Source organism: Lissotriton vulgaris, chromosome 3_2 (genome assembly GCF_964263255.1).
Source record: "Lissotriton vulgaris chromosome 3_2, aLisVul1.2, whole genome shotgun sequence".
NCBI lineage: Eukaryota > Metazoa > Chordata > Amphibia > Caudata > Salamandridae > Lissotriton > Lissotriton vulgaris.
In genome coordinates, this window is record NC_141690.1 from 224,802,920 (window position 1) to 225,956,352 (window position 1,153,433).

The following is a 1,153,433-nucleotide window of genomic DNA, read 5'->3' on the forward strand; positions in this document are numbered from 1 at the left end:
TCACAGGATTTGATGGGCTCCTCAGGGTTCTGGGTACCGGTGCCACTGCACCTACTGAACCAACGATAGCTATGCCCCAGCTCTCAACTCTGCTTCCCTTCCTTTGACTCTATAGGGCGGAAGGTGGGGGCTACAGTTATCACAACCCACTGATTTTATTTTTAAATAGGCTTTTATTTTTTTCAGTTAATCCAACTTAGGTCTCTCACGCTCTGACATTAGTATTGCATTGTTGAATTCTTCTGGTCTAGAAGAAGAGTAGTGAAGGTCTCTTGTACACCCTGTACTCTTCCTGGCCTTGCTTTGGTTGTAAAGAGATAAATCAATAATTGACAAGAACTTTTACCGGGGGCGGTATCAGGCTGGCGTGGAACCATCCTGTTGCTATCTTTTATGACTCATGACAGTGGCGCCTCTTTATCAGTAAAAAGGTGAGGGGAGAGACAACATCTGCTGAACTCTTCTGTTTCAGTTCCAGGTTGTGACATTCAGGTATGTTCACAGGGTGTATTCTGTCGTATGAGTAAGAAATAATACTACTACAACATTCTATTTGAAATTTTTAGGGTGGCATATATACATCATTTTGATCATCTGATAGAGATTTGTGCAGCAATGTTGCAATATCGGCCCCCAGTAACAAGAGCAGCAGTGCTTCACGCTTGACCCTCCCTCCCCACCCGGTGTGGGGGCTGGTCCCACAAAATTGCCAGGGCTGCTTTAGGTTCCCAGTCCAGCCCTGCCCCTCCCTCCACATGGGTATTACTTTGTCCCTTACATTTCTCTCTGCTTAGTGTTGTTCCTTCCACTCCACCCTCCTGTCTACACCCTCACTGCTCTCAGCCATTTGCCCATCCCCAGAGATTTTCCTCAGAAAAACCCTTAGTTGCATGAATTTCAATCTAGAATAATGTGAAATGTTTTGTTGGTAGTCAAAAAACTCACTGCCATTCTCTACGGTTGAGGACTCTCCCAATGCCAATTTCCAGATTGTCTCCTAGCGATACTAGGAATACCCCTGTGAGCTGTGTAGCTGCCCTGTTGAGCCATGTAAGTAAAAAAGCAGAGGTATAGACAGAAAAATTCACTAAGTTGGTGGGTGTAGTTTTTATGCTGGCCAATTCCTGTTCTTTTTATGAGTAATGTTTTCTTAAGGTTAAAGTGATTTTAATTTGTATCTCGAGTTTTATGTATATGGTGTCGATGGACAAGGGGGCGTGGCTTGGATGCCGATCGGGATGGCGGCGTGAGCTTGCAGCTCCACGCCTGATCCCGCTACTTCTCCTGAAAACCACACCATAGGCGCTCCCTGAGGGGCGGTTTCCCCGTACGAAGTATTGGAGAAGCATTGGAGAGCAGCTGGGGGCCAGCAGGAGACCGAACATAGAGCTGAGACCCGATTCCGGAGGCCGGAGGTGCTGAGCCGAGAGTGGAGAAAATGGCGGCGCAAGGGAGCGGCAGAGATTGCTCGCGGGGCGAGGCGGATCAGAACTGAACCGGATAGCAAACATTAGCCAACGGGGTGCGAGGAGCGGGGGCCCAACTGAACGGGACCTCAGAGAGGACCGGCGACGCACGAGGCAGCCAAGATGGACACGGTCGAGTAGATGCGACCGCGCTAGCCCGGGATGGCGGGGCTCATGCTCCCCCGGAAGTAACGGGGCAGGAGCAGAGGCTGAACCAGCGACTGGAGCACATATTGGAAGCAATAACGGCGACTAAGGAGTCTTTGCACCAGGACATAGCACAGGTCGCCACGGGGCTGGGTCTCTTGATGGCGGACCACGCTAAGCTCTCGGACAGAGTAAAAGAAAATGAACAACTACTTCAGGAGCTGAAACCGACGGTAGTGACCGCGGAACACAAATTGACTGGGGAGTGGGGTTTGGGGTGTTTTTTCGGTAGTTCTGATAGGGGGATGCAACTGCAATGATGTGGGCAACAACTGGTTGCCATTGAAACGATACGGAGAGGACTACTATGGGGATGTTACCTAATTTGAAATTCCTAACATGGAATGTCCGGGGACTTCGAACAATGGTGAGACGCCACAAGGTACATGCTTATCTGGTGAGGCGTGACGTCCAGATTGCAATGTTACAAGAAACTCATCTAACTAAGCAAGAATGTACTGCACTGCAGAAGAGATGGCGTGGTCAGGTGTTTGGCACCACGTATTCGGCGTTTGCTATAGGGGTGCTGATATGGATAAGGGCGGGGATACCGTTCCAGGCTACGAACCAGCTGGTGGATCCTGGTGGATCCTGAGGGCAGATATGTAGTGGTGGAGGGGAGGTAATATGGTAGGGATGTGGTTTTATGTAGTGTATACACCCCTAATGTCGATCAGGCCCATTTTTTCGATGATCTGACAAGTTCACTGGCCTATTTTCTGGCGGGCCCCATCATCCTAGGAGGTGACTTCAACTCAATCACTAATGTGACACTTGATAGGTCGCACCCACCGTTGGCCGACTCCCCAGTGCGTAGGTTGGCCACACATAGGAAGGAATGGCAAGAGAGTTGGGGATTGATAGATGTGTGGAGGGAGCAGCACCCTGACACTAGGGACTATTCCTTTTTTTCAGCCCTACATGCGTTACACGTCAGAATAGACTCTGTCCTGTGTAGTGGCCCCCTGGCTGCCGTGGTAACTCACACGGAATACCTGACTAGGACTATCTCGGATCACAATCCCTTGTTAGTGTTAGTGCAGTGGCAGCTGGCGAGATCAGCGGTTCCAACATGGCGGCTGTGGCCTGACACATTGGAGGATCTGGTGTTTAGTGACACGGTCCAACAGGGCATTAAACGCTATTTTGAGGAGAATGAGGGTTCAGCTACCGCGAGATCGATAGAATGGGATGCGATGAAGATGGTGGTGAGAGGCGTATGCATGGGCAGGTTCTCGAATGCAAGGACATCAGTTTTGACTGCTGTAGCGAAAGCAGAGGATGCATTGAGGGAATTGGAACAGCGTAGGCCTGAGCGATCGGATTTGCAAGAGCAGTTACTTGAGGCTAAGGAAGTAGTGGCGACTGAAACGGAACGGCTGCGGTGCTATGATTATAAGCAATACACCATCAAAGTACATGCAGAGAGAGATAAAGTGGGTACGCTCCTTGCTAGGCTCGCCAACCCAGACACTAGAGGTTGCCCAGTCATGAGCATAAGAACAGAGTCAGGGGAAATAGCCTACTCGCAGGCGGCGGTGCTGGCGCGCTTCCAGTCTTACTACACGAAGTTGTATGCATGCCAACTGGGGGTGGAGATCTCTGAAATAAGTGAATACTTGGACTCTGTCCCACTGCCAGTGCTGGATGACGAGAAAGCGAAGGACCTGGGAGGGCCTGTAACGCTATCGGAGATTAGAGTGGCCATTAAACAGAAGGCAAGAAATAAAACACCTGGGGTGGATGGCCTGCCGATTGAATTCTACCTGAAATTTATTGATATTTTAGTGCCCAGACTATTGGTGGTGTACTTTGAAGTTAGAATGCTGGGGTACTTGCCCAAATCGATGAGGGAGGCGCTAGTGGTGCCACTACTGAAACCAGGCAGAGAGGCATCCGATGTGACGTCTTATCGGCCTTTGTCTATGCTAACCGTGGACTATAAGATCTTGAGCCGTATTCTAGCCACCAGACTGCTACCACACATGACCAGACTAGTGCATGGGGACCAGGCAAGGTTTATTCCTACTAGGAACACGTCAATGAACATACGCCGACTGATCCGGATATTAGACAGTGCTGGGGACACAGATCAAGAACCTGCAGTTTTATCGGTTGATATTGAGAAAGCTTTTGATAGCCTTGAGTGGACATACCTGGACGAGGTGTTGGTGAAGTTTGGTATAGGAGAGGGGTTTGGGAGATGGACAAGAGGGTATATAACTGTTACCACGCAACTTTTAGCACGAAATACTTTTACAACGAAACTATTACCACGCAGGACCCTTTACCACGAATACCTTTACAACGCATTACACTACAACGCAGATACTATTACAACGCATACCGTTACAGCTGAGCCAGAAACGACCATGGCCTGCCAGTATGTGGTGATGGCCACAGGTACTTTTAAAGCGGTGACCTGCCTCCATAATAGGATGTTAAATGAGGGACTGGAACCACTACTGGCGCTAAAGGCGAAATGGGAGGACAGTATAGGTTAGCCCATCCCGGACACAGTGTGGGGCCATATTTTGAAGCGGACATGGAAGGGGACCAGGAATGCGTGTTTCCAGCAGGTAAACTTTTTTGTCCTACACAGGGCCTACCTGACCCCGGAAAGGATTAAACGGTACTTTCGGGTACACGACGCAATGTGCCCGAGGTGCCTGGCGCCTGAGGTTGACCTGGATCACTTGCTGTGGGGCTGTCCGAACTTAGGGTCGTATTGGCAGGAAGTGGGGGAAATCCTGAACGTGGTTACTGACATGGAGGTGGACTTTGACATGGCGGCGTGCTTACTGCTTTGGTTCCCTCACACAAAGAACACAAAAATCACAAGCAAATTCATTGATCTAGGGCTCATGCTGGCTCAAAGAGAGATTACCTGGCATTGGAAGTCCAAGGAGGGTCCGTCCGTGAGGAGATGGATGAATGAGCTGCTGACATGGTCCGGGTGTGAAAGTGTGCTCAGAATGAGACAGGCTGCCAGGACTGACAGTGATAAAAGCTTGGAGATGGCGAGAGCATGGGAGATGATAGTTCAAGTGTTGCGTGACTACATGGTATAAGATGAAGAGTAGATACATTGAACACTTAGGGCTCCATGAGGCTTGGAAGAACAAAGGCAATACCCGACTTGTAGCGTGCTCCATTATCAATATAGAATGACTATGCCCACATCAGCAGCAGTTGGGGGGGGGAGGAAGGGATTGTTTAGGAAGGGTTGTTAGGCACCGAGGCAATGTTATGGAAGATACCCGTAGTTGAACCTAGGGCTGGGTACACAGCAGTGGGTCCCCGAGAGGGGTTAAGCAGGTTGCCCGGGGCAACAATAGAAATACCCTGGACCGACACCATAGACATCCACTGACAGGAATGAGCAGGACCAGGGTTACAACTCCGATGTCACCCACATAGGACGCCGGAGCATGCCGGCTGGTGTAGAGGGGGGGTGGGAGTTCAGGGGGGGTAAAATGCAGATACCAAATGATGTTATTAACCAGACACCCCTATGGGGTGACCACTATGACACCTTTGCTGTGCATACGACTTGCTGCGCCGCCCGGCCTCCGGGTTGTGGGCTAATTGGCTGTGTACGGATTCACTATTACTTTATTTATGCTTTGTGATAGCATAAGTGTACTGGTTGACCTATTTTGTGAACTGGTTTCTAATTCTGCAATAAAAACAAATAAAAAATAAAAATGGTGTTGATGGACAAGTTTCAAGAGTGTATGCGCCAGACAGCAGGCTGGCTCAGGCAGAACTCTCTACAATTTAACGGGGGGAAAACAGAGGTGCTGTTTTGTCCTTCCTCTATGGTGCACCAATCGTTAATGCCAGACTTTAAGCTCACTCCAGAGGACGACCCCTTGATTCCGGCCAAAACTGTGCGTAACCTGGGAGTACAATTGGAGGGTAATCTCCAGATGGAATCCCAGATTAACAAAACGATCAACGTTTGCTTCGCGTTGTTGCGAATGCTACGGCAGATCCATCCGCTCCTGCCCAAGGACATGCGTTCCCTGGTGGTACAAAGCGTAATTCTCAGTAGACTGGACTACTGTAATGCTATGTGCTTGGGAGCACCACTGTACATCATACAAAGATTACAGAGAGTCCAGTCTATGGCAGCTAAACTGGCTCTGAATAGGCGACGGAGGACCTCTATGACTGCTGCCTTGAGAGATCTACATTGGCTGCCTATCAAAGAGAGGATCAGTTTCAAGTCCCTATGCATCGTGTACAAAGTGGCACAGGGCATGGGCCCTATTCCTTTACGGGAAAGAGTTTCTTGGTATAATCCGGAAAGACAGCTCCACTCTTCCAATGTAAACCTGGTAAAGACCATCAGTTTTAAGAGAGCCTGGATGGGCGGTAGAGCCTTTGGCGTGGTGGTGGCTCAACTCTGGAATGATCTTCCCCAGTCTATTAGACAGTCCCACACGCTAATCGACTTTAGAAAGCTGGTGAAAACCTGGCTATTCCCGAGGGGCGATATTTAGCTCCCCCACTGTAAAGACGGGTCGGTTCAACTGTAATACCTTCTGAAGTTCTAAGCGCAGGTTATCCGTAGGGTGACAGTTTTTATGTGCGCTATACAAATGCTTGAAACATACATACATACGTATGTGATTGTTAGATAGTATGGAATGATGTATGTATGGCACCTTATCAAAGGTTGGGTGAACTAATCTAGGAGTTGGAATTCTCTGCAAACTGTTTTATTCTTCTTTTTTATTGTATTATGTTAATTTATTCTTTTTTGGGCTTGTGCCTAAATAAATATTTATTGAGTAAAAAATCCACCCATTAACCATTGTGTGAATGGCGTCTATCAATGTATTTGTAAATGTAAATGTAAATGTAAATGTACAAGAATTTATATAGCGCAAATCACCGAGCGGTTTCTAAGCGCTTGCTTATGGAACCCGTCCTGGTACTCCCCTGTGAGATAACCACGCCAGGGTATCCGCAAGGTGAAAGCCAGGCATCCCGCCGCGAGGGGCCGTTGTTTGTTGCTGACTCTTCATCTCCGACCCCCAAATGGATGCCTAAAGCAATGATTAGATTCTTATAAGTCTTACGCTGTCCTTTCGGCAGGCCATTCTCTTCTGCCGGCCCCTGGAACGTGCTTCGCGTTCTGTCCCTGAATAAACCCCCTGTGGTACAGATAGATACATGTATTTCCCGTGGTTGTAAATCTTTAGTATTAAACCTCTCTGTGTGACCTGGAATTCCAAGGAACTGTGTCACTCTGCCACCTTGGTCTATTAAGTGGTCATCTCTTTCCCAGCGTTTCCAAGCTAACAGTACCAGGCCGTGCATCCCCTTGGAGACCATAGTTAAAGCAGACTGCTTAAGTGACACTTGTCCTGCCCAGTCTCTTCCTTTTAAATCCGAGCCAATTAGAGGGAAGACCACTGCAATTATGCTTCACTTTATTACCCTTCAAAATCAGAGGTCCTGTAATGAATGTGCCGTTTATGTGGTTGAATGGCCTGATTATGACCGTTGCCCATCACCATCTATGTATATTTTGATCTAATATAGTGATGTGTAGGCCTGCATAGTATGAATAAGCTACAAAGCAGGGCTCGATTATGCCTTTTCTGTTTCTGACTTTATCTTGCTTAATGGCAGTGCTTGCCTATTGGCTTTGGCATACTCTTATGCCGTCTTGGATACTAATTTTGCTCATTTACGGGAATAGTGGCTATGCTTGAGCGACTCCATTTTCTAAGCTGTAGCCATCTTCTGAGCCTTTCTAGGTGAGAAGCCATGTTATGCTTTTCGCTTGTTTTCTGCACTTTTTACACTGGTAGAAACTGGTTCTTGTCTGAGGAATGTACTTGCTCTGCTCCGAAGTCATAACAGACTCCTGGCCAGCTGAAGCTGTGGCCTTGGTATGGAGTGGTATGGAATCTGATGCGAAAAGGGGGCGCGGCTCACAGTAGCCTTGTCTTATGTCTCCACTGGTACTAAAGGGGGTGTCTGGGTCCCGATCACAGGAAGTCCAGCACAGGGCAGACGTGCAGCTGTGACCGTGGAGCGAATGGTACCGCCCTGTCTCCTGATTCAGCCGGAGAAACGGGTTCCCCTGTGGCGAAGTGGAAACGGGATGAGCTGACAGTTGGTGAGGTGCTCCACTAATTCTTATATTCCTACTGATCTTGCCTAACTATCTTCTCCTATTTTCAGGTCCAATGCATTTATATACATATACGTTCTATATATGTTTTACTGATTGTGTTTAGCAATTGCTTAGGTGCTAGTTTGAAGAAGGCCTACTGTGTATTATTTTTCTTTATGTAATAAAAGAAATCCCAGAGTATATGGTTCTTTGTAAGTGTTCCTTGTGGAGGGAGTACTGGCCCCTTTTTGACCAACTGCTTGTAGAAGGATGGGTAAGTTCCCTTCTGGCAGGTAACTGTTGATACGGAAGGTTGACCTGATCCCAGCAAGAAGCGAAATTCTAATTCTTCCACCCCCAGCCTTGTTAGGAGAGGTATGCGTTGGATATATGGTCCTTCCTAGGTGAATATTCTGTGGCGGAGAGGAGCGGTAAATTGCCTTACGCGCAGCGCCTGTCACTAGGGGTTTTGATTTGGTGTGCGAGCCTCTCAGCAAGAGCTATAGAATTGTAATTATTATTGTTCCTATCTTGGGTGCCATGAAGGGCGCCATGGCGCTCATACATGCCATGTGGCGCTCATACATGCCCTTAGGGCAGGTATGTGCGCCATATGCGCACACATGTAAATTTCAGGGGTGCAGCAGGGTGTCCTTAAGACACCCTTACACCTTGAAATTATTCTCAATTTGCGATTAGCAAATTACGAATCGCAAATTGAGAATAACTTCCCATTCCTTCCTATGGGCCTCCTGGCCCCTAGAAATGAATGGGAAAATATTCCTTAATTGCGAATCGCAATTTGCTAATCGCAATTAAGGAATTTTAAGAAATCACTAAAAAATAAGATTTTTCACATACATACCATTTTACAATTCTCAAATAGCGATTCTCAAAAAATCGCTATTTGAGAATCGCAAATAGGTATTTTGATACATCTGCCCCTATGTGATTGTGCGACCACGGCGATTTTCGCATAATTATAGATTTGCGTTGTTTGCCACATAATCAATATTCTGCCGGATAATCTGCAAATTATTACAAAAAAATGTTTTGCTTCTACCTCCATGGATTCAAAAGTTACTAAAAATGCAGCAACGTGTTGTCGCACAGTGGAAGGCATTTTGCAAAGCTGGACTGGTCACCTTTCAGTTGCTTATTGCTATATTTGGGTATTAAACTGGCACTAATCAGGTGCAACCAATGCCCGTCCAGTGTTCCCTAGTAAAAAAACTAAGATAAAATAATGAAATAATACTGTTACAAAATGTGCCTCATGAATCTACATAATTCGGCTTTTCTTGCCACATATTTTACTCAACCCTGCCTCATAATTTGGCACACTCCTGTCACATGATTCCAGTGGCCTTGGGAAACACAACACATCTCTGCACTGCAAACCTAACGCCTAGGTTCCGCAGAGTTCTTTATAAAGACATGCTTCTAGGTGCACACACATCCCCTAAATGGTAGTTGAGTGGGTCCAGTTGAAAAAGGGTTACAGAAATCACAGTGTGAGAGATGGTGGTCAATCTGCTACTTTATATGTCAGTATGTCAGTGTACTGTTCAACATAGCAGTGTGATGCTCAATATGTGAGTGTCCTGCTCAACATGTCAGTGTGCTGCTGTATATGTCAGTATGTCAGTGTGCTGCTCAACATGTCAGTGTGCTGCTGTATATGTCAGTATGTCATTGTGCTGCTCAATATGTCGGTGTGCTGCTGTGTATGTCAATGTGCTACTTTATATGTCAGTATGTCAGTGTACTGTTCAACATGGCAGTGTGTTGCTCAATATGTCAGTATGTCAGTTTGCTGCTGTATATGTCAGTATGTCAGTGTACTGTTCAACATGGCAGTGTGCTGCTCAATATGTCAGTTTGTCAGTGTGCTGCTCAATGTGTCAGTTTGCTGCTCAATATGTCAGTTTGTCAGTGTGCTGCTCAGTGTGTCAGTTAGCTGCTGTATATGTCAGTATGTCAGTGTGCTGCTCAATGTGTCAGTTTGTTGCTGTTTATGTCAGTATGTCAGAGTGCTGCTCATTGTGTCAGTGTGCTGCTGTATATGTCAGTATGTCAGTTAGCTGCTCAATATGTCTGTGTGCTGCTGTATATGTCAAAGAGCAGCTCACTATGTCAGTATGCTACTTTATATGTCAGTATGTCAGTGTACTGTTCAACATAGCAGTGTCCTGCTCAACATGTCAGTGTGCTGCTATATATGTCAGTATGTCAGTGTGCTGCTCAATATGTCAGCGTGCAGCTCAACATGTTAGTGTGCTGCTGTATATGTCAGTATGTCATTGTGCTGCTCAATATGCCGGTGTGCTGCTGTATATGTCAATGTGCTACTTTATATGTCAGTATGTCAGTGTACTGTTCAACATGGCAGTGTGTTGCTCAATATGTCAGTATGTCAGTTTGCTGCTGTATATGTCAGTATGTCAGTATGTCAGTGTACTGTTCAACATGGCAGTGTGCTGCTCAATATGTCAGTTTGTCAGTGTGCTGCTCAATGTGTCAGTTTGCTGCTCAATATGTCAGTTTGTCGGTGTGCTGCTCAATGTGTCAGTTTGCTGCTGTATATGTCAGTATGTCAGAGTGCTGCTCATTGTGTCAGTGTGCTGCTGTATATGTCAGTATGTCAGTTAGCTGCTCAATATGTCTGTGTGCTGCTGTATATGTCAGAGAGCAGCTCACTGTGTCAGTATTCAGCTGTATATGTCAGTATGTCAGTGTGCTGCTCAATGTGTCAGTTTGCTGCTGTTTATGTCAGTATTTCAGAGTGCTGCTCATTGTGTCAGTGTGCTGCTGTATATGTCAGTATGTCAGTTAGCTGCTCAATATGTCTGTGTGCTGCTGTATATGCCAGAGAGCAGCTCACTATGTCAGTATGCTGCTGTATATGTCAGTATGTCAGTGTGCTGCTCAATATGGCAGTCTGCTGCTGTATATGTCAGTATGTCAGTGAGCTGCTCAATATGTCAGTGTGCTGCTCAGTATGTCAGTGTGCTGCTCAACATGCCAGAGTACTGCTCAATATGTAAGAGTACTGCTCAATATGTCAGTGTGCTGCTTAGTATGTCAGTGTACTGCTCAATATGGCAGTCTGCTGCTGCATATGTCAGTATGTCAATGAGCTGCTCAAAATGTCAGTGCGCTGCTCAGTATGTCAGTGTGCTGCTCAATATGTCAGTGTGCTGCTCAACATGCCAGAGTACTGCTCAATATGTTAGAGTACTGCTCAATATGTCAGTGTGCTGCTGTATATGTCAGTGAGCAGCTCACTATGTCATTATGCTGCTGTATATGTCGGTATGTCAGTGTGCTGCTCAATATGGCAGTCTGCTGCTGTATATGTCAGTATGTCAGTGAGCTGCTCAATATGTCAGTGTGCTGCTCAGTATGCTGCTCAACATGCCAGAGTACTGCTCAATATGTAAGAGTACTGCTCAATATGTCAGTGTGCTGCTTAGTATGTCAGTGTGCTGCTCAATATGGCAGTCTGCTGCTGCATATGTCAGTATGTCAATGAGCTGCTCAAAATGTCAGTGCGCTGCTTATTATGTCAGTGTGCTGCTCAACATGCCAGAGTACTGCTCACTATGTAGGAGTACTGCTCAATATGTCAGTGTGCTGCTTAGTATGTAAGTGTGCTGCTCAATATTTCTGAGTGCTGTTTAATAAGTCAGAGTGCTGATCAATATGTCAGAGTGCTGCTCAAAATGTCAGAGTACTGCTCAATATGTAAGAGTACTGCTCAATATGTAAGTGTACTGCTCAATATGTAAGTGTACTGCTCAATATGTAAGTGTACTGCTCAATATGTAAGTGTGCTGCTCAGTATGTAAGTGTGCTGCTCAGTATGTAAGTGTCCTGCTCAATATGTCAGAGTGCTGCTCAATATGTCAGTGTGCTGCTCAATATGTCAGTGTGCTGCTCAACATGTGAGTGTGCTGTTCAGTATATCCGTGTGCTGCTCAATTTGTCAATGTTTGCTGGTCTCTATGTTAGTATGTCAGTAAGCTGCGCAATATGTCAGAGTACTGCTCAGTATGTAAGTGTACTGCTCAATATTTCAGAGTGCCTTTTAATAAGTCAGAGTGCTGATCAATATGTCAGAGTTCTGCTCAAAGTGTCAGACTGCTCAATACGTAAGAGTACTGCTCAATATGTCAGAGTGCTGCTCAATATATCAGTGTGCTGCTCAATATGTCAGAGTACTGTTCAATATGTCAGAGTGCTGCTCAATATATCAGTGTGCTGCTCAATATGTCAAAGTACTGTTCAATATGTCAGAGTACTGCTCATTATGTCAGAGTGCTGCTCAATATGTAAGTGTGCTGTCAATATGTCAGAGTGCTGCTCAATATGTCAAAGTGCTCCTCAATATGTCAGAGTGCTCTTCAATGTGTTAGTGTGCTGCTCAATATGTCAGTGTGCTGCTCAATATGTCAGTGTGCCGCTCAACATGTCAGAGTACTGCTCAATATGTCAGAGTACTGTTCAATATGTCAGAGTACTGCTCATTATGTCAGAGTGCTGTTCAGTATGTAAGTGTGCTGCTCAGTATGTCAGAGTGCTGCTCAATATGTAAGTGTGCTGTCAATATGTCAGAGTGCTGCTCAATATGTCATTGTGCTCCTCAATATGTCAGTGTGCTGCTCAATATGTCAGTGTGCTGCTCAACATGTCAGAGTGCTGCTTAATATGTCAGTGCTGCTCAATATGTCAGAGTGCTGCTCAATATGTAAGTGTGCTGTCAATATGTCAGAGTGCTGCTCAATATGTCAGTGTGCTTCTCAATATGTCAGTGTGCTGCTCAACGTGTCAGAGTGCTGCTCAATATGTAAGTGCTGCTCAATATGTCAGAGTGCTGCTCAATATGTCAGAGTGCTGTTCAATGTGTTAGTGTGCTGCTCAATATGTCAGTGTGCTCCTCAATATGTCAGTGTGCTGCTCAGTATGTCAGTGTGCTCCTCAATATGTCAGTGTGCTGCTCAATATGTCAGTGTGCTCCTCAATATGTCAGTGTGCTGCTCAACATGTCAGAGTGCTGCTCAATATGTCAGTGCTGCTCAATATGTCAGAGTGTTGCTCAATATGTCAGTGTGCTCCTCAATATGTCAGTGTGCTGCTCAATATGTCAGTGTGCTCCTCAATATGTCAGTGTGCTCCTCAATATGTCAGTGCTGCTCAATATGTCAGAGTGCTGCTCAATATGTCAATGTGCTCCTCAATATGCCAGTGTGCTGCTTAATATGTCAGTGTGCTCCTCAATATGTCAATGTGCTCCTCAATATGTCAGTGCTGCTCAATATGTCAGTGTGCTCCTCAATATGTCAGAGTGCTGCTCAATATGTCAGTGTGCTCTTCAATATGTCAGTGTGCTCCTCAATATGTCAGTGTGCTGCTCAACACGTCAGAGTGCTGCTCAATATGTCAGTGCTGCTCAATATGTCAGAGTGCTGCTCAATATGTCAGAGTGCTGCTCAATGTGTCAGAGTGCTGTTCAATGTGTCAGTGTGCTGCTCAATGTGTCAGTGTGCTCCTCAATATGTTAGTGTGCTGCTCAACATGTTGGTGTGCTGCTCAATGTGTCAAGATTATGGCTTAATATTCCAAGATGCTCCCCAGGACACCGGGGCACATCTCAGTATGGCAAGACACTGCCATAAGGAACCGTCAAAGAGGTTTAAATAGTAAAAATATATAAGGCAATGTGACTCTATTTAGGCAGCCAAGATCTGGAACGACATCGCTGTATCCCTCAGGACTGCTTGAACCCTGCTCCAATTTAGGAAAGATTTGTAGACACCCACTTTAAATAACACAACATCACAATAAATCCGACCTTAACACTCACACAGGAGCATAGCAAGGATGTCATGGGTCCTGACTGATGTTGCAGGTAGTAAAATACAACATTTCACAGGATTTGATGGGCTCCTTAGGGTTCTGGGTCCCGGTGCCACTGCACCCACTGAACCAACGATAGCTATGCCCCAGCTCTCAACTCTGCTTCCCTTCCTTTGACTCTATAGGGCGGAAGGTGGGGGCTACAGTCATCACAACCCACTGATTTTATTTTTAAATAGGCTTTTATTTTTTTCAGTTAATCCAACTTAGGTCTCTCACGCTCTGACATTAGTATTGCATTGTTGAATTCTTCTGGTCTAGAAGAAGAGTAGTGAAGGTCTCTTGTACACCCTGTACTCTTCCTGGCCTTGCTTTGGTTGTAAAGAGATAAATCAATAATTGACAAGAACTTTTACCGGGGGCGGTATCAGGCTGGCGTGGAACCATCCTGTTGCTATCTTTTATGACTCATGACAGTGGCGCCTCTTTATCAGTAAAAAGGTGAGGGGAGAGACAACATCTGCTGAACTCTTCTGTTTCAGTTCCAGGTTGTGACATTCAGGTATGTTCACAGGGTGTATTCTGTCGTATGAGTAAGAAATAATACTACTACAACATTCTATTTGAAATTTTTAGGGTGGCATATATACATCATTTTGATCATCTGATAGAGATTTGTGCAGCAATGTTGCAATATCGGCCCCCAGTAACAAGAGCAGCAGTGCTTCACGCTTGACCCTCCCTCCCCACCCGGTGTGCGGGCTGGTCCCACAAAATTGCCAGGGCTGCTTTAGGTTCCCAGTCCAGCCCTGCCCCTCCCCCCACATGGGTATTACTTTGTCCCTTACATTTCTCTCTGCTTAGTGTTGTTCCTTCCACTCCACCCTCCTGTCTACACCCTCACTGCTCTCAGCCATTTGCCCATCCCTGGAGATTTTCCTCAGAAAAACCCTTAGTTGCATGAATTTCAATCTAGAATAATGTGAAATGTTTTGTTGGTAGTCAAAAAAACTCACTGCCATTCTCTATGGCTGAGGACTCTCCCAATGCCAATTTCCAGATTGTCTCCTAGCGATACTAGGAATACCCCTGTGAGCTGTGTAGCTGCCCTGTAGAGCCATGTAAGTAAAAAAGCAGAGGTATAGACAGAAAAATTCACTAAGTTGGTGGGTGTAGTTTTTATGCTGACCAATTCCTGTTCTTTTTATGAGTAATGTTTTCTTAAGGTTAAAGTGATTTTAATTTGTATCTCGAGTTTTATGTATATGGTGTCGATGGACAAGTTTCAAGAGTGTATGCACCAGACAGCAGGCTGGCTCAGGCAGAACTCTCTACAATTTAACGGGGGGGAAACAGAGGTGCTGTTTTGTCATTCCTCTATGGTGCACCAATCGTTAATGCCAGACTTTAAGCTCACTCCAGAGGACGACCCCTTGATTCCAACCAAAACTGTGCATAACCTGGGAGTACAATTGGAGGGTAATCTCCAGATGGAATCCCAGATTAACAAAACGATGAACGTTTGCTTCGCGTTGTTGCGAATGCTACAGCAGATCCATCCGCAACTGCCCAAGGATATGCGTTCCCTGGTGGTACAAAACGTAATTCTTAGTAGACTGGACTACTGTAATGCTCTGTGCTTGGGAGCACCACTGTACATTATACAGAGATTACAGAGAGTCCAGTCTATGGCAGCTAAACTGGCTCTGAATAGGCGACAGAGGACCTCTATGACTGCTGCCTTGAGAGATCTACATTGGCTGCCTATCAAAGAGAGGTTCAGTTTCAAGTCCCTTTGCATCGTGTACAAAGCGGCACACGGCATGAGCCCTATTCCTTTACGGGAAAGAGTTTCTTGGTATAATCCGGAAAGACAGCTCCGCTCTTCCAATGTAAACCTGGTAAAGACCATCCGTTTTAAGAGAGCCAGGATGGGCGGTAGAGCCTTTGGCGTGGTGGTGGCTCAACTCTGGAATGATCTTCCCCAGTCTATTAGACAGTCCCACACGCTTATCGACTTTAGAAAGCTGGTGAAAACCTGGCTATTCCCGAGGGGCGATATTTAGCTCCCCCACTGTAAAGACGGGTCGGTTCAACTGTAATACCTTCTGAAGTTCTAAGCGCAGGATACCCGTAGGGTGACAGTTTTTATGTGCGCTATACAAATGCTTGAAACATACATACATACGTATGTGATTGTTAGATAGTATGGAATGATGTATGTATGGCACCTTATCAAAGGTTGGGTGAACTAATCTAGGAGTTGGAATTCTCTGCAAACTGTTTTATTCTTCTTTTTTATTGTATTATGTTAATTTATTCTTTTATGGCCTTGTGCCGAAATAAATATTTATTGAGTAAAAAATCCACCCATTAACCATTGTGTGAATGGCGTCTATCAATGTATTTGTAAATGTAAATGTAAATGTAAATGTACAAGAATTTATATAGCGCAAATCACCGAGCGGTTTCTAAGCGCTTGCTTATGGAACCCGTCCTGGTACTCCCCTGTGAGATAACCACGCCAGGGTATCCGCAAGGTGAAAGCCAGGCATCCCGCCGCGAGGGGCCGTTGTTTGTTGCTGACTCTTCATCTCCGACCCCCAAATGGATGCCTAAAGCAATGATTAGATTCTTATAAGTCTTACGCTGTCCTTTCGGCAGGCCATTCTCTTCTGCCGGCCCCTGGAACGTGCTTTGCGTACTGTCCCTGAATAAATCCCCTGTGGTACAGATAGATACATGTATTTCCCGTGGTTGTAAATCTTTAGTATTAAACCTCTCTGTGTGACCTGGAATTCCAAGGAACTGTGTCACTCTGCCACCTTGGTCTATTACGTGGTCATCTCTTTCCCAGCGTTTCCAAGCTAACAGTACCAGGCCGTGCATCCCCTTGGAGACCATAGTTAAAGCAGACTGCGTAAGTGACACTTGTCCTGCCCAGTCTCTTCCTTTTATATCCGAGCCAATTAGAGGGAAGACCACTGCAATTATGCTTCACTTTATTACCCTTCAAAATCAGAGGTCCTGTAATGAATGTGCCGTTTATGTGGTTGAATGGCCTGATTATGACCGTTGCCCATCACCATCTATGTATATTTTGATCTAATATAGTGATGTGTAGGCCTGCATAGTATGAATAAGCTACAAAGCAGGGCTCGATTATGCCTTTTCTGTTTCTGACTTTATCTTGCTTAATGGCAGTGCTTGCCTATTGGCTTTGGCATACTCTTATGCCGTCTTGGATACTAATTTTGCTCATTTACGGGAATAGTGGCTATGCTTGAGCGACTCCATTTTCTAAGCTGTAGCAATCTTCTGAGCCTTTCTAGGTGAGAAGCCATGTTATGCTTTTCGCTTGTTTTCTGCACTTTTTACACTGGTAGAAACTGGTTCTTGTCTGAGGAATGTACTTGCTCTGCTCCGAAGTCATAACAGACTCCTGGCCAGCTGAAGCTGTGGCCTTGGTATGGAGTGGTATGGAATCTGATGCGAAAAGGGGGCGCGGCTCACAGTAGCCTTGTCTTATGTCTCCACTGGTACTAAAGGGGGTGTCTGGGTCCCGATCACAGGAAGTCCAGCACAGGGCAGACGTGCAGCTGTGACCGTGGAGCGAATGGTACCGCCCTGTCTCCTGATTCAGCCGGAGAAACGGGTTCCCCTGTGGCGAAGTGGAAACGGGATGAGCTGACAGTTGGTGAGGTGCTCCACTAATTCTTATATTCCTACTGATCTTGCCTAACTATCTTCTCCTATTTTCAGGTCCAATGCATTTATATACATATACGTTCTATATATGTTTTACTGATTGTGTTTAGCAATTGCTTAGGTGCTAGTTTGAAGAAGGCCTACTGTGTATTATTTTTCTTTATGTAATAAAAGAAATCCCAGAGTATATGATTCTTTGTAAGTGTTCCTTGTGGAGGGAGTACTGGCCCCTTTTTGACCAACTGCTTGTAGAAGGATGGGTAAGTTCCCTTCTGGCAGGTAACTGTTGATACGGAAGGTTGACCTGATCCCAGCAAGAAGCGAAATTCTAATTCTTCCACCCCCAGCCTTGTTAGGAGAGGTATGCGTTGGATATATGGTCCTTCCTAGGTGAATATTCTGTGGCGGAGAGGAGCGGTAAATTGCCTTACGCGCAGCGCCTGTCACTAGGGGTTTTGATTTGGTGTGCGAGCCTCTCAGCAAGAGCTATAGAATTGTAATTATTATTGTTCCTATCTTGGGTGCCATGAAGGGCGCCATGGCGCTCATACATGCCATGTGGCGCTCATACATGCCCTTAGGGCAGGTATGTGCGCCATATGCGCACACATGTAAATTTCAGGGGTGCAGCAGGGTGTCCTTAAGACACCCTTACACCTTGAAATTATTCTCAATTTGCGATTAGCAAATTACGAATCGCAAATTGAGAATAACTTCCCATTCCTTCCTATGGGCCTCCTGGCCCCTAGAAATGAATGGGAAAATATTCCTTAATTGCGAATCGCAATTTGCTAATCGCAATTAAGGAATTTTAAGAAATCACTAAAAAATAAGATTTTTCACATACATACCATTTTACAATTCTCAAATAGCGATTCTCAAAAAATCGCTATTTGAGAATCGCAAATAGGTATTTTGATACATCTGCCCCTATGTGATTGTGCGACCACGGCGATTTTCGCATAATTATAGATTTGCGTTGTTTGCCACATAATCAATATTCTGCCGGATAATCTGCAAATTATTACAAAAAAATGTTTTGCTTCTACCTCCATGGATTCAAAAGTTACTAAAAATGCAGCAACGTGTTGTCGCACAGTGGAAGGCATTTTGCAAAGCTGGACTGGTCACCTTTCAGTTGCTTATTGCTATATTTGGGTATTAAACTGGCACTAATCAGGTGCAACCAATGCCCGTCCAGTGTTCCCTAGTAAAAAAACTAAGATAAAATAATGAAATAATACTGTTACAAAATGTGCCTCATGAATCTACATAATTCGGCTTTTCTTGCCACATATTTTACTCAACCCTGCCTCATAATTTGGCACACTCCTGTCACATGATTCCAGTGGCCTTGGGAAACACAACACATCTCTGCACTGCAAACCTAACGCCTAGGTTCCGCAGAGTTCTTTATAAAGACATGCTTCTAGGTGCACACACATCCCCTAAATGGTAGTTGAGTGGGTCCAGTTGAAAAAGGTTTACAGAAATCACAGTGTGAGAGATGGTGGTCAATCTGCTACTTTATATGTCAGTATGTCAGTGTACTGTTCAACATAGCAGTGTGATGCTCAATATGTGAGTGTCCTGCTCAACATGTCAGTGTGCTGCTGTATATGTCAGTATGTCAGTGTGCTGCTCAACATGTCAGTGTGCTGCTGTATATGTCAGTATGTCATTGTGCTGCTCAATATGTCGGTGTGCTGCTGTATATGTCAATGTGCTACTTTATATGTCAGTATGTCAGTGTACTGTTCAACATGGCAGTGTGTTGCTCAATATGTCAGTATGTCAGTTTGCTGCTGTATATGTCAGTATGTCAGTGTACTGTTCAACATGGCAGTGTGCTGCTCAATATGTCAGTTTGTCAGTGTGCTGCTCAATGTGTCAGTTTGCTGCTCAATATGTCAGTTTGTCAGTGTGCTGCTCAGTGTGTCAGTTAGCTGCTGTATATGTCAGTATGTCAGTGTGCTGCTCAATGTGTCAGTTTGTTGCTGTTTATGTCAGTATGTCAGAGTGCTGCTCATTGTGTTAGTGTGCTGCTGTATATGTCAGTATGTCAGTTAGCTGCTCAATATGTCTGTGTGCTGCTGTATATGTCAAAGAGCAGCTCACTATGTCAGTATGCTACTTTATATGTCAGTATGTCAGTGTACTGTTCAACATAGCAGTGTCCTGCTCAACATGTCAGTGTGCTGCTATATATGTCAGTATGTCAGTGTGCTGCTCAATATGTCAGCGTGCAGCTCAACATGTTAGTGTGCTGCTGTATATGTCAGTATGTCATTGTGCTGCTCAATATGCCGGTGTGCTGCTGTATATGTCAATGTGCTACTTTATATGTCAGTATGTCAGTGTACTGTTCAACATGGCAGTGTGTTGCTCAATATGTCAGTATGTCAGTTTGCTGCTGTATATGTCAGTATGTCAGTATGTCAGTGTACTGTTCAACATGGCAGTGTGCTGCTCAATATGTCAGTTTGTCAGTGTGCTGCTCAATGTGTCAGTTTGCTGCTCAATATGTCAGTTTGTCGGTGTGCTGCTCAACGTGTCAGTTTGCTGCTGTATATGTCAGTATGTCAGAGTGCTGCTCATTGTGTCAGTGTGCTGCTGTATATGTCAGTATGTCAGTTAGCTGCTCAATATGTCTGTGTGCTGCTGTATATGTCAGAGAGCAGCTCACTGTGTCAGTATTCAGCTGTATATGTCAGTATGTCAGTGTGCTGCTCAATGTGTCAGTTTGCTGCTGTTTATGTCAGTATGTCAGAGTGCTGCTCATTGTGTCAGTGTGCTGCTGTATATGTCAGTATGTCAGTTAGCTGCTCAATATGTCTGTGTGCTGCTGTATATGTCAGAGAGCAGCTCACTATGTCAGTATGCTGCTGTATATGTCAGTATGTCAGTCTGCTGCTCAATATGGCAGTCTGCTGCTGTATATGTCAGTATGTCAGTGAGCTGCTCAATATGTCAGTGTGCTGCTCAGTATGTCAGTGTGCTGCTCAACATGCCAGAGTACTGCTCAATATGTAAGAGTACTGCTCAATATGTCAGTGTGCTGCTTAGTATGTCAGTGTACTGCTCAATATGGCAGTCTGCTGCTGCATATGTCAGTATGTCAATGAGCTGCTCAAAATGTCAGTGCGCTGCTCAGTATGTCAGTGTGCTGCTCAATATGTCAGTGTGCTGCTCAACATGCCAGAGTACTGCTCAATATGTTAGAGTACTGCTCAATATGTCAGTGTGCTGCTGTATATGTCAGTGAGCAGCTCACTATGTCATTATGCTGCTGTATATGTCGGTATGTCAGTGTGCTGCTCAATATGGCAGTCTGCTGCTGTATATGTCAGTATGTCAGTGAGCTGCTCAATATGTCAGTGTGCTGCTCAGTATGCTGCTCAACATGCCAGAGTACTGCTCAATATGTAAGAGTACTGCTCAATATGTCAGTGTGCTGCTTAGTATGTCAGTGTGCTGCTCAATATGGCAGTCTGCTGCTGCATATGTCAGTATGTCAATGAGCTGCTCAAAATGTCAGTGCACTGCTTATTATGTCAGTGTGCTGCTCAACATGCCAGAGTACTGCTCACTATGTAGGAGTACTGCTCAATATGTCAGTGTGCTGCTTAGTATGTAAGTGTGCTGCTCAATATTTCTGAGTGCTGTTTAATAAGTCAGAGTGCTGATCAATATGTCAGAGTGCTGCTCAAAATGTCAGAGTACTGCTCAATATGTAAGAGTACTGCTCAATATGTATGTGTACTGCTCAATATGTAAGTGTACTGCTCAATATGTAAGTGTACTGCTCAATATGTAAGTGTGCTGCTCAGTATGTAAGTGTGCTGCTCAGTATGTAAGTGTCCTGCTCAATATGTCAGAGTGCTGCTCAATATGTCAGTGTGCTGCTCAATATGTCAGTGTGCTGCTCAACATGTGAGTGTGCTGTTCAGTATATCCGTGTGCTGCTCAATTTGTCAATGTGTGCTGGTCTCTATGTTAGTATGTCAGTAAGCTGCGCAATATGTCAGAGTACTGCTCAGTATGTAAGTGTACTGCTCAATATTTCAGAGTGCCGTTTAATAAGTCAGAGTGCTGATCAATATGTCAGAGTTCTGCTCAAAGTGTCAGACTGCTCAATACGTAAGAGTACTGCTCAATATGTCAGAGTGCTGCTCAATATATCAGTGTGCTGCTCAATATGTCAGAGTACTGTTCAATATGTCAGAGTGCTGCTCAATATATCAGTGTGCTGCTCAATATGTCAAAGTACTGTTCAATATGTCAGAGTACTGCTCATTATGTCAGAGTGCTGCTCAGTATGTAAGTGTGCTGCTCAGTATGTCAGAGTGCTGCTCAATATGTAAGTGTGCTGTCAATATGTCAGAGTGCTGCTCAATATGTCAAAGTGCTCCTCAATATGTCAGAGTGCTCTTCAATGTGTTAGTGTGCTGCTCAATATGTCAGTGTGCTGCTCAATATGTCAGTGTGCCGCTCAACATGTCAGAGTACTGCTCAATATGTCAGAGTACTGTTCAATATGTCAGAGTACTGCTCATTATGTCAGAGTGCTGTTCAGTATGTAAGTGTGCTGCTCAGTATGTCAGAGTGCTGCTCAATATGTAAGTGTGCTGTCAATATGTCAGAGTGCTGCTCAATATGTCATTGTGCTCCTCAATATGTCAGTGTGCTGCTCAATATGTCAGTGTGCTGCTCAACATGTCAGAGTGCTGCTTAATATGTCAGTGCTGCTCAATATGTCAGAGTGCTGCTCAATATGTAAGTGTGCTGTCAATATGTCAGAGTGCTGCTCAATATGTCAGTGTGCTTCTCAATATGTCAGTGTGCTGCTCAACGTGTCAGAGTGCTGCTCAATATGTAAGTGCTGCTCAATATGTCAGAGTGATGCTCAATATGTCAGAGTGCTGTTCAATGTGTTAGTGTGCTGCCCAATATGTCAGTGTGCTCCTCAATATGTCAGTGTGCTGCTCAATATGTCAGTGTGCTCCTCAATATGTCAGTGTGCTGCTCAACATGTCAGAGTGCTGCTCAATATGTCAGTGCTGCTCAATATGTCAGAGTGTTGCTCAATATGTCAGTGTGCTCCTCAATATGTCAGTGTGCTGCTCAATATGTCAGTGTGCTCCTCAATATGTCAGTGTGCTCCTCAATATGTCAGTGCTGCTCAATATGTCAGAGTGCTGCTCAATATGTCAATGTGCTCCTCAATATGCCAGTGTGCTGCTTAATATGTCAGTGTGCTCCTCAATATGTCAATGTGCTCCTCAATATGTCAGTGCTGCTCAATATGTCAGTGTGCTCCTCAATATGTCAGAGTGCTGCTCAATATGTCAGTGTGCTCTTCAATATGTCAGTGTGCTCCTCAATATGTCAGTGTGCTGCTCAACACGTCAGAGTGCTGCTCAATATGTCAGTGCTGCTCAATATGTCAGAGTGCTGCTCAATATGTCAGAGTGCTGCTCAATGTGTCAGAGTGCTGCTCAATGTGTCAGTGTGCTCCTCAATATGTCAGAGTGCTGCTCAATGTGTCAGTGTGCTGCTCAACATGTCGGTGTGCTGCTCAATATGTCAGTGTGCTCCTCAATATGTCAGTGTGCTCCTCAATATGTCATTGCTGCTCAATATGTCAGAGTGCTGCTCAATGTGTCAGTGTGCTGCTCAACACGTCAGAGTGCTGCTCAATATGTCAGTGTGCTCCTCAATATGTCAGAGTGCTGCTCAATATGTCAGAGTGCTGCTCAATGTGTCAGAGTGCTGTTCAATGTGTCAGTGTGCTGCTCAATGTGTCAGTGTGCTCCTCAATATGTTAGTGTGCTGCTCAACATGTCGGTGTGCTGCTCAATGTGTCAAGATTATGGCTTAATATTCCAAGATGCTCCCCAGGACACCGGGGCACATCTCAGTATGGCAAGACACTGCCATAAGGAACCGTCAAAGAGGTTTAAATAGTAAAAATATACAAGGCAATGTGACTCTATTTAGGCAGCCAAGATCTGGAACGACATCGCTGTATCCCTCAGGACTGCTTGTACCCTGCTCCAATTTAGGAAAGATTTGTAGACACCCACTTTAAATAACACAACATCACAATAAATCCACCTTCACACTCACACAGGAGCATAGGAAGGATGTCATGGGTCCTGACTGATGTTGCAGGTAGTAAAATACAACAATTCACAGGATTTGATGGGCTCCTCAGGGTTCTGGGTCCCGGTGCCACTGCACCCACTGAACCAACGATAGCTATGCCCCAGCTCTCAACTCTGCTTCCCTTCCTTTGACTCTATAGGGCGGAAGGTGGGGGCTACAGTTATCACAACCCACTGATTTTATTTTTAAATAGGCTTTTATTTTTTTCAGTTAATCCAACTTAGGCCTCTCACGCTCTGACATTAGTATTGCATGGTTGAATTCTTCTGTTCTAGAAGAAGAGTAGTGAAGGTCTCTTGTACACCCTGTACTCTTCCTGGCCTTGCTTTGGTTGTAAAGAGATAAATCAATAATTGACAAGAACTTTTACCGGGGGCGGTATCAGGCTGGCGTGGAACCATCCTGTTGCTATCTTTTATGACTCATGACAGTGGCGCCTCTTTATCAGTAAAAAGGTGAGGGGAGAGACAACATCTGCTGAACTCTTCTGTTTCAGTTCCAGGTTGTGACATTCAGGTATGTTCACAGGGTGTATTCTGTCGTATGAGTAAGAAATAATACTACTACAACATTCTATTTGAAATTTTTAGGGTGGCATATATACATCATTTTGATCATCTGATAGAGATTTGTGCAGCAATGTTGCAATATCGGCCCCCAGTAACAAGAGCAGCAGTGCTTCACGCTTGACCCTCCCTCCCCACCCGGTGTGGGGGCTGGTCCCACAAAATTGCCAGGGCTGCTTTAGGTTCCCAGTCCAGCCCTGCCCCTCCCCCCACATGGGTATTACTTTGTCCCTTACATTTCTCTCTGCTTAGTGTTGTTCCTTCCACTCCACCCTCCTGTCTACACCCTCACTGCTCTCAGCCATTTGCCCATCCCTGGAGATTTTCCTCAGAAAAACCCTTAGTTGCATGAATTTCAATCTGGAATAATGTGAAATGTTTTGTTGGTAGTCAAAAAACTCACTGCCATTCTCTATGGCTGAGGACTCTCCCAATGCCAATTTCCAGATTGTCTCCTAGCGATACTAGGAATACCCCTGTGAGCTGTGTAGCTACCCTGTTGAGCCATGTAAGTAAAAAAGCAGAGGTATAGACAGAAAAATTCACTAAGTTGGTGGGTGTAGTTTTTATGCTGACCAATTCCTGTTCTTTTTATGAGTAATGTTTTCTTAAGGTTAAAGTGATTTTAATTTGTATCTCGAGTTTTATGTATATGGTGTTGATGGACAAGTTTCAAGAGTGTATGCACCAGACAGCAGGCTGGCTCAGGCAGAACTCTCTACAATTTAACGGGGGGAAAACAGAGGTGCTGTTTTGTCATTCCTCTATGGTGCACCAATCGTTAATGCCAGACTTTAAGCTCACTCCAGAGGACGACCCCTTGATTCCAACCAAAACTGTGCGTAACCTGGGAGTACAATTGGAGGGTAATCTCCAGATGGAATCCCAGATTAACAAAACGATGAACGTTTGCTTCGCGTTGTTGCGAATGCTACAGCAGATCCATCCGCAACTGCCCAAGGATATGCGTTCCCTGGTGGTACAAAACGTAATTCTTAGTAGACTGGACTACTGTAATGCTCTGTGCTTGGGAGCACCACTGTACATTATACAGAGATTACAGAGAGTCCAGTCTATGGCAGCTAAACTGGCTCTGAATAGGCGACGGAGGACCTCTATGACTGCTGCCTTGAGAGATCTACATTGGCTGCCTATCAAAGAGAGGTTCAGTTTCAAGTCCCTTTGCATCGTGTACAAAGCGGCACACGGCATGAGCCCTATTCCTTTACGGGAAAGAGTTTCTTGGTATAATCCGGAAAGACAGCTCCGCTCTTCCAATGTAAACCTGCTAAAGACCATCAGTTTTAAGAGAGCCAGGATGGGCGGTAGAGCCTTTGGCGTGGTGGTGGCTCAACTCTGGAATGATCTTCCCCAGTCTATTAGACAGTCCCACACGCTAATCGACTTTAGAAAGCTGGTGAAAACCTGGCTATTCCCGAGGGGCGATATTTAGCTCCCCCACTGTAATGACGGGTCGGTTCAACTGTAATACCTTCTGAAGTTCTAAGCGCAGGTTATCCGTAGGGTGACAGTTTTTATGTGCGCTATACAAATGCTTGAAACATACATACATACGTATGTGATTGTTAGATAGTATGGAATGATGTATGTATGGCACCTTATCAAAGGTTGGGTGAACTAATCTAGGAGTTGGAATTCTCTGCAAACTGTTTTATTCTTCTTTTTTATTGTATTATGTTAATTTATTCTTTTATGGGCTTGTGCCTAAATAAATATTTATTGAGTAAAAAATCCACCCATTAACCATTGTGTGAATGGCGTCTATCAATGTATTTGTAAATGTAAATGTAAATGTAAATGTACAAGAATTTATATAGCGCAAATCACCGAGCGGTTTCTAAGCGCTTGCTTATGGAACCCGTCCTGGTACTCCCCTGTGAGATAACCACGCCAGGGTATCCGCAAGGTGAAAGCCAGGCATCCCGCCGCGAGGGGCCGTTGTTTGTTGCTGACTCTTCATCTCTGACCCCCAAATGGATGCCTAAAGCTTTGATTAGTTTCTTATAAGTCTTACGCTGTCCTTTCGGCAGGCCATTCTCTTCTGCCGGCCCCTGGAACGTGCTTTGCGTACTGTCCCTGAATAAATCCCCTGTGGTACAGATAGATACATGTATTTCCCGTGGTTGTAAATCTTTAGTATTAAACCTCTCTGTGTGACCTGGAATTCCAAGGAACTGTGTCACTCTGCCACCTTGGTCTGTTAAGTGGTCATCTCTTTCCCAGCGTTTCCAAGCTAACAGTACCAGGCCGTGCATCCCCTTGGAGACCATAGTTAAAGCAGACTGCGTAAGTGACACTTGTCCTGCCCAGTCTCTTCCTTTTATATCCGAGCCAATTAGAGGGAAGACCACTGCAATTATGCTTCACTTTATTACCCTTCAAAATCAGAGGTCCTGTAATGAATGTGCCGTTTATGTGGTTGAATGGCCTGATTATGACCGTTGCCCATCACCATCTATGTATATTTTGATCTAATATAGTGATGTGTAGGCCTGCATAGTATGAATAAGCTACAATGTAGGGCTTGATTATGCCTTTTCTGTTTCTGACTTTATCTTGCTTAATGGCAGTACTTGCCTATTTATTTTGACATACTCTTATGCCGTCTTGGATACTAATTTTGCTCATTTACGGGAATAGTGGCTATGCTTGAGCGACTCCATTTTCTAAGCTGTAGCAATCTTCTGAGCCTTTCTAGGTGAGAAGCCATGTTATGCTTTTCACTTGTTTTCTGCACTTTGTATACTGGTAGAAACTGGTTCTTGTCAGAGGAATGTACTCGCTCTGCTCCGAAGTCGTAACAGACTCCTGGCCAGCTGAAGCTGTGGCCTTGGTATAGAGTGGTATGGAATCTGATCCGAAAAGGGGGCGCGGCTCACAGGAACCTTGTCTTATGTCTCCACTGGTACTAAAGGTATACACCTGTTACAACGCACTACCGTTACAACGCGACTTTTACAACGCATACCATTACAACGCATTGAGCTGGGGGGCGCTCTAGGATAGGGAATAAGTATAATTTACTATCCAACACCTTCCCTAGGGTCCACGGGGACTGGAGTTAGAATAGTAAATTATACTTACCACTATCCAGCACCTCAAAGCGCTATGCGTTGTAATGGTATGCGTTGTAATGGTCGCGTTGTAACGGTAGGTAGTTGTAATAGTATGCAGAGTAACATGGTACATCCGTACTAAAGGGGGTGTCTGGGTCCCGATCACAGGAAGTCCAGCACAGGGCAAACGTGCAGCTGTGATGGCGGAGCGAATGGTACCGCACTGTCTCCTGATTCAGCCGGAGAAACGGGTTCCCCTGTGGCGAAGTGGAAGCGGGATGAGCTGACAGTTGGTGAGGTGCTTCACTAATTCTTATATTCCTACTGATCTTGCCTAACTATCTTCTCCTATTTTCAGGTCCAATGCATTTATATACATATACGTTCTATATATGTTTTACTGATTGTGTTTAGCAATTGCTTAGGTGCTAGTTTGAAGAAGGCCTACCATGTATTATTCATGTAATAAAAGAAATCCCAGAGTATATGATTATTTGTAAGTGTTCCTTGTGGATGGAGTACTGGCCTCTTTTTGACCAACTGCTTGTAGAAGGATGGGTAAGTTCCCTTCTGGCAGGTAATTGTTGATACGGAAGGTTGACCTGATCCCAGCAAGAAGCGAAATTCTAATTCTTCCAACCCCAGCCTTGGGAGAGGTATGCGTTGGATATATGTATGCCTTCCTAGGTGAGTATTCTGTGGCGGAGAGGAGCGGTAAATTGCCTCACGCGCAGCGCCTGTCACTAGGGGGTTTGATTTGGTGTGCGAGCCTCTCAGCAAGAGCTATAGAATTGTAATTATTATTGTTCCTATCTTGGGTAAGTATTGTGGATTGTTGTATCTTTTGGGTCCCAAGAGGGATAAGCTTGCATGTCCTGATTATTGGCAGAATATCAGGCCATTACAGGTCCCCAGACCACCCTTATTTGCTGGGAGTTTTCGCTGTATTAAAGTAACCCTACACCTGCCAGTGAGCCGTATGACATCCCCAGGAGCTTGTCGATGTCTTTAAGGGTTTTTCTAGGTGTTACAAGATGGATATTCGAATAAAGGTAAATAAGGTATAGCAACATCATCATTTTCACCAGTGAAATTCTACCCTTTACCATTAGTGAGAGAGACCTCCAGAACCTCACTTTTAGATCTCAAGGATCTCAGGGTAGCCACCTGATTGCCATCAGAAAGGCCATCTTATGTGTGGTATATCTTGGTACCCAAGTAGTGAAATGTGGTGGTTTCCCATTTTATATTGCCTCATCCCAGGTCTACTTAATGCAGTTGCTGCTTTCGGCTAACACATTACTTCGCCCTATTGACTTCCATCCCTGACAGCAATCTAAACTTTTCCAGAAATCCTCCAATGGCAAATAGTTCTACTCTAATATGCTTCAAGGCAGAGCCGGAATGGCCGTAGCGGGCATAGTGTATTTTCCTGGGAGGATGGAAGGATGGAGGCCATTTTTGTGTTACTGGGGGACGGTCTCGCAGAGTTGCTGCAATATTGCCGCCAGTAACAAAAGCAGCGGTGCTTCACACTTGCGCCCCACCCCGGGAAAGAAGGGGGCTGGTTCTACAAAATTGACAGGGCTGCTTTGGTTTCCCAGTCTGGCCGTGACGTAAAGGAGCATTTAATCCACATATAGTAACAAAATATGTGTATTATCGGCTAGGGGGATGCCCCACCTTCATCCCGCCTCTCGAAGAAGGCTCATGAAGGGCTTCATAGTCATGCCAAAGACCCGGGGAGAAAGTGGGTAGCACCGCTCCACCCAGTATGAATGCGGGATGGAACTACCTGTTTTAACCTTAGCAGTGGGTCTAGTGCCTAGGATCTTAATCCATCGTGACATTTTAATGCCTTCGCCAAATTTCTCCAAGACCTTAAGCATGCATTGCCAATTGCTCTTGTCTAGTGCTTTCTCTAGGTTCAGGGCAATGATCACAGCTTTTGACCTGTATTTGGGAGTGGTTTCAATTGCCTTTATTAATCTTCTTTAATTTGGGGAGGTGGAGTCATCAGAAACAAATCCATTTTTATCTGAATAGATTTTATCGGGGACCCCAGGCTGCCATATTTTGGCCAGGATTTTGCCTATCACTGCCCACTGATGAGTTTAGCTATACAGTGCTGTGCATTTTGATAGGTTTGGCCGATAAAATACCCCCTACATACATAAATACATATGGCAGCCTGCTGCTCAAATTGGTAAGGGTTCTACTTCTTAATATGGCAGGGTGCTGCTCAATGTGCCAGGGCAATGTAAAATATTGCAACAGTGATGCTCAATACGCCAAGGTCCCACTCAAATGCCAAGAGTGCTGCTCAACATGCCAGGGTGCTGCTAACTATAGCACTCTACTCAATAAAGTTTTGTGGATGTTGATAAATGTGTGTTTACTGTTTACCATACTCAGAAAGGAGCGGTGCTGCTCAATCGCCCCTGTGTTGATCAGTATACCAGGATGCTGCTATGAAGTTATGAAACTGCTGGCATTATCTGGGTTCTACTTATATTATCAAATATATGGCCAATAAGCAAAATGATGCTCTGTATACTCGAGGGCTGCCGGTAACATCAAACTGTTGGTATATGTGTCACGGGGAAGCCACATATCCCTGGGGACTGCTCAATCTGCCTGAATGTGATACAATATGCTGAGTTGCTATGAAAATGTGCCCAAGTGCAGTTTGTAAATAGTTAAAAGTGTTACTAAACAAGTGAGGCCTGCTTTATTATGCCCATGTGCTGCTCAATGTCCTAGCTTTGCTCAGTAAGAAGCTATTCAAGGTACATGGCTGCTGTTTAATATGTGCGGTGCCGATCAATATACCCATGGTGCCTCTAAGTATGCCAGTATTACAGCTGAAAAGTCTTGGATACTGCACAAGAGTGACGGTCCCTGAGTGTTCCTAGATGTTGCACAGTTTGACAGGTTGCAGATCAGTAACCCAGCTTGCAGCTCTCTCTTTCTCCCCAGCTCCAGTTGGCCTGGATTTCTTCCTTGAGGGCAAATTCCCTAAAACCTAATGGATTATATTGCACTGGCTGCTAGGTTCTCACAGTTGTTGTAAGAGTAAGATGGATAGCTTGTTTGAAATGCTATAAAGCAAAACGAGTTATTAGAACATTGGAATGTGGAGCACTCCATTGAATACAATGGAGTGCTCCGTACTTCTACTGGCCGGTAAATGCCGCAGAGCAACATTCCAATGTTGTTTGAACAAAGGCCTCTCGGAGCCCGCAGGGATTTAAACCCCTTGGGGCTCCTGAAGCCTTTATCTTATTTGTTAGAACATTCTGCCCTCTAGTGGCAGAATGTTCTAATAGCCTTTTAGCCCTTCATAGCTGGGCTATACCGGTCATTAAAGTCCCGCTCCCTTGTTAAAGGCCCTCGCTGAATGCTGAAGCGGGCCTTTAATGGCCGGTATAGCCCACTACGGAAAGCTATATGGTTATATTAAAACATTGGAATGTTGAGAGCTCCATTGCAGACAATGAAGTGGCTCAGGCCTAATAATAGTTAGTATAAGCCTTCTGCTCCAAAATTAGAATGTTTGTCTTTCTGTTTCTTCCTTTTAAATTTATAATATTCGAACCTCTGTGGGTGGAGTGTTCTAATAGCCTTATAGCCCTTCTGCCTCGGACTATACCGTTTGTTAAAGACCGAATCCCGTCATTATCGGGTTCAGGGGCTTTAACTACTGGCATGGCCTCAGCGCCGGGCTATAAGGCTATATTAGCACATTGGAATGTTGAGAACTCCACTGAAGACAGTGAAGTGGCTCAGGGCTAATACTGGCTGGTATAAGTCTTCTGCACCAACATTCTAATGTTAGTCTTTTTGTTTTTCCCTTTTTAATTTAGAATATTCTAACCTCAGTGGGTGGAGTGTTCTAATAACCTCATAGCCTTTCTGCCTCTGGTTATACCGGTTGTTAAAGACCTTATCGCTTGTTATGGCATTCAGGGCCATTAACAACTGGTACAGCCCTCAGCAGCGTGCTATAAGGCTACATTAGTACAATGGAATGTTGAGAGCTCCATTGCAAACAATGGATTGACTTGGCTGGTATATGCCTTCTGCTACAACATTCCAATGTCTGTGTTTCTCCCTTTTTAATTTAGGGCATTTTGCCCTCAGTAGATTGTTCTAATAGCCTTACAGCTCTTCTGTCTTATTATCCCAGTTGTTAAGGCCTTTGCCTGAAGCTTGGGCCTATAACTCGGGTTCACTGCCTTTAACAATCAGTATAGTCCTGGGTAGAGGTCTACAAGGCTGTGTTGTATACTTGTAAGGGTGAGTGAAGTTCACATGCTGGTTTGGCATGTTCATAAAGTAAGTTTTTATGTAATAATTGAAATAATATGGAAATTTGTTGTCAATATCTTCAAATTAAAAGGAAACAAGTCAATGTCTTTGTTGCTGCCCCAAAAGGTGCATGTACATAATCTCCCCGATGCTCACAGAATCCTAATACAGTGGGTGCACATACATTCATGCCTGATTCCTACAAAAGACATGTTATCTTATCACAAATAGTTCCTATTGAGTATCTGTTGGTTTGTCAGATGAAACTTTATTTAGCAATGCCATTTAATAAAAACCGACCATGGAAACATTTGGTGCAAGAAGGTTAACTGAGCACAAAGAATTACTGTAAAGGACCTGACATTTTTCAACAATGATTTTCTCTGTTTCAGAGTCTAATAAAGGCAGCCAAATCTTTGGCCTGAAAATTACATATTTGCTAATTAATACTGTTGAGCTGGTGTGCTTACATACAACAGAGGGGATAGGTTTAGAACAAAGACACACTCTTGTGTCAGGCTTTCCTATCTTATCGAATTTCTTGACCCGATTCAGAAAGATTTTGCTGTGACTTTATTTTGTAGCAGTTCAGGCTTACTACTGAATTCCAGAAGTAAGTCAGAAGTATTCAAAGGAGTAAGGCAGGAGTACTACAAAAGCAAGTCACATCTATTCATAGCAAAATTGTTGTGTATCGGGCCAATGCACATTGTGTTGAGAGATCATAAAACATGAGAAGAAGTTTCTATGAGAGGATATACTTCCTATTACAGCCATAGCAGAGATATATACGTCAGTCACGAAAAGCCAGTGCAGAAAGAATATGAGTTGAACAGTAAAAGCAGAGTTGTGCTGCAAACAACACAATATGACACCGTGCTACTAGAGGTGACTATTACAGAAACCACAAAGATTGGGAGCCAAATTAACTAGGACACATCATAGACATATTTTTTGACGATGTTATATTGCAGCCTTGATAAGGGAGGCGAGGGCGAAACGTGTCAACTGCTGGTTGTTTGTGTCACTGAATGTGTATCTGGGACAAGTTCCTAGAAAGACTATTACATTTGTTCTATGGACTTTCACTAGTCTACGACTCCTTCTTCCTGTTGCTTCTTGATTAGTTTTGTCCCCATTGTACTGTTTTCTCAAACCCATCTATGTCCTATTTCTATGAGACAAACAGGATTAATACTTAAAGTAATGGGCTTCTCTTAGGGTTAATGTTCCCACGTTGGGCATGTGGTTTAAAAACATATCAAGACCCTTCCACAAAGACGAGCTCGGAGGTTGCCTCTGGTACCATGTTAACTCTTTCTGTGTCAAGGATTTCACGGTTACGTCCTTCGCCACAGTGACCATGTGCGGAGGACGTAACCATTACGTCCTCTGCACACGTCCCGAGCGTGATAGACAGAGACCAAATAGGTGATCCACGAGCTAGGACCTTTGAAGTACGTGCGACTACAAGGCTGCCCACGCCGCTATCCATGAGATACCAGCAGTTCCCCCGATTAGGGCGGAATTTTTCTCATAACTGAAGAAGGGAGTTCAGTATTCTCCTTTTTTACGAAGCACAAAGGTGACAGCTAACTGTTCCTTCAACATATATATATATATATATATATCTATATATATATATATATATATAGTGCATCACTGTCAACACCAGGGAGGGAACCATTTGAGCCCTGTTAAAGCCCAGGACCCTTGAGGCCATTATTGTTTTGGGCTGAAACATGTTGGCAGACTATTAGGGTCTTAGGACCATTACTCCATTACTGTTTTTAATATTCACTACGTCCCAGAGAATAAAAGGGATACCTGGGGAACGTAGTAGGATTTTTATCTTTAATCCCCCTGGTCTACATCTCCTAAGAGCTACCTGAAATACGGTTGAGCCCACCCTGACCTTTAAGAGTCAGGGTGAACCCGATGATGAAGCTCGACATTAATAGGGTGTGTGAGGGTTAAATAACAAAAGGATTTGTTTTCCTTGCCCCAAATCTGTGGTGTTCGCCAAGTAAGGATTTTATTTACTTCTAGGGCATAGTTCTGGATGGATACATATAGTATGGTAGATGTTATATTGCAGCCTTGATAAGGTAGGCAAGGGCAAACCATGTGTCAACTGCTGAGAAGGGTCTAGTACTTGCCTGCTCACAGACTGCCCTGGGATTTCCCTGTGCTTGGATGTTTGTGTCACTGACTGTGCATCTGGGACACGTTCCTTGAAAGACTGTTACATTTACATTTCCCTAGTCTACAACTCCATCTTCCTGATTGCTTCTTGACTAATTTTGCCCCCATTGTACCGTTTGCTCAAACCCATCTATGTCCTATTTCTATGAGACAAATGGGTTTAATACTGAAAGTCATGGGCTTCTCTTAGGGTTAATGTACCCACGTTGGGCATGTGGCTTCCAACATATCAAGACCATTCCACAAAGACGAGCTCGGAGGTTGCCGCTGGTACCATGTTAACTCTTTCTGTGTCAAGGATGTGACGGTTACGTCCTCTGCCACAGTGACCGTGTGCGGAGGATGTAACCATTACGTCCTCTGCACATGTCCCGGAAATCCCTGTTCTGTGTACAGCAGTAGTATTTTTTTTTTCAGCCTGGAGAGCAGGGGAAGAGCTGCCCCTGACATTTGTATCAGTAGACCTGGGGGAATGTCGGGTGGAAGGAAGTTTGTGGCTCCCCACAGATTCCAGAACTCTCGATCACCGAAATGTGAGGAAAATGTGTTTTTTTATAGTCGAAGTTTGATGTTTACAAGGGATTCTGGGTAATAAAATGTGGTGAGAGCGACTCAAGTCAGCCCACTCTGGAAAACCGTAGGTTGGCCAGGTTTCCCTGGGTGCTGGCTGAGCTAGGGTCCAAAAACTAGGGGAACAAAAATGGTAGAACAAGTGTTTTTATCTTTTTTCCAGGCCCAGGGTGCCTTCACCTGCATGGCTGGGTCCATATGTTACTACTGTGCCCAAGGCCCCACTAGGCCCCAAGACGTGCCCTCCAGCCTCGGGCTCCATCCTCGGGTCTGCTGCACTGCCAAGGGCCCGGCACGGGGGTCCATCGTACTGAGAAGGCTTCCCCTGCTTGGCCTGGTTCAGAAGCTCTGATCGGAGCCCCAGCAGGCAACGGGTGGGGCACCCAATCCTGGGCTCTGTCTTCCAGCCCACCATATAGCCAAACCCTTGGAATGGGCTCCTGCATGCCCAGCCAGGCCCAGGAGCTCCAACTGGGCCTCGGGACCCCGCCGGGCCCCAGGGTGGATACCCCTGCACAGAATGCAGTCCTCCTGCCTGCCACCCCGCTGCCCTGCCAAGGCCAAGGCTGGGTGTCCATCAGGCCCGGGGAGGCTTCCCTTGCTTGGCTGGGTTCAGGAGCTCTGACCAGGGCCACAGTGGGTCCCGGGTGGGGATCCACAGCCTGGGCTCTGTCCTTCAGCCTGTTCTGTGGCAAAGTGCCCAGGATTGGGGGCCGGGGTTTTGGGGAGGCATTCCAAGCGGGTCTGGGCCCAAGAGTTCCGAACCGGCCCGGGCCCCTACCATGCCCTGGGGTGCCCACCCTGGTCTCCATCCTCGGCCTGATGCACCCCAAGGGCCTGGGACCATGGGTGCTTTTGGTCCGGTTAGTCTTCCCGCTTTGACTCCGTGTTATGATGCCCGCGGGCCGGACCGGACTAGCCATAGCGGGCACCAGGCGTTTCCCCGGTGGGCCCCCAGGGTTGGAGCTGGGTTTAGCCCCCTGGGACACTGTTTTTGTTAACGGGGCAGTTTTGCAGCATAGCTGTAATATGGGCCCCTGCAACAAAAGTGGCACAAAGCTTTTCCCTAGCAACCCCCTGCCCCTGGGCTGGCAGAGCTCTTTGCCAGGGCCGGTTTCGGTTCCCAGTCCGGCCCTGCCCGCGGGCTCTGGGTTGGAGGCTGGTTGGGGGCCCCATTGCAACCCTGTGTCTGAGGCCCAGTTGGGGCTCCAAGACCCCGGGCCGCAGAGCCCCCAAGCCCTCCAAGGGCAAGCAGAACCCCTTTTGTTAAGGCACAGTGCGACCAGATGTTTGTCCTTCAAACCCGACCATCTGGTCGCGCCAAGCCCTCAGCCATCTGGCGATGTGAACACGGCATAAAATCTTAGTAAATATTCCCTTAAATTCTTTGATTCTACATTATGCTAATGTTTGAGGATGTTTACATTTTTTTGTTAATTTTTAGTCTTTGCATGAGATGGGCAAAGTAGTCTTTGAACCGATGTTTCCAAGATTTAATTACAGACTGACAACATTTTCAATTTGCACTTCACCCAAAAATTCATGTTTCTCACAAGGAAAAAGAATGTTTGTTGGAGACAATTTCCTCTGTAAACCTTTTTTTGTGTAAACATTTTCCTGCAGGAGACGGTTTTGTGGATGCTTTCTGCTGCCACGTTTTTATGACAATTTTCACTCACTTTTTAAAACAACATTTACAAACTTTGGGTACATTGCAGAGACAAAGGGGCAGATTTACAAGCCCCGTGTGCCACTTTTCGTCATTTTTAACATGGGAAAGGTGACGCAAAAGTGGCGTAAGGGGCTTATAAATCTGCCCAAAGTACTTCAACGTTGCCGCTGCCTCCAAGTTCCAACCACATTTATGTTTTTCCCACTCTGGTTTTACATCAGCTATAGATGGTGTCCACGTCTGGATACTTCAGGACTACAATTATTTTTAGAGTGTTCTAAAATCCCATGCAGACACAATTGATTGTCCCTTTGATGTCGTGCTTCCTAATCCCCTTCCCAGTTCCCGACCTCTCCTTGTCTCGTGAACCCCATCCTGTGCAGCGCTCCATTGCTCTGTAGTGAGCTTTGCCCTCTATAACTACCCCCAGGTCCATCTGCACACTGGGTAATTAACCACTACATCAGTCTGGTTTATGATGATAAGTATGGCCTTCTGGGTACGGCTATGTCTCAATACATGGAACACCAATGAAACACAAACAGCAGGTCTCCAAGTGACAGCAGCAGAACTTTCCAGGTGATGACTTGGAATATCACAAAAGCGAGAATGGTATCAGAACTCACATATACACTTACTCATCCACCTACACATTCATCTCAGTGACTTAAGCACCCACTCCAGAGATCTCTCTGTAACCTATATGTCACTCATGCATTAGCAGTACATGTTTAGTGAGAGCTGAAAACTCGTCTGTCTTCCCAGCTCTGCGGGAAATGCCCCGGTTACTTACCGGTAATCTTCATTACTCCGAGTATAGTCTTCCTCGCCACATGACTTACATAGTGAGCTTCAGCTCCACGACAGAACCCTCCAAAGTAAAAAAAGCCTCCCACCCCCTCCCAACATGGCCGACCAGTCACCCCTGACCTCTATAAGAGGCGGGCCGGCCCAACCAACAGCCTGAACCACCAAGCAAACAATGAAGCCGATAGCCAGACAGGGAGGGGGGGAGGGAACTCATGTGGCGAGGAAGACTATACTCGGAGTAATGAAGATTACCGGTAAGTAACCGGGGCATTACCTCCTCGTTAGTCTTCCTCGCCACATGACTTACATAGTGAGCAAATACCCAAGCCAAAAGGCTTCATTGGCCACAAGAAGAACAACACCGCACGGTGACGCAGAAAAACCAACACAAGGTTTATTCAGTACAAATGAAAAGAAAACAGGAATTCCAGCAAACCCGAATCAAGACACAAATAAAGGGCCATCAAGGAGCCATAGCTCCCGCACTCAGAACGGCCCCAGCGAAGTCCCCAGGGACAGAACCACCCAAGACAATGCAATAGTGTTCCATGAACATGTGGGGGGACGACCATGTCGCCGCCCGACAAATCTCCTCAGTGGAGACACCCTTGAAGGAGGCCCAGGACACAGACACACTCCCAGTGGAACGACCCTGGACCCCCGCCGGTACCACCGAACCCAGTGAAGCATAGGAAAGTAGGATAGCCTGTTTAAGCCAGCGACTCAAGGTGGAAAGAGAGGGCTTGTGGCCAGAATGAACGGGACCGAAAGTCACGAACAGGCTATCCCACCGGGAAAGGGAAGACGTGCGCTCAAGATACACCAAAACAGCACGCCGGACATCCAGCAAGGACAAGGAAGGATCCGTGTCGGGAGGGAAAGAAGGCAACGACACCTCCCGAGACCGGTTCACCAAGGAAGGAACCTTGGGAAGAAAACGGGGGTCATGACGGAGAATCAACCTGTCGGGCAAAACCCGCAAGAAGGGAGGGGAGCGGAGGAACGAACACAGCTCGCCCATCCGCAACGGCCACCAGGAACACCACCTTAAAAGTGAGAAACCGCAGAGCCACCGAGGCCAGGGGTTCAAAGGGGGGACCCTGAAGGGCTCGCAGAACGAGAGGGAGAACCCAAGGGGGAGACAGGCAGAGCGTCCGAGGGCGACGGAGAAAACAACTCCGGAGCAAACGAGCCAACAGGGAATCCAGCCAGTCGAAATCCGGACTGCCGAAGGCCCGCAAAGCCGCCCACTGGGCCCTCAGGGAAGAAGGGGCCAAGCCCAAGGAAAACCCCTCAGCAAGAAAATCCAAGACCCGCAAGGGATCCACGGAGGCGGGGTCAGCACCATGCAGACCGCACCAACGCGAGAAAGAAGCCCAGTGCCGGGCATAGGAGGACAAGGTGGAAGACCTGCGGGAGCCCTGCAGCAAATCCACCACTCCAGAAGAACAACCCCGAGCAAGCAACGCCACCCGCTCAAGAGCCAGGCCTGCAGATGGAGCCGGCGCAACATCGACTCCGGGAGCGGGGGGCCCTTCAAAGGAAAAGGAAGATCCGGGACCGGCCAGTAGGCCTGAACCGCCAGCTCGCAAAGGAGAGGGTACCAGGGGCGGCGAACCCAGCCGGGAACCACCAGAAGCACCCTGGCCCTGTCCAAGCGAACCTTGCAGAGGACCCGAGGGGTCAGGGGGAACGGGGGAAATGCGTACAGAAGACCGGAGGGCCAAGTGAATGACAGAGCATCCACACGCCACACCCCCGGAACCGGGAGGAGAGAGCAGAACTTGGGTAGGAGGGCCGACTCCCCGTCCGCGAACAGATCCACCAGCGGCAGACCGAAGCGAGACACCAGGCGTTGAAACACCACCGGAGTCAGGGAGAGACAAGGCAACGACGGAAAGATCCGACTCAGACGATCCGCCTCCACATTGTCGGACCCCGGGAGATAGACAGCCCGAAGAGACAGGACCGACGACTCCGCCCAAGACAACAACTCCTGAGTCAGAAACCAAAGGGAGCGAACCCTGCACCCCCCCTGATGGTTGACATAGCTCCTCACAACCTGGTTGTCTGTCCTGACCAAGACATGGTGACCCCGTAGAGAAGGAGCAAAATGACGGCAGGCCAGGAGGACTGCCTTCAACTCCCGATAGTTCGAGGAGCAGCGTGACTGTAGGAGATCCCACCGACCCTGAATCGACCCCGCGCCCAAGGTCGCCCCCCAGCCGAGGAGACTGGCATCGGTCGTGACCACCCTGGACGGGGATACCAAGAAGGGAAGACCCTCAGAGAGGTGAGAATCCACCAACCACCAACCCAACTCCGAACGAAGCTGAGGGGAGACCGGGACCAGGAACTCGTAATCCTCCGAGCGGGGATCCCAGAAGGATAGCAGATGGTTGACCAAGGGATAAAGGTGGAGGCGAGCCCAGGGGAGCACATTTATGGTCGCCGACATCAGGCCCTGAACCCGTAGCCAGAGGCGAACCGGGGCAGAAACCCGAGCCAGAAGGGACCCCAGATCCCGCCACAAAGTGTCCCGGCGACCCAGAGGCAAGAACACCTTCCTCAGCACCATGTCCAGACGACCCCCAATGAAGGCCAAGTCCTGAGTGGGTGACAGATGTGACTTCCGCTCGTTGATCAGGAAGCCGTGGGAGGAGAGGACCTCGCAGACCCGTCCGACGTGCAGCATCCCCTTGGAAAAAGAAGAGGCAGAGATTAACCAATCGTCCAGGTACGGAAAAACCCTGATCCCCTCCTGGTGAAGAATACCCACCAGGGGAGCCAGGATCTTAGTAAATACCCTCGGGGCAGAAGACAAGCCAAACGGAAGTACCTGGAACTGATAGTGGGAACCTCCAACGCAGAACCTGAGGAAGGACTGAGAAACCGGATGGACCGGGACATGGAGGTAGGCGTCGAGGAGATCCAGAGAAGCCACCACCTCGCCCTGTACCAGAAGAGGCAGAATTTCCTGCAGAGAGATCATCTTGAATTTAGTATGTGGAATATAAGAATTCAACCATTTCAAATCCAACACAGGACGGAAATCCCCAGACACCTTTCTCACCAGAAAAAGGATGGAGTAGACGCCTGAACCCCTCTGAGAGGGAGGGACCGGGCGGATGGCCCGCTTGGCAAGCAGGTCCTGAACTCCGGCCAGCAAGGCCCGTCTCTTGACCAGGGAGGAAGGCAGGGGCGTAGCGAGGAAAAAATCCGGAGGAGGGGAGGAGAAGGCGATGGAGAATCCTTCCTTCACAATCCGAAGAGCCCAAAGATCCGTGACAGACTCCTTCCAGGCCGGGACGAAGTGGCGGAGACGTCCCCCCACAGGGAACACCCCGGAGGGAGACGGCCGAAAGTCAGGATTTTGGGGCGGCAGAGGGAGTGGCAGCAGCCGGCTGAGACCGGGATTTGTTGAAGTAAGGGGCACCCCGGCCGCGACCCCTCCCACGAAAGGGCGCGCCACCCTTACCCCTGGAAGACGAGGAGAAAATCCGTCCGCGACCCGGGAAGCGGGCCCCAGATGATTTGATGGGAGCCAGCAACTTGCGGTCCTCAGCAGACTTCTTAATCATAACCTCCAGAGGAGGGCCAAACAGCTTAGCCCCAGAAAACGGTATCTTCATGAGCAGAGCCTTCAGAGCCGCCTCCGACTTCCAATGCCGCAGCCAGATCTGACGCCGGGCCTGTATCGCCGCACCCCCAGCGGCAGCTGCCGCACCCAGAGTGTCAAAGGAGATGACCGATAGGAGGCGCGTCTGCTGTTCCATTATGGCAAGCGTCGGGACAACATCAGCCCCCTGATCCAGGAGCTCACCCAGGGACTGGAAGTCCTTCAACAAAGACTGCACCGTGCAAGACAAATAGGCTGAGGCCCTGATGGTGAAATTAGCCGCAGCATAAGAACGCTTAGCAGCCGCCTCCACGCGCTTGTCCACAGGGTCAGAGGGGGAGGCGTCCTCCGAAATGATGGAACCCTGGGACGACAGACCCACCACCAGAGAGTCCACCTTCACCGCCTGAGGGAAATCTCTAGTGAACTCATCAACAGCATAACGTTTAGACAAAAACCGAGGGAAGGACTGTTTGTCTACATCCATCCACTCCCCCTCAATGACCTTCTTAACCGATGCATGCAGAGGAAGGGAGTCCGGAGCCTTGCGTTGATACTGTACAAAGAAATCATCGGAAACATCCTCTGCCGCAGGAGGAGGGAAAGCCAAGTTCTCCTTGATGTGGGAAAGAACCTCACGAAGCTCCGGACCCTGGATGTAACGTCCATGGAGATCCTCCTCCTCCCCCTCCGCATCAGAACCAGGCGTGGGGTCCCTGCGAGGACGTTTTGGCGAGGGAGGGCCCAGGGCATCACGCTGCGCAAGGGCATCAGCCACCGCAGACTGAATCATTAATTAAAGGGAATGTGCAGTAAAGGGCATCGCAGACACAGAGTCAGAGACCTGCCCCCCTGTGACCGAATCCTGCTCCATCCTCAAGAGTAACACACCACCACACTCGCAGAAGCGGAGAAACTCAGGGGCACTCAGGACGCCGGGAAATTAAATAGGCAGCCGGGGAGCCCAGCTGCCGGTGATTCAAAACAAACAAACCGCGCTAGGCGCCAAACCCCGCCCCCAAGGGGCGGGAGGCGCCCGGGCCAATCCCAGCGCGGCCTCGAGCCGCGGCCCGAAGCCAAGAAATCACCCTCACTGGCGGCAGCGACCAGCGCCGTCAAACGAGCACCAGGACCATTCCCGGGGCATGAGCGGGCGATGGCAGCACCAGCAGCGCCCCAGCTGGACCGCTCTGAAGAACTGCGGTAAGAAAGCGCCCGCCCGCAGCGGCAGACCTCGCGTAGCAGCAACCGGCATACTCACGTAAGTCCGAAGGAGGCCGGACCCGCTCCCCCCACTGCCTACGGCGGCCGCCCCCCGCCAGGGGCCCAAAAGCAACTGAAGCCCCCGAAAACACAACAGGGAAACCCCCAGCGCTGGACACCAGAGCCGAAAGGGGCGTGTGTCATCCTAACGACCGGAAACAGAGCAGGGAATACCACCCCACATTCCCGGCCGCCCCCCCCGCCCTATACACCCCTGGCACGCCTCAGGCAGCACCCAACCGGCCCCACAGGAGCGGGGGAAGGAAGAGGGGGGGGATTTAAGTCCCAGGTCCTAGGGTCCGCTAAGGCAGGACCTCCAACCCAAAACCCAAGGACCAACTAGAGCAGGTCCAACCTTACCTGTACAGCGCCTCTGGAGAGAATCGCGCAGAACAAAAAAAACAGGCTGTTGGTTGGGCCGGCCCGCCTCTTATAGAGGTCAGGGGTGACTGGTCGGCCATGTTGGGAGGGGGTGGGAGGCTTTTTTTTACTTTGGAGGGTTCTGTCGTGGAGCTGAAGCTCACTATGTAAGTCATGTGGCGAGTAAGACTAACGAGGAGGTAATGAAAGATTGCAGGGAGACACCAGTAAAAACATGTTTAGCTCGCCTACATAGAATTTTAAAGTTGGCGAGAGTTTAACAAAGCACACAGTTATGAAAAGCAAATTAAAATGTAGTTTCTGGCGTTCTGCTTTAATTCTGATGGTTGAGAAGGCAGAGGTAGCCATTCAGAGGCAAATGTCAGCATTTCACTGCAAATGGGTTAAAGTTACTGCTCCCTGGACTGGAAAACAAAAGATGTTATTTACTAGAACAGTGCTTGAAGCAGGGGTTAGACCTGTCTGGAGATACAGAAAAGGGACAAATAATGGCCTGTCAACCCCTCATTCCAAGCACATCCTGGCTTAGAAGTTGGTGCAATGTAGGTGGCGCTTACAACACCACTGTGAAGAACCCTACATTGAACAAGTGCCCCACAAGCTGCAGATGCTCCCTCGCGAGGGTCCCAGTGATGAAAACACAGCGATTGTCCCCAAGCAAACTGGGCTCTGAAGGTTCCATTTCCAACCACAGAGGGTTCAGTAATCAATGAAGATAAGTCTTTAATATTAGTTTTATGATAGAAATATAACTGGCCTCATGTTGTTTAAACAGTAGGTACACAACCCATTATGTTCATGGCTCAACAAACATTGCAGTTCCAGAGAAGGCGATTAGATACGAGCAGGTAATTATCGACCTGAAGTGCAAGAGGCACAATGTCTGTGCAGCTGTGAACTTGTACTATTTAATCCTGGAACAATCAGTATAGTCCTGAAAAAAAGAACTGAGCAACAGTTTGGTGAGGTAAAACCCTTCTTTGTTGTTTGCGAGGGGAACCCCTAAATTCCTACACCCTAAAAGATACCTCAATGGCACACCAATGCGTGGATGGGGCATTTCATGAGACAAGACACCACACAGCATATCAAAAAAAGAGTTCATTAGGTAAGGGAAGACTCAAAGTTCTAGGTCAGAATTCGAAAATTTAAAAAGATTTGTTACAAAAATTCAAAAAGTGGTGTACATAAATTGCAAATGCATTTAATCATTGACACAAAGGCAGCCGCCCTAGAAGCATCAGAAAAGTCTCCGAGAAGCTCTAACTCACCCCCAAAATTGAGGGTTTTTGTAGGAAATCTTCCCATGGAAGATAACTAGAACCACAAAATCATCCTAGTGTGACCAAAAGAGCTATCGCTCCAGCAAATCAGATCACAGTTCTATTAAACATCATATTGTCTTGACATCTAAGCGCTTGTCCACTTCATGACTATTGATTGGAACCCTCGATGTTGATATCATCCAGAGATGGCAGGACAAACTAGTTAGTAAACAACATTTACCAAATGCGAATGAATACAATACAATGAGCTAGGGGAAGGGTCCTTGAGTGATCGCAACATTAGTGAGCCAATGTTGAAAAGTGTTCTTTAAAAAAAGTCAGGAAAAACATCAATGTAAATAAACAAACATGTATCCACTTGACTGTGTGCTGCAAAAATAATAAACAGTGAACATGCAAGGGGAGACAATCATTTTTAGCAAGATAGAATTGAGGCCTAGTTAGCATAAGCCATTAAAATTCAATTTAACAAGTCATAGAAAATTTGGTTAAAAGGAAATACAATAACATAAGTGTACACATCTAACTTCGAAAGTAAAATCACATTTTGCACAATCTTAATAACGCAACTTTATGAATGCACAACACAAATCTCTCACATTGTGATTATTTACGATCTGTAGGACTGAAGTTGAGTGGTTGGTGCTAACACTCTCACAGGGTTTGACCACGTCGGGCCAATTCACGAAAAAACTCGTAATTTACACCCTGTATAGTTTAGACCTGCACCTGGCCATAATCTATGAGGGACTGATTCCAAATCTGCACTTTGTAGGGCATTTTGTAGTTCATAAAATGTACTACAAATTGCTATTTACAAACTACGTACTGAGGTTTTCTCCTCTGCATTACCTACACGTATAGGTTTTAGAGGTAAATATGGGATGGACACAGGGGGAGTGCCTTGAAGAAGGGGCAGGCTTACTAGAAAAAGGCATGGAATTAGGGAGTAGTAAGAGGGGTTTAAGGAGGGCAAGGGAGGTGGTTTGAAAGTGAGATCACCCACCCTCACAAGAGTAAGCCAATTGCAAAACTCAGGGGGTGGCGACATGTACATTACACATTTGTAGTAAGTTTACACTCAATGGGGCAGATTTATGATAACTGGCGCATCCCCAGGGATGCGCCAGTTATTTTGCGCCGCTGCTCCGCCACCCATGGTGCGCCGCATTTACAATGCGGCGCACCATGGGGCAAAAACGGCACAGATGCGTGACGCATCTGTGCCGTAAAGGTGGCGCATTGCTGGAGTTGCGTCGCAAGCGCGACGCAGCTCCAGCAAGGCTCGGGGGTGCCCTATCTGTCCAATGCTGCGTCAAGCCTTACGCCTGCTTCAAGCAGGCGCAGGGTTTTGACGCAGCATTGGCCTGAAAGTGACTGAGTGAAATCTTATAGATTAGGAATAAAGGAACAGATGAAAAAAAGACTTGTGAATTACAAAGCCAAAATAAAATCAAGGAAGCAAGAAAAGTTCGAACGCGATGAACGTGATTATGCCCTTGGCAGAGTTCTGGCAAGAAGTTTGAAGGCTCACGCAAAGAGTTGAAAGCAAGAGGTAATGAGCCAGAGGCAGTAAGAATTGAAACCTCAGAGTCGGAGGTGACAGGTGGCGAATCTTCAGATGATGGAGCAGCTCTTTCAAAATCTAAGAAGACTCCTTTTCAGGAAGAATTTTGCATCATGAGGCAAACGTGGTTGAGAGGTGGCAAGAGCCGTCCGCCTGAGGAAGCAAAAGAAAAACAAGGAGGGGTGGCTGGAAACAAAAACCAAAAAGCTTCAAGCAGAGCTACTCGCAACAGGCAGGCCAAGAAGTGAAATTAGATAACCTGACAATTATCCATTTGACACCCAAGGTTCTCACACTGGCAGAAGAACAAGTGTTGAGACTTGGTCTGACTTTTTGCCCCTCGAATAGACTGGAATATACTCAAACCTGCATCAATCTTTTCAAACTGGTGAGAAAATTCAAACTTCACAAGTACTTTAAAACTAAACCTACCTTCCTCAAACCAAAAAGACATCTAATCACATCTAGAGTCACAGATCCCCTGATAGGGGAGGATTTGGCTGCCCTATAAGTAATGGAATCACTCCGGCTGGATAATAGAACTGGTGCTCAGGATGTCAATGTCCAAGGATGTGATCAGGTCACAAGAACCATACAATTGGGTTTTGCACAAGAGAAGGAACCGAGTCAGTTCAAACCGACTTCGCAGTTTCTACCTCAGCTACCCCCGGATGCAATTGATGTTTTTTCTGAGGCTGTTAATAAGGACCTCTTGTCGCTAAGAGAAAGACTGACACACCCTAGGACAAAATAAAATATCACTAAAGAACTAAGTTAGGCCATGAAAAATCTAGGGAACGATGACACACTAATCTGCAAGCCATCAGATCAAAGCGGCGATGTTGTGCTGCAAACCAGGGAAAATTACAAGATGGAAGCTCTCAGACAACTATCAGATGAGAGTAGTTATCGGAAAATCTCCAAAGATGTCTATTTGGACAGTATCCAGAGATATCATGATATGATTAAATCGTGGTTGGATAAATCCATGTTGGATATGGAAGAGTATCAGTTTCTTTGATGCCTCAACCCTGTGGTCCCCACCTTCTATCATATCCCAAAGATCCATAAAAATAGGGATAATCCGGCGGGGAGACCAATTGTTTCCTCTCAGGGAGGGCTCACAGAACATTTGTCCACCTTTATTGATTCTTTCCTTTTTCCACTAGTTAAAACTTTACTGGCATATATCAAAGATTCACAGGATTTCTTGATGCATGTTGAAAACCAACAGTGTGATCCTGGTTACAAACTAATTGTGTTGGACATCACCAGTCTATACACAAAGATAAGGCATGAACATGGCCTGGAAGCAGTGGCACACTTCTTGAAGAAAAAACCTTTGAAATGTATGGAACATAACGCAATGATTCTCCAATTCACCGAATTCTGTTTAAAGAACAATATTTTTGTTTTTGATGAAAACCATTACCATCAGGTGTCTAGTACTGCGATGGGCACCTGCTTCGCCCCCAGTTACACAAACTTGTTCGTGGGCTGGTGGGAGAAGCAGGTGTCCTAGCTCTAGGTGATAAGGATTTGAGCAGAGTCATCTCTTGGTACCAATACATTTATGATCTTTGTATAATTTGGAATGGGTCGTTGGAATCTGCTTCTGACTATCAACAGTCTAAACAGAAATGTTGTGAATTTGGAGTTCAGTGGTAGTATTAATTCTGAAACAGTCAATTTCTTAGATTCCAAGGTCAGTGTGTCCAACAATAAGCTGCATGTATCCCTTTACCATAAACCTACGTCCGGCAATTCTACATTGCATGCAGCCAGCAATCATCCCCCTGGATTGGTTAGGTGTATCCCGTATGGGGAATTCCTAAGATTGAAACGTAACAGCACCAGGGAGATTAATTTTAAAACAGCCGTGAAAGACAGTGTGAATAGATTTGCGATTAGAGGATACAACAGGGAATTCCTGGATGTGACCCTTAATAGGGTGAGGAATATATCAAGAGATACCTTGCGAAGTAAAGAGAAAAAGATTAAACAGGTGAATGAAACAGGAAAGAATAAGTTCAGGATGGTCACTACCTTTTCAAATGATGCCAATGAATTGAGGAAGATAATGAGACAAAGTCGGCACATTTTGATAACTGACAATATCATCGGCTCTGATATCCCTTGTGCCCCTCTGATTACTTTTAGGAAAGCCATATTATTGAGAGATAGACTGGTACAAAGCCATCTACACACAGAGAGTAAGAAAACAGGAACTCTAAGGGAGCTTAGGGGTTTCTTTCCTTGCGGTAAATGCAAGGCGTGTGTAGGCAGTAGGAGAACACTCTCCTTTTTGGTGACTATCCTTGCCAAACCCAAACCAATAAATAAGTTTCTCACATGTAACACCAGTTATGTGTACAGCCTGCAATGCCCATGTGGCTTACGCTACATCGGTAGCACTATTCATCCTGTGAAGATAAGAATCTTAGAACACATGCGGGCAATAGCGAAGGGTGATGTAACTTACCCTGTCGCGAGACACTTTTCTGAGAAACACAACAGTAATAGGGAGCTATTACGATATTATGGTTTGGACCATGTCCCCATGAGTGTGAGGGGAGGAGACAGAGTCAGGAAACTTTGAAGGCTGGAGTCACGGTATATCATAGATCTGGGTACCAAAGCCCCTAATGGAATGAATATAGGTGAAGAAATGGCAGTTCACCTTGGGGACTGAGGACTTAGATGAATTTAGTTTAAGTGAATCTGATTTTTCGATATCTGGAAAGTGCACGCAAATGTGAATCTATTGATCGTAGTATTAGCATTAACGTTTTCGGAAGGCCAGGCTACACGGCGTAATGAGTAATTTTGGAGTGCTGTAATCAGCCGCCAGCCGATGCACAGCACTATTTGTTTAAGATAGTTTACACCTTTGTCTTTATTTATTTTCTTTATAGGGGGAAATCAATTGTTGAAACGTTGTGTTGTAATTATGTAATCCTCACAGTCGTTGACAAAGTAAACTTGATAAAGTTGCATTTGTACCATTCAAGGATGGCGACTGAAGTCACACTCCATCAGTCCTTTGTTCATTTTGATGCATTAATTGATCATGTGACTCACGTAACATAAAATGTAAGTGTTTGCATGCTGGCGCGAATTATGAAAAACATTTGAATAAGGCATTGCTGAAACGCGTCATGTTTTTTCATGATTCCAAACATGAATTAAAGTATCTTTAAAAATTTGCAGTGGTCCCCGCAAGTGCTTTTCCAAGACCGTCAATGGAGGAGGAGTGAGCATATATGATAACGCGAAAGCACCGTGGCGTTTTGAGCACCCGTGCAGGAGTGCGCTGTTCCAAGGTGCGACTTGAGCGTGGATATATATATATATTATATATATATATTATATATATATATTATATATATATATATATATATATACATATATATATATACATACCCAAGGAACTGCTTCACAGCCGCTGCAGCGCAATGTACTAAGGCAAGCAGACACAGACCCAAACTTCAAAGGTATTTCTCAGCTCTTTATTCGTCAGCCATTACGCGTTTTGCCACCCACAGTGGCTAGATCACATGACAACGCCAGAAATGCAAAGGACCAATTTAAAGGGCTACACAAAAGCACGTGACTAAAAAAGGAGTGAACATAGAAAAAACACTCAAAGTGGTGGCCGTGGAATTAAGGCAGCAGACCAGTTTGGAAAGCATATTAATAATCCATGGTTATAATCATTCTAATATGCAAAAGGGCGGAATCTGTACATAATCGATTGCGAAATTGTTAAAAATATATAAACAACACATTCCCAAGTTACATATTTCACAATTCGGTCGTCATCATAAAATAAGTTCAACCGCAATTAAAATTCGAAAAATAGTTCATATTTTAAAAGCAACTTTACAAAAATAATTTACTCAATAAATACAGAGCTGTACATATCTGCGAGTGATAGAAGTAGAGATGGACTAACTTCTATATATCATATGGGCATAAATGCCGGGTCGCTGAATCAATGTATGAAAATCCAATGGGCACATAAGAGTGTGAATAAAGTGCAAAGTGCTACTGATACAATTAAAATCCACCCTAATATATATTAAAAAAGATATATATATTAATGCATAAAACAAGACTATTTTTATATGTTTTGTTGTTTTGAAGTGTCCTGCAAAATAGTGCAAATATTGCTGTAAAAAAATAATTAAAAACCAAAAATGGTAAGTTGGTTTGGAGAGGTTCGGCAGCTGCATATAAGATGACCTACTGTATAGTGCTAGGTGATAGTAAATACGCTAATTTATTGGCTGATGTGGAATACAGATACTGCCAATCGCAAATTGAATTTGGATATATCATCCATACATAAATAAATAAATAAATAAATAAAATCACCATGGAAAAGGACGCACAGAGATGACGGGAGGTGGCAGAAATAGAAGATGCAGAGAACATTTTACGAGCAAGTGTGTAAATCCTCTGTGGTGTTCAGCCCACCCGGTGATTTGCTGTTAAGGTTCAGAATGTAGCGGGTTTCCAGTTTGCACAGCACAAGCTCTCGATTCCCTCCCCTTTTGGTTTTAGGGATGGCATCAATTACAAAATAAGAGAAGGCTTGAAGATTATTACCATGCACTTCTCGAAAATGTCTCGCCGACGGGTAAGTTGGGTCATTGTTATTAACAGCCCTTATATGCTGCAGAATTCTTTTGCTGGCAGGTAATTTGATGCTGCCCACATATTTCAGGGGCAGGTGCATTGTAGAACGTAAATAGCGAATTCAGTTTTGCAGTGAAGGGATTTGTTAATTTTAATCTCCTTGTTGCAAAAGGCTGTGCAATACGTCTTGGTGTTAATGCCATATTGACAAGCCTTGCAATTCCTGTACTTGGTAAACCCGTTGGTGGCCATCAGCCAATTAGCGGAAAGAGTGGTTTCTGGGCTGCTGGATACCAGATCGCTGTACATAGATGGAGCTCTTCTAAACGTAATGTTAGGTTTGACAGGCAGGGTATCGCCTATAACTGGGTCACTTTTGACCAGTGCCCAGTTTTTGTTGATAATTTTGGTGATACTTCTTTCTTGAGCACTGTAAGGAATGATAAGCCTAATAGTATCCTGGCTAGCATTATCACTCAGGGCCTGTTCTCTGATTTTTTTTTAGGAATACGAAGGTCATTTCGAATTAATGCAGCAGTTTTGTCTATGGCATCCTGAATAGTTTTTAGAGGGTATCCTCTGGCTAAAAATCGATTCATGCTTTGGAGTTGTGCCTCTATTAGATCTGTTGGATTACTGCAGATTCTTTTGATGCGCAGCATCTCCCCATAGGGGATGCTGTGTACCAAATGTCTAGGATGGAAACTCGAGTTCCCTGCAGTTTCTTTTCTATAGAGTTTGGTTTCCAACATATTGCCTACAGGGTAGATTTTAGGTAAGTAAAGGACTTACTTAGCAAACAATAGGATATCTACTGCCCTAAAGTGTTCCACATATCGTTTTCATATAACAAATGAGGTTCAAATAGAGTACATGATAAGTACAATATGAGTTTGAAATATAATTTATTTTTGATATTTTTAGAAAATTATTATTTTATCCATTATTTTTTTCTTTCTTATTTCATAAAATTTTTCAAGATACATAAATTTTACATAGACAGAAAAAATTACTAAAAGACATATACATAACGTAATTTTGGTCGATGTGTTTACAGATGTAGGCAATATGTTGTTAAACCACACAAATGGCGTTTCGGCCTGTAGCCTTCATCAGGTGACCGTCCTACATATACGACACAAACATTTACAGGACAAAAAATTACACAGAAATCTGTAAAAAAGCGAAAAGTAAATCAGTCATTTGGTAACCATGGTTAAAAGCAGTTATTGCTTTATACAGGTATATGAAAACGTAAATAGTTTTATATCTATTACTATACATGACAGACAGGGTCAGTTCAGTTTCTAAATTATTAGACTATAACAGCTTCTAACTTTTCTCTATTATAAGTGACTGTAATTGATAATTCATTTCTATTTATCACGTGGCTTTTGTAACCAGTTATTTAATGATATCCCTCTCTCATTATGGTTCCTTTTAACCTGTATGTTATGTACTCAATATTTTCATCATCCATGTCATCATTCTTCATTCTGTCTCGAGTGTATCATGGCTAATACATTCTGGTATTCATATTTCTTACAGTTCATTATAATTCATAATTGTTTCAAAGACAGTCAAGCTGGCTTAGATAGTTAACATTTTGTTCAATACACAAAGAGTTATTGGTTGAAAAAATAGAATAACATTTCTCTAGCAAAACCGAAATTCGGAAGAAAGAAAATAGTAAGAATCCAAAGAAAAGAGAAAGACAAAAGGGTATAGAGTTTAGTATCAGCAATTCATTTTATCTCTATACTAAGGAGAGGACAGCCAATTAATCTAAGGGTGATTCTTATTAAACATAACCACTTACTTATAAAATGTCTCATGCGGTTAATTAATCTCAAGTAATCGCTTCTATTTTAGCTCCTCCACTGTTGACTCTTAAGGGAAGAACGCAAGACTTTATTTGTATTCTGTAGAGAGAAAAAAGCCTATCAAAATTTGTTTGCATCCTCAACTTAGTGGGGCAGAACATGGCTGGGATGTGATTATTATTCACATTCTGTCCCGAAAGGGTAGATTTCTACATCTAAAAAGTTAATCTTGGTGTTGCTTATAGTGGAGGTGAAATGTAGGTCGACATCATTGACATTGATCACATTCACAAATTCCATAGCTTGTTCGGGGGTTCCATCCCAAACCATAAATAAGTCGTCAATATACCTGAAATATACCCTTACATGGTCCATGTATATAGAGGAATGTGTGCCCTTGAGTACCAGCTCCTCCCACCAGCCCATGAACAAACAGGCATAACTGGGGGAGAAGCTGGCACCCATCGCCACACCTCGTATTTGCTGATAGAAGGTTTGATTAAATAAAAACATGTTGTTATTAAGACAAAAAGTAATAATATTTAGCAACATGTTGTCATGCTGGGGGTAAGGTATTTTGCCCTTGTTGTAGTAATATCCCACAGCACGTAAACCATCTTTATGATCAATGCAGGTATACAATGATGACACGTCCAAAGTTAGCAGATGATAACCCTCCTCCCATTTAAAGCTTTTGATCTTGCATATGAAATCACTTGTGTCTCTGAGATAAGATTCTAATCCCAGAACCCAATCCTGAAAGAAGAAATCGATGTAGTTAGAACATTTTTCTAGTAAACTTCCTCTACAAGATATTATTGGTCGACCAGGAGGCTTTAGTGCATTTTGTGCACTTTAGGTATAAAATAGATATTAGGAACAACCGGATGATCGTTGCTAATAAATTAATAATCATCCATGGTTATAAGTCCTGCACTTTTCCAGGCCACCAGTTTAGTATAAAATACATTGGCCGTTTCTTTCACTGCTGCGGTACTGCTCAATCTGTAGCAGGATCGATGTGAAAGTGCTTCTGCTGTGTTGTTCTTTTTTGGACCATAATACCACGTTACCTCCTTTGTCAGAGTGCCTTACAATGACATCTTTAGTATTTTGCAGTTTGTTGATCAAATCATGGTATTGCCTGTTTTTATTGGTTAATTTCCATTTTGAAATGCAGATTTTGTAATTGAGTTTTTTTATTTCCTCCGTTACATTTTCATTAAAGATGTCAATCCCATCCCTTAATAAAATTGAGTTTTTCTAGTTTTGATGTTTGTTTTCATCAGACTACCTTCAGGTACTGAGGGGGATACAATTTCACTGTCCACATAGGCATTGTCGTCATGCAGCTCCGTTAAAACAGTCAATAAAGTTTGTTCAGTTGATGCCATGCTTGGCGTCGACGTTAGAGAAATGTCAATAGTTCGCTCAGTTTCTGCTCCAGTTTCCTTGCGTGATTTCAAAGCATGAAATTCGCGTAATTTGAGTTTCTTTATAAATTGGTAAATATCCATGCGTGTATTGGGGTAGTCAAAGTTCGATTTGTTGTAGAAAGACAGGCCCAAGGCTAGTATTTGAGTGTCCGCTTGGGTGAGAGCCTCGTCTGACTCTTCTCTTCGAGCTGAGTGGTCGCTCCCAGTGTCCCCTGCTGGTACTTGGTATCGTAGCGCTGCTTTGCTCAGAAATTGTCAATTGCTATTGCCTGCTGTCTGCCTGACTGCCGCTTTGCCTGAATTGCACTTTCATTAATTAATACTGCTGTTTTCACTTTGGTCGCGCGTCTGCCTCTAGCGCTCCGCTGTGCTCCCCTCTCCGCCTCCATTTTGGTTGTTGTTGTCGTCCTCGTGTGCCCGCCCGCCTCCCAGCTGAGACGCCCTCCCACTGACCTGAAATAGCGCTCCCCTACCTGAGAGCGCCGTGACTCGCTCTTCTCTTCGAGCTGAGTGGTCGCTCCCAGTGTCCCCTGCTGGTACTTGGTATCGTAGCGCTGCTTTGCTCAGAAATTGTCAATTGCTATTGCCTGCTGTCTGCCTGACTGCCGCTTTGCCTGATTTGCACTTTCATTAATTAATACTGCTGTTTTCACTTTGGTTGCGCGTCTGCCTCTAGCGCTCCGCTGTGCTCCCCCCTCCGCCTCCATTTTGATTGTTGTTGTCGTCCTCGTGTGCCCGCCCCGCCTCCCAGCTGAGACGCCCTCCCACTGACCTGAAATAGCGCTCCCCTACCTGAGAGCGCCGTGACTCGCTCTTCTCTTCGAGCTGAGTGGTCGCTCCCAGTGTCCCCTGCTGGTACTTGGTATCGTAGCGCTGCTTTGCTCAGAAATTGTCAATTGCTATTGCCTGCTGTCTGCCTGACTGCCGCTTTGCCTGATTTGCACTTTCATTAATTAATACTGCTGTTTTCACTTTGGTCGCGCGTCTGCCTCTAGCGCTCCGCTGTGCTCCCCCCTCCGCCTCCATTTGATTGTTGTTGTCGTCCTCGTGTGCCCGCCCCGCCTCCCAGCTGAGACGCCCTCCCACTGACCTGAAATAGCGCTCCCCTACCTGAGAGCGCCGTGACTCGCTCTTCTCTTCGAGCTGAGTGGTCGCTCCCAGTGTCCCCTGCTGGTACTTGGTATCGTAGCGCTGCTTTGCTCAGAAATTGTCAATTGCTATTGCCTGCTGTCTGCCTGACTGCCGCTTTGCCTGATTTGCACTTTCATTAATTAATACTGCTGTTTTCACTTTGGTCGCGCGTCTGCCTCTAGCGCTCCGCTGTGCTCCCCCCTCCGCCTCCATTTTGATTGTTGTTGTCGTCCTCGTGTGCCCGCCCCGCCTCCCAGCTGAGACGCCCTCCCCCTCCACTATCCATTTATGACAGTTGTTCCCACGCGCAGCGTCTACGCGCAGCGACCGCGCCCAATCCGCGCCGAAGGTGCGCCAAAGGTAAGCCCGTCTACGCCCGTCCGCGCCTGGACCGCGCCCAGCGCCAGACCCCCTGTCCCTCGCGCTGCCCAGCCCTCCCGCATTACTTACGATGCCGCCACCCTCCTAGCCCTTAACCCCGGTCGCGCCCCCAACTGCGTCCAAGCCGCTCCTGGACACACCCATGGACCTTTCTCTTGCTACTCCTGCAAATTCAGCGGCACCGACAACATCTCCGCTACGACCACACCACAGATTCCCGACCCCAACCACCTACAATGCATCCTTCTCAACACCCGATCGGTCCACAGACACGCCATTGACCTATGGAATCTACTAGACACAATCTCTCCAGACGTCGCCTTCCTAACAGAAACATGGATGAACGCTTCCTCCGCCCCAGACATCACCATTGCCATCCCTGAAGAATATAAGATCACACGCAAGGACCGTACCGGCCACACAGGAGGAGGAATCGCTATAGTCCATAAAAAATCAATCCACATCTCAACCAGCTCTGACGTCAACCTCGCCAACTCTGAACACCTTCACTTCCATATCCACATCGACCCCAAGACCACACTCAGAGGCACCCTCCTCTACAGACCACCAGGACCCCGCGCAAAATTCAGTGAAGACATCACGGACTTCATCACTCCACACGCGCTCCCCTCCAAAGATTACATCCTTCTGGGAGACCTCAACTTTCACCTTGAAAAGAACAACGACCGCAACACCACCACCCTCTTGGACAACCTCGCCAACCTCGGACTTAAACAACTGGTCACTTCCCCCACCCACATCGCAGGTCACACACTCGACCCTATCTTCACCTCCAGCAATCATGTCTCCTTCAGCCACACTACGGATCTCCTCTGGACTGACCACAGCTGCGTTCACTTCACCTACAACAAGCCGAAACCCATCAACCACCCCCAACCAACTCTGCAAAGAAACTGGAACAAAATCACCATCGACCAGATCTCCTCATCGCTCCTTCTAAACACCCCAGCCCACTCTTCTAACCCTGACCAAGCCGCCACCAACTTCACCCTATGGTTATCCAACACCGCCGACATCCTAGCACCACTGAAAAAACGTCAACGCAAACCTGGCAGCAAGAAGGCCTCCTGGTTCAACGATGACCTTAAGAAGTCCAAGAAACTCTGCCGCTCCCTTGAAAAGGCCTGGAAAAAAGACCCAACCACTAGCACCAAGGACGCCTTCAAAAGCGCCACCCGCACACACCACCAACTAATCCGAAAGGCCAAGAAAACAGCATTCAAGGATCGACTAGACAACAACGCTCACAACAGCAAGGAACTCTTCAACATCGTCAAGGAATTCACCAATCCCTCGGCCAACTCCAATGACATCACCCCCTCTCAAGCCCTCTGCGACTCCCTGGCTTTATTCTTCCACAACAAAATTGCAGACATCCACAACAGCTTCGACAACCAACCCGGAGACCAACCCACCCAACCATATGCTGAACATTCTCCCCCCTTGAACACCCTTAACGACTGGAACCCAATCTCCACTGAGGACACCATCCGCCTGATGAACTCCATCCACTCAGGATCCCCCACAGACCCATGTCCCCACCACATCTTCAACAAAGCAGACTCCGCCATAGCACCGCACCTCCGAGACGTCATCAACTGCTCCTTCAACTCTGCCACCTTCCCGGAAAGCTGGAAACACGCTGAACTCCGCGCCCTTCTGAAAAAACCCACAGCGGACCCCACCGAACTCAAAAATTACCGCCCCATCTCGCTCCTTCCTTTCCCGGCCAAAGTCATCGAGAAAGCTGTCAACAACCAGCTCGCCGCCTTCCTCGAAGCCAACAAATCCCTCGACTCCTCACAGTCTGGCTTCCGAACAAAACACAGCACTGAGACCGCCCTCATCGCAGCAACAGACGACATTCGAACTCTACTGGACAATGGAGACACAGTCGCACTCATCCTCCTCGACCTCTCTGCAGCCTTCGACACAGTCTGCCACAGCACCCTTTTACAACGCCTCAGAAACATCGGAATACAAGGAAAAGCACTTGAATGGATCACCTCGTTCCTCACCGGAAGAACCCAGAGAGTCCGCCTTCCACCATTCAAGTCCGAGGCCACTGAAGTCATCTGTGGCGTTCCACAAGGATCCTCACTCAGTCCCACCCTCTTCAACGTATACATGAGCCCCCTCGCGGCCATCGCCCGCCAACACAACCTCAACATCATCTCTTACGCGGATGACACTCAACTGATCCTTTCTCTCACCAATGACCCCAGCACCGCCAAAACTAACCTACACGAAGGAATGAAAGAAGTTGCCGAATGGATGAAACACAGCCGTCTAAAACTGAACTCAGATAAAACAGAAGTCCTCATCTTAGGTACATCCCCCTCTGCTTGGGACGACTCTTGGTGGCCGGAAGCCCTTGGAAAAGCACCCATCCCGACAGACCACGCACGGAACCTAGGCGTTATCCTGGATTCTTCACTTTCAATGAACAGACAAGTCAGCGCCGTATCCTCATCCTGCTTCAACATTCTTCGCATGCTCAAAAAAACATTTCGCTGGATCCCCACCGAAACCAGAAAAACAGTCACCCATGCTCTGGTCACGAGCCGACTGGACTACGTAAACACCCTCTACGCAGGTACTACCGCTAAACTCCAGAAGAAACTCCAACGAATCCAAAACGCCTCAGCCAGGATCATATTAGACATCCCGCGTAACGAACACATCTCTGGTCACCTGAAAGACCTCCACTGGCTACCCGTCAATAAGAGGATCACTTTCCGACTGCTAACCCACGCACACAAATCACTCTACGACATCGGACCAGAATGCCTCAACTCCTGACTGTCCTTCTACACCCCCTCCCGCCAACTACGTTCTTCCAGCCAAGCCCTCGCCACTGTACCTCGCATCAACAAGACCACCATGGGAGGCAGATCCTTCTCATACCTAGCAGCTAAAACATGGAACTCACTCCCCACTTACCTTCGCCTTACCCAGAATCACCTAGCATTCAGAAAGCAACTTAAAACGTGGATATTTGACAAGTAATCCTCCTCCCCTCCCTAAGGGCCTTGAGACCCTCTGGGTATGTAGTGCGCTATATAAATTCTTTGACTTGACTTGACTTGACAGATTAATGACTGTTTTCGCTGCATAATCTGTTTCATTTATTAGCGGCGATTGCACCAGCCCCTCCCGCGTTTTTTGTTGTTGTTGCCACGCGGTGTTTGCTTGTTTGTGGGCTTTGTGCCTCTGCCGCCGCTTGCGATTCCTCCTCTGCCTGCTTGTGTTTGTTGAGGCCTGGGTCGGACGGTTGCTCTTCGATCCTTGGCTAAAAAATCCATCTCTTCTGCGGGTGAAGGGGTTATTCGTGCCCTGGTTGCTGGGGCTTGGTTGGCCTCTGCCTCTGTTTCACTTTCTATGATTGACCTTACATTCGAGTACGTGGAATCAGCTGATTGTTCAATAGCTGAAGTGCCAGATGGTTGTGCACTCGTAATGCCCTATTTGGATGACTTTATTGCCTCATACTTTTTAGCGAAAGTGAAGATGCGCCCGCTTTTGTAATCCACCCGGTCTCGGTGGAATTTGAACGCCTTGCTCTCTTTGATTTTGTCCTCCTTGCACAAGCGGCCGGCCATTTCTGTTTTTAATTTTTCAATCTCATCAGCAGGGCCCAACGCAGATATTTCCTCATTGAGTTTTTCGACACGTTTCTGTAAGTCAATTCTATCAATTTCCGCATATTTCACTAAGATTTCCACAAGTCGTTTGGATGAGTCAAGATTGCATTGAGCCCATTCCTTCATCATTTCTGGATGCGGTTGCTCGTAACTGGGAGCAGTTAGGATGCGTAAACCTCTGGGAATTCATCCCACATCTAGGTAATGCTGCAGTGACCTATTCTCCCACCACTTCGCCTGCTCTCCGTGCATCAACTTCTCCAGTGATTTGATTTTGCTACGTAGGGCTTCGTGTGGTCTCGTAATTAGCACCACAGGTGGTTGTGTCTGATTGTTCACGGGGGCTGTTTGATCAAACAGTTGGAGAGCTGCCGCTTCTCGGTCTCTTAGCGTGTCGGCCGACATGCTTAAATATGAGCTATTCTTTGGGAGCAGTGGACGGGCAAAAGTAATCAATTAATCTTCTGTCCCGTAAACTCCCGACACTACCAATCACCCTTCAATAGCCCGGGAAGTCCTACCTTTCACGTCCTGCGTATATATAAATACGTTCACAATATTTGTTAGTTTATATACTGCCCATAATATTTTTGTCCATCTATTGTTGTTTTTGCATTTGTCACCCCGAGTGGGATGGGTATGCTCAGACGTGAGTCCCGTGCTCTCCACACCACTGGAGTCAAGCTATCCTAGCTGAAGACGGCTGATAGCCAGAAACGTGTCCTAGGATGCTTGATTCCGGTCTAGGGAAGACATGGCTTGGCAGTTCGGGCTGGACTGTTCCCATGAGGCACAGGGTCAAGGCTGATTTGCATATGGCCATGTCTGAACTGGGGTCGTGTGCAGTGCAACAAAACGATGGATTTAGGCCCAGATCTCTGTACTGGGGTGAATGTATTACATTGTTCTGCATTCTTTCCATCAACTGTGGTTTTTGCATTTGTCACCCCGAGTGGGATGGGTATGCTCAGACGTGAGTCCCGTGCTCTCCACACCACTGGAGGCAAGCTATCCTGGCTTAAGACGGCTGATAGCCAGAAACCGGGCTTAGGATGCTTGATTCCGGTCCAGGAAATCCATGGCTTGGCAGCTAAGCCCAACCTTATTCAATGTCTATGATTCGTCATTAGCACGCCTAATTCAGGACTTTGGGTTCTCTTTAACATCCTACGTGGGCGATACCCAAATAGTGGTGACACTTTTCCCAGGGGCCACTAATGAAACCACTTCAAGGCTGCAGGACTGCATGAAAGCAGTAGGGGGGTGGATGGCCCAAAACTGTCTGACACTGAACTCCGGCAAAACGGAGGTGGTACTGTTTGGCAACAACCCTACTTTATGGACTCCTAAGTGCTGGCCAGAAGACATGGGTCCCCCACCTATGCAGATCAAGAAAGTGAAGAACCTAGGAGTTTTGATTGACGATAAACTAAATTTCAGGGACCAGGTAAATCAGGTTACATTTGCCACATCCTCAAATCTTGCACAAAAATAATGCCTCTTTTGCCAGTAGACTCAAAACAAATTGTAGTTACTGCCCTTATTATGTCCAAATTAGATAACTGCAACAGTTTGTACCTTTCCATCCACAAAGGGTCGTTAAATAAACTGCAGATCTTGCAGAACGTCGCGGCAAGACTCATTACCGCCACACCAAAGTATGAGTCCATTGCAGCCAAAATAAAAACGCTTCAATGGCTAACAGTCAGGAAAAGAACTCAATTTAAGTCTCTTTGCCTGGATTGTAAAGCCCTGCATGGAATTGGCCCAGAATTTTTCAAACACCGGTTTAAACGGTACTTACCTGAGAGAACATTGCGGTCTTCCGACGCAAAACTTGTAAATGACCCACGGGTAAAAAATAGTCAACTGGGGTGGCAGATGTTTTACTGTTAATGCGGCTAAATCTTGGAATGCTCTTCCTCTGGATCTTAGAATGATGACCAATCTGCTGCCATTTAGGAAAGCACTAAAAACATGGCTTTTCGCTAATTGATCCGTTGTATCACACTCTCCTGTCTTTGCCCCAGCAGTTTCTTCACATAACGCCAGGACACCTCGGGGTATCAGTTCTCGCTCTATAAGTACTCATAACATTAACATATCAGATTGCAGTTAGTGCTGTGGTTCAGATTATTTCTAGAAGTTCCCAATTTTAGAACATTGGGGACATGCGGTATAGACAGGGCCACTGCAGTTATGTGGCAACAGAGGCCAAATTAGATGGCAACAGAGAGCCAGAGACATGGAAATGGAGGGCCAAATGTTGCAACACGGTTGACAAAAGCATGCAGCGAGAAAAGGCAAATTATGTGGCATATTGTGAAACAATCTGTGACTGTTATTTTGTTATTTCAACACCTATTATTTATTTATTTATTTATTTATTTATTTTATTTTTGGCGATTTTTAGAGCGCGCAAATACCCGAGGGTGTCTCGGCGCTGTGTCACAGAACTCTCCGTCGGAGAAGGGGGACTAGGCTTGGAACAACCATGTTTTCAGTTTTTTTCTGAAACTGAGCAGAGTTGGTGCACACTTGATGTGGAGAGGGAGAGTGTTCCACAGTCTAGCTGTGGCAACGGTGAAGCGTTTGTCTCCCCAGTTAGCCCTTCTTGTGCGGGGGACTGTTAGCAGATGGGCCGAGGATGAACGCAGTGTTCTTTGCTGTTCGAGCGGGCGAAAGGCTTGTTTTAGGAATAGGGGGCCATGGTTGTGGATCGCTTTGTAAGCTATGCACAAGGCTTTAAATTTGATGCGGCTCCTTACCGGCAGCCAATGCAGCTGTTGGATGTAGGGGGAGACAGATGCAAATTTGGGAATGTGTAGCAGGGTCCTAGCTGCTGCATTCTGTACAGTCTGTAGTTTGTTGAGGACCTTTTGTTGTGCATTTAGAAGCAAGGCATTACAATAGTCGGTTTTGGAAAAGACTAGCGTGCTGACTAAAGTTTTGCCTGCGGAAGATGGTAGGTACGGGATGAGTTTTTTGATTTTTTTTAAGGTGTGGAAGGCGGATGAGACCACTGAGTTTGCGTGCTGCTGGAAGGACAGTTTGTTGTCGAAGATGACCCCCAGGTTTCGTACCTTGACTACTGGTTCTGGAGGTTGTCCCATTTGTTGGGGCCACCATTGTGGAGACCAGATTGGTTGTAGTCTCCCGAATGTCATCACTTCTGTTTTATCAGAATTTAGCTTGAGGCAGTTTGATGACATCCAGGAGCTTATTGCTTTCATGCCAGATTGGAAGTTTGACGCTACTGTTTGGCCATCATCAAATACGGACAACACCAGTTGTGTGTCGTCTGCGTATGTGGTGAGAGAAATCCCGTGGGATTTATTGACCCTCGCTAAGTCAGACACATATATATTGAACAGTGTCGGGCTTAGCGAGGATCCCTGTGGTACAACACAAGGCAAGGAGAAAGTCTGGGAGGTGTATTGTCCCAACTTCACCGTTTGTGGGCGGTTTGACAAGAATGAGGCGAGAAGCTCCTTAGCCTTGTCCCTTATTCCTATAGCCGCGACACGGTCGATCAGTGTGGTATGATCGACCGTGTCGAAGGCTGCGGACAGATCTAAAAGTATGAGGATTGCAGCTCCTCCCTTGTCCATGGTGGATCGAATCTCGTCCGCCACCTTCAGGAGTGCTGTCTCCGTGCCGTGTCCCTGACGGAACCCGAACTGGGTGTCATCCAGTAAGTTGTTGTTGTGGATATATGTTGACAGTTGCTGGTTCATGATCTTTTCAAAGATTTTGGCCGGAAAAGGAAGGCATGCAATAGGCCTGTAGCTGGCTGGGAGAGAAGGGTCTAGACTGGGTTTTTTGAGTAACGGTTTAATAATGGCTTCCTAATACTGAAGGGTAGGTGCCGGATGTGAACATTGCGTTGCAGATCGTAGTGAGTGACGGAGCAACGGCTTCTGGGATGAGGTTGAGAACAGCAGGGGGGCATGGATCAAGTGGTGATCCGGATTTGGTTCGGGCGATAATGGGTTGAACCGTATCTTTCGTGATTTTTTCGAAGGCTGAGAAATGTGGAGTGTTATTTGTCGTGGAGTGCTCGGTATGGGATAAGGAAGGGTCAGGTGCAAAAGTGGAGAAAATGGCTCTGACCTTATCTTCGAAAAATGTGGCTAGTGCATCTGAGAGGTCCTGGGATCCCTCTGAGGGGGGTGGCAGAGGATTGGACAGGTATGTTACCACCTGGAACAGTTTTCCTGATGAATTTTTGGCCTGATTAATTTGGTTGGTGTAGTAGGTGGTTTTCTCGGATGTAATCAGTGTTTTGTAATTAGAAAGGGCATTTTTATAGCTGATCTTGTCCGCGTTATTATAATGTCGGCGCCATTGCCTTTCTAAGTTCCTGCAATATTGCCGCTGCAATCTGAGGGATTCCGAGAACCAAGGGGCGGAAGGAAGCTTTCTGTTCCTGTGAGAGGTTTTTGTGGGGGCTAGTTTGTCTGCACTTCATTGCTACCAGCGTATCACTTGCATACAGCAATCAGCAACGGAATGGTAATCAGTCAGACTATGCAAAGGGGCTGCAGTTGTTCAGATTCAGATAACGTTGGATTCCTTTGAATTAGAAACAACATTGTTTGGGTGAAATCTGCAGATTGTATTATGTGGCAAACCCATAGTTCTGAAAAAGCCACAGCTGCAGAATCACATAAGGTCAGTGGCCCGGACGTGTTTTGCCCAGCATCACAAATTTTGCTAAGTAGTAAAGACAAGATGACAAATCAACTCTCTCGACTACACAAACATTAACTTTGCCAATATCTTGTTTACTGTACACCAATAAACCCTGCTCAGAGCATTAGAGGAAACAGGAAAACGAGAGAGTATTCACCAGACAAAGAACTACTTTCGTGTCTGTGGGATTAATAGTAACTACATTAAGACCCAGGTGAAACTACACCTATCACAACCACTAAACAAACTCTTTCAAATTTCTTAGTTTCAGCGAAAAAAATGTTTTACCTAGAAAAGAAGCACTCACCAAATAAATGATAGAACTCATGTTGATTGTCATTTGGTGTTGATGTGTCTTGGGTCAAGAAGTGAACAGTCGTCATTCAGGAAATGTCATGTGTTTTACATAACTTTATTACAAGCAGGAAAACACTCTTTAATAACAGTAGCAACGCTGTGCCTTTGTTGCCAGCATTCTGTGACCTGGGAGATTTCATATAGTTAATACATCCACTGAGATTAATATAATGCCTGCCTCCTTCTTAGAGATGTAGGCATTTCCTTTAGGGTTGTAATTTAATTACAGTTAAACTTTTATCAGCCATTTCTTGTATAGTGATTTCCACAATGCCAGTGGGGATAACATATCAAGTGATGTCACTTCCCTGTGTGTCACTTCCTATGTATATCAGAAGGGCCTCACACCTTTCCCTTTGTGCTCAGGCCCACCAACTCGTAGGATTGACAATGGCTGCTTTTGGGGGTAGTCAAGGAGGTGGTGGTAAGAGGTTCAAATAAGAATGACAGCCACAAACAGCGCACACTCATAGACACACACAGCTCTGCATACTCACTGCTCACTTCTAGCATCATGGTGGTAATTCGTGTCTTAATGCTGGCAATTCTTGACCTAAGATGGGTACCTGTGACATGATGGTGACAATCCACCAGCCTGATGATACCCACTTGTAGCATAATGCTGGCTGTGTCATTACAGTGGTAGTTCAACCATTGACTCATTCTAACACTAACCAACTCACCCATCCACAGAAATACAGGGCTTGTTTAGGGGCGAGAAAAGAAAGAAAGAAAGAAAGAAAGAAAGAAAGAAAGAAAGAAAGAAAGAAAAAAGAAAGAAAAAAGAAAGAAAAAAAGAAAAAAGAAAGAAAGAAAGAAACGCTGTTGGGACCGACTTGGTCCTCACAGCAAGGGTTAACGTTGTCACTTTGTCAGAACCTGACAAACACTATCTTTGTGAGGACTGGTGCATTGTGCGGACCGGTCGCAGTTGTGTGTTTAGGTACATTTGAGTGAATGAAACAAAAAACTACAAGCGTGGTTAGATTTGCCTCGGTCTGCTCTAAAACCTTCCCTACTATCAAAGCAGGCCTGGGGTTAGAATAGTAATTACACACTTCATTACCGTCAATGGCCGGTCCTCATAATAATGGAGGGGGCGGGGGTACGCGCGCGCGGAAGGGTCACGGTGCCTGATGCAGGGTTGGATTGGTAAAACGGGCACTCGGGCGCTGGGGGAGGTGTCATTCCCAGTCTCGCGCTGGGCTGGCCCATTAACAGCGGTGGCTGGCACAAGTAAGCACAGTGGGTGGTGAGGCGGGGCATTTGGAAGCCGACAAATGACAGAAGAGGTGTTATTTATTTATTTAATTATACCTATTCTGTCGCCTTCACCCCGCCCCACCACGTTTACCTGTGCCGGCCGCCTCTGCCCATCAATGTATGCAGATTGAGCAGGTTATGCAATCTGTAGGGTCCCGCCTCTAAAAGAAAGATAACGGTCAGGGAGAAGAGGGGAAACAATACCAAAACCAGGAAGGTGATCTCCCTCTAGACCTCAAATTATTATACACACGAATCACTTCATTGAGCAGGGACAGGGGCCCTGAGTAGAAGTGGAATCACTTACATTCAGGTGTGGTTCGCCGATGTGAACGAATCCGTGCACAGAGTCCCAGCAACATTTGCATTTTGTTTTATTTCAGCTAAGCTGGTAAAACATGCCTATTTTAGAAAACTGCCCACCCCTCCCTGCCCTTCATAATGCCTAAAGCAGGGACACAGTGTTTTGCAACAAACAAAAAAGTGCACTCCGCAAATTTGGGCCACTTTTCTTTTTCTTTTTTTGGGGGGTGCCCGGATCTATTTTTCATCCCAATCCAACCCTGGCCTGATGTGATATATTTCTATTTTATATTCAGAAGAGTGTGAACCTGGTGTTGGCTTGCACACGGCAGCTACACCGGTAGCATTGTTTTGACTCTGCCTAACCAGAGTGTCTGCTTTCGACTTGTGCCACCATGGGTGTTTTAGTGGCACTGAGCAAGGCTTAGTGCATAAGTTGATGCCGCTGTGGGATGCTGTGCAAAGAAAGGCTGGAGCCAAGAAATGTGCAGCCGCAGGCCTTTGCAGTGTTTACCTGGATAATATCTAAGCTTCCCCGCAGCGGTTTCTGCGGTTCGAGCTGAGATAAAAGGAACCTTTGGAGTTAATGAGTAACTCAGGTTTACATACAGGATGAACCTTTGCAGAGGGTCAGGCAGTCTTTACGCAGGATGCGCCCGAAAGCATCCGGTGCCGTCGAACGAGCCTGGCAGTCAGGGCGAGGTGAACGAGGACGGGACCCGGCAGGGGGAGTTAAACAAAAGAACTCTGTAGACATAGCCCAGGCGAAGACTACACATACTTAAAACTGCGAGCACTGGTATTTAAAAGCAGCCAAATGAAAGACATATTGCAATAAAGTTTAACCCTTTGATGCCTGCTCATGGATGAGCATCCCCGGGCTTGGCCTTGGACCCTGCAAAACTGTGACCTCATGATTATCTTCTATAAATAAGTGCGTTAAAATGCTATCTAACTTTTATTAATGTTACTTCTTAGGACTGGCTTTAGCCAAGACCTTTTGATTTCAGTAAAATTATATATATTATGTATTTACTTCTAGGGGCTTTCAGCCAGCCTTCTTCATCCATTGGTCTGTTGTTGTGCCATTCACATTTTTCTTCCGCTCACTACAGCATGGGGCAGTGGGTCTGCCTACTTCAGCCATTGGCTAACTTCACTGTGAGTGACAGCATTCATCTGTCTCACAAGGAACTCTTCCGTGCACAAAGTACTTTCCTTAAGTGCTTTTTACAAATTAGGCTTTAATGTAGGAGCGCAGAACTTCCTATCATTTAATAAAACCTAGATAAAATAAAACAAGCATTGAAAAAGCCAAAAGGCAAGAAGCCAATTTTGAATTATGCCTTAGTTTCATTGTCGGACTTAGGTTTTTTGTAATTTTTTTATGTTTCTTGAGTATTTTCCAAAATTGCTGTCTCTTAGTTGGCTAATGTAAGCTGACTGCTTTGTGATTTGAGGCTCCGTTATCTCATGTATCCTGGATGAAAGGCAAAACAACTTACAGAAAGTCATGTCCAGCAGGAAGTACAAAAGGACAGAAACAGAAAGAAACTACAGCTCTCCAGAATGACCAGCTGCGGAACACCTGGTTAGTTGTAAAACACAAAGGGCATGTCCTTCAACTTGTATAGCCATTCAGGAGTTGTTTTGTAATGGGGGCAAAGCAACCTGCTAGTGCTCACTGTTACATTAAGTGTGATTGGTAGGTGAGCAGCCTCCACCTTAAATGTGATTGGTAGGTGAGCAGTTGCCACTGTATCCACCACGTCCTCCATTTCAGGAATGGGGTGGTTGTGAGTCATTGTGACTGCTTGAAGTCCTTTGAAGCCTGATACTAAAGGGACAAACCCAGGTTTTTTCATTCACTCTGAGGATCCAAAGTTGGTCCAAGGTCCAGCAACTAAGGCATTTTTGCCTTGATGCAGGTTTATTTATTTTTATATTATTTTTCTAATTGTTTTCTATAGTGCTGAAGTAATTCACATGGGTTTCAGTGTGCTGTACAAGTAGTGGACAATAACGTAGGGTTGAGGTACACTTAAAGATCGAACTACCAAAATATCATAGCCAGGTCATTGACTACAGAAATATTGTGAAGAGAAGTCTATGTATTGGTAAACATAGAATTACTATACTTAACTGCCATATATATATATATATATATATTCACTGAAAAAACCATAGGTTAGAGACCATATATAGTTAGCTGGACATTTTATTGATATAAAACCAATGAAATTCCATATATAGTTAGTTGCACTAACTATATATTTCGCGCATCCGCAATCCAATGCTGATGATGTCACATATTACATCATTCATGACATGGTCAGTGACATCACTGATGACATCACTGATGACATCTCAAATGACATCACTGATGACATCACTGATGACATCATCCAGTGTCTGTGTGTTTTTGTAAAGTTTAAATATGTTTTACATATTGAAGAATGAGTGGATGTATAAGAGTATGGATGAAAGATTTGATTGTATAAGTGAGTAAGTATGTGTTAGTATATCTGTGAAAATGTAAGCTGTTCTGCGTTTAACTGTATAGATGAAGAAATCAAAGTGTGATTGATTCTTTACAGGACTGACTAGGTGTGTGAGTAACTCCATGGATGAGTGGCAGTGTGTGAGTGTCTGCATAGGTGTATGAGTGCATATGATAGTGTTGTAATGAAGAGTGACTGTATGTACGAGTGATTGTATGGGTGAATGAGTGAATGTGTGTGTAGACGTAGGAATTAGTGAGTGCGTATGTAGTAAATGGTATTCGTGTGTCAATGGTTTCAAAAATGATACTCTGTATTTTACACTAGGTGTAACAGTGGTTATATTTGAGTGTAAGGAGGTGATTTGTATTATCACATGAAGTATATCATCTGTGGTGTGATCATTGATGTTAAATGAGATGTCATCAGTGATGTCATCAGTGATGTCATTTGAGATGTCATCAGTGATGTCATCAGTGATGTCACTGACCATGTCATGAATGATGTAATATGTGACATCATCAGCATTGGATTGCGGATGCGCGAAATATATAGTTAGTGCAACTAACTATATATGGAATTTCATTGGTTTTATATCAATAAAATGTCCAGCTAACTATATATGGTCTCTAACCTATGGTTTTTTCAGTGAATTTTCAAGGTTTTGTAAATGCAAATTCCTAACTATATATGGTCTATAACCTAAGGTTTTTTCAGTGAATTTCATTGGTTTTTTAAAAGCTAATATCTATAGCTGAAAAATATATTCTTTATTACGTGACGTTTCACGTAGCCACGTGAGACGCCTCATGACGCGTCTCATAACCGTGACGTATCGGCTCTGCAGCGCAAACAAAACCCGTAACGTAAGCGCGCCGGAGCCCACTTACAGATATATATATTTTTTTTAACCTTAATTAGACAAAATCCACACGTGCACATATCTTGAGGCCTTGCAAAGGCACATCAAGCAAAACAGTCCCTACAATTTTGCCAAGTTTGGTGGAAATCTATTCCCTTAAATTTTTTTTTACTATTTCTCTTGGTTTTCCCCTTGTTACGCTTACCGGGACGCTACCCGGTACGCGAACCGGACGCTCCAAAAACACAAGATGGCGGACTGCCCGGTTCGTGTACCGGGACGCGCCTCTTTTGCAAAAAATCGCAAACATTTTTTTCTTTTTTTTTGCCCCGCGGGGCACTTTAATATTCCCCTCATCAATCCTAGGGGGTCAGGAGGGGTCCACCTTACCCCTTTCCTTCATTTCCCCCTTTTTTTTTTCCACCTCTTGTCTCTCGATCCTACCGAGAGACAAGATGGCGGCCGCTCCGGACTGTTTACAATGTTGACAGCGAATCAGCTTCTCCTCAGACTCCCGTTACGCTGCCGGTAAGCTGCCCGGTTAGCTGCCCGGTTCGCGTACCAGGACACGCCTCTACGGCGAAAAATCGCAAACAAAATTTTTTTTTTATTTTTTGCCCCGCGGGGCACTTTAATATCCCCCTCATCAATCCTAGGGGGTCAGGAGGGGTCTACCTTGCCCCCTTTCCTTAATTTCCCCCTTCATTTTTCACCACATCTTGTCTCTCGATCCTACAGAGAGACAAGATGGCGGCCGCACCGGACTGTTTAGAATGTTGACAGACACCGGAGATCGAATCAGCTTCGCTTCACGAAGTTCCGTGACGCGTCCGGTACGCGAACCGGGGCGCTAACCGGAGCTCTGTCACAGATATATATATTTTTTAAAACGTTAATTTCTCAAAATCCACTGGAGCACATATATTGAGACATAGCAAAGGCACGTCGGGCAAACTATATCTACAATTTTGCCAAGTTTCATGTAAATCCATTCAGCCGTTCGAGCTAAAAGTGAGTCCAACCGCCCTATGGAAAAATGAATGGGAAAAACGCATTTTGGGACCCCCCTTTTTTCTCGGCCACCCCTTGACCAAACCCCCCCAAATTTTCAGGGGCTGCTCAGAAACAAAATGTGCCATTTTCCTGAAAAATTCAGCCAATTCCGTCCACAAACGCCAAAGTTATTAGACATAGAATTTTCAGAAATCCCATAGGAAAAAAATCCTAACTATATATACCTACTGGCTATCACCAGTAGGTAATATAGAAGGTACAAAGATGAGGAGTTAAGAATAGTAAGGGCCTAATTATAACTATGGCAGTTGAATGGATGGACATTTAGCCATGATGGCGGCCACACCGGCGGTCCGACCACCCTATTACTAGTTGGGCGGTCGAACTGCCATGGGCCCGCCACAATCGCCAGAGATCACTGATCCATGCCAGTGCTGCGGCGGTCTTGATGCTGCGATATGCTTGGCGGTTAGCCCCCCATGAAAACTCTGATGGAGAGGAAACAAAGAGGACCTCAGGGCAATAGGATGCATGCAGGGGGGGGCATATTGTGCCCCCCTGTGAGCATACACTACAGTTCCTGCACTGCATGGACTGCAGAGTCCATGCCATGCAGGAACTGCCTTTGACGCTCCCATTGCGGTGCCCTTTTTCAGAGGCACCACCAAAGAAATCTCCGCCAAATATGAGAAAACACGTAATGTACGAGCTTTAGATCTTGCTGGCAGAATGTTTTCTCCACAGGGTGTTTCTTTTGTGATCACGAGACGGACGAAGACTATGAAACGTTGAGTGGAGTATCCTTCTTTCCCTCTTATGATAAGTTATGTGTCTTACAATGTTTGAAATGTTATGAGGAGCGTACTCTTGCACACAGGTCTGACCCGTTGGGTCAATTGGTAATTTCAGTTCAAAATCCTTTCAAGCCAGTCTCTGCTTTCTTACGCATCAAGCCAGTCTCTGCTTTCAAGCCAGTCTCTGCTTAGCTAGGTGGATCAAATGGGTGATGTCGGAAGCAGGTATTGATATTTCTGTATACGGTGCTCATTCTGCGAGAGGAGCTATGGCCTCCAAGGCGTATATGTTGGGATCTCGTTTGGAAGAGATCCGAAAAGCAGCTGACTGGTCTACAGATTCTATGTTTAAAGTTTTCTATTACAAGCCTATTTCTCATGTTTCTGATGTTGTTATTGATGAGCTTTGAACCAGCATAATCAGAAGCCTCGGTCCTGCTATAGAATACAACATTTTTCAGCTATTGCAACAAGAATTTTAGATTCTATTAAGGACACGGAGGCGAGGATTATCCCACCCGTTGGGACAGTTTATTTTAACTGTTAAATTGTTTGATGGTTATGTTCATTACAGTATTAGATGCCCACCCTATGAGACGTGAATTCGTGGGTTCCCTTTCTCAATCTTGTTTCTGTTTTAGGAAATGATTCCAACAAGAACTGAATGGTTACTCCGGATGGAGACGGATCATCCTCGTGAGAGAAGCGGATGACCTCGAGAGCTGTGGATTATATTCTCAGTTGAGAATGACAAAAGGAACTGGTTACCTCTCTGTTGAGAGTTTGAGACTTTGGTTTTGGTTCGTACTTATGGACTGAGTTCGCGCAAAGAAAGAGGAAGCCAGCATGGTGCTTCTCTATTTTGTATACTTTGTGATGCAATCATTGGCTGTGATAAAGTAGGTGTGGTTCGAAGCCTCATGGGTATTCATGTTTTTACTTTATGTAGTTTTACTTTCATTGGCTGCTGTGAGTTCAGTAAAGAGATTGAGACAGCATAATCAGAAGCTTCCGGTCCTGCTATAGAATTGGAGTCCCACACTGTTCCTATAGAAAACGAAAGGCGATTCATCGCCAGGATTGCTGTTGGTGAACAAGAAAATTGAATCTGAGTCTCTCTATGTGTGTGAAAAAATATTTATTTATATCTAATAAAATTCTGAATTATTGTGTGCAGGCAGTAATAGTGGCTGAGGGCCGAATACAAGTGTATGTAAGCTCCTCTAGAAAAAGCAATCTGACACTTCATATAACGCTGAATACAAACTGCATTATTCTTAATGTGTTCTCATTACATAGCCTATTTAGTGTCACTGAAGCTATATGCACTCTAGTTTAGCCTAATAACCTGGTCCTTGATATATATATATCTGTGAAGGAACTGTCCCAGTGCAAATGATGGCTCATAAGGGCTATAGCTGTAGAGCATGGTGCCAAGATATCATGAGCTGTAATTACTTGACTTGTAACCATGGAATCTCATCATTTAGTCCTTTTGTGTGTGTGCCCAGGCGGTACACCCAGCGTTGGTCCCTATTAAGGAGTAATTGTGTTACATTTACCTTCTGTGTGTATAAATTTTCTCTAGCATCACCCAACTAATATCATCCTCATTGTGTTTGTATTCCCAGAAATAGGTCGTCATCTTCATGGTGTTCTTCCTGCATCTTACGTTGCTACTATGCTACTATGCTCACTGATCCTAATACAGACTTTACATGATGTCATGCCAACCTATCTTAACCTACACAGGCATGTGATCATATATAACATTCTCCATGTTACAGTTGGGTGGGATTTCAAGACCCAGGGTCGGTCAGTGCCAATGTAAATCTCCTTATAGGTCTTGGTAACTTGCAGACAGCACACCTGCCACATGGGTAGTGGCCTGTGACGGGGGTCACCCAAAAATATTGTGGCTTGGGTGATATCCTGTTTCCTACATTGAGTGTGTACCAGATGGTCCTTAAGACTAGTGCCTCTCTTGAAAGAAAACAGGGCGGGTAATAATTACCCATACTGTGTAGGATTCTCCAGTGTTTTAGAATTATCCTTTTCACTCTGTCTACAAAAAACATGTTCATGTTAGTGTTCTGTCGAGAATCATGTGGATTCCGCCTGTTGCAGCGATGAGTGCGTTTACTGTAGGGTGGTTTGGCCTAAATCCAGATTGCATGGCATCAAGGAGCAGGGATAGCTGAGTTGGTTGGTGAGGTGTAAGTTGGTATTTTCTCCTAGACCTTTGCCGGGTATGGTAGGAGGGAGATGGGTCTGCAGTTTGATGGAGGCATTGAAGATAGGTGTTAGTGCTTTGCTGAATAGTGGGAGTCCTTTTGTGAAGGCGTGGTGGAGGGCAAGATGAAAATGAAGCCCGAGTAGATGGACTTCATGGCAGCAGAGTTTTCAACAGTGGTGATGGCATGCCATGAGGTCAGGGTTTGTTAATCAGATGTGATGGGATGTTGAGTTAGTACGATGACGGGGTACAGTTGAGGTTTGAAGTTGCTGTACATAGAGGTGATTTTCTTTACAGAAGAATTTAAAGCGCTTGTTGCCAAGGTCTTGTGTTGGAGTGCTGTTGCAGGTGGTGGCAGAAGGCATGGTAGAATATTTGTTGATGGAAATGATTTCCCTGCTGCTATTAGTGCTGGTGTGGGTGCACTCTGCAAGAAATATGCACTTGGTGCTCCATATCTGCTGGTGGTAGCATCTTAGGGCTGATTTGAATATGTAGTGACTTAACTTGTTCTCCACTTGCACTCCAGTTGCTTGCAGTGCCATTTTGTCAGCCTGTGTTACTCTGTGTACCAAGTAGCCTGTAGTCGTGCTCTTGCACATGAGGGGAGCTAGGGTATCGTCACATGTGGTGATCCAGCTGTTGAGGTCCTGGATGGCTTTCAGCAAGCCTTTGTTGTGCTGGGGATAGTGTGCGGAGAGGGCAGAAGCCTACTCCTCTTCTAAGATGCTTTTCTGAGTCAGGTAGTTCCAGTGGTGGTAGGTCTGCGATAGTGTGAGATGGGTATACTGAAACTGAAGGGTGTGTGATCTGTTCAGCTCATAGTTGCTATTCAGGTCTTAGTTGCTGGCTTGTTGACTGTGATGTTGCTGATTGAGAAAATCAGGTCCAATAGGTGTTCAGCAGTGTGTGGGGGTTCGGTAACATGCTTGGTGAGGTCAAGGTTTCTGAAGTTTTCTAGAAGGGCCATAAAGTTTGGGTCAGTGCAATATTCTAAGTGAAAGTTAAAGTCTCTGAGGAGGATGAAGGTGCTGGTGTCGATGATAATGGGTGTGACAAACTCCACGATGTCGTTGATGATATTGGTGCGGGGTCCTGATGGCCTGTATATAAGTGTACTGCCCAAGGAGAAGTTGCCTGTGATGCATATGTTGAACATAAAGTGTTCCATGTAGCTGGTGGAGATGTCTGTGTAAGTGCTGCACTTCATGATATTTTTGAATATGATGGTGATTTCACCTCCGAGCTTGTGTTGACGATCTTGCCTAACAATCTTGTACCTGACAGAAATGGTTGTAGCCATGTGCGGTGCCGAGAATGGGTTAAGCCATGTTTCTCTGAGAAAGAGCAGGACAGGAGCATATGCATATGCAGTAAGTCTAATATCTCTGTGGGGTGTATGGTGAGTGAGCAGGTGTTGTGGAGTATGCATTCCAGTGTGGTGTTTTGTTTGGATGGTTCTTGGTTTGTGTGAGCGAATGGGGTGCTGGGTGCTCTTGATGGTTGGTGTAGGGTGTGAGAGAGTGGATGCGAACTTGTTGGAGGCACATGTGAATGTTCATTCCTTGTGCAATGTGGCAGAAATGTGGTGACAAGTTACCAGGGTTAAGAGTACAGAGGAGTACTGCAGGGTATCGGTGGGTAGGAGTAGAACAAGGATTCCTGGCACTAGGTGCCGTCCAGGTGTGGACCTGGCGCAGGTAGACTTGCATTTCACACCAGTGATGCAGCTGCTGTGCACGTCTGCACTGCATCCATCATTAAATGGGTATTGGGAGGAGGGATGACGTTGGGGTACTGTGGGCAGGAAAGCAGTGAAGTCACTTACTGTGCAGATGAATGATGGCAAATCCAGTAATATCACTTCCTGTGTGGATGGACGACGGGAAGTCCAGTGATGTAATTTTCTGTGCAGATGGGCTATGGGAAATGCTTGCTGGCTCTAGGCCCAGTTACAAAGTAGACGAGCCACCTTCCTAGATCACTTTAAAGTGCACAGCTGTCTACACTTTGGGCTATGTCTGAGCCATATGCACTATTCAACCAAAATGAGACATTTTGTCTTGACCCTGCAGAATCCAGCCTTGTTATCAGCCTCCAGTTTCCATTAGTTTCGGCAGCTCCAGAATATCCAACGATCCAACACCATGTGATCCAGAGCTTGTAGAGTCCACAATGGTGTTTTGGTCATAGCCTAGAATCTACTCTTGAATATCAACCAAAGACAAGGATAGCTTCCAAGGGTCTGATGGCCTAACAAGTTCATTGAGAAAAAACATAAGGCAGGCAAAAAATGAACAAGCCACAGCTTTTCCAACTAAGTATCAGAAGTCTATCCCAGCAGATCAAGGGGAAAAATGAAAAAATACAACTGACCACATAAAGTGGGAAATTTTAGGTTATATTTGTTCTGGTTTTTATATCCGGTTTCGCATCTGATGTAGCCCATTCTGATGCGAAAAATTAATTAAAAAAAGACAAGTTGCAATGCACTGATGTATGCAGAAGTGTGTCAATTTCTCTCCATGTGTGCCTGTGTGTGTGTGTATATATATATGCAGTAATGTATGCTGATTCCTACCTGAGACCCATTGGAGGGTAAAAACATTATTTGGAAAAGTGCACGCAGCGAGTTACCCATTGGAGGGAAAAAAGAGTCAGTAAATAAACTACATCACCCAGACTGCAATTCTGAGTGGAAGTGAAATGACGAGCGCATTGAAGGCTCATCAGAGCAGTTCAAATTAGGCAGCAGGTGGTGCAGCGTTGATGAACGACTCGCTGTGTGTGGAGCCTCTGAAGAGAAGGACAAAACCTTCGAAACGCGTAAGGCTTGAAAATCACGAACTGGAGGAGAAATGGCATACTGTTAAATAAAAGGTTGCTCACCTATACTGCAACGGAGTGCGACCTTAAATCTGAGCACTTTTTTGGGAACATTAATCACGGCGGCTTCGGCCGTGGAGGCCACGCACCATCCTTGAAGTAATTGAGGACCCAGCGGGGGGGACTAAACCCGCTCGAGAATGGCGCTGCAGTAATGTATGCTGATTCCTACCTGAGACCCATTGGAGGGTAAAAACATTATTTGGAAAAGTGCACGCAGCGAGTTACCCATTGGAGGGAAAAAAGAGTCAGTAAATAAACTACATCACCCAGACTGCAATTCTGAGTGGAAGTGAAATGACGAGCGCATTGAAGGCTCATCAGAGCAGTTCAAATTAGGCAGCAGGTGGTGCAGCGTTGATGAACGACTCGCTGTGTGTGGAGCCTCTGAAGAGAAGGACAAAACCTTCGAAACGCGTAAGGCTTGAAAATCACGAACTGGAGGAGAAATGGCATACTGTTAAATAAAAGGTTGCTCACCTATACTGCAACGGAGTGCGACCTTAAATCTGAGCACTTTTTTGGGAACATTAATCACGGCGGCTTCGGCCGTGGAGGCCACGCACCATCCTTGAAGTAATTGAGGACCCAGCGGGGGGGACTAAACCCGCTCGAGAATGGCGCTGCAGTAATGTATGCTGATTCCTACCTGAGACCCATTGGAGGGTAAAAACATTATTTGGAAAAGTGCACGCAGCGAGTTACCCATTGGAGGGAAAAAAGAGTCAGTAAATAAACTACATCACCCAGACTGCAATTCTGAGTGGAAGTGAAATGACGAGCGCATTGAAGGCTCATCAGAGCAGTTCAAATTAGGCAGCAGGTGGTGCAGCGTTGATGAACGACTCGCTGTGTGTGGAGCCTCTGAAGAGAAGGACAAAACCTTCGAAACGCGTAAGGCTTGAAAATCACGAACTGGAGGAGAAATGGCATACTGTTAAATAAAAGGTTGCTCACCTATACTGCAACGGAGTGCGACCTTAAATCTGAGCACTTTTTTGGGAACATTAATCACGGCGGCTTCGGCCGTGGAGGCCACGCACCATCCTTGAAGTAATTGAGGACCCAGCGGGGGGGACTAAACCCGCTCGAGAATGGCGCTGCAGTAATGTATGCTGATTCCTACCTGAGACCCATTGGAGGGTAAAAACATTATTTGGAAAAGTGCACGCAGCGAGTTACCCATTGGAGGGAAAAAAGAGTCAGTAAATAAACTACATCACCCAGACTGCAATTCTGAGTGGAAGTGAAATGACGCGCGCATTGAAGGCTCATCAGAGCAGTTCAAATTAGGCAGCAGGTGGTGCAGCGTTGATGAACGACTCGCTGTGTGTGGAGCCTCTGAAGAGAAGGACAAAACCTTCGAAACGCGTAAGGCTTGAAAATCACGAACTGGAGGAGAAATGGCATACTGTTAAATAAAAGGTTGCTCACCTATACTGCAACGGAGTGCGACCTTAAATCTGAGCACTTTTTTGGGAACATTAATCACGGCGGCTTCGGCCGTGGAGGCCACGCACCATCCTTGAAGTAATTGAGGACCCAGCGGGGGGGACTAAACCCGCTCGAGAATGGCGCTGCAGTAATGTATGCTGATTCCTACCTGAGACCCATTGGAGGGTAAAAACATTATTTGGAAAAGTGCACGCAGCGAGTTACCCATTGGAGGGAAAAAAGAGTCAGTAAATAAACTACATCACCCAGACTGCAATTCTGAGTGGAAGTGAAATGACGAGCGCATTGAAGGCTCATCAGAGCAGTTCAAATTAGGCAGCAGGTGGTGCAGCGTTGATGAACGACTCGCTGTGTGTGGAGCCTCTGAAGAGAAGGACAAAACCTTCGAAACGCGTAAGGCTTGAAAATCACGAACTGGAGGAGAAATGGCATACTGTTAAATAAAAGGTTGCTCACCTATACTGCAACGGAGTGCGACCTTAAATCTGAGCACTTTTTTGGGAACATTAATCACGGCGGCTTCGGCCGTGGAGGCCACGCACCATCCTTGAAGTAATTGAGGACCCAGCGGGGGGGACTAAACCCGCTCGAGAATGGCGCTGCAGTAATGTATGCTGATTCCTACCTGAGACCCATTGGAGGGTAAAAACATTATTTGGAAAAGTGCACGCAGCGAGTTACCCATTGGAGGGAAAAAAGAGTCAGTAAATAAACTACATCACCCAGACTGCAATTCTGAGTGGAAGTGAAATGACGAGCGCATTGAAGGCTCATCAGAGCAGTTCAAATTAGGCAGCAGGTGGTGCAGCGTTGATGAACGACTCGCTGTGTGTGGAGCCTCTGAAGAGAAGGACAAAACCTTCGAAACGCGTAAGGCTTGAAAATCACGAACTGGAGGAGAAATGGCATACTGTTAAATAAAAGGTTGCTCACCTATACTGCAACGGAGTGCGACCTTAAATCTGAGCACTTTTTTGGGAACATTAATCACGGCGGCTTCGGCCGTGGAGGCCACGCACCATCCTTGAAGTAATTGAGGACCCAGCGGGGGGGACTAAACCCGCTCGAGAATGGCGCTGCAGTAATGTATGCTGATTCCTACCTGAGACCCATTGGAGGGTAAAAACATTATTTGGAAAAGTGCACGCAGCGAGTTACCCATTGGAGGGAAAAAAGAGTCAGTAAATAAACTACATCACCCAGACTGCAATTCTGAGTGGAAGTGAAATGACGAGCGCATTGAAGGCTCATCAGAGCAGTTCAAATTAGGCAGCAGGTGGTGCAGCGTTGATGAACGACTCGCTGTGTGTGGAGCCTCTGAAGAGAAGGACAAAACCTTCGAAACGCGTAAGGCTTGAAAATCACGAACTGGAGGAGAAATGGCATACTGTTAAATAAAAGGTTGCTCACCTATACTGCAACGGAGTGCGACCTTAAATCTGAGCACTTTTTTGGGAACATTAATCACGGCGGCTTCGGCCGTGGAGGCCACGCACCATCCTTGAAGTAATTGAGGACCCAGCGGGGGGGACTAAACCCGCTCGAGAATGGCGCTGCAGTAATGTATGCTGATTCCTACCTGAGACCCATTGGAGGGTAAAAACATTATTTGGAAAAGTGCACGCAGCGAGTTACCCATTGGAGGGAAAAAAGAGTCAGTAAATAAACTACATCACCCAGACTGCAATTCTGAGTGGAAGTGAAATGACGAGCGCATTGAAGGCTCATCAGAGCAGTTCAAATTAGGCAGCAGGTGGTGCAGCGTTGATGAACGACTCGCTGTGTGTGGAGCCTCTGAAGAGAAGGACAAAACCTTCGAAACGCGTAAGGCTTGAAAATCACGAACTGGAGGAGAAATGGCATACTGTTAAATAAAAGGTTGCTCACCTATACTGCAACGGAGTGCGACCTTAAATCTGAGCACTTTTTTGGGAACATATATATATATATATATATATATTCACTTAAAAAAAACAATAGGTTTCAGGCCTTTTATAGTTAGGAATTAGCATTTAAAAAACATTGAAATTGCTCCTATATAGTTAGTTGTACTAACTATATTTCGCGCACCCGCAATCCACTGCTGATGATGTCACATATTACATCATTCATGATATATATATATATATATATATATATATATATATATATATATATATATATATATATATATATATATATATACGGTATGAGTCTTCCTGAAAATCAGCATGCGGCCAAACAGTAAGAAGAGACGAGACCCGTTTCTTGGTGTTCAGAATTTTATTTTGCCCAACACCAGTCTGCCATGACGCGTTTCGGCTACCAAAAGCCTTGATCACATGACGCAGTCATGGGGGTTGGCCACCCGTTTTAAAGTGCTAGGTGCCTGACGCGTAATGAACATAGAAGACATACTAAATGCCTAAATGCGTTAGAGTTTCAAAATACATTTAACTGATAATGATACATGTAACATACAGGTTGAGTTGGTTATGATTGTATAAATACGGATAACAAACTCTTTTGCACTGACATTGCGATTGCATCACATATCATATTGTAGCACATGATTGAACATGAGTTGTGAACCGGCTGATCGGAATTAAATATTTTAAAACACATAAATAGTACCAATGCATTAAAATAATATAAATATTCCTGTTCCGTGCCAGACTCACATTGCAACCAGGTTTAGTTGGTGCTCTGATTGTGAACATGTCAAGTTGTCAACCGTATGTTCTTAAAACAACAGTAAAAACAATTCAAGATACATCAAAAAAAGAAATATATATATATATATATATATATATATATATATATATATATATATATATATATATATATATATATATATATATATATATATATATTACCTACTGGCGATAGCCAGTAGGTATATATAGTTAGGATTTTTTCTCTATGGAACTTTTGAAAATTCTATGTCTAATAACTTTGGCGTTTGTGGACGGAATCGGCTGAAATTTTCAGGAAAATGGCACATTTTGTTTCTGAGCAGCCCCTGAAAATTTGGGGGGGGTTCGTCAAGGGGGGGCTGAGAAAAAAGGGGGGTCCCAAAACGCGTTTTCCCCATTCATTTTTCCATAGGGCGGTTGGCCTCACTTTTAGCTCGAACGGCTGAATGGATTTGCACGAAACTTGGCAAAATTGTAGGGACTGTTAGCCCGATGTGCCTTTGCTGGGTCTCAATATATGTGCTCCAGTGGATTTTGAGAAATTAACGTTTAAAAAAACAGATATATCTGTGACAGCGTCCTGGATAGCGCACTAGATCGCGTACTTTTCGCGTAACGGAGCTTTGCGAAGCGAAGCTGATTGGCTCTCCGGTGTCTGTCAACATTCTAAACAGTCCGGAGCGGCCGCCATCTTGTCTCTCGGTAGGATCGAGAGACAAGAGGAGGAGAAAAACGAAGGGGAAATTTAATGAAAGGGGGCAAGGTAGACTCCTCTTGACCCCCTTTGGTTTTTCGCGGTAGAAGCGCTTCCCGGTTCGCGAACCGGGCCGCAAACTGGTAGCGAAACGGGAATTCGCCATTTTGTGTTTCGGTTGAAATAAATTACAGGGTATAAGGGGGTACGGGAGACGTATCCTGACCCCTTATGTTTTCTGAGGGTGGCTGAGGAGGCTCATATATGTTGATACATGTCTTCCAGCGGCTGTGCGTGAGCGTTTTTTTTTTTGCTGCGTGACGTCTGTTAACGTTCGATTCGATGGAAATCAGGAACTGTTGACCGCCATTTTGTCACTGCGAGTAAATATTTTGTTAAAAATAATTGTTATAAATTAATCCTTATTGATAAACATTATCTGCGCCATCTTGCCTTTTTTGCAATGCCACACTTTTGTCGTGCACGGCAGCCATTTTAGATGCCTTGACCAGACCCACTCTCTGCACGCCGCCGATCCTCAGCATGGCTCCCCACCCTCGCAAGCATCTCCCCCACGCACTGGTCACCCCCGCTCTCTCTCTCATGCATGGGCCAGAAACCTCCTCCCATCTGCGCTGTTCTTCTCTGAGAATCACACCCTGTGCCCGCCCGACACCTCCCTTTCACCCTATTCACTACCGCACCCTCTGACACTCCTCTTCCTCTGTGTCCGATTGTCCAGGCCGGTCCCAGGCTATCACCTTTCCCTGCAGATGTAGTTTATGGCCCCAGCTGTAAAGAATCACCCCTCTTCAAAGGAGTTACAGTAGATCAAGGCCCCCACCCGATGAGATCCGTCACACCACACGCGTTCCTACTATCTGATAATCATCCTGTATTGTGCTTGGGGAGGGGATTCTCACTGTGAGGGTGTGTGGGTCCGAGCCTGAAGCGGAAGATTCCAAGGATGCCTCTTTGTACATCAAAGTTTTTACAATTATGTGTCACATTAAAAATATATAGCACTCCAACAAAGTAGTAGGATTATAAAACTTTAATAACTTATAAATATATACAACGCAACAAAAACAGTAAATACATTTAAACATTTTTTTGAAAAAAGAAGCAACAATGGTCAGTAGCTGTCTTTTGTGCGAATAGTCCCAAGGCAGCACAACGTGCTGAGTTCTGGACGGCACCCAGGTGATGTCACCTGGGTGCCGCACTGGTTTTGGTATCCTACAATGCTGCTCCGAAAAACGGCGTGGGGCGTCCCAGGGGGTGCGGGGGGAGGCCTCGTCAGTAGCGATCTGTTGTGCGAATAGTCCCAAGGCAGCAGAACGCGCTGAGATGTGGATGGCACCCAGGTGATGTCCATTAAGTTTCCGCACTGGTTTTGGTATCCTACAAGGCTGCTCCGAAAAACGGCGTGGGGCGGTCCTCCAAAGGTGGAGGCTCGTCTGCTGTAGTGGGGCGCCCCTTTACCGTTTCAGTTGCCATTCCGCCCGCTTTTGGTACACTGTGCCAAAATCCGCCATTCAGCTGAGTTGCGCCCACTCTTGCGGTTCAGCGATAGGCGGCTGCTACAGGACTCTCAAAATGGCGGCAGGCTCTTTCCTTTTTGGGCCTGGTCCACTAAAATGGCCCTGGGACACCTTGGAACTCGGACGCTTGTCTGCTCGGTCTTGGACCCCATTCTCAAAAGCGTCCCCTGAGCCTTGAAGATTCTACAAAAGTCTTGGGGGCCCCCGACTCCTGCAGGCTTCCGGTGGGGAGCGGCTGCCATGATTGCTCGCGGAATGACCACTACGGAGCCACGAGATGGTGGTGCTTTCATGCTGACGCCAGCTTCAGTCTGAAACATCCAGAAACAAGGTGGGGCTTTCATCGTTTGGGAAAAAAAAATGTTTTAATCCAATCAAAAGTGTTATTTTTAGGTCATATGATCAAGCCTTCCATCATTAGGAAACCAAAAGTAAAATGAACCAATAAAAAGTTTTATAAACAAGTCAAATGACCTGTTATGCGGCATAGGGCTATAAAAAGCGTAGAAAATCCGTTGGCACGTGAGGCGGCGTCAGTAGCGGACCGATGTGCGAATAGGCCGAAGGCAGCACAACGCGCCAAGATCCGGATGGCACCGAGGTGGTGTCCAGCAAGTTGCCGCACTGGTGTGGCCATCCTACAATGCTGCGCCGAAAGTCGGCATGGGGCGCCCCGTTGGCCTGTGAGGTCGCGTCAGTCAGTGGGGGCTGTTTGAGGATCTGACTGCATTGGAAAGCAATGTGATGCTGTGCGTCGCCCCCAAGATGGAGGCTCCTCGGCTGCAGTGGGGCGCCCCTTGGAGTTTCACTCGCTATCCAGCTGAGTTGCATCCGCACTTGCGGCTACAGTAGGCTGAAGGCAGCACAACGCGCCGAGATCTGGATGGCACCGAGGTGGTGTCCAGCAAGTTGCCGCACTGGTGTGGCCATCCTACAATGCTGCGCTGAAAGTCGGCGTGGGGTGCCCAGTTGGCCTGTGAGGTGGTGTCAGTAGCGGACTGATGTGTGAATAGGCCGGAACCAGCACAAGGCGCCAAGATCTGGATGGCACCGATGTGGTGTCATAGTTGAGAGTTCTGAGCAGCGCTTGTAACACTGTCTGAAGCTTATTTGCACCTGCTGCAGCTTCACTATTGCCCTGGTGTGGCCAAAGATCGCCCATGACATAGGCGGCCGGCTCCCGGGGTCCGGCGGAACTTTTTTCCTTTTCCTTTCTGCAACTTGTCCCACAATCCGTTTGACCCGAAGACACGACCAGGTCCCTGAATGTGTGCAGGGGGACGCTATTGATTGAATCAAAATGGCGGCTTCACACAAAGCTGACTCAAGCGTTGCTGCTGATGCTATACAGACAAAAACAGGTTTTCAGTTTGTACATTCTTCAGGATTTTTCCATCCAAAATGGCGCCGGTATAAATGGGACTCGTAACTCCTTGTTGTGTACTGGTTGCACAACCTTGATATCACGAGATACGTATGCAGTTTTGAAGCACATGGCGGGCGGGGACGAGAATTGATTGAATATTTCGACATCCCTATTGATATTAAGTTCTGATGTGTTATTGATTACTGTACTATTGAAAGTTCGAATTAACGTCACCTATGGTACTTGCCCGCAAATGTATATCTAGATTATTGTAAGTGGCCCTGTCGTATTTTAATTACAAAATGTACGTCCACCGATTCCGCAACTGTTAGACACCTTAGTTCTTGCAACCTAATGGCCCGCTCGTTACGTTCCAGTGTAAATGTCTCCTCATCATATACGATTCCATTTTGCTCCGTGGCCGGCCCACGTGGTTATAGGCCCGTATTTGTATACTGACATTTTCACAATAAAGGTTTTTAAAACAAAACATGGTAGTAGTATTTACATTGGTAAAGTTTTTAATTTTAGTCACTGTTTTCGAATCAGTAAAAGGCAAGTGAAATAAAGCAGTCCAATTACATGACGGATAAAAGGTATAATATGCAGGAACGCAGTAAAGATAAATGGTCAAGGGCTGTTGTGTTTTCTACTCCTGCAACATAAAGTGATCGATAAGAATCTGATATTCAGGCGTATCGGCGACTAAGACAGCAGGCCGAGCCTCTTTTGCTCAACGGCTCCGTCATGGGACGAAGAAACGCCCTTTTTCTCGAAAAAGGAATATATTTTACTTGCAGGACAGTTGTAAATTTTCCGGGAAAGTACATTAGCCTGGAACATTATAACATATATGTTTAAGAAAAAATAATGTTCGAAAGCAATAAAAAGCGTAATTTTTAGGTCATATGACCAAGCCTTTCATCATTAGAATAACAAAAGTAAAATGAACCAATGAAAAGTTTTATTAACAAGTCACATGACCTGTTTTGCTTACGTTACGCGCTGCGCGCCGCGCCCCGGATCGCTTCCGGGAAGCTGCGCTTCGCGCACCGGAGCACTTCCGGGTGCGCTAACGCGGCGTGTCATATAACGCATTACGCGACAACGTAGGTCCAGAATATAGTCAAAATGTCTCCACCAACCAGCAGTCGGAACACAACCCCTTTCAGCAGTCTAAAAAGTTCTGTTAAATGACAACAGAAGGGACAGGCAACAAGAACCTTCAGTCAAAGAGGGGAGGGCAAGTTCTTCTCTACCGGGTCACGTTGGGGCGCTACCGGAACTGATCGAATTGGTAGTCTACAGTGTTTCTGGATGTTTCAGACTGAAGCTGGCGTCAGCATGAGAGCACCACCATCTCGTAGCTCAGTCGTGGCCATTCCACGAGCAATCATGGCAGCCGCTCCCCACCAGAAGCCTGCGGGAGTCGGGGGCCCCCAAGACTTTTGTAGAATCTTCAAGGCTGAGGGGACACTTTCGAGAATGGGGCCCAAGACCTAGCAGACAAGCGTCCGAGTTCCAAGGTGTCCCAGGGCCATTTTAGTGGACCACGCCCAAATCTGAAGAGCCGGCCACCATTTTGAGAGTCCTGTGGCAGCCGCCTATCGCTGCATCGCAAGAGCGGGAGCAACTCAACTACATGGTGAGCGAGACGCTGTAGTCGCAAGAGCGGGCGGTAAACAGCTGAATGGCGGAAGAGGCACAGTGTAGCAAAAGCGGGCGGAATGGCAACTGAAACGGTAAAGGGGCGCCCCACTACAGCGTGTCTTCGGGTCAAACGGATTGTGGGACAAGGTCCAGAATGGAAGAGTCATCAAAAGGCAAAAAGTTCCGTCGGACCCCGGGAGCCGGCCGCCTATGTCGGGGGCGATCTTAGGCCACACCAGGGCAACACGACTTGGGGAGGGGGCAGGAGCCAAGCGCCCCCTCCCAGTTCGCGCCACCACACCGTATGTTGAAAATCTGAAGCCATCGTTCTACAAACTCTCAACCAGCCTTGGATGGAAAAATCTTGAAGAATGTACAAACTGAAAACCAGTTTTTGTCTGCATAGCATCAGCAGCAACGCTTGCTATCAGAGTACATGAGTTTCATGCTCGATCGATTGAGCTAGCCGGATCAGGCAATAAAAAGTATAAAATAGTTATGTAAATAGTTATTTAATAAAATGTTTTACCCTGTTACTTTGCTGGTGTGTTGTATATATTTATAATATTTGCATAGAGTTTATCGTTATTTTGGGCGGGGTGGGTGGCGGAGCCGAGCTGTCTTGCAGCCATCATGGTGTGGAGCTCAGTTCATCTCACTAGTTTCGTATTTCTCATGAAGGGTTGTTCCTAATGTTTCTATTTTAGCGAGGTCAAAAAGAGATCCCATTAGTGGCCTACTGATTTTGCTCGATTACTTTTGTTTTTTTACACGATTTTTCACTATCTGCAAAGACTAAACAGAGTATTGCGACTCTGTGCTTGTTTGTAAATAGAGAATGAACCAAAGAGAATCAATTCTAAAACAGTAAATGCTTGGATAACAATCAATCAAATGGAGAGACAAGCAGGCACGACGGATTACAACGGGGGCAAAGGCCTGCGTTAACTACCCTTCACTATCTGCAAAGAGAGAGTACTACTAAGAGAAAAGAGGGGGGGGCAGCGTTCAAAGCACATCAGCGTGCATAAACACGAAAATGTTTTTACCTATCACGTACTTGACATTTGACAGCTTTTGATATTTGCTATTAAAAAACCCTTGACATTCACTGAAAAAAACATAGGTTTTAGGCCATATATAGATTAGGGATTAGCATTTACAAAACCTTAATTTACTCGCACAAAACCATTGAAATTCGCATATATAGTTAGATGCAATAACTATATATCGCGCACCCGCAATCCACTGCTGATGATGTCACATATTACATCATTCATGACATGGTCAGTGACATCACTGATGACATCACTGATGACATCTCAAATGACATCACTAATGACATTTCAAATGACATCACTGATGACATCTCAAATGACATCACTGATGAAATCACTGATAACATCTCATTTGACATTACTGATCACATCACTGATGATATCATTCATGTGATAATACGATGAACCTCTTCAGACTCTAATATAACCTTAGATACAATCAGTGTAAACAGACACTCACAGACTGTCACTCATCCATGGAGTTACTCACACACCTAGTCAGTCATGCAAAGAATCAATCACACCTCCATTTCCTCAACTATACAGTTATACACACCTTACTTATTCAAACATATACTAACACATATCTACTCTATTATACAATCACTGATAGAAGTTCACAATGATCCATACAGCCACTCACACATTCACTGGCTCTTATGCACAGTTATTTATATATATATCAACTCTTACATGTACTGTGTTTTACATATGTACTTACTTTGACATGTAGCACTGAGAAATCCAATCACTCACCAATACACTCATGCAGACAGTCAACCGCCCATACAGCTGTTTCCACATGCACTTTTGAACCCATACATCTAGTGAATCAACTGCTCACACATGTATGCACAGAGTCACATACCTCCCAGCCACCCCCACACACACACTCGCTCTCCCATACAAATATTTGGGCAACCAATCAATAACCCATATAGTTACTCATATGGCTACTGATCAACACATGCAGCAGTTTACAGAACTACAGAAATAATGATGCACAAATTAAGACAGTTTAGTCACTAACCCATGCACTCAGTGAGACACATTTAATCATTCTCTCATACAGTCAGCCATGCACCTCTAAATCCTTCATCCAAACACTTATACATCCACTCATTCTTCAATATGTAAGACATATTTTAACTTTACAGAAACATACAGTCACTGGATGGTGTCATCAGTGATGTCATCAGTGATGTCATTTGAGATGTCATCAGTGATGTCATCAGTGATGTCACTGACCATGTCATGAATGATGTAATATGTGACATCATCAGCAGTGGATTGCGGGTGCGCGATATATAGTTATTGCATCTAACTATATATGCGAACTTCAATGGTTTTGCGCGAGTAAATTAAGGTTTTGTAAATGCTAATCCCTAACTATATATGGCCTAAAACCTATGGTTTTTTCAGTGAATAGTCAGTCAGTCAGTCAAAATTTCTTTATTCGATTAATTAAAATCATAAAAGAAGAACGAGCAATACACGGTAACGTTTCATCATGACACATAGTAATACATACACAAAAATTTATGAAATTACAAAAATTTTAAAAAAGTTTTTCTTTTTAAAAAACCCTAAAAACACATTATACAAGAGTAAAATTATACCATGATCTAAAATTTCATTTAATTATAAAAAGCAATCATTGATCAAGGACACAGTGCCTGGCGTTGAAGCGATGCTTATTTATGCGTGCGCCAGCAACCAAAAAACTAGCAACATGAAATGCCACTTTTAAACTGGATAAAAGTTGCAGAAACAACATAGCAGGTTTAACTTGAGTAAAACCCATATTGCACAGTATAGGCAGGAGGAATTTTTTTCTGCACTCTTTGTAATGACCACAGAACAGGATAAAGTGCGTTGTGTCTTGGATAGAAAATTGATCACAATCACAGGGATCGGCATATTCAGGTCTAGACCACTTTTTAAAATTGCCCAGTATAAAAGGAATTAGATCAAGACGAAATCTTGTTAGGAGGAAACGATGGTAAGGTTTATGTACCAAACCGAGATATGGTTCCATACCTGGGACTGTTGTTATCATACAGTGTTTCCTAACCATATGTTTGTTCAACTCTGTGGCTTCCCTCTCCATGACATAAAGCTCAGTCAAGAGATTTTTGACTGTCTTTATGTCTTCTAGATTTATCAGATGTGGGGAGGAAAAAAGTTCAGGTCGGCCAACTAGAGTTAACTGTGTCTTGACGTATTTTAACCAAGGAATGTTATGAACATTATCCAAGGCTAAGCAATCTTTAAAAATATGATGGTTTAGAGTGAGCTCCTGATTGAGCCACACTTTCAACCAGCCAATAACTGGGGCTGCCTTCAGGGTGTCGGTAATATAGCCCAGGCCGAGCTCAGTATGTATTATATAAGTAGAAGTTGACTGGGGGACTGAGAGCAGAGTTCTCAAGAATTTATTTTCAACTTTTTGAATTTTATCATGCTCATTATTAGTGTGCCCCCAGATGACAGAGCCGTATTGGGCAACCGATATACATTTAGATTTGTAGACCTTTATAATGCTCTCCATGGGGCGAGCACCCAGCTTTTTAGCAAATCCAAGCAACCCAGCAGCCGCTCTTGCTACTGCGTTGCTTTTGGCCAAAAGCTGAGGGCCCCACTTGCCTTTATCGTCAAAGATCACACCCAGGTAGGGGAAAGATGGAACTCTCCTCACCTCCTTCCCTGAGCAAAAGAAAGTTTTAGACCTTTTTTTCCTTCCTGCGGCTCCTACTATCATTACGTGGGATTTTTCTACATTGGTTTTCATGTCCAATGAGGACATAAAATCCCCAAAAACTGACAGTAATTTGCTTAGTGCCACTCCTGATCGAGCTAAAAGGACGGCGTCATCCGCGTACAGGAGAACAGGAATCTTTATTTCTCCTGCGCGTGGAATATCCATGTGGGACGCTACCAAAACTGCCTCTAGACCATTTATATAGAGTGTAAAGAGAAGGGGTGCAAGGATACATCCCTGCCTAACCCCTCTCCCTGAATCAAAGTGACAGGTACATCTCCCTTCTCTGGTCACTCTGACAGACGCCTTGAGATCTCTATGTAACTCTGCCAAGTAACCCACTAAAGGGGCATCAAAGCCCATGGTCAAAAGGACCCCCCACAGCTTAGCCCTGTTGACCAGGTCAAAAGCTGAGGAGAGGTCCATAAAGGCCATGTACAAGGAGCCCCCCTTAGCTGCCACATACTTACTAATAATCAATTCTAAATTCAGACACTGGTCCAGGGTTCCCCTTTTTGCTCTGAAGCCGTATTGTGCATTCGATAAAATGCCCTTTTCTTCTAGCAGCAAGGTCAATCTGCCTAAGAGAACTCTTCCCAAAATCTTGACGCTTGAGTCGATTAGGGAGATTGGCCTATAACAGGCTGGGTCTGTTCTTTGTCCCTTTTTAAAGATAGGTATTATGGTGGACTTTGACCAGCTACTAGGAAAGACAGAATCTCTTGTGGCATTAAAAATATTGACGAGAATCTTGGCGCTTAATTCAGGGGCGCTCTTAAAAAAATCAGCAGGAACCCCGTCAGGCCCTGGGGCCTTTTTAGAATTTGTGTCGCTGATAGCTTTTTTAACCTCTTCTATACTGAAGGCAGAAATGCGAGGAACTGCTTGTATGGATTGTAGTCCACAGCCTGAGGTATTATCAGGGCAACTATAGATATTGCTGAAGTGGGTGACCCATTGGTCATCCGGAATGGTGCAATCTGCTCTCTGCTTGTCTGAATCGACAAAAAAGGGATGATTTATTATCGCCCAAAATTTTGAGCTGTCTCTCTGGGTTTCGGGCGAAAGCAAATCGTTCCAGGCCTCAGTTTTAATCTCTAATTTTCTCTTCTTGATGGCGTCGTTGTAATTTTTCCTTAACATCGCTATCTGTATTTTATCTCTTGGCTCCGCTTTTAAAGCCTTTAAGAGAATTGAATGAGCCTTTGAGCAACCTGTGTTAAACCATTTTTTACCTCTATGTGCTTGACCCTTACTCCTTACGGTCAGATCCAGGTCAATCTGGTTGCAGATGACATTAAAAGCCTCTATCAAGCTAGAAGACTGGTTATTTTTTTCTAGGCAGATTGCAACCTCGCTCTCAACTTTGGACAGGGTATCCTGTATAAAAGTGATCGGAGTGACTTGATCCCACTTCAGCCTGCGGTTCTGATCTTCCAAAACTAAGTTAGTCGCACATGAGGCTGTAGCTTCTCTCTTTCCAAGTACTCCCTGGGATAAAATCTCTAAAATTAGTGGGTTATGATCACTAAAAACTGAGGTTTCCACCTTATAGGTTGAAACCTCAGACAAAATACCAGACGACAAAAAAATATAATCTACTATTGTGCCAGAGTTGTTTCCCACAAATGTCGGTAACCTCAAATCTCTATTACTACTAGAGAATTCATAAAGATTAAAAGTTGCTAAAAGTGATTCCAGTGCCTCCCCACGCGGTGAGTGTTCAAAGTGCGGAATACAGAGATAAGGGGGAAAATCTTCATATTCCTCACGGCAATCCCTATTGCATGGGTGGATATTGTAGTCACCCATGAGAATCACGTCAAAGCCGTGGGCACTATTTTCGCTGTGGGAAGACAAAAAATCCTCTAAGGTTTCCAAATGCTCGTTGAGCAATTGACTGACAGGGGAATTATAAAAATTTACTAATAGGATAGGCTGTGAATTAAAAGAAGTTAATTCAACTGCTAGTATATTTGGTGAGTTAAAATTAATTCGTCTTGGCTTCCCCTGAATGTTTAAGGAAATATAAATAGCCAAGCCTCCCTTTGCCCTTCCAGATGTGCTGGGAATGGCAGGTACAGAGAACTGGGAAAAGCCGTCTAGAACAAGTCCGTCGGACGTCTCCCAGGTCTCCTGAAAAACAAGAATATCATAGGACCTAACCATTTCCAGCCAGTCCTTATTACCAATTTTTGAATTAATACCAGCAATGTTCCAGCTCAAGATACTACACACCCTGTTACTTTTATTTTTTAAATCTAGATGTTCAGAGACAGTAAAAGAAACAGGTAAAAAATCCTTCTTATTGGTATCTATTGTAGGAGTGAGTCAATCATTCTGGTCCATGGAGGACAATGGGGCATAGCGGTTAAATAACTGGAGAGGTTCGACAAAAAATTTTTGCCGTGATAGGAAGGGATATTGAGCTACAGAATTATGTCTTATATCCTGCCCTTGTCTGGGGTTGGAATCCCAGGGTCTGTCCCACCCCAGCGCTGGAGTCCTTGGATAGGTGACATTTTGTTGCTCCCCATAGAAAAACTTCAAAGTAAGAGGAACAACTGTGCCCTTTCTGCGTTGAGGGGGGAATAGATTGGCCAGGATGTTAGGGAGAACGTCTTGATTCGAAAGGGTCACTGCCACGCAGTCCCCCTTAAACTTTTTTGGGCGGTTTCCCAACCAAGAGACCCTGGTTGCAGACGTGATAACATTTGCTAAATGATGTTTTCCCCCAGGGGCTAACCGCATATTGTTGGTTAGCCAGTGCAGAGCCTTACTAGTAAGGGAGGTAGGGCTTTCGACTATTCCCCCTTCCAGCGGGGGTACGTTTGCAAGCACCAGAACCACAGGGGTGGCCTCAACTAGAAATTGGTGAGGGACCATTGTTTGGATATTTGCCGGGGGTGGTCCAACAAGAAGGGGGGACCTCTGTTGGTATAGGAACCAGAAGAGGGCCCTCAGAAGTGGTAGACAAAGATATTAATGGCTCGGGCAAAGAATTATCAACAGGTAACTGGGTCCCTTCATTTTCACGAAAGACTTCATTAATCACATCTCCCCCTATGTTGTTGGGCATGGTAGTGACTATCTTGGTGATATTATCCACTCCATCTACTACCTTGGAGCTTAAACCACCCAACCTCTTGACCTCTGCATGCAATTTGTCTATCTTAGATGTTAAAGGTTTGACAATGGCATTGATTTTATGCTCAAGAAAGTCAGCGATCCTTTCAAAAAGAACGTCCTCCAAATTGTGACACTGATTATCCTCAATGACATTTGCTTGTTTAGGCTTTGGGGTAGTAATCCTTTTCTTTCTAGCCCCTATGCGCGGGCCACTCAGTTTTGGGGGGATCTTTGTGCATAAGCGTCTAGGTCTTGTAGCATGGACTTTAGGTGTCATCTCCTTGGGTGCAGCCTGTGCGTGTGTCTCTAAATCAGAGTCAGTGTCAGAGACAGTACCACCCTCAGCCTGTGTATGAGAAGAATCAATAGCCATGTCTGCATTATCTGGTGCACTGCTTACATCCAGGAGAATGGGGCCGCTGATTACATTCTCCTGACTAGATTCTTGCAAAATGGTATCATCAATCATGGTGGAAGCTGTAGGTGACAAGCAGCGAAGGTCTGGGGATTGGCTTAGACCAAGAGAATCTCTCCTTTGCATATTAATTTTCCTAACAGTCTGAACAAGAAAATTATCAAGGGTCTTCTGTGGGGCTTCCTTGGTTTTTGCAGGCATACTTTTCAGAATCTTCACAGCCAACGTTTAAAACTTTAAATACGTAATATATGGTTAACACCGCTGTATGGCTTACTTGGTATCAGTCCTGTAGAGTTTCTGGCCCAGCCCTGCCTCCTCGTGCCGATGAGGGCCGTAGAGGGCCCGCCCTTTGCCCGGGCTTCGCCCCGGGCGTCCCGCTCGCGTCCCGCGGAGCTGTTCCTGGTGCGCTTTTGTGCACCTCCCCTGGCGCCCTCGCGGTGTCAGTGCGTGCGCCGCCGCGTAGGCTGCCGGGATTCGTAGTCCCGGAGCGGCGGCGCTGTCTGAGGCCAGTGAAAGTGACTCTCGGCGGTGGCGGCGTGGATAATGGCGCCTGGCAAGCTGTGGCGTCCAATTGCTGCAGCGGCGGCTTCAGGTAAGCTTTTCCGGTGTCTCCCGAAGCTCCGCCGTTCCTGGTGCGCTTTTGTGCACCTCCCCTGGCGCCCTCGCGGTGTCAGTGCGTGCGCCGCCGCGTAGGCTGCCGGGATTCGTAGTCCCGGAGCGGCGGCGCTGTCTGAGGCCAGTGAAAGTGACTCTCGGCGGTGGCGGCGTGGATAATGGCGCCTGGCAAGCTGTGGCGTCCAATTGCTGCAGCGGCGGCTTCAGGTAAGCTTTTCCGGTGTCTCCCCTAGTGAATATATATATATATATATATATATATATATATATATATATATATATATATATATATATATATATATATATATATATATATATATATATATATATATATATATATATATATGTATATATATGTATATATATAATGAAATGCTGGATGGGCGCCCAGCCCACGGTGGGGGCACCACCTATGGTCCGGATCGGATTCCGTTCACACATTATCCAAATTTCTACTCCAACAATTATAAGGAGTGAAGGCGATACAACAGTGACACTCTGAGGTCTGCATCAATTCACATGTACGGTCACCTTCCCAGTCAAACAGTGCTTGTCCTGCATGGTAGTGCGTGGAGTCTGGGCTCGCATCCAGCAGTTTATGCTTTGTTGTGTGGGTGAGTCAACAGGAGGCCCTTCCTGCAGTTTGTGTGTTACTCAATACTCTTTCCTGCTGCACCACTTTCACCAGCTCCTGTCTCTGCTATCTCAGTGTTCTTATGCTTTCATGTTTGTCATAATAATACCTATCCTGTGGCCTTTGACTTGGCCTCACTGTGCAGCTTATCATAGAAGTGAGATGTTGGATGACATTTACTCTATTGCACATTGGTTGTTACACTGGGCTGCACCCACCAGCACAACCCAGTGCTCAGAATCATAGATGCAGATGGCTTAGCCTAAAACAGCAACATTTTCTTTTGATGCAGCATTCTTTTACACTGTAAATAATTAATGAACTGCATCCTCCCTGTTTTATTTCATGGAATTATGGGATGAAACACAGTTGGACTTAAACAGCTCCTGAGACTGGTCAGTCATCTGATTGCTCGCCCTGCTGCCCATATACTTTGATCACTTTGTATCTGAGCTCTCAGCTGTGCTGGGCTCTTGCCAACCCCCATCTTCCAACCAATGCTGGCACTGTAAACAATACTCCGGGAACCCATATATTGGGGGTTAAGGTGTGGTAGCGGAAATGGAGTGAAGTCACATGAGGTGGGGTTATGAAAGGCAGAGTCTGATAGTCAACCTGTACATTTATTTTTGAGGAAACTCTACCACAAAGAAATTGCCAACAAGGTCAAATGTGACATTACATCTGCTTGGCTTACTGAATCAGTCACAAAGAGGCTGCATTTTAAAATATTGTATGGGGGTAAGGTACATTAGATCTTTATAGTCCCAGCAATTTTTAAAGGATAATACTAACAGTAAGATAACTCTTGTGTCTAGTGCACTTCCTGCAGAGATCTGTGTTTGTCTAGTCACAGTTTTGACCCTAAAGTAGCATAGGGCATCCCGAGGTTCTAAAATGTCCCTATCACCTGCAGAAACAGTATAAACATGGCTCAATGACATGATCCTTGGCGGTTTCGCATCTCAGATTTCACCAAATGCCAAGTCACTTGGATTCAACCTGGATATCAGCCTCATCTTTAAAAAACAAATCTCCAAAAAAGTAAAGACAGACTGGTACTAACCCTCTCTTATAGAGAAAGTGAACCAGTTTGTTCCCGAAAACAACTTCAGAACTTCTGTTCAAGCCCTCGTACTCTCTCAGTTGAATGGTGGTAATGCCCTTCTCCACGGCCTCCCAGATTCCAGACTTCACACTTTCGCCCCTTAGGGGCATCTGACAGGGGCAGCATGTCTTATTCAGAGCCTGAAGAAGTATGTTCACATCACCCCCATCCTGATGGAACGTCATTGGCTCCCCTTGCAGGCCTGTACCATCATCAACACCGGCTGCATTATTTACAAAGCCATCACAGCCAGCTTCCCTGCTTACCATGCAGATAAACTCACCATCTCTGGTGGTTCTCAGAGTAAGCACTGCCTGCAGAAGAAATATTTAAAAAGTCCACAAGCCTGCTAGCTCACCTATCACTCATTTGCCTTTATGCTTGTCTTTGACCATGTACAGCACTACACTGCCTTTCGCTATGTTTGCACTATAGAAATACCAGATACACAGATACTTAGAGGGTTAATGTGCCTGCTGGAAAGCACATCATGTAACATGCAGATCACAGATTCATATTTCATATAGATAGATGCATGAATTTTTGCTTTTGACGCAGAGATCCTTTTCTTGATTGTAGTTCATAAGTTGCAATCTTTTTAATATAGCATGCTGAACTATGAATTGCGTCAAGGAGCAGCATGCAAAATGCAATAAATGGGTTTAGAACCTTATACAAAAAAAAATCTAAATCTGTTGTTATTCTAAAGTTGCTACAGAAGGTGTCTTTGGATAATAATAAACGGAGAATTTAAAGTTTGGTGGACAATGTACATCGAGTACCCTGCTGTCAAACCCTTGGGCTGGCTGCCTAATTTAGAGAATAGAGATGGGCAGACCTTAGGTATTAAATTGACCAAGCACCGGTTGGCTTGGTCTATGGAATACTTCTTCCAATGGCCTGACAGAGTAGGGGCCATTGTAGGAAAGACATTACAATACCCGTGCTATTTAGGGTGGGTGGTGTAATGCCTTTTTTCCCTGTCCATCACCCCCAGGAAAAACCTGGTAGTGAGGGACAGGCAAAAATAATAATGACTACCACTCCATGGGAGATTACATCCATGGTGTTGGGGTCATTATTTCATTTTATTTTTTCCAGAAACAAACTCTGCTTTGTGAGTTGGGTCCTGAAAAACCAAAATATGTAAAACGTTTGGTGGACAGCCGTCAAAACTAATGGCAGGTGTCCATGCAGCTTTAAATATTTTGAAAGGAACCACAGTGACAATGGTTCCTTCCAGAGTACAGAGAAGACTGCTGAGCCAACAGTCAACTCTGAATTTGGCAGATGGAGTACCAGCTAGATGGCAGAGGTAATGTCCTTCACTATCCTGACAGACACTACTCCATCCATCAAACCCTATATCAGGCCCAAAGTCTTATTATTAATATAGACAACTCCAACGACTGCAGTACATTTTAAATCCTGACTTTGTGCTTCTCTCAACCATGCACTCAATATTAGCTGCCGAATCCAGACTCTGGTGGAATCCCCCACCTTCCTGCACCGCAGACCTAAACAAGATGTGTCAAGTGGTTTGTTTCCCAATAACTGCTTTGGTCAACCACATGCATAGAGTGTCAGACACTCGGTCTCCACACTGAGACAACGGATGTTTCTTAAGTTCAGAATCTCGCCACTTCCTTTCGCAAACCACAAAATATGGGATGAGCCACCGCTTGCTGAATGACTGAGCTGTGAAGCAATGCAACACTGAGATTTCAGAAGATTACTTTGTGAGAAAGGCCTTCATCCTGTCAGCAGCTACCAGAGCCACCCAAACTGCTGCAGCAGATTGCTACAGATTTCAGATTAAGTGAGCCCTTTCAGCCACTGATTGTTGAACGTGCTATCAGCCCAAATTAAAGCCCAATGTTTGGCATAACCAGTGGCATAGCCAGTGTGTCATGGGCCTTTGTTCAAGGATGAAAATGGGCCCCTTGGCTGCTGTTTGAATCATAAAATACGCAAAAAACACAGTTAATGGACAGAATGCAGAACAATGTCTTACATTCACCCCAGTACAAAGATCTGGGCCTAAATCCATCTTTTTTTTGCACTCCACACCACCCTAGGTCAGACACTGGCTATTTGCAAATCAGCCTTGACCCTGTGCCTCATGGGAACAGTCCAGCCCGAACTACCAAGCCATGTCTTTCCTAGACCGGAATCAAGCAAAAAACACAGTTGATGGACAGAATGCAGAACAATGTCTTACATTCACCCCAGTACAAAGATCTGGGCCTAAATCCATCATTTGTTTGCACTCCACACCACCCTAGGTCAGACACTGGCTATATGCAAATCAGCCTTGACCCTGTGCCTCATGAGAACAGTCCAGCCCAAACTACCAAACAATGTCTTTCCTAGACCGGAATCAAGCATCCAAGGACCGGTTTCTGGCTATCAGCCTTCTTCAGCCTGGATAGCTTGACTCCAGTGATGTGGAGAGCCTGGGACTCACGTCTGAGCATACCCAGCCCACTTGGGGTGAAAATTGCAAAAAACACAGTTGATGGACAGAATGCAGAATAATGTCTTACATTCACCCCAGTACAAAGATCTGGGCCTAAATCCATCATTTTTTTGCACTCCACACCACCCTAGGTCAGACACTGGCTACATGCAAATCAGCCTTGACCCTGTGCCTCATGAGAACAGTCCAGCCTGAACTACCAAACCATGTCTTTCCTAGACCGGAATCAAGCAAAAAACACAGTTGATGGATAGAATGCAGAACAATGTCTTACATTCACCCCAGTACAAAGATCTGGGCCTAAATCCATCATTTGTTTGCACTCCACACCACCCTAGGTCAGACACTGGCTATATGCAAATCAGCCTTGACCCTGTGCCTCATGAGAACAGTCCAGCCCAAACTACCAAACAATGTCTTTCCTAGACCGGAATCAAGCATCCAAGGACCGGTGTCTGGCTATCAGCCTTCTTCAGCCTGGATAGCTTGACTCCAGTGATGTGGAGAGCCTGGGACTCACGTCTGAGCATACCCAGCCCACTTGTGGTGAAAATTGCAAAAAACACAGTTGATGGACAGAATGCAGAATAATGTCTTACATTCACCCCAGTACAAAGATCTGGGCCTAAATCCATCATTTTTTTGCACTCCACACCACCCAAGTCAGACACTGGCTACATGCAAATCAGCCTTGACCCTGTGCCTCATGAGAACAGTCCAGCCCGAACTACCAAACCATGTCTTTCCTAGACCGGAATCAAGCATCTAAGGACCGGTTTCTGGCTATCAGCCTTCTTCAGCCTGGATAGCTTGACTCCAGTGATGTGGAGAGCCCGGGACTCACGTCTGAGCATACCCAGCCCACTCGGGGTGAAAATTGCAAAAAACACAGTTGATGGACAGAATGCAGAACAATGTCTTACATTCACCCCAGAACAAAGATCTGGGCTTAAATCCATCGTTTTTTTGCACTCCACACCACCCTAGGTCAGACACTGGCTATATGCAAATCAGCCTTGACCCTGTGCCTCATGGGAACAGTCCAGCCCGAACTACCAAGCCATGTCTTTTCTAGACCGGAATCAAGCATCCAAGGACCGGTTTCTGGCTTTCAGCCTTCTTCAGCCTGGATAGCTTGACTCCAGTGATGTGGAGAGCCTGGGACTCACGTCTGAGCATACCCAGCCCACTCTGGGTGAAAATTGCAAAAAACACAGTTGATGGACAGAATGCAGAACAATGTCTTACATTCACCCCAGTACAAAGATCTGGGCCTAAATCCATCGTTTTTTTGCACTCCACACCACCCTAGGTCAGACACTGGCTATTTGCAAATCAGCCTTGACCCTGTACCTCATGGGAACAGTCCTGCCCGAACTACCAAGCCATGTCTTTCCTAGACCGGAATCAAGCAAAAAACACAGTTGATGGACAGAATGCAGAACAATGTCTTACATTCACCCCAGTACAAAGATCTGGGCCTAAATCCATCATTTGTTTGCACTCCACACCACCCTAGGTCAGACACTGGCTATATGCAAATCAGCCTTGACCCTGTGCCTCATGAGAACAGTCCAGCCCAAACTACCAAACAATGTCTTTCCTAGACCGGAATCAAGCATCCAAGGACCGGTTTCTGGCTATCAGCCTTCTTTAGCCTGGATAGCTTGACTCCAGTGATGTGGAGACCCTGGGACTCACGTCTGAGCATACCCATCCCACTCGGGGTGAAAATTGCAAAAAACACAGTTGATGGACAGAATGCAGAACAATGTCTTACATTCACCCCAGAACAAAGATCTGGGCTTAAATCCATCATTTTTTTGCACTCCACACCACCCTAGGTCAGACACTGGCTATATGCAAATCAGCCTTGACCCTTTGCCTCATGGGAACAGTCCAGCCCGAACTACCAAGCCATGTCTTTCCTAGACCGGAATCAAGCATCCAAGGACCGGTTTCTGGCTATCAGCCTTCTTCAGCCTGGATAGCTTGACTCCAGTGATGTGGAGAGCCTGGGACTCACGTCTGAGCATACCCAGCCCACTCTGGGTGAAAATTGCAAAAAACACAGTTGATGGACAGAATGCAGAACAATGTCTTACATTCACCCCAGTACAAAGATCTGGGCCTAAATCCATCGTTTTTTTGCACTCCACACCACCCTAGGTCAGACACTGGCTATATGCAAATCAGCCTTGACCCTGTGCCTCATGGGAACAGTCCAGCCCGAACTACCAAGCCATGTCTTTCCTAGACCGGAATCAAGCATCCAAGGACCGGTTTCTGGCTATCAGCCTTCTTCAGCCTGGATAGCTTGACTCCAGTGATGTGGAGAGCCTGGGACTCACGTCTGAGCATACCCAGCCCACTCGGGGTGAAAATTGCAAAAAACACAGTTGATGAACAGAATGCAGAACAATGTCTTACATTCACCCCAGAACAAAGATCTGGGCCAAAATCCATCGCTTTTTTGCACTCCACACCACCCTAGGTCAGACAGTGGCTATATGCAAATCAGCCTTGACCCTGTGCCTCATGGGAACAGTCCAGCCCGAACTACCAAGCCATGTCTTTCCTAGACCGGAATCAAGCATCCAAGGACCGGTTTCTGGCTATCAGCCTTCTTCAGCCTGGATAAAATACAGCAATAATCAGGGTTCATTGGGCCCCTCCGGTGGTGGGTACTGGTTCTACTGCACCAGCTGCACCAATGGAAGTTATGCCTCTGACTCTAACTGTAATACATGACTAATGGAATATTTTCTCTGGACCAGTGTTGGATATTTCAGTTTAAGTGGATGAGGGGACATTAGGGTTGCCATCTTTCGCATAGAAAAAGATTGGCTAATTGTGCCGGGCGGTTTCTGGGCTGGTCATGAGCTGTAGAAAGACAACAGTTTGTTTAAAATCTGCTGTATTCCTTTTTTTACAACAAGGGGTGGTGAGGGACAGAGTCTCTGAATTAAGCAGAAAGCTCTCACCCAGTCAAGAGATCAGGGCTAGATCCAACACCGTTTTTTAGCTCACTGCACCATCCCAGTTTCAGAACCCGGCTGTATGCAAATTAGTCTGTTCCTGTCCCAGTGCATGATGGGAACAGGGCAAACCAAACTACAAAAGCCAATTCTTACACTGGGAAGGAAACAAACTCCCGGGGACCGGTTTCTGGCATTACAGCCGTCTTCGGCCCGGTTTGCTTGAATCCTGATGGTGCAATGAGCAAGGGTCTCACATCTGAGAATACCCTTCCACGCTTAGGGTGGACAAAAATATTTACAACAAGGGGTGGTGAGGGACAGAGTCTCTGAATTAAGCAGAAAGCTCTCACCCAGTCAAGAGATCAGGGCTAGATCCAACACCGTTTTTTAGCTCACTGCACCATCCCAGTTTCAGAACCCGGCTGTATGCAAATTAGTCTGTTCCTGTCCCAGTGCATGATGGGAACAGGGCAAACCAAACTACAAAAGCCAATTCTTACACTGGGAAGGAAACAAACTCCCGGGGACCGGTTTCTGGCATTACAGCCGTCTTCGGCCCGGTTTGCTTGAATCCTGATGGTGCAATGAGCAAGGGTCTCACATCTGAGAATACCCTTCCACGCTTAGGGTGGACAAAAATATTTACAACAAGGGGTGGTGAGGGACAGAGTCTCTGAATTAAGCAGAAAGCTCTCACCCAGTCAAGAGATCAGGGCTAGATCCAACACCGTTTTTTAGCTCACTGCACCATCCCAGTTTCAGAACCCGGCTGTATGCAAATTAGTCTGTTCCTGTCCCAGTGCATGATGGGAACAGGGCAAACCAAACTACAAAAGCCAATTCTTACACTGGGAAGGAAACAAACTCCCGGGGACCGGTTTCTGGCATTACAGCCGTCTTCGGCCCGGTTTGCTTGAATCCTGATGGTGCAATGAGCAAGGGTCTCACATCTGAGAATACCCTTCCACGCTTAGGGTGGACAAAAATATTTACAACAAGGGGTGGTGAGGGACAGAGTCTCTGAATTAAGCAGAAAGCTCTCACCCAGTCAAGAGATCAGGGCTAGATCCAACACCGTTTTTTAGCTCACTGCACCATCCCAGTTTCAGAACCCGGCTGTATGCAAATTAGTCTGTTCCTGTCCCAGTGCATGATGGGAACAGGGCAAACCAAACTACAAAAGCCAATTCTTACACTGGGAAGGAAACAAACTCCCGGGGACCGGTTTCTGGCATTACAGCCGTCTTCGGCCCGGTTTGCTTGAATCCTGATGGTGCAATGAGCAGGGTATACTCAGACATGAGTCCCTTTCTCACTGCTCCATCAGGATTCAAGCAAGCCGGGCCGAAGAAGGCTGAAATGCCAGAAACCGGTCCCCGGTAGCTTGTCTCCTTTCTGGTGAAGAATTGGCTTGGTAGTTTAGTCTGCCCTGTTCCCATGATGCACTGGGCCAGGGACAGACTGATTTGCATATAGCCAGGTTCTGAGCTGGGATGGGGCAGTGAGATAAATAACGGTGATGGATCAAGCCCTGATCTTTGGACTGGGTAAGAGTGGTCTGTTTAACTCAGACACTCTGTTCATCACCACCCCCTTTTCTAAATCGTTTTTGGCCACTATAGGTGTGGCAGGGTATACTCAGACATGAGTCCCTTTCTCACTGCTCCATCAGGATTCAAGCAAGCCGGGCCGAAGAAGGCTGAAATGCCAGAAACCGGTCCCCGGTAGCTTGTCTCCTTTCTGGTGAAGAATTGGCTTGGTAGTTTAGTCTGCCCTGTTCCCATGATGCACTGGGCCAGGGACAGACTGATTTGCATATAGCCAGGTTCTGAGCTGGGATGGGGCAGTGAGATAAATAACGGTGATGGATCAAGCCCTGATCTTTGGACTGGGTAAGAGTGGTCTGTTTAACTCAGACACTCTGTTCATCACCACCCCCTTTTCTAAATCGTTTTTGGCCACTATAGGTGTGGCAGGGTATACTCAGACATGAGTCCCTTTCTCACTGCTCCATCAGGATTCAAGCAAGCCGGGCCGAAGAAGGCTGAAATGCCAGAAACCGGTCCCCGGTAGCTTGTCTCCTTTCTGGTGAAGAATTGGCTTGGTAGTTTAGTCTGCCCTGTTCCCATGATGCACTGGGCCAGGGACAGACTGATTTGCATATAGCCAGGTTCTGAGCTGGGATGGGGCAGTGAGATAAATAACGGTGATGGATCAAGCCCTGATCTTTGGACTGGGTAAGAGTGGTCTGTTTAACTCAGACACTCTGTTCATCACCACCCCCTTTTCTAAATCGTATTCCTTTTTTTAACATAACAATTATGCTTCCGTTTCCTTTAAAGAAATAGAAACAGTCTAGACAGAATTAAAATTATTTTGACCTATTTTTATCTTGCATTTCTTGTTTTCAGTTTAGATTCCAAAGTGGAAATAATGGCGCATGTTACTAATTTTCTTGATATTTTGCTACGTCTTTGCATGAAAATAGCAATTAGGAGAGTACAATATTGGTCTGTTGGTAACCCTAATCCACCTAAGGAGAAACGGTAACACAGACCAAAGGTGGCTGTGGGTCAGAGTTAAGGAAACAACGCGGATAGGTGGAAAAATAGCCAACAAGGACCTATTTAGTGCTTCCACTTAAAAGGAAAACAAACCAAGAGGTGTTTTTTGAATTTGTAGGTCTACTTTGTAAGAGATTTATCAGTTTAGCGAACCCTTAAACAAAAATGAATGTTGCCTTGCGTAATATGACTGGTGCTCATGTCAAGAGCTCTGATACCTTCCGGTCGAGTTAGCGCTTTATAAAACTGCAACAACAACAAAAAAACATACACACAAAAAAAACTGTGGCCGTGATTTGTAAGTACTATGAGACCAGGATTTGCTCATATTAGTTACTAGTATTTGTTGCTTTGGAACATTTGGTCAGTGTCATCACTTTTATGGATTTAAGCTGTATTTTTAAGCAGAAGCATTTATATCATACAGTGTCGCCTGGCACTGTAGACATACTTCTGGACGCAAATTCAGAGGAATGTGAGCACAGTTTAAGGTTGGTGCGGCACCTATATTTTGAGTTTTCTTCAAAAGGTCAGTGGAAAGTCTTCATTTGATAACACGTTCATTAAGGAACACCTTCTGACCTTATAACAACAAGCAGGGCCATAGTGTGGGCAGGTCTCTGCTATCCACCACTCAAATGGGAGAAACATATTCACATAGTGATGATAGAGCGCGCAGGTCGCCCGACCGTTAGAATTTCCAGATTTCACGCACTTGGGCCCATGACGTGATTATGACAACAAATTTTGTGAATCGGGCGAGTTTACACACCACTATCAGTACTTTGTGTGTGTTTACTTTAACACAACTGCTTATGTACCTGACTTACCCCAGGCACATATGCCCTGATGAATTCAGGAGCTAGCAGAGGATAAGCAATAAGATAATTAAAACACTTTGTTCATCTTATATTACTATGAATGACCACAGACACCTGAAGGGTTTTAAGGATTTTTATATAGTATTTAAATTCAAAGTGACAAGAGTATGAGGCAGATACAAATCAGAACTTCAATAATCAGAATCACTACAATTATATAGCTATGAATGAGGGCAAGCACCATTTGGTAAAAATGGAAATCTACTGGGTAAGGGTAAAATGGAACATGCTATTCAATTTCAGGCTTATACTAAGGTGGGGGAGTCAGAACAACATTAGTCAGTGGAGAGTTTAAAATCCTACAGGTGATTCATTCCCTAATCTTAGTCTATCTGTTAAGCTAAACTTAGATCCTAGACGTGGATAAAATTCATCACTCTATATAAGCAATACAGTTCAATATGTCCTACAGGGAAGGGAAAAATGGAACACACTAATAAACAGTTGCATATACTATATTTGAGAGAACAGAGAGAATATCATGGGCATAGAGGCTTTATTTGAAGAGTAGGAAGAAGGTGGATAGAAGACGAACACCCATAAGGTATATTTAGCTAGGACAGGAATGAGGACTAACCCTGGCCACGGGTCAGCTTGGGAAAGACGAGGACAAGGACCCTCAAGGATTTAGGATGCCAGTAGGTGAGCAGGTACAGCTCACGGAAATCAGGACAGGATACCCCTCAGGACTCGGGTCAGGACTGGGCTCACCAAAGGGCACGACCAACACCTGCAGCTTCAGATGCAACGCCTGCGCTACCCCCTCTCTGCACGGAATCCGCCAGTAACCCCGATTGGGTTCGCGAATCTCCCAGCAAAGTGCTTCGCCAGCACTTAAGACTATTTCCACCCCTTGGAGTTTGTGGAAAATACGGACAGAGTGCTCCGCAGCCCTCGGTATCAATCACCTATAGAGTTCGTAGGGTCGGTGACAGGTCTGCTACTCGGACAAGTCGGACAAATTCTCTATCTAAAACTAGGCTAGTTATACCCTTCTCGGGTCCCTAGACTACCCACTAACGTTGCAAGTGACAGGATCCCCAACTTTGGATTGGTCAGGAGAGGTGGTTAGGTCATTGTCACCACCTAAAATTATGGGTTCTCACAATTAATATTAATATTTCCGTACCCACCCCTTACATTCCAGTTCCCAGGCATACGTGTAGAAGAAAACAATAGAGCACACAGTAAAGTATTAATATGTTGCAAGTTCAGGTACAGCTCGGCTCCCCTTGCTGGGTCACAGGTCAGGTTCTCATGAGCATCCCAGCTTCGGTAGCCAGCTGGCGGGATTTTGCTTCTGCGCAGGCTGACTTCTCCCTCATCACATGACGGGGTTGTACTGGGTTTCAAAGATGGAACAGTTCCCCACTCCCAGGCCCCCAGATACGCGGTACATGAAAAATAAGCAAAAACAAATTAGAAACATAGGAAAAAACGAATACACTGTACACCATGATAATCTACACTGCACCCCTTACTGTATAATAACTATAGCGGTTAGACATTATGCAGAAATAGATAGAACTGCAAAGCGGCTTGGGCAAGCAGAGAGCGTGTTTAGAGACAAGCGGCCATTTTTAGCTACAATGCGCATGAGCGACATCTCCCTCCAAAACTGCGAGTGCGTCACATCACATGGGTATGACCGACGCATGCGCAGACTGGATTTCTGCGAAGCGGCTATTCTGTAGTATGCAAGCGTAGTTAAGATGAATAGACACATAGGCAACCGTCTCTGGGACACCCGTGTGTACTGTAAAAGTGAAATATTAATGGCAAACAGGATTGATTAATACTATTACAAGTTAACGAGGTTCATGAATGAGAGCAAGTCGCTTTACGTGCGAATCCTTGCTCCATCAATCCCCTCTTTGATGATATTTACTATCATCATTATTAATGGAAACAGATGCCAACTTCTTTTTCTCACATGTCATTCATCTCTATTTCTATAAATTTGTTGTTGACCTTCTTCTCAGCATCCTTATTAGGATGGAAATTCTTGGCCTTTTTGTAGATTTGATTTCTCAACTCTTCTAATTCAAGTTCGTCAATATTTCTCTTGACTCCTCTCTTGTTTACCATATATTTCTTTCTGCACTTTTGACATTTGCAGCAAATAATCATTATAAACACAATCAAACTTATTCCAGCTATTGGCATCAATATTTTCCCGACAAGACTTCTGCCTATGTTAGAAAACCAGCTACCTACAGAGGAGAGACCATCAGTCAGTCTCTTCTAGGCACTATCAACCTCCAGTGGTTTGAGTTCTTTTTCCAAATTAGTTATGTTTCGTACATATTTCTTCATTTCTACGCTCTTATCAGGAATGTAAGTGCAACAATGTTGCGCCTTCAGCATTCTGCAGACTCCGCCCTCTTTTGCCAATAAGGTATCAAGAGCAAGGCGATTCTGTAAAACCATTGATCTGATCGCAACCATTTCAGTATTGACCAGCAGAAATCCAGCAGCAGTGTCAGTAGATAACCGATCCACTACTGTAGATAATTTGCAAATACGGTGAGTATTGAGAACCACTCCCACTCCAGGTATCAGTGCACTAAATATATCACCTATAATTTCTCCTACACTTTCACGTCTACTACGTACTAAACCATTAGTATTTTCATTGCTTCCAGCGGCGTTGTTCACATGGTATATTTTCGGGAAGACAATGCCAAAATAGCAGCTTCCATACCAGTGATCCGGCAATTTGAAATAAGCCTTGTTTCCACATATATAATAAATTCCGGGAAACACAGGTTCTGACCCATTTTTGAAACCCCAACCTCCAATTACCTTGTAATTATGTTTGCATTCACTGGAACCGATGAATACATTGTTATAATAACTAGTCTTTTCTCTATGAAGACAGAGTTTCCCTTTCCGTTCAAAATCCAGCAACAGTGCAGGATTTGCTTCGCCATTTGAGGTACCTTCCATGTTTTCAGCCCATTTAGGAGTTTTCTGTCTCTTATTATTTGCTTTCCTTTGGAAACTCTCCCTTCTCTTTTCTGCCATTTTCAAAAACATTTTCTCTTGTTCATGTAATGAACAGGTCAAGTTATCTCTACATGCTTCATTCAGATCTATGTCACCTATAGTCAGGAAATATTCTCCCATGTAACGAGTCACCTCACTTCTAACATACACAAGGTTCAGGTTTCCCCGAATAGGAAGTTCAGAATAGATTACGTCAGTGTTTGAATAATAGTACTGTAAAGTGCTTCTATAAAACAAGCTTGCTAATATACTACAGGAAATTCCATAGGTCAGGGGTAAATGGTGATAGGTCACACCTTCAGCTACTGAAGTGGGTAGCTTCATGCAGACATAACAATCTTCTATTTCCATTGCTTCTACGTAATGCACTAGAAGATTTGCAAAGACATTTAAATGTGATCTGTTTCTCATTTTGTGAAAATGTAGTCCTTCCTCATCTGGTGCTTCTAAGTCAGGTCGTGTCTGTCTCAGGCTGACTGAATTGTCACGTCTTTCTACACTTCGTCGTGTTTCTTCGGTATGTACAACTTCTGTGTCTGGGGTCATCGATTTAGTAGGGTACAAGTTAGTATCTTTACTTATCATAAAAGGTATAAAGACTGTTAGTCCTATCCACAAGGGCGTCCGCAGGGGGGGGGCAAGGAGGGGCGCTTGCCCCCCCCTGGAGCAACCCTCCTTGCCCCCCCCCCCCTGCGGACGCCCATGAAGAAAACAAAACGTGACTTCAAGACGGGGTTCTCACTCTCTTTCCTCTCCTTTCTTTTCCTTGCTTCCCTGTGAAATGGATCCAAAAAAGAAAGACGCTTTTGCCGGGAAATGCCGAATTTTTCTGACATTATAATTCCAAAGTGCAGCATTGGGAATAAAAGGCTAAAAATATGAAAAATAGATAAATAACTAAATAAAGTAAGACAGAGTGGTAGCAAACTGGCAAAGTGATTTTATTCACACTGGAACACATTAGCACCACTTTTACAGAGTTTGCCAGTGAAGCCTATTTTTGTGTTCTTGTCTTTGTTTTCCCTGGACTTGGAACTAATGCACCAATCCTATGGATTGGAAAACAAAATGTGTGCTGCAGCTCTGTGTCCAGGGATGTGGTCTTTTTACCATACTGCTTACATTGTGTAAGGATATAAGAAATGGCCTTTGAAATGGGTCCATTCAGGGCCCTGTAATCGTGTCCTTAACTTTTCAAGCAAAAGGACTCACTGATTTCTGAATAGTGAGTGTAAAAGCATTAAGGTACCCATGTTGTTCCTGCTTACATTTCCCATGGTTTGCTAAATTTTGCATTCCCTATAAGTGTTTGGTTTTTCCAGGATGTTGTTACTTATTTTTTTTTGTAGGCCGCATGTTGCTCTTGTCTAGTGTGTAATTTAAATTGAGCCACATCCAGGTGTTTATAGCGGGCAACAATTGGGTTGTAGTTGAAGACAGTGGGAGTTTTTCTCAGTGGGGCAGTACGGTGTTCAGTGGGGGAGAGGATGTGGCACTATGGTCAGAGCTGCTGAATTTGGAACTGGGAACCAGGTTCAAACTTAATAACCAGTCCACCAGACCACTCTCCTGCAAAGGCACAATCACATGCTATACCTTAGAAGGCTTCGCAACACCTTAGAAGTCCTGGTGTCTTCGGACCAGCAGGTGGACCCTAGTATGACAAGTGTAGGTTAACCTTCAAGGCTTGTCCACCACTATCCATACTGAAGTTCACCTCCAGTCTTGCGGGCAGGCCTATGAAGCAGCACACCCTAGAACAACAGTCACGGAGGTCACAAGACCCCTGAGAAGGGCCAGCTCTAGGGCGGTGCAATCAGTGTGACCGCACCGGGTGCTGACTTTAGGTGGAGGCATCATGTTTGCAAGTGTATTATGGTTTTAAAAACACTTGCTGCCTCCTTCCTGGCCTCCAGCACTTTTCGGCAACAATTAAAATGTCATGATGACTCTGGTGATTAATGTTCTTCCTGGAGAGAGAGATCAGAATTTTGTCCAGTGGAAGTTTTGACTCATGAAAAGGTAGCTCAGAGGGTTAATGTATCGGCTGCAAAGAACATGCGCAATGCAGATCACAAAGTGCACATAATGTAAATAGGGCAGTGGGCTACTGCTTTTGTCAGAGAGATCCTTTTGTTACTTGCAGTTACTTGCAGTTTATAAGTTCAAATCCTAACTTAGAACAGTGAGATATTAATTGTCATCTAAGAGCTGCATACAAACTGCAAGGAATAAAGTAGAGAGTTATGTCCCCCCCTCCCTACCCCCACCCCAGTCTTTGATTATCCTAATGTCCCAAAAAGTGTTCTTTTGGACAGAAATCAATTCTGATTATTAAGGAGAACCCCCAACCATGGTATTACGTTTTATATTCCGGGTATTGTATTTCTCCAGACCAATCACAATAAAACTATACGGGCTACTAGTATGATTGTCATGTGACTCCTACACCTTGTAGTCCTTAGTCTTATGTAACCTGGCTCTGACCCCACTCTCCCTGCTAATTTCGGGCCCATTTCCCTGCTCCCTTATTTTAGTCAAGATTCTGGAGAGCCATATCACTTCCTGCCTGTAGGTCTACATCGAGGACAACCATCTTCTGGCCTCTCATCAAGCGGGCTTTCGCCCGGTCCACTCGACCGAATCTGTGGTCCTCTCCGTCCTGGACAAGCTGAAGAACAAGGCTGATTCTAGCTCCCCTCAAGCCTTGGTGCTCCTTGATCTGTCCGCTGCTTTTGATACGGTCGACCACTCCATCCTCCTCGCCTGTGTCAGGGCAGCGGGCATCCAGGGCACCGCTCTTTCCTGGCTCGTTTAATTTCTTCAAGGCCGGACTCAGGCTGTCCGTCTCTCCGGTTTCTCTGCCCCCTCTTGATCGGTGCCCTGTGGGGTTCCCCAAGATTCTTCCCTTTCCCCTCTTCTTTTTAACCTTTATATCTATCCTCTTATTGTTTCTCTGCTCAAAATGGAGGTCTCCGTGTATAATTACGCCGACGACCTTCAGCTTGTTTTTGATCTCTTCCCCTCCCCTGACTCCCTTCTTAAATTTCAAACTACACTCACTTTTATTTCTGATTGGATGAATCAAAACCACCTTAAGCTTAATCCTGACAAAACGGAGTTGTTCCTGACTGGTGGTTCCACCAGCCCTTGGACTCCTGCCTTCTGGCCTTCCATCTTTGGTCCTCCCCCTGTTCCCTCTGCTTCAGTCAGAACCTTGGGAATCAAAATCAGCCAGGACCTCTCCATGCGTCCTCAGGTTAGCTCTGCTGTCTCATCCTGCTTTCTGTCCTTCAGTATTATCCGCAAGATTTCCCATTTTTTTCCCTTGAAGCCCTTAAAATTATTGTTTTGGCCATGATTCTCCCACGGTTGGACTACGGGAACTGCTTGTACGCGGGTATTCCTGCCTACGAGCTGCGGCGCCTTCAGTCCATCCAGCACCAGGCTGCTCGCCTTATCCACCGGCTTCCTAAGTTTCACCATATCACTCCTTAACTTAAGTCCCTCCACTGGCTCCCCATCCTACAGAGAACTCTCTACAAGATGGGCTGTATGGTCTTCATGGCCCGTGCTCGTACGGCCCCGGTTTTCATTAATTCTATGATCACCCCTTATCTCCCCTGCCCCAATCTCCGTTCCTCTAGCCAGGCACTTTTTAGTGTCCCCCATTTCCGTAAGTCCAGAGTAGGTGGCACTAGGTTTTCCACACTTGCCCCCCGCTTCTGGAACAGTCTCCCATTGACCATCAGATCCATCGCTGTCTACCTGCACTTCCGTAAGGCGCTCAAAACCCACCTGTTTGCTCAAGCCTTTTCTACTAAGTAATCCCCTGGTGCCCCTTCTAACTGCCATTGTTAATCATCCAGCGCCAGGAAGCCGCTTGGTCACAGTGCGCTTTACAAATACTCTCAACTTTCAACTTTCAACATTTTCTATACAGTAATTTACACACATATTGTCTCTGTGTAATGTGTGTGATGTAAAGTGCTCTGACACCCTACAATGGTATGAGTGGCGCGTAAATCAATTGAAATGCATCTGGGAGAGAGTGGTTATGGAGAATTGGGGGGCACAGTTAAAGGGTGGTAGTGAGGGAATCCATGGCAGAGGTGGTCATTGGGGGGCACTAACAAACATTAATGCACAGGACACCACCAGTGCTATGGCTGGCCCTTGAGGCCAGTCTGCCTCACCCATAGGTACCTCCATTGGCCTTGTTTCAGCAGTAGTAGCTGCAACTCACCAGGGATTGGCAATGCAGGATTTGCACGCACACCAAACTAAGTTCACAAACTTCACAGTCTCCCTGCTTCATTCACAAGCACTTTTAACATGTGCTGCCTGCTGTGGGGCCACTGGAATTAATTATGCAGCAAAGGATGACAACTTTATGCCGTAGTGTTGACTAAATTATGCATTAAAAAAAAGGCTGCAACGTAATGCAGTATATTTTCAGATATTTCATTAGTTTGACGTGTGTACACATGCTAACAGTCTCTGGAAAGATTTTGCCTTATTAGTACCAGTGTAACATACAAACGCAGCAGTGAGAAAGGTGACCAGTCAACCTCCGCAGCAACACAAGTCACATTTTATATTCACTTTTGATATGTTTGAGCTACAAACAATTTATTAGTTTAAATGGTCAGATCATGCAGCAGATCTTGCATTATGATGCAAATATGGCAGAGCCATAATTTTAGAGTAAACATTTGCAAACTAGGATATTGTGCCATTCATGTTTGAACTGCTGTTGTGGAAAAAGGGAGAAGTGCTGATGACAGAAACTCCATGGCTCGGAGACAAATGGCTTGTGTTTCCACATTTTATCGGATTTGGTACATTCTGTGATTAGAAGCATATCCCACATTGTGAATATATTTTAATGTCAATAACTCATTATAACCTTAAATAATCATGTGTATCCATTGGTTGATTAAACTGGGCATTGAAATGCCAAACAAGTACTATAAATTGGGATGTCTGCGCATTCTGGCAACACCTCTGGCTCCACCCACAGATCCAATCCTTGGGTTATTCCCGCCCACTTCGACCACTGTATAAGACTCAGCATCCCTGGACCTGTGATGTGCCGCCGCTGCGGGCGCCGCATGTGCCACACATTTAAGGTGCCTGGATTCCGCATAAGGGAGCTGGCCATTATTGTATCCCTAAACTTGCGCACGTTGTCAGTTTGACATTGACTACACGTAGAGGGACTCTAAGTATCTTTTCAAAAATATAGCTAACATTTGGACCTATACATTTTATTTTGTATAAATTAATTGAATGTGTGTAAAATTTAGCAATGCCCGGGGAATTCTAGTAAAGGGAGCACCCATTGGCGAATCACTAGCGTGTGTGATTGCTGCATTATTTATTACTAACTTTGACGTTGTGCTTTAACTTTGGATAAAAGTTATCATGAATTCTAGCACCAAGAAGCCAATATTGGTAAATATGTGTGCTACAAATAATCCCTAACATACACTGTGCATACAGTATATTTAATCTGGTGCTTTAATCATAGGCTGAGTATTCTGATAAAAATAGAATTGTGCTGAAGACAGCCTTGATTGGTGTTGGACCGAGGACCCGGAAGTCTGCACACCTAGCAGACAGAGATAAAGCAGCCTGTCAGAAAGTTTAGTATTTCCCCTACAGGCGGTGTTTGTTGGCCTGTGGCAGGGTCAGTCACATGTCCTGGATTCCTGGGATTTAATTGAGTCTATACCAGTTCTGCGCCCCAGTGTTTCTTGTGCCCCACCTGGCACACACCATGTTGGAGGATGGTGATGACATTAACATTTTGCCCCCCCCTGGAAAAATGTCTGCGGACGCCCATGCCTATCCATACTACTATAACTATTGCTACGCTGCATAAGCATATTTTACAGCAAGTTGTACAACAATTCCCTCTAGGTCTTCCATTCACATTTGAATCAGACATTTTAGCTTACAGGTGGCTTTCCAACCCCTCTTTGTTTCTCCACACAAGAGGCTTACGCAGTTTCACTTTCAGGTTGGGTCTTCTTCCTCGGGACTCAGATCCTCGATCGAATCTTGATCGCTTCTGTCACTTACTTCAGGATCATCAATTTCTTCCAACACCAAATAGGTCCATTCAGGACTCCGGTAGTTTTTGTTTAGTCTTTTTACTTTGGTACTGCGTCTGTTTTGCTGAGTTCCAGCTTTCTGTCTTTCACTAGCAGCTCTCTTCCGGTCTTCTATTTTCTCTTCCACTGTTTTTAGTCTTAATTTCAGTCTCTTTATGTATCTGGGTTCACTTTTCTTCTTAAGCCTTTTAGCTATTACGGTAGTTTGGCTCTCTTCACAAGCCCTTTTATTTTCGTTCTGTTGTGGCACTATTGTTCTGACAGTGTCTTTTTCCCTTCCTGTCTGACTAGTTCCAGGACTTTCTTCAGTTTCTTCTGCCTGGTTTCTAAGCTGGCCTTGTTCAGGTATACTTTTTTTTTTTTTTTTTTTTTTTTTTTTTTTTGCGCAAGACCTTTATTGAAAATCAAGCATTTGACACAGCATGAGCCTACAACCCGGAGGCCGGCCCGCTACGTTTATTCCATTAACCATCATTGTGATCCAATGTTACACAAGTTCCAGAATATTGCAGGGTATCTCACTTATGGCTAATAGCTGACATTCGAACTGAGTCTCACTTTTTTCACATTTTATAACAAGAACATTAAACAACATACCCCAATTCGGCCGTATCGTGTAATCCTAATGTACTACCCAGCAGTCGTGTAGATACACCTAAAGTCCCTCTCCTCCCGCCGTCACCTCACACCTGTCCCATCAGTACTCATGCAGCCATGCAACCCATTCAGTCCATGTGTGGAAGTTCCTCAGCATCCTGCAGTGATGTCAGATAATCCTCCAGATAAATCCACATGTTTTTTGGACGTGACTTAGCCGGCAGCAATTCTTCGTAAGTTTGTAACTTGTCACGACAAGTGGACATGTCGTGCAACCACGTTTTTAATTTCGGCACTTTGCGACTATGCCAGCATTGCGCCACCTGTCTCTTAGCCAACAAGAGTGCTATCGCACAGAACTTCTTCTTCAAGGCTCTAAACTGCGGCACTATCCCCAGTAAACAGACTTTGGGTGTGCAGTGTACCTCTCCCTCCAACATGATAGATAAAGCATTAGTCACCTGTCCCCAGTATTCTTCCACCTTGGCGCAGTCCCATGCCAAATGTGCAAAACCCGCACCCTCCTTGTTACACCTTTTACATCTGTCCTCCTCTTGAAGCCCAAATTTAAACAGTTTCTCTGGTGTGTAATATACTTGATGGAGGAATTTAAAGTGAATCAGCCTCAGATTGCCATTCGGTGTGAGTATTTGTGTCAGAGCGCATGTGCTAGCCCACTCCTCAGCAGATAATGGTGTGTCCAGTAGTGCATCCCACCGCTCTTTCGCTTTCAGCACTTGTCCGTCCAGTTCCAATTGTGCGGCCGAATACAGCCTGGACACCAGGTGTGATAAATCATTAGTCGTGATTAACAGCTGCAGTGGCGCAAGGCATTGCGGCTCTGAAGGGAACGTGGGGTAGTGCTCTCTCAGGGCTCTAGTGAGTCTGTAATATGTAAAACGGAACATAGATGTTTGGTTACTTGTTCAGGTATACTTTGGATTTCGCTTTGACTTTCAACAGTTTCAGACTCTGTTTCCAGAACACGTTCGTCTATTTCTATCTGTTCCTGTTCATGCACTTCGAACCCTTGATTTTCTTCCGCATGAACTTCAGTCTTAAATACTATCTGTCCCTTTCCAGTTTCTGGAGTCTTTGGAGGGGTGTCGATGACTTGGTCTGTCCCTACTCGACCTATTTCCTGATCAGGTCTGACGTGAATCTCGATAACCTGACCTTCCTCTTCTAATCCTGTCTCATCCTCACTATCCCACTCTCTATCTAGGTAGGAATATTTTCTGGTTCTTATTGGATCAAGAATCAGATCGTCTGCTGGGAACCATTCGTCTTGACTGCTACTCGGCAGTATTACATCAGCTAGATCCGGACCCTCGTCTGGAGTCTCCTCAGCTGCACCACCTTCAGCCTCAGCCGCCTCTTCTTCGGTCACCTTCTTGGTATGGCTGGCATGAATCCACTTTGGCACGCCAGCGCACTTTACAGCCGTGGTAATGACAAGGATCACTTGCCTCGGTTTTCCCCACTTTGGTCCAAGGCAACTCTTCCGGGGATGTTTCTACAACACAACCCAATCCCCAGGTTTCAGTTTATGGGCTGGAGTTGTTGGCCATTCGACAGCAGCCTCCCCAATCTGGTGAGAGATAGAACGCACTTGGTCACCCAGCTGCCTGCAGTATTCTAGCACCAAATCATCAGAAATACTCAGCAGTTTGTGTCCAGGTACCCATGCCTGTCGCATCACTCTTCCCATTAGTACTTCATGGGGGCTTAGGCCTGTCTTTCGATTTGGAATGCTTCTCAATCCCATCAAGACAAGGGGTAAAGCTTCTATCCAGTTCAACTTTGTAGAATTACACATCTTTGCCAACCTTGATTTTATAGTGCCATTCACTTGTTCGACTATTCCAGAAGCCTCTGGACGATATGCACAGTGTAGCTTAGGCTCAATCTTGAAAGCTGTAGAGAGCTCTTTTAAAACTTCGTTGGCAAAGTGCCCACCTCTGTCTGTTTCAATTGTTTCTGGAAATCCATACCTAGGTATTAGCTCCCTGAGTAACAATTTGGCTACAGTAAGGGCATCATTTTTCTTTGCTGGGTAGGCTTCCACCCATCTTGAGAACAGGCAAACTATTACTAGGACATACCTATATCCTTTACACATGGGCAACTGAATAAAGTCTGCCTGCAGTCTGACAAAGGGACCTTCTGCCTTTCCAATTGTACTTTGCTCCACTGCAGTCCTCTTCCCTGCATTGAACTGCTGGCACACTAAGCACCTCTGGCAAAGCATCTCCGCAATGTTTCTGAACTTTGAGTTATAGAACACTTCATTGAACATACGACACATTGCATCCCTCCCAATATGTGTGTCTCCATGTATCATCTGGGCCATTGGGGCAGCCATGCTGTCTGGTAACACAGGCCCACCCGTCTTATCAACCATAATACCATCTTTTTCCCTGAGCTGACATTCCTCAGTCTCCCATCTTTGCTTTTCCTCCTCCTCTGCTGCATGCTGCAACTCTTTCAGTTCCCTCCAAGTAGATACATTCTCAAACACCATAAGTTGGCAGCTGTTTCCGCCCCCCCATAATTTAATTTTTAGGGACATTTTGTATCGGGCACAATATTGGGCAATTTGGTCAGCATATCTATTTCCGTCTGTCACATCGTCGTTGCCAGATTTGTGAGCAGCACATTTGACCACCGCCAATTCTTTGGGTAACTGGATTGCTTCCAGTAGGTTTTGTACTACTTTTCCATTTCTGATTGGGGTACCTGAGGAAGTCATGAATTCTCTTTGTAACCATAGCTGGCCGAAGTCATGAACAACCCCATAACCGTATTGACTGTCAGTGTATACGGTTACCCTCTTGTTTTTCCCTTGTTTGCAAGCTCTCGCCAATGCAATTAATTCGGCTACTTGGGCAGATTTTATTTCACTTAAATAGGATGCCTCTAGGGTCATTTCCAGTGTGACTACAGCATAGGCAGCACTCAACCAGCCATCCTCATGTCTCAAACAAGAGCCATCCACAAACATCACAAGGTCTTCTATGGGAAGGGCCGTTTTTTTATATCAGGTCGTGGTTTGGTGCTAAACTCAGTTAAATCAATACAGTTATGTTCAATTTCACCTTCCACCTCGGCATTTTGGGTGAGAGGCAACAAAGTTGCAGGGTTTAAAATATTGCATCGGGAAATTATCACATTCTCTGCACCAATAAGAATTCTCTCATACTTAGTCAGCCGACTAGGGGTGAGATACTGGGTTTTGGTTCGGGTCAACAGAATCACAACTGAATGTGGAACATAAACCGTTACAGGATGTCCCATGACAATGTTTTCATTCCAGAGTGGCTGAAAAGTAGGCCAATGGGCGTCTAGTCAGACCATGTTCCTGAGTTAGGACTGAGAGTGCACAATTGTCCCGTGTATCACAGAACAATTCAAAGTTTTTGGAATAATCGGGCATTCCCAATGCAGGAGCAGAGCACAGGCAATTTCGTAATTTTATCCAGGTTGTCATACTTTCGTCATCCCAGCTAACTTGATCATCTACTCCTTTCTTGGTCATTTTTATCAATGGTTTGGCTAGAACAGCAAATCCCACAATCCACTGTCTGCAGTAGCACACAACTCCTAGGAACATTCTGACTTCTTTCTGGGTTCTAGGTAACTCCATATCTCGAATTATTCTAATTCTTTCTGAAGTAACCCTTCTGATACCTTTTTCTATCTGGTGCCCCAGATATTTCACCGAATTTTTACAGAACTGCAATTTGTCAGGTGATACCTTATTTCCTCCCTTGCCTAAATGATTCAGTAAGGCAATGGTATCAGTAACACAGTCGCTTTGACTTTTAGACGCCACTAGTAGGTCGTCTATGTACTGAACCAAAACGGACTCCTTTGGCAGGACTAAGGATTCAAGGCATCTTTTTAGAATCTGATTAAATATCGAGGGGCTTTCTGTGTACCCCTGGGGGACACGATTCCAGACAAAGACATGACTGTCAAACTCGAACGAGAAAAGAAATTTGCTGTCTGGGTGCAATGGGATAGAAAAGAACGCATGGCATAAATCAATGACAGTGAACCATTCCGCATTCCATGGGATCTGATACAGGATCACTGCAGGGTTTGGCACAATGGGACAGTAAGGCACAACAATCTGGTTTACCTTTCGCAGGTCCTGCACTACCCGGTATTTTCCGCTAGGCTTTTTAATTCCAATTATGGGTGAATTACAAGGACTGCTCATTACTTCCTCTATGATATTCGCCTCCAGTAATCTGTTTATTTCCAATGCGACTCCAGCCTTTACTTCTGCACTCATTTTATACTGTCTAGTTTTCGGGTAGGTAGCATTGGGTTTAATGGCTATTTTAACTGGGTCCACATTTGCCATCAATCCTACATCCCTCCCGGTGAAATCCCACACCTCTGGTATCACCTTTTGTTGGAGTTCTTCAGGTAAGTCGTGAATGGTTAGAGCTTTAATTGCTGCATCGGGCCTTAGCAACATTAATTTGTACAGGCCATCTTCATCTGGGGTCAGAATTTCGACGCCTTTTTCTGTGCAAAAGATGGTACAGTTCATTTTGCACAACAAATCACGTCCCAGTAGATTCACTGGACTAGAATCACAGACAACAAATCTGTGCATCTCTTTGAAATTCCCTATAGAAATCTCCATTGGTTCAGTTACAGGTGTACTAATTATCTGATTTGATACGCCCACTACTTGGACAGCTTCTCCCGAGAGGGGTAGGTTTGGAACATCCGCTGTTCTCACCGTCGAACGGGTAGCACCAGTGTCCAACAGAAAGGTGACATCATTTCCTTCAACCTTTCCTTCAATGTATGGCCCTGTCTGGTCTACCGGTAAGGAGGCGCCAAGCACGCACTCCTCTTCCTCCCCCCTCAGGCCCCGTCAGTAAGGTTCATCACAGAGGAATGTATCATTTAACAGGAATTGTGAAGTTGCTGCATTTCTCTCATTCCCTCCTTCCCATACCTCAACCCTCTCATTCTGCTGAGCCTGATTCTTGTAATTAGGTCGAGGAGCTCGAGGCAATGGATGCGGATTACCTGTTGCTGATTCTTTCGTGGCCCCTCTTTCTGCACCTGTGGATTTAAACCATTTATGGGGGCATTACCAGCCTGCAAATGTGGACACTCGTCTCTCCAGTGCCCTATCTGACCGCACCTGTGACAGGGGAACTTTTTCTTGGCCTCTTCTTTACTCATCTTTACTCGGGGCTTCCCTCCTCCCCCAGAGTTAGAGTTTTGAGTATTATTATTCAGTTTACTTAACTGCTTCTCTTGTTGCTCAGCCAATTTTACTTGTGCCCACATAACCTTTTCCTTAAGGGCCTTCCTTTTGTTTTCCATCTCATCCTCACAGTACTTAGCGTACTTGAGAACCTCATCTATGGGCTGTCCCTGCCAACAGATTTTATTATCTCTAATCCACTGGGATATTTCCGGTCTCAACCCCAACACGAATCGATAAATGAAATGGGTCATGTCCTTCATTTCAATGTTATCGATGCCACTATAGGTTTTGAATACCTGTAATAGTCTTTCATAATAGGAATGCACAGTTTCATTAAGGTCCTGGGTAGTCCTATCTATTCGGGTCCAATCAGTTTCCTTTGCTGGCACCTTTCCTTTTAGGTATTGTATGACTTGGTCATATTTTCTCATTACATCTGGGGAAGGAGCTCCGGTTCGGGAGTCTCTTGCATATTCATCACTGGGCCAATCAATTGCTACCTTGCACTCAGTCCATAAGTCTACAGGAACTACGATGTCAAAGAACCCATACAGGTCCTTCAGGAGACACCTTTGGACTTTCACAAATCGCTCCACCTGCCTATACCACTCCACTGGCTTCTCTCGTATCTTTGGGAAGTCATTGGTGAAAGACACAATGTCTTGTCGGGACCATGGGACATGTACATATTTCCCACCTGGCACTTCTCTCATGGGATACAATTTTTCTGCTTGGCCTACTTCTTTTAACATGTATTCGGAAGTCTTGGGTTTTACTTTACTATCTTCCTTTTTCTTTAACCATCTGGCCTTCCATTTGTCCAGATCTCCCCATTTTTGCAGTACGTTCAGCAATTCTTTTATCTGTATTTTCTTCCCTGACACATTCATATTTTCCAAATCCTTATCGGAAAATTCTGCTCTATAAGGTTTCTGTAAGACTTTAGATCGACTTACATCAATTCCCATGTCAGCAGCAGTGTCCATTAATTTTTCGTGGAGCACTCTGGTATTCCGAGTAAGGCTTTTGCTGATAAACAGCAATTCTTCTTCACTGAGTGTATTCAGTGTGTCTAATATTTCCGGCCATTAATTCTTCTATTTCTATCCTCAGGCGGTAGATATCCAAGGGCTTGGGCTGGGGAGTTTCCCTGTCTATCTCTTTAGTCCATCTATCCAGTTCTTCTGGAGTCACCACTGTGGCACTCCTGATCCCAGAAGTTGTTTCAATTAGGACTTCCTTCGCCTGATTCCCTGCCCGTGGTTCACTGGTTCTTGGCTGCCTTATGGGCAAATCCATTAGGGATATCACGGATTCACATTCACTTGCCTGATCATCTACTATGAGCGGCTCTTTCCTTGGGGGTGCTGAGATTGGAGTAATGACTGGGGTTCTGGGACTAGTCTGCCTATCCCCATAAAGAGGTATGGCAGGACCAATAGTTACTGGGATTGTCAGGGCATCAGGACTGGGATGCATCTGAGCTATAGTCTGAATTAGGTCATTTCGTTGCTTAATCAGGGTATCTCTTTCTCGTTCATGCAAAATCCTTTCCGTTGAATTGTCATGCATTATTTGGGGCACCAAGGGAGGGTATATACTCGGGGCAGTGGGGATGACTAACCCTGGTCTGTCTTCACCAAAAGGTCGGTAGTTTGGGACTGCTGTACTAGGTCTGCAAAATCCATCACTATCACTGGCTTTACTACTAGTACCAGTTACATCTGTCTCACTGGCCCTCCTACATCTAGGATATCGATAAAATGGATTATTCGAGCTTAGAGGCTCAGACTCTTCAGCATAGGGTGGTGGATTCTTCATCAATAAATCTTCCAGGTGTTCATCCTCTGAGTCCCCCATAGCCATTAAATGTCGGGTTTTCTCTAACCTTTTTCCTCCCTCTGGTTCAGTTACCCCAAACATTGGAAACAGTCCTTCGACCATCATGTTCTGTCTCCAGTGTTTCATCTTTTTCTCCTTAGTTTCCCGCTGCAACTTAGGATACAATTTGCTTAGTCCCTTATCCATTCGGGGTCTGTCTTGCTCTAGAGCCTCAATCTCCCATTCCTCTAAAGCTTCATATTGCGTTAACCTGGGTCTGGGGTGCAATTCATTCATTCGGGTCCTCAAGTTAAACAGGATTCTACCATTAAAGGTACCATCAAGGGGAAATGCTAGGACTCCGTCATCTTCAGTGTACTTTACCCAATTTTCCAACCACACACAAGTATGATACCCTTTATCAAACATCATGAAGGATGCGGGAGTATTTGGAGGTGGAATGATCACACCCTCCCTAGTTCTAATGGGTTTGTCTTTCTTGAAATAATTCTTGATCTTTTCGGCAAATGACAATTTTCTATTTCCTCCGTACATATTGTAAGGTCTACCTCTTAGCATCTGCTCCTTCTGAAAACCTAGGTTTTGCGGATTAGGTAAGAATTCAGGATACCACATACACCTCTCCAAACTATCCTCAAGCTCGGATTGAATAATTTTGTTTACTTATGGGCTTCCAATACCAGTGCAGTTTTCAGTTCACGGCAACCAATCAACACAGAGGTTGCAAAATTATGTTGACCAATGGGTGTGCGGCCCCTTCGTGAGACGCAGTCTCACTCTTCGGCGCTCACCCCTCCCTTACAATTCTGACTCCGCTACACTCCCGCTGGCTCAACCAATACCAGCGCGGCACGGAGTGACGTCAGTGCAGCCTTGCGACCGACTCCCTCCTTTACAAGGTAACAGAAACTTTGAATTTTTCTTAAAGTGCAAGTGCGGATTTTTGTTAACAACGTATAACGTTCGCCACTGTGCGTGAGGGTTCTAAAAAGAAAGAGGGGTTTCCTTTTACTGCAAGTAAACCACTTTAGTCTACTTTTCATTCAATGCGGATAGATTTCTTCTACCTATCCTCTCCACACAAGCAATGGAGAACCTGCTATTCCTCTGACTAATCCACTTCTTTCCGGGATATATACTAAGTCAGATTTTCATCAGCGATCTCCCTTTGCTGTCACTCAAACTCCAAAAACCCTATTACTCCTGCCGCCCGTGACCCTTACTAGGTGATATCACATCGGGAGTTTCATCAGGGAACTCGGAGCTATAATTTGTACATCGATAAGTGCGGAAAAGGTCCTAATTAGCGCTTCCAGTTCTGCCTAACCATGCACTAATCTCCCTCCTAGCCAGTGACCTCACAGCCAGGTGGATTCTACTCACCACCTGCTATTTTATTTCCCCGGGGATTCTAAACAACATAGAACACTTACTCACAATTTACATACAATATTCTAGCAGCATTTCGCAAGATACAATTTATTTATAACCATATTTCGTAGAAAAACGAAGTGAAAGTTTACCCACCAATTTGTCATCTACCTCTAATATTAATTTGAAGCCTTCTGATTGGTCTTCAGTTAGATCTGAGGACTTAAAAATATGTGTTTCTAAAAATGAAAGGCAAGTTCTTTATAAAAATCCCCCCTTCCTAAACAAACTTTGAGGGATGATAATTCAAAATGGAGTTGGTTACCGGGAGTTCTCTCTAGTAAATCTTCTTCCTGCCCTAAACCGCATTCAAATTTTTAACAGAGATTTGAAGTTTATTTCATGGAATACTGCGGGTTTTCAAGATCATAAGGAAAAACTATGTTTCCTACGTTCCCTAGAAGCGGACATAATTTGTCTACAGGAAACGTGGGTGGAAGGTAAATTAATACTAGAAAAAGAGTACTTTGTCTTAGAAGGTAGTGCAATCCATTCCAGGAGAGGTCATGCGAAGGGTGGAATAGCATGCTTATTATCTAATAGAATTAATTGGAACTATTCTCACGTTCTTGATCCGGATACATTGTTTCAGGCAATAACTCTAAAAAACTTATTCAAGGATTGCCCCAATAGATTGCTTGTTTTGATAAATACTTATATTCCCCCAAACTGCTGTTTCAATGATGGTTTAAAAGTACTCTTCTCCTTTATAACTAAAATTATGGACACTGCCCCCTCCTCTTATATATTATTATTCGGGGACCTGAACTGTAACATATCTAATTGTGGGCTTGATTTGTTTAGAAATAAACCTAGGGAAGAATCTCTTATTATACCTCAGGCCTTGTTTTCATCTAATATTAAATCCAATAAAAGAGGTAAATTAGTTCTGGAAGGTCTTTATAAAGTGGATTGTCTAATAGTAAACGGGAGACTCCCTTCTGACATCCCGGCAGCTTTTACTCACAATTCAAAAAATGGAAATTCTATTATTGATTATGTAATTGCAGATTGTTCTTTTTTTTTCTTTTTTGAAAGATCTTTCGGTTATAGATACTAATCTCAGTGACCATAATGCGTTGTTGCTTACAGTTTCCCTCAGCCCACCTATGGCGGATTCCTGGAACATCGACACGGATATGGTGAATTTTGGCGCCAGTTCGGGGAAATGTTTTTGGAATCACCGTTCTTTTGAGTGCTTGCTGTCTCTTTTAATCTCTACTGTGGAGAATTTATTCCGCTGGGATGGGAGGGAATTATCAGGATTTGCAGATTTCTTAGAATTAGTGACTTCAATAGCCAAGAAGAGCCCCTTTGTTAAAAAATCCTTAGTAGTCCCCCAATCGCTTCGGTTATTAAACATAGAAATAAATAAAATAATAAGGGGGCAATATTTATCATTTAGTCAGGAAGCCCACCAGAAATTAGCATTACTAAAAAGAAGGAGAGCAAGGCTTAAGGCCCGTTTAAAAAGGAATAAGGAGGATTCCGTATGGATTCAACTCAGGGAAGCCTCATATAACGGCCAAGCTAAGACATTTTGGTCATTAATTGGTAAAGGCTGCGGTACTAGAGTCAGTCCTACCCCAATTGCCATTGATGAGCAGATCTGGGTTCAGTATATTGAGAATTTGTACAGTAATAATAATCTACAACTAAATAATGATGTAACTTACGTTGATTCTTGTGTGTACGAGTCCTCATCTGAAAAGGAAATTGAATTTGCTATTAAGAGTATGCGCTCCTCCGGTGCAATGGGTCCCGACGAGGTTCCCATCTCTGTGCTAAAACAACAGAGTGAGCTTTGGAGCAAAATTCTCTTTCCTGTGTTTAAATTTTGCTTTGCTAGCGGAATAGTCCCTCCATCCTGGAAAGGGAGTATCCTTGTTCCTTTATATAAAAAAGGGGCAAGAGACCTTCCTCAAAATTATTGTCAAATTGCTTTGCTTGACGCCATCGGCAAGGTTTTTGCTAAATGTATTCTCACCTTAATCAACGATTGGGTAACTGAGTTCAAAATTTTGCCTTTTGAACAAACTGGTTTCAGGCAAAAGCATGGAACGTTAGATAACTTGACTGCACTTCAGGTTATTACGGAAAAATATGTGAAAGTCCGTGGAGGGCATGTCTATGGTGCATTTATCGACTTCTCCACAGCATTCGATAAAGTGGACAGAACATTGCTGTGGAGAAAGCTATTTGATCTGGTGATGCCCCCCTTCCTTATTAAATTAATCCGTGCCCTCTATTCAGACACCTGGTGCAGAGTGCTGCTTGGCGGTGAAAGAGGTTTATCTAGAATAATACCCACATCCAACGGGTTAAAGCAAGGTTGCCTATTGGCTCCTTTGTTTTTTTCGCTTTATACAGTCGATTTACCTCTGACTCTCTCAGCATGTTCAGGTATTGCCCCGATTCTGGGGGGCGCTTCGATTGTATGCCTCATTTATGCTGATGATATTTTGATTCTTGATCTCACTCCCAAGGGCCTGAATAATCGCCTGCAGGCTCTATATGAATATGCTAGAAACCACTATTTGTTGATAAATACTGCAAAAAGCAAAGTGATGTGCATGTCCGGAAGGAAGAAACCTACATTTTCTAACTTTCCATGGGCAGTAGGGGGTCAAAAATTGGAAACCGTGAAATCTTATGCCTTCCTTGGTAAAATTGTTGTGAGTAATTTAAGTGAGAAAGCTCATATGGCCAACAATTCCCGGAAAGCTATTTCCCAGGGAAAGAGTTTGGTATCCTTGTATAAGGCTACAGGTAGAAGGCATTTTTCTATACTACTGGATGTATTTAGAGCAAAAGTTCCTGCCTCTCTACTCTACGGAATAGAGTTAATCGATCTAAAAAATTGGAGCTTTTTAAATTCCTCGGAAGGAAAAATTTTACGTAGTCTATTATCCGTCAGCTCAGCTAATTCAACTGCTGCCCTAAGACAGGAACTCGGCTTACGTAGTAGCTGGGTCCAAGGTCTTGCAGGAATCGTACGCTGGGTTGTTAGCCTTGCAAGGAGTGAGCCCAATACCCTAAGACATCTTATAAAAAATGAGTTGTTGGGAAACTTTAATGACTATTCATTGATCGTAAAAAATTTCAGATATGCTGTGGGTCAATTACAACTGGATAAAGATGTTTTATTTTCCTTATCATCTTATCAATTAAAAACCCTTTTGAAGTCCTCCACGTGGGAACTAGGGTTCAGACTGGATAGAGATTTCCGGATGTTGAAAAAAGGCTGCACTCCTGTTATTGATTCCTGCCTATTGAGGAAAGCTCAACCATATACTCAATGGAACATTCCTCATGGCGTTAGACGCCTATTGTTTTTGGTAAGACAGGATTTACTCCCGTTGAAATCTCTTTATTCCAGATGGTATGGTCATTCAGTGGTCTGTGATTTCTGTCAGATGTACGAGCAAGATTTGTCTCATGTCATTTTCGTTTGTCCAGCCCTGATGTCTCTCAGGCGAAGATGGTTAAGACCAATCTGCCTTCAACTGAACATTTTGTCTGCCACTGCTTTCAGTGCGGCTATGATTAACCCTCCAAACGAAATGTTTTGTTTTAAACTGTACACATTTTTCAAATGTTTTTTGGATCTGTATTAAGTTGGTAATTTTTAGATTGTTGTGTATTTTGATGCTATGTACCTGCTTGACATTTTACGTTTAATGCTTCCTCTGTACGTATATTTTATGTCTTTTATGTGGACCTCGTAATGAGTTCCGATATCATAATAAACTAAACTTGAAATTTGAAACTTATAACATTTAAATGCAACAACAACCTTAATTTTAGCAGCAAAAATATTTATCAGCACATTTTGATTTTCCACGGTTCAACAGAAACTATCTTATCTACCTATCTTAACTAGTCCTAACCATAACTCTGCTAAGAGAAAATACTGATAGAGCGCGCAGGTCGCCCGACCCTTAGAATTTCCAGATTTCACGCACTTGGGCCCATGACGTGATTATGACAACAATTTTGTGAATCGGGCGAGTTTACACACCACTATCAGTACTTTGTGTGTGTTTACTTTAACACAACTGCTTATGTACCTGACTTACCCCAGGCACATATGTCCTGATGAATTCAGGAGCTAGCAGAGGATAAGCAATAAGATAATTAAAACACTTTGTTCATCTTATATTACTATGAATGACCACAGACACCTGAAGGGTTTTAAGGATTTTTATATAGTATTTAAATTCAAAGTGACAAGAGTATGAGGCAGATACAAATCAGAACTTCAATAATCAGAATCACTACTATTATATAGCTATGAATGAGGGCAAGCACCATTTGGTAAAAATGGAAATCTACTGGGTAAGGGTAAAATGGAACATGCTATTCAATTTCAGGCTTATACTAAGGTGGGGGAGTCAGAACAACATTAGTCAGTGGAGAGTTTAAAATCCTACAGGTGATTCATTCCCTAATCTTAGTGTATCTGTTAAGCTAAACTTAGATCCTAGACGTGGATAAAATTCATCACTCTATATAAGCAATACAGTTCAATATGTCCTACAGGGAAGGGAAAAATGGAACACACTAATAAACAGTTGCATATACTATATTTGAGAGAACAGAGAGAATATCATGGGCATAGAGGCTTTATTTGAAGAGTAGGAAGAAGGTGGATAGAAGACGAACACCCATAAGGTATATTTACCTAGGACAGGAATGAGGACTAACCCTGGCCACGGGTCAGCTTGGGAAAGACGAGGACAAGGACCCTCAAGGATTTAGGATGCCAGTAGGTGAGCAGGTACAGCTCACGGAAATCAGGACAGGATACCCCTCAGGACTCGGGTCAGGACTGGGCTCACCAAAGGGCACGACCAACACCTGCAGCTTCGGATGCAACGCCTGCGCTACCCCCTCTCTGCACGGAATCTGCCAGTAACCCCGATTGGGTTCTCGAATCTCCCAGCAAAGTGCTTCGCCAGCACTTAAGACTATTTCCACCCCTTGGAGTTTGTGGAAAATACGGACAGAGTGCTCCGCAGCCCTCTGTATCAATCACCTATAGAGTCCGTAGGGTCGGTGACAGGTCTGCTACTCGGACAAGTCGGACAAATTCTCTATCTAAAACTAGGCTAGTTATACCCTTCTCGGGTCCCTAGACCACCCACTAATGTTGCAAGTGACAGGATCCCCAACTTTGGATTGGTCAGGAGAGGTGGTTAGGTCATTGTCACCACCTAAAATTCTGGGTTCTCACAATTAATATTGATATTTCTGTACCCACCCCTTACATTCCAGTTCCCAGGCATACGTGTAGAAGAAAACAATAGAGCACACAGTAAAGTATCAATATGTTGCAAGTTCAGGTACAGCTCGGCTCCCCTTGTTGGGTCACAGGTCGGGTTCTCATGAGCATCCCAGCTTCGGTAGCCAGCTGGCGGGATTTTGCTTCTGCGCAGGCTGACTTCTCCCTCATCACATGACGGGGTTGTACTGGGTTTCAAAGATGGAACAGCTCCCCACTCCCAGGCCCCCAGATACGGGGTACATGAAAAGTAAGCAAAAACAAATTAGAAACATAGGAAAAAACGAATACACTGTACACCATGATAATCTACACTGCACCCCTTACTGTATAATAACTATAGCGGTTAGACATTATGCAGAAATAGATAGAACTGCAAAGCGGCTTGGGCAAGCAGAGAGCGTGTTTAGAGACAAGCGGCCATTTTTAGCTACAATGCGCATGAGCGACATCTCCCTCCAAAACTGCGAGTGCGTCACATCACATGGGTATGACCGACGCATGCGCAGACTGGATTTCTGCGAAGCGGCCATTCTGTAGTATACAAGCGTAGTTAAGATTAATAGACACATAGGCAAGCGTCTCTGGGACACCCGCGTGTACTGTAAAAGTGAAATATTAATGACAAACAGGATTGATTAATACTATTACAAGTTAACGAGGTTCATGAATGAGAGCAAGTCGCTTTATGTGCGAATCCTTGCTCCATCAGTGATGTGTACTGTGGTTGAAGTTCATAAAAAAACATGTGAACTATGATCCTGTGTGCATTGGGGGCGAGGTCAATGGGTGTGTGGGCGGGCCCAAAGAAGTGGCCAAAAAGAACACATTGATATGTAACTATTTTGTTGACCTTCCACCTTCAGAATATAAAATGTAACCTACACACCTTAAATGAAATATAAACGAAAGTTAAAATAATCGGTGGCTATTGATCTCCTTATAGCCGCTGTGTTTCAGCACATCACTAGATCATGGAAAGACACCTCAACAATTCTTATCAAGCACGGTGGTATGGTGGTAACTATAGACTTGACAGAGCTCATGTGTTTATCCAGTCTCTCTTGCTATTAAAAGAGAATCTTTGTGGATGCCGGTTACTGAATTCTTAAGTCTGCTAAAAAAGTACCTGTATCTAATCCTCGCACTGAAGAGGTTCCCAAACCTCCTTGAGTATATACTTATTGTTGTTTTACCTACAAACTAACTTATGGTTTTACATTGTTTCATTGTTTGCAGGAATTTTTTCATGCATAAATGTTACTTTTTTCTCATATTACGCATACATTGGATGTTTCTCCCGCCCCCTTTTTATTTTTTCTATCTTTTTCTCCCTCTATTTTTCTCTCACTTTTCTCTCTTCTTCCTTCCCATTTGTTATATTGATGAATGATACATATATGTAATTTTTTGTTTACTGTATTTCATCTTATGTTTGCATCAAATAAACTTCTCTTTAAACCACAAAATAATCGGTGGAACATGGTTTACCTTATGAAAGCTCAGATGGTTAATGTTATCACTGCAGATGTCCATATGTGTAACCAGATAGTCCCTGAACTGAACCCAGGTTGGTGCAGTGGGGAATAGTGGCGTAGTGATGTGAGGTCCCAGGTTGCGCCTGAAAGCACTATAAATATACACGTTGGTATTTTTGAAATTGTATTACATAAAATATAAGACAAGATGTTGAAAAATGTGCAGATATGTAGGGGCAGATTTACAATGAAAGTAACTCAGTGCATTCCACAAGCCATTTGTCACTTTCAAGGCACAGCCAGCATGCTATATGACTCAAAATGGCTTCTGCTGTCAGGTGCAGACAAAGGAGAAAAAAATGGCAGCCCTGCGGAACAGATGAGAAACAGCTAATAGTAAAATGAGCCCAAAAAACACCAAAACCGACCTGACTCACCCATATGTCAAAGATAAAGTGACTAAGTGCTTTATGCAATAGTTCTTGGTACAGTCACCTTGGAATAAGCAGTCGCAGCTTATGAAATTGATAGAAAATGAACAAAATTCGGAAAAACAACGTAAAAAAGTAAACAAAAATTCACTTGAAGATCTGCCTACAAACAGCATACGTTTTGTTGCATATTAGAAAAGGTCCTAGGGCATCGTATCATAGAAGTGCATTTTATTGTCATAAAAATTGAAAGGTAGATTCCTGGGTATGGCCTCATACGGCAACTGGCTTGGATCACCATGACGTGTTCAGAGGTAGGGATGGTAAAATATATATCCGTAATGAGCTAAATAAAATAAACAAGTACACCCAAAAAACAGAAAATAAAACCAGACGAGGAACACAAAAAAAACAAAAGTACAATATCATTAAATTAACAATGCTAGGGTGACAGAAGTGACTTGAGAAGATCTTGCCAACAAACAATCCCTAAAGAAAAGTGTATTGAATTGAAGAAGAGGTAGCCATTTTTCAGGACAATGGCCTCAAATGCTTTGGGAAAGTTCCAGTTTGTCACAAAAGACAATGCTAAAAATGCAGATCGCCTTGGGCTTGACTATCACATATGCTGATGTATTGTAAAGTGACTGTATCTCTTTGCATATTCTTTGCATTGCTATATACATTCCTTTCTTGCCTGTAGGAAGGGAGTTGTGTGATATATGCCTGAAAAGCAGGAGTGAAGTCATTGTTCAGATGGAGGAAGTAGAAAGTGTTTGTGTGAGAGGATTGTGAGCTGAGTACCAGGTAAGGTTACAGGCTGTGGCACCCAAATGTCATGTGGGCCTTGCAGTTCAGCTGACACCAATCACCACACCAAGGGGCTTATCTAGATCAGTTGACTGGGGGGGAGTGCTTGCAATGTTGAACACTCCGTCCATCATCCCCTTTGGTTTAGCTTTGTTCACCCTAAGTTGGCAGGGTGTGCCCAGACGTGGGTCCCTTGCTCACTTTGCCACTGGAATCAAGCTAGCCTGACTGATGACGGCTGATTAGCCAGAAACAGGTCCCAGGATGCTTGTTCATGGTCCAGGGAAGACATGGCTTGGCAGTTTGGGCTGGACTATTCCCATGAGGCACAGGGTCAGACTGATTTGCATATGACCATGTCTAAACTGGGGTGGCGTGGTGAGCTAAAGAATGATGATGGATTAAACTCAGATCAGTTGACTGGGGGTGAGTGCTTGCAATGTTCAACACTCCGTCCATCATCCCCTTTGGTTTTGCTTTGTTCGCCCTAATTTGGCAGGGTATGCCCAGACATGGGTCCCTTGCTCACTTTGCCACTGGATTCAAGCTAGCCTGGCTGATGATGGCTGAATAGCCAGAAACCGGTCCCAGGAAGCTTGTTTCTGATCCAATGAAGACATGGCTTGGCAGTTCGGGCTGGACTGCTCTCATGAGGCACAGGGTCAGACTGATTTGCATATGGCCATGTCTGAACTGGGGTGGCGGAGTGAGCTAAAGAATGATGATGGATTAAACCCAGATCATTTGACTGGGGGTGAGTGCTTGCAATGTTCAACACTCCGTCCATTATCCCCTTTGGTTTTGTCAAGAAAAATATACACAAAGGATTGATGCATGGATGCGTCCTTGCCCCACTCCTGTTCAACCTGTATAAGGCGGAGCTGACTGTTCAATCAATTTAATTTGCGTTTATTTGGACCATTGGTCCTCAAACAATTACATATATTGTTAAAATGCATCTAAAACTACACATCATTAAATATGCTAAAATACATCATAAAACACACCCACTTATAAAACCCTCAATTGCCCCAATTAAGGTAAAGTTATTTTGCTAAAACTCATTGAAAAGGACAAAAATAAGTGCCTTCACTCTGGCATAAATTTCCCAATCGCAACAGCAATATCAAAATGGATCATTTCAGTCACCAAGGTTGCAGCCTGGGCCCTAGATTTAATCTCATGTTTCTTAAATATTGGTTTTAAAAACATAATTCGTGCATCAAGTCACATGGGGTACCACAGTGCAAATGCATCTTCCCGTCTTATCAATCATTGAGCTTTTTACCACGTTATTTCCATAGCACGGGTTCACCCCACTTCTTATCCTGAAAACATCTCTTCGTAACTGACAATCGGGTAACCTATCAATGTAAGGAAAACATTGTTCATTTTTCCATGCGTCAGTCATAAAGTACAATGAGATTTTATTAGCAAGGTAATTTTGGTCCTGTGCCTTAGATATTTCCTTCCCCAACGTCCTAAGTACTTTCTTATCAATACTAATCATATAGGTGATGGGGTACAGTTTAACCTTCATCATACAACATAGCTTCATCATGATCGCCCTAGTCTCTCTTGCACATTTTAATTCGCTATTCAGTGTTTAGTTTTCACACCACTGTGATATTTTGGTGTCCTCACCTACTCCTAGGCGTTGCCAGAAGCGGAGTAGGGCCATACCCAGGGCCGGTCCTAGCCATGGGCGGTATGGGCAGCTGCCCAGGGCCTCACGCTCAGGGGGGCCCCGCCGCCGGCCCCGCAGTTGCGGGAATAAATAAATGATGATGGGTAAAAAAGCTGCGCAGTGAACACAGCACTCGCGCAGGGGCCGGGCCGCAAGCCCGTAGGCTGCAGGCAGTAACTAACTAAGGCAGGAAAGGAGGCCTGGGAGAAGTCAATGTTTCGGTTATGAAGGCAGGGGGAGAACAGTGATTCGAGGTGCTAGGACAGGAGTGTCCAGCTCTGGTATTAAAGATAGGGGCATAGAATGCGAGGCCCCTAGGACAGGCTAGTCCAGTCTTTATTATGAACGATGGCTGGAGCTGAAGGTAGGGTGGGCCGACTGCTTCAGCTGAGCTCTGGTATCAAAGGTTCAGATTTATTTCTACATGAATGCATTCTTCCGTCCAATAATATTGAGTGTGTTTATTTTGCAGACAGTTACCAGGCCTCGTTCTCCACACTCTGTTGCACGTGGCCCCGAGGTCGAAGTGCCTGACTGAACACATCGCTCACTTACTTCCAGACCGTCCTTGCCTGCCTCGCCTCTGACTTGACATTGGGGACATCTGTTACCGCCTCTGATGCGTGTGCCTACAATCGGCATTTCTGTGATATTCAATTCAAGGGTGTCTGCTGGCTGCAAAGAAAGTGCGAGAGGAGACTTCTAAGAGCTCTGTATTCAATCAGCCATATTCATTAGGCATCACTGCCCCCTGGGGCCCACGGGCCCCCTCTCTCTCTTTTACTTCACCTAGGGCCTCTGCGTCCCATCTTTGAGCAGAGCCTGCTGCTACTTTTAAGTCAGCACCTCCTGCACAATACAGGGAACAACACTGTCTGCGCACGCATGAAAAGACGCCTGCACGCCCCCCACCACCTAGCTTGATTGGTGGTGGTGCGTGCCCTGGTGGTGACGTGACGCCGGAGTCGCCAGACTTGAATCTTCCTCATACAGGTGACATTGGGTCCCAGGGCCGTCAATCTGGTAGCGCGCTAAAGTGCTACAAATGACGGCCCTGGACATGATTTTATGGCCAGCCCCCACTCAGTGTGACGCACTCAACTGATGCCAAATAACTAAGATCAAAAGTCCTGCGAAGTCACTTTCTGTGATGTCTCTTGGAGGGGCCTCACATCTTCCCTTTCGCCCGAGGCCTCAGAAGGCCGAGGACCGGCACTGGCCATACCGGCTAGAATGCTCCATGAAGTCAGACCTAATTCAAGTCTTATGGCCTGGACCATTGTTGACAAATGGAGTGTGAATAGGTTTTTTACATTGTTGCCTTCCTCGACTTCCCAGCCCTCTTTGCTGCTAAAAGATAACAGTTCTGCGCCATACAGAAATTGCGGGAGTACCATGGCCGAGTAAGCTTTTAGCACTGGTCTATCTGACATTGCGCTATAGGCTTTATTAAACAATTTCAGGCCGCAAATCGATGCTGAAGTTCTTAGTTTTAGACGCCTCTAAGTGGGTATACCATTTCATACTTTTTTCAAGACATAATACCAAATGTCTATATTCAGTGACTGTTTCTACTTTCTCTGACCCCATCCACCATGTAAAACCAGCTTTCTTCCGACCAAAGCTCAAGGCTTTAGTCTTCTCCATATTAATCACAAGTTTTTTCTTGGTGCAATAATCCTTAAATATATTTAGTTTCCTTTGCAAGCCAACTTCAGTCTGCTCCATAATCACCAGATCGTCGGCATAGAGCAGACATGAAATATGCTTACCCTCTTGTTTCGGGCTTGCCCCATTGATATTCCCCAGGGTCAACGGCAAGTCTGCTAGGAACAAGTAAAACATCAGGGGACCCAATACACATCACTGCCGCAACCCATTTCCAATCTCAATCCTCCCAGATAAACTTCCATCTATAGCTAAAATTATCTGGGCCCAATTCTTAGTATGGAGTATTTGGATCAGACTTAGCAAATCTTTTGGGATACCATAGCTAGTTAAGGCCTCCCACAACAGCTCCCGGTCCACCAGATCGAAGGCCGCGCGGAAGTCCACAAAACAGCAGAATAAACTTCCCCGCATTTCAATCGACATCCGCGCTATAGCCTAGAGAACAAAGCATTGGTCAACTGTGGAGTGGCCTGCTTTAAACCCCCCCTGTTCCGGGGGTATAATCTGATTTTCCTCCGCCCAATCTTTAAGTCAACCCAATATGGCTTTTGCAAAGACTTTTTCCCCTATGTCTAGGAGATTTATTAACCTATCGTTCTTCTGTAGTTTTAGGTTGCCCTTCTTATGTATTGGTCTTATAATTGCACCCCTCCAGCTTTCTGATACAATTCCTGTTTCCAAGATTCTTTGGAACATCATTGCAAAAAACTCAGCCCACCATTCTGGTCTGGTCTTAATTATCACTGCCGGCAGATTATCTGGGCCTGCATCGCGGGTCAGCTTCAAACTTGCTATAATTTTCTTTATATAGCTTGAGGGAAAATATTCTTTTGTGTCAACCCTCACCCTTGGCCAAACTGGCATCCTTGGCTCTTCTTGTATAGGCCATTTCCCATATATTTCTCCCAGGTAGCCCACCCATTCATCTTCAGGAACCATACAGTTTAGAGAGCCTACTTTTCTACCCACACTTTCTTGGACTAATTTCCAAAATCCTTTGGCATCTCTAGTTTCAATTACCTCCAACATATTTGCCCAACCCTTATCTTTATAGGTTCTTTTTTTGTTCCGAATTAGTGTTTTGTATTTTAACCTTAGTGACTGGAGGGACTGAGATAATTCCCCATTAAACCTGACACTTAATCTTCTCTCCTTCTGCCAGATCTGTGCCTTGGCTACCCGGCATTCATTATCAAACCAGGTATTCATATTTTTATTAACACTATGGCTCCCAGGCCCTGCTTTTCTTAATTTAAATGTTTTCTTTAAGGTGTCCACCAGGTTGCCTATGGTGGATTCAAACCAGGTAATTCAATTTCTTGATTGAATTTCTTCTACAGGAATAGCCTGCTGGGTTTGCTTTCATTTCTCAATATATTCCTCTGTTATACTAGTGTCAACCGTTTCGGATAATCCACATGTAACGGCAGAACACTTTCTCTATTTTTACTTCTTGATAGATGTAATTCTGCCCTCAATGGATAATGGTCGCTACCTTTCATTGTCACCACCTCAACATTTTTAATTAGCCCAAAGAACCAGGCTTGACAAAACACATAATCTATTGGGCAGAGTTGCTGGCCCCTCAAAAAAGTGCTCCTTGCTGGCCGATCTGGCTGCATTCTCCCATTTACGCATACCATGCCCAGTGAACCCATCAGCTGAGTAAAAGTCGCATCCTGTGGCGAGATCTCTCCTCTAGGGAAAATGGCTACTTTGATATTATAAGTTTCTAGTAATTCCTTGTGTCAATTATATACCCTTCGGGGTCTAATCTATGATTAAAATCCCCTAACACCAATAATATATCCTTCTGATACTTTACGCTAACAGACTCTATATCTTCTTTCAGTTTTCCCAAATTCACCTTATATTCATTGTCCTTTCCCTTCTATATATATACATTTATAATACATATTCCATCATAGCAGGGATCCTACTGTTAACTCGCATGCCCCTACATTGTCCGGGTTCAACGTCTCATATATGCTGTACGCCGACAATGTCGTTTTGATCATTTATAACATGGATACTCACGCATTTTTTCCAAGGACCAAAAGGTTTGATCTGTGGTGGGGCTGAGGGCAGCATTGATGCCAGCAAAGTGGCGGGGGCGGAGGTGGTGTTGGGTACTGTAAGGTGGGTGTAGGGGAAATGAAGCATGCACATCAAGTGGCTGAACTGTATAATGTGAAACCAGAAAACCTGGCATCAATCCCGGCTTCCCCACTTGGTGTGATTCTAGGCGATTGTTTCATTTCACTTTCCCTCCTTTTTTTCATTATCACATATAAAAGGACCTTGATACACAAGACTTCGTGACTTCAGGATGTGTGCTGTGTAATCCCTTCTCCTTTGTATAATTTAATAAACTATAATAGTTTCCATGTATAGTAGCAAACGAGGCCACTCTAAAGGTGCACATAACAAGTAATTTGCCACTTAGTTCGCTATTGCGATTGTTGTCAGTGTGGGTGGAAGGAAGCATGAATGTTTCTTAAATTCATGTTTGAAGATTATCACTTTAAGAAAAACACTTCTCAATGCACTGATAGAAACTGATGTTCTAAGGTGAACTGCATGTTAATGAAATACCCTTTTTGAATTTTGAAGACGCTTTATCATATTTTCATAGGTTTGTTGCAAGATAGCTTTAAAAATTAAAGTGCTCCTTAAGTTAATTTGGTGAAGGACACCTTATTGATTTCCTTTCTTGGGCTGTTTATTTAACATATTTTTAATTTTAGGGCTGCTTTGAGTACACAGCAGCCCAGTGCAGCTGTTGCTCAGAGGGCTGCATCTAAAGGCCCGGGGGCCGCATGCGGCCCCCGGGCCGTATTTTGAGTATCACTGATCTATACGAAGGTTGACCCACGAAGGCTAATTAATGCTACAGTGACATATGAGGCAAAGCATTAGCTCCAAGTTAATCTTAATAAAACATAAACGTTATTAGTTATCAAAAGACAAAGCCCTCTACCAACATCCCATCTAGAAGGCTCACCCTTGGAAACAGCGAAAGAGGACTTGTGTAATTTTTGACTTAAGTGGTGCGTTCGCGAGCCACTGCCGTTTAATCTTAAGGAAAAGTAATTGTCTGATGCCAGCTTTCTTCTCTCTGAGGGACACCTTGAAAGCATTGCCTCTCCAACCTTTGGTGTAGGTTATGGCTGCAAAATACTTATCCTCCATAACATATGGAGTAGGAGGTATGTGCAGAGAGCAGACACAGTGATTGAAAATGCACCAGCTGGCACCTCTTGGCGAGAGTTTAACCTTCGATGGCACACTTCCCCGGTTCATGCAAGGATTACATTTGGTTTATGGAGACAGAACTTTATCAGCCTTGGTTCATAGTTATAAACGTGCCATAAACTGAAAAAGAAGATGGGAGGCGCACTAAGCAGTGCTGTGTGGAGAGCCATAGGCTCCCGGGCACATGATATATGACTGGGGCCGCAACAACATTGCAGGCCGAGCCACTCTGGGCCTATCCCTCACTCCAGCTGGGCTGCTTTACCACCTTATGCAACGCCCTTGCTTGGCTGAGACAAATCACGTGACCGCATGCAGGCTGTGCCAATGTGCAAAGCAAGGCATATCTGCCCAGCACTGAAGGCCGAGAGAAAGAGCCTGCAAACAACACATTCTGAGGAATGGAACCCCCGCGTGCTGCTCGGCAGTAGTAGCCTGTTTACAGGAAGAGGATCTCGCGCTCTGTGGGAAATTCCCGAGGTTCACGTCACCTGCTGAAAGAAACTGACTCAGCAAGCCTCAAAGTGACAGGCACCACCCCCTTTGCCAATGTTGCGTGCATCTTTTTAGTAATTTGTAACAAGCATTTACAATGCAACTGTCTCGCCTTTGCAAAAGTTAGAGCTATTGGCATTGTAAATTACAACATTTTTCTTTATGTGTTGGTTTTGAAAACAGATAAATAAATGGCATCGTCATTTACAATGCCAATAGCTTACTCTCTCGCAAATGCGAGACCTATTGCATTTGCACCCACACACACACACACACACTGAGCCACACACACACACACACAGAGCCACACAGAGACACACACAGAGCCACACACACACACACACTGAGCCACACACACACAGAGCCAGATACACACACACACACAGCCACACACACACAGAGCCACACACACACACAGAGCCACACACACAAACACACACAGAGCCACACACACACACACTGAGCCACACACACACAGAGCCAGACACACACACACACACAGCCACACACACACACAGAGCCACACACACACACACAGAGCCACACACATTCACACAGAGCCACACACACACACACACAGAGCAACACACACACACAGAGCCACACACACAGAGAGCTACACACACAGAGCCACACACACATACACAGAGCCACACACACATACACAGAGCCACAGAGCATAATTCCAAGAGACAATGTAGTTAAAAAATTACTTGTGAAGAAGCATCCGGGGCACCGTGGCGGCACTGACAGCTAATTTGCTTAATTTTCATTGTGGTCGAATGAAAAAAAAAGTGTCGTGCAAACCAAACGAAGAGTGCAGCCTTGCCTGCTGCTGCTCCTGCGCATGCGTGCACTTCACGCTGAAGGTAGCTTTGGTAGTAGACGTCTATCCCCTGACTTCACCGTCGCCCCCACAAAGCACTTTTTCCAATTATACTTTCTCGTCCTTTTACTGATCCCTGCCCGGTGAATGACGTGCGCGCACCCGCTTGGTATATGTAAAACAATGGTCCCAGGGATTTATCATAGAAAAATCTGAAATACGGTTAATGCTGCAAAGGATACAAAATAAACTACGTAATTAGACAAAAAAAACTAAAACTGCTTCATGCTGTAGCAAAAATACGGTTTTAATAAACTGAGGACCACAACCATATATCTGATAAAACAGCAGAAAAAGCAAATTCTTTGAAAATGGATGAGGGAAAACAAAGCGGTCACCAGCACTCGACCCCTAGCTGCTTGCAGCCCCGCAGTACAGAGCTGGGGGCTCTTTGTATTTAGCTACTAGTTTAGCCACCTACAGGACCCCTCAAAGATCGCAGCCACACGGGTCATGCTGGAATTGAAGGCTTACAGTACAAAGCAAAAAGTCCCAGAATGCAACAAGCTCATGGCTCAAAAGCTAGGACCGAATGAAGGAGTTGCCGGGCGCAAGATATCTTGATAGAACAGAGACCTGCACTTGTGCACAGACAGGGAAATGTGCAGACCGGGGACGGAGGGGTGAGGGGGGGGGGGGGGGTTGCAAGCACTCAGCACAGATACTGGGAACATTCTAGAACAAAAGCAGATGGGATAACATCCATGGCACTCTTGATGGGGAGAGTGGGGATGGGAGGCTTCCGGGCTCCGAAAGTTTCCCAGAAATCGAGAGACTGGGGCCAGACTTTAACCTAAGAGATTACAGCGCCGAGCTAAACTCGTCGTAACAAGGGAAAGCAGACATCACTAGATGCTGTGTGTACCCCAACTTTACTGAATTAAAAACCACAGGCCACCTAGTGTGTGAACACCTCACCTGCCCAGCGAGGGGCGTGTGTTATCACAAGCCACCCAGTGCGTGATCATTTCACCTGCCAAGCAAGGGACATCCAGGGGGTCACAAGCCTCCCAGGACTGAGACCTCACCTGCCCAGCAAAATGCACGAGTCACAAGCCACCCAGTGAGTGAACATTCCACCTGAGGCACTTCAATAAATGTAGCCAGTATTTACAAACGCCTACAGTAGCACAGAGCAGTAAGGATGAAGGCCGGTAGCTTACGACCCAAGCCTGTAGGCCGAACCAAGCATGAAACGTTCAGGGGCGCAGCACTAGGCCCCGTTCTAGAGTTTATAAAGTGACTTACGCCCTTCTAGTTTAGTGTCCCAGCCCCATGTCACCTCATCGAATGGACCGAAGTGCACCATGGGAGGTGAAGGAGGAGCAGGGAGGGGGTCAAACCCCTGTCGAGAGACCCCGCCTACCCAGACTGTAGGCCCAGCTCCCGCGGGCACCTCAGGGTTAAACAAACAGCCAGGATTTCTGCCAAGGAAAAAACGCAGAGGGGTGAAAAGGAGGGGAAATGTGGAGTTTCCATTGAGAGCAGCAGCTCCGCTCAGGACCGAAAGTATGTCACTTTCAAGCCTAAAAAGGCACCCGACGCCGCGCGCCGGCCCCATCCGGGCCACGGAGCTGCGCTCCCCTCCAAGGAGAGAAGCCCAGATGGGCACTGTGTTCGGAAACAACGCGAACCACAAACATGAGAAGGAAACCCGCAGTTTCCACCTCTCTGGCAACCGCATCGGCCTCTGCCCCAACCCCTGCAGCCACTCCCTGAGAGCAGCAGCAAGGGTAGCCAGAGCGCGGGGACAGACTGGACGGACTCGACAGGGACTCCATGGGAGGGCAGGTGACGGCTGGCGACACAGCCAACAGATGGCGACATTGGAAAGGTCTGTCACAGCACTGATTGCACCAGGTACAGTGGCGCATGCAGGTAAGAGCTTGTGAGAGAAACAACGGGCTGCAAAACGCGGTAAAAATAGGACACAGAACACAGGACCGTCTGATATAGTAACGGTGCCAGCGCAGCCCCGTGATAGGACGGACAGTAGCCATGGAATTAGGTGACTGTACCACTAGCGAACCCAGTGTGTCCTGTCCTTTGCCAGAAAAGTAAAGTGCCCCTCAAGCTGCTGTTTGAATTACAAACCAGCAGCAGCAAAAGCAGGAATGCTTGTTTAGCAAGCAGGAAATGGAGTGGTCGAAGTGGGGTGGGGGAAGCCAACCAGAACAAGCGCTCGCGTAGTGGTCGTCAGCAGCGCAAGAAAGTATGTACGGCACTAACCTGTTTCTGGTGACCAGAGGAGACGATGGCAGACTCCCAACTCCCGCTGACACAACTCCCTGCAGTGAAAGAAGACTCACTGCTTGAAATTGTACCCAAGGGAAAAGGGAAGTGGATAAAACAATAAACTGGCTGTAATTCCTGTACTCCCCTCAAGGTCTGGTCTGGGGTGTAGCAAGGTCGTCGTGAGGAGGTGGGTACTGCAGAACAGAGAGACAAGGAGACGAGCATCAGATACCGCTCTCTATCCCTGTCTACTCTCTTTGCGCTTATCCACCTACCCCCCCACTCACTCACCCGGGTTCTCAACAGCGTAGTGCAGAAACAACAGTCGAGAAACAATTCTGGTCCAAGAGTAGTTTCTCAAAGGATCATTAAATAATATCACCAGTACTGGGTAGGCTTAGGTAATATCCCACGGAAAGTTACTGGTATTCACTCACTGAGTGGATCCGAGAAATCCTGGTACTGTTAATGTCACAGAACCCGAGACCCAGATAAGATACGTATTCAGGAAGTCTGTACCCCAAAACAAATGTGTTCCTTTCAGACACGCGTTTTCCAACAATTACAGCATTGTCAGACTCATGGAATCAAGCCTTGGAATCACCGCGCACAACAGCAAATGCAAATGCATTCCTAAATCCAGCGCTCACAGTTTTCCGTGCCAGAAATGTTTGAACATGAAACAAAAGTAAAAGTGCAATCGCGCTCCGAGGTTTCTACGGAACAAACAGTAAAAAGAAGGAAAAGTAAGGCACTCCGTTTCCTATACCTGCGAAATATCCAGGCAGTTCTCTGGACTGAACACGCAGGCTCTTGATCGGCGTTGTACCTCCTTCTGCTGCGATCCGGCGGGGACACTCCATCTGCCATTCCTGATTCAGAATAAGGATTGTCAAGCACCTTTCCCATGCGGGGGAGGTGCTAATATAGGAACCGCCCTACATCTTGCTCCCATGCGCCCCATGGCCTTCTGGTAGTAGTAGTTTCTCCACCCTTTCCTTAGGGTGGAAAAGGGAACTACTGCAATGCGTTTCCTCTGTCTGCAGGCAACGCTACAGTACCCCCTCTCGAGGACAGCCGACTCGGCGGTCGACCCGGCTTACTAGGATGCGCCTCATGAAAGCGATCAACCAAGGCAGGGCAATGGAGATGGTCCCTAGGTTCCCAAGTCCGTTCCTCAGGACCAAACCCTTTCCAGTCCACCAGGTACTGAATCCTGCCTCTCAATATGCGAGAGTCTAGGATAGCCTGAACTTCATATTCCTCCTGTCCTTCTACCTCCACAGCCTGAGGCCTATCCTGTAATTGCATGCTAGGAGGACAGGGCCGAAGCAAAGATACATGGAACACTGGATGGATCTTCCATGACACGGGCAGGGACAGTTTCCTAGCTACAGGGTTGATAACCTCACTGATACCATAGGGTCCCACCTACTTAGGTTTTAGCTTGCTAACCCCTTTTAGATGTACATTTTGTTTGGAGAGCCATACGTTATCCCCTACCTTGTACTCGGGTTGTGGGGATCTCTTCCTGTCAGCAAACTGTTTTTGGGAAGCTTGAGCTGCAGCCAGACTACACTGTGCTTCAATCATTATACCTTTAAGATGGGCATGGTGTTCGTGTATACTGGGTACCAGGGATGATACAGAAAAGGGGGTGGTGATGAGCAGAGTGTCTGAATTAAGCAGACCACTCTTACCCAGTCCAAAGATCAGGGCTTGATCCATCACCGTTTTTTAGCTCACTGCACCATCCCAGCTCAGAACTTGGCTATATGCAAATTAGTCTGACCCTGGCCCAGTGCATCATGGGAACAGGGCAGACCAAACTACCAAGCCAATTCTTATACTAGGAAGGAAACAAGCAACCGGGGACCGGTTTCTGGCATTTCAGCCGTCTTCGGCCCAGCTTGCTTGAATCCTGATGGTGCAATGAGCAAGGGACTCACATCTGAGTATACCCTTCCACGCTTATGGTGGACAAAAATGATACAGAAAAGGGGGTGGTGATGAACAGAGTGTCTGAATTAAGCAGACCACTCTTACCCAGTCCAAAGATCAGGGCTTGATCCATCACCGTTTTTTAGCTCACTGCACCATCCCAGCTCAGAACTTGACTATATGCAAATTAGTCTGACCCTGGCCCAGTGCATCATGGGAACAGGGCAGACCAAACTACCAAGCCAATTCTTATACTGGGAAGGAAACAAGCTACCGGGGACCGGTTTCTGGCATTTCAGCCGTCTTCGGCCCGGCTTGCTTGAATCCTGATGGTGCAATGAGCAAGGGACTCACATCTGAGTATACCCTTCCACGCTTATGGTGGACAAAAATGATACAGACAAGGGGGTGATGATGAACAGAGTGTCTGAATTAAGCGGACCACTCTTACCCAGTCCAAAGATCAGGGCTTGATCCATCACCGTTTTTTAGCTCACTGCACCATCCCAGCTCAGAACTTGGCTATATTCAAATTAGTCTGACCCTGGCCCAGTGCATCATGGGAACAGGGCAGAGCAAACTACCAAGCCAATTCTTATGCTGGGAAGGAAACAAGCTACCGGGGACCGGTTTCTGGCATTTCAGCCGTCTTCGGCCCGGCTTGCTTGAATCCTGATGGTGCAATGAGCAAGGGACTCACATCTGAGTATACCCTTCCACGCTTATGGTGGACAAAAATGATACAGAAAAGGGGGTGGTGATGAACAGAGTGTCTGAATTAAGCAGACCACTCTTACCCAGTCCAAAGATCAGGGCTTGATCCACCACCGTTTTTTAGCTCACTGCACCATCCCAGCTCAGAACTTGGCTATATGCAAATTAGTCTGACCCTGGCCCAGTGCATCATGGGAACGGGGCAGACCAAACTACCAAGCCAATTCTTATACTGGGAAGGAAACAAGCTACCGGGGACCGGTTTCTGGCATTTCAGCCGTCTTCGGCCCGGCTTGCTTGAATCCTGATGGTGCAATGAGCAAGGGACTCACATCTGAGTATACCCTTCCACGCTTATGGTGGACAAAAATGATACAGACAAGGGGGTGGTGATGAACAGAGTGTCTGAATTAAGCGGACCACTCTTACCCAGTCCAAAGATCAGGGCTTGATCCATCACCGTTTTTTAGCTCACTGCACCATCCCAGCTCAGAACTTGGCTATATGCAAATTAGTCTGACCCTGGCCCAGTGCATCATGGGAACAGGGCAGACCAAACTACCAAGCCAATTCTTATACTGGGAAGGAAACAAGCTACCGGGGACCGGTTTCTGGCATTTCAGCCGTCTTCGGCCCGGCTTGCTTGAATCCTGATGGTGCAATGAGCAAGGGACTCACATCTGAGTATACCCTTCCACACAGGGATTCGGCAGGCCATTCAAAAGGAAGCATATTCGGATGAAACCCATAGAGGCAAAAAAAAGGCGAACAACCTAGGGTGGTATGAACAGCGTTGTTGTAGGCGAATTCTGCCAACCACAAAAGAGTAGTCCATTCAGTGGTGTTCTGTAAGGTGAAACAACGGAGATACTGTTCCAATGTTTGGTTCAGACGTTCTGTCTTTCCATTAGTTTGCGGATGATAGCTGGAGGAGAGTCGTACGTCAATCTTCAAGACTGTACAAAGAGCCTTCCAGAAACGTGATGTGAATTGCGTTCCCCTATCCGTTTTCAAAACGCTCGGTAATCCATGTGAACGTACAATGTTTTGCAGAAACACCTTAGCTAAGTCAGATGAAGTAGGCAGGCCAGGTAAGGAAATGAAATGTCCCATTTTCGTGAGGTGATCGACTACCACCAATATGACAGTCTGATTCGCACAGGGAGGCATCTCAACAATAAAATCCATAGATAAGGTATGCCATGGTCGAGGGGGGATTGGTAATGACCGAAGCAATCCTGACGGTTTTGCATGAACACTTTTTCCTTGTGCACATATCGCACAGTTCTTCACGTATTCCTTTACTTCCGCGCGTAATCCAGGCCACCAAAAGGAACGTTCCACATTAGCAGTGGTCTTGTAGATACCCACATGTCCACTCATCACCGAATCATGTGCCCAGTTCAGTACTTGATGATGCAATATTTTTTGTGGTATGTACAATGCATGGAAATGATAGGCCAGATCATCTTTTACACAGCGATGTTCTGGTTCTTCCTGGATCCAGGCTTGAATGTCCACTCCCGCTACGGCGATTTTTACATCCTCCAAAAAGTCTTGTGAGGCAATTAAGGCTAATGACATTTCCGGATGCTCTACTTCTGTTAAGATGAGAGGTGCTTCAGGTTGTATGATTCCATCTTCTTCTCCCAGCCGGGAAAGGGCGTCTGCTTTTCCGTTATGTGATCCAGGTCTAAACTTGATCACAAAATCAAAATCAGAGAAGAAGAGTGTCCACCTCAGTTGCCGTGGAGTTAAGGCTTTAGCCGCCTTCATGAACAACAAATTTCGGTGGTCCGTATAAATCTCCACAGTGTGCAAGGCCCCTAGAAGATAGTGCCGCCACTCCTCACACGCCCTCTTTATAGCCAGGAGTTCTTTGTCAGTTATAGTATAATTGGCTGGTGGGATGGCGTTGGGATAACATCCTGGTAACACCACTACTCTTCTGTATGGAAAAATGTTGTATAGAAGAAGACTTAACATAACAAACCAACAACTACTCAGGGGAATAAAAAACAGAGAGAAATGATTTGACTCACAAAGAACCAATAGTAGGCAACACACATGGGGCCATGGTAGACACTTTTAAAGACACAAACAGAAAAATACACCAACAGTGACAGCAAGACAAGCAATGGTATAAGAACCACATGCCACTTTTAACAACTCAAGAAATCTACACATGAAGCGACCAGAAAACCACTACTGGTAGATGCAAACATAAGGATGTGCACAGAGAGAGTGCCAATATGAGCATCACTGTGAAAAAAACACAGAGCACTTTGAGCAGCAACACGGCGAGGCACAGAAATGGCAAGAGGCGCACATATTAGCAGCCACTAAAATGGACACAGCACACATACACATACAAGCGGCCACTAAAATGCATACAGCACACATACACACATACACACAAATATACACAATGGGTCACAGCACAGGCATATCTGCAGAGGAATTGAGACAGCAGTATTAATTAGATCAAATACCAGGCAATCATAGTGGGTCACATCAACCTAACGGCCACTGAGAGCACAAACAGGCCGAGATTATAAAAAAGAGACAAACTAGAGCTTTGAGTGCAGCATACAGCCACGCAGATGTACAACTGCTCTGGATACTCAATGAGAGATTTGGGGGTTACCGTAATTTCTTATCATAAGTACACAACGTACTTCCCCAGCAGGTGCGCAGTTTCTTCCGGAGGATTTTAAGTTAGAAGATATATGACTGGGCAGCAAGATCACATCAACCCGTCACCTTCATGCACGGTCATCTTTGCTAGAAAGATTGACGTGACGTGACGTGCAGCCTCAGAACAGGCTGTGTTTCGGCTCGCATTACTGGTGGGTAGAGGGGGGGGTTGGGTGCTGGGGAAGGTTAATATTAAAATATAATATAAAAGATAACTTACCAGTCCGTGCCGCCTCTGCTCGACTGCTCCTGGGCCGGGTTCCCGCGCGCACTCTCTAAAAAAACAGGAACAGCTGCGACGTCACTGTCAGCCCCTCTACTGACGCTGCTCCAGCAGTGCCAGGATTGGTCGAGGGCAGAGATACTCCCTGCCCATTAGGAGACCGGGGGCTGCGGCATGAAGCAACCCTCGGTCTCTTAAGGGGAAAGCTAGTGTGCATGTTTGGGCTGATCATAAAAATGATCAGCCCAAAAATGAACATGCGCACTAACTATTGCTATGACTTTAGCGCGCTGTAACTCCCTGAGTGCTGCCGCAGTCCGGCCAGCCCCACCCGTTCCCACACTCTTCAGCGTCCCTTCCTCGTTCTACTTCTCTGAGGCTAATTCCAATCAGGAGTCCTGATTGGAATTAAAATTAGCGTAGGAGAAGTAGAACGATTACCAATTTGAATGCCATGGCATTAGTGCCGTTGGCCGTGGCAGTAGTGGGGCGATGCCCCAGTGCCCCAATGGAAGAACCGCCACTGGCCCGAATATTACTTAACCCTATGGCAATGAACTGTGATCTAACACTAGTGTCCAGACAGTAGGCAGAGACGTCAGTTCTGCAGGTTATTGAAAAAAGCTATCCATTAATAAAGTCATAAACCTGCCAGGTATGTCACATATTCAAGGCCGTCCCGCACTTATACATGTCATGACTTACTGCCAAAGGATGTCCGTCCATACCTGTTTCCAGCCCATACCCGGGTCTGTGTATGTTAGGGTTAGTAGGTTACGTTACATGGCATCTGTGCAACAATCGGGCATCAGGGGCTCGGCGTGTGTCCATCAAAATGTCTCATATGGCCCGCCCCATGTCAAGACAGCCAGCATATATCACAAAGTGAGTCCTTTCAAACTTAGCGAAATCCCGATTGTGCCAAAACTGTTGATGTACTTGCGATGGGTGATCAACATATATCCGAAGACGGTCTAGTCGGATTCGTGATCCGTATCTCTGCCACCTTGTCTCTTTCTTCTGGTGAGTGTTTTCTTGATGAAATCCTGACCAGCTTTCGGTGATTGTAGTATGGATACTCGTCCCTCACAGGTCACTTGCAATCTGGCCGGGTATAGCATCGCATACTCAATTCCCAGCTCCCGTAGCTTCTTTTTGGCAGAGGCAAACTCCCTCCAAGCAGTCTGCACCGCCATTGTGAAGTCCGGATAGAACACCAGATTGTTGCCTTGGTAGTTAATTTGTTGTTTATCCCTGACAAGTCTCAAAATGGCATCACGGTCCCTATAATTTAAAATCCTGGCGATTATGGGCCGTGGCGGGGCACCCAGCGGAGGCTTGGGCACCAGCGATCTGTGAGCGCGTTCGATGATCAGCACTGGGGAGAGGTTGTCAGCTCCAAATATTTCCTGTAGCATATTTTCCACATAGGTTTCCATTCTTCCCGTGTGTGTAAATTCAGGAATACCTGCTATGCGGTTGTTATTGCGTCGCAATCGTGCCTCCAAATCTTCAGTCTTGCTTTGGATCACGTCCAGGATCTTTTCCATGCCAGTGCATTTTCGCGCCGTACTGTGGGCTTCATCTTCCACCGCATATATACTCTCTTCAGCTGCATCCAGCCATTCGCCTTGCTTGTCCAATTTTCTCGATATGCCGTCCATCCGTTGGTTGAGTGAATCCAGTTTCCCATTAATGACCTGAATGCTTTGCTATATGGTCTTAAGGGCAGTCTCCATAACTGTGCTTGTGGCCTGCTCCGCATCTATTTCAGTATCTGAATGCGCCGTTGCTCCCTTCGGATTGCGCCTGTTGTTGAATGACAACTTCGACTGTTGTTTGTATGGTTTACCCATATCGGTAGAATGAAGAAAAACCTAACAGGAAGCTACGGGACAAGCTGTATTTCCAGACACCGTTCTGTTAGACAGTCATAGTAGCAATCTGTTCATTGTGCGTGACTCAGCGCCCCAGACCTCACTCCGTCAACCACAGCAATGTCTATGCTACACCATGCAGTTGCAATCCCTTCAACAGCACAGTATTGTGGCGCAGAAAGCGTAGCATGTGTAAATGCACCCAAAATCCCAATGGTGCTGCTGATTAATGTACATCTCACGTGTGTGCTCTGCCATTAACGAAATTCGGAGCATCAGTTACATTCCAAGGTGAGGTAGTCTCAGAGCGCAGGCCAGCGCCAGTCGCAGATAGTGGTGGCTGTCACCCAGGCATCTGAAAATGCTTACGAGCTGCATACATCACCACCGCAGCTTGAGGTGCATCTTAAGTGCAGGCCACATGTGCACGCCAAAAACGTAGAGACTGCCAAGCAACAGCCATTATCACACAATGCGGGAAAGCTCCAATGCAAGGCGCCAGTACCTGACTTGCGGGTCTTAAAGTGTGCCGGTTTCAGGAAGCGAGGCAACAGCAGGGCACCCCTTCAAAGATCTGGTCCTGGTGGGTTACAGACTGGCACCAGTACTGGCTTATGTGACGGTCACACATCCGATCCACCCCGCACAGCTGCTCGCATTCATTCCCGGGCTCGCTCTGTAGCGGTGTACTCGGATCTCAAGTCCGCCATTTTGCTTGTTCCACAGACGTAGCGAAGGGGGCAGAGTTTCAGCGCCTTATCAACAAAAGTAAAGCCAGGATCCCAGACACGGCAGCAATCGCACATAACATTCGTATATGTCCCGCAGTTAGTTAATGCTCGACTTCCGCAGCTAACTTGGGATCGCCGATCGCAGCCTCAGTCGCTCCACAATTTAGGTCTGTTTCTCGCCCTGGATCGCTTCGTTTTGGGATTTAGCGTCCTCCCCGCAGTGTACAGCCGCTCCAATACATACTGCAGCGCTTTTTAGTAAGCTGGAGCACCCCAACAAGCAAATAAATGCCAGATTGTGTCCCTGACCGGCGGAGCAGCTTCAGAGAGCAGCCATCTCGCAGCGCGCCCTCTAGCGCCCCCTAAGTACATCCCCCTTTTGAACTTCTTGCCTACATTTTTGGGGATGTGCACAATTCTGTCTGCCTGCCTTGACGAGTTGCTGCCACCATCTGAGCTGGTTCTTTTCTCTCGATCAGCTCCTTCATTCTGATTTCGTAATCTAATACCATTCTCTTCTCTTGAATGGCTAATCTTATTTTTTCTAATTCAGAGCCTACTCTCCTTGCTTCCTGTCTGTCCTCCAGCTCCTCTGGGGACATGCCATTGCTGCCTGGCAGTTTCACCCCCTCCCAACAGCACATCCACCCTACGACTAGGCTCCTCTGCCTCTCCACTAAGATCGCCTGATTGCCCACTGGCGTTTCTGGCTGCTACCCAGGCCCTCAGCGCCTTTTGCAGCTGGTCCTTCCTAGTGAGGTCTCTGACTTGGACTTTTAGGTTTTTGCAAATAGATTTCAATTCTCTAACAGTGTACAGCTCCAACCTATCCTCCTCAAAGGCAATTTCCATGGATGCAACGCATGATGCTATTGATTCCGGCATGACGAAGTAGAAAGTTCACCTGGCAAGATCACAAAAATCAGCCAAAAAGAAAATGGGCTAGTATGTGTTAAATATTGGCCTGCGGTATGGTAGTAGTGCACACCAATCACTGCAAGTCACGTGCAAACTCAAGTCCTATCCTCACTGCTGTCAATTAATGTTAAAAATGGGATTACTGGCTAGCTGGGGCTGGTGCCAAAGCCGGGCAGAAACCACTACTCTAGTCAGGATAAGGGAGTTACACTCCTAAAATAACCCCTGCTCACCCCCTTGGTAGCTTGGCACGAGCAGCTAGGCTTATCCTAGAGGCAGTGTGTAAAGCGTTTGTCCATAACCAACAGTAATACAATGTACGCACTACAAAAGGACACCACACCAGTTTAGAAAAATAGCCAATATTTTTATATACTTTAAGACAAGACCGAATACGAAAAAAATCCACAATACTATATTTAAAATCTGCAGGTATCAAAAATAAGGTTCAAACAAAGTTTCTCGATTTCGATAGTTCCGTTCGGGGTTATCACGGCGTCATGAACAACAAATCAAACAGTTCTGGCTGGTCGCGGGTTTGTGAACCAGCTACGGTATCGGGAAGACCTAAAAGAGTACCTGGGAGAACTGCAGGGCGTTGAGTCCCTTGAAGCCACTTGCGTTGCAGGTCGAGCTCCTCTCTGATGGAGTCTGGAGCGCTGGCGTCGGCAGGCATCGGGTGCTGCGATGCGAAGTGCAGCAGTTCGGAATGCGGTGCTCCCAGGTCGCGGTGCGAGCAGCGGCTCGATGGCGGCATCAGATGGGGTCGTCGGTGAGACCAAGATCGTGGTGCGTGGGGAAGGCAGTGCTTGTCATGGTGCTTGCTGGTCACTGTGCAAGCAGCTGCGTCATCGTTGCTGGAGCGCTATCACAGGCGGATGAGCGGGAGTCGATGGTGCTGGAGTCAGTGGGCCAAGGCTGCAGTGCGGGATGAGGGTGGTGCCCTCGAACCACAGTGCAAGCAGCGACGCCGATTTTGGCGTAGAGCGTTGGCATCAGGGAGGCCCAGGAGTCCTTGTGAAGCAAGGCAGCACAGAGTGTGATGCCCACAGGTCACAGTGAGAGCAGCGGCTCGGTGGCGGTGTCTACAGGCGTGCCCAAGGCCGCGGTGCTCTCTGCGGTGCCAACGCTTCACCGTGAAGCGAGGCGGTGCGGAGTGCGGTGCCCACAGGCCGCGCTGCAAGCGGCTCGGTGGCAGCATCAACAGGCGTCATCGGTGAGACCAATGTTGCGGTGCGGTGGTGCCCTCTGTAGGGCTTCAGGACACGGAGTCGGCAGCAGCATCGTAGACGTTGTTGATTGGGTTTTCCTCTGTTACAGCACAAAACACACAGTCCCCAGTGCTGCGGGCAGAAGGGCTTGAGGTCTTTGATGTTCCTGAGACTTTGTGAACAGGAGGAAAGCTCTACCTCAAGCCATTGGAGAGACTCACATTTTAGGCCGCAGAAAGTCCAATCCAGGCCTTTCACTGCCAAAGACAGAAGCAGCCACTGCAGGTCAGCCCAGCAAAGCACCCAGCTAAGTAGTCGTTCCTTGTCGCAGCTTCTCCGGCTCTACTTCTTGGCAGTCTTCTTGATCCATATGAGTTCTAAAGTTCAGGGGTCTGGGCCCCAGTATTTGTTCACAAAAGTCCTTTGATCTGGCAGGCAGAGGGTGTCTGTGCCCGGCTAGAACCAGTTCAGCCCTCTCTGGGGTGATTTCCTGGCAGGAGGTGGAGAGGGCGTTGTCAGAGGCAGACCAGGCCCTTTGAGGAGCAAGGAAATCTCCTCCCACTTCCCCCATCGCAGCCCAGGTCTATTCAGCCCTTTCCTGACCTACCTTTCCTAGACTATCTGAAGCCCTTCTGGCTCCCCAGCCTTCTGTCATCCAAAAATCAGACAGGCAATCCACATTCCAGCAGAGGCACACAGGATGACTGAGCAAGAAAATACCTACTTTCTAAAAGTATTTTCAAACCCAGAATGTAAAAATTATCTTCACTAAAAGATGCATCTTTAGATTCTGATTTCAGGCATACTATACTTCATTTTCCTCCCTACTTCCCTGGGCCAGTTACGTTTATAAGAAGTTATAAACAAACCTCCCATTCTCTCCTATGGGGAACCGGTAGCCTTGCAAGAGTGAAAAACGAAATTGGCTGTAATTCACTATCGGGACATGCCACACACACCCGGGCATGTCCCCCCCTTTCACATACACTGCACCCTGCCCACAGGGGTCCCTTGGGCCTACCTTAGGGGTTCCTGACATGTAAGAAAAGGGAAGGTTAGGGACTGGCAAGTGTGTGCACTGGCCAAATTGACAGGCAGTTACAAAATGCACACAGACTCTGCAATGGCAGGTCTGAGGTACCTTTTCAGGGCTACTTACATGGGTGGCACACTCAGTGCTGAAGGCCCAAGAGTAGCATTTGATTCTCAGGCCCTGGCACACTCAGTGCACTTTACTGGGACTAACAAGTAAATCAAATATCCAATCGTGGAAACACCAATCCATAACACAATTGACACAGAGAGCGCCTGCACTTTACCACTGATAAGCAGTGTGAAAAGTGCGCAGAAACGTTACATCAGCAAAAACAGAGTCAAAACCGGGAGGTCAGAAAGCAAAAACTCAGGGGAAACACGCCAAAAGATGCCAAGTCTAACAGGCGCCCAAAAGTCTTTTGGCCTTGAGGCGACAGGTAGCTCTTCTGCATATATCCCCATTTGCTCTTTACAACACACCAAGTCTCGAATACATGTCTGGATAGTGGGGCCTGTCTTGTCCCCCCAATGCATTGCCACTGCGCGTTACATACAGGGTGGATATTGCGACAAAACACCTATCACAGGGCTTAAGCTTCTCTACCATGACAAGCAAGCACAGCTCAGGGGTACGTGCAATTCTTTCAAGACTTATTTCAGTGAGCACCTCTGCAACACGCTGCCAAAAGGTATATATTATAGCACAACCCCAGGCCAGATGCTGGAAATCCGCTTCATCTGACCCACATCGTATACATCTTGCATTTTCCCTCAACCTACATTTCTGTAATTGGCCGGGCGTGTGGGACAAGTGGTGTAAATATTTAAAATGTATAATGCGGAGATTGCAATTCGCAGTCAAGAGACCAGTCCGTTCACAGCAGAACTCTCAGTTTTCCAGCGTCAACGGGGACTAAAGCACCTTGAGGCCAGTCACATCAAACAACTACTGCTCTAGTCCCCAGTGAGGTTTACAACCTCCATTAAGCTCTGTTTTGTGTTCTGTGAGCACCTTTGCTCGCGCCTGTAAACCCAGTCTTTCCAGCTCAAAGGTGAGGAGCAGTGAAGGGCAGTGTATAGTGTCCGTGGGGCAGAGGTGTGAAGTCGCAGCAGGGCTGACTCTGCTGTTAACACATCTCTTCTCCTTGACAAATAAACAATAGGGGTACCTGGCAACTACCCACAGAACCAAAAGACAGAATGAGTAAGTGGTAATTGAAACGTCGACAGGGACTTGACAAAAAGATGCTGCCTTCCCACGGATACTTATGTACTTTTAGGAGGAGGAACTTGAACACACATTTGAATGGTTATTTTATTTTCTTTGACCTGTAAGACTAAACATAAAGAGCGGCGCTATTTCAACTATAACTGAACCAAGAACAAATTGCGCTCTTACATCAGGTACAAGAGGCTTCTGTAAAGAATGATATTTCATGCAGTGCCAGCAGCTTTATGTAGGTGGGCTTACATGCCAGGACTGAGCACCCTGCAGACATCTATGTTTGACTGCAGCAAGTATGAATTCCAGCAGGGTTATCTCATCCATTTTATCGCTCTCAGAAGGATGAAAGGCTATTACAAATTTCAGGTCAGAACACTTGCATTTACGGAGCTTGAAAATGAGCATAAGCGGGCCTGGGCTAAAAATGATAGAGCTGTTAAACTAAAACAAGAAAGGTTTTATTAAAAGGCTCCAAAAGCTACAGAAAAAACACCTAAAGAAGTGTCTATAAAATACTAAAGCGCATCAGTTAAGGTGCTTTTAGTAAAAAATAACAAATAAAAATCACAGCACTAAAGAAGAATGCACAGTTGTGCTGTTGGGTAAAAGTCGCCATTCAGAATTAATTAACGTTTTTATGTAGCAGTGATTTTTTTCATTATAGAGTACGGATCTATTTCAGTGCACTTGCAATATATTAAATCCATACCCATTGCGTTTTTTGACACCCCTTGAAAGCTTTGCGTTACCTGAATGACAGCACCAAGTACATGTATGTAACGCGCAGTACAGTTCTGTGATGTCTGAATATGTGCCCTTTCTGTGTGTGTCAAGTAAAGTGCATGTGCATGCAATATTGGGACCAGTACACAACGATATCAGTAAACCTACACAGAGAGATATGGGGGCATATTATCTTTCCTGCTGCTAAAGCGGCGATAATTTTATCGGCGTTCTTGATAATATGCCCCATAGATCCTCGCTCAAGTGTAACTATGCTACTTTTTTAAATTCACAAATTCCGTGGCAAGTTCTGCACAAGGGGAATGGAATTAATTACCTGTCAATATGCATTTGTCGTTTCTCTTCCGGGAATATGTTTTCTACATGTGCAGTTCGTTTACATCTACACTGGATTTGAAGCCCAGATTGACACCAGAACCGGATTGAAGCCCAGGTTCTGGTGTTAACCTGGGCTTCTATGGGAATTCACAAGGGCATATTATCAAGCCCATCATCGCCGCTTTAGCGGCAGTTTCCTACCGATAAAAGCAGCGATAATGTATCGCCCTTTCTTGATAATATGGCCTTATGCTCTTTCCAGGCTGTACAAGGAATTGTGAGAAGTTTATTGATGCTCACAAACGAGGCTACCACGCCCTGAAATGCCCCAGAGCGCCATACATCCACCCTTGGCAGTGATTTGTGGGTGTGGAGAACTCCACACTTGTGGCAGAGATCTCGACACCTGTAAAAGGGCTCACGACTGCCAGAAATCTTTATGTGAAATCCTGACAGGCGTAATTAAGGATAATTTGGTTGTAAACTTAGGTTTACAACCACATTTTATTTTTAATAGGATCCATTATGTTTGTCTAAATAAATATGCTTTTTGAGAGCCGTGTGATTCGTACACGTTTAGTTGCCTTCTTTAAATGTCTTGTTGCTCGGATACTGTATGAATGAATGTACATTTCTTTAACCTACTTCGAAGACTTCCAGTGGTAATGGCCTTCTGCAGTTTTGCTCGATTCGTGGTGTTTGGATAATGACCAAATACGTTTTTTCTCTCCATACACACCCACAATATGGGTAAATCCTGAACACATGTAACATGCTTCCCATAATAGATGAGTCAGCGTTTCAATTTAATCTGGGTTTTGTTTATTATTTATGTATTTATTTATTTATGCGTTTTTATATAGCGCAGACTTTACCCGAAGGTGTCGGAGCGCTTCACAATAGGAACAGAACTGATACATGAGAACATTACAAGTGAAAAAATAACAAAAGCAAACGTTACATTACATGAGGCAAAAGTGACAATCGTGCGGCAACAAAATACAAGAGGTAGCAAACGGTGCATTACAGGAGGAAAAAGTGATATGTGTGCAGGTTACAAAAGCGTACAAAGTAAACATAGAGGTATAATACTGCAATATATGGAGGACGCTCAAACACAAGAACAAACGTTACGTAGGCAATGGTGGCACTTGTGCAGGTATCGAAAGCAAACAAAATGTAAGAGGTAGCAAACAGTGTGTTACAAGAGAAAAGTGACGTGTGCATGTTACAAACGAGTACCAAACACAGGTAGAAGGATAATACTGCAAAAAATGGCAGACTCTCAAACCACAAGAACACACTGGGAAGGTACTTCCATAGTCATGTAAAGTAGATTTTTCTATAATGGAAGGTCTTCCTTCAGGTAATAGAGAGGGCGTGAATTAAGTTTGGAAGTGTCTTTGAAGGAGGAGAACTTTGAGGTCAGTTTTGAAGGCCTGGGAGGAGGTGGTGGTCCGAGCTGAGGCGGAAGTGAGTTCCAGATTCTCACTGCGCTGCCTGAAAAGGATTGGGCCATCGATCTTTCCTTCTTGAAAGTGGGAGGTTCAAGCAGTAGATTTTCCGCATTTTGTGATTGTCTAAAGCCTCCAGAGAGTTTCAATTTATTCGCCAGGTAGCGAGGAGAAGAGGAGTGCAAGGCTTTGTGGGTAATGCAGGCAGTCTTGTAGATAGATCTTGCCTCGATGGGAAGCCAGCGGAGGGTGGATAACATGGGTGTGATGTGGTAGCTTCTTTTGGCCCCATAAATGAAATGAGCTGCTGAATGGAGAACAGACTTAATGGGGGACAGGTGGGATTTGGGGAGGCCAGTAAGAAGAGAATTGCAGTACAATATTTGCCAAACGGTTACAGAATGTAGATATACATGTTTTGATTGCTCGGATAAGCTTGAGTGAAGATGTCCTTTACCTGGTAGAATGAAAACAATGGAACCATGGAGGGGTTAGTGATTAACTATGCCATAGTGAAACACTATTTGCCATATTTAATAGAATAGTGCATTATCAATACAACCAAATAACTTCTCATTTGTGGCTGAAGTACCTAATGGCCTTGTGTATTTCACCACCTCTTTGTAGAACTGTGTGTGCTGCTCTTAGACTGATGATTTCTGTTTTGTGCAACAAATATTGTACATCGAGTTTATTATGCGTAAATACCATATATTACCTACTGGTGGTCACCAGTAGGTAGTTATAGTTAGAACCTAGTTTCCATAGGAAAAGCATTTTTTGATTTGCTAATACCTTTGGGGCATATTATCAAGGACCGGTGTTAAAATTATCGCCGTTTTATCAGCAGGAAACTGCTGATAAAACGGCGATAATGGGCTTGATAATACGTCCTTGTTAATTCCCATAGAAGCCCATGTTAACAACAGAACATGGGCTTCTATGGGAATTAACAAGGGTGTATTATCAAGCCCTTTATCGCCGTTTTATCGGTAGTTTCCTGCCGATAAAACAGCGATAATTTTAACACCGGTCCTTGATAATATGCCCCCTTGTTTGCTAATAATTTTGGCGTAGATTGACGAATCTTCGCGAAATTCTCAAAAAAAACAAGTCTATCCAGGTTAGCTCCTATTCTGAAAGTTTGGGGTGATTTGTCAAGCGGGGGCTGAGAAAAAAGGGGGGGTCCCAAAACACGTTGCCCCATGTTAATTTCCATAGGAAATTTTGAGATGGGCTACAGCCTGAACTGCTGGACGAAATTACCTCAAATATGACAAAAAGGTAGAGCTTGGTTCAGAACGCGACCTTTTTTTCAAATGGTGAATATCCATTCAGTAGTTTTTGAGAAATTTAAAACATAAGAGTCAAAAAATAAATTTCCCATAGCAAACTTTGGGCAAGGCTACAGCCGAAACTGCTGAATGAAATTACACCAAATTTGCCAAAAGGTAGTGCTTGGATCAGAAAGTGACCTTTTTTTCAAATGGTGTAAATCCATTCAGTAGTTGCTGAGAAATTCAAAAAATAAAAATATCGATATCTAGAGGAGCTGTGGATCCGCGCACCCTCCGGACCACGAGCTTTATGCTAATTGGCTGTCAACACTCCAAACCAGGAAGTGTTGGCAGCCATCTTGTGACTCGGTCGAACCGAGTCACAAGAAAAGAGAAAAACAAACGCGAAAAACAAGAAAAGGGGGCAGGGTAGAAACACCCTGAACCCCTAGGCCTGCTCAAGGGGTCCCATAGGGAGGTAAGTACTGATTCTACCATTGCATACATAGAGATGCAATATGTTGTGTAGCAAAATTGTTGCAGATGCATTGTTTCAATTGTTTTATTCCTATTTCAGATGTCGTAATGCATCATGTTTCCAAGGAGGATGTGAATATTGTTACATCACAGTAAAAACTGCATGTATTCATCATTTTTATAGAATATCAGTAACAATAGTTGTGTGTGCTGAGGTCCTGAAGAAAGACACGAAAAATGTATCCTTAGTGGCTGAAACATGTTGGCCGCTGAGACAGTGATTAATTCCTAACTGTCTCTCTTTTTCACTTGCACTTTGGTTTTTTGTAGGACGACAGATTAGAGATCACATCAAAAGAATTCTTGAGTTATCTCTCCGCTGTCTATCCAATTTTAAAACACATCTTACACTTCTTCACTATTTCTTGCACTGCACTAACAAATACTCTTAATTAATTAAAAAACAAGAAAAAGATTCCCTTTTGCACTTATTCTTTCCTGTTGGGAACTACACAAGAGGATTCAACTAGATCTTATTGTTCCGCCGATTGAAATCAAGGGTGGACGTGAGACTGTTGTTTTTGGAATCCCAGGTGATGACACTGGGTACTTGAATGTGCAATGATGGGACACCAATTCTCCTGAGGTGGTTCAAATTTGTCTTTTCCACTCCATTATTGCTCTGCACTTTTTTGTCTTCTTTATACTGAATCTAGGTAGTGCCAAATGTGGCAATAGTTCTCAGATTGATTCTTTGAGGAACGTTACTTTTAAGACCTAAGGATTTCTGTGTTTTTGTTGAATAAGAATTTGGGGTATTAAATCCTTTATGGTCTTTTTAAAATTTCCCTCTGACCCTCTATATAGTGATTTTGTCCCACAAGGACCCCCAGGGCCCAAAAAAGCATATTTTTTTCAATCGGCCAAATTCGCTCTGGGTGTGCGAATCCGGCCGAGAAAAAAAAGAAACGAAGCACAGTACACGCTTTGTTTTATTGAAGCCCCTGGGTGGGCAGATCCCGGGGGCACTGAAAAAATGTGTGGGGGGCCCAATCCCCCCCACACTGCCCCGGGGACCGCAACCTCCCTGGGGCTTGATTTAAGAGTTGCAGGGGGCTTGCAGCCCCCCGCAGCCCCAGGGACCGCCACTCACCAGGGCTTTTATTAATTATTTGCGGGAGGCACATGGCCCACCCGCTGCCCCGGTGAACACCACCTCCAGGCTTTTTTAATAAATAATTAAACCTGTGTTGAGTGGCTCAAGTTTTAAGTGCTTGGGTTTTGGTGGGGTGATTGCATAAGTACACACATATCCAATCAGGCCCGCCCCCTCCCTTCACCACTGCATAAACGCGCCCCCTGGCGGGTTTTAAGTTGGGGAATTAAGTCCCCTTGAATCCTGAGGATCCCTGGGGGCCAACTAGCCCACCAGGTACGTCCAGTAAGCGCCACAGAGTTGCTTTGCAGAGAGGTGTAAAAAGGGGCAAAGCCTCGGACCACCTTTCTGCAACGCAGCTCTGTGGCGTTTACTGGAGGTACATGGTGGGCTAGTTAGCCCGAGGGACCCTCAGGATTCAAGGGGAATTAATCCCCCAAATTAAAACCCGCCAGGGTGCGCATTTATGCAGTGGTGAAGGGAGGGGGCGGGCCTGATTGGATATGTGTGTACTTATGCAATCACCCCACCAAAACCCAAGCACTTAAAACTTCACTATGCACTCTCATTGCAGCACTCGAATCATCCAGTCACTACCCATGCACTCATGTAATGACCCATGCACTAACTCATGCACTGCTACAATACCCTGAGCATTACCCATGCAGTCCAGCCATTGCCCTGTCACTACCCATGCACTCCTCCAATCACCCAGCAAGCACCATGTACTTATCCAATCACTCCGCCAAAACCCAGGCACTTATGAATTCATCATGTACTCTCCTCGCAGGACTCTAATCTTCCAGTCAGTACCCATGTATTCATGGAGTGACCCAGGCACTAACATACGCACTGCTACAATTCCCTGTACACTACCCATGCAGACCTCTAACCACCTACACAGTACTGATTCACTCCTCCAATTACCCCGGTTGTACCCATGCACTCCAGAAATCCCATTGTCACAACCCATGCACTCCTCCAATAACCCAACTGGCATCATGTACTTATCCAATCACGCCGCCAAAACCCAAGCAGTTATAAAATCACCATGCACTGTCCTTGCAGCACTCTAATCATCCAGTCACTTCCCATGTATTCATGCAATGACCCAGGCACAAACTCATGGCAAATATAGAGGAAGTCATGCTCATTACAGGGGTACCCCAACTCATAGTGTTCCCTAGTGTATGTAGGTGTTTTCATTGTATTCTAAGTGTCTTTTAGCATAGCACTTGCTCCGGTCCTGGTTAGTCAGTCAGTTACCACCAGTACCTGTCACTAGAATGTTGGGGGCACAGGAGGACTTTCTGCTCCTCTGTTGGTTCTTTCTGCACATCTAGTGCTTCTTCCTGCACTTTCCTTAGTCTTTCTGGACTTCTGTTGCCTCTTTCTGCATTTGCCTTGCTTCTTGCTGTGCTTTTCTTCCTCTTTCTTCACATGTTCTAACTTTGTAGGCATAGTTAGAAATTAGCATTTGAAAAAACATTGAGATTCACTGAAAAAATCATAGGTTTCAGGCACGTTATAGTTAGAAATTAGCATTTAAAAAACCATTGAAATTCACTGGAAAAAACCATAGGATTCAGGCACGTTATAGTTAGAAATTAACATTTGAAAAACCTTAGAAACTCACTGAAAAAAACATAGGCTTCAGGGACGTCATAGTTAGTTGAACATTTCCTTCCTACAACACCATAGAAATTCCCGTTACAGTTAGTTCAGATAACTATAACTCACACCCCCACAATGCACTGCTGATCACGCCACATATTACATCATTCATGACATGGTCAGTGACATCACTCATGAAATCTCAAATGACCTCACTGATGACATCATCCACGTGATAATACGATGCGCCTCCTCACACCCTAATAAATCCTTTGATACACCCATTCTAAAATACAGACCACCATTTTTGAAACCATAGACACACCAATACCAGTTAATACATACCCACTCACTGATTATTATGTCTACACACACATCCACTCATTCACCCATACAATCACACATACATACAGTCACTCATCAAAACAACACTATCATATGCACTCATACACCTGTACAGACACTCACACACCGCCACTCATTCATGGAGTTTTCACACACCTAGTCAGTCATGCAAAGAATCAATCACATTCCCATTTCCTCACCTATACTGTTATACACACACCCCCTCACTTATTCAAACATATACTAACACATACTTACTCTCTTGTACAATCACTGATATAAGTACACACTCATCCATACACCCACTCTCACAGTCACTGACTCATGTATAGTCATTTATATACTCCAAGTCTCACATACACTGCCTTTTACATATGTAGTTACTTGGACAAGTACCACTGAGACATCCAATCTCTCACCAACACACCCACACACACACACCATCACCCGCCCATACAGCTGTTTCCACATGCACTTTTGAACCCATACACCCAGTGAATCAACCACTCACACATCTATGCACACACACCTCCTACCCACACACTCCGTCTCCGATACAAATACTCAGGCAACCAATCAATAACCCATAAAGACACTTATGTAGCTACTGACCAACACATTCAGCAGCTTACACAACAACAGACAAACTGATGCACAAATTCAGACAGTTTAGTCACCAATCCATGCATTCAGTAAGACACATTTAATCACTCACTTATACAGTCAGTCACGCACATACTAAATCCTCCATCCAGACCCTTTTACACCTTCTCATTCTTCAATATACCTTGGCATATATATAAAACATATTTAAACTTTAGAGAAACAAACAGTCACTGGATGATGTCATCAGTGATGTCATTTGAGATGTCATCAGGGATGTCATCATTGATGTTACTGATCATGTCATGAATGATGTAATATGTGACACCATCAGCAGTGCATTGCGGGGGCACGAGTTATAGTTAGCTGAACTAACTATAACGGGGGAATATCCATGGTCTTGTACGAGGGAAATGTCCAACTAACTATAACGTCCCTGAAACCTAAGTTTTTTTCAGTGAATATATATATATTTATAGGAAGCACAAATCCAATTACGAAAAAAGGATGCGGACACCAGAGGATAGCACAATAAACTATTGTGCTATCCTTTGGTGTGCCACCCCTTTAAAAAATAAACATTTAAATTAAAGGACATCTAACATGCAGAACCTCCTTTGCTGTATATGCATTGGAATGTCTGTGTGCAAAACAATATGTGGGGAGCACTACGCTTCCAGTACACAAGCACATATTACAGTATCTCAGTATCTCAGGTCAATTGTAAACAAGGATCGCAGTTATCCGGTTGCGTGCCATTTTGAAAAAATACACCATAGTGATCCCACTGACCGGACATGCAGCTGTTTAGCCCATGTCCCTGTGAGAAAAAAGAAGGGGGATAGGGAAAAGGAACTACGTAGACTGGAGACCTACTTCATTTTAGAACTAGATAGCAAAGAACCTCGCGGTTTCAACATAGATGAAGAAATTTACACTTTTTTGGGGTAGCCTGTACCTACCCTTAACACACTACTTTTGATGTTCTTATGTGTTATCTGTTTTCTTTATTTTAGTTTGAAAGACAATACAGCAATTTAGTTTTTTTCAGTTAAATAAACCTAAAAATATTTTTTTTCCGGAGAGAAGCATGTAATATGTGGACATAGTCAGGATAACATTTACCCATTGGGGAATTTGCAATTTCTATGTAAAGGATTGCAGTATCCTGTGGTACTTGCCATCTCATACTATTTTCAATCTGAATGCACTTGTAGGGCAAGAGTATTAACAGTATTTAAGCATTTGCACTTTATTGATTCGTAGACACAGCATATATTCAATTAATTGAAGCATAGTATCCTATGATGTATTCGGGCACTTGCCATATTACAGCAGCTTTATGGAGAAAAAACCTTTTCCCCTTTTTCTATGTCAATGAATGCATTTGCACTTTATTGATTGTATTGCCGATTGCCACAATTAATTGTACATGCAGGAGATGTTATTTATTCTTACATTAAAATGATGATCTTTTGCGGCAGTCACGTTTAAATTTAACAAGTATTTGTTATACTTTGCATTGAAACGCCAAGTTTAATTTGATAAATCAGTAACGTTTGATGGATGAATTCCTACTATAAGAAGGCGTCTATACATGCAACCATCATGTTTGACCTTTGTTAGTTTCTATGCGTTCTATTGTTTGATCACGATATATACATAAAGAATGACGATGCTCCTATGTCGTCAAGAAGGTTGTAGTAAACAACCGAAATGAGTTGGCTAGTGTTCATCTGAAATAAAATATCTTTAAGGAGCCACGACTGGGATGCCGTGCCTGTTTTTCACAAGTCAAAATCAGGAGCCTTTGAGATATGTAACTACAAACTACAATCACATTCTTCTTTTGGCGCACCAAGTTGTGTTTACAGTGCCACTATTGATGATGGTATGATTCCAGTCATTGTAACTGTTAGACCTGACATCATTGGCTTGAGTCTCTCCTCCATTTTTTCTGTTTGCTTCCACTGTTTTACGATGTTTTGCTGGTATATGCTTTGGGCACTGTGCCACTGCTGATCAGTGCCACAGCGCAAGTGCTCCCTATGTTAAATTGATGTGTCGATTGTATCCATGTTTGGCTTATTTGGTTTACTATCAGTCCCTAGTCTAGTGCACCAAGAGTGCCGGGGCTTGTAAATACAAATGCCGCTCGTGGGCTTGCAGCACGTGTTGTGCCACCCACAAGAGCGGCCTCGTAAAAGAATTTCTAGGGGTCGGTCATTGCGAGACCCACATGCGGCCGGGTGCTGTCACGCGGGCTGCGCAAGTATACCTACTTGCCAGCCCCTCAAACCTTCCCTTGACTCCATGTTAGTCACCCCTACGGTAGGCCCACGGGCAGGGTGCATTGTAAGTATAAGGTAGGACACGCCTGACCAAGTTGGCATGTCCTAGATAGTGAACAACAGCCATCTTCGTTCTTCACTATTGCGAGGTATCCTGCTCTCCGTTAGTTAGAATGGGCCGCCGGGATTATTAATGCTATGATCCTAGCTGGCTCGGGGAGCATGGTGCAATGTCGAGTTTGGTATCCCTGAACTCGGGGTTTAATTACGCATCCGTTGGTGTGGATGGTTTTTGGACTCTGGGTTTGAAAATAGCACTTTCAGAAAGTGTCTATTTTCTTGTCTAACCATATCTGGTTTCTGCTGGTCTTGCGTGTGTGTGACAGGAGCTGGGTGGCTCCACAGGTCTGGATGAGTCAGTGTGGGATGAGTGGGACATTTACGTTGAGAGTAGGGGGAGAGTAGTTGCTGATAGCCTGCCCTGCCTGATACAATGCTGGCTCCACCTCCTGCCAAGCGGCTGATGGCTCTGTGCCTGCTATGAACGATCCTAGCCCCACCTCCTGCCAGGAGGCCGATAGCTCTGCTCCTGCCAGTGTCAATGCTGGCTCCACCTCCTGCTGGGCGTCTGAGGACTCAGCCCTGCTCATTGAATAGGCCAGGTGCTACTGCCTTGCTCCACCCCCAACAGACCCAGGATGTTGGGAAATTCCCCGGCATGGACAAAGGGATCAAAGCCGAAAAGGGGTATAAGAGAAGGACCCCTGAACCATGAAATCAGATCACTTCTGACAAGGAACCCTGTAACCAAGGACAAGAGGCCTGCTGATCTAAGGACTTGCCTACCCCTTCTGCCAGTGTGCTGTTTGCTGGGGGGAATCCTGCAGTGCTTCTTTATTTTTGCCAAGGAACCAGGAGAGAGGAACTGTGTGTATACTCTCACGCTTGCTAAGAAAATCTCCAAGGACTGGAAGAGTGCCAGTCTCCTGCTGAAGTCACAGGGCTAAAGGACTTCATCTGCTTAACGTGCTATTTGCTGGAACCTGTGAATCCAGCACCTCTGAAAGAGCCAGCAACCTCGACGCCGACGGACGTCGCCGAATCCAGCTCGACATAGTGAGTAACGGCTCCAGTGTCCCGCTTCCTCGACGCCGGCCGCCGGGCCCGATCGACGCCAGCAGCAACACCAGTGAGTAGTGAGTGCGGCTCCAGCTCCAAGGGACCTCGTGTCTACACCGCTGCTGATCGCATCGCCCTCGTGCCCTCACGACGCCGTGAGCGCCGCTCACTCTTCGCAACAGCATCATCAACGACGATGCCTGCTGAGGCCTGATCGACACCGAAGACGCGACGCCGGATTGTTCGACGCCGCTGATCATCGTGTGCTTCATTTTACAAGGTACTGTGTTGTTGGGGGTCCGTGTGACTCCGGGCTCGACGTAGCGCTCCTCGCGGTCGACGCCAAACCTTTGGATTAACTTTGCCTCGACATCGTGTAGCTCCCGTGTGGGTTACCTTGTTGCTAAGAACTGTGTTTCCAAGAAGAAGATTTGCTTTTAAAGACTTTGTGCTAAAGAAGAAACTACCTTTGAACTATTATTTTTCCCTTCCACAAGTATTTATTAAGATTGTGTACATTTTTGTCGTTATTTGGTCTTGTGCTAAGCCTTATATAAAAATACTTATTTTTATAATACTACTGTGTCGTGTCCATTTGTAGTGTATTCACTTTATTACTGTATGTGGTCATAAATGCTTAACGCACAGCCTCCGAGATAAGCCTATCTGCTCTGCCAAGCTACCAAGGGGGTGAGCAGGGGTTATCAAAGGGTGTGATCCCCTTGCCCTGACTAGAAAAGGTGTGTCCCTATTTGTCAGAAGCGTATACCTCTGCCAACTAGAGACAGCCGGTTCTAACATTGGATGCAGCGGTGAGGATTTGAACTTTGCATTTATGACCCATGTGCAGTGATTAGTGTGCGCTACATAGTGAAAGCAGACCATAGCGCAGCCACAATCTAATTTGGAAGGATTCTATTTTTGTTCTCCGCTTTTCTGAAGCTTGATTTTTTGAACACTGCCAGTTTTGACCATGAGTGACAACGGAGTCACTGCCCCTGTTGTTGTTGTTGTGGAGGAATTTGATAGAGCGAAGATAAACGTCTACAAACTAGAGGAGCTGAAATCCTTTTGCAAGAAATTTAAAGTTCCTACCAAAGGCCTCAAGATTAAAGAGGAATATCTCAAAGCATTGCAGGCCTGGTTGGAGGCCAGAGATCCCACTGATCCGGTGGTGGTACCGCCAGTGGAAGGGGATGAGGAGGCGCCAGCGAATGGGCCTGAGTCCTCTCCCGGAAGCAGTGTTTCCTCCAAAGGTCTTTTCCCTGAAGAACGAGAAGAAAGGGCGAAGGAGCGTGCATACAACATGGAAATGGCAAGGCTAAAGAAAAATGGGCAGTTGGAGTTAGAAAATGCAAGAGGTAGAAGAGAAGCTGATTTGGAGACCAAAAGGTTAGATTTTGAAAGAGAGAAGTTAGCTTTGGAGCATGATACCAAGTTGAGGGAGTTGGACATCCAAGCTAAGAAGTTAGAATTGAATCCCTCTGGTGGCAGCATCCCATCTGGGCCTGCAGAAAGTAAGTTTTACTTTCCCAAAGATGTGATAAAGGATTATCATAGGAACGAAGATATTGGTCAGTGGTTTAAAGCATATGAGTTAGCATTGTTGGCCCACCAGGTCCCTGAGAAGAATTGGGGAGCGGGGTTGTGGGGTTGCTTTGTGAATGAGGGGAGAGATACCCTGTTAGACATGCCTGTTGAGGATAGGATGTCGTATGCTCATATGAAAGATGCTTTAATGTTGCGGTATGGCCTAACCCCCGAGAAGTACAGACAAGCTTTTAGAGAATGTAAGAAGTTGCCTGGTACGACGTGGATTGAGTATGTGTCTTATTTTTGCAGAGCCATGGATGGTTGGGTGAAGGGCAGCAAAGTGGAAAGTTACGAAGCTCTTTATGATTTGTTTGCTTGGGAGCATTTGTCTAATAACTGTTTTCCAGAGCTGTGCCAGCACCTGATTGATAGCAAGATATCTAACCCTAGAAAACTTGCTGAGGAGACGGACCGCTGGGTCAGTACCAGGGTCCACAAGGGTCCAGTGGGAGACTCAGCCAAAGGTGGGCAGGGTCCCCAGCAGAAGAGTGGGGGGGACAAGGGTAAACAGAAGGAGTCTCAGAAAGGGCCCCAAAGTAATCCCCAAGGGAACCAAGGGAAAGGTTCCCAGCTTCCCCCTGAGAAGAAGCCAGGGACCCCGACGGGTAAACCTGTTCATAGGGGCCCCCTAACCTGCTACGGTTGTGGGCAGGTGGGACATCGGTTTTATGACCCCCAGTGTCCCAAAAAGGATTCGAATGCACCGCCGCGTGCACCCCCCCATCAGTTGGCGAGTGTAGCCCTGGGAGGGGAGGAGATGGTTGTCCCTGGTGGGAGGGGTCCCGCAGAAATGTCCCTGGTCTCGCTAGGAGACATGGAAATGGTCCCTCCACCCCCTCTGCCTAGTAACATTAAGAAATATAGGCAGTGGGTGACCATTAATGGCCACCATAGAGTGGAAGCTCTCAGAGACACCGGAGCGAGTGTGACAGCTGTCAAGTGTCACTTGGTGTCCAGAGAGCAGGTGGTTCCCCACGCATTCTACCCTGTGATAGCTGCTGGCAAATCCCAGAAGGAGTGTGAGGTAGCTCAGGTTTCCTTTGAATGGGGGGGGAGTTTCAGGTACTCTTCAAGGTGCTGTGAGGCCCGCCATGCCTGTCGATTGTCTCCTGGGCAATGATTTGGAAGACTCTCCTTGGGCTAAGGTGGAGAGGGAGACGCACTTGAGAATGTTGGGCGTGCCAGAGTGGGTGTGTGCAACCACTCGATCAATGACAGCGAGTAAGGGTGTTGATAGGGTCCCGGAGCCTGAAAGTACGGCCCAGGAACCAGCTGTAAAGAGAAGAGGCAGGAGGTGCGGGAAACCGGCCCCCATAGTTCCCGTGGTCCAGGAGGAGGTAGACCCTGAGGGGGATGCCCTGGAGCTCACAGGGGAACAAATTGCCGAACTGGGAGACCTGCCCGAGCTGACCCATTGGCAGCAGGATGGTGGTGGTCCCTCCAGGGAGGAATTCTGTGCCGAACAGAAGGTGTGCCCTTGTCTTGTGGGTATGAGGCAGCAGGCCTCAGCCTAAACCTCAGGTGATCAGTCAGGGTCACATTTTGTTTACTGGGAGAACGACCTCCTGCATAGCGAGCCTAAGGCTGCTGAGCCTGGGTCAGCCCGTGTGCTGGTGGTACCCCAGCGCTTCAGAGCCTTCCTACTGGGTTTGGCTCATGACGTTCCTTTAGCTGGACATCTGGGGCAGGACAAGACCTATGACAGGCTTGTCACCCATTTTTATTGGCCTCAGATGCGTAGGGATGTAGGCATCCATTGCAAGACTTGTCACACTTGCCAGGCAAGTGGGAAAAGCGGAAGGAAGCAGAAGGCTACCCTCCAACCTTTTCCAGTGGTCAGTACCCCCTTTGACCGGATGGGGATTGACATTGTTGGGCCCCTGGACCCCAAGACAGCCCTGGGCAACAGGTTCATCCTGGTCTTGGTGGACCATGCCACACGGTACCCTGAAGCCATCCCTCTCAGAACAGTGACGGCCCCCGTGGTGGGACGGGCACTGATGGGTGTTTTCCCCCGGATGGGGTTCCCCAGAGAGGTGGTGTCAGACCGGGAAACCAACTTCATTTCGAACTATATGAAGTCTCTGTGGAAGGAGTGTGGGGTAACCTACAAGTTCACCACTCCTTACCACCCTCAAGGGAATGGGCTGGTTGAGAGATTCAACCGGACCCTTAAAGGCATGATCATGGGTCTTGAAGAACCAATGAGGCGGAAATGGGACGTCCTCTTGCCATGCCTGTTATTTGCTTACCGAGAGGTGCCGCAGAAGTCTCTAGGGTTCAGTCCCTTTGAGCTTTTATAAGGTCACCCGGTAAGAGGGCCTTTGAGTCTGGTCAAGGAAGGCTGGGAGCAATCTCCCAAGAAACCTCCCCAGGATGTATACAGCTACATGCTGTCCTTTCGGAACCAGACTCGGCGCTTCAGAGAACTTGCTCAGGCAAATCTGGAGGCCAGCCAGGAGGAGATGAAGCGATGGTACGACCGGAATGCCACTCTGGTAGAGCTTCAGCCTGGTCAAGAAGTGTGGGTCATGTCCCCTGTGGAACCTTGTGCGCTCAAGGACAGGTGGACTGGACCGTTTAAGGTTGTGGAGAAGAAGAGCGATGTCACCTACTTGGTGGACTTGAAATCTCCCAGGAACCCCTTGCGGGTCCTGCATGTCAACCGTTTGAAGCCCCACTTAGAAAGGTCCGAAGTGGGCATGCTCCTGGCCACAGATGCTGGAATGGAGGAGGACAGTGAGCCTCTTCCTGACCTCCTGTGTGCTAAAGAGCAAGACGGGTCAGTGATTGGTGTGGTCCTCTCTGACACACTGACCCTTGAGCAGAAACAGGATTGTCGCCAACTGTTGGGACAATTCCCGGATCTGTTTTCCTTGGTTCCGGGTGTCACTCATTGTTGTGCCCATGACGTTGACACCGGAGACAGCCCTCCTGTGAAGCACAAGGCTTACAGGGTGACTGACAAGGTTCGAGCATACATTAAGGAGGAGGTCTCCAAAATGTTTGCGTTAGGGGTGGTTGAGTCCTCTAGCAGTCCTTGGGCCAGCCCAGTGGTCTTGGTCCCGAAGGCTGCAGCTCCTGGTGCTTCACCGGAACTCCGGTTCTGTGTAGATTACCGAGGACTCAATTCGGTCACGAAGACTGACGCGCACCCCATCCCCAGAGGTGATGAGCTCATAGATCGGTTGGGGGCTGCCCGGTACCTTAGTACGTTTGATCTAACGTCTGGGTACTGGCAGATCGCCTTGACTGATGGGGCAAAGGAGAGGTCCGCATTCTCCACACCAGATGGGCTATACCAGTTCCGGATGATGCCCTTTGGGATGAAGAATGCCCCTGCCACCTTCCAGAGGTTGGTCAACCAGGTCTTGGCTGGACTGGAGGATTTCAGTGCCGCCTACCTGGACGACATCGCAGTGTTCGGCGCCAGCTGGGAGGAACACTTGCGCCACCTCCAGGAAGTGTTGTTGACCCTGCGCAGAGCAGGCCTCACAATCAAAGCCAGTAAGTGCCAGATTGGGCAGGGTTCTGTGGTGTACTTGGGGCACCAAGTAGGGAGCGGCAAGGTTGCCCCCCTGCAACCCAAGATCGATACCATCCTGGCTTGGGCACCGCCCAAAACCCAAACTCAGGTGAGAGCCTTCTTAGGACTCACGGGTTATTACAGGAGGTTTGTCAAGGATTACGGTAACATTGTGCACCCCTTGACTTCGCTGACTTCCAGGAAGCAGCCACGAAACGTGATCTGGACTGATACCTGTCAAACGGCCTTTGACACCCTGAAAACTGCAATGTGCACAGCACCTATACTCCAGGCACCCGACTTCTCGAAAGAATTTATTGTCCAGACGGACGCTTCAGAGCATGGCGTGGGGGCTGTTCTAGCTCAGGTGAATGAAGAGGGCCGAGACTTGCCTGTAGCCTTCATCAGTAGGAGGTTACTTCCCAGGGAAACGAGGTGGAGTGCGATAGAGAGAGAAGCATTTGCTGTGGTCTGGGCGCTGAAGAAGCTGAGACCCTACCTGTTTGGGACTCACTTCCGGGTTCAGACAGACCACAGGCCGCTCAGATGGTTGATGCAAATGAGGGGTGAGAATCCGAAACTGTTGAGGTGGTCCATTTCCCTACAGGGGGTGGACTTTACGGTGGAACACCGCCCTGGTACAGATCACGCCAATGCTGATGGTCTGTCCAGATTTTTCCGCCTTAGTGTTGAGGACTCCCTAGGTCAAGGGTAGTTCTCCCCACATTTCAGCTGGAGGAGACACGTGTTAGACCTGACATCATTGGCTTGAGTCTCTCCTCCATTTTTTCTGTTTGCCTCCACTGTTTTACGATGTTTTGCTGGTATATGCTTTGGGCGCTGTGCCACTGCTGATCAGTGCCACAGCGCAAGTGCTCCCTATGTTAAATTGATGTATCGATTGTATCCATGTTTGGCTTATTTGGTTTACTATCAGTCCCTAGTCTAGTGCACCAGGAGTGCCGGGGCTTGTAAATACAAATGCCGCTCGTGGGCTTGCAGCACGTGTTGTGCCACCCACAAGAGCGGCCTCGTAAAAGAATGTCTACGGGTCGGTCATTGCGAGACCCACGTGCGGCAGGGTGCTGTCACGCGGGCTGCGCAAGTATACCTACTTGCCAGCCCCTCAAACCTTCCCTTGACTCCATGTTAGTCACCCCTACGGTAGGCCCACGGGCAGGGTGCATTGTAAGTATAAGGTAGGACACGCCTGACCAAGTTGGCATGTCCTAGATAGTGAACAACAGCCATCTTCCTTCTTCACTATTGCGAGGTAACCTGCTCTCCGTTAGTTAGAATGGGCCGCCGGGATTATTAATGCTATGATCCTAGCTGGCTCGGGGAGCATGGTGCAATGTCGAGTTTGGTATCCCTGAACTCGGGGTTTAATTACGCATCCGTTGGTGTGGATGGTTTTTGGACTCTGGGTTTGAAAATAGAACTTTTAGAAAGTGTCTATTTTCTTGTCTAACCATATCTGGTTTCTGCTGGTCTTGCCTGTGTGTGACAAGAGCTGGGTGGCTCCACAGGTCTGGATGAGTCAGTGTGGGATGAGTGGGACATTTACGTTGAGAGTAGGGGGAGAGTAGTTGCTGATAGCCTGCCCTGCCTGATACAATGCTGGCTCCACCTCCTGCCAAGCGACTGATGGCTCTGTGCCTGCCATGAACGATCCTAGCCCCACCTCCTGCCAGGAGGCCGATAGCTCTGCTCCTGCCAGTGTCAATGCTGGCTCCACCTCCTGCTGGGCGTCTGAGGACCCAGCCCTGCTCATTGAATAGGCCAGGTGCTACTGCCTGGCTCCACCCCCAACAGACCCAGGATGTTGGGATATTCCCCGGCATGGACAAAGGGATCAAAGCCGAAAAGGGGTATAAGAGAAGGACCCCTGAACCATGAAATCAGATCACTTCTGACAAGGAACCTGTAACCAAGGACAAGAGGCCTGATGATCTAAGGACTTGCCTACCCCTTCTGCCAGTGTGCTGTTTGCTGGGGGGAATCCTGCAGTGCTTCTTTATTTTTGCCAAGGAACCATGAGAGAGAAACTGTGTGTGTACTCTCACGCTTGCTAAGAAAATCTCCAAGGACTGGAAGAGTGCCAGTCTCCTGCTGAAGTCACAGGGCTAAAGGACTTCATCTGCTTAACGTGCTATTTGCTGGAACCTGTGATTCCAGCACCTCTGAAAGAGCCAGCAACCTCGACGCCGACGGACGTCGCCGAATCCAGCTCGACATAGTGAGTAATGGCTCCAGTGTCCCGCTTCCTCGACGCCGGCCGCCGGGCCCGATCGACGCCAGCAGCAACACCAGTGAGTAGTGAGTGCGGCTCCAGCTCCAAGGGACCTCGTGTCTACATCGCTGCTGATCGCATCGCCCTCGTGCCCTCTCGACGCCGTGAGCGCTGCTCACTCTTCGCAACAGCATCATCAATGACGACGCCTGCTGAGGCCTGATCGACACCGAAGACGCGACGCCGGATTGTTCGACGCCGCTGATCATCGTGTGCTTCATTTTCCAAGGTACTGTGTTTTGGGGGTCCGTGTGACTCCGGGCTCGACGTAGCGCTCCTCGCGGTCGACGCCGAACATTTGGATTAACTTTGCCTCGACGTCGTGTAGCTCCCGTGTGGGTTACCTTGTTGCTAAGAACTGTGTTTCCAAGAAGAAGATTTGCTTTTAAAGACTTTGTGCTAAAGAAGAAACTACCTTTGAACTATTATTTTTCCCTTCCACGAGTATTTATTAAGATTGTGTACATTTTTGTCGTTATTTGGTCTTGTGCTAAGCCTTATATAAAAATACTTATTTTTATAATACTACTGTGTCGTGTCCATTTGTAGTGTATTCACTTTATTACTGTATGTGGTCATAAATGCTTAACGCACAGCCTCCGAGATAAGCCTATCTGCTCTGCCAAGCTACCAAGGGGGTGAGCAGGGGTTATCAAAGGGTGTGATCCCCTTGCCCTGACTAGAAAAGGTGTGTCCCTATTTGTCAGAAGCGTATACCTCTGCCAACTAGAGACAGCCGGTTCTAACAGTAACAAAAAAAAATGGCATGCCTTATGAATGTTTTGCACACCCACAGCTTCTGCTTGTGAGCACCTTTGAGGGTGTACAAGCTTGAATGTATGATTTGGGGGAGGCCTTGTGAAATGAAAAAGCTAAAAACCAAGGCGAGTCGATGTTTTGATTGATTCGTGCTGTCTGCAGTCTTTACCCCAATATTGTACATGCCGCCAAGGTAGCTTATGGTGGTAAATACCTACTACAATAAAACTGAAATAGTTCAAACTTTCTATTAGTAAAAAGAATTTTATTGTATAAAAATATTTTACTTGGTCTCACTTCCCTTAACCTTTCCTTAGAGTGAAAAGAAAAATGTTTCTCTTAAATTAGAGTAACTGGTGCTCATATAAATTACTCAGACAACTTCGGGTCAGGTCGAATTCATGCTGTTTAACAATGCTCTATCTCCCTTAGACTTTCCTTATACTAAATGGCAAAAAAAATTCTTACATTAATTGTGAAACTGGTGCTCCCTCCAATAAAGTGTTCCAGAGCTTTCGGGTCAGGTAGAGGTCAGACTTTATAAAAATGCAAAAAAAGAATAAAGACTACACTAATCACAGCACGAGCAGCGGACGGACTCTAATTAAGCCTAATCAATCAGTACTTGGTCCAGGTGCTACGGAAAGACGCGGAAGTGTCGCAGGAAGCGATACCTCTGCAGCGCTGTAAAATTGGAAGGCAGTAAAGAGGAGCTTTAATGTTGCAAAGCAGATGGGCTAAAAGCCCAGTTTTATATTATTATTCTTTTTTTTTAAAGATACAATAAGTCACTAAACAACAGCGCATGCACGCTGCCTGCAGGCTCGACCTAAAAAAGAAAAGAGTATAGTTATGTGGGTGCTAATGTGGTGATGTGCAAAATTACCTTGGTGATATGGTTTTAGTTGTGGGTAGGGGTAAATTGAAGAAAGATGATTCACCAGAAAGTGCAGATCTACATGTTGATATCAAGGTGGGTGACAAGCCTTTGCACTGGTTGGTGGACTCAGCGTCCAGAATCATAATGATCATCCGCAAGCTGTTTTTCGTAGAAACCTGGTATGATAAAGAATTAGAAGCTCCAGATCGTTCCCTTATGTGTTACAAATGATGCAAAACAGAGCTGTTAGGATTACTCGAGGATATTTAGGAATTGAGGTGCAGGCAGGCGCTTACAAGGCAAAATTTATGGAGGCATCACAGGGCCCAATGTTCTTAAGGTTGTTCAATCAAGGCATCTTTGGTATGGTTTTGAGACTGGGTGTTAAAGGAACAGGTGTTGGTCATAAGGGGAGACAACTTACCCAAGATGTTTTTGGGTAATCTGGGCAAAAATTAATGTTTCTGACACAGGATTAAAACGAATGATAGCACAGACCGAGTTGAACATAAAATAAGAGGGGTGTTATTCAGTGTTCAAGATGACTTTGAAAAAGAACTTAAAGTAACGCGCAAGAAAGGAATTATTGTGCTGATGGAGTTTTCATTGTGGATTTCTCCTATCGTGGTGGCTCGCAAGTGGAGAGTTGAGCTTGTTGATCTCCATATTGTAACAAAGGAAATCTGGATAGACTCCAACCCCTTGCTCCAGATGATCGAAATGTTGGCTCTGCTCAGAGATGCTAAATTGATCAGCAAACTAGACCTTGCCTCAGCCTACTACCAGGTTGAGCTTGACCCGGATTCCAAGCATTCCATGTGTTTTAGGTGCCTGTCTGGTACATTCCAGTACTGTTGGATGCTGTTCAGGTTAGCCTCAGTGGCCTCAGTTTTTCAGCAGGCTTGTGCTGTTTCTCAGCATGTCATCCTGCAATACATTGCAAGGATGATGTAATGTTGAGACAGGTCTCACAGTTCCTTAGGGATGGGTAGCCCAAAGAAAAGAGTGTTTATGCAGTTTTTGATAAAGCTGCTGATAAATTGTTTGTGGAGGATGGTTTGGTCATTAAAGCTAATAAGTCTGTGCCCCCGAATACTTCAACTCGTTTATTATCAAAAGTGCCCAAAATGGGCAAACAAAGAATGACAGGAGTGCCATTCAGTGTTTCCTCCGCCCCCGCCCATACAATTAATTTACAAACTTCAAAGCTTTGGGAGAAAGTGGGGATTGACATAGTTAACCATTTAATTCATTGTTGTAAGGAAATGCCTCTTTTTGCATCCCCCAAATATTTTGATACATGCTGCTGATTGTTCGACAGCAAGCTTGCACCGAAACTAGCTAATAACACCTCAGGGCAAGTATTCTAACCATTTGCAAAATGTATGTTGAATTTGCTACCCCAATTGACATAAGCTGACTTACTTAGACGTCCCTAGTATATCGTACCAAGTGTACCCAGGGCATGCAAGACAAAGTGTGCTCCCCCAGGGCTGTAGCACCGGTCTGCCCCATTGTGTGTGATAAAGTACAAAATGGCCCCCAGCTTGCTACTGGAGGCTGGAAGAGCAGCTTTAAACTGCTAGTTCGACTTTACCATTCAAACTAATGCAAAGCCCCAACTTCCCTGTGCAATATAAATATCTCCACTAAAGAAGGCCTATGGGGTCCTAAGGCAGGGAGCTGTATCTTCCTAAATGGGACATATGTTTTTAATATATCCTAACAGCAAAACTTCTAAATTGTCGTTTTTGCTGTGAAAAGGTTACTAGCATGTACGAAAACAGGGCTCTTTGCAGTTCTCTTCCTCTATTTGCCCCAATTTGGATTACTAAATGCTGGTTTTAAACACTGATCTTGCACTGAAGCCTGCTAACCAGGCTCCAGTGCCAGTTCTCCCTCCCTAAAACGGCAATCCCAAATGACAAGGACTTTACTCCCTTATGAGTCACTAGTATATGGTACCAGGGGCACCCAGAGTATAGGTGGTAATGGGGTCCCCAGGGCTGCAGCACGGTTTTGTACCATCTTGAGTGACCCAAGTAAACTACTGACAACAGGCCTGACATTGCAGACTGCAGAAGTGCAAACTGCTCGAATTAACTGTGCCCTCACCATGTGTGGCCAGTCAGATATACTATCTTAAAATATGTCAGGCACCGCTAAAGAAGGTCTCCTCAGCCCAGGAGGCATGGTGCAGTATATTTAAGGTGAGGACACATAAGTGCAAGTCTATATGTCCCTATTATTGCGTTCCCTATTGGAAACTACTATTAAGTGTAAGTGGTCCATTCTGTATGTACACATGGTAAATATCAATAAAGAAATTTATAATAAAAAAAGTAGAGTGTTAGTGGTCCATAGGATAACATGAGTAGAGAATTTGACACAACTGGAAAGAATTGTTTTCGACCAGGAAGTACTGATGCGCTCTAGTTGCTTACACAATCACAGAACTGGTGATTGGATGTAATACATTATATCCAATCCCACATGAGAGTTTAACATAACCGGAAATAGTTGGTTTGCCCAGAAAGTATAGATACACTCTAGTTGTTTCTTTAAATCACTGAACACGTAATTCCTATTTTGCCTTTAAAAAATGCAAACCAGCGACGATTCTGCGTTTATAGACACCCCTGGTGACCTTGAGTTATTGGCTATCGTACAGTGAAGCCACTGATGTGAGTTTAACCCCTCCCACACCCATGAAGAGCTCAGCTCGTCATGAACCACGGTTCTCGTGTGCTCATGACGAGCTGGGCTCGTCATGACCGTTAGAACGCTCACACGCGGGGTTAATTCCCCTGCTGTGCTGAGCGTTCTAAGGAACGGGCGTGGTCATGATGAGCTCAGCTCATCATGAGCAAACGAGAAACGTGGCTCATGACGAGCTCAGCTCGTCATGAGCATTGGGGCACTGTGCCCGCCCCCCACCACCCCAGCACAGCGGGGGAATCGGCTTGCAGTGAAGGGGTTAAGTTGCTTATCATTGTTGTCCTGAAAATGAGCCCTGTTTGTTTTGCTGTAGTAGTCACAGTGATCTGACTTTATATTAAGAGTGTTTGGGTTGCCTCTTAAAGATGTGTATTCCTAAAGATGAGCGAAAATCTCGCCACATTAAGGGGTTCCGCGACTTACTGCATTGCATCTCTGTATGTGTACCTACTCTTCACACGTCCCCGCACATGTCTTTCTTAGCACGGGGCCGGTAAGTTGAAGAAGCACCTTTTATTACGGTCAACAATTTAAGTAAGGATTAAATAGACGTGATTACTCCAGTGTTGTACATTGATAACTTTGCATTCTAAGTAAGGGACATGGATTTAGTTTAAACTGCATTCTGTTAATAAATATGAGTGTGTAGTTTGTTTGTAATAAAAGGTATTCCACCTTTTGTGTCCAGTCGAGAGACTCGCGAACCTCTCTCTGCACTTAGCATTTGTGTTGATAGTGAACACCTAGGCAGCCTGTCCTCACCATTTATTTAGTCACACTTCAAGCTATATTCGAATAATACGAGTGAATCACCAAATAGGGTTTCCCTTGTACTTTTTTCAGATAAGTGTGGCGCTAATCTTCAAACACGAACTGTCTGTTCAAAATGTCAGCCTATGTGGCCTACACCTTCACATGGTATCTATATATAAAATTGGTTCTCTTTTCGCTGTTATTGCCACTAATAAAATCATGACCCGTGTTAGGATCAGGATTATTGTTCTTTATTTTCCGTACCGTGGCAAGTGTTAAAGATTGCCATAGTGGTATGATCATGACCATACAATTAAGTATCTTCTGGTCACTCCACTATGTGTCTTGGGTTTTAGTTATATCTGTGCATAGTGTATCATAAATACTGGTTCCTTTTCAGCTTTGTGTAATCAACACTCCTGGGGCCCTATCATGTAAAGGCCGCACTTTCCCTGTTTGCGCCGGACGCACCTTAAAACGCAAACTGGGAAAGTGCGCCCTATTATATGGAATTTGCTGAGTCACGCTGTCCTGGGGGTAGAGCATTCCTGTGAAAAACGGAGCACCTGCTTTAAAGACGCTCTGTGTTTTCACAGTACAGACTGCAACCCGCCTGCACTTATAAAGGGAAGAGAGATCCAGGGACTGTCCCACCTGCAAGGGGGTGTCTGGGGGGTCCACAGAACCCCTTTTCTCCCCTCCAGAGGGCTGCTCTCAGGGGGAGTACTGACAGTGCGCCTCCTGACAGCTTCTTTGCCTCGACCCCGGTGTCTGTAATATGGTGCAGGCACAGAGGCAAAGGGATTCCCTCATTTGCATGAGGGAAGCCCCCATGCCCACGAGGGAATGCCTCCTAAAGGTAGCGCTGGCTCTTTATGTGTGCCAGTGAACTCGGTATTACAGAAGGGGTTGCACTAGTGTCTGCAACTCGTTCTGTAATACCAAAAAAGTACCCCGGGGGCACACAAAGTAGGCAGAAATGTCCATAACGCCTCCGGGGAACTTCCATAACACGGCCCCTGGTGTACCTTGCCCGTTGATCTCACATGCAACTGCATATATGCAGCTTTTAGGGTCTATCATCTTTTTTGATTCTCTGCATAGTTATCAGGGGTCTGCATGATGTCCTACCCTTTATACTACACCTGGGGTTCTTTTTTTTAAACATATTTTATTTGTCAAATTGCGCATACATTGCAGGGCTCTGCATTCCAGAGACATCTGCAGAATCAAGCCATACATTACCACCTGGACCAATTGACATTTGTGGGTGACATCAAAATGCATAAAGTAGGCATACAAAGTAATACAAAGCCCCCCCTCCCTCGCCCCTCCCCCCAAAGTCTCACAGAGTCCGCATGGTCCTATCCACAGCCTTTATACAGAACAGAAGAATCCAAGTATGATAGCACACACCCCCCGGGGCCCTCCCACCCTGCACCTCAACAGACCCACCTGCACCAGAAATTACCCCAATGGATGAGCCTCTACGACAGCTGGTGGCTCCAGCCACAGACCCTGGTAATCCGCCCAACGTTTCCAGATTTTGTAATGCTTGCGTGGGCATCCCCTGGCTACAAAAATGGGCTGTTCTAGCCCCATACAAAAGTCAAAACCATTTTTCCATACGGCCACCGAGAGGGCCAGCGGCGCCTTCCACGCCTTGGTGATATCTTGTTTTGCCAATGTGAGGCCCAGTTGCATGAGCTGTCATTTGTAAACATTCCCCCCTATTCCCTCCATAACGTGAAGCAGGGCCAGCCGCGGGGTACGCGGGAGCTCCCACCCCAAGACCTTCGAGAGGCAGGAGAACACCCATCTCCAAAAACGATCCAGGGAAAGACACTGCCAGATAATATGTATAAACGTGCCCTCCTCTCGACCGCATCGAAGACACTCCGGGGAGGCAATCAAGCCCGCCCGCCCAGTCGAGCTCGGCTAAAATAGACCCTGTGTAGATATTTAAACTGGATGAGGCGAAGGCGCATTGCTATGGCTGCTCCCTGTGGGGCCGCCAAGGCCTCCCTTCAATCTTCCTCCTCCAGCGTGCCCACATCTCCTTCCAGTCCCCCAAAGCCTCTGAAGTATGGGGGAGCAATGAGTAACTAGGGATTGATAGATCTAGGAGAGCTTTTTTGTTTCCAGATCCCCATGAAGACTTTCGCCTCCAGCGGGCTGAATTCAGGGAGAATCCAGACCTTCCAGGCTAGGGGAAAGAGCATGGCGAAAATGGAGGTACCGTTAGAATTGTGACTGAGGCATAAGGAATTCCCTCTGTAGATCTGGAAAGACTTCAGTGTCGTGCCCCTCATAGCATCACCCAGGGTTGAAATACCTATATCATCCCATCCCCGGAAGCCCTGCATGGCCGCCAAAGCGGGCAGGCGCCCATTATTCCAAAGGGGTGTATTCCACCAGCCCATGCGTAGCAACGCCTGCCTACAAATCTGGAATAGGCGCTGAGTAAATGTATTTATTTATTTAAACAGTTTTATATAGCGCTGGCAGGACCCAAGGGTATCAGAGCGCTTTACAGGCAAAAGATGTAGCGTGTGGGGCCCCATGAGTCGTCGTTCCAGCGCGTATGCCGGGTCTCCCCTGTCGCTGTACCACCATTCATTGAGGACAAGTAGATCCGAGGCCTGGTAGTACGAGAGAATGTCAGAGGACGTGAGTCATCCACAATAGGTGGATAGGAAAGCATGTTCACAGAGCCACACGCACTTTTACCCCCCTCCCACAGGAACTGCCCAAGCACAGAATTCACCAGCGGAAACATCTGGGCAGGATCGGTACGGGTGATTCTGTAGCTGGTAAAGCAGCCGAGGATGCACCACCATCTTGAAAATTGCTGATCTGCCATACAATGTCTAAGGTATGCACGACCAGGACTTAAGATCTGCACGGACTCGCTCCCATACTGGAGCCAGGTTCTGCTCCCAGGAGATGGGAGGTTCGTCTGATAGGATCACCCCTAAGTATTTCAGACCGGGCTGCCAACTGGATCGTGGACGCCCATGTGTCCAATCTCGTCCGATCCCCCAGAACCCACAGTGTGGATTTGCGGGGGTTCATATATAATCCTTATGTCTCCCCAAAGATCTGCATGATCCGCAGGAGTCGTGGCCCCGTCCTGTCCAATGCTGTGAGGAAGAAGAGGACATAGTCCGCGTACAGTGTGATCCTGTCGGACAGGTCCGGAGCCCACTTGTAGCCCCGGATCTGCGCATCAATGCGCACCCACGCCGCCAACGGCTCCATGGCCAGGGTGAATAAATATGGAGACAGGGGGCACCCCTGCCATGTGCCCCGACTATTAGGGAAGGTGGAAGAGATCGCATCCGCCACCCATACCAACGCCGTCAGATCCGTGTATAGATAAGAAAGGAAACGTGGGCCGAGATTAAGTCTGGGCAACAATGCAAATAAATACACCCAACTCAGGGAATCAAACACCCTGTCCATATCAGCCAGTAGGAGTGCCGCTGGTTCCCCCGTCTGCCGAATGGCCGCCACCACCACATGTGCCCGCCTTATGTTATGCCTGGTCGCCCTCTGGGGCATGAACCCCTAAGTATTTCAGACCGGGCTGCCAACTGGATCGTGGACGCCCATGTGTCCAATCTCGTCCGATCCCCCAGAACCCACAGTGTGGATTTGCGGGGGTTCATATATAATCCTTATGTCTCCCCAAAGATCTGCATGATCCGCAGGAGTCGTGGCCCCGTCCTGTCCAATGCTGTGAGGAAGAAGAGGACATAGTCCGCGTACAGTGTGATCCTGTCGGACAGGTCCGGAGCCCACTTGTAGCCCCGGATCTGCGCATCAATGCGCACCCACGCCGCCAACGGCTCCATGGCCAGGGTGAATAAATATGGAGACAGGGGGCACCCCTGCCATGTGCCCCGACTATTAGGGAAGGTGGAAGAGATCGCATCCGCCACCCATACCAACGCCGTCAGATCCGTGTATAGATAAGAAAGGAAACGTGGGCCGAGATTAAGTCTGGGCAACAATGCAAATAAATACACCCAACTCAGGGAATCAAACACCCTGTCCATATCAGCCAGTAGGAGTGCCGCTGGTTCCCCCGTCTGCCGAATGGCCGCCACCACCACATGTGCCCGCCTTATGTTATGCCTGGTCGCCCTCTGGGGCATGAACCCAGTCTGATCAGGGTGTATGGCAAGCAAGCCGGGCTGAAGACGGCTGAAATGCCAGAAACCAGTCCTCGGAAGCTTGTTTCCGGTCCAGGGAAGGCATGGCTTGGCAGTTCGGGCTGGATTGTTCCCATGAGGCACAGGATGAGCCTGATTTGCATATGGCCATGTCTGAATTGGGGTGGCAGAGTGGGCTAAAGAACGGTGATGGATTAAACCCAGATATGTTGACTGGGTGTGAGTGCTTGATTGATTCATATGCTCCGTCCATCACCACCCCCTTATGTACCACTTTGATCAGGATGTATAAGCGCCGAGATGTGAGGCAGGAGGCGGTTGGCCAATGCTTTGGCCAAGATTTTGGCCTCCACGTTTAAGAGAGAAATGGGGCGATATGAAGCATGTTGTTCCGGGGGCCTGTTTGATTGATTCATATGCTCCGTCCATCACCACCCCCTTATGTACCACTTTGATCAGGATGTATAAGCGCCGAGATGTGAGGCAGGAGGCGGTTGGCCAATGCTTTGGCCAAGATTTTGGCCTCCACGTTTAAGAGAGAAATGGGGCGATATGAAGCATGTTGTTCCGGGGGCCTGTTTGATTGATTCATATGCTCCGTCCATCACCACCCCCTTATGTACCACTTTGATCAGGATGTATAAGCGCCGAGATGTGAGGCAGGAGGCGGTTGGCCAATGCTTTGGCCAAGATTTGGCCTCCACGATTAAGAGAGAAATGGGGCGATATGAAGCATGTTGTTCCGGGGGCCTGTTTGATTGATTCATATGCTCCGTCCATCACCACCCCCTTATGTACCACTTTGATCAGGATGTATAAGCGCCGAGATGTGAGGCAGGAGGCGGTTGGCCAATGCTTTGGCCAAGATTTTGGCCTCCACGTTTAAGAGAGAAATGGGGCGATATGAAGCATGTTGTTCTGGGGGCCGGCCGTGCTTATGGAACATCACCACCTCCGCGTGCCTCCAATCTGGGGGAAGCAGGCCCTTCTCCCGGGCCTCATCCACCACAGCCCGATAATAGGGGGCCAGCTGTATATTATAGCATCTGAAAAGCTTGGGAACCCATTGGGTCAAGGCGCCTTTCCAGGATTGAGCTCACCTACGGCCGTGCCCACCTCCTCGTCCATCAGGGGTAGCTCCAACTGACCGCGCACTTCGTCAGACACCGCTTTGGGCAGTAGATCAGCTATGAATTTGTCTATAGTGGACGCCGGCAAACATTCTTGGGGGGCATAGAGATCCACATAGTATGTAGAGAAACTCTCTGCTATAGCAATAGGGTCTGTAATCGGTGATCCCGTCTTGTCCGGAATACCCAGAAGGGCCTGGGAGTGGAACGTGCCCTGACAAAGCTGATGCAGCATCTTGCCGGACTTGTCCCCCCATTGGCATATCCTGCTATGCATCGCCAGCCAAGCTTGGCGGGCCTCATCCATCAGGAGAGTGGCGCAGGACTGTTGAGCTAGGAGCAGTTGTCTCACAAACTGCCCCCCCCTGTCTCCCGATTGCGGCGCACAAGTGCCTCTATGTCTGCCTCAATTCCTCCCTGCGGGCCGCAGCACACCAGGATACCCACTCCCCGCAGGGTAGGCTTCAGTGCTTCCCATAGAATCTCGGCTCTTGAGACAGACCCCCTCATTGGAGGTTAGATATTGAGCAATAGCCTCACTCATGTGTGTCCCGTAGTCGTCGTTCTGTAAATGCCACACTGAGAGGCGCCACCAAAATGGTTGTCGCCCCCTGCCTATATGGAGCTCATGGGACACCAGGGAATGATCTGAGAGGCCGCGGGGTAGAATCTCAGCCGACGCCACCCTACCAACCATCGCCCAGGGAACAAAGAGGTCATCGAGTCTAGAGAAGGACTTATGAACCGCCGAGAGGTACGTGAACTCCCGGCTGTCACAGTGAACGCGCCGCCATACATCGACCCAGTCAAGGCCTGTCACCAACGAGTATAGTTTCGTGGGAAGGCCACACCCTGGGCCACCTCCAGCTCTACTCCTATCCTTAACCAAATCCATAACATTGTTCCAGTCCCCGCCCACTACAGATAACACATCGGGTATATCGGCCCATAGGGTAAGTCATTTCTCCATGAGTGTCCACTGTAAGGAGGGGCATATACACAGCCCAGTACCAGGGGGCCCTCCCCAATGTTGCCCCGGATAAACAAATAGCGCCCCTGTGTGTCGGTCCACTGTTGTGCATGTACGTAAGGGACCCTGCCGTGCACCAGGATCGCTACTCCTTTTGAAGCCCTCGTAAACCCGGCATGGAAGACCTGTTGAAACCCATAGAGCTGCAAGCACAGGGCCTTCGTACCCATAAGGTGAGTTTCCTGCAACATAAGGATATTGGCTCTAGCTCTCTTTGCCTGGTGAAGTATAGCCCCGTGTTTGATTTTGTCCAGGGCCCCGCGCACGTTCAGTACCCGGTGTTGCCTGACCTCAATTGGGCACGTTAGCCATAGGGGAGTGAATCCTCCTGCATAACAGACAGAAGGCCGTGGCGCTGTGTGTATGTAGAATAACGGACCCATAGCAGAAGTGCGACTCGTAACCTTAAACAACCCCCCCAACAAAAGCCCACCTCATACCTCAAGAACACTGAAGTATCCGAGTGACGTCACTTGGCCGAAATGGAACAAGATATGGCTGGCTCTAGCGAGTATGGTGGCCAAGAGAAATATAGCAAGGTTATGGGGAAGTGATCTTTTGCCAACAGTGGATGAGTGGGAGCGAGACTTGGACTGGTGCCAGAGGGCTGAGAAAGTTATCTATAAAAGTCGAGGCTGCCCCAAGAAGTGGGAGAAAATATGGGAGGCATGGAGGCGTTACAGGGGGGAATTGATGGACACTCAGTCTGGGTCTACACTTGATTAATGAGATGTATGTGAACGGATTTGTACTCGTGTGTGCTCTGTTTATGATGGTGTTGTGGATTACCCTACCTCAATGGAGATGAACAGACTGCTGCTGTGAATCATGATGGGTATATGCTGGAATCGGAGGGATAGGGTAGGTGTGGGCGGTGGAAGTTGATTTGAAAGTGGGCGGTTTTGGTCCTGAGGGAATTGGGGTGTCATTAATATCACATAGATGGGTAGCCCGGGGCTTGATTTCTGTGTGTAGGCCAACTTGGTTATAGTGATTCTATGATTGATCATGTTTGTATTTGCCAAAGAACTTCCGATGCTAACTGATGTGCGATTTTCTGGAGCTTGGTATTGCAATAAAAAGATTTTTTTTTTTAAAAGAACACTGAAGTATCTGTCGCGGCAGGGCTAGCTCTCAATCCCTAACAGGAGGACGAGGACCGCCCCAACCAATGGATCCCCAACTTACAGTCCATGTCCTCAGGCATGACCCCGACCAGCACAAGACTGGCGGAGAACCAACCCACATTGAGACTCCCACAAAGATTATTCATCAGAATATTCACTAGACCAAAAAACTCCACAGCACCACATTAACATCAGATATTAGGGTTCCAATGTCTGTCGCCCAGGAGTAGGGCCCCCCCCCCCGAGAGGAGGGGGGGGGGGGCGCGGGACAAGGAAGGCTGCCGGGATCGTGATTGTCTATTGCCCCTCTGTTGCTGTCCTCGGGAACGCTTCCGGGCCGCCTCTCTTGATGAGGAGTCTGACTCCCTCCCGCGTGGCGTGTGCGCCCTCACCCGTACTGTATCATCCGTCCATTCGGAAACATCCTCAGGGGTGTCAAAGAAGTGGGTGCGAGAGCGGTATACCACCAGCAGGCGAGCCAGAAACAGGAGGGCATATGGGAGCTTGAGGTCTCTCAGGCGGGCCGTCGCGGCCATGAACGATTGGCGCTGTTGCTGCACTAGCCGCGTGTAGTCAGGAAAGATTAGGATGCGCACATTATCATAGAGCAGAGGTTCTTTGGCAAAAGGGCCCACCTTCAGTATGGCGCAGCGGTCCAGATAGTTCAGGAGTTTCGCTATCACTGGCGGTGGGCTCGCCCCCGGCGGGTGTTTCTGCATGAGCGCTCTGTGGGCCCGCTCCACAACAAAACACCAGGACATGGCTTACGGAGGGAGCCAGCTTTCCAGCCATTGCGTAAGGAAGTGATCCATGTTAGCCTCTTCACAGCCCTCCAGAAATCCAACAAATCGCAGGTTATTGCGCCAGGCCCATCCCTCTGCGTCCTCGACTTGAAGCGCCAGGCCCTTCTGAATAGTCTCCATATTCGCCACCTTCTGCTTCAGTATCGTGACGTCGTCCTCTACTCCCGAGATACGGGTCTCTGCTTCGGTGATGCGGGACACTGCATTGCGCAAAGCTTGCCGCAGTAGCATAACGTCTGAACCCAATGCCCCGATTTTGGCATCCAACATGTCCCTGGATTGGGTGATAGCCGACATGAGGGCCGCGTTATCCGGTATGGGCTCCGGTAGCACCAGCCGCCACTCCCGGGCCAGTGATTTAATCAATGGGCCCATGCTTGGTCGAGCCGCTACCGCCTTTGTCCCTTGTCATGGCTGCCCTCTGGGGTCCGCCCTCAGATCCGGAAAGAGCCGGGCCAGGCGCAGACGCGGAGATCCCTTCAGGACAGGCCCACACAGTCCGACCTGAATCCTAAACAGGAGCCTATGGGGAATCGCCCTGGAGTGGCGAGCCACTCCAGGGCCCCAAGTCTGCCAGGGGCCCCCCGCAGCGCACGCACGGTCCAACCGACAGCCGCAGTTGTGACATGCAGCCCAAGCTGTATGGCGAAACTGCGGACCATAGCAATCACCAATCTCAAGGCCACGTAGTCCGACTGGCCGCAGATGTGGGTGTCCCGGGGGGGGGGGGGTCATTGGGAAAAGGAGGGGGGAACAAATGAAGGTACACTCAGCCTCTCTGCACGCGGCTTGGTTGTGCCACCTATCCCCCGCTGCAGCACTGGGTATGGGGGCAGGGGGAGCACTGCGGCGGGCTGTCTTCTGAAGCGCTCACCGCCGGAGAGCGACCACTGGCCAGGGGACGCACCCGCGGGCCGCAGCAGCTGCCTCTCTACAGCTCTCACCTGCGCGGCCCGATCTGGCTGTCGAATCCCCCTCCGATCTCACACAGGCCGTACAGCAGATCTGCGAGGTGGCAGTCAACCCCTGGGCCGCCGCCGCCGCTGTCCCACGATGTCGCCGGGGTACCCAGTGCAGCTCACCGCACCTGCGGGTAGGGCCAAGATCCGACCGGCCGCCGCTGTGGGCTTCCCCGGGGGTGGGGGGTTGCGGAAAGAGGGGGGAATGACCGACGTCTGCTCATGCAATACTTCCCCACGTGGCCTGGTTGTGCCGCCGATCCCCAGCTGCAACCCTGGTCAGGGGGAGGAGTGCTGCAGCAAGCCGCTCAATTGCCCACGTCGCTGGCCTCTCCTCCGCCGAAGCGCCCACCACCGAAGAGCGCCCAGACGGCCAGGGGACCCAACCATGGGCCCCTGCTCTCACCTCATCACGTTACTCTTCACTGGTGCGGTCTGGTCCGGCCCAGCCGCCGTGCCTCCCCCTTCAATCTCGTCACCGGCCGCGCTGCACAGCCGCGGGGTGGCGGTCAATCTCCCAGCCGTCACCGTCCCCAGATGTCTCTGGGGCCCTCCGGACAGCTCACAGCACCTGCGGGCGGGGCCAAGATCGACACACGTCTCCCAGCTCCCGCTGGATATCCCCAACGCAACACCCGGCTCCTCCGCCGGCAGCTAAGCCGCACCCCACGTGCGGCTCAATCTCTCTGCCACCAGCTGTCGTGGGCACCGCAAATTCACGCCGGGCGTCTCTGGGGGGGTTCAGTGGTGCTGCGGAGTCGCCTCAAGGATCAATTGGGGGTCGGGTGAGTCAGGATAAATTCAGGATGCATAGCGGGCTGGACGAAGCTCGCTCAGCACACGTCTGCCTTGATGGCTTGCTAAGCCACGCCCCGCACCTGGGTTTCTTTATTAACACATGGTGCTGCTCGTTTTTATTTTTACCACTCCGTTATTATTACAAGAATATACTTGGGCAACAATGTCTCCCACTCTGACATCTACATCTTTCAACTTTTCACCTTACGTTTCTATCTCTCTCTTAGCTTTATGAGTTTGTATAATTTTAGTTTTTTCTGTTATTGAAGAATATTCATGTTTAATTTGTTTTCCATTGTTTTTCCCCCCAAAATGTTTATTATACTTTTTGTTTTCTGTTACTGTTCTTTGTGCTCTTTCTTCTATATGAGCTATATGTTTGATATGGTTGTACAGTTTGTTCTTATCAATGCTGTGTTCAATTAACATACTCAATACAATAGAGCCAATAACAAAATCTCATTGTCCCTAGAGGAACCATTTCCAGATCATTTGTAATTTATAATAATGTCACATTCATGATCATTAATCCAATTATACAGGGAATATTTGCATATATACCAGAGTGTATCAAAAAAGGTATATTTTATTCAACTCAAATTTTTTTTGTTACTTAATTCCTGGCAACAGACATACTACTTAGGTTCTTACATTGGATAACAGTAGTATATAAAACACCTTTTGCTTAAACTATGGAAAATCCAAAGACCATGTTAATGAAAATTAAACACATTTCATCAAATTTACAATCTGTGTAATCAACATATAAGCAAAACGATGTTAAGCGTCGACGTTTTGGTCCCCCGTTGGAAGATCCTTGGGACCATCTTCAGGACGGAAAAGTTGCACATCTACATCTAATACAATGAAAAATATATATACTTGTCATCCCTGTATCTATAAGAGGTATCGTCTGCTCAACACAGCAGCTCAGCCAGGAGATACCATAGCACCGAGTCAGCCCTCACGGTCGTACTGAATAACATCCATATGGAGGTAGACCAGGGACATTCCACCGTCCTGGTCCTTTTGGACCTCACAGCAGCCTTCGATACCCTGTCTCCCTCGGTCTTAACATCTCGGCTGAGGGAGATAGGGGTGGAAGGGGCGGCTCTGAGTCTGCTGTCCTCCTTCTTAGACCAGAGGGTTCAGAGGGTCAAGATGGGAGAGTTCCTATCTCCATCCTTTCCTGAGCAATGTGTCGTCCCACAGGGGTCGGCATTAAGTCCGACCCTGTTCAACATCTACGTGACGCCGCTTGCCAGGTTAATTAGATCTTACGGGATGGAGGTAGTCTCCTACGCGGACGACACACAGATCTTGGTGTCCCTCTCCCACCTTGGGGACCCGTCCCCGGTCCACTTTCGGAACTGCAAGCAGGCAGTGTCCCAGTGGATGATTAACAATTTGCTTAAGTTGAACGGGGAAAAGACTGAGATCTTGGTGTTTGGCCCCAACATTAACATCTGGTCACCTGAATGGTGGCCGCTCGAGTTGGGGTCTTGTCCCACTCCCTCGGGATCAGCACGGAACTTAGGGGTAATGATTGAACCTTCTCTTTCCATGACCCTGCAGGTTAATAGAACGGTTGCCACCTGTTGGGGAATCATTAAAATTCTCCGTAAAATAAAACATTACTTGTCCCTCCAGGCGCGGAAGCAGGTGGTAGTAGCACTTGTCGCTTCGCATCTTGATTATTGTAACGCCCTTTACATCGGCATGAATAAGAGCTTAATCCAACGTCTTCAGACTGCTCAAAATGCGGCAGCCAAATTCAATCTTGACGCCCCCAGATTGGCTTCATCAACGGCAGCCAGGAAAACTTTACACTGGCTCCCGATTGAGGCTAGGATCACTTTCAAGATGCTCTGCCCAACCCACAGTGCCCTCTCTGGGAAGGGTGCGGGTGGAGTCAGGAAACTGTTGCTGCCTTATGCTTCAAGCAGATCATTACGTTCTTCCTCTAAGAACCTGCTGGTGGTCCCCCGTTTTCGAAAGAGTCGATGGGGCGGGAGGGCATTCTCTTTAATTGCCCCTAAGCTATGGAATGCTCTTCCTTGTGACATCAAATCGCAGGCTTCTGTCCCGCTTTTCGTAAAGCATTAAAAACCTGGTTGTTCGCAAAGGCGTACCCGTAGATACTCTTGATTTGTCTATATATTCTTTTGTTAGGCGCCTTGACGCCTTCGGGCAGAGTCGCGCATTATAAGAATTCCTTTCATATCATTTCATTTCAACACATAAAGACAACAACAATGGTGAAGGACACCCTATGTATCAACCAAAACACCACAAATCTAAAAACATGCCACCAAAAAACACATATGTGCAAAAGTCTGTGTGACACCAAAACCAAATTAACCACCACTAAACTAAGAGACTAAAAGACTCAAAGGGCCACTCACTTCTTAGAATGCTTTCGAATGAAGTAACCAAGAGACTTATCCTTTACTTAGTGCTTATCCAACGAGTCTAATAAAGAAACATTCATAAAAACCATATGTCAGTATTCTAGGTCTCTAAAATCACCGTACGCTCCCGCGGCCGACAATCCTTCGCTCGGCCACACAGAACTCCCATGGAGAGTGACTAGTTGAAGGTTCCTCCACCGGCTAAAATTCAGCGACGAACCCTGCATTCTTGCGCCTCACCTTCTACCTAAGGCTTGTTACAATTCTATTCAGGAAATGTAATGTTCAGTCCTGATGATGATCCTTGTAATGTGGTGAAAAGGATCGAAACGCCGTCGACAGCTGATATAGTAACACACCAGTTTTCCATTGTGTTACCAATTTAGTGTTACTATATGAGGATAGCTAGGTTCATTTCTATCTGATTATTAGCTTCCTTTTCATAATTTGCCTGAAATACCCAACCCTTCTTCATTACCTTTTGTCCTTATATGTTAATGTTGTATATGTACTGGATACAGGATTGTATCCCACTGTATATATGTTCACTAATATCCTTCTAATATTTTCTTATATTGATCCTTGCTTATAGCACACATTGTTGTCTATAATTATTTTGCTCCTTGAAAACTTGTTATGTTAAGGACCATTGTTGCCTTTAAGAAGACCGCATTTTCCAGCACCTGCTGCCACCAAGACAGGATTCTGACTTCCTACCAAGAATGATACCCCCAAGAGTTGGGAACAAAGGCTTGAACAGGAACGAGCTCACACATCCCTCCTTCTAAGCAGACTAGTGAAATGGCACATCAAAGCAGAGATCTTCAAAGGCCGCAATGCCTCTGATATGCATCAGGGCTGACTTCCAGTGGAGGCCCTCCCCCTGCCCCAGGCACATTTGCACCTGGACAGGCGGGAAATTAGCTACGCAGGGAGTTGTACACCCACAGAAGGATAGCCACATCTCCAGGTTGAGCAGCCTGGTTAGTACATCACAATTTGATTTCTGCCAGAATAGAGGGTTCTGGGTAGAAAAGGTGACCTACACCGCCAGATGTGGTAACCTCAGGGCCGGCTTGCTACAAGGTCTAGCTGCCCATTGGCTACTAGATCCCACATCCCTACTGCCACTAAATCTAAAATTTAAGGGACCCCACTGACACCAGAACATCAGATCTGAACAACTTGCATCAAGGAAGGACAACAGGATCTAGCCCACAGCTCCAAAGAAAAAGAGGCATACTTTGTCTCTATGGCAACAGACTTGGAACAGAGTGAACATCCATCATCCTTAGCTAAAACTCAGCACTAACCCCAGCACTCGATGTTGCATCTATAGTTAACACTGAGCAACCTACATCAGACATCAGCAGCTGTCTAGCTTTTGTGTTTTTGTATTCTGTTTCTTGCATCACCATGTAAGCGGTAAAATCAGCATCCCAGTGGCTCCCGTTCGGTACCAAGGACAGCCAGGACAACTCTACACCCGAACTCCACTGGCTTGGTAAAATTAATCAGACTGTCGTGGCCTGCATAAGGGTTCCAAGTAACCCAACCTACAAGAGACAGATTGTTATTAGTGTTTTTTCCCATTGACCGCAATGTTATATATTTCATATTTTTTTTGCACTGATTTAATATTGCTTCAAGAATCTATAACTCTGGTTATATGTATGTTATTCCGTTTGTTTTGGTGTTTAAAATTAAGATAAACTACACTATTTTTAATTGGTGTTAGATTTATATACATTACTTATCTTTCATGTTGGCACTCTAAAATGCATAACATATCCTCTAAGAAAGCCTGACTGCTCTTTGCCACGCTATGAGGACTGACCTGAGGATTTATTAGTGTGAATCCATGGACCATCTTTGGGGTATTAAATAGTATTACATGGTGTGGTCTAACCTCCACACGCAAAAATACTCCACTTTACATAGGCCTATTTGCTAACACAGAAATTTGGGCTGACCTCTCAGTCTGGCAACTTCGCAGTGGGACTACTTAAGTGGGTAGGAACTTCAAGGTATCAAATTATTTCTGGCATTAAACCGGACTTCGAATTTAATGTCACTTTTAAGGAATTGCAACTTTAGATAGCTGCCACTATGTTGCCAGTTTGACCAGTGGCATCACATATTTGCTGGCTACCAGGCAGCCTTCTGCCCTCCTGGGGAGTTGTGTGAACAATTCCCAGGCTCAAGAACAATGGAAGCCTGATACAGGGAGAACTGTTATCGCCCCTTTGCAGAAAGTCACTCAGGGTGTTGGATCAAAAGGCGAACTTCAAAGCTGTAAGTCTTCACAGGCCAGGAGTGAACCTGGTAGCCCATTGTGTAAGGACCGCGTCATACCCCCAGGGCACATTCTAGGCAAAAATATGGCACCCTGAACCTCAAATCACGGCGGAACTGGTGAAAGAACCTAAGGAGGACTGCCTTGCTGACCCCTGGACCTGTCAAGAGAGACTGCACTGACTTCTGGAATACACCAGCCACAGCCGGGGCTAGCAAAGAGAGGACTGTGTCTGTGGCTCCTGACTTGTGGAAAAGTCGATTCCGAGCCCCAGTAAGGTGACTCCAAGGGTCAGTCGGAAGACCCCTTCGAACCAGCGCCATCAAAGCTGAAGATGCTCATCCCTATAAATCAGTAGCCACTTTCTTTGAATCACTGCTGGGAAACCCAAGGGATTTCTTTATTTATTTGAAGAGTTTTATATAGCACGAGCATGACTCTCGTGGGTATACAATTGTTAGACAGGATATAGTTATGCAATGAAACATGTAAAGAAATTAGAATAATTAGAGCATAACAAGATACAGCAACACCCCAATAAGAGCGTGGTGACCTTTCAGCGTTATGATCAATAGATTAACTAAGACAGTACCATAATAAGCAGGTAGTAAAATTGGTATCATAATGTAGAACAGTACAGTCTGAGATAACACCCGGCTGAGGGTGAACAATTATAGTTTTCACAGTTCAGGAAAAAGTTCAACATGTCCCAAGTGAAGAAAAAAGAAACCAGAAATAAAGCATAGTGGGGTCAATTCTCGATGGCCAAAAGTTGCACGGAGTCTGCTTGACAGGGAGTATTGTCTGAGTCCAGACTGGTCACCAAAGAAGGACACCATGCTTCACTAAAGAATACCACTCGACCAACTGAGTATGGAAATCAGTAGCCCAGCCGTATCTGGCCTTTTACTGGCTCAAAGAGGAATTTGAGGGACACTGACCCATGTAGCCAAAGTCACGCTACCATAACAATGGACTGAGAAATAACCACAAGGACAATCCCGTTGACAGCACTGCACCTGGAGCATCTTTCAGCATCCTCAGGATTCTGCATTTCCAGCATCAAGACCACTCCATTGAAGTCTATGGTGGTTTGGATATAAATTGTGGCACTGGAATTGAGACTGTCTTGGTGACCAGGTAACTGTCCAAATATTCCTTAGCGGCCTCTGTAACCACCTTCCTGCTGGATTTGGTCGCTCCACTCGGGGCAGAGTAGGCCAACACCACTCTTTCACACTTTTTAAAGATTTCTAAACTATACAGTTACCAGTGCTTGTTTGCACTCTGGACTAAAAAGCTGAGACTTGAACATCTATATCTCTGGAACCTTCGGGTGGAATTGCTTATCTTGGTGACTTGAATTAATAAAAATATCTATTTTTATTAATTGGTTTGGGATTTCTTTACACTTGTTTCTTTGTTTAAGTTTTGCAGGTCAAACCACAGCTACCCAGGGTTGAGCTAAAGATTTTACAAATAGGCTTGAAAACACTTTAGACAATTGTGTGAGTGTATTACACAGTAAGGTCGCACAACCATACCAATTAATACACTACAATCCTTTACAACTGTCAGTTAAGTCCCGCATTAGCCTTTTTGCACTACTAAAGTAAGTGGCTGGAAGTTAGAATTATCACCGCAGTTAGTGAGTGCAATTCTTCCCACAGAGACAGAGAAACCGAGGACGCACCTTCAGAGGCGAGCGGAGACAACGTTCCTTTTCTTCAGGTAGGAACTTTGAAAGACCATTCAGATATCCCTCCAAGGGTGGGAGGGAGACTACGCCAATTCGCTGGGAACTGGAACTTAGTAACACAAGACAATTGGGTTTTGGATACAGTAAAGGGTTGCAAAATAGACTTTCTAGGTATTCCCTTTCAAACTCGCCGCCCTCACGAGATTACTTTCTCTCTCAAAGATCGAGACCTAGTCTCCAAAGAAGTACAAGAACTGTTACAAAAAGGGGCAATAATCGAGACGGAAACAAAAGGTTTCCTCAGCAATGTTTTTCTAGTGAAGAAGAAGAACAAGGAACAGAGACCCGTAATAAACCTAAAAGACTTAAATCGTTGGATAGTTTACCAACATTTCAAAATGGAGGGTATACACCTCCTAAGAGACATTTTGAGGAAAGGGGACTGGCTCACGAGGTTAGACCTGAAAGACGCTTACTTAACAATTCCCATCTGGGAACCCCACCAGAAATTCCTCCAATTCACTTGGTTAGGAAAACTTTACCAATTCTGCAGTCTCCCGTTCGGTCTATCATCTGCCCCCTGGTGTTTCACCAAAGTATTACGCCCTGTAACCGCCTGGCTCAGGGGGAGAGGGGTAAGACTGATCATATATCTAGACGACATCCTTATAATGGCCCAATCGAAAGAGACTGCATCTCTCCACACGAACCTTACAATTCAAGTTCTGGAACATCTGGGTTTCATCATAAATACCAAGAAATCTTGTACTATTCCCAACCAACAAACACAGTTCCTATGCTTTACGGTAGACACTCTCAAAGCGGAAGTCCTATCAGTAGCTCTTCGAAAGTGGGGATGAGGATTGGAAAATCCACACTCATTTCCAGCAGGATGGAAATCTTGGGAACTCCAGAGAGGAGTAATTACTACTATGGATTCTTTGTTCCTCCGGACTTGAACGAGGAGGCGAGGAAGCATGGCAAAAGATGGGAATGCATAGGGTCTCAGACCAAGCCAGTTCTGAAAAAAGGCGTCTATTCCCAAGGCCAGAGGGTCCGGCCTCCAGCTGAAAAATTTGGGCAACTGAGTATTGAGACGGTCCGCAAAAAGGTCTATTCGGAAGGGAGCCCAGCGAGATTGGATCGCAAGAAAAATGTTCCTGTCTAGTCTCCAGTTGCTCGAATCTACATAGTTCCTGGAGAACCAGTCTGCTACCCCATTGTTCAACCCCGGAATATGTTCGGCAACAACCGAAATGCCCTTGCTGAGGCAGAAGGCCCAAAAGTTCTTGGCTAGGTCCGAGAGGTCCTTGGAATGAGGGCCGCCCATTTTGTTCACGTATCTCACAGCGGATACGTTGTCCATGCGAAGCATGACCGAGCGTTTCATCAGATCCTTGGTAAAAGTCTGGATAGCAAAGGATCCCGCCAGAAGTTCCAGGCAGTTGATATGTAGATCCTTCTCCTGTGGGGTCCAGAGACCTCCGGTCGAGGAATCGCCGCGGGTCGCGCCCCAACCCTCCAGGCTCGCATCCGAGTGAATGACTAGCTCTGGTTCTTCTCCGAAGATTGCTCTGCCGTTCCAGGCTTCTGCATTCTTCAACCACCATATGATCTCTTTCTTGGAGTCTGTGTCCAGGGAGACCATTTGAGAATAAGATGGATTTAATCTGAGGGCTTTGGCTTTGAGCCTCTGAAGCGCCGATAATGTAGGGGACCTGGATAAATTGCCTGGATAGTTGAGGACAGTAGACCCAGTATCCTTGCTAGGGTCCTTAGAGGAAAGGAGCGGATCTTTAGCACTTTCCTCAACTCTTTCCTGAGTTTCCTGACTTTGTCGGCAGGAAGTTTCAGTTCCGCTTGGAGAGTATTTACTGAAAAGCCCAAGAACTGAGTGAATTGGGTTGGAGACGTAGAGGATTTGTTCGTGTTTATCACAAACCCCAAATGTTCCAGAAGATTTATGGCAAGGGTAGTGTGTTGAGAAGCGACTTTTTTGGATTCGGCCATTATCAAGATGTCGTCGAGATAAAGAATCAGTCTGACTCCTTTGTTCCTTAGCCAAGCTGCTATGGGACGAAGAACCTTGGTGAAACACCAAGGGGCCAAAGAAAGACCGAAGGGAAGGCTGCAAAACTGCCAAAGTTTGCCCTCCCAGAAGAATTGAAGACATTTTTGGTGAGGGGGCCAGATTGGGATAGTCAAATATGCGTCTTTAAGATCCAGGCGAGTAAGCCAGTCGGCCTTTCTCAAGACATCTCTGAGAAGATGGATTCCCTCCATTTTGAAATGTCGGAAGACCACCCACTGGTTTAAGTCTTTGAGATTTATAACAGGTCTCATTTTTTTGTCTTTCTTCTCTACCAGGAAGACGTTGCTGATAACGCCAATCTCTTCTCCCTCCCGGATTGCACCTTTGGAAAAAAGGTCTTTTACTTCTTGGGATACTAAGGCAGAGTCTTTTTGGGAAAAACGTATTTCTTGGGGGAGTCTCTTCTGGACGGGAAAGTCCACAAACTCTATTTTGTATCCCCTGACGGTGTCTAGCACCCAAGGGTCCTGACTCACTAAGGTCCAATTCCCAGAGAAAAGGGCTAGTCTCCTGCCCACCTTTATAGGGGTATCTGAAGGGTCTTTGGGAGATCTTACCGGTAGAGAAGGGTCTCTTCTTCCTTTCAGCTCTGAATCCTCTTCCTCTGGATCGTTGTCTCTGGGGGAAAGAAGGATGACTGGAAGCAATAACCGGACTGAAAGGACCTTCCTCCTCGTCCTCCAAAGGGTCTTGTTGAGCCATTTCCACGGCCGGGGAATCGACCCTGCATCCTCCCGGCCCGCGAAAAAACTCCTCTGCTGTTGAAGACCCTCTTTATATCCTTCTGAGATTTTTGGATGGAGTTAAAAACTCCCACATATTTGGCCATTTCTCTAATGAATTCTTCTCCGAAGAGGAGACCTTGGGAGGAAGCACCGCCTTCTTTGTTAGATAGCTCAGCTAGTTTGGGGTCAATCTTGAGAAGCACACTCTTACGCCTTTCGTTAGAAAGAGCAGTGTTTGCGTTGCCCAGGAGGCATATAGCCCTTTGCGCCCACTGTCGCAGTTCCTTCGGGTCGATGGGAGAATCAGAAACATAAGCTCCTTCGGCCATTTCAAACATCTTGGTCAACGGGCCTGTAATATCCAGCAGTCTGTCTTGGCAGGACTGGAGTCCTTTGTCAAGCCCCCTCCTCAGGTCTTTCCCCGTCTTGGCAATGAATGCCACTACCTTACTGTCTAGTTCAGGGGTCATGGCTATTTTGTCGGGGAGGGAGGGGGGGGGGCATTCAGACCTGAGGCGGGCCCTAACTTCCTTTGGCATTTCTTTGCGGAGCCAAAAGGACAGATATTAGCCAATATGTTGGGACGGGATCCACTCCGGGGAGAGCGGATGTTTAATGAGGAGCGGGTCAAACATATGTTCCCCAAAGGGGTCAAGTATTCCCATCTTTGACCCCGAGGCCCCTGATGCCTCACCAGATAAGTTTCTAATTTCGCCTTCTTCTTCATCGGAGTTAAACTCTGAGGAGCATGACAGGTCAATTTCGTCTTCTACTCCATCGTCGCTATCAATGGGGATAGGAAGGCTAGGGCCTCTGAACTGCCCATCCAGAGTGCCCGAGGCACCAGCATTGTCACCGCCAATGCGTGAATTCAAAAACATGGGCTTAGAGCTTCTGGGTTTTTTAGTATTTTCGGGTGGATTTGGAGTGGTTTGTCTTTTTCTGTGGCTCGTTGAAGCCTCAGTAGGATCCCCTCGGGCGCTCATAGGTGGCCAGCCTGATTTCGCCAGGGTTTCCAGTTTTTTGTTAATGGTGTCATCAAGGGATCCCATTACCTTGTCTATAGTTTTGTTGATAAGGCCCTCCAATTTATCCTCCATGGAGGAGGGAGAAGGGTCAGAAGACATAGCGAAAAGGTGAGCTCCAAAAGGATACCTAGTAATGGGCAACAAACTGACAATGCAGGAATGTTGAGAACAAAATGGATGCTATGTAGTCATGACAACAGGTGGGTTAGGTAGGATCTTTCCTTTAATTCATGAAAGTCCTTTATCACTTGTATTAGCCTTGTAATAGTCCTTTTTCTATTTTGTTGGTGTATCTTGTGTTAACAGTTATGCCCCTTAAAGTCCTTCTTCAGTGTTTGTGACTTCTTTTTTTTTTTTCTTTTTTGTCTGTTAATTTAGACGACGTAAGGGGATTATCAGAGGCCTGCCAGCGTGAGAGGGGGAGTGAGAAGAAACACGGTAAGTCAGCGGGAGATTGGTAGTGCGAAGAGACGCGGTAAACTAGAACGGGAAGCTCGATTCATTTTTTGCATACGAGCTTCGGTTCCCATGGCAATGCAGCGCGGCTCCGGGAAGGAGAGAGGCCGCAGCGCTGCCATGGAGACGCGTGTAAGGGATGCGTTATGGGAGCGGTGATCGCGAGACCGGCGTTTTGAAAGACGCGGGTCCTGCAAAAAAAGCACCGCTCGGGTACAAGGGGAATTTAGGGCAAGGGGTCAGCGTTTTGAAGACGCAGGTCTCACAAGGAAAGAAATAAAGAAAGAACCGCTCGGCCTTAACGAGAAAAGGAGAGGGAGCGGGTTTGGGGGGGGGGGGGGGGGGGGGGGGGAGATGGGAAACCTCCGCTCGCCGTCTCCGTCTCTGAGCGGAAGGGGTCAGAAGTGGAGGCAAAACCTCGAAAGAACAAGGAGAAAAAACACAAATAGAAGGGCACAGGATTGTCCAAAGGGAAATAATCAAATGAATATTCAAAATAGGCTGCTGATTAAAGGGAGGGGAGGAGGAGGGTTACAAAACACACTCAATACAGCCTCCCTCAGCCCAATCCAATACAAATAGAAAAGCACAGACAAATACAGTGCAGAGAGTAAATGTAAGGTACTTATCTTGTGAGCAGCAGAAACAAAGAAGGAAGTCTACTGTGTGTTCATGGACTATATCCTCTATGTTTGAATGTTTATTCAAGTTCTAGATCTCTCATTGTTGCTGCTGTGAGCTACGCAATAAAGGAGATTTGCATAATCTTAGCCTCCGTGTCCTTAATAAAAGCAGGCTGTGAAAAATCTAAATTCTTCTTACCATCCCCAAACCAGAAGTCTTGTTGAACATATGAACAGGGTGCTTAGACGCCTTTTTTCAGAACTGGCTTGGTCTGAGACCCTATACATTCCCACCTTTTGCCATGCTTCCTCGCCTCCTCGTTCAAGTCCAGAGGAACAAAGAATCCATAGTAGTAATAACTCCTCTCTGGAGTTCCCAAGCGTGGTTCCCCATCCTGCTGGAAATGAGTGTGGATTTTCCAATCCTCATCCCCACTTTCGAAGAGCTACTGATAGGACCTCACGGAGAATGCCATCCACTTCTTCTTCAGGGCATCCTGTGTCTGATGGCCTGGAAGATTTCAGGAGACAGTGGCAGATCCCTGGTCTTTCGGAAGGCGCTTTCAGGCTCATGTCAGAATCATGGGCCCCTGGTACCAGAAAAGCATATAGATTGGCTTGGCGTAAATGGGTTTGCTGGTGCCTTCGACGGGGTTAGGATCCCGTTTCAGCTGATATAGTTCAAGTACTTAATTTCTTAACTGAAATCTTCGCTTTGGGTCTGGCTTATCGCACCGTTAACGTTTATAGATCAGCTATTGCTGCAGGTCATTGCCTGCTAGATGGTTCTTCGGTAGGCCAGAATCTTCTGACCAAAAAACTTATGAGGAGTATGCGCGTTTTGAATCCTCCTCTACCAAAATACTCCACTCTCTGGGACGTGAGAGATGTCCTCAGACTACTTTCCTCTTGGGGCGAGAACTCCTCTCTCTCTTTAAAGAAATTGTCTTTTAAATTAACAGTTTTACTGTGCCTTGTCTCTTTCAGACGTACCTCAGATGTTAAGGCCTTAGATGTCTCCAATAGAGCTTTTCAACCCGAGGGTGTTTGCTTTTTCATTAAAAGACGGGCTAAAACTATGTCAACCTATGTTTTCTATCCCTTTTTCCCTCAAAATGAGATCTTGTGTGTAATACGATGCCTTTTGGAATACGAGAGAAGGACCTTAGGTCTAAGGGGTTCTGTAGATCAATTAATCATTTCCCACAGGTTCCCTCATGGAGCTGTTTCCTCTCCCACCTTGGCTAGATGGGTTAAAGATGTCATGAAGGAAGCTGGAATTGATATTTCTATTTTCGGAGCTCACTCCCTTAGAGGTGCTTCAGCTTCAAAAGCTTTTATTTTGGGTGGCGGCCTTCAGGATATCCTTAGGGCTACAGATTGGTCGAATGAATGTATCTTCAAAAGATGAACAATTGTTACTTACCTGTAAACAGGTGGTTCTCCAGTATTGGTGTCTTTCATAGTTCACATGCTTGAATATTCCCCGTCGTCGGAGTGGGAGTCCCACAGTAAATAAAATAGCAATAAATACTAAATATATAATAATATACAATAAATATATATATAAACATAGTAAGGAAAAACCCAACAAATGCATACAGGAAGCATAGGGTTCCTAACCAAAAAGTTCTCCATAGGAATGCATGGGAGTTTAACAGTTGCCATGCAGCCTATCCTTGTCATTATGTTAGTCCAAACTGCAGCCAATCAGGCGCCAGCAGCCCTCTAGAACCTTCTCCTCAGAGCTCAAGCCCTCAGATTTTCGTAGCACAAGAGTGACCACAGAGTCTATGAGGAGAAGAGAGCCTCTGAGGGGAGGATGGGAGGGTCGCATGTGAATCTATGAAAGACACCAATACTGGCGAACCACCTGTTTACAGGTAAGTAACAATTGTTCTTCTCCAGTATTGGGGTGTCTTTCATAGATTCACATGCTTGAATATAGAATAGTAAGCAGTCCGTATCCCAACACAAAGTTTCCAGAATGCAATGTATAAACAAAAAGATTGGAATCAACGGGTGCAATGACCCATGTCATAGAAGTTATACAACTATATGTGTACATAGAAAAGACATGAATAAAAACTGGAAACTAGTAGGAGGAGGAAAGAATAGAGGCTCACCTTATTGAAAAAGATTACGGAGCACAGCTTGTCCCACTGCGGTATCTCCTTCAGCCATAGCACCCAGATTGTAGTGCTTTGTGAACGTGTGCCTGCTGGACCACGTGGCTGCTCTGCAAATCTGATGCAATGGAACTCCGGCAAAGAGTGCAGTCGAAGAGGCCATAGATCTGGTAGAGTGGGCCCGTACTGCAGTCTGTAAAGGCTTTCCCGCTTTCTGATGGCAGAAAGCAATCGCCGAAGCCACCCAGCGGGCTACCGTAGGTTTGGTGACTGGCCGCCCTCTTTGAAAGCGGCCATAGGCCACAAAGAGCTGATCCGACTTTCGGAACTGGGCAGTTTTGCTGATGTAAAACTTTAAACATCTTCTAATGTCCAAAGAGTGCAAGCGTTGTTCCGCAGGAGATTGCGGGTTGGCAAAGAAAGACTTCAGTATAACAGGCTCATTAATATGGAAGTCTGAAGGCACTTTTGGAAGAAAAGTAGGGTTAGTGCGTAAGAGCACAGAATCCGGTTTAAACTGTAGAAATGGTGGTTTGATCGTGAATGCATACATATCACTCACTCGACGTGAAGACGTCAAAGCAAGTAAAACCGCGACCTTCCAGGTGACATACTTGAGGTCTGCTTTATGGATTGGTTCAAAAGGTGAAGTCATTAATTGTGATAGGACAATGTTGAGGCGCCACTCGGAAGGGGGACGCCGACCTGGTGGAAAAGTCCGAAGAAGTCCTTTGAAAAATTGACGTATTAATCTGGATGAACATAGGGAGGCGGAGCCATCATGGCGGAAGCGTGATATTGCCGCCAGAAAGACTCTTAAAGTAGCATGTGACAAACCCGACTGAGCCAGTTGGAAAAAGAAAGGGAGGAGCTCGGCGGGCGTGGCACGCAAAGGATGTACTCCGGCGTCTGCACACCAGTGGCAAAAACGTTTCCATTTCAACTTATAGGTCTTTATAGTTGATGGAGCCCTGGCCTGAGCAAGGATGTTACGGCACTCCTGAGGGATGGTTAGATGTGCGAATTCACAGTGTTCAGGTTCCAGGCTGATAAGCTCAGAGAAGAGGGGTCTGGATGGTAGATTTGACCCCTGTTCATGGAAAGAAGATCCATTCGAGGATGAAGAAGAATGGGTTTGCATTGAGACAGGAGCAGCAGCTCCGAGAACCACGCCTGTCGTGGCCACCTGGGAGCAATCAGAAGGATGTGGCAGGGTTCTCTCCGGATCTTCCAAAGTACTCGTGGCACTAGAGGGATCGGAGGAAAAGCGTAGGCGAAGAGATTCGACCAATCCATCAAAAGGGCATTGCCTTGGGATCCTTTGTGGGGATGCCAACTTGCGTAAGCGGGGCATTTGCGGTTCTCTGGAGCTGCAAAGAGGTCGATTTCCGGGAATCCCCAACGGCGAAAGACCATATCGAGTGTTGGCTGGTGGAGTTCCCACTCGTGGTTGGATGATCTGGATCTGCTTAGGGAGTCCGCCAGAAGGTTGGACAACCCCGGAAGATGAACTGCGGTGATTGTGATCTGATGCTTGATGGACCAGTCCCAAATCGCCTCTGCCAGGCGGGATAAAACCGGAGACTTTGTTCCGCCCTGCTTGTTTATGTAATGCATGCAGGTTGTGTTGTCCGTCTGTATGAGAACCGACTCCCCTTGCAGCACTGGTTGAAATGATTTCAGGGCCAAAAAGATAGCCATTAGCTCCAGTTTGTTGATGTGCCAGGTCTTTTGATGCACAGTCCATTTCCCCTTGACGGAAAGGTCTTGGAGGTGAGCTCCCCAACCCTCCAGGGATGCATCCGTCGTCAAAGTTAGATCCGGGGTGTTGAGCAGAAAAGACGTGCCTGCCGCTAGCTGTTGTGGTTGTACCCACCATCTGAACGTTTTCTTCATGGAGACGGTGATGGTCACCTGATCGTTGAAGGAACCGGTGACTTGGCGCCACTGTTTGTCTAGAGCTTGTTGGATAGGTCGCGCTCGTAGTCGGCAATGAGGGACAAGAGCGATGCACGACGAGGCCATCCCTAGAAAGGACTTCAACAAACGGACTGAAGTGCACCTCTTTGTCAGAAGCAGCAAAACTAATCGGAGAATCCTTTGCTGACGCTCCCGGGAGACAAACGCCTTTGCTAGTTTGGTGTCCAGCGTCGCTCCTAGGAAATCCTTGCAAGTTGTTGGCTGCAATTGAGATTTCTCCAGATTGATGGACAGACCCAAGGAACGGAATACTGTCTGACAAATGGAAGTATGGTGTTGGAGTAAGGATCGGGATTGCGATTTCAGGAGGCAGTCGTCGAGATATGGGAATATCTGAATGCCTTGGAGACGAAGAAAAGCCATCACCGGAGCCAACATTTTTGTAAAGACTCGGGGGGCCGACCGGAGGCCAAATGGAAGGACCTTGAATTGGCAATGAAGGTGCCCCACCTTGAAGCGCAGGAACTTTCGATGACCTGCGAGTATTGGGACATGGAAGTAGGCGTCTCGGAGATCGATGGTCGTCATGAAATCTCCGACAGAGAGTAAACGCAAGATTTCTGTAAGCGTTAGCATACGGAAGGTCTGATCCTTGAGATAGTGATTGAGTGCTCTCAAGTCCAATATGGGTCTCCATTCTCCGTTCTTCTTGACGACAAGGAAAAAACGGGAATAAAACCCCTTCCCTCTCTGAGACTTTGGTACTACTTCCACCGCACCTTTTTGAATGAGAAGGCGAACTTGATGAAATAGTTCCTTGAGGTGCGGAGGTGGTGGTCCGGAAGGTGGCGTCGGAGGAGGTACTTCGACAAATTCCAATGCATGGCCTCTTTTCACAATGTCGAGTACCCAACGGTCCGTAGTAATGGAGGACCATTGAGCACCAAACAGAGAGATTTGACCTCCAATTCTCCGTTCGACAGACAAGTCATTGACGTTTGTTGGATTGTCCCCTGAAAGTGGACTTTCCTCTGTAATTTCTGGCAGGTTGCTGACGGGAAGACTGTTGACGGTTACCGGTGAAACGTTGGTTACCTTGGTTAAAGGACCGATATTGACTGTTTCCTCCACGAAAAGTGGATGTAGTGCCACGTCCTCGAGCACCCCGAAAGGGCTGCTTCTTAAATTGAAGTGTACCCAAAGCACGTGCAGTGTCCGTGTCCTTTTTTATGGCTTGTAGCGCTTCATCAATATGCGCTCCAAATAATGACTCGCCGTCATATGGCATATCCAGGATTCTTGTCTGAACTTCCTGCCGAAACGAAGTTGAGCGTAACCAACCCTGTCGACGCAGGACGGCCGCTCCAGCGAGTTGGCGAAAACCAGTGCAGGCCACATCCACTGCACAATCAATGAGTTCCTCTGCAGTTCTTTCTCCTTCTTGCAGAATTTTCTGTGCTTCTGCCTTGGAAGCATCCGGGAGTAACGCCACATAGGCGGACATATCAGACCAAGCCTGACGGTCATAACGACCCAAGATAGCCATAGCGTTAGCTACTCGAACCGTTGTAGAGGACATAGAGGAAAATTTACGCCCAATAGCATCTAGGCGACGGCCCTCTCGGTCTGGAGGAGCGGTGATTGTAGACGCTGGATTTTTGGATCCTCTTTGAGCTGCTTGCGTGACAACAGAATCGGGCTTAGGTTGACCTGTAAGGCATGCTGGAGATCCCACCGGCGCCTTATACTTCTTTTCCAACCTCGGCAGTTGTGCTGGTAAAGAGTTAGGCGTTTTCATTAATTTGACCCCTTCAGTCCAGATGAAGTCTATAATTGGGACTGTGTGCATCTGTTTTAATGGTTGATTCTTGAAATCTTATAGGAAGCAATCCTCCTCTCTGTGGGCTCGTGGTAATTTGAACCGTTGCGCCGCCCTTTCCATTAATTGGTGGAAACCTGCAATATCTACTGGAGGAGAATCCCCTGGCGGCACTTGAGAAGGGGATGGTGTTTGAGCACGATAGTCATCCCACTCCGCTAAATGTTCTTCACCATCCTCATCCACTTCAGAAACTTCTCCATCCTCGCGCTCTGGAGGATTCTCGTCATCATCATCATCTGGATAAATGGTTGTGTGAACACGAACTGATGTACTCCTATGAACAGTAACAGGCGGCGTCGGATGTGGAGGAGCCTGTGCCGGCTCCGTTATTGGTTTCAACACCGATGGGACTGCGGTAACCTGTGGAGATGGTGGGAATCGTCGATTGTAATCTTCCAACATACTTTGGAGGTTCGATATCATTGATATAGGCAACATCGCAGCTGGTACTTGAGGGTGAGTCGCTTGATGTTGGCCATATTGATCCTCTTCATCGTTACTGAAGTCTTGGCACTTTATGTTCAAGTCCGAAAGACTTTGAGCTTGGTCATCAGACTCTTGATCTGAGTCAGTAGCAAATAAAGGAGATGGAGGATTAAGCATTTCTCCTTCTGTAAAAGTCCCGAACTGGACAGATTTGCTGGACTGTAGAGGCAATAAAGGCATTGACGCAAATGAAGAGGCTGGCGTAGGAACTGTGCCCTGCGGACGCGTCGACGGCATGACATCAGTCGTCTTCTGCGAGGAAACTGTTTTGGATGCCGTCGTCGACGAGGAGACCGTCGACGAAGTATTCTTCACAGGCATCATCGTCGTTGCCGTCGTCGACGGAACCTTCACTTTCAAGGTCTTCGTCGACGGAGCCGTCGTCGACGGAGCGTTCGTCGGCGGAGCAGTCGTCGACGGAGCAGTCGTCGACGGAGCGGTCGTCGACGGAGCGGTCGTCGACGGGGTAGATGGAACAGGTCCTTTCGTCGACGGGACAGACGTCGACGGTACACTCGTCGTCGAGGGCGTAGACGAACCCAGAGTCTTCGATCCTTTCGTCGACGACGACCGGGTCGTCGACGAGTGAACTCCCCTCGTCGACGAAGATGAAATTGGGATCAAAGAGGACACAGTCTTAGAACTGAGAACCACTCTCATCGACGACGAAGACATCGACGCCGAAGCCGACGACGATCCAGAGGCCAGCGTCGTCGTGACTGCCGTCGTCGATTTAGATCCAGAGACAGCCATTCTCGTCGACGGAGCTGAAACTACCGTCGTCGACGGAAAATCCGTTTTCTTCACAGAAAAACTGGAATTTGAAGCAGAAGGAGCCTGAGAGCTATGTCTCGTGGGCCCAGACGTGGTAGGTAGTGGTGAGGACACCGCAGGGGTCAAAGCGAGGGATAGTTTCCTCTTTTTAAGAAATGGGGAAGGCACCTCCTGCACACTACCACGTTTAGAAGCTGCTTTAGAACGGCCTGACACAAGACTTTCAGCATCAGATAGTGTATTGTCTTTGTCTTTCAGCCTTTGAAGCCAAACTAGTAAGCGGCCTTCTCTGTCCTTAAGAGTTTTCTCTGAGAATTTTCTACAGAGTTTACAGGTTCCCACTTCATGCTCCGGGTAAAGGCAGTAAATACACTTACTGTGTGGGTCATCATGAAATAATCTCAGCTTTCCACAGGAGGAACAAGCTCTGAAGAGAGACTTCTTACTTGAAGACATTGTGGAGAAACAGGAAACACTTGAAGAGAAGAAAAACTGAGCAGAGCTCAGGGAGACTCCCTTACACACGACGTGCGGTAGAAAATCTGAGGGCTTGAGCTCTGAGGAGAAGGTTCTAGAGGGCTGCTGGCGCCTGATTGGCTGCAGTTTGGACTAACATAATGACAAGGATAGGCTGCATGGCAACTGTTAAACTCCCATGCATTCCTATGGAGAACTTTTTGGTTAGGAACCCTATGCTTCCTGTATGCATTTGTTGGGTTTTTCCTTACTATGTTTATATATATATTTATTGTATATTATTATATATTTAGTATTTATTGCTATTTTATTTACCGTGGGACTCCCACTCCGACGACGGGGAATATTCAAGCATGTGAATCTATGAAAGACACCCCAATACTGGAGAAGTTATTTTAAACCTGTTTCAAATGTTATTGATAATGTTTTGAACACACTTTGAACTTGCATAATATTGGCCTCCGTGTCATGCCATAAAATTTAGATTTTTCACAGCATGCTGGGCAGAAAATCTGGATTTTATTTTATTAAGGACACGGAGGCTAAGATTATCCCACCTCTTTTATTCCCACCCTGGGAATGTTTATTACCTTTTTGTTCTTTTTTTCAGATTAATTTCTTCAAAAGAAGTCTCGGATGAATTCTCTATGGTTTTACGTTGGATTCAGAGTCTTCCAAGTTATTCCTGAAGTTATCTTGTTCGCTTACAAAGAAGGAAGTCTACTGTGTGTTCATGGACTATATCCTCTATGTTGGAATGTTTATTCAAGTTCTAGATCTCTCATTGTTGCTGCTGTGAGCTACGCAATAAAGGAGATTTGCATAATCTTAGTCTCCGTGTCCTTAATAAAATCCAGATTTTCTGCCCAGCAGGCTGTGAAAAATCTAAATTCTTCTTACCATCCCCAAACCAGACGTCTTGTTGAACGTATGAACAGGGTGCTTAGGAAGTGTGTTCAACGGGCCTTGGCCAGTAATTGTGTGGTGCTAAATTATGTGAGGTCCATGCTTTAGTTTTCAACATAGCACACCAGAATCTGCATCAAAGGGGTCACAATTCGAATTACTGCGAGTCAGGAATCCCACAACAGTGTTTGGGTCAAATGTGGTATCTCAAATCAGAATCTTGATATCCTTGTCAAAAATAATGTGCAGAATAATCATGCAAGACAAAAACTATCCTTTGATATGAAGAAATGTGGCAAGTATAAAGAAACTGAGCCATATTAAGAAGGAGAACACTTTATAACAGATAAGCATCGAAGTGTTCTTGTCTGTGACTAAACAAGATACGTTCATGGTTGCGGTGGACAAAGAAGGTGGGTAGTCCTTTGTTTTGAGTGGCTTATCTGCTCTACCAACCTCCACATTTAATAAGCCTGTATGAACTGAATTCTGAACCATCTTCTGCAAAAATTACAGAATCCTAACCTTGGAATGTTAGATTTGTACTCTTGGATGATGCTGTTGATGGGCTGTCCTGCTCAATTAAATCAAGAACGAAGGGAATGAAAGATTTAGAATGTGAAACACAGTAAAAAAAAACGGGTTTGCATTCCTGGGCATCACCTCAGTTATCGGCCCGAAAAAGAAAATCTAAGGGAAGGACACACAAATCTCTTCGAAATGGGGATGCTTTCTCTTAACATCACAAACTTGCATTTGTAAAGCAGATGTTCACCCAAGTTTGGTCCTTTGGCGCTGAAATAACATGTTTATTGCCATCCAACTCAATGGTACTGAAAGGCTGAGAAACATTTACATTGTAAAAACAAAAATAGGGAGAATGACTTCTGCTTTCCTGCAATGCTGGTCTGCGCACTCTTTGAAACTCCCCAAACAATAGCAATAAATACATTCAATAAAAAGAAATCCAGGCGTGGGCATGGATCATCGTTTCATTTTGATTTTTTTTACCAACACTGTGAGAATAAATTTGGAAGATGTAAGTCATGGACGGGCTCTCTTGGCAGATTTGTGATTTTCCATAGTACAGTCCGCATGTAATTTAAATATAATGCTCCAATAAAACACATGTACATTTACATTTATTTGTCAGTTGTTTTTTAATAAAAAATAAGCAAAATAACATTTCTTGGCACACCACTAACTGGTATTAGTTTGCCACTACATCTCACTTCTGTTTAAAAATTCCAATGTTCAAAAACTTGACTCTGTCCTGCATACTTCCATTGGAGTATCCAGCTTCATTTGCATATTCTGATACATTTTCCACTGGCTTTCATTTATACACAGAATACATACATTAATTCAGTTTTCAATTCATCAGAGATTTTGTTTTATAAATATAATATTTATGGATATGATACATTCTGGCATGTACATATGGCATATATAATATAACTTTGGAGGGCTCCAGATAATCTTCCAGCGATATTGATGTTTATGGGCAAACTATTTTAAAGGTTGTTTAAGATCAAACAAGCCAGTGCCTCCTTTCACGACTTTTCCTACAACAATACAAGCAGAAGGGGAGCGAAGGTCATCATGGGCACCTGAAAAAATTAAATAAACAAAGACATTCGATGTTAAAATGTTAATAACAATGGAATAAGCACGTTTGATGAACATATAAAAGGTGTTGAAGAAACCAGGGGAACATTAGGATGTGTAAAACTTTTGAAATACAATGCCATTTTGAAACCTTAACTCTACATGCTGGAATATGATTGTGTTCAATGCTAGAATTCAGATATCTTGATGCTTTAAAAGGTAGAAGAAAATTAAGTTAGTAAATCAGAAATATTGGCAGTTCGGTTTCCTTGGTTTCTGTTTTTATAACAGATATAGATCTGCTTGATCTTGGGAGCTCAAAGTCCAATGTATGCCAAAGCAGATGGAGCTTGGGCATTGTATAAGGTGGGTGAACCACAAAACTCATCACCATTCAAAGAAAAGGTGAGACATCATTAGAACGTGCTCTGATTCCATAGGACCCTGTCTGGGGAGTCCACAATTCCACATGCTTTCGCCTAAAACAGATAAGTCTAACAAATGATCACTTAAAATATATTTCTGGCAAAACAGTTCATTTACAGCAACTAATTCTAAAGCAACTGTGGTGTCAAGACAGGGAGGAATTCACATTCCTGCAGGACAGATTATCTACTACACACTGTCAGGCCTCTCCACTTGGGTTGTTAGTGACTACTGGCCAGTACCCAAGGTAGATAATACAATTTGCCACCTATGCCTCATGGCCTTCCCGACTAATACACTGAAAAAGAATGGTTAAGACTCCCTTTGTATACCTGAATCTTCAAGAATAGGTCAGTCACACAAATGTAGAGCTCCTCTAAGAGGCGGTATTGGTTTAGTTTGAGATACAATGCAACACAGTAATGACAAATACTCCAAAAAGAGATCAATGTCCCATCAGTGAGAGCATTATTCTGATCTGCTTTAGCAAAGTATAGTTCACACAACTCTGCAAATTCATTCATTGACATCCAGAGGCACAGCAAAAAATTAAGAAAGCAAATGAAAGCTAAGCATAGTTTCATGAATCAAAGGTAAAACGCGTGGCCCCACAATATTTAAGATTTTAGCCACTGGGCAGAAACATGACAATGAGTAAAGTTGGATATATATTGGGAAAGCATGAGGTATATGTAAATGCCTTGGGGAGAATGACAACAACACCTTTATCACAGAAACTTCTAAGTTTAAAAGAGGGAGTGAAGGAATTCACCACACCGATGGTTTTGTCTGGATTCTCCCACTACAAAGGTGAGTCATACATAGCTGGAAGTGGGAGGCTACACAAGAGCATCTGGTGATGGAAGGCACAATACTGCTTGAGGTGGCAAACAGAAAGCAGTAAGACGGCGATGGTAGGTGCCAGATGGGTGGTAGTAGTTGGTTTCTGTTACTTTATGAATCCAAAGGTTATGGAAGGTTAACAATGGCACCCTTTGATAATTCTCTTATGGATGGAAATGACAGAAACCCTGGCTGATGTTGCAACATTATTTTAGCTCTAGGTACCTGTGAGCTAGAAATGACTGGTTTGTCACAATAACCCATGCATCTGGTTGCGGCCCAGGCCGGTTACAGAGTCAGGAGGATTCTAGAGATGAACGACAACATGAGGGGGGGATAGAAAAGTTGATCAAGTGGGAGGACTTGAGGTCGCAGACGATAACAAAGAACAAAAAGCATGGGCTCGAAATGAGCTTGGAATAGTTTGAAGTCTTGTGCAGTTTATTAAAAAGTGCTCACTCAAGCATTTTCATCTGAAAGAACGGGACAAGACGACAAGCAATCCCAGACACAACAGCATAGTAACCACAAACTCAAATGTGAGAAGGATTAAGCCAGCCAAAGCATTGAAGGACTATTGGAGGTAATCAGGGTAATACTTGCACCTGCTCTAACACACGGTAACAAAGATTATCCTGGTAAAATGAGCAAATGATTCAACAAGGTACATTGCAATATTTATACAAAACTTTTTTAATTACCAACTACAATCGTTCAATCGCAATTTAGGTTATAATTTAGTTTTTTTTCCAACAGTTCTTTTCGGTGTATGCTAATTCAGTGTGCTTCAGTTTTAAGAGTACCCATGAAGTTAGCCTAAAATCGCCCCTCTGGGCTGAAATGCATCTGGATATGGAATTTGCAAACGCTCAGGATCTACACTATTACATAGTGCACTCAACTCAGATGATATGCATGAGAACTGGAATAAAATCGCTTTTCGAATCTTTGAATTCCACCTCAAACAGCAGCTGAAGTCAAGGTAATTGAAGAGCAATTTTAATTACTTAGGGTCAGATGTAGGTGGCTAAATACCGGTCGGTAACGCCGAAATTCGGTAAAATTCAGCGTTACCGACCGTTATTTAGCCATTCCTAATGTAGGTAAGGAATCGGTAAATAAGGAATAGGTAAATACTGATTCCTTATTGCTCTTGCATTTAAGGAATCGGTAATACCGATTCCTTAAATGCAATGCAGGAAGCACATTAAAGAGTTCTTTTGGGCCTTAAGAAATCGGTAATAACCACCAACTTCAAGTTGGTGGTAATTACTGATATCCTTTAAAAAAGCACTTTTTGGGACCTTTTTTTGGGACTTCCCAACACAGCATATTCAAATATCAGCCACTAACAGATTTGTTATACAAAAATCAGCTTATCAGTTCAAAAAAATACACACATTTTAGTTTTAAATACATCCTTTTCAATATTTTAAACATACCTATAACCAAACAAAAGCTTTTAATTTGCAAGGTTGAGCTACACACAGGGGAGCTATTTTCTAGCAGCTGGAGAGCACAATCACTGGAGATCCCTTCCCTAAAAGACGTTCAATTTGATTCTGCAATCTGATGTATGAAGCAAATTGCAGTCTTATTCATCTCCCTTCATGCATATAAGTTATTCAACAGCGATGTTCTGCAGTGTTAGAAATATCACATTTTAGACAACAGTTTCAGGTTCTGTCATAATCAGCAATGCCACCTGATCCATTTATGCCCCGAGGTTCAGGAAGAGAAAAGGTGGTTCCAAGAATCTCATATGTGCATATTACACATTACCAGTGCAATGTGGCAGCTGAAAAGTGTTTTAACAGCAAAGATAGTGAGCTCTTTAAAATTGAGTTTCCTCATAACAACTATAGCAGCATTAGATGATTGACACTACAGCTCTAAGTATATAAGCCCATACTGTTTAGCTACCTAAACCAAGAAAAAAACTTGAATTCGTAAATACCTTCAATTATGCTAACAATTGGGTAACATGAAGTTTTGTCTGATTTTGAATTAACAGTGGTGTAATTATCTCCATTATATTTTGGTCAAATTGTGAAATTTGTGCTGAATATTTACAATTCACAGGATTGGTTAACATTTACTTATCGTCTGGTTTACTTTTACTGGATGTATGAACGTCCACATATATATTTTTTAGTGGTTTTATAGGTCCTGATGTACGACAAACTGGTCGCCAAAATTGGACCCAATTTGTCCACCGACATCTTGAGACCAGTCTTCATTTATGTACTATTAGGTTGCATCACAGTTGCAGGCGAGTCACAGAATGATCTGTCTAATGAATAATAATTAAACAAATGTTTGTGGTCTCAAAACAAAACCACTGATACATCCCATAATGAATCATAATTAGGAGGGGACGCCCTTTTACACCTCTAACTAATAGTGAATCAGTATTGGCCAGTCAACCCACTGCGCAAGTTTGAATTGTTTTTCTGGCTTGTAAAGTGGGTATAATACATATCAAAAAGCCATTTTGTTGTTGAAAGTTGTGTGAATTTGCAAATTGGGGGGGTTGAGACAACAAAATGGCTGCCTTCACCAGGCCCATACTACATTGTCTGATGTTGTATCTTGCAATAGTTTTAGTTAAGCAAGCAATAAAGATTTACACTGATTCAGAAAGAAGTACAGCACCAAAAAAGCACTCATTGCTGCCACTGACGACATTCGAATCATCCTGAACAGAGGAGAAACAGCAGCCGTCATCCTGCTCGACCTCTCCGGAGCCTTAGACACTGACTCCCATAACACCCTCATCAGAAGTCTCCATGAGATTGGCATAGAAGGATCTGCTCTCAAATGGATCTGTTTCTACCTCACGGGAAGAACTCAAAGGGTCAGACTGTCACGCTTCACATCAGAGAAGAAGAGATTTCCCAGCCCCACCTTTTTAAACATACACATGACAATGCTCGCCAACATCATCTGATCACTAGATATCACAGTAATCCCCCACGCCAATGACACTCAACTCATCTTCTCCCTGACGGACAAGACAACCACCACCAGGACCAACTTCTAATGTGACCAACTGCATGACCACGATAGAATACTGGATGCAAACTAACTGCCTGCAGCTCAAATCCGACAAGACAGAAGTACTGGTCTTTGGCAATAAGACCTCCCCATGAGACTCCATCTGGTGGCCGTCGAAGATAGGACCAGCACCCACATCCACACCCACAGACCATGCAAGAAATCTAGGGATCATCCTAGACAACAAGCTCAACATGACGGCTCAAGCAACGCGGTGTGCACCTACTGCTTCCACATCCTACGCATGCTACAACAAATCTTCAAATGGTTGCCTAAGAGCACCAGAAGAACCATCATGCAAGCATGCATCACCAGCAGGCTATACTATAGCAACACCCTTTATGTTGGGATATCCAAACAACTTCTACACAGACGCCAGAACCAAATGGGGAAAGACTCATACTTGACCTCCACGCAGCACCCACATCAGACCAGACATCAAGAAGCTTCACTGGCTCCCCATTCACTAGTGCAGCCAATTCAAACTACTGATTCACACATACAAAGCCATACACAACACAGGACCAGAATACCTGAACAGCCACATTTTTACCAACCCACCAGACACCCATGTTCTGCCTCACTCTCACACATTACCTGCATCCGAAAAAGCAACACTGAAAGTTGCTCATTCTCCTACATCACGCTCCAGACATGGAACAACCTCCCTCAACACATCAGAACCTCCTCCTCACTTCCTGAGTTCCGCAAGAAGCTGTAGACCTGGCTCTTCATATAAGCACCTTGGAGACCTCACACCTACACACCTGATCAAGTGCCTCAGGCAATTAGTGCACTATATAATTCAATATAACATGAAAACATTTATTCATAAGGTCAAGTATTTTATTCTCTGCTCTTATTGACTGTGATCATCTGCAGCAAGTGGAAGGATAGAAGAGGGCATGTAGCAGCAGCATGCTTAAAGCGATCAGCAGCAAGTACATGCCGATAGTGGTAGGCATCAAGAGAATTCTGAAAGTGTTAGGAAGTAAGTATACTCTGAAAGTGCCGAACACCAGTAGTCTTTTGTGTGGTGGAAGTGGTAGGTAGCAGGAAAAAACATACTGGAAGAAGTAGAAGGATTGCTAGGAATTGGGATGCAGAAAATGGTGCTGGAAAAAGAATACAGCAAGAGGATTCTGGAAGTGATAGATAGCAAGAGTGTACATAGTAATAGTAGGAGAGTCTAGAGATAGGCGGAGGCTGAAGTCCACAAGATTAAGATGCCAGTCAATAGTTGAGGTAGAAAGAGGGAGTTAAAGTAGGTGAAGAGAGGGAGGAAGGCAGATGTGGTAAGTATGGAAGGCAGACTAGAAAAAGTAAACAGCTATCAAGAGCTCTAGAATGTAGTCAGTAAGAGGGAGATGTTGGAAGTGCAGGGAGTGTATATATATATATATATATATATATATATATATCTCTCCACAGGGTATTGAAGGTGAAGAGCAGCAAAAGGGTGTTGCTTGCATCAGAAAGATGTAACTATCAGGAAGCTTGGTCGCTGGGACTCAGAAGAAAGTGGTGTCTGTGGAGGTAGGAGGAGGCCCAGTGGTATCAACGCTAGGCAGATGGGGTGGCAGAGGCAGTTACAGATGACAGACATGGTTAGTCACAGGCGTTGCGCTGTAGAGAGTAAGCCGTGGTATACCAGAGGCAAAGTCTTCAAGTCAGAGGAGACTTTACAGCCAAGCAAGGTCTGTAGGCCTTTACCATGGAAATGCAAGCCCCAGCTTTGGAATATGACCGAGAGGGACTTCAACTAGTGAAGCGAATTTGATAACAATATAGTGGAAACAGCAGAAGAGGAACCGAAGGAGGCCGAACTCAATATGAATATACCTGCCGGTATTAAGTGAAAATGAGTGCAGTGTGTTATTCCCCGAGTGGCAGCACTGTTACACAAAAGCAATTCTTCAAACTATTCCAACACTTAGAAGTCACGCATTAGGCTCACAATTATTCCAGTTATTTATTCTTTACAATGCATAAGGCACGATAGAGCTCTAAAACATTTTGCCTTCAAGCCAAGTAGCTATGGTCAACATTCCATGCACAATATGAATGCACCAAATATTATTTACCCATCATGGTTGCTTGCTTCAGGAACTTGTAGCTGGTTTCAAATGTCATCTGTTGCAGAGGAGAGGAGTTGGATTGCATTCCCAGACGATTTAATGGCTTATAAACACCTTCAAAGCACATGTAATCTGCCACAAGCGACAGATGTCGCGGATCGACTTCAATACCTGTATTAAATAATAAAAGGTAGCAATGAAGCGGAGCAGGAGCTGTGTGTCTTGTATTTCTGCACTTTTTCTCCTCCGCAATAAAAAAATGATTGGATTATTCATGATTTTACTCTGCAAAGGTTTAGGAGGTTTCGCACTGTGCCACATCATTTTATTTTGTGACTAAGGTCATATTTATGACCACAATCAGGATATACATAAAGAATACATTTTACAGTGATCTTTAAACAGGTTAGCTAGCAAAATATATTCAGACAGCTGCCAACAATGCACCTATGACGTGTAACAGACCACCTAAAAAATGAAATTTGACAGGCCAAAGGGGACTTGAGCAAGCTTACGCACCCAGGATCCAGATTACAAAATAGCTCAGACAACACCATTTTAGCGCAGTGCGTCTGGTGTGCATTACGATGCTTGGTCTCCACACTCAGCAGCTCACCCTATACGTTCTGTCATAGTGAACTGGATTGGTTAGGTTTGTGACTGGTCATTGAAAACTATCCTTTACTTCTGATAGCAGGTGTTTTTCTGCAACCTTTGTAAATGTAACTGATTTGAGACACATGCGATCCACAAGGCACTCTCACTCAAGCACACAGTGGCGGCTCGGCCATAGGGGCATGTCCCCACTACTTTCTCGCAGTGCAAGAAGCAGAACCATAAAACGTAAAACTACCATTTTATGTTTCTGCTTCTCACACTGCGAGCAAGCAGAAGTGCCTGGTTGGGGGCGGGCGGTCCTGCTCGAGGGCAGAGGGGGAGTGGCTTGTCCACTGTTGTGGGTACTGACTGGCCGGCCCCAAGGCCGAACCAAGCAGTCATGCGCACTCCCCCTTTTCTCTATGTAAGCTGCTGCATGCAGCCTACATAGTAAAAATGGCCCGGCTGGGGCGCTCTCCGCTGCGCCTTACCAATCACAATGCTGCCATTACAGCATTGTGATTGGCTTAGGGGAGGGAGGCTGCCTGCTTGCTGCTTCGCGTCCTGTAGGGAAAATGTTTGGAGTCGAACCAGGGCCGGTTCTAGGATTTGCGAGGCCCTGGGCTAAAAGATAATGTGCAAGGCCCTTCTAATGTAGATAAGTGGTCACTTGCAAGGAGACCATTCACAGACACTGTGGGAGGCCTATTGTCCAGCATTTTGTCGCCCCCCACAGTTTTAACTTTGAGCCCACAAGCATTTCTCACACCTTCAGTCTGATAGGTGTGAGAATTGCTTGTGGGCTAAAAGTTAAAACTATGGGGGCGCCAAAATGATGGGCAATGGGCCTCCCACAGTGACTGTGAATGGGTCTCCTTTCAATTGAAGGGAGCGTCTCCCTCCCTTATGTATCCAGATACCATCCCTGAGAGGCCAAGGGAGGGGGGCCCCTCATTTCAAAGAAAGGTGACACCTTTCTTTGAAATGGATCGCCAGGGAACCGACAAGACACATCAACAGTGCGTGGCCCCATGCTGGTGCGAGGCCCTGGGCAGCTGCCTTGCTTAGCGCCAGCCCTGCGTTGAACCACTGGAGGTGCAGGAGGAAACACCTTGCAGGACCAGCGCAGCCACCACGTTTAAGAGTGTGTGGGAAGAGAGGGCTGGCTCTCACTGAGGCAGCGATCTGTGCTCCACACGGGGAATGGGCGCTATCTGCCAATGCTGCGCCGCCCTCGGACTGATGAAAGCAAAAGAGACCCGTGTGCCCCCCGGCCGGGCTGTAATAAGGGAGGTAATTAAGCGTAAAAGGAAAGCTGGGATGCAGAGGAGGGGGAGCCGTGTAAGAGCTGTGTGAGGTAGACATGAGGCGAGGGCTGTGTGTAGGGGGGGGGGTTCTGTGAGGAGGGGTTTTGGGGATTGTGGGGGGCGTGTTACCCCTTTCATTTGCGAGGGGCTGTGATAATGTATGATAATAGCCGGCAATCATCCCGGCTGAGCGGCGCAAATGCCATCAGATAGACGCAATCTTCTCCCCCTGAGAGGGAAGGGACAGGCCTTTTCTTCGGAGATAAAAGCGGCCAATCTCCAAGTGGTACTGTCTGTTTGGGCAGCTGTACAGAAAACTTACACCCTCGTCCTCCCCCTTCGAGGGTGAGAGACGGATTTAGAAAGCGGAAGCTTTCCTGCTCAGAGGCCAGTGGTTCTCACAGGTCTGTGGTGCTGAAGGACAGACAGACCCCTCCTGTCCGGCCGGCGCATCTGAAAGGACGGCGGGGCCTGGCAAAGTTACTCTGAAGCAAGGCCACTGCCGCTGAAAGGCCGATAGGGCCCTGCTACAGACACTCACGTGTCGGACCCTTGCTCCGACAGAATGGTAGGGCTGGGGCAGTCACTCACGCCATCAGATGCAACTGTTCAGCGCGGCCCTTAGTCACAAGGTGACGCTTCAAAAACAATTGTGTAATATATGAGGGCAGAAAATGGGCAGCACACGCTAGTGTCGAGGAGGGCTTGAGTCCGTGCATCACTATAGAGCCCACCAGATTTATTAACTGCTGGGTGGTTGTCAACCCATAACCAAACTGCCAGAATGACACACACAAGTATAAATACTTGCAGGACATACACAGATACAACAACACAAAGGCAGAAGTGGAGCCGAATGCAGCGGTGCAGCTAAGATCTGTCACACGCGGGGAGACGGGCGACGCCGCTCACAGCACCGGGCACTGAGTGACGACAGACAAAAAAACACTCGGGCAAAGGAGAGCTGTTGCAGTCTGTGCACCCCGCACCTGCAGGCTCAGACCGGAGGCTGCTGACGAAGGTGCCAACCTGTGAAGGCTCTGTCTGCGGAGCCCCCCTGCTGTACTTACGACAGAGGCCTAGTGTGACCGAGAGAGCGATTCACCCTCTGGCCGCCGCTGCATTGCTGTAGCCACATGCGGCACAGTTCGGCATCTCTGCAGCCGGTCCAGATAGGCCGGGCTGCTCTCTTCAGTGCTGACCAGACTCTGTCTTGCTGCAGAAGTCCCTTCAAGCACACTGAAATTGTGAGTATTATTCATTTTATTGTGCAATTTTACCTCGAGTTGAACCCACATGTTAAAAATATGTATTGCCAGTATACTTGTGAATATATATTCTTGTGAGTAAATCCGTATACTGGGCGCGATTTCACGGTCTTTGCTATTTAACTTTACGTTGAATCCTTTTAGATGCAGGTTAGAGGGAACTTAAATGTCCTGTGCGCAGTGGTCGAAGTGGAGAAAAAAAAGTAGGGGAACTGTGGGTGGAGAATCAGGGGGCGGGAACAACCGAAGATTGAATCAGTGGGCGGAGTCAGGGGTGTGGCTAGAAATAGCAAAACATACCAATTTTTTGTACGTTTAGCATTTCACTGACCAGTTACAGCTTATAACGTTATTTAATTAAAAGAATGGATATGTTTATTTGAGGTTTAATTCAGGAAAAAGCAAACACTCATAGGGAATACAGGTTTATGTAAAGCGTGTGAAATATAAGCAGGAACAACATGTTACCTTAATGCTTTTACTCTCATTGTTCAGAAATCCATGATTATTTTTTGTCTCAAACATTGAGGTCATGAATGCAGGGCTCCTCCTGTACACATGTGTTAAGCAGGGCTCAGAAGAGAAAGGGACTCTTCAGGAGAATCTAGACTCACAGAAACCCACAAAGGCTCCTTCATATTCATGTCAGCCAGCTAGCTGCTCATTCATAATATAGCAAAAAGAACAACTGGTGGACAGAATGCAGAGCAATATCATACATTCACCCCAGTGCAGAGAGATGGGCCTAAATCCATTGTTTATTTGCTCACATGCGATTTCAGTTTGGACCCAGCCATATGCAAATCAGTCTTGATCCTGTGCCCAATGAGAACAGTGTAGCCCGAACTGCCAGGCCAGGTCCTCCCTGGACTGGAAACAAGCATCCTAGGACCGGTTTCAGGCTTTCAGCCCTCATCAGCCAGGATAGCTTGATTCCATTGGCATGGAGAGCACAGGACTCATGTCTGAGCATACCTGTCCCACTCGGGGTGACAAATGCAAAAAGAACAATTGATGGACAGAATGCAGAACAAGGTCATACATTCACCCCAGTTCAGAGATCGGGGCTTAAATCCATCGTTTTTTGCTCACCATGCCATTCCAGTTTGGACCCAGCCATATGCAAATCAGTCTTGATCCTGCGCCCAATGTGAACACTCCAGCCCAAACTGCCAGGCCATATGTATTCAAGTGTCCTTTCATTCGGGAAGTGAACACAAAGCAGTACCCACTGAACTATACACATAACATATTGCTCTTTGATATGCATGGTACATGTTCTTTGCAGCAGGCATATTACCCCTCTGCACTACCTTAGATGAGTAAAACAGCCACTAGACAAAACATGCTCCCATCTCCCTCCAGCAGGTACATTGATCACCAAAGTTATCTTGGCACTTGTATTGTTGACCGAAACCTGCTGAATATACAAATAACTTTGCAGTGTTTTTAAAACTCCTGCACTTGTACAAAACCGGTCCCCCCAAACTAAACTGGCCCCCTACCCTTCCAGTCGCCCTGGGAAACGCCTACTCCTGCCCTTTCACTGCTCCTGTCCAGTCAGTACTCCTGCTCATGCTCGATCAACACTCCTGCTTCGTCAATTCCCCCGACCCCTCCCTTCTCCTGGCCCGTCACTTCTACTGGCCCGTCACTTCTCCTGCCCGTCACTGCTCCTGCCCTGTTCACCGCTCCTGCCCTGTTAACCGCTCCTGCCCCACTCACCGCTCCTGCCCTGTTCACCACTCCTGCCCCGCTCACCGCTCCTGCCCCGTTCACTGCTCCTGCCCCGTTCACTGCTCCTGTCCTGTTCACTGCTCCTGTCCTGTTCACTGCTCCTGCCCCGTCACCTCTCCTGCCCGTCACCTCTCCTGCCCCGTCACCTCTCCTGCCCCGTCACCTCTCCTGCCCCGTCACCTCTCCTGCCCCGTCACCTCTCCTGCCCATCACCTCACCTGCCCGTCACATCCCCTGCCTGTCATGTCACCTGCCTGTCACTTCTTGTGCCCGGTCACCTCTCCTGCCCTGTTGCCTCTCCTTCCATGTCTCCTCTCCTGCCCTGTCGCCTCTCCTGCCCCATCACTGCTCCTGCCCCGTCGCCTCTCCTGCCCCATCACTGCTCCTGCCCCATCACTGCTCCTGCCCTGTTCACTGCTCCTGCCCCGTTCACTGCTCCTGCCCCGTTCACTGCTCCTGCCCCGTTCACTGCTCCTGCCCCGTTCACTGCTCCTGCCCCGTTCACTGCTCCTGCCCAGTTCACCGCTCCTGTCCTTTCACCGCTCCTGTCCTTTCACCGCTCACATCCGGTTACTGCTCTAGCTCATGCCCCGTCACCTCTCCTGCCTCGTCACCTCTCCTGCCTCGTCACCTCTCCTGCCCCGTCACCTCTCCTGCCCCGTCACCTCTCCTGCCCCGTCACCTCTCCTGCCCCGTCACCTCACTTGCCCATCAACTCTCCTGCCCGTCATGTCACCTGCCTGTCATGTCACCTGCCTGTCGTGTCACCTACCTGTCATGTCACCTGCCCAGTCACCTCTCCTGCCCTGTTGCCTCTCCTTCCACGTCTCCTCTCCTGCCCTGTCGCCTCTCCTGCCCCATCACTGCTCCTGCTCTGACACTGCTCCTGCCCCCTTCACTGCTCCTGCCCCGTTTGCTGCTCCTGCCCCGTTCGCACCTTCTGCCTCGTTCACTGCTCCTGTCCTTTCATTGCTCCTGTCCTTTCTCCGCTCCTGTCTTTTCACCGCTCACACCCGGTTACTGCTCTAGCTCATGCCCCGTCACCTCTTCTGCCCAGTCACCTCTCCTGCCCAGTCACCTCTCCTGCCCCGTCACCTCTCCTGCCCAGTCACCTCTCCTGCCCTGCCACCTCTCCTGCCCGTCACCTCTCCTGCCCCATCACCTCTTCTGCCCCATCACCTCTCCTGCCCCGTCACCTCTCCTGCCCATCACCGCACCTGCCCATCCCATCACCTGCCTGTCATGTCACCTGCCCGTCACCTCTCCTGCCCTGTTGCCTCTCCTTCCACGTCTCCTCTCCTGCCCTGTCACTTCTCCTGCCCTGTCACTTCTCCTGCCCTGTCGCTGCTCCTGCCCGTTCACTGCTCCTGCCCCGTTCACTGCTCCTGCCCCGTTCACTGCTCCTGCCCCGTTCACTGCTCCTGCCCCGTTTATTTCTGCTGCCCGGTTCATTTCTGCTACCCCGTTCACTGCTCCTGCCCCGTTCACTGCTCCTGCCCCGTTCACTTCTCCTGTCCTTTCACCGCTGCTGTCCTTTCACCGCTCACACCCGGTTACTGCTCTAGCTCATGCCCCGTCACCTCTCCTGCCCTGTTCACCGCTCCTGCCCTGTTCACCGCTCCTGCCCCGCTCACCGCTCCTGCCCTGTTCACCGCTCCTGCCCCGCTCACCGCTCCTGCCCCGTTCACTGCTCCTGCCCCGTTCACTGCTCCTGTCCTGTTCACTGCTCCTGTCCTGTTCACTGCTCCTGTCCTGTTCACTGCTCCTGTCCTGTTCACTGCTCCTGCCCCGTCACCTCTCCTGCCCCGTCACCTCTCCTGCCCCGTCACCTCTCCTGCCCCGTCACCTCTCCTGCCCGTCACCTCACCTGCCCGTCACATCACCTGCCCGTCACGTCACCTGCCTGTCATGTCACCTGCCCGTCACTTCTTGTGCCCGGTCACCTCTCCTGCCCTGTTGCCTCTCCTTCCACGTCTCCTCTCCTGCCCTGTTGCTTCTCCTGCCCTGTCGCTGCTCCTGCCCTATCACTGCTCCTGCCCCGTTCACTGCTCCTGCCCCGTTCACTGCTCCTGCCCCGTTCACTGCTCCTGCCCCGTTCACTGCTCCTGCCCCATCACTGCTCCTGCCCTTCATCATCCCCATAAGGTCACCAATCATAGACTTCAGAACATTGGAATATTTTCTTAAATCACTAACAGACTCCTAAATACTGGGGTCAAACGCCGGGGCTGTCATTGCTTGATTTGGAAAAGATTTGTCTGCACAGATGGCGTCATTATCAATGGGGCTTTGCAGAGGGGCGAATCTGTTAGTACATGCAATTATTAAATCTGCCAAATCATGTGCACATGGGTCAGGAGGTGGTGTAAATACTGCTTCCAAATATGAGCTTACTCGTTTGGTTATGGGTGCAAAACCACTCTTGCCCTTGGGTTTCTCAAACATCTTTGGAATGGTGTGTGTTACACCGGGGCCTGTATGGGGAGGACAACTGTCAACAGAACTAGAAGTGGCGTGAAAACGGCCCCGGTGCACCTCCGGGCCGAGATTGCCGGGAAACAGTCTGGTAGGCATTGATGAACGTTGCTTCAGCAGGTAAACACTGTGAATATCACTGCCACAAAACCCAACTAATAGCAGCTTTAAATTGGCATGTAAATTTGCTGGCAGCGTCCTCACAAATGAGGTGTGATCACTGGCTCACAGCAGCCAGCAGGGCCATCAGAGTAGCCGTTTTCGCACTATGCTACACTGATGGCCCTTTCAGTCTCACTTTGCAGGCCCTTTAGACCCAGCGGGGAAGGGGAGGCGGTCGGGCGCAGTGCAGAGGCCTTCTGAATATTCACGTTGCACCACTCATGCGTGAAAAAGAAAAAAAGGTGTACTTTAAAGTATGGCAATTTTACAGTCCCCGGTACGCTCTTTCAAAACTAAGAAGTAGGGGAACGGACTAACATAATTTTAAGAAGTAAGGGCACGCCGTGCCCTTCCGTCCCCGCCCACTTCTAACACTGCCTGTGCGGCACAGTCCACGCTGTGTGATGCGCCGCACGGACAAAGAGTGCAGCGGCACTGGAGTGAGGGCACTAGTCAAGTCAAGTCAAGTCAGATAATTTATATAGCGCACTACATACCCAGAGGGTCTCAAGGCGCTTAGAAAGGGGAGGAGGATTACTTGTCAAATATCCACGTTTTAAGTTGCTTTCTGAATGCTAGGTGGTTCTGGGTAAGGCGAAGGTAAGCGGGGAGTGAGTTCCATGTTTTAGCAGCTAGGTATGAGTAGGATCTGCCTCCCATGGTGGTCTTGTTGATGCGAGGTACAGTGGCGAGGGCTTGGCTGGAAGAACGTAGTTGGCGGGAGGGGGTGTAGAAGGACAGTCGTGAGTTAAGGCATTCTGGTCCGATGTCGTAGGGTGATTTGTGTGCGTGGGTTAGCAGTCGGAAAGTGATTCTCTTATTGACGGGTAGCCAGTGGAGGTCTTTCAGGTGACCGGAGATGTGTTCGTTGCGCGGTATGTCTAATATGATCCTGGCTGAGGCGTTTTGGATTCGTTGGAGTTTCTTCTGGAGTTTAGCGGTAGTACCTGCGTAGAGGGTGTTTCCGTAGTCCAGTCGGCTCGTGACCAGAGCATGGGTGACTGTTTTCCTTGTTTCGGTGGGGATCCAGCGAAAAGTTTTTTTGAGCATGCGGAGAATGTTGAAGCAGGATGAGGATACGGCGCTGACTTGTCTGTTCATTGAGAGTGAAGAATCCAGGATGACGCCTAGGTTCCGTGTGTGGTCTGTCGGGATGGGTGCTTTTCCAAGGGCTTCCGGCCACCAAGAGTCGTCCCATGCAGAGGGGGATGTGCCTAAGATGAGGACTTCTGTTTTGTCTGAGTTCAGTTTCAGACGGCTTTGTTTCATCCATTCGGCAACTTCTTTCATTCCTTCGTGTAGGTTAGTTTTGGCTGTGCTGGGGTCATTGGTGAGAGAAAGGATTAGTTGAGTGTCGTCTGCGTAGGAGATGATGTTGAGGTTGTGTTGGCGTGTGATGGCCGCGAGGGGGCTCATGTATACGTTGAAGAGGGTGGGGCTGAGTGAGGACCCTTGGGGTACGCCGCAGATGACTTCAGTGGCCTCGGATTTGAATGGTGGAAGGCGGACTCTCTGGGTTCTTCCGGTGAGGAACGAGGTGATCCATTCAAGTGTTTTTCCTTGTATTCCGATGTTATTGAGGCGTTTTAAGAGGGTGCTGTGGCAGACTGTGTCGAATGCTGCAGAGAGGTCGAGGAGGATGAGGGCGACTGTGTCTCCATTGTCCAGTAGAGTTCGGATGTCGTCTGTTGCAGCGATGAGGGCGGTCTCAGTGCTGTGTTTTGCTCGGAAGCCAGATTGTGAGGAGTCGAGTGATTTGTTGGATTCGAGGAAAGCGGCGAGCTGGTTGTTGACAGCTTTCTCGATGACTTTGGCCGGGAATGGAAGGAGCGAAATGGGGCGGTAATTTTTGAGTTCGGTGGGGTCCGCTGTGGGCTTTTTCAGAAGGGCGGTGAGTTCAGCGTGTTTCCAGTCTTCCGGGAAGGAGGCGGAGTTGAAGGAGCAGTTGATGACGTCTCGGAGGTGCGGTGCTATGACGGAGTCTGCTTTGTTGAAGATGTGGTGAGGACATGGGTCTGTGGGGGATCCTGAGTGGATGGAATTCATCAGGCGGATTGTGTCCTCGGTGGAGATTGGGTTCCAGTCGGTAAGGGTGTTCACGGGGGGAGGATGTTCAGCAAATGGTTGGATGGGTTGGTCTCCGGGTTGGTTGTCGAAGCTGTTGTGGATGTCTGCAATCTTGTTGTGGAAGAATGAGGCTAGGGAGTCGCAGAGGGCTTGAGAGGGGGTGATGTCGTTGGAGTTGGCCGAGGGATTGGAAAATTCCTTGACGATGTTGAAAAGTTCCTTGCTGTTGTGGGCGTTGTTGTCAAGTCGATCCTTGAATGCTGTTTTCTTGGCTTTTCGGATTAGTTGGTGGTGAGTGCGGGTGGCGTTTTTGAAGGCGTCCTTGGTGCTAGTGGTTGGGTCTTTTTTCCAGGCCTTTTCAAGGGAGCGGCAGAGTTTCTTGGACTTCTTAAGATCCTCGTTGAACCATGAGGCCTTCTTGCTGCCAGGTTTGCTTTGACGTTTTTTCAGTGGTGCTAAGGTGTCGGCGGTGTTGGATAACCATAGTGTGAGGTTGGCGGCGGCTTGGTTTGGGTTAGAAGAGTGGGCTGGGGTGTTTAGAAGGAGCGATGCGGAGATCTGGTCGGTGGTTATTTTGTTCCAGTTTCTTTGCAGAGTTGGTTGGAGGTGGTTGATGGGTTTTGGCTTGTTGTAGGTGAAGTGAACGCAGCTGTGGTCAGTCCAGAGGAGATCCGTGGTGTGGCTGAAGGAGACATGATTGCTGGAGGAGAAGATGGGGTCGAGTGTGTGACCTGCGATGTGGGTGGGGGAAGTGACTAGTTGTTTAAGTCCGAGGTTGGCGAGGTTGTCCAGGAGGGTGGTGGTGTTGCGGTCGTTGATCTTTTCAAGGTGAAAGTTGAGGTCTCCCAGAAGGATGTAGTCTTTGGAGGGGAGCGCGTGTGGAGTGATGAAGTCCGTGATGTCTTCACTGAATGTTGCGCGGGGTCCTGGTGGTCTGTAGAGGAGGGTGCCTCTGAGTGTGGTCTTGGGGTCGATGTGGATTTGGAAGTGAAGGTGTTCGGAGTTGGCGAGGTTGGCGTCAGAGCTGGTTGAGATGCGGATAGATTTCTTATGTACAATAGCGATTCCTCCTCCTGTGTGGCCGGTACGGTCCTTGCGTGTGATCTTATAGTCTTCAGGGATGGCAATGGTGATGTCTGGGGCGGAGGAGGCGTTCATCCATGTTTCTGTTAGGAAGGCGATGTCTGGAGAGATGGTGTCTAGTAGATTCCATAGGTCAATGGCGTGTCTGTGGACCGAGCGGGTGTTGAGAAGGATGCATTGTAGGTGGTTGGGGTCGGGAGTCTGTGGAGTGGTCGTAGCGGAGTAGTTGTTGGTGCCGCTGAATTTGCAGGAGTGATTTACAAAAGGGGGTGGTGATGAACAGAGTGTCTGAGTTAAACAGACCACTCTTACCCAGTCCAAAGATCAGGGCTTGATCCATCACCGTTATTTATCTCACTGCCCCATCCCAGCTCAGAACCTGGCTATATGCAAATCAGTCTGTCCCTGGCCCAGTGCATCATGGGAACAGGGCAGACTAAACTACCAAGCCAATTCTTCACCAGAAAGGAGACAAGCTACCGGGGACCGGTTTCTGGCATTTCAGCCTTCTTCGGCCCGGCTTGCTTGAATCCTGATGGAGCAGTGAGAAAGGGACTCATGTCTGAGTATACCCTGCCACACCTATAGTGGCCAAAAACGATTTACAAAAGGGGGTGGTGATGAACAGAGTGTCTGAGTTAAACAGACCACTCTTACCCAGTCCAAAGATCAGGGCTTGATCCATCACCGTTATTTATCTCACTGCCCCATCCCAGCTCAGAACCTGGCTATATGCAAATCAGTCTGTCCCTGGCCCAGTGCATCATGGGAACAGGGCAGACTAAACTACCAAGCCAATTCTTCACCAGAAAGGAGACAAGCTACCGGGGACCGGTTTCTGGCATTTCAGCCTTCTTCGGCCCGGCTTGCTTGAATCCTGATGGAGCAGTGAGAAAGGGACTCATGTCTGAGTATACCCTGCCACACCTATAGTGGCCAAAAACGATTTACAAAAGGGGGTGGTGATGAACAGAGTGTCTGAGTTAAACAGACCACTCTTACCCAGTCCAAAGATCAGGGCTTGATCCATCACCGTTATTTATCTCACTGCCCCATCCCAGCTCAGAACCTGGCTATATGCAAATCAGTCTGTCCCTGGCCCAGTGCATCATGGGAACAGGGCAGACTAAACTACCAAGCCAATTCTTCACCAGAAAGGAGACAAGCTACCGGGGACCGGTTTCTGGCATTTCAGCCTTCTTCGGCCCGGCTTGCTTGAATCCTGATGGAGCAGTGAGAAAGGGACTCATGTCTGAGTATACCCTGCCACACCTATAGTGGCCAAAAACGATTTACAAAAGGGGGTGGTGATGAACAGAGTGTCTGAGTTAAACAGACCACTCTTACCCAGTCCAAAGATCAGGGCTTGATCCATCACCGTTATTTATCTCACTGCCCCATCCCAGCTCAGAACCTGGCTATATGCAAATCAGTCTGTCCCTGGCCCAGTGCATCATGGGAACAGGGCAGACTAAACTACCAAGCCAATTCTTCACCAGAAAGGAGACAAGCTACCGGGGACCGGTTTCTGGCATTTCAGCCTTCTTCGGCCCGGCTTGTTTGAATCCTGATGGAGCAGTGAGAAAGGGACTCATGTCTGAGTATACCCTGCCACACCTATAGTGGCCAAAAACGATTTACAAAAGGGGGTGGTGATGAACAGAGTGTCTGAGTTAAACAGACCACTCTTACCCAGTCCAAAGATCAGGGCTTGATCCATCACCGTTATTTATCTCACTGCCCCATCCCAGCTCAGAACCTGGCTATATGCAAATCAGTCTGTCCCTGGCCCAGTGCATCATGGGAACAGGGCAGACTAAACTACCAAGCCAATTCTTCACCAGAAAGGAGACAAGCTACCGGGGACCGGTTTCTGGCATTTCAGCCTTCTTCGGCCCGGCTTGCTTGAATCCTGATGGAGCAGTGAGAAAGGGACTCATGTCTGAGTATACCCTGCCACACCTATAGTGGCCAAAAACGATTTACAAAAGGGGGTGGTGATGAACAGAGTGTCTGAGTTGAACAGACCACTCTTACCCAGTCCAAAGATCAGGGCTTGATCCATCACCGTTATTTATCTCACTGCCCCATCCCAGCTCAGAACCTGGCTATATGCAAATCAGTCTGTCCCTGGCCCAGTGCATCATGGGAACAGGGCAGACTAAACTACCAAGCCAATTCTTCACCAGAAAGGAGACAAGCTACCGGGGACCGGTTTCTGGCATTTCAGCCTTCTTCGGCCCGGCTTGCTTGAATCCTGATGGAGCAGTGAGAAAGGGACTCATGTCTGAGTATACCCTGCCACACCTATAGTGGCCAAAAACGATTTACAAAAGGGGGTGGTGATGAACAGAGTGTCTGAGTTGAACAGACCACTCTTACCCAGTCCAAAGATCAGGGCTTGATCCATCACCGTTATTTATCTCACTGCCCCATCCCAGCTCAGAACCTGGCTATATGCAAATCAGTCTGTCCCTGGCCCAGTGCATCATGGGAACAGGGCAGACTAAACTACCAAGCCAATTCTTCACCAGAAAGGAGACAAGCTACCGGGGACCGGTTTCTGGCATTTCAGCCTTCTTCGGCCCGGCTTGCTTGAATCCTGATGGAGCAGTGAGAAAGGGACTCATGTCTGAGTATACCCTGCCACACCTATAGTGGCCAAAAACGATTTACAAAAGGGGGTGGTGATGAACAGAGTGTCTGAGTTGAACAGACCACTCTTACCCAGTCCAAAGATCAGGGCTTGATCCATCACTGTTATTTATCTCACTGCCCCATCCCAGCTCAGAACCTGGCTATATGCAAATCAGTCTGTCCCTGGCCCAGTGCATCATGGGAACAGGGCAGACTAAACTACCAAGCCAATTCTTCACCAGAAAGGAGACAAGCTACCGGGGACCGGTTTCTGGCATTTCAGCCTTCTTCGGCCCGGCTTGCTTGAATCCTGATGGAGCAGTGAGAAAGGGACTCATGTCTGAGTATACCCTGCCACACCTATAGTGGCCAAAAACGATTTACAAAAGGGGGTGGTGATGAACAGAGTGTCTGAGTTGAACAGACCACTCTTACCCAGTCTAAAGATCAGGGCTTGATCCATCACCGTTATTTATCTCACTGCCCCATCCCAGCTCAGAACCTGGCTATATGCAAATCAGTCTGTCCCTGGCCCAGTGCATCATGGGAACAGGGCAGACTAAACTACCAAGCCAATTCTTCACCAGAAAGGAGACAAGCTACCGGGGACCGGTTTCTGGCATTTCAGCCTTCTTCGGCCCGGCTTGCTTGAATCCTGATGGAGCAGTGAGAAAGGGACTCATGTCTGAGTATACCCTGCCACACCTATAGTGGCCAAAAACGATTTACAAAAGGGGGTGGTGATGAACAGAGTGTCTGAGTTGAACAGACCATTCTTACCCAGTCCAAAGATCAGGGCTTGATCCATCACCGTTATTTATCTCACTGCCCCATCCCAGCTCAGAACCTGGCTATATGCAAATCAGTCTGTCCCTGGCCCAGTGCATCATGGGAACAGGGCAGACTAAACTACCAAGCCAATTCTTCACCAGAAAGGAGACAAGCTACCGGGGACCGGTTTCTGGCATTTCAGCCTTCTTCGGCCCGGCTTGCTTGAATCCTGATGGAGCAGTGAGAAAGGGACTCATGTCTGAGTATACCCTGCCACACCTATAGTGGCCAAAAACGATTTACAAAAGGGGGTGGTGATGAACAGAGTGTCTGAGTTGAACAGACCACTCTTACCCAGTCCAAAGATCAGGGCTTGATCCATCACCGTTATTTATCTCACTGCCCCATCCCAGCTCAGAACCTGGCTATATGCAAATCAGTCTGTCCCTGGCCCAGTGCATCATGGGAACAGGGCAGACTAAACTACCAAGCCAATTCTTCACCAGAAAGGAGACAAGCTACCGGGGACCGGTTTCTGGCATTTCAGCCTTCTTTGGCCCGGCTTGCTTGAATCCTGATGGAGCAGTGAGAAAGGGACTCATGTCTGAGTATACCCTGCCACACCTATAGTGGCCAAAAACGATTTACAAAAGGGGGTGGTGATGAACAGAGTGTCTAAGTTGAACAGACCACTCTTACCCAGTCTAAAGATCAGGGCTTGATCCATCACCGTTATTTATCTCACTGCCCCATCCCAGCTCAGAACCTGGCTATATGCAAATCAGTCTGTCCCTGGCCCAGTGCATCATGGGAACAGGGCAGACTAAACTACCAAGCCAATTCTTCACCAGAAAGGAGACAAGCTACCGGGGACCGGTTTCTGGCATTTCAGCCTTCTTCGGCCCGGCTTGCTTGAATCCTGATGGAGCAGTGAGAAAGGGACTCATGTCTGAGTATACCCTGCCACACCTATAGTGGCCAAAAACGATTTACAAAAGGGGGTGGTGATGAACAGAGTGTCTGAGTTGAACAGACCATTCTTACCCAGTCCAAAGATCAGGGCTTGATCCATCACCGTTATTTATCTCACTGCCCCATCCCAGCTCAGAACCTGGCTATATGCAAATCAGTCTGTCCCTGGCCCAGTGCATCATGGGAACAGGGCAGACTAAACTACCAAGCCAATTCTTCACCAGAAAGGAGACAAGCTACCGGGGACCGGTTTCTGGCATTTCAGCCTTCTTCGGCCCGGCTTGCTTGAATCCTGATGGAGCAGTGAGAAAGGGACTCATGTCTGAGTATACCCTGCCACACCTATAGTGGCCAAAAACGATTTACAAAAGGGGGTGGTGATGAACAGAGTGTCTGAGTTAAACAGACCACTCTTACCCAGTCCAAAGATCAGGGCTTGATCCATCACTGTTATTTATCTCACTGCCCCATCCCAGCTCAGAACCTGGCTATATGCAAATCAGTCTGTCCCTGGCCCAGTGCATCATGGGAACAGGGCAGACTAAACTACCAAGCCAATTCTTCACCAGAAAGGAGACAAGCTACCGGGGACCGGTTTCTGGCATTTCAGCCTTCTTCGGCCCGGCTTGCTTGAATCCTGATGGAGCAGTGAGAAAGGGACTCATGTCTGAGTATACCCTGCCACACCTATAGTGGCCAAAAACGATTTACAAAAGGGGGTGGTGATGAACAGAGTGTCTGAGTTGAACAGACCACTCTTACCCAGTCCAAAGATCAGGGCTTGATCCATCACCGTTATTTATCTCACAGCCCCATCCCAGCTCAGAACCTGGCTATATGCAAATCAGTCTGTCCCTGGCCCAGTGCATCATGGGAACAGGGCAGCCTAAACTACCAAGCCAATTCTTCACCAGAAAGGAGACAAGCTACCGGGGACCGGTTTCTGGCATTTCAGCCTTCTTCGGCCCGGCTTGCTTGAATCCTGATGGAGCAGTGAGAAAGGGACTCATGTCTGAGTATACCCTGCCACACCTATAGTGGCCAAAAACGATTTACAAAAGGGGGTGGTGATGAACAGAGTTCATTGCACCATCAGGATTCAAGCAAACCGGGCCGAAGACGGCTGTAATGCCAGAAACCGGTCCCCGGGAGCTTGTTTCCTTCCCAGTGTAAGAATTGGCTTTTGTAGTTTGGTTTGCCCTGTTCCCATTATGCACTGGGACAGGAACAGACTAATTTGCATACAGCCAGGTTCTGAAACTGGGATGGTGCAGTGAGCTAAAAAACGGTGTTGGATCTAGCCCTGATCTCTTGACTGGGTGAGAGCTTTCTGCTTAATTCAGAGACTCTGTCCCTCACCACCCCTTGTCGTAAATATTTTTGTCCACCCTAAGCGTGGAAGGGTATTCTCAGATGTGAGACCCTTGCTCATTGCACCATCAGGATTCAAGCAAACCGGGCCGAAGACGGCTGTAATGCCAGAAACCGGTCCCCGGGAGCTTGTTTCCTTCCCAGTGTAAGAATTGGCTTTTGTAGTTTGGTTTGCCCTGTTCCCATTATGCACTGGGACAGGAACAGACTAATTTGCATACAGCCAGGTTCTGAAACTGGGATGGTGCAGTGAGCTAAAAAACGGTGTTGGATCTAGCCCTGATCTCTTGACTGGGTGAGAGCTTTCTGCTTAATTCAGAGACTCTGTCCCTCACCACCCCTTGTCGTAAATATTTTTGTCCACCCTAAGCGTGGAAGGGTATTCTCAGATGTGAGACCCTTGCTCATTGCACCATCAGGATTCAAGCAAACCGGGCCGAAGACGGCTGTAATGCCAGAAACCGGTCCCCGGGAGCTTGTTTCCTTCCCAGTGTAAGAATTGGCTTTTGTAGTTTGGTTTGCCCTGTTCCCATTATGCACTGGGACAGGAACAGACTAATTTGCATACAGCCAGGTTCTGAAACTGGGATGGTGCAGTGAGCTAAAAAACGGTGTTGGATCTAGCCCTGATCTCTTGACTGGGTGAGAGCTTTCTGCTTAATTCAGAGACTCTGTCCCTCACCACCCCTTGTCGTAAATATGAATTTGCAGGAGTAGCAGGAGAAAGGTCCATGGGTGTGTCCAGGAGCTGCTTGGACGCAGTTGGGGGCGCGACCGGGGTTAAGGGCTAGGAGGGTTGCGGCATCGTAGGTAATGCGGGAGGGCTGGGCAGCGCGAGGGGCAGGGGGTCTGGCGCTGGGCGCGGTCCAGGCGCGGACGGGCGTAGACGGGCTTACCTTTGGCGCACCTTCGGCGCGGATTGGGCGCGGTCGCTGCGCGTGGACGCTGCGCGCGGGAGCAACTGTCATATATGGATAGTGGAGGGGGAGGGGCGAGGGCGGTTCAGCTGGGAGGCGGGGCGGGCTAAGGAGGAGGACAATAACAACAAAATGGAGGCGGAGGGGTCAGACCGGCAAGAGGGCTTGGGGGAAAACGCAATTTCTGCAACAGAGTTACACTAGCAAGTTAAAATGTAAATGAGCAAAGCGGCAAAATGATCACAAAGTCTGCTACAAAGTCACGCTGGCAGTTTCAAAGAGCAAATGGGCAAATCCGCAATTTCACTATGCAAATGGGCAGCGCAGTGAATAAAGCACGCAGCGGCAATCAGGGCACACAGCAGGCAGTAATTAATAATCAGAATCCAGAATGCGCTGCACAACGATACCGCAACAGCAGGGGAGCGACCACTCAGCTTGGAAGCGAAGAGCGAGTCACGGCGCTTCCAGGTAAGGGAGCGCTGTTTGTTGTCTGTGGGAGGGCGGTTCAGCTGGGAGGCGGGGCGGGCTAAGGAGGAGGACAATAACAACAAAATGGAGGCGGAGGGGTCAGACCGGCAAGAGGGCTTGGGGGAAAACGCAATTTCTGCAACAGAGTTACGCTAGCAAGTTAAAATGTAAATGAGCAAAGCAGCGAAATGATCACAAAGTCTGCTACAAAGTCACGCTGGCAGTTTCACAGAGCAAATGGGCAAATCGGCAATTTCACTATGCAAATGGGCAGCGCGGTGAATAAAGCACGCAGCGGCAATCAGGGCACACAGCAGGCAGTAATTAATAATCAGAATCCAGAATGCGCTGCACAACGATACCGCAACAGCAGGGGAGCGACCACTCAGCTTGGAAGCGAAGAGCGAGGAAGAGAGATGGCAAACCAAGGGCAGCGGCATTAAGGAAAGTGAATGTCAACATTTTAACATTTAATTATAGTTTTAAACCGTTATGAACTGTGATTTCGTTCCTATTTAGAATGCATGTATTCATCTTGCATAGTTACATTCCCTAAAAGTGCTGCTTCTGTATTTTTTTCATCTACACATTGCTCGTGTACAGTGAATAATTTGAACTGAGTTGCACCACTTGAGAGCTCTGAGGCAAGTTGCTCACAGTGCCTGTCAGTGAGTGAAAAAGATGTTCAGAAATCTTGATGGCCATCCAGTCCTGCGCCTCTCTGCACAGCTCACAGAGCATGTGTTCCAGTTGTAATTGTGGTTCTGTGCATATGGGTTAGATGGGGTTAAAAAATAAATAAATATTGACATGGCAAAAGTTTAAAAAAATGCAGTGCTCTCCCGCTACTTATAAATCATCCCTAACTTTTACACCCCACTACTTTCAAATGTCACCAGCCGCCACTGCCTGCACAAAGATTCATTTGTGTGAATAACCTAACAAACAGGCAACAGTTCTTGAGTTTTGCCACTGTCATCAATGAGCAACAAAATCAGACAAGATTCAATTAAGGAGTGCAAAGTTGACATCTAATAACAAACACTCAGCACCTCTTTATAGAAAATGACCCTAAAGAACAAAGTACAAAGCAAAGCAATAGCAACATTAAAGGGATAGTCGGGAAAAAGGATCATAGCAGAGTAGTAAAGGGGTAGGAGGGGACGGGGACGGGGTTGGGAAGGTTGATAGCCTGCCAAGCCCGGAACAGGAAAGGTGAATAGCTTAAGGTGTGGTTACCCCGCATCACACAAACCTGGAGTTACAGATTGGTAACATGTCGCGTGAACAGCAGACGCTTGGACTCTTTTAGGAAGTGAAGATATATGAAGCCGGTCACTCACCAACTGAGAGGAGTGTGGGCATGTGCGAGTGTCCGACCCATGAAGGACTTGGGCCGCTAAACCCAATCTTCTCTTTAGAGTCATTGCAAGGAAGGATGCTGCTTGGCTTATGAAATTCCCAATGTGTTTAAAGTAACGCAACAGATGACTTACCATACACTGCAAACACATCTTTGATTTCCTTTTCAATGACCCTGAGCGCGGCTTCGATTCCATAGGTATTGGCCATGGCATGGATGTCATTAGAATAAAGTCGTCTGAGGTCCAGAATCTAGAAGCAAGATTGAAGGAGCTGTTAAGTGAAGCTTCCTGCTCAGGCAAACAGGTCCACAGGACAAGATGTACTCCTAAAACACTGGACTGCACAGACTGATGGATCTCTAAAGCCAACACCAGCTGCTTTGAGGAATGCACAGAATCCCTGAACACACTGGGCCTGATTCACAGCCTGCACTTTCGGTATTCTCACACTGCACTCCTGTAGTAACTTACACTTTTGTAGAACGCCCTGCAATACACAAGGTAAACCACTGGTACTGCAACACCCTTCCACAGAAAATAATGGAGGTAGGGACTTAAAATAAAACCCCATGGGAAGTAAGGTTACATTTATATAAATTATTTACAATAGGTAAAAATATAAATAAATGTAAATTAATGATAAAATATATAATAGAACATATTTTTTTTATTTAAAATACAATATTTCATAATAATACATATAATTAGGTACGTATTATTTCATTCTTGAATATGTAATAAATATTTTTTTAAATCACAATGCCTGCTCTGAATTTAAGAAAGTGAGACATCTTGCAAGATGAAACACAGATTGAAAAGCAGATAATAGAAACCGAACAGGTTACTTACCTTTGGTAGCTCTCTTTCTGGTGGATACTCCTCACCTTAGAATATTTCCGAGATGCCAGAGTGAATCCAGATAATTTTTCATTGTAGTGCTCTTACACGTCACTAGGTGGTGCTTTGTGGCTCTGCACTGGCTCCACACCGCCCTAGAAGTTATGGAGCGGAGTTGCAACTAAGTGCCACCCGTGTGTGCAGATGTCAGTTTCTTGTCGTTTTAACTGCCCGTGCCCTCAGACGCACAGTGTGAACAATTGGAGGTTACAGTGTGTTGCGTCATAGGTCGGTGGGAGAGCAGTGAAGAATCTGAGGTTAGATCGTCCATCAAAAAGAGCGTTACCGAAGGTAACTTGTTCTTCTGATGGATACTTCTAACCCCAGACTCCTCACTTTAAAATAGATATGAAAGCAATTCCTGCCCAAGGTGGTAGGTCCATATGGAATGGACTCGGACAAGGAAGTCTTGCAGAACTAGGTAGGCAACATGTCCTTCCTGCTAGATCTAGCTGTCAAGGCAGTAGTACTTCATGACTGTACGCAACGATGCCCGTGTCGCAGCCTGGCAGATATCAAGGATAGACTATTCTCCTGCCAATGCGGTGGTAGAAGCATTAGGCCTGGTGGATTGGGCTCTTAGACCTTACAGGGGTTGCTTCTTGCCCAGTGTGTAGCAGACCTTAATGCAGAACACTAACCTTTTTGAGAAGGTCCTCTTCTACACAGCCTTTACTTTCTTTGCTCTGGAGAACCCCACAAAAAGCTTCTCATCCACTCAATGATATGTGGTAGGATCTATGTAAAAGCTTAGCACACTTTTAGAGTGCAACCGAGGAGCCTCTCCACCTCGGTGGAGAGATAAGTGGGATCCCAAAAAGCTAGTAGAGTAATAGATTTGGAGCTGCAACCTTAGAAGACCGCTCAAGACCCCAGCAAGACAATGTTTGGTAAACGGTGTTGTGTGTGGGTTCCATTGAAAGTGCTCGTCATTCATTCATACGACAAACTGATCTAATCTCAGTGAGGAAGACAGTCTTCAAGGTCAGGAAATGCAGAGGGAAGCTAGGCATCGGCTTGAGGGACTTACACATGAGAAACCTTTAATGAACCTGATTATAACAGGTCATTTGAATAAGGAGGGCTAGTCAGGCAAACGTAGAAAGGCAGAAAGGGCGAAAAAGTAATTTTTTTATAGTATTATCCATTGCAAGGCCTTGCTGGGCCAAAGGTAAAACAAATAAAAGGGCATCGTACAGCATCGTATGTAAGGGGCCTGTATGTTGAGTACCACACCAGGTGGCAAATTTGTCCCAATGCACTGTATTAATAGATTTTTTTAGGAGAGTCATCTGGTGGCAAGGATGACATCCACCACTTTAGGCGGCAAATCAAAAGCAGTCAATTGTCAATCTATATCTCCAGGTATAAAGCTCAATCTCCACTCCTGGAGGTATAGATTGCATAGATTCAAGTTAACAACCCTGTCCTGTTGCTGAAACAGGAGGTCTTCTTGAAGGGACAGCCTCATCAGAGGACAGATGCTCATTCTCAGGAGGTCCATATCCCACACTATCTTGGCCCAACACGAGGCCACCAGAATGATTTGAGCTCGGTCGTTCCTGGTCTTCCTAAGAATTTGAGGCAGGAGAGGAAGTGACGGGAAGGGGATCAGGAGCACCTTGTTCCATTCCAGCCAGAATGAGTCTCCTGAAGAATGCCCTTATGAAAATGCTGATGTGCGAAACTGGTGACAATGTGTGTTCGATGGTGATGAAAAGATCGAGGAAGGGGTCTACCCACGGGTAAAAGATGCCCTGCTCCACCGTGAGATGTAGCTGTCACTCGTGGACTGCCAGATGACATCTGCCTAGTTCTTATGCCCCTGGCATTCTTAGATCCACTGCCACATGATTAGCGATCAGGAAAAAATCCTGATGCTCCAACCATCTCCACAGACATAAGACATCCTGACACAGGACCCATGATCCCACTCCACACTGCTTGTTGCAATACTACATGGTGATGTTGTCCGTGAAAATCTGCACCAGCCTTCCCTTGATGGATGGCAGGAAGGCCTTCAGAGCCAGACGAATGGCCCATAGGTCCAGAACTCTCCAATGGAGGGTGAGAGTGGACTGCAGCAGGACAACCTATGGTTGGTCAACCACCACTGCAGGTCCTGAACTATCTCATCTGAGACCTGGTTGTTGTCGGAAAGACGTCCTTGATGCTAGGCCCACAGGGATTTCAGGTTCCACTACAGGGCTTTCATATGTCACCTGGCATAGCAGACAAGGAGAATGTGAATGAATGAATGAATGAATGACTACACATTTGTATAGCGCATGGCTACCCGAAGGCATCCCAGCGCTTCCGTGGCCCATTCACTCTCAGGGTTTAGGAAAACAGGAAGGTTTTTAACATCTTCCTGAACCTGAGATGGTTTACTTCCAGTCTGACGGAATCAGGGAGATTATTCCAAAGCTTTGCGGCCTGTAAGGAAAAACGCCTGTCGCCCATGCAGACTCTCTTTGTCCTGGGAATTGCCAGTAGGTTCTTATTATTGGATCTTAGGGTCCGACAGATTAGATAGGGGCGGAACATGGGTTGGATCAAGGCAGGTCCCGCCGTGGTCACGGCTTTATGAACGATGGTCAAGGCCTTAAACTCAATCCTCTGTTGCATTGGCAGCCAGTGAAGTTGCCGCAGTGCTGGTTTGGCCGATGTCCTTTGCGGGATGTTCAACAACATCCGGGCCGCACAGTTCTGTACGGTCTGCAGGATCTTAATTGTCCCCTGTGGGGTCCCTAAGTAAACCGCATTAGAATAATCTAAGCGTGACAGAATCAAGGCCTGTACTATTAATATCCTCCTGGCTTCGAATCGAAGGAGCCTAATGATTTTCCTGAGTAGTCTAATAAGGGCATAGCACGTAGATGCTACCTTCCGGGCTTGCACCAAGAAATTCAGAACCGGGTCCAGCCAGACCCCCCAGCTCTTAATTTGCTCCTTTGGAAGAGGGGGCTGGCCAAGGCTACCCGGCCATCAGACCTCCACCGAGGAGGGTGCCTTGTGTCCCAGCATCATGACCTCCGTTTTTGCTCCGTTGAGTTTTAGGAAGGATTCATCCATCCACTCACGGACTTTGCTGAGACAAGAGGAGAGGTTGCCATGCGGAGCATCCTGCCCTGCCAGGGTGATAATAAGCTGGGTGTCATCAGCGTAAGTCACCAGTTGCACCCCCAGGGAAGCACCACCTCAGCCAATGGTCTCATATAGATGTTAAATAAGTTTGGGCTGAGGGAAGAGCCCTGGGGAACGCCACACTGTAGGTGCATCTGGGGGGAGGATACGTCCTCCTCAAACATAGCAAATGTCCTATCAGACAGGAAAGAGTGCAGCCATTTTAATGCGGGCCCATGACTCCTACATTGCTCAGCCTTTGAATCAACATGGAGTGATTCACGGTATCAAAGGCCGCGCTGAGATCTAAAAGTAGTATGGCTGCACAATTTCCACTGTCCACAATCTTCCTCGTTTCCTCAACCACCGTAATGAGGGCTGTTTCGGTTCCCTGTTTACATCTGAACCCTGTCTGGGTGGAGTGTAGGGAGTTGTTATTTTCAAGAAAGGTGGCTAACAGGGCATTTACATGTTTTTCGGCGAGCTTACTGATGGTAGGCAACAGGGAGATGGGGCGGTAATTTGCCCAGTCTTCTGAGTTGAGATTGGGGTTCTTCAGTAACGCTTTTACTCTTGCCTGTTTCCATGAAGGTGGAACTACTCCAGATGCTAAAGAGGAATTGACCACCTCCTGGATAACTGGGGCCACAGTGTCTGAAACCATGTTGAGAATGGTAGGTGGTGCAGGATCAGCCGGGGAGCCTGATTTCAGATTATTTAAAAAGGCCTGAACTCACGGGCAATCGAGCAGGGTGAATTCCTCGAGCCTAATCATATCTAGGGGTGGGGGCAAAGTTGGCTCTGTAGGAATCTGCTGAAAGGATGAATATATATTCGCCACTTTTGAGGCAAAGAATTTTGCTAATTCCCTGCAGCGGGTATGAGCTAAACAGGGGTCGCTAATGGAGGGAGGGGGGGTAACAAGGGATTTAAAAATTTAAAAAATTTCCCTAGGGGAGCTAGAGGCAGACTTAATTTTGTCCTGGAAATAATTGAACTGGGTGGCTTTAATTTTCTGTTTATAGTTCCGTAAGGCCATTCTATAGCTGCCTTTACTGATTTCGGAGTAGTTTTTCCTCCACTTTCTCTCCTGTTGTTTGCATACCTGTTTAAGGGCTTTTAGCTCAGGTGTATGCCAAGCTTTTTTGTTCCCACCGCTACGATGGGAGAGTTCAGTTTTTGGGAGGGTAAGATCCAATGATGCCTCCAACCATTGATTATAGCGGGCGTCAGCTTCAAGGGGTCATTAGTGGCCTTAGGTATAGTTTCCTTAAGATTCGAGATCCATTTATCAGTTGATAGTTTGGACCAAATTCGGCTTACTTTCTTAGTTATGTTAGCAGGTCCTAGCTGCTCCTGGGGAGCCAGAGAGAAGAGCAGGAGAGCATGGTCGGACCAGGGAACTCTCATAGAGTAGTCAAAGTTCAAGGTGTTCACGTTGGTATAGCAATGATCCAGCGTGTGTCCTGCTTTATGCGTAGGGCCTTTGACTATTTGCCTAAGGTAGAGGACCTCCAGACCGGTGGTCAAATTATGACAAGCCGGAGTGTCTGGCTCATCTAAGTGGATATTAAAATCCCACAGGATGGTGAAGTTGGGGGCACTACTGAAAAAAAATTATTGCACTCTTCGGGAGATCTTCGCAGAATTGGCCGTGCGCCCCTGGGGGCCTATAAAGCAGGAGCCCAGAGAATGTGCATGTCGGTGACAGTGTGATGGCAAACATTACACTCTCCGCACCTGAGATGGCGCTTTTTGTCACTTCTGCATCCCAAGGTGTTTTTGTACACAATAGCAATGCCCCCCCCCCCGCGGCCGTCTGCGCGGTCTTGCCTCAATATAGCGTAATTGGTGGGCAGAGCTCGGACAATATCCGGCTCGGAGCTGTCATTAGTCCAAGTTTCCATCAGGAAGAGCACATCCAGGTCTCGTTCCTCAAGGAGCATGGAAATCTCAGTCGCATGTTTAGGCAATCAACGGCAGTTAAGTAGTGCAAGTAGACACGGGCGCGTTTTCACTCCTGCGCCTCTGTGGTTGTCTGGGGTAAATTTATAGTTGCAGCCTGTACAGGATCTGAGGTCCCTCGTGAGGGTGGCTAATTGAACACATTGGAAGCCTTCCCTCCCTCTTAATTTTAGTAGTTGGTCACGACTGTACCTTATAACAGGCCTTATTTTCCCAATTGGAGCAGGGAGACTGGCCCCTGGGCCCGACCTGGCCCGGACGGGCCCAGACGGGCTTACCTTAGGCGCTCCTTTGGAGCGTTGTTGGCGCATCCGCAGAGCGCGTCCGCTGCGCGGAGGCATAACCCTCTGATTATGTACTAGCGCCGAGTGCCTTGCGCCTGAGCAACTAGACTGCACCCAATCTGGGAGATACCTCCCCAAGATGGCAGCGTTCCTTCAGCTTCGCCTCCCAAGATAGAGGCCGGACTCAGCGCCTAATCGGCTGAGTCACGAGAGTAAAGGTAGGAATTTAAAAATGCCCCAAAGGCCAAAGTAACAATTCAAATCAAATTATACAAGTTTTTTAAAAACAGTGCTAGGTATACAGATTTTAGGTGCAGAAATTTAAATACAGTGCGCGCAGTCTCCCGGCTTCCGCCTCAGGAGAATGAAATTAAATGTAAGACGTTTAGATGCCCAGAAGCCTTGAACCACTTTCACCTAGCGCTAAGAACTAGCCTGAGACATTGGAATCATAGCCCGAATGACCTGGCCTCGTTGCTGTGAAGGGAAAGCTCTTCATTCCACTGTATCCAGGATTGCCTCAATGAATTAAAGCCCCTTATACAGAATCAGGTGGATCTTCAGCTTATGTATGGTGAAACCCAACTATGTCAAAAGGTCCATCGTTGTCCAGAGGTGGCCTATGACTGACTGAGGTGAACTTGCTTTCAGCAGCCAGCCGTCAAGCTACAGGAATACAGTGGTTCCTGATTTCCGAAGATGGGCATTGATCACAGCTATTGCTTTCATGAACATCCGAGGGACGCACCTGAGGTCGAAGGGAAGCACGGAAAACTGAAAATGCTCCTGGCCCACCCTTCTCTGTAGGTAACATTTATATAAAAACATGTGTTCTGCAAGTCCAGGGACACCATCCAGTCACCCAGGTCCAAAGCAGATAGGATCTGGGCTAACATGATTATCATGAATCTGTCCTTCCGTAGGAGGCATTGAGAGGATAGAGGCTTTAGATAGGCCTGAGGCCCCATCCTTTTTCAGAACAAGGAAATCGAGAGAGTAACAACAACATCTTTCTCTGAGTCCGGTACCATCTCTATGGCACCTTTGGAGGGCAACAGGTGCAACTCCTCCTGTAAAAAGATAGATAGATGCTCCTCTGAACGTTGTTCTGGTGTGTGAGAGATACTGAGCGAGGAGGATAGAGAGGGTATGGCTTAACCATTTGGAATCTTTTGTATGACTCACCTGTTGGAAGTGATGGATCGGCAACCAGGTAGTAAGTGCCGGATTCTTCCTCCCACTGGGTGGGCATGAGCCACTGAGGACAAACTAGAGTGGTGTGTTGCTGGTGTAGCAGGGGAGGAGGATTTGGAAAACTAGTGTCCTTGCTGAACTGCAAGTTCTTGCTGATTTTGTGTCCGTGGCTCCGAAAGCACTGGGTTGTCTGCTGCATCACTGAATGTGAAGGGTGTCTTTGTCTATCCGCAGCCCTCTGGAGTAGCCTCTAAATTTCTGAAACTAAAGTAACAAGCATTGGCATAGCCAACAGGTCTCGCCTTTGGGACCCCATAAGTGTTTAGCCGTGTATAGTTTTATAGATCCGTGTATTTTTGTATAGTGCGACCCGAAGAGTAAGAGTGCTTACATAGGCACCAGTTTCACAAGGTCACATTCATTTTGTTAGATGGAGAGATTATGAGATTTGCCCAGAATCACAGGATGTTGAGCTGACGCCGAGACTCGAACCGGGTTCCCCAGCTTCCAGATCGAGCGCTCTAGCCATTGGGCCACATCCTCTCAATGCACCTTCTCTTCACGTTCTCTCTTTTGTAGGCTTGTTTGAAATACATACTACAAGCAGAAGTCTGGCCTATGTACTGCCTCTGAAGTTTCAGGTGCTCTTATGGACATGCAAATATCCTCTCTGCGGGGAGTGTGGATGCAACAGAATGGGTGGTCTATAAGGGCCTGCTAAGAGAATGTGAAGCTCAAAGCTTCTCAGGGTTAGGTTAGTATCACTGCTAGGTTAGGGCTCCTTAACCCTTTCGATGCTGATGACGAGCTCAGCTCGTCATGATGCACGGTTGAGCTGTGCTGATGACGAGCTGAGCTCGTCATGAACAATGGTGATCAAAGCTTTCCAGCACACGGGAAAAATATGCCTAGCAGCCAAGGTGTTAAGGTCTTCTGAGGGCAAGCAGCAAGAGATTTATGGTGGTTAGAGGGCAGGATGGGGTTAGCTGTCACAAGGCAGATGCCATTCTAGGATTGTCTGCGGTTTGGCTGGAGGTGTCTCAGGACTAACTCATGGCTGGCACAGGTATAGGCCGGATTCTTTAAGTGTGGCTGAGGTAATGAGAGAACAACATCATGCAGGTATCCTTTCTGGCCCCAAGCCGATGGCACAGCCTTTTTTCATGCGTCTGCAGCCATATTACTGTTCATTTATTCCTGTTTTACTCTCCGTTTACTTTCCACTTATAAATTCATCATTTTCCACTTGTAAATTCGTCACATATATATCCTCGTGCAAGGAGAAGCTATTTCCATAGTTTCTCATGTTGATGCCGGGCCATCCGAACCTCTGCGCAAAAACACGTACCAAAGCCAGTCCATTTCAAAGCAGTTTATTTAAAACCCAATGCATTTGAAACCTCATGGGCCCTTCGTCAGGGGAACTGAAAGATAAACAATTTAACATGCATTACATCTCTATGCGCTATTGAAAAACAGCCTCATGCACTTTACTATATATATAATTCTATGTACTGCTCAATTTTACCCATCATTAACAACCGACATGAAATGTCACCCTCTCGCAGAGTTAATAATTAACATCCTCAAACTGACCAAACTCCGCCGTCGCTTCGGGAGGCCCTGCTAGTCACACTATTGAAGCCTGACAAGCCCTCTAATCAATGCGGATCGTACAGACCACTTTCCATCATAAATATCGATACCAAAATCTTGCCAAAAATGATTGCCACTAGACTTCAGCCCCTGGTGCCCCTTCTGGTTTTGCCAGATCAGTCTGGTTTTGTGTTGGAGAGATCCACCACGCATAATCTGCGTACATTATTTTCCACACTGCATTATTTCGAACCTGACTTTCAAGCCGTTGCTGGGTTACTCGACGCAGCAAAGGATTTGACTCTGTGCATTGGTCCTATATGTTAACGGTCCTGAGTAGAATGGGGTTCTCCCCTTTCTTTCTCCAATGGATTCGGGTTCTTTATAGCGGACCTGTCGCCAGAGTGAGAGTCAATAGGAGGGTCTCGTCCCTATTCTCTATAGAAAGGGGCACTCGACAAGGCTGCCCCCTGTCCCCCATGCTCTTCTATTTGATCATATAACCCCTGGCGTGCAAGCTCCGCCAAAAGCATTCGGCCGCGGCTCTACGATTCCGGCAACGCCCTTTGATAGTATCGCTATATGCGGACGTTATGTTACTTTACGTCCGGGAGCCATCAAGCTATCTTTCGCCGATCCTGAGGAAGTATGTCCAATTTTAGAGGTTTTCTGGTTTGGGTATAAATTGGTCCAAGTCTGTGGTTTTTCCTTTAACAGAACGCACGAAAGAGGTTGAACTGGACTCCCCACTGTCCTGGACTTCAGAGCCAGTAAAGTACCTGGGGGTGATGATCCATAGAGAGCCAACAGTGGTGGTCGCAGAGAATTATGGGCGTGCCACTACGCGCATAGTGGAGCAGACGAAGAGGTGGGCACGTCTTCCCCTGTCGCTGGCGGATAGGATCGCTGACGTGAAAATGGTGTTTCTGCCTAAGTAGCTGTACTTCTTCATCAGTATTCCCATTAAGTTAAATCTGGCTTTTTTCCAAACGTTGCATTCGGCTCTACTTACATTTGTCTGGCGGGGGGGGGGAAGCAATCACGATGCCGCTGGGATTTTCTAGTGCAGCCGTTTGACCGAGGCAGCTTTGAGGCTCCAGATCTTCGCTTATATTACTTTTGCGCACAAGCGCATTTTGCGCATTATTGGCATTTTCTGCAGCGCTTTCAGCCGCACGTAGCTATTGAGGGAGACGCTGTTCTTCCCATTCCTGGGCAGGCCATGGTCTTATCGGGCGGCGCCGGTGGGCCTCGGCAGAAAATCAACCCCTCCTGGTGTACATCCTGGGCGTGGAGGGCTTTGGCTACTAGAGTTCCACTTCCGTATTTGTATGCCCCCCTCCTGCCCATAGCCTCCCATCCGGGAATTTCGGCTGCTAGGGAGCCCGCTGCTTTGAAGGAGCTTTCGGCTGCGAGTATAGTCCGTATGGGCGATTTGCAGGGGGTCATTTCAAGACTCTCGGTGCAGCCCAAAATGACATTAATCGGCCATTTATGTTTAGATTCATGTATGTTCGCGTACGGCAGGCCGTACTGGATGTATACACGAACTTTCCGGAGGAGCCTTCGATTCTTAGGGCATTACAGGTAATGTTAACGGGAGCGAGCCGTAAGGGACTAATCACTCGGCTTTACTATGCCTCTCAGAGAGAAAAGGAGTTTGAGGATCATCTGCGGCGTCAACACTGGCAAACTGCGATAGGTAACCCGCTCCCGATGGAGGTATGGTAGGCTTGTTGTCAACTCACAGGACGCTTAACGGCCAATTGTAATCTCAGGATTATTCATTTTAAGTTTCTGCACCAAATTTATTATTCACCTCAACAACTTCATAGGTATGGTCTGAGAGAATCTGCTAAGTGTGTGAGATATGGATTTCTTCCATGTGGCCTGGTTGTGTGGGCAAGTCTTGGCGTTCTGGGCTGAGGTAGTTCGCATACTATCGGAAGTGGTACTAGAACTTGTTGACTGTTCTCCTGAGATATGTCTTCTGGTCTATGTCAACCGCTTAAAGCCTGCCAGCCGACGCCTCGTGGCGGTCTCTACTCTGATGGCAAAACGGGTGGTGGCGAAGATATGAGGTTTGCGGTCTGCTCCTTATAAAATTGTGGCTTACTGACCTGGCCTATTGCAGAGATCAGTTGCAGACTTATGGGGAGGAGACTTAGGGCGGGAAGCCTGAGGCTTCCCGCCCTAAGGGCTTCTGGAGCCCTATGACAGCATACATGGTTGCACACCCTGATTTAGTTGGGGAAGCGCGGCTTCCTACATAGTGTCGCTGTGGACTTCGCCTTGGATCTGTCACTGTTTTGGGACATTCTGCACTGTTGACCCTGAATGCTATAATGTAGTGTTGCTATGCTGTTGTTCACCGTAAAGACTAGCCACCACGTGGCACATGCCTTACTGGTGTTGTCCCGATGAGAGGGCTCTGAATTCATTGTATTACCTGGTAGATGGGGTAGGGGAGGCGGGAGGGTTGGGAGGAGTTGCGTTGTTTCTCGTTTATGGTAATCTCTGCATGTACATGGGGGTATTTTGCTGAGACATTTGCAATCTACTGGTTTTATATATGTATGCTGGCTGTGATATGCATATAACCTGTGGATATACGCTGTATGTGGTTTTCCTGAAATGCTAATAAAAAAAGAATAAAAAAAAAAAAAATTACTAAACTACCTCCCGTAAACTACTCCCTTGAGACTGTCACAAAATGTCCAATATTCTCTTCCTCCACACGTTTTTCTTACTGTTAGCTCACGTTATGTTGCCCCCTGAGCTGTTAATTCTCTTACCGGCTGACAACTTCACATCTTCCTTCTTCGGTCAGGAAACGGAATAACCTTTCCTTTCCGACCACCTGTGTTTCTGTGCCTCTAAAAGTCTCCCTTAATAACTCCAACTCCCAGATTGCAATCAATCATTTCTTGGTGCTTCCTGACATGGAATCTACTATGCGTAAGTAAACAAATAATTAACAGTACATTTTTTTGAAAAACACCGGCGACTTTCATGCGCTTATTCATGTTTCATTGTCCATGTTCTATGTTCGTAAGTCTTGTTTCAGTTTTCATCTGCTCATCAAAAAATAAATTGCTCCGTGAACCACGATGTTCCGCCTTGTACGAGGATCATGACACAGTTTCCTTAATTTCTCAGTTTTTTATATAGGTGCTTACCCGAAGAGCTAAAAATTGCCGGTGAGCACGCAACAGTTAAAGGTTGCATGGATTTAACAAAGGAATAAAAACATTTGAACAATTGGTGTGCTACCCAACAAATTATATTGAGGTAATGAGAGAGCTAGATCAGACAGTACCTTCAAGACGGTCTATGATGGCGAGCGGTGAGAAAAGGAACATGCTCAGACTGAAGTATCTAGAAAAAGCCATTTAATGAAAATGTTCGGCATTAACCGAAGGATTGGTGGGTGGATGGGGTGTGGCAAGGCGAGGAGGGAGCGAGTGAAGAGGACACAGAACAATTACACCTCTGCTTCAGTAAACATGTCCTTGGTCTTAGAGACGGAAAAGGGTTTTCAATGTAAGGACTTCCACGTCTGACCTCCCCCGCCGCAAGGCTAGGTGTTGTGAGGGGTCCCTTCAGAATCCATAGCTTTGCACCCCGCCACCCCAATTGACCGCAACTAAAGATTGATACCCTGTTTTTATATCCATGATATATTAAGAAACCTTAAAGGATAACAAAGTAACATCTCAAACTGGCATGCACAAGTTTACTAGGATTTCACTGCATCAAAATGTAAAGAAAATTACTACTGTGATCGATCCCGCGATCGGCGGTCTTAACTTTTCAAGCACTGCACTCGTGTTTGTGGCGGCATCCACGTTGCAGGAGCGAGCAGTGGCCATATGTTTGTAATTAATGTGGCCGCACCGCTGCTCGCTCCCGCAAGGTGGATCGCGCCACAAGTACGAGTGCAGTGCTTAAAAAGTGAAGACCGATGGCTAAAGGCACTCCTAGAGGAGCGCTTCCGCGCTGCCTAGGCGAGACCTAAAAATGTTTGCGACATCTCATTGGAAAGCTGTGTATCCCTACTATTTTAAAGCACCCCAAAGTGGAGTATGCCTTCTCACAGAACTCAGTGGACCTCATGCAGGCTTGTCAACTAAGAACCACGTTGTTACCAACTGCCCTGTCTAAGTAATCTTTAGTATCTAAGCCGGCACGGATTACAAAATTGGCTGCGTCTTCCTCATGTAGCATCTGGGCCAAAGAGACCCTCAAATCTTCTAGGACTACTGGAAAGACCTCACTAGCTATGTCTCAAAAGGCATGAGTGTAATGGCCCAAAAAGCAGACTGACTGACAGACTTCAGTCCCAGATTAGCTGAAGAAAACATGTCTGCCAACAGCGGCAATCCTTTTAGATTCCCTATCTGGAGGATGGAAGGGAATGAATTGGGATTCACATTAATGGTCGTGGCCTCCTCCGAGGTGAGATGCTTGGAGAGAAAATCCGAATCAGAAACTGCTCTATGACGAATGGCCACTAACCTGTTCACAGGTGGACAAGAACATGGTCGTGAGTATCTGTAAGAGCATCATTGAATGGAAGCAAGGGCTCATATGTTGTTGGATCGGGCTGTAGTATGTACATCAGAATATTTCTTTTATAGTCTTGCACCTCGGCTTCCCTTTCAAACTACCACTGAAAATGAGTCACTATCCTCTGTTGGTGGCCCATGTGGCAAGTGAAACTCTGTCTTAGGGGCAGTGTCAACCTGCAGGCATTTTGTAACTTAAGGTATAACTTGGCAAAAACTTGGCAAAAGGAATATAGGGGGCTGTGAAGTCTTAAGCAGTTAAACATGTTTTAAAAAAGTAGGTATTGATTAGTGGCAATGGGTTCCCAGAAGGACAGAAAAACGTGAGAAACCAGGAGGTGAAGAGAAGTAATAATGTAATTAATATTAATGCATTAACAAAAAATATAGAAAATATATGGCCCTATTTCCCAGGACAACATTGGAGACAATAGCAGGAAATCAATCCTATGTAAGCAAATGTGACTTTGCAGACTGTTATGTGATATCGAGGTTAAGGCTGGGAGTCATGCACGTTCTGCTGTTCCAGGAATGGGCAGGTAAATTAGCAGGCGGCATATACTTGGCAGACCGTATCTCTTGGCAAACTAAGCATGTTAAAGATTTTAGGCATCTGTTTTGGTGATCAGATCTCTGTTGCTAAAGAATCAGTAGACAGAAACTTTCTACCTCCAAGATTCCTGACTCTCATATATTCAAAGATGAAGAGTGTTTCACATAGATCAAAGACCCCATTACTAGTACACACTATACATTAATGTTGGATGTAAACCTATTTTAGGTGATTGCGGTATCTGTACCTTTAAAAGAGATCTGAGACCTGAAGGACCAGGTTCAACATCTGCTATTCTCATGGCTGAGTGACTTTTAAAGGTTTATTCGAAGATTCAGATTATTGAGAAAATAAGGTGTTAAAAAAATGACCATGCTGATGTTGCTGACCCCCTCAGTTGTTTCATGAAGTCCTTTTAAACTTCTAAGAGACCCAGTACTGGAGATCTGGAGACAAAGCATGCTATCTGCTGATGCCACGCAACAACAAGGGTTTTGGCTAAAGCACAGTAAGGCTGCGCCAACGAATGAGTTAACAAGAAGATTGCCAGTACTGTGCGATGAATCAATATTTTAAACGGCCCCGAGCTACAAATCGCCCATTGCCACAGACCACTCTTTCAGTCAACATTTTTTAACAAAGTTCCATAATTTTATTTATTATTTCTCTTTTTGAGGAAAAGGTTCTTTTTTGTATATATAATTTTTTTTATTATTAGTAAACAACAGAATGTATAGTTTTGGCTTCAGTCTAATACATTCATTGTAAACAATATAGGAGGAACAATGGCAATTTTTTTTGGGGGGGAAACGGGTTTAAGAAAAGGGGCAAGAATGCCAGGGAGTGAGGGAGAAAGATTGAACATTTAACACGTTTCACTCTTGGACATCATTTGACGACAGACAACACAAATTGGTGGTGAAACAAGGGGAGGTTTTTTCAACCAGGAATTAATTTTATATTATAGGCCCTGCACAGGTACTATTTATATTGGCAGGTGAAACCTACTCCACTCAATGGAAGGATACACAAATACAATTATATTCACAAAATAGACCATCAATCATTGTTATATTTACACAACATATTTGAAAACGATTGGTCTATACAAGCAAAGAATATGACATATTCATACATATATATACAAAAAAACCTTTTCCTCAAAAAGAGAAATAATAAATAAAATTATCAAACTTTGTTAAAAATTTTTGACTGAAACAGTGGTCTGTGGCAATGAGCGATTTGTAGCTCGGGCCCTTTAAAATATTGATTCATCGCACAGTACTGGCAATCTTCTTGTTAACTCATCTGCTGATGCCACAGCACTTGTTTATGAAAAGAGTATGTGGAACTAAGGGAATGATAAGAAGAACACCATGTGAAATAATGTTAAACATTTAACAATAATGTAATAATTAACAAACTCAGAATAAAAGCAATAAAACATACATTTAAATGGACAGCCATATAACGCAATAAACATATACAAATACGCCAGAGCAAAGAACACTCAAGGCCATAACCTGAAGGTAATACACAAGCGCAACGTGTAGAAAGGCAATGAACTGGTAAAGCAAAGAAACAAAGCCTCATCATTATGCGAAGCCATCCTATGCCATGTAACGGCCTCTGCCATTGTGTGCACAAAGATGCTAAAAAAGGGTTGGAAAGATAAAATATGGTCGATGATGCCTGGCAACCAGGGTGGATTTTGGACTTATTCTCGGATTGCCCAAATAGAGCCAAGAATTACCACAGCTCAATGAAAATAGGTATAAAACATTTTGTAAATGTGAATCTAGGAAAGAGATTCAACAATACTAGAGCAAACTGGACCACCCCACCCAACCAAAAAAAGGAGAGGGACTATTCTGAAAGAGGCTACAAAGAGTGGGCAGCGGTGAGGACCTCTGTTATATCATGATCATATTTGGTAAAGACTTAGCTTTTTTGTTATGCCAAATCCAGGTAGTTACAAGTTCTTCTTTTCATCAGCTGAACATTTTACGAAAAAGCGAACTCTTCCAAAAGCTCCACAGCATGCCCCAATTTGATCAACACTAAAAGATGGTAACTCTTTATAGTTGGGCTCCACTGAGCAGCTTCGATCTCACCTGTGGTTGTTCAGAATTCTGTGGCATGCGTAGTATTAAGCCTCGGAAAATATCATTTTAGCAAGCATCTAAACTTTTGCAGTAGGTTCCAATGACATTGTCTTCAAGATGCTCAGTGTAGCCCATAATGAGCTATAGGGAGTGGCCTTCGATTCTTAGGGCATTACAGGTAATGTTAACGGGAGCGAGCCGTAAGGGACTAATCACTCGGCTTTACTATGCCTCTTAGAGAGAAAAGGAGTTTGAGGATCATCTGCGGCGTCAACACTGGCAAACTGCGATAGGTAACCCGCTCCCGATGGAGGTATGGTAGGCTTGTTGTCAACTCACAGGACGCTTAACGGCCAATTGTAATCTCAGGATTATTCATTTTAAGTTTCTGCACCAAATTTATTATTCACCTCAACAACTTCATAGGTATGGTCTGAGAGAATCTGCTAAGTGTGTGAGATATGGATTTCTTCCATGTGGCCTGGTTGTGTGGGCAAGTCTTGGCGTTCTGGGCTGAGGTAGTTCGCATACTATCGGAAGTGGTACTAGAACTTGTTGACTGTTCTCCTGAGATATGTCTTCTGGGCTATGTCAACCGCTTAAAGCCTGCCAGCCGACGCCTCGTGGCGGTCTCTACTCTGATGGCAAAACGGGTGGTGGCGAAGAGATGAGGTTCGCGGTCTGCTCCTTATAAAATTGTGGCTTACTGACCTGGCCTATTGCAGAGATCAATTGCAGACTTATGGGGAGGAGACTTAGGGCGGGAAGCCTGAGGCTTCCCGCCCTAAGGACTTCTGGAGCCCTATGACAGCATACATGGTTGCACACCCTGATTTAGTTGGGGAAGCGCGGCTTCCTACATAGTGTCGCTGTGGACTTCGCCTTGGATCTGTCACTGTTTTGGGACATTCTGCACTGTTGACCCTGAATGCTATAATGTAGTGTTGCTATGCTGTTGTTCACCGTAAAGACTAGCCACCACGTGGCACATGCCTTACTGGTGTTGTCCCGATGAGAGGGCTCTGAATTCATTGTATTACCTGGTAGATGGGGTAGGGGAGGCGGGAGCGAACTCTTCCAAAAGCTCCACAGCATGCCCCAATTTGATCAACACTAAATGATGGTAACTCTTTATAGTTGGGCTCCACTGAGCAGCTTCGATCTCACCTGTGGTTGTTCAGAATTCTGTGGCATGCGTAGTATTAAGCCTCGGAAAATATCATTTTAGCAAGCATCTAAACTTTTGCAGTAGGTTCCAGTGACATTGTCTTCAAGATGCTCAGTGTAGCCCATAATGAGCTATAGGGAGTGGCCCCTGTTTTTCAATCTATTCGACCTAAAGATACATTTTTACTGCTTCACACACTTTATTAAACAAAGACACAGGATGGTATTTTTGTTTTCTGGCTCCATTTCTGGAACTCTTTGGCACTTTGTTTTAGGTAAAATCAAGAAAATTCTAGAAAACGTGATTCTATTAATGGCAAGCGAGAACCGCTAAAAGTAATTTTCCACAATTGCAAGCCAAAATAAAAGTAATTAAACATAACATAATATAATATCTTTTAAGCAATATACCAATTGATTCTTGCTAACAAAGTACCCACAACAGCACAAAGAGAGTCTATCTCCAAATCCTAGTCCACCCAGCTGTTACTTGGGGCCAGTGGTGATACGGGACCCAGTGGACACTACTGCGTACCCCAAGTATCAACTACAACTTTTCATTTATGAGATAAGGGCCCCTACATTTTCTACCCCCAAGGGACTTGAGGTGAGTGTTAGTCGATTTCCCAGCATTAGTTTTCCTCCTGGTGGGCGGTTGCAGACCACTTCGAGCACTGAATGGTGTTCCTTCATCTTCGCTGTGATCACAGGAAACAGCAACATAGGACAAAGGCAACCCCTATACGTTTTATAATCAGACCCTCCAGGATTTCGTGGTTTGCCGCGAAATCGGCACTTTTGTAAAAATGCCGCGATTTTTACAAAAGTGCCAGAGAAATACAGATGTCCATTGCTGCATCTGTGCCGCCTGTGACTTTGGACCCTTTCCTTTCAGTGTTATTTAGTTAGTACAGTCTTTAAGTAGCATTGGTTTGTTAGTGCATCAGCAGATATATATAGCTCAGGATTTATTTATATACTTGTCTGTAAAACAGATGTCTTTGTGAGTTCTGTTGTAAGAAGATTCTTGAGTCAGCCAGAGCTGAGCAACTGTGTTGTCATCAATGGAAAATTAAAGCTTAAGTGAAGAAAATGTGAGGTAGAGGAGAGTAGGAGGCTGAGAAGATAGGAGTCAGTGGAAAAGCACAGACGGTATGGAGGCCACTAGCCACAGTTTGATCCAAGTAACCCTGATGGAAGACTTCCTACAAAGAGAGTCTGGAGGGCCCTGTACCTAGCCTCTCTGTCAGGCTATACAGAGCGATGTTTCAGGGTCCAACAAGGTATTTTCAGTCAACTAACCCACCCTGCTCAGCAGAACAGAACTGGCGAGAGGGAGAGACTGAGATGAATAATCTGTGGTTGGGGGCAGAGCACATTGACCACCGGCAGGACAAGGTGTTGTAAGCACCCCACATATTTGGGGGTAATGCCCATGGGCCACACCAAGGTAGATTTTCATGGCCCTAAGAGGATACTGTGACAATTATAGAGAAAAGTAAAAGAGACAGGTTCTTTTCAACCCTCTGAGTTATTCTCTTGATGCGCAAACCTGAAACGTTTAATATGCAGTCGCCTCTTAGCTACCATGAACACAACCATTAACATTCAGCAGAGAATGGAAAAAAAATCCCGTCTTCTTAAAGCAACATGATTTTTTTTTTAATCGGCACTATTCGTTTTTCATAATGTGTGCATAATACAATCTGCCAGCATTATTATACAAAACAGTACAGTGACATTTAAACATTTGTCGCTTGGTGGAGAAACATGCTGCGCTTCATATTAGTGACAGAAAGGAAAACTATGTCTAACTTTTGTACATGTCTATGTATGGTGGCCGCTTTGTGATCAACAAATAAATCGGTTGACTCTTTTTCCATCATCATAACTCCACACCAAACGATTTATAAAAAAAAAAACAATAGACTGCACTATCTCAACTAACCCATATGTGTTATGCGATTCAGGTCATCAATGAGCCAGAGTTACTGCTTATGTGTGGGCACTTTAAAGGACAGCAGGAGCAGTGAAGAGGGGGGGATCAGGAGGGGGGAGAAGGAGGAAAGACAAGGAGGAGAGACAAGGAGGAGAGACAAGTGAAAGAAAGAAAGAGAGAGAGAGAGAGAGAGAAGGGGGAATGTTGCGCATATCGCGCAATAGCGTAGTAAGGATAGGTCTTGCCTAGTAAGGTCGCCATCTCGACTCGCTCGAGAGGCTTAATAACAAGAACACTTACAAAGGGTTTGACTTCTTGAACACAAACATTTAACATACACTAAAGGTTTTTAATTTTTTGTTCTTATATAGGAATCACATTGCTGCCCTATACATCACAGGAAATGACATCACATCAGGGCCTATTTCAAAGTGGAATATTCTGCTAAAACAGTTTCCATTGTTTTAAAGCTGAAAATTAATGATTATGAGTAAAATAAAGTGCTGCAAAAATGCAGCTAAATTTCCATATTTGTGCCGCTAAATTTGCTACTCCCTGCCGCTATATCCTGGGGGCTCTGTATAATAGCATATTTGATGCAAACTAATATTCCAGCTGGCATACTGGATATGTTACATCATTCTATCTGATTACTGCAGTTCCATTAACAGCGTACTAATGACAAGCGCATAGCAAGAAGACTTAGCAGAGAACAGTTGAAACCTCATAAACAGTGTTTTACAATTCACCCAGAAGGTACTTACACCTCCTGGTCTCGTATTACAATAAGTGCCCTGGGGCCCAACGGGCGTTTGCGCCTGTGTGTACCCCCCTGGGGCACTTTGGTATTACAGTAGGGGGCGCAGACGCTTATGCGTCCCCTTCAGTAATATTGTAGCGCACTTAAAGTGCCGGCGCAACCTTCGGGAGGGCATTCCCTCATTTGCATAGGGGCGTGCCCTATGCAAATGAGGGAATTTCTTTGCGTCTGCACCCGCGCCATATTGCAGACGCGGGAGCAGAGGCAAAGAATCTATCTCTCCTCTGGATAGGAGAAAGGGGGTCCCATGGACCCCCACAGACATCCCCTTGCAGGCGGGTTCTGTCACTGACTGCACTCGTCTGCAAGGGGATCTCTAATCCCCTTTAAAAGTGTAGAAGGGTTGCCGCCAGCACTGTGAAAACACGGAGTGGCTGCAACCACTCCGTGTTTTCACATGAATGCGCTGCCCTCCGGGCAGCGTGAGTTTGTGGCTGCTCTGGGGGCAGAGCATACATTGTAATATGGCGCATTGTCATTCTTTGTGCCCACCGCACCTTTAAAAGGTGCGTCAAGCGCAAACAATGACAATGCGTAATACGGCCCCTGGTTGTTACAGGGTAGTAACAAGTGATTGGCCCAGGCCTCGCAAGATTCAATACAAAAGTCCATACTTAGTGGTTAAAAAACACAAAAAACAATATGCCCTTTAACAAGCATCACACTCATCTGTCATAAATAATTCGATTTTGAAATTCAAAGTAAGTACATTCCAGTAAGTCAAAGCTTTGATGAACAAGTTACTTACCTTCGGTAATGTCTTTTTGGGTAGAGATTCTATTTTACTGTAGATTCCTCACCTGGTGAATTTCCCCAGGGCCCACAACTTTTTCTAGGTTTGCTTTTGCAGGTGGCATCCTGTGTTATCCTCGTCGGATTTGTACTGGCCCGGATATGATGTTGGGGCCCCAATATATGCGCCACCTAAGCACACTGGCATCAGATTCTTTCTGGTCTCTGTCCGTGCTGTCGGATACGCAGTTATTGAAATCAGACTATGGCAGTGCACAGATTTTCAGGTTTGGAATATTATTAATGGACTGAATGAGAAACTTCCACAGAACAGGGAGGGTCGTTGAGAAATCTGCGGTTAGGTAGTCTACCAGGCAAGGTGTTACCAAGGGTGAGTAACTGTTCTTTATATATAGACTTCTAACTGCAGATTCCTTACCTTGTGTATAGATATCAAAGCAGTTACTCCCAGGTGGCGGATCTGTGGAATGGCTCAGACGAGTAAATCACCAGGACAGGTTGGGCAAAGTGCCCAACCTGCCAAACCTAGCTGTCTATGCAGTACTGATTTGTGAACATGTGGAGGGATGTCCACATAGCTGCCTCAAATATGTCCAAAACAAGCACGCCGTGTGCTAGTGCAGCTGTAGCAGCCTTTGCTCTGGTGGAATGAGTGCCCAATCCCACTGGAGACCTTGATGCTTTACACAATCCATTGGGAGATGGTTCTTATTCACTCCATAAGAACCAATGAATAGCAGGTTATCTTGTCAGTATTCTCTGGTCGTGTCAATGTAGAAACTAAGGGCCCTCTTTCCTTGGAGGGATAGGACGATGCATAAAAGATTAGCTAAGCGACGGATTGTTCCATATGGAAGGCGTGACTTCCTTTGGCAGGAATGCTGCTTTTTCCAGAAGACCAGTTAGTCTGGGAAGAATGAAGTGTATGACTGTGCCACAGACAACACCTGAAGCACCCTGTACTATATCCAGGATGGCTTCAATGAAGAGGAGAAATTTCGAAGGGATCAGGTGTGACTTAGTCACGTTGATGGAAAATCCTGATGTCGCTAGCAGGTTGGCCCTCTTCTAGAGCTGGCTCACAATGGCTTGTATAGGAACAACTGGTATTCCCAACATCTGTGGTTGGGCTGCAATCACTACCATCACCTTTGTGAACACCCGAGGTGCACTGACTGGTACGGCCAAAGAGAGCACTGAGAACTAAACGTGCTCTTGGCCTACCTGAAACCAAAGGCAGCACCTGTGGGTTTGCAGAATGAGGGTGAGGAAACAAGCATCCTGCAAAGTCAACATCACCATCAAGTCTAGCGGAACCAGGTTGAGCTTTTGAATTTGTCCTACAGGAAGAAGTTTTTCAGGGGTGAAGATCTAGGATGGAGTGAAAGCCTCTGTCATTCATTGGACCCAGGAAATAACAGGAGTAACAGCTAGTCCCTATTGCTGAAACCGGTACCCTCTTGATCACTCCCTTAACCAAGAAAGCCTGGATTTCCCCGAGGGGAATGGACAAATGTTCCTCAGGGAAGTGTTGTGGTGTGGGAGGCATACCTGGGGACTGAGAGAGAAAAGGTAGGGAGTAGCCCTGTTGTCCGAAGTGGAGGAGTCATTGCTGAATGTGATGTTCCTCCATTCGTGGGGGGTGAAAGGTGATGTGGCCGCCGATCGGGCGACTGAGTACTGCATGAGCAAATTAAAGTGGTTTTGCTGCAGCTGTAGGAGAAGATTCTGCGTCTGGGTATCACATTGCTCTGGGGGCCTGGATACTGTCGACCTAACCCCAACCGGTTCCCTGAAAGAACTAGGAGGCAGCTCAGGTGCGTATTGGCATTGCCTCTACTGGTATCTACTGCTAAAGACTCGAAAAGGGTGAGGTAGCTGGGATGGGATGACTTAAAAACAGGATTGACTAAGCCCAGAGAATGAACAATAGCCTTGCTCTATTTAAACCTTTCTAAGGCAGAGTCAGCCTACACTCCAAACAGCCTACAGCAGTTGAGGAGCATGACCGTCAAGGGCTGTTGGACGTCTGAGGTGTGGCACCAAAGCACCAAGTCGGTCCCAACTGCCCTACCCATACAGTCAGTGGTGTCCAAGCCCTAACGAGCAGAGTACTTTGCTATGTTCTGGTCATACAAAATCAAATCTTGTAATATTGGTCGGATTTCCTCTGGGGCAGCTGGGAAGATGTCTGCTACTCTGTCTCACGTGCAAATACATGCCTAGGAAGCACAAGGTATTTGTGGACTGAGAGCGGAGGAGAACATCTACTTAGCAAATATTTCCACATATTTAGATTCCCTGCCAAGGGGAGTAGTGGGGAATTTATTATGGTTTAGGCTCCAGGAGAAGGCCTAGGCAAGATGATGGTTTCATCCAGGTGCTCACCAGGCATCCGTTAGGGCCTCCTTAAATGGTAAGAGAATTTTTTTGTTAACTTGGGCAGAGTTGAGGATTTAGGTAAGTATGTTGATTTTCACCATAGAAGGTGGATTCCTCTGTTGCCATATTCTTGGTTGGGATGAGAGGCTAATATCCGGGGATGTGTCCAAATCACTGGCATTCTAAAGGCCATCAAATATATTGTCTTTGTTATATTGGTCATTATTACTTTCTCAATCATCATTGTGGGGAACATATGAGTCAGATAGGCAGATTCTGATTAGGTATATTGCCGAGGTCTGGGTGGAAGGTGAAGGTTGTAGGATCGTTGTAGTTCCATGGAATTCAGGGCACCTCAGAAGCAGGACCTGAATCGATTCTGAGGTTGAGGCAGACTCCGCGGCCTAAAGGTGTCTGGTGAATCAGACAAATCTGATTGGGATGAGTGGCGGGACGATGGAGACCCACTCTTTGACGACTTTTTTTGACTTATCTGATTCCGTGACATCGAAGAAGATTTATCACAGGAGCAGCAGCGTGTCCGCACCCTCAACTTTGACTGGTTTTGCTCTGCAGTCACAGGTGGCCTTATGGTTGATTTTGGTTATGCAGTCACATGAGGTCAAGTTGTGTTTGGAGCTGAAGCACCAAAGACACACGTTGTTGGTGTCAGTCACCGACATTTGATGATGACAGTCATGACATGTCTTAAAGCCTCTTGTTTTAGAGGGAGACATACTGCACACTGACATGTTTTTAGAGGGAAACTAGTTTGATAGGACTCAAAAGGGCATGATCCGATTTGGAAGGCACAGAAAGAAAAGAACTGACACCAGTGCACAGAGGTGACACATATATGGGGGGCCCAACGTCAAAAACAGGGCAGGACGGATCCGATGCTGAGCCACACATTGCCAGCTGCCGATGTGTGGGGAAATTGCTAGCAAAAGTTTCCAGATCCATTCTGGTGCCGAGGAATCTGTGGTTCGAAGACTATCAGAAAAGAAAATATATATTGGACACTGTAAAATGTTAGTTACATTATAGGTCTTTTATAAAGCCCACACATCAAACAGTTTCTTGGTGGGGATTTTGTATAAACGTTTCTACTATAACCAAAACAACACTGTCAACTGTCAGACTCAAAAGTGGTAATACAGTTGCAGAGAAACTTGCTAACTATCTGCAAACACTTACGTCAGCATATCTGAAGAGTTCAGGTAAGTTGATTCCTTCTGTGTTTAACATAAGTTCCCGGTCTCCATTTGGTTTGGTAGATTCATTTAAAAGACACCTGGTGATTCCTTTGGTCTCATAGACAACAGCTGTTTGAGCCAGCGTGAACACAACAGAGGAAATGTCAAAGTGAACCTTTATCAAGGGCAGCTTCAGTGTGATCTGGAAAAGAAAAGAAATGGAGTTTTCCTAATTACTACTGTTTCCAATAGGGTAAAGCAAACCATGACTCGATGATGCATTGACTATGTTACAGACAAAGGTACAAGTTTCTTGCGAGTCCGGATGTGGGACTAGCATTGAGATCGCAACGGATGATACGAATAGGAACATTGGCTGTTATTTTGGCCCTTGGATTCTTCCTCCAATACCCTGAAGTATAGACTTAATTGTCATTACACAAGGAACACTGGCTACTATTTGGCCCTTGGATTCCTCTTTTCATATCCTGAAGTATAAACTCAAATCACATTATGCAAGGACTACCATGATTCTGTCGAGAAGAATTGACTAACTTGGATAGCTGTGGAATGCGGAATGTGCACACAATATATTTTTGCCCTGACGAAGTTCCACCTGGAACGAAATGCGTTGGCTGATGTTCATACTTTTAATTGAAAATCTAATAAAGAACATATTCTGGAATACACACAGTTTATTTAGACTTTATCCTGGTGCACCGTCCCTCTTCTTCTGAACTCAAATGGATCACATCGCCCCCTGGTTCAAGGAGGATCTTAAGAAATCCAAGAAACTCTGTCGCTCCCTTGAGAAGGCCTGGAAAAAAGACCCAAACACCAACACCAGGGACGCCTTCAAAAACGCCACCCACATACACCACCAATTGATCCGGACTGCCAAGAAAACCGCATTCAAAGACCGACTAGACAAAAACGCCCACAACAGCAAGGAATTATTCAACATCGTCAAAGAGTTTACCAACCCCACTGCCAACTCCAACGACATCACCCCCTCTCAAACCCTTTGCGACTCACTAGCTTCGTTCTTCCACGACAAAATCGCAGACATCCACAACAGCTTCGACAACCAACCCGAAGACCAACCCACCCAACCCTCTGCCGTACCTTCACCCCCCTTGAACATCCTTAATGACTGGAACCCAATCTCCACTGAGGACAAAATCCGCCTGATGAACTCCATCCACTCAGGATCCCCCACAGACCCATGCCCTCACCACATCTTCAACAAAGCAGACTCCATCATAGCACCACACCTCCGAGACGTCATCAACTGCTCCCTCAACTCCGGCACCTTCCCAGAAAGCTGGAAACACGCCGAACTCAGCGCCCTTCTGAAAAAGCCCACAGCTGACCCCACCGAACTCAAAAACTACCGCCCCATCTCGCTCCTTCCATTCCCGGCCAAAGTCATCGAGAAAGCTGTCAACAACCAGCTCGCCGCCTTCCTCGAAGCCAACAAATCCCTCGACTCCTCACAGTCCGGCTTCCGAGCCAAACACAGTACTGAGACCGCACTCATCGCAGCAACAGACGACATCCGTACTCTACTGGACAATGGAGACACAGTCGCCCTCATCCTCCTCGACCTCTCCGCAGCCTTCGACACAGTCTCTCATAACACCCTGTTACAACGACTCAGAAACATCGGAATCCAAGGAAAAGGACTGGAATGGATCACCTCATTCCTTACCGGAAGAACTCAGAGAGTACGCCTCCCACCATTCAAGTCAGAGGCCACTGAAGTCATCTGCGGCGTGCCACAAGGATCTTCACTCAGCCCCACCCTCTTCAACGTATACATGAGCCCCCTCGCGGCCATCGCACGCCAACACAACCTCAACATCATCTCCTATGCTGATGACACTCAACTGATCCCCTCTCTCACCAAAGACCCTAACACCGCCAAAACCAACCTACATGAAGGAATGAAAGAGGTAGCCGAATGGATGAAGCATAGCCGTCTGAAACTGAATTCAGACAAAACAGAAGTCCTTATCTTAGGTACCTCCCCCTCCGCCTGGGACGACACTTGGTGGCCAGAGGCCCTTGGAAAAGCACCCATCCCGACGGTTCACGCACGGAATCTAGGCGTCATCCTGGATTCCTCACTCTCGATGACCAGACAAGTCAACGCCGTCTCTTCATCTTGCTTCAACATTCTTCGCATGCTCAAAAAAACATTTCGCTGGATCCCCACCGAAACTAGAAAAACGGTCACCCACGCACTGGTTACAAGCCGCCTGGACTACGGTAACACCCTCTACGCCGGTACCACCGCAAAACTTCAGAAAAAACTCCAACGCATCCAGAACGCATCAGCCAGACTCATTTTAGACATCCCGCGTGAAGAACACATTTCTGGTCACCTGAAAAACCTCCACTGGCTCCCCATCAACAAGAGGATAACTTTCCGCCTCCTCACCCATGCACACAAAGCTCTTTACGAACTTGGACCCGAATGCCTCAATACACGTCTTTCCTTCTACACCCCCCCCCCCCCAGCTGCGCTCCTCCAACCAACCCCTCGCTGCTGTTCCCCGCGTCAACAAAACCACCATGGGAGGAAGATCATTCTCCTACCTAGCGGCCAAAACCTGGAACTCACTTCCCATGCACCTTCGCCTCACTCAAAACCACCTAGCATTCAGAAAGCAACTTAAAACCTGGATTTTCGAGAAGTAATTCCCCACCCCTCTTCAAGCGCCTTGAGACCCTTTGGGTATGTAGCGCGCTATATAAATTTATTGACTTGACTTGACTTGACATCAACACTTGTATCTTAAATGTAAGCTTACTCAGGTAACAGTCTGCGCCATTGTGCTACAGAATACTTTGTAGTAGTTGGCCACTTTCAAAACCATTTGGTCCTCCTGGACAGCAAACTCACCACACTCTCCGCATGCTCAGAAGAATCTTCAAATGGCTCCCCACAAGCACCAGAAAAACAGTCACGCAAGCCATAATCACTAGCTGTCTGGACTATGGCAACTCACTGTGCGCCTATATCACCATCGAACTCAAGAGAAGGCTCCAGACGATACAGAACCCAGCAGCCAAACTGATCCACAGCCTGCCCAAACAGAACCACACCACCCAGCACCTGAGAAACCTCCACTGGCTCCCCATCCAGAAAAGATGCCTATTCAATCTACTGACACACCTACAAAGCCCTCCACAACCAAAGATAAGCATACTTGAACCAATGCCTGAACTTCCACCAACCATCCAGAAACCTCTGCTTCGCCTCCCTCGCTCTGGCACAAACATTGTGCATCTGCTGAAACCACATGGAGGATGCTCCTTCTTCCACTGCTATTATCAACAAAAAAAAGGGAGGTCTCCTAACAAATCCAATCAGGGGACGAGGAGCAATATACAATCAACAGAATAGGTCCCTATGTTTACAGCTTGTATTTTATTGCTTTTTATGTGAATTGACACATTTTTAACTGTTTTGAATGGCACTTTATTTGTGTATAACAATCTGGTATCGTATGGAATAAATTGTATAATTTTCTTAAAATTGACTTGATTTTATTTTATTTTCATTAGTGTTTTATTAGAAATGTGGTTGTGGCCTTAATGGGTTCTTGAGTTATCTGTGGACGCATATTACTTTTCTCTCCATTTATGGAAACATAGGGACCTTCTTCCACTGCGCCACCAAGTCCTGGAACACCCTTCCCTCCACCTTCAAACATCACCCTCGCTGACCAACTTCAGGAAGAAACTCAAGATCTGGCGCATCGACTACACCCAGCAACCCAGCACAGGTGATAAGTCGCGCTCCTCAAGTACCGATTGACTGGGCCTGGAGATTTCCCACTTTTAAGGTTAAACATTGCTATCCAGATACTTTGTAATGGACGCCTCTAAGACCTTCCTTCCTGCAGTCCTGTGGTAGTGTGTAATTTATACTGTTATGAAAGTATTTTGAGATGTCTTATCAACACCTCTTCCCTAGTGTAAAGTTGTTGGTAAAAGGCCTGAAAGGCCTCCGCTATTGCCTCATCATTAAGAGCTGGATCTTCTTTATGGTGATAATCTTTTGGAATCTGCATTATTTTTAGCTGGGTGAACAATAGTCTCCATGCATTATTGCCAAAGCTACTGTATTTTTGTTTGGTTCTAAGTAAGGCATATTCTGCCTGATCCCTATCCAGGACCAAAAGTCTAACTTTGAGTGCCAGAATTTTGCACTTTAACTTACTGGAGGTAGTCTTTTTGTGTTCTCTCCCTACATCTGCTAAGTAGGTTTCAAGGGAGTATAGGACGTCAGCCTACATCATCTTGGATTGCTACTCCCGTAATGAAGATGCCTCTAATGTAATGGTAATGTTGCTTTCCATTAATCTCAGAGAGTGGAGGAAGAGTCATCCTCTGAATCATTCTCAGTCCATATCTCAATATTTACTCCCTCATCTTAAATTTGATTATTTGGTTGTGAAGAGGATAATCAGTTAGAAGCCAAAATGTAGTTTCAATTGCAAGACGGATCATGGCACAGTTTGTGTTGCAACCTATTTCGCTACTTTTTATCTCACGTCAAATCCTAGTTCTAAATAGAAAGTGATCAAGGCGATCATATGATTTATGGACTGTGGAGTAAAACATGAGATCTATATTATTTTTTCTCTTAATAAATCCACTTCTTGAAAGTGAGTGGAGAACCAGCTAACACGATCAAATTGTTGGTGTGATCTGTGCTTTATTGGGTCCATCACAATGTTCATGCCACTGCCAACAATTAGGTCATCCTGAATGTACTCCATAGATGTAGAAACGGTTAGGAATGGTTCCTTAGAAGCATATAAATATATTATACTCTTTCAATCCCTGCTGTAGTATTATCCTTAGCATCCTGGCAAACTAATCTGGGAAAATTGCTTTCATGGTCACTGTAAATACAGACCATAAAATATGGCTAGTTCCGCTCTCTTTGTGGTCGCTGAACAAAAATGCAGTTGACACAAGTATACAACAAAATATTTCATGATTGCCAATCTTTTAGCCGGTGTATTTTATATTTTGACATTTAGGCTCTAAGCTGAATTTTTGTTGTGGGGTGCTATGAACTGTGACTCAACATTCACCAACATACAGCAAAACCCATTCTGGGACTGGTTTAGGAAAGTGAAACCTTCTCCCACTGCTAGGCAGTTATCTGAGTGTGTCGACCTTCCCTCCCCAATGATCTAAAGAGCTACTATGCCTAGTAGTAAACAATAAGCGAACCAAAACTTGAACCCACCTCATCACCTGAGCAATGTCCAATGGAGTTTCCTGCTTGTACCAAAATCACGTCTTGAAACCGGATAAGACTGTAGCTTTTAATTGGACCCCATCCTAATACAGCTGCTTCTGGTTCACCTCCAAACCTAAAGGCATCAGTCATTTTCAATCAGGGATCTATTCTGCAAATCTCCCTACTGTCCTTTATTGCTATGTCTGCCAAGTAGCCACCAGGTAGGCCTGTCGCACCTACTACTTCCGACGTTGGGCTTACTGATGCTACCAGGAGGTTAGTGACTTTCTTCACCTCCCTCATCACTTTCTGTTTAGCATTTTCAATGTCCTGGAGTGAGAGTTCTGTTTAATTCAGATACTCTGTCCATCACCACCCCCTTTTCTGAATCGTTTTGTCCACCATAAGCGTGGAAGGGTATACTCAGATGTGAGTCCCTTGCTCATTGCACCATCAGGATTCAAGCAAGCCGGGCCGAAACCGGTCCCCGGAAGCTTGTTTCCTTCCCAGTATAAGAATTGGCTTGGTAGTTTGGTCTGCCCTGTTCCCATGATGCACTGGGCCAGGGACAGACTAATTTGCATGTAGCCAGGTTCTGAGCTGGGATGGTGCAGTGAGCTAAAAAACGGTGATGGATCAAGCCCTGATCTGTTGACTGGGTATGAGTGTTCTGTTTAATTCAGATACTCTGTCCATCACCACCCCCTTTTCTGAATCGTTTTGTCCACCATAAGCGTGGAAGGGTATACTCAGATGTGAGTCCCTTGCTCATTGCACCATCAGGATTCAAGCAAGCCGGGCCGAAGACGGCTGTAATGCCAGAAACCGGTCCCCGGAAGCTTGTTTCCTTCCCAGTATAAGAATTGGCTTGGTAGTTTGGTCTGCCCTGTTCCCATGATGCACTGGGCCAGGGACAGACTAATTTGCATGTAGCCAGGTTCTGAGCTGGGATGGTGCAGTGAGCTAAAAAACGGTGATGGATCAAGCCCTGATCTGTTGACTGGGTATGAGTGTTCTGTTTAATTCAGATACTCTGTCCATCACCACCCCCTTTTCTGAATCGTTTTGTCCACCATAAGCGTGGAAGGGTATACTCAGATGTGAGTCCCTTGCTCATTGCACCATCAGGATTCAAGCAAGCCGGGCCGAAGACGGCTGTAATGCCAGAAACCGGTCCCCGGAAGCTTGTTTCCTTCCCAGTATAAGAATTGGCTTGGTAGTTTGGTCTGCCCTGTTCCCATGATGCACTGGGCCAGGGACAGACTAATTTGCATGTAGCCAGGTTCTGAGCTGGGATGGTGCAGTGAGCTAAAAAACGGTGATGGATCAAGCCCTGATCTGTTGACTGGGTATGAGTGTTCTGTTTAATTCAGATACTCTGTCCATCACCACCCCCTTTTCTGAATCGTTTTGTCCACCATAAGCGTGGAAGGGTATACTCAGATGTGAGTCCCTTGCTCATTGCACCATCAGGATTCAAGCAAGCCGGGCCGAAGACGGCTGTAATGCCAGAAACCGGTCCCCGGAAGCTTGTTTCCTTCCCAGTATAAGAATTGGCTTGGTAGTTTGGTCTGCCCTGTTCCCATGATGCACTGGGCCAGGGACAGACTAATTTGCATGTAGCCAGGTTCTGAGCTGGGATGGTGCAGTGAGCTAAAAACGGTGATGGATCAAGCCCTGATCTGTTGACTGGGTATGAGTGTTCTGTTTAATTCAGATACTCTGTCCATCACCACCCCCTTTTCTGAATCGTTTTGTCCACCATAAGCGTGGAAGGGTATACTCAGATGTGAGTCCCTTGCTCATTGCACCATCAGGATTCAAGCAAGCCGGGCCGAAGACGGCTGTAATGCCAGAAACCGGTCCCCGGAAGCTTGTTTCCTTCCCAGTATAAGAATTGGCTTGGTAGTTTGGTCTGCCCTGTTCCCATGATGCACTGGGCCAGGGACAGACTAATTTGCATGTAGCCAGGTTCTGAGCTGGGATGGTGCAGTGAGCTAAAAAACGGTGATGGATCAAGCCCTGATCTGTTGACTGGGTATGAGTGTTCTGTTTAATTCAGATACTCTGTCCATCACCACCCCCTTTTCTGGAGTGAGAGTGACATCATTTTCCAGCCTCTTTTCACCAGTCTTGGATTTTATTCATTGCACAGGGCTCGGGAAAATATTCCAGCAATCAAGCTACACCCGTCGGGTTACGGCTCAAACTGGATGGAATATGGTGTGGCAAGACAAGTATTAGCAAGCAAACCAGCAACACTGAAATACTATATAAGGATCGTGATGGCACCCGCCAACTCACTAAAAGTCCAACTGAAAGTCATCTTTGAGATCTAAGGCAACCTCTAAAATACCAGTATCTGCACAATGCCATTATGTCCCTCCAAATTGAACAACTGGCACTAAAGAACGGGGAACTGCCCTACACAGTCCAGAAAAAGGTTATGAACAGGCTTTGAGAGTCCAGGATTAAATCTTATTAAGGAACTCGGTTATCATACTCCCACTTGAACAACTTCCCTCTAGAAATAATGAACAGAAGAGCCCGCATGACGATTCTGTATATGAAGCTATTAGGTTTACCAGTTGCAGAATTTAATCCAGCAAGGGCTCGCCAGGGTGGGGCAGAGCCTATAGACTCAGCAATTACAAACATGAATCATGGTTGCACTTCATGTGCTGCTGCCCCAATTTAGATCGACATAGGAGGAGACTTCTAAAGCCAACCTTTTTGGCACAGGGCATTCACACCTACCAAGAAGCTTCAGCGCTCTTCTTTTCTCAAGCCAGTCCATGTGTTCTAGCTAGATGTGGAAAGTTTGCAGATAAACTCAGAGCCATGTTGCGCCTGCAAGCGACCAAGGCAAACGTTTCCAGGATGGTAGACAAACTGATAATAGATTATTACAGTCATTAGGTCTGAATGGATTTATTGGGTCTGTTAAGGGAGTTTAGCCAAGTTTAGAGCGCCAGAGGAAAGGCTCATGGTCAATTGTGATTACAACTACCCAACGGTGTGGCTGCTAGAGGAGCATGAAAAGTACGATCAACAACTTCGCTATCCCACCGAGTTAACATCACCCTCAACAATTCCTACAACCACGCTACACCTATCTCTACGTGTATCAACAAAGAATCCTGTGAACTCACCCCAAATATCTGAGATGTCATGATATACCTCAGGGTGATTTGACCAAAGCTTACAGATTAAGGGGCGCACCAAGGTTACAGAATACCCATTTGCCTGTTAAGAAAAATGTTATTGCATGAAGCAATAGGATAAGAAAGCAGGAGGCTATGACCCAACTCTAGTCAAAACAACTAAAGGAGGCACATTCACATGCTACGTTGGGGGGCACATGCATGCACCACTACAAAACATCAACTGTTGTTGGGTCCTCATCCCGGTCTTCGGCCACCAGTACTATTGAGAGTGCAGAACTTTGAAAAAGAGGATACGGAAAAACAGAACGCTGCTCCACTCACCTCACACCACAATCCGTTTTCTGTATCATATGTATAGCTCTCCACAGCCTGCAGACTGCTCAGGACAGCGTTTATTCTGAGTTCCTTTGCCTCCTCAGTCTGAGCAGGCCTGGTGCGCCCCTTCTTTGTTGCTTGACTGGAGAGCAAAGAAGCAGTTTCAAGATGTTCTCCAATGACGGCTTCACCATTGTCCTCCTCTCCATTCTCAGCATCGGAGCGGCCCTGCCTTGTATGGGATGGTGGGCCGTCCTCAGTCGGTTCTTCTGCATTCTCCTCAGTGCTATCATATTCTTCCTCGCTCTCGTAGTCAATCTGCAGGGAAAGAAGTCAGCAAAATATAAATATATCTATTCTTTTTTTTAAATAAAGGCGTTTGAAAATCCAATGACATGTATTGGAATGAAGGAAACATTGCAGGAAAAAGGCTAGTTTGCATCTTTAATAACAGTGTTCTGGAGGAAACTTTTCAGGGAAAAAAGGCTAGTGATGTATCTTTAATAACCATTTTAAAGTTAAATGTCAATTTATTGTTTTTGCTTTTGACAACCCTTTCTTTGAAATCTTTGCAAACAGGAAACTCCAGCTTGAAAATAATAACCCGTTCTAGCTATCCATGAACCAAACAGAAGTTATTGATGTTCAACATCAAAGTCGGCTTTTCTCCCCTGCTTCAAGGCCTTGGAACCAACAATGGCACTGCTTGTGTTTCTGTTCTACCGTGGTTGGATTAGGTTAACTCTCTTTCATCTTTAAGATGTATGTAGGAATTGACGCTCATATTAGGACACGTTCATAAGAGTTGCAATTCTTTTGTTTGTTGTACAGTAGAACAGTTGAGCTTCTCTTTGTGGAATATATTTAGCTCCATGACCTTATCACCAAGGGGAGCGTGCTCCAGGACTATATTTAGCGGTTTCATGTACCTCTGCAGCTGAAAGTAGTGATGCAATTAGGTACTAAACCCAAAATTAGATTAAAATGGTGTATATTAGATCAACGTAACAAGACGAATTTTATACCTGAATGTTCCTACATTAGGAAGAAACAATTTACTATACAGCAAATGGTTACAGTTCTTATCCGACTCAAATTGGAATGTTCACTTTTTCTGGGTTGTTTCAGTGATTGATGTGTTACCCCCAGATCTGGCATCCGACTGTAAAGACGCTCTTTTAACACTGTGACATAAATGTTGTTAAAACACTGTGAACAGTTCAACACAACCTTATAAACATCTGATTGCAATACCCATTAAATAGTGCAACTTAGCTAGTTTGCTAAAACTACACAAATAAACCATCTACTTTACTGCTCCGAACACCAGAGTGAAGAGACTATAAGACAGCACTGTGTAGACGCCTTCTATAGGGGCAGGCACCATAGTGGACTTTCTTCATGCCCAGCGACTGGTTCAGACATGCTCCTGTAGCATCTCTCATCAGCCCCCTTCCCCAAACTGTGACCCAAAGGCCTGCTACCAAGTTAACTTTCCATTACTGCAACACAACTGCAGAATCATTCTCTGTGCTGTGCCAACGCACCCGGATACAATTATTTTAAAATTCTGTTTATTGGCATTTCAAAGACCGTACATGTTTCATCTGCCGTGTATAGCAGCGGAAAAGCAACAAACAGAATAAATAATGCAATCTACCGCACAACCAACATCTACATGTTCATTTGTTCATGTGAATCAGCGTATACAGTTGCAATAACAGATATTCAGTGTTGTGTTGAGCGATAATGTCAATCAGTGTTTGAGTTGGTAACAGATAGTCTGTTTCGCAGGGGTTCCCAAATGTCACTGGGTCTGGACATTCCGGGTAGTTCTTCCGCATACAGTGCGAGGTTCTCCGTACAGTATACCATATCTTTCAACCAATGATCAGGTTTTGGAAATAGTTTGCTCTCCCAGTGTATAGCCACTCGTCCTTTAGCTAGTAGTAATGCAATGCAAACAAATTTCCCCACTGCCCCTTTCAGTTGTGGCATATGGCCTAGTAAACAAGTTTGTGGAGTATCATGAAGCACAATCATGAATGTGTGTTAGAATCGCATCCCAGTACACTCTCACTCTATTGAATCCCCAGGCAAGATGTAGAAAATCTGCCTCTAGATGACCGCATCGCTAACACGCGCTGGTTTCCCTCAGGCCACACTTATGTAGTTTAACAGGGGGGAGGGGAGGGTGGTAAGTTTGATGTATACATTTGAAATGGATAATGTGCAGGTTTCCATTAGGCGTGAGTGAGGGCGCCAGTGTCAGGATCCATGGCTTCTTGCTATGACATTCCGCCCTTCTTGTATTCTGCTGCTTACTTTATGTCCATGACTCTTATACTGTATATTTGGTGTGGGTTCTTAAGCACCTTCCTTGTTTTCTGCCACGTGCTTCATTGACTCTATTTCGCCAGTCTCAGCCTCTTGCCAATGCTTGTTGTATCATCTTTGGTTACTGCCCAAATGTGTTATATGTCTCCGTGTAACTTTTGCCAATGCTTGTTTCTGTTTCACTTGGCAAGCTGCCTTTTACGTGTTACCGCTTTTTCGCCCACATTTGCCAATGCTTGTTTCTATTGGTTCCGATTTGGATTTGCTGCCGAGGTCTTTTTTCCCTCGACAGCTCCTGTATCTCGGTTAAGGACTATAAAAGGGGACCACGCCCTGAACACCGTGCGGATTATCCTTCCTGATTTCCCGAGTTCGGATGTCTCCTGCCTTCGCTCCGGTCTCCGCGCCTGAGAGGTCTTCACTTCTGCACCTGTTCCCGCTGCCTGCTAAATGGTAGTAAACTACCACGAATATCCGCTAATCTGAGTTGCAGGTAGGATTGATCCTTTGTTCTTCTAAGCTGCCGGCTGGCGATTCCTTTGAGACTCGAGGGGCGTTTCCTCTGCAACTTTGAATCCTCGTATTTCCGAACATTGACACTTAATTGACCTGCCTTCTGGTTTCTTTCTCCGTGTGTATAAAACTTGAAACGAACAGTATTCTAAGGCGAAAGGACCTAGATTTGGTTCCAAACTTTGGTGGGACTTCATTTGTTTGAACATTGGAAATTAGCAATGTTATTTCATGTCGCTTGAATGTTTGGCCACGTCAATCTTGATGAGAATATAGTGTTAACTGTGATGATAACAGTGTAACCTTTCTGAGAATGTTTCTTGTGCTCTAATTAACATTTATGAATGCGTGTTTTGACTTTTTGATCTCTCACTGAATCTGAAGTATAGCTCTTGCTATTCACATGCCTGCAACATCATGTTAATCGGAATATGAATCGTAATATCATTGTGAATATAAACATTTCTTTTTGGAAACCTAATCTTTGTTTGGCTTCAATAACAGAGGATATTGTTTCTGATTATTTCCTTTGAGGAGACCTTTCATATCTGTCCATTCTAGCGGGGTTCATTGGGTTAAGTGTTACTACTAAGGAACTGTTCCTGGGGAATTCAAGTGAACCTAATAATCACGACCCTGACAGAATAATCCGCCCACGAATTTTATTCCTCCCGAACAGTATCCAGATGAATGCCACCATGAATGATCTGTGTGCTATGATTGGAAATTTACAGACAGAACTAACTGCAAGTAGAACTGAAACAGCAGCTTTAGCTAACAAGGTTACCCACTTACAATCACGTCTGGATTCGGTACCATCCTTAAGTCAACGTCAAGTAAACGTATCTAGTTCACCACCTTCAGTGTCTGTCACAGTTCCTACTACCGTTCCTTTGGCTCAACCAGAGAGGTTCGCAGGGGAACCTAACAAATTTCAAACCTTTTTAACACAGGTCCAATTGCATTTTATGGTAAAACCAGCTGCATTCCCTGATGCTCAATCTCGAATAGCCTTCTTGATTTCCTTTCTGAGTGGTGACGCAGCTATGTGGGCAGTTCCCTTGGTGCAAGCTGATGATCCTCTCTTGTACAACTGGGTGCATTTTAAACGTGAATTTGAAAGAATCTTTGATAGACGGACAATAACAGGATCTGCCGACAGAGAGCTATTAGAACTACGACAAGGAAACAAGGAGCTAGTTCACTATCTCACACAATTCAATCGTCTCATTGCCGAGACTGATTGGCCTGAAGCTAAAAGGGCAGCGCTATACTATCAAGGGCTAAAGGAAGAGCTAAAGGACCTCATAGCACCAATTGACCCTCAACCCCGAACTTGTGCTGACCTTATTGCTCTTAGTCTTCGTCTGGATCATCGAGTAGCCGATCGCAAAGGGGATAAGAAGAGAACAGATGTTCGAATCTTTTCTAGGGCAAGGGACAGATCGCATCTAAATGCTCAAGAAACTACTGAACCCATGGAGATTGGAAGCCTGAGAAAGCCCCTAACCCCAGAGGAAAAAGAAATTCGAAGAAAAAATGGTCTTTGCCTTTACTGTGGAAAAAAGGGACACTTCGTTAGAGAGTGCTCCCTTAAACCTAAGAACTCTTGGTCTAGAGACAAGAAAGAAGTTAAGTCGGAAAACTAGAGAACTCGAATTTGGACCAGGAGACTTTTTCGAGTTGGTTATCCCCTCCTGAACAATTTGTCGCTAACACCTTGCAGTTAACTGTACCTCATCTCACCTTGAACGTTTATTTTAGTTTACCCAATCTGAGAAAAATCTTGGTAGCAGTAATGATAGATTCTGGTGCCACTGGAAATTTCATCGATGCCAAGTTTATTACCAAGACCAATATACCTACAATGGTTAAAGAAAAACCCGAAATTGTCTATGCAGTTGACGGAACCCAACTAACTTCTGGAATGATCACCCACTGTACCATCCCCATCACTATGGTTTGTAACGTAGGCTCAAGAAAACACCAAGAGACTATAACTTTTGATATTATAGATGCACCGCAATTTGGAGTTATCTTGGGTATCCCCTGGCTAACTCTGCACAACCCAAGTATCAACTGGGTAGAACGTACCATTGATTTCCCTTCTCACTGGTGTACTCAGGAATGTTGTGGCTCCTCAGAAGCAGACCTACAGGACTCTCCAAGTTCTTTCCTGCATTCTGCATCTGCTCTTTATGTCTCCACAGCTGCAGAACAAGACATAGACTTACCAACCATATACGAAGATTTCAAGGACGTTTTCTGTGAACAAAGAGCCGAAACTCTTCCTCCACACAGAGACTACGATTGTGCCATCGATCTAGTGCCTGGTGCCAAGATACCTTGCAGCAGAATCTACGCCCTTACCGAACTGGAAAACACTCATCTTCGCGAATACCTAGACAAATTTTTAAAGAATGGTTTCATTCGGCCCTCCAAGTCCCCGGCAGCCTCTCCACTCTTTTTTGTGCCTAAAAGCAGTGGGGAATTGCGCACCTGTATAGACTACAGAGCTCTCAATAACATCACCATCAAGAACCGATACCCTTTGCCACTAATCCCAGTACTTCTTGATCAAGTGCGCTCTGCTTCAATTTTTACTAAGCTCGACTTGCGTGGCGCCTATCACTTGGTTCGTATTCGACCAGGTGATGAATGGAAGACAGCCTTCCGGACTCGCTTTGGCTTGTTCGAGTATTGTGTAATGCCGTTCGGCTTATGCAATGCACCGGCTGCCTTTCAATTTTTCATCAATGATGTCCTACGTGACTTCCTTGACAGGTTCGTCATAGCATATATTGACGACCTTTTAATTTTTTCTTCTTCTACAGAAGAACACATACGACATGTCAAGATCATTTTACAAACCTTAAGAACCCATGGGTTATTCTGTAAACTATCCAAATGTGAGTTTCATACTACAAAGGTTGAATTCCTGGGGTTCATACTCTCTCCTTCTGGAATTACTATGGCTCCCAGAAAAATCCAAGCAATCCTCGATTGGCCAATTCCAACCTCAGTAAAAGATATCCAACGCTTTTTGGGTTTCGCAAATTTTTACCGCCGTTTTATCAAGAATTTTTCCACCTTGGCCACACCGTTAACCCAACTACTGAGGAAGAATGTAAAATTCATTTGGACTGCCGACACTGACTCTTCCTTCCAATCACTTAAAAGAACTTTTACTCAAGCACCTGTTCTACGACATCCAGACTCAAACATGCCCTTCATAGTAGAAGCCGATGCTTCTGACTTCGCAGTTGGGGCAATTTTATCTCAGAAAGATCAAGAAACCAACGAACTTCACCCCATAGCCTTCTTGTCTAGAAAGTTTTTGCCTGCTGAAACCAATTATACCATTGCAGAAAAGGAGCTCCTGGCCATTCGCTATGCCTTCAAAGAATGGCGTCACTACCTCTTAGGAGCCAAGCACACTGTAACTGTATATACTGACCATCGGAACTTACAATTTCTAAGATGTGCAAAAGCTTTAACACCCAGACAACTCCGTTGGACATTGTTCTTTGCAGAGTTCGACTTCATCATTACATTCAGACCTGGCACAAAAAACAATAAAGCAGATTCCTTGTCACGATATGATCATAAGCCTGATGAAATCCCTCTGAGTTCTAAACCTACAAGTATGCTTTCTGAAAACCAAATTATAGGTGCCACAATGTCTGATCTCTTCTTTCAACAAATAAGACAAGCAATGCCTATGCCAAAACTGTTATCTTGGGTTCAAGCAGGAGCCAATCGAACAATTCATCAGAATCTACCCTTTTTCTCCAATCTATTATTCATTCCAACCAAAAAATTGCAAGCACAGGTCTTGCAGTGGTGTCATGTTAGTCAACTAGCTGGTCATCCTGGGATCACCAAAACCAAGGAACTACTACAGAGAAATTTCTGGTGGCCAAGTTGGAGCAAGGACGTAACCTCTTTCGTTCAAGCCTGTGATGTTTGTGCCCAAGCCAAAGGAGAGCATGGTCGAAAAAAGGGTCTTCTACTTCCTCTTCCCACCCCTACTCAGGTCTGGGAGGACATCGCCATGGATTTCATAACAGATCTACCTGAAGACAAGGGCATGACTACCATTCTTGTGGTAGTGGATCGTCTATCTAAGATGGCTCACTTTATTGCCTGCACAAAACTTCCTACCTCTGCTCAACTAGTCCAGTTGTTGTTAGAACATGTAGTGCGTCTGCACGGTCTTCCCAGGTCCATCACTTCAGACCGTGGTTCACAGTTCATTTCGCAATTCTGGAAGGCCTGGTGCAAAGCCCTCCACATTTCATGTAACACATCTACTAGTTTCCATCCTGAGTCGGATGGACAGACTGAGCGAGTTAACCAAGTCCTGAAACAGTATTTGAGATGTTTTTTGTTTAAAAAGCAAGGTTCTTGGTTAACTATGCTATGGGAAGCTGAGTTCGCATATAACAATTTACAGAATGCTTCTACGGGTCTGTCGCCATTTTTTGCTGTCTATGGCCGACATCCCCATTTCTCCCCTTTGCTGTTAGCTCATCAAACAACTAACATACCTTCTTTGGACTCTCATTTCAGAGAAATGAGGCGAATCACTAAACTCCTGCAAAGTAATGTGTCTAGAGCCAAGGACTCATACAAGAAATTCGCGGACAGGAGGCGACAAAAAGGACCAGATCTGCACGTGGGAGACATGGTTTGGCTTTCCACTAGGAACTTTCAGTTCAGGAAACGTTACAAATTCCACCCCAAGTTCATAGGTCCTTATAAGATTGTTCAATGTGTGAATCCTGTTACCTATAAACTGCTTCTTCCAGCGAGCATGAAAATTTACCCTGTATTTCACGTTTCTCTACTGAAGAAGGCAAACACCAAGAAGAGAACTCGTCCTCCAGCTTTACTTGTGCAAGGTCAGGATGAATTCGAGGTGCGTTGTATTAGAGACTGCAAACGTGTGAAAGGGAAACTGTGGTATCTGCTCTCCTGGAAGGGCTATGGACCCGAGGAGGATTCTTGGGTATCTGAAGCGAATGTTCATGCTCCTCGCTTGGTACGAAAGTTTCATGCCAGGCGCCCTGTTTCTCAGTTTTAACTGCCTTTGGGGGGAGTGTCACTATTTTTGTTGGGGGGCACTGTCAGGATCCATGGCTTCTTGCTATGACATTCCGCCCTTCTTGTATTCTGCTGCTTACTTTATGTCCATGACTCTTATACTGTATATTTGGTGTGGGTTCTTAAGCACCTTCCTTGTTTTCTGCCACGTGCTTCATTGACTCTATTTCGCCAGTCTCAGCCTCTTGCCAATGCTTGTTGTATCATCTTTGGTTACTGCCCAAATGTGTTATATGTCTCCGTGTAACTTTTGCCAATGCTTGTTTCTGTTTCACTTGGCAAGCTGCCTTTTACGTGTTACCGCTTTTTCGCCCACATTTGCCAATGCTTGTTTCTATTGGTTCCGATTTGGATTTGCTGCCGAGGTCTTTTTTCCCTCGACAGCTCCTGTATCTCGGTTAAGGACTATAAAAGGGGACCACGCCCTGAACACCGTGCGGATTATCCTTCCTGATTTCCCGAGTTCGGATGTCTCCTGCCTTCGCTCCGGTCTCCGCGCCTGAGAGGTCTTCACTTCTGCACCTGTTCCCGCTGCCTGCTAAATGGTAGTAAACTACCACGAATATCCGCTAATCTGAGTTGCAGGTAGGATTGATCCTTTGTTCTTCTAAGCTGCCGGCTGGCGATTCCTTTGAGACTCGAGGGGCGTTTCCTCTGCAACTTTGAATCCTCGTATTTCCGAACATTGACACTTAATTGACCTGCCTTCTGGTTTCTTTCTCCGTGTGTATAAAACTTGAAACGAACAGTATTCTAAGGCGAAAGGACCTAGATTTGGTTCCAAACTTTGGTGGGACTTCATTTGTTTGAACATTGGAAATTAGCAATGTTATTTCATGTCGCTTGAATGTTTGGCCACGTCAATCTTGATGAGAATATAGTGTTAACTGTGATGATAACAGTGTAACCTTTCTGAGAATGTTTCTTGTGCTCTAATTAACATTTATGAATGCGTGTTTTGACTTTTTGATCTCTCACTGAATCTGAAGTATAGCTCTTGCTATTCACATGCCTGCAACATCATGTTAATCGGAATATGAATCGTAATATCATTGTGAATATAAACATTTCTTTTTGGAAACCTAATCTTTGTTTGGCTTCAATAACAGAGGATATTGTTTCTGATTATTTCCTTTGAGGAGACCTTTCATATCTGTCCATTCTAGCGGGGTTCATTGGGTTAAGTGTTACTACTAAGGAACTGTTCCTGGGGAATTCAAGTGAACCTAATAATCACGACCCTGACAGCCAGTCAATTTGCATACGTGTTCCCAGTCCAGTATTGATAATGGTGGATCTAGGCTTTGATTCCAGCGAGCTAAGCTTCTGTCAGCATCAGGGCCCTTGTCTTTTTTTACTTCACCAGGATACAATTATATTTCCAGTTCGTGTGATAGTGAATCTACAGCCATTGAAGGGACTGCACAATATACAGGACTGTATCATGGACGAAATGATGGTGAATCCTATTCTTTAGTATTACATCTTTTATTGCAAGAAAAAGCATCACAAAAGGTGCAGTGGCTCGTGCTTGAAGTGGCACGGACCCACCCGTGATACTACAAGCAAGTAAGAAGGTCTGCGATAAGCCCAGTTAATTTGGTGTAAGACACAGCAAGTTGCCTACAACCCAACTGGGCCGGCCGCGTTGTAAGGGCTCAGGAGCCACCTTTGAATGCAGTATGCTGTTAAGCAGAACAATGACAACCCCAACAATTCCCCCCACCAACCCCACCCATCCCACCCCCCCTTGTCCAACGAGTAAAAGAGCTGCAGGAGACTGACACCACTTTAAAGCGTTTCCTGGGGGGTTGCGCGCCTCCGAGCTTTCGGCCTACGAGATTGTGTTTTAGGATCTGTGAGTGAGGTATCCGCCAAGCGCAGCAACCGCAGGTAGCGGGGACAGCTCAGCTCCCCGAACTCCCCGTTGAGTAGGGTCAGGAACGGCCGCCAAAGTTCTGCAAAGTCTTCTCCCCTCCCGGCCTTTGCCAGTGATAGCTTCTCCATCCCTAGTACCATCCAGAGCCTATGTAACCACCCAAGTTGCTGAGGAGGTTGAACATCGCTCCAGTCTGCCACAATGTTCTGTATCGCTGCTCCCAGTGCGATCGCTATGAGTCTCCCCCTCAAGGACTTCAGGGGGTACATCAAGGCGTTAGGGAGGCCAAGCAGCACATAGGCAGGGAATCTGGGAAGTTGAGTGTCTAGGTGCATATCTATTAAGTCGAGGATTGTGGTCCAGTAAGGTTACAGACGTTCGCAGCTCCAGAGTAGGTGTTCTAGGGTACCGATCTCCACGCATCCCCTCCAGCAGCGATCAGTGCCTCGGGAGTCCCAGCGGTGTAGGCGTTCAGGTGTTTGATACCAATATGTGGTCACTTTTGTCAGCGTCTCAGTAAGGCCCATGTGATAGGCTGAGTGGCGGGCCCTGTGATATATGCCCTCCCATTCCTTGTGTGTAAGTGCCCTCCCAAGGTCTCTCTCCCACCTGACCCTCCCTGCATTGTAGGAGTGAATGTTTGTGTGTAGTATGTGTTGGTACAGGTCTGAGATCAGCTTTTTATCAGAGGTACGCGTCAACAGCCATTTTTCGTACCGTGTGAGGTGTCGCTGTGCGCCGGGTTTAATGGACGGATGAAGAACCCAGTAATGGACCTGTAGATATGGCAGGCGGTCGGATTCCGGTATGCCGTAATCCTCCTTCACCTTCTGAAAGGGAAGAATACCGTTAAGGTCAAACATGTGACCCACGTCTCTGCAGGGTGTCGTCCTCCAAATCGCAAATGCCTGAGGGTCAAGGCCCGGGGAAAAGTCCGGGTTGCTGAAGATTGGTGTCATCGGGGAGGGGAATGAGGTGAAGCCCCACCGTATCGCCACTGTGTCCCATGTGCCCAGGACCGTGCTCGTGATCTGTGACGCGTAGAGATTGGGCGGCCTATGGCGATACGGTAAAAATGGGACACCCTGCAGCGGCCGGCCTGCTACTGCCTGGTCCTGGAAGAGCCAGTGTTTACTGGATTCCAGTTGATGCCATTCTACCAGTGTGCGCAGCTGGGCGGCTTGGAAGTATAGAGTGAGGTTGGATATGCCTACTCCACCATGTGCGGGGGGGAGTGTAGCAATCAAATGCTTAAAGCGCGGGCGCCGGCCATTCCAGATATACCGCGCTAGGTCAGATTGCGTTTTGTGGAGCCACCCCGCCAGCGGGCGTAGGGGAAGAGTTTGAAAAACGTAAAGAATCTGTGGCAGCAAAGTCATTTTGGTAGCCGCAAAGCGGCCCAGCCAGGAGAGCGTGAGGTGTTTCCACCGCCGGAGTTCTCCATTAAGGCGCGCGCTGAGCCTCGTGTAGTTGGCTTTTGCTGTAGCTCGTACCGTTGGTAAGAATAGAACACAAGAGAGCAACCCTGCCCTATGATATAGTGGTCCCAGAGAGGATCCAATCAATATTAAAGGGGTGATTTGTCTAGGAGCCAGCACTGCACATAACAAGAGACAAGTCAATCCAGATATACTCAAAGAAGAGTTTTTGGAATATATATATATTTTTTATTTTTTTATCTTCTTTGATTTTATATAGCAAAAGGTACAAACATTGATTACATTGTTTAAATCCACATTATATTTATAACATCAAAACACACATGATAAAGGGAAAGATAAAAAAGAGGAAAGTTCATCCTATGGCATAGCCTACCCAGTAACATACCACACTACGTAATGTAATGTAATGTAATGTAAAAATTACTTATAAAGCGCGGCATTCATCGGACGGTTTCTTGGCGCTATTCACTTTATTCAACAAGAGGCAGTGAGCGGGGGGAGAGGAAATTATGAGTAAATGCCATGGAAGAGGTGGGTTTTTAGGAGAGACCTGAAATGAAGGTGAGAGGAGGAAAGTCTCAGTTCCAGTGGCAGCGAGTTCCAAAATGAGGGTGCCAAAAAGGAAAATCAGAGACCTCCGTGTTTTTTGCGCTTGAAGCGGGGAGTTTGAAGGAGCGCAAGATGAGAGGAACGGAGGTTCCTGGAGGGGTATAAGGATGCAGGAGGGAAGAAATAAAGGAGGGGCCGATGCCGGCCAGAGATTTATGAGTCAGGCAGCCAAGTTTGAACTTGCAGCGCTCTACATTCATCTAAGCGGTCCGCCTCATAGAGGTCAGCATAGAAGTCCCCGAAGGCAGCGGAAATCGCTCCATCCTCCACTATCGGGTCACCACCCCCAACCTGGATGGTCCGAATGTGCTGCCTTTGCTGCTGCTCCCTCAGCCTGCTTGCCAGGAGTCTCCCACATCGGTCCCCCCCGTATAGTACGCATGGCGCAGCCGGAGAGCGGCATATTCAGCCACATCCTGATCCAAGGCCGCAAGCATCTTCCTTTCCGCGCATAATTGGCGCTATGCTCGGGCCGCTCCCGTACGCTGGTGCATTTATTTATTTTATTTATTTATTTATTTTATTTATTTTTAGAGTTTTATATAGCGCGAACTTGAACCGATTAGGTTATCAGAACGCTTTACATAGCACCAGTTCCGTTACATGTTATCAAAGCACTTTACATAGAATCAGTTACGTTACATAAGTAACACATTTCTTTTTGTTCTAGTGAATAGGGTTATCTCTTCACACGGGGGAAGGGATACACCTGGCTATACTCCAACAGTCATACAGGCGACTAGTCGTTAAAGCTATATCTCTAAACACAGGGAGGGGATACACATGGATACAATCTAAAAATCACATAGGATACTAGTCAATAGAGTTATCTTCTATCTACACAGGAGGGATATGAGGGTCCCCTCGAGCAAGGCCCCCCCTCGGGAGTTGCTTTACCGAACGCTGTTCGGGGCTGGAGGCGGGTATTGCTGGGCCCAGTCGGCAAAGTTGATGGAGCAAGGACCCACCCTGGGGGACAGCCTGGAATCAGGCGGAGAGATCGGGGCCAGACCAGAGGCCGGGGAGAGGCAGGGGTGAGCCAGAGGAAGCGGCGGTCGACATTCTAAAGTCGCCGCCGGCCACCATCTTGGAGTCAGGCAGGCGCTGGGATGATTCCCCCGGTGAGTGTCGCCATCCCGGTAGGGCTAGATGGTGCCATCTCCCATCAGCAGCCGCCGCTAAAGTCAGCGAGAGTCTGGCCAGGCCGGGGGAGCGCAGGTCTCAATCCTACCTCCCAGCGGCAGCCGCAGTCGGCGGAGTCGAAGGCGAGGTGCCGCCCTGCTACGCGTTGGGTGATCTCGGCCCTCTTTTGCATGCGTTCCTTATTGTTGGCTGTGGCTAGGGAGATGAATTCGCCCCGTAAGACCGCCTTGAGCGCTGCCCATTGGGTGGCTTTGGTGGTGTCGTCGTTGGCATTGTGAACGAGGAATTGGCTCAGGGCAGTCTTGATGCGTTCTAGCACGACCGGGCTTTGTAGTAAGCTATCGCGCAATCGCCAGTGCCGCTGGGGTCTCGGGGTGGTTGGCATCACGAAAGACGCCACCACCGAGGAGTGGTCCGACAGGGAGGCCGGTTGAATCTCGACGTCTCGTGCGCAGGACGCCAATTGGGAGGAACACAAAAGATAATCGAGACGTGCGTACGTTTTGTGGGCCGACGAGTAATAAGTGTATGCTGTGGTTTGTGGGTGTACCTGTCGCCACAAGTCAATTAGGCCCAGATCCGCAAGACGGGTCAGGCCCAGCTTCGAAAGCGCTCCCACTTGTCCCGAGCGTTGATCGGACCGATCTCCGGTGTTGTGAAACACCAAGTTGAGGTCGCCCCCCAGCAGTAAGTGTGAGTGCGTGTTGGCTGTGACCGTCTCCAATGCCCTATGTAAGAATGCCTCTTGACCGTCATTGGGTGCATAGATGGAGCCTATCGGTAGCGTCTGCCCTGCAATGAGAAAGCGATGTGCCAGTAACCTGCCCTTGATCTCTGCTTCCTTATGTAGGACCGGTCCCCCAAATGATTTGGCCACTAGTATCGCTACCCCAGCTACTTTCTTATTTGCGGAGGAAAAAAATTGCCATGGGAAGGAGCGTGATTTGAGTCTATGGTGGTCTTTGGGGAGCAGGTGTGTCTCTTGCAGGAGGCAAATGTCCGCCCCGGAGTGCTCCAGGAATGAAAGAATCGCTTTGCGTTTGATTGGGTTACTGAGCCCTCTCACATTGAGAGTGAGAATAGTCAACGGGCGTGTCATGTCAAACCTGTAGGTGGAGAAGCTATGCGGTGCACTTGGTTCGCAGAGGTGAACCAGGAGAAACGGCCCTGTGCAGAGCTCGTGGACAAGGAGGACCCCCCACCCACTCTCCCCCCCCCCCTGTCCCCCCCTTCCCCCCTCCAACTCCCACCAACATCCCTCCCAGCCCCACCCGGGTACCCCCCTAACCCCATCAAGAAACCATGAAGGAACATCTCAGTTTCGGCCCTCAAACACATCATTGTCCAAGTCCAGCCCCACTAGGGGACAAGTCAGTGGAAGTTACCTGAGTGGACGTCCAGCCACCAGGCCCCTCTCCTTCGCCCCCCCCTCCCCAGAACCCAATACCTGCTAAATGATTGATGCTGAAGTGTTCTCCCCCTGAGAAAGTCTCAAGCTGTCGGTGCAGTGTCTTGGGCCACCTCCCGCACCGCGTTGACCATGTCCGCTCTGAAAGTCTGTGGGTCCGGGCGCGCGCTGGATCCCGCCGATCGACGTCTCGAGACCTGCTGCCAGCCGTCCCTGGTGAAACGCCGCCGCCATGGGGTGGACGTGTCCTACTCCGTGGCGGTGATCCCCAGCACCCCGCAGGTGTCCTGGAGGGAGCGGAGTTGGTGCAAAGTCCCATTCCACCTGAAGATGATGCGGAAGGGGTGACCCCAGGCATATGGTGTTTCATGTTCCCTCAGAAAGTCCGTCGCAATCTTAAAGGACTTACGCTTTTGGAGCGTTATAGCGGACAGGTCCTGATAGAGGGCCACCGGATGACCTCGGAACTGCAAGGGCTGCTTCTTCCTGGCTTCGCTAAGGATACGTTCTTGAGCGGGTAATCCGGGAGAAAGCCAAGATGTCCGGAGGTGGGGCTGAGGTCCGTCTCGCAAGTCCTACACGGTGGGCCCTGTCAATCCGAATTTGGAAGTCCGCCGGTTTGCCCACAATGGCGCGGAACAAGTCCTGCAGGTAACCCACCACATCAGTGCCCTCTTCTTTGGATGGAACGCCTCGGACCCGAATGTTGTTCCAGCGGGACCTGTTTTCAAGGTCCTCGGTGAGGGCCTGGAGGTCCAGTTGTTGGTCCTTCAGGCGTATCACCTCCTGTTGTAGCTGTACTATCTCTTCATCCCTGGCGGTGTCTGCGCCCTCCATGGCGGCCACTCTCTCCCCGAGGCTGTCCACTTTTCTCCGCACTTCTCTGACCTCGCCCGCCACCTCCTGTTTCAGGGTATGGAAGTCTTCCCTAAGGGAATTTAAGAGGGATTCCAGAAAGGAGCAGGTTATGGGTGTTTCACCTGTGTCAGCGTCCTGCTGGGTTTTCGACTGGCTCGGTGATGGGTGCACCTTGTCCGTTTTCGCCTGGGATTTGTTCAGCATCTCAGGCAGTGTCCGCTCGCCCTTCTTCCCTCCTCTCTGGGCAGCCATTCCGAGGGAGGTTCCCGCTGCTCGGGGCTGACCGCCGTTGCGCTGCTCCGGTGCCGGGTGAGTGCGGCAGCAACGGGGCTTCGTGGCTAGGCTACGTGGGCCTCCGCCCTTCAGGTCTCCGCTCGTTCCCCCAGTCGGTTGGCGCCGCCAGTCAGCGTGGGCCCAGCAATGGCCGTGCGTCCGATGACTGGTACGCGGCGGGAGTAGCAAGCAGCGGGCTGCGGAGGTAGGCGCACCGGTGGGAAGGCCACGCTTTGGCCGTCGACTCCAGCCGCGCCGGAGCTTGCTCGCTCACACCCCGCCCTTCTCTTGCAGTAAGGTGGGCCTCCTCACCTCCAAAGCACTGTCCCCTTCGATGCAGCCGGGACCTCCAGTGGGGCCCACCCAAGATGTTCCGGGTGTAATCGGGGATTCAGCCTCCAGGCCTCGGGGAGCTGCAGCCTGGTCAGGCCGGGCCGTGGCACGCCGAGCTCCTCCAGGCCCAGGCGCGCTCAAACAAAATGGCGGCGGAGGATCTCGGTGCCGGTTGCTCCCTTGGGCCTCTACAGGCGAGTCGGGGTTCCCTGCTGTCACTGCCTCCGCGGGGGGCCCGGACTGGGGCGGGTGAGGTATCGGGGGCCGCTCCGGTGGACCCACCGGGTGCCCCGGCGTCTATCAGCGAGGGCCTCACTGATGTAGGCCGCAGCCGCGGCCTCGATTAGCAGTCAGGGCGGTCATCCCCGCCGTCACCGGGCTCCAAGTCTCCGTGCCCGCCAAATCACTGGGCTGGGCTGTGTTGCGCTGCGGGGTCGGGCGCTGCTCTCTTGTCGCGCGCCGGTCTCAAGGCCCGGGTTCCGACCAGGCCAGGCCGCCGCGACCCTCGGGATGGCGCCCCGCTCGCTGCATCCGGCTCCGGCTGCCGCGGCGGGCCGTCGCGTCACCCTTTCTCACTCTCCGCCGCAGATTTACTGTGGCCCCGATGTGCAGTGGGGTAGTCCGGGTTGTGGCGTTCGCTCCCGCTGTCTCCACTGTGCTGTGGCAGGGGTAGAACGCTAGGATTCAGGCTTGGGCCCAGTCGGATCGGAGGAGCTCCGGAGAGAAGCCTCCGCTCACTCCGCCATCTTGGCCACGCCGAATCCTATTCTTTAGACTGTTAAAGAGACAAACACCTTAGACACCATCTCATGAACCAGTGCTTTATATCCAAGGTATTTGAAACATGATATGAAAACAACTGTCTATGTGCCTCATAATTGCCCACTAAACACATTTAATTCTTCATCTTAAAACCTTTTCATCTGAAAGGAAACCATGGCAAGCTTACTGAACAATTAATTGATTAAACGTCGGACGCTGCTCCTCAAAAGTAGTCCTCAAATAATTATTCATTGAACTTAAAAACTACTGAAGTGGTGAAAAAGGTGAAAAAAATGTCGGGCTACGGGATGTGGAAGTAAAGGGGTTTGGCTATTAAGATGTCAGTCAAACTGCATATACCATCAAACAGTTGTTACTTTCACATCTGGGTAGAGGTGGGAGCTTGGAAGCCCAGGATGAAGACATCAGAGCAGTGGTATCACAGGAAGTGTAAAGGGAGTGGGACTATTGCACATCAAATGGACCTTACTGGGATACAGGGATTCAAGGAAGAAGTTGACATAGAAAAAAATAGTGAATGTTCATGCTGCTTTGGTGGCACAAGGGCTGCTCAAGCATTATATCTAATACTCAAGCCACTTGTAACTAGTCAGAGTAATAATGGCTCCCAGAAAGTCAACTGCAGTATTAGTTAGAGGATCTAATAAGAAGACTTCAAATATATCTATAAACACCTTTACATGACAGAGGATGTTCCAAATTATATACAACGCATGAAATCACCCGTCTCTGATTGGCAGTGCCAAAATGTTCCTGGAGATACCAGTCCTGATTTGTGTATCCTGTGTTGGATCACAGTCGTATGTGAAAGCTTGGGCATTACATAGCTAGTGAAATTATTCACTTAGAGGAGTTAGTGCCAAATGTGCCACAACTGGTCTTCCGAGATAGTTCTAGGACCATCTAATGATAAACTCCTTCTCGGAGCTGGCATAGTTTATAGTTAATAAACGTAAACATCGTTCATGCTGCGTAAATCCTAGGTTAAGTTTAAGTGGTAAATGCACATTAGAAGATGGAATTTAGGTAAGCCTCCGTGCAAAGTTGAAAATGTATAAAATTACCATAGGGAATACCAAATCTATTGTGCAGCTATGCAAAGAGGGTTGTGTAGGGCTCATGAGAGCCAACTAGGAAAACTCGTACAGGACGCCACATTCTCCAATTCCATATTAATTTGAATATTTCTTGTTATACAATGTAAAACCATGTATCATGAGCTAGTGATACTGTTACTCCATTTATTGTCACTAGCAGCAGATTGTAGGTTTAAGAAAAAAGTATCCAATATTTCACTCCGAATCAGTCATATCCTCTTAATAGACATGTACAGAATCATTCTGGCATTACGAAGCCCACTGAAGACCTCATCATGACTTTCTCACTCGGCCAGCCTTTGCAAGGTTTTGGCCACCTTCTTGGCTGAAAAGATTTGTACAATCTGCATAACTATGGTACAGAAAGCTTTTGAGCTCTCTGGGAATATAGTGGAACCATATTAAGCCTATTTGTTCCCTATGGCACATGGAGAATCTAACATCATCACTGAAACTGATTTCCTGACTGTGATAGCCAACATCCACACTTTGACTCTCAAGCTGACAACTGTCCGGCATGAATCATGTAATCCTTTGGATCTTATGTTCAATATCTTTTGGAGCGGGGTTTTGTTGCAAATCAGTGTATGGTGAACATAGTTCAACCACTTCTGAGGAAACCATTCTTAAAGCAAACAACTTCTCATGTGATCTCCTTTACCTGAGTAAAGTGCTTGCAAAAATGCAACTTTGCCCTATTCCAACAATTTGCAGTGGGAGGGAGCTTACTGGAGTCATGTCAGATGGGTTCCCAACCAGGTGGTAGGACTTCATTCCTTGTTCTAGCCAAGACAGACAATCTAAGGAGGCTAAAAAACAAAGGTGTAGTTTAAGCACTGGTCTTTCTAGAACTCTCCGCCCCCTTCGAAGGCACTGATCACTATCATTCCCATATCCAGATGGTCATAAGTTGGTATCTCATGCTTGGCTCAATGCAGGAATGACTGAAAGTATAGCGGACTGAAAGATGTCAGTCATTTATGTTTCCCCCTTTCAGCTCTCAGCCAACACTGCCTAGCTGAGGCATGCCCCAAGAGTCCATACTATTGCTCCTCTTAGTTAAAAATGATGTGCAACTTAGCCAAACTCCACCATCTAGGACGGGCTTGCATTCATATGTACGCTGATGAAAATATGTACTTTTTAGAAGTTGAACCTGAACCACAGCAAATGTAGTAATGACCGCGAATAATTATATACATCATGGGCTACCCCTAACTACCCCTTATACTTGTTGTTCTTTGCCGTTTCAACTTTGTTTGGTGCAGTAAATAAACCAAAATTGCATAAACAAATTCAAGATTTGCTAAAAACCATGGAGAGATTAAGCTTGCAAATGTCTACAGTTATTTTGTAGCGATTATCACGTTGAAAGGGGCAATGTGGCTTGAGGTTAACGTGACGGGGAGAATATGTTCTTGATGGTTCATTATATCTCATTCATCAGATCCATGTTGAATGAACATATCTACTGTACTCTGAAAACAGGCCAGATTTTGCGGCCTCCAACTGCAGAACAATATAAAGTATTACAATATACAGTGTGCATTATACTGCACAAGCGACCAAGTGGCGTAGACAATGAGACTGGCAGGGACATATTATATCCAAGGGAAAAAATATGAAGGAGTCTTCAGAGCAACAGGACAATCAGCAAAGGTAGACAGAAAAGCAACAAGCATGACCACTGTAACATTAACTGAAATGTGGCTTTTCACAATATATACTGCTGAAACATGTTAAGGATGAAAGTGTCAGTTCTATCTTTTCAAGTCAATAACTTTTACACTTATTTTTGGAACACTTTACACTAACACACTATGGAGTGTTACATGAACCAATACCCAAAGCCAAGTATTGGAAAAAGATATTCACAGTATTTAAGTACTAGAAAATGTATTTACCTCATCATCCTGTTTCTCTTTCCTTTTCGCATCTGTGGCATCATCATCCCCCTCATCGGCTTCTGCATCTACAATCCGAACATCATCGTCAGGCTCGGCTTCATCATCATCTTGAGGCTGATGAGCAACAACATCTAAGAATTAATTACTTTTGTAGTTCCAGGTTACATTCCTGGAGACATTCACTTTAAATGATATGTAGTGCTCATGATATATGTTTCTATAGGACAGGTTGTTAGTGGGCAGAAATCGGCAGCAACCTGTGTGGCTACCACCGTATCCATCTAATGTCCCACGCCCATAACCTTATTGCATTTCAATTTGTCAGCCAAGTTACACATTTGGGGCACTTGAATCTCTCAGAATAGTGGGGCTTACTCTAGGAGTAGGTAAGGGTTAGACACTCAGAATCAGTATGGAGTAATAAATAACAGTCAATGACATCAACATCCTATCAATACTTTACATTAATTACCAAGTAACTACATACCTCAACTGAAAACGAAAATATACACAAAAAGCACCACCCAAGTCTGGTATATAATAACAAACATTATAATTGTAGCTTAGCATTAGCAGCATGATTTCTGTAACTACTGAGCCTATGGCAGTGCCAATCTAAGGGGCTTAATTTGGGCAGACGCAAGAATCTAAGTGCCAAACTCTCATAAAAAGTCTGAACGATAGCTTAAAGTATTTCCCTGGCTACTTCTCAGATACCAAGAGGTCACTCTCTAAAATGGGAAAGTGTCATAGTGAAATAAGTTCGCTCTAAATACAGATGTAACCTAGAACCCACACCAGCCAAACAACTGCAAGCAACACCCAGCCTCTGGCGCCCCTGGTGAGGATATCTCAGTGACCTCATTATTCATTCACTAGGATCTGGTTAAGGAGACATCAAAATGCCCAACAGGTGGTCCTGGGTTTTGGTAAGGACCAGGCAGACTAGTGAGTAAGCTCTCACATGGGTGGCCTTGACAGCTTTTTACATTTACGGCTTCTGTTTTTAAAACTATTAATATTGGTAGCATCTGCAGGTTTTGCCTACTAGACAGAGCATGTGCTGTCTGTTGCAATACATATTGTGGGCTTACCAAGAACATATAGGTGCTTGTAGCCCACCTACTGCTTACCCCTAGCTGTCTTTCTTGCCAATCTCATGTGCCAGATTCTTGTTTGTGTCTCACCTTGTCAATCTTATATTTGTCTCTCTCATGTAGCATTTACTCTTTACCATATTTTCGATTGGTTAGCTTTTATGCTTCCACGTCTTGTTTTTCAAGCACCACTTCTTTCTTTTCGGGTAAGCACTTCCTCACACTGCATGTTTTTACCAGCTGTCTTCCTCATATACTTCTCTCCCCTGCATTTCATGTTGCTTTCTGACATTTATGTGCTTCTCCTCACCCACCTCCATGTTGCACTTGCCTTCATGTACTAACGCTGTTGCTCCCTCGCCCATATGCTACTCCCTGCCCCCCATAGTCTCTCAGTCGCTGTGCCTCCTCAGTACCCATTCTCTCTCGTCCTGCCCTTTGGTTCTCCACCCCTGCCTCATACTCCCCCATGCCTGTTCACCCTTATTTATTTTGAGCTTCTCCTTCACCCTTTGCGCTCTGCTTTCTCACTTGCTGCTTCTCCTCCCTTCCGCCATTTGAAAAGAGAAAGAAAAAACCCTTTTGCGCATCTTTTTGCTTTTATCTACGATGAAAATTGTATCAGCAACTAAACAGAAAATAAATCACCCTCATCATTTTGCAGAAGTACACACGCATGGTGTGTGCGCGCACAATATTAGTCCAGTAGCCGTGTAAACTTTTTTTGTGTTATTCTTTTATCCTTTGGCCATGCTGTAGCTAAAATCGTTTGACAAAGTAAATTAATACATAAGAGCACAGGTGCACCACATAAGTCCAGAAATATGATATCAATAGTCACAAACGTGGGTTTCTTTTAGTTGTGATTTTCTTTATTCCAAAAAGAGAGACAGGTGTATAATCAAAACACGGTTGCTTGCAGCCGACGCGTTTCGTCCTCATGGGACTTCTTCAGGGCAAGGTCCTTGGAATATGTGCATATACGACGAAGAATTTTCTTAATGAAGGTGCGTGTCCAGACGGTCTTTAGATGCAAGATATTGAAAAGCCAATCTGTATATGCTGTATAGTAATCACTGTATGTGTCCTATACAAAGTATTTAAAATTCTGCAAGTAGTCCTTGCTAATTCTGGTATGGATTAGGAATTTTAGAGGAGGATGAGCTGAAGGAAAGATATTCCATCAGGGTAGTCTCTTGATAAAGTCTGTAAAACCTCACATCCTCCTCCTTAGCACCGCATCGCGCAAAAGTTCGGCTTCCTTCCTGGACCCAGGACGTGTAGTCGCCCTGGGTCCAGGAAGGAAGCCGAACTTTTACGCGATGACTTTATCAAGAGTCTACCCTGATGGAATAACTTTCCTTCAGCTCATCCTCCTCTAAAATTCCTAATCCATACCAGAATTAGCGAGGACTACTTGCAGAATTTTAAATACCTTGCCCTGAAGAAGTCCCATGAGGACGAAACGCGTCGGCTGCAAGCAACCGTGTTTTGATTGTACACCTGTCTCTCTTTTTGGAATAAAGAAAATCACAACTAAAAGAAACCCACGTTTGTGACTATTGATATCATATTTCTGGACTTATGTGGTGCACCTGTGCTCTTATGTATTAATTTACTAAGTTCTTGACTGAACCTCCACTGTGACAGTGGGTGTTAACCAGTGTGCACACATCTTGCCCATACAAACTATAGAGGGCTTGTTTTGAAAATGTTGGGGTAATTTGAGTTATGTGCTGTAATTAGGAAGTTTCCACTGTCTCCTCAGCTTTTTAAAAATTCTTTTGACAAAGTAGTAGTAGTAAAGTAACTGAGCTTATAAAGCTTCCAGTTACACTTAGCAGTGTGTCCCCGCGCTGTACCGCTGAGGAACCCATCCTGACCTGTTCCTGTGAGGCGCCCACTCCTGGGCAACCCAAGGTGAAGCAAGGCATCCTTAGCGATTAGGGCCGGTGTGGAGATTAAGCAAGCTATTGCCCAGAGTTGCAGAGTGGGACCCATGATTAGAGTAGGCACCATGGTGAGAATTACCCTGCCGCAACGGGAATTGAACCCTGGTCCCGGGTCAGATCTCTGCATCAGGGTCTGCAGCTCTTACCAGTGAGCCACACTTCTCCTAAAGCCTATAATTCCCAAAGGCGAGACCTATTTGCTTTGCCAATGCTTCTTCTGGTAGTGACTGTGGCAACCAGGACCATGGGTAATCATTAAAGTTGAATAGTTTAACTACCACCAACCAGGATCTGGTCCTTTCGAAGTCGCTATGTCTACAACCACCAAAACCTCAGGAACCCTAAGGGCTAGAAAGATGGCTTAAAACATTCTGGAATTATGGCAACCCCTACCATTTTGATGATCCATCAGGAGATGACAGAAATGATGTATAGTTCCCTGGATCTCGGTTGTGCACGACAACAGTGAGGATTGATATGATTTAGGGTTATGCACTGACTGTGTACAATTCTGTGAATGGTAAATACTATCCGTGTGGATGTTTAGGTCTCGGACTAGCGAAGGCTGCGCTTGCGCAGTCTCGCTCTGAGACTTTATGTCTACAGTATGGGGGCTTAAACCTGCCCCTCTTCTCCATTGGCTGGCCTCGTAAATGCTGGCCAGCCATTGGAGGAGAGGGGCGTCACTCCGTTCAAGCCCCGTCTTTTTCGGATTCGGGGGCGTGTTTTTTCGCTTCTTTCTGTTTTCTTTCTCTCCTCTTCCCATTGGCTGGAATTTTACCTTCCAGCCAATGGGAAGAGGAGAGCAAGAAAAACACGCCCTCGAATCCGAAAATGACGCTGGTTTCTCCGAGGCATTCTTGCTTCACTCGGAGAAACTTGGTCGTGTTCAAGTACAGGAAGGAGGACTGTCCCCCAGCACCCGTCACCCCCCACAGGCACGCCCACTGAAAAGCAGGGTGCTTTGTGGCGGACTTCATGCACTTTGATCGCTGAACTAAACATATCTTTAAGATATGCCGTTTCCACTAAACAAAATATTTAACAATATCCCCTAAACATTATTCTAAAAAAAAAACAACCCGGGAGAACTTTTAAACTGGTGGCAAATGAAACTGGTGTCTGCCAGACTGAATCCCCTCAAAGCGTAGAAAGAATACAATGAACAAACAAGTCAATGGAAACATACCAAAATAACACAATTTTTTTTCCTGCGCGCACAGCGGTATATGTGAGCAGGAAATCAAAAAAGACACACTGCGGACAAAATAAAGCATATTCCCTGAAATTAAATTACCAAAACTAGGATTTCTAACAATATAAAGCATTCTACTTACAAGACCGGCGCTTTATAGCTACAGAGTCAGCTGACACCAGATTAAAGTACAAACATGTGATCTCCCTCCCACTTCCTTTCTTGCCTCATTGATCCCCGATCCATTTGGTATTAGTAGACGCTGTTTCCAGAAGCATTTTTGGGCAAAAATTCAAACCAAAACGCCAGGTACGCACATCTACTGAATAACCAGCGAGGCCGTTCTTTCTCATACAGTATGATAGAAGAAAACAGCAGCACTCGAGTAGGTCACGTGGCGGTAGTCTGCAAGCACAGCTGCTGTAAACAAGGAACACAGAAGCGTCTATGGCGCTGCTTTAAACTTGTTAGGGAAAATGCATTTTACCTTAACTGATGTAAAAGTCTTATCTGATGAGTTTGGGGAAGGATCCGCAATTATTTTAATGTATTTTGGCGTAATAAAAGAAAAGCAAAATACAAAAATATTATTTGCTATAAAGGTGCTTCTCGCGAGCAGCCCTGATACGTAGTTTCGTTTGAACTTGTTCACGCTTCAGGTTTATCTCATGTATCAGTTCTCTTCCTATTGTGAAGCGCACTGACACCTTCAGGTAAAGTTCCCCGCCCCTGCTCCAGCTGCCGCTTCCTCCCGGAGACCCCACGCCTTCCTCTTTGCGGCCGGGAGTGGTCTGCTTTTCTCTCGGGCTCAGGATGGCTGGTGCTGACGGAGACGACTCGCTTTACCCCATTGCCATGCTGATCAATGAGCTGCGGAATGAGGATGTGCAGGTAAATCTTTGGGAGAAAAGAGAATGGTGGTCAGCCGGGGTTTAGGGGCATGGTAGAGGGTATGTCTATCTTGGTGGGGGAGAGGTGGAACCGGTGGTGTGGCCTGGCCTCCCCAAAGATACCTCAGTGTTTGGCCTTGGTGTGAGGGAATGAATGGGGTCCGGTGTCGGTGTCCATTAGCTCAGTGAAACCGTAAAAAAGAAAATCGGGTCCGGTTTTTGTGCCTCTGTTCCCCGCTTGTGATCCGGTTTTCGTGCCTCTGTTCCCTGCTTGTGCCTCTGTTCCCTGCTTGTGCCTTTGTTCCCTGCTCGTGCCGCTGTTCCCTGCTTGTGATGCGGTTTTCGTGCCTCTGTTTCCTGCTTGTGATCCAGTTTTCGTGCCTCTGTTCCCAGCTTGTGCCTCTGTTCCCAGCTTGTGCCTCTGTTCCATGCTTGTGCCTGTGTTCCATGCTTGTGCCTCTGTTCCATGCTTGTGCCTCTGTTCCATGCTTGTGCCTCTGTTCCATGCTTGTGCCTCTGTTCCCAGCTTGTGCCTCTATTCCCAGCTTGTGCCTCTGTTCCCTGCTTGTGCCCCTGTTCCCGGTTCGTGCCTCTGTTCCCTGCTTGTGATCCGGTTTTTGTGCCTCTGTGCCCTGCATGTGATCCGGTTTATGTGCCTCTGTGCCCTGCTTGTGATCCGGTTTTCGTGCCTCTGTTCCCTGTTCGTGCCTCTTTTCCCTGCTTGTGATCCGTTTTTTCGTGCCTCTGTTTCCTGGGGCCATTACTGGGCAGAGAGCTGTGTGTGTCTGTGTGTGGCTCTGTGTGTGTGTGACTGTGTGCGACTCTGTGTGTGGCTCTGTGTGTGTGTGTGTGTGTGTGTGTGGCTCTGTGTGTGTGTGTCTCTGTCTTTGTGTGTGTGTGTGGCTCTGTCTTTGTGTGTGTATGTGGCTCTCTGTGTGTGTCTGTGTGTGTGTGTGGCTCTGTGTCCGCTAATACGCTCTACTACTCTCTAATGCTCACCTACTGCCATTGTAAATAACAATACAATTTATTTCTGTTTAAAAAAAAAATGCTGTTTGCAATGCCAATAGCTCTAACTTTAACAAAGCCGAGACCATTGCATTGTAAATGCTTGTTTTGATAAGACTCATTATATAGAATTGGCTCGCACAGCTTTTCATTCCGCTTGCCCTGTGTTATAATTCATGTAGTAATCACTAAATTCAATAAAAAGATTTGAGAAAAAAAGCACCAAAACAATCAGAAACTTACACGGATTAACTGAAATGAAGGAAAGGCAAACCCTTTCAACATTGGTCATTTTCTTACCCTAATTCCTTGAGATTCTCCTGCACTGTCAAGATCCTTTCGCGTGGCTTTGCGAGTGTTCACCACCCGTAACGATGCTGCCTTCGCACTTTTTCTCTTTATGACATCAAGTAAGAGCTTAAAGAACCTGAAAACACAATGCGTGGTTAAGAGTCTAGTTTTTCCTCCTTTGCAGAGCAAAGCACAGAATACAAGCAGGGCCTGCATCACAATCAAACAATTTAGTAAACTGTCAGACGTGCCTCGGAGACTCCTATCCAGATTATAGTAACACAGGCTCTGCGGATCGATAGGACTCGGTGGGTGCTGCGAGGACCTGGAGACATGAATGACTAAAAATGCTGAATCAAAGCAGTCGTGGATGGTGGTGAGCACTGATCTCAGGTACATGCCCTCACATATGGGGGTAGGGGGTACAGTACCCCAAGTCTTATCCCATCTCTGTTGCTTCTCAATCCGCATGCCCTCAAGCTGCAAGGAACTGGATAAGTCTGGTGACTTTCTGCTCAATATTGTCATACGGGGCAAGAGACATTATTGAGACAAGACTTAACACATGTGGATGGCATAGCATGGGCTGACCTACTACAGGACCAAACCCATGTGGGTGAGGACAAAGTTCAATATGAAAACCAGTAGAGCACATCCAGTAAATAAAATCTCTAGCGCTCTACTGTAAAACCAGAGTCATATCTCATAGTCAAACCAGACTAGACCATGTTCCTGAGCGTTTACACTACTGAAGTAAAACCATAGCAAAGATCCACTCATTTCTTTGTATCATGCGAACCTTTATAATCTCCAATTTCAAGTAATGCCCCCATATGCGGGTATCCAAGAGATTGACATCTGATCCCTTGGCAGACATCGTATATTTGTAAGAAACCCCAAAGTAACTAAATTGTACTAACTATTGATTATTTAAATGTTTATTTTGTTTTTAGGCACAACAAAAAAGGAAAGGCACCTACATGGAAAATATTTACTAATTCACTCAATCACACCTAGACGATGGAACCTTTAGTTGTTTATCTAAAACGTATTCATGATGTTGATAAACCAAGGCAGAGCTAATGCAAATATGGTTAAATAAATTGACAAGTTTTTACTGCCCAACAAAATCACACTTCGAAAAAGAAAAACTTTAATGACAGCCAAACTTCTCTCTAAGGGGCTGCATTGGCACTGCTCATATTTCTTTTTCAGGGCACAAGTCCTAAAAAAAGAAGTGGGGGGACGCTGTCACCGGAAGTGACGTCACAACAGAAAGTGATGTCACGAAAGGTGGCTTGGACCATCGGGCTCATTGCCTCCCCTCACTCACCCCTTAGATGTGATTGCATCTGAGAAGCCAGAACGTGTGCAGCGTGCTGTGAGCTCCTATGTCGTCCCAGAGAGGCCAAAGAATGAAGTCCAGCTGTTTGGCAGGGGGGACGGCATCCACCTGGTATAATAGGTGGGGGGACGCCCTCCACCCGCGTGGTACCCCGACTCGAGCCCTGTTCTTTTTCTTCAAGATCTTTTTTTATGTTCTACTCAATATTTACACAAGAGGAATAAAGGAAAACCTATACATCTTAAGTCTTGATTATGAAATGGCTCGTATGGGATTCAATAGTTATCTCAGCTGATAAAATTAGGTACCTCTAGGTTCTGATTTTACCACGTACCTATTCTGAGTTTTGCCCTTCAAAATGGAGCATAAAATGCCAAATTTGGTGTTTTCTGCACCTAATTCTGCATTCCTGGTACTAATTATGCCTTTTTCAGCCTTTAAAATCCTTATGAAATTTAACAGGGTAGTTCACTTCAATGATCTTGTTAGGTACCGGGGCCGATTAAATCTGTACAATATTCCAGTTCACTCATATCAGGGCATTAGCGTCCTCATCAAGTTACCACTTTTAGGGATAGAAGGTAGACAATCCAAAAGTAAAAGAGTGGTAGAAGCCACTTAATATTCAACATAACACCAATAACAGACAGCAGTTTTTGAGCAATTTTTGACAGTGCTCGAGCAAATTAAATATTGCCAATATTAATTATACCAATAACCTTTTTATAATGCTCAAACACAGAGTGCTAGAAGTAAGGAGGAGAAGACTCAACTTCAAACAATCACAAAGTATACCAATGCCCAGCTTTTTTACTAACTGTAGAACACCCATCTGTCATTAATAGATAAAAACATTAAATGCTGGCAACGATCTTCCAACACATAAGGATCCAGCATTCAGCCTTTTCCGAGTGCATTTCAATGCATATATTTTGGTTATAGATTAACTCTTGTGCAATTCGTCTCATCGGATCGTCTTCTTGGTTAAGATCAATATTCGTATGAACTTTGCAGGGACTTTGGGCCTTTTGGCTCATGCAGTTAATCTTCTAGCTTTGAGTGGTGCCAACTGTCATTTGTTCATGTCGCGAGCACCAACTGTCTTTGGAGTCAGGAGACCCATGCGCTTTCTTTGCTGGGTTACCATGGTGATGTTGCACTCATGTCACTGGAGGCCATTTTGCAATGATTCTACAGTCAGGTGCAGTCCGCAGTGAAGACGAAGAAGGAAGATTATCTATGTGGAAAGTCGTCATTGAGTAACGTGCCGCCATTTTGTGATCGGTCTTCAAAGGAGTATTTGGAAGCTGCTCTGGTGTATAGCAGTCCGGGCATGGTGGCCTTGCTCTGTACTAGGCTCCAGCTGTCGAGCGCTTCTAGCATTAGACAAAGCTGGTCTATGCATTGTGCTTCAAAAACTAAATAATAATATAGTAAGTGTTTAAAAAAACTGCTAGTCTATGCTAGTCCATGCTGATTGGCACATCGCTGTTCTCCGGCTACAAATACTTTTTCAAGGTTCTATTACATTATGCCTGTTTGCTGGCGGGCACAGCTTTACTCAATACTGGGTATTTCAACTTCACTGGTTCCCCATGGCTAAAAGGATAGCGTTTAAGGAGCTGATGTTGGTATTCTGAGCCACCCATGGCAAACTGCCCCAGCTACTTGAAACTAAGACTTAATGGCTATAAGCAGATGAGATCTTTAAGGTCTGACTCACAAAGGCTGCTCTGCATACCCTGCTTCAACAAGGCCCGCCTAGGAGGTAGATCCTTCACGGTTGGGGCAGCTAAGTTTGGAATTCCTTGCAAGATGACCTACGCTGCATCGAGGCAGAGCCTCTTTTTAGGAAAAAGGTTAAGACCTGGCTCTTTAGGGCAGAATAATGGGTCCATGGCTTTGCTTCTTGGTTTTCCATCCGCATACTGTTGATCGCTTAGTGACGGGACACCTCTGTTTGAGGTAGCTGTCGCGCTTTACAAGTGCCTGTATTATTATATTATTAACTTATCATGGACTGCACTCAACGTTTTTTTTTCTTTTTCCAATATTAATGTTCTTGAACGGTGCAGTCTGCTACTTGTGCTAAATATATTCCAGGAGTAACATAGGTTTTCAGTAGGTTCTTCTGCGCATTACGTTTGAGAACCACATAATTATATATTGTTTTATTTTGCAAGTTAGTGGTTTTCAGCCATGCCTTCAGGGTACTTGTGGAGCCTGGCCCCTACCCAAACACTTCTTCCTGCTGGGGGTGAGCCTGTACTTAAATGGGAAGCGTGGAGAGAATATTTCACAAACTATATTTCAACTTTTGATGATGAAGAGGAGTACACAGCTGAGAAGTAGTACAAAATACTTTTACATTGCCTTGCGCTAGTAGTATTAAAGTATACTATGTCATAAACAAAAAAGCGAGAGCAAATGGGGAGGGTGATGTGTACACCAGTGATATAGACGATTTGAACAGTTACTATAAACCCACGGTTTGTGTTGTGTGGACCGGTACACGATTTTCCACAGAAAGCAAGGCAAAGAGGAGTCTATTGATGACTATGTCTCAGCATAAAAAGATCTAGCCCTCATGTGTCCCTTCGGAGATCTTCATGACAACTTCATCAGGGACCAAATTGTAATGCAGTGGTCCAATACTAACATACAAGAGAATTTATGGGCCAAGGGTGAAAGTTCTTTACAAAATGTTATTGACATAGCTACAAGAGTAGAGATTACTGGTAGGTGTGTCAAGGCTGTCATCGCTGAAAACAAGGGGGAAAAAAGAAGACGGCATTGTGGCTAAAATTGGGGACTGTAAAGAAAGCAGAAGTGTTCATTTTGTGGGGTTGTCAGAAGAGGCCTTCCAGTTCTATTAAGTTGGTAGAGGTTGAACGTATAGCGGCAATTAATACATCCGATGAGGATGATGTCAACATATGTGTTCTTAATATTGAGGATAATTGTGTGATGCAGTTTGATAATGCGCAAATTACCAGGATGAAAAAACCTGTGTATGACATGTCAATTGATATCTCTATTGTGGCGTACTCGTGTTCGCCTTACACCAACGATAATAATATTGTGTGGAAGGAAAAGTTTGTACCCCTCCTAGGTGAACAGTTAGAGTTGCCAGATATCTCCATCATGACGTTGCGGCTATAAGAAGCTCAAGTTTTCCTTTAAAGGTAGAGAATCCTTGGACAAATTGTACGTGTCCATATCTGGACAGTCCGCTCTGGAGTAGATGGACCAAGGTAGTTTGGGTATTGTAATACATTTTAATGGTGCAAAACCTGTCCTCATTGTCCAAACCGATGAAGAATTTAGTAAGGATGTGCTACAGAAATTTCCCACAGTGTTTTTTGGTGTAATTGGCATTTTGAAGGACTTTGAGCACAGAATACGTGTCAAGAAAGGAGCTATTCCGAAGATTCCCAAAGTTAGAAACATTCCCTTCCCTGTTAAGAATGGAGGTAAGGAGCAGTTGGAGAAGCTGCTCAATGATGACGTATTGAACGAGTGGAGTCTTCAGAGTGGGTGGCTTTCTTAGTTGTGGTCAAGAGACCCAATGGGAATTTGAGATTGTGCATTGAGTTGCGCGATCTTAACAACAACATCCTCATTGTTGAACAGTTTCCCCTGTCACGCATCAGTGAAATGTTAGCCCTCACAAACGGTGTTAAATGGTTCTCTACCATATATCTCAAAGCTGCATTCTACCAAGTACCCCTACACTCTGACAGTAAGAATTCCACCACATTTATCACACCTCTTGGGTGCTATTGCTTCAAGAGGATCCCCTTTAGTCTCGCCTTTTGCTGCAGCAGTGTTCCAAAGGCTGATGCAGGAAACTTTTAAAGGTGTTCCAGGATGATATCTTAATTATGGGAAAAACCAGGAAGATGCACGATGGGAAGCTGGCACAGGTTCTTGGCATACTTGAATCTAAAGGGTTAGCTGCAGAGCACAGTAAGTGCAAATTTGCTTATACTGAAGTAACATATTTGGGACATGTAATCACAGGTGAGGGTATCAAGCCTAAGAAGGAGCTGTTGGATGCCACAGAATGCTCCCGAGCCAAAGAACAGGGAGGAACTGCATTCCTTTTTAGGCCTTGTCAAGTTTTACTCAAAGTTCATTGAGAATTTTTCTACTAAAACGTATGAAATGAGACAACTGCTAAAAATGAAGAACAAATTTGTGTTGACGGAAGCGTGCCAAATATGGTTTTGTATGTTCTAAAAATAGATGTGTTCAGCTCCCGCTTTGCAAGGGTTCGGACCTTCTCTATGTAATATCATCACCACTGATGCAGGTGGCAGAGGTCTGGGGTTTGTGCTCACTCAGAAAGATGCATGCGGTGCAGAATGTACCATCGCTTTTGCTTCTCGCTCGTTAACACCCATTGAAGAACAGTATTCTATTATAGATCGGGAAGCACTAGCATGTGTTTGGGGTTTGTAACATTTTCAGCAGTTCATGTGAGGTAATGCAAATGCTACTTACCAGTATGCATCTGTTCTTGGCATGTAGGGCTGCTGACATTCATATCTGTGCATAGATCGCCGCCTAGTGTTGGGTCCGGATGATTGCACATTGTTGTCCTGGAAGAGTCTTCGAAGTATCACGAGATAGATGGCTCCTCCCCTGGACTACAGTGCGCATGGGCATCGCCTCCATCCCCAGATTGTTTTTAGCCATTGTGGCCGAGATGGAGTGAACTATGTGAGTGATGACCATGCTATGAGCATATACATGAACACTGCAGCTGCTACAGGCGCCGGGGAGGAGGGCGGGCGATATGAATGTCAGCAGCCCTACATGCCAAGAACAGATGCATACTGGTAAGTAGCATTTGCAGTTCGAGGCATGTGGGCTGCTGAATTCATATCTGTGCATAGAATACATAGCAGTCCCTCCATTAGCGGCGGCCGCCCGTGCCAGCTGCAGCAGTTTGGAAAAGTGTCTTGAGAACAGCCTGCCCTACAGCTGCCTGCTGTTTAGAGAGCACGTCTACACAGTAATGTTTTGTAAATGTATGTGTGGTAGACCATGTGGCTGCTCTACATATGTCCTCTAAGGGAATGTTTCCAAGGAAGGCCATAGAGGCCCCCAACTTTCTGGTGGAGTGGGCTCTTGGTGGAATTGTAAGAGTACGTTTAGCTTTTGCATAACAGATCTGAATACACTTCACGATCCACCTAGCAATACCAGCCTTGGAAATAGCGTTACCTTTGTGGTGTGACGCAAAGGCAACGAAAAGCTGCTTAGTCTTTCTAAAATCTTTGGTTCTGTCAATGTAATACATTAGTGCCCTCTTGACGTCAAGGGTGTGGAGCATCCGCTCTGCCAGTGACTCAGGATTTTGGAAAAACACTGGCAACTCAATTGTCTGGTTTATGTGGAATTGAGACACAACCTTGGGTAGAAATTTAGGATTAGTGCGGAGCACTACCCTGTTAGTATGGACCTGGAAGAAAGGTTCCTGAATTGTGAGGGCCTGCAGCTCACTCACCCTCTGTAGCGATGTAATTGCTACTAGGAAAGCCACCTTCCAAGTCAAGAATTGAATTTCGCAGGAATGTAGTGGCTCAAAGGGAGGACCCATCAGCCTTGTAAGAACCACATTGAGGTTCCATTCTGGAGTTGGAGGGGTCCGTGGTGGAATGACCCTTTTGAGTCCTTCCAGAAAAGCTTTGATAGCAGGCACCTGGAAAAGTGAAAGGTGCTGTCTATTTTGGAGGTATGCGGCCATCGCAGACAGGTGAATGCGTATGGAAGTATATGCCAAATTACACTGGTACAGATGAAACAGGTAACAAATGATGTTCTGAATGGAAGCATCTAGTGGATTGATGTTGTGGTTTGCACAATAAATGACAAACCGCTTCCATTTGGCCGCATAACAGGCTCTAGTAGTGGGCTTTCTTGCCTCCCGAATGATGTCCATGCAATCCGGGGGAAGATTGAGGTAGCCAAACTCTAGGACTTCAGGAGCCAGATCGCCAGGTTGAGCTGTTGCGGATCTGGGTGCTGAATGTCGCCATGGCTCTGCGTCAGAAGGCTGGGTGTGAGGCGAAGCCTTTGATGCGGTACCACGGACAGTTCCAGAAACGTGGTGTACCATGGTTGGCGAGCCCATGTTGGAGCAACCAGGATGAGGGTCATCGAGTGCTGCCTGAGCTTGCGTGCCACCAGCGGTATCAGGGGTGCTGGGGGAAAAGCGTACGCAAATTTGCCTGACCAGTTCATCCATATCGCATTGCCCTGCGATTGCGGGTGTGGGAACCTGGCGGCGAAGCTTTGGCATTTTGCGTTCACCCTTGTGGCGAACAGGTCTATTTCTGGATGGCCCCATGTCTGAAAGTACGGCTGGAGTACTGATGGGTGTATCTCCCACTCGTGCATCTGGTGGCTGTGCCTGCTGAGCAGGTCCGCCATCTGGTTGTCCTTGCCTGGGAGGTGTTCTGACATGAGAAAGATGTTCCTCTGAATGGCCCACTTCCACATGCTCTGAGCCAGATGAGACAGCTGTGGAGAGTGTGTCCCTCCCTGTTTCTGAATGTAGTACATGGCCGTCATGTTGTCCGTCCGGATCAACACGACCTTGTTGCACAGATGTACTTTGAACGCCTTTAAGGCCATGAAGATCGCCATCAATTCTAACACATTGATGTGCATCTTCTTTTGCTGTAGTGTCCATAGTCCCTGCACCGTATAGTGGAGTACATGCGCTCCCCAACCCTGGAGAGAAGCGTCCGTCGTCAGGATAATCTGTGGCACAGGCTCCTGGAACGGTCGGCCCTTGCAAAGGTTTTGTGGATTCCACCAATGCAGAGAGTTGTATGCCCGACCGCTCACCAACACTAGGTCTTTCAATTGCCCATGAGCCTGAGTCCACTGACGTGCTAAGCACTCCTGAAGCGGGCGCATATGTAGTCTCGCGTGCGGGACAATGGAGATGCAGGAGGCCATCATGCCGATCAACTGCATGAACACTCGTGCTGGAAGCAAGTGTTGAGGTCTGAATTTTTGAATCAGCGATAGAATGCTGTTGATCCTCACTGAATTTGGCTGTGCTGTAGCCACCAGAGTATTTATGGTCGCGCCCAGATACTGCCGTATGTGAGCGGGCTGGAGATGGGACTTTGGGTAATTCAGTGAGAATCCCAGATCGTGCAGAAGGTGAATGGTTTGGGGCACGTGGTCGGCGCACTGTCTGTACGACTTTGCTTGAATGAGCCAGTCGTCCAGATAGGGGTATACGTGGATGTTCTGACGTCTTAGATGGGCCGCCACCGTCGCCAGGCACTTTGTGAAGACCCTGGGCGCCGTGGTGACCCCAAAGGGCAGAACCTTGAACTGGTAGTGCTGGTCTTGAATGGTGAACCTCAGATACTTCCTGTGTGAAGGATGCAGGGGAATGTGAAAATATGCATCCTTGAGGTCCAGAGTTGCCAGGAAGTCCCCTTGCTGAAGCAGTGGGAGAACCTGTTGCAGAGTAAGCATATGAAAATGCTCTGACAGAATGTACATGTTGAGAGGTCTGAGGTCCAGGATGGGCCTGAGAGATCCGTCCTTTTTTGGGATTAAAAAGTACAGAGAGTAAACCCCTGTTCCCCTTTCCTGCAGTGGAACGAGCTCTATTGCCCCTTTTTGCAGCATGACCTGAACTTCTTGCTGCAACAAGTGCAAGTGCTCGCCGGACATAGGACGGTTCCTTGGAGGTATGTTTGGTGGGATGGAAGTGAGTTCCAGACAATAACCGTACTGAATAAGAGATTTGACCCACCTGTCCGTGGTGATGGACCTCCACACGGGCAGGAACTGCTGGAGTCTCCCCCCCGACCGGTGTTGTGTGGTTGGGGGGCAGTGACAAGGCGTCACTGTTTGCTGGCGGTGGAGGACCTGGAGCTGTTATTTCCACGTCCTCTGCCCTTGACGTTGTTGCCAAAGTATCCACCCCTACCTTTGTTGGTGTATGAGGTTTGGGTGTTAGCTTTATAGAATTGCGTGGATTGTGACGCTTGACCCCTTGAGGTGCCTCTGTTATTGGAGCGGCGAAAGGAACCACCCCGAAACTGCTGGGACTGAAGGGCACCCATAGATTTAGCGGTGTCAGTGTCCTTCTTCATCTTTTCAAGTGTGGCATCTACTTCAGGTCCAAACAGGTGGTCTGGATTTACTGTTTGGTTGAGGATGGTGGTCTGAATGTCTGGTTTAAAGCCTGATATTCTGAGCCATGCATGCCAGCGTAGCAGAACGCTAGTATTGATGGCTCGCGAGGCGGTATCAGCCACATCTAGAGCACACTTGATGGAGGCATTGGTAATGAGTTTACCCTCCTGAATCAGCATCTCCGCACCCTCCTTATACTGATCTGGCAAGTGCTGTAGAAGTGTTTCTAGGGTGTCATAGTGCGCCCTATCGTAGCGTGCAAGTAGCGCCTGCGTGTTTGATATGCGCCATATATTGGGCTGCCTGCGCAGCAATACGTCTCCCTGATGCCTCAAACACCTTTGATTCTTTGTCAGGGGGAGGAGCATCACCCGTGGTCTGTGAATTGGCTCTTTTACGTGCGTTGGAGACAACCAAAGAGTCTAGTGGCAACTGTCCCTTGATGTATGTTGGGTCAGTGGGCGCCGCCTTGTATTTTTTATCAATGAGAGGATTGATGACCCTTGCCCGGGTGGGCTCCTTGAAAACCTCTGGCGCATGCTTTAGCACATCCTTGAGCATTGGCAATGTCTTGACGGTCTTTTCAGCCACTGAGAAAGTGTCAAAAAGAAAATCGACATCCACTGGGTCGGCGTGGAGGTCGACATCATGGTTGGCCGCAGCTCTTTCAATCAAAGCGTTGAAGGCTGCAGAGTCCTCCGTTGGTGAAGTCTTTGCAGCAAAAAGCTGCGGCTCGTGTCCTGTCTGAGGGTCTTCAGGGTCGCCTCCAGCAGACCATGGCTCATTGACCTCCTCTGGATCCGAGTACGCTGGATAATTGTACTCCTCCTCCTCGTCCTCGTCACCCTCCCCAGCGTTAGAGTGAGTGGGTGAGAGTCCCAGACCTTGTGGAGATGCAGGCTCCGTAGGGGCAGAAGTGCCCGCAGAGTCCAACTTCTTTTTAAGTGGAATATGAAAATGCTCCAACACCGGCTCCGGGGTGATCTTCCTTTTAAGGAGAGAGAGCTTGACTGTGTTGGCATCGATGACAACCTCTCGACGCTCCTCGTCCGCTAGTGGTTGGTGCCGTGGCTTCGGCACCACCAAGGATGGTTTAGGCGTAGACACCAGCTTCAAGGGCACCCCGGCCCCATCTTTTGGAGCGAAAGCCTTCGGCGTCGTCTTTGGCGGCAGCGTGAAGTGGATCGGCGTCTGCGCCTTCGCCGGTTTCTGTGGAGGCTTCGGCGCCACATTCTTCGGCCCGAGAGCCACGTCTTCCTTCCGAATACGTTGAAGGGACTCCGCGACCTTTTTGGTAAAGGACGGGGAGGGCTGGACTGGCTCGAGCGAGTCCTCCGAGTCCGGATTCGGTTCGGCGACCAAAGGCGCAGGCTTCGGAGCCGACACAGCACCGCCCTTGGCCTTGTCGACCGGGATCGGTGCAGCCAGAGCCTTGGGGTCGTCCTGACGCCTCTTGGAGGCCTTCTTAGGGTCATCGACCTTCTTGGCGTCGACGCGGCTCTTCAGAGCGTCGACCAGCTTCGGCGCCGACGCAGCCGCGTCGGGCGTTTTTGCCTTCGGTTTCGACACTGGGGTCTTCGGGTCGGCCATTTTGGCGTGGCTCTTGATCTCGGCGGCCATCTTGGATTTCTTCGGCGCCGAGGCCTCTGGAGCCTTTGATCCCACCAGTGCGACTTGCACTTTCGGTTTCGATACAGATGGTGCGGACCCTGATGGCTTCACTTTCTGTTTCTGTACCGGGAGTGGCGCATCACCAATGTCCGTGGCCGGTCCCGGAGGCGGGGCTGTGGGACGAGTATTGAGGTCTTGGGTAAGGCCCGAAGGCGATCCCTCGACCTGGGCCTTATGCTGGGGTTCGGCCCTGGAGTCAGTATGAGGATGCTCTTCTTCCGAGCTATCCTCCACGGTGGCAATGGCCTCGTCGTCGTCCCCTACCTCCTCGACGACTTCCTCGAACTCTTCATCTCCTGCGTCGTAGTTTTCATCCTCCGACGCCGGGTTAGAGTCCGGAACTTGTAGGACGGTGTCGTCTTCAACGTCTTCTTCAAAGATGTTGGTTGGTGGGGGTGCCGATAACTGGGCCTGCAGTCTTGCGGCCCGACGAAGCTTGAGAGTCTTCTTCGACCGGAACTTGGAGCAGGCCATACACCTGGCCTCGTCGTGGTCCGGCGACAAGCATCTGTTGCACACTGGGTGCATGTTGAGGTGTGAATACTTTGAGGCACACACCGGGCACCTCTTAAACGGAGTTCGTTCCATGTTGAAGTAGTCTGGAGCGTCGTGTAGGCCCGTCCGCGCCGACAGCACGCGGAAGGGCAGCAAGTGTTCGGAGCCGATGAATAAACCAACCCGAACGATGGACAATACTGACGCGAGTCCTAAAGACCTTTTGGTCTCAAGTAAGGAAAGTTAAACAACTATTGATTCCGACAGAGGGAACCGAAACACATCCGAACCCAATGGCGGAAAAAAACTATCTGGGGATGGAGGTGATGCCCATGCGCACTGTAGTCCAGGGGAGGAGCCACCTATCTCGTGATACTTCGAAGACTCTTCCAGGACAACAATGTGCAATCATCCGGACCCAACACTAGGGGGCGATCTATGCACAGATATGAATTCAGCAGCCCACATGCCTCGAACCAAAGTCATCTTGCGCAGTGACCACAAGCCATTAACTAAAGTTCTAACCCATAAGGTTCTTTATGCTGCATCTCCCAGACTTGCTAGAGTATCTGTACGGCTGTTTGATTTTAATTACGAAGTTAAGAAGTTACTGTGTTAAGAATGTGGTAGCAGATTTGTTGAGCCGTATGCCTGTTCTTCTTCATGAATTGAATGGCAGTTCCGGGGAAGAATTCTGTGTGGCCAACATACACAAAGAATTTCATGGTATATCCTTGGAAGAGTGGAGAAATGATGCTGGGCTATGTGAGGTGCTAAGTGTGGTTGGCTGGAGAAAAAGTTCATTTCCAAGGAGTTATGTCCCTTTAGGGAGATTAAACAAGAGTTATCTGAGGAAATCAGGCTATTATTGAGAAGTGGCAAGGTCATTCCTCCGTCCAAGCTCAGAAGTAGAATACTAGAAATTTATCATGAGGGACATTTGGGAATTGGGAAAATAAAGTGCAGAGTAAAGTACTGGTACTGGTGGCCTGGTGTTAACATAGCTATAGAGAAACCAGTCAGATTGTCTGCAATGCTGTAATTCTGACAAAACACAAGTCGCGTTCAAACCTCCGCTGCATCGCATCACTTGCCCCACCATGCCATGGGGAAGAATTGGGATTGACATCATGGGTCCAGTTATGGATAGCAGTGAGGATGTTGCTAAAGTACTAACTGATCATTTCTCTGAGTGGCCTGAAATTGGATTTGTTACCAAAGCTGAAGCCTGCAGAGTAGTAACATTTCTGGGCGAGGTTTTTATCAGGGAAGGTTTACCCAAGTGCATAGTCAGTGACAATGGTCCCCAATTCACATCAGATATCTCTGCAGGCTATCTTAACAGAAACAAGACTGTCCACAAAACGACATTGGTTTATCACCCGCTGGTAACAGCGCTGTGGAACGCTTTAACAGGGTGATTAAGGGTATTGTTGAGCTAGCTTGCAACAACAATTTAGCTTGGAATTCTGGAATCCTAAAGACCATGTGGGCGTACCGCATCACACGATGCTACATCACAGGCCATAGATCTTTTGAACTTATTAGGGGCAGAATGCCTATGACTGAGGACAATGTGGGTTGGGTAGCAGAAGCCAGGAGAAGGGGACTAGTCAGCTGACCAAGTAAGAAGTAAAGTGGAGGAAGCTCAGTTAGAGGTTAAGGGGCATTTTGACAAAAAACATTGCATCAAACCTGTTTATTTGAAGGCGGTGATGTTGTAAGAGTATAAAAAAAGTGGCTACACAGTCAAGGCACATAGTAAGTTTTCTCAACCTTCACTGTCAGCAGGTGTTTTGTAACTCTGCTTAGCTGAGTGACAGTAGGGTTTGGCATTTTTTGGTGTTATCTTTGTGCAAACGTGCGGTTGCTTCAATGCCAAGGGTTGATCATAGCCAGAATATTCATGATTCAAACTCTGCTCGCAGAAGTGCAGTGCGTGTTCTCCTTTGTTAGGGGGAAGATGGTTGGACTACGAAGAGGAGGAACAAAATACCATGCACACATTTTTTTAACGAGATTTTTTTAAACAATCTCACCTCCCAAATGTAAAACAGTACTCACTTGGTTTCCATGTAGCGTAAAATATCATTTGGCCTCAGGCACTTTTCCTGTTGATAAAATTCATGTGGCAAAAAGTGGAATTTTATACGGCAGACATTGAATTTGCTGAACTTGCTTTCTACACGTAATGTGTCCTCCACTTCTATCTTCTCCAAAACCTAAAAAAAAATGCAGAAAGTGGTTTAATTTTCGATAATACATTGGATAGTGTAACCAAAAATGTATCTAGCTGTGTCAGAATTAATGGACGATACTATCCACAGTGAAGAGAGAATCAATGCAAGACCAGGTACAGGTGCAAAGCCTCAGAGTCTGGGAACACTAACGCCGACTCTGGTCAGAGAACATCCTTGGGCTGTAAGCTGATATCTTGATATTTAAATAGTACAAGGAACCCTGAAAAAGGGAAATTGTGGTAGGAAGCGCAGGAGAATTCAAAATAAACATTAAAGCTCTGAAATTTACCTCTCCCAGACAAACTCGGGTGAGCTGTTTCTTCAACCTTTTCACCTTCTTTAGGGCTCTCTTGGTGTTGCACACAGGCACGCTCATCATAGGCGTTTTAATGTTCGCACTAGCTACCATAAGAATTTCCCTCAATCTGGAAAAAAAATATAATGTATTATGTATGCAATTAAAATATGCACACAATATTTCACATATATACAGGTTTGTCTACTTTCAAGAAGGACCTGGCTATTATCTCTTGTCTCCCAAGCTAGGTAGGTTTTGCATACATGCAATAGCGGTAAGGAATCTTGGGCCAGTGGATTAAGCATTTTAATGATAGCTAATGCTTCAATTCAGCATTTATAACTGTTAAAAACCATTTTCACAAAACTTATTTCGACTCCTTAAATGGGATTTTGAATGGATATAGATTCAGTATATGGCAGTGGCATGATATAGGCATCCCACCCAAATACTGAATTGATACCTATTGTCTTAATGTTTTGTGATTGAAATCTGGTCACAAAATATTCAAAATGTACTGACACCTCAAAGGAGCTGGTATTGCATTCTCAAAATGGAAAGGATCCCCATAGAACTCCTTCCCCTTGGTGAATATAAAAAAGAAACTTTGAACAATAGGTAGTGGTCCAGGGATCATTGCAAACTCAAACAAACGTTTAAAAAACATAAAACCTTGAATTTACAAAAACAGAAAAGCTCTCTTAAATTAAATGCAAACACCGACATAGTGGTTTGCTGACCCCAGCAAGCCACCATCCATGTGATGGCCTCCAATCGTAATGATATACAATTTGAAAACTACTTCATTAGTATTACAATCCACTATAATTAGACATTTTAAGAACTGACCTATTATATAAGTCAGTTCATAAATTCTTTACCAGTCACCAATTGCGATTAGTATTTTGCGAGCAGTAGATAGTACATCTGGCCCTAGTTCCTGGGTTCATGGTACAAGTAATTATTCAGATTAACTGTCAGTACTTTAGTCCTCCCTTGTGTCAAAGTGTTTTTTTCTGAAGTTTCTACAGTCCTTTATTCTGAATTAGCTAATAATATAGAACTGCGTGTCAATAGTGTAAACAATATTTTGTACGTAATCGGCAGAATAAGTTGTGTATACATTTTGAAATCACACAGTGGTTTGACCCAAGTTTCACCATGTAGTATTTTAATTTGGGAAATATGTGCTGGAGAGAGGCCACAAGATTCTGAGATTTGGAGTGCAGAACGGGAAAAATGAACGATACTGCAGCATTATTACACACAATACGCTTTATTGGGAAGTAATATTGAAACTTGGAAAATGCGGCCCGGGTATTTCCACAAGCAGTATTAGTGATCCCAAATCCAGAGCCACTCATACTGAGGGCCAAGGTGTCTTCTCTGGTTGGCCCTATCCAAATGCCTTCACCAGTTTGATTTTTGTTGTGACTAACTTCTAACTTGACCCTTATAAGATCATATCATAAAGGTTTCAGTCTGTTAAAATAATTCTAGTAGAAAGAAAATGAAATGCAATTATGGTGATCAAAATAGATCTGATAACATTTCAACCTACTGTTTTATAAAAGAGAAAATATGGGATCTAAAATTACTCAGCTCTACAAGCAAATGAGTCAAGCTCCAAATATGTCAAAGGAGCTCTTCTATGTAGTATAGTACTTAATGGCACCCTAAGCCATCCATCAGGATGGGCCATTCCAATGACCAACACATTTCCTGATTGTTCTCATCCTCTATAAGCAACCAAACCCACTGTAAAATAAAGCTACCCTTTAGAAGAACTTCCGCCCATCACTGACAAACAGTTAAGTAATATTATACCAACCAGACATTCTTCAAGGTTACCTATGTGCAGGTAACATCATGAAAAATCTACTGTGCTTTATAAAGGAACTGCTTTCTATTTATAACTGCTCCTTAGCCCAAACCACAGAATTTTCAGAAGTGAAACCTTTTCTAAACAAAACTACAAGACTTGAGCAAATTTTGTCATATTTCAATTCTGTCTTTTTTAGGATCACTCCAGGAAAAAAGTTGCCTTTAATCAACTTCAACAATATGTGGAAGTGAAAGGTCTTTTGCACAAGTGCTAAGCAGCTTTTCAACACAGTTTCAGTACTGAGATTTTACTTTACTTTAGCTGCCTTTGACAACCTGAAAAGGTTAGCAGTTGGTGGTAGTGTAGGAGCCTTATTCCTGTGGGACCTGTCAGTGTCATTCAACACCATCGCCCCCAGTATCCCTCTGCACACATTACACAATCTCGTTTTCCCAGGGACAGTCATTAAATAGATCTATTCCTTCGGGTCAGGTCATGGCAATGCTTCCATTCACTTCGGCAATTCGCAAACTGAACTAAGGAAACTACCAAGGTTCTATCTTGCCAGCATTTTTGTTCAATCTTTAAGTTTAAAGTATTTTATTCAGCACAACACAGAAGGACAAACAGACATCTCAGTGATATACAGCAGGGCGGAGAAGCTAGCATCGAAAAGCGCTGTCAACAGTCGATATTCCACAAGTCACGCCCATTCAATAACCGAAGGCACCTGTCGTCCCAGCATGTCATGACATTTTCCATGAAACCCCCCCGCCCAACAACCCCTCCCAACAACCGAACCCCCAACTTCCACCCCCACACCCACCCCCCGTCCAGTGCACAATCCTTTACCGCGTCACACATCCAGGTCACAAGATCAAGAAGGAGAGGTCCAGAGAGAGATCACGGGGCAGACCCCACCGGGGCCGGGAGCCGCAAAAGGCGGAGGTACTTGGGGCAGGTAAGTTCCCTAAATTCAGTAAGCAACAGGGAGTGAAACGGTTGCCAGAGCTCCCCAAACTGTTCCACGTCACCCGCCACTGTGAGGGACATTTTCTCCATACCTAGCACATGCCACAACCTGTGAAGCCAGCCAGTGATAGACGGTATCACAGCAGTGTGCCAGTGAATCAAGATATTCTGAACAGCGGAGCCCAGTGCTATCGCTATCTGCCTGCCCCTGCGAGAACGGAGGGGGTACATTAGATCATTGGGAAGCCCTAACAAGGTATAGGCCGGGAAGCGAGGCAATTCAATTTCAAAGTGAGAATCTATTTCGTCTAACACCTCCTTCCAGTAAGGCCCCAAGAGCGGGCAGTCCCAGAGTATGTGCGTTAAAGTGCCTCGGTGCCCACATCCCCGCCAGCATGTGTTATCTTTTTTACGATCAAACTCATGTACTCGCTCAGGTGTATAATACCAGTAGGTAGAGACTTTAGTCAGTGTGTCTGTGAGCCCCATGTGGTAAGCTGAGTGCCGCGCTCTGTAGGATATGTGTTCCCATTCTCTAGGGCTCAGTGTCCTCCCTAACTCCCTTTCCCAACGCTCCCTCCCAGGGTGATAAAGATGTGTCGCCGGTGGCTGTAGTAGTTTGTACAAGTCGGTAATCAGTTTGGAGTCAGAGGTCCGTGTCATAAGCCAACGTTCATAGGGGAGAAAAGGCCGATCGGCCGTCTCTCTCACCTGTGGCTGGAGTGCCCAGTGGCGAGCCTGCATGTAATGAAGCCGTTCCGTCTCTGGGAGGGAGAACTCCTGACGAAGGTGGTGAAAAGGGACCACTCCCTCCGGGTCATAAAGGTGACATAAGGCTCTACACCCAGCCTGACGCCACCTCGTGAACGCCCCCCTCTCCATCCCCGGAGTAAAGTCCGGATTGTCCACCAGTGGAGTAAGCGGTGATGGAAACGTAGTGAGGCCACACAAACTGCTAGTAGCATCCCACGCTCGCAGGGGCACCCTCGTGACAAAGGAGGCATACAGATTTTTGGGCCGATGCTGACGACGCAGGAACGGGACCTCCTGCAGGGGTCTCCCCGCCACCGCCTGGTCCTGAAAGAGCCAATGCTTATCCGATTCCCACTTACTCCACTCCACAAGATAGCGCAACTGAGCCGCCTGATGGTATTTGCGGAAGTCCGGGATACCCAGCCCACCAGCCTCCGGAGGTAGCAGCGAGAGAGCCCTACGCATTCTAGGCTTCTTACCCTGCCAGACAAACCGAGAGACATCGGCCTGTAGTTGCGAGATCCAACCCATCGGCGGTTGGAGTGGGAGGGCCCGAAAAAGGTACAGCACCTGAGGTAAGATCGTCATTTTAACAGCGGCTATCCTGCCGAGCCAGGAAAGGATGCCTCTGTTCCACCGACCCAGTTCCTCCTTAATCTTGGCACCCAGGGCTCGGTAGTTCGCTGATACCATAGCTGGTAGGGTAGGGGCAATCTGGATCCCCAGATATGGGACCGCCCCTGAGGACCAGAGCATGGGGAATCGCTGTTGCAGACAGGCTCTGGTGTCCGGCTCAAGAGAGATATCCAACGCCACCGACTTCCCCATGTTCATCTTGAACCCTGATACCGCGCCAAAAGAGGCCAGTTCTTCCATGCATGCCGGTAGAGCTATGCGGGGCCTATCAATGGACAGAATAACATCATCAGCATAGAGGCTGATGGCATGAGTGAAGCCTCCCATTTGGATGCCAGTCACCATTGGGTTATCGCGCATCCGCTGGGCTAACGGCTCCATATAGAGCGCGAAAAGCAGAGGCGAGAGCGGGCAGCCCTGCCTGGTGCCGCGTTCGATAGCAAAGGAGTCAGAAGCGAGCCCGTTGACACGGACCACCGCCGACGGGCGACTGTAACAATTAAGGACCATGGAGCGGAACTTCTCCCCTATACCAGCCTTCATAAGCACCCGCTCCAAGTAAGGCCAATGGACCCGGTCAAATGCTTTTTCTGCATCTACCGCCAACATCATCCGTTCTCCCGGGATCCGGGAGGCCTTCTCCAATAGGTGAACTATCCGTTTTGTATTGTCCACTGTCTGTCTCCCGGGGACAAAACCTGCCTGGTCCGGATCGATCAGCCCCGGCAAATGGAGAGCTAGTCTAGCGGCCAAGATCCCCGTATACAGCTTCAGGTCAATATTCAGGAGGGAGATCGGCCTATACGACCCGCATTGTTTCGGGTCCTTGCCCGGCTTGGGGATAACCGAGATCGTGGCCCGAAGTAGATCGGGTGGAATGGCTCCAGGTTCCGCGAATGAATTGAAGAGGCGTGTCAGGATGGGGGCTAACGTCGTGCAGAACGTCTTATAGTAAAGCGCTATGTATCCATCCGGACCCGGTGCTTTGCCATGCTTAAGTCTGGCAATAGCGGAGACCACCTCCTCAATCCGAATGTCTCTGTCTAAGTGTTCCGCTTGGAACGGCTCTAAAGAGGGCAACGTGACAGAGTCCAGATAAGCGTCCATGGCCACTTCATCTGGGGGGTCCCCCGTATATAGCTCCCCGTAAAAACCGCGGAAGACTGCTGCTATTCGAGCGTCTTCTGTTTCCAGGAACCCCGTTGAGTCCGAGACCTCCTTAACAAGCTGGGACTGCCTCGCTACTCGTAGCCTATTTGCCAGCAACCGGCCACAGCGATCCCCACCGGTGTAAAAGGTGTGACGCAACCGCAACGCCGCATATTCCGCCCGGTCAAGGTCCAGGGCCGCAAGAAGCTTCCTGGCCTCCCTGAGCTGCCGCCAAATTCGGGGAGCCCCCGTTCTGCGATGGATCTGCTCAAGCTCCCTAACCCGATCCGTCAGTTCTTCTCTCTTGGCCCGCCGCAATTTATTATCCGCCGAGGAGATCGCAATAAATTCCCCTCTGATAACAGCCTTCATGGCTGCCCATTGCGTGGCCCGGGTAGTGTCTGTGTTGTCGTTATGGGATTGAAACTCCTGAATCACCTTCTCAATGCGAGCAACCACTTCCTTTCTGTGCAGCAGTGTGTCTCGGAGGCGCCACGTCCGAGGGTGGGGAGCCGTCGGAGGCACACTCAGCAGGACCTCAACCGGGGCATGGTCAGAGAGGGAGATCACTCCTATCTCCGAACTCGAGGCTAGCGTTTTCACCGGGGCGGTAACTAAGAGGTGGTCCAGCCGCGCGTATGTCTTATGGGCATGGGAATAATACGAATATTCCCTATCAGTCGGGTGTAGATGTCGCCACAGATCCAGGAGGTCCACCTCCTTTAGCTGGGCCTTACGGTCCGCGGATAGCTCTCCGACTTGAGGGGAGCGTTGCGCCGACCTATCCATTGCGGAGTCAAAGACAATATTAAAGTCCCCCCCGAGTATGATGTGTCGATCCTGGGTAGAGGTGACCTCCTCGATTGCCGCCTGTAGAAAGCGGTCCTGCCGTTCATTGGGGCTGTACAGGGACCCGATCGTAAATAGAAGACCCCCTATCCTAAACCGATAAGCCAATAATCTACCTTTTTGTTCAGTGAATTTGTGGAGAATCTCCCCCTTGAAGTGTCGCGCCACCAGAATCGCCACCCCAGCCGTTTTTGTAGTGCAAGAGGAAAAGAATTGCGAAGGGAATTTTCGCGATCGAAGTCTGTGTGTGTCTTGTGATAATAGGTGCGTCTCTTGTAGGAGACAAATATCAGCCTGAGTGTTCTCTAAGAGCGAAAGGACAGCCCTCCTCTTAACGGGATTATTCAAACCCCGCACATTCAGGGTTACAACCTTAAACGTGGCAGGAGGCATGAACAACAGCACAGCAAAAAGCTACAGGGCCCCCACCCGGCAGAGGCGGCAAAACAGAGGCACTATCTGGCATGGTGTGGAGCCAAGCAACAAGTAAGGAGCAGGGACACAAAGAGCCGCAGATGAGGTATCTACCATAGATCAAACAGACCATCCAGGGACTCACCACCCGCCAGGAATTCCTCACAGATCTCTCCATCCCATGCAAGCCCACATTCAAATCAGGTGGACAGGCCAGGCCACAAACACCATAGCAAAGTGGAAGCAAACCAAGAAACATAGGCATTGCTAGGACGACTAAAAAACCCCCATGTGCACTGGACGACCCTCCCTCCCCACTTCCAACTCCCAACCCCCCCAACCGTCCCCAGTCTACCCCAACAACCCCCCCTCCCCCAGTCCCCTCCCTCAACCGGGACTGGTTCAACAACCCTAATCCCATCCCTTCTCACCCCCCCGAGAACCTTGCAAACCCAGTGTCCCAGTCCGGTCCTTATCGGACAAGCCTGCGGAAAGTCAAACAAGTGGACGTCCAGCCACCACGCATCTCTCCGTTCCCCCCTCCCCCCCAGACCCCCAAACCTGTAGCTCCATGATAGCGATGTCGATCTCCCCCCGGAGTTCACTTTAAGCTGTCAGCGCCACTACCATCGTCGCAGGATCATCCGCCCTTTCCTGCGTGGCGGCGCCAGACTCCACTAGGGCCGCAGGAGAGCCCGGTCGTGTCGAAGAAGTAGATGATTGTCGGCCGGGGATCGTCTGCCATCCGTCCCTGGTGACACGGCTCCGGCGGGGTGTGTGCGTACCGTCCTCAGTGGCGGTGATCCCCAGAACCCCACACGTGTCCTGAAGGGAGCGCAACTGGTGCAAAGTGCCATTCCACCTAAAAATGAGCCGGAAAGGATGACCCCATGAATACTGAGTTCCATGCTCCCTGAGAAAGTCAGTCGCAATTTTAAAAGCTTTGCGCTTCTGCAGGGTTGTTGCAGCCAGATCTTGGTACAGAGCCACTCGGTGGCCCCGGAACTCCAGGGCGGGTCTTCTCCGAGCCTCCCGTAGTATCCGCTCCTTCAGGGGGTAGTCAGGCAAGAAGGCCAAGATATCGGGGGGGGGCGCTGAAGTCCGGCGCTGCAGGCCTACTCTGTGCGCCCTGTCTATCCGGATAGGAAAGTCAGCCGGTTCCCCCAGTACCTCTCGGAACAGTTCCCCAAGGTATGCAGCTACATCCTCCCCTTCCTCTCGGGACGGAACTCCCCGGACACGGATGTTGTTCCTCCTGGAACGATTTTCCAGGTCCTCCGAGTGCGATTGCAGGTCAATGTGTTGTTCTCGGAGTCGGATGACCTCCTGCTGCAACTGTGTGATTTCATCGTCCCTAGCATGTCCCGCTTCTTCCACTGTGGACACTCTGTCACCCAGACCGTCCACCTCCCTCCGTATCTCGCGGACCTCACTTGCGACCTCCTGCTTGAGCGTCTGAAAGTCTTCCCTCAATGTGCTGAAAAGGGACTCCAGGAAGGATCTCGTAACCGGTGGTTCTCCTCCGCTCGCTCCCTGAGAACCACTCGGGTGGGGAGGGGATGGCTGTCCCCGGTCCTGTCTCGCATTGCTCCGGTTCAGCATCTCAGGTAGCGTGCGGTCCCCCTTCCGGGTTCCCCTGTTGCTCGACATGCTTGCCACCACGGTGCGCCTCTCGGAAAGTCAATAGACCAACCCCCGTTGCGGTTTAGGAACCGAGCTAGTGGTCTCTGGCACGATCTGTGGGGCCGAGCCGCTCCACTGGCCGCCCCTCCGGGGTCCACAACACCAATCAGCCCGGCGCCGCTCTTCGGCCTCAGGTTCGGCGTCACCAGCGCTCCTGCGGGGTCTCCCTCTTAGCTAGGCCGCAGCAGGCCCTCAGGGACCGTGTGGAGGTCGCGGTAATGTCCGGCCCCTGCGCCGCCTCACAGTCCGATCCAATACGCCGCCAGAGGCTCCCCCGAAGTAAGGGACCGACCGTCCCAGTGCCAAGTTGGCCGGGGTCAATGGCGACCAATAGCTCTGCGTCTCAGCCTCCCAGCTTCCGGTCCCCCGTAGCGCCCAGGGGCCTCAGCCGCGACTCTCCCCTCCGGCGACCCCCAGCTGCCTGACTCACTGCAGGGTCCCCTGGGGACCCAGGGGATCAGCTCCGTGTGCCGTAGTCCCGACCGTTGGGCTGGGGGCCCACCGTCGTGCTGTGCCTCCGAGGCCCGGGGTGCAGGTAGGCGTCTTCCTCCCCGGCCTCAGCCCAGGCCCGACTCGCCTGCGGCCTGGTGCTTTGATGCCCCGCCGATGGGGCTGCGCTGGGTGCGATCAGTGCCGGGAGCAGCGGGATCCACCCCTGGACAGTGCAGAGAGACCCCTTGTGCCTACCGGACCGCCAATGGGATTGCCGGTGGTCCGCAGCCTCCCGATCGGCCGCCGCCGATCGTCAACTAGGCCCGCAGTAGGCCCCAAAGCCAGCCGCTTGCGTAGGTCCGAGTCCGGCCCTCCCCGCGTCCCAGAGTGCAGCGGACTCCACACTCCGGCAGCCGGGCCCTCCGCTTCAGGCTTCCCCTCTCCCCTCCGCACAAAGTCCTGACTTGCCTCCGGGGGTCCGCCGCCCAATCGTGCACTCCGTTCAATCGGGGAGACAGTCTCCGCCGGGCAGGGAGAGAACTCCGCACCAGCTCACCGCCATCTTGTTCCTCGGGGGGCGGGGTAGGTGTTTCGCAGGCGCCACCGGCGCCGAGTGTCCGTGGCCGGTTCCCGGACCCCCCGCAATGGTTTACTCAGCGTCCCCTGGCTGGGCGGTCCCTCGCGGCGACCGCAGCTCCGCTGTGCACCACCTCGGCATGGGCAAGAGGCCCCGGCTCCCGTCAGTGCTGATCCGGCGCCAGGCGCTCCGACCTCCGCCAGAATATGCGCCGCTGTGTTTTTCCGGTGCGTTCGGGAGAATGCCGATTCCCCCGCACTTGCAGCTGTACTTTGTGGCTCCGGGGGGGAGAAAGTAGCTGGAAATAGGGCTTGGGGCCTCGGTGGGGATCAGGAGCTCCGGAGCGCACGTCCTCCTACTCCTCCATCTTGGCCACGCCCCCCTTGTTCAATCTTTAAATACAACACTTTTGCAACTATGCTCCACCAGGTAAGGGAAATATTCCATGTTTGCCGATTAGCCTCCAACTGCCAAGCTATTAATAAGAGTTAAAATCTCTTTCTATTGACAGATGAGTAACAGCACTAACGTTTGTCAAATTATATCCTGCTAAAATGAAGACCCTTTCCACTTCACCCGACCTCTAATATTTGAGGTCTCGCCAGCTGTCCCCTTTCCCATGGGGTCGCCTCCTATACAGTTTGAAATCTTGGTGTCCAGACAGATCGAGGGCTTACTCTTGCCCCCTAGATTTCTATAGTTGCTGCCTCATGTTTCTTCAATTGTACACTCTCAAGAAAATCCTTATTTACACTCACAAACCTCTCCACACTCATGTTGTAAATGCACGTGTTCATATTGATGGACCCCACTTCAATTACCCATCACCCCTGTTTTGAGGACTTCCACTGCCTTCCCATTCAAGCCCAAGGCTTCGGCCATTGTCCACAAAGCGGTAAGTGGAAATTATTCAAACTGGCTTTCCAACAAATTCACCCTCCCCATTCTCTCCCTCAGGTCTACAAAACTTAATCATCAATCTATTCAGAGATCCTAAATAGTCACATATGGAGATATAGCCTTCTCGGTCACGACAGCCAAGCTGTGGATCATGCTCTTTCCTTCAATTAGACCAGAAAAAAGTCTGCATATCAAGACATGGCTTTTTAATATGCAATTCTGAATTATTATAGGTTTGTTAGCTTAATATCATTGCTTCCCCCCATCCTCCTATAGTATTTAGCTTGGCATAAAGTATTTATGTACAGTGACAGGAAGCTATTCTTTAAACATGTGGCAAACAAATAAAATGAACATAACATAAAAACTGGCTATGCCTTCGAGAGAAGTGAATCGCCCACTGAGTTTGGTTTAAAACACACAATTTGGTAATCAGTAAGCCCATGTGTCTCTCTACCTTCATAAACGGTGGGTCTGATAGCCCAGTGGACTAATACATAGCAGGAATGCTTTTATGACCCCACTCAGCTTATCCAACCCAAATCAATGAATTAATAATAGTGAGTTGGTTAACAATAACTATGTGATTTAGCTCAAAGAAATTAATGGGTGAAGGTATGAATTATGAAAACATGTTATATAGGCACATGATCTAAAATCACCACTTCTGATGTGATTTTATGGGATTTTAGATCTGATGTGATCTCGCAGCATTTGCTACTAGCTAACTATACAGAGTTCCCTTCAGCAAACCCATGGTGCTCTGAGCTGTAACCACACTGGGGATGCTATCACTATCTTCAAACAGATACCCTTCTCCCATATTTCCCCGTCACTTTTGCAGATCAATTTCACAAAATGCTCATCCACACTGTTAATGGCGGCCTGAACCACTCTGATGTAATGATCAGTGACTCACTTTGTAGCACTCTGTGAGCGCATTAGCATCATCGTCCTAGCTTGCCTACGGTAACAGGATTCGAAGGAAGACAAGTCTGGAGGTTGTCACAAAATGTCAGAGATAAAGGCTTTGCATCTTTGGAGGGTGTACTTTATATTGGTATCCGAACAAGAACATTTCCTTTGACTCTAACAGAGTCTCAAGTTATTTGGAAATGGCAGGGCCCACGTCAAAGACATTTTGGCTCTTGCTAGGCAATGGAGCTACTTTTCACCCAGGGCCTGCATTTCAGTTCTTGGTACTATCTTAGGGATGTTTACCTTCTCCGTGAAGCATGTGTGGGAAAACGAAATCTGGACACAACTAAGTAGAGTAAGAATATAATGTCATTTTTAGAGAAGAAAACTTTGATCATTTAAACAGGGCTCTGGAATTTAATCAAATATCTAACCTCAAAGGGATGGGATGCTTCAGAAATCAACCTATCCTGTAAAAAAATACACTTATAATTTTTGGAGTCATTTATTGAGATGACAAACTATGGCAGCATTCTTTTTATATTAGAACCCATGTAATAGCCTCTCAGAGTATGCTAGAACTCATATGTTATGAGGGTTTAGATTCTAGTAAGGATATCATTTGCCCCTTTTCTCGGAATCTACATACGGGGGCTGAAAGTAGAGGTGAAGTGGTAGTTCTGAAATTGGAATACCATTGCGAGTCTGTGCACATCCACATATTTAAGGGTATTCACCAAAACATCTTCAATCTCCTGCCACATGGGAAAAGGTTTGAATTGTACTCCTGACAATGAGAGGAATACAACTTTTTTTAATGGAGAGGATAAAAGGGGGTGTAGGGAAAGAGAATTTTGCTTGAGCAATGCATGCATATCTGCTTATGCGAAAACAGAATTAGTAAGTCTGCTAAGAGTATGGGTTCTTGGCCTACTTTGTAAACTCTTATGACTGATGCAAGTCCTAAATATGCACCAATGTATAGATATATAATTGTGGGTCCCTTTACCTTAGGAATCGGGCTGCTAAAATATTTACATTTTGCCCAGAATGTTGCTGTAAAGGTTTTATACAAATTCTCTTTCAAGTATCTATACTGCGATTAAGTAAACAAGCAGCCAAAGATTTTATCTGTGGCCTCAAACAATATGAATGTGGATGGGCAAAAGGAAATCCGCGCTGCAGTGTAAAGTATTGAGTCTGAACTTCCTTGAGGGAGCAGATAACTATAATGTTTGTTGAACATTCCTGGATTCCGTTATATGAAGCAACTGAAGGTATTTCTTCTTTCTTTAAGAAAACTCTTACAATATTCACAATGCGTATAATGTTTTTAAAGTGCCTGTGATGTTTAGGGAAGAAACTAATTTATATTCAATTTGAGTAATATAATAATGTTTAATTTGTGTTGCATTACAGGTTGACAAAGTCTATCTTGCATATATAGCATCGACAGCAAAGAGCATGTACTCACAATTAGATGGTACATGCCCCTATGGTGAGAGAGGAGGTTATGCTCAAGGATGAGTACCACGTTGATTACACAATATTATTTATCTTCTACTTTTCAAGACTACCAAAATTTCACTTCTACACACAAATTCTAAAAACTAGAGAGATTCATTCCCAAGGTGTATCAGGTCTATAGATCGGGATAGATGATCAAATATAAATGTTCATCTTGTCTTCAGATATCCACTGTAACTCACGGGCGTTAATGCCCAGAGGAGTGATAAACCAAAGTAAGGCTATACAGTGTCTTTGTTTTGTCCTTTATCCCATTCCTCTTTCTCAGTACCGTTAGCTTAGCCTAAATGGGGTAAATGTGTGGTTCCCTCTGGAGATTATGGGGAGAATGGCCGAAGCGTGCAATGCTCCCTTTAGATCCAGACTAGAGAGTTACTGCTTTCTGATGCAGGGTCGTTCAAGAGTTGGGCAAGGCACATTTCTGGCTGGGCTAGAACAACACTTCGATATTTAACACATTTTCAGTTTTCATTTTAATTAAAAAAAAACAGACACAGACAAGCCAGAATAAAGCAAACAAGTAGCAATAAAAGAAAGAGGAAAAAAAGAGAATGGATTAGCACAGTGCAAAATGGGAGGCCAGAGAAGGTAGGCCAACCACCCCCTCACCCCACAACCCCCAATAGGGTAAAACAAAAATATTAATTGTAAAAAAGACGATACAACTTACAAACACTGAATTTCATTATTTAGTGATTCTACATGCCTTTATGTTCACAAACAAGAGGTGGCTGTTTGTTGTTTTTTCAACTGCATGCAGAGTTTGTGCCCCAATGGTGTCATTCAACCTATAAAATCTCTCCTCTATTGAGGTAGATGACATTTGTTGTTTGTGACAAAAATCAAGAGAGGTTGTGCTGAAAAGATAAGAATGGGAAATCAATCTTCTAACCTAGGAATGCCCAGCGTAACATTCATTTCACCACGACCTGCGAAGTGGAAGGTGTTCAGTGTCATCTGTGTGGACGGCTCCCCGATACTCTGGGCAGCAAGAAGCCCCACTGCCTCTCCGGGGTCACACAAGGCCCGCTGCCACTTCAAATGAAGCAAGGTCTTCAATCTGAAACACAACAAAATAAACACATGAACCATATGGACAAGACCACTTCAACACAAGGCCTAAAAGCACATCACTCCACATTTGTGCCTTTTACATTCTTCTCTCGCTCATCTTTTTGTTCCAACTCTATGTAATTTTGCAATCCATTGATTTTCAAAACACTGTTAATTTTGATGAGTGTGCTTCTAGGTAACCATCAGATCAGGCAGAGGGAAGAGGGGGGCATGGTTTTTCAGGGGGTAGAATGAATGCAAGCAGAGAGAAATAGAAAATGTAGGGCTGGAAGAAAACCAACTGCATGAAACTACTACTAAAGCATATTCTTCCCCAATGACTAATTAAGCTGCAAGATAAACACAAATCCACATCCTCCTTGGATGATAACCAGAGATGGCAGAAAAGGCAGTAGAATGTCTTTTGGACTCCAACACCAAAAGACAAATGTGTATAAGAGCACGTTACTTATTCCTTACCTTAGAATTATTCCCAGGCCTCAGACTAGCTCTGAAAATGTGTTGTGAGCAGCACCCCTGTGCGCCTGTAGTTGCCATTATTCGGCTCAGTTAACTTAGTCAGTGCCGGAAACGATGGTTCGCAGTCCCTATATAGGTGCTCCCAGGCACACTAACGTCAGTTACTCTTCGTGACTTTCCACACCAGAAACACGGAGCCACAAAGTATACTGACCACTGGTATGGATAACTAGGGTGTACCACAATGTAGCCGCTCCCAGTGTGGTGTCACTAGTGCTATTGCAGTTTTAGTTTGTGAGTGCAATCATCTCACAAAAAGTGAAGGACTGGTCTCACAAACCACCTGGTGTCTCGCTTCATCATAGACCAGTTATCCCTCTAAAAACTTGGTTTGATAGAGAGCGGGCATACACCTGACGACAGGGATGCACTTCTAAACTAAGTGGGGGCCCACGGGAAAAATAGTGAGTTAAAAGGTCATTAGAGGTGTCAGCTTAAATTTAATAGTGCTGGCATCTGTATGGTGATTTAAAATCAGGTGATCAGTGTGATGGGGATATTATTGTCCCCCCACCGCCGTAAATGAGATCAACATGTTTCTGCCTAAAGGCCCAGTTGGGTCCGCTGCATTCATGAGGACCATGAGAGCAAAGAAAGAAAGGCCTCCAGTGTTATCCCTCCTATGGGGCCATTTTGACCTCATTTTTGGGTAAGCATTGTGGAGATATATTCTCCGTGATTGGTGCACAGATTGTTGTCACATTACTGTTGCACTCATAGCCACTCACGATAGAACCATGGGGACTGTGGCTGATTCTGGTTTTTGCTGTATGTGTCCAAAGCTATTTGACAGTTTGTAAATATGTTTATTTCTTTCAAGCTTTTAGAATTTAGACATTTCACAGTGGAGTGTGATCCTCATCACCCCACTGAGTGGAATCCTCTCACCGTAGTGTGGTAAGAGTGGATCCCTTTCTTTCTTTGCTATCACTGTCCTGATGAATGCCATTTGGGTGTGGTGCAATACCTAATTTTCTTCCATAAATCGGGACAAGGTCTGATCGATATTCTCTTCTGCTATTTTGCCTAAGAGAGGTAGAAGTGAGATGGGTCGATAATTCCCCGTATCTAATGGATCTAGGGGAGGTTTCTTCAGCAGTGGTTGAACTATGGCATGTTTCGGGAATTACTCCTTCTGTGAGAGAAAGTGAGAGAAGTTCAGCTGTTTTATTCATTGTAGCTTTAAACTCCCTGCAGTAGGATGTGTGGCGGAACCGGGTCTTGCAGAGAACCAGATTTAATATTCTGTAGGATCAAGGTCGTGGCTTCCTCATTTAAATCAGTGAAATTATTTAAACTTAGCCCTGTTTTCGTTCCCGGAATAGCACCGGTCCCTGATTGCTCAGCAGAGTTGTCTGAATCAGTGTTCCCTTGCAGGGAATTGTACATCTTTTTCACCTTGTTTTTAAAAAACCTTGCAAGCTCGTCGCATCTCTCTTTGGAGTAGTGGCAGCTTTAGCTCTGGTGGAATAAGCACACAAACCCTCAGGGGGTTGCTTCTTAGCCAATACGTAGCATATTTTTATGCAAAGTACGATCCATTGTATCCTTCTTTACTGCCCGTCCTTTCTTTGTTCAGACATACCCCACAAAGAGTTGGTCATGTATCCAGAACTCTCTTGTGCAGTCAAGGTGGAACGACAATGCTGTTTATGGGCCCAGACGGTGAAGCTGCTCTTCTTCCTCGGAAGGGGTAAGGCGGAACGTAAAAAGTAGGCAGAGTGACAGTTTGGCCCACATGAAATGGAGTGACCACTTTCGGAAGAAAGGAAGTTCCAGTACAAAGCACCAGTTTCTATGGGTAAATGTTAAGATAAGTGTCTCTGAGCGAGGGCTGCCTTGGAAACTCTAGCGAGCAGAACTGCTGACATTGCGCATTCTCATTGATGGCTAACAGATCTAACCAAGGCTCTCCCTACTGCTGAAAGAGACCTTAAACCACCTCCGGATGGAAACACCATTTGTGATCCCCTATGCAACTTTGGCTGAATTTGTCCGTCCTGGCAGTCATAGAACCCACCCGATGTTGAACCACCAGGGATATCCCTGCTGTTCCAGCCCTGTCCAGGGACGCTGGGCCTCTTGACAAAGAGTCTACGACCTTAACCCACCCTGTTTGTTGCAGTACCACATGGAGATGGTGTTGTTGTGAACTACTGCACTTGCCTTCCCTGGATGGGGTCAGAGAGGCTTTCAATGCCATCCGGATCGCCTGGAGCTCCAACAGGTTGATATTGAGTCCGGGTTCCGCCGGAGACCAGAGTCCCTGTTCTCCACCTCGCCGAGATGGCCGCTCCATCCCAGCAATGAGGCATCAGTTACTACTGTCAGATCTGGTAGTGGAAGGGAGAGGGGTCTGCTGCTGACCCAATCACGGGTTGTAAGCCACCACAGCAGGTCCTTCACAGTTCCTTCCAAGATCTGGACCTTGTTGGAGAGATTCCCCTGATGATGTGCCCACTGGAACTTCAGGTCCCAGTGCAGAGCATGCATATGCCAATGGGCATGTGTCACAAGCAGGATGCAGGAGGCCAAGAGGGCCAGCAGCCACAGAGTCAGTCTCACTGAAATCCATGACAGAGGCTGAAACATCGGTATAATAGCCTGAATATCCTGGACTCGCCGTTCGGGAGCATAAGTCCGAAACTGCACCGTGTCCAGAACAGCTCAGATGAAAGGAAGCGTCTGAGAGGGAGTCATGTGTGACTGTGGCACGTTGATAGCGAACCCCAGTTTAATGCAGGAGGTCTGCCGTAGTCTGGAGGTGGGTAACAACAGCCTGTGGTGAGCCCACCTTCAACAGCCAGTTGTCGAGATAGGAGAAGACTGGCACCCCTGATCTCCACAGATGGAATATACAAACCAAACAATTACAACGCATGCTTTTACAACCCGGTTTTTACATCACAACTACCATTACATTGCATAATTTTACACTGCATGCCATTACAACGCTTAAAAAAAATACCATTACAATGCATAATACTTTTAGGGCAACAGTAGGGTAAATGTTGGCCAGTGTAGGGGGTAAAAATTACTAATCTCATCTACCCCAAAACCCATATCCACCCTAAAACAAAAAAATCTCTATGACTTACCTTATAATGCGTTGTAATGGCATGCGTTGTAATGGCATGCGTTTTATTGACATGCGTTGTATTGACATGCGCTGTAGTGACATGCGTTGTAGTGACATGCGTTGTAGTGACATGCGTTGTAGTGACATGCGTGGTAAAGGCATGCGATGTAAAGGCAGTTGCGCTGTAACAGCTGTGTTGTAAAAGCAGTGAGATGTAATGACTGCGTTGTAATGGATGTTTCCCCACAGATGAGCTGCAACCACCGCCTTCAGGTTGGTGAACACATGAGGGGTGCTGGTGAGGCCAAAGGGGAGCACAGCATATTGAAAGTGCTTGTGGCTCACAGTGAACCGCAGGTAACACCACTGGGCAGGCAGGATGGGAATGTTGAAATATGTGTCCTGCAAGTCCAATGCCACCATCCAGTCTCTGGAATCCAGGGCAGACAAGACCTGAGCAAGAGTGAGAATCTTGAATTCCTCCTTGAGGAAGAAACTGAGAGAGCGGCGGTGGAGGACAGGACTAAGGCCTCAGTCCTTCTTGGGCACCAGAAAGTAGCGGGAATAGCAACTATGACCATGTCCTGGCGCCAGCACTCTCTGTGTGGCTCCTTTGGCCTAAAGAGCTGTCACTTCCTGGCGGAGAAGAGAAAAGTGGTCTTCTGTCTTTCTGTTGTAAGCAGGTGGCATGAAGGGCAGGGAAATCTCGACGGGGAGGGAGTAACTCCTTGAAAAAATCTTCAAAACCAACATGTCTGATGTTAAGGGCTGCCATTTGGCAGGTGATGTTGAATCCTGCCACCCACTGGATGCCCATGATGGTACATGGGCAGGCTAGGAGGATTTGGAGGCAGCAGCTGCTGGGGGTGGCGAAGGACTGACCTGACCGCTGGCCAACCATAGAGCCAGTAGGTACCACATCCACGACCATGCAGATGCTCGAAAGCTTGCGCGCAGCGGTGGCTGGGCGGGTAATGACACGGCTGCATGCCAATTCGTGGCCGAGAAAGGCTGGTCACAGAAAGCCCCAAGGACCTGGCCGTAGCCCTACTGTCCTTAAAGCACTCCAGTGCCAATTACCCTTTGTCTTTGAAGAGACAGGACCATCAAAAGGCATGTCCATGAGTGAGGACTGGACATCTCCAGAAAGCCAGTAGTCCTCAACCAGGCGTGGCTTTGCAGGACCACTGTTGACAAAACCACTCTGCCTATTAAGTCGATGCTGTCTGGTCCACAGCAAATGCTGAACTTAGCTGGATCCTTCCCTTTGGCAACAGCCCGGAGAGCAAGGCCTGGGCCTCCTCCGGGACCGTTGGCAGCCCCTGCTCAACAAAATCCCACAGGATGTGAGAATAGCAGCCCAAAAGGTGCACGGTGTTCACAGACCGCAGTGTCAGGCTGGCGCAAGAAAACATCTTCTTTACTATATTGTACAGCCTCTTGGATACCCTGTCCAGGGGTGGAGTAGGAAATGCACCATAATTTGCATGGGACATTGAGGCCACCAAGCTCTCCGGGGTAGGGTGTTGGGTGAGGATGTTTGGGTCCCCTAGACCAGGGCGATCGTCCTATTTTCAGGAGCCCCTGTATTGGGTTTGGACCAGGTCCCAAATAAGACGCCCGCTAGGGCTTTGTTCAACAGGAGTAGCAGTTCTTACGGGGACACTCGATTGCAGCACCTCTGTCAAGATATTTGTCTTGACTGCCACTGAGGGTAGACTAAGGTCAAGGACCTCAGCCGCCCTTCACACCACCATAGTATAGGATGTTCCCTCCTCCGTAGCCATGGTATGGGAGAAAGCATGCCAGTATCTGAAGAAGTGTCCAGTCCACTGGCTTCACTCAGATCATTCACACTAGTCCCCGTTTCCTTCCTCATAAAGCAGGTGTTCGTCAGGGTCCAGTGACCCTTCCCATTCCTCCCGGAGTCCCATCCCATAAGACTAGAGCTCAGGCTCCAGTCAGCAGCGGAAGACGCCCCTCCGGCTCAGTGTTGGGAATGAGAGCAGCACCGACGGCACCGGCAGCATCAGCCTCGGGACAAGCGCAAAGCAAGGTCAGGATGGTATGATCAGTGCTGGTTCAGTTGAATCTGTGAATGCCTGGGGCTCGACTGGCACCGGGAATCGATGTGAATACAGAATGGGCCCCTTCTGAACCCTTGGACCCAAAGGCATGTCGGAGGGAACGATCACCCATTCATGAGGTGCACAGTCTCATAGAATTCTCTGAGTTCTGCAGGGGTTGGTCCAACTCTCAGAAACTCGGGGAGGCGCGGAGACGGTCTAGGCACAGACTGAATAGTAGAGCCAGACCTTGAATGGCGATGATCCCTCATCTCGACCTGGAGTGCAACAACCACCTCGGGCTCTGCGACCGCTTCCAGGACCTTTCTATCGACCACGATCTCGATAGTCGCAGCGTCGTATATCAAGCCACCAGAAGCTTGAGGGATCAGATCACTCCCTCAAGGGCTTGGGTGTATGACGCAGCAGTCAGGGCAGGCCTTCGAACGCGATACCGCTTGAGACACCAGAGGCAAACAAGATGCCCGGTCAGTTACAGACATCTGTTGGTGACAGGCGTGGCAGGGCTTGAAGCTGGCCTTCTTAAATGACATTTCTGCCACACCAGGAGATAAGACCTCAAAAAATCTTCGACACATTGTCCAAAAAACCAAGTAAAATAAATTACTACGAGGGTCTGCGCTGGCTGGCGTGAAAAGAATGGACATCAGCATACTTGGGTCTTGCCTATACAGGTGAATGCCATTTCAGGCGCGGGCGACACCAACACCACCACACGAAGCTGAACAATGCCACCTACCAGCACACAGGGATACTGCTCACAAAAAATTGTTGGATGAAGTCTGAAGCCTCGGGATAATTCTACGGTCAGGAATCTGCAGTTAGAAGTCTCTATCAGATTTATATTACAAAACCTACAAACATCTAATGAGTTGAGCCAATAAAGTGACATCATTGAATTGAAAAGGTTGTTAATGGGAGGGTGAAGAAACACAGTGCAGACAAAGGAGAGATAAAGGAAGGCTTGTGAGGCTTGGGGCTTGAGCAATTTGCCCTAGTAAAGAAACATACTTTTTTCATTCAACTGTATTTTATTGAAATACCAGAAGGCAATGCAAACACAACCAGGTACAGTGCACAGAACATCACATGTTGATTCGACAATCAAGCAAACTGACCTTTAGAACCAGACTTTCATAGTTTTATAATTAAAACAGAAACTCCCCCGTCACCCACCACCCTCGCCTCCCTCTCTGTCAAGTCCCACCCAATAAATCCACAATAGTTCTAGCGGTTCCTCTAACACAATATTCACAGATGAAACCATCCCATTGCCAAAAAGGTATTTCATCATGCCTCCATAACCTCCAGTGCCCTCCCTCACCCCACCCCCTCAACCTAAACCATAAACCTCAGGGAATGCAATTATCTTGGACCCTGTAGGAAGCAGGACTGCTCTTTGTAGATGTCCCCCTACTTTTTGTCCCCATTTGAACTACTTGATGGTGATTTTCAACTCTGACAGTGCTCTGAAGCCTGTTAAGTGTCATTTCCCCTAAAAATTAAGAGCTAAATTGTAACTCCAATAGCACAGACCTTGGTACCCTTGAAAGTCCCTGGTAAATGATACCTAAGGTACCCAGGGCATGGGTACTAAAGAGGGTCCCTATGGTCTGCAGCATGTATCATCCCACCCAAAGGTATCCACCCATAAAACCGTATGCAGACGGCCATTGCAGGATGTGTTAAAGGCAGCAAGCCCTTCCGAATACATGACATTGCCCACTCCCTCTGAGCAATGCCAAAGTACACTATATGTAAGTCACCCCTACAAAAGGCCTTGTGAGCCCTAAAGCAAGGCGCATTGTAGTACATGTGAGGGCATATGTGATTGAGCAGGTATGCCCCTGTGATGCCTGGTTCCATTCCTAGGACATTGCAAGTGATCAGTCAGTCATGTTAAAGGTATGTACTGGGAACTAGTCATTACAAATTACCCAGCTATATAATGGTTGTACTGAAAACCATGGTGTCTGGTATCAAACATCTTGTCTTAATAAATACTTATACCAGTATCAGATTTATTGTACATTCACCGAGAAGGCACTTTAGAGGTGCCACCTGAAAACCTACTTGTTCTCAAGTGTGCTGGCTGACCGGTATCGTCCAGCCGGCCCCCACAGACATGTTTCTGACCCCCTGTAGGTGACAGCCTGTGCTCTCAGAGGCCACAACTAATGCGTGCTCAGGAGGAAGGTGTTCACACCTCCTCCAGCAGGATGGCTCGTGAAATCAGCATATGAAGGACAGAGGCTTCAAAACATCTGCCGCCTTGCGTATGCGACCATGGCTTACCCCCAGACCTGGGGAATGCCACTCCCCTACCCTGAGGCCCATTTGGCACCAGAGCAGGCAGGAAATTAGATAATCAGGAGGTGTGTTGCACTCACAGGCTAGGCACATCCCAAAGGTGGGCCACCTATAGTGGACAGCTGAGAAAGGGGTTCACCATTCTGAATTTGGTGGAACTAGGAACTCTGGATCAGGAATATGCTCACTATCCGCAGGAAGTGGTCATGTAGGGGGTGTAGTACCATAGGGGTAAGTATCCCATTGCCTACTAACATACACTCCCCTAAATTCAGTATTTAGGGGTCCCTTTGACACCAGGAACTCAGATAAGTCTACTGGGAACCAAAGGAAGGCCAAAGAAAAGTTGAGGTCGTAATAACAGAGTTTCTGCACTGAAATGTGCGACAAACCCTGCATTGTTGCTTGCACCGCCACAATTACAAAGACGACTCATTCAGAAGCTGAACAGCCTCTCCACCCCTTGGAGGACTATTCTGCCCTTCAACAACCAAGCAGCATCTCCCTTGGGGAGGAGGAGCCATCCCCCTGCAACTGCAGGCACCGACCGCATCAACACAGTACTTCGTCTTACGGGCCACATGGCCCACCCAGTGAGCAACTTGCCAGGAAGAGGTTGTCGTAATTCCAGGAGGTCAGTCCTGTCACGTACACCAAGTCTCAAGACACTGTCCCTTCCAAGAGCGCCTCAGTACCAATACCAAGAATACCGGAGTTTTGGCAACTATCAAGGTTTTTCAAGGTCTTTACAGTTATCATGCCGGGGATCGCCACATCGGTTTGAGTTCGTGCTGTACCAGAGGGGTTCCATTGATGCTTCTCTTTTTTCCATACATGTCTATGGATTTAATAATATACTAGTCTGCAATTTACTACATGCAGAATTGCCCTGTACAGTGTCCTTTTTATAATTCCTTTTCGACCTGAAGTGCGTACTATCGCTTTTTCTACAATTCTCCATCAGGAGCAAGTGAAACGTTGATGAGGATTCATCTACCATATTGGAAATGGTCGCCATAATTTTGAGCTTACCACATCAGGTTTGAAGAACGACCATTAAAGCACGAAGTGAAACGTTGATGAGGATTCATCTACCATATTGGTTATTGTCGCCATCATTTTGAGCTTACCACATCAGGTTTCTACGACGACTATTAGAGCCCTGGCGAAGTTCCTATAAGGAACGAAACGCGTTGGTTGTCAAGGTCTTGGTAAACATTACCGAAATAAAGAAAAAAATTTGGACTAATAGAACGGTTGTTGGATTTCATTGAGTGCGCCTTCCGCCTTCCGAAGAACGCAACTATCAAGGTTTGTTGCATTTCCTGACACCACTGATGCGAACACAGACCTGCCATCGAGGGACTTCAGGATCCACAAGGCCTTCATCGTGAGTGACCCTGCTTCTCTGTTTTCTCCCCCTCTCCAGGTCACCAAAGAAAACTGAGAGCCTCTAACTACAGCAACCGGCCCTAAAAAACACTTCAATACCGGAGCCCCCCAACCTGGGTGCAAATAAATCGACTATGTCCCTGTGCTCTAGAGATCCTCAAGAGCCGAGCACCCCTCTCCCCCTTTGGGTGCAGCGTAGCTGTCCCCAAGTCCTCACTTGCAGTCTTTCTTTGACAGATACGTCTTCCACAGACTTTAACGTGTAGCGCTCAACAATGCCAAAGCGACCAGCACCTCTGCACCCAGACACATCTGGGCAGGTAAAACCGAACTACTGGTGGTTTTTTGGAACTTGGCCCCTAAGCATCTTAAGTCCTAGAAGAATTCATCCAAAAACGTTTGCAAGTATTTATGTGCAGTATATGTTTCTCCCATAGGATAACATTCCCACGCTCGAGGCTCATACCCCAAAACAGTTATTCAACTGTAATTTTTTATTTCTACAAAAACATATAACTCCGAAGGAACTTACCTGATTCCGATGATCTTGGTGTCTAAAATTATATAACATTCTGTGTTATTTTTCTAAATTGGCCTCAGATTTCCTTCTTGAGTGTGTGTCTCATTTAGTGACTCTGTGTGTACAACAAATGCTTAACACTACCCTCTGATAAACCTAAGCTGCTCGACCACACTACCACAAATAGAGCACTTGGGATTATTATTTTAAGCCCTGTAAACCAATAAAGGTTGCCTGTACTTTTTGCATGGTAGGCCTTGAAACTGGCACTAATACAGAAAAAGAACCTCCTTCCAAAAAGGGGTCAATTTGGAACGGGACCGCCACATGTAAATCACTTCACCACGCTAGCCGCATCTTTTCCAGCACAACCCATCTGATAGCCCATACATATGCTGCAGTTGGTGTGGTGTAGTATACCATAGCATCATTAATTTATACAGGGGTTTCTGCTGGTGTACACTCTTACGCAAGTAATGTATATCTGCTCAAAGGGTAGGCCACTGCTTTAGATGTATTGGATACGTTAAATATTGGAATCATTGTTTCATATAGGACTAGTCTGGATCCCAGACTACTCCCACTAGGGAGTAAATCTTGAATATAAGGCCAGCATAGATTGTAAATGCTTGCTGCCATTGTGCCAAGGGATGATTAGCTGCTATTTTATTAGGAGGAAAAAGGACGCAATGGTGCAATTAACCGCATCGCTGCGGCGGTTATTTTTATGCTACGCGGCTTTTTTCTAAAAGCCGCGTTAGATGACGAGCTCAGCTCGTCATCCGCACACGACCACCGTGGCTAATGACGAGCTGAGCTCGTCATCAGCATCGAAGGGGTTAAGAATATCTCATGCTCTCTGTCTCAGCTAGTAAAATGTCTTTCTTGCAATGCAGGAAGTCCATAGCTTTATCACTATGGTCCATATCTCACAGCATTCTGCACCCCCCTTTAGACGAGGAGGAAATATATTTTACAATAAAAAGCAACTGCAATAAAACACTCACACAACTCTTAATATGTATAAGAAACAATGTGTTAAAACAAAGCACAATAAAATAATTTGACATCAGAAAAGTGTCTTTTGAACTAAATTATTCAGAATAAAAACGAAGGACTAGGTTCCAAGTGGGCGAAGAAAGGGTGGAGTATTTACTGCAACCGGTAAATACCAATACCACAGATGCACTAGGTGCGCAGATTATGTTTAACCACCAAGTTCCACATATATCAGAATGTTTTCACACACGGGTAAATAGAGTATGAATTACCACAAATCTCTGAATTCTAATCCCTCTGAAATCTAATTTACTGCTCGCAATTCGTAACCAAGTCCATAAAGTTGCAATAGGTAATTAATATGAATATATTAGTATGTTTGTCTGTGAATATTTATCAAACTTTAGGTTTTAATTGTAATTATTGATGTGTTCACACGTGCTTTGATTACATCACATTTCGTAGCCTCCAGCAGCTATACATTACATCCTTTGTTTCAACTTTTAGAAGTAGATGCATATTAAATATACATTGAATAGCGTATGATGGTATTTCAATTGTAAATACTGTGTCTATTATAACCCCAAACAAGAAACACACTTCAAAACAATCCCCCCCCAATCCCTCCCACCTGCTACCCGGGTATTCTGATTTCCACCTAAGGCTGTCAACAGGTATACGGAGATGAATCTGGGATGAAGTCAAATATACATTGCGGGAACTAGTCTGTACTCGTTAGTCTAAGGGTGCGGAGATACTTCGGGCATGTAATTTCGTTAAATTCAGTCGCTAGAAGGGTGATAAATGGCTTCCATACTTCCCTAAATGAGTCTTCAGAATTTGCCAAAGTAGCATTGATTCGCTCCATCCCTAATACATACCATAATCTGTGGAGCCACCCCAGATACGTTGGCGTTGTTGGCGTCCCCTAATGTGATAAGATGTTCTGGAGAGAGGCCCCCAAAGCTATGCCCATCTGTGTCCCCCTACGAGATTTTAAGGGGAATGTCAATGGGTTTGGTAACCCTAATATAATATAAACCGGGAATCGTGGAATCTGCGTATCGAACTGCTGATCAATCTCATCTAATCTCCTAGACCAGTACGCTACACTCCCACACTATGTGCAACAGGGTACCGTCCTTCCCGCAGCCCCGCCAACATTTAGGACTTCTGTCTGGGTTCCCTTTGTTAAGCCGCATTGGTGTCAAATACCAATACGTCACTATTTTAATCTCGGTTCTGGAAGGATTTTGTGCCGTATTCCTGGCCCTAAATATATTTCCCCCATTCCTTACTTGATAAGTTCCTACCTATCTCCTTGGCGCAGCGTTTCTGACTAGGGGTAGGTTGCTTGGGAGCGGGCTGGCAGATCATGGCATAGAGTTCGGAAAGCAATTTCTTATTATTACTCTTTACGACTAACCATTTTTCATATCTCGTCAGTTTCCTACTGACTTGGGGGCGTATGTTGGGCTGAAGCAACCAGTATCGTAATTGCAGGTTGCGGAACCATTCCGACTCCGGCAGTGAATAATCCTGACGCAGCTGTGGTAATGATATGAACCCCTCGATGTCGAACAAGTGGCCCGCCGCTTTGCAAGGTGTGGCCTGCCATGCAGCATATGCCTTGCTCTCAATGTCTGGGGTGAATTCCTTATTTTCAAACAGTGGGGAGGGAAACTTCGTGTTTAACGGCCACCCCATCCCACACCTCCATCACTGATTTTGTAAAGGGTGACCGCTGTAGACTCTGCGGTCTGTCGGTTTTCCATGGGAAGGGTACAAACCACAGCGGGAGTCCCACTGTCGCCCTATCTTGGAATAGCCATATTTTTTCTGATTACTCCAGGATTGGAACTTTCATAGATTCCCATTGCTTGTATCATTCCCCGTCGTCGGAATGGGAGCCTCGGTAATAATATATATATATACACCTAGGTAAATACACCCTAATAGGTGTAAAAAAGTAAAAAATTAGGCCTAGGCCTCATTATCTTTTGTAGCCTATTGGTGTCATTATGTAAAAAGACCCAAAAGTCACCCTAGCAACCAATCAGATCAGCCTCACCCTGTGGAACCTTCCTGAGAAAGCTCAGAGCCTCAGATTTTCTACTGCATCGTTGGTGACAGGGAGTCTCCTTAGAGCTCTGCTCTAACTTCTACTTGAGGTACTATTTAAACAGTTTCTGACAGGATTTCTTTCAGCTTTAGCATGGCTGATAGGGAAAAGAAGAGCCTTTTCAGGTCTTGTGCCACTTGTGGCAAAAAACGACTTTATAATGAAGATCAACATAATGACTGTATATATTGTTTATACCCTGACCATAAGGTAGAGGGGTGTGCTATATGCAGGAGGATGTCAGTGAAAACCCTCCGTGATTGTGAAGGAAGGCTACTTCTGTGGCTCAGGAAGTTGGAAAGGAAGGAAGGAGTGGTTTCTAGTGATGAGGAAGATGCCAGATCTTCATCTTCTAAGACATCGTTGAAGAGGGGTGGATCATCTGTGGAGGTTTCAACTGAACCCCCCTCAAAGGCTATGCGTGGGACCTCTAATAGGTCTGGCAAGCCAGGGCCTAACGAATCTCCTCACGTGAGTGTAAAGGAGAGGGATAGGCAAGCACCACAGGTGCAAAAGGCTAAACTGGATGAGAGCTCGGCTGGGCCTTCACATCAGGAAAAAGTAGCCAAATCCTTCAAAAAACCGACTGTAGAGGCCTCTACAGTGGTCAGGAAAGGCACTAAAGCCTCTGTGGTGAATTTGTCTCCTCAGTCGTCGACGAGCCATCCAGCGACGACGAGGACGACGACGACGAGAGCGTCGATGAAGACGGGATCGACGACAGCATCGACGACGATAACCACGTCGACGGTTACCACCTCGTCGACGAGGACCATTCCGTCGACGATGACTATTCCGTCGACGGTGGCAATCTCGACAGCGACGATCGCGTCGACGACGACTAGCCCGTCGACGATGACAGTTCCGTCGATGATCCCGTCGACGATGATGAGCCCGTCGACGATGACAGTTCCGTCGACGATCCTGTCGACGGTGCAGGGACTCTCGTCGACGACGATTCAAGTTAAGGAGATGGTGAATTCGTTTTCAACGCCGTCGACGGCAGGTGCTACAGAAAGCATCAGAAAGAGGAGGATAACTCCAGATATGACTTCACCTAGAAAGGTGCCTTCATTACCTCCAGCCCTTTTGTTGGACGAAGAGGATTACTCAGAGGAAGAGAATGAGATGTATGGGGATGCATACAGTCCATCTCAGTTGAATCTAAAATACCATGATTCGGACCTAGATGAGGAGTATTATTATCGGCAGGAACAGCGACCACAAAAACAGGTCGCATACCAGGAAACCCAACCACAGCAGGGTATGGAAATGATGCCTATGAGTCTTTTGACAGACTTAAGAGCAATGCTGGAGGAGTATAGGAGCAGACAAGGGTCGCGACCAGTGGAAGGTCAAGCACAGGTTCAACCGCAGGTTGTGGCAGCTCAGTCAGTACCGCCTGCACAAGAGGAACATGAGAGGGAATATCCTCGGCAGACGCAAGTCCAAGTAGATACCTCGGATGAGGATGAAACAGGGGAGAACCAGGATCAAGGCCCTGATAGCGAATGGAACCAATATATAGCTCCGGATCCGGCTTCACCAGTGCCAGACCCGGTCGATTCACCTCCGGCTGATATGGGAGGTTTCTTCAGTTTGATGGAAAGAGCCACAGCACGCTTTAAGCTGGCAAGGCCTACAACATCTACGGATTGCTTCTTGTACGATATTAAAGAGGCATACCGTAAGGCGGTGCGTTCGATTCTCATTGTAGAACACATATGGGAGGAAGGAAAGAAGGTGATGCAGTCCCCAGCGACAGTCATTCCAACTCTTCCGCGCTTGGAGAAAAAATATAAAGCTCCTGATGACAGTCCCGCCTGCTTGATTGGACAACCTAGACCAGACTCGGTCATTACGCAGGCGGCGCAGAAGAAATCACGGAATCCTTCGGCCACCCTCACAACTCCACCAGACAAGGAGGGTAGAAGGTTGGACAACGCGGGGAAGCGTTTTTCGTCGATGGCTAGCTTATTGGTCAGAGCGGCGAATGCCTTGGCGATCCTGGCAAGGTACGACCGCCAGATGTGGAGTGATGTGGCACACTATGTGGACCTTCTAGCGGATGACCCTAAAGCGGAAGCACAGAAACTTCTAGAAGAAGGGCAACGTTCTTCTTCGGAAATGATTGACTGCGCGATGGACATCGCCACCATCTCTTTCCGTGCTCTGGGCAGCGCGGCGGTTCTTCGGCGACAAGGGTGGCTGCGAGCGACTTACTTCCGGCCAGAGGTCCAGAATAGGATTTTGGACTTGCCCTTTGATGGAGACATGTTATTTGGAAAACATGTCGATGAGACCCTACAGGGTATAAAGAAGGACACAGAGACAGCAAGGGCTCTGGGAAACCTGCAATATAGAAAAACACTGTTCCGTGGAGCAAGAGGAAGAGGCTTCACTTCACCAAGAGGAGGCTATCAGCAACAACGATACTCGCAGCAGTCGCAGTCGTACAGACCTCAGTACGGCAATCAATATTATCAGCGACAGTCACAATCCCAGTCTTTCTCTCGTCAGAACGCTCGTGGACGACAGGGGCGTCAGGGCAAGGACGCTGGCAAGCGTCAATAGCGGCCTCCTGACTCTGCCAACTGTTCCTCCGCTTCTGGGATCTCCAGTGGGCGGCAGGATATCACAACATCTGAGCAGCTGGGAAGATATAACATCGGATCAGTGGGTATTGAACATCATCCGAAATGGGCATACACTAGAATTCCAGGAATTTCCACCTACAAGAGCTCCCCACGCCACAACTTCAAAACATCTAAACCTTCTACAAAAGGAAGTTCAACAAATGCTTCAGAAAGGGGCGATCCAACGCGTTGCCCTATCACAAAGAGAAGGTTTTTATTCAAGATTCTTTCTGATCCGCAAAACGAAACAAAAGTGGCGTCCGATCCTGGACTTAAGGGAGCTCAACACCTATCTCATGAAGCTGTCGTTTCGGATGATTTCACTCCAGGACATATTGCGCCTCTTGAACCCAGGCGACTTCATGGCGACATTAGACTTAGAAGATGCCTATTTTCATATCCCGATCCATCCAGCTCACAGACGTTTCCTTCACTTTACAGTAGGCAAGAGTCACTTCCAGTTCATGGTGCTCCCATTTGGATTAAAATCCGCTCCTCGGATATTCACAAAAGTGCTGGCCCCGGTAGCAGCATTTCTGAGAAGACAGTCGCTGGAAGTATTCCCGTACTTAGACGACTGGCTGCTGAAGGCTTCAAGCTTACAAGAGGCATCAAAAGCAGTGAACAGTTGCTTAAACCTCTTTGTGCATCTGGGTTTACAACTCAACAAGGAAAAATCGGTCCTTCAGCCGGCAGGTACGGTGAAGTTCTTGGGAGCAATACTCGATACTCAGGTGTGCAAGGCCTTCCCATCGGAAGAGAGACAGATGAAACTCATGTCTTCAGCCGCTCGTTTGCAGAAGAAAAGTTGGATAACAGTCAGGATGTACAAATCTCTTCTAGGGTCGATTTCATCCTGTATTCAATTGATTACGCACTGCAGGCTGCGAATGCGCGCCCTGCAGGAGGAACTGGACCTTCAGTGGAGACAGGTGGAAGGGTCGTTCGACGACAGGGTGACGGTTACCCAGCAGATGAAACGGTCGGTTTCATGGTGGATGAAAAGATCTCACCTCACAGTGGGACTCAGTTTCAGGGCTGCACCGGCTCCTCACGTCATTACCACGGACGCTTCCCTTCAAGGTTGGGGAGCGGTCATGCAAGACCTCCAAGTCAGTGGTCACTGGACTCCGGGAGAACTTCGCTTACATATCAACGTTCTGGAGCTAAGGGCTATTCGATTGGCGATGTTGGCTTTCCTCCCAAGGATTACAAATTCGGCAATCCTGGTGCGGACGGACAACACCACCGCAATGCATTACGTCAACAAGCAGGGAGGCACAAGATCGCCACTGCTTTCACAGGAAGCCCAGATGCTGTGGGAATGGGCGATATCGCAGAACATCACGCTTGTGACAGAACACCTTCCAGGAGTATGCAACACGAAGGCGGATACACTAAGCCGCCTGAGAGCAGTCTCGAACGAGTGGGAATTGGAGAGCACAGTGGTCAAGGACATCTTCTTCCGTTGGGGGACCCCAGCGATCGACCTGTTTGCGACACCAGGGAACAAGAAATGCCGGTGTTATGCAAGCAGGGAACACCATCGAGGGTCACTGGGGAATGCCCTTTCGATGTCTTGGTCAGGCGCGTTTGTTTACGCCTTTCCGCCATTTCCCCTGATTCCTCGAGTCCTCAAGAAGCTCAAGATGGACAGGTGCAGGATGATACTGATAGCGCCTGCCTGGGCACGCCAGTTTTGGTACACGGAGTTGCTTCTTCTATCAGAGAAACAGCCCATTCATCTGCAACCCAGCCAAACACTTCTGTCAATGTACAACGGCCAGGTTCTCCACCCGAACCCGAGCTCTCTTCAATAAACAGCTTGGCTCCTGAATACAGAGAGTTTAAGGATTTAGACATCTCAGAAGAATGCAGGAACATCTTAGCGCAGGCACGAGCTCCTAGCACTAATAAGACATATAGAGCGAAATGGAAGAGGTTCTATTTGTGGTGCCAGAGAGAAAAAGTACATCCATTCTCTTCAGCTCCGCATCAACTCTTGCCATACATTCTATCCTTGGCTCAGGCAGGACTGGCTCATGCTTCCATCAAGGTCCACTTGGCAGCTATTTCCAGGTATAGAAGAACGAGATCGGGCCCTTCTCTATTATCAGCAAGAGTAATAAAACAATTCCTGAAAGGACTGTTTAGAGTTTTTCCGCCAGTTAGGCCCCCACCTCCGGTGTGGCACTTGAATGTGGTCCTGGCTCAACTGATGAGATCGCCATTTGAGCCAATACATAAGGCGGACCTAAAGTTCCTATCATGGAAAGTGGCGCTGCTTTTGGCACTCACCTCTGCAAGGAGAGTAGGAGAGCTTCAGGCTTTAACTATCAAAGAACCTTTCTTGCAGTTCAAGAATGATACATTGATCCTACGAATGAACCCCAAGTTCATTCCGAAGGTACCGACAGACTTTCATCTTAATGAACCAGTGGTTTTGAAGTCTTTTTTTCCTCGACATTCAACCCAGGCTGAGAGGACACTTCATTCTCTGGACGTGCAGAGATGTTTGAAATTCTATCTGCAACGCACAGCGGGATTTCGAAAAACACCCCAGCTGTTTGTGACTTTCGGAGCCCCAAGGAAAGGATTTCCTTTGTCAAAGCAGGGGATTTCTAGATGGATAACAAGTGCGATCCGTTTCTGCCACCAGGCGGCAGGCAAGCCTTTGCAAGGACAGGTGAAGGCACATTCCACAAGATCAATCTCAGCATCAACAGCGCTGTTTGCTGGAGTATCCATAAAGGATATTTGCAGAGCGGCCACCTGGAGCAGTACTCACTCATTCACGAGGCACTACTGCCTGGAGGCGACTGCAAAGGAGGATTCGGCTGTTGGACAGGCAGTCCTGAGAAATCTCTTCCAATAAGAGGTGAGCTTTCCTCTCTTCCCTCCTCCTGTTTTTTCAAACATTTCGTTTATTATGCTTTGGTTACTGCTTTATGGTGGTTATAATCTGTGATATCATTGGTTTGTAATGATTCTGTAACTGTGCACGAAATGTTTGAGGTATGCTAACTGCCATCTACTCTGATACAAGCAATGGGAATCTATGAAAGTTCCAATACTGGAGTAGAAACAAGTTACTTACCTGTAACTTTAGTTCTCCAGTATTGGTAACTTTCATAGATTCCCATGCGCCCACCCGCCTCCCCTGGGAAAGCTCATTTTAGGGCCAGGTGATTATGTGGCAAAGCAACGGCTACGAAAATCTGAGGCTCTGAGCTTTCTCAGGAAGGTTCCACAGGGTGAGGCTGATCTGATTGGTTGCTAGGGTGACTTTTGGGTCTTTTTACATAATGACACCAATAGGCTACAAAAGATAATGAGGCCTAGGCCTAATTTTTTACTTTTTTACACCTATTAGGGTGTATTTACCTAGGTGTATATATATATATATATATTATTACCGAGGCTCCCATTCCGACGACGGGGAATGATACAAGCAATGGGAATCTATGAAAGTTACCAATGCTGGAGAACTAAAGTTACAGGTAAGTAACTTGTTTCTTCCGCTCTACTCCACTCCACCTGATATGTCATCTGAGCTGCCCTGAAGTAGTCTTTGAGGTTTGGGATCCCCAGCCCCCTATCCTCCGGGGTCAGGTAGCTCAGCTCACTACACATACGTGGCCGCGCACCCGCCCAGACATAGTGGAAAATGTCTTTTTGTATGGAGGCAATAGTTCCTTTAGGAAGAGAGATCAGGAGTGTCTGGAATAAATATAGAACCTTGGGCAAGATGGACATCTTGATTGCTGCTATACGTCCTAGGAGTGAAAGACGATGGTACCACCAACCGGCCAATTCCTTTTTAATCAGTCGGGTCAGCTTGGCATAATTTAACACATCGGTTTGCTTAATATTGGGGGCTAACTCTAGCACCAGATAAGGGATTGAGTCAGTGGTTTGGACCACCGGGAACCGTTGGCTCCCCGTTGCCGATCATCTGATCGCTCCGGACATGATGAGGGCCTGCGATTTGCCCACACACTTTAAAAGAAGATGTGGATGGCAAATTTCTAAACAACATGAAGCTAGATCTAAAGATCATTGGCACAGTGAATTATTAACTATGAAAATAAAAACATCTAAAGGAGTATAAAACGAACTGGGTATTTTTAAAACATGCAAGCCATAATCTTTTCCCGTGAAAAAGCGTCTGTTATCATTAACATTTTATAGCGGTGGTTTAGAGAGGATGGACTCTGGCCACAAAGGTTTCTGCATTAAGAATCCCTATTTGACATAATATTTCTCTTTTGGAAAGAACTCCCTACTTGGTGAACTTGACTACATGAGTAAATTAAGACTGGAGAAAGGCACACTGGAGCACAGTGGACAGCCAGGGAGCTGGCCACGCAAAAACCTGATAAAACCATCAAAATTGTTTCCAAGTGGTCAATTGGACACAATCAACAATATGCAGTTTTTTAACGAGACAAACAAGTTACACAGCCACAAAAGTCATTTTAGTCAACAACTCAGATTATACACTATAATATGCAGGGCACAGAGAAATATCTAGTCTACATGACAGTGAAGGAACACATCTGGGATAGTACCAGAATTGATATAAGCAGATAACTAATTTTGAAGGATAAGATCCAGACAATCGTTGTTCTGGAGCAGTAATGTCTAACAGTAGATCGTAAAAATTTTGGCGAACCACATATGCCAAGTCAAAAGGTGTATTAAAGCATGGGTCATCTTCAAGACTGGGCAAGGATGGTCATTTAAAGTGCAACTAAGTGTCTCGAAAAAGGGAACCGCCCAGGTAGACCCTCTTCAGCCATAACAGTCCTCAATCACAAGTAGAAACTGAGACAGTCTAAGGAGAAGAAATGGAATACATAGGTACTGAGTATAAATAGGGCATATGAAGTATTAAATAGCATGCCGCAGTTTAGTGCCACCCAAAGGGAAGGAATCAGGCACAGAGTAAGGAGTCCAACTAATGAAACATCTATAAATCTCACTGGCTTAGACAAGTTAGGTCTAGAGTGACCATCAATGTTCGCAGTGAACGCTGAATGAGTTCATATTGTATATTTTACAAAGTATTGTTTCATATCGACTAACTAACTGTGGTGATAGTACCACCCGGAACAGAATACTCGCAGACAGGAGCTGGAAGATGTTTTGTCTTTATTGGAGAGGAAGCGCGTACTTCCTCTTGAGCCGGTAGTGGCTCCCCAAGTGCCTCGGTGTAACATTACCCAAAATGCACAGTGAGTGCATGACGTGTAGGGAAATGCAAATGCTACTTACCAGTATGCATCTGTTCTTGGCATGTAGGGCTGCTGACATTCATATCTGTGCATAGATCGCCGCCTAGTGTTGGGTCCGGATGATTGCACATTGTTGTCCTGGAAGAGTCTTCGAAGTATCACGAGATAGGTGGCTCCTCCCCTGGACTACAGTGCGCATGGGCATCGCCTCCATCCCCAGATTGTTTTTAGCCATTGGCAGAGATGGAGTGAAGTATGTGAGTGATGACCATGCTATGAGCATATATATACATATGAATGAATTCTGCAGCTGCTACAGGCGCCGGGGAGGAGGGTGGGCGATATGAATGTCAGCAGCCCTACATGCCAAGAACAGATGCATACTGGTAAGTAGCATTTGCAGTTCGAGGCATGTGGGCTGCTGAATTCATATCTGTGCATAGAATACATAGCAGTCCCTCCATTAGCGGCGGCCGCCCGTGCCAGCTGCAGCAGTCTGAAAAAGTGTTTTGAGAACAGCCTGACCAACAGCTGCCTGCTGTTTGGAATGCACGTCTACACAGTAGTGTTTAGTGAAAGTATGTGTGGTAGACCATGTGGCTGCTCTACAGATATCTTCTACGGGAATGTTACCTAGGAAAGCCATAGAGGCCCCCAACTTCCTGGTGGAATGGGCCCTCGGTGGGATAGTGAGAGTGCGCTTAGCTTTAGCGTAACAGATCTGAATGCATTTCACGATCCACCTAGCGATCCCCGCTTTGGAGATAGCGTTTCCCTTGTGGTGTGTGGCAAAAGCAACGAAAAGCTGCTTGGTTTTGCGATAATCTTTTGTCCTGTCTACATAGTACATCAAGGCTCTCTTAACGTCAAGGGTGTGGAGCATCCGCTCCGCCAGCGTCTCTGGGTTTTGGAAAAACACCGGCAACTCAATTGTCTGGTTTATATGGAATTGAGATACCACCTTGGGTAAGAATTTAGGGTTAGTGCGGAGCACAACCCTGTTAGCATGCACCTAGAAGAAAGGTTCCTGGATGGTGAGCGCCTGCAGCTCGCTAACCTTCCGTAGCGATGTAATTGCTACTAAGAACGCAACCTTCCAAGTTAGAAACTGAAGCTCACAAGAGTGCAGTGGCTCGAAGGGAGGACCCATCAGTCTTGTAAGAACCACATTGAGGTTCCATTCTGGAGCTGGTGGGGTCCTAGGTGGGATGACTCTCTTGAGTCCTTCCAAAAAGGCCTTGATAGCAGGGACCTTAAAGAGTGACAGGTGTTGCCTATTCTGGAGGTATGCTGCCATAGCAGACAGGTGAATGCGGATGGAAGAGTACGCTAAATTGCATTGATACAGGTGGAAAAGGTAAGAAATGATGTTTTGAATGGAAGCATCTAGCGGGTCAATATTGTGGTTAGCACAGTAGATGACAAACCTCTTCCATTTAGCCGCATAACAAGCTCTAGTAGTGGGCTTCCTTGCCTCCCGAATGATGTTCATGCACTCGGGAGGAAGATTGAGGTAGCCAAACTCTAGGACTTCAGGAGCCAGATCGCCAGGTTGAGCTGTTGCGGATCTGGGTGCTGAATGTCGCCATGGTTCTGCGTCAGAAGGCTGGGAGTGAGATGAAGCCTTTGATGCGGTACCACGGAGAGTTCCAGAAACGTGGTGTACCATGGTTGGCGAGCCCATGTTGGAGCAACCAGGATGAGAGTCATCGAGTGCTGCCTGAGCTTGCGTGCCACCAGCGGTATCAGAGGTGCTGGGGGAAAAGCGTACGCAAATCTGCCTGACCAGTTCATCCACATCGCATTGCCCTGTGATTGCGGGTGTGGGAACCTGGCGGCGAAGCTTTGGCATTTTGCGTTCTCCTTTGTGGCGAACAGGTCTATCTCTGGATGAACCCACCTTTGGAAGTACGGTTGGAGTACTGATGGATGTATCTCCCACTCGTGCATTTGATGGCTGTGCCTGCTGAGCAGATCCGCCATCTGGTTGTCCTTGCCCGGGAGATGCTCTGCCATGAGGAAGATGTTCCTCTGAATGGCCCACTTCCACATGCTCTGAGCCAGATGAGACAGCTGTGGAGAGTGTGTGCCTCCCTGCTTCTGAATGTAGTACATGGCCGTCATGTTGTCCGTCCGGATCAACACGACTTTGTTGCACAGATGTACTTTGAACGCCTTTAAGGCCATGAAGATTGCCATCAGTTCCAACACATTGATGTGCATCTTCCTTTGCTGTAGTGTCCACAGTCCCTGCACAGTGTAATGGAGTACATGCGCTCCCCATCCCTTGAGAGAGGCGTCCGTCGTCAGGATAATCTGTGGGACAGGCTCTTGGAATGGTCGGCCCTTGCAAAGGTTTTGTGGATTCCACCAATGCAGAGAGTTGTATGCCTGACCGCTCACCAACACTAGGTCGTGTCAGTTGCCCATGAGCCTGAGTCCACTGACGTGCTAGGCACTCCTGAAGCGGACGCATATGTAGTCTCGCGTGCGGGACAATGGAGATGCAGGAGGCCATCATGCCTATCAACTGCATGAACACCTTCGCTGGAAGCGAGTGTTGGGGTCTGAATCGTTGGATCAGCGCCTGGATACTGGCGATTCTCACTGAATTCGGCTGCGCAGTGGCTGCCAGAGTGTTGATTGTCGCGCCCAGATACTGTCGCACGTGGGCGGGCTGGAGATGGGACTTTGGGTAGTTCAGAGAGAATCCCAGATCGTGCAGGAGATGAATGGTGCGTGACACATGGTCGACGCACTGTTGTTCTGTCTTTGCCTGAATGAGCCAGTCGTCCAGGTAGGGGTAGAAGTGGACGTTCTGGCGACGGAGATGCGCCGCCACAGTCGCTAGGCACTTTGTAAATACCCTTGGCGCTGTGGTGACCCCAAACGGCAGAACCCTGAACTGGTAATGCTGGTCTTGAATCGTGAATCTGAGATACTTCCTGTGGGAAGGATGCAGGGGGATATGAAAATATGCATCTTTCAGATCCAGCGTAGCCAGGAAGTCCCCCTGCTGAAGCAGAGGGAGTACTTGCTGTAACGTGAGCATATGGAAGTGCTCCGAGAGAATGTACCAGTTGAGGGGCCTGAGGTCCAGGATGGGCCTGAGGGATCCGTCCTTTTTTGGGATTAGAAAATACAGGGAGTAAACCCCTGTTCCCCTTTCCTGCAATGGAACGAGCTCTATTGCCCCTTTTTGCAGCATGACTAGAACTTCCTGCTGCAACAAGGTCAAGTGCTCGCCGGACATAGGACGGCTCCTTGGGGGTATGTTTGGTGGAATGGAAGTAAGTTCCAGACAGTAACCGTACTGGATAAGAGACTTGACCCACCTGTCCGTGGTGATGGATTTCCACGCGGGCAGGAACTGCTGGAGTCTCCCCCCGACCGGTGTTGTATGGTCGGGGGGCAGTGACAAGACGTCACTGCTTGTTGGCGGTGGTGGACCTGGAGCTGTTGTTTCCACGTCCCCTGCCCTTGACGTTATTGCCTCTGTAGCCACCTCTACCCTTGTTGTTGTATGAGGTTTGGGTGTTACTTTTGTAATACTGTGTGGACTGCGATGCCTGACCCCTTGAGGTGCCTCTGGAGTTGGAGCGGCGAAAGGAACCACCCCGAAACTGCTGAAACTGGAGGGCCCCCATAGACTTGGCAGTGTCTGTATCTTTTTTCATCTTTTCCAGCGTCGCATCCACCTCAGGGCCAAACAGGTGGTCAGGATTAACTGTTTGGTTCAGTATTGTTGTTTGAATATCGGGCTTGAACCCTGAAATTCTAAGCCAAGCATGCCGTCTAAGCAACACACTGGTGTTGATTGCCCTGGAGGCTGTATCGGCCACATCCAGCGCACATTTTATAGATGCGTTTGTGATGAGCTTCCCTTCCTGAATCAGCATTTCCCCTGCCTCCTTGTACTGGTCAGGCAAGTGTTGCAGTAGCGATTCTAAGGTGTCGTAATGAGCCCTATCATAGCGTGCAAGTAGGGCCTGTGTGTTTGAGATTCTCCAAATATTAGCTGCCTGTGCAGCAATTCGTTTCCCTGAGGCCTCGAAGATTTTGGACTCTTTGTCTGGGGGAGGAGCGTCACCAGTGGTCTGCGAGTTCGCCCTCTTCCGAGCGTTGGATACGACCAACGAGTCCAGTGGCAAGTGTCCCTTGATGTATGTAGGATCTGAGGGCGCTGCCTTGTATTTTTTGTCAATGCGAGGGTTGACGACACGCGCCCGGGTGGGCTCCTTGAAGACCTCCGTTGCGTGTTTAAGCACCCCCTTAAGCATTGGCAGTGTTTTGACTGACTTTTCAGCCACTGAGAAAGTGTCAAATAAAAAGTCCACATCCACAGGGTCCGAGTGCAGCTCGACATCGTGGTTAGCCGCAGCTCTCTCGATCAGAGCGTTGAAGGCCGCTGAGTCCTCCGTCGGTGACGTTTTGGCCGCAAAAAGTTGCGTGTCCTGGCCCGACTGCGGGTCCTCCGCGTCGCCTCCGGCCGACCAAGGTTCGTGCTCCTCCTCCGGATCCGAGTACGCCGGATAGTTGTACTCGGCATCTTCCTCGTCAGCCTCGCCTGCGGCGGAATGCGTCGGCGAGTGCCCTAGGGCTTGTGGAACAGAAACAACAATGGTCCCTAGCAAGGAGACACAAGAATACTCAACATAAATATAGACCCAGTCAGTTCTATATTGTAGAAGACATGCCCAGCCGGACAGAGGTCTTCAAGTTTTATATTTCAATAAATGTTTTGAAAAACAATAATACACCTTCAACAATTCACGTTCGTGGGGCACAAGCCTGTACCAACCCACGACAGTACATAGACACAGACAACATACACAGAAGGGCTTACAAGGCAAGATCAAAGAGTCTCTGTAAAGATTCAAAATTAAACAGAGAGATTCCAGTAGGTACCATTACATACTTTCGTGTAGTAAATCATTGTACAGGTATATGGTACACAAAGTCGACGACGTTTCGGACCCCCTTACTAAATGCTGGGGTCCATCATCAGGACAGAACAGTAGTTGCCTTATTAAGTTTTTGAGCCTCTTTAGCCTAAAGGGAGGAAGGGGAACACAAATTACAATAAGTTGGAGTTTAACCACACACATAGGGTTGGTGACATTGTGTGGTGGTTACTACGCATATTTACCAGGTCAAGTGATATTTACATTCTAGTGTCAGCAAGCACGTGACTAATTATTAAAACTACTACACTCACAGTGACTAAGTGAGTGGCATATACCTATTTGTGATGGGTGAAAGACAAGGAGGAGCTTAAATGGATCATAAGGACAGACAGTCTGAACTCTGGCCTTAACCAACAAGAGGATTGGACTACTTTAATCTGACCCTACACTGATGGCCCTCTCTTTTAAGAACTGAAGTGAATGAACTTTATATTCCCTTTGAAAGGATTCTTTTAAGTGCCCTGGTTGAACTAATGTACTCTATGTAAAAAATGTTTGTGCACAATTGTTAATTGCTCACAATAGTCACTTTTTTTCACTTCCTTTTTACTCCTTACTAACTCCCCTGTCTATGGCCTCACTTAAGATGGCCGCCCGCGTTTGGTCCGTCATCCATTTTCATGCCCCCCACCCAACCAATGGCCAATCTCGTTTAAAATGACTCCGGTCACATGACACCCTCGACCAGGAAACCCGGTGCTGCCGACTAACCCGGTAAGACCAGTCGCGCACTATCTCGCTCCGAGGGCTATGTTACACTACCCTGCCTTAATTGCCTAACCTGGCCATTACCCCTCCCTTCCCCGCAGGCCACCCCCTGGATCCAGGACCGTAGCGCGACTCGGCGCTCTCAGTGTCTCCCGGACCGCAAGGTAAGCCGCCACCAGGCGTTACTATACATGCCTTGGTTATTTCCTTGTTTTCCGACCCCTGTACTGAAATATTGAACCTCTTATAGGTGCAAGCGGTATCGTGGAAATTTCCGCTCCGCCCCCGGGATCTTGAAATACTATCCCTAAATTTCTGGTAAGACTCCAAACCCTGTAATAATTACCAGCACCGTGGTATGACTTTCACTATCATAACTGCTGCCATCTTCCCCCCGTTTCCCAGACTCGCCACGTCATATCGATGACTCACTTCATCACCGGTCCTGTTCCATTGCTTAACTCAAGCTCGCCTGTGAGCTCTTTAACCCTATGCCTTTTGGTAAGCTCAATGTACCTTAACTTTCCACTGAACTATCTCACCGCGCCGCTCATCACTGAGAACTTCACATTCCACTTTTACCTGCAAATGAATTGTTGCACTGCGCCGCTTATAAACTTCACCTCACAATCCTGAGGCACCACTGCGCCGTTTTTCATCTGAACTACATAGCCACCCCCCGCTCTCTAAATTTGAGAATCTTTCACCCATCACAAATAGGTATATGCCACTCACTTAGTCACTGTGAGTGTAGTAGTTTTAATAATTAGTCACATGCTTGCTGACACTAGAATGTAAATATCACTTGACCTGGTAAATATGCGTAGTAACCACCACACAATGTCACCAACCCTATGTGTGTGGTTAAACTCCAACTTATTGTAATTTGTGTTCCCCTTCCTCCCTTTAGGCTAAAGAGGCTCAAAAACTTAATAAGGCAACTACTGTTCTGTCCTGATGATGGACCCCAGCATTTAGTAAGGGGGTCCGAAACGTCGTCAACTTTGTGTACCATATACCTGTACAATGATTTACTACACGAAAGTATGTAATGGTACCTACTGGAATTTCTCTGTTTAATTGTGAAACTTTACAGAGACTCTTTGATCTTGCCTTGTAAGCCCTTCTGTGTATGTTGTCTGTGTCTATGTACTGTCGTGGGTTGGTACAGGCTTGTGCCCCACGAACGTGAATTGTTGAAGGTGTATTATTGTTTCTCAAAACATTTATTGAAATATAAAACTTGAAGACCTCTGTCCGGCTGGGCATGTCTTCTACAATATAGAACTGACTGGGTCTATATTTATGTTGAGTATTCTTGTGTCTCCTTGCTAGGGACCATTGTTGTTTCTGTACGATAAACTCCCCGAGGTCCCTCGCTGATACTAATTGGGGTCCCCTTGTTGTTTTAAATAGATACTAGGGCTTGTGGAGACACAGGTTCTATCGGGGCCGGAGTTTCCGCAGAGTCCCTTTTATTTTTAAGAGGGATCCGAAAATGTTCCAACACCGGCTCAGTGGTGATTTTTCTCTTGAGGAGAGACAGTTTCCCAGTATTAGCGTTGATGATGACCTCTCGACGCTCCTCCTCAGCAAGCGGCTGGAGCCGAAGCTTCGACACCACCAAGGCTGCTTTCGGTGTCAACACCTCCTTCGAGGGCCCGCCATGTTTCGGCGCGAAAGCCTTCGGCGTCGACTTTGGCGGCAGGGTAAAACGGATAGGCGTTTGCGCCTTCGCAGGCTTCGGCGTGTGCTCAGGCGCCACAGTGTCCTGATCAGGCACCACATTGTCTTTCCGAATCCGCTGCAGGGATTCCGCCACCTTCTTTGTCAATAAACAGAACAGAATGGCTGGATAGGACAAGTTTGTATCATTAATATCAGTCACGCAGTCGAAATGTACTACGTAACCAAGGTATTGTATACCAAAACAAATTTATTTAATTTTTATCTGTTTTTTTTAAATTATTCAGAAGCACATGGGCAAACCAAAGACTGTCACGACAGTGAATACATGAATACAATATTTACATTTATACACACATACCAATATACATTATTTACAAGGTGAAAGAAACACAATTGAATAAAGATGGTTGTAAAAGACACACCAAAAAGAAGCAATAACATAAATCAGTATTCAAACATTAATTGCATTTATATACAGTGAGAACATTCCTACAAGGAGCAAAGGTACAACCAGTCCATGGGGATGTGAAACCAAAGGACAGGCGGGGACAGATGGAGTAGTACGCCTGCCTGCCTGACACCACTGTGGTTAAGATTTATATTGGGTTGCACCACTAGGGACCCAGGTGGTATTTGCTTTCTTTTCCTAGGTGCACCCTTTTGAATGACCACAGGGTGGGTATGTCAAAAGGGTGCACCTAGGAAAAGAAAGCAAATACCACCTGGGTCCCTAGTGGTGCAACCCAATATAAATCTTAACCACAGTGGTGTCAGGCAGGCAGGCGTACTACTCCATCTGTCCCCGCCTGTCCTTTGGTTTCACATCCCCATGGACTGGTTGTACCCTTGCTCCTTGTAGGAATGTTCTCACTGTATATAAATGCAATTAATGTTTGAATACTGATTTATGTTATTGCTTCTTTTTGGTGTGTCTTTTACAACCATCTTTATTCAATTGTGTTTCTTTCACCTTGTAAATAATGTATATTGGTATGTGTGTATAAATGTAAATATTGTATTCATGTATTCACTGTCGTGACAGTCTTTGGTTTGCCCATGTGCTTCTGTATAATTTAAAAAAAACAGATAAAAATTAAATAAATTTGTTTTGGTATACAATACCTTGGTTACGTAGTACATTTCGACTGCGTGACTGATATTAATGATACAAACTTGTCCTATCCAGCCATTCTGTTCTGTTTATTCCTTTGTTGAGATCCGGGCTGGGTAGACGTAGGATCCAAAACCTTTGTTGCTCTACACCTTCTTTGTCAAGGCAGGAGAGGGCTTGACCGGCTCGAGCGATCTCCCCGAGTCGGGAGCCGGATCGATGGCAGGCACCTTCTTCGGGGCCGACACCTCACGCGCCCTGTCCCCAAGGGCCGGCGCCGGCCGTGCCCGGGTCGCGTCGTCGCCCTGACGCTTCTTCGGAGCCGTCTTCGGGTCCTCGACCACCTTCGGCGCCGACGCAGCCGCGTCGGTCGACTTCGCCTTCGCCGCCGACCCCGAGGGCTTCGGGTCGGCCATCTTGGCGTGGCTCTTCAAGTCGGCCATCTTGAATTTTTTGGAAGTTGACGCCTCCAGAACCTTCTGCCCCAGCGCAACTTTCACTTTCGGTTTCGAAACCGAGGGAGCGTGACCAGATGGCTTCACTTTAGTTTTCTTCAACGGGAGTGGCGCCTCAGAAATGTCCGTGACCGGGCCCGGAGGCGGGGACGTAGGACTTATAAGCAGATCTTGGGTAAGGCCCGAAGGCGATCCCTCGACCCGGGCCGTATGAAGGGGATTGACCCCTGAGTCTGGTTGGGGATGCTCTTCCTCCGAGCTATCCCCTACGGTGGCAATAGCCCGATCGTCGTCCCCTACCTCGTCGGCGACTTCGTCAAAGTCCTCATCACCCACGTCGTAGGCATCCCCTCCGGACGCGGGACTAGATTCCGAACCTTGTACGTCGTCTTCGTCTCCAACAGATTCTTGGAATATGTCGTCTGGTGGGGGCGCCGCGGTAGCCGAGAACTTGGCTGGGAGCCGATTGGCCCGACGAATCTTGAGAGTTTTCTTGCACCGGAATTTCGAACACGCCATGCAGCTGTCTTCGTTATGGTCCGGTGACAAGCAGGTATTGCACACGGGGTGCACGTCGAGGTGTGAATATTTGGAATTACACACCGGGCACTTCTTAAACGGTGTCCGCTCCATAGCAGAAGTGTAGTGTAGGCCCGTCCGCGTCGAAAGCACGCGGAAGGGTAGCAAGAGTTCGGAGCTGAGAGTCAGACAAGAAAACCCGAACGCAACTATACCGACGCTCAGCCTAAAGACCTTCTGGTCTCGAGTAGAAGTTGAACAACTATCGGTTCCGACAGAGGGAACCGAAACACATCCGAACCCAATGGCGGAAAAAAACAATCTGGGGATGGAGGCGATGCCCATGCGCACTGTAGTCCAGGGGAGGAGCCACCTATCTCGTGATACTTCGAAGACTCTTCCAGGACAACAATGTGCAATCATCCGGACCCAACACTAGGCGGCGATCTATGCACAGATATGAATTCAGCAGCCCACATGCCTCGAACAAGGCTGGACTGCAACACCACACATTTTCCCCCTTTTCAACAGAAGACAAAACCAGAAGGGGGGGGGCTATGTGGTGGTCTTAATGCTGCAATGTATAATGTACTTTAACAATAGATAAGGAGAGTTAACAGAAAGGAACAGCACAAGGAGTACATCCTTACGAGCATAACATACAAATTAGCATGGTATAAACTAGGCACCACAAGAGTGGTTGCCAACAGGAAACACTGTGTATGGATAACTGTACGAGAGAGAATTGAATGGTTATCAGCGGGTGGTTGTCTGGGGTTGGAACATGAGGGCACAGGCAAATTAGGTGAATGAGAGGGAAAAAGAGCAAGAGAAAGAGAGACAAAAAGATAGAAAGGAAGCAACAAAGGAACAGCAAAAGAAAGGAACAAAGGAGGGAGAAGAATGTCCAAGGCTACACCCCCCTCCCAGGAGGAGCCGTATAGTATGATGGGTGACGTCTCAAGTCTTTTGCATATCGTATTCACCATATTTTTTTGGTAACACCACAGGCCTGCCAGTGCGGGCGCGCATCTGAGGGACTGGAAATCCATCTGCCTCCTCAACCCGAGAATTAGACCCTGTTGTGTTTCCCTCAACTTCCCTGTGGTGTAAAGCGGCAAGTCCCTCCGTACTGTCTGAGGTGTTAGTGTCATTATCATCCTGAGGTGAAGAGCACTGTGTGTGATCTGAGTTATCTGTCTCCTTTGCGTAACTAACACCGCTTCTTGCCTCGCTATTAGCGTTTTCCCTGTTGTTGGCAGCTGGTCCTTGGCCTTCAAGCTCAATCCATAGCCATCCATCCTTTGTGTTTGTGGGAACATTGCCCTTTCTCCATCTTATGACTCTGTTGCATTTGGCCATCCTCCCTAGCGACCACACTTTCCGTCACTCAGCAAGGCGGAGCAGGAGTAACTTACTCTGACCTGTAGGGGCACACTAAACTTGCTGTTGCCTTTCTTGCATATGAAGCCTAATGGGACTCAGACCCAATCCCCTATAGCTAGGGAAACGTCTTTCACCCTGTGCTTCTTGTCGTAGTTCTCTTTTTAGATCCTCTGTGCTTTCTCTAGGTTGCTTCTGACCACTGCAGGTGAACATTTGCTTTGTAGTTTGAGGTTCATCCATACCTTGTTGTCTCTTGTGAAAGGCTCTCTTCCATGCCATTGTTGCATGTCACACATTTGGGAATGCCTTCCTTCAGGAATGAGTTGGTTAGGAATAAGATGACTGTTTCCATATCTGTTTTCTCACACACCTCTACTTCGGGCCATTTGGAGTATCTGTCGATCATGACTATGCAAGATAAAGCATAGATTTACATGTTGTTACAGTTGTTTAAAGGTAAGTAGAAGAGAAAGGTAGGATGACTTGGGAAAGAAGGGAGGTTAGAGAAAATAAAAGCCAAGAAGAGAAAAACAGCTAAAGAGAGACAAGAATAAGAATAAAGAATCAGGGGGCATGGATACGCGGCAGACTAAGATGGCCGCTTGCTAGGGTTTCTCCGGAGCCCTTCTCTCCTACCCCACTAATCGGCCACACATATCCGAACTGCATGTCGGAAAGTGAGTGGTGCCCGATGCTGCAACCTAATGCGAAAATGGACGTCGTGGGCTTGAGTTATCCATGCTGCAGTCCCGGGGCCTACCGCGAAGAAAGCCGGGGCCTCGAGTTGTGGATCCTGCCGCCCTGGGTGCTGAGGGTGCCGGCGTGCCCCATCTCCGGTGCACCACCTAACAGCCGTGTAACACCCTGCTTTGCAGCCAACAACTGAGCGCAGGGTCTGGAGGGCCTGAGCTGTGCCCCGACCACCAGACCTGCGACATTGGTGCGACCATCAACGGCGTGGAGCTGGGCCTTGCGGCGCAACAGTGGACCTGCCCGAGGGTGCGGCGGTGCTGTGAACGGCCTGGACTCCCTCGCTGCACAGGCCGGCGCCCTGTGTGGCCGTTGCCGACGGGGTGACGCCGCATGTGACCTGGGGGCCGCTATGCTGCCACCCTGAAGAGACGTTACACCTGGGGAAGTGGCCTTGTCTGCAAACTTCACGGCCCGCTGTCCGGTGGCCTTGCGGCCCCCCCCCCCCCACCTCCCCGCCTGGAGCTGCTGCTTTCTGTGCAAGACGTTGGAGTCCCCCAGCCCATACGGAGGTGAGCGGTTTGGGTGCCCTCGCCTATAGAGCCTTGACTGTTCCGGCTGCTGGGGGCACCCTGCGCTGCCTCCCTCTTGATCTTGCCTCCTCTGGCCTATTCACCTGAACTACGATGCCAGGCCTGCACTGCGGGGGGCAACAGGGGCCCTTGTGCTTCTGGCATTCCGAACCACGGCCTCCCGGGTCACCTGCGCTGCACCTGCTCCCTGTGGCTGAGGGGGCCGTCACGACGCGTACGGGGGTGGGGGGCCGCAGCGGATGGCAGCCTGGGGGCACACGACTGGTATCCAACGGACTGTGTCCAGCGCACTGGGCGCCCACCCCGGAGTGACTTTCCGACCACTGTCCTGTGCTAACTTTGTGGGGAGATAGCTCTTACCGGACAGGCCCGCCAGCCAGTGCTTTTTTTGGCCTTGCGCACTGATTCAGCCCTCACCATGTCCAACGCGAAAGGCGCGAGGGCCTCTCAACAGAGTAGACTTGATCACTACACCTGTCCGAAGGCTGACCTACCTGATAGAAAAGGGGCTAGTACAAACAGCTCAGCGGCACAAAGCAAGACCCCCCTGAACCCACAATGAAAGACCTAATGGCAGCGATAACGGGGGTTCGCACATCCATTGATGCCCAATCATCAGGTGTGACGCTGATCAGGGCGGACCTCACCAAAAATAGGGAAAAGGTTAAACAGTTAGAACTCACCACCGCCAGCCTAGTGGAAGATGCATTGCAATTGCAGACGGACGTCAGAGAGCTCCAGGCGTTCCGAAGATTCACTGAAGATAAGCTGGATGACTATGAGGGGCGCTTGCGATGCAATAACATCCGCGTCCTCGGGGTGCCAGAAAATGCTGAGGGGCCTGCCGTCGACCTGTTCATCGAAAACCTGATCGCGACAAAGGTACAGCCAAAGGGCCTGTCCACACTGTTCGTGGTCGAAAAAGCACACAGGGTCTCAGGGGTCCGTCCCAGGCCAGGTGCCCCACCTCGTCCGATCCTGGCTAGATTGCTGAACTATAGAGATACGGACACCATTTTCCAAGCAGCCAGGGTCGCCCCGCCGGTTCAGCTGGACAACTCAGAAATCACCTTCTTTCCCGACTTCACTCAAGTAGTGCTGATGCACCGACGCTCCTTCCTGGATGTTAAGAGACAGCCGTGAGAAAAGGGTCTCAGTACGCCATGCTCTTCCCCGTCCGTTTGCGTGTGGAGGTTTTTTTTTTTTTTTTTAAATGTGTTTTTATTGTTGCATCATAATACTTGGGTACACAGAGAATCAACTGCTGGCGTGGCTTCAACATTCAGCCACGGTCAGCCATGCGCGCAACTTTTCTGTGAGCAAACTTATGAATTTATGACATTTCTTCTGTGAAACAGTACAGATTGGCTTGATACAGTCTCAGGCTGGGGTCCTATTATCGTGCTCCATAAGGGAGAAGGGTGGATACTAGAGGATACAGGGATGCCCGCCTTGATGGCGTAGTGTCAGAGTCTGTACAGTTCTTATGATTGTATTGCTGGTAACTGGGGAAACACAACTGGGGAGGGGAGCATATGGGCGTTAGCAGGTGCACGGTAGAAGAGGAGCAGGTGTCGGATGCCGGGAGACGAAGGGTTCCCTCAAAGTGCGTCTATATCAGGGCAGTGTAGCCAGATAGCGGGGGCATTCCATGTCAGAGCCTAGTGGGATTACAGTGTGGGGCCTGGGCCTTGGACAGGAGCTATATGTTCATTCGGGAGAGGGAGTGGGGGTGAGGGGGGGGGCGTAGGTGGGTCTTCTGTGCGCAGGGACTGCCGGAAGCTGTGTAGGAGCATGGCCCATTCCATGGAAATGGGATGTTTACGCGCGCCCTTGGCCTCTTCCTCCCTAAGGGCGTCCTCCTCCGCTGCCGCCCACTTACAAACTGCTCCTGTCCAGGCTGCTATAGGGGGACCTTCCGGGGATCGCCAATGCATAGCTATGCATCTGTTTGCCAGCAGCAGCGCCAAGGACACGAACCGCCTGTGTACAGGTTCCTGTTTAGGGATGTGTAGGATGCCCAGTGCGCTGGATTCCCAGGAAGCTAGTGTTGTGAGGCCTGTGAGATCCGCCAGTGTGTCGTGCACAGTTTTCCACAGGGAGTGTAGGCCGGGGCAGTCCCAGAACATGTGACGGAAATCTGCGTCGGGGGAACGACATCTGGGGCATAGGAATTGTGTGGATGGGTAAAACCGTTGTAGGCGCGCCGGCGTGAGGTATGCCCTGTGCAGTATGTAGTATTGGATGTTTTTGAATCTGGCATTTCTGGAGACGCGTTTCGGGGCCTCGAGCGCCTTGGTCCATTCTGAGTCGTGTAGTGCGCGACCGATGTCTTCCTCCCATGTGGCCCGCAGGGCCGCCAGGGGGGCGTGTGAGAGTTCCTGGATAGATTTATACAACCAGGTGATCAGATGGCGACCCACTCCCATGTGTAGGATAGTGTGCACTACTGGGTGCGTATCCGGTTCCCCTGCCCTAAGATTATGGTGGGGACGGAATCCCTCAAGCAGCTGTCGGTGCCTAAGGAATTGACCTGGGGGGAGGTCGTATTCTGCAGCTAGCTGAGTGATTGGTTTCAGTTGTCCTTCCTCGAAGAGCGACTCCATATCCATGATAGTGCAACGAGTCCACTCAGCTAACATTGGCGCCGAGAAATAGGAGTCTTGTCTGGGGCAGCCCACCAGCGGCAGCAGTGGGGAGTATGGGGTCCTACTTGGGGCCATCCGGTGGATCCGCATCATACATTGGCGCGCTATTGTGACTTGTCGGGGGTATGTCCGTCTGGGTTTGGTGCCCGGGATAAGGAGACGGATGAGCTCCGGGGTCGGAACTCTGCCGGTCGGGGTAGCGGTCTCCAGGGTGTAGCGGTCCGCTGTCCAATATGATAACCATTGGAGCTGTGCCGCCAGGAAGTAGGACTCGAAGGAAGGAGCTCCAAGTCCGCCTTGTGATGTGGGAAGTTGAAGGGTTTTCAAGGCCACTCTGTGTCGATTCGTGCCCCAGATAAGGGTGCCTAGCAGAGAGTTGAGGTCCCGAAAGAAAGATCTGGGCGGTACCACCGGCAGGTTTGTGAAGTGATAGAGAAGTCGGGGGAGCATCACCATTTTTGCCAGGGCTATCCGTCCTATCGGGGCCAACGGGAGCTTGTTCCAGAAGGCTACAGTCGGGCGTAGATTAGCAAGCACCTTTCGGTGATTGCCGTCAAAGATGTCCGCCGGTGAGTGGTACAGGCGGACACCGAGGTACCGAGGGGCCTCAGCGGACCACGAGAGCCTGCGGGTTCCCAGCTCGACGTCTCGGGGTGGTAAGTGCGGGTGGAATGGGTAGACCGTGGACTTGTCCCAGTTCACCTGGAGTCCTGAGGCGTCCGCAAACTCTGTCAGCGCCACCCCTATGGGGGTTAGATCCGCCTCTATATCTCGGACATATATCAGGAGGTCATCTGCGTACAGGGAGACGCAATGCATATTATCCGCGAGCGGGATGCCCCAGTGGGTTCCCTCCTGACGCAGTCTAACCGCCAGCGGTTCGACGGCCAGGGCGAATAAAAGGGGTGATAGGGGGCATCCCTGTCGCGTGCCTCGGCGGACCTCGAATGCAGAGGATATGTGTTTCCCAATCCGCACTCGCGAGGTTAGGTCGGTGTATAGGAGGCGAGTGTATGCCATGAGTGTCGGGCCGACGTTGAGACGACTCAGGATCGCGAATAGGTATGGCCAGGTGAGAGTGTCAAACGCCTTTTCCAAGTCCATGATCAGGCAAGCGGCGCGCGGGAATCTGTCCCGAACCTGATCCTGTACATGGAAGACACGGCGGATGTTCTGTGAGGTGTTCCTGCCCGGTACAAACCCACATTGGTCGGGGTGGACCAGTGGGCGTATGACCTGAGTGTACCTGTCAGCCAGGATCTTCCCGAGGACCTTGCAGTCCGCCGAGAGGAGCGTGATAGGACGATATGACCCTAGTTGGAGCGGGTCCCTGTGGGGTTTGGGGAAGGTCACGATAACGGATTCCCGTAGTGACTGAGGAAGCACTCCCAGATGGAGAGCCGCTGCGAACATCCGAGCCATTCGGGGAGCTAACAGGGCAGAGAACGTTGAGTAGTACTCCAGTGGGAAGCCGTCAAGTCCCGGGGCTTTATTCCGGGAAAGGGCACGTAATGCCTGAGTGACATCCGAGGGCGTTATTTTGGTGTCAACCGTGCGCTTGTCAGCGTCCGATATCGTGGGCAGCGTCAGCGAATCGAGGAAGCAATCCACGCATGATGGAGCGTAGCGGGTTGGGGCCTCGTATACCTGTGCGTAATGGCGTTGGAACGCCAGGAGAATCTCGGCCTGGGATCGCACCAATATGCCTTCCGGATTGATAATATCCGTAATCGGCTTGGTCTCGGCGTCCTGTCGTGCCATCCAGGCAAGCAGTGCCCCCGTTTTGTCCCGCTCTTTGTGTACTCTGGAGGCATAGGCGCGAAAATTATACTTCCGGAGATCGGCGCAAGCAGCCTGGTATATCGACTTCGCCTCGGCCGTGAGCGCAACGCTCTCTTCCGAGTCATCGGTTTGTTTCGTAAGCGTAGCCAGACGCCGTTCCGACGTGAGGAGCGTCTGTTCTAGTGTGCGACGAACCCCTGCAATTTGTTGTATGCATTCCCCCCGCGCCACCACTTTGAATGCATCCCATTCCATTAACGCCGATGATGTCGTACCCGCGTTGTGTAGGAAGTAATCCTGGATACTGGTTTTGTGTGTGTCTCTGAAGACTTGGTCTGACAAGCAGTCCTTAGGGAGGCGCCAGGTGGGGACCGGCGGGCGTGGGGGGCGCCAGGTCAGGCGTAAGATGTGGGCATCGTGGTCCGAGAGGATCCGACCCAGATAGTCCGAGGACGTGACCCGTGGGAGGATATGTGCCGAGCATAAGAACCTGTCCAAACGGACCCGGAGGTTGTGTGGAATCGAGTGGAACGAATAGACACGGGCCAGCGGGTGTAAGTGTCGCCACGCGTCGGTGAGTGCCCAGTGTGTGGTCCAGGCCCTGAAGAATTCCGCCTGTCGGGGGGTTGGGGAGCCTGTGGGAGGGGGGTGTGATCTGTCTAGAGTGGGGTTCAGCGTGCAATTGTAATCACCTCCCAAAATCCATGGAATGGCAGCGAATTGGGCCAGGACTACTGTGAGGTGATCCCAGAATTTATCTTGTTCGGTGTTAGGGGCGTAAATGCTGCCCAGGAGGACCCCTTGCCCGTCTAAGATTCCCTCTAACAATGCGTATCTGCCCTCCCTGTCAACCACCCGTCTAAGTGTCCGAAAAGGGGTGCCTGGCCGAACCCACACTAAGGCGCCACGAGCGAATGCTGAGTAGGTCGTGGCGCAAAAGGTCCCCCGCCATTTGGCCTGTAATCGGGCCAGCTCGGTAGCGTTGGTGTGTGTCTCTTGTAACAGTGCTATGCAAGCTGACATGCGTTTAATGTAAGAGTAGACGGAATAGCGTTTGCTAGGTGTGTGGAGGCCCCGTACGTTCAGCGTGAGGACGTTAACATCTGACCGTGGAGTCGCCATTGCTGTGGTTTCGTGCTTGCGAGTGGGGAACCCTTGTACCTCCCAAGGACCGTGTGGGCCTGTGTCTCGTATGTGCTCCTGCGCGCCATGCTGCCATATGTGTGGGGGAGGGTCTAACGGGGGCTACAACGTGTAGAACCAAAAGTGGGGAACAGTCCCAATGCCGGGGATATATCACCGGAGGTGGCATATCCAAACTAGTGTCCCACTAGGGGAGAAATATAACAAAATTCTGTGGGGGTGGTAGCGTGCGTTACTGCTGGGCTGTTCGCAGATCGGGCTGTTGTAGGAAAAATGGCATTCGCGCGTGTGTCTGTACAGCCAACTAACTATGCCTCTTCGGCGCGCAGTCTACGCATAGCGTGATCAATAGCCAAAAGGAAAGAGGATACAGCAATTGTCCAATTGTTCACCCTGATGAGGTGCCTGGTTGACCTGCATGGGTGGTGTCCGTGGTGTGCACCGCAAGGAGGGGAGATGAAATCGGCCCAAATCCTGACATTGTGCCATCACTGTCCCGGTCCTTCTCGGGGGTGAACAGGTGTGGTTGGTGTTCCAGGTCCGAAGCTGGAGGAGAAGTGTGTAGCTCAGTCGCTGCCCGTAGGGCGTCCCGTCGTTCTTGCATAATTTGCGTGAGATCGGGTGAGCCCGAGGGTGAGGATGCTTGACTCTTGGAGTTGTCTGTTCGGGTGCGATTCACGCCTCGCCTTCTAGAACGTCGTGAGTCATTGTTTTGTCTCCGCTGGGGACCGGGCTTGGGGATCAACGGACAGTGGAATTCCGCCCAGTCCTGTGCTTCCTCCGCCGTGGTGAAAAATATGGATTTCCCGTTATGAAGCACCTTGAGGCGGGCCGGGAACAGTAGGGAGTACTGAAGACCATTTTCACGGAGACGCCTCTTAACTTCCAGATAGGTCGTGCGCTGCTGTTGTACCTCGCGGGCGTAGTCTGGGAACACCATGACCTGCTGGTCTTCCACTTGCAAGGGGCCCGCCATCCGGGCCGCGCGGAGCACCGCGTCTCGGTCTCGGAAATGCAGGAACTTGGCCAGCATAGGGCGTGGGGGCAGGCCCGGTTTGGGTTTCCGGGCTGGGACCCTATGTGCCCTTTCGATGGAGAAGAAAGCTGACCGCTCCGATTCGGGGGTAAACGACCTGGTCCATGATTCCATATAGGTCAGCGGGTCCGAGTTCTCGATACCCTCCGGCAGACCCAGGACGCGGATGTTGCAACGTCTTGAGCGCCCTTCCAAATCAATAGTGCGCTCCTCGAGGGCCGCCACTCGGCGCATGACTTCCTTCATGTCTGCTTCTTGCGTCTTCACCGTGGGCTGAAGCGCCGCCACGTTCCGCTCTCCCTCCTTCACTCTATCCACCAGTTTGCGGTGATCGTCGCGTATTAGGTTGATGTCCGTCGTCAGGGTGCCTAGACGTTCCTCCATAGAGAGCCGGGACATTTCGATAGCCGCCAGCACCTGATCCAGTTTCGCCGATAGCGTGGGATCAGCGTTCGACGTGTTCGCCTGAGTCCATGTCCTTGTGTGCGGCATGTTCTCGATGGCTGTTTCAGGGACGGCGGTCACCTGCGTGCCCCTTGGTTTCCCCATTGGGCTGTGGAAGAGGGCGCCGCGGCGTCTCAGGGTCCGGGGGCCACGGGTAGTTGGGTCGAGGGTCAATCCTGTGGGGGTCGAGCAAGCAGGCTCTTGTGGCAGTCAGGGCCCCCGGGGGTTCGCTCGGGGTCCCCCGGTTCGGTGGTAGGGCCTGCGTGGGTCTAAGGCTGCAGGCTATGGACGTGGTATAGGGCCAGCTTCACACCCCTTCCCCCAAAGCCGTGAACAGGCCGTGGCGGGGGTCGAAGTAAAGTGTGTTGCTTGGAGGGTTCCCGTGGGACCGTGGTGGTGAGGCGCTGCTCCTGTTGCGGTGTGACTCCGCCGTGTCCCGGAGGGCGGGTCACCGGCGTCGCTGCTGTAGGGAAGCCCGGGGCAGGCTCGGCGCCTAGGCCTCTCCGGGCGCCATGCCGAGGTCAGGCAGCTCGAGTAGCAGTGCTGTCCGCTGCGCCAGGGGGGTCAGTGCAGCCTCGGTCCCCGGCCCATGGCGTGGATGTGGGATGACCGCTGGGGGTCTCAGGGGGGGGGCCCAGAGGTCGCTGCGGGGGTAGTGGTGGAGGCCCCCCAGGGGGGGATGGGGGGAGCCGGCACTCACCACCCGTCAGGAGCTGCTCCGCTGCAGAGGGATCCGGGCGCCGCGACGGTGGTGCGCTGGCTGGCGTCCCTCAGTGCCCAGCAGCCAGACCGGCAATCAGTCGGACAGAGGTGCAGGTGGGGCGAGGCTCCTAGGCCTCTCCGGGCGCCATGCCGAGGTCAGGCAGCTCGAATAGCAGTGCTGTCCGCTGCGCCAGGGGAGTCAATGCAGCCTCGGTTCCCGGCCCACGGCGTGGATGTGGGATGACCGCTGGGGGTCTCAGGGGGGGCCTGGAGGTCGCTGTGGAGGTAGTGGTGGGGGCCCCCAGGGGGGAAGGGGGGAGCCGGCACTCACCACTCGTCAGGAGCTGCTCCGCCGCAGAGGGATCCGGGCGCCGCAACGGTGGTGCGCTGGCTGGCGTACCTCAGTGCCCAGCGGCCAGACCGGCAACCAGTCGGGTAGAGGTGCAGGTGGGGCGAGGCTCCGGGCTGGCGTCCACCATCTTGTGCGCCGATGCGCATTCGCCGCGGCGAGTCCCGTGCCGCACAAGCCTTCAGAAATCAGGGACGCCGACCTGTTAGGATTTCCGCCGCCTCGATGTGTGCGCGGTCCCCGGGGTCTCCGGACCGGCTGCGGGGGGTGCGGACACTCAGGGTCTAGGTGGCCGGGGACGCGGCCGCCATCTTGCGGTCCGGCTCCTCGTCCCGGCAAACAAAGCTTCCTCCTGTCGGTACCGCACTTCAGCAGCGGCCACGACTCTTTCGGGTGAAGCCCCTGGTGCTGCCACTTCTGTCAGTTGTCGTTGCTTTGGCTGAGGCTCACGGCGATCCCTGGTAATGGGCAGGATGCAAGCCCGATCGCGGAGCCTCAGCAAAACGCCGCCGCCATCGTGGCTTACCAAGCCACGCCCCCCCGTTTGCGTGTGGAGGTTGATGGCAAAACCAGGTTTTTCGATTTGCCAGAGGTCGCGTCTGACTGGTTGGACATCCTGAAAGCATCGTCAGAGTGGAGACCTAGTGACCATTGAAGCGCAAAGTATCCTTTGATCGGCTTGTTTTTGGTAGTTCCGGGCCTCCTTTTTATTCTGTGGTCTGGACCTCGCCCACAGTACTTTGACAGTCGACAATGCTGACCTGGGCACGCACTTACTTCAGTAACTAATGTTCTGTTTTTGGATTTTTTACTATCATAATGCACCAAGAATCCACACCGGTGGGAGGGGGTATGGGGCATTAAGTCCTCCCCCCACGTTCTTCTTTTAGTCATATTGTTGGGCTACAGGCACTCTGCATTTTTTACTAATGGGCAGTTCTGAGCCCAGAGTGCAGGGAAGCAGGGTGGGGGGTTGTTGGGAGGGGTTGCTTTTTCTTGTTTATTGTATTTTGGTTTATCTCGATGGTACAGTTCTTGCTCACGATGTAACCGGTCACACTATACGACAAATCCATGGGTACACAGCAAAACAAGGAACTCAAAGTCCCAAGTTGGAATGTTAACGGGTTGGGGGACAGAATTAAAAGAACGGTGGTGCTACAATATGTCAAGAGATTCTCGCAAGACATTGTACTGCTCAAGGAAACTCACCTTATAGGTAATTTATGCAAGGCAATGCAAAGATATGGATACCAAATGGTTGCGCATGCGGGTTTCACATCTAGCTCAGAGGGGCGGGCGTACTGCAAAGGAAATCATTCCCCTTATCTACTACATCCACATATGTAGATGACCGTGGGAGGTATGCGGGGATCACAGGCACCTAGGAGGGCAGTACTTTCACTTTCATGTCCATATATGCACCACCAGGGCTACAAGCCGTAACATTCACCGACCTAAGCGCTATATTACTAGCGCTGCCAGATGGGCACTTAGTACTAGGCGGCGACTTTAACTCAGTTTTGTCGGGTTCGCTCAACAGGCAACCTCCTCGCACACTGCATCAGGCTGCCCACTCTTTTCCGAGGTTTTTAGAGGCGATGGGTTTAGTGGACAGTTGGAGAACTCACAACCCAGACAAGATCCAGTACACTTTCCACTCTGGGGCCCACAATAGCCTTTCACGCTGTGAGGACACGGACTCACTTGTCCCCTCATTGCTCTCCTATTCTGTATTCACAGAACGTTCAGGACGAATACGGCCCCTTTAATTACTGTGCCTGGGCCGGTCAGCTGGTAGGATCACGTGGTTCAGGGATTCTGAAAAAGGGAGACGCCGAGGGAGACCAGCGTTCGTTTGGACCTGCCGGTGAGGAGCAGACGTTGGTACGACTTTTGAAGTCCCCCCCCTGGAACAACGCGTCGGAGGAATCAGAACCAGCTGCTGCGGAGGAGTCGTCACTGTGGGACGGAAGACCGGACGAACGAGGAGAAGGGCAGCCAGACCCTAGCTGGCAACACGCTGAAGCCCGCCACGGCCCAGGAGAAGGGTCGTGGCTCAACAAGGTACGGGGCAGACTCGGGTTATCACTGGGAGGGACCCGGGGTTCGGGGAAGGCTGGGAGCGGCACGAGTGAAAAAAGCCTTAAAGCCCGCTGTTTTACCGCGCTGCACACTGGTGATGGTGGTGACTTCCCTTCACTTTCCCCGGCAACCCGCGACATAGGAAGGAAGGAGAAACCCATTCCTGATATTTCTTTTTTCTTTTCTTCCCTTTTTGGCCCGGTGCAACGAGAGCGAGTCCAGAAGGGAGGCGGTACCAGAACGTACAAAGCTGTTCTTCCCCGAAATCTCTAAAGGAAGAGGACTACAACTCCCATAATCCCTGGGCAAAGACTTCGTGAGAACTTTCTGATTACGTCTTCTGTGTTAACTTCCAATGAACAGCCCCATTCTAATTACGTCTTCTGTTAGAAGCCACAATAAATAGCAATCTGATTAAAAAGAGCCTACCTAGTCCTGGTCTACTTCTCGCCCACTCTATACACTGCTTGACTACATAATTGTCCCGGCTTCACAAGTCTCTGCTATCCATGAGATCCGGCATCTGGCCAGAGGTATTTCTGAATATTCCCCCCTATGGGTCCACATTATTCTTGATCACACGCAAGTAGGACGCATTGTACCTATAAATCCCTGGTACCTCAAAAACCCCAAAATCCATAAAGACCTTAACAAATCTATAGACCACTACTTCCTGGAAAATGAGGGTACGGTTGAGTCCCCTCAGATGTTGGGGGAATCCTTTAAAACTGTGGTTCAAGGCCAGGCCTTCTCTCCTATAGCAGGATCCAAAAAAAACAGGCTTAAAGACATCTCGGAGGCCGAGCAAAAGATCAACCGCCTCGAACAAGAAATAAACTCTGACGTTACCCCGGAAGCCCTACACTCACTTCGTCTGTGCCAAGACGACTACCGGGCTCTGGCCACCGACTGTGCAAAGCTACAGGGGCAAGACAGGCTAGGCCACATTTATGACTGGGGAGACAAAGCCGGGAAATTAATAGCCTGGCTTGACAAAAAAGACCACGCCAGTAGACTCGTCCCAGAACTAAGAGATGTTGTCCCCTATCACGGACCCCCAGAACATAGTCAACCACTTTGCAGCGCATTTTCACACAGTCTACAGCTCGGTGGCGCCTTACACAGAGTCAGACTCCTTGGACCTAATCAGAGATATCTCACTTCCAACGCTCTCAGAGATTGACCGAACATTCATTGACAGTGCCCTCACCACTGACAAAATTGCACTGGCTATACGAAAACTCCACCCGGGCAAGGCCCTCGGCCCAAATGGAATTCCAATTCAACTGTACAAGCTCCACCCGACAAATTAGCCCCATATCTGAAACTCATGTATGAAGACAGTCTTGAGAAGGGAGCGCTGCCACTTGATCAGAGAATCGCCACTATAGTAACGATCCATAAAGACGGAAAGCCCAAAACAGACTGCGCCTCCTACCGCCCCCTGAACGCAGAATCCAAAATCCTAGCTAAAATATTCGCCAACAGACTAGTCAAAGTAATCGGGGAATTAGTACATCCTGACCAATCAGGATATATGCCACAAAGGAACATGGCTCTAAATCTGTGCAGACTACATGGGGTGCTGGGTAGGGCATCTATTATACGTGAGGATGCAATCATATCCTCCTTAGACACCACTATGGCATTTGATACACTTGAGTGGTCTTAACTTTTTGCCGTACTTGGAAAAATGGGATTTGGACCGGTTTTCTGTCGATGGGTGCGTCTGCTATATAGTGGGCCTACGGCACAAGTAGTTTTAAATAATAAAAAATCAGAGACTTTCAAGCTCGGACAGGGGTGTCCCCTCTCTCCGTTGCTATTTGCTCTGGCCCTTGACCCCCTTGCAGCATGGATCCCTAAGGATGTAATGATTCGAGGGATGCGATGGTCGGCGGACTGGGAAGACCGCATTTCTCTATATGCGGATGATATCCTGCTGTATCTTACGTCCCCCAAAAGGTCCCTTATTGCGTTTTTTGACATCCTAGCCACTTTTGGCAGATATTCTGGATTCCATGTGAACTGGCAGAATTCTCTTCTCTATGTTCTATATGGGGGTCCTCCTCCACTACCCCGGAACTGCCCCATACCCATAGTTTCAGAAGGCTTCAAATACCTGGGCATATTTATTTCTCTCGACCCATTGGTCAGACATGCCTGTAACCTTGTCCCCTCCCTGCAGAGACTTAGTAGTGACATCACGCATTGGAAGGCACTCCCGCTCTCCCTATTGGGCAAGGCGGCCCTTTTTAAAATGATGTCCCTACCCCGCTTCCTATATGCCCTACGAAACTCTGCTGATCCTGTCCCTAATGCGTACCTTAAGGAGATCGAAGGGCTCCAGCGAGACCTTTTGTGGAGTGGAAGACCACGTATTGCCTTGCAAAAACTTACGCTCAGTTGGTATGACGGCAGTATAGCGTTACTCGATATTAAGAGGTACTACTGGGCAGCACACCTTATGGCTATTAATCCTTGCACATGCGGCAGCCCAGACGATCCGGGTTTCAATATGGGCCCCTGGCTCCTCCCAAACAGGACTTTCACCCATGCATTGTACTACAAACCGGAAAGGTACATACTTACCGGCCCTACAAAACACACAGTTGAAATTTGGTACGCTGCAACCAAATCCCTCGGCTGGAATAATAAGTTGACTCACGTCACTCCTTTATGGGACTTGCAAAAACTAGTGGACTTGAGAACCTCCAAGGGTTTCGACAAGTGGGACCTAATTGGCATCTCCCACATCAGAGACTTATGGAATTCGGAAGGTGTAAAACCCTTTGCCATGCTACAAAAGCCAATACTCCCTCGCGAACTCGGAGCGCTTTAGCTACCTCCAAGTCCGACACGCACTGCAGACAACACTACCCCGTGACGTCACTCCTCCGGAAACTCCCCACTAGAGGACAGGCTGTTAGACGGACACCTACCTGAAAAGGCCATTTCCCTTACCTATCGTAAGCTTGTCAATAACATAGGTGACCCCCTACTGGCACTGCGTGAGAAATGGACGAGGGATGGGTTCGAACTAGATGACGAAAATTGGCAGACGGCAGTCTCCTCCCCCAGGACTGTTGCTATCCTGGCGCGGCTTCGCCTAGTACAACTAAAGATCCGTCACAGGGTGTATATGACTGGACCCCCAATAAGTACACAAGGGTGGGCCGACAGATGACTCGTGTAGGCGGAGGTGAACTCAGACAGGCACATTCATGCATATTCTCTGGCAATGTGATTTAATCCAGGAATACTGGTGTGCTATTCACGCAGTCATGAGCGAAACATTGGGGGTCGAAATCAAGCCAGAAGCGCCCAGGTGCCTTCCCAACATCTGGGAACCAAATGACCTCAATACATATTTTATTTTTATTTATTTATTTATTAGTTTTCTAAAGCGCGACAGCTACCCAACAAAGGGTTTCCCGGCGCTGAGGGACACTAAATTTCAGAGCAGGATGTTAAACTCTGAGAGGGAGGCTAGAACAATTTACTGGTTGAAAAGCCACGTTTTGGTTGCTTTGCGAAAGTGGTCATAGCGAGTTTCCAGACGTAAGTTCAGTGGGAGAGTGTTCCATAGCTTGGGGCCCAGCTGTGAGAAAGACCTTCCTCCGATCGTAACTCTGCGCACTTTCGGTACGCAAAAAAGGCCTTGAGATGCCGACCTGAGACAGCGAGCCGGCATATAAGCCTGCACAAGGGATTGTAGATATCTGGGGGCATTACCCCATTTGATTTTGTGCATAAGGCACAGAGTCTTAAATTTCACGCGGTTTTCGATTTTTAACCAGTGGAGCGCCTTGATGTGTCCAGATATTCTCTCCCTTCTGGGGCACTTGCAGAGTAATCTGGCCGCGGCATTTTGGACTAGTTGGAGACGTCTCTTGACTGCTTGTGTTGATCCCAGGTATAGGGCGTTCCCGTAATCCAATCGGGAGGTGATCAGAGCATTGACTACTGACTTCTGTGTGTCTTCTGGCAACATCCAGATGATTTTTCTAAGCCATCTCAGTACATACGCAACACAATGGGTCACTCTCGCTTGCATGATCGCCTAGAGTAATATAGCACAGCTCTGGGGGGCCACTCATGCACCTACGGTTACCGATTGGGAAAAAGACCTTGATTGGGGTATGTTATGAGAAAAGACTGTCTATGTGGCCCGGGGCAGCCCCTGGAAATGGTCTAAGATATGGGCCCCCTGGAATGCATATCGTGGTGACATTTGTACTCTTCCTCGCGAACTAGACAGCGACGATCCCCCTCCCCGTGATTTCCACTGAACTATGCTACTGTAACCATATGGTTTTTTTTGTAACCTGCTGTACCCTACTCACTGTGGTAATGTACCTTGATGTCGAGATTGTTTAATAAAAATATCTATAAAAGAAAGAATAAAGACTCAGACAGGTCAACAGGATGGAGGCCCCGGAAGAGCAAGAGAAGATGTCAATATTTCAGTTGGCTTCAATAACTCCCAAATTAGAAACCACAGAATCCACAGGTACAAGAGAAGAGCTCGAAGGTACACCTTTAGCGCAAAAGTTACAGGCAAGGTCAGATGTAGTAAGAGATGAAGGTGAGGGACAATAAAACAACCACTGGGTTGGACAAATCAGATTAGGTGTGAAGAGAGTTGCAAATGGAACCATGGCACATAATGAAAATCATACGTGGGTGACTGATGATAAGGAAAACAGTATGATGTTGTTGTACAAAATAAAGATAGTGTTTAGATTAAGATATGTATGGTTAAAAGACTATGATGCAACATTTTTCCAGACATCCCTTCTCGTAGATCATTAGTTGGGGCGGTAACACAAGTGGCACAAGAGTACAAATGTTTGTGCCTATTTTTGCACCATGGACCTCTTCAGCATTAAAGTGGGGACAGTAGAGGTTTATGGGGCTACTTCTGTAATACTGATAGCGTAGGCGGACATTCGGCACCTGCGCGATCTCATAGAGGCGTGTCCTCATTTGCACTGAACTGTGATTCCATGCAAATGAATGAATGAGGGACTTGGGCACCTGGGCAAGGAGCCTAATGGGCCACCTAGGACATAGAGGCTAGAGGGCAACCTAGAAAGCAAAGCACAATTACTGCTCCTCCAAGGAATCTTTTAGGAGTGAGGCAAGGGTGCTAGTGACAGCCACTAGCATTCCTATGTAAATAGGCATAGTCACAAGTTGTTTCGCAATGCGGGGATTGTCTAGCTCCTCTGCGATCAAATGCCAAAGTGATGAAAGGAATGCTTGAATTAACTAATTTCAGCCACTAGTGGTCTTATCAGGGCCACATTCCAGTCCATTGTTGGACTCGATGCCAATCAATACAGACACCTGCCATATACAAATAGCCTTGGTCCTGCTCAACAGGAACAGTCCAGCCCGAACTGTCGAATCCAAGTCTGCGCTTAGAGTGTCTACTGCAACAAAGTGATGGAAGGAGAGCTTGAATTAATAGCAGCCACTAACAATCGCACATTGGCCATCATTTTCACTAGTATTAAAAAAAGAAAAAAGCAGAAAGACTCCAGGGACATGCTGCTAGTGTGCTCACAATTTAATAGGCCTGGTCTTCGTTTCTGATGGTAGCAACTGAAGCGAACACTTCTCTCTCATTGATATCAGTAGCTGGGATCAATCCATCTCATATTATCAGATTACTGATAAACAGTAACATTTTGACTACTGTACAAGGTTTGTAAACTCTTCTCATTCGCTAGCAAATTGTAATGCGATTCTACACTGAAAGATATTGGCACTTCACAACACATATCAGTCATCTATGGACTTGTGCAACGTGTCAGTAAGGGGCTGCATGTTCAGGCCTGCCATGATTGACTCTTACATGACAGTGTGCATCTTTCTACTCTGCTAAACATCCCACTGTACCTTTGAGTGGGGCTCACCAAGAGCATGAGCTTTCACTGCTGCCTTAGGAGGTATCCACCACCCCTGATCACATACTGTAGTAAAGACACTGACGGAATTCTTTAAAGTATGAACCATATCATATCTTGTGCATCTCCCCTGGTTCAGACGCATCACTGGTAAGTTCCTTTAGTTTCCTTCGTTGTTGTATTTGCTTTAGCACAGCGGCGGGGTTATGGGCAAACAGAACAAACCAAGAGCAGATATAACGCACTTTGGACTGAAGATTGTTGTGATGATAATTACAAAACTATAAACTAAATGCTAGACAAGTTGAAAATTAACTTTGAGTGCCCCGCGCCACCCTTATCTAGATGAACAAACAGACCTTTTATCTATAATGGTGCTAGGCTTTGACTGGCACCAGGAGATAGTGACTACAGCCACCAACTGTCCTTCAGGTTGGTGGAATTGTCAACAAGCACGAATACAGAAGAAACTTTGCAAAACAACGCAAACCAATAACGACTAAGATAGAAATCAAATAGATTTAAATCGGACCTCCTTACAGACAGTCCTCAAAAGCATACAATAAGGCAAAGTCATAGCGCCATCAATGATTAACTAGAATATAAGCAGCAACAACATTACACCATATACAGATTAATAGTGGTATAGAGTGATATAGCTTGTCCACTTGATCTATTACGGTAAGGCACTTGAAAACTATGGAGGGTTATGTGCCTGTACAACTGTCATGGAAGACAGATTGGTTTAGTGATGGTCACAAGTTGCAACTCAAGAGAGCTGTATGGCTGAGGAATTCTTTCAATATGTTTCACATGGACAGTGAGTCAGACTTGCTGGTTTACTGCATTGGCCTCAATACTAACAGCTATAAGGACACAAAAACAGCCACAAAGAGTTCGATACGCCAAGTGAACCTGAATTTTCAAATGCTACCTGTCCAAGTTATCCCTTTGTCCAAAGCTCTATTTGGTCAACTTAAATAGGAGCATGGAGCAAGACAATATTGGAAATAATCAGACATCACCTTCAAAAAATGTTTACAATAAGCAGTACAAAGGGGACATGGACAACACAAGGTAAGACAAAAGCAGCTCAATGAAGAGATTTAATTTGCTTTAACTGAACTTGGTAATTTAGATCATGACGTTTATTTTTAGGTTTGGTTGTTAATGGTTATCTTTACCGAGGGCCCTCATCCATCAGGGTTGTTAATTATTGTACTAAGTTGAGTCAAATTCCCTTTTGCCTGTTTTGCTAGATGTTACAGGTTTTATTTTACACCCTAGGAGAAACGGATCTAGCGTGGCCCACTACCAGGTCCGTGATCTTGACTGTGTACTCCTTGTGTTGTCACTCTACGGACTTCTATTGTATAAAGTTCTATTCATGTCTTCGACGTCAAGTGCATTTTTACTTATTTTGCTAAGTGTCACAAGAAAGATTTTATGCCTTAGGAGAAATGGCTCCAATGTGGCCCATTACCAGGTCCCTAATCTTAACTGTGTACTCCGTGTGATTTCACTTTACTGACTTTTATTGTATGACGTTTATGCATGCTTTCGCCGTATGTACAGCGCTCTGATACCCACATGGGTCATGTTTGCGCTTTATAAAATTTTCTAAATAAATAAACATGTGGCGATGCCAATCATATCAGAAATTCAGATTGTCTTGCTATTGAGACCAAGTCCACATTTTGGAAATGGGTTTTGAGTTAAGGTATGATGCCCTCAAAATAGGAGGCCTGTCGAAGGTTAAAGCCTCCTTACAGCTCTTGAACCTCTAGGAAGTACTATGATGAGATGTTAACTGTTCAGCCTACATTAGTAGTAGGATGGACCAGAGTCATCAAGATAATGTGTACAGCCTCATATCATATTTTAGCTTCTTGACACAATTCTAACTTATATACTTTTAAATTATTTCTGAGAAGAAAAACTACTTGTAAAGGACTGCCAACTTCAGAATCTCTATAAAGCTCTTTTGAAAGGGTCGGGTCTTTAGTTTGGACAGAGTTTTGAACAATCTGTGCATGAAGGCCATTTATAAAAAAAAAGGTTAATACATATCTAGACTTACAAAGGGGCCTAGCCAAAATAGGTCCCCTTTTGTGGGGATTTAGCAAATGCCGATTACCAGCACAACACCTTGGGTACGTGGGGTATGATGGCCCTTAATTGGAACCTCCGAAAACTCCAACAATGTATCCTTATTGGCCGAAATGTCAAACTCCCTACAAATCAATCAATATTATGTTAGAGAGTTGCTAAATTAAATCAACTCTGCCATTTCAGAACAGCTGTCCGGGTTGAACAGGGGATTTAAGGAAGAGGGGGCGAGAGACAGATAAAGAAATCAGATCTCTTGTAACATATACATTATCTGTTACATTTAACAGTTAGATATCATGACTGAACACAACTCTTGCCAGCTTTCACAAGGAGAATACATCAGACTGGCCCAATGCATCAGAAAGTTAGGCTGCTTACTGGGTTATGAAGTTGGGCTGGATTGCAGACTCAGGTGGGTGTTTTTGTCCCTTCCTTGAGGCAAGAAACTGCAGGATTAGGAAACAAAAACTACTTCTCTCTCTCATAGACACTCATTTGGACTGGGAACCACATAGATCCTTTAAGACTAAGGTTAGCATCTCTTTTTATAGTCTGCAGGTTCTGCTACCACTGGCAACTGGTGGCCCTGGAAGGTCGGACTGGGAGGGTTTGGAGGCTGCTGCAGGGGGGTTATGGGTAGACTGGCCTGCCCGCTGACCCCCAGACCTGTGTTCCTGGGTCCCTAGTCTATGCATACGCAGAGGCTGGGTAGCTTGCGCAGCTCTGTGGCTGGAACGTGGAAGGGCATCCCTTCTGTAGCTACGAAAGGGGCGAAAGGTTGCCACGAGGCCGAAGGATCTGGCCGTAGCCCTAGAATCCTTGAAGCGCTTGAGCACTGAGTCTGCCTTGTCGTCGAATAGGCGACAGCCATCAAATGGCATGTCAAAAAAGGTGGATTGGACATTCCCAGAGAAACCAGACAACCTCAACCAGATGTAGCGCCTCAAGGCTTCTGATGTGGAAACCGTCGGCGGTACTCAGTCCACACCGAATGGCAAACTTAGCTGCGTCTTGACCCTCTGCCACTGCGCGGGTGAGAACAACCCGAGCCTCCTCCGGGCACTGTGGCAGCACTTGCGCAACCGTAACCCACACCGTTGGGAATAACGGCCCAAGAGGCAAGTGGTGTTCACCGACTGCAGCGCTAAGCTGGTGGAAGAAAACACCTTCTTCCCAAGGTAGTCCAGCTTCTTGGATTCCCTTTATGGGGAGCAGTAGGGAATGCGCTCTTAGAAGACGAGGCTTGGACCACCAAGCTCTAGGGGGTAGGATGTTGGGAGAGGAAAAGTGGGTCGCCTGGGGCCGGGCAGTGGCGTTGGGCAATCATCCTGTCTACAGGAGCCCCTGTGCTGGGTTGGACGAAGTCCCGAGAAGGATGTCTGTGAGGGCTTCAATAAAAGGCAGCAGGGGCTCCGAAGAGGCCGCTGCCTGTTGAAGTACCTCTGTCAGGAGGTTAGTCCTGAAGGCCACCGTAGGAAGCTCAAGGCCCAAGGCCTCAGAAGCTTACAAAACACCACTGCGTAAGAAGCTCCTCCTCCATAGCCACATTAGGGGGGGGTGAGCATGCCAAGGTCTAGGGAGGTATCCAAACCACTGGCATCACCCAGTTCCTCTTGCCAGTCCGGCTCCTCAAGCTGGTCAGCTAAAGGGTCTCCAGACCCTCCCACTCCTCACCATCCTCTGGCTGCCACTCAGAGCGATAGGGAATGCCAGGGATGAACAGCGGTACAAAAGTACCCTCCGGTGCCGGTACAGACATTGAGCGATGTCGGTCCGGCACAGGGTCCAAGTCATGGGTGAGGCTCAGGTCGACGTCAGTTTGGGGTACAACCAGTGTCGGGGGAGTCATCACTGGAATCAGCGCTGGGGAAGGTACCATGAGGTCGACCAGCACCGTTCCGGATCCAGGTTTGGATCTTCAGGGGCCCTCTGGTGCCAGAGCCGCCTGCATCGAAGGCCAAGGGCTCCTAGGCGAGTCCGGGAGCCCGAAGGCGCACATGCGGAGTCAGGCTGCCCAAAAGGCTGTTGAGAACCTCGTAAACGGCTCAAAGCTGGGCAGGGGACGTTGGGGTAATGCTACAGAAAATCTATAACTAATTGTCCCTTTCAGATATCCTATACTGCACTTTGTTTTTAAAATGCAGCAGGGTGCTCTATATATCTCTCAGGTGGACGTGATATGGGCATCCCACCACGTGAGGACCACACCCACAATAGCAGGCTGTTCTTGGTCTTTGCCTCAACATTCTATGTCTGCCACTGACACTGCTCATGTTGGCAGCGTCTTGAGATGTCAAATATGGGGCAGGTCATCACTCCATGAAGAACTGGGCTGCATCACAGCCCTCCTACTCCATACTCACGTCCATTACTTTCCCTGCAAATTAGTGACTCTACCATCTCCTCCAATGAAAGCTCCCTTCCGAATCCAGTTCAATCAGGTAGGGACTCACCTTAATATTGATGCCAGGACTCTGGCAGACTAGACGTCCAGAAAAGACTGCTGCTATCTTGGTTTTTGTGGAAGATGGTGTTACTATGGCCTCTGAGGGCCCCCAGCACCATCCTCAGCGACTGCAACTTCCAACATTGTGATGAGTACCACAACTGGGTTTGTACCCCACCAGTTACACACAAGCTTCTGACTCCCAGCCACACAATGCAGATCCAAGGTGGTTCCATACCAAAACTTCACCTGGAAGTGGTCGTTTGGTGCTAAACAAGTTCAAATTTCCACTTCTTCCAAAGAGGGATAACCTTTTAAACTCTTGCCATTATCATACTAGGAGGAATTAATTATAGGAACAACTAAGCAGATATAAGTAGAATTCTAAACTGAGGTGCATTATTAGCCACTGTCCCACTAAACTTTATAGCCGCTGACTGGTATCAAGGCCTTGTTATCTAAAGATGCTTGCCAGTGCTAGAAAATTAAGACGGCAGTAACCTCGGGAACTGAATCCGTCTTTTGCACTTAAAGAAAACAGTATCTATTCACCAGCACATGGGCAATATCCAACTTTATGTACAGCTTTTCATCCACTTGTGACATGAATGTGCTACATTGTCGAACCAACCTCCAAGATTAGATATTGTCAATCTCTTTAAAATAAAAAACTAGTAAAAATGAATCTATTCTGATCAAACATTCACATAACTATAACCCAATGACGAATGTTTGAAAGATTTGGGATTAGATGCTTTCTCACTAACGTAGTCAAAGAAGGTCAACACCTAAGGCATGTGGACTGAATATCACCTATTGCAACCCTTCACACTGTGAAAAACACTAAAGCACTTTTTGCAGTCGCTCTCAAATTGATTACAGTACTTCCATCCTAGCCAGCATCATTATGCTCTTTACGGGCGAGTATACGGTGTCTGCTAGACTAATTTCTGTATCCAAAGAATATGATTTAAAAAAAACATTTTTACTGGTCTAACAACAAAATAGCACGCCGTACATATAAATGTCATCTCAATCATATTCATCCGCATTCTACAAGGTATGCACAAGGTACACCATCTTCTCCTATAAGAAAGTCCATTGTCCCACCTGTCTACCGTGCTTCCTTTCAGTTTCAGTGCAATCCATGTGTGGTCGCCATATCAGTATCTATTAAACAATTACTCCCCGCCTCCACAGTCCCAACCAACTTCAGTCACCCTCAACCATTCCCCCCTCACCCTCTCCCCCATCTCCCACCTCCCTCCCCCCTCCAGACTGTATCCAAAGCATATGATCACATCATTACTGAGTTAGAAAACCCCCACAAGAAGCCAGAATAATATTTAAATTGCCTTGCATCACTTACAAAAGCATATTTGTGCGACACCTAAATACCTGTGTTCTTTATCAGTTGTTTCTAAAAGTCTCAGTAGCATCCAACATTTTATCATGAATACAAAAAAATGCAAAAACAAAGCATCTTCTCAAGCCTTTGCTAGTTGTACCTCTTAAATATAGAGCTCCATTCCCCTCAAGACCAGAACGAGATGGTCTTCACAAAAAGTGAAAATATACCTTTCTAACTTGCATCAACTAATATTCAGTATGAGTTGTCGTCTCCGTCTTATGCCTATCTAAATTCTCTGTCAATTCTCCTTCTACTGATCTTATAGGTGACCCCTTTTCCTCCTTGTTCATTACTTTCTCTTTCAATAAAGGTCCTTATCATTTGTATTCTCTCCAATTCCTTTTTTTTTTTTGTCCTCATATATGCCACCAGAATTTGTATGCTCTAGATGGGTCTCGCTGTTGCCTCTTATACTGTTATTTTTGAGTCCGCCCTGGAGACAGTATCATAGCAGACAGGGATGTCCCAGAGGTAGGCTGCTTTCCTTATCCTACTCCTCCAGGCCTATTTTGGGAACCCTAGGCCTGGGGGAGGACAGGACCGACAGAACCTCTGGCATAATCATCGGACCGCTTACTTATTTAGCCAGACCACCAATTTAGACCAGACATTCTCAGTATTCTCATTACGTCCAACCATGTCCATTTTACATACTTCCATTATATACTTTAAACATACTGCAAATCTGGGTGGAGCTGTTGACTTCCACTCCATGCAATCATCGGACCGCTTACTTATTTAGCCAGACCACCAATTTAGACCAGACATTCTCAGTATTCTCATTACGTCCAACCATGTCCATTTTACATACTTCCATTATATACTTTAAACATACTGCAAATCTGGGTGGAGCTGTTGACTTCCACTCCATGCAAATTTGTCTCCTCGCAATGACTACTATATAAAAGATAAACTGAGTATCTAAACTGTTAATATTATAATCTTTCAATAAACCAAAGAAAACAAGTCTGGATGAACATATAATAGTTGTTGACAGTACATCACCCAAGAAGTCAATTAATTTCTAATTTCTAATTTAAAACATTTATAAAGCGCAGCGTGCACCGTACGGTTTCTTGGTGAATTATCGCTTTCCAGTAATCCTGAATAGCTGGACAGTCCAGAAAAATATGAATATCATCAGCTGCACTGTGGTTACAACGGGGACAATAGTAATTATTATGTGTAATCTTGTGCAATTTGGCCGGGGTCCAATAAACTCTATAAACCGTGAATAGATGGTTACGTCTCAAATTGGCTGGTTTAATTAGCCTCTGAGAAAGGAAAAAGGAGTCTAACCATATTTTGCTAACTTCTTCAGGAGAATCAGCTATACAATTACCCCATAAATTTATCACATCCAAGTGCAATTTGTTCTCCTCATCCTTAATTATCAGGTTGTACCAGTACGATAGTTCTTTTATCCATTTCCCCCCTCTACAAATTGCATCAAAAATATCTGTATCTTTCTCCCGTTGCAGATTCTGACTTGACCACCAGGCAGATAGTTGATAATATTTAAACCTAGTCAGCTGACCATTTGTAAGTTGTATTAAGGAATTCCAATTCATAAGGCCTGAATCAGCCCAAAGATCTCCCCACTTTTTTAGTCCAGCAGTTTTCAAAGGTTGTGAAAGATGATCCTGGAGGCATTGGGGTGTACCGGGAGAATCCCAGATTGGGGTGTATGTGTGATACTAAGGAATATCAAATACCTTCCTGATAAACCCCCAATTTTTTAGTGCAGTCTGTAGTATCTTAAGACGAATTTTTAAAAAAAATTTCTGGTCTCCGAACTTAAATAGAAAGTAATCGTGGTCATAAGGTAAATCATATAATAAGGCTTGAAATAAGCGGCCCTGCGATAATGCGTCTAACTTGTTTGCAAGTAGCCTAAAGTTTTTAAAATGAAACGCATGACAGTATGACAATAGATCAGGGAGGGCTAAACCTCCAATTTTTAAGCCCCTTCTCAACTTTTTCCATGCAATTCTAGTTGACTTACAGGCCCATATAAATGATCCGATCTTACCCTGTAACGTATTAATATCTTTTGGAGAAAATGATAAAGGGATACAGTTAAATAAAAAAGTCAATTTGGGAAGAATTGTCATTTTAATAAGGTTAACACGGCCATAAATATTTAAAGGCAGGTTCCCCCATCTTATTAAAGTTTTGTTAGTATCTTTGACCACCATTTGCCAGCTAAGTGATGTTATATTTTTTAACGCTTGAGTTAAATAGATTCCCAAGTACCGCATTTTATGTTTTGCGCCCAATATATGTGTGTTATTATTCCAGCCCATAATCTCTGTTTTCTCCTTATTAATCTGATAACCTGACAACTTCCCAAATTCTTGCGATAAGAAAAACAACCTCGGTATTGCCACTGAATGGTCAGAGGTATACAAGAGAAGATCATCTGCGTACAGAGCAACTTTCAGTGACAAATTACCAAGCTGAAATGGTTGAATTATATTGTCATCTCTAATTCCGCAAACAAAAGGCTCCATGTAAACATCAAACAAAAGAGGGGATAAAGGGCAGCCCTGTCTGGTACCTCGGGATATATCAAACCAATCGGATAGTATTCCGTTAACTAAGACTTTTGCCTTTGGGTTATAATATAATGATCTAACCGCCTTTATAAAAGTTAAAGGAAGCCCAAATGCCGACATTGCGGCCCATAGATACTTCCAGTTAACCTGATCGAAGGCCTTAGCCGCATTTATCGCAACCAAGGCCAACGGTAGGTTTTTGACGTTAGCATAATCTATGGCCCCTATTACTTGGAATGTTAATTCGTTTAGCTGTCGCCCCGGAATAAAGCCTCTTTGATCAGGGTGGATTATAGATTTTATGACCTTCGATAATCTGGTAGCTAAAATTCCGGAATAGATCTTCATATCCGTATTTAACAATGAGATTGGCCTGTAAGACTCTATTCTTTTTGGGTCTTTATTAGGTTTTGCTATGAGCGTTATAGTAGCTTCTGCCCACGAGGGGGGGACAGAATGACCATGAATTAATAAGAGGTTGAAGAGTTCCCTGAGTGTAGGTAGTAGTTGATCTTTCTTGTCCATATAAATCTCCACAGGCAACCCGTCTGAACCTGCAGCTTTCCCTCGTTTCATTTTCTTCAATTGACCCAGTATTTCCCCTTCTGTAATCTCACTTTCCAAGTATGCCTTATCCAATTCAGACATTTGAGGCAAATTTTTCATTAGCAACCAAATTTCTAAATCATCCCCCTTGGGATCTTTATCTTCCGTATAGAGGCTTCTCATAAAGGACCTCGCTTCCTCTCTGATCTCTGCATCTGTTTCCAACAAGTCTCCTGTCTGCCTTTGTAATAGGGTTTTAATATTGTTTCTCGTTCTCTCTTCTCTAGATTTCCAAGCTAAGAGGGCTCCACATTTTTCTCCGTATTCAAAATTTTTTTATCTACTAGACTCCCATTTTTCTTTAAGAATTCTCTCATCCGAGATTTTCAACTGAAGTTGTAATTCAGTAAGTTCCTTCTCTATCAGATGTACTCTCCTAGAGTTAGATAAAATTGCATTTTGTAGTTCAAGATCCTTTCTTATTATTGCTGCCAGATCTTCCCTTCTTTTTACTTTCATACTCTTTCTCTTGTAAGTCATTAAAGAGCCTAAGACTCCTCTCAGATAGGCCTTATAAGTCTCCCATGCTACTTGGGGGGAGGAAGTTGCTGAATTTATTGTAAAGAATTCTATAGTTTTATCTTTAACTTCTATTTTTATTTGATTGTCTAATAAGAGTGATCTCCCTAGGGTCCATCTTGATTTTAGAGGAATTATATTCAATTCAATTACCATTTCCAGTACAGCGTGGTCTGACATTCCTGTAGGCGTAAAGGAAAGGTAATTGATATCTTTGAGAAGATGTTGGCCAACTAAAAAGTGATCTATCCTAGAGTAATTCTTATATTTCTTACTGTAAAAGGTAAAGCCTGGTAGTGTTCTGTACTTTTTTCTCCAGACATCTAGGAGACTAAAGTCTTTCATTAAAGCGTCTAGGGTGGCGAGTGATTTTGAAGGAGCATGATATTTAGCTTTAGAGGTTCTATCTAGTTTTTGGTCAAAGACCAAGTTAAAGTCGCCTCCCAAGATTAATGGGCCGGTTGTCCCTAATAATGCTATCTCAAGTTTAGATAGTGGGCCCGGATTGTCATCGTTAGGACCATAATACACTGCCACTGTGTATGGGATGTTTTGAATATATATTACTGCAGCCAACCATCTTCCCGATTGATCTGTCTCATATTTTCTTAGACTTATCCCTCTATTCGCTCGGATTATGATGGAGACTCCCCTTGTGGTGCCTGATTGCCTGGAGCTAATTATTTCCTGAACCCACCTTAAATTCTTAAAGAGAGAACTGCAGGAAACTGCCTCTAAATGGGTTTCTTGTAACATTATAAGATGAGCATCTGAATTTTTTAAAAATTCACAAATTCGGTTCTGTTTTATTTTTTCCCCCATGCCATTAATATTCCATGACAGGACTTTAAGCTTATATGGATTACTCATGAGTCTATTATCCTCTCATACCCATCCGTACCTATATACAAAATGCATTTATCTATATATGAGGATTTTTTTTATTTTTCCCCTTGCTCCCCCCACCCAGTGAACTCCCTCCCCCCTGAGGAACCCCCCCCCCCCCAACATACCTGGCGATGACTTCGCCTTTCGGAGCACCAAGGTGAATCCCATGACCAATCAACTATATTATAGCGAGACAAATTAAATCAAAAGTAAATCGTGTCCCCTATACTGTCATATAGCATATTCGTGCATTAATTTACTTTCTCAAATTTCCCCCTTCTTTTTTTTTTTTTTTTGAAATAGTAACGAGATCTGCCCTTTATTGTTCTTCCTGATCATTTCTCATTAGGTCTAAAAGGTTATCGACCTCTTCTGGCTGTGAAAAACTATAGGTCTTATTCTTCTACATAATCCTAAGCAAAGCCGGAAATCTCATCTGCACGTGTGCCCCCAATGACCTCAGATCTGGCATTCTAGTGCCCAGTTCCCATTGTCTCTGTGCAGTTCTTGCGCCTATATCAGACCTGATAAAATAAGGACTGGACTTATAGCGAAGATCTGTTTTTGAAAGGGATCTCCCCAGAATAAGCTCTTTGACACTATATGTTTGGAAATTTACTAATATTTTCCTAGGTGCTTTCCTATCCGTGCGTCTCTTATAAGGATCTCTATGCACCCTTTGGATTTCGACCTCCAAATCTATGTCTGGGCGGTCTTTTAAAACGCCTTCTCTCAGGAGTTTACAAACAAATCCCTTTATATCCTCCAACTCTTCCCCCTCTGGTATTTTCAAGATCCTTAAGTTGTTCCTCCGTGCTTGAGTCTCCAATCGCTCAATGTCCATAGCCAATGATCTATTTTGGGCCTTCAAAGTGTCTATATCTTTTAGATTTCCATGTACAGTTTTGTTCAGTGGAGCTGCTTCTGTTTCAAGGTTCCCTGTACGAAGAGTAACCTCCTCTAACTTAGACTCCAACAGATCAAATCTATCCTGTTTTGTTTTTTGATTATTTTCTGATATCTCAAATTTTGACACCATATCACTTCTCAAAGATCGAAAAAGGTCCCCCAGACGATCGTTCTCTTGCTCACACGAATCCTCAGAGCTTCTCCTTGTTCCAGTAAGTACTTGAGCCGGGTCTGATTGATTGACCTTATTTACATCCTGCCTCCTAATCCCCTCGCCAACCCCCTTAGAACTACTTTGTGCAGGTTTAGCGGTTCCTAACTGACTCTTGGGTCTAGTGTCCTGCTTTCCTTGCACTTTGTCAGCTGAAGGTGCTTTATTTAAATTAACAGGAGTAACTGATGCAGGGGGTATACTCGAATTTTCAGACTCAGGAAAATTCGACTGAGCCTGATGCTGCCCTAAGCCAGCTGATTTCAAAGTCTCTGCTCCCCCCTCAACCTCACATATCGCTCCCCCATTCATGGAGGCCAGGGGCCCAACATTTTCCATATTTTCCAAGTTTTCTAAAGGCCCAAAACGATTTTTTAGGGGTATAGTGCTAATGTTATCCTCCATTTGCGCAGAGGAACGCCTGGCCTGATCTAGGACCTTAAAGAAGGATTTAAGAGAGGGGGTACTTTTCACCACCTGGTTCTCAGGGATTACTCCTTTAGATTTTTTCACTAGGGTGGTTTTTTTATTTTTTATTTTACAAGGGGTTAATGGCATAGGTCTCTCCCTCTCTTCAAATTCTAAGGCACCCCTCTCTTTTAACTCTACCCTAGATCTCAACTGATACCTATTCCTTCTTATTGGAGGGGTGTTTCCTTTTCTTGCTGTATTCGAAATTGTATCAACAGTGACAGGCTCAATTGTTCCAGTAGAGACCGTTTCCGTTATCTTTTTCTTCGTTTGCTCAACGAGTTTCAACAGAGCCGGCTCTTGTACTGAACCTTTCTTCAAATTCACAGAATTGTTCTTGCTAATTGGAGGCTCAGTCTGCGTTTGATCCATACAACCCTGCCTCCCAGAGGTAAACCCGTGGGTTACAACTTGTCCCCCTTTCTCCCCACACCTTACCGCAAATGAGTAGAGCTTCTCCCTCCCGGTCGTCGTTTTGCAAAGTTGTTGCTCATATGTACTAAACACCAGCCCTCTTAATTTGATTTTAAATAGAACGGAGCGGAATCTGCTCCACAAACACCGCCGGCGTTCTTCCAGCGTGAGTACAGGTGGGCGCGGGTCCGTGGAGGTCCTAGCGCCGTCTCCTTCCGTGTGTATTCAGGCCAGCCGTAGCCAGCCGAAGCCTCGAAGAAAAAAGGAAAGCAGAGCGAGTGCCGATTAAAAAGTGTACGGGACCTTCTCGCGCCGCAGTGCTCTCATCTCATCTCACCTTGAAGCAGGGGATTTTCAGCAATCAAAAAAAGAAACTCTTCTCGCACTAAACTCATCCGCTCTCCATAAGAGCCACGGAGATCCCTAGGTGCATCCGCGACCGGCTCTCAGCCCGCCGCCATGTTCCTCGTGGGCGTCTGCCGCCAGTTCCGCGAAGAGCCTCTCCAATTCCAAGGTTCTCAGTTCTTCCTAGCGTCCCCTTTTTTTAAAATCTCTATATGTTTAGGATGAAGATTGTTTGCTATTTTTTTTTTAAGTAATGCTGTTTGACATTTGTTAAGTCATTGTAAAGTATGTAATGAACTTTGAGTGGAGTGTGCCAAAAAAACAAATAAATACATTCTGTGTATACACCATAAAGTAAGCCTAGCACAGCATTCCTACAGCTGATTGATTGTAGGCTTTTTCGACAAAAGATGTAGATTTAGAGGATAGTCAGTGACAAATCAAACAGCCCACAACAGTAGCCAGAAAAAATAAACTAAAAAATAATCCATACATTCACATTTGCATTGGGGAGGGCCAAACAAATACAATGAAATATTTAACTAGGCACTGGTGACTGAATTCCTGATTACAACAGAGTATCTGATTTTCCCAAAGATCCAGCGATGACTTTGGTCACTGCTGGATCTTTTGGAGAATCAGATACTCTACTGGGGTTGGGTTCTTTTAGTTTGCATAGTGGTGCTCGAAGCCCATGGACTTGTAGTGGGACACTTTTCATTTTGGTTGAGAAACGTAATCATTTGAGACCCCCTTAGTTATACACAGTGATATCCAAGGTAGTCAGAACCAGATTTGGATCTTCCTATATGTATCATTTGCTCAAACGTCAAAGTTCTCACAAGAGATGCCAGCCTGAAGAAGTTACAATAATTTGTATTATGATTCAAGCGCAGGCCCAAAGGATAACATTGGCAAAAATCCAATGTTATAGAAAACAGACTGTCTAGCATCCATGGGTTTTACTAACATTTATGGTTGCATCTTGCCCTCAGAAGGTGCTAGCCTATCCACAACTGATCTACCTACCTACTTGATAACATATGTCCATTTCTTCTTAAAGATAAAACACTGACAGGTCTTTGACATTAGTGAGTGTTGTATATTGTGCCCTACTTTGTCTTATTCTCAAAACTGCAAAACAGTAAACACTGAATGCTGCTCCTCGTTACCTTGATAGAGCAAAAAGTCTAAAGGGAGATACAGCCCAGTAACCCATGAGCGCCCTCACCACCCCCCGAAAAGGCTCCACTTTCAAGCTTTGAACCCTGATGCTGGCGGTGACTAGAAGAGCCCTGAGAGCAGCAGAATTAGATGGATGTGGGGTTCGTAGTGTGTTCCTAAGTCATCTTGGATAATCATATTAATTGGTAAACAACGTTATAAACACCTTACTGAGTTCCTTTAAAGCGTTCAGGTAAAGAGGTAATCTGAAACTGAAAAATGAGCCACTGACTGACAACCAACATACCATACAATACTTACAGTGACATGTTATGTTTCTTTATGTTCTGTTCAGACCATCTGCTAGCACCTTGGTTACTAATGAATATAGGTGTCTGCATTGAAAGGATTTCGATATTTCAGTCATAATGTCTTCCAATGGCGACGTTTTGATTCAAAATATAACCTTTACTTATTCTTGTTTGAAATGTTTTGTTTGAAAATGTTTTAAATTTGATACTAAAAGAATTTTGCACTCCAATTTTCAACTCCGGCACACAGAAAAACACTTGTAAGTGTAAATTTGCATTCATTATTTATCAGTATTGTAAGAATGTTTCCCTAACAGTATGTTGGGATTTATCCAATTGCAAATTGAGCTTTGGGGTGGGTTCATGAACATTCCTCTGTGTGTCCTGAAATAGTAGGTAAAAGCTGTCCCCCATAAAACTGAGGGCATGTACACATCACTTGTGGTTGTTTTCTCATGATGGAAACAGAAGAAAATCTGCTCCTAGATTTCCAAGGTAGGAACTGGACCATAATAAGCCTACATTTAACGGGGTGTAATCACAGTGTAGACAGTGGGAACAAATTCTGCATTTAGATACTTCCACCAACAGGAATGTCTTCATACACAAAGTTTTGTCTCATAGTGTTCAAAGAAATACAGAGCTTTTGCTACATTTTGTAAGAATTATTTCATGAATGACACTTTTTTGTTTGTGGAATCTTTTTTACTTAAAGTTTGGTTTGTGGCTAAGCTGGAAAAAACTCCCAACATCTGATTTGCTCAGTAACGAGCTTCTAATCATTACAAAATGTAAAACAGCTAGTATCAATCTAAAGTGCAACTTTTGTAATAAACAAAATGGTCAAGCAATTTATTTATTTCGATTAAATAGTTTCTCTTTGACACGCATCTAGGGACAAGCAAGGCTTCGCAAATTATACAAAGTAGCTCGACTTCTCATTGTGCCTTGATACCATAAACTTGTCTTACATCAAATCTAAAAAATATCCTATCTGAAGCACAATTACAGACTTAAAATACAATATTATTTAGTCATTGTTGATACATCCGTTCATTCATGTAGATAGTAACATTTAAATTGATAGGACACTATACTCCAGTGTAAAAATGCAAATCATAATCAAATGAATCTTTTAGCGTTATAATCGTTGCCAACAAAGTGGATTCATTATAATTTGTACTGACAACTATAATGTTAAAATGTTGATAGTATGGAGTTTAAGGGATAGTGTTCACGATCGGTCATCTTCTTGCAGTCAACTTCCAAATGATATTCCTTCAAAAATTCACAACATTATAATTTTTACCACATTTTGATCCTTTGGAAACACAAAGAAACATTACCTTTCTAAAGACAGCTCCGAAGAGACACAGCTTACACTTTTTTGAGTATCCCATTCGCTGATGTAGTCATCAACTTTGCTTTCAAATGTTTCTGATACAGACCCAAAATAAATATCAGGTTGAAAGATTGCCAGGCATGGATCAGGCAAAAGAGCGGCTCTTTTACGATATTTCCTCCTGCTCTTTTCTTCCAAGGAATACCACTTTTCCAAAAGCTACAATTAAAAATAATACACATTGTTATTGTAGAGGTCGACACAGGATCTATAGATGGTATATTTACAAAGGTTCTTATTATGTTTTTTGAGGCCCTTGTCCACTAGAACAGGTTATTAACAATAGGTACATTCTAGCAGCTTAAAGAAATCAGCAGCATGAATCTACAATATTCGTGTGTGCCCTTGTGCTTAAGGCAATTTGCAACCCCTTTTTCCTGCTCATCTTATACTGTTAAATTAAGGAAATAATCAGTTACAGGGCCAGTGCGAGAGAGGATATAGATACCTGCAAAGTAGGACACAGCCACAGTTAATACATGGTTTAACAGGTTCTGGCTCCTTCTCACTACCAATCACAAGATTTACATCAAATTGCACGATTTGGTATCGGAAGCATCAGTCGACCATAGTCAATCACACCACTCCACTTCTCACCTTTTCTCAAACCCCTTTGTACCAACTCACAGTCTAATACACTTCCACCTTACTCTCCCTAGTCTTTGGCCTGTAGAGTTCCTAATAGACTGGATTGGTCTTTGTTATTTTATCAAAATCTATATTCAACTCCAGGTCAAGAACATTAACACATAAAACAATTATTTATAAGTTATGCAGATAGCATGCATGTTATCCTGAGGCTGCAGGGTTTAGGCAGTAGTTCAACCTCCCATTCAGTTGGGTGCCTGCAAGTGACTGCTGGAAGCAATAATTATCTCAAGCTAAACGCCTGCAGCAGAGGTGACTGAATTTACTTTACTACTCCTCATGTAATGCAACTGGTGCTATGTAAGGTGCTCTGATACCTGGTTCGGGTCTAGTTTGCGCTATATAAAACTCTGTAAAATAAAAATAAATACATTAATTAATCAATGTTTGACCATTGGAGGTCACCCACATTCACCTGGCTGACCCTGACACAACAACAAAAAATGTGTGAGTGTTGACCTTCCCAGCCTACCCCTCTCTACAGAAGCCCCAATCAGGAAAAGACAGAAGGACCCAACAACTTATGGAAATAGATGCAGTTGTCACTTTACATATTAGACCCAATATAAAAGTTTTGGTGACTCTCAATCATTGTAGCAGACCTGAAATCGAGAGTTGTATTATGGATTTTTCAGAAGCTGGATTTGCATCAATATTATTGACCATTAAGTGACATTCAAAGATGTAAGTTCTACTTTTCTCAGCAGTAAGACACCCTCAGGCAAAGCAGTATCAAACACCTCAAAATGTGTTTTCTTATGAAACTAGCTTTAAAAGAGGACAGCCAATTACTGTCAGCCTTATTCATAAATACTGTCACAAGTGACTCAGATGTTTTCATGGTCTGGGTATTGTGGCCCACAATGCACAGAACTCGATCAGGAATCTGCAAACCATCCATCCCCTTGCTTGCTCTAGGGCGCAAAGGATGGATGAAGTGACCTGCAATGCCCACCACCCAATGCAGTGCCTAAAGACCTACTGGTTGTTTTAGAAAAGTCTAGGCACTCACAGCTAAGGTCAGAGATGGATGCTTGTGTGTCTTCCTGTTTCAGTCTGGTTAGGGTTTAAGACCTCCAGTATTGCACAACTTGCACAGCACACCACAACAGCATTTTCCATCAATTAATTTTCCCCGCCTCTTCAGGTACCACATTTAACATCTCCCAAACATGCTCCAACCCTGTATGGACCCACGACCTGCAACCCAAACAACTTTAGCTATTAACCAACAGAACCTCATCAGCACCAGGAACTAATACGCTGATCAGCGGACTAAACTCATCAACACAATCAGCATTCCTGTGCACTTGGCCAATATAGCTGACCTAAGTTCAAACAATCTAGAAGCTTATGGTCATTACAACAACCTAGCTTATCCAAAAACTACTTACATCATTTATGTCCTGTATTATCAAGCCTACAGCATCCACCACATTGACAGGCCAATTTTCTATGAGGTGACAGTCTGGAAGCAAATATTGTAGCCCTGCACACTCCAACAGGAACTGACACCCAGAACAGTTGTATGCTACCTTCACTATATTAGCTTAACTACATTGCCTCCACTATATTGAACTATCACACTATTGCCATTAGTTTAAGTTACTATAGCACTACTTTTAATGAAATATTCCTTAGTATTAATCTACTTTTAATTAAATAAGCTTGGACTACGTATTGGCATGTGATTTAGTGGCAGGATGATGTAATAGAGTCAATTTAGTGGGGGAATACTGTTCAGCATTTGCAGGCCCCACATCAGCCACTTTTCGCTGACCAAAACATAGAGACTTCACGTTATCGACCATCCAGCACAAACCAATCCTTCAATACCGAGATGTGAGAGTGCATCACTGCAGCCGCACCAGCTTTGCATACAACTGCTTTCTTCATGACTAACTTTCTTGGTGACACATCTACAAAAACCTTGAAATATACCTTATGTTAGGGAGATGAAATTGGACTTAAAGGAGCTGATTTGTACACACTATGCTCTGTTCTTCAGGCACAACATTGAACCATGACACAATGACTCGGTTGAGACCCATTTGGATGGTAAACAAGTAATAAGACCAAACTTGGATGTTTATACCCGGAAAAGGTCCCCAAAGGCAACGTCCTGTCACTCATGGCCTACATGTACATGACGTTTCAGGGCGTACTACTTGCTGACAACAATAGCAACACCCAACAGTATGTGGATGATTTCCAGTCTACATTAGTATAAAATCTGGTCAATACATTGTCCAGATGAAGTATGTCCTTACACCCATGCCCTGATTCATACAAAGGTTTAAATGGGTAGACAGAAACGGTTTAAATTTCGAAGTTAAATGGATAGGCACATACAATTTAAGAAGAAAAAAACCCGTCTGGACCCTAACTAACCTTCGACCTATCTCCCTTCTCCCTCTCCTGGGCAAACTCCTGGAAAGGCATGTTAACCAAACCCTAACCAAATTCCTGGTAGAGAACTCTCTCCTCCACCCCACGCAGATGGGCTTCCGCTCCCTTCACAGTACAGAAGCAGCACTCCTGGCTGTCACCGAGGAACTCAAAAGCTTAATTGACGGTGGAGGGTCAGTAGCGATTATTCTGCTTTACCTAAGTGCGGCGTTCGACAAAGTCAACCACACACTGCTAAAAAACAGACTGAAGGAAATAGGTATCCAGGGTAGAGCCTTGGAGTGGCTATGCTCCTTTTTAGATGATCGATTGATCCAAGTTATGGATCAGGACTGCCTCTCTGACAGTCTACCCTTAAAGTCTGGAGTGCCGCAGGGCTCCTCTCTGAGCCCGACCTTATTTAATATATATGTACGGCAGCTTGCCAACATTTTACAGGAATTTGACATCCTAGGCATTTCGTATGCAGACGACACCCAGTTGATCGCCGCTCTGCCCCAGGACGACCATCTCCTCATTGGGCCCCTGCCTGAACAAACTGGCTAGCTGGATTTCAAACAGCTTTCTAAAATTGAACGGTGAAAAAAACGAATTCTTGATATTGGGTAATAGGGCCATCCCGAGACCCCTAAATCACAGGCCTCCTTGCATGGGGGACCCTCCAGTTCCTAAACTGGCAGTTAAAGATTTAGGTATGTGGCTCAACAATGCACTCTCAATGAACGTAGAGGCAAACAAATTGTTGGGCATATGCTTTGGACTTCTGAGGATGCTCAGAAAGATACTAGAATTTATCCCGGAACATCTTAGGAAAACCGTCATACAGTCTTTAATAGTCTACCGCCTCGACTATGGGAACTCTCTTTACTTGGGTTCCCCCAAGTATGTGATCAAGAGGTTCCAGACTGTGCAGAACGCGGCGGCCAGGCTCTTGCTCAAACTCCATAGACAAGCGCCAGTGAGAGAATCCTTGAAAGTACTCCACTGGCTGCCAGTAGCGTCAACAGTCAAATTTAAAGCCCTCTGCATAGCTCACAGAGCAGTAAATAACAAAGGCCCACCCAGACTTAAATCCCTAATCTCGGTCTATGTCCCTTCGAGATCTCTAAGGTCATCTCACTCACAGCTCCTCAGCACCACTAGAATTGAAGCAGATCCTTCTCCCACTTGGTGCCAAAACTGTGGAATGCTCTCCCACTAGACCTCAGAGGGCAGCAAAACGAACTAATTTTCAGGAAAAGGTTGAAGACCTGGTTCTTTCCATCTAGCCATTAGGGGGCCTTTTGTCTTTCATCACAGCTCTTATAGTCAGCGCGGGGAAGCCTCTGGGTAGCCATGTGCTATATAAATCACTTTCAAATTCAAATTCATGTAAAATCTTAGGGATAACATAAAGTTGTGGTCCAGTTGAGATCTACAACTTGTTCAGCCAGTATTCATCAAGTGTACCTTACCAACCAAAAATGAAAATTCATACTTAATGCTACCATAATTATATTATTGGTTGGATAACAGACTCCATCAAAACCCTACGTGACAAATCAGAAAAAGACCCTTGAGATTATTTCTTCTGGGTTGACATCCATATGAGATATCATCAGGCCCAAAAGATCACTCTTTAAGACAAGAATGGAGAATAAACTCTTCCATGCCCCCTCCATTCTAATAACCTTAGAAATAGAATCCGGAAATTTTGCTCATCTGATTTGTTAATCAGCATGCTTCATTTTAACAAAAAGGGTTACCATAAGGATTTATACCTTAAGAAAACTCACCTGTTAGAAAGAATAAAGAAAAATGACGAATGACAATAGAGTGGTTACTACAACAGATGAGCAATGTCTTTTCACTCTTGCATGCAAGTCTCCTCCATTACCAACATGTGGAGTGATAAGACATCAGGGAACAAACAGTAGGGCATCAGCAAGGGCCAGCATACTCTTTAGCATTGACTGCCGTAATTTCCGGTCTCCTCTGAAAACAGTATTGAGGGAAGCAATTCGATCAAAGACCGCACGCATCGCCCATGTACAGTGACAAAAAACTTTGTTTTAATTGAATGGGTCAATTATGTTCTCCAGTTAAGATGCTGGCTTGATTGCAAACTGCATCAAATTACTTTTCTAGCACGAAAGTATCTCCTCAGAGTTGCTTCAGAAGGCACCAATGACATACAATATTAACTACAACAATCATAATGGGAAAACAGTAAATCATCACTGAATGGTTAATCTTTGTCAAATGAATTATTATCCTAGAAGACAGTGGATTGATTACAGTGTTGGTGGTAGACTGAAGGGAGTCAGCCTACCAACATGAGCTCGGACGACTCATAGTCTATGCAAGTCTTATCTAAAATATGATCTTTATTATTTGTAAATGCTTTTTTTTTAATTAGACAACTTTACTCCTAAATGGTGAAGAATAGCATTTCCTCAAGATCATGACGATTGAGTGAAAAAGAATGCTTTCTTTTGGCTAGGATTATGGGAAATTATTGGTGAATCAGCAAGCTGCAAATGTAAGAAAATTATAACACTTGCATGTGAAAACAAACTACACAGAATTTGGACTGGCAACAAAAGGTATCAAGATAGAGACAGCCTTGGAAGGAATAGAGGTATGTACTACTGTTTGCTAGGATTTCCCTTAATTGTCAACAATTTAATAAGTGTATTTTGAAGTTTCCACCTCCATTTTGATGATTTCAACTATTAAAGTATAGATTTCATACTGTGGGGGCTGATACCATCCCTTAAATGCCACACATTGTCTAATGTTTACAGTTTTAGCATTACAGTCATTGTTAATCAGCAATAAATAGGCAAACGGTTATTGTGAGCATTTTTGGCAGTCATGCCTTTTACGCAAAACGGTAAAAAAATTTGGAAAATACAAATTTTGGTGTGATATTATTCCAGTTTTATTCCTTGACAGTTTCCGTTGCCCATAGAACTCTGTACACGTTACCTTTACTAACCAATATTAAAGTGCCCCAGCTCCCCATTAATCGTGCTGAAATTAGTATATGCCAGAGTGGCACATGTATAAGGTATACCCTAGGCCTGTAAGTTAAATGCCACCAGTGGGCTGCAGCACATATTGTGCCACCCATTGCTCTGAAAAACTAACCCGACCCCAGACCATTGTAGCCTGACAGAGCAGTTTTTTAACTGCCAATTCAACCTGTCAAAATAAACCCTAGTGACAGGCCTAAAACATTTCTTTTGAATATTATTATGTCCCCCCAAAAGTAGGCCTTTGTGCTCATAAAGACAGGGTGCATCGTATTTAAAAGTAGGACATTACAAAGTTAAATGTTCCAAATGTCCGTACAATGGCTAAAGCTAGCAGGTTGGCTGTTCCATAGGAAAGTACGGGGTTGCAATATTAAATACTAACACTGTATCTTGGCAATGGGACTAGCTATAAAAATAAGCAACTATTCTTATAGTAACAAAAAAAAATGGTATGACAAATCCAATAAAATTGAGGTCATATTCTTTCTAGATATTACATAAAAGTAACATTTAATACATTACATTTTCCCAGCCTGAAGTCCATGGAAGCTAAATCTGCATTTTGCTCTCCAGTGTCTGCCAGCCAGGAATTAGTATTTGGTGAGAGTAAGGTGTGAACTTGCTCCCAGGACACTGACAAGGCATAGGTTGTGGGGAGGTGATTTTGTGCCACAGAATGGCCAAGTAGTTGATTACCTTCATAGAAGTCTATCCTGTCACAAGCAGAATTTGCTAACACGCAGGCCTGCACCCTTCTGCTGTATCCCCAGCCAGTCAGGCCCCTATCGCAGTGGGCCTCTTGACATTCCCACCAACTAGTTTGTGCTAAGAATAAATATGGCATCTCCAGACACTCCTGGACCTGAGGAAGATCACAAAAGGACTGAACCAGCCCTGGAGGACTGGTCCTTTGCTCTCTTTAGTACCCAGGACAAATAAGTGGACTCAAAGGGTCATAAACTGACCTCTACCTCAAGCTACAAGAGGCTTTTCCTGCACCTGCCCAGCTGATCAGTGGCAAATGGACCTTGACTGGACTCTGCCTGTTTGTAAGTGATTCTCTAAGTGCCTCCCCTGATGTCCAGGGGGGCTTTAGAAGTGTACCCTGTGATGAATTGGGACTTAAAGGACTAGAGTAAAACCTTTTTTCCAGGTCGAACTTGGACCCATGCTCCACCACCATTGGCATCGAATTGCACCTAGGTCCTGGGCTACTTTGTGTTTCTACTAAAAAATTCATATCTATGGTTCCCCTGATCAAATTATTTTTCATTTTGTGTACTGGATGTCGCTGTATTTGCTACGTTTATTTTGAGATTTTTTATTGTTTTGCATTACGACGTCATTACTTATTTAGTACTGCATCAATACTTTGCCTCTACATTAAGCCTGTCTGCTCTGAGCCATAGCTACCAGGGAGTTGAGATTTGGTTTATTTAGTGACTTTAGTGGTTCACCCTGACATGGATTATGGTTACTACTTGAAGTTGATACTTACCCCTCCCCTCAACTAATGCCCCAATTTCGTACAAATTATAACTACAGAAAAAAATGTAACTGCTTTAAATGTATATTTTTTTACATTAAATTAAAATGTAAGTTTATTTTGGGGTGCGTTCAACAAGTTGGTAAAATTTCCAGTTTGTGAGCGAAAGCAGCGGAGTTAATTATTTGGTGTCCAAGGCTTTACTGCTACTGCAGTTCCACTGGCTGCTTAAGATGAAAGACACCCACCCATCTTTGTCGGGTTCACCGTCATCGGAATATTGTGGTATATAAGGTTTTGTAGGGATATGATTTTTGAAGTTCCCTGAAGAGAATTTAGAATTTACTTTGTTATCAATTAGCTACTGTCAAGCACAAGGAAAAGAATGGCATCAGGGTCATATTCGAAATATGTCCTTCTAACATGAGGATGTGCTCAATAGTCTACCTTAATTTGGTATACATGGGTTGAAAGCAAACAAAAATTAACTTTTCACATAGTTCTATTTAGTGTAAAAACGTGGAAATGCTGTGAGCGGCAATGCAGCAAGACAACTGCCTTTAATGTGTGCAACTGTGAGTGCAACTGCTGCAGCCTTTCACTGGCTCTATACATCCTCTGTGAGGACATCTGGATGGTGACAATGGTACTGCAGTCTTACAACTGCCTTGCAAGACTGCAGGAAATAGGTCTTACTTGTGAGTCAAAATGGAGCACCATTTTGTCTCTATGTGGTGCAAATGTGTCACTACATAAATGAAGTCAATGATCATATAATTTGCGTGGTCATACATGTAATCATGTGTGACGTTAATAGAGGTGCATTGAGAAGGCCTTATGGTTACACAGTTAAATCTAACTGCGGAATGTCTGCGATTTTATAGGTTTTACCTGAACCATAACAACCCTTCAAATTATATAACTTCCAGGAAATACAAAATGGGTGTTTATTAATAACACAAAATAACAAGAATTAAAATAAACACTACAACATCCTATTTGATGGGATATTCTATTTAAAATTAAAAACCAAAAAGGCATAATTTAACAGTTATGGTGAGCTAGCAGCCATAACTTTCTCCAAGCACTGTTTAGGATTTTACACAAACCGTCCTTGATTACATTAAAACTCTAAATTCATTTGGAAGAAAGGAGTACTGTCAGCAAAAACGTTTTGTTTCCCAGAATATAGAGAAGAATGGCTGCTGTACATAAACTCACTCTAATTGCATATTCATATAAACTAACTGTAGTTGCAAGGTGACACTATAAGGTATCCTTACAAAGGAGACACAGAAACAAAGATATATTTCCATTATACGGGCTTTAAACGGGCTGGGTCTCATTAGCAGTGAGCACCAGCAGTTTTTTAAAGGGGGCCTCGAAATGGGTTACTATCGGGCTCTGTTTTGTGCCCTGGCACTGGCGGTCGTTCTATTCCGAACTGCAGTGACAGCAGGCACATCGATGTGCGCTCGCTCAGACTACTCACTTCTCACTAGTGGAGAAGTTACGGAATGACGTCATGCCAGGTGAGCGTAGTAGGGGGAAGGGAAATCCTTTAACCCGCTCCATGCTGAGGACGGCCCCCGGCAGTCCTACGAGACGGTGTGCGTGAGTGGGGGGGCGGCCGGGGGCCATCCAATCCCCGTACACTAATTAAAATAACCTGCACCGCAGCGGAATTCGCGCCGCGGTCAATGGGTTAAAGAGACCCATTTTCTCTCTGGATTTCCCTTCTCTTTTTGAAACTCAGGAACAGCAACATTGTTGTGGTGTCACCAGGGCTTTAAGTGGAAACTGTTTCCATATTATATACAAGCCATAGTTGCTGCTTATTTATCTTATGCAACTAACAACCATTGACAAAGTCAATAGTCGTGACTTCTTGTAGGTATGATATTACTTGTTGTATCATGCATTTGGATGCAATGACAGAAACAGCAAAATACAAGTCGGGTGGCACACAATGCTAAGCACATATTTTTAGCTTATTTGTTTTTAAGCCAAGCCCTAAATTACATTGGCCACGCTCTTTAGAGTGACCCCCCCGTTTTTCATCCCATTTAAAGCCCTGTCCATTGATGTAGAAAGAGTAATCAAAAACAGCTTCATTGAGTTTATCAATAACGTCTATGATGAAGTGTTATGTCTTCTTGACCTCTGCGAGTAGCTGTGTTGTGTTCTTCTGCCTCAGGTCTCTTTGCCAAAGCGCCGGGACACCCCTCGGGGTAGCCGTGCGCTATAAAAGAGATGTTACATAACATAACATAACATTATGTGATGTTATCAGTGGTGTTACTTATGTAATCTCCTGAGAGCATAAATACAGTTATGGTTGCAACAAAACTGAAAACCACGGAAATTCGCAATTTATGGACAGGAGCACAATCCATACAGCCATACAACAACTCATAACTTACAAACCAAATGCAATGCTGATGTGAAAAACACAACTCACTTGTGACTTCACTAATGACAATATTATGCTGACTTCACTAATGCCAATATTATGCTGATATCATGCAGATGACACCCAGCATCACAATATCCTAATAGGGTAAGACTCTTATATTTCTGTGTTTCATTCATAGTATGATTTGTAATGTATCTGTGATGCATTTGCTGAGTAATAAGTAGTGCACTGGGTGAGTTATGTCTAAATACATCACTACAACCATACAATGTTGGATTTTATCTATACCTCCATTTTAAATTAAGGTTTTAGAGGACCTTTTATGTCTTTTACAAAACACATTATATTGCGTTTTCAATAAACAACCACAGTGCCGCCTTAATTTTTTTAAAGTGGATTCCCTAAGTTTTGCCATAACATACTTTGCCCATTGACTGAAGTTTATACTGCACATCCACCAGACACAATGATTGGCAGACTCTGGGCGCTGAGCAAGACTTTCGATCATGTTGTTTACTCACTCGCCCCACCGGCCACATATTCGGGCCCTTCACACCTAGCACATGGTTGTGACCTTCCACCTGTTGTACATTTACTTCCTGTGACTGTGGCCACATCCAGCAGGTACCAAAGCACAGGGTGGCCTTCGTCCATCCCCTAAGCTCCTCTCTGTCCAAGCTGAGCAGACCTAGTAGATCTTCTGCATCTGATGCAATGAGGGAACTTCACTGGCTATCCCTGAAACAGTGAACACTCTGTATAGCCTTCAAAACACTTCAGGACAAGGGCCAAGTGCCCCGACAAAACAGATGAAAAAGATACACCCCAGGGAGATATCTCCGCTCCACAATCTTATCTTAATCTTATCTGCATTGCCAAAATTTGGAAGATAAGACAGGGAGGGTGGGCTTTTATGGTCAGAGATGCCCCGCTGTGGAATAAGCCACCAGCCTTCCTCAGAACTTCAGTTGATTTACTGCACCTTAGAAAAGCCTTGAAATCTTGGCTGCTCTCCAAGTAACCTATGTATGCATTTTGCTTTTATTCAGTTGCAGCTGCTTCTGACCCAGTAAAGGCCTCAGCGCCAGGATACCAGTAAGGGGATAGTGTGCTATAAAAATGTTTTAAATAAATAAGTGCAGCTATTGTGAGAACTTCAGGGGGACTATTAACTATGGAGCTTGTTTCAGACTCTCGCATGCTTCCTCTTACCAACTTTTTGTTCCGGTGCGGATTGTAAGCATGGGGCCCTTCCTCCTACTGGTGCTGAAAGGCAGCAGACAGTTTGGTGCTGCAGCCTGTCATCTTGACTCTTTGCTGGCCACTTGTTGGAGGGAGGAGAGAGATTCCCCATCCTAGAGCTGCTGTGTTGAATCAGTCCACACATTAATTATCCCTTTTCCGACTTCCTTTTTCATGCAGCTGGTAAAACTCTCCCTACCAGCTCCAGGGAGTGGAGAATTTTATGTCCACGCACGTGACACATTACATTGAATCAGATGGGTCATTAGACCCCAGTGCTCTCAACATTCTTTCTTTTGTAGGAGCTTCGTGCTGGTTGCTTTTTTACAAAGGATTAATGTGCAGGTTCTTCTAATGCAGGTCGAAATATTTCTTATAACGCGCTCTGTGATATCTCTGGGCTTTGACAGGACTTGCGCTTCTCAGGAGATTAACTTTAGTGGGTGGAGCTTAATTTTAGAGTGAGTGGAATCAAAGCACCCATGGTGTCCCTGTCAAAGCTCACAAGGTGTCCCTAGAAGAACAGTTTGAGCACACCAGCAAGAGCATATTTTATTTTAAAAAAGGAACCTCACACATTAGAACTTCCTTGAAAGGAAAATGCATCATCAAAACCTGTATTCAATAATCTACTGCACAGTCAAGCTATCCTTGAGCCCATGGGGCCACTGTATTTAAAGTGTCAACATAAATTATTGTGACTATAACATCAGTCAGCGGCCACTTTTGTCTCGCTGCGACTCAGGGCATCATAGGCAGGCATGTTCAGTTTAGTGTCTTACATTCAATGGATCCTTCCATGCATATAGTGTGTTGGTGGAGTGGTGGAAGGGCATGTCTTCGAGAGAGGCTCAAACATTTGAAACTCTGTTTGGTAGCATGAAGTTCAGAGATGTATCCTAAAATATTCAGGAATCCATTACACAGACATCTGTTCTCCAAGGGTTATTTTATCTAAGCAGGAAAACCTAAAAGTATTGAGTTATTTTCAATGCATTACCAAAACTACTCGATTAACCAGCGGCATTACTTAGTTCGGTATGCTCTGCATCACTCAATAAGAGTAAAGAGGCCAGGATGTCTACTTGACAAAAAATGTGCTGCCTTTTGTTGTTTGACATTGTGAGGTTAAGCAAGAACACAGAGGGCCTTGGTACCCGCCCATTGCCTACCATAGGTGTGCTTTCCTGTCACTAGCATTTGCTGGTCTCTTATTCAATGGCTTGCCTTGCCCACCTGGTGTCTGCCCCCCCTCTACAGCATTGCCAATTTACTTTTATCCTTCCAATGCTTACTTTTAGGGAGCTACTTTTTTATTTTCTCTTAAGCACTCCATCTTCCTAGAGGTCTTTTCTTCTCAAATCCAAGTTGATCTCTCACAGGAGTACTTCTCCCCCGTCTGATCCACGTTGCTCTCTTGCTGCTCCTAACTCCCTGCTGCACTCCTTATTACTTAGCCTCACCTGTGCTCTCCTTCATACTCACCCGTTGCTTCTTCTCCCTATCCCCATACTTCCGGAGTTGCTTGCTCTCCCCGTCCATCTACTCCACCAACCCAAAATTACTCTTGCTGCTGCTTCTCCTACCCACCCCAATCCACCAAGTTGCTTCCCCCTACCTGCGTCCTACTTCTGTCTCACCTGTTGCTTCTCCTCCCTACCATCACCATCAATTTTGCTTCCGTCACACTAATGCTACTTCCTACCACCCCCAGTTGTGATGCTTTCTCCTTGCATCCGGCACTCCATGGTGACCCACCCCAACCTGGCCCTTCATGTTGCTTTACCCCCAGCCTCTTGTGTTGCTGGCCCACCACTGGCGCTAAATGTCAAGTATTTGTCATTTTGTATGAGTGGTGTGTGTGCATGCAAAATGATGCAATTGCAGGGTCATAGCACCTTTAGATTATCCACGCTACACAGCATAAGAGATACTCTACAGGATGGCTAAAAACATTGACAAAGCCAACAGTTCCCACAGGTAAGTCTTGGTGACTTTAGCAATGCTTGTTTTTAAAAGGTGCTATTTCATGTCCCAGGTCACAAGTGAAGGCAGTACTTTTACTGAAGTATGCTAAAAGCAGGTTTCTGGAGGTAGTCATGGGTGGCGTTTTTTGTGGTGGTGGCATGTTATGTTGGTTTTTGTGCTGCAGTGATTATGTACTGCAGTAAGGTGTTGTGTTGTAGTGTGTGTGTTAGGTACTCTTTTGATACTTTTGTTTTTCACTATTATGTTTTCATGGATTTTTATGTTGCTTGTGTATGTTACTGTGTAATGTTCTATTGTTTACCTCAAATATGTCAATAAATACAGCTACATAACGTTCCAATGACAAGCAGTCACTAGGATGTACCACCAGGATGGTAAAATACCTCCAGCCCCTCACCTAATGAGACACCAGTCAGCCCAAACCTAGCAGACAAATTAGCCCTTGCTGTGTTCACTTCCATGTGACACGACCCAAGGAGGATTTAGCTTTCATCAAATGGCCAATGAGATTCCCGAACAGGGACACATTTCAATCTTTTAACTATATTCAAAAGGTGAAAGTGCAAGGCAGCTGTAATGCGTATATTTCTGTTTCTATTTTGTGCAGTCGGTGCAGAGTACATGCAGCTGGACAGCAGATGAGTTAGAAGCCTCTGTTTCTGTCAGAAGTCCAGATAAGAGCATGAATAAAGCACCAAGGAAAGCGGCCACGAGAAACAGGAAGTGAGATAAGCAGCCACGAGAAACAGGAAGTGAGATCACCTGGCATAAACGTGAAACAGGATGCAATACGTGCCCGACTCGGATCACTTGAACCGCAGGACATGACCGGCAAAGGCTGGGCGGAAACTGCGTCTTTCTGCTAGTATAACCAAGTACCCACAAGCTGAAAGGAAGAGCTTTTGATAGGGAAATTGCAGAGGCTGCTCCCCAAGGGGGCTCGAGAGCCGGCGCCATAACCAGCGCCGTGCCACCTGATGGAGCAAGGTGAAGAACAAGATTTTGTTCAAACTTGTGAAGTTAATCTCCCATAACAAGTAATTAAATTAATAAGCTTGTGGTGAAATTATTAATCAACTTAGTTTAGGGAATACATTCACCAATACACGCGAGATAAACTAATGTGCTTTATGTTGCAAACGCAAAGAAAAAAATAATAAACTAACTGTAGGGCATTCCAAGTTACAACACTAACCTTGTCTATTGTCTTTGTCAGTATGAAATGCGCCAGTTAAATTAATGGCATGTGCTTATTTTATGTGCTTATGTTATGTTTTTTCTGTGATGAAGAGCTCATGGAGTTCGTGCTGTTCAAAAAGGAAAAGTAATTATAATGCTGCCTGTATATGCTTTCGCTAGGTAACATAATTAACAGGATTAATTAGTAAAGGGGGAGGGTAACAGAATGGGTCTCAATTCCTTAGTTAATTGATGTTTTGTGTTTGTTTAATAATAGTTTCCAAAGTGAGGCCTAAAGGTGGTTCAGAAAACATGGCTGACAGAGTTGCAGACGCAAAAGCTTGTCCAGAGTGAAGTCTTTACACATGCGCAGCTGTGAAGATTTTTATTGCAATGTCATCGTGAATTGAAAAGCAGTTCTTTGGTCGCGTTGAACGTGCTCATGGAGAGAAGGCTCAAGGACAGGAACTTAATGTGTCTGCCAAGGCTAGGAAGTAAACGTTCGAAACTCGAGGAAAAATTAACTTTCTTGAGGAAGCTGAAAGATGTGGAAATGAAAGACAATAGGGCTTATATGAAGCCTGGACTTGGTCAAGAGTCGGAGATGACCTAATAATTTTATCATGGACTAACACAGCACAGCCAATGAAAAGATCGGATTTGCTTAAAAGAATGTAAAATGTAGAAAGTTTAGCTAGAGAGAAAGGTATAAAGTCTGACACTATGAGCAAGGAAAAAACTCTTACTTTCCGATTCCTGAATGACGTGACATGCTGATGGACCTTTAGCGCATGTAAGGACACCAGACTTTAAATGATTTTTCCTTTTTAGGTGAAGTAAGAAATAGACAGGGAAATAGATTCAGGGAATGGAAACTGTTATTCTGCTAATATTTCATGTTTCTGAGCGTGCTTTAAAATGTCAGTTTTTAAATTAATTTCCTTATTAAAATGCTGCTTTCTTATTTGCTTATAAAATAAAGTTTCTAAAACGTAAATGCTTTTTCTTTATGAAAAATAAAGTTAATAAAATTAGATTTGAAGAGACAAGCTGGTCTTGTTCATTCATGGTCTAGTTTCCATCAGTTGATCCAATCGCCTTAGTGGGTTGATTAATAGATAATAAATGTTTAAAACCATGGTAAAGAAAGATAAACTGCAGTTGTATATAATAATGTAAATAATATGTGAATAGTTTTATTAATCATACCACCAGATTCAGTTGCTCCAAAATTGTCTCATTGGTATTATGGGCCTTTATATGTGTTTCATGATTAATGGTGAGTATTGAGGTGATAGGTAGCGTTTATGAGACAGTTTTTAAATCAGAGCGCTGGATCACACCCCAAGAACTCCCCCCCTAACCCAAGCCCCCCCCCCCCCGCCTCCGGGCGAACTAGTGGGGGCGGCGTTTGACGCGAAAAGGACAAAGAGGCCAAAAGAAGCCCCCCTCCCCTTGCTCCCATGGCAGCTGCCGGAGTGGTGCAGACACCCTCGGCCAATGGGGCGGCAGGGCGTGATACAACCCCCCCTCCAATGGAATGGGGGCATCCGTGGAGGCGAAGGCGAGTCGGGAGGCATATAACCACTGCTCCCAGAGGCAAGCTCCTTCTTCACGGAGCGGAGGGGGCAGCAACAACGGCGGAGCCCAATCTTGTACCTGGGACGATCCGGCCGTGAATAGTACAGGAGGCGAAGCCCTGTCCGGGCTACATCAGGGAAAAGAACACAACTAGGTAGCCCGTTGCCCCCCGATGAAGGCAGAGTCTGACGCCAGAACCCAGCGCGGGGAACTCCGTGAGCTTGGGAGCACAAGTGGCGTGGAAGCAGGACCAGGCCCCCAAAAGAGCACACGCATGTCCGGCGCCTGCAGCCTGAACGATGGTGCCATGGAAGAGTAAGCGTGACCAGGCCAGAGGTGGCTGTATGTCAGAGGACCAAGGAGGTGGCAACGGAATGCGGGCCACAATCGACCATCGAGCAGCCGAGGGCGAAAGACTTTAGCAGGAAGTGGCAGGCCGTTCGCCCCAAAGGAGCACAATCATGTCCAGCGCCTGCAACTGGAACGGCGGCGCCATGGATGGCGGTTTGGAGTAAAGCTGCCCTGCCAGCATACAGGACGAATCTGAATGGGCAGGTCTCGCACCACGCAAGGGTCAGAGCAGGCGAGGATGCCTCCGAAGCTTCGTGGTCAGCGGAGGGCGAGGTAAGCAAGGGCGCAAAAACTGGGATACCCCCCACCCCCATCAAAGAGGGGCAGACTGTGCAAGGATGGGGGAGGGAACAACAGCTATTCCCGACGGTAACGCGGGAAACAGGTCCGAATCTCTACAGGGCGCAATGAGTGGCCATAGAGTGGGAGGGTAGAAAACCTCGGGCTAAGCCTCGGGGTATTAGGAGACAGTTAGCCTCCTCCCCGCCGCTGCACGGCGACATTCCTGACCCCAGCCATTACCTTACCTGCCCGAAAAAGCCTACCCGCCAGGAAGAACAAGGGCTGTGCGATAGCTTTAGCTTTGCGGGTTTGGCCTTGGGTTCTTTCGAAGGTGATAAAGTTTCTGCAAGGATACGCTAAATAGCCACACGATGGCAGCATAATGCCAGATTCCATTAAGTGCCCCCCCCCCGCCCCCACCCCTCCAATGGCATAACAGGGGCAATGCAAGGCTAACGGTGATGTTTTTTTTTTACCACGGGTCAAGTTTGCGATATATGAATGTGCGTAGATAAACTGGCAAGAGGGGAGGGGCGGCATTGCTAGAAATAACGCTAGAAGTTCCACACTGGATAGCACGTTTTACTGTGTCCAAAGGTGTACATGCAAATGGAATGGTCTCAGCAAGCATGGGAAGGTTAGCGCATACGCAAGGCTCCAGGAGCGAGCGTGGCTTAGTTCGTGCAGCAGACTGTTTTAAGGGCTAGAGAATATTTATGGGGTTCATAATGCATGATGACGTCGCCGCAAGGCTAAGCGGAGAGGTCTCTTACCTACGAGTCAGGACGCACATCTCTCCAGCGGCGAGAGGCCAGGCAGAAACGAATGTTCAGGGAACAACGAAGCCTGTTGGGGTGTAGACACATGAGGAGTGAGGCAGGCTCCGTTCACCAGTGGTGTGCTTCGGCAACACGGAAGATGGCATACAACTTAGTGGGGGTAAAATTTAAATCCATGTTTTTTTTGTTTTTATGCTATTGGACGCTCCCTGGAGCATGGCGTTTAGCAGTCTCAGACCAAGTAGGAAGCAGACAGGTTTCTTACCTGCAAGTCAGGACGCACACCCCTCTAGCTGGCGAGAGGCCAGGCAGAAACGAATGTTCAAGGAAAAAAATAAAATAGAAGCACGTTGGGGTGTAGACACATGACGCTCCCTGGAGCATGGCATTTAGCAGTCTTAGACCAAAGTAGGAAGCAGACAGTGCTCCCCATAGTGCACCACGATACCATCCGCACCTCTGGAGCGCATTACAGGATGGTAAAAAGTATAATTTCGGATGCGCCACACCGCATTTCATGATGCCCGACACAGTTGGTGGATCACAGAACGTTACAAGTATCGTGGGCACAGGGAAACTACACACACTTTCCAGAACCATTATCCCAGCCCCACGAGGCACTTTGACACGCCAGCAAATTACAGTGGTAAGAACGGGGACGGTATTCTAGTTCACAACTCTTGAAGAGTGCCGACGGTATTGTATATATCCCCGACTGGAAAAACACCACGTTTCCGGGTATTTCAGGCCTGAAGGTTGGAATCAAAGTCTCGCTATGCACCGGCAGTTGGCGTGTGCATCACGAAGATACCGCGCCTCTGAGTTTTATCACACTGGACAAAATAGTGTACTCAAGTCGCAGCGCGGTTGCACCCCCGATAGAACGAAGGCGGTGCTCGGGCCTCTGATGGAACTGCGCGCCTTGCTAAAGTAGAGCGCACACCCAGGTGCTGTGAGGCCTTATGCTGGGTAGAGCAGGTAGCTCCGGCAGGCTGTCAAGAAGTTTGCACCTAGGGGGTTCAAAGTATAGAGGCTCATACAAATGTGGGTAGTTCGGCCATCCCTATGTATATAGCCATATCGGCCCTGCAGAGAATTTCTTTAAAGGAGCAACTCGTTGCGGTGAGTGACCGGATGTCTGTCTCACAACCGACTTAGCATTCTAAGAAATTGTGTAACACTACAAGTCACCAGAACTGTTCTTTCCTAAGTTATTTCGCAAAATGGTAACGTGAGTCACTGCATACACTACGTTTTTGTGATGCATTTCTACTTATCTAGCACCCTGAGTAGGGACAAACATGGTTAAGTACAGGGTGATGATGTTTCGCCCAGTGTAAAAGGCCGCTTGAGAGAAATGCTGCCCAGGGTGGCACTTACAAATAATGACATTTCTTTGATGCCAATGCCTGCCTCAGAGTGGCACTATATGCACTATTTTTTAGTTCTATTCTTGTGCACACTACGGCATGCCTCTGTTACAGCATGGGGAGACAGACCCCCCGACCCCCGTAATGCCCCAGTTTCGTGACCAGGGAACTGAGGGAGGCTCTCCGAGCAGAGGGTGGGTTCTGTCATGAGGGGATGATGTCCACGCGCCACTGGTCGATCCTCCCCTGACAAACCACCATTCACCCCATTGATCAGCCCGCGGCTGCAGATTATAGGCAGTCGGGAACTTATGGGGTGGGCATGACGCTTTCCAATCCCCATTGACCCTTCCATTAGTCCTGTCGGTGCCGCACAATGGATGGGGGCTCTGGGATCCCCTAAGGAAGCGCCTTAGAACGCTGCTGTGGGGGAGGGGCAACTAGACGGTGCACTGGCCCAGATGTACAGGCTCATGGCCGGCTTGGCGGCGCTGGCGGAAGGTTTGAGAGCCCTGTGGTCGCAATGCCCATCTTCTCCACCTGTCTCATGGGGGAGCCAGCCACAGGCCTAATTTGCAGCGCCATAACCATCTTAGAACCACAGTGGAGGGCACAGTGCTGAGCGTGTGTCATTTATGGGGTCTGGGGCAGTACTTTAAATGGGTATGTCCAGTTCGGTACTAAGTGCCTGCGCTTTTTTAAGTTGAAAGGGAGCGTACCTGCAGTTCACAGCACTGCCGCAATGCATTTATTGGGAGAGTACCAGCACTTACCAGCAGCAAACAAGGACTAAATATCAAGTATCCGCACTTCTATATTTCCATTGAAAGCACGGGTCTTTTTGGCCCAGAACAAGACCGAGATTGGCAATAAAGAAGAAGCGAAAGATGGGAAATCTGAGAGAACGCAGCAATGACCAGGACACTTGTGCACAGTCTAAAGGCGTGATAGCAAATGGGCAAGGGTAGTGCCAGCGTTTTGGGCAATTGTCATAACAGCCATACATATATAATAGGTTGGCCAATAACTTGGGTGTCACCCGATCAGTGACTGGATACTAGGGGCGTTTTTTTCCATTGAGTAGACAAGGCAGAAGCGAAGGAGGAGAGTGGGTTTTCCCCAAAGAGACATACAAAGGGTCACACATCCCCTCTTAGAGTTGCCGGGCAGCTAACACATAGAGATCCCTCAGCGGAATCGGAGTAGTTGGGGTTAAGGGAAGTGCACAGTTGATGGCACTTTTGGCCACAGAGGAGAATAGGCACTTCCAATTGTTCATGGTATCCACTTACAAACGTGAGGTCACTAGGAAAAGCTGTGGATTAAAAAAAAAAAAATAACAAAGGGGAAAGCATAATACACACCCCAGTGGGAGTTCTGGTGTATGTCTAGCAAGCAAGAGAAACTTTGAAGTCCACTGATCGATACTCTGGTGAGCAGCACAGGAAGGATTATGGCCTAAAACGCCTCTTTTTCATGTAAAGCTTAGAGGGGTGCGTGGTCTACCTTTCTTCAAAGAGGGGTCCATGGTCCACGTATTTCAGAGACGTATGCAGTAAGTAAGTGCTATGGCATTTGAAATTACTCCCTTTAGATTTGAGCTTCTCCCAAGTGGCAACAGATTGCTGCTTATATCCAACAAACCGATGGACGCCCAGCCTAATGATGGGAACAGGGCGGGCTAAGCCAGCACAGGGCAGGGTCCTGTAGCAAAACCCAGAAGTCCCGCCGAGGCCGGGCAGGGCGGTGACAGATTAGGGCAGCAGTCACATCACATAGGGCCCCCCTGATGGCCTTTCTGAATAGGCCTGGGCTACTACTAACAAGCTGCTGGCAGCCCTCAAAGACTTGCGGGCCGACGCGGCATGGCACCCGGATGTGTGGATCACCCACCTAAGTGGTAAGGATATAGCCAGGATCAAAAAAAAAAATACTACCCTACACGAAGTATAGAAAAACCTCACGGATACAGCAAGGGTGCTCGGGAACACTGCAACAGTCTGGGCAGAGCTGATCGATAGGCACAAATAGTGCTGGGCGGATTCTCAAAAAGCAGTCTAAGTCCCGTACGAAACTGAACCTCGCATTGGGGAAAATTCTGCAGAACCAAGGGTCTGGCGACGGGCAGGCACGGGCTCATCCACAGGGGTCGCCCGGAATTCTATAGAGGAAGTTCACCTGTCGAATAAAGGCAGAGGTGTGTTTGGAGCAGCCTTTTTGGGCACCATATGGTCAGAAAGTGGCAAGTGACAGAGCATAGGGCGTAGATGGGGGAGGGGAGCCGCAGGGAGACAGAAGCCTCCCTGACGGCGTGGCGAAGAACTACGCTGATATCGGTTGGTACGGAAGCACACCGGAGGGCGGTGTGCCAGAATAGGTCCACTCACCTTCAGATGCCGCACGGCTGGGTGAGTTGGCCTAAGGACAAGTGTGTAGGACCACCCACTCTGGGATGCCTCACGGCTGGGTAACTTGGCCTACCGAATGGGGGGGGGGGGTAGGAAATGGAGACGGCGCTCGCCGCTCAGCCCCCGCCGGACGGCAGGGCACAAAGTAGTCGGACAAGGTAGCGAGACAGCCTAACTCCGGGACAGAAAGCTACTCCCTTCCCGCGCAAATGGGGCGCAAAAATTCAACCTACCAAAGAAAAACGACCCAGAAGGGCCAAGAGACAATACCAAGGAAGTTTGTGATGACATGGCATGATGCAAAGTATATAGGTGTTTCCTTGTATTCCTAATAAACTGCGGCCAACAAATGACCACCACAAGACAAACATGTGTGTTGGCTTTTCTGGTCAGGATAAGGGATCCAGTATGGGGGTATACAAGACATACAGGAGGGAGTGGGGCAGAGTGCGAGGGTTATGTTTTCGCCTCATCGATCAGGGCGCTCGTTAACTCTGAGGCGTGACAGTCAGCTGCGAATAAAATGCTTCTCAAGCCCCTACTTTACAATAAAAGGGGCCGCCATGCTTGGATGAAGGGTGCTGTCATTTTACTAACCACAAATGTAGGTAAAATGGAGTCGGATGCTAATTGAAACAGCATGAATGATGTGTAATCATTGTGATCATATTGTGGCCCTTGTGATTTGTGTGCACTGGTGATCGTTCTGAGGCGCTGCCACAAATAAGCAGTGTGAGGAGCAGAAGATACAGAGCAGTCTGACGGGCAGGTGATACATAACAGTGTGAGAAGCTGGCAATGGTTGACTGTGAGAATGTCCACGGGTGGGCAGAGTGAGATGCAGGCACTGGTGGGCCGCAAGACCAGCGGCCGCTGGTGGGCCCAGAGCCCAGCGGGCACTGGTGGGCCCAGAGATCAGTGGGCACTGGTAGGCCCCGAGACCAGCAGGCACTGGTGGCCCCAAGACCAGCGGGCACTGGTTGGCGTCAAGGCCAACTGGCACTGGTGGGCCCCAGACCAAGGGGCACTGGTGGGCCCAATACCAGCAGGCACTGGTGGGCCCTAAGGCCAGCGGGCACTGGTGGGCCCCAATACCAGCTGGCGGAACCCAAGACCAGCAAGCACTGGAGGGCCGCAAGACCAGCGGGCACTGGTGGGCCCCAAGACCAGGGGGCACTGGTGGGCCCCAAGACCAGGGGGCACTGGTGGGCCCCAAGACCAGGGGGCACTGGTGGGCCCCAAGACCAACGGGCGCTGGTGGGCCCCAAGACCAACGGGCACTGGTGGGCCCCAAGACCAGCGGGCACTGGTGGGCCCCAAGACCAGCGGGCACTGGTGAGCCCCTAGACTTGTGAAGTCAATGATGTGACCCTAATAAAGTAAACACAAAACAAATAGTATTTCTTTTGACCTTTGCACAAAACAAGTGCACCACGTCAGCAGGAAATCTCGGTGCGTCATCATACTTTGGAGCAGGTGTTCAAATGTGGTATATAAGGGAGGCAGCCATATCAGATTTTCAAAATATTCACTCACTATGCAAATTATTCTCTTATGTATTTCATGCAAACTTAACAAACAAGTTACTTACCTTCGGTAACGCCTTATCTAATAGAGACAATATCTAGCCACAACCTCCTTGGTTGTGTCCAAACAGATTTAAAAACAGTTTTCCTCAATGACATGACTCCTACATACCAAAAAAGGTTTGACAAAAAAAATCCTGTCAAAACACGACATAGGGTAGCTCTCTCCATGGATCACTGCTTGACTGGCACAGAAAGAAAAGAACTGACGGTAGCGTGCCAAGGTGACACCTATATAGATGATGCAGACGTCACTTCTGATGCGGACGACAGCACGTGGAACCAGCCAACACCAACTGGCGGCGCGCGGGGTAATGCTTGAAGAAAAATCTTCTAGATCCAGTTTGACGCCTGGGGAATTCAAAGGTAATGAATCTGCGGCTAGATGTCTCTATCAGATTTTCAAACTTAGCCTGAAAATCTGGCATGGCTACAACCCTCAATGACCATTGCTGGACAGCCCTATTTTATAGGCATACCTCCTGTGTTCTTTAGGAGCCTTGAATCAAGGCAACTTTTTTGCCAATTCTCACACTCACTGAAGCAACAATCAACATAAAGACCAGTGAACCTAGGAAGCTAATATACTTTAGAAAAGCCATATGAAAGACATGAGCTTTTCTAAGGAGAAAAGAGTAGGTTATTCAAATTATGTTAAAACATTAGCCACTCTAGGCATTTTTGACCTTTAGAAGAGCACGACTTATGGTGACACACTTCAAAAGGCAGGAGACATCCTAGAATGAATCTGTCTCACTGTCCGAGAGCAAGACTATTCAGGATTACTAAGTAAGCTATAAAGGGCAATGTGGTTGTGCAGACAGCTGTATAAATTTGGCAGACACCACACAATTAACCATATTAAAAAAACATACCAGTTGATTGGAAAAACTTCTTCCATTTATCAGCTCTCCCATCCGATCCTCCGCCTGGAGCTCAGCCATTTTTTTCTGACTATACATCAAAAATGCACCTTGCCGTGATGCACGCACAGGATTCTTGGCTCTCCACCGCTTGATGAGTCTGAAATGTTCATTCGCCTGCTCGGGAGTCATTTTGGCCAAAACTTCATCTAAGTGCTTAGACATTTTTATCACCTAGTAAACAGATCCAAAGAATGAATGATGTTGTTAATAGTCGAAACAGTAGATAGCATACGCAAAGTGAAAAGAAATGTATTAACAACCTGAAATGTATTTTCCTGCAAAAAATGAATGCTTGGTTCCACATAAATACCAAAAAGAAAGGTCTCATTACATTTGGAGCTACTTAAATCTGAATATCTTATTATATAGGTTAATAAAAGACAATTACAATTTTATTCACATTAAAAGTAAAAAAAAAAAAAAAAAAAGATAGGAGACCCATTAAATCAATGGCCAGTCTTAGGAAAACAAAACAAAGACTTTAACCTAGTAACTGCTGCAGACACAAGTCACACTTTTTTTGGTTGCGTGGCCCGAGAAGATGGCCGAGTAGACGTGCCCGAGCGGAGTTCCTGCCCCAAAGTACAATATCCTGTTGAATCCTGCTGGAACCAATATCCAAACCCAGTGCTGCTCGACGTGTGACTGCACCTCCAACAACTTTCCTGTCAGACGGTCATACACAGCTGCTGCATTTTTGAGCTCCAAAAAGTTAGAAGAGAGACGGAATGTGGCGAGCTGATACGGTAATGGCGTTGCCTGCCTATTGTTGCAGTAGGCACTGATCCGGGGGTTGGCGGCGTGAATTTAACCCCGACTCGGACTATGGAGTTGTAGGCTGCGGATCCAGCGGAGGGCTGCACAGCGATGACCAGCGGCACCTGCACGGAGGACTGGTGATTTATTTAATGGGCGGCAGCCCTCTGGGGCTGGAGGCCCGGGATTGTGAGCCCCTGACTGCGGTGCGCCCGACGACAGATCAGGGCAGGGAAAAAGTGCCACTTGAGCTGGTAATAATTGGAGACAAAACAAAAGAAGAAAACGAGGCCACGGCCTCTCACCCGCGAGAGGTGGGACTGGAGGTGCGAAGAGGGCCTGGGCCAGGTTGTGATCGAGTGGGATGGCCCTCCTGCTGTGTGGCAGGGAGGACTCCATGGCCGGACTATAAATGGAGGGACACCCATTCAGAGCCGAGGTGTAGAGGGAGCACTCGCAAAGTCCAAAGAGGAGCTGCCCCAATGCCCTAGAACAGCTGAGAACCCCAGAGACAGCCAGGTCGCAAGGACCAGGAAGTCAAAACCCGTCGTAAGCCAGCCGGAAAGACCGGCCGCTTTCAATTCCGACCGGCTACATCATAATCAACCGGTCAGAATGGAAACTGACTATGTCGGTCGTAAGACCTCTGACCAAAATCGCCATTGGGCCCTAAATGTCCCCCCTCAGTTGATTTGCAAGATAGTGGACCATAGGAAGTGACGGGCCTCTAATGAACCACTTACGAGCAAAGCAATCACGGAACACTTACAATCACCAACAATGAAACAGTGACCGAGTTGTTTCATGTCAAGGTCAATCATGTTAATTTCCCAGTTCAGACACATCAGGGATCGTCTGAAGGTCACATGAATTTTTCCATAAATTGAATGAGCTCACAAGAATCCCAACTCTGGTTGGACTGTAATCTAAGGTGCATGGCTGGACACAAAAACGTTGTTGCCTGAATCATAACAAATTGCCTAGCGAAGTGAACATGAAGGTAAAAAAATAAAATACTGCTTTCCTGAAATTCCCCGAAAAAGGCAGACTACAGGGCAGCAGGGTGTGTCAAGAGGAGAATGGATCAACTGAGTATCCATTTGAATAGCGAACCCATGAGAAAAGTCAGAATCAAGTGTACGTCCTACTGTAGAACAACAAATGGCATGGGCTGAAACATATACAGCACACCTTTCAGGACACCAACTATTAGGGGAGATGCGAAGAGAGAAAGGGAGGTAAACAAAGGCAGGCAGTGAAGCTAAATATGCCTTTACACTATAAATCACCAAACCACGTTGAGCGGGGTAAATCGCAAAGCACAGAATGTCAGATACACAAGTTTCAAAAGAATTTGGCCCACAGTCTGGCACCAAGAGACAAACTTGTCTCAACACACGCTATTTCTGGCAGTAGGCTGAAAGTGCGTAATTAGTACCACTTTAGCTCCACGCGTGCAGATGAAGCATTGGAGGAGTGTGGTGGTGGACATGACCATCCTACAGACTAAAGCATATCTACTCTGTAATGGAGAAGAACAGGAGGCCAAATACTAAGTTCCAACAGACTGTCGTACAAAATCCTCGCATACTTACTGTACAGCCTTCGAGATTAGTGGACTGCACGGAAGACATAAATCAGGCCCTGTGAGTCATAAGTAGATCTGAGAAAGACACATGGTGGGAAATGTAGAGCACGGAGCAGATGGTATTTCGTGTTCAGAACCATGGCAAACAAGTTCTTGCAGGGAAGCTCAACCTGGGTAAAGGTCACACCCATCACATCAGGGTAGAACTTCTATCAGGATCTTCTACAGACACGTTTACATTGATAATGCCTACCCGATAACCCGCGACATGGAAACAAAATACATACATCATAACCCACTTTCCCAAACACAAGGTCCCACAGAATAGGGTCCCGAGGCTATCATGAACGATGATATAGTGTATGGCGGTAAGGTCATTTCAAACAAACGCCAACAGCTGAAGCGGCCGACTTTGAAGCTGGGGAGTGGCTCAAACGTCCTATGATTCTGGACAAACCACTTAATCTTCCCGTGCGCAGAAATGAATGTGTCCATCTGTAATGCAACTGATGCTCATGTAAAGTGCTCTGATACCTCCAGGTCGAACTGACGCTATATAAAACTGAAGGGAAAAAAAACATGACCCGAGATGGAAGGAAAAATACCTTGAGTGCTAGGAGAACAGCTATCAACTCCAGACCTCTGATGTGCATGTTTTGTCCTGCTGCTGTCTCGTACCATCATCTCCCCTGGTTGAGCGCCCAGGTCAAAAAGTCCTCCATAACAGTGGCCTAGAATTACGGAGGACATAAGGGACAACCCACTGTGAGGTTGGAGGGACACAACCACCAATTGAGGTCTGCAAATCAGATTGGAAGATCCTCAAGCAAGGGGAGAGACACCAGTGATGTTGAAGCAACTGCTGTCTGATGCACTAATAGAAGTACCTCATGCTACACGAACCGGATGGCACAAGAAGGATGCACGAGGTCATTACGCCCAGCATGTAGTAAACCTTAACAAGCATTTACAATGCAATGGTTTTGCCTTTGTTAAAGTTAGAGCTATTGCCATTGCTCTTGACATTATTTTTATTTATGTTTTTTTAACATAAATAAATGGCATTGTCATTTACAATGCCACTAGCTTTATCTATCGCAAATGACACACACAAACACACACAGAGCCGCCCCACACACACCCCCACACAGAGCCCCGCACACACAGCCCCCCACACACACAGCCACACAGAGCCCTCCACACACACAGCCACACAGAGCCCTCCACACACACAGCCACACAAAGCTTCCTACACACACAGCCACACAGAGCCCTCCACACACACCAACACAGCACAAGCAGGCAACAGGGGCAGACGGAGGCACAAGCATGCAACAGGGGCAGACGGAGGCACAAGCAGGCAACAGGGGCAGACGGAGGCACAAGCAGGCAACAGGGGCACACAGAGGCACAAGCAGGCAACAGGGGCACACAGAGGCACAAGCAGGCAACAGGGGCCCACAGAGGCACAAGCAGGCAACAGGGGCCCACAGAGGCACAAGCAGGCAACAGGGGCCCACAGAGGCACAAGCAGACAACAGGGGCACACAGAGGCACAAGCGGGCAACAGGGGCACAAGGAGGCACAAGCGGGCAACAGGGGCACAAGCAGGCAACAGGGGCACGAAAACGGAGACACAAGCAGGCAACAGGGGCAGGTGGAGAAAACACAATTTTCAACAGCCCACTTGGCTCTGCAACAGTTGCCTTTGAAAAGCAATACGGCGTAATGGGCATGATCAAATCCCGTCCCCTGCATAAAAAAAAACAACAGCCTGAGGCGACTGCTAACACAGATGTAGTACAAGGCATTACACGGCAAGGGTGCTGCTGCCGGCAATTATCCTGGTATTTAAACAAATCTCTCTCTCTCACACACAGAGCCGCCCCACACACACCCCCACACAGAGCCCCGCACACACAGCCACACAGAGCCCCCCACACACACAGCCACACAGAGCCCTCCACACACACAGCCACACAAAGCTTCCTACACACACAGCCACACAGAGCCCTCCACACACACCAACAGCACAAGCAGGCAACAGGGGCAGACGGAGGCACAAGCAGGCAACAGGGGCAGACAGAGGCACAAGCAGGCAACAGGGGCAGACAGAGGCACAAGCAGGCAACAGGGGCAGACAGAGGCACAAGCAGGCAACAGGGGCACACAGAGGCACAAGCAGGCAACAGGGGCACACAGAGGCACAAGCAGGCAACAGGGGCACACAGAGGCACAAGCAGGCAACAGGGGCACACAGAGGCACAAGCAGGCAACAGGGGCACACAGAGGCACAAGCAGGCAACAGGGGCACACAGAGGCACAAGCAGGCAACAGGGGCACACAGAGGCACAAGCAGGCAACAGGGGCACACAGAGGCACAAGCAGGCAACAGGGGCACACAGAGGCACAAGCAGGGGCACACAGAGGCACAAGCAGGCAACTGGGGCACACAGAGGCACAAGCAGGGGCACACAGAGGCACAAGCAGGCAACAGGGGCGGGCACACAGAGGCACAAGCAGACAACAGGGGCACACAGAGGCACAAGCAGGGGCACACAGAGGCACAAGCAGGCAACAGGGGCACACAGAGGCACAAGCAGGCAACAGGGGCACACAGAGGCACAAGCAGACAACAGGGGCACACAGAGGCACAAGCAGACAACAGGGGCACACACGTAGTGAGTTTCAGAAATGGAGAATAGCGCAGCAATTGCAGACGCCTGAAATTGACACTACTCTCTAGCACGATATGTGCACGGTTTTACCGAATGGACATTTTTAACTAAACGCTATTGCCACCACTCCCGCATTACACCATTAGCACCAAACTTGTGACCTCCACTCAGGCGCGAAGTGGGTTCTGTACCTGATTTACGATTAAAATCCGCGTTGGGACGAGCATGCGCTGTTGCTCCAGCCAACACGGTTGCATGAATAACATCCTTCTGTTTCGCTTTTCCATAATCATAAACATTGCATCAATTCCCTCGTAATATTAGATTGGAAGCGTTGCACTATTTGCAAATGCAGTCCTGTGGAGACGGGAACGTTATGAAGAACTGTGGGTCCAGGACAATGGCCTATGTTGCCTACATTTGATGGGGGAAACGAAGCACAGTGGAAAGTTGGTTGTATATTTCCTGTAAAGTTTCTCCTATGCATATATTAAGCAAAACTGTTGAACATGTCTATACATTATCCACATTAGTTTATTTTTAGGCGAAGAACCATCCACTGTAGCTTTTTCCTTGATAGCAAACTGAAAACAATACAAACAAATGAGCAAGAATGAAAGAACAGATGGCCTTGCTCACAGGTAATGTCGCCAACAACTAATAGGATTCAATAAGCCAATCTCATTTTTTTAAAAAGGCAATTAAGACAGTAGTTCAGTGGTGAAAGTGGCTGTCTTTCCTCCTCTTCTAAAAGCCAACATATGCTTCAGCTAGGAAGATAATGCTTATAACTGTGTGCAATTCGCCATTCTCTGCTCACATATTAGATGCGCAGGACTATTCACTGGCTGCTCTGCGTGCCCAGCCCCGCCTGCGGTGGGGGCTGCTGTGAGAACGGCCCGGCTCATGGCTGGCTGGCGGTGGAAAGAACAATGTTTCAAACGTCACATATAGCAATCTGAAACCCAGGCAGCTATGGTTTTATATAGCGCAAACATGAAACCTGAATCAGAGCGCCTTACATTACACAAATACACCTTTCATTTTTGCAATGACTCACAGGATGTTTAGCGTCGATACCGAGGCTCGAACCCACATCCCCGGTTCGTCTAGCGTGAAAATGAATCATGAATCAGATCGCCTTAGATAGCACCAGCTACCGCCAGCAAGCCTCAGAAAGGGGGGGGGGGCAATCGGCCCCCACGGACACATGGCTCAACCTCTTTGGGCTCGGAGAGCAGCTCTCACCAGCGTCGCTCCCCTAACACCCAAGCTCGTTATTCGAGCTGCATAAAACTCGCGATCGATAGCCCAGCCTCCCTCAGCTGTAGAGAGGGCGGCGATGTGGTCCGAAAGGAATGAGTGGGAAGCAGGGGAGGTACTGTCGATAGACGATGGGGGGCTATGGACGGAAGTCTTATTTTACCGCACACTTTAACGCTTAATAATGCTCTTCCGTGTATGAAGACACGAGCCCTTAAAATAGACACATTAATTGGAAAATGCACCCATGTGTAGGAAAACAAACATTACTTACGCAGTTAATTACAGCTGAGGACGGAGCACTGTCAGGTCCGCGGGGGCTCGGGGTTGTGTTGTTTCTGTAGCTGGCCTCGGCTGAGCAACAGAGCAAGAGCTGGAAATGCCAGTTCTGCGAAAAGTGGACGGGAGCGCGGGGGCGCTGCGGGGAGGAGGAGACTGGAGGCCGGCGACGGAGACTGCAGGGGACGGGAGGGGAGACGGAAGGCAGAGAGAGGGAGAGGGCGGAGAGCTGGGCCCCGGAGACAACCATCCGGCTGACGGGAGCGCGGGGGGCGCTGCGGGGAGGAGGAGACTGGAGGCCGGCGACGGAGACTGCAGGGGACTGGGAGCGAGTGGAGAGCGGCAGGTTGGAGAGGCACTTCTCCGGTCTCCCCGCGGGCGCCGCCATAGTGCTTGCCGTCTTCCTCTCCTTCTTCCCCCGGGCTGCGGGGGGCGGGCACTTCCGGCCGGCCGCGCTAGGATTGGCCGGCCGGCCAGTCACGGGGCAGGAGAGACGCAGAAGTGCCGGCAATGCCGGACCAGACACGGGGGCGTTCCCGGCGTCGCGTGACGTCGGCAAAAGCCAAAGAATGTCGGGAACGCCCCCGTGTCTGGTCCGGCATTGACGGACAGGCCCTCTCGTCCAATGGCAAGGCTCCGTTTACGGAGCCAGCCAATCAATGACGAGGGCCGAGCCAAAGCCACAATACTGTTCTCATCTGGTTTTCGCCTGCGCCGAAAAAGATGCGCAGAGCGCATCTTTTTGGCGAGGCAAAACCTAAAAACTAGAATCAGAGTTGAAGTACAAAACTTCAGGATCATATCCAGAATGTCTGAGATCTTCCAAAGCAAAGAAAAAGCACTTATGCAAGTAAAGTCCTGGATGAACGTCAGTGTCTGAGCAAGGTCAAGGTAGGACTTCTGCAGGTCACTGGCGTCCCAGCCAATGAGACGTTATCAGGGTGCCCCCAGGTGGTTTGAAAGTAGTGCAGGGAAATCTTCCTTCACCAGCCAAACTGCCAAATAGAGAAACATATTGACTTTTGAAATTTTCTGCCGTCACAGATAGCACTCCGCCAGCTGAGAAACGGGAGAAGACCTTTTCTACGCTGGAGTTTCACAGCGGTAGGTTTACAACGCAGTTTTTACAACGCAAGTCGTTTCAACAAATTGCGCTGGCGGGCGCTGCAAGCTAAGGAATAGTACGATTTACTATCCAACACCTTCCCTACTGTACGTAGACTGGTGCTGGGAGTAGTAAATCATACTGTCCCTAAGTCCAGCGCCCTCCTGCAAAAGTCGTTGAAACAACTTGCATTGTAAAACCCACGTTGTAAGATACCACGATCAACATGATCGCGTTGTATCATCATACATTCCCGAGACACACCCCTTAAATAGTAAACCAATAATAAGGCTGGGAGTGGGAAAGTGGGAGCAAACCACCAATTAAAAGGAGTGCGAAAGTAGTCACACACATGGGTGGCAAGATTCAAGACAGCTACCATGCCAATTTGAAAGAACAAAGGGGAAGCAAGACTTGGTAGTAAGAAGATCGCATATGCAAAAAAAAAAACCCAGAAGCACCTCAAGAAGAAATACAGGACCAGGAGTGACTAAAGGCAATGGTGTATAGAATCCGTGGTTGTTCGAGCCTGACATCAAAGAGTCAAGAAAATGAGAAGTGAGGTCTACAAGGCTATGACGAGAAAACAAACTCTTCCAATACGACACAAAATCTGACTTGCAATAGGACTCCAAATCTATACACAAGAGGGCATCTTTGAAAACAATGGCCCCAGAAAATTGCATTCATAAAACATGCACTGCATCCCCAAAAGCTGAAGCTCAAAGTCCAGATGTGCAGAATCCCACCAGCCTAGCAGGGATGCTTATTCCACTAACACAGACTTTCATGTGCCTGCTACCAAAGGAGACATTGTCCCTACTTTTGCATTTCCAGAAAGACACACTGTCTCTATGCCAGGAGTATGGTAAGGTAATCTGAGATCTGGATCATTCTCCTCAGAAGGCGGAGATGAGATTAGATCACATTGAAAATATTGTGTCATAACAGTCACATCAGTGGAATTAGCAAGCAGCCAAACTAAACACTCTTGAAATAAAGCAGAGAGAACTGTTCAATAAACTCTAGGACATCAAAAATCGTTCCAGAAGGAACAATATCAGCATAAGAGGCATCAATAAGGACATTAATCATGGAGATCTGGAAGCTCATACATAAGCCCTCTTCAGACACCTCCTTCAATATCTTGACGATGACATCTGCTTAGATTATACCCATAGTGTTCCCTCCTTATCAACAGCAACAGAATCTGGCTCCTACCATAATGACACAACTACGTTACTTTACAGAAAGGAAAGTATCATATTGGCAGCTCACAAGCAAAAACCACTGAATGTCAGGGGAGACAATCTCAATTTTCCTGGACGTCTCTGCTAACACTAGTGTCAAGCATAGAGTTCAAAGACTCCCTGCTTGCGACAGGAAAACGTCCCATATCAGAGGGGTTACCCATTTAGATGACACTTTTGATACAGGTAAAGCAGCACATGGTGAAGGAATTAAATGAAGAGATAGAAAATCTATGAATCAACAAAGTAGAAGAAAAATAAAAAGAGATTGAGATTGCTCAATTAAAGAATACACGAGGAGAATGGCAAACCCAGAGATAGAGCAGAGAACATAAAAAGACAAAAATAACATGCCATCAGCAAGAGAAAGCAGGCTGTCATCTGAAGTGACCAGCATCAGATACCCTAACTCCTCAAGTCAAAGGCAAATTCAAGGTTCAGTCCAGACACGTGCATCGAAGCTAGAATGAGACTTTGGTTATACTATTATCAGTAAGACTCAAACGAAAGATCTCTAAAAAAACAGACTGACAATCAAGAAGGCTAGTCATTAACAAAACAAGTTTGGAACCATTGTGTGATCAAGGGGGCCTCAACTGCAAGACAAAAGCTGATCGGCTAACATGGTCGAGCAGGGCCTGGGTGCCTTACACAGACGCTGGCATTCCAATGACTATGATGACTATTTGGACTAACATGGTCACTGTGGTAAAATAATTAAAAGTGAGGAAGCAACGCCAGTCACAACAGATGAAGTTTTTTGTTGATGTTATAATGGGTTACATTTTTTTTCATAGTGTGCAGTTAAGGCATAAGATCTTTAATAAAGGCAACGAGGGGAAAAATATGAGCAAACTAAAGGAAATATTAGGCGGAAAGAGCAGCTACACTTTCAACAGAAAGCAAAAAATATACCAGGTAAGTAAAAGCCATAGAAACTACACCAGGAAAGAATTTCAATTATGCTGGCATAAACTGCGTGATTGTGAGGTTTCAAGTTACACTTGTTTTGCAAAATGTTTGAAATTACGCCATTACACCATATCGCTCAGTTATGCCACAACATTACAGCATGGGAACAAAGCAAATGACAAGAGCATGAGTGGCTGTCATTTGCACCACTTGCATTTGCGGCACTATAATTTTTATAAACACAAAATTCATTCTTAAAAGCAAAATGGATGCACAGATGTATTTCGCACTAAAATACAGCGTTAAATGCCAGATTTTGCATTACGCGTAATTTTTGTAAAATTTCCCAAAATTATGCAAATACAATAGCAAATTACAGAAATGTTGTGCAGTTGTGAAAAAAAAATTACAGAAATGTTGCACATACCTACTAGAAACCCCCGAAAAGGGAAACTATTAACCCAAACGCATTACAGCTATAAAGAGTGGTATCCTTCCTCTTCACCCTTTAAATGTTATTTGGGGATCCGTGCGAGAATAGCACCTACCCACTAACCACATCAGGCTAATTTATTCCCCATTTATTGCTGGCAGCTATGCTAGTAACAGCACATCTGGAAACTCCAGACCAATACATCAATACATCTGTGGAGGGGAAAGGTATAGAATATAATTTCTAAGGAAAAAACAAATTTCCTCAGTATGAATTAGTTTGAGAGAGTCTGGATTCCATATAAAACTCATATTCAATCACTTATATCTCTCTTGGGAGGAGGTGAGCATCTATGTCCCACATAATGCATCACTTATTATGCAAAATGTCTACATCGTCTGAAAGTACAGAAGAAGAACGCTGCCAATCTGATTCTTAGAATGCCTGCAAGACTCAAATAGAACAAGCACTGGCGTTGCCAATAGGTTTCGCATTTGGAAAGTTGGAGCTATTGGTTTTGTAAATGACATTTTATATTTATATATTGTTATTGACAATGCCAATAACGATATATAAATATAAAATGTCATTTACAAAACCAATAGCTCCAACTTTCCAAATGCGAAACCTATTGGCAACGCCAGTGCTTGTCTTTCTTTTGAACTGTGTACAATGAACGTGTTCAGTCTTTTGTGCCAATGTTCGTTTTTTAAATAATTGTATGATTTTCAACATGAACGTTTGAGTGCCATTGCGCTCAAATTTAACATCAGTATATAATTGTTATGGCTTTGCGCATTTACATTGACATCGCGCTTGTCTTGTCAAATTTTACATCGCGCTTTTTGTCTTATGACGTTATTATGAACCTTTGCGTGATTACAAACGTTTGCATGCTCAAATGTAACACCAGTATATAATTGTTATGGCTTTGCGCATAAACTCTTGTCTTGTCAAATTTGAGCAATGCTGGCAAAGGGCCGGAGGGAAGCCGGATGGGGGCGGGAGAGCCTGGTGGGGGGCGGGAATGCGAGCGAGGGGAGGAGAAGTGTGGCAGGTGGAGTAGGGAGATGCGCAGAGGGAAGCCGGATGGGGCGGGAGAGCCTGGTGGTGGGGGGGCGGGAATGCGAGCGAGGGGAGGAGAAGTGTGGCAGGCGGATTAGGGAGATGCGCGTGCTTGTGTGGTCACGTGACCCGCTTTTGTGGTCACGTGACTCACATGCACTGTGAAAAAAACGCAGTGGTTTGACGAGGCGATGGAGCACTTGAATTCTCGCCTATTACATTCGCAAGCGAATGATAATAGGCGAAACCTAAAAATTCAAATTACACTACAAAGAGATGTATACAAAAGATGAATACAATCAATATGAAATCCTACTTCAGATTTTGAAAATAAATTATGCAAGTCAAGCATCCCTGTAACTCCAAAATACATTTGTTAAAAAAAGATAAGACCAAATGCAGCACTGCAAACTGGTAGTGCTGGACAAAAAAAAAATGAAGTGGAGGTAATGCTTATGAACTAGGTAGATCGGCAGATGAAATTAGGCGTACTGGAGATGCAAGTATGAATCCAAGCCGGTGCACTCATAGTTAAAAGAATCAGTCATGGACAGCATCCTGGATTTGCCCTGACAGACAAAGACGTACACAACTCTCAAGTCCAGATTGGCCCTGGAGCTCCTGTCCTTCTTGGGTCCAGGAAGTAGAAGGAATAACATCTTGTGCCCATCTCCTACATAGACAAAATTTGCATGTGGCTTTTTTCAGCAACACCTGTACTTCCACTTCCAAGCATAAGGATACAAGATTTTCTGAAGTAGTAAAGAAAAAGAGGACGTAAACCTTGTGGAACTGAAGCACCCAAAAAACCTTCTCAGTTGGCTCCCAGTGGCCCAAAAATGTGACAGAAAATCAATGCAGCTTTGAGGCAGCTACACCAGTGAAACAACGGAGTCTGCAGTTGCTATAGTTTAAATCCACCATCTACCAGAAAAGAAGTGGGGTTTACACCAACTAAGAGGATTGCTGGGAACGTTGACACTTGGAAAAGTAGCAAAAGCAATGATATCGCTGATGGAACTGTTTTACCTGGGAGGTCAGTCCTAGTGAGGGCGCAGGAGCACATCTGTTCTGGAAGCACTAGAAGGACCAGTCTGCTTTCTTTCAATTTTCTCACCATTCAACAGCAATCTATTAAGGAAGCCTGAATGCCGCCAGAACATTCAATGGGGTGTATCAAGGATTGGTTACCCAAGGTAACAGAACAGTAATGGAGAGCGTCACAATGCTGGCTCAGTCTAGTCCACATTTCAGAATCAGTAGTACCAAGGCCATCTTTAATAAACTCAGAAAATGGACGTTTAATATGATCTGGAAGGCTAATTATAACCATCTTCACCATTTCGCATAGGACGTGAACATACCATCCAAGGAGGTATGTTGCACTGGTGGGTGTAGAGCCACACAGCCAAAAGCATAGTTTTGCACCTTAGAAATCGAATTGTTTGGACTCAAGTTCAAGCTATGGTGTAAGCAAAGCATTTGGACTCCATTTTGCAGAATGTTTTTGAACAACCAGGCAATCAGGAGAAGAATGAGTCAACAACAATTACAGATCAGAAGGCATGGACCTGTGGCGTCAATCAATCCGCCTGTTAACTGCTGGGCCATAAAAGTGTTTTTCCCCGAGGAGCCAGAACCCTTTCTAATAGAACATTGTTGAAAGGTAGAACGGATCCTTGAGCTGCCAAAGACAGCTGCAGGATTTTAGTAAGGATGTTAGATTCGTGCTCCAAAGACGAAAGGGACAATTCAAGCAGCTCCACTGCTTTATGCACAACGACCAGGACCAAATAACCTGCCCGAGAAATAGGGCCTAAAGCACAAAGAGTATTATAAGAAGAGATCACTGCAATTTTGAAGGTCTAGTATCTGTGATAAAGAGAAAGGAAATAAACCTCTGAATCATCTACCTCTATGCATCTAAAACCGAAGTTGGGCATGTCAATTGTATCAAAATCAGGGTAGAATATTTAGTCCATATGTACAAACCGACTAGGATCTGGGTAGACGGTCAGCAACTAGTGATAGCTGGACCGGACAGGTCAGTAAGTGCCATCAATCATGTCATGCTTTTAGACAGATTTAACTAAGAAGGGGGGTTATACCCAATGAAATCCACAAGGGACCTGGGTGCTATACGGTGTATAAAAGAAGGGTCCCTGTAGAAGTATATAAATTTGCTTATTTATTACAAAAATTCAAAGTGGTAAAAATACAAAATCACTGTCAATTGATCAAAATGAATAAACCATATAATTTGGTACATAGAGTGCCCCAGAAAAAGAAAAGGGAGTGGGATAGCGTGATGCTGTGAAGGAGAAGGACAGTGAGGAAGTAAAGTTGGTGACAACTTATTTTTATCGAAATTAATTCAAAATACAATACATTTTCAAGGCTTCAGATCCCTGAGCCGAAATAGGGGATCATAACATCTCCCCAATGCTTTAAATAATTTCTGTTGACACAGAGGTATTCAAAATAATGCGGGCGTGTCAACTGAAGGAAGATAATGAGGTAGCCGTCGACGTTTCGACCCCACGCTACAATGGTAGGCGTATTAAAAGCCTTACATCGGGGTCTTCATCAGGACAGGGTAAACAACAAGGGTGCACTACAGTATCTAAAAGTAAAGACAATATGAAGTATGAATTGGGGGCAAACATTCAATGTAAATTTACCGTAGTGAGCGGTAAACATAATACTAATACTATTACCATGGCTATTTAGAAGCAAAAATGCAAACAATATGCCTTATTGTGAATATTACTTCTTTAGGCCGAGAAATTTATCACAACTCAAGTGCAAATTATAACAATTACTAACAACTCATACACAACCTATAATTGGTGTCTCACTTCAATGTATTTAAGTCGACAAACATAATCACAGGATTCCTGACTCAGCCAGGGGGAAACCAAACTGTCCAATAAAATACTTTTGAATTCCATAGAGTAAAAGCGGTTAGACTTTAGGTGAGAGGAGAGGGTTGGTTTGACTCAGGATGACATAGTGGTGTCAGTTAAGTACATATTCTGGCATGGCTAGAATTGAGAATAACACAAGGGAAAGCTATATTGTATTTAAAATGATCCACGTAGCGGAATGGCCATACATTTCTACATGGTAAAGTAATTGACTACATTGTAACAAAGAACCCGTACCTGCTCAGAGCGAGCAAGGGACAGGACTGTATCCAGATCAGCCCCGTGTGTCCATGAGGTGATATCTGTGGACAGGGGGAGGACTTATCAGTATGTGAACCATGACTTCAAAGTATAAATTGCCACATCGTGTGTGGGTTAGAGCTTACCTATATGCCCGTGAGGGCTAACTCCAAACGTAGTCTTGTCTAATCAAATGGGCCGTCGCTCAAGATCGCTTTAATCTTGCCGATTCTGTGTTTGGCGGGAAATTATGTAGCCATTGGAATGTCTCTGTGGGCAGGGGGAGTGTTGTTAGATTCATCGCTATTTTAAAATTGGAGAATACAACCTCGTGTGTGTGCTCAGGCTTACCTATACAGGCCGTGCGGGCGAACAATATCCAAATCCCCGTCTTGTAACGTTTCTAAACAAGGTGGGCCGAGCGGCGGTGCGTCGCTGTGGATCGCATCAGTCTTGCCGCCTCTGTGAGTGAGAGGTACTGATTGAAAACCAACCAACTCGGGGACAAAGGAGCATGTGGTAGCGTCTATGGGAAGGGAGTCTTACCTTCTCTGTGATTAACACGGAGCTCGGAGTGGACATCATCCCAGCTTACCGACTGCGAGCAAGTGGGCGTGTAATGTTTGAAGAGTTAATGAAAACAGAGGAGGGACGATAAATCCGGATCGTTGCTAGTGGCAACCAAATGCTCTCGGGGCTTTTCCGGGTTGTTTAGTAAAATAAACGACCGCAATACCGCGGTGAAAGGCGAGCCACTTATCCAAGTATGCCCATAATGTCATACGTGCACTGACAGCCACGATATTAGCAGAGAAGAGTCACTGTGTTATATAATAATAACGTGCAAATCCAATATGTTTTACAAAACCACATATAAATAGATGCACCTCTCAAACATGAGGGTGAAGATCTATACATACATATGACACAGAATGATTTATAAAAATTGTCTAAATTCTGAAATGGAGATGTCTTTCCTTAGTGCGAGGTCAACAGATGTTGTCATTTTTAAAAATAAAAAGTGCCACAATTCTGTACTTTCAAAATTGGAGACATTCGGACAGTGTAATTATCCTATGCTCAGGACCCTCTCACAGGAGGGTCAAAAGCAATTCATTATCAGTACAATATAATGTTACAAATCAAATGCATCAGCGACCAAAACTGGCTAACTGGGCATGGCTGCTCTCTGATTCATTTAGACCATTTTGAATCGTGTCCAAAATTGTCATCCATTTGGATTCTCTAAGGGTTAGAATTCGTGCAATGTCCCCACCCCTAGGGCCCAGATTGATTTTCTCAAGTACTAACCATCTTAAGGTATCCGGGGTGTGGCCTTTCAAAGTGCAATGATCTACTAGGGGGGCACCTTGTACTCTGCATCTGATTCTACTGCCATGTTGTAGAATACGGGCTTTGACCTTTTGCTGGGTCTGGCCTACATAAGCTAAGTCACATGGACACTTGATCCAATAAATCACATTCGAGGAGTTACAATTGGTATGTGATTTTAACGTGTAGGTTTTTCCTCTGTAGGTCAAGTCTTTTGTCTGAATTGTGGTTGCACATGCCGTGCATGATCCACACCTAGTGTGTCCCATAACCGGAGGAAAATGCCATAATGTCTGGATGGTAGGTTGCGAAGGTATCGGAAGAAATGATTGCACAACCTGATCCCTGATATTGCGTGCTCTCTTAAAGGAATGTAATGGTGGTGCTTGTTGTCCAATATCATCTGCTACTAGCCGCCAATGTTTATTAATTATTTTCTTGATGTCATTGCTGCGGGTGGAAAATGTGGTAACACAAATGACACGTTCACCAGCTCGATCCTCTTTGCTTTCACTATTTAATAGGTATTCTCGGGGGCTGTACCAGGCTCTTTTTCGTGCACGTTTCACTAGACGTGTGGGGTAGCCTCGTGCTGTCAGTCGATCTGTCATGTTCTGCGATTCCACCATGTAGTTCTCTTTGGAGGAGCAATTGCGTCGAATTCTAAGGAATTGGCCCACAGGGAGGTTATCACGTAATCCCCTGGGGTGATGGCTATTATATTCAAGTAATGAATTCCGCTCGGTGGGTTTACGGTACAGGGTTGTTTCCAGTAATTTGGTCTCAAGATTGACAAAGATAGTAATGTCCAGAAACGCAATTTTTTCTTTATTGGCTTCAAGGGTGAACTGGATGTCAGTGCTTTGTGTATTCAGCCAAACATGGAATGACGTGAGATCATCTTTGGTGCCCTTCCATAGGCACAGCACATCATCAATAAATCGGACCCACATGGTCAGGTGGTGTCCGAATGGGTTCATATCACTGAAGATGATTCGATTCTCGTAATCGTCCATGTATAGTATTGCCAAGTTGGGGGCAAAGGTCGCCCCCATCGCCACTCCCTTGATTTGGAGAAAGAACTCGTGTTGGAACATAAATTTTTTTTTCATCATAGCTATTCTTAAAAGTTCGATGATGAAATAGGTGGGTACTGGGACTGGAGCCGTCCTCGTGTCAAGGGCCTTCTCCATGACCGCGATGGCATCAAGCTGCGGAATGCTGGTGTACAATGACACTATGTCACAGGTGACTAACAATTCGGTGTCTGGGTCGAATGGTCTGTGGTCTATCAGATTGATGACCTGGGTTGTGTCCCGGAGGTATGTCCTAGTTCTTAAGGCCAGAGGCTTGAGGAAAAAGTCAATGTATTGGTTGAGTGGTTCTAGCATAGAACCACACCCGGACACTATTGGGCGTCCAGGAGGATTGTTGAGGCCTTTGTGCACCTTAGGTAGGGTGTAGATCGTTGCTAACCGTGGGTGACTGAGATTCAGAAAATTGAATTCTTGTTGCGATAGAAAACCATCATCCAAGCCTTTTTGTGTGGTTTGCAATATCAGTAAGGCTAAGTCTTTTGAAGGGTCACTCTGAATGGGTTTGTAACTGACACCATCATTAAGTTGTCTGTAGATTTCATTTTTGTAAGCGATGGTGTCCTGGATCACAATAGCCCCGCCCTTGTCGGCGGGCTTGATAACTATATCAGCATTCTCTTTTAGACTTTTAAGTGCCAATTTTTGGTTTGCACTCAAATTGAATCTGATATATTTCGGTGTGCTAACTATGTCCTCCACTTCTTTGATGACCAATTCTTCAAATGCAAGAATTTTGTTGCTGATTGCATAGGCTGGGGGAAAAAAGGTTGATGGCTCCCTCAGTCCAGTCACAGATGATCTTAATGGCGCAGTAGCATGTCTGAAGAAATACCTTAGACGAATCTTTCTGAAAAAGTTGTAGAGTTCTGTTTTGAGTTGAAATCTATTCGGAAGGGTAGTGGGAACGTAAGAGAGACCTTTGCTCAACACCTTTTGCTCTTCCTCCGATAGTTGATATTTAGAGATGTTCACTATAGGATTAGTAGTTGCTTGTGATGGTCCACTTGTCACCACCGATAGGTGTTTCTCCTTGTTGATATTTCCCCGTGGTTCTCGGGGCGGAAGGTGACTTGTTTCTGGGCGCGGCCCCGGCCTGCGTTCTGGTTCCCCGTGTTGGGTTGTTGTCCGCGTTGTTGTCCTCCGGACCAATTGCCCCGGCCTCGGGGGGGGTCTCCATTGCATCTGACCTCTGCCTAAAAAATGATGAGGTGGCGGTGGGTATGGTGGGTAATTAAACTCCGAGTATGGATAGTTGTATGAGGGGCCTGGTGTTGGAGGTTCAGATTCACTTCCAGAACTATAAGAAGAGTCGGAGAACGTGGTGTATGCTCTCCTGCCTCTATATACACCTCTGCCTCGATTGGCGAACCGGCCTTGGTTGTCTTGTTTGTAGTAATCCGGTTGGAGATATGGATAGACACTTTTTTTGTCGAAAGATCTCAGATCCTTGGCCAATTTTTCTAATTTCTTAGTTTGGGTGGTGACATCAAACTCTTTTAGTGTGGCATCCAGCGACTCCAAAGCCGTTTTAGCATTTGTCAATGTGCTGTCCCCAAGTATCTCAGCTCTTAGGGCCGCGATCTCTTTGGTGAGAGTCTGTACTTGTTCAGCAGCGGTCTCAACCCCCAACACCATCCAGTGTCGGGAGCAATTATTAGCGACGTAGCTAAATCCCTCCTTGAACTTAGGTACGTCGACGAAAATAGCTGGCTCTATTTTAATTTGGAGACCTACAGGAATGATGTTTTCTTGCAAGTATTTTGTAAACAAGTAACCATGAAGCCGTGTGCGAATAAGCTTTTTTTCAAGTCTCTCCAGTCTGGTAATTTTGTCATTCAACGTGACATCCACTTGTAAGTTGGTATTGGACAGGAATTGGTTATTCTGGTCTTGCAGGAGTGTGTTGATGTAGTCTTCCGTATACGAAAGTAATTCACTCTCTACCATGGTCTCAAGAAAGGAATTCTAATGGTACTGATTTTAGAGAACCAGAAAAACCTCGCAGGTGTGCACCTGCTCAGATCATTCAACTAAGAAGGGGGGTTATACCCAATGAAATCCACAAGGGACCTGGGTGCTATACGGTGTATAAAAGAAGGGTCCCTGTAGAAGTATATAAATTTGCTTATTTATTACAAAAATTCAAAGTGGTAAAAATACAAAATCACTGTCAATTGATCACAATGAATAAACCATATAATTTGGTACATAGAGTGCCCCAGAAAAAGAAAAGGGAGTGGGATAGCGTGATGCTGTGAATGAGAAGGACAGTGAGGAAGTAAAGTTGGTGACAACTTATTTTTATCGAAATTAATTCAAAATACAATACATTTTCAAGGCTTCAGATCCCTGAGCCGAAATAGGGGATCATAACATCTCCCCAATGCTTTAAATAATTTCTGTTGACACAGAGGTATTCAAAATAATGCGGGTGTGTCAACTGAAGGAAGATAATGAGGTAGCCGTCGACGTTTCGACCCCACGCTACAATGGTAGGCGTATTAAAAGCCTTACATCGGGGTCTTCATCAGGACAGGGTAAACAACAAGGGTGCACTACAGTATCTAAAAGTAAAGACAATATGAAGTATGAATTGGGGGCAAACATTCAATGTAAATTTACCGTAGTGAGCGGTAAACATAATACTAATACTATTACCATGGCTATTTAGAAGCAAAAATGCAAACAATATGCCTTATTGTGAATATTACTTCTTTAGGCCGAGAACTTTATCACAACTCAAGTGCAAATTATAACAATTACTAACAACTCATACACAACCTATAATTGGTGTCTCACTTCAATGTATTTAAGTCGACAAACAAACACAGGATTCCTGACTCAGCCAGGGGGAAACCAAACTGTCCAATAAAATACTTTTGAATTCCATAGAGTAAAAGCGGTTAGACTTTAGGTGGGAGGAGAGGGTTGGTTTGACTCAGGATGACATAGTGGTGTCAGTTAAGTACATATTCTGGCATGGCTAGAATTGAGAATAACACAAGGGAAAGCTATATTGTATTTAAAATGATCCACGTAGCGGAATGGCCATACATTTCTACATGGTAAAGTAATTGACTACATTGTAACAAAGAACACGTACCTGCTCAGAGCGAGCAAGGGACAGGACTGTATCCAGATCAGCCCCGTGTGTCCATGAGGTGATATCTGTGGACAGGGGGAGGACTTATCAGTATGTGAACCATGACTTCAAAGTATAAATTACCACATCGTGTGTGGGTTAGAGCTTACCTATATGCCCGTGAGGGCTAACTCCAAACGTAGTCTTGTCTAATCAAATGGGCCGTCGCTCAAGATCGCTTTAATCTTGCCGATTCTGTGTTTGGCGGGAAATTATGTAGCCATTGGAATGTCTCTGTGGGCAGGGGGAGTGTTGTTAGATTCATCGCTATTTTAAAATTGGAGAATACAACCTCGTGTGTGTGCTCAGGCTTACCTATACAGGCCGTGCGGGCGAACAATATCCAAATCCCCGTCTTGTAACGTTTCTAAACAAGGTGGGCCGAGCGGCGGTGCGTCGCTGTGGATCGCATCAGTCTTGCCGCATCTGTGAGTGAGAGGTACTGATTGAAAACCAACCAACTCGGGGACAAAGGAGCATGTGGTAGCGTCTATGGGAAGGGAGTCTTACCTTCTCTGTGATTAACACGGAGCTCGGAGTGGACATCATCCCAGCTTACCGACTGCGAGCAAGTGGGCGTGTAATGTTTGAAGAGTGAATGAAAACAGAGGAGGGACGATAAATCCGGATCGTTGCTAGTGGCAACCAAATGCTCACGGGGCTTTTCCGGGTTGTTTAGTAAAATAAACGACCGCAATACCGCGGTGAAAGGCGAGCCACTTATCCAAGTATGCCCATAATGTCATACGTGCACTGACAGCCACGATATTAGCAGAGAAGAGTCACTGTGTTATATAATAATAACGTGCAAATCCAATATGTTTTACAAAACCACATATAAATAGATGCACCTCTCAAACATGAGGGTGAAGATCTATACATACATATGACACAGAATGATTTATAAAAATTGTCTAAATTCTGAAATGGAGATGTCTTTCCTTAGTGGGAGGTCAACAGATGTTGTCATTTTTACAAATAAAAAGTGCCACAATTCTGTACTTTCAAAATTGGAGACATTCAGACAGTGTAATTATCCTATGCTCAGGACCTCTCTCACAGGAGGGTCAAAAGCAATTCATTATCAGTACAATATAATGTTACAAATCAAATGCATTTTAGACAGAGGCAGCTTCCACTGAGTTGGCACCAAGGTCAGAGCCTGTGGAGCCATAGAGGTCAGACAGAATTAGGGTCAGAGCCAACTGAATTGCCAGATCAGAAAGGTCGGGGCTACCTTTGTGACCTGTAAGGTGCTCTCTCAGTGAAAAGAAGGGAGTCCTAAAAAAGTCCAACATGATCTGCCAAAAGACCTCAACTTGAGATGGATGTTATGTTATGTTAGTATGGATTTGTAGAGCGCACATTCACCCCAGGGTTTCTTGGCGCTGTGTGCCACTGGGGAACCCATCCTGGCTTTCCCTGTGAGATGGTCCCTATTGGGCATCACCAAGGAGAAGCCAGGCATCCCCGGCAGCGAGGGGGCCATTGTGGAGATTAAGCAAGCTATTGCCCAGAGTTGCAGCGAGGGACCCATGGTTAGAGAGGCGAGATTTATCGAGCCCGCTGACATTGGTTCCGTAGTACCCTGCCGCGTCGGGAATTGAACCCTGGTCCCGGGCCGACCTCTTCTTCTGGGTCTGCCGTCTCTAACCGGTGAGCCACACTTCTCCACATATTTGGCAGATGAAGCCTAACATTCCAGTAAAAGCTCCTTGAGAATTGGAATAGGCAGGAAGAAGTGAAAGAAGCACAGGAGTGGGACCATTTCATGAATAATGAATTAGAGGACTTCTATTTTCGGAAAGGTTTCTGGTGTTTTCTTGTGGGAGGACCCCTCCTTGTCAGGAGACTCACCACAGGGAGGCAAGAGTGATTGTTGGGAGCCTCCTTAACAGCCTGACCGGCAAAGCAAGGTCTGGGCACAAAAGACTGTTATGTATTGAAACTTCCCAACTACACATTAGTCAATGCTTCATCTGAACACTGAGAAGGCCTGTCACCGCACCCTTGAAAAGAAATGGAGCCAGTAGTCTAACCACTACAGCACTGCCATTCTCTCTGCAAACTGGGTATTAATATTATTAAGCCTGCAGACTCGCTGGGCATGATAAGAGAAGGAAGACCTACCAGCACACCGGAGGAGCAGGATACAGTCTGCCAGGAAGACGTAACCTTATATACAGAAGGAAAGGCAAGACCCAGCTGTTTAGAAAGAAATGAAAGGGCAATTCAACGGACAGAGTCACCAGGAGTCCAGCAGTTAGCCCAGCCCAGTTGCCCAACACAAGCAAGAACAACAGCTGGGTTAAAAGCTGCTCTTTCATCTTCAACATTGAGGATAGTGATCCACTTATGTCGCCCCGACACTTCCCTTGACGCCAAGGTGCCAGTAGCTATCTTCTCTTAGGATGTTTCTGGACTTTGAGAACGTAGGTTTTCATCTCCCAGCTTAAGAATTCAGTAGCACTCTGAATCCTGAACAGTTTGAACCAGCTTCCTAGTGGATACAGTTCCATAGATATTGTCAGTTACTGTTGTAGTCACTTTAAGCGTTTGACCTTTGACCTTTGTTCACCGCTGCCACTGTGACTCCTGGTGGGTGGCCCGGCTCCTGTGGATACTCCTCCATCGGAACAAAACCTCATCTGGGACACACAGTTGGAATTGGCCTAACGGTTTGACAATTGTCCCAACTAAGCCCAGTGGGACTCGGCACTCCACTATATTGGACTGCAGCCTCCCGCAGGTTTTCTGGGTACGAGAACTCAGCAAGTGCCAAGGATCCCAATGAATAAACATGCAGTTATCTGATGGCAGGCGTTTTGGTAGCCTTTTGTTAAGGATGTAGGCAACACAATTTCTAGGGCTTTATTGTATTTATGTATGCATGTAAGGGTATTGATACAGAACAGACATTTATTTGAAGCATCGGAGTAGTAAAAAAGGGCGAGAGCCCAGGGCTAGGTTTTAAAGTCATTCAGAGAGAGGAAATATTTGAGGAGTCTTTTTTGTGGGTGATGATAGTATTGTCTAAAGTGGTGGGTCTTACAGCTTCTTTTTGAATTGCTGGAAAGTTGGGGACGTTATGATGTCCGGTGTTATGCTGAACGATATCCTGGGCACAAAGACGCAGAAAGCCTGTCTGTGTTTTTTCATTCTTAAACCTACACCACGTCCTAGAGTAAGCTCTGGGTTGAACCTTGACCCTGCTACTCAGAGACTCAAATGCTAAAATAGAGTACCTGGTCATTCTGTGTCAGCGCTGATGTATTGCGGCTGCAGGACACCACCGGTAAAAGAGAGTAACCCTAACAGATACTGACCAGTAACCTCAAACTGCCCAGAATGGTACAAGACTAGTCTGTACTGAGAGGCCCTGAAACACAATCTGTGGAAGGCCAACAGATTTTTTGAAGTATTCATGAAATATTGTATTTGATCCAGGAAAGAATAATAAAATTCACTTACAAAAAAATCCAGCAGAGAATGAATGATTACAGTACTTTTTACTACCACTGAGTTTGCCTACTTGAAACCTAAAATTGTCTGACAGGCTGGCAAACCCTAGAAATGAACCACATGGCTACGGTTTTGACAAAAGAAACCTAAAAATGTTTAAAGAAAATACAGTACATATACATTTAATAAATACAGTCTTATAATGACCACCAAACACAATCTTGTGGTGAATATTTCTAGAGTAGAGGACCACTGAGGTTCATTCTCCAATTAAGCTCAGATAATAATGATCTCACTGTAGGCACCCGAGGGATAAACATTCAGTCTCACCTGATGCAATAATAGGACACGCAACAAGCACCGCCTAATTATGCCTCCTTGTATATCTTGTCCTTCTTCAAAAAATATTACTAGACTGTCATCAGATCTTTTTACATGAAGATGAGATAGACATTAACCATCTACTAGTCTATTTATTTATTTGATGCACAGACTGACCCCCCAGTACCCTTTGCAAACGCACTATCACTTTAACTTCTAAGTCCTGCTGTTGGAAGGAAAATCAGGAGCTAAGTAAAGGCATCAAAGTGTCTCTGCAGTGTCATGTGTCCCCAATGTTATCATATCTCAGCAAAACAGACAGCTGGAGTGTCTACAGAGAGTCTCATGGGTCCTCTTGTCTCCAGCAGCAGGGAGGGAGACCTAGTGATGGGATAGGTAGCTAGGGAAAATGCATACGTAACCCCCTACAGAACAAAGAGACAAGCAGCCTTAATTAAATCGCCTTTGGCATCATGCCAGGTGATCAGAAGCGTCAAGAGAATAGGCGTTGGCAGATGCTACAGAAACATTTGGGCACATCGCAGCCACGGTTCCCAAGACACAATGCACCGCATCAACATTTGGCCAAGCCTTTTCCACATAAAGCTGCCTTAAGGGGAAAATGGTACAGGCATGATAATGTCCACTAGAAAAATCATATCCCACAATGTTGTACAGCTTATTTGCTAAAGATTCACCATGAATACAACATAAGCAGAGGTGTATCCATTCTAGTAATGTATGAGCTATGCATGACCAAGCCAAAAAGTCCAAAAGACGTAATTCCCCCTTTCTACACAACCTCTATGAGTAGCGAAACCTACCATGTCTGCCACAATTACGTCCTCCTTCAACCTGCTAGATCTGGGTCCAAAGAAGCAGCTTGTGGCACAAAAGTCAACAGACCAGCTCCCCCGTCATTGGGTGTGATGGACGCTTGCAAAAAAAAAAAAAAGACGTAGCGACAGGGACAACCACAGGATGCCTATTTATAAACTAAAGAGTTTGTATATGTTTACAGTGCCAAAAGACCTGGCATCAGAAATATTTAAAACAATGGTGAAACATGTAAAGGTAGTGAACAGCGGCGCCTGCTGCAATGTCAAAAACCTGCAGGACCTATTTGAGCCATTAATAGATACAAAGCAATATTTGAACCTTCTATGGAATGGCTCAGCCCATCATAAGGCTTAGAGGTGAGTATTAACAATGTTAGTGGTCAGTAGGAAATGCTCTATTCGACTAAACAACTGGTATTTGCCTGCATTCGAAGATCGTGTGAAGGACATAGAGCAAGTAGGGGTAGTCAGGCTGTTTATCTACCAGTGCTCAGCACATTAAGGTGTTTGGGTGCCAATAGCCCAATTGCCAGCAATCTGTTGAGGTATACCCCAACTATATCACATCACAATAAATATAGCATCCATTACATTACAGGGTTAGTTGAAGTGAAGGTAAGAAATAGTAATTATATACTTATACTGTGATAGAGCGGCTAAGTACAGGTAAGTTGAGGTGAAGGTAAGAAATAGTAATTATATACTTATACTGTGATAGAGCGGCTAGGTCGAGGTAGCGGCAATAATATTGCTGTAGGTCGATGTTACTGATCTCAATATTACGTCGTACAACCACTGTCTAGCATTGGCTGTTCTCTACTCTTTCCCTCACTATCTTCCCTCGCCTAAGGACTGGGCTATAACTGCAAGAAGGTCAATTAATAGCTGTTAACGCTCTCTGCAGAGGGTGTTAACAACAATTAAAACCCTGAGACCTTTATTTATTTAGTTTATTGATAGCGTGGCACAAAGACTTGAAACAGACGAGGAAAGCAGGCACGCGCCTGTTGCGTGGTTTAGATTAGGTGGACAGGTGACAATAAACGTAGTGCCTAAATGCTGCATGCCTCTAACTCAGCACATCAAAAAAAGGCAAAACAAAATGGATCCGTTTCTGGGACCTTGAAAAAGAGCCTGCAGTATTTGGAACTGCTTGGGTGGCAAGCCTCTTTCGGATCGATATCTGGATTAACATCCAAGGTACTGAATATTTATGAGGAATAAGTGGATCTGTCATCTCCTACCCAACACGCTGTATAACTGAGTCTATAATGGACAAATTAGGTGGGGATAAAAAAAAAAACAGCTAAACTTACGAGCCAAGTTAAAAAAACAAATTATATACAACACAAAAGGAGCGGCACAACCAATTCCTTATTGAAGCCTTTTAATCAGAGCTTCACCCCACCAACGCGTTTCAGCCTCACAGGGCTTTGTTCACGGTGAGGCTGAAACGCGTTGGTGGGGTGAAGCTCTGATTAAAAGGCTTCAATAAGGAATTGGTTGTGCCGCTCCTTTTGTGTTATAAACTTTAATTTGGGTCAGGATCCGACCCCTGAGCCGAGCACACGCTGGTGAGCGCACTCGCTATCTGCAGGATCACTTTGTAGCAAATATATATATATATATATATATATATATATATATGTGCAAACTCCCAAGAACGCCACTTCCGATCCTAGCACGACCCAGGACCAGCGAGGCAAGCAGGAGACTGACCACAAATCAGGATTCACAGGTCTTTTATTGCAGGAAGGTTGGTAGGCAAGAGGGCAAGACGCGTTTCGGGCTTACAAAGCCCTTGTTCACATGCAATGACCCAATGTTTTCATTTTGTTTTTATAATGCAGTGAAGCCCGCCTCTCCGCCAATTTTCAAACAGGTCAAGTGAGCATAAAGGTAGAGAAAAGACTCTACAATATCGATGACCACATATAATGAATGTACTGAATAAGTTATAATTACAATGCAAAAACAACTTATAATAATAAATAGACATTCCTAATTACAAAACATATGTGTTTGTAAAGTTTTTCATGGTTATTTTGGGATAAATCCCTGTGCAAACATTATACTATGTGCAAATTGGCGACCTGTAAACAGCGGAGGAGCGGGTAAAAGTGAAAGTGCAAATAACAAATTTCATTGAATCACAGTCTGCAATTCATGGAGTGATTTATATTCTGTGCAACAATGCAGTCAGAGGGAGAGAAAGAAAGTGCTAAAAGTGCAAGATGATATTGACCTGTGTATACAATGCATAAATGCTGATTGTGCCATTGAAGGAGAACATTCATCTTCCTGTATGTCACATTAAAAGCATATATTAAAACATTTAATACCAGTATAAATATATCATCATATAAAAAGGTTACATAAAAAACACCCTGTGTAAAATAAGTGCTAAAAAGATCTCACATCTAAAATTATTAAATATATCAGTACAAAAGTGAATAACTATGTACAAAAAAGAAGCAGAACTTGATGAAATTTGCATTGGAGTGGCTAACAAGGAACTTGACCAGCCACTTACATCAATGTATACGAACACAATGCTTTGTAGGTAAAATACCTATAAATAGGACAACTCCCCAGATTACAGGGAACCTGACATATCTGGGGAGCAAATGGGATGCTGTTTAGGATGGCAAATTTTCTTGTCTGGGCATTTGATGTTAAAGCGAGTTTTTTAGAGAAAGTGACGTAGGTCCTCAGTATTATTTAGCCCATTGGGCCATTTGCTGTCATATTCGAAGATCAAACTCGATTCCAGCCGCCTTAGTTTGAGCTCACGATTGCCTCCTCTTCTGAGCCTGGGGACAGAAGCCACCACATAGTATGAGAGGCAATTGATGTCTTTATTATGGGTGCTCTCAAAGTGGCGAGCCACTGGGTATGCCTGATCACTGTGTAAAATGGCTCTAATATGCTGCAAGATCCTGACGTGCACTTGCTGTTTAGTACTGCCTATATAATTAAGGCCACAAGTGCACGTCAGGACGTATACAGCATATTCGGTTTTACAGGTATGGCTACCTTTAATTGGGATTTCAACAGTGGAAAAAGGAGTTCTGTAATGAGTTTTATTAACTCCAAACTTGCATGCTCTGCAAGTTGTACATTTGCGGAACCCTGCTGATACTAACCAATTAGGTTTTTGTTGCAATTCTGGGCTGCTTTGGTCCAGAACTGCACCCGTGCTCTGTGCCCGCCTGAAAGTGACCAAAGGTTTGTCTGGTAACATGCATCCTAAAACAGTATCCGTTTGAACAGTAGACCAATGCTTGTTAATTATCTGCCTAATTTTAGTCTCCTGACTACTATAGTCTGTGATGAACCTAGGACAGTCTACATTGTTTATTTCGGTCCCATCAGTGACCGCATTGTTCTTATTGACAGTATCAGAAAATAGACTGGCTCTAGAGAGACTTTCAGCTTTGGCCAATGCTTGGTTGAACACACGGTCTAAGTATCCATGGGCCTTCATTCATTTCAGGTCTACATCCTTCTGGGAGTCATGTGGAAAAGGACAGCTAAATTGTAGAAACAAATCGCAAGTGTTCATTCATATAGGGAATGAGAAGCCCCAGAGCAGTGGTTGATACCCGTGGTTCGAGGACCCCTGAGAGTCTGCGACACCTATTCAGGGGGTCCGTGGCTGGTCATAAAATTCATTAATATTATCTGATTACTAAAGTATATTTAGAATGGTTTAAAACGTTCTGTGTTTGTGAAGAACATTGAAACCGAAAGCTAAAAGTTGAATTGGTATCATAAGCTTGATTTGTGGGAGCAGAGCAAGAACAGCAAACAAAATGTAATATGAACTATTGGTAGCATCCACTGACACAGCAATGGTATCTGCCGACAAAAAGAGAGCATGCCTTGGGACGAAAAAAAGGACAAAGTGATATGCTAGAGTTTTGCATATTGCTTCGTATTTCAGAAATAAAATTAGATTGTAAAAATTTCTAACTTTCCGACTACAAATAAAGTTTCGGTGTTCATGTTTTTTTGTGTTATTAAATATCCTTAATATGGGTATCTGTTTCATTTATAGATGGTTTTGTATAGTGGTTCCAGGTACAAATCATAGAAATTGAAACCGAAAGCGAAACCGAATTACTTTGAAGGGGATGCTCAGCTTCCAGCAGCATTCACTGGGGGTTCATGGAGGTCAAAGGTTAAGAACTGTTGCCCTAGGTCATGAATGGCTGAAGCAAACCTCTGGTAAAATCGGATTATAAATATAGAGATGGCTATGGCAAAAATGCCCCAGGGTTCTTTGATATTGCTCCATGAACCAAACTGACTCCCTTCCCTTCAGTGCAAACGATGTGATGTAACTTACCAAAAGATTTGGGAATGATTGTCAAAGAGAGTCGCTTACCACCTACTAGTCAAAGAGAGACGCTTACCACCTATTTGTCAAAGAGAGACGCTTACCACCTACACATCACTATGGAAGTCACCATTACATAACCAGAGTTTTATCAGAGAGCCGAAAGGCAACTTCTTCAAGCGATGGATGAGAGGAGGATAGATTCAAAATGACGGCCGATGTTTGCCAAGGACATTAATGGACAGTTGAAAAGAAATAAAACCAATTTCAAAAGCCAATCCAGTGACAAATGAAACATCTAGCAATGAGGGGCAGGCCAGATCTGGTAGCTCGGTGGAATATCGCATCCACTGACCTGTGTGTGACCTCTTGGTCAAAGGTTCAAATCATGGCCAGGCCAGTCATCCTTTCCTAAAGAGGTCAATACAACGAGTAACACTCAGTTGAATAACAAACATCTGTTATTCGGTGCCACAACATGCTATGAGTTGAGCAGTAGCCTGACAAATACACAAGTTTTGATTTATAGTATCATACAACTCTCAGTGAAAGAATCCACATGCTCCCAACATCCGGTTTGATATGGTAACTGGATCATGACTGGGGGTGTAAGACCTGGGCAAGATCTGTGCTAACCAAGTATGGTCAGTCATTTAAGCCGCAATCTTCTGTACAGAAGATGCATTCACCACAGTGAAATTAATTGTGCATGAACTGTTTAAAGGAAGAACTTAGTACCAACCAGAATCAAACATTTACAAGACAGCATCAGATACTTGTTAACGAAGGGGGAGAGGTCCATGCTTACTGGAAGAAGGCAGTTACATTAATTGAGGAGGTAAGGGTCTTGTACCATTTAAGCGAATCTGGTAATCTTTTTAGGGGTCTCAGCAAGAGATGCTTTATCATAATATTCTGATTGGCAGGTTACACACAGTTCGGCTACCTGGTCCTTCGCTGGTTTGGTTTAGATATTTTCTCTGAGGTCTGACCCCGGTGGTTGCTGTCCACATGTTTCAGTCAGTTCAACACCCTACATCTTGGGGTGTCACACAGGACTCAGCACATTCTCCCATTTTATTCTACAGAGATCTGTAACTTAGCCCCTGGGTGAGGTCATGCAGACATTCAGTTTCAAGGCACTATATTATGTTATGCTATGTTTTTTTAGCTAATAGTGCATACGAATCACCCCCCGAAGAGTATCTAAGCACAGCATTGAACTAGGGCAAGGAAGGCAACACTATTTTAGGAACAGCTGTCTTAAGAAGGTTTCTGAATTTGTGGTGATCTGTGCATTTCCATCATTGCCAGGACAACCAGATGCTGCTTAAATCTGATCACCATTGGTCTGGCTGTGTGTGAATGCTGAGAGATGGCCTTGCAGCAATCCAGGGTTAGGTGACTTACAACTATTTGAGACTGAAGAGCGGTAAGACCGAAGATAAGATCAAATATCTGATTGTCAGAGAGAACAAGACTGCCTGGTCCAGCAGGTTCTGGTTCAACATCTTGCACAAGTACCCATCCCCAATTGCAGGGCGAAAAAACAGTAATATTTTTGCCTGTGATATATCTTTTTGACACACAGCTTCATAAAATGTGGTTTTCATGTTGCTACTTGTGCTGAAAAAGAACCTCCTTTTTGTTCATATTTAGAGGCATTGGTCCAACAGAGCAACCTGAAAAGACTATAGAGAGAGATTATTCTTGAATAGGAGGCAAGAAAACTTTGCATTTTTTGTTGTTGTGGAGGGAGAAACTTCGCCAAAAAGTGCTGGTATTCAGCAATTATTCAAACTTCAGTCCTCAAAATGAAACTGAACTACCTCTGCCTATGATGACAACAGGCATATGGCATTCCTTCCATGATTTATCTTTCAATCTGCTGATTTTAAGAGCTTCACAACCATGCATGAACACACCACTATCCTGTGAGGATGCTGCTCATTGTGTACCTTGGATGCAGATATTTCTACAACTCCTATACATTCTTCACAAACCATTTTCTTCTCATTTTGGGGTGGTGGGGGGGGGGGCAATGTTATTGATTTTACAATTGTGGTATCAGATGAACAAGTTATTAACAGCGGATCCAGGATTACATGAAAAGTCATAATAATGTGTTTCCCCATGGCTGCAGCAAATTAAGATACTGTGCATATTCCGTCAGGTGACTTTTTTCTTCTGTTTTGCCCATATTTCTCCAGTGAGTGGAATCAACTTCCATCCCCACAAAACCATACTTTGATCAAAACTGTTTTGTGTTACAAAAATTGCCTTCAGTGCTCCCTTACTAAGCAATTTCTTAATCAGCAGTGTCTTTGGCACCTCTATACTGCTATCATCACAACTCACTGAACTCTATTTTTTTCTCACTTCCATACCTTGTTCGTTTGATCATTCACATGTGTTCTCATAGGTAAATGTAAGTGGGAGCTATTGAAAACCTACTAGTCCACACAAAGATGTGTTGGAGCTATATAATACAAGCTTATGTAAAGTCAACACGTACTTTCAGAACTGCCACCGTAACGCCTTATAGTATTTTAATCATTTATCTACATATCTACTCTCATAAATTCCAGGTGAGCACAATATGCCAGAAAATTTAGGAACAAAAAGGGTTTAATCAGTCACATGATTTAGAATAAAAATTATGTAGGTTCATTCTACTTCGTAAATATTAGACAAACTAATGGGGAATACGGAGACAAGAGTTATGATCCAGAAACTGGTCATACCGTATGTTAGATTAGAACTCTTCTCTTCTCCTCTTTTTCTGTTTCATGACTCTGGCCAGGAAAAACAGAATTGCATTTCGGTTGCAAGAGGTCTTGTTCTTCCTGGGTTCAGGTGCTAGGGTGCACTTCTCATTTCCACAAATCTTTGCACAACTAACAGCGCCACCTCCATCTGTCGAAGTGCACTCTCAAAATCCAACAAACTCTTCCTATGAATCTCTATTTGTTTAATTTCAGCTCACAAGGCGTGAGCTGCGTCTCTATATTAGCATCTTATTCTGTATTGCTGCTCTTCATGTGGGTAGTACCTGGATGCAACAACCCTTCCCTTGGCCAAGAGTGGAGCTGGCAATGGAGCCCAACCTAATGGTTGACATCTTGGGCCCCATTTTACAAAGGCCTCCTCAGGAAGCTTGGACTTCTTAATGCAGATGCTACATACAAATGCAATATAGCAGAATAAGCAGTAACTTCTCACCTATCCCTGGGCAATATTCCTGTGAGGAGGCTGGCCTCAGAAACCCGGCTTGGAAGGTTAGTTGCGAGGTGTTGTGAGCCATTTATCCAGCTGGTTTCCAGGTCTGTTTAACATGTCTTATTAGGAGTACTTGTAAAGTGCAAACCTAGCACCAAAGGCTTCTGAGCCCTGTACATTGCAACCAGATACAAATACAATATACAAGGATAGAGGGGTGTGCAGGTACATGCACGACAAGCACTCAGGACAATACACACATCCAAATACAGAGTAAATAACAGTATCACAATGAAGGGTAATGGGAGGTGATGGGATTTAGTTTTGAGAGTAAGATTTTAAAGAGGTCGGTCTTAAGAGCATACCTGCATTACAAGAAGGAAGCGGCAAGTCTAAAGTACAAAAGGGAGGTTGTTGTAGAGTCAATCTTGCAAACGCAAAAATCTGAAGACTACATATAAAAGAGCCAGGAACCTATAGGTCAGGGGTCTCCAAACCAGTCCTGGAGAGCCGGATCCATGCCAGATTTTTGGGATATCTCCATGAAGATACATGTAGTTATTTTAAAAATCTGGCATGGATCCGGCCCTCCAGGACCGGTTTGGAGACCCCTGCTATAGGTCTTCATTCCATCTACATGCATCATAGAGTTTGTTAGCGACGGATGGAGTCAGTGCAGTCAACTCTACGCACTCTCAGCCTCTCTCGCTCACAAGGAGAATTACTTGCTGGTCGGAAAGACCATCACGCTCAGCCCCTACAACAAGCTTCGGTCTGAAGCAATTCAGCAAATAGCTGGGCCCTAGGAACAGAGTGAGAATAAACCTTTAGCAGTACTGCTTTGTTGCTTAAAGGGCGTAATACCTACCTAGATACTTGCAGGTCAGATTTGACTCTAGCACACTCTATGTCAGAAGTATCTGCAAGGTGACAATATTAGTGCGTTACAAACCACTGCAAAAATATATAAATAATCATTGCTTTTGTTATGTGGTTGCATTACCCGCTCACATAAATGGTGGACAAACAGCCCTCTCCCACCCTTACTCACAATAAATGAGGGCAGGGCCCTTGACTTAGAATGTGGTACGAACCCTGGAATCATGATGGTACAACTCCACATATGAATGGTTAAGGAACACAACGCAAGCACTGGCAGTGCCAAACAGGAAAATGATGGAAAGGGTCCTAAATATGCGCTTCACATATAGTATACACAGTCTGGTCCTCGAACATCTGGCAGACAAGATGGCTACAATGTCCACAAACTATGCAAAAGTTATTAAGAAAAAATAATGAACACAAGGGACTTATGAAGTGAATTTGTCTGCTCTGTCACAGTAATGGTGTTTTCGGGACTACATCCAGCTCGTAACAATCATTAACAGACTGTTGGCATATGAGCTGCCACCCAAATCACGATACTTTTAAGAAACAAGGGGGACCCAGAGGGTAGCCAAGAACCATGGGTATAACTATGTTATGGAAACAAAGGTTCCTAGCTCATTCAGAATCATCACAATACACTATAGATCACAATGGAATACTATACGTTATAGTCTCCTTGCCCAGCCGGACAAGGAATTTATTTCCAAAAACAATGTCAGATATACATTATATTACTACAAAGGTAGTGTGACACAAGCCTGTGCTGTACCAAAAGGAGAAAGAAAAAATAGAACAGAGTGAAAGGGGTGTTTTCAGGCAAGAGAAAGGAGCAAAACAGGGCACTGTAAGCAAGTTAGAGAGTAGTGACAGTGTCGCCTGGAGTAGAACATACACAATCTCATTTACAATATAGCAAATGTATGCCCACTCATGGGTGTCGACGTTTCGATCCCTATTGCTCAATTAAATAACTGGGATCATCATCAGGACTTAGAATTAGATTTGCCTGAATGTAAAAAAGCCTGTTAGGAGAAACAAAGGAATGAATGAATGAATGAATGAATGAAAATTATTTGTAAAGCGCGCGACGGCCAAACGGCTTCCTGGCGCTGGGAGCTCTAGAGAACCAGACAGACAAGGCCAGGAGGGTTTAGCAGGGGTAGGCCTGGGCAAACAGGAAAGTTTTTAGCGCTTTACGAAAGTGGGAAAAGATAGGGATCGAACGCATAGAAAGAGGAAGGGAGTTCCAGAACCGGGGGGCAAGAACAGAAAAACGGGTACCACCGGTGCGAGATTTGCGAAAGCGGGGAACAGTGAGGAGGGCAGAAGATGAAGAACGGAGAGTGCGGGCAGGGGTGTGAAAAGAAACCAGAGAATTGATGAAAGCCGGTCCAGAGTGATCAAGGGCCCGATAAACAAGGCACCCTAATTTGAACAGGGATCTCTGCAAGATGGGCAACCAGTGAAGGGATTTAAGGACGGGAGTGATGTGATGGGTTTTGGGCAAGTGAAAGATGAGACGGGCGGCCTGATTCTGGATAGCTTGTAAGCGGCGGGTTTCATAAGCTGGAATGCCGGCGAACAAGCTATTGCCGTAATCAAGGCGGGAGGTGATGAGGGCAGAAATAATAATTTTAAGGGAGTCAAGAGAAAAGAAACGAGAGATTTTCCGGATCATCCGGAGGGAAAGAAAACAGGAGGACACCACGGCACTGACCTGGCCGTGCATGGACAGGTCCTGTCTAACCTTGATGCCCAAGGTTTTGACGGAAGGAACAGGGGTGGGGGAAGGGCCAAGAATGGGAGGCCAGAAAGCAGAGGACCAGGGGTTGGATGAGCCGCCAATCAGAACAAGCTCAGTCTTATCGGGATTGAGCTTGAGGTGGTTGGCGCTCATCCACCCAGAGATGAAAACCATGGTGGAATGAAAAAAAGATAAAGCGTAAGAAGATGAGGAGAGATCAAAGACGAGCTGGAGGTCGTCAGCGTAGTTATACACAGAGACCCCCAGCTCAAGAAGGGAAGAAATAAGAGGGTGAATGTAGAGATTGAAGAGAAGGGGAGAAAGAGAGGAACCTTGGGGGACCCCACAGGGCACCGGGAGGGGGGAAGCAGAAAAGCCAGGAAGGTGAACAGCTTGGGAACGGCCTGTCAGAAAGGAAGTGATCCAGGAGAAGACAGTGCCTCGTATGCCCGCTGCGCTGACACGGTCCAGAAGAATGTTATGGTCGACCGTGTCAAACGCAGCGGACAAGTCGAGGAGGATCAAAGCTTGGGGAGAGTTGACGTCGGCCTTGGCTTTAAGCTCGTCAAGGACGGCTAACACCACGGTTTCGGTCGAATGACCTGAACGGAAACCGGCCTGGTGAGAGGCCAAAAGCTGGTTCCGTTCAATATAAGCAGAAAGACAGGAAGTAACATAAGATTCGAGAATTTTAGCAAGATAGGGAAGAAGAGAGATAGGTCTGAAGTTAGAGGGAAGAGAAGAGTCAAGACCAGGTTTTTTAAGAATGGGAGAAACAATAGCAGATTTAAATGAAGAAGGGACCAACCCAGTGGAAAGAGAAGCATTAAGAAGAGAGAGGGGGGTGTCAGGGCAGGAAGAAAAAAGGGTTTTAAGAATACGGGCAGGGGCACAGTCAGTGGGGGAGCCAGACTTGATTTTTGTGAGCAGAGCTAGAAAAGCGTCCAAGGAAAGGGGAGGGAAAGAAGAGAAAGAAGATTTGGGCGCAGAGGGGACAGAGTGAGGAGGAGTAAAAGGAGTGACCAGGATGTTAGATTTAATATTAACAATCTTCTCAATGAAGAAGTTGTTAAGGGAGGAGCAAAGGACCTGGGAGGGAGTGAAGTGAGGGCAAGTACGATCAGAGGTGGCCAAGTTCTTAACCAAAGAAAAGATTTCCTTGGATTTATTAGCCGAGAGCGCCACTTGTTCGGAGAAGTATTTGGTCTTAGTGGTCAGGATGGCTTTCTTGTACTCCCTAAGAAGTAATTTGTATTTGGCCTTGAGGTCAGGGCAGTAGCCACGACGCCAAAGGCGCTCTGAGCGTCTAAGCTCCAATTTGAGAGTCTTGAGCTCCGGGCTAAACCAACGGTGAGCCTCATGAGGGCGAATGGACTTGACTAACTTAAGGGGGGCTACCAAATCACATGCGGAGGAAAGCCAATTACCAACTGCAACGGCCTGAGAGTCAAGGGTAGTGTCAGTGAGGTCAGGGGGAGAGGAAGCAAGGGAGAGAGAAAGGGAGGCCAAATCAACATGATTCCAACTACGGGCAAAGACATTCTTGGGACGAGGGGGCTTGTGAGGAGGGCCAATAGTGATAGAAAAGGAAATGAGAGAATGGTCGGACCATGTACATGGGAGGATGCTGGGAGAGGAAACTATGTCCTGAGATGACCACACTTGGTCCAGGATGTGTCCAAGATTGTGGGTAGGGACCAGAACATGGGAGTTCAGGTTGAGGCAGAGGAGAGTGGGATGTTAAAGAATACATTTAAAGAATGGGAATTTAAAGAATACAACTGAAGGGCAGTCTTCGTATGTCTGTCATCTTTGTAACAAAGCCGAAATCGCAGTGTGTGATTTGTGCAAGGTGATCGTGCTGGTTTACAAGACATAAAGCACTTATTCAACAACATTCGGGACTCCCAATGCCCCCCTGGTGGAACACTTTGCCAATATGAAACACACGGCAGATGACTTGAAATGGACTATCCTGAAATCCGTCAAACTACCACAGAGAGGAGGTAATTTGCAGCAACTCTTGAACCGTGAAGAACTGAAATCCATCATACAATTCAACACCATTCATACAGGTCTTAATCGTAGTGAGGACTGGACTACGCTTCTCTGAATGGACTGAGTCACTAAAGAAATAATACCCTTGTCCAAGAAAGAGAGGTTGTCCTGAACATTCTGGAGCGACATTCCCTCAAATGGACACTACTCCAAATGTATCATGCCAAAAAGACAAAAACGTTTGCAAAAAAAGACAGAGATGCTGGAGTTGGCATTATGGAGCTAGGCTAACTTTAATGTTAATTGTATCACTAGTCACCATTCACTTGCGCAAGCATGTCTTCACCTTTGCACTGTCCAAAAACCATTCCCCCCCCCCCCCCCCCCCCCCCCGTCTTTGATCACTGCCTTAACGGCACATGAGCTTGGAGTTAGGATAGCCTGTTGTAATCCATTTATCCACTCCAAGATGGCGGCCATTACCGCTCAAGCCATCACTGAGGTCATCCACAATCACATTACCTTTCCAAGATGGCGCTCGGAGTTACAACCACGTGACCCGAATGCCAGCCTACAAACAATTCTCCCAAACTCCCCTCAGGGAACCGGCATCGAGACCGAGTATCCTTTGCACGCGCGAGTCCTATTTCGATTTGGTAAGTAGCACAAATTTGAACCCTTGCCCAGGTATGACTCCGAGACGAGTCGCGTACTGAACCGCTTTTATTTTTCTTTATCTAATTTCAGCGCCCCATCCCCCATCGAGAGTGTTACGAGTGGCCGGCCATTGAGCCCTACTCAGACAACTTTGTATTCTGCTTGCTCATTCAGCATTTAAGGTAGGATCCATACTGCCTTGGTTATACCTCCTTAGACCTGGCCCACTTGATTAAGTCACTTACAGCATTTAATTTTAATTTCCTTTTAGCGCGCGAAACCAGGCGAAAATGAAAAAAACAAACTTTTAAACCTCCTTATTCCTATTGGATTCTAGCAAGGATCGCATCGCGTAGCAACCCTCGGGTATGAACTTAAATACTCCTCGTACCTCCCGTCCCTTCACGCCATTGGGCTCGAAATTCACTTTATTTATTATTTTTTATTTTTTGCTTTATTGTGCCCACAGTTCGGCTACACGCCGCAAACGAGATTCCAGAGAATATCTCCAGCGCGTCCAGCGCAATTCAGACGGTCGATGAACCTCCCACTTGGAGGTCTTATTCTTAGATTTCTTCCATACCCCAAACCTCACAAACAGAGGTAGGTCCGATAGCCATTATCTTAACCCTACAGCCAAACCCTCCCTCTCACGCATTGAGAATCAGGTCCCCATGCAATTATAGAAGCACAGTGCTCGGCTCGCCCACCAAATCACCGAGCCCCGAGCATTACCTATCAACACGCCCTGCATGAGCCATTTCAGTCACTGTTATCGCACAGTCCATATCCTTGAATACCACGCATGTCACTGCGATTTCGAATGTTGTTGAATAAGTGCTTTATGTCTTGTAAACCAGCACGATCACCTTGCACAAATCACACACTGCGATTTCGGCTTTGTTACAAAGATGACAGACATACGAAGATTGCCCTTCAGTTGTATTCTTTAAATTCCCATATTTTCTTTGTTTCTCCTAACAGGCTTTTTTACATTCAGGCAAATCTAATTCTAAGTCCTGATGATGATCCCAGTTATTTAATTGAGCAATAGGGATCGAAACGTCGACACCCATGAGTGGGCATACATTTGCTATATTGTAAATGAGATTGTGTATGTTCTACTCCAGGCGACACTGTCACTACTCTCTAACTTGCTTACAGTGCCCTGTTTGCTCCTTTCTCTTGCCTGAAACCACCCCTTTCACTCTGTTCTATTTTTTCTTTCTCCTTTTGGTACGGCACAGGCTTGTGTCACACTACCTTTGTAGTAATATAATGTATATCTGACATTGTTTTTGGAAATAAATTCCTTGTCCGGCTGGGCAAGGAGACTATAACGTATTGTATTCCATTGTGATCTATATTGTATTGTGATGATTCTGAATGAGCTAGGAACCTTTGTTTCCATAACCCAAATCACGATGGCATACATAGTGGCACGGTACTATTTAGTGTGACAGATTCTGATTGGTTCCTTACCGACAAATGGCATCAAACTGGATATTCAAAGACACGAATTCTGATTGGGTGAGAATGTCTTCAAAATGTGAGCTGGTAAATGACCCCTCGACGCATCTCAACGTGTCTCTTACAATGTTTCATACATAGATATGTACATGCGTGCTAGCACAATGAACTAGTACTAGAAACACTAATGATGATACATTAGTATTTAAACAGTCACATGCATCATTGATTCAAAATGTGTCCTAAGAATACATTAATTGCAGATTATAAGCAAATTAAAGAGAGAATAAGAGCTCAAATTCCATGAATAATGGAAATCTTCATTGTAGAGAACTAAAATACACAGAACTTGCAGTATAAGGAACCATTTTCATTCATAAATTCAGGGTTTTGTTGAAATGTGCTGGAGAACCTAATCACAAAACCTATAAAGTGTATCTCCCGCCACCAGACTAGACTATGCCCAGACCTCAGGCCTGTCTCTGCTCTTCCTCTCTGTTTATGTTTGTCTAGGGCCATTCTCTCAAAGAACTTGAATGTCTGCCCAGGTTTTACCTCATAGTTTTCAGCGATAAAAGGAAACTGCTTGGGCTGCAGGAACTGCGTCTTTGGGATGTCCAAGCCATCCTCGCCGTAAAGGAACTGAACCACGCTTCCGTCACTGTCGCGTACTGTAAGGTCGTACTGTACCACCAACCCTTCCAAGTGTTTGATAATGCACCTGAGGGAGAACCACACAGTTAAAGGATATTTTTGTCAGTTTAGGATAAAACATCATAACTATTGCATCTCATATCAACAGATTAATGAGAGTATGTTACAGACATAAATCACACAGTCTGGTTCATTGCCCACATAGGCAGTGAGAATTCCATGGATACTCAAGGGGAAGGTGAACAGCCTGGAAAGTGTCACAACAAAAAATGGATTGTGTTGCTGCCCTTACTAATACAGATGTGCATCAAATACAGTACATTATATAGACCTCATTGTCAGAAAATGCACATTTCAAGTCACTATTCACTTCTATAAGCTGTGTGCTGCCTTTAATCAAGTATCAAAGGTCACATTTGAGTTGCATATGCTTTATTGCTGCATTTCAATCTGCTCGTCATACAGTGTGATTCCATGCAGCCATCCTCAGTGGGCACCCCTGCTCACCAGCTTTTCAGCTGGGACATGCTGCACTAATCTAACAACGCAACACAAGTTTGTTTCTTCTGCCCAAAGAGACAGCCAATCCCAGCAACAAATACAAGGTCATGGTGAGCATAATTTGTGACTATGAAATGCACGGGGAACCAGGTGATTCCTCCCTCCGCACACTTCCATACGTTCTGCAGGCACCTGGTACTTTTCAGAGGTGGCAAGCAAAAGGTGGCAGAAAGGCAGAATGATTTAGTCTACCCATTCTTTTAACTATTTTAGTAGCAAAAGATCCATTACCTCTTGCAGTACAAAGAGACACAACTTTGTATTTGTTTTTAACTCGACTCAATCCACAAATCAGATTGTTCTTTGTGAAGCACAGACTTTCCGGAATTTTATTTTCTACCTGCCCACTAAGTCCTACATTTTCAAATCAATCAACTTTTCTTATTAGGTCTGGTTGGATACTGCTCATGTCGACAGGACTTACAGGAAGCATGTGCATATTACTGATGCTGAACAGCATCAACAAAAATAAAATCCAACATGATGATGGATACGAAGGCATGCCTACTTATTTTTACTTTTAATTTACTGTTCCAAAATCATGGCCGCCCATCTTGGAGCGATAAGTAAAAAGTAAATAGCGCGCAAAAGTGCATCATTGAGGAAAGAAAGGCCAATTAGCAAGTTGCCACTGACAGACTGCGTGAAGAAGTTTTTTTTAAAAGTAATACAAATATAAGAAAAATTCAGGGAGAGACAGAGCGCAATCAATGACTCCAAACAACAAAAAGCAAGACTGGGCAGGAAGAGGCGGGGTGCAATGATGTAGTTGGGCTGGCGTGGTAAAATCGCCAGGGGAAAAGTAGGCACGCGCTAGGGGAGGTATCTACAGAAGCAGAGGAAGGAAAGCCATCACAAGCAAGCGAGTGAATGAGACAGACAAGCATGTCTCACAATGAAGCAAAGGTCACTTTATTTAGTGTATTGTACCCAGCAGATCTTTCGACAACAGACAGCTAAAGCTGTCTATGAGCAATACATAAAAAACATTGGCAAAGTCAAAAGGTCTCACCTACACAAGTACTATTGGCTTTGCCAATATGTTTTAGTCAAGTTGTATGCCAGCATGCCTAAATGTTAGTGGGGTAAAAGAGAGTGGCATGGAGTGGGATGTCGGAGAGTGGAGTATTATGGAGTCGCCTAGTGTGGTGTAGAATAGAGTTGAGTGGAGTGAAATTGAGCATCATAGAGTTGTGTGGAGTGTTGTGGAGGGAGCAGAGTATTGTAAAGTAGAAGGGCGTGGAGTAGAGTAAAGTGGGATGGCATAGTGTTGTGGAGTGTTGTAGAGCAGAGTGGAGAGGCGCAGAGAGGAGTAGATAGTCGTAGATGGGAGTGGCACAGAGTGGAGTAGTGTAGGAGAGTGAAATGGCAGAGTAGAGTGTTGCAGAGTCGAGTGGCATAGGGTGGAGTGGCACAGAGTGTTGGAGTGGAGTAAAGTTGAGCAGAGGGTCGTAGAAAAGAGTGGAGTAAAGTGGCCTTGAGTGGCATGGAGGAAGCAGCATGCAGCATACAGCATTGTAGATTGGAGTACTGTTGTAGAGTGGCATAGAGTGGAGTTGTGTGTTGTAGAGTGGCGTGGCTTAGAGTGGAGTGGTGTAAAGGAGATTGGAATAGAGTGTAGGGGCATAGAATACAGTGTTTCTGAGTAAAGTGGCATAAAGTGCATTGGCATAGAGTTCAGTGACGTAGAGTAGATTGCAGTGGCATATAGTAGAACGGTGCAGGGTAGAGTGCAGAGGTGTAGATTAGAGTGGCGTAGAGTGCAGTGCCGCAGAGCAGAGTGGCATAGAGTGTAGTGGTGTGGCGTGCAGTGGTGCAGTTTAAAGTGGTGCAGAGTACAGTGGCATAGAGAAGAACTGTGCATAGTAGAGTGGTACAGCGAGCAGTGGCACAGAGTACAGTGGTGCAGAGTAGAATAGAGTGGCACAGAGTGCAGTGACATGGTGTCCCATGGAAAGAGTGGGGTAGTGTGCAGTGGCACAGAGTAGAATAGTGCAGAGAGCAGTGGTGTAGAGTGGCATAGAGTGCAGTGGCATAGTGTTGTAGAGTATAATGGCGTAGAATGTAGTAGTCCAAAGTAGTGGTGGAGAGTGCAGGGTTGTAAAGTGCACTAGTATTGGTGTAGAGTTACATGGAGTAAATTGTTTCAGAGTCGAGTTGTGCAGAGTTGAGTGCAGTGGCCTGGAGTGAAGAGTTGCAGAGTAGAGTGACATAGAGTGGAGAGGCATAGAGTGGAGCGGCCTAGACTGGAGTGGTGTAGAGTGCAGTGGCGCATAGAGTGCACTAAAATAGAGTAAAGTGGTGCAGGGTATAGTAGAGAGGCATAGAGTGATGCACAGTAGATTAGAATGGCGTAGAGTGAAGTGACGTAGAGAGGAGTGATATAGAGTGGAGTGGCTTAGAGGAGAATCGAGTAGCGCTTAGTGGAGTGACGCCGAGTCCAATGGCATAGAGTAGATAATTTCGGTGTATACTGGAGTGATGTACGGTAGAGTACAGTTGTGTACATTAGAGTGACGTAGAGTAGAATAGAGAGGACTAATGTAGAGTGGAGTGGTTCAAAGTAGAGTGCAGTGTTGCAGAGTGGAGTGGGGTGGTGCGGAGTGGAGTGGCACAGAGTGCAGTGACACATAGTATAGCAGTTTGGGGTAGAGAGCAGTGGTGTAGAGCATAGAAGCGTAGAGTGAAGTGGCATGGGGTGGTGCAGAGTAGAGTGAAGTGACAGTGTGGAGTGGTGTAAAGTGGAGTGGTGCAGATTAGACTGCAGCGGCGTAGAGCGGAGTATGCCTTGTGTGGAAATGTACTGCCAATACAGACAATACATTTTCAATTCAAATGACCATTACATTTGCACATACAGTTTTGCTGATAAAAGTATACAAAGCTGAAATGATAATGTGTGGAAATGTCCTCACCTACAGTATTAATTTGTTTTGATCGCATCAAAATTTATGTTTCCTCAATAGTTCAGAATTACCAGAAAATGTGCTTTATTTTTGCTTTTCTAAATCTGATATATCCTGAAATATCTACACAGATCATTTACGGACGTTTAAATGTTGTCGAGTGATAGAAAATAAAATAACATTGTACAGCCTTCATCAAGGAACACTTTCTGAATATCTCTAAGATGTTAGCAAACCAGACAGCTGCGCTGTAACATAACATAACAGGTGTATTTGTAAAGCGCACGTTCGCCCCAGCAACGGGGCATCTTGGCGCTGAAATAACAGATGTATATTGTTACCCAACTCAATGGTACTCATTTTATCGACCTCAAATGGATGAAAAGCTGAGTGGACCCGCCGGGATTTGAACCTGTGACCAAGAGGTCGAACACAGGCCTCTGCAGTGGATGCATTAGTCCACTGAGCCACCAGACCCGCTGGGTGAACCTGAAAATGGGCTTTGGGTCATCACCCTTACGCCATAGATTGGTTGCAGTACCTTTCACATTTGGATCATGCCCCTGGAGCATTTTGTGGCTATCCTGCTAGTTACAGACGCATTTTATTCTTGATTTCTTTCTCTGGGCCTGCCACGAGACACACATTCAAAATGAGCTGAATGCTGATCCAATTGAGAGTTGCAGCCCTTTTCTACTTATTTTATTTTATTTGGTATGGTAGCGGGCACTTATCACCCCAGGGGGTGTCCAGGCACATGAGCAGACGTGCAGGCCAATCAGATCTACTAGTTGAATGGCTAGGTCTTCAGTTTCTCGCGGAACTCGAGTAGAGATGGGAGGTACTGATGGTTGTTACAGGTTTTGGCAGCAAAGTAGGAAAAAATGTGCGTTATCTGTGTGAGACAGAGTGTGACTGAGCACAATTGCCTACTTAGATGGTGGAAGTTAAGGTCCTCATCACCAGCAGACTGGACTATTGTAATACACTATATACTAGTATTTCAAACCAACTCATACAAAGACTCCACAACACCACCAGACTCTTCCTCAACATCCCCACACACCACACCTCACCTCAAAGAGCTACACTGGCTACCCATCCAGAAATGTTAACGATTTAAACTGCTCATCCATGTCTAAAGCCCTACACAATGCCGGGCCTACCATGGGAAACATTGTATGCCGGACCTACCACGGAAACATTGTCGAAGGCCATGGAGAGGTCGAGCAATGTCATCAGTTGCTGAAATGAGGGTGGTTTCCGTGCTGTGGTTGCTGCAGAAACCTGACTGAGTGATGTTTAGGAGATGGCGCTGTTCTAGATGGTTGGAGTGTTGCCTATTAATTGCTTTCTCCATGACTTTGGATGGGCAAGGGTGAGATGGGTCTGTAGCTGGTCTCTTCCGGGTCCGCCAAAGGTTTCTTCAGGGGAGATGTGCTTTTGCGTGTTTCCAGTTGTCTGGGAAAGTTCCGCTATGGTTGGAGGCGTTGGTGCTGGTGGTGAGGTTGGAGCCAATATGGGTTCCTCCTAGGTTGTAGATGTGGTGGGGGCAGGGGTCGGTGGAGATCGCGAAGGAGATTGTTTTCATGATTTTGGTGGTACTGCTGGGCTGTTTATCATTCGGGAAAGAGCACATATGAAGTTCTGAGCAGTGATGACCGCACCCAAGACACATTTTAGGGTGTCACACTATTGTAGTAAGGTCACGAGACAACAAGTCAGAGGGAAATCCCTGGAATGCGCTAGTCGACTTAATATACCATTATCGTTGCAGTTACACTTAAACATTTAGATAGCAGACACCTATAGTTTGCTGTGTTATAGGGGAAACTTAATAATAATTTCCACAGAGAAATAAAGTTCGTTAACAATCTATTTTTACGATAATGGTATATTAAGTCGACTAGCGCATTCCAGGGATTTCCCTCTGACTTGTTGTCATTGTGCCCCGTTCCCTGGTGAAAGTGGGGTACCCTCTCTTTTGAAATCTGTAAGGTTACGAGACACCTGAAAATAACCCATAGCAATGCAGATCTAATAGCTGTGCAGAAAATAAACTGTGAAATGTCTATTAGAACACATTTTCAGAGAAGAGGTGAGCAAAAGGAACACTGTCCATATATTTACACAAAATGGACATATCTGGGACATGTTCGGAGCCCCGAACAGTATTGCAGAGACTGAATTAGATATACAAGGACACCATTGTCACACACAATCTGAGCAGATATTCAACAAGCAGATAAAGTGCTGACTGCTATGAAATTGAGGTCCGTATTAACGTAGGAATAGAACGAGACTGAAAAGGGGTTTCATATTCTTAGTCAAACAAGTGAAGACTAGGGGTGGGTGAAATATTCCGCTCCGCCGGAGTTCTGCCAACTCTGCGTTCCACGTGGAACGTGAGGTTCCGGCACAACTCCCCGAACTGCCGCCTGGAGGCATTTTTTCTCATGCACTGCTCTCCAACACTAAGTTGGGGGTGAGAATTTAGGTCCCCTAGTGCAATTTTCAGGCGCTAGAACGCCTCCTCGAGACATTTCTCAACTCGGGCAGTTGTGACAAGTCCCGACCGTTCGCGCTGAGAATGCTAACGCTTGAATAGAAAACTACTTGAGCAGCAGAAAAAAGCAGCACCCTCTGGCATGCTGCGTGAAGCTGTTTGTGCCTATTTTACAACACGAAACAAGCTGCCGGCATTAAAAATCATTGCGTGTATCGGGATGTGCCAAATTCTGCATGCTCGTGGAACTCCATGGAATCTCGTTTAGTTTTTACGTAACTCTGCAGAATTCTGCAGGGTGAAACTACGCAAGTTCCACCCCCCCTAGTGTAGACCCAAATGAAAAAGGTCTTTTTAGGTCGAGCCCAGAGCAGCACGCGCTGCTTTAGGAAAACAAACTTTTGGAATCGCTCTGGCCTTTTCACACTCTCGTGGGTGTGAAAAGGCCAAAGGCTTGCGGTTAGGAGCAGCTGCATGCAGTGTGCAACTTGTCAGATTTCACACACGCACACAGCTGCTTTAACTGGCCTTGTGAATGGCTTCGCCCAGGAAGGAATGGACAGGGTATGGTATTTTGGATGGTGCCTTGGCATTATCGGAAAGTTCCAGAACAAAGATGCAGAGTTGCTCACACCACCTCACTTAGGATCCGTAGCATCTTGGTGCATCTCGGACATCCCTGTTGCACTTTTCAAGCGTTTGGCACTTTAACTGCTGGCCCCCCACCCTTATCACACCAACACTACAACAACCTAACAGCCGCGATGCCCCCTACACGCAAATCAGTTGGCAGAGTAGTGGTTGAACATTTCACTTGAGTGCACTTTAAACTTTCAGTTCACATCTGAGTGCATTTTACAATCGAGCTAAGATCCTCAGTGAGCCCCTGAGGCACACACCGCATTCCACCTTTCAAGCACTTGGCGCTTTAACTGGCTGGTATCATACATCCATGCTCGGCCGGCGCAACGGTTTGATGGCCGCAGCGTCCACTTTTCTGATGTTCAGTCAGTTATGAGTGCAGTTACCATGCACCCCGATTTCGTGTGAGTGCACCCGAGACTTGAACTGTAGCCCCGTTGGGTACTGCGCGCATCCCTGGTTTCACTCTTTAAGAATTGGTCTTCTTGCGTCATGGCGCTACGCTGTTACAGGTCTTTCACTGCTGTGGCCTAGTGGAAATCGGTAATTATAGGAATGCGTAATCAGCTGGCAGAAGAGCCTCTTGGGGAGTGAGTGGGTGAGTGAATTTCACTTGAGGACAGATGTGAGTTCGGCTCAACATAGTGTACGTGGAATTCTAGTGCTTTAATAAAGGTAGGCCAATGCTGGTTTAGGGGTAGTGTTGCTTGAACAGCATTAAAATGGTGAACATTGCAAGGAGCCACCATAAAAATGTGTGATGTACGACATTTGTGTAATCTGCTTTTGTGAAGTTATGCAAAAATAGCACAAAATCATGCAAAACCAGCACTAAGCACTAAATTTAAGCATGAAATGCGAAAATGAACACGAGTACACATTTGTTGCTTAAGAAGCGCAAACCAAACCATTAATTCATTTTTTAAAAAAGCATTGGCATAGCCAATAGGTCTTGCATTTGGTACCTTATAAGTGTTTAGTTATCCAGCACAATATCCTTGGTGCCACAACATCAACTGTTGCATGGCTAAACACTTATAAGGGCCCAAAGGCGAGACCTATTGGCTATGCCAATGCTTGGTTTTGTTTTCACAACTAACTATTCTGTTTCATTTCCACGATGCACCAGATGCTCGGACTTGCAAACGCACTAAGGTTACCACATGGCTGTGTGTCAGGCTGAGCCAGTTTCCAGTCCTTGGCTGTCAGTGATCACATCCCTGCACTCTGGGAATGGCAGCTTTGGTTTGGTTCAATGGACCCCATTGAAGAGTCGAACACCTGACACCAGTTATTCATGAATGGAATGTACAGAAGTAAAAAAGGAGCGCCCTCGGACATGGAGACGGAAGGTACACCTGCTTTAACATGATCCGTCGGCAAAGTATGCATGACACCTTTATGGCATGATATGGGACGATTCTTGGAAACTCAACAGAGCATTCGATAGAAATGCTACAAGAGTACAAAAGAAACAGTAACAAATGTCAGGTTTTTTTTCTTGAGATAAATGTTTTTGTTGAAACAAGCTCTTCACCATTTGGCCAAGTAGATGATATATCAGAAGGTTTAGATTTCTTTGCTCATTTTAAAGTTGTGCATGTGTTAATACCGATCTTGGCATCTGACCTCATAGCAGCTCCAGTTACACGGCTGTGTGAGGGAGGGCTGCTTCTCTTTCAAACCCTGCATTGCATGACTCAGACTGGTTTCATCAAATCCCACTTCGAACCTCCTTCCAGTGCATTTCTTTTTGACAGATACTGTCAGATGAAGGCCGCTAAAGCACGGCTGTGCTCACCACACCACACGCGATCTTTGAATATTGCAGAGACTTGCTGAAAAGGGGCCGAAAGTGTTGCCCCCACCGGAAACACCTCAGCAAGCAGGAAGCAACCGACGGCTGTTCGCAGCGGCCTCGGCGCGCACGAGATAAATGAAGCGCATAGAAGCCTCGAGAGTGTCCTGTGAGGGAAAGACAGCACCCCAGGCCTGCGGGTTATTAGGGTTCAGACAGCGTAATGCTCGGAGAGCGCCAGAATCGCGGCTTTCTTCGGCTGCACTTATTTATTGCAGGGTGAGGTTACAGTGTTGAATCAATGTGGGAGTGTGCACTACTACAAGTAATAACATACTTACAGCTAGAGAGCAAACCAATATTAGTACAATGCGAACGACTGACTATGGCATCTGATATCATTCCATCCGGGTAAAAAGCATATTATTTATTCTGATTAATTGCTTTCTTTTCAAACTTCAGACTCTGGTAGTGGATTAAACAAACAACAGAAGGCAAGTCCTGCTGGCTAAGAAACCAACTGAAGCAATCGGCACCCTTGTACTTGGATAGCCATTTCCATGAGGCAACTGGAATAAACTGCAATGCTGTTCATGGGCAAACACTGCTAAAGGCACACAACGACATAAGGACATACAGGCAAATCCATACATACACTCAAACTCATACATACACCCATAAACTTATACATACACCCATGAACTCACACATACACCCATAAACTCATACATACACCCATGAACTCACACATACACCCATTAACTCATACATACACCCATAAATACATACATACACCCATAAACATACATACACCCATAAATACATACATACACCCATAAACATACATACACCAATAAACACATACATACACCCATAAACACATACATACACCCATAAACACATACATACACCCATAAACACATACATACACCCATAAACATATACACACACCCATAAACACATACATACACCCATAAACTCGTACATACACCCATAAACTCATACATACACCCATAAACTCATACATACACCCATAAACTCATACATACACTCATACATACATCCGTTAACTCATACATACATCCATTAACATACATACACCCATAAACACATACATACACCCATAAACACATACATACACCTATAAACTCGTACACACACCCATAAACTCATACATACACCCATAAACTCATACATACACCCATAAACTCATATATACACCCATAAACTCATACATACACCCATAAACTCATACATACACCCGTTATCTCATACAATCATCCATTAACATACATACACCCATAAACACATACATACACCCATAAACCCATACATACACCCATAAACACAAATACACCCATAAACATACATACACCCATGAACCCATACATACACCTATAAACTCATACATACACCCATAAACATACATACACCCATAAACCCATACATACACCTATAAACTCATACATACACCCATAAACTCATACATACACCCATAAACTCATACATACACCCATAAACTCATACATACACCCATAAACATACATACACCCATAAACCCATACATACACCTATAAACTCATACATACACCCATAAACTCATACATACACCCATAAACATACATACACCCATAAACCCATACATACACCTATAAACTCATACATACACCCATAAACATACATACACCCATAAACCCATACATACACCTATAAACTCATACATACACCCATAAACTCATACATACACCCATAAACTCATACATACACCCATAAACTCATACATACACCCATAAACATACATACACCCATAAACCCATACATACACCTATAAACTCATACATACACCCATAAACTCATACATACACCCATAAACATACATACACCCATAAACATTGAGACATGGGCACTACCATACAGACACACACCTGTACACACAGGCGCATATAAACAGCCACCCGGCCACATCAAAAAAGTATTTAAAATGTATTTAAAAATGAAGGAACTTCTTCACTAATTGCCGAATTTGTGTTTGAGTGGATTGTTAAATGGATAAATGCAAAACTAGGTCAAAGGGTGTATGGATGAGGGAATTACTGGGTGACTGAATGAGGGAATTACTGGGTGCATGTATGAATGAGGATGACTGGGTGCATGTATGAATGAGTGAGTGAATACAGGGTCACATGTGGATGGATAGATGAATGAATGGGCGTATGAACGAGCATGATGATCAGTGGGTACATGATAGTCCAAAGTCATAGTTGTGGGAGATGGGGAGGGTACTTTCCACTCCTGCTGCTCACTCCCTCAACAATGCACTCAGTCATTCAACCATGAATCAATCGGCAATCACTAGCATACACAAACGTGCACAACCCTAGGTTACTTGACACCCCATCCACAGAACCCTCAAACACACATACTCACCTATCAGTTACCAAGCACTTTCACTAATAGAAACCCAGACCCAAATGCCTTGTCGGTGCTGGATTTCTTCAGCGATGTCTCCTCGCGCTTCCCCAAATCTCTATTCGTAAATTACAATCTCTGGGAGGAGAACTCGAAAGGTTCCGTTCACCAGCAAACACCATGTTATGAAAGGAAAGGATCCCTTCAGAAGCTTGATACTAGCCACAATTCACAACAAATCACACAAAGTAGTGTGGCTCACTGGTTAGAGGCGGCAGACCCGAGAGCAGAGGACGGCCCGGGACCAGGGTTCGATTCCCGGCGCGGCAGGTTTCTGGACCAGGGTCAGCGTACTCGATAATTCTCTCGCCTCGGTGCCCACTCTGATCAGCGATCACACTCGGCAACTCTGGGCATCAGCTTGCCTCATCTTCACTAACGGCCCCACCAGACCGCCGGGGATGCCTGGTCTCACCCTGGAGATACCCATTAAGGGACCATCTCTCAGGGAAACCAGGAAGGGTTTCGCAGCGGTCGAAGCGCCTTGGGACCCTACGGGTAAGTAGTGCGCTATATAAATGCCTATACATACAAAGTGGGGAGGCTCACTGGGAATGAGAACTTACCTCTGAAGATATCCAGAGCGGCTGGTTTTCACAGCTGTGTCCACAAGACCTTCCCTGCCAGCCATGCAATGAAAGAAGAATTCCTGAAACAGAAACCAATACAATTATCATGGCAGATTCAGAAAGTTTTACAATCTATAGGGAAGTTTTTACAGTTTGAGTATTGGTGATAGATAAAATGTCACTGGAAGACTGGAAAGGGGAAAGTTGGAAATTCGAGGGTTAATGTTACTAAGCACACTAAACAAGCATGAGCGCAACCTCCCATTACCATCTGTTGGCCACTCAGGGTCCGAAGGAGGAAAACGGACAAATTTGAGAATGTCTTATCTGGGAGAGACATGATCTAGTGGCAGATTCTCTGCACCTAGCTTTGAAAATCTGGAGGCCAGGATAGACCATGCCAGGATGATGTTCCGCAGCCGGGACACTGTCCCAGTCTCCACCTGCTGCACACCTCATCATCCGCCCTTACACTGTATCTACAAAGCCCATTATACACTTGATGCTTGAATCTCCCCTCACTAGCGCCCAAAGATACGCAGCAGTTCTAGTCCGATGATCCAACAAATCTGAAAAAAACATTGAATTCACACCCTCCAGGACATGCTGAACATTAACCACAAGGACTGGTTCTCTCAAGAACTGTAGAGTGAATTTCGAGTCAAATTTCGAAATTCTGGCAATGTATACACCCACACAATCATACTGCTTTAACCACTTCGATGCTGATGACGAGTTCAGCTCGTCATCGGGCTTACCTGCCGAGTGCGGATGACGAGCTGAGCTCGTCACGTAACGCGGTAATTTCGAAAATGCCGCACACAGTGGGAAAAGCCGCTGCAGCGATGCGGTTAAACGTTGAATGACCACGCATCTACGCTCTACAATTCTCAGATTCTTAACTTCCTAAAAAGCTAGGTACAACATGTGGAGGTGATCTCCTGCCTGTAGAGAACTAACTACCAAACTGTTCACCGGACCAATCAAATGCACCTACCTATCTACTGGCAGAGTCAACTTTAAAAACATCTATGAAGAGAGCACATGGTCAAAGTGATGACTGGTGGCTGGCAAAGGTCTATGTGAGGCAAGGCTGAACTTCTGCTTCTTCGATGCCCTCCAGTTTACACCGGCTGCCCTCAACCCCAAATTCACTGCGCAGGAATTACGATAAACCACAATGAATTGGTCCATGACTTCCGGATTGGCACTAAGCTACAACATTACTGGACTGACATTTGGACCAACATGAGAGATGCACGCGGTTAGCACTTCAAAACATCTGCCCTGCTAGTATTGCTCCAAGATGCGTCTGACATGTGCAATTTGACGAGAACTTAAGGAGCCTAGTTTTAGCTGTCCAATATATATGAAATCTACAAGATTTAGTCTTTATGTAGTGCTTCATACTGTGGTTTCTGCAACATTTAGGTGCTTGAAATGATTGGTGTTATTATTACCCAATCAATGCCTTTTATACAGACTGAGAAGGGCTGATCAGCAGGAGGTCAAGTTAGGACACTGGGTACTTTTTAAAATAGAAATGAGATGCAGAGGGGAAACATGGTAACGACGGCCATGTTGAGAGCAGCTCACCCAGGACTCCTTTCCCTTTCCACAGGTCCATGAGATCATCCTACAGGGGGGTGCGAATGGGGGGCATGCAGAACATAAATTTGTAGCTGTCCAGTTGCATTGCATAACTATATCCTCTCTAACAATTGTAAAGCGCTCTGATACCCGCTAGGGTCATGTTTGCGCTATATAAAACTCTTCAAATAAATAAATAATGCAGGGTTTTCCATCTGTGTGCACCATAAAGCTCCATTGCCCTCTTGGAACCACTCAATGTAAAACCACTTATTGTGGACAGATTCCTATATATAATTCTGAATAAAATTTACAGCTTCATGGAATGTTGAAGAAAATGACAGAAAAGAAAAAGGAGTCTGCCACTTAGAAAGACACATTTACAACAACACAAGAACGAAGAGTCAAGGAGGCGTGAATGGCATGTGGGTAAAGCCTAGACTATCCAGTTGGGTTGAAACCTGCCGTTGGAGGCCAAACAAACTCACATTGAAAAATATCTGCAGCAGAACGCAGTTATCCGGAAGGCACCAGAAACAGTAGCTATATGACCAACAAATGAAATTAAATGAAATGAAATGTGGCATTTATAAAGCGCGAACTGTCACTCCCAAGGGAGCCTCCTGGCGCTGTACAGATAACGAGCTTGACAGTGGAGAATGAAGACCTAGATGAGGGCAAGACCAGAATCGTCAGTTGTTCCATAGATCCATGATTTTAGGGCTTTCCTAAACTGCATTTCGATTCCATTGATCTCAATTTGTTTGGCATAAAATTCCAAGCCTTTGCACCTAACACAGTAGAGGATTTCCCTCCCTTAGTTTTGAGTTTGAAACCAGACAATTTGAGGAGGTTTGCAGAAGATCGGAGTGTCCTCATTGTGGTGTATGGTGTAAATCTTGTGGAGAGATATACTGGTCCTAGTCGGCGAGTAGCTCTGAAGTTGGTAAGCAGGAGTTTGAAGAGAATTCTCTTGTGTAGCGGAAGCCAATGAAGAGTTTTCAGAGCCACTGCTGCGGACGCCCTACGGGGAAGTTTTAAGACCAATCTGGCTGCTGTGCGTTGCACTACCTGTAGTCTCCTCAGAGTTGATTTATTGACCCCTGCCAGGAGGCTATTACAGTAGTCTAGGCGTGAAAGTATTAATGCCATAGCCACTGTTTTCCTCGCAGCAAGAAGAATCAAATCAAACATTTTTTCATGGTTTTAATTAGGCCAAAGCATCTACCCACCACCTTGAGTGTATGGTGTTTGAAGGAGAGGGAGGAGTCAAACCACACCCCAAGGTTTTTAGCAACCTCCACAGTAGATGGAGGGGCTGCTGACTCTTCGGGCCACCAATTCAGTGGGCTGAAAGGGGTTATCATTCCCTATCAACAAGATTTCTGTCTTATCAGTGTTACATCAGAGGTGATTATTTTTCATCCATTTGATGAATGCCGTAAGACAGGCTGTGAAATTTTCTTAAGCATCTGTGGAATTTTTATCAAGGGACAGGATCAGCTGAGTATCGTCAGCGTAAGATGTTGTTTCAATCCCATAGGCCGAGATGAGGGAGATAAGCGGGCCATGTATAAATTGAATAGGAGTGGACTAAGTGAGGCACCCTGTGGGACTCCTGTGGTGATACGTTCTGAGAAAAGAAAGGTGCCGAGGGAAACTGCCTGCCTCTGATTACAGGAAGGACGTGATCCAGGCCAGTGCCGTTTTAGAAATGCCGCAAGATTTTAGTCTGGCCAAAAGGATGTTATGAGAGATGGTATCAAAGGCGGCCGACCAATCCAAAAGGATCAGCACTGCCTTCCTGCCATTGTCTGTGATAAATTTCAGAGTGTCAGATATCTCCAGTAGAGCAGATTCCATGGAATGTTTCAGGTGGAAGCCGGATTGACGAGTGTGGAAGATCTGGGCTGATTCTGCAAAATTAGAGAGTTCCTTATAGACCATTCTTTCTGTAATCTTACCCAAGATTGGCAGTAAGGATATGGGCTTATAGTTGGAAAGATTAGAAGGATCTATATTTTGTTTTTTCTTGAGTGGCTTCACAATAGCAAATTTCCACTCATCCGGCACTATGCCGGAGGAAAGCGAGGAGTTCACAATATCATTAATCACAGGATTCACTATATCCATGATGCGATGTAGTATCATTGGGGGGCATGCATCCATTGGCGAACCTGATTTACATTCTAAGATGGCTTTGTGTGTCTGAGATAGAGTGACAGTTTGAAAGGCGTGAAGGACAGGCCTATCCTGCGTATGATCAGACTCCTGTTCGTTAACACATTCTTGTGAGCTAGGTGTTCCAAAATCTATTTTGAATATTCTTGATTTTATCCTCAAAAAATGTTGCAAAATCATTACAGAGAGTTAGAGAGGGAGGGACTTCCGAGTGTAAGGCGTTCGGGTCAATAAAATATTTTACAATCGCAAATATCTCTTTCTGGTTTTGCTACGCCATAGCTATTCTATTCCCAAAGTATTCTTTTTTTGCTAGTTTGATAGCTGAATGATATTGTTTTTCTGTGAGTTATAAAAGCATGTAAATTGGCTATCTCAAAGCCCCTTCTCCATCTACGTTCTAATTATTTACAGTGTAGATGTTGCTTCGCTAGATCTTTAGTGAAGCACGGATCATTATGTGATTTTATTTTGCCCCTTCTGGTAGTGTGTTTTAAAGGAATTAATTCATCACTTAGGGCCGTCATCCAAGTGTTGAAGCGTTGGGAATCCTCTTCTGGCTCGCCAGTAAGAGTTGGTATCTTTTCTTGGGCAATAATGGGCAAGCTGGGGTTAGTAGAAAGCAAATGCCATTTACATGTCTTCTCCCTCATAGGGCTATTCATGCCTGTTTGCGCCGTCTTGGGTATTGGGATGGCCAGGGAGAATAAAGTAGTGATCTGAAAAAAGCCTGCGGGAAGGTGCCTCTATCCAAAGTGAGGTGAAGTTGGAGCAAACTCCATCCAGCGTATGTCCTGCACTGTGTGTCGGCCCCTTAACTAGTTGGTTCAGGCCAAGGGGGGTGACGGTTTCCAAGAAGGTGGTGACCCCAGGGTTATTACCACATTCTAAGTGTAGATTTATATCTCCAAGCATTAGGAAATTGGCATATCTAAGCAGAGCTTCACTAAGAGTTCTCCTAATGAGTCCAGGAAGGTATTGCTGTTGCCTGGGGGGAGATAGATTAAGGCTCCTGAAAATGAGGATGATCCGTTTATGGCTCAGCAGAAGCAAAGGCTTTCTGCTCCCTTGAGCTTGTATAAGGTAACATTCTACCATTGTAGTGTGTCTCTATGAAGGATAGCCACCCCTCCCCACCCTACCGTCCTCTCTGTCTTTCCTACAGATTGTATAGTTAGGGGGTAGAGCGACTGCAATATCTGGGTTGCAGTCTTCTATTAACCATGTTTCAGGTCAGCAAGCAAGATGGCTGCTTAGGCTCCCGGCTCCGTCGACCCTCGTAACCCGCCGCGATATCCTGCATGTTATCCTGACTTAACGCGTAGTCTCTGTGTGCATGAACTGTTTCGCACTCCGATGGTGAAATCCGGAAACTTTTATCAGCTTGTTTGACGGAGTTACATCGAGTGTAAGTTTGCGGCCTGCTCCAGCGGTGAAGCCGGGGCCTGGAGTACTTTCACAGCCGGGCTGTAGTTCAACAACAGCGGCCAGGAGACTCAGGCTGGGCCCGGTCGACCGGAGTGGAGGCTTTGTTTCAGCCAGGATTTGGTGGCGATCGTCTTCAGTGCTCAGTATCGACGGAGAAGTGAGTCTGCGTGCTGCTGGCTACGGGTGGGGGCCCCCGTCCCGCTGCCCCGGTTAACTGCCGCCGGGGTTCGGTGGATCGGGGTCACTGGCCTGCGGCCTTAACTGGGTTGACCGTGGTTGCGAACAAAGACTGGTCACCCTTCGCAATTGCACGTTCGAGATCCTGTCTATCCCCCCCGTGGGTGCCGGAATCACCCGGGGAGGTGATAGTGATTGATACCGAACACGAGATTATGGATCGAACGGTGCATGAGCCATCGCTGCGGTTAATACTGGCGGAACTTTGGGCATTCCGCTCACATGTGGATACTTTGCTGAGCAAGTTGGACTCGCGCCTATCTGAAATTCTCCTGGTGGAACTGGGCCCGGCCTTATTGTTGAAACGGGATTCTGCAGCCATTCAAAACGCGGCCATTTTGACTCCGTGCTAGGACCCCGTGAAGAAACGAGTAATGGAATCATCAGATGGTGCCCTGGTGGACGGTGTTCCCGAGGATGGCATGGTATTGCTGAACTTTTCACCACTGCCGGCTTTGGAGAGATCGTCAGGCGTTCCCCTCCCGGAGACTTTTGTCTGTGACTTTCCATCTCTTTTGTGGTCCTCTTCTCCTTTCCTGGCGACGCTACGACTCCTGTTCAAGACACATTGGGACTGTTCATCTCGGAGGGAGAGTTTGTCTGCATCTACGGTTCTTGAGGACTCACTGCCTGCTGGTAGCCATGGGTTGATCTCTGCTGACTCTTATCTTCTCTATTGCTTCTTTGTGTGCCTCTGGGTCTCGCTGGAAGAGGTTCGTGTTTTTGTTCGGAAGGGCCAAGGTTAAGATCGGCTGGATCGGGATGGGTTGGCATGGCTTTTACAAGTGTTGGACCTGCAACTGTTTGCTCTAAGAGGCTGGGCGGTGTCTCACGGTACCCTCTAATTTCTCTACATTGCTGTCACAAGGTTATCTTTTACTGATAGGGGGTGGCTGTTTCAGGCGGGGGGTCTAAAGGGGCTGGGAGCCCACATGGATATGCCCTCCTCCGCTCTTCTTTTTCCTACCTTTGGGGTTTTAGTTGTTAGGGGCGACAGGCAGGCTGCTAGTGGGGTCAGGCTGTAGCCATTTGCAGGGGTGCAGGGTGGGGGGTGAAGGGGGGGGGGTTTATTTTGCCTTTTTTATTTTCTATGGCCTTCCTTCTTTTTCTTTCTTCTTGTAGGGTCAGTATAACTACGAATCATTCGGATTCTTATCGTATGCTTGCACTTCGTGCTTTCGCTTTTATGATATCTTGATTTGTGTGCGGGCAGGCCTCGAGTATTGGCGCAACATGGAAATGTATATTGTGTGTTCTTTTGTATCGACCTATATGCTCCTGCGCCAAACCTCCATTATAGTGGTCATTATATGTATATCCTGTTTCTTTACCCTGCCCCCCGCTTCTTCTGTTTGATTGTATGGCACCTGATCCTCTCCTATATAATATAAAATGAAACCTCTGTCTTATCCTGAACTTCGACTATGCATTCCAATACAAGCGTTACTCTGAATCGTTGCCGGACCTTTGGGTTGTCGGCTGATGAGCTGTGTCGTATTGTGATATTAACGAATTTTAATTTTTTTAGCGGCCGGCCCCCGCGGTTGTAGGCCCATGCTTGTATTTTTACTGAATGCTAAAATAAAGGTTTTCAAAAAAAAAAAAACATGTTTCAGTAATACATAGAAAATCTAATTCATTTCCTATGATTAGCTCTCTGATGTCAAACAATCACATTGGCTAGTAGCATAAATCAACGACCTAAGAAAGAACACAGAGAGCCCAACCCATGTGAGAAACAGAGTAAAGAAAGTCAATAAATTGAAAACACATTAAAAAGCAGGAGCTGATCTAAGAAAAGTTCAGAGAGAAAGCTGCAGATTTCGCACGTGTTTGAGCTGGATAACCATACAAAAACGAAAAGACACGTATTGCACAGTTATCTTACAATAGCCTTTTGCCAAACTTTCGACTGATACTGATCTCTGTAAAGTTATTATGCTGTCTCCCTGTTGGTGCACTACCTTACTGCATGGCTTTGCCGATTACACCAAGATAAGGAACTTCTTAAATTGGCTGATTAACACTGCAGACAGCGAAGAGGAGCCTTCACCACAGCGACCGAAAGGCTTGAAAATGAGGGAGCAACCACAAAACTCATCTTGCAAAAGTTCAAAATTAACCTAAACTTGACAGAAAGGGCATAAGAGGGTACTTATCAACATCCATTTTCCAGAATGTGGTAACTGATTATATTAAAAGAAACATGGGAATATGTTTTATAATAACTCACATAAGGCTTAATTCCAGTAAGAAAGCGACTAGTCACGAAACCTCCTGATCTAGGCGAGAAGTCATAAGGCTGGAAGCAGGGCAAAGATTTACCCGATGCCATCAGTGGGGGGCGCCGGCCTTCTAACTCAATCTGACCAAGGAGACAGGAAATCTGCAAAAGGAGAAAAGGAGAACAACTCTTAAAAGGAGACCTTAAACCTGAATTCTTTGTTTGCCGTTCAAGAAGGACAGACACAAAAGTGAATGAACGCACCCTGTAGACCATGTCACTCGACAGATTGAAACAAAGGCTACAAAACTTTATTTGTGTTTGAAATGTAAAACGTAACAAATAGAAAAAATACAAATACAAGTAAAGAACCACTTATAAGGCTTTGCACATCAGCAATCACTCATCCAAGAATATGATACTTTGCACATATTAAGGCACAGTCAAAAACAAGTTTTAGGAGATTGTAATATCCCTATCCAGCCCTTCGACAAGTCGTAAGGAAACAGATGTCTACACTTTAGTACGTTACTCCAATGTCAGTCTACTTTCCCCATGTCATGGAGGTGGAATACTGACAGTCCTGGAACTCCAGCCAAAGGCTGAAGCGTGAAGTGATTTGTAGATCTGTACTTCTAGTGATGAAATGTCCTTTCCCTAGCTGAAAAACTAGGAATGGCTGAAGGTCAGTCTTATCCCATGAGCCCATTAAGATGAATCAACATTGAAGAAATGAGCTCCAAATCTATGGACACACAAACACTGATTATATTAAGTTGACAACGCAAAGAGAACACAATACCTGCATAGTATTCACAGTTGACCCCTTGGCTCCCGACTGCACCATCATCTGTAGGTTATTGTCAGGGAAGGATCTGTGAAGGCCCAGGGGCATGCAAACCTAGGTTTAATGATAAACACAGGCAATGTTAGTTAAAACCCAACTTGCCCACTGGATGAAGACCAACTGTCTAAAGATGAAAACTGATGAGCCGAAATTGTGATCTTTGGAAAGAGCACTTCACTATGGGACTCCATCTGGAGACCAACAGATCTAGAACTGACACCAGTCCCACCACCCACGCCAAGAATCTCAGGATAGTCTTCGACAGTAAACTCAACATGACCGCCCAAGTCAACGCCATCACAGCCTCATGCTTCCATGCCCTGAAGATGCTGAGGGAGATTTTCAAATGGCTCCTAATCTGCACCTGTAAAATAGTAATGCACGCTCTGGTCACAAGCAAGCCAGACTACTGGAGTACCCTCTATGTTTGGCTCAACAAACACTTCACCAGAAGGCAGCAGACAATTCAGAACTCAGTGGGCACTTACTCTCAACCTCCCACGCCGCACTCACATCACAGCACACCTGAAGGTGTCCCACTGGCTCCACATACACAAACAATCACAACTCAAAATCCTCACCCAAACTTTCAATGCACTACATAACACTGGGCCAGCATACCTCAACAATCACATCTACTTTCACAAACATTCATAACACCTCCTCTCACCCGGCCTCCTAAGTGTACACATCCCTCGCATACGGAAAATCAGATCAGGGAGTTGAGACTTTGCAGACATCGCTCCCAAAGCGTGGAGAGACTGGCCACTAAACATAAGAGCCTGCTCCTCACTTCTTGAGATCTGACTTTTTGAGTAGTCATACTAGACTATGTTTCAATGAAACATGTTGTACACAGAATGCAGAACACTGCACTTCCACTGCTTCAACACCATCTATTAATGAATACCTTGTTAATCTCATTGCTGAAATGGTTGACCTCCTCCTTGAACTTCAGATCAACCATGTTGAAGTCCCTCTGTTCTTTGCTGAGATGGGCATCCTCCCACTTCCCTTGGAGCTCCTCGGTTGACGCAGTTTCTGGCAGGTTGAATGCAGCTCTTACAGCCTGAAAGAAATAGTTGACTTGTCTGAATCACAGGTGTTGGGTCATAAGTCCGCAACAGCAAATCTGGTACCACGCCTCAATTTTGCTGTTTTTTTTTACCTAGTAGCTGTCTCACCCAGAGGACATGACTCCTGCTCTCAAGGGGAGGTGCACATATGTTTTTTGGTATTGCGTTCTCTTGCACAGTTCCATTCTCTGCTAGACTAACAGTATAGTCCTACTAGAGGGTGGCTACAATACCCTCACGGGGCTGCCTGTTACCTGCAGCTGGTAATAAATTGCAGGGATACAAGCAGTGCTTAATTTGAGCCAGCGGTTGCAGGCGGGGCCCACCAGCAGTTATTTTTGGGTACTAGAACTTATTGTTCCTCATCCGAATTTTAACCGGAGCAAACAAGAAAAAAACACACAAGGGAAAAAGAAGGAAGCAGAGAAAGAAGAAAAAAAAGTGCCAAATGGAGAAAGTATGTATGAAAAGGACCTAAAAGGGTGATTTAGAGACGGAATGCCTAATGGTAGGTTCAAGAGGCATACAGTTCAATTAGGACTAAGCTGCCATGATATTTGGCAACCCTGTCTTCGATAGTGCCGGTTGCGGGCTTCTGAACAAAATATTTGGTGCCAGCAATGATTAAATGACAAATTAAGCACTAGGTACAAGCCTTCTGGCCTGCATGTATGAACATGTGGGTACAGAGTATACTGGCCACAGTAGTAAACCCATATCAGTCACTCAGTCTTTTCTCTCAAAATCATGTGGTGCAGTATGTATGAAATCCTTTTAGAAGGGCACAGTGATCACAAATGATTTGCCTTAAGACCATTCTGTCATCTGACCCCTACATTAAGTACCTTTGTCTGGCACTGCATTTAGTTTGCGCCCAGAGAGATTGTTAATCTTCTAGCTATAGGCCTGTCCAGCAAAATAACAACTACAGCACTGTGAAGCTCTTTAGCTCTTCCAGTGGATGTAGGCACATCCTCTAAAATGTGACTACCTTTGACTAAACATGAACAAAGGAATTTCTTGGATGAATGGACCCAACTTACATCCCAGACCATCTGGTGCTTTTCTATCATTGTTTGGGGAATACAGGAATAGCCCAATTAAATCAATCATACAGCAATCTAAATTTCCAAACCCCTGCGATTGGGCACTGGGTTCCCTCTACTGCACACAATTGCTGAAATATACTAGCACCACTGAGCTCACGTTTAATTTCTAAGCTCTTGGTAGTTGCAAAGAGGAGTGTACAGATCAGCGCACAACTCTGTTGCTACAACTCTCAAGATAAGGAGTATGCCTAGAACTGCAGCTGTAATTTGGAAAAAAAGAGACTGACATAACTTGATGATAAATACACCCAAAGCTTGAGCAGCCCTCCAGAATTTGGCACGTAATGCTGCGTCTTGGTGGTGTTGGAATGTGGTTTGGAGGACATAGACCCTTATCAACCTCCTCTGGTGGAAGAGAATACTTCAAAGTTCAGTTAGCCTCCATAGATGCTATTTCACTGTAACATTCTCATCACACATAAAAACAATGGATTAAAACCAGATCTGTGACTGGAGGTGAATGTTTGCATTGTTCAGCATTCTGTCCATCATCTATTCTTTTTGCTTTTGTCCCCTTAAGTGGGATAGGTATGCCCAGACGTGGGTGCTGTGCTCAGTGTGCCATTGGATTCAAGCTAGCCTGACTGATGAGGGGGTGATACCCTGAAACCAGTCCCAGGATGCTTGTTTCTGGTACAGGTAGGACCTGGCTTGGCAGTTCTGGCTGAACAGTTCCCATAAGGAGCAGGGTCAAGACTGGTTTGCATACGGCTGGGTCCAAACTGGGCTGGTGAGCAAAAAAACGATGGGTTTCAACCCAGATCTGTGACTGGCGGTGAATGTTTGCATTGTTTAGCATTCAGACCATCATCTGTTCTTTTAAGTTGGAAGTCCACCCAAACAAGAATACTAATTACATGAGGATCTGTTATGATAGTTTGATAAAGGTGGGGCAGTCTGCTTAGCTGCCACATTTCTGGTAATGATGAATTCCATTTGTGTACATTGATGTCATGTATTAACCAAGGAGACATACTGTGTATGTCTACCCCATACCCCTTCTCGACATTAACTGAGAAACATAACCACCAATTAACTCAGTGATAGTAACAAAAGCAACATACATGGGAGACAAATGTTGCATGCTCGGATTCTAAACAGGACCGTTTTGTAAAGCCATAGTCACTGCTATGACTGTGACAGGCTACGTATGTAAGCAGCCTCTCTGTAAATAATAAGGAAAGAGAGCATGATCCATTCTCTTACTCACTGACGTGCAATTCCTGCAAAGATTGTATGGTTTCCAGAGTTTCATCCTGAGGAATCAAGGAGCAGAGAGATTCTACATCAAAGGAAATCAAGAAGTCTGTAGTGATATCAAAAGGCAGAGTCTCCAAGATATTTAGGGTATTTTTAGTATCTTGAAGATAAGATGGTGAGGCAATCACCAATGGTCTCAGAAATACAGCCAATATAACAGCTAATACCTGAGATGGGACACAATTTTGGTATCTGAAAAACTGGGTCTTTAGATTGATGAGTCGCACGTGGGCTAAATGAGGATATCCCTTGGGCCGGTCTGCTGCAGCTTGCTGCAACTATGCAATATATGTTAGATCTTGATTCTGCTGACATGATGACTTCCTTTATTAGGGGAACAGCACAAAGACCATTCCCTAAAGATCACATCCTCATTTTTCCATGGCTTAAGCAGGTTGATATGTTGGTTTCTACTTAATGTGAGGCAAGGAATGAATCTTTTTAAAAGTTTTACTTTTTTGAGTTAGAAGTCTTGGTGGCCTTCTCTAAGAGTATGAAAACTGGCCATCACACCAAATGTCCAGAGCACTGCAAGGGTCAAACACTTAGATGAACATACCTTGGAAACAACCTCTCTTATTTCCAAATCAAGGGAACCAGAAAAGGCATTTGATTTCAGCTTTCTCAATGAAGCATCAACTACCAAACTGTCTGATAAACATTAAAAAAAACTTTTGATCACTGTGTCCCGGTCTGTGTTTACAGGCTGCCTTTCTATTTAAGATAACTGCTTATTGAAACATCTCTCAAGCCACCACTTTAGTCACTGTAAGAGCTACATTAAAAGGAAAGAATGGCTCAGGAGTTTATTCCTATCAACAGACAAAATGTTGTTTCAAAGTAGAATACTAACAACAAAGGACATTGTACATGTTAAAAGCTTCCAAACTTGTAACCGGGGTCTCTGCATCAGAAAATAATCCCAATGCTATTTTACAGCATATTTGAGAATAATATCCATTATAGGCATAGGAATCCTGAAAGCACTGTACCTGGAGCAAAAGTATGGACGAAGAAGGGATCTGACCTGCCAGGGAAGGTGCCTGTGCTGTCACATTGCTTAAATGCACCTATTAAAGGCCAGGGAAACTTGACTGAGTTTCGTTGCATCATTTGAAGATCAAAATACTAATCATGGGCTATCTGAAGGCCTCGATTAGGTACAGCATCAGTAAGTGATAAGCTTACCTGCGTGTGGGTGTGAAGTTTTTAAAGGACAGGATTGCAGTTTTAGGAAGAATCAGACTGATCTTCATGGGCAGCCTATACTTATGGGCACATCTTTCCTGGCGCTCTGACCTGTGGTGCTTATTACAGCAAGGAGGAGAATAGTTCACAGTAGTTGTTGGTCAGCCCTGTGACATGTGAGATTTAGACCTAAAATCCATAAACAATTAGCCTACAATATGCTCTTGTCCCATAGCTCACACATGGGGAGTGTTGTTCGGACACAGATATGTACCTCCTGCATTATGGACAGCCTCAGGATTAGTAAAGCAATATTGTGTGTGTTACAAACTGTTTAGTAGATAAAAAGCATAAGAAACAAAAGAGACCAATGAATCTGTGTCTGCACGAAGATAACATCTAACCAACATTAATCATGCCAAGAGTATCTTTTATGTGCCTTCAACTTTATTCTCCGTCAAGTAATCTGACAGATATGCTATAGGTGCCACAGCAACACTACCTACTGGCAGAGCGATGAATTACTTGAATCCAGTCTGCTGCAAGGAGACAATGCTAGATGAAAAATCTACTTGAAGAAGTATCTATAATAAAGTAAGATAAGCAAGACGTAACAAATTTCCAAATTTAAAAGATATTAAACAAAATTTACCCGGGCACCACAATGCATGGATTCTTCAATAATTTTACGTCTTTTCACATTTGCTCTGCGTCGGACCAAAATGTCTTCCACGTCTGTGATAACAAAAAGAAGAAAATTAAATGAGAATATTAGCTCTTGAAAGATTGCCTTATGCTATTCCATCAGCTTTTAAATCGCCTGAAAAGTTTAACAACAATGTTTTACACAAAATACCGTTAAATTGCCCTAAGTTACTTTACACACCTTCTACTGAGCTACAGCCTATGGGTATTGTGTCATACAAAACCTAATGATATAGCTGCTAATCAATACACCCACTTTGTGCAGGGATCTTATGCTGTTTTCTGCCATGAGTGAATATCTTATCGAAGCTGTTTATTTGCATCATGGGAATTGTAGTGCTTTGTTCATAATGGCGTAACTACAACAAATGATGGACGGAATGCTGAATGATTCAAACATTCTCCCCCAGTCAAGAGATCTGGGTTAAATCCATCGTTCTTTTGCCCACTACACCACCCCAGTTTGGACCCAGCCATATGCAAATCAGGCTTGATCCTGTGCCTCATGGGAACAGTCCAGACCGAACTGCCAAGCCGGATCCTCACTGGACAGGAAACAAGCATCAGGGGACCGGTTTCAGGGTATGTCACCCTTCATCAGCCAGGCTAGGTTGAATCCAGTGGCACAGTGAGCAAGGGACCCACGTCTGGGCATATCCATCCCACTTAGGGCGAAAAGTGTAACTGCAATGTCCAGCATTCCGTCCATCAATTGTTTCTTTTGCATGTGTTTATAATGGCAACAGCAAAATTAAAAGTACCAGAATGCAAATAATTAAACCAGGACTGGATAAGCTACTCTAGCTTCACACGGAGCAACTTCACAGCAGTTTGTGATGGGTAACAAATTTGGAAATGTTGATGTTGGCAAGAATGACTCAGTCATTCATCTTTCCAAAATGAAAAATGAGTCACAATTGAACCGTTTGTTAATAGTAGAGTTATATGGATTATAATACAAATCTGCCAGACTCCATTTAAGCTTAAAATTACTATTTTCAAGCACCAATGACAAAACTTCCAGTGTTCCCTTACCCATTGTGAATCCTCGGTAGAGCTGTAGGTACGCCGTGAAGAGCCGAGCCAGACAAGTAAGCAGCTTACCGCTGGTTTCACCCCCATAGAGTTCATAGCAACAGTGCACCAACCCATAAGCGGAACTGCCATAGTGTGCTTTGTCCAGAACACCGCAGAGTAACTCCCCTTCTCTAATAATAACCTATAGAAAAACAAACAAAAAATACATTTAAGCTTCATCTACAGAAATACCACGCAAAACATTTGATAAACGTAAATAAATAAGACAAAATATTTTTTAAAGGTAGAGGTCTATGGTGCAAAGCCACTTTGCTTAAACTACAAGGATGATAATGTGAAAATCAAAGTGCAACGACAGATCAACGTCTAGAGTCTACTAAGGTAAGCCAACCAAAGGCAGCCATCTTGCTGTATGCACATTCTCTGTGGCATAGTGGCTATACAAGCCACAAGGTGGCCCCTTAGGTGGCCGGTGTACTATAAGTGGCATCTGTGTTATAAAGGGGCCTAACACATGAAAGCATTGAGCAGTATATCTTCTAATCCAGTGGTTCTCAACCTTTTGACTTCAGTGGACCCCCACTTAATCATTACTACCCCCCTTTAGCAGCTACAGCCGGGATAGGGTTCTTGATGGGCACCTTCTGTCTGCAGCTCGCAGATTAAGGCTCATAATTAACGCGAAAGGGGCGAGAGGGTAATGAGTGAATGGATGAATGGATAAGTGAAAGGATGGATTGATAGATTTAGATAGGGAGGTGGGGACAGACGGACGGACTGGTGACAGACTGAATGATAGATAAAAGAGTGAATGGATGACAGAATGTACAGGTGAAATGGTAGGATGAATGAAAGGTTGAATGGAAAAATGCTCGGATGGAAGAGACAAGCAAGCTCTTCTGATGAGGGTTGCGAAGACATGCTTCGTTTGCTTGTGCCACACAAACTTTGGTTCAAAGGGGGGGGGGGCGGTATTTTAGTTTACTGGCTACATATTTGATTGAGGCCATTGTCCGAGGATACTAAATTAATTTTTACTCTCCAATTTCAAATTCCTTCAAATTTAGAGAGTGTTTTAAAAATGTCAACTTTACATGTTGCTTCTTTATTTATATACACTTTATCAATCTGCTGATATTATTTCATTTTCTAAGCAGTCGTGCACCCCCTGAGTAGGCTTCGCAGACCCCCAAGTGGCCATGGGAGCACAGGTTTAAGACCCACTGATCTAGTATGCTACATAATTCACTCCTTATTTAGGAACACACACAGGCGAGCTGAAACTAGGTACAGAACACCTGCACCAACGTCTTCTAAACAAACTAAATATGTGCTCTAATAACTTGCCTTCTCAAACACAGTGGAAGTTGAAAAACAAGATACAGGACTGAAAAGAGATGACAGCTTAAGAAAAACATTTGCAACCAATATTGGGTGATTAATGATGTTCACAAATGGTTTACACCTGGCCCAGTTTGAACCCAACAGTTCAGGTTTGGGCTGATCTGTACAAATTCGAGAGAAGGCCTGCTCGGCTGTAGTAAGGAATGATTAAGAAAAGGACATACTCTTGGAGCACGTATCCTGAAGAACAAAAAAGGAATAGAGCAGCAGGGAGAAAAGGGATCATGGAACATGTGGACAGACTTTTTAAGACAGATACAGCGACGATGAGGAACAATAACAGCAAGTGTTACCGTCAGGTTATCCGATGCTAGGCCTAATATAAAGATGTCCAATAGAGGCAATGAAACACTTACACTACACGCTAACCCACTTAGGCAACCTAGGACTAATGGTGCTTACGGGCCCAAATGGAATGTAGGCCTAATCAAAGCCCGTTCAATCCCAAGGCATACTGCGGATATAGAAGCCTTATTAGAGGAAGATCCTTTAGACATGCTGTTAGTGACCAAAACAGGGTTCAATGACAGCTCCGGCCCGGACATCCATCTTGCCCTTCCTTTGGGTTACCAGATACACAGAGTGGATCGGACAGAGAGAGTAGGGGGTGGTATAGATATTATCCTGAAAGATGAATTCAAATGTACTATAACTCAGTTTCATCTCCCAGAATGTGAAAGTCTCCAGTTTCACACAGCACTATTCCCTAACCGCACCTTCTCTGGGGTACGTATTTATAGGCCCCCAGGCACAACCTGCAGGGTCGTGGAGGCACTACCTGACTCCCTAATTAGTCTTGCGATGGAGAAATCCCATATGACTATTTTGGGCTATTTAATTTTCACTTTGATGAACAAGATACCCCCCACATCAAACGGCTGCAAGGTGATTAAGAAGCTCTATAATTAACGCAGCGTGTGACCTCACCCACGCACAAGAAAGGGCATACACTTGACCTTATTTTTTCTAATGACTCCAAAATCACTGTATTAAAAACTATCCCAGTCCCCTAGTCAGATCACTTTTTAATTAGATTTGGCCTACCCAAACCCGTACAGCAGGAGAAATCTCAAGCCCAAACGGTTGTAAGGCGTAGCTGGGCTAGATAGGCCACAGAAACCAGGCTGACGGTCCTAATGGACAACACTCCAAAATTTGCTGGTAATATAGAAGAAAAATATCAGCAATAGGAAGACTGGATTACCCAGTTGGCTGACATGTGTGCCCCCATGAGAACTATTAACAATAAAATATGCCCTAGAACAGCACCATGGTACAATGAACAGCTTTCGGAATTGAAAAAACAATGTGAGAGACTATGGAGAAAGAATTTGGATCCAGTTTTAAAATCTAGATACAAGCTGCTAATTAGGGCCTATCAAAATCATATGAAGAGTGCTCAAGCTAAATTCTATGAAGAAAAAATCTTTCAATCTGCTAATTCATCAAGGGAACTTTTTAGAGTGGTTAAAACGCTAAGTAACCCCATTGAAAATACGAACACCCTCCTGGTCTCAGTTGAAAGGTGTAATGACATAGCTACTTTTTTCATAAAAAAGTAATAGAAATATATCACCAATTCCCAACGGATAGGGACTTGGATTCCCTAGTGTTGAGGAAGGAGAGGATAGGGACTTGGATTCCCTAGTGTTGAGGAAGAAGATGTTCGTAATCGAATAAAAGTTACTAAAGCTGGATCACCTACTGATCGAGCCCCGCCGCACATTTTAGATAGTGCACTGGAGACCATTTTACCCTCCATAACAGAAATGCTCAACCTATCATTAGAAGCCACTTCTGTTCCAAAACCTTGGAAGCATGCAATCATTAGGCCTTTACAAAAAATGCCGACATGGAACCTACTGTCTTTAGCAGTCTCTTTTGCCATTTATCAGCAAACTTTTAGAAAAGCATGTAAAGAATACCTGACTAACTTCCTGGAAATTTATGACATATTGCATCCCACTCAGATGGGTTTTCGAGGCTCGCATAGTACAGAACCAGCACTGTTGGTGGTCACAGAGGAGTTAAAGGCATAATTGGACGAGGGTGGCTCTGCTGCCATCCTTTTATTAGACCTCAGTGCAGCATTTGACACCGTAGAGCATACCACTTTAATGGGGAGACAAAGGGAAATAGGAGTCCATGGCATTGCCATGGACTGGTTGGGTTCTTTTTTGGAAGACAGGTCCTTCCAAGTGATGGAAGGGGATTGTTTTTAAGACCACCTCCCAATTACATGTGGCGTCCCACAGGGATCTTCCCTTAGTCCTACCCTATTTAATATTTATGTATGGCAGCTGGCTGATATAGCACAGGAAGATGGTGTCTCAGTGGTGTCATATGCTGAAGACACACAGCTGAAAGTCTCCCTAACAGATAACGCAAACCAGCAGCTAGGTCACTGTCTGGAGAGAGTGGTAAATTGGATGGGCAATAGTCATCTGAAATTATATGGTGAAACAAGCATTTACAATGCAATGGTTTTGCCTTTGTTAAAGTTAGAGCGATTGGCATTGCTCTTGACATTATTTTTATTTATGTTTTTTTTTAACATAAATAAATGGCATTGTCATTTACAATGCCACTAGCTTTATCTCTCGCAAATGACACACACCAACACCCACAGAGAGCCCCCCCCCACACACACACCCACACAGAGCCCCCCCACACACAGCCACACAAAGCCCCCCACACACACCCACACAGAGCCCCCCCCCCCCCCACACACACACACACACACACACACACACACAGTCAAAATAACGTATTTTTTGGGGGGGTTAGAAATTGGTAGACACCCGCCTGACTCGGGTATATTGGCACGTATGCAATAGTAACGGAGAGAGTGTGAGCCAATTCAGAGCCTGCTCAGCCGCGAGGGCACAAGCGTCGGCAAAATCTAGGAATATTATGACTCATGAGCAAGTAAATATAGTGGGGGGCGGGGGGGTGTAAATGTAGGGACAATTTGGGGAAGAACATCTCCAGGGACAAAACTGCGGACCTTGGGGGGTGGCCGAGACTTCGCCAATGGCAGCCGGGACTTGGCCGCTACAGGCGACTTGGTCTTCACCGGAGTGCTCTTGGGCTTCACAGGGGTGCTCTGGGTCTTCACAGGGGTGCTCTGGGGCTTCACAGGGGTGCTCTGGGGCTTCACAGGGGTGCTCTGGGGCTTCACCGGAGGGGGCTTCACCTTCGCCGGAGTCGCCTCTGACTTCGGCGGAGGGGACTTGATCTTGGCAGGGGTCGCCTGGGGCTTAGCCGGGGACTTCTGGGCTTTGGAGGCTGGCAGTGTCCGCACTTTGGGGGGAGGACGGCTCTTGGCTGCAGGAGACGCTGCCACCTTACGGGACGGGGTCGGGGTCTTGAGCGGGGTTGCCTTGAAACCCTTGCCTGGGCTGACCAGGGGGCTACTAGAACAGGGTCACTCCCGACGAGTTTTTCCCCAGTTGCATCCCTTCCGCGGTACACTGCTCAAGGTTCCGCCATCTCCCAGTGCGGGACCGCAGCATCCATCTTGTGTTTTTTTAGGTCGATGTCACAAAAGCTTTGTTTAAAGACTGGGACCAGCACACGGTACTTCATATATGGCACGTTTGTTTACTTCTGTGCGAGACTGCATTATGCCCTAACGCGTCAATTGAGGGCAAAGGGGCAATGTGCCTGTGATTTGTGGGCGGTAGGGTGTATGTTCTTGCATTAACTCTACTCCACCATTTCTTCTCAATTGAAAATGTCGAGAGGATCCTGGTAGAAAACGACCCTATGACTCTACGGAGTAAAATGTGCTGCGCAGGGGCGGGTACTTAATGTAGCACGGTCACCAGCGGGAGGGGGGCGGGGACGGGAGACGCTGCGAGCAGGAGGGCGATTTTTGCTCGGGGTGGGGGACTGAGGTTTCACGGGGGCAGGAGGCTTGGACTTGGCAGGAGGTGGGGACTGGGGCTTCGCGGGCGGTGGTGACTGGGACGTCGCCGGCGAGGGGGTCTTGGTAGGAGGCGGTGTGCGGACCTTGGGGGGTGGCCGAGACTTCGCCAATGGCAGCCGGGACTTGGCCGCTACAGGCGACTTGGTCTTCACCGGAGTGCTCTTGGGCTTCACAGGGGTGCTCTGGGGCTTCACAGGGGTGCTCTGGGGCTTCACTGGAGTGCTCTGGGGCTTCACTGGAGTGCTCTGGGGCTTCACCGGAGGGGGCTTCACCTTTGCCGGAGTCGCCTCTGACTTCGGCGGAGGGGACTTGATCTTGGCAGGGGTCGCCTGGGGCTTAGCCGGGGACTTCTGGGCTTTGGAGGCTGGCAGTGTCCGCACTTTGGGGGGAGGACGGCTCTTGGCTGCAGGAGACGCTGCCACCTTACGGGACGGGGTCGGGGTCTTGAGCGGGGTTGCCTTGAAACCCTTGCCTGGGCTGACCAGGGGGCTACTAGAACAGGGTCACTCCCGACGAGTTTTTCCCCAGTTGCATCCCTTCCGCGGTACACTGCTCAAGGTTCCGCCATCTCCCAGTGCGGGACCGCAGCATCCATCTTGTGTTTTTTTAGGTCGATGTCACAAAAGCTTTGTTTAAAGACTGGGACCAGCACACGGTACTTCATATATGGCACGTTTGTTTACTTCTGTGCGAGACTGCATTATGCCCTAACGCGTCAATTGAGGGCAAAGGGGCAATGTGCCTGTGATTTGTGGGCGGTAGGGTGTATGTTCTTGCATTAACTCTACTCCACCATTTCTTCTCAATTGAAAATGTCGAGGGGATCCTGGTAGAAAACGACCCTATGACTCTACGGAGTAAAATGTGCTGCGCAGTGGCGTGTAGCAGGGTTTCCGTTCTCCCACAGAACTGTGCATAGAGATCTAGAACCTTAGTGAGTTAGGATGATCCAAAACTCATCTCAGTGTCAGGAATCTCCTTACCTAGCTAGCTACAGTGTCTCATGGATCATTATGGAATGAACCATGTCTTAGACAAACCAGAACATGATCTTTAGAATACCTCAGGAGTCGTGGAACACATGAACACTCTTTCGTTATATAATCATTTCAAACCAAAACTGGGAGTCAAAGAACACACATGCAAGTTTGAAATATTTATTATTCAATGCAAAGTTCTCAAACGCAGTATCTTGTATAATACCAAAATGCAGATTATAAAAATCAGAGTTAGCAGCATAGTCACTAATCCATAGTAAGCAAAAGGTGCTAGCATGTTATAATGCAAAACCTATAGAATCGATATCACCTATATTTCGCGCACCCTATCTAGTATATTATTTTATATCTAAGAAGGTCTCATTCGGGCTTTAGCAGGGCGGCCCCATACCTCTCAATGTCAGTAGGAGCAGTTCACATCAACAGCTACCAGCTCTCTCCATGCGCAGCACCAAGTGTCTACGTTCATTCCGTGTAACTCTATCTTAAACCCGCGTAGAGCCCAAAATGTTGGCATCAACATTATTTGTGTTATGTCTAATGTCTAATGTGGTGCGAGGATCAGACTTCCCAGCAACCTTGTGTTAGGTTAATCTTAGAGTGTGCAGCTCTCAGTGTGCAGACAGTTGTACCAAGTGTACGAGGCAAAGCTGATAGCATAGGAATAACATATTATTCTCAAATAAAACACCTCACCGCTTCTAGGGTGAAAGCTACAACAACAAGTACGTGTCGTGTGCAAAACTGAAGCCGAAGGCAAAACGGCTGTTTAAACATGTAATACACTCATGCTAACTTAACGCAATATATGTAATGAAGTATCCATATGACACCCCCCCATTGGTCCGAGCACCGCCAATCATAAGGGAAAAGGCAATACTAAATCAGATACAAAAATTGAAAGCAAAATTCAATAATCTTGAGCTAAAATAAGCTAAAAATATGTATGAATGAATATGTATGAATGAATATGTATGAATGCCTACAGTGGCCTCAAATCTAAAAAATAGCAAAAGTCTTGAACCAAAAGTCTTCCGCCAGGTCCAAAAATTATGAGATGTATGACCAGGTCGCATCCTTTCAATTGTTTGTAAGAGAAAAAACCAAGGCACTTATCCGATATCCAAAGTCAATGCGCCACCTAGACGTTATCTCCAGCGACATCACGTGAGTGAACTCTCCATCAGCTGAACATAGTCCATCCCTCCAATTCAGCGAGGGGAAAGTTATATTTCACAACAAAGCATTCCTTCTAGGCATCTCACGATTGGAAAGTATATGCAAAGAAAGTCGCAACAGCCTCCAGTATGAAATCACTGCCATCATCCGAAAATAGTTCAGCCATCCAATTTAGCAATGGGAAAGAACATACGTGTTCCTCCAGCATCGGATCCTCCTGCAACGTCAGAGGACAACTCGGTGGGTTCACCAGATCGCTGTGTGTCAGAAAGGCATTCGCCGCTGCAGAGATCTCCCATTGGCCCAGAACTCCATTTATCGCTGCCAAGGCCATAACTCTCTCGCCAGAACAGATCAGCTCGTGAGCCACAACGGGACGCATTAGCTGATCAAAATCGACGTCAGGAGCAGTCCTCAAGCATAGGCATAAATCAATGGCCCAATCGAACTCGCAGCTCAGGCAGTGAAACACAGGTTGGACACACGTGAAGTCGGTGAACCGAAATGACAATCTATAGGCCGTGCTTAATGCTGCAAGCGGCAATGTTCCATAGTAATTGAGCATCCGATTACGACACAGGGTCAGGAGGCGTTGAACGGCGTCTTGCGCAGGATGGGCATCCATGTTTTATGAAGAAAAACACCAACAGAAAGCCTGCGGCCACAGCCAGCAAAACAGGTATTCCACCAAACAAACTCGAAAAAATAGTGTGGAAAAACGTGGGAATGATACCAAAAACTTTTTCAAAAGTAGTCACGAGGCCACTGCTTACTAGTTTAAAAAAATGTGCAAGGCCATTCGTTGAAGAAGCATTAAAAATCTGGTGTACCAGCTCGCAGAAATGAAATGGCAAATCAGTGTTTAAGAGCGCCCGTACCTCTGTGCGGGTGTTGGCTATGTGAAGGACATAAGTTTCCCGGGCCGAACTCAGGGTCACTTGTTTTTGAGACAAAAGGGCCCTTATTCTGCTTAAACCATTGAATTTCGCTTCCAAGGTTGGGATCCGTGGCCAGATGGAGACATCTGAGGAGCCATGCGTGGGTGGGTATAGCACGTTCTTGCAGCACACTACACGCTCTGATACAGTAACTATATAAGCCACACCAATTAATAAACCACAACATAATTCGTTGTTTAAAAGCAAATAACTACCATTAGTTAATAATGTAAATGTGGGCACTACTGCTGGAACTGGCGTGCCTTTTAAAACACATGCTAAATTTGGGCGGTCCTGATTACAAGAACCGTGTAACTGAATGTGTCTGCATATTAATGAATGGTCAGGTGACTGTGTGCATTCCTCACCATTAAGATTAACCTCTTTGCCATCTTTCAGACATCTGTATGTGTATGGTAATGACCATGCCTCATGTAGGAATGCATTGCCTAGCGGTTCATATCGTCCTATAGCAATATAACGCATACAGTTAGTAAATTTATATAAAGGGAATGGTAATGTAATTAATCCATGAATAAGCCATGTGGCAGTAGTGGTTTCAGCAACAGAGAAAGGCAAGGACTCTAGCTTTTCAATATGTAGCATAGAAAATGAAGCATCACGCATTGAAAGCATGCGCTGTTTCTCAGTAAGATTAAAAGGAGCAAAAAGGGATGAAACGTTCAATGAGGTCCAGGGAACTCGACCAGCCTTAAGAGTCTGTAGCGTCCATGCAAACTGCATTACAGAACGCAATTGATTTTGACCATGGTATAACGTGGACACTTCATCATGTACAATATCAACAACAGAAGAAACAATATTATCCAATGTGTAAATTCTGGACGAAAGCATGTTAATACTGTTATCGACCACTGCAAGCACTTTTTCCAAATTTGCTTGATCAATAGCTCTCAGGCGTTTTGCTGCCTCAACTTGTGAAAATTTCCAAATCTCATTGTATATAGCATAAAGAAAGCGTTTAGATCTACCCCTAGCTGGGCCTTTTATAAAATCATTTAGGTCTATATTTTCATTCAACTGGGACAGATGCAGTTTAACTGCAGCCAAAGTGGAATGTTGTAACCAGTTCTGACACAATTTTCCTACTGAATAAGTAGTAACAGTGTGATCTGTTTCAAACCTGGGATCTGGCCTGATGTGCGTAAACCCTTCAGACAAACCCAAAAAACGACGTTGGCAAGCATCAGAGCTTCTTTGCCACAAGAGCCACCCCTCCGGGTCGAAATGGGAAACATTAAAGGAGGAGTTCTGCAAAAGTGCTTGTATCTCACTGATGGACGATGTACTGAAATTACTCCAACCGGAATATTCTTCCAAATCAGGGATAGTAGGGGTATTTAATTTTTTAGATGTAGCCAATCCAAAACATGTTGTTTGGATTGGCTACTGTCTCAAATGAACCGTTCAGGCGCATACCCAACTCAACCGCCGACTCAGGTCCGTGATCATCCTGAACACGTTTGAGGATCGCAGACAGGTTCGAAACTGACGGTGTGCCAAAGCACCTCGAGTAAACCGCTGCAAAAGTCTTACCCCATGTCTCACAGTCAGCAAGTTCCGGGGCTATTTCCTTCGGTAAACTAAGCGTAAGAATCCGGTGTTTTTCACTCGGAGTCGTATTAGGAAACACAGCCTCTAACTGGTCGAATTTCTCGGCAAGCCAGTAAGGAAATTCATCCGTACTATCTGGCTTTCTGCCCATAACGGAATTCACCAAGACAGGACTGATTTTCAAACCAGCCTGTTCTGCTCGAAGCTGCGCACCTGCGGGAGCTGCGCCTTGAATATTACGACTAATGTAATGAACAAGCGCCCTAATCACGCCAACCGAGACCTCATGAAGACGCCTCAGGTCACCTACGTTACAAGTGGCGCGATTAGGATGAGGAGTAAATCCACCCAAGGCGGGCCAATTTGTGCCCGGAATGGACAAAGGACCTAACCTCGTAGCGTTCAAAGAATGGGGTAGGGCGCCACCAAACCAAACTCCGTGCTGCCAAGCGTCTATAGGTACTTCCAGTGCCCTGTACGGAGTATAAGCCGCCGGTACTGCCGAGGCAGTGTATGAATGGAAGACGCCCGAATTAGCGTCCACAGCTGGAAATGTTACCCAGGAATAAAATAATTCGTACGGGTACGCATGTTCCGCACTCACCACTAGAACCACAGCCAAGCCGTCCACAGGGACATTGTATGTCCGCAAGTGGTCGCGAACCGCGATGCGGCTATGCTGCGCAATTTCCACGGCCATGGTAGCAAAGGAAGCGAAAAGAGACAAAGAACAATTTATAGCACAACTGGGTAGTAATTCAAAGAAACCTTTTACTGAAGAATTCAAGCTTGAAAAGACCTATTTCAAAAATAGGCAGGTTTTTCCGACACCACCGTTTACCGGAAACGGGTATGAAGGTGTTAAGGTTTTGAATGATATACTACTCGAGTGTCATGAAATACGGCCAACCAATCCGTTGGGCGCCATGTAGCAGGGTTTCCGTTCTCCCACAGAACTGTGCATAGAGATCTAGAACCTTAGTGAGTTAGGATGATCCAAAACTCATCTCAGTGTCAGGAATCTCCTTACCTAGCTAGCTACAGTGTCTCATGGATCATTATGGAATGAACCATGTCTTAGACAAACCAGAACATGATCTTTAGAATACCTCAGGAGTCGTGGAACACATGAACACTCTTTCGTTATATAATCATTTCAAACCAAAACTGGGAGTCAAAGAACACACATGCAAGTTTGAAATATTTATTATTCAATGCAAAGTTCTCAAACGCAGTATCTTGTATAATACCAAAATGCAGATTATAAAAATCAGAGTTAGCAGCATAGTCACTAATCCATAGTAAGCAAAAGGTGCTAGCATGTTATAATGCAAAACCTATAGAATCGATATCACCTATATTTCGCGCACCCTATCTAGTATATTATTTTATATCTAAGAAGGTCTCATTCGGGCTTTAGCAGGGCGGCCCCATACCTCTCAATGTCAGTAGGAGCAGTTCACATCAACAGCTACCAGCTCTCTCCATGCGCAGCACCAAGTGTCTACGTTCATTCCGTGTAACTCTATCTTAAACCCGCGTAGAGCCCAAAATGTTGGCATCAACATTATTTGTGTTATGTCTAATGTCTAATGTGGTGCGAGGATCAGACTTCCCAGCAACCTTGTGTTAGGTTAATCTTAGAGTGTGCAGCTCTCAGTGTGCAGACAGTTGTACCAAGTGTACGAGGCAAAGCTGATAGCATAGGAATAACATATTATTCTCAAATAAAACACCTCACCGCTTCTAGGGTGAAAGCTACAACAACAAGTACGTGTCGTGTGCAAAACTGAAGCCGAAGGCAAAACGGCTGTTTAAACATGTAATACACTCATGCTAACTTAACGCAATATATGTAATGAAGTATCCATATGACAGGCGGGTACTTAATGTAGCACGGTCACCAGCGGGAGGGGGGCGGGAACGGGGACGGGAGACGCTGCGAGCAGGAGAGGGGGTGGGAACAACGGAGACCAGGGGGAGGGGAGTCTGCGGGGAGCGGGCCAGGAAAGCACGGTCACCAGCGGGAGGGGGGCGGGAACGGGGACGGGAGCACAAATCGACTCACCTGCACCTTGCGACGGCGGCACTTCTCCGGTCTCCCTCTTCGGCATGGGAGACCGGCAACGTCCTCCGCATCTCCCGGGGTTCCCTCCAGGCCACGGGAGCCCCGCGGGCGCCGCCATACTGCTTGCCGTCTTCCTTCTTGTTGCGGGGGGCGGGCACTTCCGGCCGGCCGCGCTAGGATTGGCCGGCCGGCCAGTCACGGGGTTAGGAGAGACGCAGAAGTGCCGGCAATGCCGGACCAGACACGGGGGCGTTCCCGGCGTCGCGTGACGTCGGCAAAAGCCAAAGAATGTCGGGAACGCCCCCGTGTCTGGTCCGGCATTGACGGACAGGCCCCTCGTCCAATGGCAAGGCTCCGTTTACGGAGCCAGCCAATCAATGACGAGGGCCGAACCAAGCTACACTACAGTTCTCATCAGGTTTTCGCCTGCGCCGAAAAAGATGCGCAGAGCGCATCTTTTTGGCGAGGCAAAACCTAAAAAGGAGATTATGCTACCAGAAAAACCCCATTGCATGGGAAACCCACCTACCCCCAAACCAGTTATAACAAGCATTTACAATGCAATGGTTTCGCCTTTGGAAAAGTTAGAGCTATTGGCATTGCTCACACACAGAGCCCCACACACAAATACACACACACACACACACACACACACACACAGAGCCAGACACACACACACAGAGCCAGACACACACACACACAGAGCCAGACACACACACACAGAGCCAGACACACACACACACACACAGAGCCAGACACACACACACACAGAGCCAGACACACACACACACAGAGCCAGACACACACACACACACAGCCAGACACACACACACACACACACAGCCAGACACACACACAGAGCCAGAAACACACACACACACACACAGAGCCAGACACACACACACACAGAGCCAGACACACACACACACACACACAGAGCCAGACACACACAGAGCCAGACACACACACACACAGAGCCAGACACACACACACACAGAGCCAGACACACACACACACAGAGCCAGACACACACACACAGAGCCAGACACACACACACAGAGCCAGACACACACATACACAGAGCCACACACACACACAGAGCCAGACACACACACACAGAGCCAGACACACACATACACACAGAGCCAGACACACACACACACACACAGAGCCAGACACACACACACAGAGCCAGACACACACACACAGAGCCAGACACACACACACACAGAGCCAGACACACACACACACAGAGCCAGACACACACACACACAGAGCCACACACACACACACAGAGCCAGACACACACACACACACAGAGCCAGACACACACAGAGAGCCAGCCAGACACACACAGAGCCAGACACACACACACACACAGAGCCAGACACACACACACACACACAGAGCCAGACACACACACAGAGCCAGACACACACACACACAGAGCCAGACACACACACACACAGAGCCAGACACACACACACACAGAGCCAGACACACACACACACAGAGCCAGACACACACACACACAGAGCCAGACACACACACAGAGCCAGACACACACACAGAGCCAGACACACACAGAGAGCCAGCCAGACACACACAGAGCCAGACACACAGACAGAGCCAGACACACACACACAGAGCCAGACACCCATTCCTAAATATTATATTTCTACCATGAATAGTTTGCAGGTTTTGCTCTGAAGCATCTGGATGCGACATACCATATTTTTCGTGAAATTGTAAAATAAAGGTTGATCGGGTTGTGATGCGAGTTCTTCCCATTAATAGTGCTACCCGTTCACAGCAGTCTAGCGGAGGAACAGGCGACCTTTCTGCAGCATCCGTCTGGGATTTAACTCCTGCCGCTCTGAAGCACAGCAAAAAGAAAACAAAGGGAGCGGGTGCGGCGTAACAACCAGAGCTGGCGACTTTATAACGGAGGAACCAGGTTGCAATCTCGGCGTGGGCTCAACATCCTGGGACTCTGGACAAATCACGTAATCTCCCCGTGCTTACAAAAATTAACGACATTCACAAAGGGAACTTTACGGTAGTCGGCGCAAAAAGGGTGCAAACCTCAGGAATGTGAGCATGTTAGAATATATTATGTGTGAATAAACCACGCTCAAATAAGATCCATAAAACAATCCGAATTATGAGTGAAAATGGTTTCTCGCTCAATTCGGAAGCGCTATTTAATTAGAAAACGAATACGAGACACAGGTTGATGGTGCTTGGGGTCACACAGACGTATTTCAATGGGAATAGGCTGCTTGTGGGTCTTCCATCACCCGGACACAAAAAGCACAAAGGGACACTGCAAATTTTGGACGTTACACCATTCAAAATGTTATAAGTCAGCATGACTGTCACGAAACGCTTTGCAAAATGCAAACTGAAAGTATAAATAAATGTACAACACATTAGTAAATAAGAAACTGACACTGGTGCACTGTCTTGCTTCAGCGTCCATCGCACTGTAAGACTGCTGATCATTCTAAAATGAAATTTAAAAAATCTGCCATTAAAAAAGCCGGGTTCTCTACAATAAATAAATCAATTGAAAAGCATTTCATTTGACATTGCTGTAAGGAATTGGAGTGAAAGGAAAATAATTATAACCACAAATCCAGTCACTCCTTTCCACAATTGTCTTTGAAAGACATGCGATCAATAAGAACATTGCCAAATACTTTTTGGCTTCATTTTTTTATACATAACTGGGCACTTTTCTTTTTCAGGCTTGCTTGAGCATTGCTGCCGAGGGACCTCTATCACAACAGCTGATGGGCGTGGCTTTGACCGACAAAGGTACAAAGGCACCTTCAGGCATTAAGTTACTGGGAACTACAATATTTCTCATTTTTCCAAACAATCCTTCGAAGGTGATTCCCAATATTGACATCTATGATTAACTCAAGCACCAAAGCAAGATGACACTCGCCAAACGCACCTAAAAGGATCCAACTGTTTAAAACGAGATTAGGCACTCTTCTACCCTTTTCACTCAGCAATTTTCTAATTATCTTATAAAAATATATACCACGTTTGCACGAGTAGTTGACTGCTACAAAACGTAAAGGAAGTGGGCTAGAAGGAAGTAGTGTGGCTCACTGGTTAGAGGCGGCAGACCCGAGAGCAGAGGACGGCCCGGGACCAGGGTTCGATTCCCGGCGCGGCAGGTTTCTGGACCAGGGTCAGCGGACTCGATAATTCTCTCACCTCGGTGCCCACTCTGATCAGTGATCACACTCGGCAACTCTGGGCATTAGCTTGCCTCATCTTCACTAACGGCCCCACCTGACCGCCGGGGATGCCTGGTCTCACCCTGGAGATACCCATTAAGGGACCATCTCTCAGGGAAGGCAGGAAGGGTTTCGCAGCGGTCGAAGCGCCTTGGGACCCTACGGGTAAGTAGTGCGCTATATAAATGCCAATACATTTACATTTACATTTACAAGGTTCTGTGGCGGAAACACAATAACACGTAGGGGTTAATGTTACGAAATGAAGGCACCCTTGGGCAAGAACCCCCGAGTTCGGCGCAACAGTTTCCCGCACTGTGTCAAGACGGAACCCCCAGACTCTGGTGTTAATAACTTCCACTGCGCACTGTGTAACTAAATGAACGTATAAACCGGGCCCTGAGGTGTTCCCGCGCGGGCGACTCAACGGACACTTACTTGTGGTAGTCAGACCAGCAGAGGCGGCTCCGCAGACCGCCAGGGACAGCACCAGGAGCGCACCGCCCACCCCGAGAGCCGCGACCCTCCGCATCATGGCCATCGGCAGGTCCTCTGATCTGCTGCCGGCTCAGGGAGCTAGAAATCCTGCTGAATGGACCAAGTCTTCCTCCAGAGAGTCACAAAGGAAAACCTCCAGCGTCTGTTGCAAACTGCTGCGAATGACTGCCCCCTCCGTGGGTGCCTCCCTCCCAACCCCAGGCCGACTCCGCCTGCCTCTTCCGGGCCTCAGGTAGCCTCCGCCCGCCGCTCACTCCAAAGTTTCAGCAGAAACCCAGAGTCCACGGCCGAAGCCCCGCCCTCTCTGACGGCAGGTGAGGCCCGGGGCTTGAATCTTGCGCGAGGCAGACATTAGCACCGCTTCACGGCTGCGAAGGGCCGTTCACACAGGATCAGGTAACAATTGGAGGGTCATTAGCTTTTCCAATGACTCAAGCTGCGTTTCGGGGTAGCCACTTTACGCTTAGGGCGAGAGAATTGAGCCTAGGGAGGAGCTGATTGAAAATATGTCGAGCCCAGGCTTGCCTGACTCTATTGTGTTATGTTATGTTATGTTATTAAAAATTTATAAAGCGCACATACGCCCGAAGGCTTCTTGGCGCTGGAAAGAGATAAAAAACATAACAAGGGGTGAGTCTGCAAGAATCTTTATTTCAAATAAGCCTGTGTGAAGAGGTGAGTCTTATATGCCTTTCTAAAGGCAAGGAGGTCCTTGCTCTGTCTGAGGGCTAGTGGCAGAGAGTTCCATAGGGTAGCTGCTAAGAAATGGAAACTGCTGCCACCTTGTCGATTTTTCTTAAAGCGTGGTACTTCAAGTAGGTCTTTGTGGGCTGATCTCAAATTGCGTGAAGGAACATATCTTCCAATCAGCTGCCTGATGAATAGAGGTCCCTTGCCTTGCAAAGCCTTGAAGATGATGCACCCAGCTTTGAATTCGGCTCTTTGAGCCACGGGTAGCCAGTGCAGGGTCTCTAGACCTGATTTGATCGATTGTGGTCTCGGAAGTTGTGGCTTTGTGAGGAGGAATTCTGGAAGGGGACATGGTAACCGGTCTATCGCCTGGCTGGTATTTTACTGGCATGTCTGTAGGTGATTTATTAAGTTCTTGCACACATTTTGCGAAATACAGTGACATCCCGTAATTTCTATCTTCTGAAACATCGGGATCAGCTGCGGCTCGGGAGGCGGGGATCTGCTGTGGGAGGGGAGGGGGAGGCGGGGATCTGCTGTGGGAGGGAAGGGGGAGAGCGGAGGCCGTGTTACAACGGCATCGGGACTGGCTGCGGCTCGGGAGGCGGGGATCTGCTGTGGGAGGGGAGAGGGAGGCGGGGATCTGCTGTGGGAGGGGAGAGGGAGGCGGGGATCTGCTGTAGGAGGGGAGAGGGAGGCGGGGAGAGCGGAGGCCGTGTTGCATCGGGATCAGCTGCGGCTCGGGAGGCGGGGATCTGCTGTGGTAGGGGAGGGGGAGGCGGGGATCTGCTGTGGGAGGGAAGGGGGAGAGCGGAGGCCGTGCAGATTCGGGGGCGTTGCCGGCTTTTGGCTGACGTAGCCAAAAGCCAAAAATTCTCTGGAACGCCCCCGAATCTGGTCCGGCCATGACGGACGCCTCTCTGTTCCAATGGCTAGCCTCCATTTATGGAGCTAGCCAATGAAACAGAGGGGCGTATTCAAGGCACCCATACTAGAAACTACAGATTTCTCTGGGGGCAGAGCTAAAAGCTCCGTTCCCCAGTCAAAACCTAAAAAACTTGGGGGTTTGGATGGAGAACTCCCTCACAATGGATTCCCAATCCAGGAAACTGTCAGGAACATTTTTTTCTCTGCTTAAAATACTAAGGAAGATTATTGAGGTGATCCTGGAACATCTGAAAAAAACGGTCATCCAGTCTCTTATAATCTCGCGCTTGGATTATGGCAACTCACTTTATGTGAGCGCGCCCAAATATGTGACATAGAGACTACAGGTAGTACAAAATGCAGCAGCAAGACTCCTTCTAAAAAAAAAAAAAAACTTCGACTAAAGAAGCACTGAAACAACTACACTGGCTCCCTATTGAAACTAGAATAAGGTTTAAGTCCCTATGCCTAGCATATAGGGCTGTTAACAGAAAAAGGCCCAATAAAACTGAGACAAATGATGTCCAGGTATATCCCGACCAGGCATCTAAGATCAGCTCAGCAACAGCTTCTTAGGACAACGAGAGCCAAAAGAGCAAGGTGGGGGGCAGATCATTTGCCCACCTGGTACCAAAGATGTGGAATGCCCTCCCATATAAAATAAGAATCCTACCCAACGAAACCGTTTTCAGCAAACAACTCAAAACTTGGCTGTCCCCTTGTAGACACCTTATGGATAGAGCTTGTAAACAGTACTCTTTAGCGCTGGGAAACCTTCGGGCAGCCATGCGCTCTACAAATTCCTAAACATAAACACTGCTACCAACCACACCACCAACAGCAAAGAAAGTGCAGTAATAAACTATATGTTTTTGTAAGGTTAGATAAGCCTGTTTGTTAACTGAGTAGACCACAGACATGACACCGGTTAGGTTAAGATCCACAGTCGCACTTCATTACACTCCAAAGTAACAACTCAAAGATGCCTCATGGGTTTGGTTGGCAGGTCCTCTTGCTCCCTGTTGGACCTGGGGTTACCAGTCCAGGTAGGGTAGCCTGGCACAGAGTAGGTAAGACTAAACTTCAGAGGCCAATCGTGTTACACTTGCATCACACCTCGCTCAGTAACTCAGCGCTCATCCACAAAAAAAATGACTCTACACCAATTTAGAAAAATACACACCGTTTTATAAAACTCTTTGCAGTATCTTTTTGTTTTTCAGCAGTGCAGAACCTTAGCACAGGAAATAGCTCTATGTTTGATTTTTGGCATACATAGGTTTCACATTACTTCAGTTTATACATTTCCCCCAAGTTGGAAGTATTCCTGAAAGGCACACTATCTTCACAGCGTTATTAACACAGATTAAGTGAGGTAAACGGTCAAGATAACACTTCCCTATGAAGAAGTCAATCTGTACAGTATCCCTGCGGTCTCATCGGCAACAATAGCTGGAAATTAAAGATGCTCAGCCAACAGTTCCCCCTAATGGCATTCTGGTTAATTAGATTAAGCAGCAGTTTATCTAAAAGAAGACAGGAAGGTTACTTCATCATTTCACATAACGGTATGGTTTACTCTAGGCCTGTATGGGGTGGCCTGGATATTATAGAAACACTTCTTAACCCTATCACCCTGGTCTCCAATAGCTGATGACTGCAGTTAAGATCAACTCTATCTTTCCTTCTCAAACTACTCTCATGTAAGGTGGGACGGTCTCTAGAATGAACAAGTCCAGTGCTTAAGGGACACTGTTCGTGACCCAGTCAGTTGGGTTTGAGAGTTCACAAGTTTAAGCGTCACTGTCTAGGCCTTGATCTCTGTCAACAATTAAGGCCTGGATGCGTTTCTCTCCGCCGCCCCCCACCAGATTAAATTCCCAGCTTACGTTCTCTGTCCCTCAGTTTCCCGTCAGCACCAGTTCCGCCTCCTCAGGAGAAGGCTTCGTTACCCACTGGTTAAACCCGCCTTTCTGGACAGGTCGGGAATCGGACGCTCTTCTCTCCGCCGGCCTCTGGGGGTGTTCGGCGAAGCTTCCGCGGCTCTCCTCCGGCTGGTTTCACACACGCGTAAAGCTCCGCCTCCGCCCGGCCAATTCCAGCGTCTCCCCGCCTCTTCCGACGCCGCTGCAGATCCGTCTTCAGTGCTCGACTCAGCTTCCGTCGACTCCACGATGCGCCTGCCGATCTCTGCTTCGTCTTTACCGCAGGATGCACCTGCACAGAAAGAGCCAACAGCTGACACCGGAACCTCCCCACGGTGAGTACGACTTTTATGGCTAGATCCTCGCTTTTTCTCTCCCAGCACGTCCTCAGTGTTCTAGGCTCCAAGACAGTGAGATGAGGGCCCACAGCACTGCCGGTTAGCACTCTTCCGGCTGTACGAGGAAAATGTCGAGTATCTCCACAAGGTGATATGTCCCTCCGGGACCAGACGTCACTTCTCTTGGAATCTCAGGCCAGTTTCCTTCCGCTCTCCAGAATAGCCCACGATCAGTTCACCAAGAACATTTAAAGCGAAAAGGGGGTTAAGGAGCAAATGGTCACACCATCAGGGCAGGGCTTGGTCAACAGGTGGGGGGTACGTCATGACAGAAGAGCAGCTGGCCCATAAGTCGATCTTGCCCCTCTCAGTGCGCCTTCCTCCCCACAAGGTTGCCTTACTCCTCACCAGAACACTCCCAAGCTACCTGGTCACCTCCAAATGGCCGCCTTGGTTCTGGCCTTTTATAGTCTGGGCTCTGGCTACCAGAACCAGCCAGAAGGTTCTAGAATTTCCCCATAGAATCCAATGGCCTCAGATACTGAGGTAAAAAATTATGGCAGTTGTAAGCCACCATTTTGTGACTCTGTATTCACCATTTTCTGAGGGCCCTAACGCCACAAAAAGATATAGGGGCAAGGTAGCACCTAACCCCAAGGACAACACCACACAAAAAAAAACTAGTGAACATAAAAATGAAAGGAGTTGGGAGGCAGAAAGGGGACAAAAATAAATAATTAAATAGGAGGGACCACCCAAAGAGCTGACAGGTCTAACATGCGTCCCCCACAGCTGAAAGTGGGGAGAGCTACCCAATCCCTTGGGAGTTCTCATCACTAAGGCGAAAATACCTAGAGAGACCGTCTGCATTGGCATGGTCCACTCCAGGCCGATGTTCCACCCGGAAGTCCATTCCCTGTAGGGAGATGGACCATCTCAACAGCTTGGGATTCTCTCCCTTCATTTGCATCAGCCAACGAAGGGGTCGGTCTGCACCAGGAAGTGCGAGCCAAACAGGTATGGCCGCAGCTTCTTCAGACCCATACCACTGCAAAGGCTTCCCGCTCAATTACACTCCACCTCTGTTCACGGGGAAGCAGTCTCCTGGACAAGAAGACAACAGGTTGATCCAGACCCTCTTCATTGAGTTGCGATAACACTGCCCCAATGCCATGCTCTGATGCGTCTGTTTGGACAATGAATTCCTTAGAGAAATCAGGGGCCCTTAGGACTGGAGCAACACACATTGCTTGTTTCAAGGTGTCAAAGGCTTGCTGATAAGCCTCTGTCCAGACTACCCGTCGGGGTTGCTTCTTGGATGTGAGTTGTTAGGGGTGCCACAATCGTGCCATACCCTTTTACAAATCGTCTGTAGTATCCTGTGAGGCCCAGGAAAGCTCGGACCTCGGTTTGGGTCTTGGGGGGCGCCCAGGCCATGATAGCCTCAATCTTCGCCTGGAGGGGCTGCACTGTTCCCCTGCCCACCAAGTGGCCTAGGTACACCACAGATCCCTGCCCGATCTGACATTTGCTGGCCTTGATTGTCAAGCCAGCTTCTTTCAGGGCCTGGAGAACAGCTTGTAGATGACACAAGTGGTCCTCCCAGCTGCTGCTGAAAACGGCAATGTCATCCATATAAGCAGCGGAGAAGGCCTCCATCCCGGAGAGGACCTCGTTCACCAGCAGCTGAAATGTGGCAGGAGCGTTCTTGAGCCCAAAGGGCATCACACAGAACTGGTAGTGGCCCTCAGGCGTGGAGAAGGCTGACCTTGCCTTTGCTCCATCTGTAAGGGAGATCTGCCAGTATCCTGAGGTGAGGTCAATGGTACTCAAGTATTGGGCAGCTCCCGACCGGTCAATGAGTTCATCCGCCCTAGGGATCGGATGAGCATCAGTTTTGGTCACTGGATTCAATCCCCGGTAATCCACACAGAACCTTATATCTGGAGTGGTGGCCGGTGGGGCAGCTTTTGGCACGAGAACCACCGGACTGGACCAGGGGCTACTTGAAGGTTCAATTACTCCTAGCTCCAGCATCTTAGTGACTTCACTGTGGATGCTGGCCTTCACCTTATCTGACAGCCAGTAGATCTTAGACTTCACAGGTGGGCTGTCTCCTGTGTCCACATCATGGGTACACAGGTGTATCCTTCCCGGGATAAGGGAGAACAGCGAGGAATATGGTTCCAGGACCTGGTGGCAGTCCCTCCGCTGTTCAGGAGTCAGGGATGGTGAGAGAATCACTCCCTCTATCGACCCATCCTTTTCCTGAGACGAAAAAAGATCAGGGAGAGGCTCGCTTTCCTCTTCCTCTGCTCCATCAGTCACCATCATCAAGATGACCTCGGGCCTCTCATGGTGGGGTTTGAGGCGGTTGGCATGGAGCACCCGATGGGGCTGCCAAGGGGTCTTAAGATCGACTAGATAAGTGGCCTTACCCTTTTTCTCAATCACCTCAAAGGGGCCTGTCCAGTGATCGTGGAGGGCACTGAGCTCTCCAGGTTCCATCACCCACACTTTCTGGCCAGGCTCCAATTCCACAGGGTGAGCATTGTGGTCATACCACACCTTCATCACTGCTTGGCTGGCTTCCAAGTTGTCAGAAGCTTGCTTCCACAACTTAGCCATTTGGCTCCGGAAAGCTAGCATATAGCTCACCACATCCTGGGGAAGCTTCCTGGGAGTCTTTTCCCATCCGTCTTTCACCAGGCTGAGAGGTCCACGCACAGGGTGCCCATACAGAAGTTCGAAGGGGCTGAAGCCCACTCCCTTCTGTGGCACTTCCCTGTAGGAAAACAACAGACAGGGTAGGAGGACGTCCCATTTCCTCCGCAGGCTCTCAGGCAGACTTCTGATCATGCCTTTCAAGGTTTTGTTGAATCTTTCCACTAGACCATTGGTCTGTGGGTGGTAAGAAGTGGTGAACCGGTAGGTAACCCCACACACCTTCCACATAGCCCGCATGTAAGCTGACATGAAGTTGGTCTCCCTGTCGGACACAAGTTCCTTGGGGAAACCCACTCGGGTAAAGATCCCCATCAGGGCCCTAGCCACTGCAGGTGCAGTAATGGTCCTCAGAGGAATTGCCTCTGGATACCGCGTGGCGTGATCCACCAGAACCAGGATAAACCTGTGACCAGCTGAAGTTGGTGGATCCAATGGCCCCACAATGTCGATGCCCACCCTTTCAAAGGGGGTGCTAACGACAGGAAGCGGTTCCAGGGGAGCTTTCAGCTTCACCCCTGTTTTCCCACTGGCTTGGCAAGACACACATGTCCGACAGTAAGTGTCGGACACCACCCTCATCTGAGGCCAATAGAAATGAGGGACGAGCTGGGCAAAGGTCTTGTCCTGACCCAAGTGCCCTGCCAAGGGTATCTCATGAGCCAGTTCTAAAAGAAAGGCTCGATAACGTTGAGGGACAACCAAGGCCCGTAACGAATCGTGCACTGGTGCCTTGGGTTCACTGTAGAGGAGTCCATCCTCCCAGTAAATGTAGTAGTTCCCAGTAACGTTACCTGCTGCCTGGCCTGTGGCCTGACGCCTCAGTCCCTCAAGGGTAGGGCACTCCTTCTGGCCCTTACAAAACTCCTCCCTGGTAGGCCCCCCCTATCCATGCCATTCGGCAGGGATAGGTAGGTTCTCCAGGGAAACATCCCCCTCCGTGGACTCCTGGTCCACCACCGCAGGTGGCCTTTCCATCTCATGAGGCATGGATGCCGAGGCAGACTTCTCCTGTCCTCGGATTGTTCCCTTCTTGGCAGCTGGCTGTGCCTTTGTTCCAGGCTCCATCCCTAGCGAACTCCCTCTCCGGGTAGTCACGGACCTTGTGCTGACACAGGCCCAGTCAGGTGTACCCAGCATCTCAGAATGAGTCCGGTATTCCACCCCCTTCCAAGCATTGTGCTCCATATCATTCCCCAACAGACAATCGACTGGCACGGCAGGGCTTACGGCAACTCGAAGAGGACCTGCAACCCCTTCCCACTCAAATGGAACCTCGGCCACCAGGTAGTGACCCATTCTGCCGTCAGCCATCGCAGCGGGGTGAAGCACGTGTGGAATCACTTGCTCTGGAGACACCAGATGACTCCTTACCATAGTCATACTGGCGCCTGTGTCTCTCAGAGCCTTCCCTCTTTGGCCATTGATGGTGACCCACTGCCCATACTTAGTAGTATTTGGGGGCGCCTGGATCTTAGGAACCATCTCCCGATCTCCCAGGAACACTAAAGTGACTCCCGCCCACTCCCCCCCTTATCTAAGGACAACTCCTCCCCGAGCACTACACTAGCTACTCCTGGGGCTTTTCCTCCAGTAGGAGGGGGTGGTCTCTTTGGGCACTTGACATCACCTTTATAGTGCCCAACCCCACCACACTCATAGCAGCGGACAACCCTTGGCTGCTGACTATGGTCAGGATGAGGGTTTCTTGGCGGGTTAGCCTTGGGAATGAATCCTGTTCCCTTTCCCTGGAAACTGTTTTGGGGGCCTCTTGAGAACTCCCTCTTTTTATCTCCCCCCTCTTTCTTCTGGGGTGCGCCCTGTCCGGTCCTTTGGGAATCCCCTCCAGTCCCCTTTGAGGACACCCGGGTACTAGCCCAGATGTCCACCTCCTCAGCATGCTTCCGGGGACTGGTCAGCTTGCTGTCCACCAGGTGTTGTCGCAGCTCGCAAAAACATTTCTCGAGTAGGTGCTCCTTTAGGATTAAATCATACAGCCCCTTGTAGTACTCCACCTCGCTGCCTTGCACCCAACCCTCTAAGGACTTCTTGGCAAAATCTAGGAAATCCACCCAGTTCTGTGTAGCCAGTTTGTGGCTTTTCCTGAATTTTTGTCGGTACATCTCAGGAGTCAGCCCAAACTTTCTTATCAGCGCCACTTTCATGTTGGGGTAGTTAGTCTGCTCCTCCTGCTATAGGGCCAAAAGTGCATCCCTTCCTACAGGAGGCATGTATTTATACAGGCCACCCCCCCATGTCTTTCCAATATCCCATGGGCTCTTAGCTAGACCTCATAGGTAGCCAACCATTTCACAATATCGTCCCCTGCACTGTAGCTGGCGACTAAGTCTTTTGGCAAATAGGGTCTGGGTTCCCTGGTTATCTCTTAGGGTTCGCTGCCACCAACAGGAGCACTAGGAGTCCCTATTTGCAGGGCCTTGAGGTCTAACGCCTTTAAACTCAATTCATGAGCCAGCCTCTGTTCCTCCCTCTCCTTCTCCATCTTAGCTAACTCCCACTTTAGCTGCCTCCCCTCTCTCCGGTCAGCTAATTCGGCTTCGGTCAAGCTCCTCACAGAGACACTGCTGCCCTCCCTCGAAAGTAATATAGAATGGCCAGCAAGGGGTTTTGTTTATGTAAATTTTCAGCACTGTTAGGACTTGTTTCGGGGCAATCAAAGTACCTAAACCTGAAATCAATCAGCGGCTGTTCAGTTAAATTTAAAAAGAAAAAGTTCCTGAGACAAGAAACACAAGATGTTACCACACTAACATCATATATACAATAAATGATTAATAAAACATGAAACCAGGATTTTTGTTTGTCTGAAAATTATTATTTAAATTCAAGGCAAAAAAATATAAATTTCTGTACAAAAAATGAACATTGACATAGGACAGGGTACATACATAGATATACTTTGGATATTTAAGGTGTTGGTTGCTTTTCCTATAACATATCCAAAAATACAGTCCAGACTGCTGGGACACAGTATTGAATTGATTTCAACTATCAAGCAGAAGAAAATCAAAAGTTGATATGAAACAAAATATGCAGAATTGGACTAAGCAAGTCAACGTTTCGGTCTTTTCTCGAATTTTCCCAAGACCATCATCAGGACGAAATAATGATATATACAATTGATGACCCTTTTTTAAATCAGAATCACGTCAGTTTGAAGTTTATGACGGCACCCGCACCTTCATTTATGGCGGGCAATGAGCTAAATCAATTTTATATAGCATACACTTGTAATGAAAACAGTGCTGCAGTGAACAGGTTCTGGCAATTAGTCCAATTTATGTCGCTATTCCAAAGCGCTCGAGTTTGTTTGGAGTTTTGGCCACAGGACGTCAATTCAGTACGATCCGGGTCGATACATTTTATTGTGTTCATGCCTGGCTTGAATGAGAAGTGTTAACCGTATTTCCCCAGGATCCTGACACTGCGATGCAGGTCCATTGCTCCCTCAGAGTCATTTCATGCTAATAGTGAATGCAAACCTGAGCCCTAGGGTCCAACATGGCTGCCACGTGAAGCAGCGAATCCTGCTGTCCTAACATAAGAACCCGTAAACGCACAGCACAGTTGCCCCGCACTACAACCTATTTAGTAAGATTGTCGAACGGCCCCATGATTCCAAGGCCACAATGCTCCAGCCTTGAGGTTTTCTTTTGCAAATCACTGGTTTCAGGTGTGTTAGTTCTAGTGCGTCGACTCCAGTGAACTAGGCCCACAGCTCCCAGAATGCACAGGGCTAGAGAACCAAGTCTTTAGCGACACCGAGTCTTCTGGTAACCGTGCAACCCAAAAAATGGTACTGAGTTGGAGGAGTGCTTAATTGCACCCAACATACACTAATGCAGATCAGCAGATTATTCTAGTGAGGGAAACAATACTCTCTGGTAAAACCTTATGAAAGAATGGTGGTGATGTGCAAGAGTGATGTGACCCGTGGGCGGTACTGAATAACGCCACACTCATTGCATAGGATGCATACGAGAAAAAAACGTACCAGTATAGCTCCGGTGCCTCGTGCAGTTTTATGAAGCCACACAGCTGAAGGCAACCAAATTATAGTAGGGTGAGCCACAGCACGTGTAATACCTCAATGACCCTACCCTCCAATGGTGCATGTACCATAGACAGATGCATAGGCCTCCTGGAAGGCCAGGCCTCGCTAGGTTTGTGAAATGTTTTATCTGAGCAGAAATGACAGATCTGGAGTCACAGGAAGTTCGCAGACAAAAGTTACTTCTGCAGAGAGTGCCTGGGTGGCATGCTTTCACAGTTGACAGGGATGGGACCACAGATCTTCCTGGGAAGACCAAGCAGGATGGATACTGTAAGCGTTGTGCCGACTCACTAACTCCCATCCTAGTGAGCACTCCCGGGCATTCCCTTTCGCTTTTGATTCTAAAGCGCGCACTTAGCCTTGGTGAAAAAAATGGATTGCGTCACTGTGAAAATGTCCCTAACATCTTGTAAGTATAAAGGTGTGTAGACAGGCCTTTTAGTGGGCCTGGTCTCACCGGCGCTGAGCACCGGCAGTGTTTTATTGAGGGCCTCGAAAGGGGTCTCTATCGGGCTCTGTTTTGTGCCCTGACACAAGCGGTCCTGCTGTAACAGCAGGCACATTGATGTGAGCTGCTCACTTCTCACTAATGGAGAAGTTACGGCATGACGTCATGCCAGGCGAGCGTTGTGGGGGAAGGGAAATCCTTTAAAGAGAGACATTTTCTCTGGATTTCCCTTCTCTTTCTGAGACTCAGGAGCAGCAACTTTGTCTGGTGTCACCAGGGCTTTAAGTGGAAGCTTTTTCAATATTCTATACGAGCCATAGTTGCCGCTTATTTATCTTATGCAACTAACAACCATTGACAAAGCCAATAGGCCTGACTTGTTGTAGGTAAGACGTTACTTGTATCATATATCTGAATGCAATGACAGAAACGGCGTAATACAAGTCAGGCGGCACTAAGCATAGATTTTTAGCTTACCTGTTTTTTAGCCACACCCTTAATTACATGGACAACGCTCTTTTGAGAGACCCTCCCCCCCTCCCCCCCAGTTTTTTCATCCCACTTAAAGCCCTGAGTGTAGGTAAAGGCTTTTCCCTTTTAGAAAGATATTTCCAACACAAGAAAGTTAGATGTACAATGGCGCTTTTTCACCACACTTGCATCTAGGGACAATGTAGCGAGGAGTGCAGGAGCATGCGTGGAAATGTACAGAATTCTTACCTTTCAGCCTATACCCCTGGAGACTTCGCCCAATCGCTTAAAAAGGTGTGCTATCAATAGAGACCAGCGGAACAAAATCTGCGATATTTATGTTTAACATTTTTTTTTACACAAAACGTGAATTGGGCCCAAGAATATGCGAACATTAAAGGCACTATCAAAAATCCAGCGTGTGGAGGAAGCCAGGGTGCACATGAGGAATTAAACTTAGGCAGAAAAAAGAATTACTACGTTTACAGGCAAAGCAAATATAATGGCTGATTTATAAATCAATCTTCTATGTCCATGTGTGACTAAATTATTAGTGACGGGTTTTTAATAGTGCATACAACATACATTTAGGACTACAAGCACCAGAATTCTTAGAGTAAAACAGGCCTGAATAAGTTACCGGTGGAATATGGAAACTTGTGCGCTGGGGTTCCTGTGCGGAACGGTGGCGCTGGGATGACACACGACACCCGGCCGTGTCAGACTGTAAGTGGCTTTGGAACGTTCTAAAACCATCGCAATAATAGATCAACCACGCAGTTCACGATACAACCCTGGTAGGAAGACGCGCGCTGCGTCGCTGGTTTTAGGCCCCCCGTTGGTCATATTCTGTGAGGGTCCCACTAATGGATGAAGCACAAGCTGCCTTTTAAGGCAGAACATTTCAATGACGATGATATCGCGTGCTGGTGTCAAAGCCAGCACACTAGCCATACAGCGCACTTCCGGTGCGCACGAGAGCGCTGCGGTGGCGGCCCCGCAACCTCAGGCTGGAAACTGAGCCTTTGACTCAAGAAAACCACGAAAACAGCAACGGGGAGGCACAAAGCAAAGGCGGCTTCGGAAATAAATAAACGTCGCTGTAGTAATGGAGCCACCCGGCCCGCACACGTACGCACACACGCACGCATACGCCTCAGGGGCGGGGTAGCCCCTGAGTATAAATAAACGGCCAGAAGACCGCTCGTGGTCTTTGGCCCTAACTGACAGTCAGTGTTGCGTGATTTCTTATTGTCATAGTTAGGCCCCACTTCGCGGCCTAGGCGTCCCTTGCCCCCGTGTCTCCGGACACTACACTGGCGACGAGGCGGTCACAGTTACCCGCGCCTCGCCACGCAGCTGCGCCGGCCATCCCTGTTTGGCTGAGCTCCGCGGTGGTGCTGCCGAGTGTGAAGTACGCACCAGGCCGTGGTGCGTCAGGTGAGCTCGCGCCTCTTCGAGGCCTCAACCGACGCCCGCCACCCTGCCCGCTCTTAAGCGGCTTACCGGCGCTCACGCCAACGTCCGCCGTCCTTCGTGTGCGCTCCTTCGCCTGCCGCCGGCGCATCGGGGGGAACTCCTCGGCCCTCGCGCCCGTACCTCAGCGGCCGCGCTTGGAGCCGTGGGCTCGCGCATGCGCACACCGCATCAGGTCGCGTAAGCCCTGTCAACTCGGGTTTCAGGCTGCCGACCGGGGCGAGAATAACCTGCGTATCCCCACGCATTAAGCGGACGCTGTGATTGATTTGGAAGGGATTATTTCAGCCATCGACCAGACGGCAAGTCGGCTCATTTCAAGTCACGTCGGCTACCTCATCCACCTCATCCACCAACACTGCACCAGTGGCTCTCCAAGCCTATTTGAGCATATCTCTGCACGCCTCACCAGGAACTGAAAGCCTAGTTACCCGGCGCTGCCGTTTCTGCCACGTGGGACCTGCGCCTCACTGTGCCTGCCCTGCCTTAGCCTCTCACGTCGTGTTTTCTCACGTGTTCATACTGTAAAAAAAAAAAAAAAAAAAAAAACCATGAGCCAACAACAAGCCGATGGTGGTGCCACAGCCGCGATCCCTGCACAGAACCAACCACCTGCTCCTACTGGTTCCCCGGCCACGGTGCCGGCTCTTGTTGTTCCGGGTCCGGCTCCTGGTGCCGCCGCAGCCGCTGCTGCAGCCCCCCCCGGGCATGGCCTCGCAGCTCCGCTCCCTCCGTTCAGCGAACTGGTGGATCCACCCACGGCTGCGGCAAGATGGCGTCTGTGGATTGGAAGGTTGGAGCACTATTTTATCGGTGTCCGTGAGACTGATGGCAAAGTTAAACGCTCTTTGCTCATGTGTTATGGCGGTGATGAGCTATAGGAACTTTTTGAGACATTGCCAGATCGGGGTGGAGAACAAGACTACGAGGCCGCAGTACGGGCGTTAAACCTCTACTTCGATCCCAGAGTGAACCCTGACTACGAGTGGTTTAAGCTGCGCCAAGCTAGGCAGGGTGAGACGGAACCCATTGACTCTTTCTATGCCCGGTTAAGGAAACTAGCTATTGCCAGCGAACTTCCGGACCAGCGCCTAGAGATTCGCGCACAACTAATCCAGGGGTGCCGGTCGGTACAACTCAGACGCCTCATTCTTAGGCAACCACGTATCTCCCTCGACGAGATCCTCGTCCTTGCGCGCTCGCATGAGCTGTCCAACGCCAGAGCTGACGAAATGCAAGCTGCTCTTGACAGACCCGGTGCACCCGCAAAGACCCCTCATATCAAGGAGGAACAAGTAGACGCCATTAGGCGCCGGCCACAAACACAAAGGGGAGCCTCACAAGCCAGTTCCCGGAACCCCTGTGGGAACTGCGGCATGGAACACCCTGCAAGCGGAAGGTGTTTCGCGAGAGGAAAAGTATGCTCCAACTGCGGAAAAGTGAATCATTTTGCGAAGGTGTGTCGCAGCAGCGGGAACCGCCGTTTTAGCTCGAGCGGAAGAGGCCCTACTCAGGCAGTGCGACAACTCTCCTTAGAAGATCCAGGCCCGTGCAGCGACGCCTCCAGATCAGCATTCCGTGTCGATGACGATGATGACAACGTTTTTTTCGTCTCCTTCGTGGGAAGAGAAGGCTCTAGAAGACGCCCACCCCCGATGTGTGAGATCTCCATTGCTGGCTCTCCCGTGCAAGCACTCATTGATACTGGGGCATCGGTAAATGTGATGGACAGCACGCAATATGAGCTACTGTCTCCGCGCCCACCGCTGTCTCCTTCAAACGCCAAGATATACACTTACGACAGCGACGACCCGCTTCCCCTGAGGGGAGTAATCGAAGTGACAGCTGCTTGCAATGATCAACAAGTCAAGACCAAGTTCCACGTTACCGGAGGCAGGCGCGGCACGCTCCTGAGCTGCCACACGGCGGAAGATTTGCAACTAGTATTCTTTGCGCGACAAGTGCATGAACTACACGCAGAAGCAATCTTGCGAGATTTCCCAACCCTATTCAAAGGACTTGGCTGCTTAAAGGGGAAAAAGTTCAAACTACACGTTGACCCAACGGTCCGACCCACTGCTCTCAGACACAGACGAGTGCCGTTTCACCTGCGGAAGCAAGTGGAGGAAGAATTGCGCAAACTTGAAGAGCTAGGGGTAATCGAAAAGGTGTCGGGCCCGACGCCCTGGGTATCGCCGCTCGTGATTGCTCCTAAGCCGAAGCAGCCAGGCGCTATACGCCTATGTGTGGACATGCGTCTTCCGAACAGAGCAGTAAAAAGGGAGAGGCATCTAACACCAACTATGGACGACATCGTGGCAGACCTCAACGGCGCTCGCTGGTTTTCCAAACTGGACCTCAACGCCGGATATCACCAGCTTGAGCTTCACCCGGACAGTCGCAACATCACGACATTCTCCACCCATGTCGGACTCAGGAGGTACAAGCGGCTGAGCTTTGGGGTGTCATCGGCGGCTGAAGTTTTCCAAAACGCCATCAGGGAGACTCTCTCAGGCTTGACAGGAGTCATAAACCTAAGCGATGACATCCTTGTCTTCTCCAAAACCTTGGAGGAGCACCACCTCCACCTCCGAGCCACGTTGCAACGCCTTGCCGATCACGGCCTCACTCTCCATAGAGAAAAGTGTTCCTTCTACAAGGAATCAGTGGACTTCTTCGGGTATATCTTCTCCAGGGAGGGACTTCAGGTCGATCCGAAGAAAGCGGACGCTATCCGGGCAGCTCCCAAACCGACGTCAGCCACTGAGGTCAGAAGCTTCCTGGGGATGGCCACGTACTGTGGCCGTTTCATCCCTGGATTGGCATCCCTCTCCGAGCCATTACGCACCCTCACCAAATCGAGCCAACCATGGGCGTGGACTGCCAAGGAAGACGAAGCCTTCGCGGCAATCAAAGCTGCACTAATCGACGACAAAGTCATGGCATACTTCAGGCCACACCGGCGCACGGAAGTCGTTGTGGACGCGAGTCCCGTTGGATTGGGGGCCGTCCTCATGCAGGAGACAGAAGCCCATGAATGGGTGCCGACAGCCTACGCTAGCAGAGCACTGACCGCGACGGAGATGCGGTACGCCCAAATTGAACGTGAAGCACTGGCCATAAAGTGGGCGTGCCAGCATTTTCACCTCTACCTGTTTGGACATGAGTTCAAAGTAGTGACTGACCACAAGCCCCTTGTGCCTCTGTTTGCAGGAACCGCTAGGCTCGCCCCACCCAGGATTGAGAGATGGGCTGTGCAACTCCAAACATACCGTTTCGAGGTAATCTATCGGCCTGGAGCCGACAATCCTGCGGACTTCCTGTCAAGACACCCCGGCTCCTCAGACGCAGTCCAAACTACAAGCGATGAAGACGACGTCGAGGAATACGTCCGAATGATCTCTCAAGACGCTTGCCCAGTGGCCCTGACGCTGGAGGACATCGGGAAGGCCACGGATGAAGACGAGTGCCTCATCAAAGTAAAAGCAACACTGGCAAATAGAAACTGGAAAAATGTTCTGGATGGAGTCAGCGCCCTCACGTCCCAGGAACAGCTGGCAAGACAACAACTGTGGAGGGCTCAGAGCGAGCTGAGCATCGGACCCCATGGTGTAATCCTCCGAGGGACAGCGATCGTGGTACCTGCAAGGCTACAGGGGGAAGTCGTGCGCCTCGCGCACCAAGGCCACCAGGGGGTGTCAAAGACCAAAGGACGCCTGCGCAACAAGGTGTGGTTCGCCGGCATGGACGCAGCGGTAGAGAAAGAGGTTGGCAACTGCCATTCGTGCACCATCACAGGCCGGGAACCTGCTCCCCACCCTGTGGTCACCGAAGATCCCTGTAAAGAGCCATGGTCGAAAATAAGTGTGGACTTTGGATCATTCCCGGATGGACGGCACACCCTCGTCTTGATTGACTCCTACTCCCGTTTTCCTATAGTGGAAATTGTACCCTCCACAGCGTTCCACCATGTCAAGAAGGCCCTGGAGAGAGTGTTCGCCATGGTAGGCCTGCCAGAAGAAGTGAGGTCAGACAACGGCCCTCCTTTTCAGGGGAAAGACTTCCAAGCATACCTCGCCGCCCGGGGCATCCACCACAGAAAAATCACTCCACAATGGCCCCAAGCAAACGGGGAAGTCGAGAGATTTATGCGGACCTTGAACCGCGCGCTACAAATCGGCGTGGAAAGAAGGGAGGACGCCGAAGAGTGCCTGTCACAGTTCCTCAGCGCATATCGACAGACACCCCACTCGACCACCCGCTGCGCTCCGGCGCACCTAGTATTCAAGAAGGTACCCAGAGACTGCGTGCCAGCTACACCTGCCTGGTGCCCCCCAGAAATAAACCACGAAGCCACCCAAGAACGACGGAGGCGCACGAATGACAAAGCCAGTCAGGCCAGGAAAGCCCAAGCCAGGTCATTAGTAATTGGTGACAAAGTGGTCCTCAAGAACAGACACCGACATTCAAAATTCGACCCAGCCTTTGAACCGGAAGTGTGGGAGATCGTGAATGTTCACGGCACCATGGTGTCTGCGTCCAGAGGTACACGAGCTGTGACTCGCAACGTGTCGTGGTTCAAGCGTGTCTCTCGTGAAGGTGGACACGCCGGCTCTGCATCTGAGGAGACGGAAGACGGAGACCAGGAGCCAGCACGCATGAAGTCACCCACGTCCCCACGAGAAGAAGAAAGACCGACTTCACCGAGACTCGAGCCGGCCCACAACATCGGCCCCGAAAACTCCTCGAGCAATGATCAACATCGTCCTGAGCAACCAGCGGAGATGGGGGGTCTGGAAAGTCGTCAAAACCAAAGATATCACCTGCGACCCAATCCGACCCCCAACCAACGGTTGAAGGACTACGCATGGAATATGAACTGATCAAAGACATCTCATGGCCGGGACTATTGATCCGTGAGTTTGGAGGGATGTAGTAATGGAGCCACCCGGCCCGCACACGTACGCACACACGCACGCATACGCCTCAGGGGCGGGGTAGCCCCTGAGTATAAATAAACGGCCAGAAGACCGCTCGTGGTCTTTGGCCCTAACTGACAGTCAGTGTTGCGTGATTTCTTATTGTCATAGTTAGGCCCCACTTCGCGGCCTAGGCGTCCCTTGCCCCCGTGTCTCCGGACACTACAGTCGCCAGGGTGAGACATGTGATGGAGGTAGTCACTCGGCTTTGAGCGGGGTGAAAAAAGGTGGGGATGTCTCTTAAAGGGTCGGGCCTGATTCTGAGAAGTAAACATTACTGAGGGCAGTGGAAGGGTCAATCGCTGTTATGTTCACTCGGTTAGACGTGCAGGCATTTTTTTCTCTCCACACTTTGTCCATCTGCACATCTCTCTTCCCTCTTCAGCGCCCTTTTTTACTCTCCCCCAAATGCACATCCGAGCTTCTCCGTCACTTCAACCACTGGAATGTAGCTACCAATGGTGCAGCAGGTGCAGTGGTGCCAGTGCCCAAAGACATTAGGGACGCTCTGGACCCTTTATTGTTGTATTTTACCAGCTGCCCAGCACTAAGAGGTCCCATTTGCCTTTTCTGCACTCGGCCCCCTTGCTTCGCCACTGCTTCACCGCCCGACAAACACACACCGCACCAACTCACCTGTAAGCACTGCGTTTTCTTTTGACAACTCTATACTTCCTTTACACACATTTGCAGAAAACCACAAATGCAAGTGGAATACGTGGCCCTTGCTCGGTGCGTTCTGTAGAGAGACCAAGGATTGGAAGACTATGGGACTTCTTAAGCGTTTCGTGGTTCTACATCGGCTACAGTCCTCCACCATCCGCTGGAAGACGACCAAACCCAGGGTGCCACCGCCCGTCAGATCAGGAGTTTGATCTTCTACCTCCTCACATCACCAGGGGGGCGGAGAGATAACCATACTGGTTGCAAAGGGACAGGGGGGGAAACTGCAACGTGCAAGAACGGAGAGAAGAAGATGAAACAAACTGCAGAATGGACTGTCAAGAGCCAAACTAATTTAAGCCAATGTAGACAATGCTTGACAACCCAACCTTCCCCCGCGCTTTTTCTTTCTTTCTTTTTCCCCATGTGTTTCACCCTGTACCATGTAAATATGCTCTTTATTTTCAATAAAAAAATACTGAAATCAAAAAAAAAATCCTGGTGTGACTGCGGTGGTCTGAAAGACTCATAGAAGAGCCTATAATGCAGACCGCCGCCTGCACCTTACTGCATACATGCCACGGGGAGGCACTACATGTGCCCCCTGCATTCGCCCCATGGGCCCTGAGGCTGCCTCAACACCACCCTGTTCATGGCAGGCTCACCGCCACGAAAAGGGTGGTGGTGAGGCAACTCAAAATATGCTTGGTGGTACTACTGAGGCACTGCCAGCATATTCCTACCTGACCACTGCAGAACACCGAGGGATCCTGGATCCCTGGCGGTCGCAGCAGTCCTGTGGCGGTCCAACCGCTGCAGTTGTAATACTGTGGGCAGACCCGCAGTGCGGCGGTGACCGGCCCGCCACCATGGGTTCCACGGTCCTATGGGCCACCAAACTCGTAATCAGACCCTTAGTATTCTGAACAGCTTTCCGACCCACTGACAGGCACTCGCACTGCCCTCAGACTCAGCTCTCAATTGTGGCCCGTTATAATACCTAGGGGTGACTCCGTTCAAAGTATGCCCAATGCAAAAGGAACGTGCTACACTAGTGTCGCATGGATTACCATAACGTTTTTACATTCATTGTTCAGAAATCAATCAGTGTTTTTGACACTAAAATTAAGGAAATTGGGGGGCGAGCTCTGCCGACCTGCGAAATGGCCGCTAGCTGAGTGTGCTCCGCCGGCCAAGAACCAATCCTACATTTATCCGCACGATCGGGGAGCTGTTGCTGTGCTAAAAACACCCCTGAGAAGCAGAGGTCCGAGTGTGTTGGTCCCTGTGGCGAGCGGTGAGCCCCGGCGGAGGAGAGCCCAGCTGCGTATCTTGAAGCGGCTGGTGCAGGGGCTGGATACGCCTTAAACTTTAGCCAGCGGCGCTCCTGGTGTTGTAGGCCGCGTGCTGAGCCCGAGACATCCAGCCGATTCTGCGCTCGAGAGAGGTGTTGGCAAAGAGCGCCGGAGCTCATGAGGTGAGAAGCCGGCCCGGGAGGCAGCACTGGGCTCAACTGGGAGGCATACACTAGCGGAGCGGATCTAAGCTGGCCCAGTGCCTGCGGAGATATCCCGCTGTAATCCTATGGCATGGTCAGAGGTCGGAGGGGACTCAGCAGGACATCTATGACTTATGCATTGCACCAGCTGAAGATATAACGGACATAGGCTGCCCTGCTGAGCAAGTGGAGGTTGGGCGCTGGGTCCGAGCACCATTTTGTGGGCCAGTAGGGGACCTTCTACACAGAGGGTAACTCGGCCAAGTGGATGGGAGTGCTACATATACCCTGAGGTGACAGCAGCTGCTGGATCATCGTGGCGGGCGCCGGCCTGGGTACCCCAAGTGTGCACAATGGGCAAGTGTAATGGCGGAGTACAAGAAGGCGAATCAATCAGAGGCGACATGTTTCGTGTTGCTGCAACCGGTGTGACCGCCCTGCTTACACGGCCTGCGACAGTGTCTACTGGGATCTACTACTGAATCAACACTTGTCCTGGTGACTCTCGTTTTGGGACGGCTGGCACGTTCCGGTAAGGGATAGGCTACTGGGGTGCGGCCTGCACTATCAACGGCCTAGTGTGGCCTCTATTAACTGTTCGTCTCCCTCCTGAGTATGGTGTGTGGGAAGACGTGTTACTTGCACAGGGTATTGGGAGCCGGATCTGTCCGAGAGGTGCGCTAGGGCCGTGATATGGCAGAGTTCTTTGTGTGGTCAGTTTGCAGCGCCGGGGCCGAACATGGGCAAACAGGAAACAAAAGAACCGAAGCTGAACTTCTACAATAGGAGGACCACGAGGCTCGCGGAATCAGACCCTGAGATCAGCACGGAAAGACCGCCCGAGTCTCAGACGGAGGACTGTGGGGAGGATCTGCGATCTTTGATGCTGGAGATGAGATAGAGTCTTTGGAACATTGACACCAAGCTGGATGCGCTCACCACCCAACTAGATGCTGTTAAAAAACAGGTGGCATATCACGAAACTCGCTTAGATGTTCTTGAAAATCGAGCCTCGGACTTCCACGAGTTTCAGGTTGAAGCTAAGAAACAGTTATTACATATAGATAAAGTGTTGGGCATCATTCGTGCAAAGAACGAGGACTTGGAAGCCAGGTCTCATTGCAACAACCTGCGGAATACCGGAGACGATGGCCATCTCCAAGATGGAGACCGACAGCACCGATTTGCTGCACAAGCTCTTCGATCCTCACTTATCTGCAGTGTTTGCTGTGGAGCGAGCTTATCGCGCCCTGGGTCCCAAACCCCCAGTTGGAGCTACACCCAGGCCCATCCTGGCCAAAATCCTTAATTACCAAGACCGCAATATTATCCTGTGCCTGGCCCGAGAGAAGGGGACTGCACACACACAGGTTAACAACATCTCCTTTAATACAGACTTTACACCAGCTGTGCAAGCGGTGAGGAGTGAATTTCTTCATGCAAAAGGAATCCTGCTTCTGGTTCAGATTCCCTATTCACTCCGGTACCCCGCCAAGCTTAAGGTAACACACTCTGGTACTGCACATTTCTTCACAGATACGAAGTCGTCCCTAAAACTTGCTAAACACATTGGTGGGAGAAAGTCTAAGCGAGGCCCTAACTCTGCCGACTGAGCGACAATGACTGATGTTGCTTATGTACTGTTATGCCTACTACCTGTAATGCTATGCAGTGAGTTGGGCTGAGGCCGCAAACATCTTCTCGTTTTGGGCTTAGTAGCCATTTTGTGTTCCTTGCCTTCCTGGCACTGTATATTGGTATCACTTAAAATTGTTGCATGATGAGCATGGCATTCCGCAGTTCTCTTGGCCACCCTGTTCCTGCAGGGGAGTATGCCGGCGTTACAGCACCCCCTGGGATCAGCTCCCAACAGCTGTGGGAAGGGTTTTTCAGAACCTGATTGGGGGGTTGGAGTGGGAGTGGGTTGGGGGGGGGGGGGTGTTATGTTTGTTGCCAGTACACTGCTATACACTTCAGAATACCACCATTGCATAATATTATCCTTTGACACGTGCTATGTTGCCAGTGTAATTTTGAACTACAACCTGCCGGCCACCATATGACGAGCTTAAATGTTCTCACATGAAACATCCGGGCCTGAATGACTGCAGGAAGTCGAGACTTGTTCATTCATATCTACTAAGGCATCATATAGACATATGCAAGTTACAGGAAACACACCTAAATGTTACACCATCTCCCAGGCTAAAGCACAGTAGATGGGGCCATTTATTCAAACTACTCTAGAGGGGTGGCGGTGTTGGTCAGAAGGGGTCTAGACTAGAAGGAAAGCGAAATACAAGTTGAATCAGAGGGCAGATTCATCATAATACGAGGTGCGCGAGGGGGGTCCAGATTGTACAAGTCGCAGTATATGGTCCCAATGCAGACTCTCCTAGTTTTTACCAAGATAGGTGGGCAAAAGTGAGGGTGATGAACAGCGAAACCATTATTTGGGGAGGTGATTTTAACGCTATACTTGACGACGAACTGGATAGGAAAGGAATATCTAGATCGCTACACCCCTCTGCAAGCGCTGCATCGAATGCTATCATTGCAGACGGCGACCTGGTCGACATTTGGAGGCAGTCACCCACTGCCCAGGAAGGGACGTGCATCTCCGAACACCATAGGGCATGGTCCAGAATAGATTTCTGGCTGGCGTCCTGAGACGTGGCCACGTGGACCAGTGAGGTCTCATCTTCCTCGGTCCCTATCGGACCACGCACCCTGTCTTTTGCGCTTAACGCTGCCAAATTCAATTCCAGGCTTGTTCACCTGGTGTTTGCTGCCATATGCCCTTCTGGACGACGCGTTCAAAGAGGAAATTAGAAAGGATATCACTATTTTGCCCTTAATGATGGCTCGGTTAGCACTGAAGCCTCTTTATGGGGGGCATTCAAGACGGTAATTAGGGGGAATTGCATAGCTCATCAGGCTGGAGTATTGAAGGCCATACGAGGTACACTTGCAACTTTAGAAAAACAAATCAAAGAGTTGGAAACGCAATTTTACTCCACTAGTGATAATAAAGCATTGGCCCTTATGAAGGAGAATCTGCTGGAATTCGGAGAGGAGGCGCAACGCGAAGTGAAATTTGTAGGGAAACACGCCCAGGCCAGAAGATATGGAGAGGGGAACAGGCCGGGGAGAACTCTGGCGGCGATAGTTTGTGCCCCAAGGTCCACTGTTTACATAGCTGAACTGAAGGATGCTCAGAACTCTGTGATTAGAGGCTCAAAAGAAATTTTAGATATGTTCTCTCATTTCTACTCTGACCTCTACACTACTACCCAGGAGTCAGTTTAGGAGGGTCTTCACGGTGGAAGATGGAGCTCAGGTCATAAGGAGTCTACCACTGGACAAGGCGCCAGGGTCGGACGGCTTAACCACCGCATCCTATAAGGCTTATGTGGAGGAATTGGCGCCGCACCTTATAGCGTTATTTGAGGAGACTCAGACATCTGGCATTCTACCACCGACAATGCGCAAGGCAATAATAATTACATTGTTAAAACCTGGAAAACAAGAGAATTAATTGGATTCTTGGCCTCTTATAGACCTCTGTCATTAATAAATGTGGATGTGAATATCTAGGCGAAGCTGGTCGCAAACAGATTACAGCCCCTTCTGCTAATTGCTTGCCCAGAACAATCCGCCTTTATTCCTGGGAGGTCTACATCGCATAACCTCAGGACCTTTTTTACAGTAGTACACTACTGTTTCTTGACGCTACAAAAGCATTTGACACGCTAGAGTGGCTGTATCTATTTGCAATTCTGAGTCGGATGGGGTTCAGCCCTCTGTTTCTTAGTTTGATGCGTCTGTTATATACAAGGCCGTCTGCTTGAAAATGGGTGTACGGTTTGCTGTCACATACTTTCGCCATCTTGTGTGGTACAAGGCAGGGGTGCCCACTGTACCCTCTGCTCTTCGCGATTGCGATGCAGTCATTGGCAGCTCGTATTAGACAACGTCAGGGGCATTGGACGTTACCTTGTATGTGATTGATGCTGCAACAAACCTAGCTCCACTCCTTCGGGAATTTATTACATTTGGGGGCCTTATTGGCATCTCCATTAATTGGACCAAATTAGTTATCTTCCCCCTAACAAACACCACCACCCGACCTCCACCGAATTCCCTCTTAAGTGGGCAGTCGAACCGGTGAAATACCTGGGCATATGGCTCAGTAGAAATATGCAGGACATATGGGACATGAAGTATGGGTGTGCTATAACATGGTTGGAAGAAAAAGTCACAACGTGGACTAGACTCCCGTTGTCTTTAGCTGGGAGAATACCACTGGCCAAGATGGTGGGTTTGCCTAAGCTACTGTATTTATTCGTAAACATCCCAATTCCCCTCACAAAAGCCTTTTTTAAAAACCCACAGATCCCTACTTGTCTCACTGGTCTGGGCTGGGGGGCATGCATGGATTTCATGGGAACTTTTGACCCTTCCCCTACACCAGGGCTGTCTGGGGTCCCAGGATATGCCACTATATGCACGGAGTGCTCAGGCTCAATTCCTTCATCATTGGGTGCACCCGACTCCTTATCAACCTCACACAGCTGTGGAAGTGGATGCTGCTGCGCCTGTCCCCCTGAAGGTAGAATTATATCAAGCCTACAAGAGACCCAGAGATGGTATAGACACAGTCAAAACCCTGCGGTGGGATGCGTTAAGGAAAAGAGCTAGCATTGCCATCCTATACGCCCCATCGATACCACTGGCACACAATCCAATGTTACTCATCATGGGGGAGGGCACTAGCAGAACAATAGCTCAAAAAATGGGTCTCTGAGTTCTTGCAGACCTATATCCGGAGGAGACATTTGAATCTCCACCAGTTTCCATAGAGGGGCTGTACCTTTCTCCAAACTTTTCGTATATTATACTCCGAACCACATGTCCGTGTTTACATAACACCTTCCCAAGCCCCCGCCAACCTTGCCTGCATTCGAGAATGTGCTTAAGTCGGACTCATCGCGCAGACCAATTACACAAATCTACACTCAAATGCAAAACTCAGCCCCCCTGATGCAGCCACTGGCATTCCAGGCATGGAATGAAGAACTGCAAATTCCACTCAAGGAGAAACAATGGGCCTATTGTTGCAACCAACTGACGGCCCTGCTCCCAACTACAAGCTCCGCTTAATACATTTTAAGTACCTTCACAGGTTCTATAGGACTCTTTTCAGCTTACTTCGCATGGGACTGAATGAGGATGACGGCTGATGGAGGTGTGGCTTCGCCCCAGCTACATTTCTACATATGGCATGGAGCTGCCCACAGCTGTCATTATTCTGGTCCAAAATATTCACTACGATCCACCAGATAAAGGGTGTAAGGGATGATCCAAACCCCCTACAGGGGCTGCTGGGTTATGTGAAGGATATGCCAATTAAAGTTCGGGAGCTCCACGCTATGTTGCTCCTGTTCACTAAACGACAAGTGGCCGTCAACTGGGGGAGGAAGGGGGCCCCTTCTTTGAAAGAATGGCTTCGGGATGTAGCATTTGGTCATTCACAATTGACCACTTTTTGGGAGCTGATGCCATCGGCATCCAGGCATAGAGACATATGGGAGCCTTATGTACTGTGGGCACGAGAGAGACAGGAGGAGGAGGGTGGTACGTCGGAGGCATCTGTGGCTCTGTAGACAAGCACAGGTGGTCTGGGAGTGGTTGCTGTACTGTCGTAAACGCATAATACACATTGGACACAATTTTCACACTGCCGAGAGTAACTGTTTGTACATTGCTTAGAGGTGGGCTATATTGGTCTTTACGCTACACAGAGGCATCACATTTTAACCATGAAACCATTTTGGCGATGTGGGTAGCAGTAATATCTGGGCCAGGGCTTAGCTGCCATCCAGGGAAACCTAATAAACTCAGACACAATCTAGGCATCCTGCGGAGTCACATATCCCAAAAAGGCAAACTCTGGATGCAAGGGAAGCTCTTTCTTTGCACCCTGAATTTCTTTAAAAAATAAAAGAAAATGCAGTGGGCGACCGTCCATTTCCTCGACACTATAGAGATAATGTAGTGAAGGTCATTGGATCATCCATCGCTTTAATGAGGTTAAAAAAGTCAACACAAAATTATAATCCCACTTAGGAACAATGATGGAGTGGGAGAAAAGAAAGCAAAGTAAACCTTCTAGAAAACCTGGCATTAGTGACGGTCTAAACAATGACGGTTGGTAAGAAAGACACTTGGATCCACGAAGCCATGTGGCCAAGCAGACATAGGACCTGCAGAAACCAGACTTGTGTCCGAGTCAGAAATTTGAGAATGATCTCGCAAATAGCCACGATCTTCTGAGGAGGAGTAAAAGCCTTCATGGGGGTCATGTCCACCTATGAATGATAGTAAATCCCAAGTTATGGGGAAGAGTCATCCTGAGCTGAAGTGGCACCTCGACCAGCGGTGGGGTCTCCGCTTATCTAGTCAGTCTTCCAAGTATGAAAATACAGGAACTCCAGACCACCTCAATAAGCTGCCACAACAAATCAGCCTTTTCTTAAAAACACAATACTTGTTTGTCAGCCGGAATGGCACAACCATGACCATGAAATCCCACCATGAACTTCAGGTAATGTCTTTGGGCTGGGAGAACTGGAAGGTGAAAATGTGTGTCATGGAGAACCAAGGACGCTAACTGATCTCCCACAATCAGGCCCAGCAAGACTTTGCTAATAGATAGAACCCTGAACTTGCCCTGTGGATAAGTGCCTTACTTTCTGAGCCTTTCCACATAGATTTAGAGCTCCACTCTCAAGAAGTCTCGTCAGTGACTCAGTGTCACAACGTCTGGAGGTGGTGCAAAAGCCTCTGCAGGCTCACTACTGCACTACGTACCAGTGTGCGGGAGCAATTGCTTAAAAGTGAAGATCCAGCCTTGCGACTGGTTGAATTCAAAAGGTGAGAAATGTGTGGCTAGACTTATCCATCTGAACAGCACTATCAAGGAAGCTCCCAGATATACAGCTATACTCCATATCCTGATTTCAGCAGGAAATTGGGCTTTTGTTGCAGTGGTCCTCCACCCCACACTTTTGCTAGACAATTGTTGCAAATTTGACTAAAGTGCTCTGGGTTCCTACTAACCATCCCCAGTGCCAGTGTTCTTTCCCCGAAACAAGTTCACTGGTCAACTGATCCCCAATTGACCAGGCCTTTAGCACTCCTATAAGTCCCTAGTAAGTGGTAACCCTGGTACCTAGGGCATAGGTGTGAGAAGTTGGCCTGATATATAATGTTCACTACTCTAGTGAGCACTTTGTATCAGTCCAAACAACCCTTATTGATGATTGGTTGTAAGTCAACCTTATAGACCAGCTATCCTAGTAGCATGGATACGAGCAGTCTTCAGGCTAAACTCTAGAGGGCGTGTTAAGCCAGCTGTTATACCATCACATGTACCCCTTGAACACCAAGTGAAAGGACACCACACAAGTGTTATGAAAATAAACAGTGTATTTATTTAGATCACAACAGCCCTGTACTCTTTATGAGGACAGGGTACTAAGCACACAACAAAACTCTTACGAAAATACTTTAAGTTGCACAATTTACACAAGTGCCCGAGGGGCACGGAAAACCATATATTACAAAAGTGGAATGCGAAATTACTAGCAGGTAAGTACTGGACTAATAGGTTTTGGAATCGCTAGGACTTGACTACTGAACCTTCAGATTACTAGCAGGAGGCCTAGGGGACTCGGGTGCAGAGTGTGCACTCTCACGCGGGATGTGGGACAAAGTCTATGGAGGCTAGAATTTACAAAGTTAGTGATATCGGACGAATCCGACCAGGTAGGCTGAAAACGAAAAAGGATCTGGACCCTTGGATAGTGAGGCTATGCTGGGGCACCGAAATGCCGAAGTTACCTAGCCCAGGGGCTGCGGCTGCATAGGTCTGGAAAGACGTCGGGAATCCTCGTTGCAGTCTATGGAGCCTGAAAGAAGAAGTTGCTGGCAGGCGACCAGTGAAGATTGTTCGGTGGATCCAAGCCTGGATCGAAGATGGAAGACACCTGTAAGCAGAGGGGACCAAGTTCTGAATCACTAGCCAGTGATTAGATGGGCACCAGGATGGCACCGGCTGAAGTCACCTCGACCAGGTGAGTGGGCGACGCTGGGCTCTGCAGTCTCACGGACCAGGAGGCGTTGTCGGCGACCAGGATGGAGGTGCGAGCTGTCCCACGATGGTTGCTGCTGTCGACGTCGCTGGACCCAGGATTGGGGCAACAAGTCTTGTCAAATTCAAGCCCACGCGGTGGACTCAAAATGGCGTCTGGGGTGGACCAGGAGGGTCCGGGGTGCTCCTCTTTTGGAGGGGAGCAAGGGCCAGTCTGGAGCAACCAGACTAGCAGTGGTGATGTCGTCGGTCGTCGTCGGGAAGGCCACAAGCCAGCGGACTAGTAGCCAGACAACGCGGTGAGCAGCAAAGAGCAGAAGGGCCCCACGCAGATCTGGTGGATGCTGGAGGGCTGAACTTCGGTGCTGGAGCTGCTCAGGGCTGGGGCTTCTCGCACCCCAAAGCACTCACTCGAGGATCCCTCGGCGGTCGTGCTGGGCAAGCGTCGTGCAGTCTTGAAGTTGGCCGTTCCCTCGAGGTCTCGTCGCACCCACGGGTCGCAGCTGAGCTGACGATGTGGGTAGAGGTCAGAGGTGCCAGGGAAGCCGGTTCTCGTCGAGCTGGGCAGTCTTGATCCGGAGGAGAGACTTACAGCAGACCGCGATGCTTGGATGGTGCCTGCGGATGCAGGGTGACTACTCCTTAGCCACAAGGGAGAAATCTTGAGAAGAAGTCGAGAGTTACTTTCGTAGAAAGTAGTTTCAGGATTCAAAGATGATCTAATTTGGAAGGGGGCCCGCTCCTATCTTTATACTAGGAAAAGGGGCTGGCACGTGACTAGGTCCTGCCCAGGGGTGGGACCAGGAAGGGGGGTGGTTACACCACTCTCCCATGCCGGACTTTCCCCATCTCAGGGGCTGGTGTGCCCCTGGAACTGGTTCTAGCAGGCAGATGCATAGTGAGCACCGGGGTGCCACTTGCAGTCACCTTCCTCTAAAGCCCTGCCTACCCAGGATACACAAAACCCTGTCTGGGATGGTGCTAGCACCGCCCCTGACAGGAAACCCTTTGTCCAAGCTCCCCTCGCTGGAAGGACTCCCAGCTGCAGGGGTCAGACTTGTGTCTGTGGTGGCAGCATCCATTTTGTGATGCTGAGGCTCGAGTTAACTTTAACCGGGGTTCACAGTTACATACATGTTGTGTCCCTCTAGAAGGGTGGAATGCTAACCCCGTCGCCAGAATTGGCGAGGGGTTAGTATTCCAATTCGTATGACACCTTACTCGACATGTTTTAATAAAGCGATACCAGAGTTGGCATATAACCGCGAGGATTATAATGCACTTAAGAGTATATGGTATGCGTTATCATGGAACAGCTATTAGGACTTGGTTCCGCAAGCTGCAAACGGGCTCAGCTCATGCCAGGGCACCATCTCACACGATTCCAAGCACTCTGCCTTCAGGATTGTCAAGGCCTGCCATAGGAGTGACTGATAGGAATCTGTATGTCCATTTTAGGGTTAGATATAGGTATACTATATCTAAAGCAAAGGGTGATTACACTACCTTGCCCCAGCTGTCGTGCAGCCAGTTGTGTCAGATTTAGATGGCCAGCCAGGGGTGGCATAATACATGCTGCAGCCCCTGGTAGGCCCTGGGTACACCTATGCCCTGAGTTACAGGGTCTAATAAGGTGGCCCAGTACCAATTGGATATGTACCTAAGGTACATGGAATCCATTTTACAGAGAGAGCAGTAGGCCTGGGGTCCTGATTGGCAGGGTCCCAGGCCAACTAAGTCGGAAAACCAGCAAAACACCAGGCAAAAAGTTGGGGGTAACCATAGTCAGGTATCCACCTTCCTACAATAGGTACTAAAGATAGTCCCTAAGAGCTGCAGCATATATTGTGCCTCTCTAAGGGGCCCAGCATCAAACCCATGCAGACTACCACTGCAGGCTGCGTGACAAGGTGCTCTAAAAATTGAAAACACTACATGTCCCCTAACACTGTATGTAATATTTGTAAATCACCCTAACACAAGGCCTCACAGACCTAAGGCAGGGTGCATTATATTACACAAGAGGACATAGTACAGATATGCCCCTGTACTGGCCAGTTCAATTACTGACAGTACAAGTGAACAGGGAAGTCATCTCAAGTTATGTGCTGGGCACTGGTCAAAATGAGTTTCCCAGCTACATAATGGCTTCACTGAAACCTGTAGTGTTGGGTACCAAACGCCTTGTAGTAATAAACCCAGACCGATTCTAGTGATGGATTTATTAATACTAATACAAGCACCCAGAGGATACCTTAGAGATACTCCCTGAAAACCTACCAACATCTAGTGTGTTGGCTGACTAGTCCTGTACAACCTGCCACAACAGACATGTTTTTGACCCCAGGAGATGAGAACCCAAATTCTCTGGGGTCAGAAACAATGCCGGCTCTGGCATCCGCATTTCAAGGCAGGAGGTTTCAAAGGCATCCACCGCCTGTGATATACAAACCTGGCTTCCCCCAGACAGGGGAAATACCACCCCCTGCCCCGGGCCCAATTTGCAGCCCCAATGACGGGAACATTAGCTAGTCAAGAGGTGTGTTCACCCTCTGGCTAGTACCACCCCTATTGTGGGCTACCTGAAGTGAACAAGACTAGGAAAATTGATGGAATTAGATCCCCTGGGTCAGGGTTAGGGTTAGGGTTATGACCACTTTCTAGGCGTCATATAGAGGGTGTAGTCACCATTAAGGTAGGTGCCCATTGGCTACCACCTGACCTGTAATGCCCCTAAATACAGTATTTAGGTGGCATCCCTGATGCCAGGTCCTCCGATTTCAACTGACACAAAAGATGGAGTGGACAAAGAAGACTGCTGACCTCAGAACCGAGGAGCATGACTGACTTGTCACCAACCCAGCCAGCCTGCCTGCTACACCCGACCTTTGTGGAGTAACTGACTCGTCCTGGCTCTGTGCAGAATCCTTAGGAGTAGAGGAGCTACCAAAAGAAGCAATGACTGGTTCACCGAGCTGCCACCCACCAGGACTACCGACGCGGCAGCCGCCCAGGAAGAGATGGCTGTGCTCCCACAGGTCAGATCCGTCCTCCCTCCAAGTGTTAGGACACCAGAACTGACTGGGGTCATTCAATACCAATGCCTGGGGTACTGGACACATTGCAGCAATCAAGGCTTGTTGTGTACAGCCTGGACATCAACGCTGAGGAAAACCAACCTGCACATAGAATAACTTCAGGGACAGTGAGACCCACAATGAAAGTGGCCCAGATGTCCTGTTTGCCCCCTTCTGCAGAAACCAAAGACAAAGAGTGAGTCCCCGAACTACGCCACTAGAACTCTGCACCCGCACCCCACAGCACGAGTCCAGAGGAGGTGACAGTGACAATGAGGTCCTGACACCCACAAATATCGAGCCCGTCCTTGGTACTGGCCAGACTGGACTTCCGGTCGCTGCCTGTAGCCTCATTCTACAGGCCCCCTCCAACCACGAGCGATTCCAGCACGCCTCCCCACGCCAAAAGACACCACTGCACCGAGCCCCGCACCCCAAGGAGAAGTGGACTAAACAGTGTCCCTGCATGCTAGAGCGGGAAACGGCCATTACAACGAAGCCGTTTCCACGAAATCGTTAACCACGCATGCAGTACAACGCATGCGTGGTTACCACGAAAGCCTTTACCACGCATACCTTTACTACGAGGTTTGTAGTAAAGGTATATGTGGTAAAGGAAAAAAATAAAGAAAAGGGGGGCTTGGGGGGGTCTCCCCCCCGAAATAAACTCACCTGAAGTCACGTCGTTAAAGAGAAATCGGAAAAAAACCTTCCGCTTTCTCTTAACGACGTATGACGTCACCACTCCACCAATCGAGGAAAATGTTATGAGTGGTAAACGAATTCCGTTGTAACGCATGGGTGGTAAAGGCATGCGTTGCAACGGAATTCGTTGAAATGTCATACATTCGCTAGAGCATCTCATGGGTCGAGCCCCCTTTGAGTTTCCACCAGACTGGCCCCCCAGTCCATGTTTGCAGCCTCTGTTTGACCGGACCCATCTCCTTTGAAGTGCATTGGGCGCCCGACGCTGTAACACACCTCTGCACCCGGACGCACTAGAGCCCCCCCGAGGTGACCTGTTGGTGTGGCCTTGGACCTTGCCCCATACTCAAGTCCCAGAGAACAATCCCGTAAGTTGCTGACAAGTGCCCGAAAGCAGTACATGTTTTCACCCCATAGGATAACAATACAGCTCCAAAAACTGCACTTTTAAAAACTGTAAAAATTCATTACTTAAAAAATACAGACCCGATTCCGATGATCTTGGTATCCAAATTCATATAAAAATAAGTATTATTTTTCTAAATTGGTGTGAGATTTCTTTATTGTGTGTGTCTCACTTACTGCTCTGGTACGTGCAATAAATAATTAGACACTACCCACTGATATACCGAACTGCTCGCCCACACTACCACACAGGAGAGCATTTAGGGTGTCATTTGTGCCTCAGTAATCCAGCTGTGGTTTGCTTGGACTCTTTACACAGTGTACCTCATTTTGGTCCACTGTATAAAGAACCAGCTTCCTACAGCAGTCGCCTTGATCTTGTCTTGGTCACACTTGTGTGAAGTTTGAGATAAACACTATTAATGAGCCTGCTCTTGTGAAGTACGTGGAGGGATTCAAATTTGTATATATTTTACCATCAGGAGACAACATCTGGGATGTCTATAAGAAAAGAAATGTTCCTGTGCCTTTCACCTTTCAGTTCAGAGATGAAGTCATTTACAGAACATAGTGCTGCAATAGCAACAAACATCAAAACACAAATCAATGTAGACCAGAAGCCTTGAACTCCAGGTGAGTGACAATAATGTGCTAACTGCTCTGGCAAAAGAGAACAATAAACACAATAACAATGTTACAACATCAATATTTACAGACATTTGTCGGACACGGTACCGAAAAATGTGGCGTACTAACAACATAAATAACCCACCCACAAAAGAGGGAGTCCTTTGCTATTCACAAACAGCACTTGTAGTTCTACTACAGTCAAAAGGTCCCTAAACACTAGTAAATGCTCTCCAGCTCACAGCTGGATGGGTCCAGTATCACACATGGCCAACACCCTCCCTTGGAAATCAAGGGAGGTGGTAGAGAGTTCAAAAACACACTCATAGAAAATAATGTTAAATTACATTATTAAAACTATTTTAAAATACAAATACATTAAACAAATACAACTGTGAGTGACTCAGCCCAAGGAGAAAGTAAAATAGATCTACTGCAGACAAGAACTAGAGGTTTTTTACAATGATCACATTTGAAACATGGTCTACTGAATAAGACCTATATTTATTTATAGCACTACACCGACACAACATTGTAAACCTCATCTTCATTCCCACCCAATGCTTGTACTTCTGTTGTCTACCTTACTCTTTTCGATCTATCTTTTTTTGTTTAAATCTATTTTATTGTTTTTTTGGTTTAACAAAATCTCCCAAAGAGGAGAAGGGTGATGCAAATGATATACATGGATACGGTGAGTGAGGCGGGCATAATCATTCGTTAGAAGAAGAGAGGGAGACATAATTTAAAGCACTGGAAAAGGGTCTACAATGACATTTTTGGTAAACCCGCTACAACATCGCCGTACATTTAACCTGCACATTTGACTATCAGCAACAAAGCCACGGATGAGGGCCCTCAGCAGGTCAATGGCAGAGCAAAACATCACAGCATTAAAAGAAAATAAGAGGATTAAAAATAAGGCTAAATCACAATGATTCAACCCAGCTTGGCTTTCCCCGGCTCCCTACCACCCCCATCGTTCCCCAATGAGAAAATAAATATGAAAATATCAGTGTATGCAATTCCAATTAATATTCATTGCACCCCATATTTAATTGAGTGGGGCGAATGCTAACCCTACATTACTGTCTCAACTATACAGGGTGTCTATAGGTTAAGGCACAGCTTTCCAAACTTTTCATGTTGGTGACACACCTTTTTGTGAAAAAAATTTCAGGGACACGGTAACGCGAGCGAGCCTAGCGAGCGAGCCTGCACCACCTAAGGGGGTTGCGAATTTTTTTTTTAAAAGTAGTGGGCAAATGGTGCATTTCCAAGCAAATTTTAGAAAGCAGGAAGGTTAAAAAGCAATTGGTAATCTGGTCTAACAAAGCCAGTGACTGGCAAAACTGAGTGTAAGCAAGGTTAGGTTTGTGCATGAAACAAGAATATAATCATGCACACATAGACACATGCCCCAGTGATTTACGGCACATCTCCACCCACACACAACCCCACCCACACACAATGCCACCCCCCCACACACACACACCCACACACACAGCCTCACACACACCCACACAATCCCACCCACACACAACCCCACCCACACACAACCCCACCCCCCCACACACACCCACACAACCCCACCCACACACAACCCCACACACACCCACACAACCCCACCCACACACAACCCCAAACCCCCACCGCCCCCACACACACCCACACACACAGCCCCACACACACACAGCCCCACACACACAAAACCCACACAGACAACCCACACCCCCCACCCCCACACACACCCCCACAAACACACTCCCACACACACTCACACACACTTTCAGGGGAACAAATCAATATAACTGAGAGACACTCAACAGCAGTCCATAAAACCTTTGGGACTGCCCACCTCGACAAGGAACAAGGCCTGTTGTGATGTCACAAGCTGTGATGTTACTTCATGCGATGTCATGCACCATGATGTCACTTGCATACTGCCACCCACACAACCCCACACACACACACACACACCCCCACAACCCAACCCACACACAACCCCACCCACACACACACACAACCCCACCCACACACACAACCCCACCCACACACACAATCACACACAACCCCACACCCAACCCCACACACACCCACCCCACACACACACCCACCCCACACCCACACACAACCCCACACACACACCCCCACACACACCCACACCCCCACTCCTACTTTCAGAGGGAACAAATCAATGTAACTGAGAGACACTCAACAGCAGTCCATAAAACCTTTGGGATATCCCACCTCTGTCTCTCTCCCTCTGTCTTCCTCCTTCTGCTTCCCTCCCTCTGTCTCCCTGTCTGTCGCCCTCTGTCACCCTCTCTCTGTCTCCCTCTCTCTATCTCCCTTTCTTTGTCTCCCTCTCTCTCTGTATCCCTCTCTCTGTCTCTCTCCTTTGTCTGTCTCCCTCTCCTTCCCTCTGTCTCCCCTGACTCCCTACCTCTGTCTTCCCCTGGCTTTCTCCCTCTGTCTCCCTCTCTCGGTCTCCCTCTCTCTGTCTCCCTCTCTCTGTCTCCCTCTCTCTCTGTCTCCCTCTCTCTCTCTGTCTCCCTCCCTCTCTCTCTCTGTCTCCCTCCTTCTGTCTCCCTCCCTCGGTCTCCCTCCTTCTGCCTCCCTCCCTCTGTCTCCCTGTCTTTCGCCCTCTGTCACCCTCTCTCTCTGTCACCCTCTCTCTCGGTCACCCTCTCTCTCGGTCTCCCTCTCTCTCTGTCTCCCTCTCTCTCTGTCTCCCTCTCTCTCTGTCTCCCTCTCTCTCTGTCTCCCTCTCTCTCTGTCTCCCTCTCTCTTTCTCTCTCCGTCTCCCTCTCTCTCTCTGTCTCCCTCTCTCTTTCTCTCTCCGTCTCCCTCTCTCTCTCTGTCTCCCTCTCTCCATGTCTCCGTCCCTCTCTCTCCCTCTCTCCTCTGTCTGTCTCCCTCTATTTCCCTCTGTCTCCCCTGACTCCCTCCCTCTGTCTTCCTTTGCCTCTCTCCCTCTGTCTCCCTCCCTCTCTCTGTCTCCCTCCCTAAAAATAAGTCTCAACTTGCCAAGGCAACACCTACTAGCTTTCAAAATGCTTGTTTAATTCTGCAACTGTGCTTATGCACCTATCAGCTTTTATGCTAGAAACACGAAATGCACCTGTGCTTATGCACCTATCAGCTTTTATGCTAGAAACACGAAAGTATTTGTGTTAGTAGTGGAGGGACTGAAAACAGAATGAACATTTGAACGAAGAAACTGCTATTTGTAGCGCTTCCATTCTAACAAGTAGGAAGGGCCGGCCCGTCACAGAACCAGCCACGCAAGCGGGCAAGAGTTGTTCGGTAGACTCGCCAATTGTGGAGGGGCATTTAATGCCAATGGCTGGCTGTCATAATTCACAGTAGAGACTTGTTAAGCTGTCGTAGGCTTATAAGTGACAACATAAAACGGTTTTAAAAATCAGCAGTAGGTGAAGGTTGGACCAGGTGTGCTCGCTCTTTAAACATAAAACCCCTTTCAGAGTACACATTGGCATGGAAACAAGTGCATGGTATCAGATCTGCTCAAACTTGCCTAGCTATCCAGGGGGTGCAGTTTAGTGCGTTTTTTCTGGGCGCAGTGTCACTCGTGATATTGATGACAGAAGGGAGGAACGTTGAGTAGGCCCTGTATAGATCAGAAAGAATGACACAATTTAAGATGTCTGCTTCCCCATGCGACCCACAGTACTAACGTGTGAAAACCGAGTGGTTTTGCATTCACATCAAGTATTTAATAGCATTCCAATACGCGCGCATTGAGTAAGATGGCGCGTGGGCTCCAGACATAATGCGGAGGACTGGAGCTGAGGTGGGTGTGGGAAGGGGCAGTTCGGCAGAGAGCAACTGTTTCCTTGAGATGGAACTTTACAGGCCATTAATAACCCCTCGAGCACAAGGAAGAAAGACCAGCAGCATGGTGTGACAGGTTGTGGCACTTCGGTAAACAGGTTAACCCTGTTCCTCTTCTCAGAAAGGGGGGATAACGGAGACTACAGAAAGCATGCAGCAGGTTCCAGAGGGAGCCGTGGGTCCTCGACAAGGCAGGTGGGCGGCGGACTCTGGCCTCACGGCAGGCGCTCTCTACCTGGCACTGGGCTGGAGCAGCTCTCGGCGGGGCGGGCTCCTCTAGTGTTTCGCGGACTTTCCTGGTCCCAGCCGGAGGCTCCTTATCTGAGCCCTGAATCCCTCGTGATGTAGAGTAAAATTAAATAATTTAAGTGCGACAATGTTTTTTTACCACATGTTTAAAACAGGAGCACCCGGGCTTCCTCTCCTATCAAAACTGCGCAGTACCGAGCGCATGGAATACGGAGCAGAGGCGGCTCTGATGACTGCCTGCCCATTGGACGCGCGCTGTAAAGGGAACAAGGCCACGCCACACGCACACGCTCGCGTAATGCTGTCCCTCTTCTGTGGATTTTTGTGCATCTCATCGACATCGCGCGACACACCCACACATGGCAGGCGACACAGTAGTGTGTTGCGACGCAGTGTTTGGAAAGCTCTGGGTTAAGGCTTCTTCACTACAAATTCCTCCACCGGGTTTACCACACCCCTGCTCGACTACACAAGTTTCACCTGCGCAAGACTGATTGCTGCCTCCGCTGCGGCGCAGCCAGGGCTGACTTCATACACCTAGCCTGGGTCTGCCCTCAGGTTGCCGCTTACTGGGTACAAGTTTTCGAGGGGCTCTCTGACATGCTGGGTGTTGCAGTGACCCCCTGCCCCTTGAAGGCGTTACTGGGATTGACACGCCCCGTCGTCACTGTTCACAAGAAATTCTTGGCTATTAGTTTATTACTGGCCAAGCGTTTAGTTGCATGACGTTGGGGACGGGGGTGAGCCCCTAAATTTAAGTGCTGGGTCCGGACCATGACCACGTGGCAGGAACACTTACATGATTTCGCAGAACTACTGCCTCCGAGATCACAGCCAAAAGACATTTGGGCTCCGTTCATGTCCTACCTTCTTCGGCTACAGGCAGGCGAGGAAGACGGACAGGACGGGGTAGCTACTGTTGACGCCAGTGACTCACGGTCTAATGTTTAATATTGTGCATATGAATGTGTATTTGGTACTTGCTCCACGTGAGCCCCCTCAATGTGCGAATGTCCCTGGAATGTTCCTATTAGGGCGTATGCGATGTGCTGGAAAACTACATGCTGTATGGGTGCGCGATGGGCCATGCTCTGCAGTACCATTGCCAGGTTGGCCTCTAATGGTTGTAGGAGTCAGTCAATCAGACATGTGTTGTAATGTAGCTTGTCTTGTGCATCCTCCCTATGCTTACCCCTGCTCTAGCTTTTTCATCTTTGCACTTTTACTTCTTTGTGAATTATTTTGCATGTGTGCTTATGATTCATTTGTTGATTTTGATGAAAGGGGGATGTGTTGTAATGTAGCTTGTCTTGTGCATCCTCCCTGTGCTTTCCCCTTGCTGTCCTGCTTGGCCCTAGATGATGTCGTTGGAATGTTGGGAGGGTTGAACAGTAAGGAGATGTCAGTTGGTATGAGGGGCTGAGCAGTGGAACTGCTCCTGGTGAGGTCTATTTCTTATATCTACATAACATCTTATACTAAGGATTTTAAGTGAACAATAAACCTATAATCTTGAAAACATCTATGGACTACAGATCTTTCTTTCTTAACTTTAACAACATGCTTCCTCCACTGTTTTATTGTGGGAAATATTGGACGGGTGGGGAGTTAAATGTTAAAATTATTTTGTAAGTAGTTATGGCTTCATGTCAACGCTTTGCATGGGAAGATGTTCCTACTATGCAGAATCATACGATGTACAGTTGCCTGAGCTCATTGCATTGATGTACCATGTTTTCAATATACAATAAAGGTTTTTGAAACTTAAAAAAAAGACGAGAAAAAACTATACAGGGTATCTCAGTACATTTGGGTATCATGTCCGCCCCAGTCACCTCTGTTGCCACGTCCTCATGCCCAGAGTCCAGCATATTATCTTGTCAAACATCATGCAATATGGTGTCCCAGTAAGTGGCAATAGGTGTCTTACGTAGCCCCAAATTCCTCTCTGTGTAATGCGACGCTTTCAGTCTGGGCCCACACCTGCAGTGACTGCCGTCATGCCAGCAATGGGGGCAGTTCAAGTAATTTCTGTCGCATGACGATTAATAGTTTGACTACTATCAATCCCAGGTCTATGAATCGGGGTGTGACCTTGTGTCGCTTGCTCTTATGAATGAGCCTAAGATGCATACCTCCCACGTGTGTAGGTTTGGGCAACCAGACTACGTGGCTAGTTTAGTAGTGACATGTCGCCAATAAGCATGAAGGTGAGTGCATGCTTTTAACCTATGTAGGAGATCTGTGTCCAGCAAATGACATCTAGGGTAGCATGGGTCTGTTCACCAATAATATCTGATGATTTTTGCCGGCATGAGATATGGCTGCTGAATAATGTAATATGGGATAAGGCAGAAGATACTGTATTGTGAGGTACGCGTAGGGCTCTCTCAGCACATCTCCCCACTTGTCGCCAAGAGCTGCAAACAGTGAAGTGTTGTTCGCCAATGTATTATACGCCTTGTTCGCCAATATATTATATGGTACTAACTCGCCATCTCGATAAAAGTCTCCTAGAGAGTGCAGTCCAGCATCAAGCTAAGTTGCGAGCTCCACTGACGAGGTGATTACATCACCTCTGCGTGTGCCTGTATCGCGGGTGCATACGGTGTTATGGACCTTGTAAGGTATAAGCTATGACGGGAGCATTTATATGCAACCCCTGTTAGGAGAGGCTTCAGTGGCTTCCCGCACACGCAAGGATGAAAGAGCCAGAGCCTCGCCGATCGGGTCCAGGCCAGGGTCAATGCTGCAGTGTCGGATAGCTGCATATTTGGTAATGGGATTCCGCCTTGATCTGTGGGAAGGTACCGTTTTGCTAGTGCTACCCTACACCGGGATTTGTTCCTAATGAACTCCCACATGAAATCTTCAAGGGCTTTGGTGTATGGAGGTACAAGATAGAGGTAAGTTAGTGAAGACATAGAATAGTCTAGGTAAGGCCACCATTCTGAGCAAAGTTACCCATCCCATGGTGGACAGCGGAAGAGTGCGTCAGAATGACATTTGGGATCAGAGGGCAGTGGTCGCTCTTTTGATACTGCAGTCAAACAAGTCAGCAGTTTGATGGTATATCCAGGCCCCTAGGTAGAGAAACATGTTGGATTGCCGTTCAACAGTGACCCTATTGAGAATGAGTGCAGGATCGGAAGAGGAGGGGCAAAGGGGAGTAAGCCTAATTAACCCGTAGTCCAGAGAGGGTGGCGAACTCTGTACGTGTCGCAGCGAGGGCATTAGGCACCAGTTTCGTGTCCCTAAGATAAATGAGGTCTTCAGAGTATAATGAGATTGCATGGAATTCATCTCCCAGTGGGATGCCCCATTTGTCCCCCTGTGCCAGGATTGCTAAAGCTAGCGGTTCTATGGCTTAAGAAAAAAGCAATGGGGAGAGAGGGTTTCCCTGGCAGGTGCCTCAGTCTATTGGGATATGGCTGGATATGTAAGACACTGTTTTGACATGAGCTAGAGGCTTAGTGTAAAGCATTTCAATTAATTGCAGGAAGCGTCCTCTAATAAAGTAACTAGGTAGAACATGAAAAAGCCCTCTACGACAACTTCAGCGAACTAACGACGAGCACCAACCCCCCACACACTGCTGCCGATAAGCCGACCATCGCGTCCTGGGATCCCGCAACCATCAAATTCATCACAGCTACCATGAAGAAAACCCACTCAGGAGCCCCAACAGACCATTGCCCACCACACATCTTCCACAGGGACGCCACCATCATCGCACCCAATCTTGAACGCACCATCAACGCCTCCCTCAGATCAGGCATCTGCCCAGATGACTGGAAACGGGCGGAGGTCAAACCCCTCCTCAAGAAACCGTCGGCCGACCCACGGACCTGAAAAACTACAGGCCCATCTCTCTCCTCCCCTTTCCGGCCAAAGTCACAGATAGACTCGTACATTCCCAGCTGACTGCCTTCATGGAAGAGAACTCCATCCTGGACGCCTCCCAGTCTGGATTCCGCAGCAACCACAGCACCGAGACCGCCCTCCTTGCCGCCACCGATGATATCTGCATGCTACTCGACCAGGGACACACCGCAGCCCTCATCCTTCTAGAGCTCTCCGCAGCCTTCAACACTGTTTCACATCGCACTCTCGCAGCCTGACTACATGACGCTGGTATACAAGGAGCTGCGCTCGACTGGAACCCAGAGGATCTGACTCCTCCATTCCTCTCCAAACACACGGAAATCAACTGCAGAGTACCACAGTGAGCTTCACTCAGCCCCACAATCTCTAACATATACATGCCCCCCCTCCCCACCATCGTCAAACAGCATGTGGTTACCATAGTATCCTACGCTGACGACACCCAGCTCATCCTCTCGCTCACGAAGAATCCCAAAGACACCAGACTCTGTTTCCAGGAAGGTATAAAGAATGTGGCAGCCTCGATGAAAGAAGCTAAACTCAGAGAAGACCGAGGTCCTCATCCTCAGTCTCTGCACCTCCACCTGGGACAACACCTGGTGGCCCTCCGCACTCGGGAGCCCACCCATCCCTACAGACTAGGCTCGGAAGGAGTAGTTTCTGTCCTGTAACTCCAGTTCTGTAGTAGGGGTATCTCTGTTATAGTCATAATCTAGTGAATAGTCCCGCCCATGTGCGTGGACCCAGGAGCAATCAAAAATAATCTCTTAAAGCGTCGAAAAAATGCAGAACTGCACAGACACTTAAGAGAGAATTTAAAGACATATAATGCAGCCTACAAACAGGCTACACTGTCCAGTACTTCAACTAGAAATTTCACCAAAAATCCACAAACAGCAAAGCTTGTCCAGATTTCCCTTGCCTTCAGCAAAATCCCTCTGGAATGATAGAGAGGAAGACATGGACAGACAAGCCCCATAGGCTGCCATTATGTGGCTCAGAACAGGATACTGTGCCTTCAAGAGAACTTTCCAGAACTTCACAGTATCCCAGAATGCCCTGCAGGTCCTTTTTACTTTCAGTTCTTTTTGAAGGCATAGCACGCCAGACCTGTAGCATTTCCTTACATGAATATCTCTCCACCGGGGAGGAGGGCGGGCGCTTCAGACTATAACAGAGATACCCCTACTACAGAACTGGAGTTACAGGACAGAAACTACTCCTTCTGTAGTAGGGGATCTCTGTGTATAGTCATAATCTAGTGAATAGAATGGCAAGCCCATCCGCACACCAAAGCGGCGGTGGAGAAAAGAAATCAATACCACTATTGTGCGAACAAATTCCGCAGCGAAGCCTGTCCAACCTGAGCATCTGCCCTGGCATCAGTGTCCAGACAGTAATGCTTAGCAAAGGTATGAACCGACTTCCAAGTGGCGGCATTGCAAATTTCTGCAATCGGCACATTCCGGAGCAAGGCTGTCGTGGCAGCTTTGCCCCTGGTGGAATGAGCCTTAGGCTTACCTCCTAAGGTCTTATTAGCTTTCTGGTAACACAGTTGTATGCAGGACACAATCCACCTAGAGATGGGCTGCTTAGAGGTCGCAAGACCCGTCCTGACGATCCGTAATTGAAAAACAATTGGTCTGACCTACGAATACCTTTGGTCTTATCCAGATAAAATTTCAACACCCTCCTAACATCCAGGGAATTTAAGGACCTTTCCGTTGGGGATGAAGAGTTCTGAAAAAACGTAGGCAAAGTTATAGTCTGGTTGACATGAAAATCAGAAATAACCTTGGCAAGAAATTTAGGGTGAGTATGCATAACAACCTTAGCAGCATGAAATACAGTATAAGGTTCTTGGCAACACAACACCTGAATTTCACTCACCCTGCGGGCCGATGTAATGGCCACGAGGAACGCCGCCTTCCAGGACAGGTGCTGCAACGAAGCCTTATGAATGGGTTCAAAAGGCTCCTTCATCAATCTGGACAGCACCGCATTCAATTCCCATGAAGGCGAAGGAAGCCTGACAGGAGGGAACACTTTCTTCAACCTTCCAAAAAATCTTTGATCACAGGGATCTGGAAGAAGGAAGTCTGTGAAGGGCATTTCCTGTAGGCAGTCAATGCAGCAAGATGAACCTTAATGGAATGAACATTAAGGCCAGACCGCGGCAAATGTAGAAGGTAAGGAAGGATGACATCCTCCTTGCACGTCGTTGGATCAAAGTTCTTGGACACACACCAGATACAAAACCTCTTCCACTTGTAAGCATAAGATGTCCGGGTGGAAGGTCGCTTAGACTCCTTCAGTATGTCCATGCAATCTTTGGGCAGATTCAAATGGCCATATTGCACTCTCTCAGGAGCCATGCCGCCAAACTCAAGGACGAGAGGTTGGGATGCAACATCTGTCCCCCGAACTTTGTGAGAAGGTCCGGCCTGCACGGCAGCCGTATGTGCGGAAGGAGAGACCGGTGTAGAAGGTCCGTGAACCACCACTGCCTGGGCCATTCCAGGGCAATCAGGATCATCCGTGCCCTGGACCGGGACAGCTTGATGAGCATCGCTGGAATCAGGGGAATGGGCGGAAAAGCGTAAACAAAGCTGTTCGACCAGTTGATCCAGAGTGCATTCCCCAGCGTCCCTTGCTGGTAGTACCTGGAGGCGAAGTCTCGGCATTTGCTGTTTTCGGCGGTGGCGATCAGATCTACGTTTGGAGTCCCCCACCTTTCGAAGACTTCTCCTAGTACGTCGTCGTTTATGACCCATTCGTGCTTTTCCTGAATCAGTCTGCTCAGTGCGTCTGCCTGAACATTCTGCACACCTGGTAGATGGGTAGCCGTTATCGTCAATCCTCTGGCCAGAAGCCAGTGCCAGATCGTCTGCGCCTCCCGAGACAGGATGCGCGATCTCGCCCCCCCTGCTTGTTGAGGTAATACATCGTGGTCGTATTGTCCGTCTGTACAAGCAGAGAGTTGGTCTGGAAGGACGGATGAAAGGCCTTCAGCGCCAAGTGAACAGCTCTGAGTTCCAGGAAATTGATGTGATACGTGGACTCCATCTGAGACCACGTGCCTTGGATCTGTAAGTCCCCCGAATGCGCTCCCCAGCCGTGGAGAGAAGCATCCCTCACGATAGTCTGAGTGGGAATGTCCTTGTGGAAGGGAACCCCTCTGAGGAGATTCTCCGCTGAACACCACCACTTCAGAGACTGAAGAGCATGCAGAGACAGTCGTATCTTGTCGTCCCAAGATCTTTTCCTCTGGTCCCATTGGTCCTCCAAGCACTCCTGCAAAGGTCTCATGTGTAGTCGTGCATGAGGAGTGAGGAAGATACAAGAGGCCATCAACCCCAGTAGAGAAGACACCGTCCTCACTGTTGTAGATGGAGCGGTCATAAGAGCCTGAGCCTTCCGAAGGATCGATCGCCGTCGCTCCTCCGAAGGAGACACGCTTGCTGACAGCGTATTGATGGTGGCTCCCAAGTACTGAATACACTGGACCGGGATCGGGACAGACTTGGACATGTTGATGTGCAACCCCAACTTGTTCAAGAGAACGCACGTCTTCTGGAAGTCTGCTTGAGCTTCCGAGAAGGAGGAGGCCTTGATCAACCAATCGTCCAGGTACGGGTAGACAAACACATTGTTCTTCCTGAGGTGTGCCGCTACCACTGCCATGCGCTTTGAGAATGTTCTGGGCGCAGATTTCAGCCCGAATGGCAGCACTGTGTACTGATAATGGTGGGTGCCGACTTGAAATCGCAGAAACTTCCTGTGTTTGTACGCGATGGGCACATGGAAGTACGCATCCTGTAGGTCTATGGCACAAAGCCAGTCCCCCTGTTGCAACTGAGGAAAAATCTGATGCAACGACAGCATGCGAAACTTTTCTCTGCGAATCCACTTGTTTGCCTGCCTCAAGTCCAGAATGGGCCTGAACTCGTTCTTGTCCTTCTTGCGAACCAGGAAGAACCGGGAGTACAGACCTCTTCCTCTTTGAGACAGAGGTACGTCTTCTATCGCCCTTTTCATTAACAGGATATCGGCCTCCGCCTGGAGTTCGCGCAGTTGATACTGCGAGCTGACAGGAGGGATCGCTGGAGGAGGGCTGATGAACCGAAGACTGTATCCATTGCAAACAATATACAGCACCCACTTGTCCCGAGTAATTTTTCTCCACTCTGCCAGAAAAAATTGAACGCTTCCCCCCACCGGAGCGGGTAACGGATGAAGGGGAAGTAACCGCTCAGGGTCGAGACCCGGCTGGGCCCTTGTACAGGGTAGAGGACAGCTGTCCCCCTCTACCCTTCTGTCGTTTCTGGAAGGGTCTCCGGAACTGCTGCTGTTGTTGCTGCTGCTGTCCCGAAGACTGGCCTGAAGGATTTCTTCTCTTTGGGCTTCTCCAAGCCCACAGCCGTAAGGGTCTCCGCCTCCGCGGGCCATCTCATCATCTGCGTGTTTACCGAACAAAGTATCTCCGGAAAAAGGCAGGTTGGCTACCCGCTGCTGGGCCTCCGGCTTGAGTGACGTGAGCCGGAGCCAGGCATGTCGTCGCTGATTGATTCCATGGCAGTAACAGCCAACAAGGAGACATCCGCAGCTGCGCTGATGACCTGATTGGACACCAGCACTCCTTCCTTGAGGATCTCCTGGAAGTCCTCCCTCTTGTCTCTCGGTAGCAGTTCCACGAACTGTTGAAGGGAGTCCCACAGAGCCCGGTCATAACGTCCCAGCAGAGCTGTGTCACTGGACGCCTTCATGGCTGTGGATGCGGTACCACATGCCTTCCTTCCAGCAGAGTCAATCCATCGACTCTCTTTATCTGGAGGCACGTTGGAGGACGGGGGGGTAGAGTGTAGCTTCCTGGCCGCCGTCACTATCACCGAATCAGGTATTGGATCAACTCTCAGAAAGGCAGGGTCCGAATCCGGGGCCCTGTATTTTTTAAGCAGTCGGGAGGGAGCGGCCTTAACCACCGCCGGTGTGAGGAACAGCTCCTCTGCAGGTTCCTTCAATCCAGGTACTAGCGGAGACAGATGCCTTTTATGGAGCGTCTCGAATATCACTGACGTTGAAGGTGTAGGAGCCGTCACAGCGATACCCAACTTCGCAGCCCCCCTCAGGAGGACCTCCTGGAAAGTGGCAATGCCATCCACTGGAGAAACACTGGTCTCTGGAGAGTCCGATAAGGTCGGGGAGTAGGAACGGGTCCTGGAAGAGTCCGTGCGGGACCTCGACCCCCGCCTCCTATGGCGACGCCTTGATCCGGTGGAGGATCTATGACGACTCCTTGATCTCCCTCTCCGTCTTGAGCGTGAACGTGACCTCCGAGGGCGGTCAACCGGGTCTACCGGAGCGGGTGACCTGGGCTTGGACGGAGCGTTAGGGTTAGGCGTACCCTTGGGCGGTGTAGGAAGATTAGGCAGCGAAGTCGACCTTGGTGAAACTGGAGGCGGCTTCACTGGCAACCCTGGTCCAGGATACAGAGGAGGCAACGGAGGAGGAGTAGGGTTCCTCGGGGGAGGGCCCCTCGGTAACGGAGGAGGGGGAGTCACCTTTCCCGACGGAGTATACACTTCGGAGTACACCGAGCCCGGTGAACCTCCACTTTTACCAGCCTGGGACGTAGGCGAACTTTCCACAGTGTCAGGCCTCTGTCTGCCTCTTTTTGACGTCGACGGCGATCTGCTGGGCTTCGACGGTGATCTGGGCTTCGACGGCGACCTGGGCCTCGACGTCGACCCGTGCCTCGACGGCGACCTGTGCCTCGACGGTGACCTTGACGACGAGGACTCCATCGACACCGAACGCCTCCTCTTCGCCGACGGCGAACAGCGGTGTCGCCTCGACGACGAGCACCGACGCCGGGCCTGTCGACGTCGAAAGCTCGACGCCGACGAGGACGACGAAGAAACAGCCACCGGGGACTTAGATGGTCTAGTCACATCCCTCGACGCTGAGCGTCGACGTTGTTTAGTTTCCGACAACGGGGAGCAGACCGTAGTCATCCCTCTCGACGCCGTAGTGGACGCAATAGACCCAGGCGGAGAATGATGTTGTTTGCTGGTCTTCCTGCCCCTGGGGAGCCCCCCAGAGGCCTCAGCATGGGCAGAAGAAGCCCCTCCAAACCCACCTTGTGCCTTCAATCTTCTTTCCTTGAGGCCCTGAAGTCTGATCTTCATCCTGTCCTTCAGGGTCCTGCCAGAGAAGCCTTGACATACCACACACTCCTCAGGGATATGTGAAGAAGGAAGGCAGAGGATACACACCTCATGGGGATCCGATTTGGCCTTCTTCCTGGAGCACTCCGGGCATTTATCGAATAAAGCAGGCATATTCGACAAAAAACAGAGTGCAAGAACCAAGGAGAAAGGCACCAAAGTACAATAAAGCACTTAACTTGAGAAAAAACAGTGAAAAAATCACCAAAACCCTTAAAAAGGGAGAGCTCAATGCTCCAGGGTCCTGCTAGCAGGAGTCAGAAAAAAGAACTAAAAGTAAAAGGGACCTGCAGGGCATTCTGGGATACTGTGAAGTTCTGGAAAGTTCTCTTAAAGGCACAGTATCCTGTTCTGAGCCACATAATGGCAGCCTATGGGGCTTGTCTGTCCATGTCTTCCTCTCTATCATTCCAGAGGGATTTTGCTGAAGGCAAGGGAAATCTGGACAAGCTTTGCTGTTTGTGGATTTTTGGTGGAATTTCTAGTTGAAGTACTGGACAGTGTAGCCTGTTTGTAGGCTGCATTATATGTCTTTAAATTCTCTCTTAAGTGTCTGTGCAGTTCTGCATTTTTTCAACACTTTAAGAGATTATTTTTGATTGCTCCGGGGTCCACGCACATGGGCGGGACTAATTACTAGATTATGACTATACACAGAGATCCCCTACTACAGAACCTCAGCATCATCCTTGACTCCTCCCTCTCCATGAACCGCCAGATCAACGCCGTCGCCTCCACCAGCTTCAACTGCCTTTGCATCCTCTGCAGGACCTTCAAGTGGATCCCCCCCGACTGCAGAAGGACTGTCACCCACGCGCTCATTACCAGCAGACTGGACTACGGCAACGCCCTCTACGCCGGAATCAACAGAACTCTTCTGCATAGACTCCAGACCATCCAGAACGCTGCAGCCAGACTCGTCCTTGGGACATCGCGCCATGAGCACATGACCCCAACACCTACAAGGCCTCCACTGGCTCTCTGACGAGAAGAGGGTCACCTTCAAACTCCTAACCCATGCCTACAAATCCCTCCACAACATCTGACCCAAATACATCAACGAGAGAGTATCCTTCCACGCACCCAAGAGAAACCTCAGCTCTGCCGACCTCGCCCTGGCAAAGGTCCCCCGCATCCGCAGAAACAGAACCGGCAGGAGAGCTTTCGCCTACATCACAGCCAAAACCTGGAACGAGCTTCCTGTGAACATCAGACGCGCCCCGACCCTGCACAAGTTCAGGAAGGACCTCAAGACCTGGCAATTTAACTGACCCGGAGCCGCCCGCCTATCCACCAGCGACTTGAGATCCTCACGGGTGAGTAGCGCGCTATATAAACCCCTTATTGATTGATTGATTGAAATAGGTAACCTCACTCCAACGAGTCAAAAACTATCTTGAGGTCTAGGACCAAACCTCCCGAATGTGGCCAATGATGAATGGAGTACTTGGAGACCCTGACAAATTGCTGTAGGTTCAGCGACGTGCTTCTGGCTGTGACAAAAATGTTCTGGTCTTTACGGACTAGTTGCAGCACCAGTGTGTCAGGTGGTCAGCCAGGATTTTAACTAATATTTTATTACCGGTGTTGAGAAGCACCAAGGGCCGATACGAGCTCAGCGTCGTAAGATCTCTGTCTGGTTTAGGTAGGAAAATAAGTAATGCCTTGCATAGTGACTAAGGCGAGAAGTGTGGCTCAATGGTTAGAGCGGCAGACCCTGATGCAGAGGTCTAGCCTGGGACCAGGGTTCAATTCCCCGCCTCGGTGGGTCTTGGGCTCAAAATTCCACGGACCTAATAATTCACGCCTCGGTGCCTATTCCAATCATGGAGTCCCACTCTGCAACTCTGGGCAATAGCTTGCTTAATCTCCACAACGGCCCCCACAACGCTAAGGATGCCTGGCCTCCACCTTGGGGGTGCCCAGGAGTGGACGCCTCACAGGGAAAGCCAGGATGGGTTCCACAGCGGTATTCGTACAAGCGCCTTGAGACCCTTGCGGGTGAGTAGTACGCTATACAAGTATCAATTTTACATTTTTTTTAAGGCAGAGAGTGTGCTGCAAGGGAGGAGCCATGAACGGGGCATATGCCTTGTAGAATTCGGCTGGTGGGCCGTCAGGACCTGGAGACTTGGCTCTAATAGCCTCACTGATTTCTGATAGAGTTATGAGTTCGTTCAGTACTTTGCATTGTTCAGGTGTGATTCTGGGAAGGTGGATCACAGAATGAAAGGCCTCTAGCCGATTCGGGTCAGCGTCTACCACTGACTTGTAAAGTAAGGTGTAATGGCTATTTAAATCTGCATGCATTTCATGTTTGATGTGAAAGCACAGTCCCATGGACGAGTTGAGCATGAGAGGTCTTGCCTGGGCCTGCCGTATCAAACACGCAAGTAATCTACCCATACGGTCGGACGTCGCATGAGTGGACGAGGAATGTGCTGCATAGTTTAGGCACCGGAGCTGCTCCAGTAAGGAGGTATGTTCACATCGTGCTTCGGCCAGCCACTGGACAAAGTCTGGGTCTGTTACAGATCGTGTTTCGAGACGCATGAGCGTGCGTTAACAGTGCGCAATGTCACCATCCAATTGTTTAAGGGTATTCCATATTAGCCCAGTGAGGTGTCCCCTGACAGTCACTTTAAAAGTGTTCCATTCTATCCGTTTGTTAATGGAGGTGTTAGCATTAAGCTAGAAATATTCTGCTGCGGCTGTGCCCAGGGTCGTGAGAAGGGGTGGGTCTTCAAGTGCAGTGGCTGGAGCAGCCATGTAGGTATAGCTGGTAAGGTGTCCTCCCATGTAAGTTGTATATATTGAGGATTATGGCCCGAGTGGGTGTGACCTAGCTAGTCCATGTCCCAAATAGTGGGATACAGATTTAGGGACCCAACAAAACAATAAAGCCTAACATGTAGCCTGTGTAGAGAGGAATAAAAGGAATACACGCATGTGTGTGGGTTAAATACTTGCCATATGTCTGCAAGCTGCCAATGTGAAAGGCAGTCAGGGATTGCATGTGCATTTGAGGTAGCTGGTGTATGCGACAAAGGAGGGAAGGAGCGGACTAGGGCTAAGTCAATCGCAGAGTTAAAATCATCTCCCATGGGATGACAATCCAGTTGGACAATTTACTAGGCAGTGTATGCAAAAACGAGGGTTGGTCAGTGTTTGAGGCATATATCGTTCCCAATAAGAGGCACCGTCCATCTGAATGTCCATGCAGTAGCTCTATTCGAACTATCGTAGTAAACTATTACTCGTTTACAATGCGTTCTGTTGCTCTGCTGATATAAGCACATACATAGACCAGCCTTGAGAGAAAGGTCTCACAACAAAAGAAATACCACAATACATATGGAGGCTACTATTTAAAATGTGGAATAAGCCAAAACTAATAACAATGAAAAACAAACTTCCCACATTTAAGATATCACAGGGCCATGATAGTTTTATTTGTCACTTCACACGGAACGGATGCACAAGAACATGCATGTCATCATGACTAATAGGAGTACATGGGGTTGTTGGTTTCCAAAGTTATGAAATACATTTCAAAAATGAGGTTTGTGGTTCTAACACATCTGAAAACATGTTGTGCAACTGACAGATGACAGGATACCAAATGCCTGGATTGACTGTGCCGAGTGTCAAACCACAACTAAAAAGTTTTTATAACCACAGAGCAGGAAACCCCGTTAGTATAGCTCTAGGACGATGACCTTCTCACTGTGGAGGACGATAAGCTCCCCATTGCTTGTAGTGTAAACTTAGCTTGTACTGTAAAGAGCAAGCCCTCTTATTGGCTAAAAATCATAAGGTTTTTACTAGCAATTCTGAACATTTCGCATCTTGTGGGAGTATTTATTTATTTATTTGTATAGTTTTATATAGTGAGAACATGACCCTTGCAGTTATCAGAGCGCTTTACAATTGTTAAAGAGGATATAGAAATGCAATGAAACATGTAGAAAAATGAGAATAATTAGAGCATTACAAGATACAGCAACCCCCCAATAAGACGGTGGTGACCTTTCAGTGTTGTGATCAATTGATTAAACAAGACAATACCATAGTAAGCTAACCAGACGGTGCCACGGACGGAGACCTTATCCGCTGCTCGCACACTTGCTCCTGGGTCCCACACGCTGTAGTCTCGCCGCTGCAGCACCGTCATTCCGCGGCTGGAGACTACAGCTCCCAGGGAGCCTTGCGGGCACTTCCTGCTCCCTGCCCTCAGCGTGCCCGGAGGCGCTACTTAACACAGATGCCCCCTCGGTGGAGCGGGGGGCAAACCAGAAGGTGCCACGGAAGGAGACCTTACCCGCTGCTCGCACACTTGCTCCTGGGTCCCACACGCTGTAGTCTCGCCGCTGCAGCACCGCCATTCCGCGGCTGGGGACTACAGCTCCCAGGGAGCCTTGCGGGCACTTCCCGCTTCCTGCCCTCAGCGCCCCCGGAGGCGCTACTTAACACCGACGCTCCATCTTAGGCCCTCAGAGGACAACAGAGGTCGGGCGGGCCCCCCCCCCCTAAGAGCTGACCCCTCAGCTCTACCTCCTTCCTTTGAATGCTTACTGGAGAACGCCCTTAATATGGTCCAGGAGGAAATCGCCAATACTGAAAGGAGGATGTCATTGGGCTGTAGCACTAGTCACCTGCAGTCACCAAAAGCAAGCCCCTCTAATGCTCTACCACTCTCACCAGTAATTACTATTTTGAAACCTACTACTCGGGTAACTTCGTTGGAAGCAGTAGTCCAGTTAGCGCAGTTATAACCATCGACTCCCAACCTGACTGTGTTGTACGGACTGTTATTGCCTCCCCGTCACAGAGTAACAAGACTGTCGATGGTAAAAGGAAAAGGGGCCCCCTGAAATCTACAGTAAATAAGAGGAAGCAACCTACCCGTAATAAGAACCAACCAACCCCCCAGAGTATGTGGACCAGAGGGAAGCGGCAACAATCTGAGGGCAACACTGTTAATACAGAAAACCTGCAACTTGTTGAGGTGGTCGTCCCCCTAACCCCTTCTATAGATGAACACAACTCATTGGGCACACAGACTGAGTTTTTAACTGAAAGCATCATCCAATCCAAGCCTAATGGGAATTTTATCGAGACAATTGTTGACACTATTTTTAAACAATTGGAAAGTCAATTGATCAAACAATTTAATACTGTTTTTAAAAGACTTGATAAACTAGAAAATCTGGTTAAAAAGGAAGAGGTAAAAAGGGAAGGGGTGATTAGCCTTGATCAGATGAGGGGTGATCGTCTTTTGAAAGACCTAGAGTCTGCTAGTAAGGCTATCTTGTGCGGTGGGCCTATCACCAGCAGCAGTTTAAAGGGTGGGCCCAAACCTATCAGTAGGACACTAACAGCTAACACTACACCTAGTCGTAATATCACAGAGCAAATTCAACCTGCCCCGAAAGCCAAGCCCACTCCTCCCGCAGTAGTCGGTCCTTCTCACACTACTACTATAGTTAGCAGCACACGGAAGGAGGGCCCTATTATAACTACTGCAAAACCTGTGGCCCCAAGTAGTAACGACGGTGGCAAGGGACAACCGGCTGTTAGCAGACCCATAAAATTTCAGGAACCTGCCCTCCATTTACCACCTGACGCCTGCCCATAAGTTCTAGTACTGGCAGGCGTGCCACCACTTAGGGATGGACAAGGTGAGTCTTGGGTTCAGCTGAATAATAAGTGCATTGACTGGCTGACCAAACATAAGGGGGTAGGTCATGACATCTCAAATGAAATTTTGTCTGCCTGCCGAGTGAGTTGGGTTGGCCCCTTACGTAAAAACTTTAACGGGGACTGCATTGTTGTAAATTTCAGGCACCCTGGCACTGTCAAATATATACTCAACCACAACAACACTTATCCGGGTCCATCTACTGTTGTTACTCCCTTGCCTTTGGGCTACTTTTACAGGCCCCCACCAAGGCAATTCTGTTCACCCCCACCGCCTTTTCCATTTTTTAATAGATACACCGCATTAGCTGAAACATGTAGTCTGGACTGACCATTAGATAGTCTACCTGATATTGTAGCCAGTGATCTATATGCATGCTCTTGCAGGAAATCCGTCAACTTGTCCTACTGCATCATTGCCTAATTCACCCGGCAGGCGCAGAGCGTCATCTGACTCCATAATAGGTGCCCAGGGTCATATTTCCACCACAGCTTCCGACGATTTATCCATCTTGAGTTGGAATATTGCAGGCCTCAACGCAAAAATGAAAATCAAGTCCTGGACTGATTGGGTAACCAACTTTGATGTTCTAATGTTGCAGGAAACTTGGTGCATGAGTTCTCTACTCCATGAAGGATATAGCTGCCATAACTTGATTGTACCTTCTCCTCCTATCGGTCGTGCTAGTGGGGGCTTATCTATTTGGGTCAAAATCACTGTTGCAGCTAAAATCGAACCACTGCAGACAAACAACAACAACTTCATGGCGTTGAGATATACTGGCAGGTTAAAGCTATGTCTTATCAACTTTTATAATAACGACTTTACAACTCACCCCAACACCAATTTCCTAAAATTGTTTAATTTTATCGATGAAGTTGTGGATGGACAAAAATATGGCAGGTTTGATGGCATTTGCATAGGAGGTGATTTCAATGCACACATTCACCCTAGAACTCCACCCTGTAAGAGAGGAGAGGAATTACTAGACCTACTAGCTACACGCGATCTAGTTGATGTAATGGAGAATATAGTAACTGGTGTGGACAATGTACCCGTCCCCACCTATATTGGGCGTGGGAGCTCAACCACTATAGATTATGTATTCATTTCTTCTCTCCTCGGGGATCTCTTATTAAAATCAGAGGTTATTAGGACCACGTATAGTGACCATTACCCAATTTTAACTTGTCTCAAATCAATTAAAAAAACGGGGAAGACAATAGAAATAGGGGCTAAAAATTTAACGGCATCGACAGATAGGCTAAGGGTGGTTTGGAAGGGGATAGACAACCAGGGCGTTTTGGCTAGAGTTATTAAAAAACATCCTACTCTAGCCCCGGTTTGCCTATCAACTGACAGCCCCGTGCCTGATATCGTTAATTCATTTTGTGAACTTTGTAAGGCTATAAAAAAGAAAATTTCTAAACCTGTCCCAGCTCATAACAACAGTAATCCTAGGTGGTTCGACACCTCATGCTCCAAAGCCAATCGGGAACATAGGGCTGCCCTTACTGCTGAACCGCGCAATCCGTCCCTGGTAAGGACTCTGAGATCTAGATACAAACACACCCTAAAAATCAGATCTGAAGAGTTAATAAAAGACCACTGGGACTCTCTTGTTCGCACAGCTGCCTTAAAAGATGTAGCCGGGTTTTGGAGGGCGGTTAAAAACCTGAGATCATTGGGCTCCAACATTTCCCCTATTAATTGTAACATAACAGGGGATGTGTGGGTCGACCATTTCACTAAGATCTATGATGCTTCTAGCAACCCCACAGAAATTGTTCCATCAGCAAGGCCCTTGATTATCTCACTGTTGGAGGTGGAGGATGCCATTACCGAAAGTGCTGGGAACAAAGCCCCCGGACCCGATGGCTTACCCATCGATCAAATTAAATCTGAACCTGACTTTTGGGCACCACTGTTATGTAATGTTTTTAACAATTTATCCTATACCTCTGTCCCTGAAACATGGTCTAGCAGCACTATTGTGCCAATATTCAAAAAAGGCGACAGACTTGACCCAGGTTGTTACCGCCCCATATCTCTAATTGACAACACGCTAAAGGTTCTAGGCAAGGTCCTTTTTAACAGAATTAGAACCATCTTACACCCGTGCCAGCTAGGTTTCAGAAGTAAAGTGGGTACGTTAGAGCAATGTTTAAATCTAAACCTGCTTATGGCCAAATATACAATTGCCAAAAAATCCCCTTTATATTTTGGGTTTATGGATTTAAGTTCTGCTTTTTGATTTTGTAAATCGCTCCCGTTTATGGTCAGTCCTGTTGAATTATGGTTTAGACGAATCGTTCGTTTATTTTTTAGCACATCTTCATAGTAATTTAAAAGCCCGTGTTCTCATTAACAACAATTTTAATCGGCGGGGGGTCAGACAGGGTTGCGTCTTGGCCCCCCTGCTTTTTATTTTGTATATAAATGAATTGAGTGATTCTTTGAGCAATCTAACTAATGATGTCCCGCAAGTAAATGGCAAACCCGTCCCCGCACTCCTTTATGCGGATGATGCGGTCCTTATGGGCCGCACACCCAACGCTTTGCGTATTTTAATTTCTGGTTTTGTCAAATATATGGCAGATCTGGGCCTATGCACTAATTTTAAGAAATCATTCATAATGTCATGTGGCCCTAAAAGCTACGAAATAACCCAGATTCTGTCAGGGGACAATATTTTAAAAAGCACTTGCACTTTCCCTTACCTTGGTTTGTTGTTCTCTAATACTGGATCTTGGCAGCCACATGTTGCTGAGGGAAGGAATAAACTGAGTAAAGCTATAAACTCTCTAACCTCCCTCCGCCAGCCCATCCAGGCAGATGTGATCACATCATTGTTACGAATTTATAGAACACAATGCTTACCTATAGGAACCTATGGTGCTGAGGTGTGGGGCTACTCGAACTGCACCCAACTACAGATTGAAGAAAACAGATTTTGTCGGAAGGTTTTGGGGGGGTTATTACTGCACCAACTTACGTCTGCCATAGGGAATTAAACCTCCATTATATAGAGGATTTTATAAGATCCAGACCCGCCCTTTTCTGGATAATAATTTTGAGTAATTCTGCTGCCTCTCTGTCGCGTGACATCATTCTGGACTGCCTAAATTGGGAGAGGGCTAACTTTATACCCTGGTTTAAGGCTGTGGAAAATAGCTTATTGAGCGTGGGGCAGGGACATCTTTTTACCTTCCCTCAATGATTGATTACACGCATAAGAATTTATTAAAAAGGGCTTTGTATGACTTTTATCGTAAAGAGAGGGTAAGGTGCGACTTGGCAAAGCCGTCCACATTAAGGTATATCTCCCTTATGTAACCATGCGACAAACCTCATGCCTTGCCTCAGGGCTATCTCCGCATAAAGTTAGGCAGGTGGAATAGGAGCTTGTTATTTCGGTTCAGGGATGGAAGCATTGTAAATCTACTTTGCTTCCCGTAAGGCTTTAACAAACAAGTGGAAAATCTAAGCTGTCCCTGTAACCCTGGCGGTAAACAAAGTTTGCTCCATTTTACTTTCTTTTGTGGTTTTTACAGAATGCACACCAAGCACTTTTTAATGCTGTTCTGTAGAAAAAATGCTTTGATGGATTTTAAATTAGCTTTTAAAGATTTGTTGATGCTAAAGACGGATGAGGCTACCTTCAGAGTGAGCTGCTTTCTCAAAGCAGTTGTCCAGTCCCGTGCCTCTCTGCTCATTGACTGAGACATTTGCACTATGCACTTTTTGCACATTGTACATTTTGCACTAGTGATTGCCTCTTTGCACATGATAAAGCTGTCTATTGCTATGAATTTGTAACTCCGCGGGCTGTTATTTGTGTATATTCTATTTTTTATGACTGTGTTTTTACTTCTGTTGTGTTTTATATGTACTTTTATGGATGTTTTACAATCCGAATAAAGATCTTTGACTTTGACTTGACATAGTAAGCACATAGTAAAATTGGTGTCATAATAAAGAACAGTACAGTCTGAGACAACACCCTGGCTGAGGGTGGTATCATCTAAGTGTTAGGACAATCAGATCAGGCAGGACAAAAACATAAAAGCAAGCAGTGATCATAATATCATAATCTAGGACAGTAAAGGATACATCACCAATAAGGGTAGGGTCCACTCAGTGTCGAAAGAGAGAAATCATAAGGACCATAGTGGAACAGGCTAGCAGTAATCTTAAGGTGTGGTTGACGAGGTAGAAATCTGCTCATGAGTAGGGACACAAAACTTAGTATGGTTTTGACAATCTGAACCACTCTGTGATATTTTATTTTTGCTGACCTGCCTTGGCTTTTTCATCCCAGTGGCCTTAAAAATGTTTGAGTACTCTGGGTATGCCCTGTGTTGTGTTTATAAGTTTGAGCAAAGACCATCCAAAGTACTGGTTTGGTGGGGGGTGAGGAGGGAGGTTGTGCACCCAAAGTAAACTCTCACATATAGCAGTGGGTGAGTATTGCTTATGCTCTAGATCGAGTAAGGTAAGGTAAGGTAAGGTAAGGTAAGGTAGAGAGAGAGAGAGAGAGAGAGAGAGAGAGAGAGAGAGAGAGAGAGAGAGAGAGAGAGAGCGAGAGGCAGGGAATACTAGATACTGGTTTTTAACTCCAACAGTGCACTAGGGCCTGCCCTTAGACCTCAGTGGCAGTGCTTTCCCCCCTAAAACAAGGTAATATTCCCCCATAATTGTAACACAATTGGCACACACTTTAGCATCCCCTGTAAGTCCCTAGTAAGCAGTTCCCCATGTACCTAGGGCATGGGTGATAAAGAGGTTCTCTAAGGTCTGCCGCATTATTATATAAGGGATGCTGGTGTACTATTACACCCTAAGGGACCCCCATACAAACTGCATGCAGGCTGCCATTGCAGGCTGAATTGAATTGAAACTGCACTTGTATAGCGCTATGTACCCGGAGGCCTCGTAGCGCTTATGACTGAAACTTACTTAGCGCGGGCTCAGGGCAGATCAGCAGGATTTAGCATACAAGTGAGTTTTCAGGGCTTTCCTGAAGGAAAGATGATTAGTAGTTCCTCGAAGGGATGAAGGAAGGGTGTTCCAGAGCTTAGCCGCAGTGTGTGAAAAGGAGTGGCCTCCCCAGCGGGCTTTCCTGACTCTGATGGAGGTAGCCAGCTGGAGGGTACAGGATCGGAGGGAGCGGGACAGGACATAGGGAGTGACCAAGGGCTGTAAAATTGCAGGGCCAAAGCGATGGAAGGCTTTGTGTAAAATACACATGGCCTTGAATTGTACTCTAGCCGCTATGGGGAGCCAGTGAAGCTCCCTTAGGGCATTCCTTGCTGACTGCCAGCGAGGAAGATTGTAGAGTAGACGGGCCGCACTGTTTTGGGTGACTTGGAGCTTCTGGGTGACAAAGGAGGGGGCTCCCATATAGAGGACGTTCCCGTAGTCCAGGCGAGATAGTATAAGAGCCTGGACCAGGATCCTCCTTGCCTGAAATGGAAGCAGAGGGAGCACCTTCCGCAACATCCTCATCAATCCAAAACAGGTAGCTGCGGTCTTTGTGGCTTGGGCCGAGAAGTTCAAGGCTGTATCGAACCAAATCCCCAAGCTTTTTATTTGGGACTTGGGAACGGGGGGCGGGCCCAGACATGGTGGCCAGATGGATGCAAACACAGAGGGAGAAGGATTACCCAATAAGATGACATCTGTCTTCTCCCCGTTAAGTTTTAAACAGGAGGATTGCATCCATCTGGCAACAGCCTCCAGACAGGGGCCTAAGGTATTGGACGATCCCTCCGAGTGGTCTACGGAGGCCACCAGTTGGGTATCGTCCACGTAGGTGACAATACGCACACCGAAGGGATGGACTATCCTGTCTAGGGGTTCCATGTAGGCATTAAACAGGGTGGGGCTCAGGGAGGAGCCCTGAGGAACCCCACACCTGAGTGGATGTTTAGGTGACACCGCCTCACCCTCAAAGACCTGGAAGAAACGGTCAGCCAGGAAGGATGTCAGCCATTCCAGGGCCGGGCCCGACACGCCCATGTCCGCCAGTCGTTGTAACAGCGTGACATGGTTGACCGTGTCGAACGCGGCGCTGAGGTCTAATAGGATGATGGCGACTTTTCCACCCTGGTCTAACACTGCTCTTGCTTCCTCTGTTACCGCTAGGAGGGCGGTTTCAGTCCCATGTAAAGGGCGAAACCCTGTCTGAGAGGCGCGCAGAAGGCTATTTGACTCCAAATAGTTCATCAAGATGTTATTTACGTGCCTCTCAAGCAGTTGGCTCAACCAGGGGAGCAAGGACACAGGACGGTAATTCGCCAAGTTGGACTGGTCAAGGTTGGGCTTCTTCAACAAGGCCCTCACCATCGCGCACTTCCATGAAGGAGGTACGGATTTAGAGGAGATGGAAGTGTTGAGAACGTCGAATATGACCGGGCGAATCACGTCCATAGCCTTAATGAGGGTCTGAGGGGGTGCTGGATCGTTGGGAGAGCCAGAAGTAGTTTTGGCTGCATTTGATGCTGCAAGCCATGAGTGAAACCACGACATGGCACACTCACTGTGTGCCATGCCAGAGTCACTGCATGTAATATATGCAAGTCACACCTACAGCAGGTCTTGTAGCCCTAAGGCAGGGTGCGCTACATTACACAAGATTACATGTGAGGGCATATCTACATTAGCAGCTATGCCCCTGTGCTGTCTAGTTCAATTACTAGATGGTACAGAAAGCCATTTTAAGTACATGTACTGGGCACTGGTGCGCACTACTAAAGTACTACTGGGCTGCTAAATTGGTGGTAGTCAATGACTGGGTATTTACTTATCATAGCGAACCGGCCTACCGTGTAGATAGAGAGGATATCAGTCGCAAAATTCATGTGACAGTAGGTCACGAGACCTCCTGTTGCATACCCAGACTGTGGACCGCATATGGAGGGAGGCCACCAACTATTTGGGATGGGGAAGAAGCTCACTAACCAAACCCCACTGTGGGACAGCAAATTATTGCAAGAGTTGGGTGGCCTGAAAGGTTCGAAGTGGGACTTGATTGGCATAGAAAGCTTGGGGGATTTCTGGAGAGTGCAAGTGCCAGCTGGAATTGAGGTCCTGCAACAGGAGTATGTACTGACAGAGACTGAGCGGTGTAGATAATTACAGATTGGGCATGCCCATAGGAGACATATAGTAGAGGAGGAACAACTGAGGGAGGCAATGCCACTTGAAGACCACCTTCTCATGGAGCCTATAACTGATAAAGCCATCTCTGGTTCATCGAACATAAGCTGGTTTAGAGATCTTAGATCATCACTCTATGCCCTGGGGTTAAGCGAACTATGGGTATCTCCTGACTCAGCAGTCTTTCCCTCAAAGAAAATATTAAAAGCGCTGTATTGGGATTGGGTGACTTCAAACCGTCACCAGAGATTGCCTGCAAACAACCTATCTAGCAGATTCATCGACCTCAAAGATGCCCCCAAGCTCGAAAAATATTGGGATCTGATCACCAAACCAATGGATCGCAAATTGTTCCATCAATTTAGATGTGGTACGCTTCCATTAAGGGTGTTTACCAACAAATGGTGTTCATGTGGGTCAGAGTGCTGTCCGCACTGTCAAGACCTGGGTGAAAGTGTTGATAACTTTTTATTTGTATGCCCTTTGTATGCTGCTCCTAGGTCCAAATGGCTCCGCCCGGTCTGCAGAACCCTGGGTACCCGCTCCGCTATTGAGGCCAGCAGAATCCTAAGAACTAACCTAACGCCTCTTATTGTCATTGGTGTGGCAAAATACCTTGGATGGGCGTGGGTGATTAGAACTAGGTATCTAAAAAACAGCTAGTACCAGGTCTGTCATTGATCAATTAAACGCGACTTTCAATTGTACGTCCTTGGTCTTCCAGGTTTTTATATTGTGCTTTTAATTAATGTTCTGTACCCATTGTAAGAATGTCTGTTTCAACTGATTTAATATGTTTTAATGTCATAAAGAATCTGTATATTTTTTACCATGTATATTTTGTATGTACGTCTTTTAAGATGAAATAATCGAATAAAGACTTCTTAAATGGAAATGGATAAAGCCATCTCTATAGTCTACTAAAAAATAATCAATAGCCCGAGCCCATGATGGCATTGAGAGAGGCATAAGTAAGAGACCTAGGTGAATTGGATGATGACGACAGGAGAGAGGCCCTCCAAAGCCTGCAAGAGGTAGTGATCTATATCTGTTTTCGACTGATGCAGCTGAGAATCCAGCACATATCATACTGGTCTAGAGTCCTACTTCAGAAGATAGGAAAGGGGAACTCTGCTCTCTGTTTGCAAGGGCCTGGGCAAGAAGACACATTCTTTCACATCCTTTCGGAGTGTCCGATCATACAGCTCTACTGGGGAGGAGTGATTCAGAGCATGTCTCGAGTTTTAATTCTGCAGGTTCCCCTAAACACAAAATGGCTCTGGCTGGTGGTTGCAGCAGGGGTGGTTAAACATAATACTGTGTCGACCAGGGGCTCAGCAACTCCCACTTGTATAGAGGACTGGGAGCCCAACTTAAGATTGGTGCCAATGGACAGATCAAGTGGTCTATCAAAGCAGGGGCTGCTGGAAGAAGTGGGAATATGTGTGGAGTAACTGACACAACTGTTGAGGGTACTGAGTACGGCTAACACGGAGCTGCACTAATCCGCCTGCCCTTGCCCCCGCCCCCACACCAGCGCCTTGAGACCCTCACGGGTGAGTAGCGGGCTTCACAATTCCCTGATTGGTTGATTGAGTGGAGGCAGGGAGGCAAGGATGCACAATGTTGCTTGTAAGTCTATCTATATATATTACAAAATGTCATTGACCATAAAGGCTCCATTTCAAATGTATACGCATGCTTTACTTCTGCAATTTGCTAATTTAATCAAAATGTGTACTGAATGTTCACTATCATGTCATTCCTGTACCTACTGTATGCTGAGCGATGTTTCAATAAAAAGAATGTACAAAAAGTAATGAATGTTGGAAAAGCTAATTTGTTTAATTTTGTGTATGATGTTAGCCATGGGATTGTCCAGTATTCGCTGAAAACTGCAGTCCCGCTTGAGTAACTGTGGCACTCTCAGTACTTGCATTTGTCATGTACATACTATGTCATTATCTTTATCTTGCATTCGTCTTTGCAGGACTCATTTTACAATCTGAGATCACTCACGCCACAGTTGATCTGATTCGAAGAAGCAGGATTTATTTTTCCTAATCAAGATCAAGTGAGCCTTTGCATTCCCTGCACCGTCTCACGCAGGTCTGTTGAAAAGCTGAGTGCAGTTAGATGGCCTCCAAGATGACTGCTGGGCCTTCTTGCAGGATTTCATGATCTTGCAAGGACTGCTTGCAATCAGCCATTAGCTACCGACTGTACCAATTGGTTTTAACTTGACATGCACTACATTAAACTACAAATAAATAAATGTTACTAGAACCCAAACTGATGCTTGGTACGTGACAATGGAAAAGTGTCCCCTGTCCACCCAAGTATATGCCCAATAAAACTACACTGCATCAACTATACATTAACCAGGCTCCAGGTTATATACCCAGTCTGCGTCAGAAGAGACCAAAGAACCAACTCCACGCACTACAATACCACACTAAAGGCAATTATCACTGGCACACTATACATGAACCCGTCAGCATAACCGAACATAAAATCTGAGTGTATCAAGATCATTTAAACACCAATTACACCACGGCAATGCAATGTTGTAAACAGATGAATCAGAAGAACAATAATGAATCTGTGTTGCTGAATGTACCTTAAGAGCTACTCTAGCAGTACCCACCTGAGATTCACTCATGGTCTCGGGGTCGAATCCAGGAGTCAGACGAGGATGTTCCTTCACCCATGCCTTCCCACTAATTTTTGCACTCCCCGTCAAATTGAGTGGAACATGATGTTCTGGGATGACATTTAAAAGCAGTGTGGAAACAACCTGAAAAAATAAGAGGTTTTAAACACTTTATCAAACCTTCAATAAAAAAGACTCAACAAAATGATTATGCTTAATGAACAACATTAATTCCAGATGACCCAAGTGTTCAAAAAGAGGCTTGAGATTTGTATGAAAGTGTTAAAATCTTGCAAAAGAACAGCTTGGCAAGTAGAAGCTTTTTTGATTCCCTATCAGAAATTAAATTTTGATCAAATCAAAATATTCTAGGTCAGCTGGTCTCCGAGACAGTGACCGGCAACTGCTTTGAACTTTAACAGCATATCAGTGAAACTTTGTTTTGTTAATGCAGAAAATGTGTAGGCCTTACAGCCCAAGATGATATGATCCAGTTCGTCCCAATTTTAGGAAAGACCATTGCCTTTAGCTACACAACTGAACAAATTATTTGGTATAAACAATCTCTTTTCAAAACTGCAGTCATGATTCTCTTCTGGCTGTGGCACCCGAACTGACACCTTAAGAATTGAAGATGATGTGCTCTGTATACCAAGCAAAGGCAAGGCATGCTTATTTATTCTCCCCAAAGTGAACATGGCCTTCAACACCATGAATCATTACACCCTTCTTACTATGACACAAACGCATGCAGTCAGTCGAGGCCAAGAGTTCAAATAGTTTAGATGCTATCCTAAATGTCGCTACAAACCTGTAAACAAGCATGCAATAATGACCTCAAATCCAAGGTGGTCCTGCAAGGTTCTATCTTGTCCTCACATTCTTCAATATCTACAAGGATCCTTTAGGGAATTTACATTCAACTCGGACATATCCATACATCACTAAACTAGATGGCACTCTCTACAAAGTCCAGGAATAGATGGCTGAAGTCCTTCTAAACATAACTCTCCAAACTCTGGAGTAATTTTCCTCTACTCTTCTTTTCCTCAGTGGGTGCTCACCCACCCAGGCATTGCTGTAATAAAGTGATGCAGATAATATACGCCTTCGGGTCGTGTCAATTTTACAGGCCTGGTGCATTTGTATAGCTATGATTACAGGAAGAAAGCAGTGTGGTGTATTGCTTCATTTATGTGATACCCCATGTAAAGATGCATTCTTATTTATTTCCAAAAGTACATTTATGCTTAATGTTAGAGAATTGTGCTGCTCTTATGTTGTTTTTTAAGTTTTGATCAAGGTGACTCGTACTTTCAAGCAAAAATCCCACAGAATCCGCATTTTAACTATAGTGAAGCGCCCAATTTTAGCATATGATTGGTATTGTATTAAAGAAGAGAATACGTTTAAGAACTCTACAATCGATGTAGCATGGCCATGAAGATATAGATCATCCTTTTTTTTTAGCTCTGCTGCTAAACCTCAGTAATCCCCCAATATCCTGGGCATCCAGTACATGCTGTGCCCAACCCAATAGCAGGAAAGATCTACAGACGACTGAGTGGCACGGTTTTGCCCCTTTTGTGGCCCTGAGGGTGCGTTCAGTGCCTCACTGTGCCAACCAGCCTTGGGTGTGCTGAGCCGTGTGATTGTGTGCCACCCAGGGAGCCTTAAACGATGCAGATAGGCAGCCAGCCCAGCAGCTGGTAGGCAGGTTGCAAGGGTGGAGTGGTAGCGCTGCCCGATGATGGCAAATATCCATAACCGGAGAGACACCAGACCCGGCTGTATTCTTCAACCGGCAGCCCAGATTCGCTGAAGGCCTGTTGGCGTGCTGAGACCCTCTCTGTGGTGCTATGCATATACCAAGCACAGTGACCAGCACCCACCCCACCAAAAATGGCAGTCAAACCACGCATGCCGCAGTCTGAGAAATAGCATAGAGGCCATGGCAATGCAGTTTATGGCATATCCCTGCTTTGGGTAAAGGAGGAGAGCGCTGTGGAGGAGAGAAAGTGGGGCTGATCATACCCTCCTGTTGGGCCAGCATTTTGCCTATGGTGTCCACAGGCCTCTTTTGCTACAGGCCTGCTTTGAGATTATCTAGCTAGGGGCTAGGTCTGAAGCTCCCAGACACAGTACAGGGAACAGAGGCATTTATGGGATATCTATCAACAAAAAGAGAGGTAGGGAGAGGCGCGAACACTCTTAGTCCCCAATGGATTAACAGAAAATAACAACAAAAGAGTGTTCTAGTGCAGGTGGGGTGGGGGTCTGCACAGAGCACGAGGAGTCAAATACAAGCCCAATTGGTTTGTTATTAAAGCCCTCACTCACCGACCTGGTCGGTGACTTGCTTCATCATCGGGCCCCACCGGGTGTGACCGAATGTCACCCCGGTGTGCTGCAACGCCAGAGTTACTGCGGAGCTGGTCTTGTGAGGATGGAGGGGCTATGTGATAAGTAACGTGAGAAATGTGAAGAGTGGTGGTTTAAAATTGCCTTGTATGTATCAAAAATTATTTAATAACTGATCATCAAGGACAAAGTAAAAAATGTGCTGGTAAACAAAGCCAACTAATTGAATGGTCTTGTACCAATAACATTACGTGAAAGTGTGGTTGGTCAACATGTTTCTGCCCAAGCGGTATAGTTAACCTGGCATTCGTCAGGACCTAGAGTGTAAACCCCGGCGGTATGAGCACGCTAAGGCCCACCCGACCGTAGGCCTTGAAAGTGAAAAATCGTGTCTGTGAAGTAAAAAAGAGGAGGGCTCCACCAACCAGAAGGCGGGAAGCACTCAGCCTCACGTCTCCAGAAATATAGAGACAAAAATTAAAACCTGTGAAGATAAAAGGTACAGACAAACATACACAAAGACAAACAAAAAGGTTAAAATCATTTGTCGGAAAGGCTCACATGTTAAAGCCTGTGACTTGTGCTCAAAGTGCTTGGGGGTGCACTACTCGTACATATTAGCAGAGGTGCGTGACTCTGCCTGTGGTCTAGACAGGAACGTTTATCACTAAACTTATAGTCGTGACTGAACAGGCTCACAAGTGTACTATTTGGATTGCCAACAGTGCGCGTGAGCATGGCCATTTGTGGAAGTGACAGAAGAGGGAATGGTGATGTGATGGGCATTCACACACACCTCTGTCACTCAAGCGATCAATGGGCCAAGGGCCAGTGATCATTCAACCAATGGCTTCAAGGGTGAAAAGAGAAAATTCTCACTTCACAGGGGGTGATATTACACCCCATAGACCTCGGGAGGGGGGGACAGCGCTTTTTGGCACATCCTGTGAAAAAGAGGGGGGAAAAAATAGAACAAGGGACAAACACGATCAGTTCGCTGAAGAGAGTACTTATCTCGTAAGGTCTGTAGCGGTCGCGGTCACACTCACGCCCACTACGCCAGTCTCCCGTTGATACACCTGATCAGCCCTCGGAACCGGGTCTCGCCGATCCAGGCTGGAGGAGTGTGAGTCTTTTTATGGAAAATGGGAGGTTGGGACGGGCTTCCGGGTTCGGAAGGTGTGTACGATGCGCATGCGTCATACTGGAAGGAGTAGAGCGTAAACCAACGTAAGAGACTCGTACCCACTTCCGGGTCGAAAGGTTGGTAATGCGCATGCGTAGGCAAGGGTCAGTTTTTCAATCGGCAGAGTCGGGTAGGCATGAACCTCCCATTTTCCATAAAAAGACTCACACTCCTCCAGCCTGGATCGGCGAGACCCGGTTCCGAGGGCTGATCAGGTGTATCAACGGGAGACTGGCGTAGTGGGCGTGAGTGTGACCGCGACCGCTACAGACCTTACGAGATAAGTACTCTCTTCAGCGAACTGATCGTGTTTGTCCCTTGTTCTATTTTTTTCCCCCCTCATTTTCACAGGATGTGCCAAAAATCGCTGTCCCCCCCCTCCCGAGGTCTATGGGGTGTAATATCACCCCCTGTGAAGTGAGAATTTTCTCTTTTCACCCTTGAAGCCATTGGTTGAATGATCACTGGCCCTTGGCCCATTGATCGCTTGAGTGACAGAGATGTGTGTGAATGCCCATCACATCACCATTCCCTCTTCTGTCACTTCCACAAATGGCCATGCTCACGCGCACTGTTGGCAATCCAAATAGTACACTTGTGAGCCTGTTCAGTCACGACTATAAGTTTAGTGATAAACGTTCCTGTCTAGACCACAGGCAGAGCCACGCACCTCTGCTAATATGTACGAGTAGTGCACCCCCAAGCACTTTGAGCACAAGTCACAGGCTTTAACATGTGAGCCTTTCCGACAAATGATTTTAACCTTTTTGTTTGTCTTTGTGTATGTTTGTCTGTACCTTTTATCTTCACAGGTTTTAATTTTTGTCTCTATATTTCTGGAGACGTGAGGCTGAGTGCTTCCCGCCTTCTGGTTGGTGGAGCCCTCCTCTTTTTTACTTCACAGACACGATTTTTCACTTTCAAGGCCTACGGTCGGGTGGGCCTTAGCGTGCTCATACCGCCGGGGTTTACACTCTAGGTCCTGACGAATGCCAGGTTAACTATACCGCTTGGGCAGAAACATGTTGACCAACCACACTTTCACGTAATGTTATTGGTACAAGACCATTCAATTAGTTGGCTTTGTTTACCAGCACATTTTTTACTTTGTCCTTGATGATCAGTTATTAAATAATTTTTGATACATACAAGGCAATTTTAAACCACCACTCTTCACATTTCTCACGTTACTTATCACATAGCCTCTCCATCCTCACAAGACCAGCTCCGCAGTAACTCTGGCGTTGCAGCACACCGGGGTAACATTCGGTCACACCCGGTGGGGCCCGATGATGAAGCAAGTCACCGACCAGGTCGGTGAGTGAGGGCTTTAATAACAAACCAATTGGGCTTGTATTTGACTCCTCGTGCTCTGTGCAGACCCCCACCCCACCTGCACTAGAACACTCTTTTGTTGTTATTTTCTTGCATTTATGGGATAGTCAGCCAGTGCTGATCGAGGCTATGAAGGTGGCCATCCAGAGGCCAGTGGTAGGATGGGGAGGCAAAGAAGGCCCAAGACTTGTGAACGGGCTTAGCGATGGCAGACTATGGAAGCTGCACCTCACTGTTTTGTTCCTAGTGTGTCAATATTTCAAATAATCAATCCAAGTGGGCACAAGAAATCCTGCACCTGCCATCGTTAGGAGCAACTGCAACGCAGATCAAGAAGCTTGAGTATTTGAAATGGTGCACCACTGAGCTCCTCTTCCAAAGTATTATAGCACAGAATATACGGACAAGTGTCCCTTTCGGGTTTCTCCTTTATTAGAAAAGGTCAGAGTTTTTGCATCAACGTACACACTCCAGCCAACATGCTTCGTTCAAATCTCGTTAAAAGTGTAGCTTGGGTTACATCTCCATATTTTCATATGTAATGACCAGAGCTGGTGAATTTCAATACGAAACAGATGCACGTCAGGTTAGTAAAGTAAGATTACTATCCCGCCGGAGACTAGGTGTGCCGTCATGCTGATACGGTATTGATGACAGGCTAGTATACCCACAGCCCTGACGTGGAGCTGTTTTGTATTGAAATTCAACAGCTCTGGTCATGACATACGAACGTATGGAGATGTAACCCAAGCTATGCATACCTTGGTATTACCCTCGTTACTCAATTTTGACATTTGAACTATGTATTACTTTAAAAGCCCTGATGAAGTTCAATGACATTTGAGCGAAACACGATGGCTGGAGTGTGTGTGTTGATGCAAAAACTCTGATCTTTTCTAATAAGGGAGAAACCTGAAAGGAACATTTGCCTGTATATTCTGTACCATTATACTTTGGATGAGAAGCTCAGTAGTGCACCATTCCAAATACTCAGGCCCAAGACTTGTGGCCAGAAGGTGGGTGGGGGTGGGTGGGGCGATACAATTAATCCCTATACACATAACAAAGCAACAATCCCATTGATTCCTTTAGAGCAGAACCAAACTGATACCAGAGTAAAAGGGAAACACCGCCTAGAGCATTGTTGGACCTACAGCTTGGAGAGCAACAACACAGAGCGAGTATCCCTCCTCCAACCACTTAAAACATATAAGGCAACCAAGGCCCTCGTAAGTTTGAGTCAACACACTGTGCAGCAGGGCCTCATTAATGAGCGACAGTTGATCCCAAATAGGCTGAATACATTTCCATACTCAAAAGTGAAGGCGCCCCTTGAAGTTTCCACAGTGCACACTACACAGAATCCAGAGCTGAGGAAACCCCCGCCCCTCTCTTATTTTCCTTCCTCTCTCTTCCCATCTATCTGGTCATGGAAAAAGGGGAAATCCATAAATATGCAAAGCCCACAGGCGTTCTCGAACTGTAACGACTGGCCATTCCTCAGGACGCAACTGCAGGAGGAACATTTAATGATACATCTGCAGCACCTATCCTTCAAGATCTATGCGATACCCACTCGTCGCTGGAGGGCAAGATGGGGCAGGTAAGCCTGGACCACTCCCTAGCATTGAGACATGGCGTAGATTACACAACAAAGGCAGAGGAGGCCAGAGCATAACAATATCAGAAATGTAGCAATCGCAAAAAGAGCTGAGGGTTCACAACCTACTCAATTCATATCAACGTGGCTGTAAACATGAATTCCAGCAGAAGAACTGTCTGAAAGGTTTGCAGTGGAGAAGATGCATCCGGATCATTAACCCTGAAACCCCCACAGAGAGCCCTTCACATATCAATCCCGCATCCTCAATTACATGGACTGAGACACAATACTAAGACTAAGACTCGTCAAGCTTCAACAGCAACTAAAGTCATTCACAGAAACAAAACAAAAACTTAAAGCCATGCAACTGCATTCGTATTGTTTTATCTGGCCAAACTCGGGATAAGGCACAACAAGAAATCTTACGTCTTTGAAATGCCTGAAAGCGCATTGGACTGTGTTGAGGATGATTGAACCTGGAGCATGCTGGAAAGGAAGAGGGAAGCACATCTGGACAATGCCCTTCAAAATCAGAATGGGAACTAAATGGACAGAGGGCTCGGTGGACGCAGACACAAGCTGGCAGCACACAGTTCCCGAGACACACACATAGATCAGCATACACTCCGAAACTACAGTGGAATTGGGGCCTGTCCTAGCCTGTGCTGTGGTCTGCAGGTAACACTTCTCAATGCTCTAAACTTTATTGCTTAATTTTGGGACAACCACCAAGGTTCATGCCCCTCATGAGATGACTGAACACCACTGATCAAGACTCATTGCTATTATGAACTCATTTTGGTTAACACTTTTTTCTTTCTTAATTTTCCATTATTTGGGTAACAAATACTTCTGGGATGGCATGCAGGGGGTGCTTAGGGGATGGACAGCAATTTTGAAACCAGTCCTTTAGCTAGTTCTTTGCAAAAAAGGTATGCAGACAATCATCACTCCTTAAAAGCACATGACCACAGGCTAAATAAAAGGAACATCTAAGACCTATAACATTCTCCTCTGGAATGTCAATGGGCTAAAGATGATCACGAGAGATGCAATCCTGTGAAATAAACCCCAAAATTCAGAAATACTCTTAACAGGAAACTAACTCAAGGGGCACAAACAGTTCCTTTTAGGTAGATACGGATACAAAAGGGTCTTCCATCCAGATTTGTGACTATCTCCAGAGGGGTAGATAGACCAGAGACACACAGATGATACGGGGTAGTATATCCTAGTGTCCCGCTGTATACAGGGTCAGAGATAGTGGGTGTCTATGTCATCAAATCACTTGTTGAAGAAACCCTGAAGATGCTCATATCCATGTTCACTAACGTCGATCCCAGCAACCTAATAGTAGGTGGTGACTTCAGTGAATAAGTAATACACTAGCTGGAATCCTAAACCCTTGGATCTGCAAAGATCCACTAAACTGCATGAATGTGCCAATTCATTGGGACTAGTTGAACAATATGTCTGGCATAAGAAACATTTTACTTCATTGCACACTCCTCCAAAATAGGCTATTTCTCTCTCCCTGCAGAAGACAAGAGCGAAGCATCTGGGTCCAAAATCCTCTGACAATGGATTGTCTGGTCACTCATCAGTAACATTAAAGCTGTACCAACACGGGCACGGAGTAGGAGGAATGCGGCCCCTCAGTGTCCGATGGATCTCAGGTGGAGGACTTTGTCGCATCTCCAAAAGAAGATGTGGAAGAGAACTTCAACATCAACAAGGGCTCTTTCACATCAGAGACCACTTTTTGGGAGGCGTTCACAACATTCAACTGAGGAACAATTAGGGAACTCATAAGCATGAAAAAAAGGGAAAGGAGGCAGCCCTTAAGGCCAAAGTAATGGATCTTGAGAAAACATTCTTCACCTCTTAAGAGATATTGCTTTGGAGTAAAAATGAAAATATCTAGACACAGCTGAAAGCACTGTCCTTAGACACTATATGACATATATATCTGGATGGCTCAAAGCAGGTCAACCATGGGTTTTATACCAAAATAGGGGAACCCCTCACAGCTATGATACTCTTACCAGTCCATATCCCTAATTAACTCAGAGACCGGTGGAGACTCTAGCAAACAGACTGGTTAAATTCATCACATACCCGATACACGGACACCAGAACGGCTTCATTGCTGGCCTTCTTACCAGACCCAGCACTAGCCAGAGGTCACAAATTCAAGGGACCTCATGGATTAGCCTTAATTGACTTTAATTTTTGATTCCATAAGATGAAGCTTCCTGTTGCAAATTCTAAATAAAATACATTTTGGAATTTGATGCGTTGCCTGTGTCAAAACACTATGCAGCACCATGGGCTCCTTGTATGAGTGAGCAGAGCATTGCATAACATATTTCTGACTGAGCGAGCTAAGCAACAGGGCTGCCCCTTCACCCCTGCTATTCGCCTTGCTAATGGAGCCATTGACCAGGTGGGTCCGAGAAAGCTCATTTTGTTCTACACTGAAGATGTTATTCTCTTCCTGCACAACCCTTCCATGTCCTACACCATAAACTAGGAAACATCAGTCCCGGTATTGGCAGAAACAGAGGCGGCACATTGACCGAAAATAGAAAAACATCTTCAGATACAGATCAGAAGTTTCAAATACCTAGGAATACATATTTCATTGCCCCCGAGAAAGCTAGTACCTAACTATTAGCCCTATGTAGATGCTCTGCACCCCCCTGTCACTGTGAATAATGGGCCTTACCCCATTATATGAAATGATTGTTCTACCAAGACTACTTTACACACTCCAAAACTACCCATAAATTATCCCAGAACACTTGTTTGACAAACTGCAAGCAGACACACAGAGTTATCTGTGGATGGGCAAACCACCTGTAATCTCACTTTCTAAATGTACTCAGCCTGAATGTAAGGAAGGACTGGGGGTAGCAGACATGCAATTTTACTATTGGGAAGTGTAACTGGTCACCAGGAACAAAAGGCTTTTCTATGAGCGAGACTACCCCTGCCATAGTCTTGAACTAGACCTATTTCCAGATATAGGCCCAAAATCTATCTTATATGCATCAAGCACTGGGAACACCCTTCCTGGGGTCACACTTGTTATAGTGAGGGTGTAGCATAATGCTCTTGAGCACATAGAATGGGACAAGACACTTACACTGGGAGGTTTCAGAGCTACAGGGATTCAAGAGATGGAACGATATAGGGATCTCCGAACTAGATGATGTATCATCTTTTCTTGTCAGAATATCCGTCAAGAATAGCGGGTCCCTATTCCCTAAAGACTGAATTGTCCTGAGGATGGCCTTAAGGAAGTATCAACAAAAAGGCTGAAACGTCGACTTTTATGTCCACATCTTTCAAGTTGAAATAATTCACACAATTGAATCATTGTTCTAGGTCGTGCAAGATTCTTTGTTATTTATTGATTAAGAGTGGACTACAGCGCAAGTGGATGAGAAGAACAATTCATTTATTTCTAAGTCCATTTGTTTTTGATGAATTCTCTTATTTATTGTAACAGTACCCTTCTAAAATTAACATATATAAAGAAATATTATTTTATAAACATAATATCCGTGTAGCTTTTCTTCTTCTTGAGTATTTTGATTACTGTGTCCAAATTACTGTGACAATCCAAAATAACAGCAGGTAAAAATTCAGTTCAGTTGATCAGAAGTATAAAAGATTATGTGATCAATTTCCTGTGATCTAATTCAGAAAAAATTCCCTTGTTGGCATTTTTATTGGGTCTGTTTGATTGCAAGTTCTCCTTCCAATAAGTAGGAAAGTTAGGCCATGGCGCGGGAACGCCTGCAGCCCAGATTGCCAGCATTGAAGATGGAAATGAGGCAGGAATGCTGGACGGATCAAGGCGGACCGCACGTTTTGTTGCTTGAACACATTACAAGGTGGGCCTATCAGATGCATAAAGAAAATGAAATCACCTTCTCAGTACATTTTAAAGGTGCTCGTGCTAGGAGTGATCGCCACTTTCACATAACACAACTGATCGAGGTGCATTTGACAGCTAGATGCTAAAGAATGGGCAAAGACGGGGTTTTGGTTTCAAAATGGATAAATGTACACTTCCAGCCCCCGCATTCAGGGAGCCATCAGGGAATTGGGTGCTTGTTAGCAGCAAACACGGCCAGCCAGCAATGATATTGTAGTGGGTCTGAATTGGTCGGGGAATGTTTGGTATGTAACCACGTTAGGATTGTTGGAATGCTTTGTATGTAACCACGTTAGGAATGACGGCTATGTATTGTGGTTGGAGTGTGCGTTACCGAGGATTCGATCAGCTGTGTCAGTTGATGACCGTGATCCAAGGGAACGTACTGCTCTGCGCTGCGCTGTGGCTGAAGATCTTGTTTCCAATAAATAAGATTTGAGTTTTAATCCAACCTGGTTTCATCGGAATTCATCTTGTTACATTTGGCGACGCTGGGAGTGTCTTTAGCCACCTGCAAGATCTCTTGCTGGAACCTCGCTTGGAAGGCCACTCGTCATTTTGGTGCTTTCTTCGCTGGAAATATTTTGAGGCGCAGTGTTATAATTCCGGACTTTCGGATGTGAAGGAGAGTCTGGTAGGATCCATCTTGGCTTTATCTTGGGTTTCTGGGATCCGGCAATCGTTGACGGCTCGAGCAGGAGGCTCGCGCTGAGGTTAACGATTGCAAGCAGTGCGAGACTTTGGTTGCACAACTGTGACGTCTCACGTAGCGCGTTGCTGCAAAGTATTCTGGGTACCGACGTCGTTCACGTTACGGAGCGGCCATCTTTATTTCTGATGAAGCTTCGGTTGCCTTAGCAACGGTCTTCGGGACGGTTGGTCCTGTGCCACACTTGTCTGACAGTGTATCGCGGTTATACACTCATCGATTTTGGTTTATTTTTGGAGATTTGCGTGTCACGGTGATACGCACACCTTTTACTTAACTTTGGTAATTTTGAAGAATACTGGTTTCCTGGTCTGAGTTGGCTCTAATTTTATTTCTTTATTTTTTTTATTATTTTCTCTTCTTAAGAATGTCCGTCAATCAACAAATTAACCAACTCCCCCATTCTCCTGCGTTTTTAGCCAAACCTGGTAAACCCAATCTTATTTGGACAGAATGGTTTGGTCTCTTCGAAAAGAATATCGTTGCTATAGATGCAACTGAGTATTCCCCGGAGAGGAAATTTGCTCTTCTTTTTGGCAGTTTGGGTTTAGCTGCGCAGCGCATTTTTCAGAGTATTCCTCCTATTCCACCTCCTGCTGGTCAATCGGGTGATAGACGGTGGAATGTCTATTTGGAGGCTATTGAAAGACTTAAGAAACAATTTTCCGAATCTCCTAACATTATGTTGGAGCGACATAAATTTTATAAACGGAAACAGGGGGAGGAAGAAAAAGTTGAGGAGTACATTTCAGGGCTGAGAGTGTTAGCTACAACTTGCGAATTTGGTCCTACTGTTCGATGACATGATTAGGGACCAGTTTGTTTTTAATTGTGCTTCTCATAAAATTCAGGAAAGGATTCGAAGCTGCAAAAAACCTCCTCTTTCTGAAGTGATTGACTTGGCTCTTGGTATTGAAAGTTCTGCTATTTCTACTAAAGCCTTGCAAGCTAATTTCTCTTCCAAAGTTAATATGGTATATCATCAAGAAGATTCTGCTGATGAAGGGGTTCTGGGTATTGGGGGGAAGGTTGCTGTTAAAAAATAATTTACAATGCAGAAGAAGTCTCAAATGTTCCGTTATAGATGTGGCTCAAAGTTCCACATAGGTAATTTTCCTAATTGTCCTGCTTTAATTAAGCACTGTTCAAATTGCAGGAGGTTTGGACATTTTCAATAATTTTGTAAGGATCAAAAAAGGTCAGTTCAAGTCAACAACGTTAGTAGTGATATTAAGTCATGTTCAGAGTCTTTTGACAATTTACTACTGACCCTGGATTACAAAGACGATTTGTTGGAAATTAAAGGTCCTTTTTGTGAAGCTTTGATCAATGGAATTCATACTCTAGTTATGGCTGATTCAGGTTCGCCAGTGACCATTCTACCTGACTCTTATTTTTATGAAAATTGGAGTAAAGATGTTCCGTTGGCTTCTCAAGATATTAACCCAAAGGCTTTTTGGGAGAAGGACATTGACATGTTGGGGTTCTTTATGTCTAATCTAGAAGTTCTTGGTCGCTGTATAATGACGAAAGTTTATGTTGCTGTTAAGTGGAAAAACATTGTGGGGTGGAAGGATCTCGCTAAAATGGGGTTGTATTTGCTACCGGGGGACGTTAATCCCATTAAGGTGAGATGTATGGAAGTCATGAGTGTGGGGAATTCTGACATTGACTGCAAGCGCTTACTGGAGGACTTTAAGGAGGTTTTTAAAGGTCGGGTGGGCTGTATAAAAAATGTTGTACATAAAATCAGATTGGTTCCTGACGCTCAACCTGTCATGCATAAGGTTAGGCCTGTCCCGTTGAGTGCTAGGGAGGAGTTAAAAAAATGTTGAAGGATTTGAGTGATCAGAAAATTATACAGTTCACTGAGTCCTCTCAATGGGTCGCCCCAATTGTTGTTGCAAGAAAAAAAACTGGGGAGATTAGGCTCTGTGCGGATTTGAGGGGTTTAAACGGGAATATTGTGGTGGATTGCCATCCCCTACCAAAGATTCACGAACTTCTGGCAAATTTGGGGAGGGCTAAGTGGTTTTCCCTTATCGAAATGAAATCCGCATACCACCAGATTCCTCTGAGTGAGGAGTCTCAGGAACTTACTACGTTTGTCACACCTTTCGGTGCCTATAAGTTCCTGAGACTCCCTTTCGGGCTGGCCTCTGCTGCCAGCATTTTTCAGAGAGTGATGGATTCTTTGTTCAAGGGGTTGGTGGGAGTTCAAGCCTACCAAGACGATATCCTGGTTTTTTCGAAAACTACTGATGAACATTTGATTTTGCTAAAAAAGGTTTTGGGGACTTTGGAAGATAGTGGTATGACAATAAGGGCAGACAAGTGCAAATTTTGTGTTAATGAGCTGGATTACCTAGGTCATACGATTTCGGATAAAGGTATTAGACCTAAATTTTCGGTCATTAGGGCTCTTAAGGAGGCTAAACCTCCTACTGATAAAGATGCTTTGCGCTCTTTTCTGGGTTTAGCAAAGTACTATGCAAGATTTGTTTGTAATTACGCTCAGATGGTTGATCCTCTTTGCTGCCTTCTTAAAAAAGGTCAAAAGCTCATTTGGACGGAAGAGTTGAATGGCGTGTTTGAAAAAGTAAATGACTTGGTTATTTCCGCGAAAGCTTTGCATGCTTTTCGCGATGATTGTGTTTCAATGATCACTGTGGACACTAGTATGAATGGACTGGGTGCAGTTCTTAGTCAACAGGTAAAGGGACAGGAGCAAAAGGTAGCTTTTGCTTCCAGGTCGCTCAAATCTTTTGAAAGAAATTGTAGCACTATTGAGCGCGAGACGCTGGCCTGTGTTTGGGCGGTTCAGAAATTTAAAATGTATATTTGGGGACGGAAATTCCAGATTTTGACGGATCATAAGCCTCTTGCTTTCATTTTTAACAATGTTTCTAGTAGTAATTCAATGTCTGCTAGGTTAACGAGGTTTGTTTCCAAATTGCAGGAATTCAATTTTTTTTTTTTTTTTATTTTATTTTTGGTGCAAAACAAAGATAGTAGGTACATTGTCATCCATCGCATTTCCATACATAAGTTACTAGGTGAATGAGGTGAGACAGTATTCATAAAGGCAAAAACTTATAACATCCACAGTACCACAGTAATATATAGCATTGCGAGTTTCGTCGACGATGTGATGAGTAGGAATATACTTGTGTCGAAAAAATACAGTTTGCAGTTTTGTGTTTTGTTGGCTACTATCTGTCTGAGTCTTGCCGTTCGCACCTTGCAATAAACATAAAACAGTAAAAACAGCACACTTTAGTCCGGCACGTACTTGAGGTAGTAGCTTTCGGCACTCGTAGCACAGTCCATCTGTAAAGAGAGCAGCGTATTGTTGCACAGCCCCCCTATGTCCCACTCCCTCCCATGCCACCTCCCACGGCTGCACCCACCCACCTCCGTTGCGCTCGCCCTATGCACCTAGTTACAGCCCAATCAACGCTCCTCGTCACTGTCCGACCCCCCATCATCATCTTCCTCCAATGGTTCGCAGATATCCCCCCTGTATGCGTTCCAGGATTGCCACACCCCGTTCCATTTACGTGGGTTACCCCTCAATATATACACCGCCCTTTCAGTCAACATGAGCATGTCCATGTTGCGGAGCCATTGGGGTAGCGTGGGGAGATCAGCCGACCCCCACTTCTGTGCTATGTCCCGTTTCGCTGTTACCATCCCCACTGTGACCCAGGTCCTTGCATGAAAGGTGAGGTCAGTCGGCCCCCAGATGTTTAGCAGACAGAGCCGTGAGTCTAGGGTGAGGGTGGTATGAAGAGCTTGGGCCATCGTGCGTATTACCCGTTGCCAGTAGCCAATTAACAATGGACATTCCCACACCGTGTGTATGAAGGTCCCTTCTGCCCCGCAGCCCCTAAGGCAATATGGATGATCCGCCCTGTGCAGTTTGTGAAGTAATGTACGGGTGTAGTAGATTCTGTGAAGAAATTTTAGCTGCACTAGGCGAAATTTAGATGATATGCCTGCTTCACGGGGGGATGCCATGGCTGCGTTCCAGTCATTGTCATCCAGGTCACCCACTTCCGCCATCCATTTGTCCTTCAGTTTCCCCAGTGGATCAGGCATATTGTTAATCAGCTTGCGGTATGTCAGCGATGTCGCCCCTTCTTGCATGAAGTCAGTAAGTAGCCGATCCTCCAGAGGGGAGGATTCGGGCAGGGGTGCGTCTGGTGAGATTGCTGCCTGGAGTGCGTGTCGGACCTGGATGTATCTGTAGAGCTCTGTGTTCCCCAACTCATATTGGTCCTGCAAAGTGGCAAATGAGATCACTCCTTCCCTCGTCCACACGTCCCCCACCGTGGAGATGCCGATGCTGTCCCATTGCGTGAAGCCCTTGGAGCGCCGCAAATGGCCCAACGCCTTTGTGTCCCACAGGGGTGTAAGTTTCGTTATGACGCCATCCCACTTCAACTTTGCCTGCGCCTTGTACCATATACGGACTGTGTGTTTCGTAGGCCCCGTGAGTTTTGCCGCCACTCCACGGTGATACAGTGGGGCCAATAAGGTGTTGGCACCCAGTTGTGCCCTGTCGGCCTTGTACGCTGGGTCTTCCTGCGGGGCATGCATCCATTGGTTAATGATTTTGAGTTGGGCCGCCCAGTAGTACAACTGTACATTCGGAAGGGCGATGCCCCCGTCGTACCACCCCCTGTTCAATTTAGTGTGGGAAATGCGGGCTGGCTGGTTGCCCCATAACAGGCCCGAGATTTGCGCCGTTATTTTCTGGAGGTAGCCTTCCGGCACCAGATACGGGGCGTTCTCCAGCACATATAGGAAGCGCGGCAGAGCCATCATTTTAAATAGTGCCGCACGGCCAAGGAGTGTTAGGGGGAGATCCTTCCAGTGTCGCACGTCTCCTCGGAGACGAGCTAAGGGGGGTAGTAGGTTGAGGCGTGAGAAATCTGCCTCGTTACGGGTGATATGAATCCCCAGGTATTTAAATGACGTGTGGGCCAGCTCCAGTGGGCAGGAATCCGGGAGAGGCGGGAGTGGGCCTCGCAGTTCAAAAATGGTGGACTTAGCCCAGTTGATGGTGTAACCCGAGATTCGCCCATGAGCCGTACAAAGAGCCAGGAGGTTAGGGAGACTCTCCTCCAGATCTGTGAGATAGATCAGCATGTCGTCTGCGTAGAGAGACACTCTGTCCTCCCATAACGGGGTCCATTGTATCCCTCTCAGGAGCTGGGTAGTACGAATCGTAACCGCCAGTGGTTCTAAAACTAAGGCGAAGAGCAGGGGTGAAAGCGGGCAGCCCTGTCGAGTGCCTCTGCCTAGGGGGAAGGTGTTTGAAATATGGCCGTTGGCCGTCACCTGCGCCACCGGGTCCTTGTACAGCATTCGTATCCAGGAAAGGAACACCGGGCCAAAACCCATACGCGTGAGTACTGCAAAGAGGTAGCTCCATTCCACCATGTCAAACGCCATCTTGGCGTCCAAGGAGAGGATGGCAGCCGGTTCTTGCAGTAGTGGAACTCGCGCCAACACGCCATGCACCCTGCGGAGATTTAAAGCAGTGCTGCGGTGTGGCATGAATCCGGACTGGTCCGGGTGGATCAGGTGTGACAGAGTTGGCAAGATCCTGTTCGCCAACACTTTGGCAATAATTTTGGCCTCCGGGTTCAAAAGGGAGATCGGCCTATACGAGGTGCATTCGTTGGGGGGCTTACCTGGCTTCGGTATCGCCACAATAGTAGCCATCCGCTGATCGAGCGGCAGCGTTCCCTGTGTTCTAGAATCCTCGTACATATTGAGTAGGGGTGTGCCTAATGATTCGGCCAAGACTTTCAACCACTCAATGGGTATCCCGCTGGGGCCCATCGCTTTGCCTGGAGGAAGGGCGCCTATGGCCATCTGGATCTCCTCCACCGTGAGAGGTGCGTCTATATCCTCGGACATCTCAGGTGTCAGCTCTGGCAAGGGAACATGGGCAAGGGCAGTCTGCACCTCCCCCTCCTCTACCACTAACTCTGGGGTGTAGACTGAGGCGAAATAATCGGCGAGGACGTTTACTATCTCATCGGGGCGGGTGTGGTTGTTGCCCTGTGGGTCCATGATCTGCAAGATATTCTTCCCCCCCCCCTGTCTTTTGTCTAACCATGCCAGCAATTTACTGGCCTTGTCTCCAATATCGTATACCCTGTGCTGTGTAGCCGCAATGTCCGACATCGTGACCCTGCGCATGTGATCTGTGAGGCGGTGCTGGTGGATCTGGAGTTCGTGGAGCGTGTCGTCAGAGGGGTTCGCCATATGGGCCGTGTTGGCCCGTTCTAGGCCTAGTTCTATCTCGAGGGCCTCCCGTCTGTGCGTCTTTTTGTGATGCACGATCGCTGCTATGGCCTGACCCCGGAACACTGTTTTATATGCCTCCCACAGTATGGAGGGGGAGGCCACCGAGGATTGGTTTTCTTCGAAGTACTGTTGGGTTACCTTCTTAAGATCCTTGTTAATCCGGGGCACTTTGAGGTAGCCCGGGAAAATCGGGAATAGTCTGCGCCGCGCCATGGTCGAAGTGGTGAGTGTCAATGTGAGTGGCGAATGATCGGAGACCCCCCGTGGTAGTATCTCGGTTTCGGCTATCGTAAGGTGTCCATTAATCAAAGTGAAGATGTAGTCTATCCTGGACAGGCTATTGTGTGTGGCCGAGTAGTATGTGTATTGTTGCTGAGTAGGGTGCAGAGCGCGCCATACATCCACCAACCCCTGTGCAGTCAAGAATGTCTGGAGCCTGTTGGGTCCACCTGCGTGCGCACGTGGGGGAAAGCGGTCTTCTGAGTTTGTGAGTGCCATGTTGAAATCCCCACCTAGTAGTAGTTCCCCATCAGGGAGTGTTAGCAGGAACTTGCCCAGATCCGGCAAGGCCTCAGAGTGTAGAGCTGGGGGGATATAGACAGAGACAATATTAAAGAGCTTCCCCTCCCACTGGCCATGCACTGCCGCGAATCTGCCGTGGTCATCCGTTGCTGTAGACTTGACGATGAACTTGGAAGATTTTTTCTGCAGGATGCCAGTACCACGGGACCCCGAGGTGAATTCCGCATGCACTACCATATGATAGCCTCTCCTATCCAGGGCCTTCGTGGCCGCTCCCGACAAGTGTGTCTCCTGCAGGAGAATGAGAGCCGGGCCCCGTCTCCTTATCCCCTGCAGCACTAGCCCTCGCTTGATCTTATCCCCCAGGCCCCTCACGTTCCAGGACATGACAATCAGTGAGTTCTTCGTGGTTGGGCTAACTGTTGCAGCCATTGCTGGACTCCCAATCAGACCTCCCTGCGCCCCGAGTGTGCCAGTAGATCTTGGTTACATAGAACATGCCTAGATACTTAAGTGTGCATAGAACATAAACTTGTAGGACCAAACAGTCCCGTAGAAAAAACTTTTTGAACTCTTCCCCCCTCCCTGCCCCCCTGCTATACGGACTCAAAACTGCCCGCCCCCCCAACTTAGCAGAGTGCATATCCCGTCCCCAAACCAGTGTACTTGCGCGTTGGGGTGAGGGACTCTCCGCAGCCGGCAGTCTCTCATTCATACCCCCGGAGGCCCTTCACCCAGTGTCCAATGGCGGGAAGCGCTTCACAGCTTACTAGTCTCAATACTGAAGTATGAATGAATTGTCCCCAAGCTTTCATTGTTCCTCAGTCTCGTCCACGCCGCCCTCAGCTCCCAAAGAGTCACTGTTGTCCGGCCTCCCACCGGAGGCCTGCGAGTCTCTGCGATGGCCGTCGGCCCGATCCTTTCTGGAGCGATTCGTCCGTCTGTGGTTCTGACCCGGTCTCCATCCCTCGAGCCATTCTTGCACGTTTTCGGGGCAGTCGAAGAACCAGGTTTTGTTCTCCGCTACCACCCGTAGCCTGGCGGGGAATAACATGGAATACGGCAATTCCCTGGACCTCAGTTCCTTTTTCACGTCGAAAAACGTGCGTCGCCGACGGGCGACTTCCGCGGTGTAGTCGGGGAAGATGGCAATGGTGGCGTTCTGGATCTTGAGGGGGGGGGGGAGGACCTGGCTGCCTGTAGGATTGTGTCCCGGTCACGGAAGTTGAACAGACGTGCCACTATGGGTCGCGGGTTAGCCCCTGGCTTCGGTTGGCCACCCGGGACTCGATGGGCCCTCTCCACCGAAAAGAAGTTGGACAGTCCCTTTGGCTTAAGTTCGTTGGTGATCAGGTTCTCTACAAAGAGATCCATCGCCTTCACGCCTTCCGATTCCGGTACCCCTATGATGCGGATATTGTTGCGCCTGGAACGCCCTTCCTGCTCATCCAGCTTCTCCCTGAGCATTCTATTGTCCTGCGCCATCTTCCCCATTTCTCGCTGGAGTTCCGCGACGTCTTCCACCAGTGATTTTGTGATCACCTCCATATTCTTGACCTTCTCCGACATTTTGTGGAGGTCTGCTCTAAGTAGGGTGACGTCCGTGGAGATTCCGCCAACAGTTGTTTGCAGTTGTGCCAATGCTACCATGACGTCGTCCAGCGTGGCCTTCTTTCCCCCAGGGGAGTCGGCTGTTTTACCGGTCTGTTCCTTCCCTGCCGGGGATCCGGCGGGCTTGTCGGAGGTGAAGCGATCTATGCGAGTCTGTGTGACGCCGCCCTTAGGGCCTTTCCCCGCCATGCCGCCGAAGGTTGTGCTCCTCGTGCCCCTACGCGCCAGGATGTAGGGATCAATGCAGGCCCCCAGACCAGTCCGATACAGCACCGAACAGGTCGGGCGAGCTTCTTCGGGGCGGGAGGTGCTCCGTAGGTCGCCAAGTGCGTAGCGACGATCAGGTCACAAGATGGCGGGTACTCACTCCGTTGTCGATGCCCAGGCTCCCGGCACTTTAGGAGATGACCTCCGATGCTGACAGGATTCCAGCCGTCCCCCCCTTGGGCACTGTTTCCTTGATTTGCCTGAGCCGCCGTCTCCGACCTCCTGAGGTGTGGTCGGGTTGGTGAGGCCACCGCCGCGCGGGCACTTCCGGTCCAAGTTCTCCGGCCAGGATGCACTTCCGGCGGGGTGAACAGCCAAGGAAGGTCCCGGCTCTGGAGGTGCTGGCAGGCCGGTCGGAGGCTTCGACGTATCTTTGGCTACGGACGTCGGATTTTCTCGCTGTTTGTCGCTGCTCACTCCGCCCGGTCCTGGGATCCGGTGCCTGCCTTTGGGGCTTGAAGTTGTAACGGATTTTGTGTCGGATCGACGAAGAGGCCGCTTCAGCCGCGGAGCTCGTCCCTTATGCTGCCGCCATGATCGGCTGCTAGCCACGCCCCCCCAGGAATTCAATTTTGACATCAAGCACATCCAGGGAAGTAAGAATTTTCGTGCTGACTGTTTGTCGAGAATGTTGATGGAGAAGGATGATGAGGAAAATTTTTATGAGGATGAGGTGGAATGTGTAGCAGTTTTGGATGCAGTAGAGAATTATGATTCTTTTGTCTCAGAGGAGGATTGGATGAAAGTTTGTTTAGATGATTTGGTGCTGTCTAGGGTTTTATCCTTTTGCAAAGGTTGTTGGCCTGAGGTTAGAAATCTTTCGGGTGATCTTAGGAACTTTGCATTGGTTGCAGACGAAATTCTGGTGTGGGATGGTATTATTCTTAGAGGTGATAAGTTTGTCCCTCCTTCCAGTTTGAGGAAGGTCATCATAAAAAAGGACGTGAGGGTCACTTAGGTGTAACTAAAACTTGCATGAAAATTAGACAACACTATTGGTGGCCGGGGTTGGAAGCACAGGTTAGAGGTTTGATTGATGGTTGTGAGGAGTGTTTGCTTTCTGATAAGCACTGGAAGATGCCAAAATTATCGTTACATCCCACTGAATTCCCTGAGGAAGCTTGGATCAAGGTGGGGCTCGATTCTTCAGGGCCCTATTTAGTTCTTTCGGAGGAGTTCAGATATCTGATTCTTGCGGTGGATTATCATTCTAAGTGGATGTATTATAAGTTTGTTGAGGCCCCTAATACTGAAAACACTGTTTTGTTTTTAAGTAAGTTGTTTTTGGTGGAGGGGGCGCCCAGATGTTTAGTCACGGATAATGGAACGCATTTCATGTCTGAGAGAATGTGTTCGTTTTTAGGATCTCTGGATATTAAACATCTGAAGGTTGCAAAGTATTCTCCCGCTTCCAACGGTTTGGTTGAGCGTGGCAATAAAATCCTTAAAGAAGGAATCCAGACTGCTATTGCTGCTGGTTTAGATGTTAGATCGTTTGTAGAGCAGAAAATATGGAATTATAATGTGTCTCCTCATTGGACCACAGGAGTTACTCCTTTTGAGTTACTTAGGGGTAGAAAAGTTAATTCTTTACTTCTACCTTCTTGGCTAGCTAGTAAATTTGAAGGGAAGTTGCATTCTGTTCATTTATCAGAGACTGTGGAGCGTAGGCAATATCGTATGAAGAAGAATTTTGACAAAAAGGGTTCTGTTGATGATGTTGATATAACTGTTGGTGACTGGGTGTTATGTAAGAAACCTTTCGCAGTTAGGAACTGTGAGTCGCATTTCTATGATCCTGTTAAGGTTTGTAAGGTTGCTAAAGGTTCTGTTTTTCTTAATGGGAGAGGTTGGTGGAATAAGAGACAGGTGGTTAAATTGAGAGAGGATCAAACTGACTTAATTAGGAAAAGAAAGATGAGTTGTTGTCCTAACGAATTGGAATGGACATTTTGGTTACAAGACCAGGGTGGCAGAAGTGTAAATGTGGCTCCAGGATCTAGTGGTGTTCCTGCTCCTAATGTTGCTGTTTCACGTCAAGGGGGTAATGCTGTGGGCAGTTCGGTTAGGAGTGGTCGCACTATTAGATTGCCTGCTAGGTATGAGAATTTTGTTACTTACTAAAATTTTTGGTTTTCTTTTGCTTATAATCCATGTATGATTTTTCATGTTTTTGTTTTAATGTTGTTTTTTTTGTTTTTCATATTAAAGGGGGAGGTGTTGTAGTGGGTCTGAATTGGTCGGGGAATGTTTGGTATGTAACCACGTTAGGATTGTTGGAATGCTTTGTATGTTACCACGTTAGGAATGCCGTGTATTGTGGTTGGAGTGTGCGTTACCGAGGATTCGATCAGCTGTGTCAGTTGATGATCGTGATCCAAGGGAATGTACTGCTCTGCGCTGTGGCTGAAGATCTTGTTTCCAATAAATAAGATTTGAGTTTTAATCCAACCTGGTTTCACAGGAATTCATCTTGTTACAGATATGCCACTGGGAGTGTCCAAGTCAGAACTATTTCATGATTAATGGGCCCAAACACTAAAAAAGAAAAAAGTCCATCTAGCCAGCTTTATGTAATAGACGAATCTGACTGCCAGGAATAAACAAATGATGTTTATTTCAAGTGCAAGAGAATAACTGGTGTTCCCATCAGTAGCTAGCGAGCAACTGACCAGTTAGAACACAACGAATGGAAGCTACATCATAACATAATGACCAGATAGAATATTCCATTTAAAGTGGAAAACACACGAAAGAAAGATGGAAGAATACAACACTTTACATCAGTTATAATGTACATTCCTGAATGTTCCTTTGAAGAAGTCAGCTTGGGTTTTGAGAAACATTGTGACATCATGCATTGGAAGGCCCTTTTAAAAAGAACTTCCGAGTGCAGCTGGGATGCAAGCATAAGACAGAGCGGAAGAGGTAGCGCCGAGAATGAAGGAGGGCATTTATGGTGGAGGGGGCATCATGCACATTCCAGGCAGGGGCATTAAAGGCTGAGAGGTGATGTGGGAGTTTAAAGAAGAAACCACAACCAACAAGCCACCCCTAAAGGGTTATCACTGCTGACGGGCTGAAGCTGATAGAGATGGGGTGGGCTGCTTACCGAGTCTACAGGGAATCCTCAGACAGACCTTTGTTGACGAGCTCAGGTGAATGAGGCGTGAAACACAATGGTGTGTTGGGCTGGAAAACGCGAGCGACTTAACAAGAACGCATTCATTTAGCCACCAAAATTGGTACAATAAACACAAGAATAAAAAGGAAACTCGCTTTATTAATGGCTGCTCACTACTAAAAAGAGCACAGCACGTGAAAGGGGCATCTTTATAACCAATCAACAGTCATCTGGGTTACAGAAATATTTGAAGACTAAATATCTCTCATCAAAGAAAAAAAGCTAACGCAAAGTCGTGGTTTGCATCCCAATCAGGATTACTCATCTTTTCATCTTTCTGAGGCCGATACAATGAGTACCACTGAGTTGGATAATAGCATCACCTGATGCTACCAAAGCTAGAAAATGGAGAAAGAGATTATCATATTGAGCAATCGCAATAAGTCAAAATACCAACTGTATAAAAATCACAGTTGTATAAAAAATGATTAGTTATTGTATGGAAAGGCCAAGTGGGATGGCGTGACTTGAAAGCAGTAAACCTATTACAAACCAATTAAGAAGAGTTGAATTGGGGTTAGACGGGCCCACGGTGCTGCCAGGGAATTACCAATGTGCAAACTTTATTGTAAAGGTCCTTGTTACGTCTGCGCGGGCCCTTCACAATGATGAAAACCTGCTGCAAACACTTGTATAAAAGGACTGCTTACGCTTCGAGACGCACCATTCAGCAAGTGAAATGTGACAAGGGGGAGGAAGCGATACTGACTCGCCCGAGCTAGCTCAGGCAGACCAATTAGAGTTAATTGTGCGCTCAAAGCGCCAGACACGGCGAGCGGCGAAACTCGAGCTTCAGATGAAATCCTGTCGGACTGCCCCGCTGTTAATTCCATGCTTTGTGCGATGTAATTGGGTAATGATACATCGCGAAGTGCAATCTTCAAATTACAGGAGCGTGAAGGGAAGTGCTACATGGGCAGTATTTTATTTTATTCTTCAAACGTCACCGATTCGGAAACATTAAGTGGAACAGCAGCTATCCAAGAACGGCTTTATTCTGTGACAGACAGCTATGACCACGAATGAACACGGAGGCATTAACCGCCCTATTTTAAGTCAGTCGAATCGAATTTAGGTGCAGAAATAAAGAGTGGCCGGAATGAAGGTGTCTCTTTTCAGCCGCCATCTGCATGACGTCATGAGCTGTCAACAAAACCAAGCGCTGCTCTGTCTAATACAGAGCCAGAGGGTCCGAGGCGCTAGAAGCGCATCCGCGACAAGGGGCGCGAACGTTCATCAGGCAGGTCCTCTCGCTGGGGGCCCGGGTCGCCTCATCCCGATTCCATCACAGGTGTCGGACTCAAACCCCCCGGCCAGACATCCACGAACACAAACCACCCCGCAGCATCGAAGAGAAGCTCAACCCTCGGCAGAGGGTTACAGCTGTCAGTCAACACTGCAGAGCACGGGAGCTCTCCAGAGACACCGGGAACTCATGAGAACCGGACACCCCCTGAGCCAGGGGCCAGGGAGGGCCCAGGGAACCACCCACACAGAGAAGGCAACGTCCCACTGAGTCTACAGCCACACCCGAGCAGAGCCGGCAGAAAAGACAAGCATCGCTAATGCATCGGTTTCGCCTCTGTAATGAACAAAGAGCGGGTTTCATCAATCATCGTCTGGTAGAAGGAAATAGTTCCCCGACAAATAACACGGGAGTGGAGCGGATGTGGAGCAGTGGCCAGAGCTGCAGACTCCAGAGCTGGGGATCCCAGTTTACACGTCCGCAAAATCTTGTGATTCTATGCAAATCACTTAGTCTCTCCAGGTAATTGTTATATAAACATGCTGCAAGAGTAAAAGGCAAAACTTTATGAAAATATAGCTCCACCAAAGCAGATGTTAATAGTATTTCGGGGGAAGAAAAAGGTTAAGAGACATAGACAAGGAACAAGCATTGGTATATGCAGGAAAATATGCTACAGCCTATAGAAATAGAGGAAAGGTAAGTGGCATGCACAGGGACCAATGAGAAGCCAGGAAAGAGAGGAGGCGGATGTAAGTTTCTATTAAAAACAATAGATTTCTCAAGCACAGCGCTCGAGCAGGCGAAACCTAAAAAACCATATAACAAGGATGTAGCAGAAGTAGGACAACCTAAGTCTAACTAACACATTTCAAATGCAGGGCCGAAAGAAGGTGGGAATCGGGGATAGTAAAAATCTCCCACGATGCAGTAGACTTACTGTGTAGCATTGGCGGCCAATGCTATCCAGACGTTGTGGCATGGAAAGATGCGAAAAGCAATTCCATGAAGGAAGCCCCCAAGGAAGGCAACACATTGGTGAACACCTCAAGCGGCCCAGAGCCCCAGAGGAAGACAAGAAACGTATAACGTACATTTGTGGCAGCACTCCCATGAACTCAAAAGGAGGGAGAAGGTGACCTCAAGCAACCATCAAACATGACCATGGAAGGTACGGAAGCCACCAAAAAGAACATCAGAAAAATCCTCTTACGGGTTGGGTGACATTAACGAAGCAATTGATGTGACAAACCCTCAAATACTCAGAAGTCAATAATCAAGTGGAACTCCCTGACGAGTCATCACAAAGACGAGAGCATACATCACATCCTTCATTCATCCTTGGGAACAGGGATGATGGCCACATTGTCACAATCAAGTCATAAGAAACTGGAAGCCTTTTCAAGTGCTCATTGGGCCAGGGGTCTGAAGTCATGGAAATAGACAAGCCAAAAAGTTTCGAGAAACGGAGTCCCAGGTCCAATAGGCCAACCACATTCTGCTCCCATAAGCCTGCAAACTGCAGCCTTCCCACACTGGCGAGTGGTTTTAAAGGGAGTGTAGGAACTAGGACAGGAAAGTCAAGACTGCTGTGAGCCGGACAAAAAAGGCAGATTGGCTCGATCTGTATGGACAAAGCCCAACTTCCTCCACCATCACTGACAAAAACAAAGCCTGGAAAATTTAACAATTAAGAAGTGGGAAATTATGGGTCATCTTCAAGACTGGGAATTGTGGAAGGACAAGACTGAAACTGGATTTGCCACATGATGACGAAAAGCAGTAAATAACAGATACCTATTGTAGGGTAGAAACAGCCAAGGCAAAATGTTCCTTATACTGAGTAACATCCACCTTCCTATCAATTTAGTCCAATGGGATAAAGCTACAGACTAATGCAGGTGAGGTCTGCAAATCGACCACAAAAGAGAGAAGTACACAACAACTCCTTCAAAGGAGCATGCTTTACTCCAAAACCTTCCAGGGAGCAATGTCCTGACAGGACGTTTCTACCAACAGGACTATGAGAATCCTCCGATGAAGGGTAAGAAGAACAGGAAGGTCACTCTCCAGGGCCAGACTGGCTGTAGGGGTGGGGGCCGGTTGCGTGGTCATGGGGCTGGTTTAGTCACTGGGAGCCCGTTTTGCAGCAATGCTGAAATATCATTCCCCTGTAACTAAAGCAAGAGCAGTGCTTTTCACTAGCGTCCTCCCCAAACAGAACCCCGCGCCCAGGGATGGTCGAGCAGCCATCTGCCAGCCCTGTCAGTCTCTATCAAGAGTATCTGCCTGCCGAGTACTTTCCTGTGACGAGGAGGGAACCCTAAGACCCCCCGTAGCAGAAATGAGAATCAAAATATCCCTTCGATCTTGCTCTAATGAGAGTACTTGTTGGACACAATGATAGGGCTGTTTCTAGAGGCCATCGCCCCTCCCTAATATCCAAGTCAGTAACATCAGACAACGCAGGAAGTGGCCAAGAGGGAGCAAGGACATGAGCATGCATCATCAAAATGAGCAACAGCAGGACAGGAAATGCAATGACAGCCCAAGGTGCAAGGGCTTGTAACAGTGTGGTGATAACCAAAAGAGCAGGAGGATTTTGAGTCAGGTTGAAGGCATAGAGGGCACATGTGGCGATATCTGGTCCCACCCCAGAATAGATTGGTAAAGGTCTACTGCCCCCCACAGAACATAGAGGTCCATTTCCAACAACCGCTGAGAGCCATACACCCATCCCACAGCATAAAGATCACATGGGCGGTATAGCATGTTATGTTATGTTATGTTATTTTTTGTCTTGTATAGCGTACGGCTACTCAGAAGAGTGTCCCGGCGCTTTATTGCAGACCTGTATCACAACACAACAGAGAAAAAAAAGGCAGACAAGAAGAGAGATCCCTAGCTAATAATGAAACCTTATCAGTACATAGTAAAAAGCCAAGTTTTGAGGCCCTTCCTAAATGCCTGTAGATTCGAGGTGCTACGCAGTGTCACTGGCAGAGTGTTCCAGAGCTGCGGGGCCAGCAGTCTGAATGATCGACCTCCTATACGTGCCCTTTTTATCCGAGGGACCACAGCTAGAAACAAAGACCCCGATCTCAAGCATGACAACACAATTTAAACATGGTGGTCCCCTCCATGGCAATGCATTCCTAGCATCTCACTACTGCCCCGCTGGTTAAAATATTTGACACAAAACCTATTATGACATAATCTTAAAAAACAAACATCTTCAAAGTATGATTATTATAACAAAGCAGTTCCAGACACTAGAAAAGGAATTCCTATCTGCAACCTCTGGGGACATTTTGATATTACCTGTTTTCCCGTCCACAGAGGACATGGTTTCAGAATAGCAGGTGACAGCATTTTTACACGCCCCTTCTTGTCAGTCAGTCCTCGGTAAACCAGAGCCATGTACTGATCTCTTGAAAAGAAGCGTCCTCGAATTGTCATGCGTGTCCCAGAAACCATGTGATCTTGAATCAAACCTGCCAGTGGTTTTCCATCCTAGAAGACATGAAGCAGGTAAACATGTTAGTGGAGTACGAGTAGGGGAAATGTATATGTTAATGTTACACATCCTGCCAAAGCCATTAACAAACACTGCCAATGTTGGTCACGGATATCAGCAGTATTAGTGATAAGCACCAGGCCCTGGCACCATGACAATGCTGTCATCGTCCACCACTGCTCTTAGAACCTATTTTCTCCTGTATCTTCGTCTGCGACCATGTTCTGTGCTCCGTTGCCTTTCGGCTGAGTTCGCGCTAGTCAAATACCACATACATACACAGCAGCAGAATATGGTGACCAATGAACCACTGTAGAAAACCCATGCTGTGGGGTGTATTTGAGTTTATGGTCAGCAGTAGGGATGACTGACAGTGGGATTTGTGGCATGTCACCATTCATCAGTGGGAGAAACAATAGCTGATGCGGTCTCAGCAGAGGGCTAAATATTGCAGCCACTAGCTTAAAGCTCATCCTTCATGCTACTGTTTGATGGGATGTATTATTTTAACCTTTTAAACTCCTTTGCTTCCATAATATGAATTAACGTATACTCTTGGATGGAATTACCGCCATCTTAGCTGACGTACAGCAAGAGAAGTATTCCATTAGGCTGAAGAAGAGATGTACCAGCAGTCATATTAAAAAAGCACACACGGACCATACCAAACCCTCACCACACACACCACCAACTTTCATGGAAAAACTTGTCCTGTAACTCTTATCCCATAAAACGTACACTTAAATAGCAGACCTCAGGTTTCAACCAAAAACCTGCTGCTGCATTAAAAAAATACACTACCTCGGCAATACAGAAACAGATGTCAAAGGCTATATTTACATCCTTGACTGGAAGTCTCAGATCTACAATCAGCCATACACATGATCTCTTGGATGGACTACTCTGCAATCCCCTTATTAGCCCTATTTTAGTCCGCAACTTCCCAACATCCTGTGATTCTATGCAAATCACTTAGTCTCTCCAGGTGATAAATTGTTATATAAATATGCTGCAGGAGTAAAAGGCAACACTTTATGAAACTATAGCTCCACCAAAGCAGATGTTAACAGTATTTCGGGGTAAGAAAAAGGTTTAGAGACACAGACAAGGAACAAGCATTGGTAAATGCAGGAAAATATGTTAGAGCCAATATAAATGGATGAAAGGTAAGTGGCATGCACATGAACCAATGAGAAGCCAGGAAAGAGAGGAGGCGGATGTAAGTCCCTTTTAAGTTTCTATTAAAAACAATAGATTTCTCAAGCACAGCATTTTTCTTAACAAGCACCCACTGGACCAGCTCTGTAAAAAAATATAAATACCACTCTACCAACAGCACAATCCTGCCCCAACAAAAGCACAGTGCTGCCAAACTCAACTGATATACTACATTTGATTCTTTCATAACACAAATTGCAGAGACTGTTGAACTCCAAGGCACTTTCCAAATAGAGAAACAGCTTGTTCAACAGGATTGAACTACTTGGATAAGACGAAAACACAACTTTTAATTTTTATATAACAGTTCCTTCAGAACAGAACCATAACAAAATAAACGTGGTCCATAAGCCCTTCAAAATCCTAATCTAGTCAGAGTCAACCTACTTTGACCCTATATCTAACAAAGTCAGCAATAATGCAAATGCTACTTACCAGTATGCATCTGTTCTTGGCATGTAGGGCTGCTGACATTCATATCTGTGCATAGATCGCCGCCTAGTGTTGGGTCCGGATGATTGCACATTGTTGTCCTGGAAGAGTCTTCGAAGTATCACGAGATAGGTGGCTCCTCCCCTGGACTACAGTGCGCATGGGCATCGCCTCCATCCCCAGATTGTTTTTAGCCATTGGCAGAGATGGAGTGAAGAATGTGAGTGATGGCCATGCTATGAGCATATACATATATACTGAATGAAATACTGCAGCTGCTACAGGCGGCGGGGAGGAGGGTGGGCGATATGAATGTCAGCAGCCCTACATGCCAAGAACAGATGCATACTGGTAAGTAGCATTTGCAGTTCGAGGCATGTGGGCTGCTGAATTCATATCTGTGCATAGAATACATAGCAGTCCCTCCATTAACGGCGGCCGCCCGTGCCAGCTGCAGCAGTCTGAAAAAGCGTTTTTAGAACAGCCTGACCAACAGCTGCCTGCTGCTTGGAATGCACGTCTACGCAGTAGTGCTTAGTGAAAGTATGTGTGGTAGACCATGTGGCTGCCCTACAGATATCTTCTAAGGGAATGTTACCTAGGAAAGCCATAGAGGCCCCCAACTTCCTGGTGGAGTGGGCCCTTGGTGGGATAGTGAGAGTGCGCTTAGCTTTAGCGTAACAGATCTGAATACATTTCACTATCCACCTAGCGATCCCAGCTTTGGAGATAGCGTTTCCCTTGTGGTGTGTGGCAAAAGCAACAAAAAGCTGCTTGGTTTTGCGAAAATCTTTTGTCCTGTCTACATAGTACATCAAGGCCCTCTTAACATCAAGGGTGTGGAGCATGCGCTCCGCCAGCGTCTCTGGGTTTTGGAAAAACACCGGCAATTCAATTGTCTGATTTATGTGGAATTGTGATACCACTTTGGGTAGGAATTTAGAGTTAGTGCGGAGCACCACCCTGTTAGCATGTACCTGGAAGAAAGGTTCTTGGATGGTGAGCGCCTGCAGCTCGCTAACCCTCCGTAGCGATGTAATCGCTACTAAGAACGCAACCTTCCAAGTCAGAAATGAAGCTCACAAGAGTGCAGTGGCTCAAAAGGAGGACCCATCAGCCTTGTAAGAACCACATTGAGGTTCCATTCTGGAGCTGGTGGGGTCCTTGGTGGAATGACCCTTTTGAGTCCTTCCAGAAAGGCCTTGATAGCAGGGACCTTAAAGAGTGACAGATGTTGTCTATTCTGGAGGTATGCTGCCATAGCAGACAGGTGAATGCGGATGGAAGAGTACGCCAGATTACATTGATACAAGTGGAACAGGTAACAAATGATGTTTTGAATGGAAGCATCTAGCGGGTCAATATCGTGGTTAACACAGTAGATGACAAACCTCTTCCATTTAGCCGCATAACAAGCTCTAGTAGTGGGCTTACTTGCCTCCCGGATGATGTTCATGCAATCGGGAGGAAGATTGAGGTAGCCAAACTCTAGGACTTCAGGAGCCAGATCGCCAGGTTGAGCTGTTGCGGGTCTGGGTGCTGAATGTCGCCATGGCTCTGCGTCAGAAGGCTGGGAGTGAGATGAAGCCTTTGATGCGGTACCACGGAGAGTTCCAGAAACGTGGTGTACCATGGTTGGCGAGCCCACGTTGGAGCAACCAGGATGAGAGTCATCGAGTGCTGCCTGAGCTTGCGTGCCACCAGCGGTATCAGAGGTGCTGGGGGAAAAGCGTACGCAAATCTGCCTGACCAGTTCATCCACATCGCATTGCCCTGTGATTGCGGGTGTGGGAATCTGGCGGCGAAGCTTTGGCATTTTGCGTTTTCCTTTGTGGCGAACAGGTCTATCTCTGGATGACCCCACTTTTGGAAGTACGGTTGGAGTACTGATGGATGTATCTCCCACTCGTGCATTTGATGGCTGTGTCTGCTGAGCAGATCCGCCATCTGATTGTCTTTGCCCGGGAGATGCTCTGCCATGAGGAAGATGTTCCTCTGAATGGCCCACTTCCACATGCTCTGAGCCAGATGAGACAGCTGTGGAGAGTGTGTGCCTCCCTGCTTCTGAATGTAGTACATGGCCGTCATGTTGTCCGTCCGGATCAACACGACTTTGTTGCACAGATGTACTTTGAACGCCTTTAAGGCCATGAAGATTGCCATCAGTTCCAACACATTGATGTGCATCTTCCTTTGCTGTAGTGTCCATAGTCCCTGCACTGTGTAATGGAGTACATGCGCTCCCCAGCCTTGGAGAGAGGCGTCCGTTGTCAGGATAATCTGTGGCACAGGCTCTTGGAATGGTCGGCCCCTGCAAAGGTTTTGTGGATTCCACCAATGCAGAGAGTTGTATGCCCGACCGCTCACCAACACTAGGTCTGTCAGTTGCCCATGAGCCTGAGTCCACTGACGTGCTAGGCACTCCTGAAGCGGACGCATATGTAGTCTCGCGTGCGGGACAATGGAGATGCAGGAGGCCATCATGCCTATCAACTGCATGAACACCTTCGCTGGAAGCGAGTGCTGAGGTCTGAACCGCTGGATCAGCGCCTGGATACTGGCGATTCTCACCGAATTTGGCTGCGCAGTGGCTGCCAGAGTGTTTATCGTCGCGCCCAGATACTGTCGCACGTGGGCGGGCTGGAGATGGGACTTTGGATAGTTCAGAGAGAATCCCAGATCGTGCAGGAGATGAATGGTGCGTGACACATGGTCGACGCACTGTCGTTCTGTCTTTGCCTGAATGAGCCAGTCGTCCAGGTAGGGAAAGACGTGGACGTTTTGGCGACGGAGATGCGCGGCCACAGTCGCTAGGCACTTTGTAAATACCCTTGGCGCCGTGGTGACCCCGAACGGCAGAACCCTGAACTGGTAATGCTGGTCTAAAATCGTGAATCTGAGATACTTCCTGTGGGAAGGATGCAGGGGAATATGAAAGTAGGCATCTTTCAGATCCAGCGTAGCCAGGAAGTCCCCCTGCCGAAGCAGGGGAAGCACCTGCTGCAACGTGAGCATATGGAAGTGCTCCGAGAGGATGTACCAGTTTAGGGGCCTGAGGTCCAGGATTGGCCTGAGGGATCCGTCCTTTTTGGGGATCAGGAAATACAGGGAGTAAACCCCTGTTCCCCGCTCCTGGAATGGAACAAGCTCTATCGCCCCTTTTTGCAGCATGACTAGAACTTCTTGCTGCAACAAGGTCAAGTGCTCGCCTGACATAGGACGGCTCCTTGGGGGCATGTCCGGTGGAATGGAAGTAAGCTCTAGACAGTACCCGTACTGGATAAGAGACCTCACCCACCTGTCCGTGGTGATGGACTTCCACGCCGGCAGGAACTGCTGGAGTCTCCCCCCAACCGGTGTTGTATGGTCGGGGGGCAGTGACAAGACGTCACTGTTTGTTGGTGGTGGTGGACCTGGAGCTATTGTTTCCACGTCCCCTGCCCTTGATGTTATTGCCTCTGTAACCACCTCTACCTTTGTTGTTGTATGAGGTCTGGGTGTTACTCTTGTAATATTGTGTGGACTGCGATGCCTGACCCCTTGAGGTGCCTCTGGAAGTGGAGCGGCGAAAGGAACCACCCCGAAACTGCTGACTTTGTAAGGCCCCCATGGACTTGGCAGTTTCAGTATCTTTTTTCATTTTTTCCAGGGTCGCGTCCACCTCAGGTCCAAACAGGTGGTCAGGGTTAACTGTTTGATTAAGTATTGTAGTTTGGATGTCAGGTTTGAACCCTGAAATTCTAAGCCAGGCATGGCGTCTAAGCAACACACTGGTATTGATAGCCCTGGAGGCTGTTTCTGCCACATCCAGTGCACATTTGATGGATGCATTCGTAATGAGTTTTCCCTCCTGAATCAGCATCTCTCCTGCCTCCTTGTATTGGTCAGGCAAGTGTTGCAGTATGGCCTCTAAGGTGTCATAATGGGCCCTATCATAACGTGCAAGCAGGGCTTGTGTGTTAGATATTCTCCAGATATTAGCTGCCTGCGCAGCAATCCGTTTGCCTGAGGCCTCAAAGATCTTGGACTCTTTGTCTGGGGGAGGAGCGTCACCAGTAGTGTGGGAGTTCGCCCTCTTCCGAGCGTTGGAAACAACCAAGGAGTCCAATGGCAAGTGTCCCTTGATATATGTAGGATCCGTGGGCGCTGCCTTATATTTCCTGTCGATGCGAGGGTTGACCACACGCGCCCGGGTGGGCTCCTTGAAGACCTCCGCTGCATGTTTAAGCACTCCTTTAAGCATCGGCAGTGTTTTGACTGACTTTTCAGCTACTGAAAAAGTGTCGAACAAGAAGTCCACATTCACGGGGTCTGAGTGCAGCTCGACGTCGTGGTTCGCCGCAGCTCTCTCGATCAGAGCGTTAAAGGCCGCCGAGTTCTCAGTCGGGGACGTCTTCGCCGCAAAAAGTTGCGCGTCCTGGCCCGATTGCGGGTCCTCTGGGTCGCCTCCGGCTGACCAAGGTTCGTGCTCCTCCTCCGGATCCGAGTACGCCGGATAGTTGTACTCGGCGTCTTCCTCGTCCGCATCGCCTGTGGCGGAATGCGTTGGCGAGTGTCCTAGGACCTGTGGGGACACAGGGTCCACCGGCGCCGAAGAGTCCACAGAGTCCCTTTTGTTTTTGAGAGGGATCTTAAAATGTTCCAACGCCGGCTCCGTCGTGATCTTCCTCTTGAGGAGAGACAGTTTCCCGGTGTTGGCGTCGATGATTACCTCACAACGTTCCTCTTCAGCAAGCGATTGGAGCCGAAGCTTCGATACCACCAAGGCAGCTTTCGAGTGTCCGCCTTGCTTCGGCGCGAAGGCCTTCGGTGCCGACTTGGGAGGAAGGGTGAAACGGATAGACGTTTGCTCCTTCGCAGGCTTAGGCGTGGGCTTAGGCGTCACAGTGCCCTGAGCGGGAACCACACTGACTTTTCGGATCCGCTGCAGGGATTCCGCCACCTTCGTCGTCAAGGCCGGAGAGGGTTCGACCGGCTCGAGCGACTTCTCTGCATCGAGAGTCTGATCACCCGCAGGCACCTTCTTCGGGGCCGACGCCCCATGCCTATGTGCGTCGTCGCCCAGACGCTTCTTCGGAGCCGTCTTCGGGTCCACAACCCCTTTCGGAGCCGACGCAGCCGCGTCGGACGATTTCGCCTTCGGCACCGACCCCGAGGGCTTCGGGTCGGCCATCTTGGCGCGGCTCTTCGAGTCGGCCATTTTGGTCTTCTTGGAAGTTGACGCCTCCAGAACCTTCTGCACCAGCGCAACTTTCACTTTCGGTTTCGCATCCGAGGGTGTGTGACCAGGTGGCTTCACTTTCGTTTTCTTCAACGTAAGTGTTGTCTCACAAATGTCCGTGACCGGGCCCGGAGGCGGGGACGTAGGACTTATAATTAGATCTTGGGTAAGGCCCGAAGGCGATCCCTCGACCTGGGCCGTGTGAAGGGGAATAACCCCTGAGTCTGGTTGGGGGTGCTCCTCCTCCGAGCTATCCCCCATAGTGGCAAAAGCCTGATCGTCGTCCCCTACCTCGTCGGTGACTTCGTCAAAGTTCTCCTCACCCGCGTCGTAGGTCTCACCCTCGGACGCGGGACTAGAGCCCGAACCTTGTCCGTCGTCTTCTTCCTCGACAGATTCCTGGAATATGTCGTCAGGTGGGGGCGCCGCAGTCGATAACCTAGCCTGGAGCCTATGGGCCCGACGATTCTTCAAAGTCTTCTTGCACCGGAATTTGGAACACGCCATGCAGCTGTCTTCGTGGTGATCCGGTGACAAGCATGTATTGCACACAGGGTGCACGTCGAGGTGTGAATATTTGGAGTTACACACCGGGCACTTCTTAAACGGAGTTCGCTCCATAGCAAAAAGTGTAGTGTAGGCCCGTCCGCGCCGAAAGCACGTGGAAGGGCAGCAAGAGATCGGAGCTGAGAGTCAGAAAAGAAACACGTACGCAACTATACCGACGCCCAGCCTAAAGACCTTTTGGTCTCGATTAGAAGTTGAACAACTATCGGTCCCGACAGAGGGAACCGAAACACATCCGAACCCAATGGCGGAAAAAAACAATCTGGGGATGGAGGCGATGCCCATGCGCACTGTAGTCCAGGGGAGGAGCCACCTATCTCGTGATACTTCGAAGACTCTTCCAGGACAACAATGTGCAATCATCCGGACCCAACACTAGGCGGCGATCTATGCACAGATATGAATTCAGCAGCCCACATGCCTCGAACACATAATTTTATTGTCACGGTTACAATCAATCAATCAATCAGTCCATTTATAGAGCGCGCTAATCATCTGTGAGGGTCTCACGGTTACAAAACATCAATACTTTAATTTTTTTTTAAACTAAAGATTATACTTCTGTGAGTGGTGGGATGAGAGAGGATAACATGGCTGCTTTGGGAAGATTCACGCATTGCCACCTGGCACCATGACTTCTCATCAAAGTCTTCAAAGCCTGCACTACGGGCATCTTCATAAGTTGGTATCTCACTACTTCAAGTAACCATGCGAAGAGCAAACTGCTGTGGCCCTCTCACAGTAAGCCATACTCACTAAAACCACCATCAACATAAGGTTCACCACTCAACCAAATCCAAGTTCTGAAATAAACAATGCCTTCTAAACTCTAGAATCACCTAAATAGTCGACTATACACCTTCTGGATGGACGATGGAACTGAAAGCGACTTACTCAAAGCCTGGGATAAAGCTCTTGAAGTAGCAACGAGGACGGGCCTTCTTATCTTCAAGATCTCACTATGGCCTTTAGCACCCAAGAGAGGCAAATCTCTCCAAAGTAGCACAAATTATGGACAGCTCCCTCCCTAGTTGTCCATTAGTCTAATCTCAGAGAGTTAAACTGCATTCGTTCCTGTCCAACTTCCACTCCTATGTGGATGAGACTTCGCTCAATCTATGGAGGAACCAATGGGAAAACCTAACAAAATACCTCAGAAATATTGTGTCAGCTACTGAATCTTGAATTGAACATAACATAACTTCTATTCAGCGACACCAAGACAACTAAACCTCCCTGTAAATCAATCTCATCCATTTCTTGGCCTGTAAATCACACCTGTATTAATGTCAAACGCCTGCTAGTCAACCTCAAATCAGAAATTGTACTCAATGCTCACATTACATATGTGACTGGCGTATCCCACTCCTCAATTTGACAACTCTGAAATATGCTCCCTTTCTTTCCAACCAAAGGTAATTCTATCAACTCTGCGCCAACTAACTTTACTTCTGCTTTCCAAAACACCAAATCTCCAATCACTAGGTGGAATAGAACGCCAAAGCAAATCGGTAGAAGAAAATAGGTCTATTATTGCCATTCAGCACTGCGACTCCGTAGAAATGAACACACAAACGTTAAGGCTCAATCTCTGATCTCGTTGATATACTATATGGGACAAAATGAGGGATCCACGTCACCATAACCATTAGCATGATTATTATAGTTTTTATTGTTAAGACATTTTCCAAAGTGTGCTAATAGTCAGAGACTGGGAGTCCAGGCAGTGTATTGATAAAATGGAAGAGTCCTAGGATACACACTAGGACCTCAAATTACAGCTCAGAGGAGACAGTCAAAGTTAATATCCTTCCCGAAAAGAAGAAGATCATTCAGTTACCAGACACAGTGTGACTGCTGGCACCGGGAAGGCAAAACTGCCCAAGTCACAGTGATACACTGTGGGGACTGACAGAAGTTTGGCCAAAAGCAACTTCAGGCTCAAGCTTTGGGAAAAAAACCTATGGGCTGTCTCAGAACAAAAGTAGAGTCAAGGACAGAGAAGGCCCTGTGACTAAAACAAAATCCCTTGAAAACTGCCCATTCAGCCACCAAGAAGCAATATAGAGAAATACGATGATTGGGTATGTGGGTTCATCTATTAAGTCCTAGCAGAAATCATGCTGCTGAGTGCGAAATTGGTGACGCTGCAACAGAGGAGGTATTGAGGAAGTAAAACCGCTTAGTCTAACCATCACAAAGCACTTATTTATTTGAGCTCGAATAATAATGATAGATGTAGAATCTACAAATAAATGAATATTCGAGGCCTTGTACGAATAGTGAACAGTCCACGATATTCTATGTTTAGTGATCATGGAAGACACATCCACAATAATGTTGCTGGTCCAACTTTACACAGGACCTGTTAGTTCAACATGGAAAAACTGAGAATGAAAACAATAAAATACCTGCCTTGGGTACCAAATACTGTTCATCTGTGCATGCCAAAGTATAGGCTTCTGCCCGCCCCAACTCGCTCTGGGGAAAGTGAGCGTTCATCTCATCACCATCGAAGTCGGCGTTGTAAGCCTTGCAGTTGGCATAATGAAGGCGCAGCACCTTCTCTCCAGGCAGGACCCTGGCGCGGTGAGCCTGGATGGAGGGTCTGTGCAGGGTGGGCTGCCGATTTAGTAAGAGGACATCACCATTCTTTATATGGCGGCATACCTGCAAAAACAAACATCAATTAGACACCATCATTTACTATACATTTAAGTAAGATTATTCTTTAAATTTGCACATACGGTTACAGAAAAATAAATAGCTATATACTTTAGATATATATTTTTGGTCTGAATCAAAAAGCAATCTTCCTGAAACTAAACACTACTGAAAACATGCACCAGACTAGGAATTTGACTGATGTGAAAATGCTCCACTTAAAAATATCTGTTTATAATTTATAGGATGTTTCCTAACTGTGCTAAAATAAATTGTTTAAAAAACTCATGCAGTTTCAGTGAATATAGTGTCTACTCTAATAAATCATTTAGGTCCAGCACACCATTTGACCAGGGTAGAAGTGACTTTGGAATAACTTAACTCCTGAAGTGCTAAGCGTTCCTCCTGTCCGCTATCCCACACTGCCCTCTCATTGCTGAGCTACTGTTTGTATTTAAATGCTTTGTTAGACTTGCAAGGAATGATACATAATATTGCATTGATAAGCTTCAAGTGACTAATACAACCCAGACCAGCGTACAGCATTTTCCATAACATTTTTCGATTAAAGAAAGAACATAAAACAAGCATTGGCAGGCGAAGCGTAGCTTGTGAAGAACGTAACCAGTACTTAACCCAAATCTATGTCCTAGGCTCCAAAACATGACAAAACTATGAAAATATGAGAGAACTCAAGTAAAGGGGGCAAGTACAGTGAAAATGAGTTGCCCACTGCTGTTTCATATTTCATAGCTGCAACCCCGGCGATATACATTTGCCTATTTGATGGGCAACCCGGAGGACACAGATGGTGCAAGAGAACAGGTATAATGTGAACTCAATTTACAAGTAAGAACCTGAATTCTGTACAAAGTAAAAAAAAAGGTCAAATGCTTTTGTCTTTGCCCAACACGTCAGGTTCCAATTTCTTACACTACAGACTGCAGAGTTTAAATATTTAGGCATTCAATGGTATACAAGACAGTAAGTACTTACAACTTTCATTCCGGTTATCTGCACCCCGGTTGGAGGGGTGAGGAGTTGCTTGGCGATGGCCTCTCTCTGGGCCGGGTCTGTGGAGCTCAGCGCTGTACGGGATCCATCTTCATTGATCACCATGGAAGCGCCGGGGTGGACATTTGGACCATTCAGAACGGCTTTCCGCAGCTCCTGGGCATTCCAAGGGGTCACAGGCTGCGGGTAGGTCAGTTTGGTAGCAAATACCTGCAAGAGAAGCCACCAGAACAGAAGGCTTAACTATGACACAAAGGGCATACAACTGACTACAGCCTTTGACCTAAGCACACGTACATTTTTGTAGAAAATAAGCATGCTAAACTTCAATGTAAGTATTAAAAATATTTCACCGACCTCAAGAAGATAACTCATCGCTTGGGTTTTTTTTTTTACAAGTATTTTTATTTAGGTACATCCTTTTAAACTTCACAACACCACAAACACCTCAATAATGTAATGGCCATAAATTTTCTTCAACACAATTGACAAGAAACAATTGAAATGGGCTTTTCTAGAAGACTTGAAATACAAGCGAATCCCATAGTAGATCCTTAAACTCCATTCTCCATGAACAATTCTCTATTCTGTCCAAAGCTGTTGCTATAGGACATAAACTGCATTAGGCTACAATAGCAAATGAAAGGATTAATGGACAGTCTATGATAAAGCCCTTAAGGCTGCACCCCACATTCATGCTACAAACACATCAATATTTGTTCACATTACAGATAAAACATGCATTCATTTATCTAAACTTAATACATCAGCAAACAAGCAGAAACTCTTTTCATAACAAAGGGTCAGAAGATCAGCAAAATAAACAACATACTTGTCAAGAGCCTCACATGTAAATCTAAAAGGTTTATTAGATATCTAATAAGCATCTGTCTGGACGCTAAGTTCCAAAGTTTTATATTCCAACAATAATTTTAGTCATACAATGAAACCGATCATCCATAATCGATACACCGAACATGCTTTTAGCCGCAGACATTTGTTACTCATCTTTTTTCACCCCTAGACATATTTAATTCTCCGGTCAACATAACACAGATTTTGTTTGGGGTCGCCGTTTTCAATGTTACTGCAGGAAAAGATCCTGGAGCTGCTTCCTGATGCAGGTAAGAAAACAAAACTGTGGTTCAAGCCCTCCTGGTGTCCAGATTGGACTACTGTAATGTGCTCTACCTCGGTATTACCAAAGGTAGAATGAGAACGCTCCAACACGTCCAGACGGCGACAACAAGGATGATGCTTACCATCCATGGATTCTCTTCCACAGCCGAGGGAAAGATCTCCTTTAACCCCTTGCATGCTGGTGACGGCTCCAGTCCTTCATGGCACACAGTGCTCGTGTGCTGATGACGGCCGGGAGCCGTCACAACCACATTTGCGATCGGAATGTGCCGCACAGGAGCAGAATTCAGGCCGCGGGCAAGGGTTTAAGGCTCTATGTTTCTGTCATAGAATTCTGAACTTAAGGGGTCCCTGTTATTTATTCCCCCTGATACAACCATACCAGCTCAATCACTGCGTAAAGACTTCTGATGCTGCTTTGCTTCCCTAGATAGCCCGAAACTATTTTCAGGAAGAAGTTAAAAACCTGGTTTTTCATACAACTCTAACACGAAAATCCTCTATGTAGAATCCTTTGTAGCCACCTTTTTTGTGGAATCCTAGCACGCGGACACTCCCTTGGAATAGCCATTAGGTCCTACAAATTGTCAAATAAATAAACAGATGCGGTTATTCAAAACTGTGCAGAGACTGAAAGTATATACATAGTAAACCTTTGTATATATGTGTAAACTCTGGAAAAGTGGAACAAACAACAGGTTTTTGATAACCACACACACACTCTGTTATTATTTAAACAGCCCAAGACCTTAAAATCAATAGCTAGGCCCTTAGGGAAGAAAATAACCTTAAAAGGAGATTTAGCAAGTAAAAGGAGGGAAACTGAAACCGGACCAGGCACTCAACTGGTTATCCCCTTGTATAATTCTGAAGGTCCACATAACTTTGCTAACTAATTTAAACATAAAGGACCTGATTCACAAGGATAAACTTACACTTTTGTGTAAATGTACTATTGTTTGTTACTCACAAAGGGGTTTACGAGTAATATCTTTACCAGTGCGGAGTCTCTGCACATAAAAAGGTCCTAGATGGCCCTCAAAAAGAACAAATAAAAGGAAGCATTAACATTTAATACTTTGTACATGGTAAATGCTGTAATTTGCTAAAAATGTGACTCCTGCAACAACAAATACCTATCAATAGTAAGGGCCTTATTACGAGGACAATGGTCCATAGGACTGCCATACTTGCGGTGGCTGTCCAACCACCACCACACTGCAAGCCAGCTCGCAGTATTACGATTGGGGCGGTCGGACTGCCACTGGACCACTGCAGATACCGGGCGGACGCACACCGGTCAGGAGCAGGAATATGCGGTACCTCTGTGGCACTGCCAAGCATATTCTGAGTTGCCCTCCACCGCTCGGTTCATAGTGGTGACCCAGCCATAAAAAGGATGGCAGGAATATGTGCCGCACTGTCGCCCTATTTAGTTAATTAGCAGCGCGTCGTCTGTGAGGCTGTAACTCAGACTTTTCTGCTGTTTTGTGCGTTTCACGCTGTGCATTTGCTGCCCCTGGCCTTTGACCCTCCATTTTGTGTTTAGGTTTTTCCCCTGGTCCGCCCCTCCTCCCGCCACCGCCTCCTCCCAGCTGCTGCCCCTCCCACGCTCCGCCCCCTCCACCATCCATTTATGACCATTGCCCCCGCGCGCAGCGTTCACGCGCAGCGACCACGCCCTAGTCGCGCCGAAGGTGCGCCAAAGGTAAGCCAGTCTACGCCCGTCCGCGCCTGGACCGCGCCCAGCGCCAGACCCCCTGCCCCTCGCGCTGCCCAGCCCTCCCGCATTTCCTACGATGCCACCACCCTCCTAGCCCTTGACCCCGGTCGCGCCCCCAACTGCGTCCTAGCCGCTCCTGGACACACCCATGGACCTTTCTCCTGCTACTTCTGCAAATTCTGCAGCACCGACAACATCTCCGCCACGACCACACCACAGATTCACGACCCCAACCACCTACAATGCATCCTTCTCAACACCCGTTCGATCCACAGGCACGCCATTGACCTATGGAATCTACTAGACACCATTTCCCCGGACATCGCCTTCCTTACGGAAACATGGATGAACGCCTCCTCCGCACCAGACATCACCATTGCCATCCCCGAAGACTATAAGATCACCCGCAAAGACCGTACCAGACACACAGGAGGAGGAATCGCTATCGTCCATAAGAAATCTATCCGCATCTCAACCAGCTCTGACGCCAACCTCGCCAACTCCGAACACCTTCACTTCCAGATCCACATCGACCCCAAAACAACACTCAGAGGCACTCTCCTCTACAGACCACCAGGACCCCGCGCAAAATTCAGTGAAGACATCACGGACTTCATCTCTCCACACGCGCTCCCCTCCAAAGACTATATTCTTCTGGGAGACCTCAACTTTCACCTTGAAAAGATAAACGACCACAACACCGCCACCCTCGTGGACAACCTCGCCAACCTCGGACTTAAACAACTAGTCACTTCCCCCACCCACATCGCAGGTCACACACTCGACCCCATCTTCACATCCAGCAATCATGTCTCCTTCAGCCACACTACGGATCTCCTCTGGACCGACCACAGCTGCGTTCACTTCACCTACAACAAGCCGAAACCCATCAACCACTCCCAACCTACCCTGCAAAGAAACTGGAACAAAATCACCACGGACCAAATCTCCGCATCGCTCCTTCGAAACTCCCCAGCCCTCTCTTCTAACGCCAACGAAGCCACCGCCAACCTCACCCTATGGTTATCCAACACCGCCGACACCTTAGCACCACTGAAAAAACGTCAAAGCAAACCTGGCAGCAAGAAAGCCTCATGGTTCAACGATGATCTCAAAAAGTCCAAGAAACTCTGCCGCTCCCTTGAAAAGGCCTGGAAAAAAGACCCAACCACCAGCACCAAGGACGCCTTCAAAAGCGCCACCCGCACTCACCACCAACTGATCCGAAAAGCCAAGAAAACAGCATTCAAGGATCGACTTGACAACAACGCCCACAACAGCAAGGAACTTTTCAACATCGTCAAGGAATTTTCCAATCCCTCGGCCAACTCCAACGACATCACCCCCTCTCAAACCCTCTGCGACTCCCTAGCCTCTTTTTTCCACAACAAGATTGCAGACATCCACAACAGCTTTGACAACCAACCCGGAAACCAACCCACCCTACCATCTGCTGACCATCTTCCCCCCGTGAACACCCTCAACGCCTGGAACCCAATCTCCACTGGGGACACCATCCGCCTGATGAATTCCATCCACTCAGGATCCCCCACAGACCCATGCCCTCACCACATCTTCAACAAAGCAGACTCCGTCATAGCACCGCACCTCCGAGACGTCATCAACTGCTCCTTCAACTCCGCTACATTCCCAGAAGACTGGAAACACGCTGAACTCACCGCCCTTCTGAAAAAACCAACAGTGGACCCCACCGAACTCAAAAATTACCGCCCCATCTCGCTTCTTCCATTCCCGGCCAAAGTCATCGAGAAAGCCGTCAACAACCAGCTCGCCGCCTTCCTCGAAGCCAACAAATCCCTCGACCCCTCACAATCTGGCTTCCGAGCAAAACACAGCACTGAGACCGCCCTCATCGCAGCAACAGACGACATTCGAACTCTACTGGACAATGGAGACACAGTCGCCCTCATCCTCCTCGACCTCTCTGCAGCATTCGATACAGTCTGCCACAGCACCCTTCTACAACGCCTCAATAACATCGGAATCCAAGGAAAAGCACTTGAATGGATCACCTCGTTCCTCACCGGAAGAACCCAGAGAGTCCGCCTTCCTCCATTCAAGTCCGAGGCCTCTGAAGTCATCTGCGGCGTACCTCAAGGATCCTCACTCAGTCCCACCCTCTTCAACGTATACATGAGCCCCCTCGCGGCCATCGCACGCCAACACAACCTCAACATCATCTCTTACGCGGACGACACTCAACTGATCCTTTCTCTCACCAATGACCCCAGCACCGCCAAAACTAACCTACACGAAGGAATGAAAGAAGTTGCCGAATGGATGAAACAAAGCCGTCTGAAACTGAACTCAGACAAAACAGAAGTCCTCATCTTAGGTACATCCCCCTCTGCATGGGACGACTCCTGGTGGCCGGAAGCCCTCGGAAAAGCACCCATCCCGACAGACCACGCACGGAACCTTGGCGTCATCCTGGATTCTTCACTCTCAATGAACAGACAAGTCAGCGCCGTTTCCTCTTCTTGCTTCAACATTCTTCGCATGCTCAGAAAAACATTTCGCTGGATCCCCTCCGAAACAAGGAAAACAGTCACCCACGCTCTGGTCACGAGCCGACTGGACTACGGAAACACCCTCTACGCGGGTACTACCGCAAAACTCCAGAAGAAACTCCAACGAATCCAAAACGCCTCAGCCAGGCTCATATTAGACATCCCACGCAACGAACACATCTCTGGTCACCTTAAAGACCTCCACTGGCTACCCGTCAATAAGAGGATCACTTTCCGACTGCTTACCCACGCACACAAATCACTCTACGACATCGGACCAGATTGCCTCAACTCTCGACTGTCCTTCTACACCCCCTCCCGCCAACTACGTTCTTCCAGCCAAGCCCTCGCCACTGTACCTCGCATCAACAAGACCACCATGGGAGGCAGATCCTTTTCATACCTGGCTGCTAAAACATGGAACTCACTCCCCGCTTACCTTCGCCTCACACAGAACCACCTAGCGTTCAGAAAGCAGCTTAAAACGTGGATATTTGACAAATAATCCTCCTCCCCTTCCTAAGCGCCTTGAAACCCTCTGGGTATGTAGTGCGCTATACAAATTTTTTGACTTGACTTGACTTGACTCGAGGGCCCCCTGCACTGCTCCTGGATCTGGAGGGTGCATGCAGGGGGGACCACATGTTGTGACCCCCTATAACTGCACCCCAGTTGCTGCACGTTGCAGCATGCATGCCACACCGTGCAGGAATATGCTGCAGGCACTCTACCTAACCAACGATCCCTCATATTGTGAGTATCCCCAGGTGCCATACTGGATCCAGAAGCTCAAGGGCAGTGCTCCTGCTCGCAGGTAGGTGGCACTATTCGACTGTGCATCAACCTTTTTTTCTGCTTTAGGAGTGATGACCGGAGGTGCATAGAAGCGCCACCCATGTGTGCAAACATCAGGTTTTTTTTATGCTCTTGTCTGAATACTCAGTTGAGGAGCCCATCAGCGAATCAAAGGAACCAATGTACAGATTCGTAAACTTTAACATTTTAAGATGGAAGAAACAGAAAGGGAGGTGGGAGGACAGTGAGAAATCTGCCTATTCACCAGAAATAGCATTACCAAAGGTAAGCAACTTGTTCCTCTGAAGGATACTTCAAAGCGCAGATTCCTCACCTTGTGAATAGATACCAAAGCAGTACCTCCCACGGTGGTTGGTCTGTGGAATGGCTCAGTCTAAAAAGTCCTGCAGGACCGAGCGAGCAAAATGCCCATCACAAAACACCAGGCTGTAGTGGCAGTACTGCTCGTGAACATGTGCGCTGATGACCAATGTAGGAAAATGCTCCTTTTTACAAGGTCACTCCAATACTTTTTGCTGGATTTTGTTGCTACGTTTTTGACTATGCACATTGGGACACTAACGTTCAGGTCCCATTGCATGTGCTCTGACCCCCTAAAACATGTCGAAATTATCTACACTTATGATTGGCTTATATAACTTACATATAAGTCTCTAGTATATGGTACAAAAGTGTACTCATGGGCTGCAAATTCAATTTAACTAGTGGACTGCAGCACATATTATGCCGCCACTAAAGTGACAATGTAAAGTATGTCTCAAGGCCTGCCCTTGCTAGCCAGGGTATGCAGTGTTAAAACTGCCAATTCGACCTGGCATAATAAACCTCTTGCCAGGCCAAAACCTTCCTTTTTAATACTTAAGATGATCCATAAGGTAGCCTAAAGGTTCATAGGGCATGGTGCGTATTTAAAAAGTAGCAGATGTATATTTGACGTTTTACATGTTCTGGTAGTGAAAATCCTCTAAAGTCATTTTTCACTGTGTTAAAACCACCTCTCCCATAAAAAAACACTGAGTCCCATTATAACACTTTGTAATGGTTAACTTCAATTTGGGAGTAGCTAGAAAAATTATTCAAGGACTCATTTTAATAGTAATTTCAAACCCAACTTAATGGATAAGTCGGATTGTATATTACTGTTTTATGAATGACACCTTTAGAAAGTGTTCTTTTTCTTGCCTGAGCCAAATGAGCCTTTCTGCTAGAGTTCAGGGCCATCCAGGAGCTAAATGGCTCCTTGATTAGGATTGAAGTGACTACCAGAGCTGAGACAAAGGGAGAGTGGTTGACCCTCCCCTGAAATGAGGGCCATCTAGGCTGTGACCAGGAACTTAATTACCTTCAAAGGATGCCTACCCTGTCACTGGCAGATGTAGCTCACACCCGGGCCTGCCCCCCTCTATTGTCCAACAGTGACGGATATCCCAATATAATAGGAATTATATTTCGGCATACATGACATCCCTCACCGTTGTGACGGTGTAACCCGTCTGCTGAGATCTAAATCAGGCCCTAAGTTAGAAGGTAAAACTTAGGACTGCTTTTCAGTTTCTAAATCCAGTCAGGCACCTGGGGAAATAGACAAGGTGAGGATCCTGCAGTTAGAAGTATCCATCAGAAACAGAAATATTAAAAAGAGTTATTAAAAATTCCAAAGAGAAACAAGTGTCAAAACAAAAATATGGATGTTGGTTATTACTTGGACTATGTATACATATAAATTACAAACAAAGTCTCTAAATGTCAGGCTGTGATTGACCTGCCACACACAGTCAAATGCTGGACAACTCCTTCACCAAATTATGAATGTTCTATTTTTTCTATTGACTGTAGACAGAAAAGAAACTATATCCGCCAAAGGTTTACAATAACAGTACGGAAGGTACTATATCTGAAGCTAGCAACTGGCTGAGTGAAGAAGAGCAGCAGTATAAAGTGAGCTACCCTTATCAAAGTCAGAACTGCTAAATAGTCTCTAAATGGAGAGCTTTTAATACAGCTGGACCGTGGTAGTCAACTATGTGATCAACATGGCCAAGGTCATTTAACTCAGAGATCCAAATAACCATAAGGCATACAGTAAAGACGAGATATGTCACTAAACAATTGGTTTGTTATTTCACTCCGTGGCGTGAAGCATCCGTACACCTCCGCAATAGGAAGAATTTATTTTAAAAATCTTGCGTGATCAACTCAGACGAGGAAGTTAAAATATTGAGCAGGAAATAAAGAAGGATTACTGCAAAAAAGGTTCCACAAATGCTGGAAAGCTATGAATGAGGTAATTAAAGTAATTTGACATTCAAGAGTCGTTTGGACGGCGGTTGCTAGGAGTGGCAGGTGTACGCAGGTGACATTGATACCTTAATCCATGCATGGGGTTTTCCACACAGCCAGGAAGAAAAAAATGTGATGCAATCCTAGAAGCAGGTTAACTCAATAACACAAACTTCAATAACCAAACAAAACCTTAATTCCTGTTGTATACCTCATCCAAACTGAATTCTGATTGATACTATGACACACTAGCCATATGTCATTTATTATAATTACTCTTGTATTTCATCTAACGGCTATTGAAACAGAGAATCCAGACCCTTGAAAAGGCACCCTATTAGCTCACATTTACAAAAAAGAAGCTAGAAGATGGCCAAATTATTTCTGTCTTGCGCTCTCTTAGATTGGACGTTAGGCAAACTACAATTAAAGCATTTAGAGAAAAAGGACAGCACACACCGAATATCATGTGTATTGACCAAGCAGGTTTTTTTTGCATTGACAAAGCAGAATTTATTTTGCAGGACCGAACAAGTACATTAAATTACTTCATTACATCATTGTAACTCACTAGGGATTTGTACTCAAACAAACTGGTGAAGATGAGAAATAGAAAGATGGGATATGGTCCTAAAAGAATGAAACTATGAGTGGATTTAAGCAAGGCGTGCATACTTAACTTTATTCTGTTCAATCTCAATACTGTTGACCTAATGTAGGAATTAGGTAGTGTTAGTGTCTCTAGTTGTCAGAGGTAGGTACCTTTGTCCAAATAGGGGCCCTTGCTTCTAGTCAGGGTAAGAGGGATACACTCCTACAATAACCCCTGCTCACCCCCTTGGTAGATTGGCACGAGCAGATAGGCTTACCTCAGAGGCAGTGTGTAAAGCATTTGTGAACACATACAGTAATACAGTGAAAACACTACAAATGGACACCACACCAGTTTAGAAAAATAAGAAATCTTTATCTAAACCAAAACAAGACCAAACGACAAAAATCCAACATACATTATCAAAAATATCCTTAAAATCGTTTATTCACTTAAATAAAGCATGTAGCAACAAATAACTCCAGTTGGAGTTATAACGACGTCGTGAACGGTGTAAATCTCAAAGTACTGCGCCAACCTCTAGGTGCGCCAGGTCGGAAACCATGAAAATCAAAGACAGTTCACGGCGTCGGGGAGGCTATGCTTCATTGGCGCCACATGGCGTCGGTTTCTTATGACCCCAGGGGAGGTGAAGCCTCTGTTCCTTACTGCAGCGCAGGGGAGGCGAGACGAGACGACTGCTCCTTACTGCGTCGGTGAGGTGGCATCACGATGGCGCCGAAACCTCTGTCCCTTACGACAGTGTGCTGTCGCTGGATTCGGGAGTCACCCACGCGAGGATCGGCTCCGCGATGATTAAGTCAGCTTCGAAGTCGATGCGGTACGGTAGCAGCATCTGGCCTATATTGCAAGTCAGAGCAACCCTCATGGCTTCGGTGCAGGTTATAGCGTCGCTCGCCGGCATCTTTGTTGCAATTTCCTTCTGTAGCAACTGAAACAGCAGTTCCAAATGCAGAGAGACAGAATGGGTGAAGTCTTTGTGTTCCTGGGACTTCAGAACAGGAGTCAAGCTCAGTTTCAAGCCCTTGGAGAACTTTTCTTCAAGCAGGTGACAAAACAAAACAGCAAAGTCCTTCTTCTCCTTTCCTTGGCATCAAGCAGCCACTGCAGGCCAACCCTGTAGGAGAGTAGGGTCTGCAATCCTATGATCACCCGGATTTTTTGCTTTTGTTTCACTGGTTTACGACTTTCTCTGGCTGTGGGCCTGCTAATCAGACCCACAGCCTGGCTGTTCTCTTTCTAAATTACGATATGTACCCTAGGTGCATTTACCAATTGGTACTGGGCCGCCTTATCAGACCCCGTAACGCAGGGCATAGGTGTACCCAGGGCCGCCAGGGGCTGCAGCATGTATTATGCCACCCCTGGCTGGCCTCTTAAATTTGACACAACTGGCTGCACGACAGCTGGGGCGAAGACGTGTAACCACCCTTCGCTTTAGGTATAGTAGCTCTATATCTAACCATACAATGGACACCCGAGTTCCTATCAGTCACTCCTATGGCAGGCCTTAACAATCCTGAAGGCAGAGTGCGTGGGCTCGTGTGAGCTAGGTTCAGGCCCGAGCCGAGCCCGGTTGCAGCTTGCGGAATCAAGACCCAATGGCTGTTCCATGATAACGCGTACCACATCGGTAACTTCGGTGTCGCGTTATCAAGACATGTCGAGTAAGGTGTCATACGAATCGGGATGCTGCCCTCTCACCAACCCTGGCGACGAGGTTAACATTCCGCCCTTCTAGAGGGACACGACATGTACGTAACTGTGAACCCCGGTTAAGTTAACTGAAGCCTCAGCTCCACAAAATGGATGCTGCCACCACAGACACAAGTCTGACCTCCTGCTGCTGGGAGTCCTTCCAGCGAGGAGCACTTGGACAAAGGGTTTCCTGTCGAGGGCGCTGTTCGCACCGTCCCAGACAGGGTTTGTGTATTCTGGGTAGGTAGGGCTTTGGCGAGAAGGTGACTGCGGAGTGGCACCCCGGTGCTCACTACGCATCTGCCGGTTAGAACCAGTTCCAGGGGCGACAGCCCTGGCCTGGGGAAAGTCCGGCAGGGGAGAGGGGCGTAACTACCCCCCTTCCTGGTCCCACCCTTAGGGCAGGACCTAGTCATGTACCCACCCCTTTCTTTAGGATAAAGACCTGAGCGGGGACCCTTCCAAATTAGATCATCTTTGAATCAAGAACTACTTTCTACGAAAGGACACTCAAGACTCTTCTCAAGATTTCTCCCTTGTGACTAAGGAGTAGTCACCCTGCATCAGCAGGCACCATCTAAGAACTCTGCGGTTTGCTGCAAGTCCTTCCTCAAGGATCCGACGGCCCAGCTCGACGAGAACCGGCTTCCCTGGCACCTCTGACCTCTACCCACGTCATCAGCTCAGCTGTGATCTGTGGGTGCAACGAGACCTCGAGGGACCGGCCATCATCAGAACCTGCACGCTCTTAAAAACCAGCACGACCATCGAGGTAACTCTCTGGTGAGTGCTCTGGGGTCCGAGAAACCCCGACCCTGAGCCGCTCTAGCACCGAAGTGCAGTCTCCCAGCATCTCCACGATCTGCGTGGGGCCCTTCTGCTCGCTGCTCAGCACGTTGTCTGGTCACTCGCCGCTGGCTTGTGCCCTTCTGTGACGACATCCGAGAATCATCACTGCTGGTCTGGTTGCTCCAGACTGGCCCTTGCTTCCATCTTTGCGAGAAGCACCCCGGACCCTCCTGGTCCACTCAAGACGCCATCTTAGGCCCACCCCGTGGCCCCGAGATCTGCCAAGGCTTGTTGCCCCATCCTGGGCCCAGCGACGCCGACAGCATCATCCTTCGTGGGACAGCTCGCACCTCCACCGTGGTCGCCGACAACGCCTCCTGGTCCGTGAGACTGCAGAGCCTAGCGTCGCCCACTCACCTGGTCGAGGTGACGGCCAACCGGTGCCTTCCTGGTACCCTCTGACTACTGGCTAGTAGTACGAACTTGGTCCCCTCTGCTTTCAGGTTTCATCAATCTCCGATCCAGGCTTGGATCTCTACGAACTATTCAGCACTGGTCGCCGGCCAGCAACTCCTTCCTTCCGGCTCCTGGCTCGTCAGCGAAGACCCCGACGCCTGTAAGACTTGTGCAGCCGCAGCCCTCGTGGCTAGGTAACTCGGCATTTCGGTGCCTGCATAGCCTCCTTACTCTAGGGTCCCGAGTCCCTCGCTTCCGACTTGCCTTATCGGGTCCGCCCGAGACCTTAACCTTTCCGTGTCCTCGGACACTTGTTTTTAAACTGTGCACTTGAAGTATTTGCTAAAGAGATTTGGTCTGTGCTTAGTACCCTGTCCTCATAAAGAGTACAGGGCTGTTGTGATTCTTAATAAATATCCTGTTTATTTTCATAACACTTGTGTGGTGTCCTTTCACTGGGTATTCAAGGGGTACATGTGTGGTAAACAGCTGGCTTAACACGCCCTCTCGAGTCTTTAGCCTTAGACTGCTCGTATCCACGCTACTAGGATAGCTGGTCTATAGGTTGACTTACAACCAAACACCATAAGGGTCGTTGGAACGATACATAGCGGTCGCTAGAATAGCGAACGTTGCATATCGGGCCAACTTCTCACAAACCCCAGACAGCAAACAACACAGGGGCAGTATTACTCCCTGGCAGGAGGTGGAGACAGCATTGTTGAAGGCAGACCAGGCCCAGTTATGTTTATAAGATGTTATAAACAAACTAACCATTCTGTCCTATGGGAACAGATAACCTTGCAATAGTGAAAAACTAAACTGGCAGTATTTCACTATCAGGAAAAGCCACACACATCAGGGCATGTCCTACCTTTCACATACAATGCACCCTGTCCACAGGGGTACCTTGGGTGACTAACATGCAGAAAAGGAAAGGTTTGGGGACTGGCAAGTGTATGCACATGCCAAGTAGACATGGCAGTCCCAGACTGCACACAGGCTTTGCAATGGCAGGCCTCAGCCACATTTTACAAGCTGCTTCTGTGGGTGGCACAATCAGTGCTACAAGCCCACCAGCAGCATTTGATTTACAGGTCCTGGGCACACATGGTGCACTGTACTAGGGTCTGACAAGTAAATCAAAGAAACAATCATGGAATCACTAATCCATAACAACATTTTATATAAAGGGAGCACCTGCACTTTGGCACTGAACAGCAGAGGAAAAGTGCCCAAAGCATCTAGACCTGCAAAAACACAAGAGACAACAGCAAAAAATGAAGGGGAGACGCACACCAATGGTGCCAAGTCTAACAGGTAGGGTGAAGTGTTAACTACGTGTGTTGCTGACAGAATTAAGATGAATCAGAATTGAGTATTCAAACATCAAATAACAGGAATAAATGTGAATAATTCGGAAAAAGACCAGGATTTTGTGTTATAAATGCTGGAATGGCAAGCATGCAGGACATTTTGAATCTTTATAAACAGCTTGAGCTTATGTTTAATCCAGCAGGTGAATGTACTTGGCAGGAGATTAGAATAAAGTACCCAGTGACACATTTGAATTCAAACTATATCTAAGAAAGGGGTTAATTGTTCGGTCCACAAATTGGAAACTATAACAAGAAAGTTGATTTGATCTGAATGTACAACTAATAACTTTCCCCAACATCTCAACATAAATTCTCCCTCAACTCTGCTGACACTGTCATCACTACTCTTGTCCCATTCCACTTCATTCCCCTTCCATCATTACCACTGTCTGTGCAATCTCATTAGGCTTTGTGGCTCCTTTCCATGTTTCACCCACCCAGGGCTTTAAGTGCACACGTCATAAAACTGACTTTGCAATGGGTCCCTTATGGGTTCTTATAATCATGTCCTTAACTTTAAACGCAAAAGCCTTGATCTATTTCTCAATAACATTTGTAAAAAAAAACCGAAAGCGATCCATTTAAGCAAAGCAGTCTTTTGTTAGCTTTTCATATATTTTATGTTATCTTTCATTACTTGAATGTCTACTTTTTTCAGCTGTGTTATCCTTTAGTTTTAGTTCCATGTAACATATGTCTTTTTATTAGTATATATTGTGAACTAAGTCGTCACCAGGTATCTGGGTGAGTTCAGGTTGTTTGTGGGGGTTTATGGCAAGGTACATTGGAGCCCTGTGGCTGAAAGCAGTACGAGTTGCTCACAGTGCCTGCCAGTGGGTCATTAATGTGTTTAGCCCACATTCCCATCCAATCCTTGCCCTCTGCAGACCACACAGAGCGATGGCCACTTTACTGGAAACACCCATACGCAGCTTAAGTCGAACGTCACAGTGAAGATGAGAACTACATTTTTTTCACTGTCAATCAATCAATCAGGAGTTTGTTAAAGCGCAACTACTCACCCGTAAGGGTCTCAAGGCGCTAGGGGTGGGGGGGGTGCAGGTTCCATTCCATCTAGGAGGGGGTCTGTCGAAGAACCAGGTTTTGAGGTTTCTTGCGAAGATGGGGAGCAATGTTATCTGTCTGAGGTGGAGCGGAAGGGAGTTCCATGCTTTGGCCGCGAGGAAGGAGAAGGAGCGGCCTCTTGATCTGGTCTTTCTGGTAAGGGGGACCTCGGCGTAGGAGAGCTGGGCTGATTGTAGGGTCCTTTGGGGTGCGTGGAATTTGAGCCGACTGTTCAGGTATGCTGGTCCGGTGCCGTGGAGGGCCGGCCATGTGATTCCATATGTGCAGCGGTTATGCCAGATGCAGGTCTCATATCTCAGTGGGCCATAGGATTCAAGCTGCCCCTTACTGGTAAAGCACAACAAGGGTGAAGCTGGTCTTGGGTTTTTGTGTTCCTGTTCAGAGGAGACGGGGTCTAGTAGATAGGCTTACCTGTTCACATTGGAGCAAAACAAAGACTACTGTGGGTTGCTCCCTGTAAGGGGTAGCATGAGGAGCAAAACAAAGCAATGGACCAGAATGAGGTCCAGAGTAATAACCAGACCAGTTAATTTAAGCATTCTGCTCATCACTTTATTGCTTTTCTCTCATGATTCTGATGTAGCTGTAAGGAAATGTGACTTTTTTTGTATGTTCGCCCCTAAGATACTCGACTGATGCTGCTGGTTTTTTTACTCTGAAAGTGCACTGAGGCCTCCTAACCAGACCTCAATCCCACTACCCTCACCCTAAAGTGAATGTCGAATTGGCTATACCCAATTGGAAATGGGTAATTTAAGTGAACGTCCCTAGTAAATGGTACCCTAGTACCCAGGACATGCAAGCTGGAAGGGTAAAACAAGTTCTCCAGTCTGCCATTCCAGATTGGTAGAACGTCAACAAAAACAAGTGCCAATACTGAACGTGTCTTTTAGGGAATACTCAAACACCAGAACAAAGACAGTTTATCAAAGCTGGGATATACTAGTTAATAGCTTTTTATTATTCAAAACTGGATTTTCCAGAAAGTATATTTTTTTTAGTCATATACTGTTAAACATTTTTTGAAACCACAATAACAATTTAGGACAAAAAAACAGTGAAGCATTAAAATCAAACAGGCATTGCATACTCAATCATATCTCATTCATACCTTCCATTCATACACAAAATACATACAAGTGCATACAAATACTATACCCTATTGAATACGAATAGACAAGAGGGTAGAGTATTAGGTCTGCTGCAAATATATACAATTATATACATACAATTAATACAGTGAATTCATATATATAAGTTTGAATTCATGTAATTTATCAGAATCAGATGACACGGTCAAACAAAATATATATCAAGCAATCATAAACCAATAGTGTGACCATGTAGTCGCACTAAGGAAAAAACAAGGAGCAGACACAAGACATGAAGGGGCCTGCGCGTTTCGAATCCCTAAAAGTTGGGGGGGATTCTCATCAGGGCCGGGTAGCTCTGAAAGAAGAAAAGGAAAAAGAACTCAGTCTCTGTCTATAATAAACAGAATCTACCGAGCAAAAAACCACCCAAAATAGCCTCTCCTTACCACTATGGAGAATATCCAGAGAATAGATAACACCTGTGTCAACGACAGAAAAATTAAAATAAAAATGATATGTAAATGTAGTGGATTGTGTATCTGGCCTTATGTCCTCCAATGTTTATGGAGTCTGCACATAAAGGGAATAAAAAAACGCGGCGTTTTTACCTTTAGAAGTAAAGGGGAGCCGTGCTTGTCTGGGTTCAAGTGGGAAAAGCTGGGTGGCCTGCAAAAGAATATGCGTATATATAAGGGCCATTGAAAGTCTGGAAAACCACGCCTGAGACCTAAACTTTAAGGCTGGATCTTGAATCTTACCGGAAGATCAAGGAATGGTAGCGTCCAGGCACAAGGATCGCGAGGAAATTAGATTCAACTGAATCAATTGTAGCCTCTGTAGAAGAGAATGGGGAGAGACTATGAGACCGAAGGTCGTGGTGGAACAAATTTCCATTTAATCTAACAAGTCTACGCGGTCTGGCAAGGGCTTACCGGTCGTGAGGCTGAGTTGTACGGAAAAAAGTCGCCGGCGTCTCCAGAAGCACTGTTCTCTTGCACATGCGCAGAGTTTCTTCAAGTTTGGGACGCTTCTCGGTATATAAGCGGAATGGCGCATGCGTATAATATATCGGCTGTTCTAGTTTCAGTAGAGCAGCGTTGATTTCTTGCGCATGCGTGGCATGTAATCAGAATTTGGGAGGCTAAATGGGAAAGGAGCAAGTTTGCTATACCTACAATAATACTTGAAGAGTTATAACCATCAGGGGTGTGACGGAGGAAGGGGTATCTCAAAATATGCGGCAAGGGCAAATTAGGTGGCAAGGGCAACTGGTTGATCTCATTAAATCATGAAACAACGCTTCTCGGTATACGGGCGGAATCTCGCAAGTGTGTAATATATCGGCTGTTCTAGCATCAGTGAACCAACGCTAATTTCTTGCGCATGCGTGGCATATAATCAGACTTTGGGGGGCTAAATTGGAATGAAGCAAGGATACTCGACTGATGCTGCTGGTTTTTTTACTCTAAAAGTGCACTGAGGCCTCCTAACCAGACCTCAATCCCACTACCCTCACCCTAAAGTGAATGTCGAATTGGCTATACCTAATTGGAAATGGGTAATTTAAGTGAAGGTCCCTAGTAAATGGTACCCTAGTACCCAGGACATGCAAGCTGGAAGGGTATCCCAAGGCTTGCAGCACTGAATGTGCCACCCTGGCGGTCCCCCAAATAAAACAAGTTCTCCAGTCCGCCATTCCAGATTGGTAGAGCAGTCATGCACTTCTAGCCTGACTTTGCCATTGAAAGCAATGGCAAAGACACTGCTCTGGCAGGCCTACCGAGCCCAAAAGGCAGAGTGCAACATATCATCCAGGCAGAACATGTACTTTGCAATTCCTGACAGTGAAGCACACAAAACAGCTGTTTTACTGTGGAAAGACTTGGTCACCCAATTGCCGAGTACAGGGTTACACGCAGACAACTCAGCTGTTCTAAACCCTGAATGGTGTGACCAAAGTATGAAGGTATCAAACAATTTGTTACATTAAGCCAGACTTGTATCTCAAGTCGAAATAAATGTAACTTGTTGCAGTCTGTAGCTTTAGCAAAGCTGCCAGTTACAGAATTTTACACATCCTTCAACATTTGCATCAGGACCACTCCATAGGGATCCATTGCAGCGCGGATAAAGAGCCTGGAACTGCTGAGGGACTGCTTCTCTGAAGGTAACTGTTCTGGAGGACCATGCTGGTCTCCTCGACTAGCTCCCTACAGGAGAAGGTCACCCCAAGTTCTTCTAACCAAACGCAGTGACACTTTTTAAAGTTTTCCTGGAAAAACCTTTTAAGTGTGTAATTTGTTGACTTTGCCAAGACTTGTTTGAGGTTGAGTCAAATTGCTTTGAATTATTATTGCTTATTGCTCGTAAAATCTAAATCTCTGGAACTCTCCAGTGGATCTTTTACGTTCCAGTATCCATATTCTTATATAAATACAGTCTATTTTTATAAATTGGTGCCTGATTTCTTAAGTGTTGTGTAGATTTCTTCTTTACTTGTTTTTCGTTCCTCTCAGTGCCACAGCTACCCAGGATTGAGCCGAGGTTTTGACAGACGAAGCCCAAGGGTCCTAGAGGGGTTAGTGAGTGTATTGCATGGCGAGGTCCCTGTTTTTGGGGTGGGGATAAGACTCCTGTGCATATGGTTTGTCCCTGCCTGTAGTGTAGTGGCACAGTGAGCAAGAAAGTGATGTAATGTACATGAAACTGGCACATCTCTACTAGCAGAAAGGTCATTCAGTTATGTTTAATATGATTTCCCTTTTACAGCAAAGCAACAATAAAATGTAAGAAAGATGTGGGTCTTGCTGCAAGCACAGCCTTAAAGTGTTGAGTCACTGTAGCTGTCCTGGCCGTAGGCCAGCCTGATGTGTGGCAACAGTTCATTCACACTAACACACCTCTATTCAGCAGAGCACCTATTGCTCATGATCCCAGCAGGAATTAAAGAATAAAACGCAACCAACACAGCATCAAAATATAACCAAGGGCAGTAATGACACCAATATAACGAACCTGCGGAAGTCCACCTATAGTCAGTGGTAACGTGCTACATACAGCTCTTATAGTCCCCACTGACTAAAGACCCTCTTTATGACCCCCAAGACAAACCCACTGAAAAGAGGAGCACTCAAAAAGAGTTAAAATCTCCGAAAAATTACATAAATAGTAAAAGGGATGGTTCGCTATATATCCCAATCCATATCCATTCTTCATTCAGTCCATTCAGATTACCAGAGCCAGTCCCTGTTAAGCACAAAGTTTTCATTCTTCAGAAAAAGATTATCAGCCCAAGCCAACACGTTTCGTCCAACAAATTGGACTTCATCAGGGATCCTATTAATAAAGAATGAATAACAATCCTTAATCTCTCAGTACGGGAGGGTTAATATGCCATGTATAATTTAGCTCCTCTCTCAGTATGAAACCAACTTAAATCTACCGCTCAATCGTAAAATGTATCATTCTGTGTCACGTCAATTCAGCTAGAAGCAAAAGCCACAGCATTCAACACTATGAAATATTTTGTTATGAACATTATGACCATACTACAATGAAACAAGTATCCTCCTATGCAATAGGTGTGTGCCGGGTCTGGAGGCTCAGTGGACAAATGCACCCACTGCAGGGGCCTGTGTTTGACCTCATCATCATAGGTTCTAATTTCGGCGGGTCCACTCAGCCTTTCATCCATTTGGTGTTGATAAAATGAGTACCAATGAGTTGGGTAACAATACATTTCTGTTATTCAGTGCCAAGATGCCAACCGGTGAAAGTGCGCTTTACAAATACACTTGTCATCTTTGCCCACACTTGCCCTTAAACAGGGCATCGTCAAATACTTATCCAGATTACATTTCAACTCAATACCATCAAACAAATTGATTTTAAGGTACATTCTCACTATATTTACATGATAATGGTAAGATATGCCACATGTAGGTGTAAATGGCCGTTTTACTTAATCAAAGCTCGTTTTTGATGTGCCTTCAGTAGCACACACTCAATCATGCCATGCAGTGTGCATTTATAACATGCACGGAAACAAACCACTACTTTATCTGTATTCTGCCATGGACTTTAGTACACAGGAAATCCACATGAAAAAGCAACATAGTGCAAAAAATACAGCCACTACGATCCCACCAGTAACTAGCCTGTGTCACTTGTGCATTAACGATGGTAAGAACAGACCTGGAAGTGGGCACACAATTTTTTGCGCAAACCACCATAATGCCGTCATGAATACAGATAGATGGCGCGTGTGCGCACACACGCGCACACAGATTTAGAGTATACATAACAGGTAACCGTAAAATATGGTCCACAATTGCCATTGAAAGGGTTTTGGTAATTCATAAACTGCAAGGCACAATGTTCCCAGAACCCCAAGATTGAAACAGAAGATCCTATGATACGTGATCCTTTTGGAGTACCTTTTATATTACATGCTAATTTGGGGGGAATTCACTTGAACAAGTTTCCTTCAAGTCGTAGCCAACAATGAGCACCGATTAGAATTAAAGTGCTTAGGTTTACCTTTTATGAATAAATTGTTGACACAATAACAGACAATGGTGGAGGTCAGTAGGTTTATGCAATTCTGTGGCTGCTGCATTTACCAAATAATTATCAATTTACGTTTGCTACTTGAGCTCCAAATTTCATTCAACAAGATTGCTTCTAGCTCAAAAAGCTAAAAGTAATATGGCTAGATAATGAGCCAACTAATTTGCCTGTTTTGACACCTAATCTAGATAACCTTGCTGCATTACTTCGATAACCAACATAATCCTAGTGGCCCGACAAGGGTAAAGCTCTGCTGCGCAGTATGGGGGTTCTTTTCATTATGAGTAGCAAACCCATGTTTCACAAGGAACCCAAAAAGATTTGCCACATTACCTGGTTCCCTGTGAAATAAGGGTAGTATACCACAGGATTTTGATAAATAAATCCTATATTATATATAATATATATTACATGTATATACACACACATTCACTGAAAAAACAAAGGTGAAAGTGAAGTTACATTTAGGTGGAAATTTCAGTAACAACTTATACCTGGAAAATTCCAGCAGCTTAGAAGGCGGCACAGGTCTGGCTGATTCACAAAAAAGGCCCACTTGGCCACGTCCAACCTTTCCAACTACTGTCCAATCTCACTGCTGCCTCTTTTGGGCAAGCTTTCGGAAGGGCTAATAAATAAACAGCTAACAGAGCTCCTAGCGGTCAACCGGATACTGGATTAATCTTAATCTAGGGTCAGACCATCACACAGTATCGCAACCGCTCTAATAGCGATCACTGACCATATCAGATGGTCACTAGACACTAACCTACCATCAATGCTGGTGCTGGTGGACTTTTCCGCAGCATTTGATACGGCCTCATCTTATGCTACTCAATTGACTGCAGGAGACTGGTATATGCGGGCAGCCGCGGCCGCCACAGGTAAGTGTGGTGGGGCAGGGCAGAGCGCGGCGGGGGGAAGATGACAGACAACGCAATAGGTAATATTTATTTAATTTTACCTATTCAGTTGCCTGTCGACTTCCCCGCCACTCCCACCCTGCCCTGCCCCACCACCCTACCGCCCTCACCTGTGCCGGCCGCCGCTGTATGTGGGACAGCGCTACACTGTCTTGGCGGCTTTCTGTCCAATAGAAACCAAACAATAACTTTAGGTTCATTCAAGTCTCGCACTTTGGTGCTGGACAAGAGGGCGCCCAAGGGCTCCTGTCTCAGCCCCTTGTTGTTTAACAAATGTGTTGCACCTCTAGCCAAGACAGCTTTATAATAATTTCGTACGCAGATGATACACATCTTTTAATCTCCTTTGATAAAGATCTGGCCGAAGCAACATTTATTTTTTGGGCTGGAATGACAGTAAAATTGCTGCCTGGATGACAGAGAATTGTCTCAAGCTGAACACCGGTAAAATAGAATGCATTTTTTCTCCATACGGTGTGGGCATACCTGTTGACTTTTGGCGAGAGGTAATAGCCTTTCTTCATCCACAGGACCCCCTATGCTGCCTCCTTAGTACTGCAGTGGTGACTAAAAGGTCAAAGTAGCTCGCTGGTTTTAAGAATTCGGCTTTGGTGCTCGCTAAGCGGCGCATCGCCATGTTTTGGAAGGCGGCCGCAGCCCGCTTTGTCCACATGTGGCAGAAAGATGTAGCCTGCTCTGCTTTAGCGGAGTTATCAGTACTTGCTGGGGCCACAGCTACAGATGGTGATGCCACCTCATGGATCAATGGGATGATTATTTGGAATGACTTAACCCATGATTACAGTGGTCAATCTGCTGTGCCAGGTGCGGATGCTTAACAGGGGGGATGTGGCCTGGCATGGTCTGACGGTGAGTCGGTCATCTGGGGGTGCTGGTTGCGTCTGTGTGGGAGCAGAGGTCGGGAGGTACATGGTGCTGGTGTTAGCGAGCGGACCACACATATTCATTTTTGCCAAATGTGGGTAGTGCGGTTGGGGGAGCGGGCAGCACGATCTAGTTATGTTGTGCTATTTGACTGTTCTACTGTGATTAGATGATTTCTCGTGTGTGCGTGAGAGGTCATCCGGTTATGCTGCAGTACTCCTGTACGTTTCCTTTTTGCCGTGCTGGGTGCCCTGATAACCTTTGCCTATTTGCTATTGCTACTGCTACTTTATATACAAGGCAACTGTTATGATAATACAATGAAGATAATTGGGAAAAAACAAATCAAAGGTACCTGGTTCATCAATCTGAACTGAGCACAGGTACATAGGAGTACAGTGCATTGACAGGTGTGATAAATTAACTGTCAAAATTCTATTGTGTCAGAAAATCCCACAAATAATTTGAGTTTACAGAGTCAAATGCTTTTCTGCATAGGCTGAAGATACCCAATGTGGGTCCTGAAGTGCTTGCAATGTCTATAGCAAAGCTCTACTGCACATATTTCCATACAGTCGGTACATTCTTGAGGAGCTATATAGATAAGGTTTTATATTGTTTTCCTACCACAGACACCTTTCTTGGGTCCCTCCCAGCCCGCACTCTATTAATCTTAAATCTTCACTATCCCTCCTGGAAAAGCCCAATATATGCACCCATAGGGAGGCCTGAATCTCGGGGGAGGTCATTGTATGAGGCAATATTATCCATTTGAATGACAGTACACCTATATTTATGCAAATATTATTGAAAAAATGAAGTTAAAAAAGGTCGTGTTCAGGTAGTACAAACACAGTACCTTTGCCATGGGGAAAATGTAAGAATTGCACTGAAAACACACAGTAATCATTCTAAAACCAAACCCCTGAAAATTGGTTGGCTACATGAATTGTAACTCACAACCCTGCTCGTACTACCCACAGTGAAACTACCCACTGGTACTACCATTAATGAAAGCTATGGCCTGTGAGTATGCAGGAACTGAAAATCCTGCAAGATCTGAATTTTCTCCACCACACTTTCCCTCTGATAGGCAGGTTAGCCAGTAAGTTTCCCTTCGTGTTCTAACTTTCATACACATATTGGAGAATTTTCTGATCACACCCGGGTCTTCTTCGATTGAATACATGATTCCGATGTTGGCCTGTATTCATATCTCCATTTGCATGATTAGCTTAGACAGTAACCTTTGACTACAGCTTGAATTGTTACCATTACTTTGAAGACCAAGCAGACCTAACTTTACTTGCAGCCATTAGCAGTGCATAGGAAGACTGAGTTATGCTTTGTGTAGCAACAAATTCAGAATTATCACACCCGTTCAATTGAGGTTTTCCAGTCAATTTATGAGGTTTGTTTTCGAAAGGAACATTAGAGGTTGAATGTAGGGACACCACGTGTGCGTCTATAACCCTGCTTAATATTGCCTTTGGCAGTGGGCAACACAGGTTGAACAAAGGGCCTCCTTCCTTCTGGACACAAGGAATCAATGTATGGCGTGAAGGTAGACCCTCAGTCTTGATCTATGCATAGCAGAAGATGGACCCAGCCGCTGTTGTGCATTGCAGTCTGTAAGTGCAAGTGACTGGAATAAAGACCTTGGCCTAAGGCCGGAGCCTGTGCACTGACCAACCACCCATGCGTCCAGTCTGCATCATAGCCTGCAAGCAGCAACTTCACCAGTCCCCATGACAGTGCAACTGATGTACTTGGCCTTCAGCCATTTTCAATATGTTCTGGGCACAGAGCTTGGCTGCGAAGAGGGTCTGCAAACCAAGGCACAAGACTACAAACCACAAAAAATAACCACAGTTTGCTTTTCGGCGCTCTGTCCCTTCCATCCTCCCTAGGGTCAAGAGATGCTCCCCAGGCCTCTTATTTCCCCAACATTTCTTTTCAACATGCATGCGTTGGTGCCTAGCATTTTTTATTGGCTGCACAACAGAGATCTCTGCTAACAGACATTCTGATTGGTCAGGTCCACAGACTTCGTCATAGTCCACAGAGTCACCTGACAAGACATTGGTTTAATCATTGGAGCCACCCAAACACCTTTTTCAAACACAAATATCCCAAAAACTGATTTATTTAGCTACACCAAACCACAGAAAGGCAGATTTTCTGAGTGGAATATGTAGTACATAGCATATCCCAAACAAAATATGAACAAAGTGAAGTAATGCATGCATACTCGTCAGGCCTGGACTGGACTGGCCATAGCGGGCACCGGGCAATTTTGCAGCAAAATCTGCCCTGCAACAAAATCGGCCGAAAACCGGCCCTAGCAAAGTGCTCGGCGGCAACCCCCCCCCCCCCCCCCCCCCCCCCCCCGACGCGCCTGCGCGGATTCCGCGCCTACACTGGGCGTTCTATTGAGCGGGCGGGGCCATGACGGAACCGCTCCGTCATCAGCACAGCTCACCCGAGGCTGGTGACGGAGCGGTTCCGTCACCAGCGTGTGAGCGCCGCGCGGCCCCCCGTCCCCTTAGCATTCGGGGTGGGGTCGCACACTACGGAATAGCCGCCGCAGCGTAGGTGTTAAGTCTCATAGACTTAACAACATTATGGGCAGCATATATGGAAGACCCAACTTTTGGTCTCTGAAATCTGATGGATTATAGAAACTATATTTAAAAAAGTCTGTATATGTCGGCCTGCAAGCAGATAGACTGAAGCTCTAATTCAACCCTAAAGTGTACACAACCTTTACCGTGTCAACTTTTATTCACAGCAGTCAATTGTTTTAATTGACACCGCTGATTAATAGTATCCAATCTTCTACCTTCCCGGCTTTCAAAGTAATAAGTAATACGTCTGCACTGCACAATAATTAGGTTTGGATGAGGATTACACGCTTGGCTAGGGATAACACTTCTCCTCTTTGAGCTTTTCTCAGTCACATAATCCTGTGGGTAACATGCAGGCATGTTACCCAGCTCTCAACAGTACAGGAGAAATCCAGTGCTTACGGTGCAGATCTTACATTTGATACAGTTTATTTCTTGTAAGGTAAGGTAAATATTATTATGCTTGAATAATTAAAACCATTGCAAACATGAATACATTTTGAATAAAATATTTAACTCTTATGCAATAAAAAACGCTATTAAAAGGACCTAACATTTTTACAGTAATAAATAGTAAGAGTAAAAAATCTTAAAAGAAGGGCCAAGTTAGTAATATCTTCTGCTCCATCCTCTTTCAAATCTGTTGATGTTATTCCAAACAGTGGCTATTCTGATGAAAGTTAGTTCTTAGCCAATACGGGCAAGTTTTTCAGTCTTTTTGCGGTTATATCAAGAAATTTAGTTAGCCAACAGATTAGCTGTGTTATCTCTGGATTAAAACACATCATTACCGCTTGTCAGCAAGACCTAACTCCATGCTATCTGAACGTTGGTTTTAGCAAGGTTATCCTTTTATCTCTTAGGCTGTTACAGATACATAGAATGTGGATAACGTCCTCGATTCCACAGCCACATAAATTATTTCCATTCAACAACCTCTGGATTAGAGTTATGGTAGGATTGGCATCCTGGGTACATTTCCTGTGGTCACCTTTAAACCCAGGTAAAGCGGTGGGTGCGCGGCTACTTAAGTGAAAACTGAGGATGCCGGGAGCTGGAGGTTCAGTTGATCTATGAAGAGCATTGTTTTCTTACTCGACACACTGTGCCCGAGTCCTGGCACGCCCTCCTGCCCAAGGGACAAGCAGTTGCAAACATCTCAGAACTTGTGTAGCAGAAACTAGTCATTAGCAGCGAAGGATAAGATGTAAGAGTTGCCATTCTGGTCACTTGGGATCAGCACCGGAGACCTGCCGGTCCACCGGGAAGGAATTGCGACAACGGTGCTACCAAGAGGAAGCACGCGCCTTCTTTACAGAAACATGCCAAAAAAAAGCACTGGCGCATTTGATTCACAAATGAACAAGAGGCAAGAGCAGGAAAGGCTAGGGCAAAATAAAGTACAAAGAAAACCATCAGGAATATGATAATGGACTGAAATACAAAATATAACCACTTGGCTTTTCACTAAAATCTAATCTCATTCTCTCTGTCCTCCCCCTTTAGCACTGAGACACCTCCGGGTTATTGTTTGCGCTTTATAAAAATAAAATTAACGATTAAAACACTAAGCGCTGAATGATGGTTTTCGTAGTTGGGGGATCTACCACAGGCTGGCATGAGGGTGGAGGGGATATGGAATTTCACCAGAAACACAAAAGGGGAGAACAACAGGTGCTAGAGAGCATAAAAGGAAAGAACACATTACTAAAAAACAAAGGAAAAAGGCAGAGAGGCGAGTGGTTCATTGGTAATATAAGAGCTGTCGGACCCCGGTCACATTTATCTTTAGCACGGGAGGTGCAGTAGCACTGTTCCAAGGGGTGGAAGGGGAATCGGCACACATATTGTGGCATCCGTTCACTGCCAGCCAAGCGGGTACGGGGTTCATTTTCTCTCTAGAATTAGGGTCCATGGCACGCTTGTTACATCACGGGCCTCGCCCCATCCACAACCCTCCCCTAAAAGGCAACAAGTGAAACTCCCAACTCTGCTCTCAATGCAAAAAAAGGCAAAAATGCAAAACCTGTGATAAATGAAAAAAATCATGTTTCTAACAGTGGATGCAAAAATAAGGTTTATACCAAGTTTCTCCAAGGAGTAGCTTGTGAGCTACTAGTAGCTCTTCGGCTACATGTAAGTAGGTCTCCTATGTGCAGCTCGGAATATTAAATTAGAAGATTTTGGTTTGTAACATATGTATACTGAATGGAGAGTGTGTATTTAAGATGAAAATGTGTGCATCTTCAGAACTCAAGCTGACGTTTGGAGAAAAATGGATGAATGTCCAAAATACATTTAAAGCTGACATTGGAGTGATAAATCGCGTGTCGTTGGGAGACTTCTTACTGATATTAGTACCTTTGTGCCAGGGGAATTGGGGCTATGGCTGTTGTGTTACTCAAGTAGAGGAATTTCAAATTGATCGAGCCTTTTTTATTTACATTGCTGCAGGCGCCCCACCCGATGCACTGAGGTGATCAGGGCTAGTAATCTTGAAGAGGGCGGCCTCTACGGTCATCTTATCTTATATGGCCACTATGACAACATTAACAATATTAGTAGCTCAGGATGATTTTCTTTGAAGAGAAGTAGCTTATACTATAGAAAAGGTTGGAGCCCCCTGGTTCATGCTGTGTAAAAGAAGGGGGTTTGTAATCCTGTTGCCCCACAAAAAAAGTCATGGTATTGTGCATTACTTTACTGCAACAACAAAAAACACGTTTACGTAACCATAGAGGGTAACTGAGTTGCTGATCCAGTGAACAGCATCAAAACCAACAATTTAAGAAAATGCTAGTGTTAACGAATATTTGCTGAGTCACCCAAAGGAACAAGACAGTCTTTGGTGACTTCAACCTGCTGTAGTCATCAGATAAATGATTACTCAACATTGCAGACCTAAAACAAAGCTCCACCACATATCACATTAATTCAGACCCCAGCCAGGGTTGCAAAGAAGCACAAACAGCTTGGCTCGTGCCAAGCTGGCGCATGTGCAGTTTAGATCAAGCGCAGCACCGAACCACACTTGCAGACTGTCTAAGCACACAGGAGAATACAGGGCGCGATTCTTGTTGTCAGGAGGGGAGTTACACAGAAGCTTACTTAGAGATAAGCGAGCTTCTTGTAAATGAGATGCGTCATACGTATTGCACTGGGGGGGTGAGGTAAGGCCTTGCAAGCCATGTGGGAGAGACATTCGAATAGCAAAGAGTTCCACAACTGCAACAACACAATGTCACATTAGTAAAACTTCTAACACCCATGAATGAGAGAATAAAGGAAGCAGTAGGTTCTCTGTAACAAAAGCTTATAGAAACACGTACATTAACACCATCAGATGACAGAAGAAACCGCAAGGCGCGTGTTTAGCTACTGAACAAAAACATAGCTGAAAAAAAAACAGACAGATGGCTACATTGGCTCCTTGGATATGGTAGGTGCACTTTTCAGGTTCTTTTACCACATCACGGGCTAAGAGTATGAATGAAGACAGAAAGAGAGCGAAACAAGGAACCTTAAATATATCCTGAACAACTGGGACAAGGGAACCAGAAGGGCTGCCTCTGGGATACTATGAGTGGGGTACAGGAAAACGTAGAACTCGAGATATAATGGGCCAGGACGAAATAGGATAAATTAACTATGATCCTAGTGCTCGTGAAGACCACCTGAACCTCTGCTACTGGAGGTGGCCTATAAATGCTTTCGCATCACACGTGCCACCACCCGGCGGCGCGGGCGTGACTGGCTGATCGGAGGTGTCGTTTGGGAGCGTAGAAGTTGATGCGGTTGTTGAGGTAGCTCGGGCCTTGGTCGTGGAGAGCTTTGTGTGCGTGGGTAAGGAGACGGAAGGTGATTCTCTTGTTGACCGGGAGCCAGTGCAGGTCTCTTAGGTGTCCGGAAATGTGGCTGTGTCGTGGGATGTCGAGGATGAGTCTGGCTGAGGCGTTCTGGATCCGTTGGAGTCTCTTCTGGAGCTTGGCGGTGGTTCCGGCGTAGAGGGCGTTGCCATAGTCCAGTCGGCTGGTGACGAGTGCCTGGGTGACAGTCTTCCTGGTCTCGATGGGGATCCACCAGAAGATCTTCCGTAGCATGCGCAGGATGTTGAAGCACGACGAGGAGACGGCGTTGACCTGTCTGGTCATGGAGAGGGAGGAGTCCAGGATGAAGCCCAGGTTGCGTGCGTGGTCTGTCGGTTTGGGTGCGGTGCCCAGGGCGGGGGGCCACCAGGAGTCGTCCCAGGCGGAGGGCGAGGATCCCAGGATGAGGACTTCCGTCTTGTCCGAGTTCAGCTTCAGGCGGCTGGTCGACATCCACTCGGCTACCTCTTTCATTCCTTCGAGAAGATTGGCTCTGGCGGCGGCGGGGTTGTTGGTCAGGGAGAGGATCAGCTGGGTATCGTCGGCGTAGGAGATGATGTTGAGGTTGTGTTGGCGTGCGATGGCCGCGAGGGGGCTCATATAGACGTTGAAGAGGGTTGGGCTCAGCGAGAATCCTTGAGGGACGCCGCAGATGACTTCGGTGGCCTCTGACTTGTACGGTGGTAGACGGACTCTCTGTGTTCTTCCGTCGAGGAAGGAGATGATCCATTCCAGCGCCTTCTCCTGGATTCCGACGTTGCTGAGGCGCTGCACTAGGGTGCGGTGGCAGACGGTGTCGAAGGCCGCGGAGAGGTCTAGTAGGATGAGTGCCGCTGTTTCTCCGTTGTCCATCAGGGTTCGGATGTCATCGGTGGCGGCGATGAGGGCAGTCTCGGTGCTGTGGTTGGCTCGGAAGCCAGACTGTGAAGGGTCGAGGGATCCGTTCGTCTCGAGGAAGGCGGCCAGCTGCTTGTTGACGGTCTTCTCGATGACTTTGGCTGGGAACGGGAGCAGCGAGATGGGGCGGTAATTCTTGAGTTCGGTGGGGTCCGCTGTTGGTTTCTTGAGAGATACATAAAAATGTAGGATATCCCACACGTGCAAATGTATAATCTAGATATTATTACTCGAAGTGTTTTAAATTAATCTATTACACAACTTCCAAACAATCATAGTTGGGAGGGTATAACCTTTTATAAAGCAACAGCAAAACTAATTATATGGTTATATAGGATTACAATGAGGCATTCTAGGGGGCTGAATTAAAAAACAAATCATCTTGTTGAATTCTGTGCCATGACACTGCCTCAACCACCACTACAATATAATTGTATTTTATACAGCACCTTATACTAGGAGTCTGCCATTTCAAAACCCTAGAAGTAACAGGTGTTAACATTATCCAATTTATCAGTCAATTTAGCAGACTCTGGGACACAAACTTCTGACCTGCAGAGCACAGCATGTTTCAGCAGAGAGCGTTCAACTCACTGACCTATCCTGCGGTCTGATATAATTGCCAACTTCCTAAAATGAAGTAAGCAGAAGTGAAATTATACACTTGGAGACATGATGACTTTGCTCAGATGATGCACGGGGATAGCCAGTGCAGTCCCTAGAACAGTGCAGCCTCTCCCAGTGCAGGCACAGTGCAGCCTCTCCCAGTGCAGGCACAGTGCAGCCTCTCCCTGTGCAGGCACAGTGCAGCCTCTCCCTGTGCAGGCAGGGCAGCCTTCAGTTCAGGGCGCAGGGTGGAAATACCACAGAAGCTACACAGATCATGGAGGCGTCTCTGTCTGCCCCTCATGTACTGCCATCTTTCCTCGGCAGGAAGTCCTAACGAAGACGCACTGGGCGTTCAGAGACAGGATTGCCTGCACCAGAGTAACAAGCTGTGCGACCAGACACACACACACTGCACAATTCTCAAATCATAAAAATGTTAAAACACAGGACACTTGTCACCGTAGAGTCAGCAAAGCACAGGAGGATACAGGAACACACCTACAGTGTATATTTACACCACATGAAAGATGCAAAGCCCACAATACACACTGAAGCCACATCCGAAGCACAAAAAAGCAAAGTGTGTCTATCATCACCAACCTCCGTGTTGTAGCCTACCAAGAGTTAACCCTTGCCCAAGTAAGCAAGAAGGTTGCCGGGTGACAAAGCCTACGTGTCTGTGTGTGGAATTGGCTCGGGCGAGGCCTTCTCCGTGGGAGATCTTTAACAATGGAGTTGTAAACAAGTAGGGGTCCTTCTTCTCCTTTGACACCCATCTGGGAACCCTAGGCCCAGTCCAGGGCATCTGCACCCTGCAACATGGCCAGGTAAATAAGCATTTGCAATGCAATAGGTCTCGCATTTGTTAAATTTAGAGCTGTTGGCGTTGAAAATGACAATGTTTTTTACTTTTGCTTTTTTTTAAATACCAAATGCAATAGCGCTGTGCAAATATAATTAGTAAACTGCAAATGAAAAAACTAAAGTAAAAAACCTTGACATTATCAACACCAACAGCTCTAACTTTAATAAATGCGACACCAACAGCTCTAACTTTAATAAATGCGAGGCCTGTTGCATTGCAAATGCTTGTTTGAACATGAAACGAGGGTCAGAAGGGGCGTCACAGAGGAGGCAGAAGCCATTAAGGGCAATAACGACGAACACTGGACTGATGGTTGACAGAACGGTGTTAGGGGCAATAACGTGTCAAAATTAAAAAAACACTGAAGGTGGGGACAGCAGGTCATAATGTTTGTATTTAGAGGCCTCCAGCAACATCCTGCGCGCGGCCCTGGAGGTTTCTGCTGAGTCACGCGCTCGACGCGCCCGAGAGAAAGGCCCAACAGCAGAGGATGGTTGTAAGGACGCGGTGCGCAGGTCTCTGCTGCCCCCTGCTGCCGACAAGACAGATTGTCTCTCTGCCACCCACACAGGACGATGCCAGATTATCAGTACCATAGACGGGAAGTTGAGCACGAACAGCTACAAAGCACCCACTTTGGTTATGTGTGGTATTTAGATGGCTGGTTGAGTGCGACATGTAATGCCTTATGCGTGACACTCTGAGTAATTCTTTATCATAATCTAAACAACGTCTGTGCAATAATGTTAATTTCACAATTACATTTTTGTGCTATGTAAAGGCCCAGAGAGGGCCATGAGCACGTGCAAAACATCAACTGTTCTGTAGCAGGTTTGTACCCTTCTCCCTTTACTTTACTTCCTCATGAAAACCATGGGGGCAACATAAAAATATACTCCTATAATTTTTTTAATAGTACTTCAGTAAAATATGGGCTGTCATCTGTAAAGTAGGTCCATCATGTTTCACACAGGCGGTTACCAAACGGCAAAACACCTTCTTGCCTGGATACAACTGTCTATCACCAAATCATGGTAATGAAACATGTTGAATGGATATAAAGGTTTATGAAAAACATCCCTCCAAAGCAGAGATCTACTTAAATAAATGAACATTCATTCATCAAAACAGAGTCCAGGGTGGGGGGGAATACCCTGTACACAGTCTCACGCACAGCAGCTGAAAGACATCAGTACCCGGCAAGGAAGGCAGCTTCTATGGGTCTAATCGATGTGTGGATACACGCAATACTTAGCCTCACATTACTGTAACTCGAGGATACACTACTATTCGTCCCACCAATATTCATTGATCAAGCGACCGGCGCTTGGATCACAGTGATTACAATGGATCTCCACACCTTCTGGGGGGGGGGGGGGGGGGGGGGGGGGGGCGAGGGGGGGGCCTCCGGGGGACATCTGGCCGATGAACACCTGGTGGCTGGAAAAACAGGTTTCACAGAATTTATTTATGAAATAATCGAAGAATGATTTGATCCTAATATACCTTTGGAGTCCTATCCGCTTAGCCTTTGGGAAGCCTTTAAAGCGGTGATATGGGGCAAGGCTCTCTCTGTATTAAGAGGTAAAGAAAGAGACAAGGAACTGGAGGCACGGATCCTCGATCTCGCGCATACATTGGCCTCAGGTCAACCAGAAGGAAACCAGGCGCTCCTCATACAGCTATATACAACACTCCAACATAGGCTATTAGATACGGCTAAACAGGCTCAGGCCATGTCCAAGTTCAGAATATATGAACATGGAGCTACGGCAGGCAAACTTCTATAATGGCTAGCTCAAAAGGAGGAAGAAACTAGGATAATCCCCTGGGCGTACACATCTACGCGACATCTGGTCTACAAGTCCCAGCGACTCCTGAAGTATTTGCGGACTATTACACTGATCTTCACCGTGAACGTACCCCCCCCCCCCAATTACTGAATTAGCTGCTTCCCATGATAAAAGACATCTCCCTTCGGGCCCTTTTGGTAATGGACCGATAATTACTAGATACCCTATTAATGCTGGAGGAGATACAGGCAATAACAGCCTCACCCTCTGGCAAGACCCTGAGGCCCAATGACGGTCCCGTGGAATTGTTTTTATAAGGGGTCCATCATTACGCACTCAATCTTTATAACTCGTCGCCGACTCAGGCCAACTCCCTCTGCTGTGCAATAATTTCCGTAATCCTCATACTGAATAAAACATCTCATGACTGCGCCTCGTACCGACCTTTATCACTCCTTAAAGTAGAAGTTAAAATCTTAGCCAACTCATTGTTATGAGGGATGTCGTTGGTGGTGAAATCGCTGGTCGATGAAAACTTTATGCCAACTGAGAGTATGGGACTTTGTTTACAAAGGTACCGTGTGGCTCCGGCACAAGTGGAGGAACTACAGGGCCAGGCGGCACTCCTCTTAACAACAAGAAAACATTCAATACAGTACAATGGCCCTTTCTGTTTCGAAGTTCTCCAAAAGATGCATATTAGCCGCAGATTTATAGCATTGGTAACCTTTACAATAACCTGTGGCACAGGTTAAAGTCAACAAAGTTCTCTCATCCTGCTTCCCTATTCAACGCAGCACACGGTAAGGCTGTCCTCCGTCACCATTAATATCTGCATTGGAGTCACTGGCAGAGCGGCTTAGAAGAGAGGCAAAACTACAGGACTTTCCTTGGCCAAAGGGAGCGAAAGAGAGTAGCATTATATGCTGACAACATGCTCTTCTACCTCCAGCAACCACAGGATACACATTACAGCGCCTATGGCATTTACTCTGAGTTTATGAGGAGGCCTCCAGACCAGGTGTGAATCGGGGCACATCTACATATGTACACATAACAGCATACCTTTCCAACACTCATCAGAAGCACAATACCAGAAGGCAGAGGACACTTTTTAACACCTGGGTATGCACATCTCGTGACCCTCGCACAGCCTGGGATAGAAAAATAATGTCCGTCCTGCGCTGTACACGTAGAGGCTTGGAATCATATGTCGCGTTGCTGTTACACCTGATAAGGGGGTGGCATTATATAAGGAATATGCTACCTACCAGTATGCATCTGTACTTGGCATAGAGGGCTGCAGAGTGGTACATTTATGAATAGATCACCATCTGGTGTTGGGCTCGGATGATTGCATTTGTTTTTCTCTTGGAGAAGTCTTTTGTAGTCATGAGGCTGGTGACTCCTCCCTTGGGTGATAGTGCGCATGGGCATAGGCTCCATCCTTAGATTGTTTTGCCATAGTAGGGTGAGATGGAGTAGTATGATAGAATACAGAAAGAGATGCCCGTGTAAGTGTATCTAAATAAGATAATGTTGGAACAGACACAGGTTTCCGGGGAGGCAGGGAGGGCATGTACCACTCTGCAGCCCTCTATGCCAAGAACAGATGCATACTGGTAAGTAGCATATTCCGTTCGAGGCATATGGGCTGCAGATGGTACATTATGAATAGATTACACAGCAGTTACCTCCCTAGCGGTGGTCACCAGTGTCTGTTGCAACAGTCTGAAATAAAGTTTTTAATACAGCCTGGCCCACATTTGCTTGTCGTCTTGCCTGCACATCAGCACAGTAGTGTTTCGTGAAGGTATGCGGTGTAGACCAAGTTGCTGCTTTGCATATGTCATCGAGGGGAATGTTCCCTAAGAATGCCATAGATGCCCCTAGTTTGCGTGTAGAATGAGCTCTAGGGGGAACAGTTAGTGTTCTTTTTGCCTTTATGTAACATGTCTGTATACATTTTACAATCCACCTGGCAATACCAGCTTTAGATATAGGGTTGCCTTTATGTGTTGGGGAAAACGCTACAAATAGTTGTTTAGTTTTTCTGAAAGTTTGTGTTCTTTCTATGTAATATAATATTGCCCTTTTGACATCTAGTGTATGTAGGGCCCTCTCTGCTACCATCTGTGGCTTTGGAAAAAAGACTGGTAGTTCCACTGGCTGATTGATGTGGAATGCTGAAATTACTTTAGGCAAGAACTTTGGGTTTGTTCTAAGAACCACCTTATTCTGGTGTAACTGTAGAAATGGTTCTTGTATTGTTAATGCCTGTAACTCTCTCACTCTCCTGAGGGAGGTAATGGCTATAAGAAAGGCCACCTTCCATGTAAGAAATTGTATTTCACACATATGCATAGGTTCAAAAGGTGGCCCTATTAGTCTGGTGAGTACTATGTTGAGGTTCCAGACTGGAGAAGGTGGTAGTCTTGGTGGAATGACTCTTTTGAGGCCTTCCATGAAAGCCTTACTTGCGGGTACCCTAAACAGGGATAGATGTTGCCTGTTTTGCAGGTATGCTGCTATAGCTGCAAGATGTACTCTAATGGAGGTGTAAGCAAGGTTACATTGCTGTAAGTGTAGTAAGTAGCAAATAATATTTTGTATAGATGCGTCCAGAGGGTTGATGTTGTTACTGTTACAGTATACAGCAAACCTTTTCCACTTTGCTGCATAGCAGGCTGTGGTGGTGGGATGTCTTGCTTGCTTAATAATTTCCATACAGTTTGGAGGTAAATTTAAGTATCCAAATTCTAAGACCTCAGGAGCCAGAACGCTAGATTCAGTTGTTTGGGATCTGGGTGCATTATTTCTCCATGGTTCTGTGTAAGGTGCATGAATGAGATTCTTAATTTTTGGTGTGGCACCTGTGAGAGTTGTAGGAGCGTGGTGAACCACGGCAGCCGTGCCCATGTGGGTGCTACCAGTATCATGGTCATTGAATGTTGTTGCAGTTTTCGAACCACTAATGGAATTAGTGGGAGAGGGGGAAAAGCGTATGCAAATTTGTTGGACCAATTTATCCATAATGCATTGCCCTGCGACAGGTGGTGTGGGTACCTGGATGCGAAGCTTTGGCATTTTGCGTTCTGATGAGTGGCAAAGAGATCTATCTCCGGTTGTCCCCATCTTTGGAAGAATGGCTGCAGTATTTGGTTGTGCAGTTCCCATTCGTGTATTTTTTCTGACTCTGTGCTTAAGATGTCTGCTATCTGATTTTGAACTCCTGGAAGGTGTTCGGCTGACAGATAGATGTTTTGAGGAACGGCCCATCTGCAAATTTCCTGCGCTAGTCTGGATAGTTGGAGAGAGTGTGTCCCCCCCTGTTTTTGAATATAATACATTGCTATCATGTTGTCTGTTCTGACCAGGACTGCTTTGTTGAGAATATGCATTTGAAAAGCTTTTAATGCTAGAAACATTGCTAGTAGTTCTAGATGATTTATGTGCAGTCGTTTGTGCTGTACACTCCATCTCCCTTGTACTGTGTATCTCTCCATATGAGCTCCCCATCCAGTGAGCGATGCATCCGCTGTTAGTATCACTTTTGAAATTGGTTCTAGGAACAACCGCTATTTGGAAATGTTTGTTGTATTCCACCACTTCAGAGAGCGATGCGTGCGGTCGTCTACCAACACCAGATCTGTAATCTGACCTTGAGCCTGATTCCACTGTGTTGCTAGACATTCTTGAAGCGGACGCATTTGTAGTCTGGCATATGGGATTAACAGTACGCAAGAGGACATCATCCCTAATAACTGCATGAACACTCGAGCTGCCAATGAGTATTGCGGTTGAAATCTTTGAATTAGGGTGAGCATTGTCTGAATCCTGACTGGATTGGGGTATACTATGGGTTTTTCTGTATTTATAGTAGCCCCTAGATATTGTTGAACCTTGTTTGGTTGCAGGTGGGATTTTGTGTAGTTCACCGTAAACCCTAGCTGGTGCAGCAGTTGAATTGTCTTTTGTGTGTTTTGAAGACATTCCTCTTGTGACGTGGCCTTTATTAGCCAGTCGTCCAAGTAAGGGAAGACATGTATTTGCTGTCTTCTTAGGTGTGCTGCAACCACTGCTAGGCATTTTGTGAACACCCTTGGTGCTGTTGTAACTCCAAACGGAAGGACCTTGAATTGATAATGTCATCCTTGTATTACAAATCTGAGGTATTTTCTGTGAGCTTTGTGAATTGGGATATGAAAGTAGGCGTCTTTTAGATCCAGTGTAGAAAGAAAGTCCCCTTTCTTCAGTAAAGGAAGTACCTGTTGGAGCGTGATCATGTGGAAATGTTCTGAATTTATGTATGCATTGAGAGGTCTGAGGTCTAGTATAGGCCTTAGAGATCCGTCTTTTTTGGGAATTAGAAAGTATAGAGAGTATACTCCTGTTCCTTGTTGATGTTGTGAAACCTCCTCTATCGCATGCTTTTGTAGCAGCGATAGTACCTCCTGTTTTAATAATGTCAGATGATCTTGACTCATTGGACGCTGTCTGGGGGGGATGTTTGGTGGGGTAGCAGTGAGTTCTAGGCAATAACCATGTTGGATAATTTGTCTCACCCACCTGTCTGATGTGATGTTTTTCCCAGACAGGTAGGAACTGTGATAGGCGTCCCCCGACCGGTGTTGCATGGTCTGGGGGGAGCTGTATGAAGTCACTGTTTTGGGGTAGGAGAGTTGCGGTTGTTGTTATTTCCGCGACCTCTACCCTTGTTGTTGTTACCTCTGTAACTGCCTCTAGAATTACCTTTAGGTGATGCGGGTGTAAAAGAGGTTGATTGCTGGGTTGTGCCTGTATTTTTTGATCCACCTCTATAGGTGGACCTACGAAAGGAACCTCTCTGAGATGGCTGTTGCAATGCTCCCATTGACTTAGCCGTTTCTGTGCCCTTTTTCATTTTCTCCAACGCCTCATCTGTGCTTGAGCCGAAGAGTGCTTTCCCATCAAAAGGCTGGTTCAATAAAGAAGTTTGTACCTCCTGTTTGAACCCTGAGCCATGCATGTCTTCTTAACATGATACTGCTGTAGATCTTGCCGCAGTGTCTGCTGCATCTAAGGCGCACTTAATGGAAGTGTTGGTTATTATCTTCCCTTCTTGTATCAGCTGTTGTGCCCTTTTTTGATGTTCCTTAGGGAGATGTGTAATGAGTTTCTCTAACTCATCATAATGAGCTCTATCATAGCTTGCAAGTAGCGCTTGAGTATTTGCTATGCGTCAGCTGTTTGCTGCTTGAGATGCTACTCTCTTGCCAGAGGCATCTATAACTTAGACTCCTTGTCAGGAGGAGGAGCTTCTCCTGTTGTTAGTGAGTTTGCCCTCTTACGAGCATTTGAGACTACTAACGAGTCCAGAGGTATTTGGCCCTTAATAAATACTGGGTCTTTTGGGGCTGCCTTATACTTTTTGTCAATTCTTGGGTTTAACACCCTAGCCCTCATAGGATCTTTAAATATATCTGATGTGTGAGTGAGGAGACCCTTAAGCATTGGTAGGGTCCCTGAAGATTTTTGTGCAGCAGGTAGTGTTTCTAAAAAGAAATCTTCTATCTGAGGTTCCGTATGTAAATCTACCTTGTGGTATTTTGCTGCCCTATTAATCAATTGTGCAAAACCCGAATTATCATCAGGGGGAGAGGGTTTCGAGGAATACAGGTCAGGGTCATTATCATTATCTGTCACTGCATCATAATCTTCCCATGGGTCTGTGTCTTCTGGGATAGTATTGTTATCATCACCAGGACGGTCCCCATCCCCTGGGTCACTTTCTACATCTGTTTGAGGTTTAGATGGGCGTGGTGTAAAAGGTCGAGGGATAGCTGGCAGAGTATGAGGAAGAGGAGAAGAGGGTGTGTCCATAGGCTGTGGAGAAAGGGGAGGATTTGTATTTGTCCCCATTGTTCTCTTCTTAGGAGGAGGAGCTTTCCCCTCCAACGGTTGAGTCTTCCTCTTTTTAGGTGGTTTTGTCACCACCTTGCCAGTTTGTGGATCAATGAACAAAGTCTTTTGTTTTGGATCTGTCTCTTGCTCCTGTGTCGGTACCGAAGCCTTTGGGTCTGATAGGTGCTTTTGCGTCTCGGTTTTATGTGTTTTCGGCACCGAGAGTTTGCTCGAGTCCGATTTTTTCGGTGTCGAGGGAGTCTTAGACGTCGAAGCATGTTTCGGTTTCGACATGGAATGTTTCGACTTCGAGCTCTCTTTGGTATGGAGCTTCGGTGTCGATGTCGATCGTTTCTCGGATGCGACATAGTGGGAGACCGAGTGTTTCGGTTTCGTTGCCGAGCCAGAAGGCGGGGCGTCGGAAACTTTTTTCGGTGTCTGACCGGGCTCAAAGGCGGGGTCGACACCAATCGGGGTCGGTTTTTTGGCAAAGGGACGTCATCACTCACGGTTTGATGAACCTCGACTTCTTCGACACCAGACTCGTCCGCTTCTGACCCCGACCCGTCCTCATCTTCTTCCTCCTCGGAGTATTCGACCTCGAACAGTTCTGGGATTGCATCTCACTCCATCCTCGACATCTCGTGTCTTCGGGCTCGACGGTTTCTAATCGTCGACTTGGAGGAGAAAGCCGCACAGGCTTCACAATCCCTGGATTCGTGGTCAGGTGACAAACAGAGGTTGCACACCTCGTGTAGGTCCTTGTGTGGGAATTTAGCACCACACGTTGGACATTTCTTGAATGGAGTCCTTTCCATGGACTCCGGGCTGGACTGCGTCGAAATAGGCCTCCGGGTCCCATCGACTTAGAGTTAGAAATCTTCGGTGTTGCAGTCGAAGCGCGTCGAAATGGGAATGAACTCGCGCTCGATAAACAATACCGTCGAATTGGAAAGGGAATATGCGCCGAAATATAACTTTTTCTCGAAGTCGATCCGGAGCGCTTCGATCCTCATCCGAACCCGATGGCGGGAAAAAACAATCTAAGGATGGAGCCGATGCCCATGCGCACTATCACCCACGGGAGGAGTCACCAGCCTCGTGACTACAAAAGACTTCTCCAAGAGAAAAACAAGTGCAATCATCCGAGCCCAACACCAGATGGAGATCTATTCATAATGTACCATCTGCAGCCCATATGCCTCGAACAATGTATTGTTTTCCTCAGTTACTCTCCATTCTACAAAATCACTCATTTGTTGTACCACCTGATTTCTTCCGGAATCTCCAGGCTTTGATCACCCGCCTAGTCTTAGCGGGTAAAATACCCTGGGTCTCCTTTTCAAAGTGCATGCTTCCAGTACTCATGTGAGGTGGGGCCTGGGGCTTCGGGATGTCTGCCTCTATTACTGTTCATCACAAATGGTACCAATAGGGGACTGGCTGTTGGGGGATCAATAAGAATTGAGTGGACTACCCTGAAGAGGCCAAGTACATTAGATGTATTGTACGGAGGTCCGCTCCTGCACTCCCTTCCTAAGGTCACTAGGCTTCCTTTCCTCAGCCGACGTGCAGCACTCACTCACATCAACTGGTCAGGCAAACTGGAACACAGCCAGGCCCCTGGGTCTACACGGAGAATGAAGTAATAGAGTTGAAGGGTGCTGGAGAGCCTAGGCGCAATGCGGGCTACAAGTACTATGAAGGGCTGAATTCCCTCCTCTCATAGTACTTGTTTTTAGACGCCCCAATAAAACTTTATGCGTACCTTAGAGTTAGTTTTATCTCACTTACACTACTCACCTGGTTTGATTTCCCCCACCACCCCCTGCTTTGTTACTGGTTTTAGGAGACCTCTTCTGCTACACTGAAAACACCCCTGAGCAACTACCTCACAGGGAGGGGGTTGTAGCCCGCATTGCGACTAGGCTCGCAATGCCAGGAGGTTTCCCGATGATGAGGCATGCCACCCACGGGTGGGTGAGGGGAGCCGTCCTATAGAAGGGGTACTCCAGCACCCTTCAACTCTATTACTTCATTCTCTGTGGAGACCCAGGGGCCTGGCTGTGTTTCATTTCTAGTTTTGGGGAGGTGGCCCCTGCAGGTCTTTAAATCTCCTCAGGCTCTCCTTAGTATGCTTATTTTGAACTTACAGCACAAACGCCCACTTCGGCTGGAAACCAATTGAAGCGGGTCACAGGACTGGAGAGTTTCCACCAGAGGAGCCTTACGGGGATATCCCATCAGGGTGACGTCAGTGGAGCTCGAGCTCCACAAAGCTCAATTTGTTTTCACTGTGCCTTCAGCTGCATCACGCCCTAGACACATACTGAGACGCTGTACATGAAGTGCCAGTGGACTTCCCCCTTAAAGCCAAACTGACAATGGGGCATTAGGGGGGAAAGTCAATACAGTATCGGTCTCTGACACACTCCAGGGTGTGCGAGAGGCCTGGGAACGACGGGGGATGGAAGATGATGAATGGCTGGAGACCCAGATGGCAGGCCGGATACTCACCATCCCTTTCAACCTGCGACTAACCCAATTCACCATAGAATCTACTATAGCTATAATAGGCTGTGTAAAATGAGGCGTACCCGCATCCGACAGTGCACATGGTGTTGCGCCCCAGAAGGGTAGCTATTTCATATGATCTGGTCTTGCCATGCCAATTAGTTTCAATTTAGTTATTTGTCTGCTGGTTGCAGGCTGTGATACCTTTCCTTCCGGAGGACTGCGACCTGCCCACCAGCCCAGCACAGTGTATGACACGAGATGCCATCTGTGGCACACAGGCTTTAGCTGCCCCTCTCTCATCCAGAGGCTGGGCACTAGGCACAACCTGTGAGACATGAAAGCTGGGCTCAGGCGGGCTTCATCATAATGCCTTAAGGAATGTAAATGGAAGCTGTGCAGTCATTGTTAGTTCAGCAGGTACAGTGGCTGTTTTAGGGCACGTGGAACCATTACTACGCCACTAGCTGTGGCCCAAACCCCTTTGGTTTCCATGAGTGATGAAGCCTCAAGCCTTGAGCGCGCATGTTCTTTAAAGAGTTCACTTGGAGTGATACTTTTCTATTGGGTAACAATACTTCAGACTCCTACACACCTAAAACGAAGCATCTTTTACTTGGTGAGAGTTAAAAATATTATACAATGTGTAGAAGGCCCCCAAAATAATGCCTGCAGTGGTGTGACGTTATTTGACAAGGAACTGCCAAACCCAGTCCTGCAGATGTAATTAATATACATGTGTTGTTTTCAAACACTGGGCAAACTGAAAAAATATAATTATTGAAACACAGTCAACAATATGGTTTGTTTAAAAAGGGACAAAACCATATAATGATGACCTCAGAATTATGGTTGCTAATTTATTGGGCCATGGATGTGACCGCCTCAGGTGATATGTTAATTATAGTAATACAATCTATGATTATAAGACTAGAAGAGTCACCACTACTGACCAGCAGCAAAGAGCCAGCCAGGTCATACCACAGACCCTCATAATTCCCAAGCAGCAGAGGGCAGGTAGATGGGGGCCTGCAGCCATGCAACACCGAGCACTTAACCTGGGAAATCAGCTCTCCTCAACCCTTTCAGATACAACAGCTACAGGTACAATAGAGAAAATCAGGGGCTGAAAACAGATGGACAGTATCAGCATTGGTAATTAACGGGGCCTGGCACGCCATGAGTGAGGACAAGCTTAAAGGAGCTCTGAACATGTGTGACATAATGTTCAAGTGCAGTAATGCTGAGAATAAACTAAAATGTGTTAGTTTAACTCGTAAAGCGTGGCACTAGGCAGGACTGCCCATGGTCACAACAAAAAACTACATGTACTCCAGCTGTGCATGGACACCCATACCTGGATGCTGATTTATTCCAAACATACTACAATAGGCAAAGAGAAGGGCACTGTTCCTTGCCCTGCTGACAGTTACGAAAGACACTCTACTCACCTATGTATTTACAAAGCACTAAAAGATTAGGAATGGCATTCAGACAAGATTTGAAGGGTTTGTTTGACTTAAAGCCAAAGAAAGGTATCTTACCCTTAAGACAGCTCTTTTTTAAATGGACACTGGCAGCCTCTCATGGAAAATGCATTCCATATCATATGACACATGCTTGAAACATGGATATTAGCATTCTAGCAACAAGGCATTTACCAGTTGTGAGCACACCATGTTTACTTACCATAGGTATCCCAATCTCATTGGTGTTGATGTACATGTCAGGGCAAATAACAGAACGTGCCGCGTAGTCCACACGCTTCCCCATCATGTGCTTCCGGAACAGACCATCCTTCTTCTCCAAGATCTGCAAGTGTGCAAACACAAATCAGAGAAAAATCACACATAAAGCAGAGAACACAACAGTGTCCTGCAAATGAACCAGCCCATCCACCAACAGTCAGATGTCCTAAAAAAACATTCTCAAATTCCTGACAATATGAACTTTTTATTTGGCTTTCAAACGTCATCATGATTAATGGTCAGCATATCCCCGGCTTTCCGCAGCACAGAGTTCTGGACAAGCAATGGAAGGACTGCAGTTTTAATTCTGGATGCACCAAGTGTACATAAACGTCCATATCTGAAGTCTCTTTTTCAGGCAGCGCGGTCTTATGACAGTTGTTAATGCAGCAGCCCTTAGTGTGCTGTAGTAACTAAGGCTCATGCCAACATTACCAAACGTTGGCAAAGCTAGTAGATGTCACATTTGGGACATATTGACCTAGGTGCGCGCATGCATGATGATTATACACATGCATGGGTCAAGACGCATGTGTAACGGTACTAAATTTGAATTTACAATCCAAGATAGATCAGGGAATACAAAAATTAAATTAGAGTAGCACAACACCGTTTTTTTGTTTCGTAACGTGAAAGCGTTGATAACAATTTCCTGCGGCACCCTCAACACATTTTTACAAAAAAAAATGTAAATAAAAAAAGGAACAGCAGGGGTATGGATAAGATGATAGTGGGTGCAGTCGGCAGAAACGTAAAAAGGAGTGGGCAGGTAAATTTTTAAAAAAAGCATGTTGGAAAAAGAGGGGAGAAGCAGCACACAAGGGAGAGAGCAACACAGGAGATGGGAAAGAAATACACAGAGCAGAGCAAACAGCACATAAGGGAGAGAGCAACACAGAGTGCAGGGGATGGGTAGTTGACTGTAGGAGAAGCAAACAAGGGAGAGAGATGGAAAACACATCCTCCCTCTAGAAGTACTTAACAAAGAAGACAAGAAAAAAAGTAGTTCCCTAAAATTGAGCAGATTAAGAATACAAGTCAACCAATCAAAGGGATGATAAAGAGGATATGCTCCATGGGCGGGACAGACACAAAATTGACATGATGGGAAAAAGAAAGCCATTAGTTAAGAAACAAGCAAATGATAGTGTCAATAAAGTCAACCAATGGTTAGCAATGGGCAGGGTTCAATTCTTCCCTTACATTCCAATATCCTTTGACTAGTTCAAAAAGACTTAACATCTGAACCATACACTAACTACATTTACTTTTCATAAGTGTTAAACCGGACAACTACAAACTCTCCGAGACACGCTTCAAAATCCTGTCATGATCTTCTCTGCCTCGACCTAACAACAATATAATGCTTTGGGAGAAAAAGGCATGTGGAATTGCCTCCAGGACAGTTTTCTGTACTCTTTGAATTCTGAAAGAGTACAGACAGGTAAGATGCTTAGATTCAGCAAGCAGGGGAACTTAATAGGCTGATGCTAAATCAGTGGAGAAACGTGGCTCAATGGTTAGAGCGGCAGACCCTGATGCAGAGGTCTAGCCCGGGACCAGGGTTCAATTCCCCGCCTCGGGGGTCTTGGGTTCAAAAATTCCACGGACCTGACAATTCTCGCCTCGGTGCCTATTCCAAACATGGAGTCCCACTCTGCAACTCTGGGCAATAGCTTGCTTAATCTCCACAACGGCCCCCACAACGCTAAGGATGCCTGGCCTCCACCTTGGGGGTGCCCAGGAGTGGACATCTCACAGGAAAGCCAGGAAGGGTTCCACAGCGGTATGAATACAGCGCTACGAGACCTCTATGTAGAAGGCGCTATATAAATACAAACACATTTACATTTACAATAACGTGGTTCCTCCAAGCACAGTCTCTGAAATGTTTGGAAGCGATTGGCGACCCACCCAGAAGTGTTTGTGGAGGTCCCTGAAGTCCACATACATTTTATGCTTTTGCTGAAGAATGTTCACTGCCCACAGCAGCAAGGTATGAATCAAATACTTTGCTTCCCTGCTTCCGGGATAGCAGAGGACCCGTTTATTCATATGCAAGCACAGATGGCTGAGACTTGCTTCTTGCAGCCATGTTAAGGCAATTCAAGATTGTTTAACAGTAATACGCAATAAAACATTTAGGAATAACAAACTACCATAGAATACTTGAGTAACAGATCCCATTATAAGCACTCTATTATTATAATAGAAGTGGAGATCTTTGTACATTGCATTGAACCTCTTATGCTGTACCGTTAAACTTGGAATATTGATTCAGAGTGTATTCCACATTGTTAAGCACTATATATTATGGCAGAGAGTGTTAATTTTTAATGCAAACTGTTTGATTACAAGTTGCAAATTCCATAGCACCTTCTTTACAGTGAGAAATCTTGCCACTGAAAACAAAATGGAACTTTTTTTAAAGGAATGGATTTCGATCGCCTCTAAAAAAGAAATTACAATTTATGCCCAGTACCTCAATCATGAAATTAGAACATCTGCAAGAGCAAAGCTGTGCTATGCTCAGGTGAGGTCATATGCAGATCTTAACCTGGAAGATTTAACAAAGTCTTGAGGAAATCCAACCTGTAGAGCGTCACAGCTAGAAAAATCACTTTCCGTATTCAAAATGGCTGATGATGGCATGGTATCACATATGCGGGTAACGCATGACATCAAGAAAAAAAGGTTAACACTCCACTAAGCCTGGCAGTGAATAAGGAGCTTCAGGAACGAAAGCAAGCCATTGGGTATCCCTGCCAGGCGTTACAAGCTCTAGCTTCATCATCCGCTTCATCAGAGTTCACTGGCAACCGATACCCGCTTTAGACCATCACTCAGACACTCCTACAGGTAGTCTGCAATGTCGGTAGCAAAGTCTCTGACCGCTACCAGTAGTTTAAGTAGACTGCATCCAATCACCTTCGCACCGCAACAGAAGTCAGCAATCCATTTCATTTCATAAAGCTTTATTCGGAACATTAAAAAAAAAAACATGTCCATAAAAGCACAAATAATACAGACAATTCATACAATTTCATAGAGGTAAACATAATATACAATATATATACATTATCGATCAAAGAAAAAGAGGAACACATATTACAAAATATCCAGAGGGGGATGGAATAAATATTTAAAATATACAAAAGTTAAAAACACATACTTTTCCTGGCGCTAATCGCTTTGAATATAAAAGATGCAGTAAAAAAACAAATATCCGCATGATTCAGATTAAAAATCAATTTCATAGCTTCTGTAATGTCTCTCACTCCAAATCTAATGAATAATGGCTTCAAGTAGAATTTCCTTAACTCAGTGTACGATCACATGTTAACAAAAAGTGCTTAGTGCTTTGTTCAGTCTTATTATCACATTTACAGGGACCAACAGGGCGCGATTTAATGTTAGGCCATGCGACCAGATGATGTGCTATACCCATCCTCATTCTGGTCAGCACAAACTGGTGCGAGGCTCTTGTCACCTGTGATAGATATGGTCTGAAACCGGTAAATTCATTCATGCTATTATATAGTACACAAGTAGTTAATTTAGAGTCCTCTAAGTGATGCCTTTCATTACAGTGATTTAAGAATATTGATTTCACATCAGATTTGGGGATTTCCGAAAGCCCGTAGGGGTCCATTACCACATTGATACCAAATAGATTTTGTACACAATCAATAATGTAGCTGATCCAGGGGATCTTCAAGTGTTGGTCCAATAAAAGGCAGTCCTTAATAATTGCTCTGTTCAGTGTGGTACCATCACTGAGCCAGATCGAGCGCCACAGTAGTATGGGCCTTAACATGATCAGATCATTTAAGGTTTTGATCCCTGTTTCATTGTGAACCAAGGAATTGGAAGTAGACCTGGGTAAGCATAGGAGCTTTTTCAGGAAGAGGTTCTCCTCTACCTGTAAGCTCCTGGCTGTTGACACCCCCCAGACTCCTGCCCCGTAAAGGGCAGCAGAAAGACATTTTGATTGATAAATATTTAACATGTCTTTAATACGTCTATTCCCCAGTTTCTTGGCAAACAGAAAGACCCCATTGGCGCTCCTGATCATCTTAGTTCTGACCACCTTATGTTCAGTGGCCCAGCTCCCATTTTGAGAAAAGGTAATTCCCAAATAACAAAAGTTATCAACTTTTTTCACTGGTTCACCATCAATAACATAGTGGGTTTTCCCTTTACTTTTAACTTTTCCAGAGCTGCATTCCATTACATAAGTCTTAGCCTTATTAATCAGCAATCCATATTTCAAGTGCGTTTGCAGCTAATAATATCCGCAAATATAGCCGTTCCCAATCCTGCCTTTGTTTCTAAACACTCCATAGTGTCTGGTATTCAAGCACAAGGTCCATATACACAGGTCCTTTGTTTGGATGCATGCACCTGTTCCATGAAGGTTTCTCTCGTTGCCAGTGTTATGTTGCCACCAATAACACGCCAGTACAAGTGAATAATAATAATAATAATAATAATAAATCCTTTATAAAGCGCCTGGCAACACAGAAAACAGTGTGTCCCCGCGCTAACTGCTGATAGATTACCAAGGGGCCGATATGCCAGGCCGAAGGACTTACAGAGTGGGAAACAAGTATGTTTTTAATTTCCTCCGGAAACTAATTTCAGACGGCTCCATCCTAAGATGCAGAGGGAGTGCGTTCCAGTGTTTGGAGGCCAAATACCTAAATGAGCGTCCGCCCATTCTGGCCCTAAGGATGCGAGGAGTTTTAAACAACATCACGCCAGAAGATCTTAGGATCAAAATAGGAGCACAAGTTCTTCTATTGACTTCCGGATGTGAAACATCAAGCTTTCAACCTCACAGCAGGGCAGCCAGGTGTCCAGTTGCCAACACTGGAACCTCGGTGAGTACACAGCCAATGACACCTTTAAGTTCTAGGTTTGCAAGTATGATGCCTTCACAGCTAATCCACAACTATTACCTTCCAAGATGAAACTGCTACATTTTCAAACGGTCTTTCCTGTCCTATGAGGTGGCTCAACTAATAACCCTTGACATACTGGGAATGCTTGCAGTACCAATGCAGTAGAGAAGCATTCTTTTAAGCAAATAGGCAGTGGAAACTGCCCGCTTGAGACCCTAGAGTAACAGCCTATGGGGGTGGAGGCGAGATGAATGCAGATCCTGTTTGCTGCAGCATGTTGGCCAACCCTGTATCCGTCGAGACCGACATCCACTGAAGACAAACTATCTCATAAAAGACTGAAGAAACAGATCTCAAGATCTGCTGCTTTAACAAAACTTTCTATTACGTGTCTCTTACTAGATGGCTTGCCGTGCTTCTGTAAGATGCTAAAGCTGCTGGAGCATATATGGACAAGTTCTAGGGTAGTGTGTGTCGGGGGCGGGGAGGGGGGAGAAAGCACCAAGGAGGGCATGAGAGATGCGCATGCGAAAGAGAGAACACGGGACAAAGTGAGAGCACACAGGCAAGAGCAACGCGGAGCATGGGGTGGAGAACCGCACAGACGAGAAAGTAGCAGAGCCCTGGAGGGAAGAGAAGTGCATGAGGGAAACAGATGAAATACACATGCATTCTCATGAACGGCTGAAGCAAAAAATAAAATGAAAAGCAATTGCTCAAAAGTGAGCAGTAGAAGGACCCAAGTAAACAGGCTATGCTCCAGGGGAGAGATAAACAGAAGCCATCTAATAAAAGGCAAGCGAATGAGAGTGACAAAGCCAACCAAGCAATGGGCATTAAGCAGACCATAACTTCTTGTTAAGCTGACAAAAGGTCTTTTCAAACCAGACAGCTCGAGCCATCTTCTAGGCTTGACCTAAATACTTACACACAGACACAAACACACACACACACACACACACACACACACACACTCTAGACCTACAACCTTTTGTCCCCTTACCCTGGGCTATTACTCCTCGTCTCCCAGAGTGTAGCTGCCTATTTATAAACACATCATAGTGAATCTTTCTCCTCTGCTTCGTCCCGTTCACCTGGGCCATTACTCCAAGACCCCAAGAAGTCCGAACTCTGGGCAGCTGTGTTCTAGGTTGGCAACTTGGCACCACTGCCAGCCTGACGGCATCATATTACACGCTCACTCAATTTGATTGGCATGTTAAAGAAAACAGCCTAGAAATGCACCAGGGCACAACAGGCGTGTGTGCCTGCTGTATGCACTCCCGGGGCACTATGGTATTACAGAAGGGGTGCAGACGCTTGTGTGGCCCCTTCTGTAATACTGATAGCGATGGCGCACATGTAGCCCCAGTGCTATCTTCAGAAGGAGTTTCCTCATTTGCACGGGCGGGACTCCATGCAAATTAAGGAATCACTTTGACTCTGCGCCCAAACTATATTACCAGCGCAGGCACAGGGACAAACATGCCCTTAGAAGGTGCACTTTAAGTTACTGGCTGCACCCACCTGCAGGGGGATCTCTAACCCATCTCTCAAGTGCAGGAGGTTGTCTCCTGCACAGAGCCATTAGGAGGCCACTGCTACATATTACACCTAATGCGCTGCCCCCAGGGCAGCACGAGTTGGTAGCTGCCCTCTGGGCAGCGTCTTAATTTAATAGGGCACACTTTCCACTTTTATGCACAGCACAGCTGCTTAACGCTTCGCTGTGGCACAAACAAATACAGTGGCCCTATATGTAATAAGAGCCCAGGCCACGCTTTTTGGCAGTGCGCCCTATATGTAATACGAGCCCAGGTCACGCTTTATGAGCGCAAAATGCCACCTACTTTGACGAGGGATGTGAGTCCCCCTGCAAAGTGGGCTATGCCCCTAGGTTTGAAGGCTACTGATATAGAGGTTTCCTCTGTTGGCCTAGAGGGTGAACGTTTGGGACACCAATGGTAAGGACTTTCAAAGGGTTTAGCAGTAATTGCCAAGGCTTCTACAAATTCTTCAACACTCGAGACTTCTGGTAACACTGGGCATCACTTAGAGGGTGGTAAAATAATTGAGATCTATGCATGACGGCCATCATGATTTTCTGGCAAGCAAGTTTTTACGCCCTCCCTGTTACAACCTGTCAATCCCTTGCCTGACCTCAAGATGGCTGCCACAGTGATCCCTACCACATCGTGCTACTCCTTCGAGAAAAAAACAGATTTAAACCACACCACGAACACATCCCCCATCCGGCCTACCCTACAGGATACCGAATCTTGAACCTATATCCGACCGCGGAGACCTAGCTTTTTGGCCAATGCCCGGTGGAGCTGCTTGATAGCTATAGAGGAGATTGGCTGTGGACTACCCCTTCGACCGTCACCTACCCAGCCGGACATTAGCACCTTACTTCGTCACTCCGTCGTACTCACCCTCCTACCACTTTACTCAACCCACTTTCTCCTTTACACTCCATTTATCCCTCCTCTTTGCTCTCTAATTGTTTTCTCATTGAGACCTAGCCGCTTGATTGATGCCTGGTGGAGCTACCTGATAGCCATAGAGGAGATGGGCTGTGGACTTCCCCCTTGGATGTCACCTACCCAGCCGGACTTTGGGCAGACTCTCCTTTGTCTCTCCATCCAACCTATCTCCAACCTTTCTCCCTCCTACACATTTACCCCACCCCTTACCCTTCTAATCTCCATTTATTTAGTCTTACTACGCTCTTGAAATGTTTTCTTGTAACTGATGTAATTCTGTAATTTTGTGGAACCTTATGTAAAGCGCTCTGATACCTCCGGGTCTAGCCAGCGCTATATAAAACTCAAATAAATAAATAAATTTTTTTTTTAAATCTATGCTTCTGAGATTGCACACGCACAGACCTTGATATTTTTTTGTGGGGTTTCAGTTACAATTAGCTTCTCCAACCTAAAAGTCCTGTGGACGGTAATTAATAAGCATAGGTACAGGAAAAGTAGAAAGGAGGTGGACTGGTAAATTTCTCTTGTTGAGGGGTTTCATGGTCACGAATCAAGATCAATCCTAAACTGAAATCTGGGATATGCTTTGTTCAATATTCTGTGAGCTGAATTCCTTGAGGGACTGGACTCCATTCCTTTTATATGCCTAGCCAGTGCAAACTGGCAGAACATAAATATAATAGAAAATAGTATAAAAATGATGTGGTATTTTAGATATCTAAAACTTGCCAAAATTGTGAGTGCTTAGAAAGAGCTGCTCTTAAGGAGTCCAATTCAAAAAGCGGTGGTTGGAAAAGTTGGAAATGTCCCCTTGTAGTTATCCTCCTAAGTATGTTTGCAAAAGATTTCCAACTTCGATGGGGTTCACAAAAAAGCCTGTGATACACATAGATTTACGAGAGCATACCAACTCGCAAAATGTATTTATGTAGATTTTGCAATAGATGAGAAATCTGATGAATACATTTTCACATGTAACTTTATAGCTTTCTCCACATGGAGAATATTTTCTAAATGTGCAGAATCCCTTCCCCAGCAACCCAAAGAAATACAGGGGTGTTCAGTTCCTCACCTGGCGTATCCCTGGGTATTTTTCTGTCATTAATCTATCCATGTCGCTGTCAAATACAATGTTCACGTGGCTCTGTAGATAGATCCAGGCGCTGTACAGCTTGTCGGTCAGCGTCACTCCTACGAGATTGGCCAGGAATGCCCGGTCCATAGTATCCAACTCTTGACTTTCTACCTGTGACAAAATGGGAAACACAAACAGTCACGACAGGCAGGAACCAAAAACATTTCACCGGAGGAAAGAGCCACTCCCCACCGGCTGAAGTTCATTGAATTCAGATCAAGCAATCATGCGTTTAAAGGCAATCTACTCTAACAATTCTCTCACTACAGGCTTACCCAGTAAGGATGCTACATTTAACATGAGCCACTAGCTGGGTAAAATGACTCGCTAGACCACTTGCATTATTTGACCCCTCTTCCATGGCTGCTGATTCAACAAAATGTAGAAGTGACCTGAATCACACAATGTAGTTCCGACCTGCGGCGAAAACAGGTCGGAACTACATTGTGTGATTCAGGTCCCCGCAGCAGCCAAGATTTATTCAGACGCTGCTCCTCGTCCATTCTGGCACAGATGCCCATTCAACCCAGATACGCCGATTCTGAGGCGGTATCGATTTTTCGGAGATCCACGCAGGGTACAATTCAATTTATCCATGGAGTCTATCGCGCCTTGACGCCCTTGGTACATTCTGGACCAGCGTAATTCCAAGCCTCAGCACTATACCAACTTGTCAACCCTGTCCTGAAGAAGATCCCAAACCATTGTGGATCGAAACACCGTCGACACTACAGCGCAATTGTTTGGCGCACTATAGTGTTTGGCTCATAACTAGGATCTAATGTATTATAAAGGACTAAAACTTATTGATCATTGAGCCATCATTGTACATAACTTTGTCACCTTGCGCCGTTCACGCTGTTCACCTGTATCACTTGCGTTGTCACTTTTCACTTGTATATATCACTTTGTCACCAAGTGCTTTTGGGTTGTCACATGAATTCTCTTGTACAGTGCTGTTTTCAACTGTATTCCCATGTGTAAATATTTCAACAAATTGGTGAATTACAAGCTATATACTAACCAATTGAGCCTCCTTGTTTCCTTCCGATGTAATGCTCTTTGCATACATAACTAAACTGCCTTTCGATTTGTTACCTGTTGGGACATTGTTTTTTCTATATATTTTATACCCAGTCCCAGTGTGGTCCACAGGTTTTACTCCTGTTTTATATCACTAAAACTTAGCCCGACAGTAGAATAACCAGTGGCTGAAGGCCTAGAGTATGATTTAAAATTGGAAGGCAACAAAGAAAGTTGTGTTGCAGGTTTATTCAACAATTTAATGTGTTAGCTTGCAGGCAATCCTAAAGCATCTAATGGTGATGCAACCTAAACTGGCTGCCAAACTGATTAACCAATAAGCATCAGGGCAACATACAAATGATGCAAAAAATAATAAGCATACAGCTTGCCCGCAAGTATCAATGCAATTATTTTCCAGTGTAGGATGGAATTAATTAGCTAAGAACAGCAGGTGGTGTCACCATACTGAGTTAATAAGATTAAGAGTGTCAAGAAATTCAGTCTACTGTGTGAAACTGGAACAAGCATATGGAGGAATCATCTCATTACTGTAACATATGAGCATGAAACTGCGGTAAAGGCCTCATCCACCAGGGACCACACAAAGATGTTCCACAAATCGCCATGCTTCTCTGGTCTCCAAGCAGCAACATAAACACATTCTTTCTTCACAGATTGTACACTGCAGAAGTTTAACCCTTCACCACCCTTACCGGCTGGATTTCTGTCTCTGTCATCTCTGGTGGCTTGGTCTGCTCCTTAGCCATCAGTGCCAACAGCTTCTGGATCACTGCAACATCCTTCATGACCGCTTGCAAATTCACCGTTTGACCATTTGTAAACATTTGATCCCCCATGCGGTTCACAGGCCGATACCTGCAATGGAGGAAAACCATTCTTTCATTTAACTTATTTTTTCAAAAAATACCTTACAAAAAAACATTGACTTTCGAAACATAGCAGCAAATCCTAAATGATGACTGATGATTTTTCTCAATTTTTCAAACCTTTACAATATCTGATACCATCATAAGCTTCTTTGTTATTCACTTGCTTTCGCCTACAGTGGGGAATTGTTTAAAAAGGTTTTCCTATAAGGGGTATACTTTGGGTTTGTATTGCCAACTGAATGTGCTACATAAATATAGCATGTGCATGCTGGCTTTTGGTGGTGCTACTTTCGAGAGGGCCTTTGTGGTATGTTATGGGGGACCTGGGACAGTGTCACATTAATGAGACCTTAGCCACCTGCTTTAGGTCTTCAAAGAACAAGTTACTTACTTTGGGTAATGATCTTTCTGTTAGAAACTATCTAGCTGCAGATTCCTCACCTTTTGGATATTCCCAAGACATCAGACTGGATCTGGAAACTTTTCAGCACCACCACTGCGCACCAGTAGGTGGTACTGCACGGCTCTGTACCGACACAGTTCCGCAGTGGAAATAACAGATTGAGCCTATATAGAAGCCACTTCTGCAAGTCAAAATCAGTTGCTTTAGAGTCTGTCTGTGCCCCCAAAAAGCAAACTGGTCTGACCAGTCAGCAGATTCCTAGACTTGGGATCTTATTAAAGAATAGAGTCCAGTCACTGAATGGGGAGAATGGCAGGGTCTGGGAGGAATCTGCGGCTAAATCGAGTCTCTCTATCAGAAGGAGCTTACCAAAGGCAAGTCATTTGTTTTCTGATAGAGACTCCCAGAAGCAGATTCCTCACCTTTTAAAAAGATACCATCAGTGGCGAAATGGAGGCAGATATGTGACTCGACACAAACCAGGAATTCCTGTACTATTGAGCGGGCAAAATGCAGGTCTCAGTGGACTGGACTGTCTAAACTTGGACTGGACTGTCTAGACTGCAGTGCTTCATGAACGAATGGAGGGACGCCCACATAGCCGCAAGGCAAATTTCTAAGCCAGAGACTCTACATGCAAACGCAGTGGTCGCAGCTTTGGACCTTGTAGATAAAGTACGTAGGCTGCTTTATGACCAATGCATGGCAGATCTTAATGCAGCTGGAGTTGGTTCTATTCTGCACAGCCTTGCCTTTTCTGGATCCAGAGAACCCCTATAGGAAAGGGCCACTTATTTAACATGGTCACCCCCACTTTTTGCCTGGTATTTGCTGCAATTTTGACTGACATGCAAGGGGTTCCTGCTACCAGGTCCCCAGTGCTCTTTCCCTAAAACAAGGTAACTGTTCAATTGTTCCCCAACTGGCAAGACCTTTAGCACCTATGTAAGTCCCTAGTAAATGGTACCACTGGCACCTAGGGCCTGGTTACTAAAGAGGGTCCCTAAGGACTGCAGCATGTCTTGTGCCACCCTAAGGGACACACCACAAAACTCATGAAGATTGTCACTGCCGGCTGCGTGAAAGGGTGTGAACCAATGTGAAAACACGTCATGGCACGCACCCTGTGTGCCACGCCCACAGACACTGCATGCAAAATATGTCACTCCTTCAGCAGGCCTTATAGCCCTAAGGCAGGGTGCATTATACCACATGTGAGGACATATCTGCATGAGCAGATATGCCCTTGTGCAGTCTAGTTCAATAACTAGATAGTAAAAGTGAACAGAGAAGCTATCTGAAGTATATGTACTGGCCACTGGTCGTTACAAGTTTTCCAGCTCCATTATAGCTGTACTGAAACCTATGGTGTATGGCATCAAGCACCTAGTATTAACACATCTAAACTGATGCCAGTTGTGGATTTATTAAAACATACACTTAGAGGGCACCTTAGAGGTGCCCCTTGAAAACCTACCAGCCTCTTAGTGTGCTGGCTGACTGGTATCGTCCAGCCTGCCCCCTCAGGCAAGTTTCTAAGCCCTGCAGGTGAGCGCCCACACTCTCTGAGGTCAGAAACTATGCCTGTTCTGGAGGAAGGTGTTCGCATCTCCTCCAGTAGGACGGCTAGCGATTTAGCATATGAAGGCCAGGAGCTTCAAATCCCCTGCCGTCTTTGATATGCGACCCCAGCTTCCCCAAGACCTGGGAGGTTCCACCCCATGAGGCACATTTGGCACCAGGACAGACGGGAATTTAGCTATGCATGTAGGCATGTTGCGCTACCAGGCTAGTCACACCCCTAAGGTGGGCTGCCTGGTGTGTTCCACGAAAGAAGGGTTCCACCATTTTGATTTTGGTGGAAGTAGGAACTCTCAGACAGGGTTATGCCCACTCCCCACAGGAAGTGGTCATATGGCAGGTGTAGTGACCTCAAGGGTAAGTAGCCCATTGGCTACTACCCTTCACTCCCCCTAATGTCCCTAAATTCAGCATTTAGGTGGACCTCTGAACACCAGGAACTTACATTTTTCTGACTAGAAAATAGAAGAAGTACAAAGCAAATCTGAAGAAGCGAGAACTGTGAACTACCGGCGGACTTTTGGTGCCACTACAGGTCTTTTGCAGTCTCCTATGAGATTTCTACGTGGTCAGAGCAGTCCCTCTGACCCTTTGATATTGAGCCCACTGCGACCGAAAACACATAAAAATATGGTGGCTTCTACAATGCCATTTTTATCAGTGTTATGGTGCAAATCAGTGATACGTAATTTACCACGATTCTGACGTGGATAGGGGTAAGCCCACGAGGATAAGAAAGACCAAACTTACTGGAACAGAGTCTCACTCACAAAATGTGACCTGCTTCATCATAGGCAACCTCTTCTCTAGGAGGGCAGACTCGGCCTCCTAATAAACCTGATGAAGGGAGTTCTTAAATAAGATCATTTTCTGGACAAAATAGGATGATCAGGATAAATTTAAAAGTACCAAGAGGTAACCGGGTATTCAACTTTATTAGTAGTAATCTCGGATGCACCTAAAACCAACTACACTATGGATCGAGAGCACAACGGCTCAGAGCATCGTCTTATCGCCAACGTGTTGCTTCCCTATTCTAAGTCACCTATATCAGTCAGGGGCATTTGTCAGTGCTAAGGATCCCTAAAGACCTAGATTAACAAATAGACAATAGTAAAAAGTTAAAACCATGACCAGAGTGAATCCTACCTGGTCTTAGTGCTAGTAAACCCTCACTAAGGGTATACCTTCCATCCTATACGGGGAGGGACGATTTCCATTGCAGTTATACAGTCATATAGAGATACACCATGCAGGAGCACCTATCATCCATCCTTACCCAGCCGCAGGCACCACCCACTGAGACTTTAGGTTGCACTGTAGTGCTGCCTACGCCATCTTGCATGCTCGACCAGCAAGATGAAAAAGGCCACCAATCCCAGCAGTCTTAGAATCGACCTCAATGAAATGCAGGACAGAGACAAAAAGATAAGGATCATAGCCTGGATGTCCAAAGGGCGCTGATGAGTCCTAAGTGTAGCACACTGAACTGCAAATGCTCAGGTAGCTTCGATCGGCAGGCAGGGTGGATATATGAAAACAGGCATCCTGCAGGTCGACACCATCATCCAGGCTCCACTGTCGAGGGCAGATAAGACCTGAGCTGGTGTGAGCCTTCTGGAGGAAGGTGTGGAGGGTACAGGTCTAAAATAGACCATGTGGCCAGAAGAGCCTGCACTGACTGCCTCAAAATGGAGAGATGGCCCTCAGTCAGTTGCTGGGGTGGGGGGGTCGGTGGAAGATGTAAAAAAACTATAAGAACGGTAAAGCATAGCCCCTGTGGACAATGTACAGGAAGGAATAGTTTCTTACCTGTCGGTGTAGTTTTGCAGCTTGAAGATCTTTCTGGATTCACTATGCTGTACATTATTCCGCGGTCTAGTCGTTGGGTCCGGAATCGTAGTATTTTTTCAGGGTTTTTTTTCGTAGCCCAGGTGGGCGTCGACGTCCCACCTCTTGGTGTCCTTCCGGTGATGTCGGCACGCTTCCTGCGCCGGCACCTTTGGGCGCCATCTTCGGATTCTTTTTTCTTGTTTTTGTGTCATGTTTGTTCATGCTTTTCCAATCTTTTCAAGTTCTTCCTTAATGTAAAGGAATTCTAGATTTGTCTCTTTAAAGTGTCTGTTTGCATATTGTCTTTGTATTTCCCGCTTCTCCTGCCTCATCTTTCTGGCAGAGGTGGGTGAGTTCGCTAGTGAACCCAGAAAGATCTTCAAGCTGCAAAACTACACCGACAGGTAAGAAACTATTTGTTTTGCAGCGTGAATCTTCCTGGATTCACTATGCTGTGCATAGACTTTGTAGCGGTTTGTTATGTTTGTGGCGGCTGGGTGGAAGATGAGCGTTGGTTGTTGAACATATGTTGAAGCACTTTCTGTCCTACTTGTGCTTCCTTGTTCATTTGTATATCCACACAGTAGTGCTTAGTAAACGTGTGCACTGAAGCCCATGTTCACGCCAGGCATATGTCTTGAATGGGTGTGTTATCCAGGAAGGCTATTGTTGCTCCCTTTTTCCTGGTAGAGTGGGCTTGTGCCCCTCCTAGTAGTCCGTGACCTGCCTGCTTGTGGCAGAATTGTATAGTTTGTGCGATCCATCGAGCGATGGTGCCCTTTGTTACTGGTCTTCCCAGGAAACTGCTTGCGAAGGCCACAAAGAACTGCTTTGTTTTCCTGTGCTCTTTAGTTCTTTCCATGTAATGCATTACTGCCCTTCTAGCGTCCAGAGTGTGCAGTGCTCTCTCCGTGCTTGTGAATGGTTTCTGAAAGAAGCTTGGTATCTGTATTGTTTGGTTCATGTGAAACCTTGACACCACCTTTGGCATAAAGTGTGGGTCCATTATCATTAATACCCTTTCATTGTGTATTTAAATGTAGGGTTCCTGTAGCTTCAGCGCTTGTAGCTCGCTTACCCTGCGTAGCGAGGTGATTGCTGTCTTCATTGTGAGCATTTGTAGTGAGGCCTTATGGATGGGCTCAAAAGGCCCTTTCATAAGCTCTGTTCGAACTAAATTAAGGTTCCATGCCGTTGGCGGCATCCTTTTTGGTGGGGTGATCCTTTTAACCCGTTCCAGGAATCTCTTTACTACTTGGGATGTAAAGAAGCTCTTGCCCATCTCCCCTCTTGTGTAGGCTACTATCGCTGCAAGGTGTACTCTCAGCGAGGTAGAGCTTAGGTTTGCTTTTAACAGGTGTGTTTAATATTTTAGCACAGTTGATTCCTTGGTGATTTTCTTGTGTAGTTTTTTCCTGATGCACCACTGTGTGAATCTTTTCCATTTCGCCACATAGCACCTCGGTGTGGTAGGTCTCCTTGCCTCCCGTAGCACCCGCAGTGTGCTCTCTGGGAGTTTTAGGTGTGCAAACTCTACGTCTTCAGGAGCCATGCAGCTAGGCAGAGGTTCTCCGGCTCTGGGTGGAGTACTTCCCCGTTTTGCATGGAGAGCAAGTCATTTCTTTTTGCGAACTTGTGGGGTGGTCCCTGCGCCATCTCCACTATTTGAGAGAACCAGGACTGCCTGGCCCACTGTGGTGCCACCAGAATCAGTGTCATGTTGCTAGTTCTGCATTTGCTGAGTACCCTGTTTATCAGTGGTATCGGGGGGAAAGCGCAGGCAAATGTTTTCAACCAGCTTATCCACAGGGCATTCCCGTGGGATTGTTCCCTTGGTTACCTGGATGCGAAGTATTGGCATTTTGCATTCTTGTGTGTTGCAAATAGGTCTATTTTTGGTGTCCCCCACTTCTTGACTAGCTTTTGCGTTTACTGTGCATTTAGCTCCCACTCGTGGGATGCAGATGTCTGTCTGCTGAGCCGGTCTGCCTCCACGTTGTCCTTTCCTGGTAGGTGTATAGCTAGGAGGTCTATTTCTAGTGGGATGGTCCATCTCCATATCTCCTGCACCAGGTTGGATAGTGCAACTGATTGTGTTCCTCCCTGTTTGTTGATGTAGAACATCGTTGTTGTCGGTTTGTATCAACACTCTCTGCTTGGACAGTTGTTTCTGCAAGGCTTTTAGGGCAAGGAACACGGTCTTTAGTTCCAGGTAATTGATGTGCTTGATCACATCTGTTGTAGTCCACAGATTTCGCACCTTGAGCCGGTTCATGTGTGCTCCCCATCCCCTCTGGGATGCGTCTGTTGTGATGGTCACTGATGGGTTTGGTGGTGTTAAAGGCTTCCCCCTTGTTATGTTCTCCTTGTTCCACCACGCTATTTCCTCTTGCACTTTGTGCGTTACAACCACTAGATCTTCCCAACTCCCTGTAGCTTGTGACTATTATTGTTGGAGCCATTCCTGGAATGGTCTCATGGGGAGTCATATATTGGGGACTAGGTGTATGCAGGACGCCATCATCCGCATGATCTTGCTCGCTGTCCTCACTGTCAGAGCTCGCCCCTTCTGGTATTGACGTGTCTCCTTCAGCAGGGCAAGTGTTAGCTTGTTGTTGGGGAACACCTTGCTCTGTATGGTGTCGATCTGTACGCCTAGGAAGATCTTCACTTGTTCTGGTTCCATTGAGGATTTCCCTCAGTGGATTGAGAATCCAAGTTTTGTCAGCATCTCGGTGACCCGCTGTGCATGTATTTGGCATTGTTTGTAGGAACTTGCTTTTATTAACCAGTCGTCGAGGTAGGGGTATACATGAATCCCTTCCCTCCGTAGGTGCGCTGTTACCCCTGCGAGGCATTTGGTGAAGACCCTTGGTGCGGATTTTAGTCCGAAGGCCAGGGCTGTGAACTGGTAGTGCGCTTTGTCGATGGCAAATCCCAGTAGATGTTTGTGTTGTCTGTTTATGGGAATGTGTAAGTAGGCATCTTTGAGGTCTATGGTGTACATAAAGTCTCCGTCCCTTATCTGAGGGATGACGTCTTGTAGGGATGTCATTTTGAATTTCTGAGTCTTTATGTATTGGTTTAGGAACAGAAGATCCAGGATAGGTCTTAACATTTCGCCCACCTTTGGTAAGAGGAAGTAGTTTGAGTACACTCCCTTGTTTCTTTCTTTGAATGGTACTGTTTCCATCACCTCCTTGTGGAGGAGTTCTTGTGCTTCCTTTAGGAGCAGCGTAAGTTCTTTTGCTGAGCGCGCCTTTCTTTTTGGTTTTCTGTTTGGAGGCTTCTTTTCCAGCTCTATACAGTATCCGAACTGTATGATGTTCAGTATCTATTAGTTGTTATTTTTTTCCACTCCTGGAAGAAGTGTTTTAGTTTGCCTCCTACTGGTGTTATATGTTCGTTGATCCCTGATTTGAGTGCGTGTAAAACTTTTTTGCTTATTTTGTTGTGCCCCTCCCTTAGAGGTGTTGTGTGGGTGGGCACGTTTGGTGGAGCGGAGTCACTTAGAGGTGGTTTGCTGGCCCCCTCTTCTTGTTTGTCCTCTTCCATTCGCCCTCCCGCGAAAGGACTGGCCCCTAGGCTGGTATTGCCAGGCTTGCTGTTGCTGGCTTTGCTACACATGGTTGTTGCTCTGGTAGTTCTGCTGGAATGTCTGATGCAACGTTCTCGGCTGGTTTCCCCCTCTTCCGCTTGGTCTCCATGTCGGGGTGCCTCTTCTCATTCCTCTGAATTGCAACGCCCACATCCCCATAGACCTTGCAGTTTCATTTTCCGTCTTGAGCTGCATCAGTTTCTCATCTACTGGCGCTCCGAACAGTGTTTTTCCATTGAAGGGTGTGTTCAGAATATTATTATGGACTTCCGGCTTGAAGCCTGAGATCCTCAGCCAGGCATGCCTTCTTTCTGTGACCCCAATCATCATGAGCCTGCTGGATGTGTCTGCCGCATCCAGGGCTTATTTTAGGCATGAGTTTGCTATGTTCTTGCCTTACTCCACCAGGTGTGTTGCTCTCTGTTAGTATTGCTCAGGGAGGTGTTTGAGTAGCTGTCCGACCTCCAACCAATGCTGGTATGTATGCCTGTTGAGTAGGGCATTAGAGTTGGCAATGCGCCAGTGGATTGCTGCATTCCTCTCTATTTTCCTTCCAGTGAGGTCTAGCCTCTTACTTTCCTTTTCTGGGGGTGGGCCTGAGTTTGTGGGAACGTTGGCCCTCTTTCTGGCTGTTGCTGCAATGATGGAGTAAGCTGTGACGGATCCCTGGATGTAAGGTGGATCCTTAGAGGAATGTTTGTACTTCTTTTCTGTCCTAGGTGTGACAGACCTGCAGCTTGATGAATACTTGATTGCTTCCCTTCCCTGGTCAAGGACACTTGGGGGCATGGGGAGGAATGGACTCCTAGTTTGAGTGGGGAGCAGGGTCTCTAAGAGGAAGCAGGCTTTGTGTTTCTCTTCCTCCAGTTTCACCCCATATGCTGTTGCCGCATTCCTGATGACTATATTGTAGATCCCAATGTCATCTGGTGGCAAAGGCCTCGAAGGATACGTTTCCAAGGCCTCTTCCGGGCTTTCGGCGTCGAGGTCCTGCCAATCCATGTCCTGCGCCACTGAGGATACCAAGCCCAAACTTGTTTGCTGGTCTTCCTCGCCACATCCCTCGTAGTAGTATAGGCCCCTCTTCCTCTTGGTGTTCCTGGGGCTTCAGATTTTTAGGCGGCTGTTCAGCGTCAAACTCCTCTTCGTGCTCGACATCGACGATGGTCGTCGGCTTCGACGGGATGGTGAACCTTTTCATCCGTTCGTCGAATTCCCTTTTCCTTTGCAGGATGTTGTCCATTTCGGCCTTGAGCGTTCTCTTTTTCCTCTCCATCTCCATCTTGGCGGCTTGTTTGGCGTCAAGGGTTTCAGACAACCTCTCTTCGATGTCAAAGAAGCCTTAGGGTCCTTTTCCTTCGTCATCGAGCACGCCTTTTCAGGGACGTGTTTCGACAACCTAGGCTTGTCTTGTGTTTCGCCGACTGGGAGTCCTTTTCGAAGGATCCGCTGGGCTGTTTGAGAGTCTGTCGGGGTCTTAGGGGTCGACGTCTCTCTTACCTCCTTTGTTGTTTTCGTATCGGTCTTTGCGACCGTGTAATCATCTGGTCCTTCGGCGATGTTGTACTCTTCCCCACTGGAGAGGCCCAAGTCCCAGAGAGACGGAGGTTGACCTTGGCCTTGCATGTTGTAGTTGGTTCTCCTCTGTCTTTCTCTTACCCTGAGCGTCTTCGGGGTAAAAACGGAGCAAGCGTTGCAATCCTTGCTCTCATGGTCGACCGGCAGGCAGAGGTTGCAAACCGGATGCTGGTTCTTCTGCACGTACTTGTGGTGGCCGTTTCGGCAGAATTTGAAGGGTGTTTTGTCCATTCCTGCGCTCAGGGGACCCCCTGTGTGCGCATTCTCCATTGGACGTCAAAGTTTTCGATGTTCTCCTCCTTCTTTGTCGTCCCATTTCAGTGGTCTTGCTTGCCAGATGTATTCTCCAAGTTATTTCGGTGGTTTTCCACCTTGGTCTACTTTTTTTCTCCAAAAACTCTGGAACCTCTTAGTGACGATCCAGACCCAACGGCGGAAAAAAGAATCTGAAGATGGCGCCCAAAGCTGGGAGCTTCCGCAGGAAGCGTGCCGATGTCACAGGTAAGACACCAAGAGGTGGGACGTCGACGCCCACCTGGGCTACGAAAAAAAAAATACTACGATTCCGGACCCAACCACTAGACCGCGGAATAATGCACAGCATAGTGAATCCAGAAAGATTCACGCTGCAAAACTACCAGTTATTGCTTGCCAATCCAGGAAGAATCATTGGATCCTGCCTATCACCAAGTGGATGTGCTCGCCTAAGAGCACACTAAAGGGGCTTTGCAGGTGGGACTACGTGGGGGTAGTTGACTTGACGACCTGATGACCTTGGCTGCCGGAGTGGTGGGCATTGCGGCCTTGGCGGCAAAACTGTTGTGTTTCTTGCTGAGGCTGGGCAAGTTGGCAGTACGGGATAGTTCTAACAAATTTGCAAAAGGAGCAGCAAGGGTGGTGGGGTTGGCGAGGTGGGTGGAGAGGCCCAGAGAGTGCGCAGTAGCTCTGCTCTCCTTAAAAAGCTCTAAAGTGGAATCAGCCATGTCTCCAAACAGGCGAATCCTGTTGAAGGGCATGTCCATAAGTAAGGAATAGATATCGCCTAAGAACCCAGTAGAGTGGAGTAAAGTGGCATAGAGTATTGTCACATATAGTGGAGTGGGGAGGGATGGAGTGCTGTCGAGTGGAGTGACGTGGATTAGAGTGTTGTGGCATAGAGTGTTGTAAAGTAGAGTGACTTAGAGTGGGGTGGCTTAGAGTGGAGGGAATAGAGGGGAACAGAGTGTTGTAGAGTAGAGTGGAGTATAAATAGTGGTAGCACACCACCATTACAGAGAGCATATTTTCAATTGAAATGACCATTACATTTCCACATAAAGTTTTACTAATAAAACTATAAAGTGCACAAATGAAATTGTGTGGAAATAGCATCAGCTAGTGTACTGATTTGTTTTCATCGTATTAAAATATTTCTTTCCACCACACTCCCGGATTCTCCATTGCTTCATTTGCACTCTCCTAATTCTGATATATTCTGAAATATTTGCACTGTTCATTTATAAACTCTTACATATTGTTGTGTGAAAGACAAAAATGTTTCTTTCCCAGTACCTGGCATGAGGTCAGATGAATCCTCTCACTTTGAAGTCAGAGAAAGTTAAGTATACACCAAGCTCCCTCAGAAGACAGAACCTGACATTTGCCCTCTGTCTTTAATGCACAGCAAATGTAACAACATAAGAACACATTATAAAGGCCTGCTTACAGAAAGTGAGAACTCATGGAAGAATACAAGGAGTGCTGTTTAACAAGCCTTCTTCCATAGGAGTGATGAAGACATGCTGGACAGCCTAAAACAAATAAAGCTAGCAAACAGAAAGCCAACAAATGTGAGTTACAAACTGCAAAGCCAATGGTAAGCAATGGTTGGAATGCATTCCCAGGATAGCTTGCAAAATGCCCACAAGAAGTATTTTTTCAACCAGCTCTGGTAAGCTTGGACCCAAAAAAAGGCTGGTGACGTGCCAAGCTTATGATCACATAGACAACAAATTATGCAGCTCCTAATACTAGGATCTAGGAGCTCATTAATGATTTTCAACTCTAATAATCATGAAGATAATTCTTACGTGGTCTGATGAAACTGCCTAGAGGGAGATTTGTTCTAATCAAGCCACATTGTACAAGATGAAGGGCACACACGGTTACTAAATAGAGAAATGGGGCTTTTAGGGCATGTACATGGCACATTCATTCCTATGAACGGAGGATAGCACTGGGGATTATCTCACCCTGGGTTAGGGGAAATAGCTTGATGAGTGACTGACTTGGGCTGGGTGGCTGCACTATACAGAATACCAACACAGGCAGACACTCCCAACCAACAGGCAACTCAGGTGAGCTAGAACTGAATTAATTTAGCACCAGCAGGGCTGCTAACCTCTCGTCCACTGTGCGGCTCCTGCTCCATTTCCCTTTCCAATGCCTCAAGCAGTTCGAACTTTAACTTCAGCACATCCTTTCAAATCTTCAAGGACAGGCCCATAGACAAACTTTATGGTCAGCATGAAAAAATATAACCTTATTGAAAGTGAAAAACATTCTGTTGAAAATGGCAGATTTTGATTGTCCCTTCTTATGAGCCAAAAAAGAAAATACAACCAACACCAAACAGAATGGATTTTTGAAACTGAATGACCCAGCGAGACAACTAATATTGGGGGATAGTAATTCATTAATTCTTGGACTGGACTCCACGGGAACACATCTGTCGAAGGCGGAGCACAGTACATGGGCTTGTGTGACATCTGGTGCATCATGCACCCTTATTGCACACTGTATACATTTTTACCGCCCCACCAAACCCAGTCTAGACTAGACTACTCCCTCGCTGTAAGAAAGTGGCTCTGTACATACTGCACCAAAGTAAGGTTCAGTGTGCACGGAGTCCACAGTCCCCAGAGGTTTGGCAGAGGCTAAAGTTAGATATAACCTTACTCTCTAAAGTGGTAGCTTGGTCGAGCAGTAAGGCAGTATCAGAGGACAGTGTAAAGCATCTGTTGTACACACCCAGTCAGCAAATGGTCTTGCACACTCAAGAACTGAACTCTAGGCCAATTGTTTTGTATATAAAAATATATAGTTGTTTATTTTAGAACCACAAGTAGGTACCATAAATACTTTCTCAGAATGAGATGTTGCAATTGAATACTTTCAAATAGCAACAGACTTTTAAATGCAATTGATACAGTTGTTGCAATATGCAACACAAGTTAAACACAAAATAACATTGAGCTCAAGGGGAAGTTTGAAGTAAATGCAATAAAATCACGTTATGTATGTTTTTCTTACTCTGGGCTGGATCCTGGATTCAGCCCTGGTGAATTTCCTGTCATCAGTTGAAAGAAATCAGTTTTGTTACACAGGCCATTTTTAAGGAATATTTGTATGTTTTGAAAATCGACATTACAAGAAATGTTGGTCAAAACCAAGCAATGTAATCCTATGGAGGAAAATCAAGTTAACAGTAAGTCACAGTTATATTTAATTTTTAGGGTCAGGATGGGTTCCAAGATCCATGCAAAACAACAGTTGATGGACAGAATGCAGAACAATGTCATACATTCACCCCAGTACATAGATCTGGGCCTAAATCCATCGTTTTATTGCACTCCACACCACCCCAGTTCAGACATGGCCATATGCAAATCAGCCTTTACACTGTGCCTCATGGGAACAGTCCAGCCCGAACTGCCAAACCATGTCTTTCCTGGACTGGAATCAAGCATCCTAGGACCGATTTCTGGCTATCAGCCGTCTTTAGCCAGGATAGCTTGACTCCAGTGGTGTGGAGAGCATGGAACTCACGTCTGAGCATACCCATCCCACTCGGGGTGACAAATACAAAAACAATGTCTGAACTGGGGTGGCAGAGTGGGCTAAAGAACGGTGATGGATTAAACCCAGATCTGTTGACTGGGTGTGAGTGTTTCATTGGTTCAGATGCTCCGTCCATCACAACCCCCTTTTGTACCACTTTGTTCGCCATAAGTTGGCAGGGTATGCTCAGACGTGAGTCCCTTGCTCACTTTGCCACTATATTCAAGCAAGCCTGACTGAAGATGGCTGTAATGCCAGAAACCGGTCCTAGGAAGCTTGTTTCCGGTCCAGGGAAGTCATGGATTGGCAGTTCGGGCTGGACTGTTCCCATGAGGCACAGGGTCAGACTGATTTGCATATGGCCATGTCTGAACTGGGGTGGCAGAGTGGGCTAAAGAACAGTGATGGATTAAACCCAGATCTGTTGACTGGGTGTGAGTGTTTGATTCGTTCAGATGCGCCGTCCATCACCACCCCCTTTTGTACGGGTTCCAAGATCCAGCACTGGGATCTCTCCTGATAACAGGTGAGCAATTTCGTTTTCGTTGATCAGATGATTTTTAGTGAATATTTTAAAGTTGCAAAACTCGACACTTAGAAGAAATTCTGAGTGAAACCCAGCCAATGTTACCCTATGGAGAAAATCAAGTTATCGGTCTTTGGGTAAGTACTCGGCTGGCAGAGTTAAGGTACTGGGGGTAGACTCAGGGGTCTCCCTGGTCAGGTAGGTACAGTTGCTACACCCTCAGCGGCACAGGGGCAGCCGGGTGCAGAGTGAGTAGGCCCAATGTTAGCCTATAGCAGTAGGGGGCCTTTGGTTGGAGGCTGCTAGTAGGCAGGCCACGCGGCTGTGGGAGCGGAGCTCCTGGTCACTTACACAGGGCAAGTGGGGAAGTAGGATAGAACAGATGATGCACTTCCAGTGGCACTCGTGCGGCTGGTGCAGGGTGCTTTTGGGCCGCCGGGCGCCCAATGTATTTTAATGGGAAAGCTGCAAGACGAACAAAGGCTGCAAACTCGGGGACGGAGATTCTTCAGGTGTGGCCACCACTACGAGAGGTAAGTTGGGAAGCTGTAGGTTAGGTAGCCACCCAAGAGTTGGGCACAGGCAGCCGTGGGGCGCCGGGTACAGGGGTGTCTTTTGGTGTTGGGAAATCTTACCCTCGGCTGGTCGTTGGAGGGGTCCCTGGTTGTGAGGCTGCAGGCGTCGTCAGGAGCATCGAGGAGGGTCCTTGGGTGCTGGATTCGTGGTCACTTCACTCAGACACAGGCCAGGCTCGGCGGGTGCAGAGTGTGCTTGATTCGCGGTTCCTACCTGGCACCAGGGGTTGTTGCTGTTTGAGCAGAACCACTGCTCGTGGGAGTCCCAGTCTTTGATGAGCAAGGCAGTCCGGGCCTCTGGGGTTTTCGAGGTTGCTGATCACAGGAGACGCCGGGTTTTAGCAGGAGCAGGTTTGACAGGCCTGTAGGGCTGGGGACAGGTCAGTTGGTGTTGTCCTCTTGTTAGCAGTTGCACGGCAGGTCTTCTTTCTTGTTGTTCTTCTTCTTGTTTCAAAATCGGGATCTGAGGAAGGAAAGTTCAGGGTGCCTCTAAATACTAAATTTAGGGGCGTTACAGGTAGGGCAAAGGCAGAGACCAATGGGTCCCTGTCCTGGGGTGAGTACACCCCCTATCCTGCCACTCTCCAGTGGAAAGGGGGCAGGAGCCTAGCTCAGATTTGGTAGGGCTCCCCATTCTCAAAATGGCGAGAGCCCGGAGTTGTGCTTTACCTCGCTGGCACACCCCCTTTCCTTCCTTTGTTTTTCCCACCTGTCTTCCCGCCAGAGTGGGGGTCAGAACCGGTAGGAGACGGTTACTGAGTACAGCAAGTGGCCTGGAGAAGCTCACAAAGGGGGCATGCCTTTGAAGCTCCCCCTGCCCATCCTGGGGGCAGAGGCCTAGCACCTTGCCCCAGGATGTGCATTGTTGCAGACCCACGAGAGCGGATGGCTCTCTACCCAGGAATACAGCAACATGTCTGCTGGGTGGCAGCCTAGGCAGCCTCTCAGTCAGGACACAGGTTGTTAGTTAGTTTCAGGGGGCATCTCTACGTTGCCCTCTGTGGTGCATTTTAAATTAAATCCCACACTGGCATCAGTGTGGATTTAAAGTGCTGAGAAGTTTGATACCAAACTTCTCACTCTTCAGTGTAGCCATTATGGTGCTGTGGAGTTCGTAATGACAACCTCCCAGCACCATATACTCTTAATGGCATCACTGCACTTACAGTGCCCTGGAATGGCCCTGGGTAGTGTAGAGGCACAGGCTCATGCATCTGTGCCCATGCCACTGGCATAGTGCAACCACCTGGAGGGGTGACTGAGGTATGCCAAGGCAGTGTGTTTGTGGGCCTGGCACACAGGGATGTGTGCCATGTAGACTCTCTATTTAGTTCTGCACCAAGACACTCAGCCTGCAAAGGCAGTGTGTGTGTGTCAGGGTACAGGGCCTTTAAGGGTGGCACAATAAGTGCTGCAGCCCTTAGGGGCCTTCTCTGGTCACACTGCCCTGGGTACCCAGGGTACCATTTACCAGGGGCTGACATGTGGCCAGAGAAGCCAATTGGGTTTAGGCTTTAATGCAGTTTTAGGGAAGGAACACAGGGCCTGGGCACCAGATTGGCAGGAGCCTAGGGCACACTCAGTCAAAGTACATTGGCAATTCAACAACAAGTGGGGGCATACCATGCAAGAAAGATGGCACTTTCTCACACTCGCTCCAGCTGGCCTGATCTCGGTGATCGTAGACTCAAGCATTCTTCCCAGATGTCTTTAGGACAATTCCTCTATCGTACTAGTACTTACACTTCTGAGAGGGATGACTGGTCTAACTGGCGCATAAATACTTGGCTCCTCTCAATGGGATGAGGTAGTCAGAGGGGCTTGGAAGACAAAGCTCTGGAAGTGGGCCAAGATGGAAATATTGGCCTCAAAATATAAAATATATGAGGCTGGAGTCAAAGCTGGAAAGTTAATATATTCGCTTGCAAATAGTGAGACCGAAGTTAGATTTGCTCCTCACATCCAAGACCCCGAAGGGTGTGTTGCTACTAGTCTTCAAGAGACAGCATACATCTTTGCCAAGTATTATGCACATCTTTATGCCAAGCGCGAACCTACAACTGGGACAAGAGATAGGCCCATTCTCAGGGAAATCCCCAAACTGACTCCCAAGGATAGTGCAGCACTGGACCTTCCCATTTAAGGAGAGGAAATCCTGGGAGGCCATCAGAGATAGGCCTGCTTGAAGAGCTCCTGGTCCTAATGGATTCCCACAGTATTCTTCAAGCGCTATGCCTCTCACCTGGTCCCACAACAGACAGTGATGTCTGAAGAGGTCCTCGGATGAAGATTCTGCCACTTGACTTGAGAGGAGCCACTATGGTGGTTCTGCATACACAGGACCGACTCCAGCTGGAGTGAGTCTCAAATAGATCCATTTTGTTGATAAATACTGAGACAAAGATTCTAGCTTAAGTGCTGGCCAATAGAGTGGTGATGGGTCCCTAGTACACTGCGATCAAAATAATTTCATATGTAACAGAGGGAGTAACTGACACTGCGTCGGAAGGCTGCAGGTAGCACTAGATTTGGCACAATGATACCCTCCTCAACTGTACTTTCATGAGAAGTGCTGGTCTTGATTGATTGTGAGAAAGGGTTTGACTCTGTAGAATGGCTTTTTTATGCAGTCCTTGAGAAGATGAATGTTGGTCCCATGCTCAGATACTATGTCCATCTGCTATATAATCCCCATGAGATACAAAAAGGGTTCATGGTTCCACTCCCTTCCTGATACAATGGGGCACCAGGCAGGGCTGCCCCATCTCTCCTCTTCTTTTTGTCCTGGTGATGGAACCATTAGCTGAATGGGTGAGATCTGATGAAGAGGCGTGGGAGGCTACGAGGGCATCAGCAACATGTGGATTGTATAGCACTAGATGCTGACGATGCCCTATTATACGTGCAGCGCCCCAAGACTTCTATCCCTCAGCATATACGAATCCCGAAGGTTTATGGAGAAGATGCAGGTCTCAGAGTGTATTGGGTGAATACATGTTTCACTGGATGTGAAGACGTGCTGCATGTTCAAAATCTTACTTTGCGAATTTCCTTGTAGTGCCAAATTGAGGAGATTCAAAGTAGGAGGCCGGGCCTTTTGGTTAAAGTCAACATCTTAGAAGACTTGGCTGTTCCTGGTATAGTGATTGCTAATGCTCATTTCTGCATGGGGTTTTGATCTGATCTAGAGCCACAATACCTTTTAGGTTGCAGCTGCTCTTTATACATTTTATTCAAATTAATTCAATTCCAATTCTGGAGCAAACTGCCGAAGTGGATGATGGTCCAGCGGAGCCTTTTTCAAAGTTATAGCCCTCCCCCATATTAGTACACCCTCCATAATTACCCACCTCCAGGAGACTTTTTGAACCCTCTCCAACGCACGATTCCGAATTACATATGGGCCGGTCAGGCCCCGAGGCTTGCCTATTATACATGTATACATTTCATATGATGGGGGGGTTGTGACTTGCAGACATAAGATGGCATTATCTAACTGCCCAGGGTTTGCCAATAAAGAACTAGTTGTTCTCTGACAGGGCAGCCTCTGCAATCGAATTTGAGGTTGTGGCAATGGGTGTGCCCCTCCTCCTGTCCTAATTATATAGCAACCAAGTGTCCAGAGAATTGGCCATCGGGTGCTCAGGGATAAGGAGCAGAATGGTCAGATAATGAAAGAAACTCACCCAACCCACGCCAATGGTATGGTAAATGGCTACCGCAAGTCTCCGAGTTGTCAGGATTTTGCAGATGGGATACCATCAGCATATCTAGGGTAGGGGACATATGGGAAACATCCAGAATAAAAACATATATCAGATACAGTCGGATTATGACTCACCAAGTCACAATTCTTCCTCTATCTTCAAATCAGGTACGCACTTCTTAAAGGCTCTAGGGAGCGCTTGCAGAATTTGGACTTAAAACCGCCAGCGCACCTTCATAGAGCAGAGCGTAATCCCTGCCCAACTTGCACACAATGTGCGGGTGACGTGAGCACAGTTCATCATATGATTTGGGAATGTACGGTAGTGAAAAGCTATTGGTCCAAAATTCACTCAACCTTGGCTTGGGTGACTGGTGCAGGGCATCGAGATGGACCGGAAGTTCCCATTGTTGGGATTAGGTCCGAGTGGGGCGATAACTGGGCTGGAAGAAACATGTGGAACTGGAACGGCTAATTGCCAAACGAGAACTTGCCTTTATGTGGAGTGCGCCAGCTGCATGACTGGACCAAATCAATGGACCTCTGAGCTGCAGCAAAGGAGAGGATCCATCTGGGGAAGGGTTGCACCCACAAACATGCTAAAATATGAGATGCATGGTGAGCAATGTCCTAGCGTACTGCTCCACTTTATATACATACAGGCACAGTACGGCGTGATTGGGCATCAATGGATGAAAAGTGTTCTGCAGGTATCATCATTTGTTTTCTTTTTTAATTACGACGAAAGATATATAGGGGCGAGCCGTACTGTGCTTAGTTTGCTGCACTGTTTTCCTGCAATTTATGAAATGTAAAACTCAATAAAAGGATTTTTTTTAAATAGAAAAAGAAAAGTGATCAACGATGCACTCTCACCCTTGCACTCTACAAAGGGCCTGACCCCACTAAAGTCAAGGTGAAGCCAGACAGGCAGATACCACTACCCATCTGCAACAATAATCATTCAACTCATTAAAAAAGCAACATTGAGTTCACAGATCCAAAACCAAATTTACCGCAGACCATACAATGGATTCTTGCAAAACCAAGAAATCAACATTAGAATTTACAGACCTAATTACCTCACAGATCGAAGTGTAGATACACTCTAATGTAGCTGTGAAGGCCACATGCTCAATGCATTGCATACCCTCTATATAAATACATCTAATTGTAAAGAATCCAATTTGGTAAAACAAGCATGCAGAAAGTCCCACCTACCATAATAGGGCCACAAGCTCAGAGTACATGTTTTAGTTTGTGTGGCTTTGCATCTTAATCTTATATTGCTTGTGTTTTTGTAACCTTTCTGCAACAGTTATGCTTCTGCTTACCCTGTTACATGCACTTAACCAGTGTTTAATTTGGGCCACTGGTTGCCACTGACTCATGTTTGGGCACCAGCTCTTGTTTTTCCTTATTGGACATATCCCAGAGCAAGAAAGACTAAAATAACAAATGGGAAAGAAGAAGAAAGGAGATACATCCTTCACAAAGGGAGTAAACAGGAACCTTCAAGACTGAGATAAAGGGGCAGGGAGTGAATTAAAGAGGGCTGAGGTGGATTCCAGACTACACAGACTTGGTATTCTGCATGCAGACACGTAATAGCCCCTGCCGCGCGCTTCTGAGCGGATCTTAGGGTACCGGCACTCTTTCTTTTGCAAATTAAGCACTGCCCTTACCCCTGCATTTGTGTGCAGCTTGCAAGAGCGCTAGTACTGCTACTAAAGCCTCCAGTTTATTTAATTAGTCTACGTTTCAGAGTTAACCACGTGGCTATTGTATCATATCATGCAATCCATATTTCTGCACTACAAAGGATATTTATAATCTCTTTTCTGCAGTGTTGTCTTCTGAAGATTTCAATTATATAGTCTTTCGTACATAATACTTCATCATGACCAGAACTCTATGGGATTAAATTTGTGGTTTAATAATACGGTCTAGGTTGCCTGTCAGGCTTTGAGAGTCCTCCTTACTGTAATTCTTCTCATGTTCATTACTATTGTTAATTCTTATCTGTTCCAGCTTAGTTTCCTTACTTCGGATTTCAGAATTTCTTCACTCCAAATAAATATGCTCTAGTTTCTTCTGCCTCTGGGTAGGAGACAATTGCACACACTAGAACATATAGAAACATATCTGTAACAGTAGTAAAATTGCTTCACACTTAAAATATCTCTTCAGAAAAGTGATCTGCTCAGGCAGCAGAATCTTTTCAGGCCTCCTGGTATGTGAATATTTTAATGTTTTCTACGTTTTTGGCTGTGATGTCTATGATTTAATGACTAGCTACAAGAAGTTTACTCCCAGAGAAGGTAACCTAATCTACTGTGAAACCAGATGATGATTGTAAAAATACAAATGGAAAATTACTGACATTAAAAAAACTGTTTACGGGGGCGCCTGCACCCCCGCAGGTGGAAGAATGGAAAAGAGATCTCGATTGGTGCTACAGGGCCGAGGAGACAGTGTACAAAAGTAGGGGGTGTGCTAAGAAATGGGAAAAAATTTTAATGCCGTGGCGATGGTATAGAGCGCTGGGGATGGTAGAATAGCGGCGTGTCAGGGGTACCCACCGTGCCTGCTCTAGCCAAGAATATGATGGCAATGAATCTCTGTACATGACAACCGATGTATTCATGACACTGTTTTTGTATGATATAGTCTCTCGAGCTTTGTTACTAGAAAATACTTTTTAAAAAATTACAAATTAAAAATAATCTGTTTTCTATTAAAATACACACTAATATAAGATCAGTTCTAATATATCTGAGGGCATAAACTTGGTTGTATTCTGTGCAGATAGAAATGTACATAGATAGCTATTTCATATGGCATTTATTTTTGCAGTCTATAACAGCTTCATGACCCACAAGGAAGAAGGTAGTTATATAAACTTAATGCCTTTAGTAAATGAATAAAATCATAAATGGAAGTTTACCTAGCGGGTGGAACAGCAATGAGGTCGAGAAAGAACATATCAGGACTGAATTCGGACTCCAAATTTCCACTATTTTCTAGTCCAGAGAAGATGTGATTCAGAAAAAACCCTAGGAAAAAAAAATCAAACAAGTTTACTTGGATAAATATTTTAAAAAATCCGGATTTTAACAGAGTACCACTGAAGAATATATAAAACATTGGATTATGAATTATTTATTATACTGAATGTCACTCAATAAAGGATATAGGAGTTTTTATTGAAATAAACAAATTTAATAAAGTCAAAACGTTCAGACAAAAACATTTAGTTTCTTCCAAGTTGAATCCAGCTTTTTTCCAGGAGACCCCACAGTAGACCAGTTTTAAAAAAGGGTGACCACAGCAAGATGCAATGCATGTAAAATCTTACTGCTATTAGGACAATTGAATGATCTATTTTCATGCAGTTATAGGTAAGTAAGGTAATATAGTAGTGTTACGAACTGCATGGAACTGCTGTACCAAGCCTGAGAGGAAGAATCCTAAAAGACAAACAATTGCATTTGTCTGGAACATTTGCAAACCAAGAGTACTTGCTCTGCACTGTCAAAAGGAATGAAGGATACATAGAATGTAAACATTGTACAGGCAGTGCCTATCTCACTTTCTCTTGTAGTGGGGCTGAGCCTTGCATTTATACAGAGTTAAGTTAGCATGAGCTTATTAGAAGTTTAAACGCCATTTTACTTTTTGCTTTCTTTTGCACACGACACACAAGTTAGATATTATTTCAAGTTAGACTGAGTGTTTTGCTTCACATGAGAATAACTTGTTTTTCTACATTGCTAGACTTGCTTCGTAAGCTTAGTCTGAACAGTGAGTGCCGAGGCCTTCAAGGTTATATCAACACTGTTGCGGTTGTTCGAACTGATCAGCGCACGTTCTAGACATAACATATATGCAGCGGTGGACAGCTCAGATACTGTCTCCTTTAATAATACACTGTGTAGGCATGATTGAACACACTTGGAGAACATTCGTATGCTGAGAGCTTGTGCAGAACTCGATGTGATTTACTCCTGCTAATCTCTGAGGTATGGGGTCACCTATGCATGCCTAAGAGACCTTCTTTAGATATAAAATAACCTACTAGCAAGTGAGGGTGAATTATAGGTATATATTTAACCCGTTTCCATTTAGCATTATAACATGCTTTCTCCCTTTGTATTTTATGGAATAGTTACTATGTTGACAATCTTATTTCTTATCATATGTCTGCTTGTATTAGCTAAGATGCTGCACCTGAGATCCCAGGGAAAACCAAAGGGGATGATGGACGGAGCGTTGACAATACAAACACTCACTCCCAGTCAACTGATCTGGGTTTAATCCATCACCGTTCTTTAGCTCACTCCGCCATCCCAGTTCAGACATGGCCATATGCAAATCAGTCTGACCCAGTGCCTCATGGGAACAGTCCAGCCCGAACTGCCAAGCCATGTCTTCCCTGGACTGGAATCAAGCTTCCCAGGACTGGTTTCTGGCATTACAGCCGTCTTCAGCCAGGCTTGATTGAATCCAGTGGCAAAGTGAGCAAGGGACTCACGTCTGAGCATACCCTGCCAACTTAGGGTGAGCAAAGAAAAACCAAAGGGGATGATTGACGGAACGTTGACAATACAAACACTCACCCCCAGTCAACTGATCTGGGTTTAATCCATCACCGTTCTTTAGCTCACTCCGCCACCCCAGTTCAGACATGGGCATATGCAAATCAGTCTGACCCTGTGCCTCATGGGAACAGTCCAGCCCGAACTGCCAAGCCATGTCCTTCCTGGACTGCAAACAAGCATCCTGGGACCGGTTTAGGGTTCATAACCCTCATCAGCCAGGCTATCTTGAATCCAGTGGCTGAGTGAGCAAGGGACCCACGACTGGGCATACCCTGCCAACTTAGGGCGAACAAAGCGATACCAAAGGGGGATGATGGACGGAGCGTTTGAGCAAATCAAACACTCACCCCCAGTCAACTGATCTGGGTTTAATCCATCATCATTCTTTAGCTCACTCCACCACCCCGGTTCACACATGGCCATATGTAAATCAGTCTGACTCTGTGCCTCATGGGAACAGCCCAGCCAGAAACTGCCAAGCCATGTCTTCCCTGGACTGGAAACAAGCATCCTGGGACCGGTTTCAGGTTCATAACCCTCATCAGCCAGGCTATCTTGAATCCAGTGGCAAAGTGAGAAAGGGACCCACGGCTGGACATACCCTGCCAACTTAGGGTGAACAAAGCGATACCAAAGGGGATGGATTTAACCCAGATCAGTTGACTGGAGATGAGTATTTGATTTGCTTAAACGCTCCATCCATCATCCCCTTTGGTATCGCTTTGTTCACCTTAAGTTGGCAGGGTATGCCCAGACGTGGGTGCCTTGCTCACTTTGCTACTGGATTCAAGACCTCTCCCCAGAGGTAGCTGTGCGCTTTACAAATGCTGGTAATTCATTTATTTAATTTCATTTGGGCTGGAACTTACTTCATATGCTGATGGCATCCGATTGGTTGTATCTATGTCCTCATTTAATAACCAAATGCGCGTAAGTATGCATGATTGTATAGCAGCGATTGGCAACTGGATACATCTTAACTGTTTAAAACTGAATTCAATTAAAACAAAAGTCATCCTGTTTGGTAACAATCCTTCTTTATGGGCTTCGTTCTTGTGGCCAGAGGAGTTGGGTGCCCCCACACCTCTCACCAAGGTCACAAACCTGGAGGTGATTATGGACCATCCTTTAACCTTTGAACTACAGGTTAAGGTGGTCACGTCTCCCACTTTCCTGGTCTCATGGATGCTCAGAAAGATTTTTACTTTCCTCCCTATCAATGGCCAAAAAAAACAGCGCTCACAGCATTTCTGCTACAAAAATTAGATTATTGAAATGCCTTATCTTCCAACGTGCAGCATCAACACCTCCATAGATTTTGGTTTCGCAAAACACAGAGCCCAAAGATTCTAACAGGGACTCTCAAACACAAATCAGCATTTCAAGCCATCAAACTTCTTCACTGGCAGCTTGACAGGCAGTGCAGCACATTTAAGGCCCTTTGTCTTGCCCACAAAGCTCTTGATGGAACTGGCCCAGGGTTCCTTAAACAATCTTTTAGATTGTGTAGCTCAACGATAAATTGGAGACCTTCAGGTGCTAGGAAAGTGGTGGTCTAAAGGTTTAAATGAACCAACTGGGAAGGAAGGAGCTTTGTGAACACCACATCCACGGAATGAAACCTACTTCCCTCCCATATACGATCTAACCCTAACCTGCTCCATTTCAGGAAGGCACTGAAAACTTGGCTTTCACTAAGTAATTCCGTTAGGGCTCATGTTTGTTCTCCCACTGTCTTCTCCTACATATTTCTGTATTTGTTTGCACTTTACAAATCACTGTAACATTAACATTTCATTTCAATCCGCACATTTATAAATGCCCTAGGGTACTAGATTGACAAGGCCTTGTTTACCCATGCCTATCGGAGCCACATCTGTTACCCAGGATATCTCAGAATGTGATCTGCTCATCCACACCACTTTTAAAAGGCTGTTGTTCCCTATAATGATAGGTATTTTGATAACTTGTCTAGCTCATATGATTGCTTTCATGAATCTACTCAGTACTGTGCTGTGAAGTAAAGAATGGCATCACAGCCTGTTGTAAATTATTTTTCATACACAGGGAGAAAAGGAATGCTGCCTCCTGTGTAGGAAAGTGCCCTTTTTTGACATGGACACACCCACTTTTTGTCTGGTATTCGATGCAAGTTTGACTGGAAGTGCACTGGGTTCCTGCTAACCCGGTCCCCAGTGCCAGATCTCTTTCCCACAACTGTACAATTGTTTCCCCAATGGGCAATACATTTAGCACTTCCTGTAAGTCCCTAGTAAAAGGCCCCATGGTACTAAGGTGAAGGCGGCTAAAGAGGGTCATTAAGGGCTGCAGCATGTATTGTGCCACCCCAAGGGACCCCTCACCAAACACATATAGACTGCCACTGCAGGTTGCATGTCTTAGTGCAGACAAAAGTGAAAACACAACATGGCACACATCCTTGTGTGCCACTGACTACAGACACTGCATGCAGTACAAGTGAGTCACCGCTACAGCAAGCCATACAGACCTAAGGCAGGGTGCGCTATACTACGTATGTGGACTAATCTGCATGAGCAAATACCCTGTGCTGGTCAGATCCATTACTGTCAGTACAAGTGACCAGGGAAGCCATTTTAAGTACATGTGCTGGACACTGGTGAAAACTAGTTCATCAGGTACAAGATGGCTGAAACTAAAGGTGTTTTGCATAAAACGTCTTTTATTAATAAGCGCACACTGGTTCTAGTGATAGATTTATTAATACATGCACCCCTGAAGTCTACCAACAACTTGTGTGCTGACGGACTAGGCTTAGCCAGCCTGCCACCACTGACTAGTTTCTGACCCACCCCAGGGGTGAGGGCCTTTCCTGTCAGGAGGTCAGAAACAAAGCCTGCTAGGGCAAAGGATATTTAACCCCCCAGCCCCACACCCTGCCACAGGATGGCCTGCAAATTAGCAGTCCAGAGGAGGGAGATCAAAGAGCCCACCTTCTTAGGTATGCAAATCTTTCTTTACTCACAAGAGAGGATGAAGACCTCCCAAGATCAGGGCCAGTTTGGCACCTCGACCAGGTTGGAAAATTAGTTGCCAGAAAGTCATGTGCACCTTCAGGCTAGTTGAGCTACCTGAAGTGAATGCAACATTTCAAAGTCTGCTATCTTTGTGATGGCAAATAAGGAACTCTGGGACAGGTTATGCCCACATCACATAGGAAGTGGTCATATAGGGGGCTTGGTGTAGGTAGTATTTAGGGGAGCCCTTGGCATCAGACAATCAGATCCTGACGACTTGAAAGAAGAAGACGGATGTGAAGAGTTGCATGAACTGAGGACCAGCAACTGACTTGGCGCCAACCCTGCCGGCCTGTCTGCTGTCCTTGACAATTGCACCATGGATGACTTGTACTGCAGGTGCTGTGCCTCCAAAAGCTTGGGAAAACTGTCAGCACTTCACCCACAAATCAGGAACTCAGGTAGAGCAGCAGAGCTGCTTCCCTCCATCCTGCAGACACCCAAAGAGTACTGAGGGGACTCCAGACCACCAAAACCCGACACAGGGAAGCACCACTGCACCCATGCCGCCTAGCCCGAGCTAAAGTGGGCAAACTGTGCTAGTGTGGTCCTCTGGACCTCCAGAGACAAAGCCCACCTTGGACTTGCTCAACTGGACGCACGGACGCTGCTGGACGCCTCTGTTTCCAGGCCCCTTGACCGCGAATGCTCCCGGTGACGAAAATCAACAGCTCTGCACTGGTCACCCCAGGCCCGTAGACAAGAGGACCAAAGTTGTACCCATATCCCTGAGCATTGCAAACCTGGGCCTACCGGTTGGTTCAGCCTCAGTAGACTCCCAGTCCACACCTGCAGCCTCTTTTCGACAGGACCGATCCCCATTGATTAACATTAGGTACCAGATGCTGTATTGCACTACTGCACCTGGCTGGCCAAGTCCCGATGGAGCTGACCTGCTGGTCCTTGTCCTGTACTCACCTTACGCCCTGAGGATTGGTCTCGTAAGTCACTGTAAAGAATTTATATGCAGCATTTGTTTTTCTTCCATAGGATAACATTGCCGACATTGAAAAATGCATTGTGTCCATTTTTGAAACCTAAAAGTATTTCAATTTCGATATTATACTTAAGTTTAGATATTGATTCTGGTGCTTAAATATATAAAGAGATACGTTATTATTAAAAGTTGGTGTTTATCTCGTTATTGAGTCAAGCCTACCATTTTCTTATTTGCAAATGTCTAACACTCCACTCTGATAAGCCTAAGCCTGCTTAATAACACTTCTCCCTAGAAGAACTAATTGGGATTGCTAGGGAAAGCCCCTATCCACTTATAAGAGAATACCTGGACTCTTTGCACAGTATACCTCTTTCTGGTATACTATATAAAGAGCCAGCTTCCTACACCCTGTACTCAAAAGGAATAGTTCTAATGGAGTATTGCAGCTCAATTTATTTTAGATCATTTTTATTTATTTTCGAAACATAGTAAACAATTTAGATAAACACCTGTCATGTGCCGTCAAATATGTGACTCGGTGTATCACGTTTATATGGTCAGGGACGAGCTCACCAATAGGCTGCCAGTTGGGCCCCCCAGTTAAAATATTTTAGGCCTCTGTTAACAACTATGGAGGGTGATTACAATGGCGGAGGGACTCGAGTCCGTCAGCCATTGATGCAGTGCCTGGGAGCGGTAGTCCCGCACCCCACATTAGGATGTGGCCGCCACCATGGCGGTCACATCCAGGCACTTAACATTGCAGCGCGTGCTGCTGGCAGCAGCACCCACCGCAATGTGAAATTGCCATGCCGTGCATTTCCCTGCACTATGTGGCAGGCACTACCAGGTGCCTGCCACTTAGTGCAGAGAAATACAGGGCGGGTACCACAGGTACCCCCCAAGTGCACCATCACATTCCCCCAAAACAAGGGGGGCCCACAAACTGGCCCCCAAAATCCATCCCTGACAGATTTTCCATGGCAGTTCTATCGCCATGGAAAGACTGGCTGAGGCCAGCATCGTAATTTGGCAGACAGTGCCTGCTAGGCATGCCACAATTGTACAGCTGCGAGATGCTCCGCCAGGCAATTGGAACGATTTCCCTTGGCGGATCCCTGGCAGGCAGTCTTTGCCCCCGCCACGGTTGCGGTACGATTCCCCCCTCCATCCTAATTTGGAGGGGGAAAATTGGTGTCTGATGGCAGAGGGCCCACCAACGCACGGCTGGCGGTGGCAGACCCTCGGCCATCGTAATCACTCCCTGAGTGCCATGCAGGAGTGTGCAGGCCCTTGTTCCCATTCCTGGCGTGAACAGTATCAATACAGAAGCATTTTTCATAAATCAGTGAGGAAAGACTTTGCATGTACCCACTTTCATGAAAGGGCCAGGTGGAAAATAGGCCTTGCCTTTCTGACCCATTGGCATTGGCAATGCTTAAAAAACAAATAGGAGATCAAAAAGGCACAAAGATTTAGACACTGCTATTACACATGCATGCATGCATGCATGTATGCTGAAATATGCGCACATGCGCATGACGCAGGTGCCATTTTAAATTTTTTTGTACTGTACCAAGATGACACACCCCACTTGCATCAGATAATTACAACAAAAAACACGGCCTGGCCGCCGTGAAGTGTGAAGCAGTGGGCGGGGGAGCCCTTTGAAGTGAAGCTCTCGGAGGCAGGCGGCTCGGGAGCGAGGGAGAAGCACGTGCTTGTGTTCACGTGAACTGTCGGAAATCCGCACGATGGTTTGAGGACTGATTTTGCCCACTAAAATTCTCTCCTATCTATTCCTTGCGGAATGGGATAGGCGAGCTCTAAAACATTTACTTGTACAAAAGCACTTCTTGAAAGGGCTCTACTGCAAGAGGCATCTTTCAGTTCCTCCAAAAAAAAGTGAAAATATCAAATAAATATTTTATTGAAAAGACTGAGAAGCGGGGAAGCAGTGAAGTAGCAGGTGGGGGTGGCAAGGGAATTAGAAAGAAAAGGAGGCGGAGGAGGAGTGAAAAAAATTGAAGACTGATAAGTGGGGAGTATGGGTAGCAACAGGGGATACATGCTGGTGTTGATAGGTGGTTTGGGAGGTAGCAACACACTAGGGAGAGAACTAGAAAAAATGCACATTCCTATGTCGTTCCCTGAATTAGAGTAGTGGCAGTGTACAAGTAAACCAAATCAAAATGATGGTAAAGAAACAATGCTCCAAGGAAGGGCCAAACATACAAACAGGAAGGAAAACATGAAATAAGGAGCAAGCTAATGAGGGTGAGAAGCAAGTCAACCAATGGTAAGCAGTGGGCTGGACCTAAGTCCACTGTACGATTTTGGCATAGTTCACAAGAAGTCATTTGTAACCAGATAGCTAAAAGCATCTGTTAACAAGACCTAAGAGCAGCTTGCTAGAGAATGCAGAGGATTGGGAAAGAGGCGCAGAAATGGAGGCAATGAGACACAATTTACAATTTCTTTCTCCATCAGTCTTGACAGTACATCTAGATGTGGGAGGTTTGTCATTTGTATGTCTCCCTAGTTCATACTCATTTTCCACTAGCTAAGATGTTGTAGCCACAGCCATACTTCTAGATATAAATTCACCTACCTCTAAAGCCAAATTAATTCTCATAAAAAGAACATCAATGAGAACAGCACATGTCGAATACAGAAATCACAAATGGTATCTTCATTTTATTAACTTAAATCCTGCTACAGTCTTGCAACCATGAAAGAAATGGAAAGAAAAATATTTAAATGACAAATTTTTCAGCTGTTGTTATACAAGACAATATACACAATAACACAATAACAATAACACATAAACCTACCTTCATTTTCCCACAAAGACATGATGTGCTCCCTGGCTGTGCTTGGTGTTAAATAACCTCGCTTGCCCAACTGAGTTTCATCAATTGCTAAGGAAGAAATGTATAAAAAGTGTAGTCACAGTTTCCATCTAATAAGGAGTTTAAACTTGTCAGATTTAACAACATTAATGAAAAATGTTATCATCATTCTAATAAAAGACCATATGAAGACCAAATATAAATTAGGAATACTTTGTGAGTACCACGGGTATTTGTGGTGTATTTTCTACATAACCACAAGACTTTCTAAAACCTCCGGGTCATTTTTTTGTATTTTGTTTACTTCACCTACATGTTTACCTTTTTAGTGGGTGAAGCTACTATTTTGTTGCATTGGTCTGAAAAAAGGTTTCCTAGAAATATATTGCAGTAACAAAATACTGGTGGACAAACAATTATAAAAAATAAACAAACAAATACCTTCAATAGTTCAATAAATTTAGCAATTGTATCCAGGATAAAAACCCAGAACATGGAAGAATTTCTGAAGTGGTTATTTGAAGCGAATTACGTGATGGAGCACTTTTGCTTCTTAACAATTAGGCGAGCATGGTAGACAGCTGAATAGAATCACGTGATGGTTTGGTTTCTTAGCGTAATGAAGTAGTTTAAACCAAAAAAAGTTTCAGAAGCAGTCTATACTTCTCCAAGACTGACTTACTAAGCAGGGGGGTAGACCCTGTACCACTAGGGCTTACCTGCGATCAGTCTTCCAACTGGTCAAGACTCTTTCGGCACATTAAGATTCCAAAGGATCTCACCCCTCTCCCCTCCTTCCCCTCTTCCCCCTCTCCTCCCACCCTCTCCACCCTCTCTCCCTCCTCACCTCCCTCCCCCCTCTCCCTCCTCCTTTCTCCCCCTTTCCCCTTCCCACTCCCCTCTCCCCTCCCCCCTCCCGCGCACGCCTGTCTGTGCCATTCCACACCTAGCACCAGGAATGGCGGTTCTTCCTGGACCAATCACCAACCCACTACATTCTTCCATACCTTCAATGCCGGCCACCGCTCACCAGGCTGCTGCCACGACACGCAAGGAGCCTTCACCTGCAGCACACCTACACTCATCACTCCAACAACCAGCAACAACACACCAACAGCTCCCCAGCACCCAACTCGCTGAAGCACACACAAACCAGGCTCCACACATCCCACTCCTCACTCTGATGCATACTCATCAACACCCACTCACTCAGTAAATATACCAGAGAAATGTGGGACCTGCTAAGCAACTCTGCCCAGACCTCCTTTTTCTCATAGAAACTTGGCTGACCCCAGCTTTGGCTCAGACATTTCCACAGCCATCTCCGTCAGACTAAGATCAACAGGCAAGACAGCCAACACAAACCCCAGGGGACCCTTGCCAACTTCGCAGACTTTGTTATCCCTTTAATTATAGACTCCTGTGTCTGCGTCCTCCTAGGAGACCTCAACGTTCACCTATCACCTTTCACTTTCACAAGCCCATCCACACCACCGGTCATATCCTGGCCCCAGTCTTCACTTCATTCAACACCACAGTCAACAAACCTACGCCCCCACCCCCACCCCCACCTGGAAAGACTAGAATGGAGCTTCAACCCTCTCCCGAAAGCTCCAAGAGAACACCGTCAACCTACCAAACAACATCAAAAACGTATATAACTGGATCTCCACCTGAGCGGACACCATGGCCCCTCACAAACCCACCCTGTAATTAACACGCACCCAGGCCAGTTGGTACATGGAATAACTAAGAATGACCAAGCGGCACTGCAAACAACTTGCAAGGAGGTGAATAACAAACCTGGAAACTGTGGATAAGAACACATTCAATGTTGGAAACAGAAAAATGTCCTTGAGAGCCTGCTGAACAAAAATTTTATTTCAGAGGAGTATTTTGAATATCAGGTTCAGTTGGAACTTGTACTTTGAACTATACTAGCACATAGACATTAATATTTAAAGACTTTCAAAATTACATTTTTTTCTGGAACTATGAATTATTTTTTGAAGGAATAATAAGGAAGGAATTTATGAGCACTTCAGTTGTCACAATTCTCGTTACATTTCATTTAGGTCAGCTACATATCAAGAACACAGAGAGTTGGTTACACAGAGACGCTGTTTAGGTATATCCTTTCAATATTTAAGATAGATGCACAACAATCCTGTGGGAATAATAAGTGCTCCTATTTCCGTTTGGATCCTCATTCCAATATGCAATCGTTGATGCACAGCAGAGTGACGAAGAATTAATCTCTATTTCCTGATTTTCTCTTTTATCCTATTCACCTTACCTGCTATATGTCCAACATGTAATACTGTGTGGTCTTTTTTGATGTGGTGCGGGGGTGTAGAGATTCCGTTATAACCTGAGTACAAGACCGGTGCTTTCTGACATTTGGTCACAAATACCTAGTGTAGGAAAGTGCCCCTTTTTGACATGACACCCCCACTTTTTGCCTGGCATCTGATGTACTTTTGACAGAAGTGAACTCTGGGTCCCGGCTATCCATGTTTACGGTGCTAGGTCTCTTTCCCTAAATGTATAATTGTTCCTCCACTTGGCAATGCTTTTAGCAACCCCTGTAAGTCCCTAGTAAGTGGGTATCCTGGGTACCTAGGGCAGGGAGGCTGAAGATGGTCCTTAAGGGCTGCAGCATGAATTGCACTACCCTCAGAGACTTCTCAGTACCAACATGCAAACTCCCATTGCAGGATGTGTGTATAGGTGAATATAAAAGTGAAAACAACACATGGCACACATGCCTGCAGTCACTGCATGCAGAGTAGGAAAGCCACCCCTGCAGCAGGTCTCACAGCCCTAAGGCAGGGTGCACTATACTATATGTGTAGACATATCTGCATGAGCGGATATGACCCTGTGATGTCTAAGCCAATTCTTAGACATCACAAGTGAACAGGGAAGCCATTTTAAGTACATGTGCTGAACACAGGTAAAAACGAGCTTCCCAGCAACATGATGGCTCCCCTGAAATCTATGGTGTTTGGTATCAAACAGCTTGTATTAAAGAACCAACACTGATTACAGTGGTGTATGTAATAATACATGCACCCGGAGGACAACTTAGAGGTGCCCCCTGAAAACCTACCAGCCTCTAGAGTGCTGGCTGAGTGGTATCGACCAGCCTGCCACCACAGACCGGTTCCTGAACCCCTGCGGGTGACAATAAGCTTTCTCTGCGGGCCAGAGATGTTATCACCTACTCCAAGCAGGATGGCTAAGTAATCAGCATAGCAAGGTAGGAGGATTCAAAGGACTCTGCCGCCTTTGGTATGTGACTATAGCTTCCCCAGACAAGAGAAATGCCAACCCCCACCCTGGCCCATCTGGCACCAGGTTAGGCAAGCAAATCGATATGCAGGAAGCGTGGTGCACTCCCAGGCCAGTCACACCCCTAAGGTGAGCTGCCTGATGTGCCCCCCCTTTTGGAACATTCTGCCATCTTGGTTATGGCAGAATTAGGAACTATGGACAGAGTTATGCCTACTTTCCACAGGAAGTGGTCATATAGGGGGGTGTAGTGACCCCAAGTGTAAGAAGCCCATTGGCTACCATCCTTCTCTCTCCTTAATGCCCCAGAATCTAGTATTCAGGGGAGCCCTTGGCACCAAGAAAGCAATCAATCACTCAATCAATCATATATTTGTAGAGCGCACTAATCACCTGTGAGGGTCTCAAGGTGCTGAGCGGGGTGGGGGTGCTCGAACAGCCAGGTCTTGAGATGTCTCCTGAAGGTCAGCAGGTCCTGGGTCTGTCGCAGCTGTGTGGGGAGGGTGTTCTATGTCTTGGCCACGAGGTAGGAGAAGGATCTGCCGCCGGTGGATGTTCTGTTGATCTGTGGGACGGCGGCGGGTAAGAGGTCAGCGGAGCGCAGCTGGCAATTTGGGGTATAGAAGGTGAGACGCTTGTTGAGGTAGGATGTTCCGGTGTTGTGTAGTGCTTTGTGGGCGTGGGTGAGGTGCTTGAAGGTGATCCTCTTCTTCACTGGGAGCCAGTGCAGGTCCTTCAGGTGGGCAGTGATGTGGGTGTGGCAGGGTATGTCGAAGTTGAGGCGTGCGGAGGCGTTCTGTAAGCGTCGGAGTCTCTTCTGGAGTTTGCCCGTGGTTCCTGCGTAGAGGGCGTTGCCGTTCTCCAGCCTGCTGCTGACAAGGGCTTGTGTGACCGTCCTTCTGGTTTCGGTGGGGATCCATCTGTAGATCTTGCGTAGCCTGCAAAGGGTGTTGAAGCAGTAGGAGGAGACGACGTTGACTTGCAGAGTCATTGAGAGCGATGAGTCCAGGATGACCCCCAGGTTGCATGCGTGGTCGGTGGGGGAGGGTGCAGCTACCAGGGCGGCTGGCCACCAAGAGTCGTCCCAGGCTGAGGAGTACTTCTGTCTTGTCCGAGTTTAGTTTCAAGCGGCTGGTCTGCATCCAGCTGGCAACGGCCTTCATTCCTTCGTGGAGGTTGTATTTGGTGGTGGAAGGGTTTTTGGTGAGTTAGAGGATTAGTTCAGTGTCATCGGCGTAGGAGACAATGGTAAGGTTGTGTAAGCAGACGATGTTGGCAAGCGGTGCAGATTCTGTCGACCTAAGAAGGAGGACACGTAGAACCAGGAAGAGCAGGAACTGAGGGGCAGCAATTGACTTGGCACCCACCCTGCTGGCATGCCTGCTTTCCCCAACAATTGTACCAAAGACGACGGCAAGCACTTTAAGGAGCAACCAGTATCTCCTGTGGAGTAGCATAGTTACTTCCCTGCACTCTGTAGGCACCCAAGGCGAACCGTGAGGACTCTGAACCGCGAAAACCTGAATACCGGAAAGCCCTATTGCACCTGTGCCCCCAGCACAAATCGAAGTGGACCAACAATGTCAAGGAGGTCCTGAGACCCACAAGAGTCAAACCCCACCTTGGGTTTGGCCAGACTGGACACTCAGTTGCAGCCTCTTTTCGCAGGCCACCTTAAACCGGGAGTAGTCTTGACGGCGCGACCCCGCCAGGCACGCCCCCCCCACCCTCAGCCCGGGTTGCTGTGGACCGACAGTGGTCCTGTGTACCCAAGACCCTAGCGATCTGAGCCCCCCTATTGGTTTAGCCAGACTGGTCTACATGCAATCTCTTTTTCCAGGACTGCTTTACATTGAAACCAACGGGCGCCCGATGCCGAAAAAGCACCTCTGCACTTAGATGCCCCAGAACCAACCGAGGTGACCTGTTGGTGCTGCCTTGGACTTTGCCCCATACTTACCTTAACTCCAGAGTATTATCCCTGTTAGTCGCTGCTAAGTATCCATATGCAGAATATGGTATTTTCCTCATAGGAAACCATTACTGGATTAGAGACAATACAAGGGTATTTCACAGTTTTCTTCAAAACTGCCATTATAAAAAGTACTACCCAATAACAAAGATCTTGATATCGAAAATTATATAAGATACTTTTTTTTCTAAATTGGTGTGGATCTCCTTATTGAGTGTGTGTGTGTGTGTGAGTGTGTGTGTGTATCATTTATTGACAGTGTGTATGCAACAAATGTCTAACACTCCCTCCTTGATAAGCCTAAGGCAGCTCGACCACACTACCCAAAATAGAGCACCTTGGTATTCCCAGAACATGCCCCTGTACACTAATAAGGAATACCTGGACAATATACCTCTTTTTGGTATATTATATAAAGAGTCTGCTTCCAACAGCTATTGATCTACAATGTTGGATGTAAATGAACTGGCTAAATGTCCCCAAATTAAAGTCCGGAGCTGTAGGCTTGCACTGTCTTGCCCTACAGTCTTAAGGTCGAGGACTCCCTGAGCTGACAAGTGGAGAATACAGCTTCACCCAGCTCCTTAGAAGGACATGCATATAAATGAATGTTACATCCGGAGTACCCTGACTAGAGCACATTTAGTCCTGTATCTTTGCTGTAATGCAGAGAAGTATTGTGGGGTGCAGAGCGATACTTTACCTGAAGCATACGCCCTGCTACACTAGCTCCTATGGAATAATTCACGTATAATTGCTTCTATAGAACATTCAATAGTTTGATTTAAATGTTTCACTTTTGCACTAAGGATTGCTTACATGATTCAGTCAAGCTGAGACTGTAGTTGCAAATCTGTAGGCACTACAGAAAGTCTCTTAACTTATCTTCCAGTTGGTTATATTATTTGGATGTGAAAATAATACTCCATTATGGAATAATGGTATATATTGCACCCTTTCTTTTTGCAAATCAAACACTTATGTGCTGATTCACAAAGGGCCTCCGCACTTGTGGCAGAGGCCAGCCAGTCGTTTTGGGGGCCCGCACTCGTGTCTGGACCTCCGCAATGGGTAAATGCAGTACGGAGGTCTCGCCAGGAGTGAAGGGCTCCACCATGAGTGCGGTGGCCCTTTGTGAATCAGGCCCGCAGTGTCCATTCATTGACAAAAATCCCACTCTCAACTTGGTAAGAACATTCATCCCCCCTTCAAAGAGTTGGTTTACCACATTTGGGGCTAGATGTAAGTAATTAAAATTTACCGATTCGAAAATACCGAATTTTACAGATTCGGTATTTTCGAATCGGTAAATGCTATGTGGGTAATTAATCGGTAAAATATACCGAATCGTTAAGATTCGGTATTTACCGAACCGGTAATTACCGATTCGGTATTTGCCATTCATTCCCATAGGAATGAATGGCAGTTACCGACTCGGGAAAAAGTCAAGGGTGGCAGGTTGTCACTTTGACACCCTGTTGCACCCCTGATTAGTGCTTGTGTGCACATGTGGCACATATGTATGTCAGTCACATGGCACAGGTGTAAATGCACATATTTGCATTTACATAGGAATTCGTTATTAACCACCAACTAATAGTTGGCGGTAAATAACGAATCCTTTAAGCCCAGAAGCACTGTTTGAAGTGCTTCCTACATTTCATTTACCGATTCGGTAAATACCGAATCGGTAAATGATGATTCGGTAAATACCGAATGAGTAAATACCGATTCGTTATTTACAGAATCGGTAAATATGCCCCCTGCATAGGAAAAGTCTATGTCATGCAATATCCAACAACAGTGTGATCCCTGTGCCACTAACTCCGCAAATATCATTAACTGGACCCTTTCTAAGTTAGTCAGTAACTTAACAAGCCCGAGATGCCAGCAATGTCTCTCTCCATGCAGGATTTACTATTGGAATGCACGGGTGCTAAATCAGAAGGGATATTAATACTAACAATTACTAAGTGGGCACACAGTTTGACCGCAACAGAAATGAAGCATGGATAACACTATCATCACCATAAGTCATATTCAAAGTTTCATTTCTGATTCTCACTGTACGGTCAGGTGCTTTGAGGGATGTTTGGGATTTCCCCCAGTGCTGCATCCCAGGGTCCTGTTTTCTTACAGGATTCTTTGTGACCCTCAGATTTCCAAACCTAATAAAGTATCATTGACTCAACCTCTTGAAGCCGGCGTTGAAGTCAAGACTTACTTGGTGCAAGGTGCTCAGGATCAACAACTCAAACGAGCAATGCAGGTAAACAAACACGAAACTAAGGCTCAAATCCATGAAGTTCATAAGAAGGAAAGATGCATTATTTAATTAGAACAAAACTTCAAAATAAACAATAAAGAGAAAGTAAGAAAATTACATTCTTTTACCATGCCAACGAAAGTGAAATGAAGCAAACATGATTGCGTAGACGTAAAGCAAAAGTATGAAAAACTGATCATTCTCATATTCATGAAGTATTTAGCAATGGTGAGTAAGTTCCCATGAGCAAAGATTATTTAGGAATAGTCTGTTTTCGGGGACAACACCTTCTAATTGACGGGGCACAGAGAAACTATTTTAACAAACAATGAAATGAGATTCCTTTTCATCATAAGGAGGGATTTTAATCGTATATTGTCATCTAATATAGACAATACTAATATTCATTGTATGGCATAAATGTTTTGGGTACACAAGGACATTTAATACACCATGGGAATAATAGAGAAGGACGATGCCTGGTGGGCTGAACATGGGCAAAAGCAAGAGTATACAGTGTACTCTAAAGCACATTTGCTGTACTCCTTTGTAAGTGTTCACCTGGGCTATAGCAACTTTCTCAAACTAGGAATCAGACATTAATTGCAAAAAGAGGCGGTGTTTAAAGAGATGGTGAGCGCTCATGTAAAATTCACACTTAGTTATTCTAATTCTGAACAATTACCACCCACAAAGTACAGCCGTGCTCACAGAAAGGGAGAGTAAACACCCAATCCCTCCAAAAGCTCAACACAAATTTGAAAACACTATTCACAGTTTTCTGGTGCTGTTGAGACTCAGACCCATATACTGTGGAGTATGGATGTTCAGATTGAGAATGAAGAATAAGGAACTCTGCGGAGGCATGATGAGAGTAAGTGAAGTATCACACAAGATTGAAATTGTATTAAGGTAGTGAGGATTGCAAACAGCAAACATTGATTGTGTTCACATATAGACAATTATATTGAATTGGATAATGGTCCAGCTCAGAATGATGTTTGTCGAGGGAAACTTATGGCACATATGTATTGAGAATTATATGCTCATTCAGTATATAAGAATTTATTATGAGGAACTGTGCACAATGGCAATAACGAATAAAGTTATTGGGGGTTTGAATCTCTTGAAATATGTGAAATATAAAAAGTGCCTCCAATTATAAATTATGCAGACGTGTTAAAAAACGAGTAAATTTACGCATGTGAAACCTTGGCGCCATTAAAGAAACTTATATTGAAGAATTACATTTTCTATTAATACACAAGAACATATAGTGAGGAGTTTGTATAATATCAACAATGAATAAAGTTATTTTGATAACGAATAGCTCATAATATGAGCAATATGGTCAGAAATTATATGAGTAGTACATTTTTGCTGAACGCGATGCGAAACTGGTGAGTTTGGTACACTCCAAGATAGCGTCGGTTTGCCAGTAGTGTTAGTGCTCTTTTGATATCTAGGTGATTTAGTACAGCGCGTTTGATGCTGGCATGGCGCTTGCACTGGATAGAGTGTTTCATTTGGAGAAGACCTCGACAAGGTATGTGGAGCGTTTGTACAGACAGGTTAAACATAGGGAGTTAATTTATATGTGATGAGGCTGACAAGCGCTTTTAAATTAAATGAATTCTTATGGTATGCTTTTCAGGTCCCTCGTACTCGGAGGTGGAACCTAAGTGGATTGAGAAAAACGCTCCGTCTTGGGGAGCCCTGTTTAAATTTGGAAGGCTTTGAAAACCCATTGGACTGGGGCATACGATCGAATCAGTAAGTGTTAGGAAAATATTTGATGTTGTTTTTGTGTAATAAATAGAAAGGGATCTTTGACTAAAGCATAATGGATTGAGCTGGAACCAGATTTATATCGATAGCAATTGTAGACTTAAGACGTTTTCATTTTGGGAATTGTGTTTTGTAGGGTGAGAATTAGCCAACAAATGGCAACGTGTAGTGACAGTATTCGACTGTAAATAGGTCACAGAGAGACAATGTGGTTTATATGAATAGAAAAATATTTTTTTAAGATTGATGTGGGATATGAATATATAACTGTATATGAAGGTTTTTACCTATGTTTGTAGCAATACAGTTTGTGCAAGTGGTGGTAATCCATTGTTATTTTATAGGTGGTGGTCACAATAGCCACGGATTACAAAATTAGAAGGAATGATCAGTGAATTTTGCTGAACGGCAAATATAGGTAAGAGTTCGACGTGGTTGAAATGCAAGTGTAACTAGCATTTTGCAATGTAGATTTATGCCTCCGTAGCTTCTAGGCTAATCGTCATCATATGAATTCATATCATTACAGGGTTATATTCAGCTAAAGATACAGAAGGTACAATTTGTTATGACAATATATGGTTAAGTTTGTTCTTTTAAAGGAATTATTTATGAGGTATCTTGTTGGTGGAATGAAGCACTGCTTGGTATATAAACACAGAGGGTGACACTAGAACCCCATCTATTTCTGTGATTACCTATTCTCATGTATGGTGCACATATTCTAGTAATCCCCGCACTCAAATTGGTGCATTGCTTGGGCTTAAGGATATATATTTGCCTTATTGTATATGTAACACAGAGTTTTATGTATTGCTTCCAGCCCTGAGGAAGTCGTAAGGGTTATACCTGCATACGACGAAACGCGTTGGCACAAGGGAGTGGAAGAGAAAGAAAAAGAATAAAAGGATTAAAGACAAAGAGACAAATATACAATTCATGTGTCTTTATATGTTCAATGAAATGTACTCTTTTTGAATGTGTTTTAGCCTGTTCAACAGAAAACTGTGAATAGGAATCAGACGTTGCTCAGGACTATACTATCCTACCCTGACGTCATTACTTATCAGGAGATGGAAATCCAAACACTAGACTCTACTAGCCCAATGGGTGTATACCAGGAACATCTAGGGTCATACAGCCTGCCCACTGCTTACCACTGATTGACTTTGTCACATGCATTTACTAGATTCTCATTGAATTGCTTGCCTTGTCGCAGCTTGTCAAATTTGTGTTTGGCCCTCCCATGGAGCTTTTCACCATCTCTGATTGGCTGGCTTCTACCCTTCCACTTCTCCCTTTTAGGGAACCTGTTTTTTAGGTCGAGCGACCTATCTCAATGCGCACATGCACATTGAGAGCGGGAGCTCGATATAAAGGGGCTTAAACAGATGTTTAACTAGCTGGCGATTTGGTGCTGTGCCCGTGAAATGCTCGTGCACAGCATCAAATCGCCAGCCATCTGTTCCCCAGCAGCTCCGCCCCACAAGCTTCCCCCAGCGTGCGCTCTGGCTCAGTCGAGCCGCACTCCTCCCACACCTCTCACACACAAGTGAAGCTTCAATTCAAAGGCCCCCGCATTTACATTTCACTCGTCTCTTGTATTCTCTCACTCGCAGGCTCAAACACACACACATTTACTCTTAGCCTCCGTGGCACTCTCGTTCTCCCTTTTGCATGCACATTTTTTTTGGCTCTCAGCTTTCATTACTTTCTCTGCTGTTCCCCTTCTTTTATTCTTTTTCTTTCAGTCACTCTTTCCGCAGCCTATCTGTCTTCATGACTGTCTCTGTTTCTCTCTCATATTATGCCCCTCTCTCTCTCTCGCTCTGTTTTTCTCTCTCAAACACACACGTACACGCTCAGAAAGATGCTTGTAAGCACACGTGTAACTGCAGCCTGGACAACGAAAAACTTCTGAGTGTGGCCAGACTATGCAAACTTTGTACAAGTGCAGTGAATTTTGCATGAGCTTTTTTTGCATCGCAGCCTATCTGTCTTCATGACTGTCTCTGTTTCTCTCTCATATTATGCCCCTCTCTCTCTCACTCTGTTTTTCTCTATCAAACACACACGTACACGCTCAGAAAGATGCTTGTAAGCACACGTGTAACTGCAGCCTGGACAACGAAAAACTTCTGAGTGTGGCCAGACTATGCAAACTTTGTACAAGTGCAGTGAATTTTGCATGAGCTTTTTTTGCATCGACCTTCTAAGTGCAAATATAATATTTCCACAGATGGATGGCTGCACAAAACGGGCTTCTGCAGCAATCGGTGCAAATGTGTTTGCATTGCTCATTCTGTGCAGATTTTGGTGCAAGCATTGCAGTGCACGAGTGCCATGGTACTATGTTGGTTGTTCAAGGGTAGATGGGTTCAGATCTTCGTTTAGGTCTGCCCTTTAGTTTTCACAACAAAGCAAAGACAACCCTGAAAATGTCCATGAAGTATAAAACATCTTAATGTAACTTCTCCGGCAAATTCCCACTGAACACCACCACATCCACCATCACCACCACATCCGCCACCACATCCACCACCACATCCACCGCATCCACCACCACCACCGCATCCACCACAACCACATCCACCGCATCCACCACCGCATCCACCACCGCATCCACCACCACATCCAACATCACCACCACATCCACCACCACATCCACCATCACCTCCACATCCACCATGACATCCACCGCCACATCCACCACCACCACCGCATCCACCACCACCACTGCATCCACCACCACATCCACCGCCACCACATCCACCGCATCCACCACCACATCCATCATCACCACCACATCCATCATCACCACCACATCCATCATCACCACCACATCCACCATCACCACCACATCCACCATCACCACCACATCCACCACCACATCCACCACATCCACCACTACATCCACCACACCCACCACCAATACATCCACCATCCCATCCACCACCACCACCACCCCATCCACCACCACCACCACCACATCCACCACCACCACCACCACCCCATCCACCACCACCACCGCATCCACCACTGCATCCACCATCACCACATCCACCACCACCGCATCCACCACCACATCCACCATCACCACCACATCCACCATCACATCCACCACCACCACCACATCCACCATCACCTCCACATCCACAATGACATCCACCATGACATCCACCACCACATCCACCACCACCACCACCCCATCCACCACCACCACCACCACCCCATCCACCACCGCATCCACCACCACCGCATCCACCATCACCACATCCACCACCACCGCATCCACCATCAACACCACATCCACCATCACATCCACCACCACATCCACCACCACCACATCCACCACCGCCACATCCACCACCGCCACATCCACCACCGCCACATCCACCACCGCCACATCTTCCACCGCCACATCCACCACCGCCACATCCACCACCGCCACATCCACCACCGCCACATCCACCACCACCGCCCATCCACCACCACTTCCACCACCACCGCATCCACCACCACCACATCCACCACCAACACCACATCCACCGCATCCACCACCACCACCACATCCACCACCACATCCACCACCACATCCACCACCACCACCCCATCCACCACCACCACCACCGCATCCTCCACCACCGCATCCACCACCACCGCATCCACCACCACCGCATCCACCATCACCACCACATCCACCATCACATCCACCACCACCACCACATCCACCATCACATCCACATCCACCATGACATCCACATCCACCACCGCATCCACCACCACCGCATCCACCACCACCGCATCCACCATCACCACCACATCCACCATCACATCCACCACCACCACCACATCCACCATCACCTCCACATCCACCATGACATCCACATCCACCACCACCACCACATCCACCATCACCTCCACATCCACCATGACATCCACATCCACCACCACCATCCACCACATCCACCACCACCCCATCCACCACCACCACTACCCCATCTACCACCGCTTCCACCACCACCACCGCATCCACCATCACCACATCCACCACCACCGCATCCACCACCACATCCACCGCATCAACACCACATCCACCACCACATCCACCACCACATCCACCACCACATCCACCACCACATCCACCATCACCACATCCACCATCACCACATCCACCACCACATCCACCATCACATACACCATCACCACATCCACCACCACCACCACATCCACCACCGCCACATCCACCACCACCACATCCACCACCACCACATCCACCACCACCACATCCACCACCACATCCACCACCACATCCACCACCACATCCAACACCACATCCAACACCACATCCAACACCACATCCAACACCACATCCAACACTTCCACCGCATCCACCACCACATCCACCACCACCGCATCCACCACCACCACCGCATCCACCACCACCACCACATTCACCACCACCACCACATCCATCACCGCATCATCCACCACCACATCCACCACCACATCCACCACCACATCCACCACCACATCCACCACCACATCCACCACCACATCCACCACCTCATCCACCACCTCATCCACCACCACCACACCCACCACCATCACTTCCACCACCACATCCACCACCACATCCACCATGACATCCACCGCCACATCCACCACCACATCCACCACCGCCACATTCACCACCGCCACATCCACCACCACCACCTCCACCACCACCACCTCCACCACAACCACCACATCCACAACCACCACATCCACAACCACCACATCCACCACCAAATCCACCACCACATCCACCACCACATCCACCACCACCACCTCCACCACCGCCACCTCCACCACCGCCACATCCACCACCACCACCACAACCACATCCACCACCACATCCACCACCACATCCACCACCACATCCACCACCACATCCACCACCACATCCACCACCACATCCGCATCCACCACCACCACATCCACCACCACATCCACCACCACCGCATCCACCACCACCGCATCCACCACCACCACCACATTCATCACCACCACCACATCCATCACCGCATCCACCACCACCACATCCACCACCACATCCACCACCTCATCCACCACATCCACCGCATCCACCACCACCACATCCACCACCACCACATCCACCACCTCATCCACCACCTCATCCACCACCACCACACCCACCACCATCACTTCCACCACCACTTTCACCACATCCACAACCACCACATCCACCACCACCACATCCACCACCACATCCACCGCATCCACCACCACCACATCCACCACCACCACATCCACCACCACCACATCCACCACCACCACCACATTCACCACCACCACCACATCCATCACCGCATCCACCACCACCACATCCACCACCACATCCACCACCTCATCCACCACCTCAACCACCACCTCATCCACCACCTCATCCACCACCACCACACCCACCACCATCACTTCCACCACCACTTTCACCACATCCACAACAACCACATCCACCACCACCACCGCATCCACCATCACCACATCCACCACCACCGCATCCACCACCACATCCACCGCATCAACACCACATCCACTACCACATCCACCACCACATCCACCACCACATCCACCACCACATCCACCACCACATCCACCATCACCACATCCACCATCACCACATCCACCATCACCACATCCACCACTACATCCACCATCACATACACCATCACCACATCCACCACCACCACCACATCCACCACCGCCACATCCACCACCACCATATCCACCACCACCACATCCACCACCACATCCACCACCACATCCACCACCACATCCACCACCACATCCACCACCACATCCACCACCACATCCAACACCACATCCAACACCACATCCAACACCACATCCAACACCACATCCAACACCACATCCAACACTTCCACCGCATCCACCACCACATCCACCACCACCGCATCCACCACCACCACCACATTCACCACCACCACCACATCCATCACCGCATCATCCACCACCACATCCACCACCACATCCACCACCACATCCACATCCACCACCACATCCACCACCACATCCACCACCACATCCACCACCTCATCCACCACCACCACACCCACCACCATCACTTCCACCACCACATCCACCACCACATCCACCATGACATCCACCGCCACATCCACCACCACATCCACCACCACCACATTCACCACCGCCACATCCACCACCACCACCTCCACCACCACCACCTCCACCACAACCACCACATCCACAACCACCACATCCACAACCACCACATCCACCACCACATCTACCACCACATCCACCACCACATCCACCACCACATCCACCACCACCACCTCCACCACCACCACAACCACATCCACCACCACATCCACCACCACATCCGCATCCACCACCACCACATCCACCACCACCGCATCCACCACCACCGCATCCACCACCACCACCACATTCATCACCACCACCACATTCATCACCACCACCACATCCATCACCGCATCCACCACCACCACATCCACCACCACATCCACCACCACATCCACCACCTCATCCACCACCACATCCACCGCATCCACCACCACCACATCCACCACCACCACATCCACCACCTCATCCACCACCTCATCCACCACCTCATCCACCACCTCATCCACCACCACCACACCCACCACCATCACTTCCACCACCACTTTCACCACATCCACAACCACCACATCCACCACCACCACATCACCACCACATCGACCACCTCCACCACCACCACATCCACCACCACCACCACATCCACCACCACCACCACCACCACCACCACCACCACCACCACCACCACATCCACCACCACATCCACCATCATCACCACCACATCCACCACCACCACCACCACCACATCCACCACCACATCCACCACCACCCCATCCACCAACACCACCACATCCACCACCACCACCCCATCCACCACCACCACCACATCCACCACCACCACCACATCCACCACTGCATCTACCATCACCAAATCCACCACCACCACATCCACCATCACATCCACCACCACATCCACCACCACATCCACCACCACATCCACCATCACATCCACCATCACATCCACCATCACATCCACCATCACATCCACCATCACCTCCACATCCACCATGACATCCACATCCACCATCACATCCACATCCACCACCACATCCACATCCACCACCACATCCACCACCACCACCCCATCCACCACCACCACCACCCCATCCACCACGACCACCACGCATCCACCACCACCACCACCGCATCCACCACCACCACCACCACCACCGCATCCACCATCACCACATCCACCACCACCGCATCCACCATCAACACCACATCCACCATCACATCCACCATCACATCCACCATCACATCCACCATCACATCCACCATCACATCCACCACCACATCCACCATCACATCCACCACCACATCCACCGCCACATCCACCACCGCCACATCCACCACCGCCACATCCACCACTGCCACATCCACTACCGCCACATCCACCACCGCCACATCCACCACCGCCACACACCGGTTAGAGGCGGCAGACCCGAGAGCAGAGGACGGCCCGGGACCAGGGTTCGATTCCCGGTGCGGCAGGTTTCTGGACCAGGGTCAGCGGACTCGATAATTATCTCGCCTCGGTGCCCACTCTGATCAGCGATCACACTCGGCAACTCTGGGCATTAGCTTGCCTCATCTTCACTAACGGCCCCACCAGACCGCCGGGGATGCCTGGTCTCACCCTGGAGATACCCATTAAGGGACCATCTCTCAGGGAAGCCAGGAAGGGTTTCGCAGCGGTCGAAGCGCCTTGGGACCCTCCGGGTAAGTAGTGCGCTATATAAATGCCTTTACATTTACATCCACCACCACATCCACCACATCCACCACATCCACCACCACCACCACATCCACCACCACATCCACCACTTCCACCGCATCCACCACCACCACATCCACCACCACCGCATCCACCACCACCACCACATTCACCACCACCACCACATCCATCACCGCATCCACCACCACCACATCCACCACCACATCCACCACCTCATCCACCACCGCATCCACCACCACCACACCCACCACCATCACTTCCACCATCACCACATCCACCATGACATCGACCGCCACATCCACCACCACCACATCCGCCACCGCCACATCCACCACCACCACCACATCCACCACCGCCACCACATCCACCACCACCACCCCATCCACCACCACCACCCCATCCACCACCACCACTGCATCCACCACCACATCCACCATCACCACCACATCCACCATCACATCCACCACCACATCCACCATCACATCCACCACCACCACCACATCCACCACCACCACCACATCCACCATCACCTCCACATCCACCATGACATCCACATCGACCACCACCATCCACCACATCCACCACCACCCCATCCACCACCACCACTACCCCATCCACCACCGCTTCCACCACCACCACCGCATCCACCATCACCACATCCACCACCACCGCATCCACCACCACATCTACCACATCCACCACCACATCCACCACCACATCCACCACCACATCCACCACCACATCCACCATCACCACATCCACCACCACATCCACCATCACATACACCATCACCACATCCACCACCACATCCACCACCACATCCACCACATCCACCACCGCCACATCCATCACCGCCACATCCATCACCGCCACATCCATCACCGCCACATCCATCACCGCCACATCCACCACCCCATCCACCACCACATCCACCACCACATCCACCACCACATCCACCACCACATCCACCACCACATCCACCACCACATCCAACACTTCCACCGCATCCACCACCACCACCACATTCACCACCACCACCACATCCATCACCGCATCCACCACCACATCCACCACCACATCCACCACCACATCCACCACCACATCCACCACCACATCCACCACCACATCCACCACCACATCCAACACTTCCACCGCATCCACCACCACATCCACCACCACCGCATCCACCACCACCACCACATTCACCACCACCACCACATCCACCACCACCACCACATCCATCACCGCATCCACCACCACATCCACCACCACAACCACCACCACATCCACCACCACATCCACCACCTCATCCACCACCACATCCACCACCACCACACCCACCACCATCACTTCCACCACCACATCCACCGCCACATCCACCGCCACATCCACCGCCACATCCACCGCCACATCCACCACCGCCACATCCACCACCGCCACCTCCACCACAACCACCTCCACCACAACCACCACATCCACAACCACCACATCCACCACCACATCCACCACCACATCCACAACCACCACATCCACCACCACATACACCACCACAACCACCACCACATCCACCACCACATCCACCACCACATCCACCACCACATCCACCACCACCACATCCACCACCACCACATCCACCACCGCCACATCCACCACCGCCACATCCACCACCACCACCACAACCACATCCACCACCACATCCACCACCACATCCACCACCACATCCACCACCACATCCACCACCGCATCCACCACCACCACATCCACCGCATCCACCACCACCACATCCACCACCACCGCATCCACCACCACCACCACATTCATCACCACCACCACATCCATCACCGCATCCACCACCACCACATCCACCACCACATCCACCACCACATCCACCACCTCATCCACCACCACATCCACCGCATCCACCACCACCACATCCACCACCACCACATCCACCACCTCATCCACCACCTCATCCACCACCTCATCCACCACCACCACACCCACCACCATCACTTCCACCACCACTTTCATCACATCCACAACCACCACATCCACCACCACCACATCCACCACCACATCCACCGCATCCACCACCACCACATCCACCACCACATCCACCACCACCACATCCACCACCACCGCATCCACCACCACCACCACATTCACCACCACCACCACATCCATCACCGCATCCACCACCACCACATCCACCACCACATCCACCACCTCATCCACCACCTCATCCACCACCTCATCCAACACTTCCACCGCATCCACCACCACATCCACCACCACATCCACCACCACCACATCACCACCACATTGACCACCTCCACCACCACCACATCCACCACCACCACATCCACCACCACCACCACATCCACCACCACATCCACCACCACATCCACCACCATCGCCACCACATCTACCACCACCACCACCACATCCACCACCACCCCATCCACCAACACCACCACATCCACCACCACCACCCCATCCACCACCACCACCCCATCCACCACCACCACATCCACCACCACCGCATCCACCACCACCACCACATTCATCACCACCACCACATCCATCACCGCATCCACCACCACCACCACATCCACCACTGCATCTACCATCACCAAATCCACCACCACCGCATCCACCATCACATCCACCACCACATCCACCATCACATCCACCATCACCACCACATCCACCACCACATCCACCATCACATCCACCATCACCTCCACATCCACCATGACATCCACATCCACCATGACATCCACATCCACCATGACATCCACATCCACCACCACATCCACCACCACCACCCAACCACCACGACCACCACCGCATCCACCACCACCACCACCGCATCCACCACCACCACCACCGCATCCACCACCGCATCCACCATCACCACATCCACCAACACCGCATCCACCATCAACACCACATCCACCATCACATCCACCATCACATCCACCATCACATCCACCACCACATCCACCATCACATCCACCACCACATCCACCGCCACATCCACCACCGCCACATCCACCACCGCCACATCCACCACCGCCACATCCACCACCACATCCACCACCACATCCACCACCACATCCACCACATCCACCACATCCACCACATCCACCACCACCACCACATCCACCACCACCACCACTTCCACCACCACATCCACCACTTCCACGGCATCCACCACCACCACATCAACCACCACCGCATCCACCACCACCACCACATTCACCACCACCACCACATCCATCACCGCATCCACCACCACCACATCCACCACCACATCCACCACCACATCCACCACCACATCCACCACCACATCCACCACCACCACACCCACCACCATCACTTCCACCATCACCACATCCACCATGACATCCACCGCCACATCCATCACCACCACATCCGCCACCGCCACATCCACCACCACCGCCACATCCACCACAACCACCACATCCACCACCACCACCACATCCACCACCACATCCACCACCACATCCACCACCACATCCACCACCACCACATCCACCACCACCACCACCGCCACATCCACCACCACCACCACAACCACATCCACCACCACATCCACCACCACATCCACCACCACATCCACCACCACATCCACCGCATCCACCACCACCACATCCACCACCACTGCATCCACCACCAGCACCACATTCATCACCACCACCACATCCATCACCGCATCCACCACCACCACATCCACCACCACATCCACCACCACATCCACCACCTCATCCACCGCATCCACCACCACCACATCCACCACCACCACCTCATCCACCACCTCATCCACCACCTCATCCACCACCTCATCCACCACCTCATCCACCACCACCACACCCACCATCACTTCCACCACCACTTTCACCACATCCACAACCACCACATCCACCACCACCACATCCACCGCATCCACCACTACCACATCCACCACCACCACATCCACCACCACCGCATCCACCACCACCACCACATTCACCACCACCACCACATCCATCACCGCATCCACCACCACCACATCCACCACCACATCCACCACCTCATCCACCACCTCATCCACCACCTCATCCACCACCACCACACCCACCACCATCACTTCCACCACCACTTTCACCACATCCACAACCACCACATCCACCACCACCACATCACCACCACATCGACCACCTCCACCACCACCACATCCACCACCACCACCACATCCACCACATCCACCACCACCATCACATCCACCACCACCACCACATCCACCACTGCATTTACCATCACCAAATCCACCACCACCGCATCCACAATCACATCCACCACCACATCCACCATCACATCCACCATCACATCCACCATCACATCCACCATCACCTCCACATCCACCATGACATCCACATCCACCACCACATCCACCACCACCACCACATCCACCACCACCTCATCCACCACCACCGCATCCACCACCACCGCATTCACCACCACCACCACCGCATCCACCATCACCACATCCACCACCACCCCATCCACCACCACCACCCCATCCACCACCACCACCACCACCACATCCACCACATCCACCACCACCACCACATCCACCACTGCATTTACCATCACCAAATCCACCACCACCGCATCCACCATCACATCCACCACCACATCCACCACCACATCCACCACCACCCCATCCACCACCACCACCCCATCCACCACCACCACCACATCCACCACCACCACCACATCCACCACCACATCCACCACTGCATTTACCATCACCAAATCCACCACCACCGCATCCACCATCACATCCACCACCACATCCACCACCAAATCCACCATCACATCCACCATCACATCCACCATCACCATCACATCCACCATCACCTCCACATCCACCATGACATCCACATCCACCACCACATCCACCACCACCACCACATCCACCACCACCACCACCGCATCCACCACCACCACCACCGCATCCACCACCACCACCGCATCCACCACCACCACCACTGCATCCACCATCACCACATCCACAACCACCGCATCCACCACCACCACATTCACCACCACCACCACATCCATCACCGCATCCACCACCACCACATCCACCACCACATCCACCACCACATCCACCACCTCATCCACCACCTCATCCACCACCTCATCCACCACCACCACACCCACCACCATCACTTCCACCACCACTTTCACCACATCCACAACCACTACATCCACCACCACATCCACCACCACCACATCACCACCACATCGACCACCTCCACCACCACCACATCCACCACCACCACCACATCCACCACATCCACCACCACATCCACCACCACATCCACCACCATCACCACCACCACATCCACCACCACATCCACCACCACCACCCCATCCACCAACACCACCACATCCACCACCACCACCCCATCCACCACCACCACCCCATCCACCACCACCACCACATCCACCACCACCATCACATCCACCACCACCACCACATCCACCACTGCATTTACCATCACCAAATCCACCACCACCGCATCCACCATCACATCCACCACCACATCCACCATCACATCCACCATCACATCCACCATCACATCCACCATCACCTCCACATCCACCATGACATCCACATCCACCACCACATCCACCACCACCACCACATCCACCACCACCTCATCCACCACCACCGCATCCACCACCACCGCATTCACCACCACCACCACCGCATCCACCATCACCACATCCACCACCACCGCATCCACCATCAACACCACATCCACCATCACATCCACCATCACATCCACCACCACATCCACCATCACATCCACCGCCACATCCACCACCGCCACATCCACCACCGCCACATCCACCACCACATCCACCACATCCACCACCACCACCACATCCACCACCACATCCACCACCACATCCACCACTTCCACCCCATCCACCACCACCACATCCACCACCACCGCATCCACCACCACCACCACATTCACCACCACATCCATCACCGCATCCACCACCACCACATCCACCACCACATCCACCACCACATCCACCACCTCATCCACCACCTCATCCACCACACCCACCACCATCACTTCCACCATCACCACATCCACCGCCACATCCACCACCACCACATTCGCCACCGCCACATCCACCACCACCACCACATCCACCACCGCCACATCCACCACAACCACCACATCCACCACCACCACATCCACCACCACATCCACCACCACATCCACCAACACATCCACCAACACATCCACCAACACATCCACATCCACCACCACATCCACCACCATCACCACCACATCCACCACCACCACCACATCCACCACCACATCCACCACCACCATATCCCCCACATCCACCACCACCACCACATCTACATGTGTGTGGCTCTGTGTGTGTGTAGGTGCAAATGCAATGTTCTTGGATTGTCGTCCCAATAAAATACACTGAACATAATCTTCACAAAATTTATTTACAAACATTTAAGGTATTGCCATTATAAATTACAATAACTTTTATTTAAGTATTAATTATTTACAAAATTAAAAGCCATTGTTATTTGTAATATCAATACATCTAAGTCACGTAAATACAACACACATTGCATTACAAATGCTATAGGTGTCACATTTGCAAAAGTTAAAACTATTGACATTGTAACTGACAAAGCTATTAATTTTGCTACTTTCAAAACCAACACATAAATAAAAAAAAGTGTCATTTACAATACCAATAGCTCAAACTTTCCTAATGCGAGACCTATTGCATTTCCAATGCTTGTCTTTTTGGTTAAGAACTCCATGAGAATGCATGTGTTTCCCACCTGCCTCTCTCATTTGTTTTCCTTCCTACGCACCCTATGCTGCTCTGTCTCGCCCATGTCCTTCACCCCCAATCGTGAGTTCAGTGTTGTGCTCTCCCTCATGCGCTTCGAAAATCACCCTTGTTTTTCTCTCCCTTGTGCTTCTCCTTCTGGCCCTCTGTGTTTCTCCCTTCCTCACGTGCTGCTTTCGCCTTTCTCTCTCCACCTTTAATTTTACCTCCTCTGTTGCTCCCTCACAAAACATGTTGTGTTATTTTATGAATATATCCGTTTTATAGCGGTACAAGTCAAGCGGGTAATAAGGACCACGGGGCATGAATCAAAGTGTAAAGATTCTGGAGGGGCTTGTGTGTGGATTGAGGTTGTGGAGGTGTGAAAGCGCATGGAGGTGCCACTGGCTGACGTTGGGTGACTTTTCAAGCTGGACTTGGAGCTAGAGGCCCCATTTCCTTGTGAGTATTGCTCTTCCTCTGAAGAAGGAGCTCAGGCATCAGTGAAAACCCTCTGACCGATTGTAGAATGAGCAGCAGTTATTTTGAAGTCTCTGGGTGGAGAGCTCAAAGACGTTCCCAGGGAATCTGACGAAAAACCTGTCGGTGCCGGAGCTGGCACTTGAATGTCCAATCCAACGGCAGAATAAAACAATGTGAGGTGGAGCCGGTGGCCTCGTGCATGGTGGACCTCAGAAGAAGTCACATAAAGTCTTGTGAATCGAAACTTCTTTGAAGAAAAACAAGATGCAAATATCCGGCCCCAACACTAGGTGGCAGTTTCAAGCAACGGTATCTACAGGCACACATGCTACAGACAAACTAAAGATGAGAATTCATACCACACTACCTTTACCACTTTGTAAGAGACAACTATGAATGTAGGATTATTTACTAGTTTGAGCACATGTTACTTAATTACATCTTGCTTTTAGGTGTTGCTAATGCATTGCATAAGGTGTGCGAGCTATGACGGACATTTCCGTTGTAGGAATTAGGAGTTGTGGTCCCAACCATAACTTATGGACTTCAGTGGTTTGTCAGTTTTAATTTGTGGCTTTTTTAGATACACGTTGTGGTGTAACATAACTTCACTTCAACCTTTGGACATAAAAGGTTCAAAAAACGAATATATAACATCAACGTCTAGGAAAATAATGACAGCAAATGTGTCAAGAGCTGCCTACAAGGAGGATGGGGCAGGGGATGAAAAGTGCTCTCGGCTGCGATTATAATTCAAAGACTTTCTACTAGTTTTACCACAAGTCACAGATCAGACAGAGCGTCAACGAAGTGTGGCTCACGCAGTACAACAGCATCCAAGGTAAACCGAAACAAGCAGGTAAAGAGGAGAGAAAATCACTACTTTCAGTCAGGAGGGCGAGAGTTTTAGTTCCGAACATTTTAAAAACATGGCAGAATGTTTGCAACCTATTTAACCTTGTGGTTTCTTCACATAATCCCTTAGAAATGACATGAGCCTGCTGCCTGTGATGATGCAAGTGTGTGTTGGACTTCATTCCTCTGTAAACAACCTTCTCAACATTTTCATATCCGCGAGATAGGTCAGTCCTGAACCCAGTTTCCCTCTCACGGATGCCTGAGCCTTGTTTTTAGTGCTTCCAATCGTTCATAACAATACAGCACGGGAACATTATTTAAAAATATTTTTTGCTGAACACATTCTAGCTCTGACCTTATTTAACCTATATATGAAGCCTCTTATCCTATTCATCAACAAATCAGATGTAATTCTGCAACAACTTGTAGGCAACATCCAACTATGTTTAAAAACCACAATGTGGAAGCTGGCTCTTTATATGATATATCAAAATGAGATATTTTGTGTAAAGAGTCCAGGGGTTCCCTTATGAGTGGACAGGGGCTTACTAGATCAATCCCAAAGTCCTCTTCTAGGGGGTAATGTGGTTCAGCAGCCTTAGGCCTATCACAGGGAAGTTAAAGGCATCTAGTCAATAATTGAGACACATGACTCAATAAGAAGAACCACACCAATTTATAAAAATAACACTTATCTTTATGTATGTTTAGGGGCCAGAAGCAATTTGTTCAGGTAAGTACGTTTAAATAGGAATTCTTTTCAGCTCAGAAAGTCGACACAGTGTAATTTTTAGAAGCTGCAATGTTATCTTATGGGAGGAAAAGTCAATGAGGCATTCAGGTAGAGTACAGCGACTTATGGGACCAATTTCCAGGAGTTAAGGTGAGTGGTGGGCAAGGTTCAAGGCAACATCAGCGGCACTAGGGTAACCGGGTGCATAGGTACAACCACCGTTGTGTGCCCCATGTTACTTTATGGGGCTCGGTCTTCCAGTAAAGAGGCTGCAGGCTCAGACTGGGAGGCCAGGCAGGCTGAACCAACAGGGGGGCTCATGCCTCACGATGCTCTGGGACGTACGGACACCTTTAGTACTCTTCTCCACCTCCCAGGGGGGATGGGTGCAGAGGTGTTTTTAGGCGGCGGGTGTTGCTTAACAGAAGCAGTCCTGGTAGCCCTTCATCCTTTCGCAGGTCAATAAAATGCATACCATTGATTTGGGTAACAATAACGTCTGTTATTCGCACCAAGATGACCCTTTGGGGTGAACGTGCGTTTTACAAATACACGTTTTGTTATGTAGAGGGGGCCTGCGTGCAGAGGCTGCAGGCAACTCAGAGGGTTAAATGGGGGTGACACCACGGCGGACTCAGTCTCTGGAGGGTTGCGGGACCACGATGACACCGTTGGCCCACTTTAACTCGGGTCTGGAGCGACTGCTATAGTTGTGTCTTCAAGCATCGAGTTTCTGCTTTCGCGAAGTCCTCACAAGAGTCTTTGGATGCTTGTAGGATGCAGGGAAGCAGGTCTGCAACTTCTCTGGAGGTCTTGGTTCCTGGGTGAAGTGCTGGCTGGCCCGCCAGGCTTTAGGGACGCAATAGCTGCAGAACAAGTCTGCTTTTGGTGCAATTGTCGAAGTCAGAAGTCAGGCCAGCAGGGTTGGGGTCAGGTCAGTTGCTGGGTCTTTAGTTCTTGCAGAATGCGACTTTTCTCGCCCTTATTCACCTTTCAGTTTGGTAGGATCTGATTTCCTGGTGCCAGGGTATTTCCTAAATACTGAATTTAGGGGCATTAGAGAAGTGTAGGATGGTGACCAATGGGCTGCTGACCCTTGGGGTCACTACGCCCCCAATATGACCATTTCCTGTGAGAAGTGGGCATAACCCTGTCCCAGAGTTTCTAAGTGTGCCAACACAAAGATGGCCACTTATAAAAAGTTGTACCCACATTGGTTTAGGCCACTTTAGGAGTGGTACTAGCCTGGTGGTGTGTAAGCCTACCTGACTAGCTAATTTGCCAACTGTGCAGGTACCAAAGGGGCTCTGGACAAAGGGGGGTGGTTTCCTCTGCTGGGAGGGGAGCCCGATTCGCATTTCAAAGGTGGCAGCTCTTTAAAGCTTGCCAACCTGGGAAGCCTAATCAGTAGGTTATCCTGTGGGAGGGGGTGTGGCACCCTCTTTCCGTACAGGCTTTTCTTCTTGGTCTCCTGAAAGCAGAAGGCTTTCATCCTAGGAGGTCAAAACAGTGTCTAGGGTGGCAGGCTGGCACAAACCAGCCAGTGAGCACACCAGAGGCTGGTAGGTTTTTAGGGGGTACCGCCAAGGTGCCCTACGTGTGCATGTACTGGTAAATCCAACACTAGAATCAGTGGGGGTTTATCAAAGGGAGATGTTTGATACCAAACACCCCAATCGTCAGTAAAGCCATCATGTAGCTGGGGAACTTGTTTTCACCAGTGTCCAGCACATGTTTTAAAATGGCTTCCCTGGTCACTTGTACTGGCAGTAATAGCACAGGGGCATATCCGCACATGCAGGTATGCCCTCACGTGTAATATTCAGCATCCTGCCTTAGGGCTGATAGGCCTGCTGTAGGGGTGACTTACAAATATTACACGTAGTGTTAGGGGACATGGCACTCAGGAATGTGTGGCATGACGTATTTTCACTTTTGTCTGCACCAAGATAAGCAGCCTGCAATGGGAGCCTTGCATGTGCTTGGTGAGAGGTACCTTAGGGTGGCACAATTCGTGCTGCTGCCCTTAGGGATGCTTTTTAGTACCTCAGGCCCTAGGAACCAGAGGTATCACTTGCTAGGGACTTACAGAGGGTGCTAAAGGTTTTGACAATTGGAGGAAACAATTGTACAGTTTTGGGAAAGAGCTCAGGCACTGGGACCTGGTTAGCAGGAACCCAGTGCACTTCCAGTCAAAACCACATAATTTACCAGGCAAAACGTGGGGGGTGACCATGTCAAACAGGAGTACTTTCCTACAAGTAGCATGCCTTGCAAACCTAGGACCTGTTATTTGTGGGCAGCAAGGCTGACTTGGGTCTGATTTCATCTCTTTATGCTCTCTATGACCTGCAAAGGACTTGGCTTTGTTATCCAGTACCACCTGGAGCCAAACCATTTCTGCTGCTAATACTCACAGCATAGGAGGCGGTCTGAATTGCCATTAACACCCTTCGGCAATAAGCCCCTAGATAAAAGTAAATACATGTCCTTTTGGAGTTCTTTGCAGGGCTCAACATGGAATTGCTTCACAGACAGCGGTGCTGCTGTCCTGTTTTTCTTCTTGTAGAAACTCACCGTCCGGGCTCTCTGCCTCTTTAATCCCAGTCTCAGCATTTGGCACCCTTTGAATCCTCACACATCTCTCTGGGACAAGTTGTAATTCATACCATTTAAAGAGGGTGGGTTGGCCTTGAGGTACTCTTCGGTAATCCTCTTTTACTTCTCTGCTTCTTGGTTAGCATCTTTGGTTTTTCATTTGTGCTGTTCAAATTGACTGGAGGAGCAATAGTATAGAGACAGCAAAAGAAGAGCGAGAGGGACATGTACGGTGTGTAGAATCACGAATAAGCAACTGCATGGAGGGATAGTAACCAGCTGTTGTCTTTTAATGTTATACTAAAAATAAAGTACCTGATGAAACACACTTGCTATAACATTTTTCAATTACAACAGCAGGAAACTATATAGATCTATATATCAGTGCCAAATGTGTACGTTTATGTCGTGGTTAAAACAAATCTGGAAAAAATGGTGCACCCCTCACAAATATGGAGGATCAAAATACTTGTAAGTCTTTCTGAATACAGCAAATGCTTAAATATGATAATCACATGGAGGGACATGTTCAAAATCAAGGACCCTTACTGTCCATCTGCGGAAGCCCTCCTTTCGGATTCTTCTGTGTTTTGTGGACAGTAGCTGGGTATGTGATGGTTAATTTGCTGTTGTGTTCTTTTCTTACTACAGATCTTCCAGTTCTGACAAATAAAAAAAGAAAGAGTTAAGAGTATTTTACAACATTGATACAGCAGTTCCACCTCTAATTAGCATCACTTCTTTGAGCTCGCTAACTGGCACATTGAACCACATAACCACCTTTTCCAATATGCTTTCTGGAGCTGGTTGCTAATTTTCTGAGTTGAGGTCACCAACTGCTTAGCTTTTAGCAAATAATCAAGAGACTCAGAGAAGAAAGGAGATGGGCCAATATCAACAGAATTGACTTAAGGCTACAGTGATCTCATTTTCCTCACCCTATTTTCGGGTACATCTAGGATTCCTAGTACAATTGATTTTTTGGTCCATACGTGCACTATAATCAAGTGGTTGTCGTCATTTACTTGGCCTGCTGGGGCAAAGCAAGTGCAGAAGACATCTTGACCAGAGCTGTGCGGCAACTTACTGCTGTACCACTAAGCAGCAGAGCCTAAATACATCAGTACTAAATATATCTAATTCAAGAGAACACAGGTTCCTCTATGTCAAACCAGCAAAAACAAATCTTTGCAATACTTACTTGCAGTGAGGACACCTCTTGGCGTTCATATGTGCCTTCCAAAATTGTCCAACCAGATTGCTTTTGCACTCACAGACATTTTTCACCTGTTAAAACATTTTTTTAAACTTGATTTATCTTGAAGTTATTAAAATAGTGATTAAGACATTAAGTGGAGAAAAGCGGATTATTTGGGCTGCCCTTTCCAGAGCCTTTCAATGAATGCTTACAATGTCCAATTGCAAGTTAGATGAAAAGGCAAACTGGCATTGAAAGGAGTGCTGGCCACTACAATTCCAACCTTATCTCTGAGGTAGTTGGATAGTTTTCCTGTTAGGTGAACAAGTAATATGACAGACTGAATAAAATACATGCATGAAGAAGATGCCTGCATACACAAACACATAATGGGGTGCTTGAGAATACATATTTATCACCAAGACAGGCGGTATGGGGTAGGACAGACTACAGCAATCTAAGAATGCATTTCGACCAAACTGTAAGGCAAGAAGACATTGGATAGACTATGGTTCTTTTCTGACACTTGGTTCAGTGCCTGCTTGAGTACTGTGCATTAATCCACTTCTCTCTCTTCCACCTCCACCAGGCCTGTGGCTGCCTCATACTAGATAACATGCAATTTATGCAAAAGTAGTAAAGGTGGTTTAAAACTCCTGCAGCAAAGACCTATTTATTAGCTTAAGTTCACAGGTTCAAATCTCTCAAGGTATGCCAATGTCTTTCATAGACTCGTGTCATCCTCCCTGGACGATAAAATTAGTACTATTGAATTTGGAAAATGTATTTTAATATTGATCTAACATGTCTTTTTTGTGCTTTAAAACATGTTTCTCTTTTTATCGACTGAACCTTCAATACTTCAATAAAAAATACTTTTCATTTAGGATTATATAGCTGAAAAATTACATACAAGGCACAACATTCATGCTTTATAGTGTCTGAATTGCATTTGCAAGATAATTTCAGAAAATAATTCCCTTACTTGTGAACTCTGGAGACCAGAGTCATAATTCTGTAGTATTTCCGATGTAAACATATCTAGTTCTTCCTGAATGTCATTGCCAGAGGCATTTGGATTTCCTTCTAGGAACTAAGAAAAGAAAAAAAGAGTTACAAAATGAGTAATTAACCTCTCCATGAAGGGAACATTTGAATGTGATTGTTACTCCTCTTAAGAATGGAACAAAGATCATTTGAAATTATATCTCTGTACAGATCAGGGTGCACTAGTTTAACATGCATTGACATAGGGTATGGACACAACAGAGGAGTGCTTAGAAGATGGGTGCATATTTAAGAAGGGGGAAGCGGAAAACAAGAGAGCAAGAAAACCTGCACTCTCATGTAATACTTAATGAAAAAGAAAAGCAGTTCCTACCATATGAGTGATGGAAGGATGCAAGCCAGCCAAACAAAATGATGCTAAACAGGCTATGCTACAAGGGAGGGACAAACACAAGAAGAGGAAAGAAAGACATAAGCAAAGAAAATAAGAGTGACAGGCAAGCCAACCAATAATAAACAGGCTCTAAGCTCACAGGAAGTTTGTGATATATGTAGGAAGCTGGCTCTTTATAAAATATTCCAAAAAGAGGTATTTGTGTTAAGGGTCCAAGTTTCCCTGATGAGTGGACAGGGGTTTGCTTTAACAATCCCAAAGTGCTCTTTTTCTGGGAGTGTGGTCTTACAGCCTTAGGCCTATCAAGAAGGAGTGTTAGACATTTGTTGCATACAGTCAATCAATGATACACACACTAAAAAAGATATCCGCACCAATATAAAAAAGTAACATATCTTTAGGATTGTACCATTTTTTTTGGTTTTAGAAGAGGAAAATACAGATCTTTCACCCACCACCCCGTGGAGTGCTGTTACACCTTTTATTCGAGTGCCCATAGGTCATATTTCCACCTTGATTATTTCCTCCTCCCTGAATAGGAAGTTCACTGTGGGCTTACTGTCCGATCATTAGCGAGAGGACTGTCCGATCACTCACCAATACTGCTTGACCTCGCCTGGGGACCTGGTCGATCTGCAGGGGAGTGGTGCTTGAATCGATGTAGCCTCCAGTGAGCGGAGTACTGTGAAGCCTGTTGACATATCAGTCAGCAGTTCTTGAGGGAAAACTGCAGGTCGGTGGACTCCCCGTTGTTCTCTGGGAGGCCCTCAAGATCACCCTTCATGGCGAGATGATCAGCTACAACAAGGGGCACAGGGCCGAGCTCAACAAACGGTGGCGGACTTGGAGTCCCCATTCCTTGAGCTTTAGCAGCACAATTAATATAGGAGAGGACTCAATCCTGTGTGAGTCCCTACACACTCTAACAATGTTAAGGCAAGACCACATGAAGGAGGCCCAAGAGGGATGGATGGCTACGCCTAGCCGAATTTATTAATGGTGGACAAAGCGAGGAAAATGGTGCACTAGCAGTGCACCCCTCATGCCTCCGGTGATCTTTCATCAATGTAGATGAGGGTTCACTCATAACTGCCAGCGAGGCCTTAGCGGAAGCATTTGCTGTGTATTACCAGCATCTCTACGGCCCTGACCATGTGGGTCCACATACCGGCCTGCAATAGTTCGTGGTGGACCTGCCGGTGACCCATCATACCCCCGGCGGACCGAGATCTCTTGGAGGCAGATGTCAACCACGAGGAATTAAGGGGGGCCCTTGTGCAGCTTTAGGCAGGTAAGGTGCCAGGGGCTAACAGCTTCTCGGCAGAGTTCTGGAGGCTTATATGGCCTCAGGCAGGCACGCTTTTGTTGCAGACCTTTAGTGAAGCCCTGAAGAAGGGTGAGCTGCATAGGGACCTTAGAGCAGCGGACATAGTGGTGATCCCGGAGTCAGGATTGCGCAAAACTCACTGTGCGACATACAGACCAATATCTCTGATGAACACAGAGGTCAAGGTGTGGGCCAAGGTGTTAGCTAATAGACTGTCAGGTGTGATAAGACCTCTAGTTCATCCCGATCAAACTAGCTACATGTCCCATCAGGTCACCGGGTACAATATACAAAAGGTTAATAATGCCATTGAGTGGAGCGCCAACCTACCGGGTCATCAACCTTTGGTATTGGTAGACTTTCAAAAGGTGTTCGATTCGGCTACCTAGGACTACCAGTTTGCCTTATTGACCAGTCTTCACTTTGGGCCCAAAATCATCAGCTATGTGCAACTACTGTACACAGCCCTCCAGAAGAGGGTACGCATCAGTGGGGCTGGTCCAATTTGTTCAATATAGAGAGGGGTGCCCACCAGAGATGCTTGCTTTGCTGTTCGCCAAGGCAATTGTGCCCCTGGTGGCTTGGGTGAGGGTGGATGCCTTGCTTCATGACTTTCAGTAGTCCCCTGTGGTCAGTGACTAAATATCCCTGTACGTAGACGGTGTCTTGCTATTTCTAGACAATCCCTACAAAAAATAGCCCAGGTGTCCTATAAATCCTCCACATTTTTGGGGATCTACTCCGGTTTCCCATGAACAGGACTAAGTCGCCCATTTACCCTATTGCCCATTACCCGATGGCCTTGCCATGGGCACCAGAGTTACGGGTGCTTTCCTCTGGGCTTTAATTGCCTGGGGGTATTTGTCATTGAAGACAGGCCCCTGGCCTATGAGACCTCTAGTCTCAACTGGTGGGCCTTTCAAATGAAGCAACATTTTGGTAATCCCTTTCGCTGACCCGGCTTGTGTGTTTGGCTGTATTCAAAATGGTTTGCCTCCCTCGACTTTCGTACCAGCTCCAGAATTACCCCTTCCTGATGGGGTGAGGTTTCTTTACTAGGGCCAATGTTCTGATAAGGGATTTTTTGTGGGGTGGGCGGGGGTTCCCTGGATTGCTCTTGAGAAGTGCTGTAGACCTGCCTTTGTGGGCGGCAAACCCTTCCCAGATCTGCAGTTATACTACAAGGAGGCTCACCTTTTGGTTCTTAATGACTGGTGGTTCGAGGCATTTCTGGACCCGGTATATGCAGTGGAGGGAGGGGTTATGTGCCAAGATAACCTCCCGCATTCATTGTATGTGGAGAATTCTGGTGCTCCCGGCCTACTTCCACCTGGATAAGTGCTGTCTATTTGGGCGGTGGCTGCGAAGGCCACGAGTTGGGCAGGCAGATTCATGTTGGAGACTCTGCTATGGAGGGAGACCAGTCTCACCCAGGTTTCAGCACTTCACGACTTCGCTAGGTGGGACACCATCAGTAGAACGGCCTTGGGAGACGTGTTCCACAACGGGTCTCTTAAGTCCTTACAGGAGCTGCAGGTGGAGTATCACAGGCACAGCAGCTCCAACAGATACTCACACCATATTTACTGACCAACGCTGTCATCCCCAAATACCCTCCCCTAGAGGTGAAAATCCTGCATGCTTACATTAAGGAACACACTGTGTCGGTATTCAATCAGATTTTGCTATGCAACCAACCGGATCCCATGGTCAAAGGAGGGAGGTGTGGGCACAGGATTTGAGGTTGGTGGAGGACGAGGACTGGAATGAGGTGGTGGCCGCCCCCAGGGAGGCTGTGATAGCCTCGCAGTTCTGTTTGATATAGCTCAAATTGCTGCATCACACATACCTCACGAGAACACGGCTGTTCAGAATGGGGCTGGTTAGCTCAGGATGCTGAAAATCACTGCAGGGATACAACAGGGGACCTGTTACACACATTTTGTTGCGACCCAGCCTTGCTTGACTCCAAGCCTAATACACAATCATTAAGTGGATCCATCTTTGAGAAGAGACTGCTGCACTGTAAGCAATGCTCAAATCTTTATTTAGCCTATATTACACAGTGGTGGCTGGCCAATGGCGAAACCCTGGTGTATTCGTGAACATTGCGTCAAACAAATTTTCAAAGTTTAAAACAATCTTATTGGCTGTATCGGGGCTAAAAAATTATTTTGTTGGTCACCGCAAAACTTGTGACAAAGAAAAAAATCACACCCTCCCCCCCCCCCCCCCCCACCCCCCCTACTTTCAAAGTTTGAACTTGCTCCTGTGGGCGCATGCTGCACTGGGGACCCACACGGAGGAACAAAGTTATTAAAAAGGAGCAGCGCTGCTCTCTTACAAGCTTTGTCCCTGAAATTCCCCAGTTATGGTTAGCAACAGGCACAACACCCGAATAACTCGTATCACCCACCATGATGCCATGTTGTTATATTAATCGTTCCTTTATTTGTTCCTGTAATTTTGTCAAATTGGTGTATTTAACATGGAGGGTGGCACAGGTTGTGTGCATTCTTATCCATAACTTTCAGTGGTTTGACGAGTTTGATTCAGAATCCTAACTGTGGTATCCTCCGTTCGGGGGGAAGCTTTTCCAACCACTCACCCCTCTCCCCAGCTGGCATATTGGATCTCTCCACTGTGACACGAGCGAGAATCGAATGTCACAGTGATGAACATTCTATGCTGAACTCCTTGCGAGGAGTCAGAGTAGAGTGTGGTATGGGGCAACAGCTGTGGCTGGGGTCCTCTTGTTTACTTTCATCTTTCAATAAAAGAATTCTGTTCCATCCGCTGTGATTCAAAGTTGTTCCTGCTTGCCTGCTGTAACTGAAGGTGCCCACGTTTCTACACTGGCGACGATCTACGGGATTTCTGAGTCCGTGCAGGCAGATGGAAGGGATCCCAACACGCTGACGATGAAAGCTGGACGTTCGGGAAGAGTACAGTGAGTACTACGGGAAGGCTCACCCACCCGACGTTAACCACTCTCCCTGTGGGAGGGAAGTGAGATCCCAAGGAAGCCCATCGAGGTTATGTCGGATGCCACAGTCTCACAAGCTTTCAGTGACTTTCGGCTACCAGCACCTGGTTTGCGGCATTCGGGGCTCTGTTGTGTTCTCTGAACCACTGAGTGTGAAGCGGGACCTGGCTTAGTCACACGCATAGTGGGAGTACGAGTCTCTTGCCTCGCCCTGGCAACTGCATGCGTGGAGGGCTGTAATAATATTGTACTTTGTGGAGAATACTTACTTCACTCTACTCCATGCGCAGGCGACTGTTAAGTTCTCCCCACGCCAGTCACGCGGCCTGGCACAGCTTGCCTCAAGTAAACCTGGAGCAGACAGATGGTCTGAATCTGCAGAGAGACAGAGAGTGAAGGGCCGTCGAATGTTCATTCTTTCAGTCAAGGGGCGCAACAAGACCCGGTGACTGCAGAGCAATTCCGTCTGAAGAAAGTATTCAGTATAGAACTTTCGCCAGTTGCGCTGACTGGCACAGCTCCATCTGTGAGGAAAGGTTTTGGAAACTACGTGTGTGCCAGTCCGCCAGAAAATAACATACAACTGCACGTCACATTTGCACGCCTGGTGTGGAGGATGTGAAAGGAACTGTCACTCAGGGAAAAGTTTTTTTTGTCTCTTTCTTCACCTTTCCCCTTTCCCTGTGAGCTTTCACTGCCATCTAGTGGTGGAAAACTATACGTACTCATTTTTTACCATTATTTGGTTGTTAGTGTTGACTAATAAATACAGTGAGTGCGTAAAAATGTCTGTAGTGCTAGAACTTAGCATTGAAATATTCTGACCTATTAGAGCTTATATATATTAGATACTGTGATCCTCAGAAGCAGAGAGGATTACTTGTAACCAGCATGCAGAATGTTACACCACCTCAATTTTGTTTGTGAACTCCAGGGGAGCCAGTTCTAAAATGGAACAAATGGAAGAAAGAGTTTCAGAACTATACCATAGTTTGTGGTCCGAATTTGGGGTTAGAAATGAAAGTGGCGTTACTGCTACACAGGGTCGGTCCTAGAACTTTTGGGGCCCCGGGCGAAAGGGAAGATGTGAGGCCCCTCTAATTTGCATGTAACATCACAAGAAGTGACTACAGAAAGTGACATTGCAGGACTATTGATCTTATTTGGCATCACTGAAGAGACCTAACGTGTATATCAGTAACAATGACAAAAATATAAATATACAAATGAAATAAGTCCATATATTTTCAAACTGTATTAAATGGATTACATTTGTCACATTGGATGGAAAAGCTAGTTCCAGGTCTTAGAAAGGTGGATGTTTTTTCACTCAATGTTAACTGATCGTTTCCAGATGAGTGCTTGATAGAAATTCCAGTTCTGTCTCATAAAGGGGGGAGATCCTGCTGAGGTAATGAGGGGCGGGATCATTCAAAATATAAAATTACACAAAAGCAAACCTCGCACATTTCAAAAGTCTCCCTTACCATTTTGTGTCATTATGCTGCCACCTTAGGATGACATTAATACTAAGTAATTTCTATTAACGTAAATCTTCTCACCAGTATACCACACGCACATGCTAAGAGTCATAGGACAATCTTTTTTGTGTGTGGGCTCTTTACTTGCCAGAATTATGTTGAGTGAAAAAACACAACACATATAATACAAAATTACAAGACACCATTGTGAACAAATTAAGATTGTACATAAATAAAAAAATACCTAGAACAACCAAGACCACTACTAAATCATACATTGACTTGAAGGTATGCTGCAGATTTAAGATTTTTTTTTAAATCATTGTTTTTGATTTGGTGTTAGAAATGCAAGTGACCGGCTTTAGCGCTGGTGGAGCCCTATGCAACAATGTTTGTGCGTGTCCCTAATTACTTCCTCTGCCACGGATTCCCTCACTACCACCCTTTAACAGTGCCCCTCGAGTCTCCATAACCACATTCTCACTGAGATGCATTTAATTTGATTTACAGCGCTACTGATACCAGTGTAGGGTGTCAGAGAAATGTATATCACACACATTATACAGAGACAATCTATCATAAATGTCTAAATCACTGTATAGGAAATGTTACATAAGACAAAGGACTACAAGGTGTAGGAGTCATCAGACAATCATGTTACTAGGCATTATAGTTTATTAGTGATTGGTCTGGATAAACACAAACTCTGAATTTAGAACGTAATACCATGGTTGGAGGTTCTCTTTAATAGCCAGAATTGAATTCTATCCAAATGAACCCTTTTTGCAACATTAAGATAACCAAAGACTGGGGAAAAAACATAATCCTCCAATTTATACCTTGAAGTTTGCATGCAGCTTTTAGATGACAGTTAATAGCTCACTGTTCAATGTTAGGATTTTGACTTATTAACTGACTTATTTACAATATGTGCACTTTGTGATCTGCATGGTACATGTTCTTTGCAGCAGGCACATTAATCCTCTGCTCTACCTTTCCACGAGTCAAAACTTCCACTAGACTAAACTTCGATCTCTCTCAAGGAGGAACATTAATCACTGGAGTTATCATGACATTTTTATTGTTGCCGAAAATTGCTGGAGGCCAGGAAGGAGGCAGCAAGTGCTTTTAAAAACATAATATACTTGCAAAGATGACGCCCCCACCCGAAGTGAGCGCTCAGTGCGATGTCACCGGTCCCACCGCCCTAGAGCCGCCCTGCTCAAGGGTCCTGTGACCTCAATGACCGGGTCACTAACCATCTAGGGCATGGGAACTCACAAACTTTCTCAGGGGGGGGGGGGGCAAATATACAGTGTGGTTTTTGGCTGAGGGCAGCACCGGTGGGGGCGGGGTCAGAGGGGGAAAGCAAACAAAAATTGTGACCATGAGGTTTCACACAGGTCCCTGCAGCAGATGCCTTTGTCCACTGAGCCACCAGACCAGCATACCCACATCTCTTTCTCTCTCTCCCTCTGTCTCCCTTCCTCTGTCTCCCTCCCTCTATCTCCCTCCCTCCCTGTCTCTCTCCCTCCTTGTCTCTCTCCCTCTGTCTTTCTACCTCTGTCTTTCTCCCTCCTTATTTGTGATATTTGTGATATTTGTGAGGGTATTTCTAGAGCGCAACGTTCGCTCCGGAGGGAGCATCTTGGCGCTTATCTCTCTCCTTCCCTCTGTCTCTCTCCCTCTGTCTCTCTCCCTCTGTCTCCCTCCGTCTGTCACCCTGCCTCTGTCACCCTGCCTCTGTCACCCTGCCTCTGTCACCCTGCCTCTGTCACCCTGCCTCTGTCACCCTGCCTTTGTCACCCTGCCTTTGTCACCCTGCCTCTGCCCCATCTCATAAAAACAAAAGTAGCGCTTCACTGGCAAGCTCTTTAAAGTGGCGTTAATGTGCTTTGGGTTTGAATAAAATCAATGTTGCCACTTTTTTCGATCCACACTGTCTTGCTTTAGTTATTTTTCAATTTTAACCTTTTATTTCTGTCCGTCCCGAGGGAGCACATTTAAAGTGAAAAATGTCAGAAAAAGACAACCTTTCCAGCAAGCATGTTTTTTTTTGGTGGGGGGACAAAGAAAGGAAAGAGGGAGTAATGGCTACAGGGCACAAGGAGGGGGCCCCACACCTGGATCTTGCTCTAGTACCTAGAGGCCCAGGGAAAGGGGGCCCCCTCACCTGGGCCTCCAAGCAGTAAAGAAGCATTTCGTAAAACACTACGTGACAGTTCTACATACATTTTAAATGCACATTCCCATAAAAAAAATAGGGGATACAAAAGTAAACACGAGCCAGTTGATCTGGCTGCTCCCTCCTCTCCTTACCTGGCTGGTTCTGCTAACAAAGGGGGCCTTCTGTCACCTAGCAACAAAATGTAGAAAGGCAATGGCCGGTACTTAGCAGAGGTGTTGCCTCCCCGCTGACACTGTGAGAACACATAATTGCTGGCCCAGTTGCGGTGCAGTCCCTACTTTGTTCCTTCCCCCCCAACCCTGTGCACCCAGGAATGCCATCACACCCTGACAGCAAGGTCAAGACACCTCGCATTTGTAATTTGATTGCGTGGGGCAGGGAGCCCTGGAGGTTAACTGTGAAAGCGTGCCCTTTCACAGTGAAGCAGGGGGCCCCCTGAGCGCGAGGCCCTGGGCAGCTGCCCACACTGCCCATGCCTAGCGCCGGCCCTGCTGCTACATTACCCTAGGGGCTGAAGGGCAAGAGATACTGGAACATCTCCCTGAGCTGAATGTCAATGAGGCGAGAGGTTTGAATGAATATAAAATGAATTTGAAAAAATTAGATATTTATTTCTTGCCAAAAATCAGCACGATAATGGAACGATACCATTTCGGTAAAAGAGAACAGAAAGAGGGGGAAACGGTGGAGGAATTCGTCTCAGAACTAAGGAAGTTAGCTGCTACGTGTAAGTTTGGTGCTGCATGCAAGGAGCGCATACGGGATCAATTTCTGTTAAAATGCAAATTTGAACGTATAAGAGAAGAGCTATGTCTGAAAAATGACCTGCCCCTAGCGGGGGTGCTTATAGTGGCGAAGCAAGTAGAACACATGATGGAGGGCGTGAGTGGGATAAAACAAGCTTGTGGAGCAAAAACCAAAGTGAGTGAAGTCTCGATTGAGGGCGAGAACGTGTTGGCAGTCAAGGCACAAAAGAAAGAACAAAAGGAGAATAAAGGTGGATGGAGTTTTAGAGGGAGTTGTTATAGGTGTGGAAAACAGGGACACTTAGCAAACAAAAGGGAGTGTCCAGCCATAAAAGCAATGTGCAACAGGTATGGGAGGAAGGGACACTTGAGACAATGTTGCCGAAGTAATGTAAATTATAAGAAACATAACAAAGGTGATACCTCCCATGTTTGTGATGAAATTGTACTACAGGTGAAAGTGAGTCAATTAGTAATCCCAAGGACTACATTGATGTAGAGGAGACTAAGGTTGAAGCAATGTTTGATTAATGTTCAAAGATAACAATTATTTGCACAGAAGATTTTGAAAAAAATTCCAAAGGTAAATTGATCCTACAGAGAATGGACGTAAGGCCAGGAGGATACGGGGGGCAGCCCATACAGATGAGGGGTTACTTCTGGGGCAAGTTAGGCTATAAAGACAGGCTAGCGGTAATAGAGATCTATGTATCCATAGAAAGGGGACAACGTTCTAGTGTGGCAAGCCCAAAAAGAGTTGGGTGTCTATCTTGATCCTAACAGGAATCCTCAAATATTGGTACAAGAAGTGGGGAAGACATTGGAAGGATTAGAAGAGGAGTTCAAGGATGTATTCACAGACATGTTAGGTTGCCTCAGAAACTATGCCAACAAGATAAAACTAAAAGAGAACTATAAACCAGTCACAGATAAAGTCAGGAGTCGTCCTATTGCCATACAGGAAGCGGTCAGGGAGGAATTAGAAAGGTTGTGTAAGTTGGGAGTGGTTGAACTGGTAGAGGCCACTGAGTGGTTGGCATCGATTGTTGTAGCCAGAAAGGGAGATGGTGCGGTACGCCTATGCAAAGACCTAAGAGCATTAAACAAGGAGGTCATAGTTGACAAGTACCCCCTACCCAACATGGCGCAGATGATGAGCAGGAGGGGGGGAGCAAAGGTGTTCACCACACTCTACCTCACAAATGCATACTACCAAGTCAGACCCCACCCCGAATCACATGATCTCACGGCATTCATTACGCCCATGGGAGCCTACAAGTTCAAGCGAATGCCATTCAGACTAGTGTCTGCTGCCACAGTCTTCCAAAGGATCATGTGTAACCTCCTGAATGGCATCTTGGGGGTTGTGTGTTACCAGGATGATGTGTTGATCTTTGGAGAAGATGCTACACAACATGATATCAGACTCAGACAGGTCTTAGGGTGATTCCAAGAACAAGGACTCACTGTGAAGAGAGAAAAGTGTAGGATTGGGTGAGCGGAGTTGGAATTCTTAGGACACAAGGTAAGGACGGAGGGCATCCGCCCTAAGGCGGACCTACTGAATACTGTCACCAAACTTACACCACCAAAAAACAAGGATGAAATCAAATCCTTTATGGGGGATGGTGGAGTTCTACAGTAAGTTTGTACAGAATTTTGCGGAGTGCACCTATGCCATCCGTAACCTGCTCAAGAAAGGCATGATATGTGAATGAAGTGCTGAGTGTCAGAAGGAATTTGAAGGCCTCAAGAAGGCTTTGGCGGTAGCCCCTAACCTAAGATCTTTCGTTCCAGGCAGGAAGATGGTGTTGACCACAGATGCCAGCTCCAAAGGGCTTGGAGCAGTCCCGTCACACAGAGGAGAAGGCAGGGAAGAGACGATAACGTTCACATCACGCTCACTACGCAACGCTGAAGCTAGTTACTCCGTGATCGAGAAATAAGCCCCAGCTGTACATTGGGCCATAAACAAATTCAAAGATTTCTTATGGGGAGTGAAGTTTGACCTGAGGACTGACCACAAACCCCTAGTCGAAGTTTTCAGCAAAAAGGGTTTAGACGCCATATCAAGCAGGATCAGACGATGGGTTGTGAGACTTCAAGAATACACGTTTGTAGATGGCCGCATAGACGCTCGGCTCCATGAGCCCTCTCACCCCGCGCATACATCCCGGCAACTATCCTGAGCCGTAACGGCATATTTAAGTAGGCGAAGGGAAACTTTCACTGACCGTTTGCTCCGGAGGCTTCCGCGTGCGGCAGACCCGAAGAAATGTCCCCAACTGTTTTGCGGCCCTCATGGAGCTGGGACCTGGGTGTCGAGTGAGAAGAACAGCCGGCCGCGACGGCGACAACAGCGGCCACTGGTGGAGGTGGAGAGTCGGCCGGAGGGCGCCGGAGGTTTGATGGGCCGATGGCGACGGTGACGACCCAGTCCATCTAGCGGAGTGCCTCGTGGGTTTGAGTGGCAAAGCAGGATCGAGGGAAGTGCATGATATTTGGGCCCCATTCCAGTGTTGTGTCCGGGCATAACTAAGGACTTCCCCCGGAATTGGCGGGCGGCTCCCGGAGAGCGGCAGAGATTTTGTTTAGCCCTTTGGTGACTCTTCTCCAGGAAGCCTGCCTTGACTTTCTGGGTCCTCGCTGTGAATCCTGTTGCGCCCTGGTATGGGACCCAGTCCCGAGGTGAGGTGAAGAAGGACGAGGCCGGATCAGCTAAGATGGCGGCTGGCACCCTCTTACGCAGACCACATCCGGATAGAAAAGCTGCCGTGCGGGAGAGTTCAGGGGTCTGGCGGCACGAAAAAGAGCCCACGTCCAAAGATATATTGGCTGCTCTAACGACCCTGCATGCGACCCTGATCCGTAACGCCCGGGACCTGGGAAGAAGTATGGCCGCCATTCTTGTCCCGCCATTCCACACGGGTACAGTTCGATCTCAAGGAAGTGCCGACGTGCCCGCTTCTATGTCGGTGAATAGTGCTCTGGCTATGCCTAGGTTCGTGGAGACGCTGGAAGACCCGGCTCATGAGATCGCCTTGGACAGATCTGTAGTACATGTGAGTGACTCGTCGGGGCACATATCTAATCAGCGGCTGGGGAAACAATGCCGATCTACGTCTTGGGCTGCCCCGGCGACGTCTCATCCCTTGCCGGATGGTGTGACTCTCTCTCCTTGGATGGTGCGACTGTGTTCGGACTTGAGGATGTTTTCGGGGTCAATGCCGACACAGACAGATTTCCGCAATACATATTCGGCTGGGTTTTGGTTGCTGAAGTCCCATGGAGTACTAACACGACCCGGTCCGCCCGGATCACTTGGACCCTCCACGCCGCTCTGTATGCCGATTGATAAGTGGACGTATGTTGGTACTACTGATAGAAAAGGCCAGGGGTGATACCGTCTAGGATCTAGTGGACTTATTGATGGCGGACGGTGATTTGGGGGACACTCGACGGGGGTTTTATTGACGGTGCTATCGGTGATTAATGTTTTCCATGGCTATTCTGATCTTGTTTTTAGGATGTTTACTGTGCGCGGGGGTGGGGGGGGGGGCGGGTGGCAATATCGAGGGCCCTTCTCCACTTTTTTCTTCTTTTCTTCTTTCTCCTCTCTTCTATATTTCGGGTCTCTTATTTAGGGCGACAGGCACGCCGCTTGGGGGGGGGGGGGGGGGGGTAGGCCGTGGCCTTCTGCAGGGGTGCAGGGTGGGGGGTAGGGGGATGGGGTTTGCTAATTTGTCCGTTATTTGTTTCTAGGGCCCTTTTGTCTTTCTTCCTTTTTGGTGTTGTCGTCTTATCATGATTCCTACAGTATGTTTCGTTTTGAGGGGTGGGGTGCAGCTTTGCTATGGAACGGGTTTGTGTTCACATTTATCCTGACTCGTATACCTTACCCCCAATACTTCAATTGTATTTGCACTACTTGCGGATTTCCTGATTCATGCTTGTTATTGTAGGACCATGTACAACCGTATGGCATTGACTTAAGTTTTTTCATTATTGTAAAATGAACCTTCATGAATCCTGAATTTCGGCCAGTACGCTTGAATACAAGTCATATCCTGGACACTTGTTAGACCCTGGTTTTCGGGCTGCTATATTTTCTCACATTGATTTGCTGTACTTACGACTTGACTAGCAGCCGGCCGGGGTGGTTGTAGGCCCATGCTTGTATTTGCTTGAAGTAATAATAAAGATTCCCCAAAAAAAAAAAGAATGCACGTTTGTGATGGAATATGTTCCTGGAGTGAGGAATGTTGCGGCAGACTGTCTCTCTCGCCTGGTAGATGAAGACCACGATGAAGAGAGTGACAAGGAGTTCGACAAGAATTGCAGGCTGAGAAGGTATGTGTGATCACCCAGGGCGCGATCGATGAAAGACGTTGGAAAGAAGCTTTGAATGCTGATGTGCTCTTACAGAGAGTATACAAGAAGACTAAAAGTGCCTGGAAAGACCAAGACAAAAGGGAAGAGATCTTAAGACCATTCTGGATGGTCAAGGATGAACTACCCATAGATGACTGTTGTCTGTTCAGGGGCACAAGACTAGTTCCGCCCGAAGTATTGAGGGAGAGTTTGGTCAACTTAGCCCATGAGGGGCATATAGGAGTTACTAAAACCAAACAAAGGCTGCGCTTGGACTACTGGGTGGCCAGGCATGGACTTGCAGATCGAGAGGAAGATCAGGGACTGTGGGCCATGGTCCACTAGTGACAAGATTTTGAAACAACACACTCCTCCCATGCTCTGTAGGCCACCCCCTATAGGTCCGTGGGTGGAGGTGGCATTAGACATTGTAGGCCCACTGACAGGGGAACATCGGACACCTTACATCTTGGTACTGATAGACCTCTACTCTAGATGGCCAGAGGTGAATTTTGTGTCTGATATCATCTCCAAGGTGGTTATCGACTTCCTGGTAGAAGTGTTTGTCAGGTAATGCTTGCCCAGCAGTTTGTTGACAATCGGGTGCAGCTGTGCTTGAAGGAAATAAGACAATTCCTAAAGTGCAATGGGATTGGGCACAAGCGGTGCGCACTGAACCACCCAGAGATGAATGGGATGGTTGAGCGTTTCAATAAGACCATCAAGGAGAGTATCCACCTAGCGAGGGTCAGTGGTTTGTGCTGGAAGGAAGAGGTTTGGAAAAGACTTTAAGCATACCATCTAACCCCCCACCAAACCACGGGTGAGACATCATTTGAGTTACTTAAAGCCAGGAAACCCAACTCAAGGTTGGTGCCCGGGTGGATGAAATGGTACAAAGGGTGTACGAGTCCTGCTAAAGAGTCGCAGTGGCAGGACACGGAACGCAGAGCCATGTTGATGAGAAAAGCTAGTTTTAATAGACGTCACGCTGTCAAAGACATGGAGATCAGGGTGGGGGAACTGGTCAAGATTAAAGCTCCCAGAGGCAGGGCAGACTGGTCCAAGTTTACTGAACCAACCAAGGTGGTAAAGGTGTTCAAGAATGCGGTTAAGACCCAAGAAGGGAACATTTGTAACATGGCGAGGGTTGTGAAATATACTGCTCCCACTGATGACACCAACAAGGTAAAGAATAGCATGAGCAGAGATGAAGAGCCAGAGCCGGGGTGCTCAAATTGGGGCAGATCCTTGCCCAGGACAAGTGGCAGGAAGGTCTGCTGCCCTCGGTACTTGAAACACTATGTCAACAAATAGTCTGTTACAATTGTATTACTGCACCTAACTTTGTTCAATTTTGTGATGGGTAAAAGAGGGGGATGTGTAGTATCCTCCTTTCGGGGGGAGGCTTTTCCTACCACTCACCCCTCTCCTAAGCTGGCATATTGGTTCTCTCCACTGTGACACGAGCGAGAATCAAATGTCACAGTGATGAACGTTCTATGCTGAACTCCCTGCGAGTAGTCTGACGAGAGTGTGGTTCAGGGCAACAGCTGTGGCTGGGGTACTCTTGTTTCCTTTCATCTTTAAATAAAAGAATGCTGTTCCATCCGCTGTGACTCGACATTGTTCCTGCTTGCCTGGTGAAGAAATGCGTTACTTACCTGTAACTGCAGTTATCCAGTATTGGTATCTTTCATAGATTCACATGCCTGAATCATTCCCAGTCGTCGGGGTGGGAGTCCCCGGTACATAAATAACATAATGTCACATAGACATATATATAGTAATGGGCCAGAGGCCTCTCATTAGTAACATATCGATGTCCTTTTGTGAAAAGGACCAAACTTTAGCCAAGAGCCAATCAGCTATCACCACACTCTAGAACCTTCCTGGAAGGAGCCCTAGTCCCTCAGATTTTCGTAAGCACAGTGCAAAGTAGTATACTACTGAGAGAAACTAAGGTGAGCCCTTCCAGGGAAGGTGGGTGGGTTGCATGTGAATCTATGAAAGATACCAATACTGGATAACTGCAGTTACAGGTAAGTAACACATTTCTTATCCAGTATTATGGGTATCTTTCATAGATTCACATGCCTGAATCAGAGTAGCAAGCAATAACAAGCACATTTCGAATGGTACAACATGAAATCTCACTAGATAATAACATATCAATTGTGAAATGCAAAAAGGTACCAAAATGCAATATAAAAGAGAAATGTGCAAGTAGACAGTAGGAAGGTTGGATGAAAGAGAAGGCTCACCTCTAGTGAAATAGATGACAGAGCACAGCTTGTCCCACTGCTGCATCTTTCATAAGTTCAGTATCCAAGCAGTAGTGCCTGGTGAACGTATGCAGCGTCTTCCATGTCGCCGCTCTGCAGATGGCAATGATGGGCACTCCCGCAAAGAGGAGGTTGAGACTGCTCTAGTGGAATGAGTACGAACCTTGGAATGCAGAGGATGTCCTGCTTGCTGATGACAGAAAGTAATAGCTGCAGAGATCCAACGTGAAATGCTCTGCTTAGTCAATGGAAGACCTTTCCTAGGTCTGCTAAAGGCAACGAAGAGTTGTTTAGACTTCCGAAATGTGTCTGTTCTGTGGATGTAGAACTTAAGGCAGCGTTTGAGATCAAGAGAGTGGAGAGACCTCTCTGCTGCGGAAAGTGGATTCGGGGAAGAAAAACCGCAGGACTATAGGCTCATTAAGGTGAAAGGCAGATGGGACTTTTGGAATGAAATCAGGATTAGTCCTTAGAATCACTCTGTCCTGCCTGAATTGGAGGAAAGGGTCTTCAACTGAGAAGGCTTGGAGTTCGCTTACTCGTGTCGCTGAGGTAAGCGCCAGTAGAAGAGCCGTTTTCCAGGAAAGATATTTGATATCAGCTTTGTGTATTGGCTCAAAGGGATGTTTCATTAATTGAGCAAGCACAATGTTTAGCTGCCAGGTAGGCGGTAAAGATCTCACCGGAGGGAAAGTCCTGAACAAACCTTTAAGGAATTGTTTTATGAGTCTACTGGACCAGAGGGAAGCACCAGTTGAGGAACGTCTGAAACAAGATATGGCAGCCAGGTGAACTTTTATTGAAGCATGAGCAAGACCTGAGTTTGCCAAATGAAGAAGGTAAGGCAAAATCTGTGCAGGTGACGAAGAAAAAGGATGTATTTTCTTAGATTTGCACCACATGCAAAACCTTTTCCATTTCAGGGAATACGTTTTGTTGGTACTGTCAGCCCGAGCCCGGGCTAGAACAGCTCTGCAATCTTGCGGGATGTCTAAGTTCTGGAATTCTCTGAACTCAGAAGCCAAGCCGATAATGCTGGATCCGGATGTTGGACTTGTCTGTGGTTCATTGTGAGGAGATTGGGGCACGGTTTCAATGGGATCGGCGGTTCCAACGATAGGAGATGAAGCTCCGTAAACCAGTGCTGGCGCGGCCAAGCTGGAGCTATGAAGATCAGGGTACAATGTTCTGCCTTCAGCTTCCAGAGGACCCTGGGAATCAGGGGAAATGGAGGAAATGCGTACGCAAAGACGTTGAACCATGCGATCGAAAATGCATTCCCTAGAGACCCCTTCTGGGGATGCCAGCTTGCGTAATATTGGCATTTGGCGTTGTGTTTGGTTGCAAACAGTACCAGGTGAGGCCTGCCCCATCGGGAGAAGATGTGACTGAGAAGTTGGTGGTCCAGCTCCCACTCGTGGCACACAGAGCGCTGCTTGCTCAGTGAGTCTGCAAGGACATTGACCGTTCCAGGGACGTATTCTGCCCGAAGGGAAATGTTGTGTAGAAGTAGCCAGTTCCAGATTTTCAGGGATTCGTGAGACAACGTAAGAGAACAAGTCCCCCCTGGTTTGTTTATATATTCCATTGTGGTGGTGTTGTCTGTTCTCACAAGCACTGGGGAATTTTTGATCCGAGGCAGGAACGCTCGAAGCGCTAGGTAAACTGCTCTTAACTCGAGAAGGTTTATGTGCAGTTGTCGTTCGGCAGGGGACCACTGTCCGTTGATTCCGAGTTCCTGGAGGAACGCACCCCAACCTTCCAGGGACGCATCTGTTGTTATAACATGCGGCGAAACTGAAAGCAGGAAAGGCATACCCCGCATAAGGTTCAGTGGGTGAATCCACCACTGTAGAGCTTTCACCATGGGAGGAGTTTCACCATGGGACGGATTACATTGTCGAATGATCCTGTACACTGGATCCATTGAGTGGATAGCGCTTCTTGAAGAGGGCGCATATGAAGACGGCAGTGTGGAACTAACAGGATGCAAGAAGACATCATCCCTAACAGGGACTTGTAAAGGCGCACCGTGAGGGTTCTTTTGGTTTGTACATGGGCCGGCAAGGATGCCAGCTTGGATTGACGCTCCTGCGAAGGGAAAGTTTTCTTCGGAGCCGTAACGAGGACAGCGCCTAGGAAAGTGAGACGTTGGGAAGGCTGAAGGACAGATTTCTCTCGATTGAGAGTAAGGCCCAAGTCGTTGAAAATTTGAAGACAGGCGTTGGAGGACTTGGTCAAGCCTGCAAAAGAAGGTGCCTTTACAAGGCAGTCGTCCGAGTATGGGAAGACTTGGTGATGTTTTTACCGGCGGTACGCTGCTACTGGAGACATGCATTTAGTAAAAATGCGTGGTGCCGACTTCAGGCCGAAAGGCAACACCCGAAACTGGTAGTGTTTGCCAGCCACAGCGAACCGGAGGTATTGCTTGTGATTTCTGTGGATAGGCACGTGAAAATAAGCGTCTTGAAGGTCTATAGACACCATGAAGTCGTTCGCATTGAGGAGTTGTAGCACCTCCTGAATGGACAACATACAGAATGACTGTTTTTTGAGATACTTGTTTAGGTCTCTCAGGTCCAATATAGATCTCCTTTTTTTCTCTTTCTTCCGAATTAGGAAGAATCAGGAGTAGAACCCCTTGACTCTCTGACCGCGCGGGACTCTTTCTATAGCGCCTTTCTGGAGCATTAGTGAGAGTTCCAATTGTAGCAGATGTAAATTCTTGTGGAGCATTGGGCGAGGAGGGGTTTGAAGTGAAGTTTCTATGAACTCGAGAGAGTGTCCGAAGCAAACTAGTTGGAGGAACCATCGATCCGTAGTAATCTTTCTCCAATTTTGTAGGAAAGATGAAATTCTTCCTCCAACTTTGCTTGGTGGAGAAGTGGAGACCTGTGGCAGAGCGAAGTCATTGTCTTCTGGCTGTGTCCTTCTTTCCTCCTTTACCACGAAAGGAAGACTGTGTGTAAGACGACTGTTGTTGCCGTCTTTGCTGATATTGTGGCTTGTACTGCTGATTTGAGCTGTACGAGGACCGGTAACTTTGAAAATCATCTCTTGAAGATTTGCCTCTCCCTCTTGAGCCTCGAAAGGGAGGAATTTTAAACTGGAGGGTACCCAGTGCCTTCGCTGTATCGGTATCTTTTTTAATACCTTGAAGTGCCTCATCAATGTGTGCTCCAAACAGAAGTTGGCCGTCGTAAGGCATGTCGAGCACCTTAGTTTGCACTTCCAGTCGGAAAGTAGTTGCTTTGAGCCAGCCTTGTCGTCTCAGTACCGCAGCTCCAGCAAGTTGGCGGAATCCCGTCGATGCGATATCCATCGCACAATCAATCATCTCTGAGGCTGAGCGTTCGCCTTCTAAGAGAATCTTTTTAGCCTCTTCTTTTTCTTCCTCCGACAATGATCCCAAATATGGGGCGATATCAGCCCACATTTGATGGTTGTAACGTCCTAACAGTGCCATAGAGTTTGAAGCGCGCACTGTCAACGCGGACATCGAAGAAAACCGCTTTCCAATATTGTCCAGTTTTTGTCCCTCCTTAGCCGGTGGTGCACTTAGAGCAGCAGAAGGATTTTTTGATTTGCGCTGCTTGAGTAATGACCGAGTCCGTCTTGGGATGGCCCGTAAGGCAAGCTGGAGCCGTGTCTGGTGCCCTATATTTCTTGTCCAGCCTGGGCAGAACTGGGGGCAAGGACGAAGGGTTTTGCATGATTTTAACCCCTTGGTCCCAAATGTAGTCGATAGGGGTGTGGAATTTAATAAAATATCTACTTGTCCATGGGGCAGGTTGTTTCATAAATCTACTTGCCCTGTAACAAAATCCACTTGTCCCTTTTGTGCCATGTAATGTGGCGACAAATTACGGCAGCAATTCTTATTATATAGGAGTTCTGATATAACCTCTCTAATTATGCCAGGGCTCATACCATAGTAGGGTTGCATACTAGCAATTCCCTTATGCTGCCATGTTTCTGCAGGTCTACATACTGGGCTGAAGGTATTGGTAAGAAATAGTTCAAGGGTTGGAATACCCTTTTGAGTCAGTACAAACCTACTAACGTGCGTGTTGGGTGTGCATCAACTCTTTTCTAATCTTTTCCCGTACTGAAAAAAGTTGGAAATTTACTCCTGATAGTCGCTGACGTAAAACTTCTTGCAGGGTTGGGAAAAAAGTGGTTAGCGAAAAAGTGAACTTGAAACATTAAGATTTTCACATGAGCAAATCTACACATGCTCATGCTAAAATGCAGTTCACAAATAATTTCTAGGAGTACTATTTCTTGGCCTACTTCTGTAAATTCTTGTGAATTCATGGAAACTGTATATATGCACTTAATGCAAGGATATATACCATGGATGCACTTTTTAACTTTTGTTAATAATTGGGCTTCTAATTAGGCCTGGCGTTAACCATGACCTATTGTGTTTAATAACATTTTGTCTCTCACTCTCTTTTTCTCTCCGTCTATCAGATGGCTTCACTGTCAGTGACAGTATTCTGCTCTTTGACAAGGAGCATATTGGCACACAAAGTTTTGTTCAGTGCCCGGAACTGCTGTGGCAATGTGTGCTTTTTGAGACCAAAAACAATTTTTGCTTTTGCCAATGCTGGTTAGAATGGCGAGGGCCCAGCAGCTCCCACACGGATACGGTTTTACAAAAACTATGCCTGAACAAGTCACGCATTGACAAAATCAAAAGGCTGACCACCAATTTCAGACCTACTGGCTTTCCCAATGCTTGTTTATTTTTGTTTCCGGTAATCGTATTTAAACTGGCTACACCGATTTTCCATTATGAATATTTTATGGGAAATGCAAGCATACATCAACATGTTGCTAAATGATGCTGCAAATATATGGTACCCACAATCTTACAGTAGCAAAATGGTTTTTTCCTACTTTCATTTTCTTTTAAACATTTTATTTTGAAAGCAAAGAATCATCACTCTTGCTTTGAAGCTTCGGCAAATATTTGCATATAATCAGAGAGCATTCTGGGAGCATTATACATAGCCTCATATTACTAAACTTTGAAAACGTGTATACACATTTATACTGAAACCACCGTCAGTAGTGCAGGCTGAGTTTACAGCGTTTACTTTTAGTGCTCACCCTAATAATAAAGGCTTTGCATTAATGAACCATAAATACAAGCTTGAACAGCATTTAACACATGGACACAAATATTACCTTAACTGCAGACATTGCCCTTTCCTGATCCATAAAGTGATACTGTAAACTGGCAGCCAATGTGTTTGTGCTGTAGGGGGTTGGGCCTACTTGTTCCAAGGACAAAATACACTTGAAAACTTGTTGCCCTTGACCCCAAACAATATGTCCCGGGAGTCGGGCTATAGGAATTCCACATCTCCGAGTTGATGATAGGGTTGGACCTAACAGCCTTTTTGAATGGTTCCTTAAAATCATAAAGGAAACAGTCTTGTTGATGAGTGGGTAATGGAATCTTGAAACGCAAAGCCGCCCTTTCGAGGATATTATGGAATCCCCCAATGTCCTCCGGGGGCGAATCGGCTTGCGTTGGCACAGGAGATGCTGGACATGGAATGACGTAATCATCCCACTCCTCAGGTGAGTCCTGGAGTTCCCCTTCCTCCTGCTGTTGCTCCTCCTCTTCATCATCTGAGGATGGTGGAGGATGTGAAGGAGCAGGATCCGGCTGAAGCACTAGAGGTGGAGGCCGAGGTCTAGACGGAGGAGAAACCACTGGAGGTGGTGGAGGTGTAGAGGGAAACCTTTGTTTATAGTCCGCAATCAAGAACTGCAGATTCGGGACTATGGATGTGGGTAGACACACCATTGGTTGAGGAGGAAGAGGAGGCTGGAATTCCTCCTGATAATCCACTTGTTGGTCCTGTTCTTGCTCTTAATAATCTGAACTCTCGTGATATTTTACGTTCAGTTCAGATGGGCTAGGAGCTGTCTAGAAAATAAAGCCCTCATCTGAGTCTTCGTCGTCCAGAAGATGCGCAGGTGGTAAAGCCTAGACTCTGCTCGGAGAGGTTAAATCCAGAGTCAAAGTGCGCTTGGTAATGTTTAAGTGAACATACGCACTTTTTAAGGTAGGTGCCTGTGTCGTCGTTGAGGTCGTCGACGGTGGGAGGTCGACGACTGATCCAGATGATGATGATGTCGACAACGATGTCGTCGACAGTTGTGGCGTCGACTGTGATTTCTTCGTTGACGGCCTCGTCGACGTTGGCATCGACGTTGATGGTCTCATCGACGACTTCATCGACGGCGATGACGTCTATGGCGCCTTAGTCGACGGAGCCTTCGCCGATGTTTTCGTCGACGACGATGGAGCTTTCGTCGACGACGATGATGTGGATTTCGTCGACGTGGAAGCGCTCATTGACGATGGCGTCGACGACGATTTCTTTATTGATATAATAGATGAAACGGACCCACCCGTCGACGACGAGGATGTTGTAGACGTCAACGTGGATAATGAAGATGACGCCACAGAAGTGGAGATGGTCGCTGTCAACGCTGTCACAGGCAGAGCTGATGATGTCGTGAAGGGTTTCTTGAAGGTGGAAGCAGAGTCCTGAGGAGAAACCTTCACAGGCAAGGCCTTAGAATGAACCTCTGAAGACTTCAGCGTCTTCTTTTGAGGTGGCTCCGAAGATGGTCCTGGGGATGTCACTCTAGGCCTTTTAGGAGAGGAATGTGTACTCCTGAAGGAACACTCACTCTCACCAGAAGAGACTCCCTGGTCTTTATCTTTAAGTCTCTGAAGCCATATTAACAGGCGCCCCTCTCTGTCCTTGAGGGTCTTTGTTGAAAAAGTCCGGCAGACTTTACAATCCTTAGAAGAGTAGTCAGGGTAGAGACAATAAAGGCAATCCTTAAGCTTGTCATCTACATGAAGCCTCTTCTTTCCACAAGAGGCCCAAGGTCTAAAAAGTCCTTTTTTAGGAGTATCAGCCATGCTAAACTGACAACCTCACACAAATAAAGAAGTTCTGAGAGAAAAGTACTGGACAATCCAGAGAAATAAGGAAAACTGAGCAGAGCTCAGTGGAGCCTCCCTTGGCATGATGTGCGGTAGAAAATCTGAGGGACTAGGGCTCCAGGAAGGTTCTAGAGGGTGGTGATAGCTGATTGGCTCTTGGCCAAAGTTTGGTCCTTTTCACAAAAGGACATGGATATGTTACTAATGAGAGGCCTCTGGCCCATTACTATATATATATGTCTATGTGACATTACGTTATTTATGTACGGGGGCCTCCCACCCCAGACGACGGGGAATGATTCAGGCATGTGAATCTATGAAAGATACCCATAATACTGGATAAACTGAAGGTACCCACGTTTCTACACTAACTCACTTTCTAATTTTGTTTTTGGGGAACTACACATAGGTTACAAATATTACTCTGGGTCTCTAAAATCAGAATAGCAACAAGGAATGCCCCAGCATCTTGTAGATGTGCAATAATTTTGGCAGCTGTTACAAGATGGAAACTTTTCAGAAAAGATGAGTGCCACCATACCTCGGCGACCAGAAAGGACACAGTATTAGTACTGAGGAGCGCTGGTGCCCAAGAGCACACTAGGTGTAAGATTCCACACGAGCACCATGTTAGTCCATCTCTGTTAGCCACATGGTTACAGTGGCATAAACTTGAACATTCTGTACAGGTCAATGTCAGGTCGGTTAGGTCAATGCCACAATCTTACTGATTGACCCTCACTGGTGCAGAGGTCAGAAATACTGGTTATTGCTAATCAGGTTTACAATGAAGTATACAAACAGGTACTAGGTGTCTGGAACTAGAAAGCCAAACGTGCTGACATTTTAATAAAAACTGGAAACTCTGGCTGGCAGCTTTAATGCTGTTCTGAAAGGAAGTAACAGGGTACACCACCACGCCTCTGCAGAGACCTATACTTTCGGCTGGCACTGCAATTTTTTTCCAGGACGTGCATATTTAACTACTAATACAGACTGAAATGTTTTTTCAACTAAGTGCAGAATGTAGTTAAGCGTATTCCCCGGTGAATGGCTAAAATAAATCTTTTAAAGGTGGAGAATTCCTATCGTTCAGAAAAGGATGTTTTTAGACCCACACTTCATAACAACCACCAGATATGATGACATTCTGTTTCTTGGTGTAAGGTGCAGCTATCAATCTCAGTGTGTAGTCAAAGTAACACTAGAGCTGCATGGTTGATTACTTAGTAAAATGCAAAGCTACCCCTACCCTGTTGAGTGCAGCCTCGATCTCATACACTGCATGAAGATTTCCCACATCCAGAGCCTTCAGCTGGTTCAGCAGCAGGTGGATCACGGCTCGCGGGCACGTCAGCATATGGCAGCTGAAGCAGGAACCACGAACCAGCAGGTACAATTTCTGAAAGGAACAAAAGTGTAGAATAAAGTAATCTAATTAAAGGTGTGTCTGGCTACTAAAATGCACATACACCACTCAAACACTCATGCCCTTGTTAACCAGTAAACATGATCAATACAGGGCACATTAGGACCAACAATTTCATAAAAATAAAATGTTAGTTTAATTCTACATAGAAAGGAGCAATTGGGAGATTGATAGGTTCAGAGGTATCTTCGTGTAGTGACTTAAGATGCTTGTGGTCCAGTATCAATGATGGCAGTAAGCGTTTGATATAGGTCAACACCACCCATATTCAAGACTGGTGAGAAGGCTAAAGCGCTACCATTCCATAATGCAGTGGTATAACTAGAGCTGTGCTGCTACAAAGCCTTACCAAGGGCACGATGCATTATCTAGAGACGTTCTTTCGAGCACTGTCACTATCACAGCAGATGTCTGAATTGTAATAATTTAATAGATGAATGAAAGACAAGGAAAGGGCTCTCCGCTGCCACCAGATATAGTATCAAGGACTTTTCCTTGGATTCTAGAGAAACTGAGATTGAGAGAGCACAGTTTGAACCTTCTAACCTTACTTACCCTCACAGAAACATTCAAACAAGTAAATAACACGTTAAAATGTAGCAGCAAAGCTTTGCGGCAATATCATAGGGTGCAGCCACCATATAATGGATAAGCTTCAGGATAATGGAAAAAACAGATTTACTGAAAATGACAGGTTACTGAAATAGGTGGCAAACAACCACAAGAAGAGTTACCACACCAATGGCAAGGCCTTAAAGAGTTCACTGCAACACCACAAACATGATTGAAAAGATGTGCAATAAGTATGTAAACATGTGTTCCAAAAGCATCTACAGAGTATGTTTATTTAAAATTTATTCTAATCCTTAGCATTTAGAAATGTACTTCACTCCGAATCCATCGAAGACAAGTGTGTGCGAACAATCAGAGCACGTGCACTTGAAGCTTTAGGTTTGTAATACTTATCAAGTGTGAACAGTCAGAGCATGCGCATATGTAGCTACAGGTTTGTAATACTTATCCGTAGGTACAGAATTTGGAGACTGGGTGCAATAAAAAGAATTTGTTCACAAAAGTGCTGGAAATTGATAGTATACGTTTAAAAAAAAAAAAAAAGAAACCTACTGCTATTTAGCAAAAATAAAAAATCTAATTCAACAGAAATGCACTCGCATGCAATTCTTAGGTTACCGCTTGCCAAAGCAGAATAGGGGGCTGAATAATTGACTAATGTTTCTGTCACTTACGGTGGGAGTGGTTGCTAACATCGCTATCTTCAAGCTATGGCTATGCCAATGGCAGTGACTGTCATTTCAAAATGTTATCTCCACAGCATTGCTGTTAACAACTACTAAGTGTCTTAAAATCATGTAGGGAAGGAACAATGACGTCTGTGTTCCTAAGGGGGATGTCTGGTCACATGGCTCAGCTGCTTTTCCAACAGTGTTCACAAACATCCCTACACACACTGTAGTGTGTTATTTATGTAAAATCTGCCTCATTCACGGAGGAAAATAGGAGTAGAAGGTATCCATTCAAGTGTACTCCCTTTGTAACATGTATAGCAGCAACTACTGTGAAACAGTTGATATATCTGGGCAAGTGACTAAGGGAAAACAATCTTTTTGTAACAACGAGAGAGGTAGGGCTCGAGTCAACACTCCTGTGCCCCCTAAGGTTTATCGAAAACAACAAAGGAGTGCTTATGTGTAACTAAAAAACACCATATTCCAAAGAAAAAATAAGAAATAATAGCAGTGACAGTTTATTCCTGGACCCCAACCTTGGTCAGGTAGTTCTGTGTTTTAGCATGTCTGCTCCTAATCGTCAGGAGGCGTCCACCCTGTGGACAGGGATGACTATATCCAACAAGGCTAGGCAAGTAGCCTTTTGTTTAGAAAGACCCTCACTCACCACTAGTTGGTGACATGCTTCATCATTGGGTCCCCGCTGGGGTGACAGAATGCCGCCCCAGCGTGCTAAAACGCATGAGTTACAGTGAAAAATACAAACTGGTCGATGGTGTGCTGTCTGTTTGGGCTGTCTGGGTGTTAAAGCTGTAATGGATGTCTGCTATCTTGCGGTGGAAGAAGGTGGCAAGGGAGTCGCACAGGGCTTGTGACGGCAGGATGCCATTGGTGTTGGAGCTGGGGTTGGAGTTGGAGAGTTCCTTCACGATGTTAAAGAGCTCCTTGCTGTCTTGTCCGTTGTTGTCGAGGCGGTCTTTGAAGGAGGTCTTCTTGGCAGCCCCGATGAGGTGGTGGTGGTTGCGGACGGCGTCCTTGTGTGCTGCGTGGCTATCCGGAGTTTGTTCACTGTGCCATTTCTGCTCTAGTTTCTGGCAGGCTTGCTTGGAATCTAGGAGTTCTAGGGTGAACCAGCTGGCCCTCTTGCTGGTGTCTCTGTCGTTTTTTTTTTCAGCGGGCGAGGGTGTTGGCGCAGTCCTCGGTCCAGCGTCTGAGGTGTGGGCAGCGACGTTGATGTTGGAGGGTTCGGTGGGTGGGCTGAGAGCGAGGTTTGCATGTAGTTGGTCTTCCATGATTTTGCTCCAGCGAAGGCGGGGGATCTGCTGGGTGCGGTGGTGTGTGGAGGGTTTCTCTCCATCATCTTCTCCCTTCTTCACCCAAGAAAGATTTGCCACAGAGAGTGCTTTCAGATTTTTCCATTCATTCTATCAATTTTCACAGGGAAGGCCTCCAACTGGCCAGCACTCATGTGTGCAGGTCCTGGTCATAAGCACAACCTCTAGTGACACTCCACAAAGGAGTATTAGAAGAGGCCACGTAAGACTAGTGAGATTGGTCTTGCCTCTCGTTTCACTATGTTAGGTCTTGGAATTGTCCAGTGATTCTACCATTGCCCTAAATCTTAAGCTTTCACTCTTCCTCAACCCTTCATTGAACGAACCACTATAATAAGCACTTTCGTCCTTTCATAAACCCTAGACTTACCTCCACAGACACAAGCAATAAACTGTGAACTGGACAGCCCAACCAAAGTGGAAATATGATGAAGCAAGATCTAGAAATCCCCAAACCAGAAGCTTCACACATGCTGAGCATTTAGGCACTCAGGCAATCCCCAATAAGACGCTGGATCCTGCTGGTGACATTAATTTAAACATGTTATCTGAATGCACCACTATCAAGCAGTGGACGCTGATTACCACTCACATGCACGTGGACACAAGCGGCCCCATCCCGCAAAGGAGTACCCTTCCTTAGGGTGAACTATGACTAGTCTGGCCGAAACCGAAAAGAGAGGAGAGGGGATTGCTTTTTGCCAACTCCTTACAGCAAAGGAGGCACTGGAGCCGTTAAGTAAGTCTAATAGGACTTTTTATATTAACAGTATTTAGTCTTAATACGCTATTTAATGCCCCTTCTACAACTTTTACTTTTCTTTAGATTTGAGGTCATTTCTACCTTTGTATTCCAGTCTTATAAAGGAGAAGCTAAGCTTGTTCCTTATTGAGATCCCAATTAGTCTATCTCACGAGCTTAGGGACCCTCCTCAGATGGACTATTTGGGATCTCCTGAATGAATAAAAGGTAACCTATAAGAGCATCTTATAGTACAGCAGTCTTCTCCCCTGAGCAGAACCAGAGTAGTCGCACAACCTCGCCTGTTGCTTCTGGATACCCCAAATGCCTAAAAAAATAGGAAGTGATTTTCAAGAGAACAGCAGTATTCTCATCAACTGGTAGGAAGACCTGGATTTTGTAGGGTCCTGCAAAGGTTGATCCTCCCCTTTCAACTCTATCCCAGTTTCTTAATGGTTCTTCCCGGTTCATACCGGTCCCACTGGCAACATAGGTAAATTGGGAATGCCAGCTTTAAAGAGGCTCCTCCTCTTCCCCTGTTGGCGTTCATATCTCATTTGTCATGGTGTTCTGTTCCCAGCAGGTTTCTCTACCCTAGAGTCATAACGAGTAACAAAGGGAGATAAAGCAATGGGCAAAGTTATGGTGAGTCACCGCCAACCCCTGTAGTAGTGGCAACAAACTTTTCCAGGCTCTCCAGATGGTGGAAAAATTAGTGTGAAGACGAGTATCTGCTCAGGCGGAAAGACTGTTCCTTATGCCTCCAATGAACACCTATGTGCAGCCCAGGGGAACCAGGGCAGAATTGCGTAGTCCAAAATAAGTTGCAAACTCAGGCCTTCAATCAAACCCTCCCCAAGTATCAATGAATTATAAACATAGGCACCATTTACTCTGGTTTTTGCATTCACAAATGCACACAAAAGCAGAAGCAGGGTGCCTGTGAGCTATGTGGTCTGTAGACGCTATCTGAACCTCCATGCAAATGTAGCTCTGATGACAATATAATCTGACCTTGCCTTCAATTACTGTCACAACTGCTGCTATGAAACCAATAAATGGGGGACTATCCAAACCTTACTACATACTGAGCTGACAACACCCACAGTTAGTTGCATGGGAGCAATGCATACAATTCAAAATGAACAACAGAGTAATAAAGAAAAATTAGGAAACTTCTTTACGCTTTCCACAAAACTACAGTGAAAGTACACTATGCATTGAATGGTATTGTAATCTTTTCGGTACGGTCTTTAACAAAATTACATCTATTCCAAAAAGGTGCATTTAAGGACAAGCTCTACCGTGTGCATGTCTCCTGACAAGTTTTCTTAAAGGACATACACAAACATTTCTATTAAAAAAAAAAAGATGGAAAGGAGATGTTGGCACTGAAACACCCGTATGAAGAATGCTAAATGCACAAAAATTAATTCACAAATTAATATACACAATAGGAAGACGCGTGGGACAGCAACAAATGCTGCATATATATAACAGTAAAATGTATTGCATTTAATAGGAGGACAGGGTATACTTGCATTGCGCAGACAAAAAAATACTAATATATTTTTTTTTTTAACTTTATTTTTGTCGCAGACAATGATAGTGCATAACAGTTGCGCCGACAGCATCCCCAAAGCAACGACATTACATCAAATAGCATACTTCTGTGTACACGGCCCATCAGCCCACAACCCGAAGGCCGGGCGGCGGTAGGTGGCAGCCAGTCCATGAATCTAGCAATGTAACTTCGCGGCAGGATATTCTGGTCTGCTTTTATTTATTTTTTCTTTGTTACACAGATTACCCCCCAACTCCCCAAAGGAACCCCCCCGCCCCCAAAACTTCGGCATTCAGGACTAAGACATGTGTATACAGTTCGTTCACCTCATTACGGCACTCCTATCGGCAGATAGTACAGCAATCGTTACTTAGATTAGGAATGAAACCTCTAGATACCAAAACACAATTCCTCCCAATTGTATCCAATACGTGCGTGTACGGCCAGGCACTCCCCCAACTCACTGCCCTCCCCCTCCCTCCCCGTCACCCTCATCCTCAGATCCGGTATCCCCAGGGGTGAACAACTCCGCACTGGTGCCATCTGAATCCTCGGCTGCCTCTCCCACCACTCGCATCAGTCTCCACGCAAGCAGATCATCCTGTAGCTTTACATCTCTACGCACGGTTTGCATGAAGGTTTCCTCCGCCAGGGACCATTCCCCCACATCTCTAAGCCACTGCGACATCTCTGGGGCCCTCTGTCCCATCCATGTGATTGCCACCCTCCTCCTTGCCAGTACTAAAAGTAGTTGTAACATTTTGTAGGACAAATTACATTTCTTGGGCTTGGGGACCAAGGCTAACAAACACTGAAGGGGGGTCAGCTCCATCCGGAGTTCAGTAACCTTGCGAATGTGCGCCACCACCGACTGCCAGAAGGCGTTAACCAACGGGCAGTCCCACGCCAGATGAAGGAAGGAGGCACCCGGCGCGCCACATCTAGGGCAGTCATCGCGCTTGTCCGGGCGATACGCCTCAAGGCAACCGGTGTCACATATGTGCGGTGTAGAAAATTAAAGTGTATCAGTTTGAACCGTGCATTGCACGACACCTTTCGGGTGAGGGTACCAATGCGTTTGCGCTGTGACGGATCCAAAACAATCCCCAGGTCAGCCTCCCAGGCCGCCCACGCCGGTGGGACCGGTGGGGCGGAGTCCTGCCACAAGGCTGAGTACAATAGGGTTATCAGCCTCTTGCCCCTACCACATGAAAGGATAATATTGAGAGTATGGGACACAGGGGGCGCATCAGGGAATTGCGGCCAAGTATCCCGCGCCATTGCATGTAGGCCCCTGTAGTGTAGGAACTGCCCCTCACCGAGTCCGAATGTCTCCGTCGCCCGTTCGATAGATAGAAACGTGTCGTCCGGGTAGAGATCCGCCAATAGCTCGCACCCACCCGCTCTCCAGTCATGGAATGGCATGTGTACCTCCATGTCCACCACTGGGGCCATGATCCATATCGGCAGCTCTCTGTGAAAGGGTGGGCTCCGTAGGACTTTCTCCACAACACGCTGCCAAATGGCTGCGGTGTGGCGCACTATGTACGGCAGAGCCGCATCCGCGCTCCTGCCGCGCATCAGGGCCATCTGTACCGTTCTCTCATCCGCACTCCCCGCCAGGAGCCGTAGTTCCCAGGTGTCCGCATCCGCGAACCACCTGGCAGCTGGCAACAGCTGAGCTGCATAGTAGTAAAGGTCAAATCTCGGCGCTTCCAACCCCCCTTCCTCCCAGCTCCGGACAACCGTGCGCAAGGCAACTCTGCTACGCCTGCCCGCCTAGAGTAAAGACGTAAGAAGCGTATCAAGAGTGCGGAATATCCGCGGGGGAAGAGGGCACAGTGAATTCTGCAACACATACAGCACTCGCGGCAGCATCACCATTTTCGCCACCGCCAGACGGCCCATCAGGGAGAGAGGCAATGTGTTCCAGAATGACACCGATTGTTGTAGGGAGTGCACTACCCTATCCGCATTGCGGGTCAGCAATTGTTCGTCTGACGACGCCACCTGTATCCCCAGATAGCGGAAGGCTTCCAGTTCCCACCGCAGTCCCAGGTGTGGCAAGTCCCCGTGCGCGTCCACATTACATCCCGCTAGAGGGAAGATCAGGGACTTCCCTGCATTGATACGCAGGCCCGAGGCTGCACCAAAACGGTCCAGCAGCCGCAACAAAACCGGTAGCGCGTCTCGCGGAGATGTTAAATAAAACAGAGCATCATCTGCATACAAGGACACCGTGTGTACATTACTCCCCACTTTGATTCCCCATTGGGACATCGTGGTACGGACTTCCAACGCCAAAGGCTCAATCGCCAGGGCGAACAGGAGCGGCGAGAGGGGGCATCCCTGACGGGTGCCCCTCTCCAACGCCCAGTCTTCAGAGCGTGCAGCCCCAAGTTTGACTCTGGCTCGAGGCGCCCGGTACAATATCTGGATCCATTTGCGAAACACGGGTCCCAATCCCACCTGTTGAAGCACCTCTGACAGGTACCCCCAGCTAACCGTGTCAAATGCCTTGGCCAAGTCTATCGAAACCAGGACCTGGGGCTCCTCCCTACCGCGCACCTCATGCATGACATGGGTTAATCGGCGCAGATTCATCGCGGTGTTGCGTCCGGGGATAAACCCACACTGGTCCTGGTTAACCAACCGGGCCATGAACGGCGCCAACCGAGCGGCTAAGAGTTTGGTCAGGATCTTGACATCTGTGTTAATCATGGTTATAGGGCGGTATGCCGCGGGGTCGTAACCATCACCACCCGGCTTTAGAAGCATGCAGATCTCTCCCTGGCACATTGTGGGCGGAAGGGCTCCATCCTCCAGCGCCGTGAGGAAGACCTGGAGGAGGAGGGGGCCGAGGACGCCCCCGAACGTATGGTAAAACTCGGAAGGAAACCCGTCTCCTCCTGGGGATTTCGCCTTCGGTAGGCCGGCCATAGCCACCAGCACTTCATGAAGGTTCAAAGCCCCATCCAATTCTTCCGCTGCCTCTCTCGAAAGGGCCGGAAGAGTCACTCCCCGGAGGTAAGGCTGATAGGATGCTTCCGTGACCCGCGGATCTGCCGTGTACACCTGCTGCAGGTGGGTTTTAAGAACACGCAGTATACCGGACTCCGAATGCACCATGATCCCATCAGGGCCCCTCAGGGCAACTATCCGGACCGGGGCTGTTTCTTTCTTCAAAATCCAGGCCAATAAGCGGCCGGATTTGTCCCCCTCCCTGTGGAGCCGCTGTCTAAATTGACCTAGTGTGAATCTGTCGAGGCGCGTAAGTATATCGTGTACTTGTTCCTGGGCTTCCCGAAAAAAAAAAAATATACTAATTTTACTATGATAATTCCCAATGCAAAAGCATGCTCAAGGTTTCTGCATTAAAAATTTTTTGCCAGATTAAAGATCTAAAGACCAAAGAAGTAACCTCAGAATGAATCAGCTTTTCTGAAAATGGTTAGCCTTATTTTATGCATGTAATGTTGATGGACACTGAAGCTTGTGCATTAATTAGCCCTGTTACAGACATGGGTTGAAAAATCTCAAAAGCGTTCGCTGGATTGGTAAAACCTGAGACATGGAATGGAGAGATGGCACAGATGAGCTAGAGTGATTGAGTGCGCACAGAAGAATTCACAATGGTAATGGATGGCTTAAGCGTTTCCATCCTTCAGTATTCCAGCCTTTTAGTAGCATTTGTAAGCTGATATGTGGCTTTGCAGTGTCTAGAGACTTATAATTCCCCTCAACGATGCGGACAACGTGAATCTGCCATTGCTTTTGATCCTATGCAGAGGTTACGGAGACTGGCAATTGAGGCTAAGAGTCTCGTAGGGAGCAGAGCTAATAATCTGCATATGGTCAGGGTTCTTCTGTAACTGAACAAACAATGTAAACATACAACAGAATGGAAGTTATCTAAGCAAATTCCCAGTGGTTAAGACCTGTAGACTCTAGTGTAGTCATCCATAATTTCTTGGTTGCCTCAAAGAGTTTAACTTCCTGATCAACTGCAGCTGAGGTGAATAATGTTTTTTTATTACTGCAGCAGGTATTGTCAAATATGTTTAAACCTGTCGTACACACAGCACAGAATTGCAGATCCACATTCAAAATGCGCTGATTTTAAGGATTGTCAACACCAATTTAGCGATAAAAGTCCTTTGTGTTTCTTCTGGAGTCTGGCAATTGTGCACCATAATATAGGAATATCATATTAAAGAGTTCTAGGCAGAGAAAAGCATCATTGTACTGGTGCTTTCAACCAAATCTGGTAAAATGGCAAGTGATACTGTACCTAACGACAAGTCTCAGGGGTGTCGAAATCTATAAAATATCTACTTGTACATGAGACAGGTTGCTTCATAAATCTATTTGTCCTGCGAACAAATCTACTGTCACTATGGTGCCGCGACAAATTATGGCAGCAATCTCAATAGATAAGAGCTCGCATAATAGCCTATCTGATTATGCTAGGGCTCATACTATAGTAGGGTTTGAACACTAGCAATTCCGTTTTTGCCACCTTTCCACAGACCTACATGCTGAGGCTGGAAGTAGTGGTAAGCAATAGTTTTAGGGTTGGAATGCCCTTTTGAGTCTGTGCTGACCAACTAATTTGGATGTTTTTGAGTTTTTTTACCATCTCTTCTCTAAACTTTTTCCATACTCACAAAGAGTGGAAATTTACTCCTGACTAAGGAAGGAGTAAAACTTTTTCCACAATTGAGAAAAAAGGTGATTGGAGGAAAAGTGTACTTGTAAACACTGAGCAGATTTACAATTGAGCAAATCTACACATGCATATTTGCTCGTGTAAAATGCAGTTCACCAATATTTTTTAAGAGTACCTTTTCCTAGCTTACTTCGGTAAATTCTTATAAATTCACGAAAGCCGTAATTCTGCACGAATACTAGGACATTTACCATTTGGTGTACTATTGTGACTATTTTTAAGAATTGGGCCTCCAATTAGGTCTGGTGTTACCCACGACTATTTGTTTTTAATAAAAATTCTGTCTCTCTCTCTCTCTCTCTCTATATATATATATATATATATATATATATATATATATATAGCTGACTCCACTGTGAGCAACAGCATTCTGTTCTTTCACAAATAGCATATTGGCACACAAAGTAGTTTTGCTCAGTGCAACGGACTACTGTGGCAATGTGTGCTTTTCGAGATCAAAAAATACTTTTGCTTTTCGCCAATGTTTGGTGTAATGGTGAGGGACCAGCAGCCCCCAAAACAAAGTTTTACAAAAACCATGTCAAAACAAGAAACGCATCAACAAAACTAAAACTCTGACCAACAATGGCAGAACTGTTGGCTTTGCAAATGCTTGTTTATTTTCATGTTTCCCCAAATTGTGTTTAAATTGGCTCTACTGATTTTCCATATTGAATATTTTGGGAAATACTAGCATGCATTAACACATTTTACTAAATGATGCATCAAAGATTTGGTACCTAAAATTTCACAGAAGTTTAGAAAAACTTTTTTCCCCCCATTGCATTTTTTGTGAACATTTTATTTTGAAAACAAAGAATCCTCAATCTTGCTTTCATGCTTCTGCAAATATTTGCATCTAATCGGAGAGCATTCTGTGAGCATTATACATAGCTTCACATTGTTAACCTTTGCAAACATGTGAACACATTTTTATACTGGAACCACTGTAAGTAGTCAGTCTGAGCTTAACCCCTTCGCTGCTCATGACGAGCTCAGCTCGTCATGCAGTACACTGTTCGTGTGCTTATTACGAGCCGAGCTCGTCATGAAACAATGGTATTCATATGAGCTCAGCACCCAGCAGGAATTGCCTTAGCAGTCAAGGTGTTAAAACACTTCCTTAGAGCACTCACCCTAATAATAAAGGCTTTGCATTATTGAACAAGGCTTTGCATTAATGAACCATAAAAAGTATGTCGAACAGTATTAACATATGAACAAAAATATTACTTTAACTCCATATAAAGCCCTTCACTGATTCTTAATGAGGTACTGTGAACTGGCAGCCAAAGGGTTTTTGCTGCTGGGGTTGGCCCTAGTTGTCCTTGTCCTTAGGACAAAATAAACATGAAAACTGGTTGTCCTTGACCCGAAACAATAAGTCCTGGGCGTTGGGCTATAGGAATTTCACACTCCTGCAGTCTGGTTTTGTGCATATGCCATACAAAACGTTACACACAACAAAAAGAAAACTGCGCGAATCAGATAAATAAAGTGCAGAAAAAAACTTGTTTCATATTCGAAGAGTACCTGGAATTTACCAATCGCTATATCACATTATTTACAGGATTGCCAAGTTTAAAGGTTCATCTAATGCAAAATTAATCAATCTTTTACATAGTTTAAAAAACATGACAGGCTGCATTGGGAGGAAATGTTTATGAAACAATTTTTAACATGGGTAAAAGGGATCTATTTTAAAATAAAGTAAATATTTAGCCTCCAATTGAGTCCATACATACCTATTACAACAAAACCCCACCTCGTCTCACTTCGATCTGAAGAGTGGAACTTAAGAACCCTTACTGGAAACTAAATAGAAGATCCAAAGCCAGCAACTACAGCACAGTAACAAATACCAAACCAGAGAAAGAATTTGCACTCTGGTAAAAACACTTACATCAAAAAAGAGAGGATTGTAGACTGGAAGTGGGAGATCAATGTGCCCCATATGCCCAGGGCAGTTGTTAAAGCCCTGGGAGCATGTACTGCACACTTCTTTGTTGTCTGCAGGCCCCAAAGACAAGTCATAGAGTCCATTCACTGCTGGATTGCCAACATTGTCCAAGTATCGTGGGTTCGTTACGGCCTTCACACTCAATTTCCTGCGAGCGTGGAAAAAAAAAAGTGTTAGATTCACCAAGAAGACATTAAACTCCATCAAAGCGATGGCAAATAAATTAAACATAGCCCAATACATTTGACTTTTGTAGATTGCAAGCATTAAAAGGCACATAACATACTGGCACATAGAGCATGCGAACAAAGATACAGTCCTCAATGCACATTGACCGACAATCATAAACACTATATCTGAACAGAACATCAGAGAGCACAGGTGAATGCATTGAAGGGGATAGATGACACATAGTAGAGGCCCACAACGCAGTGCTCATCATGGGCCACAGGTGCTCCACATTACTGGGGCAAGGAAGGAGGGCTTCACAGAGACACTGAGCAGAGTGCATCCAGGAATCTCTGGATTCTGTACCAGTCAGGCACATATGGATGCTGTACCCTATTTTTGCTGCTGGCATTAAAACATTGTTACTGTACCCCTGCTAAACAGTAGTAAAGTGCCGAAGCTACCCCTTAAAACATGGTAAATTGGTTTACTCCTAATTGGAACCTTTAACTTGCCTATAAGAACCGTTGTATATGATATAAAAAGTGCACCCAGGGCCTGGAAGTTTACTTCACTTGTGCACTGAAGCACTTACTGTGCAATCCACTATAAAGCAATGCAAACATGGCTTCAGGCCTACCATGTGTAGCCTGACTGCTGCAATGCAGCCCGAACTGTCAGAAAAAACCTTAACACTGGAGAAAAACTCCTTTTTAATATTAATAAGTCACCCTTATGGAGATCTTGCCGCCCACAAGGCAGGGTGCATAGTATTTAAAAGTAGGGCATGCAAATAATTAACATAAACATCCCCTACAATGGCAAAGCTCAAAAAGCTAATTTCACTGTGACAGGCGTAGCTGTCCTATGTAGAAAATCAGAGTGTGGATTAAATACTAATACTGCTGACTCAAGGAAGAGATCAGCCGGAAAAACAAACAATAGAAGTCTGATCAATATAAAAGATCAAGTAATTTATTTATTTTATTTGTGAGTTTATACCGCGCTGGAATCTGACTCCCGAAGGAGTATCTCTGCGCCAAATATCTTGTTGGGTAGACTACAGACAAAGAACAGTGTATTTGGAGGCTATTAACATTGGAATAAAAAGGTTTTCAATTTCTTCCTGAATGCTAGGTGATCACTGCATTGCCTGAGCACCAAGGGGAGTTTGTTCCAGAGTGCTGGACCAACAGAGGACAGGGCTCTACCACCTAGTCTGGACTTCGTTACAATGGGTGACTGAAGAAGGAGCTGGTTGGAGGACCTGAGATTCCGGGAGGGATTATAGGGGATACATTTTTCGGCCAAGTAGGAAGGTCCTAAATCATGCAGTCCTTTATGGACAGTACAACAGATCTTAAATGTGACCCTTTGGCGGATGGAAAGCCAATGTAGTTTTACTAATAAGGGTTTTGAAGGCGATCTCGGGGGAGCAATTAGGACCAGTCTTGCTGCAGTGTTCTGCACCACTTGGAGCTTGCCCAGTATCCCCTCACTGGCAGATGCAAGCAACCCGTTGCAATAATCCAACCGTCTTAGCACCAGGGCCTGCTCCAGAGTTTCTCTTGTTGAATCAGGAAGGAGAGGGAACACTTTGCGGAGAAGTCCCAAAACATGGAAACAGGTACCCACTACACTGTTCATGTGCTCTTTAAAGGACAGATTCTGGTCCAATCGAACTCCAAGGTTCTTTACCACCTGCTTCGGCGGGGGGACTGGGCCTAGATCGTGAGGCCACCAGTCCGGGGTCCATAGTATTTAGGCGTCACCGAACAGCATGGCCTCGTCTTCCCCACATTGCACTGTAGGAAGTTCGAGGTCATCCATTGAGTGACCGCCTTCATACCTTCGGAGAATGATCTTATTGTCTCAGGAGACAGAGATTTGAAGGGAAAGAGGAGCTGAGTGTCATCAGCGTATGACACCGGGATGAAACCAAAGGCTCTCATAATCCTAGCCACGGGGGCCACATATATGTTAAAAAGAGTGGGGCTCAGACATGAACCCTGTGGCACACCCTTGGTAATCTCTACCTCTGCTGAGTGAAACGAATCCATGTTGACATTTTGGGTTCGATCAGACGGAAAGCTCCGAATCCAGGCCAGGGCCATACTCGTAAGCCCAATCTCGGCAAGACGTTCGATCAGGATGTTATGGGATATGGTATCGAACGCTGCCGATAAGTCCAATAGTACCAGGATTACCGAGTGTCCTTTATCCTGGTACATACGGAGATCGTCTGTTACGGATAGCAGAGCCGATTCAGTACTATAAAGAGGCCTGAAACCGGACTGAGAGTGGTCTAAGCTATCCGTACATTCGATGAAGCTCGTAAGAGTCGTAGTTCTGAGAGAAGCTGAGAACTAGAGACTATCACTGACAAAGTACGGACTGAAGAAAGTCCCAGGAAGAGAACTTGCAATTGGAAACTTTGTGAGCCAGAGTTAAAGGCAGAAAACCAGTCAGCCTGGAAATGAATGAGAGTAAAACCTTGACTGATAAAATATCAACCAGAAGGAGCGTTCCTAATCGGAAGTATGCTTCACCAAACGGGGTATATCTGGCTAGATAACAGATACAGATGATTACACCCCATTGAATGAGTGCCATGATTACTATGAGAACGCCAAGATCTGGAATCTGATACAGATACAGAGGAAAAAACACCTTGAGGATAAATTAGAGACTTTGAAATATTGTATTTTTATTTAAACCCAAGATAGGACAGGGGAATGAATGCTGTTTAAGGTTTGAAAATACTGAAAGATTACATGGAGAGAAAATCTTATGAACTGATTTAGTGGAACTTATTTTGATTTTAATTCTTCACATTAACAAGAAATTAGAATTGAAGCTGAAAGAAAAGGAAAATAAAAGAAACTAGATGTTTTTGCTTTTCCTGCCTGTGCTACAAGAATATTGTTTTTGCTGTTGTTTTATTTATTGGTCTCCAACTTGTAGATTGGATAAAGCGCTTCCTGTAATATGTTTGGGATGACATTATTAACTTTAATATTAGTGATAGTAGTTGGCCTGTTAGTGTGCTTACTTATTCCTGTGGGAAATGTTTCAAAACATGTAATTAGTAATGCTGCAATTAGAAATAACCAGAAGAAATTGAGACAAGCGATACCAGTACATGAAAACGCATTCAGTAAGTGGTTTTAGTGCTAATGTATATACAAGAATGATCAGAGAATATGTTATTATTATGCGGGCTAATAACTGCTTCATGTGGATTTTCCTACCTAACTCGGCAGGAGAAGGGGCAATGTATGAGCAACTGGAGCTTTCATACTCTCTCTCCTGCAATGTGTTTGTTGCTGGTTATAGTGGAGTGATTCATTGATACATTAGTAACATAACTAATATGGCAAATGAAATTAAATCACTAGAAGAACCAGGTGTCTGGGAAAATGTGGTGTCCTGGATAAAGAAATTAGACTGGTTTTGGGAGAGTAGGTGAGTAGCTAGGTAGTATTGGAGATGGAGATCTGCAAGCTTCCAAAGATCAATAATAATAATATTGATGTGTGAAATTTATTTTTTATTGTTATTAAAACTAATGAAGTGTGCAATGAACGGATATGATTAGAAGAAAGAAAAGAAACAAGCAATGTTACTGTTGACCAAGATGCAGGATACTGCATTCGTCGAACGACTTCCACCACTTACTCTATTCAGAGAAATGGAAAGGAACCCACAGAGTCAATGGGTGTGTTAACCTGGTTTCTTGAGCAATTATAATATCTCGAAAAGGCTACAGAGATCAGTATATTAAAATCACTATCTTCAGTTTGACCCTTACAACCATCAGTGCCCGAGGAGAATACACTAAGGGGGTCATTAGGATGGAGGATTTTCCGCATCCTCCGGGCCGGCGGAAGCCACCGCCGGCCCGGAGGATGCGGAAAATCCTCTGCGGACCCACCAGGACCCACCGCCACATTAGGATGGCTGGTGGGTCATGGTTTAGGTCCGCAGCTTTTCCGCCGCGGCTGGCTTACAACCGCGGCGGAAAAGCACTAAAATGGTGAAGGTGTCTCTTAGACACCGTCAGCCAGATTTGGATGTGCTTGGGAACATGCTTTTCCGCGGCGGCTTTTCCGCCGTGGAAAAGCATGTGTAACAGCACTGCAGGGGCCCGTTGCGGGCCCCCTAGGTGTAGTGGGGGGTGGGGGGTGCACATGGGGGGTACCTATGGTACCCCCCTGCATTTGCGTGCACAATGCAGCAGGCACCGCGCGGTGCCTGCCGCTTTGTGCACGCAAATGCTGTGCATGCATTTTTAACATTGCTGCGGGTGCAGCTTGAAGCTCCACCTGCAGCAATGTTAAAAATAGAGGATGTGACTGCCACCCTGGCGGTCACATCCTAATCTGCACAGAGACAACGCCGCAGCCCATGCGGACGTTCCCTCATGCTCTGGGGTCGCGGACGGACTCAAATCCGTCCGCGATCCTAATGACCCCCTAAGTATTGGAATAGCAAGGCAGGAAAAATTAGTTGTTTCAGCTGTACTATCCGTAATAATACCCCTTACAAATGCACCTCTGGAAGTATATGGTCTGTGCTACCTAAAGGTCCCAGTGTTGGTATCATTTGTGAATTTCATTGCCTTTCCTAGTTGGGCTGCTAATTTCATTCTTCCACATTGTCCAACCTTCGGTGTGCAAACTGTTTATTTTAAGTTGGATCACTTCCATTCTCGTCAAACAAAACGAAACCCAGTTAGGGACTAGTTCTTTCCAGAACAAATTATCATTTCTTGTGGCCTTTGCTGTCAAATTGTTTATTATTGTTTTCTCTTTACTGTGGTAAGATAAACGTGTGCATTTGCAGAAAGGTTGCAAAACCAAAGTGTAACATGCCATGCTTGCACAAATACAGAAACTGGGAGTTCATATTTTTGTAACCTTATTAAATTGTGAAAGTCTTTTACATAACACAATTCAGTAAATAAAATGAAACTACCAGTTTGGACGCCTTCTGTATCAAACTGTAGCCATTTTGTCTCCCTTAGCATCTCAACTGCAGATACTCGGATCACTTCTGTAGTAGGAGATGCACTTCAAATGGTGAGCAAAAATCTAGTCACCTTTTTTGCAGGAACCAATTTAACCTGCTCAATATCCACATTTTTGAAGAATGTTGATCTTCCTAAAGCTATCTAACCGGGCATAACAAAGAAAAATCTTTCTTTCCATTGAAATTTTTGTTGATTAGCGCCTGCCTTCTTTATCTTTTAAACGATGACCTCTTAAGGACAGGTCGTCCAGCCCCTGCTTGATTTTGTGTTTTTAGCGGATTCTGCTTTCACGGTTTCCACTGGGATATCAGGAGAGCTATCCTCGCCTCTAGACTAACGAAGGTCTGATGGGTGGGTAGACACCATCATGACTTCAGAAGGCTTTCCTATTTGTAAAAGGATGTGCAATGCTCTTTAGTAGCTCATTTGCAATCAGTGTTTTCATAGGCTGCATAGATTTGCGGGTGTGCGGTGGCCAGGAAAGGTTACATTTTGCACTTGGGCTGTGTTAGGCTCAGGTGATGGGCAGTTGCGGATTGTGTGTATTGGGGTAGTCCACACACTGTCTTTATGTGACGTGAGAGCATCTGGTGAGCTGTTTGGTGAAATGTGCTTATTTTTGGAGGACATGTAAACTTGGTTTTAAAGTGGGGGCAACTGTGAGTTTGCACTTTCTATTGTGAAATGAAAGATTTTTTATTTCTTTTATAGAGAAGAGATGTGGCGGTGAGCTGTCTTTTACTGTCAGAGATGGAGGCTGAACTGTGAACACAGCCATATTTTGACAGGTGGTTATATTGTGTGGGTGTGTTTTGTGGCAGGTGGAGAGCTGTGTGTGCTTTGTGCCAGGCGAGAGGCTTAGTGGGATTTTCCAGCAGCAGGGGCTCAGTGCTGACAATTTTGCAGCATGTGGCAAGTTCATATGTTTGAGAAGTTGGGAGCTCAGCTCACCTGTCGAGGAGCAGGTGCAGAGGTGTGAGGTCACGTGTTTAAGAGGACCTAGCATGTTGGTTACCTCAGATCAAGGGGACGACGTGCAACCTTACGGTGCCATACAAGGGGGCTTCTGCTTGTTCCAAGATCATTGTACTCCCGGCAGGCAGCCAGCATGGGTGAAAATGTAAGTCCCATTTCCCAGTTTTGCATGTTTTATTCCTAATCATCTTGTTGGGCACAATTAGTGGACTTCTGTGGCTCTGAGTCACATGGATGCAGGTGGAGGTTTTCGAGCTCTGATGTTGCAGGTAGCGTGCAGAGTGTGCATGCTTTTTAAACATTTTAAATAAGAGGTGGGAACCGTGTCTGAGTTTAGGGTGATGTAATAGTACCGTGATTATGGGGCTCGGAAACCTAATAATTCGTTCAGGAAGTGGGTACTGACGGGCCAACCCTACTTGTTTTTTTACTATCTTAAAAATGCTGTTTGTTCTGCTCCATTTCGAATTCGACTATTTCATAAAATAAGATGTCTTTGCTTTAATTAATTGTTTGTGGTGCAGTCGGCAGATGTCATGCGTGTAATTACCCGCAGACCAGCTCTTGTACTGTAGGTCTGGGGTTTAAAGAAAGAATAGAAAACCTGCTACTGGATTAAACTCATCAACCTGCGGTTATCCCTGCGTGTTGTCTTGGCCTGAGGAGACAGGGGCTAATTGTGGTTCAATAGCGTTGGCAGGGTTTTCGGAAATCGAATCTGTAACCGTAGCACCCCCATTATGGCCTTCCCCATTCATCACCGTCAGATTCTATGACTTCAAACAGTGGAGCCCGTATTTGTCGGCGAGGACGCGTGACAAAGTATTTTTCCCGAGTGATTTCCATACCTGGGAGCTTGTGATCAGACATCATCCTCAAGGGGAGCAGGAAAGATCAGATTTGACCAAAACCCACTCACTTTACTCTTTCGAAGCAATTTCAGGTGAAAGAATGTGTTGGCTAACGCCATTTAAAAAAATCACGACGTCCAGGGCGCGCGCACCACAGAGGCGCGGGGGCAAAGGCACGCCCATTCCCACCGGTGGCCAGCACGCGCGCTGCTGCGCGTGCCTGCCACTGGTGGGAATGGGCAGAGCAAAGGCAGGACATGCGCCCACCTTGCCCAATCGCGTGCAGTGTTTTTTACAAAAAAAGCATGCGAAAGCCAATCCCAGACGGGGAAAGCAAAACCACACTCACGAGCGTGAGGGTAGCTTTCTAAAGCCAGTACAAGAGGTCTTGCGCTGCCCGAGCAATGCTACACACTGCAACGCTAGGCGCGAGACCTAAAAAGGTGACAAAGTCTCAAAAAAGGAGATTCGAGGACTATTGTGAGTGAGAATTATCTGGATGTAACGTTTTAACAGATTAGAAGAATGGAGGAGGGCACTTGGAGAACTAAAAAGCTGGCGACATTAAATACGAATGGTTAAGTCATTAATGGGTTTTTAGTGATTAATAAAATAATCAGAAGAGGGATTGTTATGGTATTTTTTTAACTATGTAAAATTTGCAAATATTGCATGGAAATTATTTTGGAATAATTTGAGTTTTAATCATCTATAGAGTTGTAACCGATGAACTAATAAGATTGCACCTCAATAAATTATCTACGTCACTCAGAAGCGCAAATAATGCTATGGATTGTTATGCCACATTTCCATGTTTCAAGTCATTATTGTTAAATTGTTGCAGTTTCTTGTGTTCTATTGATCTTCTCCTGATCGGTTCCTCTTCCCAATCAGTGTCCCGCTGCAAAGCCATGTCTCTCCCGTGGTTCTGAAGAGCATCAAATGAATGACATCAATATATAGCAATTTACAACATGTTAAAAAATGTGAATTGTAAATGAGGCTTTCATGATGTACCCAAAGTATCATTTTTAGGTCTCGCTGGCGTCGCAGCGCGAAGCGCTGTCACCAGCGATACTTATTGTCGCTGTGTAAGTAGCGAAGTGGGGCAGGAGAGGTGCACGAGCTTAATAAACCCATTGAAGACAATGGGTGTGACCGCGCGCTTTAGGAGACACGCGCTGTGAACGCTCGCGCGCTGTGAACACGCGCGCGCTTTAGGAGACACGCGCTGTGAACGTGCGCGTCTCTTCTCACGCTCTCCCACACTTTCACTTTCACAGCGCGTGTCTTCTACAGCGCGCGGTCACAGCATTGTCTGCAATGGCTTTAGTAAGCTCGTCAGCAATGCGTCCCAGACTCAGATAACACCCCCTAACCCTGCCCCCACTACTCGGAGGCAGAACTTGTTCTATATTGTGAGTATGAGGAAGTATGCAGGTGTGATACACACGCTATACCAGCATGGTTCATGTAAGGTAAGGAAAGCTTGAGATGCTGTTGTCTGTTTTTAAAATGCATTTGAAACAGTGCCATGGCTAAGACAATGTACAGCATCAAGGTTAGATTGCCGAAGTAAATGGGACTCAAATTATCGGCATCAGAAGGATGAGAAGTCGAGATTGCCAACTCAGACATAATCTTGTTTCTTGCAAGTCGCGACAGATGACAATAGGGAGTGCTTAACTTGCACAGCCTTAAGCAGATGTACTTCTCACAACAAAGACCAATCAACTGTTGCGGGAAGCAAGAACACACTGTAAAATAAATAAACAGAACGGGCCCCGCTGTTTTCAATACAGATCGTGACGCAAGCACACGAAACTTGGTAGATGCTAAGTTCGCTCTTACGCTTCACCACTCGTCTCTTCGGAAGTGGCGATGTTTGGAAACTGACTCACTCTTTGTAATCTCGAGGATTCTTCCTTATTCAATCAATCATTGATGAAATAATTACTAGCTTTATGTTGGGAGCATTCAAGAACTACAATACTGTTCATCCCCGAGGTTTGTGTTGGCCAGGCAGGGCCGCCATAATTGACGACAGATGCTGGCAGTGGCACGCGCACCATTCGCGGCCGTTTTTTTGGAGGGGATCCATTTTACGGCGAGCAACCAAATCAAAAAACAACCGCTGACGTCTTGTTTTTTTTGCAGGGGAGCTTTGGGCGACTTAACATGTGGGGTTCTCTTCTCACGCTATGAAGTCTTGAACCTGCTGACAACGTTGTGTCCTTTACATTTTTGCAGGTCTGCACGTTTTAGATGCGTACTTCTGTACATTTTTTTCGCCTTTTTGGCATTACGATAAGTTTTGGGGGGGCAAGTAGGTCTGCCATTTTTTCCGTGTATTTGACTGTTGAGATACGGCTTAATCTTTTTGAGTTGCGTCTTAAATTAATAGCGAAACCCGAATGTGAACTACTCGCTCAGCTTACATGAATACATTTGTATATACCTGTTCTCGGTGTGCCGACATTAGACAGGAATTAATAGAAACTGTGAAATATACAGTAAGTGGTTTAAAGCAGAATGTGTGATCCTAGGCGACATTTAGTGGAGGGCCCCCTTAATGCCCTTTGGCTGACCTCCTGTACGCCAAACGGGGACCGGGCCTAGTGAATGACTCCTAAGGGGGCGCTTCATAGTAGGCTTTATTACGCCCCTTTATATGGTGCGTGTGTGTCTAGGAGATTTGTCACTTACACAAAGTACTTGCAACCGGATATGGTATTAGATGAGGCACAGACGGGATAGGACTATGTAGCGTCACACGGACAGTGATGGCAGAAATGCTCTGCCGGGGCATAATGCTGCATCACTCCATACTCTGTTAGCTTCCAGCTTTGACCGGCCTAGCATTGTTTGCTCCACGGCCCCTGCCCCAGGCCTCTTCCCTTCACCTGGCCGGGTGTGGGGGCTGGGGGAAGTGGGAGAAGAGACGCATAGCGGCCCTCTCTTACATACCGGGGTAGAATAACGCTTAGGTAGGATCCCTGCACTTCAAAGTGTTCTGGCAACCAAACCCCTTATAGACGAGGCGCAAAAAATCCACCACCCGAATTATCTGACATGACTTGCTGTGACTTGCTGTGAAGCAAAACCTATCTTCTCTCCTTCAACTAGGAAACGAGACAGAAACTCTCCTCTGCAACGCCCTGGACTAACCAACCTTTCCCTCAAACCTTGAGCTATGGCAGTGACCTTTCTCATGCGACCAGACCCCAGTTCATCCTTATCGCATTCTAGCTCCCCTTTCGGCTATTCGGGGCTGAAGCTTGAACACAAATTTACTGTGAGCTGGCCACTAAAGTCTTTTGTGGGCTAGTCGAGTGCGGGTGTCTCTGCTCAATATGCATGCCGAATCGGTGAGATGTTCAGTATTTCCTCACAGCTTATTGGAATGTTACCCTGAGTTTTATTACAGACTGGTGGAAGTATGCCACCTCTCACCAATTGTCCTGGCCCCTATTACCTTGATGCCCATTATAGAACGGCGTGGACTCTGATTGGACGTCAGCACATACCAATATATTTTGGGGGTGCTTCTGTGGCACATGGGAGGACATAGCAGCACGGAGTCGTTCTTTTGATGTATGTATGAGAAGTATTGCATTTTCATTGGCCCCAAAATATGACATGCAAGATGGCTGCCACATCCTCCACCGCTACAAGCCTCCTTCCGCTGGGACGTGGTGTAGCGGCGGAGGGGTTCCCATCTGTGGCTGAATCTTCATGTCTGTTTTATTGTTTATTTTCTTCTCTTTTATAAATCCCTGGAAATGTCACGCTAGAGGTCTATGTATAGACTAATGTGCCACCACTCCCACCCCCCTTCACACAACGATGCACCCCCCTTCTAACACACACACACACACGCACGCTGATGCTTCACTGATACCCGGGTAAATAAGAGTATATAAATAGATAAATGCAAATACGACCCTCTCTCCTTCCCCGTGACCTCCCTCTCGAGGTCTGCTTGGTGATGGGCCAGTGATTACCTCCGCACCTGCCAACCGGGGGAGGGGGCTCTCTGAGCCGCTGCTGTTAGCGTCACCTAAGCTGTCTTTGTGTTCTTGTATAAGAGGCCGGGCGCGTAGAAATTGCCCCAAACCACCTATCTTTTTAAAGGGCTCAATAAATAATTGAAAGCCCCAGTTCCTATTAAAGACATCCTTTGTTGGCTCCCTATACCGCTTCTTTGTTGCTCTGTTATAACATTGTACACAAGCATCTCTGCACTTGCTTGGTGATTATTCTGACAAACACGTCACTATCCGTGTTCATTACGCGGTTTCCTTTTTATAGGGTTGTTTAATGAAGGCCTGCTGATTTAATTGAACTTTTTTCAAATTTGTAATTTTTGGGGGGAGAGTGGGCAAAGATCGTAAACATACTAGTTTCTTGTTACACTCTATATACTCGTTCTTTTGCTGTAGTGTGAGGCTGATCACTTTTCGCCACCTTGTGTCACACAGTGTTAAACTTAATGGCTCGACTCTGTTCACAATATCCAAGTTGTGCTTTTAGATTTTGGCCTGTTCGGTGTGTGTGACGCCTGTGTTGGTGGCCCTTTTTGCCCCAGAAGAGCACACCGCTTTCACTTTTTTAGGTCTTGGCCTGACAATGCGCTTGCGCATTGCTGGCGGAGATTATAGTAAGGGCAAAAGAACAGTCTACCAATGGCGGATTAGCCACAGTTCATGTGAACTATGCGCGTGCACAAACCAGCCACGTCACAAACTACCATTTGTCTGTGCCTCACATCACACTTCAAAGGCTGCCGCTCCCCGCCCCCGCGTGCGCACACCAGCACTCTCCTACTTCCCCTCCCACCTCCCACGGCCGGCCGCTCTTCCCATTCACGAGCTCTGCAGGTCACCATTTGCCAGCATGTGGAGACTTCAAGCTATGGCCATAATCAGGCTCCTCTGCTTGCCGTAACCCTCCCTTTTCCCCCTCCCTCCTGGTCAGCCTCGCTCTCCCAAGCGCCTCGCTTAGGCACATACATACACCACTCACGTGCCCCCCACTCACCCGCTCACTTTCACCTACGTCCGTCACCCTAGATATAACACGATTACATGCAAAACAGAAAATGTGTAGTTCAGCTGTTAATCTCCCAACTCAAGGCCATATGTGCGATATCAAAAAGTTTAAATACCTATATTCCAAGAGGAGTGCTTGGTCTTGAAGACCCGCGTTAAGAAAATAACTCTACAAGGATTGTCTTTGCTTAGGGGTAAATGACAACTGAGATCAGAGGCCTTTGTTGAGAACCTCTAAAAGGCTATGTTGTCGGACTGCCCCTGGACGCTTCCTCTCATGTGGTGCCATTTCCACTTCTCGCTGTTTGTTGCACACTCGTTCCCTCAGCATGTTTCAATAAGCCCAGTATGCCTGTCACACTCTACTCTCCATGTTACTGGATACACCAACCCAAATGTGGTTGGTGTATTCAGTAACACGCTGCACGCTACACACTGCTGCACGCCACACACTGCTGCACGCCTCACACTGCTGCACGCCTCACACTGCTGCACGCCTCACACTGCTGCACGCCTCACGCTGCTGCACGCCTCACGCTGCTGCACGCCTCACGCTGCTGCACGCCTCACGCTGCTGCACGCCTCACGCTGCTGCACACCTCACGCTGCTGCACACCTCACGCTGCTGCACGCCACACACTGCTGCACGCCACTCACTGCTGCACGCTGCAGGCCACACGCTGCTGCACACCTCACGCTGCTGCACGCCACACGCTGCTGCACGCCACACACTGCTGCACGCTGCAGGCCACACTGCTGCAGGCCACACACAACTGCACGCCACACACTGCTGCATGCCTCACACTGCTGCACGCTGCATGCCTCACACTGCTGCACGCTGCATGCCTCACACTGCTGCACGCTGCATGCCTCACACTGCTGCACGCTGCATGCCTCACACTGCTGCACGCTGCATGCCTCACACTGCTGCACGCTGCATGCCTCACACTGCTGCACGCTGCATGCCTCACACTGCTGCACGCTGCATGCCTCACACTGCTGCACGCTGCAGGCCACACACTGCTGCACGCTGCAGGCCACACACTGCTGCACGCTGCAGGCCACACACTGCTGCACGCTGCAGGCCACACACTGCTGCACGCTGCACGCCACACACTGCTGCACGCCACACACTGCTGCACGCCACACACTGCTGCACGCCACACACTGCTGCACGCCACACACTGCTGCACGCCACACACTGCTGCACGCCTCACACTGCTGCACGCCTCACACTGCTGCACGCCTCACACTGCTGCACGCCTCACACTGCTGCACGCTGGAGGCCACATACTGCTGCAGGGCACACACTGCTGCAGGGCACACACAGCTGCACACCACACACTGCTACACGCCTCACAACACCACCACATCACTCAGGAACATCACCACATCACTCAGGAACATCACCACATCACTCAGGAACATCACCACATCACTCAGGGACGCCACCACATCCCTCAGGGACGCCACCACATCCCTCAGGGACGCCACCACATCCCTCAGGGACACCACCACATCCCTCAGGGACACCACCACATCACTCAGGGACACCACCACATCACTCAGGGACACCACCACATCATTAATACACCACCACTTCACTCAGCCCAACCACAGCATCACTCAGCACCACAACAGCACGGTCCTTGCTTGCTACAAACAAGCCATAGCCAATAGGACTCACATTAAGAAAGTGTAAGCTATTGGCTTTGTGAATAACAATGCTATTAATTTATATATTTTCAAAGCCAACACATATTTTAAAAAATTGTCATTTACAATACAAATAGCTCACACTTTCCCAATGCAAGACCTATTGCATTGCAAATGCTTGTTTTTCATAGTGGTGTATGTTCTTATTATTGTTATTTGGCAATTAGATAGGGTATAATTTGCCATTAGTGTGGTATTACAGCATTGTTTGCTTTCTGAGCCGAGGTTCGTATCGCAGACCAGAGTATAACAGTCTGAATACGTTGCTGGAGATGTGCTGTCACTGTCAGCAGGGTAAGTGGCTCAGTTAGTCTAAGTTCCTCATAATCAGTGGCTTGGTAATGCTGACTGGGTCGGTAACAAGTGTTACCAGCCCTGTCAGAATTACAAGGTCCACTGTGCAGTGGAGCACTCTGGAGGGAAATAAAATGTACCTGGTATTTTTTTCTTATGACATCGTTTTTGCACTTTTCTTAAAGCGGACATTATTTCATACGCATTTTTCCACAAAGTAACTTAGACAACAGCTGATTTGAGAGCAGCGAAATAATTTACCACAGCCTGGTCAATGAAATCAGATTAAAAATAGAATCCAACACAAGAGTCTTCTCTATTTAACGTCTAAAGTATTGATTTTTAGTCTATCAATAGTCACACCCATAGTATAAATTGAACAGCACTGCCCTGGAGGACTTTTTTGTACACTATAGACGTGCTTCACACATACAACCACACACACACACACACAACCACACACACACACAACCACACACACATACAACCACAAAGTCAGTGCACACTTTCACAGACACCATCAGTCAAGTGCACCCTTTCACCGGGCACAAACACCACCAGCCGTCAGTGCACGCTCCACCAGGCACACACCACCAGATGGCAGTGCACGCTTTCACCAGGCACACACACACCACCAGCCGTCAGTGCACGCTTCCACCAGGCACACACCACCAGACTTCAGTGCACGCTTTCACCAGTCACACACACCACCAGCCGTCAGTGTACGCTTCCACCAGGCACACACACCACCAGCCATCAGTGCACACATCAATTGTTAACGCATCCACAATTAATTATTGTAGCAATCGCAGTATGGCACACTTTACTTTTAAACATATTCATCTAAAGCGCAGCATGCCACCATTACTACAAAAATAAATACACATTTTTTTGGCATACAATTTATAGACTTTTGTTGCAATTGGTTTTGCAATAAATAGCAATGCCAATAGCTCAAACTTAATTATTGCGAGACCTATTGCATTGCAAATGCTTGTTAAGGAATTCCACTGGAAATTTTGTTGAAAAGGTATACTTTTGTATGAGCTATTGTTTAAGAAATGTTTCATTATCATTATACATCTTCAGTGTGCAGCTGCTGAGGAAGCACGTAGAAGATTTCCGTTCCCTTAAGAAATGGCATAGTGCTAAATAACTGCATAGTTTTAACTATTACCTTGTTGTTTCTGATTTGCCAAATATAAACCTAACCATGATCAGACAATGCTGAATGTGCAGAATTTATTAATAGCTTGTGTGATTTCTCTATAAAACCTCTGAGATTCTGTTTTTCGAGGGATTTTTTTTTATCATTTTCCTCGTAGATGACTTGACATGCTCTCAGTTCTCTTTATGATTCTGACACTTAGAATGTTTGCTTAGAATACGCCTAACTGGGGATTGTATAGATTTATGATTTTGTATTTATCTGCAATTCTGTATTAGGCCTTCACTGCAATCCATACATTTCTCCTCTATACCGCATTTGTTATTATTCTGTAATAAATATTCTTTTAGCTCGATTTTTTATCTAGAATTCAGGTATTTATGCATTTAACATTTTATTCCATTTAACTTTGCTAAACTGTGTTTTTCCTGATGAGGAGTGTAGTCCATAACTACTAGATAAAATGTGTTTTTCCTGATGAGGAGTGTAGTCCCTAACCACTAAATAAACAAGAGACTCCAAGCCCGAATTATTTTGGTGTGATGAAATAGCGGGACTCACGTGTATATTGGGATTTAGTTCCCACACCTGAGAGCATTTTGTGCTCCACCCCCCAAGAAACAACTGGCACAAATAGATATGTAAGCCACCCACATAATATTAAAATTAAACGACATCAGATATTTCAATGCAGAATAACGTGCAGGCTGAAGAGCACAATGGACCATAGCCCTTCGGAAACTGTTCAATATTCAAAAGGCCATCCACATATAAAAACACTGTACTCATCCTCCACCCTCATAAAACAAGCATTTACAATGCAACGGTTTCACCTTTGAAAAAGTTAGAGCTATTGGCATTGTAAATGACAACATTTTTATTTATGTGTTGGTTATCAAAACAGATAAATAAATGGCACTGTCATTTACAATGCCAATAGCTTAATCTCTCGCAAATGCCACACATAAACACACAGACACACAGAGTCCCACACACATACATACCTGCAGAGCAACACGCAGAGCCACACACACACAGAGCCAAAGATCGACTGCGCTATCCCAAACAAGAAGAGATTGGTGAAAAAAACGAGATCAGGAACATGGGACATTAAAAAAATGCAGACACTGTAACCGAATCAGAGCTATCAAAATGTACACAGTAATATGCCTGTTGAAAAGGAAGTCTTAAAAAGGAACAATAAACGCCAACCCCCAGAGAGGAAAATCAAGTGAAAACCTAATAAATAAAACAAAGACAATTGACCCGAGGATGAGCAAATTGTTTTCAGTGATACTATTGACAAAATTCCAAACCACAATGAAAAGCCCTGGATAAGAATATGCTTTCTACATGATGGAATAAAGTGGTCTCCTAACGGACTGTGAATAATATTATCCGATCAGACCAAAAGGCCTTAATAGCGTGAGCAATCAGCAGTTTCTCAGTAAGTACAAAATCGGAAATTGCGTGGTCTTGTTAAACAGGTGGGGAAAATTGGGCCACCTTTACCTTTCTTGCAGAGGTGATGGACAACTAAAGTATGAGCCCGAAACTGAACACTTCCAGCTACTGGTGTGAGAAGTCAGCAGCCGAACGCCATAGCCCCGAGGCTCCAAATAAGTCATGAACACCAACAATCAGTTCCAGGCTTTGTCTAAAACAATAAACACGCATTGGCAAAGCCAATAGGTCGCACCTTTGGGGCCTATCGACTTTGCGCCAATGTGTGTGCGCCATGCAGCATAGCATCACAGATGCTGCGCCTTGTGGCTATATAATATCTTGTTTACGTTTTTGGTCAGTCGCTTATTTTCTATTATTTTTAGTTACCGTTCCGAGCTGGATCAGTAACTGAAAAGGAAAATACTTTATTTTTTTTTAAACGGGTGGAAGGGAAAAAACTGAAGGGGAGCCACACGGGGGCACAAGATGAGGGGCGGAAGCAACAGGGCGGAGCTGGACGGGACCGAAGCAACTTAGTGCACTGAAGTAACAGGGAGAAAGAGGGCCGGAAGCAAAACGGGGGACCATGGTGGGGATTTTAAAGCAGTTGGGGAAATGAACATGGGGCGCAAACAACACTGGGGCTCAGATGGGAGACACAAGCTAAACGGGGCACATCGGGGGCGGGAGGGTGGAGAAACAGGAGGACGGGAGGCAGAAGATACGGAATTACGGTGAGGGGAGATCAAAAGTGAGACAGAGAGAAACGCGATTTACAAAGATTGTTGCACTGAAAACGTGGTTACTACAGGCCAAACAGATAGCGGTGCTACCAACCCAGACCTACTAAATTAATAAATGTTCCGCGTTTTTGTAAAGAAATAATAATAATTTTAAAAAACAGGGATCAGATAGGAGACATGCAGCCCTGAATTGGGATTACATCCAGAACCAAGGCATTCCTCACGGCAGCCGAATGCTGCCATGTGAACACATCTGCTGCGTGCCACCCGCTTCCCCCCTCAGCAAGGCAGTTGCGGCCACATGTCCAGGCACAAGATCCCCGTCTGAAAGCAGGGTTTATATTCACACAACTGAAGGCATGTTTGTGTGCTGAAATCTTCTCACTGTTGCGAGGTTTTGCCATTTAATGAGCATTCACAGCAAAACAAGTGTTATCAACGTCCCGTGATTTTTTAAAACACGGACAGCGTGAGGGGGGGCAGGTGAAATGGCTCACGGACAGCGGGAGGGGGGGCGGTGAACGGGCTCACGGACAGCGGGAGGGGGCGGGCACACGGACAGCGGGAGGGGGGCGGGTGAACGGGCTCACGGACAGCGGGAGGGGGGGGCGGGAACGGGATAAATAAAAGTATTAAAATATGCCGCTTACTTGCTAGTAACTCGAAATCGCACAGCCCACCCCTGCAAGGCACACGTTGGAAATGAAACCAACATGCCGATACAAAAAAAAAAAAAACACCCGCCCACTGCCGCAATGACGTGCTAAAAGGGGCTGGATAAGAAAAAAAAAGAAAACAAAAAAAAAAAAATCGCCGGAACGCCCACGAGTCGCCTCGCAGAATGACGGGCGCCTCTCTCTTCCAATGGCTAGCCTCCATTTATGGAGCTAGCCAATGGAAGACCGAGGCGGGACAATGCCCACATACTGTAAACAAAAGATTTTGCCTGCGCGAACCGCTGCTTGCGCAGCTTTCGACAGGCGAAACCTAAAAAATGGCTAATTGCATCTAATACTCAAAGTTACTGTTGAAAACCAAAATAGGGTTACCTTGGAAAGAAGCCACCCTTTTAGTTGCCTCCTAAAAAATCATTACACTGCCAAGTGAAAAAAGCATTTCAACACATCAATCTAAAATGATGCAGGTTACTTGCACTCGCTTTATCTCTGTATGCATTTCCTTTCATTCAGACAGCTCATAGAAAGATCTACTTAAGAAGCATGTCTGGGCCTTTGAGAATCTTAAAAAATTGAACAGACGGCCGATATGTTTTTTTTATTTTATTTATTGTATTTTTATAAAGCGCGGACTTTACCCGAAGGTGTCAGAGCACTGTACAATAGAACCAGTTACGTTACTACTCCTGGCATCGTTTGGCTCCCTGCTTTACTCCTGGTATCGTTAGGCTGCGCGCATTGCCCTCATTAGAGAAGTGTTCTTGTGCTGGCTGCTGTGTACAATCGCGCTATACTGCGATAAGCTCTGCCGAATTGTATTAATATTTATACTTTCAGCGCTCGCTGTGTTGCTCTGATTCATAAGTTTGTGCTTTGTATATTTGTAGCGCTTTATTGAATGATCGTAGAAGCTGCTTGATTTTGGCCCAGCCTCTCTCTAGTTTCGTTTTTGCTGCTGCTCCGGCCATTTTGTTGTTGTTGTGCCTTGGAGACCGTCCCCTACACCTCGCACCCGCCTCCCAGCTGATCCTCCCTCCCACTGATCGAATAGCCCTGCTCCTGCCCTCGACAGCGCTGTGACTGTCCTGACGCTCTCAGTAGCGGCCGCTCCCCAAGCTCCCTGCTCTACTCCTGGCATCGTTTGGCTCCCTGCTTTACTCCTGGTATCGTTAGGCTGCGCGCATTGCCCTCATTAGAGAAGTGTTCTTGTGCTGGCTGCTGTGTACAATCGCGCTATACTGCGATAAGCTCTGCCGAATTGTATTAATATTTATACTTTCAGCGCTCGCTGTGTTGCTCTGATTCATAAGTTTGTGCTTTGAATATTTCTAGCGCTTTACTGAATGTGCTTTGTATATTTGTAGCGCTTTATTGAATGATCGTAGAAGCTGCTTGATTTTGGCCCAGCCTCTCTCTAGTTTCGTTTTTGCTGCTGCTCCGGCCATTTTGTTGTTGTTGTGCCTTGGAGACCGTCCCCTACACCTCGCACCCGCCTCCCAGCTGATCCTCCCTCCCACTGATCGCATAGCCCTGCTCCCGCCCTCGACAGCGCTGTGACTGTCCTGACGCTCTCAGTAGCGGACGCTCCCCAAGCTCCCTGCTCTACTCCTGGTATCGTTAGGCTGCGCGCATTACCCTCATTAGAGAAGTGTTCTTGTGCTGGCTGCTGTGTACAATCGCGCTATACTGCGATAAGCTCTGCCGAATTGTATTAATATTTATACTTTCAGCGCTCGCTGTGTTGCTCTGATTCATAAGTTTGTGCTTTGAATATTTCTAGCGCTTTACTGAATGTGCTTTGTATATTTGTAGCGCTTTATTGAATGATCGTACAAGCTGCTTCATTTTGGCCCAGCCTCTCTCTAGTTTCATTTTTGCTGCTGCTCCGGCCATTTTGTTGTTGTTGTGCCTTGGAGACCGTCCCCTACACCTCGCACCCGCCTCCCAGCTGATCCTCCCTCGCCCCTCCCCTTCTCCACTTATGACAGATGCATTTGCGCGCAGCGGTCTCACCCCATGCGCGCCGAAGGTGCGCCAAAGGTAACCCCGTCTACGCCCGTCCGCGCCTGGACCGCGCCCAGCGCCAGACCCCCTGGCCCCCGCAAACCGCACTCCTCCCGCATAACGTATGACGCCGCCACCCTCTTAGCCCTTAACCCCGGACGCACACCACAATGCTACGAAGCTGCCCCAGGACGTACCCATGGTCCCTTCGCCTGCCACTCCTGCAAGTTCGCCTGCATCAAGACCCACACCAAATCCACTAACTCCAAACACAGCTCAGACTCTAACCACCTGAAGTGCATCCTGCTGAACACTCGCTCGGTCCACAGACACGCCACTGAACTCTGGGACCTACTCGACACTGCTTCACCGGACATCGCCTTCCTTACAGAAACCTGGATGAACGCATCATCAGCACCCGACATCGCCATAGCCATCCCGGACGCTTACAAGATCATCCGAAAAGACCGCACCAACCAAACTGGAGGAGGCATCGCCATCGTCCATAAGAACACCATCAGAATCACGACCAGTTCCGATGACAACCGCCGAACATCTTCACTTCCAGATTCACACCGACCCTAAGACCACACTCAGAGGCACCCTCATCTATAGACCACCCGGACCCCGTACATAATTCAACAAAGACATCACTGACTTCATCAGCCCACACGCCCTCCCCTCCGAGGACTACATTCTACTGGGAGACCTCAACTTCCACCTGGAAAAGAAAAACAACATCAATACCACCACCCTTCTGGACAACCTGGCCAATCTCGGACTCAAACAACTTGTTGACACCCCCACTCATGTAGCCGGACATACGCTCGACTCGGTCTTCACCTCCTGCAAACACATCTCCTTCGACCACACCACAGCTCTCCACTGGACGGACCACAGGTGTGTTCACTTCAGCTACAAAACCACCACGATCCACAACCCCCCACATCCTATTCCTCGAAGAAACTGGAACAAAATCACCACCGACCAACTCCTCACATCGCTATACCAGAACCCTCCCGCCCTCCCATCGGACCCAAACGAAGCTGCCACCAAACTCAAAAAATGGATCTCTCACACCCTTGAAAAACCACCAGATCAAACAAGGTAACAAAAAGGCCCCCTGGTTCAACGATGACCTTAAGAAATCCAAGAAACTGTGCCGCACTCTCGAAAAAACATGGAGAAAAAACCCAACCACTGACAACCTGACCACCTTCAAGGCAGCCACCCGCAAACACCACCAATTGATCCGAGCCACCAAGAAATCAGCATTCAAGGATCGACTCGACAACAACGCCCACAACAGCAAGGAAATTTTCAACATCGTCAAAGAATTTACCAACCCCACCGCTGCCTCAAACGACAACACTCCCTCCCAAAACCTTTGCGACTCGTTATCCTCTTTCTTCTACAACAAAATCGCCGACATACATAACAGCTTTAAGAACATCTCCATAGAACAGTCCACTCCGCCCACCTCCCAACCTGAACCGCTCTCTAACAACCTTAGCGCCTGGAACCCAATCACCACTGAAGACACCATCCGCCTAATGAACTCCATCCATTCAGGTTCGCCTACCGACCCCTGTCCCCACCACATCTTTAACAAAGCAGACTCCATCATCGCACCCCATCTCCGTGATATCATCAACTGCTCCTTCAACTCCGCTACCTTCCCAGAAAGCTGGAAACACTCAGAACTCACCGACCTCCTGAAGAAACCCACAGCAGACCCCTCTGAACTTAAGAACTACCGCCCCCTCTCCCTCCTCCCATTCCCTGCCAAAGTCATTGAGAAGGCCGTCAATAGCCAGCTCGCCACCTTCCTGGAATCCAACAACTCCCTCGACTCTTCACAGTCCGACTTTCGAGCCAAACACAGCACCAAAACCGCCCTCATTGCAGCGACAGACGACATCCGAACGCTACTGGACAACGGAGAAACAGTTGCCCTCATCCTACTCGACCTCTCCGCCGCCTTCGACACAGTCTGCCATAGCACCCTCATACAACGCCACAGCAACGTCGGAATACAAGGAAAAGCCTTGGACTGGATCCTCTCGTTCCTCGCCGGAAGAACCCAGAGAGTCCGCCTCCCCCCTTTCAAAACAGAGGCCACCAAAGTCATCTGCGGAGTACCACAAGGATCATCACTCATTCATTCAATAAACTTTATTCGGTTAAAAAGCGAGTAACCATAAAAGTAACACACATAAAAAAGTAACACACATAAAAACAAAATACAATGATTACAGGAAATACAATAATTACTTCTCATAAATAGTAGTGCAGTGAGGTAGGTCGATAGGGAGTCTAGGATGTTTCAATTTGAATTTGTTTCCTAAATTTAAAAACAGTTTTTAAATAATTTAAAATCACAGTAACAGTTAAAATCGTGTCCATTTTCTGTACTTCTAAAAAAGCTGGGCGGCATCTGGTTAAATTCATGTTTTTTAAAAAAGGGACTATGGTTTTCCTACGTATAGCAGTATAAAATTTGCAGAAAAAGAGGATATGCATATTGGATTGTTGTGACGTGCCGTCACACAAACAAGCGGGCAAAATGTGGTTCCAAGAGTTCATGGATGGGAAAGACACTAATCTAAAATATATACAAAATCTAAAACGGGTTAAAAGGAAACGATCATAATTAGTCATGGACAGGGATAAATATGGCTGTACCGTATTAGTCTCACAGAGGGTAGAAAGGTGAGAGTGTACTGTGGGTTTCAAGATTTCGACTCTCTTCCTCTTAACCAGCAAGTGGTTCAGGCAGATGGTTTTTAATGTCTTCCTGGGAATATTGTCCATTGTGGATGGATCCGAGAAATATGAATGTAAACCAATCTCGGTCAAAAAATGCTTAACATATCCCAGCCATTCCATTCTGTCCGCATGGTCCAAACTGAGGGTGTCACGTAGCAGGGCCCGATTCATAACGCATTCGTTAGTAGTCCATACCCTGTGCCACAGAAGGATAGGTTGAATTCTGATAATATCCGTTATGTAGGGTTGGCCAAGTTCAGCGTGACAATTAAATGTGGCAGCACACTGAGGAACTGCTAGAACTCCCCTCAGAAATTTGTTCTCTACCAGCTGGATTTGGTCGACATTTGCGTGTCCCCACAGGCCTGAGCCATACATAGCCACGGACAAGCATGTAGCTTTATAAATAGTTAACATTTCCTTTATCGGTTTCCTGCCCAATTTTCTAACAAAATTCTGTAAAGCCATGATCGTTTTCATAAATAAAAGGGTTCTAGCCTTAATAGCGCTTGTCCAAGAACCTGACTCATGGAATAAAATGCCCAAATAAGAGAAGGTTGGGGTGTTATCCAGCGGCACATTATTTAAGAAGATACGCTTCATTAGTTTTCCTGGTTTTAGGCCACAATTCATTGTGAAGGTCTTGCTACAGTTTACCAGTAGGTCCAGGTTCAACATAAATTTCTCGAAGCTGACCACTAGTTTCTGCAGGGCACGTGGAGTGCGTGCCATGAGTACTGCGTCATCCGCATACATGAGCGCAGGGATTTCCCTCCTCCCCACCCTGGGCATATCCCTACACTCCTGCAGCAGATGACGCTCGAGCCCATTGATATATAAAAGGAACAGAAAAGGTGCCAATACGCAACCTTGCCGCACTCCACGGCCTACACTAAATTGTCTGGAGCATTCACCTCCCCTGCCATAGCGAACAGAGGCTGTGGCTCCACTGTAGAGTTCCCTCAAAAAACAAATGATGTTATTGTCCACCCCCAAACCTTTCATTATGTCCCACAGTTTTGAGTGTGATACACAGTCGAACGCTGAAGAAAGGTCGACAAAAGTAAAATACAAGCGTTCAGATTTGATCCTTATATATTTATGCTGCAAAAGCATTAGGTTTAACCCTTGCTCAATTGTACCAATCCCTTTTTGAAAACCAAATTGCAAATCACTAATAGTATCATTTTCCTCTGCCCAGCTTTGGAGTCTTGCCAACACAACACGTCCTAAGATTTTTACTGAAGAATCAAGAAGGGAGATTGGTCTGTAACAAGCACAGCTATTCCCATCCCCCTTCTTGTAGATGGGGACAATGACTGAGGTGAACCAAGATTCTTTCAGACCCAGTGAGAGAGCTGCATTAAAAAGTTGTACTAACATTGGCCCCCAGATTTCAGTGTTAGCTTTAAATAGGTCTGCCGGGATCCCATCGGGTCCGGCAGCCTTACCGCATTTTGTAGATCCCAAGGCTAAAAGCACTTCATCAATTGTTATAACCAGGTTGTAACTCTGTTGTACGTCCAGGCTAGAGTTAAGACCCCCACCATGGATGTCTTCCTGTGCTTTATAAAGGTTTGAAAAATGGTCTACCCATTTGTCCTCGTCTATTGCAATCTCGATTCGCGCCGTGTGAGTTTCATAAGGGAAAGGGGTGTTTATTGCTTTCCAAAATGCAGCGGAATCTTTAGATTGCGCGGCCTCACAAAGGGAATGTAATGCATCCTTGTTCAACGCGGTTTTCCTTGCTCTCAGGGCCTGAGTATATGTATTCCTGCACTCTCTTATTTCATTTTTATCCCTAGGGGATCTGTGTACTGCATGTTTTAGGTTTTTCAAAGCCCTTGTACATGCAGTATTAAACCAGCTTTTGGGCCCCTTGGCTCTGCGTTTTGCCTCCACCCTTAGGCTACTTTTTATGTTTGCAGCTATTGTTCCAAAGTGCTCAATAATTTGATCGTTAGTGGAGCTGTCACTTAGGCAAATCCTAAAATTATTTGAGCACGCCTCCCAAAGTTTCTCAAAGAAGGTTGTGGGGATTACTTTACTCCATTTTAATGTGTACCCATTTTGTCTCCCAAGGACAACATCAACCGCTGTCTCTACTCGAGACGCGGCCGTCGATGGGTCTGGGAACAAATATGCTACCTTAAGAGATTGTGGGAGGTGGTCACTTATGGGTAGTTGGATATTCGTAACCCCCAGAAGTCTATGATTGAGATTACTGGAGGTGATAATAAAATCAATAGTTGTCGATGAGCCTCCCCCAACAAAGGTAGGAGCAAACGGTGTGGGTTCTGGAACAAATTCATTAGCAAACCCCAGATCAAACATGAATAATAATTCATTAAGTAAATCCCCCATCAGGGTATGTTCAAAGTGTGTTAAGTGCATGTCTCTTTCTGTCACTAGGCCACATAGGCCCTGATTCCTTTTAGTACATAATGAACAATTAAAATCCCCCCCCCATATAATTATCAACTCCCTATCATTTCTATCTACCTCTAACTGAATTTCATCTTTGAGCTGCTTCATTACAATCAGAATATCGTCTCTCGGGACGTTGTTATAAAAATTAATAATTAATACCACAGCTCCTTTATAATTCCGTAAAGTAATGATTTGGAAGTAACAGGAATTTAAATGACAGTGAGCTTGTTTGATTTTAAGTTGGTTTGAAACAAGTGTTGTCAACCCACCCTTAGCTCTTCCAAAATGACCTCCAACTGCTGGTGTAAAAAAGGTTCTATAGCCATTTACATGGATTGATTCCTGTATCCAAGTTTCTTGGAGGGCCACTATATCCTGACCGTCTATTACTAGCTCCCATGCTGGATTTGTGATTTTTTGCCTAAACCCTGCTATATTCCAGTACAACAGTACACAAGAATCATTATCTTTCTGGATCAGGCCTTCCCCTAGCTGTTCCCCTCCCCTGTTGTTGATATCAACTATAGGGGATTGCATCTGTTCCAAGATGTTACTGTTGCATGGTGACAAACTATCAGTGCTAGGGGCCTTTTGTAAGGTTGGCTGATCTTGGGGATGGCCACACAAAATCTCAGTACTCTCAGGGGGAACCAACTCCTTAATAAAGGAGTGATTAACTGGAGGAAGAACCTTTATCCCAACCAGGATTTCTTGGGATGTCTGAGCTTGTTGTCAATCTACCCCGTCCAGACCACTAAAAATCTGGAAGCGATTTTGGATAGGTAGATTGTACATGGGTGGGTGGAACTCTCTGTTAATCCACGGTCTCCCTTGCAAATGGTTGGGCTCGGGATATGATGGGTATTGGCTGTTTATAGGGGGGTATTGGTAATCTGTTACCTGGTATCTGGGATAGAGCTCCCCCGCCCTTTGTATATGATTATGGGGGACCTGAGCATTTGCATAAGCAGGATAACCCATCGAAGGTAGTGGCCCCATTAAACCGGGCATATCCCATGGTCCCATGTTTCTAAAACCCCGCGGTCGGTATGATGTTTTTTTAAATAACTGCCTGTTCCGACCCTGTTTATTATAGTCTTTAGATGGAGCGTAGGGATAGAAGTAGGATAAAAGATGTGTGGAGATGGCATCACTGCTACTAGCATCGAACCAATCTCCAATGTGCCTCACGGCCCTATAATCCTTGAAATTGATGACTATTACATCCCCCCTTCTATCCTTAGGTCTAACTCCCACCCAGTGGGCACGCCTTACACTTAGAATTTCTCCATTGATGGATGCGGGAAGCGGTCTGTTGTCTCGGAGCCAGAATGTAACCTTGTTCCGTAAGGCAACATGATCTTCCCATTTACCTGCAGGTAGTTCAGGGACCCCTGCCATTACGATGACAAAAGGGGCAGAGTCTGGGGGTAAGTCTATAGTGTGGCTTGGTTTTTCTACGGGAGTAGCTGGTGGATTCATATTTCTCGGGTTATTTGTTAAGGGGTCTTTCCTACCTCCCTGATTCTGAGATTCCCGAGGTTTTTGATTTTGTTCTTTAGTTACTGGAGCCGCCAGCTGGATAGCAGGCGGTTGCAGTGTGGGAGTTGATGGCAGAATCATTGGGCTATCCACTCTTCCCTTTTCTTGCACTAATTTCTTTTTTAAGACAGCTGCTGATGTCTTAATTACTGGGGTTATGGGAGCTGGCGTTATAAGGGGCTCTGCAGCTTTAGATTTTATGGGAAGGTTAGTCTTGACTACGGGATTTGCCTTAGCTTTTACCGGGCCTTTTATTAGGTCATGCAGAAGGAGGGAGTTCTGTTCAACCTTTTTCTCTATGATGTCCAAATGTGTGGACATCAGGTCAGTCTTTTCTAGAATTGGTTGCATCACCCCCCTGATTAAATCAAGGATTTTAGCCAGCATGGCCTCTTCACCTACTAAGATTTGACCAGTTTGTGGCTGTGGGGTCTGAACCACCCCTTTCCTTATCTTATGGGGCCGATTAGACAATGGCTCACCCCCCCTTTTTATACTTGTTCTAGTAGTGAGGGGTGAGATAGAAGACCTGGTAGATGCCTCAATGGGCATTTTTGGTGAACCTGATAACCTTTCGTTATCATTCCCTGTAGATGAATCTAGTAGTAATAGACTAGTTGGCGTACTAGACAGAAGATGCTTACTCATTGAAGTGGGATCGAGGGGAAAATTATCAGTATTATCAGCGACCCCTGATTGTGAAAAATCTATAAGCAACACAGAATCTAGGGGTCGGCACTGAGAAATATCCTCCCCCCCTTCTCCCAGATTTGAGGATCTCAACTCGTGCAATAAAGGTGTTGTTTCAGGCACACTCCCCCCCCCTTGTGTACTTTTATAACCTGTCTTACTTTGCTTCCCCCTCCGTCTCACTCGGGCTTTCTTGAATTTTCTAGGGGATTCTTTATTTGCAGGATCATTTAGACCTGTAGATGAAATGGCCAACACTGTAGGACATGGAGCACAAGGGATGTCATCATACTGGCCAGCGTGGACCATAGCTGTTACAATAGTTACTTTGCCTGCAGGGACCGAGTGTTCCTTAGCCACAGAATTATCAGAAACAATAACTGGTGGTTCTGGTACAATAGTGATAGCAGGTGAATGTTCCAGGCCCAATGAAGCCCTCCTATTACTGTTAATTTGCGCTACCTTCTTAATTAAAAAATTGTCCATAGTCACCACTTTAGTAGTCATAATGGCTAACAGTAGGAAGCTAGCTTAAAACGAGAAGTAACAATAAAATAATGAATGATTCTCACTCACATAAATAGACACTGCACAAATGGTGGATTGAAGGACGAAAAGAGTATGGCCCCGGCCCGGCTCCTCGGTCCCCGGAGGGCCACAGAGGGCCCGCCCTTTGCCCGGGCTTAGCCCCGGGCGCTCCCGCGCGCGACTCGCGGGGGCGAGGGGGTGTCAGCCTTTTACCAGCGCCTCCGGGCGCTCCTAGCACGTCACGGGCGCGCTGGTGCCCCAGGGGCTGCTGGGGATTGTGGTCCGGGCGTCCGGTGCCTCCAGGAGTTGTTCCTGCCGTTTCCCTCACGGCTCTGCACTAACCGATGGCGGTTTACTGAAGGCAAGGCAAGGTAAGGTGAGTTCTGGTGTCCCCCCTGGTCTCGTGGGGGTCAGCCTTTTACCAGCGCCTCCGGGCGCTCCTAGCACGTCACGGGCGCGCTGGTGCCCCAGAGGCTGCTGGGGATTGTGGTCCGGGCGTCCGGTGCCTCCAGGAGTTGTTCCTGCCGTTTCCCTCACGGCTCTGCACTGCCCGATGGCGGTTTACTGAAGGCAAGGCAAGGCAAGGTAAGGTGAGTTCTGGTGTCCCCCCTGGTCTCGTGGGGGTCAGCCTTTTACCAGCGCCTCCGGGCGCTCCTTGCACGTCACGGGCACGCTGGTGCCCCAGAGGCTGCTGGGGATTGTGGTCCGGGCGTCCGGTGCCTCCAGGAGTTGTTCCTGCCGTTTCCCTCACGGCTCTGCACTGCCCGATGGCGGTTTACTGAAGGCAAGGCAAGGTAAGGTGAGTTCTGGTGTCCCCCCTGGTCTCGTGGGGGTCAGCCTTTTACCAGCGCCTCCGGGCGCTCCTAGCACGTCACGGGCGCGCTGGTGCCCCAGAGGCTGCTGGGGATTGTGGTCCGGGCGTCCGGTGCCTCCAGGAGTTGTTCCTGCCGTTTCCCTCACGGCTCTGCACTGCCCGATGGCGGTTTACTGAAGGCAAGGCAAGGTAAGGGGAGTTCTGGTGTCCCCCCTGGTCTCGTGGGGGTCAGCCTTTTACCAGCGCCTCCGGGCGCTCCTAGCACGTCACGGGCGCGCTGGTGCCCCAGAGGCTGCTGGGGATTGTGGTCCGGGCGTCCGGTGCCTCCAGGAGTTGTTCCTGCCGTTTCCCTCACGGCTCTGCACTGCCCGATGGCGGTTTACTGAAGGCAAGGCAAGGTAAGGTGAGTTCTGGTGTCCCCCCTGGTCTCGTGGGGGTCAGCCTTTTACCAGCGCCTCCGGGCGCTCCTAGCACGTCACGGGCGCGCTGGTGCCCCAGAGGCTGCTGGGGATTGTGGTCCGGGCGTCCGGTGCCTCCAGGAGTTGTTCCTGCCGTTTCCCTCACGGCTCTGCACTGCCCGATGGCGGTTTACTGAAGGCAAGGCAAGGTAAGGTGAGTTCTGGATCATCACTCAGTCCCATCCTCTTCAACGTCTACATGAGTCCCTTCGCATCCATCGCTCGACAACACAACCTCAACATCATCTCCTACGCTGACGACACCCAGCTGATCCTTTCCCTCACCAAAGACCCTAACATCGCCAAAACCAATCTTCATGAAGGCATGAAAGAAGTAGCCGGATGGATGAAAAACAGCCGCCTAAAACTCAACTCAGACAAAACAGAAGTCCTCATCCTAGGATCTTCCCCCTCTGCCTGGGACGACTCATGGTGGCCACCGGCCCTAGGCACAGCTCCCATACCCACGGACCACGCACGCAACCTAGGCTTCATCCTTGACTCCTCCCTCTCGATGACCAGACAAGTTAACGCCGTCTCATCTTCCTGCTTCAACGTACTTCGTATGCTTAAAAAAATCTTCCTCTGGATCCCCACCGAAACAAGAAAGACGGTCGCCCACGCACTGGTCACTAGCCGACTGGACTATGGAAACACCCTCTACGCCGGAACCACAGCCAAATTACAGAATAAACTCCAACGCATCCAAAATGCATTAGCCAGACTCATACTGGACATCCCTCGCCAAGCTCACATTACTGGCCACCTGAAAGACCTCCACTGGCTTCCCGTCAACAAGAGAATAACGTTTCGTCTCCTCACCCACGCACACAGGGCCCTCTACAAACTAGGACCCGATTGCCTCAACACACGACTGTCCTTCTACACACTCACCCGACAACTAAGATCTTCCAACCAAGCGCTCGCCACAGTTCCGCGCATCCACAGTTCCACCATGGGAGGAAGATCTTTCTCCTACCTGGCAGCCAAGACCTGGAATTCTCTCCCCACTCACCTCCGCCTCACACAGAACCACTTCTCTTTCAGAAAGGAACTTAAAACATGGCTATTCGATAAATAACGCTCCCCCTCCCAAAAGCGCCTTGAGACCCTCTGGGTGAGTAGTGCGCTATACAAATTCCTGAACTTGAACTTACATGAGAGAACTGTTACAGGAATGGAACAAAACAAAAGTAGCAGGCCATAGAATCAAAATAGCGCAGGCAAAAGGAACACAATATCAAACACAGCAAGCACAGAATGTACAAACAAAAATATAAATATATATGACAAATTTACAATGACTTAAGAACTTCCTGGCGAAAAATAGGGAAAGGTGGTAAGCCTAGCGAGAGCTAAGTACCTACACTTCTTTAATTCAGAAGGGACACTATCGGCACTTTTCAGCACTGCTTCAATGTTTTTAATGGAAAGTCCCGGCACTTTTCAGCAGCAAACAGGTCTGAAGCAAGGAGTACCTGCACTTCAAGATTTCTAATTCAAGAGCTGCCCTCACCTGATCTCATCGGCTGAGTAGATCCCAAAAGAGATCCCTTGCAAGCGTCTCCAGGGTATCTCTTTGCCGAGCACCATGGTGGCTGCCGGGGGCATCCGGTGTTACACTACCAATAGAAGTCACCGATTTACATGTTGAAAGTTAGCAACAACCATGCCCAGGGTACATCCACATGGACAGGCAGCTATGGCACTGGGCTGGATTGCTCCATCTTGTACTTGAACCGCGGGGGCGCCCGTTATGTCCTCTGATAGGAGCAATGGAAGTAGCGAGATGATATTATCAAAAGTCGTGCTATACAGTGAATTAATCTACTTTGGGGTGTAATGTTTATAAACTGTGAGACTCTTGTGATATGGCATTATATATCATGCGTGTGTTCACTTCCCCCACCCCGCCGTTAGAGCAGATAGTTGCGCCCATTCCTGTCACTGTCCATGGCTCATATACCGAACCATAGACATAGACAACTTCGCCTGAAGGTGAGGGAGTAATAAGCTACCCTCGCTTTAACGGACATCTTTAAATGTGTCGAGATCAACTACAATTAAACTATGTTGAAGTTCTATTAAAATAATATTTGATTGCAATGTTCCTTATTTTAAAAAAGTGTACATACGGTGAATTTTACTAATTATTGGCACAGTTTTTGCAGGAGTAATTCATTTCTTTCATTAACTTTTAACTGGAATATTAAGTTTCTCAATTGTATATATTCGTTTGTTTTTAAAGTACATTACATAAATGATTGTATTTCTCCTTAAATAGCTGAAAACATGCGTCCTCTAGGACGATTGCGATATTTACGCTCCTTGGGTCCACTGTATCTAATCGTTTGTCTACGCAGTTATCTGATAGGTCGGACAATGTTTCCCGACAGGCTGTGCGGCGACAAGCATGGCGGCAGCTGGTGCTGTTCGTTTCAGCTTGCTTCTGAGCGGAGGTCGGTGCTGGTCACAGGCTTTGAGGCTCGGCACCAGGTGAGTTTTGTACTGGAATAGCGGGATCCGGGTGGATTGTTACGGGACATCGGCGGTGACCCGGTTCCGATGGGATCCCATTGGGAAAACTCCATTAGAAGGGTGACCTTTGAGTTACTAGCGCCACGGCTGTCAAATTGTATTCTGCTATTTATATACCGCTGACTGTCTACCTCTAAGTCGGGTGCTGAAAATCTTGTCTGCGGTACTCTAGGGTGTGTGTTTACAGCAATGCTTTAAGTGGCAATACTGAAGTGCATCTACTCGCTATCCAGTGTACGTGTCTGCTTTTAGCAAGTGCCGGTATTTTAAATGTATTGTAGCATAGCTCAGAAGTTCTGATTCTCTCCCTTCAAAATTAAGGCAGTGGAGGTACTCGGAACAGTGTCTGTGTAACAATGTTATGTTAAAAATATTTATAGAGCGCACTTACACCAGGCGGTTTCATGGCGCTAGGAGCGGAGGGACGACGGCAGAGGGATAACAAAAACTTTATTCATAGGCTTGTAAGAACAGGAGAGTTTTAAGGAGGGTTCGGAATTTAATGTAGTACGTAGCCAATCTAAGCTCAATTGGAAGGGAATTCCAGAAACGGGGGGCCAAGAAGGAAAACCTAAGACCACCATGTTTTTTGCGTTTGAAGGTGGGGATAGTGAGCAAGTTAAGATGAGCGGAGCGGAGATTGCGTGAGGGGACATAACGTTGGATCCTGGAGGAAATAAAGGCAGGGCCCTGACCTGCAAGGGCTTTGAAGATGGTGCAGCCTAATTTAAATATACAGCGTTTGGCTACCGGGAGCCAGTGAAGGCTCGACATCAGGGGGGCTGACATGTTGTTGTTTTGGTTGATGAGTCTGGCTGCTTGGTTCTGCACGAGCTGAAGGCGATGAAGCTGGTTTGCTGGGATGCCCACATAGAGCAAATTTGCGTAATCAATGCGAGAGGTGACCAAGGCCAAGATGACAAGAGTGAGGGCTGAGGTAGTCCGGAATCTGCAGATCTGCGGAGGTGGAAGAAGCAGGAGGGTACCACTGCATTGATCTGTGGTTTTGAGGACAGGTCACTGCAGATGATGACCCCAAGACTCTACAGAATCTGCTGTGTGTGTGTGTGTGTGGGGGGGGGGATGATGATGACCCCAAGACTCTTTACAGAATCTGCTGGGTGGGGGGGGGTTGTACCCAGGGATGACGGCCAGAAGCTGGAGTTCAAGGGGTTAGTGGCCCCTCCAGTAAGTATAAGTTCTGTTTTATCTGGATTTAATTTTAATTGATTGGCGTACGTCCATTCGCTGATAGAGATCATGGTGGATTGGAAATTGCTGATGGATGTGTTGGAAGAGTTTATGTTGAACACCAACTGGAGGTTGTCAGCATAGTTAAAGGTAGTGGCTGGGCTGTTGCGCAAAGACACTTTCAGGGGTCGCATATATAGGTTGAACAGGAGGGGTGATAGAGCAGAGCCTTGGGTGACCCCACAGGTCAGTCGAGTTTTCTCTGCCGAGAAGTAGGGTAGGCGGACTGTCTGGAAGCCCTTGTGTCGGAAGGAGGTGATCCATTTAAGGGCCTGACTCTGGATGCTCGCATTTCTGACACGGTCGATCAAGAGTTCATGATCGACTGTGTCGAAAGCGGCCTACAGATCTAAGAGCACCAGGGCTTGGGAGATGTTATCAGCTCCTCTCCTAAGCTCGTCCATGACTGCCAGGATAACTGACTCGGTGGAGTGTGCTGGCCTGAAGCCCGCCTGCCGAGGGGTCAAGGAACTGGGAGTGCTCAATGAATGAGCTAAGGCAATTCGTGACATGAGCCTCTAGTATCTAGCTGAGATAGGGGAGCAAGGAGATCGGACAGTAATTGCTCATCACTGAAGGAACGGCATTGGGTTTTTTCAGTATAGGGATGATTACATCGTTTTTAAAGGTATCCGGAATGATGCCTAGTTTGAGGGAATTATTGACGAGTGAAAGTGGCGGGTCAGGACAGGTAAGAAAGACCTCTTTCAGAAAATGTGGGGGCGGGGGGGGCCAGCAGTCGGTAGGAGAGCCAGATCCCACCTTGTTTAAAAGGGCAAGGAACTCCTCTCCGGAGAGGACGGGAATTTGGTCAAGCGTAGAGGGGTTTTTGCATGGTGTGCGGAGGATAGTGGGGGAGGTAGGGGTAGGTATATGCTTCTTGATAGAGGTGATTTTACCAATAAAGAATGAGTTCAGCGAATTGCATAAAGTTTGCGAGGGGACAGATTTAGCGATCACCCTATCAGGTCATGCAAGCTCCTTGACAATTGCGAAAATATCTTTGGACTTTGTGGATGAGTTAGTGATTTTTAAAGAGAAGTAAGCAGTTTTGGTCTGAAGGATGGGATCTTTGTAGTTTTTTAACAAGGCTACATACACCGCACTCTCCTCGGGAGCATAAGCTCGTCGGCAACTGCGCTCTGCTTGTCTGAGTGCCAATTTTTTGCTTTTTAGGTCGTCGGAGAACCAACGTTGGCATCATGGTTCCGCTTGAGGTTGATTTTTTTTTAAAAGGGGCTACCTTATTGCTGGCTGATTTTAGCCAGTGATCAAAGTTAGAAGCCTGAAGACAGATGGGGGCATCTTCGGTGGGGGAAGTGGCTGTTAAAAAAGCGTGGAAGTCATCCATGTTGGCCTGTTTCCAGTTTCTGGCCAAAAGGTAACCCGCCGGCTGCAGCTTAAAAGGAGGAGTGTAGGTCGTGTTGAAAGTAATAAAATGATGGTCAGACCAGGTACATGGAGACACTAAGGGGGGTGTAATTTCTATATTCGAGGTCCAGACTTGGTCCAGAATATGCCCTTTGGCATGGGTAGCCTTGTGCACGTGCTGGGTACAGTTCATGCCTAATAGAAGATCCATGAATTCAACAGAACGGGCATTCTCAAGGGTATCAGAAGGCCAGTAGTTCAAGTCACCAAGAATGATAATCCTGACGTGGTTGATGACTAGCTGGGAGATTACTTCACTAAATAGTTAAGGGAACAGGGGCATATGAACAGGAGGTCGGTAAAACAGAGCACAAACAAAGGAGGATTTAGGGGATTCAAATTTTAAAACGAGGCTATCAACCTGAGGTAGACTACTAACCTCAAGGGTGGAGAATTTGTGTTTTCCCTGAATAATAGCTGCCACCCCGCCCCCTGGCTTGCCGTCCCCCTGTTAGCTTGAAGTATATAGTAGCCAGTAGGTACTGCTGCAAGAATGTCAGGGGTGGAGTCTGCCGTGAGCCAGGTTTTCGACAAGAGAAGGATGTCGTGTTTGTCGGAATTGATTTGTTTGAGAAATTTCAAGCTGGTGCTTTACCATGGAGCGCGTATTTAGGTAGGTGATGACAAGGGATCCTCCTTTCGGGGTGATGGAATTGGTGGGTATTAGAGAGTCCTTGTTGGGGGAGGTAGGGCACAGCCCGGTGCACTTGGTGGGACACTTAGGGGGTAGGTCTGTGGAGGACAAAATCTGTGCTTTCTTACCGGCTATCCTGACATTGGGGCTGGTGGGCCAGTTGTTCTGTAGGTTATGAAGCTCAGATGAAGTGTATGTGATAAAATGGGCATTATAACTGGTCCCGGCCTGAAGTAGTGTTGGTGGCACTGCAGCGCTGACCCCCGCATGGGTGGAAGTGGGGAATTGACTCCTGGACGCCCTCCGAGCAATCGGAACAAGCCGTGTCGGACCGGGGGCGAGGGAGGAAGTAATCGGCAACAGGTAGGGAATATCAGCTGGCAATGGATTTGTGCAATTTTAAAAACAAGCGATCATCATTTAGGTGTTAAAAAACTCACACAGGCAGCAAGCAGCATCAAGGGATTAGGGAGACTGCCGCGTCCGCTGCATGTGCGCCCTGTTGGTGCATGAAGTAGTGTTGGTGGCGCTGGAAGCTGGAGCGCTGACCCCCGCATGGGCGGAAGTGGGGAATTGACTCCCGGTCGCCCTCCGAGCCAGATACATGAATGTTCAGCGTAGGCAAGATGATTGATTGAAGAGACTTTATTCTACATGTAAGAAATAAAGATGTAGCTAAGGCCACTAATGGCCCGGATTGCCAAGCACATTACTCTCTGCACGCTCATGGTACCTCAAAGCATTACAGTATTTGTGTGTCATCCAGGTGGTGTGTTGGGCACCCATCATTTACTTTGTTGCTGTGGTGCTGTGCAAGGTGAGTTAGTCATGATCATAGAATTTCACAATCTATCAAATGAACCTACACCAATTAGGTTAAATGTTATTAGTCATCGGAGCTGTGTTAATTGCAGTTAAAGTAGCTGGTTAGGTAGTGCCCAGGGTGATGCATACTATTTTACAAGAACGTTCGAAGCGTTCCATTGCACCTTTTTCTGCACCACTCCCTAGCAGAGACGTTACATCTGCATCTCTCTCCTTGAAGGAGTCCTCTGCCGCTCAAGCATCTGGAAACCGATGTGCTTTGTTGCTCCATGTATCTTAGAGCATGGATTACGAGATTTACATTATTTGAAAAATTTTTCTTTAGATTGATGAATTTGCAGTGGGATACACATACCTCAGATGTAAACTCTGGGTAGAATGAAAGTGCTTCGACGCCTCGTATGGGGTAGTAAGCGCTATATAATTGCAATACAATAGCTAGGATTCAGCATATTGTATATTCCTTTTTTTTCTTGCCAGTCTGAGACTTGCATCCTTGTGTTTATAGTTTAGCAGTACAAGCATTGGTAGGCTTTGGATGAGGTCCAGGTCTCTATGAGCCCATTCATGTTCAGTATATGTTTCCATCTTTCCTCAGACTTTCTGTAACTTATTTTGTACAACTACTCCGCAAGCTACACCTTCCAATAAAAAAACTGCTTATTTTGAATCACATAGTTGAAACCGAATGCATTTACCAATGCTTATTTGTTAGCGCTTGTGGGCTTTCATTAGTTGTCTTTTTTGTGCCTCCCCTGGATCATGGACGCATTATATGTGTACTTCAACTGCTCACTTTTAACGCACAACTATTTTTCTTTAAGCACTCCTCCAGAGTATGTTTGGTTTTCCAGCTGTCTTTTTAGTACTTCTCTCCACCTTGCTCCGGGTGCTTCATCCTGACTACTTGCTCTCTCTCTCTCCTATGTGATTCTCGTTGCCAACTCCTTGTTGCTCTCTTGAACGTTTGCTTCCCCCAGTACTCCACTTAGCTTTTCTCCACCCGGCAAACTCTGTGTTACCCCCCTCCCTCCAGTGTCTCCTTCTTGCTTCCATCCACCCGTGCCTCTGTGTTGCTTTCCTCCCCACCTGCATTTCTTCCACCAGTTTAAAAAGAAAAAAACTTTAGCTTGTTTTCCTTTTTAGTTGCAAATCCAACTCTAATTGGTAACTATAAAAAATTGTGCATGCACATCTAAAATATCTGCCCTGCCCAATGCTTTTTATAACAATTAAATACATTCTTTAGCCATGCTGCACAGCAAACCATTGGCAAAGCCAATAGGTCTCAAAGGCAATACATATTGGCTTTGCCAATGCTTGTTTTAATTTTGTGACTGGTCACTTCAGGCATGGAATGAGGAGTTACATAATCCACTCACGGAAGAAAAATGGGCATACTGTTGTTGCCAGCTCACGGCCCTGTCACCCAACTACAATCTTAGAATAATACACTTTAAATACCTTCACCGGTTTTACAGGACCCCTGCCAACCTACATCGTATGGGTCTAAAGGATGATGATAGTTGCTGGAGATGTGGCTCTGCCCCCGCATTGTTTTTACACATGGCGTGGAGCTGTCCACAGCTTTCAACATTCTGGGCTAATATATTAACAACAATACATAAGATAATAGGCAAAACAGATATCCCGGACCCCTTACTGGGGCTGTTGGGATGTGTGAAAGATACGCCAGTCAAAAGTCGGAAGCTTCATGCTATGTTGCCTTTGTTCGCTAAACGCTGTGTGGCTATACATTGGGGGAGGAAAGGGACTACCAGTATAAAGGAATGGCTGCATGACGTAACATTCGGTCATTCGCAATTAACCACTTTCTGGTAACTAATGCCATCAGCACCCAGGCCTAAAGATATCTGGGAGCCTTTTCTGTCATGGGCTAGTGAGCAGCAGGGGGAAGATAGTGAAGACTGGTACATCGGGGTCTGGGGGAAATTGATATATGTGGGAGGGGGGTTGTTACACAATACATGCCATGTTCAAATGTACTGTGTCAAACTGCAGGAATAAGACAGGATGTGTGTGACGAGCTGGACTCCAAGCTATTACTCTTTTGTTCTAAAGTTCCTTATGTCGTGGTGGCTACCAAGCACTTGCATGCATTCTGTGGAAAATGATGCACGTTTATACTACTAACTGTAATAATAGAAATATGGGGATGTAAAAATAGGTGTATTGATTAGCAACTGGCATGTTTGTTATATTTTGTCATGTCACATTTTTTTTATTTCGGCTGTACAGCCATAAAAGCACATACAAATATAGGATTACATTTAAAGCACCTTGTGATACACAATTTCACATAATTAAAAGCAAAAGATCAATTTATAAAAGAGGACTATAGTGCAATTTTGTACATTGTTCTCTGACTCGTCAACCTAGTGCATTGCAGGCTTACATAGAATCCATTAGCTGATGATGTTAAAAACATTAAAACAAGATTCAATAAATACTAGGTGTTGGACCTGCGATGGGCAAGCCCAGCACCAAGGGGGTAGCTTGGCTCAAGTGACAAGGCAAGTGAAGGCTTTAGTGCTAAGTCGGCTCTGACCCAATAATAACTCCCTGTACAGTCACACCCAAAAAAACACCACACCGCTGCTGTAGAAAAATATGATTCCTTTTATATAAAAGCTCTCTGTTGTGAATAGGGTTCAATTGGGAAAGCACATACACATTTCTTTTAGTCACACATTTCTGGGTTTCAGTTCTGAAATAAATACTATAAATAATATCAGGAATACATATCACCAATAAATAGAATAACTATCACTTTTGCATAGCAGAATAAATACTGGTTCATTTAACTAAACAAACACATGTTCATTCTGGTATCGCTGCCACCAATTAAATACTTCAGAAACATTACACTTGCAATACGTTTCAGTTTGGAAAGATAACTCTTACAGTTTGTGTTGGTTTCAATGATAATGCATGCGGGCTTCTCTGGGCACAGAATGAGTTTTGGGACTCTTTAAGGTTCATTCAGGGAGTATGCGCGTGTATCTAAAAGGCAAGGAAACGCAGTGAATACTTCATTTGCACTCTGCTGCCACCGGGATGAGATCTCTGCTTGCCGGTGGGGTCTAGGCGCGCCTACGGGCTTTGTCACCGCTAGCACTCAGGCGGCACCAGTTCAAAGTCTTTAGACTGACGAACGGCCTGCCGGAGAGGTCACACAATCTTCGCGCTCAGTCAAATAAATGCCGGATCACAGTTCCTTCCCAACACTGCACCCCACCTGAAGAAACGGGCCCACCTCGCATCGGCTGCAATCGGGAAGCGATTCAGACAGGGCACAGCACTTCTCACGCCAGCGACGGGGTTCTCAGGGGCTCCACGGACCTCCCTCCGACTTCCTCATACGGGGGTGGTTTACGCCCACAGCTACAGCTCCCGGTTCACAGGGGAGGGGCAGAGACACTAGTCCCGCCCAATGAAGGCCGGCCTTTCCCCGCCCTGGCGCACCACCTCACCTTCAGTCCGCGCAGGAAGCACTCTACGCCGGTGGGGCTCGGAGACGTCCGAGCTCCTCGCTGGAGGCGCCTGTCGCGAAGGGGGCACTGAAGACGGTCGCGGCGAACTTGCTCTCGCCTCGCGACACGCGGAGTCTGTCGCAATTCACCACCGGGGGGGTTAGGCACACGAAATTGGCCACAGTCTTTTGAGGGTAATGAGGCACTCGCTGGGCAGGCGCTGTAGGCGCAAGGTCACCGCTCACGCAGTTGACTGGAACGCCAGTCAGAATCAACGCCAATGACCTTTGCTACTCTACTGCCCGCGCTACCAGCCACCTCAGGGGTCAACAGGGCAGGTGTCAATCTGATGTCAAGTCTGGAATCTCCTTCTTCTTCTTAAGGTCCAATCTTGTTCAATCCAATCTACATCTAATCTTGTTCAATCTCCAAAATGGCCGCCAGGGACTGGACCTTATATAGCCAGTGCCCTGAGGCGCTGGCACGAGCCAGAAGGTTCTAGAACCTTCTCTGGCTGTGTCAATGACATGGCACTTTTGAGGTATATTTAGGACCCTAGCAGCCACCGTACTGTGGTTCTCGAGCAGCCATTTTGTGTACCTGAGGGAAATGAAGGAATTCCTGTCAGGAATGTGCGCCAGACAAAAGGGCGCCCAAACCTCAAAAGGCCAGAGTTCATGGAGGCTCCAAGGGGAGTCACTCGCATGAGGGAACAGGATGTCCACCATTTTAGGGCCATTCCTACAGGTTGCCAATCCCAGTCTGTAATGCTGCAGGTTTCGCCAGGCGCCTTGTAAATAGGTGCCAAAAACCTTGTGAGCAACTGGGCGTCAAGGAACATCTAGCCCCATGAAACAGCACATAAAAAGTCCTGGCAGACAAAGAAAAGCGACAAATTTTGGGAGGTACAGGGGAACAAAAGAAATCATAGTGGTGAGGGGACTCTCAGAAGCAGACTGGTCTAACACTAGGTAAAAACAATCAAGATATTGTTAAAAGTTACATTTCTACTGTTTGTCCTTGTTTTGGGAGAATGTGCAAAATTAGCATAGCAAATAGTAAAATAGGGGAAGCAATATACAGGATAGACTTAGACTCTGGATCAGTGGTCAAGTAGGATTCAATTGTCAACAGACTCCTTTTCCTTTATAATATTCCTACGTATACACCACATCGTAGATAGAAACCTAGAGATAGCAAACACGTATAGTGGGTCCATTTCATATTTTAGTATCCTAAAGGCCTCAGAGTGTTGTCTAATTCCCACATTTCTGCAAAGCTGGAGAATCCATTTAGACCTAGGTCTACCATACGCAGAACAGAAGAGGAGGACATGAAAGTCAGTTTCTTCAGTCACGGTACACCCAGGGCATCCTACTTTAGTAACTCCTTTCCATTTATTGGTAAATGCTCTAAGCTGGAGCACCTCGTGCCTAAATTGAAGGTACAGTTTCTTTGCAATGTGTGGCTGAATACTATCCAGGGCCAACTCCATTTTGTATTGCTGCTTGACTTCCAGAAACCTGTGGGTCAAACAGCATGAGTTATTTAACACACTGCAATAGTTGGGTGCATTTATATTCCTTGTAGGCAGAGGGTAGGGACTTTTTAGAAGTGGAGGGGCATGTCTAATATTGAGTCAACCACATCCTTCCCAATCCTTGGCAAGTGTTCCTAATGTGAGACAGCCAGGGTATGTTCCCTGCACCCAGGATGGTCATAACGTCCCTCAATTCCTCCCTATAATTAACCAACTCAGGCGTTCTCCAGATACAGCGCCAAAATAGGAGTGGACGGGAGGCGATTAAATCCGCAATTGGGCAATACCCAAGTCCATCCGTAGTGGTGTCAATGGAGTGCTTTTCGGGAGTGCCAATAACTGCCTGAGAAAGGTATTCTCAGTTAAACAGAGGGTGTTTTTTGGGCAGTGTCCACAGAGCTGTGCTCCATATAGCGACGCACCCCTTGCCTGTTCTTTGTATATTTCAGGCGGTGGACCTACCACTTTCTGGGTGCAGCTTTTATATACTTTCAGGATTGCCCCTATGGACTGTGTGAGTTTTAGGTTGGCTTTCTTTCTCTGGTTCCCCCAGGCCATCTTATCATTAAGTGTCAGACCTAGATAGTCGAAGATGGACACCCTCTCTAAGGCAATGCCTTCCATTTGGGGGATGGGCAGTTGGTGCTATTTGCATGGAAGACCATATATTTTGTCTTTTGGAGGTTTATCTCCAGGTCCCTCTTCCTGCAGAATTCTTCCAGAACCCGCTGCATACCCATTGGTGACTTGTTGAGTAGCAGGGTGTTTTCCGCAAACATTAAAGCTGGTATTTTGCAGTTACCTAACCTCGGGGAATCTATATCTTTTACAGCCAATAGAGTTTCAATTAGGCAGTTTAAAAAGAGGGAGAAAAGGGTCGGGCAGGATACATCCCTGTTAGGTAAAGGCTGGCACCCTCCAAGGAAACAGTTTTCCAATAGATCAATTGCAATCTGAAGATCTGATCTCTGGTTGAGGTCTTGGTCCTAAACCCATCTTGTAAAGGCATTAGTACATTCTTTTCCGCCATCCATGATTGCAATCGGTCAAGAACAACCCTGGCAAATATCTTTTGGGTGACGTCAATAAGACTAATTGGGCGATAATTTGGCGGGTTGAGCGGGGAACCTTTTTTGTAAATAGGAATGATTACTGCCCCTGCCCAAGCATTGGCATACCTTGTAGGATTGCATTGAACAGAGTCCATAGGTAGGGTGTCCACACTGCTTGATCATTTCTAAATAGATCACCAGGGATTTTATTAAGTCCAGGTGCCTTAGATGGGAGGAGTCCTCCCAGAGCCGCGGTGACCTCTTTCATAGTGCAGGGGGTGCGTCACTAATTAGATTAATGTCATTAGTTAATGTTTCCCTGGGAGCCACTTCACCATTAGTGGTCCTCATATATAGAGTTTTAAAATGGGATCTCCAAACTTCTTCCCGCAAATTTGGCTCGATTGCAGAGTTGCCTTCAGATTCACTAGGTTCCAGAAGCCTCTCATATCCCGATTATCTAAAGCTTTTCTGATTGCTTCCCATTTATCTAGCTCCCAAGTTGCTTTCGCTTCAGCTATGGTTTTTTTTGTAATGTGCCCTGTTTACCTTTGTGGATTGGTTATCATTATTTTTAATCCCCAGTACTAGAGCGTGTTTGGCATCTTTACAAAGTTTGTTATACCAGGGGTGTTTTGGTTTGGAGTCAGCTCTATTGCTACGTTCATTATTATAAAAATACTCAGCCAATTTTAAAAACAATTCCTGATGGTTCATACTTAATAACAGGAATTCTAAACCCTGACTATTATCAGGTGCTCGAAAAAGCTATTTCTAAAAAAGGAATAACTTGGTTATTAAAGGGTCGCCACTTTCTCTGGTGACTGTGCAAAGATTCCCTACCGCTCTTCTACCCCCTTCAGTTGTAGTTAAATTTGGGACTACTTGTGGGGATGTGCTCCGTCAAACCTTGAACTGGTGGAAGGCTATTTCAAGTGCCAACGGATTGTGGTCATGAGCCCATCAGAAGCGGTCGCTCCCCACGCTGCTCCAGGCTCCAATTGATATCGTAGCGCTTTACCCCCAGACAGCTCCTTACAACTTAGCCATATCGCATCACCCGCATTGATCGCATTGCTCCTGCTTATTGTGCCTGATAATTAATTGCATTAATATCGTAGCGCTGTTAGCGTCTATATTGTAGCGCTGTGTGGCTGAAGTGCGCTTTATTAAACATTCGCTTGTGCTCTGCTGCCTTTGCCTGAACTGCGCATTTGTACCTGATTCTGCCGAGCCAATGCCTAAGTTTTGCCCCATTCTCGTCCTGGTCGGATTTTGGCTTGCTGCCATTTTGTTGATTGTTATTGACCCGTCCCTGCCCGGCTCTCCACCCAGCTGCTCCTCCCTCGCCCCGCCCCCTCCACTATCCACTTATGACAGATGCTTCTGCGTGCAGCGGTCACGCGCAGCGGTCTCGCCCCATGCGCGCCGAAGGTGCGCCAAAGGTAAGCCCGTCTACGCCAGTCCGCGCCTGGACCACGCCCGGCGCCAGACCCCCTGGCCCCCGCAAAATCCCCTCTGCCCGCATAACATACGACGCCGCAACCCTCTCAGCCCTTAACCCCGGCTGCACACCACTATGCTACGAAGCTGCCCCAGGACACACCCATGGACCCTTCACCTGCCACTCCTGCAAATTCAACTGCATCAGAACCCTCACTAAAATCCACAAACTGCAAACTGAGCTCCAACACCAACCACCTAAAGTGCATCCTGCTCAACACCCGCTCGGTTCACAGACACGCCATTGAACTCTGGAACCTACTCGACACCACATCTTCTTCTGACGTCGTCTTCCTTACAGAAACCTGGATGAACGCCTCATCAGCACCGGACATAGCCATAGCCATCCCGGACGGCTACAAGATCATCCGAAAGGACCGCATCAACCAAACTGGAGGAGGCGTCGCCATCGTCCATAAAAACACCATCCGCATCACGACCAGTTCCGATGACAACTGCCGAACATCTTCACTTCCAGATTCACACCGACCCTAAGACCACACTCAGAGGCACCCTCATCTATAGACCACCCGGACCCCGCACACAATTCAACAAAGACATCACTGACTTCATCAGCCCACACGCCCTCCCCTCCGAGGACTACATTCTACTGGAAGAACTCAACTTCCACCTGGAAAAGAAAAACGACATAAATACCACCACCCTTCTGGACAACCTGGCCAATCTCGCACTCAAACAACTGGTTGACACCCCCACCCACCTTGCAGGACACACGCTCGACCCTATCTTCACCTCCAGCAAACACATCTCCTTCGATCACACCACAGCTCTCCATTGGACGGACCACAGCTACGTTCACTTCAACTACAAAAAGACCACGACCCACAACCTATTCCCCCGAAGAAACTGGAACAAAATTACCAACGATCAGCTCTTCACATCGCTCCACCAAAACCCTCCTGCCAAACCATTAGACCCAAACCAAGCAGCCACCAAAATCACACAATGGATCACCCACAGCGCCGACGAACTAGCACCCTTGAAAAACCATCAAATCAAGCAAAGCAGCAAAAAAGCCCCATGGTTTAACGACGACCTTAAGAAATCCAGGAAGCTCTGTCGTTCCCTCAACCACTGACAACCTGGCATCCTTCAAGAACGCCACCCGCAAACACCACCAACTCATCCGATCCACCAAGAAATCAGCATTCAAGGCTCGACTTGACAACAACGCCCAAAACAGCAAGGAACTATTCAACATCGTCAAAGAATTTACCAACCCCACCGCCGGCACCAACGACATCACTCCCTCCCAAGACCTCTGCGACTCTCTATCCTCATTCTTCCACAACAAAATCGCCGACATACATAACAGCTTCAAAAACCAGTCCGAAGACCAGACCACCCCACCCACCCCCGAACCAACACCGCACTCTAACAACCTTTACACCTGGAACCCAATCACCACCGAAGACACCATCCGCCTGACGAACTCCATCCACTCAGGATCGCCATCCGACCCATGTCCCCACCACATTTTCAACAAAGCAGACTCTATCATCGCACCCCATCTCCGCGATGTCATCAACTGTTCCTTCAACTCCGCTACCTTCCCGGAAAGCTGGAAACATGCCGAACTCAGCGCCCTGCTGAAGAAACCCACAGCAGACCCCACTGAACTTAAGAACTACCGCCCCATCTCGCTCCTCCCATTCCCTGCCAAAGTCATTGAGAAAGCAGTCAACAGCCAGCTCGCCGCCTTCCTTGAATCCAATAAATCCCTCGACCCATCACAGTCCGGCTTCCGAGCCAAACACAGCACCGAAACCGCCCTCATCGCAGCAACAGACGACATTCGAACACTACTAGACAACGGAGAAACAGTTGCCCTCATCCTACTTGACCTCTCCGCAGCCTTCGACACAGTCTGTCACAGCACCCTCATACAACGCCACAGCAACGTCAGAATACAAGGAAAAGCCTTGGACTGGATCATCTCGTTCCTCGCCGGAAGAACCCAGAGAGCCCGCCTCCCCCCTTTCAGATCAGAGGCCACCGAAGTCATCTGCGGCGTACCACAAGGATCATCACTCAGTCCCACCCTCTTCAATGTATACATGAGTCCCCTCGCATCCATCGCGCGACAACACAACCTCAACATCATCTCCTACGCAGACGACACCCAGTTGATCCTCTCTCTCACCAAAGACCCAAACACCGCCAAAACCAACTTACACGAAGGAATGAAAAGTAGCCAGGTGGATGAAGAACAGCCGTTTAAAACTGAACTCGGACAAAACGGAAGTCCTCATCTTGGGCTCATCCCCCTCTGCCTGGGATGACTCTTGGTGGCTACCAGCCCTGGGAACCGCACCCATACCTACGGATCACGCATGTAACCTGGGCTTCATCCTGGAATCCTCCCTCTCGATGACCAGACAAGCCAATGCCATCTCATCATCCTGCTTCAACATCCTACGCATGCTCAAAAAAGTCTTCCGTTGGATCCCCACCGAAACAAGAAAGACGGTCACCCATGCACTGGTCACCAGCTGTCTGGATTACGGAAACACCCTTTACGCCGGAACCACAGCCAAACTACAGAAAAAACTTTAACGCATCCAAAACGCCTCAGCCAAACTCATATTGGACATCCCCCGTCAAGCTCACATTTCCGGTCACCTGAAAGATCTCCACTGGCTCCCCGTCAACAAGAGAATTACGTTCCGTCTCCTCACCCACGCACACAAAGCCCTCTACGACCTAGGACCCGAATGCCTCAACACACGCATGTCCTTCTACACCCCCACCCGCCAACTACGATAGTCCAATCAAGCCCTCGCCGCAATTCCACGCATCCATAGATCCACCATGGGAGGAAGATCCTTCTCCTACTTAGCGGCCAAGACCTGGAATTCTCTCCCCACCCACCTCCGCCTTACTCAGAACCACCTCTCCTTCAGAAAGCAACTAAAAACTTGAATATTCGATAAGTAAAAGCACCCACCTCCCCAAGCGCCGTGAGACCCTGTAGGTGAGTAGCGCGCTATATAAATTTCTGAGCTTGAACTATCTGGGCTTGACTGAGAAGGCAATAGTTTTGTGCCAAAGATCTACATCAACCAAGATGTAGTCAATTGTAGAGGCCTGCCCTATCTTATTAAAAGTAAATTTTCCCGGACTGTCTGACGGGAAGCGGCGCTTACATGCCCTGAGTGAGTGGCTGTATGTTAATGAATTAATCTGCAGGACTAGAGGGGTCCATCCCCTGACTGGATAGCTATTGCAATCGGGAATTGACCAAGCCGAATCTTCATCACTCGTAAGGGAGTTATCAATGCCATTTAAGGGTTCAAAGTGACAATTGAAATCCCCTCCACTAATTACATGTGTATGTTCTGGTAGCATATGCAAAAAAGTGTCAAGACAATCGATTAAAAGAGTAAATATTGACAATTGCTATCTTCAGAGAGTTTTAAAAAAAGGAGGATGCACAGAATATCTGGAGAGGGAGCGTCTATCATTTTAATACTACATCCCAGGTGTTTACCAACTCATGTGTATAGGCCCCCTGAGGGTCGCCCCCTAAGCCCCTGGATTGTTGGAATGCTATATGTAACATATCCTGCTCTATGCAAGTGTACCCTAGTCCATGTTTCCTGAAAAATACATGGTTGAATGCTATATGTAACATATCCTGCTCTATGCAAGTCTACCCTAGACCATGTTTCCTGAAAAATGCATAGTTGGTAACTATCAATGTACTCTCCCCAATCAGGGAGGTCCATTTTTGCACTAGCCCTGCTATATTCCATGATCAGGCGTTAGGGTAATGAGGCACCTCTGGGCTTGGAGTTTCATGATGCTGTTCTCTCCCTTCCCTTGGTGTTGACTGGTGCAGGATGTTGGGCTGCTCATAGGTTCCTGGCTTAATCGTGGGGTTATCAGGATCTCTGCTAGTCTCAATGGGGCCACCGGAGTTGATGCAAGTTGTTGAAGGGTCATGGGTTTTTCCATCTAGTACATCCCTACTCTTAGTTTTTCCACAGTTGTAAGACTCAACTGTCTGATCAGTAAGGGATGTTGGGCTTTTAGATCTAGGATCTAGGATTTAGTCAGTCAACCAAATCCAGGGAGCTAAATCTATTGCTCACGGGGATGTTGAATGGCGTGATATCCTCGCTTCCCTGACCCATATTACGGTTGATGGCACTCTGAGCTTTCATTTCCCATTTTCTGTAAACTCTTCCCATTTCGTCAACCAGCTGAGTTGGGGGATAGAAGTAATTCAAAGATAGTGTTTGGATGTCTCCCATCTCCTCAGAGGATCTCCATCCCAGAATGTGCTGGACCTTTCTCTTATCCCTAAAGTTGATCAAGACGCAGTCCCCCGGAATTTCCTGACTGCTCTATCCTAGCCAGCTAACCCTATGTACAAATAGAATTTCACTGTGTTAAGTAGTGGAGTGGTCTATATTTATTTAACAAGTCTGTGACTTTGTTTTTTAGTTCTGGATAAGTCTCCCCTCGGCCATTTTCCTGCTCTGGCACTCCAGCTAATATAACAACGTAGGGTGTAGATACTGGGGGCAGATCTATATGAGGGAGTGTTGGGCTCTCTTCCTAGGATGGGGTATATTCCGAGTATCTGTAGTGAAGTTTTTGTGGCTGGTGTCCTGTTGACAGGTCTAGAGTAGTTACCATAGGCCTAAGTTCTTGTACATGGTCTATGGAATGAGATGGCCTGTTTTGGGGGATAGCTAAGGCCTGGTTTTGTTGGGCGGGGGGGGCAATCCCTGTACGCTCTTTCATGTTGACATGTTTTTCCTGATTCCCTGGTGGTAGGTGGAGCTTCCAGGATTCATGGGGAAGCTGTACTAAGATTTGGTTGGTTTACTAGGTTCAATTTTTTGGGAGATAGCATCAATTTTAGACCCCCACGAGACCATCATTGTAGTTAGCTTATCGATGCGTCTCATTGCCACTTCGAATTCAGATTTTATATGCTGTTCGAAGTGGACCTTAAGCTCTGTAGCCAGATGTAGTAACCATACTGGGGGCTCCAGGGGTTTGCGGCTACTTTTATTGACAGTTTGACCTCCCACCAAATTGTCTAGAGCCACCACGGTAGTGTTTTTCACCTGTTTCCCTCTTTTGTGGGCGGTTTGCTTCCTAGGTCCTCCTCATTTTTTTTTTTTTTTTTTTTTTTTTTTTTTTTTTTTTTTTTTTTACACCCCCACCCATACCAGTCCTATTGTTAGTTTCACCGACTAGGAATTCTTGAGCACAGGGTAGTTCTGGCGTAATAGGAGCCACCAGTGTTTGGGGAGAGTGGGATAGCTCTAGGTCCTTGGTTGGAGAGATGCTTCGTATCGCCGGAGTCAATGAGAGGCGTGTCTCTGTGAGTTCAATTTCACTGGAGACGGCTCCTATTGCCTGCTGCAGCATTTTATCAATAGCAGTTGGTTTAACATTTGGCGTGGTTAGAGCAGCTTTCTGCCTAGTTGTTGGCCTAGAAGGCGGGGGAGTATGTTTTCCCATCATTGTTTACTTTCAGAACCTCCCCAACCCGCAATGAAACTTAATGCTTCTTGTTACTGGGTTGGGAGGAAAGATTGAAGTTTGATAGAATTGGGGGGTACAACTTTACTCTACAGTGTTCCCAATTTGCACCCCCAGCTCAGCTTGGGTTTGTAACTTAAAGTATAGGCAGCATTAATGGTACCTTTAGTCATCAACCATGGGGGGTGGGCCAGCCTCAGTCAGTCTCGGACGGGCTCAGACGGGCCTGCCCGGCGCTGCCTGCGTGTGTTCCGCGACGCGTATGCCCTCGCAGCCTTTAGAGCATCTCCGGGTGCCTCCCCATCCTGTTAGCGCTTTCTGGCGCTAGGGCTTCTGGGTGGTGTAGTCCAGTGCCCCAGTTTGACATTGTTTGAAAATGTCAATAAAAAAATAAAAAAATTGGGACTGATAATTCAGATTGCTAAATTAGCTACGTCCGCACCCAGAGCTATTAAAACAGAGGGCCAGATATATTATAGCAGCTTTGCTACTTTGTTAGACTGACCCCTCTGTCCTATCAACTGTAGCATCAGAGGACTATTTGACAGCAACCAGACAAGTCCTACTCCTCGGTGTTAGACTAAGCAAAGCCCCTTATAATAACATTGGCTACAAATAGTATGGAAAATCTAGCATCTATGGTTTAACTGATATAATGGTTTGAAGTATTTGAAATATTTGGGTCTCAGAAGGTGCTATAACCCGCTTCCTGTATCGTATTTACTGTTCTGTAATTAATCCTCAAATAAAAAATAACACCTCTACTTTAAAGTCATGGCATTGTCGGAACCTTGAGTATAATTTACAGTGTCATGCTGCATCTGATTGTTTTTTTAGACCCTACCACCTGCTCGGTAAACGTTCATGGCTTGACTCTACTACCACAGAAGGTCAAATGCCTATAGTGAATAACTTAGTTTGAGTCCAAGATCATTGTGGTACTTGACACATTGTTGGTAAACAGTGCTCCTATATGATACAGGCTAATAGTTATTGACCACCCCAGAGCCCCCAAAGTAAAGGCCTCAGAATAGACCCATTCCTAAATTTCGGGCAATGGTTTGTCCGGGTTGTGTGCTTTCCCTTTAACTGTGACACTAAACTACACATGGACTTCTGTGGATGGCAGCAAGAGATGTGAAGAATCTGGATTATAGATGCATAAAAGGTGCAATTTCCTTCAGTGCACCAGCATTGCACTTGTATGAAATCTTACCGCGTAGAATTGATATGAACTGTGGCGCATTATCTTACTGCCTTTTACTGTAAGAATATTTGATTGCATATTTTTGCTCTTTTCTAGGCTTTGCTGTGGAATTCCAAGTCTTCAGGCAAAAGCAGCGGTCACAACAGGTATTTTGTCGTTACACCATGCTGGATTCTGATGCTGGTATTAGTGATTTGCAAACTGTGCGTCTATAAGTTAACAATGATGCTAACAAATCTGCAAGAATAATTTGTCATCAAACAAAATAAAAATATTTTTACATTCTAAGCAATTGTCTATTTTACAAGAACTCCATCAGCCCTTTTCATTTCGTTTTTTGCCAATTCATTTTTACTTACTACCTGTACCGTTTGACAACCTTTGGTAACGCCTCACAGCTACAGAAAGAGATACAGATACTCCTATTTATTTAATGGCATTTCCATGGCATTCCTATGGTGATAGTATTTTAAACAGGATATCCCCAGTATTGCTAAGCGAATAGTGGAGATATCTAGAGGAAAGCCATATTGACTGTCTACTTATCAGGGCTTGGTTTGAACAGTAAAAAAATGTGTGTAGGCAGACTGGGAAGTTTGAATGACGGATATTTTCCCTACGTTCTTTCTGGGTTCTTCTAAGTAGAGCGCTGTTCTTTTGTCCAGTTGCTTTGTGGCAATTTTGAGATGATTGAGTTTAGATGTCCCCTTTGTTCTTTACATTAATCCTCACCCCCCCCCCCTTATGCTTCTTCTTTGTCACTTTCTCACGTCCTCTTCACCTGACCCTCTTCCTTCCTACTACAATATGATGGAGGTTTACATTCTACCTTTCATCTCACTTTGATCTTCTCAACTGTTCCATGTGCTCGATTTATATTATGTGCCCCTGAGTTGTAGTGTGCTATGTAACAATGACAGAATGTTAAATATCTAAATTAATACAATTATTTATAGTCTGAATATGGTACCGTCTCCCTAGTTCCCTATGTCTAGATCATAGAAGATTTAAAAAAAAAAATGATGACTATGCTATTCCTTGGGAAACATAAGTGCACTTTACAAATAACCAGACATCTCTTGAGAGGGAGAAAGTAATAAAGAGGAGGCCTTGGAAAGAATATGAAATATCAGATAGGATAATTATAAGACAGTCTAGATGAGCCAGAGCAGGTGAGTTTTCAGGAGCTCGGAATACAAGCAGACCTGGTTGGATCCAGAGGAGAGTGGAAGGGAGGGCCAGAGACTGATTGTGGCCCCAATAGACTAGTATTTGTGGAGGAGCGAGTCCTTTGAAGCCCTCTTTGAACTCCAGAGATGGAAAGATGTGCAGCTAGCTAAAAATAACTATCTAGGTGAAGGTCTTTGTTAGCCAGACAACGGATTTTGAATTGTATTATGGCTTGGATTGGTACGCATTAGTTTCTTAAGCAATGGAAAAATGTAATCAAATTTCCTCTTGAACAAGATCACCCATGGTGTGAAAGCCCGTGTTGATGGTAGAGCAATAGGATTGTGGGACCCAAACAGCATTGCTTTAATCCAGGTGATGGATGATTAGTGCATATGCCCCCTTTCTCAATGGATCAGGAAATTTTTGATTTTTAGCAAGGCATTAGAGAATCCATATTGTCTTCCTAGTTGCACCCCATCCTCCTTTAGTAGAATTCCTTTCCATTCTTTTTTTAAACCATGGTTAGTTGCAGTAAATGCCTGATTGTGCATTTTTCAACCCTCCTAAAAGAATGATCTTATTCTCCTTATAATATGATGTGCTAATAGAAACTATCTCAAGAAAACATTCATAGGATCCTGAGGTTCACGTATTTAGAGTGACTTAGAATGGGACATGGTCCCCCTGAAGTGCCTCAAAGCTGGAGTTCCATTTGTTTGTCTGCTTTAATAGCTTGTGCACGCAGTTAAAACTGCGATTGCCACTATCAAATGTATGAGGAGCTGTGTAGTTTAGTTCTAGGTGCTGTACTTTTGCTGATCCTTCCATCTTTCTTTGCTTTACACACTTGGGCTCTGATCCTCCTGAAGCATTTCTTTAATAATAATTTGCCGGAGGGCTGTCACTGCTTTTCTTAATGCTTGTGAGGCAGTCCGAGACCAGGAATATTTGCATCCGATTTATGTACAAAACATCTCACAGTAACATTTGTTAAAAACCTCAAGTAACTTTCATCTCAAGTAAAATATTTTAGCTATTAGATGCAGTTGTCATCTCGCCAGCGATGGAATCCTGCCTCCGTTATCCAGCTTCGGTGCATCACAAGAGAACTCCATCCAGAGGGCGGATCAATTGGTGATACACCAGCTCTGCACAGAAAGTCGAAATATAGCACAGGAAGCAAACTTCACCACCATATATGGGAAGCATAACACAAAGCAAGCAATCTATTCATATTATTTCTTTTTTAGAATTTCTTGTGGCAAAGTTTTACTGTGGCTTCAGCCTTATCTTTGCACATGTATTGAAAAAGCCAACGTCGTGGCTTTCTCCCCCTCACACCCTAAAAACAGTACTGCCATTTTCCACATTTGCAAAATCACAATACAGTACTGTCATAGCCTCCTTTTGCACCATGCCACTAATCCTTTGAATACTAAGTCATCATTTGTGCCACCCACAGTTTTCTCAATCTTAACCTCTTTAGGCATTCAGCACAGTGGCATTTGGTGCATATCACATTGTGTAAAATGTATCGCTCTGCAAGTTTTACATTTTAGTATTAGAATCATTGGATGGCTTTCACCATCCAGTACCTTCTGGCTTCACTCATTGATTTAATGAAAGGCACTTCAAGCCATCAAAGTCCTGATGTGTTTCCTTGAGATCCGGTCTTTTATTTTATTTCCAGATCCCCTTTAAAAAAAGCCCTTAAATTGCTCTTCCTTCAACTTGAACATTTCCCTAGATGTCATCATTGGCCCACAGTTTAATGTGATTAGGTTTTCCAGTTTAAAATTAAAGTTCATTAGAAAACCAGACAAAACAAACATTGGCATTTTCAGTTTAAACTGTACTGCACACAGTCTGAATATTTCAAGAAGGTTCCTACATGTACCCTTTGGTCATGTAGACCACAATCAGCAGTGCCAGGCAAGACTGCAGGAAGCGTGGGCGTAGGGGAGGAGGGGATACGGTATGCTGCAGCTCTAAGTGGCAAGCTCTACTCTGCTTGATCATTCCCTACTGTGTCTCAAAGATAGCCTCTAACTTTAATCACTGCACTCTTTTTTTATGGGAGACAGCCCCCCAAACTCTGCTGCAGATCTAGTCTGCTCCTGTTACGCTACAGAGGCTAACCCGGTCTTCTCTCCAGCTACCTCCAGCCCGGGAATTCAGCTGTTGCTGGTTCTGCAGGCGTCAACTATCCATGTGCACACCTAGTGCTGGTACTCTGCAGCATGCCTCTGCTAAAGTGACTACACCCTTTTCACTCTACTCCCCCACCCCAATAGATATTCCAACTCCTTCATTGTGTGACCTGTTGCTGCTTGTGGGTGACTGGGTAGGCCCAAGGGAATCTTTAATAGGTCAGTGCCAGGGCATGCTGGATATTTTTTTTTTTTTTTTTTTTTTTGTGTACTTGTTAAGCGCAGCCTATCACCCAGAGGGCATCTTGGCGCTTTGAACTTCGACAAACACACAACTCACTGCTCAAACAATTTTCGGGAACAAATGCGTTTTCAGCGCTTTCCTAAAAGGTAGGTAATCCTTATGGCTTCTCAGAGAGAGAGGAAGGGAGTTCCATAGTCTGGCCGCCGCCACACTAAATGAGCGGCCACCCATCCTGACTCGCTGGAACCTCGGGACCACCAACAAGCTGGCTGAGGATGAGCGGAGGGGCCGCGAAGCAGCGTACCAAGCAAACATGTCGCGAAGTGGTATTGGGCCCTGTTGGTGTACAGCCTTGAACACTAAGCACGCGGCCTTATACATCACTCGCAAATGCACTGGGAGCCAGTGCAGGTCTCTTAAAGCCAGAGTGGAAGAGCTAGATCTAGCCCGCGAGAGAGCCAGCTTGGCCGCCATGTTCTGCACCCGTTGTAGCTTCCCCACCAAGATTTTTGGGGCCTCCAGAAGCAGCGCATTGCAGTAATCTAAGCGACTTAAAATAGTACTGCGAACTACCTCTGGCCTGGCATGGGCGGGGAGAAGGGGCAGAACTTTACGCAACGTGCGTAACAACATCATGCACGTAGAGATAGTTTTGTTTACGTGCAGGTCGAGCTGTAGGTTCGGGCCAAAAATAACCCCCAAGTTGCGGGCTGATTCCGCCGCCGCTACTGGTTCCGGGAAAGCAGTGGGCCAGAAGTTCTCTGGAAGAGCCCGCGGAATTCGGTCACTGGAGCAGTGGAGCACCTCCGTCTTAGAGCTGTTAAATTGGAGGGAGTTGGCTCGAAGCCAATCTGCTGTAGCTGCCATGCAGCGATGGAAAGTTTCCAGTGAGACCGCGTTATTACCTTCCAGAGAAAAGACCAGCTGGGTGTCATCGGCGTAGTTAAAAGCCGAGACACCGAAGGATTTAATAAGCTGGACTAGGGGGCGAAGATACAGATTGAAAAGTATCGGGCTGATGGCCGAGCCCTGTGGAACCCCCTGTCCCACTTTCCGAGGCTCAGAGCGGAAAGGAGGAAGCGAGACCAGCTGTTGCCGGCTACCCAGATAAGGATATTGCATTTGAGGAGTCCGCCACAACCGCTGTAGAGGACGTTTAACAGGTAAGGCCAACATGAAAGGAATGGTGAATGTTTGAAAACAGTGAAGGTAACTGAGTGAAGGGGAGAATGTGCAATTGGAAGCAGGGGTGGGTGATGGTCATAATGGAGGGAAAGAGCGGATGAGCAAAAGGAGCAGAGAATGGAATTGGGCTTTCATAATGAAGATAGGCTAGTGAAATGGGAAAGAAAAGATGAGAGGATGAGGAGGTAAGAATGAGCACTGAGGGTTAGAGGATGATAGGACAGGAAGATTGGGGTGAGGAGGGTGAAGAGAAGAGGTAGTAGGATGAAAAGCGTTCAAGAGCAGGTGGGAGGAGAGGCAAAAAGATTCATAATGAAGTGGAGGATGGAAAGCGTAGGTTGGTGGATTGGGAGAGGAGAGTCCTAATTGAGGGAGGAGGATGGGGCTGTGGGTGAAGGAAGGGGGCTCTAGTTTCAATTGATTGAAATCACAAGGGTAAAGATAATAGATGTAATTTCTGTTAAAATCATAATGCTAATGTATCATTTAGAAACCTAAAAACAATCTATTTGCCAAATTCTTCTTCCACACTTTAAGTCACATAAAATAAATACTGAAAACAAGACCCTGTTAATTATCATTCAGTGGATTCAAATGTATAATTGCTGATTTGACACCTAATTCGAAAATGCTTTCTAACTGAAATGCTACCTTAGGGATCCTTCCACATTCAGGGCTTTTAGCAAATGAAATGTGGGCTTGGTCTGCTTGGAACAGTTTTAATGATTTTCAATAAGGTTTTCAGACTGCATAAGCAGTGGCATAGTCACGTTAACCTTCCCATCTTCAGTGAACAGTGGACACCTACTCTCAGATAAGTCAGACGTTCCTTGGAGAGAGAATGATCTTTTAGGGGATATGAGATCTGGATGGAGTTTTGATCTCTTTAAATCCGTGATTCTACATACTCTGCAGTGGTGGAGACAATTCTTTTTAAAATACAACTTAGAAAATCTTGAGGTTACTTTGTATCCTCTGTTAATTTAGTATATGAAAATCAATAAAAAATATTTGGAAAAGCAATCAATCTAAAAATTAATAATTGCATGTTTTTTCTTTCTAGGATGTTCGAAATTGATTCCACTGACCCATAATAACATTCCACATGGTGCTCGCTTTGCTTCTGGATTTTCCCCTCTTCTATACAAACCTAGCATATCCTCCACTATTCGGACAGCTACACATCTGAACCCATTGACGGGGAATGTGCCAGTTTTAAAAAGGTATGTTCTTTTGGTATTAAAGTTGCAGATCTACCCATAGTAGGATCACGGAGTACAATTTTAAAAAGGAAATAAAATAAGTATTTATCCTCTTGCTGCATTTTGTTTCTTAAACTTCATATTGTCGTAACCTGACGGGCATAGCAATACTATGATAAACCAAAAAGAAGATTTGAGACTCTTCTCAGAAGGCATTTCTGGCCCAGGGTGTAAAATATTTAATCCACGAAGATGGGTTTAGGCTTTCCCAGTTATTGTGATTCTTACTTACATCATCTTCATTGGGCAATTGTTAGTCTGCCTATAAAGGGGGGTTTGCATGGTGTAACCACATGGCAACTACAATCGAATATGGTTTCACATTGTGAGTTCTTTGTTCCACACCAGAGGAATGGGCTTTACATTGTATAATGATGAATGACTTTGCACCACACCTCTAGCTCCAGTACAATGAAAGTCCTCCAGAGCTACTATTACTAGAGATGTAGTAGTAACCGCATCATACCAGCTTACATTAGTGGCCACCATTTGCAAGATTACCAGCAGCCATCACCTCCGCATCAGGCAGCTGCTATGCCCTTAGCATCTACTTAATAATATTAGTCATAGTCTACCCAACACTATTTGTTTTTTTTTTTTCTTCTTCACTTTAATATCAGCTTGAAATAAGTTTTGAAAATGTTGCCATTTTCTCCCAACATCTTATAATTCTGAACATTCACACATTTTCATTTCAAAACACACTTGTCAATTTTGGTATACAACATATATTAATTAAACGAAGCAAAAGCTTCTCACGTGCTACTCATTGGAGATCCTGTACTAGAACACTTTCATTTTAACTGTGTACTTTAGTAATTAGTGTTTTGTTCTGTGTGAATTAAGATACTTTTTCCTTTAAAAGTAAAAGTTCTTGTTGAACATTGATTTATTAAGAGTTGTGTTCTTTGCAGAGTTCTGAATGTCTTCCCCACCTCTGTGAAGTAAACCTTTGACTTCTCTGCTTTCCTACCACCTTGAGAGTCCAGTGCTAAACAGGTGTTCTTGACTCTCTGCTTAAATTCAGTATAAAAGTGCCCCCATGGCCGTGGACCCTTTGATCTGCTTCATGGGCTTTTGATTGGGCAGCATGTGAATTCGTTCCATTGCTGCTAGAGAGATCATTAATGGAGACACTGTGTCAATTGCAGTATAAAAGGCTGTTGCTTGGTGTGACAAATTTAGCGTGAAGGGGCTTTACATTGTGTACTCTGACAAACTAAATAGGAAGGGGGTTTGTATTGAGTACTTTGACAAATACATTAAAATTTGTTTTACGTTGTGAGTTCCATGTTAAATGCCATTGGAAGTGGCTTTACACTGTCCAACATAGAGACCTTCTTGAACAGATTTCTAGTTCAGTAGTGACTAGAGAGGTCTGGGCTGTATTGTGTACCTTTGTCATTTTATGTTTGTGTGTGAATTTTAATTACTTTTTCAAGTAAAAGTGAGCATTGGCTGAGTTTTTTTGATTTAAGCGTTATTGTGTGCTCTGCAGAAGTCTGAGTTTCTAACTCCACTCTAGCTCCCCGAGTAAGCCATAGACTGCTCTGATACCAAGAGTTGGGTGATCAGTGTTACTGATAAATGTGTTTGTGGTATATTTTGTTGTCAGATTGTGTGTGTGTGTGTGAGGTGGTTCACAAAGTGATTGTAGCTTTTTCTTAAATAGTAGAATCAGGACAGTGTGTTGTTACCAGTTGTGATATTTTTGCCTTGTAACTCGGCGTACAATGTTCAATGTTCTTGCAGCTTTAACACATTGCATCGAGAAGTGTAAGCATATGACCGAGAAAAGGCTTTGATTTGAATCTGTGTGGGCCAGTCCACTTTAAACTTGGAGGCAGCTCGGTCTGTGATTTCGGTTTTTGTTTTTTTTGTAGATATATCAACACCAAGAATGTCTTAGGAAGTCATTATCGCATCCTGATACTGCTTAGTAGTAATTATAATGACTCTATAAAGCATTGCAACAAAAACATTTTGCCATCAGCTGCCGATTTTGACAGTTCCCATTTTAATGCTCTGAACATGTTTATCCCAAAATGTGTTCCTTTGTTAATGCATTTACCCCGTGTTCACATTTACCCCTTGTTCTCATTTCAGTGGGACTTTTCTGCCCAGCAGCATTATCCAGCAGCCAGCAAGAACGTTAACATATTTTGGTTTCCGCAAGGGAAAAAGAAAAACTGTGAAATCTGTTGTCAAAAGGTTTCTCCGACTGCACTGCGGTCTTTGGATAAGGAGAAAGGTAAGTGCATTTCTCCGTTATTTGTAGCATTAAAGAGCCCATATACTAATTGTTTTCAAGTCGCTGATACAGAGATCATGCCAGGAATATGGTCATTCTTTGCTTCCACGTTGTTCTAGAAGATCCTGCATCTATTCAGCTGTTGCAGAAAAGCAAAAGTATTTTGTACACTAGGAAAAGAAAGTCTCTTGTCGGACCCCAGAATGTAAGGTTACTCCTACAACAAACTTGTCCAAATTCATTAACATCCCTTGTACCCCACCGCATCGGCTGGGTCTTCAGAGACCAATCACAGCAGCTGAATGGCGGTTGTTCGTTTCATCTGCCTCTCCCAGGTCACCTGCCTTGTTTGCTGCCCCTCCTCGCCCCCTGCCTTCTTTCCTGTCAGTAGGTCTCTGCAGACCTGGCCTGACTGGAAGAGACATGCATCCCACGCCGACAAGCGGCTGTCTCTGAGCCATGGTCAGCTGGCTTTCCGCTCTTGGGGGCGGTGAAGGTGGGTGGCAGGAGACCAGGTATTTGTTTTTCGGTCGGTGAGTGGTATAAGGCCAGGTATTTTATTTAATATTCGGATGGGAACTTTTCAAAGTGTGCTGGAGGAGAGTGAATTTTAAAAAATTCCACAATTGGATGGCAGGCCGTGATGTATATGGTTTTCCGTTTATTCTCCTGCCCCCGTATATATGCAGGACGGTGGTGCCGCTCATTTCAGGGCGTATACAGCATAACATTATGGATGACAGTAATGTGAATAAAGGGATGATTTTCAGCTCTGGATTCTGAGTGACAGTATAGACAACTCGAACTTTGCACTCATTTATTTGTTGGCAATCAGAACCACTTTGTGAAAACAAGCATTGACAAAGCCAGTAGTCTCACTATAAAAAATCTTTTGGCTTTGCGCAACATGCCTGAAAGTAAAGGAAATTAAAACGCTATGACCCGGTCAAAACTGTCCACTTTTTAGCCAATATATCTCATATAGGTGAGACCTATTGGCTTTGCCAATGCTTATTTTCACATAGCTTACATCTTTCACTATTTCAAACCACAACATATCACACTGTTTGAGACTATATCACAGCTGACTGCATAGTGAGTGCTTGGCACAGGGTAACAAGGGCCCACGGCAGGCAAGCCAAACAAGGGAATTTAGCCATTGTAGAGCCACTATGGTTAGTTAAAGGCAACCATCATTAAGGCACAGTGGGTCCTTCACGCCTCCCTTAGTACCAGTCCACCTGCTGTACTACTGATAGCTACGACACTGGATTCACTAAAGTCATAAGACCTGCACAAGGACTGGTCAGCACTGTACAATCAAATGTCCAACATCTTCAGGAGGTTTTGATGAGGTTCTCTCTCGAACGATGAAAAAAGCAAAGTTGGTTAAGTGACTATTTTTGAAAGATGTAGGTGGAATGAGGATCACAAGCTCCGTTTCGGAGACATCTACTTCCAGCTTCATCCGTTTAAATTACATATCTGACGTTCATTTCGGAATGATAAAACTCAGGTTGCAATACATGTAAACATATATTGAAACTGAAAGTATTTTCCAATAGGCACTAGATTCTTCATCAAATGTGATTAATAAAGTATCTTGTCAGATTAAAACAAACTGATTACAATTGCTAGAAAGTATAGGGTTGGGTACAAATGTACCTTCCTGGGAAAGACCACACACTTGAAGCAGGCAGACTGTATTGCCTCTTTTTTTGTTTTAATTATCACATGAACCATACAGAAGGGGTTTCACAGTGCTTTGGAATAATGTACAGTAAAGTAGCAGAATAGATCAAGGAGAAGAGAAATGTTACTTTTTCCCCAAGTACTTCAATCTTTATCAGCCTCTCTTGCATCTACCTGAAAAACACACTTTTGCCAGGACTTCGATTCTTCTGTCCTCAGTCCGTCATTATAACAAGCATTGGCATAGCCATTATCTCTCGCCTTTAGGACCGTATAAGTTTTTAGCCATACAGCACATTATCACCTACCGGGCACATTTCTGTACTGGAAGTAGTACTTGTGTAAAATGCTTTGATACCTTCATTCGCGCTACATAATGCAAAAAATAAAAAGGAATGAATGGAGAAGTGTTTGCAGATTTCTGAGGTGGGGGAGCGAAAAGATGCACTCTGTAGAGTTACGCTGTGCCTACCTGCAGTAGATGTTTGTTTTTTCTCAAACAGTTAGGGTAAAATGCAGATTGCTAACGTTGTTCTGTTTTGTTTAACCAGAAGCATGATCATCGGGTCAACAAATGGTTAAGCATCACAATGTAGCTATTTTTCTGAAAGTCCATGAGGATCGTTCCCTTCCTCCCCAAGACATGAGTGGTCTTTAAGGAGCTTTAACTACTGTAGCAGCTGCTTGTTGCCTCCCGGGTAGGCTGGTCGGCCAAGGCCCGCTCATTAGACTGTGCTGACGATTCAGCTGAAAAGTTAATGTCACCGTAATTGATTCAGGTTCTGTTCCTTTGTGTTTTAGAGAAAATGAAAGCGCACTCTTGTGAAAGTGGGGTGGGGTGACCTATTTCTAGGACACCCCCGCGCCGCACGGCCACCAGCTGCTGCGTGCGTCTTCCCCGCCTTCTGCCTCGCTGGCCAAGCTCCGCCGCGTGACCACGCCCCCTGCCTTCTAGCGGCGTGGTCCGTGTCTGCCTGACCTGCCCCCGTCGTCATTGCTGTCCTGAAGTGTTTTTAGTGTTGCCTGTAACTTGTTTTTGCCTTTTGCCTTCTGTATTGATTGTTTGTTTGGCCCCTTCGTCCTCCCTCCCCGCTCCCCGCCACCGCCGCTAACCCCGCACCTTTTTGCCTTCTGTACCCTCCCCGCTCCCGCCTCCCAGCTGCTCCGCCCCCCCGCGCACTTGGCCATATATGGCGACCGTGCGGCGCAGGTGAGTGTGACCTAGTTCTAGGACACCCCCGCGCCGCACGGCCACCAGCTGCTGCGTGCGTCTTCCCCGCCTTCTGCCTCGCTGGCCAAGCTCCGCCGCGTGACCACGCCCCCTGCCTTCTAGCGGCGTGGTCCGTCTCTGCCTGACCTGCCCCCGTCGTCATTGCTGCCCTGAAGTGTTTTTAGTGTTGCCTGTAACTTGTTTTTGCCTTTTGCCTTCTGTATTGCTTGTTTGATTGTTTGTTTGGCCCCTTCGTCCTCCCTCCCCGCCACCAACCCCGCCCCTTTTTGCCTTCTGTACCCTCCCCGCTCCCGCCTCCCAGCTGCTCCGCCCCCCGCGCACTTCACCATATATGGGGACCGTGCGAACGCGCAGCGGTCACGCGCAGCGGGCGCGCCGATTGTGCGCCGAAGGCGCGCCAAAGGTAAGCCAGTCTACGCCCGTCCGCGCCTGGCCCGTGCCCAGTGCCAGGACCCCTGGCCCTCGAGGACCCCGGCCAACCCGCCTGACTTACTCCGCCGCCACCCTCATCGCACTCAACTCCGGCCAATTCCCAGGATGCTACCGAGCCACCCCACGACGCACCCATGGACCCTTCAGCTGCCACGCCTGCAAGTTCACCTGCATCCGGACCTGCCCGGCACCAGCACCAGCACCCGCCAAGCCGAACACCAGCAGCAACCACCTCAAGTGCATCCTGCTCAACACCCGCTCCGTCCACAGACACGCCATCGAACTCTGGAACCTCCTAGACGCCACAGCCCCTGACGTTGCCTTTATCACGGAGATTTGGATGAACGCCTCTTCAGCGCCCGACATCGCCATCGCCATCCCAGAGGGCTACAAGATCACCCGGAGGGACCGCACCGCCAACCAGATGGGAGGAGGCATCGCCATCATCCACAGGAACACCATCCGAATCTCGACTAGCATAGACAACACCCTAACCACCGCCGAACACCTGCACTTCCAGATCCACACCGACCCGAAGACCACCCTCCGAGGCACCCTGATCTACCGACCCCCGGGACCACGCACTCAATTCAGCGAGGACATCGCCGACTCCGTCAGCCCGCATGCCCTCCCCTCCGCTGACTACATCCTCCTGGGGGACCTCAACTTCCACCTGGAGAACAACAACGACCGCAACACCAGCACCCTGCTCGACAACCTCGCCAACCTTGGACTCAAGCAACTGGTGAGCACCCCCACCCACCTCGCTGGACACACACTCGACGCCGTCTTCTCATCCAGCAAAGACATCGCCTTCAGCCACGCCACAGAACTCCACTGGACGGACCACAGCTGCGTCCACTTCACCTTCAGAAGAACGACGATCCACCACCACCAGCAACAGGTTGCTAGAAGAAGCTGGAACAAGATCACAGCCGACCAGCTCGCCGCTTCCCTGAGCCAGCACCCTCCTGCCAGCTCAGCGAACCCCAGCCAGGCCGCCGACAACCTCACAAAGTGGATCAGCAACTGCGCGGACGAACTCGCCCCTCTGAGGACCCCGCCCAGCAGACTCGGCAGCAAGAAAGCCCCATGGTTCACCGACGAACTCAAGAGCTCCAAGAAGAACTGCCGTGCCCTCGAAAGTCTGGAAAAATGAACCTACACCGGACAACATGACCGCCCTCAAACTCGCCTCCCGGAAGCACCACCAACTGATCCGCGCCGCCAAGAAAACTGCATTCAAGGACCGGCTGGACAACAACGCACACAACTGCAAGGAACTCTTCAACATCGTGAAAGAGCTCTCCAACCCCAACGCCGGAAACAACGACATCACCCCTTCGCAAGACCTCTGCAACTCCCTCGCCTCCTACTTCCACAACAAGATCGCAGACATACACAACAGCTTCAGCACCCAACCGACGCACGCCACAACCACAGCAACGCCGCCCACCACCACCCTCCGAGCCTGGACTCCGATCAGCACCGAAGACACCGTCCGCATGATGAACTCCGTCCACTCCGGATCTCCGACCGACCCCTGCCCTCACCACGTCTTCAACAAGGCCGACGTTGTCATCGCCCCCCCCCACCTGCGGGACATTATCAACACCTCCTTCGACACCGCCACCTTCCCTGAGAGCTGGAAGCACACCGAACTCAGCGCTCTACTCAAGAAACCTACAGCAGACCCCACCGAACTCAAGAATTACCGCCCCATCTCGCTACTCCCGTTTCCAGCCAAAGTCATCGAGAAGACCGTCAACATACAGCTGGCCGCCTTCCTCGAGATGAACGGATCCCTCGACCCCTCGCAGTCCGGCTTCCGAGCCAACCACAGCACCGAGACCGCCCTCATCGCCTCCACCTACGACATCCGAGCCCTGATGGACAACGGAGAAACAGCGGCCCTCATCCTCCTAGACCTCTCCGCGGCCTTCGACACGGTCTGCCACCGCACCCTAGTGCAACGCCTCAGCTACGTCTGAATCCAGGAGAAGGCACTGGAATGGATCGTCTCCTTCCTCGACGGAAGAACACAGAGTCCGCCTGCCACCGTACAAGTCAGAGGCCACCGAAGTCATCTGCGGCGTCCCTCAAGGATCCTCGCTGAGCCCTACCCTCTTCAACGTCTACATGAGCCCCCTCGCGGCCATCGTACGCCAACACAACCTCAACATAATCTCCTACGCCGACGACACCCAGCTGATCCTCTCCCTGACCAACGACCCCGCCGCCGCCAGAGCCAACCTGCACGAAGGGATGAAGGAGGTAGCCGAGTGGATGACGACCAGCCGCCTGAAACTGAACTCAGACAAGACGGAGGTCCTCATCCTGGGCTCCACACCCACCACCTGGGACGACTCCTGGTGGCCCCCCGCCATGGGCACCGCACCCAAACCGACGAACCACGCACGCAACCGGGGCTTCATCCTGGACTCCTCCCTCGCCATGACCAGACAAGTCAACGCCGTCTCCTCGGCGTGCTTCAACATCCTGCGCATGCTACGGAAGATCTTCTGGTGGATCCCCACGGAGACCAGGAAGACCGTCACCCAGGCCCTCGTCACCAGCCGACTGGACTACGGCAACGCCCTCTACGCCGGAACCACCGCCAAGCTCCAGAAGAGACTCCAGCGGATCCAGAACGCCTCAGCCAGACTCATCCTCGACATCCCACGAAACAGCCACATCTCCGGACACCTGAGAGACCTGCATTGGCTCCCCGTCAACAAAAGAATCACCTTCCGTCTCCTCACGCACACAAAGCCCTACACAATCAAGGCCCGAGCTACCTCAACAACCGAATCAACTTCTACGCTCCCAAACGCCACCTCCGATCAGCCAGCCGCGCCCTCGCCACCGTCCCACGCATCCGTAGAGCGACAACAGGAGGAAGGTCCTTCTCCCTGGCCGCCAAGACCTGGAACTCCCTCCCGGCCGACCTGCGCCTGACCCAAGACCACCTCTCCTTCAGGAAGAAGCTCAAGACCTGGCTGTTCGAGCAGTAACTGCACCCCATTCCCCCCTCCCCCCCCCCCCCCCCCCCCCCCCAAGGGCCTTGAGACCCAACGGGTAAGTAGCGCGCTCTATAAAGGTCATTGATTGATTGAGGGGACACGCCTTCTAATGAAAGCGGCAATGTCTTGAAATGAAACCTGACCCAAAACAGATGGCAGCTTACACGCCGCTGCTATTATATAATGCCAGTACCAAATCAGAAAGCGAGCACAGTATAGAAAACCAGGAGCCGAATTGAAAGGAGGTGAAAGTGAGTTATCCCAGTGTGCAAGTGAAGGTGGGGTTTGAGTATGCTGCATCTTGGTGCTGAGTAACCAATGTTTATTGTCAACCAAATTAATGGTAATTAGTCCATCGGCCTCTAGTAGGATGAAAGGCTGAGCAGACACGCTGGGGTTCAAACCTGCGGTTATGAGGTCAAACATAAGATTAATAGGGTGCTTGCCTTAAAGTTAAGATTGCACTATATAATGCCAGTATCAAATGAGAAAGCGAGCACAGTAGAGAAAATTAGGAGCCATGTGTGTAAGCAGAGGCCTCGCTACCTCGGCCGTCACTGTCAAAACACGATTCTGCTGCCTTCCTCCTTCTACAAGTCAACAGCAACAGACCTAGCATGACAGCGAATGCACTAGTTTCTCATTGCAAACAGAGCATTGGCAGAGCTGTGGGTGTACATCTGGTATGTAATGGGAGGGTTGGTTAAAAAGCATGGGCGAGTGAGCATGGCAGCGCGATGAACGCGCTAATTAAAAACAAATGGTGGCATGACCCCGAACAGATGATGCCCCCGCTTGTAAAAATAAAAAAACATGTGTGAGAATAGTACAGAGGTATTCCAAGAGGTTGTTTTCCTAGAGCAGGGATCGACCTAAAAACAGTGTGGAGGCTCAGAGGAAGGCAAAGCCCCATTGTTATGCACTGTGCTGCCCCCAGACTCCCTGGCCGTTAATCCCTGTAATTTAGATGAACTGCGTCTCGTTTGAGGTGAGGAGTGTTTCAAAATTGATATGGATTGAAGTGGCCAACTAACAAGCGCCAAGCATATAACATGTGCCTCTTGCTGCATGCAGCATCTGTAGCATGTAATGACTACTTTGTGGCTCGGTAGCTGTTGATTGTGTGTGTGTGGTCATTGTGGGAGTTCGAGGGACTGTTCAGTGGGTGGGACGTGTGTGTGTGTGTGTGTGTGTGTGTGTGTGTGTGTGTGTGTGTGTGTGTGTGTGTGTGTGTAGAAATGTGTTTGATAGAATATTATCTAGTGCAGGTAACATGGGGTGGTTTCTAAGCATAAAATTGCCCCCTGGTCAACAAAGTTCAGCTTTCACAGGACACACGACCGCCTCTTGTACCCAATGTGACTTGGATGTGCCAAAAGAGTCACCTCTGCGAAAATTGCTGTCTTCCACTTTGAGGGTTATATAAAGAAAGAATTTTTCGTGCTGGTCTCCGTGTGTGTTTCACAGGCTGAATCTACACTTCCCATGTGTATGGGTTGCTTTTAAGCACCATAGGTTATAAATGTTAATATTATCATATTTAATGCACTTACTACACTGACCTATCCAGGATGAAAAGTTGTCAGCCGATCCATCCTGCCAACAAGCGGGTGGCACTAAAACAAAAGGGGGCGATGGGCAACAATGATGGATCTCACCTTCTGGAGCACAGTGACCTCTTCTTGGGTGGCTGCTGCATCAGTACAACAGGTGAGCTGCAGCATGGTAAACCGCTCTTTTTGTTGCCTGCGGACTGCAGGGGAGTAGCTCCTCTACTAGAAGGTGGTAGATTGCAGGGGGGGGGGTCGGTATTGGTATTAGAAACCTGTCGGTGGTGGCAGGCTGACCTACACCAGGCAGCCAGCACACTAGAGGTTGGGAGGTTTTTAGGGGGCACCCCTAAGTTACCTTCTGGGTACATGTATTAATAAATCCATTACTAGGCACCAATATGTTGGAATTAGGTAGCCTGGCCTAGGGCAAGACTAGCATAACAGAGGCACAGTGTAAAGGCTGCAGACCACCCAAAAGTAATTCCACGCAATAGCACTCAAAAGAAAACACTACACCAAAAATGTATGAAAATACGTACTGCTTTATATAAAAATAATATTTATACCTTGGCTCTTTTGTGCTCAGAATTTACCACTTAATACATTTCAGGATGTCTTAGAATTAGCAAGTACTTCTTTTAAACTGCAAAGCAATTTACCACCTATTTGTCACATCACAGTACATCTGCTATTAAATCAGTAATAACCACCAGCATTTATAGAATAGATAGATCATTTAACCAAAAATTGGCAGGTAGCTCTTATTCTTCCTTTTACTCAGTTAAGCATTTACTGTGCTCCGCTTACTTTATATCAATTCTAAACACAGCATTACATTAACATTTGGCCGACAGCACCTGAATCACCTAAATCAGTAATAGCACTTTCAGAGGTATTAAATTAATCATCAACATTGACAGTGCAGTGAATCAGACTCCAGAAGTCACTGGATATGGTTAATATGCAGTACCAGTAACTTCCTCTTTCTAGCCCACAGTCAAAGAGGGTTTCCTCAGGTTCCCCACCACTTTATGAATTACAGTAGAGGAGAAAAACAACAACCATTAATGGATCATCAATTGATTACAGGCTCTAGCGCCACCTTCCCCCTTCAGATGACCTCCTTACTGTAGCGTGGAGACGATGTTGTCCCAGTCTCCACGCGTCGCTGTCACTTTAAGGCTCCTTCGAGGTCCCACCGGCCTCACTCCACTCCCTCCCGCCGAGCCAGCTGCTTGTTTGATGCTGGGGCGGGGGAATGGTGAAGCGCACACGTCAGAAGCTCCTTTCCACCACTCGATTCCTTGATGCTGGGGCAGAGGAATAATAAAGAGCGCACTTTCAAGGCCCCCTTTCCGCTCGCGCCAGCTCCTTCCTGAGGCGCTTGAGCGAAGGGGGAAAACGAAGCCTCACACTCCATGGCCGGGGACGCGCTACTCACGGGGACATGCGCAATGCGCTCCTCGCTCCTCAGCGGCTGCTCCCGCCTTCACTGATCTGGCTCCGCCTCACGGAGCCCGGCGGCGCCACGAAGCATGCACGAGGGATCAGTGTCTCACTGCTTGAGACCGCGCTGTGTTTCCGACGCTGCTCTCTCCTCCCAGCACACTTAAAGAGCTGCCAAAGACTTCCCCGGCTCCGCTCCTCACCTCAGGGCACACGATTTCAGCACAAACGGCGCCGCTCGCCCTGCACCAGATTGGGGGGTTGGAAGGCAGGACAGCCCGTTCCCTCCTGGCTTCTGCTACTCTCCTCAGTGGCGCTCCACCACAGCAGGTGAGAGAACGCTCCAGGGGTTTACGAATTAGGGGACAGTCTAGGACAATTTACCAGTCTCTGGACTCTTTATGCTGGGCAGAGGACTGCACACCGCAGCGCTGCAGTCTCCTTCTCCTGAAGCTGTCCCTGTATAATTTTAGACAAGGGGCCAGCTAGGCGCCCAGGGTCTCCAGTAACTTCCCACAGCGGGGCCAGGACAAGTAACCAACAGGGGAGTAGTGGGTTGGACCAATAAGGCAGTTTCCCAGTCCAGGAAGTCAACCCTAAGTCTAACCTCTTCCCACCCTCCGCTACCACCTGTCCTCCAGCTGACTTCCACAGGTAGACAAAATGGCTGCCCCGCATTCCGCCTTATATAGGCTGCCCTTCAGTGGTCCAGAATGGACCAGAAGGTTCTGGAATGCCCTATGTTAGGCTATGGCCAAGTTCTGTTGGTGACAGTTGGGGCAGTTGGTGGCCACCATTTTAGGTGGTGCCAACTTTCCTGTCAGAACAGGCCTCTGGGCCTGAGGTAAAAGATTATGAGGGGGAGAGAGAACACCTATCCCCCTGGCCAACACCTACAAAAAGTCAGTAGACACAAAAATTAATAAGGGTATGAGGGGCAAAAAGGGGACAAAATAAATAACAATTAGGAGGGACTTCGCCAAAAAGCCAGACAGGTCTAACAGTGCGGTTTATTAATATGAGATGTTTGATACCAAACATCTTTGGTACCGAACATCTTTGGTTTCAGTGAAGCCATCAAGTAGCTGGGGAACTCGTAATCACCAATGCCCAGTACATATACTCTAGAGGGCTTCCCTATTCATTGTCAATCTCCAATAATCTACTTGGACACCACAGAGGCATATCTGCTCATGCAGAAATGTCACTCCATGAAATATAATGCATCCTGCCTTAGGGCTGTAAGCGTGATTTACATATATTGTATGCAGTGATTCCGGCATGGCACACAGGAGGTGTGCTATGTCTTGACTTTTGTCTGCACTATGTCACGCAGCCTGCAGTGGCAGCTTGCGTGAGTGTGGTGAAGGGGGGGGGGGGTCCCTTAGGGTGGCACAATACATGCTGAAGCCTTTAGGCACTTACATAGGGAGCTAAAGGTATTGCCAATTGGGGGAACAATTGTACGGTTTTAGGGAAAGTGATCTGGCATTTTGGGCCCGGATAGCAGGAACCCAGAGCACATGTCAAAATTGCATGGCAAAAAGTGGGGGTTACCATGTCAAAAGGGGGCACTTTCCTACAATGTACACACACAGAATTTCCTAAATGCATCCTGAATCTCCAACGTTCTAGGTATAGAATGTGGCAGGTGTGCTAACTAAAGGAGTATCTCATCTGCATAAAAGGATATGACATCCTTCTGCCTGAGGTCCATCTTAGTCTGCAAATTTGTGTGTATACTCTTACCTAGTTTGCCAGTGGATTGGCTCATCATTTCTGGTTCACGTGGTCTTTACTAATGCCTCAGAATGCTTGAAGGTGCTTGTAATTACTCTGGGTCTTTAAATCAAAAGCCTGCTATGGTTGCCTAATCAGAAGTCAAGTAGGTGTTAAAATATTTCATGCCTAGTTTATATTTTCAGTTGGAGTTCTTAGGAAGGCTATTAATTTTTATGACACAATATGTCAAACATTTTTGAGAAATTTTTTCTTCTCATAATTAATATAAGCATTGAAATAATGCTCAACCATCCAAATGTAGAAGTTTCCTCACGTAGACATTTATTGTTCAACATACGATAACCATGGTTTCTAGAACTATTTGGTGCCCTTTATTTTTGGACAAGCAAACTCCCCCCAGTGCACTGTCCTTTAGGGAAAGGGGTAACAAATGTACTTGTATTTTCAAATTCATATTCTTGTTTTCAATGTTAAAATATAGTTCCAAGTGTTCCCATATGGCTTCTTGTGAAGGGTATTCTACCATTTTGGTTATTTTGTACTTTTTATTTTTATTAGGCTGGTTACAAGAAGAAGTTATGGAAAAAGACACCTGCAAAAAAAAGGCGCTTGAGAGAAATAGTCTTCTGCAACAGAACACAGAGCAAGCTGTTAGATAAAATGACCACTTCCTTCTGGAAGAGAAGAAACTGGTATGTGGATGATCCATACCAGAAGTACCACGATCGGACAAATCTAAAAGTTTAGACACTGCTGGTTAAAAATCGGATGTTATACGTTTAACTTAATACTGCAGTTGTTGGCCAAAAAATGGATGTGTGTTGCTACTTGCTACAATCAAAAGCACTGATGTTTGTAAAGGCTGAAATCGATTCCTCGTGTAAATAAAATCTAAATTAAATATACTGTTGCACACCAACCATGAAAGAAATTGAACAGATGTTGAACAGTGTGCAATTGTGAAACATGCCTGGTTTGTTTTACTTTACAGTTATTGTAAAAATCGATTTTTCCTTTGACTGCATATAAAGGTATTACGAGTACGAAAAGTGTTATACTGCTAAGTGAATAGTTACCACTACTGTACATTCTGTCATTTGCATGCACCCTACTTTAATATCATTCTCTTATATTTCGGCTCTTTGGGAAGTCACATTGCCTGCTTCCTCCGTTTCAGTAGTACCTGGACTGTGGACATCAGCTTGTACTGTAATGTCCTACAGCAAATTTGAGGTTGTAGCTGTTTTCATTGTTAAAGCTTCCAGTTTTATGACCTGGCGTTCGTGCTGAAGGGCACATCAATTGATGTGCTTCTTCCGTACACTACTAAAGCAACAACTGTGGTGTGAGGTGACTGCGCATAAACAATTCATAGACACTACTTAGCATAGTTACTGGTCTGGAGCGGTCAGGAAAAAATCAGAAAGTCCTAATGACTGGTGAGTTGTATTTTAAGTAGAGGAACTTGAACCTGGTGCAGATGTTTTCTTTTTCTTGGATAAGATTTATGGGTGCCGCAATATTATCCCCCCTCCCCCCCTGTTTTCTAAAACAGATTGTAAATGCTGTTGCAGCGAGCCTGTGCACACATCAAAGTAGAGCAAGTACTCCTTTTTTCAAAGTTCTTTCATGTACACATGGACTTGCGGTTCTTCCTATTGCAGTTGTCGTTTGTCAGCGTACTCGCTGTGATCAGAATGATCCCATTGGACATTCGTAGAGGGTCCCCTAATCTGGACCTCTCCACATTACACATCCAGTAGCTCTCAGTTGGGACGGAATTACAACCGGTTTGGAGAGAAGCTCATTCTTGGCTACACCTCAGGGTCCTGCCTTCAGGACCCGCCAGCCCTTGTACTCCTTATCTCCCAGCTGGGATGGAAGTACAACCGGTTTAGAGTGAAGCTTACTTCTGCATTGTCCCGTATACAGGATTCGAAGTGTGCAGTGTCCCAATACTCGGGACCTATCAGCGGATAGCTTCCTTTGACTGCTGGGACGGATTGGCTTCCGGCTCAGAGAACCTCCATGCCTCCTGGTTTTGCCTTTTAGCCCAGAAGAAGTCTTGGGGTACACCCCCGGATGAAACACTTGTTGGCTGGGCAATCGATCGCCAGAAAAAGAAGAATACAACACAAAAGACTGCTTACCTGGTTTCTGTTTTTATTCAAATACAGATTGTTTGTGTACATGAATGAACTTTGAAAAAAGGAGTACCTACTGCACTTTGTTACTTTGACGTGTGCACAGGCTCGCTGCAATTCCGTAAGACCATGGTCCATATTAGGGGACTTCTGGGTGTTTTGCCCCCCTCCTGTTAGCACAGTCCTATACACCCCTAACTTTCACTGATATACGTTAACCCGCTGTAGGCGCCGTGACAAACAATATGTGACTAAAACCCAGTCTTTCGTTTGGATCTAGTTTGTAAATGCTAGTTTTAAACCAAAAACATTTCCTGAAGTTTCACATTTGTACAGTTCTCGTACAATAGGACACTGGTCAACACAGTTTAAAGTTGCAACTATGCGCATCTGTGAAACTGTATAGCTGCCTAAATAAGCATGGAGAATTCAGTGGCCACAGTCACATCATTTTGATGCAGAAAAGGCCCGATATGACACTTTTCTAGTGGGCTGCTTCAAAGCCTCTTTATCAAATCTATGAACTGTACTCCTTTTCATAGCTACAGCGCGCAGGGAATATGAAGTCTCGTTTCGCCACTGCTGATCCGATGTCAGACTGTGAAGATTACGAGTATGCATGGGTCGCATCCAGCATACCTAGAGTGGAAGGTAATTAGTATAAAATGTTGAGTGCAGAACATCTTTAGTGATGTGGAACTTCAATAAGTACCCTAGTAATACAATATTTATGAATGAAGTTACAGATGCCAGAAGCCAGATGTCACTGAGTTTTGTGGTAAAGTCTATTTGTTAAATCACAGCCTTACCTGCTGCAAATGCAAATGCAAGGGTGTAGTGTAAGGTGGAAAAGTCTTGATGACTTGCAACTTTCATCCCTGTTTTCAATACTGAGGAGGTGCTGGAGGAGTCACTCCTACCCTCGCCCCCGCCATCTCCCCCCCCTTCATCTGCTCACAGGGAAAAAAGTTCTCAATCTCCCGCTCTTATGTCAGCAAGGTCTTGACCCTGCCCTTGAGTCGCTTCAAAATTCGAACAGTATTGGAGATAAATTTCGAAACTGAAATGCATATACACTCTGTGCAGTATTGTCTCCTGTCTGTTCTGTACGCCGTATCTATCTGTATTACAATCTTGCAGTGATGTCTAGCTCATTTTATCGGTGGTTGGTGGCTGTAAACCATTGATCGATACAACATCAAAGTTAGTGTGGTGTCTGATTCAAAATGGGGCACCTGTCCCTTTGGGGCAGGTCCCCTTTTTGTGTTTCAGGTAATGTTGCCTCTGAAGGGGGCTATGGTAAAGTTAGTGGTCTAAAGGACTTCAGTGACTAAGAACTGAACCTAGAGCAATGTCCGCTTGTGTATGAATAGCAAGGGGCTTTGCAGCAGAGAAGGAAGGCCTGGATTGAATTTATTAGAACAATGGCGGTGGGAAGGCTCACCCAGTGCTTTTGCAGGATGTTTGGGAAATGAAAACAGAGTAGCTGTTCAGTTCACAGGCTGGGCAGGAGTCTGGGTTTTAGAGTACATCATGAAGGAAGGGTTTCTTGGCAATCTTATTAGTGAGTGTGGCTTGTGAATGGAGAATCGCAATGTTTAAAGAGTATTTGTGCCCGAACACTATCATAATGTATATGCAGACGTGGCTTTATCATATGCCAAACAGTTCATACTTGGGTGGTGGCGGGCAGAGGCACTGCTGCAAACATTTTGAGTGCTTACTTATGGCTAAGCGAGCATTATGTGAGCACGTCGCGAGGCCAGGGACATAGAGCTGTGATATGGAGACTTAGGAGTAAGAGCCAAACGAGGTGATGTATTCCCCAGAAATAAAATTGCCAGCATCCTGCTCCTTAAAAGAGTAGTTTATTTACAACCACATGCTGCTATTGTTCCTGCACAGTATTTACTGCCAACAGTGGAATAGTCACATGTCGGATTCCCATTTTGTTGAAGAGATGTAATGATCAGCTTGTTGGAGAGGTATGAAGTAGGGTTGACTGCAGACTCCTGATGGAACAAGTTACTGGACAAGTCTACTGCATACATTCCATAGATTGCAATCCCATTGAAAGTGAGGAGGCTGGGCTGCAAAATCTGGATAGCATACCCCTTAATCTCTGCGTGCAAGAGATCAAGCATAACATCAACCCTTTATGTATCTTCTGCAGCTCTTGTACAGAATCTGCAGTGTATGGTTTTTATTCATTGTATAGTATCAGAAGGGTTCTGGTGGATTTCGTTTGTGTTGGAAGTTCACCTGAGAACCGCCACCTAGAACTGCACACAAGTTAACTAGTCTTAGAAATGGTCGAAGCACTCTCGTAAATAAGTTCTTCATCCTCAAGTGGATGGACAGCATTGTCCCAAAGGTGGGGATTTTTTAAATTTTTTTTAAATAAAGTTACTATTATTGGAATTCGACTTTACAAACCTTAAACTATGTTAAATATTCCCCAAGCGCTACTGCCAGAATCTATACTCCACAAAAAGCATTGTAACAAGAGCATTTAAAACAAAAAGCACTACAGGTGTAAACTTAGAAGTATTGCAAGAGCAATAAGTGGTGTTCGTTCTTGTTAGACCTTTTTTTTCTGGTTGGAGTGAAGCTTGACCTAATATGGTGAGGCCTGCGGTGACGGTAGCACCTTAACTTGGGAATTGCCCCTCTTCAGCAGAAACCAAGACAGAGAGACTCTCACCTGACGCCTCAAAGCACCACAGCCCGAGTCCAATGGAGGTAACGTTGCCAATGGGGTCTCAAGGCCCTCTAACACTGAACCCACTCTGGTTTGCCAACACTGGATTCCCAGTTGCCGTCTCTTTCTGCAGGCCCTCCTCCAGCCGCGAGTGACTCCAGCACTGAACCAGACAATAAAAGATACCAATGCATCTGATCCCCATAGTCTGAGAAGTGGACTGTGCCTGAGCATCTCAAGGTTGAACCCCCGCCCACCCCCCACCACCACCCTCATGGGTTCCTCCAGGCTGCACTCCCCAGTCCTAGGTTGCAACCTCTTTTTGACTGACCATTCCCCATTGAAGTGAATGGGGCACCCAACACTAACACCACTCTATACCCAGACGCCTCAGGAGGTGACCTGTTGGTGTGGCTTTAGACCTTGCCCCATACTCTCGTTCGGTTCAGGAAAAGGGTCCACTATTTATGGCGAAAGCAGTTTATTTCTCCCCAAAGGATAACATTACAGCTCCCAAAAATTGCATTGTCAACTTATGAAAACAAAAAATTCATAACTTGAAAAGTATTCACTTGGTTCCGATGACTCTGGTAACTAAATTCATATAAAAGTTTGTGTTATTTTTTATAAATTGGTGTCAGATTTCTGTATTGAATGTGTCTCACTGCCTTTGTGTGAGCATTTGGGGGTGTCATTTGTGCCTCTGTGAGTCATCGGGTTTGCATGGACTCTTTACAGTGTACCTAATTTTGGTCCACTATATGAAGAGCCAGCTTCTGTATATTTTAATGTATACTGTAGAAACCATATGAATATACATTATATGAAAAAAGTACAATGTCAGAAATAGAAGCTTGAGTATAAGCTGAAGAAACCTACTGCAGTCTGACAGTTATTTATTACTTCAAGCATATTTCAAAGTAGACACAGGCACCACCCCAACAGTCAGTTATAAACATGACCAACTGGCATGCCTAAAACCATACTGTAAGAGGGTGGCTTAGTATATGGTGCACACTTATGTAAGTGCGGCACCCTGCACTAATCCAGATAAACCATATGGTGATTTTAGTGGTCTTAGACACATTGGAAAGCTCTTTAAGTGGTAACTGTGGAGAGCAGCCTTCAGGCTTAGTCCAGAATGAGTGTAAAGCAGCTTGTTTTACCAGTACCTAATCTTAGGGTGTAGGTTAAGTGAAAAAGAACCACACAGTGTAGGTATAAAAAGATGTATTTATTATAAACAATCGCACTTTGCAATATCTCCTTACCGGAGATATAACCACAATACTTTGATCATAGACACGTTAGTAGCACAAATACACAGTGGTCTCCACGGACAGACCAAACCATGTACAAAAATAGTTGAATGCGATCAGTGGAATCCTAAGGTGAATTCAAGATGAGGGGTCAGAGTCAATGCCACTCAGGAGTGACCAGGAGGCGCTGGAGACAAATGCCTAACAATGTGTGAAATGCAGGAGAGTTAACGGTGCCCTTGAAGTTGCATCTGTGCGGACCAGGCAACACTGTGGAAGACCATGAGCCGTTTACAAACTGTCGATGTCAAGAGCCAAGGGGTTAGTGTCCGGCAGGGGCACCAACAAGCCTTGTCAACGGCAACCAACCAAGTTGTAGATAAAGGTGCAGCGTCGGGACCAGCAAGGTTCAGGTGACTTACCATGAGCAGGTAAGTCAGAGTAGGCCCGAGCAAGCAAGGGAGCACATTGGAGCCAAAGAAGACCCTCAAGAGGAACCATGGGCCGGAGGCACAGGAGCCGCAAGAGTACCTCGAGCAGCTCGCCAAAGGATGAAGGCCACGGTGCAAAGGATGCGGTGCAGGCAAAGATCTTGGCTGCAGGAGATGCTTGCGGCTGGAGCCTAAAGATCTCTGGTGAAGAGAATCAACAAGCCTTGGCAATGGCAGGTCGAAGCGGTGCACAGGGATACTGCTGCAGCTGCTCTGGCGAGGGATACAGGCTTCAAACTCGCTGTAAAGACAGTGCAGGCCTTGAGGAAGTTGCAGAACCACCACCAGTGTTGCTGAACCATTTGAAGTCCATAAGAGCTAAGCAACTGCAGACGGTACAGCTTTGTTGGGGTACGTACAGATGCAGGGGAGTGACTCCTTTACTCCAAGGGAGATTCCTTCGGGTGTCTTGGATATCCACAGGCCTTGCGAAGAACCTTTATGGAGCACAGACGTTTCAGAAGACAGGCAGGACAACTAGACCATGAGCAGCAGGAATCTTCCCAGTTGCAGTCTCGGTTCCCAAAGCGAAGTCCAAAGTGTCCAGAAGGTAGAAGTTTAAGTGGTTTCTGATCTGAATCGTGTCCCACGATGAATCTAGGGACCCTCCCCCATGTAAGCCCTTAAGTACCCTATGGAGAGGCTTGGGACGACTCAGGGGTCCTTCCCAGAAGAGAGGCTGGACAGTGGGGAGTATACTCCCATGTCCTTTGTCCAATTTCATGCCAGAGCGGGAGCCAACGGCGCTCTGAACTGGTTCCAACTGGAGTATGCAAGGTGGGCACCAAATGTGCCCTTCAAAGCAGTTTAGTGGTGCTGGCAAGCGCCCCCACCCTTTCGCAATACAGTAAGTCCTGCACACCTCCATGTGACAGGAAACCTATTGTCCTGCTTTTCCCCTGCTCAAGCCTGACTGAGCAACAGGAGGGCAGGCTTGTGTCTCTGGTCAGCAGCAGTCCGGGTCTAGAAGACTGGTACTGGGTGCACTGAGGGCCTCCCGGAGGAGCTTTACAGTGCATGGAATCATACCCCACACTGTATGTTGTGGGAATATGATTCCAACATGTTTGATACCAAACATGACCGGATTCGTCACAGCCAGTTTAGAGATATCCAACACGTAATGACGCATGGCCACTATGTATCGCTATGGCTGATGCACTTACAACCCAGGAGAATGCGCTCCAAGGGCCGTGGGCTTGTCCTGCTCATGCAGGGGCAACCTCACACTTGGAACCGTGCACCCTACCTTCAGGATTTAAATGCCTTGCCTTAAGGATGACTTACAGGCTTTAATTGCAGTGACATCAGACATAAGGAAACATATCAGACATAAGTGGTGCTAGCACCAACTGACACTGGCTGCAATGGGGGCTGAGTGGTCACCCATGGGTGGCATAATGCATGCTTCGGCCCATTGGGGGCCCCTGGTGTATCTATTTTCAGGGTACTTTAGTACCATATACTTGGGACTTACAAGGGTAAACCAGTAGCCAATCTGGTGTTACCCAAGTACTCCCCATGTCTAATTTAGGGAAGAAGCACAGAGACTGGGGTCCTGATTAGCAGGATCACAGTCAGACTAGTCAGTAAAAAATAACACCACCAAAAAGCGGGGGTGACCATGGAAGCAGGTTCTACTTCTTACACATACTCTTTAGTGATCAGTCACATTTGTGTTAGACTTAAGACGTGGCTGGTTATAATGGTGCACAATGCAGTTGAATTGAAACTGAAAGCTTCTAATTTAAATGAGAAATATCACTCAACATAGCTTCACAATGTTAGCAGTGATATAGGTCTTCAATTCACTGCCTACTAAATACCTATCTATCCCATATTATCAACAAATTACTAATAGAAATAGAGTGCTAACTGTATCAACACAAGTGAGACACAACAGGAAAACCATGCTGCTGGAATGAGAGCTGTGGAATTGACATTTCCTATGGAGCACACTCCAGTGACTAAGAACATTTGGATTTTGTATCCGTTTTAGTTGAGTAGTCTTTTAATGCGTACTTGAAATCTGCTTATTCAAATGTGATGGAAAGTATTTTTAATATTTTACATTCAACAAATATTTTTTTTAAAATTCAGATTATTACACACTAAAATTGCATTTTTAAATCACATTTTCTATTAGTTATATCCAACATCACCTTTGCCTAACTTAGACTATTCATGCTTTTTGCGTCCAAACTCGTAGGAGCAGCAGAGTATTTGCAGATAGATAAATGTGCAAAAGTACCTGCTTCCGCTTAAAGCGGATTAGAAAGGTGATACATAACAAATGCAGACTTGAGATACTTGATATTTTTACTTTGCACACCTCCTTTTTGAGTTTCCATTTCTGAAAGCACCGGCTGTAAAAAGAAAAATCATCAGTAATAAACGCTTCAGTGTATAGTGCTGAGTATTTGTACAGCGGCATATACATTTCTCTATTCTTGATCACTCTTAAAGTGTTTCTGATGACATTGGTGTATGCACAACACTACATACCTCTCCAAAATCATGGAACCCGTTTTATAGCAAGATGTCCCTGGTGTGTTGTCACCAAGTTCCATTTTTTTATGTGATACAGTCAATGGATAAAATACAAATGATAGTCTGAACGCTTTCTTATGGTGTCTGTTGCAATCAAGCGTATGATGTCTTTTCTATCCAAAATTCCAACGGTGTATTTATAGATCTGCACCTCACGCTAGTTTCATAAGCAACTAGTCCTGCGCACTAACTCTCCAGCACCAGCCATTGCGTGGTGCCTCTGTGTTCCAGATCCTGAAATGTTGAAGCAAGCAGGGGAGTCGCCAGGTAATAAAGTCCAAAATACTGTTGTAGCTTCAAAACCTTTATTTCAAGTTATTCTTTTCTTTATTTCAGTAGCACATCAAGCAAACACGTTTCGTTCCCACAAGGAGAACTTCATCAGGGCTAAAATGGACACATTAAATAACCAAAATCAAACACAGACCATAGTAACAAACTGAAATACAGTACGAACAGCACATGACTCAGACAAATTTCACAGTACTCAACTAATGAAATATATTTCAGAAAACACACAAACATTGATAATGACATAATATGAGCAAGCCAAAGAAAAACAACAAAAAAGACATAAATTGGTGAACTACACCGCATGTAGACAACATAACTTAAATCTTGCACCTATCAATTCGTAGACAGATAGAATCTAAAGAGAAGACAAGAAAAATAGTGGATACAGTAGTCCTAAAAGCAGTGATGAGACCAGCACAAACCCCTAGGTCAGTGTATGGGGAAAAAAAGGGGGTGGGGGAGGATACACTAGTTAAGGATTCAGACGTTAAACATATTAAAGCGGCGACATTGAAAAAATTGTCCTGGAGTAGCTCACATCTCCATCATGCAATTGAGGGGCATGGGGTAGACAATATGACACAAGAAAGACGCTGTATAGTAGCACCAGGGTGAGCTGGATGAAGATGTTGGGGGGCGGGCTCAGGAGAAATGAAAACCTATTCAAAAGGTACTAAGCAAAGGTCTCACCTTTAAAGAAAGAATAGTCTCTTATCTTTACGTCTTAATAGCCAATGTAGTCACTCCAGTTTATTGCGTTGGATGTAATGGGAATTCCCAGGGCATCATCATGACCATATGCAATAACCTATTATATATAAAACTGTGTAAAAACTAATGTATATTACCCAAAGTACCTAATAACGAGCGATAATCCCAATCTCTTGTAAATCATAATCAAGGTAAGGTAGAATCACCACAGGTTCAGGATAACCTCGTATAAACCATGTTAAGTGAAACTCACTTGACATCACCCATCATAAGATAAACAAGAATATGTCTCAATGTAGCGACGCAACGTCCATGGGTGAAAAGGCAGTCTTGGTGTAATCCGGTAAAAAGCTTACAGTATACAAGTCATTATGTGCATGCGCCCAGGTCTAAAGGCCCAGTAACAAATCATGGCTGTAACAAGTGAACATGAAAGCCCCTATGAGCTTTAGAGTATTTTAGCCCTATGAAATGAGGTAAGCTGCTCCCAATATAATGGTATATTTAAGTCAACATGGGCAGTACACAGTAGCCCCTGAGAGCGTGAGCATGTCCCAGTGAACAATACCCATGATTCGTGTTCCCTATGTCTCCAGGAGCCCCGTAGAGTCCCATTGGTGCAACAGACATATTCGACATATTCGACATCAGAAAACGCTTTCATCTCAACCATATTAATTAAAATTCAGTGTCCCGCTTTCGAAACAGCGCTTGCAAAGAAAACCATTTGTACCCCAGTGGTGGGCGAATAGTCAAGAGAGTTATATTGCAACCTGTTTGTCATCATGTGGTCACAACTATGCTTCCTACGCTTAACACTCTGTTAGCACTCATGGTCATGGTTAAAGTGAGGCCCGCCAGTATTCCTAACAAGCATTTTCAATGCAATGGTTTCGCCTTTGGAAAAGTTAGAGCTAATGGCAATGTAAATGACAATGCCATCTATTTTGCTATTCTCAAAACAAACACATACATTCAAATTTTGACATTTACAAAGCCAACCCCCCAAAATTAAAAACAACAGACAGACCCGCTTTGTAGAACTTTGACGGAGGGCACCCCCAGCACAAGGGATCTTTTGCCTTCACCTGAGGGTCGTCCGCCAGGATATGACTTCAGGACAGTTTCCATGTGTATGGCCCCCTCTCTCCCTCTGAGCAGACACCACCTGCTGCGCATTACTGACATAAGGCGGGCCCACACCCAAGTTACCTCCATGGAGCGCAGGTGCCTCTGGGCGGCACTATCCATGCCCCCACCCCAACCTACGGGTCTTGATATAATGCTGAATTTTTCCACAGAGGAGGGCTGTACACCTGGCGGATCAATGTACGGAGCGGCCCCACATGATACAAAGCTGGTCGGACCACAAGTTACCTCAGTAGTAGGTACTTCGTAGTAGGTATCAATCAATATAGGCTCAATATCCGACCCCCTCATATTAACATGCCCTCCCCCACGACAAAAAGTGGATGTCTCGCGGGAGACCCAATGCCCTCCCCCCTCGATGTAAGTCTGTCTGCACGTTTACCTCTGCATGCCGGACTGCCGCTGGACTATGCAACTAAGGACCCGCACCCAAAATATATATAAGACCCCTCTTCTGTAACGCTGCTCTTACTCCCAAAGTGCTAGTCTCCTGCAGATACAGTGCAAAACCCAACATCCTGCCATTATTCACCCGATACACCGCGGCCCGTACCCCGCAGTACCGATCTCCGCAGGGCCACAGTGTACAGCTGATCATCACTGTACATATAGCCCTGATATATCGCAGACTTACTACTACAGTAGTAATCTCCGCGGGGCCATGAAACTTACAGAACCCCCTCCCCCATATAATGCTGGCTGCCGTTGCATCCACTGTGCTCATCCGGCAGGCCAGTGTGCAGACTTCACCTCCCTCCCATGCAGCGCCCTCTGATATAACGCTGCCCTTCCTTCCTTCCACAGTGCTCATCTTCAGAGGGCCGTGCAATGTGACCAAATCACCCGTCCGTAGCCTATATAACACTGCATCACAGCCACATCACAGATCTCCCGCAGGGCCATAGCGTGAGGAACTCCCTCCTCCGCCCACCAATATGTCACCCCTGATATAACACCCCCCCCCCCTTACTATCACTGTTCGGATCTCACGGAGGGCCATACAGAAAGCGCAGACATCGCCACCCCTTATGCCGACCCTGATATAACGCTGCCTTTACTTTCACTGTGCGGTTCTCCAGTAGGGCGATGCAGTGTGCAGCCAGACACCCATCTTATAACTCTGTCCTTACATCCACAGTGCAAATATCTTGCACGCACACCATACAGTGTGCAGAACTTGCCCCTCCATATAACGCACTATATAAAACTGCCCTCCCCTCCACAGTGCGGACCTCCCCAGACCCACCTCGCTGCACATTGTTGTCCTGATATAAATGCCCATAACTCCACAGTGCGGACCAGAGAAGGATTATGTAATATACCATCACTCTCCATATAGCGCTGTCCTTACGTCCACATCGCAGAGTTCCCACAGGACCAGTCCACAACGGATGGAATTCCCCTCCCCGCCTATCACGCCCCGGGTATACCGCTGCCCTTACATTAATACTGCGTATGTCTAGCAGGGTCATATACAGTGTAGTCTTCACCCCTCCATATAACGCCCCCTGGTATACCGCTGCCCTTACCCCCACAGCGCGCATCTCTCGCAGGCGCATGCACTGTGCCAACCTAGCTCTTCATTATAACGCCTGATTTACTGCCACGGTGCGGATCTGCCCTCCACCTCACCCCACTCCATCTAGCGCCGCTCTTACCTCCACAGTGCGGATCTCCCGCTGGGTCAGGTTGTTGGAGGCGGCGCACTGGGTGCGGAGCCCCCGCAGGTTGGAGATGTCGATCATGTTCTGCAGGAGCTCGCAGTGCTGCAGGGCCGCACCCGGGGCCCCCGCCGCCGAACCCTGCCCACCATTCCTGCAGCCAGCCTCGGCCACCGCGGGCACCGGCAGCGCCACCCTGGCAGCGCCTACCTGCCGCCGCTCCACCATCTCTCCGGCCCTATCCATCGCACGGCATCGGGAAGCACCGAGAAAGTCTTCCCTTTGCGCAAAAATGCAAAAACGGAGAGCCAGGAAACTGACAACTGCGCTCGATCACAGGTTACAGCGGGTGTCCTCAAAAGTCCATGCTGCGCGGCTGAACGAACTCTGCTGCTGCTCTCCAAGCATTTACAATGCAACGGTTTCGCCTTTAGAATTTGGCCGTTCTGGCTATTGCAGGGTCTTAAAACACAAACAGATGGTCTGTCACGGACAGCGGGAGGGGGGCGGAGCACGGACAGCGGGAGGGGTGGGGGGCAGCGAGAACGGCCAGCACATACCTGGACCTGGACTTCCTCCGGCGGCGGTCGGCCGCGAAATGGCCAAAACAAACCTGGACGCCAAAAAAAAATAAACCCCGCCCACGGCCGCGATGACGATGCAGAGGGAAGAAATCGCGGGAACGCCCATGAATCTGGTCCGGCCATGACGGACAGATCTCTGCTCCAATGGCTAGCCTCCATTTATGGAGCTAGCCAATGGAACAGAGGGGCGGATTCCAACACACTCTTTTCTAACATTAGATTTCGCCTGCGCCGAAAAGCTGCGCAGAGCGCAGCCTTTGGCGAGGCGAAACCTAAAAAGGGAAGACAACTAAGCATAGGGCTCACAGCAACAAACACTCCGTAAGCTCCCTAACATGTGAGTACAATAAAAATTAAATGTACACATATTGGTATTAGCGTGTGTAAAGACCACAATAGCACCACTGTAGTCTGTGCACAGTAAGAGATGGTTGAGTTATAACATGCCAGTAGATATACATGCACAACTCTGCTAACTAGTTTAAACACTCAGCTCTCCTCATGGCAATGCGAGTGTTTAAACATGCCCTGCCAGTACCTAAGCAAAACCAATACCAAATATGATCTTTACTTGTCCCCATAACATGTGAATAAAACATGAATCATATCTTCAACTCCGTAGCAATTAAAGGCTTCTGTTACGCCCTAAACGAAGAAAAAAAAAGTATGTGTCCTTACCCTTTCCACAAGTTCTAATGATGCTGATTCCTTCTATCCACACATAACACAATGCCAGAGTGTGTAGAAACGTTTCTTTATTCACCAAAGTAACTTCGCTATACACAGAGCGCCGAGCGTCTAAATGCGCACTGCTCCGGTCGCTTCTGCCGTTCTATTTGCCTTCGCGCGCTATCCCTGACGCCGAGCGCATGCGCCAGTGTTCCGCTCTCGCCCCGGCGCGGCACGTCATCACGCCGTGCGCCGGAGGCTAGAGCGCAACACTACATATCTCCTTCTTTTCCAACAACACAAAACAACATAGTCCCATCAGTAGTCACTCATGTCATAGTCTTTGAATCGAGGGGGCATGGTGACTGCCCTCCCCGCACGGGTTCGTCTTACCGGGGTGAGCTCTTCCCGGTTGCCTTCACCCGGAAGCCTCCTCACTTCCTTCGGTGCGCCTTTTCCTTTCTCCCCAGCCGGGGTCGCGCTCACTACTGTTCCTTCCTCTGCCTGTGCTCCCCCGCTCTCTTCATTGTCCTCTAAGGCAGGTCCTTCCTTCTGCCTCTCATCACCTTTCTCCGTCTCTTCCTCTCCATTGGCTTGCCTCTGATTCTCAGTCTCTTCCTCTTTGCCTGCCGGCCACTGCATGATCCTGTTGACCTTTGCCATGCGGTCTTGGGACCACACTCTCCCATCGCTGAGTAAAGCCTCTCTCCCATACACCTCTTGAACCTGCAGGGGTTTGCTGTACTTACTTTCGCCTTTTCTTTGGAGGGTTGCTAGTTTAACCCTGACCCATTCCCCTTTTTCCAGGTTCGTGTCTTTGGTGTTGTGTCTTCTGTCGTAATGTGCGGCGTACACCTTCCGGGCCTTTTCCAGGTTGTGCTGTACCACCGCCGGCGACCATTTGCTCGTCAGTTTTTTCTCTCCACGCAACATTGTCTCTCGTGAAGGGGAGTCTGCCCCTCAGGATTTGGAAGGGGCTGTAACCTAGCACTGTTGGGGTGATCCTGTAAGCCCACAGCATGCTCTGAACTTCCATCTCCCAATCTTTCCCTTGCATTATGGCGGCCTGTATGGATCCCATCAGTACACGGTTGAAACGTTCCACTTGTCCGTTGCATGCGGGATGATACACAGCAGTGTGTTTCGACTGTATCCCGTTCCTCTCCATGTACTTGTTCCACTTACCTGAGGTGAACTGTGGTCCATTGTCGCTTAATATTGTCCTCGGTATTCCTTCCCTCAAGAACAGTGAGGTGAGAAATCTCAGCAGCGTGTCTGTGTCCATGGTTTCTTGCACTTCTATCTCTGGTCATTTTGAGTATTTGTCTATGACCACGCACAGGTATTTGGCGACACCTCTGTTGTCAAGAACGGGACCTAAGATGTCCACGGCTATGTCCTCCCATGGGTTCTGGGGTCGCTCAAATTCCCCCAACGCCGGCCTCAGTGGTCTCAGTATTTTATCCGCTCCTTGGCACTGGACACATTCCCTCACTTGCTTTTCTATCTGACTGTCAATTCCCGGCCACCAATACATTTGTTTAGCTCTCATCTTCGTCTTCACAATGCCGAGGTGACCTTCATGCAGTTGATTCAGTAGCAGGGGGATTAGAGTCACTGGAGGTACCACTTTGTCTCACCGGTACACGAAAATGCCAGAGTCGCTCATCGATATTTCCTCCCGTATCTCATAGTACTTCCTCATTTCCGCTTTGAGGTGCTTCTTATCTGGCCACCCTGAGATCAGATATTGTTTCACTTCCTCCATTTCTCCATCTTTCTCGTAGGCCTGGGCCCATTCTTGCCTGCTGATAGTCTTTTCCGAGTCAGCCATTTCCGCCACCATCTGTGTCAGGAGGGACTGCTGGTGCATCCTCCATGGCGGAGGCTCTGCTCAAATAGTCCGCCACTTTATTCTGTGTCCCCGGCAAGTACTCCACATCATATGTGTAGTCTAGCAGTTTGAGTGTCATCTTTGCGATGCGTGGTGTGGCTGTGTCGTGGCTGCATGAGGTTAGCACCTTGACTAATGGTTTATGGTCTGTTTGTAGTTTGAAGCGGGTGCCCCAGAGGAATTGTCTAAATTTTCCCATGGCCCAAGTGACCGCCAGCATTTCTTTTTCAATGACACTATATTTCTGCTCGGTGGAGGACAACGCTCGTAATGCAAAACTGAGTGTCTCTACTGTGCCATCTACCCGTTCCTGTGCCAGCACTGCTCCCAGCCCTTTCTCACTGGCATCCGTTGTCAATATGGTGTGGTGCTGCCCGCAGGGTCATATCCGTGCAGGGGTACTGCTCCCCTAATGTCGTTCTTCAGCCCCTCAAATTCTCTCTGTGCTTCTTCATCCCATGTGAACTGCGACTTGTCCCTGATGAGCTAGCGGAGTTTATGAGTCTCGGTGGCAAAGTGTCTCACAAATTTACTATAATACTCCGCCATTCCAAGGAATGATCTTACTTCTTCCTTGTTGACCGGGGCTCTGGCATCGCAAATGGCTTTCACGTTCTGCCTTTTGGGGGATTTTCCATGACTCCCTATTTCATGTCCTAGATAAGTGACTGATGACATGCCCAGTTTGCACTTACTCCATTCGGCTGTGAGACCTTTTTCTTGTAGCACTGTTAACACCTTTGTCAGTTTCTTATCATGATCTTCCTGGCTGGTTCCCATGATCAGGATGTCGTCCTGAAAGTACTGGACGCCTGGTAAGTCTTTGAATAGGCAGTGCATTAATTTCTGGAACACCGCAGCCGCTGAGGCCAGGCCGAACGGCATGCGGCGGAACTGATAACACCCGAAGGGTGTGATGAATGAGGTTAGTTTCCTGCTCGATGGGTGTAGGTCGATCTGATGATACGCTGATAATAATACTGCATTTTATAGAGCGCGAACAGCTACCTCGCTTGGAGGTGTCCCGGCGCTAGAGGAGCATAGTTGACCTAGAGGCAGAAAAAAGGAAGCTAGCGGGGTTGGGTGAAGAGCCACGTTTTCAGCAGCTTCTTGAAGCAAGGTTCAGAAGGAGCCTGCTGAATTTCTTGAGGTAAAGTGTTCCAAAGAGAGGTGACGTTTGCCGAGAAAGTCCGACCGCCTAGTCGAGCCTTTTTCGATCGTGGGACGGCCAGCTGAACACGGCAGTTGGACCGAAGTGCACGAGTTTGGGCATATCTTGGGAGGCGTTTTTTCAAATACTCTGGGCAGGAGCCATGCAGAGATCTGAACGCTAGCGTAAGTGCTTTGAATTTTATTCTGCTGGTCACTGGCAGCCAGTGCAGAGAGCGAAGATGCGGAGAGACTGACTGCCTGAGAGGGATTCGCAGTAACAGTCTCGCAGCCGCATTTTGGACTACCTGGAGTTTTTGCGTCAGGTATTTAGGTTGGCCAAGGTAGAGTCCATTGGCGTAGTCCAGCCGAGATGTAACAGTGGCGTGAATAACCGTTTTCCGGCAGCTCTCCGGGAGGAGTCTCAGGATTTTTCGGAGATTTTTCAGTTTGCTGAAGCAGCAACCGGCGACTTGTTGTATGTGGGAGGTGAAGGACATGCTATCGTCCCATCTAACTCCAAGGTTTTTTGCCGAGCGGCTGGGTGAGGGGGCTGGGCCCATCTCCGTTGGCCACCAAAGTTCTGAGGCGGGGATGGGGCCTCTGCCAAAGAAGATCACTTCGGTCTTATTGGCGTTTAATTTTAATTTGTTCGTGTTCATCCATTGGGCAATGTCTTGGAGACAGCCTTTGAAGTTCGAAAAGGACTCCTGCGTCATCTCTGAGTACGGAAATACCAACTGGGTGTCGTCGGCATAAGAAATTGCCTTGACACCCCAGTTTTCAATCAACGTAAAGAGAGGCGCAAGGTAGATGTTGAACAAAAGGGGGCTGAGGGCCGACCCTTGCGGAACTCCACAGCTGAGGGCCTTGGGGGCTGAGGAAATCGTCCCTAGTGCCACCTTTTGTGTTCTCTGGGACAGATAGGAGTGAATCCATCCCAGCGCCTTGTCCTGGATGCCTATCTCGGCCAGCCGGCTGAGTAGTCTGGCATGGTCCACCGTGTCGAAGGCGGCCGACAGATCCAGGAGTACCAGCATTGCTGAGTTACCTGCATCCATCGACCACCTTACTGATTCAGCTACCTCAACAAGCGATGTTTCCGTGCTAAAGCCGGGTCGGAAGCCTGACTGTGTCTCATGTAGTACCTTGTTTACTTCTACAAATTTGCTTATTTGGCGCTGTAGGATTTTCTCTAGCATTTTCCCGGGGGCGGCTAAGAGTGATATAGGGCGGAGATTACTAAGGTCTTCTGGATCTCCATTAGGCTTTTTCTTTAGTGGGAAGAGAGTGGCGTGTTTCCAGACATCTGGAAATATACCCGAGGTGATGGATGAGTTCCAGATGTGTTGTAGTGTAGACGCTACAAACTCAGCAATGGAGCTCCATAATTTTGCTGGGCATGGATCGTCTGGGGATCCGGATTTGCATCGAATGAGTTCTTCTCTTGCCTCGCTCAGAGGAATATTCATAAACTGGGTGAAGGTCTCGCTAGGCTCGTCTTTAATCGCGAGGTCCTTTTTTAATGTATTTATTTCTGGTCCAAAAGATTCATACACCTTTTTGATCTTTTGGTCAAAGAACTCGGAAATTTGCTCGCAGAGAGTAGTTGTCGGTGAGACCTCCCTCTCAATGCACTTGGGTTTAAAAAACGACTGTACCACTTTGAAAATCTGTTTGCCAGACTGCTCTGCCTGAGAAATAGAGTCCGCATAAAATTGTTTTTTACTTTTCCTAATGGCTTTCCGCAGTTTTTTGGAGGCTTCCTTATATATCGTTATTTCTTCCAGGCCGTAGTTTGCTCTCCATAGCCTTTCCAGCTTTTTGCAAGCTGCTTTCTCTTTCCTTAGGTCCTGCGAGAACCAGGGCGCTGAGGGGGAGTCTCTCTTTGATAATGCTCGTGAAGCCGGAGCAATGGAGGAGACCATCTTTCCGATCCACTCATTGAGGAGCTGGGCGTCTATGTTGGCAATATTGGTCAAAGATGGGGTAGTTTGTGCCAAGACAGGGCCCATAGTGTCGGGGGTCAGCTTTTTCCATTGTCTTTTCAAGAAGTAACATTTGCTTGAAGCAGGAATGTCATAGACCATGTTTAGTGTAAATGGGACCAGAGAGTGGTCTGACCATGTCAGAGGGAGTGGTGCCTCGGGCAACACATTCTTCATGTTAGAGAAAATGAGATCAATCGTGTGGCCCCCTGTATGTGTAGGGCCCTCATTTACCTGTCTAAGACTGGCAGTATTTAGTGTTGCTCTGAGCATCTCTGCCATGGCACAGTCGGACTTGTCCATGTAGATGTTGAAGTCTCCTACCACAATGAATTGGGGGTGGAGGAGAGAGCTCTGAACAATCGTATCAAGTAGGGTGTGAAGGTTGGGGTCTATGCCGCCGGGGGGGCGATATATCACCAGTCCTGCAAGCGATAGCTGAGGGCTAACCTGGAAGCAAAAGTGAAGGCCTTCAATTCCCTGGATAGTAGTCGGGGCCGAGGATGTTAGCATTAGCTGTTCTTTAAAAATAATGGCTACGCCACCGCCTCTTTTTGTCCCGGAGCGGTTGGCGAGACATATTTTAAATCCCAGAGGGACTGCTAATGCAATAGAGGTCATGTTGTCCTCCTTGATCCAGGTTTCTGTTAGAAACAGGATATCCCATTCCTGCTCTTCTAGTAATAACCAAACGTCATCTTCACGTTTGGCTAGGGATCTGCAGTTCAGTAGGCCAGCTCTAAGGCCTATGTGAGTTGGTAATTTACGGCAGGGGGGCCTTACAGAGTCTTTACTGCCAAAAACTATTTCACAGTTGCCACAGATCTGCGGGGGGTTGAAGGTCAAAGGATCTATAGTGTGAGAGCAGCAATTGGATGGGGGAGCAAATGTCCTTAGGTCCTCACCTGACCACACTATCCTTCCACCTTGAGTTCTGTGACCGGCAGCATAACTGGACCTGGTCGCGGACAGGCGCAGACGGGCTTGCTTTAGGCGCTCCCGCTGCGCTCGTCCACTGCGCTTCCGGAGGAAGCACATAGTAAATAGGGGATAGGCGGAGGGCGTGGCCTGGTGGTTAGTGGGCGTGTCCTGGGTGTCCCGGGGGGGGCGTCAATACCAGGAAGTGTCCCGCAGCAGCGATGCCTGCAGCTCGGTGGTAGTGCCCAGGGAGGAGAGGTGGGTTTATGTTTTAAAATCACACAAAATCACACTCAAATGTTAAAACTGTCTAAAATCACAGCAAAATACAATTTTTAAAAATGCGAGGATCGCCACTCCCGGCTTCCGCCTCAGGAGGTCGACGTAGTCCGACTCGTGCTGTTCGTGGCGCGCTATTTAACTGTTTGTTAGGGGGCGTGGCCTGGCGGTTAGTGGGCGTGTCCTGGGTGTCCCGGGGGGGGCGTCAATACCAGGAAGTGTCCCGCAGCAGCGATGCCTGCAGCTGCGCGGTAGTGCCCAGGGAGGAGAGGTGGGTTTATGTTTTAAAATCACACAAAATCACACTCAAATGTTAAAAAAGTCTAAAATCACAGCAAAATACAATTTTTAAAAAGGCGAGGATCGCCACTCCCGGCTTCCGCCTCCCGCCTCAGGAGGTCGACGTAGTGAGGTCAATTGTTGAGAACCATGTTACTCCCTTTGTTCTTGCCAACATTTCCTCAATTCTTGGTAGGGGGGAACTTTTCTACTATTAAACATTTGTTGAGCTCGCGGAGGTCCACACATAAGCGTACCTTGCCATTGGGTTTCCTGGCCACGACCAAGGGGGCCAGCCATTCTGAGCTGTCAATTGGTTCTATTATCCCCTTTTCTTCCAATCTTTGGAGTTCTTGCTGGACTGCGTCTTTGACAGAGATGGGGATGTTCCTGACTTTGTGGGACACTGGTCGGGCGTCCTCCTTGAGGAGTATTTTGTGCACGAACTTGTGTAATTTCCCAACGGTGCTCCAAACACTTTGGGGAAGGCCTGCTTTAGTTTGTCTTGCTGTGGCCAGCGGCTGTCATCTGTCAACAGGATTTGCTCTTTGCCACCTGGATCCAGCTTGATACCCAGGTCGCCTTGGTCTCTCCAGCCTAGCACTGAGGGTCCTCGCTCTGCCACATACAGCTTGCAGATCGCCGATCTACCTCTAAATTCAAATTTCAGGGTGCGGAAACCCACCATGGGAATTGCATTGCTGGTGTATGAAATGGGTTGTATTTCCGGTGGGCTTAACTGCGGACCCAGGGTGGGCACAAAGTCTTCCTCCCATACTGATCGTTGTACAATGGAGTACGGGGATCCCGAGTCAATTGCTATGTGGACTTTCACCCCCCCTATCATCATGTCTGTGCGTGGCTTGTCTGAGCGCTTGCCCGTCACTTCCAACACCTGGTCTTCGACGCATAGGACCATGTCGTCGTCTTCCAGGTCTTCTTCAGCTGGGTCCTCCGACAAGGACTGCCCTATGCACTTCACCACGGTCTTCTTCCCTTTCTTGCGGCATACTTTCTCAAAATGGCCGACGAGGCCTCAGAAGGAGCATCTGGCGCGAAACGCTGGACACCGTTTGTCTTGCGCTGAGTTATCCCTACTCCCGCACCTGTAACGCGAAAATTTGCTGTTCGTGGGTTGTCCATGGCAATTACGTCTTTGAGTGACGCTTCTCCCTGCGCCCACAGCTTGTCCTGGACCGACTTGTTCGTGGTGTGCATGACTATTTGGTCTTTGATGTATTCGTCCTGTAGTTGCCCATATTTGCACGTGATGGCTAGTCGCCTCAAGGCTGCCACACAGTCATCTATTGGTTTTCCTTCTTCCTGCTTCCTTTGTTGGAAGTTGTACCGGTCGATGGATACGCATACAGCCGGGCGATAATGGTTGTCTAGGTCTTCCAAGGCGTTCTTGAAGACGTCATCGTCTGTGGCTGGCCTTTCTGCTGGCACAATGTTCGCAAACACACGTACACCCTCCGGGCCCAGGATATGGAGCAGTAACCTCTTCTTCCTAGCGCTGGGGAATTGCTCACCATTCTCATCCTCCAAGGCTTCCACATAGTTTTTGAAGTACTCCCTCCAGTCCTCCCACTTCATCAGGGGATCCCCTGGTCTGGGTAGGAAGGGGATGGGCGCCGTTAGTGATGTCATTTGGTTGCTCATTCTGGGAGCTGTTCTTGGCCCTCCGTCTCGGTTCCCTGGGCTGCCTGGTGCGCTGGGGTTCCCTTCTCCGTCTGAGTCGTCTCCTTGGCCTTTGGGACTGCCAGGTGCACTGATAGTTCTTCCTTGTGTGTCACTGGGGAGATGCACCTTTCCTTCCTCCCTGTCACCGTCCCTTCTTTCTGCCAGGGTCTCAGCTTCGTGCCCCTCGGCACGCTGTGCAGGATTTGACCTGTTCTGGTCTGGCTGGGTGCCTCGTGGGTGTAAGCTGCCGTGGTCTTGCGCTGCTGCCACGCTCTGTTGTAAACAGCGCTGTTTCTATGGGCGTGCTCACTGTGTGGTGCCCCTTTCTGCTGTCTCTGACCTGCTTGCTCGCTTTGTCTTCTTGTTGCTGCTTCCCTGTGTTGCTGCATGGGGTTGGTGGGATGATCCCAGTCCTCGTCGCCACTGTAATGATGCTGATTCCTTCTCCCCACACATAACACAATGCCAGAGTGTGTAGAAACGTTTCTTTATTCACCAAAGTAACTTCGCTATACACAGAGCGCCGAGCGTCTAAATGCGCACTGCTCCGTTCGCTTCTGCCGTTCTATTTGCCTTTGCGCGCTTTCCCTGATGCCTAGCGCGCATGCGCCAGTGTTCCGCTCTTGCCCCGGCGCGGCACGTCATCACGCCGTGCGCCGGAGGCTAGAGCGCAACACTACACAAGTCTGTAAGCGTCCTCGTAAGAAACAATTCGCTCACTGGGGCTTATATTTAAAGCCCGAAAACCGTCTCCCATTAACAAACGTGCAACCAATCGCCGCTCTCAAGGGAGCAAGGTGCTTGGGCCCATGTCTTATCAACCTGTGCTGCAAAACTAGTGGCGGCGGTATGAGCTGTGAGCCCTTTATATTGGAATGACGAAAATGTAGTGAGAAAATACAGGGCGAGTGGCGGCCGTCTAGATGAAACAACAGAGGAGACATCACCAACCGTGTGGAGTAACTTAAAATAAAAATGTGAAAAGTGCATCCCCAAGGGGCATGTTAATCTGCACTCACCTTCGAGTAGAAGGTCCTATTAATGGAGCATCTCATAAGCCATACATGCAGCATAAGAGAAGGAGAATAACAAAAAATGAAACCGAATTAAAAACGGAGTGGCAAGCCAACTCACCGGCTGCTACACTTATAAAATACTGCATGTGTAAGGTGACAATGTATGTGCGATAGCTGCAGTGGGATCGCCATCATATAGTGGCAGGTATACAAGTACTCTGAATGATTGATGGCAGGGTGCATAATATCCTATGTGATGACATATCTGCATGAGCAGATATGCCCCCTGTGATGTCTAGTCCAGATTACTGGATATTGCAACTAAACAGGGAAGCCACGTTAAGGTATGTACTGGGCACTTGTCATTACGAGTTACCCGCTACCTAATGGCTTCACAGAAACCTATGGTGTTTGGTATCAAACACCTTGTCTTGATAAATCCATACCGATTCCAGTATTGGACTTATCATGACATGCACCTAGAGGACACCTTAGAGGTGCCCTTTGAAACCTTTAGTGTGCTGTCTGACTGGTCTGATCCAGCCGGCCACCACAGACGAGTTTCTGACCCCCCCGGGGTGAGAGCATGCACTCTTAGGAGGTCAGGAACAATGCCCGCTCTGACAGGAGGTGTTCTCACCTCCTCCAAGCAGATGGCTAGTGGATCTGCAGATGAAGGCCAGAGGTTTCAACGTCCTGGAGAATACTACCCCCTGCCTTGAGGCCCTTTTGGCATCAGGACAGTTGGGAAATTAGCTATGCAGTAGGTGTGTTGCACACACAGGTAAGTCATACTCTTAAAGTGGGCTACCTGATGTGCTCCACGAAGGAAGGGTTCCACCATCTTTTTTTTGGTGGAACTTGGAGCTCTGGGGTAGGGTTATGCCCATTCTTCACAGGAAGCGGCCATATAGGGGGTATAGTGACCCCATGGATAAGTAGGCCATTGGCTGCTACCCTTCACTCTCCTTAACGTCCCTAAATCTAGTATGTTGGTGAGCCCCCGGCACCAGTGAATGAGAATCAACTGACTCAAGAAGAGCCGAAGAAGCAAGAACTAAGGACCTGCGACTGACGTGGTGCCAACCCTCCCAGCCTGTCTGCTGCTCCTGGCAACTGCACCAACTCGTAATGCTGCTGGGTGACCTCCAAAAGCCTGGGAGGACTACCAGCCCTTTACCAAACAACCAGCATCTCCTGTAGAGTAGCGGAGCTACTTCCCTGCATCCTAAATTTACCAAAACGCAAGCTCTGTTTTACTGAACTGCTGACCACCGGACTCTCCAACACAGCAGCTACCCAGGAGGTGGTTTTCTGTGCTCCCAGAAGTCAGCCCCGTCTCCCCAGGGAGTAATGAGATGATAGACCCTCCAGGAGCCCTCCAGCACCAATACCTGAGGTACCGAACCCTTTGCAGCAGCCAAGACTTGTTGTTGGTCCAATCCGGACACCGACCCCACAAAGACCAACCAGCTGATGAGAGACATCGGCAGCACAGAGGCCATCACTGGGAGTGGCTCAGCTGTCCTGTTTTGACTCCACATCTACATTTCGACCCCTGAAGTAAGAGTCTCTGACCACTGCAAACTGACACCTCAAAGAAGCTCTGCACCCGAGCCCCACAGCCCGAATCCAAGTGAACCGACAGTACCTATGTAGTTCTAAGACCCCTAAGACCTGAGGCCCTCTTTTAGGTTTACCCGGACTGCTATCCCAGTCCACGCCTGCAACCTCTTTTGCAGGAGACCGATGACCGCAAGAGCCTCCCGCAGTGCGACCCCGCCGGACAAAGCAATGTTGCATACAAGCCCCCCAGCGCGACTACAGGTGAACTGAATGTAGGAAGCTGGCTCTGTATATACTATACCAAAATGAGGCATAGTATTCACAGAGTCCAGTGGAACCCCAAATGTAGGCAGAGGTAAAAGTAAATAGCACCTTACTCTGTATTTGTGGTAGTGTGGGCAAGCAGTAAGGCTTTATCAGAGTATAGTGTTAAGCATTTGTTGTACACACTCAGGCAGCAAATTATGTCACACACTCCCAGACTAAATTCAGACCAATTTGTTTGTATACAAAATATTACTTAGTTATATATATATGTATTTTCTAGAACCAAGCTAGCCTGGTACACGTAAGTGTAAATGATACTTTTCAAGGCAGGTTGAATGAAAATGTCTTTAGTACAGGTTTGTAAATCTTTTCAATACAGTGGAAATGACTGTTCAATTACTTTTGATTACTTTACTGATTACTTTATGGATTGCTTTTTTCTACTCAGTGTGATATGTCTGGATATCACACTGGGACATTTCCTCGAGAAAAGGTAAGTAAGGCAGATTTTAGTTCTTTGCGGTTTGAAGTTCTCATACAAAGCCAACTCCACACCGAACAATTTTCAAGGAAAAATAGTCAATGTATTCCTACAGAGAAAATATGGTTATTGGTTAACAGGTAAGTACTTGGTTGTGGGAGTTGGTATTCTGGGGTTAGAACCTGGGTTCCCCAGGGTCAAGGATGCACTCCCATCATCCTCAGCGGCACTTGGGCAGCCGGATGCAGAGTGCTGAAGCCAAATGTTATCCAAAGGGGATAGGGGGCCTCCGGTTGATGGCGGCTCACAAGCAGGCCACAAGGTGGTGGGAGCAAAGCTCCTGGTGTTAGGTTCAGGGCAAAGGGGGATCTGAGTTAGCATCCAAAGTACACCTGCAGCGGCACCGGGCGGCTGGGTGCAGGGTGCTGGTTTGGCGTCGGGTGCCCTGTTAATATCAGTTGGGATTCTCTAGTTGCAACAAAGACTGCAGGCTCGAGGATGAAGATCTTCTGGAGATAACCACCAATTGGAGAGGTAAATTGGGATGCTGGGACACCATCAGTTGGGCCATGGGGCGTCGGGTGCAGGGGTGTCTTTAGACGTAGGGTTTTCCTACTAGCTTCGGTCGCCATTTCACCGCAATTTTAAAGAAAAGCCAAAAATGTGTTGAAAATTATATCACCCTATTTACTAGGCGACGCTAAAATGCATTAATGCATGTTAGCAGCCGGTTTGCTAAGGGCTCGCTTTGTATCTCCAGTGAGTTGCAATATAGGTGTTCTCAGTGAGAAGGTAGGTATTTCTATGAGAATATAAAAAGGAAGAGGGAGATATGACAACAGTGTTGTTTTACAAGGCGCTCCTGGATTTGAGGACCGATAGGAAAACTTTCCCTAATTGCGGTTTATGTCGGATCCTAATATCTGTTCTGAAGTAAACTTAAGCACGTTTAATAATTATTGCTGTATTTCTCGTGATATTGGGGGCATATTTACAAGGACAGCGTTAAAATTATTGTCGCTTTAGCGTTAGGAAAGTGTTGTTAAAGCGGCCATAATGGCTTAATAATACTCTTTTGAGAATTCGTGAAAATTCAAATAGAAGCCCAGACTTACACCAGAACATGTTAACGATGTCTTTGATAATATGCCCCAAGTTTGCTATGGCAGGGCGAGAGCCTCTGCTCTCACTCTAGCATAGAAAACAGCAATGTTGAAAAAAACCTTCCGGTAAGATAACAAAGGATTTTGAAGTCCATTTTCGCCGTTTTTGTTGTAGTTTGCTGCTGTTAAAGCGGCGTCAATTTTAACGCCTTCTTTGTAAATATGCCCCTAAGTTTTGGAATGTCGACAATCCCGTCTCCCATTTAAATAGGCACAAAGTATGTATTGAAGTGCATTGTGAATCGTGAAGCAACACTGTCTAATTGTGATCGACAAAGAATTCAAAGAAGTTGTGTACTTCTTTTGTTCGTAATGTGCATAGGGGCAGATTTACAAGTTCCTTGTGTCACTATTGCACCACTTTTAAGATGGGAAAAGTAATGCGAAAGTGGCACAAGGGGCTTGTAAATCTGCTACACAGTGTTCTGTCTTAGTTTGCTTTCCTTTCTGTTATGTAGAGGATCCTGGGTAAATATAACGGTTTGTGTACAGCCAGTGCCTTTTAACCCCACCCCCAAACTGCTTACTGCCTGTTACCATAGTAACAGTTCATGGAACACTTAAGGGACCACCCAGGTTAGAAGTTCACCACACAATGTTGCAAATCTAAACAGTTACTGTGCTGGAGTTTAAAATGTTTTCCATAGGAACCGTTAGTCGTAGCTATAGACTCTGGTAAAGAGCTGGTAAAGAGTTAGCCTCAGTATTATACAAGTTTTCAAGTTTATTTTATTATGATAAGGAACTCTTTATGAGGTCCACATAAAACAACATATACAAACAAAGCAAGAAATACATAAAATATTATTCCATCACAATTAGAAGAGACATCCTAATACAGGTCCAAAAAACATTTAAAAAAGTTGTACAGTTTAAAAACAAACATTTCATTAGGTGGGTTAATCAAGGCCGCCTTAAATGAGGAAGCAGATAAAATGTTGAGTTGTAAGCAAATTGGTCTTAACCATCTACGCCTGCAAGACATCAGTGCAGGACAAACAAACATGACGTGATCTAAGTCCTGATCATACAATTGACAAAGATCACAGCATGCCGAATGGCCATACCAGCTGGCATGTAGAACTTTCAACGGAAGCAAATTATGTCTTAATAAGTACACAAGGCGTCTGACGCCATGGGAGATGTTCCAAAACATATACGGTTGAGCTTTCCGCAGGGTATAAGATTCGATAACAGGCGTACAACCTTTTTTCGCTAAACAGAAATCTCTATCCTGACAAAACCCCAATTCCCAGGAGGCTGACTTCAGAATAGTTTTTAATTGATGAGAGGATAGTAAAAATAAAGCCTCCTCATCCAATTTCAATTGCAGCACGGCAAATCTGAAGTTTTTTACAATCAAGGAGAAATCATTAAAAGATCCTAATAATTCATTTTTTATAAGATCTCATAAGGTATTAGGTTCACCTTTAGATAAAGCTACTACCCAACGTATGATACTTGCCAGACCTTGAACCCAGCTGCTATGTAAACCCAGTTCCTGTCTCAAGGAAGCAGTCGAATTTGCTGTACCTACAGACATTAGACTACGTAAAATTTTCCCTTCCGCTGAGTTTAAAAAACTCCACTTTTTTAGATCAATTAACTCAATTCCGTATAACAGGGAGGCCGGAACTTTCGCTCTGAAGACATCTAAAAGAATAGAAAAATGCCTTCTACCTGTGGCTTTATACAGGGAAACTAAACTCTTTCCCTGAGAAATAGCCTTACGAGAGTTATTGTCAATATGTAATTTGTCACTTAAATTATAAGTGACAATTTTACCTAGGAAGGTGTAAGATTTCACACATTCCAATTTTTTCCCCCCCACAACCCATGAATAATTAAGGCATTTAGGCTTCTTTCTACCAGAGAAGCAAATCACTTTGCTTTTTGCCGTGTTTATCGATAAGAAATGACTTTCAGCATATTCAGAGAGTGCTTGCAACCGATTGTTCAGGCCCTTTGGGGTGAGATCCAAAATCAAGATGTCGTCTGCATACATAAGGCATGCAATTGGAACTCCACCCAAGGACGGGGCAATACCGGCGCAAGCAGAGAGGGTGACGGGTAAGTCAACTGTATATAAGGAAAATAGCAATGGAGCCAAAAGGCAACCTTGCTTCAACCCATTGGAAGTGGGAATTAATTTAGATACACCACGTTCACCTCCAAGTAGAACTCTGCACCAGGTGTCAGAATAAAGGGCGCGAATTAACTTAATAAGGAATGGGGGCATACCTAAATTAAATAACTTTCTCCACAGCAAAATTCTATCTACTTTATCAAAGGCGGTGGAGAAGTCAATAAAGGCGCCATATACCTGACCACCACGGACTTTCACATATTTTTCATTGATAACTTGCAATGCAGTCAGGTTATCTAGAGTTCCATGATTTTGTCTGAAACCTGTTTGTTCCATGGGAAGGATTTTATATTCAGATACCCATTGATTCATTAAAGTAAGCACACATTTTGCGAAAACCTTACCAATGGCATCAAGCAATGCAATTTGACGGTAATTTTGTGGTAGATCTTTTGCCCCTTTTTTATATAAAGGGACAATAATACTTCCTTTCCAGGAGGGGGGACTGTTCCACTAGAAAAACAAAATTTAAACACTGGAAAGAGTATTTTGCTCCAAAGTTCACTCTGGTGTTTTAATACTGAAATTGGGATTTTATCAGGACCCATCGCACCAGAGGAGCGCATATTCTTAATGGCACATTCAATTTCCTTTTCCGTTGGACAGTCAAGTATACGTGAGATATTATCAGATTCAACATTCAAAACTTGAGAATTATTGTTACTGTACAACTTCTCGATATAATGAACCCACACCTGTTCCTCAATGGCAATAGGCGTTGGACTGGCTCTGGTACCACAACCTTTGCCGATTAAGGACCAGAATGTCTTGGCTTGGCCATTATAAGAAGCTTCCCTCAGTTGAATCCAGAGGGCATCTTCCTTAGAGCGTTTTAAACGGGCCTTAAGCCTGACTCTCCTTCTTTTTAAGATAAACAACTTAGTCTTAGCTTCTTGGGTAAAGAATAAAAATTGCCCCCTTACAACTTTGTTTATTTCTCTATTTATAGCCCGTAGAGGATGAGAAACTACGAAGGATTGTTTCACACCTGGTTTCTTTTTTGCACTAGCAGTTACAGAGTCTAAAAAATTAATAAAACTCAACAGCTCTCTCCCTTCCCAGAGGGGTAAATTCTCAACAGTAAAATACAAAAGAGGCACCACATTTTCAACAGTACAAGGGTTCCAAAAACATTTCCCTGAGTTGGAATCAAAATTCACAAAATCTGTATCCAGACTCCACGGATCCACTTTCTGAAGATTAACGGAGACAGAAAGCATCAGCGCATTATGGTCACTAAGATTAGACTCAATGACCTTCATATCCTTCAGTAGGTGAAAACAGGCATAATCTACCATGATAAAATCAATGAGAGATTTTCCCTTATTAGATTTGCGCATATAAGCTGCCGGAGTGTCAGACGGAAGCCTCCCATTTACTATTAAGCATTCAACTTTAAGTAGACTATCTAAGATAAGTTTACCTCTTTTGTTAGTTTTAATTTTGGAGGGTAACTGGGCTGATGGTATATTCAAAGACTCTTCCATTTGAATATTTCTAAACAACTCCAACCCACAGTTAGATATATTGCAATTTAAGTCCCCAAACATTAACACATGCGGAGTTGGGGAGATATCCAACGCTTTAGTTAAAAAAGTGAACAAAGTTTTTAAACCAGCATTAAATCTACAATTGGGGGGAATATAAATATTTACCACAATCAACAATCTATTAGGGCAATCCACAAATACATCTTTTAGGGTTATTGCTTGAAACAGTTTCCCTGGATCGAGATAGTGTGAATAGTTCCATTGCAATCTGTTAGATAACAAGCATGCTAACCCTCCCTTAGCATGGCCTCTTCTAGTACTGGTTGCGCTATATTCCAAAACAAAATAATCTTTTTCCAAAGCTAATCTTCCTTCAACCCAGGTTTCTTGCAAACAGATTATATCTGCCTTTTGAGAATGCAAGAAACCCAATTTCTCCTTATAATCCTTGAATCCGGCAGTGTTCCATGAGATAAATTTCAGCTCTCTGTTAAAAATTAGAATGTTGTTTGGAACCGGGAGCAGATTTACTCGCTAGAACTCCAGGTAACCAACTCCATTTAGATTGATCATCCTTCACTGTCTGCTTAAGGGGAGGGTTTTTGTATGAGACTAGCCTTTCATTCCTAGCCACACAAATTTTTAGGTCCTCTGATCTGAGATTAGACCAATCCGACAACAGCATACTCGTATTAGAGGGAAGTGATAGTGAAGAATTGGCGAGAATACTTTGAGTACATTTTTCCCCAAAGTGTGGCATGACATCTATCCCTCTAACTTGTAATTCCTCCGCCCACTGTAGAACAAGATTTAACACCACTTTCGAATGGAATTTCACTCTTGTTGATCTTATTGGTTTCCCCACGAAGGAGTTAAGGAGAAATACAATATCTAAATCGGACGTTTGAATTAATTTCAAACTTTCGATCTCTTTAAAACAGAACAGTAGGGCGGATCTATTTAAAATTAAATCTGGTTCAAATAAGGGAGAAAAATCAAGATACAAAGTATCCACATTTATTTTTTCTTTTGGGAGAATAACTGTCATTGAGGAAGGAACCTGAAAGGGTCTTGCTGAAGGATTTAGAGAAGTAGGGGACGGGATGACAGAAGGAGGGGTAACCTTAGAAACAACTTGGCAAGATCCTGCTTTAACATTACAATATGATGAAAAAGGATTGACGGAAGGATGGGAAACCTTGGGTAGGAAAGGATTAGTAAAGCTTATAGGACCTAGACCAGAGGAAGGGGCGTCCTCTTTAGGCGAGACAACCCTAGCTTCTACATGAGGGGTAGGAGACTGCTCCACCTGCGGAGAATCTTCTAAACTTAATTCAGCATTCTTATCAAAAAGAAGTTTCCTCTGTCTTTTTTTAGCGAATCTTCGGATGGGTTTCCTCTTCTTCATTCTGATCTTTTTGTGTTTTAGGGGACTCACTTTTCCCATCAATCCAGTATTTACTTTAAGAATCTCCTCTTCTTTGTTAGACGGCAAGGAGAATATCGGAAAGAGAGATGGAATTTCGGATTTGGGAATGAGTGGAGATGTTGCTATTACCTCTATCTTGTCAATGATTGGAGCTATACAATTAGCGCCAGCCGAAACCACTTTGGAAGGATTGGGGACAGCTGGGAGAACTACAGGCTTCTTTTCCTTTTGACCTTCTGTCAAAGAAGAAGATTGAGCTGAATCCAAAACTGCCGAAGCGGAAGGAGCGCTTATTTTTGGGGGCACCAACAGAGAAGCCGATGGTATGGGAAGATCTGACACTAACTCATTTTTGCTTAGCAAGAGAACTTGCAGAATTTGCGTTACAGTGTCAAAAATACACTCCGAACCTCCCACAAACTTTTCAAGTAAACTCAAAATTGAAGAAAGAATTGATTCCAAAGAGGACAATGAATTAGAAATTAGCCTCCCATTAATATTTGGAGAACCCTCAGCTAGATTGTTCAACACTGGACCTGAACAGGATGTAAAGTTTAATTGTGGAAGGGAAAAATCTAATTTATTAGAAGGTGTGCTACTTAGAGGACCGGTACTCGAGATAGTTATTGCTTCCTCTAAGGGCACACCTTTAGGGTTCCCCTGTAACGATCCCACCCGCGCCCTATGAGCTGTTAAATCAATGTCAGGCAGTGTAAAATCATTCCCTTCTACAGGAGATTTAACTGACGCGGCTGACAAAAGATCAGTATTCACTGAAACTTTAGGAACATCCATTAGTGCAACTTGGGGGGGGGGTCAGTTTTATCAGATTTTGAGGGCATATTACCCGAAGATTCAAGGGGAGCATTCTGTTTCAGATGTACATTGTTTAAAGCCAAAGGCGAGCCCCTTAGTACTTCGGGGCTAACTAGAATAGGCAAAGATTGACTAGCAACCAAGCTCAAACTAGAGGAAACATCAATGACCCCATTAACAGGCACCGATTCGTTAGAACCTGGGATTTCATTCGGGGACTGCAGATCAGTGGATTTATCTTTCCCTTTGTCCCATAAATTGAAAAGCTGGCATTGGCCTTTCAATTGCATGGAAGATGCAATTTTGTTCCGTAGGGGGTTAGATTTGGTTTTAGACCCAGATCTCCCTACAATCACTCGCCCAGAGCGAAGTTTTTTAGCCGTCATGAGACTGTATTAGAAGGGGAGTAAGAATCAATTAATAACAATTGTAGAATATGAAACCTAAAGATCCTAAAATACAATACAAATCTATAGAGGCAATGTCACACAGATTTCATATCGGAGAACCAAGGGAGGGGGCCCAGCCCAGCCTTCTTCAGCCTCTGACGGCCTCAGACGGTCCCGCCCTTGTCCCGGGCTTCTCCCGGCGCGCTCCCGCGCGCTCCCGCGTTGCGGTATCACAAGGGAGGTTTATAGCCGCGCTGAGGCGGGGGAGGAGCCAGCAGGGAGAGCGGGTCAGCTGCTGGTGATGCCGAGGGTCAGGCGCTCCTGGGACTTGAAGTCCTCGCCTGGCCACGCTCGCAGCCCTGCCCACACCACCGCCACAGAGGCTCAGTCCGATGAGATACCTCGCAGTCACAGTGCACTTCCAGCAGCACTAGCAAAGAGAACCAGAGGCGAAGCGGGACCCGCGGAGCGGGTTCCGCAAGGAGTTGATTGACGAGATTAAAGGAAGAGCAGCTCCAGCGTGCTCGCAGTCCAAAGCTCCCTCTCCAATCCACACAGGCAACAGGTGAGAAAACCAACAGTGAAACTGACGCGCTGGTTTTAGCCGCGCTGAGGCGGGGGAGGAGCCAGCAGGGAGAGCGGGTCAGCTGCTGGTGATGCCGAGGGTCAGGCGCTCCTGGGACTTGAAGTCCTCGCCTGGCCACGCTCGCAGCCCTGCCCACACCACCGCCACAGAGGCTCAGTCCGATGAGATACCTCGCAGTCACAGTGCACTTCCAGCAGCACTAGCAAAGAGAACCAGAGGCGAAGCGGGACCCGCGGAGCGGGTTCCGCGAGGAGTTGATTGACGAGATTAAAGGAAGAGCAGCTCCAGCGTGCTCGCAGTCCAAAGCTCCCTCTCCAATCCACACAGGCAACAGGTGAGACTAGAAAAAATACTTCTAGTTATAAATATAATTTCTATTTTTAAATGTTTTCTAAGCATATGATTATCACACTAAATAATAGTGAAATGTTGTCAGAAAAAGAATACGTATATACTTTTTTAAATTCACTTTTATTAAAACAACAATAAATAACTAGAAACGTAACTTTAAGATAACAATATAATAAATAACTAGAAACATATGTGTGACAGGGTGGGGGAGGGGGAAGAATCGAACTCTGAATCAGACTGGTGGTCCGTCATCCCCCTTTCACCTACTTCCGTTCCCTCTCAACAGCCGCCTGATCTCTACGACCCAGAGTGGGCAACCAATGAACAAGGTTGGCCGGACGATAACAACCATATGCACGGTCCCTTTAATGGGGAGTCATCAGACGACATAGCTCCTCCCTTTCCAAGCGTCACAAGAGCGTCAAAAGAAGGCCGGAACCAGGAAGCATCGGACGGCGTTTCCCAGGAGGCGAGAGGTGACAACAGCAGCGGAGAGCGTGTGGAGAGCGAGAGGATCGAGACTCGAGAGGTCGGATCCGAGTTGGAGAAGCCAGGAGGCCAACGTTTCTACACATCGCCCGCCACGTTCCCACGGGAGGAGCGTGGCTCCAACAGGTACGGGGCAGAGTGGCGGGCTGGGTAGGACGTCGGGCCCAACCTACCGAGTAAACTGTTGTATAGCCCCGTGTACAGTCCTTGAACCTGTTGCCCCTTTCCTCACGAAAACTCTCCCTCACGGACTGTAGAAAAGCACTAGAGCACTGGTTTCCTTCACTCCCGGTCCTTACTGAAAACCTTGGTCCCATACCTTGACCTAACACTGCCCTCTCTCTCCTTTCTCCCAACAATACCAGAACCGGCGGGACAAGCGGAGAACCGACCCCGAGCAAGCTGGATCCTGTCGGGAAGTCGGCATTCGACCCTGCTGCCTTTGCGAGAGAGAGGATTACCAGTCGAAGACGAAAATCATACCGACAAATAAAACCTTCACTTAAAACCTTATAGAAAGGGTCCGACTCTCTATCTTCTATTACTAACCCCTCTGTGCAGGAAGTATCGGACACAGGTCCTCCGTCTCCCCCTACGCCAGTACAAGTGGTGTCAGAAGTGGGATTGCCAACTCAGTCCGTCTGCGAAGAAGAGATGGACGCCCTGATACAGCACATGATTAAAGGGCAGGAGAAACTCGTGGGGGCTGTTGAAAGACAGCTGTCCTCAGCACATGCGGATAGAGAACTGTTCAAATCCACGATATCTGCCCACCTAGAGAGCCTTAAAAATGTGCCGCCTCCAGCCCTGGCAGTGTCCGGAGAAGCCCGAGCCCATACCCCTCATCCCTCCGGTATTGCTCTCCAGAAGTATGTACACGGCGAAGACCCGGACGCATTCATGTTAAACTTCGAGAGAGCCGCCCGTGCGTTGGGGTGGTCCGAAGACAAGTGGCCCTTCTTTCTCGCCCCCCTTCTCACTGCGGAGGCCCAGTCGGCTTATCAAGCAGCAAACCCTTTGGGGAACACCCCTTATACAGTCATCAAAGAGGTGATTCTAGACCACCTAGGGTTGGATCAAGAAGCTTACGGAGTGAGATTTCGGAAGGAGAGAGGAGTACCCGGGGAGAACCACAAAACTCTGTTTTTCCGCCTAAAAATGGCCGCGGATAAGTAGCTGAAGCCGGACTCATGTAGCAAAGAGGAGATCCTAAACAAAATTTACTTGGAGCAGTTTATGGAGGCCCTGCCCTATGCCTCCCAGAGGTGGTTAAGACAACATGCCGGACTTGAGATAGAACAGGCCATCGAGATGGCTGCCACCGATGCTAGGGCCCAGCCAAAAACCAGCAGCTGGGAGAATGAGAAAACGAACAGACATCCTCCGCCCCTTAAAGTGGACAAAAAGCCCAAACCAAGCGTAGAACTCATGCGACTCCGACCCCCTGGAATGATGTCCCCGATGCTAAAAGGACCGCAATGTTTTGAATGCGGGGAGTGGGGCCACAGCGCAAGGATGTGCCCCCGAAAACGACCTGCCGAGGAACCGATGGAAGTACGGTATCTCCCCAAGACAGCATTGTACTCCGCTGAAATGGGGGCTTCCTTTTATGTAAGTATGGGGATAAATGGTTTCACTGTGAGGGCTCTCCTCGATTCAGGGTGCCGGCAGTCCGTAGTACAGGAGCGCTTTGTCCTTCCTCACCAATATGTACCAAAGAGCGTGGTGTATATACGTTGCGTACATGGGGATGTCAAGCCCTACCCCTTGGCCTCCATTGACATAATCCCTAAGGATAAGGGCCCCTGCAAGGTCAGGGTGGGGGTGGTGGATTCCCTTCCAAAAGATATGATCCTGGGCGTAGACAATCCTAAGTTCCTCTCCCTGTTTAGGAACACCCTTAACCTTCCACAACCACAGGAAGAGGGTTGCCCTCAAACATACCTAACCCCGAGCCCTGGACTGTGGACCGTAGTTTCAGATTCGCCCAGGGCGAAGACAGGACCTTGTATAACGCCTGGGAAAGTGCTCATGCCAGCCAGGGAACCCCCTCACCGACTTTTCCCAGGTCCGTTATCAAAAACGACCTGTTATACAGACAGTCTCAGGACGGAAGCACTCCCCAGTTGTTGGTGCCTCTTTCCTTTAGAGAACAAGTGCTTTTCTTTGCACACACCCACCTCACGGCTGGACACGCCGGAAAAGAAAAGACTACTGAAAGCATTATACAACATTTCTTTTGGCCAGGTATATACAGGGATGTACAGGACTACTGCGCTAAATGTGAAATTTGTCAAAGGCGAAACACGCACCGACCCAGTGCAGCCCCTTTACAACCCATGCCAATAATCGGAGTACCCTTCGAGAGAGTAGGCATGGACCTAATAGGCCCCTGCCTAAGTCATCAAAGGGACATCTCTACGCTCTCGTTATAGTGGACTACGCCACTAGGTTCATCGAAGCCTTTCCATTAAGGACCACCACTACCTCAGCGACTGCGGAGAAGTTCGTCGAGCTGTTCTCACGAGTGGGGTTTCCTAAAGAAGTGCTGACGGACCAAGGCACCCCATTTACTTCCAGGCTAATGAAAGAGGTGTGCAAATCACTCGACATCCGACACCTAAAAACGTCAGTCTACCATCCACAAACAGATGGCCTAGTGGAAAGGTACAACCAGACCCTTAAGACTACCCTGAAGAAGATGTTGACGGCAGAAGGACAAGACTGGGACCGTCTGTTACCCCTGGCCCTATACGTGCTGCGTGCACAAAAGCAGAGTAGCTTAGGATGCTCGTCATTTGAACTCCTATACGGACGCCTCCCTAGATCTCTGCTAGAGATAACCAAGGACATGTGGGAGTCTGAGGAAGCCCAAGAACAAAAGTCTATGCTGGAATATACCGCACATCTACAGGCCAAGTGGGCAAACTAAGAAACCTCGCATACTCCAACCTGGAGTATAAACAAGGTCAACAAAAAAGAATTTACGATAAAGGGAAGAGGTTGAGATGGCTAACTGTGGGCCCTTGTGCTACTGCCTTCGATGAACAGCAAGAACAAAACCGAATGGCAGGGGCCTTTTCAGGTGATTGAAACAATAGGAGATACCACCTACAGACTGCGCCTATCCTCTACCAAAACTCAATGCTACCACATCAATCAATCTACTGAAGGAGTGGTTGGGTCCTACACCCCGGGGGACCCATTTGTCTGTCCCGTCTGCCCGGACAAACACCTTGACGCTGGAACATCTAGTGATAAACCAGATGCTAACAGACCACATGAAAAAGGAATTACAGACCACCCTGAGGCCCTTTACAGGGATCTTCTCGGACTTACCAGGGAAGACTAACCTTGTAGAACACCACATCGAGACTCAGCCAGGACAAATCGTAAAGCAGCGACCCTACCGGATCCCGGCTGCCAGATGGGAAGCAGTGAAGAAAGAAGTACACAATATCCTCGACCTAGGTGTAATCCGACCCTCAAAGAGCAACCGGTCCTCTCCGATCGTTATGATCCCCAAAGCCGACGGATCCAAAAGCTTTTGTATGGACTTCAGGGCTTTGAATGCGATTTCCAACTTCGATACCTACCCCATTCCTCGGGTGGACGAATTAATTGAGAAGATCGGGGACGCCAGGTACATTACCACCCTAGACCTCACGAAGGGGTATTGGCAGGTGCCCCTTCGTGAGGAAGACCGGAAGAAAATTGCTTTTGTCACGGACGACGGATTATATGAATTCACGGTCCTTCCCTTTGGCCTCTGCTGGGCCCCGGCGACCTTCCAGCGCCTCATGAACACAGTCTTAAGGCCGTATTTGTCCTTCAGTTCAGCGTATCTGGATGACATTGTTATTTATAGCCATAGCTGGGAGGAACACTTGAGACACCTACGAATCATCCTAACAGCCCTCCAACGGGCCGGATTGCATATCAATGCCAAGAAATCTAGGGCTGCATTCACTTGTGTCAACTACCTGGGGTATGTCTTAGGGGAGGGAACCATAGCTCCACAAAGTGAGAAGGTAAAAGCAATTGACAAGATCCCTTTTCCTCCGACTAAAAGAGACTTGAGAGCCTTCCTGGGTCTGATAGGCTATTACCGACGCTTTATACCTAGGTTCGCGGAAGTAGCCGCTCCCCTGACCGATCTCCTAAAAAAAGAGGTGAAGCCTCGGGACTTCGCCCAACCTTCTCAGGACGCCCTGAACATCTTCAGGGCTCTCAAAACCACCATGACTTACAGCCCCTAACGTGGGGATTGGGGCTGTCCTGTCTCAAATGGGTACGGATGGGCTGGAGCACCCAGTCTTGTATATCAGCAGGAAGTTATTTCCCCAAGAAAGCAGGTACTCTACCATTGAACGGCAGGGTTTAGCCATTAAGTGGGCGGTAGATAAATTACAATACTACCTAGAGGGGAGACCATTCATCCTCCATACTGATCACGCCCCATTAAAATGGATGCACCAGAGCAGCAGTCATAATCCCCGGGTCCTCCGATGGTTCCTGTCGTTACAACCCTACTCCTTTTCAGTAGTCCACAGGAAAGGGACAGAGAATGGGAACGCAGACTTTCTGTCCCGAGTGTTTCCTCTCCCCGATCGGGAGAATCCAGGGGGGGGAGGTGTGTGACAGGGTGGGGGAGGAATCGAACTCTGAATCAGACTGGTGGTCCGCCACCCCCCCTTTCACCTACTTCTGTTCCCTCTCAACAGCCGCCTGATCTCTACGACCCAGAGTGGGCAACCAATGAACAAGGTTGGCCGGACGATAACAACCAGATGCACAGTCCCTTTAATGGGAAGTCATCAGACGACATAGCTCCTCCCTTTCCAAGCGTCAAAAGAAGGCCGGAACCAGGAAGCATCGAACGGCGTTTCCCAGGAGGCAAAAGGGGACTACAGCAGTGGAGAGCGAGAGGATCGAGACTCGAGAGGTCGGAGCCGAGTTGGAGAAGCCAGGAGGCCAATGTTTCTACGCATCGCCACGCCACGTTCCCACGGGAGGAGCGTGGCTCCAACAGGTACGGGGCAGAGTGGCGGGCTGGGTGGGACCTCGGGCCCAACCTACTGAGTAAACTGTTGTATAGCCCTGTGTACAGTTCTTGAACCTGTTGCCCCTTTCCTCACAAGCACTCTCCCTCACGGACTGTAGAAAAGCACTAGAGTGCTGGTTTCCTTCACTCCCGGTCCTTTTTGAAAACCTTGGTCCCATACCTTGACCTAACACCGCCCTCTCTCTCCTTTCTCCCAACAACACCGGAACCGGTGGGACAAGCGGAGAACCGACCCCGAGCAAGCTGGATCCTGTCCGGAAGTCGGCATTCGACCCTGCTGCCTTTGCGAGAGAGAGGATTACCAGTCGAAGACGAAAATCATACGGACAAATAAAACCTTCACTTAAAACCTTATACAAGGGGGGAGGAGCTACGCAGCAACCAAGATGGCCGCATAGGCTCCCGGCTCCACCGACCTCAGTCTGCTGCTTGATGATCCTGCCAGATATCCTGATTTTACGCCCGACCCCTGTGTGGATGAACTGTTGCTGAATCTGACGGTGCGGTCCCGAGAATTTTATCGCCCAGATTGACGGAGTTGTGTCGTGTTTAAGATCTCGGCCTAACCCAGCTTCTGAGCCGGGGTCTCGAGTACTTGCCCAGCCGGGTTGCAATTGAATAACATCGGCCCTGGGACTCAGACAGGGTCTGGTCTCTTGCAGTGGAGGTTATCCTGGCCTGTTTTTGGTGGCGAGCGTCTGGTCTGTTTTATACTGAAGGAGTGGTGATAGGCTTCGTCTGTGGCTGGGGGAGGGGGGGGAAGTCCCCGTCCCCGGCAACCCGGTTGCCACCTCCCGGGTCTGCTGGGCCGGGGCCCTCGCTCGCGGTGGCGTATTGCTGACCGATAACGCACCCTCCGTTGCCGTCCGCTCCGCTCTTGCCTCTTTTCCCGGAGAGACCCGGCTTTCTGAGGAACCCGCCCATGCTTGGATCCGAGGGAGTGGAGGCGGAATGGACAAACTGTGAGCTGTCCTTGAAGACCGTAATGGCCGCCATCGCCATTGCATCTGGAGACCATTGTCCATAAAATGATCGCTGGTGACATCGAAACTGGGCAACCGAATCTGGGCTCTGTTCTATTGCATGACTTTCAACGAACTGATTCTCCCACGATGCCCGTAGTAAAGGAGGATGGAGACCCCGTGCGCGATAAAGTTTTGACGCCATTGACCTGTCTGCAGAATACTTGCGGAATTGTTTCTCTGGGGGTATCGCTGCATTCACCATCGCAGCCGGTTATTGTGGAGCTACGTGGTTCTTCACTCCTTGAGATTACGACTAGCAAAAACCGAAAGTCACTACCGTCCCATCCCGCCCTTGTGGTTCTTTTACATCTACGGAGGAAAGGATATCTGGACTGCATGTCGGTGAGGGAGATGTTACCGGTGGAGGATGCCTGCAGAGACTCAATGTGTTCGACTGGTCTCATAGTCATCTTAATTGAAATTCCTACGAACTTTGACTCTCCTGGGGCGGTGATGGTGTTACCGGACAGAGTCCGCATGAAAGATCGGAGGGGTCAAGGATGAGACTGTTGGTCTGGGTCTGATTTCGGGGCTTTAGCGGACAAGGGATTCGTTAACGTAATGCTTGCGGGAGGTTGGGCGGTGATCAACGTCTCCCCTGTCTGGCTCTGTCTATAATATTTTTGAGTACTCTGTGGTCTTAGGACAGGGGTTGTTTGTTTCAGTCGGGGGGGAAAGGTGACCGGGAGTTTGTATGACATTCTCCTCCTCCATTCTTCTTTTACTTTTTGTAGTTTAGTTAGTCGGGGCGACAGGCACGCTACTATTTGGGGTTAGGCGAAAGCCACATGCAGGGGTACAGGGTGGGGGGATGGGTCTATAGTTTTGTTAGTTAGTTTAGTTTTTATGGTTTCTTTATCTCACGCTTTCCTTTCGCTCTCCTTTCATAACATTGGGGTATTATCCTGATTTCGTATGTATTCCAGTATCTGGTAACCGTACTTCTTTTTCTATCCTGGCGTCAATGGGTGGGCGGGGTCTGTTTGCGGGCGACTGCGTTGGTTATAGATTGCTTTGTCGTACATCCTGTTTTGTGCTTGCTAGCGCAGGCGTCTCGATCGTTCCCTTTAAATTGATCTGTGATTATTCTCTTTTTGTACCTGCTCACTTTATCATAGTGTTTTAATGTATGGCACCAGATATGTCTGTTTCTTTTTCCTTGCTTTTTAGGTTGGGGGGGGCTAAGCATAAAATGAAACCTTCGTCTTATCCTGTAACGTGTTGTGAGTTCAATACAATGTTTATCCTGATTCGCTGCCAGACCTCAGGGTTGTCGACTGAAGAGCTGTGTCATTGGATAATATAGTGGGTCTTATTCTTGTGTTGCGGCCGGCCCCTGCGGTTGTTGGCCCGTGCTTGTAATTTTATTGAACTGTACAATAAAGGTTTTAAAAAAATAAAGAAATAAATAAATAAAACCTTATACAAAGGGTTCGACTCTCTATCTTCCATTACTAACCCCTCTGTGCAGGAAGTATCTGACACAGGTCCCTCGTCTCCCCCTACCCCAGTACAAGAACTTTAACAAAACAATATAATAAACAAAATGTGATATAGACTCCAATAGAAGTAGAGTAGGTAACCTGCAAAACAAAAATGAAAATAAGTGTTTAAAATTAGATCGATGTGACTGAAGGAGGTCAAAGATTACAAGTTAAGGTAATATGTGGCAATATTTGTTAATTTGCACGTCTGCAGTGTGCCTGATACATTCCACCTCTCTTATAGGCCAGTGTTCAAGAGGTGTCTGTACGGAAGTGCCTACTACATCAGATTTACAGTAAGGACCAACAGGTCTTTAAAATGATTCAGAGATGAGACAGAATTAGATGAGAGATCAAGTCATTATGCAGGACAATATTCTTTGGGGCTTATTTACAAGCCCCTTGCGCCACTTTTGCGTCACTTTTCCCATGTTAGAAAGTGACGCAAAAGTGGCGCAAGGGGCTTGTAAATAAGCCCCTTTTTTTCTAACGCATTTAATCGTAGGCACTGTGTATCTAGGCCGCTGTGCTTACCGTGTTTCAACGCTGTGGCGAACAGAGTTCACAACTTGAACTCAGCTTTGGTTGTACACTGCAGACTGTATTACATTCAGCTTTGATTTTTTTGTCGGCAGAGTGAACAGCAGCGTCCATAACTTTAAAAGAGAAAAAGAAACAATGTGAGAGAGAGTGAGAGAGAGAAAGAGAGAAAAAACGACATTAAAACTGTGAGAGAGAGAAAGTTATAGATGGAGCAGTTAATACTGGAGAAAATCTTCATAGCTCACCTTTTTGTCTCCATTGTGGTCCAAACACGTGCCGGTTCATAGTGCACCTTCTACTTTAGTGATCTGAAAGATAGTATAGAGTTAGTAATAGCAGAGTACATACAACTGCACAAGTATATTTTTACTTTATGTCTTTGTAAAGACAGAATACTGTATTTCATCAACTTCCACTATAAGGAGGTGTCTCTGTGCTGTTTTTCTTCCAAAGTACTATACCCCATGCACTCTCACTGCATAGCGGTGAGTTCTCATTACTGCGTACCCAGACTGTTGCACCCCATTGACTCCCAGAGTCTGGAGGTGAGTGCTTTTTCTTGCGCACTCAGGGGCAGATTTACATGCTCCTTGTGCCACTTTTCCCATGTTAAAAGTGACGCAAAAGTGGCGCAAGGGGCTTGTAAATCTGCCCCTCAGAGTGTTGTAACCTATCTATTCTCACTGCTCAGAGGTAATTGTACATTCCTATGCAGTCAAGCGGCTGCACACTACCCACTCTCTCCGTCCACAGATGACTTGTCGTTGTTTCGGAAACAAGCTTCTTTGCTCACCTTGTGCCATTGGCGTGATTCAAAGAGGGTGCACCACGTGTCGAAGCAGCCTTCTCAGACGTTGTTACGATGGCTACGCAACATCGCAGAATGCATGAATGTTGAGCTTTGGAGGTGTGGGGAGGAATGCCAATTTGTGAAACACAACCTGTAAGATAAAAAAGAAGTTAACATTGTATGTAATTTCTTTATCAAAGGAGAGAGGAAGTGAGAGAGTGACTGAAAAGAATATTTGCAGCTCACTGGTGTGTTTTTCACCACGTGCCCGGACATAATGCACCCTGAAGCTCTACATCTAAAAGATAGTAAAAGAAAGATGTTATGATTGGTAATTGTTACTATGTTAATGTGGAGTAGAATTACATCGCCCTTTCATACACCTTCCCTCCCGCATTTAAAAACGAACTATTTGTACAGTTCCAAATTGTTTAATAGGCTTAGATTTTTGAAAAATTACTATAGTTGTAATGTTTTTATCCGGTTGTGAAAGCCAGTGGTGCGAAGTGATGCACGTGGTTTCGATCATCACGAGCATCGGACATTCGACCGATTATAAAAACTTTCATGCTATTGGAAAAAAAAATACAAATACAGTAAGATACAGTATATAGGACCTCGTACGCCTAAATCGCTGCGTCGCCTTTTTATATCCAGTCAGCTGCACCCCATCGACTCCCTCCGCTGCGCACCCAGGCCTCATTGCTCACCTTTTCGTGGACAGGGCACCTTCTACATCATGCAGTCCCGCTCTGCCACCAAGAAGTCTCACATATGGTGCCGAGTCTTGATATCGCTATGACTAACGTCATACTCGTACTCCCATCATCATCGCAGGTTGCTCACCCACCCAGATGCCATGCACGTAGTGGTGGGCCCCCCAACTCGGTGGTTTGGGCCTACATGAGGCGTCCTAACCACTAGGACTGGCTATCAGAGCGCTTGGGATGGGAGCAACTCTAAAATGGTGTAGAGCTCCGTCTTTTTTATTGGTAGGGTCACGTGTTTAGTGATGCATGTGCTGGATGGGTGTGGTGTTGGTGTATACCAGGCATGATGGAGTGTGTGTGTGGGTGCCGTTCTGACAACTAGACCTGGAACTAAGAAATCACTACAATGGACATCTGGGCAATGTTGCGTTTTTGTTTTTTCCTGTAAGCGGAAGCGGAGTGGGCTGCACTGACGTATGCCAGTGCTGCGCGAGGCTCTGAACCATGATTCCGGAGCTATGGGCATGGTTCCGTCATGAGCTATATGAGAAATCAAGTGATTCAGGTGTCCGTCTTGCAGTTCTGATGCAAATTGTCATTATATCTGTAAAGTCCCACAACATGGCCAACATGGAAGGTATGGGGTATCACTGACTATATTCATTCATAGTTGAATACATAAAAGATGGTGGACATGACGCATTTTTGCATATATGAATGTTTGCTGTACATTCAGTGGAGTGTTGTAGCTATAGTAATACAGGGCTATGAAGCTTTAGGATGCAGTTTTTGGCACATGATGTGCAGCTAATATATATACGTATGTAGTCATTCGGGTATACTGTCGAAGTTGGTGCTGGAAATCAGTGTTCGATGCTCGGAGTCGTGTCCACATCCTGTTAATGTAGAGAAATTACGTAATCTACGCGTGACTGAAAATGTACTGTAAGTAAGATGATCATGTAAATTGTTGATATAGTTTTGGATTGACTTAACGCTATATAAATATGTAAAAAAAAAAGAAATAGTACACATTTATAAATTGACTATACAGTTTCTTTGCAGTGTTATAATGATCCACTTTGTATGTTCGTATTTGTATAATGAGCGAGAGAAAGTTATAAAATCAAAGTTTTTGTTACTGGCAGAGGTAAGATGGTTGCATATGCTATTTATAGCACAATATACTGTTGTAGGGTGCACGAGCAGCATTTTATAAACATAATAAATACACAGACACACATAGATAGTTGAAGTGGGTACGGGCACGTGTGCTTAACTCCATTTTAATACGTTGCTGTTGGTAACAAGTAGAATAGTAATCATGATATCATACACAGATATTCAATCATAAACGGTTTATGACTTCTGCTGTACAAAGGTAGGAACACTATATGTGAACTAATACACAGAAGATTCTATCGTAAAGGGTTCATGAGTTGTGGTACACTGAGGTAGGGGCGGTTTGTGTAGAGCCTGCGATGATGCGTGGTTCAGGCATAACGTACTGGTAAGAATGTCTTTTGGCAACTGAATTTTGCCTTAATAAGGCCACGTGGCGATTATTTATGGTGCACTAAGTTAGTGGTACGTGTGGTGCTCAGCGTGTGATCACCCTGCGATGATGCGTGGTTCGAGCGGTCTGTACTCAAAATATTGAGTGTTGCATACTGGTCTGCATGAACTTTGAGGTTAAAAAAAAACTACCATTAATGGTTATCAATTGCTCTGAAAACTAGGTCTACTGATTGCTCCCCATAACAAATTAAATGATTGCATTTCACGCAGTGCATTCTACCTTTTTCAAAATGGGGACGTTTGTCTGGTGGCGATGTTGAAGATGATACCCCAGAGGTACTTGGTATTGCCAGTGGTGGAGGTACATTTTGGAGCTGTATTCTACATTCTTTGTAAACATAGTTCACAGGATGTAGGGATTAAAGGTGCTTGCGTATACTAGCAGTGCCACAGGAGTATTTTTTGTCTGTGCCTTAAATAAATCAAGGCTAAATTCCCTACTGTCTGTAGTGTAGATACAAAGCTGAATTCAAGTTGTGAATCCTACTGTCCGCAGTGTACATCGAAGCCACTAGTCCGCACAGTTATAGAAGAATTATTTTTTTTACTTATTTTAACAAAATCTGAATACATACAGTCTAATTGTCTTTGCATTAAGTAAATCAAGGCTGAATTTCCTACTGTCTATAATTATAGTGTAGATGCAAAGCTGAATTGAAGTTTTAAACGCTGCTGTCCGCAGTGTAGATATTAGGGTGGACTGCATCATGTTTTTTCATGATTGAAGTGAAAGATAGAACATGTATGCAGCGTAAATGTTATTATTCAACTAAATCTATAAGTGATATAAAGGAAGTTTTTGAAGGAAGCATACTAAAAGGATAGTGTGTAGGTTTGATAGGTGTTATACTTAGTTTGGTTTGCAATGAGTTAGTGGTAACTGAAACAACAATGTTCTGTAGAGCCTGCAATGATGCGTGGTCTGGGCAGGCCATACTAATAGTAATGTCTTTTGTCTTGTGAATTCTGACTTAGTAAGGCCATGTGATAATGATTTTTGGTGCACTGAGTTACAAGTTCCTTTGGCGGTTAGAGTGTACGTATCCTGCGATAATGCATGGTTGGGGGGTGGCACAGTAATTGGACTAATGTGTTTTGTCGATTGAATTTTGTATGAATTCCATTTAAAAGGGACAGTATGTCTCACTGTGACATAAAACTGTTCACTCTTCTTTGCGATGATTTATGGTGCACTGAGTTAGTAGTATCTTTGGCGCTGAGCTTGTATGTATCCTGCGATAATGCGTAGTGCAGGGGGGCCGCACTGGGAGCAATGTTTTTTGCCTAGTGAATTCTGCTTTAATAAGGCTACGGGGAGATGACTTGTGGTGCAGTGAGTTAGAGGTACCGAAAGAACTCACCGTGTGCGTACCCTGCGATGATTCGTGGTTCGGGGGGGGTCACAATGGTATAATATCTCTTGTCTACTGGAATGCGTCATGTACAATCGTCATTTTACCTGAATGGTGAGCCCTCACAATGTATATCTAAGGCAGTAGTCATCACTGACATCAAGAAATTCTTTTTGTCATATCTTTTAACAAAATCTGAGGATATAAAGTACAATTAACTCTACCTTAAAAAAAAAGGCTAAATTTCATGCTGTTCGTAGTATAGATTCAAAGCTGAATTCAAGATGTGAACCCTGCTGTCCGCACTGTAGATCGAAGGTAGTAGTCAGCAGAAATATTGACGAATGATTTTTGTCACTTATTTTAAAAAAATAAGAACACATACAGTACAATTGTCTCTGCATTAAATAAATCAAGGTTAATTCCCTACTGTCCATGGTATACATGCAAAGTTGACTTCAAGTTGTGGACCGTGTTGTCCGCAGTGTACATGGAAGAAAGTAGTTGACACAGACATCGAGGGATGCTTTTTTTGTCACATACTTTAACAAAATCTGAGGTCACAATACAAATATCTCTGCCTTAAATAAATCGAGAGTGAATTTAATGTTGTCTGTAGTGCTGATGCGCCACTGGTATCAAGTGGTAAACTCTGTTGATCGCAGTGTACATTTGCAAACAGTACTTATTACAGTCATGGAGGAAGGTTTTTTGTGGCATTCTTTAACAAAATTGTCTCTGCCTTACATAAATCAAGGCTTGATTGCTGTCCGTAGTGTAGATGGAAAGCTGAATTCAAGTTGTGAACCCTGCTGTTCGCAGCGTAGATCTTAGGCTGCACTGCATTATCTGTAATTTACTCCATACATTCACTGTTGCATACGGGACTCATGAACTGGTATCAAGTGGTGAACATGTTGATCGTAGTGTACATTTGAAGGCAGTACTCAGTACAGTCATTGAGGCATGTTTTTTGTCTCATCATGTAACAAAATTGTCTCTGCCTTATATAAATCAAGGCTAACTTGAATGCTGTCCGTAGTGTAGATGGAAAGCTGAATTCAAGTTGTGAACCCTGCTGTCCGCAGTGTAGATCGAAGGCAGTAGTTGACACAGACATCGAGGAATGCTTTTTGTCACTTATTTAAACAAAATTCGGAAGACATAGTACAATTGTCTCTGCATTAAATAAATCAAGGCTGAATTTCCTCCTGTTCATACTTTAACAAAATATGAGGACATAGTACAATTATCTCTGCCTTAAATAAATAACTACTGAATTCAATGTTGTCTAGAAGTGCTAATGTGCCACTGGTATCAAGTTGTAAACTCTACTGACCACACTGTAGATCGAAGGCAGTAGTCAGCAGAGATATCGACGAAGAATTTTTAGCACTTATTTTAACAAAGTCTGAAGATTTGGAGTAGAATTGTCTCTGCCTTATATAAATCAAGGATAACTTCAATGCTGTCCATAGTGTAGATCCAAAGCTAAATAAAAGCTGTGAATCCTGCTGTCTGTAGTGTAGATCGAAGGCAGTAGTCGATACAGACATAAGTCTGCGGTGCTGTGGCGCTGAGTTCGCAATGGGCCTGTATCGAAGAGGCACGTGGTCATGGTGGCAGCCACGTGGCAGGGTGAGGATCTTCACTGGGGCGGAGTCTTTTCTCTTTGCAGAAGTGAACCACGCCCAAGGCGTAGCCTAATTATTTATACTGTTACTCTGGAGTTGCGTATGTTGGATCAGTCCACTCCGCTTCTGCTTCAAGAGGGGGGGAGACAACACAGCTACATGACCGAGATATTCCCTAGAGTCTGAGATAATATGGTTGCGTCAACTGTGCAGTACACTACACGTATCAATAGTATATCTGCACACGGAAAAGTTTTTGGTTTTTATAGTGAGTTGTGTATAGCATATCAACGGTAGTGTTAGCATTGTGTACATTATTTTTCTAAGGGAACGCCTAGTTTGTATATTATTAACTTTAGTTGTGGTTCTGGTTTGTAGCGATTTTGTTGGAGGAAGGAATCAATTGAAGAGTGGTAATATTTGCAGTTTTTACTAGGTTGAGCTTGGGATGATAATTAAAAAAGATAGAAAAAAACAGATATGCTTAATGAACATTATAATTAGGAATTATCATTTAAAAAAACTTTGAAATTCACTGAAAAAAACCATAGGTGTTAGGCAGGTTATAGTTAGGAATTATCATTTAAAAAACCTTAGAAATTCATTGAAAAAACTATAGGTTTCAGGGGTGTTATAGTTTGCTGGTCATTTCACTCATACAAAACCATTGAAATTTGTCCGTTATAGTTAGTTGTACTAACTGTAACTCTCGCGCCCTCAATCCACTGGTGATGATGTCACATGGTCAGTGACATCACTGATGACATCTCATCAGTGAAAGTCATTTGAGATGTCATCAGTAATGTCATCAGTGATGTCACTGACCATGTCATGAATGATGTAATATGTGACATCATCACCAGTGGATGGTGGCCGTGAGCGTTACAGTTAGTACAACTAACTATAACGGAGGAATTTCAATGGTTTTGTATGAGTGAAATGTCCAGCTAAAACCTGTTTTTTTCGATAAGTTTCTAAGGTTTTTAAAATGATAATTCCTAACTATAACCTGCCTGAAACCTATGTTTTTTTCAGTGAAAAAAAAAAAAATATATATATATATATATATATATATATATATATATATATATATATATATATATTGACAACACACAGTTCCCATCCGTGGAACTGCTACGTAAATGAGGACACTCAAGCCCAAATTTCTCGATCTCCGCTTATGTTTATTTCCTGCGCACACACACAGCTAACAAGCAAACGCGTTTCGGCGTTGCCGCCTTCGTCAGTGCTCATAAACATAAGCGGAGATCGAGAAATTTGGGCTTGAGTGTCCTCATCAGTGATGTCATCAGTGATGTCATCAGTGATGTCACTGACCATGTCATGAATGATGTAATATGTGACACGATCAGCAGTGGATTGTGGGTGCGCGATATATAGTTAGTGCAACTAACTATATATGCGAATTTCAATGGTTTTGTGTGAGTAAAATTAGGTTTTGTAAATGCTAATTCCTAACTATATATGGTCTATAACCTATGGTTTTTTCAGTGAATATATATATATATACATATATATATATATATATATATATATGTATATATATATATATTCAACAGGTTTCCCCAGCAAGGGGCAGGCGGAGTCGCAGAAAGGAACAGGCTGTAGGCGTTCTGAAGTGTTCAAATTAATTTAATCCATTAATCCTTTGGGGGTTGCAAAACAATATAGAAACCAACGCGTTTCGACAGCGTCCGCTGTCTTGCTCACGGTCAGTATACTGTGCATCGCTCAACAGTTTTAAGGAACCAACAAACAAACAACAAAATTGTACCCGCCCCCCTGTCACATGTTCCATGACACACATGTTAGGGATTCTGGGACTTGTAGTCTAGCCCTATAATGTGATTTAATACTATTGTTGATGGTTACATGTGAGGGATTAATTATATATTTGTGGGGCATAGTGACTGGCTATGTGTTGGAGTAAATTAGATGTTACTAATCCTCCTTAAGCCACTGTTGGTTCTGTAACCGTTTTCTACTAGGGGAGTGTTGCCCGCCAGTGGGCATAGTTCGCCATTAGACATATTGATACATCATTAAATAACCAGGGTGTTGCCCCCCAGTGGGCGTTTCACATATACATATAATTAGTAATTCAACATTTGGTTAATTAGTCAGTAATTCAAATATAGCCCTCCAGTGGGCTTTGGCATGTCATAGTTCATGGCTAGTCTGTAAATACTCACCCAAGTGAGCTTTAAACAAAGGTGAAAACTAGTGGGGAGGTGAAAAAATAATAAAAATTGGGACTAATTAGTGTTCATAGTTCATGGCAGGCGGAAATTGTAACGGAAGTCAATTATGTTCATTTAGAGGTGTATGTAAAGTTCCTCCGATTGATTTAACCCTGATGGGGTCATAGTTCTGAAACCAAGGATATGTTTTGATTCCTTGCGGCGTAGTATTTTTTCATTATGTCCTCCTCTGGGTGATGGGTTCAGTGTTTCAATACCCCAGAAGCGCAATTGCTTCCAGTCCCCATTGTGTTCTGACTCCATGTGTTTTGCAACTGCGTTGCTTCTATCCTTATGTACAGTAGCACGGACATGTTCGAGGATCCGTTTTTTTAGCTCACAAATTGTGCTCCCAATGTACCTTAATTTGCACGGGCATTCAATCATGTACACAGTGTACCTACTATTACAAGTTATGCATTGATTGATTTTCCAGTTTTTTTTGTCCGGCATGGTTATTTCCTGGGTTGGTTTGGCAATTTCGCAGGCTTTACAATGGTAGCACTTCACGAATCCTTTTGTTTGTAGCCAATTTTTTCTTTTTGCTGGTGGCTGGAAATGGCTGTGAACCAATTAGTCCTGAAGGTTTTTAGCCCTTTTGTAAGTTACGGTCGGATGATTGCCCATCCTTTTTCCTATGATTGGGTCCAACTGTAGAATCTTCCAATTCTTTTTTAATATTTGGGTTAGTTGTTTTGTTTCTCTACTGTATGTTGTAATCAACCTGATCGGCTCATCTTCTGTTTGAGTAGGGGCTGCTTTGGGTTTCAGGCTGTCTGGTCTTGTGGTCTTGTTTGCTCTTTCCCAACAATGTTTTACTGTTTGATGGTTATATTGTCTCTTTTGGAAACGCATTGCCGCAGTTTGGCTCTGTTTTTGCCATTCATCTTCTTCGCTGCAAATTCTCCTGAGTCGAAGGAATTCCCCATAGGGGATGCTCGATATCAGGGATCGTTGGTGGAAACTAGTGGCTTCAAGTGTGGCATTAGTGGCTGTATTTTTCCGATGTAAGGTGGTCTCCATTTTGTTGTTTTTGATATAGACTTCGGTGTCCAGGAAGATGGCTTTATTGGCACTGATGTTGTGAGTGAATTTTATACCTGGTGTACTGGAATTCAGTATTTCAAAGTATTCAAGGAATTTTTCTTTTCCACCGTTCCATATCAAGAACAGGTCATCGATAAATCTCTTCCAGATTATGATGTGTTTTGTGAACTGGTGTAGTTTGGTGTTCCAGGCCACTGTTTCCTCCCACCAGCCCATGGCGGTGCAGGCGTAATTTGGGCCTGTTGATGACCTGTTCTTGATATGGAACGGTGGAAAAGAAAAATTCCTTGAATACTTTGAAATACTGAATTCCAGTACACCAGGTATAAAATTCACTCACAACATCAGTGCCAATAAAGCCATCTTCCTGGACACCGAAGTCTATATCAAAAACAACAAAATGGAGACCACCTTACATCGGAAAAATACAGCCACTAATGCCACACTTGAAGCCACTAGTTTCCACCAACGATCCCTGATATCGAGCATCCCCTATGGGGAATTCCTTCGACTCAGGAGAATTTGCAGCGAAGAAGATGAATGGCAAAAACAGAGCCAAACTGCGGCAATGCGTTTCCAAAAGAGACAATATAACCATCAAACAGTAAAACATTGTTGGGAAAGAGCAAACAAGACCACAAGACCAGACAGCCTGAAACCCAAAGCAGCCCCTACTCAAACAGAAGATGAGCCGATCAGGTTGATTACAACATACAGTAGAGAAACAAAACAACTAACCCAAATATTAAAAAAGAATTGGAAGATTCTACAGTTGGACCCAATCATAGGAAAAAGGATGGGCAATCATCCGACCGTAACTTACAAAAGGGCTAAAAACCTTCAGGACCAATTGGTTCACAGCCATTTCCAGCCACCAGCAAAAAGAAAAAATTGGCTACAAACAAAAGGATTCGTGAAGTGCTACCATTGTAAAGCCTGCGAAATTGCCAAACCAACCCAGGAAATAACCATGCCGGACAAAAAAAACTGGAAAATCAATCAATGCATAACTTGTAATAGTAGGTACACTGTGTACATGATTGAATGCCCGTGCAAATTAAGGTACATTGGGAGCACAATTTGTGAGCTAAAAAAACGGATCCTCGAACATGTCCGTGCTACTGTACATAAGGATAGAAGCAACGCAGTTGCAAAACACATGGAGTCAGAACACAATGGGGACTGGAAGCAATTGCTCTTCTGGGGTATTGAAACACTGAACCCATCACCCAGAGGAGGACATAATGAAAAAATACTACGCCGCAAGGAATCAAAACATATCCTTGGTTTCAGAACTATGACCCCATCAGGGTTAAATCAATCGGAGGAACTTTACATACACCTCTAAATGAACATAATTGACTTCCGTTACAATTTCCGCCTGCCATGAACTATGAACACTAATTAGTCCCAATTTTTATTATTTTTTCACCTCCCCACTAGTTTTCACCTTTGTTTAAAGCTCACTTGGGTGAGTATTTACAGACTAGCCATGAACTATGACATGCCAAAGCCCACTGGAGGGCTATATTTGAATTACTGACTAATTAACCAAATGTTGAATTACTAATTATATGTATATGTGAAACGCCCACTGGGGGGCAACACCCTGGTTATTTAATGATCTATCAATATGTCTAATGGCGAACTATGCCCACTGGCGGGCAACACTCCCCTAGTAGAAAACGGTTACAGAACCAACAGTGGCTTAAGGAGGATTAGTAACATCTAATTTACTCCAACACATAGCCAGTCACTATGCCCCACAAATATATAATTAATCCCTCACATGTAACCATCAACAATAGTATTAAATCACATTATAGGGCTAGACTACAAGTCCCAGAATCCCTAACATGTGTGTCATGGAACATGTGACAGGGGGGCGGGTACAATTTTGTTGTTTGTTTGTTGGTTCCTTAAAACTGTTGAGCGATGCACAGTATACTGACCGTGAGCAAGACAGCGGACGCTGTCGAAACGCGTTGGTTTCTATATTGTTTTGCAACCCCCAAAGGATTAATGGATTAAATTAATTTGAACACTTCAGAACGCCTACAGCCTGTTCCTTTCTGCGACTCCGCCTGCCCCTTGCTGGGGAAACCTGTTGAATTTGTAGCGGTCTGGCTCGACCGCAGGAGTAACGCGACCAGACACCAAGCAGCGCCTAACAGAGGAAAAGTGAGCCGCTTTGCCATAATATATATATATATATATATATATATATATATATATATATATATGAAACAAACAATCCACCTCCCATAGTGACACCATGGAAGGGAGCATGGACACGAAGTGGCTTAAGATACGGCATCTCTTTATTAGTTGATGTCGCCCTCGATCCCGAGCACAAGGAGAAACGCGTTTCGGCCTCAGGAGGCCTTTGTCAATCTGGTTTGGCGCCGTTTACAACCGTATTATATAGCCCCTCCCACTGGACTTATGAGTGAACATAGAAAACATACTGTAGTGTATGTGATCGTCTTCAAGCAACATAACATCTAGTGCATGCAGTCTGTAGCTGGAAGTCAGTAAAATGAAAGTAAGGCATACCATCAACAATTATTATACATATTGCGGATATTAAAATTGCCCAAAATACCTCAAATTCGGACCGCATGACTTGTTTATGTATATAAATCTCATCAGAAGCTATACACAGTGGGAGTTATTACGGGTATTTAACTTCCGTGGCCAAACCATAAATCCTACAGTGCCTAATGAAAAAGAAATATGTCAAAAGTAATTTAAAAGACAATTTAAAAAAGGCTGCTACTACAGAGCATTTCTATTCATGTCCCAATGATGTCATTCAGTGTCTCGGAAAAGCTACTCTCGAGCTGATGCAAAGATCGTAACAGCCCGACCTCTGACCTCAACCATTAAATCACTTTGAGTCTTGCCGTAGTACTTGTCACGCTCTTATTGATGCAAGCCACAGGGACCGGATAAATGTACTTTCCTCTCGGGGTCACAAAACTGGAAAGTGAGCAACCTGGAAACTCGCAGTCTATCAAGCTTGTGCTCCCAACCACACACATATATATATATATATATATATATATATATATATATATATATATATATATATATATATATATATATATATATGTGTGTGTGTTACTTCAGCAATTTTCTTCAAACAAGAAGACGCCACACACCACTTCAATATTAGCTTCAAGTTGTTTATTTCCTGTAGGTTCTTCCCCACCTACGCGTTTCGGACATTAACTGTCCCTGGTCACGGTTAACAAACATTGGTCTTTTCTTTGTGTTGATTATTTATACTGTAAGCTCCACATAGCATGTTATGATGCATTATGGGCTCAGTAGGCAATGCTTTCTCTCAAGCTTATCTTCGCATTGAGGAGACGGTGTTCGGCATTTTTTTTTTTAGGGAGATGTTCACCACTTATAATTATTCAGCGAGTGTCATATGCATGAGAGACACTGACGTTTAGTACATCAGTCATCTTTTCAGACAAATAAGTTTGGTTGGGCTCATGCTGTAGCACTAGTGACTACGTGTCTCAGTGTGATTATTGGCTGAGTGCCTGTATATGTTTAACCCTTTCTATTGATATTTACTTTGTCATACTTTGTACAATGTTTTGACTTCAGTCCATGCTTAGGCGAAGTCTGTACATAAAGATTGGCTGATGACACCATCCAGTGAATGTGTGTCTTTCTGAAAATATGTTTTATATTTTAGTTTCTATTTTTGAATATGTGTTTCAAGGATTACATTACACTGAAAGGAGGTCTGTCACTCTGTCACTAGGATGGTGTCATCAGTGATGTCATGAGTGATGTCACTGACTATGTCATGAGTGATGTAATATGTGACGTCATCAGCAGTGCATTTCAGGCGCGCAAGTTATAGTGAGTCCAACTAACTATGACGTGGGAATTTCAATGCTAACTATAACTGGTGTCAAACCTATGGTTTTTTCAGTGAATTTAATAGGTTTTTTAAATGCTAATTCCTAACTATAACTGGTGTGAAACCTATGGTTTTTTCTGTGAATTTCATAGGTTTTGTAAATGCTAATTCCTAACTATATATAGGGCCTCAAACCTATGTTTTTTTTTAGTGAATGTCAAAGGTTTTTTAATAGCAAATTTCTATAGCTATGAAATATATTATTTTTTATAATGAATCCTATATTGTATATTTATGTAATACTATTTTTTTTATGTATATTGTTCATTTTTTTGGGGGGGTTTTTTTGCCCTGGAGCCGTACCGGTGTGCGCACCGGAAAGCGCAGTCTTGCGGCACGCCCCGGTGCGCGTACTGGTGAGCGTCCCGTTTGCGCTATTGACGCGACCGAAAACATCATCGTGACGTATCGCGTAGCCGCGTCCGCGTGATACGCACGGCGTAAGCGCTCCCGGAAGCACCAGAGCGCATCCGATCGCGCTACGTAAGCGCCCCGGGGCGTGTAGCGTAAGCGCGTCTGGTCATGTGACCTGAAAATAACACTTTTCATTGGTTCAGAACAGTTTTTTTTCCAAATGATGAAAGTCCCCACCTTTTTTCCTCATTCTCACTTTATACTTTGACTGAGGAAGACCTGTTTGCAGACCTATTTGTAGTGAGAAATGGCTACAGTAGAAGCAGGAGCATCTCAACCACCACCACCACCACACCACAGTGGTGGAGAAGAAGAAGAAGAAGAAGAAGAAGAAGAAGAAGAAGAGGAGGAGGAGGAGGAGGAGGAGGAGGAGTTCCTGCCTGAAGATAATACCCCCTATAAACCAAAGGAGCACATTGACTGGGAGTTTTTTTTAAATCCCAAGGGGCCTAAAGAAAGTTAATGCTCCAAAAGTTACATGTCTGATCTGTGGCACTGTACTTTCCAGGGGGAACCCTGCCAAAAAGTATTCATTTGGCAACAATACTATGATTCGCCATATGCAATGCCGGCACCCAAACAACTATGCTGTGGCAGAGGTCAGAGAAGTGACCAGGAACCCTCCCCAATCTTCTCCAAGCACCTCCAAAAGTACACAACCCACTCCATCGGATCCAGAGACAAGGGAGATGGTCCCAAATATCCAACCCCAGTTTGGAGATTTTAAAATTGTTTGTAAATTTTGCGGGACTACAATTTGCTATGGAGAGCAAAGTATTAAACTCATCAACCGTGCTGGAGACAACCACAACTGTAAAAAGAAACCTTAATTTTTTCCTGATATTTTTTGCTCCAGTTGAGCCGTTTACAATTCCCTGTTTTTTGTTTGTCCCCATAAAAATTACAAAAAAAAATTAAAATTGTTCATAAAAGCCAAAAAAAGTAAAAAATGTTACAAAAAACAATAAAAAAAATGTAAAACAACAAAAAGAATAAAAAAACCAGTTCTTTTTAGAACTACCTCCAATTTATAAAAAAAGCTACATTTTTTTTAAATCTGTCATTCTTTTTTCCCCATGGTACGCTCCCCGGTACGCTCCAGGGTGCGCGTACCGGGCGCTCCCCCCGCGAAAATCGAAAAAAAATAAAAAAACATTTTGCCCCGCCGGGCCCTTTATTGGCCCCCACATCAAACCTAGGGGGTCAGGGGGTCTACCCTGCCCCCTTTTGGTCATTTCCCCCCTTTGTTTTTGCCACCTCTTGTGTCTCGATCCTACCGAGACACAAGATGGCGGCCGCTCAGGACTGTTTGGAATGTTTACAGACACCCGAGAGCCAATCAGCTTTCCGCTCACGAACTCGCGTTGCGCGCTGGGGCGCGCCGCGTTGCGCATACCGGGGCGTGCTTATAGATATATATATTTTTTGGAACCTAAATTACTCAAAATCCACTGGAGCACATATCTTGAGACATAGCAAAGGCACATCGGGCTACCAGTCCCTACAATTTTGCCAAGTTTGGTGGAAATTTCCTATGGAAAACGATCCTAACTATAACTACCTACTGGCGACCGCCAGTAGGTAATATATATATATATATATATATATATATATATATATATATATATATTACACCAAACCCGTGCTTTTTACTTTGCCGAAAGCACCGTAGTAACGGACACAACCAAGAATTCTTTTCAGCAGACGAAGATTTATTCCATTATGGTTTTACAGGCAAGAATACACTCGACGCGTTTCAGTGCTAACGCACCTTAATCATGAGTGTTTGATCTCATGCTGCATAGGTTTTTAAATAACACGTGACACTGGTGTAAACGAAGAAAGACTCGGCAACTTATAAATACAAAGTATCCAAGTAATGCTTAACATCTATTCAGCCGAATAAATGAATGATAATGTGACAGATTAGTGAAGAAATAATAGCATACAATAACCCTCTCTCCGTGCTGCTTACTAATATTTTTGCTTAAGATGACGAACCTGACAAGACTGTGTTTGTTCTTGCCTCTTAGCCTAATAAAGTTATTGTTGCAAGGCTTCAAATGACCACTGTTCATTAAAAGTTACATAAACATTTTGGGATGTTGCACATCTCACTTAAGTAATTACACACTAATTATGATTTCAAGCCCCAGTGGGCATTTAAGTCGAAGAGTGATTTTAGACCTAAGTCTGTGTTTGTACCGCAAATTAAGAACGAAGCAATAGAGGTGTTTGAAAAAGGAGTAAGTGATGAACTATGTAAAAACTATAATAAGTGGAGTAATGTCAGTAGAGCACATAGAGCAGCCCTTGATGATTTAAAAAATGACAACTCCATTGTGATAAAGAAGTCCGACAAGGGCGGTAATGTGGTTATTATGTCTAAAAGTGACTACATCAACGAAGGTCTTAGACAACTTGTTGAAACTGATAAATATGAAAGAAGTAACAGGATGGAGTATGTGATGAGGCTGCCTGCCTCGTAACGGACCGCCCTCATCGAAGCGGCTGGGAAAGGCGTTGCGGGTGTTTTTCGCTCGCCTGTTGGATTTTGAATATATATATATATTTTTGAACAACATCCAAAGAAGAACGTACTTTCTGAGGTTGTACCAAGTCCAACTATGAACACCCGCCAAAGCCAGGCCACATTTGAGACAGTTTGGGAATTACAAAATTAGGGGTCCAGCAAAAATGTAACAAGTACAGCACAAACCTCCAATAGCCAACAGATTACACCGTTCAAAGCATAATCCACATTCCAATCAGTCATGGTTCACGATAACTTGGATACTTTCCAAGAAATAGTGGTACAAGACATCAAAAAACTATATACCGCTACAATAAGAAAAAGTTTTGCATCTCCAAACAAAACAGATGCTACAAACAACTAATCAACAAATTACAAACTAATCACAACATCATTGTGAAACAAGCAGACAAGGGCGGTAATGTGGTCCTTTGGCCTAGAGATATGTATTTGAAGGAGGCGGAAACGCAACTAAATGATACCACCTGCTATCGCAGAAGTAACATCCAAATTGTGAAAGCCACGTGGGTGGATCAATACCACAAGTTGCAAGCATGGAGAAGTGCGGGCCTCCTGTCATACGAGGAGTTCCGCTATCTGAAAAAAGAGCATCCAGTTATTCCATCTTTTTATTTAATTCCCAAAATCCACAAAAATACAGACATACCACCAGGCCGGCCCATAATTTCGGCTATTGACAGTTCAATGGAACATGTTTCCAAATACATAGACTTCTTTCTTCAAGACTACGTCAAGTCCCTAAATTCTTATGTGAAAGATTCATTTGATTTCCTTAGCAAAATTGAGCGTTTTGTTTGGGAAGCAGATATGTTACTAATGACTTTGGATGTCTCATCCTTATATACCTCCATAAGACATTGCGATGGACTCAAGGCTTTGGAATACTATCTCAACAAATGTCCTCCCAACTCGATGGCACACAACAAAATGTTATTGGAAATGACCAAGATGTGCCTAGAACAAAATTTCTTCATCTTCAATAGGGTCATCTACCAACAGGTCAAAGGTGTGGCAATGGGGGCCTGTTTCTCCCCTAGCTACGCATGTTTACATGTGGGGCTATAGGAGGAACAGGTCCTAGCTGGTCAACACCAGGATTTCATTTCCAACAATATTTCACTGTACCTACGATACATTGATGATGTATTTCTTGTTTGGAAGGGCAGTATTGATAGTGCAAAAGCCTTTGTGGAAGTAATTAAACAACATCAATTTAAATTTTACTTCCAACATCAGTTCCATCTCTATATGTTTTCTAGATGTGGAGGTATTTGTGGAAGGCAGTAAATTGTGCACCAGACTATATAGGAAGCCCAGTGCGGGTAATACAATCTTACACGCAAACAGCCAACATCCAGCTCATCTTATCCGGAGCATTCCCTTCAGAGAAATGCTTCGGATTAGAAGAATCTGCAGTGCAGAAACCGAATGTGCGGATGCACAGGAGGCTTGCAGATTGCGCTTCCTTGCTAGAGGTTACTCTAACACTAGTCTGGTGAAAGCTATTCAACGGTCCAATTCTGTTAGCAGGCAAGAAGCTTTAGTCCCTAAAGATAGAACCAACATGAAAGCTGACCAACAGCACGTTGGGGCCCAAGAAATTTCCCCACGGGTCATTTTGACCTATAATCGTCAACATGGAGATCTTAGAAAGATCATATATAAGAACTGGAATTTAGTGCAGAGTGACCCTGTCATCGGTCACAAAGTGAGCAAGAAGCCCATGCTCACTTTCCGTAAATCCCCCTCCATGTCTAAAGCTTTGGTCAGCAATACCATTGAACCTAAAGTTTCGAGTACTTCGATGGCACTCAAAAAGGGTTTTAAAACCTGTCCTCAATGTAAAGCCTGCCGTTTCGGCAGCAATAGGACACACTTTACAAGCCCTTTTCGTAAAGAACCCATTGCCATTACCAAGTGGCTCACCTGTAAAACGGAATATGCTATCTATGTGTTGGAGTGTCCGTGTGGGCTACAATATGTGGGCAGTACTAAACTGCCCGCCCACAAATGGATACTCCAACACATACGGGCAATTTTGGGACACGACCAAAATTATCCGGTTGCCAGGCATTTTGAAGTTAAACATCAAGGCCTACCTGATCAGCTCCAGTATTTTGTTATAGATGCAGTAGAGGCATCAAGGAGAGGAGGTGACCGTGAGGCTAAACTCCGTCTCCTTGAAACCAGGTATATACTGGAGCTCAACACAAAAAATCCAAGCGATTTGAATGACAGGGAAGATCTCTATACCTGTATTTAGGATCAAACAGTATGCCCATAAGACCTGTCCGGATATTGTAAATAATGTACTGGTTTTAATTAATTTTCTCTCTTTTTTATTCAAAAAACTGAGAAATGTGGTGACTCTTTTGGATATATTACTTGAAACTTTTTAATCCTTTTGTAAATATCCGGAATCTGTACTGTTTTACATACCTTTTCGTACTTTATAATAACTTTGCACAATCACTTATTTGCACTTTACATGCTCTAGCAGACAGCTTTACGTGGCAGGCCCACTTGGGCTTTACTTTGTTTGAATCATTCAAATTGGATCACATGGGTTATACAATACCAGGTTTCATTACCAATGTACAAATCTACGCTGTTTTCCTCCTTTTCTAATAGTGGAAACTGTTTGTTTATGAAAGGGATAAATGTATCATTGATTTACGCAGACATGTACAACGTATGGTATTATTATGAATTCTATCGACTTCCTCACATAGACAAATTTTTCGTCATGTTTATCTAGGAACGTAAAACATTTATTTTTCGAACGCAAATGATAGATGTACCATTTGTACAAATTTTATAAATGACTTGACAATTTTTAAGGTTATTTATATATACAGACAGTTTTTAATTCTATTTTAACAATATTTTAGCATTGTCTAAAGATATTGGGATCACTGTGTTTTTTGCATAGTATTTCTATCATGTTTATTGTTAACCATGTTGCACTGTCACTTTAAATTGTCTGCTTGTTGGCGAGTAGTTTGTCATGTGATCAAGCCTCCTTGGAGGCGAAACGAGTCATGGCAGCAGCGCTGGCATTTATGGAATAAACCACTCTTTTTGCACCAGCAACTATTGGGTCCACTCTTCGTCATTTTGTAATCTGGCAGTGTGAATCTGCGGTGTGTGACGAGTTTCCCAAATATATATATATATATATATATATATATATATTGCTCAGAAAACGTTTTTTACTAATGTATAAATTTGTAACCGTTCTTGTACTTTTTATGGTTGCAAAAACTAATGGCAATCGAATAAAAGTTTATGAAACAATATATATATATATATATATATATATATATATATATATATATATATAAAGCTACACAACTCCTGGTACCATGTGGTTTTCAGAAGAACAGAAGGGGCCGGCACACTGGTATCCGTTTGTAGAATTTTAATCACCAGAACCCCCTCACCCCTCGCAGACGCGTTTCGCCTTTGCAGGCTTCGTCAGTGCTCTTGGTACCAATTACAAGGGACTGACCTATGGCCAAAGAGTGCCAATTCGATTTTGTTTTTAATGCAGTTTAGGGGAAGAACATAGGCCCTGAAATCGAATACTATTGCTACGTCTTCAAGAGTGGGCAACATCCAAGAAAATCATGACTGACTTTCAATTTGGGTTCCAGGCGGGTCTCGGGACTGTGGAGCAGACCCTGAACCTTGTTCTCTTGACCGGAAAGTATGTGAGCGCCAAAAAGGGCCATCTATTTGTCGTCTACGTTGACCTCAGTGCAGCGTTTGACTGTGTACAGCACTCCAAACTTTGGGCTCTGCTTGAGGAAATGGGAGTCGATCCAGCGCTTATTGCATTCCTGCGTGAACTATATTCGAACGCAACGGCGAGAGTAAGGTACGGGACCAACGGAGAACTCACCTCCCACTTCCAAATTAGACAGGGGGTTAGGCAGGGTTGTGTACTGGCTCCCTTCTTGTTTAACTTGTATACCAACGGTTTGGAGGCAGCGCTGCTAGAAGGGAGCCAGGATCTTCCACAAATCAACCATCGTCCCATACCAACACTTTTATATGCGGACGATTCTGTCATCTTCGCCAGGACACTGACCCAACTCCAGGTACAACTCAATAAGTACTGTTCCTATATGGACTCTCTGGGCCTCAAAGTCAATATTAAAAAGACATTTGTAATGCATCTAGGCCCAAGACTAAAGAACCCCAAACCCATCTTTGTTAATAAAACCAAGTTGGAACGAACTGGTGTTTATCCTTACCTCGGTATCCTGGTGGACGATTCTTTATGTTGGCGGCAGACCGTGGCAAGCAAAAAACTGCTTTTCCAGAGAACCACATCAGCCCTAGTTTCCTTTTCAAGGAAACTGGGAAAACCAGCTCCTCCGGAATTACTCAAAATATACTACGCTAAGTGCCACAGTGTGGCAACGTATGGCGCAGGTGTTTGGGGCTACGGTCCGATTAACCCACTACAAACAGTTGAAAATGGGTTTGCCAAATATCTGCTGGCCCTACCAACTAGTGCCCCAACCTATGCCTCGCTAGCAGAACTAGGTATGGACTTTATTACGGACACCATTCGTTGCCAACCTATGCTTCTGTGGCATTGTATATGGTCCAAAGAGGAGTGCCACCTAACACCTAACACGCTCTTTAATTCTGGATTGCACTGCCCTCGATAACTGGGAAAAATACCCTGGCTAGTATACATAAGGAACTTTAGCCGGGATATGGATTGGAGTAACTTTTTTCTGGACCCCCCTTGCATGGGTGACATTTCAAGGAAAGAACTCAAAAAGCTGTGTCTGAGCCATCTTAGAGCTCTTCGGTGCTCAATAGAACTGGCAAAACCTTCAAACTCTCAAATTATTGCTGTCCAGACCCATGTGGGCATACAACCATATTTGACTTTTTATCTGAACAATTATGAAAAGTACCTCCTCACGAGGTTTCGTTTTAATTTCTTTTTCAGGCTTGTCACTTTTCCAAACATTCAAGACTGGTCTCCCACACTTATTCCCTGTCCCTGCGATGATTCTTCATCCCAATCAACAATACATATTTTATTTTTCTGCAAATTTTATTCTTTTCCCAGAAAGGTCTGGATTTTGCCTCTTCTCAGACTAATAGGCTTCAGATCATGTCACCCTGCATATTTGTCCTTGCAATCTCTGGAGTCAAGCTTTATTGCAAAGTTCATAGCTAACTATTTAAAAACATGTATTAAATATCGACGTAATTATGAGTAATCAACACATTTTAGCTAATGTTAATATTTTTTCTTTTTTCTCTTTCTGCTTTTTCATACCTTGTATATACTATGATTGATTTGCTCAGAAAACGTTTTTTACTAATGTATAAATTTGTAACCGTTCTTGTACTTTTTATGGTTGCAAAAACTAATGGCAATCGAATAAAAGTTTATGAAACTATATATATATATATATATATATATATATATTTATATACATATATATATATATATATATATATATATATATATATATATATATATATATATATATATATATATATATATATATATATATATATATATATATATATATATATATATATATATATATATATATATATATATATATATATGGTACAGGACCTCTAGGGGTGGCACAATAAGTGCTGCAGCCCTCAGAGGCCTTCCCTGGCTACAGTGCTCTTGGTACCAATTACAAGGGACTGACCTATGGCCAAAGAGTGCCAATTCGATTTTGTTTTTAATGCAGTTTAGGGGAAGAACATAGGCCCTGAAATCCTTTTTGGCAGGAACCCAGGGAACACTCAGTCAAAGTACATCAGCAGTTTAGCAAAAAGTGGGGGCAACCATGCAAAAAGAGGGCACTTTCTTATACCGACGGTGTCCCTGGGACACAGAGATCCTTGTGACCTGAGCTTTCCTTTTTGTACAACCGGACTGGTCCCCCAGTCCCCACTTGCATCATCTTTCTTACAGGTATTTTTGTCATTGACTTAAACAGGGCACCTGACACTAAAAAGCACCTCTGCACCCGGATGCTCCAGAGCTGACCGAGGTGACCTGTTGGTGCTGCTTTGGACCCTGGCCCCTACTTGCCTTAGGTCCAGAAGAATAGTCCTGAAAGCCGTTGACAAGTGGCGACATTCCCCGAATACAGTATTGTCTATTTAAATGCTAAAAGCCTATCTTAAAAAGTACTTACCTGATCACAAAGATATTGGTGCCTAAAATAATATAGAAATCTGTTTTTGTTTATAAATTGGTGTTGTATTTCTTTAGTGAATGTCTGTCTCATTTATTGACTGTGTGTGTACAACAAATGCTCAACACTCCGCTCTGATAAGCCTAAAACTGCTCGCCCACACTACGACTAATAGAGCGCTTGGGATTGTTATAGCCTTCCCCTGTAAATCACTACGGGTTACCTGTACTCTCTACACAGTGCACTTCATTTTAGTCAACTATATATAGAGCCAGCTTCCTATAATCGACAACAACTGCTGCCACACATCTCCATGCACCACCACAGAGCCATTCTCCTGCCAGCACTGCTTCTTCACCTGCAACACTGTAGCAACCAACAATGCCGGAGACTCCGCAAACACGACTGAGTCCACCAATCCATCCGAGACCGCCATGGCACAACTTCAGTGCATTCTACGCAACGCATGATCGCTCAGCAAGCACACCATGGAGATCTGGGACACAATCTCATTCCTCATTCAGGACATCATCATTCTCACAGAGACCTGGCTGAACCCTGCCTCTGCACCGGACATCGGGATCGCCGCTTCCGAAGCCTACAAGATAACACACCGGGAGCAAACCAACAAACACAGAGGTGGAATTGCGCTCATCCACATGGACCGCATCTGCTGTACAATCTCCTAAGTTGACTCAACCCCGATAATGGAGCATCTCAACTTCCAACTCCACTCAGACCGAAAAAGCACTATCAGAGGCACTGTCACCTACAAACCACCAGGACCATGCCCCTGCTTCTGCAATGCATCCCTGACATCATCGCCCCAATCACCATTGATTCCGAAGGCTACATTTTCTGAGGGGATCTTAACTTCTACCTCGAAGACCCCAGCAACACCAACACAAATGACCTCCTAGAAAGGATGAGCAACATCTGCCTCAAGCAACTTGTATTGACCCTACACACATTGCAGGACACACATTCAACCCCATTTTCACGTCCAGCGACAGAGCAACCATGTCTCATAGCTCACCTAAACGGACCATTACAGCGTATACTTTATCATCTCAGTACCTGCCAACACTGGCACCATGCCCCTTAGCTCCATGCGCAGAAACTGGGAAAAGATATCAGAAGACCTATGGGACAACGCTCTCCACTACCACCTCCCAGACACAATATCCAACCCAGAACAATCGGTGAAGAGCTTCTTCCATTGGATCACAGAATGCGCCAACACTATCACCTCTGCCAAGCCAACCAAATCCGAAGGGTCTGCCAGAAGAGCCATCTGGTTCACCGCAGAGCTGAAATCTACCAAATGCAACTGCTGGCAACTAAAAATGAAGTGGTGCACCAGCATAGAGACAGTAGACCATGCCACCTTTAAAACAGCACTCAACCACTACTACCACCTCCTGAAAGAAACAAAGAATGTCCTAGCAGACCACATAGAAGCCAGCACAATCCGCAGCAAGGAGATCTTTGCCATCGTGAAAGAGTTCTCCAACCCCACAGCTACAGAGAACGACATCACACCATCACAAGAACTAGCGGACTTATTCCATGACAAGATCTCAGCCATCTACGAAAACTTCAAAACCCAACCCCTTGCCTCCGACACAATCAGCCTGCTCACAGCCACAAACACAACCCCGGAACACATGCTCGCCCGTTGGGACCCTCTCACAACTCAAGCCACAATCTCCATCATGAACTCCTTGCACTCAGGAGCACCTAAGGTCCCCTGTCCCCAACACATCTTTAGCCTTGTGAACAAGATGAATGGCAACAAGCTCAAGGAAGTCCTGAACACCTCCATCACCTCTGCCTCCTTCCTTGAGGACTGGAAACATGCTAAAGTGAGGCCCCGCCTACAGAAACCATCCGCTGACCCAGCAGAACCGAAGAACTACTGAATAATCTCCCTGCTCCCCTTTCCAGCAAAGGTTCTCAAGAAGGCAATCAATCAGCAACTCACCGAACACCTGGAACACAACAACCTCCTGGCCTCTCTCAATCTGGATTCCGGCCAGCCACAGCACCGAGACAGCCCTGATTGCAGCCACTGACAACATCGGGGCCTTCCTGGACTGCAGCAAAATAACAGCCTTAATTCTCTTGGAACTGTCAGCCACCTTCGACACCGTCTCCCATTAGATCTTGATCAACAGACTCCACCACATCAGAATCTAGGGAGATGCCCTCAAATGGATCACCTCATACCGCCCTGAAAGAATCAAGAAAATCTGTTGCTCACTGTTCAACTTGGGACCCAAGAAATTCATCTGCGGCGTCCCCCAAGCATCATCTCTCTGGACTCCACCCTCTTCAACACATACATGACCTCCCAGGCCAACAACGTCAGATCGCACAGACTCAACAGCATCTCCTATGCTGACAACACCCAGCTCATCCTATCGCTGTCAGAAGATCTCTCCATCACCAGAGCCAACTTCCACAGATGCATGATAAATGTCCCTGACTGGATGAAGGACAACTGTCTTTGAGAACAATGCTTGGTGGCCGGCTGAACTCAACCCATTTCCCGCACGAGAGACCACACCTTCAACCTCAGCATTATCTTGGAAAGCAAGCTCTTTATGAAGGAACAGGTAAACACAGTCTCATCCGCCTGCTTCCACAGCCTATGCAGGCTCCGCAAGTTATTTAGGTGCCTCACAGTGAACACCAGAAGGATCATCATGCAGGCCCTCATTACCAGCAGGCTGTACTAATGGAGTGCACTCTACTTAAGAATCACTGCTTGCCTCCTGAAGAGACTACAGACAATAGAAAACTCAGTGGCAAGACTCATCCACGACCTCCCCAGACAGACCCACATCACACCCCACCTCAAGAAGCTAAGTTGGCACCCAATCCAGAAGAGATGCCAGTTCAAGATGTTGACCTATGCATACAAAGCCTTGCACAACGAAGGACCAGTATACATCAGCAAACACATGTCCTTCCACCAACAAACCAGACACCTATGATCTCCCTCCCTCTACTTGCCAGCGCCCTTCCCCCAGAACCGCTGAGGCAACAGCCGAGGACGCTCCTTCTCACACCTGGTGGCCAAATGCCAAATTTTGAAAGAATCTTCCCCTACTCCTCAGGACTGCCTCATCACTCAGGCAATTCAGGTAGGGACTCACGACCTGGTGGTACGAATATACAGATCACCACAAAGTAGTCCCAGCACCAAGAGACCCTCTCAGGTGATTTGACAGACTTTATAAATCCATGATTGATTGATTGATGTACCGTGCTAAACACCAGCACAAGGCGCTGTCTCAAAAGGGCGACTGTGCTGTTCACATTGGAAGTGTCTGGGAGTGATTTTGTTTGGTGTTTTGTGTTACACAAGGCTCCTCACTCACATGAAAGCCTATCTTTCCAGACCAATAAGTCTATTACTGCTAGCTCAGTGGGTTGAATTTTTTCTGTGTGTATAATTTGAAGCAGTCCTGCCAAGTATCAGGCATCAGGCGTTAGACTAACGTATTTCAGTGAGGTGGTCCGCATCACCGCACTGAAATGCAAAGTCACACATATAAGCGCTGTGCCTGTAAAGCGCTGTGATCGGAGCAGTGGCTATATAGTTATTATATTAGCACTAGCATCAGCGGCACAGGCAGGCACCCCGCACTGCTAAGCAGACTTCTTGGGGGCTTGGCTCTGAGCTGCTTGCTTACTACAAAGTATCCACTGCATTTAAAAACTGTGCGAATGGCAGTGCGGCATACTTTCACTTTCACCTGTTAGGGGTGGAGACAGACTGCCTTCCGTGGCGCGAGCGGGTAGCTGAATTCGGAAATGGGCCCCTCATGTTGATTAGCTCTACTGCTGGAGTGGTAATGCATCCTACGGACTGCAGCAACGTGAGCGATCGAACCTGCCGGGCCCACCACAGCCTGGGCTGGACTTGAGGCGGAGGAGTCACTCAGAACACCCAGACTGACTGTGGCGGCCTGGAGTGGTTCGTTTGCAGGTCGGAGCACATGGACAGGCCTGACTGAATTTGCGCTGGCCAGGACCGAGCCAACTTGATGCGGTCTGCTGGTCAACACAGAGAGAGGAGAGCCGGCAGCTGACGTCGCGTGAACTCACTAAATGCAGCAGCTCTCGAGCTGTCGGAAGCTAAAGAATGTGCCTAGCTCTGGAGTTAGTGAGGGACACGGAATGAGAAGTTATTGGTAATAAACTTGCAAATCTGTGCTCAGCATGCCTTCCAACCTTCTACAAAGTTCCACGCACACAGGAGTCACACCTATACTTGCAGGCACATAAAGACTTGCACATAGAACGGCCAGTCAGTGACACGCACACACAACATTCATGCACACCACTTTTATTAGGCCAGCAGGCTGATGTAACATAATTTTGCTATGCTGGCCTAAACGTTCACTTGACACTGTTCTACTGATACCACTACAAATGCTCTATCAGTGGCCTTAATCACAGCGCCACCATTGGATAGTTTTATCTTGAAACTGGAGAATGCACGTATTCTTAAAGGAAACTCTCAAATTTAGTTTTCCATGTTAATTACCATTTTAAAATACTTAACATGGTTCAGTTTAGCAGTGGGGATGGATCAGATGTTGCTTTCATGACAGTGGCACCGGGATTCAGTTATTTTTGGTGGCGACTCTCTGAGATTACCATGCATTGTCATTAATTCTATTGCAGGACAGGAGGCTCCGATTATGCTAGTCTCATTTCTTTATTGAAATGCCCAGCAGCCAAGTAAAAACCACATTACCCAGAAACACTTGGGTGATAACCATAGAGTCTTGTAGTATAAATAAGCATGTAGACAATCCCACTTCCTCTTTCTTTGCAGCTCCGCAGCCAGTTCAGTGTTTTCTTACCTTACTATTGATATTGATATTGATATTGCGCTTCATATTGCTTGAACTGCTTGTGTTTGTTGCTTGATTACCGCATTGTTTATGCGTTTACTCGCGCGCTGCTTGCGCTCTCTCGCCGCGTTCCGCTTGGTTGTTCCAGTTTTCCGTTTTCGTGGAGGCGCGGCCGGGTGCGAGGCATCTCCACCCTGAGGTCGGGCGCTTTGTGCCCGTGCTCTCTTTTGTTTGTGGAGTGGGGTTTGGGTCTGAGCAGCCTCGCGCTGTTCGCGCGAGCTGCTCTCCTTCTTCCTGGTAGGCGGCCGGTTCAACGTGCATGTGCGTTTTGCTGTTTCCGGCGCTCCGTGTTCCTTCCCTCACCGGAGCTCTCTGAAGGACATCCCTTGCGGCGTTAACGCCCACAGCCTCCGGGATTGACCCTTTTGACGCCAGTTTCTGAGGAAAGGACTCTGGCTGTAATAATTTGCATAGGCTTTGCCTAGAGTGACGTTTTTTGTGGCAGTGAGCCCTCCCTCCACTCTTTATTTCTATTTGTCTGTAGTTTTCTGCAGTTTGGCTTACTGTGAGGGTTTTTTCACTCCCCTTTAAATTGGCCTTTGGCTTCTATTTATTTTTTCTTCCTCATTTGTGGGCATAATGTTCACGACCCTTGTGAAACATGAGTGAATATTATTATGAGGAAGAGGAGGAGTTTGATGAGGAGGCTCCGGACACCATGGAGCAACATCTTGTGGAGGCTTTAGACCGGGGAGTCCAGCACTCCATGAATAAAGCTCTTGTGCGTGCTATTACGCCTCTAAAGCGGCACTTGACAAAATATGCCTGACAGCAGGGTTGGGTCCCTGCGGCCAAGAAGGCTTCTTCCTCTTCACCTGCTAATCCGCATGCTTCGGACTTCAAAAAGCTGGCGCAGTCCTTGTCCTCTGCCAAGCCTACCGTTGAAGACGAAGAGGGTGATGACCTACAATCCTCTTCGTCCTCAGACCCTGCTCCTCCACCTCCCTAGAAGAAGAAGTGTAAAGAACATTTTGTCGATGCTTCGGCACATCCTCCTGTATTTACTTTTGAGCCGGCGGACATTGTCCATCCCCAGTCCACGGCTTGGCTTCCTTCCCCGGCTGTGACGGAGTACGTCCAGCAACACATTTGTCAACCCTTCGAAAAGGAGGTACGTGCCCGCCTCCGTTCCGAATGCCCACGACCTGATTTGGCTGACCACCTGGCGGAGACTCCTGAGGTGGATCCCACCATGACAACGTATTTACGCAAATTTGCGAAAGATCCAAAAAAGGGTCTTGACAGGTCTTGGCGGGCTTGCCAAGACAAGGTTTTAGATCTCTTGGGGCCCCTCAACAAGATGTTAGACCTTGGCTTTCTGGCGAAGAGTACGAACAGGATGGTTGACCCTGATGAGCTCATTCAGTGGGCTCAACGCGCCATTTGCCAGTTGGGTAATGCCAAATGTGCGCTCTCTAGCGAGCGGCGCCATTCCATCTTACTCAAACTAGACCCTAGCTGTCAGAATTGGTGACTTCTGAGTCGGGCCCTGCGGCTAAGGGTCTGCTTTTCGGACATCCATTTTTAAAAGAATTGACCAACTTCGTCAATACCTTCAGTGGCCTGGATAAGGCACAGGCATCTCTGCGCCGGACCTTTCGTCCGGTTTTCAACAGGGCCAGAAGAAGTAGGGGACGTTCCTCCGGCCGTGGTCAACAACAGCCCTCCCAGAGGGGGTATCAGTCCCAGCGTGGAGGCCAGCAAGATACAGGCTATACCCAGCGCTCCAACTTCTACCAATCACGAAAAGGCCGTGGCCAATATAAAAAAGGACGTGCTGGTGGCTCCTCCGAGGATATCACGATTCCGCCACTTCAGGTGAGAATTCTTCCTGCATGCAGTGTTGTTCTGGGGGGCAGGATTCGCCTTTTTCTAGAGAACTGGCGATCAATCTCCAGCGATGCATAGGTGCTGGAGACGGTTCATGGTTTCAAACTGGAGTTTTATCAGCCTGTTCGTCAGTCCCATCCTCCCTTTCCTCTCCATTTCTCAAAGCAAAGTCAAGAGTTCATCACAGAGGAACTCAAATCTCTGGAGCTGAAAGGGGCGATTGTGCCGACAGTACGCCACCCTCGGGGCTTTGCCAGCTCAATCTTCCTGGTAGAGAAGAAGGGAGGGGGATCGAGGTTGGTCCTCAATCTGAAAGAGTTCAATGCGGGAGTGGTTTACCGCCACTTCAAGATGGAGGGCATCCATCTATTGAGGGATCTCCTGAGGGAACGAGATTGGATGGTCCGTCTGGACCTCAAGGATGCTTACCTCTCTGTTCTGATTTTTCCGCCCCATTGCCGCTTTCTTCAGTTCCAGTGGCGGGGGATTTGGTATCAATATCAGATTCTACCCTTCGGCCTGTCGTCAGCACCATGGTGCTTCACGAAACTGTTGCGTCCAGTTGTGGAGTCCCTCCGCAGTCGCGGAGTACGCTTAATCATCTATTTGGACGACATCCTCCTGCTGGCGGATTGTCCAGTCAAGCTTATGACTCATCTGACGTGGACCGTCGACCTTCTTCAGTCTCTGGTGTTTTTGGTGAATGTTCCCAAGTCTGTGCTTCGTCCTACTCAGGTGATAGATTTCTTGGGGTTCCAAATCAATTCCCTCTCTTGCCAACTTCTGTTACCTCGTCAGAAGATTCGATACATCAAGCGGGAATTGAGTTCCGTTATCTCGAGTCCGACAGTGTAATTGAGATCATTAGCACGAGTTGTCGGTCTTTTAGCGTCTTCTCTGCAAGCGATATTTCCGGCTCCGCTGCATTACCGAGCATTGCAGCGCCTGAAGATTCAACATCTTCAGAGGGGCCTTCGTTACTCCGACCACATTCCTGTGTCGGAGGAAGCGAAGTCGGAAATGACGTGGTGGTTGAATCACATGGAGGCCTGGAACGGCAGGGCCCTCTTCGGATCCTCTCCGGAGATTGTGATCGAGTCGGATGCCAGTCGGTGGGGCTGGGGAGCCCGCTGCGGCTCGGTCACGACGGGGGTACGGTGGTCCCCACAGGAACTTTCTCTCCACATCAATTGTTTGGAGCTACTGGCGGGGTCCTTCGCGATCAAATGTCTGTCTCCTCTTCAGTCCCGCTGCTGCATACTTCTCCGGATGGACAATGTTTCAGCAGTCCGTTACATCAACAAGCTCGGAGGGACTCGCTCGAGGTTGTTGGCGGAGATAGCCAAAGAGTTTTGGCATTATTGTCTTCACAACAAGATCACAGTTATTGCGGAATACCTCCCGAGTTGTCGCAATGTTGTGGCGGATTGGAACTCCAGGTATCTGAGGGATTTCAGCGACTGGAGGCTCCATCCGTGGGTGTTTCGACAACTTCTGAGGACTTGGGGCCCTTGTCAAATCGACCTCTTTGCGTCCCGGCTCAACGCCCAACTTCCCCGGTTCTTCAGTTGGAGACCGGATCCGGAGGCTCTGGCGACGGATGCTTTCCTTCAACCGTGGCCGTCCTCCCTATGCTATGCGTTTCCCCCATTTATGATGATCCCCAGGGTTCTGGCCTATGTGACACGTTCTCAGGCGGAGTTGATTCTGATCACTCCTCTGTGGCAGGCTCAACCGTGGTTCCCTGTTCTCCTGGAAATGACTTGCGCATTGCCATTTCTTCTGCCTCAGAAGCGGAATCTCCAGTTAGATCCGCTTCAGACTCCGCATCCCCTGGTTCAGTCAGGCTCTCTCCTTCTCCTGGCGTGGCGGATTTCGGGGAACGTTGGGCAGTGTCAGGCCTTTCTGCGGACGCTACCAGACTCCTCAGCAACGCCTGGGCCCCGGCTACTCACAAACGTTACAGAGGTTCATGGAAATGTTGGAGTGATTGGTGTGCTCAACGGCAAGTTGATCCGACATCAGCTGATGTCTCTTTGATTGTCAATTTTTTGGCTTCACTGTATTCAGCTTCTGGTTTGGCGTACCGTACTGTCAACAATTTCCGTTCCGCTATTTCGGCAGGCCATCTTCCTATTGATGGAAAACCTGTGGGGGAGCATCCTCTGGTGTCCAAAGTCATTAAAGGTGTTCGTATGGCTGTTCCTCCGCGTCCCAAATATGTTGCTTTATGGGACGTTTCGGTTGTCTTGCGTTTTTTGGAAGCCTGGCCGATCAATTCCTTGCTGTCACGCAAACAACTCTCGGCCAAACTTACTATGTTGCTGTGTTTGCTTTCCTGCAAACGAATTTCAGATGTTCACGCATTGGATCTTGCTGGGCGGAGTTTTACTCCTGAAGGGGTTACATTTCGCCTTTCCAGGCGCACCAAAACTAATACTGAGATTATTTCTTACCCTTCTTTTCCGGCTCGTCCCAATCTTTGTGTGGTCCAATGCCTTAAAGCTTATGAGGTGAGTACTTCGCTTCTTCGCTCTGATATGCAAGGTCAGTTGTTGATTGCATTGCTGAAGCCTTTCCGCCCCGTTACTCCTGCTACATTGGCTCGCTGGGTACGGTGGCTTATGGGAGAGGCGGGGATTGATGTTTCTGTTTTTGGCGCTCATTCTGCTCGTGGGGCCATGGCCTCTAAAGCTTTTTCATTGGGAGTCACCCTGGGGAACATTATGAAAGCTGCTGATTGGTCAACAGATTCTGTGTTTAAGACCTTTTACTTTAAGCCTGTTGCTACCGTTGCTTCTGTGGTGTTGGATGAGCTTTGAACAAGCATAATCGGAGCCTCCTGTCCTGCAATAGAATTCAAAATTTGCAAACATTTGTGACAAGAATTTTCTATTCTATTAAGGACTAGGAGGCGAGGATTATCCCACCCATGGAGTATACATTGTGTTTACTGCCAATTGTTTATGCATTATTCTGTTACAACAGTATCTATTGCCTTGTCTTATTTCCCACCCTTGTTTCGACATGTTCCTGTTTATACAGGACGTGTATTACGGCTTTGTGTCTCTTTTCAGGCTCTGACCCCAAGTGATGTGTCTCCGATGCGGCGTAGAAGTGCCTGTTTTCTTCTCTGAAGATAGTTCCTGTTTTCTGCCTTCGGCTGTTGGGGTGTTGCACCTTCCGTCTTTTCCCTGGACTGGGATTTGCTGTTACATTGACTGTCTTGAACTGTTTACTGTTTCCTGGATTCTCCTCACCAAAGAAAGAGGAAGTGGGATTGTCTACATGCTTATTTATACTACAAGACTCTATGGTTATCATAACATAACATAACATGGGTATTTGTAAAGCGCACGTTCACCACTGCGGGCCTCTTGGCGCTGAAATAACAGATGTTTGTTGTTACCCAACTCAATGGAATTATCACCCAAGTGTTTCTGGGTAATGTGGTTTTTACTTGGCTGCTGGGCATTTCAATAAAGAAATTAGACTAGCATAATCCTCGCCTCCTAGTCCTTAATAGAATTGAAAATTCTTGTCACGAATGTTTGCAAATTTTGAATTAACTGTTTCGGCTTAACAAACCATTGTTGTAACTGTAATGTGTACTAGACATAACATTCAACTTTATTAAACTATAGTCATGGTCGCAAAACATGTATTTTATTGGTTAATACTATTCCAAATATACCTGCCCGGTGACCCTCTTAGCAAAAAGTAGGTCAGTGATCTTGTTTAGGTACTTTAGAAGCATTGGGCACTTTTGAGGCAGTTTTTGTACCACAACATGGGCTAATTTGTGAAAACTATTTTACTGCATGGGCATAACTGTTGATTTCTATTCAGTTCTTTGTTCTCTAACATGCATCACTAAAAGTGCCACACATAAGACATTTATATGTCACATGTAAGAAGACTGAATATATGACTATGACACACATACGCAGTCTCAAACTGACAGTTATGTATTAGGTCACTGCACTTACTCCAGTTAGTTTACTCAAGAGGCATGTTATTCTTCCAAAATGCCAGGGATAAACTTGTTTCACAGTACTGGTTAACTCTGGTGAACCGTGGCAACTGTATTACAGTGCTATGAGGTCCCAGCCTGCTACAGAAAGCACTGTGATAAGCTTTAAACTTTGCTTTTTAGGCTAGTGTACGCTCATGAATGATCAGATCAATGATATCATCTTCTGAGCAGCTGCAGTGCCTGCCTGTCTGTCCTCCTTTGCTGAGAACTGCAGTCGCAAAGTCCATCTCTCGTTATTGTGCTTCCATTTCCGGTGCTTTGGGGAAGTTTTAAGGTCTTCTTAGAGTTTCTTGTTGCTCAAATGGCTGTCATTTCTGGTATTTGTTTCCCTAGTCTTCATTGCTTGATTTTGCTCGCAAGAAAGTGTCATTCATAGTCATTGAATTGTCACTCATAATTACACTGAAATTATGAAAATGTCACACATAGCAATATGAAACCTTGGCAGCTATGTCGGAGGTTGTAGGCTACAAATGAGTGTACATGTATCCTTCTGAAGTAAATAAATTAATAACCAAATATATAAATCAATCAATCAATAATAGATATATTGCCCAGTCTAAGCTTTTCTTGGGTATTGCATATATTAAAAACTCTGTAAGTTCACCTTTCATGCCGCGTAAACTGCTCTACAAGTAAAGAGGAATACAATTTAAAATAATACATCTGAGAATAACAACATGGGGCATTGTAAAAGGACAATACCTATGAAAATTTGAAGAATCATGTGCCAGTTATTTTATTACACGCGTACAGCGTGAAAGGCTTGCGTAGTTTAAAGCAACATTTAGTGTTAATGTTTAGGACTAACGGAAGCAAACAACTCCGCGCTCAGCATTCCACACTTCTGCAATTGTAAGCAGCATCACAAGACCTACATTTGTATCCTATTTTTTTTTTAGAATGCTATAAATCTTGAACCAGTTTTGCTCTGAAAATTAACCTAGCTTCTCAGTGGAAGGGATGAATTTTGATTACGTTTTGCTCTGCTTTATGGTTAGTGATATATTTCACAAGCTAAGTTAGCATTCTAGTTGTTGCTCTAACACAAACGTAGCCGCCGCGGTGACGTCTGCCGCATGACCCGCAGACACAACGCTTGTCAGTGATTGGAGGGTTTGGGCCTCCCGTCATGCTGTGCCGTTTGACCCTTGCCGGTCACTCTCACTTTACTGTTGTGCACCCGGCATGTGCAGTGGCAGTGATGGCGATAGTAGGGTCAGCCGGTTGTGTGCGATGTGGACTGTGGCTCGGGGGTGTCCGAGCTTGTTTGAATGGTACCAGCATCACACCGAGCGTGTTCCGCAGGTGAGGCATGCGCTGGCGCTGTTGTACCTGCAGCCATGGTAGAGTGTGAGGAGTTTGAGTCACTGGAAGGATTCGTCAGTTATTAGAGCATGTCAGCAATGCCAATCTGTGGTTAGCCACTGCCGATTAATTTTTTTATTGCGATTATTGAAGATAGATCTATCATACCTTTTTGCAGAGGTGAAAGTTGCTTAACGACTTCATGTGTAAAGCGGTGTATACATAGCTGCCAAGGTTTCAGATTGCTGTGTGTGACATTTTCATAATTTCATTGAAATTATGAGTGACATTTCAACGACTAGGAGTGACACTTCCTCGCGAGCAAAATCACGCAGTGAACATGAGGGAAACTACATATACTATCAGTAATTGCACTAATTTGAGTAAGGAGAACCTCTTAAAAGATGTTAAAACTACTACAAAGCACCAGAAATGGAAGGGCATTAACAGACTATGTGCCTGCAGTTTCAGTAGCAAAAGGCAGGCAGGCACTGATGCCGCTCTGAAGATGGCATTGATTTGATCATTCATGAGCGCGCAATAGCCTAAAAAACTAAACTCATAGCATAGCAAGTGCAACTAAGATATTATACCCTAAATCGGCATTCTGAGACTGGTCAAACTGAAAGAGAATTAAACTAACTTTGTTTTCATTTCTGTTTGAGAACTCACTGACTAGAGAAAATGCTGAACATTTAAGCCAGCAGACACGATCGTAAATGCATATATATCTGCTAAGGCGCCACTTTCAATACTGGGAGCCAGGGGCCCAGTCGCATTCCGAGGGTTGAGGGAGTGTAGTTATGCCCCTGCCATACACTAAATAGTCCCTGGATATTAGTGTACATTGTTATTACAGCCTTTCTTTCACCTTGTGTTATACAAGTTAAAAATAATGACATGAATATTTATAGTGCTGCAAGAGGCCGGGACTTAGTAGCACTTCAAACATATGTCACTAATCTCCAATGCATCAACCAGGGTTCAATTCTGTGTCAATGATGTTACAAACACAGCTGCGGTGATTATATTAACCAGAAGTCTCAGCACTGCACCTCGGTCCACACATGAGCGCCACCTGCTGTTCCAGATCTGGGGCCCACCCATACCACTCACTGTCCGTTATCTTCCTCCTATAATGCTCCGGTGGTGCTAACACACATAGGACACTGCTACTTATAGCACTGGTAGCTTGCGTTTGCCCGGCAGCACCTGTGCACCAACCATTAACGTACCTGTAAAAACTTCGATTTGTTGTTTACAGCAGTCAGACTCCCTTGCCCTGCGACACTGCCTTGAATGTGACTGGCCCCATGATCTCCTGAATACCAGGCTGCACATGTGGGTCGGGGCTGCTGTGGACTGAAACGTGCCACTCTGCAGGCAGCGACTGTATTGGCAAGGAAAATCAAAGCTGCCTGATAGTTTCCCGTCTCTGTCTGTCTCAGGCCAATAAGGGCACCGAGGCCTTTCCGGAAAAACAACAGACACGGCGCCGGATCAACAAGGGTGTAGTGTCATCATAATTATACACGAACAGAGGAAGTGATTTTATATATATATATATTTATTTAAGAGTATAAGTAATGAGCTTGCGGGGAAGGAAGCAGATGTCGTGAGGAAGGTTACAGCATTCTCGCGTACAGTGCCACTGACGTCATTTACATAGGAAACCAACATTCTAAATGACGTGTGGCTACAGCCAATAAGAACTGGGCTCCCGCATGAGAACTAGACCTACAACATCTCCCTTTCTTAAATGAACAGAAATACATCAATGCTTGGTCCTCCCAAGAGCTGGGAGATATGGGAAGAGTGCAAGACCTAGATAGGATGCTATGACACCTCGATGAACCACGGGATAGGGTTACAAGGCAAAGAGGTGGTGGAGGTAATACAGATGTCACCAAAAGTGTTAGATCCTCAGACAACATTTGAAAAGAGAAATGCACTGCTATTATCTAACCATTTACAGTCTTCACCTTATACTTCAGCTGTTGATTGAAGATAATATCTGATATGCTCACATTAACAACCATTGAATGGGTGTGGGTATGCGGAAAGGAATATGTTGGTAAAGAGAATAAAAACCTATATTAAAGGAACACAGAGTTTCTAATGGAACAAGAAAAGGGAATCACAATGATAACAGGTTTATACACTACCTAGAATGTGCTATACATTTTATGCTACAAAGATATACATAAACAGTTCCTATATCATAGGCCTAAGCCAATGTATTACCTAATAACTATCTTATACAAACATTATTTATCAGTTGCTGACCCGTAACTGAAGATATAGTATGTAAATATTGTAATAACGTCTTAAGAACATGGGATTAAACACGACTATCCCTCTTATAAAAGAAATAATTAACAGTTCATTTACTATTTCCACTTGAACTCTCAAATATAGGTCCTACATGTGTAGAATAATAAGTTATCAAGTATGTGGAAGGAGGCGTGACTACGAGAGGAACCACGCAGTCTGTCACAGAGCCCCAATTACGTCACATAACTACCAATACACATGAGTGCGGGTGCATGCCAGGAAACCAATGGGAGGAAGGATTGTATAAAACCTACTAGGCCCACCAATGACCTGTTACAATTTTACTGACTTACTGATCTGAACTGGATGTTATAAACCACAACAATATGTTGTAAAGTACTTCTGAACAAACTTAGGAAAACATGTTTCCAGATCTCATATCTTACATAAACGAGAAAAGAGAGAAACTCAGTGGCACTGTCCATAATAGGGTTGTAGAAAACTTAACAGGCCGGTAGGTGCCACGGAATACGGATTCCGTTTTTGAAGAAGCAATTCTTTCTCTCAATATGTCCAACAGATCTTTCTTGCCAAATTCCTCGACTGGAAGATTAGATATAAACATGTAGTTCATTTGTGTACTCCTTAGTGGAAAAATACGAGTTTAGGAAGTCCAGAACTGCATCAAATCCAATTAGAGTACTATTCCCACTGCAAATGGAATACGTTAATAGACAGAGATAACTAGGTAAAAACGCGTAGATATTCCTTTGTTCTGGTAAAATAAGTAGACAATTCATGCACTTAAAATGTAACCGTGGAGGATGGATCAGGCTGAAAAAAGTAAACTCCTAGTCCCTTCTAAGCACATAAGAAATAGCAATGATTACTTCGGAACCCTAAAGTAAGGTTCAGAATGGGGTAAATCACGGTGTGAACCTAAAACTAAGTCATACTACCACCGCCTGGTTAGGAATAAGTTCCCCGCTCTGTAGGAGGGAATCTGATTCAATATATATATACCTGGAAATAGGACACATCCCCTTTCTTTACATATTAATCTTGAGCTTTTATGCTAAAAAATAAGGAACATATGGTAACTCCTCTTTTTGAAAATATGTACTTAATTCCTTTGGTCGATCAATTGAACAGTGAAAATACTTACACAATAAAATGACAATCCAGCTTCTATTAATAAAAAAAACATATAAGAACATTGTCAGAAATATTAGAACTTTACCTAACATAAATTGGAGCAATAGATCCTGGTTGCAGTATAACATCAAATCAGCCATATCACCATACTATATTCTTACCTCTTACGTATCTTCTACTCTTACTGCACGAGAAAAAATAAGTGTAAAAAAACGTGGACCTAACTCGAAATAATTTTCTACGAGATTATTGAAATATACAACTATGAGTATACTCAGATAGTGAGTCAAATTATTCCTGATGCACAAAATTTATATGGCATTACCATAACCATTTCAATCCCTATGCAGAGGGGATACAAACAGTGCTATTTATTATGCTCATAAACCCCTAATATGAACAGTGAGTCTTAATGACGAGGTGATAAAAATCCTCAATATGATTTTCACCCGTAACTAAAACTAAAACAAAAATGGAACTTATGTATATCATTTAAAGCATTGACCCAACTCATTTTGGTTCCAACATCGCATTTTAGGCTGAAATTCTTATGCAAAATTGCTAAATGACCTTCTTTTCTTTGCATTTTGTACATTCTTTCCCAATTGAAGGAAAACTTACCACATCGGCACAATCTTCTGTTTTCAAACGATAGCTCAATACCCATCACCCCAGACAATGTTGGATTTCTACTGACACACAATTGCTTTTGAAATTTGCGCAGGAAATAAAATATTAATACATGAACATGAATGTTTCTAACTGCCAGGTCTCCTAAATCGCATTTAGAGGCCAACTCCTTTACTTTACCAATAAACTCTACCACATTTTCCAAAACTAATCTTTTCGTTACAGCTACGCAGTGTCCATCAAGCATCACGACCCTTTCTTGATTGAATCTCTTAATTAAAATTTTCACCAACACTTGCACATCATTATAAGGTATAATTTGACATGGAACAAGTTTGTATTTTGGTCGGCTTTTAACTAATACCCGGCTGGCCACTACTAAAAACCAAAACAAAATAGTATTTTGTTTGTACAGCATCGAAATACTTACCATTAAAACTTCTATGCAAGTGAGATAAGGACAGAACACGTAAACTAAATTCGAATTAGACATGCCTAAAGAAACGATTTTACGTTACCTCGCACTCACTTAATAAAGTTCCACGAAATGTCAGTAAAATCTTGTAACCAGTCTGAATGCAGGAAAGCTAAGAAACTAAGATGGCTACCTACGTACACGTTATGACGTAATACGTCTTGCAATACCTTAGCTGTAGACTTACACTGAACACAGAGCGCAATGACGTAGCTCTCTCTTCACAGCTGCTTTCTGACAGTTGAACGTTAATTAACTGCCACCTGTAACGGCAACCTTCTCCTCACACACCCACGAATACGTCTGAAAGTTTCTGACAGCAGTCGAAGAAATTCAGGAATCGAAGAAATTCTCCTCACAATACCAACGATTATTCCTGAAGTAATGGAACTGAAGTCGAAGAAGTTGTGAACTGAAGTCGAAGAAGTTATGAACTGAAGTTGAAGAAATTATCTACTGAAATTGAGGAAATTTACGCTGGTTTTCTTTACGCATCACTAGCAACACCACGTACGAAGAAACTCGTCGAACGTCACGAATCTCCGGAAGTTAGAAACAAGAAAATGGAATAATATTACAACAAGAACTCTTATTTCATTAAAATGAAGTAGCACTAGACTTGCCTTGAAGTTGTCTTGAAAGCAGAAAATATTTTATTCCTCCGCAAGCTCGTCCTTCTTAACTCGCATCCCGTACCCTCGTCGCCATTGTAGTGTCATCATAATTATACACGAACAGAGGAAGTGATTTTATATATATATATATTTATTTAAGAGTATAAGTAATGAGCTTGCGGGGAAGGAAGCAGATGTCGTGAGGAAGGTTACAGCATTCTCGCGTACAGTGCCACTGACGTCATTTACATAGGAAACCAACATTCTAAATGACGTGTGGCTACAGCCAATAAGAACTGGGCTCCCGCATGAGAACTAGACCTACAACAAAGGGGCTGCGGGCACGCACTGTCTTATGGATCGCATTCATCTGTTTGACAAAAGAACAATGTCACACGTCACGTGGAAGGTTCCTTATCTGTGTGGGGATCTAAATTCACAAATCTGTCACCGGAGCAGAGTTCATTTAATCAGTCTCCGATCTGCAGCGCAAGCTGCTGCAGGCCGTGAGCCACCACCGGCCGCGGAAATTCAGGGATTTGCCGCCCATCCGGCATGCTGATAGCTGTCCATAGGCAGGGGCTGTCTTGACTCCTGTGAGTCCCAGGGCAGAGGGAGGGCGGGATAGGGTTTCCAGTGACAGAGAGTGAGCGCCAGCCAGCCTTAACTCTGCTGTGAGCCCCATGCTGGCTGCAGGAACAGCGAGTGCCCAAGGACAGCGTACTGCCACACTTAACAGTTTACCTGCATATGCGTGACAATGCATTTCAGTGCGGGAATGCGGAGTACCACACTGAAATGTGCTAGTGTCACGCCCGATGCGTGACACTTGACAGGACTGTGTATAGCTGTTGCGTTAATGCGTCTCAAGCATTAAACATGGTCAAGTAGCTGAAAGTTGGGTTTTAAATTAATTATGATTTAGAATTTTGGATTTTCATCTTGACCATAAGGAGTGTGTGATCCTGGGCCTTACCCTCTCTGTCCCTCACATCTCTTACATGGCACGTTTGGTGCACTTTCAAGCTGTCTAAATGCCGCTGTGAAGCTTTTTATGCACACATAGTCTTTACATTGGCTGGCTATAAAACATATGTATGTGTTGTGAGTAGGCACACATTTAGATCAACTTTTTCTCTCTCAATGTACTTGCTACACAGATTTTACAAGAAAATTGGTTTCTACCAACTGTGGAAACTGGAAATACGAAGTTTACTGCAGGGAATGTGGTAATTTTAAAATCGTAACTTATTGACTGTGTATATAAATCAAGACAACTTTTCAGGCCTACAATGTTGCATAAATGATCTTAAAAAAGGAACCAGGGAACTTTGGGTAGCTCCCAAGGTTAGGCAGAGAGATGTTCTAATTTCCAGGTTAGCTTGGGTAGTCTTTCAATCTATCAGGATTTATAAAGCGCAGCAAATCCCGAGTGAGGGTCTCAAGGCGCTGGAGTATCCAGCTGCTTTCTGGTGATTTGTTCATTCAGACAGGCAGGTCTTGAGCCTTTTCCTGAATTTTTGGACATGCTTGCTTTTGATGTATGCTGGTTCTTCGTTGTGCAGGGCTTTGTGTGTGTGGGTCAGGATCTTGAACTGGCATCTCTTCCGGATCGGGAGCCAGTGTAGCTTCTTGAGGTGCGGTGTGATATGGGTTTGTCTGGGGAGGTAAAGGATGAGTCTTGCTGCTGAGTTTTGCATGGTCTGTAGTCCCTTCTTCCTACATAGTGTGTTCCCTTAGTCCATCCTGCCTGTGATGAGGGCCTGCATGGTGGTTCTTCTGATGTTGACCGTGAGCCACCTGAAGATCTTGCAGGTGTGAAAGCAGGCGGATGAGAGTGAGTTGACCCATAGATTGCTTGTTGTTCCTGATGATGCTGAGGTTGCAGGTGTGGCCTGTCAAGGCGGGGGATGGGCTGAGTGATACAGGGAACCATGTGTCATTCCATGGTGAGGTGTTGTTCCCAAAGAGGAGGACTTCCGTCTTGTCCGTGTTGAGCTTGAGACAGTTGATCTTCATCCAGACGGTGACATTCCTCATACATCAGTGGAAGTTGGCTCTGGTGGTGATAGGGTCTTTTTTCAGCAAGAGGATGGGCTTGGTGTCGTCGGCGTAGGAGATGAGCTTGAGTCTAAGCGATCTGACTTTGTTAGCCAGGTGGGGGTCATGTACGTGTTAAAGAGGGTGGTGATGAGAGACTGTCCTTGAGGGACACCGCTGATAATCTTCTTCGGTTTCGAGGTCAATGGTAGGAGAAGGATTCTCTGGTTTCTTCCGCTGAGGTATGAGGCGATCTTTTTGACGGCGTTTCCCTGGTATGGTATTTCACCAATCCCTCAATGTCATTCTGGGCCTGTAGTGGTAAAATACTTTTTTATTTTTTCAGTTTGGCATGGATGGCACTATGTTTAAAGACTGTGCTGTAAAAATAGCAAGAGGCTTGGTCACATTCTAGCTCAATGTGGATGGCGCTGTGCGTATGTTTTACACCTGCTTGAAAAACAGACATTTGAGGCGAGGAGATTCAGAGTGTTGGTGATATTGTAGGGTGCTCCATATAAAGGAGCAGCTCTCAGCCTAGCCTGGGAATGGAAATAGATAGATAGATCGAGAGAGATAGATCTATCTATCTCATTCCTTCACACAGAAAAATGGGTGTAACCACAAGCTTTTCCATGATTAAGGCTTAATAGGAGCTGAAATGCGTCAGAAAGAATAACTGCTCAAAGTGGCGTCCTGCCACTTGTGAAAGTTATAAAGCGCCTGGTTTTAACCGTTGGAGTCGGGCGTACAGCGTCATCTGTGTGGAGGAATGGTGGTTATGTATAGCGGGTGACTGTCTCCCGCACATTGGGGCCCGCCCTGTGAGAGTCTAATGCTTCTTTTTTAAACGGAGATGGAGTTAAGATAGATCTATATAATATATACACATGCACTGCACACACACTGGTCATATATATTGAATAGGCATGACTCTTTTTAACCTGCCAACAAGATGAACACACCGTGCAGTAATTTGTGCTGTTCTATTATTTAGTGTTAGGTTAACTTTGTAGCCCTGGGTAATATAGTGATGGATACTTACAAGTATTCTTGACCGTTCTCAGTCTTACTTGTCAGAGTCATTACTTTTAAGGTGGCTCCCAGCTCAGTCAGGAGAAAAAACAGAAAGTAAAGGTAAACCCCTCAAACACTGTGCACTCTGTCAGAGAATAAGTTATCCCCAATCCTTCCTTACTATATAGTAAGCCAACATAATCCTAGTAATCATGGCCGGTGAGCGGGTCATAATGACTGTGATGAGGACAACTAGGACTAAAGAGAAGGAAGACTACCTATAAATAACTAAGGCTCTGTCCTTCCTCCTCGTCCCAGTCATTACTTATGAGGTGTACGTACCCAAGCTCTCTTGGACAAAAAAATGCTTAAGCTTAACAATCATCATGCTATTTGTTCATTAAGTAAAGAATCGTAAGCAAGTTGCGTTTTCAAAACCAAACTGAAAACTCCTTGATCAAAGTAGTGTTCCCTCAATCCAGCACCTACAATCCTGTAGTGCCTGGCAAAAGCATCCACGGTGTCCCAGGTAACTGCTCTATAAATCTCAGTCAACAAAACTCCTTCTTTTTCAAGCCACAATGTCGCTACTGTCCTATATCTCCCTTAAGGATCAGAGGATTAGACCAAGTGAACCGTGCATATAGTTGAACAAATCAATCAACAAAAATATTAGCTGCCTTGTTTCTCTGTCCATTTCACCCAAATGTATTGAACTAATGATCTAAGCTTCTAAATGTTGTTGTTCTTTCTAAATATATTCTTACCACCGTTTTCACATCGCGTTATTGACTTAATACTACTTTCCTAAAAGAAGCAGTGGAGGAAGAATTACTGGAAGCAAAACTCCTGTTCTCTATGAAATCTGTAAGATCCATTTGAAAGAAAAGCACCAATGGGTCTCAATATAATCCCATCCTCCAAAATTCTCAAAGAAAGTGATTTGCATAAGTGGTCCCCGTTCACCAATCCTTTTTTAGGTCTTGCCTAGCGTTTCAGCACGCATACGGTGATCGCTCTGCGAGACATAATGGGGTAGAGGAGATTTTACAAAGGGACTTGAAGCCCCACCCCACATTTTCATTGGGTCGCGTCAACGTTTATGATAAACGCTGGGTTCCTATTGAAAAGGAGGCTACTTGGTTACAACCCTTTCTCCTTCTCGTCCGGCCCATCTGGACTGGCTCGTCTGCTTCATGGCTGTCGTGAAGCAATTTCTCAAGGGTGCGTGTACACATCTGTTTCACTCAGCTGTGTGTTTATTTTTGCATCGCGCTCTCACTTAAAGAAATAGTGAAAGCGCGATGCAAATATAAACAAGCGGCTGCCTTCCCACAATGGCGACACCTCAAGAAGGAGTGAGGAAACCATTTCTGCCCCCTCGCTCTTTCTGCAGTTTGGCACAGATTTGAGAAGGCACACTGAGGCGCAGACTGCTGAATTCCCCCCCGAATCAATATTGTATTAGTGAATGTGGGCTACAGATCCGCTTTAAGGTGCTTTGTACTAGAGGTGTGCGTTAGGTGCTTGTGAAAGGAGCATTGGGGAAAGCGCTGGGGCATAATGATCACCACAGCAGTGCGCATTTCTGAACGGAAATTTGGTGCGGTAATGCAGTAGCTGGGAAATTCAGATCTGTGTGTTGCTGTATTTACCATGTGCAACAACTCTGTCGCATCATATCAGACTTAGGAATGGGCATCACACTGAGAGGGCAGGTTTCACCTTGGTCTGGGCCGCACAAACTCAGAATAGGCGTTTTGTCTGCAAACATTACTTCTGTTTTACCTCCTGAAAATGTTGTGGGCAAAACATGGGTGTGCAGTAATTATCCCTAGAACATAGGTTCCTGGTTCGGGTACACTCGTAATGCAGGCTGGAGTCAGCCCACTAACGTGCCTTGTATCCTGCCAGGCCAATGAAATGAAAGATGTGATTCCGGTGTCAATCCAGGGACTCACCCCAGAGGCTGCCAAGAATGTGACACAATGTGTGGAATGTAAATGCACTGGGACGCTTCACGATGCATGACGCATGCACACACTGAGGCCGGGAACTTGCATTAATGTTATGTTTATCGTGCGGCCACCCCACGGTCAGCTTATAGTTGTTATGTCAACCTCCCTCGGAACCCAAGGAAAAAGGAAATGTGAACAGATACAAAAGAGTTGTAACATATTCAGGATGGTTGTGTGGTGCTCATTGATAATCGAATACTGAAACAGGGACATGTCGTACTCGCATCTGATCAAACTGCGATGCGACAAAGACCCTAATCTGGAAACAAGGTAACAAATAAGGTCTGTATTGTACAAATGGCAACCCTAAGCATGACTGCGGACGGCTCTAGTGTCAGTGAGAACTGTCAGCAAAACGTTATTGTCACCACATAAACAAAGAATTACACATAACAGGCGCAGGCTTGGCAACTCGCTGACTGTACTAGGACATATCAAATACAATGGGAGTCACAGTGCTGCCTCATGACTTAGGAGTCTAAAATAGCATAAGATAAACCACACCCTGTACCCTATATTCCAATTCCAATTCCAAAAATTCTTTATTTCGGCCACATAGGCCATAAAAGATGCAATAAAATACAATACATATATTTAAAACAGAATATTTACATATAAAAAGTTCTACTGGGCCCGCATGGGGTAGGGAATACATGGTAGTACCAGTTCAGGGGGACATTTTCTTCCTTATTATCCATGCTGCCATTAAGAATTTTGAAACAGCAAAGACAATATGGCCCAGAGTGTTAGTTTTCATGACCCTGTAGGCCTGTAAGTATTTCCTGAAGCCCAGGTTCCGACACAACGGTGCTATCCAACGCTTCCTGGGACTCTGGTAAGCGTGGCAAACAAACATTATGTGTAGGTCATCTTCATCCTGGGCTTTACAGCATGGGCAAAGTTTGTCACCCCCTGTGGACCATTTGTGGGTGAATACTTTGATGGGGAGTGTACCAAACCTCCATTGCAGGAACAATTTCCTCGCCAAGAGAGGAAAAATAAAATCCATAAAAGGTTCAAAAACATAAGAATTTTTGGATTCCATAAAACGTCCCGTCAAGGTGCCACTTTTATGAGCGTTATCCATGTCGGCAAGATTTTTGTTTTTGTACAGCTGGGCGAGAGTTTTGCGCGTAATCCTTTGACAGCCCTGAGCTGGATCATCCCATAAGTCTGACAAGTTCAAACTAAGCAGTTCCGACTTGATAAAAGCCAACCAGGGAATTTTGCTGCTAGCATTCAGCCTCAATACATGAATAAGGTCCTGCCTGTAATGATACAGTTCCTCGGTGGTCCATATCTGATGCCAAAACTTCACGGGTTTCGACAGGAGATCTTCAGCAATAGAGGGAAGGCCCAAGTCTAGTCTTAAGGGGAGGAGTGGCATACCTTGCGGGAGGGCAAGTAAGCGTCTCAAAAAACTATTTTCCACAGCTGCCAGAGCCTTCCCTGCTTTGTGTCCCCACAACTCGCTACCATACATGGCTGCTGCCTTCGCTTGGGATCTGTATGTTTCCAGAGCCGGGCTTACAGGCTTAAAGGTGGACTTATTAGCCACCTTCAGGAGTGCGCCCGATAGCTGGGATAGTTTCAGCCTGGATCTCGCTATCTGGCAGTCCCATGCTAAGTTTTCTTGGAGTGTTACCCCCAAATATATAAAGGTCGAGACCCTCTCAAGACTAACTTCCCCCAGTTTAGGATTGGGTCTAGTTTTGGTAGGGGGGTTGAAGATCATGAACTTAGTTTTTTCCGTGTTCACCTCCAGCCCATGTTGGCGACAGAAAAGGCCAAAACCGTTCACAATCCTCTGAATCCCCATGGGGGATTTGGAAAGCAGGAGTGTATCGTCAGCAAACATAATTGCCGGGACCCTCCTGCCTGCCAAAAGCGGGGCATCATTGTCCTTAACAGTGTCAAGGTGTTGAATGACGCTGTTAATGAAAAGACAGAACAGGGTCGGCGCCAGGACACAGCCCTGTCTGACTCCTCGACGGACCGGGAATGTGCCCGAGAGCTTACCATCCCTCCCACACCTCACTTGTGCATAGTTGTTCTCATGCAACCTGATGATAATACTAAGGAGGTGGGGGGGTACTCCTAGCTTTTGCAGAACCTCCCATAGTTTCCCTCTAGGGACTAGATCAAAGGCTGACCTCAGATCCACGAAGACCATGTACAGTCTTCCACCCTCTAACGTTACCGTCTTCCAATATAGGAGAAGAAGGCGGAAGATCTGGTCCATGGTCGACGTGTTCTTTCTGAAGCCAGCCTGGAGGGGGCTCATGATGTCATTGTCCTCCACCCAGTCCAGGAGATGGTTAAGGATAAGGCGCGCAAAAAGCTTTTGGGGTACATCTATTAGGCTAATAGGCCTGTAGTTGGCAGGGAGCAGAGTGGATCCCTTCTTGTGGATCGGAACAATCTCTGCCCCCAGCCAAGACCCGGGGATTGCCATACCTCCTAGAATGGCATTGAAAAGGATGAGAAGGTATGGACCCCAGATGTCCGGGTGATGCCTAAACAGGTCCCCGGGTAACCTATCCAGACCTGGCGCCTTCCCCCAACGATAAATGCTTCAGGGCTGCCTCCACTTCCCCCAGGGATAGTTCCATGACAGAGTCCTGTGGGCCTAAGGGCGCTAGCAGGGCTATATCAGGGCAGGAGTTGGTGTCTTGGTAAAGTGCCCCAAAGTGGGCCTCCCAAACCTCGGGGGCAATGTTGGGTTCAATTGCTTTTTTAAGTTCCCCTATCCCATTATTTACAAGGGCCCAGAATTTCCGGGAGTCCCTGACTTTTAGGGCATCATGAAGGTCCTGCCAGTGGTTCCAGTCCCACTCGGTCCTAGCAATCGCCATCACGGATTTGTAATGTTTCCTAAGGTCACGTACCTTGGCCTTATTTGACCCCTCTTTTATTGCAGCAATGAGCTCAGATTTTGCTGCCCTACAAGAGGAGGTATACCAGGTGGGAACATGGGTCTTTTTCTTTCGGATTGGCACCACCGGGTGAAATACCTCGGCCAAATCCCTCACTAGATCCTGATGTATGTTACCCAGTTTCTCATTATATTCTGAGGTTCTTGTTTCATTTAGAAGTGCGTCCACCTCCATGAACCTTGGGAGTGCCAACTCGTATAGCTTGTTGATGGCCTCTTCTGAACTCACAAGCTTTCCCCACTTAACCCGGCGCCTGTTTGTTGTAAGGAGCAATTCCTGTCTTCCCCTTCATTTTCTACGGATGTGCCCGCTGTAGGCAGAGGCCACTGGATGTTTAAGCAAAGGGCATTGTGGTCACTATCTGACCTATTTATTACCCTAAAGTCGAGGACTTTTGGCCAGAGTGTACTATCTAACATGATATAATCTAGCCTCATGGCCCCTTCTATTGAAAGTACACACTGAGGGGGTATCGGAAGGAGTACGACCATTACAAGCCCTCAGTGCGTAGTTCAGGGTTAGGGACATGAGTTGTATTGCTAGGGGGGACCAGGCTTTGGGGTGAGGGGAAGACGAGGGTGGGACCCCCCAGTAGTCATCCTCGGCTGTAAGGGCACCCTCCAATAGGCCTTCCAGAGGTTCAAAGTGGCAATTGAAGTCTCCTCCGAGCACCACCTTGAAATCTCCCGGGAGTTGACCCAGGAAGGAGGACAGATCGTTTAGGGTCGGTGATTCATTTGGCGCGGCAACTGGTCGCGAGTAGACATTAACAATATCCCATGGTGGTTTGCCAGGCCATGTAAGCCGAACACACTGAATGTCCTGCGAGAACGTATGCACCTGTTCCGCCTGGCACCCAGTGTGACTCGCAATCCAGATTGCTAAGCCACCTGACGGCCTCCCCCTCCCCCTCCCACTCCATTTGGCAGGGATTTCGAATATTTCAAACCCTCTCCTAATTTGGGTGTCCCTCGCCCATGTTTCCTGAAATAGGAGGATGTCACTGCTACCTACTAGGTGATCCCACTCCGGTGTGCCTTCCTTATTTGCAATTCCTGCCACATTCCAGGAGACAATTCTCAACCCCGGATCCGGTGGTAGAGTACCTTGACCTCCGGTAGGAGGTTGCGCAATGACTGTGGATGGGTGAGTGTCCGGCAAAACAGTATTGCACCCCGCGATGGCGGATGGGCCAGCCAACTCCGCCACCCCAGGTTGCAGGATATGGTCAGCCCCAGTGTTAGGTGGAGGCCCCTGTTGACCCAGACTATCATCCGTGATAACCGTTCGATCTTTAGCGGTATCCTGCGGACCGTGTTCAGTTACAAGGGCTGTACTCAATCCCACCCGACTTTGCACCTCATCCACCATCATCCCAGGGCTGAGAGAAGTCTCCCCGGTTTGTGGTCAGTCGACCTGATCTAAACAGGAAAATCTATTATGATGTATAAAATTGGCCTGGGCAGGTGGTAAGTAATGCCTTGGTCTGTAACGTGAGCCATCTACAGCAAAGCCTACTCTGGTCCACCCCTTCTCCCTCCCTACCTCTGTGTTGCTAACATTTGGGTAGAAGTGTGAGAGGGGTACTAATTCAATATTGGACTTGTCAGGCCTTACAAGCCAGTTGCAGATGTAGTTGGCAACGTGTGGGCTTTTGAAACTTACAATGATACAATCCCCTGCCCTTTTCTTTGGGGTAAGGCCAATCCATGGGATCCTCCTAACCATCAAGACCTCGCCTTTCAGGTTAGGGGGCAGCGGCCTATTAATACTAAGCCAGCTTATCACCTTATTGCGTAAGGAGTCTTGAGGCTCCCTCGTATCACCAGTTAACTCAGGTACTCCCACCATAATTGCCGTGTATGGGACTGCTTCTGGGGGCAAATTGACCACCCTGCGCCTGTCAGGGGGGGGGGGGTGATACCACCAGTGGGGCCATTGGTAGAGTTCACTACTCCCCCTGGTTGAGGTGCAGGAGGTTGCTTAGATCTCCTGGGGGCCGGGACAGGGGGCCTAGACGCTGAAGGTGGCAGAGGGTGCGTCTGGGGAGCAGACGCACCGTCTGTGCTCAGCAGTACCGTATTAGAGCCCTGGGACGGTGCAGAGGACAACGGTCTATTCCCAGATGGAACCCGGGGGGCTGCAGGAGCATTTGTGGCATTTGTAGCTGACCCAGGGCTTTTCCTTAAATGACTGTTTTCTAAAGCCCTTAGTCTACTTTCTATGGCGTCCAATTTGGCTGAGATGGGGATTAACAAATTCTTCATGATGGCTGTGAGTGAATTGATTATTGTGTCAGTGCTATTAGAAGTTACCCCGCCAAAGATAAATGGGCCCGAGTGCAATGGTAGGGCCGCAGGAGCTGGAGAGTCCATGTGATCCGACCTAGACCCTGACAGAATGAGCTCAGGGGAGGCGGAAATGTCTGTACTATCAACCTGGTTTGGCTCAATTGTATCAACTTTGGCCCTTTTTGCCTTCTTTGGTTTCCTGGTCCTTTTCCTTTTTGGGGGTTGTTCCACTCCACTGCCTGCAGGCTCTGTGAGCAGGGCAGCCTGGCCCGCTTCCTGCGAGTCTATTCCCATAATTTACGGGATGGCAGAATGGTCGGAGATCCCAGATGGCAGGGGGGAGTTCCTATCCCTCTGCGTTAAAGGAGTTCTTAACTGCTGAAGGACCGACTCAATAGTCTGATCAATACTGTCCATTAATGACATATGGGTGGCGTCCAGTGGAATGGGTGTGCTAGTATCTGTTGAAAAGGTATCCCCCTGGTCCAGAAACACGCTTTCCGGACCCATCTCGAGGTGCGTTTCTGTGACTGACTGACATTTGTTAGGTTGAATACTCGCCTTTGGGAAGAATTTTTCCAAAGTACTTAAACCTTGTTGGGCGGACTTAGTCCGTGAAGTTCTAGTCGCCATTGTGGAGTAAGTGGGGAGGGGCTAAGGGGCAGGGAGCGTCAGAGGGGTGGCCCGGTCCGGCCTCTAACGGCCTAGAACGGCCCGCTCTTTGCCCGGTCTTCGCCCCGGGGATCGCCCCGCGCGCGTCCCGCGATGCGCGTACCCAAGTGCTCCTAAGTATAGCAGGGGGGCGTGGCACTGGGAGGGGGCGCGGCGCGGCGGGAAGAGGAACCAGCTGGCGGTGATGTAAGGAATGCTGGTCCTCGCAGTCCCGCTCGCCGCGCCTCTCACCTCCGCTGCGGCCGGAATCTGCAGGTAACTTCCCCCAATAGCGCGTTGGCTCCCAGCTACTCCTGTAGCGAGCTAGGTTTCAGCAGGGACAGGCTTGGTGACTCGAGCGGCACCCCTATAGATGAGCGACTATTTCTAGTTAAGACTTTGGTAATTGTTGGTATGTATCGTGAACCTTGAAGGTTTACAAGCACCTTCTAGTTCCTATATTTATGGTGCCTTCAAAATGAATACAAACAAAATATATGTCTAGAATAATAAGGGCTCAAGGAAGACTGTCCCCTTCATAAAAATATCTATCTGAAGTTATTGACATAGCTCATAATTCCTGTTGGGTCAGAAGGTACCTGGTGGTCCGTGTATCTATAGTGCCTTTAAAATACATATGAACAAGCATCTGCAATGCAATAGGTCCCGCTTTTATGGAAGTTTAAGCTATTCCCATTGTATATGACAATGTCTTTTTATTTATGCTTTAAAAACCAAAATAAAAGGCATAGCCATTTACAATGCCAATAGCTCAAACTCTCGTAACTGCGCGATCTAATGCATTGCAAATGCTTGTTTCTAAGGTGATTGCCGCCAGAAATATTACTTCCCTTATTTTTTGTTGTTGTTGTCTTTTTAACATATTAAAACTCCATCAAAACAGGAACTAGGTTATACATTAAATGGTAATCTACATTAGAGAACAATATTTCAAGTCATGTTCTGCATTACAGTGATCTTTATACATATCATTCATGAATTAAAAATGCAGCACTCTTCGCCCCTTCAATAATCTCTGTGCAGACACATCACCTTTCTGTCATTATAATTATATCTTAGTAGCTGACCCTTTCCTTATTAACCCACCACTATTTTGATAGTTGGATGTATGATCTGATTCACAGTTGCCAACCATTCCAGTTAATCTTGCCACACTACATTATGGATTCTACTTATCATCTTCCTCATGATGGCCTATCAAGTTGCTCACCATGTCTGCACACTTATTTATTTTTAAGATCATTTTATTGTTCATTTTTTAAATTTTTCCTGTGGCACATATAATTTAGTATGGAGTCAGTAAACATCAAACAATTGTCTGCACCGCTGCACACTATACAATTATACATACCCGGTCAAGTAGTACAGAGACATGTATTTCAGCGGTTAACAATGGTGTATATTCCATGAAACAAAGGAAAAAAAGAGCATACAATTCCGTAAGTAATAAAAAAACTTAAACCTTTTGTTAGAATTGGGGGTTTCTAGTTGTCACAGGTTGGTACTTTTGACAAGTAGGGACCCTCTCCTCTAGTCAGGGTAAGGGGGTACACTCCTAAAATAACCCCGGCTCACCCCCTTGGTAGCTTGGCACGAGCAGATAGGCTTATCTCAGAGGCAGTGTGTAAAGCATTTGTGAACACATACAGTAATCAAGTGACAACACTACAAATGGACACCACACTGGTAGTATATCAGAAATAGTTAGCTTTTATATAAAGACTTAGCACAAGACCAAATAACGACAAAAATAATCCACAATACTATCAGCAATAAAGAGTTCTTGTTAAAATGCTTATTTTTAGAGTTCTGTGCGATTCGTACCCTTTGTCCGGCTCTCCTGGTGATAAAAAGAACACAGAGTCTAGCAAGCGCAGCGGACGCTTCGGTCCGATGCGTTCAGAATGCTGTTCGAGTCGTACACAGTACCTGATCTTGATGCTTCCGGCATGGACGGCGCGATGTAAAAAGAAAGCGTTGTACGGTGTGTTGTCCTCTAGTCACGGTGCTAGCTACGGCTCATTGACGTCGTCTGTGCGGGTCGTTGAACTCAGAGCCATGTTGATCGAAGGGACAGTGCTTGGTGCGGTGCGTTCAGTTTACCTTGCGGCGTACGAGCCATACCTTGGGAGCCGGCGTCTTACAGTCTTTGAACGCGGTGCGAGGCGGGCAGTACCACGCGGTCGTGCGAAGCGTACCCAACTCCAGGTGTGATTGTAGACTTGAAATCAGGGGTAATGTACGCATCGTTCCGATCAGTGCGATTCGATGAGGCGAAGCGTTGTACGCTGCGTTGTCTGCCAGTCACGGTGCGAGCTAAGGCTCGTTGATGTCGTTGGTACGAGTCGTTGGGCGCAGAGCCTCGTTGATTGAGGCGGACGGACTTGGTACGGTGCTTTACAGGACACGAGTCGATCGTACGAGGCGCACACAGCTCCCTGCCTCGGCAGCCACGGAAAACAGCGTTTCCAGCAGCTCTCCTCAAGGCGGGTGAAGTACACTGGTCCTGGGACTTCGTTGAATGGCCAAGCTCTCTTACAAGCCCTTGGAGATCCTTTGCACAAGTGAAAATAAAGTCTTTACGTCTTTCTCATCTCCTTCAGCAGCAAGGCAACCACTGCAGGCCAATCCCCCAGGTCATGGACAGTATTCCTCCTTCAGCTTTCCCAGTTCCTTCTCTCCAGGCAGAAGTTTCTTGTAACATTAGAGGCTTCTGGAGTATCTTTGTCTGATCTGGATTTAATTTCTTTGGAGCAGGGTCCCAATACTTATACCCCTAAATCCTTTGTTCCTCTGGGGCTGAGGGGCCTTTTCCCAGTCTGGAGCACTCTGTTGATATGACTCTGACTTTCTATTCAGGGAGCAGGCTAGAGACATCAGGCACTCCACAGGAGGTGGAACCAGCATTTTGACGGAAAGGCACAGTCCTATTCAGAGCCCAGGTGCACTTCTCCCACTCATCTGGATGTAAATCTCTCTATTCACCACCGGGCTACCTAGCCCTGCCCTTTGGAATGCCCCAGCCCTGTCACTCACAGAAACCAGACAGCAGATACACATCCTAGCAGAGGCAGGCCTGGATAGGTTAGGCAAGCAAATACCTATTTTCTAAAAGTGGTATTTGCAAACACAGAATATTAAAATAAACTTTACTAAAAGATATATTTTATCATTCTGAATTCAGGCATTCTAAACTCTAATTTCTACCATGTTCCCTGAGTCTGTTAGGATTATAGAATGTAATAATTCTAACAGCCCATTCTGGCCTATGGAGAACAGGTAGCTTTGCAATAGTGAAAAACGAAAATGGCTGTAATTCACGATTAGGACATGCCACACACATCAGGGCTTGTCCTACCTTATATTTACAATGCACCCTGCCCATGGGCCTACCATAGGGGTGACTAACATGAAGGTAAGGGAAGGTTTAGGGACTGGCAAGTCGGTGCAATTACCAGAAACATATATGGAGAGTAAGGGATAGCGTTCGTGGATATTGGACGGGGAATACTCCTGATCCCCTAATCAAGAAATGCAAAGAACAAATGAAGGAGTATTACCCGATGAGAGGGATGAAGGCTTTCCAAACGTGGAATCAGTGTTCCTTGTTAATAAACCCCTCACTCACCACCTAGTGGTGACTTGCTTCATCATCGGGGGCCACCCAAGTGGCCTAGCGTCACTTGGGTGTGCTTCGACACCTGAGTTGCAGTGGAGCAGGTTGTGAAGTGTGGATGTAAACAAAAAAAGTGGGAGTGTTAAAAATTGTCCTGGTTTATAACTTTGTATAACAGTTTTAATAAAAAGCAACTGGACAATATTAAAATGGAGGTGAGATACTGGAAGGGGAGTTACGACCTACGTGTCTCAATTATGTGTTGGTCAACATGTTTCTACCAATTGGGGTGATCCCCGGTATTCATCAGGACCAATAAAAGGAAGTGGGAGGTGTGGGTCCCCTAAAAGACGCACCCTGTCCTAAATCCTTTGTCATCCAGAGGAAAAGGTATTCTAATGGGAAGACACTCCTAAAAATGTAGGGTGTCAGTAAAAACCTGTGGAGAGAAAAAGAAAGGAAAAGGAAGTAATTACTATCCTGTAACGTAGTGCAGATTTTTATAGTGCATTTTATTGTGCAATCTTATTTACATTCCACGGTGGTGTTTGGAAAGAGTGCCTTCTGGAGATGAGGATGTGCCTTCTGGGGTAGTAGAAGCATGCTCTTAAAGTGGGAGTGAACGCTTTAATGGAGGATATTAGAAGGCTATAAAAATAATGATTGCTGATGTTCTAAGTGCGTGCTAAAATAGCATGCAAGGGGGCTATATTAAGTCAAATGGGCTTTTGTGCTCATTTCTTGAGGAGAGAAGAGTATTCCCCGTCCAATATCCACGGACGCTATCCCTTGACAGTACTAGACTGCACGCAAGCTCTGCTATGGCAGACCTTAGGCACATTTTACAAGGCTGCTTTTGTGGGTGGCACAACCAGTGCTGCAAGCCCAGGAACAGCAACAAAAAGTGGAAGGGAGACCCACGCCAAGGTGCCCGGTCTAACACCTTTCATAACTTCAACAGTTAGAACTAGCCCACACCAACACAGTATGTGAGGAAAAATGATGTGACAATAGTGCACGAAAATGTACAGCTCAGGAGGGAGGGAACAACAGCATGTGTTACATAATGCACCTATCTGGTAGAATTAACAGTCATCATTGGGCACTGAAAGCAGATATAGTCCCTCGCTTTCAATGATAGAAAATGATACTCTGCCCAAGTGCCAGCCTTCTGAGCTATTCAATGCAGGGATGTTGATTTGCTTCTTTCTTCTGTTTCTGTAAGACATCACCATATTATCGAGTTGAGCTAAGATGTTGAAGATCAGGGTGGAACTGTATTAACGCTTGATGTAATGCTGACCTTATCTAATTTGAGGATTTCTCTTTGGCATGCTGCTTTTCCTGAATAGACATTTGTACTCATTCTTTTGAACGTCACATCTGTTGTCACATTTCTCTGGGCCTGGATGCAATGGAAACTTTTGACAAAGACACTGAATCCAGCCACCGTTGAAGCAACATCGTGATTGAGAAGTCACAGGAATCATTTACTCTAAACGCATTGATGCCAAGTCCCAATATTTTAGATGTATCCAAAGTAGTCTTAAATGAGTTCTCGGCCAGGGTGCAAGAAACATAGAAGACACCATGAGCTGCCATGTACCTAAGTCTAGCTGGAGGTTGATGTGAGGGCAATACATGAGATGGTGCCTCTTCTCTTTCAACAGGGAGAAACACTCTCCATATACCTGTCCTGAAAGGTGCTCCAATAAAGATCATCTAGTTGGCGATTTGAAAGGTTGATGAGAAGCCTGTAGAAAAGTGCCCCTTTTTAACATTTCACCCCCACCTTTTGACTAGTATGTGATGCAATTTTGACAGAAGTGCACTGGGTTCATGCTATCCAGGTCCACATTTCACAGATCTTTCCCCAAATTGGTACACTTTTCCCCCCAACTGGCAATACCTGTAGGACCTCCTGTAAGTCCCTAGTAAATGGTATCCCTGGTACCTAGGGCAGGGAAGCTAAAGAGGATTCATAAAGGATGCAGCATGTACTGTGCCACCCTAAGAGACCCCTCACCGCAGTCATGCAAACTGCCATTGCAGGCTACGTGACATGGTGCAGAGAAAAGTAAAGACATAACATGGCACAGCTCCTGAGTGCCATGCTTGGAGACACTACATGTAATATAAGTAAGTCACCCCTACAGCAGACCTTACAGCCTTAAGGTAGGGTGCATTATTTTACATGTGAGGACATATCTGCATGAGCATATATGCCCCTGGGATGTCCATTTTGATTCTCTGACATTATAAAAAAGAATGGGGGGACTGGGAGCAAATAAAGGTCCAGTACCCACGATCCGAAAACACTAAGATACTTATGTGTAGAGGAACTGTTCATATAGCAGAAAGAAGTAGTAGTGGTAGATGGATCCAAGGGGATCCTTAGAATTATTTCTTGGTGCCTTCATACATCCAAAAGGATGTCATACTTCATCATAGCGGTACAAAAGGGGATGGTGATGGACAGAGCATCTGAACCAATCAAACACTCACACCTAGTCAACAGATCTGGGTTTAATCCATCACCGTTCTTTAGCCCACTCTGCCACCCCAGTTCAGACATGGCCATATGCAAATCAGTCTGATGGGCTAAAGAACGGTGATAAATTAAACCCAAATCTGTTGACTGGGTGTGAATGTTTGATTGGTTCAGATGCTCCGTCCATCACCACCCCCTTTTGTACCGCTTTGTTCGCCATAAGTTGGCAGGGTATGCTCAGATGTGAGTCCCTTGCTCACTTTGCCACTGGATTCAAGCAAGCCTGGCTGAAGAAGGTTGGAATGCCAGAAACCAGTCCTAGGAAGCTTGTTTCGAGTGCAGGGAAGTCATGGCTTGGCAGTTCGACCTGGACTGTTCCCATGAGGCACAGGGTCAGACTGATTTGCATATGGCCATGTCTGAACTGGGGTGGCAGAGTGGGCTAAAGAACGGTGATGGATTGAACCCAGATCTGTTGACTGGGTGTGAGTGTTTGATTGGTTCAGATGCTCCATTTGTACCGCATACTTCATCATAGGGCGTGCTCCTTGTTGGGCCGGTGCTGCAATGTCCTTCGGGCCCCGTGAAGGATCACTTTATCGGAGATCTTATTTGAAGCTGTAATGAAGTATGCATGTGTTAGGGTGTTGAACATGTGGGGTGCAATGAGTCTGTGAAATAAGGCAAAATAAAGCTTAAACTATCTAAGGGGAACCAAATTAAGTTTTAATGTGGTGGTTCCCTTGGCAGGGTTAAAATAGACGAAGGGAGGCTATTAGGGCTCAATGTACCCAAATAGCCTAAATTAGTGGGTGTGGTCAGGTCAAAATGTTTTGCATCTTATGGTCCAGTCGAATCCTCTTTTCTTCCTTAGGACCTAGAAAAGGTTCCTACCCCACATGTATAAAGTGATATATAGTGTTGGGTACTGCTGTAGTAAAATACCTTAATAAAATGGTTGTCAACCTAACTAAAACAAGAAATATAAAAAAACATTAGGTAAACCAGTTGGCATGTGCTTCTCAAGTTTCTCACAATATTTTATTATGTCTCCTGATAGTAGACATCCTCATGCTATTATTTTTATTACTAACAAGCCGAGAAACGTGAAGAGATGTACACATATACATACACAAAACAGATCGGACAAGTGGACACACGTGGTACAAATATGTCAAGCTTGTATTAAGACATATAGAATATAATGAAAGGTGAGTTGTCCTCGGGTGAGAGCAAAAGGTAGCTCAAACAGTAGTTCCCCTTAGGTTAAAAGCAAAGGGTAGCGCACAGCTGCTAAACTGTTGAAAAATGACAATAGTAACAATAAAGTTATAGTAAAATCAAGGAAACCAGGGAGAGACCTCCGGGAGGCACTGGAAGGTGAAGGCCAAGTAAGGCCTAAAGTCACAATGGTACTCACATGGTCCTACACGGAAAGCACTAGAGATCTAACCTCCTGCCCGCCTGGATCGGGAGTGAACAGAGGAAAGCAGGCGGTATATGAAGTATCCATGATTAATAAAATTGTAGCCATCTGTTATCGTTATGGCTGCAAGATTAGAGGGCAGGGGCCAAGGCATAGGTGCACGGCAACCAATTGGCAGAGTTGCGAGCACTGTGGAGGTGTATAGAGTCTAAATGTGATGAACTGATAGGGTGCATGTGTTTGCATGGATTCATCCACCACTTCTTCCTTCTGTAATAGGGACTGTACCTCCATATATTACATTCTTGGACATTGCCGGAGAATAGGGAAGCCATCTTGAGCATATGTACTGGGCACTGGTAATTAAGAGTTCCCCAGCTACATGATGGCCTCACTGAATGATATGGTGTTTGATATCAAACATCTCTTATTAATAAGACCACACTGATTCCAGTGATGGATTTACTAATACATGCACCCAGATGGCACCTTTAGAGGTGCCCCCTGGAAACCTACCAATCTCCAGTGTACTGGCTGACAGACCAGCCTGCCACCAGAGGTAGGTTTCTGATCCTGTACAGGTGAGAGACCACGCTCTCTGAGGGCAGAAATAATGCCTGCTCCAGCCGAAGTTGTTGTCACCTCTTGCAAGCAGGATTGCTGCGTAATCAGCATATCAAGACAGGAGGCTTCAAAGGCCTCAGCCTCCCCAACAAGGGAAATGCATCCCCCGGACCCATTTGGCACCAGGACATATGGGAAAATTAGCTAGTCGGGAGACGTGTTCCCTGTGGGCATATAGGGGGTTTTGTTACCCTAAATGTAAGTAGCCAATTGCTACCTATCACTCCCCTTAACACCCCGAAATTCAGTATTTAAGTGGCACCCCTGATGCCAAGTACTTCGATCTGACAAATCCAGAAGGGGACAAAGAAGAGTGTCGAGAGTACGAGACCTGAATACTTGCTGTGGACATTCAGCACCAAACCCTGCCTGCACCAGTCTCGACAGTCATGATCACATGACTCGTCCTGCAGCCGAGCATCTACCAAGAACTCCGGTAGACTACCAGCCCTTCACAAATTGCCAGCAACCTCCCTTGGAGTAGAGGAGCACCAAAAAAGCTGAGTTCAGTTCACTGTGTTGCCTCTCCCTGGTCAGCTGTCCACAGCAGAAACCCAGGAAGAGTTACCTGTGGCCCAGGTGGTCAGATCTGTTCCCACACAGAGTAAGAGATTCCAGGACCGTTCGTAACCGCACAACACAAATACCCGGGTTACCGGACCCGTGCAGGAAACGAAGCCCATGTGAATCGAATCTGGACTCCAACTGCACCAAGAATGAGCAGCTGTTGAGGGACATCAGCACTGCAGAAACCCACATCCAGAGTAGTCCAGCTGTCCTGTGTTTTGCACCCTCAACCCCGCAGGACTGACAACCGTGAGGGCCTATAACGCATCCAGCCGACTTATCTACTTTGTACCTGAGCATCCCAACCTGGGTTACCAAGAATCCTCTGTGCTTTCTTGCTCCCAGGACCCTTGTGACCCGAGCCCCCTCTACAGCATGTTTTCAGTTGGCACTCTTCTTTCCACCAGCGTAGTGGGCCAAGGTACCAACCCAACCAGTACCTCTGCATCCGTTTCTCCCTGGGCAGGCAACAGGCACCTGCTGGTGGTACTTTGAACCTTGGCCCCCTTCGACCTTATGTCCTGAAGGAGACCCCCCAGAAACCAACCATGACTAACTATATGCAACATATGCCTTTTTTCCCCGTAGAAAAGCATTGCTGTGCATGGACACATTTAAGTGAACATGTTACTTACCAGTTAAAGTTTATATTTGAAAAAGTACTTACTTGATAACAAAGTCTCATTTCTTGCCTTTGGGAGTACAACGAATGCTTAGCACTACCCTTTGATAAGCCTACACTGCTTTCCCCCAATACAACAAAAGAGAGCATTTAGTGTTATTATTTTTGCCTATGTAAACTAATAAGAGTTGCCTACACTCTCTAAACGATGTACCTCATTTTGGTCCACTGTATGGAGGGCCAGCTATGGAGGGCCAGCTACTTACAAAGCCTATACCATTGAAGACACTCTTGGACTGTCTGACATCTTTTAAATGCTATTGTCTTTGATCGAGCTTGTAGGACTCATTCCTTCCACAAATGGGTAGATGTTTTATTCCTTAATTTGTAGAGCTGCTATTAAGGGCTCTTTTGTCTTAAACACTTTTGGAGCAGACCTGGATTCAAATTGTTGGACTCCAAACTGAAGGTGTTTTCCCAGTAAACAAACTCTCAAGAACCTTTCATCATCCCGTAATATTGGAATGTGAAAATATGAATCTCTCAAATTCAGGGTAGTCATGAGTACACCTTTCTTAAGGGAATACTTTTTGTAGTATTTCCATTTTGAAGGATATCTTCGTCATCCATTTGTTGACCTCTTTGAAGATCAATGACTAACCTGAAATAGCCAGATGCTTTGAGAACTAGGAAAGTGATTGAATAATTGCCTTTGCCCATTTCCTCTTGAGAAACCGTTGTTATTGCCTTCCTCAGCAGCAGAGAGTGGATCCTATATAAACTTGCCTTCTTCTTGATCGGATTGCAAGGACATGGAATAATAATGGTCCCTGTCTCTGTAGGAATCAGCACATGTTCTATTTGATAACCCTTCCTTATATCAACAAACAAAACCTTAAAGGCAGAAATTAAAGCTTGAGATTTATATGCCCCATACTTCCCTGCTATAAATTAACATCTTCATAGCCTTTCTTCTATGTTGAATCAATATGTTTATCTGTCACAGCTTTAGGAATGCTATCCTTCGCCATAAGGTTAAGACCCATCATTGAATCAACAAGCACAGATTCAGAAATTCTGTTATCCATATCCTCCATGGGATAGTCTAGCCACAGCTCTATGCTTGATAATTTTACCTGGATTTTTCTATTCATGCATGATCACAACCAGTGCATGCTGATGAGTAGGCAGCCCCAAGGATGGAGCACTTTGGATCTGAAACAACCCCAGCTTCGAAGACTTATAAGGCTGTTCTTCAGTAGGGAAATCCATATTCTGGCACACACTGCATAATATCTCGTGTAATAGTCCTGTGTCCGTTTTTCCCCCTCTTTTGATCTGAAGTGGTAAATATCAACAACCTTCTCTTCCTTCTCCTCTTAACCAGAGGACTGGACATGTTGATGCTGGTCTTGAGACATAATACATGAAGGCTGCAAAGATGACATAGTTTAAATGGCAATTTTTCTAAACCTAGCCTCAAAAGTCTTGTAAGAAGTCAACTTGCCTCTTACTGATCTTTCCTTGAGGCGAGAGACGGGGACAGGAAGAATGCTTCTCAACAGAATTTCTTTTTGCCCATTTAAAAAAAATGAGGATTCCCAGACTGATGCCCGGTGTTCCCCACACCAACTGATTACCACGACAAACATAAGCTTGCAACCTGTATGTCACGTATATCTTAAACACATGCTGAACAAGTGCCTTAAACTGAGAGTATGTGCTACATGTGCAATCACTAGACAGTCATACATTGCAGATACTACTCCCGGTCGCTTCTGGACAAATTCTACACAGATTTTCTACTTAATAGTACACCTTTGATTAAAGGGCTTGGTCAGCGCCTCCTTTACTGTTGACATGTTCTTAATGGGCGACGCAAAATGCATGGAAGCTATCAGCTTAACTCCTCAAGCACGTATGTGACTACGCCTCTTCATCTAACACCTTCACACTTTGCACATCCATAAGAACACTACTTAGCAGTAAGATAAATTACAAAGTACCGCTTTACTCAGTATCATGCCGTTCTCTTTCAGTTGGAATACACCCTTCTCAGGAGCCGAGACCATACCATCTCCTGCTTCTCCACTGTCTTGCCTCATCCATCTGTTGCCTGCACATAGGTGATCACTTCTTACAGAGAGACTGGTGCTCCCAAGTTGACATATAAACTCTTTTCCTCTTACGTACTCATTATGGAGTTGCTGGAGCAGCCAGCGCCGACAGAGACTGGTGAGACAGTGGGCATCTAAGCTTGGCAAGAATCCCATCCAGCCATTCATGTCCCAGTCATGATCCAGTAGAAGACATAGGAATTTTTGTTGTAAGCTAGACTCGCACAGCATCTACAGACTAGGCAAACATTACTTTTAGTTCCCTGTTCTTTCTCCAGTTTGTAATTGGAGCCTCCTCAAAGTACTGACTGGGACAAAAGATGAAGGGATAATGCAGAACATTAGCTTTTATCAAGAGAATTGCAAAACGTTGAACACTTCCTTTGCGGTTTAAGGACTGTATTAAACTATTCAGCTTGCTGTAGGGTAGGCACAAACGCAGGCTGGTGACTTCATTCTACTGGTAGAAGTTTGATGCAGACTTGCTCAATGTGGTGTTCACATCTCCTGTATAGGTTTTTTCTTTATACATCTTTACCTCCCTGACTAAGAGAGCAGTGCTGTTAAAGCTGTAGTTTTGTTGAGCCACCGTAGGAGAATGATCCAGAGTGAGGGTACAAATCTATGATGTGGGAGTAGGGTGTCATATCAGTGATGTGTTATCCCAGCACTTTATGCTACTGTCCTGTAACTATCCAGATTGTTATTTAGGTATAATGATGAGAAATCGTTTTCAAGAGATGGGTTTTATGCTCGGCTTTGAAATCCAAGAGAGGTGTCGAGAAACAATGTAAAATTTTCGAGCTTCCTTACCTGGAAGTTTTCAGTTGCATTAAGGACACAGAGGTGAAGATCAGGCAAGTTTTTTTATTTGCATGCTTATTATCCAGTTTAAAACTCACCATAAGCCAATGCAACTTAAAGAACTACATATCCCACAACGCTGTCATAAAAAAGAAAAAAAATATCACAAGACGGTATTAACACTGCAGCCAACTAGGACAAAGTATTTCTAATAAAGCTGCCCTGTATTAACCAATTCTCCCATTTTCACTGCAAAACAGGTGCATGGTGAAACTCTCATTAACCTCATTCTTGCTTTTCAACACCTAGTAAATAAAGCTTAAATCAATTTGATTCCCCAAATCTCTTCATTACAAAAAATATATATTACGGGTTTCAGTGCTTCACAACATGCTTTATACTCCTTACATTGGTGGGCATGAATCTTCAGGGCAATCCCTACAAAGTTGCTTATCAAGAGGCACTGGGAGGGATAGTCCTCTGTCTCCTTAATTGAATTTGATATATACAGACACAAAGGCAAGAAAATCATACATTCTTTGTTGCGACCAGAGTTGAAGGCAATGTTTGCTCATAGCTCACAAATCATATTAGCCACATTAAATACAAGTTTGAAATTACTTAAATACTGATTCGGAAGACTTGCATGTTTCAGACTGTTCTATCAGCAGCTAAGGGCTTCAAGTCTATAGCGCCCCTCATTGATTGTGCACCTTGGATTGTAGTGTCACCTCCTGCTTCCGCCATAATCCACCTGGCCAAAGTGGCTGCTGAAATCAGAACATAAAAGCTCCCCAAAAAATTGAAAGTTGTTTGACATTTCTTGGACTGTACTCACAAATGTAATTCCTACTGCTTCAAGCATTGAAATATCAAGCTGCTATTGTGTAATTCATACTGTTTCAAACATTGAGCTGTCAATATGCTATTGTGCAGTGCCCGGTTCTTTGGTTCCCGTCACCAGCCTGATCCTATTTTTCGCTCTTCTCACGGTGTGGTCTTGCTCTCAATTTGCTGCTGGTATGCTGTTGCCATCGTGCTACGTCTGATCCTCTAGCTCTAGTCATCTGCCTAATCCTAAATATTGCGGATGCTCTTAACCAGTGTTGGATAATGTTTCCATTCTGCCAGGACGTCCCTGCCGAGTCCTGTGCACCCTGCTTACCCTTTGCACACCTGGACCCTACTACTCCCTTCCAGGTATTGCACCCTGGCAATTCGTATTTCGCCAATTTTCTTCGAGTGTCTTTAAAGGCCCTTCTGTACTGAATCTTAAATCTTGGGCTAAGCTGTAAGTAAGAGTCCGGATGATGATCCCGCCATTTTCTTAGGCTCTGAAATGTTGTCTTTACTCGCGGATCCTTTTCTATGTTGTTTATTAACTGAGAACAGGCAGTACTATTCTTGCGATTTAGATGCTCACCTTTGATTACCATTGTCACATGCGCGTGTATATCACTATTGACATAGCACAGAGCATGTTTGTTTCACCCACGTCCATATCGCCGCTGTACATTGTTTTTACAAAGAAATATTCTCATGCTAGTTGTTTTGAATAAATAACCATTTGATTGGCATCATTGTTAAGTTTGTGTATCTTGCGGCCTCTGTTTTGAATCATAGCATTTATTCAGGGTCCCTGACAACTCTAGTTCTCTTGTTTTGTAGGAACTCAAGCATTGATGTTTGTGAATACTATGGTAGAAGATGACCCTAGTAAATGTCTTTGTTCTCCAAGGAATGTTTTTTCTTTAAAAAAATAATAATAATATATATATATTCCAGTATTCTACATAACATGACAACAGTAGCCCAGTGCCAGGAAGTTTTCAATCATAGATACATAGCATGATATCATCTACAAGGTTTGCATTGGTATGAGACCGTATTGGGTTGTGGTGTGGCTAATTCCTAGGCATATGGCCTAATACCCATTCGACCCATAACAACCCTAGTGATCATCCGGACCAACATAGGTTGGTCAGTAATAATTAAGTTGGAGGAGTATCCTGGGGTGAGGAGGATCAAGAGTCAGAAATTTCATCCTGCAAGTTTGCCAAGTATGTTTTTAAAGGGGACCATATGTCATTTGGCCTATATCTAATCGGCTGCATCACAGCAAAGTGGTTGGCTTAAGAGTATAGACAGTAGCACCCGTAAGCCATCTATCCTGTGAAAGATGTGAAAGGGGGGGGGGGGGGCGTCTTCCCCAGCTATTGTACTTCTTGACATCAGTAAAAGTACCTCCACTAGTCATCTTATGGGTTACGGATCTTTGACTACATAGCCTAGCAGCACCACATCTAATGCTCCTGGGATCTTCAAGCCCCTCACTCGAGCCAGCACACCCAGAACCTCTCTCCAATACGTTGCAGTGACCCACCCCACATGTTCATGCAAGGGGAAAGAACTCAGCCTGGGGCTGATGTGAGCAGAGGCATGCATGTGCCTTTGAGCTATTACGTCTGTGTACCCAGCAGGAGTGTAATCTAGTCTGTGAAGGAACTTAAATTGGAAGAGCTTATGTTTGTAATTTCTCTAGCAATACTCGAGGTTATCCCTTCCTGAGTAAAAATCCTACTTCTGATATCTATATCCCTGATATCAGACAAACTCCTATATTACATCATGCTAGGTAACCATGCCAACTGCGTTTGATAAATCTGTGTTTGCTGGCCGATGCTTTAAGAATGACAAGAACAAGTTCACATCCCACATTGTAGTTTGACTTGGTTTAGGAGACACAGGAAACCTAACCCCTCTGGGAAGTTTGCAGACTAGAGGATGTTGCCCACAAGAATGTGAGAAATCTGGACTTGACCCCCAGAGATAGAGAAATTGTTTTTTAAGTTCCTGTTGCCATTTCAGCCTCTGCTATTTCAGATAGAACATTTTTGACCAAGATCTGCTTGTACCTGATCAAGGTCCTGTTGACACCATCTTTTCCAACATCTTCAAGCTGAGCTTTAGTGATTGCAGGTACTGTCTGCCTAAGCGCACAAGATGTACAAGACCGCTCTTTATGACAGTCCAGACATTTGCCATTTACTCAAGTGGCCAGTACCACCTCCACTTACTGCCAACGAGCTTGAGCTGTGACCTTCAGGGGTATAATGAGAGATGTAAAGACATGCTACATGGTTTCTAACCAGTTTTGGAGAAAAAGCATCCGTAGCTTTTGCCACCAGGTCTGGTCTCCAGATAAAAAAAGAGGGCAACTTTATTGTTTGAGCTAAGTGCAAAGAGGCCTAAATGGCAGGCCCCACAAACTTCACATTGGCATCCAGTTGCTGTTGTCTACCAAGAACCTGATTTCCAACCCACAAGCAGATTTAACTTCCCTGTAAAATGTTTTTCCTTGACTAGATATTGTGGTGCTTGCAGTAATGGAAACCTACCAGGGATAATTTGATCAATAGTGTTGTCTTCGTGCAGCCCAGTTTGTCTTCGTCTACTGAAATGGCGTCCATCTTCAGTAGGGTACAGCACTTCGACCTGTCCTTCATCAGGCAGTTCACTGCAAAAGATCCAGCGAAACAACAATTGATGTCCAGCTTCAATTCTTTCTCTTATCAACCCCACCCGTGGAAAGGGAACAGCATTTGACATCTTGGCTTTTCTGGCTGGCATCCAACTTTTTAACCAAATCTGGGAGAGAAGAAAATTGTCTGGCCATTCCTCGCTTCCATGTGGTCCAGACACCATTACATCTCTCTTCAGTGGCATTGATTGTCATGGAAATCCTAACAACCCAGTGTGGTAGACTCCTGTGGAGGTATTTTCTTTAACGTCTGGAGAGCCCTGTATTGCAGGAGTCTGGAAAAATGCCCTGAATCAAAGCGGATCAAAGATTTACAATCCCTACCAGCTGCCTTAGGGAAGTTTGTCTTGTCACTAATACATTCTGGAATGTCTGTTTATTTATTTTTAAGTGTATCTTAAGGGGTGTGGAATTTAATAAACTAACTACTTGTCCATGGGACAGGTTGCTTCATAAATCTGTCCTGAAAAAAAATTCCACTTGTCCCTTTGTTACCACATAGTCTTGTGACAAATTATGGCAGCAATCTCATTAGATAGGAGCTCTGATAATAGCCTCTCTGATTATGCCAGTGCTCTTATTATAGTAGGGCAGTACCCTCATTTTGCAACCTTTCCACAGATCTAAATAATGGAGCTGGAGTTAGCGGTAAGCAATAGTTCCATGTTTGGAATGACCTTTTGAGGTGTGCAAACATACTAACTTGATTGTTTTATGGCTTTTTACCAGCTTTTCTCTAATCGTTTCTCATACTGAAAAAGCTTGGAAATGTATTCTTGACCACAACAGAAATAAAAGTTATTCTAGGGTTGGGAAAAAATGGTTGGAGGGAAAGTGAAGTTGTAAACGCTCAACAGAGTTTCATAAGAACAAATCCACATATGCTAAAATACAGTTCACAAATATTTTCTAGGAGTATGATTTCCTGGCCTACGTGTGTAAACTCTTGTGGATTCACGCCCTAATCTGCACTAATGCAAGGACATATACCATGGGTGCACTTTTGTGATTTTCTTTAAGAATTAGACCCCTAATTACGTCGAGTGTTAACCAAGACCTTTTGTTTTTATTACATTTTTAGCTCTCTATCAGCTGGCTTTACTGTAAGTGATCACATTCTTCTCTTTCACAAGGAGCATATCAGTACAGAAAGAAGTTTTGTTCAGTGCCAGGACCTACTGTTGCAGTGTGTGCCTTTTGCCAGTGTTTGTTATAATGGCGAGGGCCTAGCAGCTTCTACAACAATACATTTCACAAAAACAATGTCAAAGCAAGATACTCTTGACAAAACCAAACGGCTGACCACCAATGTCAGAAATCATGGCTTTGCCAATGCTTGTTTATTTTTATGCTTCCCATAATCTTATTGAAACTGGTTGCAATGATTTTCCATTATAAATATTTTCGGAAATATTAGCATGCATCAACACGTTTTACTAAATGAAGCTTCCAAAAAATGATGCCTTAAACTTCACAGTAGTTCAGGAAAACGTTTATTTTTCTTTCCAAATGCATTTTTCGTGAACATTTTACTTTGGAAGCAAACAATCATCAATCTCCGTTTTGAAAGCAAAGGATCATCAATCTTGGTTATTTGCATCTAATTGGAGAGCATTCTGGGAGCATTACACGTAGCCTCATATGTTACATTATTGTAATCTTTTATGTACATTTTTATACTGGAACCACTGTCAATAGCGCAGTCCGAGGCACTCACCCAAATAATAAAAGCTTTGCAATAATGAACCATAAATATAAGTTCAAACAGCATTAACATATGGACACGAATGTTACCTAAACTGCAGACAATGCCCTTCCCGATCAATTTTGTGGTACTATAAATTGGCAACCAAAGTGTTAGTGCTGCAAGAGGTTTTGCCTTCTTGTCCCAAGGACTAAAACCACATCATAACTTGTTGTCCTTGACCACAAATCATATGTCCTAGACGTCGGGGTATATCGGAATTCCACACCCCTGAATTCTTTGTGGCCTGAATTAACCTGAAAACCTAAGAAAATCAGTTGTTTAATTGAAGTTTACTCAGATTTCTGAGCATTGCTAAAAATAAAATGTTAGGTCTTTCAATTAGAAGATTATGATGGCGTTCTGCTGATCTTGTGACAAGAGGAGCATATCGTCCAAGTAGATAATCAGATGAATCCACTTGGCTCGCATTAACTCTTACCGGTTTTAACAACTTGCTGAAACAACAAGGGGCATGTAAAAGTCTGAAAGAGAGGGAAGTGAACTAGTAAACTTGTCCCAGCCAGTGAAACTTTACAAACTTGTGATGTGGCTTGAACACAGGATTGCACAGACCAGTATCTGGCGTCCTCTCACATGACGTCCCTCAGTAGTTGGATTTCCCCGGTCTAGAAATGGTTACAATTAAGCCAAGAATTGAACTGCTCAGGAAGCCTGAAAGATTGGCGCAAGAATCCTGGATTGCTCCTTTTTGAAAGAGCTATATAATTTCCTAGGTAATAGTGGCGCCCTGTAGGGAAGATAATTTTATTGTCTTAGGAGGCAATATTGCAGTTTCAATCCAAAGAATTGCAGCCATAAACCTTGCAAATCTACAAGACCCATACATCCTTCATCTCGCCAGCAATAACGAAACATAGCCCACCTCCCTCCCCCAAGGATACTTGGGGATAAGGGGATAATTCTCACCATCAAGTCCATGGTTGCATTTCCCAACTAGTGCAGGCTCTTTGTGCCTCTAGCTCAGAAAGGAAATACGTTTTTAAATCACTGTAGAGGGGTTCTGGCATCATTCTTCCTGAAGCCTGCTCCACATTGGTGGTCTTGTTGCAGGTATCGACTGAAGGGGTCCTGGATTTCTTGGGAATTTCCTCATGAACGTGAACAACTTTGGGTCTATCTTGGATGTAGTGGAAACGTTTCGTGACAGGAAAGGTCTGGGGCATTCTGCTCACAACACATTTCTAACTGCGTGGTCCAGTACTTATCTAAGCTGGATCTGCGAATGAACTGCTACCTTTGGTGAGGGTGACCATTCCAAAGATTTGGGATGGACAAGAAAAGCATTTAAAATGTAGGTACATTTGGTGCATCGTCTCCAGAACCCTCTGAAGCCTTCTCCTTACTCCCATCCAGTTGCCTCTTGTGTTGTGGCTTACTGGGAGATGGCCATCAATATCTTCCATCTCCAAAATAATCAATCAGTCAATCAATCAATCAGAATACTTGTAAAGTGCGCTACTTACCCGTGAGGATCTCAAAGCGTTGATAGGGGGGGGAGGTATGGGGGCCCCTACTGCTCGAGGAGTCTTCTGAAGGCGAGTAGGTCTTGGGTCTGCCGTAGGTGGGTAGGGTGGGTGTTCCAGGTCTTGGCGGCGAGGTAAGAGAAGGATCTGCCGCCGCATGCAACTCAATAGATTTCGACTCCGGTTCATTTGGGTCTGGTTCCTATGGCCTTCGGTTGCATAGATGACGTTCTTTGGATTTGGCAATTAAAGCAGATTTAACTAATTGAAGAAGCTGGTTTGCAGTGTGCTACGGTTTCTGTTATTACTATTCACAATCATCTCTTGTGCATGACAACCCGCTGTGCATGACCTTTGGCCGTGCCATGCATGGGGTTGGCTTCAGGGGCTGGCCTGCAGCCATGCTCTGCATCCAACTCCACGCTGGCAGAAGACCGCCCAGGAAACCACAACCCCGCCTCATATATTCATGTGTGTGGATGGGGGGGGGGGTCCTAATGTTGGACATAAGTATTCAAATTAATGCCAGAAGGTTTTGTGAGAGTATGTGTGGGGTCAACAGCTACAAACATACACCAATTTTTTTTTTGGTACCGCTATTCTTCCAAAGCTTTAGCAGTTCAAATAGGGAACTGGTCATTATAGTTGGGGACCAACTCAACGCATATGATACTGTGCCCTAAACATCATTGGCTCTGGAGATGCCAAAGGGACCAAATACATACTTTACTCCGACTGGGAGTTTTAACAGTCAGGTGAGTCCTTAACTTTGTCCAATGTGTATGGCGAATATGTAATGTCCCCCCTTCTCTGAAGACAGACAATCCTATCAAGTGCAAAACATCTGAAGTTCATCCCTGCAAGGTGTCCATCAGGCATCATTTTAGCACTTCACTAAGCTCCTAAGATAAGTGAATGTAATAGCTCCTATCATATTCTTTGTATGAGAATGTTAATCAATGTAATTTTTATGTATATGATGCATGTTTTCGAATGAGTCTTTGAAGTTGGCTTGTTTGTGTGAAGCCTGGTCTTAGATCTCTTGAAATGCTTGCTCTTGTGTTGCAGGTCCTCTTCGGCGAATGCAACATCACAGACCCCTGCTGCCTCCTGTGGTACTTTTTGTTTCATTAAGAGTCTATACTTTCATTTAAACCATGCAATCTCCAATATAATGCTAAGAATGAACTATTGTTTTATTTCTAGAAGTCACAGAAGAAATTGTTATTCCGAGAAGAAAAACATGGTTAGTATTACAACATTTTAATCGTACATATTTGAACAAATCCTCCTAGATGATACATACATATTTAGAGTACAGTACTGTTACAACCACTGAGCGCCTCATCATGTTTACCTGTACAGTTACATCTTGTAGCTGTTTCGGTGTATATGTTTTCAATAGTCTCTAGGAATAGTGCCTGTCTGACACTCTATCGCCCGAATTCTCTGGTATTGCCTCTCTTACACTTGGTTTAATTGTGCAAGTGCCATTTTTGTTGAGTTGAAAGGAAACCTTGACTTTCAAGACACGTCTACATGTGCGATTATCAAACACCAGATGCAGGATAGCCTGGGTATTGGTTCGTGACTGTTGCCCAAACTCAGTTCAGTCCTGTCCTAGCTGTTTTAGGGTGAGTCCTATTAGGTTGAGCTAGTTTGTCTTTTTGTGATTTTGATGGGGAGTAGCTTATAGTGTACTTCAAAAAATTAGCAAAATTGCACGGGATGCTGTGTTTTCACTTAGTTAGTTTTGATTTCTCATCCAAGCCTGTGAGTTTATATGACCTACAACGCTACTTTACTGTATTACGTTTTGGAGAGAGTAATAAAGAGCCTTTTTTTTAATTGGTTTTAAACCCTGTTTTTTGCCCCTCTAGCTTGAGATTTTCTGTAAAGCCAACTCAAGTCCCATTTCCCAGCAAGTCCTTGCTATGGCAATACTTACACAATGAAAAAATTTGAACTTGGCATACAAGAGGTGTTTACCACCTTGATGGTAAATTTATTTTAGGAATGCTGGAAGGGTGGATTTAAATACAATCTATGAGTGAGGGCGTAAACTATTATTAAGCTTCTTTGGGAAAGGAATTGTGATCCTAGATTGGGAACGTCCTAATGTTGGACATAAGTATTCAAATTAATGCCAGAAGGTTTTGTGAGAGCTCTACCTTGTATTTACCTGAGGAAATGGGTGAAAAAAGGCCACTAGCTTGAGGCGGACACATTGATGTTAAATAGTGCCTAAAATGTTTGACATGGAGGTATTTCTCCTTGTGGTTGGAAGTGAATGAATGAAGGAGTTTATTTGTAAAGCGCTACATTCACTCCAAGGAGCATCTTGGCGCTGGCGAACAGTAAATCTGAACAGAAACAGTAGTGAGACGGGGGCATAAGAGTGAAGTTGTGAACTCATATCTGGTGTCATATGTGGGGAAACACCGTACTGTCATGGGCAGCGAACATCCAGGTTTTCAGAAGCTTTCTGAAGAGACGTTCTGATTGAGCCAATCTCAATTGGAGTGGTAAACTGTTCCAGGCTCTTGTTCCTAGAACAGCTATGGTTTTGCCTCCCATTTGTTTTCAGTCGGTAGCTGGTAACAGCCAAATAGTTGCCCGAAGATGATCGCAGAAGACGTTGTGTTTTATATAGGCAAATTCTGGACCTGAGATATGTTGGACCTGATTCTTTTATTGCTTTATAAGTAATTGTTAAGACTAAACAAAATTATTTTGTGAATCGGTTACCAATGTAGTCTTTGAAGTGCTTCTCTGGAGGAGGATCCTCTCGGTAGCCCAAGCACCAGCCGGGCCGCTGCGTTCTGTACCACCTGTAACTTTTTTATAATCTATTTATTTGCTCCTGCATATAGACTGTTACATTAGTCCAGATGCGAAAGAAGTTATGCCACTGTGACTGTTTTTGAGCATTTAAGGGCAATAGGTCTAGAAACTTCCTCAAGATTTTTAGGGCTCGCACTGCGACGCAATTGCAAAGCGATTGTCGCTGTGGAGCCCTATTGTAATCAGTTTGGCTTTCAAGGACTAACAAGACAAGAGACTGGCACGCGCACGCAGCCTGCCGGAATCGGATCGGATCAGGTCCCGCGCTTGAACACGCGCTCCGATTCCGGCAGGCTCTTCAGTCACCATGGATCACGATCACGCATGCGCACACACTCAGCCACACATATATACACATGCTCGACACCCCCCACCAACTCACCGTGCTCTACACACAGACACGTACACAGACACACGCACACACACATCCCCCCACTCACCGGTCTCTTTCTCCGTGTTCCGTGTCTCTCTCTCCCTCGGCAGCCAGTGGGTCAGTCTCTGCATGGGAGGTCTGCACTGGATTCCGCCGGTCTTCACCCGGGCCCCTTCCTGGGACCCAGGACTTCAGCTGCCACTTCGTTTTCGCTCCGGGGCTCGCTCCTAAAAACAAAACTTTTGAATGACGCGAATGCGCAGGCAGCCCCCGCCCTCAGTTACAGCCCAGTACTGAGCTGCTTTCGGTTTGGTTTCGTAGTCTTCCGTGTTCGCTGCGGTGGCTGCTGTTGTTTGTACTTGTTGGGGCAGCGTTGGACTTTTAATTTGCATTATATCGGAGTACTCTGCGAAGGGCTGTTGAGTTGAGTTGAGTTCTGCGGCTTTTGAAACGTTTGGCAGCGTGGTTGGCAAGTTTATTTTTTGTAACTTTGGGCTTTTTAAAATGAAATGGTATGTTGTGGGGTTGATATGAAATTTTAGCACTAAGGATTTACACATAGATCAGATGGTATATTTAGCGCATGATGTTTAATTATTTTTAGTTATTGAAAATGAAATCCCACGTATATTTTTTAGCGGTTGCGAAAGTTTAAATGTGTGTAAAACCATTTTTCGAAGACTCTTAAGAACACGCTTTCAGCCGCTGCCGATTGTGTGCCTGCTGACGATTGTGTGCCTGCTGACGCTTCCCTCTTATGATGGCAAAGATAATGCCCCATGGGCTCAATGAGAGAGGCAGGCTCGTTCCGTTGTGCCCAGAGACAACTTGGCCCCATTGACCCCAGAGACAGTCTTGCTGCACAGCACTCGGCTCAAGGGCAGACAATGAAAGAACCGAGATTCATCCGTGCCGCTGGGGAGGAGTTCAAATGTTCAACAGACAGTGACCTCAGCGACCACCCACCACCGATGGGCTTCATCCTGCTCACGTACCACAGATGAAGGGTCCAGGGCCCCGGGAGGGCCGGGGTCTGTCTACAGGTAGCAGGCGCCTACAGGCCACACAAAACCAAACCTGTGGACACTAGCAGGGTAACCCCAGAATGTACTAAGTGTCACATCTGCAAAAAGACACACAGCTCAGATGCTGTGTGTGCGTCCTCTGCACCATGCATCAGAGTCAAGGAAATAAACATCTCAAACCTGGCGGGCGGCTTCAAGGCACTGTGGCGGCTCCAGAGGGCACTTTCTAGGTCGTGCACCAGCCTGTGATCTTGGAGCAGGGTTATGGAGAGGAGTACTTGCGCGTTCCTGGCATTTAAACAGGGCCCCCTCCGCCCCCCAATTCACCTGGTAAAGCAGCGTGCAGGAGGGTGTGGCTCGCCGACAACAAACATTACATGTCTACAGAGGCTGCCAAAGCCGGAAGCTGAGATTCACAGCCTGCGCCCGGCGTCCTCAGAAGGACGTGCAGATACCCGTCCCCCTCCGCCTCTAGCGCCTCGAGGCTGGTCACTCGGCCATGCAATACACTAACTCTCTCATCTGATGCCAGCCTGCGCCCCTTCACCCAGGAAATAATGGAACCTTTCACCCCAATGTAGGTGTTTGACGTTCACTTCTCTGCACGTCCACCGCGTTACCTCCTAGGTTTGACTTGGATGATGCTTTGTAAAGCGCCTGGAAGTCCCTCCTGTCGATCTAGCTCGCGCTACATCAAGAAACAAGAGGACTAGCAGCGCTGTCACGGGTGAAAGCCTCTCACCAGGACCCCAAAGGAAATAGGACCAGTAATCAGCACAACGCCCAACCCCGGTCCAAGGCCAAGAAACCAGTAGCGATACTCATGAGAGGGCCTAAGGGAAGATGAGGTCCACTTTTTACCCGGTGGTAATAATGGAATCCGAGGAGGAGGTGGGGGAAGGGGGACGCAGGGGTGTCAAAAAAGTTTGTCGCACCGGGCAGCACCACTGCTAAAGCTGGCCCTGTTTCTAGCTCAAGCGGCACCGACACCCGTAGTCTAAAGATAATACCTCTGCCTCAAGTGAAGTACTCTGGTACCCAAGGATGACTAGCAAACAATATTATTCACAACGTTGCTTACTATTCAGCAACATTTCACAGTTTGCAAATCATCTTTATACACCAATTCAGAGTTTGCTAACAAATTAATGCAACACATTATCATATACAATGCCAATAGCTCAAGCTTTAATGCTGCGAGGCCTATTGCATTGTAAATGCTTGTTATAGTATGGAAGCACATGCCTGCTACTGCTAATGCTTGGCTGTGAAACGATAAGGAGTGATCAAACTTAATCCCTAAGTTGCGTACTGTGTTTGCAGTGTTTGGCGGAGGAACCATGTTTTCAGGCCACCAAAGACTGGGCGTAAAGAGATTTGTTTCCCCGAACTGCAAAATTTCGTTTTTTTGGCTGTTACATTTTAGATGATTGAGATTCATCTAGTTCATGACTAAAATAGAATAGAATTTTTCTTCTGATATGCTGGAGTTTTAATCAAGGGTAAGGATGATCTGAGTATCATTTGCATAGGAAATAGCTTTGACTTCAAATGAGTCTATCAGGACAAGCAGTGGGGTCATGTAAAGATTAAAGAGCATTGGACTTAGGGAAGAGCCCTGGGGGACCCCCGATAGGAGCTGTTTTTTTATAGACTTGTGTTTGCCGAGGGTAGCTATGTCTGTTTTCTAAAAAAGAGGAAAATCAGGCTAACGCCTTATTGGTAACGCCACTGGTTGCAAGTCTGTTGAGTAGAATGGCGTGGGAAATCGTGATAACGCGGCAGACAAATCCAACAGAACCAGTACTGCATCCTTGTCCTGATCTAAGGCAAGCTTTAATGTTTCTGTAGTGTGAAGCAGCACTGATTCTGGTGAATGGTCGGGTCTGAAACCTGATTGTAGTGCAGTGCTAATGGAACACAATGGCAGTGGTGTGAGCTCCATAGCTTTAGATTTCGTCATATTTGAGTAGTTAGCCCATTTCTTCGATTTGCTGTCCTTGTAGTCATTAAATGTATCCTCTTCATACCCCTTTCTGCAAAGAGCTGTGAATAGCATCTCATCTTAAGATGAAAGGCTAGTAAAGAACCTGGGCATCTGTGGGGGGAAATGGAAACATATAAAATATACCTGTTGCTTATGATCCCTACATCTACTTAGTCAAGCAGAAAGTGATGCCATAGTGACTAGAAATTGACCATCTAGACTAAAAACTCAGCATACTCATCCACTGCTGCATGGCTATTTAAGGAAAATGTTTCAAGTAACGATTAGTGAGCTGCCATGTGTGGAAGTTTGGGGTGAAAGTGAAGTCCGAGGTGAAAAAAGATGAGACTCAAGCAAGGAGATGTGACAGCACCTCAGACAGGACAGCAACTGGAAAAAAGAGGGAGCTGTTAAGAGGACGCTCTAATAGGGTAAACATAAGCATAAGAACAAGGCAGAGGAGGTGGGGAAAAAGTAATAAATGTGAGGCATAATTTTGGCGAGGAATTGGCTATTGGTGGAACATTTATTAGAGTAAGTTATAAAACGGATTCAAAAGCTTGATGGAAAAGACCATGCAATCTAAAGTCTTATAAAACCAGTATGTATGAGTGAGAGACGGCGAGTGGCGGGTTAAGAAGAGTTTGGCAAGGGCCGGACCAAAAGAGCGATGAATGCATATTTTCTTCATTTCGAAAACGTCATTGGTGAAAAAGGACCAACTCTGTTGTTTTAGTAATAAACGAGCATTGTACCGATTGACCGTGTTAGATTAAACCATGCTGTAGTTGTGAAAGATTATAGGGGCAGTATTAGTTGAAGGAAATAAATCTGTACGAGATACCAATGGTAGAGAGAGTTTGGCTTGAGCATTCCATACTGCATTATACCTGTTTTAAATATATCTTTGGAAATAGAGAGCAAGCTATAGGTTATGACACATAACGTAGGGTTAATAAATTAGATAAAAATTATTTTCAAAATAAATAATGATTCAGAGAAGAATAAGACATAGTGAAAGTTGAAAAACTGGTTGTTTTGATAGTGCAATGACTTCATTATAGAAAAAACAGAGGTAAAATATAAAGTTGACATGGAAAAACATACTAAACAATGATTTTTAAATAAAGTTTAATATGGAAATAGTTTTCAACTATTGGCAGAAAATGAGACAAACCCAAAGTGTTCAGGGCAAGTAACTATTTCTCAAACCAGAGAAGGATGCAACTTAATGTCAGTCTCTCAGCCATGCATCACTGATTATTGTGGACATTAAAATTTATTAGTTTAATATTGCCAGTAGATTAGCTCCAGAAATGGTACTTGAACATAAGCATGTCTTTATAGTTGGTCGGTATGTGTATGACCATTTACAAGATCACACGATTGCCATAGTTATTGCCATTAACTAAAAAAAAATTCCCAGTTCTGTCGCAAGGTGTAGAGAACTTGTACTGTGGTGTAGTTTGGCAGGTTCTCTTAGTTGCAGTAAATCAGATGTGCTTTATTGCTAGCTGACTTGGGTTGAGAACTTCTAGACTCCTTACTGCAACTCACCACCTCTATCCCCATTCACAAGGACTTTTCCTGTCTTTTGTACTTTTATTGAAAGGCTTGCTCTATTAGTTGGATATAATAAGAAATTAGATGGCCTTGATGGATGAGAACTGAAGTTGGCATTAGTTTGCTGGTGATCTACTGGGTTATTCTATTGATTCCAATAAAACAAATCAATTTGCAATATTATCTCTATATTCTGATAAACAGGATCACACTGATCATTTAAATTACTCAAGTACTAATTTGATATATACAGGGAGGTTAATCAAAAAATTAAATACTTGACTATTTGGATACAGAGTTTACTAAGAATTATTTGGAATAAGTAAGGAAGTCTGATTTAGAGCGGTTATGACGCAGGAGGAAGAAGGAAATGAGTCACATAATAGAAATTATATTAACCTGAACTTGTATCCAAATATTTTGAATGTTTCAATTTGAGGGCACATTTTGCAGTGTGTATTTTAGATGCAATACAATATCACTTGGACTGCTGATGCATTTCTTTGCACGTTTACTCTTTGATAGATCACTTGGGCCTCTGTAATACTTATTGGATACTGCTTAAAATATCCCTTCGCTATAGCAAGTATAACAGTGATGGTTGCTACTTTTTGTTTTGGTATATATTTGTATTGGAGTTTTAAAATAATACATATTATCACTTTAGTAAGCCATTCCAGGCGTACAAATATATCAACATCTGTTACAGCTGTTATCACTGCTATCTTCAGGAACATAAATTGTGATCGTATATAATAGAACATTGCATATATCATATGACTACCCCCTTACTGTAACATTGCTGCGTCGTATAGTGTATTTGATCTTGTTATGTGAGTTTACTTAGTGTATGCCATATTACTGACAACATGTAGGAGAACTCTCCATGTGTAAATTCAAACAGTACAAAAGAACTTAACACTAAAACAAATAGCACCTGGAGGGCAGCATACGTGTACAAGAATCAATCAAAATGCTACTCCTATTTCCAGCGCCCATTTGCGCAATCTCAGCTTTGTCAAGGCACATCTCTTCAGGTTGGGGGCGGTCACAGTAATGGCTACTACTTGATTTTCAGAGAAAATTATCCAAGAGCGAAATGAATAAGAAGTTATCGAAATAAACTCCCCATAGGAAGCAAAATGTGCTAAAGAGTGCTGGTCACACTATCAACATTCAAAGGGAGTCTTCTAATAAAATATCCAGCTCCTTTGGAAATTAAGAAATACATCTAATTGCATTGGCCATAATCACTCTATTTGTTCCCCTTTTTATTCAGGAGTAAATTGGCTGTTTTACAAGCTCTTTCTTCCAATGTGAATCGGGTAGGTACCTTGTAGCATCCGTTGATTATAGGTTTTGCATTTGTGGTTCTAGGAAGTACTGTAAATAACATTTTGTTATTCAATTTCCAGGACCCAACAGCTGCACATTACATGTTTCAAGATGATTCCTATCTGACACCTAGAACATCCTCTGAATTTGTGAGTATAGTTGTAAGGTTTATTGTGAGTTTGGTATTGACACTTTTAACTTTTGCCAGTGAATGCGTTTGTGTGCACATGGTGTGATTGTTGTATTGTCTCTTGCAATTTATTTCCTGTAACTTATGGGAGACTGAATCTCTTTTGTAAGGTTATGTCCTCCCCCACCCCCTTATCCCTTCATCTTTCCTCAGAGCATTTGACCTCTCTGAATGTCCGAGGAGATAGGGACACATTTAAGGAGTAACTGATGGCCTGCCATGTTATGTCATGTTATTTTAATTTGATATTGCGAACAAATTAGGAAAGTTTTCAATAATTTCTTACATTTGGTGTATTCAGAGCATATACAAATATGAAAAGGTAAACTATTCCACTAGGTAGGGGCCCAGTAAGGGAATGGTCTGCCGCCACACCTTAAACATTGAATGTGGAGAATAGTAATCCGCTCTTAGTCCTTAGATCGCAGAATCATGGCAGGAATATATCGTTTAAGCTTTTGGTGTATGTCTTTTCCCCACCAGAGCTCTGTGATTAAGGCAGCAGATCTTGAATATAATTCTCTTTCTGACTAGTAGCCAGTTGTAATACTTTTAAAAGGTGAAATAATGCAGATCTGGAAGGAAGATTACAAATAAGCCTTGCAGTGGTGTTCTGCATGACCTGTAGTTCAGAGAGTAGTTTCTCATTGGCAGAAGCCAAAAGAGTGTTGCCATAATCAAGCCTGCTAACTACAAGAGCCTTTACCAAGGTCTTCCTCCCCACAAGAAGAAGAAAAGGCAGGCATTTCCTGAAAGCTGCAACATGTGAAAGCAGATACCCTTTATTGTTGGGGCTCAATATAGTTTAATACCGAGTTTTTTTATGACATGACAAGGGCTGGGAGCACTATCTAATTCAGGTGGCCACCAGTTGTGAGTTCATATGTGTTGGACTTTTCCAAAGAGCATAATCTCCTCTTTTTCACAGCATTAAGCTGAAGGTAGTTCTTGGACATCCACTCTGCCACCACTTTCATCCCATTTGAGAAATGTTCCTTTACTTTGTCCACATTCTTAACGAAAGAGATGACCAGCTGAGTGTCCTCAGCGTAGGACAAGATTTCAAAGCCGAAAGATCTAATGAGTTTGGCTAACGCGGCCACATATATCTTGAACAAGGTGGGGCTTGAGCAAGATCCCTGGGGTGCACCTTTATCAATCGTCATAGTGCGTGGCTTAAAGTCACCCAATAATCACCTGAGATCTATTCGTCCCTCTCTCATTTAGCCTAAGTAACCCCATCTCATGTGACAGTGCCAAAGGCTGCATACAGGTCTAAGAGCACAAGCATTGTGGGGAGGGGTGTTAGCATCCAAAGAACATCTTATGGAACCTGTCATGGCTACCAAGGCCGTCTTTGTGCTGTGCTCTGACCTAAACCCAGCTTGAGAAGGCCCCAAGATATTATTTTATTTTCCTCCAAGTCGCCTGTCTGCTGTTTGTCGAGAAGACCTTCCAAAATCTTTCTTAGATATGAATGCAAAGAAATTGGCCGATAATTAAAGAGGATTGAGTGATGAAAATTGGCCTTTTTTTTTAATAGGCATGATCAACAGATCAAACACAAGGAGATGGTGGACGTAATGCTAACATTTTTCAGACACTCACCCCCCCAGTCATAGATCTGGGTTGAATCCAATATCGTTCTTTAGCTCACTTCACCACCGCAGTTCAATCCCAGCTGTATGCAAATCAGTCTGGACTCTGTGCCTCATGGGAACAGTGCAGCCTGAGCTGCCAATCCAGGTCTTCACTGAACCGCAAACAAGCATTCATGCACTGGTTTTAGGGTAACACCCCTCATCAGCCAGGCTAGCTTGAATCCAGTGGCAAAGTGAGCAAGGGTCCCACGTCTGTGCTTACTCTGCCAACTTAGGGAGAACAAAGCTAACTGTTCCCATGAGGCACAGGGTCAAGACTGATTTGCATATGGCTGGGACTGAACTGGGGTGGCGAAGTGAGCTAAAGAACGATGATGGATTCAACCCAGATCTGTGACTGGGGTGAGTGTCTAAAAAGTTACAGTACCCCATCCATCATCTCCTTGTGTTTGCTCTGTTCGCCCTAAATTGGCAGGATATGCCCAGACTTGGGTCCCTTGTTTACTTTGCCACTGTATTCAAGCTAGCCTGGCTGATGAAGGGTGTTACCCCGAAACCGGTCTCAAGATGCTTGTTTCCGGTCCAAGAAAGACTTGGCAGTTCGGTCTGGTCTGTTCCCATGAGGCACAGGGTCAAGACTGATTTGCATATGGCTGGGTCTGAACTGTGGTGGCAAAGTGGGCGAAAGAACGGTGATGGATTCAACCCAGATCTGTGACTGAGGGTGAGTGTCTGAAAAATGGCAGCGCTCCATCCATCATCTCCTTGTGTTTGCTATGATCAACAGATTTCAAAGCCATAGGGAATTTCTCTCTCTATGAACGCATTAAACAAGGATCTAATAGCCTTGCAAGGCATGGCAAGATCTGCATGGCAAGACGCATGGAGATCCTAGCTGGACACAGATTTAGCCTTGTTTATGGCACCATTAATTTGTTTGAGAGCAAGAATTTTAAACTATCCCAGACTGTGCCCATCTTTCGCGGGAGGAGAGTTAAAATTCAGTTGTTGTAGGCTGATTAAAAGTGCAGACAGTTTTTAGTCTGAAAAAAAAATTGACAACGTAGCTCGACAAACTTCAGCAGATTTGCTGGTTACCTGTCAATAAAAGAATTGTTATTAAAATGGCATGCCTGAGTCAGCACATCTATAATGTGGTGGTACATTCCTATGAGTTTTATTTTGTTCTTTTTATAATAAAATAACTACCTTTCCATCCTAGAGATCAGATGCTTAGAATCTTTTGGGCATCCATTGATTTAAACACTGCTGTTTCGGGAAGCAGGTTGTCCAGATGAGAGGGTGGAGGGAACACCAACTCCTTGGTTCCAGGAATTGAGTGCTCCCTTCGAAAATGTAATAATAAACCTTAAAAACTCACCTTATTCTGGCTAGTCCATTGATAGTTGTGATCAAGTTGATGCGTGAACTGATGTAAATGTATTGTTGTACCACAAAGAGAATGTCTGTGGGGATCATATGCACTATATAAATAGCCAGGTAGATGGATAGAACATAGGGCTGATCTTCTGAGGTCTCCTACTTTTCTTTTGCTACTTTACTGCAGATAAAACCATGATCCAAATATAGTTTTGATTGGCAGCCTATGCAGAGTTTGTTTGGTACAGGCATATTATACAATTATCACTGCAGACATTTCTTTCATCCCTTTAATCTCCATTATATCACAAAATATTTAAAAAAAAGAACCTTTAAAAAAAAGAACCTCCTTTTGTACTACAAGAGCATAAAATAAAGATTGTGTGTGAATAAAGTAATTGATTTATGTCTGACTACTTTGTCCTTGTTTTTGTTTTCTAAGTAAATGTGAATGACATGCATAATTCTTTCTTATTACAGCGCTTGTATTCCTTGTCCAAAGAGTCTGGGCACAATGCAGCCAAGTACATCGTTAACACATACCCTAAATTCTTTCAGAAGGATTTTGCTGAGCCACATATTCCGGTATGTTTATTGTGTACATTTTGAGTTTACAGCTATTTATAATTGTTTCACAGACTGGTTCTAAAGAAAGTTCTGTCAGTTTCTTTATCCCATTCATGTATTGTAACATATTAGATCGAATAGTGGAATAATAAACTTCATGAAGCAAGCTGCTTTTAATTTGCAGGCCACAGATTTGACTCTTGGGGGGCAGGCCGAGCCTATCATCAAATGGGCCGGGGAGGGCCTGATTGATCCTCACATCAAACCTAATTGTAAGCATAAAACTGCTTTCAACAATATCGCTGCATTGGCTTATTTGCAACAACTTGTGGAATGACACATGTAGGAAAGTGCCCCTTTTTGTCATGGTCACCCCAACTTTTTGCCAATCGTACTGATGTTTTTCGACTGATGTGCACCGGTTCCTTGCTAACCAGACCCCAGTGCTCTTTCCTTAAAACAAGGTAAAATGTTCCAGTTGTAACACAATTGGCATACACATTGGCCCCCCAGTAAGTCCCTAGTAAGTGGCACCCTGGTACTTAGGACATGGGTACCAAAGAGGGTCCCTAAGGGGTGCAGCATGTATTATGCCACCCTAAGGGATCCCTATACAAATTGCATGCACAATTGAAAACACAACCTGGCACACTCACTCTGTGCCATGCTAAAGTCACTGCATGGGATATGCGTAAGTCAACCCTACTACAGACCTTTTAGCCCCAAGGCAGGGGGAGTTATATTACATGTGAGGATATAACTGCATGAGCTGATATGCCCCTGTGCAGTCTAGTTCAATTACTAGATGGTATAAGTGAACACAGATGCCATCTTAAGTATATGTACTGGGCACTGGTCATTACGAGTTCCCCAGCTGTATGATGACTTTACTGAAACCTTCTGTGTTTGTTATCAAACACCTTTTCTTAATTAATCCATACTGATCCAAGTATTCAATGTATTATGAACTGTACCCAGATGGCACCTTAGAGGTGCCCCTTGAAACCTACTAATCCTCTGGTGTGCTGGCTGACTGGTATTGTCCAGCCTGACACCACAGACACTTTTCTGACCCCTGGAGGTGAGAGCCCACACTCTCTGAGGCCAGAAACGTTGCCTGCTCTGGAGGAAGGTGTTTAAACCTCCTGCAGCAGGTTGGCTAGTGATTTAGCATACCAAGGCCAGGAACTTCAAAGTCCCTGCCGCCATTGATATGCAGACCTGGCTTCTCCTAGACCTGGTAGATGCCACCCCCTGCCCTGAGGTCCATTTGGCTCCAGTAAAGGGGGGGAAATTAGCTATGCAGTCTTCTCTTACCAAACTAGTCACACCCATAAGGTGGGCTACCTAATGTGCTCCATGAAAGAAGAATTCCACCATCTTGTATTTGGTGGAATTAGTAACTCTGGAACTGGCTTATGCCTACTCCCCACAGGAAGTGCCATATCAAGGGGTGTAGTTGACCTCAAGGGTAAGTAGCCTTTTGGCTCCCCTTAACACCACTAAACTCATTAACTCATTATTTCAGTTGCCCCCTGACACCAGGAACTCCGATTCACCCGACCAAAGAATAAGAAGACGAAAGAAGAGCTGAAGACTGCAAGAACTGAAGACTAGTTGTAGACTTGGCTCCAAACCCTGTCTGTACCTGCTTTCGTTCGACAATTGCAAAGACACCACTCGTTCTGCAGTTGTGCATCCTCTATAAGCTTCAGAGGGTTGCCAGCACTTTGCCAACCCGTTAGTACCTCCTTTGAATTGAGGAGCCACTTCCCTGCAGGCATCGACCGGTTCATAGAGCTGCTGACCACTGGGTCCTCTGACGCAGCAGCTGCCCAGGAGGAGGTCACAGTGCTTCAGGAGTTAGTATCCATCTCCCCACCAAGTTTGGAGATGCCAAGACCCTAGAAGCCTGCACCAAACTGGGGGCACTGGACCCCTAGCAGCAACCAAGGCTTGTTTAGTGACCAGCCTAGACACCAACACCGCCAAGACCGACATACAGACGAAGGATGTCTGCTTCACCGAGGGTGGTCCTGCTGTACTTTTCTGTGCCCATCTCCATGTCGACCTAACAAGTGAGATCCTACAACTCAAACGACCCACCCAAAACAACACATCTGCAACTGAGCCGCACAGCCTGAGGCCGAGCCTACCGATGGTGCACCTTTGCCCCAGAGACCCTCCAGAACCAAGCCCGCCTTTGGGTTCCGACGCACTTGTCCCCAAGACCCCACTTGCAACATTTTTCTGCCTACAGGTTTCTTCATAGACTTCAGCTGTAGCGTTTGAGGCTACCCTTGCTACTGGCACCTCGGCACTCGGACACCCCAGAACAGGTAACCCAAAACTGCTCCTGGTTCCAAGGACCTTGGCCACTACTTACCTTAAGTCCAGAACAACTACCTTGTAAGTCGTTTGCAAGTGACCCTATGCAGTGTGTGTTTCTCCCCTAGGATAGCATTACCACTTTCGAGGCTCATGCCTCAAATGTGGTGGCTGTATTTTCAAAGTTTTTGAAAATCGCTAACTTGAAAAGTACTTACCTAAACTCATAGGTCTTGGTATCTAAATAAATATAAAAATCTGTTATTTTTCTAATTTGGTGTCTCATTTATTGACACTGTGTGCAACAAATGCCTAACACTCCCCTCTGATAAACCTAACCCTGCTCGACCACACTACCCAACATTGAGCACCTTGGGATTCCCAGAGCAAGCCCCTGTACACTAATAAGAAATACCTGGACTCTCTGCACAATGCACCTCACTTTGGCACACTATGTAGAGTGCTAGCTTCATATGACATCTTCACTTTTTTTTTGCTCACTCAGTTTTCAAGTCAATACAAAAATTAACAGTGCAGCATATTATTACACACTGTAGACATGGTAGATACCGAAGTAAGGATCTCCAGAGGAGGACAGAGAGCCGGGAGGAGGAGGGGACACACCCAGAAGCCAAGCATCCATCTATTCATACTTCGGTGAGGGAGCAATCCATAAACCTAGGTCAGTTATATTCCAGAACTGGTCCCCCTAGTTGTGGAAGGGGTAGGTGAGCGTGTGGGTAATGGTTGCCGCTTAACCCGACTAGCCTCAGAGTCTGGTATCACAAAGGCTGCGCTTCCTCCCTCTGGTCTAGGTGATACCCAGCCGCTATACTGACCATGTCATTCCTGTCCAATGTTTCCAGCTTGTCACCCAAATAGTCTATGTCTCTTTCAGCGTGTTCATCAGTTCGTACCCTCTGGAGCCATCTTTCCTATGCAGCTGCCCACTCCAAATAGCCAACCCTCCATTTCGGTAGAGTCGGAGGGTTATGGCTAGCCCAGTATGTGGCTATACGCCACATTGCCAGCACCAAGCCCATCTGGTCGAACTTGTACTTAATTTTTCTCTCCTTTGTGGAAAGAGGCAATAGTCCTAATAAATAATATCTGCTGTGTGGTCCACCGCCACCGTAGTCACTCGGCACACTTCCTGTTGTACCCCACCCCAAAACCCTGTTGTACACCACCCCAAAAACTAGCACAGCTCACCAGCCATGTCGGTAAAATCCTGTGTACGCGCTTTGGAGGCAAATAGGCTTTATAGAGAATGTAAAAGTGCTCTAACTTAAATCGGGCATTGCGAGCTACTTTCCTCACCAGCGTCTGGGCTCTATGCCATTCTCCATCTGTAAACTGGGAACCCAACTCTCCATCCCAAGCAGCCTGCTTCAGTGTTGTAATTGTCTGCCAGTCCAGATTTCATGGGCAGTGCAAGATATGTTCGCGTATTGCAAAAACTGTCACAGCTTGATACCACAGTGAGTTTCATCTTCACTTCTTTAATAGTCTACCAATATACTGACAATATTTTGAGGGCTCCGAAGTGCATTTCTGTTGTTCAAGAGAGTTCTCATTTGGAAGGGTAGCTGATCCCACAATATTTACATTTTTATCTTGATTGTATCTCTTAATGCAATGTGTTTTTATCTCTATGTATTTTTTTATAACCTATGTTGATGCTTTCCCACATTCACTGTTTAACTTACTTTGGATTTAAGTGTTGCTTTTATTATTTCACCCACCCCCCTTAGCCAGCAGGTCTTGTTGCTTGCTTTTGAAATCCACTGTCTTGTATGGTATTTGGAGATGAGGAAGTTTGTTATTGAGTCCGCTTCTCTTCCCTTAAAACTTCTGCACATCTTTTTTTTAATCGGGAGATACCTTGCTTTCAGTGTTTGATGCCTGAGGATCTTCAGCCTCGGATTGAAGAGGTGAGTGAAGCAGGTTTGAAGGAACGTATCCAGCTCAGGAGAGTGAAAGATTCAGTGGACATGTTCGACCAGCTTCTGCAAGCAGGTGATTTTTCTTTCTTGAGAGTTTGCCTTCTAGGCTGTGCCTTGATACATTTTTCAGATAGTCTGGTAACATTGTTGCTTGCCTTGGAAAGCTTTGCATGATTTCTGGGCTTATTTGAAACTTTCAGCGCAAATACTTTCAATTTTTAAGAAATAATGTATGTGCAGTTAGTGAATGCTTTAATGTCAATCTTGGGCCTGTGATAAGCAAATATTTATTCATCTTTTGGCAATTTGTACATTTCTTTGCTTTGAGCAGTTGAAACGAGTTGAAGTTAGAAAATGTATATGTGAGGTGGGATGACTATTTATTATAATAAAGGATTATTTCTAATCTTTTATTGTTTTTCAAACTTTCTTTCAGTTTATCAAAGTATAACAGTTGAGTTTATATTTATTGCCTAGTTCAGGAGCACATATACAACTTACTTGACCTTTGATTGCGTTTATCTTTTATTTGTGGTTGCATGGTGATCATTTTCAAAGCATGCCTAATCTTTACTTTTAAACGATATCTTATTAAGAGTCACAGGTGACGTTATCTTATTTAGGACAACAAAATATTAGCTTTTTATCAAAAAATAACAAGACCGTCAGTAACACAGATGTGTAGGAGGGAGGTGTTTGAACATGTCCAGGAGTTAATGCTCTATCCAGGGCACCTTACTTAGTACATATCTTAATATTTATGACGGCACATCAGGATTGATTTACAACTTTCGACTCTATTACTCTGTAGTCTAAATTTGTTGTTTTAATATTATGTTGCTCTCCTGTATGTCACAGTGGCACGTGCTAATTTTTATTAATATCTTCTAAGAAGATCTTCAGAGTGTCGTCTCATTTCTGTGCAATAGGGCTTCAGGGGCTTCCATGGCATTGGTATGGTCCTCCTTACTAACAGCAATGATAGATCTAGGAATCTTGATAGAGCACTGCTACTTGTGTCCAGCAAAATAGGTCTAGAATACATCCCTCCATCTTGCACAGGTCAGTAAATGCTAAAGGTTCTAGATAATGTGTCTGTAACTTCCTCCAAATATTGTGATATTTTCAGGCTTGCCCACATCTTATATAGAAACCCAGCTTGTGACACTGTACATAAAAAACATTCTGATGTATCTATTAGGTATATCTTCTTCGTATTCCTTGGGCTGGAATATGCCCTTTGTAGAAAGTTGAAGTGGATTTATAATCCTCTAAACCAGTGCTTTCCAATCATTTTTGAACCCCAGAGCCCTTTTTAGAAGACCTAACTTTTGCAATCCACCTAGCTTTAATGGACGCAGGTTCTTTTTATTTTTATGTAACTACAGCATTGTGTGGCACTGAAAATGGCCACAAAATGTGCACAGACCTACAGTTTTATTATTAAAACTATATTGCACACAAATGATAATGTGTGGAAATCCGGTTTCCGTGAATATTTATCTTTTGTACCTCACTAACTAGTGGCTTAATTTGCTTTGATCCTATTAAAATATGCTTCCATCATACTTCAGAATTGCCAAAAATGGCTTTATTTTGGCTTTCCTGACTGCTGAATGTGAACAATTAATTTACGTGTTTACATTTTGTGTTCCTAAAAAATACATCCTACTACCTTACCGTTCACACTTCCTGTACAGTTAGTAAGATTGACACATAATTCACTTTAGTTTTCTTTCTCTGACTGCAAAGCTAGAGGAGTTTGTAAACCCCAATCCCCATTTAAAAAAAATAAGCAGCACTTTGTCAGAAGACCTAGCCTGACATTTAACCTTAGACTTAGAAGCGCAGCAATTGTGACAATATAATTACAGAATTTAAAGGCATCTTTATTTATTGCGGGGACGTTCATGAACCACATGAAATAGACTTGAGACACACCAGTGGATCGCAACCCACAGTTTGGTAATCACTGCTCCAAACATTCATGGTAACTTGTTTATTGTTTGTCCGGCTCTCCTGCCCTGTGATTTTGCCGCATTTATTCTGAATGCTGCAAGTAAGGATTATCTGATCAGGGCTTTCAAGACACTAATGCTGCGATTCCTTGATGCAACGCCCATACTTGAATGAGACTAGCAGTGCCTAAGCTTCTCTACGTTGGTATCCCAGTAATACATTATTGAATGTCAGTTATAAGACAGTAGAGAATTTTATGTTACTGCCCAGTATGGAGCTTCCTCCATTTTAACCTTAAATATGTATGTAAAATCATAAGAGTTCACAACCCTATTTCTCTTATTAAGACCAAAGATGCAAATCAAATGTTACTGCCTAAAACGTTTTAAAAAATAGTTCTTTTTAGGTTTGGAGATTAGACCTTTTTTGCATATTCAAAACTGAAAAGCTTCTTTTTCTAGCTCACTATTTTAACTTTTTTCATATTAAATGGATCACTATTTGCTATAACTGTCATTTGTTCCTGTAAACATTTCACCTTTCTGCTTTTTACTGTCAAAACAGTGGCAACTGTTTTCTCATCGCGAGTAGCCTTTTTGGATGCAGTCTTTAGTGAGTAGAACATTATTACTAGAAGCTGCCTGCAGTCTAACAGTATGAAATATATTTGGGGGATTGAGACTGTGAATGAGTCATTCTAAACCATCATAGTTTGTTGTGTTAATACTTTGTGTAGCATGCATTCTGCCCATGTTCCTTAGAAGGCCACCTAGAGCATTAAGATATAACGGTATTTGAGATAAAAGAATTGGATACCAAAAAGACATTTTTTTTTTTATTGTGAAGATTGACGTCTTATCTGAAAGTGGTCTCTTCTAGCTCTGACCTTGCTCTTTAGTCTGGTTAACATAGTTGTAGTATTTCTTGGTAGGGAAATGCTGCTGTGTTTACCTGAAGTAAGCAAAAAAGTGACAGATGGAATGCTTGAATTGATCTAGGCCCTTGGTAATTACTAAAGTCTGCATCCTAGTCCATCGTTATTTCTCATACCATACCACCTCAGTTTTAAGCCAGCAATATGCAAATCAGTCTTGATGCTGCTCCAATGGGAACAGTCCAGCCCCAACTGCCAGGCCGGATCTTCACTGAACCTGAACACAAGCAAGCTAGGACCAGTTTTGCCCTAATTAGGTCTCATCAGATGGTCATAGCTTAGTTTCAATGACACAGTGTGCACAGGACCCACACCTGGGCATACTCGTCCCACTAAGGGTGACACACTAAAGTATACAAAAAAGTGAAGGATCAAATTCATCTAAGCCACTGGTAATCCCAGTCCTTTGTTCCTGGAACCAAGCTATATTTGGAGTATTGAAGTATTTGTTTAATCTAGTTAGCCATCCTCTAAAGTTCTGTTTTTCAAGGCTCCTCCTAACCCAATCATTGGACTTCGCCTGAATATTTAAGGAAATCATGCAACCTTAAGCATTTTTAATTTTGCTTTTAGGTACAACATTATCTGTGGAAACTACAAACAGTCTCTTGGATTTAATATGTTTTTATGGAGACCGAGAACCGCCTCGTGGTGACCAACCAGGAGAGGCGGAGGCCATCGAGCTGGTAGGCAAATGTTGCTTGTTCTTAATATCTCTGCTAATGGTATGAAAAATGCGTATTGTAACCATAATGTAGTAAACAGGTATTTTGGTGTGCTTGAAGAGAATGCACCTTGTACTGACAGCCATCTGTGTAAACATCAGTGGAGGGGCAGAGGTGCAGATTCCTCAGCAAGTCTCATCCCGTGCTGGGATACTAAAGTTCTGCCTCTTGTTCATAGGCTTAGGAGGATGGCAGTAGGTGGAATGAAACTGCAGGTTGTGGGCTTTTATTAGGTGGGTTACACAAGCATTGAGATAATTCCTCCCTAAAAGACTAAACCTCTATTGCATCTTTAAATCTCCTTTGAAGTGCCTGCTATCCTTGCTACTCCTCGAACGCAAATTGCTGCAAATATTTTTCAGGAAGAAGCAAATCCTAAGAAGCGGCCTGGACAACTTAGAAGAGCTGGAAGTTCATTGGGCATTTGGAGGTATTCGACTTTTTCGTGAAAAATCTACATGTAGAATACTGATGATTTATCTATAAGTTTGACCCAATTAGTATTACTAATGAATTATTTCTTTCCCTTTTTCTTTAAATAAAATGTACGAATTCCCAACCTTCTTGGGGAACATTGCTTGACGTTTCTTTAAGGAATACCAGACACCCTCTATATCTGCCAATGCTGTAAATAGCATTCCTACACTAATGAGTGCTTTTCAAACCAACTAAAATAAACAAATGCATTAGCAAAGCTATTTTCGTTTGGGTGGGGGTTTCATCCCACTACTACTCCAAAATTATGATCAACAAAAAGGACCTGGCCTTTTACAGTTAAGGAATGACTGCAACTAGAAATTACTGTCTCTCTGGCACCACAATTGCTATGATGTTCTGGAATCAAATCAAACATTCACTCCCAGTCAATAGATCTTTGTTAAATCCATTGTTCTTTTGCTCACCATGCCACCCCAGTTTAGACCCAGCCATATGCAAATCAGTCCTGACCCTGTGCCTCATGAGAACAGTCCAGCCCGAATTGCCAAGCCAGGTCCTCCCTGGACCGGAAACAAGCAACTTGGGACCGGTTTCGGGTCATCGCCCTAATCAGCCAGGCTAGCTTGAATCCAGTGGCACAGTGAACCCGGGACCCACGTCCGGGCATATCCGGCGCACTTAGGGCGAGAAAGCAAAAGGCACCCAGATGATGGACGGAATGCAGAGCGAATCAAAAATTCACCCCCAGTCTATAGATCTGGGTTAAATTCATCGTCCTTATGTTCCCTTTGGGTGCATGGTCAAGACTGATTTGCATATGGCTGGCCTCAAACTGGAATGGCATGGGGAGCATAAAAGCATAAAAAGTTGGCTTTAGGCCCAGATCTCTGTACTGGGGTGAATGTATGGCATTGTTCTGCATTCTGTTCATCAAGTGTTCCTTTTGCATGGTTCTGGAATCAGCAAGAAATCCTTCAGGCAGCAGGCAAATGGCTGGGGTATGAAGACTAACTGCTTTCTGGAGCAGATAAGCGGAAGGTAGCCACTCTCTGCCTTGGGTTGAAGACCCGACACGCTACCCCTTGCATCAACGAAAGTGCAACAATGTTGCAGCCCTGAACGTTATTCATAAATTACAGTTCCCAATAACCTTTGACTTCAAACTGGACACTTAATAAATAACAAATAAGCTTCTCTTCAGGTACAGGAAACCTTCCCAAGAGAAAGGAATTTACTGGATACCCCTTGTTCTCACTACCCTCCCAAACTACAGATTTTAGTTAGAGGTTCTGCCAAGTGTGTATGCAGGTTTGAGTGTCCAAGATGAGCAAAACCACCTTACACTAAAGAGACCATCTTTAAAAAAAAAAAAAATGTTATTAACACAAATTATGCAAATACCCATGATACACGAGTAGATGTATGGCATTGTAAAAGTACATAGACAACAGAATGGGACGGCAATGTTACTAACAGAGGTCACAGTTGATTCGGTCATCTTAAAACTACAATCAGGGAGGGTTACATTTATACAGTGCTGGCCCGTCGAGGAGAATGGGGTGGTGGGACCTATCTTCTCTCTTTCCCTGTACCTTCCCATGTTGGGCTTATTGTGTCCTCCTCATCCCCCGTTTCTAATCTATAGCAATTCAACCAAGGGGTCGGTATCTTTTTAAATTTTCGGGGGCACCCTCAAACCTTATACGTTACTCTACCATGTATTGATCCATGCAGGCCTTCCATTCAGTCAGTGTAGGGCGACTTGGGGTTCCCCAATATCGAGCTATGTCTCTTCTGGCCACCACCAACCCTATGCTGCATAGCAAAAGTTTGCTATGCAGCAGGTCCATTTCAGTGGGCATACCCAACAGGGCATACTTAGTCTCTAGTTCGAGCTGTACGCCAAGTGTTTTGTTCAGTTCCCCCAGTATCTGGGCCAGTATGATTTTATACTGCTAAACTCCCCCAGTGTATGAATATGTGCGCCACACATGGTCTTACATAGTAGGCAGTCGGTGTGTCTGTTCTTCCCAAGGTATGTAGGTAGACGTGCTCTGTCAAAGTAGACTCTGTGATGGATCTTAAATTGTATGAGATGCAAGCTCTTGTTCATGGCTACCTCTCGTGGGTGCATCCGGGCTGCCTCCCAGTCGATATCTTCTAGTAGTCCTGTGGTGTTCTCCCATTTGGCCCCAAGTGGTCCTAGCTTGTCGGGGATGTTTTTAAGTAGTGTTTTGTATCCATAAGATGACTTTTTTTTTTTTATTAAATATTTTTATTGGCATTTGCATGACAACTTTTCCTGCAACTCGTTATATCAAATCAATTACCTTGTTCTCTGTGAAGAGCAATCAAAACATAAGAACAATCGGCATAAAATGATAACAGTATGTTCGAGATATATGAGCTGCACATTGTACACCTTAGCATTAGACCGCCACCTGGTGTTGGGCTCGGATGATTGCAGGTTGTTGTTGGTTGTCTTGGAAGAAGTCTTTGTAGTCATGAGATAGGTGACTCCTCCCTTGGACAACAGTGCGCATAGTCATCGACTCCATCCTTAGATAGCTTTTTTCCGCCACTGGGTTTGGATGAAAGTTTCTCCGCTCCGGCCAGGAAAAGATTTTTCAGCAACTTCGAAGCGCAGAACTTCCACAAACTTCAAGAAACTACCTTCGACATCGAAGACGAGCCTTTTCGACAACATAATTTCCATTCCGATCATCGAAGTGGGCCGTTAGGCCTATCGACGCCATGCGGCCTACACCACATGGAAAGAACTCAGTTCAAAAAATGCCCGAAATGCCAGGCAAAATTCCCACATAGCGATCACCACGAGGTCTGCAACCTCTGTCTATCGCCGGAACACGATGAGTCGACCTGCACAGCTTGTGTGTCCTTCCGATCGAAGAAAACAATCAGGGATCGGGCCCGTCGACACGAGATGAGAAGATCAGCCCCAGCACCGGAGGATATCTTCGACGAAGAGGTTCCCCTCGTTCCCGAAGAAGACTCTCCTGATCTCCAGATCGTATCAGAGGCAGACGACTCCGACGACTCCATTCCATCGGGTCAGCGCATGAGTACTGCTGCCCCTGCACCACACACTCTGCCCAAACCGAAGGCTAAGGTCTGCACTCCGCCCAAGGGGCCCAGTCGAGACCGAAAATCCACTTCGACAGCCTCGCCATCGAGCTCGGCTCCGAAGAAACCAACAAAGCCTTATAGTGCCTCGACACCAAGTAAAATTCTCCCGTCGGCACGAAACACAAAGACACCTTGGCGCAGAAGCCAAAAGACCCTTCGGTACCGAAGCCAAAAATCGTATCGGTACCGAAACTGAAAAAAGCACCTGCTCCGAAGCCGTCCACTTCTACATCGGCGCCGAAAAAGAAAAAAAAGTCTGATTCAGAGTTACCCAAATCCTGGAACATGCCTATGAAGCCGAAAACAACTCCTTCTGCACCAAAAACTATGCCACGGGACGTTACAACACCGCCCAACACTAAAGAAAGACCACAACCTCCGCCAGAGCCGAAAAAATCTAAGCCCAGGAAGGTTGTAGAACAGGAGGAACTTTTTACACCAGATGCTCAACAAAAGAAGATCTATATAGCCCCAAGACCAGGACGTGTGGGTACTACACCTCAAAAGAAGAGACCAGCAGATACACCACCCACACCTGTGGTGCCTACAAAGAAGGACTGTGCAACATCTCCTATGCACCCTTCCTCTCCTACACCTCTTCTTCCTCCTTCTCCTGTACCCCCTCACACATCACCTCAGATATCTCCTACACATTCTCCAGCATCATCACATTCCTCACAGCAAAATGATGATGAATACAACTTAGAGGGAGGGGACAATGAGGAAGAGCCTAGCTCATATCACACAGATGAGGAATTGTGGGATTTTTCAAACCCCAAAGAGGTACCTATATATGACCCACAGGGTATGCATGACATTCCAGAACCGCACTCATACCCATCAAAGCCTTCCCCTCCAGAAGACCCAATTAGTTTTAGTCATCTGCTAAACAGAGCTGCTATCTACCACGGAGTACCTATGCATTCTGATGATATTGAGGAGGATTTTCTCTCAGATACCTTTGAGCACTCTCAGAGGACTGCTCAAATTCTTCCAATGATTAAGGGAGTAGTTAAGCATGCTGCCAGAAGTATTTCAGAATCCTGTACGCACAAGAATATTAAACCCTAGAATTGAAAAGAAATATAGACCAGCACCCACAGACCCAGTCTGTATATTAAAGGGCACCTACCACTAGATTAATTAGTGGTGTCCAATGCTAGGAAGAGGGCAAATTCTCAGACCTCTGGAGAAGCGCCCCCACCTGATAAAGAATCAAAGGTCATTGATGCATCAGGGAAAAGGGTAGCTGCACAAGCTGCAAACGTGGCGTATAGCAAATACACAAGCCCTACTTTCTCGCTATGATAGGGCTCACTATGATCAATTAGAAAAACTACTTCAACATCTACCAGATCAGTATAAGGATCAAGCAACTGACCTTATACAAGAAGGCAAGTTAATATCTAATGCCTCAATAAAATGTGCACTAGATACCGCTGACACAGCATCTAGAGCTGTAAATACTAGTGTCATACTTAGGAGACATGCGTGGCTACGCATTTCAGTCTTTAAACAAGAAGTGCAAACTACCATTTTAAACCAGTCTTTCAATCAAAACCAATTATTTGGTCCTGAAGTAGATACCATACTAGAAAAAATGAAGAAAGACACCAACACTGCCAAGTCTATGGGAGCTTTACAGTCTACCCCAAATAGAGGCCCCTTTCGTCGCTCCTCCTACAGAGGAGGCTCCAAGCAGGCTGGAGCAGACACTACAACATCTTTTAAATCACCAACATCCTCCACCAAGGGATACTTTAGAGGAGAATATAGAGGAAACAATAACAAAGGAAGAGGTCGCGGTAACAACAACAACCGATCCTCTTCCACCACCAAACAATCACTTCCCTCTGTTCCCCCCGCAGCATACCACTCCTGTAGGGGGCCGATTAACACAGCTCCTACCTGTCTGGAACTCCATTACGACAGACAAGTGGGTAAGACAGATTATCCAACATGGCTACTGCCTAGAACTTACAGCAACCCCTCCAAACATACCTCCAAGACAGCGTCCAATGTCTACAGACCATTTAACTCTGCTTCGACAAGAAGTGCTAGAATGGGTGTTTACTCACTGTATTTTCTAATTCCCAGGAAGGACGGAACACTGAGGCCAATTCTGGACCTCAGACCCCTCAACCATTACATACAATCAGATCACTTCCATATGATCACTCTACAACAAGTGCTTCCACTGCTACAACAGGGCGACTTCCTTACAACACTAGATCTAAAGTACGCCTACTTCCATATCCCCATACATCCTGCGCACAGAAAGTAATTAAGGTTTGTACTAGAAGGACAATATTATCAGTTCAAAGTCCTTCCAGTCGGGGTAACAACGACACCAAGAGTATTCACAAAGTGCCTAGCAGTAGTAGCAGCACATCTCAGAAGACAACAGATACATGTCTTCCCTTATCTAGACGACTGGCTCATAAAGGCAAAATCGTTCAATCACTGTGTTCAGCACACACAACAAACAATTCAAACATTGCACGACTTAGGGTTCACAATAAACGACACCAAGTTGCACCTAGAGCCTTCGCACATACATCAGTATCTAGGAGCTACACTAAATATGTCTACAGCTCTAGCGTATCCCAGTCCAGCCAGGGTACAGAGCATTCAGGCTTTAGTCGCCATGTTTCAACACCAGCAGTCTCTGCAAGCCAGGGTGTTCATGAGACTAATAGGCATGATGGCATCTTGCATCTTCATAGTACCATACGTAAGACTGCAGATGCGTCACCTGCAAGAGTGCCTAGCACAACAGTGGAACCAAGCTCAAGGTCAACTAAACGACCTGGTGTTGGTAGACAGCCGCACATATCGTTCTCTGCAATGGTGGAACACCAAAAACCTGAGAAAAGGGCAGCCGTTCCTAGAGCCTATTCCACAAGTAGTGCTTACAACAGACGCATCCCTCACGGGGTGGGGAGCCCATCTCTTACATCACACAACTCAAGGCCAATGGACCATTCAACAGAAAGGGTTCCATATCAACCACCTAGAGCTGCTAGCAATATTGCTAGCACTCAAGACTTTTCAACTTCAAGTACAAAACAAAGCTGTTCTAATCCGGATGGACAATATGACAGCTATGTACTACATACAAAATAGGGGGGCACACACTCTCTGCAACTGTCCCAACTTGCACAGAACATTTGGAGATGGGCCGCTCCTCAAAACATACATCTGCTAGCGGAACACCTTCCAGGGGTCCACAATCCGATAGCAGATCTGTTAAGTCGGCAAGCACAACAGATTCACGAATAGGGACTGCATTTACAAGTTCTTCAGCCATTCTTCAAGAGGTGGGGGCATCCACACATAGATCTGTTTGCCGCCCACGAAAACACAAAATGCCCAGCCTTCGCCGGCAGGTTCCCACACCCACGGTCCGAAGGCAATGTGATATGGATGAACTGGTCAGGCAGATTTGCGTACGCTTTTCCGCCTCTCCCACTCATTCCATTAGTAGTGCGCAAGCTCAGACAACAGTCTCTCACACTGATACTGGTAGCTCCCACATGGGCACGCCAACCGTGGTTCACCATACTACTAGAACTTTCTCTAGCTCTGCATCAAAAGCTGGGCCTCACACCATCCCTGCTAACACAGAACCATGGAGAAATCAGACACCCAGATCCAAACCAGCTGAATTTGGCGATCTGGCGCCTGAAGTCTTAGAGTTTGGTTATCTAAACCTACCACCAGACTGTATGAACATCATTAAAGAGGCTAGGAAACCCACTACTAGAGCGTGTTATGCCGCTAAATGGAAGAGATTTGCAATCCATTGCAAAAATAATTACATTGATCCCCTGGATGTATCCATCCAGAATATCTGTTATCTGTTACACCTACAATGGTCTAATTTGGCATATTCTTCCATACGCCTGCATCTTGCAGCAATTGGAATATACCTACAGACAGACAACATCTGTCTCTCTTTAGAGTACCAGCAATCAAAGCATTCATGGAGGGAATAAAGAGAATAATTCCACCAAGGTTACCACCTGCTCCTGTGTGGAACTTAAATGTTGTACTCACAAGGATCATGGGACCCCCGTTCGAGCCTTTACATAAATGTGAACTGCAATTTCTAACACGGAAAACTGCTTTCCTTGTTTCATTACCTCTCTTAGGAGGGTAAGTGAAATACAAGCTTTCACAATACAAGAACCATGTTTTCAAATACATTCTTACAAAGTGGTTCTTGGATACAATCCAAAATTTCTTCCAAAGGTTATCACTTCTTTTCACCTAAATCAATCCGTAGAGTTACCTGTGTTTTTCCAAAACCCAGAATCTGTGGCAGAAAGAGCATTACACACAGATGTTAAGAGAGCTCTTTTATACTACATAGATAGAACTAAATCCTTTAGGAAGACAGAACAACTGTTTGTAGCTTCCTCTCCTCCTCATAAACGCAACCCCATCTCTAAAGGTGGGATTGCAAGATGGATTGTAAAGTGTATACAAATATGTTATGCTAAAGCAAAACGTACATTAACAGTTCCTCCTAGGGCGCATTCTACTCGCAAATTAGGAGCCTCTATGGCTTTCTTAGGAAACATACCAATAGAGGACATATGCAAGGCAGCTACATGATCTACATCACACACTTTCACTAAACACTATTGTGTTGATGTACAAGCCTAGCAGCAAGCTGCAGTAGGCCAAGCTGACCTTAAAACTCTATTTCAAACAACTGCAACGGATACAGGTGACCACCACTAAAGGGAGACACTGCTGCACAATCAATGCTAAGGTGTACGATCTGCAGCTCATATGCCTCAAACGGAATATGCTACTTACCAGTATGCATCTGTTCTTGGCATGTAGAGCTGCAGAGTTGTACATGCCCTCCCGTCTCCCGGGGACTTGTATCCGTTCTAGTTTTCCTCATCTTACTTAGATGCACACGCATGGACATCACTTTCTTACTGTATCTCTACTAACTCCATCATTTCCCATCATGGCGAAAAACAATCTAAGGATGGAGTCGATGACCATGCGCACTGTTGTCCAAGGGAGGAGTCGCCTATCTCATGACTACAAAGACTTCTTCCAAGACAACCACAACCTGCAATCATCCGAGCCCAACACCAGGTTGCGGTCTAATGCTAAGGTGTACAACTCTGCAGCTCTATATGCCAAGAACAGATGCATACTGGTAAGTAGCATATTCCTTTACATAGTTCTAATCTCAGCCCCCGCATTCTCAATGTCGTCATTTCTTGTGCAGTTGTAGGAATTTAATAACAAGAACTATAAACTGTACCCTCCCCCTCTCCCGGTCATGGGTGCAGTATTCCTTCCAGAACTTGGAGTCCATCAGTCTCTCTTACCTATTTTAGTCCCCTGCGTTTTAGAGGCGTCGGGAATAGATAACGGGCAAATCCCTTCCTGTGTGGAGCATGAGGTAGTCGGCTCCCCCTCACCCCCTGGAATCCTTATCTTTAGTTAAATTTGTAATCCATGAGATGGCTTTATTATGGATTTCCTCCTGCAAGAGCCTACCCTCGAAGGGGGAAAATTCAGGGATATCTGTTGTGTCCAACCCCTCAGCCCCACGATGCATGCTTCAGCCTGAGATAAGCATAGCTTTGAGTGTCATTTAGTTGATATGTGGTCTCCAATGTGGCAAAGGGGGCAAGGGTGCCTTCCTCTAGTATATCTCCCAACTTGGAGATTCCAATCATGTTCCACTGTCTAAAGCCCTGGAGTTTACCAATCTCTGGCAATCTTGCTCCCTCCCACAGCAGGGTTTCTCCCAAGAGTTTTGTGTCCCACTTCATTTCTTTCTCTGCTCCCTTCCAGGCATCTATCTCCCTCTGTATAGCTGGCAACAGTTGGCTAGCGCACTTGCCCCGTATAAGTAGTGTAGGTGTGTATAATGCCGAAATTGAAGCCGCTCCAGGGCGTATGGTCTCTTATGGTATGTTCCCACTTGTTATTGACCACTAGATGGGCTGCCCTGTAATAAGCTCTTACATTGGGTAGCGCAAGGCCCCCATTACACTGGTTACGTTGAAGTGTTTGAGCGCCACTCTTAGCTGCACCTCGTCCCACAGAAATGTGTGTAATTTGTTGTTTATTGTTGTAAAAATTGCCCTGGGTATCTTACAGTAGGTGTTTTGTAGTATGTACAACAGCTTGGGGAGCATAATCATCTTTTACATGGCAGCACTACCCATTATTGTCAGCAGAAGTCTTCTCCATCTTCCTGAAATTCTGTTAGGACCCCTTTTAATGTTCTGCATCAAGTTTGCAATCTCATTGATGGTAATATAAAGGCCTAGGCAGCGGAACCCTTCTTGGGCCGCCTGGAGGCACTCTAGGATCTCCTATCAATAGGTCTCCCTACTGAGTATGAACTAGATTTGTCCTAGTTAATTCTGTACCCTGCATGATGACCATATTCCCCGAAAATTTGTATGCCCGTTGGTAGCGTCCTGGTTGGGTCAATGACCTATAGTAAGATGGCATCTGCTTAGAGCGAAATTCGTTTGTCGCCCAGTAGCTCCCCATCATCCTTAAAACCATTCATTTCAGGATGAGATCTTATTACACAGGCCAGTGGCTCCAGGACTAAAGCAAACAGTAGTGGGGACAAGGGACATCCCTGCCTAGTACCTCTTCTCATTGGCAAGCTCGTCGAGGTCGCTCCATTAACTCGAACCCTAGCCTCGGGATTAGTGTAGAATAGCGCCATAAAACCCGGCCCAAATCCAAACCTCGACAGTGTTTGCCTCATAAATGGCCAGTGAACTCTGTCAAATGCCTTCTCATCATCAAGGGAGAGGAACACGTGAACTGGCCCTCTGTTTTACAGTATCCATCCAGTTGGCAAGCCGGCAAAGTTTGAGGCGTGTGGCTTGTTTTGGCATGAAGCCAGATTGATCCCAGTGTATGAGGGAGGTGATAATCGTCAGAAGGCACATAGCCAGGACTTTCATCTCTATATTAAGTAATGATATAGGCTGATAAGACCCACAGTTAGGTGGGGGCTTCCCTATTTTATGGATCACCACCACCGTGGCTGTACCGAGATCAGGTGGGAGCGTCCCCTCCTCTTTTGTCGCTAAAAACATATTCAACAGGTGGGGGCCCAGCAGGCTGGCATTTTGCTAAAAGAATTCTGCAGGCAGCCTGTTCGGGCCCGGGTTCTTCCCAAAGTTCTGTCTACCAATGGCATTCAACACTTTCTCAAGGGTTGGCTCTTTCTCTAGCATGTCTCGGGCCTCCCGCCAGAGTGTGGGAACATCAATTGCCTCTGTATAATTCTCTGAAGTAGTGGGCAAAGGCACCCGCTAAGTCTTGGGGTGTTGTCTGGGTCTCGCCCTGTTCCTGTATGACCACCACCCAGCTCGCCTCTTTCTCTTTTCTATTCAGCCAGGCCAGGAGCTTCCCTGCTCTTTCGCCCGCCGCGTATAATCAATGTTGAGTGGCCTAAAGTTGGGTTTTCACTTCGTGGTTCACTAGTGTTCTGTATTCCCTCTGTGTTCTCTCCATTGGCGGAGTGTGTGCTGGTTGGCCTCAGGACCCATATTCCTTTCTAATTCCTACAGCCTACGCTCCAGAGTCTCAATCTCTCGAGTCTCCTTTCTCTTGTTGTGGGCTACAATGTTTTGCGACCTATCCCATACCACCGTCTTAAATGCCTCCTATAGAGTGACCGCAAATGTCACTGAGCACTCATTATCGCTAAAGTATAATTCTGAGTCAATTTGGATTTCACTGGCAACTTCTCTATCCTCTAGGGTCCAGACACTTAGTCTCCATTCCTTTCTGCGTCCACTTGTTCTTCCTCCCACTGACAGCCAGAGAGATGGGTGATCGGATATACCCCTCGCCAGATACTCACTCTTTCCACAGTCTCCACCTCTCCTGCCGGGGCAAAAAGGTAGTCCAGTCTGGAAAATATCCTATGTGTGCCTGAGAAGTAGGAGTAAGAGCACTCCACTGGATGGTGTAGACACCAGAGGTGAGTTAGAACAAGGGTGTCCTGGAATTGGGCCACATGAGTGGGGCCACGTGTCCCGGGATTTCCATGCATGCATGCGATCCATGTGTGGATTTGTGACATTGTTAAAGTCCCCAACTATGATTTGTGTAGAGGGCCTTGACTCCAATAGTATCCTGGCTACTTTGTCTAGTGTTTGCTGTTGCAGCCGCCGGGGTGCATAAACACTAACCAGCATGATCGCCCTTTGACCCCATGTCCCCTGTACTGCCACAAATGTACCATTTGGATCTGTTCAAGTCGTGGTAGTATGGGGGTGATTTTTAAAATTAATATGGCCACTCCTCTCGATCCCATGGAGAATCCCACGTGTGCAAGTATAGTGTATTGTCCCCTACCTAGAAAGGAACAATGTGTGCCCATCAAATGCATCTCCTGTAGGAGGACACTATCTGGATTGTCTTTTGAGGTATCTAGTTACCAGCCCTCTTTTAATCCTATTACCTAACTGTTAGAACTGGTTATTTCTGGTAGGCTAAGGCTGACGCCAAAGCCAGGCAGAAACCACCATTCTAGTCAGGGCAAGGGAGTCACACGCCAAGATAACCCCTGCTCACCCCCTGGTAGCTTGGCACGAGCAGTAAGGCTACACTCGGAGGCAATGTGTAAAGCATTTGCGCCAGCACACAACAGCAACATACTAGGCACACCACAAAAGGAACTCCACACAAGGTTATTATAAAATAACTTTTGTATTGTAAAAACACATCAGATAGTATCACACAAAATACATGGTGCCAACTGGCACGGGCAATATTCACAAGGGATTATGTACAGGACAGGGCCACATGGGCCACTGTCAGAATCAACACTTTTAGAAATAGAATAAGTATAGCAAAAGATAACAGTTATAAATCACAACCAGTAACTACTGGTAAAGGTAGGTACACACTACGCAATACTAATAACCATAGGCCTAGATCACGCATGGACACATAACCTCTGTAGTATAACTATACTAGGCAAAACACCACCAACTAAGAATAAAATACATTTAGGGGTATACACAAGAACACATTACCCATGATGCATGAAACCCATTCAGAGGAGTAGTAAAGGAAAAACACATGATGCCTAAAAACATTCAGAGGTGTAAGACAAGGGAAACACATGATGCATAAACCAACACATTCAGCGGTGTTCAGAACAAAGCACATGATGCAATAAAATACATTCAGAGGTGCGGCGCAAGAAGACACATGATGCCTAAAACATTCAGAGATGCCGCGCATGGAAAAGGAAGACACATGATGCCTAAAAACATTGATGTGCCAGAACAATACAATAGCGCAAAAACACCTTAGCAATTACTATTAAAAACATAGAAATCACATTGCGCAGAAATCACATACCAGCGCCCATTTAATAAAGGGACTAAAGAGCCCTGGGTCCAGAATGTCAGGGCGCGCTGCCATGCAGCGCCAGTCAGGGGTGCGCCACTGGCGCAAAACCTAAAAGTAGCAGGTGCCCACTACTTGCTGGGCACCTGAGAAAATCACAAGACCTAACCGGTGCAGCTGCCCACTAATTGCTGGGCAGCTGTTAACTTCAAACTGCGACAGGGTCCTCACTGACCCTTAGGTGCAAACTGCACGAACTGCTGGAGCCACACAGTGGGGTGCATAACGAGGGGTGGGCACCCTAGCTATTAAAATAAAATAGAGAAGCGAGGTGGGCACTCGCAAAATGATCACATCAGCGGGCAAAGTCGCAGGGTAGGCACCTGCCAATCCTCACGCAAAATGCGTGACGGCGACACGATCGCCCTTCAGCAAAAACGCTCTCAAGCGCTAGGAGACAAAATAAAGTGCTTCCATCGCGCTGGGGGCACTGGTAGCACCCACAGGCCCCTAGAAATGACCCCTATAGCAAGAAGGGTCCACAGTCCTGGGGGGGATAGGAAGAAGGTGCAAAGGATCCCAGGGCAGAGCAAAGTCCTTCAGGAGTCCAGGGGCTGGGCAGGGCCCAGGGATTCCCCTGGGCCCAAGCAGCAGCACGCCCCTGGCAGATTCAAGTCGGATACAAGAACAAATTGGAAGGGTACACAGCCCCTTCTTATACAGAGAAAAGTCTTTGAAGTCTTTGTGCAGGCAGTGTGAGAACCAGCTAGAACTGGTTATAGGGAACTCTCTTCAGTGTCCGGGACAGAGGTGACAGTCATCCAGCGGGAGGTGGAGCCAGCATTGTGGTCAGGCAGGCACAGCCCTAGTCACTCCCAGGTGCCATCTCCTCCCACTTCCCTGGTAGCAGATGCAGCCTTTCATCCACGGGCTGAATCAGACAACCTCCTGGGGCTCCCCAGCCCCTGCCACCCTCAAACCATACAGTTAATCCACAAGCAGGCCCAGGCACTCTTGGACCAGGCTCACCAGCCAATCACACGGCAGACATAAATTACACAAATATGCCAACTTCTAAAAGTGGCACTTCTAGACTAGACACAGTCATGCCGCATATATCATTACGCAGCATTCAATCTCACGAGTTCGTACATATCAAACTCGACCCTGCACTCCCCACACATCAGGAACTACCATGGGCATACATATTCCCCATTCATTCCTATGGGAGGGCAGGTCACTCACCACACATACACAGAGAGCTCAAGCACTTTACACTGTACCACAGTGAAAGTGCACAGAGGCCTAAAATCACCACCACCAGGTCACAGAAACAGACTAGGAAAAAGCAAAAAGTCTCCGGGTGAACCTGCCAAAAGGGCTGGGTCCAACACTAACCCATTGACGTTCCACGTCATTCTGTAGTTTCCCTCACCAAGTATTGATTTGTATATTTTTCATAACTATTCTGGTGTGTTCTGTCACAGCTACAGCCACTAACTTCTCTGCTTCTGCTCTCTGCATCCATTTGACTATTTTCTAAGTATAACATCTTCTTTCCCCAACTTGTATCTTGACATCTCTCCTCTCCCAACATGAACCCCCCCACCCTACACTCTTCCACTACCCACGGCGCCCCCCAACTCCTCAACATGACAACTGCAGCACAGTTAAAGTTTAAGAGGTCTGTCTCCTTCCCCCTCCCCCAAAACAATCAACTATTGATCATGTACTATGTACTATGTATCTGCTATCTGCCCCACAGCCCTTTGAGCTAAACGATATAGTGTCTAGTGGGACCTTAGTTGTGTCTTACTGTCTCTCGGCAGCCATCTAGCCCCTGCATTTCAACCTTTTTCACCACTTTTAGATTATAGCTGCTACTGGATCTCCAGGACTGTTGAGCTTGGGCCTGGGTCTTCGATCTGTTGAATGTCTTTAAGAAGTGAGTGGTCACTATCCGCATCAGCAGAATATTCTCTTTCCAATGGGTCGGAGGCTACGCGATCCCGGATTCTCTGCTGTTTCTGTCCAATGTTTCCTTGCGAAGCTTCTTTCTCTGACTTCGAATTCTATGACCTCTCGTCTACGGTCCGTTTAGGGCAAAAAGGTGTATCCCCCGTTGGCCCTGCATGCTTCTGTAGAGCGGCGCAGTCTCTTCCCTCTGGGTCTCTTGAAACCAGGCTTCTCCTGTTTGTTTACCTGAGGCGTTCCTGTTGGGTCCAATAGAGTCTTGGCATTCTGGGTGCTCCACAATCCATTCCCACGCTTCCTCTTGGATCTGGGAAAATTGCAAGGTGCCCTGGAAGATTACTTTAAGTTTTGCTGAGAAGAGCAGCATATATTGGATCTCAAGAGTTCTCAATGTTGGCTTGACTGCATCAAAGTGTCGCCGTTGCTTTTGCACTTAACAGGATTAATCAGGGAACACCATTATTTGGGTATTAGCATGTTTGATTTCCCCTCTCTGCCACAGGTCCCGGAGTATCAAATCATGGTCTTGGAAGTTTAGGAAGCAGACAATTAAAGGTCTCTGGGGTAGAGGAAGCACCAGGCGGAAACTTTGCATCCTGTGGGCTCGCTCAATTATAAAACCGGGTGAGAAATGCACCTTTGGGAGGGAATCCTTTAGCCATGTCATTAAAAAACGATCTGTCTCCTCCATCCCCTCTGGAAAACCAATGAAACGAAGATTGTTCCCATGGGCCCTATTTTCTGCGTCTTCCACTCTCTAGGACACCTCTTTCAGCGAAGCCGCCAGCCCCGAAACAACTTTACGCATATTGTGAGACACATCCTCCACCTCAGAGATACGATTTTTCGGATTCAGTCACCCTCTCGGAAACTTTGCGCAAATCCTGGTGCAGCAGCGTCTTCTCCGGACACACTTTGGCCATCTTCCCCTCCAGTTCTTCTCTGGAAGCGTGTATAGCCTGTAGTATGGCTGCATTGTCTGGCAGGGGTGTTTCTTCTCCCTCCGCTCCAGTTGTTGGGGGTAGCACTTTCGTATATCGGTCCACTTTCCCCATCTTCGTTGGTTTGGGATCTGTATCTTTTGCCATCTTATTGGCGTGGTTCGGGTCCCCACTTATTTGTTATGCGTCGGTCTAGTTGATCTCCTCCGGTTATGCGGTGGGCAGTGTCTGGTTGTCATCCGTGATTGAGGCAGTTAATGCCCTTCTTTAGCGCACATTTGTCATCCCCTCTAGTCGCGGTCCACAGGAGCCCCACTGTAGAGGAGTAACTCTGACTCGCCCTGTGCTGTACTAGTGCCTCAGCCCTCTTCGTTATGTATATTATTGCCCCCTTAGCAGTGCAGCCCATGGGTTGTTGGCTCCCGTGTCTCTGGGCTCGCCTCTCCACTTACCGAGGGTGTGTGCAAACCTCCTAATTCTGGGCAGAACTGCCAAGGAAATGAGAAGGAGGGGCATTGCATCACCAGAGCATGACTCTGCACTGTGTTCTGCCAGTGCCCTGAGGTCCTGTTGCCAGAAGCACGTGGTGTCTTAAGTTCCGGCACTCTAGCTTCCAGTGCTACAACATCATTCTGAATGGCGGAGAAATTGAGTCCGTGTTCTTTCTTAGCACCCCCTATCAGTGCCTGTGCCTGGCCCTGCATAACAGTCTAACATGTATCCCAAATAATGCACACAGTCCCTCTAACTATTTTTAGAAAAGTACGTCTCTGTTCCCTCCATGATCTTCTCCAAGAAACCCCTATATTTCAAATACTGTGGGTCTATCTCCAGGGGCAACACAGACTCTCTGTTGGGTCTCTCCAGTATCACCCCGACCGAGGAGTGATCGGAAATGCCCCTCGCATAGTGCATCGCTGCCTGAAATGTTCCTGCACTCGGGTGGTTGGTGTAGATATAATCGAGGTGGGAGAAACTTTCATGTGGTGCAGAGAAATGCGTGTCCTATCTCTGTTGCGGGTGATGCAACCTCCAAAGGTCACGAGTAAGAAACCACCCATTTGCCTCGACTTTAAGAGTGTCTGTCGCCCAAAACGCAACATAGATGATAAACTCATGCACTGAACGCTGTAACTCGCTCCTCCTTCCAGCCCTGCATCATGAACCTGGAACTGCCTTCCACCCCAGCTTGCAGAGTGCCTGTTGCTCCTTTGATAACAACTAGTAACTTGGATAGGCTGCTCTTGCCACCTTAATGTACGTACAGATAAATATTCTCACTATGTGATCACTTTACGTTGGGTACATCACAGAGGCCCAGTTCCAGCATCTTATGCAGATGGTTCTTTCACCCAAGGCAAGCCCTCCTCCCTCAACACCTTATCTTTCCAAAGTTTTAGGAGTTGCACTGGTCTGTCTCACATCAATATCCCCAACAGTATTCCTATATGTCCCTGAGACTCTGGCCTATATGGGCTTATGTTCACGTGTCCGTGGAAGCGTCTGAGGAGCATTGTCATCCAGGAGAGGTAGGGCATCACAACACCTTTCCTGCATCCTGGCGCCCATTTTTGCAGTCCTTCGCCCCTTTCCGTCCCACCGTTCGGCAGTCCTCCATCCAGTTCCTTGCCTCCTCCGGGAAGGCAAAATGGCACGGCTTGCCCAATGCAATCACTCGCAGCTTAATCTCGAAGTCCCACAGTGCTCTTTTGACTTCCCTGGAGCTCCGCCGTTAACTTTGCACTTGAAGGATGGAATCTGGGAAGAATCTGATGGCCGTATTGTCGATGTTCATGTCCCTATATACTTGAGCCCTCTGGAGGAGCGTTTTGCGGGCTCTGTAATTGAAGATTCTGGATATTATAGTGCGTGGAGGTGCTCCCGGCTTCAGCAGGCGTCCCCAGCACCATGTTGCCCTAGTGTGGCATTGTTGTGCATAAGGGTTTCATGTGGTTACAGGCAGATCTATATGTGTGATTGGAGGGACGTGACTCTATTATAACCTTCTTTGGAAGAGTTGTGTTTGATGTGTAAGGTTCTGCATGTGGTCTTTTCATGTTGCAGCGACCTTGACACTGCTCTTTTATGTGCCAATGCTTATATAGGTATGTTACAGCAATAAGGCACAATTTGTAAAGTATATATTCTTATATACCTGATATAAGAATTGCTGATTGGTGGATGAGCTGCCATTCATTTGTAGCAGTGATAGTGCAACCTATGGTATTTAGTATTACCACAGTTTACAAGCCTCTTGGGTTCGCTGAGAAGCCGCACTCAATGGACAAAGGTGGTAGGCTTAGTTCCGGTGTCTCCAGCTTGTCGATCACAAGCTACCTGTACCTCCCAGACACCTTCAGAGTAGCTCAGTCTTGAGATCATTTTTAAATAAGCACACAGTCATATTTTCCTTTTGCAGTTAAGGGAAGGCTTAGTTCATTTTACATTATCATCCTCAGGCTGCAGATAGCAATGCTGGGTCAGAGTTATGATCCGGGCTGGGTAACCGAGGTAAACAACTGAAGCACTGAGGTATTTAACTCTTAACCACATCATTGCTACTGTATATTCCCGCTGTGTGCTGCCATTTGCAAAATCCCATTGTTTGTGACCAGGTCAACTCGTCATAAGCACAGCGCAGGTAACACCCATGACGAGTTGACCTTGTCACAAGCATCGAAGGGGTTAAATAAAATTCCTTGGCTATATATTGAAGCTATTGATACATTGAAAAGCATTCAGAAACATAATTTTAAGAACATTTATATGGAGTTACCTAAATGAGTAAGTTAACTATTAATTTCAAATGTCTCCAATTTCAAAGTGTTGCATTTACAAACAGCAGACCCCTTACGCCTAGTGTCCAGTAGACCATGCCATTAGTGTAACGGAGAAATACAACAATTTTGTTTTTAAATGAGAGAAGTTTAAAGTGCAGGCAAATGTTCCATATTATGAAATCCTTTGCAGATATTTTTTCTGCACTTTAAATTTCTACCATTTATTTAAAAAAATTGTATGTTTATTGAAGTTTTGTATAGCGCTAGCTGGACCCGAGGGTAACAAAGCGCTTAACAGCAAATACAGTTATGAACCAAAAAATGTGGGCGGTAAACAAGAGCAAAGAGCAAAAAAGGGAAATAAGAGTCTGCAAATCACCAACTTGAGAGCAATATGGAACGGAGATCAAGAGCGAATCTTCCTGCTCTGGGATATCAAAAAGGGGAAATAGCGGTCCTTCCCAGTCAAACGTGGGTTTCTCGTTACGATCGAGAGCGCTCGAGGAAGAGGGTTTTGAGTAGAATCTTGAATTTCGGGAAGGAGGTTGTCATTCATGAGGAGAATGGAGTGCCAGATCCTGGGAGCATTTCCCACAAAGGATTTATTTGAGGTTTTGTGTTTCCGTGATTTCAGTGGAATGAGTAGGAGCGTGATTGAACTTCTGAGGTTCCTAGACTGACCGGCCCTTTTGAGTTTGGCGGACAGATATTCTGGTTTGCCTGTGTGCAAGGCTTTGTGCGTGAGGCAAGCTGTACGGAAGCTGGCTCGTTGGTCGATAGGGAGCCACTTCAGTTCCTTGAGTGCCGGTGAGATGTCTCGTATTTCTTTGTTCCTGTGACCATTCTTGCTGCAGCGTTTTAGGGTAGTGGTAAGAGGCCCCAGGTGAGATTTAGCTGTTCTGGTCAGAGCTGCGATACCATAGTCAATTCTGGAGAGCACCAGTACCTGAGTGGCCTTTTTCATATCTTTCGGGGGGAGGGTGGGGGGAGGAAGGGTTTTATTTTGTAGAGAAGTTTCAGGTTAAGGAACGCACTTTTGGCGGTTTTTGAGATGTGTTTTTTTCATGTCCAGTTTGGGGTCGAGAGTAATCCCTAGGGATTTCACAGAGTCCGTTGGCGCAAGGGCACCATTGAGGCCGTTTAAGGCTTTGAGCCATTCTACTATTTGGGGGTTTTCATCTCTATTCGAGATGAGGAGCACTTCTATTTTCTCTTGGTTGAGTTTGAGGTGTTTGGATGAGAGCCAATGTTGGACCTCAATGAGTGTAACGTTCAGTCTGTGAATGTATTCGATCGATGTGGTTTCCAGATAAAGTCGCGTGTCGTCCGCGTAGAGGTAGAAGGGGATATTGGAGTTCCTTAGAAGTGAGGTGAGGGGTTCCATGTAGATGTTGAAAAGTTGTGGGGAGAGTACTGACCCTTGTGGAACTCCTCTACTAACGGGGAGGGGGTCCGACTCAAAGCAGTTGATTTTTATTCTTTGGGTGCGGTTGTTGAAAAAAGAGGAGAACCATTTTAGAACTGTCTTTTTAATACCCGCTCTCTCCTGGAGGACTTTGAGTAGCAGGGTCTGATCAACTGTATCGAACGCGGCTGAGAGGTCTAAAAGGATGAGAAGGCTACACATTGGTCGGAGTCGAGTGACATGTGCAGATCATCCAGGATATTTAGGTTTGCGGTTTCAGTACTGCAGCCCTTTCTGAATCCTAATTGGTGTGGGTGTAGTAGATTAGTGTTCTCTAGGTGCTGGGTTAACTGTGACAGAACACATCTTTCAAGAATTTTGGATAAGAGAGGAAGGTTCGATACCGGTCTGAAGTTGTTCATGTCCTTAGGGTCAAGGCCAGTTTTTTTTAGAAGCGGCGTGACTTGTCCTACTTTGATGCAGTCTGGAATGGTTCCCTCGCTCAAAGAGCTGTTGATAATCTTGCACCAAATTGGGGCTAGTGTAAGCTTCAGGTCTTTAGTCAGTCTCGAGGCTAGCTGATCGAGGGAGTGGGACGAGGGTTTAGCGGAGGCGATTAGATTGCTTATCAATTCATCCTGGATGGGACTGAAGGATGACCAACGGATAGACGTGATCACTGGGGTGTTGCGGTTTGTTGCTGGGAGTCGGGATCTCCGTGGGGGAGGAGGGCTTAGTGCTGAGTGATCTATCAATTTTGGCTATTTTTTTTCATTGAAAAAGCTTGCAAAGTTGTCACAGTGGCTTTTGGACGCCACCATGTTGGCTGTCACTGGATTGGATGTTTGGCTCCTGATGATGTTGAAGAGTTCTTTCGGGAGGTTTTTAGCATTGTCTAGAGCGGAACAGAAGAAGGTTGTCTTTTTGCTCTTGATGTGTTTATAGTAGTTTCTGCGTGCTGCCTTGAGTTGATCCCGGTGGAGGGAGGAGGGGTTGTTCCTCAAGGTTCTTTCTAGGGTTCTGAGTTGTCTTCTTTCCTCATTTATGTCTGTGGTGAACCAGGACCTAGAGGGGATGCTTCTGGGTTTTTTAAGTTTCAAGGGTGCCAGCCGGTCCAAGGTGAGCGGCAAGTTGGAATGGTAGAGCAAGGTGAGCTCTGTGGTTGAGAGGAGCTCCGCCGTGTAAGGGAGGAGTGAGCTTAGTCCTTCTTTTAGCTTGTCTAGGGGGACTCGGGATGTGTTCCTGACCCATTTAGGAAAGGCTTGAGTGGGTGGATGGGTGGGATAGGGCCGGTTGGTTGATATGAAAAAGAATGAAGTGGTGGTCTGACCAGTCCACCGGGATGATGTAGTCATTCGTGATTGCATTTTTGTCCGCAATGATTGCATCCAGGATCGCTCCTCTATGGTGTGTTTCCTCTGAACAATGTGTGATCATATCGTTGTCTTGCAGGAGGGTGTTGAGAGATTGAATGAGCGGGTTTTTTGTTTCGTTCCATCTTAGGTTGAGGTTGCCCAGAATTATTCTGTTGTCGCTGTTGAGTACAGATTGGATGATCAGGTCGGACAACTGAGCTCCAAATTCGTTGGAGTTGCCAAGAGGATGGTATAGGAGGCGGCATTGTAGTGAACTGAATGTGGGCCATTTGAAGTTGACCGATAGACATTCAAAGGAGTTATACAGGCAGGAGGGATTTTCTGAGATGGAGATGTCACTTTTGTGAATAATTGCTATGCCGCCACCTTTGTGTTCGGGCCGGTCTTTGTGGATAATTGAGAAACCGGGCGGCACCAGCATGTCCATAATGGGGTAGGACAGGGTGTTTAACCAGGTTTCTGTGATGAAAGCTACATCCAGGTCATGGGAGAGGATGGCTTCTGCTATTTCCGTTGCTTGTTTGACGGCAGAACGGCTGTTGATAAGCATACAGTTAATGGAAGGTTCATCTTTTGATTTCGGATTATCAGGCTGGGCTCTGGGTATGGAGGATAGATATTTTGGGGGTCTGGTGGCTCTTTGGAGCGGCGGGTCCCTACCCATTCCAGTAATGACTTGGATCAAAGAGATGGGAGTAGAGTTTAGAGGTGGAGCCTGAGCTAGCTGGTTGAAGGAGAGTTCGTATGATGAGACGAGTGCAGTCACTTCCTGGGGGGAGAGGGTGGGAATTGTTCTTCTGGGTCTGTCTACTCGCGACTCAGTACGGGTTTAGTGAGTGATGGCCGGGAACCTGTGGGGGACAGGGACCGATTGGGGGGCGGTGAATCATTCCTTTTGAGAAGCGGAGGGATGTGGGCTGTTGCGGAGTGAGGGGGGGGCAGCTGGAGTTTCCCTGGGGGGGATAAGGTTTCCTTCAGGCCATGAATCAGGGTTGCGATCTGCGCTTCCAGAAGATCAAGGCGTTGCGCCAGCTTGAGTGAGGGGGTGAGGAGGGGAGGATGGGCGGAGCTGAGCCCTGTGGGTGATGGGCTGTGGGACAAGTCATTTTTGGGGGGGTTAAGAGGAGGGGGTGCTGACTCTGGTTTGGAGTTCGACTGTGGGAAGGCTGGAGGGGGGTGTTGAGGCCCAGTTGGGGGTATGGTAGTTTTCCTCTCTGGGGGGTGGATGTGAACTTGTGGAGTGGAGGTTTGCGGGGGGCTGTGATTCGGAGTTGCTTGGGAGTCTGGATTCTATAAGGGCGGGAGACTGAGTTCTGGGAGTGCTTCGGGTGCTGGGGGATGGGGGACTGAGGGTCAGTTGGGGATGGGAGGGGGGCTGAGTTCTGGGAGGCTGGGTGAGATGGGTGGTAGAGGGGGGTTGGGTGATAGGGGAGCTAAGGCTGAGGGTGACGCAGGACTGGCGGAATGACTAAACTCGAGGGGGTCACTGCGATGGCGAAAGCAGGCTCAGATGACTTGGAGTTTGTAAGGTGCAACTTGGGAGGGGGGGTTTCGAAAGGTATGAGTAGTGAGATGTTGCCATCTTAAGTGCGGGGAAGAGAGAGTCGAAGAGGAGGGAGGGGGTGTTGGAGGAGCGGTCAGTGAAATATGAAAGTCATTTTAAGTGGTGGATAGGTTAGTGACTTATTTGAAATGATAGCGGAAGGATAGAAGAAGAAAAAAGGTTTGTATTTATATAGCGCTTGCTACCCCTGATGGGGTTGTTGAAGCGCTGTTTTTGGCGAGTAGCATGTTACTCCGGAAACCCATAAACGTTTAGTGGTGAATTAGTATGGTGAAATATGAAAGTAATTTGAGTGGTGGATATTACTAAGTTATTTGGAGTGAGAAGGACAGTGGTGGGATAGAAGGAGAAGAAAGGTTTGCATTCATGCAGTGCCTGTTACCTTGGATGGGGTGTTGAAGCACTTCTTTGGTGAGTAGCACGCTACTCTAGAACCCATAAGGATTAGTGTTGAAATATGAAAGTAATTTGAGTGGTGGATATGTTAGTCAGTTATTTGAATTGAGAAGGGTTGGGGAGCGGTAGAAAAGAAAAAAGGTTTGCATGTATATATCGCTTGTAATCCTGATAGGGTGTTGAAGTGCTATATGGGTGAGTAGCAAGCTACTCTGGAACCCATAAAGGATTAGTGGCGAATTAGTCATCGTATACCGAAGTCGGCTGTATGTTCCAGTCGTACAAAAGAAAAAAGTTTTAAAAAGTATCTTACACGCCTTGTGAATTTGATAAACAATAGATTTTAATCTGCGTTTCTGAACTTTTAACATTTAGGTCTTGGTTTCGATTAAATCGTTATTTTGCGATCCCTGCCCAAATCCATGTTTGTAGACATTGCAATTACAAGAAATCTGCAACTCAGAGTTTGCCCTCCATTATATTTCAGCAAATAAGACGCGTACCCCTGTGGAACAATGAAAAACCATCTAGTTTTACAGGCTCATAAAGGCTTTAATCACTTGATGTGAAGGTCTCTGTTTACAACACAAAATCACATCCATTGTCGTAGTTTACAAGGCCAAAAGGTTTAGACTTGCACACCTGGTGGCTGAGTCATGCTCTTACAACCTCTTCACGAGTATCCAATGCACCAATAATTTGTCTGCCCCGTGAGATGTCCATACTGAGGGTACCGTAACTCTATAGATGAGAGGAATTTACAGGTGCGACTCTGAGGGTCTCCTTGAAAATGAGGAATTACCGGTGTAATTGGTAATTCCAGTTCAGATTCCCTTGATTTATTTCTGTTGCTATTTCCTCTGGGGGCCAGTTCTTTTAGCATTTAGGGGTGAAAGATGCGAGATCTGCAGCGGATCTTGTAACTCTGAAGGAGCAGAATTAAAAGGGCACTCAGAATGAAATCCGAGGGCTCGCAGGCCTTTGCTACTATGGCATTTCAAGAAGCCATTTCTTTTACTCCCTCAGAGAACAAAGAGCTAAAGTCGAGAGGGAGGGGGGGGGGGGGGCAATACCCACCTAATATTTATTTCTCTTGTTTAAAAAATGCTTGCACCTTTATTTTGTGCTAGCGCTAGAGTCTGGCTTACCTCCACTGGCTGGTCGAGGAATTATCTTTCGCACAGTGAGAGCCCCCAGGGATGGCGTTACATGTCCATGTACAGGTAACAGGCGTGTGCCTAGTTTAAACCAGAGGACTCTAATAGGTTCAATGCAAAGTGTGTGCATAATGAGCAGGCAGAGCGTAGTTTATGTACACAAGAGGCCCAGCATGTAAGCTGTTAACGGTACAAACCAGAAAGCCAAGCTAGCTTTGAAATGTTTTGAAAATGCAGAAATGAACAGCTTTTCTTTATTAGGTACATTTTAATGTGATACCAACCCGAAACTGCCCCGGCCAATACCTGCTGCCAGTAATCCGATCACTGGCTCCTGATAAAATCTGATTAAATCTGTCCCTCAGAGAAGAAAGTCTTCAAGCAGGTAAAAGTAAAAATAATACAATGAGGGGAAATCGCCAAAGTTCCCATGGTTAGATTCACTGCCATCACTCACCTCGGCCATTGCGTCTCTCCTACACCAATTCCCATCCTGCTTGAAGTACATTATGACACAGGTTCTCAGTCACCCGTACAAATAGATCACATTCATAGGCACACATGTTCTCACATCCCGAAGACTGCACTCTCACTGACACATAAGGTAGCCCTTTCATAGTGCCCTTAGTATAATATTTTCTTCAAACCATAGTATCTGGCTATGTGGACATTAGGCTTAAAGTCAGTGAAGCTGGGCATGGATGTATCTAGTAACAATGCACAAGTTGTTTAGCCTTCAGCAGCTCACAATGATTTCACTAATTGGAAGTAGCTCTCACTAAAGACAATGTTGGAGACACCTGGCCTGGTTCAACCAACGGTCAACCCAAGTAAATGAGTCTTACCTATTGCCTTGGTGGTGTTTCTGCCTCAGAAGTCACAGGGCTGATGCATCAGAACTGATGAATGTCCTGGTGTGCAGCAGAGCCTGGCCCATGCAGCTAAATATCTTCTGTTGCGGGGTACACAAGAAATGCTATTCCACTGAGCTAATTTGAAAATCTAAATTGAGAACTAATTTGAAATTCCAAGTTGTCAATTTAAGGGAAGGTAACCACCTACCCTTTGTAACTTCATTTTTGAGGGAGTGTCTCTTGAAAAGGGGAATAGGTAGGATCCCATAGATCACTTTGACAAACTACAGAAAGTCTGTAGGTGTAACTAGAACCTAGAACTACCATCTTGTGCAGCTGTGCACATAGTTTCCCAAATGGGAACTTTCCATTAATATGCAAAGTAGATGGAATATGCCCTCACCCAAGAATCCCAGTTGTGGGTGAATGAGGTGGACATTTTCACTGGAGCACCAGTAGCCCAGCAACCCGTGCCTGACCTCAACCCTTCTATCTATTTGAATGGTGAAGCCACGCCAAGGGACTCAAAGATTGACCACTCTACTGGAGGTAAAATATAACTCATGTAAAAAACTACAAAAAAATATGTCCAACAGGGAAGCATGGGTTTTCCAAGCCATGCGGGGGTGTGCTGTACAAAACTCTGTAATTCACTGTATTAAAACCTAGACTTGCATCTCATCCTGTATTCAGGTTATTAAAACCAAGACTTAGTAGTTAGCCTGAAAGACCCTGCCTGTGCTTCAGAATTTAATCACAATGTCCACTGAATATTCTTGGGTTTTGTGTGTGATATGGTCACATTTTTGTTTTCCTGTGATAATACATCCAGCTATGTGGACAGTGGTGAGAGCAGAATCTAGGGGACCTATGAGGAGTGCAGTTCTTCTATTGATATAGAATAGCATGAAGATTTGATTTGTTTATGAAATGAACTGTAAAAGATGGGGACATTCAATGTAGAAGTAATTGATGAGAGTAGGAATGAAAGGTTGTATGACGGAACAATGCATTCCTTTGCAACACGTCATTACCTCACAAAAAATACCCGAACTCTGCCCTAATCCCTAAAAATAGACCCCAGCGTGACCCCCTCCTGGCCCCTAGCCGTTTAAAAAAATACACAACCCCTGTCCTATCTAAAAAAAATAGACGCCAGCACGACCCACACCATCCCACAACCTTTTGAAAAGAATACCCGAACCCTGCCCTTAGCCATCAATCTAGACCCAAGCCCGACTCCACTCCCCCCCCCCCCCCCTTTTAAAAATAATTAAAACCCAGCCCCTGCCCTGAACTCTAAATCCGTACCCTGGCGTGATCTCGCCCCTGGCCCAAACATCCTTAAAAAAAAACACCTCCAGTCTAAAGCCTAAAAACCATACCCACCCACCCCTGTCCCTCTGTCCCAGGATGACAACAAGGCAACTCTTGTGAGGCACAGCACAGGTTGTCAAGGAGAAACAGAAGGATCTCTTCACTCCTCTCGTGATGCAGATAGCCTTGACCACACAGGTGCCTTTACCACTGTTACCAGCATATTCCCTTACCACATACATTGTAAAGCAATGTGTTGGTAAGGCTATGTGTGGTAACAGTGCATGCGTTGTAACGCATCCGTGGTAAAGGTGCTGCATGGTAACATCCACGTTGTAATGGCTGTTTCCTGGAATGAAATGGTCAAGATAGCATTCATTCACCAATTTGTAATCTGGTTTGTGGTTTTCCACTGGTAATAAAGACAAATATAATGGGATTGTATTTTTTTTATAAAGGCGCATGTTACTGGTGTTTCATTCGCAGCAATTTCCCTTTTTTGCACACCAAAATTGATGTTTTTGTTTCATTGTGTTTAGGGAGAACAATAATGCTGAGAGGATATTCAGTCTAATGCCTGAAAAAAATGTTTCCTCCTTCTGTACGATGATCCGAGGGATGGTAAAGGTAAATTCAAATTTTGTAAATCGTATTCAAATTCAGAATAGGAGTTCTCATTCTTTGTCTGCTATAGTCAGTATTCATCTAATTGGGTGTTCTTCCTTTTCCTCCTCCAGTATGGTGCCTACAGCAAGGCTTTCAGCATGTACACAGAACTGCAGAACCACAGGCAGACTGGTGAGCATTTGACATACTGAGTCTAATCAGAATGACACAGGCTGAAGAAACAATGTGCTTTTATTTACACAAGTGGCATGGATGATTGCACGGAGGTACAGACCTCATCTGGATCATAGGAGCAGAGTGCAAACTGTCTATTCAGAATGGATGATATGTGGCTGCCTGAGGAAGGTCTGGTTAAGAACCTTGCCTGTCTGAGCATCTCAACAGCATTAGGAGAAAGGGGGAAATTTCCATTAAACCAATCCATTAATTGTTAATTGTTATAATAAGCTATATGAAGAGATGATTTCTGTATGGCGTGCCATTTGTTTGCATGTCTCTGTAGTTTACTTGTGGCAGCAAGGGCATTACACAGTGATGTCAAATTGTGTGAGGATTCCTTAAATAGTTTGTTATAGATTTCACTTGAAAGATTCTGTCTTTCTATTCCAGCTGACGTGTATGCTTTCAATGCATTGATAGTAGCAGCTCCAGAAGTCAGGGACACATACATTGAGAAATGGGATCTAATACAGGTAAGGAAAAATATATATCTTGTTCTCTTGCAAATTGTAGGTCACTCTGTAGTTCCCCTATGGTGAACAACTAGTACAAATTAACAGATGAGACAGGTTGGAATCTTTAGTACAAATGAGACGATAAATAGACTTAAAAACCTTTTTTAAAGAGCTTTCTCCCTAACAGGCATCCAGAAAGATATATGTCCTTGAGTGATGGATGTGAATTCCTAACAAGGACAAAGATGGTCTTCAAACATTTTAATGCGTTCCCAATGCCACTCACGCTATATAATTTCATTGAGGTCCCCTCAACAGGAAAAGCATTTTCTCACAATTATTCTTGAAGAAATTAAAAATTGAAAGAGAACCTAATTTTAGTAAAGCTGACAGGCACAACATCTAACGAACAGAGAAAAAGTATGCACAGTAGTGCTTTCCAGTTTTCTTGCAAGAAAAGTAAATCCTAAGAAACCATACATTCCATGTAAGATTGCAGGCTTTTTAAATAATAGCCCAAAGGTAGTGCCCTTGTTAATGTTGTGTGAAGTAACATTTATTGCACTATACACCATTCCATTGTACGCTACTCCACTGTTCGCCATTTCACCCTGCGCTATTCCACTGTACGCCACTCTACAGTACACTATTACACTCCACTCCAGTCTACACTATTCCACTGTATGCCACTACTGTACCTGTACAACTACACTCTACACTACTACTGTCCATCGCTCCACTCTACACTATTTTACTCCATGCCATACCACTCTACTCCACTCCAGTGAACACTATTCCACTGTATGCCACTCAAGTGTACGCGACTGCACTCTACGCCACTCCACTCCACCCTATGCCACTGTACCTCACTCCATGCCAATTCACTCGTGTGAGAGTGCCTCTTCCGACATGGTTATCCTCCCACAATTTACCTGGGAAATGATGTGGTTTCAAATGTAGTGCACAAGGTCCCTGCCAACCCGCTCCCCAGTGCCAGTGCTTCTTCCCTAAAACTGTTCCACAATTGGCCCTTCAGGCCCCCTTTGGGTCTCAAGTAAATGATACCTGGGTACCTTGGGCTTTGGGACTGAAGCGGGACTCCGAGGGAGTTCCTCACCTAGGCCATGCAGACTGCCACGGCAGCATGCATGCCCTGAATGACAGTTGACATGGCACACTGCCTGTGTTCCATGCCAACTTACACTGCCTAAGGTATAGGTAAGCCACCCCTCTAACAAGCCTTGCAGCCCAAGGCAGGGTGCACTATATCACAGGTGTTGGCATATTCCCTTACTACATTCAAGTCCGTTCTTAGATGTTGTAAGTGCCAGGGTAGCTATAGAGAGTACATGAGCTGGAAACTCGATAACTCTAGTTCCACAGCACTATGATGGCTTCTCCGAACACAGGAGTGTATGGTACCAAATTGCTCTTCTCAATAAACCCACACAGATGTCAGTGTGGGGTTTATTGAAACATGTACTCAGAGGGCAGCTCATAGTTGTCCCCTGAAGACTTACTTGCCCTGGTGTGATCACAAATTAATATAAGGCAGTCTTCCACCTCCAGACCTGGACCTCTGATTAGAGAACCCCTGCTCTCTGGGACCGGAAACAAAGCACATCCTAGGCGGAGGTGTCCCACCTCCTCCCCCAGGATGGGCATAGTGTTTGTAAGAGAAACTTCAAAGGCCTGCAACTTTGTAATACGACCCCCAACATCTGCTGCTGGCAGCATATGGAACCCTATGTATGAAAAGAGAGAGGTACCCCTTAAACTAGTCAAGGGAAATGAGTTCTACAACCCAAAATTTCAAAGGTTCCCTTGAGTCAAATTAGATACAGGTACACATAAACATACCTCCAAATGCAAAAAGTACAATTATATATAACACCAAAGAATTGACAGTTTAAGAAAATCATTTATTTTGAATACATTGTGAATAAAAACAATATTGTTGGGCTAACTAATCTAGTGCCCTAATCTAAAATACATAAAACAAGACAATCAATTATGACCTGCACAATTGAAACTGGAGACAGAAAAAGTAAAACATGAAAATTGTTAAATACAGGTTGTACATTCGGACTCCATTATGATTCCATCGATATTTTGCTACTACAGCATCTGTGCGTCAACATCAATGTCAGAGTCTTGAATTATACCAGGAATGGCGTCGACGCATTTCGGTGGGTTCTAGTGATAATTACCATCTTTATCAAGACTTTCTGTTTATCTGTCACAACAAGGGTACTCATAATTAGATCAATGTGAACACAAGCTGAAAACTCTGGCCCCATTATAAGGCCAGTAATGTTTTAACTTAAAAAGACAAAATAACTCCATAGAGATATTTTTACTAGGTTCACAGTCTGTGAACATATTGAAATTCATACATGCAGTTATTTCACTTCATACTTTGGAGAAACAACAACAACAACAGGATATACCGCTACCTTCTGTCCCAGCTTGGTGACTGAAATTATCCCCAAAATGTACAACAGAGTTGCTGTATGATAACAATTAAAAAAGGTTTATTGTTATAGGCCCCTACAAGTTGCTTTCAGTATGCCTAACCTAACTAAATTATTGGTCTTTACCCAACACGGAAGATTGTTAATTACTTTCATTCTTGGGGAGTCTAGTTAAAGATTGCTCTTACCCTTATTTCCTGGGCAGCTGAAATTGTAGATATCACAGTTTGCAGCTCTTATTATCCATAGGTCTGGTGAATAGTCATAAAACTCTGTGCAACCGGTTCTCTATTCTAAGTGGAAAATATGCGCCAATCAAAATGATAGCTCTCTACATTGTCTACATCATCATACATCTCTTACAGGAGGTAAGAATTAACCAAGAATTTATGCCGATTTTGTAGCAGGCTGTGATATTTTCAGCAGCATAACGTAAATTAATGCGGCACTTTGCTTAATAACTTTCAAGGTCGCTGCAATCACCCTGACAGTGAGCGAGCGATACGGCATTCACCCACAGCTATACTCGATATACGGTAGAAGCTGTTCCCATTCAGATACCGCCGCAGGTATGCTTCTCGCATATTGGTTGTCCCGCTTAGGTAGCTAGGGAAGTATAATTGAAATAGTTTTCAGAATCACAGTCCCACCTTTCCTCTCTTCCCCCACTCGGTTACCTGGGACTTGAATAATAGTGGTCGTATTTTGACAAAACCATTGGAATGAACACTGGTATTAACTTGTAACAGCGCAATAAATCTTGTTCGCAGACTTTAAACAGGTAGGCTCCAGATTAATATTTTAGATACTCGAAATGGTACAATGTAGAGAGCTATCATTTTGATTGGCGCATATTTTCCACTTCGAATAGAGAACCGGTTGCACAGAGTTTTATGACTATTCACCAGACCTATGGATAATAAGAGCTGCAAACTGTGATATCTACAATTTTAGCTGCCCCGGAAATAAGGGTAAGAGCAATCTTTAACTTGATTCCCCAAGAATGAAAGTAATTAACAATCTTCCGTGTTGGGTAAAGACCAATAATTTTGTTAGGTTAGGCATACTGAAAGCAACTTGTTTAAGTAGGGGCCTATAACAATAACCATTTTTTAATTGTTATCATACAGCAACTCTGTTGTACATTTTGGGGATAATTTCAGTCACCAAGCTGGGACAGTAGGCAGCGGTATATCCTGTTGTTGTTGTTTTTTCTCCAAAGTATGAAGTGAAATAACTGCATGTATGCATTTCAATGAATGTAGCAGAGGGAAAACTCAGCAGACTGTGAACCTACTAAAAATATCTCTATGGAGTTATTTTGTCTTTTTAAGTTAGAACATTACTGGCCTTATAATGGGGCCAGAGTTATCGGCTTGTGTTCACATTGATCTAATTATGAGTATCTATAAAAGACCTTAAACATTATTCTAACTGTATATATATTTATTATAGTGAGATCTGACTGACCCCCTTGTTGTGACAGATAAACAGAAGTCTTGATAAAGGTGGTAATTATCACTAGAACCCACCGAAATGCGTCAACGCCATTCCTGGTATAATTCAAGACTCTGACATTGATGTTGACGCACAGATGCTGTAGTAGCAAACTATCGATGGAATCATAATGGAGTCCGAATGTACAACCTGTATTTAACAATGTTCATGTTTTACTTTTTCTGTCTCCAGTTTCAATTGTGCAGGTTATAGTGTCATAAGGTCTTGTTTTATGTATTTTAGATTAGGGCACTAGATTAGTTAGCCCAACAATATTGTTTTTATTCACAATGTATTCAAAATAAATGATTTTTTTAAACTGTCAATTCTTTGGTGTTATATATAATTGTACTTTTTGCATTTGGAGGTATGTTTATGTGTACCTGTTTCAAATTTGACTCAAGGGAACCTTTGAAATTTTGAGCATATGGCACCCCCCAGTTCAGACTTCCACTTTGGCAGGAAAAACTAGGAAGGTGTGGGAGGCCCCGCCATCTTGAGGATAGTGGGACTCCTCCAATCAGGGCTAGGACTATGCTTCCTCCCACTGGAGGGTGACATAATTGAGGGTGTAAGGTGCCCATTGGCCTCACCTGTCACTCCCTTAAATCGCCTCTAAATCTAGTATTTAGGTGGGTCCCCAAGACCCTGAAACTAGTTCCTGCCGACCTAAAGAGAAGGATGAAGAAGATACCATTGAGAGAAGAATGTCGGCGCCCACTGACTTGGCCTCAGCCTTACCGGCCTGCCTGCAGTCCTCGAAGATCCTGTGAAGAAACTACGCCTGTCCTACAGTCCGCGACCTCCACAACCCCTGGGAGAACTGACTGCCTGCCTTTGATGAAGACCAGAACTCCTGAGGACAGTGGCACTGTCCACAAGAAAGCGACACCAAGGACTCTGGTGCTCTCTGGATCTGCGATCCCAGACCACTCTGCACCCGACCAAACATAAGGAGTTGAATTCAGTGGCAAAGTGAGCAAGGGACCCACGTCTAGGCATACCCGACGCCTGTGTTCAGGTGGCCCACCAATCCAGGAAAGGTTCCCCCGCGATCCTGAATCCAAGTCCACTGGTGGTTGACCCTTCCTGAACTCCATGACGATGCCTGCAGTGTGAATCAGAAGGCTTGACCCTTGCAACCAATTTACTTACCTGCCAGCAGTGGATCTTGATACACCCCCAGTCTCCATTGGATAATATTGGGCTTGCTCTTTAACTTTGGCCTCTTCACCCAGCCGCCCCGTGCTGCTGGTGGTGCAGCGTTTGCGCTTACCTGAACCTTGCCCTCTGCAGACCCTGCATCCTGAAGACTGGATTTGTACGTTGGTTTCTTAACTGTAATACCGCATTATTGTTTTCCATTGCAAAGACTGAAAAATGGCCACTTTTGAAACTAAAAAGAATTTCTATTTAAAAACGTATTTACCTTTTTGCATAGTTCTTGGTCTTAAAATGAATATTGAGCAAAGCTTATTTGTATAAAATTGGTGTGGATCTCCTTTTTGAGTTGTGTGGCATTTATTGGTCATTTTGTGCACAACAAATATCTTAAACTCCTCTGGGTTAGACCTAAGGCTGCTCCGAGCCAGACTGGCCGTAGCGGGCACTGCACATTTCCCCGGTGGGGTGGGGGCTGGTTTTGTGCCTGTGAGGGGCAGTTTTGTCATCAGGGCCGTTTTGCAGCAGTGCTGCAATATCAGCCCCCCTGTAACAAAAGCGGGAGCAGTGCTTCTTACCGGTGCCCCGACCATCCTCACCCTGCCCCCTCTCCCAGGGCCAGTCAAGCAGCAATCTGCCAAGGCTGGCGGCTGTTCACAGTCCAGCCATGAGGCTCCTCGTCCACAATACCACATGCAGAGCACTTTAAGATTGCATTGAGCACTGCACACTTCTTGGGGAATCTCAGGACTCTGTGCAAAATATAACCACCTAGTAGTGTACCATATACAGAGCCCGCTACCTACAACTCTAGAACACTCCACTGTACGCCACTCCATTCTATGCTATTCCACTGTAGGCAAATCCAGTCTAACACACTCCACTGTATGTCACTGCACTGTACACGGTCATGTGGTCACATTGGGCCAGGGATGGGAACACCACCATTTTACATCCACACATTTAAACTGGACATCTTTTCTTGAACGTCGACACTTGACATACTTTTGCATGTGTGCTTGTACAGATAATGTTCCATGAAATACGCTTTGCTTACATTTACACATCTTTATCAACTCATTATCACAGCCTTGAACATTCTGTATGAAAGCTAAAGCAACCTGCGCAAAATGGTAATTATTATTGTTCACTCGGGGACAACTTTTTCAGGGTAGAATCCATAATGGCAGCCTCACTGAGACTCCGGCATGGCAACATGGATGATGTTACACTGCCAGGCTGAACACACCTCTAGGTTAGGCAGCTTAAAGTGAACACGAAAGAAAGGATTCCACCATCTGGAGTGTGGTGGAATTAGGAGCTCTGAGACAGGGTGATGCACACTCCCCACATAGTGTTCATCGAGGGGATGCAGTGACCCCAGAGGTCTCTGGCCCATTGGCTACTACTCATCACTCCCCTTATCGCCCCTAAATTGAGAAATTAGGTGGCCCCCTGACACCAGGAAATCATATTTGACTACTGGAAAGGAAAAAAGGACCGGCGAGAGCAAAAACCGAAAACCTGCACCAAAGACTGGCTCAAAACCCTGCCAGGCTGCTTTCATTTTGACCATTGCTGGATACCGACTTTGCAAAGAGTTGAACTTTGCCCCAAAACCCTAGGAGGACTGCCCAGCACCTCAACCACCTGGCAAAGATCTCCCTTGAAGCAGAAGAATTGCTCCTCCTTATCTGCTTGAACCGGAAAGCATCTGCCCCGCCCACGTGTTGCCGGCCATCCGGCCCACAGAAAAAGCAGCTCAACAGGAGACAGTCTTTGTGCTCCATGAGGTCAGATCCGTCTCCTTGTCAAGTTTGTAGATGCCAGGACCCCCAGGGGCCGACCTGCACCAATACCCTGGGTACCAGAGCAGTTGCCGCAACCTAGGCTTGTTAGTGGTCCAGTCACAGCTCCAACAGCACAAAGGCCTACCTACGATCTAGGGACGTCAGGATCCACCAGGCTAGCACAGTGTGGCCCTGCTGCCCTGTTTCTCCTCTTCACCAGGTCACCAAGACACAGAGTGAGTTTCTGACTGCCGCAACCTGGCACCTCAAAGCACCCCTGCACCCGAGCCCCACAGCCTGAGTTTGAGGGAGGCGATGGTGCCAACGGGATCCTGAGCCCACCATTGAGTTTGGCCAGACTGGTCCCCAGTCGCTGCCTGTAGCCTCTTTATGCAGGGACTGAGAACCGCAAGAGTCTTCAGCAGTGCAGCCTCACCAGACAAAGCCCTACTGCACACGAGCCCCCGAGCCCAATTAGACCAACTGTGTCCTTGGCTGTACAAGACGCTCGAAACTGGAGCCACCCGAAGGTTCATCCAGACTGACCCCCAGTCCCTGCTTGCAGTCTTTTTTAACCAGGACTATTTCCCATTCACTTAACTAGGACACCCAACACCGAAAAAGCACCTTGCACCTAGATACCCCAGAGCCGACGAAAGCAACCTGTTGGTGCTGCCTTGTACCTTGCCCCATACGTACCTTAAGTCCAGAAGAACAATCCTGCAAATCATTGACAAGTGACTGTATGGAGTATTTGTTACCTTCCCATAAGGTAACGTTACCGCTTCAAAGCTACAAATACAAAAATATTTCATGTACTGTAGTATACCCCGGCCCAATATATCACTAAGTCTTAGTGCCTTATAATTTCAGAAATACTGTCCCTATATACATACACTGCCAAAAAGGATCATTTGCCTACTATATTACAGCCAAATTTCATTGAAATCCATTAAGCCGTTTTCCTGCGACCTCGGAGTACAAAGTCTATAGAAAAGACATTTGTAGAAAGTGTTTTGTTACCTCGTTTTTTTCTATGTACTCCCTTAATGGATCTTCCTCAAACTTTACATTAGCCAATGTGGGAAAAGGAGTAGGTCTGTAAAGTTTTGTGGAGCTTGGTCATATGATAAGCCCAAAGAGACCAGGAGCAGACTCCAGTGTGTTGCTCAGCACATTTATTATTGTACAAACAAGATATACGTATCTTGCATAATGAAAACGTCCTAGTATTTGTCCTCTATTATACTGCTCCTCATATATCTAATACTCGTTCATTTTCAACTGAAAAGCGTGACTATAACCTGCTGGTTTATTAAAGATAGAATGAAGGGCTCATGTGGTCCACTTGACCCGTAGGCACAAATGGGTCAATCAAACTGTATTCCCAATGAAAGGAGACGTAGGCTCTGCCGTTTCAAGCCTTCGGTGCTATTGTAGTTCATTTTTTTTCTTTGTTGGAACTGTAGACATTATAATGATTTTGCTGCTATTCGATCTATATTTCAAACTGAAATAGCTGTCAATAGCAAGGAGTAAATTTATGCTAGATAAATATATTGACTGCATTGTTTGCCTCACTGCATCTTAAACCTGGTCTCTTGGTTTTGTAAATGCCTAGAGGTTTGGACATATGTTCTGTAAGGCACCCAGAACATCTTCAGCCTACTCCCTTTCTTATTCCTATTGGTTATTTAAGTGACTAGAAACAAATGGTGGTATTTCTGCTATGTGAGCCTCCGTTTCATTTTTTAAACTAATAATCTTATGTGACCCTCTTTAGGAGCTTTTAAAGGATATGGCGCAGCAGAAGGTGCAACCAAACTTGCTGACATTCAATGCTGTGCTGAAGGCACTGAGAAGATGTAGTGCAGTCGGCAGGTCTCCAGCTTTGCACACGCTGGGTGAAATGAAAGCCCTTAACATAGGTAAAGAAATCTTGACCCACCTGTCAGACAATCAATCTTTGGTAATTGTAAACTGAAGATAAGGAAAATCGGACTCATTCAGACTGAAAGAATAGTTGTCTGTCCTTCTTTTGGAACTGGAGTAGTCTGTTTTGCTCTACCTCTCCTGCTGCAATTTGGTTCCATACATTTACAAAATGAGACTTTCAGAACTTCTCATGTTACGTCTGAGCATTACCTGCTGCCAAGTATCTTTTTTTTTTTATTAAACACTCCCAGACCCTCAATTGGGTCCTTAATGACCCTGAACGAGTCCCAGGAGCAAAAAGATTTAGTTTGTTACCTAGGTACTCTTTGGACAATAATCCAGTCTTGTAGTCACACCTGATATAATACAGTCTTGACTACTGTGCATTTACATGTAGTTAAGATTATCAGCTAAAACATTTGGAGAAATATATGCATAATTGATTTTGATGCATGAAATTTTCATCGTTCCCACCTTTTCTCTACAGCCACCTGTATATTCACATTTGACTTCCTAATTGTTCAGAAATAGCCGCTAAACACATACACTGAAGCAACTTTTAATGTTTCCAAGCTGGTCAGTATATGATTTGCTATGAACAAGTACTTTAACTGACTTTTCTCCTGATTTTCAGAACCAAGCCTCGCTTCCTACGATCACCTGCTTGGAGTTTTTTATAAGAGTGGTATGTATTCATCACAAAATATATTCCTCAATTATGTAAAATCTATCATTGAGTGTTGTAGAAACATTAACATGCATTTCTTTCCTTAGTTGCTACTGCAAAAGGGCAAACTGATATCCTTGCAGAGGTGCTGGATGAAATACAAGGGAAGAGCTTTGTTCCCAAGGATCCAGATGATGGTATGTATGTGTGCTTAGCTTAATGTTAAGATTTACTGAGCAGCCTACTGTCCTGTGGTACAGCTTATGGGATTTTGGTTTTTTGATGTGACTGATATATTGATATGTTTTTCTGTATTGGAGCTGTAGGACTTACTGAATCTTCCAGTTCGAGGCATGTGGGCTGCTAAATTCATATCTGTGCATAGATCGCCGCCTAGTGTTGGGTCCGGATGATTGCACATTGTTGTCCTGGAAGAGTCTTCGAAGTATCACGAGATAGGTGGCTCCTCCCCTGGACTACAGTGCGCATAGGCATCGACTCCATCCCCAGATTGTTTTTTTCCGCCATTGGGTTCGGATGTGATTTCGACGTCTCCTGTTCGGAATCGATAAAACAACTTCTTAAAGGCCAAAAGGCTTTCCTTACTTCGTCGGTATTGTTGGCGTTCGGTCTCGTGTATACTCCGGCTCGTCGAGTCGAATATCGGAGGAGTCGGGTGACTCTTCGGCCATCGAGGCCCTGTCGGCGCAGCAAGACCCTGACGATTCTACAATGGAACGGAGTCCGTTCAAGTACTGCCCCGTGTGTGGGTCGAAGTACCCACACATCGACGTGCACCCTGTGTGCAACAAGTGCTTGTCGCCGGACCACGACGAGGCCAGCTGTATGGCCTGTTCCAGGTTTCGATCGAAGAAGACGATCAAATTCGGCGCGTGGCGCGCCTCCAGGCCCAGCTATTGGCGCCAGCACCAGTAGACATCTTCGACAGTCCCGACGCAGGAGAACAAGAACTTCACCTGCAGATTTCACCTCCATCGGCGGACGTCGAGGCAGGCGACGAGGAAGACCAAGACCTCGAGGAAGACGTTGAGGAGGTAGGGGACGACGAAGAACCTTTTGGGGCCTTGGAAGATAGCTCGGAGGATGAGCTATGCCCCGATCATACAAAGGCTCAGGTCACGGGATCGCCACAAGGCCTTACCCACGACCCTACACCTCGCTCCTCAGCCCCGCCTTCTGGCCCGGCTACGGACGCATCTACGGAGCCGCCATTGCCGAAAACGAAACCGAAAGTGAAACCTTCGGGATCGACCAAGTCTAAGATGGCCGACGCGGCACCGAAATCAAAGACGCCATTGACGGCGTCGTCGTCGGTGGCCTCGAAGCCGAAGAAGGCTGTCGAACAGGCTAAAGCGCCTAAAGTGGTCAAGGAGCCAAGCTCAAAGGCAGTCGCCCAGCCTAAGGTGGTCGAGTCCAAGTCCAAATCCACCGTCGAGCCACCGGCGGTCAAGCCTACCGCGTCTGCAGGCAAGCCAGCCGTCGAGGCCAAATCGGCAAAGGGCACCGAGCCGAAGTCTGGAGCACCGAAGGGTAGATCCGCCGATCCGAAGCCATCGTCGTCGAAGCATAGGGCCGTGGATGGTGGCGGACGCGCGGTGGTCGAAACTACGTCTGCGCCTCCAGCTAAAACCAAGGATTCATCGACGCTCCAGTCTTCCCCATCGAGGTCCACAGTCGGATCGACGAGGCCGTCCGCTTCTTTTACGAAGCAAGTGGCAGACTCTCTCAAACGTATTCGAGAGAAAGAGCTGACGTCGGCACCTAAAACGTCCTCGGTACCTACTTCAGAAGCGGAACCAAAGAAAATCTCCAAGCCGCTCCTATTTACTCTACCACCCAAAGTGGTGCCAAAAGCCTTTGCACCACGGTCGGTGTCTAAAGACTCAGAAGGGGTAGGGCACACTCAGCTAAGTGGCAGTTTGAGTCGACAACCCTTACTGGACGAACAGTCGGAACAGTATATCGACGCCGACACAGGCGAGTTGACGCTCTATAAGAGGAAGATTACTTCACAGCCCTTGGAATCGTTTGTAATACCTCTAAAAAGGAAAAAACCAGCGCCTGACACTCCGGAACTTGTGGAGCGCATTCCTCTGCACCCTGCAAGGAGCCCATCACCCTCACCCACTTGCTCAGATGGAGACCTGGGTGATCAGGACGAGGAGTATACTTTTCCAGAAAACGCAGACCCTGATGAGCAACGGGACTCATGGTCACCCTCAGGTGATCAAGGGGACCAACAAGCTGTCCATGACCCACAAGCTTTTGGATCAAAGCCTTCTGCTACGGAAGATTCTGCAGCGTTCAATGCCTTAATTGAGAGGGCAGCTACAAACCATAAGGTGGAAATGCATGCTGACCCTGTGGACGTTGACTTTCTATATGACACTTTCTCTGCTGCTGAGAAAACCGTTAAAACACTTCCAATGCTTAAAGGTGTTCTTAAGCATGCCACAGACATTTTCAAGGAAACAACAAAGGCTCGAGTGGTCAACCCTAGAATAGAGAAGAAATACAGACCAGCACCTGGAGACCCAACTTACATACGGGGCCAGTTGCCTCTAGACTCTTTGGTGGTCTCTAATGCTCGGAAGAGGGCAAACTCACAGTCAACAGGTGAAGCTCCTCCCCCAGACAAAGAGTCAAAAGTGCTGGAGGCATCGGGGAAAAGGGTGGCAGCGCAGGCAGCAAACATCTGGCGCATATCAAACACACAAGCTCTGCTAGCCAGATACGACAGAGCACACTATGACACCTTAGAGCAGCTTTTACAACACCTTCCAGACCAGTTTAAAGAGGGAGCTGAGATGCTTATCCAAGAAGGCAAGCTCATCTCCAACGCTGCAATTAGATGTGCGCTCGACGTTGCGGATACGGCAGCCAGAGCGATAAATACTAGTGTGATATTACGGCGTCAAGCATGGCTCCGCATCTCAGGATTCAAGCCAGAGATACAGACTGTTATCCTCAACCAGCCCGTTAATCCAGACAGACTGTTTGGCCCTGAGGTCGATTCCACCCTCGAGAAAATCAAAAAAGATACTGAGACGGCGAAATCCATGGGTGCACTTCAGTCTCAGCAATACAGAGGGAGCACTTTTCGTCGCTCAGGCACTCGGGGTGTTACCAGAGGACACTTGGCACAACAGGCGAAGTTCAGTAAAAGTGGGGCACAGTCCTCGTACACCAAACAGGGTAGAGGAGGTTACAGAGGAAACAACGCCAAGGGCAGGGGCAGAGGAAACAACAGTTCCTGTTCCTCTGCCGCCAACAAACAGTGACTTCCTGTCACTGCCCCCCGACCATCCAACACCTGTCGGGGGGAGACTCCAGCAGTTCCTACCAGTCTGGAAGTCCATCACCACAGACAGGTGGGTATGGAAACTTATCCAGTTCGGCTATTGTTTGGAGTTAACGTCCACTCCACCCAACATACCCCCAAGACAACGTCCTATGTCGGCAGAGCACTTGCACTTATTGCAGCAAGAGGTTCTTGTGATGCTGCAAAAAGGCGCAATAGAACTTGTGCCACTGGAGAAACAAGGCACAGGGGTTTATTCCCTGTACTTCTTAATACCAAAAAAGGACGGCTCACTCAGACCCATTCTGGACCTACGCCCCCTCAACATGAATATTCTTTTAGAACACTTCCACATGTTAACTCTGCAGCAAGTTCTTCCACTGTTACACCAGTGAGACTTTCTCGCAACCTTGGACCTCAAGGATGCTTACTTTAACGTACCACTCCATCCATCCCACAAAAAATACCTCCGGTTCACCATTCTAGACAGGCATTACCAGTTCAGAGTCCTGCCTTTCGGAGTGACCACTGCTCCCAGAGTCTTCACAAATTGCCTGGCAACAGTGGCGGCGCACCTCAGGAGAAAAAAAAATACATGTCTACCCTTACCTGGACGACTGGCTCATTCAGGCCAAGTCGGAACAGCAGTGCGCCGCAGACATGTCCCGCACTATTCACCTTCCTCACAGTCTGGGGTTTTCGCTCAACTATCCAAAGTCGCACCTTCAGCCAGCACATCTGCGGCAGTACTTGGGCGCGACTATAAATACCCTGACTGCTACAGCTCAGCCAAACACAGCGAGGATCAACAGCATCCAGTCGCTGATTCAGAGATTCAGACCGCAGCACTCACTCCCTGCGAGAGTGTTTATGCAGTTGATAGGCATGATGGCCTCCTGCATCTTCATAGTCCCGCACGCGAGGTTGCATATGTGTCCGCTTCAGGAATGCTTAGCGCGCCAGTGGACTCAGGCTCAAGGGCAGTTGAAAGACCTAGTGTTGGTAACTGGTCGGGCATACAACTCTCTGCATTGGTGGACTCCACACAACCTTTGCAAGGGCCGACCGTTCCAGGAGCCTGTGCCACAAATAATCCTGACGACGGACGCATCCCTCCAAGGTTGGGGAGCGCATGTACTCCACTACACGGTGCAGGGGCTATGGTCAACGCAGCAAAAGAAGATGTACATCAACTACTTAGAACTGATGGCAATCTTCATGGCACTGAAGTCCTTCAAAGTACATCTGTGCAACAAGGTCGTGTTGATCCGGACGGACAACATGACTGCGATGTACTACATCCAAAAGCAGGGAGGCACACACTCTCCACAGTTGTCTCATCTGGCTCAGAGCATGTGGAAGTGGGCCATTCAGAGGCACATCTTCCTCATAGCGGAGCACCTCCCAGGTGTGGACAATCAGATGGCGGATCTGCTCAGCAGGTACAGCCACCAAATGCACGAGTGGGAGATACACCCATCAGTACTCCACCCGTACTTCCAGCAGTGGGGTCATCCAGAGATAGACCTGTTTGCCACAAAGGAGAACGCAAAATGCCCAAGCTTCGCCGCCAGGTTCCCACACCCACACCCACAGTCGCAGGGCAATGCGATATGGATGAACTGGTCAGGCAAATTTGCGTACGCTTTTCCCCCAGCGCCTCTCATACCGCTGGTGGCACGGAAGCTGCTGCAACACTCGATGACACTCATCCTGGTTGCTCCAACGTGGGCACGCCAGCCTTGGTACACCACGTTTCTGGAACTCTCCATGGTACCGCATCAAAGGCTGCGCCTCACTCCCAGGCTCTTGACGCAGAACCATGGCGACATTCAGCACCCAGATCCACAACAGCTGAACCTAGCGATCTGGCTCCTGAGGTCTTAGAGTTTGGCTACCTTAATTTGCCCCCGGAATGCATGGACATCATCCGGGAGGCAAGAAGGCCAACGACCAGAGCTTGCTATGCGGCAAAATGGAAGCGGTTTGTCATTTACTGTACAAAACATCATATCAACACGCTAGATGCATCCATTCCTAATATAATCTGCTATTTGTTACATCTTTACAAATGCAATCTGGCGTATGCTTCCATTCGGATACACTTATCCGCCATAGCGGCTTATCTCCAAAACAGGCAGCACCTATCAGTTTTCAGGGTGCCGGCCATCAAAGCATTCCTGGAAGGGCTGAAACGAGTCATTCCCCCCAGGTCCCCACCAGCTCCTGTGTGGAACCTCAATGTGGTCCTCACCAGGTTGATGGGACCACCCTTTGAGCCTCTGCATTCCTGCGAGATTCAGTTCTTGACATGGAAAGTGGCTTTTCTCATTGCCATCACGTCGCTACGGCGTGTTAGTGAGCTACAAGCGCTCACGATACAAGAGCCATTTATTCAAATTCATCCTAACAGGGTAGTGCTGCGCACTAACCCTAAGTTTCTTCCTAAGGTGGTGTCGCAGTTTCATGTCAATCAAACCGTTGAACTACCCAAATTCTTTCAAAACCCTGAAACAGTAGCAGAAAGAATGCTCCACACGCTTGATGTCAAACGAGCATTACTGTACTACATTGACAGGACCAAAAGCTTTAGAAAGACACAACAGTTATTTGTTGCCTTCTCAGCCCAGCACAAAGGCAACCCAATTTCCAAGGCAGGAATAGCCAGGTGGATCGTTAAGTGTATTCAAATTTGCTACCACAAGGCTAAGCGCACTTTAACGGTCCCCCCCAGGGCCCACTCCACACGCAAGTTAGGGGCCTCCATGGCTTTCCTAGGTAATATTCCTTTGGAAGATATTTGTAGAGCAGCCACGTGGATTACTCCACACACCTTTACTAAACACTACTGTGTAGATGTGCATTCCAAACAGCAGGCAGCTGTAGGTCAGGCTGTTCTTAAAACTCTTTTTCAAACTTCTGCAGCCGGCACGGGCGGCCGCCGTTAATGGAGGGACTGCTATGTATTCTATGCACAGATATGAATTTAGCAGCCCACATGCCTCGAACTGAATATGCTACTTACCAGTATGCATCTGTTCTTGGCATGTAGGGCTGCTAACATTCATATCGCCCGCCCTCCTCCCCGGCGCCCGTGGCGGCTGCACATAATTTCTTGCATTCACACATTAGCATGGACATCATTTACACTATTTCACTCCATCTCTACACAATGGCTAAAAACAATCTGGGGATGGAGTCGATGCCCATGCGCACTGTAGTCCAGGGGAGGAGCCACCTATCTCGTGATACTTCGAAGACTCTTCCAGGACAACAATGTGCAATCATCCGGACCCAACACTAGGCGGCGATCTATGCACAGATATCAATGTTAGCAGCCCTACATGCCAAGAACAGATGCATACTGGTAAGTAGCATATTCAGCACTAAGGCCTGCTCATCTATGATGGATAGAACTGTTCCACAGCTGTCTAGTTACCATTTTAAAAGTCTCCAAAGAAAGTTTTGTTTAACATTGGTCTTCCTCTGAAAATGGCATCATATTCAATAACTTAAATATGGTATATGATTTAGGTGAATCTGCCTTTCACAGGTTGTCTCTGTTCTCTTATGATCTATAGCGCCGCCTCCAATTCTTAAATATATGATGGCTGTTCAAAAGAATAAACCTCATTCACCTGCACTTCACCTTATTTGTGTACAACTTGAATTGTAAGGCCAAACATCAATGATGTCAATCCATCAGCCATCATTTTGGCTGCAAAATTAAAGTTTCTAGTGCCACTGTTTTATTTTTTTAAATTTCTTTATTAAGTACTTCATATTAACATCAACAATGTATGCACATCACATATATCAAATGATAAAAAGAAGGCAGGGTGGTTTGACCATTCTATCCTTATATTTGGGTGTATATCACACCATTTACAAGTATTTCACAGTATAAGCTATGCGTCAGCAACAGGACACTGGTCATCCGGGAATTACAGGTTCTGGTACTACAGAGACACGTATAGCCCGACATGGATACTGAACCAGACCTCATACCGTCTCACCCCGTTCCATAGATGATAGGTAGTCACGGAAGCGTGAGCTCAGGCGTTGTAGCTGTGCATAATCCTCACCCACTTTCTCATGACACATATTCTCAAGCCACCCTGAGGCAGTGAGGCGGCGGGAACTGCCCCACTGCAGTGCTATTTCTCTTTTAGTTAGCAGCAGCGCCATGGGTACCAACCTAGGGGCACTGTGTAACACCTCAAATGTATATCCCAATAGTGCCATTAGGGGACAAGGTGCAAGGATCATAGTAGTAGATATGTTTAAACACTGTCATCCAATATGTATGCTCAACTGAGCAGGTCCAGGCGAGATGTGCGAAATCAGCTCCCGCATCGCAGCATTTAGCACAGGTGTCGGGTCTAGTGTGGTCAAATTTAGCAATTTCAGATGGGGATCTATAATATTGATGCAAATCTTTAAACTGTAGTAATTTGTGGCGTTAACAGATGGAGATGCATTGCGACTGGGTACAACAATATGTCCACATTTTGTCTGTAATTTCTATCCAAGTTCTGTTGCCCAGATCTCTCTCACTCGTATGGTAGTGTCAGGTTTTAGTTCTAGACAAGATCGATATATCAGTAGTTGATACTGTGAGAGTCAGTGGGGCAAATCATCAGGAGGAAGGGGGTAGAAAGGAAGAAGCAATGGTAAAGTATTGCGCAATATCTTGAGGATGAATTGGTCCATGTATGGTATGTCCCTGTCCCATAGTCCCTCCACAAGGGGTGTAACATTCCCATCCGGGGACAAGTCCCCCATAGTATGAAAGTTGCATCTGTGCAGGGCGCTTTGTACTAGTTTCTCCCTAGCAAGTGGGAGCCGGGGGTTGTCATGCAGCGGGAGAGCTTTAAAGTATAGAGGGCCCCTCCCAATGTGCGGCGCATATGGCACCATGCCCAGCAGATAGTAAACACTGTGTGTGTGTCCGTATCCTCGAGTGGGATTCCCTTGGGTAGAATCTGGGTGTGTGTGATTCTGTTGAGCAGCTCTCGCTCGGGGCATAGATAAGGTAATCGAGCATCAGGATGAAACCATTGGTATGTATAATGGCACTGAGCTGCTAAGTATAAATGTGGTTCGAGGAAACCTCGTAAGGAAGTGTGAGCCTATCCCTCTGGATACAGGGAAACGAGTTCTTGACCATATCAACTGCAAGAGTGTTCCCCGTAGTGTGTTGAAAAAATGCTGTGCTAGGGGAATAGGGATATTTGCGAGGGGAGGGAAAGGGGGGGGGTGTTGTGTCAGTTAACAGGAACAGCTATGATTTTGTCCAGTTTATTCAGTGGCCCCACAAGTCACTGAATCTGGCCATCTCCTGCATAATAGAGAAGAGCGTGAGGTGGGGATTGCGGATGAACAGCAAAATTTCGCCTGCATAAAGTGATATTAATATTGGCCCGTGTGTAAGTTGAAACCCACGGTTAAGCTATTGCTCCTGCATCTCCCAAACCAGAGGGTCCATTATAAATGAAAGGGGAGATAACGGGCATCCTTGTCGGGTGCTGCACAGAATCGGGAAGCATCTGATACAGCGCCGTTCACTTGTATGTGGGCTATTGGAGTGGAATATAATATAATTATATGAACTGGGGGGGGAGGGAGTATAACCAGCTTACCAAGTACAGCCGTAAGGAAAAGCCACTCAAGAGAATCGAAGAATATCTCTGCGTCAAGCAGGGCCACTGTAGCGGGATAATGGGGGAAATTTTATGGAGTACGGCAAAAACAGTTCGGAGATTCAAGGGGGTGGGGAACAAACCCAGACTGTGCTGAGGAGATGATTTGTTCCATTAATAGAGCCAGTCTGGTTGCTAGCACCTTGGCCAATATTTTATTATCTAAATTTAACAGTGATAATGGGCGATATGATGCACAACTAGGATCTTTACCCAGTTTCAGCAGTAGAGTGAGGGCAGCTTCTCAGAGCGTAGGGGATAGTGTGCTGACTTTTATTGCCTCGTTTTGTAATGCCAGCAATCTAGGTGCTAGTTGTTGCTTATACGCTTTATAAAAAGCCCCAGTTAGTCCATTGAGACCAGGTGCTGTCAGAGCGTAGATAGCTTGAGTCACCTCCTCTAGAGTAAGTGGTTCAGCAAGAAATTGTCTCTGACCATCCTCTACCCTATGGCAACATCTGCCAAGTATGTTGAGAATGCCTCGGGAGTATGATATATCTGAGATAAATACAGTTTCTGGTAGTAAGTACAGAACATGGTCATGATACGCTCTGTTCCCGTAATGGACTCTCGGTCTCCGCTCTGAGTTCCTCAACATAATTACTTGATCTGTTGGGGCGTAGAATACGAGCAAGGATGTTACCGGGTAGTTCACCTTCGCTTTAGAGGCGAGCTTGGTTGTGTTTACTCATGTATGCAGTTTCCCATTCCGCCAATACACGATATTCAGCCTGTAGTTCCTCCCATCGAGACAGCCTAGGCCTTTGGTTGGTCACCTCACAACGCTCAAGTGCTGCAGTGTAATTTCAATCCGGTTTAATTGTGTAAGGATATCTCTGAGAATAACGACATGTTTGGAGATTCACACCCCACTGATGAAGGCCTTGAAGGCCTCTCACAGGGTTGTGAGTACACAGTTCCGGCATTGATCTCAAAGTATTCAATGATGGATCTATGGAACTCACTACGGGATACTTGGTCCCGAAGCAAGTCGTTGTTAAAACGCCAGCTGAATTCAAGGACACACCCGTAGGAAATCCGAAGTTTCAATAAGATTAGATTATGATCTGAAAGCGTTCTTGAGAGCACAGTGATCTAGGATATCCAGGAGTGAGCAGTGGCCGACAGTTGCCAATACTCTAATCTGGTCCATACAGCGTTGCGCGCCGAATAAAAAGTATATCCGGGTAGCGTGGGGGGGTGGGTACACCATGCATCGTACAGTATATAGGTGTCCATGATGTGTCTGAGTGCCTCTCGGGCCTTGGGTTTGTCAGATGGGTGACTCAATGTTCGAACAGAGTTGTAAGTTAAGATCCCCCCCAATAATAAAATAGTCTACCTCGTAGCTGTCCAGCCAGGAATGGAGATTTATAAAAAAAAGTCAGGGTCATCAGTGTTAGGGGCATATATATGAACTAATGATGTACTTTTGTCTCCCAGTGATACGTGTACTATCAGATACCGGCATTTATGTCAGAGTAGTGTGAGTGGTAAAGAAAAAGTACAGTTTTATGAGTTAGGATACAGGTAACACGTGAATAGGAACTCTAGCATGAACAATAGCGATGTGTCCCCCAGTTTCTAGCAAAAGCGTGATCCGCACTGGGAGAGAAATGTGTCTCCTGAAGAAAGAGAATTTTACAGAGTGTATGTTAAGATGTGCCAGTACCCGTTTCCCTTTGCGTGGGTTATTAATACCGCATACATTCCAGATAACTTACACCTAGGTCAATCGACTTGACCTTGTTATGAAGCTAGCATGAATCGATGATGCATCGGTCCATGGATCTTATGACGTACGACAGTATAGGTGATTAATGCTAAGGTGTGATGTGCAGTATCAATAGACATATTAACTCCAATAAAACATTCCCAATACGGTACCCCATCCTCCACCCACACTAGATTTAAAATTTGAGTCCACAAGAAAGAAAGAAAAACATAACCCGTAACAATCGAGATTGGTGTTCACCATGGGGGGGCATGGGAACGACTCGGACCCCTAGAAAGCATGGTATCAGAGCTAGTGCTTGGTTCTCGCTTACATAGATTTAGATACGCAAAAGGAGGGATAAACAATTGAAATCATTTGCTAATATATATGTAAACAAGGTAACACAGTAGTAGGTATTAAACCTGACAGCCAGTCTACCATTTTCATGAACATCTCAAGATGTCTCATGCCCCCGCGACTCGCAAGCATCCAGGGGGACATGTTCATTCGTTGGAGATCCAGCATGGAGAGTTTTGCAGTAGGCCTCGGCACTTGCAGGGTTGTCGAAGATTCTAGACTGTCCCTTATGTTCAATCCGCAGTCGGGCCGGGTATAGCATGGGTCAGCGGATATCCAGTTTGCGGAACGCATTCTGAACACTGTTATATTTCCGCCAAGCGCCCTGTACCATTTGGGTGAAGTCAGGGAAAATAGAGATGTTCGAGCCTTGGTATTGAAGGGGACCCCTCTCCCAGGCCAACAACAGCACGTGTCTCTGTCCCTATAGGTGAGCAGACTAGCTATAAGAAAGTGCGGCGGGCACCCTCCGGTGGTCGCTGGCCCAATGAGCGGTGTGCACGTTCGACACAAATGTGGTAGAAAAACTAGGGCTATCAAAAAGGGCCAGCAGCAGTTGCTCAACAAAGTTCTCAGGGCATCCCATGTTGGTGGTCTCTGCAATTCCCGAAATACGAATGTTGTTTCTTCGAGATCTTGCCTCAAGGTCTTCGTTCTTATTTGCAACTTGTTTTAAAAGGCACTCCATTTGATCTAGGTGCTTCTGCGTTGTTGCGGTGTTATCCTCTAAGCTGGAGATTCTTTCTTCGGCGTCCTCGATCCGAAAGCCCTGTCTGTCCATCCGCTCACACAAACTGTCCATGCGGCCCATTAGTGTGTTGAACCGTGCCTCCATGGCTCCAAAGCCCGCCTTGAGTTCAGCCATCACAGCTGATATATCTCATGGGGGAGGGGGCCAAGCCACCGCACGCCGAGGCTTCTTCTGAATCTGACTGGGAGCCCCGGTGACCAGTGGGGCCACGCGGTTAAATGTGAGCTGTCTCTGTTTGGGGTCTGAATGTCCCATGTCGAAGTTAAAATTAGCTAACACCCAGAGTATAGGGGGACAGTGCGACTCAGGACCTCTTCTCTCCTTATTGCCAGTTCGATCAACCCCACTGTCTTTAGTTAGTATCGTGATGCTTCTCATCACACGGTGGGCGAATCCAGGTTGGGTCCCAGCTTTAACAGGAGAGGGGCCCCAAGGCGGCAGGTTTCCAGTAGGAAGTTGCGTGAGGTGGCACTGGCCAGGCCCCTAGCGTTGCGTCCGAGTCATTGAGTTTAGAGAAGGTGATAGGTAAATGGGTGTATCACATGTGCCAACAATGGAGGTTTTGCCAAGTCACTCCCGGGTCACCAAGTGAGACTCACCGCTCCTCATCTGCAGCAGTCGCCGGTGGGTATGGACTCAGGTCGGTACTGGGCCCAGCCCCTTCCTGCAGGCATCAGTCATGTTGAGAAGCTCTGTCGGCACTGCCAGCTGCTCCGGCCGCACATCTCCCGTATCCTGGCCGGGCTGCAGCCACACACCCCTAGGATCGGGAGCAGATCACTCCGCAGTGGCAGATAGAGAAGGAGATGTGGGTCAAGATGACCCACAGCTGACGAGATCGGACGATCTTGGCCTCAGGCCCACTCGCGGCCCCTGTCACCACGGGGCCTCCGAGGCAGTGTCTGCTGCTCGGCATCCCCTACGAGTATCCTGGACCCCAGCCCTCCGCGCCGCAGGCGGGCATTGCCCCTGCGTCTCTGCGAGTCACAGCACTCCTGGCATGCTGCGGGACCCCAGAACCAGAATATTTTGGCAGCGAGTAGAGTGTCAGGGAGCTTCACGAAGATATGGCCATCATGGTGGCGGTCCTGGCCACGCCCCCCTAGTGCCACTGTTTTAAATCATGAGTAGTATCACTTTATTTGCAAGAATGAAATCAAGCAAATGTTCAGAATACAAAGTGAAATCTAAGTACTCATCTCTTCTGCGTTTCGTCAATTCTTGGTTAGAGTTTCATGTTTTCCTCTGTTCTGTTAGAATGTTTTTCAATTTTCTGAAAAGGTTGTGTTTTTTATTTTCAGGATAGAATCTCATTAATCTCTCTAGGCCAAAGATATTTGTTGGAGACAGCTTTTCCTGACTGACCTATTTCTCTCTGTATCGACCAGGTGTGCATTGTCTGTTGTGTCATGAATAGTCTGTTTAATTTGCCATTTCTTACTCTTTTACTTCACTTTTTTAAAGTATTTTAGCTATGAGGATATTCCAAATTAAACAGCAGATTGAACCCAGGCTTCTACAGTTTCTTCCCCTCCTTTCCTCTTCCTGCTCCAGTGCTGCTGCATGCTAACATTCTCCTCCCCAATGGTAATGATGCATAGGAAAGTGACCATTACCTTTTCAAGAATTGTGAACATTCTAATCGATGAAGCAAATTGGCTTTCCTGAAAATAATGTTATGTATTTTCTTTCTTTTAGTTTATTTCTTTTCCAGTGCTATGAAAGTGGTAAGTTGTTTCACGTCTTTTGGTATTTACACAAGTTGTCATTTTTTGTCAGTGAATGTGGCAGCTGTATGGCTGGCTACACCTTGCTGCTGTTAATGTTTAATTTTGATGTCCTTTTTCTTCGCTTCAACTTTTCTATTTGGTCAGTGTCTTGATCTGAAGGACATTGAACTTGCATACAGGCTACATGAGCTACTAGAGACCGGTGACAATTGGAAACTTCTTGGAGACCAGTACCAGCAAGCTACTTACTAGTAAGTTTGACACAAAGGCATTTCTTGTAGAAGGGATATATAATTTAATCCTGTCTGACTAAGTACCGTTTGAGATGTAGTTTTTAAGTATGTTTCTGTGTATGTTATCTGAAAGACAAAGCATTAAGATAAAACTGCTTCATCATTTGCTGTTCTGAATCAGCTTACAAGATGTGGAGGGACAAGGAAACAACATTCACCATTGGCTTCACGTCTACCAGTGCACAATGTCGTGCTAATAGCAGGACTTTCGGCTGGAAGGGCTGCACCTACATTCCCCTGCCTGAAGTAGTTCAATTGCCTTACCTGTGTGCACAATGCTGTTTGCACTGCCAGGGTCAGCAAATTATGGCATCTTTTAGTTTGTTGCTGTATGGACACATCATGATTAGGGCTCCCGGTTTTATGGTATTTATTTTTTCGACATTTCCGTTTGTACCATTCCGCAAGTTCCCACCTCTCCCCGATGCCCCGCGGGCGAGCCTGGGAGGCGACCACCCGGTCGCTATTAGGCACGGAACAGGGGGGAAGCGGGTAATAGACCCGTCACCCCCTGCGTCTGGTTGCCCCTGCGCATGTGCTTGCCACCACACAGCTCCTCAAGTACGCGGCCTACAGCAGTCGGGCCCAACGCTGGGCTTCTTGATGCATCAGGGGGGCCCCACGACTGCTGCCACCACTACGCAGCACTCAATAGCGAAGGCAGACATGTGCCCCTGAGCTGGGGCCTCTGCGCAGTTGCCTGCACCCCATGAACAGCCTTCCTCCGGCCCTCTGCATTCCTCGATAGGGGCCTTTTCATTTCTCAGCGCTAGAATTGGAGCATGGCGCTCGTTTCATAGAGCCCCCACTACTTCCCACGCCAGGCGGATCGGGTGATAATAACACCTGCTCTGTCTGCCCCCTGGGCCCTACTTCCAGTCCCCCTATTCCAATCGCTAGCTGCAAGCCCTGGCCTGTCTTATTCCTACGAAAAGCAAGGGGATCACCCTGCTACCGCCCCTGTTGTATTGTCTTGCTGCGGCATGGGCCACAAAGATCTTAAGCAGAAGACCCTCCCTTTTGAAAAGCCAGTGGAGAAAGTTCTAGAGGGCAGCTCCGGCATGGCGGCAGGTGGACAGGGTGCGGACCAAGTCGACTTCCTCTCTGCTCAATCCCTATCACTGCTACAAGTGATGAGAGCGGACTTCAGGGCATTGGATGGGCGATTTGACGCCCTCAACAATAATCTCGAGAGCTTGGGGACCAAAATCCAAGTTCATGCTAGGCGCATGTGGCTGAGGCACGCATCTCGGATAGAGGATGGCACAGCGCAGTCCCTCAAAAGACTGTAGTGGGTGGAGCGCATCAAGAACATGGCAATCAAAAATGAAGACCTAGAGGCGCGAAGCAGGCGAATCAACATTTGTATTTTGGGGGTACCGGAACCCACAGCCACGGTACGCCTTGACCTCTTTGTTGAAACTTTGCTTGCCGATATGTTTGGGAGAGAGTTATTTAACCCCGGATTTGTGGTGGAGTGTGCTCATCGTACCCTGGACCCCCAGCCCAACCCAGACTGCCCTCCAAGACCTATCATCACACGTATCATGAACTTTCGGGATCGAGACACTGCACTACGCCTCACCAGAGATGTGGAGATACCTCGTTGTAGGGCTCTAAACTAGCGCTCTATCCGGACTTTACACTCCTGGTGCAGGAGGCCCGTCGGAAATACAATGGGGTTAAGGCCACCCTCAGAAACTTGGGCCTGAGATATGGCATGCTCTATCCTGCCAGATTGCGAGTCGATTTCAATGGCAGGGCCCATATTTTCGACACCCCCTCTGAAGTGCAGGAATTCTGCCACGCACATAAACAAAACAACAACCAGACCGTAGCCGATTGGGCCAGATCCTCCCCTCCATTCAGCGGCTCCAATGGAAGCATTGAACTTTTTTCAAGTACAGGCACTGGCTGACTTTACCACACTGTTCATTGTCCATTTGATAATATGTCTGGATGGGGATAAGTACGAACTGTTACAGATGGCTGGATGACTGGCGTGGCGTAGCCACCCCTCCTGGTGTACACCTTTGATATGTATCAAGAGATGCGGCTATACCGATCTGGGGATTTCTCATGTTAGTTTCAAGTCGCTTGGTATATCAGGTTTTGTTGGATCCTGTGGTTTATGCCTCACTCTCTTCATGGTGAGGTTGGGTGGGGGGAGGAGGTCAACTTTCTTCATATAGACATTCTGTGTTATTTACAGTTCTGCCCACTGTCCAATTTTACTTTTATCAACGATTATATGTACTGGTCATAGATGTCAAGCCCATTAGATGGCCCAGCTAGGTAATATCAGCGGTCCCTCTGGTTTGTCCCTGCTGTCCTGGAATGTCGGAGGACTGAATGCCAATCGTAAGAAAAGGCATATTGTTCACTATCTGCTACGTCACAACCTTGACATTGCTTTTTTACAGGAAACACACTTGTCCAAATCTCAAGCACATTTTGCTTGGGGTACGCACAGATATTTTTCCAACTTTAGCAATTATTCCCTTGGCACCTTTCAGTCTTCGCTCCACCATTGGGGATAGTGAGGGCAGATACACAATCGTCACAGGATCATTAATGAGTCATAGCATAGCCCTGGTTAGTGCCTATCCCCCAAACACTGACTCTCCGGAATCTTTCATTCCTTACAGGCCCAGCTTATTAAGTTGGACTCTGTCCCGCTGCTGGTGGGGGGTGATTTCAATTTGCTCCTTAACCCCGCCTTAGACATCATCTCTAAAACCCCTGCAAGTAAACCGCAGGTTCGAGTGCGCTTCTAGATCTATGTGACTGATTATATCGCTCCTCGATATGACGCACGCGAAACCCTTCCACCACTGAATACCGCATTATGCCACCCAGCACAGCACTTGTACCAGGATAGATTATTGGCTTATCTCCCGGACCAATCAATCGCGACCCTCTCGCGAACATACTCCGACCATTCCCCAATTAAACTTCTCCTTCGTGTGCCCACACCAGATGGGTACGAGCGACAGTGGCAATTTCCTAGCCGAGCCCTCAATGACGTTCTCTTCTACTTGAAGCCATTGAAGAATACTTTGCCATTAACACCGCATAGGTAGATTCCTGGGCAGTTCTATGGGAAGGGTTCAAAGCATACATTAGGGGCGTCTGCATTGCCAAGCATGCCTGGGTACTAAACGTTCTACGAACGTCACTCTCTCGTCTTGAACAAGATTTGAGCGACATAGATAGCGTCACAATAAATAGTTCTGACCAAGAGGTGACCAAGCTTCGCCTTGCCCTCCTTACCAAATATAGGGAATCTGCCGACCGCAAGATACTTTTTTTTAGGCAAATATCACACTGCATGCCGCTATGGCCAAGGCAAGCGACCAGACTGGGCGCTGGTGCAGATGCTCCACCACCGTACAGCAAAGCATACATCACTGAGTTGAGATCCTCCACAGACCAGACGCTCACAGGCACCTCGGAGATCCGTAGTGAATTCTTCGACTATTATACATCACTATACAATTCTAGAGTAGGACAAGACCCCACTCAGCAGGAAATGTACCTATCTGAGATCACTCTGGTCTATCTAGAGAAGAATATGCAGGATTTCTTAGCCAAACCGATCTCAGAGGACGAGGTAATTAGCGCCATTGTGGTCCTTCGGGGCTCCTCTGCCCCTGGTCTGGATGGCTTTACGGGGGATTTGTATAATTTATACAAGGACTTACTGGCGCCTTAACTGATTGAGGTGTATGCGGAAGCCCTGAAAAGGTAAATCCTACCCCGCCCACCCTTCGCAAGGCTGTCATTATACTCCTTCCCAAACCTGGAAGTGACCCGTCCCATTGTGGGTCATACCGATCCCCTGTCCTTACTAAATTTAGACTATAACATTTTGGCCAAGGTTCTCGCCATGCGCTAGTATCTCCTGATGGAATTCATAATTTCCCCGTCCCAATCTGGTTTTGTCCCCCATCGATCCACTTCACTGAATCGGAGGACGCTTTTTTCGATACTCCACAGGATTAATCCTGAAGTCCCGGCAGCCGTCACCATACTGTTGGACACTGAAAAAGCGTTTGACTCACTATAGTGGCCCTTTTTTGTGTCCGTCATGCGCCGCATGGGAATGCCTATGGGATTTATCGGCACCACTGACTAATTGTGTAGCCGCCCCACAGCAAGACTTCGCTTGGACGGTACACTCTCCCAGCCCTTCTCTCTATCCCGGGGCACCCGGCAGTGCTGTCCCCTGTCTCCCTTAATGTTCATTCTTGCCATGGACCCCTTAATCAGACTTTTCCAGGAGAAGCATTTACAGAGGGGCCTCCAAGTCAACACTGGCCCTCTATTGGTCTCACTCTACGCAGACAACACTATTCTTTGTTAGGGAACCTCATGTTAACCTGGAGCCTCTTATTAGCGAAATAATCAGATTTGGATAACATTCTGTCCTGGGCATCAACTGGCGCAAGTCAGTTATTTTCCCCTTAACCTACGCTCGCTGCAGTGGGAGTATGATTTCCCCCTCGAATAGTGCACAGATTCCATGAAGTATTTGGGCATACATGTTCACTTAGACATAGCTCATATCCTCCGCCTCGATTACGGTCAAGCAGTTAGCGCCCTCGAGCTTCAAATAGAGAGATGGCTGTTCTTACCATTATCCATCGCTGGTTAGAATAGCAATAATGAAAATGGTCGTACTCTCCAAATTTTTATATTCCTCCCGAATAGTTTCTTTTTAACATTACCCTCCCATCTTATTGGATTGGTCTGGGGGGCATGCGTTGGCAAGTACTGACCCTGCCATATGAGAGAGGGGGGTTTGGTGTACCCAACTCCCTACTATACTAATTAGCAGCCCTATGCAGCTACGCATTTGCTTGGTTCCACCCAGACGCTAGGATTCCATTTCTCCACTCCGAGGCTGACTTCGTACTGCCTGAGAAGCTGTCAACAGTGGTACCCAAGGGCATACCTAGAGACCCCAACGACATACAGACAATCTCTACTACTAGTTCTGCCTGGAAGAAACTGAGGCGGATTACGGGCATTTCCACGCTATATTCATCAGCTTTAACCATCCCTAATGCCCGCTGGCTACCTATCACTGGGGAGAGACTGGTGCAGCGCACATTGGCCAAATTTGACATCACTAAAGCTGGGGACCTGTTCCCTAATGGACATGTCTTCTCAATAGCGGATGAGGAACCCTTCCGCAACACCGCATTCATGGATCGCATCATCATGGGACAAATCCGTTCGGTATTGCAGGCATCGCTGCCCGGTTTTCCCATTGAGCCAGATTGGTTCACCCCACTCTCGATAGTCATCGAGAGTCAGGGAGGGTTACACCTACACCTCGTATCTAAATTATACAAGGCACACTTAGAGACCATTCGGGTCACGGACAACAAGATTGACGAAGACTGGGAAGACTCTTAGGACGTACTATCACAGACGACCAATGGGCCAGATGTTGTACAGTAACAAAAGAAGTCTCTTTAAACAACCAACATAAACTGCTCCAATTTAAATTTCTGCGCAGAATGTACGTCACCCCGGCCAGATCCCACAGGATTGACCTGTCTAGACCGCACATTTGTCGTAAATGTAATCCTCCATACTCTGACTTCGTCCATCTCACGTGGACATGTCCCAAAATATTGTCATATTGGGAGTCTATATACGAGACACTGGGAGACATGACTGAATTGACTCTTATCCCCTGGCCTGATATTGCATTATTAGGCTATGTGGTAAACTCCTCAAAGGAATACGGAGGTTTGTCTCCCTTATTTTTCTGCTGGCCAAAAGGGAAATCACACCACATTGGGGCCGTAAAACAGTTCCGACGGTACAAAGCTGGCTGAACAGCCTAGCATTCTGCAACCCCAACAGCGAAGTTTATTCCGCCACATTGCCACGCACCTCATGTCCTAAAGACATCTGAGGGCCATTTAGGGCTTACACTGGAGCCAAACGCCGAACTACTGATTCTCAGTTTGAACAGGTTATAGTCCCAACCTTGTGCAGTATAGTCGCCTGTTTCCAAATGTCACTATACGAATGGCCTAAGTTAGTTTTGTTTGATTATGTGCATTCGTTTGGAATTATCTTTTTGCTGGAAGACTGGGTGCTGGGCAGTTGGAGCTGAAAGTTATTCTCTTGATGCACAGACATCCCAATGGGACTGTATTTAAAAATGTGAATCGTTTCTCTTCTTTCCCCTTTGTTAATCGGCACATTGACTTTCATATAGGCAGCATCATTGTGGGATTCCGATAATGTAAAAATGACAGTGAGCGTACATGTTCATATCGCTGTAATGTACTAAAATGGTAAATAAAGTTTAAAAAAACACCCACCGAAAATAAATGTATGCCCTTTTATGAAAATATGCAGATTTCTGTATCAGCCCTGTGCATTTCTACTACTGTGTAAGCCTCTTTACTAAAATTCCTTTTTTTAACCCCCTTACCTATCAATCCACACAGTTATTGGCCTGGCAGTCAAGGCAAAGTGTATTTAGAATCACTCAAACAGCACCCAATTTCTGTTTTTATCCACATTTAAAAATAAATACAGATAAGAAAATGCTTTTTTGTCTGTATTTATCTGTAAAAACAGAAAACAAGGAGCCTTAATCATGATCATGACAATCCCTTCCTTTTGTCTAGTTTGTCTAATTTTGATAGTTATTAAACATTCTTGGGATCTTGCATCACTTCCTGATTGACCCAGTCCTGGTTCACTTTAATGACATCATGCCGCCTAGGAATTCCCACTATGCCCTAATTATGCACTTTAATGCTAGGCATGGACATCATTTAGGGGTTGCCAGGGGTCACAGCTGTGCCCTGTGACCCATGGCTTTCATGTGCGATCCCTGGCCTCAGAGGTAACAAAATCAGTGACAGGAACACAGTGGCATCTCTTCCTTAGGGACATTGTTTGGGGCCCCAATCTTGTTTATTGTATAATGTTGTTTTTTTTTGCACAGATGGTGTATAATAGTATATTATTCACTATTAGTGGAATTAAGAAATTGATTACAATTACCTGAAATATGACCCTCCCGAAAAGCAGAAGCACATAAAAAATGCTTTTAAATGTATGTTGTTTGCCTGCCTGCTGCAGGTGAGTTTGCTTATGTGTGATTGTGTCTATGTGTAAGGATGTGTGTTTGAGTGAACTCTAAGGTCAAATGATGAGTAATGAAACTTCTGCTGTACCTGGCCTTTTGGTGAATTGACATTCATGATGTTAGGACCACTGTAAAGCACCGTCTTGATCACTTGGCTTTCAGTAACTCAGATGTTGATATCTTCTGAGTGTTTTTTTTTTGTTTTAGGGTATTCAGTTGTTTTGGCATACTGGAACGATCTGTGGGAGAAAATGACTCCATGATTTGTCTTGATGACAAACATTCCAATTTCCTTACATATGTTGCCCACTCCTATTCCTAGAGTAATCGATCTTTTTGTCTTTCACCGCAGCTGTTGCTGCATGCTAGTTCTTAATATATAGACTGACTGAATGTCAGTGAACTACCCAACAAACCCTGATCCCACCCCTTTTTCCCCTAATTGCTTCCTTCTAATCTCTCTCACCTTTTTAGAGACCTCCATCGCATGTGTAGATAATCTCTCTCCCCCACGTTTTGCAATACTGCAGCTAAACTCTTTCATTTTTCCCTTTTCGCATCTGCCTTTTCTGGTGGACATGAATATGATATAATTTACATTTTCCAGAGATATTTTGACTGAGGTGCTTCAGCCAGGTGTCACTACATCCGAAGCCACTTCTCCTGTCTAACAAAGCCCTCTCGGATGTGCAACTAGAGGCCTTGTCCAAACCTTGCACACCAAGTGAGAAGGGGCCAGGACCAACTGGAGCCATACTGCACCAATACCCAGGGTTCAGGGTCCTTTGTAGCAACCAAAACCTGTTTGAGCCCAATCCTGACCTCGGACTCCACGACTGAGCAGCCGTCAAGGGATTTCAGCACCGCAAAGACCCACTTTAGGAGTGGCCCAGCTGACCTGTTTCTGTCCCCTCAACCGGGGAGACCGACAGTCGTGAGTGCCCATGATGCACAAGCCCAGCTGACCTAACCACTCCGCACCCGAGCGCCGACTATGCTTCCTTGCACCTGGACTTGTTCCCAAGTCTCCCTCTGCAGCCTTTTTCTAGGTGGCCTCCCCTCTCTCCTTTGGTGTAGAGCACAAAGCGACCAACCCGAGCAGAACCTCTGCACTCGACGGTCCAGAGCAGCTAAAGACTAACTGCTGGTGGTTCCTTGGACCTTGAGCCCCTACCACCTGAAGGGGACCACCGCCAACCTCTTCCAAGTCATTGTATGCAGTATATGCCTTTTTCCCATAGGAAAGCATTACTGCATAAAAACACATTTAAGTGAACATTTTACTTACATGTGACAATATTTCGAAAAGTACTTACTTGATACTAAAGTTCTTGGTGTTGAAATTTATATAAAAATACATGATATTTTTCTAAATTGGTCTAGGATTTATTCTGGACTGTGGCTCATTTATTGCCTCTGTGAGTACAACAAATGCTTAGCACTACCCTCCGATAAGATTTTACTGTTTGCCCACTCAATGGCAAAAGAGAGCATTTGGGTTTGTTACTTGTGCCTCTGGAAACCAATAAGAGTAGCCTGGACTCTCTACACAGTGTACCTCGTTTTGGTGCACTATATAGAGAGCCAGCTTCCTACTGAGGATAAACTTGTGTCACTGAGTTGAGATTTGCGATTGTCATGGTGGATGTTAATTCCAAATTGGTTGTAGTAATGTTTGTGTGAGATTGTGACAAAAACACCATCAGCGTTGGAGGATATTTTTAGAGAAGAAGGTTATCCAGTGGAATTAATCACTGATAATGGGGCACAACTGACATAGGTAGAAATATTAAGATTTTTTCATACTTGTGGTATTTTACATTTATGAAAATCATTTTAAAAAAAACCTCCAGCAAACAGTATTGTTTAGCAGGCCAACTATATGGTGAAGGGGAGTGAGGGCTCTCACCCCTGGGGTTCAGAAACTCATCTGTGGTGACAGGTTGGTCAGGCCCAGTCAGCTAGAACACTAGAGGACTGGTTGGTTTCAAGGGGTACTTCTAAGGTACCCTCCTGGTGCATGTATTAATAAATCCAACACTGGAATCACTGTGAGGTTTTTTTTATACGAGTTTTTTGATACCAAACACCATAGGTTTCAGTGAAGCCATATGGTAGCTGGGCAGCTCTTAGGGACCCCGTGTAGTACCTATGCCCTGGTTACCAGATGTACCATTTATTTGGTACTTCGAGGTGCTAAAGGTCTGCTCACTTTGTGTTCAAGTGACCAGTTGTCTTGTTTTGGGGAAAGAACACTGGCACTGGGGATCTGGTTAGCAGGATACCAGTGCACTTAGTCAAAGTTGCATCGAATCCCAGGCAAACAGTTGAGGTACTTCTGTAACAAAAACCCAGTTGCCTACACCTGTGCATTGTGGATTTCAGGTAATGTTGTTACTAGTCATTTGACGCATTCAGCTTTATACAGTGTAAGAACCTTCCAGAATTACCAGCTTTAATCCTGCATTATGTTATAGTTGTACTGGCTGGTACTATATTACCTGGCGGCCCAATTGCAGTGGGTTGCCTATTGGCTGAGTGGTAAGAATCTGATGGACACGGCCACGGAGGACACTACCTTGTCCCCAACTCAGGTGCTGACTCTCTCCCACCCCCTGACACGGGGCCGGCCCCCCAACCAGATCCATTTAGCTGTCGCAAGGCATTGCTTTATGCGAAGCCTCCGACTCACCAAAAGCACATTACTATATGCCCCGAACCTGCCGCTGCTGGGGACCCCCTGGGGAAATGGCGTGCTGTCTTCAACCGTGCTACGCAGTTGGACTGCGGCGGACTTGGACGGACTAGGTGACCTGTATAGTGATGGGGAGCTACTGTCCTTCGAGACTCTGACCGCCGACGCCGGTCTGCCAGCGGGACAGTTTCTGACGCATGCGAGGCTTCTCCGAGTGCTGACAGAGACATGGGGGGACCTGACTCACGAGCCGACCACACACATGCTCATACAGTACCTACATGTGATGGGCGATGGTTCCCATCTGGTGCACTGGCTGGCTCAGGCGCTGAACTATCATACTCAATTCTCCTCCCAACGACTGAGAGAGAAATGGACGGCCGACCGGGGTAGTGAATGGACGGACAAACAGTGGGCCGCAGTACTGGCTGGCGCAAGGAACATTCCTCGCAATGCGAGATTTAGGATTATCCAATATTACATAATACACTGTGCGTATTTATCCCCGGACAAACTGAACCGCTACTTTGGCCTCGCCTCTTCGACATGTCCCAGGTGCGGACTCCTGAACTCGGACCTGCTACACGCACTCTGGAGTTGCACTCACCTCACCATGTACTGGTCGGCGGTCACTGACACGTTAGCGGCGGCCACGGGCGATACCCTCCCCAAGACGTGGGAAGTATGCCTGCTGGGACTCTACAAGAGAACCAAGCAGTCCAAACTACAGGCACGTTTCTGGGACCTGGGGCTCATTACGGCTAAGCGGTTCATCACGAAACGCTGGAAAAATAATGCCCCCCCGCGACCTGCAGACTGGCGTTGCTCATTTGCCTACTGGGCTAGCGCAGAGAGTGTGTCTTTGCACAGGGAGGAGACAGCGGACCTTCGTATGTACCCAATTGCCCAAGAGTGGGACACTACCCTGACTGCATACCATCTGGCTTGTACCCAGGCTGGCATTACATGACCGCCTCGTCATGGAGTAGTGATAGACCAGTCATCCTCCGCCCCAGCATGCCACTTCCCCCCCGTGCCCCCCCCCAGCCGTTGGGGTAACACCCAGCAAACTCCATTGGCTATCATTCCCCCCCACCGCCTTCTGGCCGCAGCAACTCTCAATCCACGACCACTCCCGCCCCCGCACAGTCCACATATGGCGTTACATACGCTGTTAGGGTCACTGATACACTACTGTACATGCTAGCACTAGTCCGATCGTTGTTGAAGTGTTTTCTCTCCTATTTTCTTTAATTCCCTATTGTTTCTCATGATGGGCGGTTAGCTTGTTTCTGCTGTGCTCACGATGATGTTAATCTTCCCCGCCCCGTTTGCTCTTCCTACTATGTTTATTGAATATTGCCACGATCACAAGACTATAGCCCAGTGCATTATATGGCAAAATGGGATGTGATTCCTATCTTTGACTTCATCCGTGCCAACCAGGGAACGCAGTCTAGGATGAACATTGTTGGCTATCATGACCACCTTGGTCCTTCTGCAGTGATGAACGCTGCAGGCACTGCAACCCATGATTTCTCCTGGTACTGATAATTGCGGACTAATGCATATTCTCTGGCTACTGTTTATTTTCACATATATGTGACCAACATGTCGAAAATGTTACTGACTGGGTAATGCTTGAAGTTTATATGACATTGTATGATCTATTGGCTTATTACTTGTGAAATTAAATAAAATATGGGACCGTTGGTCTAAAAAAAAAAAAAAAAATAGTTGTACTGGCTGGTAGTTATTGCTCAACTTCCTGGTGAGGCATCCATGAGTCAGTCTGCAGTTACCACTTTCTCTACTTGCCACAAGCTGGCGATGTTCAAACATCATGAGAGGATGTTACTTGATGTAAGGAAGTGACTATACAACCTTACAACCCTTTTTTTCAGTGTCTCACTGTTCTGCGTATTGTTCACTTAAAAAATATTGCAGGTTACGTACTTGTTAAAATATAGTTATAATATTGCAGTTTTCACTTATCTTATACTTGGCTTTTATTTGTTTTTAGTGGAAGGTTCTTTAATTTACTTTGCTTGATGGAGCATATCGATGTCGTGTTAAAATGGTACCGGGAGCTGATACCTTCGGTAAGGAGATGCCGGACTACAACTAGGAATTGCTTAATCTAATGCTGCAAATATGCAGATAACAATCTATGTGCATGTTTTGTCCATTAGCTCTACTACCCCAATTCGAGGGGCATGATGGATCTCCTTCAGGCTCTAGACACAGACAATCGTTTGGCGATGATCCCTCAGATATGGAAAGGTGAGTAGTTTTAATTTGTCACTTCATGATCCTTAGACTAATTTACCTGAAACAGTAGAATAATTGGGTGCGACTCCTGGGTGGCGATTTCTGGTGATCCCACGTTTTGCTGATTTTGGAAAGATGCCTGTATTTATCATATGGCCAACAGCACCCTCATTTCACTTCTAAAGTAGCCACTTGCTGGTTTTGTTTCCTAGTGCCTATGTAGCTCCTAAGTATAAACTGTGAAATTGATAATTTTAGCTGAGATGGCCTGGAGTAGAATGCGAATGAATGACTATATATGCCTCCGCAAAAGATTTCTTACAATGTGTATGTTGCATCAGGTACTAATCTAATTTTAGGCTGACTGAGTGTTGAAAAGGAGTAACGTGCTTGTTACAAACAGAGTTGAAACAAGTCTCTCGTTTTAGACCTTGCTTATTCATTTTAGAACTTTACAGAGGTGCTTCCTACTCCCATCTTGTGACTGGTTTCATAGTCAGGCAGCCACAGTCTATGAAACCTTGATGAGGAAGGTGGCATAATCGGGCACATTGCTGAATGTGAGATGTATCTGCTTCCTCTTGATTGTGGATTAAAAAAAGAATTGTTTTGTCAGTCCTATTTAAACTGTCTGAGGTTTGGAACATTCTGAGGTTAAATTCAACTTCGGTGCACTCTAAAAAATGAAACACAGAGCCATTGTTAGCACGCAAGTGGGTAGTAGGGGGTGTGTTTTTTGAAAGGGGTACACCCATTACAAAGGATAGATTAGGAAATGGAATTGGGCTGAACCCTCGGTGTCTTGGGGCTGATGTTCTAGCATAGCTTTGAAAACATCTGTTCAACTGCCCAGTTGCATTCTTCCTGGCTTGCATTTTGGTTTTCTCAAGTGAACTGTAAAATCTGTGAATCTACTGTGGTGCACTAGAAAAGTTCACTACTTACTAGAAAAGAGGGTTCAACGATGTACCCTCCTACGTAGTGGAAGTTAGTTACTACCCCCTGTGAGAAAGTGTCCTTTTTTGCCTGGTGATCTCTCTTTCTTAGATTGGTGCTGCAGGGTTTATGACTGTTCACTGGGACACTCCTATCCAGAATCAAGTGCATATGCATTAAACTAGCATCAAACTCAATGGGAGGAAAGGAGCCCTCAGAACTGGTTTTGATTGACCACAGGGGAGGGGACTGCTCATTACCCTGTCCACACCACTATTTTGGCGCCCAGGATCTCTGCACAAAGGGGGGAAGGGTTTCTACATCTTGGATATTGAGATTGAATGGCACTTCAGGACTGTTTGCAGTAGGGAAAACAGGAACTGCTGAAAAAGGAGGTAGGGTTAACCCCTGGGACTTTTAACCTCCTTGATTAGGGAATGCCAAGGGACACCTACCACTGGGCATAAATGTCGTACCCCAAGGCACCATCCTCAGAACACTTTCTTGTGTGGAAGATCAGAAAAGGATTTAGGCTTGCTGTCTAGAACGTGAAGGTCTGGACTTGCTCAGTGTCTTGGCTGACCTGTGTGGCTAAAGGGAAAGAACAAGTTGCAAGTGCCTTTTTCCTGGAGTGCCCATCTGAACCTGGACTGGCCTCTGTCTGACAAACTGTGAGTCTCCTAAATGCTCTCAATTAGGTTTAGGGGGCCATAGTCTGAAACAACTACAGACGTACACGTCTGTAGTTGTTTCAGAACCACAAGAAACTTTGGAATTGTTTGAGAACTTTTCCTCCGGAGGTTCAGGGGACCTGTGATAAAAGTATCTGAACGGCAGGACAACAGCATAGGATTGAATTTCAGCTTCTTCCCACTCCAGGTTGCCACCGCCCTTGAAAAAATCACTAAGTCCCATTCTTATTTTAGTGCGAATACTCCAAAGTTTCTGTCTCAAATATCTGGCCTTCGGTTCCACGCCAGTGGCTACAGCTTCAGCAGAGGCCCACTCTGGGAGTATTTCTCTTCTTAAAAATCGATAAAGTCCTTTTCTGAAGTGACACTTAGTAACATTTTTAAACATTTTGAATTTAAGGCTTTCGCTGGGAAGGATTAACTTTTTTTTATCCGACCAGAGCTCCATCGCGGTTGGCCTCCCATTGCACTAAGGATCTGATCTGCCGCGTCCATAGATCATTGGTGCTATATTTTGGTGTCAATGTACTCATTAAAGTTTCCTCTAGTTTCATAAATTGGAGTCAGATTTCTACTGTGTTGTGTTTTTAACTTTTGACTGTTTTGGTTTCTCTGATTTACGCCTGTCTGCTCTGTGCCATAGGGGTTGAGCTAAGGTTTAAATTATTGAAACCTTTGAATGGACATAACAGGTTTTTGATTTTATTACTTGTGGTGGACTACCTTTCACCTCAGTTAATAATTCATTTTCTGACATTGTTTAGCTGTAGGGTCCAGAACGGCGTTTAGTAGGACTGCTCAGTTTTAAAAGCTGAAATAAAAAATCCCTAAATTTAATTGACAGCAAAATTTCACTTTTGATCTTTAAGTATACAGTATTTTATTGGGTCATTTTTGATTTTTCTAAATTTTGTTTCGGTTCATTTTTTATACTTGAAGTCTTTCTGAGAAACATGAAGGTGGATTTGACTACCCTGCCTGATCTTATTGTGGAGGAGCTGAAGGCCATGTGTAAAAGAAGAAAGTTGAAGATGTACCTGATTGCCAGAAAGGTGTACTATGCACTGCTTCTCCCCTCACCCCAATGGGTTTGACAATTTGTAAAGCCGCTGGAGGTACATCCTAATTTTGTATGCCATAGTCCTTCTATGGGTGCTCACTACCCTTTCATAAAATACTGGCATGGCGGATGCAGTGGATTATGTATTCTGGGGCACATTATTAACTTTTTTTACCTGTATCCTTTAAGGTAGGAGTACTAATGAGTCTTTCCTGTTTAGTACCCGACCAGAACCATATGGCCCAGATTAAAAAAAATCAGTTTATAAATAGGTCTAAGGAGTATTTCAAACAGATTATGTGAGAAAATCTATCTGAGAACATCTGAGAAAAACATGAGTGGTGTGGTGTCATGACTAAACATGGGCGGTCACGTCACTTCCCAACTGGAAAGAACAGACAAAAAAACTGAAAATTAACTTCCTTATGACATGAGAAAGATTTCGAATTCTGGAAAATGAAGTTTGCTCGGTCTTCTAGTTAGTGCTCACACTAAAGCTCCACCTTTAAGAGAACAGAAATATTATCCACCATGGACTTGGCCCTGCAGCTGCTCCTGTCCCTTGAGGGCTGTAGATAATGGATGAAGGCTCTTATCTGGTTGTAGGTTGTCATGGAGACTGAGTACTGCTTCAATACTCACAAACTCATTGCTTAATTCAGGTGCTTTGGTGATGGATGCAGTACACAGAGCCGCCTTCAGTGTGTCAAAAGCCTTCTGATGCACCTCAGTCAATATGAACTTCTTGGGTTGCTTATAAGACATCCCCTCTATCAGGGGACTCAGAATGTTGCCATAGCCTTTAAACCTCTTGTAGGACCCCGTCAGATCCAGAAGACTTCTGACCAGAGTCTCAGACTTTTGGAGGCTCCCTAACCTACATGGGCCAACGTGGACTGGAGAGGCTGCACATGTCCCCCGTCAACTAGCTAGCCCTATCTGGCACTTGCTGGCCTTTGATAGTCACTCCTGCCTGGTGCAGGACCTAGAGCCTTAAGATGGGTCAGTTACTCCTGCCAGGTGGAATGCAGTGTGTTGTAGATTCGTCACACTAAAGGTTTCCAGCCCAGACAGAAGCTGGTTGAACTAACTCTGAAAGGTGGAATTGGTATTCTTCAATCCAAAGGGCAATACCTTGAATTGGAAGTATCCCTCTGGAGTTAAGAATACAGATCTCTCCTTGGTTCCCCTTAGGTTAGTCTGCCAGTACCTAGAGGTCAAATCAAAAGTACAGCGGTATTTGGCAGCCTCTAAGCGTGCAACGAGCTAATCAGCTCTGGGGAGGAGGGTGAGATTAATTCTTGGTGATGGTATGGAGTCCCATGAATTCCACACAGAATCTCTAGTCTGGAGTGCCCCCTTTGGGGAAGGGGTAGCATTGGGTACCAGTACAACTGGGGTGGACCAAGGAGTACTCTGGGCTCTATCACCCCCTAAGAACAACTTCTTGAGGACGTCTTCCCTTATGCTGTCCTTTTTTTATCTTACAACCTATACATTTTGTTTTTGATGGGTAAGCTATCACCACAGGGTCAGTCATGGTGTCATTGAGAACAGTCCAGCAAACTGGCCCAACAACTAGGTGACACTCTCTCTCTGCTGTTTTCCTGGAAGTGTAGGGGAGAGGACTACTCCCTGTGGGACAGGAGATCGGGAAAAGGTTCACATTCCTCTTCCTCCCTTCAATCAGTCACTATCATCAGCGTCATACCCTCCCTATCAAATAGGAGTTTCAAGCAGTTGACATGGATCACTCAGTAGAGGCGTTTGGGGGTAACAACTCCGCTTAGTAGGTGACCTCACCCATCTTTTCTAGCACACGGCAGGGCCCAGTCTACTTCTCAAAGCCCCTGGGACTACTGGCTCCATAACCCACAGCTTCTAACTAGGCTGGTATGCCACCAGCATTGCCTTTCGGCCATACCAGTGGTTGACCAGCTTTTAAGTAGATCCAAGTTTTTGTTAGCCTTTGCCATGTACTCAGCTATTTGGGATCTTTAATCAAGCACATAATCTAATATGACTACCGCATAATCTACTATGTCCTGTTTTGCTTCCTTAAGAGGTTTCGCCAACCCTTCTTGGACAAGACTTAAAGGACTTCTAACTGGGTGTCCATGCAGAAATTCAAAGGAGTGAAGCCCACTCCCTTCTGCAGTACCACCAAGAAGGCAATAAATAGCAAGTTAGTAGCATGTCCCACTTACACTGGAGTATCTCAGTTAAACCCATATCATGCCTTTCAGAATCTTATTTAATCTATACACAAGCTCATTTGTTTAGTGGTGTTAAGGTGTGGTGACCTTGTAGGTCACCCCACACTCATCCCACATAGCCTCAAGTATGCTGTCATGAAGTTTTCTCCCTTGTCTCGGATGATCTCTTTGGGGAACCCTACTCTGGTAAAGATACCAGGAATGGCCCTGAGGGCGCAGTCACCAGAGGTATAGCTTCAGGGTGTCCAGTAGCATGATCCACCACCACCAGAATTAATCTGGTCCCTGAAGCTGTTTTAAGGTCTAAGTGCCTGACAAAATCAATCCCCAACCTTTGAAAAGGCATCCAACCACTGGCTCAATGGAGCAGTGTGTTGCCAACCTGTCTTGACAGGAGGTGCAGGATATTTGATATTTATTAAAATTTGTATAGCGCGACTATCGCTCCGGAAGGAGCATCTTGGCGCTGAGCACACAGAGAACCAGCAATGGAGAGCGCGGATCAGATAGCTGCGAGGACCGATGAGTCAGACTGAGAGAAAATCCAGGTCTTCAGGAGTTTCCTAAAAAGGCTTTCTGAGGGGGCATGCCTAAGGTTGGGGGGGCGACAATTCCATGCCTTGGAAGCCAGAAATGAAAAGGTCTTACCACCTTTAGTTTTTAGTTTTATTCGGGGTACAGTAACTAAGTTAGCTCCTGACGACCTCAGGCAACGAGTTGGAATGTAACGCAAAAAGCGCTTAGTCAGGTAAGATGGGCCAGTATTCCTGGTGGATTTGAAGACCGTGACAAGAAGCTTGAATAGAATTCTCTTATGGAGGGGCAGCCAATGGAGAGTGTTAAGGGCCGCAGAGGCCGAGGACCTACGGGGGAGTTTCAAGACAAGCCTGGCCGCTGCGTGTTGAACACTTTGCAATTTTTTAAGGGAAGATTTCTTTATGCCTGCTAGGAGGCCATTACAATAATCCAGCCGGGAGAGGATGAGCGCCACCGCGACTGATTTCCTGGCTGAGATGGGCAGAAAGTCAAAATATTTCTTTAGCTGCCTGATCAGGTTAAAACAGCACCCCGCAGTAATGCGCACATGCTCGTCGAAGCTGAGGGACGAGTCAAATTGGACTCCAAGATTGCGGGCTGAGGAGACCGCACTCGGGGGTGCTTCGGACTTTTGAGACCACCAGTCTTTAGGGGAGAAGAGGATGCCTTTGCCTAGGGGTATTATTTCGGTTTTGGCGCTGTTGCATTTAAGATGATTCAGATTAAGCCAGGAAAAAACTTGGGAAAGGCAATTTTGAAATCTGAGGGCAGCGTCAGGGTGTCTTTTGTCAATGGTGACGACAAGCTGGGTGTCGTCAGCATAAGAAGTCACGAGGATCCCGTGGGATTCAATCAACGTGAGAAGGGGAGCCATATATATGTTAAAAAAGAGAGGGCTCAGTATGGATCCCTGGGGCACACCTGAGATGGTGGGTCTTTCGCCAGAAAGAAAGGGGCCTAAGGAGACAGTTTGCGATCGATTGGATAAGAATGATGTTATCCAGGCCAGAGCGGAACCTGAGACACCAATCTCACGCATTCTGTTAATGAGAATGGCATGTGAGATGGTGTCGAAGGCCGCGGTTAGGTCGAGCAGGATGAGAACAGCCTGTCTGCCCTCATCCTGCAAGAACTTGATGGTGTCCGATAATTCGATCAGTGCAGTTTCTGTGGAGTGGCCCGGGCGAAAGCCGGATTGCTGTGGGTGCAAGATGCGTTTATTTTCCACAAAAATTTTTAGTTCGTCGTGAACTAATTGCTCGGTGATTTTGCCTAGTGCTGGGAGAAGGGAGATTGGGCGCATGTTGGATAAATCAGTTGGGGATTTATTTTGTTTCTTCATGAGGGGCTTAACTATGGCCTTCTTCCATTCAGCGGGGACAATGCCGGCGGGATGCATTAACAATGGCATTGATTGACGGGTTGACGACCTCAATAAGATGGTGTAGAATAATCGGGGGGCAGGAATCCGTAGGGGCTCCTGATCTACAGGTCAAAATGGCCCTTTGTGTTTGTGCCAGAGAGACTGTTGTAAAGTTATTCAAAGAGGGAATAGGTATGTCAGTATCTTGTGTGAGAGTTGGTGGAGGGGGGAAATCCTTATGAATGTTATTGATTTTTTCAATGAAGAAATCTGCTACTTGGTCGCAGAGGGTTTGTGATGGGGGGATTTCAAGTGCCAGTGCCTTTGGGTGGGTGAAGGACTTTACGATATTAAAGATAGTTTGTTTTTTCTGGTTGGCTGCGTCTATAGCTGAAGTGAAGAATACCTTTTTTGCTTTTTTTATGTTAGAGAGGTATTGTTTCCTCTGGAGGATGTATATGGATCTGGATGTAGGATCGTAAGTTTTCCTCCACTCTCTTTCCAGAACTCTACACTTTAAGTGACAATCGGTGAGGGCCTGAGTGTACCAGGGAGCATTGGGCTTCCTTTTGCCTTGACCTGATTTTTGGTTGGTGGGGTTGGAGTTGGCGGAGACCACTCCGTCAATCCACAAATGAAAGTTTATAGAGTCTTGTGATGCCTCTCCCACGATAGGAGGGGGGGGGACAGAGAGCTGGGGGTTCAGCTTGATGCGCTCGGCTACTTTATTCCAATTGATGGGAAAGGGGGTGGGAGGGTATTTGATGTGCGGTAACAAAGGGGGTTTAGTCTTAATGGAGAAGGGAATAAAACAGTGGTCTGTCCATATTTGCGGTAATGGGGGAGAGACATCTAGGGAAGCCAGGTTTGTGCAAATGCCGTCCAGCGTGTGCCCGGCCCAGTGGGTAGGGTGGGAGACCGATTGGGAAAGGCCGAAGATCTCAAGTGAGTGTAGGAAGTTAAAGGTGCAGGGGTCTGTGCAGGATTCCAAATGAAGATTGAAATCCCCGAGAAGGGTGAAAATGGGATAGTGGGTCATGAGTGATCCCAAAGTCTCGGCGAGGGAGTCCAGGAATGATGTGGCATTCCCAGGGGGACGATAGACGAGTCCTCCTGATAGGGAGGAGGAGGGGTTAATGTGGATCACAAAGCCAATGCTCTCACAGTCCTTGAGAGAGGCCAAATCGAATGTGTGGCACCTGAAGAGTTTCTTAACCATGATAGCCAACCCACCTCCCCGACCGCTGGGCCTATCTCGCCTGAAGATGGTAAAATCAGGAGGGAGGGCGGTTGCCAGGTCGGGGTTAGAAGCATCGTGTAGCCAGGATTCAGTGATGAATAAGGCGTCAAGATCGTGAGACAGAATTAGGTCATGGATGTCTTGTCCATGACATGCTAGAGATCTGGCATTAATGAGACCGCAGTTAAAGGAGACCAACTTATGACAGGGAGGGGGAGGAAGGGGAGGAATAGGGCTGGCGGGTCCCGAGGATGACCATCCGCATGAACGGCAGGAGAAAGGGCCCCAGAGGCAGTCTGTGGGGGGGTGGACATTACAATTGAGGCTTGCTATTGTCGGGCGCATAGAAAGCAGCGCGTTGGAGTCGTACCTGAGAACTGGGAGGTTTAGGGCAGCATGGCCTGCGCCCGGCGCGATCCTGGCGCAGACGGGCTTGGCTTAGGCGCGGCTTCGGCGCGCAACCGGCGCGCCCGCTGCGCCAGCCCGCTGCGCCGTCTAGGTGGATGACACATTATATAGGAAGGAGGGAGGGTGGGAGGACGGCGCGACTAGAGCGCTGACCTCACCTTCCTCACTCAAGATGGCGCCCACCGCCGAGTGATGTTGATTAAAAGCGGCTGGGCTGAAAGAAGAGGAAGAGAAAGTGTAAGGAGTGTCAGAGTGCCTGTATTCTCAATTCCCCTTAATCTAACAGCCCCCAAAGTTAAAATACGGCGGTTTTAAAATAGGTATAAAAACGCTCCAAATGTCATGCAGGAAAGGCTAAAATCAATGCGCCTCAGATCGCGATTGTCTCAGCTCTTCAGCAGTTCGCAGCCCCAGTTCCCCTCACCAGGGAGAGCATCTGTAAGGCAGGGAGCGCTGGGAAGGGCACACCTAAATACAATGGGAGGGCGGGAGGACGGCGCGACTAGAGCGCTGACCTCACCTTCCTCACTCAAGATGGCGCCCACCGCCGAGTGATGTTGATTAAAAGCGGCTGGGCTGAAAGAAGAGGAAGAGAAAGTGTAAGGAGTGTCAGAGTGCCTGTATTCTCAATTTCCCTTAATCTAACAGCCCCCCAAAGTTAAAATACGGCGGTTTTAAAATAGGTATAAAAACGCTCCAAATGTCATGCAGGAAAGGCTAAAATCAATGCGCCTCAGGAGCGATAGAACTACTTCACCTTTTCAAATATCTGTTGCCACTAAAAGTGGGTGACCACCTGTCCCAGGTTTTGGTGTGCCCCAAATGCCTTGCCAAGCGGATATCATGAGCTAAAACACTGTAAAGCTGGGGGACTATCAGTCATCTGATATCCTCATGTTTTGAGTCCCTAGCCTCGATGTACATGACAGCTTCCTCCCAATAAATCATCTGGCCTCCACTGGTATCCCCCTGTTCTTGGACCTCAGCCCGGTGCTGTAGGCCTTCAAGGGTTGAGCACTCTTTCTCTGCTTGGCAGAATTCCTCCCTGGATTGTCCTCCTGACCCATGCATATTAGAGTTCTGTCAGGTCTCTCAGGTTAAAAATCGCTTCCATTTAGAGCTCTAGATCTTTGTTCCAGTGCCTCTTGACCTTCCTCTTCACTGTTGGAACCTGGGCTATTGTTCGAGGCCTGACTTTCCTGGCAGAAGTTTTGGGTTCTTGTGGCAGGTACACCCACTCAGTCAGACCCAACATTTCAAGTTCAAGTTCAAGAATTTATATAGCGCACTACTCACCCAGAGGGTCTCAAGGCGCTTGGGGAGGGGGGATTATTATTTATCGAATAGCCAGGTTTTAAGTTCTTTTCTGAAGAGATGTGGTTCTGTGTACGACGGAGGTGGGTGGGGAGTGAGTTCCAGGTCTTGGCCGCCAAGTACGGGAAGGATCTACCTCCCATCGTGGATCTTTGGATGCGCGGAACTGCGGCGAGGCCTTGATTGGAGGATCTTAGTTGGTGGGTGGGTATGTAGAAGGATAGTCGAGTGTTGAGGTATTCGGGCCCTAGTTTGTAGAGGGCCTTGTGTGCGTGGGTGAGGAGACTGAATGTTATTCTCTTGTTGACGGGAAGCCAGTGGAGGTCTTTCAGGTGGCCAGTAATGTTATCTTGGCAAGGGATGTCCAAAATGAGTCTCGCTGATGCGTTTTGGATGCGTTGGAGTTTTTTCTGTAATTTGGCTGTAATTCCGGCGTAGAGGGTGTTTCCGTAGTCTAGTCGACTCGTAACCAGAGCGTGGGTGACAGTCTTTCTTGTTTCGGCAGGGATCCAATGGAAGATTTTTTTGAGCATACGAAGTACGTTGAAGCAGGAGGACGAGACGGTGTTGACTTGTTTGGTCATCGAGAGTGAGGAGTCTAGGATGAAGCCAAGGTTACGTGCGTGGTCTGTGGGTATGGGTGCTGAGCCCAGATCCGAAGGCCACCATGAGTCGTCCCAGCAGAGGGGGATGATCCTAGGATGAGCACTTCCGTTTTGTCTGAGTTAAGTTTTAGGCGGCTGTTTTTCATCCATACGGCTACTTCTTTCATGCCTTCGTGAAGATTGGTTTTGGCGGTGTTGGGGTCTTTGGTGAGGGAAAGGATCAGCTGGGTGTCGTCAGTGTAGGAGATGATGTTAAGGTTGTGTTGACGCGTGATGGAAGCGAGTGGACTCATGTAAACGTTTAAGAGGGTGGGACTGAGTAATGACCCTTGTGGTACACCGCAGATGACTTCGGTGGCCTCTGATTTGAACGGGGGAAGTCGGACTCTCTGAGTTCTCCCAGCTAGGAACGAGATGATCCAGTCCAATGCTTTTCCTTTTAATGCCGATGTTGCTGAGGCGTTGTATGAGGGTGCTGTGACAGACAGTGTCGAAGGCGGCAGAGAGGTCGAGAAGAATGAGGGCTACTGTTTCTCCGTTGTCCAGTAGTGTTCGGATGTCGTCTGTTGCTGCGATGAGGGCGTTTTCGGTGCTGTGTTTGGCTCGAAAGCCGGACTGTGAGGGATCGAGGGAGTTGTTGGATTCGAGGAAGGCGGCGAGTTGGCTATTGACGGCTTTCTCAATGACTTTGGCCGGGAATGGGAGGAGGGATATGGGGCGGTAGTTTTTAAGTTCAGATGGGTCTGCAGTGGGTTTCTTCAGGAGGGCGCTGACTTCGGCATGTTTCCAGCTTTCTGAGAAGGTAGCAGAGTTGAAGGAGCAGTTGATGACCTCACGGAGATGGGGTGCGATGATGGAGTCGGCTTTGTTGAAGATGTGGTGGGGGCATGGGTCGGTTGGCGAGCCAGAATGGATGGAGTTCATTAGGCGGATGGTGTTTTCAGTGGTGATTGGGTTCCAGGCGTTGAGGTTGTTAGAGGGCGGTTTAGGTTCTGAGGGGGGTGGAGAGGATTGTACGTTGAAGCTGTTTTCGAAACTGTTATGTATGTCTGCAATTTTGTTGTAGAAGAAGGAGGATAACGAATCGCAGAGGTCTTGGGAGGGAGTGATGTTGTTTGAGGCTGCGGTGGGGTTGGTGAATTCTTTGACGATGTTGAATAGTTCCTTGCTGTTATTGGCGTTGTTGTCGAGTCGATTCTTGAATGCTGATTTCTTGGTGGATCGAATCAGCTGGTGGTGTTTGCGGGTGGCTGCCTTGAAGGTGGTCATGTTGTCGGTGGTTGGGTTTTTTCTCCATGTTTTCTCGAGAGTGCGGCATAGCTTCTTGGATTTCTTAAGGTCATCATTGAACCAGGGGGCCTTTTTGCTGTCTTGTTTGGTGTGATGGTTTTTCAAGGGTGCTAATTCGTCAGCGCTGTGAGTGATCCATTGTTTGAATTTGATGGCTGCTTGGTTTGGGTCCGAAGAGAGGGCGGGTGGGTTTTGGTTGAGCGATGTGAGGAGTTGGTCGGTGGTGATTTTGTTCCATTTTCTTCGGGGAATCGGTTGTGGGGGGTTGTGGGTCGAGGTGGTTTTGTAGCTGAAGTGAACACAACTGTGGTCCGTCCAATGAAGAGCTGTGGTGTGATCAAAGGAGATGTGTTTGCTGGAGGTGAAGATTGGGTCGAGCGTATGTCCGGCTACATGGGTGGGGGTGTCAACAAGTTGTTTGAGGCCGAGATTGGCCAGGTTGTCAAGAAGGGTGGTGGTGTTGCTGTCGTTTTTCTTTTCCAGGTGGAAGTTGAGGTCTCCTAGTAGAATGTAGTTCTCGGAGGCGAGGGTATGTGGACTGATGAAGTCAGTGATGTCTTCGTTGAATTGTTTACGGGTTCCTGGAGGCCTGTAGATGAGGGTGCCTCTGAGTGCGGTCCTAGGGTCGGTGTGGATCTGGAAGTGGAGGTGTTCGGCGGTTGTAAGGATATCGTCGGAGCTGGTCGTGATTTTGATGGTGTTCTTATGGACGATGGCGATGCCTCCTCCTGTTTGGACGGTGCGGTCTTTTCGGATGATCTTATAGTTGTCCGGGATGGCTATGGCGATGTCGGGTGTTGATGATGCGTTCATCCATGTTTCAGTAAGGAAGGCGACGTCCGGTGATGTAGTGTCCAGTAGATCCCAGAGTTCAGCGGCATGTCTGTGTACCGAGCGGGTGTTTATCAGGATGCACTTCAGGTGGTTGGAGTCGGAGCTATTTTTGTGGTTAGTGGATTTGGTATGGGTCTTGATGCTGGTAAATTTGCAGGAGTGGCAGGTGAAGGGACCGTGGGTACGTCCTGGGGCAGCTTCGTAGCATTGCGGTGTGCGTCCGGGGTTAAGGGCTAGAAGGGTGGCGGTGTCATAAGTTAAGTGGGTGGAATGCGGTTTGCGAGGGCCAGGGGGTCTGGCGCTGGGCGCGGGCCAGGCGCGGACGGGCGTAGACGGGCTTACCTTTGGCGCACCTTCGGCGCGCGACCGCTGCGCGTGAACGCTGCACGGAAATGCATCTCTCATATGCGGATGGTGGAGTGGCGAGGGAGGATCAGCTGGGAGGCGGGATTGTGGCAGAGAGGACGGGCTCCGAGGCACAAACAACAACAAAATGGCCGGTTAAGTGAAACTGGCAACAAGATGGGGCACACAATTAAACACTCGATAATGCTTCAAGCAGTTCAGCGCTAACACAGTCAGCAGCTAGCAGACACAACAACTGGGCTTGCGCCTAACAATCTGAACAGTGCTATTATCTCGACAGCGCTATTAATTATGCTAAACACTCGAAGTTGCCTATTAAATTATGCTAAACACTCGAAGATGCCTATTAATTAAGCTAAACACTTGAAGATGCTTCTAGCAGTTTAAGCGCTAAGACAGGCAGCAGCTATCACACACGAGTAGCACAGAGCAGCCAACGATACCACTGGAGCAGGGAGGCAGGGAGCGACCGCTTCTGAAAGCGTCAGGACGGTCACAACGCTACTGAGGGTGAGGGCCAGGCTATGCAGTTAGTGGGAGGGAGGATCAGCTGGGAGGTGGGATCGTGGCAGAGGGGACGGGCTCCGAGGCACAAACAACAACAAAATGGCCGGTAAAGTGAAACTGGCAACAAGATGGGGCACACAATTAAACACTCGATAATGCTTCAAGCAGTTCAGCGCTAACACAGTCAGCAGCTAGCAGACACAACAACTCAGCAAGAGTCCTCCTTTCCACCTTTGCCCAGGCAGAGGTTTTCAAGTTATTCCCTGGCAAGCACTCCACTAGTATATTAGGGCTCACAGCTACCTTCTTAAGGCCCGTCATTCCACCCTACTCCCAGGTGATAATTGCCATGGGAGAAACTTCACCTCATTGATAGCGTTGGTTGTCTCATGGAAAGTGCCTTGGACGACCTGCTTTGGAGATACCAACATGGCAGCCACTATGGTTGTAGTGCCCCCAGTGTCCCGTAAAGCCTCAGCACAGGTCTTGATGACAAGACATTTCCGACACTTCCTGATGTCTGGATATAAGGTGGTCAGAGCATCAACTTCAGCCCGACCCATGGAAACTAAAGGGGCTTCCGTGTATACCCTGGGTTCATCTGGACCTACTTAAATCCCAATCATCACACTAGTAATCCCTTGGTACTGTCCTCTTGTGGGAGGCATTTGGAGGCAGTGTATTCATTCTTATGCCCATCCCAGTAGCAGTCCATGTGGACCCCTGGCTTACAAGCATCAAAGGCACTCTTCTCGTTGTAACCGCCCCTGACCCCCACCCACCCAACTTAATTTAAGAAAGGTATGCAACTCCGCCTCTTGGTTAGACTTTTGGGGCATTTGAGAACTTTTATCCTTCTTGCTCTCCTCTTTAACCTGAAGGAGGGACTACACCCCTTTCCTTCGGCTGACCCCCACTGGGACATTTTTGATACAGTAATGCACACCACACATCAGCAGCTTTACCAAGCTGCCTGGGTTATATGAGCTTAGAATCTACTAGATTCTGGTCCAACCCATTTTGTATTAAGACAATACAGAATTTTAGCAGTACTGAGATAATGGCTGTTGTATCCTATGTCGGCACGAGTCTGAACTGAATCTGATGGGCCATGAGTTAACTTATTCGGGTCACCATGGCATGGGAGTAGAGTGGCAATGTGGGGTTAATACTGAGAAACTAGCTTGTTGGGCAAATAAATGCAGACCTGGTCAAGAAGCCTTGACCACTGGTTCAAGGTCAGCACTCTCCCCAGCAGCCTCCCCTGCACGCTGCGCTTCCGACTGCCTCCCAGCTCTTAGGTTCGAGCCAGCAGTCCGCCAGAAGTCCGTCCGGCGGTAACTGCTCCTGCCTCCTGCGCTCGCTGTAATTTTTATCCTTCACTCCTGTGCCCCATATTGTTAGCGCGCTCTGCTTTATTCTTTTGTACTCATTCTTGTATTGTGCCCCATATTGTGTGCATGTTGTGTTTTATTCTTTTATACTTAGTCTTGTATTGTGCCCCACCCTTCAGGCACCTTTAGTGTTGCCCGCGCTTTTCCGCTTCTGCTGCCCCTGCGGCCCCGCCCACCGATCCAACCTGCACCTGCCACCTCCCGCGCCCCTCCCCTTCTTATGGATACATGCAGCGGGCGCGTCGCTGGCACGCATAAGGCAAGCCTTTCCTCGCCTGGACCACGCCCAGTGCCAGAACCCCTGGCCCCCACGAACACCACCACGATGCCCGACTCTGCTACAATGCCAGCACCCTCCACGCACTCAACACCGGTCAAACTCACTCCTGCTTCCAAGCTGCCCCGAAGTGCACCCAAGGACCCTTCTCCTGCCGGAACTGCACATTCACCAGCAACAGACCCGCCAATCCTCCCACCAGGACAGGACGCAACCACCTCAGATGCCTCCTCCTGAGCACCTGCTCCGCACGTAAACACGCCATCGAACTCAGGGACCTGCTCAACACATCCTCCCCGGACATCGCTTTCCTGACCGAAACCTGGATGAACGAGTCCTCGACTCCCGACATCGCCATAGCCATCCCGGACGGCTACAAGATCACCCGCAGAGACCGCACCAACGGAGTAGGAGGTGGAATCGCCATCATCCACAAGGCCACCCTCAAGATCTCAACCAACTCCGACGACACCCTCGGCACCGCCGAAGACCTGCACTTCCAGATCCACACTGATCCCAACACCACCCTCAGTGGAACTCTGATATACAGGCCCCTGTATACGCCGCCTTTGACACTGTCTGCCACCACACCCTACGCACCCGCCTCCACGACGCCCTGGACTGGGCCACCTCCTTCCTCTTTGGCAGAACACAGAGCGTCCTCCTCCCTCCCTTCAGATCCGAAGCCACCAAGATCATCTGCGGCATACCCCAAGGATTCACCCTCAGCCCGACGCTGTTCAACATATACATGGCCCCACTCGCCCACGTTGCCAGACTGCTTAACCTCAACATCATCTCCTACGCCGACGACACACAACTGATCCTCTTACTCACCAAGGACCCTGTCACTGCCAAAACCAACCTCCACGAAGATATGAAAGCCGTCGCCGAATGGATGAAGAACAGCCAACTGAAGCTGAACTCAGCTCCTCACCTTCAGCCTGGGCTGCTTCCTGGTGGCCGACTGCCCTGGGAGCTGCTCCAACACCCACCGACCACGCACGCAACCTGGGATTCATCCTCGACTCCACACTCTCTGTAACCAAGCAAGTCAACCCCATCTCATCCTCCTGCTTCAACACCCTCCGCATGCTCAGAGATCTACAAGTGCATCCCCACCTACACTAGAAGAACGGTCAGCCAGGCCCTCGTCAGCAGCAGACTTAACTACGGAAACGCCCTCTATGCGGGAGCCCCGGCCAAACTACTGAAACGACTGCAACTCATACAGAGGTGTTCTCTGCCCGCCTGATCCTCGACATCCCTCGCTGCAGCCACATCACACCCCACCTGAGAGACCTGCACTGGCTCCCCGTCAACAAGCGGATCACCTTCAAGCTCCTCACCCTCGCACATAAAGTCCTCGACGACACCGGTCCGGCATACCTCAAAAAAGGCTCACCTTCTACACCCCGAACCACCAGCTCCGCTCCGCCGACCTAGCCACCGTCCTCCGTATCAGGAGAACGACCACTGGTGGCAGATCATTCTCCCACCTTGCCGCCAAGTCCTGGAACATCCTCCCCATTCTCCTACGGCAGACCAAAGACCTTCTAACCTTTGTTTGACTAGTAGCAGCACCCCCATTGCCCCCCAGAGCCTTGAGACCCTCACGGGTGAGTAGCGCGCGTTACAAATGTTGTGATTGATTGGAGCAAATTTCAATTAGGGTAGCCTTTGTTCACCGCTGGTAGGAGTGACAAAGCAATGTCTGCAAAAGTGTATGTAGGAAGGGTGCAAATATCTCAGTAAGTAATAATTTTCTAAATCTGCTAGTATTAATTGCACGCTCTATAATGCTCCACAAACTATAATGAAATTTGAAGAGCTACAAGAAAATGCTGTGACCAAAAAAGTTTGCTCCTAACTGTTTATTACTGTACCGCAATGTGTCCATTATCTAGGTCTTTGTCTCATACCAGTTCAAGCTAAAGTAAAATTGTCAAAAAGCAAAGACAACCCATGGTTCTCTAAAGAACTCGTTTCAACTAAATGAGAGCTATGTCAGGTTTATCAGAAGTGGCGCAAAGCATATGGCCCTGGTTTGAAAATTCTGTTTATAAATAGGTCTAAGGAGTATTTCAAAAAGATTGAAGTCCCCCAATTTGCTTCTTTTTCACAATGCTTTAGTAATGCTCCCAACATCTCTATAGAATTCTTTCAACTTATGAAAGCTCTCCAATCTTCTGACTGTAGCCAATTTCTTATTCCATCTACAATTAGTCTTTGTGAGCATAATTCGTCTTTTTTTCCCATTGAAAAGATTGAAATAATTAGACTTGAAATTCCGATGGATCAACCGCCATGCCCAGTAATCTTCTTTCATGTATTACCACCTGAATACCAGACTGTGACGCCTCTTTAAAAAAGTCGGTTTTCAGTTTCACCTCTCAACATCTGTCCAGCAAAGGTTTGTCCAAAGAGATGTTCTGCATGAAAGGGCATGACCCTCTTGGTTTTGAACACCTGCATAGAACCTGGTAGATCGTAATCAGGTGTGTCTTTTCAGAGCGACAGATAAATTCATGGCCTTGGCCACCCTGTAAGTATAGTAGAGGTCTGCTTTTAATATGCCTAAATGAAATCCTCTTTTAGCTAGTCCAGTAGGTTTGCACACTTTAGTTGCACGCAACCGTGGTTGCCATAAAATAGAGGGCATGAGAGTAGGGACTAAGTAAACAGGCCATGTTTATAGAGATGAGGGCAAGACTTCTGCAGGAAAGATTTTCATTCCTATGACCTCCAGTTTTGTAGATTCCCTATCTGGAGCGTGAGTAGGGAATGCACCTGGGTTGAATTTTGAGGAGAAAGAACTCTGAATCACCAATCTTTTTGGTGAAGGACGAGAGGAAGGCTGGATTCTCAGTAGCTGGTCTGTTTACTGCCGGAGAAGATAATGGTTTACACCAGGGTTCTTTGTCACCATCAATGCATCGTTAAACGGAAGTAGATGTTCACTGGTGGATGGTGCTACCTGGAAAATCTCTTTAAGAATGGCAGGATGATAATCCTCTGTATGCAATGGCTGCTCAAGACCTTTTGCAGCTGTACTTAACAAAGAAATGAAAAAATCAATTTCAGGCAGAGCAGGTCCTGGAAGAGGATCTAGGGCTGTTCCTGGAGGTCTCTGGACTGCTTACCTCCTGAGGAGTCTGAGTATCAGAAGATTTATTTATTTTTATTTTTATTTATTTTTGGAGTTTTCTATAGCGCTGGCCAGACCCGAGGGTATCGGAGCGCTTTACAATCGAGCTGCAGGGAACGGTTGCATAATAATATATCAAGGAAAAGAGATTCATGTAAGATCAAGGATTAACATAGTTAATTGGCGCCTGAGGGGCGAGTTTGAGGTAGTGGGTTAGAGGTAGTCATAGTTGCAGGGTGAGCTGCTGAGGTAGAGTTCGGGAATGCCCGGTTGAGGTAGAGGATTTTGAGGCGTCTCTTGAAGTCTTGAAATGAAGTCGTAGTCCTGATGTCAACTGGGATGGAGTTCCAGATTTTTGGGGCGTTGCCGGCAAACGAGCGCGTTGCGTTTTTTTGTTTCCGGGTTTTCATGGGGATGAGTAGTAGGGTGTTCAAGCTTCTGAGGTTTCTGGACTGGCCCGCCTTCCTGAGCTTGGAGGCTAGGTATTCCGGTTTCCCTGTGTGCAAGGCTTTGTGTGTCAGACAAGCTGTTCTGAAGCTGGCGCGCATTTCCATTGGGAGCCATTTTAAGTCTTTGAGTGCTGGGGAAATGTGGTCGAATTTCTTTGCCCCTGAGACCATTCTGGCGGCTGCATTGAGGGTTGTTTTCATTGGCGCTAGGTGTGATAGGGCCTGTTAAGGTTGCGATCCCATAGTCCAGTCTGGATAGCACCAAAGATTGGGTGGCTATTTGGAGATCCCTCTGCGGGATGTGAGGTTTGATTTTGTTGAGGAGTTTCAGATTAAGGAAGGCGCTCTTTTCTTGATGTGGTTCGTCATTGAAAGTTTATGGTCAAGGGTGATTCCGAGAGACTTTACTGAGTTAGTCAGAGTGAGATTCCCACTGAGAGCGTCGATAGCTTTCATCCATTCCGTGATTTGGGGGTTGTCATCCTTGTTGGAGATGAGGAGAAGTTCTGTTTTTCCTTGATTGAGTTTGAGATGGTTTTTCCCTAGCCAGGCTTGGATTTCTTTGAGTGTGTTATTGAGCTTTAGAATGTCTTTGAAGGAGGTGATTTCTATGTAGATCTGTGTGTCATCTGCATAAAGATGGAAGGGGATGTTTGCTTTCTTCAGTATGATGGTGAGGGGTACCATGTATATGTTGAATAGTTGCGGGGAGAGAACAGAAGGATTGTGAGCATCATTTCCTTGTGGAAATTGTGCATCTTAGTCCCTAGCCAAATGGATGGACTTCCAAGACTGTTCCGCATAAAATGTACGTTATTTTAGTAGATGAGAAGCTTCCCTACTGGACTTGTCTTTTAATAGCCAGAATGGTCTCCAAATCAGGCTGTGGCACCACTAGCGTTGTCGTGAGAGGTGCTGGGTCTGAGTGGACTTGAAGTGGAGAGTCTATTGTGACATCGAGTTAGATGTCAGGAGGAGCATCTGCACCAATCTAGAAGTGTCTGGAGCCAATACTGGAAGTGACATTTCTGTGGGTGAGGTCTGTCCTGTTGGTGTGCAAATTGAGGTGGCACTGGGACATATGGCGCCATGGGCAGAAATGGTAGGAGACCAAAAGGCCTGCCGAAAGCTGGCACACCAGCCGAGACAGCTGCCCTTTAAAAAGCAGCATCATGCAGCGCACCAGGTCTGGGTCATTTTTCCTGCCGGAGCTAGAGGAGTCTCAGGGGGTTGATCCCCCACATATATACAGTCTTGAAGGCAAGTGGTTGGCTGATTTACCTGAGCCCCTCAAGGATGGTGAGTGGAGGGGGGCCTGTGTGCAGGTCAGGAGGTTGCCAGCAATGCTCGATTCAAGCTAACCTAATTTTATTACTTTCACGGCCCCTATTAACTCCTCAACGGCTGTATAGGTTTAACGCAGTTCGGTCTGCCGCGTGCCCCAGATGGGGGGTGAAGCCAGCGACGTTCCTCCACATGACTTGGAACTGAGATGAATTTCTGACTTATTGGAAATGGGTGCTGCATGAGCTGCGGGAGATCACACTCCTCCTCGTAGAGACGTGGATTAAGTATTGCTTGTTGAGTGTTACCAGTTCTTTAAGTGTCGCTCCATATGGAGTTGAATTTAACTATGTCGATCTAGGCGCCTACATCGGAAATATCTGTTGCATTTGACAGGCTGCACTCTATGTGGGTCAGTCCCAGCAGATTTTAGACATATGGCATGGAATTGTATGCAGTAATTTTGGGGGTAGGTGATAAAGAAGTTGCACAGAGTGACGTAGGTGACTGTAGAGTTAACAGCCTGACATTGCCTGCTGGGACTGCTGCCTCTCCCCAGGAAAGGTTAAAGATGCAATATAGATTCTCACAGTTTGGGCTAGAGCTGTCGAGGCGGCGCATAGCCATACATTGGGATGATCTGGCCCCTCCGACTGTGTCTAAATGGCTTGCGGAAGAATGTAGACTTCGAAAGGTTTGTACTGATGAAAATGCAGAACGGGAACTTACGATTTAGGGGAACATGTTGACCGGACTGAATAACCAGGACACAGGCCTGAATGAAGACACAGACTCATACTCTTGACTCCGTGTGCCGGGGCAGATTGGGCTGATCCCTCTTAATTATCCGGGGATATGGGGTGACCTCCCCCTTTACCCCATATCTCCCTGCTTGCTCCACCATCGGTGGATGTGCTTGAGAAGTATGAACGGTTCCACTCTTCATACTTCTTCTATTATAACACTGGAGTGGATGAGTCTGCCTGATGTTGGTCTGCACCTCTTATTTCGTAGCCCACAACCTGCTACCCCTCCTTTCACAGTTTGTATTGGCAATCACATTGTCTAGACGATATGTCTACACGCTACTGCACTGTTATTGTTTTGTTTTTTGTTTTTTTAGGTGATGTTTACCATTTATTGAAATTTGGCAATTAACTGTGCAAAAGTAGAGCCAGACGTCGTCAGAGATAGGGACATCGATATCGGATTTCCACGCTTGTCTGGCTTTGTTTAGGGGGTATCTTAGTGGCCAGGGCAGAGGTGTACAATTTGGAACTGCACTCTTATTGTTGTGTATATTGTAAATGTAGTATACTTGTAAAGCGCACAGCTGCCCCAGCAACGGGGCATCCCGGTGCTGTATAACGCTGTGGAAGCCTTCCTGGCTCTCCCTGTGAGATGCCCCTCCTGGTCACCCCCAAGGTGAAGCCAGGCATCCCAGTGTTGTAGGGGCCGTTGTGGAGATTAAGCAAGCTATTGCCCAGAGTTGCAGCGTGGGACCCATGATTAGAGTAGGCGCTGAGGCGAGAATTATCGAGTCCGCGGACATATTGTATTGATAAAATGAATAAAAAGATTTTTTTTAAAGCTATGTCGATCTAGGAATTAATAATATTTTTATTTGCTTTTTTATTAGACATCAAGCAGATTGGCCATGGTAACAAAGGCGATTTAGTGGAAGAAGTGTTGGCACTGATGGCAAGGGACAGACATACTCCAGAGGTATGCATTTGTATAGCTATAAACTTATATGTACTCTATTCCTCCTGTGATCTGCAGCCTAATGTCTTGTGGTAAATAAATATTTACCGTCGGAATTTCTATGCAGTAAAGTTCAATAAAATAACTCCATCGGAAATAAGAGGCAGAATCCGTGGTATCTGAGTTTATAAGGGGTTTATTCCATAAAATGGAATGGTTCGAACCAGGTATCATGTTCCTTTCACCATCAAGGATCAGGAAGGGATAGACAATACTTTATTGACAGAATACAATATTTATAGTAAATGCATATAATGGTGATGGATACAGAAGGCGTAACAGCTGAGAGAAACGAGATAAGAACACATGTGCATAACAGAAAGGCGTGCACGAGGGCGTACACAGGGGTGTGTGCAAGAAACGTCACTTGAAAGTGTCACAAATGGGCGGATACATAGAGGAATCTTGCAGTGTCAGCAGAAATCTGGAGCAAGGATGCGCGCGCAGCAGCATGACGTGTGACTGACGTGAGGCTGGAGGGTGCAGGGGACTTGACATTTAACACTAGAGGAAAGAGACAGAAGTCTGGCATGTCAGATCGACTCGTTCCTAAATCATATCTGATATCTCGTGTTTGGGGAACTATATTATCTAGAAGTAAAGGTCTCTTGGGCAGAGGCTACTCTATACGGACTATTAATGCGTGCATATGTGACTACGTGTCTGCGTGTAATGCGAGGGGCCATGGGCCTACCATGGTAACGAGAGCAATGAATTACTTGCATGGAGACAGAAAGGCCGGGCCCTTTGCTCTGCAGCCGGGGAATTGTTTATCTGTTCTGCTGGACTGGAATGTGTTTTCGAGGAGCTGAGCTCGGCTGTACTGATAACTCGAAGGCAAAATACTGTCTTTGGCAGGCAAGCAGGCCGAGCCGGGCACCGCTCGCCACGCAGGGAGTAGGACAGAGGTCAGGGATGTATCCCACGTTGCAGCTTTCAGGAGACAGAAAGCAGAAAGGGCTCGATGGCAGAAATCAGGGCCTAGCTCTGCAGGGCTAGGAAAACGTGAAAGTGCACCATGAAGAGACGTTGGCAAGGCATACTTAGGAACTGAATTATTAATCCATTCATGGTGGATCTGAAAGAGGACATGTTAACGTTAGACGCAAATGTATTTGCGTCTTCATAGCTGGTCGAGGAGGGAAGTTACATGCACTTTAAGCTCGTACATGGAGACGGTGGGGTACACGTTAGGGGACATTTCATGACTATAAAAATCCAAATTACCTCATTCCCTCCTTGTCCCCTACGGACCCTTCATGATATATCGATCTTCATTAATCCATCTATCTGTTCATATAACATAATTTGCTCATCCTTTCTCAGGCGGGATGTAGAGCGTGAACTTGAATGGGGAATGCAGGCCGTGGCACACAAGCCACATATCGCAGGCCCACATTGGATGCAGAGACAACAACTGAATACTATGGCCAATATAATCCCTAGGAAAGAAAGTAGCTTCCATCCCCAGGCTGTTATCGTACTCCAGAACCAACCGGACCAAGTCCAGGTGCCTGGATTCTGATGAATCTGATCAGCTATCTTATGAAGACGGGATATGGCTCTATATACTGATGGTGCATTTTCTGGAATGAAAACACAGCAACTCGATCCGATGACTCTACAAGCCCCGCCCCTATCGGCCAGGATGACGTCAAGGACGAGACGATTTTGAAGAACAAAAAGTCTTATAGCAGACTGTTCCTGCGTTAAGTTACCTAGGGCGGAAGTAGTTTCGTTCACTACTGCTTCAAGTGTTCTGGTCAATTTTCGTATCAATTTACTATTAGAGACAGGTCCTAAAAAGAAAAAGAATCCTCTATTGAAATCTGTATATTGTTCCCATTCTGTTTCAGTCTGATCGACAATTGGGAGTTCTCTTTTGTGTCTAGATTGAATAAGCTGAGGATTTCTATGGTAATCAGGAGGAGCTAGAAAAACAGGGGGCAATAGGAATGCAATGTAACAAGTACCATCCCAATCTAGAGGTAAACGTATGTATGCGGTATGACCACAAACGAAATAGGAATGACGGGAAGCTTTGAATGTGGACTTGCCCTTATCACTGAATTCGATCACAGTAGTACATTCACTATGACCTAAGTGTTTTGAACCATTCTTTCTGACACATAATTCGCCTTTAACGGGTAACACTGACATAGAGGGCAAATCTGGTTCGGTTTCAGACTGGACATTCAGAATCATGAGGTTAAGTGTATAATTACCTAATCCATATACTTCGTTTTCTAGATCGGTACCTGTCCTTTGTGGGAGACCCTCCTTGTCTGGGAAACATGCTCGATGCATGACTGTGTTCAGATTTCCCCATACCCAATTGCCTTGGTAAACTATGGAATCAGTGTCTACAGAATTAATTAAGCTGAACCAGGCACCACAGGAACCATTATGTGTAAACGGGTACGGGAAGAGGGGCAGGGCTCCCTTGTATTTCTGATAGGGAGGGAGTCGACCACATATCCAACAATTTGTAGCATTGCTGGTCTGATGGGAATGGTGTAACATACTGATAAATGTATTGTTGCGCAGCGCAAGTCTGTAAGACACTTCATGTGAAGGCAGTTCACTGAACGTATGCTCTGCAGTGTTATTAAGAGTAGAGTGTGCAATAGGGAAGAACATGTACAATAATACACTAATGCCAATAACCATAAGACTCAGAAAAAACATAATCAATAACGTAATGATAAAATAACTCCGGAGAGATTTACAATGTTTCTGTTTCTTGATCTGTTTCTGTCTATCTCTCTCTATTGGGGTCTAACTTGTACATGTCAGGAACCTGTCTAACCGCTTCACCTAGGGGAGGACTTAAACAATTAAACTGTCTGACTTGCTAGACCTTAATTTCATACGAAATTCTTGAGAAGGAGTTTTTTCTACCAGGGGGAGTTTGGTATCAGTCTCTGGGACGGGGCTGGGCTGGGAGTCTGACTCTGGCGGAAGTCCATGATATTTTTTTATGACTTGAGTGGAGCCAGCCCTTGCGGCCCTCCACTTTCACGGCTGTCCTTGTAGTTAATAAAACAAGCTTCGGCTCCTGCCAGCGGGGCTCCAGCGGACTCCTCCTGTCGAAGTTTCTCACAAAGACGAGGTCCCCCGGAACAATCTTGTGTGGCTTCACCTCGGTGTTGTCGGGAAAGGCTGCAGCCACCTGTGAACGACATGATTGTAGTGCAGACATCAAGGAAGCAAGGTAATCTGTCAACATATTACAGTCAACATCGGTTATTTTACGAGGCAGAGGCGTCCCCCACATATTCGGTGGCCTACCAAAGACCACCTCGTACGGGGATAGCCCTGTTCTGGAGTGTGCAACCATTCTCATGTAAAACAATGCAACTGGCAAGGCGACTATCCAGTCTACCCCTTTCTCGACACAAATCTTACCAAGACGTGTTTTTAGTGTCTGATTGTGGCGTTCCACGAGACCTGCCGCCTCGGGATGTCGGACGCAGTGGAACCTCCACTGATATCCTAGCAGGAGTGATACCTGCTTCATAAGCTCGGACGAGAATGGCTGACCGTTATCTGAATACACGACATGAGGCAAACCGTATCGTGGGAAAAATTCACGAACCAACTGTTTGGCAGTGGTCGGAGCAGTGTAATCTGGGACTGGATATGCTTCTGTCCAACGGGAAAGTGCACATACAACTACGAGGACATATTTGAATCCTCGACATCGTTCCATCTGGATATAATCCATCTGGAGGACTTCAAAAGGGTGATCGGGAGGATTGAATCCACCTTGCTCTACAGGAATGCTTTTACCTGGGTTGAACTGACAACAGATCATGCAAGTACGCACTTTCTGTTTTGCTGCTGCTCGCAGATGTTTGTTGTGCCAGAGATTCTGTAAACTGTCTAACATGGCTTTCTCTCCTAAGTGTGCCCGACTGTGTGCAGTATTAATCATAACTTGAACCATAGAGTCGGGGATAAACCATGTGGCTTTTCCCTTCGTCATCCATCCCTGTTCTGTCTGATCCCTCCTAGTTCAGTCCATTTCTTTATTTCGTCTGGAGTAGCATGTGTCTGTATGTCAATTACATCTAGTGCGGGATCCTTAACTGTCATGCAATGTGTTGGTGTCGGAACTATTGTCTTTGTCATATCAGCTGCATGTGTGTGAGTCAGAGCTGTGTGTTTCGCAGTTCGATCGGCCAGGTCGTTACCCTGGGAAATAGTATCTGTAACTTTAATATGTGCTTTGCACTTCATGATAGCTATGGCTGATGGCAAATGTATTGCTTCCAATAATTCTTGAATGAGGGGACCATGTTGGATTTTTGCTCCGTGAGAGGTCAAGAAACCTCTTTCCTGCCAGAGTACACCGAAATCGTGTACGACTCCAAATGCATAACGTGAATCTGTGTATATGTTGACATTCCTGTTCTTGGCTAGTATACAGGCTCGGGTCAGAGCAATGAGCTCTGCAGCTTGAGCAGACAGTGTATCAATACGGTGTGTTTCTTTGACTTCAGTTTCAGTGGTCACTGCATATGCGGCCACTAATTCTCCTGTGCTTGTTCTCATACATGAACCATCCACGTAAAGTGTCAGGTCAGGTCTGGGTTGGTCAGTGCAACATCTGTCAAGTCTCGTCGGGGCTTTGTTACTGCGTTAATGATCTCTATACAGTCATGTGTAGCTAGATCTGTTATGTTCGAGGGTAACAGTGTGGCAGGATTAAGTATATTGCAGCGTCTGATTTCTATGTGTGGCTGAAACAATGTCAATTCATAACCTGTCAGTCGTGCTATAGTCAGGTGTTGAGTCTGTGTTCTGTTTAAAAGAACTTCCACAGAGTGTGGAACTTGCACTGTCAGGGGATGTCCTAACACTATGGAATCGCTTTGTCTGATTGCTAGGGCTGTCGCTGCAACTGATTTTAAGCACGCAGGCAGGGCCTGGGCTACTGGATCTAATGTACTTGAAAAATAAGCACACGGCTTATGTGAACCTGCTTGGTCTTGTGTGAGGACAGATAATGCTGTGCCATCACGTTCTGTAACGAAAAGTGTAAAAGGTTTGCTGTAACATGGTGTTGCTAAAACTGGTGCTTGACATAATGCTTTCTTTAATTCATCAAAAGCCTGTGTGTGTTCCTGAGTCCAAGGGAGGACAGTCGAAGTCGCTGCCTCCTGTGTTGTCAACTGTATGAGTGGCTTGGCTAGAAATGCGTACTGGGGAATCCATTGTCTGCAGTAAGAGGTGAGGCCAATAAAAGCCCGCACTTCCTTTTGTGTCTTAGGTTGCGGTAAGCGTGCAATTAACTCAATGCGGTCAGGTGTTAGCTGTCTCCCCCACTTGGACAGCAAGTGCCCAAGGTACACCACTTGCTGAACACAGAATTGTAGCTTTGAAGGGGACACCTTGTGTCCCTTGTCAGCCAAAAAATGCAAAACCGTCAGTGATGCATGTTCACATTCAGGTTCGCTACGGGCGGTGATCAGCAGATCATCGACATACTGGAGTAGGGCAGTGTTAACTGGCATGTGAATACTGTCAAGTTGTCTTTTTAATGCTTGGCTGTAGATGCTGGGGCTTTCTGTGAATCCTTGAGGTGCGCGTGCAAATTTGAAGCTACGGCCATTTAAACAGAATCCGAAAAGGTATTGGCTTTCCGGATCAATGGGGACACTGAAGAAGGCGTTCTTGAGGTCAATTACAGTAAAGAACGTCGCCTCTGAATCAATAGCAGTCAATAAGGATGAGATGTTGTTGACCACAGGATACTGTGGCACAATGCATTTATTTAATTCTCGTAAATCGATAACTAATCGATAAACTGGAGGTGCATTCGGGTCAGTACGTTTAAGAATTGGAATGATAGGGGAATTACATAGGTTGGAGTCGGTTTCTACAACCACTCCCTGTGCAATGAGCTCTTCAATGATTCCCAGTAAAGCCACTACAGCATCAGACGATAACTTGTATTGCCGGATTCGGGGCAGTACAGCTCCTGGCTTGAGTGTAACTCGGTATGGTGTAATGTGCATACAACCTACATCAGTTGGGCCTTTCGCCCACAAATGTTCTGGTACATTTTTCAATCTGACATCAAAATCTCGTAATACATAGTGACCCTTAAAGTCACGCAAAAACAATCTAACTCCTTCCGGAGAACAACATATTACAGCTCCTAGAGCTTTCAGTGTCTTTATACCTAACAAGTTTTCTGGACATGACTTCGTGAGCAATAAGTCTGTAGTGCGTGACAATGGACCAACTGCTAGGGGAACAGGTTCCGATACTTCATTAACAATAGGCTGTCCTGAAAATCCAAGGGAAACATTCTGTGAGCCTGAGAGGGGTGCCCCTGGAACCTCGTCGTGACTTATTGTTGTTCGACTTGCCCCTGTGTCAATCAAAAACTTTCTATCTTTTCCTAATACTTGACTATGTACATAAGGACCCTCTTGATCTACAGGAACTTCAATGAGAGGCAAGCCAACCTCCCTCTCTAGGCTGTTTCATGAGTATCGCTGATAGTCGGGGTAATCAGATTGGGCATACTGGTACATCTGCTGTGAAACTTGCTGTGTCGCGGCAATGGGCTGTGGATGTGGTACCGCTACTGTCTGTACTGTCTGTTGTGGAGCAGGCATAGGCTGCACGTTCTGTGGACTATGTTGCTGAACCTGGTGTTGGACTGGGTCCTGTCTAGGCTGACGTGGTCTCTCTTTAGTTTTCGTAAATAATGTGTTATCAAAAGGACTTTGATGACATCCCTTAGGCACTCAAGTAGGTGTAATCCTCCAAAAGATTCAATAGAAGATAAGTATTTTCAACTTAGTTTATTTTTCATGTTTGTATTTTGATTGATGAATTTCAATTTCAAAAGATATATTCAATGCCGTAATGCATATTAATATTCACATTCCATATTAATATTCCTGCTCCAATGCATTTCGGGCTACCAGCCCTTCATCGGGGAGCCTATACAAACAAAAGACGAACATATTTGTAACATGTTGACGACTATTTGTCAAGTGAGATAAAAAGAAGAATAAAAAAAAAGAAGAATAAAAAAAATAGACCCTTAGTCCAAGGTATTCACCGAATAACGTAAAAAAAATGCAACGATTAATGTGGAAAATACAATAGTATTGCCAAATACCCGATGTTTAACCTCAGAGTGACTTGTAAATGACTACCGTCGGTTAGTCCGAGTGAACTTAACAAAGCGTTAGACGATTTGCCTCGCTAGTGCCTTGGAATACGAAAGGGTGATGTGAAGTGAATCAAGTCAACGAAGGGAAAATGCGTGCTGAGCAAGCAATGCTCGGAGTTCTAAAGCGGCAAAAACTTACTTTTTGGCGAGGTTCGCAGCGTTTCAAAAGCGCCGACCGCAGACCGGCATGTTAATCCGGAAATGCGGTGGTGAGGTTAATGAATAATCGTGAATGGTTAGTGTGAGACACGTGATCGCGAGTGGTGGAAAGTAAAAGAGGACTGAAAAAAGGGTTGTGCAAATGTATGAAACAATGAAATACAGCGTAAAGTAAACATAATCAATTCTCTAAACAAAGGTATATAGCAAATGCTAACATGGTATGCAGTAATCAGGTTAAGTTGACAAATGTCTATGCATGAAAAAAACCACGCTGTGGAGATCAGATCAGAACGGGGGGGCACCCTCAGGTGCTGTCATTCAGTTAATAATGTTACAGGTAACATGAAAATTCGATCCGTTCATTAAGCCAAAGGGCTTGATCGAGTTTAATTTATAAATCCAGAAATTTTCTCTCTGTAGTAACGCCCTGTTATTGTCTCTTCCTTCTGTTTTATGAATAATTTCCAGTGCCATGAATTTTAGTTGGGCTATGGTGTGGTTAGAATCCAAAAAATGTGTCGCTATGGATGATTTGAGATTCTTTGTTCGAATGTTCGATTTATGTTCATTGACGCGGGTTTTCAACTTGCGCTCCGTTTTGCCCACATATACCTTCCCACATGGGCATTTGAGTAGGTAAATTAAGTTGTTGGAGTCACATGTAGCTGTGACTTTCAAGTTGATATTGTAGCCTTTCATGGGGTGTGATAGTTTGTTGCCTGTGATTAAATTGTGGCAATTTTTGCAGTTATTGCATGGTCTGGTACCTTTATAGATCACTGTTTGTTCTGTAGGATGTTTGAGAATTTCGCCCAGATTTTTGCCCCTTGTGTGTGCAAATATTGGTTTGGCTTCAAACATGTTGTTAAAATCTGTCTCTAGGTGTAACATTGCCAATGTCTTAGGACAATCCTTTTGTACGTTGAACTAGCATTGGAATATTTGGAAACAACGACCATCCGGTCATTTTCTTTTTTCTTGCTTGATGGTAGTAAAAGTTCCTGTCTATGCAGATTTTTCACTTCATTTTTGTTTTTTTCCAGTAAATCATCTGGGTATTCTCTCGCTTTGAAGCGGTTGATCATTTCATCCATTCTACTTTCCAGAAATGTAGGGTCTGAGGTGATTCGTTTTACTCTTAACAATTGAGATTTAGGTAGGTGATTTTTTTAGAGATGGCTGATAAACTCGAATAATGTAACATGTTGTTGGGCGACACCTTAGAGCACCTATTACCATTAAAACCGATTGGAGAACTGTATCAACAGCAGTGCACAGGTTTCTTCACATATATCTCTCTTTAGTTTTACCTGTTGCTATATTGTGTTTCAGAACTGTACATTCATTCACATAGTGACCTGGCTGTTTACAATAGTTGCATGTCCCTTTAACGGGAGCCGTCGTATTATTAGACTGTGTCATACCCCTTTTCTGACCGTCAGCTGGAACTGACTGAGCAACTAACATTTTCATTTTCGTATCTTTCATACGTCTCTGTTCGTGATCTTGTTCTTCCCTAATTCGATTCTGGTGGTACTGTAACATTTGTAACATTTGGGAAGGCGTATTTGCTTGCCATGTACTTTCTACTTTCAAAACACGGTTCTTAACTTGAGGCAGGGAATTCTCGACTAATTTTGATACAAAGAGGTGTGGGTATGACTCGCTACTTGTTTTCAGGCCACTGTTAATAATAAAATATTTCTCGAATCTGGAATAAAAATCACTAGTATCTTCATCGTGTTTCTGTTTACAGGCGGAGATTGCGTCCCAGTCTTCCTTTTTAGTTGTTAATAGTCTAGGCAAAACCTGTACTAATAAACTCGGTAATGCTTTAGCTTTATCCCCAAGGCCTAAACCTGCGGTACGACCATTTTCTTCGACTTCTAATGCAGCCCAATCGATCTTTGTGTCTCCCACCTCCCATTCTTTCTCCTTTAGTTTCTCGTAAATGCCTGCAGGCAATAGTACCTTTAACATTTTCATAATATCTGTATACGTATAATCGCCCATGAGTAACATATCTTTAATTTCTCAGTGAAAACCTGCAGGGTCTTTATCATGACTGGGCACTATTTTCTTCATTTCCAATAATTCCATTTTAGTGATGGGTGTATATACGAATACACGTTCTAGTGTGTTATCGTCTTTTCTGACCGGATGTACTTCCCGTAAGGGATTCTGTCGGTCAAAGTAGAAAATTTTTCTTTCTGAGGGTGGTGGAGCTGACATAAACTGTGGTTTCAGAAAAGCACTATATTTGTGTCTATGTTCTAGAATTTCTTTAATCAAATCAGTACCTAGGCCTCTCCATCTATTAGAGAGCAGTTCTACTAATATATCCGGTAAGGGACCTGGATCAGAGTGTTGGCTTTTAAATAACGTAATGAGATGTTGAATCATGTATATACCAGCTAATTTTTGTTCATCAGGGGAAAGGTTCAAAAACGTCTGTGCTACTGCATCATCCTTATATGTACTGGAATTGTTAGCCCATTGTACTGCGGACCGGGCTAGTTCTTGCTCATCCATGGAATTGAGTACATGGTACCCCATTCGATCTTGAAGTATTTTATCGGTTGCCTGAAACATATGTTCAGGAGAACTCGGATCTGATATGGCAGAGAGAAAAAGTCTTTCGCTTTCTGGACGTATTTTTTTCCTAAGGTATTTTCCCTTACCTACATATGCTATCGTCCCTTTATCTGACTGTTGCGAAGTTTCTGCTAGATCCTCTGTTTCCTCCTCCTCTTGCGAGGAAGTTGGATCGTCTAATTCAAGATCTTCGTCAGGTGCTCGCTCGGCATGTATATCTATTATTTCTTTGCGGATCTTTTTAACCATATGATGTACTTGTTTCTCCCTATCATGTTTACCCTCTGACATATTCTGGCTCCATCTAATCAGTCTATCCATCTCACTTTGCGGGAAGCCTGCCTGATCTTGTTCTCTTATTAAACAATTAACCAAAAATCGCATTATTAAACCTTTAGTCTCAACTTTCTGACGTGACATGGCTTCGGCAACAGACTCTGGCCCTTCTCCTGTTCTAATAAAATAATACAATTTGTCTAGATGTTCTGGCATTCCTGGTAGTAGCATCAAATAGTCTGTAACACGTCTCAAACGGATGGACGCTAATAACATGGGGCCTGACGTACCAGGCACTGAGTCATATCTGCAGTCTGTAAGTTCTCTTCTAAGTAGTTCGGCCGGAACGCCTTTCGGTGTCCGCGCCTTTGCTAAATCTCTCATTGTAACTCGGTGTATCTGTGGGGGTGTTTGATAACCTCCTGCAGCACCTCCTGAACCGGAGGCTTGAGCATAACCTGGCGGTACTTGCAGTAGCTGGGTTGGGTCCTGGACCACGCCAGTCCCAAAAGGATTTAATGGATGCAGTTGTTGGGTGCCAGGGGGGACAACGGGAACGGGTGTGGGTAACGGAGCTAGAAGGATCTGCTGTTGCTGACCTGGGGGCGGATGATCATGTGGTAGGAGGCCGTCTGCAGGTGCAGGTGGTACGGGTACATGGGCAGGTGCAGTAGTATATGTAGGAGCTACATCGTCTAAATAGGAAGAAATAAAAATGTCTGCTGCGGTCTTGTGACGTAATTTAGTCGGAACCAATGGAGGGGGCAGATCTTTTGGTATTTCCGGAGTGGCCTTGGGTAAACCCTCGGCCAAAAGAGGATACATACCATTCACAAGAGTGTTTCGTTGTCGGTCTACTTGCTCTGCTTTAACTCGTATCCCTTCTTCAACTAGTACGTTTTCTCGGGCTTTGTCTGAATCTTCTCTATGTTTCTCTGCTTTCCTGAATTCTTTCTCTGTACGTCTATGAGATTCTTTACGCCACAGTTCTATGGCGTCTTTCTGAGATTGTCTGGCCTTCTTTTTCCATAGTACTTCTTCTATTCTCATGATGCAATCTGCATCCCATGTCCCTGTAACGGGCCATTTATATTTCTCGTCTAGGTTCTTAGTATAATCGGCCCATAAATCTAGATATAAGATGGCATCTAAGCCATGCTTATGGTACATAAAATTTCCGGGAGTGTCCCTAGGTGGGACAGGAATCGCTTCCTCTAGTATCCCTTTCCTAGTTCCTATCTGTCTTAATTTGGAAAACAATGGCATCTTGATATTTGGTACTTGACACTTACTTGAACCTGAACACACTTTTGACACAGAAACACGGTAATGTATATCAAAACAGTCATTCACACCACGACATTAATCACATAGAAACATTCTGAACACATATTAACTATGCTTGAATTCTATAACGAAAGCAAAAATCGAACCGCTGAAGACACGAAAACTTGATATACTGCTAAACAGTACAGATACACTGCTAAAACAGTGCAGACCGGGTCTGTGTACCCAAACCCGTCTTGACCGGATACATAGTAATGCACCCGTCTAGATGCGTCCCCAGCAACGGTACTCACCGGGAAGCACGGAACGGAAGGCCTCGGAAAACTCGTCTGGACTGGACCGGACTGGACTCGACTCGTGACGTCACAGGCACGTCGGAACTGGTGGGCCTCTAGACACCTCGGATCTTGCTCTCTTGGCTGGGCTCTGGTCGGGATCCTCCGCACTCCTCACCGCCTCGTCTGGTTGTCGATCGCAGTCTCAGTCACCTCCGTTGGCCAGAGGGAGATACAGGAAATCCTGCGGGTACGCGTAATTGTCCGTCTCGGCTGTGGCAGGGGGCTAGGCCTGCAACGCACCGCCGGCGCGTAAGGTGGGGGAGTGGTCCCTATTCGGGCGCCAAATTAATGTGGTAAATAAATATTTACCGTCGGAATTTCTATGCAGTAAAGTTCAATAAAATAACTCAATCGGAAATAAGAGGCAGAATCCGTGGTATCTGAGTTTATAAGGGGTTTATTCCATAAAATGGAATGGTTCGAACCAGGTATCATGTTCCTTTCACCATCAAGGATCAGGAAGGGATAGACAATACTTTATTGACAGAATACAATATTTATAGAAAATGCATATAATGGTGATGGATACAGAAGGCGTAACAGCTGAGAGAAACGAGATAAGAACACATGTGCGTAACAGAAAGGCGTGCACGAGGGCGTACACAGGGGTGTGTGCAAGAAACGTCACTTGAAAGTGTCACAAATGGGCGGATACATAGAGGAATCTTGCAGTGTCAGCAGAAATCTGCAGCAAGGATGCGCGCGCAGCAGCATGACGTGTGACTGACGTGAGGCTGGAGGGTGCAGGGGACTTGACATTTAACACTAGAGGAAAGAGACAGAAGTCTGGCATGTCAGATCGACTCGTTCCTAAATCATATCTGATATCTCGTGTTTGGGGAACTATATTATCTAGAAGTAAAGGTCTCTTGGGCAGAGGCTACTCTATACTGACTATTAATGCGTGCATATGTGACTACGTGTCTGCGTGTAATGCAAGGGGCCATGGGCCTACCATGGTAACGGGAGCAATGAATTACTTGCATGGAGACAGAAAGGCCGGGCCCTTTGCTCTGCAGCCGGGGAATTGTTTATCTGTTCTGCTGGACTGGAATGTGTTTTCGAGGAGCTGAGCTCGGCTGTACTGATAACTCGAAGGCAAAATACTGTCTTTGGCAGGCAAGCAGGCCGAGCCGGGCACCGCTCGCCACGCAGGGAGTAGGACAGAGGTCAGGGATGTATCCCACGTTGCAGCTTTCAGGAGACAGAAAGCAGAAAGGGCTCGATGGCAGAAATCAGGGCCTAGCTCTGCAGGGCTAGGAAAACGTGAAAGTGCACCATGAAGAGACGTTGGCAAGGCATACTTAGGAACTGAATTATTAATCCATTCATGGTGGATCTGAAAGAGGACATGTTAACGTTAGACGCAAATGTATTTGCGTCTTCATAGCTGGTCGAGGAGGGAAGTTACATGCACTTTAAGCTCGTACATGGAGACGGTGGGGTACACGTTAGGGGACATTTCATGACTATAAAAATCCAAATTACCTCAGTCTGTAAGGTGACGCCTCTTGTAATTGCTTGAGGCTTAACTGCGCTAATTTATACTATTCTTACCACTGTGATTCTAGGCCTGGCGACGTTTATTTTTCCGTATTTAAATATTCCCCTAAGGTTTGTTTCTTCAAAGGCCAGTAATGATAAAATGTCCTGAATGAGCAGAACACAGTTAGACTATGTATCTAAACTATTATAATTTTACAAATGTACCTTTAAATGTGCTAGTTCGATCATGTTCTTTATGACCACCACCTTACAAAGGACAGTGCATGGACCTGGAGAATATTAGGTCTGTGCTATGATCCAAATAGAGGAACTTCTGCCAGTGTCAGATGGGAGTATAAAGTGGAGCCACATACCTTCCCAGAAAATAAGCATGTACTAGTATGACCATTACTGCATCACCTTCCTCAACAATATAAGGGTGACTCCAAAGAGAGCGCAACTGAAGAAAACAAAACAATGGAAAAGAAATCTCTGGGACATAAACTCCAGTGATTTTTTTCAACCACTGTAACAACACCTTGACTCATCAGACCAACATGGATGATGTCTATGACCTCACAGAATTCTACAATACCTCCATTTTGGAAGTTCTTAATTATTCCCCCCCTTCAACAAAATAATGTATTGACTAAAACCCTGGTTCAATGACAACTTGAACTCTGAAAGAAGCAATCTCCAATCAGCAGAAAGAGCTTAGAGATCTTCTCTCACCTTGGAGCTCCTAAAATGCTTAAGATCAGTCAAGGAACACATACATCTGAAGGATAAGAAATGCGAAAGCTAACTTTTTTTAGATCTCAGATTGACCAAGCCAGAAATCAACCCAAAAAACTGTTTGAAATCATCAAGCAACAATCACACAATAAATCAAAGCCGATTGACAATGGAGGCACCACTCTCCCAAATTGCGAAGAGTTGGCCTCCTCTTCCTGGATAAAACAACAAATATCAAGAATGAACTTCAATCAGCAAAGGATCTACTCCTGGTGGCCTCAATCCTCTTTCCTCACCCACCCCCCAGCCTGGTGAATACAACGATCTATTCAGGCATGTACTAAAAAATAACTCCTGTGGGCACACTTTCACATCAATCGATGATAATGATATCTACATCTTCCTACATCTAATCACTTCATTGAGCCTCAAACTCCGACTATCTTCAAAGTGATCAAAGCCATTATTTCCCCTTCTGGTCTAAGATTGTAAATCTCTCACTACATCAAGGCACACTCCCTGACTGTCTAAAAGCAGGACATGTAATCCCCACTTTAAAAAAACCTAATGCAGATTGCTCAGATCTCAACAACTGCTGACCTATCTTAAACATCTTCACCTTGGCAAAACTACTGGAAAAATGTGTCCAAATCCAACTCTGTAAGCAGATAGACCATTTCCAACTCCTTGACCAACACCAATCAGGCTTCCGTCATGGTCACAGCACTAAATCAGCACTCACGCACATGGTGGATCTAAACTAATCATGCCTTCTGATACAACTTGACTTATCTTCTGCCTTTGACACTGTTAAACATGATAGTCTATTGACCCTACTTGAACGAAGGATGGGCTTATCAGGGGTCGTATTGCAAAGGTGTACTTCATTCCCCCACAACAGATACCAAAGAGTCCAGAAGAACCAATCCCTTTCTAAGCCTTCCGCGGTCACTCTGGGTGTTCCAAAGGGATCATCTCTCTCACCCATTCTGTTCAACCGCTAGCAGACTCCTTAAAATCTGCTAATATTCATTATCACATGTATGCAGATGACACACAATTATATCTCAAAATCTCCTCTCCAGATGACATCATATCCCTCAACTCTATTCTACAAAACACACATCTTTGGCTTACCGACAGTCACCTCAAGCTCAATGCCCCAAAAACGGAATCCCTTGTCATTTCACCTCCGAACAGTATTCCCAAAATCGATCTCTGAATGAAACATGTTACAGCACTGAACTGTTCTCCTCACATCATTGACTCTGCTAGATCCTTGGGAAGTACATTAAACAAACACTTGAATATGAAGGATCACATCAGCGCAGTCACCAAAGGAGCGAATTATTAGATGAGCATTCTACGGAAACTTAAACCTTACCTCTATCAGGAAAACCTCAAGCATGCGGTTCAAGCTCCTGTGTTGCCCAGACTGGAATACGGTAGTGCCACACTATGCAGCCTACCTAGATACAAATTTGCCCCACTAAGGGCCTCCTTTAATGCGGCTGCCAGCCTTGTCTCCAGAACAAAAACAAACCAGCACATTTCCCCGGCACTAAAATCCCTGAACTGGCTACCTTTTGAGGCAAGAATTCAACTAAAGATAGCATGCATGGCACCTTAAGCCCTACATTACAATACCCCCATATATTTGGCCCAAAAAATTGAAAAGTCAGGTGGTTGCAGACCATCACGAAGTGCGAACGCCCTGCTACTAAAATGACAATGTTTCCATAAAAAGAAAACATGATACAGCGCTTTCTCGGGTGCTGCTTCTACGATATGGAACTCGTTACCACCGGACGTTTACCTAATCGCATCTACTGCTTCCCTCAAAAAAGATTTTTTCTGATGAATAAGTTTTTTCCCTTATCGATTGTAAACATACCAGTGACTCTTGTTATGAGGCCAGACCTTTAATTAACTGACTACCTCTAATAACAAGCTTAGTAATTTGTGTGTTCTCAAGGCACTTTACTTCATTATAGATGTGAACATGTAAGGTATTTAATTTATACCCTAGCCTCCCTTCCTTTAAATCTCTCTGATACCCACTTGGGTCATGTTCGCGCTATACAAAACTTTATAAATATATATTAATTCAGGGGGTCTCTATCATTTTCTATAATGAGAGCTACTTCTGATCAGTGGAAATCATCGTGAGCTACTGAAGCCCAAGTAACTTGCACATTGTTACCAGACCTCCACGCCAGCTCCATTGAATTTATGGTTGCATTCTATTTTTTATTAGTATTTTCAAAACGGTGCCAATATCAGCAATATTGGCCTCTCGGAAATAGGTGAGGCTACGCATCAAAGCAAACTTGTCTATGCAATCAGTATCTTGACAAACCAATCCCATCCCATCCCATCCCACCCTCCCCTCCACTCACTTGTTATCTTTAAACAAGCATAAAATAACCACACGCATTAATTGCTTCTAGGTGATTTGGTTAGGGCTACAAGTCTGTCTCCGGTAGTCGTAGGAGGCGGAGGTATTTGGGGCAAGTCCATTCCCTAAAGTCTTGTGAGATCAAAGACAGTGAAGGGTGCCATAAGTCCTTAAAGGAGGCACCCTGGTTGGAAAGTGTAACAAGATATTTCCCATACCTAGGATGTGCCATAGCCTGTGGTACCACCCAGTGTGGGTGGGGACCTGCGAAGTACCCCAGTGCATGAGAATATTCTGTTTGGCTTCCCCCAGCACTAAGCCGATCTGTTTCCCCTGCCGGACTTAAGGGAGTATGTTAAGGGGTTAGGCAGACCCAAGATTGTATACGTGGAAAATCTAAGCAATTGTATATTAAGGTGGCAATCTATATAATTAAGCCCTTGTGCCCAGTAGGGTAGGAGCCGCGGACGCTCCCAAAGTATATGGACTAGGGCCGGCTGTCCCCTCAACACCACCATCAATCCCCACTTCGAGCCTGGTTGACTCTATGCGGCATACAGGAGTGTAGTACCAGTACGTAACTACGTTGTGAGTTTTTCAGTGAGTGCCACATTGCTGGGTGTGTTCCTAGCTTTGTAGTATATCTCCTCCTATTCCGTGTCACTGAGCTGCCTCCCTAGGACCCTTTCCTATCTGGTCTGACTGGTTTGTACATGAATTTGTTATGTTGGTTCAGGAGTACATATATCTCAGAGTCTTTTATCCAATGTTTTGGTGATCAGCCACTTCTTGTAATGGATGAGATGTCAGTGTGAGTTAGTCGTATTGTGTAGGTGTAGAATCCAATGGAGTTGCATATAATGGAGGCATTCGGTTCCAGGGAGTCCACAATCTGTGCGCACTCGGGTAAAAGGCATCACTCCCTCCTCGTTGAATTGATGATCCATAGGATGACAGTCCGGTTGCCACGACCTTGCGAACGTCCCGGGTCCCACGCCCGAAGCAAAGTCCGGGTTGTCAAACAGTGGGGACATGACTGAGGGAAAAGAATTCGGTCTGCGCTGAACACTAGTCTGGTTCCATGCTACCATAGTCACTTGGTGATCAAGGACAGGTATAGATTCTGCGGTCTATTAATTTTTTTTTAGGAAGGGAACCTTTCAAAGTGACCTGCCCACCAACGCCCTGTCTTGAAACAACGAGTGCTTCTCAGATTTCACTCCACTAAGTAAGGCAATTGGGCCAGCCTGGTAGTACGATTGGACGTCTGGAATGCCTAAGCCCCCAGCCCCAGAAAAGGAGCAGAGGTGTGGCCATTCATCTGGACCGTCGCCATGGGTAGATGATTGCAATTCAGAATCTGTGTCCTGAAATTCTCCCCCAATCCAAAATGTGCAGAAACCTGCCTCAGGAAAGGCCAGTGGGCTCCATTGAAGTCTTTTCAGCTTCAATCTCCAGGAGTATGAGTTCTCTCTGCGGAAGAGAGGCCTTCTCTACAATATGTAGAATACGCTTGGTATTGCTGCTCGTTTGTCTCTGATCGACAATAGAAGGCATATATGTGCTGAGCCTGCTAGCCAGAATGCCCATAAACATTTTCAAATCCACATTTAAGAGGGAAATGGGCCAGTATGAACTGCACTGCGACTTCTCTTTGCCGGGTTTGGGTATGACGGCGACAGGCGGCCAGCATCGAGGCCGGTATTGCCCCTGGGACGGCAAAGGAGTTAAATAACCAAATAGGTGCAATGATGGGGCAGAAGGTCTTGGAGAAGACTGATGAGTAACCATCGGGCCCGGGGACTTGGCAAGTTTCAGGCGAGAAATAGCTGATATAACTTCTTCTATGCGTATCTCCCATTCTACGCGACTGATCTGGAGAGAGAGGGGTTGTGCGCGCAGATTGGCGATACCGGCCGCTATCCGCGGGGTCTAGATCAGAGGTCTTCAAACTTTTGGATGCCGAGACCCCCCTGTCAACATTTTGAGGCGTAAGGACCCCCCCCCCCCCCCCCCTGACAAAAAATTCTAATCCTGTAGACAGGGCTACTAGAATTATGAGGCAATTGACGACCAAATTACGCGACAAGCTTGACTAAATTGTGTGGGAAGAAAATGTAAGTGATGTTATGTGATGCCGCGTATTTTGTGATAGCATTGCTTTATTATTTTGTCATTTTTTACACACAGTAACACTGAGGAAAGATTTCACCCCATCACTACCCGTTTATAACCAAAATATAGCAATTAACATCAGAAAGATTTCTAGTCAACCTTTGAGAAGGGCCTTCCACTCAGCAGGAATATGTGCTGCCACATTAGAAGCTCACCTGGCCCTAGCCAGGAGAGGCAGGGGTCCCTTAAAAACCTGGCGGTTTTGTGCAGAGTTAAGCAGTTTACCCATGCAGCTTTCCTCTCATCCCCTCCCTTCCATCCATCTCTTCTCTCCTAACCCTGGATCCTTCTCTCACTTTGCAGGCCATTTTCTTTCACCCCTTTTTACAAAATCTGAACTCTCCGCATTCAGCCTCTCACTTTAATAATGCACCTCATCTCTCGATAGCACCTTTCTGAGAAACATTTCATTTTTTTATAGCACTACTCATAGTTTATTCAAACTCAGTTCTGTGATCTGCATGGTACACGTTCTTTGTAGCAGGCACATTAACCCTCTGCACACTGTGTGGGTGACAAGAGTGCCCGTGTGAGTGCACGGTGAGCGATGCAACAGTGCGAGAGTAGGGTAAGAGGAGTGACTGCAGGGTGAGTGAGGTGGCGTATGAATTTATGAATTTGGGTGCGGATGAAAGTTCAGAATGGGAGGAATGAATGTATGATTACTGATGGGCTTGTTTGAGTGACTTGCTTATTGAGCAGTGAGGGGGTCAGGTGAGTGAAGTGTCACATTTATTTATTTATTTATTTTTAGAGTTTTCTATAGCGCGAACTTGAACCGATTAGGTTATCAGAGCGCTTTACATAGCAACAGTTACATGTCATCACAGCAGTTTACATAGAATCAGTTACGTTGCACATTTCAGGATCTTGAACCGATTAGGTTATCAGCGCGCTTTACAAGGACAGCATTCGATGTCCAGAGCCCTCCTCCGCCGTGTAGCGGGGGACCACTTCCAACCCTCCGAAGTCGTCGAGCTGTCGGGACTAGGCTCCTGGAATGTCAGCTGCCCCTTTACAGGGCACTTTACATAGAGTCAGTTACGTTACACATTTCAGGAACACATTTCTTTTTGCTCTAGTGAGTAGGGTTATCACTTCACACGGGGGAGGGGAACACATGGCTATATTCCAGCAGTTTCACAGTCGATTAGTCGTTAAGGCTTTAGTTATAAAGACAGGGAGGGGATACACATGGCTTCTATCCTAACAGGAGGGATGTGACTGGAAGCACTACCAGCATAGAGGAGGGGTGGGTGGGATGCAAGGGTCCGGAGGGAAGGGCTAGAGTCCAGCGCAAACTGTCCGAGCAAACAACAGCATTCCCAGCATAGATGAAGGGTGGATAGGATGCAGGGTACGGAGTGAGGGTCTAGTCCGCGAGAGAAGTCCTCCAGAGTCCACCAGGGCACTATCCTCCGCGTTCGTGTTCGTGTGCCCGGAGCACATGAGTGCAGGATGAGTAGTGTACTTATGTGACTGCAGGGTGAGGTATAGGGTGAACAGCGCAAGTGCATTGTGAGTGCAGAGTGATCACTGTGAGTGCAGGGTGAGCGGGTGAATGGTGTGAGTGCATGGAGATCAATGTGAGTGCAGAGAGATCACCGTGAGTGCAGGTTGAGCTGGTGAATTCTGTGAGTGCATGGGGATCAATGTGAGGGCATTGTGATTACTGTGAGTGCAGGGTGAATGGTGTGAGTGCAGGGTGATCAGTGTGAGTGCACGGTGAGCGTGAAAGTGAAGGGCGAGAATGAGGAGCAAGTTGTCTGAATGCAGGGTGCATTTCCATACACTTGAAGTAATTCAGCGTGTTCTTGACGGCGGCGTAGGGTTTAAGATCTAAGTTAAACTATTGCGGCATTAATCGGGGATCAAGGGTGGAGGAAATAAATAATGTGCTGATCCTGCAACAAACTTACAGTCCTATGGTTAGGGTTGCCAGCAGATTATTTTGATGGCACAGTCGGTACAAAAATAAGCAGACACCTAAAGCTGTATTTTAAGCACTTATCTGTGCATACTTCGAACAACACATATAAATGGAAAGCACTTTTAATTGTGTTCTAGGGCTGCCTCAATGATCCCTGACTGACAAAGAGAAAAAAGACAGAAAAGTCACATAACTAATGCATAGATACTTTTGTATTTAAAAGTCTATTTAGTGTCAAGAGGAGATCTTTGCGGGCTCTTTAAACAAAACAACAGGCATTTTTCTTTTGGCAAACCCTACTTTATATTCCTTTCCATTAAATACATTTTCACACTACAGCAGTAATTGGGAAATACAAATGTAAGGAACAGGCACAGTGGGGGCCCAGGGGGTACGGAAACCAGGAAAAAAGACTAAGCCTCTGTAATCAGTTAACAAAGGCATGTAAATATGCAAATGGTCTTTAAAGACCTGTGAAAATCTCGGGCCTGCTGGAGATGACTCCAGACACTGCCCAGCCAAGCCCCCAGCTCGAGTTACACAGCAGCAGCAGCCAGGCCGAGAGACACCACGAGGGAGGAGGGGGGCTGAAGCCCTTCGGCCTGGGAAGAAATATGACTGTGAAGGCGCGACCCCCTTTACATCGCTCCACGGCCCCCCTGGGGGTCGCGCCCCACAGTTTGAAGACCCCTGGTCTAGATGTTGCCCAGAGTAGAGGAGTATATAGAATTCCCTAAAGGCATCCACTATGACTCTGTCCTCTGTAGCCAACTTCAAACCTCTGCCCCGATGTGCTTTTAGAGGATACACCCAAAGCCTGCCGCTGAGCGCATAGCTTGTTTGCTAGAAGCCGGGCACATTTATCCCCGCCAGCGTAGAGGGAATAATGCAGGCAGAGGGCAGCGTACACTGCCCAGTCCAAATCAATTAAAAGCGAATGGCTGATAGTTGACGCCAAACCCTCAGGTAACTCGTACATTGGAGTATGCGTTCAAGCTCTTTGACTTGTTTGGTGAGGGTCTTCCATTTCTCTTTTCGGCCTGTATTGTCAGCAGCTGAAATCATGATGAGTCCCTTCCCCCATATTCTGTTTGAGTGTTTCCCACACTATTGCGCTGGAAAATTATGTGCAAGGTACTCGGTGATGGCTCGTTGAATCTGTGCCACCACCTCATGACATTGTAGCATAGTTTCTCACAGTCTCCACCGGTGGGTGGGGTGCTCCAACAGAGGGAGGGATAGCGAGTGTCACCGCAGTGTGATCTGAGAGCGCCGCTGTGAGTATTTCCGTCTTTGTGATGAGTGTATGTATCTTTCGTGCCTAATAAGTAAATTAACCTTGCATCCGTTTTATGTGTGTTAGAAAAAAGGAGTATTTGTGTGCTTGTGGATGGAAGGGCCTCGATGGAGCTCGTAGGCCTAGGTCTCTCAGCCACTTGTGTCCTCCCTCCAACAGTGCCCCTGCATGCCCGTGCCTCTGAGCTGATCTATCTAGAACATTATCGAATTCTAAGTTTAGGTCCCACTCCCCATCAATACCCTCCTCTAAGTAGTAGACAGCACCTATGCCAGTGCAGTGTGCAGAAATGCGTCCTGCTAGTCATTCAGAGAATAATTAGAGCCCACCACTAAAGACTTCACCCCCCCCAGCGTGAGATGGTAAGTGTGAAGTCTGCCCCTAATTTCACCTCCCCCTTGCCTCGCAGGTGTATGGTGACAGGCTAATACTCTCTTCGTTTCTGCAGTGTGATTTCTGCTAGGTCTTGAGAGTGTCAGAGTCTGGTCTCTGAAGGGGAGATAGGGTGCTTCTCCCACCCAAGCTTTGCGTAATATTTCCTCATTGACCTGGAAATTGTGCACACATACTAGAATGTCTGCTGGGAGGGCTGTACTCGAGCGCAACAGTCCAGCACGGTGTGCTTGGTCAATCTTTATTTCATTCTCTGTAGGCGCCCCTAGGATGTGACAGAAGAGGTCCCTAATGTACTAAAGATGCCCTCCCCCTCTGCTTTTGTAGCTCTGCCGGTATTCAAACATTGTTCCAATGCCCTCTATGTGGGCCTGCACATCTATGTTGCTCACAGAGGCGGATGACCTCCTGCTGGAGGGATTAGGGTTATTCCTCCTGGCCATCTCACTTGTCTTCCAGAGCTTCAACGCAGCCCCCAGCGAGTCCACAACCATTCTAATTTCTTTAATATCCTGGGAAAGGTTTCATTTGACCGCCTGTAGGTCATCTCTCAAAGTTGTGAATAGGGATTTCAAGAAGGAGTGCGTCACTGGCTCCTCCACCATGCCCTCATCCTGGCACCGCAGGTAATCTGATGGGGCAAAGGGGTGGTCGCCGGATAAGTCCCTGGTCAGACATGTGACCATCTCCTTGAGAGTGCGGTCTTTCTTGGTGCGGCTAGTTGACATTGTGGGCATCAGTTGTTATAGGACTTTCCAAACGCATCACTCTGTGGGTCCGTACTGACCTGCCACCACCCAGAGAGACCCCAAAACGAGTTTTCAAGAGGAAATGGGGACGACAGTTCCGGACAGGTCTCTCCTCTGTAAACGCCTCGCAGGTGGAGGCCGTCGGTCAAGCCAGTGGAGGCCGTCGGTCAAGAAGGAACTCCCTATGTACTGTTCAGCACTAAGGGTCCCACAATAATGATCCAGCGGCGCAGGCCCTAGGCGCAGTTCTCACTTCCCACATGGTTCAAAAGTCTTCTAGGCTTAAAGCAAGGGGCGAGGCCACACCCAGGGGACAAATTACAGTTGCACCACCGCACACAAGCCTGGTAAATGGTGCCACTTCGACTTATTGCTGTGAGCATATCCTCCTCTCCCCCTCCGCAGGTGAGGCATGGAATCTTGTCCCTTTGAAGGCACCACTACAGCTCAATGCAATCCAGTTAAGCCTCAGCCAGGCGCTCAGGCCCAGTCCGTTACCCTCGAGCTTTCTGGCCTCCTGCAATCCCTTTTCACATAGTCTCTTCGGGATTGGGTGTTCCCGGCCCCGCGGCCCTCACTGCGCACTGACAAAAGCCATGAGGTCCCAGGACGTTGCCTTCACAGACCCGGGCGGGCACATGCACGTAGCCAAGCAGGTCCAGGACGAAGTTGTTCTCCTCAGGCTCGGCTCCTCTGCTCCAACACAAGCAATACTACACAATGCCTCCCAGGGAGCCTCTCCGCATCTCCGCTCCCGCTGCGGCCTGTCACCACCAGCCGGGATTCTCTTCGGCTTGGGGCAGTTGCTCTCCGGGCCTTCCTAAGATGTTAGAGGGGGATGGGCGAGCTCCAAATGCCGGCGAGGGGCAGCTGGCCACAGAGTGAAGGCTGGCCCAGCCCCCTGGGCCGCGATGCTTGCGCTTAACCCCGGGCAGTTTCCGATAGTGCCCCCGGCCCCTGCTGCGGACTTCACTGTGGGGTCCGGTATCCGCCGATCAGCAACTCCCGACAAGCCTCTCCATGACTTCTGGGCCGGTCGCTGCAAAGCTTTTCAATGGATCAACCGTGCTCCTAGGCCCCCTGCCATCCGGGGTCCTGTGCTTGGCTATCTGCATAGCAACTGAGGCCTCCCACTGCTTAGCCCCGGTGCCTCTGGTTTCCAGGCAAGGGCCTATTTCAAATTCCTTTCCTCTTGCTGGACAGGTCAGGGCTGATGTGCTGGGCCGCTGGCAGGCAGGAGAGATGAGGAAATGTGTCTTATCCTGCTGCCATCTTGGCCATGTCGCCATGTCCCTGTCATTGACTTTAAACCTAATGTCCATGGAGACTGATACTGTTAGTATGATAGGGCTGCCCTCTGCATGGTCTGTGGGGATGTATGAACGTGTGGGAATGAATGGGCTATTTGTGTATCGGTGACAGAGAGCCTATGTTGTATGTACTTGTGACACAGGACATACATTTTGCCCTATGTGGCACAGTTACATGTACTACAAAAAACATACAACCTTTTTTTTCTTTTTTTTAAGGCATTTAAAGTGCAGAAAAATGCTCTGCAAAAACGTTCCTCATAAGGAACCTTTTTCTGCACTTTAAATTTCTCTTATTTAAAAAAATGGCTGTATTTTTCAGGTATAACTATGGCAACGTGTTTAACAGCCACTGGGAGCAAGATGCCTGCTGTGTGTAAATGCGACACTTTGAAATGGTAGAAAGTTCAACTGAAAAGTAAATTTTATTTTAATATGCATTACATAAAACTCATTAAACAACTGAGGGTGGTGATGGACAGAGTTTCTGAATTAAGCAGAATACTCTCACCCAGTCAAGAGATCAGGGCTTAATCCAACACCGTGTTTTAGCTCACGGCACCATCCCAGCTCAGAACCTGGCTATATGCAAATTAGTCTGTCCCTGGCCCAGTGCATCATGGGAACAGGGCAAACCAAACTACCAAGCCAATTCTTTCACTGGGTGAGAGTATTCTGCTTAATTCAGAAACTCTGTCCATCACCACCCCCTGTTTAATTACATAAAACTCATCATTTTATTTTTCTCCCTTGTCAAAGTGTTCTTGCATACAGCAGGCATAATACTCCCGGTGGCCAGTAGGCATGATGCCATATTTATAACCGGAAAATACAGTCTTTTGTTTAAATGGGAGGAATTTAAAGGGAAGTAACATGCTTCATAAAAGGTTAGGACTTCATTGGCTTAATTTAAAGTAGAGAAAAGCACTAAGACAATATTTCATAGAAATGTTTTTCTTAATTTTAAATTTCTCCCATTTAATAGAAAATGACTATTTCTGAGTTATAAACATGGCACTGTGTCTACCAGCCACTGGGAGCAAGATGCCTGCTGTTTGTAAATGTTGCACTTTGGAAAGGGAAAAATGTAAATGAAGAGTTAACTGAATCATTAACTTAACTCTTCATTTTAATTTTCTCTCATTTAAAAGCATTCATAAATATCATTTTGTTCTCGTGCTCCAATATTGAGTTGAGAATGACATTTAAGAGTTAAAAACCTGGGTGCTTCAGTTCTCAACTTCTGGGACCCACATAGGTCATAAATCGGAGTGGAGCACTGCTCATTATCAAGCTCTATCTGCAGCCTGATAATGTGAAATAGGAATAGCCTTTACTTAAATTTAAAAGGAAAACACATTTATTTATTAAGGTTCTTAGTTAAAAATGAACTCAAGGGAGGGAGCTACTCTGAAGGTTTCTGCGAGCCACTGGTAGCTTGTGGTCAACTGGTTAGAGACCCCCAACTAGTACATAAGCATACATTTTTGCAGCCACACACATCCCTCTAAAGTTATAGTTGTGAGGATCGGATGATCTGGTTAGGAGTTGTTTGTATCGACCGATCTGAAAAATTTATAAATTGTCTGGACATTTGTGAATGCACTTTACAAATCTTAAGATTCTAAAAGGTGGAGCAGGGGTAGGGACATCAGTTGGATCATGACAGCTGATTGTGAGTCTCATTCTCTAAGTCACATCTGGAAGTTCTAAAAAGATCTGTATACTTGTGCCTTGTGCAATCTGTTCTTTTTACCCTGAAGGTGTGTGGGATGTTTGAAGTAAAAAATCATGCACATTTGTATGCCTTTTGGTTACTAGAATTGTAACCTTTCTAAACAACTGTTCAAAATGTTTGTACAACATATTACATAGTTATTGGCCAAGTATTTGTATTTAGAACATGGAAACACAGCTCCACTTTATACATTTTCCACCATGACTGCATTGAATTGGGTGTATCTATTGCTTTTCCTCTGCTGCACTCCGTAGTGCTGTTAATGTACCTAGAGCTTGCAAAAGGCCTTAAAATTTGTTAATGCTTGGCTAGAAAATACTGTATTAAAATTACGTTGTTCCATAATGAATAAACATCTCCTATAGTTAACGCCTGGACATATGATTTGTGTTTTGTGCAACAAACTATTGACAGAAAGCAGTGATTGCAGCTGATTTGAGAAGTAATGATTCCTCTCGTTATCCTGAAAATATGAAAAATGGTTCAGGGAACTTGTGTGATGGGGATTTCTTTTTTCCTTAATGTTTCCTTTTACAAAATAAATATGGTATTTTGGAGAGTGGTCGTATTTCTTCTACTGCAAAGATCGAAGGAATATGATCTGCATGTACTAAAGGATTTTGTGGTTGCACAGCCTGCAGTTTGCAAATCACAAAGTTTAATGCTGCAAACTTACATCTGAGGATTTACTAAATGCCTTTTGTAAATCGGAACAGCCTTTCCGAATAAAAAAAGCAGTTTTGCAACATTGGAATATGGACGGAATTGGAGAGACAATAAATCGCAATAAGACTTATCAATGATTTCGGATTGTAATTGCTCTCCTTAAACCTCCCTCACCCAACTTATTACTACACATGTGGTACCACAAAATCAGACCGGTCTCAAATGGTGCACAGTTTGCGTCTACACTTTGTGACCAGTCTCTTTGTACATCTGCCACTTTGATCTGTGGATCTTGGGAAGACCTATGAAATTGACAACAACTCATAACCACTTTGCCAACATGCCAAATAATTTCTAATCTAGATATTAATTGTTTGAATTTCTGAATGCTCAGTCTGATTATTGTGACATTTCCAAAATTCTTAAGATCCAGGCTGCATTTGCTGATACTGCTCTTGATATAAAAGCTGCCTATGAGATCAGAGACAAGAAGCGAGCACCGATGGAGTGGACAAGCAGCAGTTTGGCAAACACTGCCACTTTGCTTTCAAGGGCTGGAAGAACAGAGGAAGCTTGGTAAGCTAGATTTCAGTTTATTTTATACTGATTTCAAAAGTTAGACATAAGCTGCTTGAGATAGATGGTACTCACAAAGAGCATTTTATGTTGACTAAAAATCTTGTACTGTACTTTGCTATATGAAGTAGTTTATCGTTTTTCTGATTAAGCAATATGGTTGGGAAGGGACCATTGCCGTCATGGGTTCAGACATTTATTGTCTCGCTGCTCTTTCCAGAGACTTGGATATTACCAAGTGAATTGAGCATATGTCTGGTCAAATAGGCCTAATTGCCATGCATGAATATAGACCTGCTTAGCCAGCTTGGGCATCTCTAAATTATCTAGGTACCCTGTCCATTAACTAGGGATACAAATCAATAATGACTGCTGCGAGGTGTTTGTGTTATGGCCTGTCTGTTGGGTAACGTAAGGCAACACACATCTGCGTGATTTGCAGTTTGAGATTTGGGGTAGCAGGATGCTCTTCAGGCCCAATCACAGTTTTGCTTTTTTCCAGGCCAATTGCATGAGAAACGTAAGTTCTAATCTTGATATTTTCAGTGAGACTTGGCCACTATGCAGAGTTCAGTTTTTAGTAGAAGAGTGTTATGCGGTTAAAGATAGCCAAGTGTGGACTGACGTCCTTAAAGGAGCCTGAGGAACATATTCTGGATAAGGTGTTAAAGTTGTTATGAAATAGAAGTGTATAGTTTAGATGTGCAGGTTGTGGGCTTTGACTGTTACCGAAGCTGTGGCTAGGTTATTGAGATGTCAAACTGACCTGAAGCGCCCCTTGGAATACTGTTGGTTTGGGCCTGCGTAACTCAGGCATTGTCTTGAAATGCCAGATTTTGACTTCAATCTCAGGATGGAACATAGTACCCTTGGAGAGAATGTGTCTTTTGGTGAGCTTGGAAATAGCTGAAGAGTGAGTTTACCACTATTTTATATCGAACATTTTTCATCAATTAATACATTTCATCCATTCACATGTACGTTTTTTCTGCATTAGAATTTTACACAATATGCCTTTTGTCTTTACCAGGAAAATGCTGCAACTCTTCAAAAAATTAAATAGAATACCCAGGTAAGTTTATGGCTATTTTTGTAGATTTGATTCATTGTAGGCTTTGTAGATTGCTTAATCCCCACATATGCTCATCCTCGCAAATAGTTATTTTAAATTACAAATCCAGTTGTGGTAGTTTTGTTTTGACATGGTGTAAATGTATGGTTATTAAAGTGTATAAGCAAGACGTTACATAGGATTTAAAGTGAGAGCAGTCAAGGGGTGCTGTTGCATAGATTGCTTCTCTTGCAGTGTATATAGGACAGGTAGGTCAGATAGACTTTTTTTTTATTTCAAAGTATTTTATTGAAGATTATATGGATATATACAGTAGCAGTGGTGCGTGAGGGTGCGTACAGTCGCCTTCGGGGTTACATTAATCGTAGTGGCTCGTATGGGTTAATTAAATCGACATTCCTTGAGTTGCTGGCTGGCGTAAATGGTTCTCGGTTACCATGTTATACCCCCACTAAAAGGAAAGAAGAAAGAGAGGAGGTGCGGGGGAGGGGGGGTGATAGGGTCTTGCGGAGGCAGAGCGTTAAGATGTTTGATGATTCTCTGCGGTGATGGTCCAGTGCTGTTTACTAGTTCTTTTTGGCTTTGGTGGGCCGAGTATGAGGGCTTCTATGGGGGTTTGTTTGTGGGTTTAATTGTCCCCAGGTGTCTATCCAGCGAGGCCCACATTTCGCCCATTGCTGTGTGGTTGGGTGCGTGTAGTGCCATTATATTGTCTGCCCCTCTGAGGAAGGTGAACCAGTTGACCCAACTTTTGAAGGTCGCCTTCCCTGTATCTTTCCATTTCGCCAGTATTGTCTTGACTGCTGTGGTAAGGGGAAGGTCTATCAGGTCGCTGTCCCCCTTGGAGTCTAAATCTGTAACCATAAATGCAGTGGCTAGCCCCGCAAAGCCTGGTTGTATTTCTCTCCCTGCTACCTTAGTGATGAAGTCTCTGATTTAGCTCCAAAAATTCCTTACTTTGGTGCAGTAGAAAATCAGGTGGCTGAGGTCGCCTCTCTTTTTGGCAGTTCCAGCAGGTGTCGTGGTCTCTGACTCCGACCTCCGCTAGGCGGGCCGGTGTCCTGTAGACCCTGTGTAGTAGCCAATATTTAGTTTGTGCCACCTGGGGGAGACCTTGTTCTGGGATGCTGCAAGCCATAGGCGGCATTTTTCCCTCTCGCTCAGTTGTCTCGCGATCAGTGTCTCCCAGAACCCTACTACCTTGGTGTTGAGGTTTGATGTGGCAGGGCTCAGGAGTTTGTATATGTGCGAGGTCTGGTGGCCTATCTTGTTCAGGTTATGCATGTATTGTATGATGGAGGGGATCTTTTTGTCTAAGTTTGCTTTTGTGATGGCCGCTCTAATTTTGAGAAATTCATAGAACTCGGCCGTTGGTAGGTTATGGGCTTGTTTTAGGGCTTCGAATGTTAGTGGTGTTTGTTTCCTTCGAGTTGTGTTGGGGTTGAGATTCCTTTCCCGTACCAGGTGCTGTTGGCTAGAGTTTTCCCTTTGTATTGGACCTTAGAGTTGAACCAGATGGATTCATACCTAGTGTTCCTGATTGTCTGTTCCATCTTTTTGTCTACTTTTAGTAGGTCGGCCTTTGTGTTCTTCAGGATAATGTTTTTTCCCTCTGGGTGTTTGTTTGCTGTGAGCATGGCTATAGGGTCTAGTCCGCCAATGATCGCCCTCTCCAGTGTTAGCCACACCGGTATGTATTCCTTGTTAGGGATGAGCCAGTGGGCTCCCTGTTTTGCTAAGCATGCTGTTTGGAATATTCTGAAGCTTGTAATGTTTAGCCCCCCTAGGCTTTTTTTCAGATTTAGCTTCTGCAGGCTTATCCTGGGTCTTTTTTCCTTCCATAGAAATGTGTTTATCATGTTGTCCCAAAAGTTATTTGGTCCATATTCAGTGTTAAAAAATGGATTTTAGGGATGCCGGCATAGAGTGCAGTAGGGCTTTGCGTGTAACAGTGAAAATTAAAAATGTCTTCAAAACAGATCCTGGTCCTCGTTCACTTCTAAGATCTAGAGCGATCCCTGCTGAGACAGATAAAGGAGTTGGAGCAGCCTAAGGAGCGTTTGGAGTAGCTAATGGCATTGAAAAAAAGCCAGTGCTCACCTTTCTGATAAATAAATTTATGAGCCAACGCCACGAATCTCCCTGTCGCAGGCATTGGAGATTTGACAATCTCCCAGATAAGAAGCACTAAAACATATTGCATGTACACACTCAATTCAAATGAAAAAGGTGGTAAAGGAACTAACGGTGGTTATTAGCTCATGTCGCTTCTGCAGCAATGTTTTGGCAATTGACGCCGATGTGTAGCATAAAGTAGAAATATTTTTTCGTAGATTAATCGTTCGGCTTGCGGTCGAAGTATGATCTGAGATTTTTGTGTGTGGCATGAGTTATTTGATTGTCAAAGAATTTACATGGGGACACATTAGCAGGTGGCAAGAGTTTGATTTTTGGTTGAGTCCTGGTGAGAAGAATTATGAATGCAAGGAAATAACCATTTATTTTCCAGTGAAGGCATTTGAATGGCGGCATTGAAGTATCTCTTTATAGCTTGCAGAGGAGCCTGGAAGTATTTTTCTAAAGTGATTTATAGCTAGTTATCTCATTGGAGAAGGGGGAGACCCTTTGGTCAGACGCACCCGGGTTTGACATTGCATTGCTAGGTAATTGGAGAGAGCAAAATCTACTGAAAAATACTCTTAATCTGGATGAGATGGTATTCAGAGCTGAGTGTGGCAGATTTTATTCTTTTCTGTCCTTTTCCATGGTGGATTAAGAAATTGAATCTGTACTCTTGGGTTTGACAAGTAAAGTGGATGACCCACAGCACTGACTAGAGGCACCTGGAAGTGAGGAATTTCCTTCAGTTGGGCGAAAGTGGTTTTTACACTTGGGATTGCAATTGTTAATATACTGAATGAGTAAGAATTTTTTCTTGCTCATTTAAGAACATGTGGAAGAGAACTAATTAGCACCCATGTAATTAGCATCAGTAAGAGCACTAGAAAAAACAACCAGATTTACACAACTACATAGCTCTGTTTTGATGGAAAATGAATTTAGCAGTAAGCCTGTAGGGCTGATTATTTGAGTGCTTTCTTTAATTTGTGCAACAGACATCCATGTGTTCCAGTAAGAAACCTTGTTATATTACGTGCACAATATTAATTTTAAAGCAAAAACTGTTACAAATAATTCTCTTTTCCGGCACATGATTTTCTCAAATGTATGAGTCAAAAAAACAAGCCCAATACTCCTTATATGGTTCCAGATATCTAATGCCAAATTTCCATACTCTGGATATATGACAAAAAGATAATCTGAAGGCACAGACTTGGTATATACTTTAATGAGGCCTGCTGTACATCAGCCTTGTTCTGGCACCTTTCACTAAAGTGGCTTATAGTTCAGAAGGCACGTTGGTTATAAAATAGAGGTGCAGAAATCAAACTTCAAAGGAATGTGCGGGGATAAATACTGAATCTTTAGATTTGGTTAGTTTTATTTTATTATGCTGTGTGAATGGAAGATTGCATTTCGTCCATCTGGATGTGGGCTCGGTGTGCACATGGACTTGCTACTGTGTGGAAGCATTATTGATTTTATAGACAGAATTCAGATCACTGGGATAAGTTGGAGTGAAAATGTGCCAGAGGGCTTTATGGGCTTGGGTTGACTGGACTTGCTTCAGGAGACCTCTTTTTAGGTCTCGCCTAGACGAAAGCAAAAGCGAAGCTTTTGCTGTCTATGCGAGACAACTTATGTTGCCACTTTTCTGGGAATATTGTGGACATCAGACTGTTACGAGCTTTTTCTGCTGTAGTCAGGCTGTCACGAGCTTCTCCTTTGGAGATTTGACCTCGTGAGCGCGCCTTGACTGCATCTAATGGGCCGTGCGCTTCCTTTAGTCAGTTTCACTTTGTTTCATTTCAAAGTGCAGGCGTCAATGTGTCTGGTAGTTGTTCATGTGGAGTGCCTTCTGAGTTCGTGAGCGCGCCTTGACTGCATCTAATGTGTGTGGCTTTTTCTTTCAACGTGGCCCTGGCGCTTGCTTCAGTCAGTTTCACTTTTAAGGTGCAGGCGTCAATGGGTCTGGTACTTGTTTTATTTCCATTTAATGCTCTTTGGAACAACAATTTTATATTACTTGTGTGTATTACCACTGGCCAGAATTTCAAAGACTTATATTCACGCAGGTGAAATAATACTATTGTGATTAGGGCCGATGTTTGGAGTCTGACCATTCAGAGTGCAGAGTGGAGCTTCAGAGTGGAGCTTCAGAGTGGAGCTTCAGAGTGGAGCTTCAGAGTGGAGCTTCAGAGTGGAGCTTCAGAGTGGAGCTTTAGAGTGGAGCTTTAGAGTGGAGCTTTAGAGTGGAGCTTCAGAGTGGAGCTTCAGAGTGGAGCTTCAGAGTGGAGCTTCAGAGTGGAGCTTCAGAGTGGAGCTTCAGAGTGGAGCTTCAGAGTGGAGCTTCAGAGTGGAGCTTCAGAGTGGAGCTTCAGAGTGGAGCTTCAGAGTGGAGCTTCAGAGTGCAGAGTGGAGCTTCAGAGTGGAGCTTCAGAGTGCAGAGTGGAGCTTCAGAGTGGAGCTTCAGAGTGGAGCTGCAGAGTGGAGCTGCAGAGTGGAGCTTCAGAGTGGAGCTTCAGAGTGGAGCTTCAGAGTGGAGCTTCAGAGTGGAGCTTCAGAGTGGAGCTTCAGAGTGGAGCTTCAGAGTGGAGCTTCAGAGTGGAGCTTCAGAGTGGAGCTTCAGAGTGCAGCTTCAGAGTGGAGCTTCAGAGTGGAGCTTCAGAGTGGAGCTTCAGAGTGGAGCTTCAGAGTGGAGCTTCAGAGTGGAGCTTCAGAGTGGAGCTTCAGAGTGGAGCTTCAGAGTGGAGCTTCAGAGTGGAGCTTCAGAGTGGAGCTTCAGAGTGGAGCTTCAGAGTGGAGCTTCAGAGTGGAGCTTCAGAGTGGAGCTTCAGAGTGGAGCTTCAGAGTGCAGAGTGGAGCTTCAGAGTGGAGCTTCAGAGTGCAGAGTGGAGCTTCAGAGTGGAGCTTCAGAGTGCAGAGTGGAGCTTCAGAGTGGAGCTTCAGAGTGGAGCTTCAGAGTGGAGCTTCAGAGTGGAGCTTCAGAGTGGAGCTTCAGAGTGGAGCTTCAGAGTGGAGCTTCAGAGTGGAGCTTCAGAGTGGAGCTTCAGAGTGGAGCTTCAGAGTGGAGCTTCAGAGTGGAGCTTCAGAGTGGAGCTTCAGAGTGGAGCTTCAGAGTGGAGCTTCAGAGTGGAGCTTCAGAGTGGAGCTTTAGAGTGCAGAGTGGAGCTTTAGAGTGGAGCTTTAGAGTGCAGAGTGGAGCTTTAGAGTGGAGCTTTAGAGTGCAGAGTGGAGCTTTAGAGTGGAGCTTTAGAGTGCAGAGTGGAGCTTTAGAGTGGAGCTTTAGAGTGCAGAGTGGAGCTTTAGAGTGCAGAGTGGAGCTTCAGAGTGCAGAGTGGAGCTTCAGAGTGTCAAGAGCAATGCCAATAGCTCTAACTTTAACAAAGGCAAAACCATTGGATTGTAAATGCTTGTTATTTTACCGAATCACATGCTCATGCTGCTGCCTGGTTTGTCTACATGCACACAGGCAGAATCACTCGGTACAAAATGGCTCCTGTTCACTCGTCAGTACGGTCTTGCGCCGCCCCACCTTCCCCCTGCCAAATACATTCATTCCAAATACTGCTTATTTTCATATTAGACTGACTTCTTTTCATCTGGGATAGCAGGGGCACCTTCCACAGTGATTAGTGCTTCACAAAAAATAATTCTCGGCTAGCGCTCAGAAGCCTTGAAGCTTTGATTGAATGACACTGCAGTTTGATGCCCCGCTCGTTTTTTGATGCTATGCGTTCCAGACACTGATTTTATTAAGACTCACTTGGAGCTCTAAACTGTCACTTGATCTTTCTTTGGGTCATTTCGTTTGCCCGGAAGGACTAACATATCTGTGAAACCCTCTTCTTTTATAGTTTGAGCATCGTCTTCGTTTAGCAGGATAACATTATACATTTGAAAATACAAATATCCGGGAAGAGCAGAGAGCAAATCTCCGCGATGTTGGGCATTCTCCTATCATAAAGGAAGCGTGTTGGTGGGACCTGTGGCATCTAACGCATCATTTAACCCTATATGCGTGGGCACCTACCACAATAATGTATAGGATGAGTTTGTTCCGTTTTCGTTTTTAATTTGATGTAAAACTCAAATCACTGCACACTCTCTACTACAGTCACTACTCTCTACTACACACTCCCTACTACAGTCACTACTCTCTACTACACATTCTGCTACACACTCTCTACTACAGTCACTACTCTCTGCTACGCACTCTACTCTCTACTACACTCTACTACACACTCTCTACTACACACTCTACTACACACTCTCTACTACAGTCACTACTCTCTGCTACGCACTCTACTCTCTACTACACACTCTACTACACACTCTCTACTACACACTCTCTACTACAGTCGCTACTCTCTACTACACACTGTACTACACACTCTACTACAGTCACTACTCTCTACTACACACTACTACACACTCTCTACTACATTCACTACTCTCTACTACACACTCACTACACACTCACTACTACAGCCACTACTCTCTTCGACACACTCTATACTAGACACTCTCTTCTACACACTATCTACTACAGTCCCTACTCTCTACTACACACTGTACTACACACTCTACTACAGTCACTACTCTCTACTACACACTACTACACACTCTCTACTACAGTCACTACTCTCTACTACACACTCTACTACACACTCACTACACACTCACTACTACAGCCACTACTCTCTTCGACACACTCTATACTAGACACTCTCTACTACACACTATCTACTACAGTCACTACTTACTACACTCTACTACACACTCTACTACACACTCTACTACACACTCTACTACACACTCTACTACACACTCTATTACACACTCTACATTACACACTCTACATTACACACTCTCTACTACACACTCTACACTACACACTCTACACTACACACTCTACACTACACACTCTACACTACACACTCTACTACACTCTACTACACTCTACTACACACTCTGCTACACACACGCTCTACTACACACTCTACTACACACCCTCTACTACTCTCTACTACTCTACTACACATTCTCTACTACTCTACTACACACTCACTACTTTCTACTACACTCTACTACAGACTCTCCACTCTCTACTCCACACTCTCTACTTCAATCTCTCTACCTCAATCTCTCTAATTCAATCTCTCTACCTCAATCTCTCTACTTCAATCTCTCTACTTCACATTCTGTATTACACACTCTCTACCACACACTCACTACTCTCTACTACACACTCTCTACTACACACTCTACTACACTCCCTACTACACATTCTCCTACACACTCTACTACACACTCTACTACACACTCACCACTCTACTACACACTCACCACTCTACTACACACTCACTAGTCTCTACTGCTCACTCTCTACTACACACTCTCTACTACACACTCTCTACTACACACTCACTACTCTCTACTACACACTCACTACTCTCTACTACACACTCACTACTCTCTACTACACACTCTACTACTCACTTACTACTCTCTACTCACTCTCTACTACTCACTACTACTCTCTCTACTACTCACTACTACTCTCTACTACTACTCTCTACTACTACTCTCTCTACTACTCACTCTCTACTACTCACTCTCTACTACTCACTCTCTACTACTCACTCTCTACTACTCACTCTCTACTGCTCATGACAATGCCATTTATTTATCTGTTTCCAAAACCAACACATAAATAAAACATTTGTCATTTACAATGCCAAAAGCGCTAACTTTTGCAAAGGCGAGACCGTTGCATTGTAAATGCTTGTTACCCCTGGTGCCAGTTTCAGTGAATCTGTACGTTTTGGTAGCAGAGATTTGTATAGTGCTATTTTAATTGTTTACCACTCCATCTGGTTCGTGTTTCTCATTCGATGCTCCTGAGGATTCTGACTTGGATCTGTTTTCTCTTTTTTGGATCTTTTCTCTGTTCAAGTAGGATCATCAGTTGTATAGTTGTGGTTATTGGTTTGCTGCAATGAGCAGAGTGTTACTTGGTGTGTTACCACAAATATTTACAAATTTGGGTGTGTTCCATCTGAAGGACTGGTATATGGATGAGGTCTTATAATTTCAATTGGTGTCTTGTTGGAGTCCACAGTATCCCTTTAATTAGACTAGCTTTGAGGTATTTGTTGGGTGGGTGCTGGTTTACCGTGGTGGTGTCTTAAAAGCATATTTTGTTTTATGTAGAGTTGAATGCTGTTGTGAGCTTGATGACAATCAACTGTTTGGTTCCCCTGAACTGTACTGGCCCTATGTGCAATGTTTTGAATAATATGCTATGTTGGTGGTTGTGATTGTTGGTTGTGTTGGTTAGAACCATGGAGAGCTTGGTGATCTTTTATTACATGGAGCATCTGGGTTGTGTTGTGTTTTCTGTCATATGTACTCTGCTTCATGTTGTTCATTACCTAGTGGAACATACTCCTGTGTGAACATTAAATAGGTGCAGCTACAGTAAGTACGCACAGTCATGTTTGCCATTTATCCTGTATGCTGCTTGAAGCTCGGTAATACAACTCCAGATTGGTACTTAAAATACAGTAGACTTATCCTAATTGAGTTTCTATTTGAGACTATTTCATTAGTAATCAATTTAAGGTGAGTTTAAGCTCCAGCAAGAATATTGCAAGTATGTTTGGGCCTGACACAAATGTTCCCAACCTCTTTTGCTCACTCCATGCCTAGTGTTGCCGACATCTACAGATTTGAATGCTTCCATTATTTCTCTAGAACACTTTTAGTGCTAGTATTCAATTATTGAGCACTTTTGCTGCTGATCTAATATTGGTGTGGGAGCTGTTCTTTGATACACATACACTACATGCCATACCCATACCTACTGATTACCTCCAGTGCAGGCTTGTCCTTGGTATACTGTCCGATGGGTTTGTAGAACTGATTTCACACGCTGGATCACCTACTATCCATTTTTAGCAGTTTGCAAACGTGAGATCTTATTGTTTGAATATTTAACATGGTTTTCCCCCTAATATCGTCACCTACATATTTTTGGCATATGCTTCATGCTTGTTAATCCATTATCTATTCATAATCGTAGCTTGTGAAATAAGTGGTGCGGCATCAACTTAACACTACAATTCCGTACTTTTTAACGATGATGGACAAATCGAGACCTATGCACGCTAACATCATTATTTTTTTATTTTTTTTTGCAGTTTCATTCTAATTTAATTAAGTTCCCTTTGTGAGTACACCAACAACAAAAATCATGTATATTTTGTGTGTGTGAGAACACAACTAGTTTAGAAATGTTTACTCTTGATAGATTGTATTCACACATACTGTTTCTATTTTTCAGCAACGAAGTGATGGTTGAGTTTTTGAACTGCACCAAGCAGAGTGGTAACCAAGAGCAAGCAGTTAAACTTGTTCAGCTGGCAGCCGACTTTGGTTTGCCATCTGCAGGGACCCTAGCGGAAAAAGTAATGCAAGATTTCTCTCTGTCTGAGGAACAAAGGTAAGCCCACTGTTTTATTAGTTATATTGTTCAGGTTTCCCAGACATGCAGTTGGAGATTGAACTAAAACAGTGGAATATGCCATTAAGAAAGCATGTTTGCAGGGCGCGGACTTGTTAAGAGGTGTCTTACATTTATCGGATAGTTCAGCCCATGTAAGTGACTCCCATATTGACTACAAATAAATATTTAGCAGGGTCTATTCTACATACTTTTGAGTTGCATCTTGAAGTTGGGCTTCTCTTATTAATATGCTTAAAGGTTTCCTTAACTTTGACTGTGAAGCCACCGAACACATCGTAATCATAACCACTATCTCGAGCTTTTTAACAAAAGTATTTTTTAACTGAGTGTGATAATTGCCCTGCATGGGTAGGTAACATGCATTAAACTTTGTTTTCTGATCTCTCACATGTAACTTCATGTTGGTGAATGTGGCTTTGTTAGACACCATACTGGGGGTCATAATTTAAACATTTGAAGGTACAGTGCTTGGAAGAGAGAAGGTTAAAAAACAAAATTGCACTTGTTTGGCTGATGTTTAAATGGCAGGCTAGTGAACCCAGTCGAACAGAAAAATGATATTACAGATCATAGTCACATCGTAAATATGTATTAGTTTTGTTATTTTTTAGAAGAAAGCAACATAATCATAGACGGGGATTAAAACATGTTATAATCATAAAAGCTAGATAATCTGCTGTTTAACACTGGATGTGGTGCTATATGTGACAAGGAGTGACGTGCTGGACGAATTGGTGGTGATGCACTGCTGCGGTGTGCTGGCGCTGTGCTAGGCTCTGTGTGTGACACAAACATCTGGAATGAAATGCTAAGAAAACATGTAGTTTAGCATTGTGAGGGTAGAAAGCAGTTGTGAAGGAGGCATTGAACCAGGGCCTCTTTTAAGGGGGAAATAGGCTCTGCAAGTGAGCCTACATCCCTGTGTTTGTTGTGTAGTGTAAAATAACTGGTAAATGGGGTCAACTTGTTTGGGTGTGTATCAGTTGTGACTTTCAGATAAAAGTCTTACTTGAAGTGTGTTCACCTAAAAATAAAATCATATTAACACCCAGGATACATACTTGTTTTTCGAGCTCACCAAGCTGTCATCTGCTAAGTCCATTTTCTGTGTCTACAAAGGCTACTCTTGTGAAAACCCATTCCAACTAGACAAAAACTAAAAATACTCTAAATTGCAGCACAGACTTTTCTTTACCAGTGCAGAAACACAAAAAAAAACAGGATTTTACCATTGGAAACGTTCATCAGTGCATAACTCTAAACAATGCACAATGAAATGCCATCAAACGTTAACATCAGTGCAACGATTCTGTCATTCAGCTCCTTTTCTTGTTCTGCGTGTTCCTGCATCAACCCCTCTCCTGCCACCTCTGTCTCACCGCCCATCTCTCCTATGTCTGACCGATGCTAGAAGTTGAGATAATGCCCGTACCATATTCAGAGATAATGATGAGATTTGACCTCCTATTACTAGCACTGGAGTGGATGAAAATGACAATCTCCTCACTATCCAAAACTGGCCACACAAACAAGGGTCCCTCCCAAGTAAAGTCTAGCATATTTTTAGGATGCCAAGAGTCTCTGTGCTCCAGTCATTGGTGACTAGTGGTACAGTAACCAAATTTCAAGCAGGTAACGCATTAAATTTTCTAGATACAGTTAAGGTTCCTACTGGTCTATGGCTTTGAAAATTGCGGTGGGCACATGCAGTAAAGAGTCAGCACAATTCCACACTTTTCCTCCGATTCAGACCAGGAGGAAGAAAAACAAGATGTCTCATTCACCAACCTCCAGCCCCTCAACGAAGACCTCAGTAAAGGCTGCTAGTATTGTAGGCACAGACGCCAAGCTTCTGAGGGGGCGGTAGAAAAAATATACAAGCCTTCTCCCAACATCCTGGCCTACATCAAGGGTCATGTCCCAGCAGACTCACTTGTTGCCCATACAGCACGCAAGCGGTCTTCTGCTGAGGCGATGTGCAAAGCTTCCCGCCCTATAAAGGAGAACAAGTGTCTGGACACTGCTGGTAATGGGGTGGAGGTAGGGAGCTCTATCCACTGGAGGCTAGCCAACTCAGTCGGCCTCCTTCTCAACTATGACACAGCTTAGTGGAACGAGATGTGTAGGAAAGTGCCCCTTTTTGCATGGTTACCCTCACTTTTAGTCCGACATCTGATACAACCTGACTTAATGTGCGATGGGTCCCTGCCATTAAGGTTCCTAGGGACTGTGTTCTTTCTCAAGATGGTACCTTTGTATCTACAATTGATACATCCCTGGCCACAGGTAAGCCCCTTGTAAAAAGTACCATGGGTACCAAGGGCACTGTGATCAGGGAAGGCCTCTAAGGGCTGCAGCGCCTATTGTGCCACCTTCAGAAGCCCTGCATCTTAATACACACACACTGCCACTGCAGGCTGCGTGTTTTCGTGCAGAGAAAAGTGAAGAGTCGACATGGCACACATCTCTGTGCGCCATGCCTGGAATCCACTGTCTGAGGCCAAGGGTAAGTCACCCCTCAAGCAGGGAACACTAGCCCTAAGGTGAGGGTATAGTGGCACGCTGTCCCTGCATTTTGCTGCCCCCAGCAACTGGCTACCACTGGTTCTGGCCCCCATTTTGGGCGGGAGAATCAGCTGTAAAACCAATCTAGGAAGAGGTGTGTCCACCTTTGCCAACCCCACCCCTCAGGTGGGGGAGGCGAGGTGAAGCACACATCTCAGTCCCCTCCATCTTGAAGATGAGGGGACTCAGCCAGTTAGGAAGAGTCTCATTCCCCCTCCCAGTGGAGGGTGGCATAATAGGGAGTGTACCTCCCCAAGGAAGGGGCCCATTGATCTCAACCTGCACACCTCTTTAATGCCCCTAAATTTAGTATTTAGGTGCAACCCTGAACCTTGCCTTCTCAGATTCCAGGACCAAAGAAGGACCGAAGAGCCGTACTGACCCAGGAAGAAGAGTAGGACACCAACTGCCTTAGCCACAGCCCTACCGGCCTGTCCCGTCTACGACCTGCCTACAGGTAGAACTCCGAAGAATCCAGCAGCCAGCAACTCCCAGAGCTCAGAGGAGCTGCCCTGCCACCCTCTTACAGACTCTGTCTCCCGTAAGCACTGGACTTGCTCAAAACAAAGACTTACCACAGAATCTGGATTCCAGCCACTCCGCAATTCTGCACCCGACGCCCATGGCCCAAGTTAGAGTGGCTCAACAACACATGGAGATCTTCCCAGCGATCCTGCTCTGGGATCTGGTGATTCCCCCGACCTCCCTTAAGCCTAACTGCTCACCCACACTACCACAAAGAGAGCTGTTAGTACTTACCTAATGTAGCCTCTGCTATATCTATGGGGACTCCAGAGACTCTGTAAACTCTATACCTCACTTTGGTATTATATACACAGAGCCAGCTTCCTACAAGATGCAAGAGCTAGTCGAGCATCTTTCAGAGGAATTCAAAAGGAAGGAGGAGGAGATAGTTTTCCCCTCTGTGACTATCTCCAAAGCCACTATCTGCTGTGCCCTCAAAGTGGCGGAGACACCGCGTCCTGGGGCATCTATACCAGTGTCATCATCAGATGACCTGCTTGGCTCCATATCTCAAGCTTCAAGATGGATTCAGAAACACCTGCTGAACCTGAACTGCAATGGGGACATCTCTTCGACCCGCAGGTTGATCAGATGTTAGGAAAACATCGAAAAGGACATAGATAAAACAAAACACATGGGTTATACGGGTGCCCTTTAGACTCTATCATCAAGGGGTTCATTTGTTAGGCAACAATACAGGAAAGCTCCAAAGGCGTTGTACCAGACTCTACCCCCTCATACCAGAAGCAGCAGCAATCATGTCCCCAGCATGTGGCTCAATGGTACACCAATGGTGTCTACAGAGGCAACAGTAACATGGAGAGGAAAATGTGTTTCCAGCAAAGGGGCCTCCACCTCAGATAATTTACTCTCCTTCTCTCCACCCCAATCACACAACACCATTCAAGTGAGACTGCAGGATTTCCTTCCATACTGGTAGGAAATCACATCAGGTAAGTTGTTGTTAGAAGTGGTTCGCCTCTGCCTAGAACTTCTCGCACACCCTTCACATAATCCCATCCTCCACCTACACCCTCAGCTGCAACCATCTCGTCCTTCTGAAGGATGAGGTAAGATTGCTCCTCCAAAAAGACCCTGGAGCTAGTGCCTTTTTACCAGCAGGGTAAGGGGCGCTTTACTCTCTTTATTTCCTCATCCTCAAAAAGGACTGCTCCCTTGGGCCCCTGCTGGACCTCAGGAGCCTAAATCGCTACATCCTCTGCAGGATGTCATCCCTTTGCTTTAACAAGGTGCAATGACATGACCGCATTAGAACTCAAGGACACCTACAACACATCCCTATCCATCCTACCCCCCCGGCATTACTTTTGCTTCATTGTAGGCAGCCATCACTATTATTTCAAGGTACTTCCTTTCAGAGTCACTCCTGCATTCCCTGAATGGCAGAGAACCTTTCTGGGGTGGTCGACAACCTGGCCGACCTGCTGAGCAGGACGCATGAACAAGTTCACTATTGGGAACCCAACCTGCAAGTGCATACTTTCTTTATAAACCCGCCCACTGTGCAAAAAACAATGTAACATGGATTCTGTACCCATGCAGTATAGCACTGGTAAAAAGCAAAATCGTTTTTGCCAATGTTGTGCAATATCAGCAAAAAAGAAAAAATGTGTAGATGCCAGTATCCAATGGCATACCCACAGACTTCTACACCACATTTGACACACTCGGTGCCACAATATTACTCACATTAAATAACTGCGGCCAGTAGTCTCCCTGCCACTACTAGGGAAGCACTGGTCACGTCGACCTTGAAACCAGGAGAAACTGTTCTGCATTGTCTTCATATAGACCGCTATCTATATTAAATGCAGATTATAAAATACTAAGTAAACTGCTCACAGAAAGATTGCTGCAGCTGCCACCTGTGCTAGTTCATACAGACCAAAATGGGTTCTCCCCTCCAGAAACACATCCTTAAACCTGAGACTATTATATCAAATAATGGGGCAATCCCCTACCACTTGGCCCCACTCTGTCTGTATTTCTAAATATAGAACAGGCCTTTGGCACCATGCAATGGGACTACATTTATTCTGTTCTGGACCAGTATGAGCTAGGTCTTGACTTGATAAGTTGGATCAAATTACTTTACTCTGAACCCACGGCAAGGTAGAGAGAATGGGAAGCCATGTCTAGGAGGCGTATGATATCACCCCAGGCCCCAGACAGTGTTGTCTGCTTTCTCCTGTCCTTTTTGCTCTAGCTCTTGAGCCTAGGGGACGAGCTAGGGATTCGTATAAATGGAAAAACACGTTTTGTCTCCTGACGATCTGTTGCTGCATGTATGAGACGTCCGCTCCAGCTTGACACGGGGTGACGAGATTCTCAAACACTTCAAAGACATATTGGGATTAGCAGTTAACTATACAAAATCCTGTGTCTTCCCTCTGTGTAAATCCAAACTCATCCTGGGGGGGAGGAAGTCATTTTTGTGAGAGTTCCAAACCTTTAAATATTTAGGAATCCATATTTACCACGAAGAGCATGATATGTAGGAGTGTACCCTGCACCATACCATAACATCTCTGCGCTCTCAGGTATTCTTCTAAACCCACTGTAAGATGGCAAATAGATCTTTTGCAGCCGTCCGGTGCGCTTGACCTAAATATGAGAAGAATTGTGACCATGATAGGTGAAGAGAAACCTAGGGAAGGAACAAAGAGCGCAGCGGTGGGAAGGGAGAAATTGTAAGGACCGATGAGCATGACTGTGACTGCACTCGCTTCTTCTCAGTCACAAGAAACCGGAAATCTACAGGTCATGAAGTAAAGAACTTATTGTACTCAAGTTATTATTCTTGATAATGTGTGTTATTGTGAATACTGGCAGAGGATGTCAGGGGGACATACAGTCATTTCTGTGGAGTTAGCTTGGTCGTGTTCTAACGATTTTCCCGTTTGCAGTTGTGCAGACTTCTCTAACAGTGTTGGCCCCCTTAAGTTTGTTGCGAACTCACCAATGCTGCCTTGTTTCCTTCTGCAGAAACATTTTAGAAGAACTGCAGTCCCAGAGCAGTGACAGCAGCGACAGCAGTGACAGCGAGAGTGACCTTGAAGAGAAATCCTGAGCTAGTAATAAATATGGCCCAATTAAGGACACAGATGCTGAATGCAGATTTTTCACGACAGTCTAAATGAACTACATGACAGAATAGGCTCTTTACTACACTTTTTGATCTCCTTGCCTAACCTGATACTTGTTGGCTTTGACTGTGCCAAATATTGGGGGTTGGCACTACCGATGCAAATAGTGAATTGAAAATGTTTTTTAAACATTAAACAAGTAATTCACTCATCAGCCTTAAGGTGTCTATGAAGTCACAGCTGTGTAAGATACTCACTCTGTTTGTGCAACAGCACTTAACGTAGGCTGCCTTCTCTTGCAACCGTCATTAAGCAACGTTTGTAATCTATGGAAAATGTAACCTGCTCTGTGTTAGAACAATATATGTGCAGATTGTTCTCTATATAATTATGTAATTAATAAATTAACTTTTATAGAAACATGTCTGATTTCTGTAGGTTGTGTGCAATGTAGTAAAGTGTTATATTTTTTCTGCAGTCTTTGTGCTTCTTGAGGCGGGTGTCTGATTGCCACTTGCTCGTTCCTACACATCACCTGAATAATTGGAGTGCGTTTTATGGTTACATTTTCTTTATTGGTATTGTTAGCATAGAGAAGAAAATACGTCAGCATTTCGAGGCCCATTGTCTTCCGTATCACCGTGCATTGATTCGTATATCAACCTCAGAACCCCCTCCCCCATCACCCAAAACCCCGGGCAACATCATGGGTGTCACAAGGAAAACTGTCATACGATGGAGCTCCTAAGTGGTGATAGGGAGAGCTTCGGGCAAGCGGAGAAGTCGTAAATATTTTGGGCAGGTGAGTTCATGAAATTCTGATGTCAACAGCGTCTAGAATGGACCCCACAGCTTAGGAAACAATGCACCCTGGTAAGATAGCGTGAGGGTTATGCGTTCCATCCCTATTATGTGCCATAGACTTTGTAATCAACTCAGGTATGTGGGAACAGACCACGTACTCCAGTGGTCAAAATATTCTATAAGGATGCCCCTATGCCAATCCAATCTGTCTGTCTTGACATGATTTAAGGGGGAAGGTGAGAGCGTTGGGCAGACCCAAGACAATATTAGCAGGGAATCTGAGGAGGTCTGTGTCAAAGTGAGTATCAGTGTCTTTAAGGGCCTGTGACCAATAGGTCGTGAGTTTTGGGAAGTCCCAGGAGATGTGTAGTAGGGTGCCAAGGGACCCGCATTAGCGCCAGCACTCTGGGGATCTGGACGGGTTACATTTGTGCAATCAGTGGGGCGTGTAATACCACTAGGTGACATTTTTCAAGCTGCTTCGATGCTATGTTATGGGCAGTGTGCCATGCATGGTAATAAATATCTCCCCACTCTGCATCGTGAGCTCTCTGCCTATTTCTGACTCCCAGCGCTTCTGGCTCGTAGATTTTGTGACCTCCGCACTGGGGCCTATCTTACGATATTGTTCTGAAACAAGGTGCTTGTCGTATGTCTTAGATAGCAGCCAACGTTCAAAAGATGTGAGTTGCCATTCAGCTCCTGGGCGGACAGAGGGGTGCATCACCCAACGTTCCAACTCTGGGAGTGCATAGGTTGTGCATAGGGACTTGAAGGGAATCAGGCCCTCCAAATCAAACAAGTGGCCAGTGGATCTACAGCCTGCATGGTTCCAGAGGTGGAATGTGGGATTGTAAAGGCCGAGGGTAAAGTTCAGGTTCCCAACCATAGGTGTTAGCAGAGAAGAGATAGACGTTAGGCCGCCCCGTACTGCCAGTCCATCCCAAACGGCCAATGATCATTTAGTGATGGGAAAGACAAAAAAGGGTTTTGGAGCAGGCTCGCTTGGGAAGAACAGGAATTCTCCACAGGCCTGTCCCATCAGTGTCTTAGTCATAACCAGCCAGCGCTTCTCTAACTCTTCGAGTAACCTTTACACAAAGACCCTGAGTTGGGTAGCTTGGTAATAGCGATAGAGATCCAGGAGTCCTAGACATCCTTCTGTTGGGGGTCTAAAGCTAAGATCTCTGAGTAGGCGAGGCAGTCTGTCCACCCATACAAATCAATTTAGCTCCTGCTGGAGTGACCTCAATGTCCCACGGGGCATCAGGGAGAACTTGTAAGAGGAACCCGACCCCAAGGAGGATCATCATTTTAATTGCTGCAATTTCCCCCAACCAAGATAGCGAGTAGGATTAAATCAGACTTAATCTCTTGAATCAAGGTCTGGTAGTTAAGGGCTACCATGCTGGCGATTGTGGGAGTGATATGAAGGACCAGGTAGGGAATAGACTTTGGAGCCCATTGAAAGGGCAAGGCTCGCTGCAGGACGTCTAGAGTATGGCCGGAGGGTCCAGTTTAAGGGCCTGTGATTTGTGGATAGTTATCTTGAAGCCAGCTGCCAGGCTGAAAGCCTCCAACCCACGTAGAAAGGCTGGTAGGGAAGTGGAGGGCTCCTCCGAGGATGACATGACGTCATCTGCATATAAGCTTATAGGGGCAGATTTATCAAAGCAATATTTAGTCGCAAACGCGTTTCGCAAAAAAGCAGCGTTTGCGACTAAAAATTTGCTAAACGGTATGTATGAAGAAACTTGCATAGCAAAATTAAGAAATCGCAAAATTTGTGATTCCTTAATTGTGCATAAGCATTTAAGGAATCGCAAATTGCGATTCCTTAAATGCTATGCATTCAATTATTGCGATTTCTCCTTAAGAAATCGCAAATTACCAACAACTTCAAGTTGGTGGTAATTTGCGATTTCTTTCACAAATGCACTTTTTGGCATTTGTGAAGGTGCCATTTGGTGCATATACATGCCCTTAGGGCATGTATGTGCGCCATATGCACACACATGTACATTTTAGGGGTGCATCAGGGTGTCCTTATGACACCCTTGAAATTATTCTCAATTTGCGATTCTCAAATTACGAATCGCAAATTGAGAATAACTTCACATTCATTCCTATGGGCCTCCTGGCCCATAGAAATGAATGGGAAATTATTTCTTAATTGCGATTAGCAATTTGCTAATCGCAATTAAGGAATTTTAAGAAATCGTAAAACAATTGTTTTTTTAATTTTTTTATATACATACCATTTTGCAATTCGCAAATAGCGATTCTCAAAAAAATCGCTATTTGAGAATCGCAAATAGGTATTTTGATACATCTGCCCCATAGTGTTTTGCTCTCCTCCATATTGTGTCCCTTTTATCTGAAGGTTAGTGCATACTCTATGAGCCATGGGCTTCATGTAAAGAGCGAATAACAGGGGTGATAGCAGACACCCCTGCCTGGTTCCTCTGCCAATGTGGAATGGGATAGGGGAACATTCATTGACACAGACCACTGCTGTGGGTTGGGTTTAGCTGCTAAGTATCCACCGAATGGAACGGTTCCTCAACCAAAGTTTGCCAGGGTGGCGACTAGGTAAGGCCAATAGACCCTATTGAATGCTTTCTCAGAGTCAATGGTCTTTGAGATTTGGTGTATATGGTGGAGGATTCTCCAAGTGTTAACACTGCACTGCTGTTGATACTAAACAAACAGGGGTGGCTGGGCCCAATGGGAGAGAGGGTAGGCAGGGCCACAATAACGTGAAAAAAAGATTTTGCCTATGCCTCCAAATTTTGAATTAAGCACTGATTGATTGCGGATAAACAACACTTTATTAGTTTACCCTGACATTGATTTATGTCTTTGAGTCGTTACTTAGTTAACAACAATTATTTTCATTCTACTTTAACAGACATGGGATCGCCATCAACCTCATATCTAGCCATATACGATTCAAAAAACAATTTGTGCATATGTACAGTGCAAGGAATTAGTGAAAAACATTTAAAGAAAAAACATTTAGTCATACATACACAATCTATACATGGACAAAAAAAGTCATAAACATAGTACGAAAGATAAACAATTCACAGTAGAAAATCACAATCATGGGGAGAGCGAGAGGAAAAAGTTTTTTTCAAAAATCAACTCCCAACTCGTGAAACAGATTCAGTCTGTATTATTCAGAAAAAAGCCCATTTTGTGCATCAGTGACGTGGACCTTTAATGTCAGAAAAAGTGCTGACGCGTTTCGAATCCTGTTGCAATATTTACAGGATTCTCATCAGGGCGGTGTGATTCTAGTCCATGGGAACTGTTTATGAAAAGAAAAGGGGATTTTGTTTAGCGAACATGGTCCTCTAGCCAAATGTGCTAATAAGCAATACACGCATCTGAGTGCGGCATACCTTTTATTTTGTTGCCCCAAGTGGCTCCTGTTTAAGTGAAGGATCGTCTATGCAATACGGGTTTGGGCTGCAACAGAGCGAGATTTAAATCAATGTTACAATATGATGGATTGGTGCTCACTGAAAGCGGGATGCAAAGTTTTAAAAGTTACCTTCAGTTTTCGCAACCCTTCGGCTGGTGTGCCGGTGTCAGAAAATAATTCTCAATGCTGGCGTGTTTGTCTCTCTGAAAAAAGGGGAATTTAGAAAAATGTTGGAATAGGTCCCATTAGCGCAGCCATGCACAGAGGCGGTGGCGCCTCACAGGGGAACTTACTTTTGGACGATTCTGCACGGGCGGGTAGATCCTCACCGGTATTAGAAACTGTCTGGTGTCAGATCTGCGGGGCAAGGAGGAGAACGGATATCACTGCTCCCGTTTTTTTTAAAAAAGTTACAGTACGGAAACGAGTCACAGTGTGAAAGGGTCTATGTCTTACCGTAAATCATTGCGGAAGCCTCCGCTTGTAAATCCAACTGCACACCGGCACACTCTGTTTTTGGTTATCCGGAGCAGTGCCGGTTCCCTCAAACATAAAACATGTGATGAGCTCTCGTCCTATCAGAGCCATTGTGGTTTCTAGTGCCTTGTGGGAAATGAAGTCAAGAACGGATTTATGCCCGATTAATTTCACTGAGAGTGTTTAGGCCCTTATTGACACTGTCAGATTTTAAAATCATATATGCCTCCTTGCGTAGTAACATAGTTTCAACATCTGGATAGCTTTTGGGATCTATCCAAACCAATGCTTGCAAATTGGTGTGCGTGACAACATTTGGTCAACACACAAACCAATTCAAAAATATCATTCGAAAGAATTGGCATCTACTGGAATCACTTGAGTACCCTCTTTCTAAACCCATCTTTGCTATGCGCAAAAACACGAGCATTGGACAACAACTCATTAAAGCAGACAGCCACAACCCCCACCTAAAAGTGACCTCATAGCTCAGTGGAATTTGAAACCTTTATGTGGGCACCACAAATGTGGTAACTGTGTGTCATGTTCCACAACATTAGAAGGAGACACCTTCATCAATCATGGCATCAAGTGGAAACACGAGGCATTCACGAATTGCAAAACCCGAAATATCGTCTATGCAGTGGTTTGTCCATGTAACAGAGTCTACATTGGTAAAACAAATCAACCCATTAATGCCAGAATAACTCAACACCATTCTCGTATAAAGAGAAAAGTTATGTCTGCACCAATGGTGGAACACTTTCTAAACAATAATCATACTGAAAATGACTTTAAATGGACAGCATTGGTTTGGATAGATCCCAAACGCTATCCAGATGTTGAAACTATGTTACTACGCAAGGAGGCATATCTGATTTTAACATTTGACAGTGTCAATAAGGGCCTAAACACTCTCAGTGAAATTAATCGGGCATAAATCCGTTCTTGACTTCATTTCCCACAAGGCACTAGAAACCACAATGGCTCTGATAGGACGAGAGCTCATCACATGTTTTATGTTTGAGGGAACCGGCACTGCTCCGGACAACCAAAAATAGAGTGTGCTGGTGTGCAGTTGGATTTACAAGCGGAGGCTTCCGCAATGATTTACGGTAAGACATAGACCCTTTCACACTGTGACTCGTTTCCGTACTGTAACTTTTTAAAAAAAAACGGGAGCAGTGATATCCGTTCTCCTCCTTGCCCCGCAGATCTGACACCAGACCGTTTCTAATACCGGTGAGGATCTACCCGCCCGTGCAGAATCGTCCAAAAGTAAGTTCCCCTGTGAGGCGCCACCGCCTCTGTGCATGGCTGCGCTAATGGGACCTATTCCAACATTTTTCTAAATTCCCCTTTTTTCAGAGAGACAAACACGCCAGCATTGAGAATTATTTTCTGACACCGGCACACCAACCGAAGGGTTGCGAAAACTGAAGGTAACTTTTAAAACTTTGCATCCCGCTTTCAGTGAGCACCAATCCATCATATTGTAACATTGATTTAAATCTCGCTCTGTTGCAGCCCAAACCCGTATTGCATAGACGATCCTTCACTTAAACAGGAGCCACTTGGGGCAACAAAATAAAAGGTATGCCGCACTCAGATGCGTGTATTGCTTATTAGCACATTTGGCTAGAGGACCATGTTCGCTAAACAAAATCCCCTTTTCTTTTCATAAACAGTTCCCATGGACTAGAATCACACCGCCCTGATGAGAATCCTGTAAATATTGCAACAGGATTCGAAACGCGTCAGCACTTTTTCTGACATTAAAGGTCCACGTCACTGATGCACAAAATGGGCTTTTTTCTGAATAATACAGACTGAATCTGTTTCACGAGTTGGGAGTTGATTTTTGAAAAAAACATTTTCCTCTCGCTCTCCCCATGATTGTGATTTTCTACTGTGAATTGTTTATCTTTCGTACTATGTTTGACTTTTTTTGTCCATGTATAGATTGTGTATGTATGACTAAATGTTTTTTCTTTAAATGTTTTTTCACTAATTCCTTGCACTGCACTGCTGTTGAGGCACAAATTCGGCTTGATCTGGGTCAATAAGTCCCGGAAGCAAGGAATTGAAGTGGACGACTGAAATGCCCATGAAGAGCTTAAGGTCTGTATACAAAATAAAAATGGGTCTATATGAAGAGCAATGATTTTGTCCTTTCTGGGCTTGGGGATTACATTGATTGACGCCATGAGCTTGGAGGAGGGAACTGAGAAGGAATCCCCAATCACGTCAAAACAGTCCGGTGACGAGAGGTGTTAGGATTTGGTAGAAGGCCTTGTAGAAGGATGCAGGAAGACCATCCGGACCCTGGGATCTGGACAACTTTTGAAAAGGCTATGCTAGAGATCACCTTCACAATTCATATTGGTCAGTCTAGCTCAGATGCCTGGTCAGTTGTCAAGGTGGAGCTACAGGCTTCTTTGAGGTATGCTATAACGGCATCGGGCTGGAGGTCCTGTGATGTGTCTGGTAATAATCGTGAAAAGTCTCTACTATGTGTATCTAGTTGGTCCACTCCCGACCCTCAGCACCCACCACCTTTTGAACTCCCGCCTTTTGCCACTGAACACGCAGCCGGTTAGCTAAGAGACTGGCTGCAGCCTACATAAAAACCGGTGTCGGAGCTGAAGACCTGTATACTCAGCCCTGTCTATGTCTATTCCCGCCAGCTGGGCTTGCGTAGCATCAACACTCTGGGACCACCCGTTCTATTGTGTATTCACTCAAGTTCTAGGACTTGGCGGGTCAGGCGCTCTCTCTTGTCCCGTCAAATCTTTGTCTGCGGATGCTATGGCAATGAACTCCCCCCTGATGACTGCCTTCAAGGCATCTCATAGAGTGGAGATTGAAACATCAGGGGTATCATTAATCGTCAGATAATCAGTGATCTTCTTAGTGATCTGGGCAATAACCTGTGGGCACTGTAGTAAAGATTCTCTGAATCGCCATGTTCTAGAGGACGGGCGAGGGGACGGGACTCTGAGAATTACAGTCACATGGTCAGATAAGGAGCCGGGCTCAATCCACACCAACTATACTATGGAGGCCACCCCAGAATTACCCAGGAAATAGTCAAGTCTAGCGTAAGCCTTATGAGCACGGGAGTAGAACGTGTATTCTCCGGATTGTCGGTGTGCGGATCTCCAGATGTTTGTTAGGCCTATGTCAGCCAACCAGGCTAGCCCTGCAGGGGAGAGAGCTCTCACTGGCTGTGGCATTGCAATGATCTGTCAAATTCATTGTTAAGCACTAGGTTTAGGTTCCGTCTCCAGCAGCACCAATCTGTCTTTTGAGCCCATCACTTCCGTCACCGCCCTACGGAGAAAGGGTTCCTGCCCCTCATTGGGAAAATATAAAGTACCCACTATGATGCTACTAGACCCTATAGTTAGTGAATGTGCTAATAGTATGCCCTTTATTTTAGCCTGCACAGTAGATTAAGATCACCTCCTTAGCCGATTTAGAGGAGAGAGACAAGAAGTACTGGCGAGGGAAAGCTTTAAATCGGAGCCTATGCTGGTCTTTGGGAAGAAGATGCGTCTCTTGCAACAGGCATATGTGTGCCCCTGAGTTTTCAAAATAAGATAGGGCAGAGCTCCTTTTAAGCAGGTGGTTAAGGCCCTTAGTATTGAGTGAGAACCACTATTTGGTTAGTCGTGACTGTTCTCAGTAATGCACTGGACTATTGTGTTTTATCCCAATGTATTGCAACCTAAGTAGGAGAATGGCGATAAAGTAGCCGTGACGGCAAAGGGAACATATAGGCTTTGCCCATTAGGTCCAACAAGGGAAAATAACAAAAGCCCTCTAGGGCCCAGACAAACAACAATGAAATAACATCAAGAAGTTCGTCATTGTCCAAGGTGTATAGCTCCATAGATTACTTATCAGAAAGAGAGGTGTTACTGACCATGACCCCGCTAGGATCCCCAGGGAAGAGGTAGGGATAGCAGTAAGCACAAGAGGGAGAGATTTGCTGCATCTATTATGTCGTCTCCCTGACAATAGTAGTTCTCCCCCGCCCCATGTCTCTGCCGCGATGCGCCGTCTGTATCACTCGGTCGAAAGGTCTTTCAGGTCCAGGGAGGTGCAGCTTCCCCTCCAAGCGACAAGACCAAGCAAAAGGGGGGCATACCAGAAGTAAGACACACCAGGCAGTTTCATATGAGAGTGAGGGGTCGGAATGCTTTATGTTTCTGGAGGGTTGACGCCTCCAGAACTTTGACGCCCCCTACCAGCCCTGCGTCCTGTACAGCAGTACTAGCAGGGCTCGAGTCGGGGTACCACGCGGGTGGACGGCATCCCCCCACTTCTTTCAACTTATTTTACCGGGTGTACGCCATCCCCCCTGCCCAAAAGCTTGACTGGACAATGATGACGTTACTTACCGGACCGGCCGCCCCCTCGATCTCCCAACCTTGACGTACTTCGTGCATACGTTCACTCCGTTTCTTATTTCCTTTAGAACCATTTCCTACCCCCTTCCCCCCTTAATTCACACTACTTTGACCCAGCGTTGCGTCACACATTAGCAACGCTTTACGGAGCTTGGCAATGAAGCGCACTTCTGTTTTCTCGTCTTTCTTGGAACATGTTTTACCTTAGGAGGGGAATTGCAGCATTCCCTATGAGTGTTTTCTTTTCCATTGATAGGAGTATGTTTTTTTACCTTTCATGACGTCACTTCCTGTCGTGACATCACTTCCTATCTTTTAGCATCCCCTCCATTTCTTTATTTAGGATTTGTGCTCCGAGTACTAGGGAAGGCAGGCTGCAAAGGCCCACTAGCCGCCAGGTAAGGCCCAGCTGCAGAGAGCAGTTCAGTAGGCTAGATTGAGTATCCATAGGGTGGGGCCGGAGTCCACAGTGCCGCTGACCCCTGAAGTAAATCAGGCTTCCGACAAGTGCACCTGTCGAGAGGGCAGCCCTAGAGGGGTAGGAAGGGGGGGACAAAGGAGCTGCTACCCAATCCTCTACCAGCCAGTCGAGTGCGTGCAGAGGGCCCGGTGTCCAAAGCACCCCCAGGGCGTCCCGCTATTCAATTGCGCCGCAGCATACTCCCTTCTCACTCAGCCCTTCAGGATCCTACAATCTGTGTGCTTCTCGGGCCTCACGTTGGGTCCAAACCAGTCTCGGTCTAGTGCAGGCAGCATCCCCCTGGCGACTCAGTCTTCCCAGGCCGGTCGATCGAAGTAGACGGTGTCACTGCCACCGCAGCAGGCCCCTGCCTGCCCGAGCCACATTCTGCCTTAGGGTTCGAAAAACAACTGGAGGCAGCAGGCCAGGACTGGCCCTGAGAGAGTTGTAATGCTCAAATCAGGGCTCAGCTCAGTGCGATTCGGCTACTGGTGATTAGGCCCGGCGGCGGGGAGCATAGAGAGCAATCGATGAGACTCACCCGTCCTCCATCTTGGCCACACCCCCCATGGAGTGCATTTTAGAGACCTTACTTAGCCTTCCGTTTAGGCAGGGCCACTAGAATTTGTGAGACTTAGAGTTGCTTTGCGCCTGATTTTGTGGAACTTTCTTTTAGGCCATGAGGAGCTCTCTGATCAACAGAACGGGCCCAGGACCTGTCCTTGGGAATGACTACTAGGGGTTCAGAAAATCACTCCAGCAGAGACCAGCAGTTCTCAGGCAGGTCCAGTTGCAAGTCCAGTTAGTTCCTGTGCAGCAAGTCAGCTGGGCAGTTGTAGGGAGACCTCTGGAGCTTGTTGTGTCCCTAGAGCTCCGCACAGGAGGTCAATCAGCTGACCCTTGGATTCACTCAGCATGGGATGAAGGAATTAGATACAGTGTTCCTTCTCAGTAAGCAGGACAGTCCTCCAGCATCAGGGCGTCCATGCGCAGTATCTACAGGTCCAGGAGTGTACTTAACATTGGGTCTGAGTGTACCCTTTTTAGGTCTCACCTAGACAGCGCATGCGCTGTCGCAAGACCTATAGTAAACACAAATATGGTTGATTCTAGCATTGCTCATTTTATCTGGCTTAAGGTTGGCTTTTGTTCCGATACGTCACTTCCGTTTTACCTCAGTTTTGCAGGAAGCAGCACCAACCAACTATAGTTTAGTTCAGCTGCTGGCTGTTATCTATTCATTTAGGGACTACTTGTTTTCTTTGATACTCCCGAAGTTTGCACACTGCCACCGATATCAGGTATCAGAGGCTCGACATGAGCACAAGTTTCGTTATAGATGGACACATTAATTTTTGTTAGGCACGGTTACGTTATTTTTCCTGAATCACCGGATGTTAAACGTCCCTGCCGAGACAAATCCGGTTCCCCAGCTGTTCTCCCCCCACGCAGTTTGGTGCTTACCTTCCCTCCATGTTAAAGAACAGTAGATGTTTCAGCACCCAGGCTAACGTGCTGCAGAGCTAAATACATATAAGGTCCCAAAGGCGAGACCAATTGCATTGCCAAGACAAACCCAGTTCCCCAGCTTCGAGGTCACCCGCTGTGCCGTAAGGTTACATCCTCTCTCCCTCTGGTCCTATAAGGAGCTCATATGGGCAACCAAACATAACCCATGTGCATTTAAAAGCACACAGCCATTTTCATGCACACAGTAGTGTATAAAAGAAGGCACAGCCACAGAAGCTCCTGAACAACGGGTACCTTGCTTTCTAATTGGAGCAGCGAGCAATTTGATTCCCATAATAACCACTTTTGGCTTTTTGTTGGCAGCAATGTTAGCACATGATACCACAGTACTGCTTACCTCCAGAGACACACTGGTTTGAGTTTGTGTACACACGTATGCTGTGCGAGTCCAAGCCTACATCTGCTGTAGCAACAATGGGGTAGGTTTTCTTATCACATAATTAGGCTGTGGGGAATTAGTTGTAAACCTATAATAACTGATAAAACCCCACTGAAAGAGAAATATCCCTCACCAGTGAAAACATATAAACACTGAAAAAACACCTGCACAACCACAAACGAAATGCCATTCAAAGATCAGAAAAGTCATTTTTTTTTATCTTGAAGGGCCAATACAATGTAACTTTGTTATACAAGCTACCAGTATTCTGCTGGAGGTTTGTTGTTTAGGGATGCCACTTAAATATTGTTTCTTCTTCCTTTTTTTAAGTTTTGTGGTCATTGGTCTAAAGATGCAGGGTTTAGAAGCATGTTTTAGGTCTCGTTCAATTATTTTATAAACTGTAGAGAATCAGGAAATATCAAAATCATATTTGATATTTTGGCTGTATTTCATTTTTTCACTGATAAGTAAAATGGCTGGTTTCATGAGAATCTTTCCTAATAAGTGTCATCACATTTACCCACTGATAATGGGTAAAAACGCATAATACATCAGCCCACAGTTTCTAGTGGGTCAGTATTGATAGTAGGTGAATTGCCAACACCTCAGGCTTTAAAAATTCAATGCAAAGTATAGTGACCAAGTTTATGTATAAAGAGCGCTATCACCAAGCATCTGGTATAGTCGTAAAAACATGACACCAGACTTTTGGAAAACATGGAACTGAGTGACACTTGGAATGCTCTGCAAAAAAGGATCTTTCCAAGTTCAACAAAGATTGGAGTGATATTGTTTGTATTTGCAGGGATTCAGCTACGGATATGAAAAGGTTGTGTGATCACCTGTCAAAATTGATAACCGAGTTGAAGGGATTCTCTGAAGGAGATCCTTGCCACTTGTTAGATGGTATGCTGAAAGCATCTTTACACAATCCATAGAGTTAATGAGGGATGCTATTGACTTTTTAGTCCATTCTGGTGCACTGTTTTCGTATGCGCAGGAACTAAAACGCAAATATTTATCATTTCGTGCTTTGGCATCAAAGAAAGAGTCATCCCAACTGTGTCCCTCAGCTGATGGGTCTCAGTCCAAGGGTCTAGGAATGCTATATTATCCATGTGGCAACCGTTTACAGAATTTTTGCACAGTGTTGATGCCAAAGGCAAGTAATATGAGCATCTTTGGTCTCATATTGATAGTGATGTAAAAAAGGCACACTCTACTGTATTATTCGATTTTTACAGTAAAACAAAACTGCTGTAGTGAACATAATAAAAAGACGAGTCAGAAAAAACCCTTGTCTGCCAAGTGTTCAGCATAATTGGTGTAGATGTGAAACATCTCTTTGAGAGTAGGCTGGGCGACACCTTTGGTGACTTTGGCACTGCAACATGTTCCATGTTAGAGTGCTTGCCACTTGGCAAGCAAAGCAACATTGAGGAGCAATCCAGGAACATTTATTTTACGATGTATGAGAAATGGCTTGCAATGATGCATAGAAATGTCCCTTCACCACCAATGGCATTTGAAGTAAATGAAATCTCACTGTGATACTCTGTACAAGTTCTGGATCCCTTCAGTAAAGGGTAATTTCTTCCGTAGTTTCAAAAGAGCTGCTTCACTTTTGACCGCTTCAATAACTCTGAGGTCATAAGCACCCAGCTCAATGCAAATGTTGCAGAACCTGCCCTGAGAATCACAATCTTCAAGTGCACCAGTATTGTCATGGAAAGCTATGTCAGTGGCCATAGTTAACAAATTGTGTACTGGCTGTTTTGGCATTGCCCGTCTCAAGTGCCAATGTTGAGAGGGCCTTTTCAGAGAAGTTTACATGGGAAGGAAAGAGGGAGCACACATGACCAAAGACTCACTGAAAAAGTATTGTACGGTGTACTACAATACGTTTAATTTGCAAAAATCTATTTGGACCTCATATACCTTATGCATACACTGTCTATATACCATGTTCTATCGGTGCAGAAAGCAAGCAATAATAAAAGCAAATCGTTCTATAAACACCGGAAAAATACTTTTTGTTGTTGTTTTTAGAGGCGCGAAAATGTGTAACCACTGATAACAACTGTTTTTAAGGCATTGAAATCACTTGAAAACACTGAAAAAAACCCCATCAGAATTTACCAAAAATAGAAAATGAAAACAGGAATGCCTACACATAATATAATATGGTGTGTTTCAGCACGTGAATAAAGTACTGTCTCATTAAGTGGACCCACAAGTCCTATTATTTTATTACAAGTTTTATATAGCGCAAACTTGACTGAAAGATATCCGGTATCGGAGGCTCAACAATGAGCACAAGTTTCGTTATAGATTGACACATTCATTTTTGTTAGGCACAGGGAGATAACGTTATTTTTTCCAGAGTCACCGGATGTTAAACATCCCTGCCGAGAGGAACCCGGTTCCCCAGCTGTTCCCCCACGCAGTTTGGTACTTACCTTCCCTCCATTTTAAAGAACAGTAGATGTTTCAGCACCCAGGTTAATGTGCTGCATAGCTAAATACATATAAGCTCCCAAAAGCGAGAACGATTGCTTTGCAAATGCTTGTTATACCTGGTACCCATTTTTACATGGTAGTACCTGCTAGAAAATTACCCCCACCTAGGTGTCTGGAATTATCTACCTCTCTGCCTTGGTCCCAGTCTGTCAGGGGGCACAATAGGCTAGTATGAAGTCCTCTGTGTGGGAGCTGAGCCAATGCCTTTGAAATGCAAGTGTGGTACGTGACCGCTCCACCCCATCAGCCCCCTTCTGCCAACACCCAGATTCTCTATTGTGATACTGTCTGGGAGGAATGCTCAAAGGCCAGCTACACCCAGGCATATGACCCAGGGACTGGCTGCAGGCATGAAATGGTTAGGCCAAGAAAATGCCAACCTTCTAAAATGGCATTTTCAGTATTGTGACTTAAAATCCAACTTACTCATTAAAGAGAGTTAAATTACAATTTCACAGACACCAAAATGACTTTCCTACTTGCTCCCAATCAAAAGTTATCACTTATTAAATGTAATAAGGGAACCTGATGTTATAATGTGGGAGGGGTAGGCCTTGCAATATGAAACACGAATTTGAGACTTTTTCACTACCAGGACATGAAATACTTAAAAGTACATATCCAACTTTTTAAATACAACGCATGCTGCCCTATAGGGCGTTTAGGCCTTATCTTAGGAGTGACATCTATTTTAAAAAGGAAAGTTTAGGACTGGCAAAAGGCTCATTTTACCAGGTCAAAATGGCAATTTAAAACTACACACACAGGCTGCAATTGGATACCTGAAACATGTTTAAAAAGGCTATATACGTGGGTGGCACAAGAAGTGCTGCAGGCCTACTGGTAGCATTTAATTAATTGGCCCTTCGTACATGTACTACCACTTTATTAGGAACTTACTAAGTTCGTCAATTTTTCCATGATTACAGGTGGGAGCACAAGCACTATAGCACTATACCACTAGTTAGTAGTGGTAAAGTGCACAGAGTGCACCAGTTCAGCAAAAACAGGAGGAGTAATTTAAAGGTTTTGGGGTGACCCTGTAAAGAGGGCCAAGTGCAACAGGCGGCAAGAAAGGAATGTCTAACCTAGAAAGTGGGACGATGGGGACAAAATGGGCAATAGTGGAAGAAGAACAAAAGAGCATCCCTTGCTCTTCCTTTGTTTCTCTCTTCCTAGCTACTGCCTTCCAGCCTCTCCCCTTATTTTACCAGTTACCTCTTTATTACATCTCTCGCCCGCTCCCCCCTCTCCGCTCTTACTCTGCATTCGCTTCTCCCATCCAGTTCCCTTTACCTTAATCTGCTATTTTTTTTCCTCTGGTCTACCTATATTAGTACTCTTTCCCAAATTTTCCAAAGTGCCCTGCCTCATTACCTAATTGTATTATTTACTCTGTTTGTAACTCTGTTGTGTCCAATATGTTGTAAAGCGCTCTGATACTCTTGGGTCCAGCCAGCGCTATATAAAACCCTTTAAATAAATAAATAAATACATAAATAAAATTACAAGCCCCTGCAGGCTTTGCCGCCAACGCAGCCTGTGTTCATGCCTGGAGGCTCGCACATAACCCTGCTGGGACTCCTACAGCACGGTAATCACCCGGGCCAAGACGGGCCCGTCTTAGCCCGTAAGAGGCTGGGCTGGGCCACCACCCTCGTTTTTCTTTGGTTCCACAGTCTTTTCATTTTGAAATGTAAAACCCGTTCCTCATCGCTAAACCAAGAGTTATGGGGAAAAGGAAGGTGAGGCCAGACACGGGGGGCAGAAAAGGGGGCTGGGGCTCGAGATATCATTTCAACCATAGACTAATTTTTGGTGATGGCTGCAAGCATTATTTCTAAAGAACTAAAAGACGTTTATCCATTGAAAATCCTAAGAGGCAAATCCAGGCAGCAGCTGCAAACTGAGACTGAGACTCTAGTCCAGTGATACTCAAAGTACGGACCGGGGGCCGCATGCGGCCCACCTGACCTTTACATGTGGCCCCCTGGGCAGCAGCAGCATGGGCTGTCATTACCTCGACTCAGCACTAGCATAGAATTGTTATTTAAATATACAGCACACATTTATTTAAAGGTTAATTACAGCTAGGGAAAGGAAGTAACTAAGCCCTTAACTTTAGGAACACCTTCATTTTTAAGGACAGCCATTAGATATACATGGTTTGCTTCACCTACACCCGCTTTGCGGCCCTCGGTCATACCATAGACCAAACTTTGCGGCCCCCGGGGAAATGTGTGCGAGTACCCATAATACTTCGCCAGGATCGCAGACCCTTGCTTCTCGTCATTCTTAGCCCGAGGTGAACTCCCCATTGACTGGTAACAAGTCGTTTGAAGGGCGTCTGGTCAAAAGAAAGAGGGGAGGGGGAGGAAGATCCACTGCCATGGAAAAGGGGAGAAGCACCTCAGGACACTGGTCTTGATTGCCTCCCGGCCCAGGTCTGTGATCATTTATTCCCAAGGCTAGATACACTACTGTCTAGCTTATTTGCACCCATCTTGTCTCGCCTTGAGGCCAATATATACACGGCAAGATTGGTTCCATCAGTGCTATGGAAGAAGTTTCTTCTTCCTTGGGTCAGAGCAGCCAGGGGTTCAGCCACCCCCCGAATGTTGCCTATAATAACACAGGGTTTGCACTTGGTGGGCCTGAGGCAGATTGGGCCAGAGGAGAACAAGGATATGAGGGGTCCTCCAAGGGCCTTGAGCCAGACTGTCCCACAAACCAGCCTTTCGCTGGCAACACGCACTAGCAGGCAGGATGACACCCCACAAGTACCCGGGCAGCCGAGGGTCATTGCGCCTAATTCAGTGTCCCCAATGGAACTTTATTAGCAAATTTGGGTGACACAGCAGCATTACATCTGCCACCTGAATCTGACCCCCTGGTTAGTATTTTATTGGGGGTACTTCCCGTTAAACAGGGTGCAAGGAAGACCCCACTGGATCTCATACACAAAGCAATGCACTGGTGTGATAATACCTTAGTAAACAGGCATTTTTTGTCTCCCCACATTCTAATGGTTTGAAGAGTGGGGTGAGTGGGACGGTCAGTGGAAAAGAACAGGGAGGGGGACTGTATTGTGCTTAACTTTAGGCACCCACGATTTACTAATGCATTTCCACAGAGCAGTTTCCTATTGCAGGACAAGGAAAAAAACTTAGGGTTGTTCCCCTACAGTGTTTTTATCCTACAAACCCACCCAGGTTAGCAGGCCGAGGTTGGATTACTATACGACCCATAACAAGGACCTCTGAGGGAAGCACCAGGATTCGATGTATTACTACACAACAGGTTTGCACCGTTGGGCAGGTTGGTTGAGAATGATTAACTGACGTCACGATCACTGGATCCCATTGGCCTTGGGCATCAGATCCCCCAAGCAGGCACGGTAGACATACCAGAAGGTTTGTGCCCTTATATCCCTACATTTAAGGTCATGACTTGGAATATTGCTGGGATAAGTCAAAAATGGATGATGCTAGATGGTGAGATTGTTTTCGGGGTTATCATATTCTAGCTATACAGGAAACCTGGGACGAGGAAAACTCTTTCCTTATAGATGGGTTCCTCAAGTTCTTTAAAGCTGGGCTCCCCTCGCCTGCAGGGTGTGCTAAGGGCGGTCTTCTTACCTTAGTTTCCCCTCAAGATCCCTTATATTACCTCAGTGGTGGAACACACCGCACCAAATATTTTAGCAGTTGAAATAAGATTTACCAATAAACCTCCCCTTTTGGTGGTGAATTTTTATAACTCTTTTGGCAGGAAAACAGACACAGAACACATTCACGCTATTAAGCATTTTTTGCAAGCCATGGTGAGGGAAAGGACAGCTATTATCCGGTTATGCTGCTAGGCGATTTTAACATTCACCTGTGGTGTCAGCAGGGGTGTGTCCTCTCAAAAAAACAATTTCACGCTATCCCCACTCAAACGCACTTCGAGCACACCAAGAAAGACAACATTGTAGAGGAGTTAATGGCGGCCAATAACTTGTTTTGTCTGGAACAGAATGGGGTGGGTGAAGTCATTCTTTCATTTACTGGGCGGGGCTGTTCCTCCACAATTGATTTGATCATTCTTTCTGCCCCTTTGATTCCAGCCATAATATCCAATATTATTATTGCATTTTGTAAAGCGCAACAGCTACCTCCAACGGAGGTGTCCCGGCGCTGACGAGTGGTGTGGGGAAGAAGTCCTGGTGAGCAGAAGTGGAAAAAAGGGCTCTAGGGTGAACTAAAGAGCCAAGTCTTTAGATGCTTTCTAAGTCCATGAGTGTATCTTGGAATTACTTTAGTGACCATAACCCGATAACTTTGGTTTTAGCCTTGGGATTTCAACCCGGAACCCCGCGAGAAAAAAGGCCCATCAAACAATACTCTTGGCATTAAAGACCAAGCCCGGAGACTGAAATGGGACAGGATAATTCTAGGGGCTTTCCTAGATAATCTCCATACAACAAACGCAGGTGACTTAGAACTCTGTCTAAGAGAGTGGCTCACAGGATGAAGAGGTCCTCAATGCCTACAACAGTCAGTTTTCGGCTAGCAGTTTGCAACCAACCTCATGGCTCGTGGCATGCACGCGACTAATATTGAAAATAAGTGGTTTGACGGGAGATGATCTAGAACCCATAGAAATCTTATGGAAGCACTGAAACAGCAGCCCAGGGATGTAGCAAGAGTTAGGGAGTGCCGGAAAACCTGTAAATTAGCAACCCTGCCCAGAAAAAAATTAATTCAGGAGCAGGCTTGGGAGGATTTATTGTAGACTTGTGTGCTCTCAAATAGTTACAAATTCTGAGAGATTGTGAACAGACCGTATTTTGCAGGGATAGCTAACCCCAGAGTGGCCTGTACTATAGCCCCCGACATATGGATTTCCCACTTCAAGGGTATGTACAATGGGCAGCCTACGGGGGAACAGATAAGCTGTGGATACCGGATAAGGACATCCCACCTCTGATTTTTGACTAAGTACGCAATGCCATCATTGCCACTGCAGGGGAAAAAGTGCCTGTCCCATTGGGTTTCCCCCCAGAACTTTACAAGGCAGATCCTATAACATGGGCAAAGGTGTTAACCGGCGTATTTAATACGGCCTATAACCAGGACCCTTCACTTACATGGTCCAAAGCCATTATCCTACCCATCTTTAAAAAAGGGGCAAGGGATAACCCCGTTTGCTACCCCCATCTCACTTCTAGACTCTGCTGCTAAGATCATGGGAAAGTTTGTTTTGGGACATTTAACATCTTGGCTGGATAAAGCGGATATTATCTCAGAGTTGCAATATGGCTTAAGGCTGGGGGGAGGGACTCTGGACCAGTGTATTAAATTAGACTTGATCAAAGGTAAATAAACTGTAGCCAAGGGGGGAATGTCTGCACCTTGCCTTTATGGATATTACATCTGTCTTTGACCGAGTAAATACATTTGGTCCATTATCCTGGACATGGGTATTGGAACTGAGATAGTGGCCTTCCTACATAGTTCACATTCTAACCTATCGGCTTCAGTAAGGAATGATGAGAACAGCAGCTTGTCAGACTCATGGGAGATCTACAGAGGGGTAAGGCAGGGGTGCATTTTATCTCCCTGATATTTACACTATATATTAATAAACTGTGGGAAGCCCTGATAGCCTCTTGTGGGGGACATTACGAAAGTGGGTTCTGAGTTCATAACAGCCCTCTTGTATGCAGACGATGCGGTCCTGATCGCGAGGACTGCTGTGGGGCTACAATGTCTTCGGAGGGACACTTTTATAGACTTCATGGACTCCCTAGATCTGTACACCAATTATTCGAAATCCCATACAATGACTATCGGATGTCGGAAGGCTGCCAGAACCAAGTTCTATGGCAATGGGATTCAACTCACCAAAGTATCGTCAGTCCTGTGTCTCGGAGTACTCTTCGATGATAAGGGGTTATAGCTAGCAAAAAAATCCCAGAAAAAGAATACCCTGTTGCGAGATGTAGGAGCAACTACTGATTTTGCTAAGGGGCTCAGGCCAAACCAGCGCACACTGTGGTCAAGATATATTGTGAGTAGTGTATTCCAATGGCATGTTATGGGTGTGATGTGTGGGGTTACAAAGATGCAGGGGAGCTTCAAGTGATTAAGAACAAATTCTTACGTAACCTCCTTGCCGTTCCCACACCATCTTTGGCGGGACATGAGGAGGTGGGGCTTGGCTACATCACCGACACCATCGCTCTAGCACCGGTTGTGCGTTGGCTAAGAATCTGGTCCAGCCCCGCTCTTGAATTAAATCAGCTTGTGTTTAAGGATTGTAACTCACTCGCTGGCTCACTTGCATACCATGGGTAAGGTATGTCAAGCAGATGCTGATGAGTGTGTGCTGAACAGATCTGTTCATAAACTCCAGACAGCTGCAAGAAGGAGAACACAAGGTCTTAAAAATCAGGTTTTTATCAAGGTGGCATGGTGATAGAGAGGTAAGGCGTTGCTCAAACCCACATTGAAAAAATATGCTTTATTGAAAACATGCACCTAGGGGGAACCCTACCTGTCCTTTGTCACCAACGCCCATCGCTTTTTATTAACAAGGTTCAGGTTAAATCAAATCTACTCGTCCCTAGCTGTCCCCAATGGCTTTCACAAACATAGTGACCTAAAACCCTGCTCTTGTGATACCTTTTCGGACCAAGACATTTTGCATTTTATGTTCTTTTGTGATTTTTATCAAGTTTTAAGGTCCAGATACATCCTGCCGCTGGTGCGAATTAACCACTTCGCACAAGTAAGACCAGCCCTGATGTTTTTACAATGTTGTCTTCTGCCTCAATTTGCTATGGGGTAGCATGCTTTCTTGCTGGGGAAATCAGACTTAGGAAAAAACTGTTTCCATTTGATTAGTGGCTATCCACTACTTTACTTGGTCTTATGTAGGGATTGCAAAGGGGCCGACCTTCTGTTTGCACTTTATTTACTTGGTACGGCAAAACTGAACTTGGACTTTTTCATTTGTCTGACTGTTGTAGCTATGCTTATTCTAGTCCTGCCAAGTACCACGCATCAGGCGTTAGACTAACGCATTTTAGTGTGGTGCTCCGCATCACCACACTGAAATGCATTGTCACGCATTTGCATAGTGTCTAAGCCTAAAATTGTAATATTGTGGTGTGGTGGTAGCTGGCAGACAGCCAGACCTCGTTGTCAGGCCCAATGGATACTACCGTCACAGCCGGGGCGGACTGGTCAGATTAAGTTGATTTACCTTAAAACGCACTGCGGGGAGGGGGGGGGTTGGGGGAGACATCACGTCCTGCTGCTGAAGGCGGGGAGTTTCTTATGGGAGAAAGCGGGTGGCACTTTAACCATGGCGCTCGCAGCGCTGCCTCCGCCTGCTTCTCGCCCGGGCTTCGGCGTGGAAGTCAAAAACCTAATGTGACCAGTGCAGCGCCTAATTCAGTTGCAGCCAAACCTCACATCACCGAGTAGTGACCGGCGATTGCAGCGGCCACACAGGAACTTAAGGCAAAGAAAAAAAGAGGTAGGGGTGTCTTATATTCATGTGGATTACTTATAAACTGTGCCCCTAACGTAAACGTTGTCAGTTCTGAAAGCCCTAACTGCTGCCTTTGTTGGTGCTGCTCCATTGTGGGGTTCAACGGGCAGAGTCTTCGGGATGTCTGAGGGCGTCAGGATGCCATAAAGATGGCTCTGCACATAAATACATACTGTTGGTTCAACTATGGGGTGAGGGTATGAAGCAATAGCTGGCGTGAGGGTCGTGGGGATGCCAGAAATATACAGAGGCGTTATGACTTGTCCAACGTGTCTTCTTTGGCAGGTTGTTTATGGTGCCCTGCATGAGAAAGAGGGTCAGGAGGACACACACTGGACAGCAGACTCACTGAGGACAGCCCTGGACTAAGGAGACGGGTGCCGCGGTGGGTCCCAGCTTGAACCTGCCTTCACAGAGTCCACTGCAGGCTCATAGTTCCCATGCCCGCAATACTAAAACTCCGCACCTCTGTGTTTCTAGCCCCTTGCCATGATCAAAACAGCTGTAGGTCCCAAGCTAGTACGGCCATGATTCTCGAGACTCTGCATCTAAGTTAGGGGTGGCACCTCTGCAGGAACAGTATCTTGGGCCACATGGTGAAATTATAAAGCTGCGGGCAGACACACCAGAAGCATATGTGGGAGAGCTCAAACGTCCAGCACATAGGTATGTCTGTATGGCCCAAACCAAGGTGGCATCCTTTTCATTTAACACACAAAAAGGCTTGGCATTTCTGAGCAGCTGCAGAGGTACTGGTCTGTCCTCTGTTACTGAGGACTGCAGTCACACAGTCTGTGTCTGGTTACTGCCCTTCTATTTCTAGTGCTTTGCATCAGTTTTAAGATATTAATTAGAGTTTCTTACATCCCTGACACGACATGGGCCCAGTTCGTGCGCCGGGCCCGCAACAGCACGAGAAATGCTAGGTTTCAGATTATCCACTACTATATACTACATAGGGCATATATGACCCCGGGGAGGATTAAGAGGTACTTTGGAGCGCTGGAAGCGACATGCCCTCGCTGTCTGGAGGAGGGGGCTGAACTGGTGCACATGTCGTGGGCGTGCCCGGCCCTTCGGGACTATTGGCAGGCTATAGGGGAAACTCTGAACGAAGTGACTGACAGAACCGTCGATTTCGACCCGGCGGCGTGTATACTGCATTGGTTCCCTCACACCCCCAAAAACAAACTCACGAGCAAATTCATCGATATGGGGTTGATAGTGGCTAAGCGGGAGATAACTAGACACTGGAAGGCGAGGGCGGGCCCGACCCCTAGACGGTGGTTAAACGAATTCTTGAAATGGGCGGCCTGCGACAGCACACACAGGTACCAGCTGGCAGGCAGGACTCCTAACCCAGGGGCGACTGAGGCAGCAACAGCTTGGGAGGTGATGGTACAGGCCCTCAGAGATAGTGGGGTAGAAGAGGAGGAAGAGACCCTCGGCACGGGCGGGGAACGTAGGATAAGCTGAATGACCGACACATAATCATTGGCTATTGGAGATCAGGGAACACGCCCTTGGTGGGCAGGAACGGACATTGCTGGAGGCCCTCGGGCAGATGGGGGGGGCAGGGGAGTTCTCTAGTTTGAGGGGGGAGGGGGGGTGGTCATTTGCACCAGTTAGGTGAGTGATAAAAGTAGGAAAAACACAAGTTGAGGAGGGTCAAGGGGACTATGTTTATAGACCTACCAAACACTAAACCCCTAAATCAAACTATAACTAACACAAAAGAGTCGGAAGGTCTGCTAAGCGGCGTAGCTAAGTCTATGCGGTCCTGATAAAATGACCCTTAAGGACTGCACTGAACCAGGCCACGTGGTCACATGACACAGAAATGTGTTAGATATCCTATCAGCCCACCCAACTGGCGGAGCCTCGTCATCTAGGACATCTGACCAGGGTGGTGCGTCTAAGCCCAGGTGATTTGGCCAGACAACACACACTACTGGTTCATCTTGTAATAGTGTCCGTGCCACAGAGTGGTGCTGAAAAAGTGCAGTGCAAAACAGGGACTAAAGAATAAGTGATCTAAAATGGCGGTCGAGGCAAAGCAAAAATGATTTTATTCAAGATATTCACCAAGACGCCAGATTAAAAAGAAGTGTACACAGTGTGAAAGAATCACTGTGATCCTTTACTGTGTAGTAAATACGGCCAACATGTTTCTGCCGAAGGTGGAACTACACCGGCATTCTTCAGGGCCAACTACAAACAGATGTTGCTACTGCAAAGGTACACTCTGGCAATAATATACAAAGTGAAACAGAAAAAGTGAGAAAAGGGACAGACCAAAATGTAGTTAGAGACCTGTCATATTTACTGGTGTGGTCATAAAGACCATCCTACCATATCCTCCGGTTCAGTGGTTGATAGAGGAAGTGATCCTAAGAATAAAAAACACAAAGGAACAACAATTGTTGTACATCATACAGTCAAAGTAGACTATTCATAGTATCAGGACCAACATAAAAACTGTGCGCGGCAAGTCCCTATTAGGACGGCCATCAATTGTAAAGGTTTCATGTTAAAGTAAACCATCAGTCATTGCTGAACATTAATTTCAACAAGTTGTTAAAAGACTTACCCAACAATATGTGGGAGTAAAGCCTCACCTCACCCGGCAACGGCTCGGAGATTGAGGCCCCGCTCTGTGCACAGGAAAAATAGAAATTACCACCTTAGTTGACTCAGAAATCTATAGGCAGAGTTAGGTTGTATAATCTGTGCAGAAAAACTGGTTGTGTAACTATCCTAACCGAACGCTGTCCAATGGAAGACAAAGAAAGGACTGGCTTGAATAGTCTAGTGAATGGCTAACACCATCATCCTGGAATAAGCACGTATATCTGGCAAATGCCTATCCAGTGGTTATGCAGTATATTGTGTAATCCCTCAGTGAGCCAAAGGCTAGATGTATAGCATGGCTCAGTGTTGACTAACTACCGCTTGATGGTCAAAGGTAAACAACTCTGTAAATACAGTAAAGTGAGCCTGGACCCACCCTCTCCGCTGTTGGTGTAAGAGGAGTTAGGAACAGCACGAGGATAAAGTAATGAAGCTCTAATTAGCGTTTATCAGGAAGGAAATTCCCTCACAGATAGGCTAAGCATAAGAGAAGTGGGGCCACAGTAAGCTAACAAGATTAAGCGCAGCGCCTCATAATCCACCTACTCACCTCTCCGTCGGTACCCCTGGGCAGACACCAAAGCCGAAGGGGAGGCAACGAGGAGAGGTGAGGCTATTGTTTAAATACCCCATATAATTGGATAATCGGCAGCAGCTGTGTGCCTATCGCCGCTGCCGATGTTAGAGAAAACACACATTCCCAGCGCGCATGCGCGATGCGAAACGCTGCCCAACGCTGTGGGCACAATATCAGGCATGCGCGGTGAAATGTCACCCGCTCCTGCTTAGCCGGCATTGTCGTTAAACAGCGCATGCGCCAAAACAAGACGGCAGTGTCTTGCATCAGCGCATGCGCCAATACAGAATGGGTGGATTCCGAGAACAGCTCGGAAATCCGATGTAAGAGCGCGCGCTATAAACAAGCTTCTTCCATGCCGGTTGGTAAAAGTACACAGGACAGGCGGATAGAATACTCAGCTTGGAAAAACCTCCAAATGGCACCTATCAAGCAAGGGTTTACCTAATGGTGGCGACATTAATGACACAGGGTGACCTCTGTGTAATATGCTTAGAAAATGAATCAGTGCAACCCGGGTGCCCTTGGGCAACAGATTGCTGTGCCTGTATTGGAAAAGATTAATATATTGCTGAGAACCATAGTAGTTGTGGGGACACTGAGTGTAAAGTGTATATAATGTCTGGATCGCCATCCAGAGGGGATCCAAAGTACCGTCAAATGCGATCACAGTAAGGCCAAAGGGTACTGACATTAATCAAAAGATCAAAGGCAGTGTACTAGGTTAAATATACCAGTAACATGAAGAATGGCGCCAACAGAGTCTGACCAATATAGTAATTATAAAGGAAGTGAGGATATCAAATCACCAACTTCAGGTGCACTATATGTAGTAAAAGAGAAAGGTCTGCATTATGTAAAGTCTAAAGGAAGCCAACACTGATGTTTGACCTACTGGAAGTGGGGTTGGCTGACTTCAGACAAGAGCTATACTCTATCTGCTTAACGCAATGGGTCAGTGTCGTGAAAAGTGTAGTTGGAGCCACTGGTAGTATGTTGAGATAACAATCAGAGATGAAGTCCCGTATGCTCACAGCTGGTCAGATGGACACCCAGGGTATACTATCATTCAACCCTGAAACGTCAGTTTTCAGTTTGAAAATCCACCGTTGTTCTTTGATAAAAAGAAACCTTGAGATATCAGTGATATGCGGTGGGATGAATGGTTGATCTAACACAATCCACCTAAGGTCTTCAGCTTTATGCTTTTTAATCAAGAAGTGGTTAGTTAGACAGGTGGATTGTTTATTACACCGTATTGTGCTCTTATGCTCACTGATCCGGGACTTAACTTTTCTGGCAGTATGTCCAATATAAGCCAGACCACACGGACATGTGATCTTGTAGATCACCCTCTCCGAGTTACAGTTGGTATGGTGCAACAACTTCCATGGTCTGGAAGTCCCAATGTCAACATAGAGTGTTTTACTGGTCTGGGGGCATGACGCACAGTTGCCACAGGGGTGGTGCCCTTGAACCGGAGTGGTGTTCCAAAGTGTGTCAAGGATGGTGGTGGTATCCTGCCTTTGTGTCCGCGGTCTTGTGTGGACCAGAGTATCCCTGATGCTGGATCCACGTTTGAACGCAAACAGGGGCCTAGGTATTGTGCCAGAAACCGTGTTCAAGATTTTCCAATGTTTTAAGATTGTCCTCTTGACCATATTGGATCTGGTGCTGAAGGTGTGTACCATTGTAATCCTTTCAGAAGGTGTTTTCTTGTGTCGATATTCAATCAGAGCATCCCGATTGTTGTTGAAGGCTCTCTTATTAGCCCGACGTATCAATTGATTGGGATAATGCCGCTCCTTCAGGTTGCATGCTAGTTCACTCGCATGTTGTTGATATAGCTGGTTTGAGGAGCAATTTCTCCGAACTCTGAGAAATTGACCCACTGGCAGATTGTCACGTAGTGACTGTGGGTGGAAACTTCGGTAAGACAAAAGGGAGTTGCGTGCCATAGGTTTCTTGTACAGTCGGCTCTGGAGCCCGCCATCTTCAGGAAAGATAAGGAGATCCAGAAACGGTAGCTGCTCTTTACTGTACTCCACAGTAAAACGGAGATATTGGTTCCTTGAATTGAGCCACGTATGGAAGTTAGTCAACTCCTCACCATTGCCCCTCCATACGACGATGATATCATCTATGTACCGGCGCCAAAGCAACACCTTACCAAAGTAAGGGTTGCTGGTATTCAGGACATGATCTTGCTCGAACTGATGCATATAGAGGTTCGCCAGACTGGGGGCGAAGACACTCCCCATTGATGTCCCCGAGACTTGGAGATATAAGTCATCCTGGTACTGGAAGTAATTCTCCATCATCGCCAGTCTGGCACACTCCATGATGAAAGGTATGGGAGTGATCGTCTCTGGTGGTTTAGATTCCAGTAGAAGTCTTATGCAATCAAGGGTCTCTTGCTGCGGGATGCATGTATAAAGAGACTCGACGTCGAAGCTTACCAAAAGGTCGGTCTCAATGTTGAACTCTGTATCAGCAAGTAGACGAAGGACATCACCAGTATCTTGCAGATACGTCGGAGTCTCTTTAACCAAAGGTTTAAGAAAGACATCCACGAATGTCGAGAGCGGCTCTAATAGAGAACCAATTCCCGAAATAATGGGGCGACCTGGGGGTGGTCTCTTCTCCTTGTGTATCTTAGGGAGGCAATAAAAGCAAGGGACCACCGGATGGGCCGTGGTCAAGTACCTTGCCTCTTGAGATGTAATCCATCCCTCACAGGATGCTTCTTCAACGAGACTCTTGATGTCATTGGAAAGCCTCGTGGTAGGGTCTTCAGTGAGTCGACGATAGGCCTTCACATTGCTCAGTTGTTGTAGGCACTCTCTGTGGTAGATGTCTGTGTCCTGTAAGACAATGGCACCGCCTTTATCTGCGGGCTTGATGGTGATACTGGTGTCCTTGGACAGGGTAGTGAGTGCCGATTTCTCCGCTCTAGTCATGTTAGAAAACGACTTATTGTTGACGCGCTCAGCATTCATGATGTCATGGGTGACCGCCTGCTCGAAGGCAATGACCCTAGCCGGTACCTGGTGATTTAGAGGTGTAAATGTAGATTTAGGTTTAAGGCCAGTATTGTGATCTGTCAGGTCCATCGGATCATTGTTTTCATTGGTTGGTTTAAAGAAAAAGTGTAAGCGGACCTTCCTGTAAAAGGATTCCAACTCACACCTCAAATTGAAAGGGTCTCCCTCATTTGTAGGGACAAAACCGAGTCCTTTATTCAAAACTGAGGTCTCAATGGGCGTAAGCATGCGACTACTCAGATTGACTACCAAGTCGCTGTCTGCTGCTATGCTTGGTCCCCTCTGGTGTTTGCGGGGTCCGGTGCCCAGTTCACTGACTGTTGACCTCTCTTTCTCCCCCGACTCCTGCCCCGGCCCTGCCATAAAAAAGACTGGTCGTAGTAGAAGTTAGGGTTTGGTGGGTAATTAGGCATGTGTTGACCTATGGGGGGTCCCATCGGGGATTGATGATAACCCCAGGGTGCAGGGGGCCACCAGGGCCCTGGACCCGGGTAATATTGAGCCGTGCGGCCCCTATTGGATCTTCTCTGTGGACCCCTCCCTCGCCCTCGGTTATTTGAGCCTCTGTTTGACTCCCCTTGGTCGCTAGACCCGGATTCGGAGCCTGAGGAGGAATAGTTAGAGCCGTATCTCTTACCTCGAGAGTTATATACAGGAGCTACATAGGAATCACTCATGTAAGGGTACGTGGTTTCCATTGAGAAGCGAGCAAGGTCTTTCTTAAACTTCTCAACTTTGGTAGTAAGGATATTATCATAATACTCCTTATTTGTTTTATTGGTTTCATCCAAGGTCTTCTTGAATGGTACAGACCTGATAGCTGCATTAATTTGGCCTTCAAGAACCTGGATTTCAACCAAAAGAGCATCGGCTGTTTTCTTAGCAGTCTTGATGATCAGGATGAGCCAATCACGTGTGCAGCGCCACGCTATGAGTGCCCAATCCCTGAGGAAACCCTTGTCTGTTAAAAAGAGACGTGGTGTGTTGGTCACTATTAGGCCAGAAGGTGCACACTTCCCATGTAAATATTCATTCATGATTATGCCATGTATTGTGGTGCGGGAATGGTTTTTCTTCATGTTTAGTAAGGTTACCCAATCATCTTCTGTAGTAGTGGTGGTGGTAGTGGATGTTGAGGCCAGGCTATCCAGAATACTGGGGTTATCAGTCAGAAGGGTGTTAAGATCTTCGTCGTCAAAAGCCAGACCCCCAAAGTCAGCCATGGTTAGCGATCGGGGTGAGACAGAACAGTCAAACAGTGAGCGAAAGTAGACCACACAATTACGTGTCGTCAAAAAAGTATAAAAGACCCGCAGTGGAAGCTGCTCATAACTGGAAAAACACAAGTTGAGGAGGGTCAAGGGGACTATGTTTATAGACCTACCAAACACTAAACCCCTAAATCAAACTATAACTAACACAAAAGAGTCGGAAGGTCTGCTAAGCGGCGTAGCTAAGTCTATGCGGTCCTGATAAAATGACCCTTAAGGACTGCACTGAACCAGGCCACGTGGTCACATGACACAGAAATGTGTTAGATATCCTATCAGCCCACCCAACTGGCGGAGCCTCGTCATCTAGGACATCTGACCAGGGTGGTGCGTCTAAGCCCAGGTGATTTGGCCAGACAACACACACTACTGGTTCATCTTGTAATAGTGTCCGTGCCACAGAGTGGTGCTGAAAAAGTGCAGTGCAAAACAGGGACTAAAGAATAAGTGATCTAAAATGGCGGTCGAGGCAAAGCAAAAATGATTTTATTCAAGATATTCACCAAGACGCCAGATTAAAAAGAAGTGTACACAGTGTGAAAGAATCACTGTGATCCTTTACTGTGTAGTAAATACGGCCAACATGTTTCTGCCGAAGGTGGAACTACACCGGCATTCTTCAGGGCCAACTACAAACAGATGTTGCTACTGCAAAGGTACACTCTGGCAATAATATACAAAGTGAAACAGAAAAAGTGAGAAAAGGGACAGACCAAAATGTAGTTAGAGACCTGTCATATTTACTGGTGTGGTCATAAAGACCATCCTACCATATCCTCCGGTTCAGTGGTTGATAGAGGAAGTGATCCTAAGAATAAAAAACACAAAGGAACAACAATTGTTGTACATCATACAGTCAAAGTAGACTATTCATAGTATCAGGACCAACATAAAAACTGTGCGCGGCAAGTCCCTATTAGGACGGCCATCAATTGTAAAGGTTTCATGTTAAAGTAAACCATCAGTCATTGCTGAACATTAATTTCAACAAGTTGTTAAAAGACTTACCCAACAATATGTGGGAGTAAAGCCTCACCTCACCCGGCAACGGCTCGGAGATTGAGGCCCCGCTCTGTGCACAGGAAAAATAGAAATTACCACCTTAGTTGACTCAGAAATCTATAGGCAGAGTTAGGTTGTATAATCTGTGCAGAAAAACTGGTTGTGTAACTATCCTAACCGAACGCTGTCCAATGGAAGACAAAGAAAGGACTGGCTTGAATAGTCTAGTGAATGGCTAACACCATCATCCTGGAATAAGCACGTATATCTGGCAAATGCCAGATATACGTGCTTATTCCAGGATGATGGTGTTAGCAAATGCCAGATATACGTGCTTATTCCAGGATGATGGTGTTAGCCATTCACTAGACTATTCAAGCCAGTCCTTTCTTTGTCTTCCATTGGACAGCGTTCGGTTAGGATAGTTACACAACCAGTTTTTCTGCACAGATTATACAACCTAACTCTGCCTATAGATTTCTGAGTCAACTAAGGTGGTAATTTCTATTTTTCCTGTGCACAGAGCGGGGCCTCAATCTCCGAGCCGTTGCCGGGTGAGGTGAGGCTTTACTCCCACATATTGTTGGGTAAGTCTTTTAACAACTTGTTGAAATTAATGTTCAGCAATGACTGATGGTTTACTTTAACATGAAACCTTTACAATTGATGGCCGTCCTAATAGGGACTTGCCGCGCACAGTTTTTATGTTGGTCCTGATACTATGAATAGTCTACTTTGACTGTATGATGTACAACAATTGTTGTTCCTTTGTGTTTTTTATTCTTAGGATCACTTCCTCTATCAACCACTGAACCGGAGGATATGGTAGGATGGTCTTTATGACCACACCAGTAAATATGACAGGTCTCTAACTACATTTTGGTCTGTCCCTTTTCTCACTTTTTCTGTTTCACTTTGTATATTATTGCCAGAGTGTACCTTTGCAGTAGCAACATCTGTTTGTAGTTGGCCCTGAAGAATGCCGGTGTAGTTCCACCTTCGGCAGAAACATGTTGGCCGTATTTACTACACAGTAAAGGATCACAGTGATTCTTTCACACTGTGTACACTTCTTTTTAATCTGGCGTCTTGGTGAATATCTTGAATAAAATCATTTTTGCTTTGCCTCGACCGCCATTTTAGATCACTTATTCTTTAGTCCCTGTTTTGCACTGCACTTTTTCAGCACCACTCTGTGGCACGGACACTATTACAAGATGAACCAGTAGTGTGTGTTGTCTGGCCAAATCACCTGGGCTTAGACGCACCACCCTGGTCAGATGTCCTAGATGACGAGGCTCCGCCAGTTGGGTGGGCTGATAGGATATCTAACACATTTCTGTGTCATGTGACCACGTGGCCTGGTTCAGTGCAGTCCTTAAGGGTCATTTTATCAGGACCGCATAGACTTAGCTACGCCGCTTAGCAGACCTTCCGACTCTTTTGTGTTAGTTATAGTTTGATTTAGGGGTTTAGTGTTTGGTAGGTCTATAAACATAGTCCCCTTGACCCTCCTCAACTTGTGTTTTTCCAGTTATGAGCAGCTTCCACTGCGGGTCTTTTATACTTTTTTGACGACACGTAATTGTGTGGTCTACTTTCGCTCACTGTTTGACTGTTCTGTCTCACCCCGATCGCTAACCATGGCTGACTTTGGGGGTCTGGCTTTTGACGACGAAGATCTTAACACCCTTCTGACTGATAACCCCAGTATTCTGGATAGCCTGGCCTCAACATCCACTACCACCACCACTACTACAGAAGATGATTGGGTAACCTTACTAAACATGAAGAAAAACCATTCCCGCACCACAATACATGGCATAATCATGAATGAATATTTACATGGGAAGTGTGCACCTTCTGGCCTAATAGTGACCAACACACCACGTCTCTTTTTAACAGACAAGGGTTTCCTCAGGGATTGGGCACTCATAGCGTGGCGCTGCACACGTGATTGGCTCATCCTGATCATCAAGACTGCTAAGAAAACAGCCGATGCTCTTTTGGTTGAAATCCAGGTTCTTGAAGGCCAAATTAATGCAGCTATCAGGTCTGTACCATTCAAGAAGACCTTGGATGAAACCAATAAAACAAATAAGGAGTATTATGATAATATCCTTACTACCAAAGTTGAGAAGTTTAAGAAAGACCTTGCTCGCTTCTCAATGGAAACCACGTACCCTTACATGAGTGATTCCTATGTAGCTCCTGTATATAACTCTCGAGGTAAGAGATACGGCTCTAACTATTCCTCCTCAGGCTCCGAATCCGGGTCTAGCGACCAAGGGGAGTCAAACAGAGGCTCAAATAACCGAGGGCGAGGGAGGGGTCCACAGAGAAGATCCAATAGGGGCCGCACGGCTCAATATTACCCGGGTCCAGGGCCCTGGTGGCCCCCTGCACCCTGGGGTTATCATCAATCCCCGATGGGACCCCCCATAGGTCAACACATGCCTAATTACCCACCAAACCCTAACTTCTACTACGACCAGTCTTTTTTATGGCAGGGCCGGGGCAGGAGTCGGGGGAGAAAGAGAGGTCAACAGTCAGTGAACTGGGCACCGGACCCCGCAAACACCAGAGGGGACCAAGCATAGCAGCAGACAGCGACTTGGTAGTCAATCTGAGTAGTCGCATGCTTACGCCCATTGAGACCTCAGTTTTGAATAAAGGACTCGGTTTTGTCCCTACAAATGAGGGAGACCCTTTCAATTTGAGGTGTGAGTTGGAATCCTTTTACAGGAAGGTCCGCTTACACTTTTTCTTTAAACCAACCAATGAAAACAATGATCCGATGGACCTGACAGATCACAATACTGGCCTTAAACCTAAATCTACATTTACACCTCTAAATCACCAGGTACCGGCTAGGGTCATTGCCTTCGAGCAGGCGGTCACCCATGACATCATGAATGCTGAGCGCGTCAACAATAAGTCGTTTTCTAACATGACTAGAGCGGAGAAATCGGCACTCACTACCCTGTCCAAGGACACCAGTATCACCATCAAGCCCGCAGATAAAGGCGGTGCCATTGTCTTACAGGACACAGACATCTACCACAGAGAGTGCCTACAACAACTGAGCAATGTGAAGGCCTATCGTCGACTCACTGAAGACCCTACCACGAGGCTTTCCAATGACATCAAGAGTCTCGTTGAAGAAGCATCCTGTGAGGGATGGATTACATCTCAAGAGGCAAGGTACTTGACCACGGCCCATCCGGTGGTCCCTTGCTTTTATTGCCTCCCTAAGATACACAAGGAGAAGAGACCACCCCCAGGTCGCCCCATTATTTCGGGAATTGGTTCTCTATTAGAGCCGCTCTCGACATTCGTGGATGTCTTTCTTAAACCTTTGGTTAAAGAGACTCCGACGTATCTGCAAGATACTGGTGATGTCCTTCGTCTACTTGCTGATACAGAGTTCAACATTGAGACCGACCTTTTGGTAAGCTTCGACGTCGAGTCTCTTTATACATGCATCCCGCAGCAAGAGACCCTTGATTGCATAAGACTTCTACTGGAATCTAAACCACCAGAGACGATCACTCCCATACCTTTCATCATGGAGTGTGCCAGACTGGCGATGATGGAGAATTACTTCCAGTACCAGGATGACTTATATCTCCAAGTCTCGGGGACATCAATGGGGAGTGTCTTCGCCCCCAGTCTGGCGAACCTCTATATGCATCAGTTCGAGCAAGATCATGTCCTGAATACCAGCAACCCTTACTTTGGTAAGGTGTTGCTTTGGCGCCGGTACATAGATGATATCATCGTCGTATGGAGGGGCAATGGTGAGGAGTTGACTAACTTCCATACGTGGCTCAATTCAAGGAACCAATATCTCCGTTTTACTGTGGAGTACAGTAAAGAGCAGCTACCGTTTCTGGATCTCCTTATCTTTCCTGAAGATGGCGGGCTCCAGAGCCGACTGTACAAGAAACCTATGGCACGCAACTCCCTTTTGTCTTACCGAAGTTTCCACCCACAGTCACTACGTGACAATCTGCCAGTGGGTCAATTTCTCAGAGTTCGGAGAAATTGCTCCTCAAACCAGCTATATCAACAACATGCGAGTGAACTAGCATGCAACCTGAAGGAGCGGCATTATCCCAATCAATTGATACGTCGGGCTAATAAGAGAGCCTTCAACAACAATCGGGATGCTCTGATTGAATATCGACACAAGAAAACACCTTCTGAAAGGATTACAATGGTACACACCTTCAGCACCAGATCCAATATGGTCAAGAGGACAATCTTAAAACATTGGAAAATCTTGAACACGGTTTCTGGCACAATACCTAGGCCCCTGTTTGCGTTCAAACGTGGATCCAGCATCAGGGATACTCTGGTCCACACAAGACCGCGGACACAAAGGCAGGATACCACCACCATCCTTGACACACTTTGGAACACCACTCCGGTTCAAGGGCACCACCCCTGTGGCAACTGTGCGTCATGCCCCCAGACCAGTAAAACACTCTATGTTGACATTGGGACTTCCAGACCATGGAAGTTGTTGCACCATACCAACTGTAACTCGGAGAGGGTGATCTACAAGATCACATGTCCGTGTGGTCTGGCTTATATTGGACATACTGCCAGAAAAGTTAAGTCCCGGATCAGTGAGCATAAGAGCACAATACGGTGTAATAAACAATCCACCTGTCTAACTAACCACTTCTTGATTAAAAAGCATAAAGCTGAAGACCTTAGGTGGATTGTGTTAGATCAACCATTCATCCCACCGCATATCACTGATATCTCAAGGTTTCTTTTTATCAAAGAACAACGGTGGATTTTCAAACTGAAAACTGACGTTTCAGGGTTGAATGATAGTATACCCTGGGTGTCCATCTGACCAGCTGTGAGCATACGGGACTTCATCTCTGATTGTTATCTCAACATACTACCAGTGGCTCCAACTACACTTTTCACGACACTGACCCATTGCGTTAAGCAGATAGAGTATAGCTCTTGTCTGAAGTCAGCCAACCCCACTTCCAGTAGGTCAAACATCAGTGTTGGCTTCCTTTAGACTTTACATAATGCAGACCTTTCTCTTTTACTACATATAGTGCACCTGAAGTTGGTGATTTGATATCCTCACTTCCTTTATAATTACTATATTGGTCAGACTCTGTTGGCGCCATTCTTCATGTTACTGGTATATTTAACCTAGTACACTGCCTTTGATCTTTTGATTAATGTCAGTACCCTTTGGCCTTACTGTGATCGCATTTGACGGTACTTTGGATCCCCTCTGGATGGCGATCCAGACATTATATACACTTTACACTCAGTGTCCCCACAACTACTATGGTTCTCAGCAATATATTAATCTTTTCCAATACAGGCACAGCAATCTGTTGCCCAAGGGCACCCGGGTTGCACTGATTCATTTTCTAAGCATATTACACAGAGGTCACCCTGTGTCATTAATGTCGCCACCATTAGGTAAACCCTTGCTTGATAGGTGCCATTTGGAGGTTTTTCCAAGCTGAGTATTCTATCCGCCTGTCCTGTGTACTTTTACCAACCGGCATGGAAGAAGCTTGTTTATAGCGCGCGCTCTTACATCGGATTTCCGAGCTGTTCTCGGAATCCACCCATTCTGTATTGGCGCATGCGCTGATGCAAGACACTGCCGTCTTGTTTTGGCGCATGCGCTGTTTAACGACAATGCCGGCTAAGCAGGAGCGGGTGACATTTCACCGCGCATGCCTGATATTGTGCCCACAGCGTTGGGCAGCGTTTCGCATCGCGCATGCGCGCTGGGAATGTGTGTTTTCTCTAACATCGGCAGCGGCGATAGGCACACAGCTGCTGCCGATTATCCAATTATATGGGGTATTTAAACAATAGCCTCACCTCTCCTCGTTGCCTCCCCTTCGGCTTTGGTGTCTGCCCAGGGGTACCGACGGAGAGGTGAGTAGGTGGATTATGAGGCGCTGCGCTTAATCTTGTTAGCTTACTGTGGCCCCACTTCTCTTATGCTTAGCCTATCTGTGAGGGAATTTCCTTCCTGATAAACGCTAATTAGAGCTTCATTACTTTATCCTCGTGCTGTTCCTAACTCCTCTTACACCAACAGCGGAGAGGGTGGGTCCAGGCTCACTTTACTGTATTTACAGAGTTGTTTACCTTTGACCATCAAGCGGTAGTTAGTCAACACTGAGCCATGCTATACATCTAGCCTTTGGCTCACTGAGGGATTACACAATATACTGCATAACCACTGGATAGGCATTTGCCAGATATACGTGCTTATTCCAGGATGATGGTGTTAGCCATTCACTAGACTATTCAAGCCAGTCCTTTCTTTGTCTTCCATTGGACAGCGTTCGGTTAGGATAGTTACACAACCAGTTTTTCTGCACAGATTATACAACCTAACTCTGCCTATAGATTTCTGAGTCAACTAAGGTGGTAATTTCTATTTTTCCTGTGCACAGAGCGGGGCCTCAATCTCCGAGCCGTTGCCGGGTGAGGTGAGGCTTTACTCCCACATATTGTTGGGTAAGTCTTTTAACAACTTGTTGAAATTAATGTTCAGCAATGACTGATGGTTTACTTTAACATGAAACCTTTACAATTGATGGCCGTCCTAATAGGGACTTGCCGCGCACAGTTTTTATGTTGGTCCTGATACTATGAATAGTCTACTTTGACTGTATGATGTACAACAATTGTTGTTCCTTTGTGTTTTTTATTCTTAGGATCACTTCCTCTATCAACCACTGAACCGGAGGATATGGTAGGATGGTCTTTATGACCACACCAGTAAATATGACAGGTCTCTAACTACATTTTGGTCTGTCCCTTTTCTCACTTTTTCTGTTTCACTTTGTATATTATTGCCAGAGTGTACCTTTGCAGTAGCAACATCTGTTTGTAGTTGGCCCTGAAGAATGCCGGTGTAGTTCCACCTTCGGCAGAAACATGTTGGCCGTATTTACTACACAGTAAAGGATCACAGTGATTCTTTCACACTGTGTACACTTCTTTTTAATCTGGCGTCTTGGTGAATATCTTGAATAAAATCATTTTTGCTTTGCCTCGACCGCCATTTTAGATCACTTATTCTTTAGTCCCTGTTTTGCACTGCACTTTTTCAGCACCACTCTGTGGCACGGACACTATTACAAGATGAACCAGTAGTGTGTGTTGTCTGGCCAAATCACCTGGGCTTAGACGCACCACCCTGGTCAGATGTCCTAGATGACGAGGCTCCGCCAGTTGGGTGGGCTGATAGGATATCTAACACATTTCTGTGTCATGTGACCACGTGGCCTGGTTCAGTGCAGTCCTTAAGGGTCATTTTATCAGGACCGCATAGACTTAGCTACGCCGCTTAGCAGACCTTCCGACTCTTTTGAGTGATAAAAGTAGTCATGCACACACTTCTATAGTACGGTATTCCTGCAACATTGGCATCTGGCATAGAGGGGCTGCGAACGTATTGCTGCCCGACCCCCGGGTTGTGGGCTTACAGGCTGTGTGTGATGGGACAAGAAATGATACGCAACAGCGCCCTGATTACTGCGATACATGTATGTGCTTTGGCCTGAGCTATGTGTGACTACAATAAAAATTACTTTAAAAAAAAATTAATTAGAGTTTCTTGTTGCTCAAATGGGTGTAACGTTTGATATTGATATGTTTCCCTCATCTTCGTTACTTGATTTTACTTGTGTCTAAGTGTCACTCATAGTCGTTGAAATGTCCCTCATAATTACCCTGAAATTATGAAAATGTCTCACATAAGCAATCTGAAACCTTGGCAGCTATGTTATTCCCGTTTTCTATTGATACAGCCAGAGGTAATGCCCGCAGCAGTCTCGATCTTTTCCCTGCTTCCATAACAGACCAGTAGTTAGAGGTTTTTGTTTTCAGGTCTTAGGTCGGAAATTCACCCAGATCCCACATTTATTCTCAATCTCTGCTGTCCCCTTGCTCTTTAAAAACTTTTATTTTGGGGGGCGTGGCTTGGGGCGTCAAGATGGCGGTCGCACTTTGAGAGTGCTCCGGACCCCCTATGTCATCCGCCATTGTCAGCTACTACCTGATTTCCCCCACTTACCTGCAGTGAATCCCTATGCGGCCTGCTGTTCCCCGTTGTCCTCGGGGAGCTGTTCCGAGCTTCTGCTACCTCCGTGGCGGCCCTCCCTGGCTCAGACTCGTGATGGCCAAGATGGCGGCCCCCATGCTTTTCTGTCCCGGGCCCTGAGGGGGCAGCCCGGGCGATCCTGCGCTCCCCCGCCTGCTGACCGAGAGATCGCCTGGCGGTGACGGACTGCACAAGTGGCCGCATTCCCCGCCTGGGGCCACGCTGCTTCGGTGTCCTGTCCGGATGTTGGAGCCCGGACCTGTGAGGCTGGTTCCTGGGGCAGCGGAGGCGCCCTGTGGCGGTGAGTGGTGCGCCCACCCCCGGAGTCGAGGCGGACGCGCAAGGCTGTCGGGCCAGCCCCGGAGTGGTGGGGGCGCGGTCGCGATCCTGCAACGGTGTCGCGAGTGGCGGAAAGAGGCGGCAAGGGTGCCCTGCCTGGGCGGGTTGTCCAGCGCCTGAAGAGCCCTGTTGAAGGAGGGGCGGGGCGTGGATCTGCAGCCGGTGCGGAGCGGCTTGGCTGTGCTGGCACGAGAGTGCATGGAACCGGCAGGGCAAGTGGACCGGCCTTGTTGAGGAGAGACTGGTATGCGGAGCCCCCAGACACTTGGGCCGAGGTTGGGGGTCTGCGCCAGGCCACCTGTCCTGGACCTTCTCCGGTGGCCTAGGTTGCACATGTACGCTCTCGCGAGGGGGCCTGCCGCCCTTCAGTTGTTTGCGGCGCCCAGGTGAGCGGGCGTGGCCTGGGGTGCAGGTTGCGGCTAGCTACACGTGCGCCACGCTGACTGAGGGAAGCTGCATCCGTGGACGACGTCCCCCCCCCCTTGGGCAGTCAATGTTGTATGGACCCTCCGCCATTCGGGATGTACTGAGTGGGGGTGCCAGAGGCTACAGGTCCCGGTGTGGTACAACGTGCAGACTCTGGCGGTGTGAAGCTCCCCGGGGCGGAGACAAAGTGGCGCTAGCCTTGGCCCGAACATCTAGGCCGTGACGGGCTCATTCTTTGGGACCCGAGAGTTTGGCAGGTGGTTCCGGGTGCGCTGCGGTGGGGGCCCAACTCTTCTCCCCCAACTTGGATGCGGAGTAGTGCGCTGCGGCTCAGTACAGGGTAAATCGGCTACTCTGATCAGGTGGCGCCCCCCCCCCCTTTTTGTTTTTCCTCGCTACCCTCACCCTCAGGCCCTCGTCCACGAGGGCCTGTGGTTTCGCTGGTAGCGACAGTTGGATGTGCCCTGGGGGTTGGAGTGCCTTCGGTGCAACGGGGCGAGGTGTGGGGGATGAGGGTTCGGCCACTATATCGAGTGGTGTGGATGCCAGCTGGCCCCCTCTCGCCCCCTTCTTGAACACGCTTGTCTGCCTCGCTGGGGACCATGGGCAGGAACCGTACCACTCAGGCCCCTGTTGTCCTCGGGGAGCTGTTCCAGCAGTCGTCATGCACACCGCTATTTCCTCTTGCTTCATCTTCAAGCCCCGGACCTGGGTAGGGGTTTCCCCTGGGCCAGGCACGGTCTCCCTCTTGCACCCGCGCCATACCCCTTCTCACCTCACTAAATGTCTTACACCTTTATTAGGCCTCTGCACATCCTCTCCTGGAATGTAAATGGTCTCCTCGACCGAATCAAACGCACAGCTGTCCTTCGTGCTGCCCACCGCCACCTGCCTGACATTCGTTTTCTCCAGGAGACGCACCTACTGGGCTCACAATGTAACTTCCTAGCCCGCTACGGGTTTGACCGGGTCTGGCACTCCGGTTTGTCCCGGGGTTCCCGGGGGGTGCCATTCTACTCAGAAGGGGGCTTTCCTTTTCCCTGGCTACAGCCGAGTCTGATGCGCAGGGTATGTACGTGGCCCTGTCGGGGGTGATCGAGGGTCACCCTGTGAACCTCCTCTGCACTTACGTTCCCCCGACTCTCCTGGCATCTACCCTTCGACGCCTCACATTGGTGATCTCCTCCTTTCCCCCGGGCCTTACTGTTGTCTGGGGGCAATTTCAACGCCGTCTTGCAGCCCTCTTGCGACGCAACAGGCGCCCCATCGGAGCATCGGCAGGCCTCTGCAAAGTGCCTTTCGGGCTGGACATCGGCGGTGGGTCTCTGCGACATCTGGAGAGTGTGGAACCCCCATAGGGAGAATTACACCCACACCTCGGCTGCTCACCACACCCACTCTCATATAGACCTTATTTTTATGCCCGCTACGGACTGCCAATTGGTGTTGGGGACCGATGTACTGCTCAGAGGGATCTCGGACCACTCCCCCGTCTCTCTACGCCTCTGGGCCTCTGCTGCAGGCCCAAGGGCGACCTGGCGGGTGAACGCCTGGTTCCTACAGGACTCTGCGCTGGTGGAGTCCTTCAGGCAGGAACTTCGCCACTACTTCTCCACTAATAGGGGTTCAGTCCCCTCAATGGGGACGTTATGGGAGGCCGGTAAAGCGGTGGTCCGGGGCGTGGCCAGAGGATTGGTCAACGCGAAACGCACGGAACAGACCACCCAGTTTGTGCGGTTGGAGGCTCAGGCTGCACAGCTGGAACATGCCCAGCTGACCGAGGACAGCGAGGACTCCTCTGGACAACTGCCACTGGTCCGAGAAGAGATTCGTCAAATCTCACTGGAGTCCGCTAAAATGCTCTGGCGCTCCTTGGTGGCACGGATTTATGGATGGGGGACAAGAATGGCAAACTGCTCCATAATCTAGTGTCCTACCCCAGGGCTAACCGTGTCATTCCCGAGATACAAACTGCCACGGGGTCTTGCCAAGTACAGTCACTGACCATCGCTCAAACCTTTGCGAGCTACTACGCGGCCTTATACGCCACTCGCCCTTCCGGTGCCTCCCTGGCAGATTGGCTGGATGAGACTGGTACCCAGCTACCTAGTCTCCCCCCAAGAGACCGCTCACACCTTGGACCATCCCTTCACCCCGGAGGAAATTTACGGGGCAATTTCCCTGTTGAACCCGGGCAAGACACCTGGACCTGACTGGTTCCCCCAGGAATACTACGCCGCCTTCCGAGATGACCTGGTCCCCCGCTTGGTTGAGCTCTTCCACCATGTGGTGGAGGAGGGCTCCTTCCCATCGGAATCCGATGTGGCCACTATTGTGGTCATTCCGAAGACGCAGCAGCCCTCCTTGGAGTGTGCAGATTGCCGCCCAATTTCATTGATCAACAGGGAGATCAAGATTTTTGCCACTGTGATTGCTCAGCAACTCTGCCCCTTCCTGCAAGACTTGGTCCACCCTGACCAATGTGGGTTCATGCCCGCTAGGGGTACCCGTCACTGTATTCACCGCCTCCACTTGGCTATGGCACACCGTCACCTGCTGACCCCGTACCTGGCGTTGCTTCTAGTCGACTTCGAGAAAGCCTTTGACAAGGTGAACTGGAGGTACCTTGAGGATGTCCTGGAGAGGATGGGTTTTGGTCTTCCCTTCTGCCATCTGATCATGGTCCTCTGTAGTAACCCTAGGGCCCGTGTTCTCATCAACGGTGAGCTATCCGAGGCTTTCCCGATCCAGAGAGGCACCCGTCAGGGTTGCCCGCTCTCGCCACGCTTATTTGCGCTGGTGATGGAGCCCCTGGCGTCGCATATCCGTCAGGACCCCCTTATTCGGGGTTAGGCCTGGGATCGGAGCCAGGTCGACAAGATAGCTCTCTATGCAGACGACGTTCTGCTCTACCTGGCGGACCCAGATCGTTCTGGCCCTAGATACCTGGAGGTTCTCTCGGCATTTGAACGGCTCTCAGGACTCCGACTTATCCCAGCGAAATCAATCTTGGTCCCTCTACACACCTCTCGGGCATGTTTTGATTGGCAGGCGGTGATTCCCCTCCAGAGACAATCATTCAAATACCTGGGCGTATGGGTTACCCTCCTGTCTGAGCTCGAATGGGCCTTGAATGTCGCCACCTGGTTGCGCGGATGAAGAAAGACCTCAAGAACTGGCAGACCCTTCCCCTCGACCCTCTGGGCAGGAGTGCGCTTTTTAAAATGATGGTCCTCCCCTGCTTCCTTTATACCTTGCAGAACATCACTATCCACCTCCCACGTAGCTGGTTCCGGGAATTAGACGGTGCTCTCACTCGGTTTCTGTGGGGGGGAGGGCGGGCGCGAATGTCCCTGGCACACTGTTGAATTCCCCCCCTTCGATGGAGGCTTGGGGGTCACTAACCTCCATCTCTACTACCTGGCCACAAGACTCATCGTGATCCACGATTGGTTTGCAGGCGGCTAGTCCGACCCAGCTTATTGGGTGGAACTCAGAACGATGGAGTTCGCGCTGATCCAGGGGTTCTTATATGGCTGCCCAGTACCACAGGACCTACCCTCAGTCACAAGGTCGGTGCTCATGGCCTGGCGTACCGCCCTCCGTCATGTGCAATGGGATAGGAAGCTCACTAGACAAACACCTTTGTGGAGTGGGGCTTGGCTGCGGGAGGTCTCGTCCTTGCGGGTGTTCCACCGTTAGGACCTTGTGGCAATCTCGCTGCTGGGTGACGTGTGGGTGGGGGACCACATCCGAGCCTATGCTGACTTACAACAACGTCACGCCCTTCTTCATTCCCAATTCTATAAATAGCTACAACTTAGACACGCTCTCCGCGCACACATTCCATCCGCCACCTCTCTCCCAGAATTCAGCCCCCTGGAAGCTCAGGTGAGGTTGGGGAACCTGGGTAGGATGGGGGTGTCCCGAATGTATCGGTCACTAGTGAATAACGGCCCTGCTTCCCTGGACCGTCTTCAGGAGCGTTGGGTGGGCCCTCTGGAAGAGGCGGACTGGCGCGACGCCCTTATGGCTCCAAAGACCCTGACTACGTCCTCTAGGCTACGCCTGGTCCAACTTTACTACCTTCACGTGGCCTATCTAAACCCGGCGCGACTCTTCCGGGCCCGGCTGCGATCCACACCGGCTTGTGCACGCTGCGATTCTGCTTCAGCAGATTTTTACCACATGGTGTGGAAATGCCCGGCGCTGGCGTCGTTCTGGCGGGGGGTGGAACTTGAGCTCACGTGGGTCCTGGGTTGGGAGGTTCCCCATGATCCGCTGCGCTTGCTGCTGGGAGTGTTCGATGGGCTGGACGGCTCAAGGGTGGACAAGAGCTTCTTGGGAATGGCGCTAGCGGTGGCAAAAAGAGCCATAGCGGCGCTCTGGTCCAAGGCTGAGGCACCAACCGTGCGGAGAGGGAGGAAGGGGGTGAACTGGTGTGGGGTGCAGGAGGTGTCCCTCTTCGAAGCCCGGGGTTGCCCTGAACTATTCGGCAGGGTGTGGGGCAAATGGTTTGGTTTACTGCCAGTGTGAAGACCCAAGTCTTATTGTACAATTGCACTGTATGGGGATTACCACACCCACTCAGGTGGTGTCTTTTATACCTCAATCGATTGTGTATGACGAAATGTGTTTTAACTGTGATGCTTGATTTGCTGCCAATGATTTTGATTGTTCCTCAAAATGCCAATAAAGTTGATTATCAAAAAAAACCTTTTATTTTAACTTTTCGTGCTTTAGACCGATTTGTAAGGATTGCTCTTAATTTTGAAATACATTTTCTAATGCACTGTGTATTTTATCCTGTTCTTCTATAACTGTGATTTTAATCATCTGTGGCTGTTTTTATTTCTAATTCTGCCTTTCAGCTTTTATGGCCTATACAGGCCGAATAAAGAAACATTGACTTCACTTGATTTGTGTTGCTAGTGCTTGTTTTAATGAATGATGTGAATGAAAGAGTGAATCCTCAAAATATGCGAGCAGAGTTTACTTTTGGTTTTATGTAGGATTTTGTTTTTGTGGGGGCGGGGGAGGTGAACCTATCTATTGAAATGGACTAGAAGACTTTGTAAACATGTAAAACATAAGTGCACAAAGTAGGTGCGGGCTGTTCCTGCTTCTGTTCCAACGACAGGCCCTAGTCATGATCAAAGTCATGATCAAAGTCTTCGGATAAGTTGAAGCCCAAGCTGGATTCGTCCAACTCCCACCACTCTCAGCCGAAGAAGTTGTGAGGCCATAGGGATGCCTCTCCGTCTCATTCCTAGTCCCTCTGCAGAGGAGCCGGTTCTGCAACTGGTCCCGATCAACCCAAGTTTCTGGGCCTATCTGCGACGTCGCAACAAATTGTGGTCCTTAAATAGGCCATGTTGCGAACCTTTGTTACTCTTCTGGCTCCAGACAGCATATCTTCGAACCCCAAGGATCCAGATGCCACCATTTGGGTTACTGCCAGCAGGTGCACCATCTGTGTGTCCTGACCCATCTTGGGTTTTGCTCCAGCATTGGAGCCAGCCTCTAATCCGGCAACAAAATACATGCTGCTCTGTTTAACCCTTTCCGTGCGGCCGCGATTCCCCTGGTGTGCTGTAAACAGCACGAACAAGGGCGGGCCGTGACGAACCCCAGCCGTCATCAGCACACGAGCACCGTAGTGCATGACGGCTGGGATTCGTCATCAGCATGGAAGGGGTTAACATTGGTGCTGGCCCTGACCTTGTCCCAATATTCCTATCTGACTCAGAGCCCAGTCCCTCTGGACATTGACCACGTTTTTGTTAAAAAGCTAAACCGATGTAGCCAGTCCCAGTTCAACTCAACTCTTGCAGAATCCTGACTTTACCTCAACCACACTCCAGCACTCCCACAAATTTTCAGTTCCAACTCTGGTCAGCTAGCTTTCAAAGATGACAATAGAGATGGGGCGATTATTTCCCTCCCCACACTAGGATAATGACAATCTGTGCATGAATTTGGTAAAGAGGCCCGTGGGTTGAACACTCCCCCAGACACTGGGTTGTGTTCTCCCCTGGACCATCAACAAAAGAGTGCTTTCTTTGCTGTGGTCATAAGATGTGCAGAGAAGGTACTAGATTTACATTTATTTTATCTCAAATGCGATAAAATATCCAATGATAGCGGCTCAATGCGTGAATATCGCTGGAAAACCAGCGATGTTCAGGCATTAACGCCAATAGGGTCTTAACCTGAATATACAGGTTAAGAAGTGGTCTGAGCAGGCGTTAGTTTTTGGCGATATTCGCGCATAGCGCGAATATTTTATCGCTGTGCCTGCATTGATAATAGGCGATAGTGATGTTAGCGACTGCTTTCAGTCGCTAACAGGTTGGGTACGCCCACTTTGCATGTAATTAGCGATAAATATTGTGACATGCAAAGCGGGCCCCAAACCACTCGCTATCGCCTAAAAGCTGTCGCTACCTGATGTTAGCGACAGCTTGCTAATAGGGCGATGAAATTATCGCCGCTTTTCCGCCAAAAACGGCCGCAAAAGCGGCGATAATTTAAGATCGCCCGCCTTGCTAATATGCCACAAAGTTCTCACTGAAGTTTTGCGACTAGGGTAGGCTTCCTCTGAATCTTTACTGCCATTTAATAAAGCCTTGACAGGCACCTGGCATAATCATTGTTCTTGCCCAAACGTGAACAGACAGGTAGCCATGTTTCATAGGTTGGCAACAGATAGTCATGACTTCTTGACAAAACACTCTACGCCGCAAAGTCTGGTAGTTCAGGTCTCCACCAGCAACCTCAGTTCATTCACTGTGACCGCCCCCCCCCCCCCTTTTAACAGACTCAGAGAACTGAAGAATGCAGGGAATTGATATTTTCATCACCCAGCTTAGCCCTCTAGTCATTCAATGTCAGCTGTTTGCTAGGTAGATATCCCCATGCATTATAGGCCATGGATAACAATACCTTGCCTGAAGAATTTTGTGGCAACCTGGCCCAAACCATACATGATGGTCAGGATGTCGCCAAATGCATTAGTCGTTCTTGACTGGACACTGCCGACTGCTTGGGTAGAGCAGTTAATACTAGCGTGGTGCTTCGATGTCATGCATGGATGCGATCCACTGGCTTCTATAATGATGTGCAAGCCTTCCTTATGGATATGCCATTGGATGGATCTTGCCTGTTTGGTAAGAAGGCAGATTCTGCACTGGAACACTTCAAAGAAAACCAGGCCACGGTGTGTTCCTTAGGCCTTTTGCCCCAGTGAAGACAGTACCCACAACAGTTTTGCCCCTTCTGAGGCTGATCAAGAGGTGTGGCATACCAGCAACGCCAAGGCCCACTGCCTCCAGAAGACACCCCAGCACTTTCAGTGTCGAGGATCCAGCAGACAACACCTAGGCCACCGGGAGTAGTAAACTTACAAGTCCCTACCACTGCGGCATCAGCCTCCAAGCTGCTTTAGTTTGCTCTCAGTGGCACACTGCCATCCTGTGGGAGGCTGGATCAAACATTTCCTTCAAGGGTGCCTAATGGACCATCCAACCGGTGGGTCCTTCAGATTGTTTAATCAGGCCATGCGCTGCCATTCCTTCTTGACCTGTCACATCTACTGCAGTCATATAAGTATCCTTCAGAAGATCACCTGTCCACCTTGCTTCAAGCTGTCCACTCAAATGTTTATTAAAAAACTCTAATCCTTGTAAATTAACTGAACTGCGATTGTTAGACAAATGAAGCACATAATTTTTATATGGATTATTAGAATGGTGAAAACACAAACAATTCAACTATGTTAATTGTTGTTAATGTTACTCCTGCTAGCTCTAGTATTTCTACACTAACAAGAGCATAGCAGGAGTATCCTTTGCCAGACCTGTTGGAATGATCTAACCCCATACCTTGGCATTATATGTCAGGAATTCGGCCTCCAAGTTTTAACAAATGCACTTGTCTAAGAGAGCAGGCATGCCCACTCCTCTTGCTAAGCTATCTTCCTTTTCAGGATGATAGTCGGGGCCAACTAGGCTGCATCTCAGTCACAGCTCACAGCAGTGCTCCATGATAACTTTGGTGCAAGTGGCTCTCACCAACTTCAGCATGGACACTGTTTAAATAATAAAACACCACCCTGATCGCACTGTGCCAACGGAGCAGAATAGCTTCTTTAGTTAGTCTGGGGACTAAGAGCATAAAAATATAATAGTGGCATTACATTCTAATATGTGTGACCATGAAACTAATTGGGCAGACTACAGGCAGACAATATCTATCAAGAAAAAATGTGTGCATGGCATTCCTTCGTACTAGGGAAGGACATATGCAAATCACCATTAGAAAAATATGCTAAGCTAAAATGGAGTCTAAATGTAAGCTCTACAACACTCTCACCTTGGTTCGATGAAACGACATATACATAAATAAGCAAGAATAATGAATATATGTAAAAAGCCTTAACAGCATAAGCAGATGCAAAAAAAGCCACAAAAATACCAAATTTAAAAAACATATAAATTATTAAAACTGGAAGAAAACAATTAAAAATAAATAAATCAAAAAGCCAATTACAGAGTCTAGGAGGCATCTGACTCGAATGATGGCATCACAAGTATGTCAACCACATCCATGTCCAGACTGTCATTGGGGCCAAGGATGGACAACATATGAACAGAGGCCGAAGAGGAAAATCCAAGGAGAGATTAGGGTCATTACCAGACCATTCAGCCGAAGCAGCAGTTCCAGGAGTGGAGCCCCAGAAGAGGATCCAGTTGTCAGGAACTGTGAAGTCGATGGAGCATCTGGCATTGGCGGCTCATAATAGGATTCTTGCAGCAAAGGACGCAACATCACAGGACAACGCAACAAATGTGACCGCAAAGGATGCAGAAGCAGCTCCATATCCGTAGACTGTGACAATTGCGTAGCTAAGTATAAGTTGAAACCACACAGGCTGTAAGGACAGAGACCACTTCTCGTTCAGTTCCGATAAACATACTCCAAAATACTGTATCAGGCACTTACGACACAGAAGGCTGTGTAGCAATTCCATTACAATTAGGCCATGCTGTGGGACATCCATTGTGGAGCAACTAAAATAGCAACCATAAAAAACAGCACAATCTGAATGCCTCCAAAAAATGCTTGAAAACAACCAAAGTAAAGAAAGACTGAATATCTCTAAGCACAGTATGAAACATTGAAACAAATCCATACCCAATCACTTTATAAGGTTTGCCACTCCAGGGGTGTTAGAAGCATTGAAAATACAGTGTAAAAGCTCACCAAAAGGCTGTGACATTTGAGTGTGCAACAGTGATTGTTCGAGGAATATGCTACTTGGAGATACAACGTTTTTAGGGCAAATGTAAGGGTTACAACTTTTTTGGAACAACAGGGCTTTCAGTCTGCTTAATTGGTCAAAGTTAATTTTAGCAACAGGGACCTTCGGCCACAAAGTAACTTCCCAAGGAGAAAGTGTGTGACAATACAAGATATTTATGCAACAAGTTACAACCTTGGAAATAGTGACTACATAAGCAGCGCCTGGCTTCATCCTGGAGCAAGGCTGATCATTTAAAAGTAAGTAGCTTCCATTACATTAGAAAGCAACAAAAAGTCTGACGTAATCAATGGTGCGGGAACACCCTTCAAATAACATGCAAGTTTAGCCATTGAAGCATTCCAAACTTCATGAAGTGTAATCTCCTTACAGACCAAAGAGTGACCAAAAACCTTTGTCCTCATACATGCATCTATAGTGTAAAGGGAGAAAGCAAGCCTCGTGCAAAAAATGTGCACCCCTCTCTTCATATCTGCCTATTTGAAAATCCTGAGGACCTGTTTTGAAATGAAACATTGAAATAGGAATAGACATGAAACCATGAATGAGCCAGACGAGGTTTAAGCTACAGTGAAAGGCAGCTTTTCTAAACGTTCAATATTAAGCATAGTGTAGGTCATGTCTTTCTTAGAATTTTTTGGCATATATGTCAAATTAAGAAGCAAAAACAATTCAGTTGCATGCAAATAATTCCATGGCACTTAATTTGATTTTAAATCCTGCAATGTCCAACTCAATTGCAAAATCGATCCTGACTCTGGCCATGTTGAAGCATAGACATATCATTTTGTATGATATCAAATGCAGATGAAACAATATTATTCAATTAAGAAATGTGTGTGGACAGGATAGTCTTGTGGTTATCGACAACAGCCAAAGCATTTTCCAGGTTTTCGTTATCAAATTTGTCTTAAACATTCAGCTGCGGCTTGTTGAGAGATTGCCCAATCTCATTATGTTGGCATGTTTAAAACGTTTTAGAATGAGGAGGCCTGGAACCAACAAAAATCCTGTAAATCCATATTATCAGAAAGCATGGACAAGCGGTGTTTGACTGTTGATAAGGTGGAATGTTATAACCCTTGCTGGTACGATTTAACTACTCTGTAGGTAGTACCAATTCCTGAGTGTTGTGACTGAATATACTGGGAGTCTGGCATGTTTGCCCTAAACCCAGTGGAAGAGTTAGAAAAAGGAGCATTACACTCATTGGTGTCTACTGGCCATAGTAACCACGTATCTGAACCAGGAAGTGAAGAATTGTATGTTCCATTCTGTACTTTTGAATTTATCTGTTCTGCTGTTAGATTACCAAACTGTTGCCAGTTATCAAGTGGTGCAGCAGAGGGAATGCTTGATGTATTTCAATGTTTAGCATTGCCAATCCAACACCTGTAGTCTGTTGTACTATTTTGGTTATAAAGATAATTTGGAAATGAGACATAAATAAAGGATCAGTGCCCTGGACCTGCCACTGTTGTGTACCCCAAGCTGATTTAAGTTCAACATTGTCCGTCCAATACTCATTACCCTTTAGGCCCAGTTGTGAAGTAAACGAGTCTGATTAAATCACTTTTGTTTGTGTAAGCATATTTTTCTTCGGTACAGAAGGGGTAAGCTTATAATATAAAACCAGGTCTATAAAAACATGGCAAGAAAAAAAAGAGAACTTCTTTAAATATGTTTTAGAACTACCTACAGGTGGTGTCAGGCATAGTTCCCCCTGTGTATATTTAAAAATAGCACATGAAGTACTAGCTTTGTATAAATAGTAATGTGCATAATGATGGTAGCAAAACATTTCACCATAATTTGCAGACTTCAAATACAAATCCTCATTTTCAAATACTGTGTTACGATTCTAACTCATATAGCATATTAGAAACAGTCTTACCATCCCAATTCATTATAAGTGGAACTTGAGGTAATAACATCACCATTAGCAATTTTTAAAACATGTGGAATTTGCAATGTCTCTATAGGACCAAACATTTCATAGGGGACCTTATCCCCAATGATAACATCAGGGACTGGGAATGCAGTGATCTTCACATATGGTCAGAAGGCCCCAGTGAACAAGAATGGGGTCTAAGCACACCAGCCGCCAGTTCTAGACAAATGCCATCTGGGTGATAGTGCCAATTAAAGAGCAGAATGAAAACTGTACCAAATCCAATCCAAAGGAAGGAAGAAAAGAAAAAAAATCAAACAGTAGGACAATGGCGGAATCAGATCAGTCTGTTTCAGCCTAAAAACAGTGCATGTGCACCACACATGGAGGAATGCAAACCGTCTGAAGAAAAATCTGCAATATTGAAAAAAGGAACTGGAAACAGTGTGAGTAAATACAGGGACCTCATCCGGCAAACAAGAGCAGGTAGGCACCTCCAAAGGCGGTTAATAATATATCATTGAATTTCAAGGAGCAGCAGCAGAAACCGGAAAACTCACGCTAGAATCAGATTCTGTGTTTTCATCATTAACTGGTACAATTGAAAGTTCAGCATCTGAAGACCACAGCCGGGGTTTGGAAAGATCAAAGAGTACTGTAGAATGATTTTAGGCAGAGGTGACAAGGAACTACCCAGGAACCCCAATGGCCTACTATGGAGAACTGGCCACATGGTGTAACGTGATCAAATCAATGGAAACTTGTCGTTTATGTTTACATCCGCGATGGCAAAATCACAGTTCAAGTATCTTGGATGGCAAGGATAGGCCTCAGTGCACGGTAGGATGGGCCACACTTATTTGTCTGCAATTTTATCTCACACTAGATCTCCAACTTTAGGAATCCAGCCAGAAACCACTGGTTGCTTCTTCACTTCATCAGTGGCAGAACGTTTAGAATTTAAATTCATCTCTGAAGTCTTGTAATTCCTGTAAGACAGTGAAATATTCATTGATGTCAGAGGCCGCATCCACTGCGCCAGAGTTATTAAGATTTGGAATAAAAATGTGGACCCCATATAATAATGTGCAATTAATCATTCAATTATCCACCTATATAAACCAGTGGTCCTTCAAACTCTCTATTCGTTACTTTTGAATCCATGCCGTTCGCTTTAGCAGGTCACCATGCCGTTTCCAAGGTAAGTCTCACCACTGGATGCGCCGCGTTATGTAGTCGACAGTTTTCTTTTTCTTTATTTATTACTCGCTTGTACTAGTTGTTCTTTTCGGTAATGGTACTTTAGATACGTTTCCCCTATCTTTTCTTTAATTGTATGGGACGTTATGTCAAGTAGCAAGATATTACAAGATGTCTGACAACTTTCGAGTGTTTAGGATCGGCTTATTCTGACTAGCGTCCTTTTGGCAAATGTAACTAAGACTCTATCGGGTGCCGTTTTAAATTAATACATCACACAACTTATTTAGTTTTTACTCTCTTACAGAATTGATCCCTTTCACACATATTATTTTTATATTCATATATTAAATGACTGAGATTATATCCGACCAAATATACAAGTTCACCAAGAAGATTAGTGTCAAAAGCGAACGTTATAAGCAATACATTCCCCTGGTTTAAATGCCCTGTTATTTGTGGTTTATAACACACCGTGCGTTGTAGTGCATAAATGGTGCCAAAACGCTCTTTGATATTTGGGTTTTTAATATACCATGTGATACGTTATATAAACATTCTATACATAAAAAAAATTCCTCAATTTTTGTTGGAATTAAGATTTTTTCATTATTTATCGCGTTCCCAATTTTCTTGTTTAATATTAGATTCAACAAAAAAAATTTGTTGAATCAAATTGTTTTATATAACAATATTGGAAGATTGTTGTCTGATAGATGTTTTCACTTTCTCTCTTTTCAAACAGTCATTTCTGAATATTCATCGGATATGACAGGTACTTATTCTATCACAATATCTGCCTTCTTAATGACTGTGGTAGTATTTTTCACACAATTAAAAATAATTCACCAGTATTACTGTTTGTCGGATTACATTATTAATTTCTATGTTTGTTTTGATTTGCAATAACAAAAGTCTGAATTCACTTTTTATATAGCTTTGTCTAGTAATATTTCAAATGTCTTATCCAGGATATCCGGGATGATTTATAGTGATGGAAGTTACTTGCATCTTTGATAACCATAGAATTGTTGATATAGCCATGTAGTCCGACAGAATATTGTTTTTCATGCTGTGGGCCAGTTGATAGACTGTCAATATTGATCTTTGTAATTTCAAAACATCTTATGAGCTGATTGTTTCAATATAACCTATATATACATTTTAGATCTTTTACAAGTTTTCGTGCATACTAAGAACTCGCCAGCTCATACTACATACCATAAAGACAGGTGTTTGAGGTATGATTTTAATAAGCGGTTTATGTTAAAACTAGATATGGTGTTTTGTTTACAACTAAGTGCAATATCTTCTCTGACGCTCATTTTGTAAAATTTAAACGATAAGCTTTGTGTAGAAAAATTCTAATGTGCTGAATATACAAGATCGATTTACAAGCACAAACATAAGGTTTGTTTACAGAGGAACCAATATAGTTTGGTGAATATTCTAAATGACATAGTAATTTTGTGCAGAAAATTATCCATGTCTTAAATATCTAACATATCTTTCTCAAAGTTATACGTGGAGCTTTCCTTTTTACAAAAAGCAAGTAACATAGCCCACCATACATCTGTAAATAACTTGGACAGTTTCTTCTTGTTTCAATGAAAATCTTTTTGTATATAGATGTGTGATAATCTTTGCTGTAAATAATATGTAAATGTATATATGAGTGTTTTTTTACAAAGTATTTTTATATGTTTTTTAGCCCTGAAGAAGTCTCAGCTGATGAGACGAAACGCGTTGGCTAGAAAAAAAGAAAATCCATTGTGAATTGGATCATTTTTCCTACTGTGAAAACAAAATAAAGAATTGAAAATATACGATCGCCAAGCTCGGACCTGTTCATTTGATACAGATTTTTATCATTGCTCTAAAGGACATTGTTTGCAATTACAAAGAAATACTTTGTTGATGGGTGCTGATTCCACAGCTTATGTTGTTTGTTTAGGACTTTGTCCTTGAAAGAAACTTATAGGGTTGTGTTCCTAGGTTTCCCAAGCACCATCACACTACTCAAAAGTCACTGACCACAACAGGTGCAGGCATCTTGCTCCAACCCTTCTTTTGCTAGATTGTTCCCATATAATACCTCTTAAGGAGTCTGACCACCCAATGACCATAGAGCTCTCTAAACACCATACAGGTGATTAATCCAACTACGACCTGAACCTAATACTCCAGTTGTTAAGTACTGCTTGAAGCCACAGTTCTTCTGTTCCACTATCGAATTTCCTTCAGAATGATATGTGGCAGAATGATGCACAGCAACACCTCGGGTGCCTATAGTATCCCTGAGTGCCTTAGAGGCAAAGGTTGGTCACTGGTTCGACTAGAATGCTCTCATTGCATATGTACTGATAAAGACTTCCAAATCTTAAATACCAGTTTGAGCATCAGATAATCGCTCTGGCCACACCCATAGAAATTGAGAACAAAATCAACCATTGGCAGCCACTAAGATACATTTAAAGGTACCATCCATATGGAGTGGTCCACAATGATCTAAATAGGCACATTATAATGGCTTATTTGAAACTAAAAGTGGTGTTTGCAGTATGCGTGCAATAGTGGAACCTTTAATTTGTTGACAAACATCACAGCAGAGGATATATCATCTTCTGTACTAATCAAGACCCTGCCAATCACACACAAGAGGGGGCAGGGGAGGTTTAAAGACCATTGGATATTTGCTCCCCAACCATTAATACTGAACACAATAAAAGGCCAGTGTCTAAAGAAATACTGAATTAAATGAAAAGGGGTATTCCCTTATTAGGAGGAAAACCCTCATGAACCGAAGGTGGCATGCTTCATCATAGGGGTTCTCCTCACACCCTAATACAATTGGGAGGACCTTTTCGGTTGTTTTAGTATATCTTAGTATACCCCTATAGAGTAAGTCATGTGGCGAGTAACACAGAGTGGGATAAGTGCTATGGTGAAACAAAATACAAAACATGTGGTTAAAACGGACTTCAAAACAGACATTATGCTTTATTGTAGTCTGTCTGGGTCAGGATTAAAAGTGCACATAAGTGAATACGCAGGGAAGAAGTTATCTAACCCGGACAAGATACTCTATATTGATTAACCTGTTTCTGCCGTCAAAATAACCTTTGTGTAGGGGTGTAGGAGGCTGTTTTCCTATTTGGTCCACACATATTTAACTGAAGCACCTTGCACTAATCTAGACAAACCTTAGGGTGATTGTAGTGGTCTCAGACACACTTAGAAAGCTCTCTTGTAGTAGCTGTGGAATGCAGCGGTCAGGCTTCTCCACAAGTGGTGTTAAGCAGCTTTTTTTTTACCAAATCTAATCATGTAGTGTAGGTTCAACGAAAAAGAACCACACAGTGTATATATACCAGAGAAAAGTGGTGCATCGGTGCGAAGTGACGTTGGAAACCACCGTAGACCACATCGGAGGACTTGAGTAAAGATGCCGCTAGGGAAGACTGTGCAAGAGTCTGGTGGATTCTTGAAGAGAATAATCTGCAAGCAGAAGGGACAGAGTCTATGCCCCTCAGAGGTGACAGGAGGCACAGAAGAGCAATGGCCATCGATGTTGAAAGATGCAGGAGTGATGACAGTGACCTTGTCGCTGAAGCTTTGCAATGCTGAGGAACACTAGGAGCCATGCACGAGTTCTCCCATGTTGGAAGTCGTGAACCAAGGTGTCAGTGTCTGGCAGGAGCACCAACAAGCCTTGGCAGCTGCAACAGGCGAAGAAAGTGATGAAGGAGTAATGTTGAGACCAGGAAGGTCCAAGGGACTCAACACAAGCAGGAGAGCCAGAGCAGGACCAAAGCAAGCAGAAGAGCTCACTGAATCAGAAGTAGACCCTCGAATGGACCCAAAGGCCAAAGGCAAAGGAGTTGCAAGATGACCTGGAGAAGATCACCAAAGATGAAGGCCCGCAGTGTAGAGGATGCAGTGAGGATGATCTTGGTAGGAAGAGATGTTGGCGCTTCTTATAGCCTGAAGATCTCTGGAGTGCAAAGCCAACAAGCCTTGGCAACGACTAGTCAGGGGATAGGTCCCAGCGGTTCCATCAAGGGATAATGGCCTCAAAATTGCAGGGAGGACAGGTCAGACTATGAGGGAGTTGCAGAACCACCACCTGGATTGCGAAGCCTTTCGAAGTCCATGGGCCGACAGGAGCTGCATACCGGTCAGCTTTGTTCAGGTACCTGCAAATGCAGGGGAGTGTCTCCTTCACTCTAAGGTAGATTACTTTGGATGTCCTTGATGCCCACAGGTCTGTTGAAGATCCTGGAAGAAGACTTGCAGAACAGTGATCCCATGAACAGCAGGAGTCTTCCTTGATGCAGTCCTGGTTCCAGGTTCAGGCCAGCGAAGTCCAAGTGGCCAGCTGGTATAAGAGTGACGTGGTTTCAGGCTGGAGTCTAGTCTCACGACGAATCAGTGGACCCACCTACAGGTAAGCCTTTTTATACTCTAAGAAAGGGGTTAGGGTAACTCAGGGGTCCCTCCCAGAGGAGGGGCTGGACGGAGGGGAGGATACTCCCATATACTTTATCCAGTTTCGCACTAGAGCAGGAGTCACGGGCTCCCTGAGCTGGCTCACACTAGAGTATGCGAGGAGGGCACCAAATGGGCCCATTAAAGCAATCTGATGGTCTGTGAGGTCAGTGGCAGCTGGTGACATTTGAAAGTTGTGGGCGTAAAAGTTGGGAATGAGTGACCTGTGGCAAGCGAGCCTGACCCTTATAATGGGGCTTTGGGGGAGGGTTCTCCCCTGAGAAAATTTTGAAAAATTGTGGGCAAATAGTGTATTTTTAAGCAAATTTGAGAAAGCGAGAAGGTTAATAAGACAATTGTGTAAGAGTAGTTATGACATCAATAAAGAGATTTCTTATGATAATGATGTAGTTAGCTGCTTATTCATCATAACCACAGAACTTCATAACAGACTTTGAGATAACAATGCGGAGTACCTCACAGATTTAATTATTTATCATTTATGCCACCGTGGCAGATGCCAAAACAACACAGTGTGATGTTTGCATTAAAAAAAGGAACGTGAATGAATCCCCCACGGGGGCTCTCTAAAGAGTTAGATGGTGCCTAGAAGTGTCAAGCTGTAATTAACATTGTTTGCTTCAATGAGGGAAAAAATACAAAGGCACGGCAGTAAAACACCTTCCTGGCTAAGCTTATGTTTTTAATAAAACACGACAAAAGTTTGAACACATTATTTGTAATATTAACTGAGACACTGTTTTTTAAAATTGTTTATGGCTTCACGCCATAACACCATAGTCCGCAATCAGCATGGGGTCCAGAATATAGTGATAAGCTTCCGCATCCAGTTAAACTAAAATGACACATCTCTCCAAAGATATCACCTATCTGGTGCTCAGAGCACCCCTGCATGAATTGCATATGGTGTCTTTCTTATTAACTCTGCGATACATTATCGCCACTTTTATCGGCAGAAAACTGCTGATAAAACGGCGAAAATGGGCTTGTTAATATGCCCTTGAGAATTCCCATAGAAGCCCAAGTTCCGGTGTGAACATGGGCTTCTATGGGAATTCTCAAGGGGATATTATCAAGCCCATTATCGCCGTTTTATCAGCAGTTTTCTGCCGATAAAAGCGGCGATAATGTATCGCCTTTTGTTGATAATTTGCACCTCTGTCTTTTAGCTCGACTTCTCCATTGTATCCATGGAAACGCATTCTCAGAAAAGTAAATGGGTTAACCTATGCAAGGGTACTTTCAACACAAAAGTTCCATGATTTATTGTCTTCGCAACCGCACACTGTTCTTAATGAGCGTTATCATTTTTAGGAAAACAAGGAAACAATATATTCAGTGACTGGAAGATCCAAAGTAGAGTGAGCTGACAAGGCGTGCTTATTTGCAAGTTACTATTTAATCAGATCTGGTTGGGTGTTTTTCTACAGCCACCTCCACCAGATAATAAACAATCACCTCCCATCCAGGTGTGTTGAGGAAAGCACACGCGTACGGTCACACTGCTGGGGTCTAAAGCACCATGCTGCATACACTCTTTAACAAGCATTTACAATGCAATGGCCTCGGCTTTGTTAAAGTTAGAGCTATTGGCATTGCAAATGGCATTTTTTAAATTTTTTGTTTTAAAAAAAACATAAATAAATGGTATTGTCATTTACAATGGCAATAGGTTAGCATTAGAGACTAGTAGAGAGTATTTGCAGACACAGAGCCACACACACAGAAAGCCACACACGCACACCCACACAGAGCCAGTCACACACCCACACAGAGCCACACACACACACACAGACACAGAGCCACACACACACACACAGAGCCACACAGTCACACAGAGCCACACACACACAGAGCCACACACACACAGAGAGCCACACACACAGAGCCCCACACACACAGAGAGCCACACACACACACACAGCGAGCCCCACACACCGAGCCCCACACACAGCGAGCCCCACACACAGCGAGCCTCACACACACACACACACCGAGCCCCACACACACAGAGCCCAAAACACACACACACACAGAGCCCAACACACACACACACAGAGCCCAACACACACAGACACACAGAGCCCAACACACACAAACACACAGGGACCAACACACTCACAAACACAGAGCCCAACACACACAGACACACATAGCCTAACACACAGACACACAGACACACAGAGCCCAACACACACAGAGCCCAACAGACACACAGAGCCACACACACACACAGACACAGAGCCCAACACACACACAGACACACAGAGCCCCACACATAGACACACAGAGCCCCACACATAGACACACAGAGCCCCACACACAGACACACAGAGCCCCAGACACACACAGACATCCCTCAGTCTAGGTCAGCCACACGCCCATCTCTGCCCAGTAACGCCCCAGAGAACAGAGGCAAGAAAAAAACGATGACAAGCAGGGAATGACCAGAAGCAGGGAACAGAGGCAAGAAAAACAAGGCAGTCTGAGCGTTTTGCAGTCTGCTCATCAGTGAGGGAGACATCCCTAACCCCGAGAGGGGCGGAGGGGGCTGTTAAACTTACACTATTGCGCCATTAAAAGGACACAAGCAATTTCCAGCGGATTTACAGGGGCGGACAATGCGGAGAGCTGACCTGCGGGTTGGGGCCGGGGAGATGTCGTCTGACCCACTTGAGAGGAGGAGATGGGCTGTGATTGATGACAGGGTGTTGCCATGACCTTGGTCGGCTGTCTGTTCCGGTTCTAAAATAGACACTCTGTACATTTAGCCAACCCGCCCCTCGCTGTATACACAGCTAGACGAAAGCCAGACGAGCGAGAGAGCTCTTATATTTATGTAGCTACAAAGGCATCTCAGTGGGATAAAGCACCTGCTGCAATGCTGGTCTCCGCTTCGAATTCCTGCTCGCTGTTGCCTTACTTTTTTTCAGATAGTCCGGGTGATAAATTATTGCCTTTGGAGGGGGGACAATTAATGTTGTTACAAAACTCGGGACTAGGAGAGACTAGAGCGCCTGACAGCGGGTGCTCTAAGACCTCTGGTGAGCACATAGGGGCGATATTCTGCTCTCTGGTGGCTTTCTGTTTGCCAGTGACTTATTGGAAGGCACCAATTGCAATTAGGGCTAAATCTTGGATATATTTGACACTCGGCAAATTCCAATTGCACAATATGCATCTGATATGGCGAAAATTGGGTTGTTTTTATCCCCTTTAGAAGTGTGCGTTTTTTTTGTTGTACTTTTGACACGATTTTCACCAGGCGACGCAAGCACCAGGTTGCGCACTTTGACCCAGGATGTAATCCCGCTTCAGGAGCAGACTGTCCTTGTGACTAGAATGTCAGTAGGACCCAGATATTTAATGATAAAAGTTTGTTTTCATATAGCGCAAATACCGTAACGCTGCTATTTCTAGGCGTTGTAAATAATAGACGTTACTATTCCCCAATTGATGGTATTGGCGATTGGCTGAGTCTGCTTTGCCGCCATTCGAACTCACGGCCTCTAGAATTTTGGAAAACAAGCATTCAGCTCAATGGGATGTCCTGCCAATAAGTTTATAGATGCGTAATGAGTTGACCTACATTAAAGGCTGATTTTAACTATTGTCGCCACAGACACCGCAAGGGTTCTGTGTATTACTAAGGACAAAAGGAGAGGAGAAAGGTGAGAAGAGGGGTGGGGGGAGAAGTGGCGACGTCATTTTTGGAAGCGAGGAGAGAAAGAAACGAAAAAAACGCCCCTCAATCCGAAACGGACGGGGCTTAGCTACCAAAAATGACGTCACAGAACCCTCTTCTCCAATGGCTGGCTGCCATTTAGGCAGCCAGCCAATGGAGAAGAGGGGCGGGTTCAAGCCTCCCTACTCTGAGACATAAGATTTCAGCAGCGAGACTGTGCATGCGCAGCCTATGCTAGCCAAGACCTAAAAAGCTGCCTCTAAGCTCTATGGTCTACCTCATCCACTGGAATCATTCGCCTCTCCTGACCTGGCTGTGACTGCCAGAGACGGGCCTTGCAGCAAACAGAGCGCAGGCAGACAAGAACACGAGGCTTGGGCACAGACTGCAGTACTGAGCTGGTGACCGCCCAGGGCCTTCAGACTGCGCAAGCTTGCAGTGCACAGCTGACGGCTGCTGCCTGCACATACCCACCGATGTGATCTATGCACTAGTCAGTATGTCTGCCTGCCTTGTCTTGTGACTGTCACTCACACGAGTGCAAAGCACGTATCGCAGCTCCCGCAACTTGCGTACAGGACCTGTTGGTGCAGCAGGCGGGCTGAGTGCACTCAGCGCTATTTCTGCCCCACTAGGCACTAAACACTTCTGCATCTGTCTCTGACGTGCCAGAGCATATTTCTGGTGAGAGTGCCTCCTGAGCCAGAGTATCCGACTTGTCTCAACTTATGCATAGAGTTAGACGGTGGAACGGGCATCATCAGAAGGGAGCCAGCATCCAATAGCAGTACGCCCATGCTCACAGCAGTCCTTGCCGATGTATGTGCAGTCTACCACTGACAACACCTAGAAACCCTGCAACAAAGGGAGCATGGATTCAAAGCAGGGGTGTGTGGCATCTGGGGCTGAGGCAGAGGTAGGACAAGGGGGAACGTCCAAGTGCTCGCATGGGGAGGGACACAGGACAGAGGGAACCTTGATGGAGGCACTTAGTTCCAGGCCTGGGGAGTTTAACTGCTTCATGTGCATGATTATGTGCTTGCATAAACTAGTTTGCCACAACAACATAATCTTCTGACAAAACAATCCTCCTCTCTGTACAAATCCTCTCCTGGGGGTGGTCGGCGCATCTTCACCATCGTCAGTCAATCGCGACTCGCGGAGAAGGGGGATCCTCGGAGGGGGTAGGGGGTCGCGCAGCGGTGGCTGCCAGGGAATTAAATATGAAAGTAAAAAATAAAACTTACCTTAGCCGGTCCGCGCCATCTCTGCTTTCCTGGCTTGGCGCCTTCACGAACGTCCCTGGAGTGGACTGGCAGCCAAGCTCAGCCAATCCTGGCGCTGCCAGCAGCGCCAGGATTGGCTTAGGGTACGGCTACTACTCGCCCGCCGCACGCCCATTAGGAGACCGAGGGGCTCCTAATGGGCATGAACAAGCCAGTGAAAATACAAGTGCGCATGACTGGGCACGGGCAAAAAATTCGCCCTCCGTCCCCACTCATGCACACTTGTGGTGCTGCCTGCTGCCCCTGGTGACAATCATGTCAGTCAACATGACGGCAGACCGCCCACCCGACAGCGGTCCGACGTCATGTTGACTGACATGATTTTCCGTTCTCCCTTGGCATTTTTGAACTTAAGTAAACTGAGAGTTTACTTAAGTTCAAAGACGCAGAGGGAGCTGTGGGCGGGGGGGGGGGCTACGCCCGCACGCCCCAATAGACGCCCCGCACCGCGCCTGTGTGAGGTGGTCACACCTGCCAGTGAAAGGAAACCTATTGGTCTACCTTCCATTGCTCTGCCTCATCTCAGCAGCAGGAGGGCAGAATCATATTTGGGGTCAGCAGCAACACTAGCTTGCTAGCAGACCCGGCAAGGCTGTTACTGGGAGTATTTCCGGCTTTCTGGAGGAGCCCCCAAAGTGCATGGAATCAGACCTCCAGCACTAGTACCGGGGTTGGGGTATGATTCCAACATGTTTGATACCAAGCATGCCCCGGTTCAGCACAGCCAATATATAGTAAGCCAAACTGGCTGACCACATTTACAAATCCTGGAGAATCGACTCCGGAGTTTGTAGAGGTGTCCTGCTCATGCAGGGGCACTCTCACACTTATAACCAAGCAGTCTGCCATCAGGACTGAAGAGCCTGCCATAGGGCTGGCTTATAGGTTTTAAGTTCATGGACTTCAGATATAAGGACACTTGTATCTGTTGTGAGAGGTGCAAACACCAACTCACACAGGCTGCAATGGCAGGCCTGTAGTCACAGTTTAAGTGGACTCCCATTAGTTGCAAAATACATGCTACAGCCCATGGGAGACTCCTGGTGCACCTATGCTCTGGGTACCTTAGGGCCATATACTATGGACTTACAAGGGTACACCAGTGGCCAATTGTCTATGTATAGAAGTACTTACCATGGTCAATATAGGGGGAAAGCAGAGTGACTAGGGCCCCGATTAGCAGAAACCGACTCAGACTAGTCAAAAACATACTGACACCACGCAGAAAGCGTGGGTAACCATGAGAGCAGATCCTACTTTCCTACACTCCCCCAAATGAGACTATCCTTGCCCAGTTGAGGCTTAATTTTCTTTTCTTTAAATATTTTTCTATTCGTTTTCAACTTTAACGATACATTACAATAGATCAGAGAAACCTTTTAGCAAGGGAAAATACTTTGGTATAACTATTATTGAGGACACAGCAGTGATAGTGTGCGCTTAATGTGTTCTGCGTGCGGGATTGGTGGAGACCACAGCTTTAGGACACCTGAGTGGAGGTGTAACCTCATAATTGGCATGATGTCGCCCAGCCAGGGACGCAGCGGTAGTGATAGCAGAATGTGGCATTAGAGCTGTTTAGACTTCTGCCCCCTCTTGTGTAACCTCAGCGGGTGCATCCATCTTCTGTAGGACGTTTACAATATCCCTCAACCACTCTCTAAGGGAAACTTGCGGAGCCCAGCAGGTCTTACCTGTGCAGGACCACACTCTCTGCCTTTGCCCAGTTGAGCAAAGAGCGGTGCCACGCTTGTGTATGAGGTGCTACTTGCGCCTGCCATCCTTTAGTGATCAGGCGTTCTGCTGTGACGAGGGCCAGATCCAAGAATCGCGAGGTGATTCTGTATTTCCTGCCCTTCTTAAAAAGATGCAAAATATATGCCTCCCAGTAAAAAGGGATGTCGCGCAAGGTGCAGCGGGCTAAAGTGGACGCTATGTCAGTCCAGTACTCTCCCAGGGCGGGATATTGATAAAGCATGTGCAGCAAGTCTGCATGGGGCAAACGGCATCTGGGACATTCTGTATTGGTGCGGTAGAAGTACTTATTTATCTAGGCAGGGGCAAGGTATCCTCGGTGTAAAATGAAGGATTGTATCTGCTGTGTCGGGCCTTCTAGTACTGTCGCCCATTCCTTCTCCGAAAAGGCATGCCCTAAGTCTTCTTCCCGATGTTGTTTAAAGGGGGGGCATCAGTGAGATAGCTGTTTGTTGACGAAGGGACGATGTAAACCAGCGTATTAAATGTCTCCCTTCACACATGATATGCAAGTACTGAATTAGGTGGTGTGTGGGAGGTTCTGTTGCTAAGCTACCCCACCGAGAGGAGAGTGAAGTTATGAGCGTGCAGTGTAAAATGAAATATTAATAATAATAAAACCACTTATAGAGCGCATGGTTACACTAAAGACAGTGTGTCCCCGCGCTAAGAAGTGCTACTGCTCCCTGAAGAGGCCGAGGACAGGGGATAGACTGCGTCCCGGGAATCCGAATCAGTTATTCCTTAGGGAAGAGGTAGGTTTTTAGTTTAGATCTGAACAATAATTCAGAAGGATCCATGCGCAAGTTGAGGGGGAGATTGTTCCAGTGCTTGCTCGCAAGATAGCGGAAGGAGCTGCCTCCCATCCTGCTCCTGCGTACACGAGGAATTTGAAACAGCACTGCTCCCGCAGATCTAAGATCCCAGGTAGGGCGATGTATGAAATGCCCTGGGGAGAGGCCTTCATCGGAAATTAGATCTGCATATGGGATTAAAGGGACATCCCTAAAGAGGTATTCCGTGTCACGAATGTCTGCCGCGTCCCAGCTGGGTATCTCCGCTGACGTGGTAGGCAACCCTCTCCTTGGTGTTCCAAGTAGAAGAATAGCCGGGGCATATGGTATGGTGTCACGAGTAATGTAACGGCTTCTGTGGTAACATTTGTACGCTATTGAGAGTAGCCAAGAGCTCGTCTTCCTGGGCTTCGTGCAGGCGTGGAACAGTTAAGTCTTCATTTTCTAAGTGGAAATATTTGGAGAGTCCATCTGCGTTGACATGGTTACTCCCAGGTCTATGTTCCACAGAAAAGTTTATCTCCTGTAGGGAAATGGGTCACCTCAAAAGAAAACGAGTTACTTACCTGTAACTTCAGTTATCCAGCATTAGTATCTTTCATAGATTCACATGCTTGAATCATCCCCGCCGTCGAGGTGGGAGTCTCACGGTAAAAATCAAATACATATATAACAGTAGTAAAACATTATAAAAGGCTATAATGGACTGCACAGTCACTGTAGGAGCCCATCCAGAACCAAAGTTGAAACACAGCCAATCAGGCTCCAGCACCCTCCAGAACACTCCACAGAAAGGCAATTCCACAGATTTTCGAGCACAAGTGACAAGATTAATATAACAGCAAATAGGGAAGCCTCTCTGCGGAGGAGGGTGGGTCGCATGCGAATCTATGTAAGATACCAATACTGAATAACTGAAGTTATAGGTAAGTAACTAGTTTTCTTATCCAGTATTTGTTCTTTAGTAGATTCACATGCATGAATCTGAATAGATAGCATTGAGGATGGTGGGTTTCATATGAATGCCAAATAGATATCTTTATCAATCGATATACAAGTACACATATATATATATGACACATGCAACACAATATGAAAAGAAATATTTATGCGTTAAGAGAACATAAAGCAGCAATGACATGTGAAGAAAATACACTAGATTTAACATTCATAAATACCCACCTCCAAAACAGAGGTTTACCTTATTGGAAAAGTTTACATAAAACTGCTTGTCCTACAGCCGAATCTGCTTCTGTAGCCATATCCAAGCAGTAGTGCCGTGTAAATGTATGCACATTCTTCCAAGTTGCGGTACGGCAAATGCTATCCAATGGCATTCTAGCATAAAGCGCTGCTGCTGATGACACTACTCTCGTGGAATGAGCCTTAGGTTTGACAGAAAGCAAGTATATGCTCTGAAAAGTCCTTTCATAAACTGTTTAACCAGTCGGCTTGAACAAAGAGATAAACCTCCAGAGGAACGCCTGTAAGTAGAGATGGCGGCCAGATGAAACTTAATGGATGGCCAGATTTGGCCTGGATGAGTAGATAAGGTAACATTTTATCCGGGTTGCCTCGCAGCAGTAGCTCCAAGTGTCACATTCAATGGCCACCTCTAAGTTGCATTGCCACTCCAGCCGGGGCTTAGTATAGAAATTCTTGTGGTAGCTCTGAACAGTAGTATAAATACTGGAGGCCAGCTTACAGGGAGATTCTGACCGCAATAAAAATGAGAAGGGGTGACCTTCGGGGGCTCCGCCATATCATCTTCAAGAATCTCCCGAAGGGCATGACCCACTCTGTGGAAGTGAAATCACTCTAGTGAAGAGGTATCTTGTCTTTGCTGCAATCCCAGCCCAATCAAGCACATTACCAACAAGAAAGAGGTCCCCAATTTTAGTTATGTTGAGTGCCTCTAGTGCTATGACCATCTCTCTTTCCCTCCTAATGGGCAGCCAATGGCACCACTCAAGTGGAGTCAGTGGGGAGTATTATATAGTGCTCGCCTGTCTCTTCATCAAGTCTTGCCATGTGTGTACCGTGGCATTGACTGAATCCAAGATGCTGGTGCAACGGTCTGGGCTTGAAATAACCTGGAAGGCAGCGGAGAGGGTGCAGCTATTATCTTTTCTATCTGCAAATGAGGTGGGTCCAAATGCTGGTGGATCCAGTGACATGTATGCGAGCATTGTGCAACCCTATAGTAAAGTTCTAATTCGGGGCTCCCAGACCACCCAAGGCATAGGGGAGAGTTTGATTTTCCATTGGACGCGCGGTTGCTTACCAGCCCGGGCTACATTCGTCGGTATTATTCTGATGGTTTTCAAAAAGTGTGATGGAAGCACTATTGGTATGTTCTGGAACAAGAATAGAAACGTGAGAAGCACCACCATTTTCATCAGTGAGATGTGTCCAAGAAGGGACACCGGGAGGCAGACCCATTGTTCAACGTCTTCCTCTAACTTGATGACTGCCCTACCATAATTCTCTCTGCATACAATCTCAGGGTCAGAGTGAATTTGAATTCCTAGGAAGCGCACCGGATTGTTCGACCACGCAAGAGGAAAGTCTAATTCAATAGGAGCGGTGACCGAGGTCAGTAAAAATATTTTAGATTTAGTCCAATTCATTTTTTGGCCTGAGAATTCCTCGAAGCGGACAACCTCTTTCAATACTGGAGATAGATTTAACTCAGGATTTCTAAAGTACAGAAGGGTGTCATCGGAGTAGAATGATATTATTAAGTCATAGTTTGGAAACCGAGTACCCCTCTGCCCCTGATGCTCCCTAAGAGCACAGGCCAGGGGTTGCGCCACTATTGCATACAGGAGAGGTGATAGCAGACAACCCTGCTGAGTGCCTCTGGATATCTTAATGGGGGCAGTAACTATATCTCCAATTCTTAGTCTGGTGGAAGGGGAGTTATACAGGACAGCAACTAATTTGAGATATATCTTGTCCGCACCCATTCTTCTAATCACTGAGGTCATTAATGCCCACTCCATAGAGTCACAGCTTTTTCTGCATCTAGAAAGACCACGGAAGCCATGATCTCTAGATTAGTATGTTGTATTACCTACAAGAATGTTTGCAAGTTGTATGTCAGATTCTGCGTCGGGACAAATCCCGCTTGCTCTGGGCAGACCAGCTTTGGCACTAATGGGGCCAAGCAGTTGGCAAGGAACTTGGCATAGATTCTAGTGTCTGCGTTTAACATTGATAATGACTATAAGGGTTTCCCTCTTAGAGGGGGGCATCTCACCAGATTCACTGATTTCTTCGAAGAGCATTACCAAATGTGGGACTAGAAGATCTTTGAATTCTTTATAAAAAGCGATGGTAAGGTCGTTCTGTCCCGGAGCGCTGCCCGAGCGCATGGTTTTTACGGCTATGTGTAATTCCAAAGGGCCTCATAAGATACTCTCTATGCTTGTTTGCCCACCAGGGGAGCTTAATGTGCCCTAAATATTCTAAGATAGCCGCCTCATCAGCTGTCATCCGAGAGCAGTATAAATCAGTATAGTACTGGCTAAATCGGTTTGCAATGCACAACGGGTCTGTTAGCAACTCACCCGTGGCCACGTGCACTTCAGTGACTGTGGCAATAATGCAATGTTTTGCAAAAATTCAGCCAAGTTGGACCCCGGACGCTGAGCACCACCCCATACGTTTTGGCCACTGCATATTTACCCATATGTATGAACTCAAAGTCAGCAATTTCATGGTATTCTTCCAATGTACTTTTTAATTCCTCTGTGCTGCTAGCCTCTCCCCCTCACAAGACAGCTTGCTCAAATTCGGTCAAGCTTTTTTCTAGGCTTTCAAGTCGTCCTCTAAGTGAACGGAGTACTCGCGAGTGCTTTGAGATAGCGATACCTCGAATGTAAACCTTAAAGGTTTCCCAATTTGTCACAAAAAAATTGAATCAGCACACATCAATTGTAAGAATTGGAGAAGTGTGGCTCACTGGTTAGAGGAGGCAGACCTGGAAGCAGAGGTCAGCCCGGGACCAGGGTTCAATTCCCGGCTCGGCGGGTCTTGAGTCCTAAAAAAAAATGTCCACGGACTCGACAATTCTCGCTCCGGTGCCTACTCGATTCATGGGTTCACACTCTGCGACTCTGGGCAATAGATTGCTTAATCTCCACAACGGCCCCTCGCGGTGGGATGCCTGGCTTTCACCTTGTGGATACCCTGCCGGGGTATCTCACAGGGGAATACCAGGACGGGTTCCCTAAGCAAGCGCTTAGATACCGGGTCGGTGATTTGTGCTATATAAATACATGTACATTTATTTAGAGTTCATAAAACATCAGGTGTTCACGATGATTTGAAGAAAATGACCGGTCCAGATTGTTTTTATAATCTCAAAAATGTCCCCCATTGATAAACATATAAAGTTGTTAAAATCCAATATTCAAAGATTCATTTAGCCAATGCGTTTAGTCTAAAGAGAGACTTCTTCAGGGCTCAGAATTGTATGAACCGTATATGTTCGTATTCTAATAACAAAGAAAAGTACTTTTAAAAAAAAAAAAAAAGATTTTATTGTTAGACTGCACAGGTTATGCAGGACCTTTAACCCAGGGACGGCTGCAGATCGCAAACATGACAGTATCAAAGGCAAGGACCAAGGGGGGCGTGGCTAAGCACGCAATGGAGATGGACGCAACAGGGTAGAGCTCCGGCCCGAGCTCCCCTTCCCTAGGCCATTACCCCGTCTCATTATCTTGCCACCAGCTGCAAAATCAGACGCAGTGCCACCAAGCCACGGACCATCACCCTGCTGAACCTGGGGCTGATCAAAGGCTTCCGACCGCACCGCTGTCTCCCGGAGTGACACAGCCACGCATCTAATCGCCGGGCCGGCGGGCGCGCCTGGGCGAGGCTGGGGCTTATATCAGTGCATTGGGCCCCACGGCGCGGCCTGGTGTACGCAGTGGCTGCGACTGCCCTGGGTAGTTGAACTTGGCTGCGGTGCACGCTGTTGTGGCCTGTTTGGGCCTGGACATTGGCGCTACCACCTACCCACCGCCCATTCCGGGTGCCTTGGCCCCAGAACACTTGTGCCCCGGGGCGGGGTGCACGCCCGGCGCCGCGGACGGCGGTCATGCTTTCGGAGGACGTATCTATGGGAGGACGTATCTATGGGAGGCTGGGGATTGAACTTGCCGACTGGGCCCAGAGGCATGGCCTAGTGGATGTGGTGCGTGCTTTTGGCTGTGAGTGCCGCGTTTCCGGTGGGCGGCCGCTGTTACGGACTGGAGTTGCGCTGGATCTGGGCCTCACACTGGACTAGCACCCGCCCTAGAAACCCTGCACCCCATTACAGCTGAGCCCCTGCGTGAGGCGCTGACCCGATGCACACACCACCGGCCGCCATGGAGCGTAGCTGCCGGCTGGCGCGGATTGTGATGGGAAGCGAATGTGACGCTGCCTGTGTGGTATCTAGGTGAAGACACCACCGACGACACGTCCCGTGGCCGCCCTGAGGTATTGACTTTGGCCCACTGATTGCACATTAGTCGCCACGGCTGGGACCCACTGAACGGGGCCGAGTGACTCCCCGGCCGACCCCAGGTGCATTCGCGGCGTTCCCCATTCCTGATTCTTAACCGGCCGGAGGCGTGAGGCTTGGGGGGACGAGACCGCCGGTTCAAGTGAAGCACATCTCCTTGTACACTCCCATGCACCCACGCGCCTCGCCACTTGCGCTGCCCGAGCTCTCTACTGAAGTCTCGCAGACCACTGGACATTGTTGGCACGAGTGCAAGCTATACACCCGCCGCGCAGCTCATGTCTGGGGGTACTAGGGCATGGACTGGCACAGGAGGCGCGCAACTGAAGGGGAAGATGGCCAAGTCCACGCAACCTGCCGATGCCGACCAGATGGCGGCCAAGCGCGACACCATGCTGGCCACTATGGAAAGGCTGGAAGAATCTGTCCAACTCACTTGCACCTCTCTGGAGACCAAAATAGATATTGATCTCACCCACCTGTGCGCTGACCATAAAAAATTGCCGGAACGCACTACGACCTTGGAGGGTGCCATGGCAGAACTTGAACCCCGGGTCACCCAGACCGATACGCAGGTGCAAGACCTCCTTAATAGGGTCGAATTCTTAGAGGACCGTGCAGAAGATGCGGAAGGACCGGCACGGAGAAATAACGTGAGAATCGTGGGTGTGCCGGAGCGGTGGGAAGGGAAGGAACCTGCGACGCATATGGAGAACTGGCTGAAGGCCCTACTGCCTGAGGGTGCGCTATCGCCCCACTTTGTCGTGGAACGGGCACACCGCATGCCGACGAGGCTGCTTCCTACAGGGTCTAACCCCAGACTGCTGCTCCTTCGGATCTTGAATTACAGCGACCGCGATTCCATCTTGTGCGAAACAAGGCAACTTCAGGATGTCCGCATTAACAATGCCAAAATAATGTTCTTCCCTGATTACACCATTCAGGTACAGCGACAGAGGCATTCCTTCCTTGCCGTGAAGCAACGCCTGCGCCAGCTGGATCTATAATATTCTCTCCTATTCCCCGCCAGGCTGAGAGTGGTAGCACAGGACAAAACACATTTCTTCACCAGCCCGGAGGAAGTTGAGGCCTGGCTAGACAGCGGAACGGACACAATGCACCGGCGAGTGTCGGGGCCTTCCAACGCACAGCGCATCCGTGGACCTCGACGGCGCCACAGGAACAGGTCATCGCCGGCCTACAGGGCACGGGCGGCGACAGATAACAGCTCACCTGCGGAACTTATACGTCATGAACAACAAGACGCCCTTCGCATGGTGGCGGAACTCAGCTGCTCTGCCACCACAGACATGGCTCTGGAGGCTAGCCCCCGTGCCTTGCCTAGCGATGACGAGGCTGCCTATGGGTTGCCTGATTCCCAGAACTCTATGGAGCGACCAGATGTCACACCACAAACAATAGATCTGCTTCACTGACTGGATGTCCATGCCCTTTGGAACTGACCGCCTGATTTGCGGTGCCCTGGTCGCATTATACCCCTGAAATCCCGTCATGCGCTGGCCCCGGCGACGACCGGAGCGTGACTGCTTTGTGGGTGTTTGGCCACTTGCCGTGGGACGCAGTGAGTATTGACTTTTGGCACTTGACCTTTAGAGGGACATGGAGCTGATGGAGACTTACTGCTGCCCCTACCCACTGGGGCCCAGCGGATGTCGTCTCCGCTGGATGGGAATAACAGGACCTGTTTAGCCTTTCTGACGGTGCCTGGTCTGGGTGTGAAATATGCAGCAAGCCATGTATTTCTTAATTGACACATTTCCCATCAGCTGTGCCTGAATCATGATGCCTGGGAAGGGTGATGCTCCCTTTCCTTACCCGACCGTTATGATAACATAACCGTACCCAGTGCACAACAAACCCCCTGGATTTAACTGTTAACTATCTCGTTAGAGAGTTTGGACGGCGGCATGTTCAGCAGCCGACCTTTTGGCATTTTTCACTTGTATTGTTCTTTATGGTTCATTGCATTATCTGGGCCGCAGTTTTATTGTTTATTTGCATTTGTGCTGCAAGCGTTTCTGGATGTGTCTTTGGTGATCTACTGTGGGGGAACACGGGTAGTGCAGGTATTGCGACCTGTGGTGGGATTGTGGCGGGGGTCGGGAAGGGGGGTTACTTGAAGTGTCAAAATGTCAGCGATAAAGCTATGTAAGTGGAATGTGCGAGGCATGCATACACCATCACACAGGTACCAGATTTACTCCTGTCTCAAACGTCATCATGTCCATATCGCGCTCCTACAGGAGATGCATCTAAACGGTGCGGAGACACAGACACTACGCCGCAGGTGGCGAGGGCAACTCTATGCCACGGGGTACTCGTCCTTTGCCTGCGGGGCGCTGATATGGGCTAGGCCCGGGACCCCTTTTGCAGTCACACACTCCCGCATTGACCCGGAGGGCAGATTTGTGATAGTTCATGGCAAGTTGGATGGGCAACCGGTAGTTTTGGCCTCATTGTATGCCCCTAATACAGACCAGGGTGGTTTCTTCACACGGCTATCTGCGGACTTGGCACCTTGGCATGGGATCCCCTGGGTGTTGGGAGGTGATTATAACTGTATCCTTGACATTGCATTAGACCGTTCATTTCCGCCCCTGTCTGGCACGCTTGTGCAAGGAGCTATGAAAGTCCTTGTAAACTGAGCCCTACTGTGGCATTACATGTACGACTAGATCAATATATATTGTCCAGCGACTTGCTCCCCCGTGTTACTGATTCTTATTACATGGGCCGCACACATTCCGATCACAACCCACACATACTAGAGCTGACATGGGAACAGCCACACCCACCCGTACCCACCTGGAGGCTGCAACCAGACTTGCTCCTTGACGCCCCCTTTCGAAACTCCCTATATGCGCAAACGGCACATTATGTTGATGAGAACACTGGCACTGCATCCACCTCCCAAAAAGAGTGGGACACTTTTAAAGTTGTCTAGGCACACAAGCTAATATGCGGAAACAATTGGAGGGAGACCTGACACAGATTGAGGCGGACCTGCTTCACAGGGAACAGGAGGCGAGAGAGTGTGATGATGAGGAATTAATGAGGAGTCGATGCTGGAGGCTCGCGCGTATCATGCACGCTTGCTGGACAGGCTACGTCACCTCAATTACGCGGCACGCACACACCACCTAGGCGACAAACCTGGAAAACTGTTGACCTGGTTGATCAGACAGGAAGACCGTGGGACGCCTGTGGCGGCGATACACACCCGCCACGACGAGGTGGTCTACACACAAAGGAGGATCCACGCAGCTTTCGTTACCCACTACCGTACGTTATATTGCTCTCGGCTGCAGGTACCCCTCGCAGATATTGCTGCATATCTTTCTGCTATAACGCTGCCGGCATTGGAAGACGCTCACCTGGATGACTTGGGGGCCCGCTTACAACTGATGAGCTGCGCACAGCCATTTTTGCTCGCTCTAACAGAAAGTCCCCAGGCCCAGACTGGCTGCCCGCAGAGTTCTTTAATGCCTACTCTGACATAGTTCAAGTTCAAATTCAGAAATTTGTATAGCGCACTACTCACCCAGAGGGTCTCAAGGCGCTTGGGAGAGGGGGTGCATTATTTATCGAATAGCCAGGTTTTAAGTTCCTTCCTGAAGGAAATGTGGTTCTGGGTGAGGCGGAGGTGAGTGGGGAGAGAATTCCAGGTTTTGGCCGCCAAGTAGGAGAAAGATCTTCCTCCCATGGTGGATCTGTGGATGCGCGGAACTGCGGCGAGGGCTTGATTGGAGGATCTTAGTTGGCGGGTCGGAGTGTAGAAGGACAGTCGTGTGTTGAGGCATTCAGGTCCTAGTTTGTAGACGGCCTTGTGTGCGTGGGTGAGGAGACGGAACGTTATTCTCTTGTTGACGGGAAGCCAGTGGAGGTCTTTCAGGTGACCGGTGATGTGAGCTTGGTGCGGGATGTCCAATATGAGTCTGGCTGATGCGTTTTGGATGCGTTGGAGTTTTTTCTGTAATTTGGATGTGGTTCCGGCGTAGAGGGTGTTTCCATAGTCCAGTCGGCTAGTGACCAGGGCGTGGGTGACAGTCTTTCTTGTTTCGGTGGGGATCCAACGAAAGATTTTTTTGAGCATACGAAGTACGTTAAAGCAGGAGGATGAGACTGCGTTGACTTGTCTGGTCATCGAGAGGGAGGAGTCTAGGATGAAGCCTAGGTTACGTGCGTGGTCTGTGGGTGTGGGTGCCGTGCCCAGGGCCGATGGCCACCATGAGTCGTCCCAGGCAGAGGGGGATGATCCTAGGATGAGGACTTCCGTTTTGTCTGAGTTAAGTTTTAGGCGGCTGTTTTTCATCCAAACGGCTACTTCTTTCATGCCTTCATGAAGATTGGTTTTGGCGGTGTTAGGGTCTTTGGTAAGGGAAAGGATCAGCTGGGTGTCGTCAGCGTAAGAGATGATGTTGAGGTTGTGTTGTCGCGCGATGGATGCGAGGGGACTCATGTAAACGTTGAAGAGGGTGGGACTGAGTGATGATCCTTGTGGTACTCCGCAGATGACTTCAGTGGCCTCTGATTTAAATAGGGGGAGTCGGACTCTTTGAGTTCTCTCGGCGAGGAACGAGATGATCCAGTCCAAGGCTTTTCCTTGAATGCCGATGTTGCTTAGGCGTTGTATGATGGTGCTATGACATACTGTGTCGAAGGCGGCGGAGAGGTCGAGTAGGATGAGGGCAACTGTTTCTCCGTTGTCCAGTAATGTTCGGATGTCGTCTGTCGTCTGTCGCTGCAATAAGGGTGGTTTCGGTGCTGTGTTTGGCCCGAAAGCCGGACTGTGAGGAGTCGAGGGAGTTGTTGGATTCAAGGAAGGTGGCGAGCTGTCTATTGACGGCTTTCTCAATGACTTTGGCAGGGAATGGTAGGAGGGAGATGGGGCGGTAGTTCTTAAGTTCAGAGGGGTCTGCTGTGGGTTTCTTCAGAAGGGCGCTGAGTTCGGCATGTTTCCAGCTTTCCGGGAAGGTAGCGGAGTTGAAGGAACAGTTGATGACATCACGGAGATGGGGTGTGATGATGGAGTCTGCTTTGTTGAAGATGTGGTGGGGACAGGGGTCCGTTGGCGAGCCTGAATGGATGGAGTTCATTAGGCCGATGGTGTCTACAGTGGTGATTGGGTTCCAGGCGTTAAGGATGTTAGAGGGCGGTTTAGGTTCGGCGGTGGGTGAAGTGGACTGTTCTTTGGAGATGTTTTCAAAGCTGTTATGTATGTCGGCGATTTTGTTGTAGAAGAAGGAGGATAACGAGTTGCAGAGTTCTTGGGAGGGAGTAATGTCGTTTGAGGCTGTGGTGGGGTTGGTAAATTCTTTGACAATGTTGAATAGTTTTTTGCTGTTTTGGGCGTTGTTGTCGAGTCGATCCTTGAATGCTGACTTCTTGGTGGATCGGATCAGTTGGTGGTGATTGCGGGTGGCTGTCTTGAAGGTGGTTAGGTTGTCAGTGGTTGAGTTTTTTCTCCATGTTTTCTCGAGAGTACGGCATAGTTTCTTGGATTTCTTAAGGTCCCCGTTGAACCAGGGGGCCTTTTTGCTACCCTGTTTGGTTTGGTGGTTTTTCAAGGGTGCTAGTTCGTCAGCGCTGTGAGTGATCCATTGTGTGAGTTTGGTGGCCGCTTGGTTTGGGTCCGATGAGAGGGCGGGAGGGTTTTGTTTGAGCGATGTGAGGAGTTGGTCGGTGGTGATTTTCTTCCAGTTTCTTCATGGAATAGGTTGTGGGGGGTTGTGGGTCGAGGTAATTTTGTAACTGAAGTGAACACAGCTGTGGTCCGTCCAATGGAGAGCTGTGGTGTGATCGAAGGAGATGTGCTTGCTGGAAGTGAAGATTGGGTCGAGCGTATGTCCCGCTATATGGGTGGGGGTGTCAACAAGTTGTTTAAGGCCAAGATTGGTCAGGTTGTCCAGCAGGGTGGTGGTGTTGCTGTCGTTTTTCTTTTCCAGGTGGAAGTTGAGGTCTCCCAGTAGCATGTAGTTCTCGGAGGCGAGGGCATGTGGGCTGATGAAGTCAGTTATGTCTTCGCTGAATTGTTTACGGGTTCCTGGTGGTCTGTAGATGAGGGTGCCTCTAAGTGTGGTCCTGGGGTTGGTGTGGATCTGAAAGTGGAGGTGTTTGGCGGTTGCAAGGTTCTCGTCGAGGCTGGTCGTGATTTTGATGGTGTTCTTATGGACGATGGCGATGCCTCCTCCTGTTTGGTTGGTGCGGTCTTTACGGATGATCTTTAAAGCGTCCGGGATGGCTATGGCGATGTCGGGCGCTGAAGAGGGGTTCATCCAGGTTTCTGTAAGGAAGGCGATGTCCGGTGAAGCAGTGTCGAGTAGGTCCCAGCGGGTGTTTAGCAGGATGCATTTCAGGTGGTTAGGGTCTGAGCTGTGTGTGGAGTTGGTGGATTTGGTGGAGGTCTTGGTGCAGGTGAACTTGCAGGAGTGGCAGGCGAAGGCACCGTGGGTACGTCCTGGGGCAGCTACGTGGCATTATGATGTTCGTCCGGGGTTAAGGGCTAGGAGGGTGGCGGCGGTATACGTTATGCGGGATGAGCGGGGACCAGGGGGTCTGGCGCTGGGCGTGGTCCAGGCGCGGACGGGCGTAGACGGGCTTACCTTCGGCGCACATGGGGCGCGACCGCTGCGCGCAAAGGCATCTGTCATAAGAGGATAGTGGAGGGGGCGGAGTGAGGGAGGAGCAGCTGGGAGGCGGGAGCGGGTAGGAGGGACGGGCCAGGAGTTAACAAACAAAATGGCAGTACAAACAACAAGCGATACAGGGGCACCACCGGAGCTATGCTATGGTCTGGGCAGTGGAAGCGGTACGCAGAGGCATAAAACAATTCTACAGGTGATGCGAGCAGTGCAACAATGGGAGTTGGGTCAGAGATCAAGGCACAACAATAAGCGGCAAGCGCTACGACACTAGGCGGCAAGCGTTACAATATTACAAAGTTACAGACAAAGATACACATCAAGCGCTACGATACCAGGCACCAAGCGCTATGATACCACACAGAGCAACAGGCACCAGGGATGGCCAGGGAGCGTGGTGAGCGACCGCTTCAGAAGGATCCAACACAGTCACAGCGCTGGTCGAGGAGGGATCAGCTTTATCTTTAGTGCGAGGGAGGAGCAGCTGGGAGGCGGGAGCGGGGAGGAGGGACGGGTCAGGAGTTAAACAAAATGGCAGTACAAACAACAAGCGATACAGGGGCACCACCGGAGCTATGCTATGGTCTGGGCAGTGGAAGCGGCACGCAGAGGCATACAACAATTCTACAGGTGATGCGAGCAGTGCAACAATGGGAGTTGGGTCAGAGATCAAGGCACAACAATAAGCGGCAAGCGCTACGACACTAGGCGGCAAGCGTTACGATATTACAAAGTTACAGAAAAAGATACACATCAAGCGCTACGATACCAGGCACCAAGCGCTACGATACCACACAGAGCAACAGGCACCAGCGATGGTCAGGGAGCGTGGTGAGCGACCGCTTCAGAAGGATCCAACACGGTCACAGCGCTGGTCGAGGAGGGATCAGCTTTATCTTTAGTGCAAGGGAGGAGCAGCTGGGAGGCGGGAGCGGGGAGGAGGGACGGGCCAGGAGTTAACAAACAAAATGGCAGTACAAACAACAAGCGATACAGGGGCACCACCGGAGCTATGCTATGGTCTGGGCAGTGGAAGCGGTACGCAGAGGCATAAAACAATTCTACAGGCGATGCGAGCAGTGCAACAATGGGAGTTGGGTCAGAGATCAAGGCACAACAATAAGCGGCAAGCGCTACGACACTAGGCGGCAAGCGTTACGATATTACAAAGTTACAGACAAAGATACACATCAAGCGCTACGATACTAGGCACCAAGCGCTACGATACCACACAGAGCAACAGGCACCAGGGATGTTCAGGGAGCGTGGTGAGCGACCGCTTCAGAAGGATCCAACACGGTCCCCGAACTGTTAAAGATGTACACGGCGGCTGCAGAGGACTCCTCCCTTCCCCCCACGTTGAATGAGGCCAATCTCATCTCCCTCCCGAAGCCGGGCAGAGAACATGCACGCACTTGGGCTCGTATCGACCATTAGCCCTCCTAAACCCTGACTATAAGATACTGGCTTCCACACTTGCTCAGCGGCTGGCCCCCATAGTACCCACCCTTGTGCACAGCGACCAAAATGGTTTTGTGCCCACATGAAGCACCTCCCATAATATACGGAGACTGTTCAGAGTGCATGAGTATGCCACACGACGGTGGCCTCGATCGGGGTGCTTAGTGTTAGATCTCGAAAAGGCTTTCGACTCTGTGGAGTGGCCTTATCCCATGGCAGTACTGCGGAAGTATGATCTTGGGGACGACTATATAGACATGGTGGGTTTATTGTACAAGAAACCTACAGTGCGAGTACACACCGGTAGACAGCTGTCTGACGTTATCCGAGTCAAAAGGGGCACTAGGCAGGGATGTCCCCTGTCCCAGCTACTTTTTTCATTGGCAATGGAACCTCTTGCAGCACTACTGAGAACTCAGGGCACGGAGTGGGGGATCCCCTTAGCGGACGATCTCCATGCGGTCTCTTTATACGCAGACGATCTCCTCCTGTATGTCAAAGACCTGCCCTGCTTGCCACTGACTTTGTCAGACACCTTTCGCACTTTTGAGGCCATGTCAGGGCTCAGGGTTTACTGGGCCAAATCTGGAGTGTACTCTTTCAGTCCAGATATGCAAGAATGTGAGGTCAGCATTAACAATGATCGACTTACTTGGTATCTTACCACGTTCCGGTACCTCGGTATCCACATCTGCAGAACCCTGCCTGACGTATTGGAAGGCAACCTAGTGAGAGCTATTTCCTCTTTACAGGCGAAGATGGCCTTTTGGAAGACCCTCCCCCTCAACGTGCCCAGCCGTGTGACACTGACAAAAATGATCGTTTTACCACGGCTGCTGTATTACTACTCTAACATCCCTGTGTATGTACCGATCCGGATTTTCCGAGAGCTGGAAACTCTGATTAGAAACCTCGTATGGAACACTGGTAGACCCCGAGTAGCACTGACGAAACTCTATGCGCCCACAGACGCTGGAAGCCTTGCAGTTCGCAATCAGGAACTATATTACCTAGCGGCGCAGCTGCAGTGGGTAGCCGGATGGCTGAGTGGGAAGAACCTGTGCGATACTACCACAGACACTACTATTTTGACTCACACACAAGTCCATACACTGTTCCACCCCTTGACCAAGACTCCCTGCCCGTCGCAGTTACAACTGGCAGTGGCCCGCCAATGCTATGTGCGTAGCCTGAAGCTCACCCGTGTTGTGAAGCCCTATGCCCCGATACTCCCACTGTTGGGCACGCTCCGGGACGGCGGGGCGGTGATGGAGACTGCATTGGAACGATGGACACAAGCTGGGGTGGACACAATGGCAGATTTGTATGTAGATGGTGCCCTGGTTCCCTTTGGGATGCTAGCTACAGACACGGGCCTCCCAGCTAGGCAGTACCTATTGCATGCATCTCTTATACGCAGATTCGTGAGGGCTTGGGGCGACATTTCCGAGGAGCTGCGGACGCACCTCCTGGTGCAATACTTATATGTCATGGGAAATGGTTCCCATGTGATCCAATGGCTGGCGCAGGCTCTCTTGACACACACACACAGTGCACCCTCCAACCACTGCAAGATAAGTGGGCAGCAATTAGGGGAAAGGAATGGACGGATAAGGAATGGACAATGGTGCTGGAGGCCCCATCAACATTCCACACTTCAAACGTATCCAGTTTTATATCTTGCATTGTGCGTACTTGTCGCCAGATAAAATTAATCAGTACTTTGCAGTCAACACCTCCGCATGTCCGAGATGCTTGCTGGTCGGGGCGGACCTTCTCCATATGCTCTGGACCTGTCCACGTATACAGACATATTGGCGCATCGTGACGTCGCTGCTGACAAAGGAGTAGTTTCTGTCCTGTAACTCCAGTTCTGTAGTAGGGGTATCTCTGTTATAGTCATAATCTAGTGAATAGTCCCGCCCATGTGCGTGGACCCCGGAGCAATCAAAAATAATCTCTTAAGGTGTCGAAAAATGCAGCACTGCACAGACACTTAAGAGAGAATTAAAGACAGATAATGCAGCCTTTAAAACCAGGCTACACTGTCCAGTACTTCATCTAGAAATTACACCAAAAATCCACAAACAGCAAAGTTTGTCCAGATTTCCCTTGCCTCAGCAGCAAAACCCTTCTGGAATGATAGAGGGGAAGACCTGGACAGACAAGCCCCATAGGCTGCCATTATGTGGCTCAGAACAGGATACTGTGCCTTTAAGAGAACTTTCCAGAACTTCACAGTATCCCAGAATGCACTGCAGGTCCCTTTTACTTTCAGTTCTTTTTGAAGGCGTAGCACGCCAGACCTGTAGCATTCCTTACATGAATATCTCTCTCCACCGGGGAG

At 46.4% G+C, this 1,153,433-nt stretch overlaps 3 protein-coding genes and 1 long non-coding RNA gene across 5 annotated transcripts; 3 read left to right on the forward strand and 1 right to left on the reverse strand.

Moving 5' to 3' along the window:
• Nucleotides 1–405: 405 nt before the first annotated feature.
• Nucleotides 406–70,658, forward strand: LOC147725559 (uncharacterized). Of its 2 annotated transcripts, XR_015309788.1 has the most exons (4): nt 406–492; nt 7,664–7,812; nt 17,217–17,365; nt 70,379–70,658. It is a non-coding gene; the product is annotated as an uncharacterized LOC147725559 (long non-coding RNA). The 2 variants fall into 2 exon arrangements; XR_015309789.1 differs by lacking the exons at nt 406–492; nt 7,664–7,812 and adding an exon at nt 14,137–14,230.
• Nucleotides 70,659–206,905: 136,247 nt separating this feature from the next.
• POLR1A (RNA polymerase I subunit A) lies at nt 206,906–772,723 on the reverse strand. Its single transcript, XM_086964251.1, has 34 exons — nt 772,524–772,723; nt 741,595–741,799; nt 729,899–730,048; nt 705,864–705,971; nt 704,882–704,967; nt 704,230–704,342; nt 674,850–674,936; nt 666,366–666,474; nt 645,623–645,785; nt 643,821–643,994; nt 635,297–635,419; nt 592,554–592,781; nt 591,309–591,563; nt 581,260–581,451; nt 553,639–553,788; nt 474,880–475,063; nt 473,792–473,874; nt 469,417–469,575; nt 468,462–468,560; nt 467,669–467,821; nt 459,997–460,079; nt 448,450–448,615; nt 408,837–409,058; nt 385,160–385,374; nt 320,144–320,311; nt 306,608–306,743; nt 306,143–306,300; nt 292,399–292,525; nt 285,954–286,070; nt 266,275–266,586; nt 257,522–257,722; nt 233,108–233,225; nt 213,783–213,947; nt 206,906–207,374 (listed from the first exon to the last, which is right to left on the reverse strand). The coding sequence occupies exons 1-34, from the start codon at nt 772,616–772,618 to the stop codon at nt 207,274–207,276; spliced, it is 5,205 nt and encodes a 1,734-aa protein (XP_086820377.1). The 5' UTR covers nt 772,619–772,723; the 3' UTR covers nt 206,906–207,273.
• Nucleotides 772,724–773,365: 642 nt separating this feature from the next.
• On the forward strand, nt 773,366–812,306 carry MRPL35 (mitochondrial ribosomal protein L35). The gene is made up of 5 exons (XM_086964252.1): nt 773,366–773,503; nt 792,102–792,151; nt 797,821–797,980; nt 800,126–800,270; nt 811,949–812,306. Exons 1-5 carry the CDS (start codon nt 773,421–773,423, stop codon nt 812,135–812,137), a joined length of 627 nt encoding a protein of 208 aa, XP_086820378.1. The 5' UTR covers nt 773,366–773,420; the 3' UTR covers nt 812,138–812,306.
• A 76,201-nt stretch (nt 812,307–888,507) lies between these two features.
• On the forward strand, nt 888,508–1,074,456 carry PTCD3 (pentatricopeptide repeat domain 3). The gene is made up of 24 exons (XM_086964253.1): nt 888,508–888,687; nt 924,917–924,963; nt 925,055–925,094; nt 932,920–932,965; nt 933,056–933,124; nt 936,627–936,731; nt 940,937–941,060; nt 944,454–944,566; nt 944,968–945,035; nt 971,872–971,959; nt 972,070–972,130; nt 972,569–972,651; nt 981,339–981,483; nt 982,125–982,175; nt 982,265–982,354; nt 995,705–995,733; nt 995,881–995,987; nt 1,007,874–1,007,952; nt 1,008,043–1,008,133; nt 1,029,681–1,029,766; nt 1,056,965–1,057,113; nt 1,058,144–1,058,185; nt 1,067,655–1,067,813; nt 1,073,934–1,074,456. Exons 1-24 carry the CDS (start codon nt 888,512–888,514, stop codon nt 1,074,016–1,074,018), a joined length of 2,133 nt encoding a protein of 710 aa, XP_086820379.1. The 5' UTR covers nt 888,508–888,511; the 3' UTR covers nt 1,074,019–1,074,456.
• Nucleotides 1,074,457–1,153,433: the final 78,977 nt, after the last annotated feature.

Coding starts and splice junctions, on each gene's coding strand:
- POLR1A (XM_086964251.1), bottom strand. CDS start 772,618: ATGCCCCCGGCAGCCACCATGGTGCTCGGCAAAGAGATACCCTGGAGA. Junction 645,786..666,365: donor ATTGCTGTTCCACCCGCTAG/GTAAACTTCCAT, acceptor CCTCCATTGCAG/GTATCGGCCTGTGAACCGCA. Junction 591,564..592,553: donor AGATAACCGGAATGAAAGTT/GTAAGTACTTAC, acceptor TTGTTTTTGCAG/GTATGCCGCCATATAAAGAA.
- MRPL35 (XM_086964252.1), top strand. CDS start 773,421: ATGGCGGCAGCTGGTGCTGTTCGTTTCAGCTTGCTTCTGAGCGGAGGT. Junction 773,504..792,101: donor GCTTTGAGGCTCGGCACCAG/GTGAGTTTTGTA, acceptor GCTCTTTTCTAG/GCTTTGCTGTGGAATTCCAA. Junction 792,152..797,820: donor AAAAGCAGCGGTCACAACAG/GTATTTTGTCGT, acceptor TTTTCTTTCTAG/GATGTTCGAAATTGATTCCA.
- PTCD3 (XM_086964253.1), top strand. CDS start 888,512: ATGCTGTGCCGTTTGACCCTTGCCGGTCACTCTCACTTTACTGTTGTG. Junction 941,061..944,453: donor CGACCAGCTTCTGCAAGCAG/GTGATTTTTCTT, acceptor TTTTGCTTTTAG/GTACAACATTATCTGTGGAA. Junction 1,057,114..1,058,143: donor GGAAGAACAGAGGAAGCTTG/GTAAGCTAGATT, acceptor TGTCTTTACCAG/GAAAATGCTGCAACTCTTCA.